This window comes from Homalodisca vitripennis, chromosome 3 (assembly GCF_021130785.1).
Source record: "Homalodisca vitripennis isolate AUS2020 chromosome 3, UT_GWSS_2.1, whole genome shotgun sequence".
Classification (NCBI taxonomy): domain Eukaryota; kingdom Metazoa; phylum Arthropoda; class Insecta; order Hemiptera; family Cicadellidae; genus Homalodisca; species Homalodisca vitripennis.
This window is the reverse complement of record NC_060209.1, coordinates 140,313,541-141,455,000: the sequence shown is the minus strand read 5'-3', so window position 1 is coordinate 141,455,000 and position 1,141,460 is coordinate 140,313,541. Positions and strand designations below refer to the sequence as shown.

Genomic DNA, 1,141,460 nt, shown 5'->3' with positions numbered 1-1,141,460 from the left:
TTTAGTCCAGAAATGGAGTTGTCAGCCATTTCAGTAATTCAGAAAATAAGTATTAACAAACACAATAATATCATATAATAGGATAAAGATCTACTGGATGAATCTTAATAAAATATAGTCTATTAAAGTATAATAACTAAAAATGTATTTTGCAAGTAAAATATAGCAGTTGTTTTTAAACAATATTAGGTCACAAACGGGTCATGGTGGTAAACAACTTGTGTCTGTTAACTATGTTGCTATATTATGCACTATCGTGGTTATTGCAGTTGTTTCAATATACGAACTTCAAGTTCTCACAACCCAATGAATCCTAGAATACAAATCATTAACATATATTATAAATACTGGCAGAGAAGCTATAAAACAACGCATTCCAAGTGGATGCTAACGAGTAAATTTGTATATAATGATTAGTTACAGCTGACCGTATCTTGAATTATTTATAAAAGGTTCATGTCATAGATATATGTTCAAGATTCCAATTAGATCCCCTTAAATACTATTAGTTCATTAAACAATAGAAGTTTGGTGTCATTACTTATAATGTTACATTACTATGAATTAAAATCTTCAGCTCATTTATTATTTCTTCAGGAAAAATAACTTCTAAAAATATATTGCTAGTATTCGCCGATTTACAATCGAAACAAGACCATCTAATATAAACCTTTAAATTTGGTCAGGTGCCTTAAAAACGTATTTTACATTAATATACCCTATTTAGGTATTATTTGTTTAAGAAATTCATAATAAAATATTTATACTGCTATTTGAAATTAGTGATGACGCACTGATTGTTGGATCAGTTTAATGAACAGCTTGGGCCAACATTAGCTGTTTGTGTTAACTCTGTTTAAGTACAAACAACAGCCAGACTAATGCATTCACGAACCCATTCCGTGGAGCAGTGCTTTGTAAAAATCACTATCAATTGATTATTAGTGAGGGCAGTACATAAAGCAAGTGCTAATGTTAGTATCCAAAACTTTTCATAGTCTAGCAGACCTTGTGTTTTGAATACAGTATGAAAATAAAATTAAACTTTTCAGATGCCTATTTATTTATACGTTACTCGGAATTAGGTGGCAGGGATTACCTCAATAATTTGAAATGGAAAACCGCGTTGTAAATTTCACTATAAATTAATTTTTAGTGTAGGCAATATATGAAACAACAAATAATTTTAATATCCAAATAGTCTAACAATCATATAGTAGCTTTCAAACATTGTACGAAAATAACGTAAAGATTGTAAGTTTTTCAGATGCTCGTAAGTTTTTTCCACTTAGATGGAAGGAATCAACTCAGTTCATTGATATCGTAACCCTAAGCTTAAGATCACATAAAAGAACAGAGTAATATCGAATCCAACACTGTTAATTTGTATAATCAGTTTTTATTTCTGCTCTTAATGGCGATCTTTGATAATAAACATTAAATGTAATGGCATCGTGTGGTTCATGTAGATTTATTAATTTCAATAATTCTTATTTAGACTGTTTAATGTTTGAATCGAAATTTAACATCCAAACGTTATAAATCCACCATTTCATATATGGAAACTATAAAATACATGATACTCATTTATGTTAATAGTAATGTGATGGTTTGTATTGATGTTAATTTGTTCCTTTTTAGATTTTTATGTTCCGTTATTTGACAAATTACAAGATGGTATTTTTCATTAATTTTATATACGTTGCGAATTTTAAAACAAATTATATCATCTTTACTAATATCTAAGTATCCCGGTACACAATACATAAAACGTTGCTGACACAAATTAATTAGGCTCTTGAAATATTCCAGCCTCAATGTGAAAAGTTAAACAACATTTATATAACATCTGTTGTTTGATGATATCAGTATAAAAGTACTGATTCGCCGCGGTGTTAGAAGTATAAGTGCATAATATTTAATGGCTTTCTCTAGTACTTATTTTTAACACTGGAAAAACTTCATTTTTGTCTGTCTATTCATACCTTCAGCTAAGGACTTGAAATTTTTCATGCCACCTCAGCGAAGTCTGTGATGAGACAGGTTTGTTTGGTGTACTTCTACTCTAATAATAACAAAGTAAGAAGAGGGTTTATACTGTTCATAACTCATCTAAGATCGGCATAATATATTTTCAAGTAAAAAATGATATTAAAATTTATAATTTACATTAAATTATAATATAACAGCTAGAATACTACATTTAGAAAAGAATATCTAGTTATAAGAAATAATTGTTAATGTAATGTTTTTTTCATAAAAAGCTATGATCTAAATTAATGCGTTCAGAGTTACATCTGGCACTGTATGTAGAAGAATTTAATAATAAGTGTTATACAAATTGGGAGCAGAAAGTAACATTGCAGCTATAAAGTTTTATGCTTCTAACATATGTAACGTTTCACGCAAGCGTTAGTACTTTAAATTATTCATCATATTAATACTGGTTCCACCGCTTTTTGCTTAAATAATTATTCAAATTCACGAAAACGATGCAATATTAGCACTCATCTTTATTCACGATTGTATTCGTAACTTACTTGTTAGTCTATAGTTCTAGAAACTAATTAAACTTAAACTCCAAACTCTGCAAATAAGCGTTCATCTTAAACTAACTGTGAAAGCTTCATTATAACTTATATTTGTAACGACTCTTTTCTCGGATGTATGGAAGAACGTCCTTCTTTTCCTTACAGTTACTGTGCAAATAATTTATTACACGATGTAAATTAAAATACTATAAAAGTCAATGTGCAGTGGGGCGCGTCTCATTTTGAAAGTTAGTCTACTTAAAGTTTATTATGGTTGGTCAAAAACATTATGGTCACGCATTAACTACTTGTCTTCCATTATCTAGCATTCAGTAGAGAGTCTAAGGAAAGATTATGCAATAAACATTGCATTTAAATGTCCTATAAAACCTACCTTTGTCTTTATTTAAGTTTCATTTTAATTTGTAAATTCAGAACCCGCAAACTTCCATTTAAAATTGTCTGATTTAAGTACATTGGCAATTAAATCGTAGATCAAATTTAATTATTCTTATCATATAATGAAGGTTCTAGTAATGAAACATTTTAACTGTATTTTATATCGGATGATAGTCATTAAAGTTTTCACAGTCCATATTTAAAATTACTGTCTATCTAGAACAGATGTCAATGTATATTTAATGAAAAATATTCTATTGAGTCGTTCTGAGAAAGCTCTAAATGCTATGTGAATAATAATGCCTTTCAATGCGACTATTCCATACCATATTCATACACCAAATACATTCACATAACCTTCAGTCCTTTAGTGTAAATTTTTTTTTTAATTTACTCATTTTCTCATTTTCTTTTTAATTTCCAGTTCCCAAATTGAATGTAATTTGCAGGTTAAACGATAGTTTGGTTATATTATATTTCGCATTCCTGATTGATATTTTGTTAAATTTAATAATATTCATATTTGAAACCGTATAAATTTCAAGGTAACATTAACATGGATAAATTAACGTGCTTAAATAGTTTTAGGCAGATAATTCCAACATTTTCGGTACTTCCATAAGAATAAATACAAATTTTTAATTGAAATAAACGTATGTAACGACTAACTGATAAATTTATTGTGTCCTTAGTAGTTATGAGGTTAGAAGATTACATTCCAGCAAGTACAAGTTTGTGTTGTAAGCGGAGATGAAACCAAAGAGTTGCAATACATTAATTTGAGACAAACCTTAAAAACTACAAAATTCTTTATAAATAAATAATTAATAATTATAAATATAATAATTAAACTGTAGATTGAGTATGTACGAACCAAAGACGCAGTGGTTGAAAGGAGGTTAAGGTATAATTGCAATAGGTACATTTAACTTTTATTTGCTATATATCGTAATGTTATGAATTAATATCAATTTCTTGATTAATGAATCTATGTATATAATAGAGTTTTCACTTTTACTTTTACTGACAGTATAATGAATGAACGTTTTAACCAATTAAGTAAATATTTCTATTAAATTTTATGCATTAAAAAATATTAAACTTACTAAGATTTCAAAATTAAATATGATAACACCCTACTTGCATACGAAGGACTTTTTTGTGTGATGAATGTGGATAGAAATGAATAAATCTCGAAAGTTTAAAATTGTGTTTCAATCTAAACGCCCGGAAGTGATCTATTTATGAGCCCGTACTGATAGATAAAATTTCTTTTTTCAATAATATTTATTATTTCCAGTTCGTAATTAGTGTTATACGCAGTTTGCCTAGGTAGATAGGAAAAGTTAAGAACCTTTTCAACATATACCTTTAAATTCAGATCTTAAAAATATACAACCCTTAATTAAAACTCTATTGCAAATTGTAATGATAAAAAATATTAAAAGTTTCAACAATGAGGTGGCACCAAATATGAATTAAAACAATATATATCCTATATAAAATGTTTTAAATCATTATTGAATATGTGAAAAACTAATTGCGTGATTGTAAATGACCATTGGCTATGTGCCATTTTGTAGCTGAAGAAAAAAAACAATACGGCAAGCTTTTATATGGCACGAGGCATATTCTCCGAGACTACTATCTTAGACTAGCGCAAAGAACAAGTGGCCATTGAAAATTGCATTCAATACATACTAAGTGAAATTTCGAAAAACCAGATTATCATCACCTGTAACGAGTTCTTTAAACAGTAATAAAGTCTACTCAATGAAGCGTGCGTCCTATTCGTCATATACCGTATTCAGGAACTTTAACAAATATTAATTAGTAATTTAAATTATTGTGTTATGAACAGATAATGTAATTCTAAAATTATCTTCACGGGCAAGTGATTCTATGAATCCTAACTTGCTGAAAGCTAAACCACCCCACCTTATTATCATAATAACGCAATTCCAGACGATTTAAAGAGTGAATAGGCTGAAATATAAAGTATAATAAGACTTCAGCAGGACATTCTGCTGCAATAAATAAAGAAGTTTTAATAAAAGGATTAGGCGTGAAGATAAGTTTTTCTAAATGTATATTTCGTGCTCGTGTGAGGAAACAGCTAAATTGTATTGCATCTAAGCCAAACATATTTACTTCTCATAATACTTTTGTAAACTTTTAAACGTAAATATTTTATCAATTAGGAAGTTAATAAAATTTACACTTACAGAACGCAATATAAGTATATGAAATTGTGCACTCACAACAATTTATATTTCTAATTTAAAATGTTATTACATTTTTCTAAAATATTACATAGCTTAAAGACCATGTGAGTTTCGAATAAAGTTAGGATATAAATATTATAATTTACAATTTACTACTGTATGGTAGATACAATAGGAATGGTCTTTTTTATAAATATGACTATTAATAACAGTTAATGAAATGTTAGACACACTCAAAGGTGTATCATAACTTGAACTATATAATGCGATAATAACTAATAAAATTGTAAGAGTACGATTAATAAATTACGTTTAGCATAACGAATATTGATGTATTCACCCTCTGGTACAAAGGGGTTTTGTACTTTAGAGTAAATTTCTTTTGAAATACAGGAATACTCCTTTATACACGAAAATGATGATTTCAAAATGTCTCATTGTATATTCGATCAATCAATAGAAGATTAATTATGAAATCTAATAACGAGAAGAATAATGTTACATGATAGGTTTACTATTCATGTTAAATAAAAATATACAAAATTCTGTTTATTAAAATAAACAGTAAGGCAGTTCTTATAATGTAAGATTCCTACCTGTGAAAAAACAAGTAAATACGGAAGCGTTATGTATTAAGGAGATAGTAGTCCTGATTAATTTTAAACGTCTTTTGTTTGTTGATAATAAGTGTAAGAATTCTATAGAAGAACTGTAACAATTTAATTTGCATAAAACCAAAATATATATTTTTTGGTATATGAAATATTTAGGCAAGTAAGTATTATATAAGTGCTTATATGCGTGTTATAAAATGCAAATTTGATCGTGTGCACAATGCATGATTGACATTGAAATTTTGTACGTCAAAGATCGCGGTAAAATATTCAAACATATGTACATTTCTTTAAACATTTCGTAATAGATTTTTAGGGTTTAAAGGTTTCGCTTGTTTTGGTACACAGAGCAGGTGTAACAATATACAAATAACTTCTGCTGTAAATTTCAGTTCTTGCATGACCGTCTGTGTGATGTATGGCACCGCCACCGGTTGTGGTTCGACCCAATATTTCACCGGACCGCCTCAGGATTAGTGGCGACACACTGATCATATATTGTCCCTGAGTATTGTAACTCTTAGCTTTGTCACTAACCAAGTTTTGCTTAGTGCAGGTGTACTACATAAATAACTTCTGCTGTAAATCTCAGTTTTTGCATGACCGTCTGTGTGATGTATGGCACCGCCACCGGTTGTGGTTCGACCCAATATTTCACCGGACCGCCTCAGGATTAGTGGCAACACACTGATCATATATTGTCCCTGAGTATTGTAACTCTTAGCTTTGTCACTAACCAAGTTTTGCTTAGTGCAGGTGTACTACATAAATAACTTCTGCTGTAAATCTCAGTTCTTGCATGACCGTCTGTGTGATGTATGGCACCGCCACCGGTTGTGGTTCGACCCAATATTTCACCGAACCGCCTCAGGATTAGTGGCGACACACTGATCATATATTGTTCCTGAGTATTGTAACTCTTAGCTTTGTCACTAACCAAGTTTTGCTTAGTGGCAGGTGTACTACATAAATAACTTCTGCTGTAAATCTCAGTTCTTGCATGACCGTCTGTATGATGTATGGCACCGCCACCTTTTGTGGTTCGACCCAATATTTCACCGGACCGCCTCAGGATTAGTGGCGACACACTGATCATATATTGTCCCTGAGTATTGTAACTCTTAGCTTTGTCACTAACCAAGTTTTGCTTAGTGCAGGTGTACTACATAAATAACTTCTGCTGTAAATCTCAGTTCTTGCATGACCGTCTGTATGATGTATGGCACCGCCACCGGTTGTGGTTCGACCCAATATTTCGCCGGACCGTCTCAGGATTAGTGGCGACACACTGATCATATATTGTCTCTGAGTATTGTAACTCTTAGCTTTGTCACTAACCAAGTTTTGCTTAGTGCAGGTGTACTATATAAATAACTTCTGCTGTAAATCTCAGTTCTTGCATGACCGTCTGAATGATGTATGGCACCGCCACCGGTTGTAGTTTTCTTGAGCTGTGTTTGCATTGAATAAGGAGTAATTTCTGTCTTTCGAAAGAGGGTCACACGTTTTAATTCTATGTTATTCATTTTTTAAACTAATACAGTATTATGTACAAGATGCAAATTGGGCAACGAATGAACTGCATTAGCAGCGTATACAAAGTTCAGTACCTGAGTTTTTCTTTTAGTGATGTATGGTTTTCAGATGAACTGTGTGTGTTTTCTTATATTTTTGTACGTCCTTACAGTTTACAGAGTCTTAATTGGTACATATTTTGTTGAAGACAATAAATGAAATCCTCTTACTGTAAACAGAACCGATAAAGGGTCATTCTTGGTCACTTATAGGAGATCTCAGGCGATTTATTAGTACTTCATCTCCCTTAGAACAAATGTTCTTTATTCGGCCTACTCATCTGATCTTAGCCTACACCATCTGACGCCTCCGTCTCAGAAATATTGAAGGGATGATTTTCCGTGAGGATCAACCAGCGTCCAACTATAGGAAAAGTAACCATGTGTATAAGGAGCCATTAAACAACCCCTCTTCCCCACAATGATGGAAAATCTTCAACAACGGTACGGTATAATTTTTGCCTCAAAACGAAGGTCATATTGAACATGAAATTACCCAAGTCTAACCGTTTTTTATTTCTTCTCTTGAATATGTTGGTAAAACTGCTACCGGACTGAGTCATCATACTATGCTTATCCTATACATTCTTCACTGTGGCTAAAAGTGGTACGGCCTTGTTGTTGTACTTGAGGTTGCATGTCATTATGACAATCACCTATATAAGAGGTACTTTTATGTTATTTTTAAAGAGGTTGGTTTTTACGCACCAATGAATGGGGTAAATTAGAAAACCGTTAAATTGTAACTGTAATTGTGTTGTTGTGTTGTAATTGTAATTGCAACCGTAATTGTAATTGATAAAGTATTACACGAGTAATACTCCTTTACGTATCAACTAACAATGAAATTAGTAATTCATATTTTTATAAAGAAATATTTTAAGGCTCCGTAAAATATATATTGCAACTTCTTTGGCGCCGCCAGGCCGCGCCACCCATGCCGGCCCCGAACTGTCCACAACACCACGATTTATCGTAGAACAAAAAATACCGTCTTCCGCTGTCATAAAACTGCTATCTGGACCCCCTAAGTTACAATCTCTGTTTATAAATCAATCTGAGCAGTACTGATCGATTGATAATAATGTGAATTTACAAGGATTATAGTCAAAGTAAATGTCATCACGTAACACTGAAACATGTGTTACAGTTGATTAACTCTACTTGTTTCTTCGGTTTCATAACTCTACTTTTATAATATGAAAAAATAATTTAAAGACGTAAAAAACTACAATTTATTCCAATTTATAGAATAAAAATAGAAATTATAAATATTAAACTGATGTAGCAGTTGGATTTAAAAAGGCCACAACACAAATTTGCAAAATTGCAAAATTTGGTTATGTTGAGATAACGTACTGTTGTCCTGCTTATTAATAGCTTCAATCATTTGAAGAAACTCTTTTTTTAAATACAGCCTGTTGTTAAAGAGTGTCTACTTTTTATTACACAACCAGTAAGAAAAAAAGCAATGGACTTCTGACAAAGTGTTAGTATGCCAAAAATCGAATATAAACTCTGTTTGTAGTAAACTCTAAATGCTTTTAAAGTTAGTAGATAGATAGCGGCCTTTTTTCGTGGTAATCCTAATCTTCACCGTATGTAATAAGATATGTATTAAAATATATGATTACTAGCAGTTACCCTCGTCTTCACACGCAATTTCGCAGGTTCTACAATTACTGTATAAGTGAATTATGTTTCCGAAGCAGATGTTGCCTTTGTCTTCTTTCCATGATCAAGAAAAATGTTAAAAGGGTAAATTTATAGTAATTTTAATTTACTTCGGTCTTAGTATTTGTTTCTTCCAACGCTGACTTTGCTTTGTTTATAGATAATATATACATACACAGTTCTAAAAACCCTACTTTTGTTAACAGACAACTTAGATAGGTTTTATTACAGACTTTAAAAGTATAGTAAAGTTATACTATGCTCTATCTTATATCTGTACTGCTAGCGGATACCCGCTGCCTTGCACGTAATTTAGTAGATGTTGCACGTTCATGACCACTCCTGGTTTGAGTAATTTAAGAAAATACATCAAAAGTTTTATGTTATGGCTATTTTAATATACTTCGTTCTTAGTATTTTTTGTTCCATAGTTGATTTTGTTTTGTTTTCCGCTCAAGAAAATATATAACACAGTTCAGAAAAGCCTACTTCTGTGAAAAGAGAACTAAGATAATTTTATATTAGTCTTTATATTTTTAGTAAAAGTTTTTAAATGTTTTAGAACATTCACAGCTGGAATCAGGGATCAAGGCAGTATATTTTACTCGTACATCTGTATAGTGAGTACCGGAGATTGAAAAATAACGGTCAGCATCATATCAACCGGTTAAGTTGGAACGAGGGAATGAACAGGTTACATATGCTTCGTGGTGAAAGATATCGTAGACTGTTTAAACAATATCATGTTAGTCTATTATGGCCATGCCATGTTATTGTACTATTGCTGCAATTGTCATTAATAAATTTACACTCCATTTTGTGATTTTTGACGACGTCAACACAGAGTTTCTTCAAATGATTGAAGCTGTCAACAAGCAGAATTTGTTCTACAGATGATTTTTACAAGTACGAATACAGTGAAGAATAATAAAAGGTACATCAGCCACGAAAATTTATTTTTGTGAGTCATGTAGCCATCCTTACAGTTGCCATGCCTAAAACCATGTGATGAGTAGGTTCAGTTCAGGAAAGAATTAGGGATTACGGTAATGACATTAAGAAAGGGGAAGGATAAATTATCAGTTATGGAAAGAAGCATATAAATATGAAATCTGTGTACCTGGCGCAAGCAATTCTTTATGAATAATCAGAAAAAAGGTCACTCACGAAAACTAATAAAAATGTACTCCGAAGAAAACTTTATGACGAATATAAGAGATTTATATATGTGTCATTGATAAAACCATAACATGAAATTTCCTTACTAATAGACTATATAAAAAATAAAGGATAGCCTTTAAATGGAGGGAAAGTCGAATAGTTTTCCGCCTTAGAGATAATAAGATAGTGAGTAAACGTATAATGTTTGATGGTCTACGAAATTTAGTTTTCCTAACGTACAGAAAAATATTAGAAATATTATAGATGTAAAAATGCATTAACTGTTTACTTTTACCTCTGATCGATTAATCTGATTTCTTTACCTAAGCGAGTTTTCCAGATCCCATGTCTCTCTATACAGCCAAACTAACTCCTGGTGTTATTCAGCATCACCTTCAACTGAAGGATACAATGACAGACTACTTCTATATCATACCTACCTTCTCTTGGTCTAAACTCGTGACCAGCTAGCCTTGGTTTTTTTCAGATATAATGATTGTGTAAGTGAAATTAAAATCAAACATTTAATTAATTTTGATATCCATGACGTTTCTCATATTGTGCTGTTCTTTAGGAAGACTTACTTTCGTAGACCATCAAACATTATACGTTCATTCACTATCTTATTATCTCCAAGGCAAAACACTATTTGACTTTCCATTCATTTAAAGGCTACCATTTATATAGTCCATTAGTAAGGAAATGTCATGTTATAATTTCATCAATGACACATATATAAATATCTTATATTCGTCCTAAATTTTTCTTCTGAGTACATTTTTATTAGTTTTCGTGAATGACCTTTTTTCTGATTACTCGTAAAGAATTACTTGCGCCAGGTACACAGATTTCATATTTATATGCTTCTTGTCCGTAACTGATAATTATTATTTTCTTCTTTCAAGCTTTTCCAAACTTATTTACATCTTCTTAGAATTTTCTCAGCTAAAGACGTAATGGAGAAAATGGTATAAGGGAAATTGTTTTAATCTTTGAGAATACCTGTAGTTCGTTTCATATCAATTTCATAGTTAATTTCTTCGTATAGTTCTGTCATATGATCAAAACTCATTTGCAATACTTTTTTCCTAGTATTAACTGATTTTTTTCTTGTTTGTTTAGTTTGACCTCTAAAGTGCCATTGTTTTCTCAGATTATATCTGCAACAATATTTTACAAAACAAAATATTTGCATTAAATAATTTTTAAAATAGGACATAAATTTCAACTGAAGGAAAAAGTACAAAGAGCAACATATTTTTCTTATAAAATATACCTCGTTTAGTTAACGGTTAGTCCAAGTTCGTCGAAGGAAAAAATCAAACACTTAATCTATTTTAACACTCAAAAGCTTTCTTATTTTTGGCTGTGGCTGGGAAGACTCTTCGTTGGAAGTACACAATCGATATTTTTCTATGACTAATTTTACCAGCTTCAAAGCATCTTAGGTTCAGAGTTATGGGCAATACAACCAAATTATTTAGTTTTAAACATCTTCGGTATCTGTATTAAAACTGAATCCTGGAATCTGGAGTCATGTTCTTCTAGAGAAATTTAACCGAAAAAATCTTTAAAAAACAGTGAAGAAGAAGCTAAAATGAACTCTTAGTATTTTTACCCTCTTTTTATCGTCTGTTACAGCATCAGTTTCCAGAAGATGCACTAAAAGGAACGTGAACTGGAGCTAAACCCAACATTAACACTTCTCATCATGTGTACTTTATGTGCAGAAAACTCGGTTACTCCACTGTGCTTAGAGGTCGTGCTAAACACCGTAACTCAATTAGGCATATGATAAGACAATGAGAATTCCTATTCTAGATTACACTTGATTTTGTAGTCTAGGTTTTCTGATGCCGAAACTTTGTAAAAAGTTCCTTTTGAGTTTAACTTTTTTTATTTCTTCAGACAAATATTTTTTATTTCTCCAGATTCTAGGCGTCAAGTTTGTAACAGTAACAGATTCTAGACGCTACTCTAGGAGAAAGGTAAGCTGGAGCTAAAATTAATATATACAACTAGTGTATTTTTACTATTTTATGCCACATTGTGGTTTTGGCCGTGTTTTCAATATACCGACTTTAAGTTCATTCATCAACATATATTATAAATACTGGTAGAGAAGATATAAAACAGTATTCCATTAGTAAAAGAATAGATACATTTTGTAACATCTAACCGTATCTTGAACTACTTGTAAACGAGTAAAGGTCTGGTGTCAACAATTATAACATTAGGATACTAGGAATTAAATGTCTCAGCTTTTTTCTTAGTTTTCAAAAAAGATTGTTTTAAGAATATATTTCTTTTAAAGACATTTAAAACAACATAGTTAATGCAAATGTTTTATATTTTCTTGAGTGTTTTCAAAACTTATTATATATCAATGTATCCTCTCAGATTATCTATTTGTACCATTTTAAAATTATTAACAAAATTTGAGATAATGTATGATGTACTGATCTGTTGGCTTGGCTGGATGAACAGCTCGGGCCAACATTAGCTGTTGGTAAGTACAAACAACAAAAAGCAGACTGATGCATTAACGAACATGTTCGGTGGAGCAGCGCTTTGTAAACATTACTATCAATTGTTAGTGTTGCGACCTCGTGGCGTCGCGACCGGAAGGTGGGACCTTATAGAGGAATAATCCGTGGATCCGCCACTAGATTCCGTCTATTCCAAAACCTAACCAGCTTTGATGACTAAATAAATACTAATAATTTGGGTGTAGTTCCGAAAGGTTCCCTAACAAAATACTACTAAAATCTAGACCACCCACGCTAACTTCTCCCGGTCCACCCTGCTCGAAAGCTGCACAACGACTCCCTGTGTGCACAACCTCCGGTCACAGCCTGAAAACCTAGCAGGAACCATCCTACCAGAACCTGTTCGGAAGAATTCCGGATGGTAGGAGGCTCCTATTGTTTGAGCTAAAGGCTAGAGGTCGGCGCAGCTGGCTATAGCGTTCGCGGCAACAGACGGATAACGCGCGCCAAATTCAAAACTGTAGCGGCACTCGCCGCATCCTCCCCTCCTTCTCCGAGGAGTTCGAAGGCTTAGCCATTAAGAGTGGTAGAAAGGGTGAGAGGAAAGTTATTTGGAAGTGAACCAGTTAAAGTTAAATTGAGCCAAAAATCTTAAACTAGAACGCAGAGTTTACTAAAATATTCAAATAACACTACCATGCAGAAAGGCGGTGCAGAAACCGCGCCCATTCTCGCTGAACAGCTCCAGTCCTCAACCACAGACAACTTCAACCCATAAGTGGAAAGCAACTAAGATCTATCTATCACCAATGTGTCACATACCTGCTAAATACTTCTAACTCTTCCAAGGTTAAGGTTGGGCTTCTTTAAAAAGTTTAATTAAATTATAGAAGATAGTCTAGGTAAAAGGAATCAGTATTCTGGAAACCGTGTTTGACTGAGAATCACGACCTTCATTCAGCCCCATCATCAGACTCAGATTTCCCTCCAAGAATAGGCCAAGTAGGAAAGGAGAAGTTAAGGAAATTTTATTCTTGTGTAACTCATAGAATATTTCTTCCATCGTAGCTGGCCATAATCCTAGTCCTGTTCCCCTTACTTCCCTCCCCCCCTCCCGCAGCGGGAGACAAGCCTGCTGCCAACAAGCCAATCTACCGGACGCAGAATGAGAGGGAGTGAAAGGTCCCCATGACCTCTCTGGAAGAACATATACAATTCATTGTATTGTTCATATTCTTTCAATATTCGAAATACAGGAAAGGTGGTGAAAAGATGAAATGGCCATTGGAAAAATAAATCCAAATCTAAATGATGAGGTCTCCCAGTGACTACAGTCATAAGAGGCAAGGAAAGAGGAGAATTGGTCTGCTAACAAGTTCTTTAAACTTATCTACCCTATTAGTTTTTCAAGATTGTTTGGTGACATATGGCGAGTAGTATACCCTAAATGGAGTGTTCAGATCGAGAAGGAATGGGCCAACAAACAATAACTCAAGAGAAAAAAAAAAAAACTCCTGTTGGCTCAGAGTTAGTAGGCCAGGAAATGATTGGTAATAACCATTAATATGTGGATAGGATAACCACTCTGTATAACTAACACATACAAATAAATATACATATAACTGACCATTATAAGGTCGTAACATGCATGCTCGAAAATACAAAGTAATATCTATCACGAAAAACCATACACGAACACTAAATTACACAGAGATAAACATTTATAGCAATAAATAACGATTGACTAACTGGCGTGAGTGCTTCGCTATAGCTTTAGCCTAGTTGTATATAGGAGAAAACTTTGTTGAACAGTCGACTATAAGGGAAGTGCTAAATAATGTCGGTTCTAAAGCATTTATCGATACAAATTATTCTCTATCCCTAAATGCCTTAAGTTATAACTTAACAAAAAAAAATAAATGAATAGGATAGAGATAGTTAAAGATGTGTTAATGAAGTGTGTTTGGGGTTGCGCATAGGAGGCAATGAGACTGTCGCTGCTTCCATTATTGATTACAGAAAAAATATATAAATAAATGCTAAATCATGGAAGCTGTAAATACTTCAAAATCTAAACGGCAGATCTCATAACCACCCATCCCCGTGTAAGTGTATAGTAGACAGTTTGGACCAAACATCAGAATTGCCAAACCCAACACCAGGTAGCAAGAGGAGAGCACACGCAGGTGAACTCCTTAGCCAAATCCACCTCAGTGCCAGGCAGAGCCACCAATGCAGGGTCCCAAAGAAGAGTAGAAAAAGAAAAGGAAATGTTATTTGTAAGGTGTAAAATGAAAGAAGAATGAAAATAAACTCAAATTAAACCTAATATCACAATGGCTTTTTCGGAATAGAGGAAATATCTAGTGGCAGATCATTGTCGTGGAGTTGGGAGAATGCACTTTTTAATATGGGATACATGTGCTGACCTCACAAATTTCTTGGTTTTTGGGTCACGCAAGGCAACTGTTACAGGGGAAGTAAAGGTCTCAATTTCCAAAGGTTTAGACCACATAGGCTGCAACTTGGCTGAGATGTGTTTGGGTGCATTACTCAGGTTAAATAGTCGATACATAACTGTATCACCCACTCTAAAGGGAACCTGTGCTCGACCTTTATTATACTGTTTGGATACTTTATCCTTAGCACGGATCAGATTGTCTAGAGCTTTACTCCATCTCTGTTCCATGTTTCTTGGTTCAGAATTAGGTTCTAGAAGTTGGTCAAGATTCCATTTATTTTCCAAAGGAGTGCGGATAGTGTATCCCAAAAATATTTCAGAGGGTGATGTGCCAGTGCTCTCGTGCTTAGAAGAATTAAAGGCGGTTTGAAAATAATGTAGGTTTTCATCCCACTGAGTATTGTCTTTGTGGTGGAAAATTCGCAAGGCAACTCCGATGTTTTTGTTCACACGTTCAGCGTGCGAACTTTTCGGGTAATAAGGAGAAGTCCTAATGTGTCCCGAGCTCATCGCACATGTTTTTGAACTGATGAGATTTGAAACAACTGCCAGAATCAGAGACAATAGACTGGGGAAACCCAAAGTAGGAAAATAGGCCTCGTTTAAGGGCATTTACTGTAGTTAGAGCTGTTGAATTCTTAGTAGGGATCATGACTGAATATTTGCTAAACGCGTCTACAATGGTTAGTAGCCACTGGTGACCACGTTTAGTTCTAGGGAGAGGACCAACATAGTCAATCATGATCTTTTCAAAAGGTCTTTGTGCTAGATCAGACGATAGATAACCATATTTTGTGTTTGGGGCTTGCTTACAGCGCTGGCACTGCAAGCATGATTTAACCATGTTAGTTATTGTTGTAGTAAGATCAGAACTGTAAAATATTCTTTTTAACCGATTTAGTGTTTTGGAGATTCCCAAATGTGCTCCAACTGGGGACGTGTGATACATGGCAAATAGCATGTGGTGTAGTTTTTTGGGAACAACAACACGCGGTCTGCTCTGGGAAGGGGTTTTATAGACTAAGACATTATCAATTATTTCATAGTTTGGAGGGTGTTGTCCAGACTTAATTGACTTAATTATATTTTTTAATTCTGGGTCTAGGGCTTGATGTTCTCTTATGTCTTGGAAGGCTTCTGGTAGAGAAAAAAGAACTAAACATTTTGAGGTAGGATTTTTGGGTTTGTTTGTTGAAGGTGTTGAACTTGTGTCATCTTGTTGGGGAGTTGTGGAGTCTTCCTCGTACAAACGAGAGAGGCAGTCTGCAACAACGTTCTCTTTGCCCTTAATGTGACTGACTTGAAATTTAAATGTGTTTATTAAGGCAATCCATCGTGCTATTTTTCCAATTTGCCTGGGGTGGTTCAGCAACCAGGAAAGAGCACTATTATCCACAAAAAGAGAAAATTCTCTATGCTCTAAGTAAGTTCTGAACATTTCCAAGGCAAACACAACAGCGAGAGCCTCCAGTTCAAAGGTTGAGTAGTTCCTTTCATGGAGGTTCAGGGCACGACTGGCGTAAGCAACAGGTGCTAGGCTGCCATCCAAAGTTTCCTGGGACAAGACCGCACCCACAGCCGTGCCAGAGGCATCGGTCTGCAACGTGAAGGGTTTTTCAAAGTCGGGTAGCCTCAAAACAGGTGAAGATACTAAAATTGCTTTAAGGGTTTTGAATGCCTCCTCCTGAGAAGGTCCCCATATGTATGGAACGCCCTTTCTTTTTAAAGAATTTAAAGGTTCCGAAATCTGAGAAAAGCCTTTAATGAATCTTGAGTAATATGAGCACATTCCCAGAAACCTAGAAAGTTGTTTTAAATTCTTAGGTGTTGGGTAGGAGTCGATAGGTTTACTTCTGTCAGGATTTAGACTGATTTTACCATTATGAAATATGTGACCCAGGAATTCTATTCTAGGAGATGCCACAACCATTTTTTCAGGACTAACAGTCAGACCAGCATCTCTAAGCCTGTCTAAAACTATTTTAAGATGCTGTACATGCTCGTTGAAACTGTTACTGAAGACAACTAGGTCATCAAAATAAACAAAAAGGAATTTGAATTTTATATCTCCAAAGACTTTGTCAAGTAGATTTGCCAAAACCATGCCACCGGATGCTAAGCCGAAGGGCAGATAGTTGTACTCGTAACAACCTGTGCTTGTGACAAAAGCCGTGTATTTTTTTGAATTCTCATCAAGAGGTATTTGATTATAAGCACTTACAAGGTCCAGGTGGGAAAAATGAGAAGCCTTCCCTAAATACTGGAATGCTGACTCCACCGTTGGCATGGGAGTGTTCTCCAGCTCAACCATCTTATTTATGAGACGGTAGTCTACCACCATGCGACTTTTACCATTCTTTTTCGGGACTAAAAACGCCGGACTTGAATATGGAGAGTCACTAGGACGAATAATACCCTTACTCAACAGGTCTTTAATATGGCTGTTTAGCTCTTTCAGTTTGGGAGGAGCATAATGAAAAGGTTTTGAGCGGACAAACTTATTAGTTGTTATACGGATGGTATAAGATATTAAGTTGGTTTTGCCAAGGCATGGTGTTATGGTATCCGGGTACTGCTGCAATAGGTTTTTTAAAATATGTTTTTGTTTTGTGTTCAAGTTTTCTCCTAATGTTGGTGCTGTATGAGTTGGTTCTATGTTGGGTTGAGCTGACTGATCCTGGAATTGATTAATAATTAAGGTTGTGTCAAAGGAAAAAGTTATTTTACGCTGAGCCGCATTGATCACCATTTTACTGTGATCTACAAAGTCCAAACCCAAAACAACTGCCACCGGTAGGCTATCTGATACAAAGAAAGGAAAAGTCCAGGAAAGGTGTAAAATTTTAAAATGCAATTTAATCTGTTTTTGGAAATTCATGTAAGTACCATTCGCTGTCATGGCTTGAGTTCTGGTGTTAAGTGAGTTGACGTAAAACCCTTTACCTTTCTGTAGGTCCTTAAAGACTGACCCAGATATTATTGAGTATGTGGAGCCTGTATCAATTAGTGCTTCAAGTTTGATTTCCTTTATGGATAGCCAGATAGTAAGGGGATCTACTTTGGGTAAAGAAGGTGCCATAGAGCGGACAGGGCGATTCACCTTCGGTTTAGGGGAGACAATTTCCCTGTCTAAAAATGCCTCCCTGGGAAGTTTAAATGTTTCGGCCTGGAATTGGACTGACCAGAATAATTAGCTTGCCTATTCTGTTGACCGTTTTGGTAGTTACGCTGACTTGTGTTGTTTTTTTGTGTACTATATTGGCCTGAATGGTTATTTCCTGATTCCAAGTGTGAATGACCGCCATTACGACTATTTTGAGGTTTATATTGATTAAAGTTACGTGACCGGTGATTTTGGTAGTGGTGTTGACCGTTAGTATGGTTAGAGTGGCCACTGCTTCGGTTGTAAAACAATCTGTTGTTTTGTTGAAAACTTTGATTATATGGTATGGAACTATGAAGGGATGTAGGTGGGGATACGTTGGTTGTTTGTGGAGTGTCGTAATATGTAAGACGTAAGTCATCTACTGTGGGGGCCAATTTTAAAAGATCATTAATGCAGTGTGGTGTTATAAGTCCTGATAAGCAGGCTCTAGTGGAGGGATTGAGACCTGCCATAATAGTAGTAAAGACAACTGCATTATCTACTGTAGGGTTTAAAAATGTAAACATGGCACTAATGTTGTGTACATAGTCAGCTAAGGACTCTGAGTTAGTTTGCTGGCGGTACAAAAGCTGATTCTGAGCTTCCCTCAGTGTTCTATCAGTTAAGAGTGAAGTACGTATAGTCTGGACCAGTGAGAGCCAACTAAGATTAGACGTGATAGCATTTAACCATATGCCACGAAGTCTACCCTCAGTCCGCGGAATAGTATTTGTAATAAATAGTTTGTCACTTACAAGGTTCAAGTTGAATATTTCTGTAGCTTTAATTACAAATTGTACGAGGTCTGGGAGGGACGAACCTGAAGTCATAGGCAGGGCTCTAATCATTTCGCGAACAACAGAAGGAAATGTCGCATCACTATCTCTATTATGGCTTGAGAATAACTCGGCAATCTGTGAAGACACTACTTCTGTAGTGCGTTCAACTGTTGTTTGTGTAAGTTGTTGCATAGCCACTATCAAATTTTGTATATTCGGATCTATTATTGTTTGTGAAGGTGTATATGTTATGTTGGACTGTACCTCAGATTGTTGTGTGACTGTTGGTGTAACATCAGTCGAGGCTGCTGTAGTTTCTAATTTGGATTCATTAATATTTTCGTCTGAGTCGATTTCACCTAATTTATATTTTTCTTTAATATAAGCACGAAGCTGAACTCTCATTCCCTCAAGTGTACCTGCTGGTGTGATGCCCAATAGAGAGCATTGATCCCGGGCCTGAGTTGCTTTTAACTCTTTAATCCACGCTACAATTTTGGGGATATTGTCTGGTTTATACATATTTAAAGAGAGCGAAAATAAGAACACAATAAGCTATACAAGGGAAACTGGTACCAATATGTTCACTTTTGTAATTATTAGACTAGAGGAGTCTGAAAACAATAACAGTAAAAAACAATTATTTCAAATAACTTGGGCTGACCTAGCTTTGAGAAAAATACAGCAAACCAACACCTACTGGAAGGAAAAAAAATCAGGTAGTTACTTTAATAAATTATAAATTAGTTTTATATTGATGTTAAAAAAGTTTAAGTAGTTTAATTTTTTATAAAATTTTCTCTGTAAATTAGCTTGTCTATCTCTTTTAAATAAATAAAAATTTATTATATTCAAATTGCATTGTTAGACTTATAATTATTGTAACAACTGTTTAAGTACCTGAAACAAATGCTCGTATCCAACATCAAACATATTTCCAAGAGAAGCGATATTTAGAACACAAAGGTTAAGATTCTACCGAAGGTAAAATATTGGCTATAACAAAAATAACAAAGTCACCAACTACCTTACCTGTATTCGTAACTCAAGGTTAGTTACAAATGATCGTCGCAAGCTGTAATTTACACAAAACAAAAGCACCAGTTATTATTATGTGTTTAACACTAACTAATATAACCAACATCTAAACGTATATAAGGCTAAGTCGTAAAATAATTTAAAGAAATCATTCGGTTTACAAATTAATTAAGTGAAAACGAAAACAAATTACCGTTTACTTACAAAGATAACTTACGTAGTACCTTAAAACATTGACCGGAAATTATAAGATATTCGTACTTAACTGTAGTAGTAAAATCTATAATGTAGATTAAAATAATTAGACTTCGTTATCTACGGAGTGATACAAAAACCGGATCTGAGGAACTCTGCTTACGCAATTACGTGCTTGCACGGCAAACTGACTAAACTTGTGTCGAAAAATATTACTGCAGTTCCAAAAATAAGAATATCTAATTCGGGTAAAAATATGAAGTAAAATAATTATAACAATTGCGAGCTTAGAACTATAAGTATAATTACAAGGAAAAATGACAAATTTAAATTTTAAAACTGTCTTAAAACGAAACGAGAAATTCTTGTTTGAAACAGACAGACAGACGGAAATTACGAACTCCGTGATAATAAATTTTAAACGACTTAAGCCTTATGAAAAACTTGAAAAAGGAATTGTGGCTGTAATAAATAATAAATGGACAGTTATGTAAATTAAAGTCAACAAAGAAAAATACTGCATAACACCTATAATTAGTGAAAAAAATGGTGTTACAGTCTAATACAAAGTGTACTTCAGGTTACTAGTATAAAAGAAAACTATAGAACTTGGTTAAACAAGTCGTAACTCTGCTTAGTTAAAGCTTAAATGAGACTTTACTGTTATTAGTTATTAAAAAAATACTATTTAAGAAATATTTAAGAATATATTTATATTTAAGAAATACTTTATAAAAAGGGCAAAAAAGTACGGTATTAAATTATTAAGGTTGAACTATGAAATTCTATTAAAGTTAAACTGAGAACAATAAAATAAATGTTTAAATTAATTCAAGTAATAACGGTTTATACTTCAAGCTTATTTTAAATGACTAGAACTAATTTAGTTATCTGATTCTGTTGGTGAAGGTCGCTGCTTCCCTCGTGGCGTCGGTCGCTGCCCTGGGGTGATTTACGCCATTGTTTGAGAAATTACCACTGCTATTCGAAAACGAAAAATGGACGGAAAGCGTGAAATTTAAATTAATGCTGGTTAGGAATGGTGTTGGGAATCCGAGGCGGACGGCTCGCGCTACCAATATCTGCGACCTCGTGGCGTCGCGACCGGAAGGTGGGACCTTATAGAGGAATAATCCGTGGATCCGCCACTAGATTCCGTCTATTCCAAAACCTAACCAGCTTTGATGACTAAATAAATACTAATAATTTGGGTGTAGTTCCGAAAGGTTCCCTAACAAAATACTACTAAAATCTAGACCACCCACGCTAACTTCTCCCGGTCCACCCTGCTCGAAAGCTGCACAACGACTCCCTGTGTGCACAACCTCCGGTCACAGCCTGAAAACCTAGCAGGAACGATCCTACCAGAACCTGTTCGGAAGAATTCCGGATGGTAGGAGGCTCCTATTGTTTGAGCTAAAGGCTAGAGGTCGGCGCAGCTGGCTATAGCGTTCGCGGCAACAGACGGATAACGCGCGCCAAATTCAAAACTGTAGCGGCACTCGCCGCAGTGTTAGCAATATATAAAACAATAACTAATTCTAATATCCAAATAGTGTATCAATCATATAGTAGTTTTCAAACATTGTCCGAAAATAATGTAAAAAGTGTAAGTTTTTCAGATGCTCATAAGTTTTTTTTTTTTTCATTAAATGGGAAGCATCAACTCGTTTCATTGATATCGTGACCCCAATCTTCTGATCACGTGAAAGAACACAGCAATATCGAATCCAACACTGTTAATTTCTATAATCGGTTTTCATTTCTATTCGAAATAGCGGCCTTTATTATTTATTAACAAGGCCATTCCAAGTGTCACGACCTAGATTTCGCTCAGTGTATGAACAATTTCAATGTATTAGCTTATTTAATTCTCGAGATCTACTGTGGACTAACTGACTGACAGACAATCATAATTAAATTAAATTCATTTCTGTCAGAAAAAATAAATTGTGTCAGCCTATTGGCTTCAATATACGATCAACATAACCCCATGGTTGTCCTATGACCATCATAGAAAACATTCTAGTGTTTAAGTAAAAAGTCTACATAAGTAATAAAAAAGTATTGGGATAGCTAGGCTTTATCAGTTAATATGTTACGTTTAAAAATCTCATATAGACAGTTTACTTACAAATTAATCATTCTACTATTTTCTCGTTTCATTATGGTTACACGTAAGACCAATTAAAAATTTGTTGCAAACGCTCAGCCAAATCCGTTAGAATGACATGCACCATATTTCTAATGTAGAAATAAAGATTTATATACAATTCAAGTCTATAGACATCGATTATAGATCGATAGACAAAGAGACAGAAATAAATTTTTCCACCCTCACGAGTGAAAGGCTTCACCAAACCTCGACCAATAAATATTACAGGTAATAGTATCATTTAATGTAGATGTATTTATTTAAAGTCCCAATAATTGTAATTTAAAAGAAAACTGTTTAATATTCTAACCAAAACGTAACATCCAAAGATGGACCTATTACAATACATGCCTATTACTTAATAGTATTATAATAGTTTTAATACTATGGCCAAACACCAACCACGTAAGCATAATGGTCATAACTATGATTTCGTAATCTTCGTCCCGTATCAGCCCAGATGATAGCGTTACAAATGATCACTCTGTTAGAGAACCCAACATATCCCTGTGTCCATATATGGCTCAACAGGTTGTTACGGGTTAAATGACTCTGTACTTTTAATAATAAAAAGATACACAAGTGTGAGTTTTTATATTGTGATTGACACAACATGTCTTTTTTAAGTAAGACATAACAATTTTGAATTTAAAATACGTTAGAATAGAAAGTTTTTAATATAATCCTTATTTTCATATCGCACTTCTTCTTTATTTATTTATTGATGTCATTGGTATTACTTTAAATAGCACTTTGAAAACGTTAACCTGAAATTATGCGTACAAAGTTGCATCTAATTCTGTACATAGGAAATTCAAGTGATAATTACAACACCAACAGATATGCTAAATGTAATTTGTATCTATAACCTTTTATGTCCTTTAACACATCTAACGTTATGTCCCATTTCACGCAAACGTTACTACTTATTCTAAAATACTCGTTCAACCTTGGATTCACTGTAATAATTATATTTATTAATTAAAGACATATAATTACTTACTCTCATCTTCGTTCGCAAATAGTATTCGTAACTTACTTGGTAGTCTGTAATTCTAGAAACTAATTAAACTCACAACTCTGCAAATAAGCGTTCTTTTTAAATTGGCTCTGAAAGAACATGAGGATACTGTAACGCCTTATTATGATTTATATTTGTAAATTCACTTTTCTCGGATGTACGGAAAACTTCCATGCTTTCCTTATAATTTCTGTGTAAATAACTTGTTAAAAGGTTACATTAAAAAACTGTAAAAACTAATGTGTAGTGGATCATTTTTTTTAAGTTAGTTTATTTAATGTTTATATTAGTGAACCATAAAACTCGTTCTCCCCTACATATCATGATCGTGCACCTCCTTCTTGATCTCGTATATAGGATCTCGTAGAAAACATAAGGAAATATAATGAAATATACATAGAATTTGGAATATCCTATAAAAAATTACCTTTGTGTTTATTTTACTTAAGTTTAAATAACTGTATTAAATTTCATGTAAATTTTTTACGATGTTTGTTGTAAAAGAACTCAGATTCAACAAAACAGATTTCAATGTATTTGTAATGAAAAATACCAACGATATGCAATTCTGAGGAACAAACAAAGCTCTAAATGCGAATCTTAATTACTTTCTGTTCCATGAACCAAATAACCTTTAGTCCTTTATTATAAGTAATCCTTTTTAATTAATATATCATTCTCTATCGATTTCAACACCTATAATTAACACAGACCTCATATTTAAACCAGAGATATTCTTCATAAGTCCAAATTGTATGTATTCATAAAACGAAAATATAAGCACAGTTAATACAACACCGTATTCTAAACAGTTTATGAAACATAAATATAAACGTTAAGCACGGTAAATAACGAAACATTTTCACGAATAACGAATATATTATTTTGTTTGAGGCTTGAATGTATCAAACCTTCAAAAGAGTTTACAATCACAACACACACAAAATGTAATAAACATTTGTTGTGTAAAAACAATATAGTTCGTGTCTCGTAACCATCTGTGTATGTTATACTTCATATCACCTGATTACATCACTAACAGTTGACTACACTGTCTGTTTTCTCATCTTGTAAATTCATAATCACGTCGAGCTGACACTGGCTGTTGACGATCTCTGCACTGTCAAACACAACAAGCAAACTGCTGTATCACCGATCGTGCTTGATAAGCAATCATACCAAAGTTGCCATACTCGTATTATTCCATGCGTTGTTAGCTAGATATGAATATTCCTTTAAAACTCTACATTATTGTGAAACTTTTGCTCTATACTTTAGATGCAAAGACACATGATGACGGTCCTGAATGAAATACCTTCTCTTCTTCTTCGTTGCAGAAGAAACTTACCTGTATGTGGAAATCGGCAAGGTATCCAACAGCGCATGGCAGAGGACATATTATAATAAAATTATTTCAATTTGTTTAACATAAATTTGAAGAAGTTAATTTTTTCACGAATTGTGTGAAAACTGAATAGCTGAAATATGTTTCTAAAAATATTTCAACTATTCAGTTACGACTTTTCTCTAGCATTTTGAGTAAATGAGACATTTTCTTTAGGGAAATATAATGTATATATATGTACATGTATCTTATACAGGGTGACCATTAAGTCTTAGGACGACTTTATAACTTTTAAACTACAAGAGATATCGCAAGCAAATTTGGTATATACAGGGTGACCATTAAGTCTTAGGACGACTTTATAACTTTTAAACGACAGGAGATATCATAACCAAATTTTGTATACCGTTACTGGAAATTGTAAGCTACTTTTCTGTGTACATAGTGGTCGGATTTCACCTTTGGGGGACGGCCCGTCGGGGGTTATAAGAAAATCTTTAATTACAGCCTATGTTGAGTTGTACGTCATTTTAAATGACTACTTGAACTGAAAACAATGCCGCAAACCGGACTTCAAAAGGTTGATCCAGTCGGAAGAAATCGCTGTTCAAAGTTTAAAAAATGTTTAATACCATTATTACATAAGAAATAAGTAATACTGTAGCTGTTGGAAGTGAAGAGGAATACTTACTGAAAGTCTTTCAAAGTAGGTGTTCAAAATGTTCACCATCGGACGTCTGGCAATGTGCTAACCGGTTATAAAAGCCGGCTACTGCTCTTTGTATGTATTCTCGTGGAATAGCTTGAGCTTCATGTGATATCCTATGTCTGAGTTTGTTCAGATCTGTAGGCTGAGTTCGATACACTTTGTCCTTAATGTAGCCCCAAAGGAAGTAGTCAAGCGGAGTTAGGTCAGAGGAACGAGCCGGCCACTCAATCGCACCACGTCTTCCAATCCACCGGTGTGGGAATCTAAGTATTGCCTTACCTGAACACCATAGTGTGGCGGTGCTCCGTCTTGTTCGAAAAAACATGTTTGGAAGTAAGCGTCCAGAGTAGCTTGTAAAGCAGGAACAATCTCATTTTGGAGCGTATCATGGTTCTTGTTGGCATTTAAATTCCCATCGATGAAAAATGGTCCTATAATTGAATTACGTATGATAGCTGCCCATACTTTTAATTCTTGGGGATGTTGTGTGTGACACTCACTCATCCAGTGTGGGTTAACATTATACCAATACCGGCAGTTATGCCTGTTAACATGGCCATTCAACATAAAAGTCAACTCATCTGAGAATACAATACCGTCTAAAAATATTTGGTTTTGGAAAAGTAGCATTGAATAAATGTGTTACTTCTGCAAACGGTCTTACATTATCACCCCAACCGCGCATCGTTAAGAGTGTAATTCTTTCACGCTCACTAAGCGACATCTCTTAAAACTTATAACTTACAGTAACAGGATATAGTTGCAAAAAGTACTGTAGCTTGAGTGGAACTTATAAGTGAACTGATAGACAGGTAACAGCCATTATGGGGAAGTCCAGTGGATGGGAAATCCTGACCTAGAGGCACTGATTTCACTTTTCATTGTACTTCTTAATGCAGCAGATTTTTCTTATTACACGCAGCACATTGTCAGACGGCCAAAAGGAAACATTTTGAACATCTACTTTTAAATGAGTTCACTAAGTATTCCCCTTAACTTCTAAAAGCTACAGTATTAGTTATTTCTTATGTAATAATGGTATTAAATATTTTTTTAACTTTGAACAGCGATTTCTTCCGACTGGATCAACCTTTTGAAGTCCGGTTTGCGGCATTGTTTTCAGTTCAAGTAGACATTTAAAATGATGTACAACTCAACATAGGCTGTCATTAAAGATTTTCTTATAACCCCCGACGGGCCGTCCAAAGGTGAAATCCGACCACTATGTACACAGAAAAGTAGCTTACAATTTCCAGTAACGGTATACAAAATTTGGTTATGATATCTCTTGTCGTTTAAAAGTTATAAAGTCGTCCTAAGACTTAATGGTCACCCTGTATATGAGACAATTTTACCACAGTATATTGCTCAGAGACATCTCTATTGTTTTAATTTTAATGGTCTATTTACCTTTGGAGGATTTTCGAGTATAAAGTTGCGTCGTGAGCAGCAACCCCTAGAGGCCATGTTAACTCGCATAACGCCCTGACAATAACATTGTACCATGCTCCTACCCCTGGATGCATGAAGTGATACACAACCCCTTCCCACCGCACGGTGCAACAAGGCGCTGTCTCTACTGCTATGGCTATAAAACACTGTTTAACAAGAACCGTGTGAGGGGAGACAGAGAATTTAATTACTTTATTTAGCATTTGTTATTTACTGTGCTTCCTGTTATTGCATGTTATATTTACGGCAATAAATAAAAGTTAAAGTAATGCATTACATTCTACACTGCCGTATAGGTTAAAATAAAAACAAATGCTTTACCACATGTTTAAAATTTACAATTTTGTATAAAACTTATTTTGCGTAGCCTAGTTTACTGTCTACTATTTTTTATTGGCGGATTAACCATAATTTTTTAAGACGTAATTTAGTAAAATTGAAAATGGTTTGATTTGTATTAAATACTAACTTATCATATTTCCACAAAACCATATGTGCAACAATCTTAAAATTTATTTGATACTAGCGGGCCCGGCGCGCTTTGCTGCGCATTTCAATAATTTTTTGCAAAAGTTGCCCGCGGCTTCGCACGCAATTTCCCGTTGAAAACAGTACACTATATTCACTTATTCTTTTTCTATCACATTCTAAACATTGCTGAGATAATTGATAGTCGTTCCATCGTGAGCCTCTTGGGCGTATTATGAAGGTATGTACCATATTCCTGCCTCTATCTAGCTGTTACCCACGGCTTCGCACGCAAATCTTAAGAACCGAAGTCCTTATATTACTTAGTAAATTTTTTTTTTTACTATAATAAATTTTAGATTAAATTAGTTATATCTCCGATGCCACGATTGAGCTTGCTTTGTTGTCTCGATCGAGAGAATATGTACACACGGAGTTTTGAGAACCATACTTCTGTCAAAAAAAACAACTAAGGTTGATTTTATAACATTCTTTATATTTGTAGCCAACGTAAGATAGTAATTATGATATCTGCATTACTCTTCTGATCAAGCATGAGCATGGTTTATATTAAATAAATATTGCAGTTAAAGGTGAATTTTTTACGTCAAATTTGAATTGTATTATCTGGATAGTAAAGTCTATGTTTAACAGTGATTGCAAAAACAGTTTAAACAAAATTTGTCGTTTCTCTTAAGCTTACTCTATGCTTTAAAACTATAAGTGTAATATATGTTTACAAAGAACAGCTGATTAAAAATTTGAAAAGACGTTAACATATGTTTGCTGCAATGCATTTCTTATGGGTATTTCTGTAACCAGTGGGGCGGAATCCTGAATCGGGAAAGGGATGGGCATAGCTTATAAACCTTCTCCGTGGAAAAATACATATACGTACAAATTTTCATCATGATCGGTCCAATAGTTCACGATTCCATAAAGGACAAACATACAAACATTCATTTTTATATATATAGATTAATAAAATATACGCCATAGTAATAGTTCATCTAATCTGGGAATAATTTTATAGAAGATTTAATGGAGGAAGAAATGTCTAGAGCAATATTTTTAAGCCTTTGAACTAGTATGGTTGGTTTTTCGTGCATTTCTTCGAAGACTTTAACGTACATCCAGCCCTTATTTGTAACATTCTATTTTCTGTTTATTCAATTTAACCACTAACGTGTTTATGTTTATTTTACGCTTTTTAATAACTTTAAATTAATATTTTAAAAAACTAAAACTAACTCCGCTACTCATGTAATCTGTATGCATCTGTTTCGAACATTGTAGTTTTATAATGTTGTGTGTTGACAACATTCGCAACACTAATTTTGGACATCAGGTCCTATTCAGAAAACCTAATCTGCGTAAATTTAGGAGTCGACACAATCGAAAATATAAAATTACCTATAAACATAAACCAATCCATTAGACGGGTGGGCTAATACCTGACGCTATAATTTGAAATATGTCGATTTATTTCAAAATCAACATTAACATCTAAAAAGAGAATTTTATTTATATTATATATACCATTTATATTTTTGTGATCAGAAAATTGAAGCAGTCATTCGAAAAATATTTAGTAAAACCTATTCTTCTTCCACAAGTATTGAAAACCATAAAAAGAAAATAGAATGTTCCGAAGTTTTATACACATCACCCAGAGCTTTCTATTCTATTCTCTCAATGAAACAATTTTGTTACGAAGAAATGTTTAAAATAAAATGTTTAATTGTTAGTATTTTAAGTATAACAAACATTATTATTTTACTTTAATTTATTTTATTTATTTGCTTGCAAAGTTAAGCCTAGAATAAAGTTACTTCGTGTCTATAAATATTTCATACATAAATTACTGATCGTTTTCTATTTTGTATCTCTTTAATCAACGTATTAATATTCAGCTGCGTGGTAATCTCATGTTGATCCATTAATTATTAACGCACGTGGGTTATTATACAGTATACCCACCCCTCACCATCATCATCTCGCTCCTCAGCACTTCGACACATCCTGATAGTACTGTAGTAATCTAGCTTAAGATTTTACGATTAATAAAAGTTAATTAAGTTATTTTAAGTGCCTCTGAGTCCTCATGAAGATCGTTAGATAGGAGTTTTGACTCGTTTTTGAGGGTGTATTTCCCACATACCAGTGCGCTTCTTGCTCATGAAATTCACATTAACCTACCAATTATCCTCCGAGTGCTCAGGAAGTTCAGACACAGTAGATGGTGCCCGCTTCTCTTTTGTGTTTTGTGGCACGTTTCCTGCTATCGGTACGCTTCTTGTGCGTGAAATTCATACCATTATCCCAGTTATTCTCCGAGTGCTCAAGAGGTACAGACACAGTAGATGGTGTCTGCTTCTCATTTGTGTTTTGTGGCACGTTTCCTGCTATCGGTACGCTTCTTGTGCGTGAAATTCATACCATTATCCCAGTTATTCTCCGAGTGCTGTGTGAAAGAGAGGTACAGACACAGTAGATGGTGTCTGCTTCTCATTTGTGTTTTGTGGCACGTTTCCTGCTATCGGTACGCTTCTTGTGCGTGAAATTCATACCATTATCCCAGTTATTCTCCGAGTGCTCAAGAGGTACAGACACAGTAGATGGTGTCTGCTTCTCATTTGTGTTTTGTGGCACGTTTCCTGCTATCGGTACGCTTCTTGTGTGTGAAATTCATACCATTATCCCAGTTATTCTCCGAGTGCTCAAGAGGTACAGACACAGTAGATGGTGTCTGCTTCTCATTTGTGTTTTGTGGCACGTTTCCTGCTATCGGTACGCTTCTTGTGTGTGAAATTCATACCATTATCCCAGTTATTCTCCGAATGCTCAAGAGGTACAGACTCATTAGATGGTGTCTGCTTCTCATCCGTGGTTTGTGGTATATTAGTTACAATCGGTACGCTTCTTGCGTTCTAAATTCATACCACTACCCCAGTTATCCTCCAAGTACTCGAGAAGTACAGACACATTAGATGGTGTCTGCTTCTCATCCGTGGTTAGTGGTATATTTGTTACAATCGGTACGCTTCTTGCGTTCTAAATTCATACCACTACCCCAGTTATCCTCCGAGCACTCTAGAAGTACAGACACAGTAGATGACGCCTCTTTCTCATTTTTGCTATTGGTAGTTTTTGTACTACTGATGTGTTTTTTATAGGCGACATTCACAATCTATGCACTTCTTCATTGTGAAACACACATTATCATCATCTTCGAGAAGGTCTAATATAGTGGGTGATGCTAAGTTGTGCCTCAAGTTTACTTGCACATTTATCACTATCTTATTATGGGGGGAATATTTCAATGTGAAATGCATTATAACTATCCCAAATTTAAGATTAACGTTTTTCTCATATCCTATTTTTCTTAGCTTTACACACTAATAACCAGTTATGAGTTTCAGCTTCCTCATCTTGTTGACTGACTACTATTATGTTCCAGAAGGTTGGTTTTAAGTATGTTAAGATAAGTTAAATGATTTTACAAGAAATGTTTTTTTTTCTTTTCAACCCTTTCGATAAGCTAATATTGTGACCTCCATTAAAGCTGATATGGGTGACGATCACTTTCGTTCTTATAAGAAATTCTTCTCCCGATTTCATACAAGGAGGAAAGAATTTTTCATACAACCTGAGCAATATATTTATTGGGTATTAAGGTCTTCGTTGTGATAAATTATGTTCAAAAATGTAATATTAAATTAAGTTTATGGTTTGTACTGTAGTTTACAATTAAGTTAAAATGGAAATATAAAACTTAATAACAAACTAAGTTTTATCAGAAAACCTGAAGTGATTTTCATGTAATTTGCTGTTATGTTAAATTTATCTAATGGGAAAAATACATAAAACAAAAATAACAAAAAATAAATACATTTTTTGCTGCAGAATAAAAAATATTTTACTTTTTTCCTTAATCAGTATAATAAGTTACCACAAGCATACTAGTATGATAATAAACATCTCTTACAGTTTAGGTATTCAAGGATTCATTGGTGAAAAATGAATCTACCTTTACAAACTACTGAAATGGAAATAAAATTCACAGTTAAATGGTTAATTTTGTACATTTATTGTATATCTTAGCCATTCTCTTAAGATGAACCGCCGAGGTCCAAATTACCAGATCTGAACAAGAGCGTGGCGACAAAATTGTCTGTTTTCTCGTAAATGCATGATCAGTTCGAGCTGATATTGGCTGTTGATTTGAGCTCTTCACTGTTCAAACATCAACAAGCAAACAGTTGCACCACCGAGAATGTTTGATGGGCAATCATAATATTGCTCTATGGACTGCATGTTCGTGTTTTTATTATCGTCCACCAATCTGTGCATTTTAGCAATGTGACAAATGGTTTATTTCAGTATTAAAGTACTTAGGAAAAGGTTCCAACGGGTTTTTGGACACAAGTGTAAGGCAATCTACAGGAGTAAATAAGACTATATTAATGCTTCCAAAATCTTGAATAGTGATTATGATTTTAGAATATTGCAGATTTAAAATAAACTTAAAGTTTGTAAGTTATAAAATAAGATATATCCTAGATAAAACCTTAGTCATCCTTACCAAAACATTAAAATAATTTGTTCAAGTTAAAAAAGTAATTACATGTTGGATTAGAAAATTTGCAGAAAGAAGTTTAATTTATTCAGGCAATAAAAATTGCCTTGTAAAATTTAGTACATACAAAAAAATATTAACAAAAGATAATACTTTTTGACAATGCATAGCTTTAAGTTTTGGTTTGTAAAGCACGAACAATTAATTCCTTGAAACATACTAATAATGTATTACTTGGCATTGTCATCGCTACAGACTAAAATATTGTACAAATTTAATATAATATAATAATAAACTGTTTTTTAAACTATTGCCATTGCATGATACAGTACTGAACCCAAACAGAGCAAGTAAATCCTATGGCAATTCTTGCTAAACAGGGTTTTTGCCGTAACAACAGTTCAATGTACCGCCGGGGGTGGTATAACACTTCACATCTTCAGGGGTAGTGTGGTACGCTGTTATTCTAAGGGCGTCACTGCGAATTAGTTGCATGAGTAAGGGTTGCATCCTAATGATGCAAAATATAATAATAAGGAAAATTCATCAGCGTAATGGTTGACGATAAACTGGAAAAATAAATATGATTTCAAATAACATAACTCGTTATTTATATAAATTGTACGTGTACGATACGTTTAACTTAAGAATACAACTTGTAACTATTCTTCCTCGTAACCATTGCGAATTTGGATATCGCTATATATGATTTTGTATTTTTCTAAACTTTTAATATATTTTAATTATAAATTATTTACATCTGAATGAAACCTTATTCTCTGTTTAAAATTTGAATGACGTTGTACCTAATAGTAGTAAACACAGCCTAGCATTAAAATACCTATACATTACTCTGTAAAACCAATGTTTCTCATTACTCGAATTGATTTTGGTGTAACTAATTGGTATAATCCACCTATCCATCCATCTATTCACCCAGCAATATTAATATTTATTTACTGATTTTGTTTCAGGTAAAATATCGTTTTGAATATTCACTTCAGGGTAAGTTGCATAATTATTAGTTCAAGTTTTATTAGAATATATGTCCGAAAAACAAACTAACATTTTGAGATATTGTACAATAACTTGTAATTACCTACACCTTTGCTCTTATGAGGAACAGGAATACCTTTTTGGAATTTAAAAAGTTTATTTTTCATTTCATCAGCTGTTTTATTCTTAATGTATTCCCTTGATAAATTTTACACACTTTTCAAATTTAATTTTAATTTCTTTTAGTTATACAGTTTATATTCCTGTTTTCAGTTTTGCCTAATCCAGGTGTAGTAGAATACAAATAGCTTCTGCTGTAAATCTCAGTTCTTGCATGACCGTCTGTGTGATGTATGGCATCGCCACCGGTTGTGGTTCGACCCAATATTTCACCGGACCACCCTAGGATTAGTGGCGGCACACTCATCATATATTGTCCCTGAATATTGTAACTGTTGGCTTTGTCACTAACCAAGTATTGCCTAAACCGATTCTACTGGGAGTAACATTATTGGTAAATCCATAAAATAACACGGAGACTAAAATAACAACTATTCCAACAATGCAAGCTACGTAGTGCATCTTATCTGATATTTATCTAATGAATGAAGCATGGTCATCTGTTACATTTACTAAGTTTATATTTCAATTGCAGGGCACTCGGCAAATTTTTAATTGTCAATTCCTTTATTAATAACTATACCATGTCACTAACTCGACTATATTTTCGACTTTATAATTTTCAATACATTTTGCTGACCTTTGCTATTAATTACTAATTTTGTTTGTGTATGGTTTTGTAACACATGTTTTATTTATTTTTTATGAGAATAGGACATTTATACAAAGATAACAATGATACAGCTCGATGGATTAGTCAGGAACCGAACATCGTATGTCACATTGTTATGTTAAAATTTACTTACCATATGTTTTCATTTGCCTTATCTTATAGAGTTGGAGAAGCAAAAATAAATTGTCTCAAAAGCACTGCCGGAATTGGAACGAATTCCCATTGACATAACCCAATTGGCCATGACTGACTTTCTTTATTGCACTGTTGAATTGGACTTTTGAAATATAACGCAGGCATTTGTTTCTACACTAATAGATTGTCCTTTAAAATACAAGGAATACTGACACATCTAATCAAATATTGCATATTTTTAATTAAGAATTACAGCTTTAAATTTTGATTTATAATTTTTAGAACTTTTTTGGTGAGTAAAAAAGACGCTAAATGACTTGTTCTTATAATTTCAATTTTAAATATACGATCACATTTTTTCCAAAAAGTATTAATGCATTTATTCAGCCGTAGCTCCCTTCCGTGGAATTTAGCAACTTAACGACCATCTATAAAGAACTTAATACTGTATGAATCTTTAGACTGTAGGGTATTTACTCACAATCGCGTACTCAGCATGCACGTGTAGATTTTATAATAAAAGCAGCTGAAAAATTATTTAAAAAACTCTTGTGATTAGGATCGGCACACTGTACCTTGCATTACTTGTGCTTGAGTAATAAAATTCACCACGTTTTGTTCTAACAATACCTTCACTGTTTGGTATACCTCCTGATTCTTACTAGTGCTAACCATTATTGACGTATGTATCATATTGTAAAATCACTATTACTGTATCACTTTTAATCTGCAAAGTAAAAATAACAACTTAAATTTAAAGTTCATTATAATGAGATCTGTTGAAATAATTGATGCACCGGAAAAATGTTTTAATCCTACCGAATAAATTATAACTTTAGTTTTAGATACTTATATCCTCATACTGGAGTACAGATCAATTTTTCGTATTTTATAATTTGACATGCTTTCAATATTGACAATTATTTCATTACAAAAGTATTGTGGACGGAGGGTAATTTTTACCTAAATCGCTCCACTTGCGTGTAAAAGCAACTATTAAACTCCTCTTGTTAGCATTTCTCTTGACATAGTAGGGGTTGCATGAGGGGTGTGTGTTTAAAGCGGGTGATGAATGTATATTGTCGATTGGTTTTGAATAAAAGCAAACCATAACTCTCAGGGGTGCTGTTTATGTTACTCCGAACACTCCAAAACATGGACTGAAAAGCAATCGAGAAGAGTTATTGTTCTTGTACTGTCATAATCCCTTTCAACAAAAGCATTTAGAGGTTGCATTTAGTTACTACTTTGTGAGTAATTAGGCATTTGTAGAAATCATATTTCTTTTGTAAAACGCTCTCGTTTTGTTTTTTCAAATTGGACAAAGATTTGATAATAAAATAACAGCACAATTTCCTTTGTCCGATCAGCCAACTGATTATTAAAAATGGCTATTCTATATTAAAATTAAATAGCAATACAATTATAACATAATTTTTTTAGTAAAATATTAATAAGCACTTACAAAACTATGTATTTTTTTAAAGATACAAGAGTAACTGGTATCTGGATATTTTTTTAGGTTAACATTTTGAAAATAAGGATACAACGAGTAGAAAAGTTAACAGTTAGTCTTATAGATATGGAATAAATTGACATCTAGTATGAATTCAAAACTAATATTCAAAGTTACAGCGAACAGACTAAATACTAACCAAACAATCACTGAAAAATACAGAACTCATTCAAAGGTAACAACAGATGACAGCTGTAACACATAATGATACCAAATTCCAACCACAATTAGGGTAGCCTTTCCTTTTTTTTAATAATCAAAAACACTTCGAATCCTTTAAAAAAATAAAATACAAACAGCTAAAAAAAACTGATATAATGATCTTTAAAACGATTGTGTCCAAAGAGACCATCTCCAATAAGAGATATATTCTATGTAAATATCTTATTTGTAATGGTTTCTAACTTTTTGTAGTGTGGTCAAGAAAATTAAATTCTGGAATAACTTAAGTATTTATAGTAATATCTAATTTACTCATTAATATGAGTAAATTAATGAGCATGCTCATTAATAAAATAATATAGAAGATACTCCATTTTTAAAGTAAAATTTCAAGTGTATTATATTTCTCAGTTTTTATACAGTGATCCCAAAAAAACTTTACTTTGGGTCAGGCTCTAAACAGAAGTTTCTCGAGACTATTTTTATTACTTAGGGAAATGTAACTTATCTTATGGAAGCAGTCGTCTACTTCGAATCTCCTTTCTGAGAAACGTATTCATAGACTCATGTCTGTCAAAAACTGAACGAAAACTCCATAGGCGCCCGATCGTTTTCCAGAATTAATTATGTGCCTAAATGTATTACTAGGTATAATGCTTTTTTTGTTTTTAGATACAGATGAAAGAAATATTTGACAATTTCTCATGATTTAGTGGTTTTGAAGGAAAACGGTTAACAAACTATGATGGTGCATACTTTATCTTCCCAATATCTCTTCGAAAAGAGTTGATATTATATCTACGTCTAAAGATCGATGGCACTGATATTATCCTTAAATAATAAGAAAATTCTGTTTCCAAACATATTTTCCAAACATGGGAAGTTCATAATTTGCATTTCGAGCAACTCTACTGTGGAAGAAACATTGTGATTCTGAAGCATGTGGCATTTTACAACAAAAATTGTAAAACAGAAGCAATTTTTATAATTAGAAATTATGCATAAATTTATTAGAAAGTTGAAGATTTTATAAAACAAAATTAATTTGATTATTAAATGTAAATGTATAAAATAGAACTTGGATTATAATAACGCAGGAACAATTGATAGGTGATAAAAAGCGGTTGAAATTACATGGGTGAACTTTTTTTATTTAGGTTAAATTAAATATAAGGAGTTAATTTTAACAAAATAATTTATAACACAATTTTATATAATCAGGACACACGTCTTTGAAAATCACAGAATCAAATGACTGAAACCATCAATAATCAGCAAATATATATATATGCTTTTTACATTCTGAGAGCATTTCTATTAAATTGACCTTAGCAAATCTTATCTAGTTGCTTTATGGGTTAATTCCAAGGCAAGGTTACGATTTCAACAAAATATGATAAAAGAGAACGAAAATCCAAGATGGAAGACGTGAATCACGTTCTTGCATCTCTTATAACAAAGTAGGAGGACACCAAGTCCGTATTTCATAACAGGCTTCGGAAAGGCTGCATATAAATTTCCAATCTATAGCTAATTTCATTCTCGAGATGTCGTGCGAATTTTTACATCTTCCGGTAGACGAAAGAGAAATTGTGTCAGCTTACTGAGTGATATACTTCAATGACCCTTAGCCAAACTACATGGCTGGACATGCACTATAATACTCATAAAACTCATTCTTGTTTATTTGATGAAAACCATGCACATGAGATCTTATCAATATATCTTGCGGATAATTAAATTACATGACGCGCTGCTATGTTACAATTTAAATGCCATATGATTGTACTCAGTGAGTTTAAAAATCTATTTATTCTGCTGTTTCTTGTTTTCATTGGTTATCCGTAACACAAATGGAAAGATCTTTACTAACGCTCAGCCAAATCCCCCGGCGTCACATGCATCATCATTGATCTCGATGTTACCTAAACGAATTGAAGTTTAATTTAAAATTGTAACTCTATTGGCTAGTTTGTTCCCGAAATATCGTGCGGTTAAACAGAAAGAAAGAAATTTTCAGCCAATTATTAAATTATTTTACAAGAACAGTAACGTACATTTTTTTCCATATATTATAGAAGCCTGTCACTTTTTTTGGATTCAGAAAAGAGCTATATTACTTGAAAAACTGCACACTGTATGAGCTTTAATTAGGAGAGAATTTAAGTTTATGAATGTTTGAAGAGTTAATTAAATATAAGAATAAGAGTGCTGCTCCTTTACTTATACTAATTTAAACATTGACTTATTGCATTTCAATAAGGTGGATTGACCTAATTATTCACTCATAGTTGCGTCGACTTAGTTACATGTAATTACACAAAACTAATTACACCTGTTCTCTCACCTTGATTGTAATAATTCTAATCTGAAAGTTGAGTTTAAAAAAATGTGTAACAATTTGCGACGAAACTTTTAAAATGTATGATAGGGTGGGTTCATGGAATAGTACAGAATTATAACATAGATTTAAGTCATAAAATGTATTTATAAATTATAGAAAAACGTGTTTAAAATAAATCCTCATTTCTGCATGAAGGGAAAGTGAAAGAAATTCAACCTTTACTTTTTAGAGAATGTTTTTCGAAAAGAATATTCTATAAATTATTCCAATATTATAAGTTAAAATTAAACCAAAATTAATCAATTCTTTGTCCACTCAGCCTAGTTCGTAATTCACAGAGCGTATAGCCAAAAAGTAACATATATATATATATATATATATATATATATATATATATATATATATATATATATATATATATATATATATATAATTTCAATAAACATTGAATCGCAAAAAGTACTTGCTCCGCCGGGATATATATATATATATATATATATCTATATATATAACGCAAGTTATGCATTGTCTCGTCCATACTTTGTTAATTTTTATAAGAAGTTAGCAAGAAGATATGGTTAGGTTATTTCTACTCATTTATATCATTAATTAATGAAAGTTATAGCATGATATGTGGTGGAAACATATCCTACGGGAAATTCCTCCATCAATTTTAAGATATTGGTGTGCTTATGCTTATGGAATGCAAATTGGCTATAGGCTTTTGAGCACATGCCAGTATTTTGATTACAAGAAAATATTAAATAATTTGTTTCAGAACTATTATTCCAAACGTTTGCTGCTTTTTATAATTCTATACACATAACGTATTTAGTGTAACTTTGGCTATTCACAATTTAAATTGCAAATGAAAGAAACCGAGTATGGTAATCTATAAGAGTGTTTACGTTTCAGTGTGCGGATAATCCACATTGGATCTCAGTGTTGATGATCGGAGAGCGTCTGTTAAATCAACAGCCACTGTTGGCGTGAATTGTCCGCTCATCATTCTCGATAAGCGAAGCAAACATGAGCGAGCACTTTTACGTACGTTTTTATTTATCTTGTTAACAAGGAGCAGTTTCGTTAGGCCACTGATATTTACGAAACTGCTACATTAATAAAGTGTATTTCTTATAGTACCTTATTACGTTTATTTCATGACATGGAATACAACTAATTCCATTAATGATATTAATGGTAATATAACTAACGAATATATTTAAGGTCAATGTAGATAAATAAGAGATTTTAATAATATCAGTTACTTATTAGATATTAAAACAACAAATTTATTCATTTATTTGTTTTTGAAAACAGGGAATACATTTCATGCACAATTAGATAATTGCTTAAGCATTATTACTAATTATGACATATTCTATTTTATATTATAGAAGTATCAATGGTTTAATCTATACATTTATATTTTTACATCAAGTCATGTGATTATTTGTGATCTTGGAGTAATCTTCATCTATGAATTGTCCCTTGAGCCACATAGCTTCTACAATAAGGCGAACAGATTAATAGAGTTCTTATTTTGGCTTCAGTACGATCTTGTAACATCAGAACTCTGCTTCTGATCTATAAATCCATCATACGGCCATAGTAGTAGAGTGTGGGCACTACCACAGGAGTTGTGAAAGGTAGGCAGCAATTCAGTGCTGGGATGCCTCTTATTTGAGAGTTGGCTCTCTCGACACTCGTAGTGAAGTAGCTGAACTTACACACTATTGAGTTGAAACATCAGAAGTCCCGAGATGCCCTCGCTGATTGAGCTGCGAGTTCCTTGTCGAACGAGATCTCCTTCAGGAGAAACCATGGTACAAATTATCTACGTAATTCTCCTTTTCCGAGGATGATCAGACTGGGAAATGCCGTCTCCTCGGGCTCTTGTTCGCCGTGTGTTCCGGCCTTCAAAAGGAGATTCAGCTCCTGTCTCGGGTTCAGGATGACACCTAGTTCACCCTTTCCACCAAGTAGGGGCTGATTGGTTAAGTGTTGCATGACAGCGAAGTTAATTGCATGCAGAAACGAATACATTCGCATTCAAAGCATGTATTTTCATCATTTTCACGCTTTATATTAATATTATCTTGACAGGTTTCCGTTTATATTGTCTCTTTTTATTCAATATTGTTCTTATACTAAATACTGCGTTTATTATTATTTGCTTGTCGATGATCTTTTAGTCTTGTTGCTGTATTGCTATAAGTTAAGAACATTTATTATTGTTTATTGATATATTATTTTTGTTATGTAAAGTTATATTGTTCGGGTAACACAGGTAACTGCATAGTGTAGTTGTAATTTTCTCTCTAAAGAGTTATTACAGTTTTGTTGCAAAACTAGCACACTAATGCGTGTTAGACTGATAGCGTGTCATTACCATTTATTATAATTGTTCGCTGGGATTCGGCTGATAGTGACGGCAGTATTGTTTGCTCTTTGTGTGCTTTGTATGTTTCCTTTTCTGCCACTTCAATCTTAAATATGCATGTTCCAAAGTTCCATATTTGTAAAGACTGTTATATAATATTTTGTTTCTTGGTTAAAAATTCATTAAATAAATATACAATTTCATAAAACTCTACCTTTTTCACAACAATTTTAATTAAAACACGTAGTTAAGGCTTAAATATTTAAAGTAAAAGACTTAGTAAAACACACATACAGAGGTATACTTTTAATAAAACAATTTTCCATTCGTGTGACACTTAAGAGACACTGAGAGAGAAGCGGTTAATTGATGGAACTAGTGGAATTATTTTAAGGCCAGTGACACTTTTATTGTTGAAATTTACTCTGGAAAGTAGTCCATACCACTGAGCCTCTCTTGCATCTAACAGTGATTACAGGATTAACTCTTAGTTTGCGGATGAGTTCTCGAAATAACATGCAATAGTTCATTTAGTACGATATCAATATATTTCTCGTTTTAAGCTCTGCAATTTTTTTTAGGAAGATCTTACATTTTTCAGTGTTTTTTATTGGTCGCAACAAAACCAAAAATAATATACATAATAATGTTTCGATCTTTAGCAGACAATTTACTTCTTCTAATAATACTTTTATAATATAGTTTATAACTTGACTATAAGTTTAGTCAAGTTATAAACTATAGTTTATAAGTTAGAATTATTGAGGAAATAGTTACTCATATCACTTCACGTTGGATGTTTAGTTTGGGTTTTTGTTATAAACATAGTTTTAGATAACAAAGGTTATATTCCGAGCTGAGTGAAATTCGCTTTTATTGACGCTTTAAAGTTCTACTAAAGAAATATATAATGATATCATTAATCAGCAGCTGTGAAATAGAAGAGTAAATGAACAATGCAATGTAAATAATACAACACAATAGGAACTCAGCTACTCGTATATTTATACAAATACACGTTGTGTATGTACAATATTGTTCGTATTTAGAATTGAGCGTATGGCTGACGAACGAATAAAAATTCAGTTTTGTTATAGTTTTGCCTTAATATCACTTGTAGGTAGTCAATGAACCTCGACGAGAACCATTATTTGAATGTATAGTCTATCTTTAATTAATATGTATTTATATACACTTGTTGGTTATGATAATTGTTTTAAAGGTTAATTAACATACTTGTGTTTTGTTTAAAAGTATAACTTTACCTTTATATCCAAACAATATTTAAATACAGAGTTTAGTTACTTTAATTTAGCAACATTTTTGTTATTGTTAAAAACAGTGTCCATTATTACAAATAAAGAAATAAACAATACTCAGGCTTACAAGGAATATTAAAAATTGTTAGGCATCTGAAGCTATCCTTCAAAATTTGGTAAATCTACTCATTTGCCAAATAAATTTGTCATTTGATTTGAGTACAAAACAAGGCCCAGCCATTTAAAAAAGCATGTTTCTATTTAACTACATTTCCTTATGTCATACTTCCGCTCTTACTTCTGGCATACGGAAAATTCTTCATCCGTTGATTTAGAGGTGTTCGCACTATGAAAGGCACGGGCATTCTCAGCCTCTTTTAGTTTTTGACACTATTTCGGGTATTTTCAGGCACTGCTCACTTTTGCTTAAATATCTTTGGATATTTTACAGAACCTAGCTCTAACGCCTATTTTTTAAGTTTGTTTATAGGTTATGGAAGATTTTAAAGGATAATAATATTTTGAATATTTCTATATAAACATAAGGCCGCAGGTGGCTGCCCTTTACCGGTCCCCGTCCCGACGATAGCCTTCCTGTTCTCTTTCTGATGACGAGACACGATAAGGAAATGCCGACATTGAGTTCCTTGTCATTGCCTCATCCTCTTTAGTTTTGGTGTGAGGTATTTGTACTCTTTGCTCTTGTGCAATGACATCACGTGGGTTCAATCTCTCTAGTCTGGACTTCATTCTGTTCGTCAAGTATCACTTAATAAATATTTTAACTTTGAGAGGCAGTACATTGCAGCATTTCTTAATTTTTATTTATTAGGGTGTTTTGTAAACCTGAAGAAGGAGGTATATTTCAATCTTCGAAACGTAGTTTTATACTTTTTTGAAACGTATAAGGATGGTAAATATGTAAGAAATCCCATTATTCTACCTAGAACCTCTCAGCCTCTAAGGTGCTTCCGGCCTCTAGGTGTGCACAGTGTCTTGGGAGCTACGTATTATACAGATAAATTGTATTGAACAATAAGTAAGTTTAAAAGTAGGTCTACGTCTAAGATTTGGAAAATACCTAGTAATTGCTATTCTATTCCAAAGATTTGACTTTGTTCAAAATTGAGAGAAAGTATATATGCATAATAATTAAAGGTCAACCTAGCAACTGGTCTCGTGGGTACCTTGCATGGTACTGAAGTATTAAATGCTTCAATGTATATATATACAGGGTGAGTGGCTCTTGGTGTGACAAAATTTTTTGGGTTATAACGCAATGTAAATGTGATACAATGGCGGTTATAAAAAAGTCTAACTCCAAAAATTAGGTCTGAAATGAATTATTTTCAGTTTTTCTAAAAAACCCGTGTTTTTGTACGGAAATCTGATATGTATCAGCAACGTATAGACATATGTGAGCAAACTACATAATTTTTAGATTCTCCGTTAAATTTTTAATTTGAAAAAGTTTATCGGTTAAAACGGTAAGAAAATAAATTAAGCTTCAGGTCGATTCAAATGGCAAAGTTGCTAAGTTTCAGAAAAAAACTGAAATATCATTGAACCCCACATGTTTACCACACCCTGTACACAAGAATGTGACAAGTGATATTATAAACTTTGCCATTTTAATGGGCTTTAAAATGGTATGCCCATATGACCATAGTTAAGTATTTGGTTACATACTTTATATCGGTTTGAATATTAAAAAACATGCAAGCTACAAAAATATTAAAATAATTTAATAACAACTGTACTTAATTTTTATGTTTTATAAAACTGCCTCATAAAACAAGGAATTGAAGATTACAAAAAGGTAAAGCAGTTTTAAAATAATTTGTGGATGCTAGTTACAGATTAATGGTCACATCCTTTATCAATGTTTTAATTTTCTTATCTTATCACTTTCACCAGTATTATTGTACATTCAATTCCTTATTTTGTTTTATAAGTAAGACCAGTGTCCACATGAATTACTTCTACCTCCAATAAACTATTTTTCTGTCCAATTCAGTCAAGTGTAGGCTGACATGGAGTTCACTACTCGAGAATACGCTGATATGCACTTTATTTACCGGTTTTGTGATGGAAATGCGCGTGCTGCCCCAAAGAGAGTATCAAGCTCGCTACCCTGATCGCCGACTTCCCAGTCATTCTGTGTTTCTCAAGACTCCATCAACGTCTTGTGGAGGAAGGTATAGTTCACAAAAGACCTAACGAAGTAGGACACATTGTTCATGATGTAGGATTAGATGAATTAGTTTCTAAATTCAGTTCGGAATGATAGTAGTAGACAACTTGCTAGAGACGTAGGTGTATCAACAATGGAAGGTTTTGGACATTTTGCATAAGAATAAGTTCCATCCATACCATTGTATGCCTGTTCAAGGTCTGAAAGCAACTGATTATGCTCCTAGAGTACAAATCACCCACACCGGACAAGGGAACAATCCCTTTCAAACGCGTTTTAGTATTAATGTTTGGTGTCGAGTCTTTGGCGACCAATTGATTGGCCCTCACATATTTGATGGAACTTTAAATGGAACAAACTACTTAGATTTTTTGCAGTACGACCTACCTAACCTTATAGATGGTTTGAACAATGTTGAAAGAGACGAGCTTATATTCCAGCAGGATGGAGCCCCTCCACATTTTAATGCAACAGTACGTCAATGCTGACTGAAAACTATCCCGAGTGGATTGGACTGTGGGGGAACTGTCGCATGGCCTGCCCGATCTCCCGACCTTACACCTATGGACTTTTTTGTGTGGGGTTTTTTAAGCAGGAAGTTTTATTCCACCCCAGTAAACTCAGAAGAAGAATTACGAGGCAGAATTGGTCTGGCTGCTCAAAGGCTTCGGGAAAACTGTCTTTTAAAATGACCGTAGGAGCAATGAGGAAGCGAGCAAGAGCTTGTGTGAGAAAAGAAGGTCGCCATTTTTGAGAATGAACTGTAATGATTTTACATTTAATGTTTTGTGTTCATGATGTATTCTAATTTTCATTTACCTTATTGATAATTGATTAAAGTTCCATTATTAAATATCTTTACTAGTGCTCAAAAATTATGTTTATTATACCGTCCTATGACTACTAAGTGTTAACCTTTAACCTATACTGATTTTTTAAAATGGCAAAATACCTAAATAGCTGGTATGGCATACCTTGTTTTATGAGGCAGTTTTATAAAACATAAAAATTAAGTGCAGTTGTTATTAAATTGTTTTTAATATTTTTGTAGCTTGCATGTTTTTTAATATTCAAACCAATAAAAGTAGGTAACCGAATACTTAACTATGGTCATATGGCATACCATTTTAAAAGCCCATTAAATGGCAAAGTTTATAATATCACTTGTCACATTCTTGTGTACAGGGTGTGGTAAACATGTGGGGTTCAATGATATTTCAGTTTTTCTGAAACTTAGCAACTTTGCCATTTGAATCGACCTGAAGCTTAATTTTATTTTCTTACCGTTTTAACCGATAACTTTTTCAAATTAAAAATTTAACGGAGAATCTAAAAATTATGTAGTTTGCTCACATATGTCTATACGTTGCTGATAAATATCAGATTTCCGTACAAAAACACGGGTTTTTTTTTTTAGAAAAACTGAAAATAATTCATTTCAGACCTAATTTTTGGAGTTAGACTTTTTTATAACCGCCATTGTATTACATTTACATTGCGTTATAACCCAAAAAAATTTTGTCACACCAAGAGCCATTCACCCTGTATATATATATATATATATACTATATATATATATATATATATATATATATATATATATATATATATATATTGAAGCATTTAATACTTCAGTAGTTAAATGCTTCATATTTTATATATTTTATTTTTTTCATATTTAATTTTTTTTTAATGAATATATATGATTTTTCTTGAATTACATTGTTTTCATATTTTTACAAAAATAATAAAACCTTTAGTACCGGAAACAATTTTTCACATGACATACAGAATACACAATTTTGAAATTACTGATTAACTTATTACTAAGTAAACAGTTAACGCAGTTTTATATTAAAGCAGGACAGAAATTTTAATGCTCAATTTTTAGAACCATCAAGTGGTACATTTATTACATGAAGAATGACGAATGTGTGCTGATGACACAATCGAACCGCACGAGGTAGTTTATCAGCAGTGAGTTGTCAGCACCAGTTGACAGATGTGTGTCAGCATTAACCCGAACTCTCGCTCTAACACCTTGTTGGAAATATAGGATTTGTGTAAAACGTGAACTAACAGTTATTATCAAATAATGACATTCCCCGTAGCATAAGACTAAGGTTGTGGTTCCTCTAACCGAGAGCTCACAAGTTTTATTCTTGGGGAAGTCGTACAAATTCTCTAACGATTTTGGACCATTTACCCTGTAAAATAGTCTATTATAGTGAGCTAAAATGCCACTGGCTTAGAAATAACCTACTTTAAAAATGTATTAAGAAAAGTGTATTGAAAATTCAAGATTCATTTTGAGAGCTCAATACAAATTATATTTAAAACGTACGTTACATAACAGCTTGCTCGCATAAATATAATGTTGTTAAAACAATAAATGTATAAAAAAATATTCATTGGATGAGTTAGTTTTAATTTAAGGCTTGACACTACGAATTCAGTAAATATGGATCTTCTAACATTCACGCTCACAATCATAACCTCTATAGTCTATCAAATTTTTACACTCTGTATTATGACTCTCAACTTCAATAACTGTTTATAATACATAAGGCATTTGTAAATCCATTCATATAGTGCTAATATTGCCTACCACATATTATGAATAAGTACTAAATATAATTTTAGATTATTGCCAAATGATAATTTCTTATCCGTACGTTCACTTTAACCGATTGTCTTTACTTCAAAAATCTTTATCAGTATTCTTTAACATCTTAAGTATAAAATATTAACTAGCAATACTAGTATTACATCGACTCCAGGCGAATTAGCATAGAGATGTAAAATCTTCATCTAGAGTCAAATTGGTAACTTATTGTTTACAGTATTCACACGTTTTCCTTTAAAAGTTAACCTTTTTAATAAGTATGATTTCTGTAAATAAAAATTCTCGCATATATCACATAAAAAATATTTTTCTTTTTACATTGGAACATTCACGTGATAAGTTTTTGTTCGATTTAAAGGTTCTTTACAACAAAAAGGAATTGTTTAACTTGATGAAATGTAAAACAATATACCGAATACTGATTCTGCCACTTAGTCTCAGGTCTGCTCAACTGATTATACATTCAATACAAGTATAGTTAATAAAGCAACAAACTTCAGGCGCCATTACATCATAAGCAGGAGCAAGTTAATCCTGAAAGGAGCAATATACCGAATACTGATTCTGCCACTTAGTCTCAGGTCTGCTCAACTGATTATACATTCAATACAAGTATAGTTAATAAAGCAACAAACTTCAGGCGCCATTACATCATAAGCAGGAGCAAGTTAATCCTGAAAGCAACAATATACCGAATACTGATTCTGCCACTTAGTCTCAGGTCTGCTCAACTGGTTATACATTCAATACAAGTTTAGTTAATAAAGCAACAAACTTCAGGCGCCATTACATCATAAGCAGGAGCAAGTTAATCCTGAAAGGAACAATATACCGAATACTGATTCTGCCACTTAGTCTCAGGTCTGCTCAACTGGTTATACATTCAATACAAGTTTAGTTAATAAAGCAACAAACTTCAGGCGCCATTACATCATAAGCAGGAGCAAGTTAATCCTGAAAGCAACAATATACCGAATACTGATTCTGCCACTTAGTCTCAGGTCTGCTCAACTGGTTATACATTCAATACAAGTTTAGTTAATAAAGCAACAAACTTCAGGCGCCATTACATCATAAGCAGGAGCAAGTTAATCCTGAAAGGAGCAATATACCGAATACTGATTCTGCCACTTAGTCTCAGGTCTGCTCAACTGGTTATACATTCAATACAAGTTTAGTTAATAAAGCAACAAACTTCAGGCGCCATTACATCATAAGCAGGAGCAAGTTAATCCTGAAAGGAGCAATATACCGAATACTGATTCTGCCACTTAGTCTCAGGTCTGCTCAACTGGTTATACATTCAATACAAGTTTAGTTAATAAAGCAACAAACTTCAGGCGCCATTACATCATAAGCAGGAGCAAGTTAATCCTGAAAGGAGCAATATACCGAATACTGATTCTGCCACTTAGTCTCAGGTCTGCTCAACTGATTATACATTCAATACAAGTTTAGTTAATAAAGCAACAAACTTTAGGCGCCATTACATCATAAGCAGGAGCAAGTTAATGCTTAGAGGACTAATGCAGACAAACCTGTTGCCGCCAATTTGTGTCAGACCTCCTCGACGAATTAGACATTCAATACAGTTAATGTTCCTTATGTTACAACCAACTGTATTAGCCATTGCTGACTTTAGTAGTTACAATACTATAATGTCGAAAGCAGGTATAAGTTAGATGATGAATGGAACGAGTTAGCCTATTGTTTGTGCCACTCACGTGTACTACCTTGTGTCAGATCTTCTCAACTAATTAGTTATGCTAAATATGTATAACTGCTAATATTAAAGAAAACTCCAGTAATTATTCCTTATGTTAATACCGAAAGAAAGAGTGAACAAAATGGTGAAACAAAAAAGAAACTAGTTAGTCTATTGTTCGTGTCACTTACCAGTTACAGCCTTTTTACAAGAGCTGCTGATTTTACAGAATACTTCGCTCGCTATTTTCACGTAAATGATGTAATCGTGATCGTGGCTGAATGTTAGCAAAGCCTATAATTCACGGGGCGGGGGAGGGTAAAAGTTCTTGTTATCTGCCTGAATTTTAACACAATACCTCGTGAACAAACTGAGCTAAACACGTTTTGAGTGGAACTTCTTGTGTGTGTGTGTGGGGGGGCGCGCGCATATACGAGTATAGCTAACATTGAATGCTATGATGGTGCATACTCCTTCATGGAATTTGACCAAGCTCTAGTTAAGCTTAACTGTCTGCTGAATATCTCAAGAAAAATTGAACTACATTTGAAATTTTACATGAAATTCTATTTTTGCAAGAGCATGATGAGTTTTGTGATGGTGTATGCTCCTTAATCGGATTTGTCTGAGCAGTAGCGGCAACATCGAGCTTTATGGTGTTGTATGTATGTCTGTGCATCCATGGGGATATTACGAGCACATAGTCTGGCATATTGCTACGTTGTTATTGGAAGTAGGAACGTACTGTAATAGGTACAACCCCTTGAAAAAAACTCACTAAGTCATTTTATACAACAAGTAGAAAACTCAAGTTGCTAATTTTGACTTGAGTAATATTGTTAGATTAGTATCAAATGCAGGATCAGTTAAATGATGAAAGGCATAAGTTAGTAATACCTCTTTCACTACTATTACTACCATTGTTTGAATATATATAATCCCAGTCGTTATTGCTGACTTGAGTTGTATCATCGCATTATTATCAGAAACAGGAGAAATATAATAAAAGGTACAGTTTTACCGTTACTTTCACCACGGTAACTGTCATATCATACTTTCCAAAGAATCAAGCAACTAGTCTTGAATTTACTGTAGTTCAGACATTTATTTGCTACCTGCCAGCTTCCACAAACAGATTAATAGTTATCAACTGTTTTCATGATATAGTTGCATAGTGATGGTAATTACAACAAGAAATTACGTGTAGAAGGAATCAAAAACTTAAATAACCATTAAGCACATTAAATTCTTGTAATGTGAATTTTATTAGTTATATAACTGGTTCATCGTTGGAAAATTCTTTAATTACAAAAGTTTTAATTGTAATTCTTATGAATAAAAATATAGCTTTCATATTTGAGGCATATCATTGTGTATTGGAAGTTAGGTTAAATTATAAAATGTTCTGTGTTCGGCATAGTAGGAAAAAACTAGATATTAAATAAAGTGATGATACAGTTTTTGTAGTCTAATCTGTTCAGGATTGTTGATATGACGACTCTTTAATGGTTGACTTGTTAATATATTATTTAAAAAAATTATAAACCATTTAAAATATGAATAACCATATAAATACTGTAGTTTCTCATAATCTTTTGGTGTCACTATCTTCAAATATTACCAGGTTTCAAAAATATTCTAAGAACAACAGTTGTAGATAACTTACGATTGGTTGTCATTTTTAGTTTTGCTGTATTATGTTTAATGGCTGTGATATAAAAATTTCTTCCAAAATTTCGACCAGTCACCATCTTTCGTGTAAATAATAGAGATTCCATGTGGTCCTTGGGCCGCCTACGCACTCGGGCTACAGACTATGTAACCTACTGGTCATATAGAGTGGAGGGGGAATACGCGATCTCATCCTTTGGTGGAGGTAAACATAACTCGTACTTTTATATATATATATATATATATATATGTATATATATTATATATATATATATAATATATATAATTATCATACAATATACGACACACAATATCCTACTTACTGTACTAATACATGATCCTCACGAACCCCATCATTGTTATCATCCTAAACACAAACATGAAAGATTTAACTTCTTCCAACGTCATTAAGCAAAGTTATGGTCATTCAAAGATAACCAAATATATGCTCTATTTGGTTGATTCAGAAAAAGTTTAACGCTATTTCTAAAACAAGGTATCATTTAAAATTGTGCCGCGAACTACGAAAAGTGTCTCACTATATTTCAACTCGATTATAGTCTTTAAAATCTCTAGTCTATGCACTCCACGCTGTCTTACTTCTTCCGCAAAGTTTAACACACAGCCTTCAGAAGACTTTGAATCCTAAAATAAACAACAAACCTTCTCTTGGTATCATTCAGGTAGGTCACGGCTCTATGTATGAAAACTAATTTAGGTGATCCAATACTGGTTTTATGCGACTCCTAGCATTGGTCATTATTTCGGAATAAGTACGAAGTGTTCCCATCATCAGTTAATATTATGGAAATTACTGTTTGATATTACTCATTTCAATCAGTTATAATTGCAGTTATAATAAGCTATGTAAAATACATAAGTACATAAAATAGTACTATTCATTTCTATATGAATAATTATTTGAAATAATTTACACCACGTCATGATAAATTAATAGAAATATCTGTTACTGACTAAATATTTAACTAACTAAAAATACTGAGGATTAATATCACGGTTTTATCCATAGAGTAATTAGCCAGTGATTTGACACCACAGTTCGCGATTGTGTGGGTCCCTACATTACTTCACTCTATTATATGTAGAAATCATTCGCTCATTAACTGATAATCATAATATAACTCTCTCTCTTTAACACTTATAACACTTATAAATATTCAAATAAATAGTATCTTATGTATTGCAATTAGCATAAATAATAACAAAATATTCTTTCTACCGTTATCTATTTAATATTATATTAACAAGCTCCACACTATGTACTAAGAGTGTCGTTGCCTATTTTCAGGTTTTTAATTATTAACTATATTCTAAAACTCTCTGAGTGTGGTATGGTCAAGGACTCGGTCAACTTAGACAGTACCCACCAGTCTGCGGCACTTTAAATGTACACCATGTGTTGAATTACTCAAGACCATATACTCGAGACTAAGTGTCATCGAAACTAGACTAGCTACATTGTCTTTACCTTAAGCCAGTTTAATTTATAACTAGAGTTAGAATTAATTTGTTGTATATTTCAAAGATATAAATTGTATAAAAAAATCAAAACAAGATTAATGTCAGATTTTCACAAAGGTATACGTTTTAAATGAAAGATAAATCAACAAAGTAACATTAATACTGTACCAGTGAATCACATATTCCTACAACTACTACATTGGCAGAATAAAAGTGTGTAAGAAGCTGTACATGGTAAATTAAGAGAAACATTTAGTACTGAGAAATTGTAATACAATTCGCAGAGGATTTTTTTCAAGTATAGTTAATTTTTTCCGATTTATATTTTCATGGAGCTACATCAGTATTCAATTTTAAATACAGATTGAAAGGTTAAAGAGTGAAAATAAATGTTTTAATTTCATTAAGTATCAGATAAAGCAACATCTATTGGAGTTAAAAGGAGAGGTAAAGTTAGATGATGGAGGACCAAAGTTAGTCTCCCAGAATCAACAAACTTGTTCTACATTCAGTTTATTTAAGTCCCACCAGTAATTAATATCAATGATCAGTACTTTTAGTTTCTTGCTATATATACATATATATTAAATCAGACAAGAAAACTGAAGTTAAATAGCGTTCGCGTCGGTTATTTAACTGATAATCTAATGCTGATATAAGCGTTATTATGTAAATAACGGTTGGTTTTAACTGTCAAGCTAACAAAAACTTGATTGGAGAAAATATTTTTGAATGACTAGGTACTTCTTTTGGCGGATTATGTATTAAGTTTTACACGGGGGAAAGAACTTCCGTATCGCGTCACATCACGCTTGTTCGCTCCGTAACCGCTAGAGGCGAGGCTATCGCGGCCATTTTGATGTCAGGGCGTTTTTCCGTTCAGTTCAGTGTCTATCCAGGCATGCTAGTAAGAGGTTACTGTGGCTCCTTGTTGATGTAACTACTTCTTTTTGATGGGCTATGAATGTATGTTTTGCACGGGGAGGGGGGATGGAAAGTGAATAGCGGAACTGACCGACAGAAGTAACTACTTCTTATAACAGGCTGTGAATAAAATCAAACACACACTAAAATATATGATAAAATACTGGTTTGAATAAATCTACGAACTACTAATTTATTAATGAACCGATGTCAAATTGATTAACTTATCACTATAACAGCATAATTCAAATCTCTTCGGATTCTGAATTGAATTTCAGTACAGTTAACATTAATTTCTATTACAGTTCATTACTGGGGTATCGATCTGCCGACATTTAAAAAGAATTAAAAATAAATTGGTTACATCTTTTCTAGCTAACAAAGGCGTAGTGTATTTAATTGTGGTAGAAAATTAGTCTTTCTGTTGATAATAATTATAACTTTTACTTAATTGCATTGAGATTTACCTTACATTAATTAAAAAAATAAATTGCTTAAATACAGAGTTATAAACACTTTGATGAAGAAATGTCAAAACCATTAATTGACATTTTTTTAATAAATTATATTTAACAATGTCAAACGATAAATAAATTAGTACAACGAGATATGAGACAACAAGATATTTGGATATACTTTATTCCAGAATTGTTATTACTTATTTCATTTATTATAATAAACCCATCACTTCATTTTTAGAATTGAATAATAATGGAAATTAAGTTTTTATTTCGGAAACACAATATCGTATTGAAAGCCTGTACAAGTACAGTAATTAACCTATTTATAATAGCTAGTAGGTATATGATATTCCAAAACAAGATCGTTGAAGCGTGACAAATACAAATACTTTTATTTCAATTTATATGATTTCCAATCGGTGAACTTAACTGAGCGATAAATAGCGAAAATTAATTAACTTCGTCCGTATTTAAACCTTGGTCTTTCATTGGTATTGAATCTATTAATTAATAACTGGCGATTAATTAAGTTATCTGGCTCTGTTAATATACAGTAAGTATTAGTCTATAAATATCAGTAGCCTGTATTTAACATAATATAAATAATATTAGCAACATGCAGAGAACGAGCAATTAAGTTAAAATCTCCCGTCACTGAGCTGCAGACTCGGTCCGTGACGTCAACCAGTTATTAAACTGTCTTTACAATGTGTCGGGATATGAACACCTTCCACCCCGTACGCGTCTCTGATATTACAGAAGCAACTTCATCTCACCTCATAAATATCTTTTATGTCATGAAGTAAATTAAGAGCACTTATTATAACTAGTGATAATAGAGGGATGTGTTGATAAGTTCCAACATCAGCTAATTTAAAAATCCAGCAAACGATTTAAATATAAGATCAATTCCCTATTCCTCCTTTTAATTTTATTTCTTTGTCGCAATTTACAAGTATTTTTTAATTATAACACCTGATAAAAACATGTTCATTGAGTTTTCTGTTATTCATATTGAATCTAACCTCACTGCAAAAATCATACATAGGTTTTTAAGTATTGTTTATCCATATTAAAAATCAAACTCAAACTTTTGTATTAAATATGATTATTTCGAACCAGAAATGCTCATACAAGAGCAACACCTGAAATAAGAGTCACTCGTAGTTTCGTTTATCGTATTTTTAATATAAACTGATATTTTAAGTATAAAACCGAATAGTATGTATATTACTATTATATTATTCCATTATTTTTATTCAGTTTAAATAAGTTTGTTTTGTAGTTTATAAATAGTTACTTCAGATTGATGAACTTGCTTCGTTATATATAACTAACAAAATTGTAGTAAGTTTTGTACTCAACAGCTACGCATGTATTAAACTTGGCTGAAATTCAAAAAAAGTAATTAGACTTAGTTTTATATTAATAAATTATCTTTTTTATTGAATTAAACTGAACATTAAAATTTGAACCTGGTATATGCCTATTTCAGTTTCATATTTATATCTTAGGACTTCTGCCTAGTTAAAATATCATAGTACTCCATCGTATTGCAGTGAAATCACTAAGAAAGCTATGGATTTCGACTTTAAGGTTCTTCCACATCGGTATGAATTATTTCAAATATTACTGAACTTGTTGGGGCTGTTCAATTAAATACGTGGGATACAGAGAACTTTGATTTAGTATTTGGTTAGTTTCGATTTACTATTTATGAAATTTGTTTCACTCTATCTACTCAGGACCCTAAATCACTGCTCACAAAATTATAGTTCTACAGGTACTATTTGGTTATGAATGTTGAGATTGGAATACTTTTCAGTCGCCATTACTTTAACTCTATATAGTTTTTTATGCTATTTAAAAAGTATATGCCTATCATGTTCCTATTATCCGGCAGGAAATTACCTGCGAAGCCGCGGGTAAGTGCACCATCATAATGTGCTTTATATATAAAGCACTGTGACCTTGATATACCATCCTCCTTTGTTTTAAAGTTTGTTATTAACAAAGTTTGTAACATATAACGATGTCCGAAATCCTATCATCCTCTCATACTATCTCCTTATAATAAGTCTAAATCATCACTAAACATAGATGATTTGAAGGTTATCTATCAATGTTATTAAACGAATTTCTGGATGTTTCTACAGTGATTTTAAAGTTATACAACTATTAATTTTATATCATATTTTATATCATTCGAAAGCTCTTATATTCCAGATTTGCCTTTTATAGAATTTACATACATGCAATTCTGCCCCACGGGCTCTCTTAGCTGCTTACGCAAATCATTCTTAATCCACAAACAATGTTAATACCATCTTATTCTTTTATGGTGGGTTACATTCGTATTAATAAAAACGATTCATCCACTAGTCGAGGTCATAAAACTGTGCGAGGTTTAAAGTTAATCGGACAATATTTGTTTTGTAGTAAGGACGAAAAATATTTTATTACTAAGATAGCAATAATGTTTCTTGAAATGACTGAAATATTTCTGAATTGCCTGAAAAAGGAAGTAAATATTTCTTCTGCCCAGTGACCATGTGATACAACCATTTTAATTGAAACACTCGTCAGCAATCTGCACGCCAGTGCTTTAATTAACACAACACTTGCCCTTTTAATCAGAGAGTGCTTTCATAAAACGAATAAGTTATTTGTTTGCTGAAACTGAATGTTTTTGAATAGGCTACCATGCATCTCTACAACTCACTGATCCATTCACTGACCATTTATGCCCGAACAGTAGAACTATCAAAAATTCACGTGTCCAATAATTTATGACAGCCAAGCATGCAACATTTAAAAAATATTTAATTAAACCTTTTAAAAATAAGATGAAAGCTAGTGTGTAACTTAATTTCTTTACGATTAGTATAAACTTACCATAGTCGTCAAATGTTATTTTTCTTTATAAGCTTTATCACTAAAATTCTCTTCACTAAGTTAGGATTTGATCCACCCTGTATGCTTAAAAGAAAACACAACAGCTGGAAACTTTTACCAACATAAAAATTATGATAGGGAAGTTTGTAAAGTATTTTAGAAATCAAGTTAGGTAATCCTCGACACTCAATCCAAGGATCAATTACACAAACAACTACATATCCGCCGTAGCCAGAGAATCTCTCGTAAAGATATGCAAAGATAGGTTTGCACTCTTTCTTTCAAGAGTAAAAAAACTGTAAAGAACGATTTTCCCCCTTTAAAAAACTTTTTCAAATATCTTTGTTTGGTGATTCTTACAGAAACTGGTCTAAAATTGAAGGTAGATGAGTACCTGTTTCTCATAATCGGCGTGGCTACTGTAGATCTACTTAGAAGGAAATCTTCCATAAATAAATTTGTTTCCAGCAATGACACAAGCAAAAGGGCAACGATCTCGGATATATCTTTGGTAACGTAAGGCTCTTAGGCTAACGTCAATCTCGACTCCCACAATCTGAGCGAATTCATAGGTTCTTGATGGTAGACTAGACTGCCGTATAGTTGTAAGTTAGATATGATGAAGGAACATGAAAAGATTCGAATAAACTTCGTAGTCATCTGTAGCTCCAGACCGCTTATTAATTTTGTTTTCTTTAGGGAAGAATGTTTTCTCTTACGCAAACTTATCAAGTTGGCTGAAAACCACTTATGGCACTTAAAACATTTCCCTCCCCTCCAATGTATACTTGTATGTTATCCCTTATATATATATATATATATATATATATATATATATATATATATATATATATATACGGAGATAATAATCAAAAGGCAATGTGGCTATACAAATTCTAATAGTGCGCAATCATTTAACTACACGATTAGATACCACAAACAAGAGATGGAAGAAGAGATTCTTTGGTTTCCCTGGACATTTCCAAACCTTAGATAGATGTAAGTTGACTCAATTGTGCTTCTTAAAGATGATAACTAAGACAAAACTGTAAGCGATTAAATAACTCAAAACTCTTGACAAATAAACACTAATTCCCATCGTGTGGTAAAAACAGTACGCAGAAGAAAAAGAAGTAGTCCAAGTCGTATTTCCAATACAGAAGTATGCCTCAGACTTCGCTGAGGATGAATGAAAAAATTTGGGGTTATAGCTTATTTCTTTCTGATAGTTACACTACCTTTTGTACTATATCATGGTAAATATGGATATATTCAGTTGTTGTACAAATTTCTTTATTCAGCAATGTTTTCATTATTGCATCCATAAGAAATCCATAAGAAAAATTATATCCATAAGAAAAATATAAAAATGTTCAATTATTCTCAGTTAATCCCCGTTAAAGCGACATGCACCACAATGAATTCAGTGTTGCCTATATAGAAATGAAGCTAATTTCACAATTATAAATCGAGAGGTTAGTTCGTTTTCAAAATATTGCGTGGGTATACAGAATTGACATTTTCAGTTTTTTGAAATACAGGCTTTACTAACGCTAAGCCAATTAGGTCAGCCATTATTAAGATATTATACCTCTAACTGTCAATTGTTCATTAGCTTCGAAGAACTTTAAGAAGAATCTGAAGGGAAAGAAGAAATAGCAACAATACAAAACATTGTTACAGCCATGTGCGTGACTTACAAACCAGATCTTTCATTGACAGTCATTCATAACGTCTACAATTAGACCTCATTAAAAAGATATAACAGTCTTAACAGTACTCTATCGCAATTTTTATAATTATTATCAACATTTCCATTCAGACGATAATTCCAGGGAAACATTTTTATTCACTTGATAATAAAATTTCATATTATTATAAAATCGCAAAAAACGAACAAATTTCATTATTCATCGTTAATAAAGGCATATTATTTAACAGTTTATATATCTACTTTGGAAGTGATAACGATGTATTAGTGTGAGCTTTACCATTGATTTTTAACTGTAAAATTCTAAGTTAATAAAAGTTAAATAAATGACTGTGTGACAAATCTGCACACGTAAACTCAGTGTCACGTCCTGTGCCGGGAGATCCCTCGGGCCTGCCCGTTACCGTCCTGTCTGCAACTCTTTCTGCAATTACATTTGTCCGCAGACCCATTATGTCAAAACTAATTACATCAGTAGACATTTAAAATACCCGTTGTTTAACTTTGTATCCGTTATAAAAATATGTATTATAATCTTAATTTTGTATACAATACCTAAAGAAAATTCAACTAGAAAAGGCTTTAGAGAGTTCAGATGGTTCTTCAAACCTCTGATAAATCTCATTATAATACTGACAGCATAAACTATAATGTCCCGATTGCCGAGCGGTCTAAAACGTTGGACCTTAGATCTAAGTCACAGATAGCGAGGTTCAAATCCTGTTTATGACCGTTGCAGTTTTAATCATGAGCACTATCAACCTTGTACTGAATCGATTCTCTACCCTATTCTTATTTGTTTTCTCACAGTGTCCAGTGGCCAGTGGCCTGTGTGAACGTTCAGAATAGGGTTAACAGGATATCAGCCCCTCCTTTAAAAAAAGTAAAAAAAGGCATTATGAGTGCAGTTTACTTGAAAATGTAGTATCAGTAAATTTTCTTTAGTCAGCCTATATTAGAATTAAGAGTCGGGCTCTCAAAGGGAAATATTTGTGAAATACAGCAGAAATGTATCAAATTTTAATAAATTCAATTTTTATTAATTTTCTAAAATCAGAAAAAAATTAGATAGTCAATGAGGCAGAAAACTGATTTAATTACCATCAGTGCTGAGCTCTGCATACTTATCGTAACCTTGTGAAGGAAATATGTATTTATATTGTTGCTAGTTGTTACCCGTGGCTTTGGACGCAATGTTTAAAATTAGTCTGTAGCATGCTTATTCAAAGCACTTTATGATTTAATATGATGGTCTCCTATGATATATCACAAATATAAGTAAGAATACGATCAGGTATTTATTATTTTAGTATTCATTGTTAGGCGATCAGAGGTTAAGGGACTAATTATTATATTAAATTGTGCGCGTATAAGAGCATTTCTCGATCAAATGAATTATATTTCCTAGGTCACACCAGAGGTTGCCTTGTTGACTCGGTCAATAAAATATATCTATAGGTCTCAAAAATCCTACTTTGGTTAAAGAACCCGCTTATTTGCACTTCCACTTTTAATTCACTGCCGATCAGATATATCCAGTGCCATAGTTGAGGTTAAGTGGTAGAGAGGACTTTATAGTCCTAACTTCGCCTCTAATAAAGACATTTTTCATTTCATTTCATAGTTGAATTAGTCTCGTTGACCCGTTGAAGAAAATATATTTACCTATTTAGGACTTAGAAGCTTACTTTGGTCAAAAAGTATCTAGCAGAACTCGCCACGCTGTCCTTATAAATATAATAGGCCTATATGTAATCACGTAGGAGTGATAAGCCTACTTCGGCCAAAAAGCGTTTACTTCGGGCCTTTTAAATTAACTTCCAGTCTTATGTATTTATGATGTCGAATTTAAGTCTGCTTCATTGTCCCCACCAAGACAATATATACATATGTCCCAATCGATCTCAAAAACTTACTTCTGTCAAAAAGAGTCTCTCTTGCAATCTTCTTTCGGTCTAAGATATTTTTAGTTCCATAGTTGAGTTTATCTTGCACGATAAATAAAATATACATACACGTACTTATGACCAAGAATTTTACTACGCTCGAAAATTTTCGAAATTAGAATAGGTTTTTATTTATTCATTCATACCTGGGACGAAACGAATTTCCATATAATCGGTAACTGTGAAATAAAAACAAACAAAGTCACTTTGGCATTTATAATATTGTTAAGATTACTGCAATAAATGTAATTTGAAAATTAAAGACTTCACCATCAAATATATTTTAAAATACTTTTCTCACGTATGAAATAGTTCTTATGCATAGTTATATTCATTTCTTATTCGGTGATTATGGATAAAAAGAAGTAAATTAATCATCTGGTTGCTGTGGACGGTGACACTTCAGATAAAACCAAACTCAAAAAATATGTACAGAATAATGTTTAGCGCAGTTGGTAGTCTCTTCGTAATCGTTTCATACACCTCTTATATCATCATTGCAGAAATTTTTCTATCTGATTTCTTGAAATAGACGCAAGAAATGGGCGGACAGACTTATACAGAGTGAGATCTCAGAGGGTAGACTCCCCTACAATAACAGTCTTAGTAAACAGAGGCGACCCCAATGTCACACGCTGCGGTTGTCATGGCAACAGCTTAAACAACAACTTAATAATAGCACTTTCGACGTAAGTTTAGCCACGATCGACTAGTCTAAAATTAGAGTTACTGCATAGTAAGAGTAGATTACCCAGCCCCATCAGCAGAGCTTACATCGATCGTTAACGCTCGCCCTTGAAATGTTAATGTACTCGGAAATAACAAATAGGGCAGCTAGGTCAATCTGTACAAATCTGTCAAGTTATAGTATACGTTGTTATAACAAGTACAAAGTATGTAATTACACAGTCATATTGTGAAGATATAAGTAGTAAACGGGCTCATGCACCAGGATTCCTTATAGTAAGAACTGGCTTTAAAATCAATGGAATTCGTGTATATGGCTCTGGTGGGGTCAGCATTGGAATAAGAAATCGTATTATGGTGTCTCCCGGACACATCTTCTATGGAAGATTCAGACCGATTGTTGTTTATGGCCACCTAGCACTTATGATACTGTACCATTGGAATAGATTGGGACTTCTTTTTATTATAAAACTTGATATTTTAGAAGCCTACTTGATTTGTAGTTTCTGCACAGACTACTAAGGGTGAAACTATCTTCCCGGAGTTCCTCGGTCTGATTGCCTTCAGGCATAATTCCTATACATAATCGATCATAGGACTTCGTCTTCCTTTCCTGTCTGGAAATGACGTCATTGCGTGACACATAAATGCATCGATGTGTTATGCAATGATGTTCCGTGCCTTCGTCGACTTGATAATTTGGTCATCACGGCTTATACCATCATAATATACAACCTCTACAGTAAAAAGCGGTAAAACACCATTCGTGTTAATGAGGTCATGTTTTTAAATTTATCAAATCTTGCTGAAATTATTTTTAATGTATTTGTTTTGTTATATTTTTATTTATTTCTTATAGTTGTGATTTTTTTATCTTTATCACTTTTTCACGCTTTATCACGTTTGAAATTTTTATAATAATATTCAAATGTCAGCTGTTATATATTATTCACTAATATTCTGTTTCTTTGATGCAATTGGCACACAAATAAAAATTGTAGCACCAGGCTATTTCAACACAAATAACATTAGGAGGTGACAATTTCATATATCAATATTGATTGTCAGCACGGTGAAATTATCTTGCATGGTGATGACTGCAACACTCAACACGTGTTACAGTCCTCCCTTCTTCAAACCGATTTACTCCTGTTGTGTCTGCATTTATAAACTAATACATGAAATTTCCATGAATATGTAATCAATATTTATTGTTTGTATTATAAACCTCACCTCACCTGATTACAATGAAAATAACTGTATTTGTTTGCCAAACAATATAATAGGTTACGATGTACATTATCGCGTGAACCAGATTGTAACTGTAAACAATTACATATACTGATACAGCGGAGCACCGAAGAAGCTGAAAACGGGACAACAGTATTGCCAATCCAACAAAGTAACTTCCGTTACATTTGCTTCTGTGTCACATGATGAATGTCATACGATTGCACTCAGTTCGTTTACAGATTCGTTTATTCTGCAATTATCCCGTTATCATAATAGTTGCCTATAAGAACAATAATTTTAAATTTAGAAGTTTTGACTATAAAATTGATATCGTTCTTATTGAACCAAGTAAAACTATGTACCAAGTTTCAAGACTCTATGCACTTTCTATTTGGAGCTATTGAATGGACAGACAGACAACGTCCAGAAGAAGTACTGTAGGGTGCCTAAGAAAGACTGTTAATTATTCATTTGCTACTAATGCATTGATGTTTATGATTAACTTAGTCAATCTTAAATGGTATAAACCCATCTTATGTATTATTAAGAGTTATGTTGTATTCAATAGTATTAAGTAAAATGTTGATCTTCAAAAGCGTCATCCAAGTCAGTTTGTTACACACCCAGTAATACTGTGGGGCAATCCATCGGTGTAAATAATTTAAATTCGTGTTGCTGTACTATAGGGAGAATGCGATGACTGAATTTGGACACTGTGAAGATGTATTTTATAAATAGCTGTGAAAAACTGTGAGTTTACTTTATGCCTTTTTGTACACAGTAATGTGTTCAAGAACTTTTTAAGTAATGGCAATTAGAAACGTGCCGATGTTCCAGACTTTACAGCCAAACACTTAAACTTTTTATTGAAATGTTTCTCTAATACTGTACATACAGCAAAATGTTTATTATTTTCTTCTAAAAGGCTCTAAAAGATATTTAATGGACGGCAAATAAAAACAATTAAGACCGTTAATAAACTTCAAAATAATATTTTGCACAACTTGTTTACATAAATAATGGCCATTGTACAATACACATTATTACAGTCATGTGCATACTGTACGTTGTAATTTTCTCACAGTTTGTTCAAACACGAATGTTGTTTACATCATGTTACTTGAAACCAACAATATCCGGCGAATGTGATGTTGGTAGGATTGGGTCGTAATTAATTACCTCAACGCGGTACGTCATGTACAATGGCGATTCGTTATATTATCACTGTTCAGAGGGAACATTGCACTGCTTCCAGGAATTCAACCCTTTAATTAACATTAATTTATAACTGTCTTAATTATTTTAGGTTTTTCTTTGGGGTTAATTCTTTATCTGCATGCATTATTGTTACATTTTCTATCTACTGTAATTGTATACACTCGTACACAACCTAAAAAATTGCCTGTATTGTTCGTAACTCATTTAATAGTCGTTCCACTCAAAAAATGTTATATTTATAAATTTGCACCAATTGCCCAATAAGCATATCTTCCGAGTGAGGTAGAGGTAGGATTTAAAGATTTTTACCATTTTTCATTACAATTTTATTCACAAGTAATGGGGTTTTATAAAACAACTCAAATTTTTATTGTTCAAGTAATTTGATAGACTAACATTAGGGACCTCTATTTTTTGCATTCTTTTTATTTTTATAATACCTTTAAAATTATGTGTCATTTTCCAGGGATTCCTTATAAAAATGTTGACTTACCACTTAACTACACGGTACCCCGGTATATAAAACAACATATACATTAAATAGTAATAAATGTTAATAAAACAAACCTTTCCAATATGGTTTATTTTGTGGACGAGGTCTTTTAAAACCAAAGGTTTCATCATTAGGCGACTGCATATAAAAACATTAACATTTATTACTATTAACATTTTATTAACATGTAGTACTATTTAAATTTTTTTCCAATTGCTTCAAGCATCTTCAAAGCATATATACTGTTATTTTGAGTTACATCAAAATATCATGCTATCTCATTTCTTTTTATGTTTTCATCTCTTTACACAATACAGTAATTATTAATCTAATTTACAGTAGTAATTAATTTTACCCGAATATGGTAGCATAGGACGCCTGTAGATTTAAATTGTTATACCCCTCATTCTGTTCATATTTTCATACAATTATTTTACTATACCCAACAAAACTAAATAAATAGATCTTATATCTTTTTATGTGGTTGAAATGATCGTTTAAGTTATTTTTATGACTCGTTTTAGACTATGGTTCATTTTTTCCATCTAAGTATTGAAATTCTAAGCATTCTCATCGTATTTTTATTTGACACTTTTTCGGCTATCTTTGTTATTTTTAGGAGCTATTCTACAGAAAAAAGATACATTTTTCACGTCCAAAATCAATACTATCCCACATATCTTACGGAGAAGTGGAAGGTCGTTCATGAAGTATATTTCATTGCCACGTTACTTACACTAAGTCATAATTAAAACCTTATTTTTTAATATAATTTTGTTTAGACCATATAACATGGTCTAAGTATTTCTGTTGTCCTACACCTGTGATATTGAATAATATTTACTCTTCTACAACTAAAGGAAGTTTTGAATTATTAATCAATGGTCTACCAAACTTTATAAATTTACTTAGTATGAAAGTTCAACATTCTCTGAGGCCCAATACTAAAATTAACTCGTCCTATTAGAATGGGGAGATAGTTTTCAGTACAGATATCAACGTCAACTACTGGAGGACTTATATACAGACTAATATCGGAATGTCATGTGCAGATATCGAGGATCAGATCAGAATGTCAAGTGTGTGCTCAGATCGAGAGACCCGCAATGTGCGAGTTACACTGCAAGGAGAGATGGAGGAGTATTTTACCAAACCTCCATACGTCGCGTCGTTATCGTTTATCTTCTTAATTCAATTCCCTACTTAATTGTGGTAGTACAATATTTTTATTAGACTATTTGCACATGTCCACAAGATTTACTTGATATAACTTTTCAATAAAAAACTCTCGGTACATGTAATTTTGATAGTTCTTATTCTTATATACCAAATTGGCATAAGAAACTTATGATTCAAAATAATGTGAACTGTCGCCTTGGAACTGACCTGACGCTATGCAAAAATTTATTATTTTTGTGATATATATTTGAACGTTTCGCTTAATATCAAACATTGAATATTAAAGCATTTAATGGGACTGTTAGCCAAGTTAGGTAATTCTAAATAAAATATCAATATTTAAAACATATTTCATCTACATTGATTTTTTACACAGTATTTTTAGTGAATCTAGTATTGCATGATTTGGACTTGGAATGCTACAAACAACAAATTACTTTTATTTGTGTTTCTTTTATATTTTAACTATTGTGTACTAAGTCTAGCTTACTATATGTATTTTAGATATACTATATTTATTTTACAGTGTTTCAAAAGATACAATGTAAAACTATGTTAAATGTGCGAACTTCTAAAATTAACAAAATATTATTAACATAATACTGTTTATATACGTTAAATTCTTCCGCATAGCATTAACACATCAAAATACACATGAAAATGCCAAAACAGGCACTCATATCTATGTGAGAACTCACGGAACCAAAACATCAACATGTGTCAAAGGTTTGATAAAAATAGGAAACCACTCGTTGTTAAATACGCACATATCGTATATGATTAAAATAGCGCAATTTTACGGCTAAGGACTAAAAGCGTAAGCAAGAGTGTGAAATATGGCAGTTGCTGGTTTATTAGATTGTCCCTCCTGTGTCGAAGGACTGCCGCAGGGTTAGATACTCGCATCTCTATATTTGCTCTGACTGTTATTGTAGGGGACGAAATCCTGTAAGCACATCGATTGAATGAGACGTACAGCTTATTTAACCATATATTCCCAAATTTATCTTACACCAAATAATGTAATCTAATGTACAGTGGTGCAGTGTACTCTTACATATAAGGTGTTGGTTTCATGTATACCAGCTGTCGGTATATTGACTACCAAAATGTGAGGCAAGTTACTGTAAATTCTGATTCCGTTTCACACACTTCACTCAACTTAATAAATAACCAACGAGAGGTGGAGCTGGTCACTACCTCGTGCTTTAGTGTGCTATGTACGTACTTTTGTGTATGTGTGTGTGTGTGTGTGTGTGTGTGTGTGTGTGTGTGTGTGTGTGTGTGATGCTGGTTTCTTATATATACAAGCTTCATGAACGAACAGCGAAATCGGGGCTGAGCACAGTATCTATCAACTAATCGACAATAACTACCAAATGAAAGAGTATTGGGTAAAAGGTGTTTGGTTGGTATATACCAGCTTAATCAACAAACAGCGAAGCGGGGCTGGGCCCAATATCGACGGACTAATGGACAAAAACTACCAAATAAAAGAGTATCGGGTTTGGTCGTTATATACCAGCTTCATCAACGAACAGCAAAAGCTGGGCCGGACACCATATCGGTGGGCTGACGGGTAATAACTACCAAGTGAAAGGGTAACCTTTAAAAGGTTTTGGTCGATATATACCAATTTAATCAACAATCAATGAGACGCGAAGCTGGTCATCATCACGATGAATTATAGTTTGAAGCTTGGCACCACATCGACGGACTGAAGTGCAATATCTACCCCGTGTAAGTGTAGGGGGAACAGACCGTTGCTCACAGATACACAGAGGGTCGTGGAGGGAGTTATGTTTGACACCTCGCCTCACATTTACATTTACATCTCCTTCTATTGTAGGCTTGTAATTGCCTTGTCCCTTGTGTGTCTAATTTATTCATCATTGTAAAAAGGCGTCCACCTTTGTTCATTGGCACTTACAGTATATTTTATTTATACCAAGTTTGTTATTATTTAATAAGTTACGTAATTTCATGTACATTTTATCCAGATTCCGTCAGCTTATATATTTTTATAAAGTAACACACTTTTCTGTTGAAATTATCAGTATCAGATTAATATTTGATATTCTTTCTCTATGGATTTCTGATTTTTTTTTGTCATTTGAACCTTTCTTTTTTCATTTTTTATTCATAATATTTTAGATTTACAGTAATACACTGGAGTAATATTTGACAAGCTTGCTTTATTTAGAATTTTACTATATAAATGCTATATAGTTTTATAATTTAAAACACTATTTCTTCTTAACACGCGTTTAAGATTGTAAATTATATGCTCAAAATAATTACAAGTTTTAGACCTGTAAACATTTTTGAACTACTTTCCATTCAACTAATGACTCCACTTTCACCCGCTATGAACTTGCAGTTTCCAAAAGATACAATGTTGAACGAAGAGATAACTACAAAATGAAGTACCCCAAATAAACCTTGAATCAGTGAATTAATAAATAAAGCGCCCATGTTTTACACTGGATCAGCTTCATGAAGCCAAAGCTCATAAAATAAGCTTCGACGAAAACTCCAAGTTAGACATAAACTGTATTACTGATATCATTTAATTGTGAGAAACCCCTTTTGTATATGATTAAATTTCTAAGAAGTCCTGAGCTTATAGTAATGAGAAACTTACTTTATTAGAATGCAACAAGCGTTGAATCTCATGAAATCCATTAGGAACTTTATTTTAGAACTCTCTCAAACTACAAAATTGCACTTATTAGTGTCCTCAAGGCATTACTGTTAATTGTACCATATAAAACGAGGCTGTCCCCTTGCCACTTTGTAGGGCAACCTCGATCGTTCTTTACTTGTTCCTCGCAGTGCAGAGTTTGCTCCATCCTTAAAGCTTGGTAGGTAATACTTACATTTCATTACCGTTAACATCAGTAAAAAAAGTTAAGTTAAGATGTTAACATTTTGAAGTACTGAAAAGTCTAAAGTTACCTGTGCACTTACACTTCGAAACATCATTATTAGATTCTCGTTTACCTCAAAGATAGGTGCTATAGTTTACCTTGCATTGATAATCGTCTCATCTGCTATATGATTTAGAGAATCAATACGAGAGACATATACAGAGTCGAAGGTTAGTTAACAGGGCGGTCAGATCGCTAATCGCCCATTTTGAGGGTGTCACTGGTATGACACATTCTGTCACCCGTGGCGCAAGGTCACCTCGGTCAATATAATGAGACAATGTGTCACTCTATTCCTGTCAGGAAGTGACGCACGTTTAATTTTTGTATCAGTGACCGGTCAAAGTCATTTACCGTTTTGTTTAAAAACTAGCGTAACTGTACAACTCTTCTCGAATTAAACTGTATTATAAAATTGTAATTTCTAAGAATAGCATAAGAACCTTTTCAAATCATTAGCACAACTCCAAAAATGTGCTTGCCCATTCAAATTACACTAAAGATATTACAAGTTATTTTAATTAATTAATCAATTTGTGCAGAATTACAAGTTTGTAGATCAACACATAGACGAATATCCAAACAAATAGACACCAAATCTATCAAATAAAGTGAAGTATGACTAAAGTAGAAGCTTGACTTAGCTCATCCAAATCACTAAAATTTAATTTTACGCTTCATAATTTGAAGGATCAAAAACTAATTTAGTGTTTTTGCTACTTTTTTTTATAAATAGTTATGATAAGATTAAAATTAATATTCTGAATTAGACATATATTACATTCTTCCTTAAATTTATTTCAACAGTAATTTGTTCAGTTTATACTCTTATTCGATAATTTAGAAAATAAAGACTAAATTTACTAAGTAATCTTTATTTCCTAAATCATCGTCTGCTGTTAAATTATATGCACATCTATATGTGTAAATACCTTTTCCGCTGTCTACTCTGTGTTAGAACTTCACAGAATTATAATTTTCAATTAGTTATACCCATTGTTCGGTGTAGGAAACACAATTCTATGTTATTACCACAACAGTTAGTATTTATAATTAATAACATACACAAACTTATTTTTAATAATCATTTTATTAAAAACAAAAAATATTTTAAAACTTGTTATTTTGTGATATTGTATGTTGTGAGTTTTTAATGTATTTACTCCATAAGAAACGCCCTCTTAAACGTTACTTTTTATAATTTAATCCATCCAAAAAAGTAAAGTTAGATTATAATACAGCATATGTTCATTAATAACACATAAACATTATATACTTAACTACTTACATTTGGACTAGGATGGATAAAATACACACACATACGCATTTATTCATAAAATAAGACATGCTAATATAGAAATAACCACTTAGCCTCTGGACTACCTTAAATGCTTTATTAATATTACGTATTCGAAAACTAATTGCATTTTTGACAATATTTCAAGGACAGGCTAAAATTTGGCAATTGGATTATAAATTTATTTGAAATTGATGGGAAGCTTACATAGTAATTACGGATTCCCCCGCTAAACCCCTTTTACACCTTCCCCCACACAATCCACCCCCTCCCCCATTGTCCTCCCCCCCAGACCTTCAGGCTTCATATCTGACGTCAGCGAGTTATTAAACTGTTTCCATAACACGTTATGGTACATTCCCTACATGCCGTATCAGTACATGTGTGCTTGGAGACAGTAAAGTTGCTTACTACCTCTTGTTGCTGACTTTAGCTCATACTGGAATTCGTCTTTAGAATAAGATGAGTCTGCATACTCTAACATTTATTACTAGCTAGGTTATGTAACTCAGACATCTAATCAGGCATATAAATTTTCCCCGGAAGACAAAGCGTCGCCTTTGTGACGCTCAGCCAAAATGCAATGGATGAATATGTACAAACATAGAACTCATTCTTGTCAATATTCATGCAATATTTAAAGCATACTGCTGTAATCTTTTTCAAGATATTTTACCTAATAGTATAGTCACATTTTTGTTCAGTTTCATTATAGGGTAGTTAAGATGCATCTGTTACTATGTCACATGCTAACATTTAATATTATCGCACTCAGTTTGTTTACAAATTGATTTATTCTGCGATTTTCTCGTTGCCATCATGGTTACCCATAAGACAAATCTAAACATTTTCCCTAACGGTCATCCAAATCCCATAGTGACGTACACCATTATCGAACTCGGTGTTTCCTATACAGAAACGAAGCTATGCAAAATTTCAAGTTCATATGTCGGTTTGTTTTCGAGATTCGTGACAAACAGAAATGATTATTCCAGCCACTAGAGTAATGTTTTCATTAAAGATCAGTAAAAATATTATTGATTTACAAACGCAATAGGACACGATCATTAAATTCATGTTTGAAAGTAGTTTTTCTAAATATATTATGAGATTAATTATAAATAGTGAACCTAAGAAATTGAAATTGGTAGATACATTTAGAAATATTATAATTTTGTATTAAGTCACATTCTAAGTCATATTTGAAACTATTGATATTTCGAATATTTATGTACGAACGTGTAACAAAATAAGTTTTTAACCTTCGTTGTACTTATTTGACTATGGATTTTTGGAAGGATAACAGATTGGAAGGATTCCACAGATGGCAGTCATTGTTGAAGTACAAAAATTAAACATATATTTTCGTGAACCTATACATTTCTCTCAGTGAGAAATGCTGAAACGCAAAGTTAAAAGTGCAAAACGATTAAGGAATATGGTGCTAATGCGTATCTGATAACAGATAATTTATACTCAAAATACCTGTTAAGAATAACAGAATCATGGATACTTGCTATTTTATGGATACATTGTATTAAATAAATCTCAAATAAATGATCAAATAGAAAACTTTCTATAAATATGCTAAACTTGAAAACTTGAAAAGTTCAAGTTCAGTAAGTAAAATATTATCCGAAACCTAACTATTCTTATTTTTCTATTGCATGGCTATCGATGTGTTTGAAAAGATTTCTTTTTGTAGAGCAAGAAGAGTGGATATGAGCTAGAAAGCATTACATTACTCAACCACGTATTACTATGTAGAAATTTAACATCATTAACGAAAGATTTTAATGTAACTTTCAGAACATTTCCAATTTATTTGCGATTGATATTTATAGCTTGAAGAAATAAATATTTATACAGCAAATTTAATTGACCTCGAATACTGCTACCACTATCGAGTATTATTTTGTTACTCCCCCGAAATGAAATTACCACACTTTATGTAAATTACTGTAAAATGGTTTACAATTTATCTATTGTATTGTCAATTTTAGTGACACATGCACCTTCACTTCTGACTCGGATCAGAAACAGTAGTTAATCCAGTAGAACCTACTTCAGAAATCAACAAAAATCACATCAGTTACACATGGGTAACCCAGTATAACATAGAACTCAACAAACACACACTTACACAAAACACATATGTGTCGTTGTGTCAAGTAGGTCAAAAAGCGGCACATCACTGATTGCAAATGTTGAAATATTGAGGTAAAAATATAACTTCATCGACATGTCTAGTTTGCTCCAGAGAATATTTGAATTTCAGAAGGGTGGAACAGAGCTTGCCTTCTCTTCTTCCAAGGAGGAATGGCTATCCCTATCTCTTACCCATACTCATCCTGAGAATGTGGGCTAAAATTCTTAACAAACCTTTATTTATTAAACATTAAAAAATAAACATATTATTAGATACATGCTGTATTACTCACTAATACACCTAAAAGTATGAGATAACATTTTATTGTTAGCAGGCACTGATAATGAAAATTCTGGCAGGCCAATAGGCAATAGTTACTAGGTATTCCGTTCCCTAGTGAGACCCCCAAAAATAACCGTAATATTTGTTCTGTTTAACAGAGTGAATACTAGTATTAGTATTCATTATATAAGGTTCTTTTATAGTAAGAACTCCAGAAGCATTTTATTTAAGGCAAATATGGGTAAAAAAAAATATTTTCACCATGGACTACAGTAAAATGTGTTTTATCATTAATTCAAAGTATAGTATTAGTGACACTATTTGAAAACAAAACTATAGACCTTCCCTGTTAGTTCACCTAGGTTAGGTTCAGGGGTTGAGAAATAGAACTGAATTTAACAATACCGTGAAGTCTTAGATTTTTGTATCTATCGACAAACGTTTTAGTATTGACGTTATTTCCCCCAAAAAATATATTTTTCTTTAAAATAGAGAATTATCCATAGGTATTCCTAAAAGGAGTTAGTTTTGAAGTTCCTTTAATAATGTCTTTGTGTGGTGTATTCCATAGTGGTGTATTCAAGTCCGCACAGTCCAGTAAGTTATTCATATAATATGTATATAATCTAAATGAAGACACCAATTATAGATTTTAAATAAGGTACAGGTAACACTTATAAAAGGCAGTTGTTTTAGCAGAGTAATTTAACACAGAGATAGAAGTACATGTGAGAGTGTATCGATGTGTCAATGGTATAGATCTGACGGGCAGCGAGGACACCTGTGTCCATTGCCAACAATTTATTTCAACTTTAAAAGAGGTGTGCAACTTACAAAGATCACCTTTTTAAATCATACCTTTGAAATTGAAATAGAAAATTTATCACATCCGAAAACATGTAGTATGAATGGTTTTAATCATTTTTCACAAATTTTAATGATCTATCCTACGACACGGCTGTCAGATTGCAAAATCATGGGGATAATGTGGAGGCACAAGATTTGTAACCATAAATAGTTATCCGCCGTAGGCACAGCGCCGTATAGGTTATTAATGTAATTTAAACAGAGTACATGGTAAGATTATGTTTACAATATGAGAAGAAACATTTTTTTATTACCGTTAAGTGCATACGTAATGAAATTTTCTTCTTAGTATGTACCGGGTATTATATTTATTCTTAAACTTTCCTCCTTCCTCCTAAATATAAAATTATCTCTGCATTTTTTTTCTGAAATAAGCTTCCTTCCACTTGAGTTATACATTTTTCACAGCCAACATGCAAATTAATTGATTTTAAATTTCCATAATTCTATGGTTAAGCGGCTCTTAAGACACAAAGGGCTTGACAAAATATTTCATTTTCAGGATTTTGGACATTCGCCATCGTTATATATTACATGGATAGAACATGTCGGTCTTCGATAGCTGCCATAACTGGGATCACAAGAGTGACGGTCCAGCTACCAGAAATTGCTGTTCGTTTAGCGTTACCCAGGGAGCACGTGTAGCAAGCTAAGGACGCGAACAACTTCACCCCCCTTTTTAATAATTGTAATTTTTAATTTATTTATTTATGGATAGCTGCCTTTGTCCCCCATACGATATATATACATGTCGGTTATTTCGTTATCAAGATCGGAGTAAAGGAGGTATTTATCCTTGTACCCCTAATTTTCTTCATATATATTATGATCTTCCAAAACATATTGAATGTCATTTCAACAGAGCCATCAAACCTGCTGTCACTTAATTCGCGGATGACACTAGCCTTATTCTAAATAACTGCCACTTTAGTGCCTTGTATAACAGCCATCTTTATATACAGAATGTATAACACTACTTCTTGAGAACTGAAATCTATGCTTTCTGAAATGTAATGCATAAAAAAGTACTTAAAACAACTGTATTTTTGATAGTAGACTGCCTCTAAACACAATATTAAATAATCATATTCGACAACACCTTGAAGTACAAACAGAATAAAATGCACCCAAGCGTTATCACTGTACATAAGTCAAGAGCACAAATACGCATCACACCAGCGCAAGCGATAGTTAGATCACTAACAAAAAAAATCAGTGTTGGCATTTCCTGTGATATCGCGGCGTGACATCCGACAGAAGGTGATGGATGGAAGAGCCAATTGTAGTGGCAGTCGCCTCCCGCTCTATATTTTTGGTCCCATACATTAATGTCATGGCGTGTTTACGAATTTTTGGTTGAGGTTTGTTTGGTTGTTAAAATTGTACTAGTTAATTCTTTTTTTATCTTTAAACCCAAAGAGTCCTACCTCAACCTTAGGTTGACTGTGATTGGTTTCTTAATTTTATCAATAAACCCTCAATAAGTTTACGTTTGAGAAAATCCTCCTCGCGGTGTATTTTATGTTGTTGATTTTCACATCAGCAATGCTGAGCAATTTTAGACTTTTCAGCTAGCGGTTTCTTCTTATTCTCTTAGCGAAAAATCTTATTATTCTTTCTAACCATCCATCGTCAATACCAAACCTTAAACAACATATTCAGTCATCTATTATTTTATTTATGTCTGGTTCTTCACTAATAACCTGTTCTAAACCAAATATTGTGGAATTTTATTCGCAAACGTCCCAAATGTTCCAAATATCCATAAATTTCGCGGCAATCTAATAAATAGCACTTTTACTTAAGATTTTTAGGGGTCCACCTCCTCTCAAAATGAAATTTAATACCCATTTAAACATATTATAGAAGCAGCTAAATTCAGCTACATTCTCTTTTCTACATTTGCTTCCGAAGAAGTTCTTAAACTGAGTTACTTAGACTTATTTGAGTCAAAGTTGAGGTACGGAATAATATGTAGAGAATTTTCTAGTGCCATCAAATTTTAATAGTATTTACTCTTCCAGAGAGAGCGTTAAGTTCATCTGGAGAATGATACCAGATGAAAGCTGCACAGGGCTTTGTAAGGTCCTAATCTAGGCTTCCCTACTCATTTTTCATTACAACGGCACAGAAATGACTTAATTTCAGTAAGACTCAGGTCTCAGCCTTTTAAACATCTCATGCTTCGTTTATTTTGGTTTTAGACTATACAGATTAAAAGTACAAATGTCATCTAGGTGCAAGACATGTGAACTTTTTTAAAGGTTTACTGATCGGAAATGCTACAGTCTTCGAGAGACTCTCGTGGTATACATGTCTTGATAAGGTCGATAGTCTTTATTAGTGGGAATAATTTAGTAACTTAAAGATTGTTAGATTTCTGTAGATTCTAACAAGAGTGTTCTCTCTTTTACATTTCGATGATATGCTCTATTGTAAACAGTTCTGTGCAATAATTGCTTTTGTATTACTCAATTAATTATTCTTTACTCTGATGTTTTCGTTTGCACAGAAAACCTTCGTGTTCTATTGTGTGAAATTTTTGGGTAAATTATTTTTAATATCCTTTTTATTTTTTCTTTAATAGTAGTACATTTTCAGGCTTTTCAGCCGTAAAAAGGTTTAATACACAAGACATAATACATTTTCTGGTTATTGGCTGCCACACATTGACTTGTGCTTGCATGACCTAATGAGTTAAGTTTTCTTTCACGGCATCAGTTCCAATCTTCCAGACGACTTAATGTTCTATCCTTGATATAAATAACGACAGAACTTGTCCGGAAAAATCCCATTATTCTTTATATCAACCAACATCATGAATAAGATACGTTTTAAAACAATCGTAAAATGAATGTATCGTTTATCAAGTGCTTTAACAAGATGTAAACGTGTAATGTTAGAAAAGAACACCTATTGCATTGTTTACTCATTTTCATCAAAATTAAATATTAAAAATCAGACATGTATTGGGTACGCATTTGACATATATTTCACACTAATCGCATCGTGTAGTTATAACCTCCATTAAATTATGTCTCTTACGTTACATTTTGTTAATATAAGTGAGTAATTACCAATTAATTCTATTTTTCTTTGAAAACGCGCATTATGTATGTATTAGTGTTCTCTTGTAGCCGAATATCAGTACCGTTGTACTAAGCACAATGCTGTGAGATAGATGCTACTAAATATATTATGGGCGGTAGCCTGGCAATTAATTAATTGGGTCACCGGAAACAGAACAGTGAATTATTTTAAAGTGGTCACAAATTGGTGGTAGAGTTTTGTTCCTATACCGTTAGTATTTCCCAAGTGTCTCGTCTGCCGTGAGCAACAATCGCGGGCCATCATCGACTCCGGATATTGTTCCTGGTAAAACCGTTAAATGAAACTGTTGTAGCTGTTGAAGTGGCTGAAATTAGGCTATTGGTCATCAGCTGGTCTGCTGGGTTTTCGTTTTGACTGTAACAAGGATGTTTATGATTGTTTCTTAGTTACAACCAATTATGTTTAGTAAGTTTGACTTAATTCTCTTTCTTTACTTTTAACACTTTAATTCGAAATATCTCTTCCGGCTCAGTCGTAATAAGCAGGTAGATTGTGTGACTGATATATTAGTTACATCGATCTCATGTAAATACCTTAAATTTACATGTAATATTGAAATCGTCTAGACAGACAAAAATATTGTTTTAATGTTTGGTAAATGTTAAAATCATTTCAGATCATCTTTAATTGTTTTTTAAACGGTAATAAATAAGGGTGTTCAGAAGTTTTCAAAATTTAAACACCCGCCATATTGGAACAAAATGGCACACAAGCAGGCCAAAAACAGCCGAAATATTTATAAGGTCAATGTTTGTTCAAGTATCTGTTTGTTTTTTGTTTTTGTCTTTTATTGTTTTCACAAGCCGCGGCAGTGGCTTGAGCTCTGGCAATAATTTTGAAATTTTTTTTAATTAGGAAACTGCTACTATATTACTATAGGCCGATTTGGTATACAAAATCTACCAATGAAATCAAACGTAAGGTCCTATTATACACGACGCAACAACTGAATATTACTGAAACTGAACTGGAACTACTTTTATTTTATACTTAACACATAAATATTGAATACTGCCTTATAAACTTAGAACTTAAACTTTAAAAAATAATATCACTCATCTTTAAGTAAATAAAATAGAGTGTTGCCAATAACATTAATAATTTTTGTAAATGTTAAAATCACAAACTAACAGTCTTCTTGAAACATTTATTTGCATTGTTTATTAAAATTTTGTATTAACGAAGAATGATTTAATAGCGCAATGGAATTATGGACATTTTCATTCGTTATATGTTACAAAATAGATCACTACGTTCCGAGGGTTGAAATTTAGTTTCTTTCCCCGGTTTAAAGCAATAGTGTATAAAGTTAAATGTGTATTACAGGCTTTTATATCTGGAGAAGAGGGTATACGTCAACCTTAAAAAAGTTTACTGAAAATAAAAAAACTAATAAACAAACTAATTTAAAGGAAAGTAATTCTCGTTTAAGAGAGTGTCTTAAACTTGATATAAATTCTTAGTATGGTGATACAGATCACTCAACTCACAAGGGTGATACAGAACACTCCAGGAGAGACTGAACACTTCCAGGAGCTGTTTATCCTAAAACAAAGGTCTTGTTCCCCTCGACAGATGGCCGTCACTTTCTCACTCATGTTGAGATGCTTTTACCTTGTTTAGACTTCAACAGAATAGAAATAGGCTCCACAAAGGGTTTTGTTGTTACACTTAGTGTTCTTATTTCAGTTTTTTTATAAAGCCGTATTTCGTTAACAGAAAATATCATTTAATGTTCATGTTTAAATGTAAAACTGACTTTTCGTTTATTAAACAAAGACGATTGTAACTGTATTTTATAGTAATATAAAAATCCCTGTGGAAACTTAAACTTGTCTCATTAAAGGAAAATTAAGTAACATAAAGGTGTTTCAAAATTCTCAGAAGTATTTTGGGAAATAGGTCTGTCTGTTTTACGTTAATACATACGATAATATATTATCGTTTTCGATTGTGTAATCCACGATATAATTAGTATTGGAATGTTTAGCATCATATGTGAATGTTCTCCAGCTAACGAAAATCGGATCAGTATTCGGGGATAAATGTTTATTTCAAGTGTCTCGCTACGTTGGTGTTGTGAGCATTTGAGAGGCCGGTGTCGTCTCTCTCTCCGACATTAATGAAAATTACATTTTAAAGTGATGTAAGATGTAATCCAACTAAGCATAACAGTGACCGTTATAAAATAATCCATTGAATACAATTTCTGCTAGTCAACTTGAAGACCTTTAAGTGCCAATGTCAAAAAAGTCACACGTTGAATAAATGCGTAAGAATTGACAGTTTCGGACATGTTCTTTTTAGTTATTAAAATATTTTTGTTTTTTATATTAAAATAGTAGTAGAGTTTTAGAATTAAAGTGAAACTGTCTATCCGATAGTTATTTCATAGAACACAACACACAGCCGTAAAGTTATATTTCACTTTAAAATGTTTGATTTAAAACAGTAAAATAAGTACCTCACTGTAATAATTATTTTCAAATTCTGATTTTTAACATATAAAGAAGCAAACCAACACTTGAAATGTTAATTATAATTTTATTAAAACTATGTAAGGTTATACAACATAAAACACCTTATTTAAATTAATATTATTTTCTCTTACAACTATATATATATATATATATATTATATATATATATATATATAGAAATATTCGTTCAAGTACTCTAGTGTTAGTTCGATTCCTAGTCAACCCCTCGTAAAAAGAAACTCATGAGTCCCAGGTCGGGACCGTGGACTCAGTGACCAGCCCTTAGGTAAGAAATGGCCCCGACACTTTTGCGACGTTTACCAAATGCTTGGCACGTCCTATATAAATGTGAGATTACTCTTTTAAATTATAATGGGTATAGCAAAAACTAATATGTTACTTAAATCTAATGGGTGTCCAGGAACGGCACATCACTAACCCCAAATGCCGATATTGGGCTAAAAAGGGCTGGTCAATAGATTTATTTGACTGCGAAAGATGACTGTTGGAGTGGGTATTAAAAGAATTTAAAGTAACTTCTCCTGCCTTTTACCTTGGTATCTTGGCGTGAGTATAACTTACCCTGCTGGTTTGACTGGAAGCCGCTGAAACTGATGCTCTCCCTTTTTTCCAAGGTGACATGACTTAGATAATGTCCGTTGCACATCTCTATGGGATCTCGAGAGGAAATGGCTCCTAAACCCAATCTTATCAATTCCTAATATCCTTTAATTTAGACAGCAGTGCAAATTCTTTTAGGACTAGGTGCAATGAGAGCAACCGTCATATACTTGTCCTAAATAAAACAAATGTAAACGTAACTCCGAAGCAAAAAATGCATCTGAATTACTGCCGAGGAAATTCCACCACACGGTTCATTTGCTTTAGATCGCTGTCACCTGAAATAACATTGCTGCTTTTAGTAGCGGTACATAAATTCGATCTCCAAGTAGCGTTCAGTTTATCCCTGTGATCAACTTCATTCAATCTACCTCCCGTTTGTGATGTAAATGAGTTTCTTCTCAACTATGCAACTGTTGTTGGACCACACAGTGATATTAGTGCCCTTTTATACGTTTTAGCAATTATATAGAACGTAACTAAATCAACAAATATAGAATTCATCAAGTTAAATAGTGTAAAAATATGAGGTTTTATTAATATTTAAATAATAACACAGACAATACAATCAACACGGTTATTTACTACATTTGTTTTTAAAGGTGACACTAACCGAATTATTATCCAAAATTATTTTATTTAATTGAATTCGCTACTTGTGTAGATATAATTTGAATTTTCTAAAGAGAGTTCATTCTTAAATACAATTGTTAACCATACTGCACTGATAAAACTGTGTTTGATACTGGGTACAAGAAGTGATTGTTTTCCATTACCAATCAGAGCAATAAAAATCAGCTGGCACAAAATATACATTATTCAGATTGGTAACATCAACCTTTATTGTATAAGTAAATTACAGTTGTTAATATGTAATACAATTTAAGAATTTTGCCATCCGTATGACAAAACGTTCGTCAAACGTAACTAAAATGTCATTTGGCGCTTGAAAGCAGTCTTTGGCAAACATATTGATTTCAGTTTTTTAAGAACAATTTTAAAGTTCTCTTTTTTACCTTATTGTTAACTTTAGAACTACAGTATTTAGCTTGTTAGATTTGATTAGTAAGCAACAATCCTATGTTTATTTTCCGTTATTTTTACTGATTATTTAGAAAAAATCAACATTTTACCGTTTTCATACCAAAAACGTTTATATTTTCCAAGAAAAACTAAAAAGAATTTTGGATTTTTATTCATAATACATTTTAAATGATGATATATCGTAATTATACGACGAAAAATAAATTTTACGCCTTTTAAACATTGTTTTTATACGGTAAAACTGAAGGTCGTTTCTCTAGAGTCGGGTCGTATTTCTGACCTCGGTTACACCTCTGTCGTAAAATACATTTCTCACTGCTATTTTTACTCCTACTGATGAAAGCTACTATTACGTGCTAGCTATTTTACCTTCAGAGGAAATCATATATTCTTCAGTAGGCTATTATAAGAGGGAGCTCTGTGACGTTTACAAGCTGCTTGGATTAATTACAAAGTAGGGTTCCAACAAACATCGAGTTGGAAATTCATTATTGCAGTAAGTGTGGGAAAAGAAATATTTTCTGTGTGAAGTGGAGACGTCTAGACACTTGAAGCGTTAAATTACGAAACACTTGGAATAATCAAAATCACGAACCGTCACGGAACAACAATTAAAGCAATTGCCGTTGAGAACTGACACTTGACGTGATGCAAACTTGATGCGGGACGCTCGACCCTGCGCTTCAACGTTCTACCTCACGGCTTGACGTCCTCTGTTCGATATCTAGAGGGGTTCCATTTTCTAATTAAACTTTACAAATGAAGTGATAATTTGCTCGGTCACCCGAAGTCCTTGATTCAAAAACCCTCATCTTCCTTCATATTATTAGTTCACCCAGACGTTCCGTCTGCCAAATTCATTTTTTTGAAATTTATAATTATTATTATTTATACACGTTTATTACATATTATAACTCAAAAACTATTTTCATCTTGCTAAAATTGTACTAAATCGCAGTTTTCACATTTAATTTTCCATACAAGAACATTTTTATAAGGACACACGTTACTCGATATGGAAAAACCAAAATGAAAAGTAAATATCCAATTTTCTTCAAATGCCTAGGAAAATTCACTTTTATTGCTTGCTTTCTGAAGTTTTCTCTAGTAGGTGATAATGAGGAGTACTTGACCTGGAGAAACGGGATAGAATATCGTGTAGAAATTACTAAATTTATTACGAAAGATTTCGCCGTTTTGTTCGTAGTTCCAGATGATGCTTCTTTCCGGGAGCCGCATAAAATCAATTAAGGAAAGCCTACATGGAGTATATGAGAGGTGAGGTTTTCTTGTAATGACTAAACTCAACCCAACAATACTAACACAAATTTGTACAACGAATTTCCTCAATTAATATAAATGTATTGTGTAATTTTTTTCCTCAGCACACCATATTTAGTTTCTACACCAATAATTAAATGAGTACTATATTTTCGAAACATGACATCGGAAAATGCAGGTGAGCTCCACGGGTGATTTACTATTTCAATTAGGACAAGAAGATGAAGAAGCGCCTCAAAACTCTTGGTACTACAATGATAGTTGCGTTTCATCGGGAGTGACAGGTTATTCAGGAAGAGTCAGGTGGAGGTAGGGTAGCCTTCTGTTGAGATCCCTTGAGAACTCGAGCTCGAGCAACATCTCAGTCATGTCACCTTTGAAGAAGGGGAGGCTAGTCTATAGCAGTCAAATCGGGCAGGAGAAGCTAATCTTCTTAATGATTAGGCTTTTAAAACCTTTGCAATTAAGGAAGCCCCTTTTCCACATTCACATTCCGCAGTCAACTAGACTTATCGACTAGCCCTTTTCACCCCATTATATCGAGTTTGCGTTAACGGTGTGCCACTCCTAGACATCCATTGGGTTACTCAGGTTTAAATGACACATCGGTTGGTGCTTGAAGGCAGTGTAGGTTCTACTAGCAGGTATAAACCAGCAGTAAAGGTGACCTACCTACTTATCTATTCTGGTAGATCTACATTATTTAAAGGCGATGTTTCCTTAAATAAAGGAGTAGACATAAAAACGCATTTTTATTGATTGGTTCCTGGGAATTTTAGAGGGTCTGACAAAATTAAAAATGTATTCGTATTAAAGGACGGAGTATATTTAATTTTACCCACAATGTACAAAATATTAGGAAGTTATCAATCTGGATGTTACATTTTATATTTAAAGTTGCGGGGTGGCCACTGAAAGAACACATTCTGTGTATACCGAACCCAAAATACTGTTGTATATTTCCTTTCGCATGAATAGTGTAATAACCAAAGAAACCCTAATGTAAGCAATAATTATTAAAGAATATTCCAAATCTCAAACGTAGCAAGAATGGGCTTCTATCACATGAACTGTCTTCGTGGTTGACTGTTTTGTTCATTTAAAAATCATTATTTTGTATTCAATAAAAAAAGATTGTGTCAAAAATAAAATTATTAAATAAAAGCTTTTAAGTCATTTTGCGGAAATAACATTTTAAAAATTAGTTTTTAGCATGTCAAAGGTAGTAACATTTGTACATGTTTTGTTGTAATTTACTGCAATGTATACTTTTTTGGATGTTGAAATTCTGATCTATTTTAATATTTTAAATCAATATGGAAAGATCAATAACAAAACACAAATGAAGTTCTTTTTAATATTCGAATCTGCTGACTCCACTTGGTGGTACGGCGGAGCCAATATCCGTTACTAGTGTCGCTTTCTCTCCCTCTCTATGCCTCTCTGCCTCTCTCTGTCTCTGACTCGTTTGTTCCCTAGTACTTATACTCCATCCTCAGTCTGTTCCTTTCATATACACTGTGAGACCTGTCAACGGGATGTATTTCACTTGTTTGCCAGCACAATAAATGAACAGAATATTTTTTTTATTTTGAGATAATTTTCCTTACTCTTCCTTTTGACCACCACACGAAATTTGGGAGCAATATGGCAACCGTTGATTTACTCTTTACATTTCTCACTTTCAAATTTTTTCATTAATTTAACCTTTATATTTCTAAGGCACTAAAATCTTTGCAAATTCACAGGAAGATCTACGTTCTTAAAATCTTTCCTTAAATAGCAGGAAGGTCTCATTATGACCGATGGTACCATTATTAGCTATACAAAGTAGTGCCATTTAAAATGTTTTGTCTTTTTTTGTGAAAAATTAAGGGTCTTTATTTAAAACGTCTTACTTGTCTTGAAAGTTATAATTAAAATAAGTGTAGTAATTTATCATTTATTTAAATCAAAACAATTATATTTTGTATGGCTTTGTATCCCCCATCTCATTAATATTTACTAATTTTTGTTAATTAAAGAAATAACAAGTATCTAAACATAGATTGGCAACGCGTCAGTATCAGACTGGTTCAATTGTTATTTAACAGTCCAGCATTTGTTTTAAAGATTGCCCACAAATATGACAAAAACTTATGCTGTTTAGTACTTACTACTTTAACAACAGTTTTATAACGCTTTTCAAAAGTTTTGATCTTTTCAGTAACATGAAGATTTCATTTTGTTGCCACACATTTTAATAAAGGTGTAATAATGTTACTTATTATTAACATTTACATTTGTTTCACAACTTATTATACGTTACATCCACTGCTGACCAATTGTCCTATGAATGTTATGGTGAATAAAAAAGTGTTACCTCTTTAAGTTGAGGCACTGAAGTTTTTCTTTATGGGTCCAAAAATTCTATTTCAACTCTCTTTACCTTCATTTTGAAAAAAAAAAAAACAAAAATGAGCTCATACAAGGATGAACGTAGTATCATATGATGTCACTATATGCCGAAGACGTGGTGACGATACCAGTTTGTTTTTCACATACAGAGTGTTTACTAAAGGTGTTCCAATACTATGTTATTTTGTTCTAGACGTGAAAATGAGCAAAACACTTCATATGGAGGTATGTCCTAAAACTTTTAGTTATTTTTTATCCGATTTTAATGAAACAACCACTATTAGATTGAGAATAAAGTTTACAACATTTTAATATTCTTGTAAAATTTTCATACAGGGTATCGATTTTGCTGAATTTAACATCCAAATTTATGATTGGCTGCCATTTTGAAACGGGTAAAGATAGATAATTTTTTTTTCTCAAATGGCCATATAAAATGTCAACACAACTGCAAAGTTTTATAACTTTATCTTTACGGGTATAAAATATATAACTTTTTTGGTAAAAATCACATACAGACAGATGGATGGAAAACTAAAAGTTTTAGGACATACCTCAATATGAAGTGTTTTGCTCATTTTCTCGTCTAGGACAAAACACTACAATATTGGAACACCTTTAGTAAACACTCTATTTTTTAGAGTATTATAAAAATTAATGTTTTTCCATAAACGTACATACCTGATGGAGACATATAGTAGATTCACACATAGTACATATTTACAAAGTGTCAGTAAAATAGCGTAATGCATCGTTTACAAAGTTGCTAATTTTATCATTCAATGCGTAACTACACCGATTCAACATGCCAAGCATGTATAAGTTATTAAGGGTGTGTATCTGAACAACGGCACTTTCCTCGAGGACATGTTCCTCATAAGGAATTCGTTTAACGTTCACGGAAACTTCACCTTCCGAGACCTTTATGTTGAGCGTACGAGGGGTGTGAGCCCAGTTAAACAGTTGGTGATTGAGTATTCATGGAGAATCAGTCAAAGGCGGATAGGGGAGGGTTGTAGGCGTCGTCATTGTCACCAGCCATGTCTCTATTGTGGCAGCCACGCAGCCATTCTGTCATATTTTATTCAGATCTAGCCACAGGTGCACTTTGTGTGTAATATACGTTGGAAATTAAACCCACAACACTTAATTAAACACTATGTTTTTTTAATAAGTATGGATTACCTACTTAAAAACTCATAATTATAATTATTGGCCTGTTTGAAGCAACGTGCTTCCACATTATTAGGTTTGAAAGGAACATTGGAAGAGTTTTAAACATCTACTATGATTTCAGAAGTCCCAAATGGGTTCACTTCTGGCAGGTTTATAACTTCTAGTTGAACACTTGTTCAGCAAAAATCTATGTTTCAATAATATTTGGGTAACCCTATGGGTGTCCAACACCAGCACATCACTAACCGCCAACTTCCAGGTATTGGGGTAAAAGGGTTGGGTGATAGGTCTAGTTTACTGCGAAAGATGACGGATGGAGTGGGTGCAGCTTCCTTAGTGTTGTTAGCCTAAACATGAGAGAGTGCTGTCCCCTACCCGCTTTGACCTGAAGAGGCTGGAACAGACCTAGCTTCTTCTTCTTCCAAACAATATGACTGAGATATATTGCCAGCTACCCCTCCTTATGGAATCTTGACAAGAGGCCCCAGCACCAACCTAACCCATTCTGAATATCCTGTACTTCCAGAAACAAAGTTTTTAGGAACAAGTGCAATGGGAGGTTTCCTCACTTGCTTGTCCTAAATGAACAATAATGTTTTTGGAAATTCTAATGCACATTTCATGTCACTTTAAACGTTTTACTCAGCTTATAAAATAACATGAGGAAGAAAGTAAGTTTCCGTGGATTGTTCTTAAAACTAGCGTCTTTTTTCTTTTCCCTAAAAAATAATTTTTTGAAATAATCGAAACTGGGATGAGATAGTGACAAGACACAGGAACTGACACCGCGACGGTACAGTATCGCAACGTTTATTTACTCATCCCACTTCTACTCGTAGTATGGGTAGTATGGCCAGATCCGTAGTGAGTAACGGTAATAATCGTCACATCTGTATTTGCCTCAGAGTGTATTGGTGATTATCCTATGCAGCGGAGACCTGAGAACCAAACTTATCTGCGCTCTAAGACGACCTGATTCTACTACAAGTGACCGTGTACAAAACGACTATATTCTACTTTAACGTTTCGCCGGGGTATTTAGTGCCAAATTTGGCTTTAACAAACGTGTGAAGCCACTGATAACGAATATCGAGGTGGCTGTTGAGATCTAGCAAGTAATCGTGTTGGAAAATTATTCCATGGCGTACAGTTGTAGATTTTGTTGTCACGTTTTTAACGATGTTTCTAGTATCGTGTCTCGAGTTATCAGCTTTGAGTAGGACAGGTGAGCCAATTTTTTGCTTTCGTTGACGATCTTTTCTTAATTTCAGAATTAAAATTGGGTCTTTAAAGTTCTGTATCAGACGGAGAGATGACGACAGCCCAGGAGATACACTCTGGTGGTTTTGTCTCTTTTCACGGACAGAAGAGTAAATAATACCAAGATGATTACAGATCAAACGTTTCATTGTTCACAAGCTTACAGAAACCTTAGATTATTCTATATAATTAATACTGAGGTCTACTTTTATCACTATAATTATTTATGTATTGACTTTTTTATTGGATGTGTTTTGGCAAATCCTATCACTGAAGGGGGAACCTTCTCTTATGTTCGCACAATATCTCGTTATAATATAAAATATTATTTTCGCTTGATATAAAACAAATTTAAGTTGCGGAATAACTCATACTTTTGCTATCCATTTGAAAGTAAAATACATTGACGTGTAACCTGTAACTAAATTACATGAAATGTGGACTCATTACATTAGTTATTGCTAATAAATACAATAAGAATATATCATGCACAAGCTTTAGCTGTAATAGGTTTTTTAGTAAACTGTACCTATTGGTATGTATTTAGCATTAATGAAATATGACTCTCCCGAAGGATATTTTATCATTGTAGTTTTTATTAATACATATAATTAATTAATTATATTCATAACATATTGTCCTACTTGCTAAGTACCTAAGTATCCCTTGCTAACGAGCACAACGCCTATGTAATATATTGTATAGTATTGTTGTTTCATGTCAAATTCACATTTAAGTAAAATTTTACATAAGACTGCTTGTTGTTGTCACTTTAAACAGGGTTAAATTCAGTAAATTATCCCCTGTAATATAATTTAGATTAGTGCCAGTATAGTGATGAAAACATAGTTTTTTTGCCTTTTTCATCTTTATTTTAGGGACAGACTTTGGACGGTGAAACCATTTCCGTTGATTCAGTATGTTTAAATTTATGTATTATTTTATCAGAGCTAGTGCATACTTTGATGTTAATTAAACATTTATCTGGTTTTATTTTAAACAATAAATTAATAAGAAATAATTTATTAAATAAAAACTAAACAACGGATAAAGCTGTTTTTGAGATGAAAGTACTGTTTATTTAAATAGATTTATATAATTGTGTGGTCACATAAATGCGTCGTCTGATAGACAGAGTAGACGTGTGAGATAATCAAATATAGCAAACGACTGGAGCGACAGTAGCGCTGGAGTGGTAGGTAACTGAGTTACAGGAGCAGGACTCTAGTGACGGGGGTGTGGCGGGAACTGTGGACTACTACTGCCTGCTAGCCTCCCTCAGGACATGTACATTTATACTCCAGTCTGACCAGACAGAACCATTTATCATTTCACTTTTGAAATTTGTTTAGGTTTTCGATGGATTTGTGAAGTATTCTGTAGTTGTATGAACAATTCAGTACAACTTACAATTGCATCTTTTTTATCTAAGAAAAATTAGTTGATTACATGCATCATGACAACTATGCATGAAGTGTACTAGCTAATAATAAAATGAAATAATCTGATTGTAAAACTCTCTTGGATGGGAACTATTTTAATCCGCTCATGTCTTACAATAAATAAAAAATATTGGTTTAATAAAGTTTAGTAACAAAATCAAAATTTTCTTTAATTGCAAATGGTTTCAGAAACTTCACTTCTTATTTACAAAATATACTTGCACAGGATGTGACAAATTTTTCAATATTTACTTTTACTCTATATGTAAGAAATAACGTGATGTTAGAAACAAAAAGTTACTGTTATCATCTTTAACCAAATTGTATTTATTTATTGGAAGGAACGCAATATACAATTTACACATTTTTTTATTTTAAAATTCTACTTTCCTTAAAAACCTTAATTTGTTATAACAATTAAAAATCAATAGTGTTTATTCAAAGGATGGATATTTATTTATGTAGTATTATGATATTTAGATCCACTAATTTGACGAGTAGAGATTTATTTACGATCCCGTTCTCTTAAATAAATGCCAAAATATCTCTCTTGCATAGTAGAGTATTGGAAGATTCCAAATGTAAATTAAACTTATTGTGAATCATTGATTACTATAATTTCAGTTTGACTTAGAAGCCTAAATTTTTCAGATTTGAAGTTAAAGTTTTGTCTTTGAAAAACAATAATAAAAATAATAACGTAGCATATTCTATTAATCCATGCCAAAATGTAATGTACTGTATGCAAATTGATGTGTAGACGCGTTTTACAAAGTCAATTTTTGGAGTATTTATGCTCTTAATTCAACAAAATCTCAATCTATGGATTATGTTATAATTATTGATCATTATTTATTGGAAACCTTCATACTAAAAGATTTACCACGACATGGAAAAAAGCAATATCTGTAATTCCAAAATTTCTTTTGTTTACCCATGAATTATCTTTCGAATACATAACAAAAATATCATTAAATACTTATCTGTCGTTTAAATAATGATCAACTTTTGTGTATCCCAAGAATTTTGGAAACAATGTAATAAAAAAAAAACAGTAGCAGTCGTGGGACTGCCGATAGAAGTGAAAACGGAACTATTAAGTTGAGAGTAATTAACAATACGTTATAGTAGCAGTACATCTGTAATTGTAAATGTGACGCGTTTTTAATTTTCCAATTTTAAAATCCACGAAAAAATATTATCAAATAACTAGAAATCTATTTTTACCACGCTAGTAAGATAAATCTTATACCGTAATAATACTCATTTCATGATGAAGAGGTTAAATATTAAAAACATAATTAAAATGAATAATGCTAAATTTTAAATACAAATATTCGTACAAATATTAAAAATGTTTAAAAATATATTCGTTGTTTTCATTATTCACTTATCTGTATAAAAATATGTTGTAATTGCTCAATATTAATAGTTAGTTAAACATAGAATACAAGTGAGTAAACACCGAGTGAACAACAGTGAGTTGAACACCGTTGTAAATAATACAGTTATTGCTACGGATAAAGTATATAATTGCAATAACAATTAAACCCACAATATTTTTAAAACTAATAAATTAGTTAAATTAACTTGGTTCTTTCGTAAAGATATTTTTATTGCACAATAAATTAATTTATTGAGTTAATACGGTATCAGTGAGCCAATGCGCCAACTACAGTTCCGGCAGAAACGTTCACTCATCACTTCATACGCTACTACAGGCTAAACTAAACTTCCAATAAAAAAAATGATAAATTACAAAAAAAAATATTCATCTATTTTCACACAACTTTCTCGCCGACAAATTTTGTGTGACCAAAAAATAAAAAAATCCTCGCTTACTACTTTTTTCTTGTCATTGTAAACGCTATGTAAAATGTAAACAATAATCAAAATTATTTAGAACTTTTTTTAATATTTAAAAATGTAACCAATAGATTGCCAATATTAAGAGCTTTAATTTGACGCATCTTACAGAATTGTACGACATTGGCTTCACTTTTAAATCGCGAGAGGAAGCCGTAAAGGTCACTGATTTTCGCAGTCTGTTTTCATACTCCGCCGGGACAGTTTTAACACAGCGAGACTGACTTTTTCATGCAGGTTAGTAGTCCGCGGCCAAGTCTAATGTTAAAAAACACAGCGAGACTGACTTTTTCATGCAGGTTAGTATCATTAGCATGTCGGTGACGCGAACCGAGGATTTTACCCTCTACCAAAACGCTCAACGCGCCTAAAGAAGTTTTCACTTCAATAAATCGTTTAGTACAGAATAACAGTAATTCGTCCTCTCGCTACGTTTAAGTAAGAATGATCAAATCATCACAAATTGTAATTATCATACATATTATGTGAAAATCATATAGATGTAAGCGACACAATGTTTAAAGTACTCCGAATCAATTCAGATGATGATTGAGTTCTACAGTTCTTGTCCTAACTTTAAATTTTTAATATTTGGGGATATAACGGCCGACCTTTCAGTACGTTACAATGATACATAACCGTTCATTCAAATAAGTCAAAATTTCTTACCATACTCAGAATGGAGAAAAGCACAAGAAAGGTCTGTTTTGCTCAGACGATGGAATAAAGTGCAGTGGAAGTCCTCTGACCCTATGTAAGTAATGTAGAAACCAGTCTCTAGAGAGGTATGTCTCACCGTACTGCTGGGGGGTTTTAATGGACAGGAGACCCGATCACCTGCGTTCTACTCTGGACGCTAACTTGACATTCCATTGGTACTTTGCCAGTCAACTTGAGAAATATTATTATCAAGGTTTTCCTGTTTTTACGCCCTCGCTGTGGAGATTCAACAAACGTTTCACCAAAACTGCATAGATTCAATGACTGAAATGTTTGACGTGATTTGATCCAGAAAACCTTTATCACGGTCATAACGCCGCCTGTTAAACCCAAGAATCATAAACACTAAATTAAGCCTACACTAAAAATATTTCTGCAGTTGGAAGAAGTAAGGTAGTTTCCCTCCGAAATTAAAACTAGCATTAACAGGTTTTAGATATGTGCTTTCTTATAATAAGTTATTGATTCACAATCAATACATATATAAATAAATGTTAGTCTGTATAAACATGTAATTTTTAGGATATCCTATAAACATAAATAATTAAAAGATTTTAAACTACATATTTTTATTCTATTACCTTACTTAAACATAAAATAATGTTGAGAGAACTCAATTTATTGTCGAACAAAGAAGAAGTATCGGTTTATTCTCCGAAGCAGTGAGAGAAGTTCCGAAGAATAATTGAATGAAAGAGTTGTGGCAGAGGATAACTCGATCACCCTAACTTCTAGCTATGACTGAGAAGCGCACCCTCGTGTCCTAAATATCGCCGTCAGTGGATGTCATATTTCAAAAATTGTAGTTCTGTATGTTTTTATTAAACCTTTGCAATATCATATAACTAATAAATACTAAATTAACAAAAGAACTTCATTGCTATAACCACAAAAATAAAGCATATCTACTTTTATAAATGCAATTGCAATAGTTATACGTCTCAAAGATCGGAAGAGGTGATTTGTGAGCTAGAAGCTGATCCCTCGCTAGAAATCACTTTATACAAGACACCTAAATCGTTTTTATAAATAAACAAAAGTCACTGGAAAATATCGCCCCTAACTGTAAAACTCTAGAAAATTTAACATCTTAATGAAAAGGCCAAAAGTAGTTCTTAAATTAGAGAAAAAACGATTTCTTTGTAAGCACATAAGATAATATCAATCTAGAACCAAAACTAAGTGGCATTTGATTGTGTATAATGGTTAAGAATGAAGATTCTTGGAGCATTGGAAATATTTTCATTTAATACCACTAGTGAATTAGAGCACATTTTTCAATATTAATTTAATTTGCGAGGCCTTCCAGAATCGAGGATTCCATATTCAGGAAAGTTCACAAATGAAAAAAACTTTCACTCAATAAGTGAATAAGTGGCAATAGCCCAATTAAATTTCAACAAACATTAAATCACCAAAAGTACTTACTCCGCCGCGACAATATAGTGTTTATTGAATTGTTTAATTGTTTATGTTTAATGAACATTATAATAAAGGGTTCCATCCTGCAGGTGCCAAACATAAATCAAATTGTGTTATATAACTTTGGTGTTCTTAACTTTAATATTTAGTAAAGTGCTTAAAATTGTTTATAAGTGGTCAGGTGTTTTTGTTATAAATCTTCAAATGCGCCATTTTGTTAATATTAAAGCAAATCACACAATTATATTTTTTGAGGTTTTCTCTTATTTGTCATAACCTATGTGCAATTATTTTGTATATTTAGCTTTACTATTTATAGACATAATAATCTTTTATTACAAAATGGCGGCTAGCCATTAAACGACATATTTCTCGATGTATGTTTAATGAAAAGTTTTTGTTTAGAACCATAAGTACTATCAGCCACAGAAGTTTATACACAGTTATACTCTGTTTGTGTGTGTGGTGTGTGTGTGGGAGGGCTGGGGGTGTGTGGGTGTGTGTTTTTTTATTTATATGTTAAAAACTCCGAAAAAAAACAAATTTGAGTTACATTTTATATATTCTACATCATTAAGTGGTATTGAACACAGCCACATCGTTTGAAGCGGGTTTAAAACATTTCGTGATAGTTTTAAGAAAAACAAAATAAAATACATTAAAACCTATCTTTTTAAGCGATTTGGCATATACTTTACGGGTGGACATCTTGATGTCATTAAATCCTTTTTCCATAAACATTCAATACCAACTTTAGTTTGGACAAAGGTATTTTCACTTAGCGGTCACCAAACAAAGCTCCTTGCTGCTTTACTCAATTATCCTTCGATAACCACTATACGCACTTGACAGCCCTAGCACTTATCTTATCAGATCCTAATTATTGTTCTACTTATTGCTATTGTATAATTTTAGTACAGATACTTTCATTCTATGTCCGAGAATAGCCTTCCGAATATTTACGTTTAAAATACTAGTAAGCGAGAATTTTAAAGAGAATTCTTTCCCCTGAGGTCATGGTAATACGTATTTGTTCCTTAATTGTTTTTGTTTGATCAAAAATGGAATGTATCCATTGGGAAATTGTTAAAGAAATTTGTTTTCACTTAATCAAGAATTGCTGCATAGTGCCACTATCAGGAATGAAGTATAAATATTAAGACGAGCAAGAGGTTTGATTGTTCATCCTGCTCGCCGCAGTGTTTAATAATTAATGTAGCGACCTCGACTTGAAGGGGTTGGCAGCTCCGGCTCCCCACGGGTCCCTTGGGAGATTCCTCGACCCGCGGTGTCGCTATTGTTGCTTTCACAACTTATTCACACATCGCTTCTCAAAGTGAACCCGTTCTTTTGTATTGTTTCATTTGTGGTTATTCAATGAGTAGTCATGGGAAAAGAAATCACGCATTTCAATTCAAAATGTTTCAGGTTTAGTTTTCTTCTCATTCCGACATATAACTCTGGAAGCCACTATTGAAACATCGTTTAATACAAGACATTATCAGCCAGTCCCTGGTGCAAAGTGCTTATGTTAAATAAAGTGCTGCTGCGACGGAAATTATCATTATCGAATTAATTAAAAAGCTGTTACCAAACGCTGGGAATATTCGGATTAGTGTTCTGTTACTGAAGTACAAACCAGTCTTTTATAGCTAAGTGGTGGGCATGTTATCCGCCTAATAATAAAAAGGGCAATTATGAATTTAAAGTAAACTAATTGAGAAATAGTGGTGATTTTTTGCCCATTAAAACCTTGCGAATATTTAAGTTATGAAATGTATTCTGAGCAGCCTTGAAATACCAAGTAAGAAAACGCTATCTGCGCAGGTGCTGTCAGACGAATATGGCTGATGCAAGGTGAACAAACAAAAAATTTCTGGTTCACACCAACTGCAATTAATTCTTGGATCAATAAAGCAAAAATGCTCAATACTAAATAAAACCTTTTCAAGATAACAATAACTTTTTCACGTTAGTTCGGGTAAGGAACATTTATTATCCTGTTACAAGAAAGCAATGAATGGAAAAATAATATACGGAACAAAATTTCCAAATTAAAAATTATATTTACCACGAGACATTAACAGTTTTGTTCATACAATATTAACATATGTATTATGATGATGAAATTTAATTATTATTTATTTCTCTATAGTTACTTGGTTAACTACCTTGATCATAACATAACTTATACGTGTAACATAAACTTTACACGTGTATATAATAAGTATGTTAAAGGGTACCGGTAGGGTACTATGTTTCGAGATCAAATTTTTTAATGACAAAACCAAAAAAGTGTGGTAAAAGTGAAATAGAATCATAATTTTACCAGATATGAAATGATTGATGACACTGAATTTTGCAAATCTGAACTAATTATTTTCCATGCGTATTAAAATAAACAACTAACAGTATCTTATAAATCCTTAAAGAGCATTTAAAACTAAAATTTTAAGATGAGATAAAGCTTTATTTAAAAAAAGTTAAATAAAAGTTTAACTGATTTATCGAAGTAATTACACATAATGAAATGAAGTAGTTTTAAAAAGAGAGCGATTCAATTAAAAGAAGCTTGCAGAATGGCACCCTTTCAGCAGATTACCAGAAATAAACTTCCCTCAGTGGAAAATTGTACAATTTAAAAGCAATCCTGGGTGTAATGGTTCAACAAAGGGGTGTCTCACGGGTTGAAAAATGGTGCCGATTTGTCTCAATCGGCAACAGCGTAGGAGGGGTTGTACAAGTACACCGCCCTTCAACCCTTCCCTGCAGGTCACTGTATCATTGGAGACATCGTGGACCATGAGGGTAATTCGATATCTTACTACTACTGTTACTCCTTAGAATACATCTCAACCATTGATGGAAGTGCTTTATCTTACGAAGTACCTTATTCTCGTTCTAGGTTTGATTTATATTTATTCGAACTTTATGCTTATTTGGATGAAGAATAAATGAATAAAATGAATGTGAATTTTGAATAAACAGTAAATTGTGAATGAATGAGACAGTGAATAAACACAATAATAGACATTTTCATAAGAGAACGTCAATAACGTGGATATATATACGAGTATAAAAAATATTGAAAAATTTAATGTTTTTCAGTCTGGAGAGACAAAACCGTGTTTTAGTTTGCATCTGTGATCATTATTGTTTTTGGATTTCAGTAGTTTTTGACACGAGAATCGGAAAGCACAACATTGACTTAAATTCATTGCTTGGCTCTTAAATTAAATAAATTACTCACATCGTAGATTTTCTGGTGGCAAATAATATAAAAATAATGTTTAATATAATAAAGTATTTCAACAAACAACATCACAATGTTAAGATCAATCTTCCTTAAAACTATTTAAAATGTGTTTTTATTTAAATTACATTATTTTTTTTATAAACATTTTAATATTTCCTGATGATGTTTAGATGATTATTTTGAGTGATATTTCAGCACTGAACTAGAATAATAAGATTCTGGCGAGAAAAATGTAAAACAATAACCAATAATAACCAACAGTTCTAATTTTAAAAATTAATTCCATGCATAGTTTGTTCTGGCGAGAAAAATGTAAAACAATAACCAATAATAACCAACAGTTCTGATTTAAAAATTCATTCCGTGCATAGTTTGTAATTGTACACATAACGTAGCTATAGCAAGAAGGGTTGATTCAATGCGAATGTAGAGTTTAGCTCCTGAGTATCTTCATCTAAGATTTTTCTTAAAATCTGACGCTGTGACAGACTTGACTCCTAGAATATGGAGTAATGTTCGTCTGAATAGATCCAAAAAAGGTCGGTGACGAAGAAGCTCAAAACGAACTCTTTGGATCGTTCCGACATCAGAGACACCTAGACTACAAAGTATAGAGTAATCTAGGAAAAGAATTATTCTCATTGTCTCATCAGGGGCACAAAATGAGTCCACTACGAGGTTTAAAACACGATTTCTAAGCACAGTGAAACAACCAAGTTACATAACATTGCTATGGTGTGATCGGTTGATTCAATGTGAATGTGAAGGAACCATTTGCTTCAGTTCACCTTCCTCTTAGTGAAGCGTCTGAAATCTAACGCTGTCACAGACTTGAAGAAGCTTATAACTAACTCTTTGTATAGTTTCGACATCAGGGACACATAGACTACATAATGTCTAAGTAAAGAGATATTCTAAAACAATCGAGAAAACAATCCAAGTCTCTCAAAACGATCAACTACTGAAAGAGAGATAGACTGGACATGTGACGTGTGTGTGTGTTGGTTTCTGACTGGAGATGTGTTATCGATATTTCATCTTATACCATCACGGAACCTTTGAATGGGTTTCTGAGAAATCATGACATTTTTTTAATTTGAACAAAGCTTTTTGATCTATTACTTTTTTAACATGAGACATATGAGAGATAAGTTGGTTAGACTGTCGTGACATTCTAGTAAACACTTCGTTACTCTGTTTTATCCATTTATTTGTATATAAAGATAGAGTTCGAAGATGTTCATTTTCCTTCATAGAATTTGGATGAGTGTTAGCAAAATCTTTAACTCAGAATCACATCTCGTGAATAAATTGATATAAGTATGATTTTTTAAATTAGCTATTGCTAAGGATTGTGGTAATAAAATCATCTTTCCATCTACTGCGGGCCTGTTTGGCACTGAATATCTTAAGAACGAATTAAGCTATGAGCTGTAAATTTTGCATGTGACACAAATTTATCATAGGCAATGCAGTTTATTATCATGTGTCTATGGTGTTTGGTTGAGTCATTATGTAGCCTAATAATTCACAGGATATCTTAAGAACGATTTTACCTATATACTGGAAAGGTTACGTGCACAATACGTAAAATGTGTTTTGGTGTGCTCCTTATTAAAATCTTATTGTTCTAGTACAGTGTGAAAAATAGGTTTTATTCTCCAGTTTCACAGGAATTTGTTGAGGATAGGAAATGAAATGATAAATGCTAAATCTTGCAGTATGGAGACTAAAGACATTCAGCGTCCAGAGGTTACAAAAGAATATAATAATTAGTTCATCACATTGTACTAGAACAATATGATTCTAATATATGTATATACTAGGTGTCCCAAAATTACAGGACCAAACTTCACCAAATTGTTCAGGAGGTCAAACTGAACGAAAAATGTTATATAATGTATAGTCCTATCTTGCTTCGTTTACCTTAGATCGGCCATTTTGTTTTTTACATACAATTAATTTTATTTTTAATACGGGTTTACCGATTTAGTTGAAACTTGGCATAAATATTATAAACATGAACATAAGTTGTAAAAAAAGAATATTTTTTTAAATCTTATGTGTATTTTCAAAATGGCGGCCATTTAAAATATTAAAACCTAAATAACTTGAAAACCAACCGTTTTTTTAATGTATATATACTGGGTGGTGTCCCAAAATTACAGGACCAAGCTTCACCAAATTGTTCAGGAGGTCAAACTGAACGAAAAATGTTTTATAATGTATAGTCCTATCCTGCTTCGTTTACCTTAGATCGGCCATGTTTTTTTTTTTTTTTTTTTTTTCTTATATATATATATATATACCCGGCAAGTGAGAGTTCCGGGTTCGAGTCCCGGCGAAGCAAGTACTTTTTGTGATTCAATGTTAATTGAAATTATATATATATAAGACATTTTATATCAGATGTCACTGAATAATCCTTTATGTTATCAGAAATCTTTCAATGCAAAAGCTTTTAGCGCCGACGATTATTTTCCAGTACTGTTTCTGACATCTTCGTCAATAATTTCTAATCAAACGTAAAATTTCACACTTCAATATCCTTTTTAATATAGCTTTTATAACTCTTATCAACAAACGTAGTGAATCATGTCATTATTATTTGTACAAAGTCTAATTAGCACTGCATTTTTTGCAATTCCACCTTTCTTCTTTGTTTATTTCATTATAATAAGAGTGAATAAGGAGAACAATTCATTTCATTTTTGAAAAATCATCTCACTTCATTTGTTTAATTTTTTACACTTGTTTTGCGCTTGCTATTTGATGATAGTCTTTCACCTTGATATTAATGACCCAGAAGCGGGAAAATTAGAGTAGCTCTTATTACTGCAATTAAACTGTAAATAAATACTTGAGAGATATAATAAATAACTTATTAGTTTGTAGATTTTTATTACCAAAATATAAGATTAATTACAAAATAAAATAAGCTGGATTTTAAAAGTATTAAATATTATGAATGTAGTATCTTTTTATAGCCTTAAAGGAAAGATACGCCTAAAATTACAATTAGGTATATAACTTCATTGTACAACTTGTACAACTACAGTTCCTTGTATTTTTAAAAATATACTTAACCTTCTAGCTCTGCTGAAATATTTCACCTAAATCCAGTTATAACAATATGAAAACATATAATTTATAAACATTCAATATTTTTTAGAACATATAAACATTTAAACATTTAATTTAACTGAATATCTTGTAGTCCTCTGAATCTTAACTCTTGTAGTTATTACAACTTTAGCTGATTACGAAATGTTTTAATGATTTCAAAATAGGTTAGTTTGAATGATAAAACTATTTATTGGTTTAACACTATATTTTTGTTATTACAACTAATTCAAAAAAAAACTTAAAGCCAAATAGTATAATGACAAAATGTTCTGTTATATTCCTTTTTATTAGAAGTTGCAACTTAAACTAAAATCTGTGGATTTAGCAAATCGTTATTGTTTATATTAACTAATTAAGTTATTATTAAAGTACGACTGTGAGAGTATTTTTCATAATAATACTAATCTATGCAATTCTAAAACGTTTAAAAATAGAGAAGCGCTAAGTAACCTGCGTTTGTGTTATGATAAACAACATATCGAAAAACTCATTTATCAAAGAACGCTCGTTTCTACATCATAAATCTCATCTTTTATATTTCCCCAAGGTCTTGGTTTCACCCTCTCTTGTCATAAGTCAAGACTGTTGGTGCATAAAGCAATGACTGCTCATTTATTTCCTTTACAAATGTTTGCGCCAAGCCTGAAAAGAGCCCTCTGTTCTCTTTAATTGCCTTGTAATGGCGGAATTTCAGAGACCATTTTTCTACTATTCACTTCCAAAGTCAAGAGTTCAATTAATGAAACCGAGTTTTAATTAATTATAAGCTATTGATGTATTTCCTTCCTAACCGATCTCATATTGTAATTAAAAATTGCATTTTTAATATATTAACTGACACGTTTTTCATTTAATTACAGATAATTTTAGTTAATTTTTAATACACGTTTCTTTATTATTAAGGATAGTATGATTTTTTTTTATTTTAGCAGTTTTGTAGAGCATGATTTGTTTTGTAGTTATTGGTTCAATATGAAATGTAAACCATCTAGAATGGTTTAACTTTCAATCTTAAAAATAACACGAATTTTTTAAAGATTTGAATAATTTTCTCAACTTACGTTTCTTCTCTTCAACTCATTTTTGAAACTTGATCTGAAACATTACTAAAGATAGGTACTTTTCATCACAGAAGTTATATTTTTTAGTCACAACTTAAGGATTTAAAGTTTGTAAACTGTAATACATTGTTTATATCATTAAAACACGCTTTTACATCTTGTTTTTAATTTTGAACCAAATTCAGTACAATATTAAAAGTTATTAAATGAGTTAAATCAGTGAACAAAACAGTATATCTACAAGAAACTTCTAATACGAATAAACATTGATCCACGAAATTATGTCAAGATTTAGTTAACATGAAATTTCCTTAGGAGTAATAAAATAACAGCGTCAATATAAATATTAAAACACTGCAAAAACAAAACAAATCTACAGAATAATTATATTACAAACTAAAGGAGACAGCAACTAAATATTTTGAGTCCTTACACATATCAAGTATTAGCGATTAGTATATTTACTAGTAAAAAGTCTATAGATAATTACAGATAACACTAAAATATGTTCTAGTGGTTGGAGTTATTTATAATAATATAATAATAATACTGACGAAATAATGGCTTGGTATTTTTGTACTGTATAAATACCACTTTTCCGGATAGGTGATTTTTATTTTATTGAACTAAAATTGATTTTGTTCTGATATAAGTGTGACCCCTTAAGGTTCAAATGATAAAATGTTTAAAGTGTAAATAAATTATTTTCCCAAACAATTTAACTTGCATTTTAATAGATTGGAGATGGACACCAATTACTTGATTAATCTGTTTAAATAAGATTTTCTACTTTTAATCCACCGCACTTAATCAATAAAGTGGATTAGTTTTGATGGGATAAAATGCTCAAGGGTCGCATCTATCTCTGAGCTGACGGTTTGTTTTCTTATTTTATGCTAAAGTGGGTGCATGAAATTAGTAAAATTTGCGAATTCAGCAGTTGACCAGAATATTATAACCTAAGGTATATTTCCGTCATTTTTAAAAAGTTGAGATAAAAATCAGCTACTAAAACATTCCCAATGCAAGTTTCGAACTCGCACCTGGCTCAACCTCGTATTAATACTATTATATTAGTATTAGTGTACTGTATAAATTTGACTACATCATACGTTTTTAATGTACGTCAAAGTTAATATTTGTCTCAAAACTCGAACTTATTTTATTTTGCAAAAAACTACGAAACAAAGGTTAAAATAATGGTTAGTACCGTAAACAATGTGAATGTATGTCTTTATTGTTCTCACTCACGTTCCATGAAAAACAAAATGTTCTCTTTGCTCATATCTACTGACCAAATCTTTGTTCGTTTACGAAGTGTAGCGAGTTAGCAAACAAGCTTTATAAACACTTTACACTTGCTTTAATGAATATTTAAAGGCAAATAGAGAGCTGATTCTTTGCGGTCATAATCTCAATGCATTGAAACAATATTGCCGATTCACGAATCACTCTTAATCCTATACATCTGGTCATTTTTCAACTTAAATTTTCTAGTTCAGTTTTTGTACATGTTTAATCAAATCAGTACACATATTGAACCAAATATTTTATTCTACACATGCTTCTACATTCATTTTGGTATGGGATCGGTCTGGATTTTAATTCTACATCATAACTTGACATATATCATAAACAGATATTTTTAGTTTTTCCCGTTAAAACTAATGTATAAGTCTTTTGAAATATAATGTTACAGTACGTCAGACTGCAATAATAAGTAATCTAAAGAAAAGCATTTTTTTTTTCTTTTTGATAAATTGTACTTATAGTCTCTTAGGTAGTTGGTAAGGTATCGGTGGTAAAGTACTTACCGTTTTCCTATCGGTTTCTTTTTAGAACTTGGATAAAGAAAACTAGGATATATAATACACAATAATATAAGATAAAATAGTTAGGTGTTATCAGGCACTTTAAATGACAATACCGAAATAACTATAACTAATATTTACTATGCAAACCCGTTCAGTACCAATATCAGGTCAGGTTCTTATCTACCGGTACCGACCTATAGTCTCTAATAATCTTCTCATAAAGGTTGCGGTAACGAGTTGAAACTTATAAAGTGTATGTGTGTGTGTGTGTGTGTGTGTGTGTGTGTGTGTGTGTGTGTGTGTGTGTGTGTGTGTGTGTGTGTGTGTGTGTGTGTGTGTCCTGAATAATCACAACGAAAACACATTCGGTGGACTATCACTATAAAACATATATTTTACACTGTTTACAACAGACATGGTCAACGATTGGATATAGTGTATAGTAAATTTAGACAATATTGACTACAGAACACAATACTCTAAGTAAATTACACATGAATGCGTTGAAGGTAAACAATACTCTAAGTAAATTACACATGAATGCGTTGAAGGTAAACAATACTCTAAGTAAATTACACATGAATGCGTTGAAGGTAAACAATAATCTAAGTAAATTACACATGAATGCGTTGAAGGTAAACAATACTCTAAGTAAATTACACATGAATGCGTTGAAGGTAAACAATACTCTAAGTAAATTACACATGAATGCGTTGAAGGTAAACAACAAAGGGTGTTCCATGAAAGCAATCCTTTTTAAGCGAGTAAGTCGTCCAATATTTTTAAGTGATCGTTCATCAACGTCAGTTCCTGTTTGTGTAGAGTCGGTATCAACCTACAGTGAACCCTCCTATTGTGTACCTTCACAACCTTTCTCCAGTTTCAATTTTAGCGTGATATTAAACTAAAATTGTAATTATTTTATCTGATAATAATGTTTATTATATGTTGTCATTTTCATTATTCCAGTTCTAAACACAAATCGTTAATAAATAGTATATAACTTACCATCAGTGCCTTTAAATTACCTATTTGTATTACAAATGGACCATACGTCTGATTTATCAAAAAGAACAAAAACTCTTTTCCTTAGATAAGGTATTATTGGATTACAGATGAAGTACTGTAACGTTTCATTTTAAGAGATATTATTGACTTATAGACTAATTTTGATGGGGTAAACGAGATATATCTGCTCATGAAATCCCTCAGCATGCTTCCCCTAACACTGGGTTACGTTTCACTAATTAACCACAGAGAAGGATCGCCACAGGGCTCGTGGTTAGGTCCACCTCTGTTTTTGACCAGACAATACATTTCAAAGGCTTATAAGGGTTTGGCGAGTGATTTAAGTAGCGTTCTTAGGTAGCTTTAGAGGTAATAAAGCCAGTAGCAGTTCGTAAAATAAATCTTAGTTGAATCATTTGTTAATATTCAAATATTACTTCAAATTTGAGTCTATCTTAATTCGCATGTATTCATCGATTTTGTTGATTTTCATTACATACACTGAATCAGAAATTGATTGAAAAAAAACCTTTTAATTATAATTAATAACAAATAAATAGAAACAAAATAATAAATAAGTTATTTATTTTCAAACTAATCAAAATAATATATAAATTAAAATACAAAGTATAATCTTTTCATATGTTATTGACTTCAATAGTTCTTTTGTTCTATACATATATAGGCCACTTAAAATAAACCTTACATTTTTACTTGGTCATAGATTTAATATGTTTCACCTGTATATAAGAAAATGTAGTATTTAATTAAAATAAGCATAATTAAGATGAATGAAAAATCTCAATATTTAAAAGGAGCACTTGTGTTTGTACATTTTATCCAAGTGCATTAAGTTTAATTTAAATGATTATCTCTCAAAGTGACCACCAAAAATGCATATAAACTTCTTTAAATTCAAGTATATGTGTTTAGTGAAAACCTTATGTGGAGAGAACATTTAAGATGCCAGGAGAAGTCTATATGTAATGAGTTTGAAGAGATGGGGAAACTTACTACATCACGGGTAAGCTGTCTTCATGAACATATTCTTAAGGAAAGAATTTAAATCAAGTATTAACAAGACTTCTTAACGCATTTCTCAGAAAATTTTAAAAGATTATGAGGAAAAGGTAAATGTTTTAAATAGTCTAGCTATTCTGAATGATTTACTTCATAAATGCTAGTACATTACTATTGATTTGAACGAAAAGGAATTACAATTTTTCCGCGTTTTACAAAGAATTGTTTGTACACAAATAATAATGGAAAACTTGAGGAAGGTTTACGCTTAGTATTCATATAGGAATTGCCCGTTGCCCTATTCCCATTTATTCTGTTACGATCATACCTGGTATAGTGTCATACTTTCATCATTTTTTCAAACTTTGAATAAATAATGTAAATTTTAGAGTGAGTGGATAAGAGAAAGAGTTATAGAATTTTACGCATATCCAAAACTTAGTGGCAATGTTTATTAATAATTACTTACATTATGAGGAAATAGCAGGTATTGATAAAGCAAACTGATATAAGAGCCCATCCTGGAATAATAAACTAAATCTCATCCTGAATAAATGCCTCTAAGCTAAATATTCCTTTCTTCACATAGTTGTTCACTTCAATATCAAACTGACTGAAACCGTATTTCTCTAATCCTGTGAATAATGCAGTAATTGTGTAACATGGGACCACGTGTCGCGTAAAATGCTGCGCTGAAATTCCATATAAAATTTCAAATCTAGATAATTTCATTCCTGCAGATAGACAGGCGGAAGTTCATAAAACATTAATTTTTATACGAGTCATATCATACTGTCGGACAAAAGGGAAATTGAACCAGCTTACAAAATGGTAGGCTTTTATGAAGCTCAATCAAATCTCTTGTATGCAATGCATCATCATTTAACTCATTGTTGTCTATGTTTCTAAGAATGAAATTTCATCCAATATTAAGACCAATATTAAAGATTGGAATCTTTCTCTAGATATCTTGTGGATAGTGGTACATGTATTACAGTCATAAGATTGTATTCAATTTGTTTACAAATTTATTTATTCTGTGTTTTTTCATTACCACTATGATTACGTAAAACCAACATTAGCTAAGGCCCATCTAAATTCCAAAGAGTGACATTGATATTTTTGATATTATAGAAATGAAGCTTCATACAGAATTTCAATTCTATAAGTCAGTTCATTCTCAAGATACCATGTGGACAGAAAGACAGCCAGATAAAAAATGTTACATTCCCTTGAGTGATAAACTACACTATCGCTTAGCCAACAACATTAAATCTATAACTTACCCCAATTCAGTATTACACGCACAGTCTTTGGGCCATGTATTTCGATATTGCATTTAATTCAACATAATTTAGTACTTACAGTACCAAAAAAGTATACTTTTGGCTGGCTTATATCGTGGTCTGAAACAGGAATAAGCTCCCTAGATAATCTATAACTTTCATTCTCTATGTCTGGTATAAATATCAATTATTGTACGACTTACTACATACTTTCAATTTAACTATTACAATCATTGCGTTCCTAATGTACATAAAACTTTTATTATCAAGATTGTGTAAGCGAACAATTATACATGAATCGAAAGAATAAAATCTCAATAAAGGTTTTACTAAACATGGCAATACATTATTCCAATTTTTATACTGTTATCAACATAATGTAAAAGTTTTAATTTTGTTGCTTTGCAACAATAATTCGATTTATTTTCAATCATATATACCCATTTAACCGTCTAACTTAAATGCTGTTGAAGTCATTAAAGTGGCGTAATATAATTATTTAGATTTCTTTATATTTCAACTTGTATATATTAAAGGAAACATAGTGTTAGTTTTAAGCTTTCCTATAACTGAAATTATTAAATATAAAACTTTCTATTTGAATTGAAAGTAATCTAAAGTTTTCTTGTTAGATCAGCATATTTACATGGAGCTGGATCTGGCGATGAGAAAACTTACAGGAATGGAAGCGGCTTTTTAATACACAATGGTTGTGTATGCTTTGGAAGTTTCCGGATTAGATTTAAATTAACTGCAATGTGTAAAATCGTCAGCTTAAATAACAAAGCTGATACAGTTAACATTAAAACTTTGCTGCAATATTTTTATTTGATATTACAATTCGGTATTGATGTTCCTTGTTCAGGTAGTCGTTATTGCTAAATTATTTATAGGCTTATATTTACACACTGGTAATCAAACATCTAAATAAACATTTAAAATAAATTTGTTGCGAAGGCACAACCAACAGCAATGCAAATATCCCGGTTAACATTTGTTTGAATAAGTATAAACCATAATGTATCAATTTATAAATACTGTTCGTTAAAGAAGAAAAAGATTAATACGTTTATTTGCAGGATCCTTTTTAGTTATAGCGTTGTATGTCATATTATATTATTTGCTTGTTATCAGTCTACGATTGTCTTCACGTTTTAGATAAGATTTTAATACATAAAATATCTCCACGAGTATTAAAACTAATCTTTTAAAAGTGAATATCCTATTAAAACATACCGCGCATAATGTATAAACTAGTAAACAAACGTTCTGATCATCTAGTATTAACTCCGCTAATCAAAAGTTACTTTAATTTGACCAGAAATCATTCTCATTTATGATAATTTAAATCAAAAACTCCTCATGTTTAAACAACGAGCTTTATTTGAATTACTCTTTCTCACCATAAAGTAACATAAATTATACAACACGTAAATAACAAATATTACATTTCAATTATAATATTTTTTTGAAATTTTGGTTAGTTTCATATTATATTAGCTCTCTAATAAGAGGTTTTCAATTATTGTATAAAATACAGTTACAATTTATTCACTATGTTATTGTTTATTTATAAATTGTACTATTACGTTATATCCTCTAGGAAAATGGTTTATATTTGAAATTTTTTAATTATGTCATTAAACACTATATGTTTAACTAAATTATACGTACTCTGCACTTACAAATTATACCATGTGTTCATCCAATAACTACTTATGTTTAAGACTTTCAGTCTAATTGTCCTTATAGTTTTTATTACATTTTCTATTAAATACCGAAAAAAACTCAAAAAGAAATATTGTTTACAAAATTTAGTGAACATCGGCAATAATGTAAAAGTGATATATCTGACATTTTGTTAATTTATGAGTAAAAATCATGTTTATAGAACGTTGTAAATTAAATAACATCCCAATTTTGACTGTCAAGATTTCTAATAAATAGAAAGCTTAAACATGTTACTGTATATAACCTCTTATGAAAATATTCTTTTAGGCCGAGGCCGAGCTAAGATAAGCCAGGTTCTATATTTGTCAAAAGACGGTCCTGTGAACGTAAGGCAAACAAAGAAAGGACGAAACAGCCCGGCCAGCTAGCCTCGATCCCTTTATTAAACAAACACTAACCACTCATGACAAAAGGCTGCCTCTTTACCTCTGAATCCTGTTCAACTCTCATAGCAATTTCTACATTTTTTTAGTCAGATATTAAAAATTATTTGTTACAGTTCAGTGAATACGCATGATGAATGCCAACAGTATAAAGAATACTTGTACATTCCTTCTTCATTAAACGTAGAAATTATAGGTATTGCTTGCCTTTCTCTGTATTGATGGGCTGTTTTGTACCATTAGCAATGCTAGGTCAATCATCATTCATAAATGAGAGTGTAAGTAGCGTAATAGAAAATAAAAATGAGACTAATTTAAATAGAGTAGGTAGATTGGTTTTATTATTTAAAGATTTCTATTTGAGAAAATCATTAAAACTATTTATGACGTATTTTTCATTTTCGATGTAATTTTATTACATATCGGACAAATTACAATTTGTATACTAATAATTTTAAAAATATCTGCCTAATTAATTATTTCAAAGGAGTGGCTTAGTTGTCTATGATTAAACCGTAAGTTTTAGTTTAAGTGAGTACGTATCAGTTTTATAAAGTATTATCTCATATTAAAACCTGAATCAGCATAAAAATACCAAAATAGCATAACCCGATAGAATTGGAATTTATGTAAACATCTTAAACAACACCTAATAAACCAGCAAAATTATAATAAAAGAGTTTATACCAGATAGCCTTATCCTATTTTTTTGTCTGTCTTTAATAATATTACATAGAATCTTAACATATGAATCATTACATAGAATCTTAGATAGAACAACATTACATAGAACATCATATGAATCTTAACGTAAAGTTTTAACTTCAAACAATTCAAATTTAATTTATTTTTACAGGAAAATTGTAGTTCATTTTTTTTATTTTAAGGCACGCATATGAATGGAAATTTTTGCATAATTGTCTTATTTTGTAATAAAGAATCACATTATTTAACGCAAAAATGTTTTATTAATTTGCTATATGTATTTCTAGATATATCCCGTGCCTTACAAGTCGCCAGTTACATTAATTCTACTCCAATATCATGAGTAAAACAACAATGCTCAATTAATTCCCCCACAAGTCTGATCCAGTGAGGCGTCAATAATGCATTGGTTGACTTTGAAAGGGTTATCTTCTCCGCTCTAGTACTAGGAATAATTAATATTCTGACAGCCCCCGCTCACATTTAACCACTAAAACCATAACGTTGCTTTTATAATAACGAAATACGAGTATGTCTCTCCTAGAAGTTAATTTTATTAAGTAAATGTCTTTTGAATTTTAGAAGAAAATATCCTACTTAAATGTGTTCTTTCTATGAATCATTTTATTGATTGCAATTTGTGTTTAAAACTAATCTTGCATTCGTTGGGAAGAGACTAAACTAATTTTGATACTATACCTTATAACTTACTAGCCACAAGATTCAGAAAGATTTCTGATGTTGTTCATAAGGATGATAAATGGAAACATAACGAGCAGTTAAACACCTGGTTCTTGAATGCATCTACAGAGTAAGAAACCTATATATTTAAATCATGAAAATAAATTATTTGTCTGTGGCGCAGAATCATAAAATCAGAAATCTATATTAAATGAAAATTTAAATCCGACCTCTGACAACTTTCGGCTTGTAGTGCCTCCCGGTCTTTAGGAGCTTCCCACCCAGTACAGTTTCAGATTCTAGGAATTTTCATCCACTGTTTCAGAAATTGTTAGTTTATATCATAACATGTTTTTGCTATAGGCAATAATGTTTATAAAACTACATGCAACTATAGACGGATGTCGTTGTTACTCCACTATTCGATAATAGCCAGACTTTTACAGTAGGCCTATTACGTTTGCTAGGAGTAGCTAGGAGAAGTAAAAAAATCTCAAAATTACAATTAGGTTTAGTCACATTTAGAACATCTGGCCGTTTGATTACGTCTCTTAAATAAGTAATATAGTAACACAAGGCCGAGTTAAGTCAACACGTTTATATTGTCCAGCACCGGATATTGCCTCCTATCACTCAGTACCTCAATTCCGCCTCTTTTTTTCACATCACTTACAAAGTATTGTTGTTGTTTAATTAAGAATTCATTTATAAATGTGCTAAGTTAACCTAGTTAAATTCATTCCCGATTAATTCCCTTATTGTACTTTTCACATTTGGGTGCAACATGGACGGTTCTTTGCTAAACCATGTTCTTGTGTAGTACCACAATTCCCTTGTGACCCCAAGCTAATTTCACGCCTTGTCTGCCTGAGGTATTCATTAGGTTGTGTTTTGTAGCCCAAACAACTAAAAAAGAAATCCAGATATATATTTCCAGTATTTTATATATATATATATATATATATATATATATTTACTTTTTGAAGTGAATGAATAAAAACGCACACACAAAACCTGCCATTTTTACACTAATTTTTTCACTTACTGTGAATGTGAAATATTTTACAGAGGTAATATTTGGAGCTCATTATCCATTCCTAATAAAATAATAATTATATACTAACTAGTATAACTATATAACTAGTAATAAATAATCGTAGAAAGTAACACAGTTAAATTACAATAAATTGGAGGTTCTTATTACAAATATTAAAACTTGTTGGGTCTAAAATGTTTAATATTTGAATTGTAATTTGGTATGCAAATAAAATTTGTTTTCTTCTGCGAATTATTTGCTACCTAGAATTTTAGCCACAAACCCTATAGAATTAGGGTTCCTGGGCATTTTTGACTGTTTGAAAACTAACGGTTCGTTAAAGTATAATTTAATTAAAGAAGAAATAAGTAATTCTGTTTATTAAATGAACTGAAAATATACCTTCTAATTCAATTTTATTTAGGTCACTGATAAGTTTATATCCTTAAATTTACTTGCAACGTCTATTCTGATTTAGCCTTATAATAAAAGCTGATAAAACCTCACCAAGCTCTTCGCTACACTTATACAATCATGTGCTTTAAAAAAGAAAATCACTCTCTGTGGTTCTTGCTACCTAATAAAAAATTGGACACGGTTTTAAAATACCCAATTAAGGAATAATGAGTCTTATGACAGCGTCCAAATTTTAAAATGTTATATTTTATATTTATATATATATATATATCACTTTCCAACTATATCTAGCCTAGTTGGAAAGTGAAGAAGAGGCGATGGAGCAGGAAACTGGCGGAAATTTTCAACAACGTCTCAATTTAATTCAGCTTTCTTTATTGAATTATTCTTTTTAGGTGGCACATAACTATATCAAGTTGGAGAGACGGGATTTAAAAATTGAAACTTTTTGAGTATTCCATTATGTTTTCGAACTAATTATTTACGTTTGATGGGGTAAAGAGGAAAATAATAATTGTTTTATAATGATAATGTGTTAAGCTAAGTTAGTAATGTTATAATTATGATATTACTATGGCCGAATATTAGATCAGTTAAAAATAAGAGTTAGCTAATACAGAGCAAGAGCAATTATTTTAGATAACTAAGACCGTAATTACAAGAACTTTATAAACTGTAAGACTGTATAAACGGAAGATGTATAAATTATGTCGTGTTCCAATATCAAAAATGTCATAAATGTTTCAAAAACTCATCTAAGCAAACATGCCGCTTATAAATGTGTAATTTGACTTATAACGTAAATCGGAACTAGACTTATGTATAATGTTTTTACGTGTACTTATTGTTATTCAATTAAATCCCTAAAGCAACTTACTCCAGTGTAATTGTGTAAGTGGCTGTATTTCAGTGGGGAGACTATAACTAAATTACAGCAGCTACTGCATGTGTCGGAGGCCACTTGACCCTCTAATTGAGAAATTAATCGACATGTCTGCACCCTGCACAACAATCCTAATTTATGTTCAAATTGGATTTTATAGTTTTGTTTTTCAGTTTACCCTCCAAAAGCAGTTTCCTTGATTGTATTTTGCAATTACCACATGTTTGTATATTCTGGTATTTCATTTATATTCCTACTATTCAGAACGAGTGCCTGTAATATAATTGTGAAGAATGGACCCCAGTACGTATTTTATACACAATTCACAAAATTTTTATACTAGCCTTATTTCATGTTATTAAGTACATAAATGTGAAGAAATAAACGTTAAGAATGATGTGTGAGCTATGAATAGTTACATATTTGGATATATATAGTTCGTCTTCAAATCTTTCAAACAGAAGCAATCAATTTAACAAGGACAAGAATTGCTTAGAATAAAAGTTTCAGGTTTAAGTACTTACGCGTACAAGTAAGTAAAACAGATATAGAATATATTGAGTATTGTGTATTTTTATTTAAATCAATAATACTCAATTAACAGGTTCTTTTTATTTTCATACCAATTATGAATACTAGTCGGTTCATGCAGAATGCAAGACAGAATTTATAGGAAAATAATAGAAAAGGGAAAGATATAAATGCCACATTGTATGATAATAAAATAGTAGTAAATGTTGTTAAAACAATATGTTTTCATTATAATTTATTTTTTGTTCAATCCTTTCGACACGAAGGTTTCATCGTCTGGCGACTCTATATTTTATGCCTTATTATTTTTTCAAAACACAAACTATATTGGATAAGTATTGTTTTAATAAAATGTATTACTATGTTAATTTAACTTTTTACAATTGCTCCAAGAATAACCACATTGTGTGGTTTTGGCATTACAAAGACATTGATTTTTTCTTCTAGTTCCTTTCCTTGTGCTATTTTGCGTAATCTTTACACATATGTCCTTATCTTCCCCATGTACTTACCGTTTAAGTTCACCTATTAACTCTTCCTCTTTCGTTCCCTATATCCGTTCCTCAGTTTCTTGTTTAGCACTTTCAACCCTCTTTACTACAGTCAGTAGTAACGTAAAGTTCTGCCTTTTAACAGCTATCTCTTTGCATCGCTTTTATTCATCATCATGATAAATCCCTCTAGCAGTTTACTCAGGCTACTTTCTCCTTATTGTTCTGCTTATGATACTACTATTGATATTTTCTACAATTAACATATCTACCAAGTAGGATCGCTCTATCACATGTACATGGACACCTGGTCAATGTAGAACATAACCCCGCAACTCTGGTTTTCCATTTCCAACACATTATTCCTTCTTATTGCATTACTAACTATGACAGATCATTTCACTACGAACACATATTAGATTATATTTATGATTTTGAAATTCCGTTTAAATTTTCTTCACTGAATCAATTTCCATTGACATTTTTGTCTTAAAAGGTAAAAGAAAGGGATTGGGTGCCTTATTTTAACAAGTGAAGTTAAGGCAAGACAGCCTCTATAACGCTCAATCTTAAGACCAACTGCTTAAAAGTGACTTCCGGCCTACTACCAACACTTTTCCTGCACTTTCTCATCTGTCAATTCTGAGCTCACCTCATACACTTGCGATGCCACTTTCGTCACTCTCAGTCCAGTTTACTAGCGTCACTTCTCAAAAGCTCGTGTTAATCTTTTAGCACTTGTGTTCAAGTATTAAACCATTCCTTAACTATTGCTCGGTTTCCTCTGAAAACTAGCTTCTTTTTTGTTTTCTTTCAATTATCAACTTTCCTTGTCCTCTTTCCATGACATGGTGAGCTTTGAAGCTGGGTGCACTATTATCTCTTCACTGTCCATCTCATAAATGTTTTTAATGAATTTTTTACCTTTAGCTTACCTCCATGCTCTTTTTTCTGTGCGTTCAACTACTTCCTTCATACAATTTTGGTTTAGGTTCAATTTCCGTATCAAAGTCTCTTTAGTCCACTTGGGAACAGAAACTGGGACTAACATAATATAGGATCAAACTACGGTGTTGACCATAGAAGAAGAAAACTTTTACTCCACAGAACTCTGAATACGGGTTACCTGATTCTATATCCCCCCTATATTCGCCTACTTATTCTCTGCAAAAGTTCGTCATCAGTAACTGTATTTTTTCAACTTTTTTCCTTTTTTTTCAACCCTTGGATATTCTTTATCTTTTTTACCATTGCCTTTTTCCAACTATTACGTTATTCTACGGCTGGAAAATAAATAGGGAAAGATTTAATCAAACATAAAGATTTAATACATTCATAAAAGCTATAAACCATTAATCCCTGTATATTCATTTTGGCTAAACCAGGTCGAACCTCCTTGAGCCCCTAAACCTATCTAGTATACTCATGGCAGTGATGATATATATACTCATGGTTCTAGTCAGATACCGACAATTTTGAATCACAAAGTTTAGCGTAGTATATCTACTTAACACAAATGGCTCCTTTTCACAAACATTGAGTCCGCGCTATACGTCCCCGAGCATCCAGACCTGACCAGATTACAGTGGAAAGGTCCAAATGCCCCTGCTGTTTTGGATAAAGGGATTATCTAATGAGATTATGTATATGTCATGTCCGAACAATAGGAGTAGACCTACCCGGATTCCCAATTTAATCTGTTTTAAGGACAGCCCAACAGGCATACCTCATTGTTACGGACCGTCTCTTGATTGCCCTAAAATACTAGCTTTGATTGTACTTGAAGGCGGACACATTCTACCAACGAAGATCGAGCACCTTAGAGCTCAACAGTTCGCCCGGAGTGTTGGTTCCCATCAACATTCTTATAACGCGTGAAACCCACGACCTTAATTTGGGATGTAGTAGGGAAGAGCTATCATTTTATTTTTCTTACTTTGTACACTTTTAGGACTTTTAGTGGAGTTAAAGAAATGAACAATAGAAGTAGGTAGAAAGAGATGGAATTAAAAATATGATGTAACTGAAAAATATATGTGCACAGAAAAGGAAGAAGAGAAAACGTATGTCTCCTCTTACGTCATGAAGGGATTATGTTAAAAATCGCTCCCTCACAGACACTATTTATCGTTCACGAAACGCTGTAGCTTCGCTAACGCTGAGCTCGTCACTAAAGTAAGAAAATCCTATGTTATCGTACGCTCAGTACTTAACGTATTACACAATAGTAACTTTCAAAATTCATATTAAGTATCGATAACAATAAATTGTTGTATTTTCAGAATGAAGGAATTAAATCAATTGTTGAAATTAGCGCTAGTATATGAGCGGTTATTAAAAGTTACCAATAAACCATGATATTCTCAGATGAATTCCAAACGAGTATCACTAAAGCATACTTCAATCTATTTAAAAGATTCTAGAGTGCACTGACTAGTACAAAAGTGGTTTAAAAATCCATTTAAACTTTGAATCCATTTGGTTTAGAGTGTAATCCAATTCGAAACATCACGTAATGTATATAACAAGGTTGGGATGTGTGATTCCATTACAATATCACCACCGATCAAATCGGGAGGGTTCCTTGTAATCCGCTAAAAGGCTTCTAATCACCCTCCCTTCCCCCTTGATCCGAGGCTTTTATTAATTTTTGTGCGGACATGTCCCATCCCCTCCCCCACACGTGGAAGCAAACTAGTAGTAGTTTTACCGAGCATCCTGCATTAACAATATACCGATACCAAACTATGATTGCATTCAGTTTGCTCTACGGTAACTTGTTGAGAATTACTGTTGGTATTGTTGCACAGATTCTAAATGCATTTTGTTAAAGATGTTTCGGAGATAACGTTGAAGCAATACGTCAACTATCATTTCCGTCACATAACTATGAGTTTTAAAAAGTTATTTTTTGGATAGAGTACTTTTTATTATAGAAATTTAATTTTAATAAATTTTATTGTTTTAGTCTTAAAATATTGAACAAGTTATAATATTTTCTACCGTACACCAAGTTAGTTTCACAAACAACAAATAATTTAATTGTAACACTTGCAACTAATGTACGTGCATAATTTAAAAAAACATATTTCGTTTCGGAAACAATTAATTTGTGTAGTATAAAAAACTAGATAATAGTACAATCATTCTAAATTTATTTCATAAGGCTTTTTGACATCAAAAAGGTTATGCCAGCTCTGTATTAGAATGTAATAATTCTTTTAATAAGAAGAGATCACCGCCAATGTAATGAACTTATTGTTGTAGTGGTGAGAAAAATTACACTAAAGTAAAATTTCAAAATAAAATCTGACGTTTCTTTCAGTGTAGATCATTTTATGCATTACAAGTTTTGTATATTAGGAAATTAACATTTTACATTTATATATTTATGTTGTTTCTAATTTAAATTATGGGTTTATAAATAATAAAATGGGAAATTTCTAAAATACCTTATAAAATATAATAACTTAAATAGCCTATTTTGAAATAGCTCAGGGTTTTTAATCTTGATGGGTCCCAAGTATTAATGACTTAATTTATTTATTAATAATTTAAACTGTCACTTTTATAATTATTACGTTTTATTACAATGCAAAATAAAATTCACCTGAGAGCATGTGAAAATGTCTAATACTGGAAAATAAAACAAGCAAGTAAGTAGGCTAATATTTCAGGATCACAGTAGCATAATTAATTATTACTTCGTTTCATTTTCAGAAAAATTTTATCTGTCAACAATTTGGACTCAAATTGCCTGCTCTCACATTGTTACGCTACATTCTTCGTTGTAATTACGTTAGGAGAAGTGGCGGCGCTGCGGGCAGAAGATAATTTAGTTAGAGCTTACAACGTGAGATACTGAGCTTATTCTGTAATCATGAGATATGTGTGACAGCCATGTTTGCCACCAGTGCTTTGTTTTACAACCGTTTTATCAAATCGCTTTTGTAAGCGCTTTATTTATGCAGAAATCGTTTATTTTCATCGTTACATACCTTGCTCGTAAATCTTTTACAGCGTTTTACTGGCTGTGATAAATCAACTGAAGATTAACTCGATTAGGAATACAAAAAACGATAATTGAATTTAGTGTTTGTTTTTGTGTGTGTTGCTGTATGTACGTATTCTATACGAGTGGAGCGGGAAGAAATACTAGTAACTAATGACTGTAACGATGAATCGACTGACTTACAAGGACATTTACATAATTTCACTCAAAAGAATTTTTATAAATATTTGTTGATTTTCGTCAATTTCTGACAGCTTCCACTTATGCAACGTAACAGGATGAAAGTATATCAATAATTTATTTCACTAAGATGTGCAAGAAAAGATTGGGATTGCGGAAGTAAATCCATTTCACACACATAGCCTATTATTCAGATGACAGCTTAACCATTCATATTAATGTACGAAGAAGTGCTTTATTCCATTTTAGTTTGTTTGCATTTGTCTTTCCTCGCTTTTCTTCTGTTAAGTGTAAGGCAAATATTAAGTGTTTATCACTTGAACACTCTTGGAGCAATTTGAAAAAACCTATAAATGCTACTAAATGTAACCTGATGAAACCTTTGGCTTTGAAAGGCCTCGTCCAAAAAATTAATAATTTGGAAAAGTATCGTATTATTTACATTTAGTAGTATTTATTTGTCACTTGTTTGTAATAATTATTTGACATCTTATATTACTTTTTTAGACCTTGAGGTTTTGCAAACAGTGTATCATACTGCCAGTAGAATTATTTAGGTTAAATTTAAAATATCCAATATCATCTTAAAGGTTAGAGCTGAGTTATTTTACTTTAATCTCCGAATAAAGCACTCATGTATAATACTCTTTATACTGAAATAGACTTCATAATAAATAGTTTGTTTAGTTGTAACAGCTACGTGCAACGGTGTCGATTATGTTTAGTTGTAACAGCTACGTGCAACGGTGTCGATTATGTTTAGTTGTAACAGCTACGTGCAACGGTGTCGATTATGTTTAGTTGTAACAGCTACGTGCAACGGTGTCGATTATGTTTAGTTGTAACAGCTACGTGCAACGGTGTCGATTATGTTTAGTTGTAACAGCTACGTGCAACGGTGTCGATTATGGAGCTACTCGAGCTCAAGTTTCCTTCATTGTAACTTACCAGCTATTCTTTATTTATTCATGACTCTGCGATGTTCAGTAAAACAATAAGTTGTGTGTTATTATGTTGAGTAAAGGTATCGGTATATCGTAATAATAAGACAGAATAGTCACTATCATTGACGTTAAAACATGTTCTATGTAAATGGCTGGCATGCTGAAATTACCTCCTTTTTTGTTTCCATTCATTAAAATTTACTCAAAGCGCGGTCAATTGCATATATGACATATTAGTGAAATAACATTTTTCAAATCAGGCAATATAATTTTTGTACAGGTATTTTTTATTTTAAACGGTCATGTAAAAAGGGTCTTCCAAATTCACTCATATATTTTAGTTTAACAGTTTGATTTCTCTTTTATAATGTATAACTTTTATAACTCTTTTATACACAGTTTCTGACTGCACAATACTCAATTATCTAACTGTGTTAAGCACCTGCTTCAAAACATTTCAGCGAACTGAAGGTCTATAGAAAATATAGAAGAAAATAGAACAGCAGAATTGGTTCAAGCAATGAACGGAAAATTCCAGAACTAGACATGATTGGACTAAGTAATTGCGTTGATGTCGAGTGGAAACCGACGAGTCCGCGCAACACTGGGCCGTGACGTCATCGTTTTGACAACTGCGGCCTCTTGCACATTGTCGCTTAAGGAAAGATTAGATCCGCCTTGTTTACTGTCGTTATTAAACCTCGTGGTGCCGGGCTGCAGAATATTATGTTACATAAGCATCGCTCTCTGTCAGTCCTGTGAGGAGCACAAAAGCTGAGCTCACCAGGACAAACGTTGGTACTTAGGTGGTGCAATCGATTTGGGGTTTATACATTTTTTATGTTAAATGCATAGCTCTTTAAAATAACTGTTATAAACACAGAAAACATTACCAAGTCACTCCAAGTCAAATAACAGGCACATGAAGATATTTAAGCTCTTGTAACAAAACTCAAATAAAAACTGCTGTAGATAAAATATTAAAATTTATGCAGCATGGTTTTTGGGGAATAGATTTAGGGACTGAAGTTTTTTTTTATTTACTAAATTTAAATTTGATTAAGTAATAAATCAAAACATGTAAATTCTTTAAATTCTATTTAATTAAAAGATTACAATTTCCTGACATCATGAATCAATAACAACGTTTCAGTCACAGGAGCTATAACTCATATATCATGTACTGTTATTATTTCACAGTTTTATCTTCAAACGTGTTTTTGGGCTTGATAAGAAAATTGTCTAAATTTCTTAATATTAATATAACAGGTTCAAGTATGGTAATTTACCTTATTACTCACCAAATCAGTAAGTTACAAAAAGTGTTACAGAGTAAAAGCTGTTATCTAAATCTGTAAACCTGTTTTAACATTCAACAAATTCGTTAAATATTATGTATATGTGTTATTAATTATTATTAAACCTAATTTTGGTTGTAAATTATTACTTATAAGTAACTGAAAATTATGAAATTTGATCGTTTACTATTATTTGGTAATGTTCATATGCTATTCACGATTTTATTTGTATTAATTTTAACACTAAGCAAATTAAGCTTGATAACTAGTATTTGATGGGTCTGTTTTCTATAAAAACGTCTATACAGCATTCACTTTTACAAAAACTAATACTTTAGCTGTAATCATTCTGTAAGTAAATTGTATTTTATCATTCAAACACGAACGTAATAAATGTAAAACAGTATTTAAATTCATTAATTGTTCGATTTCAATATTACTGATTATGATGTCTCTTATTTGCATACTACTACTACTGCGATACTACTTTATATTACAAACACTGTGTAATTTAAATGCTAATTTTAACAGAAAATCTTTTTTATAATTTGTATTGGGATAAACAAAAGAGTTTTAATACTTGAGAAAGAAAATTTTTAACTTCTTAGTCACTACAAATATTATATACATCAATAGTCCCTAAGTCCGGTGATATTTTCAAATACCAGCAAAACTTATGACAAGCCATTTTTAATCTCTAGTTTATTTATTTTTATGTACAAAGGAAATACACTAATTCACAGAAGATGTTGAAACTAAACTTGTAACTTCTCTGGCTTTGCTAAAGTTAATTATAAGAGTCTAGTTTAGTTTGTCTTTACTCAAAGAAACTTTATCGGGTTCGACTTCATCGAACTTTCCTAGAAAATTCCTTTCCTTTCAGTCTTACTTCTAACTGGTTTGATGCTTCATCTAGAATTTACAACAGAGAGTTTATAAGTTTGCATGCTGAATTAATTACCACCCTGAGATTTTCCTTCTCTTTCATTACTTTTGTTTAGTTTATCAATTATTACACAAATATATCGATTTGAAATGTAAAGTTTACTAACTCAAAACGCAGTTAGATGATTTTAGTTTCAAAACATATACAGGGTGTTCACAAAATGGTGTCACTAACTTCTGTAGGCGTATTCATAATTTCAAACAAAAAATGTCATTTAAACAAGAAATAGCTCTCTCAGCCGCTAGACGCCATATTGTACATTTTATAAAAGTACTTCTGAAACTATTTAAGCTATAGAAACAAAGTTTGATACATAGTTTTGAAAATATAAGACAAAAATAAATAAACCCCATTGTGTCATTTTCTTTAGTATTGACAAAATGGCGTCTGTTGAAAACTTTTTAAATTATATTACAAAAAAAATTAGTAGTTATAAAAATTTGAAAGGAAAGCAACTATTTGAACAGGTTCATTACAATTCGAATAGTGCTTGTTTGAACAAAATCCGTCTACGCATAAGTGAACACGACTATTTTATAGAAACGCTTATTCAATTATGTTCGTGAAGTTTTACGAAACAATTGTTAGAATTTTTTTTCCATCCATCAGGAAAAATATACTGATTGAGTGAAAATCTTGAGTTTTTATATTAAATTACTTTAAAAGTAGAGTAATGTGCGTGAAAATTCACATTACGAAACTAATATAGGTATCTGTCCCATTGGTGTTTAAATGTATCTTAACGTACTAAATGTAACGGGAATGCTAAAACACTTATAACACTTTTTATTTCAACCAATTTATTAATTAGCTGAACGTAGTAAAGCCTAACACTCCTGTAACAGTAAATGGTCTTAAATTGTTTCTGTATTTGTAAACTGTCAAGCAACCGTAATTTATGTTCGACTTTCATCAAATTTGGCACGTTTCCTCTTTTACATCAAAAATTTAAGTTCGTTATTCAAATCCCTTTATCTGAGAGTTTTTTCTCTAAAGGCTAACAAAATCATGAAATAGTGATATTATGTAGAGAAATGTATTATTTATTTATTTATGTGGTATTAATGTAGAGACATTTATCTGTAAATTTATATAAAGCGCTACTGACGAACATAACTGTGGAAATATGCACGTTAGGTATTCCTAATTGGCTTCCCCGACATCACAGAACGGCATGTCTACAGTGTCTGAAGGAATAGGTGAAGTACAAGGTTTTCACGAAAGAGCAATAACGGCATTCTACCTGGTATATTATATGGAGAATGCTTGGTATGCCATTGAAATAAGAGATATCTATGATGCCGCTGTTTTACTACGATGTGAATAATCGCTGACTGCTATTAAATCACATATTCGTACAGAAAAAATGTTTATTTTTTTCGTTTGACTAATTATTTAAGTTTTAGGATACAGGATATACTTTATTTAAGTATATTTAGGACGTGTATGAAGATCGCAGCCAAACAAACTCATCCAGTCACACCCGCCTGTCTGCCGCATGACACCCCTCATGACGTCACACATTAATCCCCTGCGGTCATACGCTTGTAGTAATATTCTGCCAACGCGTGAACAAACTGAGGTAGTATTTTAATTCATTTGTAGGAATTAAGGAGGAAACCATAAATTCCGTTATCACACAAAAAGTACTATTGTGACAGCGTATCTTGAGCGATAATGACCGGTTTATCAAATCTGTTTTACACAGATCAAATAATACAGGTCTGTATTACATCTAGGAAAATAATAAGGTTATTAACTCTTGTTTTAGAACTAAATTAACTTTTTCATCGAGTGATAAATTTGTCAGTGCTATTGTTTATGTAGCCATCACGGTTGATTTAGTGTCGGGATGGCAATGCATGTGGAAGTTCGTGTTATGGATAAAATTCAAACACACGAGGTGTTCTATTATGTATGGATATAATTGAGCACGTGGATGTGACAATATAGACATTTTTTCCTATAAAGGTTTAACCTAAAATGCTTCTTTTATGAGCTATCCACCACTTTATTGTTTTATTAAATAGTATCTTTATTGACCAATTGGTTTAACCAATTAATTGAAAAAGTGTGTATTTTTCATCACTACAAATGCATAGTTTAGGAATTTCTTTGTCTATTTCTTATATCAAAATATTTAAACTGAAATAACTCAAAAACATAAATTTTTGTGAAATTAGTAAAGAGTAACTACTTGTAATCCATTTTACTTTTTATATAACAGTATATTGAAACTATCAAACAAAAGGGAATAATAATCAAATACATAATAGATAAATTAATTGTCCTATTGTGGTAATAGCCAAACGCTCTGAGAAATTAAATAAAATAAATGGGTGATATTTTATTCTGCTTCAAGGATGAGCTTCAAGGAAATGAAAAAGGGGGAAAGCTTCCAATGGTCGATGTCTCTCAAAGATCGTAGATTCATAATTATAGGCTTTGAGCTTAAAGAAAGTAAACGGTTCTAAAGGAAAGATGCCAGTGTTCGGGAGTTCCCTATAGTCAAGAGTTTCTGTGCCTATAAATGGCGGTTATTAGGATCTCCAAGATGACGAACTCCCAAAGATGAAGCCAAGGCTCCCAGACACCACAAGGTCTGATGGAAAGTCTCAGTTTTAATGCCAGTCTTACTATATGAAACTATTGGATTAATAATAACTAGAGACTGGACAAATTTAGAATACAATTTAAATATTATTAACATTGCGAACATCCTAATAATGCATATTTCGTATAGGTAGTAAGATACCATAAATTAGGTTTTTTCATAAAGTTACATCCTGTACATTCTATAAGACTTTCATGATCAACGTGGTTTTATGCTAAAAAGTATGCTAAAAGTATATAAAATATAAAAGAAATTTACCGTAATAACGTGACAATGTCCTTTAGTTTCAAACTAAACATATTCATAATTATCAACCAGAGAGTTTTCCGTAACGTTATACTCTCTACTTCCTCTTTTATAAGTTCCATAGGTGCTCTAGGAGCAGCAGTACCTGCATGTACTTCATTAATTTATCGATTCATATTATTGTGAACAGGGAACAGTTCCCGACGTATCGAATTATTTTTTCTACCGTTTGCAATTCTAATTTCCGGTCAATTTCCATTATTAAAGACCCGACAGGGCTTCTTTACGATCGTCCATGTCCCATTATGTACTATACCTCTTGATAAAAGGATCCTAGAAAGTTGAAACTTGGAACATACAACCTCTTGGTTCAGATAAAATCTATATTTTTGAGTCAAAAGGTTAAAGTTCAGTATGTCCGTGTCTGTGATAACTTTTGCGTTACGTCCTGTCGACTACTGCGATACTTGTATCGATTTATTTCGTAGTATTAAGAACACAAGACTATTACATAATATTGATTTTTCGACAAGAATAACATTTTTTTACTTTTATACTGATATGACCAGTGGCGGATTTGGTGGCGGGTTAGGGGTTTATGATCCCTGTACAAATGTTTTCTAAATAATATATATATATATATATTGCCTTTCCATTTCTTATAACAGTAAATATTAAACTCTCAAATGCATAAAAATTTGTTTTAAGATGTGTATTTTAAAAAGTTTCCAAGAGGGGATAAGCTCCGAAATCGTCTATTTGTGACCTGCAACCCCCAAACTTCATTGTAGATCCACCCCTGGATATGCCATCGTCTTGTGTGCTACCACACTACTGATGTTGGGAGTAACGCGTTAAGTTTTCCAAATAAAACACTTAATAAGTTTGCGACTGAAAGATACAAAAGACCACAAAAAGATGGAAACCGAGCACCTGATATGTTTAGTTTAAGGCTGATAAAGTAAACACAGTGTAAGGGGAAATTGCAATGGAAGAGTGTACAATTTGTTACCTGACGCTTGATGGTGACTAACACAGCAGAGGCACGCCACTTCGTGACAAACTGTCGTCTTATTCTACCTACTGAAGCTACTTCACAGCAGTACTCATCTCTTTTACGGTCTCTGCAAATTGAGTTTTGCCATTTTAAACTGGTATAAAATTTGCACTTTTAATTAGACTATAAGTCAGCTGTGTGTTCAACATTACTCTAAGAAATGTATCATTCAGCTATTAATGTCTTTCCTGACTGGCTGAGCGTCAGCCAACCGCATCACTCATGATACTGGAAAAATACCATTTCATCATTTGTATATAAGCAACAACACTAAGTTCAAAGATGGTACATTTCACTTCGTAGGATTTTTCTGAGTGACAGCAAATAATTTTACATTGGTCTTATGGGTAACCATAATAGTAGCGAGAAAATTTCAGATTAAATAAATTTTTAACAAGCTGAGTAAAACCGTATGTGATTTTAAAATGTGTCATACGTAGCTCGTGCAGTATAAAGGTAATAGAGTGGAAATTTAATGTTAAACGTTGATGACAAGATTTGATTTCTGCGCACTCTTGTGCACAAGCAAATGTGAACGTGTAATGTAGCAGATATCTTAAGGATTTCATCTTGTAGACTTTAAATTTTGTATGAAACTTAATTTCTATGTATACAAGAATACGTTATATGATGGTATCTATTCAAGCATGGAATTTAGCTGAGCGTCGCTGAAACTTATCACTCAGTAAACTGACATAATTTTTTTCCTGTCTGTCTGTCTGTCAATAGCACATCTTGAGAATAAAATGAACATGCGATGTCATTATGTCTGCAATGCGATACGTGGTGAGGCGTGCTCCTAGCTTGTTACCATATGAATAGTATACTCCAATTAAAATAGTTTAGAACTATTTAAAAGTTCTTGGCTGTGAAAATCATCATTTTTTAAATTATTGCTTTTCCAAGGTTCTCTTGTATGTGTCACCAGATGGCGTTAAAGTATTTTTTTTGAAGTAAATTTATATTGCCTATATAGTAGCAAGGCTCCTACAGTAAGATCAGAGAAGTTCGTACATTTACAAATATTAAAAATGCCCATCTTAGATAGTAATAACATCGTTGATATTTCAAATTTAAAAGCTAAGTTCAGTTTTTTTTCTGCAATTTTCTCAATATTAAATGCCATTTTTGTACTAAAATTTAATACAATATACATTCACTTGTTTCCAACACTTTCACAAATCATAATGTGCTGCACACAATCTATCAAGAGCATTTAGCTTACCAATCGTTCTTGTTATTTAAATTTTTTTGAACAAAAATAATTTAATTTTAACTTTAGCCCAAAATGTATAATGCAAAATCTAGTATAAAACTTAAATGTTGATTTCATGAAAACTGTTATATTTTTTAGTATTATTAATATTTGATATTAAAGCAATAATGTACAGATATTCAATCATTTTCTAAAATTAAAATATTAAAAATTAACTTAAATTAATTAAAACTTTTTTCTGTGAAAGCAATACTTTCCCGTAATTTTAAAAGTTGTCAATACTGTTAATATAGTTCTAATTGTAAAAACGTTACAAAAATATAAGACTGCCAATTCTTTTCATTGAGAGGACTTACTTGAATTACTGAAAATGTTGAAATTTATAAAATATATGCGAAATGTGTTGGAAATTATTTCACATTATAAAATATATCCAACAAAATGGAAGGATTAACTACGTATAACTTTAGGTAAAAATGGGCTAAAGAAAATTATTTTACTTTTAATACGATTGGCAAGAGATATTTTCTTCAATCCACCAATTACTTTGATAAAGCCTTATGTATGTTTTGATTGAAGCCACAAATATAATACAGTTGAAATATTAGTTTTTTTTTATTTTTTTCTCAATTTAGATGTAAGAGCACTAATTATGCGATGCAATTTACTATTATACAGCATTGAATACGTTTCAACCTGTATAACAACAGCTGTCTGCATGTCGTACAGTATGTATAATACGTAGTCAGAGAGCCAGCCATGTCATTAACTGAATGATAGCCAATAACAGTTAATACCAATAGTTCCCACAACTGGGACCGATCCGTTACATTCAACTGAAGATGGAGGATTGGTGTCATGACAACTAAACATTATGTATTCACAGCTTTTACTGTAATGAACACTGTTCTAACCGTCATCTGGATGAATATTTAACTCTGTGGTTAACAAAGTATCCGATACTCTCTAAGTTTGCGGCTTTAATTAACTTGCAATATTCAATAATTAGTTTGCTCATCCAATTTGTTTTTTTAATCTACCACTCAAAAGGCTGGAAAACCTTTATTTGTATCTCCCTTTTACAATCAATGGTCTCTTGAGTAACCGTGATGGCAACGAGAAAGTCGCGAAATAAATAAATGTTTAAACAAGTTGAGTACTTTCATGTAACATATTAACATGTATATAATAGTATCATACATAGACTAATTCAACAAACTATAGACATGATATTTTGCATGTGATGCCAGCGAAACTTATACGATACGTGGTGAGTCGTACTTTTACTTCGATTAAATAATTGTTTGTAAATCTGAGCAGTTCTCGTTATCATATAATATACAGTACCTATTTTCAACAAAATTTGGTGTTTTAAATGGTCAAATGTAACAAAAATATTAGTCTGGTTTCTCATTTCCGTTTTATGATTGTAGAACTAGTTAAGGGGATTACGTTACATCTCCCCTACTGACGAAATATTAATGACCTAGAACATGTTATCAGTTATATCAATTAAAAAGGGAGAGGAACATCCAATTTCGCAAAGGACCGCAACGTTTGTAACGATTTAGTATTACTTTCAGTAGCGACAACCAATGCAATCAATAAATTCAGAAGCCTCTTCCGGGCCACTTCATATTAACATCCTGTCGTATCTAACACTGTAATATTACCAATATTTTTTATATATATTTGCAATAACTACTGATCTTTTTATAAATAATTAGTTATTTTGAAGTATTTTATTTATTTCCTACGGATCAAAACCATTATAGAGTATTGAGTACAATAAAACAATTTTTGTAATAATTTCAATACTTGCAGTTAAGTTGTAAACAAGCTGACGTATTACAATGCAGAACAAAATGCAAATTATAAATAGTTTTACATTATTAAATAAATAACAAATTAAAAATAACAAGAGTAAAATAAAAAATAAATTTTAACAGTGATAGTAATACAACAAAATTAACAAAAAAACAAATGCTGCGCAAAAACATCAGATAAATATATGATTTTTACTTTGTAACTACGTTATAAGTACTAGTCAATAAATGTAAATGATCATAAATAAATAACAATATCCCACTTTCCCGCAAATTTGTGGAGTTTTATTGCCCTTCAATGGTACCATCAAATACACACAATAAACACTGATCTTTGGAGAGAACGCCGGAATACCAGCAAGGACGATGTCATCTCTGTACAACACAACATTGCAAAGGTGAGGAGAGCTCTTTTGAATGACGCTAAGGAGTTGCAGAAGAAGTCCATATGGCCGGATAGTAAGTAACCTAGGCTCTGAAGCCTTATCATTGGACGGTTGGTTGCGTAGGGAAAAAGATACCACCGACATTCTTGCAAAGGGGACCTTTCATCTTGTACAGGAAGGAATTTGAATTTTATTTTCTAAAGAAGAGCTGGGCAATCAAGGACTCCGTTTACAAGCTTATGGAAGAACAGAATACTCGTATAATTGGTGAAGCGTCTTGACTAAAGGGACAGTAGGTTTACTAGTGAAGAGAATTCGAGTAGTGGCGCATCCAGATACCTAAATCCAAGACTTCGCTGTGTCTCAGATACATATCTGGACGCCCTCAATAGTATATCTTAGGTACAGCAAACGTAACGTATTCTCAAATCACGAAGTTCTGAAGAGTCCTTAGAAACTCTAAAAAGGAGACCAAGAAGTATTTTCATGTCAGAAAAGAGATTAATAGAGACCAAAACAGCTTCCAAGGGAGTAATAGCAAGAACATCAGAGCACTTGTGAGATACCTATCAAAACCCTACTGCCTCAAGCCTTATCACTGGTGTCACGAATTTTATTCTTCTCGAAACCCGGTAGTTATGTAACCTCAATTCATTTGCGTATATATTCAGCGTGAGGTTCGTTCAGTGTGAATTACAATGTAGTGCAAACAGAATGCTATCGGATGGCGAAGCTTCGTTAGTTTGGTGCCTAAGTCTATTAACATTTTGGTAATATATGCCTATAACGTTTTTTGGTTTTTAATCGTTAAACAAATGAGCATTGACTGAGGGTCGCGTGATTTTGTATTTCAACTGCATTTGCCGAATAAAGACAAGAGGCTGAGGAAATCCTCTCATTTTAATTAAACATAAAAGGATCTTTCGGCTGCTTTCGGAATAACATTATATTCAGAATGGGGAAGGTCGGGGACAGGGGTTGCCTCATAAGATCCCATAGCTAGGTGAACTGGACTACTCCTTCTGGTTTAGGTTTGGAAACCCTTTTAACATTAAGGGAGCCCCACATTCTTCAACAGTCACTCTTCGCAATAAACCAGGCCTATTGGCCATCCCTTTTTACCCCAACATATCAACATTTGCAATTAGTGTTGTGCACCTCGTACCAGACAGAAGTGAACTCTCCCAGAATAAAATACAATAAGCTGATACTGTAGTATATTCTTGTATCACCCGACATCCACATTGAAGTTATAGAGGTTTGTCAAGGTTTGAATTGAAGTGAACTTTAACTCTTAGGAATTCGAGTTAAGTACGCACTGTGATTAGTTGGAAAACCACCGGTTTCCTCATTCCTCCAATGTTTGTAATATGCTCACCTGGTTTGTGGAGAGTATGAGAGTAAAACACAGGAAAAATATGTGTTGTACCATTGCATGGCTAGCTGTACACAAATTAAGCATAAATTGAAGACACCTTATAATCAGGCCCAAAGAAAATCTGTTGAAGACAAAGACATTGGCACAGTATGTACATATATAAAATATGACCGGAGGAATTGAGGTTTTTTATTACTTCACTTAAACTTTTGTTTTAAAATATGTAATTTCGTTTAGTATTATTTCATAGAAAATATAACTTCTTCAACGTTGTAAACTATTAAGTTATACATCGTGTACATATACTGTAAAGATTCGTATAAAAGCTTCAGCCATTTTTATTTGGCCTTGGTTACGTCTACAAAATTGCCTACTTTTCTACTTTGAACTCCTTTAATTACTCATCTAGAGATCAAATTTGTTCGACTTCAGGGAAGGTCATCCTTTAAAGCAATGAAAAAAATTACTTAAGTTATTCAGCCAATTTAAAAAAGTTAATTTTACATAATGGTTCTTTTAAAAAATGGGCTTTAATTTTGATATGTTTTTAAAACCATACTGCATGTTTTGATCATTAATAATGTTGAAATATTCCGACTCTTGCTGCTCTTAATATTTAGAACCTTGAATTTAAGTCACACATTTATTTAAAAGCCGTTAAGTGGAACTAAGAGTAGAACCGAGGCTAATACAATAATGCCCACTGTTGCTTGACCTTAGCACCTTGGGATGAACAATGGTGACCGAGTGACAGTTCCATTTCGATGTCCACTCGGTTTTAATGGAATTGTCAGTTTTATTGACGCCAACTCTGACATCGTGTCACATAAATATTACCAATGTGATGGGTGCCGCGAATTCGATAAATACAATATTACACTATCTACTCATTCTGTCAAACTCATTCTAAACATTTCCTGTGATACTTCTATACTTATCCTAATAACTTGAATTAATATTATTTAGTTCCAATAATTGGCAGGATTCAATAATTCAAATTAATCTAGTTAAATTTTAAATTACCTGATTAATATAAAATTAAAACATTACACCATCACACCAGATTGACTTTTGGTCAGTAATATTGACCTGTATTATATGACATAGGAGTATTCCTTAATTTAAGTGTACTAAACCTTGAGATTTCATTACATGGGAATAGATTTAGATTAATGTAAAGTTACTTATTCCATATTAAATTAAATTTTTAACATTTATCGACTACATAAACGTATGTAATGCCATGTATTTTAATAGTCAGCTTAAGGTAAGTGAGTCTGCTGAGTATATAAAGAATAATTATAATTTTGCAACAATTCGACATATAATTGCTAATATAACACTTCTTTATGGAAAACGTGCATCGCTATATATTTCTAAATTATCTCAACATCATAACTAACTTCCATACATTACGGGTGCTATATACTTAGATGAAGCTATACTGTAGTCTCTCTTCGTAGGGAATGTCCTCCCAAAAGTGCAGGTTGGTCCACGAATGTCTGGTTATTGAGGAAGAAACATCGGACAGGACCGCACTTGCAGATAGTGGAACAGGAAAAACAGTGTGTATTTACTTCGATAAATGCATCCAAAACGCACATGTCCAAAATTGGAGCATCGGCTTTCGAATTTAGCCACAAAACTAAGATGTATACATGACCATCCTCAATCGCTATAAATGCCAATGTTGTATATATGTATGGGTGTAGCAGTCAGCCGCGCCTTCTCACACAATTTCGTACACTTTGCAAGGGTATGAGCACTTCTGGTTCGAGTGAATTGTTTTCGACGCCAATGTTAGGTATGCCTTGTAACTAAGACCGAGAAAATATGTCTAAAGTGTATATTTATTATGGCTATTTTAACTGCGGTCAGTACTTTTCGTTCCGTTACATAGTTGATTTTGCGCATGTCTTGAAAGATCTATAATAATATAGATTTAGTTTTTCATGTACGTAAAATCCACATAACCACTAATTTTGGACACAATACACAGATTTTTTTTATATTACTTCAATAATAGAAGACACTGCTTGACATCATGGACTCTAAATTATTACTTTACTAGCAATTACTCGCACCGTAAGTTTTGTTCTTGAAAATAGTGGCTTTGCACGTGTAGAAGCATTTCTGGTTCGATTTTACCTTGTTGCCACGACCAAGGAAATATATATATATATATATATATATATATATATATATATATATATATATATATATATATATAAGTCCACAGGCCAAAGAAGCTTACGTCTGCCAAAAGACAACCAATATAGGTTTTATAACAGTCTCAAAATCTATATAAAAAGTTAGATAGTAACTTATTTTTATATCAGTACTACAGTACTGGATAAGCACTTGGAACTTAATATGTACCAAAATGTACAGTTAAAAGTATATTTTACTACAGCTTAAATTTTTTAATTTTGTTATTAGGATATTTTCTTACTCTGTACTCAACAGCAAATGCAAGTAAGGTTGAAATAAGACGTGTTGTTACTATCAAGCTTATTTTATGATTTAACACTATTTAACAAATTGAAAATAGTAGTTAGATTAATTACACATTCGGTTGTGCTGTCACGAGGCAATGTTTTCACAGGCAGTTGATTGAATTTAACAGGATCTATCAATTAATAATATTTGTTTTCTGCAATGCAACTTTACAGACCAATGGGACGTAACCCAGAGGAATTTTCTAAGTGATATGAATAAATTATTTTATTCCTTACAAAAACAACAAAGTCAATATGAAAAAAATTGACATCTTGGAATTAACATAGCAAAATAAAATACACTGTAGTGTCAGAGTCCAGTTTCTTAACGTGCTTCAACAGCCGAGTCGCTCTCTGTGGCATCATTATGTGTCTTAACACTAGCATTCGGCTTATCAATACACTTCTATACCTTACTCACTAGATAACAACTGGCTTACAATATATAACAAAGAAAATTATGCTTCTATAGTAACAAGTAAAAATAAAAACCCAGCAAATATACAGTACACTGATTGAAAAGCGTTTATATTAAGAACATAAACCTACTCATCTTATTTTATTTAAATTCAGTTTACTGTAAAATTAGTGCTAATTTTGAATTTGAAGTTAATCATAAAACCAATTACACTCTTCAAAAGACAGTAAAAATGTCTTTAGCTTAAAACTGATAAAAATTATATTGTTTGCTAACTTTATTTCGTATGGCATCTATTAAAAAGCTTGGAACCGACATAGAAAAAAGAATGTTTAAATGCAGACTTATTTACTTTAGGAATTCGGAAAATTCGATTTTCTATACTTCTGGTCTCATATGTTAGATCAGTAGTTCCCTAATTGCCACTTCTGAGATAAAAAGCCCTTAATATTAAACCTATACGTCAACTAGGGACCCTAAGAATGTCCATGTAAAATTTAAGTACACTTGATCTATTGGTTTTTACGTGATTGAGTAACATACTCTATCACACAGAGGCAGACATCGGTAGATTTTTCTAATTAGTATAAATATAGATATATTTATGCACGGACGACTTATCTACAAGTTGCAAGATACGTGTATAAAACATCGGAATTCCGGCCACATTTCTGAACTTAGTTATACTATCCAACTAAGAGACATAATCAACTTCGCTCTTTAAATGAAAATTAATTGCTACTTAAGTAATTACTCTATACTTTCATGAATTAATCCCCTAATCTTTGCTCCTCTCTCATATGGGAAGTGTAACTCTATAACACGCAGCAGGTGTGTCATGTAAGAGAGGTGTAAGTATGAGGATGGGAGGGGGAGGAGAAGGGTTCTTGGAAGGAACAATTTGCTAAAAGCCACGTCACATCATTCGCTGTCAATTGAGTTATCACGGTAAGTAATATGCCTTTGTCATCACTTTAACGTCGTACTGATCTTTTCATAAACAAATAGTTTTGTTGAAGTATTTCATATATGTCCAACGGATCAAAACCATTGTAAAATTAAGTACTATTAAACAATACAATAAATTTGTTCTTGGTATTTCTTAGATAACTAAACTCTCGGTTTTAAGGATATCGGGTAAACAAATTCTTTAGGTTCCATTTAGTGGAGAATCCGACTAAAGTAAATCTGTGCAATTAGCTATATATATATATATATATATATATATATATATATATATATATATATATATATATATATATATTTGTATTCTCTTCGTGTAAAAATAAAAAACCAAATATTGGTAAACTCTTTACATGAATTTTCGTATGTTAGCATACTTCTTCAGATAACAAATAGTGTATAAATATTTACAAAGTTAAATAATTAAACTAACTAAATATAAACAAGAAAAAGAACTGAAATAGAATAATAAACAGGGGAAAATACCTCACAGCTGATGTTTCATCATAAATACCAAAGAGTAAAAAATTTAGAAATTAACGAATGTTCAAACCTAAAGGAAATTTTGACCTTAAAATAAGTTGATGAGCAGTTTCGCTCCTTCTCAAATTAAACCTATTTATATTTTCGTTGTCATGCAATGGAACATTATTGATGCCTTTTAATTTGTAACAGTTTTCAATTTTGACCTGATTATGTTCTCTGGAATGTACAGCGAGGGGCTTGTCATCTCCATGAACAATACTGTAACGGTGACCTGTCATTCTGATACGACGAGGGTTAGAGGTTTGGCCAATATATTGTTTATTACAAAAATTACAATTTAGCTGATATATTGTATTACTTGAATTACAATCAATTGTTCCTTTAATTGGATACGTTTTATTAATTATATAATAAATATTATATATAATAAATATATATAATATATAATAATATATAATATATATAATATTTATTATATACTTGTAAATTCACGTTTCAAGTGTTTAAAGTTAAGTGTAGTTTATCATGTATAGTGAGTCAGAACGGTACATTTGATGTCGTATTACTTCAAATTGTGTCTTAGATGGAGCTTATGTTGGCTTTCATTATATAGTAAAATCACAACAATCAATATTAATAACATTTGTATTACCCACTAATGTGCTTGAAGAAGAAAGCCTTGATGTCGAATGGCCTCACAACATAAAGGGTAATCAATGTTGGATTAGGTTGTGACTTTTATACGTAGTGATTGAACTTCAAATTATGTTATTTTTGGTGCCACAGTATTTCTGAATAAGTCAGTTTAATGTTGACCAGTTGAAGGAATGCAGGAACTAACTGAAACGCTATTGGAGTTTAGTCTGGTCCGTGTGTCAAGCGGTTTACCTCGGCCACACAGTGTCAAAGGACCTGATTAAATGCAGGTGGTCGGCAGGTCTGTGCCGACCTCGGGACAACATTACTATCATAGTCACTAGTGGTTTAATTAAATGAAATTGGTATTTGCGGAAAACAAGTGAATACATATTAATTGTATCTCCTCTTTCGTTTCTCAAAAACTGATGGTTTAAGTTTTCAATATTGTCAACTTTACTTAAAGTTCGCTTATATTCCCTGCAGAAAATAAGGTTTTTACACGAAAATGTTTTATTTACTTTAAGAAGAAATAAATTATCTTATGAAGAAATTATATTATTTCAGGATGTAATTATCAAGGGATATTTAATTAAAAAATCTATTGAGATACTTGTATTTATTAATTAACTATTAGTTTATTTTTTATTATTATTATTATTAATCCAATTAATAGTCATGCCACTTCATATATGTTTTTCTCTTATACGTCTTTTAAACGTAAATATTAGTTTATCTTTTAAAAACACTTTTTTAATCACACACACACACTTTCATGTCAGAATAACTGGAAAATTGACAATAATTTTGATTTGTGTGCAGAGAAATATTTCTTTAGTACATACCCTACTCTTTCTCTAAATATTGAGCATTTTTATGCTTAAAACTTCACGAGAAAAAGTTATTATGTCATAATTTGGAACAATTTCTTTAAAGTGTTATCTCATTTTCAAGGTAGCTTGGATTATATAAATTCTCCATTAATGTATCAACAATTTACAAAGTTAGCAGACAGAGTTTTCAGTGCTTACTGTCAGAATTTGAAAGTACTCATTTTGCCTAAACAAGGATGTCATAATATTCTGATTATCCAAATTCATTAACTTGATATTGACATAGAATTTGTTATTTGAAAGGGGAAGAAAGAAACAAAAAGTAAAATGACATTAAACGCACATTTACTGTAGGGTGTTAAAAAGAAAGCCCCCAAAATAGAGCGAAACGTCAAAGATGGTTGGCTAGTCATGAATAATGTTGTAATTTTCTTCAATTTTTTAGAAAACAGAAAAACTATTTTTTTTTTTTAATCTGCAAAATATCGTGTGTAGCAAAAATGCAGCCCACATTTCAAGATTTTAGATATATATGTCTCAAAATAGTTATATCAAAAATTGCGAACATACTAATAAAGCAGACAATGATACCACGATCTGTGGTTATAGAGAGTAAAATAATGAAACTGCTGTTTATAGTTTATAAAAATATAGTTTATAGGAAGGTACAATTATTAAAAACTGCATCATAGGCCTGTATCTGTCTAAATAACGAGCAATCCATACATTTGCATAATATTTTTCTATTTTACAAGATTGAAGTTTTTGTAAAAGTTTTATATAGATATCCGTAATCTCGTTAGACTCAAGTGCACGAGGTTTGGAAATTGAATTGAATTCTAAAACGAACACGAGAGAAAAGCTGGATTTATTTGTGTACCCTTATGCCTGTGGCCAGACCATCCCCCTATCTGCGGTCGGCCACCCACGCCCCATAACTCGCCGGTTTCAGCTTACGTAACCACAGGGGTACTGCGTGTGAGTGTGCGTGTGTGCGTTCGACATCTCAGGTACAATTCAGCTCCACCTCCAATAATTGTTCACGATATTTCCTGTCTCTGACAGAACGAGGTATTATCCAAAGATGAACTTTTTAAACAAATTTTCATTTTAGTTATGCTGCTGAGGTAATATATTTAAAAGTGATATACGAATAAAGTTGATTTTGTACATTACCCGATAAAAATTCTTAGATTTTACAACTAAACATTAAGTGAATGGATTAATGAAAGGTAGTTTTCAATAATATTATAATGGATATAAGCATATACCATTCCTTAATTTTCCTTAATATATTTAGAATTATAAATAGTTTTTAATTGTAAAAAGATATATATTTTAAGTGTGTCGCTAAAAAGGTCACCCTTAGAGCATATATTATTCTATATTGGGTCTGATCGAATTGGATCAAATAGCAAAACCAGATCAACCCTGATGTTAAGCCAATCTTGATGATGAAAATTTGCGAGATGAAAAGTATCAAATTTGATCAGATTTAATTAAATAGTACAGTCGTAACTGAACTAGTCAGGCATCTTGCATTGCTTCATTTGCTTTATAAATTCTTGCAATTCTCCAAAAATTTCATAGTTCTATGATTACATTTATCAAAACCCGATATTTTTAATTTCAGAAAATATTTTCATGGAAGTAATTTCTACACTATGAATAGACCAATGCCTTTCAGAGAATCAATTTGCCGATCTCTATAGAACGTGTCCTGGCAATGCGTGGACCTTAACATGTGACATGTGTTGTTGTGTGACATGACAAGCCATTACAACACAATGCGCCCCCCGCGCCCCGCCACCGCCCTAGTTCCCGGATAGATAATGCGTCCCTGTTGACACAGCCCTCGCTTGGGCCCGATCTGCCGCTGGTCCTGGCTGATGCTGTTACTCTAACACATAACGGTCGAACTTTCAGTTAATCTTTTCGACCTTGCTCTTTAATTGAAAAGTTGGTTTATAATTTAAAGTACACAGAATTTAATTCTGTGCTCATCAATAGCATTCATCTTGAGATTATTTTACAAATCAATTACCATTATAATTACCAATAACCAATAACATTACGTGTTCGTTATTTCTTATTTCAGTAAATATTGTTGTCAGAATAACTTCACCAGATCCAATATTATAAATACACTTATACTTAAACTATTGACGTTTTAAAATATTACATCTCGTTCCAATATTCAGGACGTTTGACACCTTATCAAAGCGTTATGTGATCTATGGACATACAGTAGTACAGTAGTTAGAATTGTTACGCGACTCATGGTCACCGTGGATAGTGTAACATGAAATACTGGCTAAACTATTTAAGACATCTGTAGTTATAATATTAAACAAAACTAACGATTAATTTGAAATAAATTTAATTATTCTTTGCTTTAGAGACGGTTGCACTGGCGACCGTCTTGGCCCAACAAGAACAGTGTTAAGCCACAAACACTGACGTTCTTGTCTATTGTGGTAACATTGTGAGAGTTGTCTCGTTTCAAAAATAATCCACCTCCAAACACTGTTTTAGATTTTTCAATAATTTACTAGGATTTTTTCCTTAAAAAAAAAATTATAAAAAAACTTTTTGGAGCTTTCTCGAGTAAATTATGAAAATGTATACACTTTACAAGGGAAATAAAAACTGCGTTCGGACGCGTATTGAATTAAAACTGTAAAATGAGTGACACATAATCCATAATTTTACGACCAATAATACGGGCGTAAAAGTGCTCCAGGTTTAACATTGATGCTACGGGGTAAAACTCATAATTCTGTTAGAAGTGAACCATCAAACTTTAATCGTCACAGGAGTATTGAGATTGGTTTAGCGTTGACCAGTAGCGCTACGCTGTGAGCGAGTCTCACCAGCATTACTCCGTTGATTGCTGTACCAGTAATGTAATGTCCGTTACCCACCAGACCTGGCAGTGATGGATGATAGGGCCGGATTGCGATTTGATGCGTCCGGGTACCTGAGCCTGTGTCCCGTCTTTAACGTCGTGGTTTACACTCGTGGATTTAATTATTATCATCAAAGGGCTGTAAACCTGTTTTAGTATATGCATCGATCTGGTCACCATTCCGCAGATCTACATCTCGCCTGTGTAGACAATTCGTCCAAGCTTAATATTAAGATTGGACAGGCTAAATTAACAAAATTTATCAATTACATATAAAAAACCAACATTTCACCGATAAGTTTGTTAATTTTATTTATATAAATCAATATTAGATTAAATTGTAAATTAAAACGTGTAAATTATTCCAGATCAAAACATCTACTTAAAGCCTAAAAAACCAAAACTCTTCCGTTATCTACAAGAAAATCAATATGTCCAAAGCAATCGTACAGTTATCAATCATATCGTATCAAGAGTTGGCTGTACTGGTAACCATCTTGGTTTCATCCTTTTTGTACTTCATTGTTTGACTATTACTTTTTAATAAAAACTAAAAAAAGCGTTTGTATACGTATTAATATCTTTATAATGAAATCCCCCATAATTCTAAGAACAAATTTAATAAGATGAAAAATGTTTGAAGTTTTATGTTGATAGTACAGGGAAAAACGCTAGGTCACTTCACTAAAACCGTCTCATAAATAATAATAATTGTGAAAATAACACGGGTAAATGAGTAAAAAAACTATCACTGGCTGGTGGGCTAAATTCGACCCGGCAGAAATCTATACACTGTGTCAACATCAATGCATTAGACGCTACGGGGGTCGTGTTACCGCCCTATGTGTTAATGGACAAGGGCTTGGTAGGGGGGTGGCGAGGGCAGAGGGGATGTTACAGTATCAGTGTCACATGTCATTATACGCGCTGGGCTTCTTACTGGATTCCCTGTATCACAGCTGCGGAGTTTTTGATTAGCAAATTTAAATAAGGGACGGATTCCATTTCGTAGCTACATACTCGTACTGTGGGATGTTAGACCTTACTGTATAAAACTGCCGCAATAACTATAAACAAAATTCTACTCTGTTTGATTTGAATAATCATTATTATTACATATGAATTACAATTATTAGTTCAAAGTATACGTTAAGTATATTTTTAATTGGTTGTCTTTCTGTTATTACTCGGAAAATCTCTCTTAGTTAGCTAAATGATAACATGTAAACTGTAATTTTGTATTACCTGAATGATACCATGAAAAAACACAATTTAAAGTTATTTCCATTACAACATTATAATGGTATAAAACTCTTGATCAGAAAGTTTCTTGAAAATCAGAGGTGAATTTAAAGTTAATTTCGTGTTATTACAGTGGAAGAGTACGTATTAGAAATAAATTATATGACATAAAGATATATATGTAAATATCGAATTATAAACTATCTAACTAAACTTATTATTCTATTCTAAACGTATTCTTTATTGTCTGAATGGAGTTTAAATTTTAATTAAAACTGAGGGTTTCTTTGCACAATACTTTGCCATGTAACATATACATTTGTTTGTTCTTACAATTACACTGTTCGTAAATTAATTAATGTAACATTGTAGCAATTATCTCCCTGTCTACGTTGCTAAGTAAACTTGCATAAAATAAAAATAATTGTTTTTAAAGTACCAAAATATGTCACGTCTATTGTTGATACAAATTAGTCCATTAATCCAGCACAAGCGTGTTAGAAATAGTGAATAACTGTTTTAATGTTTATTACCCCAAATAAGAGTAGGAACCTCATGTTTCAGAGTTAAAAGAGTTGTGTTTAACTCTGGCCTACCCGTACGAGCGTTAGCCAAGTAAGAGTCTATTAGACGAAGTACCCGAGCTAAGATGGGCCAGGGCTGTAGGGAATACGATCAGTCCGTTAATGCTATCCACTGAGCCTTACCAGCGGCCAAATGTAATTCCTACACTGTAGCCTTACCTTCGTGTAATCAAACAAGTATAATTTATGCAGGTAGTGGTGCAAACTTGTTCATGTTGATTTCTAATCGAATAATTTTATTGTAATTGATCGAAAACGTCTCAAAACTCCATAAGCGTACAGCATAGTAACATTTATATTTATCAACATATAAATATTGCATATAAAATGATTTTTAAATAAACAGTTTTTATGATAAAGAATGTACATCATTGACAATATATTTTAATCTACTTAACCACAATTCATCAAAGTAACATACTTAATAAACTGTTTGTACTTAATAGCATATTTCGAAAAATATAAATCTTAAATAAGTTTCCTTATTAATAAAGATAGTTTTAGCGTAAAACAACTGTAAAAGCGTATTAAAGCGTATGCGTTTTTGTTGGTCACAGTAAGTGAATAGGAAATTACTTCTTGCTTGCCATGGATTATTTTCCAAAAGACCTCAACATTATTACAACGTAAAAAGTTTCCACGGTGTTAAAATACTTTAAGAGCAAATCAAAATCGGACTAATTTAATTTATAGACTAAACAAAAGATACAACCATGTGCATTCAAAAACTGATACCAATGGGTTGTTTATAGATAATAAATCTAAAATAAATTGCATTAAACATTTTGTTAATCCCTCAACAGAGCAGAACGCTTACTATAAACTTATAAAACACGCTCGTTATTGCAATAAACGCTTAAGGGTTTCCAAAGAATGTATTTTCCTGTATAGTTTTGTTATAATCTAACATTGATAAATTCTTAGAAATCAGTACTTTGGTAGAATTACGTGAGTTTTCATCCCTTTAGAAAATAATCTTGTTGTTACCAATTACTAAAACCGTTTCTCAATTCCAAGGATGTCCCTGTTTTAGGTCTTCATCGAACAGATAAAGGGTTGGATATTTATAGAACACTGGGTTTACCTTGATTATATACCAGCTTGCCGACAGCACTACGCCACCAGTGTAGATCAGTGGACGGCTACCAAAGTTGGCCAAGCCACAACAGGAGCAAGTCGTATCTTGTTCAGTGCGCAATAAGTAACCAGGTGTCAAGAAGATGCGGGTATTTGCTGGGTGCTGGGTGACCCACATGGCTCTGTGCCAATCCGAATTGGCGCTCCACTATTCGTCATTTATGTATTTGCTCAGTGCGGGTTTTACAGAAAGTTATAAATGATTTGGAAAGTAATAAACTAGAACGGATTTTCGGATGTACAGTAATGTATTGTCTCAATACCTGTTTATGCCCTACCACGAGTCCCGTATAACAGACTTCGGTGTGGTTGAATGCAAAATTTCAAGTTTGTTCCTCATTTCATGAGAATACTACGACACGTGTTGAAAGTCATATGATTTTACTCAGTATTTTTACTGATATTCTGCGTTTTACGTATTCCCATCTTGGTTACCAATAAAATCAGTGTAAAAACATTCGCTATTAAGTAACATGCACTTATTATCTAAATATATATTTTATATATATATATATATATATATATTATTATCACTGGTGGGACTGGAAAAAATTAATTTCTGTCTTCCTGTCCATCTGTCCGTATACACGATATCTCGAAAACAAACTAACATATAGACTTTAAATTTTGTATATTTTAAAGTTCCTTTTATATATTAGCAACACTGAGTTCCACTTTCGTATCATTAGATTTTGTTGGGCGTTAACAAATATTTAAAAATTGGTTTTATATTTAATCGTTATGGTAAAGACAAATAGTAGGATAAATAAATTAGTGAACAATCTGAGTAGAGTCATATTAGATTTCAACACGTGATATATTATGTACAGATTATTTTACAGTAAGAAAAAAAATAATTGAGTAAAAGTCTATTTAAAAATTGTTAAAAAATTTTGATTTAAAATTGATTTAAGTGATTAAAAAATGGTTTAAGTACACTCTTGTGCTATAGTACAGGGTGAGTATTTCCGGAAATTTTATTATTTAAACACTGCTATGAAACCTAACTCAATGAACAAAAATGTGAATGTATCATGCGACAAGATATCTCGAGAAAGATCATCAACAAGCTTTAAATTTTGCAATTTTAAATTTTAAACTGTATTTATACATAGACAAGAAGAGTTCTATGGAGGAGCATGTCCAACCACTGAATTTGGCTGAGCGACATTGAGCACTTAGTAGGCTGACATTGATACAATTCCTTTTTGTCTGCCGGGGGATATAGACATTTCTTTTCTGTATGATGTATGCCTGCCTGTCTGTCTGGCTGCTGGACAACTCGAGAATGGGATAAGCTATAGGTTTAAAATTTTCCATGCAACCTTAGCGTAACATAGTATAGTGTACTCCTACCTTTATACAAATTAAACTCCGTGCTTAATTTAAAGTCAATAGACCAGTTCAATGTAGGACAGATCAACACAAATGAAACTTTCCAGCCCCTCGAGTGATAGACGAAATGCTACAATCTTTTTTTGTCTAATTGTGTATATTTCCTATTTTGCAAGCCTCTGATTTCACGTGGAGTGTTACAAATTGTTTTAACTTTTTCTGTATTCAGGTACTATATCTTAAAAAATTATGAATTTAACATAAAACATATATTAAGACCAGAACTGATTGCACCACCGTAAATAAAAACCCCAAGATTTCAGGTCAGCGTGAACTTTACGTCTTCAATCTATAAAATATTTTTAAATAACAAACAAGAAAGTGAACTACCATACATGAGTTTCATGCTCTGTCCATCTCATGTATATCAGTAATACTCTTCTCGTCAACACAGTCAAAAAGCGCTCTACCGTTTATCATATGTGTAAATATTCAAGCTTAGTATAAAACTAACCAATACAACAAAGTAACTTCATTGCACATGTCAGTAAAAATGTCGGATGATTATACAGAAATCTGAACGCATAATGGATTGATGGTTACCATTTTAAATACTAACTTAGAGGTAGTAAAGTTTTAACAGCAAAATTTAAACCAACCTAGGTTACCTCATTCGCTAGTTATAATGCGTGCAGAGAACCAGAAATCGGATTTCGTTCATCAGCAACCAGCGGACATAAGCTTAATCGTCGTGAAGATCATTTGCCTGAGAATAAATCTAAATAGCGGTTCCATTTCGGTAATATACCGGTACATATTACATAGCAGTCCAAACTATATGGCGCAATTGGAGATTAGTACACATAATCTGTTTGATTGCTTCCACAGCACTCGCCGTCACTGCGCTATGACTGACGTTGGGTCCGAGATAGAACTCCGTGCCTACTTCACCTCATCTGTCTGCCAATTATACAGCAATCCAAACTATGTGGCGCAATTGGCGGCTAGTACACATAATCTGTTTGATTGCTTGCACGGCACTCGCTGTCATTGCGCAATTGTCGACGTTGGGTCCGAGATAGAACTCCGTGACTACCTCACCTCATCTGTCTGCCAATTACATAGCAATCCAAACTATGTGGCGCAATTGGCAACTAGTACACATAATCTGTTTGATTGCTTGCACGGCACTCGCCGTCACTGCGCAATGATTAACATTGGGTCCGAGATAGAACTCCGTGCCCACCTCACTTCATCTGGAATTGGCAAACTATGTCAGTGGGCCGGTGTGGTGACTAGAATATGGAATACCTCAGTAGCTGTAGCTAAACGTATTGTTAAATAATAATATTGTCTTAGGACTATTTTGCCGTTTGCAGTAATGCGGTAGTTTACGTGGAAAGTAGAATTAAACCCTAAAACTGTTGCAGAAGATTTTAGCATAAAATAAATCTCTCTTGACTGTAACGTAAGACTCTCAGCCTAAGTAGAAACTATGGCTTTTAGTAAGAGCAACCGCAAAAACGTTAAAATGAGATATTGGAATTACAACTTTGATATATATTGAGGAGGGATGCAAATAGTTGACAATGAATTGTCGGCGACCCGCTGTAGGCTCTCGGTCCAAGCGTGGCCTGGCACTGTGCCAAGGCTCGGGTAAACAGTAAACTCCCCCTCAGTCTTCGTCACCCACTCCTGGCACTGGCACTGGCACGAACTTCGCTATAACAATCATTTCTTCTGAATTATACTTCTTAAACGTAAACTATGAAGCATTTGGTTCTTTTAAATAAAAGTTTTGATAATAACATGACATTTGTTTCCACACTATAGAACAAATGTTTGAACTGTTCGATACGGTATTCTGTTCCTTACTTTTCAATTACTGAGGGATGTTAACTCATTTTACTATAAGAAGTTACAAACTACACACAACTTGTCGTAATCTCCTTGTTATGTAGCTTATAGGTACACATCATTTGTTATCCTACGCGGTTCATGTCAAGTAAGTACAAATAACTACTAACTTATATTCACTGGTGATAGATTATTACACTTCTACTACATTACACTCTTAGGTACACTTATCAAATTATAGGTACAATAACAAATTTTAAATAATTACTCTCCTCTAATTATACTACAATACGTCAGATAATTATATTTCTCTTGCAATAATACTGCAAATGTCTCGCTAACAATTATCAACATACTGAATGAACTACAGCGTTTACTTACAAGATACTTTAATGGATTTTGCACTAATATGCACTACCTAATGGATGCATGAAAGGTTATTTATCCACACCCACAACTTGCTAGCCTAAAATATTTAAATATTAAAAATAAATAAATAAAATAAATCAATATTTAAAATATTTAAATCATTCGCCTAACTTCAATTCACTAGCTGTTTAGTGATTTGCAACACTTTCACTCTCACTCCTCTTTTACTAGATGCAGAAAATGAATTTTACTCTGTACCAACCACCATATGTGGAAGTGAGAGAGATATAGTACTAATATTCCTCGTTGTGTGCATGTTGAGTTTAACTCGATCTCACCTTGATTTAAGTTAACTATCTGAAATCTGACACTACCAAAGAATTGACTCCTGAAATCTAAAAAAAGTCGGCGGCGAGCAGCTCAAAACGACCTTTATACATCGTTTCGACATCAGACACTCAGTCTACAAAATATAGTGTAGTATAGGTGAAGAGGTATTATCATTGTCTCATCAGGTCCATAAATGATGGCATTCAATTGTTTTAGACACGATCTCTAAGCATGGTGGAGCAACTGGGTTTTCTATTCATGATGTAGATATGTCGGGAAGGGTTGAATCTATGTGAGTGTTGGGATTAGAAGATTCCAAACTCTGCACCAACAGGAAGATGAATTGGGGCTACACTCAACATTCACATTGATTTAATTCCTCATTATTTTGAACTCTTGCACAGATTATGGCGGCTTATACCCCAATGGCTTTGACTTCTATCCTGCTTCAGCATAAAACTAGGGTCGTTTCCCGAAGTTAGTCCTATGTTATCCTACCCGTGTATTTTAGTATGTTTCAAAAAGAATAAATAAGTTGGAGTCAGGATTAAGAATACATCTAAACTCAGGTCAATGAAAACCTGAGATATAACTGAATCACTTCCTAATTTGATAAATAGGTGAATATTGTTGAAAGCTTTAACTATACAAGTAACATCAGAAACTCTTTGTCCCTTCCGAAAGAGACCTCTTACTAGTAAGTCAACTGCTTAATGTGTTCTAATAGTCGAGATACCTACATCTCAATAAAATAAAGATAAGCGGACATGCACCACTGGAGATTTCTAGGTTCTTCGATGATGAACTAATGTATGTAGCGATCGGCCCTTCCTTCCTAGCGAATTTAATTTGCTACACGTTCTTCCCTATTATAAATGTAACAATTCTTTTTGATGAGTTTGGTTTCGGTTATGACCAACTTCCAAACTTCAATAACTATGTGTTTGTAAAGTAAATGAAGATCTCTGTTGGATTTATTGATCTGACTCCATAGTACACTATCAGGAAAAAGATCTTCTATAAAGTTTGTTAACCTTATCCCTATAATCGTATCGTTCGTTTATCAGATACGTAGGCTTGATATTGTCTTGCACCTACTACCCTGGACTTGGGAGTAAAAAAGGTATATTATATCCCACCAGCTTTACCTCAGTTAAAAGAAACCATGCACAGTCTAGGCCATCAAAAAGGAGCCGTATTGAACTCCTATGATTTGATACTTGAAAACCCTAAATCTGCGTTCACATTTAGAAACTTGGTTGATTCTTATGAAACACGTCGTAATTTCAGAAGCTTTAATAATACAAAAATACTGATAAAAATAACCTTTGGAGGGCAACTGTCCATAATGCCGTTCTAAATAGCACTCAGCCTCTTAGCTAGTTTTGAAACGCACCAGTAAAAAATGCAGGGCATTTGGTTTACTTTATGATAGAACATAGTAAAATCTGGTGGGAAGTGGTGTTTAATTTACTGACACGTAATACAATAAACAAAATGTATTGTTATTATGTCGCAAGCTTTTGATTTCTTCTAGAAAAGTTTTTAGACACTATTGTTTTCCTCTCAGAAGTTTTTTCTAACAAAAATGTGCCACATTTGAAGTAGCATGGTTCAGAGCTCGTGTAATCTGTACTTTGTAGACCGTCTGGTCTCAGTCTAAGTGGTTTCCCTTGTCCTTTGCTGGAAATTGAGTTTGAGCTCATTGGGCATCGGGCAGGCCGCTGGAACCAGATGCCCCTTAGGGTCTGACCCTTCGTTAGTATTTCCCCGCGTGGTTGGTTAAAGTTTAAGCTTGATTGACGTGATTCAGCTTTTGATTCACTGCTGCAGTTGTAATAAATGTCATTAACTTAATGAAAGAATCTAAAAGAAGACATTATCGATGTTTTGTTTTGCTAAAGGTATTGGTAAGGCCTTTAATATGAAATTGGTGGCTTAGGTTTACTCTTACTGTTGTTATGGAAACTAGATGAGTAAATTTTTATGGCTTTCAGTTAGTTGGCTGTCTACTAACATACCTTTGGAACCGTATTTACTTTTGAGTAAGCTTAGTTAAGCATTGAAGAGTTGCTGGACTACGTCACCACAATAAAGAATATTTTTCTGTAATATATCAATTTCCCTCTATTCTTGTGTCAAAATCAACTCTTGCCTGTCCTCTAGCACCATTACTTCCTTTTTAGTAATTATATATTCGTAATTTAAAACTCTTTAAAAAATAATACTATGGAGTTCGTTTCGGATGGAGGGGTGGATGGGAAAGCACCGCACACCCGTTATAGCCTGATACATTTTTATATACTGAAAATGTTAATAATCTTACATAGACGGAACTTCTTCTTCTTGAAATAACAAATCTAATATAAACTCTTTATTTGTAAATCAGACAAATTACTTCGCGAGATATCCGAATCAAGTAAAAAGTGACTGCTGATTCGATGGGTGACCTGTCCTTGCAAGCAGCCCTCCTGTCCGGCCGTTGGATGTTGTTTGGAAGTCACATTTAAGCTGTTGGTTCCCAAAATATTATAGAGGGTTTTTTTTACTCAGCCCTAACTCAACCTACAAAAAACAATTTTCACTTTACTTTACACTTTTTCCTATTTAAAGTAAAAGCACAAAGTAAAAGAATTATTACTGTATTTACCACAATTAATGGGGTGACAACTCCAGCAATGAAAATGGCAATAATTTAAGTAAAATTGAAATAACTTTGTTTTTTGCAAACCTGCTTGCTCTGTGTACGTGGCACGGTGAGTTATACGATGAAGTGGAACGCCGCTCGTGCCGGCCGTCACCGCAGATGAGCGTGATATTACTGTAGTTGTTAAATTATGGGGGGAAGGCGCCCTTAAAACTGACACTGGTTCATATATTTCTCATATTCGCAATGTCAACGTGATAAATTATTGTGATATCTAAAAATTGTATTTGGGAATAATTTTTTTGGCACTTTTCAAATATTTTGAGACATTAATACTGCTTTATTAAATAAATAAACTTTGCTATTTTGTAGATAAAAATTTGATATAAGAAACCTGCTATGTAAAATTAAGTGTATTTATATATTTCCAGTGACACAATGGACAAATGTGAGATTAACAAAGAAAGTGAGTCTCACACCGAGTGGTCTCACATAAGGTAGCTATGGTGGGATGGGTTTGAAGCCTGTTAAAAAATGTACGTTAAATAACGATAGAAATTAAACTATATAAATTCACAGTTGCTGAATGTTAGGAATTTAGTTAGCATAAATATTCACTTTGTGCTTTAAAATAATTATACAGTGATTTAAGAAACATCAGTTAGTTATAAGTGTACTAAATATAGTACGCGTGTATAGCTATTCATACAACCAAAAATAGTGTCACTTGAATGAAACATACTGTTAGCAATTTAATAATATTTTTATTTTACCTGTATTTTTATCAGTCAATTAGTTTAAAATAACTTATTGGAACTTAACCAAAGACATATGTTTTACTGAAAAATTGTTTTTTCTTTTTATACAAAAAGTTATTTAACTAAATGTCGTCGTTTTGCACATTTAGAAATTGTAAACGATAATGAAATATTCTAAATTTCGAAACCTAGCAAAAAAACTAGCTAGGGCAACGTATATGAGAATTGCAAATTTATACAGCAATCATCCTTGATATGATCTCTTCAAGCATTAATCAAAGTTATAATTTATTTTTAACAAAAATCTTAAAGATTGTTTTTACTAATGTCATTTTTAAGAAGAATTAGTTAAATAAAATTATTTTATTTTAAAAATATTAAAATAAACTGTAAATTCCATTCTTATCTGCTAATAAAAACCTATACGAGTAATACGCAGCCCAAGGTTAGTTTGGCTGTGCAACTTTCTGAAAGGCAGGTGAAGTGTCATTTAAATGTATTTTATCATTATATTTGTACATTTTCATTTTTTAAAAGCGCTAATACAGGCTTCAGGTCAGAGTCAAAATGCTTGTGTATACTTTTGCGTAGTCACTGAGCATAGTAAAAAGCTTTATGGCAAATTATGTTAAAAGTTATACAACTAGAACTAACTAGGTTTACCGCATTTAATAATATCGAGTTCAGTAATTTATTAATAACAAATAGATTAACAATCCCTGGTCGTTATTATATCACATTACCATTAGTGGTTCGAGAGCGGATAGGAGGCTAGGCCATAGGAAGTGTTTCACCATCGGAAACCCTATTGGCTATCACCACTTGGAATTACAAATTTTCCACTGCCATTATATATTTTCACCTATACTTTTTGTCTTTATCTGGAAGCATTTGAGAGTTGTTCACGTAAATGTTTCGTCTTGCCTGGACTTTGAGTTAATTAAAAATTTCGAATTGTGTAGGCAAAAATAACGTTTAAACCAAATTAAATCAATTACTTACAAAAAAAAAGAAAATTTATGTACCAAACGCTTACAAAATTTTAATTAATTAATTTCCTCTTATTGGATCTTGAATAAGTTTTCTTTTGATTATGGTCTATAAATATAAATTTAGTACTTTAGTGTAAAATGTAAATAAGTTATGGTTTTGTTGGAAATAAACAATATTTTTTTAACACACGAGTATTATAGGCTGAGCAAGAAAATCTCTCTCTGGCTAAGAAACTCTTGATTATGTTGTTAAATGTTAAGTTTACATAAGTTTCTCTCAGTTTCAGAAAGAGAGGCCTTTAATTAAATATTTTCCACTAATGTTCTTTCTAGACAAGGACATTTTCATACTGCAAATGGTTTTTATACTCGTTTCATTGTATGAAACTATCTGTGTATATGCAACTCGAACTTAGTTACGTATTGGGTACTCCTACTTATATACCGACATAGGCCTATTAACTTCTGTGATATGCAGATCAATACTTATTTTGACAGTTTATAAAGGAACTCATCACCGTATGATGATATTGTTTTCTTATAATAATAGAAAAAATTATGCCTAGAATAATTTTTTTTTTTTATCAGAATCTATTCTTAATTGTTATTTGTGTAAACCCACTTCCTGTATTCCTTAATTTGTAGTACATTTTTTTAAACTTACATGTGTTTCACAAGAAAAGATTGATTTCTAACATAGGTATTTTATTAAACTTAACACTAATTTTGGGTATCTTAAACTCGTTTCAATCGATGAGGTAAGTTAAACGCTCCTATCTCGCCCATGTTAAAAAATGTATATGTTTATGGACCCGTTTCCTGAGCAACCATTTAAGGGAATGTTCTGAAACTTTTACCAGCTGTTTTATATGTCTTTGTGACAGTACTGATCCTGAATTTATATTAGTATTGTGATAAATAAAAATTTTGTAAATAAAACTAAAAAAGAAATAATTTTTACAATTTTAAATTTTTTGTTTTATTTTTTAATATTTTTAAAAAAATAGATAGAGATATACCTGAGGATCCACATCATCACCTATATGTAGGGAACATGTGGTAAAAGTTTGGTCAAGATATCTTGTATAGTTTTAAAAAAAATGAGTCATTTGTGTTTAAAAACCGGACTTTCGGGAAAACCGCGGTTAAAGTAGGCCTATACCTTTTCCATTGTAACAATCAACTGGCAATTTTATTTGAATATAAGTTATTAAATACCTTTTAAATAACCTCCTAGTATGTAATCTTCTTCTTCTACTTCATCTTGCTCAAGATTTATCCTCCTTTTCTTCAGCCTAGGCTTCCTTCGTAGCATTCCGCTCCGCAATCTCCGCTCGGTTGATTCGCTCAGTGTCCAGTTGTTGTAGCAGACAGATGGTGTTAGATCCTATGTCCTTTATTCCAAGCTGTTCTAAAACTTTAATCCTACTTAGGTTTCCATCATTGAAAGTAGCTATTGCATCATATGTGCCTAACTCAAGGGTAATGCCTACCAACAAAAACATTTTTTGGAAGTCTTGTCCAAAGCACGTTGTTGAACGCCTCATTAACATTTTGTGTCTTCCCATGAAGGCATTTTCTGAGGAGGTCGGGGTTGGAAAGATCTTTAAATATTGGCTTGATAGCCTCCATAATAGCTAACGGAATTGAATTTTTATGTTTTATAATTAGCTACTGTGCCTGCTACTTCAGCTTTGCGGAAGGCGCACCACGTGTCCGGGGGGGAAAGGACACAGGTCGTGCTGAGGATTGTCATCACTTGACATTTTATGGTACCAGATTGCCCAAATTAGCCCTTCTCATGCCATCAAGATTGGATTGGTTAGACCTAGTAGCCCCTCCATAATATCCTTGAAGTTGGTCTATGACTTTATCAGTTAGTCCTACCGGCACCCTTGAGTCCTTTCCCATCAGATAAAATTAAACTTTTGTTCCGTAGTTTATAATTCCTCAGGCGTGTACCCATTCTTTTCTGGATATGCCCAATGCACTCCAGCTTTTTTTTACTTCCACATCATCATATGGCCTACTACTGACTACTGCTTGGTAGGCTTTAGAGTCCCCATCACCCAGAAAGTACTCATACTTCACTCCTCGCTTCTCCTCTGATCGGCTAAAAATAGACACTGCAGCAACAGTCTCCATACCTCCGCTTGAACCCTTCATAATTTTTTATACACTTAGATATATGGTTTTCTTTTGTTGGTTTCACTTGACCCACACTTCACACAACCACTGCAAAATTTTGTCTCAATACCTCAGCATCTAAAATTTTACCAGTGTCAAGACTTGTCAGAGTGCACACGCCATTTTTTGATTTGTATCCTCTCTTCTGCCAAGTCCCATCATAAGCGACTGTCAGGTTTCTATTATTTTTCATCCGTTTCATTATGAAGCACAGCTTCTTCTGTTGCATTTTGCATCGATTTCTCCGCAACTTTCAAAGACACTCTCTCTTACAACTTTTGTATACCTTGTGTACGCTGAGTTCGGCTTTGGCAAATTTAATAATGCACACAACAGCTTTTCCAGCCTCACCGTCTTTACCGATACATCTAAGGCCATATAGCATTCTTTAGATTTAATGTCATATAGGTTGGACTTATTACTTTTATCAGAGGTCCAGAACCGATTTTCCCCATGGCAATTCCAAACATGAAAGTGACAAGTTACATGCTAAACCGTTTCTTTTCTCTTTTACTTCACCTAAAATTACTTTTCCGCCACAAGATTTGCACACAACATACTTGTTCAAGGCTGTATTCAAAAGAGATAGAGCAAAACTATAATATTTGTTTCAATCACTCGTGTACTGTGTTATAGTCACTTATACTTTCATTTAGTTTTGCTTTTGAAGCACTAGGCCTAGATTGAATAGTAACATTAGGTCTACTAACCTCACCTTGACCTAAAGGATTTGTCCTAAAAAAATGCTGGTTACCCTTGCATTTCCTTTTTTTTAAAAACTCCTTTTGGTTTTGTCATAGTAATTAGCACTTCACAAAGAATATTGATAATTATTATATAAAACAATAACAACATAAACACCACTTGATAAACTAAATTGCAGATTTGTCAACAAACAACATTATTGGTAAGCAACAATAACTGGCAGACAAGTCAGTTGTAGTCTGCTCTGATGTTCACCTGCATCTGTTATGCATTCTTGACAACCTAACAAAAAAAATATTACACAGCTATTAGCTTTGCATAAATACTACTACTATAACAAGTGTTGAAGCTGAGCGTGGTAGACTGCTCAAGAACAATACAAAGTCTAGGAACATACAATTTAAAAAAAAATAAAAAAAAAATACTTCTGGACCTTCAATTGTCTTGCTCTTTTTTTAAAATACTCAGAAAAGCTTAAATAAAAATATACAAAAATAAAAAAAAAATAATTTTTTACCGTTTAACTTACCTTTAAACTAATAATTTCAATGGTAAATTAAGTAACAAAATTGGATACCTAAACTTCTTTTAATCGCTACATAACTGCGGGATCTTGCCAATATCTTACTATGAAGTCTGAAATAAATCTCCATTTCTATTTAAATTCCAATAAAATATTTGGTTTTAATAATTTTTATCTAAATTCAAAAAAGAGTAATGAAATAGTGATTTTCCTTAAAAATAGTTTCATTCAATTTTTGATAAAAATAGACGTCAGTTGACTGCTTCCTGAAATATGCGGTTACGTATATATTGCGCTTTCAGGCTTAACTTATTTTGTCCCCAGTGTTAGTTGAATATCAATAATTGTATGAATAGCGCAACGGTAAATCAATTAAAATGAAGGAAATAAAGTAATACATTAAAAAATGTTCTTCGTTTAATGACATCCTTTATATGATTGTATAAATGTTATTTATTATTATATTAATATGGCATATTTTGAAGAATATTATTAAAGATCGTGCAATAGGTGTTAAATTGGGTTAATTTTCAAGAATATAACAAAATAGAAAATAATTTTATTTTATTATTATATAATAAATATAATTTTTATCAATAAATTGAGCATTTTCATCACTCCGCGAGAATTTTTAGTAGGCACTAAAATGAAGTAGTATTTTGAAATGTTTTTTTAAACAGGCCCAGAGAAGATAGATAAAAATAACGATACGAAATTTGAACACGGTGTATATGAAGTGAACGTATTTACAGAAATGTAATTTTCTTAAATAATATTAGATTTAAAACGTGTATTTTTCTAAATATAAATATAATTTTAAAATTAATAATTCATACATATGCTGTAAAAAATCACATATATATCTGCAGCCGGTTTTTCTTCGTGTTGATTATACAAAATTGCCCAAAATTCATGGTTCAAATATCTATAACTCCTCGTATGATGTTCAAAACACTGTTCAATATTTTCAGTATGAAGAGAATTTTTCTCATAGGGCTTTTACTGAAAAGCAAAAATATAACCCAGCTGGAAATCGATTATATCACTTTAAAGTGACAGACTGCTACCATTTTAACCTATATAAATCTAAGACCTAGAGGACTTAACAACCATAACAACTTTCTGGAGTTCTCTGCTGCTCCAATATTAGAACTATGGGCACATATGAATTAAACCTCTAGAGTACTATCATGATTAAGCTAAAACTGTACGAACACTTTAGAAATTTCTGCAAAATTGGTGTGTTTACATTAATACAAATGTAAGCTTATTCCAATAATCCTACGGCAGCGAAATCTGAAGTGGGGTAGAGAACTGATTTAAAACACTCTCGTGGGGGAAACATGATTAATAGAGACCTCTCTGACCCACGAGTAGCTTTCAGTGTAGTCAAGCTCGAGATGTTGCTTTCCATATATTATTATGCTAATTATCTCAAATTTAAGTTTCTGCAGTAAGCAAAGCCGTGCCATTGAACATTGAAAATTTAGTCTAAATTGGCATTTGACATATTATTTACTATAATATGAAGTTTCCCAGCTGAGAAAATACATATTTGTCCTTTTGGTCATTAAATGCAGCAGTGTAACCAAGATTTAACAAAGGGGGTTTACCAAATATTTTACAAGAAACAACCCTTACAATTTTCAAGATATTAAGCAATAAGTAGTATAAATTACTAGCTTGGCAAATTATTGTATGTTATGATGTAAATCACTATGATCCGACACTTTTAAGTAAATCAGCTTATTACAAATTGTTCTCATATAGAAGCACTTACCGAACATTTCAGAATAACTTAAACAAAAATGGCTCACATAGCCCAGAAACATACTCTGTTCTAAAGGTATATATAGTACAGGTATATATAGTCCGTAACCTCGTTTTGATATGGCAACCATTCCAACTTCAAAAACTTCACAACTCTGTTATTCATGGATATAGAGAAAAACGTTTTCTGAAATTCTTATGCATTTACTAAACCTTTTGTATCTCCAACGGTTTCTCAAGATATCGCGTACCTATATCTTGTAAATTCGCTGAGAAATAAATGTTATAATATTTTCTCTGAACTATATCAATATTTATTATCTATAATATTTTGGGACCCTATATTAATTCCAAGAGGAGGAGGGGGCTTTAACCCCTCATAAATCGCACTTGACTACGACACTGTAGATGGTAATGCTACTGCTCCTAGTTCTCAGGCCAATAATCACAACTAAAAGTAGTTCTTTATTACATTAACAAAATTATGACATTATATAGTAAATTTAATTACGTTAATTTTATATTGCTATTCAAAAGATACTAATGCAGCATTATGAGAACTTCCGATGGGTCTCAAGTTATCACCATTGGAACCGAGAAGATTACAATGTTATATTCAATCAGTCTAATTATTAACTTTCTGAGCAAATCAACACATGAAGCATCAAATCAGATCTAGAAACTTAATTAATTTCGCTCATTGAACAATGCTCTGAGGTACGCGTGCACTCCAATATTGCATTTCAATGACTGGATTGGGACTTTGTTCACACACGCGCGCGCGCACACACACACACACACACACACACACACACACACACACACACACACACACACACACACACACACACACACACACACACACACACACACATACACACACTACGTTGGTAGTTGTCAGCCGTAGCGTGCGGACGTATTTCAGTGAGCTCCGTTATCTACTCGTACTCTGATATAATGAGTGATTGTGGCCAGTGTGCGGATCCTTTACCGGATGAAGATGATTTTGCGATCTGTTCACTTTGTAATACAAAATATCATTTTATTTGTGCCGAAATATTGGAGTCTACATGGAACAGAATGGGACAGAAAAGACGTGATAGCTGGAAGTGTAAAAAAACTGTTCAAGTAAGTCTCAAATTCCTAAAGATATTATAGTTAAACTCCAGGATGAGTTTTTTAAAGAAGATGGAGGAAACTATTTCATCTCAGTTCAAAGAGTATAATAGCAAACTTAATGCTCAAATTGCAGATCTTAAAGCATCTGTAGAATTCTGTTCTGGGAAAATAGACGAATATGAGAATAAACTTTCTGAAGTTACGTCAAAATTTAAAATTCTAGAAAAAGCACAATGTGAATTAAAATTAGAAAATAATTCTCTAAAACAAGAAGTCAATAAATATCAGGTACCAGCTCGAATGTTTAGAGCAATATAACCGCAATAGAAATATACAAATTGAGGGCGTTCCAGAAATTGACAGTGAGAATATGATTTGAAAACGGTTCAAACGTTGGCGCAGTTTGTCAATGTACCGATTAACTATGAAAATGATATACAAGCAGCCCATAGGAATCCCAACTAAGAAACCCAAAGGACCACGACCAATAATTGTACAATTCTCTGACAGAAAAAAAACGTGATGCAATTTTAAAGAAAAGCAAAAAAACGAAACTGGTCTCAACGAATTTTTGCAGTAACGTGCCGGTATCCAATGTTTATATTAAACGAACATCTCACTGCCATATACTAAACATCTCCTCTTCCATACTAAAAACGCTGAAACAAAAAGGATTTTAAGTATGTGTGGACCTGGGAGGGTAAAATCTTTATCAGAAAGGACGATAATGAAGAAAAAATACGTATATCGAGTGTTGAAGATATTAGAAAACTTGGCATTGACATCCATGGTGGAGATTTAGGTGCAACTAAATTGAATTAAAAATAAACTTTAATGTGTATAAGTTCAACGTATTATGCGTAGTGTAACTAAAAATGACGACTTAATTATATTTTGCCTAAATATAATAAGAAGCCTGAGGAAACACCTTTGATGAACTCATTTTGTATTTGTCCACTCTTTCGGAAAAAATAACTATAATTGTTTTGACTGAAGTGTGGATTAAAGAGTGGCGAGGAGGCGAAATACCAGATGACAGGCTACGATATGTTTCTGCAGGACAGGCCAGACAACCAGGGCCGGTGGAGTCGCCGTGTACGTGGACTCTGCACTGCGCTGTGAACACCGCCTTATCTTGATGCCCACAGCCGAGGTGGTCAACGTCCTGATTGATGTCAGACTTAACAACGTCGTCACTAGACTGTCCCTGTATGGTATATATAGACAGTTGTAAATTTACATATAATCAATTTGAGGATGATTTTGTAAATATTTTGAAGTACTCTAATGATCCCACAGTTATTATTGGTGATTTGAACATATGCATTTTGAGAGATAAATTACATGGTTCTGGTACAAATTATTTAAATTTGATCTCTGCACATGGTTTTGAAAGCCTAGTTAATAGTCCCACCAGAGTTGTTGATAAAATACTCGTCTTGTATTGGACCATGTTCTTGTAAGAAACTCAAAACAACTTGATTTTAAATGTAATGTATGGAACTTGATATAACTGATCACTATGCATTAAAGCTGGGTATTTCAGGTTACAACACCAATTTTACTAGTTCAGGTTTTGTAAAAAGTCTCGATTACAGAAAGATGCAAAGGCAGCTAGCCTTGCAGACTGGAGCGGAGTGTTGAACGGTAATAATGTAAATAGTGATGGTTAAGGCTTTTTATAGTGTGTATAATTTATGTTACGAAGCTTCATGTACATTAAAGAAATTAAATTGTAGAAATAAAAAAAGAAAGGAGTGGATATCAGAGAAATTGATAGATCTGGTAAACTGGGAAGAATAGTTTTGTTTAAAAGATATAGTAGGGATAGATCCAATGTAACTTTAAAGAAAGAATATGATAACACGGCTAAATTCGTAAATAGATGTATTAAATATGAAAAATTAAAATTATTATTCTAGGTTGTTAGGTGATTGTAATGGTGATTCTAGGAAATACTGGGGTTGTAGTTAAGAAAATCTTAAACAAAAAAAGAAAATCACTAGCAACCATAAAGATAGGTGATCGTTTGCTTGCGGGTGGCGGGAAATGAAACCATTGTAGCCCAATGCCTTTAATAATTATTTTACAAAGGTAGTGCCATCCCTTAAGGAGGAGGCATTCGGATTTGATATTTTTCCTCAAATACATGTTGAGGCTGATGTCTTATTAGACACATTTAGGATTAATGTTATTGATATTTACAGAGTAATAAGTAAAATGAAAAATAAGAACAGCACTGGCATAGATGGCATAAGCATTGTACTAGTTAAGAATAACATAGATCATTTTTGTACCATTATTTTATAGTATTTATAGTAAGTCTCTAGAGCAAGGTATATTTCCTGATGAGTTTAAAGTAGCTATGGTGGTACCTATATTTAAGGCAGGGACACCACAGAAATGTCTTCATACCGCCCGATCTCTCTATATAAATACTATAGCTAAGATTTTTGAAACATTAATTAAAAGAAAAGTTACTGGACCACTTTCAGCAGTATAATTTTTTTTCTAGTAATCAATATGGTTTTTTTACCTTAATAAGGAACAGATTTAGCCTTTAGAGAAACATGTAACTTGTATTACAGATGCAGTTGACTCTCACAAATTTACTCTGGCTATTTATTTAGACTTAAAAAAAGGCTTTTGATGTTTTGGATATAGATTATCTTAGTACATAAGTTCAGAAGGTATGGGATTGGAGGCTCTGCATTGGCTTGGTTAACATCTTTTTTCAAAATCCCGTCAGCAGGTAGTTAGAATAAAATAACATCAAGAGTGACGCCTTTAAACCTATGTTATGGAACTGCTCAGGGGGAGTACTTGGTCCACTTCATGTTTCTTATCTATATTAACGACTTATTGGATATCGACCTCAACTCTTCCATATTTGCATATGCTGATGACACAGCATTAGTTTGTTCAGCTAGCAGCAGAAATAAACTTAAATTGAAAATTGATAAAGATTTAGTGAAAGTATCTGAATGGTTTAATTACTAATAAATTATTGATAAATGCTTCTAAAACCAAATGTGTACTATTCTTTGATAACGATAAGCCTAAATGCGAGTTAGAAGATATGTTTAAAATGTTTTGCCATAGTCATCAGTGTATGTATGTGTGTAAATGTCCAAGTGTGGAAATAGTTAGTTCAATTAAATACTTAGGGTTGTACATAGATAGCCATCTCAAATGGGGTGACCATATACAGTTCTTGAGGAAAAAGTTAAGACAGATTAATCATTCTTTGTACCACATGAGAGGATTTTTGAATAGCCAATTTTTAAAGTATTTGTATGTCTCCTGGTTTGAAAGCATGATAAGATATGGTGTCATACATTATGGTGGCACGTATAATACCATACTGAATCCTATAATTATGTGTCAAAGAAATGCATTGAGAACAGTTTTTGGCATTGGGCGAATGGGTAGAGTAAGCAGTTTTTTTAACGATAATAATATTCTTAATTTTTTTTTCAGTTGTATAAATTAGTGTATTAATGTATATTTACAAGTATTTAGATGAGTATCCCAAAAAGACAGACATCTCGATTAACGAGAACTGCTCAATATGATCTCCTATATGTGCCAAATTATGCAAAAGAAAAATGTAGACACCAGTTTTGTTATGCAGGGTTAACTTTATTTAACAGGTTTATTACAGTATATGGTAATAGTGTATTTCTTGACTCTAAAACCCAAATTTAAAATGAAAGCCGTGCAGTTTGTATTAAAACCTTGGTCCTTGATAATTTATTGATAATTTATTTCTATTTGTTATATTTATTGAAATACTTTATTTATTTCTTGCATGCTTATCACACCTTATGTTATATTATGCCTGTTTAATGATTTCTATGTTGTATTTATTATTGTTATTGTTGTTGTTATAATTTGTTATTGTTTAATTATTTATTATTGTTATTTATTTATTTATTGGCTGTTTTTAATTTAAACTCATGTACACAAAATGTACTCAATATTGTTGTTTACTTTTGTCACTCATGTTTATTGTTATGTTTGTTAATATCTAGTCTATCTGTGACTTATGAGTAGCATCTATTATATTACAAATTTATTACAAATTAAGTTCGCATTGTGATTGGTTTGCCAACATGGACTAAATATTTTTTGACTTGTAAGCTGCATTCCCGCACGCGCCTTGCAAGGTGCCTTGGGGTAGTATATAAATGTAACATGTCTTTTTTCTGAATAAACGAGTTTTTGAACTTGAACTTGAACTTGAACTTGAACTTGAACACACACACACACACACACGCGCGCGCGCGCGCGCGCGCGCACACACACACACACACACACACACACACACACACACACACACACACACACACACACACACACACACACACACAATTGCTTTGTACCTTGATTTTCGTAAAGCGTTTGACGTGTTGGATATAAATATTTAATAAATAAATTCAGACGGTGTGGAATCGGTGGTGCTGCTCTTTTATGGTTAAAATCTTTTTCCAAGCAAAGAAAACAAACAGTTAAAATTAAATGGAGTATTGAGTAAATGTTTTAGAATTAAATTAAGGAACGGCTCAAGGAGGGGTGCTTGGGACCATTGGTTATTTTTGTTGTATATAAATGATATCTTAGAGCTAAAACTATTTTCTAACGTGTTTGCATATGCAGACGATTACAGCGTTGGTCTGCTCAGCATACAAAAAAGATATATTAAAAATAAGATTAGACAAAGATTTAAAAAAAATTTCAGATTGGTTAATAGAAAATAAAATGCTTATTAATGCTTCAAAATCGAAATGCATTTAATTTTTTGATCAAAACAAAGAAAAAAAACTGAAATTCAAAATTATTTTAATTTGCGCTGTCATAGACACACTTGTATTTATAGATGTGACTGTGCTACTATTGAGTTTGTTGACTATGTTAAGTATCTTGGACTCCACATGGATCAATATTTGAAATGGAACCATCATATAAATATTTTAGGGAATCTCTATACCATATGAGAAATTATCTAAGTTTGGAGCAACTCAAAAACCTATATAGCTCGTGGTTAGAGAGTACCCTTAGATATGGTATAATACATTTATGGTGGGGCCCTTTCATACATTGCTAAAACCTGTTATCATATCTCATAGAAATGCTTTAGAATATTATATGGGCTAAGACGAATGGATAGAGTAAGCCACTTGTTTTTTGAACAAAATATATTCACTTTTAATCAGATTCATGTGTACAGTATAATAATGTATGTACACAAACACTTACATCAATTTAAAATTAAATAAAATGTTAGGACTACACGGTCTGCACTAAATATAATATTGGAAGTACCTGATATAAGGAAAGAAAGGAACATGCATCAATTCTACTACTTGGGACCAAAGATATTTAATGGTTTTGTGGAGTTTTGTGGCAATGCGATTTATTTTTGAAACAAAGCCGAAGGTAAAAAATGAAAGCGCGTCAATATATCGTGGAATATTCATAATATTTTGCATGAATAATTTCTTAATAAACACATACTTACTGTTTTTACTTCTTTTGTATATATTTATATTTCTGGTTTGCTTTTGTTTACGTGGAGATGTATATATATAATATATATATATATATATATATATAATATATATTTGTTGTTGTTTGTTCAAAGTATATTTTCGTTAAATAGATCTTAAGTTTGTTATATGTTATTGTTATTTATTAAAGTTTATTGTTGTTGATTGGAAATAATGTTTTATATTATTGTTATGAATTCCTAGATGTTTTATAAGATTTTAATTATTGTTACAAAATAGTTAAAAAATTGGTTTTGTTTATTTATAAATCTATCAATGATTTATACAGTCTAGGTGGATGGTCTTTGTTAAAAATATAAAACTAATATAAATGATGTGTGGTGAGTAAATTTGAAGTAAAGTAATAGAAAGTAGAAGTTTATAGGAGAATTAAATTAGGGAACACTATTGTAGATCTTGGCATGGTATTTGGGTTATTGATAATTGCAGTGTTCATTATGTCAGATTAGTGCTGTTGATAATATTAACGATTAATGTTTGTTAATGCTGTAATGTAATGAATTCCAAAAGACTGGCTCATAAACAGTTTGCAATATTGAACAATAATAATGATTTGTCATCCCGCACGCGCTTGAGCGCATGGGATAATGTAATGCCCATATATGTAAAAACAAAATTTTTGTGAATAAAGCATTTTTTGAACTTTGAACACCACACACACACACACACACACACACACACACACACACACACACACACACACACACAACACGTAGTACTCTTTAATGCGGTATTTGAAGCATAGAAGGCTTACTATACTACTATAAATGCTATCATGATTTTGTAACTATGAACCTATAGAAAGCAGATTAATATTCTGTAACTATTAGTATCTCCTCACATTTTCGTCTCTGGTTCAATACAGAGAGCAGATAAGTCAAAGGTCACGATATTGTTTACGTCCAATTAATAACAATATCTACACTATGCGCTGAACACCCATTGGTTGGTCCGCGTTACCTACAGTCAGTAGGTTAGGTCCAACGAACTATACTACTGGAACGCGCACTGCCCATAAGCAGCATGTTGTGTTTTCCGGTCGCACACAGCTGTGCGTTACTGGTGTATCCATGGATTTGCAGGCGCTTAAAGTGGGCAAGAACTCACCAAGTTCTGTACTCCATGCCAATGATGCTGATCTTAGAACACATTAACTTTTTATTGATTTTAAATCTAAGGGTAAATTAAGTAGATCAAGTGATGATGTACGGTATTGAAAATTGTAAAATATTATTATTTACTCTAGTTATCTCAAACAAATGCGACCACTTCTAAATTGACAGGAAGCCACGAGTTACTTTGAATTAAAACTGTGACTAAACTATTTTTTTTAAATAATATCTCATCACATCGAAAAAACAAAAACTTTTGACATTAAAAAAGAAACCAACTTAGAAATAAGGCAAAAATATTGGTCAAAATAATTTTATTTTCTAACACGTAGATTAAGTGTGTCATGTTTGTAAATTTTTTGTAGTTTATTTTGAAATAAAATACTGTCAATAAAAAGTTGTTTTTTTTCATCTGGGTAATATTTTAATGCCTGTAATATTTGTTTCCGACTTTGTAAGAAAAATAAAAGTCAAAATCTCAGTTATTTTGATATTGCACAAAAATCAGTTTTTTTAACAGAAAATAAAAATCCACGGTAAAAAGCAGCTACTAACATTTGTAATAATAAATAAATTGTAGTATCTAACAATTGTATTAAGTCTACAAGGCGTTTTAAAGTGATATTAGATCATTACTATAATGCCTGCCATATGGGCGGAGTTAGTTCTTGCCCATTTCCAGCGCCTGCAGACTCGGAACGCAGCCCAGGATTTCCGCTCGGTTTCTCTCCGGCCCAGAGCGCGTTCCATTATTATAAATTCGTTGGTTAGGTCATCTGGAGTTTGTTGGTTGTTATACGAGTACGTTCCGTGGTGTGTGTGGTTACGGTGTTATCTAACCAGCTTACTGTCACAAGTAACAGTGCTGTCGGTCGTCGTTACTGAACTGTCACCGTTAATATTCTGTAACTGTTAGTATCTCCTCACATTTTTGTCTCTGGTTCAAATACATAGAGCAGATAAGTCGATGGTAGCGGTATTGTTCTACTGTACGGTGTAATCCAACAAGGTTACTGCCGCAAGTAACAGTTACAGTTAGTCGCCGTCACTGAACTGTCACCGTTAATATTCTGTAACTGTTAGTATCCCCTCACAGTTTCGTCTCTAGTTCAATACAGAGAGCAGATAAGTGTGAAGTGAGTGGTATTGTTCTATTGTACGGTGTAATCCAACAAGCTTACTGCCATCAAAGAAAAAGTTATTTTTATACGAGTTATGCTCATTCTGCCTGTTTGTAAATGTTTGATAATATTGTGTTGTTACGACAGTATTCCATTGCGTGACTGTTCAGAATCAAAAGGTGTTAATATTTTACTCACTTTTACTCCTGTTTGTTAATATTTTGCTGTCGCAACAGTATCTATGACGTGACCATAAGCTGAGACTCCAAAGGTGACTACACTTCACTCACTTAAATTCCGATTCATTAACATTAAACTGTTAGAACGTGACCATAATTTCAGATACAGAAAGTGTCAATATTTTAAATACTGACACTTTCACATGGTGTTTGATGACATCGTGCTATTACAATATTGTTTCATTACGTAATCATAACTTCAGAGGTGGGAAGTGTCAATATTCTTCCAATTTCTTTAAAAGCTTTTAATCAAGAGTCGCTCTGAGTGCAAGCATACACTTGCAGAGTGAGTAGTAAAAGGTGAGATATCTTTATAAACTTTCAAAATATGATCTAATCGTTAAGTAACATTTATGTAGTATCAGAATCAGTATTGTTGTAGTTTTAACTGTGAAGGTTTTTTATACGAGTGTTATCGACTATTAAAATACATTCCGTAATGTTGGGAAACTGATGAATGTGGTATGGTTTATATGACCGATTTACGCAGTAATTATTTTTTCTACATTTCCAGAATTTTAGGCTAATAATGCTAATTAGGCTAATAATGTCTGTGTATATTTATATGAATATTTTTTTAATACCAGATAGACCTCCACAAAAACAATATACTTTATTCAACAAAACCTTACCCGTAAGAATTGTATAAACAATTCATAACAAATCACGTATATGATGTATTCTTTTGAAATCTGATATGAATGCACATAACCAATTCGGGTAGATGGATTAAATATATATATATACATTAAATTGTATAAATGGCAATTGCCTAATTTAATTTCAATAAACATTGAATCGCAAAAAGTACTTGCTCCGCCGGGAGTCTAACCCGGATCTCTCACTTGCCGGGTGAATGTGCTACCATTACACCACAGAGCGCTTACTTTATTCCGATTCAATTATTTTGTATTTGGCCGTATCTGTCACATATGCGTTTAAATAATCAAACTAACATATTGTTCAATTAAACAGCAACAACCACTTTAGTCGGCGGTGACCATTAGCTATTTCGAGCTGGTTGTTACTCTCCTGTGATCTGCCGAGTGTACAACCTGTCATTGCTTCCTCTGATACAAGACCAGGAAGACATCACTAAAGTCATCGCTCTGACACCCAGTTTCCGAATATAAACGAACTCATTTAGCATGTAGATCACACCTACTGGTGAGTGGTGGAAAATGAGTGTATCAGTATCCTGTGATCTGCCGAGTGTACAACTTGTCATTGCTACCTCTGATACAAGTATAAAAGATCAGGGAGACCCCGCGTCACCCTGACACGCAGTTTCCGAATATAAACGAACTTATTTAGCCAGGTCAGACGTGCTGGTGAGTAGTGGACGTGAATGTATCAGTCTCCTGTGATCTGCCGAGTGTACAACTTGTCATTGCTACCTCTGATACAAGGATACAAGATCAGGGAGACCCCGCGTCACTCTGACACCCAGTTTCCGAATATAAACGCACTCATTTAGCATGTAGGTCACACGTGCTGGTGAGTGGTGGAAGTGAGTGTATCAGTCTCCCGTGATCTGCCGAGTGTACAACTTGTCATTACTACCTCTGATACAAGGATACAAGATCAGGGAGACTCCGCGTCACTCTGACACCCAGTTTCCAAATATAAACGCACTCATTTAGCTAGCATGTAGGTCAGACGTGCTGGTGAGTAGTGGAAGTGAATGTATCAGTCTCCTGTGATCTACCGAGTGTACAACTTGTCATTGCTACCTCTGATACAAGGATACAAGATCAGGGAGACCCCGCGTCACTCTGACACCCAGTTTCCGAATATAAACGAACTCATTTAGCTTGTAGGTCAGACCTGCTGGTGAGTGCTGTTAGGGGGAGAAGGGGTGTCAGTGTCGCTGGTCCAGAATCCAATCATGCTAGAATGACATTAGCCTCCATTGTTTTCCATTACAAGTTAATTAAAAGTAGCAGACTTCGCATCCGCCGCCATCCCCCATCGTCTTCGTTTGTTAAAAAAAACAATATGGATGGTATCTGATTTAATTTTTTCACTTCTCGGCTATAAGGAGGCAGGAATTTATTGATATTCATTTTTGAAACGTAAATAAATGAATAAATTGAAGCTAAAATAACGTAATAATTCTATTCACTGATGCAAGGTTAGGGCGTATAGTATACAATATTTTAGAATATAAAATTAGGAGGTAGATTTTATGTGTTGCTTACATCTTGAAATATCAAACCGATGATGAATTAATTTTAAGTTTGGAAGGTTAACTTATACAATGTCCATAGTATTACGAGTATTTAATAATTTTTATATTAAATTAAAATTTTTTTGTTAAATACAAAACCTTTCACCGTATGAAAATTCATAATTTTGAAACTTTTATTGGTTGAGGTTGACAGACGATCTTATCCTGGGCTTACGTAAGTACTATTTCCATCAATATTTGTTTAGTCCTATCTTGACAATAATGGACTAAGAATTGAAGATGAAAGTTATGGAATGTATTGTGTTTAATTGAATTCCCACTTCGGTATTAGTACTCGTATGTACTTCTCAAAATGTTGTATGACTACTATTTTAAATCACTAAAGAGGTATCTAAAAACTTGTTAGAATGTTTAAAGAATCTCCTGATAACTCTACAATCCTTTGCGGTGTTGATCTATACGATGTCTAATAGCTGACATATGCCGTATTTTTGTAAGGGTATTTTTGAAACATGTGGATTTTGGGATCTGGGAACCATAATGTGCGAAAGTGCAAAACCATCCGGATATTTAAGTACAAGGCGGATTATCAAAGGAAGATTTCTATAAAATCTAATTAAAATGCATGATAATAATGTAGTGACTGGGTATGCAAAAGTCCTATTTTGACGTGACAACGTCTTATATTAGGTTGCGGCTCGGAGTCACTCATGAAAAAGTGTAACGCCCGGTAACGTTACGATGCCCGTCCAGTGGGTCCGCCGCACGGGATCCGCACGGGATAAAGCAGATAACTTGGGTCCGCCGCATGGGATAAAGCAGATAACTATGTCTATTCGTGAAAATGTGGAGTGCTTAGATTCGTCATTTACAACAACTACAACAATAAAGGTAAATAATTGTACACTGATATTTCATTATCGTAAACTATGATTGATTGATTAATTGTTAGATTGACACAAAAGTTGAGGAACTGAGTTTATAGGTTATGTCATACTATTGACAAATGTTGATAGTGTTAAGTAAATTATTAGTTTAAATCACTCTGCAATCAATCGTAATTCAGTCGATTGAGAAGAAACAGCGCGTATTGCTAGTCAAACATTTAAAATAACAAATTATAACCTCTAACCTGTCATAACAGTGCGACCAAACAAACGAACTAAACCGACCAATCACCACGCGCGGAGTTTGTGTTTAGCAAGAATTTCAAATTCCAATTTTAGTAAATGTTTTATTCAACTTTAACCATTTTACAATAAAAAATTTTAATTAATTTCAAATTATGTACAATGTTTTAGTAAACAAAATATATTTCTATAGTTAAAATTTGTGCAATTCTTATTTTCATTCAATTCCTTGTTCCTATTGTGCAATTTAATAATATTCATATCAATAAATATTCTACCGAGAAAAAGACGTTTTCACGTAAAATCTTCGCCCGTAAAACCGACTTTACAGGCAACCATAATTTTTTTTATTGCTGTAGTGACTTCTAAGGTACAATTCATAGCATTTTATAGTATTTGGTAAAATTATTTATACGTTTATCATTTATGTTACAGTTGATCTTGCCGGCAACAGGCTTTTATAACAAACTACATCCAAACTCTACATTTATTCACAAGAAACGATCTGTATAGATTTTTCTCCTCATGCCAACCATTTTTGTCTAGTTTGACTATCAAGAAACCAATCTGACTGTTTCCCACATTGACTGAAAGATTCTATCAGATCTGACATAGAAGTAGGTGTAAGTATAGCAGCCACAATGTAACATTCCCGATAAGCCACCCCTCCCCCTCGCCCCGCTGGCGGAATGTACACGCTTGTGCCTCTGTTGTGTTCAGTTCCCCCCTGCTATGTGTGATGTCCTTTTCAAGTGCCATTGTTTGGCTAGATCAAACGTCCGCGCTGCTGAACTGCACGCCTACGTCATACGGTAAATAGATTGCTGCGCATTACTGTTTACCGAGTGTGATAAATTATAATATAGAATGTAGAACGATACAAGAATCATTACTGAACAACTCAGGTTTATTTATATGTGGCTGAGTTAAACACCCAATATAAGTGTAGTGATATTCGTTATACAATTAATAGGTCTGTCTCGGCCAAGAATTTACAGCTATATTTGTAAGTGTTAGTTTTGCGTGTAAAAATAATTATTAAGCAGGGAATATCTTATAAATATTAATAATCAGCAGTTACTCGCGCACAATTTTGTAGGCTTTGCACGTGTGTGAGCAAGAACGTGGTCAGGAAAACATTTAGGCGGCCAAGACAAGTGATATTTTCCCAAAGTGGACAGAAAGTAAGGCCCCATTTTATTTAGTAAAAAGTTCTTGATCCGTATCTATGTTGAGAACGTATTGAAACAGTAATTGAAACAATTGTACATTTTTGGGGGAGGGGGTCCGTACCCTGGCCACCCTCGCTGGCTACGTCATTGTGTGTGGACTCCTGGTTCGAGTGAATTATATTTTTACGCCAATGTCGTGTTTATCTCATTGCCAGGACCAAGGAAATGTGTCATAAAGGGTATATTTCTGACCATTTAAATTTACTCCGGTCTTAGTATTTTTGTTTCATAGTTCATTTTGCTTTGTTTTTCTATCAAGACAAAAAACTCTGAGACTCCTATCCTGTCCAAAGACAATTAAGATGGTTTTATAACAGTATAGGCCTAAATATATCCGTAGTAAAAGTAAGATAGTAACTGTGTTTGTCATACCTGCATTACAGTACTGACCTAGCACTGCATATTTAATTTTAACTAAAATGTACACTAAAACATTTAATATTCTTATCTAATTATTTTACTTACTCAGCTCAACAGCGCTTGCAGATAAGGTTGAATTGCAGATAGTAAGAAGTGCTATTACTTATTTTAAGCTTACTCTGTGATTTTATACTATAAATGTAATCCAATTGAGAATAGGGGTTAAATTAATGAAACATATGGTTGTGCTGGCATAAAACAATATTATTTACACTGAACAGTTGATTACATTTAACAGGCTCTTTCAATTAACATTTCGCAACTCTAGAGATCATTTTCGGTTTTTTAGACATCAGTGGGGCATAAACCGGAGTGATTTTCGAACTAAGAATAGGCCTATATTCGTTGCAGAGATCCTAAAAATGCATGTGTAATACTTCATTACAGTTGGTGTAACCTTCACGGTTGTTGTTTGTAGCATAACAAACAAACAAGGTAACTTTTTCATTTATAATATTATTAAGATAATAAAACTGTACAGTAAAAAATAAAAGCTCTTCTGATTAAACAGTTTTTAATTTATTACTTAATGGGGTAGTTTTAGGCAGCAATACTTCATGGTCATATAGTTTCGAAGTGAGGTGATCATCCTTTATTTTGTGGAGCGAGGTTTTTGGTCTTCCAGTTAAAGGGAAGTAATTTTTGTGGAAAATAATTTAAGAAGTTTGCGATTTCAGAAAGGAAGCTATGTTTATTATGACATTAGGACTATATTTTTCTTAATAAGTATATCAGTCAGCGATTCGTACCCAAACAATACCATAGAATTATTATACATCAGTGCTTTATAATAAATTATTGTTATCAGCCCTGAAGGCTATTTAGTATTCACCCTCATGTAGCCTACTGCGGTATAACTCTATCTGCAGCAGATAGAGACATTTAAATTGGTTATAGTATATCATAATGGTTATAAAACAGCCATGACAAAAAAAAAATAAACGTTCCCATTACTTTTAATATTTGTTTAATACATAGTTCGTAATTAAAAACTCCCACATCTAGTATAAATAAACCATTGGACTGTCGTAAAGGCAGCTGCCGAATTGTACAATTTATTATGAGTCTAATGATTAATAAAAGATTCAATTTATCACAGTCTTTTTTTGTGCACTGTATCACAGACTAAAAATATTTGTATAGAAATTTAAATCTATTTGTACAGAAGTATCTTTAGTCTGTGACTGTATTAAATGTTAAATAATGCGTGTTTAAAAGCCAGGAAGTAACAGCGATCACATCAAGTCTGGGGCTATTCTGTGAAGGGAACAGCGGACCCGTTATTTAAGTAAGATACTTTACATAAAATGCCTTCCGGCTCAACTGAAATACTAATATAATATGGTCAGTTTTTGAAATAGGTACAGGATTCCCATCACATTTGTACAAAAACAATTTTTCAAAACCCATGAATAGGCGAGTTTAAACAAATGTTTTACGTATTAAACGACTACAATATTGTAACAAATGAATTTAACAAGACTAATTTTAATTTTTTTGACTCTTTTGAGGAACGAACAGCTATCGTTTCCACAAGCCGCGTATTTTTATTTGACAGGCCTATAATGCATGTGTATGCATATTGAACTAGGGGTGGTGTTGGCCTATGGGAGGCTAAATAAACTTAAAATTGTATAAGAAAAAGAATATATTTGTACACTTAAATTGTAGAAAATACAGTTCAAAACTGAAGGAGTTACTAGTAACATTTAACAGCGTAGAATTGATTTAAAAATTGTTTCTTGTCGTTGTTTGACATTACAATTTTATTTTGTTCCAGCTCTTATTCCTTTGTCAAAAGCAGAATTATTTCGTCTAAGGCAGTTTTAGTGCAGCAGAGGAGAGAGAGGCGGCTAGGTGTCCGGTGGCGTTCAACTCGTGCAGCTGACAATAAAAACGACCTTGACTCTCCCGCCACAGCTTGTGGGAGTGAGAGGGGAAATAAACAGGTTGTCACTCCGCGGAAGCTGCTACTGGCCAAACTTCTAAAGAGCAAACAAATTATTATCCTCAATGGTGGAATATTGTACAGCCAATAGAAACTAATTGACGAAATCTATGGTGCCGAAGCTAATGAATGAAAAATAACTGCACAGTTTACATTGTTTTGTTATTAGAGTTTTTATTCAAGTGCCGCCTCCCCCCTCCGCCGCAGTGGGATCTATTTCCTAGCGCAGCCGCACAGGTCGCGCAACGGTCGGCACTTCAGTCGTCGTCAAGCGCTCGGAAGGTTTGTTTCGTTGATGTGCAATCGACCTCGATCTTTGTTGACGATTAGTTTTCCTCGAAATATTGTGACTATGAGTGCTCAGTAGTGTACAGATAAACTTGTGTGTTGTATGCGTGCGATTTATTGTATATATTGTGCTGGTTTTCTGTGATTTTCAAACTTTAGAAAGTTCTTGACGGACCAACCAACAATGGGCGGCAACAGTATAGGAGTGTTCCAAGTGGTTTTAATCTTCGCTGTTATATCAGGTAGGTTCGGGCTTGAAGTTTCAATTAACGTAGTGTAAATATTCGCGTATTTGAAATATTCGACTCAGGTAAACACTTTACAAGAGTGGTATGATAAATGTTGAACGATGTCATCTTTGACATTTTATTGACTATATTTTTAAATTGTTTTTAAATTAACCTCCAGTCTGTAATTATGGATTATATAAATAACAGAATTAAACAGCTTCGTTTAAATGTTTAAAAACGAACTAACATAACTAAACTTAAATTTATTGTATTTATATATTATGTATTTCATAAAAGTCGTGTATTTTACTTTTTATGTTATAACAGTTAATTATCTTCAGTATTCTGAAAGAGTTTTATTTTATTTTTTATTTATATTGCAGATTTAAAATCTACAATTCTTAAAAAATAATATGTGGTTCTTGCAGAAATTCTTTTTTGACTATGTAAAAACGACTAGCAAATGTATAAACTTATATTTGCTAGTCGGAATACTTTCCTGTAAATTTCAAGTCAACACACAGTAGTAGTAAGTACACTTGTTATGTAGAGTTCAAGAATTAAATAATTAATTTCTTGTATGCAATATGGTATGTAGGATTTGGTTGCAATATAATTCAAGGATACATAGCCTAATTCAGTTTTTGGATGGGTAGAATTTGAACTGTACTTTGTTTCTCATAGCTTATACTAATTCCAAGAAATAAGACTATACTTCCTGTGTCTTTAGCGATATCTATATCTATTATTTGATATCTACATATTTGTCATTCCTAAAATTAAACAAACTCATGATATATATATATAATCCAATTAGATAGCGAATGAACCAATAAAGTTATCATTATTTAATTCCCACATATTTAAATAATATGTTAATAAAATGTTTTTTTCGTGGTTCTAGCCTGTTTTAATAAATACATTCTACCATAAACTAAGATGGCTCGAATATTGTAAAAACTTTTCATGACGCGACTCAAGGGGCACAGTCAGGCTCACAGTCATTAAGAATTTGCCAATATTAAAGTTTGCTAAAAGTAACCATTTTAAATTTGTCAGTGCCAAAACAAAATATTTATTCTCAAGTTACACAACTATATTTGTGTGTGAGAAAAGTTCAGTTCAGTTTAATACTAAAGTTATCAAATCCTTTGTCAGAGGAGAATCTTGTTTCTTTGTGTGGGTGGGAGAGGGGTTTTCTAACTGCTAAAGGCGTTTGACTGTCTTGTGTCCAAGTGAGATGTGTATGCCCCAAAGAGCAGAGATGTGAAATCTATCTGTCGTATCAAGAAATCCATGCTGTAATAAAACTTGTCTTCTAGTAAATTAATAGAATTAAGTGTTGCTGCATTTTTCGGAATAGTTTAGTGTTGATACATCAAAATACATTTTAAATCTCAAAACAGACTGTAATATCCTATTGAGGGTACAGGCGAACTATTGAAATTAAGTAAATTATGTAATAATGGACAAAACGATTGTATAGTATTCCAAAGGATAGTTGATCAGAGACATGTACATGCTGTCCATTGACTGGGGTATCAATAATAATAAAATGCAATTATTATTAAGTTAATAGGCGTAGGTTATTTGAGCTTGTTAGGCAAAATTATGAATAATACTTTTAAGAAACGTTAAAAAATGTTTATAACGTCAAAATAAAAATTCATATAGTAATGCATTTTTACCCTAAAATAATTTAAACTAATATATTTATATATTTTGTCATCTAGCGCCTACATTGAATGGTAGAACTTTATTGAGCATGTTCATTTCTTGTAAATAAAATAAGTTACATTTTTTATGGAGAAATTATTTAATTTTGAAACACTAGGTAGAATAGGAATATTTGATATAACAAGCAATGGAGGCTGCGACCTCCACCGACTGATAGTCTGATCGTTTATTGGTTAACTCGATTTTTCTTGTAATTGGAGCAACGAACGATCAGTGGCGTTTAATTTAGTCTGATAAATTAAATCACATCCCGATATTTGCCACCCAGCAATCATTTACAGTTCAATCTAAACCCATTGGTAATGGTGAACAATCATTAGCCCATCTAACATTTAGTAAGAATAAGAAACATTATATATCTTTAGAAATTTATTCTTATATTACTGAAACCCATTTATAATTTCGTTAAAAATATTAAATGGAAACTTCTTTGCTTTTATGCATCAATAAAGTAATATATAAGTTTGCCGTGCCTAAGCATCCGTTACATGGACACTATTTAGTCATTGCTGTAGATAAGGTTGATAAATAAGCTCAAAGATACTAATCACAGTCGAGACATGTGCCGGAGAACCAAGTGGGTGTAGAGGGGGTGAGGTTGAGGAAGGCGATTGATTCGGGATTCCAAAGGCCGCGGAAGAGAGACACCACAGCGATATGGGAATGCAAGTGGCTGGGTTGATGATGAATGTGAGAGGGAGGGCGAGTTAATGACTGAGACAGTCCCAGTCGTTTTTATCTCAGGATTCGGGAATGGTGTAAGGTCGGAGAACACCAGGTGTGTTAGTTACACTAAAGTTTTTGGCTTTGGAGCCAAGACACTTGTGTCTAGGAATCAGGAATCAAAATACAAATGTCTATGAACCATTTAAACCTTTTGACCTAACTGAACTGAAAACTATTTTATTTTATTAATGAAGCAGCTGTGTTTGAAACCATCATGTTCATGTTATTGAATTCTTTGAGCAGCTGGAAATGTTTTAAATATTACTAAATGTTAATAAGTACAATACTTTTCCAAATTGTTGATTTATATGTGGGTTTCCCTTGATGATGTAACCTATGATTTCGAAAGGCCTCGTCCAAAAAGAAAAAGTTTGGAAAAATATTGTTTTTATTAACATGTAGTAATGTTAAGGTTTAATAACGCATTATTTGAATTGTTCACTCATTTTTTCTGGCATGTTTTATTCGTGTAAGTACACAAATAAATAAGACTCAAAAAGATCGTATTTATACGGTAACTATGTTGAAATCTTAAAAGTTTGATACACTGGAGACGAAACATTTTTTTTGGAGATTCATATATAAACTAATTATATTTGAATAATATTATCACTTTTTGAGCAATAAATAAGACTCAAAAAGATCGTATTTATACGGTAACTATGTTGAAATCTTAAAAGTTTGATACACTGGAGACGAAACATTTTTTTTGGAGATTCATATATAAACTAATTATATTTGAATAATATAATATATACCGCACTACTTTTCAGGAGCAACACTATTGGTACCACCTGGCTGTTAAAATTTTCTCATATTGCTATTATTGTATGCCATGTATGAAACTAAAAACTCAGAGTTTCTGGAACTGTCTAGGATATTTTTCATTGGAAAAACCTGAAAAAATATTCGGAAACATTAATGAGATTCTGCGTAGAAGTGTCATCTTTATATTTTTTGAATGCCCCCTTTTCCAAATGAATATTCCACAAGCTATCCATGTATCGTCCATTCCATTCAAGTGTCGAGGACCTCTCCAGGTCAGTCAACGACCCTGTCAAGGGCTAACATCCCTCTGAAGATCCCGTGCGATTGAAGGGCGATGGCCTCCAACTGGTGAGCCCAGCCCAGACAGGGCCCGCGGGTACCATTAGTACAACAGGTGGGCGATCAGCTGACGTGTCAGGGTGACTTATCGGTTGTCAGCTGATACACACACGTAACCTTACACGTCAAATCTACAATTTATCGGAGAAAATGCTAGCATAAGAGTATTTAAACTACTTTCCTTTCGAAGATGAAAATATTTTAAGATCCTTGAACATGAAATGAATAAAAAAGCTGTGTACACAAACTTGCTATTGAGTGCTATTCCAGATTAAGCGATTACAAATAGCGGATTAGGTTGTTTAGTATAGCGGTAGGCCTAATTACAGTTGTAAGCCTATATAGTTGAGCCGTAAATGGACGTACAATTGGGCTGTTGTAATTTATTGTCATAAAATTCGCGTCCTTCATGTCATAAAAATGCTACGTCTAAATATCCTAATTATAATTAAGGAAATAATTAAGCTACAAACTGCTGGATTTATTCTTGTCTTGATAAGATTGTTGTAAAATATAAACAACACTAGATTTTCATGTATTAATACCATTTAAAATCGGTAATACCAACCCACGAATCAACAATATGTAAAATTCTCTTAAACAGTAGGATAGAAAAGGTTACAACAGCGTTTTTTCATAAGCTGTACCGTTCCACTTAATCCTCTTGAAATAAATATTAGGTGTTTATGTAAACTTCTAAATTATTCCGTCCACGAAGAGCGTACCTATTACATTTGTATCACTGAATATTGGCATTTGCTCAATCCGTCTAATAATAACGATCTTGCGTTTTAAGCCTGTACATTATAACTTGGTGTTAGACGTACAGTAACAAAAAGTTGTGTTAGTTTGCGTGTTTCGCACGTTATGTGTCACACGCCCGACCGCTTGATGCCTAGTTTCCGTTTCCTCTTGCGTCATTTATAATTCAATTCAACTCAGTTGAGGCCACATGTTTACACTTAGGATGAGCGGCAACTGGGATGGCGCTACAGTGGGTGTAATTAATGCACATTGGCACGACCTTGTCATGACTTGTGCTGCCAAGTGTTCTGTGCTGCAGTTTATACGGAAAACTACTTACATATGGCTAGTGATTGATAATAAAAATACATAATTTAAAAACTGATTTTAACAATAGCGATACGTATTTATTACATTTTAGATACGTTTATCTGAATGTAGACATTAGGATGCGAGATTATATATAAAACAACATTTAACAGGTTATAATTTAATTTTGCCTTATACGTGACATCATTGGACGCAGTATAGGTACAGTTTTTACCTCTTAAGTGACGGTGGTCAGTGCCATCGAGATATCTTGGACACGTGAAACTTGCAAGGTAATGTCCGCTGCCTCTCTTTTTTAAGTTCGTATTTTTTGAATTTCCTTGATGCAATATTTCATCAAATCCTTTTTCTTATTAATATTGGAAACACAAAAACAGTCGTTACATTGGTTTGTTGATCTTTAAAAATGAATAACAAAAATGATGAATTACATAGTGATTAAAGAAAGTCATATACGAAACGAAACTGGGTTAATACATTTTTAACAGAATGATATGAAATTTTAAACACGATAGGATTACGTCATATCGATAAGTGTGCAGGCAAAATTTTCAGTCTACATAGAGTAACGCATTATATATTATATGATACTCTATGCTAATACTACATAGCGTAGTTCATTTTCATTCCTGTGTACGAACATACTATCACATAGAATAGAAATGTTACGTCCTTCTGGCAGTCAAAATAGGAATTGCGTCAGCCTACTAAGTTATAAGACTAATGGCGCTCGGCTATACCTCGCGGATGGACTTACCCCGTCATACAACTCATTCGTGTCTATTTAGAAATGAAGTTTGATGCAAAATAATCTATGTATGATTTTTATATCCTATGAATAGTTTACCCTGCTTGTGTCACGATGCCATATGATTGTACTTTGTTTGTTGGAAAATGTATTTTATTTTTTTTTGTTACCTCGTTACCATATCATGGATACTTTTAACACAAATATAAAAATTTTTCCAAATCCTATGCAGTGGTATCCACCATCATCGAACTTGGTGTTGCCTGTATAGAAATTGTTTAACTGTTTGTTCTCGAGACATCGTGCGGTCTGATAGACGGCCAGGAATGAATTGTTTTTCAGCCCCTCGAGTAATAGACTTCGCTAAGGCTCAGCCAGTTATTATTGGAAATAATATTTAAGGTAATAATGGAAACCTTACTATGAATCTGATCACTTATACTCGTATTGCTACATGTTATTGAACTGCGATTAAATTTAGTCTATAACTATATCTCTAGTAGTATGTTAGTTACTACAGTTACAACATACACACAGGGGTGTCACAATAGGGTGCATATAGAGACAATCAAGTTATCGTGTTTATCCTGTGTTCCTCATAGCCGTGGGCAGGGATTATCAAGCTAACAGAGAGGGCTGTTGTAATAGGGGACGAGTGCTTAGATACATTTGTTTGTGTTTGTGTCTTAGGCAGTTAATTGTGCCTCAGTGTAAATTTGCGTTTGAACCCTTGTTTGCCCCTTAATAGGTTAGCAACAGATTATTGATTAAGGACAGTGCCTTCATAAAATCGTGTCGTTGTCAGTCTGTGCGTAGCTCTTAATAAGGTACTAGAGAGTTAAAACTTGGTTCATAGATTCCTCTTCGTCCAAGGATGAACCAACTGTATTGATTGATTTAGTGTTCAAAAGGCAAAAGGAGAGTCGTCCATCTGTGGATAATTGTTTCGTTATATTCTGTCGGATTCTCGGATAATCCGTTACATCGGTTAATTTGATACACTGAATTGGAACAAGAACTAGAAGCTTGGTAGGTAGCAAACTTTTTAAAATGAATTGAAAAATAAAAAGTAAATACTAAAATAGAAATATTGAGTTTTTTATAACGCAATACTATATATAAGGCAATTTTACAAGGCATAAAAAATAGCAATATGTCTATACTTCAAACCAAAAACTATCGATGAACGATGAAACCTCGAAAGTCAGCGATATTGCAATGCGGTAGAATGACTACCGAGTGTCGCACGTCGCACGCTATGACTCACTGTCAGTGTAGCAATGCTGATGGGCGATAGCGGGCAGTCCATGTACTATAGTCATACACTTCACAGAACGTGACTGTTCCGATAATTGTGGTCGCTGACAACTCACCTCTCTTGGTTCGCGGTTTCTTTAATTGTGATGCTATTTTTTTTCATGTTTGTTTTTTCCACGTTCTGGACTCATTAGATGTTATGACAACTTGTAAATGTGCATTGAGATTATGAAATGTGTTTTATTTTTTTGGTGAATGTGAGAAGCGTGATTTTGAATTTCCCTAATATTTAAATAAGATATGGGTATTTATTCTTTCTCTGCCAAGCAAATTAGCTGTTACGTCACACTCGTGCCAGGGGTTCCCACATGAAAGTATTAAAGTATCAAACACATTTTAAGCGTTTTGCAGTGTTTGAAAACTATTCATAAGATTTGCACACAAACATAAGATTTTTTTATGGTCTAAGAGTTTTGTCAGTTCTTATACAATGAATTATTTAAAACAGCATAAGCAACAACAAAAAACATTTGATTATGTATTATTACAATTGCTTGATAAAATATTAAATATATTCCATAATAAATTCCATAAATATATTAGTGTATTTAGTTGGCACATTATACATTTCTGCACAAATATAAAAAGAACATGCCTTTATAAATATTTCTGTTACTGCCAGGTATTGACTTGATGCACGCGCTACTCTCGGTGACTGCTGTGACACAACTACCTACAGTAGTAAAAGTTACTGAAATAACTCAGCTGCTCATGCAATGTTACTGAATGAAATAAGTAAAATGGTATTTCTACGTTCAAAGTGTTTAAATTAAAATACATCACTAATAGTAATTAATAGTTCATGTGACTGTTTATATATTTTATAAATGTTTTAGCGAACGACCGGGAAGATGCAACCTAGCAATTGACTGTCTTTACTTCAGAAATATTTCAAATAGTCCAGTTGGGTGCCTAAAGAACAACTCGGAAGTAAATCGATCTCAGTAAACTACGTCTTTTTGTTTGTTTAGTTCCAGATTTGTCATTGTATTATACATTGTAATTAATCCAACATCCCGTTCTCTGTTTTAATGAGGACGAATCCCCACCAATGTTTCATAATTGAGGATAAATTAAGTTTAAATCTCGGTGTATAGTGTAAATATTACTAAACTGGTATTATATACAGAAATGCTGTACATCCCTGTCAGGTTCTGGAACGGCGTCGTTTTGTAGCAGTCAGATTTATATTCTGTAGCAATTTCAATCTCTTATGATCCACTACAAGTCGATTGACTGATTGTGAGTATGTTTCCACTCTGGAGCCAGCAGCCACCAACATTATATGTTAAATCAATAAAGGTCTTTCCTGAGTGATGAAGTATGAAAACAGGGCCAGGCCGCGGTGTCGGGAAGAGAAACTTGTATTTGAGGGAGATGAAATGGATGTCGGATTCATAAAGACGGGGGAGGTTCCACGGAGGGTCTGGCGCCGAGCCGCAGTCATAAAAACAGATTAAGCCACGAGTGGACGCATAATTGGGCTTCTTGGGATGAACCCCTTCGAGAGTGTAATACTCGCCCCTTAATTTTATACAAGCGTCTTTTCTTACATAAGCACATGTCAGTCGATCATGTTCTATTTTAGAAGAAAATGTTTTATTAATCGTATGAAAATAGTATTCCGAACATAATAACTGATTCCAGTTTGAAATCTTACTTTTTGTATGTATACCAACAAATTACATTAACCTTTTGACGTAGTTCAGCATCACTCTTAATGAATCTGCAAACTATGTATTAAAACAAGTTATGAGAAATATGTTAGTGAATTTTATCATTTTATGGGGGTTAGGGTGGCGAGTTTATACAATTGTTTGGTGACTTCATGTTATCCTGCTTCAATACTTCAATGGCCATTAACTGGGTAGCCTAAAACGAAGTTTCTACCTTTTCTTTACACTTCTTCAATACGTTTCTCGCTAAAAGCAATGAATACAAACCTTATAAGAAGCGCAAAGCCAATGTTAAAAAGTCTGCCAATTTTTATTTGAATTTGGCAAGCTTAGCGCGTCCACCGCTAGGCAGCGTGAAGGGCGCTCGTGGCGTGGCGAGCTAGAGTGAGACAGAAGACAGAGCGGGAGCGAATGAGAAGACAGCGCGCGGCCAGTTAGAGGGAGAGAGAGAACACAAGCTAGAGCGAGAGGGAAAGAGGGGGAAACAAGCGCTCCTAGCGGCGGACGCGCTAAGCTCGTTTTGGCGGGAAACCAACTTGGCAGACTATTCTCCATAAGCTTTGCGCTTCTTATAAGGTTTGTATTCATTGCTAAAAGGCAGGTTGACTACCTGTCTTTTGTTTGGGCACCGGCTTGGCGCCCTTCTTGTAGCTCTGTACCCTTCCCCCCCCACCCACACCTTCGTCCAGGCCGGTCGTATTCCTCTCACGTGCCGTTCTCCTTTCCTTCATCTCTCGGCGGGTCCCTCAGTGGCGGCAACATACAATGAAGGTCAATCAGCAATTCTACCAGTCATTTTCCCTCGTCGGAATCCTCAACGGGGTTGTATACTTGCTTTCTTTCCTTCAGTGAGATATAGTGCATCAGGATGACCAACGTTATGTTTATAAATGTATCGATCAACCATAATTGCAAGAGGGAATTCGCTATTGTTGTATCAACCCTACTTGAACGTACTTAATTTATAATAATTGTTAATAAATAAAAACTAACTGGTACAGCCTATCTAAGGGGAAGTTAACAAAAGCATGACGTGTTTCTGGCGTGGACGGAGGAATGCCCAAGACTTGTGCCTGGAGGGTGAATATTGCTGGATCATCGAAAATCCCCCTCTCAAGCGCTTTTATTGGCTCCGGAACTGCGGATAAAATACAACGGGTAATCTATTGTTATTAACCCTTTCGTTATGCCAATGCTGTTTGAAGCTGGAAATAAAGTTCGCGTCTCATTATTGTAACAGTGTCTTATTTTATTACTACCGTTAGTACGATTTACATGTATTTGTGCTTTTAGTCATACACCCTGCACTTGCTTTCATAATTTACAGTAATTCTTATGTTTTAGTATGTAGTACAAAATTTATTATTGCATTTGCGTTATTTTCTATGATTTATTTTTATTCCTTGTTGAGTACGTGTTCGCCTCTCCTTATTTTATTTTGCTTTGTTAAATTACATTTTACTATATTTTTTAGAAATGTATTGAACAAGATTTACTGATGAAATGTAAACATTGACTTTTAATTGCATCACTTGATTAGAGATTTAGGACTTCTCGCCAGAGGAAATTGAATAAACGAAGTAGGTACTTTTATGCATTGTCTGCACGCAGCCTACGACAGGGGAAGAGGGGAGGAAAGCGACACAATGGGTAGCACGGTAGTAATTGAAACCACAACAAGAATTACGGGCGCGTGCGCTACCATAGGGGAGAATGTGTCTAGATGCATAATATTAGGGACGTACGCAACATAATGGTCTGTAATATAATGTAGGCCGCCAGCTCTAGCTCTGTAGGGTGCCGTCAGTCAAACAGGGTTGTTTATGAGAAGCATACACGCTTATCAAGGCCTCCTATGGTTCGGTAGTGTCCAACTGTTGTGTAAGGAACGTATGGGCAGAAGACTTTATGTAGGAGAAGGGGGTGAGACAATGAATATCTTTTGAGACTTAAATTGGTGAGAGGAAACAAGGCGAAAACATACGAAACAAAAGCACTTGATGTGCGAGTTGCAGATATATTCCTCTCTGACTCAATAGTGGTAGCCTACAATACATATATTTGCCGATCTCGAGCGGCTCTGTAACTCTCAGTAAAGATGTCATTAACAACAGTTGCGCCAACCATAATGTTCAATGATAAATGGATGGAGAGGCTGTGCTATCTCTTTGTTGTGTCCGACTGGAGGGCGCTCCCACTGCCATGTTTTAGTCTGCGAAGTCGCTGCTAAGTGAACCTAATTATATCTTGTTGGGTTCAACTTGCAACAAATCAGCATTCGTTCCCCTAATTTTAGCTGCAAGCTACCAACAATTAAACTTTGTCTTATCATTGGAAAGATAAGAGATTAAATAAAATAAGGAAAATCTAGCATTTGATTAGACATTTTAATGGCCTTGCAAAGAATTTCAGATTGAGTATTTCTATATTTTCTGTAAACATTAAATCTTTTTTTAATTTAGTATAATAAAAGTAAACTACATCCTACATAGCTGTTTTCTCTTATAGCGTTTTAGGGTCCATTCCGTCCGGTGCTTTTATCACCTTTAGGGCGAGTCAGGACCTTTGACGCCTTTTCACACCAAGGTTATCACATATGACCTTATATTTTATGGAGTCCATTCACACCGGACTGGTGTCAGCATTGTATTGGATCTGTGTTTGAATAGTTTGTTTGAAGATGATCGAAGCGCATGCGCTAAGTTATGGATGCTTGTCCTGTAAGTTATGTCCAAACCTAGAAATCCTCTTGAATTGTTCGGAAACGCTACGGACAAAGGGGGATGTTGTTTTCAAACGTAACTTTACGTTATTAAATTGCCTTAATAAACTGTCGTTGTAGTCAAGAGTACCAGTTACACTTGTTATTCTTCATCCAACTAATGTTCGTATTCCATACAAGTTTGAATAGAAACTCCCGTTAGAAATCTTGAAATATTGCCTGTAAAACCGTACAGGCTTTTACGGGCGAATGGCATAGAATGTCTATTCACGGAAGGACAGGTAAGGTGTCTGAATGAGGTCGTTGACTGATGAATAGCCCGTGCACAAAGTACCCTTCGCGTCTTTTTGGCCTCGGAGGAGCTTATTGTGTAAATGGCGATATTCTCGTATACCTTCGTCTCTTGTTCTTATTTGAGTTCACTGCTCTTGCCTCTGTCGCATTTTTTGAATTACAAGCAGTATTCTGACCCTGGTGTAAAATAGGATTAACAGTGGGGAAAAAATGAACGTGACATGAGACATCGTCGCTTTGATCGAGACCGCCATTGTAGCATTGGCATTGTCTAAGTGGTCCACTCACAATGGCAGTCTAATCTCGCACCAATGCTCTCACATGTGCTCTGCTCGTCCCTTGCCTGCGAAACCAATCAATTTGCGGCGATAAACATCCCCCGAGACTGTCTGTAAGCCGCTTCCAACCACCCATGGATACCTAAATTATATGCGGTTTGCGGTTAATGCTTCGCTGAATTGCCTCGGGCTCCAAGTTTGTAGTTCCGTACTTGGGCGAATATACCGATTTCTTGCTAATAAATCAAGTATTAAAATTGTCTAAAATATTTTTGATCAGTTCTTGGCGTTAAGTATTGGTTACTTAGGAAAAGATCTACCATGCAAAGGTATAGTATTATTTTGGACGTTTAAATTTTGTTCTAAACCTCTATTTAAAATGTTTCGTTTTTAGGACCAAATTTATTGAGCAGGTTTTGCTAATATACCGCGGCCGGTGCCTGCTCGTTTGAACGCAAAAACGCAAACATCAGACTGCCCAGGGTGTAGTCAAGGTCAGCTGATTGTCTTGGGTGTCAAAATTTTTATACTTTTTTTATCCAAGAGTAGGTTCAGAAACTTCGTTTACTTTAATTTGTGGCTTGTACGTTAATTACATCGTAATTGTAGGATGATAATACTAGTTGTATAACGTAAAATTTTAATAGAAGCTGTTTCGTGATTATTTGAAATTTAGACATTGGGCATTTTTTACGATTTTAGACAACACTAATACTACAACTTGTGAATGTCGTATAAAAAATTGTTAGTCCATAAATATATACATAATTGGAAAAAAATAAATGAGTTGCTATGAAAACCAAACACGTCAAAGTTTTGGTAAACGAAATTATGTCGTATTTTTACACATTGGTCACATTTAAATAACACACAAAAGAAAGCGATTTAAGCAAACGTTCCATTAAAATTTTAAACAATAATATTGTAGAACAATGCTGTTCCAGATTTTGCAGCGGATTGTGGTGTTCCAGAGTGCCAATCCCGAGGTAATCCTATTGTGTCGCGAGGACTGGGACAGGGGGGTTCATTGTTTTGTGCAAGCTTATTGGTTATCGCCTTTTTTGACAAGAAAATCTCTTTTGCTGGCTAGACTTTAAACCATACTGCCTCGTTAAATTTTTAATTTATTGAACGAAACCCGAAAATTATATTCTTAGTGTTATACGTTTCTGAGTTTGTATCCTAGGTTATAAGTATAGTTTTGGTTGTTAACATTGTATACTATAGTTTCATTGTAGTTTGTAGTTTGTTACACTGTATAACATGTTCGGTACAAAGGTTATAAGCTATACTCAGTCGTTGACTCGTAACATTAGACTCTGCGGCGGCCCCGCTCAGTAGTCAAAGCGTTAACATGGTTTAATAAAGTTTCAGTAGTGTTGATACAGTGTATAACATGTTCGCAACAAAGGTTGTAAGCTACACTCAGTCGTTGACTCGTAACATTAGACTCTGCGGCGGCCCCGCTCAGTAGTCACAGTGTTAACATGGTTTACTAAAGTTTCAGTAGTGTTGATACAGTGTATAATATGTTCGCAACAAAGGTTGTAAGCTACACTCAGTCGTTGACACGAAACATTAGACATTGAGGCGGTACCGCTCAGTAGTCAAAGTGTTAACATTGTTTACTAAAGTTTCAGTATTGTTGATATAGTGTATAATATGTTCGCAACAAAGGTTGTAAGCTACACTCAGTCGTTGACACGAAACATTAGACATTGAGGCGGTACCGCTCAGTAGTCAAAGTGTTAACATTGTTTACTAAAGTTTTCAGTATTGTTGATATAGTGTATAATATGTTCGCAAACAAAGATTGTAAGCTACACTCAGTCGTTGACACGAAACATTAGACATTGAGGCGGTACCGCTCAGTAGTCAAAGTGTTAACATTGTTTACTAAAGTTTCAGTAGTGTTGATACAGTGTATAATATGTTCGCAACAAAGGTTGTAAGCTACACTCAGTCGTTGACACGAAACATTAGACATTGACATTAATCAAAGAACTGATTTGATTTGATTTGATTGAGGCGGTACCGCTCAGTAGTCAAAGTGTTAACATTGTTTACTAAAGTTTCAGTAGTGTTGATACAGTGTATAATATGTTCGCAACAAAGGTTGTAAGCTACACTCAGTCGTTGACTCGTAACATTAGACTCTGCGGCGGCCCCGCTCAGTAGTCAAAGTGTTAACATTGTTTACTAAAGTTTCAGTAGTGTTGATACAGTGTATAATATGTTCGCAACAAAGGTTGTAAGCTACACTCAGTCGTTGACTCGTAACATTAGACTCTGCGGCAACCCCGCTCAGTAGTCAAAGTGTTAACATTGTTTACTAAAGTTTCAGTAGTGTTGATACAGTGTATAATATGTTCGCAACAAAGGTTGTAAGCTACACTCAGTCGTTGACTCGTAACATTAGACTCTGCGGCGGCCCCGCTCAGTAGTCAAAGTGTTAACATTGTTTACTAAAGTTTCAGTAGTGTTGATACAGTGTATAATATGTTCGCAACAAAGGTTGTAAGCTACACTCAGTCGTTGACTCGTAACATTAGACTCTGCGGCGGCCCCGCTCAGTAGTCAAAGTGTTAACATTGTTTACTAAAGTTTCAGTATTGTTGATATAGTGTATAATATGTACGCAACAAAGGTTGTAAGCTACACTCAGTCGTTGACTCGTAACATTAGACTCTGCGGCGGCCCCGCTCAGTAGTCAAAGTGTTAACATTGTTTACTAAAGTTTCAGTAGTGTTGATACAGTGTATAATATGTTCGCAACAAAGGTTGTAAGCTACACTCAGTCGTTGACTCGTAACATTAGACTCTGCGGCGGCCCCGCTCAGTAGTCACAGTGTTAACATGGTTTACTAAAGTTTCAGTAGTGTTGATTTACTGTATACCATGTCCGCTACTAAAGCTGCACTCTGTCGTTGACTCGTTACATTAGATACAGAGTCGCGTCCGCTCTGTAGTCAGTGTTTATATTGTTTACTATAGTTACAGTAGCGTTTACATATGTTGTGTACTATAAGTATTGACATATAATACCTTCAATACCATAGGTATGGTAGCACTATGTGGTTTTCTCGTAATCTTAGACACCGCGGTGCTAGGTAAGGAAAGCGATAACATCGTAAAAAAATAGTTAAAGTAGTGTAGCTATTTAATACATTCGCTAACATGTGTTATATTAACACTGTGTGGTCGGCCACGAACTGTGAATATTGCGGTGTTCGGTGTCAAAGTTTTTATTGGTAGGAATGATACAACTAAACCAATATAACGAAGTACCAAAGAACCTGACAGAACGTATGAAACGAACGAAGGAGTTGTCGTACCGGTGGACAAGCAGAGGGTTCAACTTCCATTTAACCTTTTGATTCCAAAAGCAGTCGAGTACTACCTTCAACAAAGAGAAAGCTATATACTAATTATTATATACTTTTTACAGCCTCTGTGATTCTCCTATAAATAGTTGTTGCATAGATAGATAGACTGAGTTTTGATCTTTTGAGGCCCACAAATTAGTACTTTAAGGCCTTGTACTAAGACAAACGGACGACGAACAACTGCCCCAGAGGTAAGCTATCCTGGGCCATGACATGATGGTAGGCCTGTAACGCGGCTCGGCCCAGAGAATGTAAGGCCGCGGCTACCTGCTGGATAATCCGGACATGACAGGATGGTAGGCCTGTAACGCGGCTCGGCCTAGAGAATGTAAGGCCGCGGCTACCTGCTGGATAATCCGGACATGACAGGATGGTAGGCCTGTAACGCGGCTCGGCCTAGAGAATGTAAGGCCGCGGCTACCTGCTGGATAATCCGGACATGACAGGATGGTAGGCCTGTAACGCGGCTCGGCCTAGAGAATGTAAGGCCGCGGCTACCTGCTGGATAATCCGGACATGACAGGATGGTAGGCCTGTAACGCGGCTCGGCCTAGAGAATGTAAGGCCGCGGCTACCTGCTGGATAATCCGGACATGACAGGATGGTAGGCCTGTAACGCGGCTCGGCCTAGAGAATGTAAGGCCGCGGCTACCTGCTGGATAATCCGGACATGACAGGATGGTAGGCCTGTAACGCGGCTCGGCCTAGAGAATGTAAGGCCGCGGCTACCTGCTGGATAATCCGGACATGACAGGATGGTAGGCCTGTAACGCGGCTCGGCCTAGAGAATGTAAGGCCGCGGCTACCTGCTGGATAATCCGTACATGACAGGATGGTAGGCCTGTAACGCGGCTCGGCCTAGAGAATGTAAGGCCGCGGCTACCTGCTGGATAATCCGGACATGACAGGATGGTAGGCCTGTAACGCGGCTCGGCCTAGAGAATGTAAGGCCGCGGCTACCTGCTGGATAATCCGGACATGACAGGATGGTAGGCCTGTAACGCGGCTCGGCCTAGAGAATGTAAGGCCGCGGCTACCTGCTGGATAATCCGTACATGACAGGATGGTAGGCCTGTAACGCGGCTCGGCCTAGAGAATGTAAGGCCGCGGCTACCTGCTGGATAATCCGGACATGACAGGATGGTAGGCCTGTAACGCGGCTCGGCCTAGAGAATGTAAGGCCGCGGCTACCTGCTGGATAATCCGGACATGACAGGATGGTAGGCCTGTAACGCGGCTCGGCCTAGAGAATGTAAGGCCGCGGCTACCTGCTGGATAATCCGTACATGACAGGATGGTAGGCCTGTAACGCGGCTCGGCCTAGAGAATGTAAGGCCGCGGCTACCTGCTGGATAATCCGGACATGACAGGATGGTAGGCCTGTAACGCGGCTCGGCCTAGAGAATGTAAGGCCGCGGCTACCTGCTGGATAATCCGGACATGACAGGATGAGTTATTGGGTGTCGTCTGATACACGTGGCACCTCACCTCAAATTTGCACTGTAATTTTACGATAAACTCAATCTGAAACTGTATAAAGATTACAACATTGAAAAGACTGTGTTTAGTAGTTGTAAAATGCTAGTTCCTACTTTATTATATCCATTACACGATGACTTTAATGACTTTGTACTACAATTTATTGGTAACTTTCATGCACTTTAACTTTGATCATTATTTAGCATGAAATGATCAGGTTGTCCTGCATTTAAGTTCCGCACTAGACTGCAGGTCTCCCTGTGCTCATGCCTCATTTGTAATTCATTTAAGCCCCTGACCGCATATGCATCTCTGGGGAAATATAGTAACCTACTTGTGGTTACGAACACTATTGCAATACGAAATGTTGAATTAACCTCTGCTAATTAACAATTATAATTCATGATTGTCAATTTATGCGAGTAATTATTTTGTGGGAATTAAAGAAAAATTTATAATCGAAAGTGTTGTATCGCAATACACTGCTTAGTTTTAAAGCTATTCCTTTTCTTATTATAGCAATAACTTGTACAAATGTAAAGTGTTAGTATTGTTAGTGATCCTTTGTCGCGTAAATACTTTTGTCATGATTAAGTACAACAAAATGCTTGTATTTTACAATACTTATTAAATGTCATGAATATGGCATTTTCAATGATATTTTTACGTGCGTAATAATCTACAATGTGGTTGAACGCGGTCGTATTTTAAGGATATAATATAATCGTTATAACATATAATACCACTGTCACTTGTAGATTTTTATCAACCCGTTCACTGCCGTGCTGAAATGTCACATATGTCGGGGCTACGGATTGAGCAGTCCTCACGCACGCGGTTTGTAATGGAATTACGAAATCATCCTTCAGTCCGTCTCCTTCAAGCCGCCAGCACGGGATTTATTCTGTTAATCTGTACTGAAGGGGATGGCTGTTCAATGGTGGTTTAGGATTTAGAGGGATTACTTACGGTGCCATCATAAGAATTTTCTATTGTCCTCAATTTGTCTTTGGAGAATCAGTTCTCTTTGTCTGTAGGGATTATTTGTGGAGAGTAATAAATATGTTTTATTGCTCCTTTTGGGAATTACAGATTGCGATCGTTTTAAAATTTGTATGAGATCTGTTTTAGTGATCTAATCATGGAAGAGGGGAAGTTTAGTGACTAATAGGTAACAATGGTAAATTCATAAAAAATGCTGATGTTCTGACTCTACATTACCAATGTCGTTGTAAATCTGAGCGCTGGATCAGGGTTGACCAAATAAAGGACAACCATGTACGTATTTAGCATACCATACGATGTGCATAGTTACAGAAATGCGAGCTATGTACCGATGTGACACGCGGGTCACATATCTCTCAGGAAGTCTCGCAGATACAGTGTTATCGACTGGCGGCGGTATTGTACAATGATCACACGTTGCCGACATCCGTCCCATACCTGTCACAGCTTCGCCGAACTTGCATTCCAACTAACTGCCTCCAGTCACCGCTACATGCCTTTGTACTGCCTCAAAATTAGACCGCTTTGTTTTACAGTATGCATGGGTTGACATACAACAGCATTTCTCTGTTATGAGGGTGGCAACCATGTGTTATGATTTGTTTATTTGAACCTACATATTGTAGTTATGTTTTACGTTATTAATCCACACAGAAAGAAGAAGCCAGATTGCAGACCTCGAAACGTAGAGTTACTGGTGTTTTATATTACTGAAATATGGCAAATGTCTGGGAAAATACTGTTTACTGTGTAATTCCTTGCAAAACCTTTCACCTAGCTACCAGCAGTTCATACCTTTGAACTTGCTTTCGACACCTTTCGACTAACCTCCACCAGTCACAGTTATATACCTTTGTACTTGCTTACGACACCTTTCGACTAGCCCCCACCAGTCGCAGTTATATACCTTTGTACTTGCTTACGACACCTTTCGACTAGCCCCCACCAGTTACAGTTATATACCTTTGTACTTGCTTACGACACCTTTCACTAGCTACCAGCAGCCCCCGTTCATACCTTTGTACTTGCTTAACGACACCTTTCGACTAACCCCCACCAGTCACAGTTATATACCTTTGTACTTGCTTACGACACCTTTCGACTAGCTCCCACCAGTCACCGTTATATACCTTTGTACTATTACTTACTTACGACACCTTTCGACTAGCCCCCACCAGTCGCAGTTATATACCTTTGTACTAGCTTACGACACCTTTCGACTAACCCCCACCAGTCACCGTTAATGCCTTTGTACTTGCTTGCACACTTTTCACCTAGCCACCGGTAGTCACTGTTCATTCTTGTGTATTTGCTTGTGACAACTTCCGACTAACCATCTCCAGTCACCGCTACATTTCGATGTACTTATATATTTCTAGTATTGTTAACTATAGTTCAACAGTATAAATTACTTGAACTCCAATTTCTAATGGTTAACAAACGCACTAGTTTGTTATGTACCGCACAAATGGTATTTGGTAAATCCCACTGTCAGTATTCAATCATTCATGTGCTTTTCTTCTTTGTCAAGTTATGAACTAGATCACGTTGTACCGAAAGCGATGAATAAAGCATAGAATTGTTGTTGGGAGACGCCCGGCACGGTAATTTAATGTAAGATTCCCCTAAAGTATGAAAAGTTGAAAACGAGGCGGGTGTTGCCTGGTGTGGAAATCAGTTTCGTGAGGGGAATAAAATTGGTGTGGTTTTATGAAGCCTGGGGTGGTTCAGTACAGGTCTTGTTGACGAACTGGAATTAAAAAACGTTAAGAAGCAACAATTTGTAATCCTCCAGTGGACGGATAATTGGGCTCCCTGCGACAAAGGCGCTTGCTATGTTACGTGCCCCTTCCCTCGCCGCCTTGTGACGTCAGAGGTTAGCCAGGCTGGGGAACGATATTACAAAATTATTTTTATAAAATTATGAGTGTGATGGATTTTATACATATGTTTTTATATTTCCATGGACAGCCCGTGAATGTGAATAAACAAACCAACTTGATTAATTACGACAAATAGATAAGTTTATATATTTTTGCTCAGGTGTCGTTTTCAAGTTGTATTAGTCATTTAAAAAATTATTTTTTCATAGACGCTTAGAAATATTCTACATTATTTCGGATAAACAGGTTTTAAAATAATGAGCCCAATTTTAATAAATCATTTCTTATTAAATCAAAACTGCTTTGTCTTTTTATTCAAAATTGCTACCTACATCGCTTCAACATTGATCATCAGATACAGTAAGCCCAACCGTAAAGGTCCTTGACAATTTCCCGTGTACTCAAATTAAATCTCCAAATAAAACGAACGTATCACAAACGCACTTACATTGGAACGAGTTACTTTTTCACAAACGCCGGGAAATAATTGATTCCATTCATGAGAAGCGCTCACGTCGTAAACAAACAAAAACGGGGATTTGGGATCCTGCAAATCACAACATTGAGGGGTTGTAGGTGTGAATACCGCGCTGGAGCTTCAATAAACGTCGTCAGTTAATTAGGAGATATTCGTGTTCTCGTGGGTTTTATTCGGTTTTTTTGCACTTTAAGTGCAATTTTCCTTTATTTATTTTGCACGAATGAATTGCGTGAACAGTTCAAATTTATGTTAATACTTACTGTTCAACTTTTCTAAACTGACTAGAATTACTTGTAGTCTGTAATGCAATATATTTTTAAGCACTCATCTCGTTTGCATTGCAAAACGAGAGTAAATTTAAACCAAACGATTGCATGTTGATGAAAACAGGACAAAACGGCTTCGGTGGTTATGTCCACGCTGCGCCATGCGGCGGCGGATTGAATTTCATTACCAGCCAGTATCCACACGTTGTGTATGTTTACTGGTAAATTGGTTTCATTTAAGGTTTGGCACGAACGTCAACAAAATTCTAATACCGATTCCAGATATGAAGCACACATGATTACAACGTGTCTTCGGTCAGTTCGTGATTTAATTATGTTTAATGATTATAGTGAACTATCTCATATTCATTCTCAACTAGGGTTTAGTCGAGTGCTGTTATGATTTGATGGCTCAATTGGTTACTTTGATTTGGCAATAAACCGGACATATTATATATTAAAATAAACTAGTTTAGTTTTCCTAGATATGAACTGTTTTTGTTCTTTTTCGCAATGTCAAGTTTGTGTTTCACTACTCTTTTCTAGTAGGGAATGTCCCTAGTAGGATTGGGTACCGTTTGTTCAAGCGTAATTTAATCCGGGGTTCTCAACATGTGGGTCGCGAAAGGACACATCAGGGGCCACGGAAGGGTCACAGAACAAAAAATGCTACGTTTTTGTTCAAGAAAGCTTACCGGATTGTTCTTGTGTTCATGACGTTTGGTTACCAGATGACGAAACATTTTCGATGGTTTCATTGATTCAGCGCACGACACATTGCGGCTTATTTCCAAGGGACGTGAACCCAAACTTCAAATTGTACTTGTTTTATTTCCTGCATTTTTGTTTTAGCTTGATTTGCTTCGTTACTCACGGAAGCAGTTCTTGTGTCCATGACGTTTGGTTACCAGATGACGAAACATTTTCGAATCATGGTTTCATTGATTCAGCGCACGACACATTGCGGCTTATTTCCAAGGGACGTGAACCCAAACTTCAAATTGTACTTGTTTTATTTCCTGCATTTTTGTTTTAGCTTGATTTGCTTCGTTACTCGCAGAAGCAGTTCTTTTTTAATAAAGCAACGTTTAATAAAAGCAGGAAAATAAACACGTGAAGAATAAGAACCTTACAGGATAGATCTGCGAGACAGAAGACCAACTTATCGGCACTCTTGACTTGTTTTGTAAACCTCCCACCTGACGCAGCACAAGCTGTTCATGTTAGTCCGCAGGGTTTATAATGTGATCAAAACTTATTACATTTTATTTCGTTTTCACGTTACGTATTATAACGGTCGTAATTTTATTAGTGGAAGAATAAATGTGGTTTTTAATAAATATTTAATAAAGGAATACTATAAAATAAAACCTCAGAATTTTACAGGATACGAGTCCTTTTATTTAGTGGTGTTGAACGCCCCGACCCTCCCTCCCAATTGCAATTTATGGTCGGGAATCGTCAAAATTTTCGGGAAAGACACAAAAAGGCGGTTGTAGGTTCTCTTAGGATCAGAACACACGTGACGTAGTACAGCGCGTCGCGTCATCGTTTGGAACAGATGAGTTTTATTTTTCGGAGCGTATACACGTGCTTTATTAACGAAGCGTTCTCAAAATTCTCTCCAGTATGTCTCCCGCTTTTCTAGATGACAAGGAAGTTTATTATAAATGTAGTCAAATGTATTAATAGACGTTCTGTTGTATTGAAAAGAACCCATATTTTTATTTCGTTTCAAAACTGGGAGTAAATAATGGTATCCGCCATATTTCCGCTTTTCCCTGTCTTCTTATGTCGCCTAAAATAACTATCGTTGAACAAATAAACATAACGTATGGTCCCCCTTGGCTCAGCGCCATTTTCACTAGTGACTAGCAATAGAAACGCGCTGCGTCCCGTGTGTTCGCACCCCTGCTTGTACTGAGTATTTTGTCAAGATTTTCAGTGGTGCTCGGACACATCAGAATGATGCATCATAAACTCCTGCAATGCCCTTTCTATGGATCATGCGTGAATAGCAGTGTTCCTGCTAGAGACAAGGGTTTCTACGAATCTGGGATGCCTGGAAAACTCAAAACAGGTTGTCAAATGTGGTTTAAAAACAGAAACTTATTCTGTAACTAACCAAGTTACACCATTGATAGTAATAAAAACACGAAATAGTTATTTTTCAACTCCTACTCTCAAAAAATTTGAAGTAAACAAAGATTTATGCATGAAATGTATTTATTAAACCGCCATTCACATCAATGATTTACATGACAGGGATTCTTATATCTATAAATATTAAGCGCAGAAAACCGCTTCTAAAAATCGCCGTTACAATTCGAATAATTGTAATTTGTAAAACATTGATATATTTGCTTTTGAATTTGGAACGCACTGTATAATACGAGTAGTTCAAGTCAGTAAGCTACTGAGCAGTTTAGATTAAAATTAATAATAAAAATTTAGCCTATAGAAATAGGTTGGTATCTTTCATTTTAAATGCTGATATGAGTATGCATGTGTTTCATACGAGTTTAAATTTTATAGTTCAAGTACGAGAATATATTGACAAATTAGGATTAATGTTGACAATCTTGACAGTATGCCTGGAAAATTGGAAAAGTCTAGGAATGACGTTAAAAGTGTCGGTAACCATTCTTGCTTTACGTCCTGCTCTCGCTTCACATCAATTTTTGGTAGCGACAGTGACAATTGACAATGTCTTGGGGTGAAAAGGCTAATTTTACATTTATTATATCCAATTGGTATTTATTCTGCAAACGTTTTGATGATTTAAATGCTGTTGTTGAATTTAAACTATTTTATATCTGTGCGTATGACAATTTTAAAATAATTATACGTATTTACACGTATTTATACGTATATTTATACTATATTCCAATTTATATATTTTTTTTACAAAATACCGGAATACAATCTTTATGGCCCTACATTGTGGTTTAGTAATATGTATGTAATTGCAGTGCCATAACGTCTATTATATGTGTTTCCTGAGCACATACAGTGGAAGGGAGCAACACAATGTAGGATTAATACAAATCTAAGAATCTACAATAATAATTGGGAGCGTAACAAATAGATTTAGGCACAAGTCAGCGGAAAAAGGCTGGCGCGGCGCTGTGTTGGTTTCATCCCCTCACAAACAATGGAGGAGGGGTTGTTTGTGCTGACACGCGCCTGCGTAGTGCGATGACAATAGGACTGTCACAAATGGGCATGGTGACTCCCGTTTAAAGGTCACATTATGTACAATAAATAGTACACACGTTCTATATCAGCTATAACAAGTATACGTGAGTTTTAGAAATGTTTCTAGTTCTGTATACAATTTTTTCTTTATTAAAAAATCAGATATTTTGACAAATTTTAAAAAATCGAATGAGATTTATTTACTTTTTAAATTTAGTTTTGTAATGGAAATTATTTTAGTTAAGTAGGTATTACTGGTTTGTGTGTAACTCGTGGTTTGTCTTCGGGTAAAGTGTATTAAAAATTAAAATAGATTCTCAAAAACATGAGTTAAGACCACTTTTGTTTTATGTGGGATTTTTAAACTAATTTATGTTTCAAACTCCCCAGATGCCATACCTGTACTTATTCGAATCTAGATACAAACAAACACGTGCAGCCCAAACTGGAAAGGAAGCCCATAAATAAGGCTCCATCACTGGTGTGTACACGACATTTGCTGATTGAGCAAGAGTTTAGATCTACATTGCGCCATTGAAGACATAAACTGTCTATTCATTGATTATCCTTAGACAGTTACAAACGACCAAAAAAACTACGCCTTCGTTTATATTGCCGAATTTCCTCTTCTGATCTGATCATGCAGAACATTCCGTTCTCCCCTCTTCCCCCATTTGTCATCCTGTGAGCTTACCCACAAAACCGGATTTATTTCTGACAAGGAAATTGCAACAATCTGCTCTTGTTTTTTTCTTATCATAAATAACACCGATTTGGATTTAATATCTTATGGGGAATAGACATCAACGTTTAGCTTCGATTTTAGATGAATGAAACAATTGCAAATAATTATTAGTGAATAATTCACGAGTTTTTGATTTATTTCGTGGGGGCATGCTCTTGCAAAAGAAAAAGGAAAATATGTGTTTCTCCCTGTAAACATAGGTCCACGAATGTATTCTTTCTAAGAAATATAGAACGAAATTCCGAGGAAAATATTTTCGTTACCAAGACAAAATTCATTTTTATTATTCATTCACTTTTGGTTTGTGAAGTTATTTCAAGTAATTCACATCGGAGGCCTGAAATGACCCAGTACAAAAAGTTTAGACGTCAAATATTTCATTTCTAAAAGTGATAAATATTTTATGTTTGTGCATTTTTATTTAATTCATTATTATTATTATTTTTCACGCAAAATATCGGTTTTATTTAAGTCTTAAATGATTTGTAGTTTCAAAGGAAATGGAATAACTGCCAGGGGCTTTTATTATATGGTCGTGGCTACACTAATGTACTAGACTTTATATAAAATAAAATTCGTTCACTTTTATTTCGAAAACATAGAAGAACCTGATAGGGTGGGGGGTGAAAGGAGGGGTGGGGGTGGATGTGAATAGTGATTGATGTCTACAAGGAGTGACGTGACGTCATCTCGGTGAACAATTGGCGTGGAGCGAGCGCGTGTGAATGAGCGATTACGTCATGATGACCCTTCAGTTGAATTGAGAGAGTCTTCAGACAGTTGCTTCCATCGCACAGTGCCACTGCATTGGGCTTTGACTCTGTACTTCTGACAAGTCAGTAAAAAGAGATTCGAGTGTTCAAGTGCTGAGAAATATTGTACACACCACTCTCGCTTTGTGATTGCGTATTGTTTAGTATAATGTTTAATCTTATCTTTATATAATATTGAAAACCATTATTATTTGAACAAATATTTTTCCATTTCATTCAAATCTATTTGTTTCTATGCTGAACTGTACATAATTGTAAATATGGAATTATGTCCATCTTATAACTTTTCCTGTAATTAAGTAACTGTAACTACCAACTTATTCTTCCTATATTACAATTAATTACTTATCATTAACATTGCTTCACTACTTGGTTTATTTATTTAAAGTAAATGCGTAGTCCAATGTATTAGAAACGAACACGAGTAAAACGGCTTATCCATACTATACATCAGATACGCAGACCGGTTATGTAGTATAGAAACTTCGTCTTCAAGTATTATGACACACTTACATGATCGAAGTACAGGAATTCATTCATTTCGCTGACGCTCAGCCTTATCTTATAGTTTATTTGCTTCATCCAGTCTACAGGTCAGTTTCGTTTTTGGACGGACAGAAATTAAGTTTTTCCACCCCCAGTAATAGGCTTCGCTAATGCTCAGCCAATATTTATTATTTGTTTATAATGCTTCTATAAAATTTGTCTGTTTAGGAAAGAAGTAGATCCTCGTAATAAATTAAATTTATTCAGTAGATCCAGGCAGAGGACATTCCCTGAGGGAAACAGCCGAGAGGTAATAAGAAAAGTATAACTGGAGAAAATTAATTCTGTGTACTTGCAATAAAACTTGTTTTGTTCCTTTCTCGGTGCGGTTGTCACTCTCTGGAAGTCTCCAAGTCCTTCACTTTCACGTTCGTTAATAAAGATTATCCCATAAGTATACGTGATTGATTTTCTATAGCTTGCCATTCCTCCACTGATAATTCCAAAAAAAACCTCCCACACACCCCTTAAAGGTCGTTGTTAAAAACGACCTCAATTTTTCCCATACAAATTTTAAATATAAAAATGTTACACCCTTATTTTTAACCTTAATCGTATGGTTAATTTAATTTTTTTATGAATGATTAATTTGTATGATTTTTAAAGGCATTCAAGCCTTTTGGAGTTTTTTCTTAAGTTAAAGAAATATCAAGTGTTAGATTTTGCCGGAATAATCTAAAACACTAATAATTATAATAAGTGAAAAAGCGTATAGATGCATATTAATCGTATCTTGAAAATAATACGTCTCCCGTTATTGTCTACAGCCAAAAAGGGGCGTAAAAGTGTTTGATTCAAGATTGCTGTCAGAATGGCGGTATAAAAACTCTGGTATTAAAGAAACATAGTGGATGTTAAAAGAAAGGTATTTATATAAATTAAAGTTCTGTAAATGAACTTTCATTTGTACCAACTTAATTTTTTATCAAAGTAATGCAAAATACTATACATACTAAACAACATGGTTGTAAAATAATTAATTCAAACTGAAACTAATTCGTTGCCAGCACATCGATATCATCGCCAACGAAATCGTTGTTACTTGCAGCTCTTCAAAACAATTCTGAGGTGTCCGGAAAATGATTTTAGATATTTTCCATTATTATATGTTACATAAATACAATGCTAAGTTTCGAAATTCTATTGAAATCCTGGTATATTATCCTGGTTGGTTTCCTGACGTATATAATATTCTGCTGTCAAATTTTGACCGTAGCGTGTTCATCGTCACACTTTTTTAGTCTGTTTATTTATGATTTATTAGGGCGTTTTATACCTAAAAAAGAAGATAGATTTCAATCCTCGATACGTAATGTTTTATTTTTGTAACATATAATGATGGCAAATATCTTAAGTATTCTTTAATCATCTATTGTCAATAACAAACTTATAACGAAGTATCCGAAGAAGTTCTTTAAGAAGTGTTGCTGTTATTTTATCTGAACACCGGTGGTAGAGGTTCTGTTGGAGGGTTCCGATGCGTTGACTAGAAGCTTCCAGTCTCAAAATAATGCACGCAAAAGGAAATCCACCGCTTATGTCTCTTCATGGAACACTGTGATATTTGTTCGCGGTGAAAGTTCCACAATCGGGTGTATTACTCAAGCAGATCTGTCCCTTGTGAATCCTAAATTACTCGCGGTTGGGGTCGTAACTGAATTGTGGCTCTGTGTTTTTCCATTCCAAATCATCGTATGTGTCGTTTTAAAACGTTGTTTTATTATTAAGTAGCTCCTCTCACTCTTCTTTGTTAGTGTATGTGGTGAATTGTCAAACGTGCTTTACTTCGAAGGGATGAGCGATTTGTTCGTAATTGTTTAACAAGAGATAATGGAAATGGAAACTTTTGTTGAATATTTTTATATTTAAGCAATAACTACTAAACGAAATAATTTGAGAGGTTGAAACATTTGAGGCTCTTACTATGGGAGTAAAAATAAAGAAAACCCATAACCCATGTAATGACTTGTACATTTGAAGGATGTACAAGTCATTCTATGTTGTGTTTCGTTTTATTCATTTGGCTGAAAATATGATAATATTGTGACCACTCATTTATTTGCTAATGCGTACATTTGTAGTCCATATACTGAATAAGGTACTGTATGTCAGATACAAATTTAATCAGTGTCTTTGAAGGTTTTATTGTAGCGTCATGTAGTCTCAGCTTCAAAATATTTCGTTCTGTCTAGACTTTTCCTTCTAGCACTGACCACAAAGTTTTCAAAACTATTTGAAATAGATTTTAAGATGCCAATTGGTCACCATTCGACGAAACGTTCTTGATAGAACTACTAATGAATGTGGACATTAATTATCAAGTTTTTTGTTCCAGGTAAATTGAGAGCTGTTCCTAAAAACGAAATATATCTCATCCATAGTAAGTAATTAATCATTTAACCGATAAGCATCACATTAGTGGTAAGATTTGTAAATATAAATCGATTACAACTCGAGATTTATGTTGTATTTCAAGAGGTGTGTTTTATGTTGCATTTTCAAATGCTTGTAGAAGTGTATTTCATTTAAATATGTAGCTATATTCTAAATTAAACTTTGTTTTAATGAAAAGATTGGTCGCCCACCGGTACATGTACAAGTCTTATCTACGCAAAATCTTTCAGTTGTATAACAGATTCAGTTCACAATTGGCCGCCACCATTTCAATTGTGAATTGGATATAAAATTAGGCATACGGTGTGTAATTAATATAAACCATTAAAGGATTATACAGGTGATGTTTTAATTTCTAGATATGCATACTAGTAAGTAAATATGGACAAAAATCAAATGATACTAAACAGGGGGTATTTTTAGAAAATTGACAGAAACTAATTTCCGTGTATCCACTTGGAATAGGTTGTTTTTATACTTAATAATAAGTGGTGAAATGAACACACAATATAGATCAAAGTTTAGTGTGCAGATTGAGGATGAGCACTCTGTAAAATCTCTTCCATGAATGTTTAGTGGTAATAAAAAAAGGTATGGCCAATCACGTCTTTTAATTTACATAACCAAATATTTTATTAGTTTATTCCAAATCTAAATACTACATCTAAGTATTCTTCCCTTATTCAGTATTCCAATGAACTGTTCGTTCGGCGCCTAAGTAAAATATAAAAATGGTTAAGTTATTCCAGGAAATCAAATCCATATTAAGTACAGTTTGAAAAGTCAAAGAATAATTTGAATTCAAGCAGAATTGGTTGTACCAGACATACTTCTAAGTGTAAGCTATTTATACTAACCATTTACAGCTATGATGCAGAACTATTATAGTTTCCTAACAAAGCACTGTTTAGCAATATATATTGATTAACATTAAAATCTACTCTTCCCCAAAATCAGATGGGTGTAACAGGAATCCGAGTGTGGGGGACTTCTTGGGGTGGGCCTGGGCCTTGTCTGGTACGGATCTAATGAAATCATCCTTCAGTCGATGTCTTCCTTATTGCCACTGGCAGGGGATTAATGCGGTTAATAATTGCCAGAAGGGGCTGTAATGGCAGTGCCGATACTGTGGAGACATTCACTTGTATAGACAGTTTAATTGTGGCTCAAGGCGGATTCGGCTCTGGGGAATTGATTGTCCCAAGAATAATCACGAGTGGGTAGTTATTTATATTGAGGTTGCTCAAGGGTGTACTGTGTCATATTTTGCATCTGTATATATTGTTCTGTATATATTTGTCAATACTGCTTTGATCTAACTTCTACTATTTCGTATATAGAGCAGACTGCGGTAGGGCCGTAGTGACTCCCTTTCTTGTCCACGTCCGAGAGGGTTCGACCCTTTGTACCTAGATCGGACTGGTGTAGACCTACAGATTATACTTGGAACTAGTAATGATTCACCAAGTAATTCTAGAGGGTGTTGCTACGACTCGCTTGTCGATTTGTGTCACGCTGGATGAAATTACATGTGCAGAGTGAATGGTCTCTAGGGACATATACGTCAAAGGACTTTGTGCATTATAATGCAATACAATTTTTACTGTCTCAATTTCAAAAGATATTACTATATTAATTTGATGAAATTTTTATAATTTGATTCCACGTTCCTTATCAGGAAAAGCGTTGAGCTGCACTTCTTTAAATTTAACACATCGGTTCTTAGAAGTACATGTCAATACTACTCTACAAATATGTTTCATATTTCCAGCAATAGCAATGCTCAGTGAAAGGGATGATATTTATTTATAAGATGTTTACAATGGCGTTTTTATGGTAAGGTACGATATTACTCCGATGACGCATATAATGGTGGTGTGACGCCGGGCCTGACAATGTTATCTTGAACAATATCACGATCAGTGGTTTACAAGGGAGGATCATTTAGTAGCCTGTAACCGACACCTTACAGCCATTCCACACTTAACCTTAACACTTAACCTTAGTTACATTTTGTGACATGGGCCTGAAAACATGGACTTACCTTCCAAGTCAGTTACTAATTCGATGCTTTGCAAATATTATTCGTCTATTTCTGCGGTAAAGAACTGGTAGTTGGTGAAACAATTACTTCACTTCATAGGTTCTTTGTAGTGTTTCTTATCATCCACATTCTGTTTTATAAGGTGTGCGTTGCTTCTGACATGTGATGCATTTACACAATCCTTCCTAAGAGATGTGAATCAAAGCCGGAATGGGATGTACGAGTGTAACATTTCGCTAGCTCTCTCTTGATGCTTGTCTTTTGGAAAATTGTTTAACAAGCATTACCAGCTGCAGGATCGTTTTCCTAATGCCATGGCTTCACCATGAACTCTGAAAATAACGAAAAGTGGATTAATCTGTTTCCCACATTCTTCAACGACAGACGTTATCGAAGTCAGCCTTTAATGTTACCTTTTTGGGATCCGAAATTCTGTAATTTGGTTGAAACTTGTTTATATGACGCTCGTTGTAAACTTTTTATTGCCATTGCATCTTGACATATGTGCGTTGTTACTGGTTTCAGCTTCTTCTTTTCAGCTAAGGAGGTTTAATATTTCAGAATGTGGATTGCATGGAAACAACTTTAATTTAACTAAAACTCATATCCTGACTTCTGACATTAATTTTGTCTTTAGAGAAACTCCTTTGTTTCTTAAGATATGGCTTACCATAACAGTGTCACTACAATAAAAATTGTTTTACTGTGTTTATATCATGTAAAATTAAATCGAAATTAATAATAAACGATTTTGCTCTAGTAATATTTATCTGCCATCGCTGTTCTAGAAGGCTGGAATTTCTCGCGTATACGAGAAGATTTGCTTTATTTAAAATACGTTAGAGGTTGGATCTTTTTATGAAACGTTCAACTGCTGTTTAAGTTTTTGAAAAAGAAAATGTATAATACATGTTTTACACTTGCTGCAAACTATAGCTTTGTCAATAATACATCGCAGGACATAGGAAAAAGTAAATATATTTAAACTGTCTGATTCATATACTTGCTCCAGTTATATATTCCTGCCTAGTGCAAGCTCTGGTATGGCCGGCTCAGGCGACTTATGATAAATCAATAAAGGTCTGTGAGATGAAAAAGTAGGGAAACTCGGCCGGGCGGCGCGGCATGGGGTGCTGCCCTGTCGGAAGAAGAAAGTTGTATTCGTGAGGGGAATAAAATGGATGTCGGTTTCATAAAGACTGGGTGGTTCCGGGAAGGGTCTGGCGCCGAGCTGGAGTCATAAAAACAGATTAAGCCACGGTTAAAACGCTTCAGTGGACAGATAATTGGCGTTTCCTGCGGATAAACCCCCTTCTGGGCTACAATGTGTCCCTGTGCCTACGGCAGGTGTCATTAAGTATGCAGGTCCACTGGTGTAACGGCACAATTGTAATGTAGAGATATATTCATTATGATATTGACTTGACCATCAAGTTAAAAAAATTAATATGAAATAATTTTTATGCATCTTGATTAATATTAAAATGAGACTTAAAGAGAGGCATGTTTCCTGAACGTGACTAAGCCTATAACGATATTGTAATAAACATTGCACAACAAATTTATTCTTTATTTACAGTGTATATATTTTCCTTTTCAGTTACTTTGTAACATAGGAACATCATTCTGATGTGAAAATCGTAGCTGCCACAGCATAAAAACACAATTGTGAGAGCCACTACCGTACATGCGTTCGTTGGCAACTTTGTATTCATGTGCAACAGTCTCCTATACACAGCAACTGGACGTTGCTAGCACGACGCTGGACATACGAGTACAGGCCATTTACGAGCACTTTTAATGTGTTTGCTTGTTAGGGGCCAGATATATAAATACATTCTTGAAGCTCTTTTCTTATTGGAAATTATATATTAAATTAAACAAACATCTTCGGACCCACATAACTGAATAAAATTAAAAAAACTTTTATTCAGTTATGTGGGTCCGAAGATTTTCTAATTGAGTACGAAAGGCCACACAAAAATAAAAACTTATATTATTGAAGGGTTTGTTTAAATTAATAGATATATAAATGTTGGCGAACTGAAGATAATTCCAATCTTGGATTCCAAAAACACCGTCTCTGTTGAGGTGTTTGGACATTTTCTTATCTAAATTCAAAACCAACCGTAAAAAACGCTCTAGCCCATCCCCTTTCTCACAAGTGCTTAGGAGCTTATAGAGATTTCTAGAGACTCAAGAGAAACGGAAATAGCCTAAGCGATCTGAAATTATGTATTTATAACACTTTCAAACTTTAACCTTTCAACCTTTTAAAGATTCAAGCCAGAGAAGAGGTGCTTCGATTGCTGTCGCTGTAGACACTGTAGAGCGGACAAACTTCGCTTAGATATATCATTGAGAAGACGCAGCACAGCAAAGATCTAATAGAAGGTTTGAAAGGGTGACAGGATTTTTTTGGAAGTTTTTAGTGATTTAAAAATGTTTTATATACTGTAGTTATATGTCAAATAGGTTGTCAACCAGTGGTAAAAACAGATTGCATATCTCAAAACGTAGAGTTATTTGTTTTTTCTATCAACGATGATATATGTGCGGAAAATCCCATCACCTTCAATGTTTCACTATCTAGTCAATATACAAGTGAATTCGTCATCCGTCATCTTCAGTACTTTTTCACCCGTGAGGCCCACGACGAGGTAAGGACGTTCCTTAAATCAAGCGTTCAGGAATTAGCATAAATATTCTTAAGTTAAACCAGTTGCACGAATGTTAAAACTTGTAACTAACTTGTATTGTTAAGTTTGTTGGTCCAGTCAACAGACAAAACACGTCACTTAGCCAAACTAATGACAAGTACCTGAGTTGTCGCCTCCTGCTGTACCTTATCCTGATGTGTCTGCTAACCCTGTTACGACTCTCTAAAACACAGAAATAAAATCTTTATCACCAAAAGCTAAAGATTCTATAAAGGCACTAAACACAAACTTTATCAAAATATTAAGCCTACACCACTAGTATGTACACCATCGTGTCTGTGCCCTTATATGAGTGTGCGGAGCTGCAAAAATACCTTAAAGGACTAACAGTAAATGTTCCCAACAATCCAGATCATGTATATGTTATTTCGTATTTTTTTAATAGTCGAATTAAAATCCATTCAAATCAAAGAATGTTTAAAGTTTCATTTCTGTTAAATTTCGTTGACCAAGACCTTTTTCTATGCTATTTTATCTACTAAAAAAATGTGAACTAATAAACACAATCTTTATGAATTTGTTGAAGATTAGATCATGAAGTAAAAATAATTCCTTCTGATATTGCCTCCCACGTAAAAAATCAAAGTTATTCCTATAAAATGTTTGGGGACGAATAACGGAATATAAAAGAATCTTCCGTTAGTAGAAGTAAAGAAGTGGATTGACATTATACATCCCAACGGACGAGTCTCTCAGCTTCCTTCTGGCTCGGTACCAGCCCCTGCCTGCCTTCGTCTGTATTCTTATCACGCGCCGCTCTCTCCTTCATCTCTCTGTCGGCTCCTTCAGCGGCATACGGTAGAGTCGCATTGGATGTGCGCTGATATATTGCCTTCCTTATTATGTTGACAAGCGGTGACTGTTTGCATGAATAGTTTTAAAAATAATTGCAATTAAATCCACCATACCCAGTGATTTCACCACATCACCACTGAAATGTAGAGTGTTGTACCGCGTAGCGCAATATTTTTGGTGCTATTGGGGCATATTTAATCGTTAATTCAGGTCTTGTACAAGAATTGTGTTTCTATTTATCTTCAACGGTCTAAACTTAATCCCAATAAATACATCGTGCAATCGCCTAATGGTTTTCGCGTGAAATACGAGTATTAGTTTTTTAATGTTCAAAGAAAGCTTTGGCTACAGTTTTATAAGTACCAATCTAGAAAACACGAAAAATAAAATTTTTATAATTATTCTTCGTAGAGATTTGATGAAGAATGTTTGAAAATATTATTTTTCTTACAAGTTGTATTCTACATCGAATAAGACTGGAAGGAGTGACATCGTATTTATTACAGAAATTTAACATTCTTTAAAAAAATCACTAAAACCCTTTAGTTTTGCTTAAATTATAATTACATAAAAAATTAAGAATATTAAGTCATAAATAAAAGAATAATGTCACGTCCTGAAGCTAAAAGTTGTGAAACTAATATAATGTTACTAATATATATATACAGTCGACTCTCGATAATTCGAAATTGGCGGGACATGCAAAAAAATTCGAATTAAGTGAGAGTTTTTGAATTACCGAGAGTTTCGATTTATTGAGAGGAAAATAAAAACTATTCGAATTACCAAGAGTTTTTTTATTAAACACACAATGTCATACGGAAATCTAACAAAAGTTAAAGAACAAAAAATTCTAATGATTAATTGAAAAAATCTGTTATCTTTGATTGCTTTTTCTTGTTGATTCGTGCCTCATCGACGACCTTGTTTAACACAAATAGTGCGTCGAACACTTCCGGCCCAACTTCTGTCTGCAAAGAAAAGAAAGAAAACAACTGTCACAGCGTATTTCGTAACAAATGCCGAAAATTACGTAATTTGTTGGTTGTATTATAACTTATGACATACAGTATTTGCATTGAAGTTTTATACTAAACAAACAGCTGATTTTACAGCCCTAAGACCTTAAGGTTAAAAAAAGTCTACGCTACTTTCGGGGACATCAAATTCATTAAAAAAATGATGGATAAATTGCAGTGTGGAGAATATGGCATTTTAAAATCAGTTTAACAAATTGATAGGCTAAACTACAGTAGTTTATTGCGATGCTTTTACTTGGAGAGAAAAATGGCGCAGCTTTTCTAAGGATGTGCTGGCTTCCTTCAGTGTGACAGGCGGGAACTCCTGGTCTTCCTCATCGTTATCAACATCAGGTTGTTCTTCATCTTTAGCGGCCAAGATGTCAGCATCAGTAAGGGTTCCCCATACTGCAACTTCGTCATCAACTTGCACAAAATCTTCAAATGGAACATCTCCTATTACAGGGTGAGGATTCCCAAGGTGTATGGCTGCACAACTTGAAGTTCTTCATCGGTGTGTTAACACAGAATCCAGACTTACGAAAACAGTTAAATATTGTCGTTTAACTTTTCCACGCTTTTTTCAACAATCAACGTGGCTGTGAGAATAGAGATGTTCTGAGTTTTCATTACTGTCAATTCCATCCAGTACAATCTTGGACTATTTCATGTCTGTAAAATGATTTGAAGTTTTGAATTATGCCTTGGTCTAGAGGCTGCAACTTGGATTTTTTATTTGGTGGAAAAAAGTGAAGTTTCACATTCGAGAGATTTGGAGGGTTGTTATGAACTGAACAGTTTATCAAGGAATAAGAGGATTTCGCGATTTTTTTTTCATGTCGCTGTTCAATGAATTTTACCACTCGTTAAACAACTCCGTTTGTCATCCACGCCTTTTTGTTCGAGCGGTAGGTTACGGGAAATGACTGGATACCTTTAAAAACACCTAGGTTTTGCGGCTTTCCCGATGAGGAGGGGCTTCAATTTTTCGGAACCATCCAAGTTAACAGTCAACAGAAGAGTTTAAGCTTTCCTTACTATATTTCCCTCCGTGGCATTTCTCGTCTTTAAATGTAAATGTCTTGTCCGGCATGCATTTAAAGAATAAGCCGGTGTTAAAAATGTTGTGTGGTTCATAACTTTCTGTTAAGCTGGAGAACTCTGCACGCCAATCGGAACACACACTGTCGCTAACGCTAGCGCTTTCCCCACACAAAACTTTTTAAAAAATATACCATTAGGTTTTTTTTTTTTTTTAAATTAGTCAACCAGCCTTCGCTTGCTGCAAAGCTGGGGATGCCAAGCTCTTTAGCATATGCCTTTGCCTTTTCTTTTAAAAGCGAACCTCCAAAAGGAACATTTTTTATCTCTACACTGTCTAAGCCATGTGACTAAACACTCTTCTAATCTAGGATATTCACCTTTTGTCGTTCTTTTTCTTCTTGCTACGGAACTCACTTCAACTATTTTTTGTTTATTTTTTTAGAATGTTAGACAAGGTACTCGCAGGGATTTGAAATGTTTTTGCAACTTCCGACTTCGCTTTACCACTTTCTACCGCCGCGATCACTTCTTTCTTTTCCGAAAGAGAAAGACATTTATATTTTTGCTTACTAGCCATCACGACAAACACTTCTTACACACAACAAACACGAACTTCCACACAACACGGCGCAAACATAACCAACACTGCAAACAGTATGCTCTGGGACACACGATGCAAAGTTTCTTGATATGACAGGAATAAGTTGAAATGCGTGTTTTCCCACCGGCCGACTCTCAATTTCGAATTACAAAGAGTTCTGTCGAGTGAACTTTCGAATTACTGCGTGTTCTGTATCGGCCTAACCTCAATTCGTTTACGTCATTTCGAATTATAGAGAGTTCCGCCGACAAGACTTTCGAATTACTGCGTGTTCAAAATTAGTCTGTCCTCTGCGGTAAGTTCGAAATACCGAGTGTATCAAAATGCATTGAAAAATTTCGAAAATAGCGAGACTTTTTCAAGGGACCGGCTTTTTCGTTCGAATTACCAAGAGTTTTGAATTATCGAATGTTTGAATTATCGAGAGTCGGCTGTATATATATTACTTATTTCATCTTCAGCATTTATTTGGACCCGATTACAATTTACCTAATTTTCTTACTATAAATCCGTGTAACTTCTTATGAAGTGATGTAAGCATTAGCTGCTTTTTATGCCTTCAGGGAACATATCTTAAATAGCTAAAAATTAAAAGAAATACAAAAAATTAACCTAATACTTTCCGATCCAAGTTAAATTTTATGCATGTACCTTTTATGTAACTGTTGTTTGTATGTAATTTTATTATAATACGCAATATTCTTGACAGATAAATATAATTGCGTAACCAGACCTATATGTTGGTATTACAAACCAACCACAGAGGCGCAAATATTCAATAGCTGCCAGTTTACGGAGTGTAGTGCATTGTAATAATGAATACATTATGACCTCAAGTGCGAATGTATGACAAAGTACGCTATGCGGGAATCATGAATAACCCAGTGCAGTTTTTTGGCTTCGAGAGCAAAGACGTAATACGAGACACGTGGGCGGTAACAGCGGCGTCGCGTCGTTTACTCTTTCATGTTTCTCTCTTCTATTTAACACATACGTGTTGAGTATAATGCCGTGGTACATTTGAGCTTCATCTCGTATATTTTCCATTCCATCACGTAATTGGTTAAATTTGTCATGTCATTTAGGTTACCCACAATCACCTTTCAGCACTGAAATTAAATTATAATTACTGTTCGTGATAAATTAGGCGCGTGGAAAGGGTGGTAGGGACATTATGTCTAATGTATTATGGAGTTAATAATCATATCTAACATAATGGATCTGTACAAAATACAGTGTGTATTTCTGTTCAAAGTTTGTACATGACACTCAATTTAACATTATGAAAAACTTATACCTACTAATTTTTAATTCGTTCGGATTTTCTACAACAAAGCTGTCTTCATCAGAGATATTTCAGAAATTATTTTACATTTTATCATGTTTAACAAACTGACAAGGGATTGATCATAAAGGTCATCTATAAATTTTGTATGTTTATAATATTATTCCAAAATCTATTTTGGACTATACAAGGACTCCATCAAATTACAATATAAGACTATACTGAGATAACATGTTAGTAAGATTTATATATAACAAGAAAGCTAACAGTTTAAACAATTACTGAATATCTGCATAGTCCACTATACATGGTAAAATAGTTTATTAATAATAAATAAATTTGAAATTTGTTATTAAACTTTCAAAAATCTAATATTCATGTGGTACAAATTGACATAAACACTAAAATATGAATGAGACATATTTTAAATTTAAATCAAGTACAAACACATGGATGCTCCAAATTTACACAAATCAATACCTTGTAAAGAATACGACGTGGATTTCAAGGTCATGGGTGTACTCTGTAATTTCGTAAGTTAAAGTTGCTTTTATTTAGAACTTTCTTATCGTGGTAATGTACTCGTATATAAGAAAATTTTTGCATTGGATTTTAATATGTAAATCACATATTTTACCAACTTAATTTTTTAAGCGTTGAACATCATAATATCTAGAATTTTCTTCTTATACTTGTTAAAAAAAAATTCGTATAGGCTAATGTTTCTTCTTAATCGGTGACATAAACATTAAGTTACAGACAGCTTTTTTCAATAATTTCCTTGCTGTTTAAAAAGCCACTCCAATTTCATAAGCTCACAACTTATTCCAAAAACTCGTTCAACTTAAAAAAAAAACACAGTTAAATTCTGTTTTTATTCACTTTAAAAACGTGAAGGAAAATTTCAATTAATCAGGTAATGTTTTGTGGGAATTAAAATCGGTAATTTTTAGGAAGATTATCTCCCTGTAGAGAGGATACAAAATTAAGAAAGGCAACACAAAGAGAAATACGCAGACACCAGACATTAGCAGAAAGAGGAGTGTGCGTGAGCGTGTGCGTGTGAACGATGATGTCATGACGAGAGCACTTAGGTCGAATTAAGAGAGTCTTCAGAAAGTCACTTCCATAATACTGCTCCGGCTCTTCCTCTCTGTCTGGGTATTCACTGTAACATCTTTTCGTTATTACAACATTCCAGAATGTTAGTTTCGTTTGTTCCAAGAATGCAAAAATTACATTGTAAAACGGTTATCTGTTTCATTTCGAAGTATTATTGGAATCAGTCATGTTTCAGTGATTATTAATTATCTGTCGTGAATAACAAAAACATTTAACTATTGTAACATTAATTTATACTCCGACTTATAGAAAAAGGTTTGTGCTTATAGTGAATGCCCGAAAAAGGGTTACATTGGCACTCCCAGTTCTGATGCATTGACACATCCAATCTCCATATAACGGACATATAGGCTATAATCAACGCTCCATTTATACAACAGATGTTTTTGTTTCAAATTGGGCCTTTGGCCTAAGTCCATACCACGGAGTCCAAAATTCCTTTTTACCAGTTTAAAAGAAGAATACCAATAGCTGCCATGTTTATATCCATGTTTCTTTATTTTGTGAAAACTTTTTAAACTAGAAATACGCTTTTAAGGATGTTAAACATTTTTTTGCTTTTTTATACAACTAGCCAATATTTTATAAGGTTGAAATTTTTATAATTATAAATTTAAATTAGGAAGTAGTTAACAAACACATCCAATATTATTGAAAAAGAAAGATGGACACGTTTTAAAAACACCTTACTTTTCTTACGAGGATTTTTCTGATTAGTTCAATTTGTTCTTTTTAGTACTACGTTAAATAATTTACATGACAATAAAAAGTCTTGCTTACAATTACCATTTTTAAGCAAGTACTTTTCCTATCAATCTGAAATGAGTATCGGATACAACTCATTGTTGAAAAGTCCAGAGCATGTTTGAATCTCTCTGCTCTGTCTGTTGTCTCGACCTAATTCCTCATCTCGTTTACTGTGTGCCGTAATTGCATCCTTGTGAGCTAGTTCACTGCAAGTTCTGGGGTGAAGTAACTGAATGCTATAATGGTCCTGATCCTGAATGTCATATTGTGTGATCATTGCAATTTCTTCTAAATCCACATCGTGATCTGTAACCTTGACCTGAACTGCGAGTGTAGCCTACACGTTGCCCAATCTGTCCCAACCACGTCACGCTGCAGAAGAGCCAGACTCATATTACATGGTCAAGATGTGTCGGTCTAAATACCAGTCACAGTATCTGACTGCGGCCTTCATTCTAGTCGTCGTGTAGCATTATATATCACTTCGGTCTAGACCTGACACTGCTGCAAGTCTAACCAAACGATTCATTTGCTTAAAAGATATTTTGACATTTCAATTTTTTGATGTCACAGTAGTATTAATCGGGAAAAGGAGAAAAGAGACATTATGTTAAATAGAATACCGTATTGATAACATATCTAGAGTGGTATTACGTAGATGTTTCCCCATCCTCTCTTAACTGCGCGCGTAATAACCAAGTTGTTTTTTTTATTTATTTTTTTGTTTGCTGTCGGATTAACGCGATTCTTGCTGGTCGCGACATATGTTGTGTACAGTACCATAATTATAAACATATAGTCGTCTACGGTGCTTTTTCATGCATTTTGAAATTATATATTATTATACCATATTACATTTTAGCTATGGTACTTTCACGCAATAATTTCATAGGTAAGAATATGATTTAGAATAGTGGGAAAATTTGATATTCCCCAATCGTAAAAATTTTACTCAACAACGATTTTATGTTATAGACCCAATGGCCTATATTTAAGTGTTAAATAACAATAAGTTTTGTTGGCTGCTTTGCACACACGCCCGCCCGTTTGTTGCTGTTTCCGTTTCCTCTTGCATCATTTATAATTCAATTCAGCTCAGTTCAGGCCGCATGTTTATTCGTGGCATGAGTGCAACCGGGTGGTTCTAGTTGAGTTTTTAGTGAACATAATTAATTAATAGAGCAGTTCACGCACAGTATATATGTAATAAAAATGATCTAAAAAAGGGTTTACAATAAGAATTTTCATTTCACATGTAGATATATGTCTTCAAAATAATTAAATGGAATACCATAATTTTCCTTTATAATTTCTGCGAATGTATTTTTTTTATATACTGGGAAAATATTTTTTGTTAGGCATTGGATGTACTACATAAATATTTATAGTCTGTGGTGAAATTATAAGTATAAATCAGGAAAAATATAAGTTTTAATTATTTTCGGGATGCCTGATCCCTAATGAGAGCTTAATTTGCCCACACGAACGCGTGCGGGTGCCGCAGTTAATTAATCTTATCATGTCGGCGGCCCGAGCTCTAGGGATCAGCCACTGCACTATCGTGGGAACTGTGCTTGTGTCGCTTTGTTATATACACGCGTCCCAATTTCATGCCATCGCAGTATATCAGAAAGGGTTTCTGTCTCGCCACGTTCGGGCAGAGATCTGGAGGGTAACTTTGCTGGTCTGTTGTGCAGCAGATTGGGACCTGAAAAGTAAGTATATACATCATCGTAAGAATACCAGGAGGAATACCAGTCTTGATCATTTATGATGCCGGAAATGCAGAGGAATCATCGTTAATAAAGTGTTTGGCTTGTAATTATTTGAAAATCTCCTATTCGTGTGATACTGGTAGTATGAAAACGTGTTGTGCAGTTGTAATACTATACTACTATTATATACATGATGTAGTATCTATGAATATTTAAACTTTCATAATTTAGGAAAGATTCCAGCATTTACGAGCATTATGCTTACAGTAGCAACTTTGTCTTGAATATTATAATTTATTAGGCAACGCCATAGGAATGATTGATAAATAAAAGGTTTAACCTACCTGTGAAATAAAGCCTGAATAAATCCATCATCCAATTGCATTTAAATTATTGTTTTCATATTTTATGTTTTTATTTACTGAGAGAAACACTGGCCCTTCTCGGATGTAAGTCGGACACACCCTATGTTCTGCTGAGTAACAGCAAGTTTCTCTGACGTGATACGCAGAACAGTTCTTTACCGAATGCTTGAGCCTTGAGAAGCGGCATTGTTTTGAGTGCAAATGTTACATTCTGGTCACATTTCCTCCAGGAAACTGAGTGTGACAATGTTATCAGGAAGCGGTATCTGTCAGCGGTGACCGTTGGCGGTGTTGCCGCGGACGATCACACGGTAGACTGTCGCTTGTCCTCGCCGTCATCCGCTCAGACTGACAACTTCGCAGAACTTACCGGTCACAGTCAGCAGCCGCCGCTAGCCTTTCTGCTTCTATCGTCCTGGCACAGCAGCAGTCGCACAATCCTTTGTGCTCTTTCTGGCGCTCGTTCACCGGCTTGTCATTAGAGGAATTACCTGTAAAAACTTTTGCAATTCTTCTATACAATAGCCAGTGGTTGGCCTGGCGACACTAAAGCGGAGAAAACTGCAGGAAAACATTTCCATAGTTTTTGTTTCCTTCGATTCGCTTCGCAGGACATTATACATTGATAAGTAGCAAATTAGAATAAACTGTTACTAAAACTCGAGTATAAATTTAAACAAATCCGGTTTATTTTAAACATCTTATTAGACTGAAATTAGTGAGGTGTACGCTTTTTACCTTCATGAGAATTGGTTAGATAGGCACTGTAGTGCTATGGCCAGGACGACAATCTTGCGGATGTCTACACCCTCACAGATAACCATACTAATTGGAATTTCTGTTACACTGTTACAGTGAACGGTGGAAACAAAAAACGTACCACAGAAAAAAGAAAAAAAACGTGCTTTTTTGAAAATAACAAATGTATAATCTATAGAAACCTAAAATCGAAATGAGCCCATAGTTAACAAAAAACACATTGTTAGCTAAACATAGTCTTAATAAGGAGGTATGTGAAAAAGTGTACCTTGAATAAATGTTCATGGTCGTCTAGTGGGAAACCTCACATCGATCTTTGCAAGAGGTCCCAAGTTCATATCTCGTGGGAATATTTGCAGGCCATATTCAACCGTGGATTGCACTAAAGTAAAAAGATTAAACAGAATGTTTATAGGTTTCTTCTCTGGGGTTTGTTTCTTGAAGGGTCTTGACGTTGAATTGGAGTCATCAAGCCAGATTAATCCAGGCTAGTTGTAATGCCTCAGTGAGCGGATAATTAAGGCTTCTCTCCCGGCGGATGCACCCCTTGTGGGCTACAATGTGCCCTCATATCAGTGTCAGGTATCAATCGATATTGTTATGCTTCTGAGGTTTATGGTGCGTGAGATTATCAATATTACTCAAACATAATCTTGTGTGATGGGAAGCAGAGATGGGTAATAACAAGAATTCTATCCCCGCCATGAGACGAGATAGACCAGCTGATTTCTGATTGGCGCCCCTTTGGGATGTCCACAGAGCACAACAATTAGGGAGCCGAGAGAATTGTCGTTTCCCCTTCAGAGATATCTCACTGGGGAAAGAGTAAGGTTCTACGACAGATGATTATGATTGTAATGTGTGCTTTTACTTAATCATCATAATTTTCTGAGGATGTGTAATTTATATATGCCGTTTTAACTCCTAAGCGTTGTGATAATGAAGCAGTTTTCAGATTTTGAGTGATTGAGCTGTTTTAAATGTTCAATCATATTTTATTGTTAATTTGAATTAACAAAATGCAAATGTAGCCTCAGCTCATGAGACGCTGAAAATTGTTTGCTAATTTAGTGTTACAGTTATAAATCTGTAATCTAACTAGAAATAAAAGTTTCTTCAAAATCAATTTAAAGAATTGCATAGTTCTTGTTTGTGCAGCGTTAATTGAAAAGAACGGGCATAATACATGTCGATTGAATCTAATCCGAATGATTGGTCGCATGGTGGTAAAGTAAGATTAAACGACGTCAGTTAGTGTGTTTACATTGTCTGAGATAGAAATTTCAATACGTCTGTGACAACAGAGAAGTTTTTCCTTTGTTTAAACCTGTTCTATACCATTTGTTCTGTATAAACGTAAACAATATTAACATTTTATTATATTCTCGAAAAGTAAAAATAATATCCGTAATTAAAAATAGTTTAGAAATATAGGGTGTTCCTGAAAAGTTCTAGCAGTTCTACATTGTTGTATTTTATAAATATTACAATTAAATATTTATTTTGTATGTATAAGGGAATCAAATTCCCATTATATTACAGTGTTGACCAAAATGTAACACTACGTTTTGAGGATTGGAAACTATGCTCTTCATCAGGTGCCAAAAGACTTTTAAGACCTAAAGTTAAAGTTCACAACATTTTTTAAAAGTAGTCGATTTTATATCTTTCCCATATACGAGTATCTCCCTTTTCCCAAATATCGCCATCCTGTCCTCCGTTTTGTTTAAGATGACCTTCCGCGCTGCCACAGGAAATGTTCATATTGATTCTTCGTCACTGCTGCTAATGGGTCACAGACGTGTTATTTAGTGCGGTTGTTCTGTAATATAGGTGATATCGGCTTCAGCTTCCCTGGACCCTGAAATATTGTTAAATGTAAAAGTTTTATTGTTTTTATTATGATTTCGGCGAGTTCATCGTCTAGTTTACTAGATTATTTAATGTTTGTGTATGCCTAACTTGATGCTTTAGGGGTATGTGGTATCTGGTGAAGAATATAAATTACTTTCCACGACATGTATGACGAAGCATGTATCATGCTTTCGTAAAATGTCCGATAACCTTGTATTTGTGCATTCATGTCAAAGTTTAAAAACGAATATAAATTATGGGTTGTGAACTACAGTTAACTTTTCTGCATAGCAATAAATACTAAGTAAACAGGACTCGTTTTGTCCGGGAGACGCCACTTTGGCGCCCCGTACCTCGAGCGTCTCGGTGGCACCAGACACCCTCTTGTTACCCCTCCCCCACCCTTCTCGTACTGTCCTCTATTCTTCTCACGTGCCTCTCTCTCCTTCGTCTCAGTTGGCTCCTTCAGTGGCAGCAATGACAGTGAGAATTGTCAGTGTGAGAAAGCCAGTTTCGTTACAAAAGTATCCGTCTGAAATTCCACATCATTGTTGATCTGTTTGGGAAGCTTTTGACGTAATTACATCCAAAGATGTTTGGATGTAATTACTTAGTACTTCCACGATGTGGGGCTTTTAGATTTTACATTTGAGAACATATACAGCTTGTCCTATCTGTGCATGTAAAATCCTCCGGCTCAGGGATACAAGATTTGTGACTGGAGGGTGAATATTGCCGGGATCTTGGAAATATTCTCTACATCCCCTTTATTGGCACCGGAAGCAAGGATAAAATACGGTACACAAGAGCATTACAAGTCATAGACCCTTCAATACTTTGCCGCCTTTGGTTGGCCGGGAGGGGAGCGTCAAATGTATCGCTTAACCGTAGCACTATAGTGCAATGTTTAGAATCGGGTGCAGTCACATATATTTGTAACATTGTATTATCATATTAGTTACATTAATTATATAATGATTAGTTTCCAGTAATTAAATAAAACAACTGCTCTTACTTAACAAGCAACAACTATACTGTAATTAATATTAATGAAACAAGGACCCACATTTGGGGATTAAACTATTCACTACTATTATCTGTGCCAAGTTAATTAATAACTAGTCTAATGGAACCATAACGTGTATTTTGGGTGTACTCCCTTCACATTTACATGCAAACACTCTATTGTAATTGAAAATCCCACTTATACATGACACACCTTTCAACAGTAGTGATTAAAAAGCAATTATGACTCGTGATAAACGATTTCTACACGCACCGGCGGCGGGTGGAGGGCAGGCCTTGGGGTTCGGAAGTAATTGAAACCAAAACAAGAATTAAGGACACGTGAGCTAGGAAGTTGAAGGGGAGGGGGAGTGTGTCTAAATGTATAAAATTAGGGAGCGGCGTAACATAATGGCCTGCCGGTAGCTCCGGTGTGGACGCCTGCTAACAATAGAAGGGATGTAGTGTGACTCGGCTAGTCGCCTAGAGGCTTACAGACAGATAAATCACGGCACAACTATGATAATAGAACATTCTAATTAGCTGACGAGGTTTAGCAATTAATTAGGAGTATATTATTGTGTGCCGATGTTATTCTACTACCAAAATCTACACTACATCGCTATATATACATCTTCTACCAAACAGAATAGAAGATAACTGTTGTTTACAACTCCTCAATATTTTATTTTTTGTAATCTAAACAGTTTTTGTACAAGTTAAAGATAAAATACTTCCAATTTTCCGCATAGCTCTATTTCTGTAGCTCTAATTCAGCATTTGCGAGAAATATGTCAGCTAGTCAGTCATTTTTCGCAAGATAACTTTGCCACCTCACAACTGACATAAATTAATATTGCGTTCTCAACACTCAGTCATATCTCAGTTTGTGTTAATTAAGTTCAGTTTCAGACGCGGATAAATTGTAAAGATGTGAACTCGATCCGACTTTTATTGCAAGGCCGAAGGGGAGCAGGGATAACAAGGGCAGCGATGAGCGTGAGGCGGGAATAAAAGTCAATGAGTTTCTTAAAGAAGTCGAGAGGGGAGAGGAAAAAACTAAGCGAGGAGAAGGCGCCGGGTAAAAATAAATCTATGTCATGAGCCGTGGACCGCCATGTCCTGGACACTTGAGGAGGTTTAGGCGCGAGGAGTGTGCGTGTGTGTGGCGGTGATGATGTCATGATGAGAACACTTGAGTTTAATTAAGAGGATCTTCATGAAGTCGCCCACATTATAATATTGACCGAGGTTTGTTACAGTACTTTTTTCTTTCCATAAAACCTCAGATAATCTAAAGAGGCAATACTGCGTATGCCTGTGTTACGAATTAAAAATATTGTGCAATCTGATTTTATAATCAACATCCCATATTTATAATGCCAAACTTTCAACACTTGCACATCCTTACTTTTGGATATGGAGTGGGGCGTGCTGTAATTATTGTAGAGTAAGAGTACACAGACCGCTATGCGACGCGAAATTGTTCAATACAGTTAAGGGTACAAAAACATAACGCGATCTTTATTTTATTCCATATATCAGAGTAAGAATACATAAAAAAGGGACGTGACGCGATAGGATACGCCGCGAAACTATCAAATAGATGTTTAACATGTGGGAAATATATACAGAACACGACTCAAAACGACGCGATCTTTATTTTATTCCATATATCAGAGTAAGAATACATAAAAAAAGGGACGTGACGCGATAGGATACGCCGCGAAACTATCAAATAGATGTTTAACATGTGGGAAATATATACAGAACACGACTCAAAACGACGCGATCTTTATTTTATTCCATATATCAGAGTAAGAATACATAAAAAAGGGACGTGACGCGATAGGATACGCCGCGAAACTATCAAATAGATGTTTAACATGTGGGAAATATATACAGAACACGACTCAAAACGACGCGATCTTTATTTTATTCCATATATCAGAGTAAGAATACATAAAAAAGGGACGTGACGCGATAGGATACGCCGCGAAACTATCAAATAGATGTTTAACATGTGGGAAATATATACAGAACACGACTCAAAACGACGCGATCTTTATTTTATTCCATATATCAGAGTAAGAATACATAAAAAAGGGACGTGACGCGATAGGATACGCCGCGAAACTATCAAATAGATGTTTAACATGTGGGAAATATATACAGAACACGACTCAAAACTACGCGATCTCTTTATTTTATTCTTTATGTTAACTAGATTTTATAATTTCGCGTCGCCTTGCTGTCTATGTATTCCTTCCTTCCTGTACAAAGGGTGTCTGTGTATTCCTTCCTACCCCTTAAAGATATGATTTGCTGCATCAACAGCTTTTTCATTTTCCTATTATTGGATTAGTTAGTGAACAACAAGTTTAAACGTAATTTTCTTTATTCATTAAGTATTAAAATATACAATATTAGTTCCAATATAGTAGATTTCACCTTAATTGTTATATCAACAAGGTAAGGGAGAGAAGATTTATTACAAACATTAGAAATGTGTTTCGCTAGTGCAGCCGTCATAAAAACACAGTTTTATTCATGTTATTAGAATTAGGATATTTTAAGTATAATAATTAAATAATATGCCGTAGGCTATATATAAATCTGGGGCTAGGAAGTATTCCTCAACTTACCTCTATCTTTCAAAATCGCTATTAAATAAAGCAATATGTAGTTTGCGTTAATAATTAGTAATGTACAAATTAATGTAAGGAACTAAATGCTGCTATAAACTAAGGTAATTGTTTAATTAGGCATTTAACAATATTTGTTGTTTTATCAAGGAAACCGGTTAGAAATTGATTTTTAATCACGTAAAAAGGTACTGATAGCTGAATGGACTGACAGTAATGACTGACCAGAGAAGTCGTTCGTTCATTCGTGGAAAATCCCTCAGTGAAGGTCATCCTAGATGACCCACCCTAGGTGACTCAAGGACGAAACCAGCAGACTTTGACACTATACTACCCCACTGACCAGACTACTGACACAAACTACAAAAATACTACCACTACAAGACACCCCATTAACCACACCGCAACAAAAGCCCCACCTTAGGGTGGATGCATACCACTATACCAGACCAGCAGCCATTCTGCTTGTTGCAGAGATGCTGCACAGAAAGTGACCAGAGTCACAGCCTACCCGCTGCCTGCCTGCCTCAGCAACACAAAATACAATGGCCGCCACATTTGTTGCGCAAAGAAAATGAATGTAAAATTCCTTGTCGAACACAATATAAAAACGTAATTCTAATAACGTAAAAAAAACTTTATAGAGCAATAACTACACATATTGTAGGTACAACACAGTTCTTACCATAGCAGAAGCTTACTATCTCACAAAAACACACAATTCTAAAACAAAATAGCTAATGGCGACGACAAAACTCAAAGAGCAACAAAACTTTATTTGAAATCTACAATGCAGCAGAAACTGGCCAATCGGAAATGGGGAAAAATAATTAAACCACGAGATGTGCAAATACAATGTGCGAATATATTGGCAAACAAAGTCGAGACTTAAGAGGAAAAAACGACAATTAAAATTCACCAAAAGAAACCGTTGCATAAATGACGATAAATAAGAAAAAGTACCAAACAAATTTTAATCTTCAGGCGCAGTTAATAGCCCTACTAACACTGACCTCTAAAATTACTTGTACTTTTATCGCGTGAATATTAGTAACACGATTATCCCCTCCACCATTGCCTACACCTCCTTAATATGTTATTCTTCCCACCCACAAACTCTGACTCACCTCGGTCCCCTAGATTGATGGACTATTTGGGATATAACTTAAAATTTCAAACATAGTATCAGTTATTGTGCAATTAAGGATAGCGATCGCCTTAAAAGTCTTTCTAGAAATCAAATCACACTATTTTAAGAAACTGATAAAAATAGATTTGGATCGTTATAACTAACGTGGCTCATTATCCAAAACTAATATAAGATGTTCCAACTATTGAATTCGTTATTACCGAGTATTTGCTATATTTCATCAGCAATCCACAGTAAAGATGTCAAGAAGAGGGGGGACGTGGGTGACATTAATGTTAATGGACAAGGAGCGGATTGTCCCTGGTGACCTTCCAGTCCCTTGTCCCGATCGGCTGCAAGCTGCTCCAGCTCGCTGCCAGCATGTTTTTGTCTGCAGACACTAAATACACCTAATTACGTCTCGTCGCTGTCGGAGAAGCTGACCTTGAACGTTTCGTTTGTTCTTAGCAGCAAAACGACATCAAGTATTTACACTGCCCTTGCAGTATTATAGCTTTATGTGATCATTGTTTTTTTTTTTTTTGTTGGGTTGAGGTTATTTCATTGATGTTTTTTTACAATTTCACTATTGCTATCCCCGCCTTGGGTTCGGTGTTGAATTACCGTTAAATTGCAAACAACGTCTAAATTTTGATATGGATATTAACTTAAGCAAACGCACTAAATTTTAGTTTTACAAGATATTATAAATTAAAGTCATTAACGTGTTGGGCATTTTAAGCAAAAAAATTACTTTCTTTCTTACACAATGAAATTGAATAAGTTTTCTTGTTGTGGGTTGTTAACAAAATTAGTCTTCGTATTTATGCTCTCTAGATTTCTATATAATACGAGTATATAACCACAACATCCATTTAGTCATCTTTAGATATAACTCATAGATAGTAACATTGTTTTCATATGTTAATCGGCTTATTGTATTAACTTAATCAGTTACACAACAAGAGTGTGTAGACTGAGGGCTCTCCACAATCCAATATCCGAGTCACAATGACAACTGTGATCTCACCACCCGATGCTCTCTCATGTCTCTCTTCTCTCTACCCCCTTATCAGAGGAACAAATAAAAGTGGTGGTGGCAAATACCCAAGGGAGGACCGAGAGCAGTTTGGCCCCAGGGGAATCTTGTTATCTCTCCATGGAATTGTGGTTTTAATTATAGCCTTCTGGACGTTTACTTACAGTACGCACTTATCAAACCCCTAATTGTATACTGTATGATTTTATGTAACTGTAAAGTTAAATACATCATTTAAAGAATTGATTTAAAGGATTGGCAGTCTAAAATAAGATTTATGCCTTGCCTTAAATTTATCTAAATACATTTCTGAAGAAATATTACAGCACATTAAATACTTGCTTTATTTTGTCTTGATTATGCAAATGATGTAGGGTTTACAAAAGTAGGCCTTAACATCACAATAACTGTTAGAAACTAAAGTTGGGTACGGCGGCGCCGTGGCGTCTTACGCTTAGTTGGTATTCAGAACACATACAGAAGCGTGGTTATCTAGGTCAAATGTCTGCTCATAACATTGCTGAGCTGTCTCTAAACTTGTACGTAAATTGGATTATAATGTTTATATATCTTACGTCATCATATAAGTATGTAATATATGTTGAGGCTAACTGACAGAGAAAATAATTCAAGATGAAATTCCTATTTTTCTCTAGTTACGTACAATCCTTTATGCGAAATCTCATTGTAAGAACCCTGTTTAGTAATATGACCTTGAGTGGTTCTCCATATGAACAATGTTAAACCTCATGCGGTTTTACGCCCTTATTTGTGATCCAATCGTTATGGGAGAGGTTTCACATGAAAGATATAATTAATACGCATCAAAATACATTTTTTTAAGTCGTATACTCTAGATATTTAAACGATGAAGTACAACAGAGTCTGATTTTTTATCTAAATAACCCATAAAAATATCGAGAAAAACTAAAAAGCGTTTGGATGCATATTAATTAAATCTTTAAAATGAGACACCTCACTGAGACACCGCATATCACTGAACGACTAGAAATAAGGACGCAAAACTGCATGAGATTTAACATTGTTCTTATGGAAAAGAAACTCTAGGTCAATTGGTCAAGGTCAAGGGCTCGTAAAATAATATTTCGAGTCAAGGATTGTACTGAACAAGAGAAAGGTAGAATTCTCATCTTCAATCATTTTGTCTGCCAGTTAACCTCAAACATACATTACATACATTGGTATATGGTTACGTAAGATACATTTATTTATATTACAAGCCAATTCGAGTAGACGTTCAGAGACAGCTCAGCAATGTTATGAGCAGACATTTGACCTAGATAACCACGCTTCTGTATGTGTTCTGAATACCAAGTAGTTTTAAGACGCCACGACGTCGCCGCCGATGCTAACCTTAGTTTATAGCAGTTATTGTGATGTTAAAACCTACTTTTGTAAACCCTACAACATTTTCATAACTAAAGCAAAGTAAGAGTTACATTTGTAAACCTTACAACATTTTCATGACCAAGGCAAAATAATGTTATGTATTTAAAGTCCTGTGATATTAAACAGTATAACAAAGCTAATAGTTCAAATATCTGAGTAAGTCATCGGAATGCTAGCTAGCAATAGTCTGGAGCCCTGTTAAAAGGAATTTTAATTTGTACTTTAAGAGCAATAAAATACAATAAATACGTTTTCTTCTAAAATTTTGGACGCAGAATTTTGCTGATATCTTTTGAAACACACGACATATACTCACATACAACGCCATCGAGACGCTTTGTGAAATAAAAAGTCTTCATAATCAGACGTGGAAATTAAAGTAAGTTGATATTTTTATTACATAACTGCAATAATATCAAGATATCTAAAAGTATCTCTATAAGTCGTATTAAAGATAAAAAAATAAAGGAAATAAAGAAAAAACTGTTTTATAGTAACCATTTGTAGTATAAATCTCAAGATGTCCGCCAGCAAAATCAGTTTTAATCTATCTTCTGTTACACATTACGCAGCACAGCTTTAGTTGGAAGGGGTGATTCAATGTGAACGTTGAGTTTAGCTCCGTTTCACCTTCCGCGTAGTGCTTAGATTACGCTAGATTTCTGTTGGGTAAGCCAGATGGAGCTCTTTTGTAGCGCAGATACTTTTGATATGGAAACGATGCAACAGAAAACAGTGTTGCTGAGAGTACGCAATGACGAATCGTGCCAAGTACTAAGTAGTACTACCAAGGTGCGATGCTGTTTCACATTTTCCAGATTCCTCCAGACAGACGTGTACTCGATATTCCAGGAGTCAAGTTTGTGGCAGTTTTGGATTTCAGACACATTGCACTAAGCAGGAGGCGAGATGGAGCTACACACACAACATTCACATATGATGTAGGTTCGGATCTTGCTTTTACCGTATCACTTCTTATCTGTGATCTCCCTCTAATTCTCTCTCGACCTTACCAATGGTTAAATAGATCTATTGCTTTTGAATATGGAAAGGATGAGGCTCAGTAAGAGATTGGCGCACACCTTTACTTTTTACAAAATAAAAGGGGAAGTTGATGAGAATATTTTATAGAGCTTTGGGAAATTCAGAAAAGCAAATAAAGTGTTCCGCCTACTGGTTCCACATGAGGTGGATGAGGCTAAAGCTTAATGGCGCGTGACTTGTTTACACTAGAGTACTTACTGTAGGGACGGCAAGAGTTAGCTGCGGGACGTAAACAGACGCAGCGCAAAGTTGTCCAGTCCATCCTTGTTATCATTCACAAATCCTAGTAATAGAGGACGTACCCAAATACCCAATATGTTTCTAGGGCTTCGTACTACGTATTTTGTGTTCTATTCTACCTATAATCGTATTTACATTATCTTCTTAATTGTTTAAATATTTTAAACATAAATTCTAAATTACAATACTCATTATTACAACATTAATTACAATAAATCAATGATTTTTTCACAATTACAAGTCTCCGAACTTTCTCATCCAGACCAGTTCAGGACCATGAGTGCGGACGTATCTGATGAACTGTGAGAGGGGGTGTGACCGTGGCGTGTTCAAGAGAAATATCCTCACCCTTCATCGACACGTGCAAGCGATAGTATTGTGATTGAAGTCAAACATGACAGAGTTCTCCATTCGTAGACATAACATTGATTCCGTGTGTGAAACACTTACAATAACAAATATTGAGTTTAGCTGTATTACATTTTCCCCAAGTGGAACGTCTGAAATCTGGCACTGTCGTACACTTTTCTCCTGGATCTGAAGGGCAGTCCGCCTGAAGAGAGCAACGATGACGTTCAAACCAAACTCCTTGCATAGTTTCGATATCAGAGACATCTAGATTACAAAGGAGCTCTGTGTTGTGTTACTCAGCAGCCATCCAGTATAATCTCGATAAAGACTTATCCTCATTATCTCGTCAATTGCACAGTTAAGTAAGAGCACTGCGATGTGCTGGGTCTTGACGTAGATTGACACTAGTCTACACGGGGTCGTGATTCTGTAGACATAAAATTGACAACGGGCTACTCGAGGTCCTGATTCTGTTGATAAAGCATTGTCACTAGCCTACTTGGGGTCTTAATTTCGAAGACACAACATTGTCACTAGCCTACTTGGGGTCTTAATTTCGAAGACATAACATTGTCACTAGCCTACTTGGGGTCTTAATTCCGAAGACGTAACATCGTCACTAGCCTACATGGGGTTCTTGATTCCGTTGATGTAGCATTGACATAGCCTATTCGCGGTCTCCATTCTGTAGATATATAACATTTGTACTAGACTAATTACAGTTTTTATTTTACGCAATTGTTCTTAGGCCTTTGCTTTAGCAGATAATGCGTTGTATGAGTAATTTGATAAACAATAAAACGTTTAGTGTATACAAACTTACCTTATATTTTGAACTCATTCTCTTGATTATTTTGTCTAATACTAATTATTTTTGAAAATCTATGCTGATTTTAAGACTTTCGATAATATTTCGAGTAAATATTTTTCAAATTTGTACGATAACGATTAAACTGCAATAACGAATCACTCAGAGTATGTTTTTAATGTAAAACTTTGTGTATAATATTATATGACAAGTATTGTACGTAAAGGATTAGTAGTAGATTTGTAAAGACACTTCTCAAATGCCGCCTTGATGGGGCACTCAACGCAATGAAGGTCTCCTAGGCGTCTCGCCGTAAACGTAAAACGTGACTATTGTCACGGCGTTATTTACACAAGTGTCGTGCTAAACGCTGGGGATCGTTTCCGTTTTTATTCAATTATTTTCCCCTTGGAGAATTTTAGCAAGCCCCTCCCCGAGGAATGGTTGACTCTTAAGTAGCCTACTCTTTGGCGATCTGGCAAATTATTTATTTACGTTACAATTAGTACGAATAAAAACAATGGTTTGCTAATGAGAAATATATTTTTGTTAATTAAACATAATTTATTCATTAATCACTTTTAGATATTTCGAATATTTTTTAAACAAACTACTAGTACGGTACCTAAATCGATTGGGCAATGTTATTTGTCTAAATCTAACTTTTGTATACTAAGTATTGTTACATTTCGACGTAATCTTGTTTGAAATTACTATGAATAGAGGCACTGTAATATTCGTATGGTGGCAGTCGGAGTATATTATGGAACTGTTTACAATTACTTGTTCAAATAAGTTTAAAAGGCAGAGCGGTTAACGGAGCATAAGTTGTTTACTGTAGAGGAACGAAAGAGCTGCACAAACACCATCCCTAAGGCTTCAACAGGACATGCTGTAGTAAAGGTCAAACGCATGTCAAACACTCCATTTGTATAAACACGCTTCTTTGGCCAACTGACCTTTTGTACAGCCAATTCGATTTCTGTTACAGCTAGCTTAGATACTGGAAAATAGTAGAAATAGTGGAATATTCTTTATTGAATTATGAGATACATTCTGTTTATTCACTCTGTACGTCGTTTATATTTGAAGAAGTAAAGAGGTAAATGCACGGATACTGTGTATCTCTCCACTTCTCTAAGTGAAATATTGAGAACACAATATAATCTGTCTGTCTACGCGAGTCTCTCCAAGCAGCGCGGCGTCGCGGTTACGCCTATACGACTTTATTCAGACTAATACATGGAAATTATTGTATTCGGACTGGTGTCTGTCCGAATATTTATGGTAATTTAGTGGTTGATGTAATTTTAAGAAAATTGCGTAAATTATATATGAAGAAAATTTTTTAGATATGGACTTTTGACAAACTGAATGAAATAATGCTGTCAATTAAGACAATATTTGTTGCCAAATAAAAATTGAACCACTATATAATACCTCTTAAAACTAATTTTAAATAATCTTGTTTGTAATTTTCAGGTATGTTGCCGTTTGTGATAAAGGAGGATAGCATTGTAAGTATTCCGTTGTAATTAAAGATGCTTAGGGAGTAAAATGTAGGTTCAAGCAGGTATCGTACTTGCCGCTGCAACATGAAACTTGTTTCTAGATAGCGAATTATTGTAAAAGAATACATTTCAAATTTGATTTTCGAAAGAAATTTCAAATATGTAAATACAAGTCTTCTTTATACAGTACAAATAATAATTGTTTACATTAAATAGAAATTAATTAGTAAAAGTTGTGTCTAAAAGTAAACTGTGTCACTGCAGGAAATACTGATTTTATAAATATACAGCAATTAATTTGAAAAACACGAATTATTAATATATGTAACTTGTTTACTAAAATAATAGCTACAAAATATTCTTTTAATCTTTTTGAATGATATAATTTATTTATACTCAAGGAAGCGTAAAAGATAAAATGATTTTTTATAATTTAGAGCTAGACTAATTTATTTTCCAACATTTTAAATTAAATAAATTCCTACCAAGCGTTACAAAGGTAAAACCATTACGATTTCCACTATGTTGCTACCACCATCAAGTGCGTACTCACTCAGTCCGGCTTTTTCGGACAATTTTACCGGGGCCCGCCAAAACTGAGAACGGTCCTGGCCATTAGGCGTCCATAGGAATAAATTAACTTCTGCCTCAAAAGATGAAGAGATAGATATATCTACACTCCTATTACAATGAAACTAAGACTGCATTGTCTCTAAGTCGAGTTTTCTTCATAAATCTCATGTTTCCCACGTACTGCACGGAGTACTCATGTGAGTGCTGACTGGCCTGGCGTGCAGTCCTGCATCTTCTCGGGTTGCTTTGCTCGCTGTTACAATGTTTGTAAACACAGGAATCTGTTTCTGAGAAATGTTCTAGCCAACCGTAGGTTAATAGTAAGTAGTGTACTCATGTGAGTGCTGACTGGCCTGGCGTGCACTCCTGCATCTTCTCGGGTTGCTTTGCTCGCTGCTACAATGTTTGTAAACACATGAATCTGTTTCTGAGAAATGTTCTAGCCAACCGTAGGTTAATAGTAAGTAGTGTACTCATGTGAGTGCTGACTGGCCTGGCGTGCAGTCGTGCATTTTCTACGGTTGCTTTGCTCGCTGCTACAATGTTTGTAAACACATCAATCTGTTTCTGAGAAATGTTCTAGCCAACCGTAGGTTAATAGTAAGTAGTGTACTCATGTAAGTGCTGACTAGCCTGGCGTACAGTCGTGCATCTTCTCGGGTTGCTTTGCTCGCTGCTACAATGTTTGTAAACACATCAATCTGTTTCTGAGAAATGTTCTAGCCAACCATAGGTTAATAGTAAGTAGTGTACTCATGTGAGTGCTGACTGGCCTGGCGTACAGTCGTGCATCTTCTCGGGTTGCTTTGCTCGCTGCTACAATGTTTGTAAACACATCAATCTGTTTCTGAGAAATGTTCTAGCCAACCGTAGGTTAATAGTAAGTAGTGTACTCATGTGAGTGCTGACTGGCCTGGCGTGCAGTCGTGCATCTCCTCAGGTTGCTTTGCTCGCTGCTACAATGTTTGTAAACCCATCAATCTGTTTCTGAGAAATGTTCTAGCCAACCGTAGGTTAATAGTAAGTAGTGTACTCATGTAAGTGCTGACTAGCCTGGCGTGCAGTCGTGCATCTTCTCGGGTTGCTTTGCTCGCTGCTACAATGTTTGTAAACACAGGAATCTGTTTCTGAGAAATATTCTAGTCAAGTCTAGGCTAATAGTAAGTGGTTTTGTTACTCTTGTTTGAAAAGTTTGTGTGAAAATAATGCCTATAAATATACCGGTCATCTAAGAATTACAAATCCAAGCCTAATTATGAAATAATCACAATATTCTTCATTGCAGGACATAATTTTACTAGAAGCGTCAATTAAAAAATAAAAAGCCTAAAATTAATAATATCCTATTTCAAGCGAATAAATAATGAATTTAACTGTGTGCTTCTCATGTTGATGTGCACATAAACAACAGGTATCGGTTTGGACCAGATGTTTCTAAGTCAGTTCCTCTTAAAATCCACATTAATTTGTGTTTATCGTGCCGCAATTAAAATGTAGCGGCTATGGCGAGGCGGCGCGGCGCCCAGGCTCTCCTCAGGACCGGGACGGCAATTTGTCTCAAGTGTCTCTCATGAGGTATTTACCCTCTGCACACTCAGCCCTTCTCAAGTGCCGAAGGATGGCGTCTCTGTCCCTTCCAACTTGAGGGCGGCTAACATTCCCCGGTCTCAGCCAGAGAGGAACCACCAAAATTGTTGGAACAATGGCTTGATTGTCTGTTCATCTTGGACTGATTATTCTTAATGACTGTATACATAGTATGGAAATTTGTTATAGGTTTAAGCTGCTGTTTGTTTCCCTATATTTGAGGTGGAGCACCCCTATCCAAAGCTGTTTATATTAATTCGCTGTTTTTGAAGAACATATTTATAAAAACCGAAGTTTGAAGAATTATTATATCTTCAGTTCTTTTTTGACACCAAGTAGAATGATGTCCTTGCAAGCTTCTCTTACTACTGTAAAGATGCTATCAAGGGAATGCTATTAGTTTTTTGTTATTAAATTAATTTACTGTAGTCTATCATACTTTTGAGGAAAACACATGTACAAGTGCCACGAAAACTTTTAATGTTTACTAAAGGATTATTTATGAACATAGAGACAAGGTTATGGTCTTAAAGTATTACTAAGTCGTTTAATTACAGAATGGTATTCGCAAATGTTCAAACTGATGACCTTCAATGTACAGATAACGCTGATAACGCGAAACAATGGATTCGCTGAAGTTACTAAAACGTTCGTATGGAATTTCTTTACAGCGTATTTCAATTTCCAGTTTCAATGCATCTATTGTTCTTGGTTTTGTGAGATAAACTCTGTCCTTGAGGTATCCCCATAAAAAGCCACTGGCGTGATATCTGAGGAACGTGTCTGGTGCTATTTAATTTAAACGTAGCCTCATCACTCCAGACAATTTGGTGTGGCAACCCTGCATCTTCGGTTCATTTGTCCAGGTACCATTCATAGAATTGAACTCGCCGGCATGGATCGTTTTCATTGAGAGTATGGATTCGTGTCGGAATGTAGGAATTCCATGCAGACGCTTCATGATGCGATGGACGCTATTGTTTGAAATGTGTGTCCCCCGAGGCCTTTGTCGTAGTGATTTCGGTGGGTACCGAAGGAGAGCTTTCCGCACCTGTTCTTTCTAGGACTGGTGGATGTCCGTGGTCATCCGGAACGGTTCTTTTTGACGTTTTAAACGGTTTCAACTGCTTCAAATTTATCTCTGATGCGAGCATTGGTGGCGGTTTGTTGTTGTCCATTCTGAACCATCTCTGCATTTACGTTGCATTTTCGGTTTTCCAATAACATTTAAAGACAAACTCTCTATATTAAAATTTAAGTTGATATCCTTCCATTGCGTTACATCAGCAATACCTAAAAGAAATAAAGATAATATCACCTTATGGGCAGTCCAAATCTTATTTTTTGAGACACCCTATAGTCTTAAGGACTAGTTAATCCTCTTCTCTTAAGCTGAAATTCACAGACCATATATAGAATTTCTTTCATTGTACTCCAGGAGTTGCGCTGCTTCTGGCGGTTTCTTCTTGAGCTGATTAAGGACACATACACCAAATCTCAAAATGCCATAGTCTAGTTCTTTGTACCACGTAATGACGCCATAATTCTGTAACATATTTCTATAGCTTTCAAAATGATCTACATCAATACTGAATTACAAACGAAAAATATTAGATTGCTCAAATTTTAATACCTTTAGCCCATGATATAAGAACTGAACTACATATCAAATGGTGTGTATTACAATACAAACAGTTATCTGTTAAATATACTAGTTTATAATAGTTCGAAGCTCTGAGCCAACAGTAGTGAACTAAACAAATTTAGTTTACCTATCTTGTGACAGTGTGCTGCAGATACATGTTTCGCATGTTAGAGGCCTCCGGATGTAGCTGGTACAGTCTTCAATTATCGTAGACTCGGCGGCTAATCAGTTGGGAGTTAGCGCCCACAGCAAGATATGATAGGATCAGCGTTGTGCGCTTGTGGTGGTAGTGGGTGGGCTGATTGAACTACAGATTGCAGATTAGGCTTGCGAGCTAACAACACTCCGAATCGGTTAAATAAACGTTGCCTGTATTATTAGGTCGACACGTTCTGTCAGTAAATGTACCACTCTGAAATATAGAATATTAGGTATCTACAAAACATTGTACAGAACACGAGGCTATGAGCTAACAACTCACCGAATCGGTTAAATAAACGTTGCCTGTATTATTAGGTCGACACGTTCTGTCAGTAAATGTACCACTCTGCAATATAGAATATTAGGTATCTACAAAACATTGTACAGAACATGAGGCTTGCGAGCTAACAACACACCGAGTCGGTTAAGTAAATGTTGCCTGTATTATTAGGTCGACACGTTCTGTCAGTAAATGTACCACTCTGCAATGTAGAATATTAGGCATCTACAAAACATTGTACTGAACATGATGCTCCAAAAAATAATGAAATTGTTTAATATTAAGCACCTTCATAGTGCTCAATTAGTGTTGTAGTGCAGCTGAAAAGGGTTAGTAAGTATTAAAAAGTCCGATTACTAAGGTACTAAGTGTAAGGAATTAGTAAAAACCGATTGAATAAATATTAGCAAGATTAAAATTAACTATATAACTACCAATATTTAATACTCAGAAAATCTAATTACAGTAATTGAACTCTAACTGAACTTAAAGATGTAGTTTTAATTTGCCAGCTTTGAAACTATGAGAAACAAAACGAAACAGTATCGTGGATATTTTACTTAGCTTGGTTAAAGTTTCCAACTCTATCAGGCTCAGAAGTTTTAAGCCGTGACAAATCGTATTTTTAAGTGACTTCTCCTGTTAAGAAGTTTTTATCCATTTAATGAATAATTTTGGTTAGCTACATTATTATAATTCAGTATTATTTTGTATTTTATATATGATTATACTTTAGTCTAATACAATCTTCGTACATTGATTTTTCATTTTCAAGTTTTTATCCATTTAATGAATAATTTTGGTAGCTACATTATTATAATTCAGTATTATTTTGTATTTTATATATGATTATATTTTAGTCTAATACAATCTTCGTACATTGATTTTTCATTTTCCACTAACAACAATAGATGCTTTATATTAATTATATATAATTAACTATGTAATGATCAAACAAAACTGCATTAAACATGTACACATACTCGAACACAGAATGAAAACTTGAATGAAGGAAATAAATCTAAATTCATACACTTACTCGATCATTGTCATTATTATTTATAAGTTTATGGTCATATCACAACGAAAATCGCTATTACAATTTATATTTTGAGTTATTTCAGCCTTAAATATATCGAATCTATGCAAACAGGATAACTTAGATGGTAGATGAGTGAAATATGAAATAATAGGCTTATAGGGGAGCTTTTATACATATAATATGGATTTTCACTTCTTCATAACCGCTTTTATATTTAATTAAAAATTTACCCTTAACATTCCCAGTAAGTAACTACGGTTTCATATTAAAAGAGCATTCTAAACTGTGGGATCCTGTGTGTGTTTTGCAAAAATAAACCCTGTAAGCCATTATATCCCCTAAACAAGTCGAAAATTAATGTTAAATCAATTTATGCTATATTGTGAATTATCTTAGTGACAGACGTAGATAAGCAAGGTATAATCGCACCCGTCATTGTTAATGTGTCTAGCCAGGCTTGACGTGCAACCGCTGTATCCTGGGACACAATGGTCCATCCTCATCCCCACAATTCAATATCCTGGGGTCTGGCCGGTCCACAATGGCATGTCGTCTGATCTCGGCACCCGATGCTCTCACACGGCCGTGTTCCTACTCTCCCTGGCCCTTATCTCCGGAACCAATCAATTTGTGGCGGAAAATGCCCCTAGAGACGGACGGCCTTAAGCTGCTTTTACTCCGGGAAGCCCGAGTAACACGTCCGGGGCTTCGAGCCGTGGCCAGTTTTTTAGTATCCTTGTCGGTGTTTTTTTGTACTCCCCTATCGCATATCTATATTATCATATCTATCGATTTTTGAAACCTTTGGAATGGTGTACATTGACGGTAACCAAGATGACATTTTTCAAAACTCCGGGTGGTAACATCACGTTCTATTTCCGTAAGGTTTGTAAATAATGCAACTATATATAATCTCAGTGTTTACAGATTAAACTGTATAACTTCTATTACTTTTTCGCTTCCAGTTCATTTATTGTAAACTAATCTCTGACAGTGTCCGAAAATTCGTTGTGGTAAATCAAGTTAAAAATGTAGGAGTTCGGATTTTCGAACGTTTATGAATATTTATACTGAATTAAATATATAAAATAATATTATACAACATCCTGTGTATTTTTAGTAATACTCATGAATAGCTTATTTATATCATCTGTCATAGTTTATTGCCACAGTCACAGACATGGATTCATTTTGCATGCATATATTTCATAAATTTATATAGCTAAAAACATTTCTGTGTGGAAGAACACTCATTTAAGTTCAATAGTAACATGTGGGCTTATTAATTCAGTTGTGTACCAAACAAAATTAAGATGCTCGCAAAAATCTAATTAATACAGCTTAAGTTCTTTTAGTTTTTTAAGTATATTTTGCTCTTGAATGAAAATAAAAATGTTTTTTTATGACTATAAATAGTAAAGTTGTGAACTTTAGGTTAAACACTGTAGAAATTCGACAAATATCCTAGCCGTTTGACAATGTAATCATACTGAACAACCAGTCTAGATTTTGCTGTGGCAATTATTGAGAAAAATCTGCGGTTTAGAGACATTTTTACAAATACCTAGTGCTATAATGAATGGTTCGCAAACCAAACAAAGAAACACTAACACAGTACACAATACGGTGTAGCCACTGTAATCCGGCGGATTTCTTCAAAGCCATTTGGCGTGATGGAGTGCCGCAGGGTGCGGGTTTGCGCCCCATTTTGTTCTGTCTAATCACGTTAATCTGCCGTCAACAGCTGTGTCAGTATCGAGGGATAGCTGTATGTATCATAGGCAGTACTTTACAGAGACATCTAGTTATAGAGCCATTCACTTCAATCAAACAAATACCTCAAAATTGCCGCAAGGTAAATAGTAAGCAAGGTAACAGTAAAATACATTATATTTCAAAACTAAGGTCTTTACGTGGCGTTGTATTGTAGAACAATAGAAACAGATTGAACAACAAATCTATAGTAGTACTTAGAAAACTATTTATGACCGATCTTTTTCATGTAATGTATCCAAACATATGAAAGTTTCCTTAAATTGTTGCTTTATAAACTATTTAGAGATTGACTGAGAGTGAGCTATTTCGAGAAGAACGGTTTATCCATCACAGTCAGCAGAAGTAATCTGTGTCAACACCTGGACCTGCAGCGTACATTGCGGAGGAGTGGCCTACGTACCCGCCTGTGGGCCTGACTGGTGACCATACATGATATGATAACTGCGTGCGGATGGTGCGTTTCTTCATATACTGGCAGTAAACAACAGATGCTTGGCAGGAAACGTCCTAGTTTAGAACTTGCTACTCTCAATCTCTTAAAACGGAATAACACTTTAAAACATAGGATGAAAAATTAATTGATATATTGTAACGTTCAACTATTAGAATCTGCGCATTTATGGGCTTTACATAGAAGTATATTGAGATTTTAATAGTAAAACTAACACATCCTGTCTGGATATTCTAATGTTCGGGAATAAACTTGAATTATGTGTCGGCCAGTTGAAAGATCTGTCGTTTGAATGGCACATGTTAAAATTATACCCCACTATAGTTTACTATATATATATATTATATTTTTCGTTGACAGATTTAAATTGTATTGTTCTTGAATACTTTACACTTTACTTGTACTCGTTTAGATATTATTTGTATTATTGTATTGTATGCAATTATAAACAAAAATGGATGACATTTAAGTCGCAGTTTTGCAGTTTTGTTAGATAGCAAGTGTTGTTATGTCTCTGAAAGGCCGTGGCCGTGGACCTGACCAGTGTTGTGGGGGGGGGGGGGGGTCTGTACCTGACAGAGGGGAAAGTGACAGGCAACTACCCCGCTAATGGCCCGACAGATGGCAGGCCGCTAGACGTTTGGACGGTAATTGCGGTAACGGGGACGACCAGCTTAGCTGGGATTTGACACAGGCCGGCCCAAGCATTAGTTAGGGCTATATGGCCTGAGGTTCTCCTTATGTGACGTATACAGTTTATGAGCTTTTATGGAAATCTATCATAAGGATTTCAGGTCGTATTTTCTGAAAATCGAAATATTATACCTTGTACTTACAAACACAAGGCATTTAGTACAATATTATTTGAAAAACTTTGATCTTATTTAGAATTTCGCTATTTAGTTGTAGACTAAATGGTTTTTTTTTCACAAAGTAAAAATAGATGACATTTAAGTCACAGTTTTGCAGTTTGGGTGGATAGCGTGTTGTTATGTCTCTGAAAGGCCGTGGCCGTGGACCTGACCAGTGTTGTGGGGGGGGGGGGGTCTGTACCTGACAGAGGGGAAAGTGACAGGCAACTACCCCGCTAATGGCCCGACAGATGGCAGGCCGCTAGACGTTTGGACGGTAATTGCGGTAACGGGGACGACCAGCTTAGCTGGGATTTGACACAGGCCCGCCCAAGCATTAGTTAGGGCTACATGGCCTGAGGTTCTCCTTGTGTGACGTATACAGTTTATGAACTTTTATGGAAATATATAAGTATTCTGGGACGCATTTTCAGAAAATCGCGATCTACTGTTTTACTTACAAACACAAGGCATTTTTAGTACAGTATTTAGTACAATACATTATTAGAAAAAGTTTGATCTCATTTAGAATTTCGCTATTTAGTTGTAGTCTAAATAGTTATTTTCTTTTTTTCTCGCAATACCGTGGTTACTGAGAGTCATTTGCTTTTATTGTAACATCTGAAATGAAACTTTAGTCAGATAAGTGTCTTTTCTACGAATCTATTCTACAGGCCTGTAACTTGAACTTGAATTTGAACATGGGCTTTTAATCTCTACCCAGTTCTATCAAGGATATGTATAGTGTATTGTAAATGGTCTTACCACCGCAAACTGGAATTTGAATCTCTTGTTGCATTTTTTTTTTTTTACTACATGAGTGTCTTTTTTACGAATCTATTTTACAGGGCTGTAACTTGAACTTGAACATGGACTTTTAACAGCTCTAGATTGGTTAGGTTGTTTCCAGATTAAATATATTTCCTGATATTAAATTGTTGTCCACGTTATATGTTTTTGTGTAACAACAGTGTAATGTAAATGATTTTGGTATTTAATTTTACACGCAACTGTACATTTACGTTAATTCAATCAATGCTTCAGAATTGATGTAAAAGATTTTTATGATTTAAAGTAGTCTCAAGAGCAAACATGTTTAAGTACGATGGTTATTGTTGGCGCGCTTTACCATGGCGAAGTGGACTGAAGAGGATGAACTAAACTCGAAAAAACAGAGGGTTTATACCTCAAACCAAGAAAATCATAAAAAACATACCGCCTGAACTTTGTGGATTGAGCAATTTGGACCAGGTATTGCAAATTGTTAAATGAGAAGGAATTGTCGAAATATGCTTTCGATGATGTTAATAAATTCAGCCCTTTTAACTCCCAATGTGTATTTTCCCTTCGTCTTCAGAAAATGTAAAAGTGCAGTAACTGTCATGAACAAAACAGGCAACAAAATATCCATATATCAATATTATTATAGAGAAAATTCGCTTTACCTCGCCTCACTTAAATTTATTCTCTCAATTCTCATCGAACGAAAGTTTGCAGGATAAAAGTTTTCTCTCTTTCATCGCAGATATTAATGGACTTTTATTGCTTTCCTTTTTGCTGTATTATTAATAGCTCATGAATTTAGACAGTTTACTATAAACTCTGACGCTCAGTTGATGTAAACAACTCGTCCGTAGTAAGTTATACCAAGAGGACTTGCGAACTTGTAAAATATGGACTACGATAAGACATGATTGATTATAATCATACGTAACTCTTCCTACTATATTACATTGATTTTTCTGGACATTTGTGATTAAAAAGAAATCATTAACACAAAAAAATACTGATTTTTTGTTTCACTGAACGATGGCAAATGTCGGGGGGAAATCCTGTTTCCTTCACAATCCTTCCATCGTATATTCAAAGTATATTACATTGTTGAGATTATTTATGCATTTTTATAGTGTTAAATCATATTAAATAAGTAATTCTAGTTATAAAATAAAATTGTATTTATTTAACTTTCAAAAGACAAAGTTTTATATTTAGTAATTATTGTTTGAAACACGACAGTCGCTAGAAGTAACTTATAATTCCACGATTTTGAGTGGAAACAAAGGTGTTCTTTTCCATCTCCGACTTTTTGTACTGCAGTGCCAGGAAGTGTAATGGTGTGCGAGTTGTTTATAGCAAAGCGACAAGAGAATGGCGCGGAAACAGAAGTTGGGCGTAAACAGGGTAATAAATAGAGAGGACAGAAACAAGCTGCAGCGTAGGTCTCTACAACAAACATGGCTATCGTAGCGACGGGGACGTGATGGAGAAAAAAAATATCAGCACGTTTTTCCTTTAACACAGCCGGTGTTATAAGGATAACGGATATTATTAACTATATACACACATCTGAATAAACTCAGAATACACGTCACAATAAACGTAGGTACTGCACTTATAGTTGCCTAATAATGACCGTTAGGTCACACGTTAGTTGAAACCTTGTGTTAAACCCACCTTCTTCCATCCTCATTTTTGGTAAGAAGATAAGTAATATGGATTGTGCACAAAGGATTCGACTCCTAATTGCAATTAATACTGCTAATAATTTTTGTAAAAACAATATCAAAATTTTATTACACGAACTGTTTGTGTATACAGTTATTATATGCAATTTAAATTTAATTTTATTAAGTAAATAAATTTTTGAATTATATTTGTACTCCATACACTATTTTTCGTATCGTAATAATTTATTGGCAATTTAACAAACAATTGAAATTTAAGGTACTCGCTTAAAGGTGTTTAAACACTTTATTAAAACTCTAAATTCGTAGCTAATGTTTTAAAAAATGCTTCCTTTTTAATTTCAACCTATAACATTATTAACTAAATGTAAGACTTGCAAATAATCAAATATTTCTGTGTTTATTTCATACAGTCCAGCTTATTAGAACATTAATTTGGTGTTACATTACATTTGGGAAATACTTCCAGCTATTTCCTGTTCCAGCTAAGATTTTATGTATGATTGTGTGTATTCTAAAACGTTCTTATTGGATGGAATAAGATTTAAATATATTGAAATCTACATTACCTTACCACGATAACGGTGTCTTCAGGTCTATATAACCTCCCGAACTTAGGAAACGCCCGAACTCTGAGAATCTTGTACCTTTGCGAGCTGTCGGTCTCTGATTTGGAAGTTCCTGGGTTCGACTTCCACCCAGATGACATGCTGAAAATTATTAGCTGATACCAAAATGTGTTTTCAACCATTCAGTAGTTGGTACTATATATTACCAATTTCTATATTAATTACTTTTGTTGAAAATCTGTCGCTGTTGTACCTTTTTTATAATAATTACATTATAGGACGAGTGTGGCGGGAATCATCCCTTCCCACCACGTGTTAGAGTATTAGCAAAATAATGAGGGCACCTTTGAATAATTTTTTTATTCTTTTGTATTGGTGGTAATCCCTCCACATGGGGTACGCTCTCTCCGCCGCGGGAAGGCGTGTTCACTCCAAACAATGATGAAGCCTTCCTCACTCGAATATGAGTGCCTCTCTCCCGACCTAGACTCGACATGTGCTGCGCGTTTCAAGGTGAAGAGTTCACCATCCATTGAACACTGTAGTGCTGCATGTGAATCTCGTCCTTTCATCAGCACCGTTAGGGATGCTGGACCCTCTCGAGGGCTCTCCAACGTTTTGGCATGCATTCACATCGTTTCGCCGTAGAAATTTTACTCCTTGCACTAGATTCTTGTACAGAAGTTTATTAAAAAAAAGCTCTGTGGCCACGTATTGATTCAATTCCATTTTGTCTTAATCAATTTACTTTATTGTGTTACTATAGTGAAATTAACCCATATTAACATTAATTAACTAACATAATATGTGCCCCCTATCGACATGTAGGTAGATGCCACTTTCGGTCAAACTACCAGGCGTGGGGTCAAGTTGCTATCGTTAATATTACATTAATAATTACATCAATATAATTTTCATTTGTAGATTTCAATACAAATTACTTATTTGCGATATCAAGCTATCAATAATTAAATAAAACCATTTACCAGCATGACTATTCGGTTTTTTACGGCCGACTTAAAAATACGAGAGACTTGATGAAATCCAGAGCATTAAAAATTTACGTCAGTCCGAGTTTATACGAGATTCTTTTGCTTAGCAGTATTGTATGTGTAATATAGTGCAAGTTATAAGATAAACAGACATCGTAATGTTGGGTGTAGACTTGATGAAAACCTAGGCATTCAACATTATTTCAGTCCAAGTCTAGACGAAACATTCTCCATCCCCAACAATATTGTTTGTGTTACTGCAGTAACATTCCTGCTCTGCGATACTTGTATTACATTTCTGTCTGGGAGAGCGTAATATAGTTCAGAAATGAGAAAATATCAACATCATAATAAATTTTGGGTGTAGACCTGATGAAATCCTGAGCATTAAACATTACGTAAGTCCGAGTCTAGACGAGACATTCTCTCTCGCTCAACAATATTGTACAAAGTGAGCTGAAATCAACATCGTAATATTGTCTGAAATATTGATCATTAAACATTATCAGTCCGAGGCTAGACGAGACATTCTCTCTCGCTCAACAATACTGTACAAAGTGAGCTGAAATCAACATCGTAATATTGTCTGAAATATTGATCATTAAACATTATTCAGTCCGAGGCTAGACGAGACATTCTCTCTCGCTCAACAATATTGTTTGTACTACTGACCCAACATTCCTGTTCTGCGGTACTTAAATTAAATACCTGTCCGTGAGTGTGTAATGTAGTGAAAAAATTAGATAAAATCAAGATAATGATAGTGGATGAAATCCTGAGTATTAAACATTACGTCAGTCCATGTCTAGATGATACATTCTTTCCCTCAACAATATTGTTGTGCTACTGTACTAACATTCCTGCTCTGCTGTACTTGAATTAAATGTCAGCCTGTGAGCGTGTAATATGGTGGGAAAACGAGATAAAATTAACATATAGTTTGATGAAATCCTGAACATTAAACATTACGTAAGTCCGGGTCTAGACGAGACATTCTCTCGCTCAACAATATTGTGCTGCTAGACTGACTGACATTCCTGCTCAGCGATACTTCTAGTTAAGTTCTGTCTGAACGTCCTTTTTAGCGCAGGCAATAATAAGACGTCGTCCTCGACTTTAATTCTGGCCTTGCTCTCTTCTTTGAGGAGAGCTTTTTGTGTTTGAGCCTCTTAGACATTTCGTAATATCGCTGCTTTCTTTTCATTGAACGACAAAACATACTTGTAACTGAGACAGAATTTAATAATTTTCTACAAGTCGCAATTAAATCTTTAAAATCCATTAGATACTGCCAAAAGTATTCGTTTCATTCCACTATAAATGCTTTACTGGAATGATTAATCCCTTTTGATGCACAGAAGCATAATTCTTTGTTTAAAGTTTGTTTTTGTCGTTGATGGAAGGATTGTGAAGGGAAAAAGAATTTTTCCAGTTACTGTCATCGGTCAAAGATTGAAGAAATCTGTAACGCCACGTTTCGAGATCTGCAGTCTGATCTCTTCCTCAGGTGTGTAAACAATAACATATAACTATAATCTAGTTCAAAATAACTAGCGTTACCAATATACTAGATCTTTATGGCCCTTTTAAGTTACAAGTCTTAAACATGCACTACATAAAAAGAAAACACCAATTATTGAAACTTAACTAAAGAGTACAATTGTCAACGTATTTAGTTTGTTTCAAGAAAGTAAAATATTCAGTTTCTCAACTCTCTTCTATTCTCAATGCAAAAGTTCACTGAGGTGCGGTAATGATGTGCAAATGGTGTGTGCCGGGGCAAAGTTAAACAAAACTGCGATTTTGCACGATGTTGGGATAAATTTAGTAGAATATTATTTAATGAATACTACTCAAGAATGTCAGTACATATGTTAATGCAAGATACAAACAATACCCATAAATATATTAAAAGGGTTTATATTATGAGGGTGAAAGACAATCGATTACTTTACCGGAATGTGATGTTTGATGCGGACTGTATAAAATGTTTATTTTACCAACTGTTCACACAGGACTGTGTTTGTTTATACAGCACAGTACCTATCGAACAAAGCGACTAAGGGTGTATCTGGGCAGAGATCTGGTTTTGTCTGAAGTTGAAAGTCAGTAAATCACAATGGAGCGCTGGTTTGTTCTGCCGAACTCCAGTCCCGATGTTAACGTTAACGCAGAAAAGGCTCGGTACAACACATAAAGTTGCGCTGCTGCGACTACCAAAGCGTTGTTTGGGTTAAGTTGCCGCCTTATCGGGTTTCGCTTTCAGACCCTGATGCTTTTATAACCCACTGCAGTCTGTTTGTCTTGGGATTTATCGCATCGCCAAACTTTTCTCTTCCTGTTGTCTAATTCTGTAGGTGTCTTGTGTTCCATTCTTTTATTCAAATGTAAGTCGTTATCAAATAGGAAGTAACAATAAAGACAACCATATTTCTTCCAGTGTATCTGTTATTGTTCTTTAATTAGTTTGCGTTGAGTTACCGTTACTGTATACATCCTAAATTCTCCCGCGAATGTCCCCGACTTGTAGTCGAAAAGCTGAGGACCGGAGCTGTTCTTCAGCTCTGTAAATACAGCTTATAATCATACAATATGGTAGATTTATCACACCGACAAGTTTTAACCAAAATCTTGAATGCTATGATTTAAAGAAACAAATATTCCACAAGAGGCATTTTCTTATTAATTGTGACAGGATGTAGATGAACCAAACATCACCTCCAATACGAGGTTTTTTCCGAAGTTTTGGGTTGGAATTAATAGAGGTTTCGAATATTCGGGCTGGATGCAATTCAACAATATGAGTGATATGGTTAATTAATAAATTGGCAGTTATACTTTGTTAATTAGCGCGTCAGTTAGGGAGAATCGGTCTTATGTCAAGCAATCAATGTTCTCGTCTTGATCCAATTCTAAATTAACAAATTTTAACAACACATCGTTTATTTTATATATTTATAAAATTAGGTTGTGTTTAAAACAAAATATAACTAACAATAATTGCAGATTTTTCAATATTACTTCGTAATTTACCATAAATTATTAAAGGCTCCTGGTACGGCGTCTAGAATTGGTACATACTAAACAGTGTCGTAAATGAAATTTTATTATTAATATAATTATTACCTAAAAATAAAAAATTGTATAATGTTACTTGATAAAAATGTGGTAAATTAGAATTAACATCAACTTCTAATAATAATTGTAGTACGTATCGTAGAAAATTCAGTTGCGAACATATGATGAAAGTGTGATTAATACGGCTTATGAAATGTGTCCAAATTTAATAAAACACAGTTTTCGAGACTTAACATATTTTTTTAAACACTTCTAATAGCCATAACTTGAGTTTTTAATTTAAATTTTCTTAAATAATAGTGCTACTTCAATAATTAACCAAATTAATTCTTTCATGGTTTTATTTATAGACCACAAAACCAAAGTAGAAAAATATTTTATAATTCTTACCAATTTATAATCGTAAAGTGCAATAACACCTGTCTTGAACTACAAGATATACTACACACAGAGACACGTGTGTAAAGATGTAGAACGGGTATGTAATGTAGTCAGAGTTAGGTGACGGTAATGTTAGACGAGTCGGCCACGTGTAATTGAATGCGGAGTGTGTGGTCTGGGGTGTAGCGGCGACAGTCGGACCCAGAACCCCCAAATATTTACTTCTCTCCGGGGACAATGTCGGTCCCTTTTCCTCGGTCCTCTCGCGACATCTATAAACACACACACGCTAGAAACACGATCGGTTGTTTACGCCAGCCATCGCCACTCTTCGTGTATTATCTAACAACGGTACTTTGCCGCAAAGTGCTGTTCGACATATTGTCAACACACAAAATGCATAATGGATGTTCGATTTCCTTTCTCTCAGTGGGAAGCACTCTCTGTGCATGTGTTAAACCGAGAGTAATGTACTTTGCTGTTTTTACTAGCTAATATGTGTCTTATATGTGTGTCTTCAATAAGGAAGTGGAAGACCTGAAACAATTCTCGTTCTGAGAATTAATGGGGTGGCTTTTGGTAATAGAACAAAGGTATTAAAATTGCTGGATGGAAATTTAAAACCACGATCATCCTCGTCACATCTACACGAGTTATTAGGTACAGATGGCTCAGGTCAGAATGGTGGCACAGTACAGAATGTGAAAGTTAGGCGTAAGTTAGGCCACGTCTCGGGTGTGTGTGTGCGTGTGTGTCTTGCACACATCGCTGTTTGACTCTCGCTGTTTGTCTTACACATGTCTGTGTTTGCCGTGTCACCCCGACTCGGAGACTGTGTTTGTGCTGAGAGTTCCACGAAATGTCGCGAATGTAAACCAATTGAGTTTTACGAGTAACTTACGTTCACAAAGTTGTTTCTGTTGTGTTTGTCGAACGTTACAGAAGTGTGAGTCGTGAGGTACTCTACCACTAAATACACACTGTGTAAGGTTTCAGCTTGCGTAAAATACTGTGGGTTACTTTTACAAATTTGTGACGTCTTATGAGGAATATGGAGCTAGCTGCATTGAGGTGTTCGTTGGACACAAACTTCCGATGGCGGTAGCGGCAGACGGTCGGACTACCCCAACTGAACGTACGGAACGCCTAATCTACCGACCATCTTCGTGGGTTGGAGGATTTGATTGTTTAAGTAGTATCTCATTAGAGCACAATACTTATGGGGCAAGTTTTGATTTGTTTCCATGTTTTAAGTTCATTTTTACGATGTTGTGAAGGCAACACTTGTCATTGTTTAGTGATACAAGAAATTAGTCGAGAACCTTAATCGGATCTCTGCTTCAAGCTAACTCTACATATTTAAAATATATGTTAAAATAAACAAATCTTACCAAAACGATGTTATATGCATAAGTCAGGAATCACAACAATGTTATTCCCGGATGGAACAATTGAGCGAGAACGTAAATAAATAATGTTGCTTTTAAACCTAATTTAAATTATCAGCTAGTATCTTAATACCCGAAGACTACCTTTATCGAAAACACGAAAACATGCTTCCCCTTCAAACACCCAACAATGATATGGATACATTGAATTGATAATACAGTGATGTACAGAGTTTAGATCATTCCTGAAACCCGAATCCACTACACTCCTTACATGAACTGTTCTAACTTTAACTTTGGAGATTCTTGCACAGGGAAGTATGTCAGATCTTATCCGCTATTTCACCTCTCCCCGCCATCAATCAAAGTCTATTTCCATCACCTGGCTCAGTCCTCTTCACTAAATACGCGCCACTGTGTACTCGACGTCATCCAGTCCCAGTAGGAGCCACCGGTAGCCATACGGCATACCGGATATATAATTTAGTACCAAACCACTCTCAATTTCCTAACTTCTTACCTAAGTTACAGCGTATTAGTTAGGCGAGTACCGGTAATGTGAGTAGTTGTGTTACACCTGGTCTGTCAGCTGGAGCGCCCGGTGAGGACACGACTGTGCCTGTAGGGTCCGGCCGAGGCGCCACACCGGGATATCCGCGACTGTTCACGTGGGAAGCCGTCAATCGGGTCCACATTCCGCGACCAGTCGCTGATTACGCTCTAATTACCAACAAAGACTCCTCCTTGGTACTCCCATGAGATGTGTTCCTACCGCACCCTCTTTTGCGGCTCCTAATTTTGATAAAGACACGAAAACCCATTACTGTGATGATCATTCTATTAGTAATAATTATGAAACGTGCAGATTAGCCGCGGTTCGTGTACCGTACAGGCTATTTACTCCTCTGTTGAGTTTTGAGCGAAGTTTAACAGTATAATCCATTAACAATAATGCAATTTATTTAACTTTAACACATTTCAGAATAACGGTCCAATAGCTAAAAATTTTTCTCTGCAGAATATCTCTAGAGAAAGGTTAGGGCTTGGAAAATCTAACATTAAACCAAATTTTACATTTAATTAATTTTTTGACTAGGAGCTTCATCAAAACTTATGTCCTAGTTTATTAGTGAAACATTTTCATTTATTATTTTCACCCAGCTCTAAAAAATAATATACGTTCAGTTCAACAATATCGCGGAAAAAGCGCAAGTTGCAACAATCGGATTCACGATACATGCATGAATAATTAGTCACACTTAATAGTTGTAACCGAGTAATCGTAATTTTGACTTTTTTGGTAATGGCTGTTTATTTCTATAGTTAGTACATATTTTTTTCAAACCTCTTTTATTTTTAAATAATAAATAAGTGTGGCCAATCTACCTCCTTCACACAATGTTGATAGGCTGGGCGCCTTAAACATACTCAATACGTTGTTGATTTAAACTCAATAGTAAGTGCTTTATAATTGTATTATGATCACAACATTCGAGCTAGTAATATCATAATTAAGCACCTATGACACCTTTCCGCAATAGTAATCATTTTCAGCTTTCCGGAAAGTGTTGAAGTGGTCAGTTCGTGAAAATATTGAAAAACATGATCATTTCAACACAGAATCGAGACTTCTACAGTACAGAATTGGAGAGACTAGCACATAGATAGGACTGGTTTACAGGAAGTACCCCAGTGTGACGATATAGCGCTAGCGGTGCGAATGACGGTTGATGGTGACATGTGTGCGATATCAGCCAAGCGAGACACTGCGGTTGGGCTAATGCCCCAGTTCCGTTTCCTGTCATATTAATTACCCAGTGATCTCATATCCCGGGACTAGTAAACAATCCACTTGTGGAGTCCTCTCATCTGTCTTAGAGTTGTAGACACGACGTGGAGTCCTTTCATCTGCCTTAGAGTTGTATACACGATGTGGAGTCCTTTCATCTGTCTTAGAGTTGTAGACACGATGTGGAGTCCTTTCATCTGTCTTAGAGTTGTATACACGATGTGGAGTCCTTTCATCTATCTTAAGAGTTGTAGACACGATGTGGAGTCCTTTCATCTGTCAGAGTTGTAGACACGACGTGGAGTCCTTTCATCTGCTGTAGAGATGTAGACACGACGTGGTCCTTTCATCTGTCTTAGAGTTGTAGACACGATGTGGAGTCCTTTCATCTGCTGTAGAGATGTAGACACGACGTGGTCCTTTCATCTGTCTTAGAGTTGTAGACACGATGTGGAGTCCTTTCATCTGCTGTAGAGATATAGACACAACGTGGTCCTTTCATCTGTCTTAGAGTTGTAGACACGACGTGGAGTCCTTTCATCTGCTGTAGAGATAGAGTGTAGACACGACGTGGTCCTTTCATCTGTCTTAGAGTTGTAGACACGATGTGGAGTCCTTTCATCTGCTGTAGAGATGTAGACACGACGTGGTCCTTTCATCTGTCTTAGAGTTGTAGACACGATGTGGAGTCCTTTCATCTGCTGTAGAGATATAGACACAACGTGGTCTAGAGGAAGACACCCCAGTGTGACGTATAGCCGTAGCGGTGCGAATGACGGTTGATGGTGACATGTGTGCGATATCAGCCAAGCTTGACACTGCGGTTGGGCTAATGCACCAGTTCAGTTTCCTGTCACTATTAATTACCTAGTGATCTCATTCATATCCCGGGACTAGTAAACAATTCACTTGTGGAGTCTTTTCATCTTCTGTAGAGACACGACATGGTCTGGAGGAATACACATCAGTGTGACTGTATGCTTTGGTGTAGCATCTGCCAAAGTGACGTAGACACTGTGTAACTCAAGTTCTCATACTGTTTGTTTTAAAAATGCTTTTTAATTAATTATTATTGTACGTATAAACGTTTAACTCTGTAACATGTGTAGTTAAATTTATGATTCTCAAACATAACCCCTTTAAATCTGTCTTTGGGTCTTTTTCGTTTAAGGGCCAGCACAAAAGACCCTAGCTTGCCTATTCAAAACTCTGATCACGCGATGCTTACCCGCTGCGCATCGCTTTGCGCTGCTTGCTCTTTTAGAAAAAAAATTAACTCGGAGTCCCAAGTCCAAATCAAATCAAAACAAATCAATTTTTTATTGCCAGGACATTATCACATGTATAGCAATAGTCAAGATATTTTAAAATTAATATCTAAAATTTAAAACTTTCATTTCGCCTCAAACCACATTCAAACATACAAATTTTCAGCCACTCCACATTCATCCAGCCAATATTCCCATTTCCAGCGCCGGTAGTCAGTTTGCTAATTGTGCGGTCACCCAGTCGAATGCCATAAACTCGTCAGCACTATAAAATCCTTGCGACACTAATAAGCGTCTTAAACGAGTTTTTAACACCTTAGGCGTTGGGGCATTTCTTAACTGATTTGGCAACTTGTTGATGAACCGAATACCTGCCTGGGAGGGCAAGTGTTCGTAAACCCCCGTCCTGTGTCTTCCAGTTCGGTAGGCATCTCTGCCTCTTGTCTCATACTAGTGTATGTCACGGCCCCGGGTTAATGCACATTTGGACAAACAAAATGAGCTTGTCTCAAGAATGTAGAGACAAGGCAGAGTCAACAGTTGCAACGTTTTAAAGGCTTCTTTGCACGATTCTCGGAATTTAATTTTTGCGATTATGCGAATCGCTTGCTTCTGAATTTTGAATGCTCGGAAGAAATGGTCGTTTGCGCTGGCTCCCCATAACACCAGACCGTAAGTGAGGTGGGGGTAGATCAAGCCGTAATACGCCGTCATCAATACCTGAGTAGGGCAGTACTTGGCTAAAGACCTCAAGACATAAATGCCTGAGGACAGTCTGGAACAAACTTGGTCAATGTGAGCATTCCAAGTCAATCCTCGATCAAGGAATATTCCCAGAAACTTTGAACATTCGACTTCATCCAGCACTGTGTCTTCCAATAGTACGGCTGCACCGTCATTGAGATTTCCTGCTCGCAGTGCGAAAGTCAGGACGTTTGACTTTGAAGAATTTGCTTTGAGGTTGAGGCTATGAAGTGCTGGACACAACTGTTGACGTCGAGAAAACTTTGTTGTTCCAGAATCATTTTGGATTTGCTGGTAAAACAAAGTGTTGTGTCATCAGCATACTGCACAAGTATCCCGTGCAGTAGTGATGAGTCTATGTCATTGACATAGATGAGAAAAAGAATTGGACTGAGAATTGATCCTTGAGGGACTCCATATCTCAGCTGCAACGGCTCGGAAAATTTGTTTGAGATTTGAACCAGCTGTTTTCTGCGGCTAAGAAATGAGCTAAGCCACTGAAGAGGCACGCCTCTGATGCCATGGGATTCCAGTTTGTCAAGCAGCTTCACGTGATCGACACAGTCGAATGCTTGAGTTAAGTCGAGAAATACATTTAAAGTGAGATTTCGACTTTCTAATCCCTCTACCACCATGTCAACAAGACTCACAATTGCATCAATTGTCGACTTGCCCCTTCTGAAACCGAATTGGTGTTCAGAAAGAAGGTTTTGATTATTCAAAAACTAAAGCATTCTTTGTAAAAAGATTTTTTCAAAAATTTTGCTCAGAACAGGCAAAATAGAGACAGGCCGATAATTATTTGCAGAGCATGGGCCGTCTTTTTTGAAGATTGGGCTCACCTTTGCAATTTTTAGGAGCGAGGGAAAAACTCCTTCTTCGAATGACTGATTTATTAATTGGACTAGTGGCTTGGCAATATGCTTGGAGCATTTTTTTATAAGCCACGCCGACATCAAATTAATGTCGTTTGTTTTTTTGGGTGGGAGCTGTTGAATGATTTTCACGATCTCTTCCTCAACTACAGGAGCCAGTGCCAATGTGGAAACTGGTCCCTGTATACGCGTGGGGTTTGCTTGAAGAGGTGGTGGACAAGGATTTTGCTCACAAGCAACAGACGCGAAAAATCTGTTAAACTCGTTCGCAACCTCAGTCGCATCCTCCACAAGCCTATCCCCAATTTTAATTTTGATTGTTTTCTGTGTTTTGTTTTTATTGTTTATGATGCCCCAAACTGTTTTAGAAATAATTTTTGACGAGGTGATTGATTTTGAGACATCATATGCTTTCGCGGCTTGGATCACCTTTCTGTAAATTCTTTTGTAATTTCGGAAAAAAATTTAAAATCTTCATTTGAAGTGATTTTCTGAATTTCGGAGAAAAATTTTAATTTCTCTCTCGAAACCAAAATTCCTTTAGTGATCCATTTATTGTTAGTCCTTTTGGGACAACATTTAATTGATTTTTGAGGACAGCACACATTTAAGTGATAGTTAAAACATTCCGTGAAAACTTTAAAGTGCTGTTCTAGAGGTTGAGACCAATTCAAGAATTCCCACTTTTCTTTGGAAAGAGAATGCGTTGAGGAGAGCGATATTTTGTGGCCTAGTGTCTCTTATTGTTTTTGAGATTTTGGGCTCCCTTAAAAATTTTTCTCCACTGATTATAGCCTCTTGGCCATAGTGGTATGATATTGCTGTGTTAACCACCTCAACTGCGACACTTGGTAAGTTGGTGATCACATTGTCAATTGCTGACTGTGATGTTGCTGTCACGCGAGTTGGTGTTGTTACTGACAGCATGAGGCCAAAAGACCTCAACAAATCAGACAAACGTCTTGTGGATGGGTGGCATCTGTCCAAGGCGTCAATATTGAAGTCACCCATAATGACAAATTCCTGTTTGCGATTTGTTAGGTCAGTCAGCATGGCCTCGAATTTGGAAAAAAAGTTCTCTTCATTTCCACTGGGTGACCTATAAATTCCGATGACAGCCAATTTGGATTTTGTCGTGTGAACTTTGATTCCGACTGCTTCAAAATCTTTTTCAATCGTTTCTTTGATGCAAACAGTGTCAAAAGTGAAATCCGTTTTCGCAAAAATTGCGACTCCTCCTCCTTTGGAGAGTTGTCGACAGTACGAATTTGCCAGCTTGAATTTTGAGATTTGACAAACCATGCTTACACATACAAAACTCAGACAGAACTGACGCAGGTTTCATTACAGGCAAAAGATAAGCGGCGCGCGTTTATCACTGATAAGATAAGACGAGTTTATACTAGAAGTAGTACCTGGACTACTGCCCTACGAACTAATAACACTAAAAAAACGATTAAATGTACTATCAGTCAGGTATAGTATGTATGTAAGGTGCTGTCCCTTAAACGAAAAAGACCCCTGTCTTTAAATATATAAGTATTTTCAAAATAACAACTTTAACTTAATACAAAGTTAGTTCTTTACCTAGCAAGCTTTACCAGCAACGTCTCGATGTGGTACTAATTTGTGGAGCCATAAGTTTGTTAATTTTAAAATTACTAGCTAAGTGTTTTACTTACTTTACTATTTGTTTGAGTAGTAGTAAGTAATTAACAATGGATGAATTGTATGTTTTTATTTGAATTATTGTCCATGTCTGTTTAGTACCTAAGCTAAATACCAAATATACATTTTACTAAGTGTATTTCTATTCAAACTCCAATAACCTAATTGATTTTTTTCTGTTTTAGGTATATACACATTGCAGTGGAAAAATAAAAAGCTGTAATAGTGAGTAAATATTGTGTAGTTATTATTAATTATTAATGTTTTGTTCGCCAGAGAGAGCGCATGAGACTAATGGATTTGAACACGCTAAATGACTGCATTGTCTGCCTAAGTCTCTTATCTTGTATCCAGTGGGGTGCGAAGGTAGCGGTCCGGCGTCTAACAATAGCAGTATCATAACAACGATCTGCACCCGTAGCCTCGCAGATGAGGCTTTAGTTAACCCGTGGGAAATTTGTCGTTGCGGGTATCTCCCCTCCGGCACGCGTGCAATTTCACGGGAAGTGCGCAATTCCGATGACAGATAGCAGCATGTGTCCCGCAGGCAAGGCAAGGGCCGGCCGGTCGTCTCGCCACCCGGGCGGACAATGTATTGTTTTAATTTTACATCATCACTTTCTCCCTGGTCGCTTCCTCTGAGATCGGTCGTTTATTGGAGTGTGGAGATCAGGGAAGATTGGAAAAAATGTTCTATCCGTGGTGGTTAGACTACATGACGTAACGTTGAAGATCGCACTCAGCGTAGACGGTTCGTTTATTCTTTTAATACTTGGATTTTTTGTTTCCTGTCTCTGAGTCTCAGAATGAATGATTCCGGGGCAAATTGAATTTTTGTTTTCATATTACTGTGTTCCATATTAATGTGGAATAATTGATTATGGTATTGGGTCCATATCCATATAACTAACTATATGGATGGGCTTACACTGTGTGTACATCACGTCCTGTGTTTTACAGACTACACAAATATTTGTCTTGTATGAGCAACGTCGACATACATGAATTCATAGTTGTGTGGTTTAGTCCATATGTGGGTTTTAGTGAGTGCGAAAGCGGTCATACCATTTTAAATCAACCTATGAAAAATTATTTTCAATCTTGGCCTCTTAGATTTAGATGATTATTTGCAATGAAAATTCATTTTAAATGGAAGAGAATTCAACAAATTTGAGCTCTTTAGCTTTAATAGTTCGTTAGCTACGTCGTGTACAAAATATTGAGACATGGCTAAAAACTACCTTTTTGTGGGTTTGTAAAAGCCTGTCACTCAAAAACCAAAAGGCAGAAAAATTATAAATTTTGCATTTTAACTATTATCGGTAGGTACAACTTCCATACCAAAAAGGCATCAAAACCTGACATGTCAAATAGAGCACTGGTTTATTTATTTAGTCTTTGCTTGATCAAAGCAAATTTTAATAATTCAAAACAAACCATTCTAAGTGTAACCTCAGAAGTCCATTTTCAATAGTCAATTATTTAGTTTTATATTGGGGGTGTATTAATTTTTCATAAAATGTGTCGCCTTTTCATATCGCTCTGCCTTGAATTCATTAAATAATTACTTATATATAAATACATATATGTATATAAAATCAAATTTACACTTACTGTGACTATTATGTATGACGATTGAAAGCCAATGAAGGAGATAATAATTACAAAATAACTTAACTACGTTCTAATACATGGTGTGATCAACTTGGAAATGGCTAAAGAATAATTCTATGTAGAGCAAGAAGCGTTAGCGTAAATAATCATCTCCTTTTCAAGTGGGGTCGTTCAAAAAGCCGTAGCGGAAACACTAAAAAAGTTGTAAATATTTTAAATATATATAGATTTAACGGTTATTTTTGTATGATAAAATTCAAATTTGAATCATGAAAGATCGTTTTTATTTAACATTTAGGAACACTGTATTCTAAATAATTTCATTTTTATCGGAAACCTAACAAATTGAGCCCAAAGAAATAGAGTGTCACATGTTGGGGTCTCTTCATTTTTTCCTCAGTGCCTACTTTTACTGTCATAATAATATCGAAACCGTCGCTAGTTTTACTGTATAAACATCTCCTTGAACGTTTAAATATAACAAAATAACACAATCCCCTCTCTCTGGGTTATCCGGAAGTACATTAACTGTTTATCATCGTCAATACTAATAACATATGAGTGAAACATTGTCGATACAGATCAACTAGCACACTCTGGTGGTTTACCAGTATTATCAGTGTTTATTGAAGATAACGCTGCCTCGCGGAGATAAGGCTCTGATACCGGTCACGTGACCCATGACTACACAGTCTGCACCTGATGTTGTCATGCCCGTACCGTTCATTGACGTTAAACACGCTGACATAGCTGGTTCTATTGTTTACCGCTCTTAGCTCGTCACGAATCAATTAGGTTACTAGGTCAACTGTGTCAAGCATCACACACAGCGGTAAATTTGATCAAATACTGATTTAGCTATTATTTTACAGAAATCCACAACTCTCGTCCGTACGTTTCCTTCTAAAATAGACGCATTTTAGTAAAAGAACGTTTTGTATAAGTCTCTTGGTATTTATAGTACATAACGTATAATACACATAATCTTGATAAAGAATGTGTTCCAATAATGCCATTTGTTTACTAAACGTTTTTAAAAAGTGTAATTTTAATGCAAAATGTCAGTACTATTTCATGACGAAAACAACTCAAACATGTTACAAATATAAAATTTACAAAAAGATTATATTATTTTAAAGCTTGAGTACGACGACTACATTCTTCGTAGTATTGCCGTAAATGTAACTCGTCTAAACCATCATAGGGAGATAAGCTGATACTGAGTTGATTAGTGAATATTATAACCAATCAACTGATTTACAGTTAGTTGATAAATTAATTGAGAATGGTTCCCTGAGTGACTCTGTGTGCAAAACTGAGTGTTTCCGTAATCAGCGGCTTTAAACTAAACAATGTTACTCTTCTAAGATTAATATTGGAATTTTTTTAAGCCTTTGGGGCAAAGCTCTGTAGTCGGATGTATTTTAAATTCACAAAGGCACATCTAGCAAGGGCTTTCGATTAATACGGAATGTCTAGAAAACAATCGTAGATTTTTAAAACAAGCTTATTGTAACTTAGATGAATAAAACACGTATACTGGTATATTTCTGTATAAGTGCATTCGTTACGTTGTAAAAGTGAAACGAAAATTTATATCTTTCCCTTAACGATACAAATACCGAGTGATAACAAGTATAAACTGACAACATAACTCATCCGATGTATTTTATGTTTTGGGTTTTTTTGTATTCTGTCCGGTATGTTTTGTTTTTTGACATAGTAATGGCTCAAGGTAATCATTAATATGATCAATAAGTAAACTTGTGTGTATATATATATATATATATATATATATATATATATATATATATATATATATATATATATTTTATTAAATCCAAAATATTATTATTTCTTAATTACTAATTGCATAATGAATTTAGAATCAGTTAGACTAATACAATTTGAATAAAAAATAGTATTAGTCTCTTATTAAATTACCGTCTGTCTCTTAATCTGTACGATATCTAAAAAAGGAACTGACCCATACTTTAAATACTGCTTGAAGCGTAATTTAAATATGAGGAACACTGAGATGGTGGTGCATGTCATTCCATGGGTTTTGTCTGAGCTTAGTGAATACTTTTACATTGATCTCATGGGTGACCATGACGACTACGAGAAAATAGCAGAATAAATAAATTTGTAAACAGACTTGAGTGCAATCACATGAGATTTGAGCATGTGGGATTTTCATTCACGCAGTAAAACGAAAAATAATAGAATAGAAAGTCAATTTTGAAAGTCGGTGACAAGATTAGATTTCAGCGCACTCTTGCGTTGTAGTTACCTGGCTGTCTCACTGGAACTTTATTTTTGAACACTGCTATGAAACTTAAGTAAATGGGAAACTCAAAAAATGTGAATGTATAATGTGGCATAATATTCAGAAAAAGATTTAATCCGTAGACTTTAAATGTTCAATTAAATTTCGTATATATGTAGACAAAAGTGCGTTCCTATTGTGAGGGGTGTCCACTGTCCATCGATGGAATTTGGCTGGCGTAATTTCTGTACCAAGTTCTGATTATAAACACATTGTTTGTGTGTACACTGCTCTTGCAGAACACTTCGAGAATGTAATAAGTTATAGGTTTGAAATTTTGCATACAACTCGGCGAACCCTGTTACGTGATATATGGTGTGTAGTACTCGTACCGTGTAATAAATATAAGGGTAATTTTACGATGTTTTAGCCGCAATTCAGACGAAAACATTTGTTGTAATCTCCTTTGTCAGTGACTTAGGAAGGATCTCTGCTTCTTAAAGAATCTTCATCCACGATTTATCCCCGGAAAACTAACAGTCGCAATAACTCAAGATTAGTTTTAAGGCTCTCTTCAAGTCAACAAGTGTAGAAAATATAAATCTAACTGAGACAGTCGGCGCGTGACGCACATTAAGTGAACGATGGTCCGGTTACAGTTCAAGCGCACGAACTTGTAAGTCTTCCTCAATAATGGACTTTGTGTTTGGTTCTTTATCTGAGTTACACTTTCCGACTTGTTCCAATAACAGTTAAGTGAGTCTTTCTCGCTGCCGTTGTTTCGTTGTCCTGGCGCTATGGCAATTTAACCTTAAATATATTTCCTGTCAAACCTTTTTAATATCTTTCTTCCTTACGCCAGTGAATAAGAAATAAACCTCGTTGCATAAATACGGAGCAAGTTAATTTAAATAATATTCTATTAAAAGGACACAGCGCTATTTTTGATTACCCAAATCATGTATTCAACTATAATATATGTATAACTAATGAGATGTCGTTTTTCTTTGTTTAGAGTTTGTTATTACCGATGAATGGCTTGAAAGAATAGTTAGATTTCGTAAATTTACAATAATTTTATCAAAGAGTAACGTATTATATCATGGTTATATGGTACAAAAGGTAAAACAATACGTTTCGAGGATTGAAATCTACCCTAATAAGATATACTAATATATAAGAAACACATAAGCAAGAAGTGTGACAACGGTCTGAATGGCATAGTATGTGATGTTCGTGAACAGCTTAAAGTCCAGACTGGGGAGAATGGACCCAAGCGATGTCACTGCACAGCAGCCAAGAGCACAGGCAAACACGTCACACTCGAACTAACGAAGTTGGAACACTAACGAGAAATTGATGTCGGCATTTTCTGTGGTATCGCGACTGCATCATCTGAAACAAGACAATAGGAAGGCGCTGATTGGGACGGGGAGGGTTAACGGGCGGCTACCTCCAGACCTGTGGTTCGGCCCTTGACCTCAATGACATTTGTTTGTACAATTTTATTAGTTCAGGGTTGCTTTTTCTACATTAGAATTTCTTGACACCTGAAGAAGGGCGTAGATATTAATCCTTGAAACGTAGTTTTATTCGTTTGGTAACATACAACGATGGTGAAATGTCTTATCATTTAAAAAACCTAAGGCTTGTTGAAGTTGAACAATACTACATACGCAGCATGATCACAGTCAATCTACACTGATTATATTTTCACTTACAACTTAACATTCGATGTCTCGTGTGATAAATTCGATGTTTGGTAGATTCTTTTGGGAGATGAACGAGACGTAGAATCTTTTTAATCACAATCCAATTAATATGAGTAGTCTTCACAATCTACAAATACTTTTGAGATTTATGATGTTCATATATTGAACACTGCGCCATGAAGAACAAAATAGTAGATTATAAATGGCGAGTTCGTTTTAGCGCCCTTGGCAGAATTATTTTTTGTTTGTACTATTATAATCATGATATATGAAAATATATTTATTATACTATTATTAACGATTGTGAATTGTTGTAGATACAACCGTCACGATGAAATCATTGCCGCTGTAGCAATCAATTATCCTGGCCGCTGTACCAATCAATTACCCTGCATGCATAAATAAGACTGTCATACGATAGAACAAAAAGCTCTTTCAATCACGTAGAAGCTCTCTGATCAGGTAATGGAATCGATCTATTGTTGACGCGGGCGTTAAACGAATTATTTGGTTTTGTCATAATCCACTAAATTGTGAGAGGTCTCATTCCTGATGAGTCCCGAATGACGTTCCCTATCCACCTCCGTCACATCTGATATCTCTGCACCTGCCACTGCCACGTGGACGCCTGGTCAGCTGTAGAATGCTGTGGTCAAACCTCGCCACCATTCGCCTCAGATTTCCCAAATACCTGGCCTATAATAGCTGAGTTACATCACTCTGACTACCTCTCCTGCCGTTTGATGTCTACAACATCGTAACGTTAATAGGATCGGTGCATTACTGATCGTGCACTGCAGACACGACGAGGAGCCCAGGTCAAACCTCGCCACCATTCGCCTCAGATGTCCCAAATACCTGGCCTATAATAGCTGAGTTACATCACTCTGACTACCTCTCCTGCCGTTTGATGTCTACAACATCGTAACGTTAATAGGATCGGTGCATTACTGATCGTGCACTGCAGACACGACGAGGAGCCCAGGTCAAACCTCGCCACCATTCGCCTCAGATGTCCCAAATACCTGGCCTATAATAGCTGAGTTACATCACTCTGACTACCTCTCCTGCCGTTTGATGTCTACAACATCGTAACGTTAATAGGATCGGTGCATTACTGATCGTGCACTGCAGACACGACGAGGAGCCCTGGTCAAACCTCGCCACCAGTCGCCTCAGATTTCCCAAATACCTGGCCTATAATAGCTGAGTTACATCACTCTGACTACCTCTCCTGCCGTTTGATGTCTACAACATCGTAACGTTAATAGGATCGGTGCATTACTGATCGTGCACTGCAGACACGACGAGGAGCCCAGGTCAAACCTCGCCACCATTCGCCTCAGATTTCCCTAATACCTGGCCTATAATAGCTGAGTTACATCACTCTGACTACCTCTCCTACCGTTTGATGTCTACAACATCGTAACGTTAATAGGATCGGTGCATTACTGATCGTGCACTGCAGACACGACGAGGAGCCCTGGTCAAACCTCGCCACCAGTCGCCTCAGATTTCCCAAATACCTGGCCTATAATAGCTGAGTTACATCACTCTGACTACTTCTCCTGCCGTTTGATGTCTACAACATCGTAACGTTAATAGGATCGGTGCATTACTGATCGTGCACTGCAGACACGACGAGGAGCCCAGAACTGGTTCTCCAACTGTTGGACAGGTGCTCTGTCCTCACAGACCTCAGCTGGTTGACCCTGAAGTCAGTGATTCTCCTCACGTAATTCACAATAAAGAAGATGTGATTCTCATACTGTTATAAAAAAATGTATATGAACAAATTCGACGGCGCAAAAGAAGATAAAATCTCTCCTCTGCGAATATTCTGAGGAAAATAGACAATAAAACTGTTTCACTCAAACGGTAATATTGACACATGCACAATTTAAACGTTTTAAAAGAAGCGAGAATCTGGAAACAACAATACTCATTTGTGTAACGTTTCCCACTCCTGCTCTAATATGTATATCCTATTAGTTACTTCCTTGTGCAAGATAAAATCTTCTTTTGTATTCCGGTTTTGCGAATGACTTGTTCTTTTAATTTCATAGGTGCATCGTGATGGCGTAAAAACTTCCAAAGAGGAGGAAGGATATGAGTAGACAGGTTTCACCTATTTATTGGATCCACAATACATGTTTTTTATATATTTATACCGCCTGTCTTTTAATTGAACCTGGTTATTTGAACATAATTCAAACACTCACCTATTTGTCCTGAATCTTCACAAATATTTGCATCTGAAATCCAAACATGCTTTTATTGTTCCTTCAAATAATAGGCTAGTATCTTTTAATAACATTTCCTAATGATTTTAATAGAGGCTATCGAAAAATGTAAACATTTTCCGGTCTGAATATATTAGTAATGGGTTGTTAACATTAAAAAATTAAAAATAAAGAAACAGACAATCCCATATTATAGTACGTAATGTTTAGGCCATAAATTACTAAAGATTTTGTATCGCATAAGCTCTGGCAAATATACATACACAACATTCAATTTATCGAAAGGATATACGTAAAGAATATAAGTTTTACGACTTGGAACAAGAAGGTTGACACGACCTCACAGCAATAGGCTATAACCGCGTACTTTCAATATCTACGTGTATAAATGGATGTATAAATCTTGTGTAGGAGTGACAACTAGGTCAGTATTTAACCTGTCAGTTTTATAGGTACCAACTAAGTGATTCTTTCTAGCAAAGATATCATTACTACGGTGTCTGACTGGTGACAATTACGTGCCTGATATTACAAACTGCTTGAAGCAAGCGGAGGCGGCATTGTGACTGACGCAACTCAAGAAGCTGATTCCCTTTGTACATACGGTGAGTGTGATTAATTCGAACTTTCGCCCAGAACACGAGGCTCTGCCAAACTAAACTCGTTACGTCACTGACAGAGAAGCCGAGATTTGGCTAAACGCTCCGTATGTAAACTATTTACCGGCTTACACAAACAAAGAGACCGAACTGTTGGAAGTGACTCTGTTTACCGGATAGCAATTAGTCGCCTAATTCTGTCCGGCCGAGCCGTAATCCGGACTGATTCGGTGGCGCCACCACCCTTGCCCCGCCACCACCCCTACGTCACAACCACCCCGACTGTCGCCTCTTTATCACTCTTACGATTGATTTTGGTGTAACCGACCTCATCGCTCCACACGACCTTTCCTGGGTATCTCGTCCTGTTATCTGTTCGAATTGTTAATCACCTTTTACATTGTGAGTTTGTCTTGTCGGATGTGAGATACATATGTTTGATGTCCAACAAACAAGATACATTCTACTAATGACCGCCGCATAATTATATCATGTAAATAATCTCCAACAATATTGATATGGTTAAGAAGTTACTATCAGATTAATTATTAACAATTATATTTAATTTTTACGTCTACATGTTGTATTAAAAAAGAAACAATTGTCTGAAAACAAGTAATTAAAAGAATAAATTTGTTTCAAGTTTTGTATAAATAAGTTTTTTTTTTTAATGAAAAACATATTACTCACTGAAGCTATCACTCATGTACATACTGTAACAATTTTTATTTTTATGTCCAGTGGTTGTTTATTTTGACCTGATTACGAAATTATCTTAAATTTGCTAACTTTAAATACCATTTATTCTTCATGGAGTGATCATACTTGTAACTTTTTCTTTCTCCAGAGAAGTTATTTTAAATATAGATAATCCACAAAAATGATTAATTCCAGCCCTTAAAAATAATAAATAAACCTTTGGAGTTTGATGTACTGCGACCTAATCGTAGATAAAATAATAGTTCTTGCGTTTTTAGTGTTAGAACAAGCATGCACAAGAAATGTACTGTACGTTTTATAACACCAACAGTGTTTCTTCATTCATGTTTAATTATCCTTTTAGCAGAGGTCTCGGTGTTGTTTTGCCCCAGAGATATGATAAGTTGTGAGGCGATTCCGCCTGATTTCCCTTGAGGGGCGGAGGGCCTGACCTGCCCGGAGGTGAGTGTATTACCAGGCCTATGTGCCGCTCATTATGGCTCCAGGGGTGTGTGTGTACATCCCCTATATACTCGCCCTGGCTCTGTATCTTATCTGCTTCACAGTTCGCAGCCCCTTTGTACATTTAGTACCGAAGCGTAATTGGAAGACCACATAAAACAATACTTGCATCGGAGTGGAATTTCACGTCTGTGTAGTTATTTAGCAAATCATCCACACGAAGGTTCATCATGCAGTCCTTAACTTACAACGTACATTTTCTTTTATTTGTTTTTTATTATGTATCATACGCTGAAAAATCGTTATACGCTGGAAAGACACATTTATCTGTAATTGTAATGCCATATATTTTTAATCCTTCTCCAAATTTTTAAGAATTCCCAACGCCGTTTTATTGGTATGACAGTTATATCCTTCTCTCTATCTAGAATTGTAAACAGAGAAGCTATTCTGTTTCTAACAATAAAAACTTCTACATATTAGTATTTTTTATATATGCTATATTGTATGCTATATATATATATATATATATATATATATATATATATATATATATATATATATATATTAGGTTTTATTCAGTAATCTACAAGTGACATCTGTAATCTGTAATTAACATGTTCTCTGACCTATGAGAATGGAATTTTAAATTAGTGTCATGAACTTTTTTGACCTCTTAGTTTTGGATTTATTCCACTCAGTTTCACTATTAAAAGTCCAATATTGAAAGTTATACCTTACAAAAGTAAGTTAGATTTAAGTCCTAGAAAATACATTTTCTGACATACAAATTCATTACATTGATCAGAGTTTTAGTACCGAAGACCATGGGAATGTATGCTACATTCACAACGTTTATTATTTCTGTGCGTTATGAATGAACGCACTGAGTATTGTATTATACATTAGGCAGGATAGAGGAGGGGTAGCACGTTTGTACACAAGATTAAATTTCTGGCTGGCCATTTGATGAACTGATTGTCTTGTTTTTTTCCCCTACCTGTTATTTTCCTGGCACCTGCTCCCTTTCATTTCTTTGTCCTTGCGTTCATAACCTGTGTTTAGCTACAATTTGTAACTTGTTTTGATTACTAAAGGGAAATTTGAAGAACTTTTATATTTTATATTAGTGGCAATTATATTTTATCGAACTACATTTTTTGAAATTATCATTAAATAATTTATTTGGATGGTTGAGAAAGTAAAGTAAGTTTTATATTGTGAAATGACATGATTTGCATATTATCGTGGCAGTGAGTAGTTTGTGTTAAAGCTCTACAAGCCTAGACCCACTTATTAATTATCATCAGTCGGAATGGGGATCTCCAAAGATTATATAATACAGATAAATGAAAAAAGCAATTGAAATCAATTAAATGCTGTTAATTAATATATAACGCTCGCGGGTCCTCAGTCAATATTCAAAAACAGGGACACCGTGACTATATTCTTTTTAACTGGCATTCCAAATAAATTACGATAAGTGATAATCATTGAAAGATATTCTAACCTCCTGATCCATTTTATATTTAAATTTAAAGAGCTGTTTTTAGGGTCTCTGAAGTCGGGGAGTAAAACAGTTTAAGTACGTGTAAAATAACTCGGATTTCTTTTCAATATTCTATGATTTTTTATTGCATAGTTCCAACAATTTCAATAACAACTGAACTATTTTTGCCCAGTGTGACAGAATCCTAAAGTCGAAGTCCTTAGTTTTTCAGTTAACCCACTTATAATGTAATAAATGGAAGTACGCATAATTTGAGAACATATACAGTGAGTGTGATGGTTTTTATTTTAAGTTTTACACGTGTATGAGCTCTTCTGGTGTGAATGAATTTTATTTCCAGTGCAATGCTTCAGTTAACCATGTCCCAACCAAAAAATATACATAAATACATACACAGGTCTGGTGAGTCAACATCGGTTGTAAAGTGCAACATATTTTCGGCAAGTGTAATTTTTTTCCAGTTTAATATTTCTAGTGCCATAGTTTGTCAGAGTTTGCTTTGTTGCCACGATCAAGTAAATATATATATGCAGTTCTGAGAACCCTACTTCGGTCATAAAAACACATCTGAGATAGATTTTATACCAATATTTAAATTTGTAGCAAGAGTAAAATTTTAATTTTCTCTTTGATATCTGCATTACACTATTAGTAAAGCACTGCATACGTAATGTTTGCTAAAATGTACATTTAAAAGTGTATTTTTTACTAAAACTTCCAGTTATATTATTATCTGGATAACCTGTGTGCTCAACAGTGTTTAGAGAAAAGGTTGAAATAAGAAGTGTTGTTACTTTCAAGCTTACTATACGCTAACAAGCTATAAATGTAAAGAAATTTGAAATTTTACTTAAATTAATGAACGTATAATTGTGTGGTTGCATTACATGTTTATAAAGAACAGTTGATTACAAAAACATATTTAATCCAGCAGTGAGGTAAAAGGTTTGGGAGTACGTGGGCACATTAAATTCTAAAGTTAATGAAATGTATTAACTTAATGAAAAGTTAATGTTAATGAAATTTGGCAAATTTATAATAATCCTTTCCAGGAAAAGTACTTGTCAGATGGACAGAGAATTTGCAAGACCAGTGAGGCGTAGCCTGAAGGGATTTCTGAAATGTTAACCAGGGGTCCTAAGAATGTCCATGTAAAATTTCAATTAGATTGGTTCAGTAGTTTTTACGTGATTAAGTAACACACAGGCAGATACTATTAGATTGTTATATAGTAGTAGGTTACATTACTTGGTATTTTTAAAATCATTTCCTACTCTAGGATTTCCTTTTATATTTTTTATGAAATAAGAATTTGGGATTCACATGAAAGTATCATACATAATGATCAAATTATTTAAAATAAATTCCTGTTTAATAAAACAATAAAGTTAATTGGAAATTAACTATTTTAATCTGCAAAAAAATCAAAGGAAAATTAACTCTTTCAATTAGAGATGTTTTTGTGGCGTGCAATGTTTTTAGGAACAAAAAACTTTTTACTTTAATCCAAATTTGAACTGTAGCCCACAGGTGTTTGTAATAAGGTGATAGAAACTAGCTAGCCTCTAGTCCTAACGGAAGCCCATTCACAGCCCTCTATTGTTGCCTTTGTTTAACTATAACTATTGTTACGTATATTTGCCAATTATTATTTTTAAGTTCACTTGCCTTAACATAAACTATTGTTTCATACTGTTATCAGTTACGTTTTAACTGTTATTTTGTAAATAACTTTATGGTAGTAGATACGTAAAATATTCAAATCTATAGCTTGTCACCCCTGACAATAGTCGCTGTAGCCACCCCTGACAGTGACGGCAGCGATGCCCTTGCGAGCTGACGCAAGGCCAGATGTGTTTTTATTGGCTCCCTCCGGTTCAGTAAACAAAGTAAATGAGTCTAATTACTCTATGTCCTTCAGGCCGGGTCCACACAACGATACACCGGACATGGCCGCTGGGGCCGATAGGCCCGGTTTAGACAAATTACCGCGCTTCTTTCCCATATTGCACCATTGTGAAGTTCCTGGTCGACAGTTCCTGTCTGTCGATCTTGGTTTTGCTGTATGTATATCGATTTCATTTGATGCTTTATAGGAGGGAAGTACCAAATTTAAGTGAAAAAAAGGTTTTTATTTTTATTTTTGTTAATACGATGCAATATATTATATGATCAAGAGAAAGGTTTTAAGATCTGTTGTAAACTCTAAAGGGATTTAATTATGTAGTATTCGAGCTACTTTTAACGTTGTAACAAAATTAAAAAATTGAATCGGAAACAAATCTTGTTTTATACAACCTAGATAATCTACTTGGAAGTATTACAAACTTAATTAAATCTTAGATTGCTAATTAGTATTAACACAAACCCAATAATAGTATACCAATAAATAGTTTAAAAGTAAGTGCAATGATTTTAAGTGAGTAGTTCTGAAAAATAACAGATTTTCCTGATAATTCTAACATAGTTTGAATTTTCTTCAGTGAAAAGTGTTTGATGGTTTTAATACTTCCCGTCCTTCCAACGTAAGCATTAACGTTATTGATTTCTTTGCAAAAACGCCTGGTAAGCGGACGCGCCCCGTAGACAATGACTGATGAGAAGCACTTACTGACTCGGAGGGGCGGCTGTTTCCAGTGTTTTGACATGTTCTACACTGCATTTGACACATTTAACAAAGGCCACGGTTATCCCCAAATCGTTCCATCATGTCTCCAAAATCTAGATAACCAGGGAGGATTTGTTCCGTATGATAGGCGGATAGGGGCGGTGACGGAGTACCACAGGGTTTGTGTTTGGGCCCCGTTATGTTTCTCTGACGTCATCCACCCGAACAGCTGTGTGGACGCCCGTTTGTTTCGTCGCAGTTGACATGTTCTATTGGTAGTTCGTGCTCTCGTAACTTTCGCTCTGTTTGTTTGTTCTGGGGTCGAGGGCACTTAACAGTTTAGGTACAATGCCCCATTGAAGAGCCGTCAAATAACTCGTGTTGGACAGTTAAGTAATGGGTTCTGTGCTCACGAGGTGGTTGTGATGGTTCAGTCACAAGTGATGGAGGAAAAGTAAACACCAAGGATCTCGTTCTGGTTAACTGCCGACGTGTCGATAAGCATATGGCATTTGAGGGAAAATTACTTCTGGAGCACCGTGAATCCCACGAGACAGATGCGTCGGTGTCTCCGGATGAGTGATATGCCTGGCTAATGGTGGCCAGATGGCAGATCACCTCTGAGCTGTTCTCTGGCATGATGGGAAGGGGATGTCAACCTAAGTCGCGCCCTCCTTACATGAGCATTAGTTACCTCCCCCCTCTTCTCACCACCAAACTCGTTATCTACTAGTGCACTTTTCTGAACATGTGTAATCCGTGTTTGCTCAGTGATGTGCTCTTTCTCGGCATCATGATCTGGCCTATAAATCATTTAACTCTATTCATATTGTAAAGTATCACTAAGAATGGCATCAGTAAAGTAATCATGTTTAATTTATTATGAACGCTAGGTCATAGAGTTGTTCCTGAGAAATACAAATTTACATTTCTTTTCTCAAAATTAAAGAGTCTTACTTGGACGAAAGCAGAATTACAATAGTTAGCTAGTAATAAATACTCTAAATTCGCTTTCGTCATGTACACTAGTTGAAATTATATTTAGACTTGGTACTTGTTAATGCATAATTATGTACTTAGCAACAACATACTGGTCTTAAATTGTGCTTTGTTCAGTGTTAAAATTACAGTGTTGGCATGAATATATTAGATCCATTACTAAGCCGCGTTGAACAGACAAATCGTAATTCTTCGTGAGTAAGAGGATTGGAAGTTACAGAGTAAAAAAGTTAAGGCCTAATGCCTCAGAGTGCAGTAATATAACAAGCATTTATCTCCGATAAAGTATGGAGTATAATATCCTCACCGTGCCTTGTATTTATTGCTTCCATAAATAAAAAGCTTAAACCTCTTTGGCCCATGTTCTCTATCCTGAGAGTAAAATCTGTAATCCACATCTTCCGCGCCGTACGTTCCAAGTAATCTAGGTTACGACTGACGTTAAAGTGCTGATACCATACTGTACTATAGTTAACTCAACCGAAATCATGATTTAATATTTCTGTTTCATGGCCCATATAAAGTCTGTACAGTGCTATAATCGTCTTAAACGTGTCCTAAGTATGGCTTTTATATTCTTTCTTACCTTCTAGTTAGATAGTTTCTGAACTATATTTATGGTCCATTCTGTAAGTAAGTTGAATGTACTCATTGAACTTAATTCTTATCCTATACATGTCTTCCATTGGCAGATATTTCTTATGCGTGGCTAGTACACATGAACTTGTAAACACGTTGAAACACTCTCGCCTCCCCCCTCACCACCCCTCACCACATACAACCGCGGTGGCGTGAGTCTTACCGTAGCGATGTCGTTGATGAGCTGGTGATTGGGTTAAGTTGGATTTAAACTTCGACTAAATCCGGCTGCGGTAGATTTAGGTTATCAACGCCGCCTCCGGGAAACGTCTCGGATCATCTTTACCGCTGAAGTCACGAAAAGAGAATTTTCATATAATATTATAACAGTATCTGATTGGAAACTTGGTATGCATTTAAATTTTGTACCTAAGAGTTTAAAAATTATGGAAAAAGTGAACAAAAATTAATTCCGATCTAAATTTGTTTTATTGCTTACGCATCCACAGAAAAACTATATGGTTGAGAGTAAAAAATTGTGCTCTTTTCGGTTTGAAGGTACTAAAATGAATATATACGTAATTTATATTTATTTAATTGTAATGCTGGAAAATGGTATGTCCCTAAACCTAATTGTGTTAGTGTATACTATTATTTGTTCTATACATGCGTTTGGAACATAATCTAGGTTAAACTTGACATGTTACAAATAACGGTCGTTAATCTTTTGTACGTATGCTCTTGTGTTATAACTCTTTATACTCATAAAATATAATTTTCTTGGATATTTTTGATAAGTTCTGCAAAGAAATGTTACTAGAAAAGGGGTATTTTATGGTGGGAAAGAGCCTAAGGCTCTACACTTAGTCCTCAAAAGACCTTTGCGCCTCCCGTACTTAACTTTTAGACCATCAGCATCTGAGGATTTTAAAGAAACCTATGAGACTTTAGGGCTCCAGTTCTCTGATGTCCTTTGGCCTCGGTAGATAAGCTACTAGAAATATTTTTCTGGTTTTGCAAATGGCAGGACAGTTTAATTTATTATTTGAAAGAGGTTACGAAATGTTTATTACAAAATGGTTGTTAACGTTTTTTAGATAATAACAGGAATCTCTAATATTTGATGCTTCCAAACATTATCTTAACGTTACCAGCCAAAGTACTTGTTCAATTTACGAGAAAATATCCATCGTATAAGAATTAATTTTCAAACTAACAAAACGTATTTTTGAATATACAAATCGAGTTAAATATAATGCTTGCATTGTGAAACGACTGTGTTCAGTCTAACTATTCACGATTTTACACATTGCTAAATGATGAACAAAGGTTGTAAAATACAAGGAGATTCCCGTGGGTCTCGTAATGTCCCCTCAATTCGTTGCTCAATTTGTCAGATCTCTCTTCTGAACAGAACGTCAAGGTTCCTTATTTTCCCGCCCCTCCTGTCAGATCATGAATGACAGCTCCCTCAAAGACGCGGAAATATTTCCGGAAATAACATTGGGGGACAGACCTTGTCATCTTGGCCAATTACCCGCAAGTTAGTACAGATCACGACGTCCTGTGCAAGGTTCGTGCAGTCCTATGTAATGTGATTGGAGTAATTGGAAAGGTTTCTTAACTTCAAAGCAATTTTCTACCTTCATAGTATGCTTTCAAGGAGAATGATAAAGCAGTACCTAAAATACTATTGTTGGTTGTTTATGTAATCAGTTATCTTTTCGATTAATTTGATTCACGTACTGAAGCTCAATTGATTATATTAAACATACCAATGAGCGGATTAAAATAAACTAAATGATTACTGTTTAGTTTTTTATAACTTATAAAGAGACCTGTAAAGTGTGTTTCTTTTCTTTACTTATCACGAAAAAGTTCTATCTCTTTCCGTCATACTTTTTATGTTCTAAACGAAGTACCACAACAAAGTTTAGTTCGCAAGTCATCGAGATGCCCGTAACCAGGCACTGGAGAAAGACCCATGAGGCTGAACTTAGTTTTGCGTCAGAAGTTAGGCTAAGTGGCACCAAAAGTTAACTTGAGTTCTGAAGTTCTACTGATTTCTTCTAGTAAAAGGTTGAGTGTAGACGGAAGTTATGTGTGCTGATATCTGATATGTTGAGACTGTCGGTAACAACGGAATCATTATTGCTACTGTTTAAAATTTATTTATAACACGCCTGAGTATTCTTATAATGTTACGTCCTGCAGTTGAAACAACATAAACATGGATGACAACTGAATCTTAGATTGCGAGTAGTAAAAAGTATCAATTGTGTATTTTAGTTTTTAACGCTAAATCCAAACATATATTTTACTTCTTTACCGAAAAACGTTATTATCTTACCTCACCACTAGGTATCCGCTCTGTGAATCTTGTAATAGACAAAACGAAGAATAATTCAAAAAACAATCATAAGCTTCTACTACCTGCGAACTCACAGTATCATTGACTCATACGAATTCTAGACAGACCAATGTGTTATAAGTTAGTATCAACTGGGTTAAGACAATGTCTTTGCCAAACATGGACTACGTCAAGTTTTGTAAAGGACCCTTCACTAACAAAGCTCCCAGAACAGTGTTGTTGAAAACTTTTTCACCCTACGGCTGTACCTCTCCTTTCTTCAAACATGTTCGCAATTAATTAACACGTGTAACATAGTCAATAACGTATACATAATGGTTATAACATGAGCCAAAATTCATTCATGCCAAATTTTGATATGTTCCGTCAATAGTAAGGGCTCCAAACCAAGCATTAAATTGAGTTCAATTTAGAGTATTTTATTCAGCTCCCAGAAGGGGCTGGTTTATACTTGTCAGTAAAATCTGCACTGTGTGTAGCAAAAACAGATGTCACTTACATCTGGGCAACCTAATGGATGTCCAGGAGTAGCATATTACTAACCGTCCAGATATAACGTTAATGAACAAAGATATGGGGGATAAAGGGATTACTTGATCTGTCTTACTGCGAAAATAGTTGTTGGAGTAGACGCGATTTTTCGTTGGTGTCAAATAACAGACTTTTCTAAGTAAAGAAGATTCATCCAATGCTCACTTTGAGTTGCAGAAATTGGATGACAGTTAAACCGGTAAGAGATAGAATATTACAAGGTAGGAGTACGCTACGCTACGTGTCGCGAAAAGGTTTCGCTAAGGTTGCATGCGAAATTTCAACCATGTAGCTCATGTCATTCTCGAGATGTTATGCGGTCAGGTAGACATACAGACATCATACAGAAAAGAAATACATGTCCACGGCAGACAAAAAGAAATTGTGATAGCCTACTAAGTTATAGACGTCAATGGCCCTCAGCCAAATCCCCGAAATCAGTGTTGCTAATATATAAATTAAATGTTTTAAGTCTATTCAGTCAGTTCATTTTCGAGATATCGTGCGGAAAACCAGAGAGAAATGCAGCGACAAAACGGAAATGAAATCTTACCATTCTCACGAGATAGATTTCGTTCATGGTTAGCCAATAATGTAACTTTTTTGTGATCTCTGTGATTATGCGTACACATATTACCTTTATTGAAAAATATTTCCCATAGACTTTAATTTTATCCACAATACTAAAATAATAACAAGATCATGAAAGTAATTGACTAACATTCAGACTTTGAGGCATCGTGGTGTAATGGTGAGAAATATCATTAATATCATAACCTTTATTGCATGTTATACAATTTCAAAACTAGAAGTTTACCACAAGATATGAGGTCACACCTCTAATTTTGGTCATAATCAAGGCTCTAATAAGTGTTCATACTCCCGACTTTTATTATGCCTCCAACGAAGTTTTCTTTAAGGCATGAGTTAAAACCACATAAGTCATCGCTTCCACCTTTACATCTACTCATATTTTACATTAATGTATTGTAGTTATGTTAAATATTATTTCCCTGGTGTAGCTTTATTCATGTCTTCCACTTCTACATCTTCTCCTTAGGATCATATTTTATTGATCTTGGGAACACCTTATAAAACAACTTTTTTAAGTTTTGTAAAGGGCTTGTCTCAAAAAGTCTTCTATAACTGTTTCGTAATTTAAGTAAGGATCCTGGACTGTTAGATCGAAACGTATATGTTATCAATATTGATTGATACATAGGTCATAGAATGAATGTTCATGACAAATTTCGGCAGTGTTTGTTTAGTACTTAGAGATCCAGACCACTATAATTCACTGCTTCCATACTTGGCCTTCGCCACTTCTGGTCATGTTTGAATAAAATACTCATAATCACTCATAATAATAACTCATAATCATTGGATCTGATAAAAACGTGACATCTAATGTTATAAGAATCACTTCAATATCAGGACGTATCATATGGTATTTGGGGGAATATGTCTTAAAATCGTGGGACTAGGATCTAAGAAATCTTGGGTCTAACTGGGTTGAATAAACGAAATATAGAATTTTCTTATATTTACAGGAGAAAATGGACTTTCAAATTTGTAGATACCATGACAAAATACGGCCAATAAAGTCATGTATAGGCAGACGAATTTTGAAATCTTTCTGTGATTGACAAAAAGCTTCACTACATTCGAGGTCTTTTACGCTAAATGCCACAGTTGAATTGTGGACAGACTAACTAGAGATCATAGAAGGTCTCGAGGTTTTCAACTTGTGAAAAATAGAGGTGCTGAGATGTATGTTCCTTTCAACTAAATCATCTACAGTTCGGTGCTATTACTGTAAGGTCTCTCGAAGAAACTAGAGCGTTGCGTGGATAAAAGAATTTTGCAAATGAATCCGTGTGTTCCGATTGCACAAGATTGTTAACCGAAGAGATTGGGTTATCCTGTAGGCTGCAAATGTCGGAACGGGGGACTTTCCCCCGTCATGCATCAGTGCTCTCAGTACATCGTCTTCTTTATTGCTCTAGTAATCAACAGCAACTCCTCAAGCACTGATTGGAACGCGAACCCGGTCTACTGAGCGATGGTCGCAATTAGAAAGTTACCCCAAGCGCGACAAAGGGTTTCTTCCATTCAAGGAGAAAATTAAATTAATTTGTAACTGAAAGTACTATTTATTAGTCCATTAATACGTTCAGAAAATGTTAAAGCCCTTTCATTCATATAAGCACAACTAAAAAGTATTATATCACCAGTGCTTTACTTTTCTTTACGTAAACGAGGGCGATGCTTTAAATGTAGTGTAAGAAATCGTCATTTCCACGCGGGACGTGACAGCGGACGTGGGACGTTACATTATGTCAGGAGCAGAATTGTGTCAACGATTCTGCCAAGAAAATGGATGGTACTCTCCATCTCCCTCGGAGCATTAATAATTTCGCAAATTAATCTTGCCTGGTTTAATTAAAACGACAGCTAAAAATAGCGCGCCTTCGCCTTGATAATTTTTAACCACTACTACAAGGAATTATTACGTGTTAACTATAGATGCAAGGACTACTTTTATACATACGAATGTTTAAAGATAGTAATACTTCTTAAATTATTTCGGATAAATCTTGTACCCATAAAAACAGACTGTGACTACAGTGTATTACAAATATTACGTTACTTGAGAATATATTTGCTGTATAAATACAGATACCTACTAGGACCTTTCTACCAAGCGTAACGGACAGACGGACACGATTTAATAAGGCCCGGTTGGGTTCTTAATAATGGTAAGTTTTATGCACAACTACATAGCTCACTTCTTCACTTGTTCTATTTAAAATATACTAAAAATAATTTTTTAATAAATTACTTATGATACAACCGTTATTATTTATATGTTATTGACTATGTTACATGTGTTAATTTAATGGTTAAATAAATATTTCGTTACTTGTTTTAAAATGCATAATTGTATTGATGAATGAATATGGACTAATGATTTGTATCCACTTCTGATAACCAGAAATAACTATTATTGTTATTATTACAATTATTAATATCAACAGTTGCATTTATATTTAACCATACATAAAGACATAAGTAAGTTATGCTCTTATGTAAAGGTAAACACAAAAGATGAAGGTAAAAAGTCCCATTCTGGAACATATTTGACCCTCCCTCAAGACTAAAGAACAGTTTGTGAGGACACGTGGGTTGGTCCTGTGGGCAGAGAGGGTATACATTATTCATACATCTCACCAGATTGCTCTTCTGCTTGCCTCCCTGGGGACGTCATGATACGACTTCATACGACGCGGGCAAAGGTGATTTTCTGTTGAGAAGACACTCAAAAATTTAGTAAGCCTTTCATAACTTAGTACACCTGCGAACGGTATTCTTTCTACCAAATTGTTTTATTGGAACTTAGATGAAATTATTTACGAAATGTTCATTTGTGCATATTCTTGGATATTAGGAATTTCAGATTTTTTATTAGGCAGTGTATATTTTAGACGCTTTAAACAAAATAAAGATTTTGTATAAAGAAAATCCTCTACGGAGGCATACGACTCGTTTGTTGTGGAATTCGGCTAAGAACTCATTACAAAGTTTGGTGTGCTCCCCTCCCTCTTACCCATTTCAAGATAAGAATGAAAATGTTCAGGAGTAAAAGGTAACTTCAAGAATGTATCAGGCGTATCTCGAATTCTTCTGTTTACACATACCTCCATTTAGTCGTAATAGAGACCCAGCGTTTTAGTGTCCAACTCCCATTTGGCTTCTGTTCTCCTAATATTTCAGCGCGTGCTTTCTTACTGTTCAAGATTAAATGTTAATGAAGGGAAATAGAATTTTCCGAACATTTCCCATTATTTACTGATACAATACAATCAGTTACACTACGTTTCGAGATCTGCAATCTGATATCTTCCTTATGTGAATCACTAACCCAGTACATAAGTACAATGTAGGTTAAAGTAAACAAAACATACCAGAGCGTTGTGACACGCATGAGGCAGATAATGTTTAGTGAGGGGTTAGTATCAGTTACATATCAACAAAATGGTGAGTGTCCATCTGTCTTATCGCGGGTTCCCGGGAACACATTTAGATTCTCTTTCAAAATAGCAAAATTTTATATTATTCTCTTAACGACAGATCTTTGATATTTAATGACATGACATTATTAACCTTGCTTTCATAAAAGTTAATATTTAAAAATAGATGTAATCATACAGTTTGAAGTTCTGTTTTTCAATTTAAAATGTAAGTCCACGTCGTCGGTCACACCGGGAAAAAACTCCTACTCTGGGAAATCACCATCATCTTCATCCTCGCTGCGTCTGCCTCTGTCACAGTAATCTTCCTGTCGTCATCATGCAGTCCAAGACTAATCACAAATTGCCCCGCGTCCTCCAATTACATCTCTTCTGCTTTCCAAACCCGATTAACCAATTTGTCAGTGTATGATACGTATTTCGTCTACAACTCAAATGTAAAGATACTTGCTACTCGGAATAACTTGATCAATTCACAAAATCTGTAATGTTAAATTCTTTTAAGACATTTTTTGATATGTAAGTTTTCAAAAATGGTCCCTAGCAGGAGGAGAGCGCAAAAAGCTGAATAAATGCAAATAATGCTTCAGGAACTCCATATTTTTACATAAAAAAGTTAGGTATGTAAATGATTGAAGAGGTGTAAGTTTGCAGTCGGTGGTAACCCTAAATCTGAGGTCGGAGGCTTGAATAATGTATGTAGTGTAGTTACAACGGTAGTCCGCCTGCCCACCTTTGCGGGTCGTTGAGGGTCCCTCCCGCCGAGTTCCCTTGAAAATTTAATAGAAATATTACAAGTTGGGAATTTATTCCGGTAAGCTACAAAAACTGTTCCGTAATATATAATCTATTGTTGTATAACCGTAATTACTTAAGTTATAACCAGAACATGCATTATACGTTTTTAACAAATGCTCTTCATGTATCAAATTCTTATTGGAAGTAATAGTTGTATATATTTAAAAAGCGATAATGTGTGAACTAGAAGCATGAAACATATTTTAACTTAATTACAGGATCTCGAAGTGTTTTAATGGTTTCAAATATTTATCATTTTGTAAAAGTTTTATAATTATTAATAAAGATATTACACCAAAATCGCCATTCGTATTCCAAATTGTGTTGGTTCCCTTCTTCATTTGCTCGATCGAGATATGTACATCTAAAATATAGTCATTTTATGTCACCTAACTGAAAACAGTTATACCTCGCCTTGACTGATTTATTTTTCAATATACTGCTCAAAACTTTCCTTGATAGAGGTCTACATTACATGTTAAAGAAGATGTAATGTTAGTAGTTATTTAAATCAAATAAATATACATTTGTCTTCGGTACAGATAGAATAATACCGATTTTAACAGCACAGTTACTACTCATAATTAATTGAGAGTGTTAAATCAAACCCACCAGGACCAGGTTTCTGTTGACAGCAGCAGCACACTCAGAGGGTTGGAGTGGAGAATTACGTTCCCCGAGACGATGAGTTATGAGATTTGGGATATGTAAATGATGGTGGCTTTTCCAATCTCTCGGCGAGGCGAGGCTCGGCGGGCTGATAAGTGTGGTGGGAATGCTGAGCGGTGTGGGTGGGGTTGGGCGTTGTTGCTGAGGCAGAGTGAAGTGCTGAATAATGCATGGTAAGACAGCATCTGCAGCCCGACCACGTGGTCGACACGTGTGCTGATGCCGGGTACTGATGCTGCACGATAACCTCATGATAACCTCAGCACCAGTCAGGCTGCATTTTGATAAGTGAATGTCTACATCATCGTGCAGGAAGTAGTGGCAGTAATTTGTTCACTCCCAACTATATTGGGTTTGCAATGCACAAGATAACAAACATATACTTAATGTTTTATTATTGATGCAACATATAAATTTGATATTAAAAGAGATGTAAAGTTTTTATTTATTATAAAATTGCAAACATGCAAAATAGTGTTTAGAAATCTCGACGTATAATACAGTTCAATTTATACTCACTTTGGTATAAAGACGGGGTTTTAAGCATTCAAACGAAATCTTGTGTTGAAGTTGAAGAAACCGAAACTTTAGTTGTGCCATACGTGTGTCATTGTCAATAGTTATTACCAATTTTAGTATACTTTTACAGTTTAGTCCTAATTGTTGAAAATATTCGTTACGTTCTTTCAAAGTTCTTTATATGACACGCAATATAATAATTATCTTACCAAAAGTCCCATTTCAAGTTATTTGAATTCTTGCGTATCTGACTTAAATCTTGTCGAGTAAGGTTCTTGTAGGGAAATAATTATTTGTAATTATTGTAGGGAAGCAATTTGGATGTTCCTTCTAGTTTAAAATTACTAGAAACTACTGATATTTTAAGTTATAACACTCGCTAGTATTTTTATTGTTCAATCACCGTTATTAACGATTCACCCATTATTTCTGCATCTGTATGAAATTAGAGGTGAGGTATTTGAAACATTCAATCCGCTACTTTTATTGCCAAATGGTAAAACAATGTGGAGCAATTCAAATAATTGATTTAATTTAATAGTAGTACCTTAAAAATATCTATACTTCAGCCAAGCTAATGTCATAAAAATTGCTTGATATTTCTCGTGTAAAAATGTGAAAATTCATAAGAAAATATCCAGTAAATGTCTTTCTACTATTTGTGGGGATTTTGCTGCAATGGTTCATTCCAGTATAAAACCAACTGTTGAGGGAAAGCCTCGCGAGAGTTACTTACTGTAAGTGAAAATTGCTCTCGCACGGCGTTGCCAAATTAGATAGTCACTGTTGACTGCAGACAATTTAAAAAAAGTGAAACTGTCAGTGTAGTGAAATATTAAAATTCATTAGAAAAACACAGGAATAGATTAAGTAGCACAGCTGTTTCTAAATTCTTTGAGCAGTGCGTAGAGTCGCATCGTGTCGTCGGCGCGGCGTCGCGTCGTGCAGAAAGAAGTCCACAAACTCGTAATTCGCAAGGCGTACGCGGAACCGGCTTTGATAAAATGGTATTTGTTGTTGGGAAAATATTTTCCAATTTAAAAATACTACATGAACCATTTTACATGGACTTTCAAAAAATATAAGTTTGTAATTACTCATCAAGGAATTACAGGTGTTTGGAGGAGGAAATGTGGGTAATTTGGTACGATTAACCAGGGTCAAATAAAAACCAATAACAATTGTTTTTAAATTTTAAAATGAAGTACATGAGTTTTATTTTCAGGTAGTGGCACGTTTTTATTCATCTAATAAATACTTATCATTTAAGATAAATATAACGCATTCAAACATGTTTTAATAATTTGTTAGGTAATTGAATCATTTATAAACTAATAACTTATCTCCCTTCAGTAATTTATTTTTAATGTACACGTAAAAATCTACTATGATTATCTTCTACAAATTTTCTTCGGAACTGATTAGATAAACACAAATGCTTTCTTCAAATTTTTACCACTTCTTGTCGGATGAATATTTTTATTTTTCCTGTCTTCAGGACGAGGTGTACATACCATTATTTTGTTTGTAAACTGAAAAATAATTACTGTTACAATCGAAAACCGATCATCATATTGATTTAACACTCACCGTATATTCTGACTCCACTTGGCACAATAAACACATATAATTCATACCTAAATGCAGTACACATGCATTTTGTATTGAGCACCGTAAAGGGAAATATAAGGAGAAGACGATTTTCTAAGAACTAAGAAATGTCAAGCTGTTTTCAAAGAGCTTACATTTGTTAGGGTAAGGAGGACCATTATAACAGATTACACCAAGTTTAGGTGATAAAAATAAATAAATCTCAACCTCCTCTTCTATATCTCTACTATTGAATATCTCACAATTAAACTTGTCAATCCATTGATGTGTTACGTAATACACTACTGTCCAAAAATTGATAGTCCTTGCAGTATCAGCGTAGTACAAGTATATACTTGTTATTGAACGAAATAATTAAAATTAATTAATTGATTAAAAATCTTATCTAATATACCAAAATAATTAATCTATTGATGTACTACTTAGTGTTTTCTCCACCATTCAGGTTTTGCACACTTCCCCCACGGTGGGAGTGTTAATTATTTGTTAATCTCGCAGTGACTCACTAATTGCCTCCAGTACTCCACAGCACAGGTAGACGCGGCCAGGTGCTGCGCTAAGCGCCTCTGCAAAGCTGTTCTCTGCGCCGCGGACACCACATACATTATTCACCTCCCATTTCACTCTTCAATACCGGAAAAAGCACTCAGATTTCCGGCTCTCATCGATGTGCATTTTATGTCCGGGATTTGTGTTTTATGAAACGTCTCGTCAACATTGTCAGAGCTCGATCTCGGGAATCTATTGTCTGCATTAAATAAAGAAGGCAGTGTTTATTCTTCAGAGGTTAACCAGTTAATAATGCATTACAGCTCTAACTGGCAGTCTTTACGTTTACAAATATTGGATGTTTTGTGATATTACAGATCTGTAACCAGTGTTCATGTAGTAGAACAGGAAGAATTATATTTGATTCAAATGTTAAGTAACCCGTATTTGGTTTTATATTTATATTTTCCCAATTCCATCTATTACTTTGCATTAAAAAAAATCCGGAATATAATGTTCGTACATTTTCGTATAAATTTTAGTTTTAGAAACATTGGTATTAGTTCCTGTATGCGTTTTACGCGACCATAAGGCGTGTGTGACCAGTTAACTAAACCCAGACGGTTCAGTTAACTGGTTCAAACCTTTTTCAAAAATTTTCATTTTTTTTTCTATAACGAATACATAGGCCGTGACTATGTATTAGTTACCACATTCAGCTAGCTGTATCGTGTGCTTGAATCTTGCTCTCTCCGAATTACAAGGGTCATCAGTGAAGTTGCACAAAGTAGTGATGTACTTGTATTGTTTTCGAATTTCATACACTTAATAATTTTTATCAAGTAGTACAGTTTTGTTGAAGTAATAAGCTCTTAAACGGTGTTATATTGTGGTTTAACACAAGTCTAGTAACAGCTGATTTATACAAACGTTTTAGGCATGAATGCCACATCATGTATATAATTGCAGTTGAAGATAAAATAAGTACTAATTTGTACAATATACATCTTAATATTGTAAGTTTATGTGCAGGAGATAAATCTTGTGGTTTTTTATTGTAAGTATAAGAGCAACAGGTAAATCATGTGGTTTATTTAGTGGTTTAAGTACTCGTATAAGTGCAGCAGTTAAATCTTGTGGTTTGGTATTGTAAGTATGCGAGCAGCAGATAAATCTAGTGGTATATTTAGTGGTGTGAGTATAAGTGCAGCAAAGCTCTTCGCAGAGTCGAGACGCAACTGAACGTGATGCATTTCGTGATGTATTTAGAGAGCTAAGCAAACTCTACACAATCCTGGAGAATCAGGGGCAGTCTAACAGTCTTGGTTCTATAGCATCTTAGGACTTACAAAAATACTAAAGTAAGTAATAAACTATAAATCGTGCATAAACTATAAAATATATTCTCATAATTACTAACTTTTACATAAATAAATAGTAGTAAATAACATTGTCATAAATAACAGCTTTTACATGCTCACCCTCACTAGTATAGTAATACTAACAACATTCAACAAACAAATCATAACTACATCAGGATTTATTGTCAGGAAGTATTGTCTTTTTATGCAATCAAAGCAGTGGAGTAAAACTAAGATTGAGCAACAAAAGTGACTGTCACGGCAGTATTAATAATAGAAGCAAGTGATATTTACATTTAAAAATTTACGTTGTTTTTCGTATAAAATTAAGGGTGACATTTATGAGAAGTCGTGATCTACGATGAACTAAGGCGTAATAGCTTCTTAACATAATAAGTATTATTATATCAAGAAAGGTATATGAAAGTCCCTAACGGCGTTTCATGTCTATAGTTTGTTTTCCAATCTTTAAAAAAACTCTCTCATATGATGTTACACAAATAAGTACCAGTAATAGAACAAACTGATACATTGAACGAGCAAATTAAATTATTTCTAAATAGTTTGATAGCAATACGTAATGGACACCTTATATATTGCTATTAAAAATAATTTGTAAAGTTAAAATCATCATAATATTTTCTTTACATTATATACAAATAATATATAATAAAGTAAAGTAAATGTGTTTTATTTTACCAGGCGAACCCTCTCTAACACTTAACCTGCGACAAACGGCTTAAAGGTGACTTCCGAACCACCACCAATGGCCGGGCAGGCGAGCTGCTTGCAAGGAAAGGATCGCTCAGCGGTCACCCATCCAAGCAGCAGCCACGCTCGACGTTGCTTGATCTGATTAATGTTTCTAAACGTCGTTTCATGTCCATAATTCTAGTCCAATTGTTATAAAAAATTAACGCATAAATTAATATTATGAAGAAACTATCTGTAACTGAACAAACGAATTGAGCTAGTTAAAATAATTTTTGAACTGTTTCATGTACATTATATTATACATACGAAATATTGTGCCATAATAAATAATAATAATAGTCGCAAACCTTACATAAATGAGCCACTATGAGACTTCCTTGTAAGTATTTTCAAGCACATGTCAAATTCCCCTCTCGCACAACCACCCCCTCCCCCCCACCAAGCACGATATGACATCTGTGCTCTGCAGAAACTCGACGCTAACCTCGTGTTTCACGGGTCGGGAGGATCTGTGTGTCCGGGAAGGAAGCCCGAGAGGACGACCGGTAGCCGTGGACTTCCAGCTCATTGAGCAGATTTCGTGATAAAAGGGGTTTTCGCTTTGTTATGCAGAAAACGCCCGCGCCTGCGCCGACCACCCAGGACTTCATCTGCACGCACTAGATCTGATAAGCGTTTCATAAGTATCTGCTGAGCCTGTAATGAGCAATATTCAATGTAGTACACAACGTGTTACACATTTCTAAAGACTACACTAAATTTATATTAACGTATTGTATGTTATGTAATAGTTGGTCTTATTATAACCTATGTTCCTGAACCAATAGAAAAAACGTACAGATGCATTGTTGGAAACTCAAAGTGTTTTATTATAGTGCGTAAATTTCCAAGCGAGGATCTCTTAAAATTGTTAACTGCATCTATCTTTTTCAGCTTGTGTTATTTAATGTTATAATCAATCAGCATTCACTTTTCCTACTCAAACTAAGTCATAGTGAAAACATCTGTGGCGTTTATTTTGTCCTTAATGACCGTCAAGACCACCTTTTCAAAATTCCAAAGTGCTAAAAACCACCTTTTCTTGTTAGATTTCTGGCAATGTCAAAATTAATGAAATTATATCTTTATATGTTGGACAAAGGATACGAATTTTTTACTGCGAAACTAACTGAATTTTACTCGTTTCAATAAAAGGAAGAAGTTATGGTGAATCAAATTTAGTTGGTATGAAGTTATGTTCCCGTAGCTGCAGTTCAATGGAAATAGCCGGACTGAATTAATCATGGTGTAGGTTCGAGTTGACCGCTTCCGCTATTGTAGTGACAATTAGATAGTTTGGACTTGTGGACCGGTACGTAATTGCTATTTGCAGAACACTGCGAACTGCCCAAGCCTAAGTGCATGCTATTTCAACATAACAGTAGAAATTATTTTCCTGTAACACTTTGATACTTATTTTTTGTGGAATTTATATATAATGCAAAGAATTAAGTACATATAAGGTACTCATAATACATATAAGGTATAAAGTTTCTCATTTGTTTTGCGTGAGACCCGAAAAGGATTTTTATCTTAAGGAAAATACAACTAACCCTGAGTATTGATTTCAAACATGCTACTAAGTTCAGCAGCACTAAATATGCTATGTGATTGCCATAAATAACTTTATATATGTTGTATCAATCGAGGTAATCTTTTCAACACATATAGAGTACGTGGCGTTTTTGAAAATCCGAAATGAAATGCATAGTTTTGTTTGGACGAATCTAAAGTTTGGCTTCATTTTATAAATGAACGTTGTCGTATTTTTATTCAAACAATCAGTGCTGTTCTGCAGTTTACCAACAAAGATATCAAACTTTCTACAAATTATTAGTTATAATAACGTTTCCCTCTATATCGAATTATGAGAATGTTTGGATTTCCTTCAAAGATCTATAGGGGTCTTTTGCTTCGTTCTTTTTTTCGTACATGTTTTAATGACATTTTCTGTTGTAATTAATGGTTAACTGTGATCGTAGAAACAATTTATGTATGCGATCAACAATTTTTGCTCGTACAAATACAGTAATACACACTTATCACAACAATTTTGTAACTTGGGAACTTTTTTGTGCACAAATAAAAAGTATAATTTGTTAAGGAGTATGGAATGTATTATAATTGACTAACGGCGCCGCCGCAGAGCTGACTACTAGATTACTTTGCAGCCACGATCTTTTTGTTGTGGCATTCGTTTGTGCGTACATGTATGAAATATAAAAAGTTTAAATTCCTAATTTAGTGACAACATTATTTATAAACATATGGAGTTTTTCATGGTTGTTTTTAAAAGGTTGTTTCAAATCGTATAAAACGATAGTTGCCACTATAAAAGCTTTTCACCGCCTAAAAGAGATGATTGCCGTGCAGGGTTAAGATGGTGAGACTGTGTGGCGCTGGTGTGGCGGCCGGAAGCCGGTTGTTACCGTCTTATTGACACGAGAGCGCTCGTGATTGTGACAATCAGTCGTGAATGGCGGCTGAGCCGGGGCCGGAACTGATCAGATGACCACCTGATACTGTCCGGATATCCGCTTCACCGGCGCTGTTCACTCCGCGCCGCGTGGCTCCTTACAGTACTTTCCAACTTCTTGCACAGCGTACACTGATTATATAGGGTTCAGGTAGAGAGTTCTGCTGAAAGTGTCGCACCATTTTGTTGTATTTTTAAAGTCGCCTACACTGGGCGGTCTATAGCGCTTCTCTAATATAATACAACCGTAGTGCAATAAACAGTGTGTTTGGAAGAGGTCCAGAGCAATAGAATGTCGAACTTGTAATCATGAAACTCACAAAAAGTCCCTTTTCAAAACAATGTCTTTAAACCCTTAGATTACCGTCTGTCTGTGAGTTTCTTTTCATTGAATCCATAATACCTTATTGACAGAGTTCAAGTTCAAACGTGGTACATGCATGATGACTAGTTTGTGGAATATACCTGTAATGTTTCTAATTCGCACAAATTTGAAATGTTTTAGTATTTAACCTATATATTCTCACTAAACCATGGAAGACGCAAAAATGTGCGGTCTTATACTCTATATACTCACGTGTTAAAAATTATTACAATTAGATAATTGAATTGTTTAACTGTATTTGTTATAAAATTACGAGTATTTACTAAAACTAATTTCTAATACTGTATATATTTCTTACAAAAATTTCTCAAAACTGGATGTTTTTACAGAAAAAGTTAAAAAAACACACTTTTTTAATACAGTTTTGTCACAAATTAACAATATATATCATTAAAATCAGTTCAGAAACAAGTGAACTATGATAACAGCCATAAAACAACGCCTTTTACAGCTCTGTATATCTATAGGGACATTTACGAGCCAGGCCGTTACAGATCATTAGTATTCGTTTATAACTAAATATACGGATTCTATACTGAACCTCTTACTGTGTTGCAAGGGAATAAATTACGTATTGATAATTCCTTCAAAGAACAACTACAAACTAGGATATATTCCATAGCATCTGTGAAATGCATTATTCTCCTTAGAAGATAACGGCAACTCAGCATGTTAATCTCAGCGATTCATGCACGAGTTCATTCTGGAACCCTGTAGAAAACCTACAGTAAATATCAGGTAACTTACGTGATTTGGACAGTTTCAATCTCTTAATCTTTTCTAGATTGCCACCAATGCGGACGATGCTCAAACCACTACCACTATACATAATATACACTAACATCGCTGAGCTAGTTTATGGCCATTGGAAGAAAACTACATCTCTGCATTCGATCTAGTTATTCTATGTCGTGTTTCCAATGTGGACGGTGCTAAAACCACTATCACTATACATAATATACACTAACATCGCTGAGCTAGTTTATGGCCATTGGAAAAAAACTACATCTCTGCATTCCATCTAGTTATTCTATGTCATGTTTCCAATGTGGACGGTGCTAAAACCACTACCACTATACATAATACTAACATCACTGAGCTAGTTTATGGCCGTTGGAAGAAAACTACATCTCTGCATTCCATCTAGTGATTCTATGTCATGTTTCCAATGCGGACGGTGCTCAAACCACTACCACTATACATAATATACACTAACATCGCTGAGCTAGTTTATGGCCATTGGAAGAAAACTACATCTCTGCATTCCATCTAGTTATTCTATGTCATGTTTCCAATGCGGACGGTGCTAAAACCACTACCACTATACATAATATACACTAACATCACTGAGCTAGTTTATGGCCGTTGGAAGAAAACTACATCTCTGCATTCCATCTAGTGATTCTATGTCATGTTTCCAATGCGGACGGTGCTCAAACCACTACCACTATACATAATATACACTAACATCTCTGAGCTAGTTTATGGCCATTGGAAGAAAACTACATCTCTGCATTCCATCTAGTTATTCTATGTCGTGTTTCCAAGGATACTTTCGGGAATGATTTCGTGAAAGCTACATAGGGCTTAGTTACGTGTAGTACAGTAACGTAATACTGAATATGTGTTTCTTCATACAACTATCAAATTTAATATATGTTATGCATTTTTCAGTATTTTGATATTGAAATGGTTTACAGAATTAATGGAACTACGGCATGTACGATGTTTTAACGTCACATATATGTAATAACCAGTGTACGAGCAATAGAAATAACATGTGATTTGGAATTGTTTTTGTGAAAGAACAAGGGTTCACAATATTCGGGACAGGACTGTAGTCTAACGTAGTTTTTGAAACGTTTTAACACATATACTAATAATACTACAAGCGTGTTTTTGACATTAGTTTTAAAAATAAATTTGCTTATTAAAAGTCTTCCATGGCTTGCCTTTCTAATTTATCTTCCAAATCATAAGATTTAATTCTCGGTAGACAATATTACTAGGCTACCAAAATAAATTATTTTATTTCCAAGACTTTAAAAGAGCGAATTAGTTTGAGATGTATTGTAAAACTGTTGTATTCGTACAGATCGCGTGATAGTTAGAGAAAAAGTATAAATCATAATATGAGGATCTCTAAACAAATGCAAAAGCGTAAAATAATTAAAACTTGATTAGCTGTCAAGTTCCTCCCAACCCCACTAAAATTATTAATAAGGTTCTATTCTGATTCGTCAACCTCTATTATAGCTGAATTTACAAAAACCTACTACATTTGTTTACCTACGAATTAATATAACGTCACACTTAAGTCATTCCCGCCGGATAGGCACACTCGCCTACACAACAAATACATACCAAACCTAGCTTTTTATCCTGTTCAGTGACTCGCATCCCCCTTCCCCTCTTCCCCTTTCCTTCCTGTGAACCAATAATAGGACGATTACTCGGAGAACTCGGTCGGAACTAAGTTTTTGACAGCTCAAGTTTCTCGCCGTCTCTAATAAAAAATGACCTCCTCCCTTCCTCGGTTGGAAGTGGTGAACCCGTTAATGGGATTGTAAAAAAGAGAACTTTGTCAAATAAAAAGTTTTCTCCACTTTAAATCCATAATGTATCTTAATCTTTAGTTAAAATTTCATTACTTGCCTCCTAAACTTTTGGCTCTGCTCTTTTATTTGTTTCTGCCTATTTTACTCTGTAGTTACGAGATTTGTTCACGTAGCAATTGCTGATTAATTATCGAAATTAAGCCGAATTCAGAATAGATTTGCTCTGTAACTGGAGCCGAGATGTTAGTGATCAAGCCGCTGTGTGTTCAGCTAAGTGCTCCGCACTTGATAATATTGACTACCAGTTAATGACGAAGCTGTGCTTTAGAAGATCAATATGTAGTCTACAATTTGTTTGGTTCTACTGTTTTATACGTAGCGCCAGAGATACATTAATAATTAACTGGATGTACGTAAAGAATTCATACGGAATTATGGTTGGAAAAATGTTTCACTCTAAACGCAGTAATGACGTTTGAAGTCATATTTATGTAATAAAACTCCAACTATGTTAACACGGATATAGAGAGATTAATAATAGCCAAACAAGCTCTAGTAATCAAGTTACGGCTTTTATGTACCCTTTAATTTGATAAGCGTGACGCAAATTAATGTGTACGCCTCTGCTAAACAGTTTATGATCTGAGACTCGGGAGTTCTCAGGACCGCCCGTTCAGTACCGTACGCCATTAATCATTGGTCCTGATCCTTTGAACGTTGTTGTGAGACGTAATGGAGGGAAACCTTCTTTATTCCCGGGCTCCCTTGCCAAATCAAAAACGAAGGCGCCCTCAAAGACACGAAACGTGTTCCCCGGAATTAGAAAATTATCCCAGCCTTCGCTTTTAACCGTCATTTCAGATCTACCTGTATTTTCTGCTGAATTGCGACGACAATTTGATACTTTTAACGATTTGCTTGCGGAAGTATAGTTACGCTTAGTTTATTTGCTGAACTCTGAAGCATTCTACCTCATAGTATATTTCAATCTATCAATCAATACTAATTTACTTCATGTACAAATCGCCATTACAACGCATGGGATTTTAGACTTGTCAGTCACTTTATCCTATTAAATGTGTAGGAATTGTGGAATTGTGTATTCTTAAACATATTTCTCTGAGAAGTTTAGGGAATAGGTTGTTTTCATTTTTTTAATTTTTAATTTTTTTTGGGTGGTGTCACTATAACTGACATTCCAGGAGCTGAGAGCCAATTTACATAAATTTTATATAACAGTTAGCTGTTCGTACAAAGACCGATTAAGTGGTGAAAGTGGTGGTTTTCAGGTCTTTATCTAGTTGTCTGACTGTGGTATAGCTATATTCTAAACATATTTCTATACACATTGGCAATGGGCATATGTATGTTTTATCTCGAGTTGGGGGGGGGGGGGTCCGAGCCGCGCCACGCCGTAGAATTGGCAAAAATGGGACAAGAATTCGTTGCGGGAACTGAAATCTCACATGGTACACCTAGCGCCTAATACGGCGTTCGCTGAGACTAATATCTACCTGTCAGTATAGAAATATATTTAGTCTATGCTATTATTATTTATGTGTTTGAAGGTTAGTTTTTCAACGTGTCAAACTAAGAAAAATGTGATTAATTATCGGTTTATACGTTTAACCCTTTTTAATACCCTTCCATTTCCAGCACAAAAACTATTGCGGCTGACGATCAATTTTCTTGTTGGGAGACATTTCTCTATCGAGTTAAAAAAAAAAAAAAACAGATTGTGCATTTGTGATGCAAATTCGCTTTCAGCTCCTAGAATACAAGTATGAGTTCGACCTCGAACGTTCTGAAACGTACGTGCATGACCTATATAATATACCTACCTTTGTAAAATGTTCTTTTGTGGAATAAGAAGACTAGAAGAATAATACTGTTGAATATTTGAATATTTCGACAGGAATGCTACGAAAGTACAGGTATAGGTGAAACCGAAGTGAAAGAGAGGAATTTGGAAGATGTCACTTGTACCACATTGTTTGCTTGAATACACAACAGTAACTGAGCAGCGATTTGTACACGCTTTCTGTGGTTAACGTTTTATCGCTCACTACTGATCCTGGGTCTCGCGGTTAAACCACAATACACGTATCGAGACTGCTAGTCAGCGAGTCATACATGCAGGTGGTATTCTATCCGCTCTAATGATATAAATATCATACTGTATTATAATTCAGTTATATCAGTTGATTGTTCTTTGTAGTAACAAGAGTAATACAAGAGTAAGAAACAGAATGATTACGTATCTTAAGAAATCAGATATTTAAGAGGTAAACGAGAATTCTCTTGAGAAGAATGCTATGGAGGTATCATTACAAAAGGCAGACAAATACACCGAAACCTCCATCACAACGCGACGCCGTGATAGATTCCTCTGATAACTTCTTTTTCCCGAGATTCCTCGCGCGGTGAGGAGTTATTCGTCTCCGTAACTTTGTTGAATTTTCTAGTAACAAGAGTAATAAAATAATAGTATCTGTTTTATGCAGGAACCTCAATGATTCCGTATTTACAGCAGTTATATATTTAAGAAGCAAACGGGAATTCTCGTGAGAAGAATGCTGTGGAGGCATCATTACAAAAGGCAGACAAATAAACCGAAACCTCCATCACAACGCGACGCCGAGATACATTCCTCAGTTAACTTCCTTTTCCCGACATTCCTCGTGCGGCTGCTGCAGGTGAGGCAGTTGTGCGTCTCGGCAACTTTGTAATGAATTCACTGTCGGATTAACAGCTCAGCAGAAATTACATCAGCCGAGCCTTGGTAATTTTCTAATTGTAACCGAACATTTTACAACTTACGGCTGGAAATTGATTCCAGATGTTACATCAATCTGGCTGGGAGCATCCTACACTACTTGAATATTATTCTTTATTGGAGAATTTAACTGGGACATCGGTCATCACGAAGTCATTACTTCTCTACCTCCTCATCCATAATGCATCACCACTTCTTTATCGACATCCCGACCACGCCCGTGTCATTATCACTCATTACTCATATCTCATGACCACTCTTTTTTCCACATGTCTAGTATTGTTATTTATTCTCCTGTTTATATGATGGTCTTTTGTTGTGAATGGTTTGCCGCGGTGGCATAGGGGCACGTCCGACAGTCGAGATTGTAAGTGAACTCTTCGATTCAACAATGCTGCGATTTTCTTAAACAAGTTTTACAACACGTGGGAACATTTGTCCTAATAGTCGATTGGCTTCGGAAAAGAATCGTTTGACTTTCTTTTACAAATAAAGTCATTATGGTTTTAAATGTTTTAAATAATATAACAAAATATCCATTCATTCCGATTATTATTGATACTTTTCCCAGTAACTGAGTTGTTAGCTTCTCAGTTTATCAGTCCAGAACCTCTGGTTTGAACCACGCCAAGCTAACTAATTATCACCTAAGCCAAGCCTAAATTAATGTGGTATACAGTTTTGTAGCTCCAGATTTTCAGTCTATCCATTAAAATTACCATACTGATTTACTGTATATTGTACTAGTATTGCCATAGACTTTATTGACTAGAATGAGAAAACACGTTATAATTCTTAATCAAACCTATAATTCAATTATTACATTTATCAACAAATAATTGTTTTCTGTAGGTACTGTCGATGTAATTTCTCAGTCTTTTAAACAAACTTTTGGAACTTTCAATAAATTCTCGATTTATAGCCTACTTCATACATTTAACGAATTTTGAAAAATGTATATTCCAGTTGTTCCCATGTCTAATTACTTCGTAACATTGAATCATGATTGTAAATGCTTTGACGTTTCACTTTATTGGTTTCGAAATTTATTGATCATTGGTCAGCAGTAATTGCAACCGTATTGCTAACTTTATTTCATTAATATTTCGTTTATTGTACCTGTACATTTTTTTTTTTACAACTTAGCTTGCTTTTGGTCGTTCTCGTTGATTTAACATAGCATATAGCAAGGCAGGAAGTTCATGAATGTGTGCTTTGATTTTTAGCAAAGTTTTCTATAAGAGAGTTTAAAGATCCAAATTAAGAAAACAATGCTGTAATTCAATCTTTAATGTAGGAAAAGATTCAACAATTCTCAAACATTAATTTGTTCAACAGGTACCTGCTAAACCGCTTTGTGGTAGACCCCCAGTTGTAACTTCTTAACAGTAGCGTGCAGAATCGTATCCGTAAACCCTTGTGTTTAATTTGATTTGGGGCTTTAAAATATTAACGTGTTACTAGTACTGTACGTGTTCAAACTAAATTATTTTTGGACAGAGGTTTTTTATTCCTAAGGAATGTTGTTTCTTATACTTTACATTATGCGTTATTTCAATGAAAGAAGCTTACAAGAAGGGTTCATTAATAATTCATTCTGTTTTAGAATTCGGTTGAATTCCCCCCTCCCCCACACCACTTGTTATCAGCCCGGACTGTTTTGTAGACCTTGTACAAGTCACTGTTCCCGTAATGACAGTTTTTGTAATTTAAAATAACACAAATACTATTATATTGAGTTGTCATTAAGTAAAAGTCGGGTTTTCATGTTGTTATAATCGAATATGGCTTTCATGGTACATTCTAACTGGGGATTGTCCCTAGAAGTTAGTGAGTTCTATTATCATCACCAAAGCGAAGATTATGGTAAACATGTTGAAATCGACTGATTCTTGATTGACATATATTTTTTCTTTTATAAATTATTACTGATTCGTTATCCCTAGTATATACATTACACATTACATCATATTATGTTTTGCCAATATTTATTGTACCATGAGATATAAGTACCAATATTTTCAACATTTTCAACGCAGCTATTTGATTCCTTTGTTCCAACAGGAACCTGACAGACTCGACCCGACACACCACGTCTGGTCTACTCTCCCGTTCTCCCGCCAGTTAGTTATGTCTCGTGTTTGCCAACCAAATCATTATAATTTTCTCGTGATTACAATTTCAAATTTGCTCTATCGCCTGGTAGCGTGCCAGCGTTACACAATGTCCACAGTCAGTGGGTCTCACACCACGCTACTGATACGAGCGCCAACTTATGCAGTTTCATTCCATTGTGTTGATATGGTACAAAACAAGTTGCAAAAGCCACGAAACTCCATTAGCTGATGTTTGTTACTTACAACAGGATACTTATAGAAGTACTTTCCTCAACGAATAGGTTTTCATTTTGTTATAAAAATATCTCGTTTACCTGTAAACTTAAATCTTTAATAACAAATATTTTATTTTTGTTGTTTTAAGCTCTTGACATTCAACATCCTATTTTTAACAATTCAAAAATAGAATTTTTATTTTAAGGGTCAAACTTTTGCATATTTAAATGTAGGCAGCTCATATTCCATTTAATTATGAGTAACATTACAAAGTTCACAACATTTTGCTTAGTTGAAATGTGTCTAAATGTTATATAAATTTTCGTTTTTTTACTTCAAAAACACATCACATTGAAATTAATTATTTAATTTAAAAAGAAATATGTCATCAGTAGAAAACAACATTAAGACTGTAAAAACGACGGACACTGAGTAACAGTTAATACATTACTTTTGGGTGTGAATGTTTAACTATCGCATGCGACAGAGGTGGTCTGCATGGTTGGTGCATAACAAACAATCCATGGCTTTATGAACATGTTCTAAAAATTATTTGTGAACTTTGAACCAAGCTACGCAAAAAGCTGCACGCATTTAACTCTCTCTCTCCAAAATGTGGAACCAATATTTATAATTTTAAATAAAAAATCTTTTCTACTGTGAAAATGTAGGGATTTTTATTTAAAAATATAGTTGTAGTATCTTAGAAAATATGTGAATATGCTAAAAATAAGCACATGTGTTTTGCTTACACGATTACTAAAGTAATAATTAAGCTACGAATAACCTCTACTCATGATTTTGGTAATTTCCTACACATTGTGTTTAATTGTTTTGTAGCTAATGCCAGAAAATACTATCGAGTGAAGCCTATTAGCAAGCAGGGTTGTTCGTCTGAACGGCTAAAGAATGCCAAGTTTATGTAGGTGGGGAGGGAAGCAGCTGGAATGTTTCAACATAACTTAGCGTTCAGCCTTTTATTCTCTTTGCATAATCCCCTTTTGTTTCTCTCCTCTTTAGTGAGTAAATAATATTTTTCTGAAAGTATTTATCTTAGCGGGTATGAATACATTTAGATTGAATAGCAATACGTAGCAGTGGTCACATTTTAAATGAAAGTAGACGAAATTAATAGCTGGACATTTCTGACAACTACAAACCCACTCTGCAAACTCATTCCAACAGAATGTAGTTTACCATCGAGTACGATACTTTGTCATCAAAGCATTGACTATTATCAATTAATTGCTCTACAAACCAAACCATCGCCATTAATTAGTTTCTGTGTTTCAGGTATGTCGAGCTCCAATCAAGCACGGTTGCAGACCAGGTTCGTGGTTTTGATGAATTACATTTAAAAGTCCCTTGTTCCACTTTTTTCAATTCTTTTAATAGAAGTTTTAATTCTTGCAGGGCCTTCAAGTGGCCTATGTGTTTATTTGTTGATCAAAGCATCGTTCTATTGACATTGTGTTGCTTGTTTACTAAGCTTTATAACATATCAAAATCACACTGTACTCCAGGAACTGAAAACCAATTTGCAATTTATAAGGGCTCAACCCACATTTTATTGAAATCGATAGAGGAATTCCCCCTAAGAAAGAAGTTGATCGTCAGCCGCGCTTGTTTTGGTAAGGGTTTAAGGGAAGGTATAGAAAGGGTTAAACATATAAATCGATAGTATTTAAATTTGAAACAGGGTCAGCTACAGACAGAATATTTAGCTGAAAGCGAATTTCAACATTTTTGTGCAGTTGTCTGACGATTCTATAACTGATATGACAGTAGTTTTTAAGCCTGTAAAGCTAAAAAAAGTATGTTCTGAGAAAAGGTATTGTTTGATATTTTTATCCTTTTCGATACCTTTCAATTTCGACCTACACAAAGCTGGGTCAACCGACGATTGATGCCTTTGTCAGGGGAAATTCCTCTTATTTTTTCAAAGAATCACGGGTTGTGTTCTTACACAATGCAAATTAGATTCCTAGACTATTGTATTGGGTAAAAAATGTCATTTGCTGTTCAATGAAATAAATTCTCTTCTACATGACATTTTCATCTTTGTAGATTAGTTAATTGCAATAAACGTAATTAAAATACTTTGTGATTTGTGTAAGAATAAAATAACTGCGAATATACACGCGTTTTTAAATGCTTTTTCACTTAAATTGTTATCTTAGTACATAACATTGTGCATAAATTCGACTCTTAAGTGCTAAACCTATAAAATAGTGTTTTTACTTTAAAAACCAATTTGTAATATCGGCAAAGCAAAATAAATAAGTTAACAAATTTATTAAGTGGAGAAATAATAATGTAAGAAGCTGTGTAAAATGTATATTACATATTCCACTAACGATTTTTATTCTTGGCTTTTATAGACCATTGTAATAGTAATATGTAGTTGTTCAAGAAGTTTCTAGTGCAATACTATGATTGAAATAATTATAGTTTAAAATTACAATCAACAGGTCACATAGGCAGATGCAGTTTTGTGTAATTCACGTAGCCTTCCATGCAACGGTTCTGAAGTGGTTGTAAGTGAAAGACTGTTTCCAAACTCCGCTTGAATAGCGCGGTTGATAAATTGTTTCCCAACACGAGCGTGTGTGTTGTTCGCAAAAGTTCGTGACTCCCAGGTGTCTCTGGCTTCGCCGACAAGCGATCGTCACCCGCACGCCTCAGAGAGTCTATTACCGCCGGCTGCGATTTCCTGCGGACTACTGAAAGTGAAGGAGATAGTCATCTTCCTGTTTCCAATTTCCATTTCCATTCTCCTTTCATCCAGCCCGGTATAAGATCTTCAATTTGTAGGGATTATAATTTGGTCAAACAAACAGTAAAACTAAAAAGATGACCTCTTTATTTGCTTTTATAAATGCAAAGGTTTTACTTTGGCTACCCATCTTGTATCGTTTTATGTTTTGAATTCCACCTCAGTAAATAAAACGATTCGTTTTTAAGTTTTCGAAAGGTCACGCAGCACAATTTAATTTATTTTGGTGGTCTGTTACTTTAGTTTATAAAAAGACTGTATTACAAAATATTTATTATAATTTCCGAAAGATTAACGATTTTCTTTGTTAAAATTAGGATTGTATGATTAGAAGGAGAAATATACTGTAAAACACCTGATTAAGTAACTCAATTAAAATTATAATTCATACCATTAAAAGTTTACTATATAATCTGATGTAAAGTTTGGAAATGTTGAGGGTGGCCAGTTTAAAGGTCTTTAAGAAATTTATTGGACCGCTGAAGGCTGTAGAACTCTCTATAGAGGAAGTTGAGTTGGGAACTAAACTTGTGATGTAGGGCCCAACTTGCCGAATTGTGGGCAGGAAAGGGCAGGAGGAGCGCGGTGTGGTCTTCCACTCTCGTTTTAACCCTTTGTAAAGACAGACAATAAAATGCACATTTGACTTTTGTAAGAGAGCTGCATTGATGGCTATTGATATCATCGGCGCCATATGGATTGGGCTCGAGGGATGAAGATTGATGGTTAGTCAGTGAATTCTATCTCGAGGCGAACCCCCACGGACCATCGTTTTGTAAGCGTTTTGCCGGGATAAAACTGGTGGCTTGCTCAGTCGAGTGACAATGGAAGTTGCGAGTCTGTCATCATTTGTCTTCATTAGGAGGCTGGCGGATAGCCATTAATTTAGTCAGTTTCCTGTGTTGACAACGACGTAGCCACGTTTTGTATCGCACTTAAACGCAGCCAGTCAGTTATGTTCAGCTGATCACTATCAAATAGTACAGGCAGATGGCCATTAATTTAGTCAGTTTCCTGTATTGACAACGACGGAGCCACGTATTGTATCGTGCCCAAGCACAGTCAGTTGTGTTGAGGTGTTCACTACTAAACAGTATAGGGGAATTGCCATTTATTTAGTCAGTTTCCTGTGTTGACAACGACGGATCCACGTTTTGTTCGTACTTAAACGCAGCCAGTCAGTTATGTTCAGCTGATCACTATCAAATAGACAGGCGGATAGCCATTAATTTAGTCAGTTGCCTATGTTGACACGACGTAGCCACATTTGTATCGTACTTAAACGCAGGCAGTCAGTTATGTTCAGCTGATCACTATCAAATAGTACAGGCGGATGGCCATTTATTTAGTCAGTTTCCTGTGTTTACAACGACGGATCCACGTTTTGTTCGTACTTAAACGCAGCCAGTCAGTTATGTTCAGCTGATCACTATCAAATAGTACAGGCTGATGGCCATTTATTTAGTCAGTTTCCTGTGTTGACAACGACGTAGCCACGTTTTGTATCGTACTTAAACGCAGCCAGTCAGTTATGTTCAGCTGATCACTATCAAATAGACAGACGGATGGCCATTAATTTAGTCAGTTTCCTGCGTTTACAATGACGGAGCTACGTTTTGTATCGTACTTAAACACAGCCAGTCAGTTATGATCAGCTGTTTACTACCAAATAGTATAGGGGAATGGCCATGAATTTAGTCAGTTTCCTGTGTTGACAACGACGGAGCCACGTATTGTATCGTGCCCAAGCACAGTCAGTTGTGTTGAGGTGTTCACTACTAAACAGTATAGGGGAATGGCCATTAATTTAGTCAGTTTCCTGTGTTGACGACGGAGCCACGTATTGTATCGTGCCCGAGCACAGTCAGTTGTGTTGAGGTGTTCACTATTAAACAGTATAGGGGAATGGCCATTAATTTAGTCAGTTTCCTGTGTTGACAACGACGGAGCCACGTATTATATCGTGCCCGAGCACAGTCAGTTGTGCTGAGGTGTTCACTACCACTATACAATGTATAGTTGAGCCCTGCCGCTGCTACTAATAAGACCGCTCTTGTGGTACCCCTGTTCGCTGCGCTCCGCCTGCCAGATGTGAGTCTAAGTGCCACCTGTTTCCTCACATAACGCCACACACGCATCTGACTCCCCTGTCCTCTTGGCGGCATCTGCCCTGATTTCAAAAAGATAATACTCCTGATAAGTTGAAGAACTGGTTGTAATGACGGCCATCTTGATGGTAATCCTATTTGTATCTCCTATCTAGTATACTCGTAGAGTTGACTAATGCTCATTTTAAAGATACATTCTAACGCACCTTATTTTTTAAAAGGCAACTTGTTTTTAGTTATTACTAAACAGCATCAAACTATTTTTGTTTTTAACACCTAAATAATATAAGAGCATACACTTAACAACGGCAATTTAAAAACTTTTATTAACTTTTATTGCGACATTAATAATGTTTTCACTGTGATATACAAATCTCTTATTTCCAGTCCAAAATTAATTATGTGCGTATTAGTGTTGTGACCCAAAGTCGGAATATGTCTTGAAATGTTGTAGATAGATTTTGAGAGGTCGTTGATAACTGACAAATTTATCGATTAAATATAGGCATTGGAACTGAAATCATTATGAGTTGCCTCTTGGTTACTACACTCTACATAGATTCAATGCTGGTGAGAGAGCATTATTCCCTCAGGAGTAACAGAACTGGTCCGGAACACCCGTCCTGGCATGCCGAACATCTTGTGGAGAACAAGTGAGCTTGATTGGATTCCACCCGGATTAGGCGAGACTAGACGAGGGTCGCGGTGAGTTGTCGCTGCAACGTGTAGTCAGTCGTCAACCAAGACGATCGTAATTGCACTTAATTGTTTGTCTGTCTGTGTTCTCCCGCCGAACTTTAGAAACCGCCGCGCCGTCAATCAGTTTGCAGTAAGGGAAGTGGTGGGTGGATTGGGGGCGGGGGGATTCGTGACCCCCACTTTCACAACATTGACCTCATCGGTCGTGCTCTGACCCCTCTCACAAATCACCAAATTGTACCGTCATTACACAAATTACAATCAGTCGTCCGGAAAACTCAATTTGTCTAATTTATTGAAGAGCTTGTAAACATTCAGTTCGAAACTGTACGCGGTGACCTCTTTAAGAAACTCTACAGAGTTAAAATAAGTATCGCTTCTTATAATGTTATTTGAAATAAATAAAAAAAATAAAACCATTCTTCATCTAAGGACCAGACACGGAATCCATATGTTAGCCTGGAGTAGGTTTAGAGTTCACAGGTATTACGGTAACCAGAAGGATATATTGAATTGAAAAATAGACCATGTTTGTGATAGCATGTGTCAAAAACATAGAGGTGCGTATAATGTGGAGTGTATCGAAATGGCTTGTCTCGCAGACTTGCCTTTTGAAAGTTTTCTACGTTTTCATTGGCCTGCTCGTAGTGGAAGTCTTACGCAGTAGTTAAATCTTTTTATTTAGACTTTGAAATTCTTATTGTTAAGGGTTTAAGTTTTCTTTGGCAATTTAAGGTGCAAAAAAAGATTCAGTGCATTTTTTGAAGTACTTTGTCATACATAAATAATATTTCCGAAGACTTCGGGTAATTTCGTGCATCTAAACTGAGTATAGAGCGACGGAATGAGATCAGGCGTGAAGGCATCTCCTAATGGCCGTCGCTGATACCAGTGGACAAATCTCGCCTTATGAGGGTTCCGATTGAAGATAAGTAGTTCACGATCTCATAAACTACAAGTTACAATGGGTTACGCAAATGGAAATTTCATATTACGTTTCAGATGGTTTTTAATCAAAAATATAATGGTCCTGGCGGGAGCTTCGGGCGTTATCTACCGAGACGGAATAAAAAATGTAATAATTTGGCCAATTTTTGATGGTAAGGCTGTTGTATGCTTAGTCTTTAGAAGCTCAGAATATTAACTTGCCTAACGTTTGTCTTTCGAAGAGCTTTGACTTTTTTCTTAGCACTGTCCGTGTTCATTAACCATTCAAAACCTCCTTAAGGAAGTTAATTTGTCTGTTTTTCGTTGGTTATATATTAAGTAAAAACGTATATGTTATATCCCCTTTAGCAAAACTACTTTGTATGTTGATGCATTTTGTTCGATTTGTTATAGTTTAGAAACTACAATACTACTTAAATCGTTTATATCAATTTATAATGTTATTGGGTTACTTTTGTGCACAAAACAAACCTCAGTATTCAATTTTCATACTTTTGATAGTGTTATAAGTCGTTGTTTTTTAGTTAGATTTCCTTCTTTTGTGGTTGTAGTGGCAAACCGTTATATATGGTGGTTGAATGTTAAATGTTTCTAGAGTAATAATTCACAAAGTGTGTGTGGTGCTGTGACGAGAGCGTCGGGAGAGGGATGGAGGTAGCTCGTTACCTGGCGGTGTTATCAGCTGATAAGAGGCTCATCAGTGCCGCCATCTTGCCACCGTGACCTGATACTCGGGTGACACAGTAATAGCGTGGGCCGCCGCTCATTGAATGGCGTGTCGTTACTGCCACGTCAGGCCACGTCCATTACGGTGTCACCAGTTAATGTTGCATGCCGAAGAAGATGAGGTACGACACAATACATATTGTGGTTTTATACCGCCGTAAATGTCTTTGTTAAAAGGTGCAACAATTTCCTCGGCATTACTGACCGTGCATTCAAACCTACGAGAGGTCGATTGAGCACTCAATACGCAGTACTTACAAGGTACATTTTGATGTCGAGTGAAACGGTTGTCGTATAGGCAGACTACGGATTACACAGATCCTAAAAATTCTCTGGAACTGAGTAATTGTTTACTATGGATCTCCTCCACTAAAATGTGTTTAAACATTTAATTTTTAATTAGTTCTTTTCTAATTTGAAATATTTTCACCTCTTCAGTTAGGACTGAAAGAACCCATTCATTATGGGTAAAGTTAGCGTTAGGAAAGAGCACATAAGGAGGAATCGCAGGTACTATATATCATTCATGTCACCCTGAAAGAAGGAGACGTTAGCTCCATTCCAGGCTCCTCCAGTCAAAGTTGGTAGGGGACAGTACCCCCTCATGTTTAGGCTAGCAACAACTCTCTGGGGATCTCCACTTCAACAGTCATCATCCGCAGTAAACTGGCCTACCTAGCAACAATTTAGCCCAATATCATGAAATTTGCTGTTAGTGATGTACCACTTCTGGTCATGGCACTGGATTTCCGAGATGTAAATGACACACCAGTTTTTGTTGTACTCAATGCAGTTTTACCTAGAAGGTGTAAACCAGCCAAAATTGGTGGTAATTCGTTCCTGGGTTTACCACTTAGTCACTGCAATATGTGAAAGTATCTAAGTGTTCTTTGTTTGAAGTTTGTTTTTGACGATGGAAGGATTGTGAAGGAAACAGGATTTTCCGGACATTTGCCATCGTTCAGTGAAACAAGAAAACGTAGTGTTACTGATTTCTTGTTTCACTGAACGATGGCAAATGTCCGGAAAAATCCTATCTAAGTGTATGCTGTATTTTTTTATCTCTTAGTATGAAATTGGTATTTTACATCTGTTTAAATGATTTATTAATACATTGAAGTTTATTTGACCGGTACAACGAAAATTACTTCCAGATCTCCAGATGCTGCACTTGGATGTGAGTTGACTTACTAATAAATCTCTGGTACAAAGCAAGAGTGGAGATAACACAACGTATAGGGCGTGTGCATTTGCGTGTCTCCTATTTCAAGTGTCACGCAACTAAAACATTAAACACTCCTGATCACATACAATGTGATTCACAACTCTTTTACACCGTAATCTGTTTTCACATGTGTTCTAAATAAGCGTTCATAGCAAGTTGCTGGGACAGTTCACAAAGTATGTATTGTAGGAAAATCCAGATGTAATTGTTTGGTAATCTCTACCGTCCAGCAGCGATGAAACAATCCCATTTCATCCTATTTTGCGGAAATTACCTGTGACGTTGATCCACATCATCTTTCTGAATTTTAACCTTCATGTTTCATCGCCGTGTAAATTTGTTTGAATGGCTTGTTTGTTTTAAAACTCCGGAGTGTATTTAGACTCTGAGTACTATATCAAAATTTAGGACCGTAATAAACTTCTGCATACGTATCCTGCAGTCCAGGAATACTGGAAAGGTTCCAGTAGCGCTTCTTGTCCAAGTGGGTCAATGTAATTCTCAACAGGGCTGGAGAAGCGGTATTTTGTTGCATGGAATAATTAGACACATTCGATAGCACTCGTAGCCTTGTGGGTAGGGGTGGTGGGGAGATAAAAGTACATCTGGCTGGAGGCCAAAGTAAACAGAGTGAAAAACTGCGGTTCACACGGCGCGCCGCGGCGGCAGTACAGCCCGGCATTAGCTACGTCACGTCGGGTTAAAGAGATTATGTTTCACAATCCCAGTGTAGCATTGCAGAGCCTTTCACAGATTCCCGCTAATCTCAGGTGATTTTTTAACTGTTTGCCTTTTATCTCCGCTATTTCTTTGCATTTACTTACGATTTGAAACAGGCATTTTAAACAATTGATTAAACTTAATGTGTATGTATAGGTTTTAACTCTCCTAAGTTTTTGTTTTATGCACCTTTGTTTTAAGTGTGCCTATTTCAACAAATATTATTAAATAGCATTTAGTACAAATATTTTTTTTTATTTAATCATAAAAAATGTTGGTAACTATTCAGAATTGTATTTTTTAACACAAGGGAACTGTACTTAGGTTCTGAGTTGTTAGCGTTTCAGTTTATTATCATCTTTCCTGGGTTTATCACTTAGTCACTGCAATATGTGAAAGTATCTAAGTACATGCTGTCTTTTTTATCTCTTACCAATAAATCCGGGGTTCTCACATCTGTTTAGATGATTTATTAGTACATTGAAGTTTATTCGACCTATACTACGAAAGGTACTTCCAGATCTCCAGATGCTGCACTTGGATGTGAGTTGACATATTAGATATCTATCTCTGGTACAAAGCAAGAGCGGAGATAGCAGAACATCCGCATTTGCGTGTCCTCTATTTCAACATACAATCTTATTCACAACTCTTTTACAACGCCCTCTGTATTTTATATATATATATATATTATATTTTATCGTAAAAAAAATGTTGGTGAATATTCAACATTGTATATTTTGACACACGGGAACTGTACGTAGGTGCTGAGTTGTTAGCGTTTTACTTTATCATCATAAAGACCCGGGTTCTAATCCTCGGATGGACGCGGTATTTTCGACCCTCGTTTAGAATTTTGTAATAATAAATAGTTCCGGACTCTTCCTTTTTGTTTAGTTTTTTTTTATCCTGCGATTCTTTATCGTGCAGAAATAGGGTATTGTTTCCAACTACATTTGAGCACTCCGGAACTGAAGCAGGCGACTAAGATGTTTAGACAGCTGTTTGTAAGAGAGGTGTGTGCCATCGACCGTCGACCTGTGGAAGTCAAGTAGTAGTCCATGGATGGCTTCACGTCACGCTTCCCTCCGACATTGATTATCTCCTCACACGTGCCCTTGTCGCCATAGCCTCATACACAAACATAGGATATCGTTACATTTACAATACTTATGTTACATCTTTCCCCTTACGCTCTCCCCTTTGTGTCTTTTGTCGGTACTTTCTTAGTTCAGGAACAAAATAGACTGTATGCTAAAAATAAAAGTACAGTTTTTATGTGCTTTTATTCCTGTTGAAGACATCGGAACATTGTTATAGTAGGGTTCTTGAATGGACCACCAGCACGGCACGGTGCGAGGCTCGGCGACAGCGGTGGCGTCTCTTATCACGCATATCGTCTGTGTGCTAATAAGGCACGTGACCACGGGGCGAGGCTCAGATCCGATGGTACGGGAGATAGTGGCTTCCTCCGCCCAAGGGCTGGACGGTGCCAGCAGAGTCCGCGCCTCGTCTCGCCCGCAGCCAGCGTCAGCACGCTTCAAGGACAGCAGATTCATGTCCTCTCACTACTCCTATTGTTGTGGCAGTTCTGGTAGTGGAGTGGTTATCGTCGCTGTTTGTCATCCCCGGGATCCGGGTTCGAATAAAATAATCAAAAATAGCGAATCTTGCAGAAAAACTGTTTATAACCTTATCCAAAAACTAAAGCACAACGAAAACGTTAACGCATAAGCAAGTAGTAAGACTTTTGGTGATGTTCCTTGATGAAGCGTATGTTTTAACAAGAGCCTGCTCTATTGAAACGTTCTTGATTTTCTCCCCGTAAGAACAATGTTAAACTATATATAATGTACGTCATTTTTATCGTTAAATCTAGGGGAATGTCTCGTTTTAATGATTGTGATTAACAAGCAATCAGACTCTTTTTAGTTTTAAGTGTCTACTTCTGAAATATTTAAACGATGATTCATAATAACGTTTATAATGTACTTGAATAAAATATCGACAAACTATAAAACAATTGGTTGCGTATTAATTACTATAACTTTAAAATAAGATATTTCCTATACTTCTGCAATTCAATAACGTAGCAATTACTGGGTATTAAATCATCCTTAAGGTCGCTAAAGTGCTTAAAAATAAACATTATTCTTATAGGGGTAAAACAAAGATGAATATCAATGCATCCATCCCTTAATAACAGTCGTTTTTATATGTTATCGTTGTAAATAAAACACTAAAGTCAGTTTAATTTTATTGTAAACATAAAATTATACTTTTTTATGATGATTTGATTTTTTTTACTATCAGCGGACCACATACATAAAACATCTCTGTACAGTGCACGCTTCTGAAATAGAATCAACAGCGTTATGCACATCATAACGTATTTTAAACGGTTCTTTATTGAATCTTTAATAAATCACATTTAGAAAGTCCAATTAAACTGTCTTTATGTGATCTTCATCTTGTCATTGCTACCTCAAGTGTAAGTGCCTTGAGGTCGGAGCGTTGTTGGCCGCTGCTGTAAGAGACTACATGTATAAAATTAACATTCTCTCGGACTGTAGGGAAGAGCACTCGGCTTGCCCTTAAGAGAGGGGGGGGATCTAGGGTCGTAGTGGAGTTACCTCTTAGGGGGTGTTTATGGAAAATTACATCCTATTTTCAATTCGCCACGAATACTATTATTCTAAGTAGACTGAAGCCAGTCTCTCCTTAGGCATCGGGAGAAAAATTCTTGTCGCTCCAGTTTATTTTTACTGAAGTCGCTTAAGGAATGTTTTTTATGCAACTCATTTGTTTTAAAAAGAGACAATCCCGATTAATAATAGCGATCTTAATATAGATACATGAGTTAAATAAACGAAGACTGAAGTACTGGTTGTTTAAATGTATGCATACGAAATACGTCGAATTATTGAAAAAATATTTTGAGATTCAAAATAAAAATTTGACAGAAATATTATTAAAAGTATTTTAACAGCTAGAATATACTGAGCCAATCAGAAGTGAACTGACGGTGATACGGTTGTTTGTAACAACGCGCGATGTGTGGGTTCCGTGTGAAGTGCGTCATAAAGCGTAGGCTTGTTATCTTAAATGATCTGGTTTTAGTTTCTGTGAGTGAGTTTCAGTTAGTTATCTCCATCTTCTTCAATAAGTTCCAGGCATGAATTGGCTTTACTCCCATGAATCATGTTGTTTACAATACTAGATGATAATCAGTGATACAATATAACGGACTCCAATAACTTCATTCCTACTCACGTACAGTTCTAATTCCCTTTCAATATGTGTAGATAGAATCAAAACTGATTACAAATATTTAATCTCGCCGGAGAATCAAACGGAAAACTGTTCAACGGCTCTATATAAGTATCGAATCGTCGGTAATTCCCGATTCTCTTTGTTGCCGTTACATCGATGTAATAGTTACAGTTAAATAGTTTTACTATTTCTGTGGTTTTATATATCATGTGCACGTGTTATTCCTACTTTAATTAATATAGGAAGAGTCTTTATCCACTCGAATAAATATGGAATAAAATTACCAAATAAAATGTTGTCAGATCGACGTAAATAAAGTAAACCCGACAAGATGAGCGAATATTTGTTCCACTGTGAAGTACCAAAATCAGTCAGTCTACCTACTGGCCATAGGAAATAGTTGTAGTTAAATATATTTGACGAAAGAATATATTTCTAAAGATATTAAGATATTAAAAACAAATATGCCTTTTATAACACGTACTCCGATACGAAATCTTACACATAAACATACATTTCAACCATTACTATGGGTTCAAAATCCGCTTCTCCCAACTTGGTTTGGGAGAAAAGTTTATCTTTGTTTTATTGTCAGGAACGGGATGATAAAAAATCTACAATGAAATTGACAACAAACAAACAATGTATAAATGTATGACAGAAATTCGTTTGTTTTAAGTTTCAGTTCACGTTGGCGTATACGTGTATTTCTCTCAGCGTATTAAATATCGTAACATGCCAGAATTCCAATCCGGGATGTACGGCGTAAAGAGTCGCACACATTGTCTTCAGTTACGTAGTAGATCTTGTATTTATATACAGCATTACGTAAGATCGTCTGTTTTCTTACGTGTATGTGTTTAGTATCCTGCCATACCTCGTGAAATGTTCAGTCTTACCTATTTTATGTAGTTACTCGTATATAAATGAATTCTGTATTTGTAATGAATTGTTCGTAATGTAACACATCACTACACGATACTACTAATGTTTTTGTGATGATGCATGTAACTAATGAAACCATCGCTAACATTTAACCAGGCTATCTCAATTTAGAGTATTCCCTGACCGGAAGTTGACAAATGCTCAGTAGAATGTAAATTACTTTTTCAATCAGTATATTTCAGTCCTAATTTTTCAAGGTAACTTATTTTCGTCCCATAAATTATGTGAAAAAATTGTTAAGAACTTCAACAATATGTTTCAATTAAATTCATGCGAGTGAAGGAAGTTATAGTGGGGCCAAAGGGCGAGAGCTTTTCTTTTTAAGACATGACGACGAATAGAAGGGGAAGTCGAGTTGATGGAAACGTGCATAAAAACCGAACCCAAGGGAGAATGGAATTTTAAAATATGGCTGCGCTTTTCTCTCAGCCGACTCCCCTGCAATATTCCTGCATTTGGCAACATCATTAACCTCCACAGAACTTTACATGAATACATTAATTTGTTATTACGTGCTTTAAATTTATTGCTATTTAAATTTTGTAACTGTGGTACAATTTCATAAAAATGTTTACACTATACTATAAAACTATAATATTCTTGTTTATTATTTTTAATACTAATGGCATGCAGTGTATTTAGTGTGTATAACTCTCAAATAAAATTATTTTGTTTGTCCATCTGCATTTGAAATTCTAATTATATTGATATTCAACATCAACGAAATCAATTAAGAACGACCTTGTCAACAGATATAAACAATTCAAAGGTCTTAAATGACAAAACTTTTAATAATAATAAAAATAATTGTAATTACTGCAATCTTGTGGTGGCAGCCATTCGGACTGGATGAGAGTAGGCTACGTGTTCATACGTAACACAAGTACAGTCAAAGCTGATTACAGCATATTTAATACGTCCGCAGAACCAATCGGAATACAATAGTTCAATACAATATTCAAGTCATGAGTGTCTCTTGAATCTCTCGGTTACATTCATATTAATGCGTTTATACATTAGTCATCGTCATATTTATTAATATATATAAAACTTCCATACATTTAGATTAGAATATTAGTAATGTTTACACTCAAATAATCTCGTCGTGACTGTTTTTAGATGTTCTATTCCACAGCTGTAATGATTAGTTTATATCACTTTTTATATAACAGTGTTTTATAGCCTTTTATATATGAAAACGTATATGACATTTTATATTATTTAAAACTTTCCTTAAATTTGCAATCTACAGTTGTAATCAAACCTTGACTCCTCGTTTCTGTGGCCTATGTCAAAAGTTTTAGGTCAAAACATTTAGGTCTATGTTGAGTTTTAAGATTTTTAGAAGTTTCTTCTCTAATGTGGTGGTTAACATGATTCAGTATTCGTTAACCGATAAGGGACTGTAGATGGAGGGGTGCTGACAGAATACATTTAAAGCTACCATTTGTCTTGGAAGGAAGCTTTTTGTGGTTTTCCATCAACACTCTCCCGCAGACACGCTCCCCTACACTCCTCCCTCCCCACCACACACCAAGACTGATCCTTGGTCTCCATTCTGGCTTCATGTACACCGCGTGCAATAAACCCTTAGTCTTGTTTTTATTAGTATGTAATTCTATATTTTGTTTGTAAATTTAATATCACAACTGTTTTCATATACCAGCCAGTTTTCAATTTTAACGATAATAGTTTTCGGCAAAAAATATATTTTTGTTTAAAATTATTATATAGATTTCTTCTCATTGATCATTACTATTTACTTTATATAGCAATATAAAATAAATATTCACGATGGGAGATTCTAAATTTAAAGACACCTTCTCGCATCGAAGATGGTTTTTGAGTACAATATAGACAAACTGCGGTATGCAGTTGATAGGCCTCAGACATCTTGCTTTTGTTTGGACTGATGACTACGCAAAGTGGAAGCGTATTGTGTTCTGTTATTGTTGTCATATTACTGCTACACTAGTTCCCTTTAGGCAGATTCCATTGAAATCTAAATCTGCCTGTTGCAATTGTCCTCGTCGGAATTTTGGGGGGAATGTTTGGAGGTTCTGCGATCATGAGTTTTTGGTCGCTGCTTTCGATCAGTCAAAATCATTGTAGTCGAATAAGCAGCTTTATTCTTAGCCTAATTACAATAACCTCTGCTAAAACTAACCAAAACTTGCTAAAATACACGTAGTGTAGGCATTAAACCTCTGTATTGCCGAAACATTCTTCCCATATACTTGATTATTAGATACCTACATACTCACGTGTCTTGGTTCCTGGACCTCTTAGCAATAGAAACATTAGAATTGCACCTAAAATATAATCTTGTGGATCGAATCCTCAGAATGTAAGCTTGTAAAGGAGCGCGCTGGTTGAACAAAAAGCTATTACAGGCGCTGAAGGAGTTATGTTGAGGAATCCAAGACGCGTCGGCTAGCCAAGCGGCTTGAAATGGCAACATTCTCCGCGTGGTCCTGCAACCGAAGCTTGGCAAGGCAATCTCTGATCCGAATTATTATGTTTTCCCGTTCTTTAGACGGTTTTACTCTAAAAGCTAAGTCTCAATTTTCTTAACAATGTCAATTTTAAGTATCCATCAGTCTTAAGAATATTAGTATTTCGGATATTCGCCATCGTTACATAAAAGTTTAAAATTACGTTTCGAGGATTGAAATCTTACTCTCTTTTTCAAGTGTAAAAGAGACACTGAGACATTAAAAAACTAAAAAATGTGGCAATGGACTGCCATTAAAAGTTAAAATAAGGAGGTGGTACCTGACGAACTGCGTGAAATCTAGACTGGATTGAATGAACCCAAGTCATGACTTCCATTACCACATTTGTTTAGTTTTCAATGTCTTGCGCTCTTTTTTATACCTGAAGAAAAGGATATTTTAGTCCTCGAAACATAGTGCTATACATTTTTGTAAGATATAACGATGTCCTAAATCCTATTATCCATTCAAACGTTCCATCCAAGGTTTTAAGTAGTAACATTTTTCATTTTGTGACTTTTCTAAACCTCAGGTAACTATAAAATAACAGCAGCATCGCTTTAATTACGACATCAATCGATGAGAAGGACGCAGTAGCCAATTTTCCAACAATATCGAACGTAGTTTCCGGTAAATAATGAGCCTGTGTTGAATCATCCCTCCTACACCTCGGCACCATTGCTCTAGTCTTACGGGAAAACACGTGACTCAGCTTGCTCGGCCATCTAGGTTAATGCAAACTTACAGCATTCTCATAATATTACAGTTGCTACAAATCGGTTTTATGTAATTACTTAATCCGTGTCCAAGTAAAGGTTTTTCATATTTTAATGACAACTGTTAACAAGCAAGTTACCAGCAGCATTTTACAAGTAACACCTTAGACGTACAACCTTTAAGAAGCTAAAACAAGGAAAACAGGGTCATAAAATCCGATCAGTCGTAGTTGTTTTATTGACTTGGGTTGTTTTCCTTCCCAAGTTGTTCTCTTTCTCAAAGAAAAAATGGTTTGTCCTTTAAGAACTAACTTCATTTTCCTGTGGTTGCTCTATTTTAGGTAACGCGACGCGAAGGCTTTCTCACACTACCATTTAAATATAAGTATAAAGGAAAACACCTCTGAGTAACATTTACATTTATTTCATTTCATGCATAAAAGCAAGTAAAAGAATTATTATGCTCAAAAACATGAAAATACCCATAACATATGGTTTTTATGAAATATGTATACAGTTACTAGTAATAAATTATAATTTATGTAATTAATGTGTGTTTTATATATAAATATATACGTATATATATATATATATATATATTACCTGTATAAAACAGTTATTACAGAAGTATTTATTCTTTATTGTCTATATTAGTAGTGTTGCCTCTGTAAGTGTTTAGTGCAATTAAGAAGTATAAGCCACCTACAACACTTTTATTGTTTTTTATTCGTACTATGTATATTTCTCTGTATTTGGATTGTACATGGTACAAATAAGAAACAATAGAAATGTTATATGTGGTTTATACTTCTTCATTGTTTTGTTTAATATTTAAAACTATTTTTATTTATTTATATTCTATTGCTAGAACTAAGCGAAGTAAATTTAGCCATTCAAATCTAAAAGAAGTGATTGTCGTTATCAAATTAGATCTAATAAATAACCAAATCATAGTTAACATATTTACATTTTATAATACTTCTATTAATTTTATTGGCTTAAGGCCACAAAAAGGGGTTTTAGATCTTATAAGGCTTAACACAAAAACAGTTATATGAACGCATGTACACTAATTTGTCCATGCAAAGTCAGGTTTCAGAGTGTGGAACAATAAACAACATGCAACCGCATAATTAAAACCTACTCTACAGAGTATCTTAATGAGCTGTACTTAGATGCTTTTCACTTTGTTAATAAACTCTTCAGACGAAGATTTCAGTGTGATGTAATGATATAAGCATATTATTTGTACGCAAACTAAAATAAGTGTACAGAATAAGTACATTAAACGTATAATAACATAATAACGTAATATTAATAAAGCAACAAATAATGATAACGAACCATAATAAACGTAAAGGCGTAGTTACTAAATTTGTATGGTTATATACGTATTTGATATCTTTCTATACGATTGTGCTGGGTAAATATTATACAGTTTTAACTATTACTCTATGCAATCAAATTTCATTCAATTGTGTAATGTTTATAAAATGCGTTGGTAAACTTTATTATGGTAGATTTTGTATTTACTACAATTTTTTGTCCTGCCATTGATTTCCGGGAAATTTGGTTCAAATTTTTAAAGTGTCCGCTAATTTAAAACTAGTGATATATGTTTTTTTTTACTATACACAGATATTTAGGTTGTATTAAGATATATTTCCATAAAAATTGCAACAAACATTATAAGTTAATCGTATTATAGTTACGAATGCAGCAAGGAACCCCGCAATCAGGCGGTAAATGAAGGAAGATAAGACACGTGGTTGAAGGAATCTCTTTATTTTAAACCTATTTAATCATCTTCCGAAGTTAGTGAAACAACATAATACAATACATTTGTTTGAATGCTTTATTTTACGTTACGCAATTTGCAATTTTAAAACTTAAAATCTAATAGGGTAATGATCTATTTCCAATTTTTAAATTCAAAAATGTGTTCTGTTTTGCGTGCTAAACGAATTAAATTGATTTGTATGTCAAATTTTAATCTCTTATGAAATGCTGTATCCTATTCATATGCTGTGTGAGGAATAACTCAGTACAAATTTGTAAGTTATGTGCCTGTTAAGTTGCCCATTCCACAAAACTTACCTCTTACTTTCAACGAGTAAGAGGACTCAGTTGCTGCAGGTTACAATTTGGAACGACCAAAAAGGCAGTTCCACCTTCAAGTAACCTGTCGACACGTTTTGCGGTGTGCCCAAGGCCGGCCGCCACTTCTCCGTTAAGTCCGCTCATTAAGCAAATTACAGCTCGGCCCACCGCGATTTCAAGCCGCGTTCATTTCTTATATCATCTTTGTTGTTTTCAATCTGCACGCTTTGACTGGTCTCATTCGTAATCATTATGCTTCAATAAATCCTACTTAACCGGAAGTCCTCCTACTTTTAGTCCTACAGATTTCTTTTCCAATTTCAAGTTTATTAAGCGAATTATATATTGGTAAAGTTGGTGTATGCGAGTGTGATGTAATGTAAGAACGAAATCATAAAGCTTGATGTTTTAGTAGAAGGCTGGCATCAAAGTGAAATGCCCATAACCTATCCTTGTGCTGATGATATGGTAGGTTATAGCCGCAACATATGAAATGTTTACTGTTGGAATAGTAAAATCTGGGGTCGCTGTGACGATTCTTTTTAGTATTCTGAACATTGTACGTTGAGAGATTCAGTGTTGTAGAACAAAGAAAATATTTAAAGTATCGGATAATTAAAGTACAGCAAGCTGAGTTCGCTGTGAAACGTAGCTTACAACTGTCCAAAAATTTTTTCACCGTGTTGTTCACGCTTATCAATACAACTTTTGCAAAAGTGCAAGGTAGATATCAGTTTATAAATTAGTCTTATTGAGGTTTTCGCATTATGCTCGACTCTCCGTCTTAAGGAAACAGTCTTATGTACCATATTCTGCCAAAGAATGTTGTTATATAAAACAATTAGGAAAATATCGTCTTAAAAATTGTTTTGGAGGAATATACGAGTAAATACAAAGTTTTTTATTCAGAACTCGTAGACCGATTCGAAGAAATATCACGAGCTATGACTTACTTGAAATTGTCACTTTAATACATAACTGAAAATATTCAAATCTTTACTTACGAAATATTGGTTAAAATTAATTGTAATGAAGATCCAAAACTTGATTTTTGTTTGGATTGTTGTTTGTGTTCTCCTCAGAGAAGTTCGAGGAGTAACATGAATTACTATTAACTCAAATCACGTTTGACTTTAGACGTTAAGATTGATAAAAAGAAATATAAAGTTCAAGACAGTCTAAACATGAATGTCAGCGACTTAGAAAGTGTTTGCTGGAGTTCTGCCATATAATAAAGAATCAGGCAGAAGCATTTTACAAAATGAATGAGTGTACCACCATGTGTATAGTTTAACTGTTATATCCTGAGATAGAGTCTCGTATATCAGTTTTGAAAAAGTACAAATTTTTGTAGGAGAAGATAGAAGCGGATGGTAGGATTGTAGAAGGCGGCGAGAGTCCATTCACCCACATGTCAGCCGACATTCATTCCCTTCTATTGACTCTGTGTAATTTACAGTATTCCTGTCCCACACCATTGCAGCCCTCCCATGGAACTGCCTCAGTTTTTGTTTGTTCTGCTCCAAAGGCTGGCGAAGTATTTCAATGTGACAGTGATTTGGTGATTATGTTATCTGTACTGGTATAAATAGATAATACACTTTTTTACATTCAAGTATTTTGACTGATGACTGTTTAACTAATGAAATTATTAAAAGTTATTTCATATCGACAGTATACGCCGAGTACCATCGTACATCGTACATGTACCATGGTACATCGACAGTACCAACTTTCTAAATTAACTTGACATTTGAATTTCCATTTATCAAATGTTCGTGTAATTGGCTGAGCGTTAGCGAACACTAATATCTTGAAATAACTGAGCTCACTTCTTCATAGCCAGTGCCGTGTTTAGTTATTGTGCATATTCCTCTATGTAATGTGGCTGATCAATGTATAACATTTTCAGTACGATTTCGTCTGTAAGCTTTGTCAATTTTGCACGTAACTTAATTTATCTATAGGTATGATTGAGTTTAATTATGTTGTGAAAACAATCGGCTATGATAGCATAAAAGTATCGAATCAGGGATGGTAAAAGACAGCTGAGCGACGCCTAATATAGCTAGGAATAAGTCGGTTGTTACGATATTCGGGCTGACACAACAACAGTAAGGTAGCAGGCAATGATTTAAACTCTCCTAACGTTATCTTACAAAGCTCGACATTGTAATAAAAACGAAAATGGAGAAATGAGCGTAAAATTAGCGTAAAATTACTTGTTTCAAAGAAGCACTCGCTATGCGTTAAAGGTACTGGTCTTTATAACTTTCTACACCAAGAACTTTAACTTTCGCAAGAGGCAGCAAAATTCCAACTAAACGGATCAAATGCAAGCCTTTGCACATTTATTCGGTTCCGGTAAGGTAATACATGGTCAGTAGTACCCAATGAATATTTGGTTTGATTCACAATGTCAAGGCTCATACCTCGTGACCAGATATTTCGACTACACATATACAAATATACTGTTGCATAAACGATCATTGTGTACATAAAAGCCTCATGGACGTTATATTTTGGTCTTCGGTAAATCCAAATTGGCATGAATGTGGTCCGTTCCCATAAATTGGCGTATTGGAAACAGTTGGAAAAACTCCCAACAGGAAAAGGATAATACTTGAATTTTCTAGATTGCTGGAAACCTAATGGGGAAGTGTTATTTGTAGATACATAAAATGAATGTAGTATATTGAAGGAAATTAAATTTTCTCTGATAAAGAACTTCAAATTAATAATACAAATAATACTGGCTCATGTTGTTGTTTTCTAACTCATGGGACTAAAACTCGAGACTGTTAATAAAACTCTGGCTTTCTATCTTTGTTAAAGAAATATATCCAAACAGAACAGGAATACACGGTAGCTCAGATATCGTGCGGACAGACAGTCAAACATACAGATATGATGTACTAGATTTTCAGTCCGCCAAGCATCGAACTAGGAATGTTGACAACTACAAAATTGACGACAGTCCGCAGACGTAACGTAAGCTATGTCAGTGCAGATATTTTATGTGTGTAAAAAATACATAATTTAATATTGTAACTTGTATGAGTTATTTTAAACTAATCTCGTATGACTATCTAATTTCATCACTAATTAGGAATCAAACTAAGGAAAAGGAATTGAGTCTAAGTTAATTATACAGAGTTGTATAATTTTTTCTGTCGTATTTTTGGATGAAAGATCATGCTATGTTTACCAAATTCAGTTTAATAAATATATAGTTAGTTAGTGACTGCACACTCTCTGCGTGTGTGTGGAGTGATAAAGTTTGCATTTATCAATACTCGTCACTGGCAGTATAGTTGATCCAGTATTGTGGGGTTAAAGTTCCCGATGGTATTACCACACGATTTGTTTTGCATGGTAAAGACTTATGAGGAACTAGGAGATGATCAATGAGGATTTTTGCAAATCTCCATGGATTTTAGTCACGTTTGGGGATTTATTACATTAAAATGCAAGATTTTCCTGTATACGTCTCTGTTAATAAATAAAAAATTGTTCTGTGGAATTTGATGTGTTATAGAGAAGAATATTGACTATCGTGGATTCCGCAGGATACTTGCCTACGGTGTAGGTTACCAGTGGTGGACGTTGTAGAATTAGCGACCGAGTCTGCTGTAGAAAGGAACAATTTTCGGTGATAATAACTATCACTGATTACAAAGGATGTTTTAAATGCCAGTTGATTCCAATTGAAGTAACAGTTCTCACTGATGACTTTTTGAAAGAGACGACGATCTTATCAGTGGAACTTTGACAATAGCGAATATCTAACCAGTTGCGGAGCAGTATACGCCGAGCAATGATGCGTAATTTCGGGTAACTGCTAAACATAAATAAAATCAATAATTATTAATTTATCAGGGGGATAGTGAACGTCATCGAAGAGCAAGGTCTGCGCGTACTCAAAAACTTTTTTTGTAAGAGCGCACGAGTCATTTTTATCGTTGTTTATCAGTGTAGATGGTTTTCAGTATGAATAAATTGGTTTTATGATCAACTTTTCATTGGTTTTTAGTTTTAAAAAAGTTTCCATCGAAACTAAATTTCTAGCAATAACAGTTCATTTTGTGAATGTGATGAAACAGTGTATTCCACTTGGATTTAAATGTGTTCCCTTTGACCACCATTCCGCTTCTGCGAACATTCATTTTTACAAACTATTCTTGTTATTATAGTTAAAAGTACGTTAAGGTTTAAAATCATCGGTGATTAAATGAGCATGTCAGGTAAGCTTGAGCTTGTAAACCTCTTCGTGGAATGCACTGTGTTTACAAAATTTATTCAAAATTGTTTACTATTTTTGCCATGTTATGTATTATAAGGATAATGTGGGTTTGTACAGCTTCAAAATATTAACAAATATTAGGGGTACGGGATACATACACATTAATAGTTCTATATAAAGTTTTACATTTTTACCTTTAAAAATAAATTTATTGTGTCAATAAATTAATAGTCATTAATAGAGATGATGGAAAAACAATCCTTTAAAAATCCCGGTTTTACAATGAAGTATATTTAACCGACGTAAACAATGATTTGAAATGTTTTGTTTTCCCTATTAGAGAACAATAGCGTAGTTACACTTGTTATTAACAGGCTCTATAAAACGGAACGATCTATTGTTTCCTCGTATTGGGGTTTAATAAAATGAAGGCTTAAAAACTTGATCATTAACGAGAAGTATTCTTAATGTTTACGACAAGCGTGGCGTGTTACACCACAAACTTTAAACTATGCTGTTAAAAATCACTTCTATTCAATACTTCTAAATATAATTTGAATGCTTATAAGGAGAAAAGTGCTCTAAAGTGAAGCAAGGTCTTCTGGCTCACAAAATTTAGTTAGTTCGTTTGTAATCCCTGAAAAATATTAATCTTTTCTTAGAATCTTCAGTCACTGAAATCAAATAATCGGCAAAAGAGCACAGCTGACCGTGAGACTAACTGGGATATAGAAGTCTTGTGGATGTAGTTACATCTGATCTCTAATTTCGCCAGTTAACTTGTGACATGTGGTCTCTAGAAACCTTCAGATGCTAAGCTTTGCTATCTGAGAACCTGCCACTTTGAAAAGATCTTCATTGCCACCCGAGCCTCCAGTTCTAGACAGACATTGTTTATGATCATTTTTCGTCTCAATAAGTTGAATATTTATAGAAAACGTGTCTGACAAATAGTTTTCCAAGTATAGATCCACGATAAGTTAAGAACATCCATTACATACATTTCAGTCTATATGATTAGTTCTTAAGTTGGCATGCAGTTATTCAAGCCCTTTGTTTCGAAAATAATACATGTTTGCACTTGACAATCTTGCCCAAGTGATAATTCCATATCTGCTCATTTTCTAAGTTATGTATCGCACAGGTGTAGAGTATATTATGTTTTTACAGTTAACAATTATATTATGTTAATCGTTTCAGTATGACAAGTGATTATGTATTTTAACGTAGACAAGTTTAAACTCACTCCATATTAATATTTGCCCATTATTATTTTTAATATATTGATCATGTTTATAATTTAATTTATTTATCATGAATTACAATAGGAGGTGATTTTAATTTTAAAATTAAAATCCAAAAATTTTGATTTTCTAACAAACGATCATAAATAAATAACTTTTTTTAAGTATTTTCCATAGTAAAGATACATATTGTATAACTATTAATAATAAGGCATATGTTCCTTCTTTACATCTTAAAATGTGATATAAATCCAAAAATGCGGAGAGATGACTGAATGAAGATATGCATCTTAGAAATGTTGGCATAGCAGGGGTCTGTGGTTCAAACACTTGGGAATATTTGTATGTATGTTTACGAGCTTGGTCAGGGACATGTTGAGTTGGCAACACTGTAAGTGTATGTAGGCAATACCGCCGCATCTACAGACCCTACTATGAATAATGTATGTTTACGGCTATACTCTGACCACCGTCCGAGTTTAACTTTCATACCAGTACCGGATGAGTGAGTGTGATGAATTTCTCATTTTATGTTTACTTCATTTATCAAAGTTGTGAAGAATTTCGTGTATCGATGTGGCCGTTTTGCAATCAGTCTCCGAATTATCAGGTCGCTAGGTTTCGACAACCAGAGTGAAGGATAAAAGCAGGAGCAACAGTTCTCGCGTACCTGTTGGTGAATGTAAGCTTAAAATTTTGTGGACCTTGACCGTGATGTTTCACACGTTGTGCTCTATTATAAACACGAATCTGGTTCTTTTGAATCATCCGAGGTTGAAAAAAATGAATAAACAGTGATGGATTTTACTATACAGTACGAGAATGTATGTTGTATACAGACCAAATCCATATTTTTTTCTTGAGATATATTTTAGTGTTCTGTCGAATCAAAATATTGCTGTTATTTGACCGTGTATAATTCTGCTTAATCGTATATAATTTCATTGTAACAGACGTAACTGAAAATATGATGCCAACAGCACTATGGGAACGGAGGCAGTATTTTGCTCCCTATCGCCCAAGAGTCGTTTTTGTTTTAGAAGATATGATCAGGAAATTCTCTATTATTGCTCGTCTCGACGATGATGTTCTTAGAGGGAAAGGTGTGTAGATGTTCTTAAATACTTACCTGCATATTAATTTTTTTATATCATTCTGTCCAATAGTTATTTAACTAGACTTTGTAAACATGTCTTTGGCGTCATATAATAAGGGAAGAAAACTGAATGTTTATTGCATGAGATGTTGGTATTCTTTTTTTCGAGGTTCCACCCCAATTCTTTACTTCTTTGGCTGCGTCGGCCTTACTTGTTACGTCCCTACTACCAGCTCTTATAAAATCATCGCTCTCAGCTATTAAGTTCTCCAGACTCGGGTTTTTATTAAGCAAATTCAGCTACGTTACAACAGGTAAAACTGTTTGTCTGTTGGTGTGTTCTTAAATAACAGCTAGACAACTGGAAACATTGCGTATTGAAATTGAGCCTGAAAAACTAAAACCACTAGTACGTTTTCAGAACCTCAAGCCTAACTGAGAGTAAAAGATTTATGGCATTTGGGAATTATTCAGCCGCCTCCGCACAGGTCCGGATTTATTACCTTAGACAACACTAAAAAGTCAAATGGCTTGGTTTTTCAGTTTTAAGTTGATTCTTTTTTATTAATGGACACCAATTTAAGGAACAATTAAATAAAATGTGGTTTTGCTATTTGAATACTGTTATTACAAGTTAGAACAAACAAATTTCGACAGTTTGACTCTATATGTATCTTTAAACTTGCACAGAACAGATTACACTATTAAAATAATAAACCAAAAATAGATATATAAAAAAGTAGGAGCCATTGTCAGTGATAAAATTATATAAATACAATACCACGTAAGGCGATCACCTTCTTCTGACTCCGAGAAGTACAAAGGTCCTGAAGAGAGTTACGCGGCACGACGGTCACGGTCGCCTCCCACGCCATGAACCGTGACTCTCGGTCAGTACTCTACATGTTCAATATTCATGAGCTTACTCTTTACATCTTCACAGTCTTAGCATCACAAATAGCGAACATGTTTTGTACAACATCTAGTATTCGCAGTTCCGTTGTCTCTGGAAGTTCCAGAAGAGTTTACGCAGCACGACGGTCACGGTCGCCTCCCACGCCATGAACCGTGACTCTCGGTCACTACTCTACATGTTTAATATTCATGAGTTTACTCTTTACATCTTCACAGTCTTAGCATCACAAATAGCGAACATGTTTTGTACAACATCTAGTATCGGCAGTTCCGTTGTCTCTGGAAGTTCCAGAAGAGTTACGCTACACGATGGTCATGGTCGCCTCCCACGCCATGACCGTGACTCTCGGTCAGTACTCTACATGTTCAATATTCATGAGCTCACTCTTTACATCTTCCCAGTCTTAACATCACAAATAGCGAACATGTTTTGTACAACATCTAGTATCGGCAGTTCCGTTGTCTCTGTGAATTCCAGAAGAGTTACGCGGCACGACGGTCACGGTCGCCTCTCCCACGCCATGAACCGTGACTCTCGGTCACTACTCTACATGTTCAATATTCATGAGCTTACTCTTTACATCTTCACAGACTTAACATGACAAAATAGCGAACATGTTCTGTACAACATCTAGTATCGGCAGTTCCGTTGTCTCTGTGAGTTCCAGAAGAGTTACGCGGCACGACGGTCACGGTCGCCTCCCACGCCATGAACCGTGACTCTCGGTCACTACTCTACATGTTCAATATTTATGAGCTCACTCTTTACATCTTCCCAGTCTTAACATCTGAAATAGCGAACATGTTCTGTACAACATCTAGTATCGGCAGTTCTGTTGTCTCTGGAAGTTCCAGAAGAGTTACGCTACACGATGGTCACGGTCGCCTCCCACGCCATAAACCGTGACTCTCGGTCACTACTCTACATGTTCAATATTCATGAGCTCACTCTTTACATCTTCCCAGACTTAACATGACAAATAGCGAACATGTTCTGTACAACATCTAGTATCGGCAGTTCCGTTGTCTCTGTGAGTTCCAGAAGAGTTACGCGGCACGACGGTCACGGTCGCCTCCCACGCCATGAACCGTGACTCTCGGTCACTACTCTACATGTTCAATATTCATGAGCTCACTCTTTACATCTTCCCAGTCTTAACATCAGAAATAGCGAACATGTTCTGTACAACATCTAGTATCGGCAGTTCCGTTGTCTCTGGAAGTTCCAGAAGAGTTACGCTACACGACGACCGGGTACGGTCGTCTCCTACCCTATGATCCGTGCTCGGTCCTCATGTTCAATATTCATGTTTTCACTCTTTTTATCTTACCAGCGTAAAGATCACAAACAATGGACTTACTCTGTACGGCAGTTCAGTTGTCTCTGGGAGTTATACAGAAGATTCACTCGGCAAGGTGGTTGCAGTCTCGTACTTTACGTAATACTGTGTTTTATTGTCCACGAGTTCTCATTATGTTCAACATATTTGTTATCAGTAGTTGTACGTAGTTAGATATTAGATCTGTTAGATATTATGCTACTCATGATCATTTGACTCACTTCTGTCACTAATCCGTTTGAACAAAACTTCAAATATTTGACGTTGTTATTTATATATTTTAACCCTAAGAATAACGTTCTTGCGTTATAAGGTGTTTTATACACAAGTTGTATAACTTTCGCTATGTCACCATTCATAATTATTTGCTGCATCTCTGTTTTAACTCTGAGACTAAATAGGGATCTATCTTTATATTAGTGATGTATTCTGCAGTTATCAGCCCAGATAGGCTCTTTTGTATAGAATGTCAAAGAAATATTTATCTTCTAGGAGTATAAGTAGGAAAATGTAACTATACGATATTTAATTAAGTGTTAACTCACCGCTCTGATCAATCGTCCTCGCATTGGTTATCTTGCAAAGTTCCTTTCGTGTCTCAAAAGTTTCAATTACGTTTGCTTAAAATAATAAGTTGATCTACGGAAATGCCGATGTATAATTTTATATTTGTTGTTGGGAAACCGGTTTGTACTTCCTGACAAGTCCTGTAAAAGTTTACTATTTATTCAAACCAATATATGACGTCGTGTTAAGTTCAGCAAATAAGCCTGTGCCCAAACGCATTCAGAAAACTTGGCGGTAGTTCACTTGCGAGCTGATAGCTATCCTCGAGTTGGCCCAACTTTTATGCCCGTATTTTGCATTTCCGAACCCTTCCCTCGCGTAAGTTTAGCGCACAGCTGTAGTGTAATCCACTCATTGAATTTTAACTGAACAAATTGGATTAAGTATTTAGCGGGAGCGGGTTCTACTCTCGCAGCACGCGCTACGGAGGATCCCTCCTTGTTTTAATAATGCATCAGTCTGTCGGCTTCTTTCTGGGGGAACCGCGGCTCGGGGACAACGTATTCAAAGGCTCTTAGTGGTTAATTAACAAGTTTTCAAAGGGAAATCGCTGGCCAGAGTATAATCGAATTCCTTGCATAGCAGTATTTAAAAATGTGTTTCGTATAAAGAATTGTAATATTTTGGGAATGTGTAATTATGGTATTAAATATTTGATATATTTTAATACGTAATGTTGTGAGTTTATGAAGTTTATGTTGTGTGCATGATGTGTTGGCTAGGAAAGGGTCACTTTGATATAGTTATGTCTTAGCAGGCAGAATTGAAACCGTACGTGCGCGTGACAGGTTTCACTAAGCTAATATTAAAGGTGAGATATATTTACTCATATTTACAAAAAAGATAAATAAAATGTGACGTGAATATTTTCCAATATGCAATATAATCAAGAAAATTTAACAAAGCTGCAATAATATTATATAATGTGAAGAGTCAATGTTTTCTTGTAGATAGTTTTGTAACATTTTTGAGACCAGTGATTTTAAACAACCAGATAGATTGGTCAGTAATGAACTTAATTTACGCGATGGAATAAAAGTAATTCTTTAGTTTGTAAGTAATTAATTTTTAACTTTATCCAACTATATCCTAACCTAGGTATACATTACTATCCCTACTAGTTCTATACCAAGGGTCCTTAATTGTTTTGGCCAAAAAGACATTTCAAGTATTACTTTCGATTGTTTCTAATCTTAATCTTTTATAATTTTAACTATTGATGATAACTTAACATAATAAATTAAACTTTGTGTACTTATAATCATATTTACAATAAGTCAGAGCTATACTCATTTTAACTAATTTTGTCAATTATTATGTATCATAGACATGAAATTACTTTGGTAAGGGTTTTTAAGTGACCCTCGTGTCCAATATCTGATGTCAAGATCTGCCATGATAAATAATTCTTGATAATATTATTAATAATTACTTATTTCCAGGTATACAAACTCTTCTTTCTCTGTACATAGTACAGTCTTGTAGTATTCAGTGATTTAAAAAATTTCCAACTTGTTTCCTTTCAGTTAAAAAAGTTAATATACATTTTGTACCTGGCCGAGTACATTTTTAAATGACAATATGTGAGTTAAAATATAAAGCATTGTGTAAACACGCATTGCAGATCTTACTCATTATATTTAATTATATTTCTTTCATCCGTGAAGAATGAACTTATTCCTAGTTTATACAATTATATCGATGCCTCATTTTAATAATTTTAGTTAGCATAATGAATTGAAAATTAAGAAATGTAATTTTAAAAATATTAATCACAAACTTTTTTTTGTTTCAGGTTGGTGCGATTATTTGGTTTTCGATAGCTAGTGAGTTAAACTTTTTATTAAGTGTTACTGTGTTACAAGTTACTGATCTGCTAAACTCGGAATTAGAAACGGCAAAATTGTTTATTGTCTGTGTTCACGAGAAGGAAAAACTTATTTATTAGGAGCGTTTTCTAACAAAAATAGACAAAATTAACTACTAAGCCTGGAATATCTTAAAATATATTACTTTTTACTTCTTTACTATGTTTCATAAAAAGTCCCCAACATGCCAAAGTGCACTTGAAGCCGTAATTAAAGACAACAGGAATTCAAAGATTTTAAAAGCTCGTGCCGTTATTGAATTACACGGTTACGTTGAAATCTTTCTTTTCGTTTGTTCGATATGAAATTAATTGATTTTTCGCCATACTAAAAATAAAATTACAATATTACAGCTATCTTTAGGAACAGAATATTACAATTATCATGAATACAGTAAATGGATAAATTTTAGTCGTCATTAGGAATGTTAAGAACGGGATATTGCAATTATGACTTTAATACAATGAGTAGAATATGTCATCGATAGGAATACAGTGAAGTAAATACTACAATAAAATAATGTAATGTGATAATTATCGTTAGGAATATAATGAGGTTAATTTTTATAACTATTAGGAGTACAGTAATTCAATAATCATTAGGAATTCAATGCTCATTATAATATACAATTGTCATTATAAATACGATGAGGGAATATTTTTATTGTCATTAGGAATACAGTGAGTGGAACATTATCATAATCATTACGAAAACAGGGAGGATGATATTAAGATTTCATTTGGAATGCAATGAGATACGATAATCTTGTTGAATGAAATTTCTCATCTTACATTGAAGTAAGTAAGTAGAATTTAGATCAGTTTTGTACCCCAAATTATGAAAGATTGGCAGAGTATTGGTGTCTATGGTCTTTCATTATCACTTTTGCCTAATGATAGAATCTCGTCTATAGTCACCTATTAGGTGGCAGTGAAGAGTGCAATATACATTGTGCATTGATACCGTGTTCGAAAGAGAATTATAATATACACCCTAGATTGGTTAAGCACCTTATTATGACAGGCGAAGTTAGGGCCATTAAGGAATTACTTTAAATCAAATCAAATTCTTCACGTTCGGATTAATACATAACAAAATGTAATGAAAGAAAACATTTAGTTTTCCACTGGTCGAGATAAGGCGGAAGTACCCTAGGATAATATTATAACCTTTTCCTAATTTCTCTAATGAACAAGTGCTTGTTCAAAAGAATTTAAATGTGTTGTAACTGATTGCCACCTTATTCTAACAGACTTGGACATCACGAATGCTAAGAAGAAATTTAAAATGTTACTGTTCTTTTATTTTACAATATTTGGAAGTACTATTTAATATCACGTGCATATATGTCCAGTTACTTCAAAATCAATACGACGTCTGGGGCATTGTTCCTTGGTAATTGTGAGTATTAAACAGGACGAAAAGCAGCAGATTGGGAAAGGGAAGGTCTAAATGCTTCTTCCAGAGGATGTTTCCATGGCATAATTTAAAAACAAAACTGTTTTGAAGTTATCAATCAGGGTAACAAGAGGGGTTAGGCCGCCCTCGGCCTGCCGCCCTAGTCGCGACCAACCAATACAAGTGTAATGGCGTGGAATACATTATGACAAGTGACAAGTGGTGTCAATTTACCCCCGGCTCCGCCCGCAATTTGCTAAAAGGCTTTCCTATTTGCATCGCGGAGCTGTCGGTGTTTTTATTAATTCCCCTTCCTCAACTGAGGCAGAGGGATTGCTCAAGTGGAAGTTCAGCGTTTCTGTGGCATTGATGAGATATATGGGATAGCTCATAATGAGTGTTTGCAATGCTAAAAGTGATTAGAATGACAAAGCAAATGTGGTTTAGTATAAATTTAATAAACCGAATATCACGGGGAGCGTAACGAAAGTCTCTACCGAACTGACTTTGGTAGAGTTCTGCCTTGGCCCAAGAGGATTTTATGCACCAAGTTTCAAGTCTCTAGAATCTTTCTATCAATAGTTACCGCACACAAGGTCATACAGAGAACGACATGATTTTAACAGGAATCTGGTTTAGTACTTAATACAAAGAATACATATCAAACCTAATGTAATTCCTCTTACAACTCAGGCGCGATAACGTGACTGTAGGAAATCATATAGGTGTAAGCTTGTAAGACATAATTGATCCAATGTTGGATTGTAATGGAGCATTTGTTGAGCAATTGTTAGAAAAATAAAACAAATTATTTTTACTTGTATTATAGTTGAATTTGTTAAAGTAATTACCCGAATTATATTCGTGGAATTCCCTACACTCTCTTGCCTTAGTAGGATTTCATTGACCATCGAATAAATCTGCGACATTTCAGAAATAAAAATCTGTGACAGATTAGACAGCCTACAAGGTATCAGTTAAATTGGACGTGTAAAATACGTTTAAACCAAGCACACGTATATTTACACATGTAAATTTTAAAACGCTCAAGATTTGTTCTAGAGGCTAGGATCGGTACATCTTTCACCTTTCTTAGGCTGTGGTGTCACTACTAGACTGCGACTAGCCCTTTGTTGTAATAATTGGAGATGTTTAACAATCACACAACAAAAATTACGGTTACGTGTCAGTCGAAACTTTACTTTCCCCTCTAACAAGAATTTCTTGCTTCTTATTCAAGCAAGTTGAGGCGAAAGTGAACGTGACGTGACGTGACGTGACGGTGATGAGGTATGACGTGTTTGGTATGCACGTGAGTAATGTAGTGCCGTTACGTTAGGTAACACAGGAATGTCGTTACCCTCAAGTTTTGGTACTACTCGAGATACCCTCCTTGTTCTCCCCTAACTTGCAATCCAATTAATTGATCACCCCGCTTTACTTGGGTTTCAATTGTTACACAATCGCAACGTTGTCTTGGAGTGATTGTGTTTCATCGACGGAAATGTTCCGTCACATGTAACAACCGTGTAATTCTTTCTTTACAAATCCGAAACTCACTCTTTACTTGACAATAAATTAGATGAAATTCGTGGTATGTACACGAATGTATCCTGGACATGTGTAGTAACATGTTGTCTAAATAAAGTAGAATTCCAGTTACCCGAAACTATACTAACCGAAGCGATTTAATAAAAACATTAATGTGTATTACTTCACGCACTTGGGAAATACTCGTACATGAAGCTCCCGTTAATGCTACATGTAATCATACGGTCGTTATTGTTATTATAACTGCAAACGATTTTAATTGTTTGGGATGGATCATTTTAACCTAGAAATTTGGTTAGTAATATTTCGGGTAATCAACATTGTAGTGTACTATGTACAGAATACAAAGAAAAAATACACATGTAAACATATTTACGCTTTATTCAAATGGTATTTACAAGTTATTGGAAATATTAGCATGTAATACAAACTTACACATGCTTTTTATTGTAAAGATCAATACTTAATAACGAGGTACTATGTAATTACCATGGTAATTAAAATTAAAAGGCCTATGTAAATGTATCACAAACGTTTTAGTTCATTTAATTTGAATTTTTTAAATACAAATTTATTATCAATCTAAAAACAAATGAGACAGAATTAGCAACTTTTCAAAAATGTAATTTCAAATCGAATTACGTAGATCTAACTTTACGTAATGTGAGTTACATTTGGCACAAATGAAAATTACGTGGGATTACGTGGTATAACAATGACACGTTTTCCCATTTTCAGATTATACTAATTGCTGCAACTTACATCATATTTGTATAGAACGGTAGACAACGGATTCGTTAATGAGGTTTTAGATTCGTTATTTTACTCTGTTTACATACAATGTTCAATTCTGTTCATGGTTGATACCTAATGAGTTATTCGAGGAATACCGCTACATTTGTTTCTGTAGAGGCTTACATTGAGGAAATCGAACTGCTCTGTGTCAAGTATGCCAAATTCTAGATGTATTTTATTTAAAATTCACGTAGTTTTCTTTACTAACTCAGCCTCGTGGTAACACACGGAAAATATTTACATAACCTCACGGAACATGACACAAAAAATCAAAACCATCCCCAGTTCCAACTTTATGTACACTCCCACAAAAATCCAGCCGATGACAATTAAAACTTATGATTACAGTTAATTTTATAAGAATATTTTTATCACTAACAACCTGATGAAAGATATATTGAAACAAATTTAAACATGCACAAAATTGCTCTGATGTTAATATCTCAGCAAGCTCGAAGGCCAGCTTGTATACCAATTCGTTACGATATGGCGGCGCGACCTTTTCACGCTTTAAAACCCTTCACAACTATGGCCAAATATATGGCCCTAGAGAATGATTCTGGATTCACAATAAATGTTGTTGGAATACTGTATTTCTAAAATAAACCGTATTAATATTTTAGTTGTCTTCCCACTGAGGTGTGATAGTCATTTTAATGTAATATAATGTATAAAACGGTAAACAAAGTCTGTGATATAATTGAAGTAAACAGCCGTATATACCGAGACAGACGAATCAGTAGATGCACTGAGAGTGATGTAGTGGAAATACTTCGCTACAATATAACCCTAAGTGCTCCCCTACTTCAGCTGAGTGGGTTTTATTACTCGCGCAATACAGCGCACTTGTACAGGATACAGAAACGTCGGGACTTTTGTTACTATTATTTTCTTTCTAGAACTGGAGTTTATTCCCTCGCGGTGTGCAATATTATGGAATCAAGTCTAAATTGGGTACTCTATTAGTACTAAGGGTGAAATAATAAAATTAGAAGTATTAAATGAACTATTATTTATCGAGGATGTCCTAAAGCACCCATCATACGGTTTACGAGTTTTTATTATTGTAAAATAGTACACGTTACTATGGTACAGTGCATGCTTATTAAACACCTTGAAGTCTGTGCTTTGTGTTAATTTTCGTTTTGCCTTATGTATAAAAGTTTTGTGTCAGTAGAGGACAACTCAATATCTTTAAAAGGTAACTAAAACATATGATTCATACATTAAACACCCAAACAAATACTCTTATAATACGTTTTTATTCCTCCAAACCGATATTAATGAAATATGAGTTTAATACATGATGGTGCGCCTGTGATTTGGTCAGTATGCGTTTAAATGTTATATTCAAAATTATTAAACTGCCCAACCATACGTAATGGTTTATTTTTATTTTCAGCTTCAAAATGTGATGGCTCATATCTTACAAAAACATCCCTAACCAATTAGCTGCAACCCACTCCTATTTTGGAAAAGAAAAAAATTAGAAAATGTTCTAAAATAAACTCTAAAATGTCGAGCAAAGATACCACAAAAACATGTGTTTCTGTGGTGGTTTTTAGTGTGAAGGGATGGCCTTTTGGCTAGCGCTTCGTGATTTGTGGGTACGCAGGTCCGTCGTGCTTTGTGGCACGTGAGAGGAGACGGGTACAAGGGCAGCCTAGTGTCGGTCACTGACTGATAGATATCTACGATGGCCATTTGGACGTCATCCAGAGCAAGGTGATTGGTAGGTACTTAGGTCTGTCGTTGTATGTGGCACATTACGTTAAAGGACATGGGTACAAGGGCAGCTTAGTGTCGGTCACTGACTGATAGATATCTACGATGGCCATTTGGACGTCATCCAGAGCAAGGTGATTGGTAGGTACTTAGGTCTGTCGTTGTATGTGGTACATTACGTTAGAGGACATGGGTACAAGGGCAGCCTAGTGTCGGTCACTGACTGATAGATATCTACGATGGCCATTTGGCCGTCATCCATAGCATGGTGATTGGTAGGTACTTAGGTCTGTCGTTGTATGTGGTACATTGCGTTAGAGGACATGGGTACAAGGGCAGCCTAGTGTCGGTCACTGACTGATAGATATCTACGATGGCCATTTGGACGTCATCCAGAGCAAGGTGATTGGTAGGTACTTAGGTCTGTCGTTGTATGTGGTACATTACGTTAGAGGACATGGGTACAAGGGCAGCCTAGTGTCGGTCACTGACTGATAGATATCTACTACGATGGCCATTTGGACGTCATCCAGAGCAAGGTGATTGGTAGGTACTTAGGTCTGTCGTTGTATTTGGTACATTACGTTAAAGGACATGGGTACAAGGGCAGCCTAGTGTCGGTCACTGACTGATAGATATCTACGATGGCCATTTGGACGTCATCCAGTTCAAGGTGATTGGTAGGTACTTAGGTCTGTCGTTGTATGTGGTACATTACGTTAGAGGACATGGGTACAAAAGGGCAGCCTAGTGTCGGTCACTGACTGATAGATATCTACGATGGCCATTTGGACGTCATCCAGAGCAAGGTGATTGGTAGGTACTTAGGTCTGTCGTTGTATGTGGTACATTACGTTAGAGGACATGGGTACAAGGGCAGCCTAGTGTCGGTCACTGACTGATAGATATCTACGATGGCCATTTGGACGTCATCCAGAGCAAGGTGATTGGTAGGTACTTAGGTCTGTCGTTGTATGTGGCACATTACGTTAAAGGACATGGGTACAAGGGCAGCCTAGTGTCGGTCACTGACTGATAGATATCTACGATGGCCATTTGGACGTCATCCAGAGCAAGGTGATTGGTAGGTACTTAGGTCTGTCGTTGTATGTGGCACATTACGTTAAAGGACATGGGTACAAGGGCAGCCTAGTGTCGGTCACTGACTGATAGATATCTACGATGGCCATTTGGACGTCATCCAGAGCAAGGTGATTGGTAGGTACTTAGGTCTGTCGTTGTATGTGGCACATTACGTTAAAGGACATGGGTACAAAAGGGCAGCCTAGTGTCGGTCACTGACTGATAGATATCTACGATGGCCATTTGGACGTCATCCAGAGCAAGGTGATTGGTAGGTACTTAGGTCTGTCGTTGTATGTGGTACATTACGTTAGAGGACATGGGTACAAGGGCAGCCTAGTGTCGGTCACTGACTGATAGATATCTACGATGGCCATTTGGACGTCATCCAGAGCAAGGTGATTGGTAGGTACTTAGGTCTGTCGTTGTATGTGGTACATTACGTTAGAGGATATGGGTACAAGGGCAGCCTAGTGTCGGTCACTGACTGATAGATATCTACGATGGCCATTTGGACGTCATCCAGAGCAAGGTGATTGGTAGGTACTTAGGTCTGTCGTTGTATGTGGTACATTACGTTAGAGGACATGGGTACAAGGGCAGCCTAGTGTCGGTCACTGACTGATAGATATCTACGATGGCCATTTGGACGTCATCCAGAGCAAGGTGATTGGTAGGTACTTAGGTCTGTCGTTGTATGTGGTACATTACGTTAGAGGACATGGGTACAAGGGCAGCCTAGTGTCGGTCACTGACTGATAGATATCTACGATGGCCATTTGGACGTCATCCAGAGCAAGGTGATTGGTGGTACTTAGGTCTGTCGTTGTATGTGGTACATTACGTTAGAGGACATGGGTACAAAAGGGCAGCCTAGTGTCGGTCACTGACTGATAGATATCTACGATGGCCATTTGGACGTCATCCAGAGCAAGGTGATTGGTAGGTACTTAGGTCTGTCGTTGTATGTGGCACATTACGTTAAAGGACATGGGTACAAGGGCAGCTTAGTGTCGGTCACTGACTGATAGATATCTACGATGGCCATTTGGACGTCATCCAGAGCAAGGTGATTGGTAGGTACTTAGGTCTGTCGTTGTATGTGGCACATTACGTTAAAGGACATGGGTACAAGGGCAGCCTAGTGTCGGTCACTGACTGATAGATATCTACGATGGCCATTTGGCCGTCATCCAGAGCATGGTGATTGGTAGGTACTTAGGTCTGTCGTTGTATGTGGTACATTACGTTAGAGGACATGGGTACAAGGGCAGCCTAGTGTCGGTCACTGACTGATATATCTACGATGGCCATTTGGCCGTCATCCAGAGCAGGGTGTTTTCAGGACGTGTGATAGCATAAAATAGTCGTAACTTGTTTAGTGACGGAGGATTTTTTATATCGTTACGCGTATCTATCACTATCTCTTTATTTACATTTTACTATCAGTATCTCTATTTGTAGTTGAAAGCCAAAAATACGGTACATTCTCGATTTATATTTGTTATATGAAACATTTATTTTAATTTCTATAAATACAGGAGTTTTATTTTAATTAAATCGGTTTTCATAAAAGATTTATCGGCTGTAACGAGTGGTGTTGACTATAAATGAGTACCATGTTGTATGTATTATGTGTGTCACTATTATTTTGAGGACTTCTGAATAGTAAACATTATTCAAGGTCATTATGATTGAATTAGTGGAACGATTTCTTAAATTCCTCCTTCGGCACAGAATATAAGCTGTCTCATATGTTGTAATTGTCCTTTGCCACAATGTTATTTTTGTTATTATTTGTGTTTAACTGATGAGTGAGAAATATATTTGATTTTGCATATAAAATATTTTATTTTTATAAATTATACAATGTGAATGTTGAGTTGAGCTTCAGTTCACCTTAGTGCAGCGTCTGGAATCTAACGCTGTCACAAGACTTGTGTTGACTTTAAGTGGAAGATGAACTGGAGATAAACTAAATATTCACATTGAAACAACCCTTCCCACCATAACTACTGTGTGTACATAAATTATACAGTTTTGAAGAACATTCAACAGTAAGTTAAGTAATTTTTTTGTTCAAGATTACATTTGGTAATAATAAGTTGGTAACAACGTGAAAATCAAATTAAATCCATTAGAAATTGTATATGTGTGGCATAGAGTCGAATGTTTAACTCTACATCCCTGATGATTAAGAGAAGTGACATACCAGAGTATTATTGGGAGTCAGATTATATCAGCAGATACTGATTGTATTGTACGAGTATATTACCGAGTCTCTCAGCTCGTAATCTGTCGGTGGCCTCATTTGTGATCGTGTTCGTTATTATTACGTCGAAATTGTTGCAGAAATTCTGGACGAACTGTTTATAAACGGGTAGTTTAAATCTCTTATCATTGTAACTGTGCAATAAGCCGTGGAATTAAATTGGTGGGGTTCGGAAAACTCATGTAAAAGTTATGGCACCGATGAGAAAGGTAATTACTACACTATTGTTGGACATCACCACACTAAACGCATTTTTAAAATAAATTATTTTGTCTGTTTACCCTGTATGTTTTTCCTTGCTGCTTTATTATTATTCTTTTTGACACTTCCAATTGTGTATTCATTTTATTCAATCGTGGACCGTCTTGTATGATAGTTTGATAATTCCTTAAAATGCGGTGATTGCAATCGATTTCCGCCATATTATTAGCAATACGAGTGTTGAAAATAACCTACTTTCATTTTGTTGGAACGATATAAGAGCGTTATGTTATATGAAGGGTTTCAAAATAATAAACAACCCGAATTTGTTCAAATGGAATAACTAAACACGCGTACAAGTGCTCCTGAAGAGTTGGTCTTTTAATCCCGTGTGTACATAAAATAATCCACTATGAGAATTTCCCCATAGTGAATTGTATTGCATACTTGAAAATATTTTATCCCTATAACTTAACTAAATTTGCGTTTGTAATAACTTACAAGTAGATTTTACTATTGAAAGTGTTATTTAGAAATTATAAGCCAAATAATATTTAAGTAAAAATTACCCGTTATCCATTTTTTATCACTTTTATTTACGTTCAACCCGACGTATTCGTAAATTATTTTGGCCTTGTGTCAGTATTATACATTTAATATGTTTTCAGCACATACGTCGGTATAAATTCCCTGAGACGCCACTTATTGTTCTGTATTTATTCAATTTGTTAAGGTGACAAAACATATATAAAAACAAGTATATTTGTATATTCATGATCCTTTACTTTTCCTTTCAGTAGAAGCGTACAAGAGCGGTCAGTTTAATCTTCTGAATTTGGTCACGTTTTATAAAGTTTTACTTTTTTCGAATCTAGAACAAAAATTTAGGAAAATTATAAGCAACTTTATATAATAGTGATGTTTATTAATATATCTGTATAAGTGTATATTCATCAAAAATCTGACTAAAATGAAACAATTTAAAAAATTTTCAGTTATCAAATATACTATTAATATTTCAATTTAATTCCTTACACATCAAAACAATAATAATATTTAGTTAAAATTATTAGATTAGTTTAATGAGAGAATAATTTATGAATAAAATAAAAACATTTTGTATATAATAGTGTCTCAAAAGAGTTGATTTAATTTACTTGAATACCTGCACAGGTGTTCTGGGCTGTTGGATTGTAATTGGACACAAACGTATTATATCCAAATATCGATTTAAATTTTATATAGTTAATTAATCATTATCTAAGCTTTGTTAGCTTAGTATGCAAATACGATATTGAATTATATTCATACCATTCAAGATCATTTCAACAATAGTTTCGCTAATAAAACTAATTAGCATGATGTTTCATTCTATATTTTCGTGTACATTAATGATACTTATTAATAAATGTATTTGTTATTGTTATGTTGAGATTTTCCTCGGTCAAAAAGGAATGAAATTCAGTGTCATGTTTAGGAAATAAAATTATCACAGCCCTAATCTGTTATGTACCATAATTGTTGTAACATAACCCATCCAATGATATTAATTGATCGCTTCGACCGCCATATGTAGATTGCGAAGTTTTGGTAGTATTAGTAAATAAATGTTTGAACGGTAAAAATCAAAGTTGCAGCCCTAGCGTTGAACCTCGGACGTACCTGGTATAGTCTCCCAGATCTCGGCATATCTTGTCCGAATGAATGATTTATCTACTGTGTGTAACCCTTGATTAAGGATTCATAATCAAGGGTGTAACTAATACAATGAAAGACTGTACTAACTGCTGTGAAATATTACCAATTATCACTCAGGGTTAAAGAAAATAGCCGAACAAGCCCTTATGCACATTAGAAAGCTCAGCTTAAGAGATAATGACTAAAAACTTGTGGAGAGAATTTTGAATTCAGAGATAAGGAGCAAGTCTGTTGTTAAGTTTTAGAGCCGAGCAGTAAACCCTTGCTTCATAAAACGCTGAACTGAAGACCGGACAGTCTGAAACTGACTGTCTGTTTCAGCTGATAACTACAGCTGAAATGTTCTAGGTCTTTTACATAAATGCAAAGATGTTTGTAACATTGTCTTCAGTGGAGAAGCCGACGTAAAACAAACATTTTTGAAAGATAAATATAATTCACCTAAAATATTTATTATTAATTCTCTTAATAAGTGTGAATTTTGAAAATCTTATTTTAGTCCGACGAATTACCCAAAACCACCGTACCTCATGCAAGTGGGCTTCACCATAGTAGAGAGATTTCGAGTGGCGTAGTCTTCCATTTTAAAATACTGACCACTAATCTCTAAGAATCGACACCGATTAATGATGATGGGCACATAAATAAATAAATGAATTACATGAGTGAATGGTCTTTGATAAAGCCTTCACATTTCGGCAGGCCATTCATGTGTTACTGCGAGGATTGTCCCGCTAATGATGTTCCCACATCGGCTGATTTTTTAATGACACCGGGACATTTACCGGCACGGCGCCACTATCTCATCGTCACGTCCTCGACAATAAACCTTTTGTTGAGTTCATTCCATAAACCGTAATACTCTTTAAGTCAAGTCATTTCACGCACTTTCTCCGTCCGCATAGAACGGTCCTCAGTTCTGAATCGGTCTGGTCCCACGCTGCGTACAGTACTCCAGGACTTTCACCGCCCTAATAGAGACGGTTCTTTAGAATGTCTTGGTTTGAGAGGTCAATATATCACTAATCAAAGTCAATAGAAAAGTTTATCTGTTTAGCCCGTTTCTGGAATGAATTCTTTCTACAAGTGGGGTAGCGATATTTATAACTAGATCATTATTGTAGATCATAATGGCAATTGCTCTAATTTCTCTAGATTTTATTAGTTGGTGCGAAGAGATAACTGAAGATCAATTTCATAATTTTGAGATCAATGAATCGGTGTGGTTCACAACGAGAATCCATTGTAGTCCATCTCCAATTCCTATATGATCGATCAGTGGTATAGCGTTTCAACATTCTCATAGACCTATTAAGTTAACTCTGATGTATAGTCTGAAGTATATTTCATACAAATGTGGACAGAGTTAATTGAAATGTATCCGATTTGTTTGAAAGATTCCAAATTAAGAATCATGAAGAAACGTCCGTATAGATATAACTCGCGTGTGACTGCCATAAAAATGACCGTATGCCAAAACACCTGCAGCTGCCGAAGACGCAATATGAGTGTGACAGTTTTTGGATTTCAATGGTATTTTGCAGGAGATGCAAATTGCATCAAAATAAATAAGTGGTCGAGAATCCATACTTAAGATCTGGCTTAGGTTGACCAACAGAACAAGCCAGCATTTAGTGGATAGTAACGTATAAAATACTACACAATTATCTGCCAATAAATATGCTGCACTTAGATACCAACTAAAAAAATTGAATAGTGCACACGTTGACGATTATTTATTCTGTAAAATAGTAAAAACTTAATTTGAAGTAGAATATTGTAACCAAATTTACTATATCGATTTTGATCAACTACTAGGATTACAAACTGAAAGAGTTCCGATGGCAAACTCAATAAAAAATCACCATTACTGTAATGAAATAATGTTTATTTGAAAAGCTCCAAAAGCATTGTTTGAAATGTGTATTTGATGGCTGTGGACAGTAATGGACGTAATGTACCCAGTGTTTTGAATATGAATGAATCAGTGTTTTTGCTCTGTGCAACACTCGTATTACCCGAGCCATTATCAGATTGTGTTGTTTGCGCTGCTAAATGTACTTCTGTATGCGATGGAAGTTTTTTGAAGTGGTGTATGCAGTGTTTGTGCTTATTTCATCAAAATTATAAGGGATATAATGTTTTATAATGTGTTTTTAATTTGAATGATTCTTTTATAGGAAGATATAACATCTGCATAATCATGAGATAAGAATATGTAATATTGGGATAATCTGTATGTTGTGTTCTAAATGCTCTCTAAACCAATACTGTTTGCATTTATTTCCAATGTACCAGCGCACGATTAGTGATGTACAGAGCGATAAGGCACGTAGTGGCAGTCTTGTAGAAGAGCAACACTAACCCAGTGAGGAACGTGAGCAGTCAAGAGGTTAAACACATAAACCTTGATTTGTCCTCCGACACAGGCTACCGTCAGTGCTCCATACCTCCTTCTCTCACCTCACTCGATAATACATTCTGGTCTGATTACCGCAACTACATTCTACCTGCGTGGTCACCTGTTTGTAACGAAAACCTATATTGTATATTTCTGTTGTGTAGTAATAACAAAGTAGCTATTTTGAAAATGCTCAGCGTGAATACTTAAAGTCATGACGTCACCATATGAACAACATTTAAATGTAAACCTGACGACCTCATTAAAAGTTAGCAAACATCTACTGTCAAATAAAAAGGAATATTAATAAATTAATAAGTGAAGGAAATAATATTGGAACGAATGTTAATACCGCTTTAACTACTTAGATTAACGATAACAAATAATACAAAGTAAAATGTATGTATTCTGTAAAATAGCGAAGAGTGAGACTCGTGGTGTGGTTTTCTTTAATCGTATTCGAATTCCTCTGCATGTAAGGGACAGAGGGAAAATAAAGGTCCGATAGTTACAAGACACCATTCAAAAAGGTTCAGCCTTTGTGAAAAGTTCAGGTTCTTTTTTGGGTATTCTTGTCATAACTTAAGAGGTTCAACGTAGAATCTTTAATATACGTGATGGAATCTTCTCTAAATCCGTCTTCGGATGTTTTTTAACAATACCCTCACCATATTAGTACAAAGTATATTCATTAGGGTTTTCGAGCATATTTCTGAGCCGAAGAAAATTTTCTTTTTAACGGTCAATTTAAAAGCTACGAGATGAAGAATGTCTTCTCCCTTTAATCGCTGGCATATCCACAAACGAGAGCGTTAAATGTATTGAAGTTTAAGGCGCTGAACTTAATCGGTTGAGAGGTTGGAGGAGTGGGACACGCTTGGGTGGTGGATAAAAAGAGGTATAACTGATCAATTTAATCAACATAGCTCTTAATTTTCCATTCTAAAGCGTCTCAAGTTATTTGTCTTGTAAAGTCTAAGATTATAGTTAAAGTCGATTCTACAGAATACATGAACTATATTTCAACATACAACAATATGATGTTATTGAACTTGCAATGAAAACTCAGAAGTTGCAAGCAGCATGGCAAACTCATTCATGTGTTCTATAGAACCTAATTTCAGGTGTTTTTAGAAATTTTGTGAGACCAATCCTCAAAACCTTTAAAAATAGTTCTTGACAAAACTTACAGTCTGTTATAACAGAAACAAGGAAAACCACTATATAGATACTGTTGCTTTCTTTACAAGGATATTTTATTGTTCCATGTTATTGAAAATCTTTGAAGCTGAATATTTTAGTAGCTGTTGATAAAATAGTTTAGAATTGAACTCTATATAAATAAGCATTTAACGTTATATGTGTCAAAGTTACAAATTAACACTCCAAAATTCGGCGATGTCTTATAGTTATCTTAAGAACCGTTTATCTTCAGCTGTTTACCTTATGCACTTCACTCCCCTATTTTTCATCGTTGCGTGATATGACATGGCTCATTGTAAAAATTAATATAAATCCAAACGGTCTTTTTATTTTTTTGTAAAGTGCATCAGTACTTTTGTAATATTTCAACGTTGAAGTACTAACAAGTTGGTTATATTTTCTGAATAACCAATACAATTTTGAAAAATCTAAAAAAAGCGTTTGGAAGCATGTTAAGTATATCTTTAAAATGAGACATTTTCCATTATTTAGATGAAAAATAAAGTCGCAATAGTGGAAGAGGTGTAACATTGTACTTATGAAGATATAATTAGGATGACCTCCACTACAGCCGCCTCTTAACGGTTTCAGTTATTAAGTACCCATATTACAGGTGAAGAGGTGTAGAGTAGGTGACGAGGAAGTGCCATTGTACCCATTATGTTCCATTGCCGAGAGAAAGTCGGGAATGGGACCCTTGTTAGCGCAGTCTCGTCATTCACCTCGTTATTTACGGATTGTGTGAGTCATTCCATTTCTTGTCACGCTAGTATCTTTTCACCGCTATCGCTGCATTTATATTACAACTTATTTTAATATTTACGGTCTTTTTCCATAATTTTCCGAATCAATTATTTTTGTTACAATTCATTATATTACAATTTTTCTTATTGGAAATCGTATTTAAAGGTTTTAATAAATTAATTAAAATATTATTAAGAAAAGACGTTTATAACAATTCCGGTTTTTATTTTGGAAACAAACGAGAAATAATTCTCATCCTATGTTGTTAAAACAGCTATTATGATGAATATTGATTAAACTAATTAAATAATTGTTTGAATGTGTCACAACACTGCCACGTGATCGTGAGCTGGCTCATCTTGCATTAACTAAAATTATCTGATCATCTATGCATTTTGCACAGATGTATAGATACATATACCGGCTTTTGTTGAGTTCTGAGTAAACAGGGTTATTGCACAGAAGACACTTTGTACACAACCGTGGCTCCAACAAGAGACCATGGTTACGGTTCATTTAATGTTAAAAATCACCGTTTTCCATCATATTAATTGAAACATAAATTAAATAGTAATGAGGTTTCGTAACAACCGATAATGAACAATTGTGATTGATCCCAGAAAATGGAATATAACCGCATTTAGTCGTGCTTAACCAAGATCAAATATTTTATGTGTTCTGGAAGACTTATAAATAGTTTTAACACGTAATCAACCGGGGGGCGTAAACATACTCGTAGTTCAGGCATTTCGTGAATCCGCTTCTTAAAATCATTTTAGATTTCCATGCAATTATCTTTTAATCTGATTTTCAGAAAACTCCAATTACAAGTATGCTACAATACATATTTAATATTGCAACAGTCTTAAGTGAAATGACTAGTTCAGTATTAGTATAGGGCAGTTCATGTTTTGAATAGACTCAGAGCCTCTTGTAACATCTGAAGTTGTGGCCTAGTAAGACGAGGACGACGGAAGCCCGGGGACACAATTTGGCGCACAAGCCGACACAAAGGTAAAAGGTCCGGGTCAGACAAACCTCCGTCTACAGAGTAACTTAGTTCGCCAGACTGTACTCGGTCGATAACGAGTGCAAATACTCTAGTGTGTTATATTTAAGCGTGTTTATTTAATGCAACACAAGATACCATGGCGTGCGCTTGTATTTGGTGCAGGTTTAACTTGGGGTTTTTAACGGGTTTCTAGATTAACAGTATATTGCACGTTTTTATCGTATTTCTTAAAATAAGATCTAAATTTTCAAAAATATTCAACCATTTACTTGTTTTTCAATCTGCAAATATTCTGTTTATATTGTATTAGAATAGATGCATAAATCTGATTTTCAAACACGGTATATAAGATGAAATGAAATATAATTTTATTTCCACAATTTTCATATTGATATAGAGTTTACAAACATGTCTTCAAAGAATTAACCAGTTAGCAGAAATATTAAAAACATTGTAATTTCTGAATATATATTTTATTGGAAATTTGCCTAAATGGCCGGGCAGCCTGTGCGGTAGGAGATACCGGCAAGGTCGTGTTAATTCAATCGGCTAGACAGATTGTGCTCTTCCTCTATTTCAAAGCACTGGAAATGTAAGTTCATATCCATTTGAGGGTATTGTTGCTTCCAACTGTTGCTTCCTTAACATTCTATAACGCGCTGTTTCTTCTTGAGTGGTTGGCATTTCTTAGTAGGCAAACAGAGACAGCCATTTAACACAAAATGTAAATGACTGTAAAATTGAGAAGTTTGCAGTAATTCGCGATATTACTGACAGCTATCTTCGAAACACTGCAGTGCAGTTTTCATCTGAGTTAAATTCTGTTGTAAGTATTGAACTTTTTAATTTAAATTTAAATTAATTGTTAATCTACCATAGTTGTAATTCTCGTTCATTTACTACGTACCAAAACGTATTAGTAATTTTCTCAAACTCAATATTCCAGAGAACATGAAGTAAGACTGGCAAGTAAAGAAAAGATCGTCACATATTGACGGGCTCCAGCGATAGGACATAAAATAACTTTACGTCCCATACTTTACGACCACGAGCCGAGATATAGAGTGGCGTGGATGGTGATTGAGTGGCAAGCCACATGTTACACTGGGCGTTTCAATTATTTATGTTGCAATGAAGCGTGATTACTGTATGTATGAGTTTTAATGCAATATTAATTTTACTTAGTTTCATTTTCAAACAAAGGTTTATTGAGGAGAAGGGATGGTCTGGGCAGCAATCAACGTATCTGGGTGTGCGCGAGTAAGCAAAGATATCACAAGTGATAGTGTACGAGGGTCACAGAGGAAGTGCACATTAAGTCTGGGGCACGGCATTATACACAAACCGCACATCCCGGACTCCCCGCAATCCAATTTATAACAGCATTTGGCGGGTTTCCTGTGGCTTTGTTTGCCTTCTTCTGTGCCACTTGGCCAGCATTTGGGAAGCATTAATGTACTTGCCACATCGATCGGCCAAACTTTATTTTTTGTATAAGCATTTCTTCCACAAACTGTTATCACCTACTTGTTGCATACAATTTACACACATTAAAATTACTTCCTCTGAATGAAAATGCTAACAAATATTTATATGTAAATAATCGACGTGAATAATAATTTTTTTAAATTAAAAACATCGCAATTAAACGTAAACAAAAGTACTAAATATTAATTTTTTAAATATTAATTAATTAATTAATCAATATGGGTAAAACATATTTACGTGATGTGTTATACTGTACAGTTTGCGTGAATTCCATGGTTCGATTGTATAGCTTTTAAAATTGCGAATGCAATCTTTACTATACTAAACATTTACTGCGTTTGAGATGTTTATTGTCAAGTATCTCGATACGTTTCTTTCATACATAGCAAATAAAAAAATTGGTTAAATGTTTTCATTGTTTTCCAAACAAAACGCTCTGACCTTAAATGTATGATTATACTGCTTTACTGAGCATCTGCCGGCATAATAAGCTAAGTAGCACTTAAATAAAGATATATCGAGACGTATGTAACTTGCAATAATACAGGCGGAAATGGGGAATCTTTCACCTTCAACAGATTTAATTTTATCTCACCTAAACGGAGTTTATTGCAACTTATTACCATGTTATTTGTGATTGTTTTCTTTAGATTACTTGGTCCTATTTCATACTTTTATGGATCATATTTACAACAATATTTCATTTGTATGTATCACACAGTATAGTGGAACAAGATACGCCTATCCTTGGCAAGATTTCCAAGATGCTTACATTAAATATAATGCGTTAATTTTACTTAACCATCCCAGGATACTGGAAGTTTTTGACGTATAAGCTTACCAATTCCTAAGCAATCCTAAAAATTAACCAGTCTAGGGTTTTCAGACCTTAGGTTGTTTCAGAAGTGTTATAGTGTAAATTCTACAGGCTTTCATCAGATCCAGATTTTACAACGAAAACTTACCTAAATCTTGTGGCCTACGAGACAAAAGCTTATGTTAATTACGATTTAATTATTATAACTAATGATTCATGCATATTAAATATTATTATTGAACTACTATACAAATTCTTTAAAATAAATTATATAAATTCAAAAGAATTTTGCACTTTAAAAATGTAGACCTCAAAGAAATCTAAAAACGTTATCTAGCTTTCACAATGTTGTTACCCAGGTAAGAGTTACCTAAATTAACTGATGAAGTTATAACTAGATGGTAGCGACATACGGGGTTTCTACAGCTTACACTAAGTACCTCGTTAATCTTCTTGGTTTGGAGTCAATTAATTGGTCTTCTAGCCTTCATCATGTTGTTATCCAGGTAAGAGTTACCTAAATTAACTGATGAAGTTATAACTAGATGGTAGCGACATACGGGGTTTGTACAGCTTACACTAAGTACCTCGTTAATCTTCTTGGTTTGGAGTTAATTAATTGGTCTTATAGTCTTCATCGCGTTGTTATCCAGGTAAGAGTTACATGAATTAACTGATGAAGTTATAACTAGAGGGTAGCGACATATGTGGTTTGTACAGCTTACACTAAGTACCTCGTTAATCTTCTTGGTTTGGAGTCAATTAATTGGTCTTCTAGCCTTCATCATGTTGTTATCCAGGTAAGAATTACATAAATTAACTGATGAAGTTATAACTAGAGGGTAGCGACATACGTAGTTTGTACAGCTTACACTAAGTACCTCGTTAATCTTCTTGGTTTGGAGTTAATTAATTGGTCTTATAGTCTTCATCGCGTTGTTATTCAGGTAAGAGTTACATGAATTAACTGATGAAGTTATAACTAGATGGTAGCGACATACGTGGTTTGTACAGCTTACACTAAGTACCTCGTTAATCTTCTTGGTTTGGAGTCAATTAATTGGTCTTCTAGCCTTCATCATGTTGTTACCCAGGTAAGAGTTACATGAATTAACTGATGAAGTTATAACTAGAGGGTAGCGACATATGTGGTTTGTACAGCTTACACTAAGTACCTCGTTAATCTTCTTGGTTTGGAGTCAATTAATTGGTCTTCTAGCATTCATCATGTTGTTACCCAGGTAAGAGTTACATGAATTAACTGATGAAGTTATAACTAGAGGGTAGCGACATATGTGGTTTGTACAGCTTACACTAAGTACCTCGTTAATCTTCTTGGTTTGGAGTTAATTAATTGGTCTTATAGTCTTCATCGCGTTGTTATCCAGGTAAGAGTTACATGAATTAACTGATGAAGTTATAACTAGAGGGTAGCGACATATGTGGTTTGTACAGCTTACACTAAGTACCTCGTTAATCTTCTTGGTTTGGAGTCAATTAATTGGTCTTCTAGCCTTCATCATGTTGTTATCCAGGTAAGAATTACATGAATTAACTGATGAAGTTATAACTAGAGGGTAGCGACATACGTGGTTTGTACAGCTTACACTAAGTACCTCGTTAATCTTCTTGGTTTGGAGTTAATTAATTGGTCTTATAGTCTTCATCGCGTTGTTATCCAGGTAAGAGTTACATGAATTAACTGATGAAGTTATAACTAGATGGTAGCGACATACGTGGTTTGTACAGCTTACACTAAGTACCTCGTTAATCTTCTTGGTTTGGAGTCAATTAATTGGTCTTCTAGCCTTCATCATGTTGTTATATCCAGGTAAGAATTACATAAATTAACTGATGAAGTTATAACTAGAGGGTAGCGACATACGTGGTTTGTACAGCTTACACTAAGTACCTCGTTAATCTTCTTGGTTTGGAGTTAATTAATTGGTCTTATAGTCTTCATCGCGTTGTTATCCAGGTAAGAGTTACATGAATTAACTGATGAAGTTATAACTAGATGGTAGCGACATACGTGGTTTGTACAGCTTATACCACAAATATTTTAATAACATATACAAATACCAAACAAATTAAAAAGCGTAACATGTGTATTCATTCTATTTTTAAAAGACACCTCTCCCACAATTCAGTGAACAAAAGTAAGGTAAAATTGTGTGAGTTTTAACGTTGTTCTTATGGTTATATAATCAAGATGGGCGCTTCTACAGCTTTTGTGGTACATTCGTTGAAGATTGGAAAAATATTTATTGTTTATTACCACTTTACAAGGTAATTATGGTAATAATTCAAAACAACCAAGGCTAAGGAAAAACGACTGGAAATAAGGGTATTAATTCTTTAAACATTGTATATGAGTTGCGACTTAAGGTTAATGACATGATTTAAATCAATTGTGGCGAACATTGATTATTTTATTTACTGTATTTAAAAATTGTCATTTTCTTCAGTTGTTATTCGTTTACACCCTTTGAAAATATTATCTTCCATTTCATTTCTTTCAAAAGGAATAGCCCCAACCTTTTAAAGGCGACAGCCTTCGTATAATCTAAAACCATTTTCTTTATTTTCCTGTTTTGGAAATGTATCTAAAGAGCCGTGACTAAAAAATGTTTAAATTTTTTAAATAAAACAGTCTGTAGCCAATTGCACCAACTTAACAAGGATTCAAGTGTACTTAAGTATTCATTAGCGATATGAGTTCGAAATTGAAATATTAACGCAAAGTTAATCTCCAGTATAATGTTCCTTGTTGTGCACATAAATTATGCATGCATGTCAATAAGTATCTTGCGTACATTTATTTTTATTGCTTCGAATTTTATAAAAAGTGCTTAACATTAAGTCATAACTTTGATCGAATCGTACCAGTAAATGTAACGTCGGAGATGGAAATTGCTTTCATTATTGTATTTTTCTGGGTAGCTGAACTCAATTTCTGGAAATGTATATAAGTTTTTGTACGCTCTTCGGATGATTATTATTATAAACAATTTGTTATGAGGCATTTAAAAAAGTAAACATATAACTTTTCTTTAATTCAATGTGAGCGTACTAACTGGCTTACTATGTATTATATTATTTATGGCAATTCAACAAATGTTCCTTTTATACGTGATATGCCATAAAAATAATTATGTGTAAATATGGGAGGAAATAATATAATTCGTTTTACAACTGGTTAATCTAAAACATTGTAATTACTTTCGCTACTGTAATTACTAATTACTAAAATTTGTAATATGTGGAGCGAATTTAATCACGCAATTCTATTTTATTTCGTATTATTAATATAGCATTTGGGTATATAATCCAAGCTACTACAATTAATCTTTTTCTTTGTAGATCATCTTAAAACGGTACGTTATGTTAGAAGTAACAACACATGTAATTAGGATGGACTAATGTAGCTTTTCTTTTGTTTTTATGATCCCTTTTAAACTTCTAAAGGGTTGTGCATAACGTTTGCTGCAGGAAAGCAACGAATAATGATCTACCTCAGAGAATATAGCAGTCTTTGATACATTTAGTTGCTCGATAAGAAGTATGAATGGGATACACGGAAAAGATACGCTCACACGCACCTTCGCAACGTCTACTCATACTTCTCTCCCCATTCAACTTAACCGTACAATCCAATTACCTAACATCACTTGTCTGGTTTCTGATCATTGTGTGACTTTTGGTTCCGTCATGTCTGGCCGCCATTTCTCTGCGCTCAGCTTGTATTACTGTGTTAACCTGATTACATTCATACAATATTTAATAAGTTTGTAATTATTTAGCTAGAATTTGTTGTATTTTATGTCTGATTGTTCAGAGTTGGGTGTGAAATTAAGCCCACAACAGAGGAACCTCCAATACTGACATTCACTAAGGGCCTAACATGACCCCGATTAGTCGTCGGTGGTCCCATAATCAATCACGATTCATATTTGTTTCATTTATTTCAACCACTGGTAGAAAAAATCTATTTGTTTAAAAGCGACTAGATGATAGAGAACGTGAATGTAAAGCTGTTGAGGCTTTTCACATCTTTTGAAGATTTGTGTGTCTCACTCAGCTAAACATATGGTTTCGTTGAGGCATATTATATCCACATTAAAACCCAAGTTTGAGTATTTTCACATTTTTGGCTCAGACGCTGAAATTAGAAATGGTGTTTAAAAACGCTAATTTGTTTCCAGCGACAGTCGTGTGCCATATTATGTGCCAACGCGGAAATTGGATACAGGCTTGCCAACAGCTGAGAAGGATGCTCGATTATACATGTTTGTAGTAAGCGTCTCAACTACGAGTACTTAGTTTTATAATTTTTATTCCAGGTTAAAACACGTTTCTTCATGTTTTCTAAACCTTTTCAAAGAAAATGTGTGATATTTAACAAAAAAAACTGTACATACTTGTCATATTTTAAAAGTAGGCTACAGTAATATTCAAAATATAAATATCACTTTAAATGGAAATGTGTTTATAAGTATTCTCCACTATTGTAAATTATTTCAAACATATGTTTTTTCCGATTAGTATATAACGTACAGTGCTCTTGACGAATCTAATATTCATGTTCATGCAATTATAATTGTAAATTGTGCCATGAAAACTTAGGCGATGTTCGTTCGATCCTGAAGGAATTCTCTTTTAGCTAAAGCCTAAGCTTCCTTACCCGAAAAATTATAAAAGAAAACCTAACGACACCAGGATTAGATTGGTTAACGAACCACAAGAGCCATGTAATATTCAAAGCAGGCGAGACGCGAAGCAGTTAATGCAATGGCTGTTAAGTTGATGGAACGATCACTCGGCATCATTAAACTTGGCTTGTAATTATGCTCTCCTACTTTGATTTTTCTTTCTCTAGTGCCATTTAACACAGTTTTTCGACAAGGTTTACAAAAATACCTAATAATAAGATCGTAATTAGTTAGGGAGTTTGCCAACATTGCTTTAAAATGTTAATTTTGAACGTGCGTAGGTTCAAAACTATTAATAAGGATTACATTTTATATAGTGCCCAAAAACAGGAGAAAGTTTAACTATTACAAAATCAAAAAAATAATTTCAAACTAAGCAGATAAAACTGGAATTATGCATCAATTACATTTTATGAAAATTACTTGGTAATGAAATGTACCAAACCAAGTATTAATTAGAAATACTATTTTCTCTTGAAGTATCAAACATATTTTCCCGTATTATGACTGTAACTATCCTGACGATAAATAGAACGTGGAGAATATTCTTGGCACCACTACTTTTTTTGTATATTTAAGACAATTTCGGAATGTTATCAAAGTAAAGGAACAACCCTAACTCAAGTCTTTGACTTTGCAACCCTCTTTATTTGCCACACGTCATTGGAAAAAAACAAACCTTTTGGCACAAATTAAGCTATTTTCTAAACCATCAAGATGGGAATTTGGTACTATGAAAAGAATACTTACCTCCTATTAGAACGTTTAAGGAAATGTAAACTGTAGGTGAATGATAATGCTCAGAGATGCATATAATTTTAAGATAAAAATCAGGGAAACTTTCCATTCGTAATGTTAATCCACAGAAAAGGTCATATATTTTTGTACGTCTCTTTTGGAAATTATAATTCTCACGTGAGATTTGTCATGTGTTATAATCTTAAAAGTGTGCGTAGCTCTGAGAATTTACCCGAATTTTATAAAGAGTGTTAATAAATATAAGATCTAGGTGTGTACTAGGTTTTAGTTTGTATTTACTTTCCAATTTAGTCTTGTTTTAGAAATACAGCTGTGAATATTTGTTTTGTTTTGGATTCCCCCAAATCATTTCACAACTTCAGCTTTTTTATATTCATAATATTAAAAAAAATAACCTTTAATGAAACCTTTGATCCGTGTGAAATATGTTTTTTTAAGTTATATTAGGAGGACTCATCTGCTGATATACAGTAGTTTAGTCAGAAAAACGTATGTAATAACTGTTGGATTATGTACCTGTTGCAGTCCGGTCCAGTCGCACACAGTCAGCGCCGACTATGTACATACATAATCAGTATAAACGTCCGTACGTTTGCAAAATACAGCTGATAAGATCTGCGGAAATACAGTACAAACAGTTAACAGACAATAGACGCCATCGGTTATTTCCCTTCTAATTTCCTGGCCTCCGTCATAGCTCCATCGGTATTGTCATCAAAATATAGTGTAGTAACTACAAATGTCCTAAAAATACAATCAACAGGGTTTAGTCAACCTCGGATGTTCTATTACTAAAAATGCTATGAATATCATGTAGAATATGTTAGAAGGGTGGAAGTTACTTTTAAAATTATTAATTGTAAAAATAATTCATAATAACTGTTAAACATGAAAATTCATAATGACTAGCATTATTGATGCCTTTAAATGTTTTTCAAAAGGCGCCCTTATAAATAATGTAAGGAGTTTGAAAATAATTCTAAAGTGAGTAACGTATATTTTCTCCTAACCCATCGTGGTTCCTTGCGTAATGCCCAAAATTCTTGCACTCCACAACAGAGTTATCATTGGGCTTTAGAGGGATCGTAGGTTTTCCTATTATGAGACAGTGTGAGTTGTGTATTTCGGAAAGAAAAATCGCCGTCCTTCCAATCCGATCTCCATCTCTGTAACATCACAGGAAAGTTCTCGTCTCTGCACCAATATACAAGAATTTGATCTTGAAGCATGAGACTTCCAAAAGGAGCTCCATTTGAAAATTAAATTTTGATAAAGATGTGTCGCTATTAGTGATTGTTTGCAGAATTCTTATCTCGCCATCTCAATCTCATTGCATCAAATAAACAAGCTATGCATCTAGGACATTGGTAGAAGATTAGGAGCTCAATTGGACATTTCCACTTGGATAGCGATATATGTTATCACCTTCTCGCTCCACAATCTCGTTGAACCAAGCATAAAAGGCTTGCATTAAGTAGTCATTGATCGAAGCTTTAACGCCTTTTTGGGAGAAGTCGCACAATTTCAACTAGATGGTGATATTTTCCTACTTATGGCTATTTTTAGAAACACCGTATCCGCTGCACTAGGCCAAGAAGCTCCGCACAAGGTCGCCAAGTAAGGGATACAACAGAACATTATGAGGAATTGCCATTTCTTCTACCCTCTCATTTCGCTACATGGGATTCTAAAACTGAAGACCCTCAAACTAGAATACGTGCCTCCCGCCCACACACGTGATGTGCTTTGTAAGATATACTTAACTGTGGTTTACTTTGTACATAAAATACTAAAGGTTGTAATACTTACAATGTATAGGTAAACGCTGTGTAACCTTTTTTTATATATGATGATATTTAAATGTGTCCTCGTTGTACGTAAACAGACAGTGTCAGACACACCTGGTTGCCGAGACACTGACAAGGTTATGTCTCTGAGAACTGCGGTAGTACCTCCCCACCACCACCCAACCATAGCATACAACCGCGCGTGTACTGTCTGTCACATTATCGTGTGTAAGCGAGATCGATTTGAAAATGTAATTTCTTCTAATGTGTTGCTATGATTGTTCTAAAACTGGGGCCGATATTGTTAATGATTACGAACTTAGTAAACCGTTCTTGTACCCGCTAGCTAATTTTCAGAACGAGACCATTTGGATAAAAATATTGTCTGAGAGCTCGTATGTGTGGAACTTGCCAAATGCCAAACTAGAAAATGTTCGGTCGTAATGTTCCAGTTAGGACAAGGAAACTCTGCAGAGTTTTTAAGCTAAACGGAATAATAAGGCTGATTTGAAAGCACTTTCTGGATTGACCAGGGAACGGGAATAAAAGTACATTTGGATTCGGGCCAAAGTAAACAGAGTGAAAAACACGCGCCTTTGTCACATCTCTAGATTTATAACATTGGACTTCGGTAACTTGAGCATTCCTTAATCTTGTGTAAATGATTTGTAATTTTATATTATTGCAAGGTGAACGCAAAATGAAGAAGACATATTAGGTTATGGTGCAGAAGAGCCATTTTTGTTGTTGTCGGACTCGGTATTGGATATCAAAGCACCGACACATGTTGGACATTTCTGATACAAGTAAATTGTAGGATTACTTTTGTAACGTGATTTTAGCGAACTAGGTTGGATGAATGATAGTATTTATATTACTTTCACGTTGCATAATCGTTGGGAATATTGGGAATAATCTCGTTTCTTTAATTTGCTACAAATACGTCCTTCCGATGTCATAATACTAAGTTCGTATTTTAAAGGGAAGCTGAATGAAGGTTGAGGAGAATGTTGAAATGAATGGTAACTGTAATAGCCTCGTTAATATACGAGGCCTGCTTTTTTCTAGCGTATTACATTAACTACAATTCTTGTTATTTTGGTGAATAGGCTATTTAAGTTTTAATTAAAATTTATGAGGTATTGGCATGATTGAAGCCGAGGGAGTTTTAAATTTAAACTAAGGATAACACTGGTATTCCGATCCTGGCTTTATTTATAGTCTTATAAGATTGCACAGGAAAACTTGTAAGTAATTTAAAAAGGTAATTTATCGCTTTCTTTTTACATCTTCTCTTTCAAGTACCTTGTCAAAACAGGTGTCGTGCTTCTCAATTTATCCCCTACAAAGTTCCCTCCATGTGTATTTTATAGGTACATGAATTGTCATTAACTACGTATAATCGCATTTATACTACATTCAAGTAGTTTATTGTAAGAAGTGCTTATTTAAAAAAAGATGTATTAATTAATTATTGTAATATTTTTATTCATATTTTCTAAACTTATACTTTTACAAGTAGGTATATCTTTGATTCGTATAAGCATTACATATACGCATTTGTCTGTAGGTATTATTGTATACTGAAAGAATTACTATATTGTGTTTAGAATTTACAAAACAACCTGGGCTCAACAATACTGCTACGAATCCAAGGGTAGATTTCAAGTTGATCCCAGCGAACAATAGCATATAAACGATACTCGTCCTAGATTGTTTCAAGTTTTTCAGTACATCATTGTTCGACGAGAGAAGCTTTTAACAGTCGGGTTGTTCATGTATCGGGCAATACATTTATGGAAAATATTTGTATTAATATCTTTATTATTTCCCTTGTATACTTTTCAAGGCATTCACTCTTATTTTGTGCTTTTGTACGTTAAAAACCCGTCTCAACTCTCACTATGAAAAATTGAATACCTTACGTTTTAATTTAAAATAGATTTAAAATAGTTAGTAAATGCTATCAGTCAGTGATGGTAAAATTAATCTTCTATCTGTTTGTCTGCCTGTCTGTTATTGTCTCTGTATATCTCGGCTGGCCGCTAGCGATTCACATCTGTCTGCAGAATACCTCTAGAATTCATTTTTAATCTGGAAATTTTGCATCTAATAACTTCAGTGGAGCTTGTTACGTGACACGTGGTTTACAACATTTTCTTCTTTATATTCATGGAGATGTGTAACACAACAACAGAGGATGAAGCATTTTTTTACATTTGAATGGATCATTTTGAAAAGACCACAAATAGATTTTCTTCGAAATATTACTTTTAACTAGTTTTGTTTTCTGTATCAATAAACACGCGTTTATTGTGAAAAGGCACATATCTAATTCGACTTTTAACAATAGAAATAGAGAGTGGTATTTTGCGTTTCTTGCGAAAAGGCCACATCTCCGAAGATATAGCCTTTTCAAACTCAATCAGCTGTAGATAGAATAAGGTTCAGTCACTGCAAACGCTGATACTTATGCTTGACAGCAATCTTTATGCGTTTTCTCGTTCATTCTTTAGTTGGGAATTTAGGACTGATACATAATTTCTTCTAAACATGAATCAAAGTGAAGATTTTAATAAATTTGGAAATGGGAATAAAAGAAAGAATTAAGAAATAGGTAAATCCTAAATGAAAAACAAACAAAAAATGAAGGTACTGAGTCTGTAAACTACAATTGGTTACATTAAAATGCATTATTCTTAAGGCAAGAAATAAGTAGTTTTATGAAATAAATTAAGCCATAAAAGAGTTTATAGACCGAGACGATTGGTGCGCCGTTGCTACAGAGTTTATGCAAAGTCGTCCACATCCGTGTGTTCCCTTTCAAAAGGTATTTTATTACAAACAGCTGTGGGTATTTGAGTTTTGTATTGTCAATTCAACAATGCTAAATCAACATTCTTTTGTTAATATTTAAACTATACATTAAATTTCATTACACTTCAAGAAAACGGAAAAGAAAATTTGTCGATTAACTGTGGGCTGTTTAAAAGAAAATACTTTTAGAAATAAAAGTGTTCGTATTATTTAAATCACGCGTTTTGATGTATTTAATTTTCATCTATATTCACAAAGGCTTCCAACATTCTTTTCGAAAAAGCCATACACCTTATTCATTATTTTAGATGTAATAAATTCAAATATATTTTTATAAGCAAAATAAGCCGTTATTGCTGCAGAACTTAGGTATACAAATTAATTGAAAACAGAAAAATATCTTTTTCTTTGGAACGAGCTAAGATAATTAGTTTTTCTTCTTATTGAAAAATTATAGAATGATGAAAATTATTCATTTGTTTAAATACTCGTATATATTAACCATTTTTGCTGTCACTGCACACCATTGTTATTGTTGTGTCCAAAGAGTTTGCACATTTAACAAAATAGATATTGTAGTTGATAGATACTTTTAAATGTAGGTTTTAGAATGCATTTATATATATTATATATATATATATATATATATATATATATATTCTCTAAATTTTTATTCATGCGTGTTATGGAATATTAACCGATCTTTACTTAAAAATAAACGGTTGTAGAATAAATTATCACTTTTCTTAGACCGATATTATAGAAGAGGCAGGCAAAGAGAAGTTGAGGGAATTGAAGGTTATTTTACAATCTTCCCTGACCTCTTGCAGAGCACGTCGATTTTGTATAGACAGTATTTCTGATTAACGATCCTTTGTATAAACAGTACTTAGGAAAAACAAAATTTCGGTAAACGATATATTGGACGAACGATACCCGCTCTCTTTTTATCTCTGTTTACATAATATAGATTGTTGGCTCACATACCGGCGATCACCACAAATCACTTATGTGAGCGAATCCATAGTTATCACTCTAACCGTGTTATCACGCCACACTTGTGGTAATGTGATTGAGTGTTTTCGCAGCGATAAGAGAGCTGATAGGGGTGGAGGGTTGTGACAGACTACATTTAAAGCTATCATTTGTCTTGAAGGAAGCTTTTTGTGCTTTTCCATCAACAGCCTCTCGCCCCCTCTTCTTTACACAACACAACATTGTATGCGCCCTAAGTGCCCAACTCCACTGCCCATTTCGCCTCTGTACCGGGGGAGACTGTTTTAAGACACTGTGTTTAGTCGTTGGTACTTCTAATATCTAGAACTGGCACTACGGTTACATGACAAAGGGGTTTTTAATAATTTAATAACTTCATAACTTGTAGATTATTGTATACAAAATTGAACACACTCGTAGAAAATATAATTTAATTTAATATCGAGAATTACATATAGCATTGTAAAAACAAAACAAATCCTGTTGAGGTGTAAAGTCACACAAAGAAGAAGGAGAAGAAGTAAAGCTGGAAGTGGTGGAAAGCTATTACTGGCTAACATCGAACAGTCCAAGAACAGCCGACTGGCTAAGCAGCTTGAGAGTTTCGTGTGTGCCTTGGAGCAATCACAGACGCACTTTCCGTCCTCGCAATCATACAGACTTTACGTCCCGTCACCACCTTTCCTTTGACAACCTTTAAACATGTCTTGTACTCGTCGCATTTATTTACACAGTTATATCTAGCTCTTGTATATCGATAATTCCAGCACCGGGTTTTTCAAAATTTTAAAGTGTATTTGAATATTCTTTAAATTGTTAACTGATGGATAGAAATGAAAAATACAAATATTTTACACAGTGTGTTTTTTATTGTTTTTTTTTCAATCTTCATTTTTTTTAAGTAATGAAATTAATTTTACTCCAGTATGCAATTATATATTGTGTCAAAGATGTTTCAGACATTAAGAAACAAAGTAAGAATAATTTTAAGCGAATTGTAGGGCTGCGTAGAGTACATAGCTTTAAATTATAGAAGCGTGTTTTCAGTAAGGAAGAAATGAAACACTGGAATACCATATGATTAATCTTTACACACTTAAAAATCGTATTTTACTGATGAATAGTATGTTTTTATTTGTTCCGTAGTCAACTATATTATACTATTTTAAGCATAAACGCAAACATATAAAAACGAGTAAATAACGTTATAAGAGAGTGGAAAAATGAGTTAATCTGACTTGTATGACATATTTCATAATTTGAGATGAAAATCCTTTGAAGGTAAAAAGTATAGAAATCATGCAGAGGTCCGTGAATGACTGTCATCAAAGACAGAACAGAAAGAGGTGGCGCGAGTCCATTTGTATACATTTTGGCCGTTATTCACTCCTCTCTATTGCCCCTGGGTAATTTACAGTATTTCTGTCCCATTGCTCCAATGCAGCACTCCATAAAATACACTCTTTTTGTTCAGTTCATTTCAAAACTGTGTATGGATGAATATGACGATAATGATACGAGAGACGAGATTCGTGTCATCTTCACCACGATATTCAGCGGTGATGGCAATCCAGTCTACAATCTCGTATAATCAATCCATACATTATCCGTGGCAATATTACTGTAGTTGATCAATGTATCATACACGCAAAACTGTATATGGATGAATAAGACGGTAATGACACGAGAGACGAGATCATGTCATCTTTACAACGATATTCAGTGGTGATGGCAATCCAGTCTACAATCTCGAATAATCAATCCATACATTATCCGTGGCAATATTACTGTAGTTGATCAATGTATCATACACGCAAAACTGTGTATGAATGAATATGACGGTAATGACACGAGAGACGAGATCATGTTATCTTTACAACGATATTCAGTGGTGATGGCAATCCAGTCTACAATCTCGTATAATCAATCCATACATTATCCGTGGCAATATTACTGTAGTTGATCAATGTATCATACACGCAAAACTGTGTATGGATGAATATGACGGTAATGACACGAGAGACGAGATCATGTCATCTTTACAACGATATTCAGTGGTGATGGCAATCCAGTCTACAATCTCGTATAATCAATCCATACATTATCCGTGGCAATATTACTGTAGTTGATCAATGTATCATACACGCAAAACTGTGTATGAATGAATATGACGGTAATGACACGAGAGACGAGATCATGTTATCTTTACAACGATATTCAGTGGTGATGGCAATCCAGTCTACAATCTCGTATAATCAATCCATACATTATCCGTGGCAATATTACTGTAGTTGATCAATGTATCATACACGCAAAACTGTGTATGGATGAATATGACGGTAATGACACGAGAGACGAGATCATGTCATCTTTACAACGATATTCAGTGGTGATGGCAATCCAGTCTACAATCTCGTATAATCAATCCATACATTATCCGTGGCAATATTACTGTAGTTGATCAATGTATCATACACGCAAAACTGTGTATGGATGAATATGACGGTAATGACACGAGAGACGAGATCATGTCATCTTTACAACGATATTCAGTGGTGATGGCAATCCAGTCTACAATCTAGTATAATCAATCCATACATTATCCGTGGCAATATTACTGTAGTTGATCAATGTATCATACACGCAAAACTGTGTATGGATAAATATGACCGGTAATGACACGAGAGACGAAATCATGTCATCTTTACAACGATATTCAGTGGTGATGGCAATTCCAGTCTACAATCTCGTATAATCAATCCATACATTTATCCGTGGCAATATTACTGTAGTTGATCAACGTATCATACACGCAAAACTGTGTATGGATGAATATGACGGTAATGACACGAGAGACGAGATCATGTCATCTTTACAACGATATTCAGTGGTGATGGCAATCCAGTCTACAATCTCGTATTATCAATCCATACATTTTCCGTGGCAATATTACTGTAGTTGATCAATGTATCATACACGCAAAACTGTGTATGGATGAATATGACGGTAATGACACGAGAGACGAGATCATGTCATCTTTACAACGATATTCAGTGGTGATGACAATCCAGTCTACAATCTCGTATTATCAATCCGTACATTTTCTGTGGCAATATTACTGTAGTTGATCAACGTATCATACACGCAAAACTGTGTATGGATGAATATGACGGTAATGACACGAGAGACGAGATCATGTCATCTTTACAACGATATTCAGTGGTGATGACAATCCAGTCTACAATCTCGTATTATCAATCCGTACATTTTCTGTGGCAATATCGCTGTGGTTGACTGTTGGTCATACAGGCCAAAATCGATTGTTGACTAATTGTGGAATTTAAAGTGCTAATTTGAATCATTATAAAATATTCTGTTGTATAGTATGTATATGACACATAGTTAAAGACAATAACTCGTTGCCTACTAGGACATACGCAATCATTAATTCTAAATATATTAATAATTTCATTCTTTATTTTCGGCCGATTTTCCCTGTGGATGATAAAAAAACTACCTACATAACTCTAAATGTAAAAAATCTATAAAATTTACTTAATTAAAAGCAGTTGCACTATCAAAAAGAAATTTGGGTGTTTCGTGCGTATGCTAATCAATCTATATATATATATATATATATATATATATATATATATATATATATATATACACAAGTTTATTGTAAGTTATATGTGATACGCAATTATAACGGGTTGGTTTTTAATGTGTTCAGTATACATTCTATGACAGAACCCATAACAAAGTGACTTCATGAATAGTTTCGCAAAATGATTGATGCCCCTTATTGAAAAAATCTATGAACAACTACGCCTCAATGGTTAAATAAAAAAAGTTGAACGTTTAATATCTTTTCATTTTCACTTTTGGAAAATCGATATATGAATCTTGATCAAATTGCGATCTAAATGAGCAATCTATCATTGAATACAAACCAACTGTTACTAATCTCTAAATGTGTCACTAAGTAAACGTTCAATAGCATGGAACCGAGTAATCCCATGATATTCGCCGGTATAAACTTGAACGAGCCATTGTGACGTCATCCTGTCGAGTTAAACGTTGTGACGGCAGGCTCTGATAATGATATGGCTAACCTCGAGAGATATCCTTTTGTTCCCTTATTACAATAGTTTGACACGGAAAGGTTAAGTGTTTGGTCATCAGACCATTATTAATATTGTGGCATCAAGTAGCATGTTTATTACCAAAACCAATTAAAATCTCAATGTGCTTTATTTTAACTTCATAATAAATAGTATACTGACGTATATTTAGTAACATTTGAGATTTCATAAAAGTCGTCCATCAATTGTTACGGTCAATTATGGATTGTGAGGCTTATTTGTATTCAAAAAAATTTCTTTGAACTTGAAAGCTAATGAGGCTCGCAATAGATTATTCTTCTAGGATTTAAGTAACGCGCTCTCGCGAAGTGAGAAAGAGTACTCTCTAGTAACAGTGTTTGTTTCAATTGAAATATAATGAATAATACTTGCGTGTTATTATTAATTTAATAATTATTACTAATCTAAGACGTGAAGTATGTATTTACTAGGCCTTTTATTGCATTAGTTACATGAGAGAATAATCATCCATACGGAAGAAGTGTGGTGATGTCCGGGGGATTATTTCAGTTACTTCTGAGGTCCAACGCTAGGGCTCCACCATGTAACTTTGATTGCATTAGTTACATGAGAGAATAATCATCCATACGGAAGAAGTGTGGTGATGCCCGGGGGATTATTTCAGTTACTTCTGAGGTCCAACGCTAGGGTTGCACCATGTAACTTTTATTGCATTAGTTACATGAGAGAATAATCATCCATACGGAAGAAGTGTGGTGAGGTCCGGAGGATTATTTCAGTTACTTCTGAGGTCCAACGCTAGAGCTGCACCATGTAACTTTGATTGCATTAGTTACATTAGAGAATAATCATCCATACGGAAGAAGTGTGGTGACATCCGGGGATTATTTCAGTTACTTCTGAGGTCCAACGCTAGAGCTGCACCATGTAACTTTGATTGCATTAGTTACATGAGAGAATAATCATCCATACGGAAAAGTGTGGTAAGGTCTAGGGGGATTATTTCAGTTACTTCTGAGGTCCAACGCTAGGGCTGCACCATGTAACTTTTATTGCATTAGTTACATGAGAGAATAATCATCCATCCATACGGAAGAAGTGTGGTGATGCCCGGGGGATTATTTCAGTTACTTCTGAGGTCCAACGCTAGGGTTGCACCATGTAACTTTTATTGCATTAGTTACATGAGAGAATAATCATCCATACGGAAGAAGTGTGGTGAGGTCCGGAGGATTATTTCAGTTACTTCTGAGGTCCAACGCTAGGGCTGCACCATGTAACTTTTATTGCATTAGTTACATGAGAGAATAATCATCCATACGGAAGAAGTGTGGTGACATCCGGGGATTATTTCAGTTACTTCTGAGGTCCAACGCTAGAGCTGCACCATGTAACTTTGATTGCATTAGTTACATGAGAGAATAATCATCCATACGGAAGAAGTGTGGTGAGGTCCGGGGGATTATTTCAGTTACTTCTGAGGTCCAACGCTAGAGCTGCACCACGTAACTTTGATTGCATTAGTTACATGAGAGAATAATCATCCAAACGGAAGAAGTGTGGTGAGGTCCGGGGGATTATTTCAGTTACTTCTGAGGTCCAACGCTAGAGCTGCACCACGTAACTTTGATTGCATTAGTTACATGAGAGAATAATCATCCATACGGAAGAAGTGTGGTGAGGTCCGGAGGATTATTTCAGTTACTTCTGAGGTCCAACGCTAGAGCTGCACCATGTAACTTTGATTGCATTAGTTACATGAGAGAATAATCATCCATACGGAAGAAGTGTGGTGACATCCGGGGATTATTTCAGTTACTTCTGAGGTCCAACGCTAGAGCTGCACCATGTAACTTTGATTGCATTAGTTACATGAGAGAATAATCATCCATACGGAAGAAGTGTGGTGAGGTCCGGGGGATTATTTCAGTTACTTCTGAGGTCCAACGCTAGAGCTGCACCACGTAACTTTGATTGCATTACTTAAATGAGAGAATAATCATTCATACGGAAGAAGTGTGGTGAGGTCCGGGTGATTATTTCAGTTACTTCTGAGGTCCAACACTAGAGCTGCACCATGTAACTTTGATTGCATTATTTACATGAGGGAATAATCACCCATACGGAAGAAGTGTGGTGAGGTCCTGGGAATTATTTCAGTTACTTCTGAGGTCCAACGCTAGAGCTGCACCACGTAACTTTGATTGCATTAGTTACATGAGAGAATAATCATCCATACGGAAGAAGTGTGGTGAGGTCCGGAGGATTATTTCAGTTACTTCTGAGGTCCAACGCTAGAGCTGCACCATGTAACTTTGATTGCATTACTTACATGAGAGAATAATCATTCATACGGAAGAAGTGTGGTGAGGTCCGGGTGATTATTTCAGTTACTTCTGAGGTCCAACACTAGAGCTGCACCATGTAACTTTGATTGCATTAGTTACATGAGAGAATAATCACCCATACGGAAGAAGTGTGGTGAGGTCCGGAGGATTATTTCAGTTACTTCTGAGGTCGAACGCTAGAGCTGCACTATGTAACTTTGATTGAAACGTTCAAATATGTGCTACTTGATCTCTTACTCCAAATAAGGCAGTTCACTATTTTCTCTGACCCAATGTTTTTCTTTTGTTTCTAATTAATACAATCAAAGGAAACCCCGCGTTATATTCGCAAGTACCAGCTGCTATAAGTACTTTTAGTCTCTTCACACGGGAAAATGAATGGCGTGCGATAAAACACGCATAGGCAAGATTCGAATGTAGTTCTGTCTTTGAGTTTCTATAAGATTATTTTATAATATAAAATTGGCATTAAATTAGAAACTGAACTAACAGTACGAATTTACGGTGGGATATATAATTCTACCTATGGGAAGAATATGACTTTATTATCAAAATAAAAGATACATATGTATAATATTGTGATTCAGATTCTCCAAAGTATCCTTCTCGCTAAAATATTTTCGTTACGACAGTAACAATAAAAGACATTACTACTGTATGTGTACTTCCGATCTTCTCTCTCTGTAGTCAACATATACTTTCAAACAGTCCCGCCTGGGCAGTTCTGGTTTTTATCTTAAAGTGTGCAATAAAGGGGGCTTGGATTTTTTGATAACATTTGGGAATATGTATCCCTATCTTTACGAGCCTATCGGCTGTTACATTTAGTGTATAGTACATTTTACTACATGAGAGGTAGCTAAGCGAGCTAGCCATGAATAATGTATGTGGGCAGCAAGTCCTTGGGAATGTGCATTAACCCTGGAGAATGCATGGGGCCATAACATTCATCCTATGTTTGTCATGCATTCACCAATCATACATTCATATTAAGCTTCATGTTTATATACTGCTGTCTTTTGTTTATTGGCTCTTAGAGACACAAGGTCGGATTTATATTTTGGAAATTGGTAACGGGTATCAACTTAGGACAATTACTGGAATGAAATATACAATACGTTGGGAACTGCTTTGTCTTTTGTCTGACCCTATGTATATTTTCAGAAAATATGTGTTATTCGTTAACAGCTTGTTCAGTGTTCAAATCTTCTACACACTGACTCTACTAAGTTACCCATGTCTGTACAAAACAGAAAACTATTTAACCATTTAAAAATGCGGTGATTCAAAATATTAGATACCAAATTAGATACCATGATATATATATATATATATATTGATATATATAAATATATATTATATCAAGGATCACGCCACTCTTAAAAAAAGGGGAACTTTTGTTAAGTATACAATTACCGCCCAATTTAAAGATAGGGTGAATACATTGATGGAATTTGTTCAAAGGTACAAGGGGTACGTATATCCTCTGTAACTTGACGACATTTTTCTCATTTGAATGTCTTAAAATGGCCTACTTTAAGCTAATCCACCCACATGTTTCTTATAGAATTGGCGTTTGAAATGGCTGTGACTACTTTCCTTTAAACCCTAAAGCCTCTTTCAAATTCTTGCTTCGAGCAACTATAAAACAAACGTTTTGGCTTGGCTGCTCGAAGCAATGATTTCAAAGAGCCTTTAAGTTTCAAAAGAACGCACTTAAAATAATTTCAAACGCCAAATTTAGCAAGTCGTGTCGAGATGACTTCAGTTGCCTGGAATTGCCTCTGTATTCCATAGGTATCCGTATACTGTCACTGTAGTATTAGCAATTATATATTGCGACTGGTCTTAGGTAGGTTCACACAGGCATACGCAGACGCCACAAACACAAACACAGCGGGTTATTGCCTTTTGGATTTTCACAATTAAATCCTGGTTTTTGTAAGTATGTATAGGTTGTAAACATCATAACGAGAAAAATAATACAAAACAACGTTCAATACCCTGAAATCGTAGCAAAGTATAGTTTAGTCTTGAATTTAAGATGTTACTAAATACTAGGTGCTGACTATAGAGCGGAAAATGGCAGACGTCGGGCTGGCCCTCCAGCCGCAATCACTAATTGTTGATACTATATACAGCAAGTAATTTAGAAGGTGGCACAAGATGACCCACCAGAGCTGCAGAGGCTGCCCCTTTGAGGGTTTCGCGTAGTAAAACAGTGGTCCGTTCCGTACTATGACTACCAGTGTGTCCATTTTATTGTATAACAAGAGCCAATAAAAATTAATTCCATTTCATTATGAGGAGTAGATTGTACACGGTAAATGCCTCCATGAGGTAAATGATAGTGGCGATGACGTTTAAAGGCTATGACTCTTATTAAGGACCCGACAATCCTTCTGACAGTCATATCCGTTTGTGCATTAACTGTTAATAGGAAGGTTCAAAACTTGGTATGTATGTTCGTCTTGATTCAAGAAAGAACTATATTGATTTTTTGATCAAAAGGTAGAAGGATAGCTAAGTTGGCCCTTTGACTTTCGCTGCCTTCTGTCATTATCTTCAATCGATATTATTACCATAATGCTTGATTTACAGTATCTGTTTTAAATTCCGGTTGTCTTTTTACTTTCAATTTGGCTAATGGCAGAAATACATTTCTTGATTTGACTGTAACACCGTGTACACGAGTTAAAATATTCGTGTACTGTTTTCAAATTGCAATTTTAAATCTAAATTTATTCATTTTGAAGGTAGATAAATTTAATTTATGTGGTATATGCTACATTAACCCGTCCTTGCAAACCATTACAGACATAAGTAACGAAATAGTTGATGTAATATAGTATTAGATACTGTAATGTTCGTCAGGCTTAAACTGTCATATTTTGGATTAAAGTGACACATGCCTAATTCAAGTATTTTAAGTACTGAGTCCCTTTCATGACGAACGTGAAAATTAACAATTCCCAGAACTTCTCTACAAAGCTTAACAATACAGCCTTTGCATAATCTTCTCAATGAAATTTACTGAACAAATTGGATTAAGTATTTAGCTGGGGCGGGTTCTTCTTGTAACACGCGCTACGGTGTAGACATTTCCTCGTGTGTTAATGTATCAATCTGTCGGGGTAACGACCGATAACATGTCCTTCGTCGGGCTTCTCCCAGCGAATTGGTCACTAGACGGAAGTGTTAATGTACACATTATTTATACACAGGTATTAAGGAACGCATTTTATATTTACTACCGATTTGTCGTCATACACTTTTCGAATAAAATTACGTTTGGCTGGTAACATATAATTAAATACATTAGGTATTAGTTTATTGGAGCTAGAGTGTAATCTACCTCTTTTACATTGTTTAATCTATCAATACTATTTTTGTTTGTTGCAGGTTGGTAGCAATTATTACAGTCATGAAAACGAAATGTAAGCCAATTACTCTATAAGTAATACATATACAATTTTCTAGCAAAAGTAAAACAGTTAAGAAGTTGATTAAGTTTTTCATTCTCCTTTTAATTTAAAAAAAGGAGAACTCATAAATGGGATTGCTCCAAGAGATACGTTTTAACAAGACGAAAATGAGTTTCAATTTAGGTCGGGGCTTGATAGGAGATATTAATGAGCGAAGTGACAACGATTTTTGTAATAACTCTTCAGCCTTTGTCTGGCGCCGCTTTGTCAGGTCGCTGCGCTCTCGCTAATTGATTCCCCGCACAGAGGGTCACTGTCACTTGATGGCTTTCTGATACTCTTTCGGATGGTTTTTGTAATACTAATGATAAATTAATATCTTAAACGTATTGTAATTCAATATTGTTTTGTGTGGCTGAGCGTTAGTAAAGCCTACCACGCGAGGGGTAGGAAAAATGTTATTTCTGTCTATCTTGTCGCACATCTCGAGAACGAACTGCCCTATAGAATTTTGCTTGAAGATTCATTTCTATATAGGAAACATCGATTAGATGATTATGATTGTCACTCCGTGGGATTCGGCTGAGCATTTGCGAACATGGTTTACTCATAAGACCGATGTAAAAATGTACGCTTTATGCTCAGTCAGATCCCATGTGATGACGTGTTCTATCATCCAACTCAGTATATAATATGTAGAAATTAGTCTTTACTTAAATTTGATATCAATATATCGTGTGAACAGATAGACAGACAAGATATTTTGTAGTTTCTCGAGTGACCAGCTTTGCTAACGCTCTTTCAACTGGATCACTACGGTTAGCGTCGTTTTATAATTACAACCTTTCAAACTTAGTTAAAGAAAAGAAAACAGATGTTGTTTTAGTACTGGAAAATAGCAACTGTGAAAGTATAGGGGACTTGCTACTTTCGAATATTAAGAATAGGACTAATGCTAATGTGTGTAGTCATATACATTTGCGTGGAAGTTTTTTCAGTTTTTAAAAAATTGAGGAATAAATCAAGTTTATCAATCTTTCTCTGAATAATCTTGATGTATAGTTCACTTCTAAATAATTTTTCTGAATGTTTATGATTTTACAGTAAAGCTATTTACGTAATTGCATTTACTTACCTTTAAGTAAATGATAAGTCGTATAAGAATGTCTGTTAACTTTAATAACTGAACAAAATGAGTTTGATACATTCCCAAGGTTTAGTTTACTCTTTATTTATAGGAGTTATTTCAAAATATTCGGATATTTAAAATCCTTAATAAATGTTTGTGATGGTTATTGGCATCAGTACATAAACATTAAAATTATTTGGCACCAGTTCTAATTTCAAAACAGAGGAATAGTGATTAGATGTTTTATTTCTAAATTAAATAAACTGAAACAAAGTAAACCAATCATTGTTTAAATCAACATAATATATATTACTAACGCTTGGAACATTAACTAATGTTTTGTATTGTATAAGCAATATAATATAGGCGAATTGTAGTACTTATGTAATATTAACTATGGAGACAATACTGTAAACAACAATAGAAATCCCACAGCCTAAACTGAACAGGTTTTTGAAATAAATACACTTAAAGTTTAAATCTGAGCCAAACATTTTAATTAAGAAGTTAAATTAGGTAAACCGTGATCGTTACTCATAAAGATCCATGACTCCGCCACCTCTGGGACTGCGGCTGATATTTTAAAGCTCACCCACCCCACCACAATTCTGTGATCCTTTTTAAAAACAAAACTGTTTTGAAGTTATCAATCAGGGTAACAAGAGGGGTTAGGCCGCCCTCGGCCTGCCGCCCTAGTCGCGACCAACCAATACAAGTGTAATGGCGTGGAATACATTATGACAAGTGACAAGTGGTGTCAATTTACCCCCGGCTCCGCCCGCAATTTGCTAAAAGGCTTTCCTATTTGCATCGCGGAGCTGTCGGTGTTTTTATTAATTCCCCTCCCTCCACAGCTGAGGCAGAGGGATTGTTCACGAGTAGGGTTGTGATGGTATGGATTTACTATTTACGGCGTAGTAGCCATTTTCATCGTAGTACAGCCATATGGGTACAGCTAGAGTCTGTCGCAGCGGCAGACTGAACGCAATATGCTCTTATGCACTATTATATCACATGCTGGATGATGTGTGTACTTATTGCAGAAACAGTGTTAAGGTTATGTATCTTACACGTTAATTTTATAATATATTTCAAAATAACTTAATAGTATCATTTACAGTAACGTTTCCTAGCATTTACATCATTCTGTGCAGTTACCCGCATCTTCGTATGCATTTATGTAGGTTTTGTTCCTGTATGAAAACTTCTGCCTCGAGTGAATTATATTTCCGACACCAATATAAGCTTGCCTTCTTGCCACGACCAAGAAAATGTGTTAAAAAGGGTATATTTATGGCCATTCTAATTTATTCTGGTCTCAGTATTGTTTTGCCCCATAGTCGATTTTGCATTTTTCCCCGATCAAGAAAATATATATATATATATATATATATATATATATATATATATATATATAAACAGCTTTAAAATGCCTACTTTAGTCAAAAGACAAAGATAGGTTTCATAACATTCTTTAAATGCATGGTAAAAGTTAGACTACATTGTCTCATATCTGCACTGCTAGCAGTTGCCCGCTCCTTTGCTCGCAATTTAGTAGGCGTTATACGTTTATGACTACTGCTGGTTGCTGGTTCGAGCGAATTGTATTTTCGACACCATTGTTGAGTTAGACTTGTTGCCACGTTAAAAAAAAACGTCAAAAAGTGTATAATTATGGCAATTGAAATTTACTCCGTTCTTAGTATTTTTTGTCCCATGGCTGATTTTGTTTTGTTTTCCGATCAAAAAATATATATCACAGATCAGAGAAGCATACTTCTGTTAAAAGAGAACGAAGATGGGTTTCATATCAGTCTTTAAATTTATAGTAAAAGTTATTTAATATTTTATAACATGTAAATACGGAATTTGTACATTAGTTCAAGAGAACAGTCCAGGGAAATTTCATCTAGTGTCGTTCTTATCGACTGCTTCAAAGGGAGTCTACGGAGTCAAATTCTGTCCATCTTTCGTTTTAGGACATTTTCTAATTAGAACCGTTTTAAAGTAGATTAGTTCTTACCTAATCTCTGAAATCTAAAACGTCGTAAAAACTATGTTTACTCTTTAACAGTTTACTTACTATAAACGTAACACATCGAAAATAATAAACGATATTTACACAGAATAGTTGATTGGTTACATTTGACAAGCTTTTTCAATTAATATTTCACATCTGTAGAGACCAAGATGGGATTTCTCGATACAGTAGGGCGTAGCCCGGAGGAATTATCAAAATATAAATAGGCCCCTTTATTTACCCCAGGTACCGTAAGAATGTCCATATAAAATTTCAGTACAATCGGTGGAATAGCTTACGCGTGAAAGCATAATAAAGAAACTAATAATATATTCGCATTTACATTATTATTATATTAGGATATCCTAATATAATAATACTTTGGCACTTTGAAATATACCAATATGCATTGGTAGATACTTGAAATGCACGTACTTAGATACATGTTGCCTGCAATTAAGGTCTCCTTTCCTTTACCATATATTGATCGCAATGATAGCATTCTACCTGTTTGTGTGGTGTGTGTATGTCGGAAGAATTACATTGAACAAAGCATGCGCTCAGTATCTTAAAAGCGGCCGAATGCGCTATCAGTGACACCGCGCCGCTTGATAAGTGAAATAAACGACGATACAGTCTTTATCGCGGGCGGGACGTGTACGGGCATAGGCCTGCAGGCAACACCGAGCTCACTCTGCCCACGCTTGCCGCACTGACAGCTATCTCGGCCCGAGCAATTAGCAGACCACTCGTCTATTTGCATATGCCCACTCGTCTGAACGTAATGGTGATATCCTGTAGTTACTCTAGTTGAGAGTAACAGAGGCAGAGATTTGGCCGTCGTTTTAATCAGTGGAAGGTCGTGTGCAGGCAAGAATCTTACATTTCTCCTAACACGCAGTTCTGTAATTGTGTTATTTTACTGTCAGAACATTTGAGTATTCTTTTTGAAATGTAATAATAATTCTAATTTTTTGGAAAAATGTCTTTTTCGGATTTTTTGTATCCTAGTTAAATTGACTTTTTACTGTATGTTAAGAAAGATATTTAATTTGTTTCCTCTAACTTCCTGGACTTCCACATTATGCCACATGTTTTGCTGCGCTGCCAAATCTTGCCAATATCAAAGAAAAATGCTCTTAACAATCAGTCACTTGGGGTTCGTTTGGTAGTAACTTCCCCTAGCCCTCCCCGCAAGCCGTCTGCAAGCTTACTCATCCCCATGTAATTTATTGGGATTGCCTGAATAATAACAAGTGCCGATTGGCCGGTACCCCCTGCCATTTGTACGAAGTCGCAGGCCAGGTTTTATTTATGACCTTGTCAAGATAGCTTAGGCTGTCCGCGAGAAATAGAGCTGTGGTATGTATGGTGACTTGAATTCTACGCTATAAATAGTCCTTTCTGCTTAAAAGGAAGAAGTTGGTAAATTCTGTCACAACACGAAATATTAATTTATTTCCAAGTGATTTACATGTACTCAATGTCTCGAACACCATATATGGTATGGGGTTCAACCACATAGTATGTAAGAAATTCCGCCTTAGTCGATGCAGTCAAGCTTGTATCCTCCGTGCAAATGCTAAGAAAGTTCCCCCAGTGTAGGTATTAATTCCATGATAATTTTCTGAAGATTTTCGTGCTGTCTTGTTGTTACTCTGAATTTTATTTAGTAATCCTCTTTCGTTTTTTGTTGTTGTTGCGTATTTTAATTTGCTTACAATACGCTTGCACGAGTTCTCGGGATCAACTGTCGTGCTCTGGGAAGCTACAATTTATTGCATCAAATCACTCCCATCCTGGAGAATGTTGTATTATTCTTTGTACATTCTTCCTTATGTTAACGTTTAGTTTTACCATGTGTTGAAGATGGAACTTATTTTGGGTTTTTTTTATTTTCGTCACTATATTGAAAAGTCACAGCAAGCAATATGTTTTTCATATCAAATAAAAAGTTATAAAATATTGGTTGTTGTTATTTTTCAACATAATAATTACAATGATTTTATCACTTTGAATTAGTTACTTTTAATTTACAAATACGAAGGAAATTACGAGTTTTCACATGTCCATAAACCAGGTGTTATAAAACGTTTCGGTAAGTGATGGTCACTGGAATGGTTAGCCGTTGTGATTAGGAAGGTATCAGAGCGGCGTGAATTATTTGACGAGGGCGGCTCAGATTACATCACCACAACCAGATTGCATTGTTTATTACCAATCTGTCCCTAGTGTCGTGTCGAGTAATATCATGATTTCTGTCATAACTGATCCGGCCCTGGAGCATTCTGTTAGTTTTTATTGTTACAAAAAGTTTCCAGAATAAATAACAGTTATGTCGGATTATTTCTATTCAGACAGTTCAGTGAAATTCTGCTCTTTTCACTATAAATCATACCCGCGACAGTCTGAATAGAGTGTGATCAATAGCGCTTGTTGATAATCCTACGCGATACAGTTTATATTGTGTGTTCGCGTGTGAATATCGCTGAAAGAGCATTATGCGATCCGGTTTGAGTACGATTTTATACAATGCATGAAATACGTCATGTATAAATATAAAATACTTTATTACGTGTTATCTTCGTGTGTGGTCGAATAATTAATATTTGAGTTGTGGTCAATGGCCTTTGATGAAGCCTTCACATTTCGGCAGGCCATTCATATGTTACTGTGAGGATCGTCTACACTAATGATGTTCCCACATCAGCTGATCCTGTAATGACACCGGGACATTTACCGGCTCGGCGCCACTCTCTCGCCGTCAAGTCCTCGACAATAAACCCTTTGTCGAATTCATTCCGTGAACGTAATACTCTCTGAGCTGAGCCATTTCACGCACTTTCTCCAACCACGAGACAGAACCAATTTCAGTGCCAGTCTGGTCCCACGATGATTGTCACAGCTCTTCACTGCTCTGTTATAGCAAAGAGAGCATAGAATTGGTACTTCGTAGTCAATTTCGTTTTGAGTTGGATAATTTAGTTTTGGAATTATTATTACAAACTCATAAGGACGAAAATATCGTGTCTATGACTGTTCGCATGATACCTTGGAAAGTTCTTCTATAATATTAGAATTCATTATAAATGTATTTGTTTGCAATAGCAAGACTTGTGAATACTACAGAAAGCATAAAACACAGAATTCTTACTGGAATACAGTTCACAACGCTATCCTACGGCCAAACGTAGAAACAACGCTTTGCTAGCGAATTCTGTGTACTGGTAGTAGAACTAACGTCAGTGAGGTATCTAGGTTTATATTGTCTTTGGTCAGTAATATACATTGTCTTCGTACCTCAGGGAAATGTAAGAAAAGGGTTCAATAAATATCTGTGTATATTGGACATCCCTGTGTTTTCCATGTGTGTGCTGAAGGGAGAAACAAACACAAACATTATTATTTATTGGTTGGCTTTTTCCCTAATTTTGTTGTCGTGATGGGTTAATTTGTGTTATTGTATAAGATATTAGCTCAGCAATAACCGATTTTCTATTTATTCAAACTGTTACTAGTAATAGATTACTGAATTCATCGAAGTTACCTTTTTGTTACATCTCTTCAGGCTGTTAATAGTAATAAATATAATGTGTTAGCCACTTCACACTGTTTCTCAAAATTTCAACTTGGAATGATAAAATAAATGTATAGAATATGAGTACAACAGATTTAAAAGGGAGGAAAGCCTAAATAATATTTTCAATAATAATTTGTCCATAAAACTAATATACTTGTAGAAAGTAACTTCATATTTGTAGCTAAATTAAATGAAACTATACTACAAAATGGCCAATGGCGAGAACAATACACAATGAATAACATCTTTATTATGAAATCTACTACGAAGGAAATCGGAAGTATCACGAAACAGAAAATGAATTAAATACCGGATGTACAATTAATATGATGCCTTTTTTTAGCAAACACCGAAACCAAGAGCACAGAGGAAAGAATTACAATTAAACTGCACCATACAGATAGGACATGTTGCAAAAAAGCTCAGATCTATAAAATCTCTTCTACTTCGTTGGCCTGTGTGGGCGTTGATTATACCCTCCACCAATGCCTACCCCTCCTTAGTTTGTTATCCTCCCCACCCAGAAATTCCGTTCCCCTCGATTTACCTAATTTGTTCAACTAGTTGAGATATAACCTAAAATTCCACAACATATCAGTTATTGCGCAATTATGGTTCGTGACCGTCTAAAAATTCATTCTGGGAATTAAAAGATACTATTTTAAGAAATTGATAAAATTGGTTTGAAATCGTTATAGCTGACGTGGATAAAGTATAGTGCAACCCCTTTAATTAAGCAAGGTTTGTTTCATATAATTTTTGAATACATAATTTATTATTAATTTAGGAATAATCATAAAAGTATGTTTATTTATTTAATTGTAATACATTTAAGTCACGTTGTTTCAGTAGAGATTATGCCTCAGATTGTATTTGGGAAATATTTGATGTAACAAACCGTTACAGGCAAGTAAGGAAGGGTAAGGTTTTGGAATAAGCTGGAAGGCTTCGGGGATATTATGAAGGAGTATAAAACAGAGGCTAGAAAAACTGGGGAAGACAATCTTGAGTCCAGGACCAGTGACTCGGGTATTACACGTCAGTGATTGTGTCGTCCGCCCCTCCCTTCCTCCCTGCATTATTCTGGTCGTTCATAACTTACTGCGAACAATTCTTAGAATTGATCACAACTTTCCACTGCAGATGCACTCACAGGCATAAAGTTAATGCATTGAGAATGTTTATAATGTAATTGCCTATGTTGGGACGGACGAGCGTATCGTAGGTCGAGACAAACTTAGTTCTAGGTAGTATTTGTACACAAAATCAGCCTTGCATTCTCCTCATGGTGGCGCTTACCGAAAATTTGTACATTACGTCACCGAATATGACCTCCAGACCCTAAAACCACCCTCTTAAAAGTTTATGTATATTGTACTTTTTGTGATTTAATGTTTATTGCAAATTAAATTTGGCTATTGCCATTTATACAAATGTAATGAACGAAAATAAAAGTTGTTTGACAGGTATTTGGTCTTCCGATCATACGTTAGTTTGGTTATTTAAACGCATATGTGACAGATACCGCCATGTACACAACAATTGAATCGTAAAAAAATTATTGTACGTAACAAAATATGAAGAATGCTTTAACAGAATGTATCACTCCGAGCGTGATAACCTTTCACATAAAGCTAAACACTCAAATATGACTTCTCAAACAGTTTATTTAAAGATCGAACAAAGGCGATCGCTTAAATCAAGAACAATACAGAATATTTTATTAAATTTATGCAGAAAGGAAGTATGAAATTTTTAAAGTGCCAAATTAAATTGTTTCTTTGCCCTAATCCCAGATCGAAAGTGTAGATTTAATATCCCTTTATGGAAGAAATGAATCAACAATATGGGTTGGAATTCATCATCTCCCTGACGACATCGTTCCAAGAGTTCACACACGCCAAGAAGATATCATTATACCATTTTACTTCCAAAATATTCCTTGTACTTTTTGTATCAAAAAACATAATAGGAACATCAACTTTTTATTGTTTTATAAAGTGGAGTATTCCCAATCATATTTATGAATGATAGGTTAAACCCCTTGTTGATCATTATGTGTATTTGATTGCATGGACATTAATGAATTCCATGTACCCATTGTTTTGAATATGAATAAATCAGTTTTTGTCTGTGACAATACAGTACATTATCCGATTGTGTTATACAGCTCTGCTAAATGATTTATTATTACAATTGTAAAGCTTTTAATAGCTTTAAATATTTGTTTTCTATAAAGATATCTGTATGGATATAGTTTTACAATCTTTACCTTTTAACAGTACGCCAACTAATGGACACCGTATAGATAAGTGCTTTGTAATTAATTTTTACTTTAAACTATGCACCAGTAACATTAGCAGTTTTTTAAATGAGACATCTTCCATAACTCTACGATCAAAAGTAAGAGCGTACTATTATTTGTGTTAAGTGTAGCATTAATCTTAAGGTGTACAAAATTCGAACGGTTTGTAACATAATAAATTAGATTGTTTACAAGGTTTGTAATATTAATCCATTTTAAACTATAAGTTTATCCTTCTTTTTTCTTTAATAAAGCTGTTTTGAATAGGAGTGTAAAATCACGTGTGAATATAATTCCGTACATTTTTTGCTGTAAATCGTTTCTCCTTTTCTTTTTTGCAGCAAAACGCTAAAACAGAGAATATCATGTTATTATATCGGCATTTGATCTTATTTTGTTTCTTTAGTTTCTGAATTCCGATGCTTCAATAAGATTTCAGAATACATTTCTCGGTTGTTGTTATTTTAAATATATGTTTACAATACTGACGTGCTGTGTTATATAATAGTTTGTAAGCATATACAAACTCTTCAGTGTATCAACGAGGGAGTTAATTATTTGTTTTTATTTATTTAAAATAAATTTGGAAAGATATGTATTTAAATAACATAATAATAAACACTAGATATTTTGTAATATTTGTTTAACAGCAGCATTTTCACTAAAAATACGAAATTAAGATTGACATAAGATCTAGTTTACTCATAACTTTGGCCTATGTATGCGTTTTTCAACAATCCTCGTTCAGTTTTCACAAAAAATACGAAATTAATTGACATAAGATCTAGTTTACTCATAACTTTGGCCTATGTATGCGTTTTTCAACAATCCTCGTTCAGTTAAACATTTTCACTAAAAATACGAAATTAAGATTGACATAAGATCTAGTTTACTCATAACTTTGGCCTATGTATGCGTTTTTCAACAATCCTCGTTCAGTTAACATTTTCACTAAAAATACGAAATTAAGATTGACATAAGATCTAGTTTACTCATAACTTTGGCCTATGTATGCGTTTTTCAACAATCCTCGTTCAGTTAACATTTTCACTAAAAATACGAAATTAAGATTGACATAAGATCTAGTTTACTCGTAACTTTGGCCTATGTATGCGTTTTTTCAACAATCCTCGTTCAGTTAACATTTTCACTAAAAATACGAAATTAAGATTGACATAAGATCTAGTTTACTCGTAACTTTGGCCTATGTATGCGTTTTTCAACAATCCTCGTCCAGTTAACATTTTCACTAAAAATACGAAATTAAGATTGACATAAGATCTAGTTTACTCATAACTTTGGCCTATGTATGCGTTTTTCAACAATCCTCGTCCAGTTAACATTTTTACACGAGATAAATCTTTAATTAATCCGATGTGATTTTTACAGTGGAAATTCTAAACAATACTTAGGAACATTGAAAAGGCTGAGCACGTAGTGAATGCCTAATGAAACAAAGTGAAGGCGTAAGAAGACGAATGCGGTCTATACTATGGAAATCTCTCCATTATACAAGGCGGTTTCCGGAAAAGGGGCTTGATTGTCTCGATTATATCTTATTTACTGAGAAATTGTAATTGGAAGCCTTATTACGGCTGAGCTGTCATGTATTTCGTTGTTATGTGCGGATTGTATGTGGTTATTTTGGTCGAAAATATAACATTGGATTGTTTATGCTTTCAGATACTTAAAAATGCTGCACGAGAGACAAAAATTCCTTTCTTGTCACTAACCCGTAATTGTTTATCACGTGACTTCAGACCAATCACAGATGATTATTTGTGTGTTTGAAAATGGCAGCCCCGAACTAAACTCCTATCCGGATCCTTAGGTGATAACCTGAGACGCTAAACTATCAGCTACCAGGGACGCAATATTGCAAGTTTAAGTGTATTTTTAAGCTTATTACGATTTACTGTCAAATTTTAAAGTAAAAATGTCTTTAGAATACAACAATACGACTTTGCCAAGGAGTGTTGTAGAGGAGGGTTAATCGTGAGTGTTTCAGCATCCAGTTTACTATTTTAACAGGTTTTAGTGTAAACGTACTCGGAGGTTCTTAGATCACAATAGGTAGCTAACACAAAGGCTTACAGAGTTGCTTTCAGAGTTTAAATTATGTACTCGAGTGTGCAGCGAAGAATCTCGAGTACCTTTCGTATGATTACGTAGAAACAAACATTTAGTTGAGATCAGTTCATTCATACTGTTATGTACTCGTATAAATAATCAACATTATTGTGTTTAGCGCATAATTTTCTTTTAAGGATTACATTTAAAATCATAATCAATATGATGAATTATATTATTGTTTGTTTTGCTAATATTATAAATACGAAAGTTTTAATGAATGTGTGTTCCATCAGAAAAAGATTTTTGCACCAGTTCAGCAGTATTTCAAAATTGTTAAAGTGTGCCCTTAATGTTAAATCGTCCTCTTTATCATTGTTTGACAATAGCTGAAGGAAAAACGATCTAACAGTATTGCGTATAAACGAAGTGCAGTCGGGTTCGGTGGGAATTTTTCCTGAAGCCGAAAAAAATAAAAATATTATTAACTCCCAATTTAGAAAAATTAAGTGAACAGTGATCAGAAAGTGAAGAGCTCACTATATGACAAGATCGAAGTCATATTTAAGTTTAATGCTACTTTACATTTGTAAATTAACATAGAGCCCCGTCATATTACATGATAGTTACTCATTCTGTAATAGCTATAATCTCCGTCTTAATGACCTCAAATAATCTAATAGGAACTCTTAAAATCTGGAAAATCATTCAAAATATACTAGTACAATTGAATTTTTCATAGCAATTCCATTTATCTAATTGGTTTGCACAGAAACTGTTTGAAATCCCGATATCAAGAGTTTTCATACATACTGACCTTTACACGCAGTACCGTTTTATTTGAAAGTATATTCGGAAATGTAATAGTTTTCCATTTATCACGTACGTAGTAAACCATTTAAAAAGTTCATATTAATGATACCCCTATTACACTTCATGGAATTGCATGCGAAGCCGGTTGTAATAACTAGTTTCACCAAAAATATAACTGAACTTAACGTATTAATATTATAAACCAGAATATAGGAGTTTCACTTAGTGTAATGTTTACCTCGATAGTATATAATATTAAACATTCACCTATTACTGAATTTATTACTAATTTATTGGCCATAAAATTTTCGATGTAACCCAGTCTATGTACTGTTTATTATAAACATTGTTGTTCTAGTGGCCAGATGTGATGAGGAATGTCGAGGCAGAGTAGGAAAAACTGTTGTGTGGTCGGGGACACAATTTGGTGCACAAACCGACACAAAGGCTAAAGTACGGAATAGACACGCCGCGCCGCGACTCCACAAAGTTGGCTATAGATTATTCAGCAAATATACGAACAGTCGATTTGTCTCTACCGGGTGCACCTTACTCCTCTTGTAACCTTTTGTCATTGAAAATACAAAAAAATGTGACATTTTAAGTAAGAATTCTTTTAAAATATCCTTTAACTTTTCCCCATTATCCTTAAATGGGAGAAAAGCAGATGAAATATCAGAAAAGTAATCCCTAGCTGTGTGCCTGTCAATACTGCTAACTAAAAGGATCTTTGTTCTTAATGTGAATTATTACAATATTTTATTTAATATTGTGGATCTAGAAGTAAGAAACACCCATTTCTAAAGGGATAAATTCTGTAATGTTTTAAAAGATCCTTTCAAACATGTATAGTTAGTTGTCTTTTACGGGGTTGATATTTATCAGATAAGGTTTGTTAGAGAGTTGTTTGTTTTTTAACCCAAATATATAATTAAAAAATTAAAATACCTACCATTACTTTGTAGAAACACTTTAAAAGTGTTTTGTTATGAGTTTTTATTTTAAATTGTGAGCTATCCCCACTCTCCGATATTTAGAAAAGGTACAAATGTAAAAAGTGCTAGAAACAAACTTCAAAATAATATCAACATAAAAGATTTTATTATTTTAAATGTAGTGACATAATTTAATTTATTGTTCTCTCGTTTATACGTGATATTGATAATTTCTCAACTATAAGTTCTATACTGTTGCTTCGACCAATGGATTGAGATATCAGAAAAAATAAATACCGTAAATATAGTTTTGCCCACTGGGTTTTTAAGGATACTCGATATTGTTAAAGAACCCTGAAACGTTATACACAGTCGTTTCTTAGAGTTATATGGTGTATTACATCATTTGTTTAGTGTTGAATGGTAGGTCTGGTTGGTAACAAACTTAATTGAGTCAGCAACTTGAAATTCATACAGTATTTTGTGTTAACTCATTAGTGTTCTGTTATATGTTTTATCGAGATCTCAACAACAAATTTAAAAATGTATCACCATTTTTATTGAGACTCAATGTTTTATTCATGTATCGACAGTGTCAAACAATTACGTAGCGCGACATATTATCACTTTGTTGTCTTTATACCGGAAGGTCATAAAATTGGAAGGGCTGTTGTAAACAAATCAGTGCATCCGCTATAAACATGTATTACTTCATCGATAATAGTTATTAAGCACACATTTACTTGATATTAACGCCTACTTGTACAAACAAGAATGTAATTGTAAACAAATATGTTCAAAATCCCCAATCCCATAAAACAATCTCGGTTTGCACTTATAATCTATTGCCAGTTATACTTATATATGTTCAACAGCTTTTCAACAGCAATTATTAACCAAGAATATTTTTTTACTTAAGTCATTGAAACGTTCTCTTAAGAATTCGCTTTGTAAAGGAGTATGCTACGCTTAAACCGACATCTTTGCGTAATGTAAAATATAAGGCATGACGTAGCATTTGTTTTACATTAATAGGTTGATTCTGATGTAAACCGAAAGGAATTGCTGCCGAACAATCGTATGCTAATGGCAAGACTATGTCACCATAAAAATGTATTCAGATTGTAGATTTTTTAATTTTGTATTTATATCGTCCGATTTGTGGAACATTTAGTTAAACCATCCTTCGAACTGTGGAGCATCCAACTAAAGAGCATTAGTATCATGTTTATAAGACTATCTCATATATAAAGTTAAATTTTGATGCCTCAAACTTGAAGGTAAGTTTAAAATTTGAGCTTTCGAATATTTAGAGTCAGCAGGGTTCTAGCTACCGAGGTTTCAAAAATAACTTTTTTTGAACTGTAGAGGGCCAAGATATCTGATGGTCAAGATTGAGTTGCTAGGTAAAGCACCAAGAAAAAATTGTATTGTACAGTAACATACACAGTAGAAAGTACGAGTTGAAAAATGCGTACAGTAGCTAAACAACAAAACGAGTTATAGATCTTTACAATAAATGCACAAATAGCTAATGGCAAAGGAGATGTTTTTGTCACAACATGAAGTAAAACGAGTTATGAAAGATCGAGTTATCATGGTACAATTTCTGTAAGTCAAATTCTTTGTGTGTTTTATTTTATATTATACATTTATTAATAAATAGAGTTAAGTTACTTCTTACATTATGATGTTTAGATTATATGAATTTTTAGTTCAGCTCCATTTCTCGTTCCGCTTAGTGTAGCGTCTGAATTCTTACACTGTCACAGACTTGACTCCTGGAATCTGGAGTCCACTTCCGTTTGAAGATATCTAAAAAAAAGTCGGCGACGAATATGTTCAAAACAAACTCGTTGCATCGTTTAGTATACACATATACTACAAAATAGGTCTGTCTGTCTCCAGCAGCCTTCCAGTGCAATCTAGATGAAGAAGTGTTCTAATTGTCTCATCAGGTGCACAGTTGCACGTTCTATTTTAGATCTCTTCAAACGGACTTGGACTCCAGTTCCAGGATTCGAGTGTGAGCCAATGTTAGGTTTCAGACGCTGTACCAAGCTGAACGTGAAATGAAGCTGAACTAACTTCGCACTGGATCCACCCTTCCCACCATAGCCACTTTATGTGAATTAAGGCGTAAAACCCTATAATTTTATTAGATTATTTGTTAATTTACAATCTAAGGCAATGTAAAAACCAATTAAACTGACGATGAGTCATTGTGAAAGTTTGGTGACCTAGTGAACTAAACCAGACATTAGATGAGATTACAAGTGATAGATAGTGCACGAGGGTCACAGAGGAAGTGCACATTAAGTCTGGGGCACGGCATTATACACAAACCGCACATCCCGGACTCCCCGCAATCCAATTTATAACAGCATTTGGCGGGTTTCCTGTGGCTTTGTTTGCCTTCTTGTGTGCCACTTGGCCAGCATTTGGGAAACATTAATGTACGTAGTGCATTGATTTAACCAAATACATTAATTATAACTTTTATTTCTAAATTTTTCCAACTATGCACTCGTTTGTACACAAATGCTGTTTAATGAATCTGTCCGCATGCATTTTATATGTAACTTCGTAAACTTTTGGTTAAAATGCCTAATTTGTAAATATAAAGAAAATCAATGTGTAGTTTCAAAATCGGTTTCTATATGTTTTTTACGACGATCGCAGGAGCTTATGTTGTAGGGATCCAGGCAGACAAGCTAAGCTGAAAGTGCAACATTAATCTTCTTTGCTGGTGGATGTAATTAATTGGTCTGCCTTAACGTAATTCACAAATTTGCTTGCTATTTAGCCAAGTTAATTAGCTTTTCTGCTTTATCGAACGAAATTTAAAGTTTTTATTGCTACATAACGTGTTACTTGTAAATTCTGTTAATATTTTTATGATTTTCGATTTGAGAAATAATATTACCATTGAAACAGTACTACCTAGGATCAACGTTAATCTTCTAGTTCTGTTCCGACGAAACAATTCCAAGGGAAGAAAAGAACCAATTTTGAGCAATACATTATTTTAGATTTCAATTAATTTAATTCATAACAAACTAAATTAAACCAGCATTTGCCTTTTACATTGAATAACTCTGCATATCTTCAATATTGTGTACATAGACAAATAAACCGTTATATAGTCAAACTACAAATTACAATATACACAACTACACAATAGGCCGAGTGATATAATCTTGTTATAATAAAAACCTTCCAAGATCAAAGCCTCTCTCCATTCTTGTTCCATCTTCGTGTACAACTGTACAAATTACATCAAAGATCATTTTGTAATGAGGATTCAAAAAGTCCTAGAACTCCTATCTATGAACTCCTCTCTGCATATAGGCAATTGGTCTATGTATAGAGTCATTCCCTAATTGTGATTGTTGTATAATTTGCCAACTTGAAAACAAATCCTAATTATATAATTACAAGTACATACGTATATATATAGTAAATTATTTCTCAAATATGTTTTACTGGTTTATTTAATTTAATAGATTTTATTTGGCAAAAAAAGTATGCTCTCTTGCTTTGTATTTCTTTTTATGAATCTAAACACATTTTATTAAATTTCAGATTTACACTCTACAAATTGAAAATTTATAGTCATTTTATATTTATATGGTTTTACGTTCAAGTAGAAAAATAGTTCCGTCAAACACTAGTCTTTTAGTTTTGGAACTAGGGATTAAAGAACATCTAAAATTATGTTTAACGTTTGTTACAAATATCCAGTAAATGGAAGTTTACAATTTGTAAATACTACCATTTCATTTGGATTTACAAGGCTTTGCTCTAGCTTCAACTGCCGTGTACAAGCTTCTAATAGTTGGCTGTTAACACAGTGACCTCAATAAAAGCTGCGCTCTGACGTCATAACTTCCCCCTCCATCTACCCCACCACACTACCCTCTTAACTGTTGGAGGATAACAACGTGTGTGTCTGTTGTTACCTCCTTCACTAGCTGATAGTGTAATTAATGTAACCTTTGCTTGCCCTAGATTTTAATGTATGTATTGATCGTACGTTTTTAATTAATTTATGTATTCGGTTTCATCCGGGGCCTAATTATTAAAACAAGTATTAGTACTTTTATAATGTAAATGACTAATATTTCCTAGTGTTTTGAATTTGACACACAAAATAAATGTAAACAGCAATGTATTTTGGATTGTGTTTAATTATATTATTCGATAATGAAGCGAATATTTTTAAACAGATGTTCATTCGATAAATAATATGTATAACAACGTCCGGATAAAATATAATAAACTGACTATATGCAATGAAAAGGTTCCTCTATAGTAACGATATTGAAGGAAAGATTGTAAATCCAGTTAAACGTAACATGGGAGAAGGATAGAAGAGATTCAACTAACTAACTAGGATTGTTTCATGCATTTCTGAAGGCACTGGACAGATGCGATAAGAGATTGTTATTGCGACTTTTCCCCTCTAGAATACTATGATCACTTGGATAACCATCACATTCTGTGAATGTCGATTTTAGCTTAAGTTCACCTTCCTCTTAATGCATTGTCTGGAATCTGACGCTGTCACATACTGGATTCCTGGATCTGAAGATATTCAAAAAAAAGCTCAAATGAACTCTTTACATCGTTTTGACACCAGAGACACCTAAACTACAAAATATAGTATATCCAGGTGAAGAAGTATTCTCATTGTCTCCTCAGGTGCACAATTGAATGCACTGCGAACTAAGATGGGTTTTATATCAGTCTTTAAATTTATAGTAAAAGATTGATAGTAACATTCTCTTTTAGATCTAATACGTAATATTTGCTAAAAATTTGAAGTTAAAATTACATTAAAAATGACACTACGCGTTTCTTTCATTATAAACTTAAAAATAAACTGTTAATATTTTAGAACATTTTGAGCTGGGATTGGTACATTAGTTCAAAAGCACAGTTCACCGATCTCCCATCTAGTATAGTTCTTGCCGACTACTTCAAAGGGAGTAAAATTTTATGTCTAATCCTACGCCTCAGAAATCCATCTGCTTTTTTTTTTCCTATTACCAACAAATTAAAAAGAGAACAAAAAATCAATCCACTTCCCCAGCTACAACCGCGCCGGTAGCATAGGTCAGCCACCATGTGTGCCAAGACGGAAATTGGCTCCAGGCCTGCCAACTGCTGTGACTGGCTCACAGCCTGACTGTATCATAAAACGTTCCACATGACAGAATAAGGTCTGCGCCAAACTCGAAAAATCCTACTCATTTGTCAGAAACTCTGTCATATTCATCTTACACCTTTCACTATACGAAGATATGTTGTAGTGCGAATAGTACTTAAAAAAATATAGTCAGGCGTCAGAAATGTTTAAACTCACTAGTTGCATCTTTTAACTGCAAGATTTAATACTTTATCCAAATCAAGTTTTAGTCATGTTGGCCATTTGCAACAATAAGGATATACAGGTTTTTCGTGTAGTTTTGAATGTTTGAATTACACAAATAACCATTCTTTCACATCACAATGGTGACCATTACAATAGTTTTATATGCGAAAGTAGGGTAAACATTGCAAATTATAATTATAAATAGGCCATGTTGTGTACAAAATTACGTACATCATTATCGCCAAAAAATCCAACTGCTTTTGTACCCTCTTCGTTTAAATATCTACATTTTTTTATTTAAGGCCTCATGTCAATTTATTGCTAATTATTTTCTATCAAAATTATGGATGCTGTATGTATCCATACATTGTTTGTTTGTGTAAAGTCTCCTATTTTGGTTCTTGTATAGAAGACACAGCAATGGCAATTCTCTGCTTATTCATGAAATACCTTATTTTGTTGAAAATAAAGGGGGATTTTTATTGAAGACCATTGGATTTTCCCTGTTTGTAAATTATGGTAGGAACAAATCTTACTTATTCCCGTACAGAGACAGTACTGTAAACTTGAAACTTAAAAACTGTGTTTATTGTTGCGTTTTTTATGTGTTTTTTAACCCTTTTACATACAATAAAATATAGATAGCTTGGAGATTGAATTAACGTCCAATCGTGTTGGTGGAAATGTTTCGTTCCTCAGAAAAATCAACAATGTTTATTGGTTGCTACAATGAAACTGTGGCTGTCTAACGTCTTCAGTCCCAGCCGAATCTGTTCTCGGACGATTCCGACATAAAGTGTGCCATAAAGCCCGATCGCGTAGGCGACTGCTTGTTTATGGCATCTGCGTCTGCTACACGTCCTCCATATGTCGATCGCTTTCAGTCTCAGCCGAAACTGTTCTCGGACGAGTCCGTCATAAAGTGTGCCATAAACCTCACTTTTTTGTATATATTTTGTTATATATAAACAAAATACACAAAAGTACTTGTATATATACAAGTGTATAATAATTGCATTAATTCATATTCCTTAAAAGTTTGTAAAATAGCTTTGGGATTGTAGATTGTGTTTATCATAATGGACTTTTAATTTATCTACAACTGATCACATATCACCTGTTGACAAGTATTAGACTGTTAACAAGGTGACCTGAATAGCTCGTATGACGCCATACAATACCTCCCCAACTCCTCCTTAGTGGCTTAATAACTTTGTCTTCAATAGCTTCAGGAGACAGTTCACTCTATAAATAAACTAGATGAATGATCATAACAGTTGGACTGTTTTACTTATACACTGTGGACCATACACTAACTTGGGTACTTAGCTACAACTGATCACATATCATCTGTTGACAAGTAATAGACTGTTAACAAGGTGACCTGAATAGCTCGCACGACGCCATACAATACCTCCCCAACTCCTCCTTAGTGGCTTAATAACTTTGTCTTCAATAGTTTCAGGAGACAGTTCACTCTATAAATAAACTAGATGAATGATCATAACAGTTGGACTGTTTTACTTATACACTGTGGACCATACACTAACTTGGGTACTTAGCTACAACTGATCACATATCATCTGTTGACAAGTAATTAGACTGTTAACAAGGTGACCTGAATAGCTCGTACGACGCCATACAATACCTCCCCAACTCCTCCTTAGTGGCTTAATAACTTTGTCTTCAATAGATTCAAGGAGACAATTCACTCTATAAATAAACTAGATGAATGATCTTAACAGTTGGAATGATTTACTTATAAATTGTGGATCAAAAACTAATTTGCATACTTAGCTACAACTGATCACATATCACTTGTTGACAGGTAATAGGCCGTTGACTAGGTGATGGCAGGTATTAGGCTGTTGACAAGGTGACCTGAATAGCTTGTACGACGCCACACAATACCTCCCCAGACCCCTCAGTGTTCGAGGGGTGTGATCCTCAGTGGCTTTATAACTTTGTCTTCAATTGCTTCGGGAGACAGTTCACTCTATAAATAAACTAGATGAAAAATTGTGTCTTTGCATTATATATATATATTTATATATAAACTAAAATTTATTTGATCGATACTTTTTTATAACTTTAATGCTAACAAAAATTTTCTTTTCCAGGTATGTAATAAAATCATCAAGAATTTTCAATACATCTACAGTGAGTACATCAATATGACTTTATTGAAACCCAAGAAAATTCACTAGTAACAGAAAGAGTGAATTTGAAGTTAGTATAAATAATGAGGTATATAATAATATAAAGTTCGTTACAATAATTGATAATTTTGATGATTTAAAGTATATCACTAGAATAACCATTTTATTTTTTGTTGGTTGGTTTTAAAACTATATAAGTGTAATTGACATACTTTATTTTTCTAAATGGACATTGAGTGGTTTTAAAAATACAGAAACACTATTGTATTGTATAGAAAATATTCCATTTTATTGTACTTGTTGCATAACTTTATTTAATATTAAAATATGCGTCAGGGAATACGTGTAAGTGAGGGACAAGATTGTTAATTAATTTAAACGTAAATGCCACATATAACTGAAATCCATTAAATACTTATCGTGCTGATCAGCATTTTAATTAAATGGTATTTGTTAGCAAATCTATGTTAATTATTAAAGTATTTTTGCTCTCTTTCTCGTTACTTTAAACGTTGTTGTTAACTCAGGAGGAAATAACTATTAGGAAAAGTAAAAAATTGAATTTGTGATATGATATTTTATCAATAAATTGAAGAAAATTAATTTAACTACTAGGTTTTTGCTGCAAAGTGTTATACAAATTTTGAATAATTTAATCAAAGTCATTTCTTGGACAGATGAACAGGTCGAAGGACATGTAGCGAGAACCGGACTTAACCAACCTTGCGTTGGCGCTTCCATTAACTCATTGTCGTACTACAAAACTTGAGTTCTTCACGTAATATTGTTTAGTTTCGAAAGAAAACCCTCCGCTTATTTACCCTTGATTATGGCGAAGGTTATTTATAATTTAATAACATGTATATTGTAATGACATGTCTATCTACATTTTTTCAGTACATTTATATTTGCTGTTAGCGTTAATATACAATATTTATAAATATAATAGAAGTTTTAGTTAAATGTGGGGTATGCGTCAATATTTGGAAAGTTAATTAATTTAATTGATTGGGTTTTTGTATTCCTTATGTAAGTTACGTACTTTAGCAGCGGAATGCTTTTCTCCCAGACACCTGGTTTGAACTTAATTATTTAACCGTTTATTAACAACTGAAACTTTCTTTCGATTGTAAAATCTGAAAAAAGTTATTGGTTTATGTATCTGGAAAATCAGGTTTTTTAAATTGAAGGATTCTGGGTAAATTTCTTAACTATTTATTTAGAATATCTTAAAAACTAAGTACTAGCTCATAAACAATCTGAACCATCGTTTTCTCGGAGGAAACACTAAGCTGTAAAAACTGTCATAAACTCTCTTTACGTGGCTGGTATTATTTCTGCCTCCGTGCTCTTTACAGCCACCGTCCGTACACACTGCTTTTTATCTCCTAGTAAGATTGTATCTTCCTGTATTTGTGCCGATCTGTTTTTGAACGAAACATCTACGGCACCTCTATAGAAATTGCAATTGGTCCTCTGTATGTGGTTTCAGCCTGCCAGTGAGCTTGTTTAACTTATTTGTAGCAACACATTTTTTCACTCAATTTTATCTCTTGTGACTTGATATACTATTCTTGGTCAAAACAGAGACAACTTAAGGATTCCACAAAACACACACACACACACACACACACACGCGCGCGCGCGCGCATATTATGAGGGAGTTGGTGCTGCTCTGTGGATGTTACCTTTGAATATAATCAATTTATCACAGAATATAATGTTTTTCCTTCAAACTGTGCCAAGATTTGTCATATTCTTTATCGTAATATATTTATTTCTAGAGAAAACTGAGGGAAGTAGGCCTGTTAACACACGTTAACAATATTGTAGACCTCTCTTAAACACTTCGACTATTTCCCCCCCACTACGTAGTTATAATTTATTATTTTAATTACATAAATTGTATATAAATACTCTCCTATGGAAGGTGCCTGTTTATACTGTGACCTCAATAGTAGTAGAGTGTAACCCTCCCTCCCCCTTACCATAACTCTGCTAGAGGGACGGCATTGTGTCTCTGTTTAGCTCTTTAACGGGCTACTGGAGTGTCATACTGCATCCCCTGTCCTTGATTCTCATTAGCAAACAATTGAATTAATTAATTATTTGTCTTTTTAAGTAATCAAAATATAATGCGAGTTGTCCCCAAGTTCCACCCCTGTTAACTTTTGAACAGAAGTAGTACATCAACCAATATCCATGGCGGGTTTGTCATAAAACTAAAAATCATAATTTTTTAGATGTATGAGAACTCTAACCTCGAACCCTAAACGAGGGATGGGGGGATAATTAAAGTTTTTAATGTTAACCCCCATCGTGTGACATTAATTTTAATCCGGCATGCAAAACAATAATTTCAATTAAATTAAATTTGTGCAATATAATTATACAGGGTATCCCGGTCAGATCAAGACAAACCCATTTTACCATATTTCCGTCTATACTTCTCTACTGTATATGCGATTTTTATAAACAAATATTTCTCTTGAAAACTAATCAACTAAATCCTGCAAAACATTTTAGTCAAATACACATGCATGTAACAAGTACAGTTATTACATAACATATTATGACAACATCAGTAATACTCTCAAAATGGCGGCTTTTTAACTGTATAACTTATAAATAACAGATTTAGAGCAGATTTAGTGTGACAAGACATGGGCCACATTGAGGTCCTCACCCAGTAGCCAACAATACAAGCGTGGAATACACTTTAGCACCGGAACATTTTATGTCTATTGCTGCTTTTTGTGTTTTATGATGCAACAAAATTTAAACGCATATTCGGGTATACCGGAGAACGTTTCGCTGAGAACCTTATATACTTACTCCAGAGGGTGTATTTTGAGGGATGTTAAATTTATTCCCAAACCTTATATTCCTTCTCTCCCATTCAACTGTCAGATACTCCAGTATATCAGCGCCACTCTGCTTTCACCACTGCTACTATCAGCACTCCGGTAATTCTGCATGGCCGTTTTAGTTTAGTTCTTACTATCTATCAAGTGTCTTATCTATAGGTTATACTTCTCAGCCACTTTGTAAAACACAGATTTGTAGTATTGTAATTGGTTTTAGTTACGTTTATTGTACTATTTCGTGTTTCTTATAGACACGATTAATCATCCGTTATAATAATTAAACATAACGTTTTTATTTGAAAAATATAACGCGTTAAATATCTAGTGCATTATTGTATAGTAAGTTATTGTGATTGTAGACACACACAATGTACTTCTTAATTATATTTACGTACGCATTAAGAAAATACTGATTGAGTAATTTTAAGATGACTAGCGTACATTTAGATATAAATATAAATTCCATTTATTAATAATCGTTGTATTTGGAATTAATTGCAATATCTTGCGATTTTCATTTCGGTACACACAATGTAGTTCTTAATTATATTTGCGTATACATTAAGAAAATACTGATTGAGTCATTTTAAGATGACTAGCGTAGATTAACATATAAATATAAATTCCATTTATTAATAATCGTTGTATTTGGAATGTATTTGCAATGTCTTGCGATTTCCATTTCAGTAATAAAATAATAGATCTGTGTTGATATTTGTATTGAACTATTATATATTTAAACCGAGGCTACATACAATTAACTAGTTGTTAATCACTCACAATTTCAATTACTGTATTTTCCTAGAACATATTACCGCGAATTGTTAAACCCATTGTAATACAGGTCAGGGACTCCAATGGATACGTAAATAATAAACATAAGCTTACCGGGATATGGAAGTTTACAGTTCACTACTGTGCAAGGTTTATTTACAACGAACTTTAATATCACAGTAGTAATTGTAATTATTTATGGATATATATTAGAATGATGTCAACATAGAATTCCACACATCAAGTAATCGTCTCCTCTTGCACAAACTGATTATTTAAAGCGACAAAGAGCGTTTCTAATCTCTCCGATTGCCTTTGATGTACGGTAACACAAAACACTGACGTAGAAGCTCACATTTTTATTTAGACAGACACGCGTATGATACAGCTATGTGTGTGCCGGTTTTTTATATCACCTGTTGCTGTTGCTCTTTTGTATTTATTTTATGATTGTCCATTGCACAATTCCAGTTGCCATTTGTATACATATTCTTTAATATCTTAAAAATCATTCTTATTGGTTTCATATAGACATTAATTTTTTGTGTGTTTTATACTTAATTTCCCACCAATAAATCGATGCAATAGAATTTATGGAGGTAAATAAAAACTATCAGCGTAAACAAATTGAAATTAGAAGTGTTAGAATTCACACTAGATACCCGCTGATCCTGATCAAGTTTTAACGCAGAGGCGGACGGCGTTACCCATACCATTGGCCATTAGCAGTTTTATACAAGCGCTGGGAACCACTAAAATGTCTGCCACTAATCTCACAGTGCTCAATTATTCCTCTCATCGTATCCGCAGAACTGCTTTCAATCGACGATAAAGTACAATACTGTTAACTGAAAACCCATCATTAATGAAAAGTTTAAATTGGGCACCATAGTTAAGAATGAGTTCGATTCCTAGAACATATATCTATCATCCGCAGACTATTCATATTTACATAGTAAAATTTCGTTGTAATGTGTTTATATTATCAATTTCCAGTTAAGTTGAAATTATTTATTAGTTAAGATTTAATAAAAGGACTTCACAAATTTAATTTGTATTGTAAATGATTAAGCAATAAAACATTTAATTAAAATTACATAAATTCAATTTATTTGACATATTACAGCTTGTAGCCGTCATTTATAAGGCATCAATAATCACCATTTGTTAATTTGTAAAAAGTACTCAGTTTCAAAAATATTGTTAGTTTGGTTGGAACTTTAAAATGTTCATATAATTGCGACTCGGGGTAATTTGATTAATGTTTTATATTAATTTTGGTAGTGCATTTACTGGATTATTGTTGCTTGAGGGGTTGAAAAAACCTCTATTTCTGTCTGCTCGCACAATATTTCGAGACGAACTAACTATAATAAATAGAAAATTGTTCAAAAAGCTAAGTTTCTATATAGACAAGAACGAGTTCTATGATATTACAGTCGCACTATGGAATTTGGCTGAGCATTTTGAAGCTTATCACTCAGTCTTACACAATTTTTTTATGCGGAGGGGGGAGTGTAAAAATTTCTTTTCGGGTATAATTGTCTATCACTTTGCCTGTCCTCAGGGCATTTCGAGAATTATATGAGTTATAGACTTGAGATTTTGCATTTAAACTTGGCCAATCCTATTACGTGACGTGGTGCAGCGTACTCATACCTTATTTTAAGTTGATACGGTTTTCATTATTATCTTCTGGTTTCTTATTCTGGAGATTGTATATATCTAGTAATGAAGCTAACCGTGTAGGTATGCTTAAGATGTTATTTTAATTTGTCTGACAATGTTGAATTCAATAAAAGAAGCTCTTGATATGCGATTAATATAATTCATGTGAAATATTAAGTTTTTTTTTATTACAGAGATTGAAAAATGTGACAAATTTAATATTACCAATATTGGTTTTTAAGCAAATACGAGTAGGATACATTAGAGAGTTATGAGTGTACAGTCTCCAACAAGTAATCTACGAAACATTTTGAATAGCTATGTATAAAACTTATAATTACCTTTGTAAAATACACGTATTGTGACTAAAACGTAACAAAAACAAAGCTCTGATATCCAACAGTAACTTAGTCGAGTTTAATAACAGCTTAATGCGTCGGTTTAACTCCAGTTACATCACCATTAGGGTTTTTCAACAGCTAACTCTTACAGCCTCCCAGATGTCTTGTACCACTTTATCACTTTATTAATTTGTGTTGTTCTTCTTAGTTGTTTAATGCCTAGTATAACCAAGTGTCTGTGGTTGTTTCCTCAATTAATTAAAGAGTATCTTACTATCAGCACAGTTTCATCTGAAATTAATTGAGTAGTGTTGGAAACTTTGAAGTAATAAATCGCTGTTCAAAAACTGAACATTCAAAGATGTTGTAAATTTTGAGCAACAAAAGACATTTATTTTTTATTTTCTTATTAACTTGTTAAATTAAAATCGAAGATTTCTTGTATTTATTGGGAGAAATATAGTAATAAAATTAATTTAATTAAATATATAACTTGGTTTTTATGTGGTTCGTAATGTAAAAAAACAAAAAGCACGCTTTAAAACATCTTTAGGTAAATATTTCCTTTTGGATATTTTAATTCACTCTATATTGTATCCATTATCACCGAGAGAGTGTAAAATAGAAAAATGTATTGGGTATGTAAGGGTAGTTTGCAAATATTAACCACGCAGGGCTATATTGATGCTCAGTGTTTAGTCTTATTCATATTATGGTGACTTAGTTATGATTTCAATTAACGTAAATTCTTGATGAGTTCGCAGAGCAAATTGGTTAAATAATATACATTTTAAGGATTATATTGAAATTTAACTATGGAATGTAATATAATACAGTTACAATGCAAAAATCCACATAACTTACAGTTGCCATAACCGTATTGTTATGGAACACGATTGATTTATTTAATCGAGTTTATCGTTCCGGAGATATGCATTACCATGATATTCATAAGTTGGCAACACTGCAGGGCTGCACTAAGCCACCATGATACAAATGTATCGCGTGTTAACACGGTGACCTCAACAATAGGGAGATTGTGACTTACTCCCCTCCCCACCCCTTGGCATAATCCTGCCAGCGGGACAACATTGTCTCTCGTTACTACCTTGAATGGGCTACTTGGTGTCTTCATAGCTCGTTACTCCACCTTCCTTATTATACTTAACTAAGGTAATTGCTAATAGCGTGAATATTCATTCTCTCGTCCGTTGAAATGGCTAAGGCCAATCTGATATTACTCATCGTGTGAGGTCTAAGCCAAGGCGCTGTAGTAAATTGAGCGTCTAATAACTATTATTAAAAATTCAATGATTATGTGTTTCGGTTTCTAGGAAAAATTAATAAACTTAATTTGATTTTCAGGGACAAAGGGTAAATTAAACACCCGGATTATTCATGAAATTGGCTAGTACGTTTAGAAAGAGCACACACGTTAAATTTAAAATGGTAGTTAATCGAACGATCCGTGTATTTTAACTTACGATGAAGGAAAAGTATGTCATATTAATCATACTTGCGTATAATATCTTGCCAAACTTTTACCATGTTACGAAATAAAAGTAGCTACCAGATTGAAACGATAAACCAGCAGAACACATGGCAAATTCAAAACCAAGGTTGCTCAGCCCAATTTCGACACAAGGGAGTGAGTGTGTTATGAGGAAGAGGAAATTATTCACACACTCTGCATTTCTTCTCTCCTTTCACATGCCAGGATTCGAATTTATCAACTCTTGTCGGTTTTCGCTGTGAATTACCTCTCCCACGTGATGTATGCTCGCTCGTTTCTCTTCTTAAATTGTATATTAACGATTTGTTGTAATGGATAAGTATTAATAGATTACGTACCTAAAAGCGACTATGTAAATCATAGTCGTGGAAGGTCGAATCGAGTTGCGGTAATAATGTATTATTGCGAATCAAATCATATCGGCCTTTATGCAACGATTGTATAACAATGTAACTAAAATTGTATTGCAAAAGTCACGGCATATCTAATTAGTACTCTCTGCTACTCTGCTAACTCTGCTATGCTAACCAGCATATAATAAATAATCCATTCATTTACGCTTCTACATTCAACGCTGTCAACGCGGCGTTTTATTATAAGCGGATGGCTCACATTAAAAATATGGATAGGTTTATATTAATTTCGCACAATCGGAAGTGGCAAAACTGTACCAGTATGTAAACTTAATTAATTTTCCAAAATTCTTACATAAATTGACAGGGTCGCGTAAAATCTATGATTTCAGATCGGTCAGTTCATTTAATATTATTGTTTAATATCAAGGATATTGAAAGGATAAAAATCAAGGGTATTGTATAAAAGTCAAGTATTAAATCCATGAAGAGTTCGTGGGAAACGGCGCAGTGCAGTGCGGCAGACCTAACCTCTTCTTGTTTAGAGAGTGGTAGGTCGTGTCAGAAATGTCTCTCTTCATTACGTGGAAATATCTCATCCTTATGAGAATTCTAAACTCAAGTTAACAAAGTTTGCGTCTGTTCTTTGTTATAATCATTCTAGTATACACAGCAGAGTTGAGCGTTGTAATTTGTTCTAAGCACTTGTAATGTATTGTTTAATATTAGTAGTAAATCTGCGATAAAATCAATTCAAACCTAAGACAACCCATACCAAGACGTATCAATGAGTAAATAAATAAAATCAGTAAACAAAATTCGCCAAAAGTTCCAGGTCTGGCTGTCGGATCGCGCTCTGTGCAATTCTTTTAGTTAGACTATGTTTTTTTTCTATACTTCGGATTTTGGAATCTCAATTTTCCACATAATTAACTTATAGTAACAATATAATAGTACGCCATATCAGGTGCTGCGTAACAGGCTTCGTAATGTTACAAGCAAAATTTTAAATTTTAACTTATTTACTTCTCTAGGTGCATTGCGGACAGATGTACGGACAAGCAATCCCCGGCACAAATTATGTCAGCCTACTGAGTGACTAGCCTCAATGATGGTCAGCCAAACTTCGTGGTTGGACATGCTCCATCATAGAACTCATTTTTGGAAATTTATACAAAATTCAAAATCTACATGTAAAGCCTTTCTCGAGATGTCTCTCCACATGATACATTCAAAATTCGTTTCTGTAAGTTCAGTTTTACAGCAGTATTCAAGTAATAAAAGTTCCGGTAAGATAGCTAAGTTACTACAACGCAGGAGTGCCCTAAAGTCAAAAATTGCCGCCGACGTTTAACATTGAATCCAGTTTATTATATATGCTATACTTGTTAAAAATGTCCCATTACAGACATAGTTGCAGACAATTTTGTATATTTCATTTTTACTCATTAAAACTGTTTCAGTTTCCTATTTCGGGGCCACAGAATATTGGTTTTAAACCTAAAGTCCAATTATTCTGAAATGGATCAAGGAATTGGAATATTTTCCAGTGACCATCGCTTATTTTCAGGAGTGTTTATTACGCAATTTGACACGGATATGTCTATAACATTCCTGTTCAATAGGAAATCGCATGCAAAGCTGCGGGTAGCTGCTAGTCTCTCTATAAAACTTCTACAATACATCCAAATGTTATTGTGCGGATCTAATGATAGATTTACATAATTTTGGATATGAGAAATGGAAAAACAAAATTATGATTCAATGCTAATCTTCTTCCCAGCTGTCTGTCGTTAAGTCATCGACAGAGTAAAACGCTTTTGATATAACGGAGCCTTAATCGAGATTGAATTGTTGGGGTTCATTGATTCGTCGAGATCTCCAGAGAGCTTATATATTAGCTTATATCCTTCTGGAGACAGCATGTGTTCAAGATTAATTCGTTCTATGTTGCTCAATAGGAAACCGTTTCTGCCTGTGGTCTTGTATTGGTGGAAATTCCTGCCACAGTGACGCACAGAGTGAATATAGAGGCTGGATAAGGTCAGCGATCTCAGCTCCCCGAAGGCAATTCATGTGACTTTCTTGGTTTTATTTTCGAAATAATTCTGACAGCTTTCTTTTTTGGTTTAAACAAACAATCAAAGTTATATTTAGAACAGCTTTTCCACAGTCTCAAACCGTAAACCAAATTTAGATGTACAAGGCCAAAGTAGGCTGTTCTCAGTAACCCAAATAGCATAATTCTGCCGGATTGCCTAAGACTAAAATGACTGAACGAACTTTGGAGAAACGCTGTCGATTTGTTGATCGCTCCACATAACTTAGATGAGAAACAAAGGATGTATTATAGTCCTGAAAACCAATATTAGTGCTCCTCTCAATACTCAAGCTATACAGAAAAAATATTGTTGTAAAGTGTTTCTTGTCCGTATCCACGTATGGCATCTATTCTTCGCAGTTTCCATTAAAAAGTTGCACTTTAGTATGTGCAGTCAATATGCCATGGAATTGCCAGTATTCAATTATTACTGAACATACATGTATTCAGCACAAATTATTGTAAACTGTTGAAGCCGCTGTAATATGGAACAGGGACTGCAGTAGAGACTTAAATTACAAACATAAGCTCACTGGGATATGGAGGTTGACAGTTCAATTGTGTAAGGTTTACCTTATAACAACTTTTATGCTTTAATATCACAACAGCAGTTTCATTATTTATATATTAAATTGTGTAAATTTGACTTCACACATAGGATTCTCGTTAAGTATTCACATATTGTTCTATGAGTATGAAACACGTCAATGTAAGCCTGGGTTATGGCAAAAAACTGTTCTTTAATGCATTTATTCTTGAAATATAATGTTTAAAATTCGAATGAGGAGTAAAGATTAGTTTCTGGGGATAATACTAACACTAACATTATTAAATGATACATCTTTACATTATTAATAAATAATAAAGCCAAACAGCAGCTAGGCCTGCTTTGTGTCTCGTACAGTATGATTACCCTCATTCCTCGAAACTTAATGATCCAAAAGAGTGTTTCTAATCTCTCATATTCTCTTGTTACACGATTACTAAAACAATTAATGTTACTGCAAGTTAGTTAGTGCTAGTATGTTACTGTTAGTGCGGCAGAGAAACATATGATACAACTGTTGTGTCCTGTTCTTATTTATCGACTGTTCCCTTGTATTTATTTAACGGTTGAAATTGACATGCACGTCTGTACTGAATTTCTCACAGTAAATTCCTGTTGCGAAATTCATGAAATTCGATAAAAAGTAGTAGTTTAATGGACCGACTATTAAGTAGCTCAGAATTCACACCAAGAATTCCACAGATCCGGGCGAAGTTTTAATGCGAGAAGTCTGGACAGCTTTTACCCACTCCATGAGCCATTAGCAGTTTTATACAAGAGGCTGGGAACCACTTCAATGTCTGCCACTAATCTCACATTGCTCAATTATTTCTCTCATTGCTTCTATAGAGCGTTTTTCCTCCCACTATAACTTTTGCTCTGCAGCTAATTAATCTAGAATCAAAGGGACTCTAGCTAGGCATTGTTCTCAAATGGTATTAATTAATCACACGTTTACTTTCTGCAAATTAGTTTTCAAAGAACTCGAAACCGAGTGGTATATATGTTTATTCTGTTTTGTATACTCGTATTGTTTGATGTTATAAATAACTACTCAGAAAACAACTGAATAATAATACTGAAATAAAATTTATATTCGTGAGTCTAAGTACGTGTAACACTTAGCACGTGTATGATTGTCGCTGACTGTAAGTACCTGTAACATTGTCGATGATAAGTTACTCACAGTAGAGTACGTGTAACACGTAGTACGTGTATGATTGTCGCTGACTGTAAGTACCTGTAACATTGTCGATGAACCAAAGTACTCACAGTAGAGTACGTGTATGATTGTCGCTGACTGTAAGTACCTGTAACATTGTCGATGAACCAAAGTACTCAAAGTAGAGTACGTGTAACACCTTCGCTGAGTACAAGTACGCATAACAAATATCTAATCGACTACATGTGTTGAGTTGGGTTATTAAATAAAAGCAACAAATTAAAAATCAAATGACTCGTGCCTATCATTTAGCGATATTGGGATTTCTGAATGATGTTATTCTATGTTACCGCAGTCATCTAACTTTGAATTGTGAGAATTCTATTCAATCATACGTTCCCCCCTCCCCTCCCTACTTCAGCAACCAATTTGGAAAATCAAATTTATAAGTATCGCCTGGCTCCAGGACATTATAGCGGCACAATCGTTGGCTCGGAAACCAAGCCTTACTTCGATTTACATCCTCGTTTTTTTACTTACTATTGAGCTTTTCATTCGACATGTTAAAAACAGTAATTATAAACTACTCTTACATTACTACGCATTACTTGTGTTATTGAATACATATGCAAAGCCAACCGGTAATAGAAGAGTTGCATTTTACCAATTGTGAACGTAATGTCATCGTTTTCGATAAATATGGACTAGCTGTTTTTTTTTTAAATAACTGTTTAGCTGTCGGAATTGAATAAGCTTACATAGATTAACTCACTTTGCACAATACCAATATTTACTAATATGTGAATTGTATCTTACAGTTCAGCTAGTTAGTTACTTCATCTTAATTAATACATTTATCTACTTTGTATACTTTGGACTTATGAAGGTGAAAGCGGCTTTACAAAGGTAATTTTAGTATTCGCCTTGCACAATGTTGACTACAGTAAGACTATTATTTATTTTATTTTAACTCCAACTGACCACGCTCCTGGTAAAAGTGGTTAATATTTATTGCAAAAATTTTGTAAAGTTTTAAACTTCGACAATAAATTCAAATTTTTATCTCGTATGCTAACATGTATCAAATAAGTAACTTTTATTACAACATTTAATTATTATAGTACATTTTATTTAACTTAAAGTAACAACGTATTAAACTTAAGAATGTCTGCATAGTTTCATAGTTTTTGGTAGAAAAGATCGTGATCGTCTGTTCAGTGTAATATTTAGATTTTATGCTTTCCAAGATTTTCTGTTTTTCTTCTTAAAAAAGGGAATCAATGCAACGGAGGTCTGTAAATTGTTACCTTTTATTTACATTTAATGGGGAAAAGTAATACCTACGTTTTTACAGGTACTTCAAACAATTTTCATTCCAAATTTAGGTAAGCATGATTAAATTCCTTATGAGTCTATTGAATTCATAAAAAAGTTGTTTTGGTTTCATGTGAGTCAAAATTAAGGTAGATGTACTAAACGTCAATCTTATCTAATGCAGGAAAAACATGTCATTGAGGGCGGAGGTGAGATTAACTTAATTGTTGATTTTATTACATAGATGCATCATGGAGATAATGTTGTAAAATAGAGCTAGAAGTTTAAGCTATGTGAACTGAAAGCGGGATGTTCGATCATCACCTGTCCACATGTTTCACAAACAGTTTGTGATGGTTTTGGGCTCTAAACCTATGGACTCTCTGCGATAATGTTGGTGTACATGGATACTACATCAGCTACAGTATATTTCTGTAAAAAGTCTAGTAAACGATGTAATGGTTTGTAATGCCTCAGTTTATAAAATGTAAACATGCGTGTCGATGTATAGCCTTAGGAATTACACTTTTTTACACTTTTTGATGGTGTCGGTCCATATGAATTCGATAAGAATGTAACATATCTAAAGCTTTAAAAGTATCGATCGATAGGGCAAAATCATCATGTCAAACAATTAGTTTTTTAACAACTTAAAAATTTGATCCTACTTTTGAAGATCGAGTATTCAGAATATGGTAAACATGCTTTAAATCTGGTTTATACAGCATATAAAATGACAGATGATGATTTTAGGGTTAAAGGAGCTGAATAATATATCATATTAAAATATTGTGAAACATTTTCTACCACACGCTCTGCTGAAGGTTTTCAAAAGAGTTAAAACATTTTTAGCTCCCTCACATAATTTTGCATATTATTTCTAAGCCTCTTTTAGCCTATAAACCTCAAATGAGAAATGAATGACGTGTTTTTCTAAAAGCAATGTTCAGCAAACTTTATTTGGAATAATTACCGTTATTCAAATTGATTTAATTTCTAATAATTTGTCTCACCGTAATTGTTCAAGTTCGCATACGTTCAAGATAATTTACAGACCTCTCATTAGCCAACCGCCTGTAGAGATTTAGAGCCGATTCTGGTAGAATCTTCGTGTCTTCTTTTGTGTGCAGAAAAAAGGTGGCCGTTATTAAATGGCAATAACGCGTTTCCAGACTGCTTTGATACTTTCTACTTACTACTTGAAATCAATTCGGTACTAAAACGTTTTTCATCATCATTTTTAGTAATAACAAATCATTTTTAAACATCAATATTCTATGTTATAGAATATGACTTAAAACCCGAAGTTGTATGTTGTGTGTATAACCACTAGGTCTACACCATACATTATCAGTATTGTAATGAGAAGAGTGGAATTTGTGGTACTGAATATGAAATAACAGTGTTTTCTGGGAAACCGAACCATTTTATTAGTTGACAATAATTGCGATGTTTTAATTAGCTATTTTAGTTAGCTGAAAGAGGTGAAGCGTAGCGATCGATATGCAGAACAAATGTTAATGATTGTCTGAAAAGGCTGTATTTTGTCTAATCTCCAGTAAATTTCTCATAAATCTTTCTTTTGTTAGGAACGTTATTTAGTTCTATTGGACCCGATGGATAATAATCGTTTCCAGCTAACACTTTACTGGTGCCGTGTTGTTGCATATTTACATATTGATGTTATTGGATGATCCTAAGAACAACCCACGATTTTAACCAAATATGATCAAAATGGTAGAAACGTAGTGTGGACGCAGATCATCAACCTACTGTTTTGGGTCTTTTGTGATTCCGGATTTTACCCAAATTTTTCAACTGTTTGGATCAAATCTGTACGATTAATACTGAACACGTTTGGATCTGAGAGGACAAATTCTCAAAGAGAAAACAGTTTTAAACAACACTATTTTGGGACTTTCGTAATGACTTTCCAAAACTTGAAATGCACATTTACGGATTAATCGCAGGTCAAAGAGCGAATTGGATTATAATGATTTTTTATATACTTTTTTTATTGTTTCTTAGAGAAATTTAGTGAAGGTTCCTTATTCAAACCTGACGTAGCGTTTTTAGCTAAAGCCCTATTTTTAATCAAATTCAGACAAAGACAGTCGAAGGATGAAAACGATGAGTTAAGGTACTGACTTGGCTGAATCTTCTTATTAGAAAGACCACATCAAATCATTAATTATTATTATCAATCATTAATTTTCTCCCACTTTATCTTCGCCCAACATTGAAAGATAATGTATGTTTAACCTATAGGACAGATATGGATGTTGAAAATAGTTTTTAACACTGTTGTAGGAGTTTTGTTGATAAAGGTTCTATTTCTTATAAGACAGAGATGCTGGTTCTTCATTTAATTCATTTTCCTATCAGGATTGAACTTTAATTAAAGATAGATAAGCGAATATTCTCATTTGAGTTTATTACCCAACTTTTTGTTTTATATATATTGTTAATTTCATTGGTGTAACATTTCTATGTCTATTAAGAAAAGATCAATATTACTGCTTCGTATTTACTATTCATACGTTGAATTTATGTATAATATTTTACGGAATAAATAAGGCAGTCATGTATTTTATATTTTGTGAGTGTACTGTACCTGAAAATGTTATACAGAACTCACAGAATTATTATAATCGAAGAGTTTTCAGTAAAAATACTTTTTTATACCACAGAATATTAGCCTTCTAGCATACAAGGTCCATGACAAGAAACGTAGTAAAAAGGAAGCTCTGATATACAACAGTAACTCAGTCGAGTTTAATAACAGCTTAATGGGTTGGTTTAAGTCCAGTTACATCACCATTAAGGTTTTTCAACGGCTAAATCTTACAGTTTCCGCAGATGTCTTGTACCTCTTTATCGCTTTAATAATTTGTGTTTTTCTTCTATTAAGATATTTTTGTTTGAAACTACGTGTTCTTGTTAGCTGTTTAATGCTTAGTCAGATATTGTGTTTAATTATCTGTAGTTAATTTGTCTTTATTGAAGGGATGTTTAACTTTCGATGTTGTAACGTCTGAAATTCGTTTCTTAAAGCTCTGTTTGAATCTTTAGAGATAATAAACTTACTCGTGCTTTAAAAATGTAAAGTATTCATTTCGTCATCAAGTAACCCAAGACAGACATTTACTTTTTTTAGTTTGTGTCGGTTATTGTAGAAAATGTTTTCTATAGAAGACTGAATAATAAATTGTAATTAAAAGTAAAAATTGGAATGAACTATCAGTACATTTAGATAAATCCGATTGATTAATAAGTCACAAATAATTTTACCTGACCCTTGCTTGTGATTTCCCCCTCCCCCTCCCACTCGTGTCCTGAAAATTCCATACTGTGACAGTTACGGACACTTAAGTATATTATAACAAGGGTCGCAATTATGTGACTTGAGATATTCTCAAATTCCGTATTGGTCCTAAATGTTTCAAAGTCACAACGTAAAAGCCAGTTATGGCAATTTACTTGACTTTCTCCTTTAATTTAGTATTTTTAATATCTAGAATGCTCGAAGTAAGTGATTAATTATCGCCTTTCAAATATTATCCGACAGGTCCTTCGTCCGCCGTGTGTACTATATAACTCTTGATAAAACTATTCTAGGAATTTGAAACTTGATATATACGTTGACGTTAGCTCAAGGAAGAACTTATAGATGTTGGGTTTTGGGTTCAGAAAGTCAAAGAGCATTCCGTCCCAAGTTCGTGTTATATATCTGATAGCGGGGATACGTTAAATATGCCATATACTCTGAAAAGAATAGTCTTTATATTATACCAATAAAACGTAATATAACATTGGCTATGAATTCCTAAAATTAAATTATGTTGTACAATTTTGAAAGAACAGCATGAAATTTATTTTAGATCAGTTCAATCTTAAGATTTTATTTTATAAAAGCCAAGTAGTAAATCCATGAAGAGAAGAGAGTTTGAGGGAAACAGCTCTGTATGGTACGGCTGACCGATCACACTCGCTACTCCTTTAGTGTGAAAAGGTTGTCAGAAATGTCTCTCTCTCTTCATCTCTACATATTACTTGAAAATGTCTCTTACTTCTGACGTGACATTAGGAAAATTGGTGACTATTTGTTCTTCCCACTGCGACTGTTTATATTTAGCATTGTAATTGAGGTTCTTACTTTTAGTTGTGATCTCTGTTATTAATAGTGGACCTACCACGAAAAAAACCATTCACAAACTGTGTAAATATCACCTGAACATCGTACAGTATTATTAGTCTTATAAAGAATTTATATGGTGTTGCCCCCAATTCACCTAATAGATTATAATAAAAGTAACAACGTATTAATAAATTGAATAATCATAAATTTCAAAACAATTTTCAAACTTTTTCAGTAGGAGATTCTTAAGTGGCGTCTACAGTGAAACGACCTTGACCTCATCCATAAGAACAATGTTAATCTAAAAAAAACTGTTTTCTTTTTTCTAGTAACGTGTATACTTTTTTATTATACAAACGATGTAGTATAGAACATTTTGAGTTTTTTAATACTTAAAAAAATACCAGAAAACCTAAAACAACGTATGGATGGAGATTAATTATATCATTTAAAATGAGACGTCTCCCATATTGTTACCATAAAATATAATCCCAAAAAAGCGTTTGAGGTTTCACTGTTGTTCTTACGGAGCAAAAATCAAAATGGCCGCCAGTGCAGCAGTCTTTTAGCTACGAAACAGTAAGTAATCGAATTTAGAATATTACCTGCAATGTATCTTTAGACAACTAAATAACTATGTAAGCATTGTTACTTATGGAAATGTTTAAATTATTTATTCTATTTACCAAGAAAACTATTTCAAGTGTAAAAAAGGTATAGATTTCCCTATTTCACCAGGTGAGTTTTATTTGCGGAAAATAAGATAATATGTTAATTAACTCATATCAAATGCTAATTGTGGATTTCCGCACAGTGTACAAAATATTTTCCTAATATACAAAAATAGTGTTTGTTAATACCTCATTCTCTTTCATGTATAATTTAACGTGATAATTATCTGGAAGTGCTTGTGTGAAGCTCACAGTTTTTATCTCCAACGGACACATGCATGTATGATACACAGTTATGTGCAGTTCAGTAATATTCATCGACAGTCCCTGCAGCGGTGGTTGGTGCACAGCTATTCATGGTTCCGTTTGATGTTTCACTGTCGTATGAAATTATTGAAATACCTTTTATAAACGTTTATTCTGTTTGATGTATTCCATAACACACAACAGTGATCGTGATAAAACATATTTAAAGTTAACAAAACTTTCAATTCCATTTGGTCGATTCCTATTATTAAATCTGTTCAATGTTAGTAAGATAATAAAAGCGTGAGTAGTTTTATACAAAATGGCATGGGCAAATATTTAATGTGTAGCACTAGCCATACAAAGTTTATTTATTCCTCTCATCTCTTCTACAGAACTTTCTTTCGCCCGACAATAAGATTTAATCCAGCTAATTTAAGAAGAACTGAATAGGAGTCCAGACAGTCATTGTTCTGAGTGTATTTTAAGTATTAAGGGCAAATTACTCGCAGTTGGGTTTTGTAAAAGTTCGATTCATCAGTAATAATGTGGTCGTTGAAGGAGTAGTTATATTAGATTTTGCATAAAACAACCTTTACGATTATTTAAACCCTTATCTTAAAATAACCATAACTATCGTACTCGTTGGGCTGGATTAACGGTTGCCATGTTGGATCAATGTAACCGAATATTCCTGTGAGCAGGCAACTGTTAAGTACATACATTATATTGTAGTAGACTAACATAACTATCGTACTCGTTGGGCTGGATTAATGGTTGCCATGTTGGATCAATGTAACCGAATATTCCTGTGAGCAGGCAACTGTTAAGTACATACATTATATTGTAGTATACTAACATAACTATCGTACTCGTTGGGCTGGATTAATGGTTGCCATGTTGGATCAATGTAACCGAATATTCCTGTGAGCAGGCAACTGTTAAGTACATACATTATATTGTAGTAGACTAACATAACTATCGTACTCGTTGGGCTGGATTAATGGTTACCGTGTTGGTCAGTGTAACCGAATATTCCTGCGATTATGCTGTTTAGTACTTACATTACATTGCAGTAAGCTAAAGATAACTTTAAAACAGGAATTAGATCATTCACTCAAAAGATAGATAATTGGAAGTAGGGATTACTTAATGAGGCCCTACAATGCTTCATGTTTCATCATGCAATCTGGCATTTTAGTTTAATTAGATACTAAAGACCTATTAATTGACAAGTTTCAAAGTCACCACTCTTGTGCGCGAACAAATAAATACAGACATAATATTTTTGAAACACTACAACAGTAGAAAGTAGAAAATGTTGTAACCAGATCAAATAAAAAGTGTAGGAGATACAAATTTTAATTTCTTACTGTACTGAATTAAGGGTTTAGGGGTGATTTTAATGTTCTCTTATTTAATAAAGTGACATTTTTAGTTAAATATTGTGTTTAATAAAATTACATGTTTGAAATAAAATATTACTTTATAAATTAACTTGTTAGAAAAATCCATTAATCTATTATATACATATTTTAAAAATTCATATCCTTATCTGTAAATGTTATTTTTAGATGTTATGTGGGATACTATAATTTCATGTTTCTATTGTAAAATCACTAATTGAAAGTAATATGATAGTTCAAATGAAAGTAATAAAGAAAAATTATAAAGAAATATATGATTAGGTGCTCCGAAAATGACCTTAAATTACTACAACCTCTTGTCAAATAAAAAAAAAATACGGTATATTGAAGATCACTATAATTTTCAAAACAATGTAGCCGATTCTATAATCGATTGCAACTATTTTAAATATACATTGGAGTAAATTAAATTATAACCTTACACTAGAAATTGTATTACTGACTGTAATGAGTTCCACATTGTGCAACAGTTAAATTACTATAAGAGTATAAACCTGGTGGAAATTAATAATTGAATATTTAAATATACAAAGATAATAAATATTTCTTGTAATTACTAACAATTATTAGTTTTCATTCATACTATTTCATAATAACAATATTACTTGCTATGTTTTTTAACATATTACAAAAAAATCTATAAAAGGATGTAATTATTTATGAAGAGATAAGATAGTAATTTTTATTGACATTATTGCAGTATTTTTTTTGAACTAACACATTACTTTCCATTGTTGAGTTTATAACATAAACATGAAATGATAGTATTTCACATTTCCAAAGATCAACCATACCTACTATTATAATTCTAATGTAAAGCAACCATAAAGGTAAGGATCAATAATACAGATTCTACACTATATTACATCATATTAAAACATAATGTTGTCGCTTGATATTTTAACCTTTGTAAATATCAACAATATTGGTTTTAAATTCAATACAAAACGTTTGCTGAAACCGTTAGAAGTGACAAGCAGGTCATCCAACATATACTGGGTACCATAAAAAACGGAATGTATTGACTGTATTGGGAAGTTAAATTACAAACATTATAAGCCCTCTGCTATATGCTGCACGATAATTCTTTTTGGAGCACAATAGACTAAAGCACCACTTTTAACTTACCGATTGTTTTATCTCGTACACTAAATGATTATTGTGTTTGTAATTACAATAATGAGTATAATTCTTCGTGGATAAATGGAAATTAATTTACAACTTGTAATGCGTACCGAGTGATTGGTCTATTATAGAATTGACAAATGGCGAGTGATGGATTGTTCTCTTTGATACACGACATTGCAAAAAGTGGATGAATACATGTTTTATCGCTATTGGAACCATATACAAGAATATTAAGTTGCTTGCTAAAGGCTGGAATACAGATAACACAACCTTTTGATTTTTGTATCTACTTCATTAGTAAAAGAAGCGATAAGGTATGAATAAGCGACTATTAACAAAAGGTGGAGTTTCAGAATTGTGACATTTAAGTTTTTATTTTATTAAGTCACAGGAGTCAAATGAGTTAGTAACAGAATTCACAATAAATATTACTCCGATCCGGATGAAGTTTTAACACGAGAAGTCTGGACAGCTTTTACCCACTCCTTGAGCCATTAGCAGTTTTATACAAGAGGCTGGGAACCACTTCAACGTCTGCCACTAATCTCACAACGCTCAATTATTTCTCTTATCGCATCCACAGAACTGTCTTCAACTGACAATAACTTTTACTACAGCTAAATAAGGAAGTCCAAGCAGGCGTTTTACTGAATGGTTTTTAATCAATGAAAACCGGGCTTAAAAGCAATCGATTCCGAAGTATATCTTGTGTCATCTCATTAGTGTTTGTACAATTGAATGTTCCTTAGATCTAATTTGAATAAATGGATATGCAGTTAGATTTTACGATTCCTAATTTCAACATTTTTGAGGTAAACTGTAAAGGGAGGGAGGTACATCATAAGTACACCACCTCGCTTTACAGCTGATATACACATGTTACAACGTTAACGTGGACATGTTAAGGGTACCATAACATTGTCTGAGGTCACTCTGTGTTTAGTATCGTGTCGTAGTCATTATTATCGACTATCGTGTGTGCCGTTTTGTGATGATAACGGCAGAGGTGACAGTCAGCCCTGCGACTGTGTAGGGTCAGCACATTGGTACGTATAATATACGTTTAACTGTTTAAAATGTATGGAATGCCCGAAAATGGTATTTTAATCTAAATTGTTATGACAAAAATGTTGTTTACCTAGCAGTATTGAAATAACGTATGAATGTCATTCTATCAATATTACTTACAGTAAACGTCCATCACTTGGATAAGATATTATAGAATGCGTGTATTCAATATATATATTCTCCTTCGTGACCCTACTCTTCCCCTACCAATTCATTCTGGAATCCCTTTTGTGGCCAAGTCTGATTCCAGAATTCGGTTTGAATCATGGCGCAGTCATTTCATATTTCCAGGAATATATTGTGATGGACAATCTCTTTTTCACCCATAGCCTTTTCTCATTTTAATTTCTGATCTTTATGTACGTAACTTAGTATAAGAATTGGTAGAACATTCGATACTGTTATAACTTTTAAATTTAACTGCGCGGTATCTTGTGAGCGCCTAATCAAAAACCCCCTTCTTAACCCCAACATACATGTTGTAAGCATATGCGCTTTAGATTTGGTATATTTGGTATTTTTGCTTGAATTTTTGTTTACTATAGCTTTAAACTATAAGTCTAAACGTAGGTATGTTATTCAATTTTGAAATTTCACAAGCTAGCGACGCGGCAGACGTAAACCACCAAAATTAATAGACTTCATGTCCATGCTAAAAAGTAGGATGGAAAGAAACAAATTAAATCCAAATTCGCAGAGATACGTTAGTATTTACTTTCTTTAATACCTTGGATAAATTGTTGGGTATTTGATCTTTGTATTAGTTTGGTTTGAAGTTTAGAAAAACTGGCATTCACCACACACGCACACGCACGCACGCTCGCACGCACACACACACACACACACACACACACACACACACACACACACACACACGCACACTACTTGGCACCTTTGTTTGAAAACTTTGTCGTTCTACTCTGAATCTTGAGTGAAATGGAATTCGCGGAGACAGAGAATAACACGTGCCGAGCCCTCGAAAGTTATTGTATCGCAAACGGAGAGATAACAAAAATAATTCTATCAGATGGCAGTTTATAACTTGAATCGTAATTGAATTTTTAAAGCTGATTTAATTTGTTATAAGAAAATTAAGTCTTTATAGAAATGTATAAAACAACTGTTATAAATGAAGCATAATTAGATTACAAAATATCAATAACTACGTCAGCTGTTAGTGTTGTCAGACATTTTATTTCCAATAATTTAAAATTTGTGCTAATTAAATTTCGATCCGATTTCAAAACATTCCAAGCTGTAAAACTGGCTCAGTCGTTTAGAACACAGTCACAAAACTAAATTGTTATAAAAAGACCACCGATTAGTATTCAGTATTTGTTTACAATATAACGTTATCTGACTTTTAATATAAATGGCCTAGTTAATCTTCGTTAAAGACAAGAAGCTAATCTAAAACATTCTAACGTGTTTTACAAGGAATATTTTAAAAATACAATGCTTCTTAACGACAATACAGTATATTTTTAAAGGGGCCGATTCGTATCTTCAAAATCCATTTAAGCAATTACGCTGAGTAATTTTACAAATTAATGTATTTAGTTCCTGCTTTCTTATTTTTCAGTAAGTTTTTTTTTCTTCTTTTTTTTTAACTCGCGTTTCACTCTGTTATTATGAATGCCGAATACTGCGCGACAGTATTCATAAAGAAGGGCTAGACTTGTGGAGAATTACGTACTTTTAAATGTCATAACATTGACTACTCAAGAACGAAATAACATACCTTTCCAACTCAAACCTTAATTTCATTTATTGTTTGTATCTTACATTGAATTGGCTTGTTTAATAATAAAATTGCTAAGATAAACTTAAATTTTAAAAATGATTGTGACCTGATATTACGCGTTGTAATTTTACGTTATGGAAATAAAATAGGTTAAAATTTAATTTGTTCTGAAGACTATTTCAAAATTAGAAGCCTTGAATGGTAGATGGAATTTAATTTGTACCAAATATATCCTCATAAGTAATGAAAAGGCTTTGTGTCTGTACCCAGAATCAAAGGAAGCTTAAAGACAAAATGTCGACTTGAAATACAGCAGACAGAGACGTCTTTGGTATCATTATACTCCGCTTTTATCAGCTGCTTCATCTGAATATTATCAGAGTATTCAGTTCGTACATTTACGTTGTTTAACGTTACATTGGTCTTAGCTCTTTTTCAATAATTAAAAGTTTAATAGGCATTGTTTATAAAACTCGATTTTAATGTATTTTACCACTGCCATGTCCTTCAAATACCAGTTTAAAACATTTTTGTAGTTGTGTAAATTTTGATAATATAAAATATATATAATTTATAATCTCAAGGAAGATGAAAGGGTTAGCATGACGTAGGAAGATTAAATTTAAGCTTAAGGAGAGTTCATAGTATTTTACAGTTAAATGTCTTAATCGGAACTGATTAGTGAAAACATAGTTTTACATATAGTATTCGTTATGGATTTCGAATGTCGCATTTTTAAGTCAAGGCTTACAATACATTTTAACAAATTATTGTTTTCTCAGAAATAATTTAAACGTTTCAAAGAGTTGACGACGCCGTCACTCGTTTAAAATAGAAGTCAACAACAAAACCGTAATTTCACAATACAATTCAATCTTATTCTTCAACTGCTTCTTGACAGTTTTTAACTTTGTTGTTTAAACAAGAGTAACAAGTTCTGAACTAATAAAAACCCCGCCTGTGTTTTTTAATATTATGGCATATTTAGTATAATTTTAAATCACAAAGTACCATTGGCGTCGTAGCCTTACGGAATATTATAAAAACAATAGTAGCTCTTAACAATACATAAAATAAACAAAAATAGAGTAAAAGTTATATTAATTTCACAATATGCACTCAACTAATGATCAGATCTGTGTGAGTAACAACAATGTGTTGGCGAGATACTCCAGCTCCAGTTTGTTTTTGATGTTTGCTGTCGAGTAAACATTTGTATTGTACGGTGTTGCAGAGAACTTTGGTTTAAAACAAAGCGAAGTTACACAGCTTGTTTTTGGTGCCGATTTAATATTAAATAACCAAACATTTTCATACTCTACGGAGCCACATGACGTTCTATACTAATACATGAAGCTACGAGAAGGTACTTGAATGAGGTATTCACCAAAGGTTATCAGCAGCACGGTATATATGATACATAAATAGTTATGTGTGGTACCTCACTGGATACTGCCACTGCAGTTTTTATAGTTATTGGTGTTTACCCTCCAACTCCATATTATGTTTTAGTGGGTTGTTAACCAGCCTACAACAGACTGAAATAACTCCAAAGCTCACAATCGCTGTGCTAATCTTAGCGTCAACTACAACAATTCCTCAGCAACTTGGCGTTGTATTTATGTAATGAAACTATGTGTCACTCAAAACCTGGAATTCAATAATCCTCATGGTCGTGTTTTTGGTCCAGGCTGTCCAAATGTTTTTGTCCCATATTTATTTATGCCTGTAAAAAATCAAGAGTTGAAAATAATAAAATTTTGAATTGTCTTCAAATTTAAAACTTTCTACCGATCCCTTAAAACCCACCTATACCAGAAACTGCAAAGTCACTGATTGTAAAGCCAGTTTTTAAGCCATACATATAATTTTAAACTTTAGCCCATATTGTTTCAAATTACTTTTTGGAAAAGCCCGTTACATTTTTGCGTGTATTTATTTGAATCCAAAAATGTTACTTTCACAAATACAAATATTAATCACTGCACTCAGTTTCTAATGTGGACTTGAATGTTGGATTTCTATCCGAGTGATCAAAGCATTTTCACCGGAGAAATCGGGATCGCTTTTATCCACTCCATAAACCATTAGCGTATACAAGTGACTGCGGGCCAAATCTAAGTGACACCCACTAATCCCTCCTTAATCATTATTTATCTTATCGCGCTTAGTCTCCAGTTAGTGTTAAGTGTTCACTTAATACAATATAGAATTAGTTTAGCTTAAGTTGACTTAGCCAAAGTGCACGAAGCCAAGGTATCTCGTAATAAACGATTCGGAATTTCAAGAGGTAAAACAACACTCCATAATGCGTAGAAGTCCTATCTTAAGTGAAATTTATTTATTTTGTTGATCATATAATTTTTCAATAAATATTTTGCATTTTTCGAAGCTTAACCAATTAATCGAAACTATATGTGTGTGGTTATCATAACACTTTCAAACGACTGTTTACATCAATCGGTTTCCGGTTATTCATCAATGACATTCTCATAACAATGATGAATAAGTAATACAAAAAGAACCCGATACTCAAGCTACATCTTATATATCTTCATTTTAATTGGTTATCGACAATAAACAATGCTTCTTTTTGGTTTTACACCTGACGATTGATGTTTGAATACATTTTTATATTTGTTACATTTTGGATCGTAAAATTTGTTTCCCTTCCTAACTATACTTAAGAGTGTGCGGGAAATGTTATAGCTTAACGATGCTTCATTGCAGTTTGACACGTGCTGTTTTAGGGGTTATTATAAACACAACACGGTTTAAAGCACAATGATGTATCTACACGGTTTAAATCCTTCCAGTTTTATTATGTGTATTTATAAACCCATCTATTTAAACTGAGACATTTGTTTTATGTACGGTTATATTTTATTGTTTTCAATTAAGCGTATATGTTACATACATCAGCTAAATATTTCTTAAGAAAATTAATTCCAGAAAGGTTTTAAAATCGACTCGTCGGATCTGGTTTCTTGGCAAGAATACTGCGCCATAAAATACGCCATAAACCTCCTTGGTGTTCAGTTGGTACGACTGTTGCTTCACAGTCAGTTAACTCCGCTACGCGCCTTGTCGACGACATATAATATTATGGCAAAATGAACAGCCAACTTTTAAAGTTCAGTAATGGCTTACTTATTAAATAGTTTATATGTTTATTCAAGCGATATATGACGAAAAATAATTTGAATTCAGATTTGTCTTGTGTCTCTTTATACAGTTTTACTATTTATATTCCATGATTACTGAATTTCTTGTGATGTGGTACTATCTTAATATATAAATGTTATGTCAACTCATTCTAAAAAGAACTGTAAGTGAATCGCTGTAAAAATAACACAATTGTAATTCAATCACGATTGTCTGTGTTGTGATAAAACTGTAAACGGGCTCAAAGTGATGTAAACAAATACAAACCTGAATAAGTTAATATAAACTGAGTAAGCAAGCGGAAATTTTACAAAACTGAGTTTTAAAAGAGTTGTGAATCAATAAAGTGAAATAGCCTAACTAAACATTGCTTGTTTAAAACGCCATTATTCGGTATTATTGAAGAAACTTCTTGTTAGAAACGCGAAATCAACTTTTACTAAAAGGTCAGATATTGTACAGTTCAAGTGACCGGAGAACGGCGGCGTACGATCCGGAGAACTGCAGTATTGCCACATCGCTGCTTTGTTAATCTGAGCATTCTGTGGTGACAATATTTATGTTGGTTTGTATAAATTGACAGAGCAGAGAGAACTCTCTGAATGAAGCCTATCACTCTCGTAATTTGTCTGTTTCGTTAGCATGTATTTATAACGCAGTTTTGTTACAGTTGTACAAAATTGCCCATGTATAATAATTATAGACTTAATGTTTATTCATTTTGAGATTGCGTCCGTAAAGGTTCGCATTGGCAAGTGCTCATGTTGACAAGGTTGGTTAATTTATTTAAGTTCGTGTTAACAATATAACGCGTTATTCAAATTAATTTAAATGAAGCATTTCCACAAACTTTATTTTTTATCTTGTAAATATATAACAACTTTATAGTATTGAATCACATTTACGGACAGGAGTTCACCCATCTGTATTTTTTATATCAATGTAATGTAATGTTTTCAGATATCCTGTCAGAGTATCAAAGCGATTAAACAACCTCCAATATTATTGGGTACAACGTTTATTGATAGTCTTTATGTTGTGATATAAAAGGATTTTTTGCTCAAGAATTCCCTTTGATATTCTGCTATGAAACAAATCGATGGATAATGGAAGCTTGTTTGTGAATACAGGAATTTTACCTTTATTACAGGATAGGTCAATATCAGGTTGTTTCATACATAGGTACTTAAATATCATTATTATGATATCGATTTCTTAGCTCATATTGTTTGCTTACTTTTTATAATTTACTTTGAATATTTTCATCCCTTTCAGTTCAGTTCTTTATATTAACTACCAGGCATTAAATGAGCTTTTTATTTTTGAATTTATGTTAATGTTTGAATAAGTTAAAAAGTTAATTAAAAAAATGAACACTATTCCAAACTGAATTAATTCATTTAAATGTTTTGTAACATTTATCAAAAATGGTCGATATGTAGATTTAAGTTCGATTTATATAGTAATTTAATATTAATAATAGTATATTAAAGACGGCAGATATGAATTAAACATAACTTTTTATATGTTAAGTGTAAAATTTCTGCAGCAGCTTATATAAAGCCTTTCTGTGCAAGCCGTGAAGGCTGAAGTAACATCATTGCTACTCCGACAATAGGAATTGGCAACCCCCCATTGTTGTATCCGTCATTGAGTGACGACTGTACATAACTGTGGGTAGATGGTAGATATATTGTGATGTCGAAAGAGTACAATCAGCTACTTGTAACACGCAATTTTGACCATGGTACTACACATTGACACTCTGCCATTGTTGTATCCGTCATTGAGTGACGACTGTACATAACTGTGGGTAGATGGTAGATATATTGTGATGTCGAAAGAGTACAATCAGCTACTTGTAACACGCAATTTTGACCATGGTACTACACATTGACACTCTGCCATTGTTGTATCCGTCATTGAGTGACGACTGTACATAACTGTGGGTAGATGGTAGATATATTGTGATGTCGAAAGAGTACAATCAGCTACTTGTAACACGCAATTTTGACCATGGTACTACACATTGACACTCTGCCATTGTTGTATCCGTCATTGAGTGACGACTGTACATAACTGTGGGTAGATGGTAGATATATTGTGATGTCGAAAGAGTACAAATCAGCTACTTGTAACACGCAATTTTAACTATGATATTGTACGTTGTACTTAAATATTACAGAACTTACCTAGCAAGTTAAATATTCATACGTTCTTACAAAAACATTCAATCATATTTCTGTATGAAAACTCACGTTCTATTTCGTTTGAATCATACTAGAACATTGTAAGTGTTTTAACGTTTTCATAATGATAAGGGTAGTAAAATGTTAAGAAATAAAGTGTTTATAGTCTGATACGAGAGTAGTACATTCATTCCACCTCAACCTGATTTACGTGTAAATGTAAACAACACTCACATAATAATTTATATACCCTACGCCGAGATTCATCCGGTTTCCAAAACGTCTGAAACACTGAAATATTTTGTTTATGAATAAACGTTCATAAATGAAATTTTATGGCCGTGTTCATTCATTTCTGCTGCAACTTTGCGTTAGTCCTGTTCCTCATAGCAAATCATTCTACCTAAACTGACCAAAATGTACGTAACCAAATTAAGAACGCAACCCTGGAGTTTCATTTATCAACGTTAATTCATGAACAAAGTATTTAAATGATTCCAGTCTTTTTGAACATCGGATATATGACCAAGAAACAATAACTTACTACGTATGAATTGGAAAACTAGATAAGAGACGCTATGATATTCTCTCTGTTAGCATTCAACAATACGTAAAATTATAACCTATGTATTTACGCTATATTTAGAAGGAATATACGTTACATCGCTCGATATTAGCGGTCCCGACGATAAGTAAATTAGGCGGTATCCGGGTACACGGGCTGACATCTCATTACCGTTTAATAAAGCGCTTGTGGCGGCCAAATATGCAATAAAGGCAGTTTGGCAGCAACAAGGCTTGTATTAGACGGTGCGGCTGGGAAGCTGAACACTATCCGATAATTGAACTGCTCCACATAATGCGCTCCTCCGATAACTTGAGATTAGGGAACATGTACGACTAGGTCACTCCGTCTAGAGTTGTGCTTCACTGGTCCGTCTTCTCCTCTCAGATGTGTGGTCTGTTAGAGTGAATACTACCCGATAACTGATCTGCTCCACATAATGTGCTCCTCCGATAACTTGAGATTAGAGAACATGTACGACTAGGTCACTCCGTCTGGAGTTGTGCTTCACTGGTCCGTCTTCTCCTCTCAGATGTGTGGTCTGTTAGAGCTGAACACTACCCGATAACTGTACTGCTCCACATAATGTGCTCCTCCGATAACTTGAGATTAGGGAACATGTACGACTAGGTCACTCCGTCTGGAGTTGTGTTTCATGGTCCGTCTTCTCCTCTCATATATATGATTTATTAGAGCTAAACACTACCCGATAACTGAACTTTTCCACATAATGCGCTTCTCCGATAACTTCAGATTAGGGAACATGTACGACTAGGTCACTCCGTCTGGAGTTGTGCTTCACTGGTCCGTCTTCTCCTCTCAGTTGTGTGGTCTGTTAGAGCTGAACACTACCCGATAACTGTACTGCTCCACATAATGTGCTCCTCCGATAACTTGAGATTAGGGAACATGTACGACTAGGTCACTCCGTCTGGAGTTGTGTTTCATGGTCCGTCTTCTCCTCTCATATATATGATTTATTAGAGCTAAACACTACCCGATAACTGAACTTTTCCACATAATGCGCTTCTCCGATAACTTCAGATTAGGGAACATGTACGACTAGGTCACTCCGTCTGGAGTTGTGCTTCACTGGTCCGCCTTCTCCTCTCAGATGTGTGGTCTGTTAGAGCAGAACACTACCCGATAACTGAACTGCTCCACATAATGTGCTCCTCCGATAACTTGGGATTAGGGAACATGTACGACTAGGTCACTCCGTCTGGAGTTGTGCTTCACTGGTCCGTCTTCTCCTCTCAGATGTGTGGTCTGTTAGAGCTGAACACTACCCGATAACTGAACTGCTCCACATAATGTGCTCCTCCGATAACTTGGGATTAGGGAACATGTACGACTAGGTCACTCCGTCTGGAGTTGTGCTTCACTGGTCCGTCTTCTCCTCTCAGATGTGTGGTCTGTTAGAGCTGAACACTACCCGATAACTGTACTGCTCCACATAATGTGCTCCTCCGATAACTTGAGATTAGGGAACATGTACGACTAGGTCACTCCGTCTGGAGTTGTGTTTCATGGTCCGTCTTCTCCTCTCATATATATGATTTATTAGAGCTAAACACTACCCGATAACTGAACTTTTCCACATAATGCGCTTCTCCGATAACTTCAGATTAGGGAACATGTACGACTAGGTCACTCCGTCTGGAGTTGTGCTTCACTGGTCCGCCTTCTCCTCTCAGATGTGTGGTCTGTTAGAGCAGAACACTACCCGATAACTGAACTGCTCCACATAATGTGCTCCTCCGATAACTTGGGATTAGGGAACATGTACGACTAGGTCACTCCGTCTGGAGTTGTGCTTCACTGGTCCGTCTTCTCCTCTCAGATGTGTGGTCTGTTAGAGCTGAACACTACCCGATAACTGAACTGCTCCACATAATGTGCTCCTCCGATAACTTGGGATTAGGGAACATGTACGACTAGGTCACTCCGTCTGGAGTTGTGCTTCACTGGTCCGTCTTCTCCTCTCAGATGTGTGGTCTGTTAGAGCTGAACACTACCCGATAACTGTACTGCTCCACATAATGTGCTCCTCCGATAACTTGAGATTAGGGAACATGTACGACTAGGTCACTCCGTCTGGAGTTGTGCTTCACTGGTCCGTCTTCTCCTCTCAGATGTGTGGTCTGTTAGAGCTGAACTCTACCCGATAACTGAACTGCTCCACATAATGTGCTCCTCCGATAACTTGGGATTAGGGAACATGTACGACTAGTCACTCCGTCTGGAGTTGTGCTTCACTGGTCCGTCTTCTCCTCTCAGATGTGTGGTCTGTTAGAGCTAAACACTACCCGATAACTGTACTGCTCCACATAATGTGCTCCTCCGATAACTTGAGATTAGGGAACATGTACGACTAGGTCACTCCGTCTGGAGTTGTGCTTCACTGGTCCGTCTTCTCCTCTCAGATGTGTGGTCTGTTAGAGCTGAACTCTACCCGATAACTGAACTGCTCCACATAATGTGCTCCTCCGATAACTTGGGATTAGGGAACATGTACGACTAGGTCACTCCGTCTGGAGTTGTGCTTCACTGGTCCGTCTTCTCCTCTCAGATGTGTGGTCTGTTAGAGCTGAACACTACCCGATAACTGTACTGCTCCACATAATGTGCTCCTCCGATAACTTGAGATTAGGGAACATGTACGACTAGGTCACTCCGTCTGGAGTTGTGCTTCACTGGTCCGTCTTCTCCTCTCAGATGTGTGGTCTGTTAGAGCTGAACACTACCCGATAACTGAACTGCTCCACATAATGTGCTCCTCCGATAACTTGGGATTAGGGAACATGTACGACTAGGTCACTCCGTCTGGAGTTGTGTTTCATGGTCCGTCTTCTCCTCTCATATATATGATTTATTAGAGCTAAACACTACCCGATAACTGAACTTTTCCACATAATGCGCTCCTCCGATAACTTCAGATTAGGGAACATGTACGACTAGGTCACTCCGTCTGGAGTTGTGCTTCATTGGTCCGTCTTCTCCTCTCAGATATATGGTCTATTAGAGCTAAACACTACCCGATAATTTAACTGTTAATCATATTATATCATCATATCACAACTGATCATCGCACCCTCTAAATATAGTTCATTGGGCTTTGATTATCTCTATAGGTGTACTGCTACAACCTGATCTTAATATCAACAGATCGTCACACTCTCTAAATACATGTCATTGGAATCTGATTCTCTTTATATACTCCGTTTAAATTTAAATATAAGCCATCACACTTGAGCTCCCTCCTTATGGAGACTCTGTGGTCTACTCCTCATCCCTTATCATCAACCCCTTCTATTCAATGTACTATGTAGGTAGTGGTATAGTCCCGATAATAGTATCATATGATCGTTGCCCCGTCCAAGCGGCATTTCTTTCTGCGCGATTTAATAATTCAAAGATACACTTTGCCTAACTAATTAAATAGAAAATGGATATGTATGAAGGAAATTATTGATCTCGCCTCTATGAATTAGTTTTTCAAAATACATTCTAAGGCTTTGAAAGATAAGTAAGTATCAAGTATCAGAATAACTTGAAGCACAACTATTTAAGAACAAACTTGTTTAATTGATATCTAATAAAACCTAGATATATATGTTAGGGACAGATAAATGTATAACATTTATATCGAAATTTAATCTTATGAGGATCTGCCAGCGCACTTTTAACATTGGCTCTTTGAGTATCGCGTCTCAAGAGAGGAAAGAGAGTCTGATATGGATTTGGAAAGGGGAAAGGTTAGTACCGTGTTGCCAAGTAGATAATCTACAGTGATAAACAAATAAATAAATGTATGATTTAATTAATATTTTAATCGAAACGTACAATCCTGTAAAATAAATAAAAATACTATTGTTTGAGTTAAATTTAACCAAGGAAAACTAATTTTGATTGAACAGCTTTTTAAATTTTGTTTTTAATTTAGGTCATGTTCTTTAACACGTTTTTTCTTAAGCATAAATCTCCGCAGTCAAGTAAGCTTTACGGCACACGTAAATAACCGTTTAGGCCAATGTATGACGTCAGATGACGCAACAACATGACTGTTTGCTACGGCTGCAACAGTCCCCTATGTCCTGTATAGCTTTGTAGATCACCGTTCACTTAACATAATTCAGCGTGAGTGGCAAAAAATACAGACATCCTTGAAGTTGAATTTCATTTAATAGTTTGCAATAAGTTGTGTTCCAATTTCTTTAAATTCTAAATTGAAACTAAATTGTTTTCCAATTATGAGATGTAATGGATGTTTAATTATTTTATATAATGACACTCTTAATTAAGTTTTACAAAGATTAAGGGAAGCAACGGTAGTAAAGGAACAGTTAATCAATGCTTTAAGCAAAGGCATTAACGAAGAAGTCTGAGATTATCTCTTCAGCAGAATTGTTAAACTCTTTAGGGTTTCATTTCGAGTCTCCGTAGCCTAATTATTTAACATTTATTCGTTCATCGGCAGGTTTTAAAAAATGTATGAATTTTTAATCTAGATATTCGTATTGAACAGGTACTAAAAACAGGAAATTTTTTATTATACTAAAATTTATTTTTGAAATCTTATGGTACAAATTTTAAATTTTTAGAAGTATTAATAATTATGTGAAAGAACTCGTCAAACCCCCAATCACGTCTAGAGCAAAGGCCGACAACAGTTAAAAGGCGACGTTCAATAACCTCTCCGGCCCGCTCCGCTTGCCGATATTTCATATCAAACTCGAGATCGTGTGAGTACTCTCGTATTCTCGAGATCCTAATTTTACGTTCAATCGAGTGTGCTCTATGTTTTCGTATTGCCGCGTTCCTGTATTGCGCTTTTGTGCGTTGCCTGTTCAGGTTGTCAGAGGAAATTGAACTTCCTTCTCTATATAAGCGACAATTACTTTCACTTGACGGCGTACAATACGTGTATAATGTATAACATTGTATAATGCATTTTTACTGGTAATGTAAAAGTACCGTATGTTCCTTACAAGTACCTTATATATTTATATAATATTAATAAGATGTTCACAAAACTGTAACAAAAATCATAAAAATTACACCTACACAAAATGTAAATAAAACTGTCACTTTGTTTTAAAAGTTTACATTCAATTATTACACAGGCTTATAAAAAAATAGTTTTCGTCAATAACAGCAATTCGAGATGTTACTATAATAAGACATTAACAAACCTTTAAGAACATACCAATATAAAACATGTTAATGTATTCCTAAAATAGTAATCGTAAATAATATGTGTGTAAAGTTAAAAGGTTGAAATAAAATACTTGATACAAGCCATTTTGACAAGTCAGATAATGTGGCATTTAGTTAATACACAGTGCAGCTCACCTCTCTGGGTACGTTCTTAAAATATACTGCTTAATTTTAAATATGTAAACAATTCACATTTACTGATTTTTTTAAAGAAGAAAACTAAAATCAATACTACTATTCTATACGAAAAGTGTTCCACAGCCAAAAACATCGTAAAGTACAATTTTTTTTATCGGGTTTGTTTCAAAATCAACGGTAATAATAAACTGTGGTTATCTCTTTTTATATGAATTATGTTACTGATTAGTTTTGAACGCCACATGAAAGCGACATCATTGTTGATTATAATTGTTACAGCAGTTCATATTGAATTAATTATGCGAACAGCAGTTCGTTTGCTTGCTTGCATTCGGTTAGATTTTGCTGAAGTAAGAGCAAATATAGGAAAACTTATTAAAAATTTACTTGTTTTTCTCTTAAAAGTCCAAACCACTTTATAACTTTATCATGTATTTCGCAATGTTTGGGTTTTGGTGGATAGTTCCTATTGAATTGTGATGAACCAGACACTTGCCTTGAAACATAAAGGTCGTTGGCAGAGTGCAATCATCCCCCCCTCTTTCCTGTCTTGTCATATTGCCTTCCCCTCCGCTGATGCACCCTTTCATTCTCTCCTCAATTTTCTTATTTGTATTCCCTGTCTTCAGTGCTCTTGACATTCAGTGCATGTGCTCTTGCGGCCCTAACGTAGGAATCGCATTCAAATACATCGCTCAATACACAACCGCCCCTCTACATCATCGCATACACGAATTTTCAACGTGTCGGAAACGTATTTGCTCAATAGAGTTATTTGCGATGTAATGTTATTTGAGGTGGTAGATGATATTCAAGGCTATTCTGAAAAGGCAATAAAATGTATTAGGGTACGAACGCTGCAATTTGTTGTAAGACAAATTTCATTAGGAATTAATTCAAAATATATATCTGTAATACACATTTCAGTTTTGCGCATATTTTATTAAGTGTTTTATAGGGAAAATATGTTTTTAGTGTTCAACTGGTTATAAAATAATAAATCCTAAATTCATAACTGGAGTTTTCAGTTATTTGTGTGCATCGCTGTGTAGAAATCAATTAATTTGTAGGTCTCTGGTTGGTCGGTTGATTGGTTTGATTGAGTTTTAATTACTTTCCCTCGGTATTGATGAAGCGCCATGTACACACTACTCATGTTGATCACAATCTAACTTGCTTCAGACGTGTTTCAATACACTTGCTGAGTTGAGCACTCGGTACTTCGCGAAGGGGTTTCAGTAGTTTCCTGCGCCACCAGTACCAGAAAACTGGTGTTTCATATGTTCAGGTTTTAATTTAGCTAATTAGTTGTCATTTTTTGTATTAGCTGATTATATTTTGGGACATGATATACCAACAACATATTTAAAACAAGATCTAGTCCTGTCCACTTGTCTTATGTAAAGCTTACACTATAGCGAATCGCACTTCGAGCGCCTGCTGGGCTGTAATGCAACCCACAATAGTGAAACTTTACCTGATCCGAACCATAAATTATTGTGTATTAGAAAAATAATGTCGGTCTTTTTGCCAAAGACTACTTTATTTTGTTTTGTTTCTTAAATATTATGTAAGTAATTATAGATGTTATAAAATAAGTACGGAAACTGTATTGTGAACTATATTGTGTTGTATATTAGATCCAAGTTGTTATATTTGTTAAAAGCAAAAGTTTTATATCAATTTCTAAAATTTAAAATAATTAATTACATATATGTGCGTTCTGAACACTTTGTGCGGCCCATTCAGTGTTTGGTATAGTATCACCAAACATTACTATTATAACCTTCGCCAGTGAGTTTATTATATATATATATATATATATATATAAGTGTTAGGTACAATTTTTCGTTTGCGTCATTTCATACATTACATGTATTACGTACAAGTAAAATGCAGTACAATAATTATCCGATGAAAGTATTGAAACAACAAAACTATTAACAACAAAAAGCACACATTAAAATTAATTAGTAATAAGCACAGATTGTAATCTCCAGAATCGCAGTAGTTACATGATGCAAGCCCACGCTATTAAATGAATCATAATTCCACACAAATGTTCTCCCCGAATGCTGATCAGAGGCAAAGAGCAGATTTATACTAATTGTACTTGAAATATGTAATGTGTAAACCATATGCGTTGAATTGTTATATAACCATGTGTTATTTTGGATAATGTTCAAATACATAAAAACACAAAAAAGAAGAGAAAAGGTGTTGGTTCTGAATTTTAGCGATTATTTACTCTGTATATTTTGTGTAAAAAACAACTTTACAAATCGTCCGCATACTAAATGCAGCTTAATTTTGTAACATTTTATTAATTTCTAAGAACTTTTTTTAAGGCACTCCGAGATTCAAAGTTTGTAGGAGCTCCTCGAAAAAATTTAATACAACTTTAATTTGTTATACTGGTCAATAACAACATTACGTACATGTTAACAGGAACGTAACTCACACATACCACTGACGATTAAGTTTAATAATAATAAGTAACATTTTTACGATTAATGGAAAATAATCGCAACGTTCCTCAAACTGTTCACCTCCATTAATAAACTTTGAATAGTGTTGCAGAAACGAATAGTTTACATGGAGTGATCTATTATTGATTAAATCAGGAATTGCGGCTCAAGAGCCAGGTAGTCATCTCGCACGCATCCACTCTTACACTCACGAGCGCAGAGGATTAGGAGTTGGGGCCAGCCTGGCACCTGCCGTTTTCAGTCCCATCAGTGTCACTGACCGGGTTATTCAGTTACATCTTACACTCAGACTAAGCAATACTCTGAGACAATAAGTTGGCATTTTGGTTTCTGCTCACTTATAGCGTATTCTACGTTAGAACGCAGGCTTGCTGGTTTAGACTTGATTTTGTTGCGAACACAATTACATGCAAAGAGAAGATTAGCACAGACCAAATAAATTTATTTCGCAAGTCTATGCGAGGCGGGCATGTGCTTATACGACTTGGTATAAAATATGGTCATATGTAGAGTTTTAAAATGGAGGTATGAGCGAACCATAGATTTTTAATTTAATACGCTGTTCTTATCGCGATACTTTGTTGTTTTCAATAGTTGTTGTATTGGTAAAAATCTGTGATACGTGCTTTACAAATAGTGGTATGTTGTTATTGCTTAGTCATCAGAGTTATCTTTGTGGAATTCACCGTCGAACGGACATGTTTTCAGTTAGATTAGATTAGATTGTTAATAAACAGTCTCAATCAGTCACTGAGAATACTATTGTTCACGGATATTGCATATTAAGTGTTTTGTGGCATATTGTTGGCAGTGACACTGCTGTGAACTCCATGTTGGTGACGAGTTGTTGCATGTTGCAGGTTGCACGTGTGTAGAGCTGGAGATCATGCCGTACAGTGCGGTTCAGGCGAAACCCATCGGCAAGAAGGTGCTGCTCACTTGCCGAGCCCAGGACAACAAAGGCCTCTTCAGCAACCAGCAGTGGCTGGACCCCCAGAACCGTACAATCAGAAACGACAACGAGTAAGTCTCATCTACAGGCTTAGTAGATTTAGCTGTTGACGATAGTCTCTTATGATCATTGTAATGATATGACACGTCAGTCATTAAGTGTGGAGACCACGTCAAGACTGCAGTTGGAGACAGTGAAATATCATTATCATGCATCATCGATCTAGTATTTGAATGTCAGATTTTTTTAATACATTTGCTTATTAGAGGTTAAAGGAAACAGGATCAGTTACACTACGTTTCGAGATATTTAATCTAATCTGTTCTTCAGGTAAACAACTACTCTAATACATAATTAAAATCTAGGGTAAAACAAACAAATCATACCAGAGCGTTGTGACAAGCATAAGAAAGGAATCACCACTACCATACGGTGTGTCAACTTCACTAACTCTAAAAAATCACTTCATAAAAACAAAACAGAGCACTGATAATTAAAACTGAACTACAGAATACAGGTCACAATAATCCATACCTCCCTTGATTTCTTTTTGTATCACTGAACGCAATTGTCCAGAAAAATCCTTCACAATACGTAATCAAAAACAAACTTCAAACAAAGAAGTAGAGGTTATATAAATGTAAAAAAGAGTCATTTATTTGGCCCTAATTTTGTCTCAAATAAATAAATATTTTTTAAATCATCATTTAAATATAGAATATTTTTTTATTGGAGTAACGTGTGTACTTAGAATTGTAGTCTACTAGACTGCATGAAACATTAACATTCCACTAAACTGATTTGTATGTAAATAAAGACACAGTTTTGTGCTCATTGAATACTAAATTGTCTTACTAAAATAGGGTTAGCAAAAACTCTTCACCATAAAAAGTAAAGAAAATTCCAACTTCAAACACTTTGGTTCTTGTTGATTTGAAAATAGTAAACGTTTACATGTTTAGCTATATAAATTTGGATAGAATGTTCTACTAAATTATAAAATCTACTGTTTATATCTCTAATTTTATCTACTTAATTATTTTCAAAACTTAAGCATTGTTTTTTGTAAGATAGCAAAATATTTCAATAATAATTCTTTATTCAAAATTACATTAGTGGTTTAGTTATGTTTTTCCAATAGAAAGTTGCCTTGTCAAAATGAAAGGAGTAAATTCACTTATTCATGTTTCTCTCGAAGCGGGTGGGCTGTTGGGGCAATTTTGAGTTTTTACCACTTTATACTGTTGCGGTGTATATTTACAAATTCGTTCAAATTAAACATATACAGTACGATATAATTATCATTAATGATCTATTCATAATTTAATATTTTATAAAGCACTGTTTAAAAAGAAAATAACCTGCCATATGGCGGGTTAAGATTAAGTTTATGTGTATGCACTATACTAGATTTAAAAAAGAACAGTTTATTTCATACTGAATTTTTTATTTAACCCCTTTTGGTATAGTCGCTAGCATCTATTCTGAATTCTGCTACTTGAAATTTGGCATTGAAATTTGTGAACTGGCAAATGTACCATTAATCCATTCAAGGATTCATAAAGAGGTGAATGGATCTGCATTAAGAGGAGGCAGTAAGTGCATATACCACTTCACAACAACCACATACATTCGAGTACGCTATCTTGTCTCCATTATACGTCATATCAGCATTAGATTACTGTTACTTGCATTTAATAGCTCCTTTCTTGTTTGAAGTTGGTTTTCTAATTACTTGTATTAAATAAAGCATACATATATCTGCAAGTGATCAAAATGTATGAGATATTTGCAGCTTATTTCCTTGTTGAGGCAGTGTTCCAAGCAAAATAAGTGATACTGTATATTCTTCTATTTCAGATAATGAGTATTGAAAGTTTGGAAACTAAAGAAACATTTAGACATAAAGAAGCAATTTTAACAAAAAATATAATGCTATCTTAATTGTGTTTAGCAAATGCAATTCCAATTCTCACTGATGCTGTTTCAAAGAATCCAAACAAGATATAAAGAACTAGTAGTGTCATAGTATGTTTACTTTTTGCAAAACTACTAAATGTTAGACCTACTATAATTTGCTGTAAGAATTTACAAATTTGCAATGGCATCGCTGCAAATAAGTTATGCTAGGTATCAAGATCTTGTTTACTCTTACGTCTGTAATCGATTTTCTCAGAAATGGTACATAAGCTATTAAAGATCTGATAAATAAAAATGTCCTTAATCTTTCAAGCACAATCTGAACAACCAAATTAAGAAACATCATAATTTTGCTAGCCTTATACTGAACCGTATTGTATATTTAACAATCAATTCCTCTCAAAACATTCTTTAAAATGGTTTTTTACAACTAAAAGTGAATTCAGCACTTTAAAATTTTTTAATTTACCAGGATTTTTAGAATATTCTGTACCTAAATAATTAATAATAATATGAGTACCTTATGTTAATAAACTATTCCCTTAACAGTCCCCAATAAATAATTATTATATCCTAATTTCTCCTGACATTGGATAATGAACAAAGCCCAGGACACACACATGTAATCACCTGGCAGTTACATCCCTTGTGTAGGAATGTATGGGAATAACAGAGCACAATCAACCAAGCAAGTCGACCGTACAAACAATGGTGTGGGTAAATATTAAAGTTAAGCGGTTTCCAACAGAGCATTACATTTGGTGTTTGTTTGCGACTGACACTCCCGCATCATGTCCTCTACTTCGTTCTTGTTGATTTTGTTTCGTTTGAAGTCGAGCTCTAGAATAAGTAACCCAATATTTTTCATTCAGATTTATCAATGATTTGCTAGAAATAATTTGATGAATTTTACTGATGGCAATAAAATATGCCAGAACCATATTGCGTAATACAAAGTATTTGATTCTTCAGACATAATTCAAAATTTTTAAAAAAAGTACCAGCTGTAGTGAACTTAATTTGACTTTTGTTCCATAAGAACAATATTAAATTTCAAACTCTTTTAAACCCCTATTTTTAATTGTAGTGTGTTATGGCATATTTCTTATTTTAAAGATATAGTTAGTACACAAATAGATTTTTTTTTAAATACAGTATATTATTAAGTGTATAGTTTTGAATATACAATGAAGTACACAAAACTTGTGTGTACTAGTCATTAATATTAATACATGTCTCATAACTACAATGAGGAGGTAAATATATGACTTTTAATGAGGATTAAATAAAGGTGACCACCAATAAAGAATTAAGTAAGTAATAAACCAATACTAAACATGTATTGAAAGATCCTACAAAACATATTGAAGAGTTACTGCATATACAAACAAACCGTCAAGACTGCCGTTTTGTCAAATCGTAATTTGACTCCAAAATCAAGTGAGTTCTTTTTTGGACGAGGGGAACTTATGTACCAAGTTTCAAGTCTCTATGACATTTCTATCAAGAGTTATCGCACAGGTGGGCAGATAACGACACTATTTTAAGAAGGCCCTAATGGGCCTTGGAAATGTAACCCTTATTTATCATTTAAAACTGTGTTGTTCACAGTCTTTGAGATTAGATTGAGGTCAGTTTGCAATGTATTACATATTATTTTGAGGTTAAGTGAAAAACTGGGCTCCATACTCCTCACTTCACCTCTAATAAAGCCAAATTTCATTTCATTTAATTCATTATTCGCAATCATAAGTAGGTGTGCTGCTTTTAAAATTCAGATAGTGAGTAGAAAAGTTGTTTAATGTATATCTTATAAGCTTGTTTACTGTAGGGAAATGACCATGAGTTTTCTCCATAACAACTAGCGCTACAGGAAATGTTTAATTTTTAAGATATAATCAATAGGCATCCAAATACTTTTTTTCTGTTTTTGAAAGTGTGTAATTTTTCATTATTTAAAAGTTGAAGTACAAAGAGATTTTTTTTAATAAATCTTCAAAATGTTTGGATGCGTATTAAATATATCTTTGAAATGAGGCAGCTCCCATAATTCAAGGACTAAAAATTCAGCACCGCAAGAAGAGCATTCTATTGTTTACTTTAGAGTACCTCAGCTTTCTCTCAGTTGCTACAAGATGTACAGGAAGGCAGCTAGCTAGTGTGTCTGGTGTTGTTAATTGTAGTACAATGGCCCTGCTCTCATTATGTCAGTTGTCTTGGTATGGATTTAAGTGAAAGTTACTAGAACAGAAAGATTTCCTAAAGAAAGGAATTTGAGGTCTTTGGAAGTGTTTTGCAGGATTCTCTTGGTCGAAGACTATTCTGAATTCTGATGGCTCAGTTTGGTTGAAGTTGCTGGAAGTTCCCTGTAGTGTTCGAAAGTTTTATAGTTACGTTAGTATGAAATATGTTTATTTATTATTAATTCTTGTTTATTACAGGTTCTTAATCAATTGTTGTGTGTATATTTTTTAATTGCTTTTCTTAAAATCGTTTCGTTGTGTCTGTCTGTGTGCCTGATAATCTTTGATGGAAAGGTCCTATAAAGTTTGAACTTGGCATATACGCTCATGTTCTCCAAGGAAGAACTCTTGAGTTTGGGATCAAAAGGTCAAAGTTGTAAGTAACCCCAAGAAGAAATACTGTGAAGACTTGAAAAGCCTCTTTACATTCTGTTGGGTCATTTGATGCTCAGTTGTACCAGTTTATTTTTAATAGTATCAATTTTCGTCGGAATTGGGAAAATTTGTTTTTCTCTTAAATTTGAAACCTTGCTCTGTTGTATAACTCCATCAAATATACATTTAAATCATTTCACTTAAAAATTTTATATATTATTTTTATAATCACATTTATCAACATGAAACTCTTAATGAAAGAAGTGTACCAATCAGGATAACCTGGAAAATTCACAGAATTGTGTAAAACCCATTGAAAATCAGGATGATTACTTTTATAAATTAAGCTGTATAAAACATATGTAATGTAAGTTGCATTTGGTACAAAAGTGTGTGTACACACACAAAAAACAGTTGAAGTTAAGCATTTGAATTTTCTCGCAAATTTGGTATTTTTGAGATACTGAGTATAACACAGTCAAGGTAGACTCTCTTTATATTAATTTAGTAATTAATAGTGTTTTTCACAAATCAATGAGTTAGTTTTTGTGAGAGCTTACAAAGTCCAACACAAATAGGATTCAGACTTCCTTTTTATTAGTCTTAGTTTTGTAAAATCATCGTTGTTGTAACCAAAATATCTCTTTTACGACCTCCTTACACTCAAAGATGATTTTTTTACTCTCAAACACAATTTCTAAATTAAATGTACTTACATATGAACTTGTACACATGAATGTAAAAATTAAGTTATAATTTATATCATTGAAGTAATATACTAGTTTTGTAACTCACCACCCAATTCCAAACTGACTCTAATGTGATGTACCCATGTGCAATTGTGCAGTCTGCTCAAAGCCAGCAAGGGTACAGTTGCGGTGTAGCTAGATATGATGTGTGGTTGGGGCTTGTGGTGCACGCTACACAGCTGTACTGTAACATAGACATCACAACACAGAACTGTCACTATTACATCCCCTCTGTCACCCACACCAATATCAAATTGATTAAAACATTATCTTGATTATCATGAATATCATCCAATAGATAACATGTACAATATTATTATGTGATTTTTGTTCAGTATTATACAGATAAACATCAAACGAACACCAGATTAATACAACTGATCTTTCTCTGAAATCAGACTTTTTGTAATTGATAAAATGTTAATGATACTTTAGACAGGAAAGTGTTAATGAACTGTAATGTTTCAGACTGACAAGAAACCGATTATCAGTGGAGAAGATGACACCTGACACCTTGGCTCTTATATTTACCTCTCTACAGGAGTCTGAGGCGGGCACCTATACATGCTCAGCCGTTTATGCAGGCACCCAAACTATCTCCAAGTCTGTGCGGATAGACACCATATGTGAGTGTTAGATGGAGGAAAAAATATTAGCCATTTGACTATTTTTTAAGAAAACAAGTTTTTTTACAATTTTTTTTTAATTTTAGAAATATTTCTCACATTAGATAATTAACATTTTATGCTTAATCTGAAGAAGTAGATGAAACCTGATACTGAAGAAACAAATTATTGGTACATGATGCGTATAAATTTAGTTGTCAATTTGTAATCAATTTTATTCTGCGTGTTTAGATGATTATGTGTTGCATACTGAACTGAGCATTGGTTGTTTCAGATGCCATATCGTGGATAGATGCACCTCAGGAGCAGTTCCCTATCCTGGGAACCAGGTACAAGGTGAAGTGCAAGGTCCAAGCGAACCCATCACCGATTGTCGACTGGCTGCGGAACGGCCAACAGATCATGGCCGGAACCAGTGAGCACTACGTCATTGATATGGACGGGTTGGTCATACAGAACGTGACGGAGGAGGACGATGGGACTTACATCTGCCGGGCGATAGTTCTGGATACAGGAGAGCTCAGCGAGCGCAACATCAAAGTTGAGGTATGGCACAATCACTATTGTTGTTTCTTAGGCCCAGTGACCAGATACATGCAAATATTATCTTATCTATTTTCATTCTTCAGTATAACAAAGGCTTATTTACAGTCTTTTCAGATCTGTAATTTCATGTCTTTATACGAGATATATATATATCTCTCGTATAAAGACATGAAATTACAGATCTGAAAAGACTGTAAATAAGCCTTTGTTATACTGAAGAATGAAAATATATATATATATATATATATGAATGTTTGTCTGTATATCCTTCATAGACTCAGATACTATTTGTCAGATATATAAAGACAAATATATACGAGATATATATATATCTCGTATAAAGACATGAAATTACAGATCTGAAAAGACTGTAAATAAGCCTTTGTTATACTGAAGAATGAAAATATATATATATATATATATATATATATATATATATATATGAATGTTTGTCTGTATATCCTTCATAGACTCAGATACTATTTGTCAGATATATAAAGACAAATATATATATATATATGTCTTTAAGATAAATTTCTGGTTGAACCTAAAGCTTGAGCGTTAGACCACTTTATAATAAAGTACATGTACTTGTACAGTGGCCTTAAATATACATTTTTGATAGATTCTCTTGATTGTGGCAACAAGGTAAACACTACATTGGTGTTGGAAATATAATTCACTTGAACCAGAATTGCTCATACACCGGCAAAGCTTATGAAAAGTGTGCGAAGCGGAGGGAAACAGCTAGTAATATACAGGGTGTCCAAAAAGTCCCGGTTCGGTTAAATATGTTTCAAAATATTTAAAATAGAGCTACAAAACCTTACACAAAGTTACTGGACATAAAAATCTATTTTATCACATATTCAGTGACCCGCTACTTCCTCAGGGGGGCGGCCCGCTAGGAGTTTGAAGAAAATCTTAAATGTAAGCATAGGTTGATATGCTTCCTGATGAGCTTTTTGATTTTAACTTTACTAACCCAAAACTGTTTACAGTGTATATTTTTACATTAACCTAAGTTGCAAACACTAGCCATCTTTGAACGGCTGTCATTTTTGACTCGGTTATCCGTTTGAGGTCGGGTTTGCGGCTCTGTACTCTACTAATAAAGACCTTTTATTTGTTATGCATATCAACCTATGCTTACATTTAAGATTTTCTTCTGACTCATAGTGGGCCGCCCCCCTGAGGAAGTAGTGGATCACTGAATATGTGATAAAATAGATTTTTATGTCCAGTAACTTTGTGTAAGGTTTTGTAGCTCTATTTTAAATATTTTGAAAAATATTCAACCGACCCGGGACTTTTTGGACACCCTGTATATGGAAAATATTAAATTACAAGGAAGGCAATGTAAACAAATCACGATAAGCAGAATAAACGTGATAGCTATTACTTGCATTGTATGTGATTATTAGGTATTACATTTACTACATATTGAATTGAAGGTATAGTTTCCTTAACGAAAAACTCTGCTGGGAAATAACATCCAACAACTAATCTTGTCTGTACTATCAGCTGGGCTTCCTAAAGGACCTCTCTCAGCATCCATAAATACTATCTATATCAGAAGCTGATTTTGTTAAGAGGGATTTTCTGTCATTACTAAAACTGCAATTCACATAGTAGTACTGTATAGTATCATTTCTATCCCAGACCAGCACCCAAACTCGTTCAAGGGCCAACCAATGTATCAATATTAAATTATTTACTTTTTGGGCTTCCACTTGATCCATCCATTGAAGCATGTAAGATGGTAGTCCCGTTATATAGACTACCAAGTTGTTCTTGAAGAATTAAAGAGGAAGTAATGTTACAATGGATGGTATTAAGAATATATAATATACCTATTAGACTACAAAATTACTTATCTGTCATTGTTTTAGTAGCATCTTGTTTACTAAACCCAAATAGATAAACTGGCCTTCAAACAAGCAGAGTGATGCCAGAATACATTACATTTAGAAAAATGTATAGGTTTTAATCACCATTAAAGAAGATTTATATTTAAATTCTTTCTGTTGATTAAAGCAGTCATTTTGTATAAACTAAAAATCTTCAGTTAGTATCATTCATAGGTTATTTTTACAGCGGACAGGAATGTTAGGAGCATGATGCTGATGAAATCGGATAATTGGATATGGAAGTGTAAGTGGCTTTGGAAGGACCCACCAGCTAATTGTTATGGTTAGGGCCGCTTCTCTCCGTCTACATAGAATTTCATTTACACTAACTCTAATAGGCTCTTCATGTTTATTGCCTCAACGACCTTCGGTAAATATTTGTTCTAATGGAATTCCTTACACCTTGTTCTTTTCTGGTTTCTTTTCCATTTATTTCAGAATATTTGTGTTGAGGACAATCAGCTATCACGGTTAATACTTCAGAGAAGTGTTGTCTTATAATTTTTAATTCCTTAACACTTTTAAGTGTCTATTGTTGTTCACACTGAACTGTAATGGATGGGAAATGGATGTAATGTTGTTCAATCATCAATGAATCAGAAGCAGATGCTATAGGTTTAGGTGGAATGTTTGTGTTAACTGGCTTTGTAACAGTGAGTTGTAGACATACAGTATCTATGGTACTGTGTTGTAACATGCCAATGCCGACAAGTCACAACTAGTTGTGTACTCGGTCTGTTCAGTCCACACCTGACTGATCGTTCCATTCAATATTGATGTTCTGGTTATTGTTTAACAGTTGTTGTAACTAGGCTGTATCGTCTGTTCTGTAATAGTGTAATATTGCAGGTTCCTTCTTTCAATTATATCATAAAAGTGTCATCTGCACTTTAAATAATTAAATCACATTTTTAATTGCACTCGATTTTTAAAGCGTATTAGCAAACACAATAAACAGACGTACTCTACTGTCTGTAATTCAGGAGAGTAGTGTTAATGTTTTGAAAGCAGAGAATCACACTGAGCTTGTTTCTCTGAGCTCTCAGATTACATTTTAGCAATGCCGTTATGCTTGTTAAGTACAAGGCATCAGTTCAGCTTAGTAGATGTATCTTGAACATAAACCTAATACTCATACTGTACTCTTCTTTTCTCGCTAGTAGTTAGCATTCGGCTTCTTCCAATAGAAGTCATAGTTATACTGAATTAAAATTAAAATGTTCTTTTGTAGGTTTAAATTATAATAGGCATTCTCAAGCATATAATGTTTTATTAAGACATGGTTATTTTTGTAGTACCAAAGATTTTAAACTTTTTAAAGTATTAGCTGAATCTTGAATACTACAATATTTCATTCTTTATTATCAAAATATTGGTTGTAATTTAAAATAATTACTATTCACCTTTCCTCTAGCAACATCATATTATGCCCGATCCACATTTTTGCATTGTAGCCACTTGATGTCAGTCTTTAATTTTATACTAATGTGTTGTTTTTAAGGTCAACCTTACCAAGAGTAAAGCCCTGTTTCTCAGGCCATGTATAGTTTATCATTATGTGTTGTTTTTGTAATTGTCTAAGTTCAGCATGGACATTTCCATTATTATGCCTGTTTTGACATTTATAAATACTATATAAACAAATTAAACGTTTATCTCAGTATCTATAGAATACACTATACAGTATCTAGTACCATATCATCTGAACAGCTGAACAGACCAATGCTGGTGACTACACAGAGCTGCCATTAGTAGAGGCAAAGCAGGTGTACCAACATGTCTCTGTGGTATATGGTGGTATATGTCTTTTTTAATGTTTTTGCCAAAAATACTACAGTCATTTCTATACGAAATATCTGCGTCCAGTAATAACTTTTATTATATATTTTGTAAAATCGTTACAAACTTATTTATTCTGGTTACTGTCTTCCTTATGCTAAAATGTTTATTTATTACGGATATTACACTTACGGAAACAACACTGATAATTAAGATTACACAAAGTAATGAATACAATTATTTATTTGTTATGTGAATTTGTTTAAACAACAATTTTTTTAACTGTCTGAAACATTTAATTTAAAAAATATTTACGAAATAAAATAATTACTTTAAATACCATTATAGCATTTTTCAAAAAGAAAATTTATGATGACGATTGTACCATCCAGCTTGTTTATTCAGTCTACATGTCACCAATAGGAAACAAACAAACCAACAATGGTAACGACTGTACAAATGACAGTCTACAGTCTCCCCAACTAGTGTCAGTGACACGTCAGTTGTACCAACACCACTCTTGCACCTCCATGCACATTCACTTCTGTTTTCCATGTACTCATGAATCTATTTCCCAAATCAAGCTCGTTAATGAGTTCTTAACTGCAACCCTCCACCTGAACCTATGGTATCTACTGGGGTTCATTGACTTCCTGTGACCAATTCCTACTGTCCTATTACATTCAGTAACCATATTCCTTATGTGAACAAATTTTTAGAGATTTTATTCTGTACTGTAACATTATATTTTATAGACAAAGCGGGATATGCTTGTATTTTATATTTAAAGATAGTTCCTCATATTAATACTAAATTGTTTCCAACTTTAATATTTTGCCTCCTCACATTAATACTAAACAGTTTCCAACTTTAATATATTTTTCCTCCTCACATTAATACTAAATAGTTCCCAACTTTAATATTTTTTCTCTCTGAGATGATACACGTGCAGAGACAGACAAACAGCAAAATCAGACAGAGCTATGTTACAGCTGCTAACTGCTAACATAAAACTATTTTTGTTTTGTGTTGTTTTATAATCTCCGAACTATATTCAGAACGCCAGGTCATGTTTGTCACACTATTGAAATATGATAGAAAGTACAAAATGGACTTTTAGTTATTCCCATCCTACCACTAGAATAAAAATAAGTTAGTTCCTAGCAATGCAAAACACATTTCAATTGAAATTTAACTTGACGAGAAAAGAGCAGCCCGCATTCATGTGAGGATTGTGTCACTGAAATTCTGTTGGTGATAAGTAGATAGCAACCATGTTACATGTTTATTTTGAATTGTAAATTTTAAAAATAACATATAGCCTATATTAAAAATTTAATTTAAATATAATTTTTTATTATGAAAATTTACTCGGTACTAAATGTTAAATATTATTTTGTAATGTATTATAATCTATGCTCTATTTTATGCACTGTGTTTCAGAATATCAACAGATTTTACACTGAATGAAATATCTTCTGATAGAATACAATATTCAATTTATAAGTTTTAATTTTCTGTAGTCACAAGTCTAATAGTATAAGAATAAAATGTAGGCTACTATGGAGTCAACACAGTTTAAAGCAGATGCTAAAAAACTACTCGAAACTAACTAAATGGATTTTACCAAAGTTGTACAACACAAGTCATTTATTGTTGTATGATCCTTCTGTACTTTTCATACTGTTTGAAAGTTCAATAAGAAAATATAATGTCCATTTGTTAAATACAACTTTATTAGAGCTTCAATAACGATTTGATATTTTCACACCATTTAATCTATGGGAACATGGTGTTGTACATTCATATCAAACATACTGAGGGTTTTGTGGGGATTATAATGTTGGTAGAATATCCTAAGTGTGATAAATTTTATGCATATTATTAAATAACAAATCAACTTATTATGTAGACAGAAAAATATTCAAATAATAAATAAATTAGCCAGTAAATCCAAAGAGTTACAGTTTAAAATAGTAACTATAAACACATTTTTATGCATACATGATTTATTTTTATACAACCAGTGGTATATTTATAATTTATAGTGTGAATACAATGCTTGTTGTTATTTTGGGAAGAACTCAATTTATTACAGAATAGCATGATTTAATTTCCTTGTTTAGATCCCTACAAGATAAACCGTTGGAAGCAAAATGTCAGTTAAGTAATGTTATCTTGCGAGCCTAATTTAATATCATAAAGGCGGTGCGTGGCTCTAGCTCAGATCATATCTTGGCTGTGCTCCGGAGGGTTAATATCGTCTTCTCCCATCGCTTTCAACAATTTAACTTCCTCTGCCAGTTTTATGAAAATGGTTTTCTTGTGATATAATAATATAAATAGATACCATTATGGGTCCATTGTGTATTTCCATTGCTGTTATACCACTCTCTTTATTTAAACATGGGATGTAGTAAGTTAGCATATTTATAAACTATTAGTAATTACCGCTTCTTTGCACGTAGTATTCAAAATCGAAATGGTCTAGTTTTCTTTGTCAAAGCAATTATGATGTAATATGTCAAAGTCAAAATCTTATTCATAAATTGTACATACATACAATAATTAGTACATCTATAATACTACGAACTAGCAGGCCATATTAATTAATTTTGTAATTGATAGAAAATCGTTACCCGCGGCTTTGCATGCAGCGCGTTTATGAATACTTCTGGTTCGAGTAAATTATATTTCCAACGTCGATGTTGAATTTCCCTTGTTGCCACAATCAAGAAAATCTGTCAAAAAATGTAAATTTATGGCCATTGTAATTTACTCCTTAGTATTTTTTGTTCCATAGTTGATTTTGCTGTGTTTCCCGATCAAGAAAATACTGGTCTGAGAAGCTTACTTCTGTCAAAAGACAACTAAGATGGATTTTTAATTTATAGTAAAAGTTAGATAGTAACTTTGTCTTTTATATCTAATACTAAATATTTGCTAAAAATTTACAGTGAAAAGTATATTTTTATTAAAACTTTTAGTTTTCTTATCTGGATATTTTCGTACTATGTGCTCAACAGCGGTTGCAGAAAAGGTAGAAATAAGAAGTGTTGTTACTATCAAGTTTACTCTATGCTTTCACACTATAAATGTAAACAAATTGAAAATAGTAGTTTAGGTAATTAAACATATTGTTGTGCTATCATAAAACAATATTTTACAGAAAATTGGATTACATTTAACAGCTCTTTCAATTAATACTTCGCAACTGTAGAGACCAAGATGGAATTTTTAGCTATATTAGAGACTAGTGGGAAGTATCCTGGAGGGGTTTTCAAAAAAGAATAGGCCTATATTCATACCAGGGACCTGGCTTGGATCAACACACTGATAGTTCATAGTCAGTTGCAATGTTGTGTGAAATTAAAGTTCCAGTTTTTTTACTTTTTCGTCTTGAAACATTATTAATGTAGATTTTTTCATATGTCTTTGATAGCCTATTAAAATACAGTTAGTTTTGGTTTCATTTGGTTTTAGTCCATGTCTGCAAGTCCAGTTAGCTATTGAGTCAATATTAGAGTTCATTAGTTGTACACAAGTACATGTATCTATCTCATTAGGTAAAAAGTGGAGGTAAATTTGTAAATAGTCATCATAGAGATAGAACTTTGAATGTCAGATGTTAGTGTATGTCATCAATATAGAGTGAAAAAAAGAAGTGGTCCAAGTACAGAACTCTGGGGCACCCCTCGGGTGACAGGTATCAACTGGAAGCACCTCATGTTAGTCCTGAAACGCTGTTGCCTTTCAGAGAGATATGACCCTACCCACTTGACACAACCATCAGAGAAACAATACTTCTTCAATTTGATCAGCAAAATAGGGTGAAATACGCATTCAAAGGCCTTGAAAAAATCAAATAGATTCAAAATTGTATTTTGTTGCTTATCCATATCAAGTCTAATATCTTCTGTAATTTTTAGAAGGGCTGTGGCTGTACTGTGGTAAGGAAGAAATCCAGATTGAAATATTGACAAAAGATAGACATGAGTGTGATGTGTAAGATAAACATATGTGTAATGTGAGAACAGCAGTGGTGCCTGTAATACTAGTACAGTTTATAGCGAGGTCCAGGCCGGCTCAGCACAGTTCTGCACAGCTATTTGTATTCATACTGTCTCATTACGAGACATAATGTTCTGCTCACAGAGATGACTACTGTAATAACATCTGTTTATCCCCCCTCTCTTCCTTCCTAGCTTGAATTAATCTACTATGAAATTCCTACATATCTCAAAAATTGTGTACAGTGAATGTATACATCAAATTGTCATTTGTTTATTTTGTTATTATTTTCATGACAATTATTACTATATAAATGATTTAGTTGGCTACTTTGTTCAATACCACTAAATGTTAATTTAAATTTTTTTAATATATTTAGTCGAAATAGAGGAATTAAAAAACCTTTGTAAGGTTGATCCCAAGAGACAGCCAATTACTGTATAAGGCAAGTTCAATTCAGCATTATTTTTCTTTATGAATGCTACATTTTCCTTGTTGATAATAATAGTTACTTGAATTGCATTGCATTTTTTTATTAACAGTTACCCAAAACTATTTTGGTAATTATTGACAGTCCTTGTTACATATCTTCAAAGTGACAGTGAATTTATCTATTTTTTCTCTAAAAGCCTTACTGCCATTTCAACAGAATATTTTATTAGGTTACTACATGAACATAGGAACATTTACCTATTTTGTAAGCTATTTTGATTTCCATAACTTTTACATTTGTGTGATTTTATAGTTAATGATGAATGTTTATACCAAAATAATAGTCCTGTTAATATGCTCCGCAAATTTTATAATTGTTCTCATTCCATGTACCCTGAATTCAAAACATACTTCCTTCTGAAATGTTCTTCAGCAGTGCTAATATTAGGTTTTTGTGGGATATATTTTGAAATGAATATATATAATTATTATTGAAAACCTCTTCATATTTTGCAAATATACTTAACTGTCCACAAATTGCTGTTGGACCATGTTGATTATGTATTTTTTTTAAAGTGAGAAGAGTTGGTAACGTTTTAAAATTAACAAATTTTTTTTTTTTTTTAATGTACGCCACACTGATAAAATGCAAGAAAATTAAAAATATTTTAAAATGTGTTTTCTAATTATTTGGGGTGAGAAATACACAACGTTGTATTATTTTAATGCTAAAACTTAAAAAGTATTCAAAAAAGGTAAAACCTTAAAAATCTAGTAAAAACTATTAACACCAAGGACTATTTTTTGTGAACACTGTGAGGGTTAAACGGTAAAATCACAATTAAAACAAAATAATAGTTAAACAGTAATCCATATTCATCCTTATTTATAAAGTACAAGTATACAAACTTAGCGTTGTGCAACAATTATTGTTTTTGGTAAAGTTGTGTTGAAGTGTATGAAATTACGTATTAGTTTAATGGTTAAATGCGTACAGTACTTTTTAACAAACTGTTATATTACATTTTAAATAAACATAAAATTGAGTTATTTCTGCTAAGATAACTGTTGTTTAGTTTAATCTTGTAACATTAACTCACCCATTCAGATACATAAGAACATTGCACTGTTTCATTTCAAATAAAAGTGCATAGGTAAGTTCATATGTAAAAGCTTTTCACTTTCAGAGATTAAATACTGTCCAGGTCAAATTGCATTGAGGTAATGAATCACATTAAAAAAATAATGCTCAAGTAATTAATTATTACATTATTAACCAAGGAAAAGACTCACTCACAGTTAAAAATATTGGTCTTGTGCAATATAATTACAGTCAATCACACAAAATCAACTTACAGTTGTGTATTGTATAAAATAAAAACTATGGAAGTATTGAATGTTTGGAGATATATTTTGCTGAAGAATGAGTTAAGTATGTTTAGTTATGATGGAATTGCTCCAATAGTGGTTATCACTGGAATGTGGCATTAGATTACTTCACTAGATGCACTGGTTATTGGTATGCAGGGAGTATTTCAGCAATTCTGCCAGTACCATACCACCACCCACTAACTTTACTCCCGTGGTTTATTAGCAAGCATCAACTACAATCGTTTGCGTTTTATTTGTAAAACACCTGTTTCACTTTGCGGTGTAAACAGAAATATTCAGTTTCCTTATTCTTACCCAAGAAATACCAAATAAGATATACATATCTTTTTAGATTTTACAACAGAGGTGATAAATTCTTTTAATATGCATTTTAAGACAATTTTGGTGCCTTTAACCTTTTGAATGCCTAGAGCTGATTTATTCTGCCTTCAAGAAATGCTGTGGAAAGTGCCGAAGGCTGACTAGATAGGCTTTTTGAATATTTATTATTCTGTTACTAAATTTATACATTTAGTATTTTACCTAGTCTCATTTAACACATAATAAATAAAATAAAATAAACTATTTATCTTCATTTGATTTGTTACAGCTGGTAAAAACTGTTTGTCAAATATGAGAATCTATTTATTTATGGGTGCAAATGTTCTACATCAAAACATAAAATAAATCTAAACTCAGTTATACAAATACTTATTTTTTTAAAACTTTTTATATTTTTCCTATTTTTATCAGGGGCAGTAAAAAAGATGGCATTAAAATAAATTAAGATCCTAAAATTACAATTGTTGTATTTCAAAATTTCTTTTGCAATATTTCTATTGTTTAAAATTTGAATAAGTTTTCATCATTTAAATAAATATTATATGCCGTAGCATACTTTCCCTCCTACATAATAAAACAAAAATCATCCCATTATGTTTATTTTTGAAAAAGATGGAAATTATTTGGTTGAACACTACGTAAATACCAAAAGAGTACTTGGCCCTGAGGGATATGACCTGTCATAAAGGCATTGCACAGACCACACTACTCCCTCAATAAGTGCATAGTACTGAAAGGGTTATCTAATTTGGACAATTTTAGGAATATTAAGTTTAAGAAAGCAGTTCATATGGTGAATGAGTCTTACTATATTGTTGACTGTTTACAGGTCCACACTGCCCCCACATTTGACGAGAGGATGCCGACCACTGTAGAGGTGGTGGAGGGGGAGTCAGCCAGTGTTACATGTGTCGCCAAGGGCAAACCTAACCCTCAGTACTCTTGGATACGTTCTAACAACGACCTCAACCTGGCCAGCAGTGACCGGTCTACTGTCAATGAAAACACAGGTATAGGAACAATACAACTTAATTTCACAGTCTCTACAAATAAAACATAATCTCTGTATCTTGCTTCTAGATTTGTGCTAATTATTTATCAATGAGATGATTAAATGCACCATGTATTTATATTTTGAAACCATTATTCCATGGATAATGATGGTATACCTACTTTTTTTGGATTTGGTTATAATGAAAAAAAGAAGAACATTTGCGTTGAAAGTGTACTTTAGTATCTGGATTAAACTCATAAGCCAGATTTAAAGTAACGTCTAATAAACCTATACAACAGAGTACTAAAGGATCTGACAGAACATACAGAAAGCAACATGGTTACCCTTAACCTTTTGATACCATTAATTCATACTTACATACATGCCAACTATATCTATATATGGTAACCAAAATGGCACAGAATATAAAAATGCCATTACATATATACATGCATACATACTTACATACATGCCAACTATATCCATATATGGTAACCAAAATGGCACAGAATATCAAAATTCCATTACATATATACATGTATACATACTTACATACATGCCAACTATATCCATATATGGTAACCAAAATGGCACAGAATATCAAAATGCCATTACATATATACATGCATACATACTTACATACATGCCAACTATATCCATATATGGTAACCAAAATGGCACAGAATATCAAAATGCCATTACATATATACATGCATACATACTTACATACATGCCAACTATATCCATATATGGTAACCAAAATGGCACAGAATATCAAAATGCCATTACATATATACATGCATACATACTTACATACATGCCAACTATATCCATATATGGTAACCAAAATGGCACAGAATATCAAAATTCCATTACATATATACATGCAGACATACTTCCATACATGCCAACTATATCCATATATGGTAACCAAAATGGCACAGAATATCAAAATACCATTTTTCTAAAGGAAACTTTTCTGTCCTTTCACCTTTTGACCTCAAAATCAAGACTTTTCTTTGAAATAAGAGGAACCTATGTACCAAATGACTCTCCAACAACTGCCTGTCAGGTAGTCAAAGTGTACCTGTTATGTCAGGTCCTTAACAACTTAGCCCAGTAAATTGGATGTAACAAATTATCGATCCTTAACTCATTTTATAACATAGTTTTACAAATTGATATTATTAAAAAATTTATAATTTGAAAAAGATTATATAATCTTTACATATTTGTTTAAAGTTGTCGTGTTAAAGCAATAAAAAAAATTCTCTTTGTTCAAAATAATAAATTTTGTATTTGCTTCAACAAGATTGATTTACCATGAACCAATAACGATTATAACCATTATAAAAGTAAAAATTTATATCAATAATATTACTTATTTGAATAGGTGTGTTGACAATAACACGAGTATCCAAGGAAGACAATGGAGAGATCAAGTGCATGGCAAGAAACGCTGCAGGGACTATGGAGAAGTCTGTCAACCTTGTGGTCATCATCAAGCCCCAAGTGATGGACATCCGGAATATCTCAGTGGCGGAGAAACGCGAGTCCAAGCTTGTGTGTCGAGCTACAGGCAACCCACTGCCCAGTGTCACCTTCTGGTTAGTGTAACAGACAAGTGGATTTACTCATTCATAGACATGAGTTGCATCTCAGTAATTACATGCTAGCTTTGTAGTGTGCTTAGGACTGGATTTCAATCCATTTCATTTAAATACTATGTATTGACGACTAGTTTTGTTTCCTTACTTTTTACAGTCACTTAAATTTTAGTTTGCATTAAAACCATTTTCATTCATCATGAATATAAAAATGTAATTTTATTGAAGTGGCCATTTATTACTAATGCTTGTATGTCTTGTAAGACATCTAATAATTTTGGAATGTGTAACACATATTCATACAGTATTCGTCATTGTAATTTGTCGATCTAGTAATATTTTGTATCAATATTTAATGCAATGAATAGTATAAACTATTTCCCATTACTTATAGACAAAATAAATTTGTCTTTTACAATTTAGAGTTTTCATATCCACTAAGTAAAACATTTTTCTATTAGAAATTACTTATATGTGTATGTTTTTTAATTTCTTAAAACCTATAAAATAAATATAATGTTGAAAGGTGTTTTTACATGTATTGCAAGGCTCTTATGTGTTTCCCTATATAAATGTCTTTTTTAGTGTTTTGTTTTTTTTGAATGAAGTATAAAATTTGTAAAAAGAAAAATACACAAATATTTAAACAATAGGAAGTATTATCAACTATCTGTGAACAATTACATCAAAATAAATCATGTGAATATTTTTTTTTGGTGAAGAACAAGGATTATCATTGGTCAAAATTATGTAGAAAAATTTGTTGATATTTTAAATTGTATTCATGAGAATTTAACTCTTTAGCTGCTGGATTATTTACTGTGATGCATATGAAAACTGCTAAAGTCAAGATACTTTTTAGTAGAAAATTTGTATGTTTTTGTGACATACAATACTAATGAAAGTGTTTCAAAATCACTAATCTATGTAAGAGTATTTTTAATCTTTAAACAATTTGTAGTTTGAACATACTTAAGGTGAAACCAACAAAATTATTACTGCCTACCTTTTTCAAAATATCCCTTACCCCCTGATAACACGTCTACAAAAGTATATGGTTTTAACAAAATTTACCAGGTATAAATAATGGTTAAGTTACCTCTCTTTGTGATTTTACATATAATACAAACATTTGTTAAGTCAATTTTATTATTCCAGAAGTGTTTTTAACTACTTCTTATGAAGCCAGTCTATTGTTTTGTATCCTGTGGTGTTGTTTCATGGCAATTGGACCCATGTAACAAATTTTGTTAATTTATCGTATATGTTCAATATATTAGACGTTTGTAGCGAATGATTTTAGTACCATAATCAATACATTTGTTAAATGAAATATCTTTTAATGAAATATTTTCATTTATTGTTAATAATCTACATGTTATACCAGGGTAGGGAAAGGAAAAGGGAAAGTTTCTTTCTAAAATATTTACAATCATTCAATCCACAATGATAAAGCAAAAGGTATACTTTAAAAAAAGTCAATGTCTCAAAATTGAGACTGTTGAATGTTCAGTTATATTTCAAGAATATTTAAAATAATGGTAAAAAAATTGTAATTATCAAAACAAAGAGGATGCTGTAAAAGTATAAACTAGACGCACTGGGATAGGGATGCCACTTTTGGCAAAAATCATAAAAACCAAATTTTAGAACTCTAATTCACGAAAATAAAAAACACTTAAAAAGTTTACTAGAGATGATTTAGCATTGTTACTAGTGTGATGATAGTGTGACATAATGTGTGATCTGTGTTTGTAGGAAGATTGGCAGCAACAGTGAGATGGTGTCAGGGCTGCAGCCCACAGACGATAGAGTTGTAGTAGACCAACGTGTTGTAGAAGGAGCGGCCGAAGCTACTCTCATTATTAACCCGCTTATGAAATCTGATGATGGACTCTACACCTGCATAGCCAGGAACAAGGTGACTAAAATTGTTGTACCTATGCTTGTCTGATTCATCATGATCAGTGTTTATTTATTTAAAAGTGTATATAATTTGCTATTCATGTGATCACAGTAGTGTTCAGTTAGTACATGTCACATGTTCACTGTTGAAGGGAGGAGAAGCAAGGAAGAATGGTCACCTCACTGTTGAGTATTCTCCATCCTTCGCCAACACACCGATCAAGGAGGCTTGGTCGTGGAACAAAAACCCAGTGAATCTCACATGTCTGGCCGAATCGATACCAAATGCAACGATCACGTGGAAACTTAATGAGCGAGACATCCAAAAAGACCCCAACTTCAAGATACAAGGGCAATGGCCCAATAAGCTCTCTTTTGGTATGTATCTCTAAGGGAATTGTGTTTATTTGTATGATTTATTAAGTAAATTTTAGAAAATTATAGTATAATATATATTATTTTACATTAAATAAAGATGACAATAAACGTGATGTTCTGTTGTGTATGATAGCATCTCTTAGACATAATTAGTATTTGTTGATACATAGTAACATAAGAATAAGATAAAATTCTATGATTTTGGAAGTTTTAGAACAGTTTGCAACCTAACTGAGTCTAAACCGAAAAAAGACTTATGGTGTATGAAAAATGCATATCCAATGAATAATTTAACGTGAAAATAAACAGATTACCTGAAAACCTAGTGTAATTAGCAAGAATTGGCATAACTTTGTATAAGAATAGTTCATCTATTTTTCATTTCAAAATGTTTACACTTATTAAGTGCTTGGGGTAAAAACTCTGCATATTTATCATAACAATTTTTATTATAATTATTTCAAACATAACAGTAAAATAAGTCAGTTCTATTTTTTTAGTAAGTTATTTCATACTGTAATATTTCTAATGTTAAACTCTTGATTTGAATAGCACATCTTAAAAGTACATTAATTTGATTTCAAAACGCAATACATAATGTACTACTTTTAAAAATAAAAATCATATTGTACAGTCAATATTAGACTTACTTAAAATGTTCAGAAGGTGTTAGCATAGCTATACATACTCAGCAGACATTTTTTTAGATTTTGTAACATTAAAACAAATGACTCTTTTTGATAAAAACATTCTTATACTAAAGTAAAACGTTTTCAGTAATGAGTATATCTGAATGGTTTAAACAATGGCACAAAGTGAATGTATTGTGTAAAATGAACCAAAATCAATGAGATAACTTGGATGGACTACAAGATCTGGCTGTTATACTACAACATAAAATTATCTAACAAACTTGGGTGAGGATTAGGGGAGGTTATGTTAAGGGGTTTCCAAAAATTAGAGAAAGGATAAGAAGCTTTTTGACTTACAGTATAGCAAAGCCTACACTCTCGCATGGAACAGCACTGGATCACTGACCCTCAAAACACCTGCTGGATACTATAGGGGTCGGTCCAGTTATCTCCATAATATAATTGGCACTTTGACAACAAACACAGCTAAATTTAGACTGCTTCAGGTAGGGATGCAGTTATTAGAACACCTACAAATAGATACGCCCCTACTATCAGCTATAAAGAGTTCCAAACAACAGTAAGGTTAAAAATACAAGTGATAAAGTAGTGAGAGGTAAAGATGGATCCTATAACTTGGCACAAAGCGGGTTGATGGAGCTATGCCTCTGAGTCTCTAGAGCCCAGTGGCCAGACAGACCAACATGAGGAATGCTACATGACATCCTGTTTCTTCTGACCAATGGGAGACAAGAAGAGAAATCATCTCATCTTTGAACCTTAGCTGTCTTTACCTGACTAGTGTCATTTATTATAAGATTACATAGTAGCATGAGCAATAGTAATCAATGATAGAATTGAAAATATAGTACAATCTTTCTTATTGCTGTGAGAATATTACATTGCATTGCACGGCAAACATCAATTAATTAGGATATCCTAAAATTTCTGCCATTGATACTACAATACACATTCATATATACACCCTTTACAATTACACCTCTTTCATTCATCGCCAATGCAACCCACTTCGAACAGCAGGGTCAGTCTTCTAATTGGGCTGCCTCCCAGTTGAAAGCCAAGAACTCACCTGCATTATAAAATGTTTGAGGCACCAAGGAACGTTTTAGAGGAGTCTTTAACGTCTTAGACGTTGGAGCATCTTTAATTGAAATGGGCACTCTCTTGAGGAATTGAACCCCCGCTTGTGAGGGCAGGAGTTCATAAACCTATCTGTGTCTCCCAGTTCAGTAGTTTGCTCTGTGTATCATACATGTCTTGGCCTCTGGTTAAGGCACATTTATTCATACAAAACAAGTTGTTTCCAATATGTAGAGGCATGGCAGAGGTAACATCTGCAATTTCTTGAAAGCTTGCATGCACGTCTTTCTGAATTCTATTTTAGTGATGATTCGAATTTCATTTTCTTTTAGTCTAAATGATCGGAATTAGTCGGAACGGAGTGTTTGCGCAAGCTCCCCAAAGGACCATTCCATAGGCTAGATTGATCAAGCCATAATATGGTGTAATCAGTACCCGACTCAGGCAGTATTTTGCTTAAGACATCAGAACAAAGATGTCTGAGCAGATTTTGGCGGAAACACGATCAATGTGCTCATTCCATGACCAAGATACATTCCTAGGAATTTTGAAGTGCTGATAATACAGGAAATGTAGTATATATATATTATATAATGCGAGTTATTGTAGCCAGTGAATGATAACCAAGTGTCATAATTTGGTTACTAGTTGTTAATGCAGAATATCTAAAAAACTTGATTACATTTTTAAAGTTTACATAATTTAATGTATAAATTATGTCTAATATCTGTTTTAAAATAATTTTATGCTACACAGGTTACTCCAATCGACAGTAGATTTTATGGAACATACAAATGTATAGCCAGGAATGTTCATGGAGAAGTGTTCCACTTAATCTCCTTGTCTGAGGCGCACGTGCCTACAGAGGTGCTTCAAGCTGTGTTGGACGTTATAACAGGTAAACGATTTTTTGCGTTAAATTTGTTAAATGCGCTTTACTGGTTTTAGTATACAAAAGATATTTTTAGTAACAAAATATATATAGACTGTTGTTTTTCCTGTCTCAATATGTAAAATACATTAAACTGTCTGTTTAATTAATTTTTTGGTTCTTAATTTGCTTTGCTATCTTATTACAATCAATTTTGAGAATTTCTAAAAAAAGAGATGAATCTCCAATTTGTGCAATTAGTAATAGAACAACTAATTCACACTCCACAGTTCACATTCATACCAGTATGTATAAACCATAACCATAAGAAGTTGGCCTAATCATAACTTGTTTACTATCCCAAAAAAACTATTTGCTTTGAAACGATTTTATATTTCAAAGACACTTTTCAAACAGGACTATATTCAACATTGAAAATTCAAGTTCACATGAAAATTTGGTGAAAAGCTGGCACAAAAAGTCTAATTTAATGAAAAAATCAATTACAATACTACTTGATAATGACAACAGTGGAACGTGAAGTTTAAGGCCTGATTTGTTCTAACAAAATTAATTCAAACAGTGGTATTTATTTACAGCACTTCTGGTAAAATGTCCATTAGGCAGCATAGCATGTTTCCATCTTATCATGCTAAAGTTCTCCAAATTAATTCAAAGACATGATACAGCTCTGATACTCTGATACTGTGTTAAAATTAGACATTTGTTCACTGAAAACAGTACATTGCGTGGATGAAAGTTCGTGCAAGTTATTGATATTGTTCTTGTTTATTAATTTTATAATATTTTTCAGCAACAACAATCACATTTTCATTCAAAGGCCCCTCATCGACTGGAGGGCGTCCTCTCAAAGCGTACCAAGTGGAGTACAAGGATGAAATCAAACAGTGGAAAGAAGCCAAAAACAAAACTTGGGCCATTAGTAAGTACATTTACCATAATAAATTTATTATATTTTACAGATTTGTGCAAACGCACTGTATATTTGTATATTAAGTATAATTGTTTTAATTAATAATTTGTTTATATAACTATTTTTTATTGTTTAATTTTTTTTGTCTCTTTCTGCAATTAAGCCATATATAGAAAAAATTATCTAAAAGTGTGTACCGAATGACGATAACACATGGGGGTGGTGACTTCTGAGGTTGTAGTAATAAATACTCGAATTGCAAAGTTTACTTATAAGTTCAATTTAATCAGCGAAACTTACAAGCACCACTTTTACTTGGTAAATTAAATGTATACCTTGCCATGTTGCTGCCAATTAGAGTACAAGAACTAAAAATGTATATCTGATAGGTGGGCTAAAATATCCAATGTTACATGGAATTATGCCTACGATGTTTTACTTTATAAAACATTAAGATTTTACTTCCCTTCGCAATATGTAGACTCACAACCCGGGTGTCGGCATCTTGGCACGAGACATTGAAGCTGTAGTCTAAGAAGGGTTATTTCTAGTCGGTAATTACTAGAAGAGGAGTCCAAGTTATGAAAGTGGTAGCCATCTACTCAAACAATACGTGAGATACGTGAGCTCGCCTAAAACAAATTCGCGACGGTATTAGCCATTTAATGAGACAAAAAACTTATTACAACAACGTGCTCGTCAGAAGGACGACGCCACAACTTGTATCTATTTCAATCAAGCAAATAAAAGATCTTCAAGGGTAAGTTACTTTACTTTACGTTACATTCATTTTTATATGTTTGGCATCAAAGGGCTAATTTAATAATACGGAAAGATAAATTTTACTTACGGACAAGGCGCGCGATGTCAAATCGGTCACGTAGTTGGGCTGCTACAAAGGGTTAGAATAAAATATTCATACGCGTGCCAATTAGGTAGTTACTCCGCCGATAATTTAGTTCCGGAACATTGGATAAAAAAAATAATATTAAATTATACTGGCTGACTAGGTTGTGAAATGTTACATTATATAAAATCTAACTAACTAACGGTACAAGTGGTAATTTTATGAGGGAAATAAATTTTAGGGTGGGTTCAAATTCTTTATTATCGTTAATAACATGATAATAATGTTACAATAGGCTTTGTCGCACCAGTCATCTAATTATAAGTATAGTATTACATGTTATGGCCAAGTCTATAAAAATGTCAAAGTTATATACGTCATAGTTTCATTAAATAAGGATAAATGGATAGTAACATTATTTATGTAAGTTTTAATCCATTCCATCACCTGCACTGAAATTGCATGTTTGATACAGTGAGTCAACATTTTTTAACAATGTTCATGTTAATGAGAAAAGTCTTGTAGATGGCAAGCAAATCCAAGTTGCATTGATATTCAAATCATTCTAACTTCAATTTCAAAAATTTCTGGCTGAACTGTTTGAAACTTTCTCTAATTCATGATACTGTCTTGAAAATCTATAGACTGTACAGTGAGGCATTTCTAGTTAGTTTTGGTAAAAATGTTTACATATTTGTCTAGATTCCCCTTACATTCTGGAGGGCCTGATGCCTCAGACTACCTACAACTTCAGGTTTGCTGCTGTAAATGATGTGGGGTCCAGCAACTGGGCTGCTCACCAGACGGTTGTCATGCCCAAAAGGTCATTTCCTGAGGAGCCCAAGATCCTCAACCCCACACTGGCAGAAGAGAAGTACGCTGTGAGCCCATACCATGACAGATTCGAGCTGTCGTGGAGGATACCCCCAGACAACGGCGAACCTATCGACAGATACGACATCAAATTCTGTCAGGTTAGTGTTACATACTTTTATACTTTTACATACACGTGCATCATTATACTTCTTGTCTTTAAAAATTTTAATAGTTATTTGTAGATATTTAACTGTTTCTTTATATTCTTTCAACAAGAACTTTTTTGTTTGGTACTAGAAGTGTTATAATCCTGCCCATGAGAGTAGGGCATGATGAGATAAAAATATGTCTGCTGAATTCTTCAGATCAAATTTAAGAGAGGTATTAGTTTATTTAGACATATCTGACTTTTTGTATGCAAGTAATTAAGTTGAGGCAGCTTACATGAAATGTTTGATATAGTTTTTCATGTATATGTTTTATGTCTGTGAACAATCCCTAAACTAGCTGAAACCAATTAGCATCAGGTATAAAAAGAACAGTTACAAAACTTTATACCATTATTTTGTACACTACTGGAAAAACTGCACACCTCTACCCATATGTTCTGTAAACGTAAAAAAAGTGTTTAAGGTACTCTTTTTTTGTAAACTATAAAAGATTTTAACATAGTTTATTAAGTAAAATTGATTAATAAATGTTAAATAAAAAAGTCTATTTTCGTCATTTAGAATCAATTTTTTAACAACACAGTAGTTAAGTGCTATTTTACTATGGGATATAACATAATAGAAAAGTGTTTATTTCATTTTTTACAATATTCCCAATTTTCATGGAAAATGGTGTACAAATACATTTTTTAAAGTTGGTTTTATTTAAAATAAATTAAAAGATAAAAAACTTACTCAGCAGCTTATTATACAATTTGTTCAAGAAGCTACTCACAATGAAATGGTGTGCTGGTAAAACTTGCTTGCATTCAGCAACACAGCCGACAACTAAAAAAGATTTTCCATTTCAAAATTGAAAAGTCAAAAAGCATTTTTTATTTTAATTTCGTTTGAATATAAAGTAACTGAATAAAGTACAAATCTCAATGTCAGAATACTTGTGCTTGGTCTTCTTGGCTCCTTAAATATTAGAACACGATTTTAATTGTTGTAACAAAGTTTTTAAAGTAAAAACTAACCTACTTACAGGTCAAGAAAGTGAACAACGAGTGGGTAGAGACAGACGATACCTGTACGACCTTGGAGCACAGATCTCTAGAGGTGACTTCATACGAGTTACAGTACCTTACGGCAGACACCTTCTACAAGGTGGAAATCAGGGCTCACAACATCATCGGCTTCAGTGTTCCAGGCCAAATTGTCATCAAGACAGCAAGAGGTGAGTAATTAATTGTACATTGTTTTGTGGTCTGTATTGAACAGAGTGCTGGTCTATAATGATTTTATTTTTTTATCAAGGAGAATCAGATAGAGAAGTTTCAGTTACAGGCTTTGAAACAACTAGAACTGATTTAAAGTAAAATTAAGGTCAAGTTGCATGAATGCATTTTCTAGAAATATAAATATTAGTTTTATTCTTCCCATTTAGTTTATGTTTAGTCCTACAAACTTACAAACTTGAATTTTACACAAATTTATTTAAACTTTACATAAATTAAGATCTATACAGACATAAATCTTTTAAGCAGATGCATTCTTATTTCAGTCTTACTTTTTTCATGCACCAAAGATATTAGGTGTAGAAAACCAATTATTCAAGAATATAATTGTACAGAAGTCTTTATTTTAATATATCTCTGATACATAGTATTTGTTGCTATTTGTATTGCGGCCGTGATCACATTTTAAACATTTATGTTCAACTTCTTATTTTTCAAGATGACTTTTTTTTGCTTCTTCTTTTTTTTCTTTCTTTTTTATCAATTGCTGTTTCATTGTCACAAACATATAAAAACAATTAAGTTTAAAAATTCATTGTCTTGCTCAGTTATACTGCACAAGTTATAACATTCGAGTTGTTACTAGCAGCTTTACAACATGTTATAACATTAGCTTTTAAACATATCATCAGTCATAACCAGACTAGATGGTAGTTTTATGATATCTTGAAAATCTTTTGCGTTATTCTCCAGGTCCAACATTTATGACCAACATATATTTACTTACTCACATTTGAAAAATTATTTTTTAATTGAAAATGATATGATCAAGAAAAGGAGGTCTTTCTTCATTGTCACAAAAGTTCATTTTTCTTATTTAAATTTATTATCATGATCTCAGTTTAGAGTTATGATATCATTGACATATAATCAAGTTTTCAGGTATGGAAGTGACTTTTAGGAGGTTTTTTTCCAGCGCAAAGAAGTTTATATTTGATGTTATTTGTATTGTTACTTTCATTTGAATCAATTATTTTACACTTTGAGTGCTGCCCTGAAATACATGGTGTATAAAACAGTGGTCATTAGTGGTTGTTTAACAAAAACATTAATCAGAAATCAGATCTCATACTTATGAAATTCCGAGTACTTATTTTATCTTAATAGTGATAACATGAAAATTGTTTAATTGCATTACTCTCCCAAGTGTTAATTACCTAAATAATGTTGATCTCAGCTTAGGGCCAAGTAGCAATTGCCTAAATAATGTCAGGTTGACTCATGCATGTTTTGACATTTGTTGTATGTTAACACCTTCATCGTGATTTATATACCACTGATATCAGAAAGAGTCACTGGTTTTATTGATGTAGTTAGTTTGGCGTAATAAAACATTCCGGAACATGGCCCCAAATTCGTTGTGAATTTCATTGTGGTGTTTTAAATTATGACTTGCACTCAAAGTGTTAATAGAGGAAAAAAACTAGCAGAATAGTCTCATTAGTGCTCATATAATGATATCTCAATGATTAACCAAAAGTCAAAAAAATGTTTTAAAATCCATTGATCACCCATTCTTTTCCATAAAAACCCACTAAATGAAAATAGAATAAAAAAACATGAAGGCACTGCATAATTTTCTTTATTTGTCTGAAATAGATTATAGTTTTAAGCATTTGAATAACATATAAATACAGTAAATAGATTCATATACAAGCACATTTGCTGCAGCTTGCTCTTGGAAGACGATTGACACCTGTCATTGCATTATTGCTGCCTTGGTCTCTTGGAGGAAATCTAAAGGTTCTTTTTGTTAAAAATTACAATTTGAAGTTTTCAAGTTTTTAAGAATCATTTATATAGGCCAGTGTAGTTTCCCATATATAGCATCCTATCAGTATTTAGGATCAGAGCTGTTAGATGCCGGGACAAAATCATGATTGGGTAGGTTTTTTCTTATGTATCCAGGCACAAAATTGTTTGTTTTGAAAATCAATTTAGTGTTACCCATTTTGTGATTGGCTGTTTTGTAAAATATAAGAACGCTTACAAGTAATATGAGAGTTCTGATGTAAAATCTCCTTTGTGTTTCGAAACTAAAATTATTTATATTGACTTAATTTTAATATCTCTGTAAACTTTTAATTGTTAACTTTTTCTGTCTTTTTACCAATGTACAATGTCTTTAATGGAATATTTTGACAAGATCGTCTTAAACTTTGTTGTTGTTTCCAGTAAATATTAAACCTACTGCTAAATAATCCTTTTTTGAGCAAGAAAGTATCTCGACAGCAGGAGACACCCAATTAGTTAACCTCACCATACTCTGTCTCCCTATCCTTTATATGCTAGCATATGTCTCTACTTTAACAAAATGTGTTAGTCAAAGAATTTACATTGAGTTTTGTAAGCACTTGGTTATTTCTCATTTGAAACTACTTGTACAATAAAGAGAGCTCTTAGTAATGAATATATTAAGAGCTTTCTATATCGTACTGGTAGTTTCAAATAATCTAATTACGATATAAAAAGATCTTACTAATGAATATATTAAGTTCAAAATCAAAAAATAAAAGATTTTGGTGATTTTTTAAATGTAACTACAATTTAACTAAGAGTGATTTGCGGTTTCAAAAAACTAGCAACTGTTAGAAATGTTAAAGAGTTTAAATATTTTCATGTAGCAGTCAAATAAATTCATCCATTGTTTAACAGTAGTAAGAAGACCGTGGAATATCAAAAACATTGGGAAATCATGACGGGAAGATGTAAACTTTAATGCACTTAAACCTGAAATGTGCTACTTTGGGAGTGACAGAATATTCAGATAGGCAGTTGGAATTGGACTTACTCAAATCCCCAGAACAAAAAACATTGGGGTGATTACGCGGCAATTATGAGGCCCCTGGTAAGCCTCATTCGTAGCCACCTTGAAAGTAGGAAAAAATACCATTCTAATTTTTTCTAGTTGTCTGTGTACAAAGAATTACTCCTACAGGTCTAAGGCTTACTGAACAGCCTTTCACGTCGAAGAGTGAGCCTTACCTTCTCCATCCTCCTGCACCGTAATCTAGACCCATTGTCAATTTCTCCCTCACACTATCTAAACATTGTCAGTTATATACATGCTGCTTCTGGACATATGTTGGATTGCCCAGATTGAAATTGTCAGTTTTATTACACTCACTGTAGGCTCTACTGGGTAGGTATAAACAAACCAAAAGTGAATTTTTCTGGGATGCATTGAACTTATTCATTGTATATCGTCTAACATTTCTCAGTGATACTTAACATTATTTCTACAGTCCTGATATAGCTACCAACTATTTTTGGTTGTTTTCAAAATGAAGGAACAAGTGTTTGAAGGTGTTCAAAAGATGTATACAAAATATAAAAAGGACCTAATATCTAAAAAGAGTTTAATGAATGCTACCAAAAGTGTGATGAGCACTGGAAGAACTGATAAGTTATGGAAAGTGGAGACCACAGTGTTCAGGCTACAGCATTAGATAAAAACTCCAGATTAAAAATGTTATACAAATTCAGAGAAAAATCATAATTGTACTTTATTTTTCAAATATTTTATTATGAAAATAGTTATTCAACCACATTTGATGTTCTTTCTGTTTGTTTATTCATCCAACATGGTTTTCAATTTTAAAAGCTACTTTAAAATTCGTGTATATCATTCTTATAGAGAATTTTTGGAATGTATACTATTAAAAGTACATAAAATATAAACTTGCAAATATGTAAATACTAAAAAAAACTGTACTTGTAAAATATAAACTTTTTGAATATTTAGTATGAGATTATCTTGAAAAAATTAAAATATAAATAATTTGTGTTTATTTGAACCACAAATGGTAACTCCTTAATATAATAACTACTTAGATTGTGTTTTTTTTAGTTGTTCCAAGTGACTAATAGAAACTTTACATTTAATTTTAAATTCCATTATCTTTTTAATGTGATAATTATAGTGGTTTATAACTCAAATACATTGGAGCACTGCAATGTTGACTTCACTTTTATGGTATTAATAAACACAAAAAAGAATTAATTGTTGAAAATCTAAATAATAAATGATTAATCTTTCTGTGGTGTAGGGAGAAAAATAAGAAACTAATCACTCAAATCCACAAAAAGACTATCCTGGCATCTGTAATTTTCTGGCACATCCATCACAGGAAATCAATCAACTTTTTACATACAATAACATTTTGGTCAATCTTCTAAGTGTTAAAAAACATATTTCAATTCCTTATTCGATACAATATCTATTTATTACATGCAATTTAAAATTGAGTCCTATAACTTGTTCTAAATTAATTTTTTGTTATCATTGTTACCAACAATATTATTATTAATAATCTGGATTTGGAATACTTATAATTCTACTTTATAAGTCAATATTATTATCACATAGTTTACATTTTATCTTTGCTGACAAGTGTGTACAGGAGTGATGGTTAGGACATTCTGTATTAAATCATTAAATAATAATAGACTTTTATAAACTAGAAGCGATCATAAATAGGGTTTTCATCACAGAAATATGCATGAGATGAGTAGAACAAAACCCATGTTCTGTGAAACTCTGCTTGTACAATGAAGTCTCAAGAGGATTGGTAAAAATTGTGCCACTGAGAAACATTAAAACAGTGAGTTTTGCTCTACCAAAATTAGGTCTTTTTTTGGATTTATAACCAGTAAACATGCGCTCATTATGAAATGTACTTGGTTGGTGAACTGACGAGTGGATGTGTACTCTAGTAATTGCTATGTTTTAATCATAGTTTGCTATAATAACTTATATAGGCTTTATTTTGTATATTTTATATTATAATTAATTTTAATAATAAAAATGATTTATTTCATTCACAATTTTAAAATGCAAAAAACCAAATTCACTTTTGTGTTACTCACTATCACTACAAAACAAAACTATGGGTATATGATACTACTTGATTAATTTGAGTAAATATACATGATATTACATAAATAATTCTTTGTTAGTTACATAGCTAAAAAATGTATTTTATTGTGTGGCCTTTTTTATTTTGGGGTTTAAATTCCTTCCTAAATGTGACATCTTTTTAGAATCAACATAACATTTGGCAACATAACAGATTTTTCCCGAAATAATTCAGTTCAAAGAATTGTTTCCCTACAATTTTCCACACTAATAAAAAATGTGTATTTTTATGTCTTACACTATATTTTGTTACAACAAAATTGTATATTCAATTTTGAAAAATATGCATAAAAGAATTTGTTTGGTTTATAGAAATTACATGAAGTTTAGCTGCTAGCTATATCAAACTTTTTCTTTTTTCAAAAGTCACAGTTGTCTCTATTGTGTTTTTGTTATGTAGAGTTAAAAAAACCACAACGTGTATACTCTTTTAACTACTCCTTTATTATGCTGAAATAATTATTAATAATTATTGCTTAATATTCCTCTATCCCTTTGAAAACGTTTATGAAATAATTTTTTTTTTAGTACTTGTACACAACACATAAAAAATGGTTGCCAAAGGTAATATGTTTGCAGCGAGTTACTCCATGCAGAAATGTTTTCTTCTAACTATATATCTGATTTTTTTTTTTCGGAATTGAATTATTGAAATTACTCATATAGAAATATATTCTTCTTATAAAGATTTATATGTTTAGAAAATCACTTGTTGTGGTATTAGTTAAAATATGTTGCTTTCATTAAATCTAGATTTTCCTTAAAAAAACTTCCTCGATCAAACATTAATATATAATTTATGTTCATATGCTGTATTAATGAGAATCAACAGATTTATTATTCATTTATAATTAAAAGTGAATTCTATTTATAAACACAATCTTGATTTACAATAAATTGTGATGATTAATATTGGAACTATTAGGATAATTACTAGATGTGCTAATAAAAAAAATTATGTCTTTTACTGGACTTTGTGGGGGTTGCCTGGTATGCGTCATACATCGGAGCTATGTTTTCATGATTTGGTATATTTTAATTTTACAAATATTTAGCAGCTCTGATCACAATTTTGTAAATGGTTTTGTAGCGTTTGTTTGATTTGACTTTTTTACCATCAGCTGTAGTTTGAAATACATTATCTGATTTTAGTTATACATTTACTGTGATTCTAAGGGTTTTTACGTGGTAATTTTTATTATTTTTGGCAGCCCCTTGTAATGGCCCTTAATAATTACATAGTTAAGAAAAACAGGATTTTTCCTTCACAACCCTTCCATCGTAAAATAAACCTCTTCTCTTTGACAGTCTTAAAATTCTTTTAATGTAATAGTAAACAATTTTTTTAACTTTTATATTGTATTTTTCAGTAATAATGTCCAAAAACTGTAATTTTTTGTCTGTTATATACCACGGGAAGTGTTTGGGTTTTCCATTTTGTAAACAAATAATTTATGTAGGGTTTACAGTTAGTTCAACACTAAAATTGAATTTTCTCAGTTACTTGCCCTATGGCAACAAATAAAGAAATAAAGGCAACACACTTTTTTTCTTTTTTTTTTTTTTTTAAATAAGATGTGCATTATTTAAGACAAATCTCATACCATTCCAGTACTTTAAAATTACTAGCATAATAAAATTCAAAAAGATAAATTAGAAAATACTATTAATACTTTGTGTGTTGGAAAAATAGTGGAAATATATTTTTTTTTTTATAAATTAAAGCCTGTTATGTTTGTTTGTTTTTAGTGAATAAAAAGATTTAAAAAATTGTATTTCATACAATTAAAGTTACTTCATGGCTGGTTTCCCCTTATTTTATTCATTCTTTTTAAATTCATATTTATTAAATTTTTTAAAATGTTTAGTTGAACTTTTTTGTAATTGGGGAAGGATTGGAGAACATGTTTTAGGGGAAGCAGGTTTCATAGAAGATATCTATAAAAAGGATAGTCTAAACATATTTGCAACTGTTCTAAAACTTTAGAAGTACATCAATACTTCAGCAAGTATTTAACTAAATTTGGAAATCTTTTATGATATGGATACAAGGGCTATCCAGAAAGTAGATGTTTCACTCTGTAGCCGCTTGGAGCTACTATCTTGGCCTTTTTGATGTCAGGGTATTTCTCCGTTTAGTGGCTATTCAGCCATGCTAGTGATAGGTTACTGTCGCTCTTGTTGTTTTACAACAGCAGTTTAAAATGTGTGACGCAATTGAAAATTCCTTGAATTGTTAAGTGCGGTCGGTAAAATTGTTTTTGTTGGCTACCTGTTTCCAGTAATCAAGACCTGACTTGCGACACAGAGCTTTGATAACGATGTGGGAGGGTGTGACTACCTGGTTAAAGTCTCAGTGGCAGAATCTCATAACGCTATTTGAAATAATTTCATAATTTCAAAACTAGTTTACTGCCAAGATAAGTACCTAAATTTGTATGGTGACTATGTTGCAAAATAGTATTTTAATGTCACTTTTAAATGTATATAATAGAAATTTTCTTGTACTTTGCTTTTTGTTTATTTTAAAACGTAATCTACTTTCTGAATAATCCTTGTACTTTAAAACATATGTAAACTAAATTTGCAAGCCAGTCGGCTTTTGCTTAGTAAAGATGCCAAACTGACTCATCATATAGTATTAAAAGTCTGCACCAAAAAAGTCTGGCTTTTTAGATTAAATTAAATTTGAAACATAGATTCTGGAAGTAATTTAATAAACTTGAGAAGTCCTGTCAGGTTACACTCTAAAAGTTAAGTTAATGGCAACTTGTAATTTATATAATGTTGATAACATTTAAGGACAGCTCAATCATAAACTGCTCATTTATTATAAGTATTTATTACTCACAACTGATAGGATGGAACAGTAAAATAATTTGCTGCCATCCCACCATAACTTAACACTAATCCTTAACTAAAAATTCTTTGTGCCCTTTTGCCATAGTACATAAAGACTTTTTATGTTTATAAAAAAAGACATTAGGATCGTAAGTTATTTTTAATTCAGATAACCACAAAATGGTATAAAGAAAAGTACAAAACAATGAAAACTGTTGAATTCAAGCACACAAAAAAACATAGCCTAATATTTCAAGGAGATGGTAATGATAAGTAAAGAAAGGTAGATGCATTTTAGTAAAATGTTGCACCTCTTTCTTTGTACATAAAAATGTATTCATCAGAGTTTGTTAACTCCCACTTTATCTTGTTCAGGTTCAGTATACACACATGTAACCTAACCTCTAAATCACTCAAAACCGAAAGTTGGGATTATGATAAGTTAGCATATCTTGGGTAGGCTAGTGAGTGAGGTATTGTTGTGTATCAATACTCTGACATCATGTAATAGACGCATGATAAACTCACCCCACAGTATTCTAAACCAGGCATTAGAAGTATAACAATTAATATAGAATGTCTCATTGACAAGATCTTTTTATATGAAAAACACGCAAAAACATTGTAGGAAATATGTTTTTTTTATTATATATTTACTTCTGATGGTCATATTTCTTAGTACTTTTGTGGATTAAAACTATTTATATTGTTATACTGTGATATGTTGAATTTCTTTTGGAACTTTGTTGTTTTCTATCTCAAAACTAAATGCTTTTTACAAGATCAAATATATTTTAACCAAACTCCCTTATCCGTTATTACTTTAAACCCAGTATGTCTCTTTCAATAATGCATTTTCTCCCTTTTTGAAGAAAACTTGTTTACTAATCATTTAGGTATATTTAATTATGATTGCATGCTGTAGGGTTTTCCCTTGAAAATCACCACACTGAATTCATTTACCTGTGGATCTATTTAGTTGTAATCTCAGTATTTACTACAACACTAGTTTACATTAGAAGTAGATTTTTCAGCTATAAAAATAACTGTTTTCCTTCCAATAGATCCGGGAAATTACCAACAACCAGTTAACGATTCATCGAGCGCCATCTCTTCGTTCCGGCCACTTGTTTTCTTTGTTCCCCTTCTCCTCCCCCATCTCAGGTGGCACTAACTGACTGCTCATCCGTCGTTCTCCTCTTAGTTCTGTTACATATCATTCCGTCTCGCATTCGGGTCATCGGTAATTTAGTGTCTCTCCAAAGAATATTTTGGTGTTTCTAAGTTGTCATAACAAAAACTCATAAGCTTCTTTGGATTTGGATATAGTGTTCTTCAGAGTAAATAGCGATTGCTACTTGAGTAATTATATAAGGAAAATATTGTATCCTTTAATGGTTCTTGTGATTTATGTCAGTTCACAACTTATAAACAACCAAGATATTTTTACATGAACGATTCTTAAAGAATTAACTATTGGTACAAATGCCATTGAATGGTCAAAAGTTTTTTTTATACTTTTGAGTGAGTTTACGATAATGTTAATACCAGTGCAATGCAGAAATATTGGTTATTTTCATGTTGTTTTTCGCATTCTCTCTCAATAATGCAACATTTATAAAACATGTTATAAAAGCAACATTTGCAAGTGTTGATGCTTTTATGTTATTTTTATTTATCTATATAAAACAAAAAATTACAAATTACTTAATTAAAAAAGATTAAATAAAGAATAAACCTTTAGGTATATTTAAAAGAACCAATTATAAATCAACAAAATACTGCCAGATAATTATAAAACAAACCCTCTTGTGTGTAAAAATAGTTGTGTTAATAAGACAACTTTTATTTTTTTTTTCTTTTTAAAATTGGAATGAGTGCCCATCTTTTGAATTTTCGTTCTATTCTTATTTAATATTCAATAACTTTTTATACTTTCATCAGATCACGTATGTCAAAATAATAATTTAGTACTATTTCACATTACAAAATAAATTTGTAGTTATTCATTTATTAAATAAAAATGTTTAATCTGTTAATGTTATCAATAATCTTCATTAGCATATTTTATAATGCAATTCTTAGTTCTGAACATAAAATTTAAATCTGATCTATTTAATGTTAACCGTATATTATACTTTTCATCTTTTTTATTATTTTTAACCTTATATTTGATGAAATTTTCATAATTCCATAAAACCAATGACCATTCAAGATGATGATGGGACCCTCAGTATAAACTGGCCATTGTGCTGTTTTGCAACTATTATAATAAACTATAGTGTAATATAACAAGACATTCTAACTAAGTGCTCCAGACTTGTGCGTAAGTTTGTGTGTTTGTGAGTTTTTTCACTAGGACTATTTGTGAAATATGTGTATGTCAATTGTACTAATTACTATATAGTGTAAAGTGTGATTGGTATCAATTATCTTTGCAAAATAATCTTTAGTTCAGAGAAACTCATTTTCATTGTGGAATCTAGTTATTAAGTTATCTATTACAATTGTGTGAATAAGTTCTAGTTTTTTAAATATATTTCTTACAAGTCTAGTTTTACGAGATGAGGATATATTTTGTTGCTATCCCGTTTGTGTGACACAACTATACAACTCACACGGTTGGCAAGCATGATTCCCCTGATTTTACAGCATGCCTTTCACAGATGGCAGCTATGTTTTTTCACAGTTTATTTATGTTTTCACATTTTACAAAAATTAATCCGTTTTTATTACTGCAAAACACCATTGGGTGCTTCTTCATCATTGTTTTGTTGTATTTGCATGATTGTACTTAATGATAATTATTATTTAACTGCTCTTACCTCCCAACATTTTAAACAGCACTTTCATTTGTTGATTTACTTTATAACAGTATTTAGTGTTTAGACCTGAGTACTTTGCTTTTGCTGTTGTAGTTTTGTTTTATAGTCATTTCTTTTACTATGAAGTGTTTTTGAAAATTTCCTCACTTACGCATTCCTTTATTTTCTCCACAATCATTTGTTTGAAACAGTATTGTAGTTTTCTATTTTCTTTGTAAGTTTTGATTAACAATTTAGTGTTATTACTGTAATTTAATTGTACTGTGATAATTTTTCTCTATTTTTTATAACTTGCTAAAAGGTAATACATAATTGTTTTGTTTAAAAATTATTATTTACATCGATTTTGGTTATTGTTTTAAGAACAATGACAAAATATCATGTGAGTGCTTTGTCTGTATTAATTAATGTTTTAATTTGGCTATAATATAAGTTGATGATTTACATTGCTTTAATAATATTTACTGAAAATATGAAATTTGAACTTCTAAAAGCATGAATAGACTGGGATTATCTTTTATTAAAATGGTTTTCGCCATTAGCTATAGGTAGGAGACAATAAGAGACTATGCGTGTGCGTATGAAAGCTCCAACGTGTTCAATGTGTAGTACTTGACTGTTGTTAATGAATGTTGCTCTATGAATGAATCTGTTAATTTTATGACAAATTAATAGTGAATGTTTGAACATATTAGAGTTTAATAAATACAATCCAATTGTACAGAAGTATTAAATACTTGTAAAAAGTTACTCATAATTTTTTTGTTGTAATATTGATAAAACTATGTAATAAATTAAATATTGTATGAACTTATTTGGTGTTTCAATAACCTCATAAACAGTAAAAACAATTATTTTGTTCATTCATTTTATCTTTTAATAAGCCAAATTCATTATAATTGACCATTTAAATTTAATGAATAGTATATAACAAAACATTTTGTTTACTATATTTATTTTCAACAAAATTAACTAAAAAATATTAAAGTTATGCATTTTGGATGTAAAAAAATATTTTTAAACTTGAAAGAGAAAATGTGTATGCCTCAACAATGGCATTGCCTGTCATTCACAGATCATCATATAACATCTACAAAAGGTTCCGAATTTTTACTAAAAAGTTATCCTATTTGTTAAAGAGCTTACTCATATAGCTTTGCAAAATTTGTTTAGAAATATGAAAAATCATGTTTTTTGCTTCTGAGCTTTTACAATACACAGCTTTCTAAATTTGTAATTGTACACATACAAATATTTGAAACAATGTTGCTTTTCATTGTTTCCATTGCAATTGCTGAAGTGGCAGGCTGAAGTGTGTTGTTACTGTACTTGTGCTGTTGAGATTTGTTACGCCTTGCTATAACACGTCGGTGACTAGACGCAACACGCCATCCCTGGCCACCACCACAGGTAAACTACTCGTTCCTCGGTAGTTTAGTTCTTCTCACTCTGTGCTTAGCTTCCTGCATGTCCTCTGGCTTGGGTACCTATCCTCTATACCCAGAACCTTTAAAAACGGATTAATTTTTTTATATTCTTTTGTGAAAATGTTGAAGATACAAGTGGTAGTGTGTTATGCTATAGCAAAGGAATCGAGAATTCCTTCTTTTTATAGAGAATTGATTTAAATTAGTAAAATTATAAACATTCATGTTGTATAAGAACTTTAATGTTGTAGAAATAAGATGTGTTGCCTTATGAGAAAAGACATTAAAAAGCTATATTAAAGTATTTTATATATAAAATATAAAATGCTTCAAAAAATATTTCTCTAAACTCAAAGAATCAAAATTAATTATTAATGGTTTTTTGTAATTAAATTTACAGATAAAATGGAATAAATTAGCATGAAATTAGATTAGTTGACTTTTACTCATACCACTCATATTATAATTTTGGGCACATAAATTCATAGCATATTCTGTCAGGTAAGTCAAGAAGATCGTGAATATGTGGTAATGATAGGTATACATAGTGAAATAGGTATAACAGTTTTATATTCAATCATAGTTACTTGTAAATACACTTGTTAATACAATTGAAAGAAAATTCATACAGTAAATGCTACTAACATACAATGTATCATATTGCATGTGCTTTGTTGAAGAAATATAATTTCAGTTTGTTTTATAACTCTGTAAGACACAGGTTTTGTAACGTTATATATTTACAAGTAAATAATTATTTTTATAATAAGTTTTTAACTGTCTTCAGAGCACCAGCACTATTATTATTATATTATTTAATTTAAAAAAACATTGACTTATTTTAATTTCGACAATATGCACTCCATTGCACTTGGCGAATTTAACCAAATTTCTTGGTATGTATTAAATTATAATGTATTAAATATGCACAATTAATTGTTCCCTGATTCTAAATATTGTTGGTTTGGCCATTATTTTTCTTTAATTAATTGTTTTTGGAAATTATGATAAAATTGTTTGATAGTTAAATACTCCTGTATTATTTATTTGTTTGAAACATATAATAGCTAAGCATTAATTATTTTGTTTTAAAATTTGTCAAAAATCAAATTTTTTAAGATATTAATTTTTGTTCTTTTTGTTTAAAAAAGTGTTACTTGAAAAATGCTAAGTTTATTTGAATAGTATAATATTTTGTTATAAATTTTCATGTAATTCGATAAGTTTGTTTTTAATAGATTGTTTAATCAGTTTAGACATGGTTCAGTACCATGCACGCAAATGTACTATCTATAATTCAGATGCCTCTTTAATAATAAGAATTAAACTATAAATACATAATATAATGCATCTTATGCCCAAGAGAAGCAATATAGTATATATTTAGTGGACAAATGTAAAATAAAAATATCCTCTGTGCAACTTTTTTATATGAATACTCCAAACATATTTTTTTTATATGACACATTAATTTTAGTCAATATAAAAAACACAGAAAACAAAAAAAGCTATTTCAAACTTTTTGGTGTCCCAAGTATAATTTTTTGTGCACATTATGGCTTAGAAAATGAAGAGTTAGGCCAAAAGGAAGAAGATTAAAGAAGAGGGAATGGCCTAAATGGTGATGATGGTTATATAATTTAAATCACTGTAAAGATTTCAAAGGTAGAAGAGAAGAAATTGTGGAAAATTTGTTCCAATTAAATGTCCAAATTACTGTGTATGTTTTTTTAATTTTTGTCTAATAACATTTAAAGGACTGTACGTTTTAAAATATATAGTGAAAGGAAAATATAAAACTTATCCAATTCAAAAAGTTCAAAGTTTTATCTTTGTTACATTATTGATTTAATTGTGATTAATGTTTTGTTCATTTAGGGTGACAACATTAACGTAGATGAATAAATAAATTTTTTTCAAAAATGAATATTCTTGTTACTTTTTGAAAATATCTTGTATAAACTAGGTCCAGAATGGGCTCATGTAACACATCATGATTAAAAGTTTATGTCAACCTTAAACTTAGATCACTAGAACTGGAGTTATAGAGCTGGGATCCTATCCAAAAGCAGTGCACTTTTATGACAAGTTTTCAGTGCATCATGCTTCATGGAACAAATACCGGGATGTCACTCAGTCCAATATTTATTATTTTAGACAGCTAGTTTAATGTCAATGTGTTATCTGTTGCTGCCATACCATCTGTGAACAAGACATTTCAAATGTATAAAATAGGCATAATTTTAATGAATGTTAGTGCTACATACAAATTTATATAGTCAACACACTAGTACAGTACAAATTCATCACTACAAATATGAAATGACACAACTGCCATAATTTTAAACTTATGTTTTCCTATCATTGACTTAAAACAGTTGAAAGAATTAATGATCATTTGATGTGATGACTCTTTTGTATGAACAGAAATATAATAATAAACATATTCAATAGTATCATCCTGAAAAATTTCTTTTTTCCACTTGTCACTTTGAAATCAGGTGTGTTCCATGGCCTTTAGAATATTGTGAGCTGATGATGAAAATTAGTACATATACTAACCATAGGACATGATTCTTGTATAAACAGATAATAGAATGTTGCAGTTGAGCAATCCTTGTAGAATATTGGAAACCTGTATATTTTTTTTATCACAGGATTATATTCTAAGAACTACTTAAACTCAAAGAATGAATAGTCATATTTGTTGATTGGATTTTGGCTTTCCCATCAAGGATACATTGATAATGTTAATAGCAGAATTAATTGTATAATGATAATAACTAATAACATTCAAGATGTCTTCAATGAGTATAAGCTTGTTAATAGGTGTAAATAACCATAGTTTTATAAACTGCTAATAGTATTATAAGTCATTATCATTAAATTCATATAAAAGATATAATTACACTGTAAAATATTGTATGTAAATGATTTTCCCCGTATTTGACAGTTTTAAATATTTTTGACCATCTGGGTGTAAGTTCTGCACATTTATAAAACTTATGGACAAATAAGTACACACATACACACCCACATTTTGAATTTTAAATATAAAAAATGTACATAACATTTTATGTTTAATATGGAGAACTCTCTATAAATTGCAATTATATTGTTTCCATATGAACTCAAAATAAATAATAGACTACTGTTCCTCAGAGAACAGCTAGTAATTGTATGAAGATATCAAGAAAACATGATAGAAGAGATGTACTTATACAAAACATCTAGTCGAAAAGAAATGCCATGAAACTAACTCTTCCAATTTTTACATTATGTAGTGTCTATCCATTCAGCACAGTTATCCATTCAGCATCAATTCACAATTATATTTTCTGTTATATTCAATTTTTATCCAACATACATATTTTTAACTCACATTTGAAGTATGCCAGGGGAAAAAATAAATGTAAAGTTATAAGAATCATTCATCTTATCATTATATTATTACAAGCTCCCCAAGTTTAATGTTGATTCCAGTGGCTTGCTTTTAATCAGATCATGATCAGTTGAGTGGCTGAAAGAGCTTCCAGGTTCAAATCTTGAGAAAGCCCTAGCAAATTTTGTACAAAAGGTTTTGGACCGTTTCTCCAAGACATTCATACTCCACTAACTAAAATACTGCTGTAATTTATAAAAATAAAACAAGTGTATCATTCGGATAGGTTGGTATTAAAAATCAGTCTTAGCGAGTATTCAATATCTTTTGGACATATCTTACAGACTTTTGACTTGTATATTGATTATCATCGTTTATGCCTACCGTGTTGTTTGTTACTTGTGCAAGTTTATCATCACAATGTTGCACACTTTGGTACTTCAACCATCTCTTTACACATAATTCTATGAGACCATAATTACTTTATTTAGAATATATCATTATTGTAATTCATTATGCTTATATTTTTCTACCTGAAAACTGTAAATAAGCTCGGAGTAAAGTGCATGTACAAGAATATTTCCATTTTCAACTAACTCAAAAATTCTTTTGCCAAAGCTTATTAATGCATCACTCACAATAAATGTTACTAAAAGTGCCTCATGCACTACTATGACTATAAAAAATGTATACTACATTTTTTCATGAATAATGTGAAATATTTAAAATTCAGCTTATTAATATTACTCTTCCCAGATCACTTCACAAATGTATGCAACTACATGTTTGAATGACTTATTTATCACAATAGTGCACTGGTAATTAGTATGACAAATGAACACAGTTTCTCTAGTTATACTAATTGATTATTTTAAAGTCTTGGTCTTCATAAAAGCACATTTAGTTTATAATTCAAAAATTCTAAACAAACTTGTATATTTTACACGTTACATTATTTTTAATAACTCTTTGTTTGAAAGATATAATTTATATTACTGTTCCTGGGTTTAAAAACATAAATTTTAGTTATTTTATGAATAAATAACGATTATTGTTGATATGTATGAAGCAATGCAGTAAGAATATATTTCAGTCTGATTACTATAATTGAATGAAGAAATCAAGCATATATATATACAAATATCAAGTAGGTAGCTACACTTTTATATTTCTTTGTAAGAAAATGTTGGTGTGTTATGATATTTGTTAAGTTGTAGTATGGTAATCATGTGAGATGTCAACCCCTCAAGATTCAGTCATTGTTAGTAGTGAGCATTTTTAATTCTAGAAGTAATTTCTTCTGGGACTGCAGAATTTCAACAGACCCCACCTTAAGTAATATTGAGCACAATGAAAAAAAAGTTGTATTCTTATATTTTATTCTGAACAATATTTTCATTTGTACTAGTGATAATTATAATTGCTACATTTTAAACACAATTTTAATTTCAAATAAAGTTATTGTTAAATCTTATTAAAAATCTATTATTAAAAAAATATTCTGGTTTGCGTACTTTATAAAGTCTATATTATACATTTGTAAAATTTCCTTAATCATATTATTTTGTAACAAATGGCATTACATGATGTTTAGGTGGGGATCCAAATTCATTCAAGCATGATCCCAACCACCTGAGCAGTAGCATCATCATCGCCATCGTTGTGGCAGCACTGCTAATCATTCTAGTCATCGTTGATATCTCATGCTTCTTTGTCAATGACACAGGTACAGTAGAATTGAATTAAATCTTCCAAATACAGTAGGAATAAATTTTCTCAGGAATAAAACCAATAGGAACATTTTAAATTTCATATTGTTTATCTCGGACACATTAAAATACAACAATCCAAGTAGTACCAAATAGCTAAGACAGCATTTACTACTCTAGAGATTGTCATACCAAAAAAACAAGATGTTCTAGTTTGGTTTTTTACTGCCTGGTTTTGAGTGTGAGACAAATTATTTTTTTAAAGCTTAAAAATTCTTCCTTACTCACAAATAATAACTTTTAAATACAGTGCTTGTGATATTATTATATACATTGTATATACTTACTTTCACTTACAATATATTTATAAAACGTGTTATGTTTGTTTTATTTTCTTGTTACTTGAGATTTTGTTTGCAATTATTAATAAAATTCAAATAAAGGCATTGGGGTATAAGACACTGTGGAAAATTGTAATTAATACTTGCCATATCCAAATAGTTTCTTGTTTAACCCAATATTGTTTTATGAGCAAAAGTGTCCCCTGAAGATTTGGTAACAGATCTCCAACTGCCATCTAAGATGACATTGAAGATTTTACTTTTTATTGTTGTAAATCGTCTTCACTCACCATTTAAAATGTAAATGATGTTTTAATTTCTTATCATACAAATCCCAGACCAACAAACAAATTACATTTTTAGATACATTGGTACTTCACCTTTATCCATTTCAACTATAATATTATTGCTTTAGACAATAATGATTTAGTCTTATTTTAAACAAAATTTGTACATTATGTTCAAATGTTAATTTTTTGAAATGTGTTACATAAATAGCCTATGTTGAATAATAATGTTGGTATAATATTTTGTATTTTCTTTTTGGAAATTTCATCCTCTGTAGATATCAACTCACCAAGTCCTAGAGATATAGTGTATATGTGTTTGTGTGGAGTAAATCCATGTTTAAATGTCAACATTTGGTTAAAAATTGTATTTGAAAGTCGAACTGTAACACTCATTTTTATAACAAAAACCGTGCTTTTTCCAGGTTTATTGTATCTAATGTGCGGAAAAGAGAAACGGAACTCTAACGATGATGATGCAAAACTGGGAAGGTAATATAACATTAACATTTATACATCTAACTAGTTTGGTCAGTTGTGTGATTTAGTGTAAATGTCAAAGACTAATGATGTGCATAGTGTTTTTGATTATTTACTTTTTGGTTTGGTTAATAGCACAAGCATAAATAGTATTATGATTTAAAAGACATTAATGTCTATCATTTAGATGTTTTTCTAAACCTGTAGTATATTGATTTTATTCTTGAAACTTAAATGTTTTTACTTCAATACAGATATATATAATTAATACCGTAAGAATAACTTGTTCATTAGTTTATATAACAAACTATATGTTAATGCATAAATTTTAAGATATACTTAATCGTCCTGTTATTCAATGAACATGTGATTTATATTTGTATATTTTTCTTTCTTTCTTGTTAATTGTTTATCTGATCTGATGGATCTATTAACCATATTCATAATCCTACTCTCTTGGTCAGTTTTCTTCTTTGTAATATTACAAATATTACAAGCATGTTAGATCTTAATCTAATCTGACTTGAAGAAATCGTTTTTTGTAACATTGTTATAAAGTATAAATTAAAAAAGGACTTACATATTTTATGTTTTATTTTTAACTGTTTAGAATACAGATAACATTATTTTCTAATTACATGTGTAACTTTCATTATATTTAATTAATTTGATTGACTTGAGTGTGTTGTTTTTGCACTGTTTGGTATTTTATAACAAATAATCCACTTAGCCAACTCCGAGATGAGATTGAGAGATAGTGAGTTGTGTATGTAACAGTGTGTTGTCTGCAGCCTCTATAGCTGGCGGTTCCCCTTGCCCTACTGCAGTAACGCCTCCGCCAGTAGCAGCACTCAGAGCAACCACTCGGGCTCTGAGGTGGAGAAAATCCCGTTGCCACCCGATGTGAACTTTGTCTTGTAAGACGTCTTTCGTCAGTTTGTGTGTGTTCCGTTTTGTGTGTTCTCTTCGCAATCTGTCCTTCCTCCAGACAACAGTTACTGTGGTGCCGTGCTCAGAGTGCAGATTGTGACTGTGGTACCTCCAGCTGCTTTCTGTGTGTAGTCAACGTGGCGTGGCGTAGTGTTTGTGCTTCAACCCAACAACCGCAGTGCATTTTGTGATCAACTCTTGTTCTAGACATAGGCATTAAACTGTTCTTTTTTTAGAATTTCCATATCTCGAAAACAGTCGATTGATTTTTTGCATGATTTAGACCTTTGAATGTGTCAAAATTAACATACGGTACATTAGAAATCTGAATCAGAACTACTAATTCGTTCCATTAGCTTCTTATATATTAATGTAATGATAATAAGTCCTAAATGAATTAATTTATTAAATAGAAAAAGTAATTTTGTAAACTAAGTCATTTTAGTATTTTATCAGCAGCAAAATGTTACTTTTATTTTTTTCATTAATGAATCTGGCCCATTTTTCACTTTTACTATTGAGAATTAAAAAATACCAAGTTGAAGCACTTGGTAACAGAATGCTTTAGAGTTTTTAAAATGTACTTTGTATTCACTGATCCACAGCCAGTCCAAAATTTGTCATCTTTATACTTGGTACTAATAATTTTAACAACTACCTGAACAATCATTTTTGATTTGGATCATTATCCAATTTGATTTTTTTAGAATGATTTAGATAGAGCATGCCACCTTATTACCTAATAAGCTCTTAAAACATGTAAATGTTAAAGTAAAATATGGTTTACAACAGTTAAAAATAATGTAAGAAACCCATTATAAAAATATAGCTATAGTTATTACTTTTTTACATTTGGAAGCAACTTTTTCATTAAATTTTAAAAAGGGAAAAATATGTTTAGTTTTAAAACTTATTGTTGTCTTCATATTGAGTTTAATTCTTATTCTTTACAAGTGCAACAGTGGTGGATCCAGAGGAGAGGCCATGGCTCCCTGCAAGATTTTGAAAAAAGACATTTTATAAATTATGTTATAGCTTTTCACCAACGGGTCTGAACGTTATTGGCGTTTTATATTATGAAAAAGAATATCTCACTGAAATTCTCATGCATAAATTAAACAAAACAATTGTCTAGCAATAGATTCTGAGGAAAAATTGTGTAATTAAGTGAATAATTACTCAAACAACTTGAAACAATATGATTATTTTTTTACTGTAATAAAATTTGTTATATATGCAGTTTATTTTATTGGATGATAATTAAAATTTAGGAGGCTAAGAAAACAATTAGAATTATTTAGATTTTATTACATTATAAACAATGTTGACTGTAATTTTCTCTTCTGCAATTTTACGGAATTGTAACAGCTATATATTCTTAGAAGGCAATAAAACAAACACTATTTAATTGTATTGACCTTTTGTTGTTAAAAAATTATGTAAATATTTTTAGTGTGTACAAAGATTTAAGACTACGCAATTCTAAAAGTGCATTAAACAAGTTCAAAAATAATATTTTTTAAATGTATAATATACATAATTATATTGTACAATAATTTTAAAATTTGATACATTTTTCACAGTTATTTACTAAATATAATACTGTTTACAACTATATTGAACGGGGTTTTAAGTATACCTGATTATATGTTTGCTTCTGCTTGTTCCAGTGAAGGCAAGGAGCTACTAAACAACGGCCATAGAGACCTCAAAGTGCAGATAGAATCAGCTCCAATGTTAGAAAAAAAGTAAGTTAAAAACAACAAACTGCTTCCTTAACTATTTTAATTAAACAGAACTTAAATCCAACCAAAATGAGTGGAAACCCCCTTTTTACTGAATCACTTCATTGTTACTTTCCAAATATTCAATTTGTTAATCAAAATCTTGTTTTTATCATCTAACACACACACACACACACACACACACACACACACACACACACACACACACACACAAAACACCAAGGGGAGGGAGGTGTGTTTACACTAAAGCCCTTTATGTTCTATATATACTTAACAATTTTAATTCATACATTTTAATAGCTAATTTAAAGCAGATTTCAGTTAAGTGTGTAATTTAAGGCATGGGAAAAGTTGTAAATTTATTAATTTGAAAAGTTATTAAAACATGTTTACAGTTATTTTAATTGTTTTTAATTAAATATGTAATTTTATTTGAAATTTTCATATTAAATTTTTTTTAATTGGTTTTTTGGCAGTGAATTTTAAATCAGAGTCTAAGTTTCCTTAAGAAGTGTATTAATTCAATATTTATTGTTAAATTAATACACTTAAGCAGATTTCTGAAAATATTATTTTAAGGCGAATTTGATTATACAAATTATGAATTTTTTCAGTAACCAATAATGTTTAAAATTATTTTTGTGTCATAAATTGCTATAAAGAAATTTATCCAGCTTGGAAATTTGAAACTATAATATATATTTTTCCAATGTTTATGCAAATGGTCTCTCACTTAAAAACAACGCTTTACAAAAGCAGATGTATATGTATGCTGTTGTGGCATATGTGTTATGGCTAAGCTACTGAGACTAGTTTCTAAAATATATTATTATAATGAATATTTGCTTGTAATTGTTTTAAATTTACAATGAAGCTGCATGGTTGCCAAAATAATTGCACCTCCTCGCAAAGAATCTACAAACAATTTTTATGTATTTATATTACAGCATAGCGCATTTAAGATTGTACACAGTGTAATAAATGTAGGCAATTGCCTACATATTGGTAGGTTTATTAATATGTTATTACTCTGTTTTAATATTTATTGCATTTTCAAATAAAGTGACATCTTTGCCACTCGGAGAGTTAATAATTGACCTAATAGTAATGTGAATTTGTTACAGTAAAAAAGATACCACGGTGGAATTTGATCTGAAAAAAGCCACATCCAAAACAAGTTTTGTGGGTAAGGATTCGGCAGTTTGAGAAGACCCACCTGATCATGCCTTGTCTTTCATCCCCGGACCTGGCAGCTAGACTTGTATAGAGCGTGTGGCTGTTGCCTGCTTGTGTTAAGCTTTTGTATAGACTCTAGTGACTGTTTACTTACTAACTCAATTAGCTCCGGTCATGTATGGATGAGAACTGACACGTACAACTCAGCTTTATACGAATAAGTCAAGTTCACATTTTAGACCCACTCAAATCTCTTATAATTTACTAAAATATAATATTGAATTCTCATAGTTAAAATTCCATTTGAATCATCCTAATTCTGTATATGAATCGGTTTGCATTTATTATTTTTATTTCTGTCAGTTTATTTAATGTTGCATTTCTCTAAGTCTGATTGAAACTGGCATTTTAATTTCTGTATTAAATAAAATTATGTTTAGTTAATTAGTCAGTTGTTTGCACACAATTATCATTTGACTCTAGAAATAGAGACTTGGCATTTATTTAGTTTTTCTGCATTTAAAATAGCATCCTTTGTTTGTTAAACATACTTAATTTAGTAATAGTCAAATAATTTTAATTTTAGTGTAATTTTGTGATCTGTAAAGTTAAATTTATAGTTTAGATAACACTACAAAGTACATAGTATTTTATGTAATTAATTTTGTGTTGTATAAGGCATTAAAGCTGTTAGCTTAGATTAACAATTTCCTCAAAGGAATAGACAGAAAGCTGAAATACAGAATTTTTAGAGTTAACTGCTGTATTTTTATATAAAAAATTAAATTCAATATATTATTATTTACTACATATATTCAAATAATTAAAAGTGTTTAATAACTGTGTGCTTAATTACAAAATATTGTAATTCTGATTTTAAATAGTGAAATATTTTAATAGTAATTTAACAAAATCTGTACATTCTAATGTTGTATTAGAAAGAATGATATGGACTTCTATCAATCTAGTTCTGTTACTTCAATTTTCAACATTTTACTTATTTCATTTATCTTTCAGTTGGGAGTGCCGATTGCCAAGCATTCTAAGATGTAGGACTTTGAATCTGAGGTTGAGATAGTGCGGGATCATTTCTTGTTTGTGATCTTGCCCTTCTTATCAGTACCATCCACCTTGTACTGTATCGACTCTCCCCCTTATTCTGTTGCCATGAGGATGGACAGAATAAGAACAAAAAAAAAAAACCTCTCCTTTGTATTAAAATAAAGTCTGACAAAACCAGTTGTTCTGTCTGTTCCCCCCTAACACATTGTACATACCATACCACAGGGCCTACCATCTCTTGACAATAAATCTCTGAAACAGTTTTATTATGTTCATGTTAGGTTGAAAATGCTGTGATTGTTGTTTTACGGAACGAAGACAGTTCGCTCGCTTAGTGTGCTTTTTCGGACTTGACTCTGCCTTATGTTAAGACTGAATGTTTCATGTGTACTTATTACCGCATGCTGGACGACTATATCTTGATGTGTAGAAAGACAGTTCATTTTTATTAGTTTCCTTATAACTTCCCGATTTAACTCATTAAAAAATCCAACTAAAACGTAGTAACTTCTGTTGTATTAATATTCATACAAATATTTTTAAATAGTAAACAAAAAAATGTATTTGTTTAGTGGAATAATTAAATGTTATCACCATATCCTTTAAATGGCATACAAGTTGACAAATACAGAATACTATGTACCCTAAATACTTGTAGAAAGATCCAGTATTAACATTTTCTTCGGAATTGATAGGTTACGTAAATAATGAAAATTGTATTATTTGTTTGGCTTTATTAATGTTTAAATTTCTTATTATTTAATGTAAGGTTGTCACTGATTAATTACAAACTTATAGAAATGTAACTAAAAACTATTTGAAAATTTAGTATGTTTGTTAATTCCTTGGTAAAATTAAAATGTCAAATGTATGCAATCATTCAAGAAACCTGTTAAATTTTTTTTAATTAGAAATATTTGACATTTCAGTATTTGGTCTATATTTGTTGATGGTTTCAGTTATGGATGTTCTGGCCACAATATAACAGCATACGTTTGTCAGTGTGTACTTCTCTGAAGGTCAACTCTAACTGGTGTTAACTGCATTTGCACAATCAAACAGAAAAACTGTTGTGTAGGGACTTTGTTTCGTTGTCAGTATAGTTGCCGGTGTGTGGTTGCTGTGTATATATACCTGTACTCCAGAAGACGTGAGAGTGATATCCCCTCACCCCAGGATGTGGTCGGTTCTTTGCCGAAATGGTTAGTTTGTCTTACCAACTGCGATGATAATTTTAATATCAATCAAGTTGTAGTGATGTCCCACAAATTCTAGGAATAATAAATCATCAAGTGTACTTTGAGTTATTATATGTAACTAATTCATCAATATTTCCATGTCAAATTGTGGATCAAGTATACATGAAAAACCAAGGGGCATCACTGTTAAGTATTACTTCTACCTTTTGTAAATTAATTCCGTCTCTTTTAGGTTCAATTAGATCAAATAGTGTTAATATGTAGTGTAGTTTTAAATATATATTTATAAGATGACAATGTATAATTTTGTAACTCCAGATAAAATTTGTCAGATGTTGCTTTTGTATTGTACCTGCTCATGTGCACCTGCTCTTTGTTGTTCAGTTGGCAAAGAAAAGCTCTCTCCATCTCTTTATTTTCAGTTGCAAATCTGAATTTTTTTGAAGATACATTATGTCTGTTATTTAATAAAGTACCTCCTGTATTAAGATGTACTATTTATATCTACTTATTATTGTAAAAATCTTTTTATGTCTTTGATAAAGAAATATATTAAAACAAAAACAAATTTGTTTGACTTTTTATTTTCCTTCCTGGTTTGAAGAATTCTGATCAATCATTCAGGTACGTTGCAAAACTAAAATCAAATTAAAAGGAATCAAATAACTTGTATAAATCTCTCCCATTCCTCATACAATATCAGAAAACATTCTCAAACAGTTCTTGGCCGTTTCATATTCACAATGATTCAAAAGTTGATGTTCTTTTTAAAAAAATCATTTGTTAAACACAGCACTTTGCAATTTTTCAAGATTTAAGATCTTTACTGGCCATTAAATAACATAATAATTAAATATAGTAATTCCAGCTCAGTCAGAAAAAGTAAGTAGATTTTGTCAGAACTGATAGTATAGTATTAATGAAAAATGAATGAATAAATAAAAATCCCTTTATTAAAGAGTTACGGCTATCAAGCCCTCTCTACCACTCAACCTCATAATCACATATACAGTACAGAAATTTACAATAGTTTGATATAATTGTAAAATACTGTACAAATTAAAAAATTGTTAGACTGATGTAATTTATTTCTAATATCTGGGCTGGCTTCATCCTATCAGGTAGCCAGATAGTTTTTGAACCAGTCATGTGATTGTCCTTGTATCCTAAAAGCCATAATTTTGTCTAAGAGATGTTCATTATTAAGGCAGTTGAACGTCTTGCTTTAGTCAAGTAGTATGGCAATAAAATTGCAGTGTTGCCTTCCTCTAATTGGTCAATTAAGAATTCCACCAAGTTAATTAGAGCTGTCATAGTTGATTTTCCCGTTACAAATCCACTCTGCTGAGGTGTAAGTAGTTGGTTAGTAGATAGGTGGTCCAGTACAAATTTTTCACTTGCTTGAATTTCTGATAAACTTTTGCTAGTGTTAAAGCTGGGGGGAATGGTACAGTAGTGAACAATTTGTTATGGAAGGAAACCCTGTTCATGAATTCCATAATTTTTTATTTCACTGCTTCACAGTCACAAATTTTGTTCCTTTCAAAGTTGACTTTGACTTTAGGGAAAGAAAGAAAGTCAAAAAAGGGCCAAGTCAGATGAGTGGAGTGGATGATCTAAGACAAGAGATGTTATGTTTGGCCAAAAACATCTTCAGCTGACAAAGATTTGTGAGCTGGAGCATTGTCAGGGTGGATGATCCATGGCTTATTTTCCCACAAATTGTTCTATTTTCTCTGTACATGTTCACGTAATGTTAGGATGCTAACATAGTAATTCTGATTTTACTGTCTGCCACTCCAGTACCTAATCAATGTGCACGATCCCTTTGATATAAAAAAACACGATCATCATGGCTTTGAATTTTAATTTTGTCACTCATGCTATTTTTGCCATGTAGAACCAAAAGATTCCCAATACATTGGTATTTAATTTTTTTTTATTAAATTACATTTAAATATAATATTTGTTAATTATTGTCCATTGTACTTAACAGTTTTATTATATTTTATGTTTTTTCCAATTTAAGTGTTCATTTATTCAGAACTTAATGATAACCTGTGTATCTCATAAACTGTATTTAGGAATCTCATGAGTTAGAAGATAAGGCCAATGGAAAAAAAATAAAAAGTAGGTTTACTCAAAAAGTAGTTTTTGTACAGTTTTGTGAATAAAATAATTTTTGTGTACGTGTACAATTTTAGTTGTACATAGTAGTATTAGTTGTTTTGAGAAAATATTCTTTTTCAAGTGCTATTTTTTTCAAAACTGGAATAATGTACAAACATTTTGTTTTTTATGTAATAAATTTTGCAGTATACACATATTATATGTGTTTTCAATTTAAAAAATTATCTACATAAAGTTAAAAAAAATCAGGCCTATCTAAAACTGTGTTAATTTTATGAAGGTTTTACTAAAATGTTACAAAATTGCTGAAAAAGGCTTGGCATTTTTCAGCAGTACCTTGAGAGAAATCTCTGGCATTTTTTGGACAAACTTTTTTATAATTCTCCTGCACTAAAGGGGTTAAACCAGATGTTAGAGGACACCATTTTAGGGGCTGATGATGGTGCATCAGACATGTAACAATTAAAGTGAATATTACTAATAAAGACCTAAGGAAAACTGGAAATTTAGACTTCTAAAACATAATTTTTAAAGTAATCATGTTTATTTTACACACATTGTGATCTTATGATATAACAATCTGCACGTTACTTACATAAATACATGCAAAAGAATAACTTATGTACACCAATTTCTTTTAATTGACTTCTCAATTCTATGAAACAATTTACACTTTACACACAACAATAAAATCATTATAACTTAACAAGAAAATATATTTACTGTTTATTAATCTCAACCAAATAAAATATAAACAACAATTTATAAACAAAATTCACGATTAAAATATTTTCTCATACACCTAAAAAAGCAATATATTTTACAAAACTACAACATCTTACTAAGCCAGCTCAATAATATAATTATTGTAACAATCTATAAAAATATTTGTTCATTAATGGTTAGTTAACCTTGCAAAATACCTTAAGATACAAAGATCATTTCTATCACATTTTTAGCGCAGGTAAGTCTAACTTGCTGAATAGAATAACACAAAACACACACACACAGATTAGAGATATATGTAGTGGTGGCATTTGTTCAATCTCAAGTCAGCCTTGCAAACATTATTGCTTTAAGAAATCCACACGGGTCAAGGCCACTAGAATGATTATACAAAAATACATTATAATCTGTTATACAATAGGTACGAAATTGGCCAAACTCTATTCTCATAAGAATAAATGTATTTACTTTTAAAGATTTTTGTGAAATAGATAAATAGTATCTACTATTTATAACACACATAATGTAGTTTCAATAATGATGAGATAAGTATAGGTTTGGGCCAATCTTGTAATCACACATACTGTCTTCCTAATAAATGAATGAATGATATACTTATATTAAGATTATTGCAGTAAGATTTTCACTGAAAGTGCGTAAAGGGTAGGAACATAGAGAGCACTTTGTATAAAGGCAACACAATCAGGACAGTCAATACCATAAAATACACGTATTTGGTCAAGGAAATTGGTCCTGGTTACAGTACTGTATAGATATAATTACTTTTGAATAAGTTTGTAATTTGAATCTACAAATATAATAATAATACATGAAATATGTGTCAAAAGATTAATCCAAAAATAGGATACAAGCACAGAGATTTTATAAAACAAATAAACAATGTATACTCTTCAAAATGCTGTGTGTAATGCAAGTGCAAGAGCACCATATAAATATAACAAAATATTTAAAAATATTCTTACTCTGTAAAAAAATGTGAAAAAATAAATAATCTAATTATTACTAATTTATTTATAACACTATAACAAAAGAAAAACAGAAAATTAATGTACAGTTTGTAATTACTTTAACTTAGTTACATTTCGATGGAATGTACAATAATTTTAAAATATATAATTTTGTGAAAATTTAATATATTTATATTTATTATATCACACTACAACTAATTTTTCATTATTTCTAAAGTACAATTTGCTAAGGACGGTCAAGAGATAGGAATTTGTTCCAATAAAATCGTGTACAGCAGTTCACCTGTACGAGTTAGTCCACATACATCAAAGAACAGTTTTTCTAGATAGTTCTTGTCTACACTGCATAGTTCAGCTCACAATTAATTATCTAGACACTAATATTGTTAAGATCCTTGTTGCTGCTGATAAACAAATATTTAATGCAAATATTCAGACTGAAAAGTGTCCAGATGAAGATCCTAGTTGTTGCTGTTGACAAAGAGTTGTTAGAAGCAATGATTCGGTCATCTTGGTCAAATTGCTGTTGATGACCAAAGTGTTGTCGGCAGTGGTGGGCTAGACCGACTGAAACACAGATGTCCATAGACATAAAATACTCGCTCAAATCCTTGTTTCTTTTCCTGATCAATCTGCTTCATTCAATCAAATTCTAGCAAATATTGAGATGGAAATACCCCAAACACACAGCCTAATTGCTGTTGATGATTGAAATGTTGTTGGGAGCAATGGATTCGGTAATATTTATCTCAGATATTAATTCTCTAAGGTATCCTGATGAATACCCTAGTTGTTGTTGCTGACCGACGTGTTGTTGTTTGGTGTGGTGGGAGAACCGATATTGTCAATGTCTCGTTGAGCTCTTGAGATCTTCACCTTATCCCTGGGAGTTCCATCTTCACCTGTCTCCATTGCAAACATCTTCATCTTCTCTTTAAAACTCAACTTTTCTGGAACCTTCGCTGTCATCATCTTTTGGTTTTGCTGTTCCTGAAGTCTTCTTGTACGAGGATCCCTGAAAAATATAAACTATTTAAACAGATTCATTAGATTTCAAGAGAACATAACATTGATGCACCGTTAAAAAGTTCGCCTCTTAAAAAGATTTAAATTTGAGTTCCTGGACCTCTACTTGTATCTATTACATAAGGCCTTTTTTCATGAGAGATATATTTGGAACAAAGATAGTTTTAAAAATTAAAATCATAATTGTAATCTCCTCCAATGAAAAATAATTTTAACATATTTAGAAAATTGTTGAATGTGCATTAGATATACTTTAGAGAGTTTTGGTATCCTTCACTTTTTCGAACACCTGGTCAAACAATTTCAATTGTTAAAGTAACATTGAAAGAAACATTCACAATTCTATACACAGTCCAAGGAACTCTCTGAAGGCTATTCCAAATTTCTCAACATTGAATACAATTTACACTTATAAGCCTATAATTGTAAAAATGTATGGCAGTGAAACTAACAATGATCTTATTTAAAATCAAAATATGTAAGTCACAAACTGACGTCATTACATAAAAAAAATAAAAGTGCCACTGATTGTGTGAGTTTGATCAGTTTCTTGCAATACGGTACCTGCGAATGTGTGCCAACTACTGCCATTAATGTAGCAGTAGGCCTATATGTATTTTCCAGAGTGGGATTTCCACATTTTCACAGTTCACACGGACTATCAGTGCACTATCTACTAGCCTATGTGTTGTTCAAACCGGATTACTGTTATTAAATACGTTGCCACAAACTCAACTAGTATTTATTCAAACACTCATTGCATAAGTCACAGAACACTCACTTGTACACTTCCTGAGCTCCGATCACTCCTGGGGTGTTGCCTGTGAAAGGTGTGTCAGGACTCGTTGGTGACGCAAGCATGGTTTCTGCATCATTTATAAAGTTCTGGAAATACAGAGAATATTATAGTACAAAGCAAAGTCTGTAATAATACTGTAATCAATTTAATTATTAAGAACAATCCAAAATATGTGCATGAAAGTGTTTGAAGTTTATCATTGTTCTTTAAGAGTATTTTACCAGAGCCATCTCTAAAGTTCCTACGCTGAAGTTGGTTTATCTGTAATATTACTTACTCAATCTAATTTAAGTAGTACAAATGCATATAATATTAGAATATTAGTTATTTAATTACTGATATTCAAGATTCTCTATTATATGCTGCTTTATGTGATTTATACCAGTGAAAAATAAATAACATTTTATTTGTTTGTTTATTTTACTAACATTTCAGAATTAAATTTGTTTCAATACAAATTTAAGTTTTATCACAGAATACAATACTGTATACCACTTGTAGTTGTGGAGAGGGAAATTACTTTAACTGACCTATTAACGTTGTTGTGGTTTGTTGCAAAAATTTTGGTGGAGACACACCTACAATCTATAAACTTACTGTCTCCAGTATTAATGACTAGCTTTTGTTTAACATTGTGCTTTCACAGCATTTAGTTATATATTTTAATACGTTTAAATATCACAGTTCAAAAACAGACTACAGTACAAATAGAGTCATGTCAAATGACCAAGTACAAATTCTATAGAAAATTTAAAAAAAAATTGTTATACTGAACGTAAATGCTGCCAATGTTTACTACAAAGAGGTCTACTAGTAGTCTAAATACATTAATATAAAAAACTAAAACAGAGTGCCAGATGTGAATTACTCAATTAGATGTGTAGCATGTTGAAACCAAATTACGAAAAATTACCTGTTATATTATATACAAGAAAAATTAGGGTTAAGGATTTGTTACTTTTGTGTTAGGTAATTCTGTACTGACATTTCTAATGTAAGCTGGTGAAGATGGCAAATATTAATGACCAGCTCGTACATTGTTTGAATGACAGTGAGGCAATGTAGTTCTTGACTACAATCATTGAGATTATATTGGTCATGAATATTATGATTTAAAACTCAATGTTAACAGTGATATTCATTCAATTTTAAACTTATGTTGGTCATCGAAAATAAATGTTTGCCATGTAGAAGGATTGGTTTTAAAAGTAATTTTTAATGATTAGTAATTATTACAAAACTATCTGTTCAAAATTCTCTTGACATTTAACTTGTATTCAGATTCTAATATTTCTAACTAAAAAATGTATTTCTGTTTATCACAAAGAAATTGATGTTACCTAGTATATATCTTTACTCTCTTGATGTAAAGGCTACTTACATTAGGATCCTCACGTATATTGTCGAGCGGTGGAGCTGCGTTGGTAGGTGGCGATGGAGGAGATGCGTCCTGGAAAGAGACACGTTTGGCCCCCACAGAGTTGTTGTTGGGAGTGTTGGGACTGCGACCTTGGGTCTGTGACATCACTGCGAAGCTGGAGCCACGCTCAGGGGGTTGTGGAGGAGCCCCTGCCGGGCTGCTCTGGCCAGGGCTGTACCCGTTATATTGGCCAGGAGCGGCGGGCTGGTTCACGATCAGGTTGTCCAGTCTCAGATGAGATGGTGGGGTGTTGTTGGAGCGGGCAGGGCTGGGGCGGGGGTGACTGCTGAGCGGTGTAACTTGCTGCTGTAGGTTGGCAGAATTGTTTATCTGCTGCTGTCTTAATTCTTCATCCTATAAATTATTATTTATCAAATCAGACACATAAAAGATTTAACCAAGTCAAAATTCTTTATCTAACCAGATCAACACATCAAGTGTGATGAAACTTACACTCCAAAAATATAAGTAATACATACATATGCATTAAATCTCAAAAAAATAAAATTTATTAAAACTATGATCATATCAAACAATGTGAATTGACAAGATGAATGAAACATGAGGAAATCACTGATTAATTATAATCTTTAACTTACATTCTTGTTCTGAGAATGGTACAAATGGGAACATGAACAACATGAAGAGTATAATCAATTATAATACAATAAGATCTTATGAGATATGAGTGATGACATCATAAAAAAGACACAACATGAGGTTGTCCTTCTGCTACATATTTATAATAGTAGCAAACCAAAGATTTTGTTTATGATCAATAAATTGTTTAAATTCTCTTTATTTTACTTTATATTCATTTGTATTACAACCATTAGAATTTAATAGTCATAACTTTATGTCTATAAAGTATCTATTAATTTTCAAAATAACATAATGTTTAAAATTAGATGATTGTTTTCAACATTTCAGTGTCACTTAATAGTTATTAACTCACAATACAGTTTACCTTCTTCCTGTTAATCAGAAGTTTACTGTATCTTCTAAAGTTAGTTTATTCCATTTCTTTCTTAAATCTCACCTGAAGTTTACCTTACAATGAATAATGTTTAACCTGTGAGTATTTGTAAAATAAGTCAATATCAACCAATTTCTTTACAACCTCAAACATTTTTTGTTAATCACTTAGTTTAAGTTTCTGTTATATTCTACCGAATAGGATACTTACTCTCCTCTTTAGTCTAGCCTCTGCCTCCATCTCAGCCTGTTTCATTTTCATCTCTTTCAGTCGTCTAAGTCTTTCCTTCTCCTCTATCACGGGGCTGGAACAAAGTTACTTGATAAGCAGTGGATAACTAAAGATGTAAATGAAGTAACAAATAAAAAAAAGGAATAATTTTCGTTTGATGATGTCAAAAAAGGTTTTTTGGCCTGAAATATTACTCATAAGCACTACTCATTCATTTATTTTTTTTGATTAGTTGATAAATAACACTCATTCTTATCATAGCTGGCTTTATAGAGAAGCTAAGCAATCTACGTTCGGTGCTTATTTCCAGTGCCACACTAATATTGTCTTTTTGCCCTGATCAAGAAATTATATACAGGGTGGAATAAACTCTTCCCCCCTTAACTTTTAACAGCTGACATTTTCATAACGTCCATTGGGGATTGCCATAAAATAAAATGAAGTTGGTTTACCATATATTAAAATTACAACCCCACATTCCAAAATAAAGAATAGTGGTAAACTAAAATATTTAAAATGAGAAGGATCATCAAGTAGCACCTCAAATTAAAGGTTTAGATGAGCCAAACCAATCACAATAATAAAACAAAAATACAACTTCCCTGAACAAAATGGCTATCTTACTTTTATTTGACTTTATAACAGTTGAAAACTACAGTTCTACTTAATAAATCTCATTATATTTTTTACAAGTAAAATAAATTTAAAACATAAAAATGATGGATCATTTAGTTTGAATTCATTAATATTTGTGATAGCGTTCTTAACAGAACATCATAGTGTTTATTGGTACAAGTCATGCCACACACTAGTACTATAGTGAGATAAATCCAACTTAACAATACTAACACATAAAAATAGGTCACATGTATCTAACCCAAACCCACAACAAGTTTTCTTACTTGGCTGGATAATTGTTGGAGGGAGGCATGGTGGTGCGGCCTATTATACCGTTGACCTGCTGCTGTGGAGGCCTAGTAGGGGCAGGGGCCGGAGCAGGGGCAGGACTGGGAGTGGTCTGGGCAGCGTGTCGCTTCTCGTCCTGTTGTCTGGCCACACGAAGCAGTCCCTGCACTCGCTCGTTACTTTCCGTATCCTCCTCCTCTTCCTCCTCCGCCTCCTCCTCTGCTCTCCGCTCAAACTCTTTCTCCAGCCGTAACGCCCGCAACTGCTCCTCCTGTTGCTGATTTCTGTTAGCCCCCAATGCTGTCAGCTCCGCTATCTGCTGGTCCCGCCATTGCCGTGCTGCCTCCTTGCGCATCAACATTTCCTGTAAGATCCAACATTCTCAAGAACTGATTGATGTTGTCCATATGTATAGATAGTATGGTCCTAACCAGAAGCTGGCAGGAGTAGATTTTTCACAAATAGCTGTGCAAGATCATTTTAGAAAAAAATAATGTATTTGACTGGAGGAATATATAAGATACTTGATTTTTTTGCCATTAATTAATATCTGTGCCAAAATATGTGCAATGTTAAAACATTATAAATGGTCACCTCATTTTAAGTGCTTTGAAAAGCATGTTTTCAAAACAATTCACCAGTCCATCAGGTTACTTATATTTCAGATATACTTCTGCAAAATTATAAGAGAAATCAGTGCACAAAACCATTCACTTAAAAATGGTTTTAAGTACAATAAAACAATAAAATATTTTAGATTTTTTATTGTAGCTTTTTTACAACAGACTGGCCCAAAACAGTTTAAAACTCAAATAAATTACAGTATATACAAGATAATTTTACCTTTTCACGTTCCTCACGCTCCCATGGGTTAGTTCCCTGGAACTGATAAGGGCGGGGAGGCTGAGTGTTGTTGGCAGGGTAGTAGCCACCACGAGGGGGCTCTCCCATGCTGGCAGCGTAGCGGGCTGGCTGGTACATGGGGGGTGGTGGGGCTGGCTGGTACAGAGGGTGTGTAGAGGTGGGGGGTGGAGGTGGTGGGGGTGACTCCCGGTAGCCCCCAGGAGACTCCTGCTGCTTCAATGACCGTGGACTATGAGGGTAACCCGGACCATTACTGTATGGCTCCACTGGATAGCCAGGTCGTGGCCCTTGTATCGGTCCTTGAGGCATCTGTTAGAAACAACTTCTTGAATTAAGTTTTAAATAAACAGTAGAAATATAGAATGCAAATGTATGATAAAAATTGAAACACTACCTTTATCAAACATTGCAATCCTGTGAATTATAAAATTTTATATTATAATATAGTTTTTGTAATTCTTAAAAATTATTGCTTTATAAAAATATGTTGCTGTTTCTTGTTACTGAATTACTTATCTTCCTTTGCTTTCTACAGTTGCAGGTATATTTTAATATTGCATTGACAACAGAACTTAACATTCTAGCTGTTATTAATTTGTTATAATGAGATTTAATTTTGTAATATTACAATTTCTTCTGAATATTTATATAATTTTATTTGTATTTAAAATATTTGTGTTATAGCTATCCATGCTTTTCACTTCAACTGTTTACCTTCATCTTGACAAATTTTTTCCTAAAACTTCATTATTAGTGTATTGCATATGATTTTATGTTTGATACAAATCAATGTACGAATGTCTGACCTGAAGCCTGGACTGAGGAGAGGTGAGCCTCAGTTCTCTCCGCCTCACCTCCTCGGACATCTCCTGCAGCTTAGCCTCCTGCCGCAGCATGTCTCTGGAAGACTGAGACCGCGGGGCCATGTTCTAAAAACAGAATGTCCATTCAATAGGTTGCACATATATAGTACACATAAATTAAATATCAAAAGTTCCAAAATAAAATATTTGAATGTATAAAGTTCAAAACAATTGGGTGCTTGAGTATTTTTCGTTCTTAAACCCGTTTTAAGTTATGTAGAATGTCTGTGAAGTTTTTAATTAGATCACATTAAAGTTACAGTTAATAATACAGTTAATTATGTGACGTGCACAGACAGAGCACGTCTGTGCACGTGACGCTGTGCCACAGACAGAGCGTCAATGTTTTAATACTACAATTTTAATATTTTCATTTTCCTACAGTTTATTTAAATAGCTTAGCAGTGTCAACAAATCACAGCTGCTTAAAAATACCCACAAAAACACACATTATCATTGCTCAATATTTGTAACAAAATGTTTGCAGGTACACTAAGAAATAATAAAACTGAGCTTTCCGTTTTATACTGCCTGTTTGTACATATTTGATCTATGTAAGAGAGTACATGATGAGTGACCATCGTGGATCGAAGTGCTCATTCAACTATGTTCTAAGTTTTGAACTGTGTCATCATCGTTCTAGACCTAAGTCTCTTAACGTACTAGCTCTCCTAGTCTATATGACTCTTTGTTATCATTCAATGTGGTGTCAAATGAAAAGAGCTCAATACCAATTTTTAATTACACCCACACCAGTTCTGGTGCAGACAGCTTGCCCTTGCAGCTCATCTCTCACAAACATGGCTACGGATGATCAGCACAATGAAATGTGGATGATGTTCATCCAACTGAAGAGAGAGTAATAAAATGATTGGTTTATTACTTGTAATATACTTGGACCTTTCCTACATTTATTACATTATCATACACTTTATATAAACATATTTTAAACACCGGCTTCCATAAATATTAGATATATTGTATATAACACGGATTTCACATATCAAAATGATTCAACATTAAAATACAATGAGTGGAACCTTAAGGGATGAACAATGGAAATATGGAATTGTTGGAAACGGACTGACCTGCTGTAAGTGTGGGGGATGGTGGCCAGTGGCCTGCTGGGGCAGGTAGGCTGAGGCTGGCCGTGAGAGGCTCTGGTCGGGAGGTCGGCCGGTGCTCAGGGACGACTGTGACCCTCGGAAACTCTTCTGTAGCTGAGCCGGGCTTCTGTCACAACCAATACAGTCAGAACTATCCTCAAACTCTCACTAATATGTTATCTGCAATGATACTTTATGATTATTCTATTAACTGTCAGATCTAGCTGACATCACAAATGTTAAAGCTTTATCCTGACCACGCATTTGAAGGACATCTGTAACTGTTACTCTCACTGAACAATACATGGTTATTTTATATTATGTTTGAAGTGTGCTGGAATCTACTAGTGAACTACAACATTGTTACCATTATATTCCAATTAAAAAATATAAAGAATAAAGTTCTGACCAATACCCTAATTACATTATATTAATTTTTTCAGCTCCAGTGTCGAAATGAAGTGAGGAATGGGAGTTGCTAGAACAACCATACTATAGCTTGTGAGGTGATAATAAACTATTTCAATACACTCTAGTGAAAAAATAGATTTTTATTAACTAGAGTAAATATTAGTTAAATATGTTACTTTCGAAACTTGGCTTCACAAGAATGGAAAATTAAATGGGCATGCCATTTACATTAGTTTTCTGCTAGTCAGTTATGAGATCCATAGTAACTGAAGCATTTAGCCATTTAAGTGTAGTTTAAATATCTCATAGGCATATATAAAGTTCAATAACTAAAAGTACAATTATTTACTTTATAAAATGTTGTTTTCGCCCCACTTTAAACAGAAATCTACTGATTTTTGGACTGTACAATTATTTTTAAATGACAATTACGAAGAGATTCAGCAATTTCTACATCTAACATTAAGATTTGTTAACAAAAATTTGCTTAATATTTAGGTATAATCAATTTGGTACACAATCATGTGAGACTTAATATGAGGTGCAACAATAAAGTAATGAGACTGATTTTCTTTGCAAGATGTGGCAATCCTCCAGGTTTGGTTAGGCACAATATCTTTGACCTTGATCTATAAGCTGCTTCTAGTCCAATCAGCACACCGATGCAACTACTCAGTTGTGAGATGTGCAGTAATAAGTTAACACTTGTTTGTCTCATCATGGAAATGGAACCGCATAATATTTCGCAATACTATTCTATTTCTTTTTGTGTTAAATTGTGTAGAATTGTTGAACCATGTTATAACTGATGATTAAAGTTGGATTTTTCAGTACTGTTCAGAGACAAAACACCAAAGTTCGCAATGGTGCTCAAATGCGTCTGCTGAAATACATGCTTGTGTGCTTCTTTGATTTCAAGAGAACTGTTCATAAAGAGTGGGTGCCTCCTGGAGAAACAGTTAACCAATAATAGTCCTTTGTTATCTGTATAATAAATTACAACAAAGGAATTTTAGAAAGATTTTGTAAAAGAGTTAGACTTTTTTTCTATTTTTAACAGTCAAAACGGTAGTCTAAGGACACCATTTTCAAACAACACAAGATGTCCAAAAAGCTGTAATGAGGGTCTTGAAGGATATTAAAGAAGATGAATTCCAGAAATGTTACCATCAATGGCAGAAGCGCTGGAAAAAAGTGTGTGCAATCAGAAGGGAACTGCTTTGAAGGAGACAACACTAGACTAAAGCGGTAAGTAACATTTTTTTCACATCAGTCTTATTACTTTATTGTTTTATTGTCACATGTCTGTAGAAACAATAATAAAACAGATTTTTTCCCAAAAATAACTGAAGGTCAAACAAAAAACTTGTTTTGCGTAATTAACAATCTATTGCAAGAATTTTACTATTGAAACTTAGTAAAATATATTATGATCTAGCCATCGTACACCAATAAATAATTACATATAATCTAAAGAAAATAAGCTTCAACTCCTTTTAACTCATTCAGTACTTATCACAGAATGATTCAGTAAAAGATAGTCTTTGTAGAATATTTTCAGCCTTAGTATGTAATCTATAGTAACTCAATATAGTCATGCATTAAAATTAAATAAAATATATTTTACTATAAGTATAATTTTGTATGTGTATAGGAAATGTTAGAAGGTAAAAGACAAAAAATGACAAAGGAATCTTTAAACAATTACTACTGCAAAATAAAATTTGAAAGCTTTTTTGCACTAAGATTCCAAAACTTCTTGTTCCACAATTCTAAGTACATTTAAACATTTTCATCAAGAAAGGATTCTTGAGTGATAATAATTATTTTATCTCTATAATGAATACGAAAGGATATAATAAAACTCTTTTATAGAAGTCTTCCAATACCTGTCATCCTGAGGGCTGGGCAATTTCCCCCGTCCAGAACCCTGAGGGATAAACCCATTCTGTATCTCCTGGTTCCTGTAGATGCTCAGATTCTGGTAGAACCGCTCTCCATTTTCTCCCGACGGACTGTTCTGCTGCTGGTGCTGTTGATGCTGCTGCTGGTGGTGTTGTTGTTGTTGTTGCTGCTGCTGCTGCTGGTGGTGTGTTGTTGCTGCTGCTGCTGGTGTTGTTGTTGCTGCTGCAGTAACAGTTGCTGTTGTTGTTGGTGTACGTGTTGCTGGTAGGCAGTGTGAGGATGTGGGGGTTGTGTCTGAGCTAAACTAGGGTTTGAGGCTTGTCTGCCTCCTAAGTTTCCGCCACCATTGGGGGGTAGGTTGGACCCTCTGTGGTCTGTCAAGTTCTGACTCGATCTGTGCCAACAAATTTCTTTATGCTTACTAGGGACTATTTATCACATTGCTTCAGATGCTAGTCATAGTAACAGTAAGTTATTTGTACATTGACATTTAATACACTAAGTTATAATAATTGCACCAACATTTGATAATTTATTGCAGAGTGAAAATTATTGAAAATTTTAACCACCTAGCACTATAATGGCACGGATTCCATCCTTGTCTCTCTGTTACATTAATTAGAACCTATTATTATTTCACAACACATTTGGTCTATCTAAAATGTTGTTTATTATGTTATATTATAATGTTATTAATTTAAAAATTAATAGTTTCTATAAGATATTATACTATTTTTAATTTTATGAAGTCATAACTCATTATTTATTAATAAACTAATAAAATACTAACTGTAAATTCAATTACAGTTCGTTGCACATTTCTAACATGGAAGTATATAAAATACTAATAGCTGATATTAAAAATTTAAATTTTTATTGGAGACGTCTTGATGGACAAAAATAAACAAACAGTACAAGCAGTCAGCTGTTGCTTTGTAAACCACCTGATGTAATACAGCACACGCCACTGTTCTAGTGGAGAAATGTGATACACAATAGACATAAAATTACATAATAGGATTATGACATAAAATTAGCGATTGCTTAGTAAGCTTAAGTTAAAAACACTGATTTCCTTAACCCTCCAACTGTCTATCATATTTCCCACAGTGTCGCCTATATTTGGTGGTTTTGCAGGGGCATTTACAAAAATTCATAAAAAATTCAATAATTATGGTAATTATGTTGTTAAATATATCATTTTGTTTGGAAAGATCTGTAGAAAAATTTTGAATACATTTTAAAATCAAAAAAATGTTTTTTTTTTTTTAAAAAAAAGGTCAAAACTTTTTTTTTAATTTATTTATTTTTTTTACTATCAGTGTATATAACATAATTTAATTGATATCTTTCTAAAAAATGAGATTGCTATAAAATCTGTAATTTCATTGTGAACACAAAAATATATAACTTTATAATAATATACTAAAAAAAGGAATTACTATGCTCTTATTATGCAAGCGGTTACCCAGCAACGACAAAATAAGAAAAACTTCGTCCGGGTAAAACTTCATCCCTTTCACTTGGTTCAAGTTCGGACAAATCTGGAATGTAATCATCATCTGAACCTGATGAAAAATCAGTTAATTCGTTCAAATCAACCAAATTTAAATCAATGTCATCATTATTTGAAGCCAAAGACTCAAAAGAACCATGAAAAGTCTCACGAAGTAATCCAGCGTCGTTATCTTCGTTTTCCGTTTCGGTCAATTCACTAAGCTTTTGGTCCGCAAGAATTTCCCTAATGTCACTTGACCGACAAGGCTCATCCATTGTTACTCTAACACAGTAAAACAACAATACTAGCGCAATAAAACATACCAAATATCGCCACGAGAAACAACAACACCGCTCGTTCACAATCTCGCAAACGTATTTCAACTGCAAGAAATCATCACGTCAATTGGTTGTATCGATACTCTATGGAAACAGACAATACGGAATTCAAAGGTATACAAAACGATTGCCTATTTCATTAGCTTTGCAATGATATATCGTTTATGTGTCTTTGAACGGCATTTGCATTTATAAAACCTATAAAGCCAGTACATGTCGGTCGGCGAAAATATCACCGGTGACACTACAGAAACGACCGAGTCAGCACAAAAATCGCCGACCGACAGTTGGAGGGTTAAAATTATGTAACCGCATCCTTTGGTAGTGTCGTGTCCAAAAGGAATCCATCCTACAGAACACACCCCCTTCCCCCCAGTGATAAATACCTAATATTTAAGAAGTTTGGTTCATTCTCTTTGCAACCATATAAATCTTACAGCAATCAAGTTATATTTCATATTTTTAAAGTTAAGTCATATAAAAATGTTAATCCACTGCATATGCAGCTCGTCACTACTAAGGTTAACAGAATTATTTTTTTTATTTCTTAAGATAAATAAATGCCTACTAAATCTCCAGTATTTTTAGTTCTAATTTAATCAGCAGTCTAAAATACCAAATATTTCAATATAAACCTAAATCTAAATCTTTATAATAACATTATTATCACCGCACCTTCAATATGATCCACATAAAAGTATGAAAGATCATGTCTAAAAAACAACAGGTTGTTTAATTTATATTGGAGTTCAAGAATTGTTTAATCAAAAGGAACAAGAAAACAAATCCTTGCATCTATATAAGCATTTTTTAGATAAGTATAGTTTTTTACTTAAGATTTCTCAAAAATCACTATCAACACCCAGGATTCTATAAACAAACATTTAATTCAAAACCAACACTTAAAGTGTGAAATATTAAGCCTTTGATGATCTTGACAAAACTTTTTTCAATATATCTAAATTTGTATGTAATGATTTGTAGAGATTTATAAAATAATTCATAACTTATTTGTACAAGGTATATCTATTTAATTATTATACTAAAATTGCAACTAAATTCTCTACTTACATTTTAGTAAAGTTTAGGGATAAATATATATTGTGCTTCTTTCTCAAAACATACAAAAAAGTAATATTGTGCTCAAGTGAAAATACAAAAAGTACTTTTACAGTAGAAACATATACGTTTAGAAAGTGCAGTTTTAACAGTAACAATGCAAAATTATATTAAAGTTAGAAAAAATAGAAGTAATAAAGAAAAATGTTATTTTTTTTTTCAAAAAAATTTACTTTTATTAAACATAGTTTAACCACTATTGTTGATGACTACTGACTGATTCTTCTTAAAATTGTGCTTAGCAAAATACACAGGTTGGCAACCTTCATAGCTTTTGGAGCCTACGAGTCATATAACCAGAAAACAGCGAGTTTAAAAGCAACAAGTAAAGTATACTTCTCCTTGAGAGTGCAACTACTTCTGGTCGCGCAACATCTGACTAACTCATTATAAACACAGACACTAAACAAAGTTTCCAAGGCCATGAAAAATAAATGTTTGTTTAAATCTGCTCATAAAATAAAACACGATTGCGGTATTTTTCCACATGTTCCTTTGGATAATATATTGTTCATTAGTTCTGATATGATTCCGAATTTTTTCGTTATTGACAGAATGAATGAAGGTATAGGACATATGAAACATATAAAACACCTCCTTAAAACAAATACACTTCATTATCAAATTATTTATTATACAAGATTTGCTGTGTACCTGGACCGAAGTGTGTTGGGGGGAGGCTGGCCATCAAAGGTTCGCTGGGGGATACTGTTGGTGGAGGAGGTGCGGCTGTAGCCGGGGTTGAACACCTCGTGGCTACGGCCGACCACCCCTCCCCCCACAACTACTCCTCCACCGCCGTGTAACTCATGGTTACCACCTGGACACAGGCACAAATTATTTATTTCTTCGTCCAAGAAATACACAGCTGTTGTTAGTATACATTTTAGTTTCTGGTAAGTTTTGAATAAATAACAATATTAAAATGTTCATATACATACTGTGTAGGGAGGGGACTGATTTGGAACTGTGAATCTGAGGTGCATGAGGGGGCAGTTGGCCTCGAGGTACTAGGTTCTGCTGTTCGCTCAATACTCGAGATGGCAGATCCCTTTCGCTCATACGCCTTGGACCTGCAGGACAGACATTTTGTAACACACTCATACTTGTTGAACACTTGCATGCTTCATCATGCAAACACCAGCATAGGTAAATTATAACATTTCATAATAATTCACTTTTCACGTGCTCTACTTCTAAATTAATAAAAATGTACAATTGTCAGAATTTAATAGTAAAAAAGAATAAATATTTACAACAAAATACTGTAATGAAATATTTTCGCAAATCAGTAGCAACTGATCATATATCAATGTGTTTAGTCTAATAAATTTCCAAATCTATTTTCATTCAGGTATAAATTAAACAGAGCAAATTAATTAAATTAAAAAAAATTAAATCTAAAACCATTCATAGAATGATTCTATAGCATAACACATATAGTTGCCTAACTCACAGAAAACGTCTGTTTATATAAAATACTTTGAGTGCCACAGCGTCGCTAATTTTGACGGCACGAAAAGTGCATAAGTGCCAGCGTCGCCAATTTTGACGTTTCGTATTTCGATAATATTTTATATAGTACAAGATTATTTTGGCCAAATAATCAGACGGCTGTATTCAATAGGATCCAAACTATCAATAAATACGAGTTTTATGTTGTTTCTCTACTATTTTATCTGTGAAACGTATGTTGTTTGGGTACTTATCAAGAAGCCACTATTTTTTGACGAGTTTTCCTTATCGGGGACAAAAATAAATTACAGTATTAAAAACAACTGACTTTATTTAACCTATTTTGGAATTTACAAGTTATTACGACAATCAATTAAATCAAAAACTATAAGAACAACGTTTTATTATTCGAAAATGTCAGGTCATTCATGTGTCTATTTGGAGACGATTGGAGATAGGAAGTATGACTCATCGAGTATTTTTAGATTAATTATGGAAGAAGGAACGTATAATGAAGTTTATTTTGATCTCTGATAAGGAAAACTCGTCCAAAAATAGTGGGCTGTGATAAATACCTGTACGATGATTCTGTCTTCTAGTCACGCGACTAGCGGACGAGTACCGTGTTGCATAACGGCATTTCTTGTTGTTTATGTACCGATAACCAAGCATTTGAGTAAATACAAAATAAAATAGTAACTTATACAGTATTTTACTGTATTTCTTTACAAAAGTAATGTATGATTTGAGTTGTGTTCAAGCGAAAAAACGTGAATTTTCAGTGTAAATATTATTAGGGTTATTGTTTAGTAAATGTAAACTTTTATGTAAATATGTTCTAGCAAGTATTTGTTTCTAAATTTACTAATCAAATTTATTTGTGTTGTATTAATGTTTTATTAGATTTATTGGGAAAACTACATCATTACTAAGTAATTTCTAAACTCTGACAAATGAAGTACAGTTTATAAAATGTCGGTACCGGGCAGCATTTTGTTAATACATATAATGACATGTTTTTAAAATTCTAGAATAAGATATTAAACATGGGTTTTATTTAGAATCATATGGCCTTTATCATGGTATAAAGAAAAAAATCTTAAAAATACCGTATACACATAAATTAGGTTGAAACTTAACTTTTTATACAAAAGTAAAAACTTATATGTAAATACTGAAATTTTTATATTTTTATAAATCAAATTTTATTTGTAACGATATGTATCACATTCTGCATTTAATAAGAAAAAAAAACAACAACAAAATGATAGAAATCTGTTTGGTAGTTATTTTACAACAGCTTTTTTTCCCAAAAGCTTACAAATATGCGAAAAACAGCGTGGCACTTTATGCATATGCCTTCGGAAAATACCCGTGGCACTCAAAGGGTTAAATTTTAAATGTGGAGCAATTTTAAAAACTAATATAATGTAAAAAAAAAACTATTTCATGCTATTGACTCCATGCATAAATTAAAATAATGTCAAATACATTTCACAAAAATAAATTAAAGAATTGCAAACAGAAGATGCAGTTAAAAGTCAATGCGTGATTTTAATTTGCCATTTTTGTAAAAATAATAAACTAAAGTTAGGCACAGGCAACGGAGCGTGCTCTACGACAACATGTATGCTTGCCACTCCACCAAGAAGCAAACGGTTCTCACAGCTTACGGAATGGCTCTTGCATCTCATTGTGTAGAAGGGAAGCAGGTACTGAGTTGCGACGAGCAGACCACACAGGACTGCAGTCATCGTCAGAGGTAAACACGCTCACCACACCATCACCAGGGGACATTTCAGAGTGCCTCAAAGGACTTACAACGAACACCTTTTGATCGATCTTTTTCATTCTTTTTAATTTTCGCCCCATGCCCTCACCACTTTTGTGAATTTTTCTCAAGCTGTCTTTGATTGTACCTGTATCCAATTTTTCTGCTTTAAACGATAACTCACTCATTTGAGCTGCCTCATCCACACTCAACCATTTCCTGATACTCATGTCTTTGGAAATGTCATCTTTCATTCCATATTGTTTGTTAATCTCTTCTGAACTGCAAAACTTTCCTCTTCTTTCCCTAAAACCATTTAGACGTTTACATCCAATGCTACTCATGACTCCTACTTTATCATCTTCTAATAACTCTTGATTATCATTATCAATACTCCCCAAATCTACAAAACTATAGTGCTTTTGCAATGGTGGTTTTCTCATTTTCCTCAATTCAATTTCATCTACACTAATTGATTTCTTCTTCAAATCGATTGGTTTTGATTTTGATATGTTATTTGTACAATTATCTAAGCTTAAAGATTTTTTTTTGAAATTTGTTAAAGAGTTTTTTTGTACTTTCTTCTCAAAGTTTTCAAGTGCTTTTTGATAGGCACAGTTTTCTTTTTGTTCAGGTTCATTAGTTAAATCTATGCTGTCAGAAGTTTGAGTCCAACTATTAAATCTCATACCTCTGGCACGAGGATTTGTAATAAAGTTTTCAATTTCTGGATCGTTGTAATTACCTTCAAGTATTATGTCTTCAATTGTGTGTTTTGTTTCATTTTTACTATCAATTTCCTGCTCATTGATTACTTCTTCAGCTTTACCACTATTTATTTCCTTTAATACCACTCCTTGAGTGCCAATGTCCAAGAGCCTGTCCATGCTGAAACCGACAGGGTGAAGGCCAAATGAAGTGAAAATCATTTGAAAGTGTGAGGAATTTTTGTCATTTTCTGTGAGGGGTGCAGGAATAATAATATCATCAGGGTGGGGATTTAACAACCAATCCTTACTAAGTTCTGCTATATTCGGTTCTGATCTGAAAGAATTTCTACTTAATCCTCTACCTCTTCCTGCACGATTGTAGTTACCTCCTCTACCACGAATGATTCCTGCTTCACCCATCCTTGAAAAATGCTTAGCCAAAGCAGCAACTCTACCACAACCAAACTGAAGCATCTCATCTTCAGAACTTGGATTACTTTTTGGATCGCTGTTATCACTGGAACTGTTTTTCAGAGAAGATAAGTCCAGTTTTAACATGTCAGAGAGAAACTCACTCATTTTGTCTCTGGTAGATCCACTGTAAGTCACACCTTGGCCAAAATCAGATATCTTTTTAAGAAAACTTCCTGAGACTATTTCATCCAATTCTTTTAAAGCTTTGTCTCTTTCTTCGGCACTAAGTTTTGATGTTAGTGTTTTATTTTGATTATTGGAATTTATTTCACAATTTCCTTTGTTTGATGTTGGTTTAAGAGTCAAAGTTCCTGATGATATTGAACTGGAATCTGTAGATTTTGGAGAAACAGAATCATTATCACAGCCACATTCTGAAGTGGATGTAGATGAAACAACTGCTTCCAAAATTTCTTTATAACATTCAGTCTGCCTCTCACTCAAATTGTACACTCTTATTTCTTCACTAAAAGCATCTTTAAGGTCATCTTTACCATTTACCATTTTCCATTCACCATCCCTTGATAAATAAAAGTCACTTTTACATTTTCTCATGCCCGGTAATGGTACCCACCCAGCAAATCTATCTTCTTTAGATACATCAGAAATGTTATCTAAACTTCTGTACTGCCATTTAGGACTCATGACATCAGTGCCTTGATCTTTACGTTGATACCTGACAACATCTGCCTTGGGATTATTAAACTGATTTGATTTGATGCTATTACTATCATCTTTCGACTGGGAATCGACCTCGCGATTGCGACTGATTGCGTCCGCATCTTCTGAATCACAGTTGACCAATTTGGCTTGGTGTTGCTGGAATATGTCCTCACACAGGCACAAGTCATTGTCGGGTGGTATCTTGTAGCACTTGACTCTGGCACCTGGTACCATTAGCAGATTCTCGGCGGCAGAGGTTGTGGAGGGGAACTCTATACGTATCTCTGGGATATTATTCTCAAAATGTTCGGCGGACAATGTCTGACAGGACTGGTTGTGGGAGGGGGGAGGGTCGCTGGGGGACACACAAGCCGGCTCCTCGGCCAGGCTCGACAAAGAGACGGTCTTGTGGGACGCTGAAAGCCATAACCAGGTTAGTCAACACAAGCAGGTTAGTAGAAGTCAACTCATGTACAGGCGGGCAACATTAATCTGAACACCTATTTCTTCGAGATGTTTAGATCAGTGAGAAAATACTAATAAAACATCAGAAATACGCTAAAGTTAATTGATTGAAGGTCGTTTGGAATAACGTGGCATTTGATCAGTGCGGGTTCAGATTAGTGTGACCCACCTGTACTAGTGATTAATAGTCCAAATACCTTGTTAAATAATCAGCCAGTTATTACGTTCTACTCCTATCTACGTATACCTTTGGTTAATGGATGCTTTTCAAAATAATAACAATACAAAGAATCTATGTTTAACCAATTGAACAAAAAGTGTCCATGTTTTATATGTATTGCATTAAAAAACTTTGTAACGGATTGTAATTATATATAACAATTTGTTTATAAGAACAGGTTTTATAAGTTTTTTTATTATACAGAAAAATAATAAAATTTAATTCAGGAACATGATTAAAGAGAAAAAAGCCAGTGTTTAACACCAGAGTTTTTATAGGATAGAAAGGAGCAGGCTTACTTTTACCAATTGGAAGGATATTTCTCTTCTTTGACATACATATATTAAAAAGAACACACAAGAATAATTTTTAAGAACTGATTAAAATCTGTTGTTCAGTTCCAACAAAATCTGTGGATAATACAAAGTGCCTATTGGAGACAAATATTTCATTTTTGTGTGTTTTTTTAATTCTTTATCTGGAAGTGAGGAACATCTTACCAGTGTGGTGAAGTAAGCCCGCTCTTCCTTCCCATCAAAACTCTCATGGTCATTCATAAATTGTTAATTACAATTAATCACTTCTAAGCATCCACATATCCACATATCTGAAATTAACGATTAGAATAGTTTGTACATTTATTTACAGAAACTGATTACTGAAGAAACTAATTACTTATAATCGTATTCCATAAATTATATTTTTCCTCCAAGCTTTAGTGTCTAACTTAAGTTTTATACTCGCTTCTGTTATGATGATAATATACACAGTGCTTTTAATAAAGTTAAAAATTGTATTTTATACTCGCTTCTGTTATGATGATAATATACATAGTGTTTTTTAATAAAGTTAAAAAATTGCATTTTGTTAAGTTTACACAAAGAAACAAGGTTAGGATTTTTCTGCCAAGACGCATTAAAATTCAAAGATACTGAAATCACTTTTCTATTACATATTGTTCCTTGTTACAATTAGAAATGTTATCTTGTGAAAATTAAGATAAAATCGTTAAATGAAAAATTCCAACTAGTCCTTAAATTATACAAGAGTACTGTATTTATGATCTAGAATGTTATTTTCCAATTTGTTTAAGTTCCAGAATGTTGTATTTTAATGTATATAAAAAAGTATTCTATAATTATTTTGTAGTTTCATTTTAATAAGTAAGTTTTATTAGAAATCTAATAATAGGAAACAAAAATTTATGTTTTTTTTTTTAATGTATAATAATATTATGACAGGACAGAGCTATTAATATCTGTCATACTCAAGAAAACTTGGAGAACAGGATAGAATTACATCTTTAACCCTTTAAGAATGAGCAAGCGATTCATCGTTCATGCATAAAGTGGGAGGGACCAAGTAAGCAATCTAATTAACAACTAACTTTTCTGTTTGTGAATATTTTTATTACATTTACTTCAGAAACAAATCATACAGATGTAATGCTTCTAACTTTATTTGAAATAGTTAACTTTTATGCCATTTGTTCCCACCTGCTGAACTAGATGGAAGTTAGGAGTTCACCTAAATATTATGAAAACAAATAGTTTTTAACAGCCATAAAGTTATTTATTATTAATGTGTAAAGTGGTTATTAGTGTATATTTTACGTGTTTTAGCATTTTAAAACCCTACAATATTTACATACAATACATAAGCATATTGAATATTAATTTATTGGTAGTAATAAACAAGAAAGTTTATATTTATTATCTGAATATTTTGTGAATGAAAGACAAAGAAAGCGATTTTTGGCAGTGTGTTAGCTTTAGAAGGAAGCCCAGAGATCAAATGTTACAACACTACATATTCATTTGGATCATCTTCGATGAGCTCCCGGCCTTCCCTAAACATATTGTGCCACTAAAAAACTCTTGTGCGGCTTAAGGCATCATCCCCATAAGCTTGTTTCATGAGTTCAAGAGTCTCAGACACAGTTTGCCCAAGTTTAAAACAAAACTTCACACGGTAGCGTTGCTCAATAATGGTCTGCTCCATCCTAGCGGGATGACACCATGAAAAAATCACTAGTCACAAGAATCCACACATGCCCACAGGCAACTGAATTAAAGTACACCTAAGTGGTGGGGGACCCCTCTACAGAGGCCAACCGGTCGGACCCTCCTTCACCGTTGAGGATACAGCAAACCAGTCCCAATACTTATTGAACAGACCATGTATACTTAAGAAACAATTACCTAAAATATTGGACAAGAATTCTGAAACATCCTGTTAGTAATATTTCAAATTACAAAAATAAATAAAAAAGACTTAAATGAATAGGAAAAATATGCTCACTGAGTGTAGAGGTCACAGAAAACATAGCCACATTTCCCATGAAGACCTTGACCCATACATTACAAAGGACCTGACACTCTCAGACCTGCCAACTATTTCATGGCCTTCTTGATTGTTATTTCAAAACAGTTGAATAATGTTAGTTAAGGGTTTCCTGTGATTGAGAAATGAACCAATGATAGTGTTTAGATTTAAATCAGATGAGATTTATTTCTATAAATAATTTACATTGAAATGGTAACTTTCTTATAAATTCCACTTTGTTTAAATATTGTCAAGTCAGACAATAGTATGTTTAGTATTGACAGACAGTCCTAGAGAAGTAACTGATTACGTCACATATTTGACGATGGGTTACCTCTAGCCATTACAGGGGAGGGCTGAGACAACAGAGTGGCCAGTCCGTGGTAGATGGCTCCTTGCTTGGCTACCTCCAGTGTTACTACAGGTCCTGTCCTCACTAGGTACTCAGCAGCCCTGCAACAGGTCAATTTGTCACAACTCAACACACTATATCAGAACTATTCTTATCAATAGAGTTATAGAGAAATTCTAAAGGTTTTTGGTTTAAAAAACTTGTTTTTTAAAAAAAACCAAATTCTAATAAAAAGCTTGGATTCAGTAGTCAAGGAATCCATAAGAAAAATGACAAATGACAACTCTATCTCGAAGAGCGTAGGAATGACTGTAACATAAATTAGTCAAAAGTTAACACCAATTCCTTTTATTGTTAATAATAAATATGTTTATCTATACATTTCAGTCTGTTCCACAGGAAGCAACAATAAATCAATATTATAAATCTGAATTGTAAACCTTTTAATAAAAGATAACCAATCATATTATATACCACTAGGATGTTTCCTGACTTCTATTTTAAATATTAAACTAAATTTTGTTCATAAAACATGAAAAAGATCATTAATACAAACCATTACTTTAATTTTATTGACAAGCTAATGAATAATTAAACTTTGTTGGAGAAATAAGGAAAATATATTTAAGGTTCGAATTGTCGTCACATTGATGCAGATTTTAATAAACAAGAATAAAGATTGACCGTAAGCATAGTTATGTGTTAAATAAGCACAACTAAAAATTCAACAATAATAAATTACTTACTTTTCTTGGGTGATGCCGACCAAACTCTGACCATCCACCTTGAGCAACTGGTCACCAGCCTGCAGTCTCCCGTCCTGTAATATTAAAGACACTACAGTTATAACAAGTCTCACAGATCATCTGACAACCTTATCCTTCTTAAAATTCACACAAGTGCATGTTTATGGAAAATAAATACTTAGTGATAATATAAAAGTAATTTTAAGCTGTAAAGAACCAGGCCTTTAAACCCTAATGGAGCTAAATGCACCTAAGATTAATAATTAGTCAATTGATTTAAATATTATCTCACCAATCCTCTATTTAAATTTATTGTATTTGAAGATATGAAAAATATTATATATTCAAAATTTAAAACAAAAAATGACTGGTGTGATGAGAGCAAATAAGAAATACTCACAGCATCTGCAGCTCCTCCTTTCACAACTGACTTGATGTAAATGCCTAGTCTGTCTTGTCCGGCACCCTGCAATCAAACATTATCATTATACAGTGTACAATAACACTGGTCTGTAACTTGATAAGTATCAACAATAAGCTAACTCGTATAATTTGCATTGTCTCCAACATTACCACTTTGCCACAGGTACTGAAATCTGAATGATTATGTTTATCTAGATAATGTGTTATCCTGATTGTGCTGTATCTAAAACAATTTCTCTGCACCCTTCAGTGAATAAAAATTATAACATGAACTTATGATTTAAGTATACTGAAGTCTTGATTCATATGGTCTAATCGTAATTCATTTTAACGGTTAAAAAATTATACTGAAATTATTATTATACTTAATTATAAACCTTGAAATGATTCAATAACTTTTGTTGTTGAACCATACTTTAAAAAGTAATAAGTTATAATGCTAAATTCTAAAACAGTCTTGGGTCATAAATAGTTCATTTTAATGAACTCCAACAGAAACAAACTCTTAAATAATAATGAATCTCTTACAATGTAGAAGGTTTATTTTTACACTACTAGTAACACAAAAAGCCACAGAGACTGACTGGTAACATTATGTAACACCAACCACACTACTTCTCCAATCACCATGGCCTTGATCACAAGCCTGGCCCATGTGTACCCTTACTGGATCACTGACCAATGGTTGCACAATTCTTTTTCATCTGACTTGATTATAACCCTTTTTTAACAACAAGAACTTTTCAACATTCACAATTTTTAGTTATAAAAAGCTTCATGGAACATTAGATATAGTAGGCCTAATTATTAAAAAACCGGTTTTAATGGAACTAGTATTAACAAAAGTTACTAGTTGTTGTATATATATATATATATATATATATATATATATATATTAGTGATAGTTAATTCCCAAATATTTTACCTCTCTGTGTTGGTTGGTGCAATTGTTAATTCCTAAGAATATTGAATATTCACTGTGTGGCATTGATATGTGTCAGACCAATAATGAGCCAAATGTTTTCTTATTGTTTGTTTTTTAGTATAACAACTAGTAACTTTCGTTAATACTAGTTCCATTAAAACAGTTTTTTTTTATAATTAGGCCTACTATATCACTAATGTTTCATGAAGCTTTTTATAACTAAAAATTGTGAATGTTGAAAAGTTCTTGTTGTTAAAAAAGGGTTATAATCAAGTCAGATGAAAAAGAATTGTGCAACCGTTGGTCAGTGATATATATATACTAGCTGTTTCCCGCGGCTTCGCACGCTTTTCGTAAGTTTTGCCCGCGTATGAGCATTTCTGGTTGAAGTAAATTATATTTCCAACCCCGATGTAGATTTTACCTTGATGTCACGATCAAGAAAATATGTCAAAAATGTATTGTACATGCATAATGTATTTTATTACAAAGTGGTCTACCACTCAACCTTTAAGTTCAACCAAAAAATTTAGTTTAGACAATTATACATCATAACTTAGCGCCTTCAAATAGTGTTTCACTGTTTAATATACGTATCTATCTCGTAATTGCAGGTTATAATGTGCAGGCGCTTTGAAAACTTTTCTTCATTTTATTCGTTTATATTCACGACATAAGCGAATAATTCAGATAATAACTATCCTATCTTCTAAGTTAGACTAAATTACGGATACATGTGAAATTTGATTGAAATTGGTTCAGTCGTTTTGGAGTTTATTGGCAACATACATCGTGACTCAAGATTTTTATATATATAAGATATATATATATATAGAAACAGGTTATTCTCTTCTAACAAATAAACTACAGTATATTGGTTCAAAACATTTATACATTTTCGTGTATCTTGGTACACTTCTTCAGATAAATATAACTTGTATAAATATTTACATAAATTGTGACAAAAAAATAGGTAAGAACTCAAACAAGAAAAACAAACATATATATATATATATATATATATATATATATATATATATATATATATATATATATATATATATATATATATATATATATATATATATATATGATAGATGACTTTAAATGAGCATTCATTATCAATCCAAGAGCAAAACTTCAATATGTCAGAGCACTTGTTATCAGGTATATTCAATTTATACTGGAGAATTTCTCAAATTTACTAGTACTAGGTTTGCTAGTTTCCATCATACAAAAGATAAGTCAAATTTTGAACAATACAGTTTTTGATAAAACTTTGTTTAACCATTCCTACATGTTTTGGTGGTATTTGTGACCTTAAATACAGACAACTGCGTATAAAGTAGGTCCAGTAAAAAGATTAACCATAATTAATTAATTTCTGGAACAATAAATAAACATGCCATCTACCGCAGGCGCTTGTACTGTCTATAGCATCGAGTACAGGCTACACTACACACGGCGGGGGACAGAAATTATTTTGACGTTATCTCCCGGTACCTTAACCGCGACCACGACGTGAACCAGTGACCCTGCCAGAACGGTATCTGTCACCCCAACCCCCGCCGCCCCCACACTTCCTACCGCAGCTGACCTTTACCGGGGACATTCCTGCTGCTGACCTACTCTCGCCTCCCCACTCTACACCCAGGCCGTTACTCTCGTTTTCGACAACACATCATTAAACAGTTAGCGTATCTAGGCTGGGTCGGAGTTCACCAGGCACCTCGATATTGGCCAGATTGGCCTCTATTACACAGGCAGGGCTGTTACGCCAAGATCAACTTACTCGAGTTGCTCTCAAAGGACTAAACAGTTATTTCACACCCATTAAACAAGTGTAAAATAAACACATTTCATATCATTAACGGTTCCGTATACTTTAACTCTGGTCAAATTGTTTAACTAGTTCACAATTTTAAACTCTACTAAATATATTGATCACTCGAACTTATAAGAGATCACTCGATCCACTATAAGTGAGAGAACACTCCAGATCCGCCCCCAGAACTACCGGGTCAGCAGTCTGAGATGAAGGGTCGCCCACGACTCGTAACGATCGAGACGAATACGACACTCGTGAATGACCGTCTGTCAGCTCCACTTCAGTGAAAGTAAGTGTACTGCAGAGGTGAAAGTGGGAGTTAAAGACGATCTATTCCGCTGCATCAGACCCGGACAAGCGCCCAGCTGCCGGCAATACTTCCGCCCACAGTCGGAGTTACGTTACCGGCTGAAATACGCTGCCAGGAGCGTAGTAGTAAATATATCAGGAACAAAGGACTCACTGAGTCACTGCTACTTCTCCAACTGTTCCACTTCAGTAACTGTTACATTACTATCGGAGACTAACTGTTCCAGTTTTTACGTTTGCGAACTGTAAGCCTAAACACCGTCAAGGAAATTGACGTTTTTGTATTTGTCTTGAATTAGGAACATTACTACGAAAACTAACTCAATTTAAAGTATGGATGTATAAGACTCTTCTCGCACATGATATAAACAAATAACGGATCTGATATTTCTGTATTACTGAACAGGGAAATATCGAATAGGACCAAGAAAGTGACAGCCCTAGCCACAAACTCTGGGATAAAGCTGGAAACTACTGTATGGGGTTATATGAATCGAATCATTATTCAGCATTTATAACGTCAGGAACATCTATTATACACAATAATGTTTAAGATTAAAAAAGTTTATTCAACTAAATTGTCAAATTTCTCATTTTTATTACCTTTAGACTATATTTCGTATATTATTCATTACGATTCAAAGGTTTCCAACTTAACGCCAACAAATCATCAAGATTTATTTTCTTAAGCCCAAAAAGTGTTGTTACAGGATATCGTGAAATATACAGCTGTGTGCCCAGATGGGCAATGAGCAAGCAAGGAAACAACAGGTGGTCGGTGTGGGCCAGGCCGGGAGGAGATGCGCTACCTACTGCAAGGGGGTTCCCATCGCCACGCCTCGGCGCGTCAACACACTTCCCACGCAACACACGCGCCTGGTCCCCGTCTTCGGCCACAGGTAACCTCGAGTGAGGTTCTACAAGAGGTCGGCCACTATAATATGCGAAATAACAGAACACTACTCATTGACTTGTTTTGATGTTTTATAAGCGACAAGATGTAAAAGTTCTAAAACAAACTAATGGCAAAGATTTTGTTTAAAAACATACCGAAATGCAGATATTAAAAATTGTTTCTCCTGCTCCTTTATTCTCCTGGCATTTAAATTCTAATATCTCTTGTTTCTTAATTAGACAGATGTTGGCCATACCGTCAAGAGGAGATATTCTAAGAGTACGGTAAAGATCAGTAGACAGAGTAGAAACTGACCGCAGGACAGGCAATGACCTTGTTAGGGAATGTGACAATGTAACATGACCGCTATCCGGCTGTCGCCTGTGAGACGCTGGCCGAGGTGGGTGAGGCGAGGGGATACATTACTTACTCACGGGCAGCGGGCAAATATCGAACGTCTAGTGTCTAACGTGTAATGTGTAACGGACGCGACTGTGGGTGAGGTAAGAAAACACCTGACGCGATACGGTAACAATGAGACAACTGTTTCCGGTGTGCCGGTCGACCGGAAGCGGCCAAACAGCGCTCTCCTCACACTCTAATTGCGAGTAATAACGTGTTCCCCTGCACCCGAGGCATGGCTTGGCTTGTCTTCAGTAAACAAAGAGTGCAAGAGAGAACAGGATGTCTCGAGATTGCAATCGTTCTTCTGATACTCGGTAAAACATGTAGTCGTCCAATGTGCATGCCCAATCGACATAAACTATCCGTTAAGTTATAGATCCTACATCATCCCGAAGTGATCTACGAACAATCCTCCGAGCCAATGGGACTGGACCACAGCTCTGCAATGCGAGCAGGCGCGGACGTATGTGGCAACAGGGCGATTTTGAAACGCGAGGAAATTAGAAAGCAAAATAACCAAGAAAGGCTTTAATTTACAGGTGACGGCGTAATGTGCACGCTTTCCACACATAGCTCGCCACCTTTCCGCCGCGGGCCGTTCCTAGAGCCTGCAGCACTGTTACTTTACCAGCAGAATTGTTACGTTACAAGTAACAATTACACACACGATGTAGTCTTAGCAGGATACAATGAAATTTGTAATTAATTTTAACCACATATTCATCTTTTATCGACCATACATTCATTTATTATTTATACTAAGCTATAAAAACTAATTGTCTAGTTGTACTCTGCACTAGATAGCTAAAGGAATAGATGACCACATACTTGCCCAAGATTCTACCTAATCTTTTCCACTTCCGCTGCACATTATGTTCACACTAAAAGTGATTCTGCTGAGAAGCAGGATCTACTCCTCGCCGGAAGACGCCTGCGAGTTTTAAACCCGTATTAGTCCACAAGAATAACTGCAGTTTTGTGAAACAGCTTGAGGGCGACATCTACATAAGTCTATAGTGAAAACAGACGGCGCTTTTCCAAACGACTGGCCGAATTTCCGTCAGAAACTTTTGAGGAGACGTCGACATCCGATTTTGTACGAGGCGGAAGTGCACTGACAGGATACGTGTAGATTTATAGCGGCAGTTATATTCTTATCAACAGATGCTTGGTTGAATTATGTTTCGTTATGTTTGGCTACGAAATGTTCCGTCATTCACTGGATAAATGTTGGTTACATCCGTTCGTCTGCGAGGGTCAGTCTAAAACCACATCGCAGTTAATGTTTCGGAACAAAGGACGTAAAAAGATTACAATTGTTATGGTAAAGAAATGAATAGATTTTCCTGGCTTCAGCATAGCAACAAAGCTTGTTACATGACGCTAGAACAGTTTTAATTTGGTGTTATAAACACGTAACACAACTAAAGGGTTCAACGTACGAATGTTATTTTTAGCTATGCGATCACACCACAAGAATCTAAAGCTATTAGGCTGTTTTAATAAATAAAATTTAATGTTTTGAACCACTTCGTTTACATTAAATAAAAAAACACGTGTCGTTCATACAGAGAGTTGTATATTTATTTAGTATACTATAAAAAGTATTACATTTTCCATTTAATTTTATGTATTCTGGGGTTCCTCTTTCATAAATGAATTCAGTAATATTGTCAGGATATAGTTACGAGTTTACCGTATTGAATGTCAATCTAAATAAATTAAAATACAAGTGTACAATAGAGTCACGCTTATCTAAGGAAATTAATTCGAACTTGTATTTTGAAATCTGCGATGGTAGTGTCAAGAATGTCAAAGTGATTTCATATAATGTCTGAAGAAACCCATGGCATTACATGTGATTTCTGTAGAACGACACTTTATCTTGGATACAAACGTCCTGACTAACCCAATATAAAATGTATTAGTACAACACATACCGTTAAGTTATTCAATAAGGTCCTTTAAACAAACAAAATCTTATATTAGTTAAAGCTTTATACAGGAATGATGTAAAAATCACCTTGTAAACGGGCGGTTGCTGTAAGGTCTGGAAATGACGGGGAGGTTGTCGCGGCTGTTGCTGACTGGCATAGTGGCGCGTGTGGTACTTGTGGCGCGCCTCACCACCCTCAGAAGATCGCTTTTCCACGTAGATCATTGTGTTACGACAATCACCACTTTCAAATTTAATTTTTTAACTAAGTTAATTTTGTGTAGTTAAGAACGAAAAATATTACACACACACTGTAAGAAATAACTGTGGCGCAGAAATTGCAGCACAACGAAACAGTGACGTATGCGGACTGGGGCACTCCAACGGCACGCGACTCCAACAATGGTCAACAATGGGCTCGGGTCTGGTCGGGTGTCTCCGGCAGCGCTCGGCCGCGGGGAATAAGGTGGGGGTCCGGGTCAAAGATCAGTCTCACAACTGGTTTGTCCACGATGCTAATAATCTAATGTCGTATCCGCCTGCAGCCAGCAGTGTGCTGAGTGCAGTCCACATTACCATTCCCGCCCCATTGTTTACCACCGCGCCACGCCGGTCAGCTGCGACCTGCGCTACGCTCGTGCCGCGCGCACGACTGCAGCACACATCAGACATTATCTAGATTGTCGCCTCTAACATCAATGAGTGGGTTTAGACCTTAGTTCCACTAGTGTAAAGTTCCCCTAAAACTGTAACCACTGTAAACTTTAACCCAACATTGTGGACCAATAAATAGGATACTGTAACCTGACAACTAGTTTTAAGAGATGAAGGAAGGTAATCCATCAATTAAATTACATACTCTATACAGTACTACATTTCCTTTCAGTTTAACAATGTAAAATACATTCTCATTTTTTTGAATCAAATAGTTATGTACCATTTGTTATTTGAGTCCACTGTTGTAAGAGTTAAGGGTTATTTTGTCATAGACATGTTAACAATGATGTTATTGACTAAGTTTTAATGTCATAAAAATCTCTAGACATATTTTGTGCCAATGGTTAAATAATAAAACTTTGAATTTTTGAGAAGAAAACACTGTAATACAATGAAAACTTTAAATTGTTGGTATTTTAAAATTAAATTATAGAACTAAAAACAAAATGTATATTTAAAAGTACTCATGATATAAAGATCTAATTCACCTCAATGCCTCCATTAATTTTGATTTATTGCAGCTGAATTGTAGAATATAAAAGCGTTTAAAGTTTAGCTTTATACAAAAACACCAAATACTTTCCACTGGTGACAGGGCATATCCATATCTCACGGGGAAAGTGAAGTGATGCACCCACCACTTTCATTTTCTTAATTGCCACTGTCTCACACTAGAAACAGGGCCTACTTTCGTTGAGTGTTACTCCCCAATTACTTTCTGTGAGCATAATTAATCAGTATTTATAAATTAGCTGTTAAAGGTAATGCAACTATTAATAACTATAATATGCATTACAAATTAAATACATGAAATATTACAGGTTTTATGAGGTCATATAATATCATCTTACTCTTTATTTACATCTTTTTTAATTTGCTATTTAATACATTTTAATTATGTACTACTTAACTATAGTATATTAAGTATTTCAAACCAATTTCTGCTGAAATGTCGCTTGAAATGCTTTCAAATTAATTTAATAGCCCGACTTGAAATGTAAAATAACTGTTATTTATTTTCCTTGATAAACTTTTTTATATTATTATCCTATTATTCTAATACCTGAATGTTTCAGTGCTAGGTATTATTAGATTAAGTAATTTCATCTAACAATTAATAATTATTAAATTTTAGATATATAATGCTAGTTAGCATTTTGAAAACACCGAAATATATAAAAATGTACAAAGAAAGCCAGAGAATTTGTAAGAATATTTTGCTTACATTATTGAAAAATTAATAATAAACCGTTTCAGCTCACTCCCTTTTTTGAATTTTAAAATAGAACCTTTGGAAGTCTTTGTGCTGGCGTAATAGACGGAAAAATTAGTTCATGTTTTCTTTAAGTGATTTATTTCTCCATATACTATTTACCCAAATGTATATCTACAGTTCATTTTTTAACAGAAAGATGACATTCGTGTGTATCAATAGTTAATCAATAATTTATTTACACTTATTTTGATAAAATGTCCACAAAAAGCTGTAGGTGGATAAACAAAGTATGAATATTTTTAAATAATTGTAATTTGAAGTTTGTATTTTCATGCCTGTTCTTTCAATATCAGCGTGCTGCTGGAATAACACGACGACATCAGCTGCTCAGTGATAAAAGGGCAATCGCTAATTTTTATTCTATGTTTTTATGACTATTTTTATATAGTCATATAAAAATACATTATCTATAAAAATGTATGTAGGTTTATATGTATAAGATTTTTTTTTATTGTGAATATAGATAGTTTGAATTCTTCTCAAACATTGGTATTATAAGCAATACCCATGCATTTTTACATAAATGGAATATATTTTGATTCCGGAAGCTCATTTTATCATCTATCATCAAGTAGAAAGTATTTGAAGTTCTGCAAATTGCTTTGAAATAAGGTGATATTTAAGGTTTTTTGTTTTCCAAAGTGATAAACAAATTTTAAAATACAGTTCGGGTGAAACCTTTTTTGGTTGTAATGAACCGTATTGTGTACCAAGAGTTGGTGCACCGCGGATCTCTAACTTACAGTGATGGACTGCTGTCTGCCCCACAGCGACTGTGTTGTCCTATGTGTTTACCTTCGCTGATGTAATAAAGTTTTATACATACGTTTCATCAAGTGGTTCCATTCAATACTATTAAAACTGAATTATTGCTACCATTACTTTCACACACATTCGTTGATTTTCATTACCCAATTTACTGCTAGAACAAGAGAATTTTTACTTCCTTATTCTATTACAAGTTCCTAGCAAATTTTTAAAAGTTCTGCTTATATACCTGACATCATTAGGCCTAATCTATCATTTAAAAGACTAAACCAAAACTTTAAAAACGTTATTAACTTCTGTATTCATTTTAAATGGTTTAGTCACATCTTGATGGACAAACAGGAATCGAATTCCTTTTAAAAATTATTTCCTTGAAGTATCATATCAACTTGATAAGATCTTTTTAGGCGTCTTCATCCACTAACCTACTTCAACGAAAAAGTAGTACTGCTTCTGCTGATTTATAAAATGTTTTTCTTACACTACAAAAATTTTGGGCTGATAGAAACAGATTATGAAAACTTCACTCATGTTGTGATGTTATTAAGTGATCATTTACCGATTTCACATTATTGAATAGCTGTCTTTTTATGTTTAGTTTAATTCATCTTATAATTAAAAACTTTCTGTAAGCTATTTCAGAAAAATAATACTTTTATAAGAAAAGAATTTTATTTATCAACATATGAATATACAATATATACATTTAAGTAATAAAAAATTTACTAATTAATACATTTTCCAAAATCATGGTTTAAATTCTTTAAAATCCTATATACTGGTGTTTAAATTTCGATATTGTTCCTGGGGAAGATCTCCCTGATTTCCCCATTTGATTGGGAGGGGGGGAGTGGTGTTAATACACTCCAGCCCACCCGGTATGTCAAGCCGCTCTTTCCCCCAAAATGGCACCCTTAATCCATCCTTGGCACCAGCTCACTCAGCACACCAATCTGGTACCGAAGGACTTACGAGAGGGATAATGCCTTCTGGGTTGAGAGTTTGTATATAGCTTATTATAATATCCTGCTTAAAGCCAACCATAAATAGCTGTTTGGGCTGTTAACTATTGAGAGCTCAACCAAAGATGACTATTAGTTTCAAAGATTTATATTTGGAGATGAAATTTTCAAATTAACAGCAGTTTATGAAATGCTTGGATAAAGTTCATAGATGTTAGAAAACCGTGACCTGTAAGATTTTCAGACATCATTGGTCATAACAAATGACCTTCACTTATGTTTTCACAATGAATTTCTATCCATCTGAAATTTAAATTCCATACTCATTAGTTACAATGCTGTCATCATGTCACATTACTATACAACATATAGCAGTTGTTTCCCAAAAGTTATGAATTTGAAACAATATAATATTCACGATTCATTTGTGTTAAAATGTACTATTTACGTACTATTTATTTGTGATTACTGACATTGCATCGGTTACCTACATACAGAGATTGTACAACAAAAGAAGTAATTATTTTTGTTCCCTATATTTCCTAATATAATACCATCTATCAAATAAATGGATAGACCTACCACATCAAATTTGTCGATGTCAATGATTCCACCATTTTTCATACTAGTATAAACTGTCACACACAGTGATCCTCAACACTTGAGGGTTAAAACAGTTCAAAGATTTAACCCTCCAGCTGGCACGTATTTGAGCCTTAACTGACCCCACCATCTTGATGCATTGAGCACCCTTTAAAATTTTTTGTTTTGTAAAAATAAATATCTATTGATTAAAACATTTAGTTTTGTACAATAATTTATTCAGAAAAATAAGCTGTATGATATACAAATAACTAAATTTTGAATTATCAGAATAATTGTTGAATTTTGATAATCAGAATTCAAAACTTTATTCCGTGAGTTGTATGGGCACCCATCTTGCACAATGTTCTTGTACTGCACCCATCTTACAGATTTTCTTGTACTGCAGCTTGTGAATAATTTTATGAACCGTTCCAACACTCGAGCAGTGATATGCCTTTTTCCAAATTACAGGACAATCCGAGATTCGAGAGAGGAAGTCCCAACTTCGATCGGTCGCCCACTGTGTTGCTTGTCAGAAACTTTTGCATGGACACTTTGAAACAGTTCTACCCATTTGTAAACTGTCAATTAAAACAATTATTGTCTCTGTACACTTTGGACATTCTTTTGTGGATTTTACAACCTTTCTCTCCTTCCACGACTAAAAATCTGATCACGGTGCATTGCTCTTCCATCGTGCAATTCTCAAGCAGACTTGCCATTGTTAACTGAGTAAATTTGAGGCTATGTTTACAAAATACGTTTGAACAGTTGATCAGATGTTTGCAAGGTTTCCAACTTTATGTCCTGGAAGTTTCATATGGCTCAATTCAGCAGATTTTAAGCAGTAGTAATTTGTCTCATTACTTATTGTATGACCCTCATATTAACTTATATATAAAGAAAATATGTATATAATAAAAACTTATATATAAGTATATATATACTTATATATATATATATATATATATATATATATATATATATATATATATATACTTATATAAACATTTGTTAACACGTAAATTTAAAATTACAAAAAAAGACTGTATTATAAGACAGATGGCAAGTTTTTGTCACGTGCACGGTCATCAGCTTTCAGCAATCAATAAGAGAACCAATATATTTGTGTATTCAAGCAATGATTATCAAAACTGTGATGTAATTAATAAGACTATATTCAATACGTTGCAGATTATGACTCTACTAGTTTACAAAGGAGTAAGATGCACTTTAAATTATGTCTTTGCCAGTTGTGAAGGTTAAAGAAAGTGGAACAATTAAAGATAGTCAAAATAATAAATATTATTTCCAATAATAAAATTAAATAGCATATTATTAACCCTCCATCAGGCGCTTAAAATTAGAAACACCATCAGGCGCTCACGGAGGTTTCCTCCAGGTTAGCGAATAATGGATATCATAGTCGTTTAAACTGTTTTTATTTGTTTAAAAATTCATACTGATTTAATTACAATGTAATATATTCATTTTTATATATTAAATAAAAATTACTCTCTTATGTAATGAATTTTCCAAATAAGAAATTCAAAATCTTAAAAAATGTTATTGTATAATAACAACATGATTTATTTTAAGGAATAATGCAATTAATTGTAAAAATGTTTAACCTACTGTAATAATATATGGAAATTAACTTACTTTTTAACTTCTTACAAAAACAACTTACTTCAGTTCTTGAGATATTATAAAATTGTAATGTCAATTAATACTCTGAAATAAAAATGTATTCTTTACTAAAATTTTTTTTAACACTACACAAAGTTTCAAAACATTTTCCTTCTGGTTCTTATAACGACAATGTTCACTCCATAAACAGTACTGAAATGTTCCCTAGCACAAGGGTACTGTACTGACAAGTCTCTCGTCTTCATTCTCTATTTCACAAAACTCAAATAAAATATATTGTAAAACTTAAAAAGAAACCATCACAGGTCACACATTTAGGCGCACACGGATTATTACTCCATAAAAACTAAACACAATAAGGCGCTCACGGAGTTTTCGTCCAAGCACTACAAACACAACATCGGGCGCTCACGGAGGAATCGTCCAGTCTCGCACGGAAGTAGACCTCACACTGAGAGATTTTGACAAAGATAAGCGGGAGGCTATTGTTTCGCTTCCCCGAAAGATGCTCGTGAATTACACTGCGGGAAACGACTGCCAACATCAGAAAAGTAGTACTATTTTTAATAATAAAAAATACACGGAGGAAAACTCCGTTTAGCGCCCGATGTAGGGTTAAATTTAATATATAAGCAAGTCCATTACTTTGGAACAATTAGTAACAGGAGGAGTCCTTCACTCTTGTAATTCATGAACAAAGATTAATATAAACTAAGATGAATATTGCAATTGTTATAGCTAGGTATTCATTAGTGAATTTCTATAACGGAAAACAGTTTTTGCCCTTGTAGTACAACTCAATCTCTACGAGGTTTGGGGGTTGGTGAATTCTAAGTATGTTTTTAGTTTTTAAACTTGTGTATGTTGAAACTTTATATGCTACATTATTTACTCATCTTTATTAAAGTTTGACAAAAAACTTTCTTTCTAAATTAAATGGCTTGGATGAGTTTATAAGGTAGACCAAACTGACTAAGAGAAGAGGGTTTGAAGAGGCATTTTAACATTACAGTTTTATATTTGTTAAAAAATTACCTGGTTCCTTCAAACAACAAAATACCCCTAAGCATTTATCTGGCTGAAAGGTTCCTGAAAAAATTAAATATTATTGAGTGTTTAAAACATGTAAGTGTAACTAATGGGCATTGCTTCAAATTTTAAACAAACTTAGCTCTTGTAGAGACATAATTAAATGTTACATTACTAGTTTTACAAACAAACAAAACGTAGAAATCAATTATAATAATAGAAACATATTTTCTGAATCACACTATACAAAATTACATGAAACTGAACCACCTTATACGGGTTGGAAGTTTTTTGAAAAGCTCCCTCAGTCTCTGAACAACTTAGCCCATACAAATAGTTTTAAAACTGTACTTAATAAATGACTGGTAAATCAATGTTATTATAGCTTGATTAAGGAGCTGCTGCTACCCTAAGGGGGGGTCGGTGCTATCAAGAAGGTTATGGATTGAGAAATTTATTAGTTTTTAAATTTATAACAAGTGCATTTTGTTATACTTGCTTTAGTTTATGATGTTTATTAATTAATTTATTATGATGGTAATTATGTTATGACCACCTATATACCCTAAAAAAGGGATTTTATAAGAGAAATAAATAAATAACTTCTAGCCAACAGTTTTGGAATTCGCGCTTAGCATATCAGCTCTTCTGTGCTTAAAGATACATGAATTTATACCTTATCCCATCCAGACTACATAAACCATTCCCTGCCACATCTACTCAGATATGGTTGCTCTAAGTGTAAGAGTAAAGAATATTTGATAATTTGTTATAATTTTATTTATTTATCTGACATTGGTCTAGTTTTCTGCTCCCATGACTTGAGCAGCAGTGATTTCATAAAATTATACATGATTAATTATTGGAATGTAAAATTGTATTTGAAAGTTAGCATTAATAATTTGTTAAAAAAACTCTAAAGATATAATTTAGGTAAATATCTTGTCCATTGAAATCCGAGTCAAAGATCTGTGACTTTCCTGTTAACCCATGATCTATATTCCATACACTGCAAGAAAACTTCAGTAACACACTTCACTTTTAATTTTCTATACTGCACACCTTCTGCTGAAAAATTAGTTTGCTAAGATTTTAATGCAGTCTAATACCATAAACTTAATAGTGGTGTGTAATAACAAACAGATCGTGCAGACCTACCTTAGCCGCCACAATGCTGAGTCCCATACCGTTGTTGGATTTGTGCAGTTTGATGATTTGCACTTCAGGCTGCTGCTGGGTCGGCACAAAGCCCCCTGACCGGTTGCTCATCGCACTTGGACTACGAACCTAAAACGAAAAACATATTTTTTAAGAATCCTTAGAGTAACATAATGATTATTGTTAATAAATGTGTATAATTACTATTCAGACTATATGTTGTTGATATGGCCATACCATGGGATTTGCTGGACCCATGTAGACGGTCCAGAGGCCGTTGGAGGTGGGCTGAGCACTGAGTCGACATAGACCCGCATGCTGCAGGGGTCCCACAAACTCTACCAGCCCAGGGGGAATACCCCGCACCACCTCGCAGCTGTAGCCATCCTCAGGCAAGAGAAACGGTAGAGCTAGTTCAGGCTCTTCCTCCAGCTTCACTTCCCGCCCATCCGAACGAGCCAGCTCATCAGCCAAGTTTTCTGCGGCCTATAAACACAGAGTATAAGTGAGTTAGAGAACAATCTTTTCAAGAATACACAATCATCTGTACTGTAAATTACAATGAGGTATTATCAAGATGATGGCCTAGTATCACAATGCAATTGGTTTACCATTACTAGGAATAAATCTTTGAAAAATAAACATATAACTTGATCATAAATTTGTGAAAAATTCAAACCAAGATCTAATTTAAAGGTTTTAATGCAAAATTTTTTTCCAAAGTAAATGCTGTAGTTTTTTTAAAGAAAAATATGTAAATGTTATCAATAGTTTTACAAGAGCAGTCCATACCAAAATAGTCTGATGGTGGCTGTTGCATAACAATCATTCCACACCCAACACTGTAGCTTGTTTTACAACTATGACAAATTATTGATCTGTCTCAAGACCTGTTACAATAAATAATCATCATAGGTCACCATAGACAAATATAAATACATTTAATTTCATTCAACTGTTTTCAAACAATATTTTAAATCAAACAGACACTGGTGACTATAGCCACTTTAAGACTACAGCTGGTTAGTAGTAATATAGCAACACTGCCTCAAATGTCGGACTATTTTGGCGTAGGCTATTTTACTAAGTGCGTCCATAGTCTTTTAAGCGTTTTAAATATAATTTTTATAAAGTCAATTATTATAATTCATGAATAAAAAGAAAAATAATTTTATTTCCCAATGTAGGTATTATCGGTTATTGAAACATAACAGCTCAGTAAACCAACCATTAAAGTATTGTAAAAGTCTTTTTGTACCGCCTTAAAATTTTGATGTGAAATATCTTTCCTTGTTTTATTTATTTACTACAGATACTACATTGCATATCCATTTTATAAGGTTGCATATGCATCCTTATAAAATCTCAGTATCTATGTTATGTAATGAAACTTTTTTACATTAGTTTACAAACCTTTTTCAAAAAGGTTACATCTTTTTAGGACCCAAAATTTACAACGTTTTGCCAAGTGTAATAATAAATTGTAATAATTCTAAATCATTTTCAAAAAAATTAAAAACGTGGTTATTGTCTTTTGAAAGTGTTGATTTTCTAGTAAATATAAATAGTTGATAATTAATTTTAGGTTTATTGTTGGTTAAGTCTGTACAAACGTTAAGTGTATATGGAAGATATAATAACTGGATATGGTTATAATTTATATTTATGGCATTTTATGTACTGAATTAGCTTTAGACTTTGAAAATTATAAAATGTGTTTTTTATTCAAATTTGTTTTGTTAAAGCTTAGTTTAAATGGGAAGATTGATCGTATTTGAATTTATTTGTTAATTTCATTTGCTTGAGTGTTGTTTTCTTTTTTTTCTAAGAAAGTTGGAGCCTCTACACAGGCAGTTCCTTGCCTTTTGAGGTCCTATTTTGTTTTCTTGAATTTTGTTTATTGATGTACCTTAGCTGTATTAATATAAAAAAAAGACATGTTCATATTTCTTTAACAAAAAGTTACATTGTTTTATTTTTATTTTCATGTCAATTGTGTCTACAATTAAGGAGCAATGTTTGTGTTTGTGCTTAAGGTATAAATGATGTTTATATAATTTTACTATTGTACATATTTTCAAGAAAATAAATATTTTTTCTATCTATCTTTTCTATCTTCTATCTTTTTTTGGTTGGTATCGTTACAATAGGAGCACTTATTACTCAGAAAATTATAAATATCACAAAACATTTAAGATCCAAGTACAATAAGTGACAGATCTAGGGTTAAATGGAAAACTATTTTTAGGATATAAAAATTTTAACGATTAAATTTAGATCTATGATGTAAAAAAATAAATTCTTGTAGAGGTTGTCATGAAAAACTCAGTACGTACTCTGACCACATTGTCGATGAGCTCGTGTGGTAGCCTGGGCTCGTCAGGGGTCGGTTGATACTTCTGTAGCAGAGCTCGCAGTTGGAGAGAGTTGAGCTTGAAACATGTTGACGACAGTGTAGCCAGGTCTTCTGCTGAGTACTTTGGCGCCTGCAGAACATTTTACATCAAAAATAATAAAAATACAATAATTTTACAAAAACATTTGCTTAGGGTAAAAAGTTATTTTTAAATATTTCTGTGATATTATGCATATTAAAAATGAAAAAAAGAAAAAAGGAATGAATAATTGAATGCTTAAAGTAACAATGCAACTTATGCATGCATGAGTGATACCTGAAGTAGGTGCGCCGCTTGCATAATCCGAGCTAAGTGACAGTCTGCTGCCAATTCCAAGCCTTGTCGTTCTGCCCACACTTCAACCTGGTGAACAGATGCATAGTAACTAAGTAAAAGTGAAAAGTCAGAATAAGTCATCAAGGACACAAAATTAAGATAAATGTTGCGTGATCAACCAAATCTAGTGAAGGGTGGGCTGAATACATGTATTATATCTGTAATCTGCCAGTATTTCCCTACAAGTATGCTTAATAATCAGAATAAATGTAACATATAAGTATATCACTAGTACTTCACTAAGGTTTTTCTTGGTAAATAAATTATTCATACAAATCATACTTAAAAGAAGACTTTGTACCATCGATTTGATTTTTAAGCACATTAACTACAATGCATCCACTTTGTGATGAACTGTAATATTTCAGGCTGGATAACCATAGCGTATGTTAGATAATTCATATTGAATAATGGTACAGTTGAAATCAAGAAGAGCCCTTACCCCTTTAAGGTTGTGATATATTTCCACACATAGTGTATTCACCATGCATAATGTTATCCATAGCTCTTTTAGCTAAATTTTTTTAAGAAAATAAAATAGCCTTTTTCTCAATAATATATGTTATTTAAAACCAAACTGAAGTTAATAGTTAAAAATACTGAGAGAACTAAATTTTCCGTCAGTGAATTAATAGAAATATATGATTCAAAGTCACAGAATCTTTTAACAGAATTACAAGTTTAATGATACTTAAACTCTTAATTTTATTAAAACACAATAAATACTAAACAGGTATCCAAGTATACCAGATCAAACTAAACAAATTTAACTAGGTAAACAAATATTGTTTTCCAAGCAAACTGAAAAATCTTTATAACAATATAAAATATTGTTTATTCAACCTATTAGTTATTCAAACAAGTGTCTGAAAACAATGCTAACAACCCGGGTAATCCATACTCATTTAAACTAAGAAATACTACAGACTATAAGTCTCTTGCTTGAAAATTAAAACAACAGGGTCTAATCTTGTGGTGGGGATGTCACAAGACATTTTAAGTCGTTTTATTAGTTGAAATGAAGGCCCCACACAGTATGTTGAATTGTGTTACAAATTTCACTTGACCAATTCACTGAATCGTATAACATTCCCAAGAGCTAGGTCATTGTCATTATTGCAATCAGGTTGTGGTTAAGTAAATTTTCATGAATTCATATTCACAATTTATTCAAAAACTGTATTATTTGTTTCATAAACCTGATTATTACTCTTATTATAAACAAACCTGAACAATAAATTAAAATGAGTAGTAGTATCCTAACTTTTTCATGTTTCCTGTCTAAAGATAAACACGCTATTCTTGGTTTACTTTATTTTTCCAGGACATTAAATAAGCTTTTACATAGTACAACTATCCAAATTTTATCTCAACTCAAGTGTATCATCTTGGTGTTAATGAAAAGTATCGATTAAGAACCCATGACCAGGCATGATTTCCAGTCTATAGTACGGTACTGACCTGTGCAAGCCTAGCCTTGAGTCGCAGACCCCACGCCCTGCTGCAGTACTGGCTGTTAGGTGCTACTATGCGGTTGAAGGACCACACGTTGACAAAGTGAAACAGCTGAGAGAACAACTGGATGGTGAGAGCTGCATTGACTCTGCAGCGCCGCAGTAGAGCCATGGCCGACGCCAACACACCCAACACCTGACCACAATACTACACTAGAAGACAGTTCCGTAGGATGGTTTTTTTGTGGAAGATTGTGCTAGATATTTACTAAAAACGAAATCACAATAATATATGCTAGATGTCTATCAAGTGTTAATACCAAAGGTTTAATATAAAATGTGATAAAACAGTAAATAAATAATGTCTTTATTTTGCTAATTAATCATCAAGTGCCATCACTTTTAAACACACCAAACCAATAATAATGCGTGATATAATTGGTTAGGTTTATTGATCTGCGTTAACATTGCATTAGATAACTCATATTCCAATGGCAACTGTAAACACTTAGTAATGTGTGTATTCACTTCATATTATTTCTCGGCAGAGATATTTGATATAAAAAAGAGTCGAGTAATGTATATAACTAATTAAATAAATGTAAAAAATATAGTCATTTTTTGGTGACATAGTGCATTTGCACTTGACAAAGTATTCCTACTAAGTTTGAGAAGTATTTGCCAAATCCAAGTAATTCGATACAACTATTAATTTTATTATTATTATTATTATTATTATTAAACACAGTTTTCCTATATAATTTTGTATTTTGTACAATGTCTTTCGAAAACAAAGATTACGCCTTCAGGTGACCCAAAAAATAAGTATGTAGATGAAACCTTTGATTTCCAAATGCCTCATATGTAAAATACAAATTTACATTGGAAATTATGTTTATTACTGATTATATCTAATTAACATTTTCCAATTGCTCAAAGAATCATCAATTCTAACTAAATTATTAAATTAGATTACTTAAATTTTCTGGAACTTCCCAACAGTGTCCGTAACTTTATATTTTACTATATTCCAGTTGAAACTACTTAATTTGAACCAATAATGCTATGATTTACAACTTACAGATGCTGTAGATGAATCTTCTGGATCATGACTGAGGTCCTCCCTCTCCGACAGGAAGTTAGGCATAACAGCTGCTAACTCTCCCTGCAGACAAGCCACGAGATGCCTGCAACATCACCAACCTCTTATAGGAATAAGTTACAGAATATACATATATTAACCAAAGTAAACTGAATGATAGCTGAGTAAACAAACTCCCAAAATATGAATTGTGAATTACAACTTAATCACTTAATAGACACATAAATTTGCTGTCAATATACAACTCATTTAAGTTCCAGGATTTCAAAGGAGTAAATAAACCTAGACATTAGAAACATAATGCGATGATTAGAAATCAATAAGGTGTCGCTACATAAAAAAACGAAAGAACAGTATCTCAAATTTATTAACATAACTGAAATTTATGCATATAACTTATTGGCTCCAGTAATGATGTGGCACAAAAACAATTCAACAGTAAGGGCAGGTAATTTCTAAACTGTGTACCAATAGTCAAAAGTGGTTATCTTGCCTCAAAGCTATGTCCATAGGTGGCGTCTAAGGATAATGCTGCTATCTGATTGTCTGACTTCAGGAAATGGTTGTCTTCTAACCTGAAGACTATCTGAACATCATCAGCCATATTTTACATGGCATCCAAAGAGAATGATAACGTGCCTGTCAGACTTCAGGAAATGGTTGTCTTACCTGAAGAGCATCAGCCAGAAGTTCAAGAGCATCCAGGAAGAATGATGATATGTGTCCATCAGACTTAAGGAAATGGCTATATGCGAATGTTGAGTTAAGTTTAATTTTACCTTCCAGTAGGTGCAGCGTCTGAAACTGACACTGTCACAGACTTGGCCCCTGGAATCTGGAGTCCATGTCACTCTAAAATGGAGCTAAACTGAACATTCGCTTTGAATAGACACTTCCCACCATTGCTATGTTATGAATAGAAATGGTTGAAGTCTTACCTGAAGGCTATCTGTACAGCATCAGCCAGAGTATCCTGAGCATCCAAGGAGAATGCTGACACATGTCTGTCAGACTTCAGGAAATGCAGCAGTTCTGACGCATTGGCCAACCACAAAGCTAGTGATTTTACTTCACAATACCTCTCCTGCAACACCACAATAGTTATTTCCTCTCTTTGTCTAGTATCCAGATCTGTTTGTTACACCCTCTAATTCTACAGTATTTAACATAAACTGAATTTTATTTTACAGTTTGTCAGATGATAAGTTGTTTTTCACTTGTAAGATATTTAAATTATTACTTTTTTCTATGTTAAGATAACAAGGATTTCAGAAATTAACTTAAATTAATTTTTATTTTATTAACTCTAGCCTGATATACAGTTACAATCATTTTAGTGTCCATGTACTACAAATGATTTTCTTAATGGAAGCTACAAACTACCGTGTCTCATCCAACAAGAGAGAATACACTGGCTAGTATTTTGTTCCAATGACTATTACATCATATTTCAATGACAATATTTAAAAAGAAGTTCAGTATACACTATTTTTATACTGTAGGAATGCAAGTGCTCTTAAAGCCAAGGATATATCTTCAAAAGCTATTTTAATACTTATAAAAATATAGCCTGTTGTTTAAGATAGTCAATGGTATTTTTTTTTAAACCACACCGATAGTCAATTACCTAATTAAAACTGTAGATTCCTTAGTTTTAATGGCTACTGATAAATTATATTCTTTGGTGATCAAATAATTTTTGAAATTAAAAAAAATTGCATAGGACTCAGACCTTCCACATTATGTATCCTGCATAGAGAATTTAATTTTTCAGTTCAATTTTTGTAATGCTTCGGTACAGAAAACAAGATTAAATAACTGGAAAATAAGCAAAGTTAAAAAACTCATTTTCAAATTTCAAAAGATTTTTATAATAATTTGATAAATGTTAACCTGTATGACATTGTGGATCATGGCCGCCACTTTTGCCAACATGAGAGTGAGCCTGTATGCCCGCTCAGTCGGCGTCAACTCCGGTCGGTAGTGCGTGCTGGCCCGGTACCTGGCGGCTAGATACAGAGTATACGCTGGTGCCAATTTGAATGCCAAAACACTTGGTTCCAAATCAGTTATTAATGCATGTAACAACGCCTCCTCCTTCTCTTCTCTAAGTTCCAACACAGCCGGCAAAATTGGGTCATTGCCACGTGGGTAACGTTCGTAGTTGGACAACCTGTAACAATCAATATTTCAACATATAAATTGCCCCAATTTTTCTCTTGAATATTTTTGAAAATATCACTTAAAACAAATTATTCTGTATTTAAAAGTATCACACTTACTTTTTCTAACAAATAATTTTATATCACCATGAGATACAAAAGTACTCTAATTATAAATCAAAGACGAAAAATAACTTTTTAAAATTTATATCAATAGCTAAGATTATGTTTTTTAATTGAAGATATAAAATGATATGATACATTAGAATGTAATCAACTATGAATACAACTTATAACATGTTAAGTAAAGACAAAAACAAAGCGGTGGTAACAAAACAAAAAGCAGTAAGTGTGAATGTGAGCGTGAAGGGGAGTGACAGACCTGTTGCCGTCCCTACTGCTGCTGCCAACCGAGCGTTGTGAGCGGGTCTCCTCTTTGTTGCCAAGACTAGAGGTGGAGCGTGTCTCGATGTTGCCGTCCACGTCGAATGTGGTCTCGTAGTTCTGAGTAGGGGTGGGAGTGACAGGGGGTTGACTGCCAGTGGATTGTCTGGGGGGACACACATGCGGGGTCATGCATACACTCACAAGGAACAGAAAAGCCAACGAAAACCAAAAATATTTTAACACAAAGAGAAAAATAATAAACTATATTGTATACATTTACTACAACAATAAATAAAATGACAAAAGCATAGAACTGTTACCTAATAACAAATTTGGTGGTTTTATTTGTTTTACATTTTTTTAACCATAATAATCAGACCAAAAGGTTATAAATAAATAAACAAAATTAAACATGCTAAGATTATTTTAACTGATATTGGTAAAGACTAATCAGGATCCAAAATTATGCCAAAACAATACCAGTTTTCATCAGCTTATGATTTATAGGTTTGTAGAGCAAAATGTGTGAACAAAACAATGTATTGATGTAGGGAACAGATTTTTGAATGTGCTAGTGTCTTCACATCACTCCACCAACAAACTGTGCTCTAAATAAACTCAAAAATAATTATTTCTATAATCTCACCTGTCATACGAATAATCATGAGCTGTTCTTGCAGAATCATGTCTCTGTCGTATTCTCTCGTCATGACATGGATCGCAAAATCGAAAATTATGTATCCTGCCAAATTTTACTATAGATCCATTCTGAAAAGACAAAACAGTGAAAGATTACATAAGGAATGATATTAAAGACATAAATACAGTCATACTCAATTCAAACACTTCTCACTTTGTAGCCATTACAAAAACAAATATTATACAATTTAGTACAGATTCAATTGACAGTATAAAACTGCTGGAATTATTATGGACTTGTCAAATGTTTTTGATGGCATGTGTTTAAAAAAAATTATTGATAAACCACACTCCACAGGTACAAAAAAAACTTTCTCAGTTTTGATTTTGATCTTATTTTTGAGATGGACAACAGTTTGTTTGTGACTCAACGTAAACTTGAAGCCACTGTTTGTACGCAATTGTCAAGTATCCAACAATATATTTTGGACAATGACCTGATAAAATTGAGAAAACAATTTATATATTATTTTCCATAAAACAAAACATATGCTTGAAACTCATAATTTTATAAACTGCAGTCGTACTGAAGAACTTAAGAACACCAAAATATAGGGCTTAAACTATGATATTAAACTTAGCTGGGATAAACATATACATCAAATAACGAATAAAATTAGTTCTGAACTATATTTACTGTATACTAGGTTTGAAAACATTTATATTTTCACATTTGATCTTATATGGTGCCTGTGTCTATGTGTCTATGGAGCTCTTTATAAAATCTTGATAGAATTCTCAGTTTTTGAAATGAAGAAATAAGAATAATGTTAAAATGTAAAACAAGATGACTCTGTAAAACAGCATTTCTCAAACCTATCAATTTAACAATTTATAGCTAATACATTTCAGAATGTAAATATATGTTAAACAACATATTGTGTATGCTTAAAATTGTATGATAAACCACATCCATATAATACATAGAATTAAAATTATGGAACATTTCCTCTACATGAACTAAAGTTTTTTTTTAAATAAAACCCCCATGTACTCAATAGTATAATTCATTAAACATTTCCCAAAAAATAAGTAATTGGCATACAAGATCAAAATAATTTAAAATTGAACTACAGGATTAAAATGCTGGTGAAATGAGATACCTTATAATAAGAAACTCTGTTCTCAATAATATTATTATATTTTGTATTTTCAGAATAAATTACTTGAATGAATTGATCAAATTTAATTACTTATTTGAATAAATCAATACTATTTGATTTACAGGGTGTGTAAAAGTGAATAAAGATTGTTGTGTAAAGTCTAAAACCCTGTATACCGTAACTTCCAAAACGTTTGTGTTCCATAATAAAAAACCTTTAAGCCAGAATATTGGACCATTTAAAATAGAAAATTAAATAAACATGAGTATTATCGAAAAAAGTGTTTTAATTGTTCAAGATTATTATAGAATTAAAGAGACCAAGATATACAACCACCTGCAAGATATACTACAGATTATCGTCCCACTGTATCCATACACAACCTCTCTACGATTTATGTTCCTCAGTAGTTCCTACATCACAAAAAAATATAAACTTTCTGAATGTTCTAAGCCTCATAACAGCACAATACGAGGAGTGTGGTGTAGATGGAGTACACACCTGCAGTATTGTGGTCTCGTATATCCGCTGGCCGTTGACATAGGTCTCAGCATCACGGCTACAAGGCGTGACGGTGACGATACCCTCGGTGTGAGCGATGACACAGTGTCTCGGCTGCACGTTAGGCCCGAACAGCTGGAGGGATTGGCTCTGTGAGTGCGGTGATGCTCGCTCACTGCCCACCTCCGTCACGTTGGGATGCAGCCGATGTCTCTTGGCAGTCCCTCCTGCGATATCACTTCCATCTATGCAAATAAATCCCTTCATACCAGTGGTATCTACACTGCAACTTCATTAATCAACAAAGTCAGAATAAAAATCTTTTACTCCATTAAAAAAAGGTACAATTCCATGACTATTACTTTGGGTTAATTGATGGATTCGCAAACATGCTTTCTAAATATTCTATAGTATTTAAACTTTTATAGTATTTTCAAACAGTAGCATTAAAATTAATTTGCATACAATTTCAGATATATATCCAATAAAACAGTGGAATAGTATGCAAATTAATTTTATGGCTACTATTTGAAAATACTATAGAAGTTTAAATACTACAGATATAAAACTGAAATCTGGAACATATAAGCAGGATTTTAATCTTGAAATACCTCCGCTGAACAAAATTGAAATTAATACAAGATAAAGAATGTAGTTACACACGTTCGTAAAATAATTTTAAAATAACTTTAAGAGATTATAGAAAGATTATATTAAACATAAGTGGAAATAAAATTAAGCATTGTGATGAAAAACTAAAATTACTATTGAACACCATAACAATCCTTAACTATGTTATGAACAAAACCATAAAAGAACAAATTTATGATTCATAAACTTTGCAAACATGTATTTTACAGTAGGAAACTGTTATTCAACATTCCTCCTATTTTAAGGCTAGTTAATATTTACAACACGAAATATAAAGCATATGGGACAACAACAGAGGCCAATCAAATTAGGGAATTGATTGAGTGGATCAAAGTAACCCACCCTGATTACCGATAGATTGTCTTGCGCAAATTGAATTTCTGAGTAGGATACAGAAGAGTCTATCTGACGATTTATTGATTGGTTCTGAAATTGGTTTCCTGGAAGTACCACATGGCAGTTTGGGTAATGGTATTGGCCTGTCACACTACAAACTGACTGTTGTCTGACTCTTCTAGCTTGATTAGTTAATCAATAAAGGAAAGACAACAAATTGAAAAAAAGGAAGTCTTAAACAGACACCTTTCTCTTTTATGTTGTAACAACAATAAAAATAAATCACTCAGTTTTATGTTAGATTAAAAAATACCTTCTATCCTGTTTTCTCAATTTATAACTCAGAAAAGATATAAATTATATAACATTAGCAATGAATTAAATACATTTTTGAAATGTATTAAACTTGGTAAATTTGTAAATGATTTTATAATTTCTTAGATGTACAATTCATATATTTTGTGTAGGAACAACTTTATTGTAACTAAAAATAAATTTGCACTACTGATAGATACATTTGAGAGAATATTTTAATGTGAAACAATAAAAACGTTTTGAATTAAAATACACCACAAAAACTGTTATCGGATACTGGATACATTTGAGTGACAGCCAGCTGAACCACACATTTGAAGCTCAAGGGGACATCTGTGTTCTCCAATGGTAAACATTCATTGTTTTTCTTATATTTAATTTTTATTGAGGTTGGTAAAACCCTGATACTTTGGTATCAAATAACGTAGATCAATACAAATGCAATATTAACCCTCGAGTTGGAAAATGGTGCCACTCTGTACTGGCAGCATTATTTTAATAGACTTGCAAGCATTTTGTATGTATTACATTTCTTTATTTATAGTTCCATTGTAAACTTTACACACCAAATTATTCAAAAAGATACAGGCAACCATATATAATACCAACTTGTAATAATAAACAATGGTTTCCATATCAGATTTGTTTATACCTAACATGTCAATTATATTTACAATTTTGAAAAGTAAAAAAGTAAAAAGAGTGGACAAAAAAGTAATAAGTAACAATAAACTGGTACTATATTTCACGCTCTTCCATAGTTAAAAAAGTCATTTATAAAAAGATTAATACTGGGAATTAAACATTTTTACTCCTCTGCTTTGACGACTAATATACCTTTGTGAATTCAGCCGGATTTTTGGAAACAAATATTCATCGCTTGTCAGTTTGAGAGTTAGATGGGCATTCAACAATTAGAAGAATTTTAATGACCTAGTCTGAATAATTTATGTTTGTAATGGATTAAATAATAGTCATTTTTAACTCAGTTTTATACAATATGTTAAAAAAATTTTATTTTATTTTATTCTAGTTTAATATCCAAGGTGTTAAATATATTTATACTGCAAACACATAGTCTAGTCATAAATGTAAAATCACATCCAAATTCAAATCTTCAGATTTAGAACATTACTAAAATTACTTGACTCAATACTAATCCTTTTGGCTTGAATTTCAATTTAGCACTCTTCAATATCTCGTACTCCATTGTTATACAGACTTATGCAGAACTAGGTGTAGCATGGACATAAACTAGGCAAGATTTAAGACCAAATATAGGTTATACAGATAGACTATAAATCCATTTATAGATTAAGCTCTATAATCAATTCTTAAAAACAAAATAGTTAAACAAAACACAGTTAAGAATATACTGTTAAGCATTTCATGTAAATAAAAATTGCACACACAGTAAATCACACATGTAAAGACTTGACTCATTATCTCTTGTGATAATTAAACTAACATTTCAATAAATAGTAACTTAGCATTTACATTGAAATTACAATTTAACTACTTAAACATTTTAGTATCCTTTAATATCCATAATTAATAAAACAGAGTAAGAAAAATAAACAAGAGTTACAAATAACAATGAAGGGCTCTTTCAATATATTAAGCTGCCAAGATGATAGCTTTAAGCACCGAGATGGTGACATCTGTACGTTATTGAGAAATGTGCCTGTACTGAATGACCTACAAAATAGGGAGCCTGTATAGAGTCAATAAGACAGTCTCTGGTTCAAGTGTTGACTGTTTGAATATATTAAGCTGCCAAGATGATAGCTTCAAGCACCGAGACGGTGAGATCTGTATGTTATTACTGCCTGTACTGAATTAACTACAAAACAAGATTGGTATATAGAGTCAATGAGACAGTCTCTGTTCAAGTATTGACTTTTTGAAAATATTAAACTGCCAAGATGTTAGCTTTCAAGCACCGAGATGGTGACATCTGTACGTTATTGAGGAAGGTGCCTGTACTGAATGGCCTACAAAATAGGGAGCCTATATAGAGTCAATAAGACAGTCTCTGGTTCAAGTGTTGACTTTTTGAAGCCAAGATGATAGCTTCAAGCACTGTGATGGTGAGATCTGTATGTTATTAAGGGAGGTGCCTGTACTGAAAGACCTACAACCTACAAGACCGAGTCAATGAGTCGGTCTCTGGCTCATTATTCTCCTCTCACTGTACAACCACCACAGGTCAGAGTTGGGAAAACAAATTTTGGAAGTTTACAACTACACAGGTTAGTTAATCTGAGATGTTGTTATGTTGCAGGTTGGAATTTTCTCTACATATCCAACATGAATGAGCGCAGGATAAGTTAAAGACATAAAATTAATTTTTTTTTTCTTTTCGTTAAAACATCTATTTCGTCTATTTTTCATGGGCTAGATCCTCATTTTTTAATCTGTAGTGTGCAAATGTTAAAAATAATGACAACAAAAGGACAATTGATAAAATAAAGAAGCACAATAATAGATACTTATTTTTAATCTAAGTTATTTTATTTAAGTTACACTAATTATAAATTTTATTTTATTTTTGTAAAATTAACTTTCTTTATTGATAAAATTAATTACTAGGAGTGACTTATTAAGGAGAAGCATAAACCTCTTGAGGTCTAAAAAATATATTAATGAAAAATATTTTTTCAATTCTTCATGTCTTACAATAAATTAAATATATAACCCTTTATACTTTAGATGTAATTGCATACATGTAAAATTTATTTTAAGTTAGGTCTGCATTATAATCAACTCCTACATTTTCATACTGTTAGCATTACAATTACCTTGGTTGCTTCATCTATCATCATACACAAACAATCACATATTAATATCGTTTCTGCAGTTAGTGTCCACAGTAGCAGAAAAACATTATAATGATTTGTGCCTGTCCTTCCACATGCAGACAACAGCTGATATAAAAATTACCATCTACCGGTACTGTTCATGTTTAGTTTTTGTGACAGTAACTGGCTGGTATAGTATTTTTGCAAGTTTTATAGTTTATAGCAATAGTGAGTGAGCTATTTTAGTGATGAATAATGCCTAGAATTAAATGATTTAAAAAAAAATTCACTTAGAGGACGAAATCAACATAGTAAAAGTCAGAGGATGTATAATTGAATGGAAATCAACAGAAAGAGAATTTGGAAAGCAGACGAGGAGATACAAGAGAAGAATAAGACCAGAGAAAGAGAAAAAAAATGAAGATGGTGAGGATTACTATTCTGGTGGGTTTTAGTGTAATAATACAGGGTTTGTTACACTTTAAACTGAATTTTCCTAAAGATATTTTTTTATACTTTAGACACACATTGTAAAAATACTAATAGACATTCAAAACACACACCAAATTTGCATGGTCCTTCAACATTGTAGTGTGAATAAAATCATGCATTTGTATTGTGATATGTTAATTCTATGCTATTTTAAACTGAATTATAGATACTTGACCATTTATGTTTTTTATTTAGTTTATAAACTAAAATATGTAAAAGATACTGATGCAAAAAAACATGAAAATAGTACTCATGCCTAAAGAGAAATCCAAAATTTTAAGTCAGTATATCAAATTGGTTCTTCAGGGATAATGGTACCTAAGTGGTACAGGATTTCCCCAAATAAATAATACACAAAACATAAAAGTTACATGTTCCTATTAGATTAACAGTAACACTTTGCAAATTTTACCTGGGTTCAGTTCCAAGAAGAAAGGCAACCTATCAAAGCCATCCTCGTAGCGGTATTCGTGCATTTCTGTGCTGCTCTGATGGTTCCATTTCTGCTGCGGCTTTTTCTTTCTCTTGCGCGGATGATAGTCAGCCGGTCTACGTCGCACGTGAAACATAATAGAACCTGTGAACACAGACACAATGGGCTTATTTTTTGCAGTGTAACAGAATCACGTTTTTAATTTATGAAAAATAAATCGTATAAGATTAAATCATTAGCACTTTGCACTTAGCATAATGTGCACTGCCATCATCATTTCACTCTTTGAGCTGAGGAAATGGCAAGAACTTTTCCATCTGAGTTTAATGTAATGTGATGCACCAAACTTATGTAATTATAACAAAACAATAACATTATGCTCTGATTAATTTTTACTTAACAGAGTTTATGCAAATTGTATAATCACCATTAAAATATAAAAATTATCATAAACCAATATAATATCATAAAAATAAACATTTGACTTAGAAACAAACTATTCAATTGCTCATTTATCAAATACCAATGTTGATTCATCCATGTTTCTTTGCATAGTATTCATTTATGCTTCAAAATTAATCCAAATCCTAAGATATTGGTTTTTAATTTTGATTTGACCAGAAAAAAAACCACTAATTCATCAGAAACTATAAGAATCCTTGATAAGAAGTGTGAGACTTCAAAATAAATCAATTATTTTTACAATGAAATTAATCATTTCCCTTATAAACACTCAGACCTTTATAGTACAGGAAAGAAAACATTGATATTTTGTAAAAATAGTTATTGATTACACATTACGGAATTTACTTCACTTTGCTCCCATATTCCATAGTACAATGAGCACATGTTAAATTGAGAAGTAACAACAGGTTGGAAGATAAACCTATTCACTTTATAAAGCATTAACTCTCAATTACCGCTATCAACAATATAGTGTTTCACGCTATATTACATCAAGTAAATGTTACAATGAGAAGTAAAAATTGGTTGGTGAAAAATACATGTTGTACAGTGATTCACTTTTAAAAGCAGTAAATCTTTGTTGGCAACAACATTAGTGTTCCATTCTTTATTACAAGAGAACTTTACAATGGGAAGTAAAAAACTGGATGGAAGACAAACCTACTCTATTCTGTTGTAGAGTAATTCACTTTATAAAGCATTAAATCCTGGTTACCCGCTTTCAACGGTATAGTGTTTCACACTCACTGTAAATTGCTTCCACTCTAGTCTACAATTTCTTACCTTAATGCTGTTAATTCAATAAAATGTTAAGAGTGAGAAACAAGACACAATAAATACTCTTACAAATTATTCTATAAATCTCTCTAATAGTAGGCCCGGTAAAACTGTATTAATTATTTAAAACTGTTTTAATATATCATTGAGGATTATAAATTGACAATTTTCATGTGTGACAGCTGTAAAATGACACATTGTAAATTGTAATGGATAAGGGAGGGCTGCGTGATGTATGAAATTAGTAAATGGATGGCATATCCATTACTTGTTCATGACCAGATAACGTTATAGTCTGAACACATGCAACCGATTACAGATAGCTTGAAGCACAATTTAAAAAAAACACCTTGAGCCAATAGTTTCATTTTGTTTTAATGAAGTACTGTAGTATATTATTGTGTGATAAATTTGTCAACTTAACTGATCAACTAAAACAAATGTTTTTTTTTAATAATTGCCACTTAATATAATTGAAAAAAGTAAAATATGCATGAACTGACAAGATCTAAATGTACAAGTTTGTGTGTTGGGCGGGACTCACCGAAGTACATGTGTTGTGGTCATCCCACCTGAACTGGGAAAGACAAGGATACCGATCTGAGCTCTGTGGAAAGGAAGATGGGAGGAGGTGGCTGGGCGGAGTTCTCGAGAGTCCTCTCACCGATGGCACTTCAATTAAATCGCCAGGAACAAAGCAAGAGACTGTTGTAAAGATGCAAACAGGGGTAACTATCTCATATCCAACATCTATCTTCCTACTGTTGTGCTTTTCCACTTACTTTGTATTTACTGTACTTCCATACTCTATCATTACCATAACTCCACACTTTAATCATGTATGAAACCAAATATTACCTAAGCTGAATAAAGTTATGATTGAGGTAATGCTTTCTTAACTATTACTTACACGAGTGACTGGCCAAAATTTCAAAATATATATTTTTTAAAATCCTTTCAAGATTAAAGATATTTAATTTCAGTATTAACTAACAGAACCAATAGATCATTCAACAATATAAAAGACTAAAATATTTATATCATAGAAGAGTAAAATTAACTATTTTTTAAAATTAGTAACATAATCAATTTAGGATAGTATTTTACATCCATTTAGCAAGTTATTATGATCGAAATTTAAAATAATCAACAGACCTAGATATTATATCTACACAAGCCAATTATGTATGAATAGGAATAATATATATTGAGGAATATGTAAAAGAAATATGTAATGAGTAAACCAGAAAAATGAAAATATAAATCACTCTAATCTCTTGTTTAACCGAATTGATTGGAGACATTAATACATAATAATATATATAATTGTTATTTTTATGGTGAAAACTTTTGTTAAGGATAGAAAACTGATTTAACGTGAGTGAAACATCGAGTAAGTTTTTCTTTAGAATTGTTAACCCGGAAATTTAGTAAGGTTTTGATTAAACAACATTCTATTGGTAAAATAGTGTTAATTCTTGTTTTGGTATTTGAGTGGGAGTCGTAGAGACAGCTAGTAATGAAGTGTGCTTGTCAGCCCTAAAAGAAATGTGCCTTAATGAATGAGAGGAAGCCATTATAAAGTTAAGAAGCAATTTACAGAACTTGCAGAGCTAGTTAAGTTGTGAAGATCCCCACAGTTACTACATGAAGTGTGCTTGTAACCAAGAAAAGTCAGCCCTAAGAGAGTGATGTGCCTAATGAATGGAAGGAAAACCAAACTTAACTGCCATATTTTATGTCACAGAGAACAAATAATTATTCAAAGGCAAAATTTTAAACAAACTCAGGTACCACAAGGTTCTGGCTTATTTATTGTGCCTGTCAATGATTATCCTTTACTGTGTACATTTATGTTGTATGCATACAATACCACCCTTAAAGTTGTAATGTGAGTACAAATAATCTCATGGCAGAAAAAATAAATAACCTTGAAAATTGCTTTACAATGGTTTAGAATTAATAATTTATTGTTAAACAGTAAATAGAACAAGTAACCAACCTATTCTATAAAATGTGTTAGGATTGAGAATGGATCGTAAAATTATTACATCACTTAGATAGCTAACTAAGTAAGTTATAATCCTCATATCCAATGTTTAAATAAGTAACATTTTGTATTTTCTAAGGGAGTTGGAAGGAATGTGCCTCAGTAGATATGAGTATATTATGCATTTTTCACTCTACATTATAACACTAAGGGGAAAAAGCTCCCATTTTATTAGTGATAAATATTGACTTAATATGCTCTCTTTTATGTTAGAAAAAACTAATCAAACTCATATGTACATCCTCAGACTTAAAATATTTAATAAACATCAGAGAAATTCTGAAATATAAACATGATACATTGACATCAATTTTGGTAAGACGGATTTGAGAAAAAGCTTTTAATTTCTTTAATAACTATTTTGTCTATGATACTTTTGTATGTGTATAAATAAACTGTTTATAAATAAAGTGTATAACCGTTTTAATTAAGATATTTTATTATCTATTATTTTACTTATAGGATTTGCATAATCTAGTACATAATAATACTATATGTTATCAAACAGTATGACTTTGTTTATTGTATTTGTATTTAATGATAAGTAAAATTCATGATTAATTACTGTATAATATTATGAAAAAATTCACTGATCATGCACAGCATTTAAGCTGTGATGTTCCAAACAGTACAAAATAAATCAACATTAAATAAATTTGGAGTTTTCCAGATTTTTAGATGGATAATTAAATTAAAATAGTGTTTTTACATCAACAAATTACAATTAATTTTTTATTTGTAAAAGTTATAAATTAAATATCAAAATAAAGTAAATTAACCTATAACTATTTTTAAGAATAGAAATGAGAGAAATTACATTAAGTTATGTGCCATGGGCCCTTACATTTTTTCATTAACTAAAATGTTATATTGATCAAATGACTCACTGACTCACTAGTAATGTTGTAGGGTAACTTCATGAATGGCGTTAGTAGTCAGTGCCCTCTCCCCTCTTCTAAGAGAACATAAGCCAATTTACGTAATCAGCCAAAGGAGCTTTTCTTGTTTCCTTCTTAGGACTCTTTGTCACTTTAATTTATTAAAACACTACTTTTTTTATAAATGATTCTTAATCAACAATAGTGAGAGACTTTTTTATTTCAGTGAAATATATAACACATATTAATTTTTGACAAAATGAACTGAAAACAGTTATATAAACACCATTAGTTTTATTACGGTAAAAATCCAACAGGCATAACAAAATATATTATATTTCTAGTAAAGATTTACAATACGAGAATTTGTTCAAAAAATTGGCAATGGCCTCTATAAATACAGGATATATTCTGTTATACAGTTTAAGGTATATAATAATGACTCTAGTGAAATCCAAAACCTTCTGTGCTAGGTGAAGTGAGATGAGATTGGATAGTAAGAGTCTTCTACCAAAGGTCACATATCGGTCTTAGTGATAGTTAGGGTGGTGGGGAGATGGGGGTGACTGACAGCTTTGATGATCATAAGGTTCAAGGTTAATGATGGAGAGTAACAGAAAAAAGAATTGGAAATGAGAGTTTTCACCAATTCTGTCATAGACACGGGGAGAATTACCTCACCTCCACAAAAGGATTTTCTATACTGAAATCATAGAAGTTGAAGCCAATGTTCCTATGAGAAAAGAATAAAATATTGGTACAGCCCAATTTACTAAATTCTCAGGTTATCTAGCATTACTAAAATTATTATGTTATTTGGGAAGTACTATTAAATTGAATCTATTGTGAAATGTGAAGTTCCTGTAAAACATGAAAGGACAGGAATATAAGAAGTATATAGGACATTGGATCAATAGTTCAATGACACATCAATATACTCTTCCATTGGATAATGAGGTGACTGACCTTCAACTTATCCATGGTGTTGTTTCCATTATCAAAATGAATCCATCACAGATAGGAATCCATTTTTATTACATTTAGTATAAAAATACAAATATATGGAATATATACTTCAATTCGGAATATGATGAATGAGGCAACACATGTTTTATGGTCTGCCAATATCTTACAAAACAGAAATGAAGCATTATCAAGAGAAATTCTCAGTAATGAAAGTATACCTCAATTAATTCAATAGATGGATTTACATATGAAGGCAGTAAATAGACAAATATGTTATTCTAGTCCTGTCATTAAGTTCAACACAAATGCATTCAATATTTTATGTCATTGAGAAATGCTCGACAGGACAAGATAGACAAATACTATCAAGACCTTTATTATCTTAATTTAATAATACCAAAGCCATTACTTAACAAACAGACTGATTTTGACCACTAGCACTCAATTTCGTTATTGGATTTTCTATTTAGATTATATCATTTAGGAAAGTTTGTATACGTTTAAAAAACCCAAAACTACATTATTAGTCACAAAATGAACATTTTCTTTAAAAACTACACTAATAGTTATTATTACAATTAGCAAACTGACTACCGGCGCTGGAAATGGGAATATTGGCTGGATGAATGTGGAGTTGGCTGAAAATTTGTACGTTTGAATGTGGTTTGAGGCGATGTGAAAGTTTTAAATTTTAGATATTAATTTTAGAATATCTTGACTATTGCTATACATGTGATTATGTCCTGGCAATAAAAATTGATTTGATTTGATTACAAATCAACAGGTAAGTCTAATTTATAAATATTTCCAAAAGCCTTTTACATTCACATTTTAAAATTGTTTTAACTGTTACATTTTTTCCATGGCCATGTTTTGGTTTAAAACACATTTTTTAAGCTGGAGTGATTTTGATTAAATCTTCCCATTTTAGAGTTTATAAAGTGGAGATAAATGTAAAAATTATATATGTATAATAATTATCTCGAAATCTTCAATTAGTGGAAATGAATTAATACAATAAACAATAGGCAATTCTTTATTGACAATATCTTTGAATTATGTTACAGTCATAAAAAAAGGATTGGGAAGTGATAGGGAAATTTATGATTTGGATAAGTTCATATTCCACTTTTAAATTAATCATTCCATGTGAAGAAATAGTTAAGCATGAAGAAAGCTGTCTCTTTCAGCCAGCATCGAAGAAGAGTCTTCTTCATGACAGGGGTGTTGTCTCTTTTCAGCCTGTTCGGTAGCTTATTGAACATGTCTAATACTAATATTTTAATATTTAAAGAGTATGGTAGTTATGTTCTACATAATTTAACAAAGCAAAATGTATATTTACAATGTTTAATTACTATTAATTAAACTTTAAATTTCTAGTAAACTAACTGTTTATGGCTGCAAGTTATTTTTACTAATTAAAGGAAGCCATGCTGTGACACAACCAGGATTTACATCCAAGATGAACTAATGGTTACATCTTTATCTTTTTGGGAAATGTAAAGCAGTTTACATTCCTATATGCCTTCCTATTTTAGGCATCATATATCTGGTGAAGCTGTAAGTTATTTGGTAGGTATTTTTGCATAAAATGATCAGTGTACTGGACATTATAGGATAAAATTGCACATTTACAATATTTAGAAAGCTATGTATATTTCCACAATTTATTCTTCCAATGATTAAAATCTGTTATAAAAAACAAACGTATTTATTGCCCACATGTTTTCTTTTCGAATTAAAAAAAAAATGTTTATTTACCCATTATACATGTATATTTTAAAATGTTTATGCACTAATACATGAACATTCTAAACCAATTTAATTTAAAAGTTATTTCATTTCATATTATATTTACATTAAACGTCTTGGGAATAAAAATGACTATGAAAGAGATTTGATATCTATTCTGTTTCCACATTTTGCTACATTAGGCGGAGGAAGCAAGCAAGCAAAGCTACACTGCAGTGGACAGGGCTATGATGTATTGCAGTACCTGTCACTGTCAATCATAAGGGATTGTGTGTCCCACATTCTCCCGTACATTACACATACTCCCATTTGTCACTATGATAAGTGTATGATAATCATATCCATCCATATGATCAGATAACAATGGCTAAACAGTGTGTATTGTTCCAGTGTCTACAGATGGTCAACAAACCACATTGAGATTTAACATTTCTGTTGATTATTCAAAAGTACAAATTATCACGGTTGGTTGATACTTGGGTTTAATTAACAACGTCTATCAGTTTTTATAAACATGTTCAGAGAAAATATTAAAAGCTCAAGATTAAAACTAATTAAGCAAGAGCAACTTTTTGATGATAACAATTTACAAACATCATGCTTTAACTGTTTTACTTAAAGGAGCAGTTTTAAGATTACATGGAAAGATTTTTATGATGTGTTTGAAAAACTTAACTACAAGGGGATTCACTGGGTCTCAATTAATTAAATCTACTAATATAATAAGTTTGTCTTACCATTAATAATTTAGATTTTATCTTTATATTGGAAGTGATCACAAAGCTAAGCAATAGTTTACTTAATCAGTGAGACTGCCATTGAGGAGACAGTTGAAAACTGCCATAACCCTAGGTCAAGTTGCACATTACTTTTAAGGCCATGATGAGATGAGACTAATTATGAAAAAACTAAATCCAGACACGTGCATTAAATTACAATTTTCATTCTTGATATCAATATGTGTACATTCCACACATAAGGTTGAAAAAGATAGTTTATAGAAAATGTTATAAACTCAAAGTATCCACAATCCATAAAAGAGTATAAAAATTATTAGTTTAACACACAATATTTAGATTTCACTCTCATAATGTATTTTCAAACCAGGATTGTGTAAACCATGTGTACACAAGTAAAACCTATTAATAACAAAAATAAAAACTAAACAAATAAATATTCTCCATTTCATTCAGCCTTGTATTTTTCTTATCTTTCATCTCTTGTGCAGCTATTACTTACACTTCATCATTTGCTAACACTTAAAATTATGAAGAAGTAAAAACAAAAATTTGTATTTTGGATCTATTTTGGTGTGCAAAGGTTTGTTTACTGTGACATTTTAAATCATAACAATTTAGATGGTTCCACTAATAGCCAATGCAATAAACCGTGTGATTTTATTACATATTAATTGTGTATAAAACCTAATTTTTTCAGTTTGAGTTTGGAATTTACATTTGAAAGCAAAGTCATGAAAAATGAATAAATAAGCATACTACAATTATTTTCAATGCAAGTTCCACAATGCCTAAAGATATTTGATGTCAGTTAGTTGTGACGTCACAGCTTGTGAATGATTCAAACATAACGAGCCAAATGGGATAATTTATCTCCGGGGAGTCTGCTACTGGCACATGTCTGCTTCAGAGCCATCAGTCACGGCACGATCTAGTCTTTATAAGAAACGTGAAACCACAAGTAATACTTTCAAATCTCATTAATTTGCAAGCCTACATTTATTTTCATTTTAAAAATATAAAATAATGATTAGATATACCGTTATTCGAGATATAAACAACCACATCTCCTACCACCCAGATAGATAAATATTTATATCATGCAATGTTGAAATTAGTGATAACAATGAAATGAGTTACTTAACAGCTGTGTAGCACGATATAATGCATTCACGAGCATCACGAGAGATACAAGTTAATTACATCTTATCAACGGCTTGATACATGGCGCACTCTGTCGGAGGGAGGGAACTGCAAAACACGGCTCAATCTGCCGAAACCGTGTTATACACATTCCACTACGTCACTGGTACACCACCACAAACAACAGCGGTTCAGCACCGACACAACCTGTTACCATTTCATCAAGTATTCATTTTAATAGTACCGAAGTATCAAACGATTCACATAAGAGTGATAATTACATTTTCCACCCCCTGAAACGTATTAAACTGTCCATTCTGCCACTTCCACACTACCAGACAGTGGCAGTTACCAGACACCACGTTCTTCACAAGCTGCCATGTTCCTTTCTTCCCAACATCGACGTCACACACTCACCACGAATTGCTACATTTCAGCGTTAATGCGAAAAAATAAAAATACAAAAACCTTGAAAGAAACCGTGTTATTGTCACATGTCACTTGTAACAAGAAGCCAGTCTTGCCAACACAGATTCCAAACAGAACCTAAGGATCTGGTTACAGAAAACACCTCACACGTTTGTCTCCTTTATTATTGAATTATTAAAGCTTTGAATAAAAATGTAATCTGCCTAGACCTACGAATACAAGTAATAACACACGTGGCTATAGTATCAACAAATAAACAAAGTGGACACAAATAATGCGATACTGTTTGATGGTAAACAAACTAAATGTAAAGTGGAAAACATGTTAAATGAACACCATGACATAGATCGACTCACACTGTTAATTTTCCCAAGACATAGAGTAGACAGTACCCCAGTGAATTAGGATGGCACGTCACGTTCCAAATAACAGATGATTTCAAGGAATTTAGTCGTAGTGTACCTAAAATATACCAATAGTATATAACTTTTTAAATTCCTTGTCATTTTTATTATTTATGTTGTGTTTATTTCTTGTTTCTTAAGCTTCAATTAGGAACACCTCAAACAGGCCTCAGAACTTCTTAACAAAAACTGGAGTATGGGAGTGCTGTTTACTGCAAGCCATATTTGATCGCTGGCCCGTCACCTATTGTGATGTTCAGTCAATGTGTCAGCTACCTCAATACAGGCAATAACCTCCACAGGAAAATCGTACCATACTGTAAGGAAGTGTAGAACCTTTCTGTTACACATATAGTTTAACCTCTCACAATGCTAAGAGAAAGTACAGTTATTGGTCTGATGTTAAAGCAATCAACGTATGGAATAAATAATCTGTTTATACTTTACATACTACATATTTTAAACATCTACCATTCTTCCGTATCAGTCAAACGTTTTCCTTCGAATCTTTAAATATATAACGTTACTAAAGTTAAATGCCATTAACAAAGTTCTACTCTCGTCATAGGCTGTGCCCTTGAGGGGGGAAGAGGTGAAGAATCACTGACTGTATGTACAAACTCGCACTTATTTGTACTTGGCTTTTACCTAATTTTAATTTCTGTTATTTGAATAATATTTCTGAGACGTTCTCTAATAGTACCGAGTATTTCACTTTTATTCCAGATTCTAAATTAAACGATTTCGCCTTGTTAACGACAGCGACAGACTAAGAGAGAACACACCAGTAAATGAAACCATTATACTTGTACGAAGGTAGCGGCTCAGTGGTGCGTGTGTATCACCCTAATTGTATCAGTGATGTACGAAATCCAGTCATCTGACAATACATCTAACCTCTCTTGAATGATATCCTTATCACAAAGCTTGACATTGCTACTTTGCTAAAACACAATTAGACACAAAGTATGTAGCGTATTGAATAATTGCTGTGTATCAGACTATCAGTCTTGTAATTGCAAAAAATAAAAGATTTTGAAATATTATTGAATACAAGAGACAACTCCAAATTGTTGGAGAGGGTTAATATTACTAAATCAATTTCTAAAATCTAAACTCCACAGACTATTATACTTTCCTCAAGCAATTACCAAAGTCTGTACACTATACGACGATAAAATCACAGCATTAAACCCGTTTTTCATTAGTCTACATAAAGATTAATTTTTAATTCGGAACACAAGGATGTACATTCTTGCGGATATACTTCCACTCTGTATTGATCAATACCTAATTAAATAAAACTGTTTCAATTAAATTAGTATTCCGATCATTCTAGTTGAAAGTATATCCAAATTTATGTTGATCTAGAGTGTCTCAAAATGATTATTCATAGTTTTAAACCACCGTAAACATTATCATCTGGTTTTGAACACCTACAATATTATTAGCTAATAATGTTTTGCAAACGCATTTTTATCGCGTAATTCATTGTTACCAACTCTCTAACATTGATCTGTGATCGCTATTTCTCATATTCAATTGTCTTTTTATCAAAGTAACTGGGGTGTAATTTGTCACTAGGAGACTGTGGTAGTGCACAAGTGGCCCAATCACGCTTGAAAATGGAATACGGATCGCAGTTACTCGTTACACAAGTTATGTGATGTACGCCATCAAAAATATTTTACAAACATTGTATTTATTCTGTTATTCTTTAACTACTTTTAAACATGAAGTGATCCGGAGTAGAGCAACAAGAACGTGAGGCTGAAATACAAAGAACCAGACAAATAGCCAACTGTAGCAGTAGAAGTTGTGGAGCCTAGGAAAGTAAACATTTTCCCCGGCTGTTGACCTTCTCACCCTTCTTTCACAAAATTAACACATTCATTACAACACTTAACTGGCTAAACTTTCTGTATGAAACATAACAGTTTTTAATCCCACCCACTTACTCAGTTCACTGTATCGTAATCCTTGCTGCAATTACCTAAATGAACAATTTACGTTATTACTGAGTACTGCCAATTATTCAAAGTAATTTAAAGAAAACTAAAAAGTAGTTAAAACTGTATGTAACTTGCAAAACATTTAGCCACAACAAAACTCCACCCTTAAAACCACAATTAGATTGTATGATAACAAATAATTTATCGATTATTAATCCCAGTGATTCGTTGTTTTACAAGTACACTTGTTTTAAAGTAAGTTTGTAAAATTCCATAATTAAATATAATCTTTCAAATATTGTTCCAAAAAAACTGTTTGAAAGGTTACTACTGTCGTCTGAGGTGACCTTTGTGTTTCTAGGGATCTCAGTGAGACGTAAGGACGCAGAGAAACTACCCCATGACAGGTGGCCACACGTAATATAGAAAGGGATCAACCTTCGGATTGAATTCCTGCCAGATAACCTAGGATCATCTCTGTATCTGCTGATATTTCCCCATATATGTAATGGCCTTACTTTACTGACCTCTTATACCTAACTCAGTCCAAGGACGAAAACGAATATTCATTGAAAATAGTACAATACGTATACGCAATTCAATTATTCTAAAAGAGTAACACACTAAGTAATATTTATTAAAAACTGTTGTATTTATTATTCACAGTAATATAATGATGAAATAAAGTGTTACAACTAAAATTCAAGAAGAAAGTATAACAAAGATGGCTACTGCTAACCCAACAATAGATTACTTATGAAATAAATAATCTACCGGCGATTTGTAATAGTTTAAAGTTTTGTTTTCCTTTTTATTTATAATAAATATCATTCGTATTTAGATTTATTTCTTTAATTACCTACGTGTAATCCTATATAAGCGATGGACTTCATACTAATTAAACAATTTGTTTATTTCAGTGAATCATGAACATATAATTTGTCCATTAATAAGGTTTGATTTATAACAAGTTATTTATTTTATTTTAAATGTAATAAGTGGATTATTCAATGCAAATTTGATAAAACCACATTGTTGGTTCAATGTTGGCGACACATATCTCTCGTGGGGCTGGAATATATTCATTCCTGTCTGTCTGTCTGTCCGTCCGTCTGTCTGTCTGTCTGGCAGTCTGTCCACACGATATCTCGGACACGAACTGACCCATGGACTTGAAATTTTACTTGAAGATTTCATTTTATATATTAGCAAATTTGAGTTCGACGATTATGCATGTCACACCATTATCAATAACATATATTTTTACATGTATCTTATGACCGTGATGACAACGAGAAAATAGCAGAATAAATACATTTGTAAACAAGCTGAGTACAACCGTGATATTTTAACATGTGACACATTAAAACATGTAGGTTATTCATACGGTACAGGAAAACAGATAGAGTGAAATTCAATGTTAAAAGTAAATTTCAGCGCGCTCTTGCTTTGTAGTAACCTCCCTTAATCGCCGGAACTTGTGTTATTACGACTATTATGAAACATAATCTAATGAACAAAACATTGTATATACCATATAGAAAGATATCTCAAGAAAGATTTTCCAGTAGTCTTTAAATTATGCATGCAAGTTTATTACTACATACACAATAATAAGCTCTATGACGGTGCATGTCCAACCATGGAATTTGGCTGAGCGTCATTGATGCCTACCACTCAATACGCAGATATAATTTCTTTTGTGTCCGTCGAGTAATGTAATTTCTGTTTTTTGGTATGATTGCTTGTCTGTCTATCTGCCTACAGGACATAGTGAGTAAAAAATAAAATATATTAAGGAACTTGCATGGAACATCGCCGAACATTGATAATACAATTTTGGAGCATTTGTACAACTCGATAACACCAAATATAAGTGATTGCAGAGTGGCTTCAACTAGAAGACATTGATGTCAAATTATTACAAGTAAAATATTTAAGGTTACACTTAGTGTAAATGTTTCTTGTTGGTGAAACTCGTAGCTTGACATTCCGTCTGAGCTGAACAAACGATAGTGGCTCAGCAAGAGCTCTGCATTTTAGATGTATTCTCAACGTGCGATGAACAGTTGCAGCTCAGTCGCCTTCTATACCGGTGCTAACGAACAGGTCAGCAGCAATAATCCGCGCTCAGATGCCGCATCACGCATCAGTTCACACAAACGATTGCAGCTCAGTCGCCTTCTATACCGGTGCTAACGAACAGGTCAGCAGCAATAATCCGCGCTCAGATGCCGCATCACGTGTCAGTTTACACAAACGATTGCAGCTCAGTCGCCTTCTATACCGGTGCTAACGAACAGGCCAGCAGCAATAATCCGCGCTCAGATGCCGCATCACGCATCAGTTCACACAAACGATTGCAGCTCAGTCGCCTTCTATACCGGTGCTAACGAACAGGTCAGCAGCAATAATCCGCGCTCAGATGCCGCATCACGTGTCAGTTTACACAAACGATTGCAGCTCAGTCGCCTTCTATACCGGTGCTAACGAACAGGTCAGCAGCAATAATCCGCGCTCAGATGCCGCATCACGCATCAGTTCACACAAACGATTGCAGCTCAGTCGCCTTCTATACCGGTGCTAACGAACAGGTCAGCAGCAATAATCCGCGCTCAGATGCCGCATCACGCATCAGTTCACACAAACGATTGCAGCTCAGTCGCCTTCTATACCGGTGCTAACGAACAGGTCAGCAGCAATAATCCGCGCTCAGATGCCGCATCACGCATCAGTTCACACAAACGATTGCAGCTCAGTCGCCTTCTATACCGGTGCTAACGAACAGGTCAGCAGCAATAATCCGCGCTCAGATGCCGCATCACGCATCAGTTCACACAAACGATTGCAGCTCAGTCGCCTTCTATACCGGTGCTAACGAACAGGTCAGCAGCAATAATCCGCGCTATGCCCCATCACGCATCAGTTCACACAAACGATTGCAGCTCAGTCGCCTTCTATACCGGTGCTAACGAACAGGCCAGCAGCAATAATCCGCGCTCAGATGTCGCATCTGTTCACACAAACGATTGCTGCTCAGTCGCCTTCTGTACCGGTGCTAACGATATTCACCCCACACACCTGAGTACTACAATTGTATTCTGCGCCTATAATACCTGTGGTATCTGCGAGCTTCACCAATTCGTCTGTATACATTAACAAAGTTAAATAAACTTAACCATTGTATTATTTAAAATTCCTGTATCTCATATTATTACTTATATTGCTATTAGGTTTAAATTTACATTCCATTTATTACGATTCGGCGTATATTTAAGCGATAACCAAATATTACAGTCAAGTTTTAATTGTACCTGACTGATTAATCTTTTTTTAAAGTTTATTCTGAAAAGAATTCTTGTCTTTAAATTGCACAGTTTTCGTTTAAGAGTAAATTATACATAGCATTTTAGATCGACTTGACGATAATTTTTCAAAACCATAGATAAGAAAGCAATTATTCTATGATTTGAATTTTATTCAACAACTTTTCGTATAGTCCAAGAGTCAATTTGCCCTGTATATCCACATTATATTGATATATAATGATTTTCTTACACTATACTTTTCCTAGCTTCATACACTTGACACCAATATTACACATATATAATCTCACCATAAAATTAGATAAAGAGACTACTTTCACTTCGCCACTTTCAGGGTCTGTGTATAGTTTACTGACGTTAATTTAGCATTGATAAACGTGTCATGATTGGTTTGAAGTGTAGATAAGAAAAATATGATCTGAGAAAAAACATAATTTCATATTATGTTTAATCCTTCTGGTACTCTCCCCTTTCGATGCCCACAAAAATTAGAGCGTCTAACGATCGCTTTCTTTCTTACATCAGAGCCTCTTGATTATCGTTTATGAGTGTCTCTTTATACTTTCAAATAAAGTCCATTAAACATTTATTTTGAACCAAAACCAATTATTTTGTAAATAACTAATTGCTGTCTTAACTATAAAATAGGGTTGCCTTTAACTCAAAGTACTCAAATTATAATTATGATTAAAATCAACGTCATAATGATCAGACATTTTACAATACCTTGTAAACACCATTAAATTATTATTTATCTATGAACCCATTAGCCTCCCTAGTTGAAATTTTAAAAATCACTTACCAAAAATATAAACTATGTAAAGGATTTCTTTTTATTCTCAACTTTTGAGAAAATCGAAATTTTAAATTTGATAAAAAAAAGCTTTTTATAACAAAATATGATGTGTTAAACATCAAGAGTAATTAAAACTGAGTAAAATACACCACTCCCGTTTCTCTCTGGCTCGATTAGGAGTGAAGCAGTGATTTCAAAATATGTTGGTTGCAGTGTTTTAGTGGATTTTGGGAAACTTTACGTAACCGTAACTCTTATACGCTTTGAAATATTTGGGGGGAAATTGGCAATTTTCCAAATCTATATGAGGGGTACGTTAATACCAAATTCCATCAACTTCTGAGGCGGTAAAGTAATTTAAAAAAAAATATTTTGTTCATTTTATACGGAATCGTCCAAGTGAAATTTCTCCACCGATTCCAAGAAAAAGAATGTTTTGTGTTTATACAGTGCAAACTGGCTCTCGGCTCCCGGACTGATAACTTTGTAAAACCGGTGCAGTTTCTTCAGAGTAGTGTTTGCTCGACATCGCACGCTATAATAACATGGTGATGTATTTAAAAGGAAGATTATATAAGTAAGGTTACGCACAATCATAAACGCCATTCTGGACGCTAATATTAATATTATAAGCAAGTTATAATCTAAAATTGTTCACGGCTTTATTTATTTAATATAGAGAAGAGTTCATAAACATATAACACCTAAAATAAATTCCGTCTAACCATATTTTAAGAATATGTTAAAGTTTAACTATATACAATAGTATAAAAAAGTACAATATCCCAACATTTTCATCGAATTTCAAGAAAAAAGAACAAAATTTGTGGCAAAAACATTTCAGCCGTAAAAAAATATCCTGCTCAATATTTTAAGTAGAATAGAATGATTATTTGAAGACGCTGCAAAATTTAACGACTGAATAAAATCTGATTTATGTAAACGATATATGACGGAATGAAGGTATAATATTTGTCCACTAACCAAGGTATTGGTGTTATCGGAAAACAATCAAGAACACCTGTTAAGCCGCTCTTAACGTGTGGTTTAACCTGGACATTAAAAAGCCATTACCCGCAGTCTTCATAAAACGAATTTCGTTCTTCATTACGGTTTTATATTTTCACAGCAAAACAACCTCGGCCTAATTTAACGTAAATATTATGAAATTATGATGGAAAATGTTTTCACACAAAAAACTTAAGAATTACTTGGCCATGCCCTTTAACACAGTACACAAGTTACAGTAGGGATAAACTTATGGTTGCCCATATGTCCCAACAGTATGGATTGGTGAAGTATATCCGAATGGGATCACCACGATTCTTTAAATAGAAAGATGTTTATATATATATATATATATATATATATATATATATACTATACCATTTCTGGTTGCACACAGATGTTACTGGAAAGCTATAAAATAATATAAACAATCTTTTCACTATCGCTGAATCTTAAATGCAGTAAAACAATGTGAACGAAGACAAAAGAGGCCAAGCCGCCTGCATATATCAAGTGACCTGAGGTCTGTGGCAAGTGAGAGGATCTCTTAGACAACCCTGAACATATTACTATGTAATTAAATAATGTCATACTTAAAGTCACCATCACTGTGATCTTACAAACTAAACATCTGAGAGGAAACTTTAGGTTGGAAGCCATTCCTTGTTTACTGAAACATGTTGCCCACAAATACTCCACTGTAATTTTTGTAAGCCCTTTTCCAATAAGGGGACAGCTTAAATATTATAGTGAACAGTGTACTTGAAGACAACGCTGAACATAAAACCCTATTTAAGACTTTTTACTACTAGCGTTTCTCGTATAAAACAGCTCTGTTTGTTTTAATAACAGCTACTCTTTTGTTTTTAAATGCGGCTAGTTAAAACAGCTACCGCTTTGTTTCAATACGTTAACTTTCCGGAACTGTAGCCCCTTTGTTGATATTGTTTGTGGAGGCTTTCAACACAAAATGGTCTTTGGCCAATTTCCGTAAAGGATGTTTGATACAGGAACCCTTTGTTAGCCCTTGCAAAGCCATTTCTCTATAGATATAAATGGCAGTCACTTGTAATTTCTGAAAATATTAACTATTTTGTTTTTGGCTTTCAATTGTTATCAAACTATATGGAAATTTTAAATTTATTCTTGTAATACTTTTGACGAAAAAATACGTGAAAAGCCAAAATGGCGCAACTAAAATTTTAACGATTCAACAATGTATGATATTTAATTTGTTTTTAGTCAGAAAGAATCCCTTTGGTAATAGTGGTAGAGGTTTTGAAACACCCTGTGTACATATAGTATACGTAAGGTGCTGTCCCGATAATATTGTCGTACGATATCGAACCACTGAGCTTACGTTATTACTGACCCAGCCCAGGCTCAACGTTCTATTGTAGGCTCCGGCGCCTCGCCCGCCGCCGTCCGTCGTCTACTTTCACACTTCCACATTTAAACTGATGAGATTACTTATAAAGGCATTTATAAATAAAATACTCTTCCCAGCATTTTTTACTTATACTTAGAATTGCTTAGTAAAATGTAGAATACGACAACTCGTGTATATATTTTGGCCTTTGGAATCTTTCAAGAATCGTCAGATAAACTTGAGCTATTGACCCTCATAATGTATTTACCAATCAAGTTATGTTACACGACTAGACTCGGAGAAGTAAAGTTGTGGACGGACAATGGTGCGCACGTCACACACAGTTTAGTGGTGACAAATCGAAACGATTGTTAGCGTCTGGTCAACCGTGCCGGTTATTGTTATCAGAATATATCCGAGCCTGATAACTCACCGGGCCGAGGTCACCACATCACTCACTGTACTTTTCTGCATTGTGCTTCCTCCTACACACACGTTGACCTCATTTGTGTACAGCCATGACAGTTGCTCTTTCTATTTTGGACATAAGAAATAGGGTAATACAATTAAGAGTATGTAAACGTATTTAAGAAGTTTTATTATATTTTTTTAATAACATAAACGTTTTAGAAAAATGTTTTACGCGCGTCTAGGTATGTATACTTGTGTTTCTACAATTGGATAATACAATTAATTTCCAATTTCATAATCCTAAAAAAGACTTAGAAGTGCAACTTTTTAATTTCCGTTAAACCGGATTCCAATGGCATTATGTTTGGAACCGGCTTGATAAAAAAATTGAATTTGCCCTCCTAACTTCATAGGGCTCACTGAAAGTTATCTTAAATTGGGCACTTGCACCTAACAAATTTGTAGACATTTCCTCCTATAACAGTCGAATTTCTGAAGTGGTGTGTTGTTTGTTGTTTAACACTTTTCATATAACAATGAAATTATATAGAAACTTATAATAAACCTTTGATGCAGTAGGACAATATGCATTGAATTGCAAGCGTCATTTTGTATGTATATAAAATATCATGTGGAGTTCATAACATAATAAAATATCATGTATATGTTTTAACATGTATACAAATAAATACATGTATACATTCAGATGTACATAATAGTACCATTCACTCCCTTATTCGTTCGCTATTATCGGATCCAGGATGTATGTGGATTTCTTATGTGTTTCAGCGGCGGTCAGAAACTCGCCAACAGAATAAAACACACCCGACATCAAAAGCTATTTGAAACTAGCTTGAAATTGACTGGTATTTTGAATGGTATAAGCACTTTACGAAGTCCTTTTATTAGTTATGTTTTAGAAGCTGTGTAGAAGATGTTGTTCTATGTTGTCGTAGTTAATATTTGCTCCTTCTCTTTTGTCTCTTACTTGAGAACTTTCATACCCTTCATCAAAGTACACTTTAAGAAGCTGTACATATTCACTTCGATAATATAGATGCGGAGTAGAGTCAGCAACCTGAGCTCCCTGAAGGCATTTCTACACGACTCTGATATATATTCTTTAATTAATTCTACTGACTCAATAATTGTTGGGAACAGCTTCCCCAAAGGCGAATTCCGCATAACTAATAGATCATTCTTCAAAGGCCAAAATAGATCATTCAGAAAAGCACGCTTTTTAAAGATTTCGCAATGCGTGAGTGTCTGATGTTACCTTTGAGCACACTTTGTCAATATAGTTATTCCAGACCTTGAACAAGGTGCATTCCCAAAAATGTAGCGTCCAATTGCTTGCTTGCAGAGGATGCCACGTTTCTACCTCTAAAAGTACCCGTACAGTCCCAGGGTGGGTTATTCATTAGTTATCCGGGAAAGGAAAGGTCACGGGGTCACAGGGCGTGGCACACGTTAGCCGCCTCTTACAGGAAACTCACCACAATACACAATGCCACATGCACTGGTCTTTGTGATTCCGTAAAACTACGTATATATGACTGTATATCAAATTAGTCGATGGAACGGTTGTATAAATATGTATTTGACACTTTTCTTGAATAGTGTACAATATTTTATTTGGTAACTAAAGATTTAAAATACTAGTTTATGTTTACTAACGTCGAAAGAAAGTTTAAAATGTACTCGTAGCTCCCAAGTTACGAGCTGAGGGATGACGCCCGGGTACAAGAACATGTTCTCCTCTGAAAAGCTATATAATTATGCAAAATGTGCTTTAATAACCTGTAGGTGTATAGTACTATAGCTGAATCCGATACCACAACATTAAAAGATCTCCGTACAGTAAATCTAATTAATTGTTCGATGGACTACTGAATAAATAATGAAATTTCAACCGGCACTACAGAGCGTATATTCCCCATTATAGAGGTGTTCGGTAACATTGTACAGACAAATAGCAATTATGGACTCAATATCTCTCCAACTATAATGTAAACAAACAACACAATCCCCAGAGACAACACTCGGCACGGACGAGATGATTCTGTATTGCCACTACCAGCAGTTTGTTTAATTCGCTTTGTTACAAGTTCAATGGCAATGTCACATCCACATTAATATTACATTAGGTGTTATTAACTCTAACTTTTGTTCACAGGGATGAAAGAGTTTCAATACTCCAGTCAGGCGGACGCAAGAAGTGGTGGAAATTGTTTTTGACGGTAAAAACGTTTTGTAAATAATACAGTTGCGGCGTCATTTCAGTTGAAAGGCTCGGCATTTCGTGAGACACCCGGCTTGAGTTACCCGTCCACCCAATCACGGCCTCGTTGTTGTCAGACCTAGACGACCCGATCACTAGTTTGTACCCACTAAACACTCTACACTTTTTGTTACTCTTTTTAAAACAAGTATTTTATAGTGTAAAAATATTATATCACTGATTAAGTACTATAAAAGCAATATGCAGAACTAATCTTTACATTTAATTTCATAGCAGAAATAATTGATAGGCTACACATTGAATGTCGTTGTGCCGAGTGTACAAGAACACGGGCAGCATGCACAAGTACGTACATGTCCTTATTTGTCGATGTACGTCGTACCGCGCCCATGTACATGCAAAACGGGGTCTTAGGACGCGGCCTTCACCGTGAGTCAAATTTGGGCCTCTAAACACGTACATCAACTACTAACATCTGACATACGTATAATATTGGATAATGGACGCGAAACTCAAAATTTGGTTTTTTATTGGTTTTTTTATTGGTGTCCAGGTTACATCTTCATAAAAATATTATATTTTGTGAATACATATACAAACATGAAACTTATCGTGCAATGAAGAAGACAATTAAGAATATAAATTTTACCGGACCTATCTCGTTAACACAGAAATAATAACTGCTACATTAGAGAAAATCCTTTAAAATATATACTTTTTCAATCAATAAAATATTACTACACAATATATGTATTTTAGTACCATAACAGATGCAGGCGGTATGGTCTTAATAGGGAAAATAAGTAATTAATCAAGTAGACTTTTAGTCTATATAAATTCATTTTGTATAGTACATATATTTTTTCAACTTTTGAAGGAAAATATTTGCACGATTAGTTTATTGCGCATGTGTTACAAGGAATCTGAATTTTGTCTTTCTGCAAAATAAAAGCTTCCCTCGTTAGTTTACTAATTTGTATTTTCTTTTGATTTAATTTACATTAATCGGCGGCTGCCGCAGCTCAGTTACCAAGTGACAAACATGTTGTAGAACTGATAAATTAGTTACCCAATACGACCTATACACTATAACATATTACTACATTTTCTCGTTACCTGTTGCATTAACAGTCTCCAACTGTCACCAATTCAAAATAAATAAATAAATATATGCACTGAAAAATACATTATTTATGTCTAGTTGGTAGTTGATAACTGTAGTATAGCCCCCAGGTTATCACGTCTCAAAAATGTTATTAAACACAAAAATTAGTAGGTCGTGTGTAGCCAATTGTGGAAAAATCTACTGTAGTACTATTTTTCTGAGATAGGATTTTCAAATCAAAGCAATTTTTTAAATATATTCTCTTTTTGGCGTTTTTACTGTTCGAGATTCCATGATGTTTCTTATTGGACTATCTTTTTAGTGCTAAATTGAAACTAATGTATAAATCGTATTTTTTTGTGATTATAGAGTATCAAGGAAAACCGATGAAGACAAATTATTACAACCGTGGGTCGATTACAACCGTTTTTACAGTGTGCACATGAAAGCCACAAAAATATCAATAATAAAGCTCAAGGATATTAAACTTTTAAAATGAATTAAGATTTAGTAATAAGTCAATTTTAATTAAATTACCTAAGATAGTTACATCTGTTTAAATATGCAAAACGTGGCATTCATCCAGTCGTAGGATTTCATATAAAATCCGTAAATACTGAAATGCTTATCTCCAGCACTTCTTCAGCATGCTGGACTTGACTTCATAATATAGATCCACGCCTCAGGGTACGTGGCAGTTTTACTGGACATTTTAAAATGAATAAAAGAAATCTGTTACTCAAGTTTCGAATGACGAAATCATTTCACTGTAATAGTAACACCATAACATTTAAAATAATTGGATGGAAAAGCAATGTGAAAACAATCTAAAAATATTGTTAAATAGGAAGAAAATTTATCTGATTATACTTGGACAGATTCAGTCACAGAGCGCTACACTTCTATACAAGTTTAATTAAGGCAACATAAGGATTCTTGGATTCTTAGAACTTTGTTTCCTTTAGCGTCAACTGCGGGGCAGTGTAATATAACACAGAACTGATTGTTCACTTCTTTCAATAACTAGCTTAAATAACGTGTAATGAGTTATTGCTGTTATTGTAGAGCACTCACCGAGCAGAACTTCACATTCCTTGTTGCGTAGCCTGACGTTGGTGTAGGACCAGAGTCCAATCATCTCACACACAGAGTCCTATTGTAATACGGCGAGCTAAGGGTCGAGATAGACAATTATGACGTCATTAAAATTGGGGTTACTCGCTGGTAAAAATCAAACTACCTTATTAGTTTTTTAATGCTTTATAAATCAATTTCACGAAATCAATCAATTAATTTTTAAAAACAAGTGACTAATCTTTATTAGGTACCCATATATTGAAGGTTGAGACCCATTAAAGTACTACATTGTTAACAATTTTAAACTTACAAAGTGACACGGAATTAATTTAGAAAGTAATAGTATTTAAAACACCACTTAATAAGCGCGTAAAATCTTTACAATTTTCATAACTCCATGATTTTTTCTAACCACAAACCAATAATATACATGCAAAAATAATAGAAAATCTGATTATTGAGATAATTGGAACCAGTTGAGAGCAGTGTAGGACGACGCTGGAGCAGACCACGTGTGGGACGGGCGGCGTCGCGGCGCGGTATAGTGTCGGAGGAGAGGTTCGCGTCTGCGCCCCCACCTGCTGAACGTTATCAGCGTCGTTGAGGCTCTGCGTGACCCCGACATGACACGCGTGTCCGTGTCACACTATGTACCTACATTATTCAACTTCATCTATTCTATTGTCACAGTAACACTAGTAACGGTGGGTCGATACGCTCACTATTGTGTCTTTCTGTGGCGACGGAAGTATGGCTCAATAAACGGAATATTGGACATTATCATGTCGTTCATTACAACTACTCCTTCAAATGAATTTTTTATTCCACTTTTTAATATTTGAGTTGGAAACGTTCTTAGGAGTAATTAATACAATCGTTACAATTATTGAATACAATTATTATGTAACACACAACAAGATTATAGTACTTTAATATAGTACAATTTACATTAAAATCTTCAATTCAAAGGTCTACTTCAATTTAAATGTATTTATTTATTTTATGAAAAATGTACTACTGCATAGGATAACCAAAGTTAAATGTCTAGTCATTACAACAAATATCATAAAACATAATGTATTCATACATAAAAACTCTTTTTACTCGTGTAAGAGATGTGTTTATAACATCACGTTTACTTTTAAAAATTATAGGACATATAGCAGATATAGACAGACCTCTAACTTAACTTAAATAAATTGCGTCTTCGCCGAATAATTGTTCATAAAAAAGAACACATACCCACTCTTTCATACAGTTACTTTTAAATTGTTATAAGTAACAAAAAAATCTAATATAAAAAAGATATACAGCAGCTAAATACAAATGTTTATGACATCACTTAAAAATGAAGAAGAGACGTATAACAGAATCAAGTTCATAGAGAAAGTAATAAAAAGAAGAACATTTGCAAACACCGCATATTATATTTTATCATATTACCTGAAACTACATTTTACGAATGTAAACTTCTATATTTTCTTCAATATTTGTAAATGAATCAATAACCAACACGTGATGTTCCCACTGGTTCAACGAACCGTCACCAATAACCTTTCCGGCTCAACGTGTTTTCGGTGTAAATATATGTACAGGAAATAACAATTTAGACCACTTGTCCCTCTGTTATACAACATCAGCCACAGATTTAACACATGCGTTCTCTTCCGTAGTGTTCAGCATTTAATTTCTAAACGAATGTTCTAAGTAATTTCTTGTATATAAAACGCAACCAATAAATATTGCGAAGTACAGGAAAAATGAATATTGTTGACTTCCAATAATAACTTCAACAGATATTGTGTAAATAAATCACTTTCAAATGAAGGGCGAAAATGGCGTCACTTGTGTTTGTTGTGTTCACTTTTAGTTACATGTAAAATGAACGCTGAAAATTTCAGAAGCCTTAGAAACTGTTCAGCGATAACTCAAATGGTATCACTGGATGTTTTAGAACCACAAAAACTTCATTTCCAATTATCCTGTTTTTATTTTTGCACAGTAAAACTTCAATGTCTATACGTTTTTTAATTCAGATAATGACTGAATGGTCAACTCATTTATAATTCGACTCGTATTGAGCCAAAATGTAATGGTATATCCAATAATTAAAAATAGACCAATCGTTTCAGTAGCTAACCTGCAAATAAAGTTAGCGACTCAGACTATTCCTGGGAGTTCTAAACGTTGAACTGGTTTAAGTTTATGATTCTTTAATAATTCCTGCCTATTCTTTTGTCGCACAAGATAAATTATTGATCTTATTATATATATTCTGTAATCCGAAATATTCTGTAATCGGAAATATTTAACTACTTACGTGTTTGTTATGAAGAAATCAATGTGCATAATGATGTATTTGAGTGCAGGCATGATTTAAAATATAAATGAAAATAATGATATGCTTATAAGCCTATCTAGGTCTATTATGAAGATATAGCAACAGAATAATTTTACCCTTATAAGGGTGTCAATTAAGTCTGGAACCTCTTTTTTAATTTTTAAACCACAATATAAAAAAATACCAAAGTTCACACGTGCTTACTGGTGATAGTAACGCAAATATCTGCCCAATTACCGACCAGATAATCCCTTTGGGGGACGGTCCACAAGGAGTCAGACAAATTCTTAAATAGCAGCATAGGTCAAGTTTGGTATCAAATTAAAGGTCTTACTTAGCAGAGTACAATGCCGCAAGCCGGACTTAAAAAGGTGGATTCATTCAGTAGTTATACCTATTTGAATTTTAAAACGATTGAACAATGTAAATTATTAAGTATTACAAGTAAACACCAATTTTTAAGTACCTGTGATCAAAGTAAGTGTTCAAAATGTTCCCCTACCATCGTCTGGCAATGTCCTAGGCGGTTGTAAAAGCCATCCACTGCATTTTGAAGGTAGTCACGAGGAATATCTTGAGCTTCTTGGACTATGAGATTTCTTAGGTGCGCCAAATCTCGAGGCTTAGTACGATAAACTTTATCTTTGAGGTATCCCCAAAGAAAAAAATCCAGCGGAGAAAAAAAATCAGGGGAACGACTGCACCTACTGCACCACGTCTTCCAATCCATCTGAAGGAATATTGTATCCAAGTATTCTCTAACAAGGAGAGCAAAGTGTGGTGGCGCACCATCTTGTTGGAAATAAATTATTTGAAATTGTCGACCAAGAGCAGCAGGAATGTAGTGCAGGAATTATCTCATTTTGGAGCATTGCTAGATACGAGTCACCATTTAATTTACCATTGATAAATAATGGGCCCAAAATTTGATTTCCTATAATACCTGCCCAAACGTTAAGTTTCTGTGGATGCTGTGTAAGACTCAATCTGCCACTTTCACATTCTAACAGTAGTTGTGTTATTGGTAATAATTATTGATTCCTGGCTTCGATTACTACATTGTCAGATGATGGGAGGGGAACATTTTGAACACTTACTTTGATCACAGGTACTTAAAAATTGGTATTTACTTGTAATACTTAATAATTCACATTGTTCAATCGTTTTAAAATTCAAATAGCTATAACTACTGAATGAATCCACCTTTTTAAGTCCGGTTTGTATTGAGCAGATGTGTGCGTTACTATCACCAGTAAGCACGTGTGAACTTTGGTATTTCTTTGTATTATGGTTCAAAAATTAAAAAAGAGGTTCCAGACTTAATTGACACCCTGTATATAAGTAAAGTTCTGAAGAGACCAGAACAATTAAATCATAATGTGTAGTAAAGTGATGAAGAAAGGACATCTACATAATCATACCCTGGTGTGTAGTTGAGTGATAACAAATATTAAATCAGAATAATTATCTACTTATGTGTAGCGATGTTATGAAGAGATCATTGAGAATACTTTTCTGCTTATGTGTAGCGATGTTATTAAGAAATTAATGAGAATAATTATCTTCTTATGTGTAGCGATGTTATTACGAGATTAATGAGATAAATTATCTGCTTATGTGTAGCGATGTTAGTAAGAGATTAATGAGAGAAATTATCTGCTTATGTGTAGCGATGTTAGTAAGAGATTAATGAGAATAATTATCTGCTTATGTGTAGCGATGTTAGTAAGAGATTAATGAGAATAATTATCTGCTTATTTGTAGCGATGTTATTACGAGATTAATGAGAGAAATTATCTGCTTATGTGTAGCGATGTTAGTAAGAGATTAATGAGAATAATTATCTGCTTATGTGTAGCACCATTATAAATGTCACTCAGCTGTTAAGCCTCTTGACTCTGTTACAATTAGCTGCGAAGTGCACTGTCCATATTAACTATCGAAAATGCTCATTTCAAGAAACAAAAATTACATCTAATCATTTGGTTTAACCTTCACAAGTTCATTGCTAAAAATATGATACATTTGTATCGCTTTAAGAGCAGTTTTTTATGAATTATTTTCATCGGGGTTGGGGAATAGTAGATATGACACAACACCACGAAAATATGATGTAAAACACACACACACGCACGCACGCACGCACGCACGCGCGCACGCGCGCACACACACACACACACACACACACACACACACACACACACACACACACACACACACACACACACACAAAACCACATTAAACTAGGCTATCGGGAATGCATAGCATATTTTAACTTTTTCCAAATGCAAGTTTTAAGCTTTGTCAAATACAATTTTATTCTTCCAAAATCTCAGGAAATTGTTGGAGTTTGAGAAAAATATCTTAGCACGATGTCACATCAAGATATTTTTTATATTTCCAAAAATACTGGCCGTAACGAATTCTTTGTCTATAGAAACACGTTACTTTTGTAGCCACTAAAGGGCATACTTTTCTACTTGGAAAGCCTCAGTAACAACAAATGTTTTTAGACGAGCATCTTTTTTAAGTTTAGTGCGAAAAATATAATTTGTTAATACTGCGAACAAGCATAGTCTACATTCGACGCATTACTACGTATTTTTAGTGCTAATTATGTACAAAAATCTTTACTCTAAAGATATTAAGAATATAATTGGATTCAGGATGAATATTTATTTTTAATTTGAAATTCCATTCAAGAATATTTAAAATAATATGAACACAGCTTGGCAATTACAACTTAACAATAAATACAATTTAATAATTATAAATAATATGTCTTTAATTCAAATTGATTACTTATTTTGAAAATTTCAAATTTTTAGGACTGGATAAACAATCTGCACAAGTATGATTGTAAAGATAATTAATTTCACAAGAGTTTGGTTATAAACAAGGAATCAGGCAAAACATTATGAAGGTAGATATTGTTCGTAAAACTTCAACACGTCAATGGTCAGATGACAAAGAAAATACAATTTATTGTATAACAAACGTCAAGTATCCTATCGTTTTGACAAACATGCCCCATGTAAATCCTATTTACACATACATTTTTTCACACTCACTCTGCTCCATTTCTTGTCAATTATTTCCAACCTCAAATTGAGAGTAAGTATTCCGATTGTGCGGTCTCCCGCTTATACGCCATAAACTCGTTTACGCTATAAAACGTGTTCAAACAGCGTTTGAAACGAGTTTTAAATGCTTTGAGCGCAGGCAAATTTTAAATTTCATTTGGCAAACTGTTGATGAGATGCCTGTGAGGGCAAACGTTCATGATCTACCGTTCTGTGTCTCCTCCCAGTTAGTTACTATTTTTTGCCTTCTGTTTTTGCCTAGTTTTAAAATGACTAACACTTGATCTGACTTATGTGTGATACTTATAATATACCAGAACAATACAGAAATAATACTTCTTGTTATCTAATTTTAACATTCTTAACTGCTTATTAACTCATATAATTATTGTTACTACACCGTGTCATCTACATCTTCAGATTGCCATTCGCAACAGACCTGTTGTAGTTAGAAATAAACGTTTTATTACTTATTGACTTTAACAATATACAAAAATAACACTTGTAGATTTTGTAACAAAATAAATGCAATTTGCTGTGTGTTATGGAAATTGAATTCCTTCATCGATTGGCTCTGAGTGACAAGAAATCTTCCAAAAAAGAACGCTCAATTTACCTCAGAGTTACATGTACTGTGTTTTATAGGTACATGGGACCGACGGATTTACATGACTTGTCTGGTAATTCCACCAGCCAGGATTTAACACACAACCCTGGCTTAGACGAGATGCTTTAACAAGTTAATAAATAAAAGTGGAAGCCTCGGAGATCAATAGCTTTAACAGCCCTCCTTCCCTCCCAAACTTCCGATCCATCAATTTATACCTAACCACTAACACAATATTAATATCTTCATATGCGAGCGCAAATGGGTATGCTTCTAAGAAAGTTCTGCGCCAAATATAATGTTTGTCTATTTTGCTATGTTACACTTAGTGCTGTGTTACAAAATTGGTATCATGATAATGTAAACATAAGTTAATTGATATTAAAATTAAATTCAACAGTTTATTACAGGAATCATTTTGTATTATAAAGAATTTCAGAACGGAATGCCACGTTCTATGACATATATTCTAGAATATAGGTTTATGTATATGTTATTCACTTTCAAGTTCTACAGTGTAAACTTTACAAACTTGACTGAAAGCTTTACCATTTATCACAATATACGCACACAATCTCGTGTCTTCTTGTAAACGAGAGACAAATTTCTCGTACAATAGAAATCGATCGTGGGCCGCACTAGTTTAGGTGGAGGGAAAATATAGGTAAGTATAGAAAGGGTTAAAAATATGGACGATAATGTTTTTTTTTTTTTTTTTCTTAGCTTATTAAAAACTGCAGACACATAAATAATACTTATATCAGGACAAACAGCTGTGGCTCACAAAGACCAGGTTGTGTGCTTATACAATGTGAATTGTTTGTAGGCTCGTCACCTATACAAATTTATTTTAAAATAAAGTAAAATTTCGTAATTGGAATTGTCCCGCCTAGTTCACAAAAGCTTTAAGTTATTCTGGGTTTACTAAAAGAGATAAACGAAACAATAATCTACTTAGATTGTTCTGAACAATAAACGCAAATTGTAATGCTGTGATAATTGGCAGTATATACTACTATAAGTTAGTGAGCCACCTACTAAAAGCTTGATGCTCAGAGATGAGGCCCAGACACTGTCACTACAACCGGTATTGGATGTGAAGGCTTAGTAAATGTATCAACTCCCTCTGCTGTATGACAGTAAACACAGTTAATGCTCTACCTGACAATAGCCTGTTGTTCTACCACAGATGAGGCCAGGCACTGTCACTTAAAACAGGTATTGGGTGTGAAGGCTTAATTGATAGATCACCTTCACCTACTATATGGTAATAAACACAGTTGGTGCTCTACCTGATAAAAGCCTATTGCTCTACCACAGATGAGGCCAGGCACTGTCACTTAACACAGGTATTGGGTGTGAAGGCTTAATTTATAGATCACCTTCACCTACTATATGGTAATAAACACAGTTGGTGCTCTACCTGATAAAAGCCTGTTGCTCTACCAGAGGTGAGGCCAGGCACTGTCACCACCGGTATTGGGTGCGAAGGCTTAGTTAATGTATCATCTCCCTCAACAATATGGCAGTAAACACAGTTAATGCGTTACCTGCTACAAACCTGTTGCTCTACCAGAGATGAGGCCAGGCACTGTCACCAGCGGTATTGGGTTGCGAAGGCTTAGTTAATGTATCACCTCCCTCAACAATATGACAGTAAACACAGTTAATGCGCTACCTGATAAAAACCTGTTGCTCTGCCAAAGATGAAGCCAGGCACTGTCACCACCGGTGTTGAATGTGTGACGTCATGACTTAGATTGTTCCGAAAATTTAAAGTAAACTGTAATCCATAAGTAACGATAAGCTGGTTACTGGCAGTATACGGAGTTAGTGCTCTATCTGCTAAAAGCCTGCTCTGCCAGATATAGGGTTAGACACTGTCACTAACCACCGGTATTGGGTGTGACGTCATAGTTAATGTATCACCTACCTCCACTACCACATCCCACACAACATCATCGATACCGCATTAGAGCGATATGCGCTGACATCCTGCGGTGTAATATGTCGATTAAAATTGCTGAAAACCTAATTTTCCAAAAATATATCCAACATGGCATTTTTTTGAGGCAGGTAAAGTATACACCCGATGCAATGTCACCCCCGATAACATAAGAAAATACAAACCTAGACGACCTGATAATTTAGTCAACCTCTTCTTATGTATAATTCTAACTGCAAAACCTAAACTCGTATTGATGTCAACATTTAACTTGTGTACTAAAAGAAAATTTTAAGAAATGAGGATATTTTTTGACGTCATGGTTCCAGACGCTAAAGTGTTTCACAAGTTTTTAACTGGGTGTGACAAAACACTTTTAAGTGTCGGATGTGGAGAGATGACATTTGAATTAGCCCCATAAGAATGATGTTAGTATTAAAAAATTGCCATACTCTTATTTTTGCTCCTAGAATTATGGGTGATACATACTCAAAGGCTTTTGGTTGTTCTATTTTTTCAAAACAATATTATCTAAAATAACACCATTAAAATATTTGAAATTTAAGATTATTCTTATGGGGCTAAAATTAATATGGCCACCTTTTAGGAAAAAACTGTCAATTATTTGAAAATTTTTAATGACGACCCTGGAAATCGAATTTGTGAGAGCCACGGCTTTGCACCTGTTACAGCGATTTTGCACTTCATTTATTTGTGATAATGTTTATATATATATATATATATATAAAAAACAATTTAGAAGTACCTTAAGTGATGAGCTAATTATAACGCATTTGTGTGCAACAGAATCAAGGACATTTGGGTTGACTATAAAGTATATTAAAATGGAACATTTAAAATTGCGTTTCGAAAACCGATATCTGCTCTCTTCTCTAGGTGGTACACACGATCCTTGAACTTGTACAGTGATTTATGCTATCCGTAAGTGTTTTTCTCTAAAGCTAATTTCAATCACAATCAATGCGTCATACTTAATGATAATTACAAAAGAACACAAAGTAATACTTTTTTGTTATTTTTTACTACTGCTATTATTATATGATGTTACTTATAAAACTTCTGTAAAAGTACAAAAACTATCAGACTATATATTTTTCTCTAAATGTAAGAAATGAATAATTACACTGAACCAATACTGCAATAATCACTATAAACACAGGCACACATATTGCTGTCTATGCAATAATATGATGACGTGTCCGCTATCAGTTGTGCCACTACATTTCCACGACATCCAAAAAACAATAATTATAAACCCCGATATTTGACTAGGTCTAATCTTCATCCTAGCAACTTTACCGGATAATATTTACCACTTCAAAACTTACGTTGCCTGGGATTTAGACAACGCCCCGCACACCAATAACGTGTGACATTGCATCTGTACGTGTAGGAGGAGTACAGCTCGAATTTATAAAACGTTATTCAATATGAAAGGGGACAATTGATAGATCCACAGTCATTAAGTAGCTTTTAAGCAGATTATGGTTCACAAACTTGTTCTTGTGATAAACTTGCATTACAACCCCACTTACGTCCTCCATGTTATTAATAATAAATATGGCATAGTGTCAGGAGCATAGAATAAAAATGAGAGATGGAAAGGAATGTATGCGTGTAATTTTACGATAGTTTGTTAATAGTTACCCGGGCTGTTTGTACTTAACATGTTCACAAGCCAAACATGCATACCTTACTACTAAAGTTTGCAGTTCACTTATAATCTACTCTCATTACAATAAAACGTGAAAAATAAAATTAATCAATACACATACGAGTGTATTGATAATATTGAATAAAATAAAAGTCTCCGTTAGTAAAACCTTCTACTTTTAGGATTATTTTCTTCATATTGAAGTTTGTTTCAATATGTTTAAATATATATTTTCATGTTATTTTATTTTGTGTAACAATTTAATTTAATCTCTGTTACTATTCAATCTAATATTCAGGTTATATTTAGCGTATACTTTTTAACACTTGTTCCCTAAATAAATTATATTGCTGTTTTTTAAGTTAAATATTTGTGATTTGCTTGTACAGGATGTCCGGCAAAATTAAATTTCGTGAAAATAAACATATTTTATTTTGCGTAATGGGCGAAAATAACACGATAAACCTTCGGGATATTGCGCCATAAGAGTGATAAAAATAGGGAGAATCCTACGAAGAACGAATAATATGTTATTCTAAAACTTCGCATAAGAACTTCATCAAATAAAAACTCATATTACATTCCCACCTTTATCCTTTATCTTGTCTAGGACAAATCACAATAATACAGTTGTTCACAACTATTCCTTATCAAAATGGTTTTTATATTATTTATCACCTTTTTGGAGCCAATTACTTTTTTTGTAATTTCCTCTAGACACATTTCTTAGTAACGAGAAAACTCTATCTTTAACGTAAGAAACTCTCATGACGTGACGAAGAGTAATGGAGAAGATCATTTACTTAAAAGATTACTTGAACGCGCGAACAAACTAACTCGATTATCCTGACACTGTAATACAAAGAACAATCACATGTTCACGATTACGGTTCGCTAACACAACGGAGTGCTGTGCACACGCCACCCGAAACATCAATTTCATCTCAATAACGATTATGACTTTTCGATTAGGTTTATTACATGTTTGCAGAGTCAACACCTATTATTCACAAAAGAACATGGAAGTAAAGATTCAAAGAACTTCAACCGGTAAAAATAATGTGTTATTTGTATACCGTATATACAACACAAACCAAATACTCACGGAGAAAATACATGGACAGTTGCAAATATAACAAGGAAATAAAAACGCAAAAAGTATTCGTATATTAATTAAATCCAGAAAAACATCACGAAATAAAATATACTATTACTGAAAAAATATATTACTGAATTAGTATCACTCCTAAAGGGGTTAGCAAACTTTTTAGATTCTATAGGCCTAGCTATTACATATCAATAATTGAAGAAATATTCAATGAGTTATATTGTGTTGTTGCTCAGAAAGTTAATGTTTACAATGCACTTTTGTACAGTAAAGCTATATTGCTTTCATCACTATAGCAAAACAACGTCAACCCGATAACGTAGAAATATCAACACTTAGTGATATGATCACAGATAAAAATCCAATAAACCATAGTTTAAACAATAATAACGCCTTTTATCATAAGATTTTAGTTACATAGTAGTGTAACGGTATTCACTATCTACAAATAAAAATGATTGGATAATTTTCAACAAACCGACATAATGAGATTTGAATAAAACGTAATATCGACTGAATCCATTGCAACCAATGAGAACCAGTCAAGTATGGAACAGTGTAAGTAATAACTATTACAAATTGATTGACATACCATTGGTCTCGATGCCAGACCTGGCAGGACGCAGCATGTCGGGGCTAGCTAGCAATCTACTGCCAGGGGCAGCCAGTGAGGACCAGGGGCTCGCTAAATATAGGGGGCCATGTGCTCAGGTACTGTATACACATACACGTGCGGCCCCGCTCCTATCTTCTGGTGTCACTGTCACTCTCTACAGATAACCTAAGTACTCATCTCGGTCAGGGGTCTTCGTCACAAACACGTGACAATTGACAAGACCATCTTTCGGTAAACAATTAATATAAATGCGAAATGAACTTAATTTGGAAATAAAATTAAAAACTGGGCCGATTCCAACAAATAACTAAGACTGAATGCGTTACTTGGTAAAATAAAACACTAAAGGTAGCGAAAAGAACCAATCAAAGAGTGCAATACTTAGAAATGATTGCATGTTAACAAACACTTATACCTATTTAAGTTAAACAGAGAAAACGCAGAAAGAAGTGAAAATGTGCAACTGTGTAAGAGTGAACTGTAGCCAGGATACTTGAGGGTTCACGATATCTAAAGCAGACAAAGGAATAAATGAATTGTGCACCCTTATTTCCAGTAAAACTGATGGATATATAATTGTTACTGTTGGAAATTAAATGTTACAATTTCCTCGATAGGCATACAAAAACATTTGCATAACATATAATGCATAAGTAGTAATATGACAATACCCTTTGCTCTGACAACGAAAAGTTCTACTCAACTGTAGTTATTTACAAGTATGTATAAAAAGGAGTTTTACTTAAAAAAAATAAATCTGACAGCACGAGGTGGAGCAAATGGAAGCAATTATCTGACGGGGTGACATCTCTTGCTAAAATATATTTTTTTAATAATTTAGCGAGCCTTTATTATGAACACTGCTTCACCACAAAATCCTTTTCCTTTCTTCAGAGATAATGATACAATCGGGGGGGAGGTATTTTAACCCAATCTAACACCTAAGAACGCAATTAAAGTAATATCTGACATGTTAAATATATCTCATGTTCGAGAGAGAGAGAAAGAGAAGGATGATATATTGAGATTGACTTGAAGTGAACGCGGTTGTCGTCTACATGTTAACACAGTGAATAGAACTATTCTCCGTGGTATTAGGTTAGATGCCTGGGATATTACTTTGGTCAGCTGCGAACACACCATTAATACAGGAATGTGTCTGGCGAATAGTTCAGGCCCACGTCACGCTGGCAGATTACATTCCGTCCACCTCATGTCCGTGCTTTATTGCTTCGGGAATATAATCAACAAACTGAATTAATTACTGGAACTGATTCACTTCTCTCCAGGCCCAACTGAACATACGCTAAACTCCACAAGATACAGTGTAAATACCACTGCTACATTGCTACATACGTCTAGTCTAGTGGAAAGAGGATTGATATTAAATTACGCACCAAAATGAAACTAGCTACATATAGCAAATGTATAATTTAATGTTACTTTAGTTCTCAGCTGGTGTCATCCATTTTAAACTAATATTCGTATACAACAAATCCGACTCACTGTAGATAATTCACCAGTAAACGGAATAATATATCAGTTAAACAAGCAATCAAAATATTATTGTAAAGACGAGCATGATTATTTTATCAGACATGTTAAAATGAATTAAGTTAAGAATCATACACAATTACGAGGGAGACAGGAGGAAATCGAAGTTGTGCACCATTTATTGTACTTACATATATTACTGTTGAAATACATGTAAAATTTGATTGAGTATATCCATTTTACTATTTTAAGAAGAATTCCTGTATCCTGGTGTTTATAATAATTATTATTTATGAAGTTCTGTGTTATGTACTTTGTCATACGCATTGACTTTTGCAATCTACCAAATATTACCTGCTGTTAGATAAAATGCGACTCGAGTTCACACTACAATTATATAGTAAACAAAACTAAATTTCTTCCTTTCGAAAATCCCACTCTTGGTTAGCAAACAGAGATGGCAAAGGGATGACGTCACCGCGCGCCCTGATACCCGTGACGTAACACTACTCTTGCCCCCCCCCCACAAAACGTGACGTCACACCCCTCCTCACCATATCACCGTGACGTCTCTCCTAGCCAGCCTATCAGAGGTTAGTTAGCACTCCCACCCCCTCCCACCAACAACTTGTCTGCGTCAAACTTTACACTCTCCGTTCTGTACACATCGTATGGGCACGACCAAATCTTTACAAACCAATTAAATAGCAAATGCTTTTTCCTGCTAAGAAAATGAAGGGCAACTCATTTAAAAATTCGAATTTTGAATTTTTATTTCATTTTTAGAAAATAATAAACTTCAGGGTCACACTTTATACTTATTCCCTACGAATCCATTCTATTTACTTCTTAATAAATATAAACCAATTAAATAGCAAATGCTTTTTCCTGCTAAGAAAATGGAGGACAATTCATTTAAAAATTCGAATTTTGAATTTTTATTTCATTTTTAGAAAATAATAAACTTCAGGGTCAGACTTTATACTTATTCCCTATGAATCCATTCTAGTTACTTCTTAATGTCTGCAGTATTATTAACAATAATTACAAATAGTCTGGTGGCTGTCTAGATATAACTTTATACTTGGAGAACATGCACCACTTATATATGTTAACTACCTGTCAAAGTACGATCTATAAGGAATTCAAAAGCAATGCCTACAATTTTACCTAAGCACCAGATGTTTATGCTAAAATAATGTCCTTTGTGACGCACAATAAGATTAGTATTTATTCCGCAATCGGCATATTACACTCGTTTCATTAAATTGTAGATAGATTTACTTGTGAGTGAAAAAAGTATATATTATTTGAAATAATCCATTAACAAAGAAGAAGTAAACTATAAAGGCAAAGCATAATGTTATATTAATATTATATAATTGCAAGTTGGCAATTATTTGTTTATAATACTAAATTCTTCCAAATACTAAAATTATGAAGAAATATTATTTAATAAATAAGTAATTTTCAAACATATTGAAACATTCTAGAGGAGGTCCTACGGTAGAACAAAGCATAGGCAGATCATGCCCATATTACACGGTACTGAACTACAATACACTGAGTGTACGCTGGCGACACCTAGGAGATATGATTGGTACTACTCACACATGACGCGTCTATTGCCGAACGTTCAAATCGACAGACATAATGAGAACACTGCCCCCGTAATTTTATTTTGTACTAATAATTATTTGCATACTCCCATATACACGTAACTAATCCCATAAATGTTAAAACCATTTTATGCTTCCATTTTTAATTTTTAAAACTATATATATTGTTTTTGTTTTCTTAAAGGATATAAAATACCGTGTATAACAACAAAGAATAAAAAAAAAACTTAAATATTTTTATATTAGCTGAATTATTCTAAACTGAATATACATTTATATTTATACTGTAAATTCTATAATGCACAGTATATTATAATAATTTTGTTAAATGGCCTTAAATTTAAAAATACAAATTATTAACAAAATGTTTTCTACTCAAGTTACAATTATACTTCAAAAATGTGTTGTTTCTTTTCAATGTACATATATAATTAAATTAGGATTAAGTACATACATAATACATTTTGTTTTACGTTATTTAACCAATTTTAAACAGTTCAACTCTTATTTAAGCCAAAAGGTAAACATTTTCACTTTGTGATTAATTGATAAATTAATGTTCTAAATTTTCAAATTTAGAACAATTTTCTGGTACTTGATAAATCCCTTTCAATGATTAAATATTTCGTTGTGAGCCAATGCGTGTTGTGAAACCAATTTGTCGTCTTGTCTGTTCCATGAAGACCGATGGTTATTCATCCTAATATGTAAAGGATTTGTATTTAAACCAATATACAACAAAATGTCTGTCTTGGAAACAAATAAATTGTCTTGGGACAAAATTGGCAAGACAACTGATAAACAGTCTGAACAGTTATTGTAATTTGAAATTGGATATGTTTTATTAGTTGTGCTACTTATAAAATTTGTTTAAAGGATTTAAAATGTAGCATGTAGCATATCCTTCCTCTTAGCCAATGGCGCAATGTAGCGGGTACAGCGGGTATCGCAAAATAGCCGGATCTAACTACGCCGAACCGGAAAATCAATTGTCACAGATTCCAAGAATCCGTCTTTAGTAAACCACTGAGTAACAAACAGAATAAACGTAAAAACACGACTGTAACCCTATTGGAGAACGAGAGATCCTTCCTTTTACCCAGTTATAAGAAGTCTTGATCCAAAATGAACTGTCACTAAAGTAAATTTAATAAGATGAGTTGTACCGACGGGAGAACAATATCTGATATGCATATAGATTACCAGCAAGTCAATGATAGCGAGGGTGGTGGAAGGGGGATGAGGGGGGATATTAAGCGGATACGTCAGGTTGTCGAGCCCCACCGCTCTGTATTTGTCACCAATCTGACAGATGGGCTGGGATTACTGCATGAAAAACTTACCCCATTTTCTCTTGATAAATGAAAAATTCAAATCACCTGTAAGTTTATCATGTTGAAATTCAGCACACTTAAGACATGCTACGTAACTTAGCTACCGCTAACTTCTCTACTCCCCGTGTGAAAAATGGGGCAAGGTTTTTGATCATACTCGTATAGTATTAAATCGCTTGGAAGTTACACACGTATAATATACTACATTAGTTAATGCAAAGCCCGTAAGCTCAGAAAAAAGTAACCTCGTATAACACATTTTAATGGAAATAGTTTTTCTCCCTGGGTAGAGAAGTTTATTTATTTTATTTTATTTTTGTATTATGGCTTAGTTTACCAATCCAATTATGTAAGGATATCGAATTTATTTTGCCCGATTCGTCATATTTCGCCAATTACAGCAAGTTATACCCTGAAGAAGTCCTAGGGGGAGAAATTTATTGCTGTTCTAGCATATAATTGGATTGTTAAGGTAGGATAAAACAATATTTTTACTATGCATATTAAAGACTGTAGAGTATGGACTATATAGATATTATATACCGTAATATGGTTCTCAGGCGCTGGGTATGCAATAAGGCTACTTGAATGAAGTGCCCAGATTGCAGGTTAAGTTCTGAAGGCGAGTGGTTGCCTTTACACAATTAGATTATAGGGTACTACACTGGAGCTGTTTGAAGTGAAAGACCCTGCGTTTTCTCCCATTAGAACAACGTCAAATCCAAACACTTTTACGCACTTATTTTTCATCGTACAGTTTCAGATATCTTTTTCAGTAGCCAATTAAAATAAATAAAAAAAAATAATAAGAGTTTGGTTGCGTTTTAATCGTATGTTTAAAATGAGACATCTCCCCATAATTATATGACTAAAAACAAGGCCATATCTCAAAATATCGCTCTGAGTTTTATGCTTTGTTAACGCTCAGCCAAATCCCTTCAATAGACTTGCACCATCATTGAACTTGATGGTACATATGTAAAAACGAAGACACACGTAAAATTCAAATTCATTCTCTAAAATTTACCCCTCAGTTTAACTTCGCTAACGCTCAGCCAAATCCCTTGAATGGACTTGCACCATCATCGACCCTGATGTTACCTGTGTAACAACGACAGTGCACGTAGAATTCCAATTCGTTCTCGAGAATTTACCAACTAATTTACAAGACATACATTTTTATCAAACTCGATTTTTAATGGTTGAACATTTATACTCGTAATAATAACACATCATTCAAAACTTAAAGTCTATATGTCAATCGTTCTCTAGATATTCTGTGCGGACAGCTGGACTACGCTTATGATCAGCCAAATCCCATACAGGGACGTGTACATCATGAACCCCGATGTTGCTTAAGTTAAAATTTATTTACATAGCTCAGTTAGTACTCAAGATAATCTGTGGTAACACACAGAATAAGTATGGTGCCAGCACTCTTGTTGATAGTAAATTATACAATATTTATACTGTACATACAAGTTTGTAATGTATAGCACAATCCGTTCTAGGTATAACCTGCATAAATTTGGAATTCGCTACCGCTCATCAAATATTCATTTAGTGACATGCAGCAGCATCGAAGACGACGTTGCTCGTATAGAAATAAAACTTCATGCAACATTTTCAAATCCAAGAGTCAATTTGTTCTGGAGATATCGTGAAGACAGACAAAGGCAGAAGATAAATTTTGCCAGCCAATAAACCTATTTCCTATACTTTACGAACCGAATTCAAAAGGATCACAAATCGAAGGAATAGATCTGATTTTTAGGGTGACCGTTCATTATAATAACTATTTCAGGATTACTTAATCAGTTGTACCTGAATTGTTAGTTTCAGGTCACGATATGTTATGTAACCAATTATCTTAAAAAAGCATGTGAATTTAAAAAAAAAGATTCTGAAAAGATACTTTAATTTCAAGAAAAACAGTCTTGTCTGCAATACGTTGCCTAATAACTACAATCTTCTATTGACTCATCAGTTGGTTATATAAGTGTGAAAAATATAAGTGGGTGTTACAAAACTGTAGGAAAAAAAGATGGGGTAGCCAGTTCATCGAAAAAATGGAATCAGGTTTTGATTAAATAAAAAATTAAACAATTAAATATCAATTTGACTTTAAAGAGTATTTCACAGTAAAGCATCAAGTTACAATCACAGCTGGAATGATTTCGGGTTGTCATGTTCTTAAATTAATGACCTCATAAAATAAGTATACTTTTAAAATTGCATATACTAATCAATATATTACGTCTGCTATATGATTTTTATAAAAACGCAAGGAAAGTGAGAAGACGAACAAGAGTGTTTCTGGAGTACAACTGCTTGTGAACCGAGACATTTCAAGCAGAAAGGAGATATTCACATATTGACAACCAACAAATTACACCCTACTTGGCTTCTCTAAAGATATAATACTCTCCAACAAAGGTTAAATGAATGTAAACATTATTGGATTTCATACTGTAAACATGACGAACCTTTTTCTTAATATAAAAAGTACAGTCATGTAATTAAGAGCGATCTTTCTAAAAACTCGAAAAAACTGCAAGTAATTCCACACTGCCTATTCGTCTCACTACAGCAACATTAATAAACAGTACTACGTACTTCTCAGAAGTTTTCTCCCATTCTTTCAGAGTCAATCAAAGAAATGGTTTGTTCCCAAATCTATCAACGTAAAGTTTCTTGTCTTGCAGATTTTTTCGTAAGCCTACCTTAATGAGGTCTTATCTCTACACATTAAAACCTGTATCGCTAACGTCATATCAGTATACTGAATGTAACAGTCAACTGGCCTTTACCATCATTTGCCAGCTACATGTTGGGATTTGGAATACAAAACCGGCTTCGATAAGAATAAAACCTTATAGAATGTAAGGAATAAATCTCTTGGTAATTATTTTCTTTTAGTTTAAGTTTTCCTTGATTTAGCAACACTTGCCCTTGATTTTTGTAACTAATAACGATTTTGAGTATACATTTTTTTAACATTATAGATAAATCACCATAAAACAATAAACTGCCTTAAAACATCATTTTCATTAGTTTTAAATCATCATCGGTGTTTATTCACATTGTAGCAACACACGTCCTGAAATATCGGAAGATGTCCTTGTAAAAAAGGTTCTAATATAAAAAAGAAAAGTAAAAACATGGTTCTATTCGGAACTTATCTGCACATTTTGTGAAGACGGAACTTCATATGTCATAAAAATATTTAATTCTTGCTTATAAATGATAGAATGTGAATCATAACGGCCCTAAATCCAAATTGCAAATTATATTCACTATAAACTCTCAGAATCGACACAGAATCGGTATGTATCTAATCACATAGTAAGATCACTAAAGAATAAGGTGTTTATAGCAAGAACCCATTTCTTGGTCAAATATTCGTTTATTTTGTTTCATAAACATAGAAGTCAACAATATTGAATAAAAAATAAAGCGGGGTTATTTAACAGGTATCGTTTGTTACATATTATGGTTTAAATTGTATAGTGTTGTATGAATTGAATAAAAGTGAAATGCAATGTGCGAAATTGAATGAAAATTTTGATGGAGATGCCGTTCTGACCCAATTTTAAAAAACATCAAATGCATTACAAAATAGTGAAAATGTATCTATTTACATTATAAAAACAGAATTTTAGTAAACATTGTGAAAAAAAGATAACCTAGCGATATTGACAATTAGGACCTACACGTCATTCATTAGTCATGAAAATATTGCCATGTATTTTCCCTCGGCAGTTACTATGGACTGATTGTAACAAGAACAATAGATGTACTTTAATAGAATAAATTCTTTACAGGCAATTGAGTGAATGTTCCATGGAAAACCTGGATTATACATTGTAGTCACCAGAGGCGGCTGGGCTTTCCTATCATCATAAATTCCAAGATCAAGAAAACGGTCGATTACCGAATTGTCCTGTTCCGAAGAAATTGCACCCACAGGCAAGGGATTTCAGCTATATATGGCATCCATGTACACTTAACAATTTGTTCAGTATAGGTTACCCCAAAATAATTATAGTCAATCTTAAAAAATCAATATTTTGTGCTATCACATTGCTGTATTCCATACAATGAATAACGGAGAGTAAAACCTCCACCACACTCAGTAAACGAACGGAATTTGCCACTAATAAATTCTACAGTAACCTGCTATTTCCAACCACACTTTTACAAATTACAATAGATAATTTATATGTAACAAGATGGCTTACAAACCAGCCCCCGGGGATCTGAGATGACGTCAGAACCCTGCCACGCAACCGACTGCATGCAATCCCTTGCCCAGAATAAACTACAAACATCTTTAAATAGCAACTATACAAGATCTGATCGCTTCTAATAGTCCACTGCACAATCGTGAATTCACATTAAGATGTTCTATTTTCGTAGCAAGTATAAACCTAGTTTATATACTCTTGGGGTAGTCTACGACATAAACATGAAATGATTTTACGGTTCAAGTTTATCAATATGAGATACTATTCAGCACAGTTGATGTATTAATTTTGTGTTAGTTTCTTAAAAGAGCGACGCGAGACGTGGGTTCATTCTTTTTACACGAGGTACGAGCCACTGAACCGAATGATTCCAATTAACATCGCTCTACACAACTAGACACAATATAATTTGAGGACCCACGCGCCCCCGTACTCCAATTATTAAAACTGTCTAAGAAACAATAACAATGGATACTTTTGTGCAGTACGTTAAGATTTGCTAATAACATTCACCTATTAATACAAATCACGAACTTTTACAATCATCATACGTTATATAGGAGTGTTATATATTCAAGAAAAAACAATTGTAACTCGAGTTCTTTTAGAGGACTTTTTGAGGATATAAAATTCCATTCATTTTAGTCAGGGAGTCCTTTACAAACTTCATTCCGAAGATTTCAGGTAGATTCATCTAATTGTCATCAATGATAACGGTTGAAGATATTATCACACACAAAACAAACATAACAATAAATAAATAATTTAATTATACTCATAAGAACAAAAGGTATATATCATACACAGACTGTCGCGTTTCGATTCGAGATTGCATATAAGAATATATTTCAAATAGGATTTGGACGACTACTCTATCATCTCATTATTATTTACACCCAATCTGGATCACTAAGCGACGTGACAGATTATCCTAAAAGTGAAGTATCGATAAGCCATCAAGCGATGCACGAGGTGGATCAAGGACAAGTGACAAACGTTGACAGTGACTACTCTACCATCTTATTATTGTTTACACCCAATAAGGAACACTAAGCGACGTGACAGATTATCCTAAAAGTGAAGCATCGATAAGCCATCAAGCGATGCTACTAGGTGGATCAAGGACAAGTAACAAACGTTGACAGTGACTACTCTGCCATCTCATTATTGTTTACACGCAATAAGGAACACTAAGCGACGCCATAGATTAACCTAAAAGTGAAGGATCGATAAGCCATCAAGCGATGCTACTAGGTGGATCCAGGACATGTAACAAACGTTGACAGTGACTATTCTGCCATCTTATTATTGTTTACACGCAATAAGGAACACTAAGCGACGCCATAGATTAACCTAAAAGTGAAAGATCGATAAGCCATAAAGCGATGCTACTAGGGGGATCAAGGACAAGTAACAAACGTTGACAGTGACTACTGTGCCATCTCAATATTGTTTACACGCAATAAGGAACACTAAGCGACGCCATAGATTAACCTAAAAGTGAAAGATCGATAAGCCATAAAGCGATGCTACTAGGGGGATCAAGGACAAGTAACAAACGTTGACAGTGACTACTGTGCCATCTCAATATTGTTTACACGCAATAAGGAACACTAAGCGACGCCATAGATTAACCTAAAAGTGAAAGATCGATAAGCCATAAAGCGATGCTACTAGGGGGATCAAGGACAAGTAACAAACGTTGACAGTGACTACTGTGCCATCTCAATATTGTTTACACGCAATAAGGAACACTAAGCGACGCCATAGATTAACCTAAAAGTGAAGGATCGATAAGCCATCAAGCGATGCTACTAGGTGGATCAAGGACATGTAACAAACGTTGACATTGACTACTTTGCCTATCTTATTATTGTTTACACGCAATAAGGAACACTAAGCGACGCCATAGATTAACCTAAAAGTGAAGGATCGATAAGCCATCAAGCGATGCTACTAGGTGGATCAAGAACATGTAACAAACGTTGACAGTGACTACTCTACCATCTTATTATTGTTTACACCCAATAAGGAACACTAAGCGACGTGACCAGATTATCCTAAAAGTGAAGCATCGATAAGCCATCAAGCGATGCTACTAGGTGGATCAAGGACAAGTAACAAACGTTGACAGTGACTACTCTGCCATCTCATTATTGTTTACACGCAATAAGGAACACTAAGCGACGCCATAGATTAACCTAAAAGTGAAGGATCGATAAGCCATCAAGCGATGCTACTAGGTGGATCCAGGACATGTAACAAACGTTGACAGTGACTATTCTGCCATCTTATTATTGTTTACACGCAATAAGGAACACTAAGCGACGCCATAGATTAACCTAAAAGTGAAAGATCGATAAGCCATAAAGCGATGCTACTAGGGGGATCAAGGACAAGTAACAAACGTTGACAGTGACTACTGTGCCATCTCAATATTGTTTACACGCAATAAGGAACACTAAGCGACGCCATAGATTAACCTAAAAGTGAAAGATCGATAAGCCATAAAGCGATGCTACTAGGGGGATCAAGGACAAGTAACAAACGTTGACAGTGACTACTGTGCCATCTCAATATTGTTTACACGCAATAAGGAACACTAAGCGACGCCATAGATTAACCTAAAAGTGAAAGATCGATAAGCCATAAAGCGATGCTACTAGGGGGATCAAGGACAAGTAACAAACGTTGACAGTGACTACTGTGCCATCTCAATATTGTTTACACGCAATAAGGAACACTAAGCGACGCCATAGATTAACCTAAAAGTGAAGGATCGATAAGCCATCAAGCGATGCTACTAGGTGGATCAAGGACATGTAACAAACGTTGACATTGACTACTTTGCCATCTTATTATTGTTTACACGCAATAAGGAACACTAAGCGACGCCATAGATTAACCTAAAAGTGAAGGATCGATAAGCCATCAAGCGATGCTACTAGGTGGATCAAGGACATGTAACAAACGTTGACAGTGACTATTCTGCCATCTTATTATTGTTTACACGCAATAAGCAACACTAAGCGACGCCATAGATTAACCTATAAGTGAAAGATCGATAAGCCATAAAGCGATGCTACTAGGGGGATCAAGGACAAGTAACAAACGTTGACAGTGACTACTCTGCCATCTTATTATTGTTTACACGCAATAAGGAACACTAAGCGGCACCATAGATTAACCTAAAAGTGAAGGATCGATAAGCCATCAAGCGATGCTACTAGGTGGATCAAGGACAAGTAACAAACGTTGACAGTGACTACTTTGCCATCTTATTATTGTTTACACGCAATAAGGAACACTAAGCGGCACCATAGATTAACCTAAAAGTGAAAGATCGATAAGCCATAAAGCGATGCTACTAGGGGGATCAAGGACAAGTAACAAACGTTGACAGTGACTACTGTGCCATCTCAATATTGTTTACACGCAATAAGGAACACTAAGCGACGCCATAGATTAACCTAAAAGTGAAGGATCGATAAGCCATCAAGCGATGCTACTAGGTGGATCAAGGACATGTAACAAACGTTGACATTGACTACTTTGCCATCTTATTATTGTTTACACGCAATAAGGAACACTAAGCGACGCCATAGATTAACCTAAAAGTGAAGGATCGATAAGCCATCAAGCGATGCTACTAGGTGGATCAAGGACAAGTAACAAACGTTGACAGTGACTACTTTGCCATCTCAATATTGTTTACACGCAATAAGGAACACTAAGCGACGCCATAGATTAACCTAAAAGTGAAGGATCGATAAGCCATCAAGCGATGCTACTAGGTGGATCAAGGACAAGTAACAAACGTTGACAGTGACTACTTTGCCATCTCATTATTGTTTACACGCAATAAGGAACACTAAGCGACGCCATAGATTAACCTAAAAGTGAAGGATCGATAAGCCATCAAGCGATGCTACTAGGTGGATCAAGGACATGTAACAAACGTTGACATTGACTACTTTGCCATCTTATTATTGTTTACACGCAATAAGGAACACTAAGCGACGCCATAGATTAACCTAAAAGTGAAGGATCGATAAGCCATCAAGCGATGCTACTAGGTGGATCAAGGACATGTAACAAACGTTGACATTGACTACTTTGCCATCTTATTATTGTTTACACGCAATAAGGAACACTAAGCGACGCCATAGATTAACCTAAAAGTGAAAGATCGATAAGCCATCAAGCGATGCTACTAGGTGGATCAAGGACAAGTAACAAACGTTGACAGTGACTACTCTGCCATCTCATTATTGTTTACACGCAATAAGGAACACTAAGCGACGCCATAGATTAACCTAAAAGTGAAAGATCGATAAGCCATAAAGCGATGCTACTAGGTGGATCAAGGACATGTAACAAACGTTGACAGTGACTATTCTGCCATCTTATTATTGTTTACACGCAATAAGCAACACTAAGCGACGCCATAGATTAACCTATAAGTGAAAGATCGATAAGCCATAAAGCGATGCTACTAGGGGGATCAAGGACAAGTAACAAACGTTGACAGTGACTACTTTGCCATCTTATTATTGTTTACACGCAATAAGGAACACTAAGCGGCACCATAGATTAACCTAAAAGTGAAAGATCGATAAGCCATAAAGCGATGCTACTAGGGGGATCAAGGACAAGTAACAAACGTTGACAGTGACTACTGTGCCATCTCAATATTGTTTACACGCAATAAGGAACACTAAGCGACGCCATAGATTAACCTAAAAGTGAAGGATCGATAAGCCATCAAGCGATGCTACTAGGTGGATCAAGGACATGTAACAAACGTTGACATTGACTACTTTGCCATCTTATTATTGTTTACACGCAATAAGGAACACTAAGCGACGCCATAGATTAACCTAAAAGTGAAGGATCGATAAGCCATCAAGCGATGCTACTAGGTGGATCAAGGACATGTAACAAACGTTGACATTGACTACTTTGCCATCTTATCATTGTTTACACGCAATAAGGAACACTAAGCGACGCCATAGATTAACCTAAAAGTGAAGGATCGATAAGCCATCAAGCGATGCTACTAGGTGGATCAAGGACATGTAACAAACGTTGACATTGACTACTTTGCCATCTTATTATTGTTTACACGCAATAAGGAACACTAAGCGACGCCATAGATTAACCTAAAAGTGAAGGATCGATAAGCCATCAAGCGATGCTACTAGGTGGATCAAGGACATGTAACAAACGTTGACATTGACTACTTTGCCATCTTATTATTGTTTACACGCAATAAGGAACACTAAGCGACGCCATAGATTAACCTAAAAGTGAAGGATCGATAAGCCATCAAGCGATGCTACTAGGTGGATCAAGGACATGTAACAAACGTTGACATTGACTACTTTGCCATCTTATTATTGTTTACACGCAATAAGGAACACTAAGCGACGCCATAGATTAACCTAAAAGTGAAAGATCGATAAGCCATCAAGCGATGCTACTAGGTGGATCAAGGACAAGTAACAAACGTTGACAGTGACTACTCTGCCATCTCATTATTGTTTACACGCAATAAGGAACACTAAGCGACGCCATAGATTAACCTAAAAGTGAAAGATCGATAAGCCATAAAGCGATGCTACTAGGTGGATCAAGGACATGTAACAAACGTTGACAGTGACTATTCTGCCATCTTATTATTGTTTACACGCAATAAGGAACACTAAGCGACGCCATAGATTAACCTATAAGTGAAAGATCGATAAGCCATAAAGCGATGCTACTAGGGGGATCAAGGACAAGTAACAAACGTTGACAGTGACTACTTTGCCATCTTATTATTGTTTACACGCAATAAGGAACACTAAGCGGCACCATAGATTAACCTAAAAGTGAAGGATCGATAAGCCATCAAGCGATGCTACTAGGTGGATCAAGGACATGTAACAAACGTTGACATTGACTACTTTGCCATCTTATTATTGTTTACACGCAATAAGGAACACTAAGCGGCACCATAGATTAACCTAAAAGTGAAGGATCGATAAGCCATCAAGCGATGCTACTAGGTGGATCAAGGACATGTAACAAACGTTGACAGTGACTATTCTGCCATCTTATTATTGTTTACACGCAATAAGGAACACTAAGCGGCACCATAGATTAACCTAAAAGTGAAGGATCGATAAGCCATCAAGCGATGCTACTAGGTGGATCAAGGACATGTAACAAACGTTGACATTGACTACTTTGCCATCTTATTATTGTTTACACGCAATAAGGAACACTAAGCGGCACCATAGATTAACCTAAAAGTGAAGGATCGATAAGCCATCAAGCGATGCTACTAGGTGGATCAAGGACATGTAACAAACGTTGACATTGACTACTTTGCCATCTTATTATTGTTTACACGCAATAAGGAACACTAAGCGGCACCATAGATTAACCTAAAAGTGAAGGATCGATAAGCCATCAAGCGATGCTACTAGGTGGATCAAGGACATGTAACAAACGTTGACAGTGACTATTCTGCCATCTTATTATTGTTTACACGCAATAAGGAACACTAAGCGGCACCATAGATTAACCTAAAAGTGAAAGATCGATAAGCCATAAAGCGATGCTACTAGGGGGATCAAGGACAAGTAACAAACGTTGACATTGACTACTTTGCCATCTTATTATTGTTTACACGCAATAAGGAACACTAAGCGGCACCATAGATTAACCTAAAAGTGAAAGATCGATAAGCCATAAAGCGATGCTACTAGGTGGATCAAGGACATGTAACAAACGTTGACATTGACTACTTTGCCATCTTATTATTGTTTACACGCAATAAGGAACACTAAGCGGCACCATAGATTAACCTAAAAGTGAAAGATCGATAAGCCATAAAGCGATGCTACTAGGGGGATCAAGGACAAGTAACAAACGTTGACATTGACTACTTTGCCATCTTATTATTGTTTACACGCAATAAGGAACACTAAGCGGCACCATAGATTAACCTAAAAGTGAAAGATCGATAAGCCATAAAGCGATGCTACTAGGGGGATCAAGGACATGTAACAAACGTTGACATTGACTACTTTGCCATCTCGCTATTGTCCATTACTTGCTGACGAGAGGAAAAAGTCTAAACTAATGGATTTGTGCGTCCTTTGCAACAGTCCTCATTGAAAAACAATTATACTGTATACAATATAAATATGCCCACATAAACATACGTCCATTGAATTCCTATTTAAGTATATTAAGACCTATTAAAACGCCTCTCCATGTTCGTTGTTGACGCATTTATATCGGTGAACGGATAAACAAAATTATCCTATTTAATTTAAGTTCCTAACTAGAAAACCGAAATTAGTTGTAATCGTGTATTAATACCTTTACTGCTTGGCGCATCAACGTATTACTCTACCGATACTGGTTTAGGTACCGCTTTTCTCATGCTAACAATAATCAGCTTGGTCTACACTGAATTACTGGGATAAACTGTTTTAGGTTAGAGATTCGGGTCTTATAGAAAATAAGTTAAAGTAAAAAATGACATTATATTTGCATACAATTGCCATTGAGACATAATAGTTTGTACTGTACTTTCAATCTGTGCAACATAATTTTTTTTTTCAAAATAATCATATCTACCATATATAGAGAGAGGAGCAGAAAAAATTGGAATCCTCATATTTATAATTTTTAACATTGTTATTTGAAAAGTTTTAACCCTGTTAGTACAATAAATATATTTTACTTGTTATGTGCTTTGAAATAATTAAAGTAATAACAATAAGTTTCAAATAACGAGGGAATTTAACATATTATCGTTCCAATGAGTAACTTTGATGTAATATTTTTATAATTCCTATTATGTATAGTACGATAGACTAAACTATTATTTTAAAATTTTATATCTAAAATATTTACTTAGGGAGTACACTTTAAAACAATTACTTGAGCCTTCAAGTTCATATAATTATCAATGAATGAATGTTACCAAAAATGCAATCTAAAGACAAGATAAAAATAGTTAAAAAATTAAAGATAGTTCAAGTTTTTATTTTTAATTATACAATAGTAAAACATACTGTTACTAATGGTTTTATTTGTTACTCAATATTTTCATTTTTAATTCACTACTTTAACATGGCTATAAAGAAAACCCCAACCTGAATGTCACAAAAATTTCCAAAAATAAATAATTGTAATACGTCCTATACGATTTATTAAAACATTAAAACGGAATAAAATTACATATAAAATAAATACATCATATGTATTTCCATTTCTTAAGTGCATGTACATATTTGATTTCCCAACCTCCCTACACTTTCCAAAAGTGTTAACTCTGAAAATATCTAAATGTTCGAAATTCTGTTATGAGAATTGGAAGAGAGGAACAAAAGACGGAGGAGTTTCGATATCAATCAACAACTTAATTAATTACCAGAACACCTTCCCTGGGGTAGTTTCGCTGGTGGGGGGAGGGGCACATCTACATACCGCACGCTGCATATGCACACTGCTCAGGTGTGATGTATGAGACACAATACAAAGGAGCACTCAGATTTCTCATACAATATTCGATGTAGAAATACCACACACGCTGTCTTGTATCTCTCTCGTCAATATGTCGATACGAACTAATCAAATATGAGCTGTTGTTTAAAATTATCATATTTGTCCTTTATTTATTTATAACTATTATTTCAAATTTGTCTATTCCCCATTACAACATTCAATTGACAATTCAGTCAACCTGTTAAATAATTTCGGGATAACAAATCATGCGATTTCGTACACTGACAACATAATGGATTCAGAATGTAATACAATTGAGACATATTGTCCATTGATAGTCATTACTGACCATCTTCATAAAACTGCATAATTATTCCTTGCGTGTTTTTTTAAAAGATTATAGATTTTAGAAGCCGTAACAGCTGCTTACCTCAACAACTAATCCAGACAACTCGATAGGAACATTTAGCCTTATATTCACGATTTTCTGTTCGTAAACATTTTAGAGCATTTTTAAGTAGGCTATTACCAAATGTAAGGACGTATTATAGGTTAATTATAAGCGATGCGATTCTTTAAATTTATGATCGTAAATTATTGATAGCAAACTACCTTCTGTAAAGGTTATTGGTATAATTCAACAATAATTCAAAACCACTTAAAGAGCAAAATCTTGTGCAAAAATATAGTAGACACTTGATTATTTAGGTTTAACTTTACACGAGACGTGAATAATTATTATTTTTATACAATCAATTTCCCCTTAAAGCCCGACAACAGGTATGTATGTACTTGTTTATAAGAGACAAAAATATTCTAATCGTAAACTTCTTAACAAGATTCACGCTCGAAGTAGATAAAACAATGCACTTAACCAACAGTCTAAATCACTACTTACGTTAATATTAACCTCAGAGAGTGTCAATTCTTGGTTGATAAAAAATTCACGTTATTGTTTTAAAATCTTAAACAATCAAATTTCTTAATTGTAAAATATCGCTGAATCCAAACTGAATAGAAAAAGTTTAAAAGCATGAAATGTACAATAATAAAAATTAAATAAACTTCGATAAATCGTTTTGTGAAACAACATCCCAAGCAAGGATCGATCTTAAATAGTGATAAGGTATCTCGTTTCAATCAACTTCATAACAATGAATATTACCACGAACAAGTCAATTAAAGACGGTTTACTCTACTAATAAATGGGAGCACCAGCGTAATCTTACGTGACAGCAGCCACTGTCGCATTGCGTTAGCTAGCAGATACTGTGCGTGAGGTTGAAGTGATAAACGAGAGGCTTCAACGAGTGTCGTTACATCCAACGAGTACATTACAGCGTAATGCGAACGTTGTGTGCACTACTTTATCTGCGACTACGTTAGCTAGCAGATACTGTGCGTGAGGTTGAAGTGATAAACGAGAGGCTTCAACGAGTGTCGTTACATCCAACGAGTACATTACAGCGTAATGCGAACGTTGTGTGCACTACTTTATCTGCGACTACGTTAGCTAGCAGATACTGTGCGTGAGGTTGAAGTGATACACGAGAGGCTTCAACGAGTGTCGTTACATCCAACGAGTACATTACAGCGTAATGCGAATGTTGTGTGCACTACTTTATCTGCGACTACGTTAGCTCAGATACTGTGCGTGAGGTTGAAGTGATAAACGAGAGGCTTCAACGAGTGTCGTTACATCCAACGAGTACATTACAGCGTAATGCGAACGTTGTGTGCACTACTTTATCTGGGACTGTATTCTATATAAATTACAAATAGCTTTACTGGGACATAATGAACAACAGGCCGATTTAGGACCTTAAGTCCTGTCTTACGATTAACTCTAATGTACTAATTAACTTATATGCAGACATGTCAAAGTAGTAAACGGCAAAGTTTTAAAAATATTCAAAACTAATATGAAGTAGTTATTTGCACAGTGAAAATAGAGCGATTGAGAACCTTTCGTACCGTCTTACAATTAACCCTAATATACTAAATTAACTTAAAACATATGGATACGTCGTGGGAAACTAGAAAGCATGAAAAGTATTCAAAAATATTACGAAGTAGTGATTTACACAGTTAATAACGGGCGATTTAAGACTTTAAGCCCCGTCTTGTGATTAACTCTAATATACTAATTAACTGCTATGCAGATGTCATGTCAAACTAGTAAACAGCAAAAGTTTAAAAGTATTCAAAAATAATACGAATTAGTTATTTGCACAGTTAACAACAGGGTGATTTAGGAGCTTAAGCCCCTCTTACGATTAACCGTAATAACAGCTTAAAATCAATGCACACGTTATGTTAAATTAGTACGTGCCAAAATTTTAAAATTCAATAGTAGTATAAAGTATTTTTTACACAGCTAAACACACATTTATTACTACTTCAACTGTCTTCCAAAACGTACCAAAACTAACCCATCGCCTACATTTTTTCATGTTTCACACTGGTTACGTTTAGGAAGATAATAAATGACCTATTTAGGTATATGCAATACAATATAAGAATACCTGCAGGCAATATAGGTATTGTAATCCCGTTCTAAACTCTGTCGTGGACAATGCTAACAACAGTTCTGTATTAAACGGACCTCGCAATCGAGTGCGACTGCTAATACAAATTCCATGCATCCAAATTCAGAACTAAGTTTAAATTAAACTGTAATTCTGTACTTGGTGTCATCTTTTTACTCAAAATTTGGTTAATGAATATTTAAATTAACCTTTAATGGCAATTTATTGTAAAGTAATGTTAGGTTTACACTACCCTAAGAGTAACTGCGACAACAGCATTATAAAAAAAGACTTGATTGGTGTTCAACACCCGAGGAATTTTTGTTAATTCCGAGCAGCATTTTTATAATTGGCAGAGAGCATTAACAAAGCCTACCACTCGTTAGGCTGAAAAATGGCATTTCCACCCGTCTGTCTGTCCCGCGATATCTCGCAAACAAAATGACAAAATAGATAAGACTTAAAATGTTGCATTTATACATAGGTAAAAATGAGATCGATGATGATGAATATCATTCCATGAGACTTATGGCTGAGCGTTATTGAACATATTTACACTGGTCTTATGGGTAACTATGACAACAATGAGATCTCAGATAAATAAATGTGTAAACAAACTGAGCAAAAATCATATGACGTTCAAGTGACATATTGATATATTAAGCCTAACCATCCGCAAGATATCTTAACAAATATTTAATCTATACATTTTTAATTTTACGGTAATTTTCATTTCTACATAGACAAGAATGAGATTTATGGCGGTGCATTCCATCAGTGGGATTTAGCTATTATATAGTATTTTTTACATATTACAATTTCGATTTGTTTGCGGGGGAATAAAAACATTTCTTTTCTGTGTGATTGTCTGTCTGTCTATATTACAGCAGGACATCTAAAGAATGAAATTATCTATAGAATTTAAATTTTGGATTTTGGCTTAACAACACTTATTACGCGACACGTTATGGCGTATTTCTTCCTTGTTCAAAATTAAACAATAATTTATTAGAATATTTTTAACGCGACACTTTTACGCAAGTAGGCATACGTTAAACTTGCATTAGACATTATTTTCAAGAGATAATGAAAGTATTAAAAATTATGCAAATTGTAAAAGACAGTATATTTTTATTACAATGTTAAGTCGCGTGGGTGAGTGTATTATCCAGTCGCCGTTTTTCTCGCCTGTTCTACTTCTACATAAAACATTTTAACAGATAGCTAATCCATCATGTATTACCTCCTCCCAGACAAGGTTAATAATGTAAACTGTAGCTCACTTACGGATGTTGTATTTCAAATGTTCTTTGTACTCACCTGAAAACAAAACATAATGTAAGTAATCAAAATAAAATGTATTTATACATGTGCCTACAATATTTTAAACTCAACATTTTGCATTTATAAGAAACCAATATTACAGTTATTTCTAAATAACATGCAATACATTGTAATATACCTATATAGCACTCAAAATGTCCGAGGGGAACGTACACGATGAATACCTTACATGTTAAGTCAAATCAATCAGATATTAGTACTCTGAGATAACTTTGCAACAATTGGACAGCAAAAGAAACGCCAATATTTTGTATTTGCAATAATCCTTATTACTAATTTTTAGTTCATGATTACAAATTCATAAAAAATATATACCGTAATCTTGTGCATAATACTTACTTAAATAATATAAATTAAATGACAGTAAGCGATCCCGTATACAAGAATTGTAACGAAGAGATCAAACGGAAGTACTAATAACTCGATCATTTTAGTATACATATGTATCTTCACTTAGGTTACTTAATTTACAATAAGCATTATTTTGGTATGTGGTAGCAATTTCATGGCTTAGCTTTGACCACGTAAGATTCTTGTAACATCGACAAATTTACTCGTAAAAGCAATATCTACCCATATTTTATTAAGGGGTTGTATGTTTGTTTCTGGCTGAAAAATACTTGTATTTGTACTATGAATATTGTACCTAATACGGTAGTTATCTTTCATAAATTCAGGTGTATTTATTTATTTTAACTGCGTTGCTGAAATTTGCAGATTTTCCTTGGTATAACTGAATATACGCCTATTACATGAATTTGTTATTAAATAAATAAATATGACCACAAAGTTGAGATGATAATTTTCTAAAGTGTGACTTACTTTGGTGTTTTGAAGGAAAAAGATGAACATTAAGTAGTTTTAAAACAACAAATAATCTATATACATATAAAATAGAGCACCATTAGCAAAATATACGTAAAAAAGAAACAAGTTAAAATTTGCATGTAATACATCTCGTTTTGTACCGACCACTTCAAGAACTGAACCGTATATGTGGTACAATAATTAATAATGTTACAAGTAGAACATATTAATATACATTATAGACAGCACTGGGCTGAGCTCAACATATGTGAAGATTATATGATCATAAATTTTTATTATATATTAAAACTTTACTTTCGATAAAAAATAAGTGCTTATTGCACTGTCACAGTTTGTCAAAACATTACATTACAACTTTACGCAATTTCCAAATATCAAACAAAAGATTTCAAATATTAGGGCTAATTCATGCATTTGAAAAAACTGAAGTTCCTAAATCAGCCAATAAAGAGTTAAAACTTCATTTGCCTTGAGTGCGTCGCCACTGATCGAAAACTGCTTTGCACACAAAGCGCCTTTTCGCTTTTTAAAATAAATTAGAATCCAATCTAATAAGTAATTACAAAAGCTAGCTGTTGTAATTAGTAACTAAATTCATTAAATTAAAACATTATACAATATAGATATTATACTCCTACTTAATATAGTCTCTATATGCACTTATACATATCTTGTATAACACAACATGACTTATATTACAGTACTGCAAATTACATTTGGGCTACTTCTGCGTCACATTACTTATTTTAATTCATTCACATATTCATTCACGGGGTGTTAAAAAACTCTTCGGAGATCTTTTGAGAATTTGTTCTTCGGGTCAATGTTGCAATGCACGGTTAATGATGTCATTAAAAATGCTGCTGCTGCTTAACAATGATACTTTTGCTGAGAATTACAACAGGTCAAAGCTTACACCCACATTAATACCTAACCGGATTTTATATTATAGTATCAAATGTGCGAATTTTAATTTAACAACTTGTATTATCCTTTACACGATTTCATAATTTTATTAACTTTTACAGTATTGAGATTTAAAATTTTTAACCGTCGGACATCTTAAAACGTGATATGATAGTCTAATTAATATTTCTTTTCATTTGCGGCTGTAACAAATAATTTTTTTCACATTTTAATTTTGATCTTTATTACTTTCTAAAATAAAATCTTAACACATACAAACAGACAGACGGTAAACTAAGCATTTCTGACCCATTGGTATATTACTTTCTGCCTTGATCCGAAGAACAAATTGCAAAAAGATCTCAGGAAAGTTCTTACACATTCTGTGTACGAAATTACTTCGGAGGGATTCATAATCTTCCCACAAGGAAGAACGCTGAAGGTCCAGTACTGGAGTAAATTATTGTTATTACTTCACTTAGAATAATTGAATTGTAGAATAAACCATGTATACGCTTTAATGTTAAAAACGACTTTAAAACGTGTATAGGTACAGGTGTTTGTAAACAAAATCACGCCACAGCAGTAAAACATGGCCAGTCCACCTGAAGTTTACTTTATCCCTACAATAAATAAACAGAGGGCCAGACAAGCCGGGCATGTTATTGCTGAAATGCAATAACCGTGTACATAGCCGACATTCCAATAACGTCATGTGGCTGACCGCTCTTTGGCCTCTTCTTGCGACAGGAGAGTTTGAACTATGATAGATTGTTGCATTGAGGACATAGTTTTCAACCAGGTCATACGATCACTACAAACATAACAGTAAGCAAAATAACAGATGCCTTAATATAACCGAACTGCAGCTTTATATCGTACCAACCATAAAAATAATATAAGCATTTATTTTATCTCAACTATTCTACAAAAGTTTATTATTCCTTTAATTGTTGTACATCTGAACAAATCTCATTCTACCAACTACCTCCTACATACCTGTCAAATCTATAGTTGGCGTAATAACTGATGAGACATTAATTACTCGTAAAATACAACGATATTAAGATAAAAATAAAAAAGAGACAATCTACAACATGAACTATTTATTTTAAAAAAACCTAATTTTCAAAATGTACAAGATTATAGTCTTGTTATTTACTCCTTCCGATTGCTAACAAAACTGTACAATACCTGAATATGTAGATAAACAAACATTATTTATTAATTAGTATGAAGAAAGTTTACATTTATTATTCCAGAAGCGATATTGAAACGATAAGAAGATAATACTAAAATACGCAAACCTAATCCGGGCTGATTAATTTTTTTCCGTTGTCGGGAACATGACAAGGATGACAACCATAAACCTTAGCAACGGAATAGACCGATCGATGCTGACAATTGAATGGTAGGAGTTAACCCGGTACCGGAAGTGATAACTTACACTCCCTGCCTGAGGCGGATACTGAACCTTGTTATTTTGTGCTTACTCAAGCTAGCTACTGGGCAGCGCTAACAAACTGACTGTCCTGTATCACGAGCTCTACACACGAGGTGGAGTAGTGTATTCACTGCCTCCCGAGGCGGATACTGAACCTTGTTATTTTGTGCTTACTCAAGCTAGCTACTGGGCAGCGCTAACAAACTGACTGCCCTGTATCACGAGCTCTACACACGAGGTGGAGTAGTGAATTCACTGCCTCCCTGAGACGGATACTGAACCTTGTTATTTTGTGCTTACTCAAGCTAGCTACTGGGCAGCGCTAACAAACTGACTGCCCTGTATCACGAGCTCTACACACGAGGTGGAGTAGTGAATTCACTGCCTCCCTGAGACGGATACTGAACCTTGTTATTTTGTGCTTACTCAAGCTAGCTACTGGGCAGCGCTAACAAACTGACTGTCCTGTATCACGAGCTCTACACACGAGGTGGAGTAGTGAATTCACTGCCTCCCTGAGACGGATACTGAACCTTGTTATTTTGTGCTTACTCAAGCTAGCTACTGGGCAGCGCTAACAAACTGACTGCCCTGTATCACGAGCTCTACACACGAGGTGGAGTAGTGTATTCACTGCCTCCCTCAGGCGGATACTGAACCTTGTTATTTTGAGCTTACTCAAACTAGCTACTGGGCAGCGCTAACAAACTGACTGTCCTGTATCACGAGCTCTACACACACGAGGTGGAGTAGTGAATTCACTGCCTCCCTGAGACGGATACTGAACCTTGTTATTTTGTGCTTACTCAAGCTAGCTACTGGGCAGCGCTAACAAACTGACTGCCCTGTATCACGAGCTCTACACACGAGGTGGAGTAGTGTATTCACTGCCTCCCTCAGGCGGATACTGAACCTTGTTATTTTTTTTGCTTTCTATCTAGACTACTGGGCAGCGCTAACAAACTGACTGCCCTGTATCACGAGCTCTACACACGAGGTGGAGTAGTGTATTCACTGCCTCCCTCAGGCGGATACTGAACCTTGTTATTTTGAGCTTACTCAAACTAGCTACTGGGCAGCGCTAACAAACTGACTGCCCTGTATCACGAGCTCTACACACGAGGTGGAGTAGTGTATTCACTGCCTCCCTCAGGCGGATACTGAACCTTGTTATTTTGAGCTTACTCAAACTAGCTACTGGGCAGCGCTAACAAACTGACTGCCCTGTATCACGAGCTCTACACACGAGGTGGAGTAGTGTATTCACTGCCTCCCGAGGCGGATACTGAACCTTGTTATTTTGTGCTTACTCAAGCTAGCTACAGGCAGCTTTAAAGACACTGTCCAATATCACGAGTTTACACAAGGAGAGTAACGTCTACATTGCTTGCTTGGGGCAGGTACTGGATATATTTTATATTAGAGGATATTCTTAGTAGGTTGTTGTACCAAGAGTATTCTATAAGGAATGGTTGAGATATTTAATTTTACACAAACACAATGTTATAATGCGTTTTAATAAACACTTATTGAGCTTTAATCACAATTTTTATTTATGCTTGATTTTCTCTTTATTCCTTAAATGAACAATAATCAAGGTTAAGTGGAAAAAGATTTTTTCCTAGACCTATGATTCCATCAGAATCATTTTTCATTCATTTCAATAAAATGTGTTATTTTTTATGTATTTAGGAATATAAAATAGGTTCATTGAAAAAATTTACAACAATTTGGTTTTTGAATGAATGGATCAAAATAATGAGAAATAAATAAACAAAAATTTTAATATTATTAGTATGAATGTTGGTGATATTAAACTTCAAACTGAAATGAATTACACACACGCGCGCGCGCGCGCGCACGCACGCACGCACACAAAATTTCAATCTCTCCAAATAAACAAATTAATTAATGGGATATGACAACTTTAAACATTTATTTTCGAAAATGTTGAGTTAAATTTAAAATACTAGTATTTCGTCATATACAATTTTATTACTTTATAATATGCTAAACAGATTTTTTGACATAAAACCTGCACCCCCAAAAGGATATCAAATAAAAATCACTCAAAGTACTTATTTGTTTTATGGATACAATCAACTAAATATTTTGTACCCAAAAACGAACTTACTATTAAAATACCTAAAACATTTGTATTAAACTTTACATTCACAAATATTACTACGCTCATCTCTTTTATATTGACTACAAAATTTAAATTAACTATTTCCTTGAAGGCGGTACTACTGTATCTTTTTTATCGAGGACACCAGTTATGTATATTACTACTTAATCGTCTTATCATACGTAATTACGAAACTTACGGAAAAGTCTATTCGCTTAGATTATGTCTAACCATTATGTTTCCCACTGTGAGCAAAGTACGACACAAAAGGAAAGCATGTCAAAGGAAATGATAAGATGGACAGAAGGGATCCGTTTGTATTTCACGGTGGCTTATATCTAGGGACGAAATACCTATGCCTCGGATGCAGTCCGTTAATACCACGTTTAAAACAGCTCTTGCAGTTATCATATGCATCGTGAAAACCCTTGATAACTGCTTACTGCATATCCACGAACAAACTTCCTAATGTGAATCCCCAATTGAATTAACTAGAAAACCAAATTTAAATCGTGGATCCCCGAATGTCGTATATTTGATAGCCGAACATGCCCATGTTATACGATACACAAATACATAGTTTATATAGTTATTTAATTTACATATATTACTTTTCAACAGACATAGATAATACAGTCGTGAATGTAAATTTCCAATGCTCTACATGCTGAAGAAAGCAGTGCACAGTTAACAAGTGACAGTAAAGTAATCACTTAATACAATAAGCCGTGCTTGTAACGTACACACCGTTTAGAGGAATCCAAGCAGAAGTTAACGTGCATTTTGTGATATTCTTATAAGATTTAAAATTTGTGTAAGATGAAATAAGGTTCTAACCCATTTAAATCCAAAAAATATTTAAGTTAAAATTTAAGATTTGCATCACATACAATATTTCTAAAGAGAATTTACATTACTGGATTTTGCATTATAAAATGCTAAATTATAAATTTTTGGAAAACAAAATTCATCATTTGGACAATAAGCATTACAAGAAATTATTTATGAAACAAATGTTATAACTTAATTGTAGAGTTAAGGCGACAGCAGGCTATTGAATATAAGTTGACTCTGACTTTTAATGAAGTAAAAGTTTGCCGGAGACAAACCCTACCAGAAGAAGTAAATATAGTACGGCAATGTTTACTTGGCATTGTGCTAATGAGTAATGGGACATGTTACACTATGTAACTGGTGTAAATAGGTACTCAAGTGACTGTGATTAATAGTCATGTACGGTCAATGCACATATTTTCAATGGTACAGTTAGTTGTTCTATCATATAACAAACCCACACCTTCGATGTTGAGACTACTTTGACTTATTCGTATTCGTGTGACAATATTATAAGTGGCCATAATATTACACTTCTCCTGATTTATCACCACTTCACCCTTGTTACTTAACTTTGTCGGTTGTTCCTGTAAGAATATAAAATGTCTGTTTTATATACTAAAGAAGTCCCTATTGATATTGAACATAATGTCATATAAGATGTCATTTGGGTTGATTGGCTATATTATATCCCATGCCGAGAAATCGAATCTTATTTTCCCAATAACGTATTGGAAGTCATAGACGTCACAGTCTGATACAGTATGGTAAAGATATTCATGGATTCTGTCCAAAACGACTCCAACTGGCATCTTTTCACAGACATCTAGCCGGCCAAGACAGAGTTCTGATGTCTCTTATGTTTGATGCTGCGAGTTTCCAGGCTTGGAGAAACGGGACGACCAGGTTAGCTCATTATTTGCACAACTTTCATCAGGACAGTAAAGAAATAAAAGACATGAAATAGAGAGTATAGATAAGAACATGTGATAATGTTATATTGAGAATGTATTATTTATTGCACGTATAAAGGCAGTGTCTGAAACGATACCGAGAATGGAACTTTAAGAAACTTTTTTGAGTAAGGGATAACTGCCTACAACCGACGAGTTGAAATGGGTCCCATCCAAGCAGTTGATACTGCCAAAAGACGGGAAAGGGTTCAGAAATTCTTCCAAAACCAAGTTTTCAGTCCCTGGCTAGGTACACACATCCATTATTACTCGCCTTGATGAGCGATTATCAAATTCCCACAGTATCGACATCGATACACAGTAAACCATACAATGCATGAATATATAGAATCCTGTGTTGCGGAATAACGATTGTTCAGAATAGTGAATTGATATAAATGGAGTGAATGCGATGGCGATGGATGATGATGGCCAATTAATGGAGTTACGGCTGGGTGGCCGCAGGTAATTCTCGCCACCCCACCCACCCACAATGCTGTTGTATAAACCTACTATAATTGAGTAAATATGGAGAATATACATGTCTAATACTCCACCTACAGCAAACTAGACAGTAGCGGCCACAAACTCAATTACTGCCCGTTATATTAGTAAGTAAATTATAACCGTTAAAACATAAAAATCATTAATATACTAGTTTAATTTCCCTTGAGCCGGGAGCCGCAACTTTTCGGAAGTTCAATATTTCATCGAAGATTTTACATTATTTTTAGGGATAAAACTTGTGGAATAAATAACAGTGTTCGTACTTGATTACAAGCCAACCAAAATCATTTTATTTACACGTGTACCTACACAATACGAATATATATAATTCTGTATAAAATCATTACTCTAATCAATTATAGTTGTACAATTTAGCGCATTACTTGTGGTGGAAAATAACGGATATAATAAATATTTTAAAATAGTGAATGAATAAATAAAAAATCTTAAATTCAAACGACAACAAGGTTTAATTCTATCGATCACAATATTTACTTTGTTTGAATTACAAGGTACGTTCTAACTAAACAAATACACACTACTTATTTGTATTTGGTATTATGATTGAAGGAAAAAAGTCCAGTACCTTTAATTCTCAACGAAATTTCATAGTAATGTATAGAAGTAAGCAATTGCACAGATGTGGGAAAATATTTGTTTTCCAGTCCTCGGCAAGCCGCCATCAACAGTCATTTGTCAAGTTAGAAATAAATGCGACCGACATTTCATTATGAACTTTCATTGTGTGACAAATCTGCTTGGGAGTTGTGAAAGTGACAAAACAAGAGACAAAGCCATTGTAAGAGAGAAGGCGAGATATTGAGATGACTGCTGCTCCTAACAGTGATGTGCGAGTCGCTTCCTACCGAGTGTCTGTTGGTCATTGTGTAACGAACCTGCATGTAGTTGTGACAGTAACAAAGCTATTGTAAGAGAGAAGGGGAGATATTGAAGTGACTGCTGCTCCTAACAGTGATGTGCGAGTCGCTTCCTACCGACTGTCTGTTGGTCATTGTGTAACGAACCTGCAAGTAGTTGTGACAGTAACAAAGCTATTGTAAGAGAGAAGGTGAGATATTGAGGTGACTGCTGCTCCTAACAGTGATGTGCGAGTCGCTTCCTACCGACTGTCTGTTGGTCATTGTGTAACGAACCTGCATGTAGTTGTGATAGTAACTAAGCTATTGTAAGAGAGAAGGCGAGATATTGAGATGACTGCTGCTCCTAACAGTGATGTGCGAGTCGCTTCCTACCGACTGTCTGTTGGTCACTGTGTAACGAACCTGCATGTAGTTGTGATAGTAACAAAGTTATTGTAAGAGAGAAGGCGAGATATTGAGATGACTGCTGCTCTTAACAGTGATGTGCGAGTCGCTTTCTACCGACTGTCTGTTGGTCATTGTGTAACGAACCTGCATGTAGTTGTGATAGTAACTAAGCTATTGTAAGAGAGAAGGCGAGATATTGAGATGACTGCTGCTCTTAACAGTGATGTGCGAGTCGCTTCCTACCGACTGTCTGTTGGACATTGTGTAACGAACCTGCATGTAGTTGTGATAGTAACAAAGCTATTGTAAGAGAGAAGGCGAGATATTGAGATGACTGCTGCTCCTAACAGTGATGTGCGAGTCGCTTCCTACCGACTGTCTGTTGGTCATTGTGCAACGAACCTGCATGTAGTTGTGATAGTAACAAAGCTATTGTAAGCGAGAAGGTGAGATATTGAGATGACTGCTGCTCCTAACAGTGATGTGCGAGTCGCTTCCTACCGACTGTCTGTTGGTCACTGTGTAACGAACCTGCATGTAGTTGTGATAGTAACAAAGCTATTGTAAGAGAGAAGGCGAGATATTGAGATGACTGCTGCTCCTAACAGTGATGTGCGAGTCGCTTCCTACCGACTGTCTGTTGGTCATTGTGTAACGAACCTGCATGTAGTTGTGACAGTAACAAAGCTATTGTAAGAGAGAAGGGGAGATATTGAGGTGACTGCTGCTCCTAACAGTGATGTGCGAGTAGCTTCCTACCGACTGTCTGTTGGTCATTGTGTAACGAACCTGCATGTAGTTGTGACAGTAACAAAGCTATTGTAAGAGAGAAGGGGAGATATTGAGGTGACTGCTGCTCCTAACAGTGATGTGCGAGTCGCTTCCTACCGACTGTCTGTTGGTCATTGTGTAACGAACCTGCATGTAGTTGTGACAGTAACAAAGCTATTGTAAGAGAGAAGGCAAGATATTGAGATGACTGCTGCTCTTAACAGTGATGTGCGAGTAGCTTCCTACCGACTGTCTGTTGGTCATTGTGTAACGAACCTGCATGTAGTTGTGACAGTAACAAAGCTATTGTAAGAGAGAAGGCGAGATATTGAGATGATTGCTGCTCCTAACAGTGATGTGCGAGTCGCTTCCTACAAACTGTCTGTTGGTCATTGTGTAACGAACCTGCATGTAGTTGTGATAGTAACAAAGCTATTGTAAGCGAAAAGGTGAGATATTGAGATGACTGCTGCTCCTAACAGTGATGTGCGAGTCGCTTCCTACCGACTGTCTGTTGGTCATTGTGTAACGAACCTGCATGTATTTGTGATAGTAACAAAGTTATTGTAAGAGAGAAGGCGAGATATTGAGATGACTGCTGCTCTTAACAGTGATGTGCGAGTCGCTTCCTACCGACTGTCTGTTGGTCATTGTGTAACGAACCTGCATGTAGTTGTGACAGTAACAAAGCTATTGTAAGAGAGAAGGGGAGATATTGAGATGACTGCTGCTCTTAACAGTGATGTGCGAGTCGCTTCCTACCGACTGTCTGTTGGTCATTGTGTAACGAACATGCATGTAGTTGTGATAGTAACAAAGCTATTGTAAGAGAGAAGGCGAGATATTGAGATGACTGCTGCTCTTAACAGTGATGTGCGAGTCGCTTCCTACCGACTGTCTGTTGGTCAGTGTAACGAACCTGCATGTAGTTGTGATAGTAACAAAGCTATTGTAAGAGAGAAGGCAAGATATTGAGATGACTGCTGCTCCTAACAGTGATGTGCGAGTAGCTTCCTACCGACTGTCTGTTGGTCATTGTGTAGCGAACCTGCAAGTAGTTGTGACAGTAACAAAGCTATTGTAAGAGAGAAGGCGAGATATTGAGGTGACTGCTGCTCCTAACAGTGATGTGCGAGTCGCTTCCTACCGACTGTCTGTTGGTCATTGTGTAACGAACCTGCATGTATTTGTGATAGTAACAAAGTTATTGTAAGAGAGAAGGCGAGATATTGAGATGACTGCTGCTCCTAACAGTGATGTGCGAGTCGCTTCCTACCGACTGTCTGTTGGTCATTGTGTAACGAACCTGCATGTAGTTGTGACAGTAACAAAGCTATTGTAAGAGAGAAGGCGAGATATTGAGATGACTGCTGCTCTTAACAGTGATGTGCGAGTCGCTTCCTACCGACTGTCTGTTGGTCATTGTGTAACGAACCTGCATGTAGTTGTGATAGTAACAAAGCTATTGTAAGAGAGAAGGCGAGATATTGAGATGACTGCTGCTCTTAACAGTGATGTGCGAGTCGCTTCTTACCGACTGTCTGTTGGTCATTGTGTAACGAACCTGCATGTAGTTGTGACAGTAACAAAGCTATTGTAAGCGAGAAGGTGAGATATTGAGATGACTGCTGCTCCTAACAGTGATGTGCGAGTCGCTTCCTACCGACTGTCTGTTGGTCATTGTGTAACGAACCTGCAAGTAGTTGTGACAGTAACAAAGCTATTGTAAGAGAGAAGGTGAGATATTGAGGTGACTGCTGCTCCTAACAGTGATGTGCGAGTCGCTTCCTACCGACTGTCTGTTGGTCATTGTGTAACGAACCTGCATGTAGTTGTGACAGTAACAAAGCTATTGTAAGAGAGAAGGCAAGATATTGAGATGACTGCTGCTCCTAACAGTGATGTGCGAGTCGCTTCCTACCGACTGTCTGTTGGTCATTGTGTAACGAACCTGCATGTAGTTGTGACAGTAACAAAGCTATTGTAAGAGAGAAGGCGAGATATTGAGATGACTGCTGCTCCTAACAGTGATGTGCGAGTCGCTTCCTACCGACTGTCTGTTGGTCATTGTGTAACGAACCTGCATGTAGTTGTGACAGTAACAAAGCTATTGTAAGAGAGAAGGCAAGATATTGAGATGACTGCTGCTCCTAACAGTGATGTGCGAGTCGCTTCCTACCGACTGTCTGTTGGTCATTGTGTAGCGAACCTGCAAGTAGTTGTGACAGTAACAAAGCTATTGTAAGAGAGAAGGCGAGATATTGAGGTGACTGCTGCTCCTAACAGTGATGTGCGAGTCGCTTCCTACCGACTGTCTGTTGGTCATTGTGTAACGAACCTGCATGTATTTGTGATAGTAACAAAGTTATTGTAAGAGAGAAGGCGAGATATTGAGATGACTGCTGCTCCTAACAGTGATGTGCGAGTCGCTTCCTACCGACTGTCTGTTGGTCATTGTGTAACGAACCTGCATGTAGTTGTGACAGTAACAAAGCTATTGTAAGAGAGAAGGCGAGATATTGAGATGACTGCTGCTCTTAACAGTGATGTGCGAGTCGCTTTCTACCGACTGTCTGTTGGTCATTGTGTAACGAACCTGCATGTAGTTGTGATAGTAACAAAGCTATTGTAAGAGAGAAGGCGAGATATTGAGATGACTGCTGCTCCCAACAGTGATGTGCGAGTCGCTTCCTACCGACTGTCTGTTGGTCATTGTGTAACGAACCTGCATGTAGTTGTGATAGTAACAAAGCTATTGTAAGAGAGAAGGCGAGATATTGAGATGACTGCTGCTCCTAACGGTGATGTGCGAGTCGCTTCCTACCGACTGTCTGTTGGTCACTGTGTAACGAACCTGCATGTAGTTGTGATAGTAACTAAGCTATTGTAAGAGAGAAGGCGAGATATTGAGATGACTGCTGCTCTTAACAGTGATGTGCGAGTCGCTTCCTACCGACTGTCTGTTGGTCATTGTGTAACGAAGCTGCATGTAGTTGTGACAGTAACAAAGCAACAAGGAAACAGTAAGAAAACAAGGAAGATACTGCGATGACTGCTACCCGCAGTGGGTGTATCAGGATCATATACAGATAAACAGATCATTATGATTTTGATTGTGTTGTATGATTAAAGTAATTTCTGTCAATTACAACTTTATTATACATCCTAATTATATTTCTTTTACTCCACACGTATTCATAAATGACAACATACGATTATACAATGCACATTACCCACGCCTCTGTTGTATTTTATTCATTTGCGTCTGGTATTATTGAGATCATATTAAATACTCATAAAATCATACATTCATTTGATTACGTTGCATTCCTAATTGAATCGAGTACAATTTTAATAACGCTTATAAATAGTTATATCTAGAACAAAACCTTCCCCATTTGTTTTTACAACATATTTAAGTCTATGTTTGAAAAAATTATTTATAGTCTACTTACTTAGTTAAAACTTATGATATTCCATTTAATGATTTAAATGTAACACTGACTGGTATTTTCGATTTATGTGGGATTTTAAACCAAGAGAATCCTGGATGACTCTCTAGCATATGCAGCTCTCTGTGCCGTACGAAGAATAATGTAATGAGCAACTTCGTCCTCATGACATTCTAATGTGATGCACAGTCTGTCGAAGTAATCGGGATTACGGATGAAATTCTGAAGCAATCATTTTATTTGACTTTAATTATTGATAGTTTTTTCAAGTAAAAGAGCAATTTCGTTGTTTGTTACAATCAACCCGGAAGACAATAAGATATCCCGTAATATTAAAATGTGTATAACAAATTATATTATGTTTATTAACTTTTTCTATAACTGATAAATCTACGTAATTAATATACCATTACATATATACACAGACAATTCATCAGGAGTTGATATTTTATCTTTAACAAATTGCATCAGTCTAATATTCAAATTTTCACATATACGCGTAAAATTTGAAATATAATTTGAAAAATAATATTATACAAGTAAACGTCGTTGATTAAAGCATATATCACATACCTTAAAGTTTCTAATTTGTTAGAAATTTAAGAAATTAAAACATATATGGAAGGAATTTAAAATATGATCTCTACCATTATGCGCAATTGAAATTGTAATTAGTTTCATAGCCAAAACCCCAATTATTACAAAAGACGCTTATTGTAAATGTATGGCTGCTATAACTAGCGTGGTACAGATTTTAGGCTCAGCAGATGAGTGGTGGCCACTGAGAGCTCTTAAGTATCCTCTGAAATTAAAAGAGCAGTAGGAGGCACATGTACAGGCACATCAACCGCAATATTAAAACTGCATAACTTCGATAACTAGTGTGGTACACGTTGTGGGTGTGGCGGATGAGAAGTGGCCACCAAGAGCTCTTCAGTATCCTCTCTAATAATTAAAGCAGCAGGATGCACAAGTATAGGCACGGCTGCCATATGTCTAGATACGATAACTAGCACGGTACTGATCGTGGGTGTGGCGTATGAGTGGTGACTACCAAGAGCTCTTCAGTATCCTCTCTAATAATTAAAGCAGCAGGATGCACAAGTATAGGCACGGCTGCCGTATATATTATATACAGTATGTCTAGCTACGATAACTAGCACGGTACTGATCGTGGGCGTGGCGGATGAGTGGTAGCCACCAAGACCTCTTCAGTGTCCTCTCTAATTATTTAAGCAGCAGGAGGCGCAAGTATAGGCACGGCTGCCGCATTGTTGTAAATGTCTAGCTGCGATAACTAGCACGGTACTGATCGTGGATGTGGCGTATGAGTGGTGACTACCAAGAGCTCTTCAGTGTCCTCTCTAATTATTTAAGAGCAGCAGGAGGCGCAAGTATAGGCACGGCTGCCGTATTGTTGTAAATGTCTAGCTGCGATAACTAGCACGGTACTGATCGTGGATGTGGCGTAAGAGTGGTGACTACCAAGAGCTCTTCAGTGTCCTCTCTAATTATTTAAGCAGCAGGAGGCGCAAGTATAGGCACGGCTGCCGCATTGTTGTAAATGTCTAGCTGCGATAACTAGCACGGTACTGATCGTGGATGTGGCGTATGAGTGGTGACTACCAAGAGCTCTTCAGTGTCCACTCTAATTAACCAAGCAGCAGGAGGCAAAAGTATAGGCACGGCTGCCGTATTTTTGTAAATATGTACGATAACTAGCGCGGTACTGATCGTGGATGTGGCGTATGAGTGGTGACTACCAAGAGCTCTTCAGTATCACTCTAATAATTAAAGCAGCAGGATGCACAAGTATAAGCACAGCTGCCGTATTATTATATATGTCTAGCTACGATAACTAGCACTGTACTGATCGTTTGCGTGGCGGATGAGTGGTAGCCACCAAGAGCTCTTCAGTGTCCTCTCTAATTATTTAAGCAGCAGGAGGCACAAGTGTAGGCACGGCTGCCGCATTGTTGTAAATGTCTAGCTGCGATAACTAGCGCGGTACTGATCGTGGGTGTGGCGTATGAGTGGTGACTACCAAGAGCTCTTCAGTGTCCTCTCTAATTATTTAAGCAGCAGGAGGCACAAGTATAGGCACGGCTGCCGCATTGATGTAAATGTCTAGCTGCGATAACTAGCGCGGTACTGATCGTGGGTGTGGCGTATGAGTGGTGACTACCAAGAGCTCTTCAGTGTCCACTCTAATTAACCAAGCAGCAGGAGGCACAAGTATAGGCAAGGCTGCCGTATTTTTGTATATATGTCTAGCTACGATAACTAGCACGGTACTGATCGTGGGTGTGGCGTATGAGTGGTGACTACCAAGAGCTATTCAGTGTCCACTCTAATTAACCAAGCAGCAGGAGGCACAAGTATAGGCACGGCTGCCGTATTTTTGTAAATGTCTAGCTGCGATAACTAGCACGGTACTGATCGTGGGTGTGGCGTATGAGCGGTGACTACCAAGAGCTCTTCAGTGTCCACTCTAATTAACCAAGCAGCAGGAGGCACGAGTATAGGCACGGCTGCCGTATTTTTGTAAATGTCTAGCTGCGATAACTAGCGCGGTACTGATCGTGGGCGTGGCGGATGAGTAGTAGCCACCAAGAGCTCTTCAGTGTCCTCTCTAATTAACAGAGCAGCAGGAGGCACAAGTATAGGCACGGCTGCCATATGTCTAGCTACGATAACTAGCACGGTACTGATCGTGGGTGTGGCGTATGAGTGGTGACTACCAAGAGCTATCAGTGTCCACTCTAATTAACCAAGCAGCAGGAGGCACAAGTATAGGCACGGCTGCCGTATTTTTGTAAATGTCTAGCTGCGATAACTAGCACGGTACTGATCGTGGGTGTGGCGTATGAGTGGTGACTACCAAGAGCTCTTCAGTGTCCACTCTAATTAACCAAGCAGCAGGAGGCACAAGTATAGGCACGGCTGCCGTATTTTTGTAAATGTCTAGCTGCGATAACTAGCACGGTACTGATCGTGGGTGTGGCGTATGAGCGGTGACTACCAAGAGCTCTTCAGTGTCCACTCTAATTAACCAAGCAGCAGGAGGCACGAGTATAGGCACGGCTGCCGTATTTTTGTAAATGTCTAGCTGCGATAACTAGCGCGGTACTGATCGTGGGCGTGGCGGATGAGTAGTAGCCACCAAGAGCTCTTCAGTGTCCTCTCTAATTAACAGAGCAGCAGGAGGCACAAGTACAGACACGGCAACTTGCTCTACTCTACATTCTCCTACCCTTCGGCTATTACTACCACACCTACAGGTATTACATTCGTTATTGGTTAAAAGATGGATTTTTCATTATTTTATTAAAGCAGATACCATAATAAAACGCCTAGACTAAATATCCTCAAATTTTAGCATTTCTTTCCCACGGGAAAATAATTATGAGTTTTCAATTTAATATTTTTGTATCTAATGTTTTTTCAAGTACAAAACAGCTTTCACTTTACAGCTATATTGTAGGTGGCATTATAACATGATAAAAATTATAAATAGGATCCTATGGGCTTACACAATACCAGTCAACCTGAAACCTGCACACTGTCATGGTCCGTACAGATTGTATTGCAAGCAGTACAGCTGCTGGGAGTGACACATAAGCCACAGGGTGATTAGGGTTGTCCATGTCACTATCATCCCTCCCACTCCCCCTTCCCCACCTCTTGTATCTCACATGTCATCGTACAATTAGTTCCCTGGTGTATTCTGTATTTGGCGCCCATATCATAAGTTTTGATTTAAACAGATTGAACATATCGGTCAGTTTAATTCCTTGTAATTATGTAAAGGTTATTAGAACTGGAGACTGTAGCCAACATTTAAGCTACTTGTATTTTAACAAACAGTCTTTTACTGTCACTCTATAAAAGGAAAGCGCAACATCAGAGTGACTTTTACAAAGTGTAACCCCAACAAAACTTTGTTTCGACTTAAGGAGATGTAATAACGTGGCGAATGAAACGTTTTGTTGCAGCTCACGACACAACGTGAAGCCTCGCTGTCCAGATGTTGTAGCTCTACAGTTTACATGTAGCCTGGACGAGCTTAGTATGTCAACTCTCTATCCTTTCGTGTGCAGGCTTGGCTTTAACTGTAATTCCCAGAGTGAAGCTTTTCACTAAGCAACCGGAAGGAATTTCGGAGAAATAGTTTCTTCATTACAGTGAATAAAGTTAGCGAGGTCAGTTATTTTGACATACTGAAAAAATTATAAATAAGAATTTTTTCAAATTGTATTACAGTCTGTTTACGGTTAAATTCATGTTTTTAATTAAAACAAGTTTAGTCACAGCAACTTCAGTATTTTCCCCAAAAAGAGGAAAATAAAAAATATTTGATCATTTTACGAGGTATTGTATGCATTAATTTTAAAGTAGTAATCTGCAGAATGTGATTTTTTTAACAGTAAGTAAACGAAGGATTACTAAAAAATCAAATATTTTAGGTTTAAAACTTTAATTTAGCAATATAACAAAATCTGATCATTTACTTAAGTCATATTTCATCAATGAAATATTATTTTAAAAATCAAATCTTTATATATTATACAAACCAATTTCTATCAGTCATAATTAAAATTCATACTGTAAACATTCATATCCGTATATCTCTTTTTCTTTGGGCCTGAATAGAAATTGCCCAAAAACACTACTTTATTTCCACAATTTGTAGTCAACTGACGTTTTTATGTCTTTAGGGAAATTATCTTATACGACTGTGTAAGACAAAAAATAAAGCAATAGTTAATGACGGGATGGTGCCTTGCAACAAATTAGATTTGACACTGGATGACGAATATACCGATTGTTGGACTCAAAACTAGTGGAATTCTATTATCGATCATACCTAATTCGTATATTCATAGTATGACGTTTTTATAAAAGATGTTATCTATTAAATTCTCCTATATTCTATGCTTAAATCTGCCCACATTTATCCCACAACAACACCATAGTTACACGTGCCGGCATAATAATAGACCTAACACATATATAATATAATTAAAGTTCTGTTAATTATTACATAAATAATCTAATTAATAGTTAATAGGAAAGACAGTTGTATCAATTTAGTATTGGAGCGTGGATTGCACACTCCACAACGAACTGTATCTGATTATTTGAAAACCTATCTTATTTCAGTAATCTGAAGTTTTCAAATAATCTGAGGTGAGCTTATTTCGTTGGGAGCATAATATTCGGATTCAAATAGTGATTACTCGATTCTGGTATGAGGTTAGTATCTGTTGTATCAGAAATAAATGTCAACATCTCATAAGTGCCAGACCCGGCCTTGGGAAGTGACAATCTTAAACGATTCAAATGCCTTATCATAGCCGGCTTCTTAATAACCAAATTACTTTTCTATGTTCGTTGCCATAATCACATTGACATTTAGTTACGTTAAAATCAACAGCTCGGGTCTGCTTTTAAATCAATTAAGTTCTTAAACTATAATGCTAACATAAGAGTAGTGTCTACTATTCACCACAACTTGGCTGCGCATCATTTGCTCGAGTGACGCACAGAATGTAAATTGAATAAAATAGCTGTACACAATGCAAAACATATTTTTGTTCACTGTGCAACATAAATTAATAGGTAGTCAATAATTATTACACCTAGACAAAATCAATCTAATGATACATTAAATAAGTAAAATATATTTGTACTTAGCATAGTAATTTTAATATACAACGAAGATATCCCATATAGATTACAATTAATATAACATATTAATTATACATTTGCAACACGATGAGCGAGTGCACCTTGTGTTGGGGATGAGATAACTCAAACCTCCAATGACAAGCTATTTCTGACAAGACAGGGATGTGAAGACAGCTGCTTGAAACACGTTGAGTAAGTGCACCTTGTGTTGGTGGATGGGATATAAGTCAAACACTCAATGACAAGCGAGGTTTGACAAGACAGGTATGTGAAGACAGCTGCTTGAAACACGTTGAGTAAGTGCACCTTGTGTTGGGGATGGGATATAAGTCAAACACTCAATGACAGGCGAGGTCTGACAAGACAGGTATGTGAAGACAGCTGCTTGAAACACGTTGAGTAAGTGCACCTTGTGTTGGGGATGGGATATAAGTCAAACACTCAATGACAGGCGAAGTCTGACAAGACAGGTATGTGAAGACAGCTGCTATTAAATCGATGTCTCGTTATCGACCGGAGCTCTCTCAATAATGCACACCATGATGTCGTTAATGTGCCGTGTGCCTTTGTACCTTCAATCGATCTAGTCCTCAAGGCCAAACTTGCAATATTGCGAACCTCATTATCTATTTAGTTCCGCCACTTAAGCAACGACTTAAGCATTCTGCAAACCAGTCACTAATTTCAATTTCCTACCCGAAGCCATATTATTTCTATGACGATAACGATCATAAAGTCATACTTCTTTGAGGTAGTTTTCATAGAAATCTGCCTATTGCAAACGCCCTCATGTCTAAATTCCCGGGACTTTTTTTATTTTGTCACGTTGGCGACCATTCATATTCCAACACAAATTTTACGTCAACTAATGTTCAACATAAACCCAAACTGATAAATTTTTACGTTAGTTACGTAATTATAAACGACTTTTATTCTTTCATTTATTTCAATATCTCCTCAAGATGGCGGTCATTTAAAATTTTGGAAAATGAACGGTTATACATAAGTTATCATGCGCAAAACAAAAAAGTGTTTAGAATTGTAATGCCATTTACAATAATGTTTTTCCAACGTGGTTTTTATACCCGTATAGTTTCCGTATTTATGCCGAAATAATTGTCATTATTATAACTAGCGTAGTTCTTAATACAACAGACTATACGTCGCACAGAGGCAGTATTCGTATATAGTTTGAATGAGTTCGTTAGCCAGTCTTAACCAATAATATGTTTAAAGAAAGCGGTCATTCGCATCTGAGCCGAATTTTTATCTCAAGTACTTCGCAAGGAAAATCAAAATTCACACTTTTCATAAAATTTCAAACCTAACTAACACACCCAAATCCACGATTTTGGACTTTCCTTATGGTTGAAAGTGTTAGATTTCAACATTAAGGGTTGCTGTGCCATCAATGTTGTGCAAATCAAAGGTCTAAAATAATAATTTCGAGATGACAGCCTGATGTGAAATCTACCTTTTTCTGGTTTTCCTCATTTCAGAGAGGGGGGAAATAATTCAGTGAAATCAAAGGTATTTACTTTGCGCGTGCATTTTAAAAAAAGAGCTTTAAATAACTCCAATAAATGAGTCCTAATGTAAATCACACTTTCTTGTACGCGATAGATCTCAATAACAATGTAATACTCGTTCATGGACAAAATGTATTTATAAATGTAGTTACCGGAATGTGTACTCCTAAAAGTGGTATCCCTCGTATTACCTAACTCGTGATATGCAGGGGGCGAGGCGGGAGCTGCCACAATGACAGCACTGATTACTTTCTACCCACATCTGTCTTGTTGACAGTTCTTCACCTACCTACAGCCGAGGAGACCTACACAAGACACTGAATCTATCGAACACAAAAGTTGCGATTCCACAGACCTTTGCAAGACTGATTACACTTTCTGTATAGTTCAACATTCCAGCATGAATATCTTACACTGAGTTCCTACAGTTGCCTAATGAGGTGATCAGCTGAAATGTATTTGTTCGCCCACTTTGAAGAGGGAGAATTGGTTTCTCAAATCTATACCTGCTCAAGTTTCTTGTAGAAAGATGTTTTTGAAGCGTGTTAAATTTAATTTTACTGCATAGTTATTTATTTTATTTCATAACAGTTTGCGCTTCAGAATGGTTTCCAATGTGTATCTATTGATATGGTAACTAACTCCTGAACACATTCATGAATTATTATTAAAGTTGAAATTTATTAACTGGAAAAAAATAACGCACTTTCGAATTGGTTTTTGCAACAAATCATTTAATTTTGAATGAAAATATGAGTCTTCTTCATTTAGAAAAAAGTGCTAGAAAATGTATTAGTAAAAGTACCTGAGGGAGATAAAAACAACAAGCAACTGTATACTTTCACAGAAGAAACATCTATTTCAGTAATCAACACAATACTGTACGAGATAAAATACCTGGACCAGGAAAACAATATACGGGTGTGGGTTCAGTAGCTTGTTGATAAATGTACTGCATTATCCTTTATGTACGAGTATTATGAATTATATGATAAATTTAAACACTATACTAAAGAACTTTACAAATGTTGAATTGTTGGTTTTGCCTACAACTGTATTACATTACTGTATTATTAACTTCAGTTCGTGCGCTGAACTGCCAGAAAAAAACTAGTAAAAATTGTTGTTTTCTTAATAGCAAGGTCCGAACTTAGCTAAAACGGAAAGAACATATACTGATTTATAATCACAAATACTTTATTTTCTTATTTAAATAAACGAGTTTAAATAAGGTTCAAATAACACAGATATGTTAGCAAAAGTTTTTATATACTACACCACTACGATAAAATTAAACGAAAAATCCTTTTATAGAGGCGAAGTAAAGACTTAAAAGTCCTCAGTGCTAATTAAAACATGAAATATAAAATAGAATATAACCAGTCCTACAGATAATAATCCTAATATAATTCGTATGTGCCTATATATTCATTTCTTATAATCAAGTTATATCTGATGAATATGTTTCGATTAAAATTCCCTCAAATAAAAAAAGTCTAATCGTGGACAAAATTATTGAAGTATAAACAAGCAACCATAAAATGTGCAGCTCATAGTTTGTTATATATCTATTAAAATCTGTGTTGTAATACAAGAACAGATAAAAAATAAAAGATAAAATAACAAACCAGACGATGGCGGACTGGGCAGAGTGGACGCTGTCACTACGGAAATGTTTAATCACAAGGCATTATTGAACAGTACGTGATTGCACGTTTGATCAACTACCCATCAGTCAAACCTACCGACATCCAGTAGACTTAATGGTCACCTTTTACCGTGGCGAATCGACATCCTTTCATTTATCCACAGTTTAAGTTCAATTTAGTTATTGCCTATCGATTATGTATCACACAATAACAAACAAACCTACCGACATCCAGTACACGTACAGGTTACCTTTTAAAGTAGCGAGGAGTCATCTTTTGGGAGTCATCACCCTGAAAAAACCTACCACAACCAGAACACATAATGCTTATCTTTTGCAGCAGCGACGATACAACCTTCAGTTTATTCACAATTTAAGACCACTTTAGTTATTACCTATCGATTATCTATCACACAGCAACAAACCTACCGACATCCAGTACAAGTAATGCTTACCTTTTGCAGCAGCGACGATACAACCTTCAGTTTATTCACAATTTAAGACCACTTTAGTTATTACCTATCGATTATCTATCACACAGCAACAAACCTACCGACATCCAGTACAAGTAATGCTTACCTTTTGCAGCAGCGACGATACAAACTTCAGTTTATTCACAATTTAAGACCACTTTACTTATTACCTATCGATTATCTATCACACAGCAACAAACCTACCGACATCCAGTACAAGTAATGCTTACCTTTTGCAGCAGCGACGATACAACCTTCAGTTTATTCACAATTTAAGACCACTTTAGTTATTACCTATCGATTATCTATCACACAGCAACAAACCTACCGACATCCAGTACAAGTAATGCTTACCTTTTGCAGCAGCGACGATACAACCTTCAGTTTATTCACAATTTAAGACCACTTTAGTTATTACCTATCGATTATCTATCACAAACACACACAAATACAGACATCCAGTTCACATAATGCTTACCTTTTTCAGAAGCGAGGAAACGTCCTTTTACTTATTCACAATTTATGATCAATTTAGTTATTCCCTTTCGATTATCTATCACACAGCAACAAACCTACCGACATCCAGTACAAGTAATGCTTACCTTTTGCAGCAGCGACGATACAACCTTCAGTTTATTCACAATTTAAGACCACTTTAGTTATTACCTATCGATTATCTATTATTACACAACCACAAACCTATCGACATCCAGTACACGTAATGCTTACCTTTGTCAGAAGCGAGGAAACATCCTTTTACTTATTCACAATTTATTATCAATTTAGTTATTGCCTTTCGATTATCTATCACACAGCAAAAACCTACCGACATCCAGTACACGTAATGGTTTTCTTTTACCGTGGCGAAGCGAAATTCTTTCATTTATCCACGGTTTAAAATCAATTTAGTTATTGCCTATCGATCATCTATCAAAATGACACAAACCTACAGACACTCAGTTCACATAATGATTAATCACAGTTTACCTTGAAATGTATCATTGCATACAGCCTATTATTATATTTGTTAAAAACAGTATGTTTCATTCCACACTAAAGCTTCGTGTTTAATGAAATCAGAATATGTGTGATCTACACAGTTCACACCTATTCTGATTTCACAGAGTTCAGTAGTTCACACATGGATTATTTAAAGACCAAATCCAAGTAAAATGAAGGTTGCTATGATGACGTCAACACAGCTGAGTTAATCATTTTAATACCGAGATTATAGTGTATTGATTTATATATATATATATATATATATATATATATATATATATATATATATATATATATATATATATTTCCTCACAATACATAGCCAGGCTCTGTTGGCATTATTACAAAACTAAATTATAATTTTTAATTACATTGTGCATGCATGCATATACAGTGTATAAATAAATATTCATAATTTATTCCCCATTTGGAATTATTTAATTTAGTTTACGCTGCCAGCACATAACCTTTGTTGATACTTAAATTTTTTTTTGCTGCAAAACGTTTATTCGATATCAACTATTAGTCACTGTACACCATTGTTGTCTTGCCTGAGAGTTTTTACACTTATGCTATTGGATACAAGAAAACAGGGCAACAGGGCGCGGAGCTGCCACTCTAGTTCTGAGACAAAGGGCAGGAAATGGGCGTGCCATTGTGAGCCTCCCTTCATTGCTTCTTAGAACAACTCACCTCAATGTCGCTGGCCTTCTACCTCTCTATCTATCCCACTGTCGATAAGAGTCGTGTTGACAGCATTTACCCACCTTCCGGGTCTGTCTCGGGCACATTCACGGACATTACAGAACCATTCTACGATCTGACAGCGCTCAACTATGTGGATACAGTCTGCTTATGTATTTATAAAACAACCCTTATGTAACAAATTAGTCATACGGACACTACAAGCGTTGGCTTATCCAGTGTTTCGGAACGGAATTATAATTTAGAGGCTTGTTATTCCTTTGATTCAGTAAAACTAAAATGTCCACACTTTACTAATGTAATGTAATGTGTGTGTGTTGTGTGTGTAACTAATGTCTTTTATTCGGTTAAACTAAAATAATAAAAAATATTCTTTGTTTGGAGTTTCTTATTAACGATGGAAGGTTTAAAATAATAATAGTATTTCAGACATTTACCATCGTTACATCTTACAAATAAGTATAACAACAGGCTTCAAGGATTGAAATCTACAGACATCTTACAAGTAAGTATCACAAAACGTTTCGATGGTTGAAATCTACACTCCTCTTCGGGTGGGAAAGTCCCTAAAGCATTCACAAAAATTAAAAACTATGACAAGGATCTGCCACTCAAATTTTAAATAATTGAGGTATACCTGACTTTGAGTGGCAGTTATAACATTATTGCAACATATAACATGGTAAATGTTAAATGTCGGAAGTCCTATTATTCTTTCAACAAGTTATGACTTGTACAATGTTGCGTTGTTTAAATGAGCTTGTTAAATTTGTATTTCATTTGTATTATGCAACGGTTGTAAGTACACAAATGTTAAGATACACACAACCGTGTATCTATATATAAGGGTTTTATGCTAATGCAAATAAATACAGTAATCGCTATAGAATTAAATCACACACAATTGATTTGTGATTTATTGTGTGTCTCTTACTTCTACAATCTGAAACATGTGAATATCCGCGACAAAAAATTAAAAAATGAATTCAAACCTTAAATAACATGGAAACGTTAATGGTATTGTAATATGAAAAGCTCAGTTAATTATGAACGACAACACAGCAAAAGTTCGGCGTCGGGCTGCGGGCGAAGTTGGAGTCCGATAAAACTACTCCCCAACTCTCAGCAAGGGTTATTTGTTAATTCAGACACTAAGAGATTACGTTAAACACTGACCCAACTGAACAATGAGGTCTCTACAATAAACTCCGACCCTTTACAATGCACTATCGAATTGACTACACACCTAACCTTAAACTTTCATTCTAAAATCCACATACGTCTTGTAAAAGTGCATGTAAGTGAATATTACGAAGGGAGATCAAACAGTCCACCTCCCCTATAAGATTTTAAAATGACAGTAGATAAAAATGTGACACCAGGTTAATATTTATATAGAACCAGGACATTACTAACTCCATGTGTGGACTAGGTGGAAATCTCCAGATTCTGCTTCGGTTTGATGAGGTTTACAGATCCGCCCCAAACCCACTGGTGTGAGACGACATACAGGTACAGTTATCTCTCGCCATGTACTATGAAAAGAAGATGGTATTTGCCCCAATATTGTAGTTTTGACAGAGAGGAATACTACTTTGAGCGTCAATGACAACCCCTGTGACTACCAGGAGTTTCAACTGATGTTTAAATAAGCTGACAAGGGAGGATACAGCAGAGTGTAGAGGTAATTACTGTATGTATGAAAGATAGTGTAGGGTTAGAGCCGAGATAGAGAGACAAGCCGCTTACCGTGACTCGTTACGTCGGTATTACGTGAATGGCACAGTTCGTCGTGTCTCAAAGGTCTGTCTATGAACTTACGGTTATGCTGTCCTGTAACGCCACTCCATACCCGCTGAAACCAATTTAATTTCCCTAAAAATGGATTTATAAACGTGCAGACCTTATTGCCGATTTCATTATAATGAAAATATGTTAATCCACAACTTTCATCTAATTTAAATTTATAAGCCTCTAAGAGAATTTTATTTCAGCCCCATTATCGTATTGTTTTTCAATATTTTCTTTGTGTTCAACTTATTTTCTAGAAAAATGCGTTTGTTTCTCAGTACAAAATAACACAGTACAATAGTGCCAATAATTTAAAACCAAACTATTATGGAAATTTTAAATTAAATGCATAGCCAAGTGTCGATGGATGAACGCAGTAAACACTGCATTCTACTGGTAAGCTACGTTACTTGGCTGCCAATCCGTCATTCTGACAGTCTACCAGTAGTTCTCTGTTCAGTTTCTTACACTCACATTACTATCTTGTCTGGACTGGCCGCAGTAAACACTGCATTCTGCTAGTAAGCTACGTCACTTGGCTGCCAATCCATCACTTCTGACAGTCTACCAGTAGTTCTCTGTCCAGTTTTTCTTACCACTCACATACTGTCTTGTCTGGACTGGGCGCAGTAAACACTGCATTCTGAAGCTACGTCACTTGGGCTGCCAGCCATGCTACCAGTACTACTACTGTCTTGTCTGGACTGGGCGCAGTAAAACACTGCATTCTGCTAGTAAGCTACGTCACTTGGCTGCCAATCCATCACTTCTGACAGTCTACCAGTAGTTCTCTGTTCCAGTTTCTTACCACTCACATACTGTCTTGTCTGGACTGGGCGCAGTAAACACTGCATTCTGCTAGTAAGCTACGTCACTTGGCTGCCAATCTATCACTTCTGCCATGCTACCCAGTAGTTCTCTGTTCAGTTTTTCTTACCACTCCACATACTGTCTTGTCTGGACTGGGCGCAGTAAACACTGCATTCTGCTAGTAAGCTACGTCACTTGGCTGTCAATCCATCACTTCTGACATGCTACCAGTAGTTCTCTGTTCAGTTTCTTACCACTCACATACTGTCTTGTCTGGACTGGGCGCAGTAAACACTGCATTCTGCTAGTAAGCTACGTCATTTGGCTGTCAATTCATCACTTCTGCCATGCTACCAGTAGTTCTCTGTTCAGTTTCTTACCACTCACATACTGTCTTGTCTGGACTGGGCGCAGTAAAACACTGCATTCCTTCTAGTAAGCTACGTCACTTGGCTGCCAATCCATCACTTCTGACAGTCTACCAGTAGGTTCTCTGTTCAGTTTCTTACCACTCACATACTGTCTTGTCTGGACTGGGCGCAGTAAACACTGCATTCTGCTAGTAAGCTAACGTCACTTGGCTGCCAATCCATCACTTCTGCCATGCTACCAGTAGTTCTCTGTTCAGTTTCTTACCACTCACATACTGTCTTGTCTGGACTGGGCGCAGTAAACACTGCATTCTGCTAGTAAGCTACGTCACTTGGCTGCCAATCCATCACTTCTGACAGTCTACCAGTAGTTCTCTGTTCAGTTTTCTTACCACTCACATACTGTCTTGTCTGGACTGGGCGCAGTAAACACTGCATTCTGCTAGTAAGCTACGTCCACTTGTCTGTCAATCCATCACTTCTGACATGCTACCAGTAGTAGTTCTCTGTTTCAGTTTCTTACCACTCACATACTGTCTTGTCTGGACTGGGGCGCAGTAAAACACTGCATTCTGCTAGTAAGCTACGTCACTTGGCTGCCAATCCATCACTTCCTGACAGTCTACCAGTAGTTCTCTGTTCAGTTTCTTACCACTCACATACTGTCTTGTCTGGACTGGGCGCAGTAAACACTGCATTCTGCTAGTAAGCTACGTCACTTGGCTGTCAATCCATCACTTCTGCCATGCTACCAGTAGTTCTCTGTTCAGTTTCTTACCCACTCACATACTGTCTTGTCTGGACTGGGCGCAGTAAACACTGCATTCTGCTAGTAAGCTACGTCACTTGGCTGCCAATCCATCACTTCTGACAGTCTACCAGTAGTTCTCTGTTCAGTTTTCTTACCACTTACATACTGTCATTGTCTGGGACTGGGCGCAGTAAACACTGCATTCTGCTAGTAAGCTACGTCACTTGGCTGCCAATCCATCACTTCTGCCAGGCTACCAGTAGTAGTTCTCTGTTCAGTTTCTTACCACTCACATACAGTCTTATCTGAGGTGTGATTAACGTCCACCGTTTTTCTTACTCTACTCGTTATCTGAGTACAGCCATGACTACTTTTCTATGGCATATATCTTCAATTCAATTCAATTCACAATTTTTTATTGCCATAGAACAAATAGAAATTTTGTATAGCAATCGTCATAAATAAAACTCTGTAGACTTACCAGTAAATTATATTGATGATTAAACTGTTTTATTTAAACAATGGTTATACCTAAAAAAAAAAAGAAAAATAATTAACCGTTATCTAATGTAGACAATTTCGACATAAGAAATGGACATGTCAACACCCCGTGAGAGATGCCCATCATATTTCATGTTCTCTAAAATCGCTCACGCTGTAAAACTGATTCAATATTAAACAGCGCTTGAGTATTTTTTTTTTTTATTCAAAGGGTTCGTCTGGTTCTTTATATAATCAGGAGTTTTACACCAACTTGAGATGGTAGGCTCTTGTAAGATTTTGGGCAACTGTGAACCTTTCTCGACCTTTTGTATTGTAGTTATGAACGTCTCTACCCTGCGTCAGCACACACTTCGAACGGCAATATATTATTGTCTCAAATACGTATAAGTAAGGCAGTGACAAAAACTCAAGTTTCCTAAATGTATTCCTGCACGAGTCCCTAATTTTCAATTTCAAGATCGCTCTGACCGCCCTTTTCTGAACTGAAAAGTCTCAGAAAAGCTGCATTCCCGCAACTACCCCATAATGTAATACCATCATATGTTTATGAATTTAGCTGCGATTAATTAATATGTATTAGTTGCCTCGTCACTACGTGCTTGGTAATTGAAATTTATGAAAAATTTAATGACGTTCATTTTAAATTCCCGCATGACTTCTGGGTCTTTGCTTCACTGTATTTACACTGTATTTGGCTTATGGTCGCCAAGCAAAGTATACTATGTCTTCTTTCATGTTACCTCCAAGTCACGAAACATTACATAATTTATAGTACAGTGTGTTACAGAAAAATGCCAAGCAGACAACAATATTTTAAAATTAATTTACTGCATGAAGATACGTTTAGTATAAAACATAGACAATTTATGCGCTGACAGTGACCGACGCGACGGTTTCAATTCAATATAAAAGTTCATTATTCTGAAAGCACAATTTGCATCTAGTAGAGTGGTTCTGTAATTGAAATAAAGTTTTATTGGTCGGGGTTAGCACACCGATTCATGGAATCCAAATATAGAGTTCGTGTATTGTTGTTTTACATGATATCTAGAGGAATGAATAGATTTAATTTTCAATTTAGACCAGTGCTATCTCTATTTGTACTAAACAAAACAACGTGATAAAATACTCGACAGTCCCGCGCACCCCAAACGCCGGTACACCTGTCACGGGGGGTGGTGACACGCCACGGACCGGTAATGTAATCTTTAACGACGACAGACGGCCTTCCAGTTCTTGAGGTCGCCGTTTATTTACCTCAAGAAACGAGGTGGGTGAGGAAGCCAGCCCGACACAAATGTAATAACTGTGTTGTTATTTGGTTGCTAAGGAACATTATATTACATCGAGCGTTCAAGTGCTTCGCCACCCACCTTAACCGACGAGCCGCAACTCTTACAGGTATTGTCCTCCGCGGTGAGTTCGACACACAGTAGGCCTACTACTGGTACAGTAATTTATACAATATACTCGTAACTAAATCAGGCTCAGCTAGTCCACATGAATTCGCAGAGCTAAATACAAAACCAAATGCCAAATAATACTGAAATTAGATTTACGCGAAGTTATTTTCAGAAATACTGTACGAGCAATGGAGACAAGTTAGGACCACAGATGGTACAAAGAATAAATTAATAAAAATCGTTGCCGGTAATAACTACTAAAAGTAGTTCATGCTTATAGATAATGCTAGATAAAATAAGTAAATAGACAGGATACACTATTCATTTTAATTGAAACATTATATAGTTTGCTCCTTGTGCGGTGGAGCAACGTTAAGCCAATTACGGTAACGAAGTTTTATCATCGCGCTAGGAAAGGTAATTTGTTCCCCACACTGAATCACTGAACGTTATAATGTTACGTCAAATAATAATATAGTCAAGATAATAGTATAGTAAAATGTTCTAAATGAAAATTCATTAAAACAAAAATGAGATTCACCTTTGAAAACAACATAACTTGTATATGACAATGTACCTGTATACCGGATTTTAAAACGTGTTGTATTAAAGCTACTTGCACCATCCCTCCGAGGTGATAAAACTTACTATAACACTCTACAAAAGGCACTTATGCCTTACAATGTGTTGCGGCAAATGTGTAATATGTACGTAATATTATAACCTCATCTAGTTTATTTAAATATAATATCCCCAGGGTACTTCGTACTTCGTCTAGTCCTGGCGGTTCGCAAGGGGAGGAAATAGCGGTCTACGATAAATCCCTGCCGATCTCAGCTGGAAACTGAATATTCAGCAGTTGTAAACCTGAATAGTGCATATAACGCATCTGCTTGAGTCGCAAGCAGATTTACAACCCTTGTACTAGAGGAGGGCGGATGTAGCGGTCTACGATAAATCCCTGCCGATCTCAGCTGGACACTGAATATTCAGCAGTTGTAAAACTGAATACTCTCATATCGCATCTGCTTTATCCACAAGCAGATTTACAACCCTTGTACTAGAGGAGGGCGGATGTAGCGGTCTACGATAAATCCCTGCCGATCTCAGCTGGACACTGAATATTCAGCAGTTGTAAAACTGAATACTCTCATATCGCATCTGCTTTATCCACAAGCAGATTTACAACCCTTGTACTAGAGGAGGGCGGATGTAGCGGTCTACGATAAATCCCTGCCGATCTCAGCTGGACACTGAATATTCAGCAGTTGTAAAACTGAATACTCTCATATCGCATCTGCTTTATCCACAAGCAGATTTACAACCCTTGTACTAGAGGAGGGCGGATGTAGCGGTCTACGATAAATCCCTGCCGATCTCAGCTGGACACTGAATATTCAGCAGTTGTAAAACTGAATATGTGCATATCGCATCTGCTTTATCCACAAGCAGATTTACAACCCTTGTACTAGAGGAGGGCGGATGTAGCGATCTACGATAAATCCCTGCCGATCTCAGCTGGACACTGAATATTCAGCAGTTGTAAAACTGAATATGTGCATATCGCATCTGCTTTATCCACAAGCAGATTTACAACCCTTGTACTAGAGGAGGGCGGATGTAGCGGTCTACGATAAATCCCTGCCGATCTCAGCTGGACACTGAATATTCAGCAGTTGTAAAACTGAATACTCTCATATCGCATCTGCTTTATCCACAAGCAGATTTACAACCCTTGTACTAGAGGAGGGCGGATGTAGCGGTCTACGATAAATCCCTGCCGATCTCAGCTGGAAACTGAATATTCAGCAGTTGTAAACCTGAATACGTGCATATCGCATCTGCTTGAGTCGCAAGCAGATTTACAACCCTTGTACTAGAGGAGGGCGGATGTAGCGGTCTACGATAAATCCCTGCCGATCTCAGCTGGACACTGAATATTCAGCAGTTGTAAAACTGAATACTCTCATATCGCATCTGCTTTATCCACAAGCAGATTTACAACCCTTGTACTAGAGGAGGGCGGATGTAGCGGTCTACGATAAATCCCTGCCGATCTCAGCTGGACACTGAATATTCAGCAGTTGTAAAACTGAATACTCTCATATCGCATCTGCTTTATCCACAAGCAGATTTACAACCCTTGTACTAGAGGAGGGCGGATGTAGCGGTCTACGATAAATCCCTGCCGATCTCAGCTGGACACTGAATATTCAGCAGTTGTTAAACTGAATACTCTCATATCGCATCTGCTTTATCCACTAGCAGATTTAAAACAGTCGTACTCGACATTCCTTTCTACTGTATATATCGCACGTCGAATTTCTTTTTATATTCATTATTGCTTTTAAATTAATTTACGGATAAATTCTAAGGAATATGTTTTACAGATATAAATAATTCTTAAAATCTAATATATTAATTCTTGCTGATGGGCATAAAGTATTTTCTCACATATTATTCATTCCCCAGTTGAATGATCTAAACATGATTTTTATTTGGCTGTTGAAAGTGGAGATGTTTCTTTTATATTCAGTCTAAACTGCTCAAAATGCATGTAACAATTTACCTATTATTTACCTTTTTATTAATTCGAAAATAGTACGCGTTTAACGTGTGACATTAATACACGTTGATCTTGAATCTCTATAATACCATATACATTAACATCACACCGACATAGCAATAACGGTACGTACAATCGATATTATCAACGCCCAAACCCGAAAGCTGTTCTCCAGTTCACATGTTCACTAATGAGTTGAACAGCCAAGCCCTAATGTTACCCTTCTGCTCACTTGTAAATAAAACAACAGCCAAGACAGAACATTACCCTTCCGACCAAGCTCTTCCGTTGCTAAAACCGAACATTTCTATCTCCGTCACTGAAGAATAATTACCACTACGGTCGAATATTAACTTTTTTTAGTAGTTAGTAGTACAATGGCCAAGCACAAACTATGTCAGTATACAGATAACGTAACTGGCGAATACAAAACCAACGAAGTTTATAAGAGTTGAAGTTTGTCTTTTTTATCACTTAATGAGACTCAACAGCCATACTCGAACGTTACTCTCACAATTACTAACGACTAAGTCCACTCGTACCACCAACGATGAGTAAAACACCACCCCGGTCAGGATATTGTTCTATCTTCGGATTTTAAGTAAGATCGACTCCTCCAACGCTCGACAATGACACACTACTCCACGTCATTAAGTACGATGATCCAGATCACGTTCTCCGTCACAAACGTCTCAGGTAACTTCATTAACGGCGTTATTTTATGTTTGACATTTTAGTGAACGTTTTTCATACTGTAATGGCGTCAAGGTAAAATATAACGATTTAATAAAAATGATTGTGTTTGCTCAGTTTTTATTCAGACTTGACTGATAAAATTATAATAATATATTAATGGCATTTATAATAAAATAGCTTGATCACAGAATTACATAATCATACATTGAATTTCAATAAAACTAGGCTTGTCATGTGGGTGCAATAAATAAACTTAGGAGGATCTACCAAAACGTATTAAACTCATAAAACCAAGTAACCAAGTTCGTAAAATATTAATTTCTACACGAAAAAGTAAATAATCATGTCATTTTTAATGAAAAATAATACACTTGACATGTTACTAAATGAAAAGTCCAACAATAAAAAGTAATGTTTATAAAACAGATTTAGTGGTACGAAGTGTGCGTACGCTAAATGTACCACAAACGGGGCTCTATAAAATGTAACAACAAAGATAAGGAATAAACAATATAGATAAACAGAACAGTGAAGTAGTGACGTCTCCCCGAGGAGTAGCCTCTCAACCCGTGAGTGTTGAGAGCTTTCACTAGAGTGACGTCTGTTCTCGCCTTGTGTTGTCTACCGGTAACGGAGGTAACATTAGTAAGAATAGGCGAACGCTATATATACCACAAACTGGGCTCTATAAAATGTAACAACAAAGATAAGGAATAAACAATATAGATAAACAGAACAGTAAAGTAGTGACGTCTCCCCGAGGAGTAGCCTCTCAACCCGTGAGTGTTGAGAGCTTTCACTAGAGTGACGTCTGTTCTCGCCTTGTGTTGTCTACCGGTAACGGAGGTAACATTAGTAAGAATAGGCGAACGCTATATATACCACAAACCGGGCTCTATAAAATGTAACAACAAAGATAAGGAATAAACAATATAGATAAACAGAACAGTAAAGTAGTGACGTCTCCCCGAGGAGTAGCCTCTCAGCCCGTGAGTGTTGAGAGCTTTCACTAGAGTGACGTCTGTTCTCGCCTTGTGTTGTCTACCGGTAACGGAGGTAACATTAGTAAGAATGGGCGAACGCTATATATACCACAAACCGGGCTCTATAAAATGTAACAATAAAGATAAGAAATAGACAGTATATATATTAACGAAAGTGTAGAGCAGTGACGTCTCCCCGAGGAGTAGCCTCTCAACCCGTGAGTGTTGAGAGCCTTCACTAGAGTAACGTCTGTTCTCGCCTTGTGTTGTCTACCGGTAACATTGGTAAGAATGCACGAACGCAATATATACCACAAACCGGGCTCTATAAAATGTAACCATAAAGATAAGAAATAGACAGTACATATATTAACGAAAGTGTAGAGCAGTGACGTCTCCCCGAGGAGTAGCCTCTCAACCCGTGAGTGTTGGGAGCTTTCACTAGAATGACGTCTGTTCTGGTCTTGTGTATTCTACCTTTTACGGGTCCCTTGTTCATTTCAACGTCACATCACATACTGATATCACTGTGAATGCACCGACACTCAATGTAGAATAAAGAAGCTCACAATCTTTAAGGATGGTGATATATGTTAATCTTCACAAAATTAAAACTTGTGATGTTACCAACTTAACTTGAAACTCTTTTGGTTTCACTACGAGAGAATGCGTTCAAATCACAAAGATTGAGAATGGCAATCAACGCGAACTCCACATTATTCCATATAATTTTAATTGAGTAATCCGACTAATTTTCCAAGTTAATAGTAAACCAAGTGTAAATTCAGTAATTCTTATAGAGAATTTATCGACACCGCCATAACGCACATGTCACAGGAAGCACCAAGCACAGCCACCACGCTATATAAATACTTGTGACAGCCGCCCGAGCCACAGACAGACACGCCCTTAGAACACACCCATTAGTGTCTCCTTATTGACAGACAGCTTCAAGTGATTGACGTGATTTTAATCTTAGTGTGGTACAATAGCGTCAGTTCACCTATACTAGTTTATTTCTATCTTTCTACGTTCACTGTTGAAACTGTTCTGCTTCAAAATAAACATTTAGACTTGCATCCTTACGATGTTTGGTGTGAGGTATATCGTGATTATTATGGAGACAATAAATAGTGAACAGGAAATCTCTTCAATCGTTTAACTATCGTAAACCAGAAGTATTTACACAATCCTGTATGTGGCATTCATCCATTACACTGTTTATTTCAGTTGAGCTAGATATTGATTAAAGGCTTACTAGTTTCATTATTAGTGCAGGAAACTGTTAACAGTTTTGAAAACCATTCCATCACAAAAATTAACATATTGTGTTTCTATTGAACATACCTTTAAAACGATATGTAACAAGGTACTGGTTGCGTTTTGAAAATGTAAAGTTACTCCCTTATAAACTCCTTTGAAAAGATAGGCAAATTCTTTTTACCCTCCAAAACTCCAAAATAGTAATTTAATAAGTATGGTGAAGGTTGTACATTAAAATCTCAATCCATTTGGAATATATCCAAGCGTATCAGGACTTAATTTACACCCTTAGATGTAAGGGGATGTTTCCCAATAACTTTTGCTAGGATCGTCGTAGAGATAGATATTAATGCCTCTGTGTTTATTTTTAATTTACCTTTCATATGACATGTCACAAGGTAGTGGTTGCAATTTGAAAATTTGAACTGACCCCTCTACCCACTTTGTAAAAGGAGGGATATTTTTACTCTTCAAAAAGTATTTAAATAGGTATGGTGAAGATTGTGAATCGATATCTCAATCAGTTTGGAATATATCTAGGAGTCAGGACTTATTTTACACCCTATATATAGCAAAGTTACAAAAAGGGACCAGTTTAACATAAGAAAAAATAATAAAAAATTCACCAATTAACACATACGTTTCTATCTCTGTTGATAATTCACAAAAATGGGTATTTTAATAAATCTGTGGTCACCTCGAACATGTTATCAAAGAGTGCACATTTAATCTTGGGGGCGGGATGAAAATGCAAACTTTTCGTTTAGCTCAAGGACAATGTGGATACTCTGAACGCCTATCTTTAATCTCATCACCAGCAACCCAGGCGGGCTCATAATGTAGAATGGAGGATACGCTGAGTCTGGACGTGGCTTTACATTGTACATGTCGACACGTCCAAGGACGAGTGAGTGAAATATACACTCAATAATTTATCATCTCGAAACACATATCCGTACACATACAACTATGTGTAAACAACATATATATATATATATATATATATATATATATATATATATATATATATTAGATTATTTAGTACTGTTAACAAAATTATTATAATCAATGTAAAACTTCATGTAAATTTTCATTATTATAGAGAAGCACCCTAAAATATATATATATATTAGATTATTTAGTACTGTTAACAAAATTATTATAATCAATGTAAAACTTCATGTAAATTTTCATTATTATAGAGAAGCACCCTAAAAGCACTGACTGGATGATGCAATGAGATTGCTGATGTTTGATGAAGTTCACAAGTCTAAAATCTAAGTTAAAGCGAAGAGTGGGTAACTCCTTTAGTGTACTTTAACTTGCCTTATAAAGGAACAACAAGTAGAGGCACGGTTGCTCACTTCAAGTTGATCGAAACTTGGCATTCAATTCCTCCACGTTACAGGTAACGCGATATTCCCACTATCCGGTCTATTGCATTCTTGTTGAGACTAAACGTTACAATTTACACGGTTGCTCACTTCAAGTTGATCGAAACTTGGCATTCAATTCCTCCACGTTACAGGTAACGCGATATTCCCACTATCCGGTCTATTGCATTCTTGTTGAGACTAAACGTTACAATTTACACGGTTGCTCACTTCAAGTTGATCGAAACTTGGCATTCAATTCCTCCACGTTACAGGTAACGCGATATTCCCACTATCCGGTCTATTGCATTCTTGTTGAGACTAAACGTTACAATTTACACGGTTGGTTGCTCACTTCAAGTTGATCGAAACTTGGCATTCAATTCCTCCACGTTACAGGTAACGCGATATTCCCACTATCCGGTCTATTGCATTCTTGTTGAGACTAAACGTTACAATTGATACGGTTGCTCACTTCAAGTTGATCGAAACTTGGCATTCAATTCCTCCACCTTACAGGTAACGCGATATTCCCACTATCCGGTCTATTACATTCTTGTTGAGACTAAACGTAACAATTGACACGGTTGCTCACTTCAAGTTGATCGAAAATTGGCATTCAATTCCTCCACGTTACAGGTAACGCGATATTCCTACTATCCGGTCTATTGCATTCTTGTTGAGACTAAACGTTACAATTGACACGGTTGCTCACTTCAAGTTGATCGAAACTTGGCATTCAATTCCTCCACGTTACAGGTAACGCGATATTCCCACTATCCGGTCTATTGCATTCTTGTTGAGACTAAACGTTACAATTTACACGGTGTTTTCACTTCCTTTGGAAACAATTCATAATTCCACAATGATGAAATAGCAACTACAAGCATCAGTGGAATAATAATTCTGGCATTTTTCTGTTTATTTTATCAAGTTCGGCTTGTTTTATAACGAATCCTCGTGATACAATACTACAGCTATATAATTAATCACAGTGACAACTCAATGGTAGGAGGATGAGGAGGGGGGGGTTACAGGACATAAATTCCAGAGGAGGACCACGGTAAATAATTAAAGGAGCACTAACATTGTACAAGCGACTAATTGGTTCTGAAAGCACTCACTACTCGAGCCTGCCTGTCTGCGGCCGCTTGCACTTACCTGAAACAAACAACACATCGATTACTACGGTCAAACAAAAATACTTTATTATTAATCTCATTGTTCTACGTCATTGTGGTCGCTTTTATAATTAATGAAACTATGCTTGGTGACATGCTCGAGGTGGAGATGTTTAATTACAGCATTGTCACATTGTCGTAGGTCGCGTGCCGGTGTCCGGCATCTACAGAATGACTAGAGAGCATTACTTAAGTACTAGATTTAAGAAATGTTTTTCTCAATTAGTCAACGCCAATATCTAAATGGTTCGATCCCATGTCACACTGTGGGTCTCTACATTTCTCGTGACATGAACTGACTATGGACAAGCCAACCTCAGAACACAACTTATTACTGTACTTTTGGCACTAATTTATACAAATGTAAGTCTATAACATCATCGTTATTACAACATTTAGTCTGAGTTATATATAATTAAGGATTAAATTATATATTTTGTATTACATTTTTTGGACATACATATTCGCGTGTACACACTTATATTCTAAAACATGCCTTGTGTTATCACAATAAATGAAACCAATCTGTTTAATCTCGAAACTTTCAACTTTCCGCAATAACGTTCTGAGGTGGAGCCGGAATAAGCTCTTCCGAGAGGCAAAGATCGCGATCCAATTTTCTTCCTCGTACATAGATTCTGGTCGGAATTGAAGCCACTTGACATGTAAAGCCGCTATTCGATCAATCAAAACTCATACGTATGTAAAGCCTGTAACGTAATTTCATGTTCATTATACTGCTCTGAATTCATTGGTTTTACACAATTACTACAAAATTACCATTTCAGACGCTAAGAGCAGTTACACTTACATTTCATGCCAACTCCGACAATGTTGTACTTAAAACTTCAGAATATTTAAAAGTATTCATTTCAACAAGTATGTATCAAATAACCTGGATACTGAATGTCATAGAAAGGTCTCGAAACGTTACTTAAGGCATGTAGCGTTTGGGAGAACAATGTAAATGCGAGAGTAACTAAGACAAAACAATCCATCCGATTTTCTACGAACATTATCCATACATTACACTAAACCACTAACTACAGACATATCCGATTAGTTGTATTCCGCATTACGTTGAACCAATGTGACTTGCTTCATTCCTCTTTAAAATTCAATAATATATATCAAAACGTTATAATAAATAATTAACTTAATTAAACTGAACAAATATTAGAGTTACTTAAAATTGGTTTTTACTACGTTTGAATTATTAGAATTATTTTACTTATTAATGTTAAAACAGCACATAATTATAATTATAAATTGAATGCAGTGAAAATAGTGTATCGTAACGCTACGTGCTTGCACGAGTTTATGACATATCAAACGGTCACTTTCAGAATATGTAACGCGTAGTAAGTTACATGTTCCGGTGTGCGTGGCAGTCCCTTGAGTGCTGGGCGATAGGCCACCCCTTAAACGAACAACTATTATATCTTATTGTACTAAGATCATATCTTTTAAATAATTATTTAATACTTAGAACGTAACTAACCCCGAGTTCATAAAAATGCATTTCTCAACTATCATATCTAAGCTTTTATTACATTGTGGATAATATTAATTGCTGTGAATTTAATTTGTATTTGAGTTTATCGTTCCATATAAGATATTATTGAACAATATGGCACTGTAATACTTCCAGTACTCACTGGAATCTATTTCTCGAAACAGTCACATTTCTACGACTTCTGATATGTAAAATACTATCTGGTTATTAAATACTGATAATTTGTAAACAAAATTGGACCTCATCGTGATTCAAGTTGAACTAAAGATTACAGGGGCGTTTTGTTATGTTATTGAAAATGTAACAAGAGTTGACGAGATCATGTTACGGGCCATTTTACGAGATCATATAACGTCTTAATGGCAACTCTGAACCCTGGGGCTGAGAGGTCAAGACAGTCATAAACTAACCGTCATCTACCTTCCAGTGGGCTGATTGATGCTGATGGTTCGGTACCGTTAGTGTACGTGTACGTGTACGTGTACGTGTACGTGTACGTGTACATTACCTGAGCGGTTCTCACAGAGTGTTGCAATAAAACACGTTCCAGTTTCGTGCCAGTACGTTAAAATGCTTTCTCTGTTTTATGTAAATATGTCCACATACATCATCTTTAAACGTCAAGAGTTTTGTACTTCCTCTACGTAACAACTTAAAACGGTTTTAATGTTGTAGGTGACTACTTAGGCTACATTATGCATATCAGTACACCGATTACAAACAACAATAAGAGTTTACAGTTATTCTTTATCTGGCTGTTATTTTTACAGCTGATGGACGAATATTCATCATTTAACACAAAAATTAACAACGAACATTATACCGTAACACGATAACTAGCTGAAATACATTCTATAGGCCCTATAACTAGAGTTATTAGAGTCTAGAGATTACACATACAGTAAAACAGACCTAATTAACAATTACAGACTAAGACATACCTTGTCGTACAAACCAAAATTAAACAGTTGCTATCCGCTGATGATAGTACCTTATTACCGAACCGTGTAAGTCACTTTAGTCTTGGATTGTATGATTTAGCCTACTACAATTGTAGTAATTTTTCAGTTCAGGGCATACATATGAATTTAAACGATTTAATTCCTCTCATTGCGTTTACAGGCTTGTACATATTAAGAATTTAACACTATTTCCAATGATGGAAAACGTCACAAATGTCAAGTACATGCCCACTCACTCTCACGCACTAAATATTGAATCCGCGAGTGAAACATGCACTGTAAAATGAAAACATGAATTAAATTTGAACTTGCGATTTCTCGGTTGAAAATTTACCTTCTTAATTAGACGAATGTACTGAGAAGTAATGTGAATAGAAGCTACAGACAGAGCAAACTAAAGGGCCTCAAGAAGATACAATTGAAAAGAAGTGAACCAATAAGAACCTATTCACCCCCACTGTCTCGTTCTCCAGTCAATATTTCGATAACTCGAGCACCTCTGACATTCCCTTTCTGCTATATTTAATGAATAGTCAAAACTTCACTTTTACATCCTATCCAGCGAAAATGTTCGTGGTGTATTTCGTCAAGTAAATATTAACAGACATCCTGCACTCTCCACACACATGAGGCACACCTCTAATATATGTATTTGATACCCTTCATTATGGAAAACTTGACAAAAGCTTTATCTTGACACTTGCTTTGACCTGACAAAAGATTTAACTGTCATTATGCAATTACCAACAGTTAATTTTAATTGCAGGTAATACAATTTTATATGAGTAGTCGTAGTTGCAATGTATGAACCTACGTACTAAAATATTAATACACAGGATACGTCAATATCAATAAGTAAATTCAACAGATATTAACAAATGTAATTACATAAGAGTCGAAAATGCTCAAGATATTATTACAGGTTATTCAGCTCAGTATAAAGACCTCTCTCAAAAGGACGATTGTAACAAAATTTGATCCACTGAGAATTGATAACATCGTTGTTCCCGGTGACTTATTACGTCTCTTCGTCGTCTTGTGAACAAAAGCCAGCAGTCGGACATTGTATCCGTTTCACTTACAATCGAGTAATATGGATTAGCTATGGTTTAACGTATAACCCTTCCCACTTACATATTTTTCATATTTTAACATTAATTGCACATCATCAAACGCCAATCACTGCTTATACGAATTTAAATATTCTTTTAAGTTTATGCGTACGCTTTACGGTTTTACTTTTCTCTTGGACCACCAACGAACTCAGGCATGGGCATTGAGGTGGACTGTAAAACTGATGTGGAACTGTGCAGAATACATGAAGAGTTATGAGCAAGCGCACCGATACAACATTCAGCCTTTTAAGCCGTAGGGTAGTGATTACACAAAACTAAATTGAAATTGTTTCCAAGAGAAATAACACACCAACAATAATTCTTTTAAATGGGTTGCTTCTCAACCTCGTGTTTTGTGAGGTACTAGTATATCATGGCAAAGTGACAAGAAAGGAAACCACTCCACAAACTAATAACTTCTGAATGTGATTGTTTGTGTAGGGCTAGCATATCATGGCAGAGTGACACGAGAGTGAACCCCTCCGCAAACTTATAGCTCTTTCTCAACCTGATGTTTTGTGTAGGACTATCATACATGAAAAAGTGACACAAGAGAGAACCCCTCCGCAAAACTTATAGCTCTTCTCAACCTGATATTTTGTGTAGGACTATCATACATGAAAGAGTGACACGAGAGGGAACCCCTCCGCAAACTTATAGCTCTTCTCAACCTGATGTTTTGTGTAGGACTAGTGTATATCATGGCAGAGTGACACGAGAGGGAACCCCTCCACAAACTAATAGCTCTTCTCAACCTATTGTTTTGTGTAGGACTAGTATATCATGGCAGAGTGACACGAGAGGGAACCCCTCCACAAACTAATAGCTTTTCTCAACCTGATGTTTTGTGTAGGACTAGTGTATATCATGGCAGAGTTAGAAGCCCTTAGTTGAGCTTATGAGCAACGAGCCTGACTAAAGTACGACAGGGACGGAACTGTATATTTTAGTCATAAAATTAAAGAAAGATGGAATAAGTGAGCAGCGAGACCACAGTGCTCGACACTGTCGAGTCCTGAGGGATCAGAGCATTGTACAGTTCCGCTCCTCCGGGAAACATCTTCCTGCATTACAAACATTGCATTTTATCGAGATCGTACTTGTAGACTGTGGAAAAAATTACCAAATCTCCTAACCATTTACATTATTTTTGAAACAATAATATAAAAGATGGAGTCAAGCGTTCATGTTTATTAAAACACAAACGTTTCGCAATTATACCAACAATTTAATTTTTGAATTTTTCTAATATAATATTATTTTACACACACAAGAGTCTTTATAAAGCAAAATACAAGAGTGTGGCTTAAGTGAAGATAATATCAGGATAAGACTACTTACGGATGAGGTGAGAAATGTTTCGGATTTTCCAGAATATACGGAAAAGTTTGGATATTAGGAATAGTTGGAGATGAATGTAATAATGTTTCATAAATTAATATTAAAAAATCTCAATAATTTTCCTTAAACAGTGTCGGCTTCCTCATTCGTACGGTAAGATGTTCATATTACTGTACAACATAAACTATAACAATTCTGTTCTCGCCATAGATCTCTCTAATTCGTATATTAAATACTAGCCGTGGTTGAGCACTTCTGGTTCAAGCGAATTATGTTAAAACACCGATGTAGATTTGGCCTTGTTGCCACGATCAGGAAAATCTGTCAATAGTGTATGTTTTTATATTTGTATCCTTACATGTACTTTATTATAAAGTGGTCTTCTATTCAAGTTTTAAGTTCAACCAATAATTTATTTTTAAGACAAATATACACCATCTTAGCGCCTTCAACTTTTTTGGCTACTTAATATACGTAACTGTGTAGTGGTTGCAGTTTATAACTTGCAGGCGCTTTGAAAATTTTGATGTTTTGTAGCACTGCCTGGTGGCGAATTACACCAATGGGCATAGAATATAAACCTTCTCCATCGAAAAATACATATACATACAAATTTTCATAACGATCGGTCTAATAGTTCACGATTCCATAAAGGACAAACACACATTCATTTATATATATATAGATGTCATTTTAGACCATTGCAACTAAATCGTTGTTTCCTCTATTACGTTTTGGTTCCAACAAAACACGGTTTTGTGGCAAATGTTGACATGAAGTAAAGAATTGCATCCAATCCAGGCTACAGTTAAAAAAATCAAATTGTTAACGACTTTGATTCTCATATCTAACTTTCAAATGACCTAGGATTAGTTTTTAATTTGTACACCTCAAATCAAGGCATATCATTAATTTGTCATTAAATTTATTACTAGTTAATTGAAAATTATCATATGTAATTGTAGTATTCCTGATTTATTAAAAACAAGTTTTATCAAATATCCCCATTATAGTGACATTACCTAAGTTAAGTACAGTAATACAAATGTATTGTGCACGGTTAAAATGCATTTTAGGTGACATTGACACATTCAATCAAATAAGAGTTTGGAATTCTCAAGATATGATTAATATAAATCAGCATGATACCACTAATTATATTATTATAAGTTAAGAAATTCTATGTTATACAACACTGTATAGCTTATTATATCTGAGAAATTATCCCCATTTTATTTAAAGCCTACGAAAATGGTCGAATCTTTTAAATAAATTGTAACAAACTATATAATAATATTTATTACTATTAAAATTTTAAACAACTGCGTCAAAAATTGTACAGTATAACGTGACATTATTTGTTAATTCTGTTACTCTTTCAGTCGATTTTCTTGTGACAAACTCTTTCTTTGCATTCTTTGACAGTAAATGATTATTTACAGCAAGCTATATAAAATGTATAATAGACTGACAGCTGAGACCTCTTTGATTTCCACTTCCTGATCTGCAGAAACACGTTGATCACGTGCCTTACTATTTATATATGGTGGTTACTCATACATATATTGCACAAACAGTTTAGTTTTGTCAGATTGACTGTGCACGTGTGTGGGGGGGGGGGAGGGGCGGGACCACAACAGGATTACAGAATAATTACAGATGCACATAACCTAGAAATGTATCCGAGCGTCACGACAACACAAGAGAACCAGTCATCCACGAGACCACTATCGTGTGATACTGCTCAGGAGCATGCCCGTTCAACCATTTTGGAAATGACTAACAGTTTTATTAATTAAATGACTACAACTAATTTAGACTAATGTGTAATAAACTTTTTATAATTTCACCTAATAGCCAGGGAGCTGAGAGCTAATTTGTGTTGGTATAAGCACACAATCCAGTTTTGCATGAAAATCAGTAATTATCTTCCACGCTAGTTTTGGTCGAAATAGAAAACTATTGAGTGAGCGTGATAATGATAATTTCTTTATAGCTTGTTTTTATTTTATTTTAGTCATTTATGACAATTGTCGAACACTTAAATAATTTATAGGCTCCATTACAGTCGGCATCAGTTAACGACCATTTTGAGCCAAACATCAGGTCTTTATGTCGTTGGCTGGCGCTGATGTAGCCTTTATTTACGTTATCTGACGTCCGTTTTATTTGTGTCAAGGAAAACAAATAAGGTTCCATGAAAATATTCATGTCATTAACCCTTTTGATATTCTCCCCCTTCGACCCACAATAATACTAACGCGGCTGTCTATCGGGTTTTTTTCTACGGAATATTCCACTTTCAATCTCACAGAAACCTAGATTGTATACTTATAAAATGCAAACTAGGTCTGCCGGACTTTACAGCGGTATCCATTTAGATCAAAGAACACGTAGATCGGAAGAATAATAACGTTGTATATATTCTTATAGAGGAACCATTACATAATTATTTATGAACTGATCGTACCGCCGCACATTTCATAAAACGTGTTGCCAGTGGAACACATATGTAAAATTTCAAGGCAAAGTCGAACAATACTACTAACGCCTAGAAACTCTTAACTACATAGAATGCAGTTAGAATCACGGTGTTTGTAACCGTATGAGCATAAATTAATCGTTCTAAATTATGAGTTGCTTTATAAGCTGCTATGATCCGGAGCTTTTGGCTGAGGTATTACGTGCCAACATAAACGCCGGCTTAACTGTTTAACTCCACGTCAAACGAACACCACATCACTCTGTAATTTCCTTTTGTAACTGAACAATGAATACTTAATATTCTCGATGGTATAAATTTCCACCGTGCCATACAATATCTACCAAAAAAGATTTAAAAAGTGTAGTACCGTAAAGGAAATCTGGTTTTTATTGCGAAATAATTAGGTACGTCTATTACTTGCCAGCAATTAATATTGAAGCAGCATTTTGATTAACGGGATTTTTCTGCACGAAATCGTCATCTACCGCATTTTTTGGCACGTAGCCTAGTGCCACGTTTGTATAAGCAAAAACGAATATATTAACAATACACGTTGATATACAATGTAGACAAAGAATGTATATAAAATAAATAAAATGGCGCAGTTGTACGTGACGTGATCAGATGCGATGTCACAGTAATCCCTCGGGACGTTGGTGTCCAGAGGACTGTCCCTACTTATCCCTCGTGTTTCTTATTAATCACCGCTTTTGTTGACTTTATTAATTACATGTTTACAGTAACAAATTTAAATGCCGTTAATTTTATTTTCGAATTACCTTGTATATAATGTATTTATAAACAGTGCACTCATGTTACTTGACAGGATATATATAATTCACTAAGGTAAAGGTTGATCTCTTCGTTATCGTAGATCGGTTTTAATAAACAGGTAACAATACGATTCCATATTCTAATATAACTTGTGGGTGGACAGTCTTCAAAGTTAAGGATATTTCTCCCGTAATTCCGATATCGTACGGTTGAAGTTGAGGGCAAATTACAAATCTGTGTGGTCTACTGTAACTAAAAAAACAAATAACAACTCTCCATATAACCGACGAAACCGAAGATATCGTAACAGCCTTATGTTGAACATGGCCTAACTACGGATGTTGGCCAAAAATGGTGTACTTTATTTAGAATAGGGATACTATATTCAACAGAATATAAAAAATTGATTGTTTATTTGCGTAAGTAACTAATAAAATTTTAAACATTAAAGCTTAGGTTAATGTTTACAAGTACTTACACAATCAAATTGTTAATAACACAATTAAATTATAAATAATTCGTGAATTAAAAATGTTACGTTAGGAGTAACGAAATATCAGGGACAATATCAAGTCATGTTGTATAACATGTTACAAACACGTCCTAAATATCATACACAGGTAATTTTTATTTTGAATTCTGTAAGAACTGTCCATCAGAAGAACAAGAATTAAAAATAAATAACTACAACGAATGGGCATTAGCTTTAGTAATTTAAAAAAAAAAAAAAAAACTAGCTAGATGATGTAGCGGCGGATAACTTTTAACACGCCGAGGAGGGAAAATTAGACATATTTGTAGACAAGTCGTATTTCTGTCATGCGAAACGGGGAGGTGGAAATAAAAATTCCTTTTTAATTTAATCCTTTAAGTCGAATCGAATAAAACTATATGATTTTTAATGGAATAGAAAATAAAAACAAACTCTATGTCGCGTTGCGTCGATTTTGGACGCTGAATACCTAAAGGTACTCAAGGTGAAAACGGTACCGCGACAATCGCAGAAATGTCTCTTTATTTTCGTGAACTGTAATAAAATAATTTTCTATTTTAGATGTTTCCAAAAACAAAACAACAAAGGTATGTGGGGTTTCTAGTATTATAACTCGTGATTTTCAACCAAGTCGGTAAGTAATTTATTCACACAAAATTATTCCAGCATGTAGCATAGCAACACTACAGTAACAAGAGGCAGAACTCTAAACAGTGAATATTCACAGTGGCTGGGCTCTGAATGTTGAATAATTGACAGACCTGACGCATACGGTCGACGCGCCGCAGAATGTCAAGGCCACAAAATATAACTTACTCTCCGTGTTTACAGTTTGTGTCAATACATCAGACGCAGCAGTACCGCACTTTGACGTGTGTATCCCGCGCGTGCAGTGACGTCAGTGTCTGTCTTAACGAGATGGACAACTCTAAACAGTGAATATTCACGGTGGCCGTGCTGTTAATGTGGAATAATTAACAGACCTGTCACGTAAGGTCGACGCGCCCAGAATGTCACGGCCACAAATTATAACTTACTCTCCGTGTTTACAGTTTGTGTCAATACATCAGACGCAGCAGTACCGCACTTTGACGTGTGTATCCCGCACATGCAGGGACGTCGGTGTCTGTCTTAACGAGATGCACAACTCTAAACAGTGAATATTCATGGTGGCTGTGCTGTTAATGTGGAATTATTAACAGACCTGTCGCATAAGGTTGACGCGCAGCAGAATGTCAAGGCCACAAATTATAACTTACTCTCCGTGTTTACAGTTTGTGTCAATACATCAGACGCAGCAGTACCGCACTTTGACGTGTGTATCCCGCACATGCAGAGACGTCGGTGTCTGTCTTAACGAGATGCACAACTCTAAACAGTGAATATTCACGGTGGCTGTGCTGTTAATGTGGAGTAATTGACAGGTCTGTCGCATAAGGTTGACGCGCCGCAGAATGTCAAGGCCACAAATTATAACTTACTCTCCGTGTTTACAGTTTGTGTCAATACATCAGACGCAGCAGTACCGCACTTTGACGTGTGTATCCCGCACATGCAGGGGACGTCGGTGTCTGTCTTAACGAGATGCACAACTCTAAACAGTGAATATTCACGGTGGCTGTGCTGTTAATGTGGAGTAATTGACAGGTCTGTCGCACGTAAGGTTGACGCGCCGCAGAATGTCAAGGCCACAAATTATAACTTACTCTCCATGTGTTTACAGTTTGTGTTAATACATCAGTCGCAGCAGTACCGCACTTTGACGTGTGTATCCCGCACATGCAGTGACGTCGGTGTCTGTCTTAACGAGATGCACAACTCTAAACAGTGAATATTCACGGTGGCTGTGCTGTTAATGTGGAATAATTGACAGATCTCTCACGTAAGGTCGACGCGCAACAGAATGTCAAGGCCACAAATTATAACTTACTCTCCGTGTTTACAGTTTGTGTCAATACATCAGTCGCAGCAGTCCCGCACTTTGACGTGTGTATCCCGCACGTGCAGTGACGTCACGGTGTCTGTCTTAACGAGATGCACAACTCTAAACAGTGAATATTCACGGTGGCTGTGCTGTTAATGTGGAGTAATTGACAGGTCTCTCACGTAAGGTCGACGCGCCGCAGAATGTCACGGCCACAAATTATAACCTACTCTCCGTGTTTACAGTTTGTGTCAATACATCAGTCGCAGCAGTACCTCACTTTGACGTGTGTATCCCGCACGTGCAGTAACGTCAGTGTCTGTTTTAACGAGATGCACAACTCTAAACAGTGAATATTCACGGTGGCTATGCTGTTAATGTGGAATAATTGACAGATCCTCTCATGTAAGGTCGACGCGCCGCAGAATGTCACGGCCACAAATTATAACTTACTCTCCGTGTTTACAGTTTGTGTCAATACATCAGACGCAGCAGTACCGCACTTTGACGTGTGTATCCCGCACATGCAGAGACGTCGGTTGTCTGTCTTTAACGAGATGCACAACTCTAAACAGTGAATATTCACGGTGGCTGTGCTGTTAATGTGGAGTAATTGACAGGTCTGTCGCATACGGTCGACGCGCAACAGATTGTCAAGGCCACAAATTATAACTTACTCTCCATGTTTACAGTTGGTGTCAATATATCAGTCGCAGCAGTACCTCACTTTGACGTGTGTATCCCGCACATGCAGGGACGTCGGTGTCTGTCTTAACGAGATGCACAACTCTAAACAGTGAATATTCACGGTGGCTGTGCTGTTAATGTGGAGTAATTGAACAGGTCTGTCGCATACGGTCGACGCGCCGCAGAATGTCAAGGCCACAAATTATAACTTACTCTCCATGTTTACAGTTTGTGTCAATATATCAGTCGCAGCAGTACCTCACTTTGACGTGTGTATCCCGCACGTGCAGTAACGTCAGTATCTGTCTTAACGAGATGCACAACTCTAAACAGTGAATATTCACGGTGGCTATGCTGTTAATGTGGAGTAATTGAAAGACCTGTCACGTAAGGGGACGCGCCGCAGATTGTCAAGGCCACAAATTATAACTTACTCTCCGTGTTTAGAGTTTGTGTCAATACATCAGACGCAGCAGTCCCGCACTTTGACGTGTGAATCCCGCACGTGCAGTGACGTCAGTGTCTGTCTTAACGAGATGCACAACTCTAAACAGTGAATATTCACGGTGGCTATGCTGTTAATGTGGAGTAATTGACAGACCTGTCACGTAAGGGGACGCGCCGCAGAATGTCAAGGCCACAAATTATAACTTACTCTCCGTGTTTACAGTTTGTGTCAATACATCAGACGTAGCAGTACCGCACTTTGACGTGTGTATCCCGCGCGTGCAGTGCGTCGGTGTCAGTTTACCCAAAACAACTTGGGCTGCTAGAATTCACAATTCATAAGTTACGGGGATCACTTTAACTTTTAATTGCTTTACATTACTGCAAATTGAAAAGTAATGTAAAATACAGTGTTATCCGTGTGCATGGTGTCTAGCGATCTCCAACGAGAGAAAGATGATTATCCAGGAGTCTTTGAAAAAATTGTGAACGACAACATGCCATTTAAATATTAAACTTGAGAATCCGCGCCCTGTGGAGGACATCCACAAATTTTTTACTCCCTAATAATAATGATAAACCTAATACAGTTTACGGCTTTTTTTGTACGTAGGATTATAAGAAATGTATAATTTGAAATGTATGATTAATACGTAAAATATTTATTTTCTGTACTATGGTCAGTTTTCAAACGTCTCGAAATACCATTCAGGCATTAATGTCGGCATTAATACCTTCGGTAATGACCATTAGTTACTTGTATAAGGTAATAATGTTTACTTGAACATGTTAAAACACATGAAACACAAACTTTGATGTTTAATGTGTTCATTTGTACAGCAAAATATTTTTATATCCAACCACTAGAATATCGGTTGTTTGGTTTTAAAAGGCACTCAAATAAACATTATCCTGCAAAAATAATTTTAAGAAGAATTGTATCACTTCAAGAAATAAAAACAGAGATACAATTATTATCAGTATACCTTGAGTTAACTAATATAGGATGGTGCGTGAACAAGTTAATAGTTTCTTCAAAACTAGTTTTACACACTTGATTGATCAAATGTTAAAGTATAATTTTGTAAATATTTACGGTTTTAGTGGTTGGTTTTGTGCTAAGTTAAGAAAATTATGATGAGATAATAAAACCTAATTTTATAGTTTTCACCCTGTTGATACCTTCCAAACTCGACCTCCACCAACACTAGCTAGACTGACGACCAATATCTTTTTTTGGAGAAATTTCTATCGATTTAAATAAAAAAAAAACCGGCTACAATGTAAATTGGTTCTCAACTTGTGACTATTAAATAATACTAAAGTCTGGTGCACGTCGTACTTGGATGTTTTTCTTACATCAAAACAAACTGTAATCGGACCTCTAGAAACGTGTACGTGTAAATATCGAACCGCTGTACATGAGCACCGAATGACGTATAGCCCGCCCCCGCCACGTGTGCGGTGATTGATGGAGATTGAATTGGATACCGTACGACCAATATCGTCATCTTGTTTGTTGAATGTGAGATGACCACACACTCCACACACGTTGTGTTGACGATATAATCAACTCAGACGTGTTGGTTCTGTTAAATGTTTCTAATTGAACACCGTGTCTGATTGTCTTTTTGTACGTTTACACATTAGATGTAACAACATGCGCTGATTTCAAATTGAATATTTATCTATACATCCACTACTCCACTGCAGTTGGAAGACTGCCAATAATATGTACAGCATGTTCGAACCTTATGGAAATGATGAATGACAACAGATTGCGGGGGATGTGTACAATCCAAGAAGGGCCTGTATATCTAATGACATCAGCACCATGTTAGTACATACTGTACTGTTTTAGTATTCAAATATTTAATTAGTTTAATCAAAGGTTTGTAACGAGCTGGATCAGTTAGCACGAAAGACTTTAGGTTTGTACACACACTATCAATTGTTTTGCACACTAAAAAATCATCACTTTTCTCTTAAAAGCCTGTGAACAGAGCTGATCCTGCCGACACACTCCTCGGCATATGGGGTGAAAAGATAGCTTCTAATTCAATAGTGTGTTTGGCCACCAATCATTTTGACGTTTGTTTTCAAGTGATCGTTCCCTCTCCAGGCGAGTGTAGAATACTTTTAAACCAAACAGATAGACAATACGCCACCGTTTCAGATCTTCAAAATATGTTTTATCCATGTTCTGGAAAAGATTTTAATTTTATTTAAACAACGTATATACTCGTACATTACACCGCGTTTGGTGTAACGCGTCTCAGACTTTCCGAATAAAAAAACACACAAATAAGTAAATGATATAACGAAGTTAAAAAGGTTCACCAAATACATCCATCTACTTTTTGACCTTTCTTGGCACAATTTAAATACTATTACATCAAAACACCAGTTTCTTGTTGTAAAGTATGATAAATGTAAAGAAAATTCATAAATTACTTAAAATGTATGTTAATTTGAACGTGTAAATGGATTTATTAAGATTACTAGCTATATGTGGTGATTATAAACTATTATAATTAAAGTACTCTCGTGATTATGTTCTATGTTCCTTGCAGCAAGGTTGCCTCACAAATGTATGTACTGTATTTCATAGTTTACAAAAACAAAAGTGTACTTTGACCAATTCTTTATTTTATTCTACACTGCGTGCAACACTCACAAGGACAGAGACTTAGTAGTTGTACGGCTTCAAACATCAGGGGGTTTTGTGAACCTTGACATTTTAACACGAAACGGCCGACCCCAACCCGCTACTGTACGCAACACGGACGGCCCCTATCGGTGACTTCACGCAATAATGCTTCAAAACGTTTTGCATCCGTCAATCCTCATTATGCTTGTAGCGGCAGCGAATGAGATAATCAATGACTTCCTGCCCGAACAATTATCATGCCTTTGTAAAAACGGTCATATAAATCTATTAATGTTCCCCTTGTACTAATAAGGATAGACACATGCACAGTTTAAAGATTGTATACGGCCGATATTGTGAGGAAACCAAACAAGACGCCGAACTTTCCACCCAATATATATTTACGATCTACTTACCATCAAGTGGTGGTGTTAGCCAAGTGGTGGTTACTACAAAGTATTCTTGGTGTTGTTTCTCGACTTACTAGTAAGTGTTCAGTGTTGCGATTTGTCCACTACAAACTCATTTCAAGAAGTAGGAGTGAAAAATGTATCCACTGTTTAGTCTATCTTTAAACTCTTCACTGAAATATGATTAAGGAATAGACCTTTATTACTTTGGCCTACATCTAACAGCTCATAGGTATTCTTTTTCTGGAGTTTTATAACACCGGTATCGACAAAATCACTTTCTAAGGGTTTTTATCCCTTAGTATCTGAAAAATCTACTGTTATGTAATTTGCAATGTTAATCACGCTAAGTTATCCACAAGCAATCTTTACAGTAGTATATGTCTACATATAAGGCGTAGTTCCCACACCAAGAATGTTCTCGGTCCAACATCTGGCCGTCTACAACCGGTGCACGTGACGCGCTCGCCTCCATACATCCTTGCTCTGTTCGTTGGATCGGAGCTTAATTCTTTATATAGTTTTCAGACTGTAGAAATATAATACTACTAGAATTGTGTTCAAAAATATTCAACATATCAGTAACAAGATTCTTTTATTACACAGTAAAAGGAAACGTAAAAAGAATTTTGGTGTAATTCAGCGCGTCTAGAATGACATTTCCTAATTTTTTTATAGTAAAAAGTGTTATGAAATTATCATTAAATATCCGATATAAGCTCCATTTTCAAGAAGAAATTAATATTTAAAGTACTGGTATTAACTAAATAAAATATGCAATTTATAAAAACCGCAAAACTATGGGTAAATTATAAAACCAATAAGATTAAACATCAATTTTAGATTAAATAAGTTATTTTCTACAAGAACAAAATATAATATGGATTTAGACATGAAATAAAATTTGTATTGCATTTAAAAGATAACACAGCTAAATACACTTTAAAGTTATGTAAACATATTTAAATTGTTTAGTGTATAACCTAATAGGTACTTTAATTACATAATAAGATGATCTGACAATACTGTAACAGGATTGTGGAGATAAGGTAAGATTGAGTACGTACGTCGTATGCCCCAGTCCATCATGTCTCCACGACACCGCGACCGGTGACCGGCGACCGTACCGGCAAGTCAGTCAGGGATGAGTGCGCGTCACGTCGCGTCGCCTCGCCGTCAGTGTTGCCACCAGTGTCGCGCTGAACAACCCCCTCCTCCCACACCCCGCAGTACACAGTAAGCGCCGCGCCAGCCATGCACTCCGGTGTTCACTTGTTTACAATGATAACTGAATATTTCAATCTCCATATTTCCTTACATAAAGGTCAACTGAGATCGGGGGACTTTTGTCTTTCAACATATAAACTCCTGGATTCACATCACAGTTTTCATTCTTAGCGTTATAGTTGTTGAATACACGACGCGTTGTAAATTTAATACGTCCAATACTTCGTAAATGCACAGCTACTGTAAATGCACTATGCGCTCTCACCTAGACTCGCTCCAGTGTGCTTCCAGTGGGAAGAGCATGTGAGCATTCAACCCTTAATTTTAATTCTTACAGTTACACCCTTGTATCACTTTATAGCAGAAATACATATTGAATAATGTTCAAATAATCGCTTGTAAATAATAGTGCTAAAAGTAAATTTACCTTATTAATGTTAATTATTAATGATATTACAAATATTTTTATCTTTCCTCAATTCACAATGGTGGATATCCAACATATTTTCAATATTTTGTATGAGGATTTTAACCTGAGAAGTGGTAGGTGCACATTTACATGCTTTCATATTCCTTAACTTTTGAACAAGTAAATAAAATTTCAGTTAAATGGATATGGTTGCAAAGGAGAAGATACAAAAATCTAGTAGTATGGAACTTTTGATAGACTTTTATCTTTAGTTTCCTCTAACTAAAAATTAACACTTGTGTCAGGTTACTGCTACAACAACTATTGTATATGTTATCATAGTTATTGCACAATTTTTTATTTTATTATTTTGATACATTGATTATTTTGATAATAATTTTAGTGAATTATCACTTGAAGATTTTATAACATTTATTTACAACACATAAACAATGCTAAAATAACTTTAAACACACTAAAATAAAAACAGAATGTATGTTTAACAAATCACAAACTTATATAATATTTTATAAAAGTTTTTAATACTTGTAAATCAAATAAATCTTACATACAATTTTGGATAGAATTGTTGCATTTGATTTGTTTCTTGATACATTTGAAGTTACATATGAAACTTAATACAGGACAAAGGTTTTTTTTACATATGTTTAGACAAAAATAATTAAAATTGTACGTTTTAATTCATATAAACTTTTTATTTATGAGAAAGTATTGCACACCAAGTTAGGTATGAAAAATTTTGGAATAACGTTTCATAAATTTTACCATTATAAAGTAGAGTAAAGGTAAAGGTTAATTAAAAAATTACTTCCTGTATTCTTTTTACATTAAAATTAAATACGTATGAAGCTTTAATTGTGGCTGAAAAAAGTTTGTGAAAACGAATGGTTGTCTTAAATATGTATAATTACAGTTAATGTTTGTACAGCTTCTAAGGTTGATAAACTGTTAAATGTAAAGTAAACGTTAAAAACTAAAGTACTTAAGAATTATTTATCAAAATCATTGAATCAATATTAAAAGTAGTTAAAAAAATTAGTGTTACATACTTTATTGCTGTATTATGTGCTTCATATGACCAAAATATATACTGTCTGATTGTATGTATTGTTTAATAATGGGTAAACGAAAAGTTTTGTTACCTCTTTATACAAAATATTCAAAATAAAGTAAATAGTTATTTCTCTGCCAGTAAAACTGAAATGTAAACTGTGTCAGAAACACTTGTTATAAAACAAATCTTATGTCAATAGACGAGAGAGACTTATTATTCCGCATGAGAACACCAACTCCAAGCTTTTTTTCATTGGACCTCACTGCACTGTGTCTACTTGTTCACCGTGCACTATTTACAATAAATACTTTTCTTAAATTATACAAGTACTTTCAATAAATTCTTAAATATATCGATAATATTCTTAAATATTGCCAATCCTGTATCAACCACCATAATGGAAGTATCAAAAAAATTCATGACTAATCCTATATCATGAGTGTCAGAGTGATAATAGTACAGCAGTATTGGTGATACTCAAATAGTGCAAGATTCATGGCACGATCAGGAATACACTAGAGTCATGAACAGTGGTGTATAATCATTATCATAAAAAGTATTGGAAAAATTCACCCATAACAAGACTCAACAACCACCCTGTCTCATAAGGCTTTTATATCACCAGCCAACATTCTACAAAAATTGCATATGAGCTATACGTTTTTACATCTTAAATATTGATTTTAGCGAAGCCTATCCCTCGTGAGAGTAGAAAAATTTCATTTCTGTTTGTCTGTCCACATGCTATCTAGTGAGGTCGCATGAAGTTTGATTTCTATATAGACAACGCTGAGTTTGATGATGATGCATGTCACTCCATGGGATTTGACTGAGCGTTAGCAAATATTTTTACATATTTGGCCTTATGGGTAACCATGATAGCAACAATATAATTGCAGGAAAAATAAATTTATAAACAAGATCAGTACAATGAAGATTTTAACATGTTACATATTAATACAGGTAGCTTATTCATACAGTAAAAATAATTATATAGTGGAAAGTCAATGTTAAAAGTCAGCAACAAGATTTGATTTCAACCCCCCCCCCCCACTCGTATTGTAGTATCATCCCTACCTCACCGGAACTGTTATTATTCAAATATTGCTATTAAACCGAACTCAAGGAATAAATATGGAAATGTATGATGTGACAGGATTTCTCGAGGAAGAATTTAAATTTTGCATGTGAAACCTCACTTTTTTTTATGACAAGAATGCGTTATATGATATTGCATGTCCAACCACGGAATTTGCCTGAGTGTCACTGAAGCCTGTCACTCATTAGACTGACACAATTTCTCTTTTGTCCGCTGGGGGGATGTAAAAATTTCTATTCTGGATGATGATTGTCAGTCTGTCTGTCTGCAGGATGTCTCGTGAGTACAATGAACTATAGACTTAATTTTACATGCAACCTCAGCAAAGCCTGTTGTTACGTGACACGTGATGTAGTGTCCCCTTAACATAAATGAAATACATATTTTGCTCAAGAATATTGTTTAAAAGAGATGAAAAAAATTCAGTTCTGTCTTTTTGTAATACATATGATATTACAACAGCACGATATCTCAAAAAGGAACTGAACTATATACTTAAAATTCAGTATCAAACTTCATTTTCTACATAAGCAAAATCTGGTTTGATGATGGTGTATGTCATTCCATAGGATTTGATTGAGCATTAGTAAACAGGTAACTATGATGGCAATGATAATAATTTCTAAATAAATAAACTTATGAACAAACTGAGTACCATCATATGACATTTAACACGTGACATTGTCACAAATGTAGTCTAATGAAAGAAACTACAGACTTGAAATGTTGTATATGTCAGCTAAGCCTATTACACGGCAGTTTGTCCTACTACTTAATTATAAAATAATATCATATACGTCTTGTATAATACTATTAAAGGACTTATTTGTACAAGGTTTGTATATTTATTATTTTAACATTATTCTATTTCAGTTAGCACTTAAAAATCATTATTCACTTCAAAAGTATGTACCAAAAAAATTACATTAATATTTGTCACTCTAAAAGATATAATGTAAAAGAATTAAATGTATAAACGAAATTGGAATGTAATTCAAAAGTTAATCTGCTTGCCAAACTTCAGCAAACTCATTCTTCTAGCTTAGTCTCTATTATGGTTTAAAATGTATTTTTATCAAAATATAAATTAAATATTTTACAATTTTTGTAGGGGAATTGTTATTAAAAAGGGGGATTTGCAATAATTTGTTTAATATCCAGGCTAAAAATGCACAAATTTATTCAAAATAGATGACAGGTTTTTGAGAAAATTTCTGTTTTTCACATAAATACTTTTTTACAAGTTATGCTTTCTTACAAGTTATGCTTTTTCTGCAAGAAAATTTAATAATGAAGTTTGTTGTGAAAATCTGATAATATTCTAGATATAAATTCGAAAAAATTAGACCTTTTATGTTTGCCCTGGAATGAATGAACAAACCGACAGATGGACACATCAGTGGGCAGTGCCATATGAAAAATTATTAATTAATATATAATGTGTAACATTTTACACAGAAAATCCCAACTTACATGAGTTTACATAATCCTACGGTATTATTTATCTCTTTAACTAGCTATGTAGGAAATTATATTATATTTGATAACAATTATTGTCAAATTCTCTATAGGCTTGAACTGAACAATAACTGAGCAACATTCAAACTAACATCGACTTCAAACTTTCTCTCGTTAAATTTTGTTGCCAAATAATGACATTTACCACACGATCAGCACGAGTGGAGATGGGCGAGCGAGGGGAGATGGCCTGTTTTGAGGAACGCACCAACAGCTTGTTAAACAAGATGTATGGCCTGGAGCCTAACAAGGATCATGATAACCACCAGACCCCGACTGCTGACTACCTGCATCTCTCCTGGTGTGATCAACATTTATCCTCAAATATTCAGGGAATAACTACTCACACAGTGAATGGATAGTTCAAAACAATAAAGCGATTAATTTTCTCAATATTTTGCTTAATACAAATGATGAATCATTTGTTATACTCAGGTATTACAGGACTGTTTGGAGGTGTTGACTGGATATCAAGATGACATTTCTTGTTTAGTCGCCACACGATCAATCTTAATTTGGTAGTTAATTTGTTTATGTCCTTACACAGATTTGTGTACCCATTTAAAAGTTTCAGAAAAAATTGTTTTTTTACACTTTTATAGTCTTCTATACAACAGTGTCTGTTAAATGAAATATACAAATTCGGTGTTTTAGAAAATATGAATTAATGAAAAACAGAATTATTAGTTATTAAAAAAACCCTGTATTTTAAATATATAGTCGGAATATCATATAAATACATACAAAATTTATATGTAAATTACCTACATTTGACATGTAGTTCAAACTATCCTCTTGACGTTGACTAAATATCTTTGACAATCTCATAATCACTCTTCTACTGGCCAAGGGTTGTTTGATGGACTTTAACAAGTGTGCATAGATTAACTCTCAAAGGGATTATACTATTCAAAGTAAGGACCATCAAATTGATTTTGGTAAAAGGAATCTTTTAAACGCATGGATTTTTCTTTTGAGAAGTATAATTAATATTAATATACAGCACCATAAACGAAGAAACTTCACAATAAATGCGTAGTATCAACCAATGTTGAACTTGCCTTATGTGTAGTATTTTTAAATGGAATCTAATTATAATAAATTTGTATTTGACAATGGAAACAATATTGTTTTAACCACATGTTAGTCTAACAGACAACTATTGTACAGGTCAAAGCTACCTGAACCTAATTAATAGTGTATTACTGCACAATAGTATAATTATGTCACATATCGAATAACAATCATGTGGTAATTAATTGACAACACACCTGCACAAAATTCATGTACACAATACGTGTAAAAGGTCTATAATCAATTGTTATTGATATCATTAGCATTGATAATATAGTTTAAATACAAGGCTATAGATTAAATAAAGTAATAATTATTTATTCTTGAAGAATCAAATTTTCTTTTGGATCTGTCATCCTTTATTAAACGCGTTTTATAATTTTATGTTAATTGGTTGATACATAATACTTGGGATTTCTGCTTTGTTATTTTATTTTATTGATGCAAATAATATTTATAATCATTCATTTAAATCTGAACGGCCAACATACAACTAATATGAAGTAAAATAATGCATATAAATATTTTAGACTATATTATCACAATTAATATCAAGGAAGAGGAAGATGTATTATATTAAGTCCAAGAAAACTTAGCTTTCTTTGCCTACACATTTCTTTGATCCTCTCTGTTGTAGGTATTATAAAATAAAAACTGGTGGAACTAAAAATAACACAAGATCTCTAAAAATTAGAAAGTCCATGAAAACCATAAAAAGTACAGATTTTAAAACCATACTTTTTAAAATGTAATAGTTATTTGTAAAATACTATGCGACTTAGATTACTTCAACTACAACATTCTTGATAATTTTAATGTTTTTTTATCCTTGAGTAAACACTGGTAGAACACTTCGTAATGAGCAATGTGGATATTTGCATTGTTCTTTATTTAGTTAAGCAGTAAGCTTACAAATTATAATGTAGTTTTTTATTGTTATTACCACACAGCAGATAATCCTAATCCTTCTTTTAAATACAAATATTATTGAGCTTTATATGAAAATCTATCCTATGTTATTAAATTTGATATAATGTTTTAGACTACAGTTGTGAAATATTTCTAAAGATTATAAATTTTGTTTTGCTATACTATTATTTCAATATTGTACTTGCAAATATTTGATTGTCATTTTGTCTATCTAAATTCTGGTATTAATCCCAACAGTGGGATCTAAACTGACAACATGAAACTCAACGAAGGGTTTGTAGTAAGAGATTTGTTTTTAATGCTGTGTCACCGCACACATAGTTGTAGTGAAATGTTGCAACCTGACCACAAAATGTTGACAAATGAGTGGCTCTGACCCTTGTTAACTAGCAACAATAACCTGTTCTATAATAAACAGACAATAATCAGGCCCAAGGATAAACTGAAAGCAAATGAAAATATTTAATCTGTATTTGCCTTAATAATTTGTCTGGACAATAAATATAATGATTTTTACAGTCCCTAAAATTATAGCTAATGAATTTAAAAGTGTATAAGAAGAAGTTTCATAAAGATAGTGAGGTTGAACGTGTGAAGGAAAAATTATTAGACTTGCTTGCCACATGTCAACTCAAAATCTCTTTAATTTACAAATTAAAAGAGAAATGTGCTGAGGTTAAGGTTCACAACACAAAGGGAAGCTACAAATTATTATGTAGTATTGTAGATGTCTCTCCCAACTGGCAAGACATCTTTCTTTTTCGTTCTCTCCTCAATATTTTCCTCAGCTGATAGATAGTTGAGACAGTGAGATATGGTGTACTAGCAGGACTCAGATTACAGTTTTCACCTTGTTATTGTTGCAGGGCTGTTCATGACTTGCCAAAGAGATTCCATTCCTGTCACCAAACATGACCTACTCCTGGATGTAAAGAGCTGAAACCACCCTACAAGATCTTTCAATCTTTCACAGTAGCTATCTTTCAAGTACACATTACTTTCTTGTTAAGAAGATAGACCTCTGTAAATAGATAACTGGGGTGCCTCCCAAAATACCTAAGGTGGAATTAAAAGAGGCTATAATAAGTTCTATTGCAGTGTTTAAATTTATTATTATTAATAAATTATTTGATGACAAAGAGATTAGCATTTATCTTCTCATTATGATTGGTTTGAGAGAATACAACTGAGCAATAACACATGAAGGTCTACTTGATGGCTGGTGACTTGTCAACAGTATTGTAAACCTTGAATTCAATACAGCAGTAACATTGTCATTTACTTAAGAGAATTAATTTTCCTACTTGTTACAACTGTAACTCTACAGTGTGGCAAACAATAACATAATGTAACAATAAGTGACATTAATTATTATTTGTATAGAAAATATATTACTACATTTTGTATTGTTTTTATCATTTATTACATTCAACCATATGTTAACAAACATTTGTACAATAATTTATTGGGTTTTTCATAGCTGTTGGGTTGAATATTGCAAAAACAGTTACAGTTAAAATTATAAATAAGCAAAAAACTAAGCGCACTATGTCACTACACTGAGGTGTTAAAATGTGCAGATGGCTAGAGCGCAATCAAGTGCTGTCTGACCAGGATCCTAATTAAAACCCTATAGAGGAGAATGTGTTTAATTACACTCCCGATTTAGAATCATTCTACTTTTATATATACAATCAATCGTTTATAACAATTTATATTCAATCATCAATACTATCAATATTGATGATTGAATATTGACTATCAATATTGCTGAAGTGTTTTTATAATTAACCATGAATATACTTCTTTTAAACCATTCACAATTTTATTTCCTGATATAAACTAATGAATGCGTTGTGTTATAATTATTTATTACACATATACACTTCTTATTTCATTGGGAAGCAAATTTTGTATAAAGCTGAAATCTGGTTTACTATTGAACCAAATGTTTCACTGTGAATGAGTCATGTGACTTTAGGACAGTGGGTTTCATATAAGTGTGTCAGCCACAGTCAATATGTTAAGTCTAGATAAACAATTTGACATATACATTTGGTAAAATGTATAAAACTCATATAATTTACTTGTATTAAAATAATAATATTTGAAATATACAAAAACCAATCCCCAATGGAGAAAAATTTACATTTTATGGGATGTTTTGATGGGACATAATGATTTGTCAAAATATGATCCATGTCAATGAGTTAAATTGCATGAAAATACCAAAGCTTCATTTATATTTTGAATCATTTTAGATTTGGTAATGTACTAACTTAGTACTTACGAATAATAATGCAGATTATGGTGTAATAAAATATCCATTTCTGCTGTTTTAAACATGACATCAAAAAAACACAAACTACTCGTACAAACCCGCATATGATTTTACAGAAACAGGACATGAACTTGATACTCAATATCTGCTCAATGTTGCGAAAACTTAACAATCATATAAAATATGTTTGACTTTAACCTTAGAACTGACAATCAATATTATAATGTCGATCTGAATCAATCGGGAGTGGTAATTGATATTATAATGTTGATCTGACACGCATCAGTTTTGACAGTTCATACAGTACATAAGTCCACACTATCATCACTATTTATATACTACTTCAAACAGAAAGAATTACTGATTTCAATAGTGAAATTTGCTTTGCTGTTTTGGCAACAGTGATATCACTGTGACGTCATAAACTTGCCAGAACGATAGTCTTCATCTAGCCATTTTGAAGTAGGTGTCTGTTTGTTTTGGTCTTTAGATTTAGTCACAAAAGCTATTTTTATCACAAGATAGTGTTACTTATTTATAAACAAGTTTAATATGGTGTTTTAAAATCAATATGTATGTATAAATTAATTCAAAGTTTCTTGTTAAAAAGTAAATACAAAAAACATACAATTCTTTTTAAATACATTCAATATTTACGTTTATTTTGGAACTTAAACCAAAATGTTCGTTTATAAGAGCCAATTTCAGATTTTATATCTAAAAACAGTTTACAGTTTGATGAACTTCTCATTAACTGAGAAATTAATATACAATAAAATGAGTCCCACTACAAACAGGTAAACAGAAAATATCAACATGGTGGCCACTCAAACACTTTGTTCAAATTCTCGGGTTTTCCCAGTTTTCCCGATCGAAAATTTCTGATTCTCTAGTTCCTTTCCAAATCAAAGATTAACAACTGTTATACTGTATTTAGCCTTTACGCCGAATGCAACGGAGGTTTTTCATCACCAGTTGCATTTTCAGTAATTGCTACGAAGCTGCAGTGGTTTAGCTAATTTCCTCACTTGTGGTATGTGCGAGAAATTCAATGAAGATTAATCATTACCACCTAATTTAAGCTCCTTTGTTTATATCTCTGTTTCGTTCAATGAGTTGACATAACATTGTGTTTACCTAATAATTTTCCTCACTGTCACATTGGAAAAGTGCTTGTATGCAATTTGGAATACAAACGCAATATAAGGAGTACAAATAATTAACAACACAGCGCTACTGTAGGGCAGACTGCAGTCTAATATTGTGGGTCAGAGGTCTGCGGTGTTTGAACTTACAGTAAGAAAAAACTATTTTGCCAGTACACAAGGTAGGTTCAACATAAAGGTAAAATAATCATCTGTTAACTACCGAGCAACTGACGTTCACGTATAAAAGCAGCAGACATGCTGGTGTTCATAAATATAGACATAAATTAAAAATACGAACTTAAAGTCAAATTTATTTAAAAATCACATTATTTTGTTACTGTATGTTTCTAAATAGTTTTTAAACACAAAGAAGTATGATAATATGTTTTAGCAATTGATAATTTGGGTATTGCCAATCAGTTACTGTCCGTGAATAGACACAGCAGATTCGCAATTATGATGTTTCATATTGAAAGTACAATAAAAACACGATTCAGCTTCAACACATATTGTAAAATTGTGAATTTCCAAGTATATTTTAAGCACTTCTATTGATATTAAAATCAAATGAAAAGAGTCGAGTCATCAAATATTGGAATCGAAGCATCCCTAGAACCATGTGTTTAGCAGTATTCATTCACAGACCAAGATCAGCGAACGACTTTAATCGTCCAAAGGATCCTTGCGTGTATGAGGGACTAACACGACATAGGGCCAGAACTAATCATGATAAACTCCACTACACTAGTGGAGACTGACTTGGATTAAACAGTATCAGTGAAGCTTACAAACACATCGTTGATCACACACACTGTAGTAATCACGTGCTGTCCACGAACTCTGTAAACAATTCGGTGACAATACAGAGCATCACAATCTTTCTCCAAGCATCGTCAATCTTCATTCACAGTTTTACAAATTACATTGTGTTAAATACAATATTTGGAATTAATCAACCTGATTCATCAAGCTGTTAAATCATTTCTTAATCATAATTTAACAAATAAAACCCTTTATTCATTCGATGAACTATGAGGATATTGTAAGATACTCTAAGACATGCGGGTCGCGCCACCCATTCGCAGTGGAGTCTGGCGCACCGTATTGTTACCTTCAGTAGAATTGAGTGGGCTATTAACTCATTCAGTCTTTACAAGGCTCCCTGGGGGCGACGGGGTGAGACCGGTTTTGCTTGCAGCGGGGATTGGACATTCTCCTTCCACAGCTGTGCAGACAGTTCAGAGCCTCCGTGGCTCTCAGGTACATCCCACTACCCTGGAGAGTGTCCAGAGTGGTGTTCATACCGAAGCAGGGGAGGGCGGGCATGGATCGGCCGAAGTCTTTCAGGCCGATATGCCTGTCCTCCTTCCTTCTCAAAACCATGGAGAAAATGGTTGCCAGGTTTGTTTGGGAGGGAGCTCTTCTGGAGCGACCTTTGCATCCTAACCAGCATGCCAACACTCCAGGAAAGTCATGGGCGACTCGGCCCTGCATCAATTGGTATGCAGGATTGAGAAGACGCTGGCGGCAAAAGAGGTAGCTATAGGAGTCTTTTTTAGACATTGAAGGTGCCTTATTGATAATACAGCCACTCAGGCGATTATCAATTGCGGTCTCGGGACGTGGCGTTGATGGTCAATGTGTGTGACTGGATAGGGGCCTTGCTCACGGACAGGGTTGTTGTTTCAACCCTCATGGGAGCAAGTGTTAGTGCGAAGGCTACGAGATGCTGTCCCGCAGGGCGGCTTCCTCTCTCCTCTTCTGTGGAACCTGGTTGTGGATGACCTGCTAAATTCTTTGAATAGCAGCGGTGTCTTTTTGCACAAGGGTACGCAGATGATATTGTGATTCTTGTGAGTGGCAAGTTCAACACACAACAATCACGGAACTGACCAATGCTGCTCTGAACATGGTGGGAAACTGGTGTGATAAGGTTGGCCTCACCGTCAACCCCACCAAGGCTGCCGTGGTTGCCTTTACCAGGAGGCGACAGATGGAGGACATTGGTCCCTTTCTATTTAAAGGCTCACCCGTTGAGCTGAAGCCTGAGGTCAAGTACCTGGGCGTGATCCTAGATAGGGTTCTAAACTGGGGACCTCATCTAGAAAGGGTCATTGCCAGGGTAAGTGGTCTCTAATGCAATGCAGACGTGTGATAGGTGGGCCCTGGGGACTGAAGCCAAGGCTCTTGTACTGGCTTTATGTTTCCGTGGTCAGACCTGCACTAATGTACGGAGCTGTCGTATGGTGGCCAAAAACGGAAGCCAAGACGGTGGTACCCACGTCTGGCAGGTATCCAATGGATGGCCTGCCTCGCTATCACAGGGGCCTTTCCTAGTGCGCCAGGCGCGGCTCTCTGGACTGTTGTCTTAATCTCGCCCCCTGGACATTGTCATTCGAGCTATGGCCAGGAAGAGTGCCTACTGTCTTCAGCATACGGGATTCTGGTCGGGCTGCAGCGGTGGGCACTGCAGAATTGGCACTCTGATACAGGAGGATGTTTTGCACATGATCTCTGATCAGATGCCACAAAATTTTTCCTTTGACAAACCCTTTAGGATTATTTTGCCCTCAAGGGATGATTGGTCCAGAGGGGAAGCAACCTCTTCCACCAGCGGAGCTCGAATGGTACACAGACGGCTCTAAAACAAAAAGCGGCACAGGCGCTGGAATTCTGGGAGTGAGACCATGTAGGGAGCTGGTGGTTCCTATGGGTCTGTATCCGACAGTCTTTCAAGCGGAGGGTCGCAGCCATTATGGAATGTGCTCGTGAGAATCTTCGTCTGCGATATAGGGGCAAGACGATTAAACATTTTCACGGACAGTCAGGCAGCGCTGATGGCGCTAGATTCTTGCGCAATCAAATCCAAACTGGTTTGGGATTGCTATCAGACCGTTTCCTCCCTTGCCAGAATCAACAATGTAACCGTTTGTTGGGTTCCTGGTCATGAGGGGATTCCTGGGAACGAAAGAGCTGATGCCCTGGCCAACCAGGGCTCAGCAACAATTATGACGGGCCCCTCAACCATTCTGCGGTGTTCCAAGGTGTGGAATCCTCTAGGTTGTCTCGAAATGGATTCGCGCGGAGCATGGGAGAAGGTGGAGGTTGCATCCGGGTTTGAGAGTGAGTAGAATGGTATTACAGTCACCTTCCTCCAAGGTGGCCTCGGACCTTCTCTCATTAAACAGATCAATGTCTTCTAAGGTCATTGGTCTCATTACGGGGCATGGTCACCTGAAGAAGCATCTACACAGAGTTGGCATCCTTCAGGAGGATCCGCTCTGTGGAAGGTGTAATGAGCAGGAGGAGACTGCTGAGCACCTGCTCTTTGATTGGCCCAGCAATAGCAAGAGAGCGGTATGCCATCTTTGGTAGCTTGAACAGGGGTGGCGAGTATTTCCCAGGAGGACTTGATAGGTTGTTTTCGGGCGGTTTGTTGAACTGCTGAAGTTGTAGACTGGTAGTCCTCATGGTGTTTCCGGGGTGCGCAAAAGGCCCTTGAGGCTTAAGTGCATGGCAGTAGGCCGCCCCACGGAAAAAAAAAAAAAAAAAAAAAAAAGATACTCTATTTTAATTCAGTAAAAGATCATAAATATACGGTATTAATTTGTAAACTTTTGACACCATCCACTTGTATTCAAGTACAACTAATGAACAAAGAATATTTCGATTTGATTTGACAGATAAACAGTTTTTGAGATTTTTCCGGTTCTAAAAGGAGATTCCCCCTTATTCCTGATTTCCCAGTCAGATGGCTACCATGATAAAGACTGACATAAAACTTGTGTGCCACAATGTGTAATCCTGCTTTACTCACCTCTAGACTGGGAGTGATTCATGAGAATGGCCAGCGGACACTCATCGTCATCAAGGATGTACTCTCGATTGTTGATGGTGTTATTGTTCCCAGGGCCCACTTCCTTGTTCTCAGCATTCGGGTCCACAGCTGTGTTCACCTAAACACAAAACATCCATTTCTTGTTGCAATTATTTTGATTTTCTTTTTTTATATATGGATTGGAAAAAATAATGAGAATTAAATTTAACACTTTGTGACAAGTGAATCATCAAAGATGACAGAAGAATATACCAATTATTCAACAGATTACACTACACAAATACTCCTAAATCACAAAATCATCCATCCTTTTCACCTCGACAGTGTGAACCCTGAAAGATTTTAATGAAAATGTCCATTCAATATGGTATGTTGAAAAGAAAAGTATTTTTTAGAAAGAGATAATACTATGAAAATTTGCACAATAGCATATTACAAACAATAAGTTTGAATAATAATGATTAATATACAAATACGAAAAGATGAACATAGTCATCACAATGGCTGTACGTCTTATTGTAGGAAAAAATCAATATCAATACAAAAGACAAGTACCCTTGTGTTACAACGGACAATACTAGAATGGGTGGTGATAATATTTATTCTAGAGATATTCCAAAACAGACATTAAAATTCATTATACCCCATGAAATAAATCAAGGCCAAAATTATGACATTTTATCTTTTAAGAATAGTGTTGTTGAACTTTGTACTTCTGGAAAATAAAAATGCAATTATGAAGTATTTTATTGTATTGCTTGATTTCCCATCATGTAACCCAATCCAAAACGCTAAATTAACTGATTACGTATTACACAAAGTTGTCATCTCTTTTGCAGACTCACTTCTCATTGCATCTTAAACACTTAAGCGAAAATTTACTAAAATTGCTAAGAACTAAGAAAAACTTGGTACATTTATATTTCATTTTATGCATTAAAATTGTGTTGATTTTGATTTTTTTGTGTTGATGGCTATGTATGTTGGTAACAGTTATTGTATGATCTGTGTTGAATTAAGTTACTGTGGTCGGTGATTCTATCCAACCAATCAGAAATATCCAATATTCCACCACCTCATGTTCCTCTTTCTCAACCCTTTTTCCAGCTAGGTTATGTTAATCTGGATCCAGTGTTAGTCTAGCATGGATGACTCTATACCTACCATGCATTCGTGACCATAGTATTAAAGTAAAAGCACGGGTACTAATTTAAACTGACTACTCCCATTGAGTAGTAATCACTGTATATACACCAGGTTATGTTCTAATTCACCATGAAATTCAGAAAACAAAAATTAAAGTGGAAGATTGATATATGATATGTTACATCTTTCTATTAATATACACGGGTCTCTTTTGTTATTCATTATAGAAAGAACTACACTTTGTATAAAGTGAATAAAATTATTTGCTTAAATTAATAATATTTTAACTATATTAAAGGTTTTACGTCCATAAAACTTTAAGAATATACTACCCATAGTACTTTCTAATTTACTCTCTACACACTCTATTTTTCTCTTTACACTCTCTTCTAATTTATGTGATTTTTATATATGGATATTCTAAGCTTTCTAGGTAAATAAGAATTAGTTTTTACTAGTCAGGGTTAAAATATTCTTACAAATTGTTAAGCTGAATGTACATATTTAGAATCAATTGCAAACATGGATACTCATGAAAGTTTGTCAAGGAAAAACATATAACTAACGCAAAAGAATAGTTAATTGTAAAGAACTTCTTAGGCTGTCTTAAGCCTAATTCCATATCAAATAAAAAAGCCTACAATGTTAGAAGATGAATATATAAATAAGAAACATTATGCCAGGATAAATGTGCAAGTGATTATACAGAAAAAATAGCATTTGTTTCTGCGGAACAGTGTACACGATGCCAGAATCTATAGGTGATGGATGAAGCACTATAAGAAACAACATATCACCTTTTGGTGATGCATTATGATGATGATGGTGGGGATATTCACTTCGGCACTTCAATTTCACAAATTGTGTGTAAAATAATAACTATTAAAAGGGTATTAAGACAGTTAAAAAAAATTCTCCATGTGTCAACAGTAATTGTAGTTTGGTACTTCATAACAGAGCCATACACTCAAATGGCCAGTGGAAAGATAACGTTGAACATGAACACAAAGCAAATGAAATCCTTGAAGATCACAATCTGACTGAATGACTTGAGAGTCCAGACTCATGACTACAAGGAGAGTGTAAACGTAATGAAATAATACAACATTTATATAATCTTAGAGAAATATAAAAGCATGTAATTTATATACATTTTTGAGTCAATAAAATATCCTAACCTTTTCCTAAAACAAATTTACAGCACTGACAAATTTGTAAAAAATAAATGTAACCTTAACTCTTTCCTAAATCATGTGACAAATGAACAAACAAACAAAATTACAAAACGTATGTGTGTGTTCTCTGTTAAAGGTGAGTGAGAGGATAAGTAAATGAAAGGTGCATACACATGCACGTACAATTGCACTTCAACTCTTCACTCATACCCATGTGTGCAAACGCACTCTTGAACATGTTTACACGCATTCACATACACACTCTCATAGGACTTGAACGTTTTCTGAAAATTGACTACTCCTTATTCTATTATTTATTTAAGCGGTATTTTATAATTAACTGATTTTGAGAATGTGCTGAAACTTTTAGAAATACTAATAATAATTTACTAGTTTTGTTGACTACACCCAATGCCTTAATTGTGTTACCTAAATTAATGAGAGTCTGAGACCTAATAAGACAGTCTTCGCAACAGTACAACAAAAACTGTTACATAGTGGTTCTCCTCTCCCAAACTAAAAAATGTTATAAATAAATCATAAATATTTAAATTTGAATTCTCCAGAACTGACCTTGCAACAACAACAAATACAAATTATCAACAAATAATTATATTACAATTATATCGCATTAATGGCAAGTAATCACATTACACTTTAAACAATATTTCTATAACTAAATGTATTGTAATAATAAATGTGAAAATTATTTTGAATTGCTTGATCTAGAATCCAATAAGCAAGTTCAAGGTTGGAAGATTAACTACTGCAGAGAGGTTACATGATAACACTGATGATGCTGCCACAGATGCCATTTCAGTTTTTACTCAACACCAACGGTAGTATAATCAAGCTGATGAGTGGTATAATCAAGCTGATGACGTTGTTTTAATTTTATCCCTAAACAGTGAAATTTGTTTATAACAGGGAATGGGGAAGGTTTTACTAGTGAAAGTGTAACATATACTGACAGTACGCTCTATGAAAGATCATTTTATAATTATCTTCCTGAATTACATGTAAATTGAATTCATTAGCATATTTTCAGTTTTTGGAAAGGGAAGAACTGCTGAAGATGAATTCACACGAGATGATTCAATCGATTGAGGAACCCCAGGAGAAGGATACCAAGATTAATCGGAAGTTTGCAGGATCAGGACTGGCAACCAGTGAATCCCTCCATGTCCTCATCGATGAGACCTATGAGGAAGAAGACACCCAGTGCTGCCACCTTGACAATGACATAGAGTGGGGAAATACGTGGCTGACGGTTGTCACACTTGTCGTCATTACTATTATAGTGATTACATTCTTGTTCTTTTTAATATAGAATTGTAGCTTCAAAACAAAGATGAAGTACCAAACCACATGGTTTTAAGTGTGAGTGTAGTATTCTATTTTTCATTAATTACTTTCCAATTAGTCTAAAATATACAGTACAATAATTAATTCTTCATAAAAATCATTTTCTAAACAATTCAAAATTTATACAGTGTTTGGGTAGGAGTGTTGATGTATTCATCAGTCAACTAATATATCTTCAAAATGTATACGATTATGAGGCTTAAATATTTAGTAACTTGATACCACATATGTAAAAATTTAGATTTAGGCTTATGTGTAATATTAAAATTAAAACAAATATATATATTGATTTTATGACAAATGTACATGAATTTTTAATTTCTGGGTTCTGAGTTGTATCTGATGTATATAATAGAAGCCATAGTAGGCTATGTTTATGCGACTACTAGCGCAAACTGGCTGCTAGAACTCAGCAGTGAGAATGTTGTTATGGGGAAGATGCACAATCGACTACTGCGCACACCGCAGACCTGCCACATGTCTGTCAATTATAGCGCAAGATCAGAGGTTTAACAAAAATGGCCCACATACTTTTATTTTACACTCACAATATTTTTGTGTTTGCAGAAGTTATAGAAAATAATTTGTAAAAAAATATAGTTCATTTATAAACTAAATTAATTATACCTTCTTATTTCTAATAAAATTGGGAGCCATTTTTATGAACTGCATATTTTCAAAACCACTGTTTATATTAAAAAATGGTAATTGTAAAAACAGTGGTTTGTAAAAATTGAACAAAAATATTTTAAGTTTTCTTTATATAAAAAATAGGCTAAGCATTGATAATTTTACATAATATTAAATTTAATCTTCTTGAAAATGAAAACCATAGGTACCTACATACATTTATTTTGTGTGGCGGTTTTTTGAAAGTAAGCTTACAAGTGGTGAAAAGAGGGAGACCACTTATTGTTAGACATGATGCCTGGAGAAATTAAAATCTTGTAGCATTCTAATAGACGAGTCCTAAATAGCACAGAAAAAAGCTATCCACAAGTTGACAAATAAGTCTTAAATGTGAAAATGGAGAGTTACGAAATTTTACTAGTCAAGGACCCAAGAACCAATTACATTGCAAAAACTCACAGCATATACTTCTGTCAAATTAATAGTGAAATTTACCTTACAAAAGAAATTGATCATCAGTCGTACTAGTTTGGATTTTGAGTCAAATGGGAAGTTATCAAAAGGGTTCATACAAATATCAAATGAGAAATGTTTTACATATCATATATTTTAGCTTGTCACGCTTAAAATTCAGTGTCCGGCATATAAACATAAGTAAGTCTGAACCAATAAGATAAAGATCAAATTCTTGTCTGAAAAGGGTAATGCTCAATGTGTTTATTTTGTTAGTTGATGATGAAATAACTATTATTTTGGTGTTTAACAATTGGCTAAATTGTGTAAGGCTGGACTTTAAAAAAGGAAGTATAAGCCTACTTTACACATTAAAAAATCAACATCTCATGTTGTAGCTGTAAATGTTTACATATTAAACTGTGTGTACACCAAACAAGATATACCAATTAAATTAGTTACCTAACCAATAACATTTACTGTCTCAAGTTCAAACCCCATTTGCAGAATCTTAAAGCAGATCATTGTGGTGTCCTGAGTGAGAGGTGTTATAAAGCAGGATTTCCGTTACCAAGGGCAAGGAATTTATAACTTTACTTTGACGCAAATCCCAAAATTTATATTAGCTGATGAACACATAGTTTTGCCTACTTCAAATGATCCTATTTTATCTCTGACAGTTTTACACTAAAAAAATAAGAAATCTTACAGGTTTTGAACACAGAAATCCCTAGGAAATGAATCAAAACAAACTCCAACTGTGGCTTTCTCATAGTGGACACTGAAAATTTCGTTAAAATTTCCACACAACTATGAGAGGATTATACCTAGCTCATCTAGGTATCACAAATATAGAATTGATTTAAAAGAATCATTGATTGGTAAATTTTTATGTTGTGTTTAAAATAATTAACTAAGCAAAATATTAATAATTAGAAATACATAATACATATATTAAAATGTATAGAACTTATATACAAATTTATCACAACCAGTGGAAAATTTTACTTCAAAAGTGCTTTTATGTCGTTATGAGATTACTATGTCTATGTTTAATAATATAGGGAAATTTTCTGCCAGAAATCTGCAATGTGTGCCAGTACCTACATTAAAAAGGTGAGAACATCGGCAGGTCTGGATCCAATGGCTACTTGCCATACAGTCTTTCAAAATCAAAAATATTAATTATAATCATAATCATAATTTTTATTGCCATTGATCACATTTTACATATAATGAAATAGGCATAGTCATGTATTAATAATAATAGACATAATAGAGAAAATAGAACAAAATATTTGTTAAATTAGACATGTAAAATTTACAATACAATTTTACAATATTGCGGTTTTACAATGTGTGAGTTTAATTACTACTCTGGCACTATTTAGTTATTCAGAATCAAAATTCTACATCCACATCATGATTTAGAAAATCCTCTAGGTTATAAAATGGATTTTTTCGTAACTAATGTAATACCTTACTCTTAAACACCCCAGTTGAGGCAGTCCAAGCTGTTACATTAAGTTTATTAAAGAAAACAATGCTGTTTACCATGTGAGATGAACCTGTTTTGGCCAGCCTGTGCTGGGGTATATCAAGCTTATCACGATTTCTAGTATTGTACGAATGCAAATCTTGTCTAAGTGTGAATGAGCGCAGATTAGTTTTTACATATAATAATAGATGGAAGATGTATAGGTTTATAATTGTGAGAATTTTTTAACTAATGAAAAAGTGGTTTACAGTGTTCTAAGAATTCAGTTCTACAGATTGTTCGTAAAATCCTCTTTTGTATTATCAAAATATCTTTAACGTGAGAAGAATGACCCCAAAGTATTAATCCATAAGAAATATGAGACTGGAATAAACCAAAGTATGCTGTCCTCAAGTATTCAATAAAAACAACATCTCTTAGTTTCCAAAAAAGATAACATATTCGCGAGAGCTTACTGCATAAGTTATTAATGTGATGAGTTTAGAATCTTTTATTTTTTATTTTTATTTATTTATTTATTACATGAACATTAAGAACAGTAATTTGTCAAGTTACAATAAGTAGAATTGAGGAGATGTGTTCATTAATTCCAGGAACTCTTCTATCTTGTACACAGGATTCTTCAACAGGAATTCTTTAAGCAAGCTCTTCAGTCTGTTGCCAGTCAGGGTCCGGAGGTGGTCTGGAAGGAGGTTTTTCAGTTGTTGGCTTACGTATGACGGTTTTTTCACGAAGAGGGCTGTTCTATGTTGGGGTAGGACGAATCTAGAGGCATGGCGTGTGGGGTAGCTGTGAAGGTCCATGTGAGTCTGCAGGTTTAGTGTGTCTGCATATAAAATGGCTTCATAGATGTAGAGCGCAGGTACTGTTAGTATGCCTAGGGTCTGATAGGCTTGACGACAGCTTTGCTGGGACTCCAGGTTTGCAATTGTCCTAATTGCCTTCTTTTGTAGTACAAGTACTCTCTTCAGATTTCCCGAGGAGCTTCCCCAGATTGTAAGACCATATCTAATATGAGATTCTACTAGAGCGTAGTATGCCGCTTTTGCTTTTGCCGCTTCCTGAGTGCCAACCCATTTAATGCGTTTAACAACATAGACACCAGTGCTGATTTTATTGCAGATGTTGTTTACATGGTTTGCCCATGTGAGTCCATTATCTAGAGTTATTCCTAGAAACTTTATCTGATCAGCCACTGCTACATTGGGGATACTAGTGGGTAGATTTTTTTTTCTGCTAAAATGTACTTGTGTTGTCTTGTCAGGGTTTATTGCTAAATCATTTTGTTTACTGTAGGCTATGGCTTTTTAAAGAGACGCAACAGAGTTGTCGTACAATTCTTGAATCAATGTGAATATCGAGTAATTTTGCGGATTGGACATCTTGAGTGTTATTGGATAAGCTAAGAGTAATGTTTTGAGTTTTTTCTTGGTTACATAGCAATTTGTTAGAGGAAAACCATTTTAAAGCTTCATTTTCAGCTTGTTTCATTTTAGTGAGTAAATAAGGGAGGATTTTATTAAAGTTCGAGGACTTTAGCTGTGCGCGTGACCTTGAGTGTGTGGTGATAGGCGGGACGGGTGGCGGGGTAGTTTTATGCGCTGCGTCCCGAAAACATTTCCTTTGACTCGTGGGTAAAACCCTCCTTTCAGGAATCGTATTGGCCCAAATAACTCACCACACTCGCTAAAATCAGTCTGTTTTGTGACAGTGCTGATTGTGGTGGAATTAAATAATAAGATAATACCAAATAATAGCAATAATAGGGCTTATCCTTGTTTTTCAGTTGTTATAGTGTTGTTTAAAGTGTGTTTGAAAATAACGTATTTGTCAATACTAATTTGCAAATAGAAATCGCGAGTTTAAAGTCGTTAAAGCGATTGTTGCGCCTTCATCTCAGCGGCTAGCACGTAGACACAACCCGCCACACAAATAGCGTTTATTTGTTGAAAGGGTAGTAATAGGGCCCTACGAGTACAGCTAAATTCCTCCAACTGTACTTGCAAAAAGGAAAGTGTCGTCTGCGTAGACTACTGAACAAACATTCAAATTATTTGGTAGATCAATTATTATAATAGTAAAGAAAAAGGGGCCAAGTACTAAGCCTTGGGGGACACCCGTTTTTACTGGTTTTACAGAAGCATTATTACCCCGAATTGAAACATACTGCTTTCTGTTAGTTAAGTAAGACCGAATTAGATTAGATGAATCTTCTGAGACTCCATAAAATTTCAATTTCTCTATGATAATATTAAAGGGGACACAATCAAATGCTTTACTTAAATCCATCATCGAAAGAGCTACTATTCTTTATTTTCAAAGGCATTAAGAGAATAATTTACTACTTCCATGACCACTTTTATAGTTGAGCGACCTTCCCGGAAACCAAATTGGGAATCAGATAGTAGATTGAATCGTTCAAAGTACTGGGATAGCTGTTTATGCATTAGTGACTCTAATATTTTAGAAAATATTGGAACAATGGATATGGGTCGATAATTTTGAGGCAATAGCCTATCGCCCTTCTTATAAACTGGAACAATTTTGGAGGTTTTAAGCAACTCAGGAAAGTAACCAAACTCGAAACATTTGCTAAGAATAAATGCTAATGGTTCTTTGATAATATGAATAGTTTTTTTACTAAACAATTTGAAATCCAATATAAATCCGTACTTTTGGAGTTGGAGAAATTTGATACAACATTTACTACCTGGTCCGAAGTAACGGTTTGCCAATAAAAAGTGTTAGGAGGGACTGGATTATTTCTTAGGTCAGAGAATAAATCGTTAGTGGATGGGATGCTGTTTGAAAGTTCAGAGACAGAATTTAGGAAAAAGTTGTTCAATTCTGTTGGTTCGAGTGTAACTGTGTGTTGTGTACTGGAATTACTTTCTTGCTTGATGATATCCCAGGCGGCTTTACATTTATTAGGGGCTTTTTCTATGTATCTTTCACATGCTCGTCTCTTGGCATGCTTTAAATTATTTATATAATTTCCTTTACAATGATGGTAGGTCCTATAAGCTAATTCCCAACCCTCTGAGCTACTGTTTCTTAAATTTTTATAAATATTGTATAAATGAAGCATATAATTTCTCTCTTTTGCTAAACTTTGGTTGTACCATTGCACTTTTTTAATTTTATCTTTACTTTTTTTACTAATAGGTGGAGAACAGTAATGCCAAAGATTTATATAGCATTTTAAAAAGTTGTTACATAGTTCTTCGACTGTTATTTTATCACAGTTAAAGTCATCAACCATTTCCCAGTTTTCAGTTTTTAAAAGATCAATAAATAAATGAATTTAATTTTCTGACTGCTTGCGTACAAAAGTTTTATTGCCTGCATTAATATTTGAAGATTTATGGTGATATTTATTAGAATAAACCTCTAGCACATGAGAGTTATGGTCAGCAAAACATCCTTCAAAAGACTCAATTGTATACAAATTTCTGTAAAATTAACTAAGATATTGTATATACAAGATGTACAGTGTGTGGGAACCTGAACATTTTTAATTTAGTGACAAGTAAGTAGGAAAAGGTTATAGCTTTATGATCCCGTAATAAAACCATTTCAATATTAAAATCTCCTGAAACAGTTATCAGTGTATCATTACTTTTATTGCCTGTTCAAATTTTTTTTAAATTTATCAATATTACCTTGAGGTGATCTGTACAAACTAACAATATTTTGTTCCACCAATTTTATACAGAAAATTTCACAATCTACTTCACTGCTAAATTTTTCAAACTGCACTACTTTATATTTAATGTTTGGTCTGATAAAAATCCCTGTACCCCCATTTTTTTTTTAATTATTCTTACAGTAAAAGCTAGCTGACACAAATTCCTGTGGTGTGTACAGATCTACCTCATCAGAAAGCAACCAGTGTTCAGAAATACAAATAATATCAATATTTTCAATGTTGAAAAATTGTTCTAATTCTAAAAGTTTATTTCTAATGCTTTGTATATTGAGTTGAAGGATTTTTAAAGGATTTTTTACAGTTGTGTATTAACTGTTGTATCCTTGTTTGTGTCTGAGGTGATCTCTTAAGCTGTCTTGCAGAGCATCACAAAATTGGGAGACAGGAAACCAAGGAGAAGTAGCCTAGCTATGCAGGGCCCAAACTATCAACATTCTTCCGGACTATCTGAAAGTAACCAGTGGACAAAAACGTTTCATGAAGAAACACCAAGAATGGCTTGTAAATGACATTTTATTCATTTGAGGAATTTACAAACTGGAGGAACAATTAATCTGTTTACCCAGTGGTTTCTTCATTCTTTCTCTTTCTCTTTGTTGACTAAACTGTATTGTAAACATTTCCTCCCTGAAGGAAACAGGATTTTTCCAGACATTTGCCATCGTTCACACTGTGTTACTGATTTTTTGTTTCAATGAACAATGGCAAATGTCTGGAAAAATCCTGTTTCCTTCACAATCCTTCTATCGTCAAAAATAAACTTCAAACAAAGAATTTCCTCCCTTACACTAATTCTATTACTCTATATACATGAATAAAGAATTTCTCTACTGTCTGATGTATAAACTTTATTGTGGACTTTAGAGTTTAGTAAATCCGCTATAAATACACGTAATAAATCAATCAACATGAAAAACTAAAAGTTTTGTTTGGAATGTATGTAGTTTGGAAATACTGTATGTATCATTAAATTGTGGAGCCCCAACAACAAAAATCTAACTATGATCAGAATCATATTTATACATCATCAACACTACAAATACTGTCAAGATTTCAATTTTATGGTGAACTCAGGTCAATTTTTGAATGTTATTTGGAGATATTCTTCAGGAGAGTAAATGGGTTGGTCTATAAACCATCTTTTCAGTGCTCTTTAAGCCAGTGTCCTCTCTTGTACTGCAGTTCTTATAATAGGGTGGTGTGAAGTATTTTATAATAATAATAATAATAATAATAATAATAATAATAATTTTATTTGTCATGAAAATGTATTACATCATTGACAAAGTCATAGTATATTGCTTATTGTTAACCAAGTCAATACAATAGTCAATAAAGTCTTACAAGTAAATTAAATAAAATAAATAAAAAATCACAAAAATGACAGTACAAATTGTCAGTAACAGTAACAAACACATTAAAAATCAATACTTTTGGTGTTGAAGAATTCATCTAGACTGTAAAACGGATTCTCCAACAACCAGGAATATAACTTATTCTTAAAGATATCAAAGGGATATGAGCAATATTTTTTCTCCAGAAAGTTATAAATTTTCAAAGATACTACAACATGACTGGTGAGGGTTTTGCTTAATCGAAAATGTCCAATTTCAGCATTGTTTCGATTACGCGTGTTGTGGTCATGAATTTTATGTTTAAAATTTAACAAATTTGGATTTTTATGGATGTAAACCACCGAGTCATATATATACAAATTTAGAACCGTCTGAAAACGAAAATTTATGAAATGGGGTTTGCAATGCTCTCTGGTATCACACTTTTTTAGAGCCCTAATTGCCTTTTTTTGTAATACTAGTATTTCGGAAATTCTGGTGCAATTACCATATAGGACTAATCCATATCTAAAAACAGATTGGAAAAAGGCAAAGTATGCGGCTCTTATAGAATTTAGTGGTACAATATCATTCAGTCTACTCAGAAGATAAATGACTCGTGAGAGTCTTTTATTTAGATAATCAATATGTGTTGCCCATGTCAAATTTCTATCAAGGTTGATACCCAAGAATTTAACTGAGTCTGAATAGCTTTCGTCCAATGACCCAGCAATATGCCTAAGAGTAAACAACATTTTTGTTGTTTTGTCTTTATTTAGCAAAAACCCATTAGCATGAAACCAGTTTGATGCATTTTTTAATGTATCATTTGCCAACAGCTCCAGATCATGTACACTTTGACTGACATTAAAAAGTGTAGTATCATCTGCATATAATATGGTTTTCGAGTTAAGAGATAATGGTAAATCATTTATATAGATTAAAAAGAGTGGGGGACCTAGGACCTATAAATGTAGGACGCTTTATTCGTAGAGCTTCAAGTGGTGCGATGAAAAGTTGAATTGTAAAGATGAATATTCCTGTATCAGCATATAGTACAACTTTCAAGGTAATGTAAATATCCTAGTATTCTGATCGCTTTTCAGGATTATCAAATTTTTTTAGATTTGTTGTTGTTGTACCACTCCATACAGCAAGACCATATCTTAGGTGACTTTAAAAAAAAAAGAGAAAAATAGGCTAATCTAGCTGTGATGATGTATCAGTGTTGCTGAGGGATTTGTTATAGTCTATAGTCTATACATGTATTTAGTTTTTTTGTTTAGTTAGTTAGTAGTAGTTGTAGATAGTTAGTTTTGTTTTGTAGATTTGTTGTATATTATTATCAGTTTCCATTTTGTTAACAGTGGATTTGTTAATCCTAACGTTCAGCCAATTCTAAGGTACTTTCAGTAATTACGATTTTTATTTGTGTAAACCACGAATCAATTCAAATCAATGAACAACTTGCTATGTAAGAAGTGAGGTAACAGTGCATTGTGTTAAATTGAAGCCACACCTATGCTTAGAATGGGTACAGCAGAATTTGACCTACGTGACTGATTAACTGACATAGAAAATGAATGAAAATATATTTGGAACATCACAAATATTACAGAAAACTCTTTTTGTTTTTCTACATTTCATAAAGTTGATATTTTTTGCAATTTTGAATAGCAGGGGTATCAAAAGTTTCATGCTGTCTGGGTAATAAAATTGCTAATGAAAAACTACAAAAAAAAAACAGTGCCAAAGCTGTATTGCTAATATTTATCGAGGATTACTAAAAGACACAGTTTAACAGCTCTCTTTTCAATCAGAGATAAGGCACTGGTAAAATTTACTCTAACAGCCTATGGAGTAAAAATTCTTCCAGGAAATCAAGATGTTGCAAACTATGTTTGATAAAAGTTTATCTAGGCAAATGATTTAAAGACAATTAGAATATTCTTTTTGTTAGTTCCATTAAACATGATTCAACAAAAACTCAAACAAATTTTACAGTTAAAACATTTGAAAACCAAATGCAACTGGTGTTAAGGGGCAGTTCACTTTTAAAATGTTTACCAACAATACCAACAAACACATAGTCAAGAACTATTAATAGTTTTTGAACTATTAGTAGTCAAGAACAGTTAATGATTTTGAATAGTACATGTTTGATGACTCACTGTATACTCCAAATTTTTCGAACTACAATGACTACTACCTAGTCCCATCAATAAGACCTAGCTTTCAAAATAGCACTATAATAGTTACACAGACTGTATAAAAACGTGAATGGTATATATTTTTTGACACGAATCATACAGTCTGGATCTTGCACAGAGCAACAATTACCTCTTTCAATTTAGAAAGGTGTAGCTTACAAAAATATGATTATGATGCAGAACTGCATGCTGGCATGAATGGTATATTTTTGAACAAACATATACAGTCTGGATCTGGCACGGAAAAACTATCACGATCAATACATTTACAATTCAACTCTAAATTTATGAAAATTTGACTCACAACACAGTGTTTTTCAGTGACAAAGAAGTAAATAGGGGCATTAACCCTAGAACACTACCGTGCGTAAGTTTTACGTATATGCGTCATGTTTATAGTCACAACTACTCTCCCCCCCACCCTTCCAGTTTAAGCTTTGGGCAGTGCTTCTACTGATCAATGGTCGTTCAGCCTCCGAAGTGTAAGGGTGCGTGTAGTTCTTTTTCTTATCTCAATATTGATTTTTATTTAGGCCGTGCCTCAATTTTACATAGCGGTAGTATTACTTGATAAACAATACGTATATTTTACGTATAGGTAGCGATAAATGTGTATAGTAAAATAAGTAAGTAAACTTATTTTAGGTTCTTTTTAGTAAGAAAAGTCTTGGAGTTAGTAGACAATTTGTAATATCAAAATGGAAGACACACGTACTGTCGAAGATGGCGAAATTCAATTTACTTGAGGAAGACATTAGTGACGACGATATCTTAAAATTCCAAAGCTCTTCAGAAGATGTGTATGACAGTGATGCAGACTCCGAATTTGTGCCAGATGCAGATGAAATTTCAGATGACGAGATTATCGTGCCCATAAAACATATTGAGATGAAATAAACCCTGGAACCAGCAATAAAAAGAAAAGATAATGATGTAGTGCCAGTAGGATCGTGAAAAGTAAGAAAAATAACTGGTGCTAGGAATCGAGACTTGCCTGTTATTTCTACAGAGCAAGAAAAATCTGATACTACCCACAATTACACGCTTTTTGGAAAGGCTGAGTTTCTGTGGTATTGTAGATATGAAGATACGGTTAGGAAAATACCGTGTATCACACATGCACGCATTACACACACGCTTTAACATACGCATCCTCACCTTAAGCAAGCACATAGGCAAGAAAATACACAAACACAATACACGGGCATGCAAATAAACCTTTACATGACCTAAAAATAAAAAAATAAACATGCTACCTAAAATTTACGTTTTGGTAGTAACAAAGGTATATCAAAACACAGTAGTGCTCTAGTGTTAATGGAGTTGAAATCTTAGGTAGCAACTTTCTATAGGGTATCATTTAAAAGCTAGTACACCTGTAATGATCAAGTGTGTCAATTTGAATAATGATTATTATACATAACATTCTTTTAGCAGGTCTCTTTCACATGTATGTATATATATATATATATATATATATATATATATATATATATATATATATATATATATATATATATATATATATATATATATGTGTGTGTTTAAATATATATATATAAAATATTTTTTTGTTTACTTGATAATTCAATAATGTTAATTATAAGATAGACGTTGTATAATATATGGAGTATTGATAATAATTGCAAAGAAGAATTCAAAACTACTAAAGCTGAGCAATAGCATTACACTTTGTCTAAACTTATGTGACTATAGGTTGTATGTGTATTGTAGACACTAACCTGGACAAGGCAGTAGTTGTGGGCATCCTCGCGATCTAGCCCGTACTTGACCAACATCTCGCGTACTACTTGTGTGGCTGTGTCCCCCACCGAGAGCAGCAAAGTCTTGTATGGCACATCCCGACACAACGACTCCCCGTAGATCTTGAGTGTACCACCTGTGTCCGGGCCACCATCCTTGCTGCGAAACTGCTGCAGCTTCCTTTCTAGCTGCTGATGTCGCCGCCTCCGCATTACCGCCTCAGGGTTTGATATCGATCTTGTGAAACTAGTCTCAGGCAACGCTACCAGACCAAACATAATTATTAGAAAACTCAACACTGCAGCAAATGAATCTTTATGTTATTTTATTACAGAGCAAAAATAACCTTACGTGTTTGAAAGACTACAAATTTGTAACATTTTTTTATTTGTATGCATGAGAAAAGGGTTTACCACCATTTAACCCTCTCCCGGTCGAATTACCACGACGCGCTTTTCATGTAACTATCATCGTCACTGAAACCATCACAATCATCCACTTCATTGTCAAAAACGCGATTAATTTCGCTATCACGCAAATACCTTGAACCTGCCATCTATGAAGTACAGAACCAAGTGTAAAGACTGCAAAAACAACTAACAAAATGATTTCAGTAAATAAGTGGTTATAAAAAGTCCCAAATAGTTCCTCAAATTACGTAAGATAGCAGCACAAGTCAGAAAGAATTGTACTACTAAACAACTAGATCACCGTCAATGAAGTAATCAATGAACCGTTTCAAATTATTAATCCTAGATAGCGCCCCTAGTCATAAAACTATGAATAAATAAGGCAACAATGACACTGCCAATAGATATTTCCAGTATTAGTTCCACAAACAATCGTATGACAGCAGCACAAAGCAGAGGGCATTGATAAAGCAGTTGGAGGCAATTGGAGGCGTTTGAACTTTAGTGCCAGGCGCCCTGCTGAGGCATTTCAAGGCGTTTGCCTGGGAGAGGGTTAGCTAAAGTTTCTGAATTGTTTTATTCAAAACTTACAAGTTCTTTGGTATGGATGATTTAAATTTTAACTAATAAAAGTTAATTACTTTATAAACAACATAATAATCAGTGTACATGTTACTTTATGTATATCATAAGCCTCTAAACTCATTCCTACCAAATTAACTGCATTCGCACACTCAACGTTTTGAAGGTCACATGCTGGTAATCAGCTCTATGATACTATTTTCAAAACGACTACGAGGTGAGATCTCAGTAATGCTAGGTGAGATCTCAGTAATGCGAGGTGAGATCTCAGTAATGCGAGGTGAGATCTCAGTAATGCGAGGTGAGATCTCAGTAATGCGGTTGCATTAAGACATCACATCAACGTGCACCTTTTCCTGACTTCTTAATTATTTTAATAGTTTACTTTTAAGGATGATATTAAACCAGAATTTTTTTATTTTCAGATTGTTTTAATTACCTTTAACTTAAGTATTATATATTTTATAGACAATAGACAAATTCTTTATTTACAAATTCTTTGAGAATTGTAACTCGTCAAAATTTGTTACAGATCATATAAATACAATTGCGTAGTTTACAAACAATGAATTTACAGGTAAATGTCCAGTTTGGTTGTTAGTTTTGCTCTCTGTTCAGGTATTCTTCTAACGAGTAGAATGGATTTTGCAGCAGCCACAGCTTCACCTCCTTCTTGAATTTTGCCGCACCATGTCCCTTCAGGTCTTCTGGCAGGTGGTTCCACAGTTTTAAACCCATGTAAGAGGGCTTCTCCTCAATTAGAGAAAGTCGATGCCCAGGAAGATGAAAATCTGTCGCTTGTCTTATGTTGTAATGATGTGTGTTACATCCTCTGGGAAAACCTCTCTCATGCACACAGGTTACTGCCTCCAGCACGTACAAGGATACAACCGTCAGAATTGAGAGGTTGATAAAAGCTGGTCGACAACTCTCTCTTGGCTGTAAGTCAGCAAGTGTTCTCACTGCTTTTTTCTGTGTTACCAGCACACGTTGGAGATTTCCTGCAGATGAATTACCCCAGACCAGGAGACCATAGCGAAGGTTCGATTCAAATAAAGCAAAGTAGGCTGTTTTTGCAGAGGGTACATCACTTATTGATTTTATTCTTTTAACAACATACAGTCCAGTACCTAATTTCCTGCACAGGTTGTCAATGTGTGTTGTCCATTTGAGATCTTCATCTATTGTCACTCCCAAGTACTTTGCCTCTGATGCTGCTTGGACGTTAGGCAGGTGCACAGTTTGTTCCTTTTTTGGGCCCAATATGAGTTGCTGGGTTTTAGCTTCATTAACTACCAGGTTATTAATATGGCAGTACTGTACCGCCATGTTCATTGCAGTGAATGACTCTATCTCCAGGTTTTCTGGGGTTCTATCGGCTAAAAGTAGAACGGTATCATCTGCATACATCAGAGTTGTAGCAAATTCATCTAAGTACTTAGGTAAATCGTTCGTAAATAGAGTAAAGAGTACAGGACCCAGGACTGATCCTTGGGGGACGCCCCTTAGAACTGGAAGTGGACTGGATCTGATGTGTGCAATTTTATTGTTTTGAGTATGCCGGATTTCAACTACCTGTTCTCTATTGGTTAGGTAACTCCTGAACCACTCAGCTTCAGTGCCCTGTACTCCCATGGTATTTAGTTTGATCAGCAGTTGTTCAAGGTCAAGGGAAGGGTGTCAAAGGCTTTGCTTAAATCTAAGAATATTGCTGTTGTTGTATTTTTAGCTTCTATTTGATCTATTACGTATTCAATAAAACTAATTAAAGCTGTCGATGTAGATTTATTTTTGGTGAAACCGTGCTGTTGATCAGTAAGCAGATTATTGTATGTCATGTAGTTTAGGAGACGATTAAGCACAATCTTATCAATAACTTTAGAGAATGTTGAAATTTGCGAGATTGGGCGATAGTTTGATGCTTCAGACTGATCACCTTGTTTAAAAATGGGGATTACTTTAGATAGTTTTAGTTGATGTGGAAATCTACCAGATTGGAAGGACATGTTTATGAGAGTGGTTAAAGGGTAGGCTATTTCATGTTTACAAGCCTTCAACAACTTTGGTGAGATTTCGTCAATTCCTGCAGAGACTTTAGCTGGCAGTGAGTTGATCGTTTTGATGACTTCTTCAATTGTTGTGTCATAGAGATAAAAAGAGCGAGTCTCAAGCTGCTGAATAGGACTTGGAGTTCTGTTCTTTAGAGGGTTGTTGTTTAAAATAGCAGAGTCAGCCATGGTCGTAAAAACAGTGTTGAAATGTTTCACAATTTGCTGAGGATCGTTGATAGTTTTATTGTCAATTTTAAGTTCTTTCAGTCCTACAGACGATTTCTTGGTTCTTCTTTCATTATTTATAATATTCCAAAGGGCTTTAGTTTTATTTTCTGAACGTGGCTTCTTGGAAGCCATAACCTCCTCCTCCATAGTGAGCTACAATATATCATTAGTTGGCTAAGTGTCAACTAAGACTATCACTCAGGGAGTTGTTTGTTTATTTGTTTGTTTGTCTGTCTGTCTGACCACAAGAGATTAGGAGAACAAATAGAGCTATAAACCTAAAATTTTGCATGTGATTTCACTTCTACATTGAAAACTTGACGGTACATGTCATTTCATGGAATTACTCATTTTATTCTAAACAAGTGGCATTCTACTAACTTGGTAATGTGCTGTAAAGCATTCTGTACCACATGATGTGTTTACTTACAAGATTTAACAAAAATATTTACAAAAACCTTATTTATCACTGAAATTATATGAAGTTTACTGCACACATGAAAAACAATTCAAACTTGAAAAGTTATAAAAGTGTTTAAACTAGTACTGTTAAACCTAGTTTGCACTAATACAATACAAAAAATAGAAAAATCGAATTTACGATAAATTACAAACTAAATTGCTTTATGTTATTTGTTTGTATTGAAAATTAAATTAAATATTGCAACCAATTAAAAAACCCAGTCGGTACATTATTATTTTTGGCTGAATTAAAAGGTTTATAGTAAGAGAATATCAAAACTTCCATTCTGAGTTTTGTAAGTATACAGGATTTAATACCTAGACTTATTTTTAGTAAACTAGCCTTGTTTCTCATAAACCTTAATTCTTTTAATCTGACCTTCGAATTTTAATGACACTATTATATAGAATAAATTATCCAAAGATTTGCACTTATGAAATCATTTTAAATATTGAAATAAATAAATCTGACATCACCATCACTATACTTGACATTTTATGAAAGTAATACGAGGATTATCCATCCATGTAAGCTCCGTTCTTAAATTAAAACTAAATAAGTGAAGATAAAAACATTTAATTACATACATCTGAAAACTCTAACTTTTCTACATTTTTCACCAAACAGATTCAAGCACTTGTCATATCATTGAACAGTCTTTGTAATACCTTCTGCATAAAAATTTGCCACCCATAAATGAAATCTCTTAAGGCAATGCCACCACTTCATGTTCGGGAACACGTAATATTGTTGAAGACAAGTTAGAGCTATACCGATTTAACTTCATTTTGGTTTATGACAATCGGTATGCAGTTATGGGACCCCAACGAATACAAAACTTGTGGTAACCTAGTTCTTCTATAATTGTCTCGTGTAAAAGACTCTACGAAATTGCCTACAGCTCCTTTCTTTATCGTAAATGTTTGTTTTTCTATTAAAAAAAACACACCTATACATAATGATGTTGGACGAATCTCAACTGCTGAGTGATTTTATGCCCCTAGAAATCTTATAACAGTAACACTTCAGACGGTGGGATTTTATATTACGGAAAACATGTTTTGAGGTTATAACTGAACTTTTAACGTATGAACGTACAATGCTCCACTTTGCATGATTACACAGCCACTATGTGATGAACCACCATACCAATGCCATACTTCCAGTGCTACGCATAAATGGTGGTTACTTCCTGGATGACCTTCGTACAAGCATACAAATGGATTTCACAATGTAAAAAAAATGGTTAACCTATGAGGAATTGATTCCAACTAACAACTAGCTAATCACATTTGTATTAATTATACCAAAATACGAAATAACCATGAATCAATTTATACACAATTGAGAAATGTAAGTCACATATGAGTATAGTAACAGTCAGACAACAAATAACAGCTCCCCTGTAAATAAGAAGTATAGTAATGCTTTTCCTGTATACACCAAATTGCAGCAATATTTTTAGATATTTTTGAATTAAGCTTTCACTGATTACCTAAAACACGAATTTCAGTCACTGATTCCACAAAGTTAATTTTATCCCTTCTCTTGTGTAAGGATGTTTTAATAATCCTAAACTACCTTATGGTTCAATGTACTTCTCCATACCTGATAATCAGACAGTGCAGACTGTACTGAATATCAAGTCATATTGAGGTTTATTAGGGCTCTACAGTGTTGTCAAGAAACACCCCCACAAGGTAATGGAGAAATGGATTTTTGATTTCATGGTCATTTGGTCAGGCTACTATGTAGGGAGAGTAAAACGTTTTAGGACTACACGTGACTGTTGACACATAGGGTATTATCATATTAATATCTACATATCAAATCAAGCGTTACTTAGATCTAATACAAAGTAACATTTGTCAGATGTACACTATAATGGTTCAATCAAAAGTAACAAAATTGTTTCTTTGTATTTAATTAAATTTTTTTATCCATTGACTAATACTAATAAATATGGCGTATGTCTGAAAGTAAAAACATATGTAAGGATATAGTTCTCATGATTTCACTCAACTACTCATAACTTATAATTTATAGTTTAAAATCTCAAAGGTTAGTTGAATTCACAACTTCACAAATTCCAAATTATAAAATGAACTAGGAATGAACCTACATGGACAGAAATGTGTGTATATAGACTGGAGTTGTGGATTATTGTTTTTATCCATATTTTGCTCCCACACACATACATGTACACTAAATCAAATACATATAAGAATTCTAATTTTAAACTTGTTTGAATTAAGACAATACTATTTTTGACTTAATACTTGTTCGTGATAAGTCCAAATTTGAAGGAATTTTTCGATCTAGGAAATAACTCAAGCAGATGTACCTACAAGAATGTGTTCTCATATGAAACGCAATAAATACTGTAATAAAGAAACTGGATATTCAATTTTTTCCTGCTATGTAGAAATTCAGTGTAGAATTCTCACGTTTTTAATATTAATCATATTAATAATATTATTACTAATATTAATTACAAGAAGATCAAATGTATCGAGTGTAACAAAAAGGTTGCAAGGCTAAATATACAGGGTGCCCCAAAATTACAGGACCAAACTTCACCAAATTGTTCAGGAGGTCAAACTGAACGAAAAATGTTATATAATGTATAGTCCTATCTTGCTTCGTTTACCTTAGATCGGCCATTTTGTTTTTTACATACAATTAATTTTATTTTTAATACGAGTTTACCGATTTTGTTGAAACTTGGCATAAATATTATAAACATGTACTGTACATAAGTTGTAAAAAAAATATTTTTTTTTAATCATAAGTGTATTTTCAAAATGGCGGCAATTAAAAAATGGTTGGTTTTCAAGTTATTTAAGTTTTAATATTTTAAATGGCCGCCATTTTGAAAATACACATAAGATTTAAAAAAAAATATTTTTCTTACAACTTATGTTCATGTTTATAATATTTATGCCAAGTTTCAACAAAATCGGTAAACCCGTATTAAAAATAAAATTAATTGTATGTAAAGAACAAAATGGCCGATCTAAGGTAAACGAAGCAAGATAGGACTATACATTATATAACATTTTCCGTTCAGTTTGACCTCCTGAACAATTTTGTGAAGTTTGGTCCTGTAATTTTGGGACACCCTGTATAATAAATGTTGAGTGGATCAATCCAGCAACAATTGGATAAATCTACTACATAGATAAACTTCATACTAGTAACAGAACATACTACACCAATTTCTGTGACTTACCTGTGTAGAGTTTTTCCGCAACCCCAGAGTCATTTTCTTCAGTGGGAACTCCACTTGTACTCTTCATTCTGTTCAGTTTCTCTTGCTTCTTCAGTTGTTTCTTTTCTCTTTTTGACAGTTTTCTCTTGAAACTCGAACCTCCTTCTTGAAAAGTCCCTTCCGGCATCTAGTTAAAATAAACAAATATCTATAATTATTACATATAACAAAGTAAAAATATCTTTACACTAATACAAACAATAAGGTTTGATAAATTGTTATGTCAATGCAACCCATTCTGTCAAAGTAAAGATGATAATTAATATTTTCCGTAATATACTTGATATAAAAAACTAAATATAGATCTAAAAATGTTAATTTATAAAGGTTGGCCTGAAATTACAGAATTTTTCACTTGATATCTATCAACCACCACCACTGCTGAAATCTAGTCATTGACTTTCCACTGTTGTTGGAATTTATAGTTGAGATATCAGCTTCAGATGGGTATTAGCTATGAGCGTTCATCCAACAACAATCTTGTAGAACATATTTGTGAGAAACTTCTTTGCCCTGGTTTTAGGGATAACATATTTTGTATTCAAGGGCAGTTAAACAACACCCACATCAAAGCTATTTTGGGACTGATTAACTAAATTGTATGATAATGAACTAATACTCTGTTGGATCTTGTAGAACATATTTGGGAGAAACTTCTTTGCCTTGGTTTTAGGGATAACATATTTTGTATTCAAGGGCAGTTAAACAACACCCACATCAAAGCTATTTTGGGACTGATTAACTACATTGTATGATAATGAACTAACACCCTGTTGGATCTTGTAGAAGTACGTTAGGAAGTAGTTGACACTTTTTAAACCCTGAATCGGTTATTTGTTCTATTATACCTCAGTCGTTTCTCAGAAGTCATGCCAAGTGAATTAAGGCTTCACCTATCTCCCAATTCTGCAGAAGGTCCTCTAAAAGTTCATTAAGATCAAAGATTTTACAACTACCTCCGATGGGGGGGGGGGGTGTGTACAAACCCTCCAAAAGTAATAGAGTGCTTAAACTAAAGCCACTCTAAATAAATAGAAGGATGATTTGGCTGGCAGTCACAAGTTGTACTGCCCCACAGAGGCTTTTAACACATTGACTGCGGTAAAATATTTTACTGAATATGAGAATGGCTGAACTACACTGAACCCTTAAACAAACAATGGTGCATGCGATCGCCGGTGACCACCGCGCTTCCCAGTGGTGGTCTGTGGTGGTCGCTGGTGATTGCACCGCACGTTGATGTGTTATGTAATATGTTCAGGTTCAGCTATGGTATTTCATATTGTAAAGATGTCTGCCTGCCATACCTGATCAATTTTGTACCAGCTAAAAAATCTGTATGTTCCATTTTCGTAGAGTTACATTATTTAATCTTCAGATAACATGAGAATTGAAAGTCGGTTTTATTAACTAACCAATACAAACAGACTAATACTTAAAGAATCCATGCTACATTGCCTATCCCTAAGTTTTCCAGGTTACAGAAGTGAAATGTACATAAATACAGATTAATGGTCCTTTCTGAGAACCTGGCTTACATATACCTAGAAACTACATATAAAGACCACACTCGCTTAAATATCAACAAAGTGTTTTGATCATTCCACTTTAAGAATATTAAAAATGATAATTGCTTGGCAAAACAAGACACTTTAATATATCATATAAAAAAATTATCTTTTACAGATGGTTATTATTAGTTTTTAAAACCTTAAATAAAGCCTTTTTGTACATTCCATACATAATTTATCACGTGATAACAAGAATATGTGACATAATTAGTGAGCCCACTAAATGTGTAGTCATTTATTCAAAGCAAAATAATTTTGCGAGTGAATATTTACAAGCAAAGCTTCAAGGTCTTTGATAATAATAACAAAGTGGGTAGCGCCATTTTTTATTGAGTCTCCAGTAGATATGAAGAGCAAAACAGAATCATTCTCAATATGGAATAATTCATGAATGAAAAGTATGTAAAGTGTTTCAAGGTGAAAATTGTGCAATAGAACACAGAACACACAGGCTGGAGGTTACACAAGAGATAAGACTGTGCCAGCTGTACAGGAAACATCGGTGTGAGATTCATACAAATATGGCATTATGTAGGACTGTACCATCAGCTCATCGGGAATGTTAATACAAACTGGCTGCGAGACTTGGCTCCCTGCCTGGTTCTGGCTCCACCTCCGGTCTTTATCACTATTTAACATTGGCTTAGTCATCTTAAATTATGCATTGAATTACTTCTAAGCAATTCTATCTTTTGTTAACTTTTGTGTAAAATTCTATCTCCAGTAAATATTTACTTTAAGTGTTTCATATTAATTGTTGTTTATGAAATGTTTAATTGTATAATTATGTTTCAAATAGAAAATTATTAAAAAGCTAATTTAACAAATAATTAAGTTTCACAAAGCCCAAAAGTCTAAATAAAACTTTAGAAAAGAACAAGTAGTTGAATGGGCTGATAGTAATGCCAGCCATTAATGATGCAATAAGAGTAATACAAATTTCAAAGGCTGATCACAGATGCCTGAGAGTTAAAAATATAACAAAAACTTTCTTGACTATAATACTCTATGTACGAAGACAATATTGGCTACAAAACTTGAGGTAAGGTACACAAAGAATTTAAATCCCCATTATGAGTAAAAGAAGTAGTTTATGTCCAGTCTGAAACAATAATAGTAGTCTGCTTTAAAGCACACTCACAACATAAAAGATATATATAATATATATATATATATATTTTGAAACAGAAAAAACATATTTTAAATGAACTACTTGAAAAAAAACCAAGAAAAGAACACTGTCTGCTTCTTGATTCATGCAGGACGAAACGTAACAAATTAGAGGATACAAATTAGGATTTTTACAAGTGTATATAGGATATTTACAATATCTAATGCCTACAAAATATTTTCCAACAATTCAAACTTAAATGCGTTAATATGTTTATAGAATTAATTGAGAGACAATTTGAAAATTTTCTAGTTAACACATTCTCAATGACGTAAACCCCATGGGATACATGCGATCTTTCAAAACCACCATTGCATATCCGCTTGGGTACCACTACTTTTATAAAGCGAGTTGTGCGCTTATGGGGTACACGTTGTTATGGCTTTTCTTATGAGTATTTTTATTGTTAGCCTGTCTTGGTGGCAGGTAAAATATGAGCCTTTGCTTAAAGAAATACCTCAGACTATCATGTACCCAATCAGGCACACGATTGTCTAATTTTTTAGGTAACATTTGGATTACACGGAGATGCATTAAAAAAATATACTGAAATAAATTTTTGCAAAATTGTGAAGTCTAAATACTTTAACACTTAAGACATTTAACGTAAAAAAACTATTACAGCTTATTGCTATTATTATTGAAAAATTCAACGGAATATAAAAAAGTCCAGAAATTAGCCATTGTCGTGAATGTGTTAAATAATTTTAATGACTAAAAAATATTAATTAACCATCATGTACGTTAAACTTGGGGTTTTTAGTACTTTGTCACCTGATGAAGAGAGCAGATACTACTTGTAAATACTTTCATTAAAATTAATTATGCTAATATCTGCACCATTCATATTACTATTTTACACTAAACCTTACTAATAATAAACTATACAAATAAACTTTTTAATAATAATTCAATAAAATTAAATTATTAAACCTAGTTGTTCATTAAACTTCTGGTATTTTAACTAAATTACAAAATAAGCAATTCAAATTTTCCGATTTATTGTATGAACGGCATTATCTATCTTTAATAAAGAGTAATTTAAATAGGATGTAAACTTTCTTTTTGTAATATGAGTTAAAATATACTTACCATTCTCTGTTTATATAATGGATGCTTGTAAAAAATAACATTTTCTTCTTCACTGTGTCATCAAATATTTCTCTTTATTTTCACAATAGACTAGTTGTAAAAACTAAGGCTACTAATGTACATATACATAAAACCCATTAAAAGGAGAATCTTCTAACAGAATAATTTAAACTGTTAGAGTTTACGACCCTACGAATTTTTCCTAATTTTACATATTGCAAGACAGTTTAACCACATAGTTCCGCTGATTCTTGTGTTTCTCCTCAGAATTTGCAATTATCAGTCTTGCTTAGACCCAACTTCATCAGGTGTTTCCTATGAGGGCCAGCCCTATTTTGTCAACTTACACCATTACACTACTGCGTATGGTTTTCTTTCTTTAGATTCCTTATAGAAAGGTTCAAAGGCATTTTTACATTATTTTTTATGCTATTTTTACATTATTTACAATGTTTATCAAATAATATTTTGCATGAAAAATATATGTTTATTTGTATATTCCAAAAAAATCAAAACTCATATTTTACACAAACATTAACATTTAAAATATACTGTTCTGTTTATAAGAGCACTGAATATTTTCAAGCCACAAATAAAATCTTTCTTATTCCTATAACTTTTAATTTCATTTTAAAATTAAATAGCATATGAACTAACAAGTTAATTCTATGTATTCTTCATAACATTTGTCAATTATAAAAGTATACATAAATGCTTACATGTATGTGTATAAATAACAAACCATAGTTTTAAATAAATTATTTTAAAAAGTTCCTGTGATAGAACTGTCTGTCACCATTTCTTAGGGGTTAACCACTCAAATAAAAACTTTACTGTTGATATAATTCAGACCAGCAATTATAAAATATATTAAATGTAAAATATTTATAATATTAATACACCCCATTAAATAAATCACTGAATTTCATAGTGGAACAGTAAGATTTAAATATTGCACCTTACTGCACAACAACAATCAAACCAGTAACTCACCTTGAACAGTGCTGCTGCCTATCTGTGATATAATGTACTGCATCAAATTAGAGTTTAATACAGACATGTCCCTTTATCTTTACAGGATGGATTAAAAGAGACTTTGATAAACATTTTGTGATAGTCACTATCTCTCTTTGTTTTATTTAGACATAGACTGGAAGTTGTAGAATTAATGGTCATCTATGATTAAATTACTATTCTATTATAATGACCATAACATGGCATTACAGTCTACAATTTCTTATTAAAGTATATTCAATGTCTTATTTTGGGCTTTTCTGGGATCTTTGTATTTTAATGATTATTGCTTCAGTAACATATTGTAATCTATACTCCCAAACATTGACATTGAAATATAAACATTTGTCCCAAAAATGTTATAATGCCTATACTTTCAGATTTTAAAACCCATGTGAATTTAAAATTTGTTTAAACAGTCTTTTCAGTTTAACCACTTGGCAATGCATTACATTTTTTCAAATATAACTATATTTCCTCTATCAGAGACAAAATTACAACCAAAATTGGCAAAATAAAGTCTATTCCATATTTAATGAATTTTATCAATGAAACAGTCTATACTAACATTAGTCTTGTCATCTATCCTGCGGAGGAGGAACCTGCCCTCTCTGTCGTCCTTGTGCCAATTGAGCTGCACCAACAGTGGCTTCTCCTCCTGCTCCAGCCTTCTTTCATCTGCACATACACGTTATACTTCAACAATAATACAGTATAATAATTTATAACATGGTATTAAAACTGTTTAAAGGTAATGAAATTCTAGTTCACTAACATTTACACCAAGTTTTATGCTGTATGTCATCGAAAATTATCTATTTATAAGCATTGTCTTCGAAAATCCTTTTCCAAACAAAAGTGCCATACAAACAGGAAATTTTACATCTTCGGTTTAAAATTTCTTTCTTATTTAACCATCTGACTATTCTTGGCCGCTTATACACCACAGATCTATATTACATGTTTTGTATCCCTATTTTTGTATTGCGGATATGAGAGAAGACAATCTAAATTAAATTTGCATATTCACATCAAAGTATAAATTGTATTGGAGACATACATAATGAACATAATGTTGAGGAACGTGTAAAATGTCCTACGTATGGAATTATGCAATTAGTATTGTTAGTACAATCATGATTCTACAAATTATCTTACAATTTATTATTATTATTATAAACATTTTTATGGCTTAATACATCAGCTTAAGATTATATTTCAGAGAATGGAATGGTAGTTGGAAAGTTTTATCATACAGTAAAATAGGTTAAACTTTGAGCATTACCTTCAATAACTATATTGTAAGTAATATTCTTAAGAAACTTGTTTAAGCACTAGAACACTATTATTTCACTATGACTTTTGAACCCTGATGAAGTTTGAATTGACACAGTCTAAGTTTGCAGTCCAAAGCTATATTTGCTTGAGAAGTAGCTTGAATCGCTGGAGGGAACACTTGCACACAGTAGGCTACAGTTTCTTAATGTGCCCAATAATAACAATATTAAACTTTTGTTTAACATCTCCATATAACAATTAAACATTTACTATCTCTTTGAACTCAAAAAACAATATCAATAAAACAATTTAAAAGGAAATTATGAAATTCTAGTTATAGTCTACCAGTGCACGACACTGTCAATAATCTCCCATTATGTAGATTTAAAGCTAAACAGGACTAATGAGTAATGTGTCAACAGTGGTGAAATAATAAAATTGTCAGCCATATAAACACAGCATTGGACACTACATTGTTAGTAAACAAATCTTTGTGGGAATACAGACAAGTACACATTTAAATACTGTATCACTACAGACCCAAGATGAGAAATCAATAAAACTTAACTATGGAAAATACCCCAATTTAATTAAACTACTATCAAAGTTAATTTCTTTAGTGCTTTCACAGTTTCATCATAATAAACACAAGATGAGCTGGATAGAGTTATCCCACTTGAAAACTAATTAGCAGGTATGGACCTATCCGACAAGAGTGTTACTTCATGGACAACTTGCCATGTCTGACCTACTGGCACAAGGTTTATCCTGGACTGGCCCACCAACAAATCTATTGCTGTATTTTAACTGTTAGTCTCAATACAATAAGATATAATAATAAAGACACTCAAATATATAATATTACTCCACAACAACCAAACAGAGAAATCAAATATTCTAAACAAGTTCAGAGACAGCATGGATTAAATATTGGAAGAAACTATAAAGCTACTTTTACTGATATACTGGTATGATGTAGAAGGAAAAACAACTTTATTAAGCAATAGTGTTGTTGTAGGACCCATGACAAAAATAAAAAAATATTATTATACACAATATTAATGTTGTTAAGAGTTACTTTTAAAAATAATAAAACAATTCATTTTATCCTTATATGAGCCAAAAACAGATTAAAGGAACTAGTTTGATTTTCATAATAACTTACAACTGATCAGTCAGGCCAGGATACTTTGGTTTCAATAAAACTCACAAGAGCATAAGGATTAGTGAAATAAAATGATTACAATATTTTAACACACTACAATATACCTCCCTAGACACAAACAAATTCTAAGTGGATTACCTCCATTCTCATGTATCTCGTAAAGAGCATACTCCGGGACAGAGAGCATGCGCATGTCTGGCCGGAACTTCTCTATGAGAGTCTCTATGACTACCTGTGCCGTGGCATCGCTAGCCACCCGGATGCACTTGGTAGCCACTTTCTGCCCTGAGTCCTGGAAGTAAAACCGCATGACTCCATGGAACTCCAAATCCTGAAACACAACATTTTAGTTGTAGAATTTACTTCCACTTCATTTGTTAAAACTGCAATGTTTTGTATTTTCTCAAAATGAATACCCTCATAATTGTGTGTATGAAATACTGAGTTATACAGATTAATCTGAAATATTTTAAAATGTAACAACTTTTGCAATCACTAATGGTGTGTGCTTTTCATTTGAAGCAGAAAATTTTAGACTTTTTCTGAGTCAATACAAAAATAACAGATAGCTCTCAGTCCATCAGGCTTACTTTTAAACATACTGTACTTTCATGATACCTTCAATAGGCGATATCTTCGGTTGGTCATGCTCATCAGCCAATGACCATTTCTATCAGCCAAATTTATTACATGACATTAAAATCAAATAACACTCATAGCTGCTAGCTGGTTCAGAGGTACAATTAGGCCTTTTATCTATTTATTATACTATTAGACTAAAAAAGTACATTTCGGACACAATACAAACATACCAACTATAGGTATTGGGTGCCTCTTATCATTAGATTGCCAAACCATATAGGGCTATAAGGCAACTACATATGGTGAAATTATAATAACACTAGACAACAAACAGGGCCGTAAATGCCCTTTGGGAGCATTCTGATATAGTCAAAAATACAAATATGATTAACTCTAATCAGAATCCCTGGGGTATATTATAACAAAATGATGTGATAATAAGGTCAGAGTTACCTGTTAATAGGCACCTACTACAACATAGCAAAAGTTGCTGACAAGACATTAGCACTAGAACCTATATTTACGACGAGTACTGTCACAAACATGGGTGAAGCTGGTCTGAATCTGGGGGGATGTAACAGTAAGGCAGGATGACAGGGACAGAGACTATTGCCAATAAGGCAGACATACAACATTGTGATGGCTGCAACTATACAAATATCCTGAAAATTATCTTTACAATTGTTAAATAGGGTCTAGTCAGAACCACTGTGGTGGAATGTGAAAATATGGCATGATGACAGGGACAGAATATTGCCAATAAGGCAGACATACAACATGATAATGTCTGCCAAAAATTGTAATAGCGTCACTGAAACCAATATTACTGCAGCTGGTCAGATCCACTGTGGTGGAATGTTACAGGATGGCGTGATGACAGGGACAGAGGCGGCTGCCAATAAGGCCAATAAGGCAGCCATACAACATGACAATGGCTGCGGACTACAAATATGCACCGGAAATGCTCGTTAGGGAATGCTGATCGCGTCACGACACAGATATGACTTACACTGGTTGTTTGACAATAATATGTCGTAGTATGTCGCGTGCTCCTGGTTTATTTAATTTCCTCGGGGTAACCTATTTATAGCTGCAGTACGTACTGTACAGTATACAATCTATACACGTATATAATACATAATGTATTGAGTTAGTTTGAGATTCTTCAATTATTCAAAAATATTGTACTGTATTATAAGGGGTTTAACACAACCAATAGCTTCATGTTAATGATTGAAAAAATAAATAAATACGACAATTTTACTGAAAACAATAATGCCTACAGCCGCAGTACTATCCTGGGCATCAACCCTGGTGCTCCACACAATGTTGCAAAATAAATCAATAAATAATTTTGGAACACTTTTTAAAATATAATAGCAAATAATAATCGATTACACTATCCTGATGATCGAAGTATTGAGAGTCGCACGTGCTTCGAGGCGAGGATCAGGGACTTTGTACTGTGGAACCTGTGGGAGTGACGGGTGGTGGAGCTTGCGGCGTGTGTAAGGTCAGACTGTGTGTTATAGCGGTTGAATGTGTTTTTCTTCTTTTACTATTGTCTTTTGCATTGTTTCAGGTTATTTCATTGTCTTTCCTTAAGAATTATATCATTAAGTTCCTTAGTTTATTTTATATAAATTAATAACTTTGTACACATTGTATTATAAAGTATATGTTAAAATTTTACTTTGTATGTTTTAAATTTTTGTAAATTTTCTGTATTGATATGAGATTGAATGACAGAGAGAGATCGATAGCCCCAACTCCGCCTCTTATTTTCATTTTCCATTTTTTTTTTTTCATTTTATTTCAAAACACCACAATTCAATTTCCATTATAGCAATATATTAAGCTACCCATTACACTCTGCCCGGAGAACCTTGGAAACATGGCCATTGTTTATAAACTAGATGCTACGTACGCAACACTTGACTTGTAAAATAATTCCAAAAGTAAAATATTTTGTTCTTCTATTGTTGCGTTTCGACACAATAATCCCATTAACTAGACACAATTAATATTATTGAAATTTTGATATTAAATAAATTGCAACAAGAGAAATTACTGTTCATAGATTTTTAACCCTACGTTGTTTATAACAAATCTATAATATTAACTTTATATTCCTAACGATAACTGTATTGCAATACGATGTTTGTGCCATTAATATTGTAATACATTGAAAAACCGTTTTATTTAAATATATTTTGATAATCTCTTACAATAAACTATTTGTTAACTACAGCATCGCTTTTAAATGCCGCAAATCCTGTTGAAAGTTTACTTTACTAAACACATGTTATCCTTCTCACTAGAACTTAAATCGGTTTTGAAGCACACTTGTAAAAGTTAATTATATATAACTTTTATCATATATCATACATATGATTCAAGCTTTAATTCTTCTATCCCTTGCATGTTTTAAATAGTTTGTGACATTCTTCACAGATGACAGTTTCACGAACGAAGCCATAAATATTCTAGACTATTTTGACAACACCGTTGTATATAATGCTGTTCATTAAAAATTACAATCAAAAAATGATTGTTTATGATTTAATAATGTATTTACAATATGTTGCATAATCCGTCCTCACACATGTACGGCAGTAGACATTTAGTGGTTAGCACTATTACAGCAATGCCCACACAATACGCTTGTGTTACACTATCTACGATACAATACTGCCTCCGTTCAATTTTACAAATTCCTCCTGAGTTAAATGTGTCTAATGCGTAATGTTCTCTATGCACTCAAGCTTGTTTAACACTGCAGAAATAGTATTTTAAGTTATAAAATAGCCGTTTAGGCTAGTCTCAAGAAGTAAGTAGATAGCTTAAACATTAATGATTTGTTTCTAAAAATCCTTACATTAAACTCACATAATATCTCAAAACTCGTGCGATACAAAAAATGTATGACTAACAGTTTAAGAAATGTTATTTTATTTTATTAAATTTGTATTTTATCTAGGAACTTAAATACAGAATTTTGAATTTGATTTTTAGTTTGAAAATACCCCATAAGGGTTCAAAATCTTGTACCCAGCTGACCTATCTATGATGTGAACCTGGAGCTATGATATTTATAACACAAATTTTTGTACCAAGTTTGAACTTGCTGTTATCATTACTTTCCCCCACTTCTTGGTGAAATTCTCGTAGAATTTATCTGTAATATTTATATGTAATCGTGGGAACCACACATCAACCAGCTCTGTCAAAAACTAAATAGCAGTCTTTACGCAATAAGGAGAATTGCACAAATCAGCAACACTGATGTAGCTATGACAGCATACTACTCGTTGTTTGAATCTCACTTGAGATACGGCCTGATAGCCTGGGGAGGCACGACAATCTCAAATCTCCAAAGGGTGCTGGTTCTACAAAAAAGGACAATTAGAGCTCTAAAAGGACTAGGACCACTTGACACATGCCGAAAAGCCTTCAAAGAACTGAGAATTCTGACTGTAGTAGGACTCTACATCCAAGAGACAATCCTCTATACAATCAAATCAGGGCAAGCAAGGACTGGAGACGGACACTCCTATAACACCAGACACAGGAGCAACTTTCTCCTAAATCAACATCATCTCAGCTTATTTGAGAGGAAACCTTCTTATCGAGGAGCAATGTTCTTCAACATTCTACCTGAATCCCTAAGAAGACTGCCAGAAAAGAACTTCAAAGCCTCCTTGAAAAACTGGCTACTGGAGCGACCAATTTACACCATCCAAGAATTTGTTCAATGTAGAACACACAATTTTTGACAAACACTAACTCATACAACAATTGTAACATAAACATGACTTTTGCCCTGTTCTCCAAGAATATGTGCAATAAAGAATATTCTATTCTATTTCTATTCTATTATCGCGAAAACAGTTCGAGAAACACACTAACCTTTTCTCTAGGTTCATAAACAACGGAGTTGGAAATATCGTTAAACTTTTCAAAGGCTGCCATATTGAAACGAAATTGCGTACTAGATGGATAACGAACTTAGCCAAGATATTTGAAAGACAAACCTTTGTAATAGTATAAAATCTACCTAAAATGTACCAATTAAAAAACTATATACAACTCGAAATATAATTTCTAGATTGATACTATATAATTTAAAAGAGCATATTTGTGTTAAAATACAAAATAGTTATCAACGGGACATCAGAAACTCCTGCCTAATCTATTAGAACTTCCCAAGATGAAAGGTTGGAGGTTAAAGTGGAGACAGTGATGTCAATAGAAAGTGGACCAGTGACATCGAGGACAGAGAAACCAGTGGTGGGGGGGGGGGGACAGAGAGGCAAGTTACCAACATTGTGCTGTCAACAGAGCCAGACGTATTTATTCTTTTTGGTTAGGTATTCTTTTCCAAACGGAATAATTCCGAGCTTCGATTCAAACATGTTTAGCACATCGAAAGAGATATTTCTGTATTCGCTTTTAGGTATCTTGAACGTGTTCGGACCTAGGTTCCGTTGCACATTAGTGTTATCGTCCATTATAGCAAAAAATATCTCGACATATACATTTACGGGGATCGTCTAAACTGTGGTAAAAATATAGAACATGTGAAAAATAAAATGGTTTAACTATAACATTTTATACCAGTTTATTGAACGCCTTATTTTCAATAACTATGTACAACCAGAAAAGATCGAGTATTTAAAACACTTAACACTGGAATATTTAAATCAGTTAAGGTTGGGGAAGAAGGTTTGCATCAACTAAAATGTATAAAAGAAACTGAACAAATTGTTTATTTAAAGTTTTATTCCATTTACGAATACAAAGGGGCAATAAAAATCCATTTTAACCGTAATTTGAGAGTTTCACAAACGGATAGCTTGCCATCTACTAATTATAATTTATTTTAATTTTTTATCACCATTTCATACCGTGATAGAAAAAAAATGATAACTGAATCTGTAAAAGAACACAACAATGATAGTTTTTTGTATATTGACTAAGTGAAGTCATTCAGATGTTAATTAACGAGGAAAATTGCATGATAAAGCCAAAGCGTCAAGGCCGCATAATATTGATTACTTATTAACAGATATTTTCCTTCTGATCGCACTCGAACTTTGCTGGAAGGAGAAGTGAATGCAATACCACAGAACTATCTGGGGAATATTGTCATACCTTACATAAATTAATAATGGACAACATACGCTCCTCACAGTGTTCAGACGACGGTCGCCCCACTCACACTTAATTAAAGTCAGGTCCACACTCGACATAAGACCACCTCGTTATAATCTGACACCTTTCTTCGTTTGTAGTGATGAATGCAATTCATATTAACATAAGGCGGCGCTTTGTGTTCTTCTTAAATGAATCCTTACTGAATTGTGTACACACTCGACATCAGACACATTCGTTATAATCTGCCACAATTTCTCATTTGTATCAACTGTGTAATTCATGACGACTCAGGAGGCTTCATTTTCTTACGTGGATCGTGTATATTGGTTTTCCAACTATTAAACCCCAAAATATAAATATCAATTTGGAATATGTCCCGAATGATGAACAATTACTTAAGGCGAACATTGTTTAGCGGTTCAAACACAAAACATTTATATTTAAATTAGGGTTTTAAAAATTAATAATTGCAATAGTTCTGATTATTAAAACCCAAATGTTATAATCTACCGTTGTTTATATTTCAAACTAAAAACGAAATCTACAAGTTATAAACCTTTACAGTATCTTCTTTAGAAAAAGGACACCAGATTCCTACAGTACACTACTTACACTCGAGTTAACAATCCAAAGATTACTATTATTTGAAACTAAATGCGGTAAATTAATGTTTATATATTTTGTACTTTTAAGTAGCAACATATTTTAAACATTTTGGTTAATAAATTCTATAACTAAATATCTTTTAATAAACACTTTAAGATGGTTTGTAATGATCCTTACTCTTTCATCTTACATAATATCTATTGGAAAATAATAAGTGGTATAGTATACACATTTTAAACAGTTTGGTTTATTCTATAACTAAATATCTTTTAACAAACACTTTAAGATGGTATGTAATGATCCTTACTAATTCATCTTACACATTTTATGTATACACATAAACAACTTCAAATCCAAAATCAAGTTTTAAGCTCCAATCTCGCTTATGTAGTACAACGGATATCGGTTACAATCGCTAAGTGATACAACGGGTTCAAAGCCGTGTTTGAAACTTTGATAACACAGATCCAATTAAGCGTGCTACATGAATCCACCGGAGATTACTACACTCATCGCGCCGCAAATAGGTCAGCAATGCGAGCAATCCGTTATGTAATTCTCCAGACGGGGTCGTAGGTCACGAGACCCTATTAGGACGGATTACCTCCCCCCCTCCCACCAGCAGTTTGCATATATCCGCGCAGTCACGCGTACACGCGCGCACCGACGCACGCAGTCCGCTAACACCATTAGATAAGCGGGTTACACATACCCGGCCGCGACGTGTGACCGAGACAATGGTCAATATCTTATTTGTGCATCTCTCATTGTAGTGCGAGCTGGAACCGTATATTGACTTAACAAAATATAACCCTCTTACTCAAGTTACAAGACATATCACATTCAAGAATAACAATTAAATACAGATCTAAACATTTCGATCCAGATACAGTAATATCAATTCTTAACTCTAAAGACAGATTTAAGTGCTGCAGTTATTAAATACCGTAATTCGAATGGATGTTGTCTGAAATGGGCAAGGCCAGTTTTAAGTGGGCGATTTAAAGCCCCTGCCCCAAGGTACAATCATATATGTATGGCACATTTGTTGGCACTATTGAACTTTTTGGATAAGCCAAGCGATACATAGTTTCAGAAACCCGTATTAAATGTCTAGATTGCAGCAAACAGCTAACTGCAGACATCTAATTTAATCGGATTCCCCACTAAATCGACCCTAAAGAACCTGTTTAAAATAATTTTAACTCTGTAAAAAAGCACAGTGTGTGCCAGTTAGAAATCACAAAAATTTCAAATGTAAACATACGTAGAGTTCCTTCGCCCTTTGTTTCCAAAACCTCTTGGCGAAGAATAATGCAACTATCACTATTTGTTTCTAAATGACAGTCTAAAAATAACAGTATAGAGAGTAGTGTCCTTTTGTTTTTGATTGACACTCCTGTAATAAGAATCCACACAAAACTAAAATGTTTCCATAGTTCATGACACGTGCTGTCAAAGACACCACGCGTAGCTGTATTTTTCAAACTTTTTAACCACTGCAAAGTTTACTATTGTAAAAAAATATAAATTCCGTGATCCGAAAATGTCAACATCTGAAACCCACACCTTGAAACCCAACAAAACTTAATCTAACATTTCCAAAATAGAAAATGTAACCTAGTGACTCTTGTTCATTAGGTTCTTTGATCAACACAGTATATACGTACGTGATATGTACTAACTTTAACAATTAATATCTATATGAAGTACAATACACCAAACTCTAAAAATTCACAGCGTAAAGTGAATTGCAGGAATAAAATTAAAACAAACCCAAACATTTACACTATAGACCGTCAGGTCTAATGTTTTCTCGACAAACGCGCGAAAGCTAATCAGTTAATATCTAGTAAAATTGCTAATACATTATTAAATTACTAACCAAAGCCAGACAAGAAAATGAATGATTGTTCCTACGCGATCCAATAAGGAACGCAACAAGTCTGAGAGCCGCTGTGGGCCACTTGTAGTTAATGATCTGAACATTAACCGTCAAGGGTCCTCAACACTAGAGTTGAGCATTACTCCTTTCCCACAACTACTGGGCCGTAAGGAGGCCTTTTATTGTTTCGCAATACGTCATTTCAACCACTGCAGTATTCTAGTTTACAATGATCTGAACATAAACTGTCAAGGGTCCTCAACACCGGAGTTGAGCATTACTCCTTTCCCACAACTACTGGGCCGTAAGGAGGCCTTTTATTGTTTCGCAATACGTCATTTCAACCACTGCAGTATTCTAGTTTACAATGATCTGAACATAAACTGTCAAGGGTCCTCAACACTAGAGTTGAGCATTACTCCTTTCCCACAACTACTGGGCCGTAAGGAGGCCTTTTATTGTTTCGCAATACGTCATTTCAACCACTGCAGTATTCTAGTTTACAATGATCTGAACATAAACTGTCAAGGGTCCTCAACACCGGAGTTGAGCATTACTCCTTTCCCACAACTACTGGGCCGTAAGGAGGCCTTTTATTGTTTCGCAATACGTCATTTCAACCACTGCAGTATTCTAGTTTACAATGATCTGAACATAAACTGTCAAGGGTCCTCAACACCGGAGTTGAGCATTACTCCTTTCCCACAACTACTGGGCCGTAAGGAGGCCTTTTATTGTTTCGCAATACGTCATTTCAACCACTGCAGTATTCTAGTTTACAATGATCTGAACATAAACTGTCAAGGGTCCTCAACGCTAGAGTTGAGCATTACTCCTTTCCCACAACTACTGGGCCGTAAGGAGGCCTTTTATTGTTTCGCAATACGTCATTTCAACCACTGCAGTATTCTAGTTTACAATGATCTGAACATAAACTGTCAAGGGTCCTCAACACCGGAGTTGAGCATTACTCCTTTCCCACAACTACTGGGCCGTAAGGAGGCCTTTTATTGTTTCGCAATACGTCATTTCAACCACTGCAGTATTCTAGTTTACAATGATCTGAACATAAACTGTCAAGGGTCCTCAACACCGGAGTTGAGCATTACTCCTCTCCCACAACTACTGGGCCGTAAGGAGGCCTTTTATTGTTTCGCAATACGTCATTTCAACCACTGCAGTATTCTGCTTCACAATTATCTGAACATTAACCACTGCAGTATTCTAGTTTACAATGACTTGAGCATTAACCGTCAGAGGCCCTCAATACTGGAATTGAGCATTGCTCCTTTCCCACAACTACTAGACCGTAAGGAGGCCTTTGATTGTTTCGCATACGTCATTTCAACCACTGCAGTATTCTGCTTCACAATGATCTGAACATTAACCACTGCAGTATTCTAGTTTACAATAACTTGAGCATTAACCGTCAGAGGCCCTCAATACTGGAATTGAGCATTGCTCCTTTCCCACAAGTATAGTAAGACATATATCATGACAAATCTGACAGTTACGATTTATTATTTATTAATACTGTAAATATATCTCAAGTAATAATATGAATGAGAATTTTATCGCAAACAAATTTCCTTTTATTGTCACGCGAAGTTCGAACAATATATCTCAGGCATATGTGGATTAAACAACAGTTTATTTTCGTCAACCCAGGCTTGCAATGTCTCCTACTATAGTGGACCGTAAGTAGGCCTTTTATTGTTTCGCTATACATCATTTCAACCACCGCAGTATTCTAGTTTACTAGGCGCATTATTACTTTTAGGCAAGTGTTTGATACTCTTTAACTAGTTTCTGTCTTTTACAATGTACAGTATAAAGAACAACTTTCAAAATCTGAGTTGTTAGACCATTAACTACGATTAATATACTATAATTCCAACCCAGTTGCAATACCCACACTAATGATATTAGTTTATATCTGAGTCCACAAAGCCAATCAATTAAGCGACTACTTTGATCGTGATTTAATGTATTAAAATATCTTATTAATAATGTGACGTAAAGACTTGTTGTCGGATAAGAAGAGAACTGAGTTCTAAAAATGAAGGTAGAGTAACATGTTTGACGTCTTGACAAAATGTTAAGCAAAGATGGTTTGAAGACTATGCAATATATTAGTCAGTCTGCACAAATACCCATCACTCTTGTTCCCTACTATCAGGTCCATTAACAAGGCAATTTCAATAACATTAATGTATAAAGTTTATTTTTCCGTCCGTTGAAAACACTAAATGGCACTAAAATGTTTCTCTCTTCAGCATTATAGTACGTAATATCTGTTTAGTAGAAATCTTTATTTATCTAACTACAACATAACAAAAATTTGTTTGCAGAAAAAATCGAATTAAAGATATAAATGCAAAATGATACATGTGTTGTCACACGCGTGTGATTTACATTTCATTCACGTATAATCTGTATTGTATACAATAATTAATTGAATTTAAAACATGTCTCAGGTCAGAGCGGTAAGAAGCAATTACAGATATGGTTGCAGAAAACATCAAGGGGAAAATATCAGATTGCAAGAAGAAAGGAGCTAAGGAAATGGGGATATGGAATGAAAGCTATGAAACAGACTATTCCTTAGAGTAGTTGTGCCAGGGCGTCCCAGGTTTTATAGCTACCTAGTATAAAGTTTCTAAGAACTCCTGGATTGCTAGATGTCCCACTTTGAGCGCTAGAAATTATCATAACTAGGACACTATGTGATATGAACCTAAAGAGTGCTAGATTTGTAGAAAACCTAGATTGTAGAAAGCTATGCTATTTGAGAACCAAGGATAATACAATTTCTTCAAAGCTATATCAACAGAAATTAGTTTTATGCCACAGTAAACTGTAGCACTTGTTAAAGAACTATACAAAATAAGCAATGTGCCAAACATTAGATATTTAAATGTACAAGCAATCAATATAGCACGGTGCATATACGTATGACAATAATGGTAAATACATGTGACTCATAACGGCGCTATCTCTGTGTACAATCACTATAGAGATGGTACAGTACTTCAACAACAATATTTACTATTGTAGCAAGCATACTCTATTACAACAATCAGCGTTCGATGACACGACTTCAGTATCAGCCGCTACAAACTGATGTGAAGAAACTTGAAATTTTTGGATTTAAGCCGCGGAGACCATCAGAAAAACCACTGCTTACACTATTAATATGGGGTGTAAAATATAAATAATTGCAGTATTGAAATTTCGAACATCTGCGTTTCAAAATCGATGTCGAATATTCATGCTACTCGTATAAAATGTATGCACCAACAAAGCACACACAAGAAAGAAAACAGAAAAACATTTGCCAGAGGAAAGTTTGAACAGTTTTAAGTGACATTTACAACAACAATCATGTAGCCAAAACTACTAAACGTAACAAATGGCGTAAGAGAAAAATGTAACACCATTTTCTAGTGACAAAAACATATCACTAGAATGGCGTAAGCGAAACTTTATATATACAATACCAAATTCGATGGTGGCGCGTGTATCAATGTGAATAGGCTGACAATTAGCGAATTGGTCTCTAGATAACAATGATCGCAACGAGAGCATCAAGGAATTAATATATTTGTAAACAAACTGAGTGTAACAGGCCATACGACATTGTAACATGTGACATAGTAAAACATCCCAACAAATACAACATAACCACTTTTTGTGACTAGACTAGACCTATCGAACTGTCCATGAACCCCAGTATCTCAACAGTTGCGGTTAGTGATGTGCCGCTCCTGGACATCCATAAGGTTGCCCAGATTTGTGACACATCGGTTTTTGCTGTGCCCAGTGGTGGGTTTAATTTTGTATTTATTATTTAAATACTACTATGAAACACAATCTAACCCAAACTATTCTACTGGTACCTATATAGGACACCTTAGTATCATATGTTAACTTTCTTTAGTCAGTGTGGTCGATGCTCTATACAATTTATCTATGGTGTGCAGTGGGAAAGCAACATGATTTTTATCCATGGTCAGTCTGCCTGCCCACAGGACATCTCAAGAATGAAATGTGCTATAGACTTGACATTTTGCATGTAACCTCAGAGAAGCCTTTCACGTGACACGTGGTGTGGTCATATCACCTTACAATATGAGAGCAAGTATTGCATTCAGACCTTTACTTATTTACATCTTTCAACAACCAGTTTTATAATATGCTTTAATTTTAGTATACGCTTACTTTTATTTAAAAATTGTGCATACAAATGTGCATTAAAGAAAATTCAATTCCATGAGAATAATTCATTTGACTTTCTTCAAAACTGGTATTTGTATTAATTAGTAGTGTATACAATGAACAGATGTGAATGACTGAATGACTTAAGCTCAGTTACATGTGTGAGTGTACAACTCAGCTATTCATCCTTGGTATTGCCGGGATTCAATTTAAAAAGTTGGTAGGCGTCCAAGAAAACCTTTTGATAAATACACTGTACGTTCCAGCAAAACTGACACCCTAAACGTGAGTTATGGCTCGATTTGTTGCAAGTTCCACGAACACCCTACTGTACTACTTTCTGCCACTTCGCTTCATTGTGAACACAATACTAGTAATTATGAGCACAACCGTAGAAAGTAGTGCGTGCGTGTTATTCGTGCACATAGGAATATTCTGGATCACTCGTGTTACATTCACTTATAAATGGGGAGGTAAGCATGATCCATAACAGACACTCAAGATTCATTTTAAATAACACCATTCCTAAACCTGTTACAGTACGAGTACATTACTCGTCACCGTGACTAATGATGTTCAACCTGTCTTGAAGACTATTCCTATTTTTCGTTGGCCAATCGACATTTTTGAATCTTGTATATTATACAATATTATGCTTGTAGACTTCAGAATGTTGCGTCGTAAGATTTATACACCATTTAACGATTGTAAAAGAAAAGAAAATCACAAAATTCTGGGAGAGAAACATCAGTTTTATTATAAAACGTTTGCTTCGCGTTCTCGGAACTCATAAAACAATGTACTTTATTGAATTCAAGGTTTCTTAATACAATTGCCCACTCAAAATGAGCTCTGAGTGACAAGCTCGCCCAGCTGGCCGCAACAGTCCCCGCGTACTTAGTCACCAGACCGCCGGAATTCGCGTCCTTGCCGACCACAAACCAATGTATGGAATAACACTCTCGCGCCGCGCCGCACCGTCAGGGAATGTCACTGTAAGGCGAACCTCTCCAGCTTTCTCCCACTGGACTCCACCTGCTATCAGAGGATCACCTACAAAAGTTTACAATTCTAAATCTAGAAATGGGATAACGGTTCAGTAATTCTATCACTTTTCAACACACCCGTATCTAAATCCCACTCTGAGCCTGGCACATTTTTAACGCATTACGTTCGGTCGGTGTTGCCGTAACTGTTTTACTGCACAGACATATGTGGCGATGACTCAGACATGTCGCGATAAGGCAGGTCGAGCAGCCTCTGTTATCTGTCATGTGCGGAGATAACATTCACCGCAGCGGGGATACAGAGATTCCGCAATCCGAATACTGTTTTACTTCAGAGAAACGACTTCGCCGAGCCAATTCCCACTACAACACCGACGTGTTAACACGGCCTCGTCTGAAATACCTGCGTTATTATGACGAGCATGTTAAACATTCTCTATTTGGCACTGCTTTAGCGCACCTACTAGTTGTACGCTGAACAGTGTATATACTGCATGTGCGATGTAGTGGCTTCCTCACACTCAAGGCGCAGGAATTTTGAGTATGTTTCTAATTTTATCTGAAAAACATCAGAAGTCTCAGTAGTAATGCTCTGGCCGGCATGAGTGACCTGGCGCGGTGCGTAGGCCGCCTCGTCACGACATAGCAGACATGCTACAGCCGTGAGTCAACCAGTGACTTAATGCACGGCGCGGCGGCCACAGTGACATCACGAAACACCCTTCTCAAGGGCACATTCGAGTAATAGTGAACAATTAAAGAATTTGGGGGAAATTAAGGAAAATTTTAAGAAAATGTATGCACTATGTTTAAAGGAATTGTATATATGAACGAATTACTGTAAGTTGAACCTGCTTAACGTAACTTGTCAAAGGGTTTTAACGGAACAGATTGATATTCCATGGAGTACTACCCTTCATTCGACACATCAGAAGATTAATTTATTACTTCCATAAAGAAGCTGTTGATCCAGAAATTACAACTTCAGGTAAGATTTCGCTATATTCATAGGAACCTCTTATCTATTAGCCTACGATCGCCAAAATAACCCATAATTACGACGAATAACCGTAAAATGGGTTTAATCATTGAAGAAGTTCAACAAAATTCGTTTCAAATTACTTCCCGACATTACAGTACTGGTATGTTTCAACTAAATTTTAAAACTTATAAAAACATTTACTACTTCATTATACGGAATACACTATTTTATTAATTTTTAAAGTACCGTATTGATTAATAATTTTCAAAACATTAATAACTGAACGAGTACCCTACATTTAAGAATATTCATGTTATAATGTAAGCTTACATGAAATTACCTTCTATCATAATTATTAATTTTTTGTACCATTACCATATCATCTATACAATACCAGAATCATTTTCCCTTGCATTTGCAATTAATTATTTTAAGTGACTGATTAAACAAAGACCCAGCTGACAAAACTTATTCCGCATCTTGATGATATAGAAGAACCACACACATTACTTTTTGGTCTCGATTAATTCACTTAATTTATATGCTAGAACTTGTTATTACTCCATTTTGTATATTTATGATCAGCATCAAAATTATTTTAGTATTAAATTGTATTTTGATATCATTTCGTCCACAACCTATCTGTGCCGCCCTTTTTCCGAAAACTGACATTAATTAAATTACTAATTATAATCAACCTGGCATCCTTCACGAAGCGGATCCAACTGACCCTCGATCATCCCACCGTTCTACGCAGCATCCAAATGACGTCACACATTCCATCCTATTGGATTCCGCCATCTGATGAATCACATCCATCATCGTCCGACTGACTACGTGCAGCTCTACCGCATCATCAGTATCTGTGAGCTCGTTTTTTACTAATATTATTCTTTTATTAATTATTCCAAATTTAATAATATCAAATTTCTTTCCATTTTTCAAAATTAAATATAGGTTCTTCCGTCTGTAGGCCCAAACCCCAGGATTCTGATAACTCAGGAGTCACATCTCATTCGATTTTGTAGTGCATTTATTAATTTTTAAGAGTTATTAACCTTTCTCAATTTATTCCACACAGATTTATCAAGTGGGATTGTTAGTGTAACTGTTAGTCCGATAAATAAAAATGTATTACTAAATTTTAAACTTTTGTTTCGAACAGTTTCTTTCTTTTTATTTCAAAGGAAATAAAATATAGTAGGTAACAAGATGCATGCAGCAATTTACAATATCAGTGCAAAATTAAGTACATAACTTCGGTAAAGCTCCAATCTTGGTTAGTTTCTTCCCTTTAATTCGTAAAAAGTCAGACATGAAATAAATACGAAGTCAAGTGAATCTTATGTAGGGAATTGCAAAGAACTACCAAGTGTCCGTCATTAAGGAACGAAAAGCGCGAGCCTGAAATGAAAGTTTTTCTCCTACGTGTTTCCAAAGAAACGAATTTAATAATCCCGTCCGCGTCAAGGCATTTTAAACACAAGAATCTCACCAGCATTGTTCTACTTCACTCACCTTTCTCAGCTCCAGATTTAATAATCCCACCGGAATTGTACTGCTAGCAAAAATATAAGCACTTTACCTCCACCTACTGTCAATAAGAAATAATTAGTAGTTTAACTAATAACTTAAGTTTGTATATCCCCAATATTCCAAACTAAACTAAAAAAAATTAGTATTTTTATTAAGTAGACTTTAAACGTGAAAGGATAATTATCATTTTGTAGAAACTATTTTTTTTACTTGGAAAGTAACTGACACAAAGTTATTTATCAATTGTGTACCTTTCACATTCCTACATTTATTACTTTCTACTGTATTTATCCCAAGGAATCTGGCTTCCTTTTAAAGTAGATTAAATTCAAGTTATAATTCAACTATAAGGGAGGTTAAGAATGATGATAATACCTCTGAACCGGTGCAGATGCCGCCGCAACGCCACATCTCGATGGTCGGACACTCAGATGGCGAGTGATAGGCCTAACAGCTGATAAGTACTGGACAGCGATCACTGATAAGACAATCACTCAAGTGCTGACATCGTCAACAATGCCGAATAGTCGGATTGCAACGATTCGTGGAATGAATTGTCAACAGAAACGTTCCCTTCGGCAGATTAATATAGTTGACACTCGCTTATCGGAGTAGAGCGGCCAACTCGTCTCTTACAGAAGACAAACGGAAGTGTCCTAAGATTGTAAAGATTTAGGACGAGATTCATTTATTAGCCGTCAACTCCGGACTCCACTTAAGGAAAGTTAAATTCCTTTCCATTCCTCCTTTCTTCCTTGGTGTATACATTATTTGAGTGATCGTATCTTTAAACAAATATTTACGACTCTAAAATATCGCATTGGAACTGCAAGTTTAATTTCTGTAACACAGACGTTATGTTGCTGCACACTTGATTCGTCTTGGGAATAACATTAATCTGTGATTGTGTAACAAGACTTTCATAGTTCCCTTACTTATTGCTAAGGAACTCTCGTCTAGAACCTAATTTGCAGTCTTTGTCTCGCTGTACAGCATGCATTTTTTTCGGTGATTAATTAAACATCTTTGAATATTTTAAAAGATATAACTTTTCAGCACAACTCGTACATTGGAAAATCTAGACTGTTAAAATTCGCTCTAGCAGGCTGAATAAAAAAAGAACACTGCTAAATGTATATGGTTTGTTTTTAAATCTGACTGATTATGACCTTTAATCTATGTTTTTATTTATATTCCTTGCTTATCCTTATTATTATTTACACTTACTACAACTTAATTCAAAACGAGTTAGTGTTAAGTGGTATCGCCAAAAGCATATCTGTTAATGGTGTTAACAAATTGTACAAACACCATTACTCATGTTTACTTACTGTACACCCGTATTCGTACCATTCACGCTCACAATAATTCTCTTCAACAAAGTTACACTATTCGTGCTTCTATAATGATTCATCCCCCAATATTACCCCTGGAGTGAGCCATATCAAAATTAAGAGTTTTAATCAAGTCGTATACGAATAACAGGAAATTCGAATCAGACGCAGATTACACCAGACCACAAATGGTGTCGTTTACATAATGGCGGCGGGGCTCCTTGGAATGGGAATGGCGCAAAATAAACGAGAAGTTGTACTGATTATACGGGTCGTTTGAATTCTTCAACACCAGACCGATATTACTAGCGTTTTGATTACTTTATTGCCAACAGTGAACTGAAAACAGAATCGCTCCACTGGCTTCTATTAGCGCAAAATAAAACAACTGTAACGTATACTTTCTGAAACAAATCGTGCATTAGTCAATCTATCAATAAGCAAAATGAATCAAACATCGTCTTGCGTTAAGCAGCGTTTTTATCCCAAGATTGTTTTCAAGTGTGCACCATTAAATGGGTCGTAAACCCCAAGAATCGTAATTATCAATTAGCACGCTAAAAACAAAGAGGCGGATGTAAATTGATCAATCAATGGTGTAGCCAGTGGCCGGCCGACCCGCACCCACCTAAACCGTGATTGTATCTGTGCTCTTGGACTCGGTTCTGACGAGCAATTAATTAATTGCGGGTAATTGCTCATTACAACATTGCTATTCTCGGGTACCAGTGCTGTTGTCGTGGGACTATATTCCGCCCACTGTGTTATTAAAACGTGGAGCCGTTCATTACACCAACTATAGACTTGATGAAAGATTATTGATGGAAAACTCCTCACTGTACACAAGTATAGAAAATCCATTCTTTTGTATCGCACAAACTGCTTTATATAAAAAAAACAAAACAAATACCAAAGAGCCTCTAAAATCACTACGAAACTAACTTACTAAAGTTTTCAATATTAGTCCACGTAAATATCTTCCCCGTCACAGTTCATGTTTAACGTGCAACTGACGTCATCTAAGGGCAGATTGGTAATGTGTCATTTATTAAAAGTTAATTCAAAGTGTCTTTGGCTGACGTCTTTTCTTACACTTTTTTAACAACGTAACTTTTATGAAACCACCTTAAACTTTATAAAACATCTAAATAGTGGTAAAGGAACTGACATGATTTCGAGATCAAGCGTATGGAAGAACACTTTAAATTTTTGCACTATTAACCAAAGGGAAATACAGATTACTTTAGAATAAATACCACTTCTGGCTTAGTAGGTAGATTAAACGTTTTCTGTCATATAGCTGAGGTTGCATGCAAAATGTCAAGTCTATAGCTCAAATTATTTTTTTCCGATATCGTTTGGAGAATTATACTTGGCCGGTGCTCAGCAAAATCCCTTTTCGGTGCATGCACCACAATCAAACTTGATATTGCCTTTATAGAAATACAGATTCGTGCAAAAAATTAAGTCATGCAAGATTAATTCATTATCGAGATAAACAGACATACAGACAGAAGAAAGGTTCGGCCACTCCACTGAATAACTTCACTAACGTTTTTGTTTTCTTTGTTTTTTTTTTAATTCAATGTTATATAATAATTTACCAAACCTTGGACGTCCGCTACCTCGAAATCATAGCAGGATACCAGAAACAATGTTAATTATTAAAACTTTAATTTTTATATCGACTGCTTTTTTTAATTAAAAATTAACAAACAATAAATACACCATTGTCTTCCTTTTGGTGTCTTCCATTGTCTTCCCAAATCATCAAGATAAGTATTGAGGAAATGTAACTGGCAACTTACCGTTGCAGGTACGCTTCAAACTGAATGGACAAGGCCAGCACGCCGTGTCGCGTCATCATAGCTATTGTGAGCTCTGTTCTTCCGATAATCATCGTAATAGATGACGGCTTTCTTCTAGCCTTCACCTATTTATACCGCCTCCTATATCAATTTGTTGAACACTAGAGTAATAAACCTTTGGGGTCCGCGAGTCTATTAGTAGCTGACAACAAACCTACAGCGCTCATTAAAACTACTCAAAATGGACGTTGGAAAAATTGAACCGTTTCTTGATGGCGTAAATAGGAGTTGTAAACGGATTAGCATTACCACGTTGTGTGAGCCCGCGGCTTGCTGACCAGACCGAAAAGGTAAACATTAAACAGCGGCTGCAAGGACTGTTATTGTTTACCCCTCCTCCCCCGGCATTGGACCAACTCTACTTTATCCGAGGTTGTTTGTTTTACTGATTACGTTATACACATGTTCTGCCTTCCGCAGCACGTCTAGCCCTGTGTAACAAATCACGTAGTAGTCCTCTGACCGCTTAGTACGCACCCTCATATAGTGGATTAACATCACCATGTTGAGTGTGTGAGCGCAGGAAATACGGCTAGTGAGCCCGCGGCTTGCAGACCAGACCGGAAAAGTAAACATTAAACAGCGGCTACAAGGACTGTTATTGTTTACCCCTCCTCCCCCGCCATCCGAGTTCTACCTTATCCGAGGTTGTTTGTTCTGCTGATTACGTTGCACATTTTTGCCTTCCGCAGCACGTCTTGATTTTGTGAAACTAATCGCGTACTAGTCCTCTGAACGCTGAGTGCACACCATCATGTAGTAATGTGGGAAGTGGTTTCACAAAGTGGAATGTAACTTTGCCGGCAGGTCGATGATGAAAGTAATATCTAGATAACGTCTAGGATCTGAAGAGTAGCAACAATATATACTTACATATTTATGGTAGGTCAACACAGTCTTTTTCCGCTTTTGTATCTAAATCCAAAATTTCGCTCAAGAAAGAAAAATGAAAATAATAAGTAGTATACCCATAAATTATTGAACAGACAATAGATTGTACAAATTGGTTGTTGTGTAATGTGACGTGCGACGGGCCACACACGGCGAGCGAGATCTGAGCGGGTGCAGTGCGTGTCTCCGCCACATCAATGCCGACATATGATAATTACCGAGTGATGATATGGAAAGGGGAGAGGAGAGCCGCAGATGGCCCGCTTTTTGTCAAGTCTCGTGCTCTCGCCGCTGTAAAACATTTTTCTTGTCCCTAATATCAATGCCCTTTTTACAGCAGATTTATTCCAACAGCGTGTGGACTTGTGAGTGTTTTTATATTCGCATACAAATCTCTCGTTTGTGGCATGGAACATTTCTACACTTGATTGTTACACGAAACTGTGTACAATTTGTATATTATGCATTACATTAAGCGATTGTTCTTACTTATACAAAGTATTACAACATGAAAACGTAAAGTTATAGAAACCAATAAACTATAACCAACACGGGTTTGAAACTGAAAACTGAAAACAATTTTGCACTTACTCATTTATCTATTTTTACATTTTCGTGTTTAAATTTTAATGCATTTCCAAAAAATGCTCGTTCTTTATAGAGCACATAACAAAGTCTACTGGCTTATGATACGTAAATACCAAAAATTCCTAATGTGATAGTTACGATGGTTTTCTAAACATCTTCGAAAAAGTACACCGGTACCCGTTAACCGATTTCGTACTACACGTAAGAAGTTACATAACATTAATGATAACGTACCTCAAAAAATGATACTGGTTTTAATAAACTGTAAAAATATCTCTATTGTTTTTATTTATGTATTACGTTATAAGTCTTGAGACCTAAGATAACCGAAGTCAGTACAGTGTTGCCGAAAGTATTAATAAACATGAGAATTTAAAGTAGTGGCAAGATGTTTAATGAGAATAAAAAGCGAACATCCATTTGAGTCGGACGTCTAGAATGTTACACGCTGCTGAGAATCAAGAGGTTGGCTCTTCTGTAAGAAGACGAAACTTGATATATAGAAATGAATGAGAGTTGTTTGGATCCGAGGTAGAGTAATTGGAATGAAAAGGGATTTCGATTTACCAACCTTCCTGTGAGGGAGAGATAATGAAGACTTCAAGAGAGCAAAAAGATATAATTATATAAACTCTAGCAATTTAGATGATTGCAGGTTTGCTGTCAGTATTTTGACGCTTCTATAACGGGAATCGAATTCAATTCAACGTGGGGTCAAAAGCTGTTGTTTCCCACCCGGCATATAGAACTCAGCACACAGAAGACAGAAGTCAGGCTTGGTCACATTCCTGCAAGCACATTAGCAATCCCCCCTCCCCCTCACGCAAGCACACAATCCGCCTCGCCAACACCTTCGCTCACTGTCACTTTATGTGTATTCAGTCTAATCCCTGTACTCCATGACTAACGTCTCATCGCATGCTGAGACATAGAAGTCAGGATTGGTCACATTCCTGCAAGCACATTAGCAATCCCCCCTCCCCCTCACGCAAGCACACAATCCGCCTCGCCAACACCTTCGCTCACTGTCACTTTATGTGTATTCAGTCTAATCCCTGTACTCCATGACTAACGTCTCATCGCATCCTGAGACATAGAAGTCAGGACTGGTCACATTCCTGCAAGCACATTAGCAATCCCCCTCCCCCTCACGCAAGCACACAATCCGCCTCGCCAACACCTTCGCTCACTGTCACTTTATGTGTATTCAGTCTAATCCCTGTACTCCATGACTAACGTCTCATCGCATCCTGAGACATAGAAGTCAGGACTGGTCACATTCCTGCAAGCACATTAGCAATCCCCCCTCCCCCTCACGCAAGCACACAATCCGCCTCGCCTACACCTTCGCTCACTGTCACTTTATGTGTATTCAGTCTAATCCCTGTACTCCATGACTAACGTCTCATCGCATGCTGAGACATAGAAGTCAGGATTGGTCACATTCCTGCAAGCACATTAGCAACCCCCCCTTCCCCTCCTGCAAGCACACAATCCGCGTCGCTATACCTTCACTCATTGTCACTGTCTGCGTATTCAGTCTAATCCCTGTACTCCATGACTAACGTCTCATCGCATGCTGAGACATAGAAGTCAGGATTGGTCACATTCCTGCAAGCACATTAGCAACCCCCCTTCCCCTCCTGCAAGCACACAATCCGCGTCGCTATACCATCACTCATTGTCACTGTCTGCGTATTCAGTCTAATCCTTGTACTCCATGACTAACGATTCATCTCATACTGGGAGACAGAAGTCAGGCTTGGTCACATTCCTGCAAGCACATTAGCAATCCCCCCTCCCCCTCACGCAAGCACACAATCCGCCTCGCCAACACCTTCGCTCACTGTCACTTTATGTGTATTCAGTCTAATCCCTGTACTCCATGACTAACGTCTCATCGCATGCTGAGACATAGAAGTCAGGATTGGTCACATTCCTGCAAGCACATTAGCAACCCCCCTTCCCCTCCTGCAAGCACACAATCCGCGTCGCTATACCATCACTCATTGTCACTGTCTGCGTATTCAGTCTAATCCTTGTACTCCATGACTAACGATTCATCTCATACTGGGAGACAGAAATCAGGTTTGGTCACATTCCTGCAAGCACATTAGCAATTCCCCTGCCCCTCATGCAACCACACAATCCGCGTCACCATACCTCCTCTTACTGTCACTTTCTGTGTATAATCAAATCCCTGTCCCCCATGACTAACGATTTATCTCACCTTAATCAGGTGAAGTCAGGTTTGGTCGCATTCCTGCAAGCACATTAGCAATCCCCCTCCCCCTCACGCAAGCACACAATCCACCTTGCCACACCTTCGCCCAAGATTACTTTCTGTGTAGTCAGTCAAATCCCTGTCCCCCATGACTAATGTTTCATCTTATGCTGGAAGACAGAAATGAGGCTTGGTCATATTCCTGAAAGCACATTAGCAATTCCTTCTTCCCCCTTCGGCAAGTACACAATTCACCTTACCACACCTTCGCTTAATGTCACTTTTACTGTATTCAAACAAATTCCTGTCCTCCATGGCTGGCGTTTCACTGTTTAATAATATACTGCAATCTTCAGTTCTAAAACTTAAGGGACACTCAGAATTTTAGACAATGAACTTTTTTCATAGTAACTCATAGCGCATAAAAATAACATTACAATAGAGATGTTAATCAAATCGTTAAATTTGGCACTGCCTCCCTATTTGCAAAAAAACTGGTAAACACTCGTTGAAAAAACAGAGCACAACAAACAAATAAATCAATTTTACGTAGCTATATAAAAGTGCAATATTTGTATAGTATTCAGTGACCAAGCGGCACCAGAATATTCGTCTATCCTGATCAGATTCGGAGTACGCCAAACTTGGGTCCAGAATAACGGTGCCAGAATGTGGAATATACAATAAAGTGAACAGAGAGATAGATAAGATGCATTAGTGCAGTGTGCCGCAGCCGAGCGGAACTTTGCCCACTTACCTCTACATCCCGGCTAATTGATAATTGGCAGGCTACGGATACAAGTGTACGAGTATAGTCTGGGCCGGCCGATTCGGTTATTTGTCAATTTGGGATCTTTACTTCCTTATAAAGAACAAGCATCTGATCTTAACATACAATCCAGCACGATTTCTTTTCATACGCAGTAGTAATACGGGTAGTATTAAGAACAAATGTTCAGTAGAATACAAACCATTAGCTCTCGCTTCATTTAATTGAGGCTATCACAGTTTTTGACACTGTACAATATGCGTTATTATGATAAGTAATATATTTTATTAAACCGCAACGCACTAACGACTGTTTATAAGTTTGTTCGCAATAGCGTAAGAACTACAATCTTTAATTTTTCATAAAAATACAAACTATTTATATTTTTATGAAGAAATAAAGATTGCAGTTCTACATATTAATAAATTAAAATTAAGAAATCAAAACCATGAATGATACAACTTAACAACAGAGTGCAACAAAACTGTTGGTTATGTGTACGAGATCTACAGTAAACTCTTAAGAAGTTTTTTAATTATGAAACTTTTAACTTAGATTAACAAGACTTCCTGCTCATTTCGCAGACTATATTTCTAAACTAAACTGTAGAGCAAACTGAAGTGGATTTATTAACTATTTCTAAATTGTATTCGAAGCAATATTCATTTTGTTATGCTACTGGAAGCGCCCCTCTTTCCATGGCGTAAGCAATTCTATTAGAACGACAGAGAAGACCCTTTATGTCAGATAGACTTGATACGAAGCATTTTATTGCTTTCCTCGCCCATCCGGACCCGTATCGCACTCACATAATGGCATACTAAAGTACATTTACAGTGGAAGGGTCCGAGTTATCCTCTACTATTTTCCCATTTGCCGGAAAAGCGAGTAGGTGGCGGTGTCAATGGGGCGCGCATGTTGCAAGCGGATTCCATTGTAAGGTTCACGGACGCGGTGGCCCACTTGGGGTCTGGCGAGGCCGTCCACCTGTCGCGGCCAATGTCTTGTCTTAGGCGCCCGGGAGTACTGTTACCGATATCACACGCATATATTGATACCGCGTCCAGCAGCAAACAACGAGCCAATGTGATCAAATTTAGTATCAATTTGTCACCACGAGTGGGGAGGCATCAACACATGCTCAGCGTCGTGACACGGTGGTGACGGATGAGAATAGTAGTATCTCTGTATCTGGGTTAGTTGTGGACCAAACATTTATGAATATCAACTGTGTTTCAATGTGCACAGCAATGTACACTGCTAAGAGAGGCATAATTATCCCACCCCCGAGCAACTGTACAAAGTGGGTATAATCTGAAGTACAAATGTATACCGTATTATTTAAAATACAGACCTAACACGGGATAAACACACTCTTTCGCCTCATACATGCGATGCGGTACACTAAGGTGACAGCAGGGCTGGGGCCATGATTGTCGGCTATTACAGCCATGACCTCACTCAATGTCAGGCTACTGAGTCACTCCACTCGCGGCATTGTTCGTCCTGATTTCAATGCTAGTTTCACGGTCTCAGAAATCACGCCTTTTTTCTTCTGATTACAAATGTGTTTTACATAATAACTTCCAGCAGACAACTACATATTACTGCGATTCGAAAAAAAACAAATCATTGCAGTAACACTTAAAAACGTGTATAACAATGATTTCAATCTGATTTAGATTTTTCTCTGGATCAGGTGACTCACACGATTGATGCTCGGCGCGGTGTGGGCAGTGTTACACCACCGCCTGGCTTCACAAGACATCCCCGATGCTCCACGCATCGTTGCTCCTTCCTCAGACGTCCCTCCCACATGACTGTCTCTGTACCATTGTTGTCTCACCCATTCCAGGAATTTTACATCTGATTTAATGCGGGAGATCTACATATATAGCTTTGAGAGCCGACTGTAGTGACGTCATACAGCCATATAAAATATTTCATATGAGTATTACTAAAACCCATCGTTCCAGCCGGGAGACCAAACACTAAGATGGACCTCAAAAATGAGCAATTCACATAGTTATATAATGAAAAATAAACGGACCTGTGTAAATTTACCATTTGGGGCAGTCTTGTCGATGGTAACTATACAGCACCATAACACATATTTCTTTTAGCCGAAAGACCAAACACCAAGACGAATCTCTAAAACGAACCATTTCGTATAGTCATGTGAACTTTAGTGAAATTAACTGTGTAAATTTAACATTTGGGGCAGTCTTGTCGATGGTAACTATACAGCACCATAACCCATATTTCTTTTAGCCGAAAGACCAAACACCAAAACGAATCTCTAAAACGAACCATTTCGTATAGTCATGTGAACTTTAGTGAAATTAACTGTGTAAATTTAACATTTGGGGGACAATATTGACGATGGCACCTATAAAGCACCATACCCATCTTTCTTTTAACCAAGATGGATCTCTAAAATGAACCATTCAGTATAACTATGTGAACAAAAATTAGTGAACTTAGCTGTGTAAATTTAATATTTGGGGGACAATATTGACGATGGCAACTATGAAGCACCATACCCATCTTTCTTTTAACCAAGATGGATCTCTAAAATGAACCATTCAGTATAACTGTGAACAAAAATTAGTGAACTTAGCTGTGTAAATTTAATATTCGGGGACAGTATTAACGATAACAACTATACAGCACCATCCCCGTATTTCTTTTAACCATGAAATCAAACACCAAGATGGATCTCTAAAATGAACCATTCAGTACAACTATGTGAACAAAAATTAGTGAACTTAGCTGTGTAAATTTAATATTTGGGGACAGTATTAACGATGGCAACTATACAGCACCATCCCCGTATTTCTTTTAACCATGAAATCAAACACCAAGATGGATCTCTAAAATGAACCATTCAGTACAACTATGTGAACAAAAATTAGTGAACTTAGCTGTGTAAATTTAATATTTGGGGGACAATATTGACGATGGCAACTATGAAGCACCATACCCATCTTTCTTTTAACCAAGATGGATCTCTAAAATGAACCATTCAGTATAACTGTGAACAAAAATTAGTGAACTTAGCTGTGTAAATTTAATATTCGGGGACAGTATTAACGATAACAACTATACAGCACCATCCCCGTATTTCTTTTAACCATGAAATCAAACACCAAGATGGATCTCTAAAATGAACCATTCAGTACAACTATGTGAACAAAAATTAGTGAACTTAGCTGTGTAAATTTAATATTTGGGGACAGTATTAACGATGGCAACTATACAGCACCATCCCCGTATTTCTTTTAACCATGAAATCAAACACCAAGATGGATCTCTAAAATGAACCATTCAGTACAACTATGTGAACAAAAATTAGTGAACTTAGCTGTGTAAATTTAATATTTGGGGACAGTATTAACGATGGCAACTATACAGCACGTAGTTCTAGTAGCTGCGCCTACACAGGACTTAACCACGCGTGTTTATAAGCGCTAGATACAGTATAAAATGTGCCATTGACTCTTGTGATGCAATTTCTATGGATGGTCGGTCGTATGTCAGCTATACACTATAGTGTACTCGAATACACACACCTTTAAATGTCTTTTTCCAACATTTTTATTATCTGCTTTTGACAGTCAAATTTAAAACTAGAACTGTTTATAGTCTCACTAACACTACCGCATCACGTTCCTGACTCTCAGAAATAAAACACGTTTTTGTCCTCAGCACTACGATCCACCAACACTTATCTTGTTTCTAGCATAAGATGAACAACTATCTACTATGTATTTGTATAAGCTAAGTATTCGTTTTCAAAGCGAGTGCTTTAAACAATTAAACGTTATGATTTATCTGTAATAAAAAAAAAAACAATTTGTATGATTGGTATTTTCATATATACGTTTAACCTTGAAACAAACGCCATTGTAAAATAATATATGTAGCCTATTCTTTACCGAATGAGATGTAATGGCAGAATAATTATAGAAATGGGCGTGACAAGAATGTTGACAATAGTTCCCTATAATCATTTTCTTTTACTTTTATTTTCAAGGCCACGTCAATGTTGAAATGTATACTACCAACACAGCGTAAGTTCCATTCAAAGTATTAAACACGTAGATATACGACTGCGCGAAATTTCGTACTACTCCTGAAAAGCCATTTGATTTTACGTAAGGAACATTATATTTAGGGACCTTGAATCAAACTGAGCCATTCATATTTTTATAAAAATTTAGTTATAAATATCCTTCCGGATCGAAAATAATTACAGTTGGAGTGACACAAAGAGTTTTGATTCAAAGTCACACGATTCTTTTTCCCACTGAGAAAAAGTCGATCAGTTTGTATGACGAATATTCTTACCCAAGGACAAACACTGTACTTTGTTGATGTGCATTTGCCAGAATCTGAATTAATCCAGGCAATTATAAGCTGCAACCTCTCGGGTGATCCTAAATTAAAGCGAAAACTAAACGCTAAAGAAGCTCCTTTGTTAATATTGTGTTTTAAGCCTTCCACTGACAACGAACGGTGAGACCGAAGCTAGTGTCTGGGGCCACTCATAGCATTTTACAACTATCGAACGTAGCAGTGCAAGGGTTTATAATATTCACTTTTTATTACGTTTATCAGTTTTAAATGGTACTTCAAATAGTAAAATTCATTCCAATAAAAAAGATTCTTTGAAAAGCCTTATATAAACTATGTAATTTACGTTGGATATCAAAATGCATTAGCCTAACTGTAAGGCTGGTCGTCCACTGGAAGCGTATTCAAGCGTCTTTACGCTCGCGCGTACACGAGAGGCAAGGAGCAACTACAAGCTGAGCAGCGACGAGCGTAGGCCTCGTCCACTGGAAGCGAATATGCGCTGTGAGTTGGCGTTTACAGACAGACGTGTGTTTGTTATGTTATGTTAGTTATCTAGTTTTGTAACCTTTATTAGTAATGGATGTAGAGGAGTTTAACTTGTTCGACAGTACTTACCTCTTGAGGCGTCGGATGGCAGCTAGTAAGAAAAGGTATTGTTGGATGAGTCCAATTTATCAGGAAGAGGGAAGACAATGGGCGAGTTATAATCATTTACATAACGATTTGGAAAGAGAACCCGCAAAATTTTCTGACTATTATAGGATGAGAAGAGACACTTTTAATTACATTTTGAATAGTATAGAACATAGTGTTTCAAAGGAATCAAATTTTAGGGAGACGATTTCACCTAGTGAACGTCTAAGTGTAACTTTAAGGTGAGTGGAATATTTAAACTATTTTAACACATTATAATATTTTATTACTTAAGACTTCGTTACAGTTTAATTTGTATTAAATAAGTAATTACTTCCTTTTTGTGGTTTGTATATAAAACAAATCAATAATTAAAAAAATAATTTGTGAATTGTAATTTGAGCTACATTGGTTAGCAACATTTGAACTTTGAGAAATTTTTTACTTAAAATTTGTTACAAAATTTTGCAATGGAGAGTTTTACTGGTGGAACATCCCACGACGACGATTCGGATGTAGCATCGGAACTGTATGCTGTGTACGCACTATTACTCCAAGATGAATGTCCAGGTGATTGATTCACAGTTGAAGGCAAGGGATCCTTGTAATTGATTGCGACAAAACTGTTGCGTTCTTGTTCGTCGATCAAAACCTGCTGAAGTTTATTCCTTACTTGGAGTTGCCGGCGTGCTGGAATATTTTTCAAATAAGGTAGCAGGCTTATAAGAAACTGATGTTCACTGTCATTTTTCAATGAAGCAGATGTTTCAAAAAATTTGAGCTTAGGCTTTCTCAATTTCTCTAGGAAATGCGCATCACTGACATCTACATGACCTCTTCTTTTTATTTGAGCTGCTCTTTCCTGGAGATCCTCGGTCACTGTTATTTCTGTCGAAATCCAATCTTTTGAGTTTTTCCCTTAGTCGGAGTTGTTAAGGGGTGGGGTCCCAATTTTTTGAAGTGCAGTTGGCGCTAGTTGTGGTTCGCTGAGATGAACTGCAGAGTTGCTCTTGGGAGTTTTCAATCAATGAATCGCTTTTTCGCTCTCTAATTCTAGGTCTTCTTCAATAGGATCTATACTTAGAGTTTCAGTTTCAGTATCTTTTACCGGAGGAGGGAATGTTCCCCTTGAGCTGCCTAGGTTCCATAACGTCACGCAAGAAAAGCATTTGATCAAAAAAAATGGCCACGAGGATTCAAATTCATCAGGTGCCTCTTGACCTGATTTCAGCAATTTTTTGTATTCTCTTCTGAATGCATCTCGAAGTCCCTTCCAACCTCTTTTTCAATTCAGCCACTGAAAAAAAAAATTCTATTAACCATGGATTGAGATAAAATTAACGTCATTTAGCTTATTCCAACCATTGGCAATCTTTGCACTATCCGACATAGGATTCCCTGACATAGTTGTTTTACTTGCTGTGCTATAATGGTTTGTTTCATTACAGGTATTTTGCAACAGGATCATTCTTTCAAGACATTGGGGGTAAACCTATAGGATGTCTGATGTAACAGTTGGGAGGATTGTTAAGGAAACAAGCAAGGCAATCTTGGACAAATTGCAAGCTACCCACATGGCTTTTCCCTCAACAGACCAAGAGATTGAATCAATCAAACAATGATTTTGGGAAGATGGAGATTCCCAAAACTGTGTAGGCTGTGTTGACGGTAAACATGTACGTATACGAAACCCACGACATTTCTGGCAGCATGTTTAGAAATTATAAACAATATTTCAATCCGGCTAAAAGGCTGTTCAACAGGCGGCTCTCTAAAGCTCGCCAGGTTATTGAATGCACATTCGGTATAATTAGCAACAAATGGAGACTGCTGCTGAAAGGCATTGAAGTGGAGCCAGACTTTGTTGACACCATAGTTCAATGCATATGCTTGTTGCATAACATTGTCATCGACAAAGAAGGCAAACAACAAGTATTACCACATGGCCAAGAAGATAGTAATGATGACAACACTACTAGCAGACCTGTTAGATTTACTTCTTTGGATGAAAATAGGGGCTCTAACGCAACCTATACAGTAAGGGAGACAAGTTCGTGGCTTTTTTTTCTGAATTGGAAACTGTATAAAGTGGTGACAAAGTTTAATGCACATTGTGAATTAGAAGTATTTTACATACTGTTACTTGTACTATAAAATAAAGTTGTAAATAATAAAAAAATTGATTATTTATTTTACCAAATGAATTTGCTTGAAGTAAATGTTGTTAAGCAGTACACAATCACAATTTGTTCATGGTATTACATCTTAATAATGCATTTATAATACAGTAAAATATTTTATACAAAATCATTTATGACACGTTTTGGATCGATTAATATTTTTTATATTGCAATTAATTGAATTTCTTTTAAAATACAAAGCAAACTTTAAAATTTTATTATACTTCGCACTGGGGGCGGTTAGGTTAGGTTATCATTCTATAATATTACTAATACTGTCTTTGTTACATTATTGATATAATGTACTTATAATAATGTAGGCTAGGTTTACTAAACCCTAGCTAACTTTATTTAACCTAACATAGGCAAATCTAAGGTTATTATAATTGATGCAGCATGCAGTATATTTATATATTACTAAATACTAGAGTCGACAAACGTACCTTCTTCTCCCACTTCTTGAGCTACTTTTGCCCAAAGCTTTCTTTGGATATCCCTTGAATGATACCGCTTGTCCTTCATATCCCACAACGGTGTAAACAATCTTACTGTGTTAATAAACTTGTCGGTATTGTCTTCCATTTTTGTAATAAAACCACTATTAAACACAAAATATAACAATCTATAAATAAAAACAAAATCAAACACACAGTGGACGTTTGGCTTCTCTCTGGACTCTGGGCGTACTAGCGTGTACGAGCGACAGATCCCATCCAGACGGGATGTGTAGCGCGAGCGTGAGTACGCCTGTAGCTGCGCAGGAGTTGGCGCCTGCAGTGGACGCGGCTTTACCTGACTCATGGTTGTGGGATTCTGTCGCGCGAAGCCGCTTGTTTACGCTTGTATCGCGCGAGCGTTGAAGAGGCTTGAATACGCTTCCAGTGGACGACCAGCCTAAATCAATTACTAGTGTATTATCACGTTGCAAGACCTGAAACATATAGTTAAGGAAATTGTTGCTCAGACAAAGTTTCAAAACATGCAACACATGTAAGATTATGAACTGGTTCGTTTTCACCGGCTTCCTCGCTTGTATTTTTCTAAGACTGATGCGAGGACAAATTCAGTAGTATTCTCGGCGGCAATTCTGGTGACAGGATAGTAAATAGGATAATTACCGTTTTATATATTCTGCTAATACCTGAGTATACTTAAAGGATTCTACTCTGGATTACAGTACACTAACGTTACCACACTCATTGTAAAAACATTCAATGAAAGTTTATATATAACAAAGACAGTAGTCTTTATGACGTACATAGACTTGAGTAACCTTGAGAAGTAAACTCCTGGAACAAACCTATGACCACTTCATGAATATGCAACGTTCAACGTGGTTTCCTGATGATTTATACATCCAACCATTGACGAACATGTTACGTTTCTTCCTGCCACAATCTGAATTTGTATTTACTTTCCATTAAGTTCTATTAATATTTTAGCCAACAAATTACAAAGTACACTTATCAACCTGGAGAAGTAAAATTCTGGAACATATCTATAACTATTTCGATAATATCAACGATTCAACATGGTTTCCTGACGATGTATACATTCATCCATTGACAAACACGCAACGTGTACTTTTATCACAACAGAATTAGTATTCACTCGCCACTTCATTTAAGTTCTATTAATGTTAGATTCAACTAATTACGAAGTGAACAGATCAACCTTGAGAAGTTAAATCCTGGAACATACGTATAACTATTTCGTTAGTAAGAATGATTCAACGTGGTTTCCTGCTGACTCACACAATTCATTGAGGAACTGCCTCAAGACAAGAAAACAATAAAATTGTTATTTTCCTCCATTTTAGCACATGTTTCTTTAATAAGAAATGTAACTTACTTATTGTACGTCAATGTATTGAATATACCTTTAGATTAAATGTTATAGCAGCGCTTGAGGGTTCACTTCAAAATTCAACATGGAATGTTTGTAACAATTCTATATGTCACCTACCATTTGGTTATTATATCTTCCGAACAGGGAGTGTTGTGAAGGACGAGAACATTTCAAGTGTATACAGTAAGTGATATAAATCAGTAAGCTAATCAAAAGATAAATGGCCTTCATTGAGAGACGCTCTAGAATGACTTCACCACCATGGTATCTATTTTGTGAAATGCTAAAATGGTGGCTAATTACATTAGCCCTTGCCTTACGCTTGACAGAAACAAAGCGTCACTTTCCACCATGGTTCCCGAGCCGCTACCAACGCTAGCGGAGTCGGAGTGTATGCTGGAGAGGTGCAGGTGTTCTCAGATGATAGGACAGACCAGACCAGAGTAGAGGGACTGAGAAGAGAAGCGAGTCACAAACCGGTCCTGCTCTCCTCTCTTCTCCACTCCACTCCGCCAATCTCGTCACCTGATATTGCATTACACCTGCTCCACTCCTGCCCCTCCTCCACCTCTCCTCCTTCCTATAATCACTGCTACCAACTTTATGGACTAGGACTGGTTGCCCATATACCGGCCGATACATGTTTGAAATCCGCAGTCTCAACTTGGACTTGGAGGGACAGATCGACGGAGAACCGAATTTTGAAATGAAATTAAAAGCCCTAACTACCACTTAACCTCAAATTTGGAGAAACGGAAGCCAATATCACCATGATATTGATCAATTTAGACAAATATGCTCTCCTACTATAGTGGGCGTGAGGAATTTGAGAGGTATATTTTGTAAGGAAAATGAGTTTCACCTAATTTCCTGAATCTTATCACATGATTTCTATAAAATAATTCATAGACCAGAAAGCAAAACACTAACCGTACTTACGAAGATTTCTCTACCTAATTGGTCACTGTTAATAGTTTAATTGCTTAAACAAAACAAAATACTTCAGAAAAAAATGAAGCCTAATACTTCTCTTGCATAGTATGTGATATATTTTACGTCAACATGCATCAGTTTCACTATAAATTAATTACTGACTTCAATAAACGCGTGGTTGTATCAAATTAAGGATTCATTTGCTCAAAGTAAAGTTTTTCCGATTCGTAAGATTATGAACACGTATATTTCCAGCGGTATCTACACAATTGATGATTCCGTATTTGACATGTTTTTGCTATAATTGGCTAGAACAAAGTAAATAAAGTTATTGCGTTATTTTGGTACTACATGGAGTGAAATATACTTGCAACACTCATTTCCCAACTAAACTCATCACTAAGAAACAATAATCATCTTGTGCAGATCGATTCTAACTGTACAATCACTGATCTAGGAGCCTCCACAAGACTATAAATGATTATTATGAAACAATACTCATCTGGTGCAGATCGATTCTATCTGTACAATCACTGAACTAGGAGCCTCCAGAAGACTATAAATGATTATTATGAAACAATACTCATCTGGTGCAGATCGATTCTAACTGTACAATCACTGAACTAGGAGCCTCCAGAAGACTATAAATGGTTATTATGAAACAACTAGCTGTTTCCCGCGGCTTCGCACGCGTCTCTTAAGCTTTGCCCGTATATTTATTTGCCTTCAAATAGTGTTTGGATATTTTAATATACGTAACTACTGTGTTGTAGTTGCAGTTTATAATGTGCAGGCGCTTTGATAACTTTTATATCTTGCAGTACAGCCTGGTGGTTAGTTACATCAATGGGCATTGCGTATAAACCTTCTACATAGAAAAATACAAATTTTCATAGTGATCGGTCCAATAGTTTCTGAGTCTATAAAGGACAAACACACAAACATTCATTTTTATATATTATGATTGCAGAAACAGTTTAAACAAAATTTGTCGTTTCTCTTAAGCTTACTCTATGCTTTAGAACTATAAGTGTAAAGAAATTTATATATAAATATATTTTTTGTCGCATTATATATGTTTACAAAGAACAGCTGATTAAAAATTTGAAAAGACTCTTTCACTTAATAACATATGTTTGCTGCAATGCATTTCTTACGGGTATTTCTGTAACCAGTGGGGCGGAATCCTGAATCGGGAAAGGGATAAAAAGTATCCTATAACCTTCTACAGATCAAGACGAACAAATTAAAAAAAAAATTAGGCGAATCCGTCCAGCCGTTTGTGAGTGATGCTGTTACACACGAACAGTTTCATTTTTATATATATAGATACTCATCTGGTGCAGATCGATTCTAACTGTATAATCACTGAACTAGGAGCCTCCAGAAGATTATAACTCATCACTAAGAAATAACTCATCTGGTGCAGATCGATTCTAACTGTACAATCACTGAACTAGGAGCCTCCAGAAGATTTATAATATCTACAATTTACGCTTTCAAAGCTTTTAAAAATGTATGTCTTAATTGTTTCTAAATTTTTTATTACACTTTTTATCTCATTTCTTTGTGACTTTGTAACTTGAGGAACAAGTTATTTTCTGGAGCTAAATTTTTATCACATACCGGCAGGTAGAAATATATATCAATCAGGTCTTGAATAATTCAATTGCAACACTCTTCAAAGTTTTCAAACTTGTTTCAGGACTTCAAAGAAGGCGGAATAAAGAATCATCAATCTATTGTCTGTTAGTTAATGTAAAACTATCCTCATAATATAATATAATACGTTGAAAAAACTGTAGCTTATTGAAGTGATTGTGCACCTCTAAGGTATGGATAATGTAGAAACAGGTAATTGCTTGTTAAGATGAAAATGTGCTTAGAAATGTATAATTTATTTCACAGGATTTCCCACGAGTATTGCTAAAACTGAATGAACTTAAAATAATCTAAATGGTTTATTTGCCAGTGTATAATGCAATCATACCTACTGTGAGCATGATTCAATATTTGAAGAACATGATACAGTACTGCGATCACAGCACTAAATCCACAAGGAAGAGATAACTGGTTTTAGCAGCAAATGATAATTGCAAGGATTTAAAAAATGAAACATCATCAAATAAATTAATAAAATTGACAAGAAACAAAATCTCAATTCAAACCTAAGTAAATTATTTTTAAATACTAAGTTGATTTTAGATAAAACATATAATTGTATGGCGCATAAATCAGAAAATTCTCGTGTCTGAAAATTCTCTACAACTAATCTAATCAATCATAGTGTAGTCATTTATTTTATGCAAGTAACTATAGAAAACAGGCCCATTGGAGATATACGGCTATTATAGGTAATAATACGAGTTAACACAAGCAGCGAGTGAGCGGCAGAGAGGTAGGAGGCGCCCAGTTCGCGTATAGCTTCACAGTACAGTGTCGGGCCACACATTAGCATATGATAGAGCCGGGTTCACACGCGGCGTGTTTACTGTTACCTGTACTTCCGCTAGTCGAGCCGATAACTTCCGGCCGGTCGGTTCATTCATGTTCCCACCACCACCCACCCCTGCCACACACACACCAACACACTAGCTGAAACCCCACGTCCTGTAAGATCCTGAATAGTTTTAACTTGTCAAAGCACAAAGCATGGAAATTCTATTTTTGAAGTGTGATAGTTTTAGACTAGAGACTCTCACATAGTCCTCATATTCTTAATGTCTACAGTAGATCTACCTTGAATCTCTAATATAATTTAAAGGTCAGCAGTATATCACCAGTATCTACCTTACATCTATGGCATAAGTTAATAGTCTGCAGTATATCTACCTTACATACCTGGCATAATTTAGTAGTCTGCAGTATATCTACCTTACATCCCTGGAATAATTCAAAAGTCTACAGTATATCTACCTTACATTACTGGCTTAATTTAAAGGTCTGCAGTAAAATCTTTTGCATAATTATCTTTAAGTTTAAAGGCAAACTATTCGTTTTCAGAAAACGAAGGATGTTTAAATTACACACCATGCGCCAGATTTCTGAACCACATAATACTAACATAAAATTCTTTATTTGAAACAGAATGCAAGTACCAATTGTTTAAACCCGTTATTTGTGAATTATAAACGGACGTGCCCCCCTGGTTACTCCGGAAGTACTCAGCAGACCAGCAGCCCATTTACGTCACTCGTCACTTCCACTCCAGCACACCGTCCAGCTCTGTTCTGGCGGGTCAGATGTCACAGCCTCATCAATCTACTGACCGCTCGACCGTCTGGAGACCAGACTTCCTTCCTTCTAGGAACATTGCCGTCAATCTTCCGCTTTCTTCAACAGATTGCAATAAAACTCTGTCTGCCAGTTGTATGATTGTTTAGATTTGATATATTGAGTCTAGTCTAATATTGCTAAAGTGTGTTGACTGAGCATTTACGACACTCGTAGGCCTATGTGCAAACAAGCAAGGCGAGAGTAGAAGCCGGTCAGGTCCGCCTAGCGTGTAGGAAGTGCTGCTACAATTAAAAGCAATTTACAGGTTATGTGGAAATAAGCGTTTCGTATACAGGCAGTATAACGCTGTTTAGTATTTTTGAAAGGGATAAACGTAGGTTAACGTAAGTTTAAAAGGTCCTAAATATGTTCAGATATTTCCAAATCGTAACGTGTACTAGACAATACCAAAACAGGTGAAGGACATTTGTAATACGCGGGTATTCAATGCTTTATATCGATCACAATACATTACAAACATTCTAATTCTATATACAGTAACAATATTAAACTAATAATGACCAACGAATGTGTTCTATTAACTGTACGAACAAACTCTTGAAATAATATAGCTAAACCGATATGTATACTACTTCAAATAAATTTGAATGAAAATTTTATAAATCATAAACACACTACCCCTTTTACACAGTTTTTTGAATGGAAGAACTTTAGGTTTAAATTTTAGTCTCGAATAGTAAATGAGCGATATGGAGGCAAAGCAGGAAGGAGATTGTTGGAATTCAGTACGAAATAAGTCCATTTGAAAATCTACATCAACTGATTTCCAAGTTGCCTCGATGTTTATGGGGCCAAAAGGAAGCTATCTCAGAATTCGTCTATGAACCCTGCTAGGTGGGGCAGAATCAATGTTGAGACGGGAATTGCGATGATTCCTTTTAACTTATAAAAAGGGCCTGTACATGAACGCCCTTATGAATAATTAAAAGATCTTGTAGCAGATATTTTAGAAATTGTTCATCGTTGTCTTACGATTCAATCTCTACCGTTTAACTTGAGAAATCCTGGCCTTCTTATTATGCCTGTCAGTGGCGTGGCTACCTTGGGTGGCACCCGGTGCGGAAGTTGGTGGTGTCACCCCATCGAAAATAAAAAACAATAAATTTTATATGATAAAGGTCATGGATATAATATATATTTTTCTTTTTATTATCTTTCACTATAGAATAATACATGTTTAAAAATTCACGCCAACCAAACACAACAGACTTCACGAAACAAGTGAGAAATGTTGCAACTGAAACGTCAAAGATCGCGACTATGGGACGGGGAGTCCCCCACGACAGCGTCAGGCTCTTTTGCAGGAATCCCCGAATTATACATAGAGGTGAGCTAGTGCTTGCTAGTGGAGGAATCCCCGAATAAGAAATTGTTGTGCTAGCGAATTATTTTTTGTTTGTACATTGTTCTTAAAGTTGAGAGACCGGGTGGGTGTTACCCCAAAAAAGGCGACACCCGGTACGGCCCGCCTCCGCCGCCCCCCTTTCCTACCCCATTGATGCCTGTTACTACTGGTACAAATATTTAAAATTAACTTTCGTCTTAATTATTTTAAAAAATGCGTTACTTTTTATCCTGGCTTTTACTCAAACCTTGACGCATATATTTTCAGATAATTCTATAATCTTTAACAATTCAATATTTCAAGTCAGTCAATTAGTGATAAACAGTTACCTCCCACACAGAGCTCAGGACGACTGGTAGGACGTTCCTACTCGAAGAGCCACCACTATATGAAAAGTGCAACAAAGGCTGGTAACAATCAAGAGGAGGAAACAGCCACTTGAGCGGCGCGGCGCGGTGCTGTGGTATGTGTATGGTACGGTACACAGCGCCACACTCCATTAGTTCTTGATTGGGACCGGCAATGCTTCCGTCTTGTTGTCGGAACGCTATTTGTTTGGCGATTGGGCCACTCGACACACGCACACGCACACACGCACTACACCTGTTGGCAGTTCTCACGACCTGCATTCAAGGTTGATCAGTCAAGCGTCAAGTCCCAGCCTATCTCAATTAACAACACCTGAAAGAGCTAAAAGCTTGTGCCATTACATTCACAATTCAAATAAATTAATGTAGGTGACTTTTTGAACCAGTTTCCTTATCTTTTATACATTGGTCAGGCAGACCACACAGTTGTCAGTAAAGGCGCAGGTTGAACTGGTGGCGGAGCAGAATCAGAGGTATCCGAAAATGACGAGAGGTTACAGATTGTAATGTTTCAAAGCTGTAAAAGCCATACGAAATCTAAACAGCCTGATAAATAAATGCACATGGTTTGTTATTTAAATTAGATACTTCAACTAGAAGTGGAGAATGGTAGACTATCTAATTATCACAGTAGGTTGTATTTTAAGTTATGTATTCCAGATGTATGTGACTAAACTAAATTAAAATGTTAAATAACCATAGTAGTTTCAAAATATGTGTTGTAAAGTGTGAATGCTATTCACCTATTGGATATTACTTATACATATTACAGATTACATATTATAGATTTCGCGAGGCATATCGTTTTCAAAGAAAGCAATATAATACTCTCATAACTGAAGAAGAGTTTCTTTAGCGTTAAATTGGATGACGGAAATGCAGAGGGAAGGAACAGTTCTCAATCCGTTAGCACCGATTCCGGAGAGTTGCGACAAAAGCGCGCCAAATCGTACCGGCTCTACTACGGAGAACCGGTTCCAGTGGTTGCCCGACGAACCGAGCCGAAGTGGGCCAAATCACAGCGGCGGCAACAGTCGAGTCGTGGTCAACGTGATGTCTACTCCACCACTTTCCTCGTCCGTTCTTTCACTTTCCACCTCCACCTGGCTTCTTGTGATATGATATGTCACACGACTCCTTTACTGTCGGGTTTACAATAACTGTTACGTCATTACGATATGTATTAATTGAATTGACAGTTATAACAGATTCAGACTAAACAATTGTTTTAAATGCTACTGTTTTTTTTATTACAAAGGGGTTTTCCTGTTTTGGAGCATGTCTAAAAATAAAATTGAGATAAATGCATGGCATATCTATTGTTGTGGCACATGAAATTTACAAACACAGTATATATATATATATATATATATATATATATATATATATATATATATATATAATACTCTACATAACTAACTGGCAACAACTTAATTATGTTTTAATATGTTTAGCTGAAATTTCCCTACGCGGTCACCACTCTTCATACATTATGTACTTCTAATATTTTTTCTAAATCAAAATATGTTAATTTTAATTGAAACAGTTTTTAAAACATATGCAGAAACAAAGTTATTAAAAAATTTAATACTACTTACATACAGACAAACATCGAACATAATATAAGAGTCAACATAAAGATTTATGTTTAAGAATATGTAATTTAATCGCAGAGTGATAATACCAAGTTAACGTTTAGAAATTAGATTACGTTGTCGTGTTCTCATATCACAAGAACTACATAAAAAACTCAACATTTGACGACAACTGTCAAAATGTAACAGTTAAAATACTGCTGTCTCTGGATTAAAGTAGACTAAAAGTAAATGACGGCCTCTTATAAGGAATCACAACGACAGTGATCACCTTCAACAATATTGAAATGCATTAAAACAAGCCAAGTTTAAGTGACTAAGTTAACTTGTGGAAGGAAGTCGACTGCAAGTTTGTTCCCAAGGGAAACACTGTGCAGACAACTTGGCTCGTTATTTTAATTTAGTATAAACAATGGCTCGAGGTCTCCTCCGTTACAATCTTGTAACCAATCAGCATAAACCGTCGTTAAACTTTAAACTTAAACAAACCAAACACATTCATAGAATTCATTTTTTTTATTCTTATACTGAGAAAATGTATGTATTTATTAAATTAGTTTGTGTAAATGTGTGATCTCAAAATTATTCATACATTGTTTTCATGCCTCAAATCAAGAGGGAATTTACACCGATCAATGCACAATCCTCCACGTATGTAACTGAAAGGGTGTAATAGAACTAGCATTAACAAATCTCGTAGAGATAGGCATTCATTGTTAAAAATAGTTATTTATAATTTGACGGATGTATAGTATAAATCCGTTATAATGATTTATTATCATTTTAAATTCCAAGGGTTACATTTAACAACATTTTGACTTTAACTTGATATTTCATGTAATGAGACTATAACAATAATATTTTCAGCAAAAGTTACTCGCTTTGAATTTCACTTACATAGCAATGTTACTGCAATACTCCACTATATGGGTATTATTTTTTTATTTTTCTAGAGAACTCAGGAAATTCAATTTTAATGGGACCGGCTGCGGTAAAGGTGTTATAAAATCCTTAGTGATGTCTGCTAACACAAGTATTGAATAATTGTACTCACGTCGTTGGGCTCAGACAGTTCAAAGAGATCCAGGCGGTTGGCGTTCCACTGGGCGATAACACTCCGGAGTGCTTCCCGCTCCTCGGTCCGCTTCACCACCATCGCCATCTCGGGATTCATCCTGCCCGGCTGTAACATCAGACACCACATGTGACATTGCGACAGTAATACAGGAGTTTATGGCTCAGACAGTTCAAAGAGATCCAGGCGGTTGGCGTTCCACTGGGCGATAACACTCCGGAGTGCTTCCCGCTCCTCGGTCCGCTTCACCACCATCGCCATCTCAGGATTCATCCTGTCCGGCTGTATCAGACAGCACATGTGACATTGTGACACCAATACATGAATTTATATCTTCAAATAGAAAAGTATCTTGAAACTTTGGGATATCGTGTCAGCAGTGGCGATTCTTCAGATGTTTTAATTGCTTCTTAATTGTATTACGTGTATTTTTTACGTAGCCTACCTAACTTACAAAAACATGAAATATATTGTCTTTCTTATAATATATTTGTGCTTTCTCGCAGAATACTTAAACAAAATCTCAACTAAAGATCCCAAGGGATTTAGATTCCTCTTCTTGAGTTCAAAATCGTCCATCGAACTGCGTTCTTCCACGTCACAGGCACAGATATATCCAGACCAAGCGATTCGGTTCTCAATCTATTTTATCAATAAATCGCTGAAACTACCGGAGATTAATTACAATGTGCCACGCACTAAACCAGGAACACGACAAACCAGAAAGCCGTAAGTCGTGAAAGAACTAAAATTCGATCCAATTCTTTCAACCTTCTCGGCTTAACTTTTCCAAGCTAAACTGAGAAAGACTAGGTAGTAGAGGAAGTGCCAAACGCTGCTAGTGTATAATCAGACTTACGTAATAATGAAAAGCTAACAACTCTTGTTAGTTCACCGCTGCGGCTCCATAGCATAATTATGGTCCATACCAATATTTTCAAAGCCGAATAAAATTTAATTGGCGATACCCCTAGAGCATTGTCAATGTTACTCAGAACGTATCGACCTCAATATTGTTTTCAGTTTCAGGATGTTACAATTACTATACCATTACGTAAAGACTAACGTTCCATTCTGGTACGTTACATCAGGTGTTCAAAGCCGAATAAAATTTAATTGGCGATACCCCTAGAGCATTGTCAATGTTACTCAGAACGTATCGACCTCAATATTGTTTTCAGTTTCAGGATGTTATAATTACTATACCATTACGTAAAGACTAACGTTCATTCTGGTACGTTACATCAGGTGTTCAAAGCCGAATAAAATTTAATTGGCGATACCCCTAGAGCATTGTCAATGTTACTCAGAACGTATCGACCTCAATATTGTTTTCAGTTTCAGGATGTTATAATTACTATACCATTACGTAAAGACTAACGTTTCATTCTGGTACGTTACATCAGGTGTTCAAAGCCGAATAAAATTTAATTGGCGATACCCCTAGAGCATTGTCAATGTTACTCAGAACGTATCGACCTCAATATTGTTTTCAGTTTCAGGATGTTACAAATACTATACCATTACGTAAAGTTTAAAGGTTATTTTTGACGATGGAAGGATTGTGACGATGTAAGATTTGTTTATTTTAACTTAGTTTGGTAATTATGTATTAGGTTAGTTCTTTACCTGAAGAAGAGATCAGATTGCAGATCTCGAAACGTAGTGTTACTGTTTGTTTTCTTGTGTCACTGAACGATGGCAAATGTCCGGAAAAATCCTGTTTCCTTCATTACGTAAAGACTATTTCATTCTGGTACGTTACATCAGGTGTTCCAAGTCAAAATAAAATGTAAGCAACAATTTAATCCAGCTACTTTATTTGAAGAAGAATGCAAGAGCAGTCACAGACATGCACCACTTAACGCAGTAGTGGTGAAGGTCGGCCAGGTCTGGGTCTGGAATCCTTGTCGACCGATGCCTAGCAATCACACTAAGTATCCGGCGCCGCTCCCGCCCACCCTTGACACCGTGAGCGATGGGCTCATTTGCCCGCCAAACTAAGGGTACCCACCCTCATCGCCCAACAAGGCACAGACATCCCTCACCCTAGATCAATCGTGTCTGTGGATACCTACATGGATATCTATGCCTATGGCGAAGAGATACATCAAAAACATTATATTTCGTTAGATTTCGAAAAATGTTATATTTCTCTCGGCGTGATGCCTTTACACTTTATACCGAATCACCAATAAAAACTTCAGATAACCTACACGGAGTGGTACAAAGAATCCTTAAGGGCTTAAGGAATAATCTTAAACGCATATAACTATGTACATGACTACTCCGTAGTATATTCTGTACCCAATATTGTGTATAGTAAATACTATACTTTCCCAAATTAAAACAGTTTAAGGTTAGATCGTAGTCCTAAACTCTAAATGGTTCACGCATGAGAGCAAAATTAAAGGTAGGATTGACAGCTACCCACGGCTAACGAAACATTCGTTTATAATAATCATTACTATATGCTAAATCTTTGTAGCATAAGCATACAAGGTTAAAGTTATATTTCCCCTCCACAAAGAAAGTAAACTAAATATAATCTAAACCTTTTATCTTTATTACCTATCAGAATAAGTTTAAGATTATCCTTTAATAACTTTATCATCGTCACACATAATTTTTAAGTGTTTGCAAAGTACATCCATAAGGCTGCCCCTTATCTTCCCATATTAAGAAGACTAACATTCACAAGATAAACATTTAACAATGTTTTTTTATTAATAACTAGCTGTTACCCGCGGCTTCGCACACAATCTTTAGAAAAGTCCTTATATTACTTAGTAAAAGCAATTATGCGCGATTAGCCGCGGGTAATAGCTAGTTCGTCAATACATTCGTAGTATTTTATAACGAAAACTCTTGATTTTCAATAAAATACCAATTACAACCAGATACCCACGGCTTCGCACGCGATTTCCTGCAGAAAAATTGGGACATAGGAGGCATATTTCTTTTGAACGTCCTTATTACCCTTCTGAGATAAATAGTCACTGAAAGATACTCCAAGCTCATGAACTATTTAAGATTTAAATTTTAAAACAGTCTCAATATGCACTTGTGAAATAACTGGAATTTTTCTCTAATATTCTATGATTTTTGTATACAATTGAACTATATTAGCCCAGCGTGGACAGGAGTCAAAAGTCGAATTCATTTGCACACATACGATGTAATAAATGATGGCGCTCAATGTAATTTTGAAATGAAAATAGGCATATATTAGGTACATATTATTACAGTCTAATGATTATGAGCTCCAGATGTTAAACGAAATTGCGTATGGTTTTTATTTTATTGAAACAAAATTTGCTGATTCTCTTAAGCTTACTTTATGCTTTCAAACTATAAATGTAAAGAAATTTAAAATCGTAATTAAATTATATAAACATATTTGTTTGTCGCATTATATATGTTTACAAAGAACAGCTGATTAAATTTGAACAGGCTCTTTCACTTAATAACATATGTTTGCTGCAATGCATTTCTTACGGGTATTTCCGTAACTTTTAGAGACCAGTGGGGCGGAATCCTGAATCGGGAACGGGATAAAAAGTACCCTATGTCCTTTTCCCAGTCCTTAGCTACCTCCCTACCAATTTTCAGCCAAATCGGTTCAGCCGTTCTTGAGTTATAAATAGTGTAACTAACACGACTTTCTTTTATATATATAGATAAACTGACCTCTTTTAAACATTTGTTTACTTATGTATTTTTTTATTTATGTACTATAACTTATGTTTACACATTATAACTATCACAAAACAAAGAATATAGTACAATTAATTGTTTTGTTATGACAGTTTAGAGGATGTTTTAAAAAAAATGTTTTAACATGTTTGTAACAATAGAGTTATTTCTTTAGTTATAGTTAGATATGTTCAAGAGTCGATAAATATTTGGACAGAGGGTCCTCCAGCATCAACAAACAGAAAAATCGATTCCTACATGTTGTATATTGTTAAGATTATAAATGAAGCTATTTTATTTTTAATGAGCCACCAGTATATAAACAGCTCCTTATGTGCCATTATTACGAAGTAACTAAAACTGTTTTGGTAATGTCTGATAATTTTGATACAGTAAAACATTAAAGCAGGTAGATTCAAATTTGTTGAATATCTTCACAAGAAACCGTAATTGTAAATTTGGTATCATAATAATTTCCCATATAACCGTTAAAATCGTGGGCCTTTATTTTACATCGAAAGCTATAGATAAACATCAAAATACTGATGTGAAGACAAATAGATTACACCACGAAGGTACAGTAGTACTGATTACCCGACCAATCAGCGTCGGTCTATCTTGGTCAGCTTGACAACTAATCTCACCGCTCCCCTGCCACCCCCGCCCCCAACCCCTCGTCATCCACCGCACACATAAGTGGGTGACAATTATGTCTTCGATGTCGGTTAATAGCACAATTAATTATAACCAATAATACTTACAACGCTGTGAATACCATGATATTCAACTCGTATAAATTACTTCGTACAAGATAAAAGATTTATCGTAACAAAAGACGACTTTTACTTAAAAGTACTCAACAAATGTAAAGCAATTAATAATTTGCTATACTGCATTGAAAAAAATTGACGGAGCACGAACAAATTTAATGGGGTATTAAGCTACGAGAAATTATCAAAAGTAAAATAAATTTAAATACACAAACCAGCTACTGCTCATGATAACGGACAAGCTGCGATCAGTATAAAAACTTACATAAACAATCAGCACATGCATTTTCACCCATCATAGTACAGAACTGACAGTAATGACTGCCACTATAAGAATATCACACAACTATGTAGCCACGTCTCTAGTCTGTACAATGTGACGCGTCCAACTGTCTACGTCTGGTACGATACGGGTACAGGGTCTACCGTTCTGTCAGTCACCAATAACTCATAGGACTGTCCACCTTTACTGACCAAAGTGACGCCTGGCTGACAGGGGTTGACGGCTGGCTCGCTGTAGGTGGCCGTTTCCCTCAGTATTGATTTCTTCTGTGCATAAGTGTTGCCCATTTGAATAAACTAAATTTACATTCAACCTACTTTATCCAAGATCGAAAAAAATTGTGTTAGAAGATGCGTTGAAAGTCATATTAATGTCACAACATCATATATGAGGTAATAATAGTTTATTTCACACTTATTCGTAAACCGCCCAACAGAACACTACTGAATATTCAACATGTTCCTATAACAACATCAAAACGAAAAATTACCCAAAATCCTTGAATCCCTACTGCGTAAATGAGTTAAAATTGAAATATGTTTGATTTCTGTCAAAAACGCCAAGTTTAACACCTAACAACTATTACAATCACTTCAAAACATCACGCTTTCTTGTGGATATCTTAAATAACCGCAAAATTTATTTTCAAAACACTAGAGTATACACTAAAGACGTGTCTTAAAATGTAAAATGAAATACTTTAAAAATTCTATTTTAATATTTGGAGACTAGTAAAAAAAAATAAGTTAATGAGCTTCGAAGACTTTCTTCCAAATTATATTAAATACAATCCGTTTACTGAATCTAAGAACGTATTGTCAAAGAGATCTAACTTGGAGGTACCGGAAACTGTATTCGCGTCTATGTAAACACTACATACGGCCTGTACACACCGAAATTAGCCAATGCCGATACCGGATATAGAGCCTCGTGTTTCAGACAAAAAGCAAGATCAAAGGATAAACGAAAGTTTGTAACTTTGTATAGTAACATTAGCATGAGAAAAGAAAGGAGGAACTAGGTACTAACAGCTGTCGTGTGGGTGGGTGTGTGGGGGAGGGGACTCAATGACAGCCGCGGGATTAAATCACATTCACAGCTGATCCCTCGCACTGCACAGAACTCTTTCCCACACGGAGGAGATTACATGATTGAACGAACCATTTCACAGTTCCTCACTTCTCGTGTTCCTCTGTCGTACCTCATCTGCATGACAGGAAACGAAACATTTCTTCTAACTAAATAATGTCAATAGACATTTTCTCGCATACAAAAGCGCTCTAAACAATAATAGTAATGTTATGGCTGATGTAATTATAACGTACGGATAGTTTCAAAATACAACTCCAAAATAAATACGTAGCTATTTTTATTTTCCAAACTTGTAATAATTATTTTATTATTTTAAAAATATCTATTGTTAGATACTACACGTACTTAGTAATATTAATTACTGCTTTACATTTTAATTAAATTCTTCCAATATTGTCTTTTATACCCACAAATTAGGAAACTCGCCAGGTAATTTAGCCAATAAAAAAGCCACAATTCTGATGAAAATCTGTTAAAAATCGTTCTAATATTTTATTGCGTATGAAAAACTTATTTGAATTTGGTTTAAGAAATTAATATTATATTTTCTGTAGTAAAACATTCAATACTTATATAATACTGTATGTGTTATACATAATTTCAGATAAAGTCTGTGGTATCTAGAAAATTAAAATAATTATGCTTTAAATTTTTACATCTAAAAAATAATGTTACTTAAGAAAAAAAAGTTAAAATTTGGTTCAAGAAACAGGATTTAAAATCTGAAAATGTAAGCACTGCACGGTACTCACAGGCAGAATAAATACTAACACTACGAACTATGTTGGTGGTCCAAATCTGAATAAACACTTTATAAACTCACCGTACGGTGTAAATAAATGCGATCATGCTATTCACGTGGTACGCGCGGCCAAAGGCGGTGTGGCGGGGTAGCGCGGTAGGGTGGCGACTGGCGGGCAGAATAGCACAGCACAACACAATAGTATCCGTGACACCGTGTAGGGGCGCAGCGTCGCCGGTCATTTGAATACAGGTGCCACTCAGCTACCCTCCTCTGCTGGCGTGGAGTGTGGAGCACCACAGATTCATCACGCTCAAGTCCCGGTCGTATATCACACAACGTAATAAATGGCTAAATCAAATTTTGTGCAGATTTCAAACGCAAACGATTTCTTAAAAATCACATTTTCGTAGATATGAAATCCAATTCGGGACGAGTAAATGTACCCTTCATGACGTACACACACTGATTAACAGTAATACATTAAATAGGACGAGGATGTTGTTATCTTATCCACGCCTACTTCAGCTAATGAATGGATAGGCCAAAGAAAACATTGTCATTAAGTAATAACTTTGTTTGACATTAATTGTCGGTAAAAAATATACAGGTAGAAAATACATTTGAGTATACTAATAGCGGGACTATATGATACTATAATTCTACACATTCACTGAATAACCACGTGTTGTTTCGGGTAGAAAAAAAAAGAATTTAAATCTGAGGGAAGGCCTAACTTGTCATCGCCCATAAAGAATAGGGCAGTCATATTTAAAACGAAACTATTCAAAAACGAATTAAACTGGGCAGGCGTAATTTTAAATAATCTAATTATTATACAGGTCAAATAATACAATAATGTTGTTATGCGTATTAAAATTGACAGTCGATTTAATATGCAAAAGCGTCACCACACGTTATCACTCAAACCACTAATGACACTGAATTCAAACTTTAAAAGTCCCGACCATTTGTTTAATGAGTTTCTAATGTCTGAGAAGAAAAGTTTCAGGAGTGCGGAAGTGTAAAAGCGCCGCTTATTTACTCTGCAAATTTCAATAGAAGCAAAACGATGTCGAGGTCATATCTGGTCGCATTACATAGCACTATTGAATTGAGACATAAAGCAGTTCACCGCCACCGACCAGTGCCGTATCTGTAGGAATGGCAGGACAGACTCCTGCACCCCCCCCCCTCCTCTTTGCGTAACAATGGAGTGAAAACACGTAAGGAATGGTGAGGGGAGGGGAGGGTCACTTGTTTGCTGGGAACACAACACAAAATAATTTGGATCATTCACGGCTTATACGTGAAGCGTGGCTCATTCACTGGCCAACCCTTGCTCGCTCTAACCCTCAATCAAACCACCCCTTCCCTCATTTCACCGTTGTGCCCTACTTGTTTTTTGACTGCCTATTAAAAAGCCTTTCATAATCTATTGTGGGGTGGTTTTCATATTCAAAATTATAATAATGGCTTATGGCACCACTTCGGTGTCTTAATCAATTTTGGAGAGTGCTATGAATTAAGAACCATGCCAAATAATACAAAAATGCGAAATAGGAACTAAAATTCATTTGGAGATTTTTAGTTGTACGTAATTATAAAATTAACTATCCCTGAGAAATTGTTTCAATTCACGTATGCTTAATAAATGTAGCGTTCTATCATATTCCTAGTCCTGAATGAATAATGTCTGACAAACTTCAAGCTCTTACGTTACCAAAAAAACCTTTAATTTGTTCAGCCCTATTCCTTCTGCTGATTTAGTGACAGATACATAAATAGCGATGTATTGTATTTTCTTATAGCAATTCATAAACATTCATGTTTTGGATATAGTGGACTATCTGAGGATTAAAGACGAAAGCAATGAAGGGTAAAGATGGTCCTAATTAGGAAGTGAATCGACAGCAGCATGTTGTGTAAGCTCAAGACCACAATAGCGATAGTTCTTCATAGTTTGCTACCACGACACTCGCCTAAACTTGGTACTCATCAACATTAGTCGTCCCGAAACCTTTACCATATAAGACGAAATGGGTATATTTTGTCCTTGTACAATTGGTATAAGCAATATAAATTCTTTATATAAAACACAATTAAATGTATAGAAGTAGACACAGACGAGCGTTTCTCACTTTATCAGATTTAACCACTCAAACTAGCTCAGTATTAATTCGCCCGAAAACATTTAAAGCATAAATGGACTTTATTGAACGTGCTTATTACTTAATTGTACTTGTTAAAAGTTACTGAAAAACTTAAAATTATTTAGTCATAAAGACTGATATAAAACCTATATTCTACCAATTCTGTGTGTTCCATTATCGGCAAATACCGGCCGAAAACAACTTACGCTCCAGTCAGCTCTCTCTGACGATATTGGAGAGAACGCAAAATGTGTTCTGATTGAACATTGTTTTGTCGGAAGACGAATATTGGAATATTGTTTGTTTGGATGTGTTCCAAGACAAATGTACAGTGTTTCTTATTACATCGTTTCAGTTAGGAAATATAAACTGCTTTCCTGATCGTGTATTTAATTTTGTTTCTTCGCTGTATTGTATTCATCAGACTTACAAGATTCTATCAGTAAACTTAAATACTCAGAAAAGTATGTTTAGTTCACTGTAAACACTAAATTCTCTTCCATTAATAAACATTCGACAAAGCACTATAACGAAAAGACGGTTAACACATTATTCTGTAGGCGGCACGAAACAATGGCAGTGTAATCGAAAAATACCTGACCAGAAACTGATGTTTAACGTGAAGGAAACGTTTAAACGTTCCTTAAGGAAGGCGTTAACCGAGACTGGGATCGAGCCGCCCACCATCCTTCTTACGTCACATCTGGAGTACAAATCGTTTGAAACTAAATCTATTAGCAATAAATTTGCAGTAGATCCCTAGAATGAATAACACTCATGTTCACATCGAGTTTGGCCACGACTCACCAATTAAATCGGGGTGCTCAATAATTGGCGACAAATAACGCCATGACTCACAAGCAGTAGCCTGGCCAGACTCCAACGCGTACCCTTGAAGTCTACATTGCTGTACGATTGCTGTACTAGAACACGAGTGTGTAATTTCAACAGATTACTTCACACTACAATCACGATACACAGAATTACTCAAACAATGTTGTATTTACACATTTGTGTGTCGTAGTTATATTATTTATCCATCTTTCTTTACTTTTTTAAATAAATTTTGATACACTACATTGATATGCTTAATATTAGGCCTACTCAAAAGGGTCCAATAACACTGCGTAAAACACTCATAAATTATTACAAAAAACAAACCACAACCAATTGTTTAAAATAAGGATAAAATGTAAGTGATTATAGAACACACACACACTTAAGGATCCAATAAGTAAACCAATAACTTGAATTTAACCAAACAGACTTTGCCGATATGTTTAATCACTTTTATGAAATATTTCCTTTTCAAAGTGCTATACGGTGATATCTATCACCTGATAGGTCCCGTAATACCAACCTAATGTTCTCTTTAGAGAGTTTAATTCTCTAAAACAAAGTTATCCCTCATGGTTTGCTCTAGCGCTACTGATGAACTGTATGTCTCAGCTCAGTACATTTATACTGAACCTGATTTAGTTGGCATCATCCTAGTCTGTAACACTAATCAGTATAGGAATCATGGTTTGCTGTAGCGCTACTGATGTACTGTATGTCTCAGCGCAGTACATTTATACTGAACCTGATTTAGTTGGCATCATCCTAGTCTGTAACACTAATCAGTATAGGAATCATGGTTTGCTGTAGCGCTACTGATGTACTGTATGTCTCAGCGCAGTACATTTATACTGAACCTGATTTAGTTGGCATCATCCTAGTCTGTAAAGCTAATCAGTATAGGAATCATGGTTTGCTGTAGCGCTACTGATGTACTGTATGTCTCAGCGCAGTACATTTATACTGAACCTGATTTAGTTGGCATCATCCTAGTCTGTAAAGCTAATCAGTATAGGAATCATGGTTTGCTGTAGCGCTACTGATGTACTGTATGTCTCAGCGCAGTACATTTATACTGAACCTGATTTAGTTGGCATCATCCTAGTCTGTAACACTAATCAGTATAGGAATCATGGTTTGCTGTAGCGCTACTGATGTACTGTATGTCTCAGCGCAGTACATTTATACTGAACCTGATTTAGTTGGCATCATCCTAGTCTGTAACACTAATCAGTATAGGAATCATGGTTTGCTCTAGCGCTACTGATGTACTGTATGTCTCAGCGCAGTACATTTATACTGAACCTGATTTAGTTGGCATCATCCTAGTCTGTAACACTAATCAGTATAGGAATCATGGTTTGCTCTAGCGCTACTGATGAACTGTATGTCTCAGCGCAGTACATTTATACTGAACCTGATTTAGTTGGCATCATCCTAGTCTGTAACACTAATCAGTATAGGAATCATGGTTTGCTCTAGCGCTACTGATGTACTGTATGTCTCAGCGCAGTACATTTATACTGAACCTGATTTAGTTGGCATCATCCTAGTCTGTAACACTAATCAGTATAGGAATCATGGTTTGCTCTAGCGCTACTGATGAACTGTATGTCTCAGCGTAGTACATTTATACTAAACCTGATTTAGTTGGCATCATCCTAGTCTGTAACACTAATCAGTATAGGAATCATGGTTTGCTCTAGCGCTACTGATGAACTGTATGTCTCAGCGTAATACATTTATACTAAAACCTGATTTAGTTGGCATCATCATAGTCTGTAACACTAATCAGTATAGGAATCATGGTTTGCTCTAGCGCTACTGATGAACTGTATGTCTCAGCGTAATACATTTATACTAAACCTGATTTAGTTCGCATCATCATAGTCTGTAACACTAATCAGTATAGGAATCATGGTTTGCTCTAGCGCTACTGATGAACTGTATGTCTCAGCTCAGTACATTTATACTGAACCTGATTTAGTTGGCATCATCATAGTCTATAAAGCTAATCAGTATAGGAATCGAACTCTTGACAGAATGGATGCACAAGAACACCAGTCTAGCGATGAGTTCCTTCATTAGCAGCTTGGTGATGTAGGGTACTGTAACACTACATCGATTATTAATGCGCATGTGTGTATATACTAATTGATACTGTCTGTATTTTCTATGCTGGTATTGTTTCCAAGGCTCAATAACGAGTTGTAGATCACAGACACAGAATCTTTTTTAACACGATATGTTTGTTAATACACACACAATCACAATACACATAAATCACTTTCGGATGGAAATATAGGAACATTTGTCATGACACAAACTGAAAACTCCTAAACAGTTTTATTTTACATTGTACACAGCAAGGATTACAACTGTATTTTTACCATTAACGAAGTTACTATGGACCGCGAAGGTTCGAGGCTGGGCGGCTTCATTAACGCGGGATTCACTGAATAAACCGAAGCCAGTTTACAATGGCTACGTACACAACCAATCAACCTTTCTGGATTTGTGTGGCAGAAACGTTTATCAACGCTTTATCAATGAGAAAATATGAAGTCATTTATTTCTCGCACTGTTAACTACATGAAACACTTATGCAATAGACAAGAAATACAACTTCAATACGGTACAGTACAATTTAAGGCAATATGACACGATGCTATTGCTCACATGGGCATTTGAAATCGGACATCTTTTGCATTTAACCTGAACTAATGTATTCTCAAAATAAATAAGTTACTAATTTGACGATAGCAGAATTGAGTAGAAAACAATATTTTTCATGACATTTGCAATTTGTTTAGCGATACGAAATCAGTAACATTGCTAATTTATTCAACTTGATAATTCAACAAGCTTTGGTTAATTATTAATTCAGGAATACGCATAGGCAATTATCATTTACAAATGATAACCAGCCTAATTATCTCTAACATAATAATATGAACCTATTAATCCCTTTAATTGCACATTTTTAATAAACATAATATTGGATTCATTTAATGCAGAATAAAAAGAAAGCAAGGTATTATTACTTTAAAAACATACTACAAATATTGTATACTTTACTTAAAAAAACTACGAAAGTTTCACACTTAGTGTTCGCTTCTGGAACCTCAAGTTCAGTAATATTAACACTCATAAACAATACAATACTAATATTTGTTGTTAAATTCGCAGCCAACAACACATTATCGACGGCTGGTCCAAACACGTAACTACAACACTAACCGCGACCCTGCACAGTAAACAGTTAGCTACTAAGTTCGCTAATAAAAGCTATACCATTGCTACGCCAAGGTTTAGCAGCTTCTGAGAGTACTGTAGGTTTGCTAATAGCCGAAAGGAGACCTTCCAGAAGCCTGATAGTTGGCAACAGTACAACACGTAACAGGTCTGATTCCTGTAACAGCCATTTACTCTGTGGTTCAGTATGTTGTCCGATAACTTACAAGAGAATTTCCACAAATCCGATACTTGTGCACAGTGTAAGAGTGCTTAGCTTCTTTTCCTCTACTTCTCAGTTTTACACTTATCAGTATCATCCTGGATTAATCATGCCCTGTACACCTATAGAAAGGTTTCTAGCTAACATTTCACTTGTAGGACAGATAACTTACACACACTTTCTACTAGTATATACAGGGTGCAACAAACCTGTCTACACTAAAGTTTCATTGTTTGTAAAAGTGTTTACGGCATAATTAACCATGTGTGCATTAAAACCGATAATACCTTATACCTACATTAATGACTAACCAATCTTTATGATGCAGGTATCAAAATGTTTGTGATTATGTATAGCAACTTTTATTAATTTTTTAAAATGTCAGAATAGTTTTAATTTTTACGTTCTTAAGGTTGAAATCATTTAACTGTCTGCCATCTTGATATGTGATAAAATAATAATTATTCACTTGATTTGAGACAAAAAAAATTAAACAGAATTCTAATTACATGTCTTTACCGGTTTCTAAAATTTAAAATAGCACAAACACACAGTAAACAAAACGAGATAGACTACTGGCTGAATTTAGTATTTAGCCCCTCGTGGTCCATGGAACAATATCCTTAAGTTTGTGTATACAGTTTTGTTGCAACCAGTAAATGTAAACATGATCGAAATGAAATAGAGTTAAGAAGATGTTCTTCAAGCATTTCAAGATTTTATGATTGTTTTTCCGATTTCTCAGGAACCTTAATATGTTCCAATATGAAGCCACATCATGAAACCAATCAAATAAAATTATAACGCAATTAATTACACACACAAAAAAAAACACTTTTTCTGTAAAAAGTAATTTAAAATTTCCAAAATATCAGATAACGTCTAGTAGGCCTACCTAAACAACTCTCCCTCGCACCCTACATTCACAAAGGTTTTTGACCATATGCAATATTTTAAAATTTATATAATTTTAGTAGGTAAATACTTATTACAGACAAGTTTATTTACAAGCAGAGGAGTACAACTGAAGTTTACAAGATTTATTAGAAGCTTTAACTTTTTACTATTATATATAAGGGTAGATTTATAATTACGACAAAAAAGTGGTTTTATAGACCTGAGCCTGAGTGGCTATGTTTAAATACGATAGGTAACTCCATTAAAACTTAACTACTTAATTTAATTCAGCTAGTAATTTAATCGGAGGTCATCTATCAAATACTTACTGTAAAGGATCAATACATTACTCTCTGGTGAAACTGTACAGACCTATACTATCGGCTTTAGCTGCATTGGGGGACTGGAGTGAAGAGGGTTTAGATTCACAGTTACCTGGTTGAGAGGCTGAGTTGAGTTGCAAAAGAACAGAGAGGTGGTGATGCGGAAGTGAGGTAGCGGTACCGCAGTAATGAAAAACAGATTTAGGCCAAAGTCTGGTTTAATGGCGGCAGTGACCGCCGCATTCGTGGCAAGGTGTCATCTGTCCGGGGGACAGAAGTGCTCAAACAGTTTAGTGAATACATTTTAATGGAGCCTTTAACTTTAAACCTTAGGCAAATAAATATAACTTGTTATATTTGTATTGTTATAACATCAAAAAAGAAGAGGTCAATTTGTGATCTTTACTCTAATTAAAGTATACCTAAACCATATTTAAACTAAAATAGTTAAACTAAATTAAACTTAAAATTTTAACCAAAATGGACCTCTAAACAAAATTATCAATAGTTTTTTTTACTCGATGGAAAGTATTATTATTATTATTATTATTATTTATTGGTATTCATACTTTTATCAATCAATATTATAACTAGGTGCTTCATTACATATATTATAAAAAGGTAATGGCTTTTTCCTGAGTGCAGTTTATGATATTAGATCCCTAACGTGACAAAACCAGCGATTCTCAGATTGTGTCATGCAGATATCTGTTTTTTTATCCTAATAGTTAAGTGAGATGGTCTCAATCAACTATACATGATTTTTTAAATGTACTTAAATTGACCCGTAACTGCCATTATGTAGTAAGTGTATCAAGCACTAGTGTTTCACACAAAGTCATTTTGTTATGTACTTGAATATATAAATACACTTGTACAGGACTGCAAATTAGGATGTACGATTCTTTGGTAACATTAAAGTACAAATTCTGATATTCATAAAGAGAAATAAATCTCTATGAATTTCTTCTGGTCTTTCGATAGGCCTAAATGCGCTTTTAATGCAACCGAAAAGATTCTCAAGTCATATTAACTGTATTAACAAGTTCGATCTTGTGGTGCCGTGCACCTTACTGTGTTCCATGTTTTGGATATTGTAATTTTTGCGTTTTCTCCAAGTTTAAGACAAAATCCAATACATTATATTCATACTTTTTTTAATAGAGACATTCCTTATCGGTAAACGTTTGCTGCTTACACAAATACAAATAATACTGAACGTGAACAAAAGGACGATATTAAAAAAATGTGTTTTACAATTACAGTATTTCAATAATTTAATTCACATCAGCTAAAAATATAGCAATGCTCCATAACCCTTAACTAACCCTACATGCATGGATAAATGTGTTTCCCGTGCCGTCAGCTACGATACGTTAGTCGCCCAAGACGCGGTATCACCGGGTGACAATGGTGTGGGGTGACAGCCGAGCCAGGGGTGGTGACGTGATGTCGGGGATTGATGGAACTTTAGGCCTGTCAATATCAGGGCCCTGCACTCCGCCCCGTGTGGCAGGGTCAAGTAATGTGATACAATCACGCTGGCATGATCAGGCGAGGTTTACTTAGGATAATATATACCATTACCAAAACGGACTCCGCGACTAAACAACATTAATTGGACGTGGCTCCGTTCCGTCACATCGCAGTGGCTCAGCTGTGACTGACTACATACAGTACAGCGAGGTCAGTGACAGAGGCAGGCGGACTGTGCTGTTCTATTCTGTATGGTGTCATTTATCATTTTTTTTTTTTTTTTAATTTAAATCAAGACATATATAAAATATAAAAATGAGGAAATTTAGTTACTATAGAATTTTCTAAAATAATTAAACAAGAAACTTGCCGTTCTATACAAAGTAAACTATTCTATTCCCATTAAAAGTTTGAACCACTATAAATTTTAAAAACCTATTTTGTTTTGTTTTAAGAAGGCCAATGTGTTGTTTTTTTATCCCTTTTGAACCCTAAAATTATGTAACCCTGCACAGTTGGAGAGGAATGGTGATTAGCTACTCGACATGTATAATAGGAAAAATACCCAATGATACCACAAATTACAGGCTTCTAAAACAACCAACTATAGCAGTAATTCGAATCAGCCCTTTGTCCTAGATATTTTTAAAGATAAACTGTTTTGTTGTTTCCTATTCAAAGTCACAATCTTCTTTTTTAGTCTATCTCCACGAAGTAAGGGGAACAATTTTTCATATCTTGAAATTTTATAAATATTATTATTATAAAATATTAAATACTAACTTTTTTGAGGTGTTGTACCTCGAAAAAGTTATTATTTACCGTTAATTTCGTATAATATTAACAAGTACTTTTTGCATATTCACATTCCAAACGTCATACATAGTTTAAATTCCAAAAATGTGTAATTATTTTAGTTACAATATTTTTAAGCGTCTTACATAATGCTAACATAGTGCTATCATAAGTTAGTTATAATTAAATTAAATTAACTCTTAAATCTATCCTTATTGTTTTATACAATTTCAAGAATCTTGTAAAACATTTATTATGCTTTTATAGCCCATAATTAGTTGAAAAGTAAGCTGTTTTAGAATGTCAAGTTGTATCACGCGTGCTTCACGATTTTATGACAATATACATGTACCACGTTTTCCAGAAAAAATTTACATTTGATTGAATTTTGAAATTAAGTTGTCATTTTGTCGCCAAGGGGGGCATTTGGCCACTAAAAGAGCTAAAAGAAAAATGACACCGCCTACGAATAGAAGATGCCCGTTAGCTTCTATTGTTAAGAACAATTTGCTAATGTACGATGTTTTTTTTAAACAAACTACGACTCGTACATGAATTTTGACTGATACAGATATACCGATAAATTTATTAATAAACCACATGTCCAAATTGCAACTCTACTTTGAAAAATGCTTCCAGAAAGTGATTAGTACAACGGGTGATGATCCTATGAATGAAAAGATTCCACCGCTAATAGAGCTCCGGTCTTCTCACCACCTCTGCCAGTAAGGCCATCATCGTACCCCGCACCGGTATTATCTACAGTTGGCACAGGCTCTGTGTGTCACACTGTACTGTAACTGTTCCTGTCGTTCTCGCAGAACTAGCGCCAATTCCCACACCTTACTCGAATATCAATAGAATCGTCCTCTGCCTGGACTGACAAACTCTTATACAGTACATGCAGGTCATAATAACAAATTACGGATGGATTACACTTTCCAGTTTTTGTCTCAGGATCTACCTGCAAGAAATCGGCAAACACTCGGTATAAATATTTACTATGGCTTTTATTAGTTTTGGAACATAAATCTTCCATGGAATATTCCCCCACCCAAATTACGATTTCCCATTACATTCCAACCAAAACTATTGAAAGTACTCAACTTCAAGAATCATCTGGATTTTCCACAAACCAATGACGGACACTTAAGTTGATAATACTAATGATGCCGAAACAGTTCAAACAGTTGAGGACTACTAAAGAAAGCACTTAGCTGAAAACGTGGAATACGTACGACGTTACATAATAGTCCATTAGAAGATGGTTATGACGGTGGTCTGTGACTGTGACTGTGACTGTGAGTGGTGTTGCCGTGGCTCAGAACTGTTGTACGGTATGTACTCTACACATAATGATGACAATAAACTTGAAACTCTAACTACATTACGGTAGCACAGTAAACTGCCTCTTGCTCACGTGTCCATATTAAACCCAAAGTTACGAGTTGTTAACAATAATAATGCTGTAGTTGATGGTATATTATTAGGTACATGCATTTGAAGAACTACTTTAAAAGGTTTTTTAAATAAATAAAAAACTATAGCCTAAGTGTTACTTAGAAAAACCTGAGTGTGTTAGTGTTTGTATGTAATTAACTATTCTCTTAAGGTGACGTTTCTTCAAGTCTATGGTGGAATATTAGGCCTATACCTGGGGAAAAATTAATAAAAAAACTATTTCAATTCCTGATTATTAAAACTACATTCAACAACTTCTCTGGTTGTGATTATGTTTTATACAGCAGTTCCATTCTATTCCAAAATATAATATAATATCAGACCTATGCTCATACCAATTCATACGTTTTAAAAACTATTGTAATTTATAGTAATTATGTATTAAACCTATTTTTAAAGAAAACATAAATTTCATGATCTCAAAGAATGGATAAGCGAGCCAAAAACTGAATCAACGTGTTCTTAAAATTGCGGGATTTGTGATAAGGACGCTTACATTGTACCTGCAAGAACATCCAGTGTTTGTACGGAAAATGCAATGGGGACTTAGTCTGTATCGCTTCTTAAAACACTTGTGAGTTATTCAGTGATGTGGAAAGGGTAAATTTTGCATGTTGGATCATCGTTCCCTTATAACACAGATATGTACTACCAATCTGTAACCAAGTTGAATGGCAATGAACAAAGATAATCAAAAACAAAAAATTCAATTTTTGTTGGTTGGATCCATAACACTGTCCTTTCTATGTGCATCCCAACTATTAGAATTTCTCGATAATGTACGCTTGAAATCCCACATTAAGGCTCCAAACTTTTCCAGAGCAAACAGCTTTTCAGGTAGGCTACTGTTCGATCACACGTAGGCGACTCCATACCTCACATCGAGAAAGGATCGGAATTATGTTATCCTGATATCTGATCATAGTACACAAACAACTAGTATATTCAACAAAGTTGTCCTTTATGAATTCTTCAATTAGTCACCCCCTTCATGGCGAGGAGAACGAGGTAAGCGGCTGAGCAACATCGACAATTGACGATTATTGAAGATACGATCATTCCTCGACAACCGCAGTATGTGCTATCGAGATATCACCTTATCTGCTGATAGTGTTATTTGAGACACTCTTACCACATCCAGCCGTTAAAAATGAACCCCCCCCCCCATTAACAGAATTAGCAATCACAACCACGCACCTCCTGAAAGAAGGAATCGTAGATAAGGTGGCGGCCTCTTACAGTATATAAGTATCCCTAATAGAACTGACCAAAAGAGCGGAAAATCATAATTATGTTATTTGTGAATATCTTCACGCTCATGCTAATGCCGTGCCTGGGAATATCTCGGCGAGGTTTAAATGCGGTGCCCGCGGCCTGGTAGCTGTCGAGACCTCTCCCCCTCCCTCCCGCCACACACATTGAGGGTGATAATTAGTACTAGAGCACGCCGCTTTGTTCTGTGATGAGGGCACGACAATGAGTGGTAACGCGAGATGAACTGAGCCGCCCCCATAGCTGCACCTGTACCGGCCCCCAGACACCCGGGACTTGTTGCTGAACCTTCAGACATTCTGATAAAGACTATCAATTTTCCCGATCTAATCTAAGCTTGATAGGCAAGTTGAATAAACAAACACAAAAATAAACATGAAATGTTTTTGATCCATCGATTACACTATGGAAGAGCTAAACTGAATAAAAATATATGTGTATTTTGCTGTTCGAAATAGTGGAGGTGGTGACAGCTTAAGAGTAATTTAATTAATCGAGTAACGGGCTGTCCTGCCAACACTGTCTGGTTCACCGCGCTCTTACTCCGATTGTCTGCACTGGGACTCTAATTGCTTCTTATCTGTGCTCTCACCCGCGCCTGTACAGCTCCATCCTCTCTCTATTCACTACCGTTACACTTCCCTAGTGTCCTGCCTTGATGAACCTTACAATCTTCCTGTCTGGACTATTTACGGTAGAGACAATTACTTCCTTGACGATTTAAAACATAACAAATCTTTCGCGAACGAAACTGGATGTAAATAGTTCTTTAGATAATGAGCGCTATATAACTTCAATGTGAGGGAACCTGGACCTTGTAGTCTACAACTGTTATTGGAGATTGGAAGAAAAGGTGATAAATAACTGTTTATATTGGTTCAGCACCGTTCTCACGTACATATCTGAATGAGTATGATTATCACTATTATCTAGCTATATATGACTTCAATGTGTTTTCACTTATTTAATTGTAACCCGTGTTTGTCCTGTTTAAACAAGTGGATATGTAAAATGAGGGAATGAGATGTTTGCTTAATTGAGAGGATGAGCGAATGGGAAAGGATGAAGATAAGAGAATAGAAGAGCAAAATAATGGGCAAGATAGAAGAGAAAAGAGAGAAATGGGGGGAAATAGACCATCGATAACAGAATATAACGGGAACGGAGGAAAGGGGGAAAAGAGAATGAGTGACAAAAAAAGAAATTGACCGCGAAGATAGCGCGAAAGAAAGAAAATGTGGGGGTGTACAAAAAGAGAGTATGAGACGTTTAGAATATTTGAATATTAGAGAGGGGCGAGTGGGAGATGCGAATAGATACATGCATACATTTACATATAATATCATGCGAATAGGTACATGCATATATTTACATATAATATCTATTTTTCAGACAACTCAAGTCCTGTTTTGTTTGTATTTCGATATATCATCAGTGTGAATTACCTTTCTGCAGTAGATAATACGCCATTGTGTCCTGTCAATTGTTAACATAAGTTTTACTTTTAATCAATAGTTTACGTATTTCTGTGTATGAACTATATACAGGGTGGGGCAGATGAACTAGTTTATTTGAAGTGGGAGCCGTGAAGTGACTATTCCGAGAAGGGTGGAGGTAGGTGCATTCGAGAGGGAGAGTCAACTCATTTAGTCTGCATCATACAGTGGACGAGTTTGACACACGCGTTCGCTGTTGAAGTGTATTTTTCAAACGGACGCCACGTAACGTGCATTCTGTATCTGCTTTAATATCGGACTCTGTGGTCGTGTTCCTGGCCGTCAGTCTATTGCGTCATGGGTAAACAACTCAGGGAAACTGATGATGTCAAGAAAAGAAAACCTGGACTTCCACGGACGCAAGATCACCCCTAAAAACGTGACGTGGTAGGCCTATCTGTTTTGCAATCCCCTTTGCGCTCTGCCCGTAAACACACAGCTGCTGTAGTATTATCTACTCATTCTGTGAGGCGAATTCTTCATCATGAACTAATGTTTCATCCTTACAAACTAACTCTAGTGCAGAAACGTTTTGTTATTTTTTTCTCGAAAATACGCACATGCCTCAAGTCACATTTGATTTCTTTAGCGACACTATTGGAGCCCTGCTAACCCCAGGCAACTTTATCAGCGACCTCTACATTCACAGCGTGTTACTTTGTGGTGTGCTATATCGAGAGTTGGGGAATCGGTTCGTGGTTTTTTGAAGAAAATTAACATGCAGTTTCAGTGGTTTCTGACCGTTACATCCAAGTGCTCCTTTTGCCAACACTCATAGAGGTGGATGTAGGAGATGAGTGGTTCCAGCAGGGTGCCACAGCGCGCCGCAATGGCAATGCGATAACACTTCCCAGGACACCTTACCTTCATAAGGGGAAACCTCCATCAGACAGCACGGTCGCCTGATTCAGCTCAGTGCGATTATCTTTTATATGGATCTCTCAAATAACTAGTCTATTTGGATCCTCTTAAGACCCTGGCTCAACTGTAGAAAAACTTCGTCAAGCTATCGCCAATATACCGGTCGATATGGCAGAAAAAAGTTGAACGAAACTTCAGAGCACGATTGGCGCAGCGCATTGACAACAATGTTTTTATTACTTTCTTTGCAATTTAATTTCTAAATATGCAAGTTCCTCTGCCCCATCCTGTACATATACAGTTAACGCAATAGCTCTAACTATACAATGGAATCACAGCTGCAACGCACTGAGAGAACTTTCGAAGGTGAGTTCTACAGGAGAACTATTCCGTTTTTGTGTATGACGGCAAGCCAGCTTGTAATGATATATAATGTCCGAAACCCTATTATAATTTCAAATAACCCATCGTCAATAACAATCTAATAATTATCTAAAGTCAATATTGATGCAAGTTTTGTTGTACAATATGAGATAAATAAATATAACCCTTGATTTGTGTAACTAGTATGGTCAAATAAATAACTTAGCCACAGTAGTTTCAATAGGTCAAGAGATAAGAGAAACGGACATACACTGCACTGCCCAGTCCCGAAAACAACTAGCTCCCACTTAGGAGCAATTAGTACTTGGTCAGATTTCAGTAGCAGGCTTCTATCTATCCTAATATGGGACTGAGGTACTTCAGTCCCCAGACAGAGTTAAGCATGTTTCATCAAGGACTTGGATGGAGTGGTAACCATTACCATCTCTGTACGAATCCAATGTAGCGCCAAAATCCCTCAAAGTAGTCATTCCGAGAACTAGCCCTTGAGTCTTCAAAGGACTCCCGACATCCTGACTGAACTGCCTGGCTTCATTAATCGGTTGGTCGGCGGGAATGTTGCTTTGTAGCATAGCCGATCGTTGGTTGGCTAGGGATCCAGCCAACAACGCTGGTTTAGTTCCTTCGGTCTTAGATCATTGGCAGTTTACGCAACTGACGTAAAACAAAAAAGGTCAGAAAACAGCCGGTAGTGATTGTTGGGCCAACATCTCCCCATTCACTGAGTTCACTCTGATTACCTCCACCGGGACTGTAATCGCTACTTATCACTGGTCCCTCGTGTACCTGCCGAGTTCCTTTCTGGACTCTCTAGCTTACACGTTGCTCCTCTGTGCCCACCACGTCCCGACCTTGACTAAAAACAGGGCGAGAACTACAGCTAAATATATAAAGTTATCATTTTACCAACAATTTTAAATTTTATCAAACAGCAATTTTCTTTATATTATTATTTAAAATCAGCTTTTGTTACGGTATTAAGCTCTGAAACTAGCAAGACCAAAGGTGTTATAAGACTGACGAACGGGTTTTATTATTGATGTTTTTTAACGTATTCATCCTGGTTAGTCGAGAAGAATCTACTCGTATATTAGAATAGCAATGTCACTCAAGGTGTACACATGTATTAATATTGTAAGATGATAAAATTGAACATCTTTAGCTTGATACTCATTGTATGTCAATCTAATAAGTCTTGCATTATATAGAAATATGTGTAGACATTTGAGCACCATTATTATAACCGCAAGGTGGTTTAACACATAAGAGACAATAAACAGTTTGCTGTGTAGCCCAGCCAGAGTATGGAGTATGGAGGGCAATGAGCTAAGCTAGCGGAACTGTAACTATGGGAACCCGTGGTGAGATCACTTGCTCGCTCATCAATTAGGTAAATTGCGAGTTCCACCACAGCTCGCGTCGCCACTGTTATATTGAATATTTCACATGCAACTGTAAATTAAACTATTTTCACCCAAAAAAGGACAGCTTTAGAAAGATTCTTGCTAGGCTCATCGCAGCTAGCTCTTTTAGGGTTAGTTTAAATCACACTGAAATAGATAGCTAAAGATTTAATGAAATGTCTCAGACACAATCCACTGTTGAAACACAGCCATTACTTGTGCTATGGGCGTCGGATGCAGGAATGTGGATGCAGGATAGCTGAGCCCACTTGACTGCGGTATATTACGTTTGGTCAGTTCACTCCGCTCGTCTTATGAGCTCACCTCTCCACTCCCACCCCTCCCCTACCCACTGCGTCACTCCAGCCTCCTCATAAATACAGACGATAGCCTCTCTTTAGACAAGCGTTTATAATTACTTCCAGGAACTCATCATGAGCCCAGCAGCACATCTACAACGGCTACCTACTAATATAACCTATGTTAGACCAACCGGTCAAAAAGCGTATTACTGTGCATTATTGGGTTATAAAACCACAACAATATTACAAATAATCCATAAGAACAAATCGCAAATGGTATTATAAGTTTATTATAATCGACGTGATAATCAAGACGATAATAAATAAGACGATATATTAATAAAGCCTTATTGGAAACATTAGGACGATACATAACGTAAATGTAAACAAATGCTAGTCAAGTTAAAATAATTTAGGTTACTAATATTTCCATTCAATCATATTTTAGTTTAACTATCAATAAATATGATATAACAAACAAATTATAAAATCAAATGACTAGAATTTTATTGTCTTGGCTTGTCTACTAAGTTGTGAGAATAATCTACTTCACTGGTGTAACTAAGGTGCTGCTAAAAGCAAACTTACTAAACGGTGGCGAGTGACACGGAACTTGATCATGGTTGTAGACAATGGCAGTGGCAGTGGCAGTGGTAAACTGAACGTATATACAGTTAGGGGTAGTGTAGTATGGTAAGAGTAGTGTTGTGGGGACGCCGGTGCCAGGGACCGCCGCTCGATAGCGGACTCACGCAAACATCCGCCCGTAGTTACCCAGTTGCCGTCGCGACGCTCACCATAAGCTACCCCCCAGGCGTGATATGTTCCTTAGTTATCCAGTTGTCTTAGCGACGCGCACCGTAGAGACGCTCATCATACTTTCCGTGATCGCCAAAAACACACTCACGCTGTGACCTATCCCTTAGTCAATCAAACGTGATTAGCGACGGCATGATATGTTACTTAGCTACCAGGTTGTAGTGCGCGACGCTCATTGCAGGGACTGTGATCACGCTCTTTCGTAACCAGAATAAAAATACTTCCGCCCTGACATCTTCCGTAGTTAACCAGCGGTCTTAGCGACTCTCCCTGGAGTGTTTATCATTCACTCTTGTTATGGGCTGTAAAATACAGCCCCTGTGACATATTCGTTAGTTAACAAGCTGTCTTAGCGACTCTTCTTGCAGTGTTCATCATGCACTCTTGTTATGGGCTGTAAAATACAGCCCCTGTGACATATTCGTTAGTTAACCAGCTGTCTTAGCGACTCTCCCTGCAGTGTTCATCATGCACTCTTGTTATGGGCTGTAAAATACAGCCCTTGTGACATATTCATTAGTTAACCAGCTGTCTTAGCGACTCTCCCTGCAGTGTTAATCATGCACTCTCTCTATCGGTTTCCAAATAAACCTCATGTGAGGTACCTACAAGATCGTTCACTTCCACATCATGAGACAAGAATCTTTGTAACCGAACAACTGTCTGTATTTTTAACGAAAGTTAGCAATGTTAACTTGTAGGACGTATTTTTCCTTGGAATCTAAATTATTTAGAAAAGCAGAATGTGATACATAAACTCTTCAGTGTGCAAGCAGGAAGAATTGATATACCTTAAACCATGTCTTACAAAATCTTTCGTGTGGCGCATGTACGAGTAGAATAAATTTCCAGACTATGACTGATGTAATGATAAGGTTTTGGGGTGACCTGAAAAGAATATGAGAGTTAAAGTGAATTCGTACTGTGGATATTATAAATTAATGAGGTACACTTAAATTTCTTCTCAACAAATTATTAATCAATATTATGTAATAATACATAATTTATGTTGAGGGAAAATGTTTTAAAACTTTGCTTCAACAGTTAAAATTACTTAGAATGTAAACTCAAGAAGACAAACCAATAATTATTGCTAATTGAGTAGGAAATACGCGTTCTTAGTTCAAAAATATACATCTCAACAACTGTACGCGAATCCCTCATTTATCTAATAAATAACAAATCCAATGTTAGGTGACCTGTTAAATGATTCATTAAAAAACCTCATTTGTCCGTTCCGATTGCAACGAAATTGAATTCAATTAATTCGCAATAAGTAACTGTGTTTAATTTTTAATAGAAACAGTCAATTTGCAGTTCTACTCTGATTGATGTAATTCGTTATGGAACAATATTGTATGAAACAACGTTTTAACTGGAAGTATATTAGCCTAAGTGATATACTAGGCAATTGCCAATTTGATTACTAAACCTGTGAGTGCGATACACCAACCAGACATACTTGTGCCCAGAGGCGTCCTTATTCAGAGGGTTACAAAAAAAATGAGAATAGGAGGCGTGACTTCCCCTCCCTACTATTGGAAATATAACGATATATATTTGGATTTCTGGATTTGTTTGTGTGTGTTTTAGATTTGCAATAACGTAATATATATATATATATATATATATATATATATATATATATATATATATATATAAACATATGTAGGTTTATTTAGTACTCCCTAGGGAGTAAATTTGGTAAAAACAGAATTGTGTTTATTGTTAACGATCCATGCTTCACACCCCATGTTAATTTTCTAATACGAGCCGAGAGTGCGGTATGAATGAATGACGTACGGAGTGGGACTATCTGGCGCGAGAACAATGTGGAGGCTGGGCAGCGACTGGGGAATGGAGTCGGCACTGGAAATAATACATGTTGCCCTTCCCTTGTTACCACGGAGCGGATCTACGCTGCGCTAAATTTGGCGTACTGAACTGCCAATTGACCACCGAACGCGAGCGTAGGCCTACAACAGAGCGTACAACACGGCATATTGCGGGGTGGATTATTTGTTTACTGTTTAGAAATTAAGTCTGACGTGAATGTATCAACAGATACGGATAGTTGTGATTTTTACCAGTACTCTCGTAATTGCAAATCTTTTATTGGCTTTACATTTTCCTTTAAAACCATTGATAAAGCATAGTGGAATTTTAAACAGATAAAACTCTACCATCTAAATGCTAAAGCAAAGAAAAAGTTTGTATAGTCAAAAGGATATAATTACCCAATTTTTACCTAGGAGGCTTTATAGCGATCAAATATATATATACTGTATATCGAAATAAGAAGGGCAAGGAAAGGTAACTCGATAACAACGAGACACTTGCAAGGTGAAGGCTTTACAAAAGATTATGAGCCTAATTGTGGACTACTGACAATGTTCTACCTAAACTCTCGGACTTGACATGAAACACTTCATCTACAAACAGAGGATTCATAGGTAATCTGTGCTATTGGTCGTGCCAACACTGGATGGTACATCTAGCCAAATACTTTCTGCCACACACAGGATACAGCGAGGAATCTGATTTCAAAGACTCCTATCAATGGCCCATACATTGAGACGTCGATGATACAGTACAGATTGTGTGTCTATTCTGGTCGCTTAGCAATTCGGTCACGTGACAATGGCGAGTATGTTGTCAACAGCCGCCACACCTCGCCCGTGTAGTTAGCATACATAATGGCGAGTAGATGGCCCACGTGCTGAGTAGATACAATAGACGCGGTAACGGGTCTGCACTCTACTACCCGCCGAGCCGCGGCCTCACAGTTGGGCTGCCAAGCGTGCCTCAGATGTCCTCCCTTCATTCTTCGAACCCTACAACCCGGATGTATGACCAATGGAACTCCAGAATACATAAACTTACAATTCCATTCTCAAGATTGTGTTCACATGAAAATGGTTACAGTTTTAATCCAGAGATATACTTATGCCAGTAATAAGTTAAGGCATTCCTCTAACACGATTAATATGGCTAAATCACTTCTGCACAGAACACTACCCTATTATATGAACTACAGGACATAGGTTTACTATACATAATTTCGAAAGGTATTAATGAAATTGAAATGAACTCTGAAATAATGATTATAGATAACGATTCAATAATTTATTGTTTTAAATGGTCAATGAATTTATCATAAGCCGTTAGAAATTATGTAAGAAGATTTTCATATATAAAAATAGGATTTAGAACTAGATATCAGAACGTTTACACTGCAGTAGGCTATACACCGAAAGCCGACGACGTTGTGGCTAAAAGCCAGGAATCACGACAGGACAAGACCAGACACGCCGGACGACGCTGGTCAGACATTACGTCCGCGGCTGCGTAAATATTTTGTCTCGCTGTTGGACTGATCCGCGTCCCGGTTCCCGCTAATATTTGTCATTATCCGCAGCGGTACTGCGAGGCGGTTTCACTTAGAAAGCCGAACTCGGGCTTTAGCAGGCCATGCGCCGGAAATGGTGAAGCGGAAGTGATAAAAAGCGGTTAATTGTCAACAATCAAGCGAGGAATGTTGGCAGTCAGCTGAGAGCCGCGCTCCGCTGCCATCGCGCCTGCGCCGTCTCGGTGTTACTAGGTCGCTGAATCATAGAGCTGACAGGGAGCGGTACAAGTCACGCTGCATATGGGCACCGGCTAGAAACACGCCAGTGAGTCCTATCGCGGGCTATGGACCCCTTAGCTTACAGATATTTCGCCAGAACGATATATGATCAATAGATGCAAACATCATCCGATACGCTATATAACATAGTGGTATTTACTATCACCACGATGGCCGACATAACGAAGAAAATGAAGGTGTACGTTGAGATCATGTAGAGACAGTTCAGAAGAATTGCCAAAATAGACCTGTAAAAAGTAAAATGCTCCACTTCACTTCTAGAGTAACTCGAACAAAGCGGATCGGCTTTTTCTCCGTAGACGTAACGACCAACCAGAAAAGATTACGGTGGAAGTGGAGAATCCAATCGAACAGTGCACCGACAACGTAAATAACGGAAATGCCAGTTGAAACCGAGGAAATGGGAGAAAGTGCGTCGCGTCGGAATGGAATGGAGAGAGATGGACGGCGGACGACTGCCGGGATGGAAACCAGCCTTTACATGCTTTCGGTCTGATAGATGACCGGCATGCCTAACGAGCCAACACTGGTCTTCAGGTAGTGAAATGGATCTAAAGCTACAAAACAATTGGGCATGCAATGAAGCAAGTCTTCTACCGTTACATAACACCCCTTTTCGTGCCAATTCCCGAATCTATTATTGGTACGAACCAAAAGTTACTATATATCCATGTATGAAGTATAATATGAGTTTTATAATATTATGGTTCATATATGTAGTTTTGTTCTATGGGATTTTGTACTGTTGCAGCTAATTAAGAATACTAGCTAAATTCGATGTAGACAATTGATGATTTCACATTAATCATTAGTCAATTATTACCGAGGACATATGTTTCAGTCAAAATATTAGGTCTATTTATTTTATACAAGGAGCTAGAAAAGTCTAGTAATTGATAGTATTTCAATGTTTACCTACGTATTACCTGCTTATTCAAATAAATGCTTGAATAAGTTCGTGTGAAAAATATATTGGGCACTAAAATTTAATATGATAAAAAATATTGGTTATATTTGTCTTAAAGATCTAAGCCAGTTCAACCCATGTAATTTGAATGCAAACAGCTTTAGAGCCAGAATAGAAGTATTTAAATATAATCTTACTTGAATCATTACATCTAATTAACTTTAATCGGTTTCGATGTCACTTATACTTCAATACTATTTATTAACCCTTATTTCAAAGTGACTTTAAAAACTTTCCTAAGATATGACAAATAACACGTGATTATGGAGAATAAGAAAAGAAAAGGGAGAAGGAATTCGTTACTTACTCGATAAATATTATTTTTATGTTGAAAACTAGTTTAAATGAACACAACAGAACGGAAGATGTTCGTAGGAATATTCAACTGATATTAACCATTTCAAAGACCGTATTGAATTGTCAAGGCTCACAGTTTCGTTGGCGTTCAACTTCCAAAATTTAATTCATATTTAAATAAAGATATACACTTATGTCGGATATATTAATTTTGTAGGATAAAGTGTGTATTCTGTAGCTCCAAACCAAAAGAAACGGGAAACTGCAGTGTCGACGACGACTTATACACGCTTCGCAACATGCCAAGCATTGAACCATGGATGGTGAAAGCCAGACAGTCCACTGTAGCGTGGAAAAAGCCGGTAACCACACTTTGGCCAGCCACAGACACTGCCGAACTGAAGCAGAACTGAGCGGCCCAATGATCTCTTCTTTCATAAAGTTACTTTACGGAGTACAACAGTCCGAGCTGTACGGTATGTTGAATAAAGAAAACGACCAAAACTGAAAGAACCGACCCGAATAAGATGATGTTTTAGAAACCTAATACCTTCCTATTCGATCATTCTTTTGCTTCTGACATTGCAACGTAACTCTTCTTCTATCGCCTTGAGCCTTCATGGACGAGAACCTCTTCGCTCAACAAGCTGATCTTTGTTGTAAATGTTTTTTAGGTAGTTCGCATACTGAACTTGTCAAGGGATACAGGAACATGAACAGGATCATGTAGATTTGAATTTAGAGCATATGTAGTGATGTAGATCATAAATCCTCAGCGGGGACACATCCGATTCGTCATTCAACTATAACAAGACCGACTGATAAAACATTTGGGGCTTTGCAATTTACGACTCCAATTCAATCTTCTAGTCACATTATAAATCCCAATCTACGTAGTACTCTGAATAATCTATCCTCTAGTCCATTACTTTCTTGCAACAGGGAACATAAATCCCACTGATAGTTAACCCCCGATCAATTAAATTCCCTGGTCAATCCTAACTCCTAGTTAACGCGTTGACAACTGGAGACTGAAACCTAAACAATGGAAGCAGGAACAATGGAACATTAAGTACCAAGCACAGCATATTATAATCTTTTCCAACATGGCCTAGAATAGATTCCTGGCATATGCAAGTGCACGCTTGTCCCGTGATATTCACGCGATGAACCACAGAATGTGTAAAAACTAGGAATGTTAACAGTAAGATAAGAAAGGAGTTAGTTCCAGATTTTGAGAAGGAACATAAATCCCATTGTTAGTTAACCCCTGATCAATTAAATTCCTTGATCAATCTTACCTCCTAGTTAAAGCGTTTACAACTGGAGACTGAAGCCAAAAACAACTGAAACAGGAACAATGGTACATCGAGTACCAAGCACAGCACGGTCTAACATGGTCTAGAATACATTCCTGGTATATGCAAGTGCACGCTTGTCTCGTGATATTCACGCGATGAGCCGGAGAATGTGTAAAAACCAGGAATGTTAACAGTAAGATAAGAAAGGAGTTAGCTCCGGATTTCGAAGTGAGAAGGAACGCGGAACTAACCACATAATGTGTTGACAGGCTGACGACCGGCCTGGCCTGCGTAGCGTGCCTCAACCTCGTAGGCCTACATCACTTCTGTATGTGTATCTCATCATATCCAAAGCAAATCCGTTTCCTACGGAACTATCATTTTTATTGGTAATAAACGAAAATGAGATTCATCGAAAACTGTTTTAGCTAGCACTATAACCTCTTAAAGAAGTTTTAATGTATTCAGAATGCAAAGTCGAGAAATGGGAACATGACCAAGAACTTTCCTCAATAGGTAGTAATTAAGTAAGATCTTGGAAGTAGTCAGTCCACGGTTTCCGGATCTTGATACATGGCACTTGCGTTTCTCTAAACCCAAGGAAATCTTAAGGTCAGAGGACAATCCGTCCTTTCGTCGTCTGTGTGCACTATACTCGTGATAGAAAGGTCCCTTGGCCTTGGTACATAGTTTTCTCTGGATCAAGGATGGACCGAATTGATTTTGGAGTCAAAAGGTAAAATGGAAGTCCGACCAGTTAGCCCGGCATCTCTGGTACGTATAAGTACTGTAACTTCGAAAAGTGTTTAGTAGAATAAACAAAAATATACTTTGAACACACAATTAACGTCTTGAAGACTGTATATAATACGTACAATGTACATATCGGATTGCGTGAATCCTTCATCAGATACATTTAAGTGGCCCTTTCACTTAAAATAAACAAAAATAAATAATCAAAATAAATTCACAAATGCTAGAACTACAGTTGTAACTAAATGTTATACTTATATTATGCATTTTTAATTTGTACGGTTTAAAAGTCGATCAAATAAAAGATTTAATTTTGTTAAAACGTCTTTGTCATTTAATAGAACATAAGGATTAATTTTGCTACTGTTATAAATTTTAGAATGTTCTTAAGCTGAAATAAAATAACTTTTCTAGCATACATGTAAAATGTCCATATTATTTTCAATATTTATGTATAAATGGCCAGTATTCTGAATTTTATAACCTTTTCAAAGCTTTTATATGTTCATTAAATTTAATTTTAAAGGATAGGCCTGTCCAATATAATGGTTTTGACATTAATTGCATTTTAATTTCCGTATTTTACCGTTGTACTAATTTTTAATTTTGAAAATGGTTTATTAAATCACATTTATTTTTTATAAGGTTATTATACGTGTTTGCTTGTGATATATATTTTGTTGCTATTTAGTACTACATTTCAATACACTTTATGTAAGTGAGAAACTGTAATTATTATTGAGTGGGTAAAGTGCCAAAGTGTCCACAATCATTCTATGACTGTGTTGTAATGATTTCTGCACATGTGAAAAATAAGCATTTACGACTAATCATTAGCTAGAACACAGAACCGATAACAAGCTATAAAATCATTACAGAATGTTTCATTGATGATCACGCTACATGTTTTCTGTTGGCGAACAATAATACCTGTCGAACTGTACCGGTGGTATAACAGTTATTGGAGCCATTGATAACATTCATACTCTGTTGTATTACAATAGCCTGGCCATAAAGGTGCATTATACTGATAATATACTTCGGAATACGATATGCAGCATTGTGCCATTATTATTTTGTTAACTTTACATTTTATTGTTTAGGTTTCCATTGGCACAATAAATTAGAAAAGGTACAATCCCGCAATTACATTTTTTACTAAAGATACATGAAATTTCATTAAATTAAATACAGTTGACACAGACAATTTGCCAGCAGTAATGACTTATTGAATATAAGAATAGCAAGCAAAACGCTTTCAGATAAAAAAAATTAGCAATTACATAAAAAAACTAAGCGTATACTTTGTCAATTTGAACTTTTTAATCGTTCGGTCAAAAAAATCGTGTAAGATTTTAAGATAATTTACCGCTACAATATAGACTTACTACAGACATTTCAGACGCAACTGTTACTGGGCGCTTGATAACATGGTTACCTGCAACAATCAAAATTACTGAATTAAAACACACTTACACAATTACAAAATTTTATACATTAATCTGAAAATATCCCTTCTTTGAGAAGAGAAGAAAGACACATATTTTACATTACTACACATTTTTTCTTTCGAATAGAAGACTGATGATATGTATATAACGTCTTTTACAAAGGGAGGACAAAATGTAAAGAAACCTTTTATGGTTTCCACAGACGTACAAAAGTATAAAGTCAAGTTTATATTGAAAAGGGTTTACAATATGACTCGGACAAACCAACGGATCCTAACCCTGCGACGGATTTGTGTTTTATAGGGTTGACATAAAGTCCCCCAGGTGGTAAAAACATTCCCTTTCGGTCTGTCTCTAATGTATTCTCAGATTCCGTTCTGGGAAGTCTGAGTGTTTATTTCCTTTCAGTAAATTCGAATCAACCATTACGAACACACACAACAAATAAAGCTCAATAGTTGGAGGAAAACTCCACTGCGGGGGTGGGCAGCTATTAAATTCAACAAATCAAGTTAAGAGCCACTCGAACATAATGAGGCCAACCTCAGGCGGGTGTACACGTTACCTAATTAACAGACGGTTGACAAATATGACGCTAATTACTTACAGGCCGACCGTGTCGCGGGAGCAGACCTTCGCAATCGCTCTCAATAATAGCTCAGTAATAGAGTAAGTAAAGTAAGCAATGTTCACTAATTGGTTCAAAAACAAGTTGATTCCAACCAAATGTAAAAAATAAAATACACCATTATGAACTACAGTAGCTATAGCTACATTATATAATAAGCTAGAATAATGTAGCTATAAACTACATTACTCCTTATCTGCATTTACAAGTGTCAGTCACAGTTCTTATACTGCCTGATGAAATTTGAAATTGGCGCAAAGGGATTTCTATTCATTATCTATATAGAGAGACAACAAAAAGTTAACTTAAGCTACAAACAAACTAATTAGAAATAGTTGAAAGAAACATTTTCCATTGATTATTTATAAACAGATTGTTGTTATTATCAAGTGTTATTGGTTTCTTCACTTTATTAGTTTCTTGTTATTACTTTAAAAATTAGGGATTAATCCAATCTAGAGTTAATAAAGTGACGAGGATCTACTAAGGTGTTAGTTACTGCTAGCTAGACGACCTGGTATCGCTACAAAGTTAGAGACGATCACATTTTACTCGGAGAAGTGACGTCTTATCGTTAACCAGGAACTAAGCACAGATGTCTTCCCCACGGTAGTCGACCGTTTAAGCAGCAGCAGTCATGTATATAACGAGCGATAAGCATTGGAATTATTCCTACATTACGCCAGTCAAATGGTGTATCAGTGTGACTTCACCAACCAATACAGACCAACATCTAAACAGTTGGGAGCCACGTTAAACTGTAGGTTGTTCAGTTTCTCAGTACTGAACTAATTCACCCTTTGTACAGTACCGTCGGCTTTAGGAACAGAACTACACAAAGCATTTACACAAAAGATCAATCATGTAACATAAAGAGATGGAACGTATGCTTTTAAAAATATGAAAAGTACCAGTGGAGTTAATTGGAAAAAAAACAGTACGTTTTTTAAATACAACATCTCCGTATAAACACGGAGGGAAAATACGTACAGTAAAAGACAAAGGTATGCAAGCTTAAAAATGATAACGCTGCATACTAAATGAGTTACATACCAAGTTACAAGACTTTAGTTACTCAACAAGCATTTAAAATACCGTACTAATAAACAAATATTTTTAAATACCGAATTTTACAACAATTCTTTATTTTCAAAAGTGAAGGAGATAGGGCAGGAAACAATATAATTTTGCCCTGGAGCCTATGTCGAATCAGCTGTACTGTAATCAAGTAAAGGCGGGCGGATAATGGTGTTATGAATGAAATCTGAATCGATCCCTTCCTCTCCCCTCGCCCATCACCAAGCCCAGATATGACGGGGCATGTCGTGTTGTCGGTCTGGTTATCTCGGCACGGCTGCTGAGTTTCTTTTTGATGCCCTTTCAGTTTCAACTTGCTAGTAAAACAGGCACTCGTGACTCAATTACGTACGGTAAATGAGAAACAATTGTGAGTATTCTGTTATCTATTGGATTAAGAAACTCAGGGAAATACTGTCTAACTAGAGATATAACATACACACTAAACCACATCAGAGTATGTTTAACAAGAGTTTGGGACACAATAAGTAACATTAACCACGCGAGTATAGTTGAGACATTGACGGCACAGTGAGTTCAACTCAAGTTGAGACAATAACGGCACGGCGAGTTCAACTTCAAGTTGAGACATTGACGATACAGCGAGGTTTAAAAAAAGAAATAAGAAATACGACAAGAAAGAGAAATAACAGGACAGAAGTCAACTGCACTTACACAAGAACCGGGGTAAAATTGAACTTTTCTTCTTAAAGTTCTGATGTGTTCTATTCCAACTGGCACTTTCCCTGCACCTCCTTGTAGGTTGTACAAAGATTTTCATTGGCGTTTTTTATTACCAACCAAACAAACATCTTGTTTAGTTTCTATTTTCAGTTAAATATTTCACTGTCGGGATTCACTTTATATGATCTCTTCAACCAGTGTGTAATGCACTATTACACAATAATAGTCTGACTATCATTAATGGGAGTAAAAGCTATCATATTCTTCTAAAAAGCGATGACGTTCATTATTTCATTCGGTTTGTGAAGAGTTCCAAGTTTAAATATTTTCTCTAATTGCTTAGAGATCAATCAAATATAAAATTTTAGTATTCATGTATTTACCAAAATATATCTCTTCTTTAGGTCAAGCTTTTTGGAAACACCACATTCACTGAAAAAAACAAAGGTCATTGGGATACAATATACAACTTATTCAGGAACATTAACCGCCTTTTAAAATAAAATATATAACTGCAATGCACATCAATTACTTGCAACACTTAGAGTGGTCAGTACGTGCAGGTCAAGATAAAGAGAATCGGATTCACTAAGTGGGCATTATTAATAGGATTCAGGTTTACAGCTAATAGTTCTTTGATAGACCAGAATATACTGCGCCACATAAGTACAAATTTAATGGGCTTTATAGGGGAAATTACTATGTTTTTATCTATTCTCAATTGTCTATCCTATGTATACATAAATTGTTCTAAAACTATGAGGAACGGTCATATGAAAGTATGATGCAGCAAACACAAAGAAGGGCAAACATTCTAGGGAGAAAGGAATGAACGCGGGCTACTAGGGTGCAGGACACTTTCCAGTGTCAATGATATTTAGAAGTATTTATGAGGAATCTGAAATCATTCACGTGATCTAGGAGACCAGAGTCCGGCCAGCGAGACGGCCGCGTCGGAACCGTAGAATCCAAACAGCTGATGGAAATAGACTCGACTTCGGTTAACAAACAAATCAACTGACGGCTGAGCACACAAACCCATTGTAGACATCTGTTTTAATGTGGACTGAATCGTCGCCCTCCTGCAGTTCTTAACCGATTGATTTATCAATCATCAAATCGCCGCGCCAACACACCTACTCAGGCCAACTGTTTTCCAGTGATTATGTGTAAACTATGCTCGTGATGAATAAGTTCTACGGGTACGTGAGGTGAATATGCCAGATTTGAGATTTCTTTAAACGCACAATAAATAATTTGTAATATATTTTATAAAACTTGAAAGCAGTTACGATCGGGTGGCAGGTGGCACAAAACTATAAAAAAACATAAAACAAAATTAACCAAATTGACATTGTTAATTTACAGTACAGTAATTTAATATCTCATTATCACTCAACCTCATCTTCAATCAAATTCACATGGTGTTTTAAGTTACTCACAATCGATTATGAAGCACGCCTACTTTCTACGGCTAACCGGTTCTTTCTTAGCGCTCATAGATTTAGATTAGCGTAGGGGAGATCCAATTAAACGTTCTATCGCAAATCACAGATAACCCCGGAGGTAGCGCAAAGTAAGGGAATGTTGTAGGTACACCGTGCAGGCTGTGCGGCTCGCGGATAATCCGGAAGGGCAGTGGGGGCGAATCTTGTTACTATGTGTCGCAAATCACGGATGATCCCGGAGGTAGCGCAAAGTAAGGGAATGTTGTCGGTACACCGTGCAGGCTGTGCGGCCCGCGGATAATCCGGAAGGGCAGTGGGGGCGAATCTTGTTACTATGTGTCGCAAATCACGGATGATCCCGGAGGTAGCGCAAAGTAAGGGAATGTTGTCGGTACACCGTGCAGGCTGTGCGGCCCGCGGATAATCCGGAAGGGCAGTGGGGGGCGAATCTTGTTACTATGTGTCGCAAATCACGGATGATCCCGGAGGTAGCGCAAAGTAAGGGAATGTTGTCGGTACACCGTGCAGGCTGTGCGGCCCGCGGATAATCCGGAAGGGCAGTGGGGGCGAATCTTGTTACTATGTGTCGCAAATCACGGATGATCCCGGAGGTAGCGCAAAGTAAGGGAATGTTGTCGGTACACCGTGCAGGCTGTGCGGCCCGCGGATAATCCGGAAGGGCAGTGGGGGCGAATCTTGTTACGATGTTTCGTAATCACTCCAATAGATCGATACCGACTTGGCGACTGCCTGACAACTAGTCATTTGTCTGACACTGAACCTCGTCCATCTTCCTGCTTACAAAACGGGAGAACGGTCTAATTCAAAAATAACTGTTCACCAAACAAATATTTGATTCAATTTCCTTAAATTTACAGAACATTTTAAAGTAATCAAAATTCCAGTTTAGAAAAAACTACATATCTTCCTATTTCTTATCAAGTAAACAATTTACTTGCAGTTGGGTTTTTTTTAAACATTTTTGTAAACATTTAATCTAAAGTGTTTAATGATAAAATTGAATGAAATGTTTATTTACGGCAAGTCAAAACGATCAAATCAGGACACAAAGATTCGTGTTGTGACTCCAATCTAGATATTCCCTTAGCCTCGGGTTCAAAAGTAGATTACTATTATTTACATTACAAGCTATTTTTCCAAACGCTGTCCTTTGTAAGGAGATCGAACAAAACCTGTTCGTTCTACAAATTACGTAAGCCAAATGTAAATGTTTTCAGTTAAGTATGAATAAACGCAATGTTTCGTTTACATGAGAAAGTAAAAAAAAAAAAAAAAAACAATGATTTAATTTTTGATTAATATTTAAAGCGCAAGCAAGTTGAAGGAGAGCTTAAATACAACATTTCCTTGTCCCTTTTTAGCTATCGTACAAGGCATCTTTCTGTACTTGAAACAACGCACAATAAGTTGAATAAGCATACATTCTACAAGTTTGATAATCCAATCAAATTGCCATTGAAACTGCAAGTCCCACATAACACACAAGTCCCACATAATACAATTACCTGCATAATTCATAACAAATCAACCTCTCACCAATTTCACGCTCTTTACTGGAAAGGTTTTACAACTAATTGCTGGATTACATTTAGATATTGTAGACCCGTACAAACAGTGCAGTCATTTCACTTCATACACATTACTCGAGTTTTGTTTAATAAGTGATCGTATAATGATTGTTGTAGACCCCGTAAGTTTCTTGCTATACAGAGATTATTAATGCAATTTGTGCTTTAAATGAGTGCAACTGATCTTTTAATTCCTTCTTAACTATGTACGGGAGGAGTTAATGCTGTATCTATAGAAATGTTCTCATCCACAAACCTTATAAAACCAAAGCCTCTGCTTTCCGTTGACACGAATAGTTAGCCAACACGATCGGAACTATACTGGTATTTGTCTAGACTGTTATACTCTCGATATAACTTTAGCGAAAACCACAACCTCCCGACATGCGACGGCAGATAGACCATTGCTAGGCCACATGGCCCTCTACAGGATAGTTAACAAAGATATGTCGCGTTTCTCTTCTGCCGATATAGGTGTGCACTCACGTCTATTGGGCACTGGAACATTGCATTTCCTGCCTAGGTCCAGTTTACACCTGTCCTCAACACACCGGCTGCACAGCTCCCAACCCAAACCTGGTGTTACCACCTCTTTCTCTATCTCTCCCTTTCTACTTGCCAGGCCATGCCACTACATTGTGTCCTCTACTCAATGTTGGAGTGACGTATACGTTACACCCCAAAGTAACTCTTTTACCCAGTATTAAAGCACGTACACTAGCTAATTATAATCATTCTTACTTGTTAAGCAAAGCAAACACTGTCACCCTTTATACTTTTAATGAATCCTCACCCATAGCACTCCTCAAAAATGTAGGAAATGCTGTAGTCCTAGTCAGTAGGTATTTGACTACACATATTAAGTCATTGATTGCATTCCCTTATCTTTTATATATTTCTTTCCTTAACCGTAAACATTCACTTTTTATAACGACCAGTAATTATTTACTTAACATAACTGGTAGTTCTTCACTATATTGTCCTTATTTTTTTATTACTACCGCAATATACGTCTTTCCTAAGAAGAGATTACTGAATATATATAAAACTGTATAAAATATTTGTACAGAGTGTCCCAGAACTCTATACCATCATTTTCAGGTGCTATTTCTGGACCAAAGACAAACAGAAACACCACACTCAAACTTTCGAGAAACTCAATGATACCAAACACTCAATAATTTTACATATCTATTTTTAATTTGCTTTTAAATGCTTCTTGTAATAAGTTGTAATTTGGTATATACCTTTACAACTTAAAGACCTAGTTAGAGTAAAATTTCTTTTATAAACTTTATTTTCAAAATTGTGGTTTTTTAAATACTCGTATCTTAAAGACTACAATTAATAAAAAAAGTAATATATGACATTTTAGTTAGACAGTTTAATTAGATATCCAACAATACTAAGTTTACGAAAATCGGTCGAAAAAAAGTAAGATATGCGGGTTTAAAAAGCCGAGTACTCAACAATATCAACAATTATTACGTGGCAGCACTGATTGCAAGCCACAACCTTTACTTTTAGCTGCTCTAATCAACTGATTATAACAGTACATTGTTGAACTGGGGTCATGGTATACTAACCTATTGCAGGATTTCGGTTTCTTTTGATTAATTAAAACACAAGAAAATAAGAAAAATGTAATGAAATTTATATCTTGGGCAATATGTCCGTGATAAGTAGGAACCAGTAGGACAAGGAACTGGGATATCTGGGTGTAAAATATAATGATGGAGTAGAAGTAATGACGGGTAGTCGAGGAATGCATCGTTCCACGTACCAAGCGCACCGCATTGCAGGGAGTCTCACACTGCGAGTTTTGACAGACGGGACTACGTGCACCATATTATTCCCGACCGCATTTCACCTGATCCTACAGTGGGCGCTTGTATTCAAGGCTTTTGTTCGCCTGGTACTAAACAGTAACTGTAGAGGATTGTCTGAAATACCAAAATAACCACTATGGAACTTTAGTATAGTAGTGGTTATACTCACTTTCAGAATGATAATACTGAAAGGATGGTGGGATAAAAGAGTTAGGCAACAGTTTCACTATCACTAAAATAACTGTTGCCGGAAAATCCCCCATATACATGAATGTATATCTGAATCAACAAGACTCGGGAAACAAGAAATAATATAAAAGTTGTTTTCAACAGAGTTTGCTTGTTAGCTGTTGGCCGCACATCTGAGGCTACGCTTTTAACATGAGGATAAAGTTTTTAAAACTGCGTTACATATAAAATCTCGTCTCAAATGTTGTACTTCTGAAACTTGTTTGTCTCAAAGCTGATGAATTATTTCTTAAAAATACGATAATCTATAAATAGTTATGGTTTATAATTCATAGTATAAACCGAAATTATGGCATTTTTCCAAACGAAAAAAGTATAGCATGAAAAAAAAACTGAAATCCAGGATTTCCAAATAACAATTTATGGATTTGAAACGAGTTCCTATAACGTAGTTTTAATCTTTGTCCCCTTGTTAATTAAAGCATAACCTCAGATGCGTAGCCGACATCTAACGTAACCTCTCAAACAATAACGTAAAACTCTACAGGTAACTGTAACTAATTATGTACTAAAATAAATACTAAGTTTTAAAAAATTTGAACTGTTAAAAAATACAAATTAGGAATAAAATACCTCCATGTCGTAAATGTATACATGGAAAAGACGAAAGGGTATTGTGTTTTGAGAAAGCCAACATCCATCTGGTGCGAAATAAACATCTTATTTGGCCTTCTGAACTATTATATATATAAATCTAGTTTTGGTTCCAGTGTTTCCACCGTGCAAACCTACAGTTCGGCTTGACACCTCCGCTGACAGTGACATCAAGCCGGGCTCCGGATCAGGTGGGAACCGTCCAGCGTGTCTATGACCGATTTACAATAGCCACATGACGTCACAACATGGCCGCACCATTCAACATCCACTCACTCTAGCGTCCCCGCAACCGACCTGCCTACTCTCACGGGTAAACACTGCTGTCGATCAAGGTGAGGTGATACTACAGGCCGCACACCTAGCGCAGTCGAGATGTTACGTGCCGGTGTGTTGTGACAGAACGAAACGTATCCTCGCAAAGTATAAACAAATTAAGGAGGGTCGCAAAGACGGCCGCCCTCAGACTGCGAATGACACAGGACACCAAGTTTTAATCAAATTCTGCGGGAGTAAGCTTTGATCCGGCAGCATTTTGTGTAGCCAGAACGGGTTGTCCACTGAGCTCGACCCGTCCGCTACCACGGCTTTAATTTCCGTTTCCTCTCTCAGTATCGTTCAAACTGTTACTTGAGAGCTTGACCATACAGTAATCAGTAATAATTTATTTACGTGGCCGACACGATAGGATAATGGCTTCAACAACTGACAACTTGTTACGGACCAAGACCTATGTGTATTTGAATTTACTTGAAAAACATTTTTTTTCTAAATTCTTTCAACAGACTGCATACACGTATGCTCTGTTTTCTTACTACAATAGAATATCAAAACTTTAAATCCTCGTCACTCCCTACTACAATACAATTTAAATACAAATACTGGAGGTTAGCTAGTATAAGAACCACGCAGCATCTACAATTTTGTAGCTAATTTGGATTTTACATATCTACCACGGATTTAGGCACCCCCGTGATAAAGAAATTGATAACGAGCTGTTATTTTTTTACTTATGCAAGCTTGTGCTTCTTGTGGGAAAATTGTTGCATGACAACCCTCTGTAACCCTTACAAATAATGTCGGCTCACAAAGCGATTAGGCCTAATTTCTCGGACAAGTGACAGAAGGCCCCATCATAAGCGGACTGGGTCATTTCCTGTATGAACGGGAGCTAGGGTAGTGATGTGAGTGGAAATTGGTTCTTAGAGGGTAATGAAAGAGCAACAGCCGAAGCGCGCGGGGCGCGAGAGTAATTTAAATCAGAGGTTCATTCGCGAACAGCTGTTATTTGTAAACGTCTGACTGCAAAGTGCTCAATCAGCTGTGTTCATCAGCAAGTTAATAATTTACTGCCAGACTACATCATTAGTTCTGATAATATTATTGTGGTTAATATCTTTCCAGTTACGCCCAATACTTTCTTTCCTGTAAAATCACTAATAATATTATTTGAGGTTTTCATGGCGGGAAATTTAAACCTGTGGATAAACTGCGGCTCCATAGCTAAACTTGTATTTGAAATATAATACATGAAAAATTATAGAAAAACCCACACAATGGTATATTTTATAAGATCTGACAACCATACTTTTACTAAAAACTACTGGACAGATTGCGTGAGTATAATTTAAAATAATTGAATTAGGCCAATTATAAATCTATGTATATAATTTAAAATAAACATAGATAAATAAATAAATGTATATATATATATATATATATATATTATTTATAAATACGTGTGTGTGTGTGTGTGTGTGTGTGTGTGTGTGTGTGTGTGTGTGTGTGTGTGTGTGTGTGTATTTGTACATATATACTTATATGCATTGTATATTGTATAAGAAGTGAAAAATGGTTCTTTTGTTTTCTTCTATTTAACACAGTTATTAGTATATATGCTGAAATACACCTTTTGGATGCTGCTTAAACAAATATTAGTTAATGTTAAGCATGGTCATGTTTTGTTATATATTATTATAAAGTATATGTTGTCTGAAATGATGTAACATACTAAAATTGGTTCTTAAATTAGAATGATGTCATTATTCCTAAGACGATGTTCAGGTAACATACTTATCCGAGTAAACCTAAATCTTGGAGTTCAGCAAGATACAGTATACGAATAAACTTTAAATTTAAAAATGTAAACAACTAAGTTTGTTCTAGTTTTCTACACCGTTCTTGTCCTATTAAACTTTATAAATTATTGCCAAATTGTAGTCTTAGCAATTAATTGTCAGACTATTGAAAATAGCTCATTAGGGACTAAATACTCCCACTTATGCTATAGAATATTTGTATATAGGGAAATCAAACGAATAATGGATGTTACAAATTATTTGGTCAAAGAAATATTAAGAATAAGGAAAAAATTATACAAAAACAGTCATGTTGAAATACTTAAAAAGAATATATATGTTATACATATACTACTGACGGCATAGGGAGCTTTAAATATATTTGTATATATTTGCTTTAAAAGTAAAGATCAAGTAAGAAAGAGTATTCGCAGTTTTTACCATTTATTTAAAACACATCTATTTCAACCTAGAATCATATTAGCCTTTTTTATAATTATAATATAATTATATAACATTAAAACAAAACCTAAACATATATTTCAATAATCCTAAAAGCATTTCCAGTATTCTATTTTATTGGTATTAATGAATGAAAATAGTGATTATATAAATTATTAGAGCTATTGCATAACAATTTATTTCGGAAACCATACAAAACATAGGAATTATTGTTTACTTTTAAATTTATGTTTACAAAAAAACCATTCGGAAACGTTACTCCTTCTCTACATATATTTCAATAATCCTAAAAGCATTTCCAGTATTCTATTTTATTGGTATTAATGAATGAAAATAGTGATTATATAAATTATTAGAGCTATTGCATAACAATTTATTTCAGAAACCATACAAAACATAGGAATTATTGTTTAATTTTAAATTTATGTTTACAGAAAACCACTCGGAAACGTTACTCCTTCTCTACACTACAATACATGTATCAACATAGCTATTTTAACTTTATTTTCTGTTATTCTAGTTCAGTAGCCTACATAAATCTAAATAATTGTTAATTTAAACACGATAATGTAGTTACATTATGAATAAAAAGTTTGTATTGTATTAGCATTATGAGTAAAAAGTTTGTATTGTATTATATTCAGTGCTTAGCTAGCCTTATATTCTACAGAGTACGGGAGAGCAGTAAATGATCAAATAGTACAAAGATAATGTATCCCTGGTATTAATTAAAACATACACCGAAGCAACAAAATCGAAACATTTACGTTATAATACGAGACAATAGCCATTTGATACTAGTATATATAATTTAGTATTAAAAATATGTGTAAACATCTAGGATCTAACAGATCTAATAATGAACAAAAATAAAACAGCGCTTCATTTCAGAAAGAGTTTTTTTTAATTATTTATGACATTGTTATTAAATTATTTTACTAACAATCAGGATTGAAACACACGACAAAATACGTAAAAAATTACGAAAACAGTGATGTTCTATACAAACCATTAAATATATAAAATACTAAATGACAGAACATAGATATTTTTATGAAAGTGGAATTTCAAAATTTACTAAAAATATTTATTTTACACAGCCCTAACTAGCATAGTATTAAAAGAACGTGAGTTTTGTATGACGTGCCATAATCGAATGATGATGCGTTTTGGCCAATATTTAAAACGTTACTTTCTTGGGTGCACAATGTCATTTTTCTATAATGCAAACAATTATTTATTGCGGCAAAAGATCAGTCAGTATAAGAGCACTTTTTGAATGGGTCTCAATTTCCGTTTAATTAGTAGCAATTGATTGGATTTCCATACTCGTTACGTCTCACGTGTGTACGTACAATCACATATTATTGTCTACTCAACTCCCAGTTCAAGGAGATCGCTCCCACCACAGAGACGCCAGTCGTCGCGTCGCCCACAGGAAACCGATATATTGCTCAGCTGTGACCAGAAACCTCGTCAGTCTCCGCTGACATCAGCTTTGTTTTGACCTCCCTTTAATTTACGACAGCTACGTGACTCACAAAACATCGGTGACGCCGATTCTGGTGTGACCGACCAAAACACGAATTAACCAAAATATGGACTAGTCGTATGCGTCGCGAACAGAAGTTTAAAAATGTCCATTACACACTTCCGATAAAACCGAGTTGTTCGTCATGTAGAAAGTCGAGTTTATGGAAGAACATCACTTTAAAACAGAGCTGAAAGCGAAATGCTGAAACACTCTCAAGTGCACTTCAACAACATTCCACCGCTCGGATTAAAACATCCGTCTCCCTCCCTCTCCGTCCGATAAAGATTCGTATTAAATAAGAAATTATTACTCTCACTTTCATTATGCCCCAAATCCGTACATACAACTGTATATAACAAACTATGCACTATAAAATGCCCCTATTTTAACGCAAGAGCGTTATTTGACATTCGACTATTTGACATCACAGGTGACCTACTGCATGCGCCTCGTGAGAAGAAATCACAAGACACATACAGGATGGGCGATTTGCATGCATATCGTGCTCGTGGCCCAAAAGAGCGACGAAGTGTAACTACAGCACAGCAATGACCGGTGGCCGGGGTATCTGCTCAAGTAGCAGAAACCTCGCCCAGCCATGTGGGAGTATTACACAACGCTGGTGATCCAGCTGATTACAAATTGGGTTTTGGTGAAAACCGTATACGTACGTTATATATCTCACCAAATGACGTAGTTAATATTTAAAACACTAAGAATCGACCTTTTACACTTTTTTTGCATTTTAACTTACACCACTGTTATATGTTCGATATATAACATCATTTAATCAGGACTCACTTGATGAGGTAACTACTTTTGTATAGAATACATATGAAATACATAGAATAAGTGCGATTCCCTGTGAGGGATATCCTTTACCATTGATATCAATTAATACTACAAAAAATATTATTATAATTTATTAAAACGTTCGGATTCACTTTATTAGGTAACTTTTGTACAGAATATGTATATATATATATATATATATATATATATATATATATATATATATATACAGGGTATATGAGTACATAGAAAATACATAGAATAGATATCACTAAATAGGTTCGATTCCCTTTGAGGGAAATCCTTTACCAATGATATCAATTAATACTAAAAACATAATTATACAAATTCTTGGAAACTCCAAATTGGAAAAACTGCATACAGTTCAAATTGGATTCCGTGCCATATAATTAGTGGTTTAATTAATTAGGCTGATATTGAATAGCCTATTACATCGCGCACCCCCCCCCCATGTTGAAAATCGTGATTAAACATCATAGCCTCAAATTAATGAAAGGAAGCGTCTCTAGTGGGGATACACCTTTGATTACACACACGTATATAATCGAGTGTAACATATAAAAAAAGTATTCACGTACTCCTTGGAACCGTCTTGGAATGCACTCGTATACATGTAATTACAAATTTTTGTCAAATATATAGTTCGTTAAGTCCAAGATTTTAACGAATGACTTGATTGTATGTACAAGTTAGACCTGTCAAGGACAATGAGGTGTCGCGATGGACAAAGTGAGGTGAAGTGCAGACCAAGGTTCCATCAAGTCAAGGCCAGCCGGAAGTCTCTGTCAAGTCAGTTGTACTTCACGTCTAACGCGACGGTGGGCGTGGACGGCATCCTCCTATCCTTTCCTTTGTGTGCCGTACAGGTACTGCACGCGCCGTACCGCCTCTACTTGTTTAAACCAACAATCGTAAGAATTCTATATCTACGAGCGAGAGTTGCAAACCTATGATAGCAAAATAGTCGTATCTAGGGTAATCAGATCGAGGAGAGGTTTCGACTACTGGAGGATCTGGGGGATATTCGGTACCCCCCCCCCCCGGTCAAGCTAGGGGTTGAAGGGGGATTGGCTCTTACCCGCAAATGTAAGAGTAAATATTTAAAATGTAAAGTTCGACGGCCTTCTTAGAGCATGTTATTTTTCACGTCATGCTCTAAAGATGCCTATAGCTTGAGTGAAAATTGAAACTTTTGCAAACCGCCAGATAGCAAAAAAGTAAGTTAAGAATAAGACGATATTCTAAAAAGATTTTCAGGGAAATGGCTACATCTTATTCCTTTTACTTGTAAAAGTATAATATATTTGTATAACATATAGGTACTATGCAGTCTACAACTTTTTAAACTAAAAAGATATTAGGACTCCTTATCAACAAACTCCATAATACACGACTAACGTCAACAGCGCTATTCATGTCTGCTCGAAGCGCGGGATGTGTGGCAGCGACTGTGGCCGGGGCAAGCGACGCTGGCTGGCTCCCCTATGACTGTGTGAATAATTCCCAACTTCTATGGGTTGCATAGGATCTCGTCTTTCCGCGAAAGATTCTTATGCGCGAGCCTTATGTTGGTTTGTTCTCAGTTTTAATGTAAAAACAGATTAAATAACACTAAATAGTATTACATAGTTATATTTTCAACTAAAAACAGGTTAAAATATAGCTAGAACTTTGTATCAACGGAGGTGGGAAGGTTACAGTCACCAACTCTTTCCTCTGTATACGAATACGTACCAAATATATTATATAATTTGCTACACATGTAGATATCTACATAAAATCATAAAAACAAAATCATTTGTTATTTCTTTGCATACAAAATAGAGGGTTAGCCTGTTTTTAGAGCACAATCCAGAATCAATTCACGAAGATGTCATGAGGAATTTGATTTAAGAATGGAAAAAAATGGAAATAAATTAAAAGACACCTACTTTTGTATATCTTCCCGGTATACGCAGTACTAGACCCAGGACAACCTTCGCAAGCTCGGACAGGCCGGACTTGAAACTCAGAGTAAATATCCAATCAATATCCAGAGTTATAATCAATCGCAATACGTATATAAGTGGCTGGCTGGCGTTACAACTACTATCCCATGCAGAAGCCCCAGAAGTTCAAGTCACTACGGGTTCTCGCCTACTGCTGAACAGCACCGGCACTGTGGCGCCTTGGATTCCCAGTAAACTTAGCTCATCGCTTTGTAACGAGAAGAAGGCACATGTTAGCACGTTTCTGCAGACAACCAGCGATTCCTAGAACGGCACGTCTTAAATTAGTGCCGTTTCCACGTTTAAATAGTTATTTAACACCAAGATGTATGTATATATCTCTCTCCGTGCTTCCATTTCACTAAACTTAACAAATTTGAAGGATTATTTCAGGATAAATTCCAACACAAAAAATTACAAGTTACATGCTACATTCATATTTGGAGTTAGGTCACGTCCTAATGTCGCTCATTCGTAAAATAAACGGTTTACGTAAATAGTGACGATTTCCCCAAAGAATGAGGCTAAATTATTTTCTCGTCAATAGGCGAAAGCTAATTTAGATTGCATCGTAATGTTTGTACAAATTACTATATATTTTAGTAAAAAATGTTTTGGTTGCAAACCAGGAGAATATAAAAGAAGGTTTGTTTTAGTGATCAGTTGCTAGCCGAGCTTGGACGCTCCTGTATACAGGGAACAGCCCAGCTCGCATGCCGCGGCGATAGCTCTATTTACAACTCTTAATCATAGCACTCCCAGATAACTTCAGACCATTTCTCTGCAGTTAAACCAACCCGATCAGCTTTACTATCGCACGTGCATTAGAAACTAAGCTCTTCTACGATAAAGCAAATGGATGTGTTTTAACTTTAATAGTTTATCACTTAAGATACCAACCACTCATTCGTTAAATCTTAGTCTCAGAAATAAACCTGTAATACTATTTTACGGTACGTGATTCACCTACTGCACAATTGATAAATTTACCTATCCTTGTACCCTCACCTATATTGGATTCTACAATCACCGAATACATATTGAAGAGTTAGCACTTTTAAAATCCTAAGAATGTTGAATAAAATATGTTGAATGGAACATTCAAAATCAATTTAGTACATACAGTATATCTAGTATAATAAGGTAGACCGCGAGTTGTACACAAACAGTTACAAAAACAGTTGCAGGTCATGAAATGTCATATCCCGTTCATTTGATTATTAATGTAAGATATGTCAATAAAGAATAAGTTCTTTATTTCCATTTTTACAATAATATAACATAATTTTTCTTGCCTCACAATTATTCAGTCGACAATCTTTTGAATAAAATCATACGAGCCTATATTGAAAAGTTGTTTTTCAGTCCTGAGTACTTTGATTGCAATGGTACGCAATTATAGATAAGTCACTTTTACGTTCTATTTCACGTCAATTCAGGCTGATGCAGCTTCGAAACGGCCACAAAAGAAAAGTTTTATTTGGCCAAACCAAAAAAGAAAGTATTTTAAACAGATTTTCTTTTTCTAAATCGTAAAGGAGAGTCATAACCATCGAAATCAATAGGAAACTTTGATCACCAATACAGTACATTATATACGAGCATATGAATGTTACACCTACTAATTTGCCTAAATCTTAAATTTAATGGAATTATGTTGTGTTCCAGAACTAGATTGTATCGAACACACACGTTAACTGTTTCTCCTAATCGCCTAGAGGCGCGGTGGAAGCACACTGACCTAACAGTTCCTCTTATCTCCGGTGATATTCAGCGCGACGTGTGGCTATGGTACCATGGGGATGTCCCCTTGAGGACCGAGCTGGGAGTGGCAGGGAGAGGGAATTGTCGATGTCCGGAATACCAACAAGTCGATTGTCGGAGGAGGGAGCGGTCTTTGTCTTGACATTCATAACCTCCGCACGCACACAGCGGCAGCGGTAGCCTACTGTCACTGTCTAGCTAGCTACCTGGTCGCTGCAGGAAACTGGGTGATACTGCTACCATCCAACTATCAACTGGAGTTTACATTTGTTGAGGAATGATTCAAGGCCATTTGTAAACGAAATGATCTGTATTTGACTGTAAAAGAACAGATCTTCGTAAATAAAACACGTAAATATAAAACTAGCAATTAAGTTTAAACTTAAGTTAGTTTTAGTTTAAGTTTAATTTAATGTTAAGTCTAAGTTTTTAAGTTTAGAAATATTTTTCAGCACCGTCTTACTTTCGGTAAATTGCGTATAAAGATACTCTGATTGTTCTATATATATATTATCTTAACAATTTAATTAGCTTAAGAAACATTATTGTTTCTAAACCAGGGGAAGATGGTTTTAATAATAAAACGGCCAACAGTTTAACTTAAGCTGGTACCACAAAAGGGTTGAAGTGGGGGCACAAATCACTGACCACAATTCATTGTAAATAGCACTGCTCAACCTTTTGCGGGTTCCCCTCGTCGCGTAGTGGGTAAAATATTTAACGATGCCAATGTAAAATATTTATAAACGAAAGGTACTATAACTTCTTTAAATTTATAAATACATTTCTTAAAACATACCTTAGACTTTAAACACTTTGTAATCAAACATTCGTCGATTCAATACACTATTTTAATTCTTTAGTGTGCATATGCTCACACAAATCTAATACGAGTATGTAATCGCACCTGTGCTTGCCAAATTATTGTGACTAATTATTTTAAAGTCGCTCATTGAAACAATTTTAACAACAAATGACAATATTCATACAACTGAAAATATATTCTAATTGTGTAAAACAAAATAAAAGTGCATGTATACAGCTTACCATTATTTATGAGCGAGCTCCATTAACTATAGTATTTTCAATCTTACAATATTAAATTCGGTCACCTAGAACGTTTTATAATGTGTTACAGAACGTGTAGAGATTACCTTTAAGTAATATAGTGTTCGGATGAAATTACAGCAAAATGTGTTTAAATTGTAATTTATCAATTTAATTTTTATAATACAACTCTAAATAATTATAATTTCATCTTATTAGTAGTAGAATAAGTAAATTACAAGACTACATATTTGGGTACAGTCTAAAACTTAATCTATAGAATTTTCGGATTTGCACTCATTAGGATAAAAACTGACACAAGTTATCCTGTTATTATTTTGTTGTAAAATTTTCTATTCTCACCCGGTTTGTTTCTACTTTATTTAATAACCCTATCTCATAAATGTATTATACAGCAAAATTATTCCAACCCTACATTGGACATTTTCTACCTATTTAACACCACTATTGCACACCAATGATTGATGGGCAATGACTGCACATGACATAAAAAGATGTCAATAACGCTGATCCAAAACTACAAGGAAACGAGACAGCATTACTGACACAAATTAGGAATCACGTGCCTACGGCGCCGAGTGCATAAATTGGGGAAGAAATGCCACTGCAGTATCAAACGGGTTACAAAACTTCTGTTAGTAACAATGGTCGAAAAAAATGTGCATGATTTTACAGAGTTCTAGTGGAAACCAACATTTCGGTTTGAAAAACAAACAAGCAAAGGCAAACAGCAACAAATTAAAAAATGTTCTTCGGTATGTTTCAAAATTTCTTCAAATTATTGGAAAACTCTTACGTAAACGTAGATTAGAACAAAAAAGATACTGGGAACAATCTCAAATATGTGGTACTTAAATAGCATGTCAGTAATTGCAAGATCCAATTATTGTATGAACAAAATATTCAGTTTATGACCATGTCTGAAATCCTTTTAAATCATTTAATTGTTTTACAAGTTACATTTGTATGTTGTATTAGGCCTTAAAGGCTACATGTAAAAAAAACCAGTGTTTATTTATTAAATTAAGGTAGTTACATATATATTTTGCACACATTTCACAATATAATAGGCCTTGTAAAAACTATTCAAACATTCTAAATTTCTTCTTATAAATAAAGTTATAAATTAAATTAGGAAAAACATATTTTTTGAAATTAACATTTGTTAAATTAAATTGATAAAGGTATCTGAAAAATTAAGAGTAGCCAGCCAATGGTGGTTTCTAAGTGCATAATATCTAGAACGTAACAATATAAAATACTATCAAAATGATTCATAACCTTTAAAAGCATGGAAAACGGAGGCTATATTAAATATAAGGATATTACATGATTTACTGACTTTCTAACTTTGTGACAAAAATGTACAGAACATAGAAGTGTTCACCTAGAAATTTTAAATTTGTACCATAGATATAAACCACTGCTTTAAACATTGGAATAATTCAAAATTTCAGATATTTTTTACATGAATTTATGGGAGACAAAAGTGTAATAACGCATTTTTACGAGAAAACAAAACTTGTACATGACAGACAGTTTTGTCCTACAGATTGAGCTTATATCTACAATCATAAAAACCTTATCAAACTAAAAATAAAAATATGTGTGAATATTTGATAATCACTAACTTTATAACCTACTTCATTTTACAATCTAAAATCTAAACAAGTTATGATATATTAGGCTTCAGGGCACAAAAAGCTTCTAGATTGTGAAATATTACAAAATATTCAAGCTCTTGCTAGAATCAGTAAATTGAAATTTACTGTATTTTTTAGTGTAACTTGTTATTCGGTTAAATTGTACTACCTTATAGTACTGGTAAGTTCATGGTGGAGTAATTCAACCATGGTAATTTAGTTATTGCTGGTAAAGCCATTTTTAATAAAATCGAGTTTTTATAGTAATTTGTTTTTCTATTAAATCTTCTGTTAAACAAAATCTACTCCGCTTCTAATTGCATATTAGTTTTTTGTGTACAATGTTTTAATATTTAAACGATGAATTACAAAATGTTTTGAGATTTTTCTGAATAACCCATAAATATATAAAAAAAATGTTTGGATTCATATTAATAATATTTTTTTTAAATAAGGCATAAATTCTACAACTAAAAACTACGTGTTTTTACTAGATTTCCTTTGATGTGGCATGTCTAATATGCAGCTATAAGCTTCTGAGAGAACTACATATTTTACTTAGAAATGAAATGGTTAAATACTTAAGACTGATTAGGTTATGATAGCCCACATGAAATGGACATGCCCAAATGCTGTGTATATTATTAATCTCATAATTATTTATTTTAGACTATTATTTTGCTCTTAGTATACTTAGGCTATTGTACATTCTAATAGTAACACAGCTAAATTACAATTTCCTGTAAATCAACAGTATATTTAGTACTTTAATTCCATACTAAATTATGACGAACTCACACATTGTATCTGCTACATTAATAACAAATCCAAAATTTTGGAGTTCTTGCCTAGAAAATATGGTTAAGAGTGTTTGTAAAATGTTAACTCTCTCCAGTAACTGTGATTGAATCTTATTGACATTTATCTCTTGATACTATCTTTCTCTCTTTTATCTTACTTGAAATGATGCTATTTTGTGGGATATTTTTCAAAACAGCTGAAGGTATTATTGTCAGCCAATTCGTCTACTAGTACCTTTTACAAGGACATTTAAATATCTTCCACAATTTTTGCTTTATTACCCACCACTGTGTAAATATTTTCCATTAGAAAAATAACAAATAATGTGAAGTGGGTATAAAAAATATCCTATTTACCAGGTATACAACCTAATTTGTTGACATTTAACATCAATAGTATTTTGATGAGAAATAGGCTTTTGATGAAATATTGAATCTTGGCTATTTCATTTTGATATTGCAAAATTTGTCCACTTCCAAACATTTTTTAGAGGTACAACACATGGTAAAACAAACATAAAACAAGCTTACAAACACTACCTCCATCTTTAGGATAATTTCTTGATTGATCAATGGCACTATTGCAGATTATAATAGCCTTTTGCTATAAGACAGTTCTAGTTTTATCTAAATATTTTCGATCAAAACATTAAAAATAAATATATCCATATACGTTACTTTACATATTTTTATACATATTTAGTTTATTTATATAGTCATAAGTTCATTTGTACAGTGATAAACAACCAACATATTATATCCACTTATTCAATATAAAATCACAGGAATTTAACAGATTTGAGGCTCTAACAAAATTGTGTCAATTGATACACCTGACAACGGGATATTCATTCAATATGTCAAAAGTTATTTTATTAAAAACGACCAGGAATCATTTGGGAGTTTAAAAATTACTCTATAAATTAATGACAGTAGGAAAGTTAATTACTGTACCTAATCGATCACTAGGGCAAGTCACATACTCAATGTAGTTTATCACTCTTCGAGAGTAATTTTTAATGAGTTAGACTTATCTCAGTAACAATTTTAATAAGCTTAAGGTAAACGGATCAATGAAAAGTGATAGACTTTAAATACATATTGAACCCTAAGTACTCTTATATAGTATATTTTAAAATTGAAACTAAATGATTACGATGGGTCTACATACTGTCTAAAACAAACATTTATATTATGTATCGTATAGGCTAATGTATCACAGAATACCAAAATAAGATTTATTTGTTTATAACTTATTTTCATAAATTATTATCCTTGTCCTAGTTTTTTCATAATATGTATACATCAGACTCTTTTACATTAAACTTAGCATAAGTTAATACGGTACTTAGTTGTTATTAAAAAATTGTAATTTAATAAAATGTTTGTGAAAAAATAAAATGTAGGCCTAGGTGAAATTTTATTATAATTAAATGTTAATTAAAATCAATTAATAAATAACTCTTGAATAATCTGATCCTAAAATTGGTTTATCGCTTTGAAAGGAGGAAAATACATGTCAGAAAACTTGTTGAATAAGCTTCCATTATCAAGTTTACAGACTAATCTAAAGTTTATATGAATAATATACAACAACGTTATTTGTTCCAACTTTTAAACAGATAAAACAGACCGCGCGATGGTCACCGCGCCTGCTCTCAAGCGGCCATCTTACTGTACAATCCAATCCGAGTCCAGTTAACCTTCAAAATACTTTTTCCCTCTACACGTTTAAAATCTAAAAATTTACAAATCGCAAAATCAAACAAAACTCAATGAAAAATTCTATAAGTATCTTTTATAACTATATAGTCTTATAATGATAATAAATCAGGTTTACCTGGAATTATAAATCCTTCAAACAGGTAGCCGTAGGCAAGGTGAGTAAAAACACAACGTCGCACTGAACACTTTACACAACTTCGAAAACTTCATTCTCGTAATAAAAAATTATTTTCATTGCACCTCATATTCACAGTGATAAAATATAATTCTTATCTAACCACTTTTAAAACTTTTTAACTCACGAACGCCACTTCTCAGTTCGAAAACTCATAATTTATTTACAACTCTACGTCCGCGAACGAACAGCTCAACAAATCCACTAAACAAAATCTTGTTTTGAAGACGGCGCATGCGCAGAAGCCATTTAGAAGAAACGTCAGGTATGGTATGCAACAAAAGAATTCCGTAGTACGGCGAGCGCATCCTGGGAGCGAGGAGTTGAACCATAATGAGAGATTGGATATTGCACTGCTATCTCGCGGCCGCTTTGGAACTATAAATTGCGTGTAATGAGAGAAACACTAATCTTTTCAATTAATTATCTTTTTCACAAAATGTAGATAAAACAAATTTTACAGTTTAACGATTAGTAAATATGTCTATAGAAAAAATTATAGTTATTTAGAAGGTGCTGTAATGAAGCTATATAGTCTATATTTGTGAAGATTGGATATTTCCAAATTTGAAATTTGGTAATTTCTACAAAATAATAAAAAGAAAGGCCTTGGTTTTAGGTCATGTTCTTGAAGATGTTAAAGAACAGTATGCCATAGTAATCATTAGAATTACTAATTACCAATAATTAGTGGGAATTCAGTTGAAAAACTTACAATTCACAATATACTTTAATTTCTTTATTTATGGGTATTTGTTTATGTTTATCAGATAAAACTACATGATAATTTATAAAATGTTTAGATCCATGTTACAATAGCATTTTATTGAAGAGAAATATATGTCTATTCAGGGAGGCCTAAAATTCACTCACTACCCATTAAATAAATCTAAACAACTTGAATTAGGGGTAGTAATAAAAGCTGTACTAAAACTACTACATTATTTATAATAGTTTTTTCTTTGAACACATTGTATTACCTGATTAATTTCTCTGTTAAAAGTAATAAAAATAAAAATTCATATCCACAGGATAGAGGATGAGTAAGAATACTGGAATACTTGATAAATGAAAAACTTACCTTGAATGACACCTCCGAATCTCCACTCCAAACTGAGTTGTTTTCCTTTGTGAATCATGTACAGTGAACTTATAAAGGGAATATTATAAAACACAAATTGCTCAATTATTACAGGCTTTATATCCAGGTAAGTGTTAAAGAGGACTTCTTAGTCCTAACTTCACCTGGTAAAATAATATATCTTTAATTTACTTTATTTCTTGAAAACATCTCTTTAATGCCATTTTCAGATGTAGTATTGTTGATGTAGTTAAGACTAGCCCTGCAAAAGTGAATTTTCATCTGAAAAAGATACTATATCTTTACCTAATGTTGTACATAGTTCTATTAACCCATTGGCCTTGTATAACGGAACGGTTCCGTGACAAGTACAGCGCCATCTAAATAATTTTTTTTAACTCCTTTTTCAACCAAATGTTAGTATAAATTAGACTAATATTGTTGTAACACGTAAGAAAACCTGTAATACTACATTTAATTGAAATTTAAGTGAATAATAAGTTACTATAAGAATATTAGTGTACTACAAGAGAAAACAATCAATATTCTTGGAATTTTCAGTAATTAAAAAAAACATTTATTCTGACAAACTATGCATATATATATATATATATATATATATATATATATATATATATATATATATATATATATACATATTCTAGTATTGCTAGGTAGAGAAATACATTTCAAATAAAATAAAAGCAACAATGGGGTATTTTATTTTATATTATTTGAGTAAAAAAATTTTAATTTAAAAAATTCCAAAACTTTTTTAGTTTCTACAGCATTATTATTTTTAAATTATGACCAAATATATCACTATCTATTTATTATTAAAGCCCATTTCATTTTAATCCAAAAATATATAAAATATAACTAAATAAGTTGAAAAATACATCTTATATATATAAAAATCTTGAGTCACGATGTAATGTTGCCAATAAACTCCAAAACGACTGAACCAATTTCAATCAAATTTCACATGTATCCGTAATTTAGTCTAACTTAGAAGATAGGATAGTTATTATCTGAATTATTCGCTTATGTCGTGAATATAAACGAATAAAATGAAGAAAAGTTTTCAAAGCGCCTGCACATTATAACCTGCAATTACGAGATAGATACGTATATTTAAACAGTGAAACACTATTTGAAGGCGCTAAGTTATGATGTATAATTGTCTAAACTAAATTTTTGGTTGAACTTAAAGGTTGAGTGGTAGACCACTTTGTAATAAAATACATTATGCATGTACAATACATTTTTTGACATATTTTCTTGATCGTGACATCAAGGTAAAATCTACATCGGGGTTGGAAATATAATTTACTTCAACCAGAAATGCTCATACGCGGGCAAAACTTACGAAAAGCGTGCGAAGCCGCGGGAAACAGCTAGTTTTTTATAAACATATAACAAAACTCTTACGTTTTTAGCATTTTTAATAGGATAACTCCAGTTGAATAGTAAAAAAATATGTATAAGCCAATGGGTTAAAGGAGTTTGACCTCACTTGGTCAATTATTTCTGTATCTACAGACAAAAATAGAGTATATAATAGAATATATCTTTATTGTACATATTATTGGAGATATGATTTTATAAATACTGCATGTGTCAGAGTTAATCAAAAGTTGTGTATCCTCCATTGAACAAACTCTTCCATAGTGTAGGTTGAATGCTCCAACAATCAGTTTCTCAAGGAATTTTTGAAGAAAGTGAGCCTTTGGTGTGACCAACAGTGTCATAGTGGAAGATTCTGATGCCACATTTGGCACTTCTCCTCTGTACTTGAATTACAGCATCTAGCATACAGTATTACTAGCATCGTGGAATACAGTTATCTTATACTTATATTCAATTAGGAAATCTTCAGGATTCAACTAATTGATAATTAGTTAAGAGGGGAGATTGATTGTATTGAAACTGATAATCTTTCAAGAGTATACCGGTTGAGTTATGTTTATGTTTTTTCAGAAGAAGAAGAAGAGTCAATACAGTACAAGGTCGATGGTACTGATAAAAAGTGCAAGGTCACAGACAGGATTTGAACCCGCCCTATCTCTAACTCAGACCCAAAGTCAAACAAGGAGGGAGTTCAATGAGGAATTCCAGACGAATGTTTTTTTTTTTTTTTTTTTTTTCTGAGTAAGCTTTTGACAAGGTTAACAATGAAGTACTTAACTAGGCAGACTTATGATTTTTTTCCATTATTACATTTTTCAGTGCTCTCTTTAGCAATGGTGGCTGTAAGACATTTCATTTGAATTTGAAGCTACCTCAGTAGTTCCCCAGGATATGCTTCTGGCACCATTATTTTTCACCCTCTTTGTGAATTATACAGGGTACAATATTTATGTCAATTATTTTCTTTTTAAAGATAATTTTAAGATTTTATCAAATATTACTCTAGAAACAGACTGTATCTCTCTTTAGAATGCAATTAATTCTGTTCTTGATTGCCGTATTACCTACAAACCTAACTTAAATCAATGTAAAAAGTGTTACACCTTTCATGATTGTTTAAATCCAGTGGTTCATGATTACTTATTAACATTATTAGAAAATCAGAGATTCATGGTCTTGGATTGTGGCTTACCTTCTTTCTAAATTAACTTTCACAAATATCTGCAATAAAGTAAACAGTAACTAGGGTTTATTATCAAAACCACATGTTGCTTTACCTACTTTGCTACTTGAGGACACTCCATTGCACTCTTGTGCGAAGTGTCCTTGAGAACTGTGCTGTATGGAGCCCTTATCAAGTGGACATACAAAAATGCTCCATGATATTCAAGATATATTCTTGCATGTTGATGGAACTGTACTGGGCTCTTCCTGTAGAGGTTGGTAATTGCACAAATTATTGAGATTTTTCAAACTTAGGCTCATTCAAAAACTGTTCAGGATATGCTCTTTCTGTTCAAGTTGCAGAACTCCCATATCTATTTTCAAGCCCTAAACTTTTCAAATTTATTTTAGAACTAGCCACTAAACTAGATCAATAGAAATGTTCTACATAATAAATCATCATAGTTACATCTACATCTTATGTTGCAAAACAGAGTTATGGATTTGAAAACATGAAATTAATGTGGTTGCTGTAGTGAAGTGAACGTCTTAGATGATAGTGCTGAATATTCAGGAAAGTTGCTTTAATAATATCCTTCCTTATGTAAATTAAAGATATTTTAATGTAACTACTTTTAAAACACTTATACTCAATATATTTGACTACTACAAAATGTATACAATTTTTTCATAATTTAGAGTATCTAAGTCTAAGTTTTTTATTTATTTTGATAATATTGGTCAGGTATAAAAACAGTTATAAATAACTTACAAACTCCAGTTATTATCTTAATGCATTCTATAAAGTATAAGATCTTTGTCTTTACTTAATGGTTTATCGATGTCACCCCGGGGTTCTAAAGGGCTTCATGCAGGTACTTTAATTTGACTCGTGGCAGTTAATGGCCAAAAAAATTCTAGACATAGTATCCACTATCTTATTTTACTGTCCAGGTCTGTAGATAATGTAATCATAGTTATAACATGACAGTTCAAGCTCCCAGCATATTATTTTGTCTTTTTTTTCTCTTGACGGATTGTTTATTTTCAAAACATACGTGGCACCGACTTTTTATCAGTAACAATTTGAAGTTGGTGTCCTAAAAAGTAGTGTTTCCACTGCTTTATTGCTTGGGCTTCCTTTCAACAGACAAGTGATGTTGTTCTGATTGGTTGAGTTTGGCTGAAAAATGCTACAAAGCAACCATTGTCTAAGAGAGCTGCTCGAATAGTATGTTGAGAAGCTTCAGTTTCAACTGTATATATAGCATCTTCATCTATTGACAGAATTACAGTCTTTTCAGATTCTTGAAAGCTTGGATGGCTTTATTGTCCAGAGGCATTTTACTCTGAGAATGTGGAAATTCTCTGAAAACCATGAAATAAAACTGGAATAAACATTCCCATTGCTCTTGGAAGAGATTGATGATGGAATTAGAAGTTCTCAAAGAGGGCGTAAAAGATCAGGATCTGTCTGAATAGGTTTGTTGCCTGTTATATAATTGATAATCAAACTGTATTTGACTTGAGTTTTTATGAATTTACAAGGATTTTCATCATGTTCCTCTTGATTCTTTCCACCAATTGTGACAGCATCCAAGTAAGTAATAACTCCAGTAAGCTTTTTCGATTCAATTATCTTGTCAATAGTTCTTTGGAAGCAGGGTATCCCATTATTCGGTCCAAACAGTATTCTCTTAAACTTCCAGAGTTCACCAAATTATATCTAAAGATGATCTTGTTCATATACTGGCACCTGATGGTAGACATTTTTTTAAACAATTGAACTGATGACTTCATAATTCATCACCTTCTTTACCATATAATTAATTTTTCTTAATAGATAACCATTCAATTGTGTCTACAGTGATTTATTGTTTGTGAGCATTCATTTTATGTGTTTATGGTTTTCCGATGGTAAAACATAAACCTGACCTCTCCAGGGAAAAATTTCTGTAAACTCATCCTCTTTTAGGAGCCGTTCAATCTCAAACTCAATAAATTTTACATAAAATTATTGGATTTAATTGCAGTTAAACTAAAAACTAAAGCAAGTATACTATGGGAAACTCTTACGGGTTAAACCTTTGATAGAGCACGGATATTAAGAGGATCTCTGCTATCTCTCAACATTATCTTAACTGTGAAATGACTACAAAGAACATCATGAACCAAGATTACATCAGAACACAGATCAGTTAAAACATTTAGTTGTGTATTAGTGTAAAAATGGTCTTCAATCTGTAAATCCAGTTGAAAACACCTTTCAGAGACAAACTCATTGAAGTTCATCCCATTGCCACAGTAAGTGAACTCTTATACAAGAATATTTAAATTTTGCAGCAAATTTTTCAGGAATGACTCTTGTGGAACTTGCAGTGTCACAAGTGCAAACCCACTGACAAGTAGCGATAGCTACTAGGGCTTTGACCCTTACGAACACTAAGTAAAAGCCAAATCGGCAGAGGCTTAGAAAGACGTGGGGATCGACCCCCCCCCCCACAGTCACAGTGACCTGACCTGACCTGACAAGTGCAAAAACCTTTAAGTTATTAAACGTATTGGAACTATGCCTTTAGATAGAGAAGTTGAAGTAGAAGCAGAACAAGATGCAATAACTGTAAGACTTGGTCAGGATTAGAATCACCCTTGTTTACTCTTTTTGTGGACCTTCATACTTTGGCATAATGGCCTATTTTTGGGGCCAATGTGGTGGCAGCTTCATGAGCTGGACAAAAACTTCCTTTGTGGATATTATAGCCACAAAAATAACACATTTCCTGAACAGCAGTACCAAAATTACCTGATATACTTACCTTTTGTTGAATTAATACTTGTAATTAGAGGTGACAAAACTGTGTGGTTTGCTGTAATACACATTACTAATAGCATACTGCAGCTTATATTTGGTACTGTGAGTACTGCTCCATCGCAGATTCTGAAGCTCTTGCTCAAGTCCAAGCTTCATATAGAGATAAGTTTGAAGTTTTTAGAAGCCTTTGTCAAATGTCTGAATTTAGTAAGCCAGCAATAAGAGTCTCTGATACAATTACTTCTACCTCTGCTCTCACTATCTTTGAGTTGGCAAGTATACAAACACTGTGGTTATGTAAACGCTTCTTTTAAGATCCTTATGGCATCAATAGGAGTCTTTGCTTCTGTGGAAAGTACCTATATTACAGGTTTTGTATGGTTACATGGTTAACAAGTATTCTAAGTTTTTTTCAACATTGTTCACTTAATAACTGATGATACAGTTCTGAAAAGTTTGTACCAGTGATTCAATTCTTGAGTTGCAGTTATGACTCTGGATGTGTACATGTACTGACAAATCGGTTTTTAAGAAATTAAGTAAAATAATTGTAAAAATGTTTGTGAGATATTTATAACTACATACATTTTTTAAATTTTGCGTAATGTTTTTGAAAAAAAAAAAGATTACAGTGCTTTATTACAATATAAATTTTTTTACTACTTTTTTAAGCATGTTAAAATAAGAGAGGGGCGTTTTTTAGTAAATATGATAATGAATTAAAAACAAATATTAATAAACCGAAACAGTGTTGTGTTTAATTTTTGACCCCTAAATCAATGAGATCTTCCTTGTACCAGAGGAATATACGTACCAAATTTTAAGTCTCTAGGACCTTTTTGTCAAAAGTTATCATATGGACGGACAGATAGCAGACAAAGAAACAAATTTAATGCCCTGTTGGGTCCTTAATAATAGAATACAATTTAAGCTTGATACAATGTGGATTACAATGGTTAAGACGAATATTGAGTTTAGCTCTATTTAAATTTCCACAGCGTTTAAAATCTGACACTATCACAGAGAGACATGCACTCCAGATTCCAGTCTGTGACAGTGAGGATCTCAGACACTACACTAGGCGGAAGGTTAAATAGAGCTGAACTCGACATTCACACTGAATTAACCCTTCTCACCATAGCTGAGTTATGTGTACACATTTTTTTGCCCTCCCGTGCTCTGTGGTAAAACATTGTGGTGGACCTGACAGGACCCATCTAGATTACACTGGATGGCTGCTGAGTAAACCAGACAGAGTTCTTTTGTAGCCTAAGTGTCTCTGATGTCGAACAACACAAAAACAACTAAGAACACACTGTGTTGCTGAGAGTCTACTTTCGGTACTTAAATCAGCGCAAGTACTAAGTATTATTGTTAAGGTACCCAACTGTTTTGGTACTTTCTGGATCCCTTCAAATGGACATGCACTCCAGATTCTAGGAGTCAAATCTGTGACTGTCAGGTTTCAAATTTCGCAATAAGCAGAAGATGAATGGAACTACACTGTATTCACAGTGAGAGAAGTTTCAGTAACCAGTGGTTTATTCAAGTGGATTATTTACATAACAAAGACACTATGTCAAAATAGCTGATGATCTGAGGACTGTCTGTAGCAGGGCCGCTGCTTGGGCATAATGCTCCAGTCGCCTAGGACCCTGCAGTAGCCTCAAAAACTAAAAATATTGATAAGGCTCCATCAGTCTCCTCAAATATATTACTAATAGATTATTAATACGTTCTAGAAGTGGGAGAAATTTGATTTGATTCATTTTTGCTGTAATGTGTGTGTGATCCTTAATGATTATGTATTAAGTATCTTAAGCAGCTGTTTAGAGATACACTAAAGTCTGATCCTAATTAGGAAATTATATTCCCAAAATGGTCTCTTTGACAGTCAGTAGACACGACTGTGTTTCATGTTGGGTCAACTACCCCATCGTACAAGTGCATGGTATACCTATGCACCTGCTGCAAACCTATTAGTTGGGTTTATTGTAGTTATGGACTTTTCTTAGTCAACCTAGGACCACATTCATTGCTAACAATAACTGAAACTTGCTATAAAATCTATATGCGTACTTGAGATTAATTAAATGAGAGAAAAGAATCATCGTTAATTTTAAACTTGTTTACTTATTAGTAAATATTCCACCAGTGACACAAGCTAAGATGGAATCTATCATACAGTAGCTTAAATCATTTGGGTTCATACTTCTCATATCTACATCTACATCTGATTGAAACACTGTAAGGAATGAAAAACATAAATAGTGACAGATCGTTTCTAACATCGAAATCATTAGACATGGCTGGTCTGTCCTGTTAGCTCGTAGAACCAAATTTTACTATTGAACCACAATTCAAACAAGTTAAAGAGAAAAAGAAAATATTTTTTGATAATGATTACATATTTTCAATTCAAAGTAAGTGGTCTAACATACGCTTAATTTATTACCAATGGAAATTTGATACCAAGGCTTGATAAAATTTCAAATCTGTTATCATCCATAATTTCTCCTTCTACAAATGTTAACCCTTTGAGTGAGGCCAGTATTAAGCCTATAACAAATCGACTTGCAATCACACACCCAAATAATTTAATAAAAGATGAAACTAGCAGAGTTAAGAATCTATTTCAATTTATCAAAAAGTTCCTTGTTAAATTGTTAAGGAATTAATTATGATGTCACAATGCTGCATAAGATTTAAAAATGGACTTATAAACATAAACTCACAGATTTGTTTGTCTCAGGCTCTTAGCTGTACTACCTCTTTCAGTGGCATCAGGAGAGTGAACCTTTAGCAAAATGGTTGTAATAAAAACAAAACAAGATATACAATAAGTGAAGTGGTTCAGCCAATGGATAACTTTTATTATAGCCTTGTAAAATCTTTATGTTTTGATGATATAATATATGGCTTGCCAAAAAGAAGGCAACAAGAGTAATATAAGGACCATATATATTTTGTGTAAGATTTATAATTATTTAAGATTTTGCATTGTAGTGGAAAACAAGTACTTGTAGCAGGATACAAGAATCAGTAGAAAAAAGTGGTGTTATCTTTATAAGCTTACCAATATAGGTTCTTCACTTTTTATATTTAATAACAATATTTATTTTCATTCGTGTAAGGGAACATCAAGAAAATTAAATAAAATATAACCACAGGGTTCTATTTTATTTTAAAAATTACTAATTCTAGTTTGGTGAGTCCTTTTTAGGTCAAACATCTACAGAATATCTGCCTCTTAATGTGCTCTTACAAAGTGTAGTACTTCAAATGCTTTGCACATTATTACAACCAATTAATTAGATTGGTTATTGAAATTACATTACATATCTGAAAATGTTTGTAATGTTCGTAATGTTGTAATGTTTGTAACAAATCTAACTCACTTTCAAATTGCATTAGTACATTTTTAGTTATATTAGCAGATATATTATAGGCACTGTTTTAAGTTAGACAACAAATGTATATATTCTAAGCATTCTGTTCCGTTTTGATAGGCCTAAAGAAAACTTTGCTATTCACTGTGTAAATACTACATAAATGTATGTCAACATCTAATATCAGAGGTTTTATAGATTTGTAAACCATTCAGTCTAACCATTATACAAATCATGGTTTTCATTTTAATAGAAGAGGTAAAGCTTTACTAGCTAAGTTGATAAGACAAAATGTGGGCAAAGATCATTGTAGTGCCTAGAGCAACACAAACACACAAAACAGCAACTCCAAGAGCAATAAAAACACATGTAGTCACTTGTCAACACAACCTTCATTAACATCACCACTGTCACCTTTTTTAGCAAATCAATTGCAGAAGAGCCCAGTAAAATGGAGCAGAGTAAATTAATAACAAAGGTTCAGTTTTACAGAAATAACAATATAACAAATACAAATAACATTACCAATTTTCATGAGAACATATAGCACCTGCCTCATCACCTGATAGTTTATATGATTTTGCTCGAGATAGTAGGCATACTAAAGCAAGGAGCTGTCCATCATTATCTAATTTTTTTATTTTCAACAAAATGTTCAAAGTCAAAGTCAAAATATTTTTATTGTACATTCATCAAGAATTACAATATTGTCAATAAACAGAAATCATTTCAGCTTTAGTCAGATTGTAGGGGTTCTCCATTGTTTTTGAAGAATTCGCTTATGCTGTAGAATGGTCTTGTTTTCAATTCTCGTCTTAGCCGATCTCCAGTGAAGTCCTTCATGAATGCGGGTAGATGGTTTTTAAATCTGCAGCCGGCATAAGATGGTTTTTTTCTCTGATAGGGTGGTGCGATGGACTGGCAAGTTATATCTTGAGCCATGACGAGTGTGGTAGGAGTGGAAGTCTCTGTTTTTTGGTGGTGCAAGTTTGTCCACATAGAGAATACTTTCTTGCATGTAAAGAGATACAACTGTCATGATCTCTAGGTCTTGGAATGCCTGACGACAGGTTTGACGAGGTTCAAGGTACGCCAATGCTCTGACAGCCTTCTTCTGTAGAAGGAGAATCCGGTTGATATTATGTGTTCCTATATTATATATGAGGTTCCTCCCCAGACTAGTAGACCATAATGGATATAAGATTCTACTAATGCAAAATAAGCTGTTTTGGCTGCTGCTAGTCCTGCAATCCATTTTATTCTTCGGACGACATATATGCTTGGACTGATTTTTCTAGACAGGTGGTCGATGTGGTCCGTCCAAGTGAACTTGCTATCGAGCAATACACCAAGGAATTTTGTTTGTTTTGATTCTGTTATGCCTACTGCGTTGGGGACTTGGTCTTTTTTTTGTGTGGTGAAGTGTATTTGGGTTGTCTTGGTGGGATTTATTGCAAGGTTGTTTATATTGCAGTAGTGTATTGCTGTATTCATGGCTGTTTTTATGTGGTTGGATTGTTCAATAGCTGTGTTGTTGTTAATCAGTAGTGTGGTGTCGTCAGCATACATAACTGTATTTGTGTTTTGGCTCTGCATTACTATGGGGAAGTCATTTGTTACTAATAGAAAGAGTATTGGTCCCAGGACTGAGCCTTGGGGCACTCCTCTTGTCATCTGTTGTGGTTTGGAGTGATAGGTGGAGACTTGACCTTTCCGTGATTGTTGTAATTCCACGATTTGTGAGCGATCATCTAGGTAGCTTTTAAACCATTTATTGGCCAAGCCTCTCACTCCTAGGTCTTCCAGTTTGTTGCACAGTAATTCGTGCCCCAAGCAGTCAAATGTTTTACTGTAGTCCAAAAATACAGCTGACACGTACTGCTCATTGTCTATTTGGTCAATGATGAATTCAGTTAAGTCAATCAGAGCTGTGGTTGTAGATTTGTTTTTTAGGAAGCCATGCTGTTTATCGGTCAGTAAGTTGTTTTGGATCATGTGTTGCATTAGTCTGGCTAGAGCAATTTTTTCTGTTATTTTGGAGAAAGTGGAGACAAGGGAAATTGGTCGGTAGTTCTTTAGATCTGTAGTTGGGCCCTTTTTGTGTTTGGGATAAACTTTGCTTATTTTTAGAGCAGAGGGAAACTGTCCACATTCAAATGATTTATTAATAATGCTCACAATAGGGGCAGTGAGTTCTTTTTTGCAGTTTTTGACCATTTTTGAAGAGAACTCATCGATGCCAGCAGATGACTTAGGTTTTAAACTCTTTATGACATGTTCAACTTGTATAGAATTTGTCGGAGCTAAGGTTAAGGTTGCTGGGCAAAAAGTTGCTGATGGGTGAATAGTTGCTTGATTGTCTTCTGTAAATTCTTTGCTTTGTAATAGGGTAGTGTCAGCTATTTCTGAAAAATATTTATTTAAAAGGTCAGTTATTTTGACTGGGCCATTAATTGTCATATCTCAAACTTTAATTTTAATTTCTGACGTGTTTCCGGGCTTAGCTCTTCGTCCATTGTTGATAACTTACCATAGGGCTTTAGGTTTATTGTCTGATTGTTCAATGAAATTAGATGTGGAAATTTGCCTGAGGCTCCGTAACTTAAGATCATAGCTTCTCTTTTTGTCAACCATGTCTCTTTTGTCATCAATGTTTCCTGTCGCTTCATATTTATAGAGGGCTCTAAGATATACACTTTTAAAAGCTCTGGCTTCTTCATCATAATACTTCAACTGTTTTTTCTTGCTTATATTTTTAATTTTTCTTAGAGGGCATGTGATGTCGAGTGCTAGTTGTAGGATGTGTTTGAAGTTATTGAAGGCACCTTCCACATCAGGGGCATTGTGTATCCTTTCCCAGTTTTGTTCTGAGAGGAAAAAATTATGGTTGCCTGTAAAGTCGGTTTTACGGGCGAAGATTTTACGTGACAACGTCTTTTTCTCGGTAGAATATTTATTGATATGAATATTATTAAATTGCACAATAGGAACAAGGAATTGAATGAAAATAAGAATTGCACAAATTTTAACTATAGAAATATATTTTGTTTACTAAAACATTGTACATAATTTGAAATTAATTACAATTTGTTATTGTAAATGGTAAAGTTGAATAAAACATTTACTAAAATTGGAATTTGAAATTCTTGCTAAACACAGTTAAATTCTAACTCCGCGCGTGGTGATTGGTCGGTTTAGTTCGTTTGTTTGGTCGCACTGTTATGACAGGTTAGAGGTTATAATTTGTTATTTTAAATGTTTGACTAGCAATACGCGCTGTTTCTTCTCAATCGACTGAATTACGATTGATTGCAGAGTGATTTAAACTAATAATTTACTTAACACTATCAACATTTGTCAATAGTATGACATAACCTATAAACTCAGTTTCTCAACTTTTGTGTCAATCTAACAATTAATCAATCAATCATAGTTTACGATAATGAAATATCAGTGTACAATTATTTACCTTTATTGTTGTAGTTGTTGTAAATGACGAATCTAAGCACTCCACATTTTCACGAATAAACATAGTTATCTGCTTTATCCCGTGCGGCGGACCCACAGTTATCTGCTTTATCCCGTGCGGCGGACCCACAGTTATCTGCTTTATCCCGTGCGGCGGACCCACTGGACGGGCATCGTAACGTTACCGGGGCGTTACACTTTTTCATGAGTGACTCCGAGCCGCAACCTAATTTAAGACGTTGTCACGTCAAAAATTTTAAATTTTGAAGACTTCGGTCATTTATGATTCTTTTTGTTGTTATTTGAGAATGTGTTGACTCATGAATTGTGTTTAATCTACAGAGTTCGGCAGTATGATCTGACATTTGTCATTCCACTTAAATATAAATTTAGACGAAATACAACCAGATATCTTAGCACTAACCGAACATAAATTGACAGCAGCAGAATATTGGTTATGTTACACATTCCTCAGTTCAACATTTGCTTATCTTTTGTGAGATCTCAGTCATCTGGAAGTAATATTGGCTAAAGAGCAAATACGGTTCAGATGTATTAAATTATCAGCACTTGAAGCTCTCTTAGGAGAAAAAGAATTTGAGTGCTGCCTGTCTGAAATAATTATAGATCAATTTTCTCTTGTACTAGCAGTGTTTTATAGTATGTTCACCCCCAGCACTGTCCAGTAGATACATTTTTAAATAACTTAGATATATTGTGTAATATACTATGTAATAAATTCAAAAATGTGATTTAGGCTGGAGATATAAATATAAATGTATTAAAAAAAGATATAATTTATACTAAATTTAGTAACATATTAAAAGTGTATAATATGGCATATTTGGTGGACTTCCCAACTAGTCACAGCTGATTCTCAGACAGCCATAGATAACTTTATTACAAATACAGATTGTACAAAATTAAATATATCAGGTATCATAACTCAAATATCCGATCAAAATGCTTAACTTCTAGATTATTTTAGAATTAAATTGTATTGATTCAAGTAAAATTAATGTAAAAAAAAACTATGCAGATTTACTTTAAATAACACTAAAACATTTTTACGAAATATAGCAAAGGAGACATGGATAGAAGTTTATCAAGCACCGGTAGATATGAAATATCAACTATTTCATAGCATTTTTAGTTATATTTTTGAAATACATTTTCCTAAAATTAGTCAAACTATTAAAAAACACTTCTTAGCACAAAACTGGATTACGGATGCTATACAAATTAAAAAGAATGAAATAGTTGAACTTGAGAAAAAATTTAGTTTCCAAAAACCCAAATTTGAAAGTGATCATAAAGAAATGAAAAATGTATTGAAAGAGTGCATGAATAGAAATAAACAAAAATACTTTGATGATAAAATTCTATACTCTGACAACAGACCAAAAACAACTTGGAAAATAATTTAAATATGAGGTAAACAAGCAATCCAGTGTAAATCATAATAAAACTATTATTGCAAATGGAAAATTAATAACTAATCCTATTACTGTACAAATGCTTTTAATGATTTTTTTGTGACAGCCGTTGACTTACTAGTATTACCTAACATACCTCAGCTCAACTTCATTTATACCATTAGTGAGCATCTGACCTGTGCTCAGCCATATTTCAGATTTCGACCAGTGTTGAGTATCAGTTAAAAACAATTGTTTTGTCATTTAAAACTAAGTTTTCTGTGGGGCATGATGATATACCAATTGATATTGTGAAAAAATCTGTTAACTTTATTTCAAAATCTCTTGTCCATGTAATCAATTCTTCTTTAATTTAGGAATATTTCCTGATATTTTAAAAAAGTGATTCCTCTCTTTAAAAAAGGTGATGTGACTAATCCAGCATTCTATAGGCCAGTGTCATTACTCCAAATTTTGTCAAAGATATTTGAAAAAGTGGTTTTATGATCAGCTTTTTAAACACCTAAAGTCTAATGATCTGATGGACAAACAACAACATGGCTTTCGTTGTGGAAAATCAACAATAACAGTCACTATAGAATTTATCCAGTCCTTATTGACTCAGTCGATAAAAGAGAAAAAGTAATCGGAATTTGTTTAGATCTTACCAGAGCATTTGATAGTGTCTTGTCATGTAAAGTTTATAAGAAAATTAAAAAGCTTAGGTATATGGAAAGGAGCAAACATGGTTTGATTCCTATTTAACAAACAGAAAACAATATGTAGAAATAGAAGAAACCATTTTTCAGAATAAAAGTCAGTATATGAGGGCTCATAGATCACAGCTTCAGACACTGCGGCATGGTGTGCTCCAGGGGTCTATCCTGGGACCTCTATTGTTTTTATGTTATATGGGAGGTTTGCCAGGGGTGATGGAGGGGTTGGATGGTGCCGTATGTCTATGCTGATGATTCAAATGTTTTGTTTTCTGGTCAGAAGCTTGAGAATATTGAAATTTCATCATATTTTGGTCTAAGAAAATTAAGGATTTTTTTGACAAAAATAATCTTTTTTTTAAATTCAGATAAATCCAATTATATTTATTTTTCTATCCAAAGCAATCCAGATCTATCTTATATTTATACTTAAAACCTTTTGTAGGATCCAGGTAACTCTAAAAATGCAATTTTACAAGAAAATTCCTAAAGCTATTTTGTCTGGTTATTGTTTTTGTTCTCCGTGTGAGGCAATTCTCTTTGTTTTGTAACATAACAAAAATTTTAATTTCATGCTGAAAAAACCATATAGAGAGGTGTTTGAATAAAAATAGCATGCATAAAACAATAAAAGACAAGGATATTGGAAAATGAAACACAATTTTAAAACTATGAAATAACTATATTTACAAGTAAAAAAAATAAATCTAGCAATGGTCATAGAGTACTAAATAACACAGTGAATAATTATTTATTATATAATACATATAATAATTTTATCTGTAACTATTTGAAATATATTTTAGATACACACTTTTCAAAAACGATTGATTTAAAGCCTATAATACTAGTCTCCTGTTTTAAACATACGAAACATTTTAAAGTCATTGGGTCAAGGGCCATTACAAAATTACTTTTGGAATCCTGCATCCAGTTAAATCTGCACCTTTTATGATAGCTTTTAACATTTTGACCCTCTTGCCAAAATGTACCTATTGTAATAATCGAGAACAGTTCCACAACTTACTGTAAGCTGTGAAAGCTTTTAATGTCAACTTTACTCTATTTATAGTACGCAATGTTAACCCCTTCACGGGTTTTTAATGCAGTATTACATTAATGACGATTGCGAACAAGTGTGTCACTAACACAATATTATGCATTGTTAAATTGTTCCTGTTTTATTCTGTTATCTGCCATAATATTGCACAAGAAGCATTTCTATGACAACCATGGGCCGTGCAAGTAGTTCTGGCGATTTCTACTAGATGTCAGCACTTCCTTGGTCATCAGTCTGGGAATGTTTGCACCTTGATGAATTCACTGTAGTCACACAGTGCAAACAGCTACAAAATGTTGTTGTTGCATGACTCAGTATTTTATGGGTTTATTTAGTGTTTATTTTACCATGGAAATCTCCAATGCACAAATAGAAAATTGGCTTTATTTGCATGATGATTACATGGACATAAATAGTGAAAATGATTTAGTGGACAGTATATAAAAAAATAACAAAAAAGCTACTAAAAATAATTTATGCATAAAAAAGTATACTAAATGTAAGTAACTCTATAAATCACTCTGTAAAAAAATAAACCTCTTTGTAAAAAAAAACCAGCAAAATAATTCAGCAAAACAACCTAGTTTAAGGTACAATAAGAAAACTGTTAAGGGATTAACACTTTCACATAGAAGAAGCACAGCATCTAATATTGTGAGTGATTCCATAACTTACTATAAACTATGTCAGTAAAAGTATGTATTAAGGTGTTTTTTTATAATTTCATAGTAGTAACACGTACATTACATTTCCAAAACAATATACTCTACAGCAACATTTAAGATAAGAAATCCTACAGTTAACATAAAGAATTTTATGCTACATTACCATGGCTTACAATACAAAACAGTAATCACTCTTTTAATTTATTATATTTCTATACCAGTGCTTGGAGTAGAAAACTGTTCACATTCCCAAATATTAGACACTGTGCTGTTTGGTAACCAAAGTTCCATTTAATAAAAAGACATTTCTTTTTATGAATACCAAATACAAATACTATATGATTAACAAAGAAAAGTAAAATGTTGATTTACCACATAATAGCCAGTGTATCGTCAGGTAACACTAAACATAAGCACAACGGTGGTAGCAATTAGAATAAACTGTTCATATAAGTAAGATAGGTTGAAAAATGTAAACAAATGTTTTTGTTCAACAACAAAGTAATGAAATTTCTATTAACATGTTGACTGCAGCAGACACCTTAGTGCTTAGTGTATTGTTGCAAGGACTCAGGATCACTCAGTACTAATCCAGTGAAGGTGTTAAGGATAAAGTCAACTTTATGCATGATTCCAAACTCATAATGCAAAAAAAATCTATCACAAGAAGAATAATAGGGAAAAGAAAAGAAATAACTCTGAGGAATCTTTAAATATTTTTCAGCGAATTTGGAAACATTACACCTTTTACTTTTGAAACTGAATATTAACACTAAATAAACCATCACAAGTCTAAAAGATAAAAATAAATTTAATTGACTATTTATTTTAAGTGTATATAAATTATACAATAATAATAATAATAATAAATATAGACTAAAATAATATAAATTATTTAAGTACACATAATCTATACAAGTGAACCAAACTGGTGGAGCCTTTTGAAAAATGGCAATATAATCACAACTTTACATATTGCTAATATGTTAAGGCACCACTGACAAACAACAAGAATATCAATGATATTGGCTCGTAATTAGCTTTTTCTAATGGAATATTGATACCTTGTCACAATACACTAATGTGAGAATGAGTGTACTCAACATCTAGTTTTCTAGTGTAAAATCTGAGGAGTGATGATCATTAATCTGAACGAGGATTAATGGATTTAATAACTGAGTAATTAATGGATATTTTTATGTATTAAATGAAACATTCTCTCATAACTTTGCTGTACCAGTACACAGACTTGATCTTCTGTCACACAATGGCCCACTAGAACTTGCCTCAAAACTGCCAAAATAACAAGTTGTAGTAAAACTGTTTCATTGAACAAATGTAAAAACTTGCACAAACTTATATGCACATTTTGGAAATTTCTGCTTAATATAAACTATTCTTATATTCTTCTGTAATAAATATATCGATACTAGGTCTACCAAACACAACCAGACAATATAACTGAACAATAAAAGTGAATATCAGAAAGCCAAGTACAAATACATGTAGATTAGGTACTTCTGAATTAGGTAACTAAATTAAATATCTCTTTGATCTACATCTAGTTATTAAAATTTACAATCCTAAATATTTACAAAAATATTTGGTTTAAGTATAAGCACATATTTTACAAAATTCAAATTTTATGCAGTACAAATGTGTAGAAATTAAAAAAAACATTCATTATATAAACAATCATGGTTTTTTATATTGCGTTCGGAATGTTTTGACGACTGTTTGGGAACAAGAATTGCACTGTATTAGGTACATGGTGTATTTTTATACCGATTTTAAATATGGCAGCTTATTTCCAACAATTATTAAACACAAACAAGATTCTAGCAGTCACATTTTAAACACACTGTAAATTACAACTAAAGTCTTATACTATAAAAACTCAAGAGCCTTTAGAGGCAGTCAAAGAGTCACTAATTCCTGTCCTGTCCATGGTGTTTGATGAGGAAACAACACTGACATCAGAGTCCCCCAAGGTCCTTACTCTCCTCCTGTGTATTTTTATAATTTTCATAGGTTTATTATTTAGAGGAGAGGGTTCCGCCACCATCGCCTGAGCTGTACAGCTATGGTTTGAACTCACCTCAGGGTTGCTATGATTCAAACTCTCGACAACATGTTCATTTCCAGATGAATTGTTGTGTCTCCTAGATTCTTCCTCTTCATTTTCTGAAGACTTGTTTAATTGTTCTGTAGGCTCCACAAGCAATTTTTTGACTCCTTCTGAATCAGAGCCAGCTACTAGCTCTGCTGTTGATAAAGACTCGGAAGTGGACGTTTTATTTTCGATTAGTTTACTTTTTAAAAGTTTCAATTCTTTTTTTAAAAGTTCCAATTCTTCATTATAGCTATTTTCATTTCCAGATGCATTCGGTGCTTCTATATGATTCTGGTTAGTGGTATTTTCCATTGTGGTTCTCTCTTTTAATTTCTCTTCATTAGGAGGTCTTATTTCCCTCACTCTGGTATCAATCTCATGATTAATTCTTATAGGGCTTCTGCTTCTTGACCATCTACAACGAGATCGATGAGGACTTCTACTTCTAGTCCTTTTCCAGTGATTGCTTCTATTGCCCTTCCTTGGTTTACGTTCTTGATAATACTGTTTAGATTTACTTCGCTTGTATACACGAGGACTATAACTTCTTGATCTTCTGGAACGATGAGAACTTCTAGTCCTAGATATGTGTGTATGATGTCTTGAATAATTTTGATCTGGACTGTTACTTGGAGATCTACGATGATGATTAGACCTATTTCTCGGACTTCTGCTGTGGTATGAATCTCTTTTTCTAGAATCATTTGGATGAATATAGGTGTTTTTCCGGTCATGTTTATTCACATACCTTGAACTTACATCTTTGGACTGATCAGAATTCTCACATCCTGGTCTTCTAGAATTTTCATGAACTGGACTTTCATTTATTTTTTTTTGACTGGAAAACTCTGGACTTGAGTTCACTGTACTTCTATGCTTCCTAACATCTGAAGAAGGTGTCTTGCATACTGAATGGTTTACAGTTTCCATCTTTTTAGTTGGTGTTAACAGTGAATCTTTGTTTTCGAACCCATCATTTCCTGAATTCAAAGAAACTTTTTCATCTTTTCTATCAGGAACTTCTTGTAACAAGGTTTGTTTAACTTCGTTTGTACTTTTGTATTTACTTACACGCACTTTTTTGTTAATGTGAGCAATGTGAGGTATTTGATCTAAATCGTCAGTTTCAATTTTATGGGCAATTTGAAGAGGTTTTGTATTTTCATTTCTTCCTTCATTAATTTTCTTAAGCTTTGTGTCATTGTGTACTGTAAATAGATCTTTTTTATTAGTTGGAGAGTCGTTAATACAAGATTTAACATTATTTTCTCTTAATTTTGATTCAGTAATATTCTGGATTTGTTTACTTCCTAAATGAAATTTCCCACCTGATTGTTGCAATGTACTATTTTCATTAGATTTGTCTTCTTTAATTGAGTTTATATTTCTTTTACTTAATTCATCAGATTTCTTAATTTTGGGATTTTTTCTATTTTTTTCATTAAGTAATTGTGTATTTATTTTGCTTTTTGTTGATACATAATTATTTGTTAAATTTATTTTTGCATTAGTTGTTTTACTTAAAACATCATAGTTTACTTTAGGAATTGGTTTGGGCATCATTTTTAAGCTTTCACTTCTTTTAAAAATGTTCTTTTCGCTTTTTAAAGTTTCAAGAGGAGATGAAACTGAAGACAATGCAAGTTTTGTCTTAGTAGTTGCATTTTCAGTTTGCTTTACATCACCAGTTTTACTTATATTTCCTGAACTGTCTGAAGCAGCTATATGGACTTGATTATAAACCATAGACTGTTTTGATTTTAATAGTACATGGGGTTTTTCTGCACATTTACTTTCAAACTTTCCAACATTTGGAGGGATTAGCTTTTCTATTGTAACAGGTGATGTTTCATCAGATTGCTCCTTATGTTTTATAGTTTTTGTCTCCTCTGGATTATTGTTATTTCTAGAGATAGATTCTTGTGAAGTTGTATGACCTAATAATTTATTTTTCACATTTTCTTTGTTATGAGTAGCTAAAACTTCAATTTTGCTTTTAGTTTGCAACATTATACGTTTTACAGGTCTATTTCTCTTAAACTCATTCTGTTGGTTAGTAATCACTGTTCTTTCATTATCAGTTGTAGTATCTTTATTAATACTTTTCTCATCAGAACTACCATAACTTTGTACCTCAGTATGTTTTTGATCCAATATGTGATTGAGAGAATCACAGCCATTGTTTTCACCTTCATTTTCAACAGCATCATAGTTTATTGTAACCTGTTCAATATGTTTTAGCGATTCACTAGATGTGAGCAAATTTGTTTGTTTAGTGCCATTATCACTTCTTTCTCCTTGATAAATTCCTACAGTTTTAATAGTTTGGACATCTAGATGAGTGGTTTTTGAAAGCTCTGAGGAATCATTCTTTATAACATGCATTTGTTTTAATTCTTTGTGTGGAATGTTCAGGGCTGCTGGTAACTTATTCTTTTTATCTGGTGTTCTTAAAGGTGAAATATCCCTTACTCGAGTTAGCGCTGATACAAATCCCACAGTGTCTTCAGTAATATTGAATACACTATTTTCTGAATGTCTAAATGCGGAAACCAATGTTAATTGGGGTGGTGATGGAATGAATCTCTGCGTATTAGAATCATTATCAATCTTATTGTTATTTAGTTGAGATTTCTCAGAATTGGCACCTGGATTCAAGCGTGCAGATTCAAAGCTAATTTCAGTAGACTCAGCTTTCTGTACAATATTTATAGGTAAGCAGTTTTCAAGCTTTACACTTGGTGCAGTATTTCTAGAAACAGGGATAGATTTATGTGGTATTTGGTTGGTGTTATCAAGTGACAAACACTCTGATAAATCTGGTAAGCAAGGAGTTTCTTTCTCTTTGTCATCTGGACAATTTTTATAAAAGGCAATGTTACCTTTACACTTGAGATCTTTGTTCTCAATATTTAACTCTATGTTTCCCTTTACATTCATTTCTAGGTCACTGCCTGCATTTTGATTCTTTTCACCCTTATATTTTATTTCTCTGTCTTTATCAAGGGTTTTTATCTCTGCAACGGAACTGTCATCATTCTCACAATTATTGGTTTCTTGTACAAGCTTAGAATCTGCACTTACTCTAAACAGATCTTTGGTAATATCTAAATTGTTCTTTTTTTCTTCATCCTCCTTCTGGCTAATCTCTGATACCCTGGGAGAAGTGTTAACAGAGCAAGCAGTGCTATCAATGATTAGATCTTCTGGACTGTCACTGTCTAGTGAGGGACTGCTTGGGAATATCGGAGAGTCAGGATTATTAATCACTGAGGTGCTTTTGAACTCTTCATTTGATTTATCTTCCACATTAACTGCAGGTTTTTTATCTGGACTTTGTGATTTTAACGGACTTTCGCCAAACAAAGAATGAAGAAATTTGGGTTTTCTGCCAGTCTTTGTGCCTTTTGCAAGTTTAGATTTTTGAGATTGATGTAATAAAGTATCTTCTAAAGGGTGTGACACTTCACTAAGCTTACGCTTTCGTGATATATCAGTCTGTTCTTTTCCAGATGAAACCATTTCTGAATTACTACTTGTAGTAGTATTCTGTGGGAATGAAGCTGAAGTCACCAATTTCCCAAAAGTCACAGGGGATATTAAAGGTTTGTTTGACATTCTTTTATTCAAGTTTTCCAATAAACGATTGCGTTTATTTTCTTCTCCCTTTTCTTGGAGTTTCTGTGAAACTTTAGAATTTGCTGTATTTTCTTTTTTGTCAAGAATTTCATTATCAGGTTCAGGATTTGTCAGTAATTTACAATTTGTATTATTTGGTGATGTAATTTGTTTTTCACTGGTCTGTACTGCACTATTATTATAAAGACCTGCTTTGTGATTTTTTAAGATATTTTCAATAGTTTCATTTATTGACACTGAATTTGGTGAAGGTATTTTTCCTTTCAAATTGTTCTGTGTTCTCAGATCACATTGAAGTATTAACTGCTGTGAAGATAAAGACCTCGTAATATTCTGCTTTGTTTGTTCATTTTTAGAAGGAGATACATTTGTTTTATTAATTGGATGTATTTTGTTAACAGCATTGGTTGGAGTTGATGATTTATTTGAAGTAATTGAACCCAATTTTATGAACTCCTTCACTTCTTCTTTCAATTTTAGAGCTATACATGGAAGTTTGCTATCCTCATGAGCTGCATTTTCAGTAGTTATTAATTCATCTTCTGAGATTGTTTTATTTAAAGGATTGCATGTTTTATTTGATGCAATTACTTCAGGTGATATGTCATTTTTGGCAATCTCTGTTAGTTTTTCTGATGAATTACTTGGGCGAACTGAGTTTAGAGGTTTTGGAGGGCTTACACCATAAAGCTTTTTATACAACCTTTTTGAATAAGCATTTTGAGGACCTTGCATAGGAGGAGGAATATTACTAATATTGTTCAAATTACTTACTTCTGATGAAATACAATTTATACTATTAACATTCTTTTCATCACCTTGTTCAATTTGCTGTTCTGTAGTAGTCATTAATGTCTCTTGAGGAGGAAATTCTGAAACCATAAATCTTTCACTATCTGAATTTTCTGCACCAGCTTGTTCTATTTTCTGTTCTGTACTAGTTATTAATGTCTCTTGAGGAGTTAAGATTGATTCTTTCACTTCCTTGTGAACATTTTCTTCATGATTATCAATCTTCTTATGAGTTCTACACTTCTTGGGTGACTTTCCAATAACTCTTCGTGCTCTCTCTACTGCTTGAGATGTTCTTGTTTTTCGGAACACAAGGTTGTCTTGCCTGCAAGAAGAGAAACAACTATGAAGTATTAAAACTAGCCAAAGAATATATAATATAAAATTAATATTTCACATTTAATATACAAAATTTTTTTTAATCACCTCTGACTCAATTGTAGATGTAATCTAATTACACACTCAAAAATCAATTTCAAGAATAACACATGGACTTTTAATAATAATCCCAAGATAGTTTTGTGAATAGCAGTGTAAAAAAGGTAAGACACCAGTTAAGCTATGATAAAATTATACCACCACTTTAAAATTATAACAACAGAACAAATTGTGACCACACTGTAATCATTTCGTGGTTATGTCACAGAATACAATAAGGGTAATCTCTCTTAATTTAATTGAGGTTAAATTATATTATTTGTTTTACTACATACATTTTATTAAAAATATAAAATTACTTTTACTTTTTCCATTTCAGATACAGCCAGTAAAATAAGATTCACTCTTATTTTCTAGCACTTTTACACGCAACCTTTTTAACATGTGATATGATCAAATAACAGTCCAATTTAAATTAAAAGTGACTTATCTGCATAGTTATTATTTTGAGATATTGGTCAATTATATTTTACTATGAAAAGCAACATTTTTGCTGTCGACCTACACTTGTACACACATTTTTTAATAGTTCTAATTTAGGATATTTCCAACTTATAATTCCTAAAAAAGTCAAATCGCAAGGTATGACTTTCGTTACATCTACCAATAAGCTTTCTTAAAAACCAAATTTTTTTGTATTTAAAGTTTGGCTTTATCTTGGATGTTGGATCTTGGAGAAATGGTACCAGAATACCAATTTTTGTTGCATTTAGTATGCCATTGTGTTCTCCTACCTTTGCCTTCAGGTATTAAAAGGCGTCTACCACTTGTTTTTAACAATTTCAGTATATAAGAGGTACAATATACTAAAAGTGCAAATTCCTATGAAATTTAAATGTTGATTACTATTTAACTAGTAATAATGTGTGGTAATGGATTTGTTTGATAATAAACCAAATAGCAATGCTACCTATGTTTTAACCTGCTTTTAATTAGTATAAACATGTGTTTCTATAGCTCAGTTACTTTCTACCAGTATGGACAAGTTTATATTCAACAACTACTGAACCTTTTTGAACAAATTTGGGAAAAATGGTAAAAGATAATAATCATGTCTTTTCAAATTTCATTTCTTTTAGTTAGTCAGATAGTTTGTTGCCGTGTCCGTGAAGACATGTATTGTTGTCTGTCAAATATGTCATTCTCCAATGAGGAAGCTTTCTCGATGTTAATGGTATTAGATGAATGTTTACAGAATTACACGGCTGTTGCTGCTCTGTACACTCAGCGTTACTTGGACCGTGAACATCATTTGCAAAAAGTTTTCCAAAGACTTGCTAGTTGTGTCCGTAAAACTGGAAATGTACAACCAGATCACAACAAAAGGGAAGAAGCTCCCTCGTCCTGTAAAGGATGATAGGGCACAAGAATTTTTGGCTGCGGTTTCGCTCAATCCATGTGACTCATCTAGAAGAGTGGCTACCAATGCAGGAATTTGCTAAAGATCAGTACTAAGCATTTTTAAGGACAATAACCTTTTAAGAATGAACTGTTCTATGTGGGCCTGTGATAAAATGGATGAAAATTAATATTTTTTTCACAAGATTTTATGGTGTGACGAAACAACTTATGGAGAAGCGAACTGTAACAACAGGTTCTGGGCTTTTTAGAATCCCCTGTAGATGCGAGAGGTAGTCAACCAAAGGTACTGGACCCCAATACTTGATGGGGTATTATTAGTAACTAAATTGTTGACCCTTTAAAAAAAAATAACACTTGAATGAAATATTTACAACAACTTCATCATCGATTACTTGTCTAATTCACTGTTGAATATTCCTGAATAAACAATCCAAAAAATGTGGTTTATTTACAGTGGGATGCCTGCCCACTACTCTGATGAGGTGTGACAATCTCTGGATGGGGAATATCCTCAAAAATGGATTAGAGGTGAACCAGAGGTACCCACCCAGACCCCTGGATCTAACGTGCATGGACTACTACTTATGGGGAAGGTTAAAAGACTTGTTTTAAGCATCAAAGCCATGACTTGAGATGACGAAAGAATCAGAGCTGCTATTCAATCAATAAACGGAGAAGAGATCTAAGGGTTGCAGAAAACTTCAGTTCTAGGGTTGAACTCTGTTTGAAAAACAACGGATTACAGTTAAAACATCTGTAAATAAGGTTAGTTGAAAAATATAATTGTTGGACCGAAATAGTTAAAATCTATAATAATAATTATTATTTAAATTACATTATCTAACAGAGAAACAGTTTTAAAAGAGGTAAAAAATATAAAAAAAAACAAAACATTTACTAACAACCAACAGCAGGAGTTCAAAATACTGTACTGCAAAGTCATAAAAATTAGTATTTCTGGTGCCATTTCTCAACATACACAGCAAAGTTTTATATAAACAAATTTTAGTTTTTAAGAGAAAAATTGATAGGTGTAATAAAAGTCATACCTTCCTATTTGAATTTTTTAGGATTTACGAGTTTGGAATATATCCTAAAATTGAACTAAAAAAAATTGTAAATGTGCTGTAACATATATTTAAAAAGAATACTTCTATGCTAACATTGGATATAACATTTGGGTTTACAAAATTTTTTAACAAGATAACAGTAAAAAAATTCAAACTTTGATATTTTGGACCACCTTGTATACAAGAAGCAAAATAAATTAAAACTTTTTTAATGGTTAGTGAATAGACGTTTGAAATGAGGTACGGCTTGACCAACCTTTACATTTTGATATCTTAAAAAAATTACTCCTATCCATATAAAAGTGCGATTTTGGGGTATTTTTGGATATTCAAAATTATTTTCCAGAATTCTTTGGGGTCAAAATATGGGGATTTTTGTTCAAACAAGGAAGGTAGGTTTCTTGGTTCACATTTAAAACAAACAAAGAATGTGATGGGCTTAAACAGAGAACACTTATTTCATCACAAGATTATTTTCAGCCATTTTCCAATGAAATCTCCAGTTTTTAGATAGGCTATTTAAGGACAAATTCTGAGATAAAATTAAAACTTAAAAGTGTGAGAAAATGTAGACAATTCAGCTCATTAAGCTAACATAATCTGGACAAAACTGTTCACATACAATTAAGACAATTACCTATTCCAACTAACTTTTAAATAAACTGAAAAAATTGGTTGTTATGGACATTGCAACAAAAAAAAAAAAAAAAAAAATATGGACATATATGCAAATTATTTCAAAGTAATGCTATTTACAGCAAACCAAACAAACCTCAAGAGAAACTCCAACTCCAGCTGCTGACGTTGGAGCAGGATTCAAACTAATGCTTTAGTTACAGATCAGTATTTCGCAATTCAAATTTTCTATAGTGTTCGCTGTAAACTGGTAGATGGATACATTCAAATCAACTCTAACAATATAGTCTCGTAGTTTACTATGATGCAAGTGAATAATAAAATAATTCATAGAGAAAAGATAAGTCAACTTTATATTTGAATAAATTCAAATTGTAACAATTAAGTAAGAAATTCATGTTTTATAAACAGTATTAACAAAATATTAAATTCAAGTGTAGTAGCTTGAGTCCGAGACTAAAAGTGAGGATTTCTGTCGATCTCAGTCTCTTCTTCTCTTGGCAATGAAGTAAGCAGGAGCAGCTATGACACTGTGATTATAAAGCAGCGGTTTAATATGTTTTATAGCTTATTTGTCAGTGATTTAGAAGTGAAATAATATACAGTCTTTCAAATACATAATAAAACTTTGTATTGTGATTGATGAATGATTTGGAGAAACAAAAATAGAAAAACTGGTAAACTATACAAACACATGTTGTTGTGAAGTTTTATAAATTCAAATTCATATCAAAGTAAAAAGACTTTTAATGTACTTAAGTGTATATATCGGGGGTGAGTATAGTAGATTACTAACACCAGATTACATAACTGTAGTCATACTTACACTTACATAAGCAGTAAATAACAGATTTATAGTTTACATTATTTCTGAAACCATTTATGTATAAACAATGGCAAAACAACTTACTCTCTCCTGAGGTCTTTAATCATTTGGTTTTTCCTTTCAATCTCTGCTTGAGCTGTTTTATACAAAGAAGATACATTGTAATTAACTGTCTTATACTTCTTTTCTAAATCTTCATTTATCTTTAAAAGGTCTTCATATTTCTTTTGTAATGAGTTTAAATGTTTAGTTAAATTCTTATTTTCTGCATACAAGGTATCCACCTTTTCTTTGAGCTGAAACAATAACAATTTTATTAAATTAAACTTTTTAAGACAGTTAGTCAGAGAAATCAATTCTAGATAAATGATATCGTTTGTGAAAGAAACAATTTAAGAATCTAGATTTACTACAGTTATCCCTTATCTAAAGATCAATGCTGAACACTTTTTTATGGTAAACATTTGATTGGTGTACCATCCCAACTTGACCATATTATGTATTTATTTGATACAGTGGCAGATCCAGGGGAGGGATTTTCTCAAAAGGCTTGTTTCATAAAATGCAATTGCAGCATAACATGTTCACGACAATGTGTACTCTATTACATGCTTATCTTTCACAACTGCCGTTGTGTACCCGAATGCATTTCCTTATTGTTTTTTTATTGTTTGCCTGTCTTGATGGTTTGTTAAATGTGATTTCGTGCTTAAATAAATACCTCAGACTATCGTGTACCCAGTCAGGCGCACAATTGCTTAATTTTTAAGGTAAATTAATGTTTAAGTACTTCTTGGAATACACAGAGAAGCAATGAAAAAACATATTGAATACATTTTTTGTGCAAAATTGCGAAGTCTACATACATTTTTCGCTATACTTAGATGTTAAATGTAAAAAAATTATGGTTTTTGCCATTATTATTGAAAAATTTGACTGCTAACAAAAGGGTCCAGAAATATGTTGTCGCGAATATGTTAAACTCTATTACAAACTCACCTGGATGCATATTAATCTATAAAGCAGGGCAATGGCCATTAGTGCAGAAGTGCACTAACAACACAACATTTTACATTTAATATGCAGAAAAAAATCACTCACTAGCAGTACTACAACAAGAAAACAACGACCATTTATGTAAATGGTCTAAGCAACATTATGGTGGGACTAAGCAACCAAATCTAATCAGAAAAAGCAACATTGATATGCCTAAGAAGTTACACAGTAGCAACCAGGAAAACAAAGGAAAAACAATAAATAATCTTCATGATGGAAGTGAAAACTATGAATAAACTTTACACAATGAAGGAAGAAAACCTGGCAAATTACAAGAAATGCCAGGTATGCTCCATATACAGTACATGCAAGAAGAACCAGGCTACAATTGGACATTTTTAGCTGTTCCCAAAAACTGTCACAGTTTCATTATTTAGTAAAAATAGTTACTTTTTTGTTTTGTTCATAAAGAAATGCTGTAAATAAAACACAAAAAATTAACTTACTAAATATCCTTGGCCAAAAAATAAAAGAAGCAGAAGATTACTTACCTCATTTTATTTTATGATAAATTTTTCAGTTCAATGTAAAAATATAACCAATAAAAATTCCTCACAATGAAAATTGAGTATTTTTTAAAGTCCACATAGTTTTGAACATATATACAAAAAATTAAACATTTATCTTCAAAAACAAAGTTTTTACAAATGATTTTGGAAATATTGCAAATCTTGACTTTTGCCTGTGTTATTAAAACTGGTGCACTTTAAAAAGTAATATAAAAACTGTAAATACACTGTATCTGTAACTGTGTTTATAAATTATTTATATACAAGTTTATAAATAAGAAGTAATCTAGTCTAAACCTGCTACTTTTAAATGCTAAGGTAAATTAGGGTTGTAATCCAGATCGCTGTCTGTGTTGTCAAAACCTATACTAGAAGACTTCATTCTCAAATTCCAACACTCATCCTACTGTATGTTCACTGGTAGGTTAATACAATGTTTAATTTTTAATAATAATCCATGTAAACCTAAAAATACACCTAAGAGCGTGTGAGCGTAAGAGAGTGTGAATGACAAAACTGAGTAAACAGCTGACACGGATTAACAATATCTGCTGCTTCATGTATTTAGTTTTATTTATAACACTAATATGACAAAAACATGTTTGTCTAAATGTTTTTTTTTAAGGACTGGTTCTTTGTAAAGACACCTGTAAATAACAAAATTATTACTGATCAACAATGTTATATATCAACTATGTTATATATTTGTTTAGAATTCTTTTTTAACATGTCCATATAGTTGGCTTTTCTTGTACATTGTACGGATTGGCACTGAAAGGGTTAATTTTCCCACTCAAATTCTTGTGTGTATGTTGACAACCCAGTTACCCCTCATCTCATACCTAACTCTCCTTAGTTATCCTCCTCTACTCTAGACACCATAATTCCTCCCAGTTCCCTAGATCGATCAACTAATTGAGATATAACGTCTAAATTAAAACACTTTAATAATTTTTTTGCAATATATGGTCTGCAAACACCTAAAAGTTCTTTCTAAAATTTATAGGCCTACCATTTAAAAAAAGTTTTAGAAGTGGTTTTAGGCAATGTGGTAAAGTAATGGTAACTGTGAACTTAATGGCCAGAATGGCAAAATACAAGTTTTGTGTTATTAACCTATTGCTAACACCCTGCTGAACAAAACAATATAAGGTTTCAATGGGTGAAATGACAAATAAAAAGTTTATATAACATTAAAAGTGGAACTAATTTTCTTGTTCTGAGTAATATTTCATTGTTCTACGGGTTTCACATGGCCATTACACCATCTTTGTATACATAAAAAAATAATGCTGAAATCAAGGGAATATGACCCATATAAAAAAATCCTCTAAGCTCATGTATATCAGCTTTACACAAGTGCCTCTAGCCAAAAGCGTGGCATCTGGTGCTGCCCGCACTGATGGTGACATATGAAAAACATCCCTCGAGGTAGTACCTAACATTAAAAAATCACTAAATGGTCTGAACACAAATTCCTCCGGCCACTATCACTTTATAGGAAATGAAGCTTGAAAAATCAAATATTGTAAATTTATCAAACCATCAACTTCCTACTATCTTGCAAGAAAAGTAGTTCCGTTTTTAATGTTTTAAATTTCATTATTTGTCATTTTCATACCCTAAAACCTTGTATTGTTTTATTTATAGCAATAGAATAAATTTATAGCTAATCTCGTTTCTGGTGTGGATAAAAATAAATTTGAAAATAATGCATACAAATTGAATCAAACTTTCAACAAGCCAATTTAAACTGTAAAAAACAAACATAGATTTACTAAATAAACAAAACTAACATCTATAACTTTGTACTTATGTACTAGGCCTATGTACTTAAATACCACGTGGTAACTTCCAATTACGTAAAAATTATTTTACTTAATTTTAAAATAGCACATGATTACACAATGAACGTTATTCTCACTCTGAAAAAACACCATGACCAATTAAAAAGGAGTAAATTAATTTCATAATATTTTAACTTCTCATGTAATCACCATCACACATGTAAATAACTTTCAAAACTAATAACTAACTATATTATAGTTAACGTAATTTACTAATAGATGCCATTGTTATTGAAAAGGCAGTGAAGGGTACTGCACTGACCACAAAACACTAAGATATGCTATCGGGAGCGGGTAGGGTACGATAAGCGAACCCGGTTTTTTATATCGAAGAATGTAATCATTGATACCTAATATTCGCATCTCAAATCCTAGACTATCAATCGATATAAAAGTGTCTGTAGTCCGCAACAACAAACATATGTTTTAAATTAAAATGTGAATTTAATATTAACAGTGATCAAACAAATTATTATAACCAAAATTAGGAAAACTGAAGACGACCATATTTACTCCTCTCACAGTTACATTTATTTATTTCTTTCCCACAAATTTCACATAATGGGTTTTTCGGTACAAGTCCTACATGTTGAAGCCACGAAAAACATGTCTTATCACCTTTCAAAGCAATGTTGTGTAGTTTTCTAAAATTGACTGCCATTCTCAATAATGTTACTTATGTAAAATTAAAATATTACCTTACGTAAATTTCAACTTGAAAATGTTTATATACGGGCATTGATAACCTGTTTTATGCCCTTATAAATAATAATAAAAAAAAAAATAAAAAAAGAAAATGTTTACAGCTGTAGATATAGATTGTTTAAGTTAATTGTTCAAAGTAATTAATTAGTATCGATTGATTATATCGATGGTTATAATTGAGTAATATCGTTTGCCACTTTCGATATAAAAACCGGGTCCGCTTATCGTACCCTACCCTCGGGAGCAGATAACGCAGAAAATCATAGATAACAAGAACAACAGTACATATGTATAACCAAAAGTTTACATTTACATTTCAACTATTAGAAAAAGCTGCAGTATAATAAGAGGCCACCACCACAATAGAATCATAGTAAGCCCTATATCCTAAATACAGTAAAAAGTAACTAAATGTAAAGCTGTTTTGTTTTTTACATTTTATAGATACACAACATAAGTTTTAGATAGTTTTTATATAATGTAATTCGTGTCAACATTTTTGTTTCTATAGTCTAGATAATCATAAATAGGCTATGATTCTATTGTGATGGTGGCCTCTTATTATACTGTAGCCATAGAAAACAAATTTATTAGTCATTTAAACCTCCTAAAACCATATATATATATATATATATATATATATATATATATATATATATATATATATATATATATATATATATATATATTATTGTTCAGAATGAGTGAAAGCAATAAGGCTGCTTCAAGGTATGCCTACTTATTTTGTGTTAGCATATTCTAACCTTTTCAATACTTTCAACTATATATAGGCCTATATAGTTTTAACATAAAGTTGACCTAGCCATTGGCATAAACTAAATTTAACTTATATACTTAACAACACTGAGAACAGAAGCACTGAGATGTTTTGGGCTCCTTTGCCTTACACAACAATATTTATTAGTCAATACCTTTTTGATATGTCCATCCTGGTCGGTAAGAATGTCTGCATAAATATCTATTTCTTCAACGTTAGGCTTATTCTCAGTTGTTTGTTTCTCAAGCTTGTTGGCGGAATCGTACATTTTAGGTTAAGACCTTGGATGCGATGCAATAAAACGGGTTTATAATCCCTTATATTAATGACACAAATCTTTAAAGACATCAAAATAGAATTTTGCAAGGATTATTATATCACATTATTTAATATCGATTTCAAAACAAAACAATCGCGTAACTTAACCTCCACCAACACAAACTGACTTACTGACATAAACACTCGGGACTCGACTAGTTATATATATCGAGATTTGAGATTCGACAATCGAGAATAATGGCTATCTCTGTCGCAGAATAAATCAGAAAAAAATGCCAGATACCAACAGCCATATCTCTTCATTGCCTTAAAGAAATTAACATAAAACATTAAAATCAATAAAGCTTAGACTGTACACAAGGAGTAGAAGAGACAATAGAACATTTATTTATGCTATGTTCTAATAGGAATCGTTTAAAAATAATTGACTCAAAATAACTTTAAAGAAATTTAATCGAGGCATTATAAGTGCTCATTACAGGACTTTGACATTTATTTTGAAATACAATAAGTTTTAGGAATGATAGAACCATATAGGAACGATACACGAAATATATTAAACGCGTGTTTGTTGTCATTGACGGATTTATTCAGGCCGTGGCCCCGATGTCATTTCGGGTTTTGAGGAAAGTCTGACGGATCTCAGAAAAGAAGAAATGTTCTATCCTGACTTCTTGCTTTCCATGACATCCATCCTTAGAATCTTAAACTTTGGACTAACATTACATTGATAGGACATATTATCTATAAAATAATGGTATGTTCGTTTTAACAATTTATATACGTTCAACACAAATTAAACCTATACATAATTTTGCATGTTCTATCGAATGTCACACAACTCCAATCGCATTCAACAGCATTTTCATAAGTAACCACATGGTAATGTACCTGAAGGCCTCAAGAGGTCGTTAACACCCTCTATTTATAAGTAAACCGGAAAAAATATAAAATTCCGCATATTTCTGTAATTGTTCGTTAAGTAAATGCAAGATCATAAAAGGATAATCGGTTTTGCAATTGGTTTGACTGTCCCTGTACCAAAGGTTAAAATTATAAGGGTAAATAATATTTTGGTTAACGACTACCAACTCGATATCAAAAATACATTTTGCAATGAATTCTTTGGAAAATTTTAAGAGACAGACGGTTTCTATTGTCGTCTAAATATTGGACGAATGTCCATCTAGATGCAGGGAGAATGGTTTTTATAATACGTATCCATCATCAGGTTTTCAGCAAGTACAACTAGTTGGTGTTCTAGTTGATTGTGTGTTAACTATTCGATTATGTTTGGTTTTAACCAAATATGCACACATTGCTAAAGAGCGAAAAACAATACCTAAAATTATACTCATCAACATTTCATCAAAATTCTGGAGAATCTGTCTTGAATGCCTCCAACTATCAGTACAGCATTTTCGCGGTGCTGTCATAACCTAAACACTGTTAAGTATGTTTTTGTTTAAATATCGAATTCACGTAATATTTGATTTTAAGAAGTATAATTTAAAACTTGAACAAATTTGTCATCAAAATATGGGAAGAATTACTTAATCTATCCATTAAGTAGGTGATAAGGTACAGAAAATCAAATTGTAATAAAAATAGTAACAACTATTAATTTTCTTGTTGTATTTGGATGATCAATTTTCTCACGCTGGACAAAAAATAGTGAAAGTAAGTTTCCAGTAAAACAAAAACAAATGAGTTACATTATCGGGTCTTTTCTAGTATGTCCCCACATTCTCTATTTTAATTTCTATAAGTTAGATTACGTTACTAGAGCTACAAATGTAATTTCTAAAGGTAATTGAGGTTAGGTTAAGCTAGGTTTTAGACAATAATTAGTTCGTAGGGCAGTAGTCCAGGTACTACTTCTAGTATAAACTCGTCTTATCTTATCAGTGATAAACGCGCGACGCTTATCTTTTGTCTGTAATGAAACCTGCGTTAGTTTTGTCTGAGTTGTATGTGTGTAAGCAGTCATGTTTTTTCTTGTTCAATAGAGCGTGGTGAGTTGATCTGGGCTTGGACTTTGCAAGCTCGAGTTAATTTTTTTTCTAAAAGAGCAAGCAGCGCAAAGCGCTGCGCAGCGGGCAAGCATCGCGTGATCTGAGTTTTGAATACGCAAGCTAGGGTCTTTTGGCGCTCGGTACAATTTTAAAACTCATCGCAAATCATTTACTGCCTCTATTAATATCGATAAGATTCACGCTCTGTAATAATGAATGGAAAAAAACAATTGGTGGCTATAGAAATTAAAATAAAGAATGCGGGGACATATTAGAAAAGACCCACATTATCTAACAAATTAGTTATAAAGGAACTTTTTAAATCAGAGTGGTAGTTGAACAAATTTACCATAATAACCAATTCTGCATATTCTATGCATGATAGTATACAATCATAATTAATCACAAGAAGAGTTAGATGTAAATTTATTCCTACAAACAAAATATCTTATAAATATAGGTACTGATAATAAATAAACACACTTACACATTTAAACAAATAAGCAATAAAAAAAATAATACACTTTATTTACGTGCAATCAAACATTTAATAAAACAAGGGAATAATATAGTTGAACTTATTTCATAGTTATTTCAGCACCCATAAAGACGAAACTCATCAATGTGTCATCTGTATGTATGTAAATTCACACCGTACAGTTTTGCAAGAATTCAAAAAAGTCATACAGTTTTGTTTAATGTTTTAAAGTCAATGTTGCCTGAAGGAGGTCTGTAAAAAGTCATAATTATATCTATATTAATCTGATTCTGATAGCGTCTTTTGATCAGTTTGGAGTGATAGGAAGAAGTCATCTAATGCATGATGAGTTGCTCAGTCTTCTCACACCAGCTGGAGAGTTAAAAACGGATGTTTAAGTGGAAGTAGTTTTATGACGTCTTCCAAGACGAAAACTTCTTCAACACCTTTAAAGAAGATTTCAGATCGGCAAGTGTTATAATGGCACAATGTATTTTTGAAAGGCTGGGAAGAAGATGGCAATGGGTGGACATCGACGAACACCACGGTTGATAATGTGAAGGAAGTGAAAGAATTTTGGAAAATATACAAAGGACTGAGTGTCTTTTTACTGACATAGTTATTAGATATTCTAAAAAAATTATGGTTGCCTGTAAAGTCGGTTTTACGGGCGAAGATTTTACGTGACAACGTCTTTTTCTCGGTAGAATATTTATTGATATGAATATTATTAAATTGCACAATAGGAACAAGGAATTGAATGAAAATAAGAATTGCACAAATTTTAACTATAGAAATATATTTTGTTTACTAAAACATTGTACATAATTTGAAATTAATTAAAATTTGTTATTGTAAATGGTAAAGTTGAATAAAACATTTACTAAAATTGGAATTTGAAATTCTTGCTAAACACAGTTAAATTCTAACTCCGCGCGTGGTGATTGGTCGGTTTAGTTCGTTTGTTTGGTCGCACTGTTATGACAGGTTAGAGGTTATAATTTGTTATTTTAAATGTTTGACTAGCAATACGCGCTGTTTCTTCTCAATCGACTGAATTACGATTGATTGCAGAGTGATTTAAACTAATAATTTACTTAACACTATCAACATTTGTCAATAGTATGACATAACCTATAAACTCAGTTTCTCTCAAATTTTGTGTCAATCTAACAATTAATCAATCAATCATAGTTTACGATAATGAAATATCAGTGTACAATTATTTACCTTTATTGTTGTAGTTGTTGTAAATGACGAATCTAAGCACTCCACATTTTCACGAATAAACATAGTTATCTGCTTTATCCCGTGCGGCGGACCCACTGGACGGGCATCGTAACGTTACCGGGCGTTACACTTTTTCATGAGTGACTCCGAGCCGCAACCTAATTTAAGACGTTGTCACGTCAAAACTATCGTTTATGAAATACAAACAATTTTACATGCGAATTGGATTCAACGCAACAGACCAAAAAAAGTATAACGACAATGTGTTATTCCTTCCTTGATATCCACTTTTGATCAAAGCAAGGGTATAGAAGATTCTCCACAGCTTATGTACAGTCCTAACTTGGTTCCCCAGTTTTTTTTTAATTGTTCAGGTTGCTTTGCTGCATTCTAAATGGCCAAAACTTACTGTCCTAGACTAGAATTTTATTCATTGTTGTAATACATTAAATAAAAAAGTTAAGTTAGTAAGAAAGTATACTGCAATTAACAATTTATGTAACAGAAACATGTGGAGTTCATGACATCAAGTAAAAATATGAATTAATAATCTGGCAATGTAAATAAAATACACATCAGTAACACATGTCATGCCAATAAAAAAAAAAACTGTAAAGAATATAAATCTTAATTAACTTTATAAACAATCCAAAATTTTGGTGTTGTATCCACTTACTGAAAGCAGCTGATGGTTGAACATCTGGTATAAATATAGAAAATCAACAAATAAACCTTTAATTAGGGTTTATTGCACTTAAGCTATCTTCTGTTATCAGAAATAACATAAATTACAACTCATTGCCATTATAAAATATTTTAAATAAAACAGATAGCTGATAAAACTGACACTATGATACTCATCCACCCCTAATAAAACGTGTAGTCCTTTAAGATAAGATGGTGGATGATATACCCACTCCTTCTTAGATTAGGAGTGGCTTCTTGCCTCAACATGGAAGCATGTCCAGTTCTCTCGAATAGGAGGCTGGTGTTAGAGAGGGTGGAACTTCTTCATGATTTAATGTTGGTGCAGGTAGAATATCATCTACAGGATTGTGCACTAGTATTGGAACACGTTTTTCGGTACATGTCTCTTTGAGTGCATTTCCAACAGAAGCCAGATGTCTAGATAAAATAATTATTTCTCTCCCACTCTTACAAAAGAATAATCATTATTCTCTTGTAACAAAAACATTTCTTACACAAAAGGATTAAATAGGAACACGTAGGAATGAACTGAGTTCTTGTAAAATGAAACCAGAACCTCAGTCAGAACGAATGTACCAAACATACAAAACAATTCTTTGTGTTTTGAAGTTATCATGCTGGCAGTTATATCTCAGCAAGGATATGCAGAATGGAAGTTGTGAGAACTCAGTAGCAGTACAGTAATTAGTAAATATTGATTTCTTCAAAATGATGGCAGTGGGACTTTGAAATCTACATTAGGTCTTGTTAGAGTTTCTTTAACTAGATGCTTGATTAATGAAACAAGGCTTTATTTTAGCATATGTAACATGTGGAAGTAACTTGACATTTCTTCAAGATTGATTTTTGCTATGCATCCAATGGTACATAATTGTTTCTCAGAGAGGACAAAGGACTTTATGAAGATATTTAAACTTTGATAAATTTTTATCAATTGAAGGGCAAACTCTTTAGAAGAAAGAGTGTCTTCTACGTTATTTTCATTACCTGGTCTGTATGTTATTTTATATTTGAAACAAGATAGCTCATGTCTTCAACATGAATTTTTCATTCTTAATCTTTCCACAGTTTTCAGAGTTAAACATCAAAGAGACTGACTGTTGATCAGTTATAAGCTAATATTATCTCCCTGAAAGATAGAGTTTTCATTTTACTAGAACTTTTACAGTCACATAAGCCTCATTTTCAACAGGTGAATGGTTCATTTCTGATTTCAATGGCATAATCTAAAGCATCTGTTTCAACAGTTATTGCAGATTCTTTATCAAAATGATAGTTAATGTAGTTTGTTTCATTAATGTCTAATTTCTGTACAATAAAACAACAATTAAATGCTGTAAATTATGAGTACAACGACTTTTTATTCACATAAAATCAACCTTTCTCACTGTACGTAAATCAAATGCTATTTGAGCTTGCAGATTTAGAGGGAAAGAACTTTTATTTAAGCACCGAACCTTTTATCAAGATTTAGGAATAAACTGTGCATAATGGGAAAACATACCAAGAGCTCGACAAAGTGAAGAAATGTTTGTAGGATGAGCTGTCATTCAAGGGTTAGGTCAAATGGTTAGGATCTGATTTTATGAATTTATGACTAATGACATTTCCCTAGAAATGAATAGTATCAACAGAGAATGTACTCTTTTTTTTGTTAAAAATTTAGCTTATATTTTGTCACTGTTTTCAAGAAATTTTCAAATTTTCTGTCATAATTGTTTTGAGAAAGACTACAGACAGTTACATTATTGAAGTATACATACACTCCCTTGAGACCTTTGTCTGAAATGATTTTACTAAAATTACATGGAAATGCAGGTACACAATTTGTTACTTCAAATAAACTTCAAGTAACACTACTACATTTTTTCACAAGCCTCAAAGGCAGTATAAAGATTTTCTCCCTTCCTGATAGGAACCTGATAGTGCTAACCAAATCTATTGAACTGAATACACGGTACAAAGTTACGTGGTTCACAATTCTGTCCATCTTTGGGAGCAATGAAGCATCTAAACGTGTATAGCGGTTAATGGTTTGTGAGTCAACCGCTATTCTAGGTTTACAACTTTCTGAAGCCATAACCAATATTTGAGCACGTCATGGTAAAATACCTTTCTCAATATAAAAAATGTAGGTTTATTAGATGTAGGTAAAATGTAGGTAAATTAGATACCTAAATGTATCTAATTTTGTATAAATTAGTTATGTAACATTGACTGCAAAGCTGGAAAGCTCACTCATGATTCTGACAGTAAATACAAGTGAGTATTATTTTTGCACTTCACAACTTTTATATTAATTGTATAGTATACATAATATGATATTCAATAAGTAAAACACTAGCGTATGGTTGCATTTTCAAATTGTGCTATTTAAATTGATAGTAGTGAAACTTCTAGCCTTATATCTGATAAGATAACCAAACAACAATAAAAATGAGATTTAAAATAAGTAATAATTCCAACAAAACTAAAATAAGTAATAACAATACTATTTATAATATTTCAACATAAGTAAAGGTAAAAATTATTTAAAACATATAAATAACATGATTTTTATCTAGTAACACATTTTATACCATCTCATTAAACTATAACACTGTAAAATCTTCTACTGTATGTATGTTAGAAAAAGGATAACTGTATGACAGAGGTCATTTTGAAAATGCAAATTAATTTATAAAATAATTTAATAACCATACACATCATTCAAACCAACACTGTCATTCACACACATCATCATTTGCACCTTACCAAACATAAGTTTTTAGCAACAAATCGATTTTTCCAGTGAAATCCATGAACTCTTTGATAGAGTAAAATGCATATCACAAAAACAGTAATTTTAAACAAGCTTAAAACTTATTTGTATTTAATGCTCTCAAAAACCCTGTTAATTAGCTTTACTCCAGTTTATAAAGGCGATTGCTCAAACGCCTCAGTTCTGATCTGCTGAACACAATAGCGTTTTCTCATATAGATGTACTGTATATGTCTGGCCTAGACTAAAATCCTTTTAAATTGGTAGTATAAGACTACTTCATATACATAGGAGCAAGGTAGAGTTAGTAATTCAAGTTCCCTTAAAGCAGTTTGTGTGACTTTCTTGTATTCAATTTTGTGATAATTGTGACAGCCTTATTTTTAGCTTAAGCCTAAAAACCCTATTGAGTTTATATTTAGTGCAAATACTAATACAAATTAGAGTGATCAAGACACTATTGATAAAACAGTCTTTGCAATTACATCACTAGTTCACCATTTCTCAAATCACATAAATAGTATCATATGTGAAACCTAAATAGGTCGAGGAAGTTCAATCTTTGAAATCGCTACAAAAATTCAGTTTGAGACACAAAGTCAAATTAGAAATGCACCCAAACAATTCGGCCATAAAACTTTTGGAAAGCAATGAACAAATTATAATACATGTAAGTAGAAATTATTAAGGATGTAACTTTTCATACATTAGGCCAGAATTATTTCTTGCACATCGATCGACAATAAGTCAGCTGTAATTAAAATTTAAACGACATTGATACCAAATTACGAGATCAAATTACAAGTTCCAAAAATTACACAGCCAGAGCCAAGAGACACACAAGTGTGTCACCTATCTCGGCAGACTGTTTACAAAATTTCAGATCTTCATTTTATAACAGACCAAAAATAAATTTATAAAGAGTTGAGTGAAATCAGCAGCACACATTATTATATTACTGGTTGCAAGGACATAGACAGCAAGGTAGTCCATGGGGTCCTGACCCCCCAAATTTTCAATTTCTTTTATAGCAAACGATTATTATTATTTAAATAGTTTAGTATTGCTGACATGTACTGGATCGTTCTAAACATTGAAACGGATCAAGAACTTTTAAAGGAACAAAATAGGGAATGAACGGTTCACTGCACTTGCCTTACTTTCTGTCCACTATGGAAAAATATCAGTCGTCTTGATCCCTCCCAACATTTTTTCATGGCTACAGTCTTGACTGTTCGATTCTAATGATACCATGAAGCACAAATTTGTGTCACTTCTATGTGATGGAAAACCATCTGGCACAAAATATATACTACCTGGATTAATTTAAAGGAACATTTTTTTGTAGTGTGGGAGCATTAACCGAAGTCTGTGCATTCTTTAGCGAGTCTAGGTATATCGGATCGCATTTTCTTAATCTCTTTATCAAAACACGCTTAGGCAATCTTGGTCATTATTTTATTTATAATTTTATAATTGGTAAAAAAGCTTCAATGCTATAATCCGCAGAAGTACTTTAGGAATAGTTTCAGAACGCACAGAAATAATATGGGACTATACTATACAAGTAAAGTAGCAGCATCCTGTCAAGTTGATTCTTAAGATTCAGACAATGGCTGAGCTAAATTTGATGGTTTGGTGTCATTCGTTTTATCCTTCATTATTCCTCAAATATTGAACAATTTTAAAAACATCCAGTGAACAGTAATGAGAATGATTGTATCTCATCTATATAGAATGGAATGAAAATAAAACATATCTGATTAGTAGAAGGGATTCTCTTGCCATCTCCATCTTATACTAGACATGTGTTACAGCTGAATTGTACCTGCTGAGAGGTGAATTGCTGCCGAAACCAATCACAAAGTAAGAGTTTACGCTCATCGTTTTGTTTGCAATGACAATCTTTGAAACACGGTTTGACCAAAGTCACTTGAGCAATAAATCCCATAAGGATACATGAGCTTTGTCACAAAAACCTCTTTGTGTATGAGTGCATTTAATAGCAAACTCGGATAGTATGCTCTTGGTGCTCCAGTGATTTGCCTCTTCAGCTAAGGAGTTTGTGTATCTAATTTCAGCTGCAACGCATGTCCTACGTTAGAACAGGATGGACATGGTACAGAAATGGAAAATATCTTTGACCTAACACTGGTCTAGTATTGAGATTTTTGTCAAAAATCTTGTTTGATAAACTAACCAATTTCAAGAACAAAACCTTAGTTTGGCTATATAAATATTTAATATTGTTTATTTTACATATTCATGAAGAATAGCAAGAGTCAAAAATTTAAAGATTAAATCTGTTGTAAATGTCAAGAACCACTTGTTATATAATTAATGGTCAAAGCTCAAAGTCCATATTGTTTCAAAATTCACCAACAGAGTACTGTTGAAAAAGTCATACTTTCTGATGTTCTTGAAGTTTTCATGTCTCTCGATATACGTAGATAAGTAATTGTAAAACTTTGCTCCTATATAGAAAGCAAAGGACTAGCTATTATAATAGATTTTGGATATAAACATACTCACAGTTACCTGTGGCTTCACATGCAATTTCTTACGCTTTGCACGTGTATTAACCCTTGTGATTGTAATGAATTATATTTCTGACACCAATGTTGACTTTGACTTGTTGCCACAATCAAGAAAATACGTCAAAAAGTGTATATTTATAGCCATTTTAATTTACTCCGGTTTTAGTATATTTTGTTCTGTAGTCGGTTTTGCTTTATGTCACGATCAAGAAATGTATGGATTTATATGTGTCATACATACACAGATCTGAGAAGCCTACTTCTGTCAAAAGACAACAATGATGAGTTTTATATATTTATAGTAAAAGTTAAGTAGTAACTTTGTCTTTTATGTCTAATACTTAATATTTGAAAAAAAGTACAGTTCAAAGTATATTTTTACTAACACTTTTAATTGTTTATGCGTGAAAGCAAAACAAAGTGACATTTGTATTTATAACATTATTAGGATTGCATTTAAACACAATTATTTTCAACATGCTTTCAATTTTCTATGTGGTTGGCGTAAAGAATAAAAGTATAAAAAGCTAAATACACAGGGAATATGAATTAAAAAATAGGTTTTAATGTTTTGATAAAATGATATTCTATACAACAGTGGTAAAATATATTAAGGAAATTAACTTTCATAAGTAAATGAGAAACTTCCTCTCCATCTTGAAGACACAATAAATTCTGGCTCTCTAATATCAATTCTGGCTATTGTTGATATGAATTTTCAAGTACACAAAGCCTCAAAGATGCTGACCTTTACAAAAACCATGTCAAACCAATTGTTTATAAAAATTAATGTGAACTAAAAAAATGTCTCTATTATTATTCCCATTCTGTCAACTAGCTCAGATACAATCAAAAATCTTAGTCGTGGGTTTGGCATATTAAGGAAAATCAAGTTTTGTGTCTTTTTGGAAAACATCACTGAAAAACAGCCTGTGGAGATTAATTATATTGTGTTATACTGTGGTGGTCAATGCATGTTGGAATGTTATGATTCCATTGTCCAAAGCTAGAAGATGAACAGCGGCAGAGACTTGTTAACACCTTCACTGAGGTTCAATACTGTGTGGGACTAACAACTCTTAATGTGCTTCTGTGTTGTAAGACGTTTGAAATAATGCAGCCATCTTGAAATAATTTTTTCACACACTCTTTTATAGTTTTCATTTATAATATAAACCAATCAGCATGCATATAAAGAAGGAAAATTCACAAGAATTGCACAGTTTTGTTGGGAGTGTGACAAGGAAGAAGTAAATTTAAGTGCTACTGAATGAATAGTAGGTCCAAATTAAAATAAATATTTTATGAGATAAATAAAATAATACATATGTTCATAATCACACATTAAAACTCGGCCAAGCAGCTTTGTGTTGAATTAGAAAAGCTGTTACTGAACCTTTAAATGTGAGACAGGCCGACACCAGAAAATTAGTAGATTTTCTGTAGTCTGCAATGTATACTATACATAAAGAACATCAAAAGTCATAGGAAATACCTACAATAACAAAATGCAGGTATTTGTTCACAGTATTTACTAAATATACTGTCGTATAGGCATGTGGTTTTTTTGTGGATTACACAAGTTTGCAAGCATTTTTAGTCAGCCTCTACAGCATTGTAGGTATATAAAGTTGCCATATACTAAATTTTGTAGTTTTTTTTAATTACATAGATAAATTATTGAATAAGAACAAGTAGCCTACAACTGACATATTTTACAAATATTTGTAGATCCTTTTCACCTTCTATTGCTCCTCTTAAATACTTGCACCCAGCAGCAAAGACTACGTAAACTATGATCCAGTATATCCCGAGGTATGATGAATGCATTTTAAATTAATTTTCATGTTTATTTTAACATTTGTCAAGAAACCCTGTTGAATTATTTATAGCTAACAAATATAGCAATTTCAGGGTACTGTATAGACGTATGGTAATATACTGATAATGTTATGGTAATAACTGATAAAAACTAATTCTAATTTATTACTTTAAATATATTATATTTACTATAAAACATTTTGCTTTCTGTATTTTTACAAACAATTTTTTTATGAAAACCAAGGATACAGTAAATAGTCTGAACTGTGACATTATACACAAAGAGAATGGATATAGGGGTTCTCGTAAAAACCCATGTAGGGAAGGAAGGGGTTCTTTATGTCATCCCAGTTCATGACCAAGAGCTTCTGGATATATGCAGGAAGATGGAGTGTAGAATTTTGTAGATGACGACCTCCAATGACATCGGGCATGATTCAGGACATTTGCTATTCAGACTTTGATTGTACTCCTATGACAATGTTATGAACAAAGCAAAAGTACGCCACACCTTGTGTCACATAACAGGCTTGGCTGAGGTTGCAGGCAATATTTCAAGTCTATAGCTTATTTAACTCAGTAGTTAAATAACAGAAAATCATGAAGAAAAGAAATTTTTATATCTCTTAACAGACAAAAGGAAAATAATGTCGGCCTACTAAGTGATAGGATTCAATGGTGCTCAGCCAAATCCCAGGGATGGATATGCACCATTATATAACTCATTTTTGTTTATGTAAAAATAATAAGTTTCATACAAAATTTTAAGTCTGCAGATGAAATCTTTATCGGAATATCTTGTGGATAGTTAGGCTAAATGTGTTACACCACAAGTAATGTCATAGTATTAATTTTGTTTACAAATTTATTTATTATGTTAATTTCTCGTTACTACCATGGTTACATACATACGAATAATGTAAAAATGTTTGCTAACGCTCAACCAAATCTCATGGAGTGATAAGCACCATCATAAAACTAGATCTTCCCTATATAGAAATGACGCTTCAAGCAGAAAAAAATTATATTCTTCATCTCCTCGAGTGATAGCATTCGCTAACGCTCTGCCAATGAGGCCACGTGAAGGGCAAGCTCTCATATTACTGAAGTAAATTGGAATGTGATGCGATTATAGTGAATGTTCTCCCATTGGCCTGGGGGAAAATATCTCCAGATCGGTAAGGATTTTCAATTATACCAAGAAGGCTTCTTCTTTCTCAGATTAACCTAATTCCATGCACTGAAGCCCGAGGCCTACAAATATACTTTTAGAATTTTAATTATTTTACTCGTATGTATTATGGATAGTTTCTAAAATAAATGTATTTGTTAAGCTGTTAAGCGCATAACAATGTTAATAGTGTCTTATCTTGAATTATTATAACACTGTGTGAAAGGTTATTGTTAGTATATTTTGTAATAATTTTTGGAAATTTACTGGTCTCATGAAAATTAGAATATAACAGTACAAATAATGAAGATATGCTAAAACGTATTCAAACTAAATTAAGCCTTTTAAATAAGCTATATATTGGTGAAAAATAATTGGTCATCAAGTAAGTTTTATATTTTTGTAACATTATGTAAAACACTATGTAACATTATTATATCGCATCAGACCTTCGATTTTCCCTGTACATAGTTACAACTTAAACAAATTACGCATTGTGATTTTATAAAACGTGAAGATAAACCGACAAACAGTTAAATAAATTGGAATTTGATTTTGTGTGCTATTATTTGTTTTAAATAAACCAACATTTTAAAATGAGTCATATCATTTTCAATGTTTATCAAAATCGCCCCTTTACTAAATTCAATAATCAGTTATTGAATGCGAAACATTTACCATGATCTTGAAATAAAGCAAGTTCAACAGTTGGAAGTGAAGAGGAAATGGCGGGAATTCGCAAAACAATTGGCAACAAACGTGTGCTAGAGTGTTCTGCGCTCCTGATACCAAAGTACATCGGAGAGATGACGTTTCATTGCACAAAGGAAAGGGTAAAGCAGTCCGACACCACAGACTAGTTTACGTTTCTGAGCAAGAGGCATGTCTGATTGAGTGGACCGCTTTGCATTGAGGCAGGTCATGGTTGGCTGTGGCAGTGGACGAGTCCAAGTTTTGGCGCGCTTTCGTCTGGGGGGTACGTGGGTGAATGACCTAACTCAACATCCCCACTCGCAAGCGCTGTGGACTCGTCCTGATGCAGGTTCATAAGTTTGAAAACAGTTTTATTACGTAAATCTACAGGATTCGTGACGACATCAGTGACGTAGTGATGCACTTCTAAGACGCCAAAAAAGTGAGGGGGGTCGCAAACTACGTCATTGTCTCATAAAACTTCAGTACGCGCTGAGGTACCGGCGAAGAAGGATGTGTGTTCAATATAAAATGAGTATCGTTCGTATTTTGATTGTAAATTAAGTGTTTGTTTATATTTTGTGAAAAAATAGTAAGTAGAATATACAATTAATTTATATATTATAGAAATATTAGTTTTAGAAGTTAAGTAAGTAATTAAGGATTGTCTTTGTTTTTACTTTATATACACATAAAATAAACAATCAGGTTTTACATACTATTGGTAAAACAAATGTTGCAGCAAAATGTGTTATTATATTATCTTTGATACAGAAATTCAGGGTTTTACATTATGGAAGTTTTTATTTCTAACATGTTGATAGCAAAGGTATTGTAGTGAAATATGTTTTAATGTTACAGTTTGTAAATGATTAAACGTAATTACCTTTCCTTTATCCCAGTCTAAAAAATAAAAGATAACCACAAACTTGGATATATAACAAAAGGTAGCTTACACAATTCAACTGTAAAATTACAAAATATAAAGAATTTATATATTTAATATTTACTGAAAGCAGTTATTGTCTGTGTTTTAAATGGTTAGAGGAGATCCAAAATATGAGAAACTGTGAATTCTATAAGTGCTCATTCTTTCCATGGATTCTTTCTTGGTATGTTTACCTATATTTTACCTTAGTTACTACTACTATTTCACGTTCAAACAATGTAAAATAACCTAAATATTATGTCATAGATAACATCAATTCCTTATCTTGGATTGCAACATTAAACATTATCTAAGTAGCATACTGAGTCATGTACATGCCTGAGTAGTATATTTAGTGTAACTGAAATAAGACTGTTGCTTATCTAATCTAGCAGTGATGTTTATTACTAGATTATGGTTGTTTTATTTTCAATGTTTGTAAATAATGAATATATTTTAAGGAATAATGCTTTTAGATATTTTTATCCACAAAAATAAAATCTAATTAATGTAACAACAGGGTTAAAAATACATATTATGAGATTATAAAAAAGTGATAGTCAATCATCTAAAATTCAATCTTCGGTTCAGTACAACCACTAAACAGTTATGGAATGGTGGGAATGCTATCTCTTTTTTCAAGTGATCCAGAAATTATTACTCAGCAGAGAAATTAAAGATTCAAACATAATTATTTGTTAATTAATTTCTATGACTGGGATGACATCACCCCTTCTTTAAAGCTTCACAAAATACAAAGGAATTAAAAACATGAACATGTTTTTCAAATTACTCTTATATACTGGTTAGTCTTTTTGTTGATATAGAGTTTCCGCTTTGGGTAGATAGGCGTTACATATTTCGGAAACAAAGTTGAAATCCTACAATTTGAATATAATAAATTCTAATAGGCTAAAGCAAATAAAAACTGACTTTTGGTAAAGATTAGCGAGGTGTTGCAAGATTTACAAAGATGAATATTTCTTTCGAAAATTCTGTGCTGTGAAATAAAAAAACGTTTTATTGCTTGAGATAATTCATTAAAACTGGCAGATCTTTGTGTTGGAGAAGAACTTTCTTGAGTAGCTACTTCAGGTAGAGAGGTATATGTCATTTGAAACTACTGTAAATTGAAAATGACTATTCTGTAAGTTCATTAAAATAATGTCTTAGTATTCACAAATATTCTCAAAGACTGATCACTTCAGTGGCTGGAATTACTCATAAAAAATAAATAACGTTTACCTTTCATCTTTAGTACCTAAACTTAATGAGTTTTCATTTAGTATCATTGAACCAAAATAATAAATCACATACACGACTATGAATATTTTGAATGATGATAAATTTTAATTGTGTGCTTTTAATTGAATATGTATGTATGTATGTATAACATTGAATATTTGTTCATAGTGAATTCATTCCCACAGACCCTGGAATCTGGTTCCAAGCTCGGAATTTGTTACAAAACAAAATCAAAAAGGCGCCTGTGGTATGTAAATATTATATTTTTAGCTCCAGGGTGAGGAGAACAAAGTGAGACAAGGCAGACTGTATTGAGCAAGGTTAGGAATCGCGAAGGCCAGACGGCCGCTGCCGAGCGGGGTTACTCTCGGTCATACAGGTTCAGTCTGCTACGCTCCTCTCCTGTGCCGATAACATTGTTGTCTCACAAAGACTCAATACCTACTTCATTTATACAACATTGCTTGTTAAAATAATTCTGTACACATTGGTTCAAAGCTTTTTGTTATAGTGATAAGAAATAAAATACTTTTTAGGTAGCAGTAATTTTTACAGCGTTCAAGCAACATGAAAAATTTAGAAATTATTTTTTATATTTGTTTATCTTGATTTGTTTCTTAATTTTAATATTAAATAACACTTTTGAATAGAGAACATTTACGTTGTATGACTTTTATTTGTCTAAATTATTCTAATTTTATTTGCAAACATAAATGGCTGCAATTTTGACGGTTTTATGTCAAATTTCACTACAATTTATTTATTAACAAATTTATTTGTTAACGAACCTAACAAGTAAAAATTGTTAACTTTCGTAATGGAAAAGCCGTTGTTACAGCGGCAGACATCGAGGTAAAAAAATATAATTGTTTCACTGTCCAAGTCCTTGATCATTATACAAGTTTACGTTAAAATAAGGTAAAACCCAATACATTGGACCTTACTCATAATAGCACACGACTCTGAATATTTAAGTGCCAACGTGTTTTAATAATATTTACGTGTTTTAGTGACAAAACGTATTATTTTAATTTTTGCACAGGTTAAAACTGGTAGAGGATCTTATTAAAAACAACTAAAACAATATAGACAATACGTTACATTTATAGTAGGCCTAAGAAGAACGGCTAACTGAAAATAACAATTAAGAGTACAGTAGTTAAGATTTTTATGAAAAAATTACAGAGATAAACTTTTATAGAGAATTACTACAGATATCTAAAACCCTAAACATGTTCTACTAAAAGAAAAAATAGAAGATCTAAAATTGTAGGTCTACTGTTTAAAATACAAAATATAACGGCGTATTGAAAATTTAAGTTAAAGTAACAAAAAAAAAACGTGTTAGTATTCCCGTAACTGTAAAGATACAACAGGTTTCACAACTTACACTATGCTGTGAAAGCTAATAACTGTAATTTCAGCTTTCACTTCAGTTTGGTTGCCAAGAAAGCGTCTTTTAAAGATTTGTTTACATCTGCTGAGTGAAAATGAAGATTCCATAGTGGTAATTTGTAATAAACATTGCGTCTAAAATGGACACCAACTTGCCCATATAACCTCAATCCTTTGTTCTAGTTCTCGGTTTATTCCAAGCCTCGGCGCTATTTCTAGCTCTCTTCGCTATACTGATTAAGCAAGTAGTAGGCATTCCTACGTCTTCACCTTCAGGAATAATATTGAGATTCCAAATGATACACGCGCGCGCGCACGCACACGCATACACACTCCTATTTCTCCCTGGCATATGCATACACACACTCCTATTCTCCCTGGCGCACACAAATTAGCTAACTTGATGCAATGATCGATTTATAAACTTTTCCGTTTCGAACAATTTATAACATTTATACACAGTTTTTAGAACATCAGCTACTAGCTAGCAAGGCTATTGGATTGTTTTCACTGCAGCATGGATGCTTATAATGTACACATTTTGGATATTTTGCGAGAATTTCACGATCGGCAATTGTGTCTCGAGTCTCAAGGCCTCAAGGTTAACTAGGTTTAGCGGCTAATTTCAAACTCTCATTCCATTTAAAAACTTAATGGTCTCTACACTGAAATAAAAAGACAACATACGAATAAACATTTAAAAATGGGAATAGTTCATCTGAGTATGAGATGTCTGCGAAACTAAATTTGTTATTAACATACTACCCTCTCTGATGGTATTAGCTTTACACACTCAATTGAGGAAGGTGGTGGGTTGTGGGGTCGAGATCAATGACCTCGCGACTGCTAGCTGCTAGCGAAATAGGATTTCCCCACTTGTTAAATTTGATTGGCATTTTAAGTGTTGGTATTATGTAAATATGCTGATGCAACAATCTCATTCGATATCATAAAAAAATATCAGTGTGGGACTATTTATATTAAGTAATTTTAAGTGATAACAATAATTATTACAGTTATGCATTAATGAAGTATAATTCTTTTCCTTGAAAGAGACCTGCAATTACATAAGTAAAGTGATACAATGGTTTGTGAGGAAAACTGTGTAAAGAAATTCTAATATAAATAATAGTTATTAGTTTTGTAAAGTGTAGACAACAATAAATGAAACCTCAAAATGCCTCAGTCAATTCGTATGACATTTGAACAAAGTTAATACTATTCCTATTGTTTGAGCACATGTATTGGTGTTTTATTTAATTTATTTTAAAAATTTATGTGGTGCAGAGCTCCTACATCCTTCACTTTAATGTTTTCCTGACTAGTGTAGACTTTCACTGTAACATGAGGCATATCATTACAAAATTAGGTTGTGACAAATAAACTGTTGTTTAATGCTCTTAAGCCAAGATATATTGTTTAAACAACACATGGGTTTAGTTTCTTGTGATGACTAGATAAATACTAATAAATAATAAAACCAAAACTACAAGCTTGCAATAATGCGTCTCATACTAAGTTTAGTAATTAGTAAAATTGTACACTTCTTGCATTTTCAGTGTTAAAAATTCAAGTGAAAGAAATTTATTTAAAAGTGATTCTCATGGTATGATGTTTCCACCCAACCTTGATACCAAGTCAAAACTGAAATAGTTGGGATCGGTTCAGCACTGAGTCAGATGTTATGTGTGACATGAGTCAGAAGTATATATGACATCAGGTTTTTGGAAAATGAGGCCCAAAAATTAATGAAATGGTTAAATAAGTTTGGTTAAACAATAAAGTTTTCTATCATTTCCTCCTGATTATCTACACACATAAAATGTATGTATGTCTCCAGCTACAGCATTATGGGAGGTGTCTCCGAATACTTTTTAATTTTTCTTCTAAAGTGTATATTTCTTGAGTATTTAAATTATAAAATTTTACGATGTTTGAAAATTTTTTTATTAAAACAATAAAAAATGTCTTTGTTGGGCTACAATCAAGACCAGTACTAGTGCAGTCATTGAAGCGAAAAATACAGTCTTACCTCCGAATTTTTTTACTGTGGACCGATTTGCATGAAATTTTGGAATTAGGCTCATCTTACCCTTAACTTCAAAATTGAAAATGATCTGAACTCCGCCTATTATTTTTAAGGGGTGTAAACAACCCCTTAATGGAAAAATTTACATTGAGCCATTTTATCGCTAGAAAACATGTCTAATAGTAAGTGGTGAAATTGTAAAGTGTTTTCTAACACAATTACCTCATATTAAAATCATTTTCAACCCCTTGAAAATCGTACAACCCTTGCAAACAACCCCTAAATTGAAAAAAATCACAAAAAAATACTTTGGTACGACATAAAAAGATGTAAGTAGGCCTATAGAGTAAGTAATATTTTATATTCTCTATAATAATTATCAAATTTTTAACCCCCTTTCAACCCTTGAAAACTACCCTTTGATAAAAAATGTTTTAACATTTTTTTATAAATAAAAAAGATTTAAATATTATTCCACACTCTCGAAAATGACTATCGTATTCTTAAGCTTTTCTACCCTTAAAACTACCTCTAAATTAAAACAGTAAATATATATGATTACATATTTAAAAATAATTTAATTTAGAGTAAAAAATTTCCAATTATTGAATAAAGTATTTACAAATTATATAAAATTCACTCAAATGTGTTATATATACATATAAGAACGTTGGTATGTATTCATGCCTACGTTTCCAACATATATGAGCCATATTATGTATATATATATATATATATATATATATATATATATATACATTATATATATATATATATATATATATATATATATATACATTAAAATACTTTTGAGTCTCTATTATACTGCGTACTTTCACATTGCTCCAAATATTAACACTCCGAAATTTTCAGTTACTAAGAAGAAAAGAATATGATAAGTTTTTGGACCATAACTCCTTCAATTTTCTTGCTATCAAAATTTATAAAAAACTATTGTAAAGTTAATTAAGAGAGATACATCCTCCTTTATTGCAATATATAATAAAAAACCTTTTTCTCAAACGGTGAAGGGTTAAAGGGCTTAAGAGAGGCTGTGATTGCGGTGCCACACGCTCTTTAAACAATCATATCTCCGTCAATTTTTGTTTGACAGAAAAAAAACGAAAAACCAAATTGTTTGTCAGAAAAATACCTAAATTTTTCATCCTTACATTTTTATACTTATCTGTCGTCATTTTTGAGATATGATGAAAAAGTTGTTTTTTTTTTAATTTGAATTTTTTTTTAATCGTGACTTTTTTGAAAAATATGTGTCCTGAAGCAGCCAAACTGATACAATTCATCAAACTCTTCATAATAAAGTTAATTCTAGGCGGAATACGATTAATTTTAATTTTGGTGGAAATGACACTTATGAAACCCATTGATTTAAAAGAAAAAAACATTAGATGCTCCTCTTATTTGCAATACAGCTCACTTATTTTACGTGCAAAAGACTTTTAATAGGGCTCATTTTAAAGCTTATTTCAAGCACTACAAAACCCTTTTTTATTAGAATGCCTAAAACGCATCTGCTCGCCGCTAGATGGCATTGACCACATCGATTAAATTTCAGACAAAATAAAAAACGGCTTTGATCTTTAATATCTAGCTTAATATTGCACTTAGAATACTTTATAAAAAACCACATTGGTCATTTTTTTACCTGCTACAATTTTGTTTTTTATAAAATTTTCGATAAAACGTATACACGTTCGTGTAAACGTTTGGAGATATTTACAAAAAACGATGAAAAACGTGAAAAAATTGCGAATTTTCAATTGCCAATAACTTGAAAAGCATGGGATTTTTCAAAAAACTTTATATATGAAATTTTGCTTAAATGTAGGCCTTCTATCGATATCCGAGGTTATTTTGAAAAGCAAAAAATCACCCCCGAGAAGGGGTGGCAACCACCCCCAGGGTCGTTGCGGAGTACAAATCATTTTCACTTTTGAAGTTAAGGATAAGATAAACCTAATTTCAAAATTGTATGCAATTCAGTTCACAGTAAAAAAATTCGGAGCAATGATGCTTCAATGACTGCACTATACAGCCGGTTCTTAATACACATTTATCACTCATTTTAGTTAGCATTTATTTTTTCATCTGAATGTATAAAAGAAAAATGTTTGAGATGTAGAATGTATTAAAAAGTACAATTATTGAGTGAAAACAGACACTTTCAGAGGATTAAATGGCTACATTAACTATTGAATCAAGTCTATTTAACCATTTATTGACGATTTAGTCTATATTTTCCAAACACCATGTACCTCCAATACATAATATTCAAAACAAGAAGTGTACTTAATACTCTCCAAAGTAAGAGATATTGGATTTGGATTCCTGAAACTCAAATTTGGATGTGCCACTGAATAGATATAGTTTTCAAAAATTTTTACAATAGTAGTGATGTTCTCGTACAAAAAGGATTATTTTGATCACTAAAGTTGAATTTCTGTGACATTGTGTAAATTTTGTTCAAATGTAATGAAAAAAATATGAAATTCATAATTTTGTGACATAGGTACCTGTAAATTAAAAAAACTTGTAAGTGTACAACAGTTGTGGGACAAACTATTGAAGTACACTATTTGTGGTAATTGACATTAAAATTTGTATTTCTCCCAAATTGGAACTCTGACTCACGTTATCTTGAATTTAGAGGAACTGTAAAACTCCTAAATAATAAAATACCATTGTATCAATAATAATAATCAATGTATTGTTAACAAGTCCAAGTACACTTTACATAAGTAGATTTGACATGTGGAAATTCCCATTTCCATATCAAGTACTTACCTTAACAAAAAATATATGCTCAGCTGCAGGTCCTAAAACAACTACTGTATGTAAATGTTATGATCGTATAGATTATGGGATGTTTTGTTTGATGACTGGAAAGTTTAAACTGACACTGGATGTTCAGCAAGGATACGCATTTGTAAACTTCTTTCTCCGACTGTTCTATCAATTAATTATGGCATTGCTACTGATGAAACAAATATTTAGAGATGTTCTCTCAAGAGTTTTTATTTAGGTCGCCAACTAAACATAATTCCTAAAATTACATTAAAAACATAAAACCAATATTTAATACATTTTATTGTTTTGTGAGGCCTTTCGATATCCAAGATATCTTCTTCAGACACATCACAAAAGTAAATACAAAAAGTAAATTTGATTATTAATAATAGTTAACATATGTGATTTAATATTAATTTGTCCTGTGTGGCATAGTGTGTAAATATAATTAAATTATTACTGGTATTATACTATATAAATTTTGAATGTTATTTTTGTAATCTTCGTTTAAGTAATATTGAATTTTGAATTTTTCCATCTTCTTGATTTAATAGATCATCTGTATTTGTTTGATTTATGTAATATGACTCCCATGCATTTAAATATTTTGGAGTGTTAACATGTTTTAATAGTTTTAAGTTTTTCTGTAATATAGTGTGTCCAGTATTGATGCAGTGGTGTGCGACGGCAGATTTTTCTTTTCTGTTGAATTTAATGTGGGAGCAATGTTCTTTATATTGTGTATGAATTTTACTTCTTGTTTGTCCAATGTATTTTTTGTTGCAGTCATCACATTTAATTTGGTATATACCTGATTTATTAATAATTTCTTCTTCATCTTTTGGATTTTTCAATTTATTCTTCAATAATTGACTTGTTGTTTTATGTGTGACGTTTTTATTTGTATGTTTTTTGAATGATTTTGGTACATCTTTAGATATATTTGTCCATGTAGTGCTTATCCAATTTGTGTTTGTGTCTTTAATAGGTAAAAGTGTTGTCTTTGACTTTTTGTCATGTTTCTTTTTTGCTTTTTTAAATATATGTTCGACTAAATCTATTTTATATACATTAAAAACGGCAACATCTTTTATATACTGAAGTTCTTTTTTGAATTTTTCTTGTGATAGAGGAGTGTTTAATAATCTACAGTATATATCAATGAATGGAAGACTGCTCGTTTTTGTGTTGGTGGATGATTTGAGTCATTTGTTATATAACGATCAGTGTGTGTTGGTTTACGATATATATCGAATTCTAATCGCTTTGAAATTGTGTTTTTTATTACTAAAATATCTAAAAATGGAAGTGAGTTGTTGGATTCAATTTCATGAGTAAATTTAATGCTGGAGTAAAATGAATTTAGGTGATTTATAAAGTTATTAAGGTTTTCATTTTTGTTGAACACTGCAAATATATCATCAACATATCGAATCCAAATTCTTGGAAAGTATGGTAGAGATTCTTTCACTAAAATTTCAAAGTGGCTCATGAAAATATTTGCAATGAAGCATGACAAAGGATTTCCCATTGCTGTTCCATTAGTTTGAAAATAAAATAAGTTTTTGAATTGAAAACAATTTTGATTCATACATAGATTAATTAGAAGCATGAACTCTTCAACTTCTTTGCTTGATAAATGTATAGACTGAAGCAAATCTTGTATTAAGAGAATCGTAGTGTTCATAGGTACACTTTAAAATCTCATCTTGAAAAATCCAAAAGATGAAGAAGAAATTATTAATAAATCAGGTATATACCAAATTAAATGTGATGACTGCAACAAAAAATACATTGGACAAACAAGAAGAAAAATTCATACACAATATAAAGAACATTGCTCCCACATTAAATTCAACAGAAAAGAAAAATCTGCCGTCGCACACCACTGTATCAATACTGGACACACTATATTACAGAAAAACTTAAAACTATTAAAACATGTTAACACTCCAAAATATTTAAATGCATGGGAGTCATATTACATAAATCAAACAAATACAGATGATCTATTAAATCAAGAAGATGGAAAAATTCAAAATTCAATATTACTTAAACGAAGATTACAAAAATAACATTCAAAATTTATATAGTATAATACCAGTAATAATTTAATTATATTTACACACTATGCCACACAGGACAAATTAATATTAAATCACATATATTAACTATTATTAATAATCAAATTTACTTTTTGTATTTACTTTTGTGATGTGTCTGAAGAAGATATCTTGGATATCGAAAGGCCTCACAAAACAATAAAATGTATTAAATATTGGTTTTATGTTTTTAATGTAATTTAACAGTGACCAATATAAGCTCCATCTACAGCATAATTCCTAAAGTTTTCTTTGTTCCAGTTTCATGATATATTTTAAGATGACTAATGTTTACAGCCAAGCTATGATTTTCCATGATTCACTTTCCATGATCAAAGAGTGCATCGAGACTAGGTAAACTGCTATCGAGTTAAAAACTGAATTCTTGTATTTTATACAAATAAATATTTTAAAAGTAATTACCTCATTGTTGTCATTTATGAACACCCTCTCACAGTTAAATTTTAAAATCTAAATAGTACTTAAAACAGCAGAAAAAATTTGTTTTGAAGTTTTATATTTCTGTATTACAAAATTCTAGGTCGAGTATGAGAAAATGTAAAAATAAGAGCAATGGCCCTATACATTGCAGTTTAATGTCATCAGAATCTTAAAGTTTTAATTAATAGCCAATGCAAGAGAAACTAAAGAACTTCAATTTAATGTTGTTTACAAATTATTAGATATTGGTCTCATCGCATTGACTAGTGGAGTCTGCTAACTCAATGATGACATTGACTGAAGCTCGAAGGATGCTCCACTGTCAACATGGGCATCTACTTTTTTGTACAGCTTGCATAAATATTATGATGAAAAACTGTAAAACACAATAACCAGGACTATATAATGGCCTATGTAATAAAGTGAGGTGCCAGCTGATATAAAATGTTCCTATCCCAGTATAAACAATTAATAATTTTATTGTTTAGGATCAATCATTTTTATCAGTTATATATATATATATATATATATATATATATCTTGTATGTTTTTGAATTAACTTTTTCACATTGGACTTCTAAACATTTATTATTTTTTTTTTTAAGTTATTATTTTTATTGATTTGATGTCTCAGAAGTAGTTTTATAAAATTAAATCAGATTAAAAATTGGTTGGGAAAAATGTTAAATAATTTGGAACAATAGTTGATTGTTCATAAAGACATTCTGACTAGGTACAGTTGAACATTGAAGAATAAAGTGACACATGACTTAATTTTGTTTCCGGTGTGGAAACCAGATATTGGCTACCAGAACTTTGAAGCAATAGTAGTGTAAAGATTGGTCGGTTAGATGAAGGAACCATAAAAGTAATGTAACAGTCGCCAATCAGTAACTAATTGGATTTCACAAATAATTTACATACGGTTAACCCAACGATTGTAATTTTTATACAATCGTTGTATAAAAATATTCAAACAATAAAACAGTAGAAAATTAGAGTTGAGCTCCAGGAGGCAATAACAACTATACACTGTATATTTCACTGTTACCCGCCAAAAAAAGAAGTTTTGTTTTTCTTAAATCTGAAGAGCATTGGCCAAAGAGTAATATGAAGTGTGCGATTATGTCAAAAGTATATTTAAATATATATATATATATATATATATATATATATATATATATTTAGAGAAATGTATCCAAATGGAAGCATTATTAATTAAGGGATAAAAAGAAAAATATTCAGATTGTGTTACTGAAAAAAGGTATGAATTACGGTTTTGAATATTAAAATTTTTTAAAGTAGTTCACTTCTGGTCTACAAACTGTGCCTAGACTATTTACACTGTTCAAAGGAGTTTGTGATGTTGCTGTTTATAAAAGGTTGCTGTCGCATTTTGTTATATACGAGATATATCCGCAACATAATGAAATCTGTGTCCTTTCAGAAGTAATTTTATTGTGGGAAACAAAAACGTCACACGGAGGAATAAACGTGAGAGGGAGGGGGTTGAGTGGCTGTTTAATTCGATGCTTAGCTAAAAAATGCTGGATAAATTGTGATTTGTCAATTTCCACTTTAGTACATGTGTGGCCTTTTTCAACGCCATTCTGCAAATGATAATATTCTTCAGTGACTGTTTGATCCATAGAAGTGAACTCATTCTTAGTCAAGTTTCCTCTATTTAAAAGTATAAACTATTAAGAATTATTACCATTATTACTGAAATACGTAAATTTATAGTTTCAATTCATGGGATCAATCTTGCAATGAAACTTAAGGCCTTATTTAACTTAAACTTAAGATAGGTAGTACAATGTAAAGAAATAGACTTTTCATACTGTTACAAAATACATTTATTTATAATAATAATAAAATAACAATATCCCTCAAAGCACAACATACAATAATAAGCTGCTTTCTACACTTGAATAATAGTGATCTAACCCTTTCAACTTTATAAGTAGCTAAGATCATTGTGTTTTAAATTTTTACTGTCAATTAACATAAATGGTTATATATCATACTAAAACCTTTTACCCAAGCGCACATAATAAGAATGCAAAAGTTAGTAGTTGAAAGATTATAACACGATTTTCTAATCACGTGATGTATCTAGTTTATTGGTGATGATGGAAAATTTGAAAGGATAATGGGATTTTAGTCATTTACCATTATTTTAAGTTACTAAAATAGAAATCTATGTTTCAAGGATTGGAATGTATCCTCTCCTTCAGTGTCAAAAACGTCAGAACATAAGGGTCCGGTAAGTATGGTGTGTTTAGTTATATGATTTATATTTATTTTGACCACTCTGATCATTCGAGTATGTACTAATTTTAATTATCAAGTTTGACTTTAACAAGTTTATCACCGTAATTTATTGATTAGTTTTTCATTCCTTTCTTATGCTAAAAACAATTTATTTTACATCTTATGACTTTTTTTATATCTGAAGAAGAGGATAGATTCTAGACTTATAATATATAAGATGGCAAATGTGCAAAATCCTGTTATTCTTTCAACCCGAACAAATGTTTCACTGATCAGATATAGCAGTCTTGGTGATGAGATTAAGTTATGACCTGACGATGATGAGGTAAATCTGAAAAAACGAAAATGTTATTATTGTATAAGCAGTTTAACAATGTATCTAGGGCACTTTGTTACCACAACATCTGTATTGTATTATTAAAATCTGTTTTTTCTTACTAGTTCTCATAGATGACTAGTTGTGAACACCTACATGTTTACATTGTAATCATCTATAGAAATAACAAAATTATAAATGTGTGGTAAAAACTTATGATTTTATATAAATCTATATGTACAGTAATACCAATTTATACCAGTATCTGACTTCCCTTGCCATAAATCACAGCCTCCCCCTTATGCTGGAGAACTGACCTTCATGTAATTTGTTAATTAAATATTAATTAATTATTATTATTAATAATGTAAACAATAATAACTGAATATTAGTCATAATATCGTGTTATGAACTGCATATGCAGTTTTCGGCTTTAAACACATTTTGATTTAATTTGTAGTTGGAGGATAAATTTAGAAACTACAATTTCTGTCTATCATGAAGGTAACATGGAACCACAGAAAAGAGAAAACAGAAGTCGCACTGAAACAACTGTTTAAGGTGCGATCAGGAAGCCAGACTTAGTATTACTATTGACAGCCATTAGTGAATTCTTTTGAGTTGTTACTAATCTCAGTGAGATGTCGAAGTTCTGATTATCTTTGGCACTAACTAAAACTCTCTGTGGCACAGTCTGTGTTTTTAACGTTAAGGCTAAATAAATTGGATAACTTTAATCTGACTGAATATTTTCATCAATATGTATAATATTGTGAATTCAACCTCACAAAATTCTCTGTTTTCATTTTGGAATTCATTAGTGATTAACATATTTGCTAACACCATGTGAACAAAAAATCTGAAATAATTTTTCAGGTGATTAGTTAGATGCTACAAATGGGTTTTACCAATAGACTGCCTCTGTTCATTAGTCATGATCTGATTAAAATAGACTGATGACACAATTGCTGTCATTCAGTAGCTCGGTTTAAGATACTAGTCTATTTTAAACATCAGAACACTCGATAAGTTTGCCTCACCTGTGACTTGCTTGCCCTTTGGATCTGATGATTATTAATGCCACATCACAGTCGGTTAAACTGTTCTCAAGTTAAGTTGCAACTTCTGTAGTATTGAGTGTACTTGCTTTAAATGCCAATGAAAAGCTGATAATGCAATTTATAGATTGACAATGGCCTTTATTCTAATTGCCTTGAAAATATGAGTACAGCCGGCTTTTGTAACTGGTGATCATCTTGATTTTAGCAGAACTTGTTAACTTCAAACTCTTTTACACTGTATTTTTGCTTGTAGAGTTATGGGGAATGTATCATTAAAGAATACTTAGTATGCATCCAGTTGCTTTTTAGACTCTTACATATTTTTATGTTGCTACTTAGAAAACTCAGACTTTTTAAAATTTACCACTTTAAGATAAATAATTATACAATACGGAAAATAATAAAATGCATTTGGATGGATATTGATTATATCTTAAAAATGAGACATTTTCCATAACTTTACTGCCAAAAATAAGGTCTTAAAAGTGTTGTGATATTCAACATTGTTCTCATGGTGTAAAACTCAATGATGTTTAACTACAGCTGGTTCTTAAAAACATTTGAATTCTCCGTTACACAGTAAAAACTCAATTTTATATTTTTGAGACTTTAGAGGGTGGGGAGCAAAGAGCTCTACTTCTCATCAAAACTCTAATCCTAGGCAGTGAAGCTGTAGAAGTATTGGAGGGAGAGACTAATCAAGAAGACCCTCAAAGAAAACTGGAGGATAGCGTAAGCTATTGTGACATCAAAAAAGATTTTGAGTGGTCAATGAGGGAACCTTTATTCTGTTCAAATCCGCCATTCAAGGATGGGTTAATAGCATCTTTTCTGCCCTGCAGCAGGTGGGACAAAAGGGGTTGCTATCCATTTGACAAGAGGCAACCTGCTCTTGGTTACATACCTGAGTTATGAAGATGTGCTAAAGTAATCTTCATCTATAAAACTGAAAATAAAGATAGTACTGAATTGAAGTCATTTTAATCTATCTGTTAAAGTAATGGGGAAGGTGGTAACAATTATACAAGAACAGAGATCTTTGAAAGGATGTTACTGGAACTAAATCAGCATGCAGATCATTCTACTAAGATCACACTGTTAAAGTTGGTAACTTACAAAATTTACAAATACATGGCCTTGTCTACTTGCTTTCCAGGATATAACAGGAGCATTTGACAACACTTCACATGAAGCAATCTAAAGCGCTGCAGGATCCTAGTTCTGGGCGAGCTGCTTGGCAAGTTAACCAAATAAAGGACTCAATTGCCTTCGCTATGTTCTTGATATAATTATCATGGCCAGAGGCACATTCGAAAATGCAATCTGTCTTGTACAGCAGATGGTGTTAACAATGCAACTCACCATGAACTCAACAAAAAAACCCCGGTACCATTTAGTAGAAAGAGGAAACTAAATATAAAAGTTCTGATAGTGAATATGTTAAATGTCCACAGCTTTTTAACAACATTGTATGCTGAAGAGCTATATCACACAATGTTACCATTTTTACTACCAATATGCTGCATTGTGTATTGTTGAGTGTGAATAATCAATAAATTCTGCTTCAGTAGAAAATGTGTTAACTATCAACAAACTCCTTTGAAGCTGTACCATTTTAACTATAAAAGTAGTGCAATGGTATATCATGTTCTGAAGCTCTGAAAGTAAATCTGTTAACTGTCACCAATGCTTAACCTATACTGTACAATGCCACCATTTTTACTACCAATTTGGTGGAATGAATATTGTTAGGTCTTGGTGTGCCATGTACAAAACTAGCTAGTAATAGATGTGTTAACCATCAACAAATCCCTAGCTATAGCATAGAATGTTATTATTTAGCTTCCAATGTAACACAATGACTATTATAGATTGGGTCGGATACCTTGGTCCAGTAAACCCTGTTAGTTAATATATTGGCACCAACTCTTTGCTATGGCATAGAATGTTACCATTTAGTTTACAGTAGTTGTAATTGACTGGTTTGGACACCTACATCCAGAAATCTGATAGTGAATATATTGGCAACAACTCTCTAGCTGTAGCATAGAGTGTTACCAATATGACACAATGGCTATTATTGATTGGGTTAGATACCTTGGTCCAGTAAACCCTGTTAGTTAATATATTGGCACCAACTCTTTGCTATGGCATAGAATGTTACCATTTAGTTTACAGTAGTTGTAATTGACTGGTTTGGACACCTACATCCAGAAATCTGATAGTGAATATATTGGCAACAACTCTCTAGCTGTAGCATAGTGTTACCAATATGACACAATGGCTATTATTGATTGGGTTAGATACCTTGATCCAGTAAACTCTGATAGTCAATGTATTGGCAATGTATTATATGCTATAGCTAGAATGTTGTTACTTTGAGTACCAATGCCAGCTATGGTAGATGGATTAGAATACACTGCTCCTGTAAGCTCTGATTGTGAATGTATCAACCTTCTGAAACTCTCTATAGCTGTAGCATACTTTACCATTTTGGCTACCATTGTGACTACTATTGATTGGATAAATACCTTGCTCCTGTAAGTGCTAGCAATGAAAGTGTTAACTAAAAACATCTCTGAAGCTACAGTTTACAATCTTATATTACCAGTGACAACAGTGGCTGTTACAAAGAATGTGAAACATGTCTTGTTAAATACTTTTCCTGTGGTAGTGAATGTGTTAACTGTCAACAATTCGGCAGTTGTATTATATAAGATGTTAACATTTAGACTACCTGTATTGCATTGGCTATTATAGTATGAACAAATATTAGTGGATTTGTTAACCTGTGTGGTTTATCAACTTTTTCATCAACAGAGAGTAAAAATTGTGTCTTTTCACTATCGTTCAATACAGAGATAGTTGAAAGGGTTAACACAATGCTAAACAAATAAGTAAAAATATTATAACAGTTTATTGAAATAAAAATTCACAATCATGCTAAGAATTAGCAACTAAAAACATGAATTATAGCACAAACACACTTTACAGTTTCTTTACACAAACCACCAATGATTAATAAATCCTGGATTAGGCTCTCCTATAAGACAACAGAAACAGTCACACTCTTGCTCTCTTTACAGTCATGCACTCATATCTTCTTCAGCTATTGATGGAATTTATCTATCATTAGTAAGAGCTAAAGTTTCAATATTATGCAGACTGGCAGACATTGAGACCAAGATTGTAGAAATAGCCAATTACCATTTTACGTCTCAATAGTTTAGTAGGTACTGTTTTTAGCCAACATTGATTAACTATAAAGCCAAATGCTCATTTTTGTTTTCTAATTTCTCAGTTCCTAGTTACTGAGGAGCCAGCTTTTATATATTATAATTAACTAAGCAATCCAGCTATTATTGTACATTGATGGTATACGCAAATAATAATAATTTTATAATGAATTAAATTTGTTTTGTGCAAGTATATTTGTTATTTCAATTGTTATATAAAAATACGATGGAAAAATACAATACATACATAGCCTAACAATCAAGAGTTGTTGCAAAAATGTTCTACATAAAAAGAAGAAAAAACATTCATTATATCCTGAGAGTCACCAAACTGGTTACTTCAACATCATACTTTTGTATTGTTTTATTTACCATCTAATTTGTTAATAAAACAATCATTAAACTTTAACAAAATACTAGATAATGAAATTATTGTTTTTCATAAGATTGTTAAATCAAAATGCATTTTATTTATTTATTACTTATAGTATGATTTAATTCAATATACTAGATGACAAAAATTAAATGTAAAAATTGGTAAAATACCTAATAAAAATTTAAACTCTACAATATACTAAATCTCATATAATAGGTTTACTGGTTCATAACATGTCAAAATATTGCAAACTCATTTAAATCTTGATATATTTTGACCCTTGGAGAAGAGCCATCTTCAGTCAAGAAACATACTGAAATATCTCTAGTCTACTTTTTTGGCTGGCTGTAAAGGCCATCTTGATTGTAACTCCATAAGAACAATGTCAAAACCTCATGAACTTTTATGGCCTTATTTTTAGTCATCAAATCATAGGAGATGTCTCATTTTAAAGGTATAATTAATAAGCATAAAAACTCTGTTTAGTTTTTTCCACGTTTTAAAAGTTATTCAGGAAAAACTTAAAACAAAGGTACTTCATCATTTAAAAAGTATAAACTAAAAAGGAAACAAACTAATAAGTGTTTGGATGCGTACAATTAATTATATATTTAAAATGATACATCTCCTGCAACACTACTTAAAAATAAGGGAGGTAAGTGCATGAAGTTTAATATTTATTGTCCATATGGGGAAAATCTTAAGGTTGTTTCACTACAGTCAGCTCTTAAGACCACATCTTACGATAGCTCTCCACAGTGAGGTCAATAACTGAAAGATAGTATTTTTATTGTAAATTATAAAAAAATAAATAATAGTTATGACACCACTCACATAAGTCTAAGAACTAAGATTATGCGTAGCATTTTCATTTCTGTATCAACCTTTTCCAAAATATTTTATACTAAATAAATTTTATAAATTACGTTACTTTATCATTCTACTAAAAAAAACAACAAAAAACTGGATAATATAAACATTCTGTCTACAAATTTAAACTTAAGTCATTTCATGGTGGAATAATAGAAAATAATAATATACAAATGACAAGAAGTGTAACATTCACATTATTTAAGATAAAATGGAATGAATCAATAACTTACTTCTATGGAATATGTGAAGATTAGTCTTAGCATTTTGTTAAGATCCTATAATTCTTGAGAATGATTGTAGATGCTTGATTACTTTTAACATATACTTCAGCAGATTGATAATACAAAATTTTTCTTAGCAGTTTCTGTTTGATTTGAATTCAGCATTAAGAAGCCTACACTGATCCCTTAGTACTTTAACTGCAGCAGATGCACTAGTGCATCATACACTTTTACGTGGAATCAGAACCAGTCAGTATGGACCAATAGTCAAGGTGTTACCTTCATGTATTACAGTAGACAGTTATTGTACACAGTATTATTAAACACTGACTGTGGCAGACGTGCTAGTCATACACTTTTACGTGGAATCAGAACCAGTCATTAAAGACCAGCGGTGAAGATGTTAGAAGTTCCTGTCAATTTAATCCAACAGTCAACTTTGTCATAAATTTAACATTTGTTGCATTGACGTGGTCTAAAAAACTGACATTTTAATTATGTCATGATTGACTTTAGAGAAGACGAATTTCCTGTACATAGCATTTGAATGCTCTTCAAGCATACTAAACAAATGTATCTGTTTTATTTTTTAATTAATCTGCACTTGTCTTTAACAACTTCATGCTTTAAACATACTGTATTATTTCAGTTACCCCAAAAAAATGATCAAAATTTGTATGTTCAACATAGTAAATACTGCTTTTTGGTGATTTTCCTAGTATTTTATCATAGCTGATTTGAAGAAATGTGTACTTATTAGATTAGTGTAGGAGAAAATTAACCATTAAGAGGTTAAACGGTTTGACATTAGATTACAACTCCTTGCAAATAATGAAATAAAAACTCAGATTCAATAATGAAAATTTACATATAATAGAATCAAATTCCTAACAAAGACTTTGCTGTGTATGTGCATATTATGTTATATCAAGTAAAATAGCTGAGGCACTTCATTTTATTAATGCCAGTGTGGTCTATGTAATTAAACTTTTATTCTATTCTTTCTGCTTCTATACATTATTTTGTTAAATAAATCCACGCTAAACCCAAATTATTATATTTACCCTGATTTTGACTATACTTTAAAACTATTCATTAATAGGAAACCACACTAAATCCTATCCAAAATAAATATACATATAAATTTAATCATTTTGCTTAGGAAAACAACTAGGAAAATCATAACTGTAGTGCCAGAAAATTTTTAATATATTACGATTTATTTTGAACTATTTACCTTATTCTTAACATATTGTTATAAAAGACTAGACGTTAAGAGATTCACTTTTTAACAAAAAGAATTGATATTTGCTGAAGTCTTCCACAAAAATTGTAAGAGTGTGACAGCCAAAAGTGATATTAGGATATATATCAATTTCCCAATGCAGATCTCATAACACATTAAAATAATTTTCATACTTTACTACAACACCTTTCATCTGGTTTATGTTTCAAGAGTTAGGTAACAAATCTAATTATCATCTGACCTTTATTATTACAAAAATACATGAAAATGGGGTATTACGATTTTAGTAATTAATTGTGATTGTATTTAATAGTTGACAATTCACATCTAAACATTTTGGAACTGGTAAAGAGCTTGAATGGAACATTTTCTAAATTTATACACATTAGGAAGATTACTCAAAGGGCAGTCTCAGGAAATGGTGGTCTTATTTTTTGAGGCAATTTTTAAAGATGATTAATATTTCTGTCTTTTCCTTTATATTCAACCTCCCAATTGTCTTCCAAGAGTTACTGTATAACCAGGTGTGCAACAATAAAATAAGTTGTTCTTTTAATATAACATTTGCATGAAAACTAACCTATAACTGAAACTAAAATATTTTTTCATCACTGCTAGTGCAAGTGCACTACGCACCTAATCTATAACATCAACAGAGCCAAATTAAAAATAATTTTGTAATAGCACTAAAACTAAGATAACTGGAATTTTACCAAATGTACCATAAATAATGACTCTAAAAACACCATTTTCACTACTTTCCAGGGTAAGTATTAAATGACCTTTTTGTTTTACATTTCTTCAAATATAGATGCTAAACCACTGTCAATCATTGTTAGATCATAGATTCTCATATTTAACATTTTTTGTAGACACTTTGGATCCACCATGATCGAATTTATTCATTTTGATTCAGATTTGAATGAATTTAAACATGGTAATTTGATAAGTGGTATCTAATACTTTGCTGTCTTTGGTTAAATATTTTTGTTTCTAAATCACTGTACCACTCCACAGATGTATGTCGTCTGACACACATCACATTATCGGTCTCATATTTCTTCCAAGGTCCATTAGTGCCACATTTGTTTCTTAACCAAGGGGTCAATTGTTTTTGCCGCAGAATAATTTTTTTCTGTTTGTAAAAGGTAATAATTTACTTGGCTGATAAAGCATAATTAAGTTGTTATGTTTTATTTTGGTAATCATTTAAGATTAGATTGTTTTTATTTTGATATAGTGTAAATATAGTACATAACTAGAGTATATTATGTAATACTATCCATATAGTGTATACTAATTGGGTGGGAACACTTTGTACTATTTTTTGTAAAATATATATAAAAATACACCATGTAGCCTACTGTAAACGTAAAACATTGTTTTCTTGCTAAAATTTAATTTTTATTTCAATATCTGTTTATCAAATACAACTTCAGATTTTAATACCTTTACAAATAAAAAAATACTCAAATTTGATTCCAGTTTTTTTTTTTAAACAAAAACAAGTATATAAAGATTAGAATAACTTTATTACAACTTATCACCACACTCTGAAAACTTTTGTATATAATACTTAGCACCTGCTAACATATTTTGTCATTTAAAAAATATATGTATTTAAAAATAGAATAGATCTTGTAGTGCATGCTATGGTAAAATAAATAAAGATCAAAAAGTATATGAATTTGAACAAAAATCACTCCAAATAAAATAATATTCCAAATGTATGTAAATACCAAAGCCTAGTGTTTTAAAACACAACTAATGTAAAATTTACCTTATTTACTACAGTAACCTATGATAAGAACTACTTCTTTAAGACTGTTATATTGTCCTCATAGGAGTGTACTTAATGCTAAATTCCAAGTTCAGCAGTGGAAATAATTAATGTAAAAATTAACCCATTGGCCTTCTCACGATCGCTACTATATATAGTTCGACCTGTACTCACGACCTCATGTTTACAGTGCACTTTTGTAAGTAGTTCTAATTATTTATCCTAGTTTGTGTGTCAATATACTTTTTGTAGACATTTTGAGTTTTGATCACGTACAGTTGTACTAATTGTAAGCAAATTACTGTGTATAAGTAACTGTAATTCACTGGGAGTGTTATTTTCTGTTGCTACTTGCAATATGTTATTGCCTAAAATTACAGCCTGCTGTGCTACCAATATTACAAGTTTCTAATGCCAGTTTCAGGAATACTATTATATCTTTTTATTTTCTATTTTATTACTATTTAGTTCAATCATAAGGCTAATGACTAGTCTTTAACCTTTTCAGTGCCAACATCCGTATACACGGACATTGTGAAAACTAAATAAAAGTGCCAATATCCATATATGGACGTTACAAAAACTACCTAAGACTGCTAATGTCCGTATATATGGACATTTATAGAAACATTTCTGCCACAATAATTTTTTAACATATTATAAATTTGTTGCTATACAAACAATATGAATGAACCAAATAAAAAAAATGTATAATAATATTATAAGATCAATTAGTTTAGTTTCAAATTTAATGTAAAACAACACAAAAAGTGAAAAATAGCTTTCTAAAAGACTTAACATTACTTATTAAGTTCTTAAAATATTTATCAAAAGTCTGTGTTTAGTTTTATTTGATCTTTCAAGTGATACCATGTTTTATTGAGAAATATTTATTTCAAAGTGCTATTTCTCATGTGAAACTGGAAAAAGATATATACTGTAAATAAATATTTTCTTTTTAGAGTTTTTAAGGATTTATTTTTCTGCTAATAGGTAAAAAACCATAAACGAAGTTTATTTATTACTGATGACTAAAGTCGTCAGATATTTTTACATGCAATAATAATAAGGCAACATTTTTAGGTATGTTTGTTTCTACTAACATTGAATGCCACAAAATGTGTGTCCTTTGGAGAGTGAGTGAAAAAATAACTTGGTGAGCCGTATTTCAAATGTTTATTTTGTAAAACTAATTGAAATAAAAATCTATAATAGTTAAGATTAAAGCTATACATAAAAATATATTCGCAAAAATTTATTGCAAACAGTAGCTAAATAGGAACATAAAAAAGTTGATGGAACAAAAACATTTTACCATAAAAATATCACTAAAACAAAAACATGTTATAACATAAATATTTAATCAATGTTAAATTAAAAAAAAATAATTAAAAAATAAACTGTAGCCAGTTTTTTTGTAAACAATCATAACAGTAACCATGGCAATAACATTGCTCTAGTGCCATTACTATGGAAACCTTTACATTTTTAACCGAATTAATTGTTAGTTTCAATCTACACAGCACTGGAAAAATCAGGTGTGCCAATGGGTAAATTATAAATAAAAATAGAAGAATGTCCTTTAGCATAATTTATTTCTGAAAAAAATATGATTAAATTATTACCATATTACTAAAAATTGTTAGCGAGCCTTAGTTTTTAATTAATTTTTAAATATCTATCTATCTTTTTAATGAAAATAAGATATAAAAGAAAACGGTTTATAGCAACATAAGGTACACAAAGGTAGTCCAAAATCACATTTCACAACACCATATTTACATAAAGAGAAATTAATTCAGTAATGAATTTCGAATTATGGCAGAAAATTCTATGCAAAAATAACTTATTTAACATCAAATAATGATTGGTAGTTCGGTACCAACACTTGCAGATCAAGGAAAAGGGATATTTAAAACTCACCATGTATGATGATAATAACACAGACTTAGAATTTTAGCAGCACCAAGAAATTTCAACTATGGCTCTTTATTTTCATTTCAAAGATAAGTAGATATAGGTAATTCAACGATAAAAAACTCTTACAATAAAAATAACGTATGACCTAATTTTCCATCTCAATTACCTATCATGTTGCAAATTTCAAGAGCACGACCACAATCACTATATCAATATCTTACTATCGTACTTATCCTGACGTTCATCGGTAACTCTCTACAATGCATTAGTAACTGCATACAGATAATATGATATTCAGGAATCAAACTCTGCAGACATTTATATTCACTATTGAGTTAATTCAACTAATTTGAAAGACATTGACGTTACACAATTAGCCAAGGATATAACACAGCATTCCATTTAAACCACAGATAATTGGCCAGCAACAGACATATCACTTGGTATAGTGCTACAAGCCCTAATATCATTGTTACTTATTCTACTGTAAGTCTTACATTTTTTATTATATACATTAAATTATAATGCAGATTATATACAGATTATTATTTATACAGATCATCACTTCCAGTCTATGATTGTATGAAGTAAAAAAAAACACTTAATAATAAGTATTCCAAATAATGCATTTGAATTAACATTTAAATTTCTCAACAAAATCATCAGCTATTAAAACATAATTGGCGGTTTATTTGAACTAAAATAAAAATTATCATGGATGAGATTCACAAAATAAATTCAGCTTCAATCAAACATAGATAACTTAACTTATCTGCCTCCATTAACACTCAATGAACATTTGTGTTACACTGCGCTTTGGTAATCAATTTTCAATATGTAACAAGATCTCACAATAACATCAACAAAATGGCAACAGTACAGAATTATGGTTTACATAATCATCAAATATATTATGTTTGAAGCAACTTCAAAAAGTCATTGGAGATAGTTCTAACACGAGTTTATACTAAAGTATTTAACTCTTTCCACTCCTCTGTTGATAAAAAAAATATGTCCAAAATCCTTTCTGCAGAATTAAAATGGATTTTGGATGAAAATTCTTGTGCTTTCCTGAATTGAGCAGAAATCTGTTCACTTTCTACTACGACTTGGAAATTACTTCATGTAAAAAAGAAATACTATAAGCAGTCCACCCTAAAATCCGACAGTGGATGGTGGACCTGAATCCTCCCTTTAAACCCACACCAAACATTGTTGCCATTTAAGTGCAGGAAAAATTACTGATCAATCTCATCATCTGTTGCAACAAACAAACATCAGCAACAATGTTTGTTACCATAAACATTTGATTTGATTCATGTGTTTTGCAGACAACTTATAAATCAAGTATATGACCACATTACAGTGGAACTGACTAACTGGTAGTTACCGGCGAAATGGCAACACTGCCTCAAATGTTGTCAGCCTATTTTGGGGTGAGCTGCTCTAGTAACATTATTCATTACTAACAACTCATCTGTCTTTTCTAGCATCATCGCAACAGTTTGTTTTTATTATGGTTTACAAATAATTTTGGCCTTGCTCTTTGGGTATGAGTTAGTTTATGTTCACTTTTTATTATAATTAGACAAGACAAAAAACAAAACAAAAACAAAAACTTATTTGCTTAAAAAGATGAGTAAATTTTTATTTATTGTTTGGAGATTTTAACCTTATTCTGTGTCATTTTTAATAGAACTTTTATTTTATATATTTATATTTTTCTACAAAACACAAAAAATACAAAATAGCCTACAGTAATATTTGTGCATTTAAAACAAACTCCAAAGTATATTGTTGAAAATACAATAACTGGAAGTTGGCATATGTGAAATCTTTTTGTTTTTGTAATCACAAATAATAGTGAAACAAATGGCCTAAAAAATAAAACCTAAAATATTACAATAGATATTAATTATATTTTTCTACATTAGTTATTAAAAAAGACACATAATAAATAAAGCACAATCTCACAAGAGAACCAATGTTTTCGTAAGTAGAGTTTCAGAAATTCTAGTTAAATTAAAACTGATCAGAGGAGGCAATCAGAATGTATATAAATGGAGTGGAAAAAGTTAAAATATAGAAAATCTTAACAAAAATTATGCTAAATAGTATAAATTGTACGCTTTTTTGAGTATTGTGATAAATGCTATTTTTAAATACTGGTTGTTACAAACACAAAATTTAAAATATCCAGAATTCAGCCTGGCTCTAAGTAAAATAAAAGTTTTTTAATGAAATGTTTTGTACAATTATGTAAAATAATTTAAAATAAATATCATTACAGACTACATTATGTAAAATAGTGTTCCAATAACTTCTAATAATAAAATCTATATTAGTACAAAAACTGATATACAATTATAATAGAGAATATGGAAAACTTCTCATTATTTCTCTCGAGTTGCCTGATATAGCTATAAAAATATTATGGTTCTTAATACAAATACCCAATAAATCACCAAAGAATAAGCTCTTTTATTTCATCGATTTAATACAATCAAACAAATTGATGTATTACTGTTCAGCCATTGTTTACAAGAAAGTTCGATGTGGTTGTTTTCTGAAATTTCTCAAATTTACTATCTCCAGGCCTCAAACATTCAGTCCAGACTTAATAAACAAATATTTTCTGTTATATTTGTGGTTATTTTCATTTGAAAAGACAAAACAAAAGAACAACTTTACAATTCTAAAAGTTTAAAAAACTGTGCTGTCTGTAATTTTAATCTTGTGTTGAAATGAAAACACATTTGGAATTTCATATTTCAAATTAGAATTATAGGGATCGTTTTATTAAAGAGAATGTAAGTTTTGGTTGGTTCTGAATCCTCTGGAACATTTTTGAGTTTACCACCATTTGGTTCAAATTAGCACACCCATTTTTCAATCTAGTCAAATTTCCAGTATCAAATAATAAATTTTCTCCTTCTAAAAAGGTTGGCTTACAATAAAAAAGAACTGTTGTGAACTTCTTTGTAAGCAACATACTTAATAAAACAGTAAATTTGAAAGTTGTATAGTAATAAAACTAGACTGGTTAATAAAAGACATTGTACGGCAAGTTAAAAAGGGGAGAAATGGAAACAAACAAGAAAGGCTTTAGCATTTCATAACAAAATTGGTATCTGTAATAAATTCTATTACATAATATTTGTGCTTCATTTAAATAACTGCTTACACAGTTCAATGAAAATATCACACCTACAAGAAAGTAAAGTTCATTATTGATACAATACTTTAAATAATGAATAATTCTTGAATTTCAAGACTGACATTCTTACAGATATAAAAATAACAGAATAGATCAAAGTTTTCAGTTGTGCTTAGTATCTTTATGCTTTGACATCTTACAGGAATCTTACAAATGGAAACTGAAAATATCTTTGGTTGACATTACAGTGATGCTTCTTGGAATCAATGCAAATATTGCATGTGTAACACGAGGTTAGTCCTGCTTACAGTTTGTGTTTTGAATTTCATCTTTAACTGGGGTAGTAGGCGTTGTCTTCCCATATGACGATCCTTTGCTGATCTTGGTCAGCTCAATCAGTTTATACAGCATGAAGAAAACTGAAAATAAAGTAAACAAATTAATGAAATTTAACTTTGGCATGAAGTAGTGACGAAATTAAATTTGTATGCATGCATTGAATAGCAGTTTTGCAAAAGTGCTTAAGATTTATGCTTTCTAAAAGGAAGAAAACGTGCTTCCACGTTCTCCACCCACCGTATAACATTATATCATGGAGTAAAAGTAAATTGGATTGAGGAAGAACATGTACGTACACTGAACAAGAACACTGCCGATAGAGTCAAGCAAAAAATAAGATAACAAGTTCACTTACAGAACAGGATGATAGAGATCCCAACAGAGATGTAGAGGGTAGAGCCGGATGTGATAAGTCGTGTCAAATAGTAGAAAACAGGCACGATAACGATGACGGCCCAAGTGGCCATGTTAACAAGGCTGTAGTAGCGCCGGGGCAGCAGAAATGGTTCCACCCTGTCCACTCCACTCTCCGCAAAGAAATCTCCAGTGTGCAGAAAACTCTCCATCATTTTATCCTGAAATTCAATAAAAAAGAAGCATTAAATATGTTCACAAACATCGCACAGTAATATACAAAATATCTGCCTGCTATATTTAAAATGACTGGGCCAACAAATTAATTTCCATGGCTCTCAGCTAGCAATAAACACTTATTTTGCAAAATTGTTTAACCCATTAGCCACTCAATATTCTTGCGCGTAACATCCTTGTACAAATCCAATTAAATATACAAAAAAAAGTGTTTAGTAAAACTCACAAAGCATTCAATTTTATTGCTATTTGGTTGACTGAGCCATTGTTTTTTTAGCTAATGAAACAGGTTATAATATACTGTAATTTATAAGAACTAAAGTATATTAATTTTTTTTTATTTCTAAAATCATTTTTAAATTTATTTTATTTTTTGTTGTAAATTTTGAAAGCAAAACATTTTTGTTAGTGCAAAACACAGTTATATATATGATATTTGGTGTAGTTTTATAAGAAATTTAATTCTTTAAGTAGAAAATTTTATTTCATTGATTTATCTTAATTTTTTTCAATTATACGTATATTTTTGTAAAATACAACATTTGTATACTCCTTATACAAATCCAAGCAAACACACAATATATATATATATATATAGTATAAAAAGCGCAAGGGTATAATATTATACCTTGATTCACATTCTTTTCTGGGGTTAATATATATATGGGGGAGTAATATGTTAAAGATTTTAATTTGAAAATTTTTAATTTTTACATATTTTACTATTAAATTATCTTTATATAAAAAACTCAGTTGAAATATACAGTTAAGTTTTGTTATAAACTTTTGAATATAGTGTAAAACCTTAAAATCTACTTATTGCAAGCAGCAGCAAGAGCTGCACATACTATAACGTTCAAAAACAGGAATAATTGTTAATCCTATAGTATATTTTTGTAAAACTATATGTGATTAAAGTGTTTCTTTGAGTTTAACACGTTGACTATCATTAGGACCACCAGGTCCTCAGTGAATTATCACTTGGGGCCACAATATCCCGATCTTACATATGGTAGCCATAGCTTTTTTGTGTACAGAAAGTTTAAATCTGGTCTCCTGGCAAATACTTAACTTTGTATTTCATTATTTTATGACTTATTTAGATGTTACTTCTGAGGACCACCAGTGGTCTCATGACTTCTCATTTTTCTAAATACCTTTGTTTCAATCACATTGTAACTCTATATATAATCAGCTGTTTACTTGATTGATACCAGCTAACTTTACTCTCCGTGTTTAGAATGAGGATGTATCACATGGACAAGAACAGAGCTTACTCTGTACATCGTCGTTGTAACCAATGCTACAAAAACTTTGTCAAAACTCATGGTAGGGATTTGGTACAAAAATGTGGGAAAAAATTCATAAAAAAATGTAACAAATGTAATCTGTTTTACTGTATATGGTTTAAACCAAGCACACAAGAAACTATGTATGCCCTAAAAGACTTGCAAGACTAATTAGCTAAGCATTAGTGAAGCCTATCATTCGAGTGGCTGGACAAATTTAAATTCTTTTTGTCTGCCTCTCCATCAGTCTATCTGTCCGCATAACTTGGAAACAAATTAACTTTAAAGTTTACACGAAGCTTCATTTCTATCTACACAACACTGAGTTTGATGATGGTGCATATCATTTTATGGGATTTGGCTGAACACGAATGAAGTCTATCACTCAATAGGCTGACACAATTTTTCTTTTGTCTGCTAGGGGATGTAAGCATGTCTTTTCTTTACGATTGTCTGTCTATCTGTCCATAGGACGTATCAAAAATAAAATGAGATATATACATAAATTGACTTGTATTTTAATCAGTACTGATTTAAAACAGCTGATATAAATCATTTACTAAGTTAAAAGTAAAAGCCAGTTGAATTAAACAAATTATTGTAATAATGACAATAAAAAAGAATATCTCTTTCCACTGTCGCCAATTAGGAAAATTGTGTATAAAAAATATGGGATCAACGAGGGACCACAGCTGTGCGGTGAGTTCGCTGATTGAGTCTGTCATATGAACGAAGTAGTATACAAAATAATTTCTAATCACAATTGTAAAGAAACTTACTTTTTTAATGTAAAGATCTCTGAGCCACTGTGCTGCTTCTGCCTCACCCTCAGGCACTTCGCTGAGAGGTATCCGACCCAAGTAAAGATGTCCTTCCACAGGTTTGCCAAGGAGCATGTTAGTCACGGTTGGCTTCACCTTGGCACTCCTGCAGTTACACAACAATATATAGATTCCTTTATCAGACAATTAAAATTATGTCAATGTACAGTACATATAACTATATCATTACTCCATTTGTCACAAATAGACTAATATAACTCTTTGAGTGCATAGGAATTATATTATTATTAACCAGACACTTAACTTATGTCTATGCATGAAAATACCACAAAACACTTGACATAAATGTACCACCAGTTTAGAAACAATTCCATCTCTGATATTTCACGACTAATCTCTATGTACTATTTTTAATTTTCACGACAAACTACTTTCATAAACTAAAAGTAAAAACAATGTGTATTAGATTATTTTGAAATTTACGACAAAAAGTATATCAACCTCTTCTAAATAAGTTTTCATTTCTATACTAAAGTGAACAATCACACTGTCAAAATTTTACAAATTTCATACAGAATAAGTTATTTTTGTGACAAATTTTGTTTGTTTGGATTTTGTTTCTGATATTTGTTTACAATACTACTTTAATGTGATAGTGATCAGCGTTTATTATTTTAAAGCTTTAATAAGTAGAATTTTATAAGCAGTGTTTTTAAGTTTAAATTTCCAGGTAGAAGAACAACTTCTGAAGCTTCTCTACAACAGATTTGTATTCGGAGTTGAAAGAAGTCATTGATCAGATATAATCTACAATTATTAATGGCTAAAGGTATTATTTATGATGTAGTAAATAAAGGACTTCATTTGCATGCCTGCACACTGCAACTGTAGTATGAACTAAAACTACAGGTTTGAGTTTTTGTAAACTTTCTACAAAGGATTTCAGATCAACATAACAATGTTTTTGGAAAAAAGTTCTCTTTTCTGATGAGGCAACATTTTATGTGAGTGGAACAGTTAACCACCTCAACTGCAGAGTTTGCAGATCAGTCACACACCATTTGATATTATTCAGCCTTAATGTGACTCTTCCAAACTTAATGTTTGCTGCGGTTTTATTGAGTCATTGGTCCTTTCATTGTTGTAGACAGAACAATAAACAGGGACGTATACTGTGACATGTTGACAGAATATTTCTTTGCCTACGTCGAAAAGGTGGAAAAATAGCTTGTGTTTTTCCAACACGATGGTGCCTCACCTAATTAATCAGTAATCATGTGCATAAGGCTGTTCACAATCTCCTTCCAGGAGGGTGGACAGGTAGCATTGCCAAATCTCTAGGATATCATAAAATAAGGACTTAGGTGGTCTCTTTCATTGCATGTACAGTATTCATTTACATAGTTTTTTATAAATTTCAATTAAATTTATACATAAAATTAGTGTTTTTTTTCTTTCCAAACACTATGTAATTCATAATAAAAAAAAACAATGAATTATTTGTTTAGTTTGTATATGATGATGGAAGGATTGTAAAGGAAACAGGACCTTCCTTCAAAATATGCATATTCACTTAATGCTCTTAACACATTGGCTGCAGTGGACATATCTTGCTACTATTCCGGCTGTTCTAAAGTCGGTAAATGACTCATCAAATGTTCTTAACAAATTTAACTTAAGAAATTGCTCTTTCAAATTCAAATCTTGACTGATTTGGAAAGAAACAAAGCATACAGCACACAACAACACTGGTGTTACTGAGGTGTTTCTAAAAATAGTATGGAGCCCTGCCTGTGATAGCAGTACTGTAAAGACTGTGAACTCCTCCTAATTTTATCCATCATATGTTTTTTGTGTCTGGTTGGCATAACTACTGTGTAAAATATTCAATTTTCTTTTATTGTAAACAATTTATGTTTGATGTTGTTTTGATGATCATGGGAGAGATAATTATAACTGTGTTGGTTATTTCTAAACATTCTTTATTTAGGTCATTGTGAATAATGAAAATAATACTGTTTATCAAACACTTTTTTCAATAATTTGATGAATTGAGTAAAACAGCAATGTGACATATTTATTACACTTACATATTTAGCATAGGCTTATACAGCATGTATGTACGAGGGTCGTCCATAAAGTAACCGCCGTTTGGGCATGGCGCGATAAGTAGTGGGGGTAGCGCCGCCATTCTCACATCGGTGTGCGCAGCCGTTTAGTACGCTTCTAGCTGTGCAAGGAAGAGCATCGTGCGATCGCGCGTTCTTTTGTTACAACGCAAAAACATGAGCGCCGTGATAGAAAATCCCGCCAAGTGTGAAGTTCGTGGTGTAATAAGATTTCTGTGATCAAAAAGTTACACAGCAGCTAAAATTCATCGTGAATTGAGTGCGGTGTATGGTCCAAACACTATGAGTCCGTCAATGGGTTCGTTTTTTTTAAAATGGAAGAACGAACGTTCACAATGAAGACCGGAGTGGTAGGCCATCTCTCGTCAGTGATGACTTGGTGAACAAAGTGGATGAGAAAATTCGCAAGAACCGTCGCTTCACAATCTCGGAACTTTCGGATCATTTTCCTGAAACCTTTTACTGTGAAACCTTAAAATGGCTACGATGAGCGATTCAAAACAAGCGTCATGGTCTTCTGACATCTGGTGTTGTGTTTGTCCATGACAACCCCCTGTCTTCATACAGCTCAAAGAACAACAGAACTTTTGGAAAAGTTCAAATGGGACGTTTTTTGACCCACCCCCCCCTACAGCCGGACCTGGCTCCCAGTGATTTCTATCTTTTCCCGTACATGAAGCGGTGGCTTGCATCTCAGAGGTTTGCGAGTGATGAAGAGCTTCAAAACGCTGTGACAGGTTGGCTACGTTCTCAGGCGGCAGATTTTTTTAAAGACGGAATTTCAAAAACTGTTAAAAGATATGATAAGTGCTTGAATTTGTATGGTGAATATGTAGAAAAGTAGAGAAAAGCTGTAGTTTTAACATTTATATGATAAACTTTTTGTATCTCAACTGGTTTATTTTTTATTTCAAAACGGAGGTTACTTTGTGGACGACCCTCGTATGTACAAATGTGCATATGTTTGCAGTAGTATAATATAATTTTCTTTTTTTAATAAATGTAATGTATATTTTCCTTTTGTAATACTCTTAAATTGTAATTTGGTGAAGTTTTATACCTCATAGAACTCATTTTATTGCAGTTTTGTTTGTATAATCAGCCAAAATTAAAAAGGAATTCCTTAAAACCTTATTACAAGTTGCATGCCAATGGGTTAGTTTTCAGTTTAGCTCTTACTTATTATCTGCTTGTTATAACAATTCTTGAGGAATAAAATAGATTAAGACCAACACAAAATTGTGAAAAAAACCAATTTGGCTAAGAATTATTTTTAAAATTATTCTACGATTTTAAGTTTAAAACGAGTAAAAATCTAGTTTTATGTCAATCCCCTGTTAAGCTGTTATTTAGCAACCTAGAAATAAAAAACCTAATAACTAACTTTCTTTCATAAGTGTCTGTTAAAATTCTCATGAACCACTTTCAAAATTATTTTTTCTTATGAATAATTTTCTTTAAAAGTGATGTAAATCAATTTATTTTGTACATTAAATGAATTATAAAATATAAATCAAATTCCTACTTCGGTTTGAAATATGCCAATAGCTTTATTGAGAGTATTATTTAAAAACTTGTTTCAAACTAAAAAAAAGTTACAAATAAAAGGTTTTTTTATTTAAACTCAAATATTTTCTTTAGTAGTTTCTTCGCAAACAAACAAAAAAAAATCAGCGTTTCAGAAATGAAATGGATACTTTTATTTCAGGATAGACAAGTAAAATGTGCAGTTTTACCTCAAAATTAAATGGAACTGACAGAGAAAATAGGTCCAGATAATTGGAGTGGCAAGGAAGGAGATGGAAATAATTAAGATGGACGAGAATGGGATCAGCTTCCTCATCTAAAAATAGTAATTAGAAATAAACTTTATAAATAGAACTATACAGTAACTACGTTTTGTAAAATAAGATGTGTGAATAAATAAAGGACAAACTTAGATTATTTTAAATACAAAAAAAATTGGAGAAAAATTTTACTGGATTTATTGATACTTTTTATGTACTAATTTTACGTAAATTTTTGGGATAATTTATAGTTGATGGCTAAAACCACCAGTTTTAAATTGTTCATAGATCACTGAAATGTTTTAATAAACGATGCCACTGCACTATATAGACTTACTCTTTGAATGCCAACTGCACATCATAGATAGCATCCACTTTGCCACGCAAGTGAGGCACACTGCAGGTGAAGCCCTTGGTGCGCGGAGTCAGGTGTTGTTTGAGCTGTGGCAGGCCCTTCTCTCGAGCGAAGGCCAGACTTGCCTCGTGCTTCTCTTCTGTGAACCGGGTTCCTTCTGCATACAGCAGCAACTGTTAACATTAACTAAGCTATTGACTTCATTCTAAAAATAAAAACAATTTTTACAAATGCTCTGACATAGAAAGTAGTTTCCTTGAAAGCCTGGAAGGGTAAGAGCAAAAACAAGTAAAAGTAATAAAAAATAGGGCACTTGAAGTATCCTAATATAACTTTTCATCACTTCATAACTGCATACCTAGTACACAAATACAGTACCGTAAATCGGGGTGAATAGCAACAGTTTTCAACTTTGGAGCTAAAAAACAGTTATTAAATTTAATGCTAAACCAGTGAAAATTACCTCAGTTTTCAGGTCTTGCCTTCTTCTATTAAGCAGTATTAATTATTTTTAAATATCCTTCACAAAAAAAATTAAAATGTTACTGTTTCTATTCACCCCACGGAAAGGGGTGAATAGAAACATCTGTTGTTTTTGCTAGATATTTCTATTTCCCAGTGTTGGGATGAATGGAAACACACTGTTTTATGACCTTTTACATGTTACAATATAAAAAAACATGGGAACAGATTTTTAAATGCACTTTTTCATGTAAACAATTTATTAATACAAAAAATAGTTACCGGTACAAAAGAAACAAGCAGCAAACATTAGCTAGGTTTTTGATTGACTTCTACTACTTAATATAATGTCAGTCCACTGAGATCATCATCAAAACTAATGGTATTGTTAAAACGTGATGTGCTTGGGGCAACAATTGGAACACCAAGTTTACGGACAACATCGATTTTGCTTACGAAGGAGTCTTCATCTGTAACAGCAAATTTTCTCGCAAAAGGTTGTTTTTTGTAGAACTGGCAGATGTAACCACCTTCTTCATAATCTTTGACTTGGCAAACATATAGTCTGAAGTGGGCTTTAGTTTTCCCATAGACCTTTACCACAGCGAAATCTCCGGGAAGAAATGACAATTGCGTATTTAAGGGCTCCTCTACACCTGACTCTTCGTCTGGAGATGACAAGATTAATTCTTTGTCTGTGTCTTGGACAGAATAGTCTGACATGTCACTGTCAGACGATGATGGTTGGGTTGCCTTCTTTTTTTGTTTTTTTTTGTAATCTTGGTGCCTGCCTTCCTAACTCCGGTACTGGTACCGGTACTAGTCCCAGCTTGGTCAACTATTTTGGGATTATCTTCAGACATCTCAACAAAATCTTGGACGCCGACACTCTTCCCAGCTGCTACCGAAACCTTCACTCTTTTCTTCCTCGGTTTTGGGGAGTCACCTTGCCTCAATTGTTGCAAAAGCTCTTTGAAACAAGAATCAATTGCTTCAATAGGTGTTTCACATACAGTACCAGGTGTATTGGCAGCCGACGACTGGGCTGAACTCACGGCAGCGCTATCGGAAACGCCATAACCTGGAAGCATTGCCAACACTGGTTTGCGGTTTATAGGGATTATTCCACACTTTTTGAAACCTGATATAATGTTATCAGGTTTGCAAGTCTCAAAAACTTTTTTGAAGAGGCTGGGGAACTTATCTTTCGGGACAGTAGCCTCGTACCTACCTGGCCCATTTTTCCAATCTTTGAGGATAGCGCGCCATGATATCTTAAGCGGTCGAAAAAATGCGACGTCTAGTGGTTGGGTTATGTGAGTTGAGTTGCTCGGTAGAAAGATAAACTTAACTTTGCTCTCGTTGCATTTTTTTATAACGTCTAGTGACAGGTGGCTGGACAAGTTGTCCCCAATGAGATACTTCACACCATCAAACCGTCTAAAGTAAGGTAAAGCCACAGTTTCAACCCAATCTGAAAAACAGAAGGAATCGAACCATCCACTTTTAGTACGATTATACCGAGAGTTGGCTGGACCTCCTTCCCTCCAGCTGTCGTAAAGATGCTGAGCTTTATATACCACATATGGTGGTAATATGGTTCCATCACCTGACGCAGCAAACATCACAGAAGTTGACGCTTTGGTCGAGTTCATTACTCTTTCAGGATATTTGCAGCCCCTCCTTGTTATTACTTTTGTTCGGCCAGGGTCGTCACACAGGTTAGTTTCATCGTAGTTAACAATGTGTGATTTAGGGACATCCTTTAACTCGACTTCCAAGTTATCAAAATACTCATTGATGAGTTCAGGTGTTACGGCTGCCCTAGACCGTTTGATGTTTTGGCACATTCGGAAAGATAATTGAGCTTTGTAGCGTTGTAGAAACGAATACACAAAATCTTTTCCTGGAAGATTGTCTTTAAACTTGATCACTGTCTTTCCACGCCTATCGAGATATTCTTTCACCAACAGCCGTAGAGTGATCGAATCAATCGGGTAACCCCATTCACCGACTGTTTTTAGTCTGTCAACAATAATTTTTTCTTCCTCTTCTGACAATACAGTTTGTCCCCCCTTCTTCTTCATCTCGCTACCTTTCTTCATGTGTCTATAAAGCACACTGTAATGAATGCCAGAGCAATCTGCCGCTACTCTTAAGCTCATACCATCATTTATTAAACTCAGAGCCCTTTTTAAGTCTTCAGCCGAGTGTTTTTTATGTTTGTTGAGAGATATATAGTTTCTCGGCATGCTGGAAAAAAAACATTTGTATTAGACCTAATTGTTTTTAAAATGTGCTTGAAACATATGTTTCATATCGAACATAAAAATGTTTCTTAAGTTACCGTACATATGTTAAACATACACACATGGGTATGTTATATGTACAGTACGATACGTAATATATGTTAAACATTACTACACAGTTGTTAAAACGAGAAAGAAAGATATGTACCGTAGGTACTGAGATTTAATTTAGGTTACCTGGGCCTAGACCTGTTGAAAATTGGTTACTTTTAGTAACATTCATAGTAGCCTAAATTTTAAGCATACTATATAACTCTATACTAACTGAGACAGTAAACAAGCACTAAAATAACACCAAAATATTGTATATATATAATTTTATAACCTTACTATCTAATTTTGTAATCCGTGGGGTGAAAAGAAACACAACAATTCTCTGTTTCTATTCACCCCGTGATTTAAAAATATCCGACATGATAACCTAAAAATTATTGAACAACATGTTTCAGAATAGATAGATTTGTTAACTCCTGTAATTGATCTCATAGATGTTTTAGCACAATAAAAAAACCTACTTGGTTGTATGAAAGAACTTAGTTTGGTACTTACATGAGAAGTTTAGAAAGATTCAATTGTTGAGGTTATTAAAAGCACATGTGTCGTCTTCAATACACAGCAGTACAGTGATGCCAACACAACAACGTTATTTTTCCCTGTAACTTTCAAGGTTTGCAGCTTCAAAAAAAAAAATATCCCGCGGTGGATTATCAGTTTTGTGCCTTTCTACCATTTTGTAAAAGATTTTCGGAAGTTTTGTTGCTATTCACCCCAGTGTTGCTATTCACCCCATTTTACGGTATACAACAGATAAAAATAATAAATAAATTGATTTATTGTGAATCTGTAACTGATGCCACCTTTGGTGACAATAACAAGTACTTTTTACTTTTACTACCAGGGCTTACTTTTATACACACTTAATTATTTGATCTGTAGGTTAGAAAGAATTTATGCTTTGATCTCAGTAATACGATTGTTAGCCTACTTCTCTATATAAAGCTATATTAGCTGGCTGACTGACAGATTGGTTAATTCATCTAATTGGTCTTCCACTTCCTGAGTACCAACATACTTGAAATTTGGTATGCTGCTAGACTTTTATGGTGATATACTCAGGAACTTAAAACCCCCTTAATTCTACAATCAAGGGCACAATGGAGGAAGTCCTAAAATATACTAGAAAATTCTTTCAAATCAATGATTTGATTATTTGTGTTATACACAGAGTAATTAAAATTTAAAAGATTGAGGTTGTATAAAACAACTTTACAATTTTTATTATATATTAGACTGTCTTTTTAACCTATCAAGAACTCACATGTTGATGTGCAAACCATCAGGCCATTGGTTGGCCATTTGACTGAGAAACGGATTAAAATAGGTTTTTCTTAAAAAAAAGAGTGTAAGAAAAGAACTATGTTGAGCAAAAACTAAGGCGCAATAGCTACAGCAATAAACACATTGCAACATTATATCAAACATACATTCTATAAAAGTACATTTAAAAATAACATTAACGTAATTAATGGAAATGTGCAGTGCCAATATGAATGCGGCAGTCAACCAACGAAACTGACAGAGTGTACTATAGTGCAGCTTCTTCTACAGTAGGTTTCTCAGCTGTTACAAATCTTGTGGTTTGAAACTTGATCTTTCAAATAGCCCTACAAACAGTTATCAAAAGGGGGTAAATCTGGAGATCGTGCCATTCTACAGCGCCTCTTCTACCGATCCATTTAACTGGGAACACGTTTAAAAGCTGTCTTACGTCTAAACCAAAGAGAGAATGTGCTCCATCTTGTTGGAACCAGAGTCTTCCAAAGCCTGTACAGTAAAAGAAGCTGTGTCTATCCTAGTAGATGTAATAAACAACACGTTGTCAGTGTTTTATCATCAACTGATATATTGCCAAGAAGCTGGGGGGAAACAATTTGAACACCTCCTATGACAATCTGGGTAGATGATTTTGTGACGCTATTGTTACTAACCACTACAAATTGTTAATGTGAAATTAAACTAATAAAAGCAACTTCCTGAATTTTCTGCCGAATTAACAGTTTAGTTTACTTTGAAAATCTTTGAACTGCTACCATTTTGTAATGGGTAAAACTCAACACCAAGTGAGGTTCGCGGCATACTTCTTTGCTTGATTAGCCCTTTAAATAATGTACATATCAATCTATGCTTAAATTAAAAATTATTTATTGACTACTCGTGGACCGTTCCCATAGAAGAATAGCAGGACACTGAATACATCTTAACCCTTTTAGCCCCGGCGTCCGGTATATCGGACAGAGGTGGTCTAGCTAAAATGCCCAACGTCCGATATACCGGACGTCTCGAGAATTTAATGTAGCTGGCTAATAATATGTCCAAATGCCATCAGTTTCGGTATAGTAGTCGGTGAAGAAACGGGCTACATGCAAAAACAATAAACCTTCCAATTGGCATCGTATTTCGTCGTCATTGAGCGTAGTTTATTTGTCGATGTCAGTTGTCAGACGACTTCAGTTGCATTGTTGTTGTATGCTGACTTATAACCTCAATTAGTTTGCGTAATTGAAAGCGGTTGTTTTTCGTGTGATTTATTGTATTATTAGTAAAAAAACATGAGTAAACGTCGTAGAGAAAAGTTACCAGTGAGTGAAAACACTTTGATAAACACTGGTACTTTGGGATTATACCGACCACACCCATACATGAATCGTTATTTGACATTTTGCTTCTACTGATTACTAGATTAGCGTAGAACAATATTTCGTCAATATAAAACAGGAATTGTCTTATCGCAACCCCCTCCCCATCCTCAGACAGAGGTCAAAGTCGAGCGGTCTAGTAGATAAGTGATTGCAGAGTCCCGCCGCGCGGCCTGCCGTAATCGGGATTCTCGAGAAAGATAAGATAACAGCGACAAAAATACCGATCACAATACCTGGAAATGCTTGTTGATTAATGGAATGATAGTTCTGTTACTCAACTACATCGTTTTATAACGTTCTAAGTTCATTGAAAAAGGTTTAAGCGTTGGGGGCATATAACGGAATCTGACCCCATTCCCAAAGTACCATAAAATGTATATATTGTAAATATTATTTCTTTTACTTTTTTGAAAAATTAAACAAGTTTTAGTCTTACAAACCATTACAATTAGTTTGTGTTATTTTACAATTGTTATTATTTCAAAAGTGCAAAAACAAGTAAACATATCTGTATACTTCTACTGACGTGTATGTGGAAATATATGAAGAATTGCTTATGCAGCAATACAATTAATTGGATATATCTCCTGCATTTATCAAGGAAAGTTCTTAAAATTTTGTGTGTGTAGTAAGAAATATGTGTACAACAAAATTGCTTCATTTTTCAGGGGCTAAAATTTTTTTTCTACCGTTTATGTATGTCCAAACTATAAAAAATAAAAAAAATTTAAAAAAATTTATGTATAAATACGCTAAAAAAAACAAATCATTCTGTAAAAGTACTTTTTAACTATTACATCTAAGAGTACACTTATTTGTGAACAATTTAAAACAAAAAACCTAAAAATTATCTTCAAAAATAAGAAAACTAGATGAATTTTTCCCTCAATTCTGCACTACGGTCCCTTATCGCCATGGGCTTTCTGGCAAGTCCATGGAAAAATGGCTGGGGTTAAAAGGGTTAAAATAGGTGTTCCTGTACAGTAATCATGTGTCAAGTTTTGCAGCTTCAACTGATATGGTTACAATAAAATTAAGCTATTCTTAAACTTGCACAAAAGATCAGTATTTCAACTTTCGAGTGCCGGCATTTATTTTAGGATTATCCTTTTGAGATCTAATTTGCGGCATGATGTTCTACTAATTAGGACCTATAAAATAGTATGCACATCAACCTATGCTCACATTTAAGATTTTCCACCAACTCCTTACACGGCCATCTCCCTGAGCTAATGATTGCATAAAAAAGTTCCGATTTTATGCCCTATGTCACTGTAGAAAGTTTGATGTTTGTACATTTATGAGTACAGAAGATATTAGACCATTTCAAGACTTTTCGGTATCCCTGTATATTAACGGTCCTGTCTGATATAAGTAACCATGTCACAGATAGCAATCTGTATATCCTACAAGGTAATAGCCGAGAACAATGTGTAGTTTTTATTGTTAAATGAACATTTCACAATAGTTTATAACCTAGTCAAAATTAGGTATATCGGAAGTTTTTAGCCATGTTAAATTATGCACAAAAGAAAGAAATGAAATATAATTTGAGATCTTTAATAAGAATGAGAAAAAAATTACTAAAAAGGACAGCTACAGAGATTCTGGTACGCAATAATAATACTTCTTTTAACCCCTTAAGTGCTGTCCTATTTCAGACCCAAATATCTTCATGTTTATAACTTATGACAGAGGCGTTATATAATAATACAACTGTCCTTAAGTTATAAAATTCTATATTGCAGGTTTTTTAGGGGGTGTAGGAGGGGGAGGTATACAATACTAACTGGTCTATGACATAATATATATTTTTATAATATTGTAATGAACATGATAATACACAGAAATACTTACACTAAATACCTAACATATCATAATTCCAGGGTCAATGTTTACAACGCAGTAACAGAATGAGTGACTGATAACACAAAGAGCAGTGGTAGCATACAGCGCATGGCGGGAATAGTGAACGTCTTTTTCCCTCACAACTCCTACCCTAACCCAATAACAAAGAGTAAGTTGGCATGAAGCCAATAGACAAAGATGTCAGAAACACCTCATACATCAAACACAACGACACCATCTTCTTCAGATTAACCAGGAAAACATGAGGAGTCAATCAATTACCTGGTTCTTGATTCTTGTAGATATATGCTTACAAAACTTAACCCTGCAACTGGCTTTAAGCGATTATCGACGCATTAACTACAGTTTCAAAATGGCACTAAGCTATTTTCGACGCATTAACTATGTCGTGATATGATCTCTCACAGCAAGTCTATTTTTACTTTGTTTGAAGTAAAACATACGTAAATCTAAAGATAAAGATTCAAGGTTTCATATTATACCATAAAACGCTCTATAGTTAAGTTAAATCTTTCATTATAAAATTCTAAACTTGGATGTTCACATTTCCAATTGCCATTTGTTTGCGTAATTTCCGAACACGCTAAAATTACCGTATGTTTGTAAAAATTCCCTATCGTGAGTTTACGTTCTACACGATCGTAAGTGTCGTCATTAAAAACAGTGTATTCTTGGCTTTCAGAAACATCTTTTCAATAGCCAGTAGGAAAATTAATGTTTATAAAATAAGCGTTTGAAAAGCTAGTGTTTTGTAAAATCCCAAAATGCCTAATGCGTCGAAAATAGCTTCATTAAATTTTGTTATTTTTGTTACTTTATCATTGTCTGGAAATAGTGAAAATCATATCAAAACAAAGAATAAGAATTGCTCTAAGCAACAGTATAACAGACAACGAAGACTATGAACTAGTATTTTATTTTTGTTCTGTTGCGCAATCACCGATTCAGCCAGTAGAGAAGAACAACGCATCGCATGGTTGTCATGTTGATTTCTCTGTTGTTATTACGCCATTGCCGGTATTAGTGTATTGCTTGCTATTCATTAGGATATTTTAGACATTTCGTTATTTAGTGTGTATAAATAAAAGTTTGTTTATTGTTTTTTTTTTTTTAATTAGTGAAGTGAAAAATGTAGAGGTTAGGTTAAGTTTTAGGGAATAGGTTGGATTTTTGTGAAACTGAAAATAAGCCTATGTTCACGTAGGTTCAGTGTTTTATAATTTTGTAGACAATTTTAATTATAATTAAATTTTGATTTGAATTTATGCAAAGGTATTTATTATAAAAGTGAAAAAGTTTTTTTTACTTTTTCTGAAGGTATTAGCGTTTTATTTCTATGACCATCGCTTGTTTTATTTTTTTAACAAAAAACATAATATAAATAAAAATACATTGTTGTACATTATTGTAAACTTCAATAAACGTACTATCTTTATAAATAATATTTGGAAGAAAAGAAAATTGTTAGCTAAAAAAGTTAGGCATTTATTTCACAATTTTGACTTTTGTAAAAATTAAAAAAAAAAGTTTGTTGTCATATAAAAATATCTTATACAATGTAAACTTCTATAAATGTCATATTTTTCTCTTCTAAATATATTTATCTCTTAGAAAAAAATATTTGTTCATCCAATAGATTCCAAAATGTCAAAATGGTATACATAATAGTGCTATACAAACTTTTTTCAGATTTTGTAGTTTTTATAGATATATTGTTCAAAAGTACCAATAAACTTCTTTTACCTAAATATTTTTTTTGTAATTTGTAATTGAGGTATATAAGCAAACTTTTGTATATTTTAGAATTATTCTCAAAAATTTCATATTACCTGAGAGGGTGCTATACATTTTGAGAAAACTTTATTCTTTACTAATATTTTTACGTTAATCTGTAAAAAAATAAAAATACATTACATGATTCAACCTTTAATATTTCTTTGGGAAACTGCATTTATTTCTAAAGACATTGATGTTTTTAAAATGTTTTTATCTTAAAAAATAGATGAGCAGTGATTAAAATACAAAACCCTTTCAAATCACCAAAAAGTGCCTGCCATTTTGGGAAAAATGATGGCCAGTTCCAGGGTTAAGTTACTAAAATTTAGAATGAAATGATCTGAGTTTGAAATATGAGAGTAGATAATTTACCATTATTGGGTCAGGATAGTCTGCTAGCTCTCGAACTTGTACCCCAATGGCTTCTCTGTCTTTATCCCAATTCCTCTCCAGGAAGACTGACTCAGCAAATTTCCAAGCCCATCCTAGAGTAGGTACATACTTAATTGACTTCTTGGCATAGGCTTTGCAATTCTAGAAAAAATATGCAAAAACTGTTAGTTACAAAAAAGTTAAACGATATAATAAGTTATATACTAACATGCCCAAAATTGGATTTGAGACATAAAAATAATGAAACATGAAAAATATATAATGTGAAATAAACCTATCTATAAAATTAATATGTAAATAAAACTAAAATAAATGTACTTCCAAAAGTGTTTAAGTTAAATGTCTAATGCAAGGAAGTACGTTACTGTGATCATGTGTCAACACCAATTTCATATCCACTTACAAAAAATAGGCTGATGCATCTAATCGTGGTTCAAAGTTTTATCAAGGCGATTACAGATACATAATACTGCTTGACCATTTCCACTAAAAGCAAACAATTAACTTTCTTGGGTTAAACAATTAACCCTATCTCAAGAATAGCCCAACCTTTCTCACAAACCATGAACTACTAAATCATTATGAATGACTTGGCACTGCCAAGAAATTGCTACCACTCTCATGGTAGCATAGGGTGGTTGTTTCATGTTTGGGAGACTTGTCACAACACAGGGGTAGAACTAACAAAGATAAACTACACTAGTGGAAGCAACCGTGGATCAACCGGCGCAAATGGGACTTGTGAACATACTGTATTATGGTCTTCATTCACAGTTTCACAGACTACATCGCATAAAATAAGATGTTTCGAGATTAACCTTCTTAGAGACAGAACAATTTGATTTTGAGATTTTCCCGGTTCTACAAGAAAATTCCCGGTTTCTCGGTCGGATGACCAGCCTGATTTAACTGTAACAATTCTGAACCCGAAACTTCTTGACATTTTGTTTTTCAAAAGCTTACATATCTATGATGTAGTGTACACTATCTTCTGTAAAATATATTACATGGGTGTGATGTATTCCTCTCTGCAAGCCAGTTTTCCATATCTGAGATGTACATAGCAAAATTAATGTTATAGTACTCAATACATGAGAATTCTGAGCTGGATGATGGTACAAATAGATGTTGGACATCAAATTGATCTGTTACGTATTGGTGGTGTTATCTTCGCACTTTGGCTGTACAATAAAGATAGCTTAGATGAACTCCTATATAATATATACTCTCACACATCTAAAAATGTAGTTTTATGTAAAAGTTAAAAACAATACAGGTTTAATATTTTTATACCTGATGATAACAGGGAAATTATATGGACTTATGTGAGAATACAGACTTTGATTCACACAATTTTCCAATTTAGAAATTTCAAGTATTAAAATGTGTTAATTAAAAAGAGTAGGTATGCAAAAATACAGCTATAAAAGAAATACAGCTATAAAAGCGATTGAAACACAAATTATGAAGATTAGGGGTCATGACTTGATAAAGTTAGATCAAAATCAAAATCTTGAACAACATTTAAAACAGAGCAATAATTTTCCATACAGTTGAAGAACCAATGATAAAATAGATAGGATACCTAAAAACATAATGAAAATTACATTCAGGACATCTAAAATCTTTGTGTAGTGTTTGAATCTTGTAAAGGACACCTTTAAAAAAATCAATAAAATGCCATGTAGATGAGGCATCTATTATGGATGGATTTTGGACAACCACGTGTTCCCTTATATATTGGTTCATCTACGGTATGAAAATGTATATAATATTGATGAAGAATGTCAATAAAATTATCACACTACTGATAAACTCTTGACACCAGTTCAATGAACAACTGAAGGCAGCAGTTTATACACATTTTATCAATTCTATCTAATTAAATGTAAATTAACTGGTTCAATACATTTTAGATACAAGGGACTTTGGGAAGTATTAAACTGTTTAATGTAAAAATAACAATGAGAGGCAGTTGATAGCTCAATTAAAGCAAAATATGCATGAAATTTATCACAACAATTAATAAAATTACATTTAGTTCAAACTTTAAAATCGATTCCCTTGTAAACATCTCTATAGATTCACTTCATAATATAATGATTTAGAGTATTTCTTTCGTATCCCAAAATTCTTCTGAGTTTACTAATATCTTTTGAGTATTTTTTCTATTCATATGAGAAGAGGTATAGACACTTGTGATTACCTGTGTTGGCTCAATAGATAGAATAAAAAAAATTCAGATTTATGGCTTCCTGTTCCTTGAGCTCAACATATAAACCTTTCCTTGCTGCACATATATCAGAGTTCTCCAGTGATGTGTTCTAAGACTGGGGGTATACCTGTCTAATAGTGATAAATGAACATTAAAAATTATGTTTTCTGTTCTTATTCTTTTTTTGTGCTCGGATATTTTTTTTGTTAAATTATGCATTTCGTTAGATAGTGTATAAGTAAATAATTTTAAAACTAATTTTGAAGGGTTATAATCTATGTGACCAGTAACAAACTAATGTTAGGATGTTTCTATAATTGCAACGACATTTATTGGTTTGTTTACCTCTATTCTTGGTCCTGAATTTGAAGAAAATTAATACAACTAAGTTGTGGGGAACTTTAAAGAGGGAGTAGTAAATATATTTAATTGAGTGAGCTAAATAAAAAACAGCATACATGAAACACGAACATTACAGACGTAGAATCAATCACAAACATCTTCAGCTTTTGCAACCTAGAGGTGATACCATTCATTCATCAATAATTAAAATTATAAACTATTATGAAACAATTTTACATAAGCTTATTTTACTAACAGCCAGGGGATCTTAGAAGATTTTTGTTATGTTACATTTTGCTACACTAATTTCAGTCTCAACTTTTCATCAAATTCTTTTAGCATAATATAACACTACATTTTTATTTACTTCTAAGTAATTAAGAATATACAAATCAAAAGTGTAAAAATAAGTAATGTCCATACCTGTACTGTTTATTTCTTGTACATAAAAAATATTATGAACAATACTCTGTTAATGTACTATTGTACAAGTAAAGAAATTAAAATATAATCAGTAACTATGAGTGTTATCTTTCATCACTTATCTGCTCTAGAATAAATCTGAAGTATGAGTTTCACCATAAATCTTAAAACAGCATTGATTACGAGTAACACAAGTTCTTTTCAAATAAATATTTCCTACTACACTGAGTAAATATGAAACAAATAATTCAGTAAACATTGATTGGTCTCATAAGTAAATCCTTTGCAGATTGTCAGTTTTTAAGCAATAACAAAAGCATTGATACATTAATGAGAAATTATGCATTGTACTTACTCCAAGAACTCCAATACGTTCACAGAATATCCATCCGACGAGCCAGTCGACATCATAACGATGATTCATGATGAGATAGGCATGCTCTTTTCCGTAGTACTTTGAAAAATCATCCTTGTCAATATAAATGTGCACTGTTGTTCCCGACCACCACTCTGCCATAAACACTAGCTCTGAAAATGTTATTTAGCTTATATAATCATCCTGATAGGTACAGCTAGTAGTGACAAAGACTCATTTATATAAACCAATTACATCATGTTGAGATTCTTATAAACATAACTCATTGTGATTGTTACTTTAAAAAGTTTAATTCTAAATAGCAATTTAGAATTAAAAATATTGAAAAGACTTTCAAATATTTAAATACATATGTTTATTGTAAGGACATAAAATATACTTTTTTCTAGCAAGAGATTACAATAATAAAGAAATCTAAAATTGACCTTAGTATTTTTGTTACATATAAAACGCAAGTAAATAAATATCCTCTTAAATATTTGTGAAATGTAAAAGTACATAGTTTTATACAAGACTCTTTTTTATACTTCAAGTAGGCCTACCCCCAATAAATATTTTAAAACTGAAAATAAATTTTTATCATAATTTTAACCAAATTTAACACTTCCATATTGAAGAATCAGTACTTTGGTTTAAAATACCATGTAGGCCTATCACATTATTAAAATTTGCAAAAAATGTTTTTTCTCTTTGCTACTTGTAATGAAATAGATTAAAAAATTACATCTCTTTGTATAATTATAAAGTTTATAAATTTCTTTATTTAAAAAATTCGTTATAAATATTGAGTGTAGTAAAATATTATAAAAACAATAAAGCAGTTCCTACTAACTTCATACTTCAACTTCACATATAACTTTGTACATTATTTAGGGATATTTTTGAATACTTTTACATTGATCTTTGCTAAAAACTAATTTAGTTATGGAGATATATAATGAATAAAGGTAATACTTACGTGAGTACAAAGAGTAAGCCAGATAGTAGTTGATTTTTCTGTACCAATATTTGCTGGCAGGGCGTAATCCATAGTATAATAAAAATTGAACTAAATTTATGATGACACCAGACACAAAAAATGTCACAATCATCAACAGATGAGAAATTGGCGATTTTTTGACATACATGAGAATATTATGCATTGTAATTTTCTGAAACAAAAAAGGGAAACATTAAAGGTTTTCAGCAACTATCTGTAAATTACACTAGAATAACAGGTATAGCAAAGCTTCACCCTAACCTTCACTATAGCGTAGGGGTAAGGCTGTGGTTCTCTAACCGAGAAGTTATGGTTTCGATTCCTGGGAAAGTCAATAAATATATGTCAGTGGGTCTGGACTGTTTTCCTGTAAAAATGTTTAGTTAAAATTTCATTGGCTTAGAAAGAACCCCTTTTAAAAAAAGCGTTTTAATGCCACAAACCAGTATAAAGCTGATTTTTATTGTTCTGGGATTCTTTTACTACCAAACTTATCTACTCCAAAACACAGTTGCAACTATTGATTGTGTTTTTTATACTGTTCAAAATATTTTGTAGAGATTTTATGATGTTCTATTTCACTAATCGTTCCGCTAATCTCTTATCTAGAATAAGTCTAAGCACTGAGTATTTTTACCTACATCTGATATTTTTCTATATCTTTAAAAAACAAACTGAGGGTTTTTTATATTTAGAACAACTCAACATACCTGACAATTTTACAACAGTGTTATCTTTGACATTTAAAACGATTTTAGAAATAAGCCTATGTATCCAAACCAATTACACACACTAAAAAAATTAATTATACAGAAAATATGCATGCAATTTTAATGAAAATTAAAAATGAATTATTTACCATATTGTGGAGTTATTTAATGTTCCGTGAGGTTGTCAAAAACAATATTTATGCTAATATTAAAACCAACTAAATTTCTTTTAATAACTAAAAAGAAGAAATAATTATATAATATATTCAGTATTGACTTATTTTACATGCCCAGATCAAACTTCTATCTTCAAAAATTAATCACCAAGGCAGCTTTGTCATTTTCCTCTATAAGGTCTTCGTTATAGTCAGCAGGTATAGAAGGAGATATACAGCTAATAAAAAAGACATTATACAAAATGTTTTTATATTTTCTAGATTTAAAAGTTAAATTTTTGAATATTATGACAATTAGATGCTGTAATTATTTCATGAGTTTAAATGGTAAAGAGGACCTTTAGCCCTGGCAATGTTTCTTTCAATAAATTAGGATCTATTACTATTGTTATCATTATCTTGAATTATCATAGCATTATGGATTTATCATATGCACCACTTTATATACTTACAAAATTTATTTTACAAACCGATACGTCAATAATATATGACTTATTATATATTATTGTTTTCATCAAAATTGAAAGAATAATAATACTTGTTTATTATTGTCATTAAGAATTTTTAGAACTGTGATGTTTATCTCAATAACACACTGGCTCCTGTTCAGCTAATAGCCAATCACTTGATTTGTCCCTAAAATTGAATGTATCTTCATCAGCCATATTATTAATGAATAGGTAATAACAAACCTAAACTAAAAATAAATAATCAATTACCTATGCAGACATCAAAACACAACGACTGTAAATGTAACTAATAAGACAATCGTCGGACTGGTAGGCTTGTCACAGCGAAACAGTTGTTCGCACAAGAGGTTCTTTCTAACCATACAAAGAGGAATAAAGTTTGATTCATTGCATAATAATATACTTCAATCTATAGTTTGATTGTACTACTGCAGATTGATACTCGGTTTAGAACTGAAACATAGAAAGTAAGCAAAAAATAAGCAATATCTGAATAGTCTGCTTACTACCGTATGTACAGCAGTGTCAATATTGGCACAGTCAAACTGCAGGCTGTATTTACTTGCTTAACTTTCATTTCAAAAATGTGTATGGCAAAGGTGATACCTAGATTAATGGAAGTTTTATAAACTTAAATTTCCTAAATGGTTAATAGATCCTTTCAATTTATTATACAGTAGGCCTATATATTACAGTAGACTATACGTTTTGCTTCTCTAAAATTTACCTGTTTTATGTTGTTTTGTAATTTACTTTTTAAGCATTTATTCTTAAAAAAAAAAAAAAAAAAAAAAAAAAAAAAAAAAACAACAAATATTGTGAAGTGGCTGTTAGTAAATATTTACCATCATTTAAGTTAAATTTTAATAATATTCAAAATAAAGATTACCTTAACAAACTGAAGTCTGCTCAGATATAAACTTTTATTTTTACTTGTTCAAATTCGACTACTGTAAATCTACAAAATTAAGAAGTTATGATTATGTTAGTTTTGCTCATTTATAAAACTAGCGTTTTTTTTATTTTTTTATTATTTATTTACAGTTTGTCCAATGTTTGGTTAAAATTGTTTCCATTATTTTCAAATTTATTGTTATCCATACCAGTAACAAGATTTGTCATTAACGTTTTGTAATTGTCTTCCTTAAAAAACCATGTTTTAGGGAATGAAAATAACAAATAATAAAGTTGTAGAACATTAAAAAAGGAACTAATTTTCTTGCAAGATACTAGAAAGTATTGGATGGATTTACAGTATTTGTTTGCTTTGTCAATGTGTTGGGGTATGCTGATGATCATAAGCATTCTTGTATCAGCCTGATATGAACTTTTATTCTCAGAACTAAGTTAACAAAAACATCATTTATTTGGGTAAAATCTCCTGATTTCATGATTATCGTTATTTTACATATCCAAAGACGTTGCAACAGCTGGTGACAGCAGCAACTTGCGATCATATAAAGACCACGTAACGCAGATGTAGAACAAAGAAATATCACCTCGTACTAGAAAAGTAGTTCTACTTTTAATTATCTATAACTTTATTGTTTATGATTGGCTGCAGTATAGTAAGCGGCCACCACCAAATCTAATCAGGATACCAAACTATCAATTGGAGATACCTAAACTTTGAATATAAATACATTTTACCTATAGATAGTCATATTTAATAATTGCCAGCTATTTTTGTTGTACAGAATAACAATATTGTTTAATACAATCTTAGAACGTAGGCCAAAGTTAAAAAATGTATATGATGTTTGAGTAATGGCCACTAAAGATGGGAAATACTGTTATTTATTAATAACCTATTTCCATAATAGTGTGGTCAGATATTACGTTTCAGCAACCTGTTACTGTGGATCATAACCAGCCGATCCACTCTCGGTAATAGTGAAGTGCTAAGTGAACTGAGGTTGAATTTAGAGACAATCTTGAGGGATGTTTTTCTTTTCTTTCTTGAAGTGCGGAAGGTTTCACAAATTCCACACCGTAATATTTCCATTCCTTGCCTCATTGCTTGCAGGAGATAGCCTCGGCTGTTACAGGTTACTAAGCAACCTAATACTAGAAAGATGTAATGCGAACTCAAAATTATTCAGCCTAACTGTTACTGAAATAACTAAGTTTTGCTGGTAACACTTTATCCCGGGAATAGGTCACCATTGAATATGCCTATTCATGTTACCACACTAATACATCATAAACTGTCTATTTCTAATAGACGCAAGTACAATGGCGATGTACATGTGATATTTATGTCAAAGTGTCGGACACATTTATTCTTCAAAATAGAAAAAAAGTAGCCAAATGTTACACTGTTTTGTTTGTTACATTTGAAAAATACACAAAACCTAGAAAGTTAATTTATTCTTAGTTAAATTATTACTTTTAAGAAATAATAAAAAAAAAAAAAAAAAAAACAGGCAAACATAGTCTACTATAATATTTGAAATACCTATAATGTAATATTTGATTCAGTAGTTATATAGAGGATTCATTACTCATGAATATCAATGATTCAATTGTTGTAGTGTTTATTAGGGGAGACGGTACTTTGGGATTACACCGACCACACCCAGACATGTATCGTTATTTGACATTTTGCTTCTACTGATTACTAGATTAGCATAGAACAATATTTCGTCAATATAAAACAGGAAAACGCAAACCCCTCCCCATCCTCGTACTATAATAATCGTGGTGCCCGAGGATCGCTAGTCATGGTTTGTTGCAGACAGAATGAATGAATGTGTGAGTGTAAGTAAATAATTTTTATAAAAATAGAATGTTTTAATTGTAATGTTGTATATTTTGACTAAGTTTTTGTTTAAAATGTATCATTAATATTATTTTATAATCAAATATTAGTTTTATACACAGTATAAATTTAAGAGTGCAATCTTGTTTTTTTTTTGTTAAGTGATTTGTTGTTAGTTTTAGAATTCATAGCAAATATTCATTTTATTTTTTAAACGCTGTTGATTTAATTTTTATTTTGAAGATTACAAATGGCTTGTACTTACATATACTAATAATCAGGTTAAGTGTAAGAAAGGACTATGTAGTCCTAACTTCGCCTGAAAAAATAAAGAGAATTTTCATTTCATTTTCATCCTCAGACAGAGGTCAAAGTCGAGCGGTCTAGTAGATAACGTGATTGCAGAGTCTCGCCGCCCGTTCAGCTGGTGCGTCGCTTTGTTGTACTTCCGTGTTTTACCCCTACATTTCTCCAAACACAAAAATTCAACAAAAACAAACATTACCAAACAAAAACTAAACTCTTTATTGAAAAAAACACACAAAACTTGTTTTTATTCTTGATCACACTCCGCCACCCAAAATGCGAGTGCCTCCGGCCATCACGCGGGGCAGCACCGCTGATGTCAACGAAATAAAAACATCCCTTGAGATAGTACCTATCAGTAAAATATCAAATTCTAGAGGGGCTGATCAGAAATATAAATTAAATTGTAATGGAAAGGCAATTATGTACCATGCAAAAAACTTAAATAATCATGACGTGATGCCGCGCGGCCTGCCGTAATCGGGGTTCTCGAGAAAGATAAGATAACAGCGACAACAATACCGATCATAATACCTGGAAATGCTTGTTGATTGATGGAATGTTAGTTCTGTTACTCAACTACATCGTTTTATAATGTTCTAAGTTCATTGAAAAGTTTAAGAAGCGTTGGGGGCATGTAACGGAATCTGACCCCATTAACAATTGATAACCGTTGTAAGTTGAATCGGTAAATGTTTAAAAGGGCGGAAGTCACTTTTTTTGACATATTCGTTTTATGACGGAATAATGTTGTGATTATATAGCCGCACCAATTCGTGTTAAAAAGGGCATCTGAAATAAAATTTACTATAGTAACCATGGCAACATGAATTCTTTGTTTTTTGTTAAAAGGGCTGAAGTCCGGACTTCCGCCTTTTTAACAAAGATTGGTTGACTAGCAGCTGAGTGGACAAACAACATAACCTCAATTTGCTGCTATAGTTTCTGAATCAGTGGGTGTACCGTTTTGGCTATTACATAACTCATTAAAATATCAGTAGTATTAATTATAATTTAATGTTAATTTGATGGCGGGAAGTAGTGGTAGTGACGAGGAAGGATGTCAATGTAGGAAAGAAGAGAAAGCAAAATCCTCAGAAAACTACAAAAGAAATCAAATTAAAAGTGCAAGGTTATCTGGCCAAGCCTATGAAAGTTTTAGTGGCAAGAAAGTAGAAGAGAAAAAGGTTGGAAACCCTTGTAGGTAAGTAATGATATTAATTATTATTACTGTATTCAATTGGTTAATAAGAACAGAATTAAGTTAGGCTAGGCTATTAACAATATTATATTGCATATACTTAAAGGGTGGTTTTATAAAGTTTAAGCCTAGGCATATTACTAAGCAGTGAAATCTAGCCCCTCCATTGATTCAAGGTTTAAGTGACCAGTATTCCCGTTTTATATGGTTCTAACGTTAGCCTCTTGTTATATAAAAAAAATTAAATTAAGGCCATTACTTTCTAGTAAAAAAACCTGTTAAACTGTTAAAAACCTAACCTAGTAAATAGGCTGTTTATTAACAGAATCTACTCTAATGTAATGTGGGTTGATCTGAAAAGTTCATTTCGTTAGTTTTATTTTCACATATTTAGCTAATAATTTGGTTTAAAAAACAGTTAATTTTGGTGGTTGTTTTTTATGTTGCAGGATGTTCAGCAAAATGTTTTGAGCAGATTGGGCCAGAAAACATCCAGGATACTTTTAACAGATTTTACTCTGCCTACAAGACAAAAGATGAACAGGACCTTTTTTTACATGGTCTGATTGATGTTGGAGACGTTTGTAACCAGAAGACCTGGATCACGCGACATCAAAGGGAAGGAGCGCGAAGAAAATGCAAACATTCGCCCTAAAAAAAAAGGCAGGTGGCAACAGCAACACTTCCGTTACCTTATTCTTGTTGGAGGACAGGAGAGTAAAGGTATGCGCAGCAGCCTTTATTTCAATTTTTGCCATTTCAGAAAAGAGAGTAAGACGAATAAGGCAGCTAAAGACAGTAGTAAGCCAGTTAGGGACCTTAGAGGGGCACATACCAGCAATACTTTGGCTCCAGAAGTTTATCAGGAAATTGACAAGCACATAAGATCATACCCAACTAAGATAACCCATTATTCTGGGAAAGTGAAACAGTTTCTTAGTGAGAAACTGAATGTAAAACTAATGCACCAAATATTTTTGGAAGAACACCCTGAAGTAAAGGTTTCGTACCAAGCATACTGGAACTATTTCAATACCAATTTTAACTTAAGTTTTGGCCAGCCTCAGGTTGACACTTGCTGTACGTGTGAGGAGTTGAGCATTAAAATAAAGTCGCCCCATTTAAATGACGTTGCCAAGCGAGTAGCTGTGGCTGAAAAAAAATTGTACATAAAAGGAGAGCAAACAAGTTCTACAACCGCATTGAACAAGATGTTACTGACGCAAAGAATAAAAATGAACAGCAATGTATTATCATTGGCAATTGACTACATGCAAAACATTTCATTACCCCAAATACCGGTTCAAGAACTGTTTTATATGCGACAAACTTACCGTAAGTTTGTTCTGCGTCCATGATGTTAAGAAGAATGTTGCCACCATCTACCTGTACCATGAAGGAGAAGCACGAAAATTCACCTAATGAAACATGTTCATTCATTTTACATACCTCCCCTCTGTGCCTGAAAGTGACTATGATTGAGCTGAATCTGTATGCAGACAACTGCGGAGGACAAAACAAGAACCATTGTTTTTGCAAACTGTTTCTAGCACTCACCGACTTAAAACGATTTAAAAAAATAAATCAGTTTCTTTCCTATTAGGGGCCATAGTTTCCTCCCATGTGATAGGGACTTCTCCATCATCAAACGGGAGCTAAAGAAACATGACAGAATCTATAGTGTTCATGAAATCACTGAGATAATCATCAAAAGCAGCAAAAGCCAGAAGTTCATAGTGGTTGAAGTAGATAGCTCTAAAATGGTTTACAATGTTAAAGATTGGTGGCCAACCTTTTACAAACGGAACATTGCATCAGAAGAAACCAAAAGGAAGCGCAAAGAAGAAAGAATCTTTTTCGGAATAAGTAAGTTCCACCACTTTGAGTACAACTCCGATCAACAAGGGCGTGTCTGTAGAGCAAGACAGGAAATCGATGGAATCCTTACTCATACGTTCAAAATGAGTATGATCACATGTGGCAACAATGAGCTGCATCTTCCAGACCAAATAGCTTATCCAACAGGGCAAGGTCTCTATTAAAAGTGCAAAAAACTAAATGACTTGAGGAGGTGTTTACAATACATTCCCAACGAACACGCTCAGTTTTATAAAGAAATTCTCGAATGGCCTCAAAGACAACATTCCTGGTGTAGTCGAAATAGTTGATGAGACAGGACTAAAGTATCTCTTGGATGTAAATATGTATAATATATTAATAAACTTGTTATTTTAATAATTTTTCTTTATTTCCCCGTCTAATCAATGCAAGGAGCAATTAAAACTGAGGTTGGTTTTGAGATAAATGTTAAAAGGGCGGAAGTCTACCAGTTTTAAGTGCTTTTATCCATCACATAAAATTTTATAATCTCTTTTTTTACATTAATTTTGTGTTTTCTACATACATGTATGACCAAAAAAAATACCACATGTATTATTAAATATGAATATTTTAGAACCTACACAGTTTTTTTTGATTTCCCGAAAGTTTACTCAAAACTGACTTCCGCCCTTTTAACATTTACGATTCAGTTTGTAATTTTGTAATTAAAGAGTTGTTTTTTCGTTCTATCATGTTTGTTTCTATAAATTTATATTTTTGTGTTCTTCATACTGGTGTGGTCGGTATAATCCCAAAGTACCGGGGAGACTTTAATAAATGGCCTACACTGTCTTGTTATTCGATTGCTATTATCGAACAATTCAATATATTATCCAACTTCGATGTATGTAAAAATCGTACACGGAGTTATATAATAAATTACCGTAACAATAAGAATTTCGTACATTACAATTTTAAATACACAAATATTACAATAACATTACAAAACCAACTATGGCCTAGACTTAGATATCAAAGAAACCTTACAATATTTATAACTTCCCCAGTTTGATATCAATAAGTAACCGCTTTTGTGAAATGGAGGACGAAAGAATTCTCTCAATTTGTTACTAGGAGCCAAAACCACGTGTTGAAGCATCTTAAACAAATCTCATCATTTATGAGAAATATCTTACATATTTTTCTCATATGCCTATTCGTCGCCATTTTCAAAGTCTCAAATATTAGTTACTTCTTGTTGTTTATTGTTTACATTAAAATTACTATAACTAAGAAGTTGAAATCATATGATAAGTTAAATAAATTGTAATATTGATTTACCATTCAGATAAAAACAATTGAACCATTCAATAATAGCGATCAAAAAACAACTGTAGGCCGTTTATTATACTGCAACCCACAGCTACAGTATTAATTTTATGGTATTTTTGTAAGTTTTCATGCTAGTTACAGTTGTTTAGATTATGAGTCAATGATGTAAAAATAGGAAGTTTTAGATTGTTATAAATATTGGGTATCAATTTACAATAACGTGACCATGGAAAGATATGTTCATTTTTTTTCCCTGAAAACTACAATTTTTCCTGAAAACAATAGTGAAGAAAAAATTCGTCGGCAACAAAAATCAAAGGAGTTACGATTTTTTGAAATCCTCTGAAAACTCTGTTTTTGACAGTACCTCTGGCAATTTTACTGAAATGATGCTGACTAGTACGTTAATCCTGTCAACGATGCCTGCCCGCTGCGCAGTGCTGCGCACTGCTTGCTCTTTTAGAAAAAAAATTAACTCGAGCTTGCAAAAGTCGAATCCCAGATCACGTGATGCCCCTGATCCTTAACCCTCCAAGTGTTGTTCGACAAAATTTTGTCGGTTATTTTCCATCCTTAACGCAATAATGCCCGAAAGGCATCAATATAATACAATAATATACTTTCCCCCAGTTTATATGCACCTGTGATAATAATACTAAACTTTGCTATAAATGCCCAACCCATGAAAAAAAAGTCCATTTTTCATGGTCACGATATTGTAAATAAATACCAAATATTGTTCCAACTCCAATATTTAACATATGCCATTTTCTGTAACGTGTTGTAGTCTAGACATAGTCGACTTCACACTAATTTTAACTTACTTCATTATAGATAATGACAGCCATTATAGGCATTTATTTTGTGCTATAAAGAGCAAGAATAACTTTATACTAGAAAATGAGACTCAACCATTAGCCTACTGTGACAACCCACACAATTGTGTGCTGGAGATAACATATAATGTTACATTGATACCTGTTAACATTCTGCAAACCAATAATTTGAAGAAAAATAAATTACAATATTTCTTACACAGTACATCTAGTAACCATTTTGTCTTTGATGTGTCACCTTGGTAGTAACAAAAGATTTAGTTAGGGCTTACAAAGACAAAAATAATAACCTCAACTAGGATTTTATTGCTACAGAATTGATCATTCACATGAAAAAGGTAATAGTTTTACTTACCTAGACGAATTCTGTTCAGATTCTGCTAACAATTTTTATTTGAGCGTGTTTAACGTTTGATAATTTCGTATACTACAATAATTTAGTGTACATCTTGATTTAAAACTTACATCACATATTTACAAATTTTGATTGGAAAAAGTAATGTTTACAACAGAACAATTACTACGTAGAATTTCTTAATCCAAATTCAACACTACCAACTCAACGCCTCGCTAGTCCGGTCTAGACAATACGGTTGAATTTCATTTCATATTCCTTATTACTCCATTTCCATTATTCCCAGTACCGAAACCAATGTGGCAAACTCTCATGCGTTCAGGCAATTCCTTCCTTTGACCTTTTCGCTTTTCTGTTCCAGTCCTGCCGGTCCTTCGCCAAAGCATGAAGAAATATAAATACTAGTTGCCAACATAATTGAGCGCCAAACAAATTCTTACATCTTTTACATATCTTCTTTATCATCATCTTCCACTACCACATCCGTGAGTGTCTGAGCCATCTGATGTGACTCGCAGTGCCAAATAAAATTTTTGATATATGGGGAGAATTAACTATAATTAGCTTTTGGCTGCTCAAAAAGTATAATTTTTTTATGAGAAAATCTACACTGAATGTAAATTTTAAACATTTAGTATTAAACTAAAAGATAGTCGTAGGTATTTTACAATTCATTGGCATTGACACATTAAAACCTGTTTTCGAAGTAAAACATTTATGGATGTCAGAGGAGTTCCTATTTATAATTTAGTTTTAAACTTTAGTCCCATAACGTAGCGATGGAGGGAAGGGTTGGTTCAATGCGAATAAAATGTTGCACTTTACCATCATGCTAGGTGGATCCTCAGATGTGCGGCCGTCGACTGGCTAGCGGTCTCTCTTAATATATGCAATCTGAGAAATATAATTGACCATTATTTATTGCATTTATAGTCCAGGAGAAATAGCAGTTAAAAATGGTCAAATTAAATAAATGTTTTCTTACAGCAAACTAATGGCAACAGTTTAGTCAAATACATCATAAATAAATAAAAAAAACCGTTCCGAACCAAAATCGTCTATTAGGGGGTATAGGAGGGGTGGTTTTTAGGGGTGAAAATGGTTTTTTTTGCAATTTGTGAGTAAACGGTACATCCTATTGAAAAAAGTCAAATGTAAAAAGTGGTTGGAAATAAAAAGATCTACAACTTATGTAGTAATCATTTTTGCCTAACCTCAAAAAATTTCCCAAAAAAATTCAAAAAAACCGTTTTTTTGGTTTTTAATTTTTTTTCTTTTACAAAAATGGTTCGATTGAGCTGAAAGTTTGATCAAATATACTTTGTGCTATTCTAAAAAATACTGTATTTTTTTTCATTAAGAAATATTCAGCCGTTATAATAAAATTTTCACTTTAAAAAAAAAATATTTTGATAATTTTCAATCACCATTTTGAAACATTTTTTTTTAATCAAAAAAGGTTCTATGACGGCTCATTATTTTCGTTTTTTTTAGTCTATTTTGAAGAAATGAAATAAAAAATATGTAGTTTAATTGAAAAAATTGCATAAAAATTGAAAATAAAAAATATTGACATTTTTTCATTATACATTGTATTATTTACGTGGAAAAATTGTTATTATTTATTTAAATTATAATTTTTTTTATACCAGTGCTATTTGTAAGCATTAAGCAAAATAATAATGAATCATGGATATTTAAAAATTACGTGGAAATTTTTAAATAAATCAAAAAAACAGAATTCGAGTCTTAGTAAATTTTTTTTTTAAATTTTTTATTTTTCATCATATATTTTTTATTTCTTTGCAATATTTTTTACAATTCTTATTGAAATTGAATCAAGAAACCATTATTTCCTTCCAAAAGTTTTTTTTTTATATTTATGTTTTTTTCAGCGAACTTAAAAATATAAATATCTTTTTTTTTCATATTCTACGTCATCTGATCGTGATTCATACTATATTCTACTCAATTTTTCCCTGCTTTTTTTTAAATGTAATGATTGTATCTCCTTTCATTGAAGGGAAACGCAAGATCGTTATCAAAACTATCACTCAATTTTTAAAAAATATATTTAATGTTGGGATATCACCATCAAAATCTTCTTTAATTTCGTTAAGGGAAAATTGGCACTCGGATGAATTTTTTTTTAAGTAATACACGCAGTAACTTATGAAATCTTTAGAATCTACACTCGATGTATGTCTACAAGATGTTGAGCTGTCCCATCATAAAAAGATGACATGCACCTATTATGATAATAAGCTTGAACTTCACCTGATTCTTTGAGAAAATTCACTCTAACTAACAGACTTTTATTAAATTATTCTGAAACATCTCTTTCCCTTTAAAGTTGATTTTTCTTTAGTCCCAACCTTCTGCATGCCGCGAAATGCTCTATTTTGGTTACAAGGTTCTTCACAAAAAATACAACAAAAATGACGCTTAAAATCAAAATCACATGCTTCTTTCATAATCTTCTTCCCAATAGATTTTTTTTTTTCTTGTTTGTTATTTCGGAAGCTGTAACAATTGATTGAGGGTCTATTGTATGCCGATCGACAACCATCATGAATGTGTGCTTCAGTCAATTTCTGAAATGTTTTGTACCGCTGATCATTGCTTTGTTCACTTGACGAAATAAGAGAGTATCTATCCCTCGACTTTTTATTTTCACCAAACCTCCATCGCGGCTTTTACAAATGATACAAGAAGGTACCTTTTCCACCATTTATACGAATCTATAAAATGCAGAAAGCACGATAAAATTAGTATACTGAAAATACGTAAAAAATTACTAGATAATTAGCATGCGTAAAATTGTATGTACAGAGACAAAGTTTTATGATCTGTATTATTTTTAATAATTTTTATTGAATAATTTTTATAAAATTTTGTTTCGAAAAATTTTAAAGTTTTACTTACGATTTGTATTTTATATAGACAAAAATCTTGTAAATTGCTAATCACGAAGCTTATTTCACGACACTACTCCAATATAACTTCACTGACGACAATGCAGCTGCTTATTGTATGCTTAGAAACATACTGAGACCCGTATAATAGAAGAATAGGATTGACCCCGCCCTTTTGCTTCAAGTACACTATTATATACCTGCACTATATATACGTGTAATCCAACTTTTCACATTCAACAATGGTTTCTAAACTTTTCAAAATATTCGAAAATTCTTCAACATTAAAAAGAATTATAATTTAAATAAATAATAACAATTTTTCCACGTAAATAATACAATGTATAATGAAAAATGTCAATATTTTGTTTATTTTCCATTTTTCTGCAATTTTTTCAATTAAACTACATATTTTTTTATTTCATTTCTTCAAAATAGACTAAAAAACGAAAATAATGAGCCGTCATAGAACCTTTTTTGATTTAAAAAAAATGTTTCAAAATGGTGATTGAAAATTATCAAAATATTTTTTTTAAAGTGAAATTTTATTATAACGGCTGAATATTTCTTAATAATGAAAAAAATACAGTATTTTTAGAATAGCACAAAGTATATTTGATCATACTTTCAGCTCAATCGAACCATTTTTGTAAAAGAAAAAAATTAAAAACCAAAAAAACGGTTTTTTTTGAATTTTTTTGGGAAATTTTTGAGGTTAGGGCAAAAAAATGATTACTTACATAAGTTGTAGATCTTTTTATTTCCAACCACTTTTACATTTGACTTTTTTTCAATAGGATGTACCGTTTACTCACAAATTGCAAAAAACCATTTTCACCCCTAAAAACCACCCCCTCCTATACCCCCTAATAGACGATTTTGGTTCGGAAACGGTTTTTTTTTTATTTATTTATGATGTATTTTGACTAAATTGTGCCATTAGTTTGCTGTAAGAAAACATTTATTTTTTCAATCAGGTAATACGACTGGACTATTAATAATTGACCACAATTTATTCAACTTGTAAATTGATTATAAACATATTTTTGTATTCAATGCCATAGAATGTGTCTTTTATATTAAACTTTGCTTTAATTAAGTTCAATCCCGAGTCATTCAAAAGTTACAGCTCCTTATGTATTTTGAAGTTTGTTTGACTGACTCGAGCCATTCTCCTTTTCCTTGTTGGACTTTAACAGATACTTCAAAATTAACCATTAGGATGTCCTTCTTATGTCAGCCTTAGCTTCAAGATAGAATATATTTAGCCCACTAAAATATCCTCTATTTTTATTTTGTTTTCTTCGATCAACTTGCACATATTATAATCTGTATAAGCCTATGGGGTCAGTACCGACCCTCTACCAGGACAACCGTTTGTCACAATAACAGTTATCTGCTCTATATCCTGGGTATATATGGGTTATATCTATTAGTACACTAATACTTTAATATCGGCTAAGTAAGTGTTTCCATTTCACTTTTCAAGAAGGACCAGGTGTTTTATTCTTGGCACTTCGAATCACATCAACTCAAACCTAAAGGGCCAACACACGCTAGAAACAACAAATATATTTTTTGGCTCTCTTAATAATTTAATGTTTTTATTTAAGTATTTGTTTGGCCAGATATAACGAAATTGTGCTGAATATTGTCAAATATCAAATTCATTTGGTGACAGCCTAAACAGGCTCATACAAAGATTTTATTGTGACCTCCAGAAGTATCACTCCAGGTAATTAAAGTCTTCTTAAAAAATAAGATAAGAAAAAATAAAATAAGATATCGTAAGTCTTCATACGATAATTAAGTAAAATGTTAAGCTTGAAAGCTATTTCAAACAGACGACGTGACAATTGACGTTTATTCCATATTTTAATAACATATCCTTTTAGTGTCACCTGTCAACATATCCAAAGCTGATACTTGTAATACACTTTACTTAAGGTTAGGAGTGGAGTTATTAATATCGTTAGGTGAAACGTAAAACAAATGTTATATTTGTTTGTTTTGCTCAATGCTGTATCACTGAACGTTCATTGAATAATTTTTACGGTACTTTAGGATTATACCGACCACACCCAGACATGAATCGTTATTTAACATTTTGCTTCTACTGATTACTAGATTAGCGTAGAACAATATTTCGTCAATATAAAACAGGAATTGTCTTATCGCCAACCCCTCCCCATCCTCAGACAGAGGTCAAAGTCGAGCGGTCTAGTAGATAACGTGATTGCAGAGTCTCGCCGCCCGTTCAGCTGGTGCGTCGCTTTGTTGAACTTCCGTGTTTTACCTCTACATTTCTCCAAACACAAAATTTCAATAAAAACAAACATGATCAAACTAAAACTAAACTCTTTATTGAAAATAAAGTAAAAGTAAAATATCAAGTTCTAGAGGATCTGATCAGAAATATAAATTGAATTGTAATGGAAAGGCAATTATGTACCGTGCAAATCATGTGATGCCGCGTGGCCTGTCGTAATCGGGATTCTCGAGGAAGATAAGATAACAGCGACAACAATACCGATCACAATGCCTGAAAATGCTTGTAAGTTTGTAATTAAAGAGTTGTTTTTTCGTTCTATCATGTTTGTTTCTATAAATTTATATTTTTGTGTTCTTCATACTGGTGTGGTCGGTATAATCCCAAAGTACCATTTTTACTCATACCTAATAAACCTCCAGTATCCATCAAGCTGCAAACATATCACCTTTTACCTACCATGTCCAAAGTGTTTGATCTTTTGTTTCAGATAAAATTAAGTATGTTTCTTGATGAATCAGTCTATTCCTCACCATCAATTTTGTTTTTGTCATATGCACTCTACAACTCAGTAACTTCTAAGACTATTACATGCAATAATTATATTAGGTTTTGAAAACAAAATGCACTCTGCTACTTGCAAATCAGTTTTTGGATGTGACACATACAGTTTTGACGAAGTGGTACAAGCTTGCATTCAGGTAAAACTGTACAAAATCCTGTTATTCAATTACTTGCGGAACGTCATCTCATCGTACTTAAACAATCATACATTATCATTTAAAGTAAACGCCGCCCATTCTACTACACGTAAAATACGAACCGTTGGCCTTCAGGATTCATAATGAACTTAACCTGAAATAAAGGTTTTACCATTGGCATCAAGCAAACATAAACAAAATATTTATTATCTTTTTAACATTTTCAGTAATGATGTTGGATTGTGAGATGCAACATTAAAAGCTGATAGCAGATCTTCCATTTTACAACAAAATACAGTTAACGATAGCACATGAAGGTTGCCATTTAAAGAATAGAAAATTATAAATGTCCATTCTACCTCTTAAACATTAGAGTTCAATACTGTTGAATTGTTCTTGTAAAACGTACATGTTGAAAATTCACGTTGAAGGAAGCAAATAATGCCGCAAAAATAACGTCAAGTTGTAATCGCTTGATCATGCCGCTAGATGAATGGTAGTAATCCAGTAAGGGTTAATTTCTCATATAGTGCTCTTATATGAGAATACCACTTTTATAGATACCAAAAAATGGAATGGAGATAAATTTTGGGTTTGATATGGGCATGAAGAAATATTAAAGTGTCATCATGAAAGGAAATAAGAAACCAAAACAAAAAACACCTGATACATAAATCGTTAAAAAGTTTGCCTTGAATTACACAATCCAAAGGAAATGGACGGGATAATCCACAAGACGTGGTTATGGCCGTTTTTGGGAACATTGTAAGGGTTAATTGCAAATGTACATCCTTGACACAGCCCAGTATAGAGAAAATAGTACAAGCACGAAGACGGTGAGATAAATCATATATATGACGAACGGGAGCATTTATAGTGTTGAGAGCCCTGTAATCGCCACTTGGATGACATCAGTTTTCTTAGGGAACATTTGCAATGGAGATGACTAGGGACTGTCAGATCGTCGAAGAGGGATCTCACGGACTATTGACTTACATTAAATCAAGACAATTAGGTAATGGTCAGGAGTATGAAGGCGGGAATGCCAAGGAACAGGCGACCTAGTTTTTTTGATGAAAAGTATTGTGTTATGATGAACAGGACGGTTTTCTGTCAGCTAGTGTAAGTTTAAGAAACTGCTAGAAGAGATAATGAACTGGATCTAGGATGGCAATTCTATGCTGATAGGTATTAGCAACAGAGCAGCGAACTGTGAGATCTGTTGTGTTACAAACAAGAAAATGGTAGTGAAAACTTGGTAAAATATTAAAGCTCACAAGGAAATCAGAGCCGAGAATCGGGATTCGAAACTTCAATGACAATGAAAGTTCAACGGAATTAACGAGGTCTAAATCTAGATGACACCATACATATGCATGATTCAGCCAAAAAGACTTGTGGCAAAAAAAGTGTAATCAATGGACTGATGACGTCCTGGCAAAATGTATCGGGAGAAACAGGAGACACTCGAGTTAATTTTCAGAAGATACTTTTGATTTTTGTCAGTTATTAACAGGTGCTCCTTTTAGTAAAACTAAACAAATCAAATGATACGCCGCCATACTACTGAAAATTTCCAACATTGAGTTACTTGTCAGTGTTCCACTTTAGCTTCTGCACGTGTTTATGTGCTCTTACAGATATATTATGCAAAACACCTTAATTCTTGAAGAGAAACCCATCAATATGCTCTACAGTTAATGTCCTGCGTATACGCACTGTGTACCTAGATCTATTAGTAAGCCACAGACTAGGTTACAGCAACATTCAATCATATTTATGAATCTTCAAAATACCTCCTCTGACTCGCTATTGTTTGGTGGTAAAGGCATGAAAGCAGTTCAATTTCACTGAGAAATTTGTGTATTGACATTTGAGTGATGGCATTGTACGCAAATGGTTAAGAGCTTTCAAAAATGGCCAAAAGAATATTCACAAGTATTACAGTGCGCAACTAAAGCTGCTGTGTTTACACCAGTCTTCCATAAGTTGTGACAATTTGTTGTTTTCTAAAAAAACAGCATTTTTTTCTGTCTTCCACTTGTGGAGAGATAAATCTTCCACTAAATTTTGTTTCTCACAGAGTATTAGTAAAGATCAAATACTCAGTCACTACTGTTCATTCTCAGAAAGTTTTTGACACTCTCGTCGCATCTCAGCTCACCACTCAATGAATTGATGTTATCTCTTGGTGATCAGTTACCATGTCACTGCCACTGTTCCTATCCCTAGCCTTCAATGAGGGTCACCCAATATCTTCGGAGACCACTTGTACTGTAGCGGGCTATGACATAGGAAACCGCGGCAATAATTGTGTCTTCCTCGTTCGACATCTTTAAAACTACTGCCTAAACCCTTTGTGCCAATTCTTTGGCAACAAGTTTTCCTTTTGTTGCTCTAAATTTGAGAAGAGGAACTTTTAGTTTCCTTCATAAACCTTCCTCTTGTTGCTCTAATTTTATAAGACCAATCTTTAGTTTTCTACAATCTTTTCTCAACTTTGGTGTAAACGCGCCTTAACACGACTGAATTAGTTATTTGCCTCATGCTATAATCTGAGGAAATGAGCTAACCTGTGACCATTGCAAATGGAACTGCAAAGTAATGCACCTAGTGCAGTTTATTTGAGAGCCAAGAAAATCATTAAGAGAGCATTGAGTATGTTTTGGACTGATAAGGATAATAATTAAGGTATACAAAAAGTGGTATCATTCCTTCTCGGAACTATGGAACTTATAATATAGAGAATAGAGATCAAAAAGCAATAACGTACACTGTATTGTGTCAGGTTTACAGATATTCATACTTTCTATGAACAAAAACTGAGAGTACAAACAAGAATAGAAGTCAAGACTTATGTGACCTAGCTAATAAAACTGATCGTAAATATTATAGATGTGATAATTTGCGTATTTGTGCTTCTGTCACACAAACTACTATGTACAACTAAGTACTGTGTGCTTACTATTCCTCCTCATGGTGTAATATGAGCTCTAGGTAGGAAGCAGCACTTACACCCAAACTTACCCATCCTGAATATCCTATTTGGTAGTGCAAAAGCTCTTTTAGCATTATGTGCAATGAAGGTTTCAACAAATTTTTTTCTAAGTGAAAAAATATAAAAGAAGCTGGTAAAAATAAAAATATAATTTTTAAATAAATACTCAACCCCAAAAAAGGATCTATATATTTTTACACAAAAAAAGATAATTAAATCATCACTGATAATTAATTTTACACATAATGTTGGTGTCACACCCAGAATAAAGCAACAATAATATTAGTTACAGTTCACTTTATTATAAAAAAAGTAACATCATGTTTACATTTAACAAATTCATTGAATGCACTTTTGGTGATTTTAAATACCGGTACAGATATAAAAACAAAACTTTAAATTTATTGCAAAATTTGGCCTTTCTGTAATCAATTATTTGAATACAAATATGAAAACACTTCTGTACAAAATTAACACTTCAGCATGCATTTGAGCTTAAAAGTTTGTTTTAACTCTGCCTTTTCCAATAATTTATATTTATATCCATGCATTTTTTGTCCTTAAATCATTTAAAGGAGTTATTATATTCAGATTATATCAGATTTTAAAACATTTATAAACAAATTCAGTTTTAGACATGTAATTAAAATTCTTATAGTAACTCCAAGTACCTGCTTTTTTGTCCAGGGTATATAAATTTATTTTATACATTCAACATATAAATTCAATACATACTATTTGCATCAATCTGCAATAAATTCTTATTCATTATTAATAACTACCATAACAATAAATACTAGATTAAAGAAATATCAATCATCTTCTTAACCCTCTCCTTAGCAATTGCCTTAAATTGATACGACGGGGAGCCTGGCGTTAAAAGTCTAATCTGAACAGCACCAACTGCTTTATCATAGATCTCTGCTTTGTGCTGCTATCATACGGCTTTTTGGAACTGCTAATGTAAATATCTTTTGACAGTATTGTTGTAACTGTTTATTTCATTGAAAGATTTTATGCCTAGAGATGCGATCTTAATAAAAAGTTTTATCGATATCTTCATTGACAGTAATTTAGTTATTTTTATCACAATTTCCATTTGTCTGTGCTGATATCTTACAAAATTATTGGAACTATTTGTATATTTCTACAGCTACTGTTTGCTGACATTATATTATTAAGTTATTTTCACATTTTTGTTAAAAAAATGTGTGATGGTGAATAAACTTTATAATTTTTCAAATACCTTTCAAATATCTTTGAGAATTTAATAATCTACAATTATGTATGGAACATTTTTGATTGAATATATGTGCTAAAATAATAAAAATGCCACAGTGCTCCCGTGTGGCAGAGTAGCCAAATGAATTCAGCCCAGTAGCATCATAAACGTGCCACAGTAATTCAATTGGGAGAGGGTTAATATTATGAAGATAAGATTAACAAAGATAACCAATATCACAGAAGGCATATAGGCCTAGTTATAACACATGATTTTTAAGTAAAATAAAAACGTATCCTTTAATAAAAATAATACATGAATAATAAGTTTCCACAAAACGAACCTTGTATCAGTTCATTATATATTTATTGTGATGTGGGTCATACAGAGAATGGTAATAAAATCTATTGTCATATATTATAATAAAAACCATACAAGGAAGGACGTTTATATTTTAATTTAGTCATGCTGACAAGAAATATAATACAATAATAAAAATAAGAGTCTAAAAATTAAACAACAATAAAACCTGTATAACACTAGCTAAAAAGGTGTTTAAATATCATTAGAAACGAAGAGCTTTAATAAATTAACCAATGAATTATTTTTTAACAAATTTAACATAAATGTGTAAATTTATTAATGTGAATAGAAATATGAAGACTTACTTCGATCATAATAGTCAGTTGTGTCTGAATATAGTAGCAAACAATAGTGGAAATAAAAAAAAAAAACAGACTACAGTTGCCCCAAAATTAAATGTTCTGAAAACCTAACATTACAGCTTCTAGTAAGTGAATGCAGTGACCATGACTAACAATGACAAGGTGTAACAATTATAACCAATTAGTAATGTGCTAGTGATTTATGGCTATAATTAGCCTGCCAACTTCATTTACAAGTCCCATCGAAGCCACTTCACAGGAGAAAATCTAACCAATACTTTTAAGGGATAAATTTAACATTAAATCCTCAAATTTAATATAAGTTCAAAAACATTCAAATTATTTCCACTTCAATACATATTTGTCAAAATTATGTGTTAAAATAAAACTGTAACACATACAAAAACTTAAATATTATAATGACAGTCATGTACAATAACAATGTTTTTTCATTCACCACTACTACTACATGATAAATATTTCAACAACTCATTCACAGCTTCTTCTTTGGCATTCATTCATAATGAAATACAAGGATTGTTCAAAAAGCATCTCTCTGTAGCATACTATACACCCTTGATTTTATTTACTTTATCATCAATTATAATTGATCTGCTTCTTTATAAGTTTCTTTATCATCTCCTCAACTTTGAAATAATGATACAAAATTTTATATCACGGAAAGCACAAAGTAAGATATTAAAAGAGTGGTATTTTATCTAAACGAAACTGCATCAACTTGTAACTAATTAGATATTTTCACATAGAAATTTCTTTCTGTACTAATAATTATTATTATATTTGGTTGCACTTCTAACGAAAAAACCTAGTTTGATGTTTCAATTTCATGGTTTGTATTACTCATCATAAAAGGAAAGATGTGAGGAAATGATTATATGAAACTAACAAGAAACGAAGATACTGCCATTTGAAAATGAAAGATTTGTTACAGTAATAATTCAAAACAGAGAAACACATTACATGGTTTTCAGATGCCTTTCGTTATGTATAAGGTTAAGAATTCAAGGTCAGAGAAACACATTACATGGTTTTCAGATGATTTTTGTTAAGTATAAGGTTAAGAATTCAAGGTTATATTAAATTTGGACAATCCTCGTATGTACAATAATACAATATATTCACGTTTAATATTTAACTTTTAAGTACCACCTACTTGCAATTAATTTATTACCTGTGTGTATCATGTATATCTTTAATGAAACATTTTGTCAAAATTCTAGCGATATTTGTAATGTATACAGTAATCCTTTACAGAATCTTCATAGTAGGGATATGTAAAAATTAAATTAAAGATTTATTATAGTGTGCATTTATCCCATTGAATCCCAAGATACAGTCACCAACAAAACATTGAAGATGCCCATGGCAATGTTATAAAGTCACCAATAATAGTGGGTGAATCCCTGGGCACTGGTTTATCATTGCCCAGTTATGTTTCCAAACAAACCAAATCAAACTAACCCAACCTATCCTACCCAGCCTAACCTTTAAACTTACTTATTTTTAAAAATTTCTTTGAAATATGATTTTTTTTACGAGTATAAAAAAAAAATATTGATGTTTTTGTTTGTAATATAATGTAGTATAGTAACACCCTGCTTAAACACATATTCACTCTTTGGCACTACATAGTTGTTGTCGATGTTTCTACTTCACAGCTACCTTTGTTTACATTAAAGTGGTTAGTTGTTATTTTTGTGTATTTTCTACTGTCTTTGTAAATAATTTAATTGTGAATGTTTTGGAGTGTAAGACAATACAATAACCTACAAACTAAACAAGTTATTATATTTTTCCAAATACTCTGTAATACAACTGTTTCACCTCCAGGGATTCTCAATAGATCTTAAGTCAAATGATGGTTTAACGTGTTCACTGCAACAAGAGATAGATACCAAATTGAGGACAGCCACGATTATGATGCGTCCACCAGAGTTAATGTGTAAAAAATGTATGATTAAATGAAACTTTACTGAGTTCCAATTTTAACAGTTCAATTTGGGAGAGTGTTAAAATCTTTTCTTTGTTTGACTTTTTATTCATGCTATTTGTTCTTATTCACTGAAATCATACATACCTCGACTTCAAATCACTACATCAAATATAGATTTAAACCTTTAACAATTAGGAATAACATTTAATATATAGGAGTACTATTCAAAAAGTAAAAATTAATGGTCAGTTTGGTTCAATTTCATCTGATTGAACCAAAAAGATCTGTTTGAAAATTTACATATGGAACATAGCGTTCCAATTTCGTCAATTTTTTGGTAGTTAATATCCTTTATTTTATTTTTTAAACTTTTTGTATAGACCTTTTTTTATTCACATACTAAGTTTTTAACACGTGAAATCATTATATGAAATATAGATTTTGATCTGTAATCAATAATGAATAATAGTCTTTCAACAACTGAAATTAGGCTCAAGAATTACAATTTTCATAAACATTTCAGAAACTTGGAGTGCGTTTGTATTAGAAGTATTATATTTAAAACTAGCCTTCCGTATAAAAATTGTTCACTAAATACTCCTTTAAATTCAATTAACTGTACAAATATAAAAACTATGGTATTAAACCCACTTTAAAAATAATACCTATTTATAAATTTAACTGGATTTTTCGGAAATTTACATATTTACATTTGTACACAAATTTTGTCTAGACGAAGAGAGATTAACCATGGGTAACCAAATGTGTAATAGTAGATAGGATTTTCTTTCCTTTAGGATCTGTGTTCAGATTGAGGGACGGATCTTTTATTTTTTTATCCATTAACTTGAGTAGCTCCTTTTGCATTGACTGCAGTATTTCACCAACCTAAAACAGTTAAGAACACATTCAATATAATTGTTAGTAAATAACAAAATAGTAATAAATAAAATAAATGTGAAGTGGATTAGCCAATTAATTGCCTGTTGTTAATTTAATGGAATAGAATGATAAATATTACTGAATATAAATATAGTTTAAATAATGCCATATCAAAGTTTGAATTAAACTAAGTTTAACTATTTTAAACATTAAATTAAAATGAGATTACATTTAATAAGAATAAAATAATTTTATAAAAATAAATAAGATAAAATTTAAAATTTAAATCAACAAAAACACAAATTGAAATATAATAAAGTTGTAATTTACCAAAGCAGCTTGAACTACCAAGAATAGTTGGATTGCAGACTTAATTGTTCAATTAATAATAACACAATTGTATCTTGGTACAGAGGTTGCATATTTGCACAGCTTATCAAAGATGTGATGAGATATATACTAAAACTATTTTACATTATATAAGTTTATTATTGTGAGGTTTTAAAGAATGAGTGTTTTATCTATTTAAAAGTGGGTTCATTGGGCAGCTACACATTGACTGAAACAATTTTCCATTCTTGATTAGCAGCGTTGGTAGGTTTCAGTTGAAATCTATCTCTTTACGTATCTCTTTCAAATACGAAGCCTATTGTAATTTTGTATTACTTAATGGTCAATAAAGATCTTGCTTCTTTCATAGTTTTTGGTCTTGGTGAACAAAGGATACAGATTGAGATTAGGCGAATAGAGAGTTGGGAGACCTTTAGCCATCTTAAACTGTTTGATGGAGATGGCTATGAGCCAGAGGCTTGTGGAACATCCAAACTGTCTGCTACATCAGTCTAACTTTTCAAAACACATTGAAAGACATGGCTTACAGTTTGTCATGGAGACACAAATCCTTTGTACACAATTCACCTACTGTCAAAACACAAATGAGCTTAAATTTTATTTTTGATCTGATCATATACGCTTTACTTGGGCGAAAGGACTCTACAGGAATAATCCTTATAGATTATCTACCTAAAAGAATAATTATGGATAGAGAATACAATGCAAGTCTTATAAGACAGCTGAAACTAGATGTCCTGGTGAAGATGCATGGGAAGTTTAGCAAGGGTATTCTGCTGCAGCATGACAACACTCCAGTCCATCCATACTGCAAATGTTTCACACGCTAGTAGTTTGTAAAGTAGGATTCCAGAAACTGGATCATCCAACTTACAGTCCGGACCTGGTCAAAGTGATTTATTCAGAAATTAAGGACCACGTGCGAGATGTTTCCCAAATAAAGAAGAGATGTATACTTCTGTAAATAACCATGTTTCAGAGAAAAGGAACACTATTATTTGAGTGGATTATTACAATTAAAAGCTAGGTTCAAGAATTGAATTGATCCACTTATATTTAAATATAAACAGTTTGGTTTTCTATGACTGTTGTAAATACCATAGGATTCTCCTTGTTTATGATTAGAATCTCATCAAGATGTCTTGTGTAAACATTATAATTAGTAGAAGCATCCTTAGAAAATGTAAAAATATGCTTAATGATTCCCTTTGATAACACTTACAATGTGATCATTGATGACAAACATGATCCAGCCATCTTCCAGCGAGACGGTGAATGTGCCATCCACTAACTCTACTGTTAACTCATTGCCTGAGAACATTACTAGAGGCAGGACTGGAACCATAGTGCAGTCACGAATGAAGATTTTTGAAGTCTTCACCTTTTCTTGGAACACTAGATAAGGGCTTGCAAAGTGGCCTACACTGTGGTTCACTGATGAAGGATGCAAAAATACCTGTGGAAAAATATACAGTTGAACACTGATACTAACACCATTATAATATTGAAGTGTTTGCTAGTTGTAATAAAAAACAAATAAATAAAATAAACAATAAAAAAAAAACAATGTTGTAGTACGTCTATGACAGCTTGATAATTTTACTTGAACTTGAAAGATGTAAATAATTGGCTTCAGACTGACAACAGTATAGATGCATCAACTGCCTTAGAAATTGTATTTGCAGCCTGTTTTTGAACGGAGGACAGGAAAATGATTCTGATAATGAAGAATTCAAAAGAAATTATGACTTATTCTAAATGCTATTCTATGCAGCTAGCCCTACTGATGCTTTATTTTAAGCGACATTTCAACACTTTGTCAGTGGAACTTGAAACATTTGCGTGATCGTACTTCTTGGAAGCATTGAACGAAGCTAAACAAAACTCATTGAGTTTTTATGAAACAGTAAACATTTATTTTTATTTTTTATCTCTATATTTAATCTCTGTGCATTAAAATAATAAAATGGCTCCTATTTAATGTTATAGTTGTAAAAACATTCCTTATTATCTGTTATTTATTGTGTTTTTAATATTTACCATATTAATCTACATTTTTGTTTATCCAGATCACATCTGAACACAATTAATCCGGATAAACGAGGTTGTGTATTTGTAACGCCTATATTACGAGGCTGAATGAACCATTAGAGCAGCTTATTAGACTGCGAAGTCCAATTTACGAGTTCTTCACAATGTATATTCCCACATTGTTTGTCGCTGTTTCAAAAACTAGGTAAATGAAAGTTACATGTTAATTCAGTTGATTACACACATTGAGGGAGATGCATTTCTATGGTGTATCAATTACAAACTACTATCAGATTTTTGTTGATACCACTTACATATCCATCAGACTTTGTCTTGAACTTAAGTTCTTCCGATTTGGGAATTTTAGGTACTGCACCAGCGATGCTGTTAGCATAGAACTTCTCTGGACTCAGCACCTTAACAATATTGGGGTAGAGTGCAGCACTAAGCAGACCGGACAGCAGCTTGTAGTTATTCCCATTAGCATTCAACTGAAAGAAGGAAACTTTTCTTAATCTCTCATGTAAAACTACGTAAAAAGTTTCATCAATGATGTTAAGGCAAAATAAAATAATTGAAATAACAACCTTTTTACTGCTTCTACTATGCTACAAATCAAAAACTTTAAAATTGTTATCTTATTTGTTATTCTGCTAAAAAATAATGAAGTTGAAAAAGGTAGGAAACATTTAAAAACCGTTTAACTATGTGTTATACGATCAAAAATAAACAGATTCACTTGACATATCAAACGCAAGGACTGAAGGAAGACTACAGTAAGAACGGATACATAATGTACTAAGTACCTCAGGACCAGTGATGTCCAATATGATATCCTCTCCCGATCTCTTCTGTCTAACACGACAATTCTCGGGTACAAAGCCAATGGCTACCAGATAGTCGAGGAACTGAGCCTTGATGCCTACCAGTGTAGTCAGAGTACGGTTAGACATAAAGTTCTCGTTGGCAAATACGTAGCCACCCTGTCTGCTGTGGGCAGCTGCCCGCCTCCATCCCTATCATAAACATACAGCCAGTTTGTATTTGCATGTGTTTATATGATATTTTTGAGCACAGAAATATGTAAGCATATAAAGTATACATAACAAACATTTTGTACATAGACTTTTATCTTCATTTCTGCTGCTTTGTTATTTATCAATTAACTCAATACATATCAAACGCCTTAAATTATTAATATACTGATTTAAAAGTATTGATTCTTGTAATAATATTATAGAGAAATTGGAGTAAAATTAACCCTATAACGGTCTTTGTTACTTATTCTTCAAAATTTGATGTATAATAAATGTTAGTTTTTGTTGATGTAATTTAACATGAGGTTGTAATAATAAATTAAACTTAAAAAACCAGAAATTTCAATAGAATTTATAAACGATACTGATAGTCTGAGAATCATGATGTCTACTTACATTGTAAGCCTGGAGAATAGTGAAATGGTCACTGTTAGCAGTCATGAATTCTTTCTTCTTTTTGTTCACTTCATCTTTCTTGTCAAAAGGTGTAAGAAAAGGCGACTTCTGGGATAGACTAGCCGCTATAGTGAGGACTGAGTCCAGACAACTGAACATAGCACCATATAGCAGCAGTTTGCCGATTCTGACGTCGACCGGCAGGGCAGCAAGATGACGACCTAGAGGGGTGAGCTCCTGATCCTTGTCCAAGGCGCCCACATGGAACAATCTCGTAATGGCTCCGGACACACTGTCTTCAGTTGGAGGTTCCAAAATCTCAGCTGCAAATATGTGACTAAGATTATTGTTTATTTAACTAAGGTTTTGTAACTAAGGTTATATGTTGGCTGGATAAAATCATGTGGATGTACTTTTTTGTACTAATATTTATGTACTTAACACATGAAACATACTAAAAAACAAGTAAATAGTGCACACTGGATGTATTAAACCTTCGTAGGTCTAGATTTATATAACATTACTGCCATCCTTAGTTAGAATAACCTAGCTCAGCTGTTGCTATTGACATTACTAATAATCTCGACTCCAGTGCCAGGCTAATTAATTGTTAATTTTGTCAAAAATTACACAAATAAAAAAAGGACAATGTACCAATCAAAGAATTTTAACTATTTAATATGGAAAAAACTTTAACTCACACATTAATTCTGCATGCTACAAACTAAGACTAGTGATTGACAGGCACCAGACACAATAAAACTTGACTATGGCTACTTACAAAAAAAAAAAAAAAAAAAAAAAAAAAAAAAAAAAAAAATAGGTAGAAGGAAATTAACGTAATAAATAATAAAAAACAATTTTCAAACAAAAACTATAGAGACTTTATAATCACCCTTAACCCAATACACAAAAGTTCTATCTAGTTGTTTTACTACCCACTAATCCAACCATCTGTTAAAGATTGGGTACTTTGTTAAAAAAAGAATTAAAACCTAACAAAATTATAACAATAAAAAACTCAGCCAGAATATTTGTACATATCCAGAGTAACATAAAGACCTAAGTGCAAGTTTTCAAATTTACAATTTGTTGGTATCAATAATCAATTTTTGTGTTTAAAATTATAGTTAATGATGAATAATTATCCGGAATCCTGTATTCATTCCAACTCATCCATTGTCACTCAAACAAAATATACATTTTTTTAAACTAAAAGTAGGGTATCATGATTATTTGTTAATGCTTCTCCTGATTTGGAGCTCGATTTCAAAAATATACAGGGTTTGTCCGGACAGTAATAGGACTGATTTTCTTTCGCCGAGACTGTACTTCGGAGCGTGCGCGGACCGACTGGATTCGGTAGAGGGTAACGAACAAGCGGCTGGTAAGTTGTCTCCGAGCACCTGAAGAGTCAGAACTGGCATTTTCACGTGACGTGTTTCTGTGAGTGATGCAAGCTGAAAATGCAGCGTTCGTTAGAGAAGAGGTACACGATTAGATTCAGTGTGAAACTCGGTAAATCTGCGACCGGTAAATCTTGCTTTAACAAGAAGTGGTGTGTTTCGGTGGCACCAGGCCTTTTTGGAGGGCCGGGAAGAGGTCGCTGATGAAGACCGTGCTGGAAGACCTTCGACTTCGACAAACACAGACAATGTGACTTGTGTGCGCAAAGTTTTGAACTCAGACCGTCGACTAAGCATTCGTTAAATTGCCCAGATGTTACATTTACCGAAATCTGTCGTTCATGAAATTGTGATGGAGCATTTGAACATGCGCAAAGTGTGTGCGAAGATCGTCCCAAAAGCGCTCACTGGCGACCAGAAATTGCGGCTCACACCACCTTTCTTGTGAACAGCTACCTGACCAAGGCCAGCATCCCAACTCTTCCACAGCTGCCCTACAGCCCAGATGTGGCCCCCCAGACTTTTTTTTGTTTTCTCGCCTGAAAAGGCAAGCATTTTGAGACGACAGAGGGGATCCAAGCAGCTTGTACCGCGGCTCTCAAGGCTATTCCGGAGAATGCCTTCTGTGACGCCTTCAATGCTTGGAAATCACACTGGCAACGCTGCATCGACGCAGAAGGAGCCTATTTTGAAAGTTTTTAAAGAACTGTAACGATTTGCTCAAAAAATATTTTTTAATCGACTCAGTCCTATTACTTTCCGGACAAACCCTGTATATGTTTATGGTTTTAACCAACGACCTTTTGGCTGTTAACTTTGACTTTGATTTCAACATCAGCATGTGTTTGAATTGCGTACTACTTTTGCATGCTTAACATTATGATTAAGAATTTTGCACCTGAAGAGGATGGCAAATGCCAGTTCTACAAACACTGTTTTTTAAAAACACATAATAATGGTAAATGTCTGAAATCTTATCTGTTCAATAATGAAATCTAAACTAAATTCTAAAATAGGGCTATTTTGGCAAGGTTTAGAATCGGTAAGGTGTTGTCATTTAAACTTACCTAAAACCTGATTTAGCGTAGAACCAGCAAAAGAAGAGATCATTTTGATTCGAAGCAGAATTTGTTCCAAAGGCACTCTTTTTATTTCTGGCACAGGTTGAGACTCCAGTTGATACTCGTAACTGTTTACAGAATTTAAATAGTACCATGTTTTACATTTTAATAAGGTATTCATGAAGTCAAGTTGTTACATAGTTGTAAATCAAACTATTATTAAGACTATTTATATGCTTGTGCATACATAAAGCCATGCCCCATATTGCAATTTTTCTAGTATTATTCCTGTTCAGATCCTGCTGATTCAGTAAAACTTTTAAAAACCCTCAGCTTCATTACTTAATCATGAATAATATTTACTTTCTAAAGATTTCTTGAATTTATTTGTTGTTATTTGTTAGATTTTTGACTTTTATAAGAATATTCATGTTATATTATGGCACTTTTCATGCACAAACACTTAGAAAATATACTATTATTACAGTTAGTTCATAATATATAAAGCAAGTGGTGAACGTCAGGCTTGCAAAAATTATCAAAGAAACAGGGGAGACTTATGGTGAATGAAGTAGTTTTGTCATTAAAACTTACTTACTTACTTACTGCCGGGGCGTAACAAATCTCAGTCGATTCTTTGCCTCGTCTATGAGCCTCTTCCACGCCACCCTGTCTTCCGCCAGATCCACAGACCCTCCACACCGGGTCACATCTTCGACCACTTGATCGCACCATCTTATCTTTGGCCTACCCAAAGGGCGCCTTCCTGTCGGTACCGCCTGGTAGACCTCTTTTAACCTTGTGCCCTCCTGTCTCCGATGTACATGTCCTAGCCAGCTAATTCTCTTTGCCTTCACCAAAGCCACAATATCAGGATCTTGGTATACATTGCGTAATTCTCTATTTTTTCTTATTCGCCACACCCCTTCATCACATATTGGTCCAAATATTTTTCGGAGAACTTTATTCTCAAAAACAATCAACCGCCCCTCATTTTTCTTCGTTAATGTCCATGTTTCACTTCCATACATTAGGACTGGTTGAATGATTGTTTTATAAATTCTTATTTTGGAGCATTGTGACAACAATCTTGACGTAAAGAGTCTTGTACACGCCCCAAGACACCTATTTGCATTAGCTAATTTGCTTTGTATCTCTATATCCTCCACGTTTTTGCTGTTTATTGTTACATCCAAATATTTAAAACTTTCTACACAGTCAATCGAGTAGTTGTCAATGCTTAAGTTTGTTCTCACATTTCCAGCATGTCTTCCAAAATGAATAATTTTAGTTTTATCTTCATTTAGCTCTAAGCCTACTGTTTGACATTCTTTAATAAAACTTTTTGTTAGTGTGGAGAGGTCATTAAAACTACTTGTTTATTTTGAAAACACTATAATGGGTGCATTTAATCACTTTTTTAAAATTATTTATTGGATTGACTTTATTTTTATCTGAAAGGATAATGGTTCTATAGTTATAGATTAACAGTATATAACCACTAAAATCTTATGTTGAGGTTTTGTGACTCTGGATTTGGTATCTTCAGACTAACTTCAATATCCTCAGTTGTGATTGATTAGTCTAATTGGGTAGTGCTTTTATTATTTTGGTTGTGAAGCAGTTATTGAAGGAAGTAATATTGTGGCTGGCAGAGTATTGGTTTATTTTTTACATATTGTGTGTGAAAATTCATGTGGCTGAGCTAAGGAGTTTTTGCACTCAATTTGATAAATCAGATTTTCGGTGGCAGGAGTGTAATGGTGATCTTAATTTGGTACACTACTTAAGTGACAGATCTCTTAAACAGCTTTATAGGCTAATGCATTTCACAAGGCTTACACTTCTAGTTTCCACATGGATGTGAGCCATTTTATGAGGTGGACTGTGTTGTTTTGGGATTTGGAACCTTGTGATGGACAAGTATTGGTTTTACATTAACCAGTTATCTGAACAATATAGTTGGAGATATTTGCAAGAGAGACTTTGGTGTAGGGAGAAGCTTGCAAGATTTTTTTAGCCTCTTATGAGAATTTTACTAGGAAATTGTAGCCTTTGAGGTATGTATTAATAAATGTCTTGCCTTGTTGTGGGGTGTGTTGGTATACAAGGATAGAACATTGATGGTGACTAGAATAGTCTCTGAAGAAAGTGGTGTATCAATAGTTTGGTCTAGGAAGTGAATTGTGTTGTTAGGATATGAGGGCAATTCAGAGACTAAAGACAGTAATTGTGAGTCTAGGGAGGCAGAAATCAGTTTGATCAGAGAATTGCAGTTAATCACTATTGTCCTTCCACGTGGGGGAATAATATTTTTGTGTACCTTGGACATAAAGTATAAATATTCTGATGGGGACTTTCTTGTAATAGCCAATTATTGAGTTTTTGACTAAATTTCATTCTAGGGTTTTCATTTAAGTTTAGGTCTTATTTAAATAGTCTTCTTTGGTCATTACTAGAAATGTGGATTATTTGTTGGATGGCAGAATCAATATGTTACTGTTGTTATCGAGGAAATGTAAAACCAATTTCTCTCTGGTTGACAAAGCACTACTGTATGTTAAGAAGAAGAGAAATGTCCTTCCAATCTGGTAAAGGTGAACCTCCTTTTCCTATTCTTTTAAAATTTATCTGGATGTTTGCATTCTTTAATTAAATTAGGATAACGATTATTTGAGATTGTATCATGTTGGCTATAACCTTTACATCATTTTGACATCAGAAACACAGATAAATAGGTGACTCTGATGTCAAAATGATGTAAAGGTTTGTTCTGAGCTTCTTTATCACCGACTTTCTTTGGATCTCTTCAAACGAACATGACTCCAAATTCCAGGAGTCTGAGACAGTGTCAGAAGGAGCTAAACTCTCCATTTAAATGAATTTTAGCTGCTCTAATCTATCATAAATGGACACTCCAAACAATAACTGAAATGTTGAACTGACGTACTGCTGCACAGGAGTAGATTCGTATTGCCAGACCAGTGGTATTATCTGATTCTGCTTGTACCTTATTTATTTTTATAAATATATATTAACCTTATTTATTATAAATTATTAATAAAAACATGCTGCGATAGAAAATTCCGCAGTGACAAGAAACATTCAGTGATTGTTTTTGCTGGCATAAAACCAAACACTAATTTAAATTTATTGGTCACTTCGTGAGTTGTACAGGAATGATATGATGATAGCGGTGATTTGTGAATATTCCTTAAAAAAAAAAAAAAAAAAAAAAAAAAAAAAACAACTGTTCTTATGACACATATTTTTTAAGAGATATCACATTCTTTGGTGGATATCACAGAGGGTCAAATAAGTATATTATACAAAGACTAATTAAAAAGAATTATCAAAGTGATGAAACTCACTGATGGCTGGTATACAGATGGATGCACACACCAGGCATGACACGACCTGCTCGACCTTTGCGCTGGAGTGCGTTGGCTCGTGAAACCCACACTGTTTCTAGACTTTCCATATTCTTGTTTGAGTCAAATCTGAAGCAGAGAACGCATACTTTTAAAGAATATTCAAAATTTACAACCCACCTCATTAAAGCTCCAGCACTCTCATGAACTGCTGGTGAGACAAATAAATTGGTTCTTCCTGAAGAAAGCTGCAACCCTTGTTTAATTTAGTAAATATTGCAAAGTATCTAATTTTATAAAGCATAGTGAAACAGGAAGTGTTATGAGATTTTATCATTCTAATCAAGTACAGCTCAAGTCTACCAATCACTTTTGTGTTTCTCTTTAGGCCACCAAACCTAAGAGCAACATATAAGAGCAGGCCTGATCAAAAACATGCAGCCAAAGCTAAAACTTCAGCATCTGCAAACCAAGCACCTGTATGCCAGCAGAAAGAACTTAATATACCTTTGCTGATGATAATTTTTAAGTGAGCACCATCCGATTAAGGTCTTTATTTACAATGATGTTCAAATATTTTAATTCAAGCTTTGCTTAAAATAATGTTCTTCAGCCGAAACATTAAAATACCTCTAGATTGTTACTTACTGTTGAGAACGACTTAGTTTCCCATCAACCCCAGTATGTTAAAATTCCAAGACTTACTGGTAACAGATATAATAATGGTATCTGAATTCCTTAGTGTAAAAAAACTGTTGTAAATGCACATTGTCTACAACTAAGCTCCATAGCAGAGGAGGTCACTGAAGGTATTAATCCCAATTGATACATATATATATATATTAATTCTACATGTATAATTTAGGGTTAAAAATACATATGGTACAAATTATTTGATTTCTCACCGCTTTTCCTTCATACGACCACTGTCAATGACATAGACACAGTCGTCAATCGTAACTGATGTTTCCGCAATGTTGGTTGACAGTATGATCTTCCTTACTCCAGGTTTTGGTTTGCTGTAACATAAATAATTGGTTGAAACTTGTGGTCTTTTATTAAAGATGTTTTTCAATTATTTTCTATGGATATTGAATGGATATATACTTAAGAAAAAAGCAGATATTGTTTTTCATACTAAATTTTCAAATGAAGCATTTTTGGATGGTAAATACGTAACTTATAACAAAAGAGAAGAAATTAAAACACAATTCTATGATCCTTGACCCCATAAACTTGTTGACTATAAGATGCATAGAAAACTCAAGTTTCTAATATAATTATTCAGTTTTTATAACAATTACGAGGGCGGTTTGATAAGTCAGTGACTTTTTGAATAAAACAATTTTTTTTGCAAATAAACATTTATTTATTAAAACATCACCTTTTAGCTTGATATTTAGTCAAGCGTTTTTAAAATTTTTGTATTACCTCCAAATAATAGTTTTTCTCAAGGCTCTCAAAATAGGTGTTTGTTTCAGTAATAACTTCTTCATTTGACCCAAATCTCCTACCACTCAACCAATTCTTTAGGTTTGGAAACAGGAAATAGTTGCAGTGGGCTAGATCTGGAGAATGTGCTGGACAGGGTAGCAGTTCGTAGCTCAAATTCATGAATTTTTGCCATCTTGACAGGACGAGGCAACCCATCTTGTGGAGAGTTTTTTCATGTCCAAATATTCGTGTAAAATGTGATGGAACTGTTCGGTTAAGAAACCTACAGTATGAGCCAACTCATGAGCGCACTTTCATTCTCCAATTGTCCAATATCCTTCCATGGATTTTATCCACGATTCCTGGCCTAATCACTTCTTTCGGGTGACCTGAACGTTCGGCATCACTAGTGCTGGTGATACCATAATGGAACTCTGTAAGCTACTGCTCTTAACCATTAAAACTGAAGGTGTGGAATTCATGTAGTATTTATCAAATCTTTCCTTAGTCTCAGTGATGGACTTTTTTTACATAAAATGTAGTGTAGTAAGTGATCAGCACACAAAATTTACTTTTTTCCCCATTTTGTGATAATAAATGAGGTTGTTGGCTTTGAACGGCTATCAAACACCAACTGCACGTCGCAGCTTGCTCAAAATTAGTAAGTTGTCCACTGATAGATTACAGTTGACTGCAGTACTTAAAGTTGAAAAATAAATGGAAAATTCAAAAGTCTCTGATTTATCAAACCGCCTATTGTTTTCAAATAGAAGGATTTATTTGTATGCCTTATTAAGTATTTAAATGTAAACTCAATGAGTTTTATGAACTAATGTAAAAAAAAAAAAACAGTTAACAATTTAACGTTATTGTATTTTTTACATACTTTCTGTTACAGTGTATAGAGAAAAGTACAGTTTTACTTTATACCAAATTAATTGTGCAGCTTAAATACGAAGCACTGCTATTGAAATTCTGTACATTGGCATAAGATTGCAGGGATTTACAGTGAAACGCAATGAGAAATGGAATGGTACACAAGTAGATTAAGCAATTTAGAACAGGTCAGACAAATATCTTCAACAAAGCCTGATGTGGGTAGCCTTCTGTTCTGATGACTTGGCTAGAAGAGTTGATTAGAACAGACACTACTCAATCATAATGTTTTCCTTTAAGATAAATCCTCACAAAATGTAAGAACTATTTTGTACAAGTTTGTTACTCACTACTAAGGTTATCAGTTGCGTTCCTGTTGGATTTCAAAAATGCTCACAGATATGAACAAAACTAAACAACTTGGCAGTGCTCTGACACCCACAAGACATAAGCATAAAAATTCACGTGAACTGTATTCAGGGCCAGGAAAGGAGTTTTACTTGTTAAATGTCTGATCAAAAATGAAATTATCAATGTTGTATGTAACTTTAACTTTGAGGAAATTTCAAAACAACAGTGTGCATGATTCAAAACTAAAGTAGAGGAGAACGTCTCACTATTAGAATTGTTTCAATGTTTGCCCTAATACTACTGATGACACTCAAAGGCTAATTCTATGGCTACAATGGAGCAGTTCGATGACTCACTGTATAGCCTAGACCTGGCATTGTCTGACTACCACCATAAGTGGAACACAAGTTTGATCATAAGCACTTTTATATGATAATGCAAACTAATTTTTTAAATTTGGGCTATCTTTAACCCTAGAAAGCTAAGGCGTCGTCACTGTGACGACGCGATACAGTTTTTTGAGTGTGCCGCGCCAAGTTATTGTTTGAACGCGCCCCCTCCACGTAAGGTCAGTCAACCCTCCGCCGGGTCCGTGAGTAATTTAGGCAGCCATCTCGCTCGTATAGTTTGTGCAATATATCGAATGCGTAGTCGTGGAGACGAAACGTTAGCTTGTACGTTGTTTTTACAATAGCATTGTGTTGTCTTGCCGACGATAGTTTAGTGTTTTACGTGCTCGTCATATGTACGAAAGTTTAGTGTTTCTATGTGTTTTTGTATGTGATAAATTTGTAAATATTTATGTAATATAGTTATTGGTGAACTCTCAAAATGGATACGGATCAGGAACAACGTATTCTACAATGTTTGAATGAAAGTTTATCTGATGACTTTATGTCTGAAGAAGAAGAAACCACTGAGCAACGATATTACTCCGGTATAGACGACAGTGATGATACAGACGCTGACCCGGATTATTCACCATCAGGTACTAGTTCTGCTAGTGATAATGAAGACTTACTGGAAATACCTACAGCTAAAATTGCTACACAAGGGATAGTTATGGATACTATAGATGAAACTATCAATGCTGTTATTACAGCTTATTGCCATGGTCATCCTCCACCGACAGACATTCCTCAGGTAGGAAATGCACCTTTAGCTCGTCCTGCTTCATCACAAGTGGCTAGACCTCAGGCAGCTTTAGCTCGTCCTGCTTCACCACCAATGTCTAGACCTCAGGAAGCTTTAGCTCGTCCTGCTTCACCACCAGTGCCTAGACCTCGAGCAGCTGTGGCTTGTCCTGCTTCACCACTAGTGCCTGTACCTCAAGCAGCCGTAGCTCGTCCTGCTTCACCACCAACTGTAGCTCATGGACCACCACCAGTTCCTCGTGATCCACATCACTTTATATGTCCTAATCAGCGTATGTGGGGGAGGAACGGACACTTGTGGAGCAACATTCCATCACGACCAACAAATACCAGAGCATCTGCAAGAAATATAGTACATGTTCGGCCAGGTCCAACTGTTAATGCAAGAGACAAAACAAACCCTTTGGATGTGTTTTCATTATTTTGTACAGATAATATGAAAGACAGTATTATAAGTCACACTAACTCTGCAATAAGAAGAAAACAAGTAAATTACACCAACTTTACAAGTACAATTTCAAAAATTACTAAAGAGGAGTTTGATGCATTTTTAGGTGTCCTGATTTTGACGGCAAGTCAAAAAGATAATCACATGCCCTCTAATGAACTATTCAATGTAGAATTTTGCGGTAACCGTTATCTGGCTACAATGAGCTGTGCGCGATTTGATTTTTTAGTGGAGGCCCTTCGATTTGATGGATATGAAACAAGGAATGAGAGACGTAGGCAAGATCGCTTCGCTCCAATAAGGGAAGTCTGGGAGATGTTTGTGGCGTCTTGTAGAGACAATTACAAACCAGGATCATACTTAACAATTGATGAACAGCTGTTGGCATTCAGAGGTCATTGTAAATTTCGTATGTATATCCCTAACAAACCAGCAAAATATGGAATCAAGATTGTGATGGTTTGTGATACAGGTTCTAAATGCATGATAAATGCGATGCCATATTTGGGTAAAGGAACCACTCCCAGAAATATACCACAAGCCGAGTTCTTCGTAAAGGAGATGACACAATGCATCTACGGTTCAAATAGGAACCTCACCATGGACAACTGGTTCACTTCAATCTCATTAGCAACACAACTTCTAAATCCACCAATAAATATGACTTTAGTTAGGACTCTACGTCGGAACAAACCTGAAATACCTCCAGAGATGAAAGAAGCTGGAGATCGACCGGTTGGGTCTTCAATGTTTTGTTTTGACGGACATACAACAATGGTGTCATACAAAGCAAAGAGTAAGAGAGTCGTGTTGTTGCTCTCAACTACTCATGAGCAACCATTCATCAACCCAAGGAGCAAGAAGCCAGAGATTATCGAATGTTACAATGCAACCAAAGGTGCCGTTGACAGTCTTGACCAGATGTGCAATAACATGTTGTGCAGCCAAAAAACTAGAAGATGGCCATTGTGTGTTTTTTATGGCATGATTAACATAATGTTAGTCAACTGCTACACAATTTACGCACATAACATGGTTGCTCAGGGCTCAAAGCCAGTTTCGAGACGTAATTTTGCAAAAAAAAATTGCACTGTGAACTTGTCAAGCCTTGGTTTCAACATCGAAATCGCATCACAACTTTGCCAAAGCGTCTACGCGAATCTATCGCCAGCATCCTGGAAGTTGATATTCCTGCTGCCCAAATAGATCCTCAACTTGTCCAGGGAAGAAAAATTTGTGCATTTTGTCCTTAACCCTTTTAACCCCAGCCATTTTTCCATGGACTTGCCAGAAAGCCCATGGCGATAAGGGACCGTAGTGCAGAATTGAGGGAAAATTCATCTAGTTTTCTTATTTTTGAAGATAATTTATAGGTTTTTGTTTTAAATTGTTCACAAATAAGTGTACTCTTAGATGTAATAGTTAAAAAGTACTTTTACAGAATGATTTGTTTTTTTAGCGTATTTATACATAAATTTTTTTTATTTTTTATAGTTTGGACATACATAAACGGTAGAAAAAAAATTGTAGCCCCTGAAAAAATGAAGCAATTTTGTTGTACACATATTTCTTACTACACACACAAAATTTTAAGAACTTTCCTTGATAAATGCAGGAGATATATCCAATTAATTGTATTGCTGCATAAGCACTTCTTCATATATTTCCACATACACGTCAGTAGAAGTATACAGATATGTTTACTTGTTTTTGCACTTTTGAAATAATAACAATTGTAAAATAACACAAACTAATTGTAATGGTTTGTAAGACTAAAACTTGTTTAATTTTTCAAAAAAGTAAAAGAAATAATATTTACAATATATACATTTTATGGTACTTTGGGAATGGGGTCAGATTCCGTTATATGCCCCCAACGCTTAAACCTTTTTCAATGAACTTAGAACGTTATAAAACAATGTAGTTGAGTAACAGAACTAACATTCCATTAATCAACAAGCATTTCCAGGTATTGTGATCGGTATTTTTGTCGCTGTTATCTTATCTTTCTCGAGAATCCCGATTACGGCAGGCCGCGCAGCGGGACTCTGCAATCACTTATCTACTAGACTGCTCGACTTTGACCTCTGTCTGAGGATGGGGAGGGGTTTGCAATAAGACAATTCCTGTTTTATATTGACGAAATATTGTTCTACACTAATCTAGTAATCAGTAGAAGCAAAATGTCAAATAACGATTCATGTATGGGTGTGGTTGGTATAATGCCAAAGTACCAGTGTTTATCAAAGTGTTTTCACTCACTGGTAACTTTTCTCTACGACGTTTACTCATGTTTTTTTTACTAATAATACAATAAATCACACGAAAAACAACCGCTTTCAATCACGCAAACTAATTGAGGTTATAAGTCAGCATACAACAACAATGCAACTGAAGTCGTCTTGACAACTGACATTGACAAATAAACTACGCTCAATGACGACGAAATACAATGCCAATTGGAAGGTTTATTGTTTTTGCATGTAGCCCGTTTCTTCACCGACTACTATACCGAAACTGATGGCATTTGGACATATTATTAGCCAGCTACATTAAATTCTCGAGACGTCCGGTATATCGGACGTTGGGCATTTTAGCTAGACCACCTCTGTCCGATATATCGGACGCCGGGGCTAAAAGGGTTAAAAAAAAAACGACGAATGACCTCCCATTTCTGCCGGCGCTGCTCAAAGGCAATGTGTGGTGAACACCAAGGGAAGTGGTGTGTGGACTGCACTTGTTAAGTTTTCAATTGAAAAAAACTATTATATTTGATGTAAATAAGCTTCTATATTACTTTTTTCTCATTAACCCTTTGAGTGCCACGCGAAGTGGTGGAGGTTATGCAGCCAGTGCCAATCATTTGTGACAGGCCATTCCCCTCAGTGCCAAGCACTATTTTTATGTTACTGCAGTATTTTACTAAAAAATTAACATCTTCCTTAAAAATTAACATAATGAGACACTTTTTGCTTTATTATTTAGGGCAAGATACAGGCTACAAATTAGTATATATATATTTTGTCCATAAATTAAAAAAAATATTTATATATGTGTAAACAAAGGTACAAAAACAAAAAAAACACATTTGTTTTGTTTAAGATACAAAAAGTATTTATTTATTTTTGTTTTATTAGTGTTATGTGCCAATTTTATGTTCCCTATGTTAATTGGAATAAATTTACCAAGTTTCATAAAAATACTTTTATATATAACTGAATTTTGAATTTTTTTATATATTGCTGCAAAATGCTGAAAACCTCAAGTATCAAGTAAGTACATATATTGACTGTGTTATCATATTCAGTATACAGGTATAATTTTTAAATACCTACAAGGACCATACAAATTATACATAAAATGAACTAATATTTAATTAAATAGTTAAAATAGCGTACATACTACAAAGAGCAATTATTTTTTTAGAATTGCAGTTACGACTTTGAATAAATCTGTTGTAGTGTGAAAACAACATAATATAATATTTGATATGTTGGAGGAAGTAGATGTATCATATTTTGGTATCACTCATTTGAATACATACCTGAATATTTCAGACTGTTCTTCACTTGAGAGAGATGAGTGCAGAGGTATTAATTTAAATTTCCCATTCCTTGGATTGAAAGTATTGTTCTTCTCCAAGAGGTCGTGCATGTCTTTTATCTCCTGCATACCAGGAAGGAAAACCTACAACATTATCATCAGACACTGAATAGATGTCCAGTCACTAAACTAATAAAACAGTAGTCTTTAAATACTAAGTCTCCTACTCCTGCCTTAGAAATGTAGTGCAGAAATGTGGTTTGAAGAAATTGTGTGACTTTTCCATACAAAAAGAATAATTTTCTATACCCTATTACTGATAAAATCCAATATTTATAATTATTGTAAAAATAAAAACTTAATAACAGTAAAAGACAATATTTACTTGGAGCAGTTAATAGTCAATAGTCAATTGTGCTTTATTCCTGAACATTAAGAACAGAATTTGTGTCAAAATTGAATTAAAAACAATAAATATTTATAACATAAGAATTGTGTTGTCTTTTACGAAATGAGCATATCTCGTTACATAATACTGATTAGAACCATCACCATTGGAGTGCTGCAGACAATGTCTAGTGTATCTGTATCATAAGACTTATAATTTGTATGTCAGAAATCATCTCACTTCGTGATTTTGCTGTTTCTCTTGTACAATGGATATAGTACAGCTGATATAGTAAACAAGTCAGTTATTGCTAATTTCTAGGTGGTCTGCGATGTTTCTGATTGGTGCTTCAATCTGACACATATGACATTCTTTTATGTCAGTCCGCTTTGTGTCCGAACATTACTGAATGAGAATTGAAGTCGATAAGAATAGGATAAATTTATTAGTTGTGAATTTGTATTCAAAGATTTCTGTTAGAGTTTACACACTGAAATTTATTTTGAAACATAAAATTTTGTATTAAATCCACGAGGTAATTTATTATAATCATAATTTTTGTTCTACATGTAATTTACAATTTTGTAGTAGGAATGATTATATTTTATTTTCTTTATTTGTGTTTAGAGGTTAAGTGGAATAGGGGACTTTTTAAGTCCTAACTTCGCCTCTTTAAATAAATAAATTTTTCATTTCATTTCATTACTAAGGAATTTGGCCTTGAGAGATTAGAGATATTGTAACAAATTTTCGGATAAAATTGTTCAATTGTTAGTACTCAATAGAATTAGGGTTCTAATCCTCAGGGAAAATAATTTTAATTGGTTGCCCAATTTTGAGCAAATTAAACATGCCTCCTCCTACTTTTAATTTTGTTGTGGTCCCTTTAATGTCACAATAGTCTGTCGGGTTAGGGACAGTCTATTTTACTACATTATTATGGCTCTGCAATGATATTTTACTGTTACTGATACTGGTATCAATAACGGTAAAGGATTTGATAGCAGTCCAGAAATAGCAGTGTAAGGGCATAATGATAAAACATCTAGAATGGGAGCAAGTTTATATAATTTATAAACTTGTACAAGTACTTAGTTGATTGTATGGGTCTCCACTTCTAGAACTAATTAAAATCATTAATTTGGCGTTTTTAAAAGTAACATTTAAATAAAAATCTAACACAAAATGACTAAAGTTATCTATTTATATTTAGTTATACATTTAATATATGCTACTTTTAATGTGTCTCTTTGTCATTTAAATAATTTATGAATATTTAAAAAACAAAACTTACCAATATTGATCCCTTGTTCGGGTACTTATGGTCACCCTCCACAATCCATTGTAAGACTTGCTCAATCAGTTCATAGTTAATTCTCTCCTGATCCATGAGATAAATGGTCTTGCATGTTTCTCTATTGTACCCTGCACATAAGTTTCACACTGAATAACGATGCATATAAAAATATTACAAGCTGCAACATATTCAAATGATGTTTCAAATTGTTGATAAAAATGAATACTGATATTCTTTACACACAAAATAATTGATATTCTTTATACACAATAATAATTTTATCCTTTGGTGACAAATAGCCCATATAACTTCCATCCGTGTGTTTTTATTTACCAACAAGCAGTTGTGTACAAACATTTATGTTTAATTCTTTTGAAAGGTTTGTTAGAGTACCTTTTGATTTCTTTTCTACCATGAAATAGAAACAATAAACGTGATTATAATGGTTACATTAATTGATAAAAATTATATTTCTTTTTAATTCTAATCAAATTTACGTATAATTTGGCATACTTAATGTTCTTTAAGTTTAAACTAAAAAAAACCTTCCCAAGGTAGACAAAATTTAGGTTTCATGCTATAAATAAGCAAACTTACAAATTAAACAAAACATTTTTTTGTATATTCAATCTCTAATGACAAACAACATAATATTTGTGTTTATGTTAAACAAATATGATACTAAAATGTCATAGACAACTTATTTGAAACATTTTAATAAAAGAATGATAAAGATAACCTTTTCTAACTCAAGTCATGAATTAATTTGTACATCATATTGAAAATTGCTCTTTTTGGGTCTTTTTCACATCCAATGCAAACTTAATAACAAACAATTCTAGTAATATTGAAAAATATTTTTTATCACAGACCTAAAAGGGTTAAAGCCTACGCACAACATAATTTGGACCAATACATTTGCTGCTGCACATTAAAAGATAAAATGTTAAATTACATAATTAGATTATATTAAACAGGTTCTACATAATGAGATCAGTTTGTCTACCTTGGTATCTAGAAAACAGCTGTTTGATGGTTAAATGCTGATCTGATGTCTTTTTGTTGGAAATCATCTCTCCTGTCTTGATGTCGGCCAACTCCAGTTCTACCTCCAGGTTCTCCAGCATGTTGAGAGTGGTCTTATTGATCTTCCTACAGTACTGAGAATATTCCTCCAGCACATACTCACTTGCCTCTATAATGTCCTCTAAGAAAAATTGATCAACAGGATATGTCCGTCCTGTAAAAAATTCATTGCAATTAAAATAAAAGATTTGGACAGTTGCAAATGAAACACAATTGTCTTCAGTAGTAGTGTAAACTTAGCAATAGCTAAGATTTAATAAAACAAAGCAACTATTGTTTAGTAATATAACAAGGTAGGTGTTCCCAACCACGCTTCCACCAGGTTTGTTTATACTCCTACCTCAGTGGTTTGTTTATGTATTGTTTTTATCGTAATGCACTTGCGATTAACATGTACAATTGTACATATTTAATAACACTAAATCTTAATTCAATGGTTGGAAGATGCCTCTTTGAAATCTTAGATGTAGAAATATACATAAGTACTTTCTTTCATGATAATATAGAAGAAGTAGAATAAAAATAGAAAAATTATAATTCTCTAACCAATTTTTTGTAAGTTATTTGTAGAATCATCAATGTGTTTATATAAAGTAGATAAATATATTGATGATTCTCAATACTACTTCTTCTTGTACTACATTCTGGGGCTCTGATTTATAAGAATTTATTCTCTCAGGTGAAGTTACGACACAGTTTCTCTTTTGTAATGCTTGAAATATGTTCTTACTGTGTTTCTTTAGTTTTTTTTAACATTTTTGTGTGCTTAATTTTGTAATTTTTCCACCACAAGAATCATATACAAGGTGACCAATTGTCAATATTTAAATAATTTGATCCTGCCCATGCAACTCAATTTACTAATTTCATGTCATCAAACTCAGACAATACAATCACAATACTATTGAGATTATTTATAATTTCTGTTGTAAGTATATAGTGTATTAACCTGTTGATTAGTAGCGCCGCAGCATGCTGCGGCGCAGTGCGCCAAGGTATAGGTTAGTAACGACACAACTGTTGTGGTTTGAACAGTTTTACTGGTTAGTTTCACAGCAAAACTTGCGACTCGTAAGGATATTGATTTCTAGACATCTAGCAGCTGTGGTAAGTACTACGGAACATCACTGGCCCAAGTAGTTCTCAGAGTATTCGCTAGATCGTAAGAGCATTCAGTTTTGTTTCGTTCTGTAACAAAGCCCTAAAAGTGGTTTCGCGGGAACCTGTAGTTTACCTCATGCCGTGACATTGAAACCCGTGTTAGAGGTTATGTTTTTGTTTTTCTCATGTGATTAGTCTGATTTATTACAAATCTAATTAGTTTTGTTGCCAATGGCTGGCCGTAGCCATCTAAATGATGATGAAATACAAGAGTTCTTTTTGGATTCGAAGAAAAAAAAGAAGTGAAGACGAAGAATTGGATAGTGATTTATTCCCTAACAGTGTGAACGCGTCAAGTGTTAACCTAGACGCAGATGTAGGCCTACCTACAGCTGAAAGTGATGTGTCTATGGAACTGGAAGATGATAGCAGTGATAACTCTAGTGACAACGAGGAGGAAGATTATTTTATTGGCCCCCAAAACTTATTTGAATGGCGTAATGTGACAGACTCCCGTAAGTTTCAACCTAAACTGTTTCACTTTGATGATCAAAACAGCGGTATAAATCCCGACCTTGATCCTTCTGAAAATTGTACTGAATCAGAATGTTTCCAAGAAATTTTTGATAATGATATTGTAAATCATATTGCAGAAGAAACAAACAGGTACTGTATGCAATATGTAAACAGTACAGTTTTGAAAGCAAAATCTAAGCTACAAAAATGGTTTGATACTTCAGTAGCTGAAATTTACACTTTCCAAGCAGTTATTTTACTGATGCCTCATGTAAAAAAAAAACAAAATTTTATCTTATTGGAGTACGGACCCTTTATTAGAAACATCCATTTTCGGCAAAACCTTTTCTCAGGATAGATTCATTAGTTTACTTAGAATGATCCATTTCAGTAACAACTCCATTCGCACTCCAAATGACAGACTTGCTAAGATAAGTACTATGTTACATTCATTGAGAAAAAAATTCCAAACAATCTTGTCACCATTCAAAAATTTATGTATTGACAAAAGTCTCCTTCAGTGGAATGGCAGGCTAGGAATAAAACAATTTATGCCTAAAAAAAGACATAGATTTGGTGTGAAGTCTTTTACCTTTGTGACTGTGAAACTGGGTTTATAATTGACATGGTAGTTTATGGTGGTAAACAAACGACAATTGGTACACAAGCCCTTACCTTTTTCAATTTTTGCATGATCATTCAACCGGTGGGGTAGGAACAGTAAAAAAGATAGAAGAGATGCCAAAATTTCCAAAAATGAAATCTAATGAATATGAGGCAAAATATACTTCAATTTTACTTTCGGAAAAATGGGTCGATAGGAGAGATGTCATGATGCTGTCAACAGTTCACACAAATGAAATGAAGGATAGTGGTAAGATACATTACAAAACAAAAGAACCTATAAGAAAACCAGCTAGCATAATCGACTATAATGAAAATATGGGACTTATTGATAAAAGTGATATGCAAATATCCTTCACAGACAGTGCGAGAAAAAGTACCAAATGGTACAAAAAGTTTTTCTTCCATCTACTCGATATAGCGGTTTACAACGCATCTATTGTTCATGGAATGAAAACTGGAAAGAAATTGCAGCTGGGAGAGTTCAGGCTAAATTTGATACGCCAATTATTATCTGAATTTACACCAAACAGACCAGCGGCTAAAGGTGGAAGAAAAAGTAAGGACCAAGACCTACCTCTACGTCTAACAGCTAGACATTTTCCTGATCCCATCCCTGCAACTGAAAACAAGAACAAACCAAGACTTGCTTGCTATGTGTGCAAAAACTTCAAGCTCCAAGTGCAGCGACGTCAAGACACACACTGGTGGTGCAAGCAGTGCGCCGTTCCGCTGTGTCTCCTTGGGTGCTTTCGCGCATACCACACCAAGAAACATTTTTGACAAGGTCAGAACCTGCTTTTTAGACATTTTGACTTATGGTTTTATATATGCTTTGTTTAATGTAAGTGTGGGTGGGCAAACATATACTTTTTTTTAACAGTATAATATTTTTGTGTACATTTCAAGTCTTAAGCTTAAAACGTGTAAAAACACAAAAAAAAAAAAAATAAAAATTAAAATTTTTTTTATTTGAATAACCAAAATAAAATACTCAAAAAATAAAAAAACTCACTTTTTGAGCCATGGGCACTAAAAAAAAACTCACTAATCAACAGGTTAAAATGTATACAGTAATTTACAACTGATTCAAAATTAGAATTATCACAAATCACTTGAGGTACATAAAGATAGCAAACAACTGATTTCTATAAACCAATAAACTATGACCAATTAACAGTACTTAAAACACATCTACAACAACAAGTCAATCTACTCTAAAATATTTATTATTGTTCAACTGTCATAATAAAAAGAAAATGTACAAATATATTTATAAAGTACAACTAATAGTTAGCCTATTTACCTGGTATTTCAATGATTGGAACATTGCCAAAATATTCTTGGAACAAGTTTGCATTGAGTGTAGCAGACATCAGAATGATCTTCAAATCTGTTCTTAGTGGCAGAAGTTTCTTGAGTATCAACAGTAAGAAGTCACTAAAAGACAAAAACCTCACTTTTTTACTACTGTTAATACTCTCTCAATTAATATTTAATGACTTTTTAATAAAAAAAGATCTTTTATTTGTGTAGAAAATTAAAACACATAAAACAGAGAAAATAACATGTTTCAGTAGAACTTTTACTCTGATATGAATAATATTTATAAATTTTAGTTATTGATCGGTTAGGAAAATGATAAAATATTTTTTGCTTAAAAGTTGATGAAGTTTAGTTATTTTTTACAAAAGGCATGAACATTTTAAAAACACATTTGGTTTCCTTACGAATCTAGAGTATTGTATTCATCTACTTATCATATAAACATAAGTTAAATGTGCACTTAAGTGATTTTATACATTGCCAAAATAACATTTACAGGTTTGTTGCAACCTGAAAAGACTTATATGTCAATATGTGTAAATTTCTTTTCAACGAGCAAAATCACAACATTAATAGTTATTCACAATAAAATACAATTTTGTTTATTCTATGATACAGCCCTGGTTAAATGAGAATAAACCATAAAAAAATTCTTTTAACTGGTATATTTAAAGAATATATCATTTCAGTGTTCAAAAAAGTTTTAACACAATCGTACATAGCAGATTTAGTGTAACGAAAGCAAAAATTCAAACTATCACCTCTATAATACTTACGATTAGGTTGAATCCAAGAACAAATATGGAGGTTTCATGGTTTATTGTCCTTGATAGTACCCTCAATTTTTATTTTTAGAAAGTATTAATATATGTAAATCTGATACAATACAATGTTCGTCCTTGCTTCCAGATCTCAGCTTGTTGTTATATCCTATTACCTCGATTCAGTCTAAGAATTACGAGGGTCATTTTTTTTTCAACCTCCGACCCCACGCCATGACGATCAGACATGTGGAAGAAGAATAAGAATAAGAAATATTTATTCCATTTGAAAATAAATACAGATATAAATCATAATTAAAAACTCGGAATTCTAGCCATCTAGACAGGTGGCGATGGCTAGCACAGTTTATCAAACAACTAAATTGGCATACAACAGTCTATATTTGACACTTAAACTGGCGGTCCACTGCAGTTTCGTGGTGTGCATGGTAAACGATCGCGCATATTCCTTGCTACAACATTTGTCACTGCCGAGTTCAATTAGCTTACGCTGAGCTGCAGTCGCATAAACATGGCCGCCTCTATTGATTCTCCCACCAAATGTGAATTAAGGGGTTTAATTTGTTTCCTTCAAGCCGAGAAGAATAGTGGAGCAGAAATCCATTGAAGAATGTACTGTGTTTATGGAGAAAACATTGCGAGTGATGGTGTTATACGTGAGTGATGTAGAAAGGTAAAGATGTAGATTGACACCCACAAAAACAGCCCAATGGCTTCAGGTTTGAAATTTCTTGAATTGATCCATGAATTTGACATTCAGCCATTTTAAAAATTTTGATGCGATTTATGCACAACACAATAACTCATAATATTTTCTCCTAAAACACGGCATATTCTCCAATGAATTTCTGCTACACTATTCCCTTCTGCTTGAAGGAAACGAATAACACTTCTCAATCTGCATTTTGGGGGAAAATCAATAGAGACGGCCATGTTTATGACACTGCAACTTAGGGCTATTGACCTCGACAGTGACAAATGTAGTGGGGAAGATGTGCGATCTACTACTGCACTCAATGTGAATCTGCTACTTGTCTGGCTATTGAATCTGGCCATATAAAGATCGGAGGTTGAAAAAGAAAAATACCACCCTCGTACATACATTTTTATGTACTTAATCAGTATTGTGCCCTTCATCAGAGAATAAGGGACTCACTAGCCCATATTATAAAGCTGTATAATCTTGGAATTGACGATGGTTGCCTGGAGTTCATCATCAATGACATCATGATATAATGAAAATGGCGATAAGAAGGTGCAAATTAGACAAATCTATTAAAATCTATAGAATGAAAAAACAAACTAAAGAAATTATTATGCATATATATTTCAGAACTGATACTGATTTTGGTCTAATACTACATTATTTGTAAATAATTACCTTTCTTCACTTCTTTCGTGGACCTCATCCACAATGATATGTGAGATTGATGTCAAGAGTGGATCACTTTCAAGTCTTCGCAACAGAATACCTGTGGTGCAAAACATCAGCCTTGTCTTCGATGACATTTTACTCTCCAATCTTATCTATGTAGGAATAAAACAAAAGAGTTGATAAATATAAAAAATACATGACTAACTTGTAATAGTTATTGACAAATTCAATTAAAATGTTGTAATATGGTTAGAACTCCTATTTAGTTGAGATTACTTTAGATTGTATATTATCATTACAAGATGGATGTACAAGTTATTTTTTTACAAATTACAAAAAAAAACTTTGCTAATTCAGAGACGATTTCATAGTTTATAATGGAGATGAGATCTGGTTAGTGAATTTTGATATAATAAAACTTACTCTTACAATATTTTGCAAAGCAGGCAACCTGATCAGTGTAGTTTGCCAATATCTTTACCAAAACAAAAAGCAATTTGTTAGAACAAAAGTGCACTGCATATCCAAGCTTGGTTTAGTTACTTGGAATTGGTACAGAAACCACAGAATATTAATTTACCAAAACAAAAAGCAATTTGTTAGAACAAAAGTGCACTGCATATCCAAGCTTGGTTTAGTTACTTGGAATTGGTACAGAAACCACAGAATATTAATTTACCAAAACAAAAAGCAATTTGTTAGAACAAAAGTGCACTGCATATCCAAGCTTGGTTTAGTTACTTGGAATTGGTACAGAAACCACAGAATATTAATTTACCAAAACAAAAAGCAATTTGTTAGAACAAAAGTGCACTGCATATCCAAGCTTGGTTTAGTTACTTGGAATTGGTACAGAAACCACCGAATATTAATTTAAAAATAAAAATCCCTAAATGAAGCCTTTCTATCTCAAATGTTTTAGCAAGATTCTACATAAGTTTTTTGTAGAAAAATATCAATTTTTTTCAAAATTATAACACAATAATATTACTAATCTAATCTTTCTAACTATTGAGACAGTTAAATCACAACAACGAACCTGGTATCCAACCGATAATCCAACCTGCTCCATCCTCTCGTATGCTACTCTTTCTGCTACCCCAATGGCTGATAACCTTCGAGGTTGAGTGCACACAATTTCCAGGTGTCGGTCATACCCAATTCCTTCCTTCATCAACCAGGTGTCCAAAATATACTGCGGCACCTGGGTTGACTTTCCGCAGCCAGTAGCACCGCTAACCACTATGACTTGACTTGTATCAAGCTGCAGAATACAGGTCATATGACTCACTAGTAAATTCAAGTAACTTTGTTACAAAACAAAACAAAATTTTAACACAGGTTGATACTCATACAATATAAATATAAAATATTTATAATGAAGTTGGCGTGATTGTTTGACATAGTGTTATTTAGACAAAAAAGCATTTCCGGTTACAAAACTGTTTCATTTTTACAAACAATCTGTGACAAAGAGTTCTCTTTCAGAGTAATTAAGTTTACAAATATATAACTCTATAGGTAAATATAATTATTAAAGCAATTGTTATGGTCTAGAAGCATATTGGATTCTATTAATTTTACAATGTAAAAACATTTTTACATTTTAAACCAATTAAAAAGAATAAATTGTATTTGAAGATTCTTCCCACCCACATTTCCTGTAATTTTGGGAATCCCTAAATAATATTGAAAAGTATAAGAAGTGATCTTCTTACAGCTCCTTAGGAAATTGAAAAAAATATTTTAAATAATGAGGCGATGAAGAGGGTGAATATAACGATTATTCTTTGTACTCACAACATGTATAGATAACAAAAAAGATTATGATGTAGTCCTGTTTAAATATGAAAAGGGATAATCAAAAATAAATTCAGGATTATAAAAATCTCCATTAGTTACAAAAATTCCAATGCAACATTAAAATTAGGTGGTCATAGTTTAACACTTAACACCTAAGTCCGTAACAAGATGATTCATTTTTAACAGATTTACTAACCACATGATCACACCTGTCACTTTGAGGTTACATCAGACAATAATTCTGTACAGTACGAGGCATTTAGCTGTGCCCACGACCGAAGCTGGGCAAAGTTGTACAGTAATGCGTAAAGACATTGGTCTGTGTATAATCAGGAAGGTACTGCTTACCTTAGTGATGACAGTGCCTAGTCTATGTTTGCAGAGACACACACAGTTCTCCCCCACCCTCACTGGTCAAGGTCGCGAGCACAGCTAAATGCCTCCTACTGTGTTATATTTAGGTTGTTGTTTTTGTAGCAGTAATTGTTCTAAAATAAGAATAAAAATCAACAAACATATTATGAATTTATTTTCTAAGCATCCTCATTTAAACACAGTGCATAAGAGTATACATTATTCACTGAATGTGAACATGTGAGTTAACTAATATAAATTATTTAATTTTATTACCACTCCCAACTATTAATAGTAACTGCTTGATAATAAAACTGATGATGTTAAATTGAACTTGTTTTTTTACCGCTTTCAATATATCATCCATCATTGAATAAGCTGGCAACTCTTTCCTATTGTTCAGCAAGGTTTTGTACCTTGGGCTGGACTGCTTTCTTAGGAACTGTTTCTTAAGCTCGTCATCATCTCTGAAATACAAATTTTGTTTCTTAATACAAGTCAACAATAATGAAAAACAAAACATAAAATATAGACAAGCTGTTATAGTAATCAATAAGTAAAATTCAATGAACAGAAGCTGAACTTTGGCATTTTCCATTCTATCACATTTCCACACCAGAGGCCTCAATTCATCTGACAGAAATTCTAAAATCTACCACAATTTAGAGATTTTTTTTACAAAACAATGACTTCTATATCTTAACTCAATATTGACTATATAAATTAATTTACACATAAATTGGTATAGTACCATATTTATATTATTGTTTTGCACCTACACTTACATCCAATCACCAATACAATGAAGTAAACATTAAACATTTGCCAAAGCAAATTAGTCTGACTTTATCATAAAATCTTTTATCAAAATTACTTTATTCCCAACATTCCTATTTATCTCATTTTATTCAATTTAAAAGATTTGAACTGATCTTTCTCACCAAAAAAGCAACTAATGATTTGATTTTTTAAGATTTATTAGTTTATTTTTAATATATTATATATCTGAAAGAGTTTATGTCAGTTCTTGAACTATAGATTTAGCAGGAAAATGTTAAGTTATTTTGTTAGCCAGTTTCCAGAAATGAATAATAATCAATCAGCTTTAAATTTTGCGAGATTAGCTTTAGTTAAATATAAAAAAAATAAAAGTATAGAATTCAAGCAAAACAGAAACCTCAATTCTAATACTTTTTAATTTGAAATCTCTCTAAAAATTTGACCTCCCAATCAATTGGAATACAGTAATAATATGCCAAAACGCCACATATGCTCATGTCTGAACACTTATAATTATATGAATTAGCTTATGAATTATCATATTTTAACTTATTAAACTTTTCCTGACAATATAAATTACCTCATTACATTCTTTATTATTTTTTCTAAGTTACTATTCTTTTCAGTGGTCATTTCCTCTGAGTCTTCATCAGATTCCAGTTCTTTGAGAGAACTAGTTTCATTGAATAGAGGAACAGATGGATCACGCAGGCAAGGAGAAGGGCCTCTTTCATTGACAACTGCCAAGATCTGGAAAGTTTTATATGAAGATTAGTAAAAAGTGTGCATATATATATCAGAGTTGTTTCTTGATTTACCAAAACATTATGGCTATCTGAAATTAGTTTGTTGTATAAAGGAGTTGACTGGCATTTAAATTGTCAGAGATAATGTTTGAAAGAGGGTGGAAATATGTTTACTAATGTGTTGAAGTACAGTAAAACCCCGATAAGTCGGCCCCCGTTAACCCGGAAGTCCGGCTAACTCGGACAGATTTTCAATAAAAAAATTAAAAAATCAGACAAACATTTCAATAATAAAAACGTAATATGTTTGTGGTATAGTATCCGTGAATCTATTTTGCATCAGTATTTGATGGGACTGTAAGACAGTGAGTGTGTGACTCATGGCACACGGCGGCCGAGTGGCGGTCATTGTCCCGGATTCTCGGAAACAATAACAGACGCGTATTTCCCTAAATCCTCTCCCATGCTACCGCCACGCCTGGCCCCTCAGTACCGTTCCTACCTCGCTCCGGAGGTCATGGAGGTGCAGTGACCAAACTAAACGAACTAATGGTTTATTTCGAGCGGCAGGCACAAACATCGCCGGCTGAATTGCTCATGTTGAAGAGACTGCGGGATCGCAAGCGGCAGACGACATTGGCACAACCAAAGCTGCCTGAGTTTTTTTACCAGGAAATGAACAGTTATAAATGTACTGCAAGGATTAATAATAATTAAATGTGCATATGTTTGATGTTTTTACAATTACAATGGGGTTTATCTATAAGTATACCGTATTTTATTAATTCTTCGGCTAACCCGGATTTTCGTTAACCCGGATCGGCCGCGGTCCCGATTAATCCGACTTATCGAGGTTCCACTGTACAAATAATCATATATAATTTATTCCATAAGCTTATTTTATGAAAACTACATTGGACAGATGATTGCTGTTTATATCAATACTTCACTGTACAAACATCTCTGAGTAGATCCTCATAAACAACAGCTACAACTGTGTTAACAATCTTCTTGAGTAATCGTGTTACACCTCTGGAATATACAGGTTCTCAGGAACGCCAACAGGAAAAGACTGGAATACTTGTTGCGAGCTGGCCAAGTGATATTGTTGAAAGAAAAGAATAAAAATTACAAGCTTTGATGAAAAAAAGCCATTTGGTTACTATATTCTGTTGAAAAAGAGTTCTGAATGGTCAGTCCGTTGCAATTGGGGTTCAACAAAGCCCTGCAGCATAGTCACATATTGATCTTAATTGTTTCGAGTTTTGAAAGCAGTAACTCCATACCAAACTGTCACTTTAGGGCAGTATAACAGCTTTTTATGCAATTCATTACAGTTCATTTGTGACTAATATAACACTCTTCTTTCATAAGCTGGACAGATAAAAATAGATTTTGTTAGATTTTTTGTTAAAGCACTCTTGCTTGACCTGATGTGTTAAAAAGTTCAATCATATAAATGTAAAAAATCAAAAATCACTACTTATAGATCAGATATGTCTAATGCGAAAAGTGTGTCGGTACAGGCTTGTTGAGTGCAAGTTGCTAAAGGTTACCTACATCTGCCACTTGTCAGAACAACAATTCTGAGGCTTCCAAGCCAAGATACATTTCTTATAAAATATAATAATAAAACATTTACAATTACCATATTTACTTGAATTTTTTTAAGCATGATGACTAATAATATTAATTTATGAAACAGTGTTGTAGATCATTAATTTATGAGTTTTGTTGTTTTGAATTACAATACAGTCATTTAAATCATAAGCAGGTTTATATGAATCAGACTGAAAAGCATTTATTAAAATAAATAGTTCTTTTTCACTTCAAATGATTGTGACTGATTTTAATGTAGATTTTTATAAGAACACATTTTGAAACTTATAGAATAAGTTTATAAATATGTAATAATGGTTTTAATATTTTTTATTTTTTTAAATCAAAGATTTTGGTAAAATAAAATAAAATAAACAACATCAAATGAATGGCCCCATAAAGTGCTTTAAATGACACCTTTTCCAGCTCTGTATCTTAATTAAGAGAGACACTAAACTTTAGTGTTAAGAGAGATTTACATCAGTAAGAACTAAATAAATTAAGACCAAAATTTTGTGGATAAACAAACATCTTAATTGATTTCACTGTTCTTACCCAAAATTTAATACAGAAAACTATAAGAAAGAGGTAAACGGAATAATTTATTAAAAATGAACAGAAGTATGATTTGAGAATTTGCATGAGAGGCTATTTATTTTCGGCTCTAAGTTAAATTATATTGGACTACGATAAAAATTATAGAGTTTTACTTTTTAACATTATAAACAGCAAAACTAACATACTAAAATAAAAGTTTTAAACATGGGTTTGAGAGCATTTTCTCCTCCACATTGATTTTTTGGAACTTGTAACTTCTTTGAGGACGATGTCAGAGGGCAAACCTCTGACTACTTCCCCTCTCATGCATCTACAGTTTCTTCAGTCACCTCATAATTAATATGCAATATAGTATTTATATATTTTAACTCACTTACTTCCTCTTGGTTGTTAAGAAACAGGTCAATCAGCGTATAAACACATGGAAATTGATTTTCAGCTTCCCTGTTGCATAAATTTTGCAAATAGTATGTAAGTCGCAGACGGACTGTGGTAGGCATCTTGTCCCCCTGAGGACTGAATGCTACCCAGGCTGGCTCTCTAGGGTAGCAGCATCCTATAAACAAGTATAATGGTATTACTTTTTGGAAGAAAGCAAAAACAAGCAGTTTTTATTGCTATTTTGAAACGGTTACATATTTGGCAAAATTATAATTGTAAAGGTTGCTCAGTTTAAAAATACCTTTAATTTAAGATATAACATGGCCTATCTTTACATTAAAATTTTGTAGCTAATCCAAATTTAGATTTTTAAAATTAGTACTAACGAGTTAGACCCAAAATCTTAATAATCCTACTTCGTAGGGTACCATTTGAAAGGTATTTTTATGTAGAATAATAAATTAAACTGAACTGAATGATAATAGCAACCCTAATTTGGAGATGGGAAAAATAGAAAACATTTCAATTTTGAACTTTTTTGGATGTCATTATGAAACGAATAAAGACAAAAACGTAACACAAATTTTAAAATGTTTGGCTTAAAACAAGATTTAACATTATATATCACTTGACCAATGTTTAAATTTGAATTTTTATAGATTGAAACCTATAATGACCCTTTATTTAAGGAACACCATGTAAATTGAAAAAGTTCAAAATAATTTCATCAGGTAGCAAAAAGTTTATAGTGGATTTACAATTTATTCTTGTGGTTTTAACTCATATCATTATATTTACGTAAATAGTGGATGGGTAGTCTGAGACATTGCATTTAAAAAAAATTTAATAACTAATAAAAGATATTTTGTATTGAATAGGAGATAAGAACCGTAGAACTAACAAAATAACCAAACAGCTGTCTCGAACAGTAACATATACCTAGTTTATGTCACACGCAAATAGTCAGCCATTTGTAAACACAAGTATTTGTTTTTTTACTGGCCTTCTAAAGAAGCTGACGACTATTTGTGTATGATGTAAACTCGGCATCTGTTACAGTGTGAGGCAGTTGTTTGTTTTACTATTCTTGTCTTATGTTCAATACAGAATGGATAGTGAATTGCCATCTAGTGAAATTTGTGACTTACTGTATAATAGTAGAAGCTTCAATACATGTCTGGTAGGATACAAATATGGGGCATAAAACAGATCATGCTGAAGATGACTCCAAGTAGAAACTACTCTCAACCATTAACCACTTAGTATATAGGCTTATTTTTTGCGGTTTGTATTTGACAAAAATGGTTAATTTAAACATTTGTGCTTAATTTACACAAAAGTGTATATAAGTATACATTTTCTTCTTAAACATAAACACGTGAACACTTTGTATATTTCTGGTTATCAAATAAAAAATGTGGTGTTATTTTTGAGTGGCATAAAATACAAGGTTTTTTTAAACAAAGTCTTGAATTCTGATTACCAAACATAAACCATTATTCTGTTAAGTCAAAAATAACTAATTACTTTTAGACTATACTGGCTAATCTTCTGAGTAAATTGATGTATAACACATGTTTTGTTACATAAATAATTGTAAAGGATAGAAAATTTAAAAGTCTGCATAAGCACCAAAATTGTGTGCCAGTGAAGGCTGAAATGTGCGCCATCCGGAGGGTTAAGAGTAATTTTCTACCACAAATCTAAGGTTGTCATAATTATTGAATTGGATACTAATCTTCAAAAGCCAAATAACAATTTAATACAATAAAAATAGAACATGTTATACAAAATAATAAAAACAGACTATAAAAAAAATAACAAAAAAATCTTGTTAATTGATTTTATTTTCATGTCTACAGATAATTTTATAACAAAATCCAGCTTAATCAAAGTTTTTAAGTTTTGAGATTGGTTGAACATTCTCCTTCACATCTAAATTTGGACATTACAATACCAAAGTAATAAAGCAGCAAAATATATAAATTAAAACAAAAATATTTGAAAAACTATTAAAAACTTTTTGGAACATCATACTAATATGCACATACTAATAAATAAATGCCACTCAAAGTAGAAATCTGTGTGGCCATCCTATACAATGTACATTTCTACAAATGTGGTTAGTACTTTTAACAACCCTGTTGCTAAAATAATAAATGAATCATCAATATTATAACCATTAAGTGGTGAGAGTTCTTTAAGTAAAAGCAATGTTTCACTGTTTACTTCTGTCAGTCATTGGTATGGAACTACCCCAACTTTTCAAGCTCATAATCTTTAACAAGTTAATAATTTTATTAAAAGCATTTGTGAGGCTAGTTAACTTATGAGCACGGAAAATTAAACTTCACAAATTCATACAATTTCAAAATTAAGTTCACTCTCACAACAAAGGTTTACAAAAGATGGTTGATACTCAAAAAGAGGAACCCACTGACTGTAAACTAATATGATAGTTCAATATTTAGTTTTGGAAACTTTTTCTCTTTGAACACCTAGAAAAATGTTAGTTTTTCCAACATTTCAGTTTGGATTAAAAATAAAATAAAAAAGTGGATCTATTTTACAGAATTTAAAGTAATGGGATTTGAAAACACCAACCCAAGTGACAAATTTCTTGAATATATAAAATAAATTTTAATTCTAGTACCAGTAAAATGATTTTAAATGCTCTTTAAAAGGCAATTGTGGATTTCCATATAAATGACTGACTCTGTCTTTACCAACAGAACTCAAAGAATCAAGCTGGATAGTTTTAACTAAAAATACAACAATAAATTCTTCAAAGCTTAACCATAAGTCTATGTTGTTTTACTTTCCTTATTAATTCATACTTACCCTATTATAAATCTTAACGTTCATTACAAACCTGGTGGGAACCTTATATCCAGATCAAACTTGGTCCGATTTTTCTCTAGAATCTCATCAACCGCACTTTTAGTCACCACTGGTTCACTGACTGGCTGTTCATGGGAGTAGTGGCACTTGGATCCAAACCTACATCCCCCTTTAAAAAAGTACTGGCACATCTTATTTTTGGGCTTATCACTTTTTGTTTTACTATTTGTGTTTGTGTTCTGTTTGGCAGACCCATTGATTGTTCTGTCACTGTAGTTCTCTGCTAGGTACGGAAGGTCTAAATGAATGACCCACAATACATTCGATATCCTTTCTTCACACATGCTACTATATATCTGCTTGATTGATTCTAACTCGTCATTTCTATCTTGCAGCACATCCTTCGGTACTTGTGTGTCTGGGCATGGAAGAACTATGTTCATGTAGTGTGACATCAGCAGCTCCAATGCTTTATCAACTTCTCCTTTTGTGACTTGTAAAGCCTCAGCACAGTGGACTCGGTGGAACCCGTATCTGAAAAGCCATTAATATTTTATAGTGATGAATTATATATCAATGTTTCAATTATCAACTACCTAAAAAGGATCTCCTACAGCGAAGTTTTTTTAAGAAATACACATGTTATTTATACCCAAAGACTAAAGTAGTAACATCCATTTTGCTGAAATAGGTATTTACAATGCCAATTAAAACAATAAATTATTTATTCAGTAAATTTCAAAATATATGAATGCATAAATTAAAATATCAGAACTTTATTCCTAATAAAATAGGATACTTGATTTTTTCCTTCACATTTATTCAAACAGTAATCCTATTTATAAACAAGACTCAGTAAATCAGTAATATTTGGAAACGCAATTGTGATAATAAGAAATTAAAAAGGACTAAATTTACAGCTCGAAATATATCTATAGTAGTAAAAGCAAAATATTATTATGTACAGTAGTTTGACATAACTATTAAATTAAGTATATTTAATATATATATATATATATATAACCGTCATATCTATATCAGGATAAAAAGATAGTCAAGTTTGCAGTATAGCAATACATAAGTTCAAAAAGTATATGACAGCAGATTTTTTATTTGACATTGTTTCTGTTTTCTGGCTGCAATGTCCCACCAGTAATCTGCAGTTATATTCTTGTTAACTTATGTAACTCAGAGCCTTCTTAATGACATCAGAATACAACATGTTCATCTGACTGATTATTTTTTATTGGTTAATTTTGTTCTGCTAGGTTTAAGCTGACTTCTTCCTTACACATCTTCAAAGAATAAAACTCTGTAATGTTTTTATTAACACACAATCTTACATTTGTTCTAATAATGCAATAATTTGTTTGTTTCCAGCAGTTTTATCATACAGTAGAGTCCCGTTAATCCGACCTAATTGGGACCGAGCCCTATTCGGATTATGTGATTGTTCGGATTAGCCAGAATTACAGAAAAATACGGTTTTAAACTTGAGAATGGGTCTATTTTGTTATAGAATTATCAACATTGTTTATTAAAACATGTTTTCTGACTGTTGCATTGTATTTCTTGACAAATAAACGTGTTTGCGAATACTAAGCACATTTACCGTATTTAGTGTGAGAGTTCTATTGTTAAGCAATGTGAGGGTACTGGATATTGTACGGGTCCACGCGTTCAATAGTTGTACGAAACTACGCGTCATCCAATAGACTCTCTTTAATGTGACAGAAGACAATAACTGAATTTATGTCTTTTAACAATTAATATTGTACTCAATAATAATATCAGTACTGTACGTCCAATTTTTGTTTGATTTCACTTCCTAATACAGTAATTTAACTCATACTTAACCTATAAGTTTCAATTTGGTACTGTATTTAACTTCATTATTTATGTACTGTACCGTACACAATTTGTCTTAATAAAATACTGTATGTCTATTTAATTAAAGTTTTCTTTGTTTATGTACGAAATGATGCACCCATTTTCATTTTTTATGTAATTAGTTCCTATAACTGTTCATTATCGTTATAAATAATTCCTCCTGGACCTGTTCGGATTAACCGACGTTCGGATTACACGTGTTCGGATTAGCGGGACTCCACTGTATTTAAGAGAAATTGATTCTATTCCTGTTTCAGAGAGCCAATATTATATGACATACAGCATATAAATTTTAGTCGAATTCTCCACACCACTGATGTAATTTTCAATGATATCAATCAATCGTCTTGAAAGACGAAGTTTGTATGTTTTTCAATGCCTCAAGAGTAAGCCTGGATTCATGTACTGATAAACTGATGTTACATTTTGTATGAGAAAGACAATTATTAATTAATAGAATAACTAGGCTGGTAATTAGATGTTTTTCTACAGCACGTACAAACTCTTCCTCAAATCGTGTCTTAAAAATCACATTGTTTATTTAGGCTTTTTATTCAGTTAGTTTACAGAAGAGACAAATCACTTTTTGCTTGAATGATTGAAAACATGTAGTATTTTTGGACTTCATAACAATTAATGCCAGTCCCACTATAATTGCAATGTTGCTCTCCTTAAGTGCTTTTTCATCCAAAACATCGTACACATAATACTTAAACTGAGGGATTTTATATTTATCTGTAGATAATACTTTTCATTAAGTGTCAGTTAATGAATGATGTTCTAAATTGTTTCTTCCATTTGCCACTGAATAACAAAACAATGTGCATTTAACAGTCGCTTGCAAACTCACTATTTTCACTCTCAATTTTGTTTTTTAACTTATGAGTTTTTGATAGAAAGGAAAATCTGAAACTGAAATTTCTTGTCTCTTACAATTTGTGCCATATAAACATTGTCTCTTAAAATCCGGATGATCACTTTTTTCATTATCTTGATCACTTAAAGTCCATTCCAAGTACAATATTTGCAAGATATTTCTTCCAGTTATCAACAGTACTGTGCAATTACCAATTAAACTATAATCTTCTCATGGACACAACTTTATCAACTTATAAGTTATTTATAGCAAAGGTGTGTCATATATTGGTAGAGAAATAAATGTTTCATTTTCACAATTTTAACTACGCTAAATTTTTTAATAGGATGCCTAACAAAATTATAAACTTGGTGCAATAACAAATTAAAACTATACAACAATAATAAAAATATAGTACAACTAACACAGCACATACTGAGCTTTGAGACTCAACTTAACATATTTAAAGAAAAGAGTGCAACATGCAATAAAATAATAACAAATGAGAAATCAGACCAGATCAAACAGGCACAAGATTATTCTGCACTAACAGGTGCAGTTAGGGAGTAGATTATTTTTAGTGACACACAACTTGTTCAGTGACCCGTGACACACCAGCATTACAGCTGTTCAAGAACAGACTGTGTAAATGCAGTGACATGTTAACATTACTACAAAACTTTGGTTCTGTCTGCACAGTAGTACCAAGCGTATACAGTTCTAGGTCAAGAAAACTTTTTTCTCATTATTATTTTTGAGAAAACTAAATGTAGGACCCAACTACTGAAGGCCGAACTTGCAAAAGCCTACTGAGCCAATTTTCTTTAAGAATTGTCACACCTTTGATGTTTCATCTTCTCAAGAACTGACTGAATTGCTCTCAAATAGCTTCTTAATATAGTGATAATTACATTGGTCAACTATAACAAAATAACAGCTTAATTGTTTTAAATATTATTAACTTCACCAAAATAAGAAAAACATACCTTTCAAGACGACTCAGTGCAAATAATGATACCTTTTCGTGAGGCTTTATCACTTTCCGTTTCATAGAGGAGTAATCTGTGGTGCCTTGAATCACCAGATGTCCTCTGTCCAGCCAATACTGATTTGAGAGGTTGGTCTTTTTATTTTTATAATCTGCACTGTTTTTGGCTTCAAAATCCTATAATAGAAAAAAATGGAATACAAATTGTATGAAAGCAATTTTCCTTCATTTAGTATACATTTTCATATTTTTACTATCTTAAATTAAACCACCAACATTTATTCAAGTACACAGAAACTTAAAAAAAAATTATGTTTTATAAAAATGCTTTATAAAAAGCAGGGCAAGAGATCAACATGCTTAGTACAAACTTAATTGTTTACACCTTAAATAAACATAACAAAAGTTAATCAAAGGACATAGGTTAAAAACTATATAACAACTACACAGTGAAATGTGATTAAATCAAATGTCTTTAACCCCAATTTTTATCAGACAACTTATGCAATCACAGACTTACACAAGGGTATTTGGGGCTCCATAAAGAGCTAAATTGACTGTATATTAGTGTAAATAACTAAAAATTATGAATAGTTACTTATTTTTTCGTGATAATTTGTTTATTACGCATAACATTAATATCCTTTTCAGTGATTTAATATTACCTTTATTGTATTATCAGAACGAATAAAATGCTCAATTCTAAAATTTAAACTGTAATATATAACATGTATATGTTGTGAAGAAAATAGTTGTAATGAAAAGAGTATGTAAATATTGTTCTTAGCCGGAGACTGAGCAATGGCCCGCTCAATACTGACATCTTCGAAATATATGGAATCAAAGTCAGGTGACCAGAATAGTTGATTTATAGCAGCATACATACTCAAGTAATGATGTCACAGTGGCGTCAGTGAACTTGCCTGAATGTGTAAAATGATGTGATTATTTTAAATTTAATTTTTAAAAATTAGGAACTAATGTATTCCTTGTACATTACTTATGGACTAGGATTATTTTTAATAAACAAGGTATATCTTTGCAGTTGGTTCAGTGAAGCTATGCACTAGATTGCAGGGGCCATACTGAGTCATGTTATGTTTGCAGGAATGCCAACTTGTTTGATACAGCATCACATCTGTTGGAGGAATCTCCACAATTTGGGTGACCTAAACGTTGTCACGGTGCTATCAAGGTCAGTGACTCCTAATATATATTTCCGCTTTTGTGTGTTTTGATGTACTCGATACGTTCAGTGACACTCGATTGAAAGGATTATATTTTCCAAGTAATTTCCATTTTCATAATTCAAATTCACATTTAAACAACTTCAAGCACTGAACAAAATCACTATATTTCGTTGTTATATTTTATTGGACTTTGTCACAATCCAGCAGAGGGCCGCTGACATACTTGCCTGTAAGTCAGCTTGTCATATTTATATGACAGTTTGTTTTTAATACCTTTTTAGTTATTACAATCGTAATAATTAGGTGATGATTAGTTTTAGATGTATAATGCAAAGTTTTGAGTATGTGTAGTTAACCATGTCTTTAGTCGGTACTCAGTCTACACAGGCAATTTATATTATGTTTCTTTCTTTATCATGCTAAGGGTTAACGTAACTATTTTATGTAGGTCGACTGTTACGACTGGGACAAATAATATCAGAGGCAGTAAAATTGACAGGCTTCTAACAATCCAGAAGATTCTGACAGTGGACATAAAAAACGACCAAAATCTAGCTAGGTCTAGGTCTAGATGAAATTGAAGTTGCTGTTCATGAAATAAACTGAATTAGTTGCCTAATGGATAATCCTATTCCTGGAAATAGAAACAGGCCTAGGCCTGTACCTACATTGGCACACAAAAGTAAGGAAGATTATGATGGCAAGCGAGAACTTATTAACTTAGGTAATAAAAATAGTAAACCTTAATATCGGAAGTAATGCACAACATAAAACAAATCATACAATATCCTTGCACAAAATCATATACCGGTACATAATATTGAATTCAACAAAAATTTCCAAATTCAGTTGTGCAGGAAGGAGTGGAGGAGGTAAAATGAGTAACATGTCAAAGGATTAAGTTAAGTTCAACACTTTTCTTTTTACTAGTGTACTTCAAAATTTGTATAGTTTAAACTTTTTGCTGGTTAGTGCTGTCCAAGATTTACTGTAATAACCAATGTCAAACCTGATAAAGCTACTTCTTAAAATTGAAAATAAAGTGTAATAAGAAAAATGGGTAGAGCCCCCAGATCCCATGAAAATATTTATTACGAAATAACTCTCTGTTTTTAAATACTTTACCTCTCCTGACAAAAATTTCAATGTTTCTAATAATCGCTTCCTTGTATCTTCAGTAATAGTGAGATGATTCATCTCCACTTTACATTTCATCTCTCTGAAGCTGTCTGAGGCATCAGAATAATCAGAAGACGAATGTGCTACATTTAAACTACATTCTTCTTGATCTTTTAATTTTGCATTGATACCACGCTCACTTTTTGGAACTCTCATAAGGTCTTTTTTAGATGCCATCTTGAGTGATGTTTCTCTAAAACAAACAAATTCAACTATTAATAAACATTTTAAACTTGAAAAATAAATTTATAACAAAATAAAAATAAAACTAAAAATAACTTATTTGACTTAAGAACAAGTTTCTCAATTATATGACAGTTACATGCGCACAAGAGGCATATTTTTAAACGGTTATTCATTCCAAACATAATGTATTATAATACTAGACATTATTCTGAAAGACCTACATTGAATGTTCATATGTTGAGAAACTTGTTGATTTCTTTAAGTCAATATCTCAAAAACAGAAACAGGAACTGTTGTACACACAGAACTTTATAATGTTGAAGCTTAGAGAGATGCTACTTAACATAATTACCAAAGCTATCAGAGAAATCACATCTCTACGAGGGCTCTATTCTAAATTTAAATTGTCTTTTTTCCCAAAATACTAAGGTAAGCACTTATTAAGGAAAACATTGGGTGACATAAATTAATGAATTTATTGTAGTATTACAATAGTTTGTAAAATTTTGTTTTCAAAATCAAATTAATGCATTGAAAAAGAAAATGTTATTCAAAGGAAAAAAAGGTTGTGAAAGATTACCAATTGAATATACCAAACATTGTGTGAGGTGCTTACTACAATTGATCTGATAAGGTCAAAGATTTCATTCACAAGAAGATCAATACAAATTTGCAAATATGCTTTGAGAGACCAATTTAACACATGGCCGATAAAGCTATTCTAGTCATTATTTCTCCTCAGTTTTGTAACCAATAGAAAATAAATCACACAGCTGAATGTTTTCAATTGGAAATATTACATAAGCATATGATCAAGGTTGTAGTCTAGCTAAACTTATTTAAAATCAGATGAAAATTTAGAAGAACACATGGACAAATGATTGATATAGGCATCTGTGGAATTGGAGATCTATGTTAACATTAATTAAATTTGGTAATTTTGTAGTATTATCTTAAATCTTTTCTCTCTTAAAATAGCTGTTCATTAATTCTCAATATTTATATTTAGCGTTTACTTACTATAAATTCATTTATCTAACTGTAGCTTTGTTTTAAGTTGAATAAAACCATTTCAGTTTGGTTCAAACTTTAATCCATTTCATAACAATTTACTCAACTCAATTATATTAATAATATTACAAGTGATTTTCACATTAAGTGCATCTAACTTAACTGAACAATTCTTTGAACCAGAAAACTTATGCCTAGACTGAAATAAAAACCATGCTGATCGCCAATGGAAGCACTAGAAAGTGACATTTGGAAACTTTACTATATGCGCTGCTGCGGAAGACAAGTTAAAGTTTCTTATAACTTTGTCAACTACAGAATCCTGATTCAGTATCCTTGTCAAGTACTATCAGAAGCTGATTCGTATCCTGAAGGATTAATTATCCTCGACAAACTTTTTATAAAATCAAAGTTTTTTTTTATGTTTTCATTAGTTTAGATCAAATAACAATCAGTTAAATCGAAATCAATTTATAAAATGACCCTAGTTTTTTGCAAGTGTAATTTTTGAGCAGTCTCTAAAGGGCTAAGTATTGGTCTAGTTGTAGAACATTTTGTTTGCCAGTAAACAGATTAAAGTGCTCCTTCTACACCAATGGCATTTTCATTGTTCACACAAGATGTTTTTAGGGAAAAATGGTCAATCCCACTTTAAAATTTGTACTGACCACCTTGGAATTCGAACCTATGACCTTTCAGTTAAGAGTCACAACTTTACCCCTCTCCTATGGTGAAGGTCAAATTTGACATATCTTGAATGTTACTTTTTAATATAAAATGTTTTAATATTGGGTAGTATAATTAAAGTGTGTCATAAAAACATGGTCTATCAAATAAAAAACAAAAATATTTATAACTTTGTCAAAAAGACGCTGAAAGAGTAAAAAAGTTTGTTTTCTAAATGCTTGCTTGGGGTATACAACTTTGGACGGTACAAAAACTTTCAAGCCTGAGATAGAAAATAATACAAATTATGCTTAAAGCATAATTTATTTTTCAACATGATCTCCTTTTAAGTTTAACAGTTATTCCAGTGATGTTCCATTTCAAAAATTTTTTCTTTGTAGGCTTTTATCCAAGTTTGCAAAATATGAATTGTTGCTTCTACTACCTAGGCATATCATTCTACATTTTCTCACTGTAAAGTTTTTTAAGTTTGCAAACAGATGGAAGTCTGAGAGGGCTAACTCAGGAGAATAGGGTAAATGTGGAGCAGACACTACTGGTTCGAGGATTAAATAAATTATGATATCTAATTATTCATTTGGATAAAAAACACCATTTGATAAAAACAATCGAATAAAGAGTGTAGGCCACTTATTAGTCTATAATCATGAATATGACACAATAAATGCATGTTCATTGCCATTCTTGCTGATGTTCTAGCCTACTCAGTAAGTAAATGATTTTGGGTACTTTCTGATTAAACGGAGGCCACCCGTTTAACGATTAAAAAAGTAGATATATAAGTAATTATGAACACATAAACTATACCTTCATTAAGTATTTTACAAAATTATTAACACACATTTATATTTAAGTATTCAAAAACTCGGCAAGTTCTGTGAAAATTGTGACGAAAACGCTGTTGCTCGCACCAAAATATGGATGTTCACACCAACAATATATAAATCGGACCATTGTGACAAATGGCAACATACTGTGAGAAAACCATGTATCCACACTAATTCCGATTTTTTTTTGGCACAGTAGTGTTACATTGCCAAAATGGATTATTAGCAATAAAATTCAATTCATGTTATGACCATTCATACATGGGTAATTCTAAGCAATATATGGGTCAACCTCGATTTTTCTCATATTACAATATAATGTTCCAATAGTCAATTAGAAAAGGAAATGAGTAGAATTTCTTGCCGGAAAGCAGTTATAGGGAGCAGGCAACCGCCAGACGGTCATATATTGCTTAGAGTTACCTATTAGTGATCAGGGGCACTGACGTGATCTGGGCTTCAAATTTGGAACTACTCGAGTTAATTTTTTTTCTAAAAGAGCAAGCAGCGCGAAGCGCTGCGCAGCGGGCAGCCATCGTGCGTGATCCTTTTTTTTATTAAAAATTTCTGATAAATTGTTATTACATATTACAATATAATGTAGGTAATGTATGTAAAACAGTTTTAAACACATAATTACATGCTGGAAAGCAAAGTAAACCAATATAATCCGCCCAATACAAAATCTCCGTAAAAATCTGGTAAAGGAATCTGTGTCATTCCTTTGGCCTGAATCAATTCAGTATATACGAAGATCACGCACGATGCTTGCCCGCTGCGCAGCGCTTCGCGCTGCTTGCTCTTTTAGAAAAAAAATTAACTCGAGTAGTTCCAAATTTGAAGCCCAGATCACGTCAGTGCCCCTGATCACTAATAGGTAATTCTCGCGGTTGCCTGCTCCCTATAACTGCTTTCCAGCAAGAAATTCTAGTCGTTTCCTTTTCTAATTGACTATTGGAACATTATATTGTAATATGAGTTGCCTGCTCCCTATAACTGCTTTCCGGCAAGAAATTCTAGTCATTTCCTTTTCTAATTGACTATTGGAACATTATATTGTAATATGAGAAAAAATCGAGGTTGACCCATATATTGCTTAGAATTACCCATACATGTTTCAGCGACGGCAAACATCCTGTAAAAATGGTACATCTTCTTCCTCGATCTTTGGCAAATCACAAATCAAAATAAAATCACTCGAACAAGTGTAAAGTAAGAAAACTAACATAACATTGAGCTACAGAGTTAGGTTATATATAATAAACATAGACAGGAATCAAGAACAATCTGATAAGAGCACTGCAGTTACACCGATTATTGACCTTCCACTTGACATACTTTCACTGATTTGACTGTCCGAACAGATAACAATTCCTATAACGTGATAATTTTGTACAGATGATAAATATGTTCTATAGTATTTATTGTGTAACTGCCCACCCAAAGTTGCTAAACCTCGTTTATTATCGGTGGCCTCCGTTTAATCAAAAAGTACTTGATTATACTTTACTGAATTATCACGTTAATGAAGACGGCTTACTTTCAGGCTGTCTTATTTGCAGTGGAAGTTTTAAATAATAATGGCAAAAACTAATAGTTCTTTTGCGTTAAACTTCTAAGTATAACAAGAAATATATGTATGTAGGCCTACGCTTCGCAATTTTGCAGAAAAATATTGGGTCTTTTCTAATATGTCCCCACATTTACAAAGATCGTAATTAAAGTGGTTAATTCATTGTCAATTGAAAAGCGGGAAATCCTGAAACTCTGGTTGGTCACTTTTAACCGACGAATCATGAGTTTGGCCACCTCCTACCTATAGCCTATAAGGTGCGTTTTCCACTCAGCTCAATATATACTATCTCCACGCACATGCGCAAAGAGGAAATTTCTATAGATGGACCAATCGGAATACAGAAACGATAGGATTTATCGGGATATTGGCGAGAAAAATACATAAATAAAACTTGAAAAAGAAATAAAGTGCTTTATTTTTTAGTGAATTATTTTAAGGATAAATAGGAAATCGATCATTGTGTTTGAAAGAAATTTGGGGTAGTGCATTTAATTGTTTTTTTGGTGTTCGTTGGGCAGTAGTCCAGGTACTACTTCTAGTATAAACTCATCTTATCTTATCAGTGATAAACGCGTGCCGCTTGATCTGGGCTTGGACTTTGCAAGCTCGAGTTAATTTTTTTCCTAAAAGAGCAAGCATCGCGTGATCTAACCCATTCTGAAAATTTTGTTGATCCTACAACAGGAGCACACACACAGAGAATCGAATCGCTCTGGGCATCGGCAAAACGGCGTAATAGGAACGAATGCGGTACAAGTCGCAACTTGCTAGACTCATACTTGTGTGAGTTTCTGTGGAAACATCGCCACCAAAACACAGATTTGTTCAAACAAATCCTGGAGGACATTAAAGCGTTCTGGCCACCAGAATAGTATATTATTTTAAACATCTTTCATTACTAATTTGTTTTTTCGTACAAATTAATAAACTCGTTTTTCAATTGTTTTTGCAAATTATTGACAAAAACCTAACTTAACCTAACGTCAATTACCTTTAGAAATTACATTTGTAGCTGTAGTAACGTAATCTAACTTATAGAAATTAAAATAGAGAATGCGGGGACATACTAAAAGAGACCCAAAATATTTATTTCAATATGTTTTTTTCAACGCTTTTCCGAGTACCCCAAGTGATACAAAAAAAAATGAATTTACCTTAGAAATTAAGCATTCGTGTGCCCAACAGAGTACACAATAGTCTATGGTATTTAATTAAGCACAGGATCACATTTAATAAGAGGATTCAAGGAGTAAAATGTAGGCTACTTTGTCTATTGAGCACAACACTGTAAAATGTCAAAATCATAGAAAATGGGAAAACCTCCCAGAGCCTAAAACAATTAAGTAAATTTGCTTTGAAGTGACATGTAATTTGTAAGAATGAAATTGATAAACATGTCAATATTTTACCAAGTTTATGGTAACTATTTGTCAAGTAATGGTTTTTTAAAATTATAGTCTTGAGTTAACTAGGATAAGAGGATTCAGCATAAAAATGTGTATCTAGACTATTACTTTTTAGGTTAATCCAATATGAATTCACATAAGAATAAGGTGTTTTTTTACCTACCATGTAAATGCCAACTATAATGACAAGTAATGCGATAGTTTTATCAATTAAATATAAGTATAAATTTAAAATTTCCTCATTTAAATCAGAAAACAACCTTACATTCCTTTATATCTTAACCACAACCTAACACAACAGCATACAGTAACAGTTACTAAGAATAAGAATTGAGAACTGGGATTGGATTAGAGGTGAGATGGTATTTCAGTAATCAGTACTTCGTAAAAGGTTCCTTTTCTCCAGTATCTGTAACGATTACTGAGAACCAAATAAACAGAGAGAAATACCTATCTAGTGCTCCATATGGTCATAACATACAGATGTTTTCTCGTACTGATTAATGTAATAGTCCTGAAGTACTAATATCCTCACTAATACCGAATACTGAAATAATGATGAGGCTGACAGATACAAAATAAATACCGCGATCACAACACTCCCACTGGAAAATATTGCTACTTCACAATACATCAAAGCATTTACAAAACTGTGTTTTTATTAGAGAAAATACTCAGTATTTTAAGCGTTAGAAGTACGGAAATTCTGATTTCAAGTATCCAGTATTGGCGTTACAAATAGCCTACTGAAATACTGAGTTAGAGTATCTGGTATTTAAAACGTTATCAGTACGGAAATACTGACTTCAAGTAGCCAGTATTTGTAACGGTAGCCAGTATCGCCGAGTAACGGTATCAGAAGTAACGGTTACAGGTACGTACTGACTTAGCCTATCTCTCGATTGGATTTAGGATTGAGTCATGCACAGGGCAGGTAGCAGCAGAAAGCAGAAAATAACATAGAGTAGTAATAAAAAATAATAAGTTTATACGTCATAGAGTTCAAAAATACTTTATATTTTCTAAAATGTACAGTTAAAAGTAGATTTTAACTAAAACGTCTAATTTTATTATCTGGATAAACTTTAGCTAAATTTAACTCTAATTACAGAAAATGTTGAAATAAGAAGTATTGTTACTTTTACGAATTAATGTTAACAAATGTTTCAGTCTCTTTCACAAACTTCAGCTGAAAGCGTCTATAACTGTCAAATTGCCAGTTAAATTTGGATTATGTTTCATAAATACTTTTATTATTTTTCAGAACTACAAAAATATTCTTCTCCAATATGTCTCTTCATAAGAACCTTCATTGGACTTAATCGAGTATTTCAAATAAAAAATACCCAAATTTGTTATGAAGTTCTAGAGATTTACTCTTTAAGAATAATAGTATGATTTTCAGATGTTAACTTGTTTTTGTTTGATATTAAATTGTACTGTTTAGGTAGTAAAATAATTGTATCTATGGAGTATCAGTGTCATTCTACTAGATCCAAGGATAGATCTCTAATTCTACAGGGAAGATGCATGTTTCTACATGCGGTTGGCGTATTTTCATACATTAAGCATGCACATGCAGCGAAAACTCGAGTTCCCAGGACCATCTCTTACTAAGTGTAGAGTAAAGGTAAATACTACCTTATGTGAAGCTATCCTCTTCAATAGGAAACGGTGCGAACCAGTCCTTCACGAAAAAATTCACTGAAACCGAGCTTTTTTCATTCTCAGAAGACTAGGCCTACCTGGTACCCTACTTCTTTGATTAACATTTTTTCATACTGTACATATGGTATATGATGAATACATAATTAGATACTTGCATATTTTTTACAAATAACATAGATGGAGGAAACTATGATGTAATATTTTTTGACTTAAGTACTTATAAATGTCCCTCAGTGACTAAAAAACCAGTTTCTAAGAAACAAAGTACAATGTTAGAATTAAAACGAAAGATCTATATTAGATCACAAGAAAATCATTCCATTAATGAATACCACTGTGTTTTTTTAAATCATGTTTCAAAACACATCTCATAATCTTGTGGATATATGTGTTAAATATCAATACTGTACTGACTTTATTTTGATTGTGAAAATATTCAACTGGGAATTTAAGTTTGTATTGTGGTTATGGAAAAATGACCCTACCACACACGCTCCCTCAGCTTGAGAAATTGTATTTTGGTACTAATTACAGAAACTTTAGAAACAAAATTTGTATATTAAGCTTAAATTTGCAATAAGTGTATATTAAGGATTTTAATGCCAATATTGCATTAGGCCTACCGAGTCATATTATTTTAAAATTTTGGAATCGTTGACTGGAAACTATACGAAAACCGTAAAAACGAGGTTTATATGGCCATTGATACATTATTATGAGGAGGCCAATCAATAACCATATTATCATGGATACATTCTCATGTATATCTTCTCAGATATATTTAATTTAATAACTTACAATTTGTGTGTGATTCTTACATAAAATTGTACCTATTTATGCATCAAATGGTCGAAGAAGAAAAACTTAAAAAGAATATCACACATACAGTTTTCATCATGAAACTCGCCTGGACAATTCACTACGAGTCTAAGCCGGTTCACTGCCATGCTTGAAACGGTAGACGAAACCACACAATCGGAGTATCACAGTGTATCGTATTCAATAGTATGTATAAGTGAATCACTTTGATAAAAATAAAACTACAGTTTTGAAGATAGTAACAAATATTTATTTGTTTGGTCGTTTAATTAGTCTTAACAAAAAACATGAATTGGGGTGAATACTTGCCACAAACCTTTAAGGTGGACCTGTTATAAATGAGAGATAAATTTGGAAGGACCTCCCATAAGATGGATATTGTTCCTCCTCAGCAATTGCTTTGGTGTGTTAAGTACAGTTAAACAGTTGTTTGAAGTTTAACATTGTTTTATGGGCCTAATATTACGATTAGGCTACATCTTGTACAGGAAACTTTTGACCCTGTTAATTTTAACGTTTTAAATAAAAATGACTAAGTAGCTGATCATTTATAAAGTAAAATAAAGGACCAAAGATTTTATAAGTAGTTTTTGTTATTTAAAAAATGTATCTTATTACATAACTCCACTTTCATCATTAGAGACATATAACTCTAATGTAGAGGTGTATAACTGCAGATCTAAATATTAATTCCTGACACTAACAGCAAAGAGCGATATATCACAATATATATATTCGTTGTACACTGGGTGTCCTAAACGTATGTTAAGAGAAAGGTTAGAACACAATGTAACCCGCCTAATTTATATAGAGGGAATCTACAGGGTGATTCATGAAGTTCTCTCCCCCCACTTCTACAGCACATTGTACTAGTAAAAATAATGAAAAAATGTTATATAAACATAGGTCCGAAAACGCTTCGTTTAGCGAGTTTACAGCTAGCGAAAGATTTCGCCTGAATTCCTGGGTAAAGAGTAAAATAAAGCCATACTGAACTTTTGGAAAGGTTAATTAAGTAAGAAATATCGTGGATTATTATGTATTTTTACCTGATAAAGCTAATAAAATAGGTTTCAGAACTGTACCTGTAGTAGTTTTTGAGGGATTCAGGGTTAAATGCAAAAAATTGGGGCACGAAACAATGTTTTTTTAAGTTTGATGTACAATAACTTTGTTAAATTGTAATAAATACATAAAATCAACAAACATTAATTGTAGAAAATTAAATTCTGAGAAAATTGATATAATCAAAGTCTAAAATAAAACAGAAATAAGTACCAAAAAATCGATTTTATTCAGTATAATACATTACTAGCTGTAAAGAAATACCGTACGGTATTTAGTTAAAATAAAACAAAAACAAAATGTTTGTTCCTTAATGATGAGATAAATTGAGAAAACAAGATTAACTGTTAAATAAATTTGTTTGTAAATAAAAATGTCATGTTTTATTACGTTGTATTTTTTTTTTTAAATACAAATTTACATCAAATGTTCGAAAATAAATGAAGCAAACATTTTTTTCCATTATTGTTTACTAATCATCGAAATGCAGTTTTTTGTTTTATTAATTTCTTGTAACGTAAGTTGGTAACGCACGAATAACAGCTGATCAACAATGGTATTCCTGTACTGTTACGTTAGAACTGTGTATTAGTGGTGTTTTGCAAGCTACAGCAGGAGATCGGGTTCTGTGAATCGTGTTATTAAATGCAATTTTTCTGTGAGTTTATAATTCGGTTGTTTATTCAGCGAAAAAATGCCATACTTAATTTACATCAGAGGAATACGCTGATATGGTTTTTATTTTGGGTTACTGTAATGGTAATGCTAGAGCTGCTGTAGAAGAATATGAACTACGTTAACCCTAATAGGAGGATTCCAGATACCAAAACAATTTCAGGAACTTTTTCGTACTCTTCGGGAAACAGGATCACTACCAAGTACTAGAACCAATTATGAACGAGCTGTCCAACTTGATGATGATATTGTTATTAATGCTGTTCATCGCAGTCCAGGTGTAAGTACACGACGTATTTCTAGGCGGATAGGAGTTTCGCAGTCAACGGTGTGGAGGTCACTTAATCGAAACAAATTTTATCCGTTTCATAAACAAAAGGTTCAACATCTACAGCTAGGGGATGGTCCGCTTCGCTTGGAGTTTTGCAACTTTTTGAATATTAATAATCAACCCTACAAGCGTATTTTTGTTTACGGATGAGGCACAATTCACTCGGGATGGTGTCAATAACTTGCACAATGAACACTTCATGGGCAGAAGAAAATCCACATGAGGTAGTGGAACAGAACTTTCAACACCGATTTAGCGTCAATGTCTGGTGTGGCCTTTTGCACAATCGGCTGATTGGACCTTTCATATTACCTGGACGCCTAAATGCTGAGTTCTATTTGCATTTCCTTCAAGAAGAGTTGCCGCAGCTGTTAGAGAATGTTCCTTTACATCTCAGACAAAATTTGTACTTCCAGCATGACGGAGCACCTCCCCACTTTTTCACGTGCCGTTTCTGCTTACTTAAATAATCAATTTCCTGGACACTGGATTGGTCGTGGAGGGCCTCACCCTTGGCCACCAAGATCACCAGATCTATCTCCATTGGATTATTGCATCTGGGGATGGATGAAAGACATTGTATACAAGACAAAAGTGAATTCTCGTGATGAATTATTTGCCCGTATTATGGATTTCGGCTGTGCAGATACAGGGAAGTCCTGAAACATTAATAAACGCAACAAAAGCAATACACAAACGTGCTGCAAAAATGTATTGATAATGATGGCCTCATTTTCGAACATCTATTATAAAAAGGTGCGTACGGTTGGCCCAACCTGATTAATTTTGCTTAAAACTAGTAATGTATTATACTGAATAAAATCGATTTTTTGGTACTTATTTCTGTTTTATTTTAGACTTTGATTATATCAATTTTTCTCAGAATTTAATTTTCTACAATTAATGTTTGTTGATTTTATGTATTTATTACCAATTTAACAAAGTTATTGTACATCAAACTTAAAAAAAACATTGTTTCGTGCCCCCAATTTTTTGCATTTAACCCTGAATCCCTCAAAAACTACTACAGGTACAGTTCTGAAACCTATTTTATTAGCTTTATCAGGTAAAAATACATAATAATCCACGATATTTCTTACTTAATTAACCTTTCCAAAAGTTCAGTATGGCTTTATTTTTACTCTTTACCCAGGAATTTCAGGCGAAATCTTTCGCTAGCTGTAACTCGCTAACGAAGCGTTTTCGGACCTATGTTTATATAACATTTTTTCATTATTTTTACTAGTACAATGTGCTGTAGAAGTGGGGGAGAACTTCATGAATCACCCTGTATTTGAAACAATTTCATCCAAATTAAGTAACAATACGTGCCAAAATTGGACTTCCTGGGTTAGAATCATAAATTTTTAAAATATAAACCTATGACATAATATGGTACATAGTATATTAAACCTTCACTACGACACGATAATGTACCGAGTTTAGGGCAGTTGGAGGTGAGTCCACCGCAGCTAATGTATTTAAGCTATATTTGACAGAAATATTTTTGTTTGATTTCCAAAATATTTTACTGTTTCAAAATGGCTGGCCAAAAATAACAAAATTGGGTTTTATGCAACACCTGATGTTTTGCAAAAACTTTTAATTAAAGCAATAAAAAATCTTTATGTACAAAAAATAATCTTTTTAAACGACATGTCACATGAACAAATTTACTAAAATGTATCCACCCTCAAAGTTTTTTAAATGTTAATATGAATATAACTTAAAAATATTTAAATGTAAGGTAACGTCATGTTGTGCCTCATTTTAAACGTCTTCCATAAAGAATATTGTTTTACATTTACATCACGTGGTTACCTGTGGTTAACTGGTTTTTAGTGAAATTAAAGAGAAAAGTAATTTTTAATGTTACACAATAAAATGTAGCTCTACCCATTGTTATTGCTGTATATTATAATTATACAATTTTGTAATGTATCTACGCTACACCTGAAAAACACAATTTTGAAAACAATTTAAAAACATTTAAAAATGGTGGACTATAACATTAGAAATTCAGGGCTAAAACACTATCCCGTATTTATATGATTTTCCACAAAAATAAAGTATACAATCTTGCAAGTAATAATATTTACGGCTTACGGCCATTTCAACTTTTTCACAATATTTATTTTTTAAGGATGAGGAAATTCTGTAAAATACGTTCATGGGTCGTGTAATAAAAAAAAATTCACTGCAAGTTTACTCTTTTATGTTTTGTAATTCATAAAAACAAGAACTGTGCCCTACAGGCATGTTCTTGCTATTATAATGATAGTTGAGGGAGAGGGGGGCTTGGTAGTCTTGCCTTTGTTACTTCTTCTATTTGAATCTATTTGATAAATATTGTATCATTTTAGATATGTTCACATACGTGTTTTTTTATTGGTCTACGTAAATAACAGCTATGATACTTGACGATATGACTATGCTGAGTTGTTATGTAATATAAATTAAACAAAACATATACGTTTTAATTTAGTTTTCCGAACTATTAAGAACCATCACCGCAAGGAGCAAAAGCGCTGTCTTTTAGCGCTGAAACGTACTTCGTCTCGGAAACTCGATTGCGCACCGAAAACAACTTTTGCTTCTTAGTGATGAAACCTACTGTTCAAGCATTATTTATCAGTGATTATCAATCTCATGTTTTACAAGACGTACATTTCACTGAAGATATATGTCCTGGGAGGCAAAGGTCACCACCGATGGCGCCGCGGGAGAGAACGCACTCACACCAGGCTAGGACACATTCTGTGCTATATCTGTGTTTGTGTTCTACTAACAGCGGAACATACCGAGCGGGGAGCGCGGACGTAACCGTCCTTGACCCAGGATCCGCCAATCAGGCGAAAGGTTAACCGCTCTTGGCCAATCACGTTTGCTCTTCTTCACAAACTTGCATCCGTGCACTTCACTGATGCTTTATCTAGATCTGAACGCCCATATTCTAGGAATCATAACCTTTACTTAGAAGTTAACAAAGAGCAAGTGGAGTGAGTTCTTGGACGTATAACGTGAAATAACAATACTTACAACTGTGCATGTACGATGAAGCTATTTACACATAACATTTATCACCTCAAAAGGTTGTTTATTTGTCTTTTTGGAATAATGGTTAGATTTTTCACTGGCATGGAATATATTTTCGAGGCTAGTAGTGAGGACAGTTCACTAGAGTTTGAAGGAGATGGAATTAGAATGATATATGGTGAATTAGGTGTTAAGGAGAGGGAAGGCTTTCAGGAATGAGGCCCTATACGAAGAAGGGCTTATTAATGATTAATCCACTTTAGACGTTGAATTCATAAACAATACGGACAATAAACTTAACGAAGTCTACGTCGCAGTGTTGTCTTAGGTTGTAGTGAGTTTTGGAAAACACCTCTCGTCGTTTGTTAGGTTTTCGAAATGTATTTATTGAAACTGTTAGTGGATGGAACAAAGGCAAAACGTCAACGAGACCTGTGAAAAACACAAGGGATTGTGAGGCTTTTGGTACTAATAAATTGTAACTAAATACGTATGAGCTACATGTTTGTGTTGAGTGTTAGTGAATTAGGCTACTTTGATTATTTATCAATATTTCATTTACTTTACTTCTCCTAGCTTATAATGTTCCTACTAATGAGAACGTCTGTAAATGCAGGTTACTTAATATAAAATATTTTAAAAGTACTATATAATATAAAAATATTACGCTAGTTTCTTTTCATCGTAACTAATCGTGCCAAACTCCAAAAATATATGGCAATGAAGGTCTGCAAAAATATTTACTAATTTACTTCAATGACTGTGTATCTAATTTCCCGAAAGAAATAGTTTTTGAAGTAACGAATTTATTCTATATAGAATTATTCCTTTCTGTACATAATGTGTATATTCAGATTTTATATATATATATATATATATATATATATATATATTATGCTGATAAAATTTAAATAAAAGATAAAATATTACTAGAATTGAACAAAAGATTTCTCGTCTTATCTGCTAATGGATTATTCCATTGGATGTTTACTAGATAAAGTGAATAATCCATTAAATTAATAGTAGTTTTTATTTTCAGTACAACTGTTTGGGCAATCCTTGATATTTTCCGATAACGTATGGAGTCACAAAGATAACTATAGTTTACGAAATATTAGAATAAAAGTGGCCAATTTATTTGAAAATGTGGAGACTGCATAGTTTACTTCTACAAAAAAACTAGATTTTTGCTTTATCCATAAACTAAAAAAAGCAAACAAGAAAGCAAGGCTAGCTTAGATATTGTATCAAATACTGTAGCAATTTCTGAAGAAAGCAAGATGTGAATAAATTTATATTTTATTTCTCTAATATTCTTCGAAGTACAGTTGTATTTTCAATTTTGTGTCTGAGTGGTTAGTTAACGTTAATAGCAGAGTAAAACAATAGTTACGTTAATAAACTCTGCCATTTAAATGCTTGTAACAACAAATTGGATAATGTATTGAAAATAAAATAACAATCGTTACATACATTCAAACGTAACGGAAGTATTAATTTAATAAACAATGATTTATAATCAAACTAAAATGGCTTAACTTTATCTTTAGCCACGTTATAACATTTGGCGAGTGATTTCCCATATTGCTACATCACCAATGCAATTGTTCCACCTTCCGTCGCGTCGGTTGTTGAATATGTCTGAAATCTATATCAGTCGATAAAAGTGATGTACTTGAGTTGTATTTTCACTTAAACAATCATGCAGTATTGCTACTAGAATACAATAATGGGCAGCTGTCAACTATGATGTTGTAATCCAATGTTAACAAATATGATTGTAGGCGATGAGGTTCATCCTCTTCTAGAATCAAATAAAACGAAATAAAATAATAATTGGTACACCCGAAATTTATTCAGCACTGGATCCTCTTTAGACCTGTGCACGTGTAGTGTGTGACCGTTAAGCTACGCGCCCACTGGGTCGGTACGGTTGATACGGCCGTCACAACATTTTTTAGCACAGGATCGGGTGTTCCGCCCTGCCTCCATCCGCCTTCCGCCAAAACAGAAGACGGTTTGGGAGAGGATCTGTTGAAAGATGGATGTGGAGGAGGAAATTGCGGTAGTGAGTGCGTTTTTTATGGAAGAAGAGGAGGATGTTAAAATAGGAAAAAGGAGGACCGTCCCGAAGTATCCTACAGTTCGTAGCTCCGGACTTTCTATCGGACATGCCGAAGGTGCGGAACGCCGTTGACGGCCTTGCCGACGCAGTGGGCGCATGCTCATTTAATTCAATGTTTTTAACTTTTGAAAAATCCCGTACCGACCGTCCGTGCCGACCCAGTGGGCGCGCAGCTTTATGTGACACAATAATACTCCAAATTCCACAATTCTGCGGTGGCTTCCTCCAGACTAGTCCCACATTGGGTCAGGAGACTGTCCCGCCCCGGCCTTTCACTCAATTACGTCATTATGTGTCTGGACCTTAGTCTCGGTCTCCCGCTGGGTATGACGTCACTATACGTCAAGTTCTCACCGGGGACGGCGTTTCATAACGGGGCTGCAGCTATTTTTGGAGATTAAATAATTCTGGGTAGCATCCTCTACTGAGTGATCCAACAAGTCATTTTTTATTATTTTTCCTGTAGTATTTTGTTATTTTATATATATATATATATATATATATATATATATATATATATTTGTACAATCAATCATTAATGTCAAAGAAGAAGAAAGTAATAACTATCGACGAAAGTAATAAGCAGCTTAAACAAACCAAGTCAAACAGTAAATTGGTATTTTTATGACAAGGTTAATATAGAGCTATAAAGGTGCTTTATACTGCCTGGTTTTATGTACAGTTAACCTTAATATAATTTTAAAGCATTACTCAATTTAAATTGGTTATAAACCCTTCATTAATCAGCTATAGTTTGAATCCACTGGTTTCACATGTAGTAAAAATTACCTAAACTTAATCTTTAATTAAAACATTTTTAATTAAAAGAATAGTTTAATTGAAACTTCACATTTTCAAGTCAGTGCACAAGTGATTACGGAACGTTTTGAAATAATAAGTGTTATTATTATTAATACTACAAACGTTAATACCTGTTTTAGCCTCGTAGCGGTCACAGCGTCTTCATGCATTTAAATCGGATATTTAACATCAATAAGGTGGAGATCTGTAGTATTTTATGTATATTATTTAAGGCAAAAGAACGTGTAAGAAGGTTATAAAATCAGCCTCGAGTTATCAATATACTTGCTATCAATAAATGAACTCCCTCGGAAACTGGATCATACGGTATAAATATAAAATTATAATCGTCTAGTTTTGAAGTGTTTTGATTGGACGGCCATTTCATAACCTTTTGTAATAACTGAGGCAATGGTAAGTCTGAACGTTCCCATAGCAGACTTGTGTTAATTACGTGGCGAGGGATCTTTAATAAAAGTCTATAAGTATTTCCTAGTCTAAGCGTGGGCAATATCTCTAATTATAAACTAGTAGCTAATCTATAGTAGATTCCTAAAAAATATATGGATATTATATTTGAATATATATACTACCTGTATGTAAAATATGTAAAGAACTGATAACAGTTATATGTGATAATATAATACACCATATTTCGCATACTTCGCAGAAGTTGCATACCAAAATTTAAGTTTATAGCTATATACATGTTTTAGTGTGTCATGATAAAATCACATATAACTGTTACCAGTTTGTTTACATATTTATTTACTCTGATTTTCTCGTTGCCATCACGGTTACTCATAAGAGCAATGTAAAAATGTTTGCTGACACTCAGCCAATACCTATGGAGTGACATGCACCATAATCGAATTCAATGCTGGTTTTAAGCCCTTACTGAATTATTAGGCTTCGCTAACCCTAAGCGAGTACATTCTTTTATCATTACCTTTGCCTTATTGAAACATTTAGAATTACATAACACAATATATGTTTGGATATAAAACTATGTCATTGGGGTTATTCAACATTAAAAACAATTAATTTCATCAAATTTGTTTGGTGACCTAAAAATGTAGCCTATTTATCTTTATCCATGATTTGTTGCTAGTAATTAATCTATTATGGCGTTGAACTTGACTATTAACGTGTTTGAGATTTTAATGGAGCTCTAAAACATTTAAAACTTTAAATAAATGATACTAATGTATGATGGAAATAAAATGCGGATATGTTTATGCGTCCGTAAAATTTCGAAGGACTGTTATCATGGTATCATTCCATTTAGATAGCAACCTAGAGTATATATATATATATATATATATATATATATACACATTTATATATATATAAAATATATATATATATATATATATATATATATATATGTATATACATACATAAACTATAAATAGATAACATTTCATAAGAGTTGTTAAGATTTAATTTATTGGAGTGTTTTTTTTATCTTATCAAAAACTATTACTTTGATAGTTGGTGTGGCCTAATTATGCATTTATTTAAGTCCCTCCCCCATCTAACCAAGACATAAAGAGTCCAATTTTTAGTTGAGGTAAATAAAATTTTTTAAATGTGTCTAGCCGTTTGTTTTTGAAAACGTTTACATATTAAAATACCTCTGGCGAAAAATGAATATCTTAAGAGAATTAGGATGCAATGAATTGTACTTTACTCTTTAGCAATGGTATGAGCACAAAAGGAAGGAAATTGCTTTTATCTACCTCTGCACTGACGCTAAACGATATTTCAAAAGAATAAATGTATCAAATATTAATTAACACGTTTTGGTTAATAGTTTTACCGAATTTAATCAGTTATGAATCTGTGTGACACATTAAAAGTTTTCAAAATTGTTTTGCCTTAAGTTGCTTTCCACTGGGTTAGATACAAATTTTTACCTACAGCATGCCTGGTACTGGTTCTTGATATGCAGATGAGTTAATTTGGAACGATGATAACAACTCGTTGAACAGTTTTACAATTGAAGTAGGATTTAATTTTTATTATTACGCATATAATTAATGTTATAAGGAAAATATCTGCAGGAGATTGAAATATTATTCAATATATATTAATTTAAAAACTACCAAATATGATAGGTATATAATTTTAAAATGGCCATAACATGAAATTTTAAAATTGCAGTAAATGTCCAGCCACAAATCTGTAATAATGATGGTAGTTTGTTTTAGATATTTTTCAAGATATTTAAAGGTGGTAATTTGAATTTTAAATACTATACATCACAATATAAAATATAATTTAACAATAGAATTTGTTTTTAAGTATTTGAATTCAGAAAACACAATATTATAATATTTTAAATTTATGGTATCTCCAAAAATTGGGCTAAAATTAATAAAATATGTACTAAAAGAATCAATAATAATGTAAAGATAGATAGGTCATGGTAATAACGCATCTATTATTTTAATAAAGAGTGCCTGTGATTAGAGGTGTATGCAATTCCTTTTGTGAACGGTATACAATTTGCCTACCTTAAAAATACGGCGCATTAAAACTATTTCACAAAATGTATTTGAAATCCACTGCTACTAAATAGGTAATACATTATAAATAGCAGTTTTTTAAGTCTTCGGGGATGGTAGCTTATTTTTGAATTTCGTTTGTGAAACCAAATATCTATTAAACGCTTTAATATTTTCAAAACATTATTTACGCATTTTCATGATAAAAGTAAACATTGCTTCTTTCATGTGTTGCTTAAATTACTAGACATGTTGTTATAGACTTAACTGAATTAAAATGTATAAAAGAAAGTTTAATTAATACAATACTCTAAGATTTATACAAGCAAGACACCCGACTTCATAGCACGATGAGAGGCTTACAGTACATTCTCTTATAGTATAATCATAAAGCTTTTTATGGCCCATAAATATGGATGACGTTTGTAGATATAACTGATTGCTTTATATAAATGTAAATATAGAAAAAAGTTTGAGAATTTTAACTAGGTACATGATCTATTATTATACATCTAGCTTTTAGCTATGGATTGGAGTATCCCTTTTGGCAGGTCTGACAATTATGCAAATTTCCTTAGTTTAGGTACGTAATATTTCAAATGATAACAAAGTACTTGTTTTATAAAACTATTTATAGTATGAACATGGTATACCGTGTTCCTGCATGCCATGTTTTTAAGAGGGTTTAAAATCATGAAATCAAATTTTGGTTCTTTGGTATTATATGCTCTCCACTATTTTTTGAACAAGTTTTTCTTACCAGGAACCTAAAAACTACATTATTAGAAAGAATACACTTTATTTGACGTACTTTGAAAATTACATATCATTACGACGATCGGTTCTTGTTTTCTGCCTCCCAAAAGGGAGCGGAATTGGCGGGAAGGAGGCCACTCTGTCTCCATCTACTATTTGTTATTAGGCTATATTGGTAGTTTATATTAGGTTATCAAAAATATGTTATTAATATCACCGATGTTAAAGATAACCTTTACGAGCGCTCACGTGATCTAAGCTTGAGTTTGGGTCATATCGAGGGATGTTTTCTTTTTTTGTCCAAAAATGCGGGGTAGCGCAAAAAAGGTCGAAGGTACCACGTAAGGCCAGAGCATTTCCGATCGTAATTTTACCAACCTCAAGTCATGTTCCCGATCGCCAACGTTTCTGACGTGAGATCACATTGGACGTTCTAGCACGTGATCTGAGGTCTGACGAAAAAAGAATCACATCCCTCGAGATAGTATCTAAATTTAAGCTCAGATCACGTGAGCAATCGTTAGATTTTTAGATTTATAAACGTACGTACGAATTTACCTATTCATATTGCCTAATAACAAATTTCTTTTTTTTAATAATAATGTAGTTTTTTAGGTCTCGGTAAGAAAAACTCTTCCAAAAATAATGGCCAAGATAATACCGAAGTATTCAAAGTTCTTAAAGAAATACGGGACGAGCAACATCATATCTTCACGAGCCCTTTGGCCACCAGACAACAAACGGTTGAGCCACAAGACACAGGTCAGCAGCAAGCCTTAATGTGGCCTAATGGCCGCAGTACACGGCCTAATCGTCCACTAATGGCCTCAGTCTTTGTTGGCCGCCCAGACCGGGCGACTAATGCCTTGTTTTGCGACTCTTTTTGACGAGGAAGGGATGAGTCCTCTCCTCTACATCATGTCAATAATTTTAACCATTAACCACACTGAAGAACCATGCAGTAAACATCAGATTGCGTAGCGATGTTGGCATTGTGCGTCGTTATTCTACTGCTTACTCGATTTAGGTTTGTTGCATGACGCAAACCTATAGATGAAGTCTGTTCGTATACAACATTGCTACTTAAAACTGTATCAATAAAATACAAGATGTAAAAGCAAGCTGGCTTACAGATAACTCCTGAGTGTAAGATCTTCTTAGAAAAAAGTTCTTAGAAATTCTTGAATCTGCTGAATGTGGGTTAATTTTACTATTTATTTAATTTAACAAATTGTTACAACAATTTGTAACAATTTTGTCTTTTATACAGTAGAACAAAAAGTATAACTGCCATTTTGTTTGTTCCTTTTTTGTCGTCCCCATCATATACGATGATAATAGGAGTTCAAACTTTCCAACAAATTACTAAGTGGCATAATTCGTCCAAATATAATATTTAAAAAATGTTACTTTTTTATATTGAAACTGTTTTTTTTTTTTCAATTAGGTTCTCACTACGGCGAAAACTTATCAGGTCAAACATTTTTGCCAGTTCTACCTAAAACGTTTGATTGACTACATTTTCAAAAACATTTTTGTGTATGATAAATAAATCACCTGTTTATATTTGTTATGAGGAAGTTCGTTCTTTAAAATCGAATTTTTTTTAGGAAAACAACATTACTAACTAAGAAAATTTCCCTTCCGGCTCAGTCAGATCATAGATTTCTTGTATGACTAAAAATCTAAAAATATCAAACTGAAGATGTATTTTTTAGATTAGACGGTAATGTATATAACACTGATTGTATGGATATTCTAATACTAGGTAAATTGGTATACTTGAAAAAAGTCGAAACTCCATAATCCTAAAAATCTAAGACGACAAAAAATTATTTTAAGCTTATGCAATGGTTTCCAAAAACGCAGAGTTGCTTCAGTTGCAACCAATTAGAATTTATGTTATACACTTATTCTACGTTACCATTCACTTCTCAAAGGTATACACGATCGTAATGTTTTTTATGCAAAATATGCCATTTTGAAATATCTGTAATATGTAGGAGTGGATTAGATAAGCATAATTCATGTCGACGTGAAAATTAAGCAATGGCCTGTTCAATTAAACAATTATCATTAGTATAAGGTAATGACGGTTTGAATGCAAGCCGTGAGAACCGGAATAGGCACCTATCCTCCTCCACATTATTACTGGGACCAAAGTAGCTAGGAGAAAGTTAGTAGGTCTTCATACGTTTGCTATTTCTGGCGAAATCCTCGTATCTCAACGAAATCAACGAAATTCCTTCCCTGCCCCGTATAGGCTACTAGGAGCTAATCAGTTTGCAAAGTTAGGTTCTATTTTAAACAGAAAACTTGGGAAGGTTTAAGTTGACTATTTCTGTCTTCAATGGTATTTATTTACTCAATGTCGAGTACCATGAAAATTCAAATGAACTTTTTACGTATTAGTATATAATTATTCTATTTATTAAGATGTGAAAATTCAAAATTTAGGAATCGCAGATTTACCAAACTCATGGTTTGATGGTACAGACGAAATACCTACATTCGAGTAGGTTTATTCAAATATCTTAAGGTACAATGAAGTTGGATGTGGGGAGTTGAAATTTGTATTTCACTATTTTATGTTTGATTAATTTGTTTTATTATATAAACGTAGCTTGAGAGAACTTACACATATTCATGTACATGCTTATTTGTATAACGTACAAAAAGCAGCTTATATTCTTCAATAAGCTTGATCTTCCATAAGCCCAGACAAAGAACTTAGGGATAAGAGCTTAGCAAAATTTCTGAATAAATACAGCAGCTACTTTAGGTAATGGGAAGCTGTTTAATTTTGACCAAGATATACTTGGTGTCAGAGTAATAAAGTTAACAAATCCAATACGGTATTATTGTACATTAAATATTTATTTGGCATCTTTTATAAGACTTTTGATAGAATTCAGTTCAGTCTGGCACTCTTGACTTTTCATCACACGACATTTTAACTTGTTAACCTCGTCCTGCTCATTATGGGGAATGGATTTCGCACAGCGGTGGATAGCATTGGAGGGAAGAGTAATTTAATTTGCAAATCGTAAACACGAATAGGATCTCTACCACTTTATCTGTAGGTCACAAGTGTCAAAGTTATATATCACAGAGTTGGGTGTTAACTTTCTTCGTGGAATTCTCTCACTTCCTGCAGATTACACACATAATAAACTATTCACCTTGAACGAGAAAACAGGAACTGTCTTTGGAGTTGCACTGTCCTCCAATATTGTGCATGTCAGCTACATATTATTCATGTCAACACTAATTAATTTCAACTGGCACAGAAGATTGACATACTACTCAATTATTCGACTGTTCATAATATATCTGGTATGTTTGTACCTTACAATAATATGGAAGAATAAGAACGTGTTTTCATTCGTACATGAATGAATTCAAGTGGATTCAAGTTATTCATGACAGGTATTCGATTTGAATTTTATGAACCTCGTACATTTTGGACTCTGCAGTCTTGTGGGGCAATATTGTACTTTGCATTTGATTGCGCGGTTGTAATACAGAATTTGCTTTGAATTAATAATAACTAGAACGTAACTTCAATCCCAAGATTTTAACGATAAATGGCACAATCCCCATCATGTGTAGCAGTTTTATGAAAATATGATTTGTAACTTGTTCAGACGTACTTATCATATAAGTGGTAACTTCCACACCCGGCATTGTCTGTCTAAGCATTGTCTGTTTACTTAGTACGAAACATCACTCATCAGTTTTCGGAAATGCCTATCTTTTGGTATTTTTTATGAACTTTCATTATGACCGTACTGTATAATCGATTTTCACCAAAAGGGATCACTTTCAATATCGATATAAATATTCGATTGTATTATCTAATGCAGTACAAATAATAGTTTAGTGAGGTCAACATATTTTGATTGTACATCAAATCATAGTGCTCAGTACAAGACCAGTAAAGGTTTATCTTAATATTTTGGGAACGCTCAAAACAAAACTCCCCGTAGTAATAGACTAAGCACTAGGCTAAGGGACTTGCTTAAACAAAACTCCCCGTGGCAATAGACTAAGCAGTAGGCTAAGGACTTGTCTAAAGACAACTCCCCGTGGTAATAGACTAAGCAGTAGGCTAGGGAACTTGCCTAAACAAAACTCCCCTTAGTACCAGACTAAGCAGTAGGCTAGGTTACCTGCCCAAACAAAACTTGCTATGGATGAAAATAATTTTTCTGTAAATATACGGTCTCTACGTTTGCCGGCCTCCCTATACTGAGACTGTATACTTGATGTTTACGTATACAATGGCAAAATAACGGGTCAACGTTAGTTTCATTACAAGTAGTTATGAGAAGAAGAATGTTTACACAAGTACACACTATATACTACAATGTACATATGCACGAGAACAATACTAACCACATATTGCTAGTGTATAAGGTCTCCACGTATGCCAGACTCCTTGTTGCGAGACTGGATACACATGCTAACCAACGGGCAAAAAAAGTACTATTAGCAGTAGCTATTAATACCAACTGTTACATAAGTATACACCAATAAATATGCCAAATTGTAAACGAGATTGTTCCACTTGGTGGTCTCCAAAAATAGTATTAACCATAGATTGCTAAAATCAGTAATGAGGTCTTACTTTTGCCGGATTACCTATAGTGACGATACACCATGCTAACAAAAGGAGTCTTTGTTAGAATTGTATCGGGCAACACAAAAGTTTGATCACATAAAATTCTTTTGCAATCAACTTTTTGAAAATGACTTCCATTTTATGTTTATCTTCGAGAGAGTCTTTATAAACCGCCTATAATGTCTGCTCAGACTTACATAGTTTTTGAAAAAGCTTCAGTCATCGAAGAGAATTATCGCAAACATATCCTTAACAAACATTTATTACCATTTACTCAACTCATTTAGAGCAATAAAGTTCCAAGTGTCTATGGATGTTTCGTTAACCTTAGTGCGTCAATTGTAATTGTGAATATTCGCCTATAACCCAATAATAAGTCATATCACATTTTGTAATAGCTCTGTTCAACGGAACCCTCCGATCAAAACACTCTGTAGTTGACTAGAGTTACGATCCACCTTTTTGCCCCAATATCTCGAAATTTACTGCGGTTAGTGATATTTCGTTTCTGTAAACCCATTGGGTTCCCAGATATATGTGACACATCGATTTTTGCTGTACCAAGTGTAGGTTCGACTGGAAGGGATAAGCTAGTCAGAAGTGAACACCCCTGGAGTCTTTTTGAGACTTGCTCACTACCCTAATTAATACCTTGATTAATAATTTAATCTTCTTATCTCATATTATTAAATATCACAATAAATAATGAATATTGCCATAAGCATGTAATAAACTATGCAAAATCAATGGCTGTGATACAAAATGGCTAAATAAACAAAGATTGTATCTAAGAGAGGGCCATAAGGCCCCAATAATCCGTATAATAGTAACGACACATATAGTATTATTGTTTTCCACGAATTGCATAATAGGCAACGAAAAATTAGTTCCAAATCATATATTGCTCTTAGAAGGAATCTATAAAACAGTAATGTTCAAAGTATATAAAGGGTTTTGTGCAATACTTTTGAGGAGAATTATAACGACCCTGGGGCTCTCGATACCTGGCCTAAAACTTGTCCATGAATCCTGAATTAAGATGTAAGCCAAATTTGGATAAGGTCTGTTAAAAGACAAGAAAACTTAATTCACTGCTAAGATTTCGTCCCCTCTGATAAAACTTGTTTGAGGTCCAGTAGTGTTATGGGGGATTAACCCATAAAGCTATATATAAATTTCGATAAAATCGTTTTAATATCAAAACCTGTAGGTCTAAGAAGTAGGGAGGGGGTTTCCTATTTTATCCGCTTGGGTTGAATTGACAATTTGTTTTGTATTTACAAGATAAATGAGTGTATAAGATTTGGAGGAAATCGGAGTGTTTAAATGCTTTAAGTGTATTTAAAGACGTCATAAGTACAAGTTTAAAATTGTTGCTTCAATACGTTCAACAAATAAAAAATAGTCTTTAATACGAATTTATACATATGAATTAATAGTACATCCCGAATTTCGAAATTTCAAACATTGTCTGTTTAAAGTTATGTAAATTAATTCAAAAGTACTCTTACATTGTGATGTATTACGACTGAAAAGTTTGAGTATTACGACCAAGGACATAAGCAGGCGAACTAAAAGACTGGCAACAACCAAATTAAAACGTGATGAAATTAGGAACAAATGAAGCCGTCCAGAGTTAGCCAATGACTCGGCAGAGCAGCGTCGTGGAAGATTTATTTCAATATGACTGACCTCGTGATAGGTCTGGAGGTGAGGAGACCCACTGAGGAATATACAAATCTGGACAGGAGTATCCATGTCGCTCACGATCGGCCTAATCGTGACCCATAATTGGCTAATGCACGCTAATTTGGTAACTGAGTCTTGTATCACCTCCTTCTGACATATTTTCAGTCGGCCAGCCAACAAAACTGTGTCGGTTAATTCGATTTCAATTAATTATACTTATTTATCGATGCAGTGTTCTAGAGGTTTCATAGCAGTGGTCAATAGTTTGTCTTTGGATGTCCACAAATCAAACAAAAATCTTATTGGTAATAAGTAAGTTTGTGTGTGTAGTTCTTACATATTGAAAAGTTGATGAGCAAACAACAAACAACAAAAAAATAAACAAAAACTATAGAAAAACACAGACAAGAAACTACATATAAATCAAACAAATTTATACCTAGATGTATTTTTTACTTATGAATAATATGCAAAAATAAAGAAACAATAGATCTATAATATCTTTTTTAAACATATTTGACTAATTTTAGTGTTTTTAAAGATATTAATATTTTAATAAAGGATATAATGGTATTTTAAATTTTGTGGGCCAATTAATTAAAGCTACTGGAATAATTTATTTACATGAGTAAGCAAATAAAACTATAAATTTCTAAGGCACTAGTTCCTAAATTTGAAATGTAGATGTTGAGGTCTATTTTTATTTATTACTTTAATCGACCAGGTCTTCCATATAAATGACTATTGTGTTAATGGAAAATGACAATTTCACTGATATGTCGATATATGTATTAACTTCTTAAGGAGTGTTTACTTAATTAATATAGCAAGTGAGACAACTGCAGTTTAATGGTGTCGCTGATATCTGCCAATTTTCCATTACTATCCACATCCTCAACAAACTATCCACCATCATACTCTTATTCTTGGTCGAGTGTGGAAACACACGAAGATACCCCTTACGACCATTCTATTATACATTCCTATGGACTCGGTAAAACAGACTGGAAACATGACTTTGACGATCAGTTTAAACAAACCATCGGCCAGTTATTATATCACGAACTTCCAAATGTTGATTCTTACGATGTTGTGTGATGATGGTCCAATGTTTTTTAAAGTATGCTCAAGTAATGGAAGTAGGCAGTTCGGGAGAAGAGAGCTCGGTTAGAGGTACAAAAATAACGGTCCATTGGGTGTTATTCAAGAAATACCCATGGAGATCATCCTTGCTCCTGAAAAAATTAAATGTAAGTCCTGTAGCAGGTTTTTTTGCTAAAGTTAGTTCCATTCGGTACATACAGAAATCCTATTCTCCCATCCCATTCACCCACATTTGGCCTGTGGTGGACGTAGAGCATACTTCAATGCCGTAGGGAGCCTAACTGGAGGTTACAGTCCGATAGCAACTCCCTACGGATATATCCCCCACTTTCATGCCCGTATTATTGAAGAGGCCAAATTGTTACAATTATAGAAAATGATGGATAAGATTTTCATGAACAACCAAAACCGGTAGTGCATCATCTTCTCACACCTCCAGTTCCAGGTACTAACTATCCAACGTTTCCTCCGTGTTGGAAAACAGAACCACATTAAATTTCATTTTAATTAGAGTATCTCTTGCCAACATACCCCAAAACTCGATACATCAAAGAGGAGACTTTTCCTCGATAAGAAGACACGGGTTGATCTACGATAACATGCCAAATAGTCAGGTTTCCACGAGCTATGATGCTTACGTTTCATTCATTCCCCAACCTTCAACACTTTTGCCTCCGCAATTTTATCTGTATGGTATCAGTGAACACAGTGCACCATCCACACAATCGTATCAACACAACACAAGATACGAAGAAGGAAAAAATGATCAATCAGATAATCAAGACTAGTCTTGTTTCCGTCACTCTTGAAGAGGCAAAATAGCACACCATGGTTTCTCAAACAGGTATGATTGGTTGGTTTAAAACAGAAACTTTAGAACTCGTTATACCCTTACCAACGCTTTGGTATGATTTGTTTATTTTAACCTAGTTTGTAAATATGTATTAGGTTAGTTATTTACCTGAAGAAGAGATCAGATTGCAGATCTCGAAACGTAGTGTTACTGATTTTTGATTCGCTGAACGATGGCAAATGTCCGGAAAAATACTGTTTCCTTCACAATCCTTCCATCGTCAAAAATAAACTTATAAAAAAGAATGAATTTTAGTATTATAAACTATATAACGTTAATATGTTAAATAAGTTACAGTATGTTAATATATATTTCGTAATTTTGTCTATAAATAACTGTTAATGTAATAAACGATCACCAGATCTGTAAGAGATGCTCGAGGTCAGGTATTCCTCATCGTAGGAGTCAAAGCAGGCTGAGGTGAAACGACCTTGAGTTTTATCGTATAGATTACAAGCACTAAAAGTCAAGCACTCGCTTATTTTTGATCGTAGAAGTATGGGAATGTCTCATGTTAAGATATAGTAATACGCATTCAAACGATCTTTAGTTTTTTTTTTAATGTGTATACTTTTTTCATATTCAAACAATAATGAAAAAAGTTTTTTTTCTGAAACCATACAAATATCTAAAAACTAAAACATTTTAGTATACTTAATATCCTTAAAAGATTTATGCTTATTCTATACTGGGTGTCCCACGAGTAACCCTGTATGTTTTTCGAGACCGAATTTTGCTTTATTTCCGACCTTTCCTAGAGAAGGGGGCGAAGTCTTTCACTTACCCAAGTTTCTTCTTTTGAAACTGGAAAAATAGAAATCAGTGGTATTATTTTATGAATAAATCACATTGTATTGTTCGCTTAATTCAATATATTGTACTGTACAATTAAAATCTTAAAATCTATGGATTGTTAAATATATAATTTGTAAAGAAAAATTAAAGCTAAGAATAGAATGCATTTCTTAAGATTAAATTTGAATACTAATTATAATATTGAAGTATAAAAACTTTAGTATTGTTTAAATGTCGGTATTGTAGATGCTTCTAAATAATGAAGAGTTCTGTTCAGACGGTCATCATTAAACTAAACCTAAGTGCAAGTATAATTAATTTATTGAATTCTAAACTTTCGTTATTAACATTAAATAATACAATTAAAATATTGGTTTGGAATTTAAAAATTCTTCAACGTCATAAAATGTTCAACGAACGTTTTGAATAACGTAATAATATCAGGCGTATTAAATAAAACACGTTAGTAGACCTAAAAATTAAAATATTGGATCATAAAGTTCCGTCAGAACCACTTTAAGCATTTTATTTTACGAAACGATGCATTAAACTTGGTAGACTGCTATTTAATACACCATATTCTCTTTTATAAAAATTACTCAGCAATTTTAATGCCATTTAGTTCAACAGTGTAATCTGAAAAAGGCATGAACTTCACGTGTAATGCGCTGTTCTTAGAAAGGGTATTTATGGCTTCTTACCGTTCATCCTTATCGTTGAGCTGGGGTAGTTGACCCCAATTTCACCGGCCTTAAACACGTATATATACAACAGTTAGGGGTCTCAAAGTAACACTAGCAAGGACTACACTTGTTTTCAGTCGGTTGTCTTGGAGTTACCACACAGCTATCATGGCAGGGATGATGGTGAGTACAACATGAACATTCTAGTTTAGGAGAGTGCCCTTTTCTAGTTTATAGCTCTTCCAAATATCATGATGTTCTATCGTCTATATTAATATACATTAATTCATACTTTCGATTATGAACCCATTAATCCTAAAAATGGTATTGTAAAACAAAAAACTAACATTAAAAAAAAAAAAACATTGATTTACAATGAGTGAAATACAAATAAAAATTACATAAATGGATTTCAATAGCGCTCTAACACTAGCCCTATTACAAAAAATATTACAAAGTAAACGAGATCTAAATAATTTACTAAAACTGAATTAGTTTTGGAACAGTTTTATCATTTTTGCGAGAAAAGTTATTTTAAAAGCTTAGAATTAGTATTTATTTGCTTGTTATCCAAAATGATGAATTTTAAGCCCCATTATTACAAGTGTATATTTGTAATGACCCCTTATTAATTAAAAAATTTTATTAATGTAAAACATTTTAGTATACAACACTCAGCACTCTTATTGTAACATTTAATTAATTACGATACTAAAAAAAAAAAAACAATTTCAAAGGAACAATTATTTGATATTTCAGAGAACCAAGCGTTGAAAAATGCATTCTAAATGAAACATTAATTAGTAATAGTCTCTCTTGTGAAGCTAGATATATTTAATTTTGGATTGTTTTTTTTTTATTTTAAAAATTGTAACTGATAACATTTAAATGTTTTATTATACGAGTGTGTCTTAAATACTATGTAAGTTGATTTTTATATCTGGAATGGATGTATGCGGATTTTGTATTATACACTTATGAAGCAATATATACACTGACAATGTGAACTTTTAGAAACTTTGGAACGTGTATCAAATGTAATGTAATAAGAAACTTAATGCAAATGGTATTGATGTCATTTGATAAGAAAAATGTACCAAACTTACGCAATAAATATGTTTAATAATTTTTATTAAATGAAATACGCTTTAACAGTTCAGGTGACGAGAGATAATTTGCACTAAATAAGCTCTCAACCTGATTTTATTGTAATTTATAGAGATATGTCCCTAGGAAATAATCTATGTATTCGCACTAGTTTTGGTGGAGAAATAGGATGGTACAAAAAGAGTTAAAATATTGGAATATGTTCAGGTCAAACTTTTATTAGGTTCAACCATTTAAAATCAACTTCTGGACACACAAATAAATGTCAAATTTAGCGTCAGCTAACTACATAGAGACCCCGAGAGTGGTGACTCTCATCTCGTTAAATAGTTGTGTGACAGTGATATAGCTAATCGGCGAAGCATTAATGAAATAAGTATGAACGAAATAACGGAAATATTAGTGACCACAATAGCTGCGGTAATATCGAACTGGCTCAAAGTAAACATCATGCTTACATAATTCTTACAGGTCACAGTTCACAAAAACTTTATATTCCAAATAGTTCACAAAAAATACAATTCCGGACGTTATAAAAAGCACGTGTGGAAGAGAAAAAGACCTATCTTGGACAAGTTTCTTAGCCAGGATCAACTAATACAAGAATAACCAGTTTTAAGGTCGAGATAGTCCCCAGTTTGCAATAGCTTTATGTTTATGTATTTAACCAAGACCAAAATGTAAGTAGATAAACTGTATAAAAAGCTTGTATATTTAAAAACTTTTGGTTATAGCTTAGGATTTAGACATATCGGCAATTCAATCTTTCCGTGCTCATGGTTTTGAGTTATTTGTCGACATAGAGCAAACTAAAAATGGTTTTGGAGTTCTCAGCTCCTTTACAACAACTATTGCTCATACAAATCTATCAATAAATAGCAAGGATTAAAGATGGTTGCCATGCCAAGTTTTGATAAGATTCTATAACTTTGAAACAGTAAAAGTATTTTTGAAATGATTTTGAAAAAACCTAGCTCGCATAAAACGTTACTTATATAGTAAAATTTCAAGGTCATCGAATGTCTTCATTGTTTAAAAATATTAAGGATATATTCAAATTACAGTTAAAAGAGTCGGAATAAAGTTGAATACATCAATGTTCTAGAAATTAAAATCATAATAATGTAATCGTTGTTCGATAGTTCGAGATGAAATGACAGACATGAAAACTACTGTTATTCTGATTGCACCATAAGAGAAATTTTCCTTGCTCACGAAATTGTCTGAGATATATCATTACAATCACCATATCATTTTGGTTAAAATAAGAAACAATTTCCGTTTATTAAATATGTTTTTCGACAAGCTATGAAGCTATCACTTATAAACCTTAGCCTACTTTGCAAAACCTTAAAGGAACCAAAGCAAAACATACTATGAAATACTAAATTTTTGTGCCTTAAATTTAGATATATATGGACGCGTTTAAAAATTTGCATTGTCGCCATATTAAAACTTGTTATTAAAAACAATCTCAAAAAATTTGCAAAAACAAATAATATCATTTCTTTTTTAAACGGCGTTTTACAGTGGGAACGTATGCTCGGTCTTCAAACTGTGATGAATGTTTGCAATCTGACAAAAATAACATAATTATTTCTAGTTGACAATCTTATGAAAAATAATTTTGTGGCTTAGTATTATTGTACAGTTTGATATTGCAATAACGAAGAAAACCCGTATTAAAATAAAGCGGGCATCGAAAGGGTGCTTTTTAATTTAGTTTGGGATAACTGACTTAAAGAGTAATGTAACAAAGATAAACAAGAAATTTATATTACTAAAAGGATAATCCTAAGCAATAAAGTTCTTAATCAAGCTAAGATCACTTTTGTTAAACAAAGATAAAGTATAAACTCACAACCCTTAAAACAGTTGTTTTGAGAAACTAAAGGTTTAGGTTCAAACTACATAGTATGCAACGTATGCAAGTATATGAGTAAGATTATCATTAGAGAAACAATTATTAGGAGTTTAGCTATTGATGCGCCTATGAAACCTAGATAAAACATAATCTTATTAGAAGTATGTTTTTTCTATGTTTTATTGATATAACACAAATACTTAATATAAAAAACAATAGGTAAATCTTACAATGATATAAGAAAGATTTCGTTTTATATAACATAATTTTAGTTAAGGTTATAAACATAATTGTTATGTATTATGTTTCAGATTAAAATAATCTTCATGCTCGAAGTACTGGTGTCACTGACATCTGGCACTTTCCCCCTACTATCTACCTACTCCTCACCCTATCCTCCATCATACGGATATACCAGGTCCACAGACGAAGACAACCCGTACAGTCATTCTCTCATACCCTCTTATGAGTCTGGTGAGACAGATTACAAAGATGAATTTGACGATCAGTATGAACGAAGTATCGGCCGGTCATTCGACCACGAACTTGCAGATGAATCTCACGACTCAACAAATCATCCCTCTAGTCCACATGCTGCTGTTCAAGTAGAAGAAACCTGGACTAGGAATAGTCCTGAAAACGATAGTCCTTCCGTTACTGATGAAGGAGTACCTGTAGAGGGATTCCTTGCCTCTGGAAAATTGAATGGCGTTCCTGTAGCAGGTCTTTTGGTAAAGTCATCAGAGCATGAAGGAGGCATTGGCAACCACAATGCTGGCGTAGGTGATGGTAATGGCCACACCGTGTCACTTTTTGTTAGTAAACCAATACACCTCTTAGTAGGAAATCCTGTACTTTTATCTAATCCACCCACAGTTGGCCACCATCACTCTTATGGAGCACATGGCTCATTAAGCATCAATGGACATCATGCTGATCATCCTAGCGGAGGACATGGAGGCTTCTTCAGTGCCATAGGGAGCCTATCTGGAGGTTACAGTCCGATAGCAACTCCCTACGGATATATCCCCCACTTTGATGCCCGTCTTATGGAGGAAGTTAAATTGCTACAATTAAAAGAAAACGAAAGATCAGATTTTCATGGACAACCAAAACCAGTAGTGCATCATCTACGCACACCTTCAGTTCCAGATACTAGCTATCCAACGTTTCCTAAGTGCAGGAAAGCAGAACCACATTTCTTTTTAGGTAGAGTGCCTCTTGCCAACACACCCGAAAGCTCGATACATCAAAGAGGAGACTTTTCATCGATAAGGAGACATGGGTTGATCTACGATAACATGCCAAATAGTCAGGTTTCTCCGAGCAATGATGCATATGTTCCGTATATTCCCCAACCTTCACCACTATTACCTCCACAACCTTATCTACATGGTATAAGTGCACACAGTGCCTCATCATCACCGGCTTATCAACACTACCTAAAATACGAGGAAGCAAGAAATCCAGATGGAAACAACACCAAGGTTTCCACTCCTGTGATTGAAGCCAACACTGAAACTGATAAAGGCAAGTTGTTAATGCTTACTTATAAATAATTTCAGTTTCAGATGACATAAGCTTGCAAAGATAACGTAATTAAAAATTGTTATAATGTTAGTATCAATGTTCGTAGGAGGAAGTGGAACTGGGAAAAATATTTTAAAATGTTTACACCACATATTCTAAAACGTCTATGTAAAACTGCTCCGTATAAGATCGTAAAACTACCTTCTACCTTTCTGCTGTCATCAGTTTACCATGCCAGAAATCACCTTAACTGATTTAACCGTAAATAAATCATCATAAAACAACAAACCGCATTTTATAGCTTTATTTAAAACAGTTTTGTTATTTTATGAATAATTTATATTACCAATATCGTCAAGCACAAGAAAAACAATTATTTGTAAATTATAGTTAGGCCTATACAAAAAATAAACGCATTGTTTATCTTACAGATGATAATAAAGACTCAATACCAACCGTCAATTTAGATGATAGTCAAAAGTCAGCAGCAGTTACCGAGCTCCCCTCCGTCAGTGAAGTCAACAGTGAATCTAATAATGGTAAGCAATTTAATGGTGGCTATAAATATACAGTATTAGCCATAATAAACAGTACTGAAACTGAATCAGCTGTAGTTGCCTTCTCCATTTGCTAGCTAATTCAGTTGTCGATTGTTGCCACGGCTTCGTGTTCATTACTTCTTTCTTATTTGAGGTTAGTTTTAGGTAACATGGTGGTAAGAACGGTAGAGAAAGTTTTTATCGTAGATAATTATTTTCACTCATTTGGAATTGGACGTGCGGGTGGGCCAAGCTTGTCATACACAGCATTACGTTTTCAGGAACATTTCAACAAAAACCCACCTAGTAATGCTGTGATTCTGTGTTGTTGAACATTTTCGAAGAACAGGTAGTGTTTCGACACAGCGAAAGGGCTTTTCAGGTCGCTCGACTACTGTCTGTAGAAATTAAAACCACGGAAGAGTGTTGCAGCATGTGTTACAGTCATTGAAAAGAAGCCTAATGCGAGCTCCTCTTAAACTGAATATTAGCAATACGACAATGTGAAGAATGGTCAAAAACATTGGTGGTATTCCTTACAGGATACAAACTGGACAACCTTTGAACTGTAGAAACAAACTAGCCAGAGTTCAGTACTGCTTATTGTGGCTAATACTGTATTTAATTTTAGATGTCACGAGTCACACAGTTGAAATACATTAGTTTAACGATGTTACACGAAAATGAAGCTTAATACTAAACACTGCTTCCTACATTAGCCTGTCAGTATAGTTTCTTTTTAATCATATAAAAGAACCAAAAAAGTTTAGAACTAATAAAAATATATGTACATTATTTATGAACAACTATATAGAAATGATCAGTATAAAAACACACATTGTCTGTAGTTTAGCAGTCAGTTTAACATGAAAGAAAATAGCTTAACTGCAATATTCATAAAAACACTCGTATCCACGATTTTCTTTGTTGCCGTTTCTCATTATATATCTGTGTTATCAAGAAACAACTTGTGTCTTCGTAATATGATACGCGAGAGTACATTTGTAACCTATATGTAAATAATGGTGTATTTCTATATCAAAATATTCAATTATTTATAAACATTTAATTTTATATTCTAGACGTAGATTGTAAAATATGTTGCAAAATATGAACTTTAAACTGTCCATAAAACATTAGCATGCTGCACTATCATCCTGAAAAGTGTGCCTTTGTTTAAAAAACAGTATACTTGTTTGACTAATTCAGTTCATATAATGTAAATGAAACAGATTAAATCCTAAGAATCTTCGTTTTAGGTCCAATTATCTTAAAAAATAAAACTGACCTATTCATTTACTTACGGGACGTTCCTGCCAATATTAACTACAACATTCAAATAACCTTGAGAACAATAGTAATAATACATAAGTGTTAACATAAAAACATTGAACCATCTATACTATAAATCACCATAAAAAGAAAGGATTCTGCTATTCCCATAAATCTCAATTATAACACACGTGTGAGGATAAAAATATTTGTCCAAACTTATCTAAAGTGTCAATTATTATCTTTAAAATAAAATATCTCAAAGAAAAATGTTTTAGTGACAATAACTAAGGATACGACATAATTTATTCATAAATGAGTCCGAACATGATGTAACTAATATATATATATATATATATATATATATATATATATATATATATATATATATATTAAGTTTTTTCTCCACAAAATGAAATTTTATACAGAGTAACCGAGTGTCTACAATCTACGCGTATGTTGTGTTATGCTAGGTTACGAATATGACACAAAATAATATTATTACTATGTGATTTTAAATATGATGTAAATGTATTATATACTCATATTATGTTACAGATCTGAAGACCGTTGAGGACAGTTGAAGAAAATCATATTTAAAATCTGTGTTGATAACCAAAGAGGAGGCTCCTATCTCCTGTAGGATATTTAATGTTATGATCGGCAATGCTAAGGAACACTATCAATGTAACATTGCACTATTTATTTATTTGTCTATTGTGATATTCACTGTATTAAGCTTTATTACAATAAAAATGTAGTGTTTCCTTTACTTTATATCCTGTTTAAAGAGAACACACAATACATTTGTAAATGACTTAATTAAAAAAAAATTAATAAATTAATTTATACTTACTTGATGAGAATTACTTTGTATTATAATATAATCGATATTAAAACAGTAAAGTTCTCAAAGCAGTACAAAAACCAAAGCAACTGATAAATGTACAGATGTGCTGAATTATTGATCTTATTAGCCTAATTAAGATCTCATTATATAGTATTATATCCATGAACAATAAGCAAGTAATATAATAGTATTTGGGTGGATAACAATATTTGAATTTTAATTAATAAGCATTTACTTGTAATGTGGCATTGTAACATATGTTTTATTACTTGAGCTAAAGTGCCTTTGAATAATATCTAACCCCTGCTATTTGCTAACTCCTTTGTTTTATTGTACTTATGTAATGCATATTAATCATAAAGTTTAATTTAATTTAAAAACTATTCTCTTACTGGTATTGATAAAAGAGTACAAAAATTACCATCTTCATTTCCAAAGTTCACGGCACATTGTCAGACAGTTTGCCAATTGAAATGGTACAAACAAAAGTAAACAATTATTAATATAAAATTTTCAAACTCGAAAATTGGCTAAAATGTAAAAGATATGGCTTGAAGCTTTTATGAAATAGCAATGTGTTAAAATTAGCTTGAGTGGTGTAACTAATTTGGAAAAACAAACGCTAAAGTTTGATGATAAAAGTTATGCAGCGTACATAAAAGTTAATTGAACGAAGCAAGTGATGTTATTTAGTGAATGAAGTGTAAAATATAGAGGTATGTTATAGTTTACGCATTTTCATAAAGATCAATCATTGGTAGGGATTGAAATGGGGATCCTAGAAGAACCTATATTTTGTTTTTTTACATTGATATCCTGGAAAAATGAAATTTGACACAAACGTTACATATGATCTCGACAGACGCATAGAAGATTTTAAACGAAGATCAACTACGCATAGGGGGTTTAAATGGGGTTGCAATTCCTAGAAGAATTATATATTTGTTTTAACTTCCCTATGGTTTATAACGAGACATTTTAAATACTCATGGCAAACACACAATAGACAAAGTCAATTTTCATAAGGATCAAATACTCATAGGGTTTGAAATGGGGTATAAACCCCTAGAAGAACTATTTTTTCCAACTTCCCAATGTTCTAAAAGATTTTTTTTCTAAGAAATTTGTTACATACATACCTCATGGCATTCAGAGAAAACACAAATTATTTGTATGAACATAAACCATCTATAAAGGTTTTAAAAGGGTTTCATCCCCTAGAAAACCACAATTTGATTTTAAAATTCCCTGTGGCCTACGTGAGTATTACGCACTCAACAGGTTATCCGTACCGAAATACATTAGACCAAAAGTAGATAAAATAGCCGAACGTAGTCTTTTTTTAACAGAACTAAACTTTCCAGACCAACACACACACACACACACACACACACACACACACACACACACACACACATGATATTGTGTTAACAAAACAAACTCACCTATGGCATGTGAAATATAATTGATCAAGCCAGAAGTGTTTCTTCACGCACATAAATACTGTTCCACTTAGACAAGTAGACGTACTGTTTAGGAAAGTAGACACTTCAGGGTTCCAAAACATTGCTCTTTAAACTTAAAGTCCAATTATTCTGAGATAGATCGAAAGACTGCTATATCCTCCAGTGACCATTACTTATTTTCAGGAGTTTTTATTACTCGTATGTTTAAATTTGCCATTAATTAAAAATAATCATTTGATTATACTCAGTTTGTTTACAAATCGATTTATTCTGATATTTTCTTGTTCACGAAATCACCTTAACTTATGCATCATGAAAAGATGTGGGATTTCATCTTAATGTAACAAATACTAGGAAAGGTGCTGAATTTCCAAGACAGATTGGCCATTACCCAGTACACGCTGAAAGGAGCTTAATGATTATCGATAAGACCAATTGAAAAATATTGGTAACGCTCAGCCAAACCCCATGGCATGTACCATGATCCAAGTGGCAATACGAACATGAAAATTCATAAAAAATTTCAAGTCAATACGTAATTTTCTACTTGATATATCGTGCGGACAGACACACAGAAAAATGTAATGTTCTTAGTATAGTTACTGCCCAGCCAATTATATGACTACATTAAGTTACATGTTAATATTTTCAAAGTTTTAATTTATAATTTATAATATATAGGAGCAGAATAACACAACTCATATTAATGAGATAATGATGTAAATATTTGTTGAATGAAATAATTATCAGTGGAAGCTTATATCGTTTTCAAAACTTGTGACAGCCAGAATAGAACCCTCTGTTCCTGTCCATGAATACTGGCACCAAAGTGGTGAAAGGAAAGTTAGCCATTGTTCGCAAGTTGGCTATTTCTGGCCAAATCCTCATATCTGAACTAAATCAGTGACATCCTTCTCTGATCCACTTATATAAGGAGCTCATTAGTTAAAATACAAAAGAAACTAAATATGCAAAATCATTACTATAATTTTTATTCATATGTTTTAGTTGTCAAATACTAGTATTAGTTCTACGTGACAACACTGTACAATAAATGAGTAAATTAATTAATCTATACAAATAAAATGTACATTCAAAAAATACTATAAACTTTGACATTAAAAAAACCTGATATTACGATCAATACTTCACACAGTTGGAATAGAAATACTCATAGAATGATATAACTCTTTAGTTTTTGCAGTGGGTTTCATCTGATAGCATGACTATCTACAATATTCTGAAAGTGGTTCGAAAGTACCAGTAATTTTTTGATAAGAAACAAAAGTTATCTGGAAAAAAAAGGAGATAAGCCTCATATTTCTATTGTGTTCCTTTCCAAATCATTTGTCTTTTAAGTTGTGTGTTTCAGCAGGTATAAATATTTTTATTTTCCATGTTATTTAATTTTTCTCTAGATTTCAGGTGTACAGTAGGTAGTTTATTTTATTTTAAAGTTTTAAAATCATTGAATAAAAAGTTTATTTTTGTGGATGTGGGAGATTATATTCATTTATATTGAATGTTTTATATGAGTTGCTTTTCTGTATATACCAAATTCCTATATAAATAATGATAAGATCTTTGGTTGACATTCTATAAAATGGTTCTAAAATAATTGATTTTATTCCGATACTCTGAAATTTTAACAGTGGACATACACGGCTAGCAACCTCGTTATTTTGTTATTGAAACTGGATTTTGCTCATCTATGGATGATGATGGGGATGGGTTATTTAATTTTCAAAACGTCAACAAGAATAATATCTCTCCCATATTATATGCTGGCAAGGTCACAGTTGTGTATTACACATTCAATGCTTTTTCCGTTAAACTTCCTTACTGAGTTATACGGGTAACATTATCGTACTATGAATAAGTCTTTATACATACGATTAGCATATTCTTCAGGCCTTGCAATCGCACAGTTGTCCAATATTGTGCATGACCAAATGTCAACTACATATTATTCAAATCAGGACACATTTCTATAGCAGATGACTTGAACAGTACATGGATTCTCAGTCCCACCCGTTTATCGGAATATTTATAAGAGAATGTTAGTACTTTTGAACACTTAACGCAGCTGTGGTGAGAGGATCTTCAACATTCAATGAACGTGAATGTTGAGAATTTACATCCATTTTACCTTCCTCTTAGTGGAGCGTTTGAAATATGACGCTGTCAGAAACTTGACTCCTGAAATCTGGAGCCACTTTCGTCTAAAGGGATAAATAAGTCGGTGATGATGAAGCTCAAAGTGAACTTTTTGTTTCGTTTTGTAATTGCACATGATGAGACATTTTCACCTAGATTGCACTATGTTTTATTGTCTAGACGTTTCTGTCAAAACGATGTAGAAAGTTCATTTTCATCTTTTTCGTCGCCTTCTTTTATTTGATTTCTTCAGTCGAACATGACTCCAGGTGTCAAATCTGTGGCAGCGTCATATTCCAGACGCATCAAGAGGAATGTGAACTAGAGCCAAATTCAACATTCACAACACTTTAATCTGACAACACCAAATATTCACGATCCTATCATACGTATTATAGTTTCATAAAAGTATGGTTCATAACCATGGAAAGTTACTCAATTTATCTAACACATCTGGCAAACTCAAAAAATCTCTCAATCTCTGATTCTTGACTAAATCACTTAAAAAGACAAAAGATAAACCAAATCTGTTATTGTTCCAGGACATAAAAAAGTATACATAGTTGTCAATCAATACTTACCCTTTTATTATTTTAACCCATGTTCAGTTATTTATGAGATTTATACTAAACAAATCTCAAAAATTAAATGTTTAAACTTCATGACCATATTAAAATGTTTATTCTTTAAATGTAAATGACACACAAACATTATCCTAATAATATATTACACTGTTTAATTTAATTGTACTACATTTACAACTGACAGAATACTAGGATTTCGAGCATTGCCATCGTTATATGTTATAAAATGTATTATACATGGTAATATATGTATTATATAATACATTATATTATAAATGTATTATGAAGTTGTTATACATTTTTAAAATATAACGACGGTAAAAGACCGAAATCCTACCATCCTTTCCAACCTGTCATCGTTAATAACAAACTTTAAAAAAGAAGTGACAAAATGTTTGGTTTAAGGTTTGTTTGTATCTTTTTTTATAGCAGAGTTTAAAGTTGTTGTTTTCTATAAAATTAAGTAATTCTACCTGAAGACTAAATCCAAGTGTGATATTTGCAGGTCAAACTACGGGTTCAAAGACAAACTTGGGACAGGCGGAGTTTTTAGATTTACTTTTTAAAGTAGAAGATGGAAGCGTAAATGAAGAAATAAACAATGCAAACAATTTATATGCAGTTATCAAGAAACGCTTTACTCATAAACGTGAACGTCATTGAAATAAATATATTCACAGATTGTGGCTGTGGGAGAAACAATATTTCTACCTAGAATTAGTAGACTAGCACTTTCAGTTTACGGAACTGCATTGTTCTATTAAGCTGATGTGTTTCGCCATGACAATAAACATAGCGCAAGGTCTCTGAAAGTAGTTGGAGTGGTGGATTTAAGGAATGACTGTTTCTCCCACGGCAAATTGTATTTTGTCTGCCCACCTATACAGTCTCGTGACAGTCGGATAATATTGTAGCTTTATTGGGAAATGAAAAACATTATGCAATAAGTGTTATAGAAATCTCAGTTTTTGGGCAAAGTCCTGGCGGTGTAAGTAAAAATATTATTTTGTCTTCTCAAACATCTTTGAATAATAAAACATAAAAACGAAACATACAAATTTTCTCGCATTTTATTCTTGAGTTCCGCAACAGATGGAAAGAAAAGTTGGTGAATACAAAGCCGGTTTCAGACCTAGCGGACGCTATCCAGAGCAAAAAATGTTGTTTGCCCGTGTGAACTTGATACAGGGTGTATGGCTACGATCGTGAATCTCTTTCCTAAATTTTAAAAGTACAGGTTTTGGAGCTTAAGAATCCTAGCATTAATAACAGAAACATTAACTGATACTAAATAAAAAGAGGTGATATTCATGTCGGTGCCATTTAGTTCAACGAGACAAGGTGTTGTGATCTTCATGTTTGAATTTAGGATCCGCTCCCAGGATTGGTTTCATCATGATGCAACCCCTTATATTTAAAGATTCGCACGTGATAACGATGTCTGTGTCATTCCGTCCAACGCGGCATGTTGTAATAGTTCATCTGTTTGGGGTACTGAGAATCGCTATTTGATTAGTTTCATCATCACGAAACAACGCGTCGTTCTAAGATACACTACGTCACGTGATAACGATGTCTGTGTCATTCCGTCCAACGCGGCATGTTGTAATAGTTCATCTGTTTGGGGTACTGAGAATCGCTATTTGATTAGTTTCATCATCACGAAACAACGCGTCGTTCTAAGATACACTACGTCTTGTTCGGCACAGTGTCCAGGTAAACTTGTCTTGGGATTCGGAACCATTCTTAGGATTTGTTACATTATGATGACATCCCTCTTCGTTAAAAGATTCGCAAGTGATATTGATATTTGTTCCGTTCCGTCCAGCGCGACATGGTGTAGTGATCAACTTTTTGGGAATCTAAGTGTTATTCATGATTAGCTTCATTATGATGAAACCCCCATCGTTCCACGATTAGTGATTGCGATGGCCGTTTCAGTCCGGTATAGTGTAGTGGTAGACCTGTGTGATTTTAAAAACCACTCCCATGATTGCTTTCTTAGTACTTAACCTGTTAACTGGGACATTGGAAATCTCTCCTTGATTAGTTTCATCATGATGAAACCCCAAGTAGATCCAGGATTCGCAAATGATGGCGATTTTCTTGTCGCTCCGTCCTGCGTGGTAGCGGTCAGCCTGTTTGGAGAATCTCCCTCAGGATTAGGCAAATCAAGATGGGCCCCCATCGTTTCAAGAGTTGCAAGTAATAGCGATAACCGTACCATTCCATCCTCCACGGCGAAGAGTAGTTTTCAACCTGTCTTGGCATTTCGGAACCATTCCCAAGATTTATTACATCATGATGAACCTCTAAATTGTTCCAAGATTCACAGGTGGTGGCAATGTCCATTGCCCATGCCTATCCATGCCGCAGTTTATGGTGTAGAGGTGAACCTAATTCTCTGTAATTCAGCATTACTCCCACAATAGGTTAATCATGATTAAGGGGAGCACTTCGCCCTATCTTCGTAATGTTAACATAGGTTACACTTATCTCAAGAACTACTTGAGGGTATCTTCATAATTCTTTTTTTTCATTTAAAGAGGGCTTCTAGGGGAACACGTGGAACCAAAAAAAAAAATTTTTTTTGGCATATACCCTAAAAGTTATATATTTTTGTTTTAAACGCTTGTCAAAATAAACCTATATAAATATGTGTATATGTATGTATATAAATATTGAACTCAGTGAAATGTGATGTTTTTAGTGGTTCCACATATGTAAAACAGTGCTACAAACATACAAAAAAAAATTTCATATTCCTTACCATTTGTAGTTTTTGAGAAAAATTGTACTTTTGTATTGAAAACCGCAACTTTCGGAAAAACACCAAAAAACGGAAAAAAAAAAAAATACTGCTTTATTAACCTTTTTCAGTACATTCCAGGTGCATAGGCTGGCTGATCTCCTTCCTGCTCCTCATATTCATCCTCCAGACTTCTTTTTAGTAAGTTTTTCTTCTGTCTAATTTTTTTCTCTATATCTTCTTGAGCTTTCTCTGCCTTCCAAATTCGCCGCCGGTCAAGCTTTTTCATTGCTGTAATAAAATGCTGCCCTGGTGACACTCCTATTTCTTGAAATACTTTGCATTTGCCAATGTAGCCATCATTAAAAGCTGTAACAGCTTCATATATGCACAAATTTCAAAGTTTTAATCTCCACAAAATGTTCTTTTAGGTATGTAGGTCCAAATGACATTGTTGAGGGACTCATTGGGATTTTGAGTTTTTCCCTTAGTACATTTTGCCCAGTAGAGTTGGATTGGCTAGATCTTGAAAAATAGGTTTAATAAATGTCATTAGGTTTTCAGGCAAGTGAAAATGGCTGCCATGATCATAGTTTTCATTGGATTTTACGGCTTTGCGGTACTTACACACCAGGTTTCTTCATCATCTGGACATAGTCCATGTTGAGGCCCTTTCATTAGAAGACATCACATGGAAAAACTCTGCCCAAATGGCTTTTTTCATGTCTTCAACAGAGTTTGTGTTGCGTCTAATTGCCAATCCGTAGTATTTTTGGAGCTGAATAATGGCAGAATCTGTTAGCTTGTTCTTGCCGCGCCAAGTCGTGAGCCGTCAGGGAGTGTTTTAGTCTTAGCTTTTAGATTTTTTAATCTCGATCCCATCCGTTTCTGGACATGGCCTATGCATTCTATCTTTGTTATGGCAGTATCACCATAGGGCTTGGCTTCGCATACACTGGAGTACGCCTTGCTGTCTCCATCACCAAGGTATTCAAGGTAACGAGCCTCATACAATGCCTGCGAGCGCTGAAAAATTGCGACTGCTCCAGCAACTTCCATGGCTCCACTAGAACCTTCAAAAGTTTGCGATACAGCCATCACCATGCGTGTTGTTTAGTCTATTAGTGCATCTGCAATATTTAGATAAAATCTCGATGTCTAGGACCTTACCGGTTGATAAAGATGTCACTGATACACTCCATTTAGTGAAAGGTGACCCCGCTTCTGCCATGAGCCATCAGCAGCTATAGCGAGGTCTCTGCAACCATCATTATCCGATACAGCTTCTTGCACAGCACTTTGCATTGACTTCTTACACACTAACTCAGCAATTGAACCCAAGTAAATGCTCATGTTCATGATATCTCAAAGGCGGAGGTGTAAGATTCATAAAAGCGCAAATTTTCTCCGCAGCCACTCTACCTTTGCCTATGTTTACGCATAGCATAAACCAAACGAAGATTTAGGTCATAAAAATGTGTTAGGCCTATCAGACTTTGCTTCATTCTGATTAGTGTTAGGCCTGACTAATTCAGAGTTTGTCACAGTAATAGTGTTTTCACAATCAGAAACAGCTGACTATAATTTTTGATGCTAGGCCTACAATGTGTTTTACTTTGTAAACAAGTTGGCCATGGCAATTTTTTTACACACTGAAACGTTTACTAAGAGCCTCATTCAACAATCCTATATTAACTATACAGTTTTCAGACTCATCATTTTCATTCAATTGGTACTGTTTCAAAAAAGGACTGACCTTCTTAGAAGATGCACTTTGAGGGTCTTGGCCTATCCACATTTGGAGTATTGGTACCTCGATTGTTACTTGATCCTGAGAAACTAGGCCTAGGACTAGTTGGAGGGTTATGTTGATTTCCTTTGAAAACGCGTTTCTTGAAAGCAGGCTTTGAACGTGGCATTATAAAATTCACTACACTTATAACAAAAAATACTCAGAACTCTCCACTAAACTCACAAAAAACCATAATCATTTACGTAATTTTCACTCTCTAAAACAGAAATGTCAGTAACCAAAACATGTATGCTACCTAGGTTATAAGCAAATGGTTATAAAACAGATGTTTTGTTGGTTAGTGTAAGTTGTTGACATAACAAACTGTCACTGCCAACCAAATCATGAACATGACTGCAACGAACGAGTAGTACTATAACAGCACCATTCAAAGTGTGACTGCTACAGGCCACGAAACTGCCTGCAGGCCTATTTAAAAAAAAAATATTTCGGACACTTCTAGTCATCATAAAAAAAAATTTAATACCACCATTGTTATCGGGAAATTCCAAACTTTAATAAAAAAAAAAAAAAAAAAATTTGTAATTTTTGAGATTTTTTACGAAGTGCTCCCCTTAAACCAACCATAGTTCCAGGATTTACAAGACGTGATATCATGACCATTGTATTGTGGTCAACATTCTGGGAATATAAGTACCGCTCTCACGATAAGTTTCAGTATTATGAGACCCTACTTGGAATCAAAATTCACACTAGATGGCGATTTCCATGTCTCTTCTTCCAGCGCACCTTATCTAGGAATTTGGGGATTGCCACTAGGATTGGTTTCATCATGATAAAACCCCTTCATCGTTCAAAGATTCCCAATTGATAATGACGTCTGAGCAGATAATGATCCAGGATTCGAAAATGATATCGCTCCATCCTGAGTGGTGCTGTGTGACGGTCAACCTGTTTTGTGACTTCGGAACCATTCTTAGGGTTGTTTCTTGATGAGCACCAAATCGTTATTCACAGGTATTTAAAAGTGATGGTGAAGTCCATCCTTCTCCGTTTGTTTAGTGATTAACCTGCCTGAATTTCGAAACCTCTCTCAGGATTCATTTCATCATGATGAACCCTATCCCGTCTGTAATAGTATGCCTGGGCTTACAGTTCGCATCTTTCCAAGCCTACTTTACAGTAGCCTACCTTTCTAAGATATTGGTAATAGTCCCTTAACTATTTTTATCATGATGAAACCCCACATAGTTTCAGCATTCGTAAGTTATGGCGTTTACTATGTCGCTCCATCCTGTGTGGTGCTGTTTAACGTTCAACCTGTCTTAGAATTTGGGTACATTCTCAGGATTGATTACATCATGAAGTAACTCCACATTGTTTCAAGATTCGAGAGTGATGGCGATGTTCGTGGCGCTCCATCCAGTGCGGCATGTTGTAGCGGTCGAATGTCTTGGCATTTCGGAACTATGCCTAGGATTGGTTACATCATGATGTAAACCCACATTGTTTCAAGATTCGAGAGTGATGGTGATGTTCGTGACGCTCCATCCAGTGCGGCCTGTTGTAGCGGTCGACTGTCTTGGCATTTCGGAACTATGCCTAGGATTGGTTACATCATGATGTAAACCCACATTGTTTCAAGATTCGAGAGTGATGGCGATGTTCGTGACGCTCCATCCAGTGCGGCCTGTTGTAGCGGTCGACTGTCTTGGCATTTCGGAACTATGCCTGGGATTGGTTACATTATGATGTAACTCCACATTGTTCCCGGATTTGAAAGTGATGTCCGTGACGCTCTGTGCAGCGCACCATGGTGTAGCGGTCAACCCTTCTTGGGATTTTGGAACCATTTTAAGAATTGGTTACATCATTATGGAACCGCAAATCGTTTCAGGGTTCAAAAGTGATAGTGTTGTCCGTGGCGCTCTTTACAGTCTTGGTGTGGCGGTCAACCTGTTTGAATTTGAGAAACCGCTCCCAGGATTAGTTACATCCTGGAACAATGATGTAACCCCACATTGTTCCAGGATTCACGGTTTGTGTAAGTGATAAAATACCCATGCCGCACTGGGCAGAGCGTGACGTCGGAATAGTTGGACGATTTGTGACGATTTGATATGAGTTTGGGAAAGTTATGAGAAGCGTAGGATCTGAGGTCAGTGAGAATGTGCTCGAGTGAAGGTTGGCTGTGTATGTATTAATGACTAAATTTACGAATAATGATTTACTGACATTTGCGATGCAATGTAAAATTGTAAAAATGTAATAAAAGATGATTTGATTGATTTTAATTTCAAAATAACTCTATTTCGGTGAGCTAGGGAGGGTAGTTAAACAAAAGCGCGCTGCAAACAAATCTTGTCACCAGCTTTTAATATTAACCTTCACTATTTTATTTCTTTTTTACTCTGTGAATATTGTAAATGTAAATATGTAAATGATACAACCCAGACGCATGAGACATGTAGGTAGACATAACATATATACTATAAATCGCTGTAGGAGTCACCATGTTAAAATATTATTAAAAACATACATACGACCATTACGTAGGTAAACATAAAATCTTATTTCATATTTACAATAAACTAAACTCAAAGATCTAATTATCTCCTGGTAAGGATGGCCCTGTTCCATTGGTAAGTTATAACACTTGACCAAGATATGAGCGATTTCAGAATTTCAGAACGATTTCGGTGCCGCTATCGGCACTACTTCACTACTTTAAGATCATGTTCAAAATACCGACTATAGCGCCTAAGTAGAGCGCCTAGTAGGGCTTAAGGAGGGGGGGGGAGAGTAGCAGAAACGTGGCCAAGACAGGCTGTCCTCTCAGAATAGGGTGCTTCGAAGTCCTTTGTTGGAACTACAACGAGAAATCCTGTCGTCCTGTCGGCTCAGACCCGTAGCAAAACCCTAAAGTGACCCAAATGAATATAGCGAGAATAGTTCATACACTCGTAGACCTATAAATCGTCTTAAATACATTTAAGATACTTCTTAAATACAAAATAATACAATTCCTATTTCAATATTCTAGTATGCAGATATGATATTATATTTTATTATAAACCAATACCTACTAGTAATATCAAGTAATCAGCATTTTTCACGTTTGTGAATTATTTTGTCATTACTACCAATATTTAATCAAGCCTTCGAGCTTGCGTTTCCATGCAGGAATGGTTTCGTGACTGTCAATTATTTAAATTGTGTGTTAATAATGTAATTTTACATTATTTTACAATTAAATTTTACGAGAAAACCACCACAATTTAGTCTAGGAAATAAGATTTTTATCATAAAAGGTTCATTTGCCTTACCTCTTCGCAAAAAGATATTTACCGTGAATCCTCCACTGAAGCAGGAGGGTCGGTCCATTGGTATGCACCCAAACAATGCTCGTTTGGAATGTAAAATTCCGTTGAATGCTGAAGATTTTAGATTAATTCTGTAGAACTTCCCTTCCTGTGGTGGCACCTGAATATAGCATTTAGTAGGACTCCTTTAAGACGGTTAGTTACGCGTTTAGAGAAGATTTATAGACGCCTTTCTCTGAAGTTTGGTTTGTCGATTTCTTCGATGATAAGAAAGAACGCTGTTGGCTTAGTTCTTCTGGATTACCCTCACATGGAGCTTGTACGCCTCTGTAGCTGCTTTCAGAACAAGGAGAAGCTTAAGTTACCTCCTGTTACAGCAGAAATCTTTCGCAAATGACAATTAGTATCCAAGGAAACAAACAACAATATGAACAATTAAATAAGTTTCTTGTATTCTATGTATCCATCGAGAATTATGTAACGATTAATTATATTATACTATGAAAATAAAGCTGAAAAAATACAAAAACATTAAAAAATTATTAATTTTATTCCTTAACCGGCTAGTACAGCACACACCAGTGTGTGAAGTCTCCATATTGAATTTGAAAATCGGTTTACAATCTTGACTGATAGGGCTTATTATCATTGAACATAAAATGAATGGTTTTTTCTGTTTTCAATGGTTAATATAGAGTAGTTAATTGTAAAGACAGTTAGGTCTTTTTACCAAGCTCTACTGGCCCATTGCTTGTAGGAATGTTAATTTATAATCTTACGACCAAACTTGAATAAATAAATGAATGAATAAATGAACTCTAAGTATACAAAGAAATAATGGGTGCTGGGTCGTTGCGTTCGTTAGCTCAAGTAATCTTCAAAATGTATTAAGCTATTTGCGACGGATTTAATTAATTTTAGAAGGATTTAGTGTTCGAATGGTGGCCTTCATACGATAGGAATAATTATGAGTGGATTTTTAATTCTGTAAAATAATACAACTCCAACATCCAACTCATCAGCTCTAAGGTAAGTCTTGTGTGACCAGACCACGGGTTATTGTACATATCCGACTCTATTACATGGTGGTTTGCAAGGTTTTTAATTATACGATGAATTCATGACCATAATGAATTCTAATATATGTACAGGGTGTGTACATAAAGTCCTGCACTGGTATAATATTTTCTTAAACGATAACAGATATATGAACAAGGTTTGGTACATCAACACTACACCTAAAAATCTACTTTTTGAAGGAACTATCAGTTTTCTGTAATATCATGGGGACGTCCCGCAAGGAGTCAGAAAGAAATCTTAAATAGGAGCATAGGTCAATATGCACATAATTTTTAAAGGGCTTATCTAGCAGAGTTTAATGCCGCAAACCGCACTCAAAAAGATTGATCCAGTACAAAATGGCGACTGTTCAAAGTTTTTACTTGGTTACATTTCATTAGTAGCCATAACCCCGGTAAAGCAAAACTGCAACCAAACGAATACTGCAGATAAATACTACAATTTGATTGTCAGTTGTACAGAAGTGAATTACGACGTAGGTTATCCTCAAGGGGTACAAATTTGGTCCCTAATATATTGATAACGGGGGAAAACCTGATAACAGTAACAATTCGAAAGCTCTTATCTATGGGTCACAGTTTGGACTTTCCAATTAGCCCGGTCTATTCATAGTAGGCTATTCTAGTTTTCTTGTTTTATTAGTGCTGTCCAACCTTTTTATCAGTGCACTTTAGTACAAAAGAGTTTGTCGTATTGCTTGTAGTTCTTCAACTACACTATGTCGCTTGAACGAACGTGAACGTATAAACACTTCTTATGATGGTTGGTTGGGGAAACAACAGACGATCACACGAGGAAGCATGCCATTTATTTCATGACTACTTTCACGAGAGGCAGCCAATTTCTAGAAAAACTGTAGGGAGAACTGTTCAACGTCTTTATGGAAACAAGAAGTGTTTCCGATCGTCATAGGACAGGAAGGCCCGCTACTACGACAACTGAAGGCCAACTCTTTAGATGGTATTGCAGTCATTTATTGAGAATCCGCAAGAGTCCCTACGCTCAGCAACACAAACTCATGACATCTCTGTTACGGTCTGTTTAAAAAGATTCTGAAAGGGGTCTAATTTTAAGCCTTATAAAGTTGATTTGGTGCACGAACTCAACGAAGATGATTTTGATCGACGTATAGAATTTTGTGAAACTATGATGGCCCAAAATAGATTGCAACGAAATTGATGCAAACAATATTGTGTTTCAGACGAGTGTTCATTTATGCTGAATGGAAGCGTAAACAGGCACAATTGCCGTTACTGGAGTAGCGAAAATCCTCACTGGATGCGGGGAGGCACATTGCGCAGTATCCACTAAAGGTGAATGTCTGGCTTGGTGTGATAGGTACCCTACCCAGTTGGTAGGTCCTTTCTTTATTGAAGGAAATTTAAGTGCAATATCATACCAACGTTTGCTAGAAAATGAAATTACACCAGCACTTCGAAACATGTTTGGAGAACATTACCAGAATATCTGGTTTCAACAGGACGGAGCACCCCCACACTACGGCATTGACGTAAAAGAGCCTATTTAAACACCGTTACCAATATATTAGGACCAAATTTGTAACCCTTGAGGATAACCTACGTCATAAATCACTTCTGTACAACTGACAATCACAATGTAGTATTTTATCTGTAGTATTCGTTTGGTTGCAGTTTTTGCTTTACCGGGGTTATGGCTACTAATGAAATGTAAAAACTTTGAACAGTCGCCATTTTGTACTGGATCAATCTTTTTGAGTGCGGTTTGCGGCATTAAACTCTGCTAGATAAAGCCCTTTAAAATGATGTGCATATTGACCTATGCTCCTATTTAAGATTTCTTTCTGACTCCTTGCGGGACGTCCCCATGATATTACAGAAAACTGATAGTTTCCTTCAAAAAGTAGATTTTTAGGTTGTAGTGTTGATGTACCAAACCTTGTTCATATATCTGTTATCGTTTAGAAAATATTATACCAGTGCAGGACTTTATGTACACCCTGTATATTGATTGGTTTTATTCTTGGGAAGGTTTATTATTTGCTGGTCCACGTTTTAGCCTAAATTATATTAGTAAAGTTATTAAAAACTGTAAATTAACAAAATACATATACAAAAATATTAATTAAAAAAAAAACTTCATTACATATAGTAGTTCATAATTAATCTTGAGTTAACTGATGGTATGGATATGCATGGAGATAGCATTTGCCTGTATTCACTAATATTGTGCGGAAAATAGAGTATTCACTTAGCTACATTATATTTTAAATAAGCACCTGCCTTTGAAATTTAGAGCACAAAGAAATTTACAGCGCTGACTTAATAATTCATATACGAGTACATAAGAAGTGCTAATTCAGTGCCTTAAGTTAGTCCACGTTAGCTAATTGAGTGCTGCAGAGAACTGCGGGTTGCTAACTCCAAGGGTTGACAAGGAAGCTCTTCACGTAGCGCAATACCGACATATAAGGTAGTTTTAGTTGTTTACGAGTACCTAGGTATGTCAGTTCTCAGTTAGTTATTGGTTACAGCTGTAGAAAAACGACCTCTACTATTGACATACAGTTCTCACAACTACTTTAAAAGCAGCATTGACATCCTTTACCCACAAAAGAATTTGAAATATAAAATTCACATTTTATGGGGGGGAAAATAGCATTAATAGACAGTTCCGAAGTTAATTTTTAAATAGCCATTTTATAAAAATAATTCAGCCATTTTTCTCTTTACTAAGCAACATTAAGTCCGTTATATGTTAGCAAAATGTATCTTCTTTTATAAGGTTTTTTAAAATATTTATTCAAATGTTATGACCATTAATTAGCCAAAGTTAAAGTTATTCAATTTCTCTCTATATAAGAAAAACGTTATATTTAAATGCTGACGGATCACCAATTTAATATACAGGAATATAATGTTTAAAGGTACCTTTGTACTTTGATCCAACCCGTGATAGCCGAATTCGTTCAGTTACCCCATAGTTACTCCTTCCAGGTAAAGAATCCTTGACGCTGTACTTGGGAATTTATAAGATCCAAGAGTTTTATTGTTGGATATTACAAGAGATTTTAGATTCCTTCAAACTTAAAAGATACCGATAAGGCATTCAAGAATTTTGCACGATGGTTTTTTTGAAGAGCTTCAAGGGATGGGCTGGTATATCGGTTTCGTGTATACGTTACTTATGTCAAACCAACGGCTGAATTTGCTTTTAAAATTAGATTGATTTAGTATTGCAGAGTTAAAGCTATAAAACATGCTAATTTTAACATTAAAACCAAACTTCACTTTACTTAAAAACTTATTAATGCCTTAAAATGGTTTATGTTTTGCAGTCTCTAAAGCAACTATAACATAAACTGTAGGTAAACATTAAACTGTCAATAAAAATAAACCAATTCACTTTTAAAAATAAACATGTGATTTATACTAAATTGATACCTTTATACTGTAGTACTTTATACTGAATACATGTATTCAGAACAGTTTAAAAGAAAACTGTAACTATTCGTATAATATTTCGTTGTTTTCTCAAAATGTTCAAGAACAAAATATAAAAATAGAATATTATATAAACATAAACAAACAAAACAATCTATATACAACAAAACAAAATCCTCACTCACTTATCACTGTTCTCCGCTACCCGATACTTCAGAAGCTCGAAAATTGGTATTTATATGTATAATAGCTTAAATAGAAAAACTGAAGTATTTTCATAAAGATAAATAATTGTCTATAGGGGTTGAAATGGGGTTGCACCTCGTAGAAGAATTTTATTTAGTTTTTTTAACTTTTTGATGTACTAGAAAGGTGCTCATGCTTTCAACAATGTTTTCAACTTCTCAATGTCATAAAAAATTTAAATTTCACAGATACGTAACTCATCACTTTAATAAAAAAGCATTTTCATGAAAATCAACCGTCTATAATCGTTTAGATGGGGTTGTAACCCCTGGAAGAACTGTATGTTTGCTTTTAAACTTCCCGATGGCATTGTTGTAATGCGTAATACACGTGCCTTATACTCTCAAAAAATAAAGAAAATAATTTTAATTTAGACCATTCTCACATATAAGAGCTGAAATAGAGTTACAAGCCCCAAAAGAACTATATTTTTCAATTTCTTGAACACAAATGTGTATCATCCTCTCAATAGACTACCGGCACCGGAAGGATCTTAAACCGGAAGTGATTACAACGGCAGAAAGAAGTTGATTTTTAATCAATGTAGAATAATTAAACCAATTCATGTTTACACTTTTTTAATCGGGATATCAAGGCAAACGCTACTATGGCGTTGAAAATAATTTTTTTCTAGTTTGGGACATTAATGGGAACGATATTACCGCACTAGAAATAATGTAGACCGGAAGTGGACTACAACGGCTGGAATTACAGACTTTTTTAGACTCAAATATACGTGGAAATTATAATTGATTTGAACCGAAATACTTCTTCACGCAATAACATGAAAGAAGAGCCGTTGGACATTTTTGAACTTTTGAACCTTTTATCAATGATTTATGAAATAATAAGATTAAAAATGATCACAGTGCTCCATCATTACATTGTATGTGCTTCCACTAGATTTCTACGTCCTAAGTATTCGTCAACTTTGGTTTAAATTCTTATTGACGTTGTTGGTGCAATTCATTAAAATATTATGTAATGTTGCGGAGAAGTTTGTGTATTTAATTGGTGGTAGTGACGGACCAATCTGGCCAATCATCATGGTCGAGATATTTATATGATCGGGAGGGGGGTTCATGTTCTTAAAGTTATTTAAAAACTTTACTTAAGTGCTACCATGAGAACAATAGCAACATGCCAATTTTGTATACAAGATCTAATTAACAGTCGAAACCTCAATCACCTCTTCCTATACGGAAAAAAGCGTCAAAATCAATTCTGTTTATGTTATTTTATTATTGTTAACTGTAGATTTGTTGCTTTATTTATTGTTGAAAAACATTATAGTTTTATTCTTGTTAAATATTGTTATGGGTTATTTCTATCTGTTCATAGTTTAATTACCTTGTTATCTGCCGTCTATAGTTATTCTCTTTGCTATTTCTGTGTATAGTCATTCTCCCTATTACGTACTGTTACATAGCTTATCCTTTGTTACGCTGTTACAAATAGTTTATTTCATGTTACTTTGTTAGGTATTTAAATTATGTTCAGTTTTTTTTGTTATTTATTTTTATTTTCTGCGTGAGGAAGACGTTTGAAATTATTATAAATTTTATCGTGTATGCTTAGTGTGAGAGTTATTATTCTATTTGTGTTGCAACTGACTTGCTTTATTATGGTGTGTTTCACTTGGTAATATTATTATTTATATTTATAGTTTAGTAAGTGTATTATTGCAGTCTTTCTGGTCAGTTGTTTCTATGTCTTATATTGTAAGCTATGCCATCTTACTGTGTGAAATATTGTGTCAAATATGTTGTAAGAATTATAATGGTTTACCGTTGGAAATAAATAAATAAATAAAATCGCCAGCGTACAGTCCGAATTAGAGGCGGTAGCTACAAAACCCAGTTTCTGATCTATAACGGGAAGAAAAAAAAAACGATGAATGGAAGGCATCTGTTTGACGTTCACTCAACATTCTAGTGCATTCTATCGCCGGCAAACTATAATTCACGGCAAAAAACTCAAACTTTAATAAAATATATAGATTTCCCGTCATACGTGTGTTTTGAGCAAATTCAGTGGCCTACGCGAAGGCTCAGATCCTGGGTGCGATTGCATTTCCGCTTCTTTTCTTAAAGAAAGCTTCCAAGTGTTTTGTGAACCTCTGATACACATTATTAACAGAAGCATTCGTTCCGGAAAGTTTCCACATGCTTTCAAGGTTTCAACGATATTACACAACAATCTAACTTCCGTCCAATTAGCTTACTTAGTGTGTTCTCTAAAGTGTTTGAGAAAATTGTAAGAAACCAACTTACAGATTATATTTAAAGACTAATATATTCTGACAGACCGCCAGTTCGGGTTCAGGAGATCTAAAAATGTGGCTGATGCACTGTTCTCAGTAACGAAAGACGTCAATTTGGCTTTAAGCAAGGGTAACCGATGTTTTATAATATTTGTAGATGTAGCAAAAGCATTTGATACTGTAGACAGGAAAAAAATTACTTCAGAAACTGCATTTTATTGGCGTACGTGGTTTATCATTTAACTGGTTCCAAACATGGCCAACAGAGAGCAGTTCACAACGATTAATGGTGTATCAGGTGTTAATGGTGGCCTGAAGCCCGTCAACTATGGTGTAATCCAGTGGAGTACTCTTGGACCATTATTATTTTTAATCTATATGAATAATATTTAAAAAATCAATATTTCCGATAGCTTGTATCTTTTTGCTGATGATACAGCAATTTTATTCCAGGCGGAAACGTGGGACGATGTTTTTGTAAAAGCAGCTCAAGGTATGTCAAGAATAAAACAATGATTTGATAAAATTTGTTAACGTCGAACGTTGCTAAAACAAAATGTACGCCCTTATCATTACGCGAATCCAGCGACACTTCGATTAATAGTATTAAGGTCCACGTATGCGACGACTTGACTCGTAATACTGATTGCCCGTGTGACATAATTGACCGTGTTAATGGGTATATACCTGTATATCTTGGCGTTATGTTTGACAATCGAATGACGTGGATGGCACACATAAGTTATATAAATAAGAGATTAAGGAAAATAATTTTCGCGTTTCAACAATTACATGAAGTACTGACAATTAGAGAATTTCGGATGGAATATTTCGCATATGTGCAGTCAATTATTGGGGGGGGGGGGGGATTTTAGCATGGGGTAGGGCTTACAGGGCAGTTGTAGATTCTCGGCTTCTCTTCACACAGAAATCTATTATGAAGGTAGCATTGGGGAGGTGTCGAAGGTACTCTTCGGATGCTTTGTATAACAAAATGCAAGTTTTGGATGTTAGACAGCTTTACATTACACCAAAGCGCTTGTTATCTACGTTTTTAAAAAATCAACCAAACCTATTTGACTCTGCCCCATGAATATTCCACAAGATATGCTACTAAGGACAGAATAGAGTACCAAGATTAATTAAAACCTTCTATACTACTAATACTTATTATATAGCACACGTTATTTTCAACAAATTTCCGGATTCCATAAAAATATTAATTATATAACAACGTTTTATTTAAAAAGAGGAATATTAAATTGGCTAAATTTGGTGGGAAGAGATTGTAGTGAATTATTCATTACATAAAACTATAGACAATAGATGATGTGGGTTAGGATGGGATACGGAAAAGTGAATACAAGTGTTTGTGTAACAGCCGTATAAAGATGTACGAGTGAGTGCGTGTTTGTTTCGTGGGTTTGTTGGAAATATACTGTAAGCATATGGGTTATGTTTGGATAAGAATATTACGAGTATGATTATATGTATTAGGAAATACGTAATATAGTGAATGTGAAGAATATATAAATGTACACAAAACTCACTGACATTTATTGTGTGTGTGTGTGTGTGTGTGTGTGTGTGTGTGTGTGTGTGTGTGTGTGTGTGTGTGTGTGTGTGTGTGTGTGCTGCGAGCGTGCGTTTGCGTGTGTCTTCTGGGGGAGGTCATGCGCGACCAATACCTTGATGCTATAAATATAGATAACACCCCTGGATGATAAGAAATGGTGAATTTTGTAAGCAGCTTTTCCGATGTTCGTCTGTGAACAAAGAATTGCACCAAGGCCTGTCCATGGTCTTAGTCTCTGACAGTTGGTATCTTTGTCCTTATAATAATAATTTCCATTCACATACTTCATGTAAATACATCTCCCTTTAATTTTATTTTTCATTGATATAAAAAAATATTTTGACTTTATTTTTTTTTTTACTTAATTTCCTTTAAGATATATATATTACAATGTTAACGGTTTGAAATACCAACTGAGTACTTTGTGGTGACTCGTTCTCATGCACTTTAGTAGCCCATGTGAGAATATTTCTCAAATAATTAAATTTTTTTGTTTTCTTAGGACAAGAAGCTTATAAATTGCACTTCGTCCTGTAAGAACCTTTGCGCTGCTTCCGGAGTGACAGGATATTCAGGATAGGTAAGGTTAGGGAGTAGGGGCCGCCTCCTATCGAGATCCGTGAGGAAGAATTAGGGCACTACATCTCAAAGTTATGTCTCCCCTTAAGAAGGGGAGGCCAGCTCTGAACCAGCCTCTCCAGCCAAGGTAGGCAGGGGGTGGCACACCCTTGTTGAGGCTAGGAAGAATCTCTGAGGTTACGAAACAAACCCCACCAACTCCAACAGTCATCTCCCGCAGTAGACTATGCATATTGAATTGCCCATGAACCCCAGAATCTCGGAATTTGCGGTTAGTGATGTGCCGCTCCTGGACATGCATAAGGTTGCCCAGATTGAAGTGACACATCAGTTTTTGCTGTGCCCAGTGGTGGGTCCAACTGGAAGGTATAAACCAGCCAGAAGTGATCTCTGCTGGGTAAAATAATTAAATTAGAAATATAAATTTATTTTACACATTACAATTTAAAAACAAATATTTAATTTAATAATATATTATTTTAAGACAATTAATATATTAATGTATATCTTTTGTTAATTTTTGGACAGTAAAAGATTTTGATTTAATTTGATAAACGCGCGGGAAGGGTTAAGAATATCATGGTTTTATATGAACACGTATCCATGCATTTAAACTACTGAGTAACTTTCCAAAACGTGCTCTATCTACACAATTTATCCAGCCAAATCTGTTGTTCGTGTAATTGCCACTTTGACGAAGTAGAAACAGCTGTTTCACCAAGAACGAGAGCACCTATGAGAAATTCCCATTTCTAAAATAGATCCGGAAGCCGTCTGACAGTTTGCTCTATTTGCTACTTTACTCTAGTACGCACTCTGCCACGATGTGCACGCAACTGGTAAGTTACTAGATATTAGTGTACAACCTGAGCTAGTCATTATAACATTTCATTCATGAATCGCTAAGATATCAAGGTCAATCCGTTGCTTAAATTATAATTAAAATCTTAATGGATAACACAATAGTAGGTGTCTAGTTTTCTCTGAGTATTTATTAATTGTACGTATGGTATGTATTTGTTAGCATTTATGTGTAAAAGTAATTAATTATATTTTCAAGTTATATGCACAATAAGAGGTAAAAAGCAAAATGGTAGTTTCGGTCTAATACTTTTGTAAAATAGTGTTTTTCAGTTCTCGACAGTTCCAAAGAATTCTCGAAAAAGATGTCTAACTAGTCTTGAACTGAATCTTGATAATAACAAGAGAATTTTCAATTTTCAATATAGTATAAATCATTTATATAATTTATAATTGTATAACAGTGTAGAAATTATAGTTTTGAGTATAATTTTAATTATTACTTTGTTTAACATGAAAACTTCTTTATATTATACGCTTAAAAGTGTTTAAATAAGAGTATATCAAATAAATCCACACAAATATAATGAAAAAAAAGGTAAGCAATACTTTTATAAATGAATGCATGATCTTCTTTCTCCTCTTGGCAGTATTAGCTAATACTAACGATGAAAGTTAAACTATAGTAAGAAAATAAATAACATCGCTTAGTCATCATATTACTATTGTAAAAGTTCAGTGCTAGACACAAGGCCAGATTGAGAAATTATTGGAAGAAAAAATGGACTGTTGTCAATGCCAGCCTTAGTAGCCTTTTAATATAGAGAAATGAGAGTGAAACCGTTTTATCGTGAATGAATGAAGCTTACATTTATTTTCTAGAGACTCTGAAGTTTATTTTTAACTATAAAATGTATATAGAAATGTACTTTTATTTCGTTAGGTTCTGCCAATAACACACTAAGGAAGGCTACAAACTGTCTAACAAACTTTTATCTACATCAAGGAAAAATGTGTAAGGAACCCAATATGTAATATAAACAATCGACAAAAAATTTATTTGTTTACTTGCATAGATTGTTTCTCCGATTATATTTCTTTAAATTTTTTTAGTGCAGATGGTAATACTAAGTTGAGGTCAAATTTTCGGACCCAAAAGTTCAATAAAATAATTTCATAATAAACAGTTTAAAAATGGTATTTTAGGTCATACAAGGACATGAGTAGAACTAGTATTGTTACTAACCTAGCAATGTCTTATCGACACAGATAACCCATTAATGGCGTTCAGAAATTATTTGGGTAGTTTAGGGTAGACTTATAACATAAATCATATACATAGTAGTCAGATATAACAAAATGGTGTAGAATTTTATGAATTAGTTTAATAGCGTTTATTGTAAAGCCGTATCTTCAAAATATTGTAATCATGTTACAGAAACTAGTTGGAATCGTATGCTATATTATAATCGTCTGCCCATTTCTCTTACAATCTGCTCATGACGTCATCACCAAGAATGGTCCAAACACTACCATCAGGACCCACCACACGGCTCCATTCCAGAATCTCCTTGCGATAGGAATGACCGCAGATCTGGAGTATGATGATCTTCAATCTTCAGCCCCCCATCCTGTGAAGCGTAGACAGCCTCTGTTACCACTGGGATACACTCGCTCAAGGACTACCTCTAAGTTAGAACCCGACATCGTCTTCATCGAATACGCTTCTGATATCCTTGCCGAAGGTACATATTAATAAAAATAGATGAAAAGAATAGTATATAAAGATAACAAAGTAAACTGTTAATATGATATTTATGACAACATTTAATATAAATCACGTAAGTTTAAGCTTTTTCTAATACATATTATCTTATTATTACATACATACATGTGATCTATTATTGTTATGACCATGCTGTCTCATAGTTCCATTTAGATTGTAGTAAAATTGTGCACTGTTGATGTAATAGGCACTTCAATATATAGAAAACTCTATTACTATTGGATGGATACTAACTATCACATTTTCATTCAGCTCTAGGCTTGTTCAATATTTCAACGCCTCTAAATCCTCGCAACTGGTTTAATAATTTGTGCGTAACAGACGGAGCAAAGAAGCGAAATAATAAAGACATTTTAAAAGTTACAGTATTAACTCCATTAATATTATACAAATATAGTTTTTATTTGATTTCTTTCATATTCCCGTAAAACCGTAAAAGATTGTAACGTACTTGCCTCTTACCCATATACTAACTAACCGCCCAAACTCTACTACGAGAATAGATTCATTAATAAAAATAAAACTCTCGGTTATCTTGCTATTTCGTCCAAGGCCTACGTAGTAGTCACCAGCAGCTCCGTACACAATTTTTGAAAACAAGGACTCCACGTGCATATTCTTTATAAATAGCACTCCAAACAATCCTGAGATAAGTGATAGTCATTGATATCCCAAGTCACCTAAGATTTTTGATATATTTTGTACTTAAATTTTAAGATGAGGCTCTAATATCGGATATTGAGACTATTTTTAATAAGTACCTATTAAATTTCTCAAATCTCTGTACGATATTTTATTGAATAGCTCCTAAAATTTCTGTAACAATTTGACTTTTTTAGGCCATTGCAGAGAAATCCTATGTCTAAAGAGAGTCTAAAGTCGAAGTTTCTAGCTTTTCATTCTACAAACTTATAATGTAATAAATTATAGCATTTTACTATAGCTGAATAAAATCTAAAAAATTCAAACTTTTTAGCCGGATTTGTTTGAGTGGCTTGAGCAATTCTGACTTCTCCAATCACACGATTTGTCTTCGTTTATATGCATAAAAAATTTAGAGTCAGATTCACAATAAATATCTGCCATAGTTCTAAATAAAGAAGTGAAGGGGATTTACAGAATAAAGATGATTACTTAAGTCACGCAGCAGGTGGTCGCATTCACAGCGAATCTTTGACCAAATCTGTGAATAACACCTGTGTTTACGTCTATATCAAGTTGAGCATAGATTGGTTAACTGATATCGAAAGGATAAATAGTCCAATCTGGTGGCAGATGATGATTCATTTAAATGGGATTCGGAACTCACCATTGCAAACACAGAGTTGTATGTCCTTATGGTACTAAAGAAGTCTCTTGGGCTCCTTTTTTATATTTTGTTTTGTCGAATTAAATCTTTTATAAGATCTTCCATAAACTTATTACTTTGATAGGGTGCCAACTGCACAACCCCCCCCCCTGTGAAAACATAAGAAGAATACGTTTGTATCCAGGTTAGTCTGTTCTGACTCTACATTCACTGATATTTAGTAGTAACATTTAAAATTTAAGAGTTCCAATTCAAAGTACTCTGTGTTTTGGAGGGTACATTTTAGCTCCAAGACATTTTTCATTTTATGTTTCTTTGTGTATTTTTTAAAACCTGGATATTATTTTTGAAATGTGAAACAAATTTTAAAGCACTACAATTATTTTAGTCAACATCACTACTGAACATAAAATCATTCACTTCTTATCTGCAACAAAAATCATAAGCCACAGTTCCTCCTTCAACTTCCCTATGCACACGAAATAAATAGTTCGAAAGTGGTTCACTGATACGTTATAGTTCATTTCTTGCCTGCTCACCATCTCTAGAAAGTGAACTTCAGTACTGCTAAATGTCAAAACAGGTCTTGGGTAAAGATCAGTCATACAAAATAAAATGTTTGAAGGTATCCACTATTTCCTGAAAAAGTTGCACTCAAATCTGTCTATAATTGATAGTTGTATAAAATAAATTATATAGATCACGAACGAACAATTTCCGTCCCTTACTATTGGCATCATTTTACTTTCCATATTGTTTTTATCCAGAAACGTCAAGTATGAACCGAATATGAAATTGTGGCTATAAAAGTAATTACAACAAATTTCTCACAGCTGACGATTAAACAGCTGAAAGATAATCGTAACTAAAAGTCATTCTTCCAGAACAATCGTATTGACTAATCCTTTTAAGGGCTGTGGAGCCTAGCCCTAAAAGACTGGATGGGAAATCTACGCATTGTCCCCTTTAAATCCCCCAATGTTTCCTTAAAATTAAAAGATTGTGTGTTAAAACACACATATCTTTAATTTTACACACAAATCTTTAATTTGACACGATTAGTTTAGTAATCACTGAGGACATAGCGTTTCAACTGTGTATTAATATGGGATACAATATTGTAAAAGACAATGTTTTTTTTAAACCTTTGTCTAAGAATAACCATTGTATTAATATTCTTACCAGGTTAAAAACACAAAAAATCAGATTTTAATAAGTTGCTACAGTATCAATGTAAATTGCATTTATAAAAACCATAATTATGTATAAAGCAGCATTATGTTTTTGGGAAATGTCCCAGTATCTTATCAATGGGCAATTAGGGAAACTGAAGTTTTGTTTAATTGGGGCATGGATAAGCACAGTTTAGTTGATCTTGGGAAGCAATTCGAAAAGAGTTTTGAAATGTCATAAAGCAGAAGATAAATGTTTATTGCGCTACTCACTACTGACCTGGATGAGAGGCCAGAGCGGTGAGTTTTATTGTGACATACGATGTTGTGTGGTTGCGGATGTAGCTGTGAAACACATGTTGCATTTGTAGCCACGGCCGGTCACGTTGCATCGGAGGAAGGAACCATTAAAACTGTTACAGTAAACGTTATGCAAAACTGCGGGAACGATAATAATTACCGGTACAACTTACAAATGATTGTGCCTTTAATTGAGCTTCCATAACTCAGCCGAGGAGTCTCATTCGACTAGACGTCTCTCTTTGTGCGAACTCAGTAATTAAGACAATTAATTGGGGGTTCGCACAACAAACTACAGGATCTCTTGGGATTTATAATCACTATAATTCACCTCAGAATTTGAGTGTAATACTCACACATCCTTTATTATCCTTAACAACTAAAAATGTATTGCGGAAAAGTACTAATTCTGATTTATAATCATGCCACAAATTTAATTTTCACATTAATATTTTGAACTCATATTTTATAACAATATTGTTTATTAATGTGATTGTCCATTACAGCGAATAGTTAAGTTTTGAAAATTAGGCAGAGCATCTAAATACATAATGATGAGTTAGCATTTATTATATAAAACGTAGATAATGTCCTCTACAAGAACCTGGGAAAACAGTAAATTATTTGTAATTCACATAACAATATCAATATTTCCTAGGTTGTGGCAAATAAACTGTTGATAAATGGTTTAGACCTGAAGTATCTTGTTTAAATCTTGCATGAATAAATAACCTTAGTTTCTTGTAATAATACTAGTATTAGAATTATCATTTGAGTTCTTTTTGCATTACTAATAAATAATAAAACCAAGTAGCAAGGCTTGTAATGATATGCCTTGTAATGTACTATATTTTTGAGATGTAATATGAAGGATGACAAAGAGACTAAAATAAAACAAAATGAAGTTACAAAATGTAATGTTTTTATTTTGGCCTACAAGTAAAAGCGTGTCTTAAAACCAAATTCCTAAAATAGTGCTGTTTATAGTGCACTGTTTGCTCCACAGAAACCACTTTGAATTTTGTTTACAACATTTTTAAGTACGAATGAATAAACAGAAATTCAGCACATTTATAATACACAGTAAGCAATAGAAAAATATTTCAGTAAGATATACTGTTTTACTGCAATGTAAAGTATATAGGGAATAGTTTTTAAAATGTAAAATTAACTCATCAATACAAAACCATCAATATTAACCCTATACACTTAATGAGAAGAATTTTATGATGATTGTTATAGACATTTTCCAAAAACACGTATATGGAGTTTGGTGTATTTTGAAATAAATGCTTCTGAATTTCCACTAAAAATTGCTGAAAATGAGATTTGATTTATTTTAATTATTTACATCTCTTTCTGACATAATAGGATACATGCAATATTTTAGGATATTCATACGAGAACTGTTTGGTATAATTTACCCACCCCATTTTATAAAACTCGTTGTTTGCATGTAAATATGTCAGTACATCCATAAATGTCTTTTAAAAGTAAAAAAAGAAACTAAAGGCCTGAATGTTCCTTTGAACAGTAAAACATACTAGCGAAGTTTACATTTGTTTCTAACTGTACTTTCTAGATGGTAAATTAGCCAAAATATACAATGCCTATATTCATTAAACCTTCTTCGACTTACGGTTTCTAGGTAGTAAAAGTGCAATTAGCCACTTATAACGGGCCAAAAATGTGGGACAGACAATTATCGTTAGTATCTATATAAGCTAATCGAATAGCTCAAGCATTCACACTGAGCCAACCACCGCAGACAACATGTTCTCTGTAAGTACACACTAATTTAAATAAATTCTACAAATGAAAATAAAATTTTCTTTTTAAAAATTGTATACAAAATTTAAAATTTGCTAATAGATGGAAGATAATAACCAATTACTATTACTTATGTCTTTGCTTGGGTACAAAATGAAAATTAGAAATAATAATTGTATAGTCCAAGTAAACTTTTAGCATGAATCTAATAAGTTGGTTATTGAGAAATCTGAATGTGTGTTTGGTTTAAAAACACAATTAAAAACTATTTTAATTTACAAATCTTGCATGAAATGTTTTAAACTACCTGTTGTTCAAATTGTTGAACTTGTTGAATTTTTGGCATTTTTACAACTGTGAGGTCACGCACTGTATAATTTATCTTTGCCATGTGAGAATAAATTCTAACTGCTAACCCACATTAATAAATGCGAAAACATAATATTTATTTATTTATAACTTTAGATTAAATTTTATAGTTAAACTATATTTTTATTTTCTAAACGTGGATAACCACAGAATTCCTTTGGTTTAATACACTTTTATATTTAATTAACAATAATATTTTACAAAATCTTTATGATTTGCGTTTTAATTAACAAGGTTACATACTTTCTAAAGATATTCAGGAACACAAATATGTTTAATTTTTAAATCAATAAATTAATTGTGGTAAGCAAATACCATTTAATATCTTAGGTCTAGAAATATTAAATTTTTTATTGGAGTGACCAAAATCTTGGATGATATATCCTTTTGTGCATAACATGTAATATAGGTAGTTACTTTTATAATTTTTCTGCCAGAACACACTAAGTTTAGTAAATTATTATAAAAATGTATTAAAAACTGTCACCAAAAGACATCTAGAAAAAACCGACAGTATGTGAATGTTTATGGCAATTTTAACTAAACAAAATTGTCTCAAATGTGTCTCGCCTTTGTTTAAAACTATTTATAATTCGTGTCAGTGAAAGAGGCTATTGAGTGACGGTTTGCTGTGTAAAAGTGCAAATAGCGTGAATGTGACTTTAGCCGGGTGGTTGGCTTAGTGAGTGACATGTGTAACTAATTACCGAAGAGTTGTCAGTTCCATTCTATTGCTAGACCATCGCTCTGGAATGCTACTTTGTTTAATAGACCCGTATTTGACTATCGCTTTTCGGACAGGCCGAAAAAGGTTATCAAAATCCCGAAACCAGAATTAAGTTATCCACCAAATATTTCGTCCAAGCTATAACTTCTCTTTAACAGCTTCACCAAAAATAATCCATGGTTTATTATAAAATAAGATTTATTGAGCCATCCTAAACAAGAGAAACTATAAAAGATCAAGAGATTATGGCAAAGCTTATGACTACTTGTTAAGACGGAAACCCTCCCTTCTTTGTTAACGCTGAGTTAAACTTTGTAATTATTTCATCAACCAACACAAAAATCACTTAAGGATGTAATCAAATAATACAACCTTTATTAATATTAAATTAATGTATTATTTTATTGATTAAGAATTAGTGAAGCATATCAATCAAGAGAATGGAAAAATCTTATTTCTGTTCGACTGCCTCTCTGTATGCACGATATTTCGAAAACGGACTGACCTATGGACTTGAAATTTTACACGTAGCTTAATAATTTCTATATAAGAAAAATCAAGTTCACGGTTGATAAATGTCATAGTTGGATTTATTTACACTGATCTAATACTCATAATTGAAATTAGAAAATTGCAGAATAAATACATTTGTTAACGATCCGAGTACAATCATACGAAATATTTACTACATGTATCATAGTTACACATGCAGGCTAACTATAAGAAACATATCTTGATACAATATTTCTTCTGTATACTTGACATTTTGCATAAAACTTTATGTATATTTAGACCAGAATGAGCGTCTTTGAAGCAAATCACTCAGTAGACTGATATAACTTCTTTTTTGTCTGTCTGGAGAATGCAAACATTTATTTTATGTATGCTGCCTATCTGCCTGACTACAGAACATCGTACTCTTTCCCTTGTGCTATTAAATTAGTTAAGTTTTCCAAAAAAATTAAAACTAACATATATTTTTGTGATGTGTAGCAGAAGAAGTTCGTAGTTATCGTCATCGGGCTGATCATGTCAGTGAGCTGTCAGCCAACACCGTCCCCTATCTACGAGTTACCGGGGACCGAGGAGGTGGCCAGTGACGACGGCCTGTCCAGACAGGGGGGGTTGTTAGCGACGGTAGGCTCTCTCATCCCAAGCCTCCTTACACCCCTAGTGGGGAACTTCGGGACTGGTCTCATCAACGCCATCACCGCTACACTTATGGGGCGTAAGTACTATGGTTTACACTAATCAAGATAGTAGGATATGAGGACCAATATCAGTAAACACGATTTGTGTTGTGCTGTGTGAAATAAATAATATAAAAAGGAACTTATAAGAACGAAGAATGAAAAATAAAATGTACTTTCTTTACTATAGACCCATATAATATGAAAGTTGAATCCACTTTAACTTAAATTTAGAAACTGAAAAATGTTGCTGGAAGAGTAACATTTTCAGGTCCTTTATAGATAATCAACTGAGATAATCAACTTAAAACTCTTTGAGATAATTTAAAACAATATTTTTCTAACTTGGTTTTTTTGTATCTTAGAATGTTATCTCAAGTGGCCGAACAAAGTTTTGAGAATTATGTAATATTGAATCATTTCATAACTAAATATCTATTAAAACATAATCTCTAATCGATTGAAAAATTAAAATTAAATAAAATAATTACTAGTTTAGTGGTACAACAATAAAAGTTGTGTCTTTCTTAAAAACGATCTATATTAATTTTAATAGTAGGTACAACAAACTGAAAATTAAACTCGTAGACCAAAGTAACGCCATTTTGGTCTTAATTAAGACAGTGGTGATAATAAGAAATGTGTCAGACTAAAATTATTCTATTTACAACAATTTACAAAACATCCAGACTTTACAATTTTTTTCTAGAGGGTTATGATGTTTTACTGCGAGTTTCCTTCTAAATATTTACACTAAGTTTTAAATTGAGAGAGCTGACATGTCTTAATACTGTGTGCCTTTACTGACGTTATTACGTTGTTTTACCTTGTTTATTAGTAGGAAAAAACAAGGGGGAAAATGTAATAGACATTAATTGGTTTATGCCTTTTTAACTAAATTAGTATATAACTTTGGAATAAAAATACACGTAGCAAAAACAAATTCTCGTTTTCTTAAAAGATCTTAATTATAAACGTTAGAGGTAATTTCATTTGACAAACATTAACATGTACTTAAATACTAAACAATGTTTGTATGAATGACATTATTCTACTTACAGGGGAGCTCGCACTAATCTCGCCTCGAGGATTGGCTGAGCCCATCGCCACCGGCCCTGTGAGAGGACCCGCTCCCTCCAGAGGTTGAGAAATAAGCAGGCTTCATACAAAATCAGAAGACTTCTCTAAATGTTTCTTTTAATAATTTAAATCCTTAATTTATTGTATATAACTGTGAAACTATTTATTTGTATATAGACAAATTGATGAATATTTATTTTTCAAATAAACTTATTTATTGAATATTAATTGAATTACATATTATTTTTTCCATGCAGTCCACAGAGTTTGATAAATATAAGAATAATTCATATTACTGTGAACATAGAAACAACAATGAAAATCCTAGTTTAATCTGAGTGTAAATAGTTAATAAATAATACATATTACTAGGTTTAAGTATACTCATTAAACTGAACATGAACATAGCATATTGTAGATTTATAAATAACTTTCAACAAACAGATATTATTGAAAATAAACAGCAAAATAAGTGCTATTCTTAAGAACTATGTTTTGTATTTTTTGCAGCAAAATTTTTAATTATGTGTGTTTTCTATTATCCTTTGCATGTATTAGACAGTAAAAGAGAAAAAAAACCTTTACCAGTTCATTACATTTCTTGCATTACTCAAACAAGAAGTACGATTTTAAGATTTGAATTTCTGAACCTATTACATTAATTAGATCAAATAAAGTAAAAAAAAAACTCACTACGAAGTTATAACGAACTGGATGCAATACCTCAATTATGTGTGGTTCACATCTGTAGACTAAACACCTTCACTTTGTTTCTCGATTTTCCACTTCGTTGTTCGCATTCCAGACTCACAATTTTAATAGATAGTTATCAGAATAGAAATAAATGTCACAAAATAGTGACGTAGGTGAGATCTTTTAATTGATCGACTAAAAGTCTAAAAGACGATCGGCACATCCATTACACAGTTTATCTCAGGAATCGTTGACAAATCTCTGTTCGAGAGATACAGATCCACCCATAGGCTACGGTTATGTTAATTAGTGTTATGCAAACGCAATACAGTTTAGTATACCTTTTAACAAGGCAACGTTTAAAAGGTAACTTATTCTAATTTATTCCCTTGTCGCTATCAGCACTCAGCCCAATTATCTAGATTTACGAGCCGACTCGGCGGGAAGATCACCTTCACTGGAGCTCTTCAGGGTGTTGTTGATTTATCTCAATGTTAATGGGAACTTTGCCCGAGCGTCTGATGACGCCTACATCGAGCGCGGTGAAGCAACCGAGGAGTGAGGCCGCGGCTACTTTACGCAAGTGTACGAGTGTCAGCAACAGTCCGCCTCTGATTATTATCGCAGTTTGAATATTTCCGTGACCGACAGCACCCAAGCCGATCATTAGGGCCGCCTCAGCACTCGCTGAATCTGTTTTACGATACGAGTCAGCTGACTGTAATTTGTCAGGAATCCGAGCTTTGTACTCGTGCGTGTTGTGTGGGAGGTCTAGGTTGTGACGAATACGACCGAATATCCTACACTCGTGATCGTAGTAGCGTAAACATCCACATCTATACTTTGTTCAAGCCTTGGGGAAGAATTACGAGAGACCTTGAGTTTCGGTAAACGGCAGAATCATCGTTAATAAATCTCAGATGTTGCACAAACCTACATCCGGCTCTACTGGATATAATATCCGGTTTGAATACTAATTCTGTAAAGCTTACATTGTGCAGTTTAATTGTTTATATTTAAATAATAATGTTACTTATTTTGAGGTTTCGATTAATTACAGCTCTTTGCTGTAAGTGATACTTTGCCCCTAAGAAAACTATTGGTTAGATAGTGTGTTTGACTTCTGAATTACTGTAATTTGTTCATGGGCATCACGTCGATACTAAAATTACATTGAGCATTGTTTTGGCACTTGAATACATGCTGAGAAGTGAAGCCAGTATTTTTTCGTCGCTAAATAAGTTGGTACATGTAAAACACGATCATTTGCAATGAATAATGCAAATACGAATAACTCAGTAAAATAAGGCAAAATAAGGATGCAACCTCAGAATGAAAGATAATAAGCTAAAAATTTGCATACGTCTTTATTTTGATGGTTTAAAACTTACCTCAAAAGTCTCATATAATCACGTATAAGCGAGTTAAGATATTTAAGGTCAAAGGTCACGAAAATCATTATAGAGAATATATAATTTATAATTAATATCTATAAATATGGTATATTAAATAATAAAAAATAATAAAAATTTAGTAATAATGATAATAATAATAACAATAATAATAGTATTAAGTAATAATAATAATAGTAAGTGAATAATTAACAATATAACTCATTTATTTATTGTATTCTACTGGCTGACCTCGCATTATCGTATATACAGGTAAGCGGCCCCCTACTCTTTGCGCTGTATCTCAAAAAGGGTTGAACGTACATAAAATTACTTCAGACAAAAGTTGAGAAGAATTTTCCGTTCTACAATTTCTCTAACTACCTCCAAAGTCATTTAGCGTAAGGGAAACGAGATATTTAACTTAAATATAACTGATTTTCGTGACCCTTGACCTTAAATATCTTAAGTCGCGTACACGTGATTATATGAGACTTTTGAGGTAAGTTTTATACAATCAAAATAAAGACGTATGCAAATTTTTAGCTTATTATCTTTCATTCCGAGGTTGCATCCTTATTTTACCGGACTAGAATAAATATTCAAAAGACGTTATGACAAAAGAAAATAAAATAGCCGGGTGGGTTGGGTTAGCTAAAAGAAAAGTTTTAAAAACCTATTTGTAGTGGATAGTGGACTATGATTGACTTCATCATTTTAATACTACAGTTCGTTAAAATAACAAAAAATCCTTTAACGAGGAAAAAAAAACAGTCTTACAACTAGCGATACGAGTGTATTATGACATGTTATATTTTATACATTTTCAAGAACAATTAGTACCAGTTCAGCTAATGATATAGAGTTTAATTTAAGCGTTATATTTGAAATGTTAAATAATAGATTTCAAGGACACACTAATGGTTAGTAGGCTGGAAATTACTAGTAGCTCACATTTTCAGTGGTAATAGTCTAATAGTGGTAAATCTTGAAGAAAAGTTCTGTTGTGATATTGAACTTAGGTATTTAAAAAATATACATTTCATAACTATTGGGATATCCTTGTATGTTATACTGATATTTACGATAACATTTAAATAACACATACTGTGATATGAATCCCAAGAAAGCTCCGAAGTGTTATAATGAGATTGTACTTTTATGATGAGTAATTTGTTTAAGGCTTTTCTCTAATTAGTCAAATAACCAAGTACTTTTCGATTATTTATATGTTTGTACATTGAACAGTATGATTGTCATATTGTATTTTAAAATTCACGAAGAGACACCATCGAAATGTTACACTCATACATCAACGAGTCTTTAAAATTAATCAGTAATATATTGGTTTGATTTAATTACTGACGGCATCATAATTTTGTGTCTCACTGAAATTGTACATATTTACTAAGAATCACTACTAACATATCAGTATCACAAATTCAGATTCAAATTTCTCGATATTGTATGTATGGTGGTTTATCCTTCTATCACATAAAAACTACTTAATTGACTGAGTTTAAACTGTATGCCCTAGTTTAAACACTGAAATATAACATAGAAATATTTAAATATATTGTTAATTACTATAAGAGTCCGCCTCATTGGCAAATAAGTGCCTATATAAATGTATAGAGCCGTTGAAAATAGGAATTGACTTTCATGATAATGCTGCACGTTTCCTGTTAGTAAAAGAAGAAAAGAGTAAAGGTACTAACCGGTCACACCGAGCCGTATTCTTAGAAACTATAATCCGAGGTAACAAGTGAGCGGAGCGAAAACGTATACAAGTATACAGTTAGGGAAACGGGTATACAATATAAAGCATTAGACATAATGTTGTTAAAGCTATGGAAGCCATATACTGCAGCGAGTGTGTAATGAGTGTATTGAGAGACAAGATACTGTAAAATATTATTCATATTGATATTCTTAGGTTGAAAGAAAAGGGAATAGGAGAATACAGTGAACAAGGATGAAAAGGTAAGGATATACACTGTTGGTATTGTATGAGGTTATATGTCCTAATAATTAAACCTGGTACTGATAAGAATGATCCCACTAATCAGTTTGAAATATCACTTTATAAACTTATCCTAGATATATATATATATATATATATATATATATATATATATATATATATATATCTATTTTATATGTCAAGAAATGCATCTTTGTGCGTCTCTTACGTATAATCTACTACGAACTATTCGATTATAAAGAGATTCGTTTATACCTTAAATAATAGTTAAGTTAAATAATGATATTTACGTTTAAACATTATTATAGGCTCCACGATAGTAGCCGAAAGACATTTCTATTTTATATGTCAAGAAATGCATCTTTGTGCGCCTCTTACGTAATCTACTACGAACTATTCGATTATAAAGAGATTCGTTTATACCTTAAATAATAGTTAAGTTAAATAATGATATTTACGTTTAAACATTATTATAGGCTCCACGATAGTAGCCGAAAGATGAATGTTGAGTTTAGGCTCCAGAGTCAGCGTCAGATTTCAAACGCTGCTCTAAAAAGCAGGTAAACTGGAGGTAAACTCAACATTCACACTCCAAACACTTTTAGGTAGAAATTGCTATGAACATTGACCGTAGTATTCTGCCCTACTGCATTGAATGGTTAAATATGTACTAATGAAATCTCAGCAGGACTACCAACTGCAATGGAATTTTGCATAGACATTCTATATATCATTCATGTTCATATAAAATATTGGCTATACGATTAAAAGATTATATACTATGTTTTACAATTGAATATTCAATTATTAGAAAGGGAATAACACAAAGTTTATATCTTTCAGTTACCATTACTTATTGTCTAAACTAATCCATTCCTGTAACACCTAAAAAAGAAATGTCTGTTACCCTCTTAGTATGATACAAACAATTGCTTGTTAAACCGCAGTAACACCTCGTATTCTTATATAAAATAAGTATTGGCTGAGCGTTAGTAAAGCCTATCACTCGAGGGATTGGAAATATCTAATTTCTGTCTGTTCGCAAGATTTCTAAAAGCAAAATTTTCTTTCATTCATACTAAAAGAACTTACTTATTGACGGAATTATACATCAAGCTTTATTTATGTACGACGTAAACCAAGTTAAATTATAATGCGTCACTCTATGGAATATGTCTAAGCGTTAGCTCACATTTTGATTTTGGTTTCATGGTTAACCGCGCTGGGTACGAGAGAATCATAGAATTACCAAAGATGTAAACATACTTGAGCACAATCATAGCACGTTTTAATATGTGACATAATGGATTAGTTGGTACGGTAAGTATTTCATTACATTATATCGGGTCCTTTTATCAATATACAGTCAAGATAGTGAGCAGTGAAGGTCCATGGCTGATCGTTAGCAAACCTAAATCTCAGAGTGAATTCTTCAAAATGAGTTGAACTTTAAACTTAATAAAAAAAATATTTTCTTTAGCTCTTACTAAGGATACTGGAAAAATTCCTCTTATGTCTGTCTTTCTGTTTATACTATGTCTGTATGTCAGTTTTAAATAGACACCTCAAGAACGCATTGAGCTTGTGTTCAATTGCTCGAATTGTACAATATGAATTGAAATTTTGCATGTAAAGTAATTTCTAAATAAACAACATCGTGTTTGATGATGGATAGGTCACTACATAGAAGATGTCTGAGCCTTTACGTAGCCTAACTAATCGCAGGATATCTTGACAATGATTCAAGTATATTCTTTAAACTTTGCATGAAACTTAAATTCTAAATTGATAAAAATGAGTTCCAGGAAAGAGATGTCTTTCCAATGGATTTGACTGGGCGTCATTGTAGTCTAATCAGTAGGCTCGTAGATTTGATCTTCGGTATGCCTGGGGCCTGTTAATATATATTTTCCTTCTTATTGTTTGTCTGTGCACAAGGATGAGATGTTCTGTATGTAGACTTGAAGTTTTGTCTGCAACTTAATCGAAACCTGTTACACAGCACTTAATGAGACTTACTCATTCCTTGTTATTAGTGGAACTTTCAATAGTTAAAAGCAACAGTTTCATGTAACCAGAATTTATGGATTTATTAATTGATTAATTAATTACATTAATAAATTAAGTGATCCTCTCTATAAAGGATGCGTTATATAAGGAAGGACGGATAGTAAAAAGTTGTGCCCATTTACATATCTGGGACTTTTGATTGTGTTATTCCAGATATTCTATTATAAAAAGTAGGAATTAATTAAACAAAACGTGTTTAATAGTAAGAAAGCCCTAAATAGAACCAACCGTAATAAAATGGAGTGGATTAGCGTAATTAAAGCCTGTATGAAGATGAAATGATTTTTCAAAAGGTCTATATAAGAATTGATCATTTTCCTTATTATTGCAATGAATATGTTTATAAAAGGAGGCGGCTTCTATGCTCGATTTAAATTTAAAGGTTTAAAACAAATGTACAATACGTAATTCAATAATTAAGGTTTCGAAAATTTGGTAACCTTGTATATTATTTTGTAAAAATCATCAGAGAAGAAAGAAACTTAGAAATTAATTATTATTATCATCAGTGAATGAATAACTGTTGACAATAATATTATAATATAATTAATAGAGTATAATAATACTGAAAAAAATGATAGTATGCTAAACAACTTCTAATGAAAGCGTTTCAACGTTCTTTGACAAATAATATGTTTTGCGCAGAAATGTGATCTCCTCAATAGAACGAGTTCTACTGACTTTCACATACTAGGTAACTATGAGGAAACGCTACTAGGAAAAACATAAAAGCATCATTTATCTAAATTTTGAGAAGTGTGCTTATTCAGTTATTTTTGGAGTGGACCTTGTACAGGCATGTTTTGCAACGAGTTGGTTTACGAAACCATTTAGTGTTATTTATGGTTAGACATAAACGAACCCTTGAATTCTACATATTTTTCGTTATTGAGTACCGTATAAAAATAGAGAGACAGTTCTGAAAATAATGGACATCAATTACATCTTAACAGGCTTAACATATTAATAAAAAAAGTCATTATTAAAAATCTAACCTTTATATTAAGGAAATTGTCTACTAATTATACTAATCTGCTTCTCCTTCCGTCTGTACGACATTCAATATAGTTCTTGAAATACCAATTGGCAACAACAAGAATAAGCAAGACCAAAGGGATGTATATTTGAGTTCTAAGGGTGGCCAAATATTGGGAATTTAAGCCTAGCTTTCAAATTAATATGGTCTGAGACTATGAAGCCAATGATTGTCATTGGTAAACACTCTATATACAAGTACATACAAGTATATACGTTGAATCCACCGTTCCTCTATTGGGCATGGTCACTTGGTCCGAGATCTAATCGTCTCGCGAACCAATGTTAATAGTGAGTACCAATTATCAGCTGTTTGAAGTTATCACGGTCAAGATAGTGTCTCCGAGGTAACCACTTGGTCTCCCAGTGAGTACAAATATAACACTAATAGAGCTGCAGGCGATGTGTGGTGTCACTTTCCCCACTTCACTAACTCATACGGTGCTTGACTCAGACAAAGTGAAAGGGTATTGTGGGAAATGCCAGTCCCACCCCTCATCTAACTTTCTCAGTACAGTAGATTACAGGTATATCCATTCTTGCCAACCTTTTTGAATGTTTTACTTAACTGGAAACGAGATGAAAATTATTTTTCCTAAATATCGGTAAAATGTGGAATTTTTTATGGTATAATCCCACTAAATTTTAAAACTCTTGATTAGTTGCAGATTACTTTTAAAGAATTTGTATTGATTCACAGAATACAGAATAGAATTGGTGTTGAGTTTAAAACATATATTGAGTATATATAAAGTCTATGGTATATATAGCTTCCTTTAGTGTCTTTATGTCTACGTTTGAAAACAGAATCATAACTCAGAAATGGCTTAGGTTATGGAGTTGTAAATTTTGAATGAAAGATAAAATATATATTTAATAGTTTCAAATGTTAGCCTATTAAAAGTTTTAAATGTAAATGTCAGGGAAAACGATCAAAGAAGAAAAACCGCCCATTTAATAAATTATAGTCTGTAATAAGAAAAATATATTGCTAACTTAATTTTTATGCACTTTATAATAAATAATAATGGAATAAATGCATGTTTCTATTAACACACAAATCTGTATCTGCATATTTATTGACTGAAGTTGATTAATCTACTGAAAAAGTTATAAATAACCACCAAGAACTTCATATAAATAAATATACACTTATTTATTTACAAATAAATACTTAAAACTAAAATAAATAATAAGGCAATAATTTGTACTAAAACACAGCAGTCGCGTTGCTGCAATATTGTACTGCTTCATCTCTTCCGGCACCGGAGTCTAGAGTACCAGTCTTCAAAAGAGGAAAAGCTTCAAGCCGGAGTAGTAGGAGTTGACCTGTAAAAAATTTCAAAATGCAAATATATTATAATTTTTGCACAGTTGCCGTAAATTAGAAAAAAAAATAAATTCTATAGAAATTAAATTCTACCTGGATAAATATATTTTATAACACGTTCGACTTACGTTGGAAACAGTAGACTGATAGCGGTAGTGATACTTGTAGAGATGCTGGTGATAAGAGGTTCCAGAACCATTGTCGCCAAGTTAGACAGCATCGCCCACATTCCCGTGGGTTGCTCGGCACTGGGGACCTCCTCTTCCGTCTCTTGCCGCCCTTGGTATTTGAAAATCGGTAGACAGCTGGCTACCGTAATCAGCCCTAACAGTAGGATCACCTGCTGAAATATAAACATTACTTCATACTTTCTGTACGTTACATAAAAGGCGTAATAACTTTTCTGTTAATCTTTGAATTGCCTTATTGTTTATTAATTCTATCTTTCGATACTGTAAATTTTATTAAATAAAATGACATCCCTAACAAATTTAAAACTAAGACAAATATATTATCTTCTATGTGTCGAAATTAACTCTTCTCTGCTAATAATATTGACGCTATTAAACTACAATATTATTCAGAAGAATAAATCACCTTAAACAATTTTACAGTTATTTTTTTACTATGCTCACTTCAGATTCGAAGAATCCATCTTAAAAAAGTCACGTACCGTGAACAATAGAACATTTAAAATTTACAAAAGTGCCAAAATTAATCCTGATACTAAAAGATACTCTGATACTTGTTATTATTAAATGAAAAATGTGTGTTAACAAAACATGAATTATTATTTGATAGACTTTCAAACAATATAAATTAATCACATAAATCAAATACAAAATGTAGTCACCAAGAGTAGTTAAAAATACATGTTAATTTGGTTCAATTATCTGTTTAATTTATTTAACCTACTGTAGTACCTGAAGATGAATTCTTCGAATCTGAAATGTTCATAGTAAAAATAAAAACTGTAGAATTGTTAAAGTTTATTTATTTTTCTTAATTGTATTAAAAACTTTACGAGGCTAATACAATATTATTTTTACTATATCTAGAAGGTTTTTCAATAAGGATAAACATATAAAAAGTACTAGCTCGCTGATAATCTTATTTAGTGTGTTGAAAGGAAATAATGTGTTTTAAGCGAAATTAAGGTAAATGAAATATTATTATATTGCCACATGGCAATTTAAGTAACCTAGCAAAACTAGAAAAACATGTGACATCATAAAAACTGATAACCATAAATGAACCTATGATAAGTAACTAAACACTCCAATTATAGCACAATTTAAATATTGTTTTAATAGCATTTTACTCGTACCAAAATGGGTTTATGTTATTTTTAATCGTAATAACATTAATAATTAATTTGTTTTATTTGGCCAACAATAGCAATCTACGCAGTAATATATTGATTAAAATAAATGTAATATCTTGGACGTTTAAAGTTTTACTTGAATGAAGTATCTCTTTGATTTCAATCAATGTAACACGTTGATTTCTATTCAAAAAAGTTACTTCTGTCCATCGCGTGGATAAAAATCTTAAATAAATTGATGGAAATGCAAGGAAATGCTAAAATTTAAAAATATCATAAATTGATATGCAAGTTTGGTTTTGGGGTAACAGTCGTCATTTGTAAATATTCTGTTGAATTTTGAACTCCCTACATCTCAATGCTATATTGTAAAAATTGATAAATTTATTAAATAACATAAAACAGTAAACTTTGTACCTTTACATTTAACAGCTTATGCAGTTTATTAAATTCTTCGGATTTTATGAAAAAAGTTTTATATTATAACGCAAAATTGAAGTAAAATATTCTCTACATATTGCAACAAGCGAATTAAATATGCACTAAAACAATTTTGTTATTCATCCTTTACTTTAATACAGGGATAAATAAAACAAGAAATACTTCAATATATACTTTAAAATATGAACATTTCTTTTGTAATATACTTTCACCACGGTAAGTACCGACAAATGTTTAAAAATATCTTTTCCTTCATTCAGTGGCTTATTATTACTGTTTTACATAAAAGATTTATAAATGAATGAACATGTAAATTCATTAACCTGGATGAGATTCATAATACTAATTAAAATTTAAATACTCGTTTAATTACTATGATATTGTTTAATGAAATAGGCTAATAAACGTGTGCATAGTTGCTGATGGACTTAAAATTAGAACCAAACTGAGCCTTATTGAACATTTTGTTAGTAGATACGATGCTTAAGATTGTGCATATCCAATATTAAATTTGTTACATTAATAATATTAACCCAGCAATAGAGCAGTTTTGATAATTTAGATTCCACTTTTACTTTATTTAACAAGTATCTATTGTAATAAACGTAATTATCAAACTTGGTATGACCATAAAAAAATTTATACATTTATTGTGTTTGGAGAATAACAATTGAAAACATTTAAATTCTAATTAAAGATAATAAATAAAAATAGTTTATATAAACTTTTCTATCTTTGCTATCTTTGCTATCTTTCTATCTATTCTAGCAGCGTAAACGGGTTCATTTCAGGAACTATATACGATTACCATTAAACTTGTACTATCTCTTTATCAATCGCTAGAAACATAGTAACATGTCTTTTTCAAATAATGTCTCATAAAATAATAATGCCATGAAAACTTTGAAGATTTGCTGTAAATATAACACGGTACTTACAGAACCCATGGGTGTTTTGGTATTGCCTCTCCTGGAAATTCAACCCAATTAAGGAAAGCTGTCTGCTTATATACTCAAATTTATCTCACAACTACATGTATAGCCCTAACTGTGCTTTCACAGTTTGGCCTGAATACTTCAACACTTTCTTCTTTCTAATGGAAAATCCAGATGTACAATGTAAGCGAATTGGTCCCGGTACATTAAACGCGTAGGGAAACCTCCTTGATGCGGAACCTTATTATTTATTCTTTTGTCATAATTTTGCATTTTATTTATACATGCGTATAATTAAAAGATATTAGTATTTTTTACTTTTAATTAATAAAAAATATGTACCCCCTTCTTAAGAAGGAATCCTTGAAAAGCTCCAAGTACTAATTAATACTATGTTTTGACATCCTTATGTAGCTTCCAGAAGGTAATATTAGGTTTACAGTATTCTTCGAGCTGAGAAAAACATGCTGTACTACCTTTGAAAAATTTTGGATGATACTTATTTTGAGATAGGACGAGTAGTGTTCTTAAATATTTTGATACCTACTTGCCCACAATTCGTAATATAATTATATTAATAGTTGTTATTTTGCTTATATAAAACAACTTAAATTTACGTGAAAACTAATATCATCAGATATGATAAGTTTAATAATATTGAAATATTATACATACATACATATATATATATATATATAATATATATATATATATATATATATATATATATATAAATAATCTATTTACAGTAAAAAAATGTACATTTACCTATAACTATTTACAGAACATTGCAACAAATATGGCTGATTTTTAGTTTTATCACGGTGGAAACCCACAAAACGATAAAAGTAAAAAACCAGCCAATTTTGTTGCAATTTTCTGTAAATAGTTACATAAAACAGGAAACTGCTTACAAGTTAAGGAAACAAAAAAAGTTAAAAATAACCACCCACAAATTGTTTTTGTGAAATTGTGTAAGAATTTACGACCAGTATAGAAACTGATATGCACAAAAGGTGTCTCTTTGGATTCCTCATTGTTTTTAGATTTTGGACCTCTTGAATCTTTAGGTGTTTTATCCACAAGTTTTTGATAACTTATGTTTGAAATCGCCTAGCATTTCCCAACACTATTTTCCAAAGATCTGGTATTTTGGTATGCTTCTAAGGGAAAAACATCAACTTCCATGACTTTCAACGGAATGGATTGGAGGAATAGTTCAAGGAATAATAAATTACTTTAGTTTAAAGCCGTAATTGTGGAAGTTAAAAGATAAAATAAAATGTATGTTTTTTTAATAAATTAATTTAATAAATATCAATAAATAAATAAATAACATAATTGAAATACAAGTTATTTGGTCACGTTCAGTTTGATATCACTATCTGTTAATAGTGTGTCATAAGTCCTTGAGGGGTTGACTGATGGAGCGCTGCTGCAGACCGTGAAGAACCCGAGAGGGTGGGAGACCAAAGAGTTGTGAGACCCCCAACTTGCCGGGCAAGGGCGAAATAACTTTCCAAGGGTAGAACCCTAAAAATCAAGGAAAACGTTTTAAGTTCAAAATTTAACATCAAAGAACACATAACAAATACTTAGGTGGATACAGCATAAGTTTACAGATTGTTCTTGTCTGTTGTATCCTTTGATCTTTTTCTTATCTAATATGACTCTATATCTGAATAAAAATGAGCAGAAATATATATTAAGTATAAAATTCATCACAAAATGTTGTCTATATTCAGTGGATAAAAGAAACAAATGAACTAGGAACTTCTAAATCACATATTGTATACAATATATTAATTGAGCTAAAATTATTTAAAAAATTATACTAATGCTAGAACAGGATTCTCACAGTTGACAAGGACCGCAGTGATGGCGTTGATGAAGGCAGTTGTCAAGAACGGGAGTAGTTGACTGATGATAATGTGTTTGTGGTGGATTTTAGCACGGCCCTCCACCACAGCGTTTTCTTCGGCCTCCTCAGCGATCACCCTCTTCGGCTGGGGGACTGACACCGGTTGACAGCTAGCCATGGCTATCATCGCTGCTAGCAGCACTGCTACCCTCTGTTGCTGAAACAGTACAAAGCAGCCAATTGTAACTAATTTTAGAGGAGTTCTCCGCTCGCTGGGAACTTCGTATCAGACCTCCAATGTAGTTTTAACTGTGATAGGGGATGAACTAAAATAGCTGGAATTGGAAATAAATAAGTAGTTTATCAGGGAGTTAAGTAGATTGTAGAATGTTTTACTGAGTAGTTGAAGTTTGAAGAAGTAGTTAAGTCGAAATTCGGGGTAAGCTTACTACGGGTTGTGAATTAGAAGTTAGCGAAGTTTAGGAGTTTCTCAACTATTGTGTTATTAATAATTTGAAATAATAATAATTTATTTTTCGGTTAGATTTCCAATGCTTTAGGTAAGAATTACATTTTTAGACCTACCACAGGATCGCGTTGGAAGAAGAGGACATTTACAGGTCAATTTACGCATTTCCAGAATACATATTTACGTCGTTACATATAACGATATTTTTGGGAACTTCCAAAAATATGTATTTTTGGAAGTTCCCTGGCTTACAGCCTTCAGCATAGTTCGTTGGTATAAGCGCAGAGCCCTTCATACATGAATTGCTAGGTTCAAGTATCTTACCAGGATTAACGTTATATTAGAAGCACGTCTTTCTCTGCTGAGCACCACGTACAATTGTCTTAAACTATCTGTGCACATATCCCCTCCATGTACTCATTGGATAGGTTCTGGTTGTTATGACCAGACATAGTATAGGAGAAACATGGAGTTCAATGTAAAATCTGTTAAACCATATAGTACAACCCCATTTCAAGGCCGGAATATTTAAACAAGATATATGTGTAAGCAATGATTCGTGGTTGTGTGAACCGGAGACTTTGATGTTAGTTTAAGGTAATACTGTTTGCCACAATTTGGCGATATGCTTAGGTACACACTGTAGACGAGTTACAAAATTTCTATCAGCATATTTGTAATCGACATTCAAGAGACATTTTGTCGGATACTTAGTCTTATGCGTAGTTGAAGTACGATATTAACCCATTAACATAGAGTGTGGTATGGAGGTTGTAGTTGCAAGATGTCCTGACACGAATGCAACGGTTTTCCCATCAATGTGCATTGTAAGACACCTATAGTAGGCTTAAATTTCTAAATATAAAAATAATTGAGCGACCATCACGCCCACCATGCTCTTTGTGACGTAATGCTGAACCTCGTCATCTTGATGGTGGAATTGAATGATGGGGACATTCTGGAGAGAGCCACCCCTAATAAAATTTTAAATACTTATTTGATTACGTACTGAGTAGAAAATATGCACTGTTCACACAGAAATGTATCACTCAGGTAGTAAACCTATATGCAGGTTTACAAATTAATATGCTGTAACCAGAGAGTGAAATTCTGGCACACCATGTTACGTAATCGTGGTTAATTGCCATTATAGAAGAAATGCATTTGTCGTAAGCCGTGGGAGAATATTAACAGAATGTCACCATTACTCCACTGATAACAATGTAATATATACGGAATAAGATTTCACTATGTAACTAAATCAAACGAAAATAACAATAATAGAAGAGACCATGGCCCACTGATTACCTAATTACGTAGTCTCAAAAGCTACTAACATAATGGTCATTAAACATTGTATGATAAGATGGAAGATGCGTACAGCCGCGCCGCGGGTCAAGTAAAAGGTAAAAAATCTCATTTACTATAAAATAACTTTTTAAATCTGACATAATAATTTTTTAAACCTTGACGTGATGAAATGTGTTGTTTGGAATAAATAAATATTTTCATTAAGGTTTTAAAATACCTTTCATATTGTATACTGAATAGTTAAAATCAGATCATAATTATATTTTTAGTAAATGAAGTGCATTTTATTTTTATCATTAATGGAGTCATTTAATTGTTAACGGTCTTTTTCAGTTTCCTTACAGTTTCAATGTAACTCGTAAAAATTTAAAAACTCATTTTTATATATTTTTACACCATCGAGATTACTGGGAGTTTAATTTTGAGAGATCGAATTAGTTTTGTATGTTTTATATAAGTTTTTTAACTGTATTGTTTACAAGATGGGACTTCATGTACAACGCAACGATTGATTTAACAAGGCACAGGCTAAGCTAGAACATTACCTAAAATCTACCAGTAAATGTCTTTCTAAGAAAACATTCTAATACAATTTTAAATACTGTGATGAGGAAGTGGCATGTAATAATCTAATATTTTAATCAAATTTTAAATTTAAAACAAAAAAGTAGACATGCATACAGATTTTAAATAAATAGACACTTCTTACTGGGGGTTTTATCACTTTGTTATAAAAATTTTAAGCACGGAAATGGAAATCATGTAAATTGATATATAATTTTTAATACTGATGATTAAACCTTACTTGCTATAATAAATTACTTCGCAATTAATAAACACCTTCCTTTTTAATTAATATAAAAAATGCATGTCAAATATCAATAAAAAAGTTAGAATGTCTTACATTACTAAAAACAAAAAAGTATAATAACTTTAAATTTAAGAACATACAAAGAATTTTCTTTTTATTCGTTCAATTTAAAACTCTGTTGAGCTCTATCTACCAAAAACATGCTCATACTTTTAATGTTACATTATAAATGCATGAAATTGACTGTATTTGTTATGTGACATTGTTATAAAAGACGTTCCTTGGAATTTTATCACGCAATGAATTTCTTGACGGCATTTAGTATAGAGGTCATCGGCATGAATGGACAGCGTGTTATAAATTGATACTTACTATTACATTAACAGTTTTATTAATAGCCGAATAAATTCCGTGACGTATTCTTTCTTTCATAAGTAGAAATTTTGAAAGTTAGCGGTTTTATTACTTTCAATGGATGTGAACATAAAAATTACTTACAACTACTAATTTTGTAATCCGTCTTTAATTGTTAATATTTTGTGATATAGTCATACAGTGTTGGCGAAGTATACTGGCAAAAGTTCTTTTTCTGATTCGAAGACTAATATTATCTGGTAGATTTTGGTTATATTACAGTAAATTATTCGTAATGTTTTGGTAATAGAATTAATGTTTTCTTTTCCTTGACTAACTTTATTGAAATAGAAAGTGAGTTACTGTGTCTACTATTCTATGTTGAATAAAGTATTTTTAATTTGGTTATAAAATCAATGTGCGTAATGGTATCCAATTATCAATTTTAATTGACCAATACTTTTAATTGGGCTAATTTTTGGTACTCTCATAAAAATTTCCATTCGTTAAATTGTTTTCACCTTCAACAAGTGAATTGATAAGCATAATGTACATAAGCAATACTTACAGATACCATGTTATCCACTTCAGCCGGCGATAGTTGTGAGCGTTCACAATGTCAGCAAGGGCTTATATCTTTGCTCATAATTAGCTTATTAGCCTCATTATATTCCTGGCTAATTGTACTTTTACGACTTAATTTGCAGACTGGATGTTTGGAAAAGTGAAATTAAATTGAAATTTCACTAGAACTGTTGATAAACACAGTCAAAATAGATACAAATTCTATTATAATACACGAATTGTTCACAATTATATAAAATAACGATTTGTACAAAATGGTTTAAGAATTTCAGACACTACTTTTTTCATGTAATAATCTAACAAATGTATTCCCTGTAAAATGTAATACCACTTATATTCTTATTAGCTAATGATGAGAGAACAGTTGACCTTAGTTAACTTTTAACAAACAAGTTGTATTATGCTAAGAAAGACCTATGAAACGTTTTAATAATCTATACCTATACAGAAAATGTACTAACATTTAATAATTAAAATTAAAGACTGCTCAACAGGTGATTGATAACTAAAACTATCCATGTAGACTCAAATAGGAGTTAAATCAATCATTTAGACTCAAATCATTGTATGACACAAACCGATAAACAAATCCGTGTTCGTCATATTTTATTTTTATTTTTCTAAGGATAATATTATTTATAACCCAACAGTTTCTAAGGAGTTCCTATACGAAATAAGTAATAGTGAAACAAAAAGTGGTTAAATGTTAAAGAAACCGTAAACTTCCTAGAGTATCCTTTAATTTGGAATAATGTAATTTTATTGTTCAGTAAAAATTGGAAAATTAATTAAAAATTCGTTTAAAAGCTACCAATCCACAAAATTTAATTTATGTTTGGATTAGAATGATATTTTAATTACATAAGAATATTTTATAAATAAAAATAAAGAATACATTTATTATGGACAAATGACTGACAGAAGGAACAGTTCCTGAGGGGTGTTGCTTGAAGAGAACATATGTTTCTAAGTATCATCTAAGGCCTGTAATTTAATTCTAAATTGTGTAGTAATACCTGTGTAATACATTAACCAAGAAGTTCCACAAAAATCCAAATTCGCTTGCAGATACATATAGGATGAAACATTTAAAAATGTGGTATACGTGATCAACGTATCATAGGCTCCTCTGAATGTAATTTCATCTCGACTATGTAAGTTCGTGTAAACAAACATCAAACTGTTTCTTAAATATTCAAAACACCTCCTTCAGATTCAAGTTTGGCAAGAAATTAAGTAAATTGAGCACTTTAAGGGCTTTCAGTAATATATATTAAAAACAATATATTTAATTGACCACATTCGTGTAGTAAAAAGAATACCAAATTATATAGCCAAATATAAAACTAATAATGGATTTGAATTTTGTGAAGATGCGTACTATAAAATCACAAATAGAATTAAATTGTTTCATTCACTTAGTCTATACTTCGTAGGCCGAAATAAAATTTCATTTCAATGTTTGTGTATTATGGACCATAATGGACTTTTAAGCGAAAAATTGTAGCGAAGTTCAGATGTTCAGCACCTAATAAAGATATAGCTCTACGCTGGTGAAGGATTTTAAAATATTATGATTCATTTGTTTCAATTAAAACAGTAAAGTTACTTTATAACGACATCCATTTTTCGTTTAAAACGAATAATTGTGAAAATATCAGAACATTTTAAATTTGATTTGATTCTTGAGTTGCTTTCTAATAAATTTTACAATGGAAACTTTTTCAATTTGTATTTATAATATTTACTAACTGCTATCAAAATGAGCAGGTATTCATGGTGTAGTGCATTCTCATTGGTCAAACATACCACTCAAACAGATCGCTCTTTCGACACAATAAATTTTAAATGTAATACTTTAATGTTGTCTAGACGATAGTAGCGGGGCAATTTCTGGTCTATCCAGTACTGCCAACTTACCAAATGATAACTTTAGAGGACAACATATCGGAATGCTTTATCCATGTACAGTGTAATGAGTGATTAACGTGTAGCCTTGTTATCAGGTGCTGTTATTAAGTAAGCGAGGTTCTGTGTACGAATAACAGACATTCTAGTTCTAGGCTATATCTGAAAGTTTGTGAAAATTACCTTCCAATGCGAAATTTAATGTCTTTTCATTTGTGCTTGTCCTGGGCATATTTATAAAACTACGGTATTGAACGTGTTAACAGTTGGTCCTTTACGTACACCATCAGATCAACATCTAAGTATTTGAAGGTTACTTTCATTGTTCCAATTACCCACTCTTTGAATAATCTGCTTGTGGTTTTTAAATGTCAGAAAAGATGTTACACAGAGCATCCCCATTCATTCTACTCATATTTTCTATAATATAAAAGATATGAGTTAAAATATTATAATAACTTGGTATTCGGTATGTTCGAAAAGAGCATAAATACTAACAATATTGATATCAATACATATATTTAATAATGATATGACAAGAAGATAAACTGATAAAAATAAAGAAAGGCAGATATGACTGATGGAGTGTTTAAAAGGAGTGAGTGATTTTGGGACAGGTTGAAAAATAAAGAATGCAAACAGGCCACGGTAAATAACACGTATTTCCCCCTGATTAGACTATGATGAGGAGGTAATGATTTAGTTGCTACTGAGTTTTACGGTGTATTACATCACTAATGTCTACATGACATGAAAAGAACGTTAAACTAAATCGATGTATCTAAAGCAACAAATTCAACACTCATGAACTCTTTTCATCATCTGCTTCACTGATCTGTTCTAATAATATCTTGCGTTTAAACAATATAACTGTTTCGTCACCTATCTTTTATTTCGGGTAGTTTTTCTTCCAATCACTTCCTGAGAGTACTAGACACGACCATACCAAATTACACGTATTACATCAGCTTAATACGTGTATAGGGTAGTAAACAACATACTAACAATATGTATATACAATCCATGGAGTGAGAAAGGCACAACATTGAATGATCGCATGAGAGCAAACGTTAGAATAGGTGTAATGGTGTCTAATAGTGCCTTAATAGAAATAGCTCGGAAACGTGCACAGGTGGAGGCGTCGAAATGTGGCGTTAGTTGAGAAGTTTGAACTTTGCATGATTTGTGAGTCCATACCTGAACTCTGCCATTAATCCCATTACGGCAAGAATGACTAGTTCCAAAGGTGGCGGTTGCTTCAGCAGAGCACGGCCAGACTAGAGCGTGCCGGCGGTAATAGAGCCGCACCTCCGGAGACGGGGAGGATGCTTCTGAAGTGGGTTAGAGACGACACGACCGAGCCCATAACTGCCCCCAGCGTCATCGCCGCGCCTCGCCTGGCCCGGACAATGGCCTGTGATCGGACTCGGACGAGGGTGGGGCTCCACAGTGTTCAGGATCTGCTATCGTTCGATCACGTTGAGCGTGAAATGGATATGGCAATCGTCACTTGTGCAGTATTATAAAATACAGTTTTGCCTTGATGTAGGCTGGAGATTCTGATCGTTATAGTGACACAGTGACAGGTCGACAATCCTTATCGTTTCGCGTTATATACATCCCAAACATCAAGATTTTAAATTTAATTTATTCTTGAACATGAAATTAAGAATCACGACCTCTTTTACGAGTTAGTGATATTCAATTGTAACCCAATCACGTTACTGTAGTCAGATATGATTATGTACTCTAATTCCTCTGTAGCGTAAAATGACTTTGGCACCTACAATATTTTTCGTTTTGTTTATAATCCATTTCTTTGTACAACTCACATTTCAATAGTTTATTCACATGCTATTTCAGTTTATGTGAAACACGAATCTTACACTTTTTTATATTCATCGATGAATAAACCAAGAAAATAGAAAATGGAATGAGCATTAATATAATTTATTAATATCGCCTTTTGAATATTTGAGTTTGATGAGAATTTTACAATTTTTATAGCATGATAGAATATAATAATTAATTGTGTAGTATAGAAAAGATATATTTGAATACGGCTAGATTAACAATCACTTCTACCGGCTATCACAAACAAATGAACGAAGGAAGTGGATTAAAGACAAAAATTAGTTGTAAAATTTTTAGATCAACAGTACCGTAGTTATTGTCATTAAAATTACACATTTGCATAAACTGGTTAAAAAAGTTAAGTAGGATAAAATATATATCTTCTTACATGTATATGGGGATTTCCTCCAACTAAATTATTCTTATGAGAGTGTAGGAGAATCTTCCAGATAAACTTACCAACCTTCGATACAAAGGAATATTAGGCGAATAGCGCCGTTGGAAAGAGAGCACTCAATGGGTTGGGCCAGTTTCTTTAATCCGGCCGACACGCGCCGCCCTTCCATACATAAGCAGTGAGTGGATGGGCACTGTGGCCCTTTTCAACTTGTCTGTTAGGTTCTAGAACGTGAATATTGTGGAAGCGCGAATAATTTTATAAGGAGCTGTAGCGACACAGTGAGTAATATTCGTAATGGTGACATATGGATTTGTTTGAATAATTATTGACTGTTTCAGTGTTAAATAGACTCGTGTATATCTAGGCAGGCAATATAGTTAATAGTGGTATTGTGAAAGTATAGATTAGTAACAGTTTTACAAACAATTAGTTTATTTAAAGCCAGCCTAATTTTAAGTTTGTAAATATTAAAATTAATAAATATCTAGTGAACTCAATATTCGCCGAATGTTTAATTTAATACATGTAAAATTATCATGCATTTTATAATGATGAGCATACAAGATCGGGAGTGAGCTTTCTTATTAACAGGTCTAAATGGTATGAAACTCCCAGAAGGAGGGCAATAGACTGTCTTGAGACTCTCATATGCCTGGAGATCCTGGAGTCTTAAGAACTCTTGTTCCCAGAAATCAATCCCTTTCAGTGGCAAAAATTACCTATTTAGTCCTAGAGGTTATAAAAGTCCTAGACCTGTCATATTCAAAGACCCAAAAGCTTTCATAGACTAGAAAGCTAAAGTTAAAGAGGTCCAGTTAAACCAGGTTCAGGTATTCTTGGCGTACTTCTACCTTGTTGTTATAAAGAACAAGTTTTATGCCTGGTCAAATGGTTTTTCCTCATACTAGGATGTCAGTACGAAGTATATTTAAATAATTAACATAATATAAATAAACTTTTAACACTTTTTAACTTTTTATTTTTATTACACTATGTACATTTCAGAATCATTGATTCCATCTTCAGGTACGAATGAGGTTAAGTTAATTATAAAATAAATAATTAAAATTAATTTGTCATGTGTTTTTTACTACCTTGGTGGCTAAATTTGTTGTATTTAATTTTATGTGAGATCATTGTATATTGTTTAAGAGTCTGTCGAATAATACATTTTTTGTTAGAAAGTCTTTGTCATTTAATAATATATTATGATTAATTTTGGCACTTTTGTAAATTTCAAAATGTTCTAAAGTGGATAATAAGCAAATTTTTTTGCTTGTGTGTAAAATTTCAAGATTGTTTTCGATGTTGGTGTATGTATGGCCGGTGTTATTTAAATGGTCTGCATATTTTGAATTTGATGATGTTTTCAATGCTTTTATGTGTTCATTAAATCTAATTTTGAATGATCGGCCGGTTTGTCCAATATAGTGGGATTGACAATCGTTGCAATTTAATTTGTATACTCCACTATTGTTGAATTTTAAATTTTGATTTTGGTTTGTTGAATTGCTTTTGTATTTGATTAAAAGTCCAAGGTTGTTCGATGTTTTAAATGCCAATTGATATCCTTGTTTATAAAATGATTTGTTAGTTTTGTGACAATGTTTACCAAGGTAGTCTGATTGAATGTATTTGATATCTCTTTCTTCTTTCTTCTTATTTTCTTTCTTTTTGTAGTTCTTCAATAATATATCAATCATGCTTGGTTTATATCCGTTATTCTGGGCTATGTATTTAATAATGTTTAATTCTTTATAAAAATCTTCAGTTGTCATTGGAATTTTGTGTAATCTGTCGATCATTGATTTGAATGCAGCCATTTTTTGGTGATATGGGTGATTCGATGAGGAAGGAATAACTAAATCTGTGTATGTGGGTTTTCTGTAAATTTTGAAATTGTGTTTTTTGTTGATCTTGGTTATAGTCAAATCAAGGTAGTTTATTGCATCACTTTCTTCAATTTCACTGGTAAAATTTAGATTATGATGGATTTGGTTTAAGTAGTTTTTGAATATATATGTCTTTCATTTCCTTTGAATAGACATATTATGTCATCAACGTATCTGTAATAATAAATTATTTGTGTTAGATGTTTGTTTTTATTGCTTAGTATGAATTTTTCTTCTATGTTGTCAAGGAATATATCAGCCAATAATCCGGATAGTGGTGATCCCATTGGTAATCCTTCATGTTGTATGTAGTAATTGTTGTTAAATGTAAAGTAATTTTGTCTTACAGTTATTTTTGTGAGCTCAAGTATTTCTTCAATTTCTTGTGTATTTAGAATGTTCTGTTCTGTTAAATTATTTTTAATTATAAGCATTGTTTCTTGGATTGGAACATTTGTGTATAAATTTGTTATATATATTTAAATAGTTATACGAGCTATATACTTGAAAATTTGCATGCAACTTCAAAGAAGACTGTTAAGTAACACAAGGTGTGGCATACTCGTACCTTATTGGGAATGCTGATTTTCCTCGGGTTTACTTTGCTACCATATCATTATAAAGGTAGAACAAAGTTTGTGCTTGTTCTACAAACTTTAGAGCAATGGGCTCTGACAACCACAAATAATGTATTCTCTGCTAATTTTTAACAACTCTATGTAATACTAACTAAACCTAAAGCCCACTATCTGTCAAAATATTTTTTAGATGACAAGATAGATGAAAATAACGTTATGATAACTATAATGATTATGAATAAAACAATTCATGGTTAAAATTAGAAAAGTGATTCGTTAAACTCACAGTTGTACAAATATACCAAGTTAATTTTATTGAAAATAAAGTTTATAATGTTTTTGTAACATTTTTATGTATATCGAACGTCAAAATGTACGTAATAAATAAAGCCTGATTTGTTATTCTACAACTAAATTTTATTTTCCCCTTTACATATATGTAAATAACAAAAAATTACAACATAATTCATTTATACTGTATTACAATATTTTAACGGAAGAAGTGATACATGTGGAATAAGAAGCTGATGATAATCTCTTCGGACAATATAAGGACAAAAAGTTTTTCGATATGAAAAGAGTGAAACTATTATGTAGGGGTTAGTTTGCTAAATTACGATTATCAGTAATCAAGAAATGGAAATTGGATAATGGAAATTAAGAAATAAATACAAATTTGTTCTAATATTACAAAGTTTTGTCATTCACTGAATATAATGAGTCCCCACCAGTGATCGGTCTCATTGACGGAATTTGACCTTGCGTTTGTTTACACTTAACGAACCTTCGGCATTTATTTACACCGGAAGTTAGTTATACAAGTGGATCCTTGTGATTAGCCAACGGGGCCCAAGGCGTCAAGTTAGTATAGAGGTGTCAACAGTACACAGACTGGTATTACCCGCAGCTCATAGTTAGTCACTTGCCGCACTATATAGTCAGCCTTACATTGATCTCACCACACTAGTTCGAGATGGCAAAATACGTAAGTGCTTCAACTGTACATCGTATTTCCTTACATTCTTGTGTAAATAATCCTTTCTTAAATATTTAAGATTTAAAAATATCTTACATTTCTAAATGTATTTAATAATACAATTTTATTAAGTAATATGTAGTGATATTTTAAAATGAGAATTTATCAGATACAATGGTTCTGTTTTATATTTGTAAAACAATAAATTTAGTTTTTTTAAACATTCCAGTGACGATTAAAAATTTAATTTGTTTAAACATTACTGAATATTTTATTTTATTTTATTTAAAATGGTGTAGGTACTAACAGCAAAATTGGTAGGGAAAAAGTAGGTATTAAAGTTTTAAGAATGTTTAAAACATTTAAGATTTCTGTGGTTTTTTTTGTTGATGCAGAACCTTTTGTCAACCTAATTGTAAGACACATTTTCAACATTTCCTATTAACTTCTAGTGTATTACATTTATTTATAATCATAAGCAATGATTCTTACAGTAGTTGTTTGCAGAAACTACAAAATGTCCTTAATTATCTTTGACAAAGACATTAATTCATACAAACAAGCAAAAAGTCCTCTTTTTGTTATGATTCATTAAAAATTAAGAGTTTGTGCATGTGTTGTGTTTACAAAAAATATATTTATCTGAATAGCAACCAGTTTCTTGTAATACTGATGATATCGTGGTTTACTGCTTTAAATTTATAATAATTTGTGGTTATAATTCATGGTATACATTGTTGACATTCAAGAGGTCCTCAGTAGTTGTAATGTTAGCAATTAACCTGAAAATATGGAAACATAAGGCTAAATTATCCTATGGATGTTATAGGGCGAGAGCCATAACCAAAAGTATATAACCTGGTCGTATATCTGTGCAAATATAATCTTATTAAACAGCTTTAGCTGTAGGTATGACCTTTGATTGTATTTGTTACACAAGAGATAACTCATTCAATGCTTAAATTGAAGCTGGAAAAAAGTAAGTTCTTGGACTGCCACCTGTGGAGTGAGAGGTCAGGTAGCAAATATTTGAAGGTTAACAATTAAAGTTTAATGGCGCAGCCCTAGTGCCAAATCTCAGAACCAACTTAAGAAATTCCCTTTACCTACAGAAATCCTTCCGTATGAATGATGTATCTCCTTTGTAACTAATACAATAGGCATGGGACATATCGATTTAACTAAACCAACTTTTCCGATTGCAGGTAACGTTATTAGAGGTAGTTGTGATAGCTGTCATGGTGGTTGCCGCCTCAGCGCAGACAGGACAAGCAGAGTCGGGAGAGGAGAGGACCCTTGGGTTATTCAAGAAGAGAGGCGATAGGAACGCTCAAGCTCAGCCGTACACCGGAGGTCTATTAAGCGGCCTCTTTGGCTCCTTGTTCGGCGGTGGCAACCCCTACTATGCACCTGGGTACTACGGCTCTGGATACGGGTCTGGATACGGATCTGGTTACGGGCCAGGATACTACGGAAATGGGTAAGGAGAGAACAAAATTCATTTTCCATCTCACTTAGAGAAACCTGGATCACTATCTGTCCTAACTCTTTTTAATTATTCTCTAGATCCTTTAAAGCCGAGTTGTAATTTTGTTGAAGTTAAAACGGCCGCCATATGGAACGAAATGGTGAACAAATCTGGCAAATGAAGTAAGCCAACATAGCTATAAGGTAAATTTATTTACAAAGTTTGAACTTTTCTTCCGCTAGTATTTGGTGGTCCAAAAATTATTATGGGCTTTACACGTTATTGATATTTAAAATACAGTTCTAGATGCAAAACATTTTTATAAAAAGAAGCTTAGGAAATATTACAAGCATCCTAAAACGCATTTTCCTTTTACTTTAGGTCCATAAATAACTAAATTGTGTAAAAAGTTTGGACGGCCGCCATATTGAAAAGAAATGTCATACAAAGCAGGTGTTTTGTGAGATACTTATAATTTTATAACGCTACATTGTATAGTATATACACCAACAGTCCCTTTTAAGGTCTCCCATTACGCCGTTTGGCAGCCAGTGTGTTTCATCGTGTAATAAGTTCGGGTAGTTTAACCTCTTTAAAATAACTTAAGTAACTTTAAAGTGGGTTTAAATTTACACTCATAGTTTTAATTTATTTTTTTAATACTTTTAAATAAAAAAAATCAATTCCTGAATCGAAAAAGACAACGAAGAAACATATTTCAATTTTTTGTGTCCTCCGATGTGCAGACATCCATTAGTATTGCCAATAATTAAAGTATTTGCATATGTCGTAGTGATTGAGAGTATTCAAAAGAAAAATGCATACTATTTTGCTTATATCGATGGAGTATTTTGTACGTTTATCGGTTAACTATCAAACGAGTCTTATATAAGTACGACCTTGGATATGAGTGACCAGATGACGTGTTTACATTGTGTTCACTGACCTATTGCTACTACGTGATCACACGAACATCGCTCATGTGTGAATAAGTTTGTGAACAGAATGTTTTATTTTTTTCTCATGGCATGCTTTTTTTTAACGAAACAGGTATATTAGTAATAACCAATTTTTGTTATTGGACTTGAATGATGATAATATGTAGTGAGGTGCCTAAAGTGCAAAGTAGCATGTCTTCATGAGGAGAAGATAACTAGTTTGATTAAGGAGCATGTTGCTTTCCTCGCATGGACGCATCGAGTTTTACTATTTTCACTATCATGTATTGCTCTATCAAATATAAATATATAAAGATATAAATTAGTAAATATGTACTAAGAGAACAAGGTTACTAAGTAAAACTAAAGTCGTAGACTTTAATTTTTACCGACGATTTTACAAAATGTTGTAGTTTTAATATTAGTTCATACTAGTAGCTAAAAATGATTTTGAATAAAAGTTATGATGATCAAGTAAAGAATTATACAGTTACATCCACGTAGATATTACAATAATCAAAATCTTGGAAGTGTAATATTTTAACGTTAGTTTAAAATTGATTAGTATCTATAAAACGATCGAAGTTACTCGAACCTTCAAACGTAATTAGTAGGTTTTGCACCTCTATGTGCACTTATAGTTCAAGTGATTTATATCTACAATGATACGTTTGCCTTGTCACCACGATGAAGAAAATGTGTTACAATGTAATCTACCACCATTAAATTTACTCCAGTCTTACTATTGTTGATTTTGCCTAATTTCCCTAAACAAGAAATAGATTTTCGATGTAGAAATAAGTTTATACGTAAGGCAGACTCTGAGAGTTCATGTAGAATTTCAGTAGTGAAATTAGTGAAAATTAGTATTAGAATTTCGAAGTGTTTACGTGATAAAATAAAAACATACGCATATAGAGACACCATTTTATTTTCATATATAGATTTTATTGGTTATGCAAACATACTGAAGATAATGACTATATAAATATAAAAAACAAAAGTATAAAATTGATGGGCGTTCCGATGGTGCCATAAAAGACTTAATGGTAGCTTTGTTAGCTTTAGAACTTCCTTAAAGCCGAGGTATGCGAAAATCTCAGAGATCAAAGTTAGTCGTAAACCCTTTCTCCTTGCACCTTCACGACTCTACAGAAGTCAAGGTTTAAACCTTTTGAACTTCAGAAGGGGTTTTAATGGCACTCGTAACTGGTTCAAAACAGATAGCATAAATAATGAGCTCGTAGATAAGATCCACTCGTTCCCTTTTTGAACTTGAACCCTGGATTTCGTGACTTTCAAAACGTTACAGAAACCCCTTTACAAACGGTGCAATGTTATCTAATCTTTCTGAAGTTATTGATGGGGATATAGGAATATATTTTTTGCACTCTAACAGTGGAGTTATCGATCGCACCCAAGTAGATAGTGAGATGTTACAGACACCCATTCGTTAAGGAATAGCATTTGAAAAAACCCACCTCGAATTCAAACCTGTCTTTATGGAGACAGCTCATATCCTTCAACTTGGGTATAATCGAAACAATCATTCGATAACTAATGGTTCAATCTGAAACAAATCTCATATCCACACTCAAGCTCATCTATATTTACAGATTTCGTATCCTCCAAATCTGTCTACTGTTACAAACCATTATTATATTTATGATTGTGTTTGTATAAATTTACATTTTGAGCAATCCCATTGAAATTTCAGCTTAAAATTCAATCATTGTTATCGAGAACTGTAAAGGTAGAGAAACTAAAAAGAACTTAAATAATTCAAGACTGTAGTGGAAATTATAAAATTTAAGCTGAAACGAACATCAGAATTTCGTACTGTAAATAAAAATACTAACTATCGTCCTTATTTAGGACTTTTACAGTAAAAAAAAACCATCTATGATCATTTGGAAGGATCATTTGGAATTTTTTTACGACCAAAATTACTTACAAATGAATATTGAGAGATCATTTACCTACGCATAATATAGAAATACCAAATATAGTATAGGCATAATGAATACTGATAAAATATGTAACACTATTTTTATAAAAAAGTGTCAAGAAAAATGGAAAATGTGTCAACCTTAGATCCGTCTATATTCCACAATCTGGGAATTGCTCATTCTAAAAATAAAATTCGGTGATAGAAATTCGATAATACCTGTTCCTCTAAATTAAAATGACGTTCTCAAATAGTGAGAGCAAGTTCATAAATTATTTGATATTTTAAACACGTTAGTAAGGTAAAATATAATCTTGTGGCTGTTATAAATTTTACAAAAACTAAAAGATAGTAGGTGTTGTAAAAACATATTTGGAGTAAAAAATATCAATGTTATTGTAGAGTTTTATTTCATCTACTCCACTTTTTCAAAAGACATTAATATTTGTTACCACATTACGAATATAATATCTGTTTATGCTTATTTACATAGATGCATGTTAGCACTAAAATCAGTAACTATTTTATACTGAAGTTTAATTGAATTTACCTTTTTCAAGTCTGTTGGTTTTTTTTAAAGAAGCAGCCATTAGGTAAAAAAACGTTAAAATATATTGGCTATGTGTGATTCGACATGAACCGGTGTTGTCTGGAAACAATAAAGGAGAAAAAAGAGTTTATCTACACAACGCTTTTTAGTAGATTATTTATTTATGTAACGATATAATTGTTTATGCATATTAAGGTAAAATTTCCGAGGCAATTAGTAAAATTATCTTTCATACGGTACTTATGACATTCTGTTAATTACAGTTCATGTAACATAGTTTTATAACAAGTACAGAAAAAAGTTGGTTGTAGATATGTAGAAAATATGTTTGGTTATATATTCTTTTGTTATAAAAAATTTCCGAATGATATTATTTTATTAAATTGTATACTTTGTCATTGTGATTTATTAGTTGAGCATTAGCGAAGCCTATCACTGGAGAGGCTGGAAGCGTTTCATTTCTGTCTATTTGTCTGTTTGTCTGTCCGCACGATATATAGAACACGAACTGACCCAAAAACCTGACTTTTTGTAAGACGCTTAATGTATATGAAGCTACATTAGTTCGGCGATAGGCATATTACTCCATGTAATTTATCTGGACTCTAGTAACCATTTTAAATTGGTAGTCTTAATTTTATCCATGACGGCAACAAGAAAACATCAAAATAAAGATTGTTACAAAATTAAGTATAATCGAATATTGGTAAAGCGTTGGTATGGATATCGTTAATTTAGGCTGAAACACTAAATATAAACTAATATTATTATTTTGTTCAGCATTTTAAACATAAGTTTTTTGAATTAACATAGATACAACGATCCTACTAGCTATGAATTATATAATATCATGATCAAAGAAAAATTTGTATATAGTAAAACGTAGTAAGCCATTTGTTGGGACACATTTCACATGCAACACCATGCGCGCGAGTATCCGTGTTTCTTTCCAACTAATAGATATTGCAATTTTCAGCATCTGCGTATCTATTTTTGTGTTAAGAGATTAAAGTTACATCTATATAAAATACTTACTGTATTTTAACTATTTTGAAAATGGAAACTTTAAATAATACCAGAACTTACTAAACAAAAAATACAAAATGTACGAAAAGCTATGTATTCAAAGCTAGTGTATTTATAAGTGAAAATTTAATACATGCCTTATTAAAATAATAATTGTGAAGAAAAAATGCCAATTTTCCATAATAAATAAATTATTTTGATTCTCTAAGTAACTGGCCAAATAAACTAATGTAATTTATTTCATTTATAAATTCGCTTAATGTTCATTCAGAAAGTGACTGACGATTTTAATATAGCGCGCGCACGCATACATAATTGACTTACATTTAAGATATTTATAAAACCTTGTTTTATCAAATAAAAAGTTTAATGTATTAAAATAAATACCTAAAGTAGTAAAATATATCCATCATATTTAACTATAGGATCACTGAACCAATAGAAATAACTGATAAAAAAATTCTTAGTTTTGGTTCAAATTTAGTAAAATATTTAAGTTGTAACAGATGTTTTGTCATGGTGCAGAGTTTTACTTGAAAAACTTGGTGGGGTATTGTAAGAACAACAAGAATGCTGTTTTTGTGGCGGAAGGCCAATACTAAAAAAAAAAAAAAAAAAAAAAAAAAAAGAAATGGGCAACTAGTTATAGTTACTCAAATGCCTGGAATAAAAAAATGTTTACAATCCTTGCACATAATCAAACTATAGTTGTAATACTAAAAAATGTTCCAAATTATCATTAGATCAGATTTCAAATGATTGAATATTGTATCTTTTTACAAATTATACGTGTTGAACAGAACGTAAAAATAACATTTGTTTATTATGTGAAAATTTTTGGTTTGAGGAATTACCATGGAGGAATTACCATGTTATTGTATGTTGTAAGATATCGCTAAAACATTTTTTACAAAACTTATTCAATGGTCTGACTAGTCATGGTCAACAGTGTATAAGCGGTGTTAATAAGTATTCGCTAAAAGATTAACTGCACCTTGACCTTCGCTCGGTATTGGTTGGTGCTGGAGGTCTTCAACCATCCAAGTTTTAACATGCCTCATTAATACTGGATAACATTCAAGGAAACCGCAAAGGTTTGCAGTTGATTGCATGGATATTGGAGTACGTCAAACAGAGTATTTACCACTTACTGGTTTTTGTTAAACATGTGTTCTGACAAATATGTAGTGTTAGAGGAGGTTTTTAGCCCTAACTCCGCGTAATAAAATTGACATCTTTACTTTACTTTTAGAATTTTATGCTGCAGTGAATTTGAGGGCGATCTTTACAGATTTTGTGACTAATGTTGGTCAGTCGCAAAGCAAGGTGAGAAAGCTCTCAAATTCAGGCCAATTAGTACCAGCAGAAGTTAGTAGCAATTAGCGAGAATTACGACAGAGATGGTATCGCCTCTGACAATGGTTCACATTACAGTCCCTTACGAGTTATGTTCATTGTTGCAAATAAACTGTTACACTTCTTGAACACGTAATAATGTAGAGTGACTAAGACACAATCATGTATTAATTAAAATGAATGGAGTTAATATTCTAATACGTAAATGATGTAATGCCAAAACTTTAATTTTTTATAATTTCCACTGTTAAGCAATATTTATACCTTATGAATACAATTATAAATAAATACATTTGAAAACGTTTTACGTAAGTTTTTTTAATCGTAGTTTTGAGTAATAAATTACCATGTCATTATTAGTATTAAATATTATTAGTGATATCACACTAATAATAATCGATCACTAATATCATAATAACTAAGTCACTAATCACTAAAGTCATAATATCAATCAAATAATCGATTGAACCTGTAGACGAGAATGCCACTTTGATAACCAGACTAGGAAAACCTCACCTCATTGACTATTCTTTGTGGGAGGTATTGAAAAGGAATATAATATTTAAATCGTGCAGAAACCTCGGAAGAAGAACAAACTATAACGTAAGGCTTCGGCAAACATTCATGACATGCGAGGAATCACCTCTTTCAAGCGACCAGACGTTTGAAATCAAGTGACATTGGTGATTTTGTTATTGGCTACTACACAGTACATTCACAGTTTGGCATTGATGTTGTACTTGTAAAACAAAGACACAGAATCTTGGATGTTTGTCATTGTTATACCTTACGATAAAAAATTAGATTAAAGAACTGCAATCTGTTCTCTTGTTCAGTTAAATCTTAAGACATAAAATTAAGATGGAAATCATAAGACTTGATATCTGTAAAGGAGAACAGATTATAGTTCACATTTAAAATTCTGTTTAGTAAAAAATGACTGTAACATCCAAAACTCTGTTAGACTTTCAAATTATCCTGCGTCAATAATGATCTGTAAGCTGGTGCAGTCAATTGTTGGGTTGAAAAATACTTTAAGGGAAAGTTCATAGCTCTTTAAAAGTACTTCCATGAAAAGATAATAATAGGATTTTTGTATCATTCCACGTGCAACTACAGGTATTTAAAGTAGGACATTTAGGCGCTTTGTAATCAGGCAAAATTAAATGTGCAATATTAAAATATGAAATTCGACAGCATGAAACTTACACGAGTCATGGTTTTAGGTAGTGCAATTGTTTATTTATACAAAATTAAATTTGGTAACATGTTTTTAAACATGTAATTTTATTAAATTATATTTGATAAAAAACTACTATTTTACTGAGCCATTAATGAATATAAATCACGTTTCCACAGAAAATATTTCTCGTGTACATTTTAAATCTGTAAAAGTTCACATTTTGTCTTATCGTCATATGTTTTTATTATGCTTGATTACAACAAATTGTCTACATTGTCTACTTATAATGAATGTAATTTAATGTAGAGTAATCTAACCCAATTCTTTATAACTTTTCTGTATTCAGTGATGTTATATTAAAGACTGTGAATTTGACATAAAAAATTCCAAACCCAAAATCGATTGCGCCATCTAAAAAAAAATATAATAAAATTGATAAAAACCACGGAGACGCAAACATTTGTTTGTAAAATAAATTATAATATAATAATTAGTAGTTTTATTTAATCATGCATTCTTTGTGCAGATTTGGAGGAGGCTTAAACGGAGGAGGAGGTTTAAACGGAGGAGCAGCTTTAAACGGAGGGGCAGGTTTAAACGGAGGTTACAACAGTTACAGTGGAGGTAGCCCGTTTATCGGAGGTAGACCTGTGAACCCTGGAGGCGGAAGTTTCTATAGACCCGGAAGCTCAGGGTTCAGCTCTGGATTTGGGGGGTATCAACAGTATCCTGGAGGCTACAGTGGAGGTGGATTCTTTCGTGACGTACGAGCTACCAAGGACCATGACGTGGATAACAGCTGAACAGGAGCATCATTTTGTATATTTATTAATTTTTGTAATTTTTATGTATTTAAAAACTGCCAACATTTTGTAAATCTAGTCATCAACGACATCATTTGTAAATAAATCTTTGAATCAATCAACGTGTACATACTTCCATCCACTATACTGACCAATTTTATATTCAAATCTTCCATATATTTTGCAAACTTCACTTATGACAATACTTTTGTGAGTTCTAACATTAAAAATGTAATGTCCGTCAGGTGAAAGTCTGGTGACTACATTAGCTCCTACTTCAACCGGATGTGACCATATACTTGTAGAGAATTATAGTACATTGAAATAAACGTAATCATGTAATTGAATCTTTTGTTGATGAGTTATTAGTACTGTAAGGAATCAGATTTCAGGTCTAGAAACGTAGTTACTGATTTGTTTATCACTGAATAGTAAAAAATATAAAAAAATTATATTTTCTTCAAAATCCTTCCATTGTCAGAAAGAAACTACTAACAAAGGATACTTGTGTATTATTTATTAGCACTTATTATTTTTAATAAATAATATATAATCATAAATAAATAATATAATCATAAATAACTAACACATGATCATAAATAATAAGGTTGGTACCAAATAAATTCGTGGTACAGTTTTTTATTTAATATTTGACTTTATTTCTAATGTATTAGGACAGGAACCAACGAATAAGATATATTTCGTCGTATTCAACACAAAACGCAGTTATACTTCACAATAACAAATTTACATTTAAAAACTACGCTATACTCTGCATATTGGCAAAAGTATAATTTGTAAAATAACAAGAGCTTACAATTCACTGTGGCAATTTGATATCTGTTGACAACTAGATTTGGAATATTCAAGACTCATATCTGTATAAGATACAGATATTTTCGTTTATCTCTTTACAGAGGACGTTTACTTATGTTAAGCTTTGTAAGTTATTAGTACAATATTATGACATACAGTTGATAAAAATGTTGGTCTAGAATGCCTCTTTCACCACTAGACTAAATGTGGTGCATTGTATATGATTATTTAGCACAGGCATTGAGCAATGTTTAGAATCCCAATTGCCGAATGAATTTTGAACGTAAATTTAAAATACTGAGAAAATAATCATGATTTTTATCGACCGGGAAAATTACACTTTAATTGTCAGGAAGAAATGTGTTTTGTAAGGCAACTTTTAATGAATATGAAAACCGAGAATAATGTAGGAATTCTGATAGCAGCAATAATCGAGTAACGGGTAATCTCACTTATATTTCGATTAAGCTCGTGTACTTTTTTATGAACTGCTCAATTTCATACTCACTACTATTTGAGATTCCTTATCTCAAAGATATCATTACTCTAAGAAAAAGCATTTAAAATGGATAATTTGGATATTTTATGACCAGGCTTAAGGAAACCCACCTGAAGATAATACCAACCAGAAAGTAACATTTTTATTGAAATGATGCTTTAAAGACAATTTTAGATTTCTTATATGAAAACCTTGCTATTACCTTATTATATGTATTGTATAAATACTGTGAGGATTTTCGGCAACCTTATTTTCAGCCAATTTTCCGTATGTCATGATTTCAGGACGACCGATTTAAGGTAGAATACCTAGAATCCCTTGTGGGATGATCATTATATAATTATTTTCCCCAATAAATCTATTTTATTAAAAATTGTGACTATGAAAGCACGCAACCGATATAATTGAACGTCAATTTAGGAATTTTTAATTGTGTTCCAAGTTCACAGGAAGATTTGGTGGACTTAGATTAACCTTTTATTTTTAATGCATCCAGAAAAAATGCTGTTTGTCCATAAAAAAATCCCACCTTGCACCAAATGGTTGCGTAAATACACCCTAAAGTTCTCAACCTTTTGATATACTACGGTACCCTGAAATAACATTTATATGAAGGAATTTCGGGAGCTCGCATTGGTTTTGTAGTTATAATCTAGTTATTTTACTTATAGGAACATACAACAGGACAAGAATTTTGTAACTTTCTTATTTATGATTAATTTGATAAAATTTCCAATTTAAGTAAAAATAATGTAGTTTTATTGTTACCCTCTAGTTTTAAAATCTAAAGAACTGAAAGTATCTAGGTTGTCTCACTACAGAAATATCTAGCACGACGCGACGCCAGGAGCAGCCCCGTTTCAGTGACACAACAATAACGGCATTATTGGAGAAAGTGCGTCGTTAACCCTTGCAGTGCTCAACATGGCTCGGGGGTGCTAATCAGCCGAACTTGCGGTCGCCCATTCAACTAAAGGCCTTCCGTAGTTGTTATTTCTACAGACGTAGTCCAACCATTTCATTTAAAGTTTACTAAAAATTCATTTGGTGCAACTAGGTACACAGTCTGAATGTATGTGTCAGTAATTGGTGTCTGATTGAAATGCCTAAAGCAAAAAAGATACTCTTTATTGAAAGGAAATCTTAATTATAAATCGGACGATTAGTTATGATGAAGAGTGATTTCCATGAATGACTGAATATTAACAGAAGTAGAAACTTAAGTGTAGAAAAATAGCAGATAATTATGTATTCGTAAAATAAATATGAGAGATTGTAAAATGTGTTCCTATTATAATTTCCTACTATAAAATCTAACGCAATATTACGGGCAATAGAAGATCTTGAGAAGCCCAGCCTTTTTAAATTAAGGTAATGTGATGTTTACCCAGATCATATCTCTCCTAACAGACTAAATAGGCCACATGTTATTCATTATCAATGTAAGTCATTATGACTGGAAAACAGCTAACAGAATATTAGATGGATCTTATTGGCTGTACTGTAGAGTTAGACCTCGCAACAACGGAACCAGACAGAATAATCATCATTTTTCAGAAGGATGATAGTATTAATAAGGTAGTTTATGTTTTTAATAACTTTACAATACACTAACTTTTCTCCGTACTTTTTATGGATTCAAAAGTAATATGATTTTAATAAAATTTTAGCTAACGAATTTTTAACTCTCTGAGTCCCAGGCGACAATTTTACAGTGCAGTAATTGTAATCCTCCAATAGTTCATTGCTCGAGGTTTAGAAGGTCAAGATTAGTGACTGTCAGTTACGTAACAACAAATTATTTCAGGAAAATAACAAGCACAAAACTGTACGAGTACATTTCAGAGTGCAATATTTAAGTTCCATGGCATTCGCATTATTTAATAAGAGGTAGAATTACACGGTTTTTAAACTTCATCTATAGTTCTTTAACCTCTTGGTAGGCAATATCATTATTTCTTTATACTTCCAATTGAAGATAAACCTGACCGTCATGAGAGCTGAGTATGGAACAAGCAAAGTATCGTTGAAGAACCAACAACTTCTCCGATCTTTACCAGCCTATTTCAGGCTTTGCTTTGCTATTAATAACGGTCCTGGAGTACCAAATTTTGTTTAAAACTTGAAGACATTGGGGGATTAGTGTAACAATATAAATGTATGCAGAATTTGTCTGATATTCAACCTTGAACGTTTTAGGCGGTACAGTTATATTACCCTAGCTTTGGTACGTAAATGAGACGTGTTGAGGTATTCCTGGTAAATCTAGGATATGTTGAAACTCCAACGTATCTTCAAAATCACTATTGAACTTTAGTGTAAATAATAGTGAAATAATGTAAATGGCCACTTTCTAAGTTTACAGGTTCTTTTTCTTGTAATTATTGTTAAATTCTCCAATTATAAGACCTGAAATACATACTTCAACAGTCGTTCTTTCCATTCAACTAGATCCATCGACTAGCACTAACTACACCATTATCTTGAGATTTGTGGTTAGTGATGGTGACTCAATTCAAACGACACGTCAGTTTTTTCTGTATCAAATATATCGTAGGTTCTACTGGATAGTGTACTAATAAACCCTCCTGGAGAATAGTTTGTTGGGAGTGGTTTTCTGGTGAATTGTTTGTTAGATTGCCCTCTTCATAATTTAAGATGCTCTTTAACTCCTGAAAACATAGATGTATGTGCAAAGTTTAAAAACACTTTTTATTTGGGTGGAATAATTTTAAGAAGTATCATGAATTCACTTCATCTTATACTTTATGAATTCAGGAATTATAATTTACCGTCTTTTCTTCAACAAACGGTTCCTTATTTTTAAAAAAAATCCAGAAAGATCAATAATCTTCAAATTTGTCTCATTTAATATTCGTTAAAAAAGACAATGCTTTTTCTTGCTACAGTACTGAGTATGTGAGGTAGGAATTTATGGCGTGTCCACTAATCTACTTAAGTCTACTTAACCCACGAACACGCAACGTCTGCCTGTAGTCTCTGGCTAACAGTATTTGTATTTATTTCATAAAACCTTACTACTGATGAATTTTCAGAAAATGTATAAAAATATTTATAGTGTATGTGTTGACAAGTAGTGTTAGGATAATTTGAAGAAAATTTTCAATAAGTGAAAATTGTATTTTAAAACTCTCTCATAGTTTAATGAGGAAATTATCAGCTATATATATTCTAATGAATTATTTATTATTTTTTGTATTGTATCGACCCTTCCCTTTCTTCTGTTTTCTAAATGTCGTGCACGTAAGTATTACATGAGAAAAGCAGAATTGGATTTAAGAGCGTACTAGTCTCTCATAAGTAAGGAGGAGTTAAGTTGGGCACCAAAAGGTTATTGAATGATTATTTCAAAGTTACCACCAACAAAGAACATAAAAAAGCATTTTAAATTTATTCTAGAATTTCACCTGAATCCGTTGGAATGTAAAACGTCATAATTTTTTTCATTTATAATGAAGATTGTAATTTAAAATTCGTGAGGAATACGATATTTTTGTTTCGGATTATTTGAGGGCGAGTTAAATGTCCAATGGTGATACTGCTGTAAATCCCATTATCGTATAGACAACCCTTTGAAAAGAGCCAAAAGGAACAATGGCATTTAAAAATTACCCTCCAAAATTTCGCATCTTTTATTACAATTTATGATATTTATGTACGATAGTGGCACAAAAGAAAAAATTAGTACACACATTGTGATGTACTTTTACAGGAACTATTTACATTAAAATATCTTTCTAAAGTGACGTAAATTGTACTCATTGTAAAACACTGAGAATGTAGTAAAATAGTACAGTAATTATCCTTACAACCGTTTCTGAGTTGTTTGATATATTACCTACCATAGAATAGGTATTTCGCGAATAATCTAGGTGGTTGTAACCACAGTGAAAGTGAAATAAATCCCTCCCACTTTGTTAAGGAAGCACTTTCATTTCTCGTTCAGATATTTATAAACATGTTGTTTACCCCTTGGACATTCCGGTTACAAAATGGTAATATGATTCAGATAATCACTAACAGACTAGAACCGTGAAGAGCAGACTGCAACCACCCTTGACCATAGCTACACACACTGGCTACCGTCATGGTGAGTTTCTCTCTTCCCTCAATACAAATTTTTAATACATATTTTAGCATGTAATACATTTTTAAAGCTCTGCTGACATCTATCTGTTATTTTCTGGAGTATTTTACTTACTTTGCAAACATTTTCTTTTTTAATTCAATTAAGAACTGAACTAATTATAACATAACATGGAAAATCTTTAGTTCGCATTCTTATAAAAATAAACATTGACTTAATTATAGATTTTGTTAAAAAATAACTATTGGAAAACAATTTTTCTTTCTAAACACCACATTAGAAATTGAATTGAATTTAACCCTATCAGGGGTATAAAGGAGAAAGTCTACTTGATTTTACATCTACCATAGGGTTAAAATTACTGTTATACAATCAAAACCCTGATTAAAAAAAAAATAAAATAAGAACTCACTCAAGACCACAATTTTAATGTTTTTTTTAAAGGAACTCTTTTGTTTTCTCTTTTTGTTCTAAAACACTAGAACAATTTCCAATTTAATTCTATAAAAATAACTTTATAGGAAAACTAAACTTTATTTCTCGTGTTTCTTCCTAATTTATGTAGAAATAGAAACAGAATTAAAATGAAATAATGTCTTGTGTATAGCAACAAATACTAAACATAAAAAATTAAGGTTTTATGAGACCAGAATGTTTTGATAATCCTGGAAGAGTTTACTTGTCTCCCAGTATTTATTGATGAATTATTTGTTGATACTTAACGTTCATGTTATTTTAAGTAAATAATATGTTTTCAGATATTTTTTGCATTATTACTTAGTAAATTACATAAAATTGTGGGTTAGAACGAAACCAGTTGATTGGATAGAACCTACCCTAGTCTGGGTTTTACAACATTGTATGTTTTGAATTACGTATTATAATAGTACATAACATACATATGGATATTCTGAAATAATCGTTAGGAAATCCAACCAGAAAAGTAGATGTTTGTATTTATGGACAATTTTACTTATGAAATCTAAAAATTATTATTATAAAAATAAATGAAATGTGTTAAAAATATCAAACTTTCTTAAACAATTAAAAATTTACCCAGTTTAAATTTGATTTATTTTGATGAAAAAGTTTCTTTCTAACATTTCTAAGTAATGATAACTCAGAGAAAATTTTCGTTAAAAATTGAAAGTATGAAAATTGAAGTATTAAATACCAAATTAAACATGTAACGATTTGTATTTAGAGTTATTATGTGTTATTTTATTATACTAGTAAAATAATTATAATCTTTATAAAAATAAATACATTGTTTGATATTTTTGATTAACGAACTATCTAGATTAAAAATAACTAGTATGGTTGTAATATACAAATTTGTGCTTATGTACACGAGCTAGACTCAAACAACAAACAAGAACTTGTGAAAAGTCACAATCCTTCCTGGTCTATAAATATTCTCCTAATCCTACTGTTATCTGCTTTTCTAGTTTGGAGTCAATATGTTTGACGATATAGGGATTAGTTGCAACACTACCTCAACTGACTCATTCAAATAATCAAATACAAAAGCTGTTTATTCCTCAAAGTTATTTTACAAAGTATTGTAGCACATTCTTTCTTCGAAGAAAATTATTTACTTAACATAGTATTTTTTTCACGAATTTATAAAATAGTAACATTATGCATTTTATTTTTCAATCTTCTTGGAACCAATATAAAATCTTATAAAATCTATGTTAAATCTGCTTGGAAGCAATGTAAAGTCTAATAGTAATGTTGTCAAATCTGCTTCGAGAGGCGGCTTCGAGCTACTACTTCCAGAGACTGCTTCGAACCAATGTCAGATCTATTGGAAAGTGTTTAAAAGTCTGCTTTGAATAAATTACAAATCTGTTGGAAATGTTCTAAAATCTTATTCATTATTAAACATAGTGCTGCTTGAAATGTTTGTGGTACAATTTAATGACCTGTATGCTACAAAACCTAAATAAATAAACTGCAAAATCTATTGGAAATGTTATTAAATGGTAGCCTACTGCATTTTTAATCTCAACAAGCAGTTTTTGGACAGAAACCTAAACTGATTTCCTTGAATAAGAACGGGAAGTTTTGTATGGGCTGGCTTCAGCCTACTGCCTTCTTGACGGGGTGGGGGTTTGTTTGGTGTGGTTCCCTGCCTATTGCCTTAAGAATCGTAACAGGGAGATTTGTTTAGCCAGTTCCCTAACAATCATCTTATGAATCACCTCGAGGAGTTTTGTTTAGGCTGGCCTCCTAGCCTACTCTTGTGTGAATCATTGTGGTGAGTTATATAAATTAAAGCGGGGAGTTTTGTTTGGATAGCTTCTCTAGCCTAGTGACAGAGTCAGGATCGATTTACAGTAGTTCCCGTACACGATGTTCTTTGCGTAGGCGACTCCATTTTGAGAACTTGTCAAGGCGGACAATGACCTTGTGAATAGCAACAGAGTTTTGATTGCACTGCTCCCTAACTTACTCTTATGTAAATCATATTGGGGAGTTTTGTTTTGGCTATCCCCCTGGCCTACTGCCTTGTGAATCACAGGTCTTTTGAACTTTGTGAATCACTCGTCTTTTGAACAGAAACCTGAAAGAATGTCCCTGGATAACAACGAGAAGTTTTGCTTGGGTTGACCTCTTAGACTACTTGTGCCCATGTGAAACCCAACAGAGGTTTGATCTGATGTGATTCCATAGGCTACTGCCTTTTGAATCGCAATGGGAAGTTTTGTTTTGGACAGCCCCCTAAAATACTCTCATGTGAGTAATAATGGGGAGTTTTGTTTTTACAGGTTCCCTAACCTACTTCCCCGTGAATCAAAGTGAGGAGTTTTAAAGTTTTTGTTCTGGTCAGTTCCTCCTAGCCTACTGGCCTCCTAGCCTACTGCTCGTTGAATCACAAGGAGCTTTATGGTCAGAATAGTGTCCTAGAATACTGTCCCTGAAAAACAACGTGAACCTTTTTTTGGGCTGGCCTCCTATCATATTGTCTTGTCACAATGGGGAAGGGGTTTTGTTTTTATACTATTCTATACACCAAAATCAAAGATTAAGAATTTTTTAACTTATAACAGCAGAGAAATTGCAGCTTGAATTTAACCTGATGGTCCGTTGTCCGTTGCGTAGTACCCGAATATATGTTTGTCTTAGCTTTGAAAAAAAAAAAAAAAAAAAAAAAAGTACACTCACTATATCTATGGATCTATGGTTATTTATAATCATTATATGAACTGAACATATTATGTTGCATTTTAATTTCGTTGATCCCTATTAGTTAAATTTATAAAGAATAATTTATTACTTGCAGAAATAATTTACTTAACTTATCTTATAAGAGGTTTAGTTCAAGTTTGTTGTTAAATTAGATTGAAGCCATAGAACCAAACATTTTCACACACGCACTAATTCCTCCGTAGTTATACGCATAGCCAGAAAATGTAAGAACAATATTAACTCAAGATAAATGTACCCTTCTCAGCCAGGTGGTATTATGTTTTTTATCTTGGTTATACGGTACTCACCACTTTGATAAATTGCTAACACATTTAAAACCTTAAAGATTTTGGAAATCCATTTGCCTCGCTTTGGAAATCCATCTTTAATAAACAAAATGTTAAAGTAAATGTTTAACTGCTTTACATCATGCTATACTATTACCTTGAATGTAATTGCGCAGGACACACTAAAAGTTTCAGTTATTTTTTTGCAATACTAAGAACTTAAATTGAATAACTGTTGGTACTTCTTGGGATGATTTTATCTGTTCAAACTATTTTGGTTTGTGCTGATTTATACCAGCAAGTTCTGAGTTACAATGCTCTAACAGATTTTGTGTTACAGAAGCTTTGTTAAATACATAGGCGTACAATAAACTAAACTTATGTGCAACCACATTTGAACCCGAAAAATAGGTTGAAAACAGTTTCATTCAAGTGCATGTACTAATTTTTATTCGTTTCACTGAACAATTCATCAACTTATGGTTTTATGAAACCCCCACCATAAAAAAAAAGAAAATAGAAAATAATTATGTAGGTGTCATTTATATTCCAGGGGACTTATCTATGATATAACAATTAAAATTTAACAACTTAAACTATGTTGTATTTGAAATTCATTATAAAATAATCTTGGCTTCGAAATATAAACTTGGTTTTATCTACTACTTCCTTATTGAAGTAATAATCGGTTGAAGCAATATTCCAACTAATCTACAATCTCTACATTAACCAAGACACATTTACATGAGAAAAACAATCTAAGTAAGAATAACACCTGATAACTGAAGGATTAGAATAGTATTTGTAGATCAGAGGTACGTGACTTAACTCACGCTGTTGGTGAGTGATATTATTTTGTGTGTAGACAAACACAGATCCGTTGTTTGTCTCCAATGAGCAATGAATGAACGTCCAATAATGAATAAATGTGTATACGTTCATTTATTATTAATGAAATTCAACACAATATTTAGTATTCATTATTGAAATGTAAATCTTATTTCAATGTACGTTAATGAAACAATGTAAATTATAAAAATGTGTGTTTTTCGTGCCACACCACTTTGGGACATTGCTAACACAATTCATACTCTTAAAGTGCCTTGCAGTGGGGAGCCATATTAACTCAACAAATTTTAAACGAAATATACATTACCGTTATATATCTTCTATGATGTTTGATATGGGTGGAAAAAATGTGCAAGTATTAGTATTTAACAAGACGTCTGAGATAGAATTAAAACAAATTTAAAAGTTACCTGATCATGAGGGTATAATGTTAGAATTGAACTGAAACATATAAGGTGAAAACTGTAACACAGCTCAGTCTAATCATATAATAACAGTGTAAGGAATATAACGATTTAGGGAATGAAAAAGTGTGTAGTTTGTATCCAACTCTTTTACACACATTTTCATCGCATTCTATTTCCTATTGCGTTTGTTGTTTAAATTTATAACAATAATAAAATTTTTACAGGGAATAAATATAGTACAATTATTGATTTTAACATCTTTTCATAAAATAAGATATTCTGAAAATTAAATTGTATAAAATTAAGTTTAAAATAAGATGCCAGCAATATATTTAAAAAAAAAGATCGAGTACAAAATCCTCTCTACCTGATAAATTACAATAGTTCTATGTCAAGTTATGAAGTAATTAAAACATTATCATGAATTAAATTAGCTTAAGTAAATTGCTTGTTACTGTCTGAATTTTCCAATAAGTGACATCCACTTTAGAACATCATTCTGAGCTCACCTCCAACCAGTCTTCAAGAAGCGAATGAGTATGATTAGTTTTAAAAAGGTTACCGCTGTCAGATTGTAAATTTACATTTAATTACATGAAACTATCAATGTTCCACACCGTAGGTTAAATACGAGTAATTTGCTTGTTTATTTAGAGACACCTGCTCCTCAAGTGCCTGTGACCTCCGCTATTTGAGATGAGCGCTTATTGAGTTTAACGCAAATCAGCATTTTACATGTTTGACTAATGAGACATTTATAAGCGATTAGCTAGAAACTGCAAAAGGCACGTTTTGCCCGTGATGTTGACCTTTTCAATTCACTGATGTTATCGAAACCAACCTGGCTAAACCACAACCACAAGAGGTCCATAAAAATGTTAATTAATCTTCACTTTATAGCGTGAAGTAACATTACATGCTATCTTGACAGCTGAGAGTAGCGTTATTAATACATTGTTGCACATTTAAAGTGTAATCTTTAACAATTAGTTTAAAATATGAATAAAATATTAGATTATATATGAGAAGTTATCAAAATTGTTTTTAGTTTTACAATATTACATTTGCTGTATACTGTTTTAAGGACAAGTAATTTGATTAACTTTAGAATAGTAATCATTATTACTCGCAGGGAAGGAATGATTATTAATAAAAGATAACTAGAGCTCAAACAAGTCTTTTAACTATCCTATATTTATTTGTTATCAGTACTACTAGTGTAAGAAACTAGTATTTTATAGAAATGATTTTCATAACATAGGATAGTGCCCAGTATAATGATTTCTTACCTTTAATCGTAAATGACTCTCAATATGAGTTATGTGTCTTGTTTAAAAACTAGTGATGATCACCTGTATTGGAATTAATTGTTTTAGAAGTATAACTTACTATATAAATAGTATGAATAGGTCTGTAAAAAAGGTCTGTTTTGGGGTCAATGTCTGACAGATAGTTCAAAAAGACAATCTTTTCATAGTTTGCAATACAATAATTACAGTAGTTTTATCCAAGAAACTACTGAATACTTAAACTAGCCAAATAATTGTTTTTAAACATTCAACATCACCCAGCAGGGATAAATTCTGGCCGGTTTATAAATTCCAGTTAAACCTACCACTGGGCACAGAAAATCTGGTGTGTCACTTAAATCTGGGCAACCTAATGTCCAGGAGCACATCACTAACCGAAAATGTCGAGATTCTGGGTGGAAGAGTAATTTGATATGTCTAGTCTACTGCGGGAGATGACTGTTGAATGTGGTGGGATTCGTTCCCTAAGTATCAGAGGTTCTTGTTAGCCTCAACAAGGGTGTGCCACCCCTTGCCTATGATGGTATGATGGCCTTAATGTATATACAGTATAAAAGAGTATGTATGGTCAGTGTTTGAATCAAATGTCTTTATATAATATCGTTCATTTTAATACGATTTTATTGCTTTCTTCGTTTATCTTGTTGGACATCTTAAAAAATGTTAGAGAATATGTTGTTAGAGGACTGTTCACAGACACCATTCTTAACGTTATATTCTCATCCAAGAATTGATATTTTTCAGATACAGTTACAGCTGAGTCTGCTTGCGCTGGTGGTGAGCTGCGTGTCAGCAACTCCACAGTCACCGGCCACAGTCTATGGCGTACCCCAGGGTAGCAATTCTCCCCCGCAGACAGTTCCTGCGGATATCCCTGTCGTCAACACCGTGTACCGCCCCGCTTCCCCCAGCTTCAACAGAGCAGTCAACACAGTCTTCGACAGACCAATCCCCGTGTTTGGTCGTCCTCCGTCCAATGACTTTCAGAATTCCGACACTCTTGAACTCCTTCCTCCCTTACAGCACGTGGTAGGGACCAGGTATCCTGCGGTGAACCCGGGGCCCGGTTACAGGTTCCCTCTTTCACAACTTCTCAACCCAACTCCTCCTCCTAACATCCACTAAAAGCGTGTGAACCATGAATAAACACTCGTATGATGGTTCTAAATCCCATCCTCGTTCATACATTTGTATAATTTATAATACCCTTTTCCTTATTAAGTATATATTTATGTATTGTTAATAAATAACTTTAAAATACTTATAGAAGTGGTTTCATTAATGTTCGCATATGTACCCTGGATATAATATAGCATTAAAATAGAGTATTTAATAAAGCAAATTTTGTGAAATAGTTTTGTTACTTTAATAAAAGGTGCGCCACACCACGTTGCAGACGTCGCTGAAGTTGCATGCAAAATCTACATCTCATTTCACAATGCTAAGTATGTAAAATTTTAGATAATTGGACAGTTTGTTTAAAAATTTATTTATTTTACGATTATATTGGCATAATGTTTACATATAAGAATAATCTAAAGATAAAGATACCTTATGAGACAATGGGAATATCTCGTTACCTACATTACACGGCTCTTATATTTTATAGTATGTCTCAAAACGATGAAAAGAGCTCATTTTAAGCTTCTCGTTGCCAATTTTTTGGATACTTTCAGACGAAATGACACTAAATTCCAAGGGTTAAGTCTGTGACAGCATCATATCCCACTCGCTGCACTACGAGGAAGGTGAAGTTGGAGCTAAACTCCACGTTGACGATGTAAAGATGTTCGTTAACGCTCAGATAAATGCATTTGCATGCACCACCATCGAATCTGATGTTGTTTATATAGAAATGAAGCTTCATGCAACATTTTATGCCTATAGATCAGTTAATTCTCAAGATATCGTCTTGAAGTCAGGCAGACAGAAATAGAATTTTTCTCGAGTAATATACTTCTCTGAGACTCAGCTTAAAAATACTAGTTTTTCTCTGTTGATATTGTGTTAATGGTTAGTGTAAAAATCTACGTTTAGATATTATAAAAATAGTATAACATACTTTATAATAACGAAACATATTGAAAATCATTCATCAGAATGGAATTTCTTGGAATTGAGCAATATATCCAAGAGAGAGATATAAACACATTAGCCCCATTAACTAATGACTCTTCTTTCTCCCTCTCTCTCACTGGGTTAATCACCATATGCTGTAGTCTGAAGATATACAGGTTAATGGTATTGCGTGTTGTCTATATTTGAAACTTTTATTTTAACTCTGAATAGAATAAACGACATTAATAGTAGTTTGGAAGGGATTTTACATTATTCCTTCAAATTTATCTTGGGAAGTGGTACATATTAGTATCAATTTAACCCCAAAGTTGAATACGACCACCAAGATTATTAAACTAGCCCATCTTATTCTGTTACCCTAAAACGTGAACACGTGTATATAGAAATTATTAATTGTAAGTTTTATATAAAATGATAGATTTCATTTATAATATTGAGAATATCAAACGTTAGTTAGTACGTTCAAAGTTACTGTTATTAAAAATTATATTTTGACAGACATTGTTATATACATAGTGTTAGCAAATAGTGATTGCGGCTGAGTCAGGCTGGATTCAAACCTAAACATTCATGCAGACTCCATTCACACAAGCTGAGGGGATTACGACCCGGCTGCGTTTCCACCCTGTTAGTTGCCTATTCCACTTCCTTAATGAAATAAAAATTTTTGTTATTTGAAATGTTATCCAAAAGTGATAAATATTATGTATAGATAGTAAAAATCATAACGAGAAAATGACACCAAGCAATATATAATACACTAAAATTGTCACAGATTGATGCTGGCCCCAACCCTCTACACTCGTGAGCGTGAGGGTGCGAGCTTGCGAGGCGACTACCTGAGTCTCCAGCAACATTACTTAATTGGTAATACTACTGTGTAGTATATATTGTTTCAATTTAAAGTTCGGCAAACCAGGACTTTTCGAGAGTGTAAGACATTTTCTAGAACTAGTAATAGCATACTTTTTTATGGATTTTACAAAGTACATTATTATGCACTGAATAAATCAGTATCCAATGCCACTGTCACAATGTATGATCCTAGGTTAGACTTATGTCCCAATTTTTATTTACTTGGAAACATGAGCAGCCACCATCTATCTTCAGACTTTTAATAGATTGGAATTTAATGACTAGAAAATTGTTAATTGGAGATGATAATATTCATAACTTTGGAGCAAAGGCGATTGCGTAAAAAATTACAAATAGAAGATAGATGTTACTGATTTTATTCAAGAGTATTTATTTAAACCTAATAACATTTGTATTTATATTTAGTTGGATATAAGAAAAATAAATAATGACATCAAATGAGATCATCGTGTGTAAACTTTATAGTGCCATTCAGGGCACCTCTTCCATGTTCCTTCTCGTGGAGTACAGACAGAAAAAAGATGATATACATCATTGAAATCAAGAATTTTTGAGCACACGATTTTTTTTTTAAATATTCTCAATACCTCTTCCTGAAAGACACGGGCTATCATGGCTTTTTATGGCAAGAAGAGGTGGGAACTATTTTAATATTCATCAGGGACTTAAAACATTCTTGACATACTACTTAATTAATTGATAAATGGCACCGTTGTCAACACTTCCTCATTCTGTGATTGGTGCAGATGAACGAGTTTTAGGATTAACAGGAAATGTTTACTTCCGATAAAAAATTACCCTAAGATGCTAGTAGACGTCTTGTTTTTCCGGTCTGTTTAAGGGAGGGCTCTGCTAGCTTTGTTCCGGCCCCTTCCAATGAAAGTGGGAGGATGCTAATATCTACCACATTTTGATATACCATTTTATACAATATCTCAACTTTAAGGTTAGTGATGTGCTGCTCCTGGACATGGGGTTATCTATATGTAAGTAACACATCTGATTTTTCTGTACCCAGTCAACTTGTTTACAACCAGCCAGAAGTAAACCCTCCTAGGGAGGGTAGGCACCAAAAGTTTAGAAAATATAATTTCATAATTGTTTGCATTGATTAACAATACTTCGGAGAAATACCCATTTTGTTGATACAGCTTCACCTTAGAAACGCAGTAATTCCAAGAGGGACAATCATTTTGTACTGGATAGCCAGATCTCAAAACGTCTCACTGAAATAAGTTTTGGCTATCAAAGCACGTGGATAGCAGAAAACATGTGCCATATTACGAAACAATATGTATGTTTGGCATCGTATTGCATAGAGTACTGATCGTTACCATACTAAAACACATCAGTAGCTACATGCGATGCGGCCATTAGGGGTTTCATATTCTAAACACAAAATGGAGCAAAACCAGTTAGATTACAATAACCAATAGTTGGTATAGGCTATGGAATTAAGGATTAGATTATTCGAGAGGCTGTAAGGAATTGGGTAGTGCAATGTTAACGTTAAAAAAATACCTAGTCATATAAAATACTATGAAAATCAACCTAATCTATGTTTTGGCTGAATGATGGCAAAGCCAATCGCTAGAGGGGCTGAAAAAGTTTATTTCTGTCTGTCTGTCCTCACGAAATATCGAAAACGAATCGGCATTTAGGCTTAAAATAGTGCATGACACTTTCTTTCTAAATGATCAACATCGAGTTTCATGATAGTGCATGTCACTGGAGTTTGCTCAGTGTTAGGGAACATTTTTACATTGGTTCTATGATGTAACCATGATGGTAACGAAAAAATGGCAGAATAAACAAATTTGTAAAAAAAGGTCAACCATGTCACTTTTAATATGTGGCATAGTAAAAAATGCGGCATGTAGCTCAAGTATCAAAACAAAATGAGATACAGACATGAAATGTTGCATGCAACATAAAGGTTTAATGCAAGGTGTAAAATGTAACTGATGTTTCCATGTTACTCAAACCCCCAATTAATTATCTGTCATGAATAAGTATTTAATTTGTATAAATGGCAATAGCCTGATTCGATTACAATAAGGAATAAATAAAAAAGAGTACTTGCTTCGCCGAGACTCGAACTCGGATATGTTACTGTCCGGGTGACCGTGTTGTTGTATTTATACCGTGTTCCAAATTGTATGCAAACTGAAGAGATCCCTTGAAACTTTAAGAGATATAGCAAAGATTAAACGGACGAAGTTGTTCCTAATAACAAGATTAACAAATCTAGTATGTGGTTAAGTTGAATATTGGTTGCGTCGTTCACTCCCTGCGTTCAAAAAACTGTTTTTGCTCAAAACATCCAGACTGTCACAGTTCTCTTATAAGTACCAATAGTGTAACTTTTTTCCATGAAATCTGCATAAAATACCCCGTGTCTGCTGGTCTGAACACATTTTTCATTATAAAATTTTAAAGCAAGAAAAATCTATTACGGATTTCATGTAAACAACGTTACAGTATGGACACTAATAAAAGACCTATGACAGTTTGAAGATTTTGATCTAAAACGGTGTTTTTAGCGCAGTGTTCATATATAGAAATAAGAAGGCAGCAATTATTAGAGGTAAGGACAAAATAATTGAGTTGTATTTTCAATAAGAGCCAATCTTAAGCTCCATATTATAAGAAGTGATATCTCAGTGTCATTAGTAGGATGTTATCGAAAGTGCGTACAAACCTATTGGCTTTATAAGGCCTTCCGAAAGTACAAGTTTAAGTTGCCAAGACGTGAACACAACAAGTCCTTTTGAAATTGGATCCAAGACCTAAAATGGTGAAGGTGAGTTGGCGTATAATCTGCTATAGTGTATATTTTGTATTAATGAACGTATGTTGATATTTTTGTCTGTGTAGAAACAATTTCATGTTTAAAACAAGCAGTAGTTTAGTGCTAATCAATCAATTGTATTTTAAAAGTTTCAGTCTATTAATTGTAAGCATCTGCACATAGGAAATTATTTATAAATTATGATGGAAATTCTCCTAACCATAATTCGTCTTTGAATATTACAGAAATGTTTCACGTATACGTGTATTTATTTTTAAGTAAATGTCTTTAATACTGTTGTATAATATTATATCAAATTATTATTTTAAGTGATATTATTGTAAATTTGTATCACCTTTGTCTTATAACTGTTAAAATATAACTATACTTCGTTTTAGTCCAATACATTTAAATAATATATTAATTGTTGTTTGTGTAGCTATTACTCCTTCTAACGGCCTGTTCGGTAGCAATCAGAGGCCACCATATCCCGGGGCATGTGGTGGACACCCAACCTGTCCTTCTAGCCATACAGGGAGTGCCGATCCAGGTGGCACAGGAGGGAGACTATTACGTCATCAGGGACTTGGCAGCACCCCGAGACGTCACCAGTGTACCGGGAGTGTTCGTGCCCAGTGGCCAAGTGGAGGGTAGTCTGCATGTAGTATCAGGGGCACTTGCAGATAGTGTCTTCAGCCCCATGAACAATCTCAAGAATCTCCTGCTAGAAGACCGCCATAGAACCAAGAGAGGACTGGGTTTTAGGTGAGACTGCGCTGACATTTTGTTGCGAATGTATGTACTTGACAATGAAGAAATCAATTGAAGACCTCTCAGACGTTCTTATTTCATACTGCACACTAATACATTATAATATCTTGAAATTAAATCTATATAAATGTTAAAAATTAAATATTTTGTATTTTCTAAATTTAACTTATTAATTATAATTATAAAAAATTAAGCACATCATATACTAAAACTAATTTGCACCAATAATAAATTCCTTATACAATATGTTGCACAATAACCGTTATGAGGTTTATATGGATAAGACAAAACATTTACAATAATATTACAATTAGACATTTACATCAAAATGTAAATAAGATTTACTTTCAATTTACAGTTTGAAAAAGAAAGAAATGACATTTTTACTATGTTAATATTTTATAACGAATAAGTAATTGAGAGCTCGTACATATGTATTTTGCTCAAATAATTCCAAATAATTAAAAGATAATGAATTATGCTACTGAATATCAAAGGGTCCAACAGAACACAATGAAGGCCTTTGTCGAACTGGTTGTAGCTTATTCCCGGACCAGTGAAAATTGATTATCAACAACTAAAAAGTGTCCCTTTTTCATTCTCATTAATCATGGAAACATTCAGTTTGTCCCAAGGAAAATAACAAAGAACCTGATTTGAACTGTTAACTGGCAAAAGAACCATAGACTTTTTCAAATAAATTGTAGTAGTTGAAATATATCACTATATTAGAAATAATTCCAAAACATTTAATTTCTTTTTTTATCGCTCAGTCAGAAAACGCAAAACAGGGTTTGAGTAAACACCTATGCTGTGAACGTCTAAATGATATATTCCATGTAATGACGTTGAATATTTTAAGGTACTAGTACTAGTATTAGCATTGATATATTATTAAACCTTCCAGTTAGTAAACATATTTTGTACATGGCCCAAAACCTAAATGTATTGGGGCTCAGTAAAGAAAATGTAAAAAGTATTCTGAACATTAGTTTAAACCCATTTAAAATTAGTGCAGCGTCTGAAAGAGATTAAAAAAGTCGGAAATGAGGACATTCAAAACTTTTCGACATCAGAGACACTTAGATTACAAAAGAAATATGTCAGGTTTATCCATCAGTGTCCATTCAGATGTTCTTGTTGTCTTATTAAGTGCAGATGCAGTACAATTATTTAAATACATTCCCAAAGTACGGCGGGGCAACCGAGTATTTTACAAATAACGTAGCTTTTTGGATCTTTCCAGAAATGATATCTTTGACAGTATCAGATTTCTGACGCTGCAATAAGCGGAAGGTGAAATGGAACTAAACTGTGAAGGGTCGTGGCAAGGGTGATTTTGGTGATTTTTTAGTGCACCAAAACCTAAAAGTATTGAAAATAAAAATGAAAAGCATGAGTACTTTCCAGTACTGATTTATATTCCTTTGTAAAGTACCAATGCAGTTGTCCTTGTTATCAGCTACACAGCTCCTGGAGGCACAGCACACTCCGAGTATGTGGATTCCTACAGTATTTCTCCAGACAAGAATCCTATCAATAGGATTACGGGAAGAGTGTCCTGGAGGTCACCGGAGGGTATCCCGTTCACCCTGAACTACGTTGCCGACGGCAAGGGCTTTCACCCTGAGGGCAACCATCTACCCAGCTCACCCTTACATAGACAGTACTTTCCTAAGTGAATTATCAAGTCTTATTTTTCAAAAGTTCAAGATTGGAAATAAAGTAATAAAAATTATTTCTGAATCTAATTACATCACCTATCTTAGTTTTAGCATTTACACTAATACACGTAATTTTTAATATGTAAATTTACCAAAACAAATAAAAAATGGTGCAGTCATGAATTACCAAGTTTTATTGCTGAATCTGCAATCGTTCGGGAATTATCAAGCCTGTGTGTACTTTTTAACACTCACGATTCCAGATATATATATATATATATATAATGTATATATATAATATATATATATATATATATATATAATGAAAAGTAACTAAAACCCTTTTAAAAATCTTTTTATTGGCATACACGTGTTTCGGTTTTTAACCAGGATCGTTTTATATATATATATATATATATATATATATATATATATATATATATATATATATATATATATATATATATATATATATAAAGATCCTCATAACATTTTAAATAGTAATCTGAAAAATAAGACAAATCCAATTTTAAAAAAAAATTAAAATATTAAATACAGATTACTAATAAAAAATTACAACTATATAATTTAAATTTAACATATGTTTAAAAGGTCCACATGTGTATATCTAATTGTTTATTTAGAGGTTAATGTACACTGATGCTGGTTAAAAACCGAAACACGTGTATGCCAATAAAAAGATTTTTAAAAGGGTTTTAGTTACTTTTCATTACATTAATATATAGATAACCCTATAAGTAGAGTTAGTAACATGATATATATATATACTTATATATCATATATATATATATATATATATATATATATATATACATAAATGATATATATACACATGAACATATATATAAATATACACATAAATGAGATTTGTATAAATGCCAATAGCCTTATTTCATTTCAATAAACATTGAATCGCAAAAAGTACTTGCTCCGCCGGGACTCGAACTCGGATCTCTCACTTGCCGGGTAAATGTGCTATCATTACACCACAGAGCCCTCACCTTTTACGATTCAATTTTTATTGAATATATATATATATATATATATATATATATATATATATATATATATATATATATATATATATATATTAAAATCGCCTAAAATCGTGCGTGTAGAAAAAGTCCCTCACAGGCTTGATAATTCCTGCCTTGATTGTATACAAATCACCGTAAAAATTCAAGAAATTATTTTATTAATATAAATACATACATGCACTAACAACTTAGCTCTACGATAATAACTAGAATTCAACACTGGCCAAATAATATTCGTTGTGTTACCTGTAAGTGATTGAAGAATTTCAATGACGCATTCCAGACAATTCACAACAAACTCATTTGAAGCTCGGCTCTTTTAACGTCCTGACCCCCAGGTGTTAGGTGCTTGTTTATCATACACTCCCTCTTACTCTGCCTCTCTAATGTATTGTTTTTTATGAACTGCGAGGGTGGCCACAGCTTGTTAGTCCAGTCTCCACCGCCATGCAGTCGGCCTGGGTGAGTATTTTACGTTTCCACTTCAATAAAGTCTGAAAAATTACAAAGCAATATCTTAATTTATCTTTTAGTAGGAGATATCTACGGTTAATAGGGGTTCTAAAATATTTTTAACGATGCTGTATAAACAACATTATTGTGTTGGAACATTAGGATGTTTTCTTTAATGTTTTGTGATGGCCTCGCTATTCCTTCCTCATATGTTCGATTATATTAATAGAACTAGAATGTTATATTTTCAAAAACCAAAAATATATTTAGGTCTTTGAACATAGTTTTGGGACGTATTAACAATTTTCTTAAACTCAAAGAAATGTAAACAATTCTTTAACTCCTGCAATCTAAGATGTTTGTGAATTAAATAATGTAGGTAAACATAAGTTTAGGAAATGTACTTATGTTAATTACCGTTAAAAATTTGAACTATTTATGGAATATCATAATTTTAGATAATAACGAAATTCATAGGAACAATAGTAATATTGGTAATCTTTGCCTCTCTGATGGCAAAGATTATTTTGACATACCAAAACTCATTTGGTATGTCAAAAAGAATTTTATGAGTTTTCATAAATTATAAATTAGTTTCATACACTGTTCTTAATAATAATAAAAAAAAAAACACACACATATAGACACATTACGGCTTTCTTTTTCTTAATGCATAAAAATGCCTATAATGCATAGTTAATCTCCCTTCAAGAATAAGTTTATACTTCTATTTTTTAATCTTTCTTGTATCAATAAATAATCACGCGATTTCCGCAACCCTTGTTGTTGAAAATCTGCGCCAGAAGACTTTTTGGCAGTGGGTTATAAATTGTACCAGGGTTAGCTTTTTAGTAGTGGTTAAATAGATAAGTAGGTCCTCTGAGCCTCTAGTTAACTATCGTCGCCACCTTTTATTATCCTTAGGGATGTACATGTTCTATTTTCTCAATAAAAATCTCCATTTAGGTTTGGTAATTTTAATTATTTACGAGGTAGGAATACGCCACAGCACATGTTGCTTCGCTGAAATCCAGTGCAAAATTTGAAGTCTATAACTCATTTCATCATTGACACGTAAAAATACAGACAACCATACGGAAAATAACTTTGTATTGTTACCTAGGAAACAAAAGAGACATATTTTTATAGTTCTGAAAGGTAGGATTCAATGGCACAGCCTAATTTCATTGTTTCACTATCATAGAACTCATTCTTGTGTACGTATAAATGAAATTTCTACATATAGTGATACAGATAAACAGACGGAAATGAAATATTTCCAGCCCTATAAGTAAAAGGCTACACTAAAACTCAGCCATTAATTGAATGAAGAGTAATTTCATATAACTCTCTGCAACAACATTGTACTTTAGGCATTTATTGTAAGTACGTGTATTATTATTATATTAAAATTAATATATTACTATTAAAATGTTGTTGTTATGGTGTTATTCTTCTTATTACCCCTTATTCTTGTGAGAACAAATTGAGATAATTGTCAATTATAATGATCCTAACCACTTAATACAAACTTAATTATTTCTATCTCAGCTAGGCGCTTTCAGCTATTGCAGTACGTACGCAGGAAGTAGGTGTCAATGAATACTTTACAGATCTTAAAACTTTATAAAAGTAGAAGTCTCCACAATTAAAGAACAACTAATTGATTAAAATAAAACAAACTAAAATTAGTTAATTTTTTTATAATTTCAATTTTACTCTTTTATTTATATTCAAAGGGTACAAAGGGTATAATATTATACTCTGAGAAACAGGTGTCAATATTTACTATTAATACTCAAGATACTTTTTACAATAATAATGACCAGGACTTTGGAGTAATAATAAATGTTATATTATTATGTATTATCCAACGTAGTCAGATTTGTCAAAATGTGAAGTAAGCAAGAAACCAGACGTGTAGAAGAGTTGGAATTACATTTCATGTGAACACTGTATACAAAACTGTATGTGTGTAATAAACAATAAAGGAAGCTCACAGTTTTGACAGAGGTAACAGCAAGGTTCCTGACAAAGCAACAGTGGTGAAATAGTACCAGTAAACGAAAATAAAACTTCATTAGATTGATCGAGAAGACAGAGTTTATCGCTTCCAGTACAGAATAACGAAGTCTAACTCTATTATTTACTCTCGATGATTTTCTTTCCAATGGTAGTAATATGCCTAAATGTGTGCAATATTTTACACCAGAATACCTGTAAAAAAAGTGACACTAAAACATACTTTGGCCATACCAATAGATTGGTTTTATTAAAAATATTAAATTATATGTTTGTATGGTTTTACAATTGTATTCGTTACGTTGAATAATTTATACTGTTAAATACAGTCATTTCAGTGACATTAGATTTAAAGCTGGCTATAAACTCGAGTCTTTATTCTCGCTTATTTGAATCCGTATCTGTCCTAGTATGGATAGCCATTGTGAAGACATCCTCCTCCTTTTAGTTCCTCGTCAAACAGGTTTTTAGCCTGGAGATTATCTTTATCTCTCTTGACTCTACTGGACCACAATGCAAGTTAAGATCCTGATTTATTAAGGTCCACATTTTTAGTTGGCACTGTGAGATGTCTTCAGTATTAAAATTGTCACTATTAGGCACAAAACCTTTTATTCACCATCGAATCTTCTAGAGACCTACTTGCATACTCCATAACAACACTACACTTGGTAATAAATTCCATTGTTTAGTGATTGAAGGCCACAGATGCTGCCATAGAGTCTGGGCTCTCTACCATAACGGATTACCTGGCCGCATCCAAAAGCCTTTATCAGTCAGCTCATATAAATCAAGAATTTTACAACTTAGATATGCTTTCATGGAGGATTCAGACCTCTTCAGTTACGACTCCTTCCACTAAATTCACACTTACCTGATGATTTTCATGTCTCCATAGCTTTTGGCAAGTTTGGATGTCCCAGATCCCTAAGAACTTCCTAGGAACTAATAATTGCATGAATGTATTGTTGAATATGTATACTTATGATACGCAAAGAAGAAAATTAAGTCTTTTGAAAGGTTATGTTGATAGTGAAGAAACAAGGGACTAGTAGGAATCTTATTTCTAGAATCACATTAGTGAGCCATTCTCTTAATGTGATCATGAGCTTCTGACGCACGAATCTATACAGACATCACCTCGAGGCAGCCAATCAGAAGTTAAAAGCAGCTTGTAAACATCTCATCTCGTCTGTTTTGTCTCCCAGATAGCTTGCGCTGTTCACTCCCTAAATGTTAACACTACGTACAAGTATAATCTTCATGTTATTATTTATTTGTTACATTTACGTTTAAATATCCACGATTGGCACATGATATGTTCGTGTTAACAAGGCAATTTCTTGAATATAATTGAAGACAGATTGGATGTAGTGATTATTTTTCCAAATGCTGTCGAAAATATTATCATCCGAGCATGCATTATTCTTTTGGTAATTTCTTGAATAATATACTGAGGTTTGGGGGAACGAATGACTCCAAAAGCTATGTAAGTTAAATAAGCAGAACTGTGAAATTGTTTCTTATACCAGTCCATAAAGGTCACCCATAAAAGTAATGGTGGAACATTAGAGTAATTTCAATGTCTGCTCTTCACACCGTGTTAAACATCAGGTTAAGCGTACCTCCGGCTTGTTTTGTCATTACTTTAGAAGTTGGTACGTGTGAGAACATTTTAGGCTCTAAAATCCCATCTCTTGTTAACATCTGAACATTATTACAAAGCAATGCAATGCTGCTATATCTTTAATTATAAATTTGTCCTTAGTTCTAATGGATTTCATTACAATACAGTACAGTAGTTAGATTGATGATTGTTTATTTTGTTGCTACAGAAGTGCGATTCCGATAAACAGCTAAATTGAAATCAATCTAAATAATGAATTGTTGATCAGGAATTGCCATAAGATATTGTCTGAGAGACATCCGAACTTCATTATTATAAAACATTGCAATGCTGTTTAATCGTTCATTATAATAATTTTGCTACGAGTTATACTTTTCCTTGGTTCTGATGAATTTCCTTACAGTACTTTGGTTAGGATAGTTTTTTTTTGTTGGTTCAGAAGTCCAATTACGACAAGCAGCCAACTTGAAATCCATCTAAATGACTCAGTGGTGGTAAGAACTCACCATAAGATACTCTCTGAGAGACTTCGGGAAGAGAATGCATCCTATTTGCGGTACCAACCCTTTGACGTTGACTGTGACTGTGCTAAAAATGCTATAGTAGTGTAATGTAGGATTCGTAATCTTGAAAGTTTGTAAAGTTTGTAAATTACATCTCGAGAAGATGTTACAAAGGCGTTACAGCGTTAAGCATGACGACGTGTTAATATTTTGGCAGAATTAACAATAACAAACGAGAATCAAATGCCAGAGGAATATTGAATAAGTGCGAAATGGGGTCCAAGAGTTCGAGTCAAGTCTATATGATCGGAGTCTGAAGGTGTCAGATATATCAGGTTTAACGTGCAGCTCATTTTGTGGTGCAGAGCGATGCGTTGTCGTTAAACCGGTTTCACTTGATGCATACATTGTTCTAAGGACCGGCCGTGTCCCGGGAGTGGTCATAGAGATTGGAAACCAGAAAGTCAATTATTTGGCTCTCTTTGTCTGTCTTAATATGCGTTGTGAAATTGGGTCTTCGGGCAACTTAATCAGATGGAAGTGCACGGAAGGGTACAGTGTTTTTGTCTTTTGCTCCAACTGGAAAGTTTAGGAAATGTATGATAACCGCGACATAATTTTATTACATTGTTCGTTTATTCCTCAGTTTCCTACGACTGAAGAATGATTTTGACATTGACAAGGAATTCAAGTTGAATGGCGCTGAAAAAGGTGGGCGGAGACAATCTTTTGTACCATGATCGGAAAATGAAGGCTATTTCGAAACCATAGATGCTTTTGAAAGTTTTGATTCTTTTGTTATTCCTTATCAGTCATTGATAAAGTCACATCGGAAAATTCCGCATAGTTAGGTCACTTTTTCAGGATTTTTCTTGAAATGCCAATTAAAAAGTTAATAACTATTAGTAAAAATTAAAAATTTGTAATTGAGTATACCAAATTTTGTAAGACAAAAGGTGCAAATAAATTTCTTATATAAAATTCTTATAAAAAGAACTTAATCAATAAGATAACAAAACAGAATATTATTATTTAATATGAAATCATTATGTGTAGGTACTTGGTATATAGTAATAAAATGTTGAATATAAAGATCACACTACATAATCTGTTATATTTGTCATAGTTTGAACACATGTTAAAAAAAATTAAATTTTTAACTCTAATGATTTTGAACGAAACGGTTTTGGGTGTGACTTTTATAACCTTTCATGCAATACTTGATTGCCAATAAAATTGTAAAATATAAAAAAGTTTTTACAATTTTACAAATACCAAAAATACCACGTTTTAGAATATTTAGACAATTAAAAATTATTTAGCCTTTCCCTTAAAATTAATAACATGTTGAAATACGACAAAGGTTTCTTGTGGAGTGAATATAGTAATGTATAATATATTGAAGTTAATAATATATATCATTGATAGGTCAGTTAATTATTAATCGTTTATAGTCCTTCGATCTAAATTTTTGGATAATATGATAAATATCTCAAGTATTTTGTAAAAAAAATATTTAACTACATAAAGTAAATACTTAATAAAACATTTAAAACATAAAAATTTAATTAATGGTCAGATTTGAGAATACTTTTTTAGTCAAAAGTATTAACTAACAAGTTCAACTTATAATCTATTTTTTTATATTAAATGAATTAAAACTAAATGATTTTTGAGGTTTAATTTCATATATCGTGTTCCAGGTGTTAGTTGTCAGCATGCTGCTGTTGGGATCATCAGTAGAGAGTAGTTACAGTGCATCATACTCTAGCTCCTCGTCGGTTCCAGGGCAAGCTCCAGTCACATATACCTACACAACAGGAAACGCGCAGGCTGTTGCTTCCACCTACCAACCAACTTACCACTACGTGTGTACTGTTATCATCACCATTATTCTTGCAATAAAATTGATTTAAACACTTTCAAGCGTTCTAAAAAGACACGGAATGTGGAAACCATAGAGAGCAACATAATGTTTATTATATGTTTAAGCACAATAATTGTTTCATAATATGTTCCCATAATATTTACAAAAATGATTACTTTGAGAACACCATAAACAATAGTATGACCCAATAAAATACTATACATTTTCAGATGCAAGTATATGTGTCTCCTCAAGGGTCTCCTCCACGTCGGATGAAACGGCAACTTCATAGGACTGACGCATCTCAGCAGATACATCAGGCAAATCCACCTCCAGGATCATTACCTCCTTTAGAGAGTTCTCCTCAAACATTCATATTCCTTCCCTTTGTTTCCCGAGATAACCCACCGGCCTATTTTGCACCAGGAGGTTTTTCAAAAGGCCAAACTTCTCGCGTAAGTAATGAGGACTTTCCTGGAGAGAGTATAAGCAACAACCGTGTTCAGAGAAACGCTGTTTTTGCATCACCTTCTCCTATATATGGTCCCCCAGGCTTCGCTGCTGGCAGTTTAGCTGGTGCCCAAGCTCAAGCTGCTGCTGCACCACCTTCTCCTACATATGGTCCCCCCGCCTTCGCCGCTGGCAGTTTAGCTGGAGCCCAAGCTCAAGCTGTTGCTGTTGCACCACCTTCTCCTACATATGGTCCCCCCGCCTTCGCTGCTGGCAGTTTAGCTGGGGCCCAAGCTCAAGCTGCTGCTGCTGCACCGCCTTCTCCTACATATGGTTCCCCCCGCCTTCGCTGCTGGCAGTTTAGCTGGAGCCCAAGCTCAAGCTGCTGCTGCACCACCTTCTCCTACATATGGTCCCCCCGCCTTCGCTGCTGGCAGTTTAGCTGGAGCCCAAGCTCAGGCTGCTGCTGCGCCGCCTTCTCCTACATATGGTCCCCCCGCCTTCGCTGCTGGCAGTTTAGCTGGAGCCCAAGCTCAAGCTGCTGCTGCTGCACCGCCTTCTCCTACATATGGTCCCCCCGCCTTCGCTGCTGGAAGTTTAGCGGGAGCTCAAGCCCAAGCTGTTGCTGCACCTCATTTTACGTATGGGCCTCCTGCCTCCGCTGCTAAAAGTGTAGCTAGCACCAATCAGTTTTCTTCCAGTGGATTAGCTAATAAAGAAGAAGCAGGTCCTTATAAAGTAGCCATTCCAAAACCTCACGAGGTTTACGGACTACCTGCAGGTGAAAAAGATGTTTCGTCTGGAGTGGAATTTGATATTGATGAAATTCCAAGTAATCTAATGTTTATTCCAGCCTTCCCTGGAGGTAAAGTACCAGCAGGTGTACAATTATCCCCTCCTGTTCCTGGAGGCTTTATCCCTCCTGATGGAGCACTCTTGGCACCTCCTGCTCCAATAGCAATTCCCTCTCCTAAATGAAATGGAAATAATACTTATGAACTTTTGTACTGTCTAATGATATTAAAATGTTATTATAAATTGTATTCTTAAACACACATTTCTAAGAAGAAATGACACTAAATAAATACAGATGTACATGTGTTTTATAAAGCTATTTTACTGTATTAGGATTCACTTATATTTTTTATACAGGTAAAATAAATTTGTTTGCTTTTTTAAGTTTAAATAGAATGATTTACCTCATATGCAGCTAAGGATAATCCACCCAATGTTTTTGAATTCTTTGTTTTGAACCCTAAATGACAGATCTATTGAAATTTAAAAAATAAAAAAAGTGACTAGTCTTTTCATTTATTAAAATTATGTCAAGATTAAGAAAGGTCAATATACTAATATTATGTTATATTTACGATTAGACTTTTTATATGAATTGTTAATTGTTGTTTGATTAAAACTTTAATTAGAGCGTACTGATTTGTATTCCATAAACTGCCTTATTACATTTAAAATTATTTAATAAATAGCAGAAGGACAAGATTTATTGGGCTTAAACGAATAAAATGATATGAAGCAATGCAAACTTTATATTTAGTATGTTCATAGTTGAATCCGAGGAGTGAGGAATACTTTAATCTATCGGCATTCTCCTAGGCGACTTACCATCTGAATCTACCACTGTTTATATCGCATGCAACCAGAATAATTGGTCACTTATGAATAATTGACGCTACTCTCAACGCCTCCAGGGAGGTGATTGCTATATTTGAGGCTGAGGTCTAATAAAATTAATTTAATTTCTTTCTGTCTATTTACGCGATATCTCGAAAAAGAATCAACCTATAGATTTGAAATTTTACATGAAGCATCGTTTATATTAAAGACACTGAGTTAGATGATGGTAAATGTCACTCACTACATGGGGTTAGGCTGAGCGTTAGCAGATTAAATAAATTTGTAAACAAGCTTCGTAGAATCATATAATATTTCAACCAATGACATTTTTACACATAGATTAAAAGGCAAATGATACATTTAAGAGTCAATGTTAAAAATCTATAACGGGATTGGATTCTAACCATAACTTTTATGATTTAAACAATGCTATGAAACCTAACTCAATAAACAATATTGTGTGTTGTGGCAAGATATATCGAAAAAGATTATCTGAGAACCTTAGAGTTTGCATGACATTTCATTTTTACATAGACAACAATGAGTTCTATGGTAGTGCATATCCAACCATGATATTTGGCTGGGTGTATTGGTGTATCACTTACTAGACCACCATTTCATTTTGCCTGTATGGAGTGAAGTGAAGTGAAGTGAGATAAAAAATGTTTACATACGAAGTCTGTCTGTCTACCCAACCTCAGGATATTCGACAATGAAATAGGCTACACGCTCGAAATTTGTCATGCAACCTTAGTGAAACCTGCCACGCTACACGTGGCGTGTCGTAATCTTACCTTGTAAATATTAACACGTTCAAATATCACAAATCCCATATCAAACAATATGCTTCATGGGATCCTAAATAACATTTTCTTATAGTAGTTAAAGCAAGATAAATATATATAACAGTTTATGGTTACAAATTTTGAAATAAGAATAGTTCAAAATAGTTTCATAATGTGGGATTATGTAAAAATAAACATTTTATCATAAATTCAATGAATTCCTGATACATTTAGCATAAAATTAGCATAAGTGTATTCTGTAAATATTCAATTTCAAATGGTTATTACAAAAAATAGATTTTAATAATAACATTCCATTTTCTCTCTCTTCATACTTCAGTTGATCAATGATCCAATCTAAGTTTTAGGCCATGTTGAAAGATATTTTGTTATTATTTACTCACAAGGATGGCATGCTATTTGTTATGGGTTTTATCAGCAAGTAGAAGGTATGAATTTTTAGTTATGAATGTTTTGGACTTCATGTTTAAGACTGAAAATTGATCGATAATTAATAAATTATTAAAATGTTTGTAAACCTGTTACCATCATATTGATAATACTTTAAAAAATACCCTGCACTAATATAAAGTCAACGCAAAACCATGGTTTTTACAGAATTTAAATTTACTTGACTCATTAAACCCAAAATGTTTATTCAGGTTTACAAGGCATTTCTATAAAAATTTAGAAATGATGTTAAATTTTGGATCCTGATAATGATCATAAGTTATAAAACATACAGCAATCAAAGCTAACCAATTTTCTTGTTCAGTGGAATATTATGATGTAACTAAAATCACTGGATTTTAAATCTATAAACATACTTGTGTTGGTTACAAAACTAAAATGATACCTAAATTAAGTGATAGTATTTTAATATTATGGTAATTATCATATGATAATTACTACATTTATGACTGCAAGAGTAAAAATTAACATTCATCGTAACGAAATTTATATCACAGTAGGTTTATTGAATGCATTAAATTACTCAAGGCTCCCTTGAATATTTAGGATATCACCTCTTTTTGTCAACAAAATTATTGAAAAATTAATATTTTATAGTAGATTAGATATTTTAACTAGAATCAAATATCTTATTCGTGTGATAAATTAAGTGCCAAATCCTATAAATAAAAATGAATCGCTATGTGTGTTTCTAAGTGCTAATCTCGAGAACGATTCGGCGGATTTGGTTATTAATTCTTTTGATTTCCATTGAAGTCCGCAGAAGATTTATATTAAGTGGAATATCGGAAAAGTGTTACAAATAATTTTTGAAATCGAAAAAATAATGATAAAATTTGTTTTATAATTCATATTAAACATACAGTCTTTGATCAGTAATGTAATTTACATAGCAAGGACAGAGTTACTTAGATTGAGTGAAGAATTAAAAACGGATAGTTCATTGTAAATAGAAAAAAATTGTGTAATGAAGCCAATCTTAATGAACAAAGCGGTAAATGTTTCCACAAAAGGTACTCGAAACTACTTGGCTTCCTTCACATTGTGATATGAGATTTTTGCAGTGGTTAAGGAAAATAGAGGAATAATAATACAAACATACTTATACAAGCCATTCTTTCTCAGATTACAATCCGAAAAAAAAACATTACCTCTATTGTTATAAAAATTGGATTTGTATTTTGCCCAGTGGAAAATGTATATGTACCTATAAATAATTTAGCAATGAGGTTATATTCTAAAAATTACAGTTTTATAAATCGTATAGCTATAGATTAATACTGAAAATTAATATCATAATACTAACAGATTTCAATACTTTCGTTATGAATGTGGTAATAATCCATATGCAAAGGTGATATCGTCAATTATATGTTCTTACTTCCTAATCCATGTCTGCCATATTATAAATAATATTTCCTTGGTCCAGTCTAGGAATTATATCAGTATTTATATACGTAATCAGTATCGTATACCTCATTAGTGAGAAATAAATGGAATGTCCCTTCGACGATTTCCTGTCATAAAAGTTGCATTTCGTGTCCGGTGTATTGCTTTGTGATTCCATTTGCTGTAATAACAGCCCCACTGGACACACTTGCATTCTCTTGATTCCACAGATTATTGTACTCACGGAGCGAACAGTTTGTTGAATAATGCTAATGCCCAGTCCCTCCGTTTTTGTTACTTCAGTTACAGTAAATACGCAGTCCAACAATGTCTAAGGAAACCAAACTCAATATCTGACATTTAGACATTTACAATTCTGTTCATTAAGTAAAATCCAGAACTTGCTATCAAGATGATGAAATAAGAAGTGTTGTTACTATCAATTTTGTTCAATGCTTAGCAACAGCAGTGACAACTGTCTAAAATATAAACGAACTAGCAGTTAAAAGTAAATTAACAATGACACTACTTACGTATTCGTTTCCATAAAAAACTGAAAAAATATAGTTTACATTTAGACCATTGAGAGCTTGAAATGGTATATTAGTTCAAAAAACCCAGTCCAGTGAACTTTCATCTAGCATAGTTCTTACTACTTGCTTCAATGGGAGTCTTCGGAGTCAAATTCTGATCATTTTATATTTTAGGCCATTTTATAAGGTAGATGAGTACTTATCGCTGAAACTTAAAAACGGCGTGTGAACCTTGGGGAACTTATACACTATTAAACAAATTAAAAGTAGTGGTTAAGTTAATTAAAAATATGGTTGTGCTGGAGCAAAACGATGTTTATACAGAACAGTTGATAATATTTAACTGAGTCTTTTAATTAATATTTCCAGAGGCCAATATGGATTTTACCTGCTTTAGAGACCAGTGTGGCGTAGCCTGGAGGGTTTCTCAAAATAGGAATACAACAATATTTATCCCAAAGACCCTAAGAATAAACGTGTAAAATTATACAAACATTAAACACAAAAAACAAAGGCACTTTTGCATTTGTAATGTTAATTAAATAGAATATTGTGTTCCTGTGTTATATATTTTTGTAAAATGACGATTTAAATAAATAGGTATTTGATTTCATAATTTTTGATATATGTGCTTTTTTATTTGCATGTTTTTTATTTATAAAAAATTACCATTATGGAAAGTACGATTCAAAAATATTCCATTTAAATAAATTATATGTAATAAAAACATAGTTTCCTTAACTTATAAATAAATAAAGACATATCACTTCGTGAAGTTCTAACTTATGTATATATTGTTTAAATTTAACATTCGTATTTGCAGCTGTTTTAAATTAAGCTTGAATAAAAAATTGTATATTAGAAAAGGCTATCAATTTTACACATACAAATTTTTTCAAACCAAAATAGTTTTCGATTGCACCATATTCAGTGTAGATTGGCTGTTGGCTCCTGAACTGTACCGTTTATGCAGATGCTAACAAGGATATTTCTCCAATAATTTAATGTACGAAAATTATTTCGGTATTGGTGATTTTGTTAATTTCCTAATATTTTATTGATTAAGACTTATAAGTGTAGAGTTTTACAACTGTAATATAACGTTAAAACTAAAATATTTTAAATACAACCGTTTGTTGGTCAGAAAATAAATATAAATTTACAAATTTTTCGCTCGATCCAAGGCGGCAGATACTTTAATCCACAGCAAGATTATCCCGGTCTCTGTTCTCCTGAGCCGCGCGTTAATACCGTGAGAAGGTTACACTGTTTACAATGGAGATGGGTGAGAGGGCTGTTAATCTTAATGAGCGATTATTGATAAATGACCGAGCTGATTGACGGTGGACCTGTCTCTGTCTCTGTCTGACAGTGGGGCGACCATGAGGCTTATTCAGGTAGGTGATAAAACGCAAAACTTATTATACGATGATTTAACGTTTTATGTGTTCAAGGTTTGTGGTAGAATATTGTGAAAATAAACATCCCTCAAATTGTCTTAGTATTCAAGTATGTCAACTGACTTTATTTAGGGTTGATTTATCAAAAGTACCGGCTACACCGATTCCAGAGTACGATTGGAATATGGCGGTAACCTTTTGTTACATAGGATACAATTAAATCATATAAATTAATAATTAAAATCTTATATGCGAGTATATTTCATTATATCGTTATAGGTAATCGGTAATCGTAATAACAAGGAATTATCATATGTTCTACAATAGTATAAATGTTAAACATTCGACAGATTAAAAACGGTTATAATCACTCAATTTTCAATCTCTTTCCTGACCAGGATGGTGGCTTCTATAGGACTATGCGAAGCTTACCATGCTGATCAGAAATCTGTGCGCTTAATCTGGCGCTTATTCTCAATTTTTCTCATTGCCAACACAGTTACTTAAAAACCAAACTTTTGGCAGACAGAATTGAAACTCTCAGTGGACCAACGTGTATAATTTTCAATAGCAGCGTAGATGTAGAGCTTTACCATTTTCAATAGCTTTACCATAAATTTGAACCCTGTAGTTAAACATTGTCTTTCTGCGTACATATAGACATAAAAGGATTTCGTTCATCAGCAACCGGTGGGAGAGACTTCGCTAAAAGCTTCGTGAACAGTTAGGCTATAAATAACAAAAAGATCTGAGATATACTTCCACATTGATGGGGCAGTTAATTGTAGGGTAAAAAAACATTAAACAGTTCAAAAAAGTAACGATTTTGTATTTACAAAATCGTTACTTAACCGTTAATAACCCTTTGAAATTATCCTAGTACAGGCCAGTAGAATATAAACAATTATTGTGCTTTACCTCTAGAATGTAATAAAACACTTTTTATTAAGAATTGCAAAAAAGTAAATCACGTCAATAGCGTGTATTTTAATACATAACCGAATGACTTATCAGAATATTTATTTCTTTGGAATTCTGAATGCGACTGTAGATTTTGCTAACTTAACACATGTTACTATCATACAATAACTAATTCATTACACAATTTAAGGGAAATGTATTATTTAAAACTTAATTATGTATGGTTCGAAATTAATAATATATTTTAAATCTTTTAATACATTATTAATACATTATGTAAGACCCGAATCTCCAAAAAGGCAACAACCTGAAAAAAACCTGAGAAATTTAATATCGTGCACGTACACTTTAGGCTTACAGCAATATTATGTTTGTGACTTGGTAAATGTATTTCGATTTAAAATGTACAATATTACACAAGCAGTCATTCAGCACCTATAGCAAAGTCATCTATAGGTGCTTGCTAAAAAACAAATATATATATATAAAACAAATATAATCGACTAATCATATAACTAATCATATCGATAATTATAAAACAAAACAGATAATGGTTGCACCAGTTATAGAAATACATCATCTGAGGTCTCCAGAATTTACGTTTACGTTAAAGATCGAAATACATACGTGGAGATTTCGAAAGTTATTTTGAAAAAATAAAAAATGATCATAGTGTACCTGAGGTTCTCTTCTTTTTATGAGTAATGTATATAGACTGGACTCAGTTATCCACCAGAGGGAACTAATTCAATATGCAAATGACATGACTCAATGTTTAAAAAAAAAAAAACAAACAACAAATCTATAAATCGCATTACCCTTACAAATGAACCAATATATTCAGTATTTTGCAGAAACGAACCTTAAAAAATCAGTTAAAATGTAATAAACTTTAGACTTTGAACGTCTGATACTGAACACGGTTTTGTTTCTTATAGACAATTTACTTGTAGAGAAAACTAACTCCAGAAAGCTTTTTGGGGGCGTTACTTGACAGAGACTTGATCTGGAATTATGCTTGTGTTATTTTCTGTGCTATAGGTATATACTTCGGTATATCTAAGAGGGTCTACATATGGCCGATTTAAGTGTTTGCCATTAGAACCCATCGATTTAAAACCAAGTAGTGTTCGGCAAAAACCAGTGTTTAACTTAAATGTGGGTAATCCATTGGATGGAATAACTGCAAATATTGAGATATTGGGGGTAAAAAGGTCTTTTCAATACAAAGGATGACGGTTTGAGTGCGTGGGGCTCACTTAATGTTAAAGCCTTTTCAAACATAAACCTATATAGCCTCCCTCATCCCACTTTGACTGGCAGCAAGGTGAAGTCCTTTTAACAGTAACTCCAATGACAGGTTTCCTCATCTTCTTGTTCTAACATAACATAATTTCGGTATACAGTATATATAACCTAAGTCACAAACCAAAATTATATTGTCCACACACGTTACAAATGGTCTATTGTGGCCTTATACAATCAAATGTTTTGTATGACGTGAGTTGTTTTTGGTGGAGGGGAGGGGGTAGAGAGTATTTTCACTTCTCAAGAAGGCTGTCAAAACTATTTTTTTCATGGTTGGGTAACTGGTTCTGCCATGTGTCTATATTTTTAAAATATCTATGTATTGCCAATTCAATGAATTAGATTATTCAAATTATTCGAATGTAACCACTATGAAACAAGAAATAGGGTCAACTTCCTAAAACAAATACAGACTGACCTAATCAAAACATATGTCACAGAAACATTGTTGATCTACCGTTCAAAAACTTTCCTTGAAAGTTTAAACATTTTAACGATTAAATTGGGTTTAAACTCGTCTCTGACGTCGTTTGGCGTATAAATTATGTTGATGGATCCATGATGAGCTACTGAGATTTCTGAAAGATGCTGGTTCTGAGTTAATGTGACTGTTGTGGCAGTGAGTGGGCGCGATATCAATTTGAATGTGTGCAGGTATGTGTATATTAGGTGCTTTTAAATATAATACCACTGCAATGTTACATTTATGTGAGAAATGTAAATTATATTTAGGCCTGGATCGAGCACTGAAAAATTGTTCCAGACATATGTGTAATCTGGTTAAATTTTCAAATTAGAAGAAAGCAAAGCGGGTTTGATTATTTTCTTTAAAAATTCTGAAGCACGAGATCCAAAGATCAAGCAAGGATATTCACCAGGAGTCAGTCCACGAAACTTTATCAATCCAACATTATTACAGTATTGTATAACTATCGATTTCTGTACTAGGGTTCCTATAGACGTACTCGAGCATTTTTGTCCTGATGTCTAAACTTGCCCAAATATTTCTTAATTTATTGATATGAGAAATCCTCATTCCCCATCATATAAAACAGTAAAAAATCAGTATAATACTCTGGGGTTCCCAGGTATAGCTAACTTATAAGTTATACCTTAGTGAATGATACATATTGATATACACCCTTATCTGAACACTTCATCCCGATTTCTTCAGAAAGTCGTGGCTACCAACAAGGACGTTACTATAAATCCGTCCAAAACGCCGGTGGTTAGTAGCGAAACTCCAATAATGACGGTGATAAGAGATGTTAAGGTGAGTATGGAAAAGCCCTGAGGTTGTAGGTCAAACGAGATTCTTGATCTCGTACGCTTGTGAGATGCATGAATAAGTGAGCGTACATTCATGTCATTTAGTGGTCTCTGATATACCAATATCCTTTTAATGTTACAATCAGTTGATGAACCTCAAGGTTACAAAACAAACCAGTTTATTGGTGGGTACAAAAGCGGTAGCATAATTATATATACAAATTATAACTTCATTTTCTACAGAAATTTTGTAGCTTTTAGACTTTATATTAGTTGGAAATTGTCGCGGCCTTCAATGGTATAAGATTATATGAAAGTAATTTAGAGTGACATTCAAAGATTCTAGACATACTTAAAATATTTGTGAATATAACATGATTGGAGTGGTTTTTACATTCTATGGATTTTAAATGTACGTAGGCACGCTCTTAGTGTAATTTTATTATATGCGAGCACGTTTATATGGCATATTCAAGCCAGAGGACAAATTAAAACTTTTTGCCGTATAAAAATTTTCAAAATAACATTTAATTTGAGTAAAGCACTTCAGAAATATTAAATGCTTCGCCTCTGATTACTTGAGACAATTGGGAACGAGAATTGGTTTAATGTGGAATGTTTAGACAACATTTTATTTTAATCAATTCTCATATATTTTTGTCCACAAAATCCGATTTTCACTTTTGCGTGGATATAATGTGTAATTGCTGTAAATTCCACAATTTTTAAAACATTATTAAAACAGCACATAAAATCGCTTTATTCGTCGAAAAACAATTTCACAAAAAACTGGGTAAATAGCTATTTATTAATTATTACCACAGATAGAGACAACGATGAATTAATTCATAAGGGCAGTTTAAAACGATTGTTGTGACTAGTATCACATAAAGCCATGTATGTTACGGAAAATCATTAAATGAAGTCACAACAGTATTCACAATGTTTCACAATTAAAGACTGCTCGTTAATTCTGACAAAGTATATTTAGCTATCAAGAGTGCATGGTTGAAACTGAATTTTAACATGGACAGATAGTGCAAGGCATGTTACAGATCACTTCAGTCTCCGTTCTGGAATTATTTTATGAATTATTTCTGCCATAGGCTGACGTTGTGAACTACTTTTCTGCAAAATAAAACGGATTTGAGCTTTAAATTAGCTGACTTTTGATACAGCTCTTCAATATCCTTGAAAACTATTATTAGCCTTTGTGTTAGGGTATGTTCCCTAATATTTAAGTTCCAATTCAGATTATATGAAAATATTTTGTTTTGTTAGGTTTGGGATTCGTGTTGGACTCTGTATTTCGTAATATATTAGGTATTGATGATTCGGTTATTGAAATTAATCAATCAATTTCTTTGATTTCAGATACCCTTGCTGGGCATTGTATTATGCTTTGTCCAGAGTGCTTTCCCTTCAGGCATCACTTCCACGTCAGTGTCAATTTCCTCAACCGGTCATAAGCCCTTCGTCTATAACTACTCAAACGGCCCAGCCCACTCAACTGCTATCGCTGGTGCATACCAAACTAATGGGCAGTATCTTCAATCAATATCTTCTATCAGACCAAAAAGGGAAGAAAGATTCTTTTACAGGGACTCTTTCAATAACGATTTCAATGACATTTTTAATTCTAATCTAGATTACGTTCCTTCAGAAACGAAAAGCCAAAGAGTTTATGGCTTACCACCGCAGCTTGCTCCTCCAGCGCCACCAGCGCCACCACCACCTCCCCCACCGCCACCTCCTCCTTCATCATCGCAAGCGCCAATAAAGGTATATCCTTTACCATACAAACCTTCATTACCTGCCCCACCACCAGCACTTCCAAATTCTCTTCCAGCACTTCCGCCGACCCAAAAAAAACCTATTAAAGTTTACCCTGTACCTTATAGACCAAAGTTTCCTGCCCCTCCTCCACCGTCATCCCAACCACAATCTCAACTTTCACAACCTCACAAGGTTTATGGGGTGCCATCGCAACCTGCTCCTCCTCCACCACCACCCCCTCCCCCGCCACCACCACCCCCACCTCCGCCGCCACCACCGCCACCACCGCCACCCCCACCTCCTCCACCTCCTCCTCCTCCTCCTCCATCACAATTAAAACCACATGCTATTTATGGAGTCCCATCTCAATATGCGCCTCCGCCTCCGCCGCCGCCACCACCACCACCACCACCACCACCACCACCACCGCCACCTCCACCACCACCGCCACCGCCACCACCACCGCCACCGCCACCCCCACCGCCACCGCCACCACCACCCCCACCCCCACCTCCTCCTTCACAATTAAAACCACATGCTGTTTATGGAGTCCCATCGCAATATGCTCCACCCCCTCCACCACCACCACCACCTCCTCCTCCTCCACCGCCGCCACCGCCACCACCGCCACCACCGCCACCACCGCCACCACCGCCACCTAGACGTCCTTCGGCACCACACCATGCTTACGGTGTACCGATAAATTTAGCAGGCATACCACCACCTCCACCACTAGAGATTACTTCTGAAGAACTTAATAAAGGATCTGGCAATCTTGAAGGATTTCAACAGTTCGCACCAGCTCCTGGATCTACTTTTGAAAATGCTATATTTGTGCCAGCTCCAATTCCCAATCTACCGGAAGGAGTAGGGCTTGCACCTCCGCCTCCTTCGGAGTTTGGATTTTTACCTCCGGAAGGTGCGCTACTAGCACCACCTGCATTCTCAGGAAGTAGTTTACTTCCGACTCCAAGGCAGACTGGAAAGGAAAATGTGTAGTTAAAAAGTCATATATTAATATTTATTATACCTGTTCCTAAAGTTGTTATAAGTCATGAGTTTTAAAGTTACCAAAACGTTTCTTATGTGTGTGTTCTTTTATTTTCCCCCAAAACATTTTACTTTCCCTCCTGTAACATTAAAAAACAAAGTTATTGAACAATTGAATTGCTATTTACTTCACAAAGACTATAACAGAGTACTACATATTTTTTGTGACCAAACGAGCAATCTTTTGTCTCGTTATCTATTATGAGTTAAGTATCTTAAAAAGGTATCGAAAAGTTGTTTGCTAACTAACTGACCTATTCTAAATATTTTAAAATTTATCAATATGGTTTATATTCATAATGAGTTCAAAAGGTACTATTAGAATGTATAAGTATATTGAATCCCAATATACTTAATGATTATTGGTTAAGTTTTTGTTAAAAGTCTGCAGAAAGTGTTTTAAATACTACTTGTGATTAGTTTCAATATATATGGTCATTTTCTTGGGCTTATTTTATTTATTGTCAGTTTGCGAGGAAGTCTATATAACACTTTAGTGGCAAACTGTGAATTACATTGCCATTCGTTTAACATAATACAAATGGGTAGGCCATTGAATATTAGCCGAAATTAAAGTTTATGCATGGATTTTGAAACGTAGGATTTCTAGTCAATTTTGACGGAAGGGACGCATGAAAATTTCATTATTATGCCTGGGTAGACGTAGTAGCTGCCTAAAACCATTTAATGAGTATGAGAATGAGATTTAAAATATTCCATTTAAAATCTCACAACTGTATTTTTAATCCACCACTATTTAGTTGGTGGGCTGGCTTAAAGTTGATAAAGTTGGGTTATGTCAGCTAATACAAAATTTAGAAGTTACAAAAGTTATGTTGAATTGGAAGACTGTTTATGAATTTTAAAGAAAAAAAAACACATACATATAAAATGTTTTTTATGGTTACCTTAGATATGATGAAATACTAACGAACTTGTTTCAAGCAAATGTCAATGAAATATTACTATTATGCAATGGGTTTATAGGAATTGCTTACGATATAAAATTCTTTTTTCGGCCTGTTTAGGAGATACTACTAATAAAATTTCTAATTTATGTTTCTGTTCATACCATTCTTAGAATAAATTCATCAGAACATAAGTGGTTCTCTATTGTACCTAGCTTTGTAATGGCTGCCTTGCATCTTGGTTTAGAGCAGAACTCTGACACTAAAACGTAGGTTCATAAAATATGTAATGTGGGTTACAACCACATTACATATTTTATGAACCAAACAGTTTTGTAACCAAACAGAACAGTAATTCTGTTTGGTTTAATTTAAAATAGTTGAAATGAAACTCAATGAATTCAATAAACAAGAAGATGTTAATGTTATGGGACTGGTTTATTTTACGGTGAATTAAAGTAAAGAATACCTTATTTTACCAGATAAATTTAGGGCTAAGAAGTTCTCTCTAATACTTACTTAACCTATTACCAAAATATTAATGAACATGCTAATCATGATTTTACTTACTAGATCTACTGTGTTGACCATGTTATTAATTTTATTCACAGTATAAAATACCTATTTAATAGTTTTGGTTGTTTAATTCAACACAATTTCACAAAATATTCTCTTTTTGTTTTCAGACAAGGCTAAGGTATAATGCGATATATAATTAGTAGATTTGTTGATTAATAAATTTCTTTTAGTTATCATTCCTTCTCTAATTTACGTATAGTGGTTAGGTTAACTCAAAATCCAAGCAAGGTATAAAACCTAGTAATCAAATTTAAATACATATTTTTTATTATCTACTTCTCTTCATGCGTGACCTAGGAGATTTATGTAGGCCTACTGATTATAAAGAAGTATATGCCGTAGAATGAAAATTGACGGAAGAACATTCAAGTATAGTGTACAAGTAATGTGAAAGCGAAAAGTGTTTTTTTTTAATACTAAAAAATTTATAGTAAAGAATTTTTGTAATATTTCAATATGGTTATGATTTATTCATTACCATGTTCTCATTCAAGTTTTATTATTATGCGGGAAAAGAAAGTAACTCACGCATTCTATAGCAATAGGAGAAACCTAATTGAAGGTTGGTACAAAGGAATAAGATAGTTTTCAATAAAACATTTTGTTTAATTACCTCGAACAGAATTTATTCAATGCAACAGAAAACCGTCATGAGACTAAAACATAACAGCTATTAAATTGTCAGTCAGTGAGTTCAGTATGACTGTGTTGGAACTGTATGGGTCTATCATAAAATCGGAAAGGACTGAAATGAAGGGATAGTATCCAAAAACCCTATCGTACATTTAACAAACCAGAGTATTAATTTTGGGAGTCAATGAAATACTAGACTAAGTTCAATCCCTGAACCACTGGATCTTGCAATTTCATCTTCTAAAGGTCATATGATTGCTTACTCGTGGTTATTCAAAACAGCTGAGATATTAGGAGCATAGTTAATAAGAGGGAGTTTTATGAGAAGAAAATACCAAGAAGCTGCAATTTCCGAGCTACTCTTTAATGCCATCGACTCTTTGGTCCTTAGGAATTAACCACAGGTTTGAAGCTGCCGAGTGAAGAATCCATGACGTCTAGTGGAAACATTGTACTCCTGGCCAATTTTAGGATGCAGATCTTCTTTTTTAAGAAGAGCTCAATCGTTTTCTTTTTCTTAATTTGCAGCCTCATGTGCTACTGGCCAGTGCGAAATTCTTATCAAAAAAAATAATGGGGCGCAGTCAGTGCAGTAAAATATCGACACTACTGATAAAATGTGTTGTACTCGTATATCCAAGTCCTAAAAACATTAAACGCAGTAATCAAGACGTAAGAGGTCTTAGAAATTGTAGTTTCTATTATTAAAGTTGAGAAATATATATGTCGATGACCACTAAATCTAGGATTTTCCAAAAGCCGAAAGACTCGAATCAATTCGGATTTTAAATCGTACTTTTGGTGGATCCAAATGTCTTGTTTTCCTTTATAATAAGGACTTCTTAGTTAGAGAATCGCAGTTTTATTCCTTCTTTTAGTGAAGATCCTTTTTTTCAATTACTTTTATAATTAATTTTGTAGGTAAATATTGAACTGAATACAGACATGTATATTTCGAGGTGTTTTTATGGTGCTAACACAGCTTCCAAGGAAACAAAAAATGCAAACTTCCAGAGAAATCATGGTTTCGGATTAAAAAAAGATACAATGGACATACAAAGTGGATGGTGCATTCGAATGGTTGATCTAAAAATTATTTATAAACATCATTCTTGAATATTCCAATTAACTACATTCCTAAAAAAGTAATGTTCAAAGACATTTTGGGACGTGTGAAGACTTTTATAGCAAAATAATGCTAGTCATATTTATAGGGGCTTGAATTTACTCGAGGTAAAGAAATCCACTAATAGTTGCTTAAGTATTTATTACGCTTAATTTTAGTATTATAACTGACTAAATCAAACAGTGTAGAAAAAATGCTGCATTATTTTGAAAAAAAATTATAGATGAATTTTTGAAGTAAAGTTGACATTCATATATAACTTTCTTTCATAATAAACATTACCATACAATTATTGTTTTCTTCTTCCAAACCGTCATCTTCGCTTCTCTTTCTTTAACCATCTCTCTCAGTAGTAAAAACATTCTAGTAATAATGACTTTTATATATAACCCAATTTTAAGTTTTAGTAGTTAAAATAATGTTTTACTCAGAAAAGTTTTCGAACACAAATATATAATGTCACTTAAAGATCAGACTGCGATTGATGGTTAAAGAAAGAGAAGCGAAGATGACGGTTTGGAAGAAAAAAAACAATAATTTTATGGTAATGTTTATTACGAAAGAAAGAGCGATGGAATAAAAACAAATATTATTTGAATAACAACCACACGATTAAGCCTTAACATTTCACAACCCATATAAACAATAAGTCTAGATGAAAGTCTAGGGGCTTCACTTTATCAGTCTATTGCACTCCATGCTCTCATGGTGCAGTACTCCTTCGTAAGAAATGAAGCGTGTGAATTAAATGAGTCTGAGCGCTGGTCTGTGGTTTTCATAGCGTATATCACTGGTGCATTGATTACCAATCACTCGACCCTTAGAGTACAAATACATAGACGCGACGTTATGCGACGCTACGAAAATATCAAATGCAGTGAACATATGGATGTTTATCACATACATAGGATATGCATGCCACGTCCACATGTTGCTTTTCGCTGTGGATGTTTTTATTCCATATGTTTACTTACATTTGACAGTATTGTACTGCGTCACTGGCTGTGTATTCGTAACCATCTGTCCACTCTAAGCATGTCTGCTTCTTGTTGGCTGGGCGTTAGCGAAATATATCACATGAGGGGAGACCTAATTTTTGTAGTCTATCTGTATGTCTGTCGCACGATGTACTATTCAGAACGAACTGATCTATAGAATTATAGCAGATAGATAAAGCTTAATTCATGCATAAACAACATCGAGTTCATTGATGGTGGATGTCACTGCACGGTATTCAGCTGAGCAGTAGTGAAAATAATTATACTACTCTTATGTTTAAAAGTTATGGTAACAATGAAATCAGATGTTATGTATATACATTCATAAACAGAGTACGATCGAGTAGTGGCGACGTTTTAACATGTGCCATAGTAACACTAGTAGCCCGATGAAACGAGGTACAGATTTGAAATTTTCCATGCAACACTAGCTAAACTTTTAACAACAAATGGGTTGCCATTTTCCTACCTGATTTGCTGAGAATTAGCGAAGCTTGTCACTGGAGAGGCTACAAAAATTCGATTTCTGTCTGTCTGTCCATACTATATAGAAAAGATTTACCTATACACTTGAAATTGTCCATGAAGCTTTACTTCTACATCAGGAAAACTGAGTTGATGATTGTGCTTGTCACTCCACGGGATGAGCGTTTGAGAATATTTTACGAAATTAAGCATAAACATGATGGAAACGAGCTAATAACAGTATGATGATATTTTTAAACAAACTCAGTACTTAAAAATATATCATATTTCATATTGACACTAGCCTAACTATCACAGGATAATTTTAGGTTGACTTTGTGTGTAAAATTTTGTTATTTGAAACCTTATATGAAACCCAATTTAATAAAATAAATGTAAATGTATCAGATGTCAAGTCATATCCGGGATTTTAATAAAATGATTCCAGAGGGTCAACGTTAGTGAACTCACTTGCACAATTTTAGATGCGCTTATGAATGACATTATGTATTCTGTGGTCTTTGACTTTTCCAATCCAAACACTTGTGATTTATATTTCAAAATTTATTGATCATAATAATATTATAAGATATATTTATTCCTAATTATTTATAGTAGTACATTTGTTTAAATGTAAGAACACTATTAATTTATATTTTCATATTAAAAACTACTACTCCAGATGATTTTAATTCCTCTACAATGGACTCAATCGCTGCGTCAACTGCTGCCTAGTATTCTGTTGTTCCTATTGATAACTTGTTAACCAATAACAACAGTGGTCACAGTTATCACCCCTGTGTTGTGGTGGGGCGGCGAGGAGAGGCTACTGGAGCAGCTGCGTCTCGTCCTTGTCTCCTAGTGTTTGTCGTCTACCGTACACTTTCCCTCTTTACTAATGTTATATATAGATGCCATCATCTTATAAGATAATAGAATTAACAGTGCTTCACCGATATAGCAGATATGAGGGTAAGCTGCCTACTTTACCTTAATACTTTGGCGCGTCCATAAGTTTTGATACGGTGATAATGAACTGTCATGTTAGCCGTACTCATGAACACCCGCAACTCTTAATACGAAACTTTGTTTTAATTTTCTTTACTCGCACTATGAACGTTCATTAATACATTTATGTACTCTAAGAACACATACTTAGTATGTAAAAAAAACTCTATTGAACGCGAAACTGTATGATTTTCTCTATTTACTCAAACTTTCTAAGAATATATAATGTTTAGATAATTGTAAAAGTAACAAATAATTTGTAATTTTTAATCTTAATATTTAATCTTTTATTAATTTATCTTACCTTACGTCCTAAATATTAAGTAAATAATTAAGAAACTGAAATATACAGCTATTCTCATTTAATGTACATAATTGTTTCTGAGGTATATTGCAACATGTTCCCGGTAATTGAAAATATTACCATAAGAAATTTAAGCAACCATATGTATGGTAATTTCTTGATTTAATTTTAAATTCTCTTTTGAAGAGTTACTTAAAGACGAATGAAATGAATGATACAGTAACCCATCAAATTGAACGTGAAAAACTATTAAACTTGTTCAATCTTTCCCAAAGATTATGGCAAACTTATAAATGAACTAATAAATTATTCTTTTATAAATTAATAGATTTATAACTAACTTTTTAACTATTAAAAGACCTATTAAAGACTATTAAAGTTGTCAGATTGTTAAAATAAAACATACTACAAATGATTTTAGAAGCTCAGGTCCAAAATTCTTTAATCAGGTCTGAATGTAAGCCTTTCTTAGATCAAAAAGTACCAAAACTATCAAGTTAACTACAAACTAACTATTAGAACTTCAATAACAGCAGTTACATTATAATTTATATTTTTATTTATGTTTTTAGACTTATAAAGGAAATAAATTAAAAATTATAATTTCCTATTTTTGTCAATATCAACGAAAATGGGCACCGGTTTGGCGCTTCTCAACCAAACTGCAATTTGAAAATTTTGTGACTAAATATCTTGTGAACCGATTAAGATCAAATTATTGTTCAAGATACAAGTGTACTATTTTTTAATATTTAATTTTATAATTATGTAAAAAACGTATTATTTAGTTACCATGTTAACTTTTTTTGAAACAAATCGCATTAGTCTCGTTACGGGATTTAAAATCTTTATCTTGGGCATTTAATGTTTAATGCTATTTAAAACGTTTAATTTTTAACACAGATTTAATTGGGCAGGTTTTGTTAATTTAACATGGACGACAACTGCTCGCTTAGACGCGCAAACCACCAGATAACAACACAGTCTTGTATAACCATTTTTTCTTAATCGGATGACAAGTGTCTGAATTACAAATTTTCAAAATTTAGGTTTGGTTCAAAAGCATCAAAAACCGGTTTGTTGTTGTTAGCGATATAAAAACTGGAAGCTTTTGTTTATAAATTATTTGCTTTATATTTGTAAACTTAGCTATAGAAATAAACAAGCTAATGTTTAACGTAACTCTTGTTATTGTGGATTTACTAGTCACTCGTATATGTTCGGTTAACTTGACAACTCGTATAACTATACATCGGAGAGTAGAAATAAACAAGCTAATGTTTAACGTAACTCTTGTTATTGTGGATTTACTAGTTACTCGTATATGTTCGGTTAACTTGACAACTCGTATAACTATACATCGGAGAGTAGAAATCAAATTAACTTGGGTATTTTTTATTACAGGTATTGCTTCCCCTGGCTTTTGTTTGCTTTACATACAGCAAGGAGAGTTACTTCATAGGGCAAAATTTCAATTTCAAACTAACTGCGGAGCGCTCAGGTCCCCCGAAGGGCGCGCAGTTTGCACCCATCCCTGTGGTTAATCTTCCCTTCTCAAACAAATTCTCTTCTCGCCCTCTCAAGGGCCGGCCTCCACCACCTCCACCTCCACCACCAAAAACCACACGTAGACCTACCCAACGGCCTAGACCCACTTCTACCACGACCTCCAGCCCCATCGCTCCACCACCCCCTCCGGTACCTTTACCCGTAAACCAAGAACTTCCCCAGGTGTCCGAAGGCTCAGCAGTTCCCAATCTTCCACCAAACGTTACGGTGGTCACCCCCGCCACGGAAATACGGCCTGATTTGGAAACAGTGGCAACCAGCCCTCCACCACCCCCCACCACTACACCGAGAACCAACGACTCTGCTCCAGCTCTTTCCCAAAGATCCTGGCAAAACGAGGATGGAAGCTATTATTTTGAGTGAGTGTACGTTATGAAAACAAGTTAATATACTAATGTGTTCGATATAATATATAATAATATAAAATATAATAATGTTTAAAAGCCTAATATTCATTGGATAATGAAGATATACAACGGTAACTGAATGAAGACCGTACCAACCTCATTTTGCGTAGTTCTGAAAATCCACCTATATCCGATTATACACCTACATACGTTTACGCAATGCAAAATAATGGTTAATTGAAAGAATATATTTTATTTAAGTGAAGTCCTTACAATAGCGCACAAACCTGGATAAGTTTTAAATTTTGACATCCCATAAATTTCACTTTTGTATAGGAATTTTTTGATATTTAAAAAATGTAACGTCTATTTTCTAAAAAAAATAAAACACACTCTTTATCATATAATTTTAACTGGAGGTGAATGTTATAGGAATTCACGTCATGGTCCAGATCACAATAGGTAGACTTTATGTTACAACTTTTAACTACTAGGGGCATCGCACGACATCTTCAACGTCGAAGGACTTTGCCTCCTTAGAGGAATTACTTATGTGTAGTTTGATGTAACCCTATAATATTTTTCAAACGGAGATAGGCATGTAATATTAGATTATTTATGATAATATCATTTCACTGTTCATGGTTAAGAGGGTCAGAGATTAAAATCAAATTGTATCTGCCTTTTTATATTAGGTTTGTACGAGCAGGAGCATTCCTTGTACGAATGAACTATAATTTCTACGCCACTGTAGAACTTATCTTGTTGTCCAGATAATGGCATATGTATATGTACGTAGGTCTCGGAAACCTATTCGAACAAAAGTGTATACTTTCAGACTTTGTGATATAATTCTAGTCTATGATGTTTCCATTGTCGTAGTTGAGTTTTCCTCGTTGTCACGATAGAATATGTATACACAAGTAGAGCCTACCATAAGAAAAAAGGAAATTTATACCGGCCGTTTACGTTTATTTTTTGTCTAATGTACTTTATGTATGGTGCCACAGTTGAATTTGCCATGTTTATCCGATCATGAAAATACATTACTATGTAAGTCTCGGAATCAAAATTTAGATCGAAAAGCGTCTAATTCCGTCTATTATTGTCTACTTCTTGTTTAAGGCATATTTGGTACTATGTCCTATTTCGCTATGTTGCCCTAATAAACCAAACACTCGTGTATACGTAGGCCTTAAAAGATTACTTGAATCCAAAAGAATCTACTTTCGATATAAAAACAAGAGAAGAATCTTCTTACTAAGTTCATGCAATATTTCAATATAATGCATTATCATATGATTTTCGTGATAGAAGTTTTACAGTTTTTGTTATAAGGTCAAGAAAAGAATGGCTTAATGATGCATGTAATACCCCATTCTTCTGATTCTATAGTAAGTCACTGTAAAAATGTCAATAAAACCATCCAGTTTCGAGTAACTTCCGTAATAAACCATCCAGTTTCGAGTAACTTACGTAATAAACCATCCAGTTTCGAGTAACTTACGTAATAAACAATCACAGTGATACTCGTTACGGTGGGTTTTATAACGGAGATAATACTAGTATTTACAAAATATTTAAATGGTTATAATAAATCACTGGCGCAATCTGTAGTAAAATTTAAATATTTTCGATCCACATTACGTATACTATTTTCTAAAACTGAAATGCAAACAAGTGTTTCGGCTGAATGTTTTAACAGTTTGTTTAGTGTAAATTAAATTTAGACTATGTTCTATGAAAGTTATGATTGCTTTCTCGAATTCTAAAATCTCCCGGAAATCTTTTCTACATGATTCTTTATAAAACCCTTCATAGAACTTCAACGAATATATTTAAAATATAATTTGCCGCATTGGTCCAGCCGTTCTATGGTGGGAGATGGGTGAGGAAGCCATTTAGTGACAATTTTATATTATATAAAAGTATTTTGTGCGTGAAAAATTTATAATCTGAAAACATTCTTTGTATAGCTATTTATTTAATTTTTTGGCCAAAAATATTATAATTAGTTTGTATAATAGTTTTAGCATCAATTTACGAGCGTGTTTTGTGACATTAAGTTAGAACCTACGTTTATTATTGCAAATTACGAGCAATTAAATAATATAATGTTCACGCATTATTATTACTTGAAACTTTAAAGTATACAAGAGTTTATGTAAAAATGAATGTTTGCTTAGCTATTTTGTAAATATTTTTCTGGAAAGCATTATTTACACAAACAGAATATAATTTAAAGATTAAAAGTCCATCTTAAATACTTCCATAGTATAGTCTACAGTCTTGCAAAAGGTTTTCAGACAAAACAAACGGCTCAGTGAAAGGCAAAACAACAAGTAGTTATTAATAGTCCATTAAAGTCTTTCACTCCCATCTGATGTCTGGGACCAAAACAAATCCTATAACGGGATTTTCCAGTAAAGACCAATCATGGATGTTTATAAAGAGATCAATATTATAGTTTCTTATTATTTAAATGATAGTCATATCAGCTACTTTATCCAAATTACAACTACGATCTCTGATATACGTTGACATTTACCGTGTTAAATGATGCTGTTTCCCTTTCCTTACTCAAGGTTGAACTAAATTATAGGTGAATGGAAATGTGACTGGAACTAAAGAAAAAAAAATAGCTCTTGAAATTTGTATTATGACAATTAGTTTAATTATATTATGGATGCTTGATTAACTTCACTACCTATGACAACTTTGTATTGTTACTTGTTTATCCCTGAATACTACGATAAAATCTTGTGGAACAAGCTCTAAACGTACGTCATAGTTGACATGCTAAATGTAATAATATATTTCAGAGCCTAATAATGCTACTAATACAAAAAAAGCTACAATAAGTTTGATTGTAATCAATAGGAAATGTTTATTGACGGTTTGCACTTTTTTATGTTATCGTATACCTCTCAACAAAATATAAATAACTTATAAAAAGAAACGTTGCTCTATTTGTCTCATCATGGGAATTATTAAACTATCATGATCTATGATGCCTCATAGTTCACATACAACTAATTGAATAATTTGGAAGGCAGCCATCCGAAGTATAAACGTTGTGTAAACATAAACATTTGAAGTTTCTCAATATTTATAAAACGATTTTGTATATTTTGTAGCATAACCGAGATGAAAATGTTATACAAATGTGATTTGCTGCCGTATTGAAATTTTTTGTTTGTTGTTGAAGTGTAGAATATATACGTATCTCATATAAATACGATAAGGATAATATATTTTGCATATATTGGTCTCAATAAATGGAGTGCCAATGTTTACAGTAGGTGCAAGCTTTATTTTGGAGCTAATAGTGAAAGCTTAGTAAATAACTGAACTATATATCCCAAATATTAAGTTAGTTTTAAGTAATAAATGGAATAATTTTCTTATATCATCTTGTAGTGGAAATAATTGTTATAATACATACGGAATGGATTAAGTATTAACTGACAACAATCATTCATTGCTTATGTAATAGTAAAACTAGTAATTCCATTGACTTTGTACTGTATCAAATCTGCCAGTTATTTCGTTTGCTAAAATTCTCGCAAAGGCCAGTGAATCACGAGGACGGTGAGAATAAGGCTTAATAGGGCTTCTACTTCTCATTTTATTTAAACAAAAATAAAATAAAAATATTATATGAAGACGGCCAAAAAATTAATCTTAAGCAAAGGTTGAGTTGCCAATTGCTTTAAAGTATTTAAAAAAATGATAATTTAAAAACCTTTTATAACTGTAAACGTAGATGTGGAGTTGCATAATAAAAACTGAGCCAATATTACATTTCTAAGCCTGTTCCATAATCAATGGATCACAGATAATACGTAATAATACTATTATTATATAATGGATCAAGGCGGTATTACTATAAAACGGCTATTATTGTCGTTACGGTCAGTAGAATATTCTATGCTTTTATTACTATATAATAAATGATATATTTTACTTCCCAGCATATAAATGTCTAAAGTTATAAGTCAACTAATTTTTCAACAAACACATATCTCTGTTACCAATTAAATATTTAAAAAAGATGCCTGTCAAATAACTGTGTTCATTTTACAGTTTCCAGGCAGCGAACTCGATCAAACGAGCAGAACAAGGATTTTTCAAAAACGATGAAGACCAGATAAATCCTATTCATGTGAAGTCAGGGATGTATTCCTTCACGAGTCCTGAGGGAGTTCCCTTCAGAGTGGACTATGTTGCGGACGAGAGAGGCTACAGGAGCTATATTCGGTTTACTTAGGCTGAAAATGCATTCATCTATGTTAATTTATATAAATATTTATAATTTGCATTTGTCCATTAGTAGTTTTTATGTCAAAAATTAAAAACATTTAATTGTACTTATCCTTTTGATAACATAACATGGACCATCTCTGTCCTTAGCAAGCTTTTATACTTGTATATAATGATTAAACACAATGGCTTACTTGAACACCATTTTAGAGAAATTTACGAAGATAACCTTTGCGAGAGTAGTAAAAAATTTAATTAATTTTCTAGATAATTAAATATTTTGTATTAACATCTCTCTTTCTACTATCGCATTACCTTAACAATCAAAGATAATGCTCTCTCTCTGTTACGGGATGATTGAGCATGGTCCTATCTTGATTGTATTTAGGTTAGATTTAAATATGGAAATGCCCTAAGTAAGTCTAAGTTATCATTTAACAAGCGCAATTTTTCAACATTAATTGTCCTAAGCCATGCTGAGTAATATTTTCAAAAGAAGTCTTCAATAAACTAAAAGAGAAACTCTGAACTCCAGAATATAACTTTAGAAAGGAATCTCTTTTTCTCAGGTCTGTAAAACAAAGGAAAGTGCTTGAGGTATCTCAACTAAACTGTCCATATTTTAATAATCAATCCAAGAAGGTAATTTTGTCGTTCCTGGAGAATATTTTAACTATCGTAAAAACTAATATACAGTGTGGTATTGTGTCACAAAATCTGATTTATTGTATCACAGTTGACAATTAATTGTAACAGTAATCACCCCTATCGAGAGAGAAACCCCACTTATTAGACACTAGATATTAATTAGACCAAATTGATTAGGGTTATGTTAATGTTACAAATATATTATACAAAATATTGATCCATAATTTAGTTACTAAACTTTCTCTTAACGTAGTGAAGTAGAACCTTGTTTATGGCCGAAAGACGTCAAAGAAATAAAGGCACACAATAGAAAAAAGAATCTATATAAGGGAAGAAACGATTGATAGCTGTCCACAATAACCCGTTTATTTCTATATAATACAATATTTATTTTTAAATATATTGTCTACGATTTGTGGAAGTTATACGAATATAGTCTCCCGATACTATTTGGTTTCCATAATATTATCTTTTCCCTTGAGAAAGCACAAATTTTACATCACACCTCACATGCAGTTGCATCACTGATACAATATAAATTACGTTACTTTCGTTCACCTTCTTTACGTATTACGTTTACCTAACCCCGTTCCCAGTTGCTCCAGAGCCCGAACTCAAGCCGTTTAGCGGATAATAGAGACAAGTTGACAGGTTTATCTCCGAACCGGCGTAATTTGGCCGACATAAACACTTGCAGAGCTAGTATATCACGGCGGGTCACGCACAGGCGGGGGTCACGACCTGTCAGAGTCTCCTCACACACGACCAGACTTATGACCCTCCTCAGTCATCGTCTACAGAATGTTGTAATATTGAGCTGGTTATTTTTGGCTAGTTAAAAGGTTGAAACGTTTCTATAATTTTCAAAGAATGTTCCATGGTGTATGTAGGACATTTCAATGAGACATTGGACGTTCGTAAATCTTTTATAGTACAATATTAAACGAAACTTTAGTATCCAATTTATTAAGTTTATTAATTACAACTGTTAATTTGAAAGAATTACATGATTTTTGACAATTTCTATTGTTATATGTTGCAAAATTAGAAGACTATGTTTTAAGAATTGGAATATGCTATCTTCTCTAGGTGTCAAAAATCTTACATTCAACTCCTGATAATGTCCATACATTACTCTATATATCTTCAAAATTAGATTTTTCAAGTCAAAATAGATTAAAAAAGTCCTGTATAGGGCAGCCATATGTTGCCTAGTTTAACAACCGTATATGTTTTTGAAAAAAAAAAAAAAATCTGTGAATTAAATAATGGTATAAAAGTCAAATTTAAAAGTAAGAAAATATATAAAGCCCGCTAATTGTATGTTTAATAAGTGGTATTTGGTTACTACGTACAAAACATGAAAATAATATTTTAAACAACAAATTAGAAAACAACATTTGCTTGAAAAAATGTTATAGCAAGTGTTGAAAATGAGAACAATGAGGTAGTAATTTCAGCTGTTAAATCCAACAATCTGCAGGTTAATAAACAGCTGATAAGTAAACAACATAAAACATAAACAACTCCTTAATTATTTGTCGTAGCAAAAAATACCGTTATAATATATTTATTCCATGCTTTACTATTCGTATACAGTTTTTATAAAGTCTCTCCTTTTTGACCTATTATAATTATTTCATTTTCAATTGGGCTTTATTTTTGGACCTGAGGTGATATTTTGTATGTTCTTTAAATAGGTCTTAATTAGACTAAACATAATACTAAGTAAGATTTATATTGGTTTAATTAATACAGATATATTATTTCTAAAACAAACAGATAGGCAGACGGAAATTCTGACTTATTTTGATTTCCATATTGAAGTTTAATAGAGCAAATTTATGAATATTCATTTTATGCAGATGATCTCATCTCTAAAGTTGGCCTTGTTGTAACTTGAAGAGTGGACAGGTACCATGTAGATGAAGAGAGTTACATTAGCAGAATAATACAGACATTCACAGTGTATAACTGTTTTCCCACTACTCGGATGTCTGGTATTTGGAAGATTTGAGTTGATGAGCTGTTGCCATGACCAGAGATTAGACCTGAGATTGAACAAGTCTGAATTACGTTCAAAATAGACATTACAAAAGTCATCTAAAAAGTGTAGAGGACCGAGATTCATGCTCAGAAAAGTAAAGTCAAATTTTAAAATAATCATTTGGCAGTCATTAAAAACAGATAGTGTAATTCTGATTTTATTATTTTATCTATTTTCTTCATTAATGTAATATTATTATATTAAGTAAAAATTTAAATCATACAAGGGATGTTCCATTTATAAACTGCCTTAAATGTGTTACTAAAAAGTAGTAAGACTGAAAAATTAACTATAAATTTGACTGTATAAATGTACAAGAAATATTAAAAACTTATAGCTTAATTGTAGAATATGGAAATTAAAAATGGAAAACGTCTAAAAGTGCAAACACTTGTACTTTCTTTTAAGGTTCAGCAAAACACAATATTTCAATATAAATTGTTTTATTCTATATATGCGTTAGATATATTATGAGTTGTTATTATCTATTATGTCATTTTGAGATCGAAAACAATAGAGGATACTCTATAGCACTAACCTCACCACGGTAAGTAAAAATCATGTCATGTCACTTCAATAATAAATTCGGTGGACTATTTCTTCGCAGGGTTGAGATTTACAGTAAAATAGATGTTTCACAAGATCATTTTATAACATACCGAATTTAATAAATAATATATAGGCTATAGATTTAGGATAATATTTAGAACATTAAAATATTTTTTATTATTTACAGTAAACTGTTTAATGTTATCTTGTTTTATTAAAGCCTTATATCCTGAAGTGTTTCATGTCTAGGCGTCAGAGATTTGTAGGATTCTTTATTACCAAAAGTTCAAATTGGTGGATCTCATCAGACAGCGAGACGATTAGTGAGGTGTTTTGGTTATAATTTTTAATAAAACGCACATTACTTGCTTGAAAACAGAATAAAAACAGCACCGAAGCATCAGAAACCTAAGTGTCACAACGAGAGCGGCCGCACAGCTGACTTCCTTTGTTAGCAAATCTTAAAAGATCACTAATTTTGTAATGCGTGGTTTTTTTATTTATTCTTTATTCTTAAAAATAAATCCTGTTAACTCGTTTGAATAAGAATAAAGCCTGTGTATATGATTGATCAATTAATTAACGAAACAATTCAAGACAGTATTTTTGTTTATTAATGTTTAAAATAATGCTTGTGTTTGTCTAAATAACTGCCTGCCATCAAGCAGAACTCATACAAATTTTCGAGTTAAAACATGCAATAGAATTACTATACTCTTTCATAACCGTCAATGGTGCAAAAAGATAATACAGCATTGTATAACAGTAATAATCAGTTATTCCGTCTAAGAGACGATAACTATACAATTTAGACAACTAACAGTTTCCCTAACTACAAAACTTTTGTCATATGTAAGTACGTCAATGTGTATTACGTCCAGCTCATGTACGAGTATATATTTGAGCTATACTTGCAGTTTTCAATATATTCCTACCAATAAACTACTTTTTCAAAATTACTTAATGTGGCAGGGTTGTATTTTAGACTATTTCTTAATCGAATGGTAAAAAAATCAAAAAATTCTGTAAAATCAATAAGCCATATTTTGATTTTGTTGTGTTTGTTATATATTTCACTATTTATATAAGATTTTACTATCTACTCTTATCTCAACACGTGCAATACGGATCCGTGTTTATAAAAAATGTCTTCAAACTAAAAGCTCATAACGTGTTTCAGAATATCATACATTTAATATAATTAAACGGTAGTAAAGGTGAGGCAACTTCCTGGACTCATGAGAGTGATTTCAGTAGTCTGCATATTAAATCGCAATTTAAACCATTTTAATTGTAAAACATAAACAGAGCACACATGCAGCCTTGGAAGCTATTACGATGCCATTTGAATTTTCCTAGGGGCCTTCACAAGTGAATTACTAGGTTGCAATAGACCTGCAAGCTATTGCAATTAAACATGACCTGCAAGCGCTAATAGGTATTCGTTACGGCGTAATCGCTCTAATTTGTCAAATAGCAGGTAATGCTCAGCTATTACTGGACTACTTATAGCACGACATTGAGCAGGCTCACATTCGGTTATTATCTGATAATGCAATGAAATCTTTCGCCAAATATTTTGTAAATCTAAAGCTGAGGCTGTACCATCAAAACTAAATTAAGACAACAATTTAATTTGTAGGATAGTTTTTGAATATGTAATACAAATTGGATTTCTAATTAAATCTCTTTTCAGTTTGTGGGTTTAAGTTTAGCGATTAACATCGACTTTAACGATGCTAGAGGCTTAAAAATAATGTGTATTATGTTTTATTAATGTGACAAACACATATGAAACAAATTGAAATGATATAGATATTTTTAATTTTATAACCATGATCCTATTTATGTATATATCTTATCGACCTACCCACTGGGCAATGGCACCCATCAGTATAAAGTTTCAAAATTAAGTCTCCAAAACAGCCATGATGACTAGCATGTAACGCTGGAGAAAAATGGATACTTACTTAATTAAATTAGCACAAGCTTTGTGCAAAACCTGCAAATTTATAGCACTTTACACTTACTGAACTCGTTACCGAAAGATACAAATGTTTCAATGCCAGATATCTAGTTACCAGACCACATACTCAATGATACAATGTTTATGTACTGTTCTAATGGTCAAATATCTCATACAAAGGATATACCACGGAACTATCAAGACTATATTCTTTGTGATATATTGTGACCCTGAAGAAATATGCAATAAACACCTATAATCTAGTACACCAAATAGTAACAGTAACTATTTAATGAGAACAAGTAGATCTTACTGAGATTCCGTGGAATATGTTTAGTTGCAGAACTAAATGAACTGTCACTACCGTAAAAAAAGAGAGATTCTTAATATTATGGGTATAACAATTCATAACATACGTTATTTCCTTTATAAAAAAGAAAACAGAGAGCCAAAAGCTAATCTTAGATTGTTCCTTAATTTTGAAGCGGGTCTCTCAGAATATACTCCACCATATGATACACTAAATGTACTTTTAAAATGATAGGAGCGAATAAGGCAAGGAGAAAATTCAAAAAGCGGAAGTTCCCTCAATAGGAGGTGATGTAGAGGTTCGTTTAGTTCTTATCTAAGTCATCGTAACCTGATCTCATAATTTATCCGCATTATCAGTTACAGCTAAATATGTTATTTTGTGAACTGTAGTGGTAGCTAATTGCTTTCTGTTCTGTTCTTGACTTTTGTCAAAGTTTCATTCTCACTTCTAATAATCTATTTCAAACAGAATTAATATGATCATATGATTGCTATTTCTTATATTGTGATTGTGCTTGCAGTTACAGAGATAACCAGGTAAATTATTACGGGACATTAATTTTAAAATAGTTTAACATTTTCAAATCAATAAAATATTTTTTGTCTGGATCACATGTGGATAAGGATATAGTTGACACCAGGAGTAAGGAGGCCTCGTTTTTTAATTTTGAAAATTGTATATTTTTATCAATGGGAGCTAATACAAATTACTTGATAGCTCACATTGATTGATCGGTATTTTTGAGGATATCACAACCTCTATGTTAGTCCCAAAACATTATAGAATCTTCTCATAATACCTTTAGATCAGATATTCTGAAGGACAATTAATTTTTGCTGACAGGAGCAAGACTCTCTATCAGACAGTATAATCTGTCTGCCCTATAACTATGAATTTATCTGAATGAAGGGCATACAGGTAGATATTTATATTAACGATGTTTTGGACGGAGCAGCAATGTAGCAGCTAATCTAATATATATACAACCGCATGTGTAACTGACTGACTGACTGACTCACTCACTCACTCACGTATACTAATTCTAACCTACTTCCAGATGAGTTTAGAGACTTGAAATTTGGTACACAGATAGCTTTCCCACGTGTAACCACCAGGAAAATCCCGAAAAGTGAGATTTTTTCATTTTCAACCCCTCAAAAAAATTCCCAAAAAATCGCGCATTCCTTCACCCCTGCAGGCATTTTTTTGTAAGCCCGATAGCGGGCGAACCGTTGGAGCTAGCTCGGATCTGACGGAAAATTCATGGTCAGGAATGAAGTGAAACTACAAAAAAGGTCTAATGACTTTTTGCTCTCTATCTTCCATGGTTAAGCGACAAAACGCTCGAACATTTGAAATTCCAGAGATTTTTTCGATAAAAATAATGTTTCAAGCCCGATAGCGGCCGAACCGTTGGTCGTAGCTCAAATCTGATTGACCCATCAAATTAGCAAATTGCGCGTATCTACCAGAAAAGGTCCAGTAATTTTTTGCCCTATCTCGATTGGTTTGGCCGAAAAACGTGATTATGTACAATTTTGTTGTAACTTTTACGCGAAACTTTTGTTTTTGGGGTCGATAGCGGCGAACCATTGGTCGGAGGTCAAAATAAGACCAACGTTTTTATTTAGGAAATAAGATGACCTACAAAAAAAGGTCCAGTGACTTTTTACTATATTTCCCTTAGTTTGACCGCAAAACGCGATTAAGTGAAAATATTGGACATTTTCGCCTAAAAATTTACATTCCGGGCTTGATAGCGGCTAAACGGTTGGTCGTAACTCAAAACAAATTTTAAACGGGATTTAGGAATCACGTGATCTACAGAAAAGGTTCAGTGACTTCGGGAGTTTGGCTGAGCGTTAGCTAAGCGTCAATAGTAATAGGGACAGAGGAATATTTATTATGTTCACCAGACACAATACCCTCTAAAAAAAAGGCCCAAGTGTGTCATTAACCCCCGGTAATATTAACCCCCCCCCGGGGATTTCCTGGTATGACCTGATAACCTCCTGTACATTTCAACCCCCTGATGTGTGTTAACCCCCCTGGTAACATTAAACCCCCCCAGGGAATTTCCTGCCATGACCCTCATGTCCGAATTTTACCAGTCACCAAATCTCTTAACCCCCCCCCCTGGGGAAGATCCTGGTATGACCAGATAACCCCCTGGAGACTTATCCCCCCGGTAACGTTAACCCCCCCTGGGAATTTGTTCATATGACCAGACAATATCCTGACGAAATTAAACCCCCTCTTGTCTTAACCTCCTTAACATTAATCACCCACCCAGGGAATTTCTCGCCTTGACTAGATAGTCCTCCTGGTGATATTAAACCCCCTGTTCGACTTAAAATACTGCCTTGAGGTCGGTTTTTTATTATGTTTATACTAAACAATTCAAGATAGCTGACCCGTGCAGACTTTTCTCCCGAGCTCATTTCTGGCTAAACCATAGGTCGTAGATCAGATCTGAGGGCACAATCGAAAGACCAAAATTAAATTTCCGACAAGAAAGGTCCAGTCACTTTTTGTCATATCTCTAACGGTTTATCTAATATATATACAACCGCATGTGTAACTGACTGACTGACTGACTCACTCACTCACTCACGTATACTAATTCTAACCTACTTCCAGATGAGTTAGAGACTTGAAATTTGGTACACAGATAGCTTTTCCACGTGTAAACCACCAGGAAAATCCCGAAAAGTGAGAATTTTTTCATTTTCAACCCCTCAAAAAAATTCCCAAAAAATCGCGCATTCTTCACCCCTGCAGGCATTTTTTGTAAGCCCGATAGCGGGCGAAACCGTTGGAGCTAGCTCGGATCTGACGGAAAATTCATGGTCAGGAATGAAGTGAACTACAAAAAAAGGTCTAATGACTTTTTGCTCTATCTTCCATGGTTTAGCGACAAAACGCTCGAACATTTGAAATTTCCAGAGATTTTTTCGATAAAAATAATGTTTCAAGCCCGATAGCGGCCGAACCGTTGGTCGTTAGCTCAAATCTGATTGACCCATCAAATTAGCAAATTGCGGCGATCTACAGAAAAGGTCCAGTAATTTTTGCCCTATCTCGATTGGTTTTGGCCGAAAAAAAAACGTGATTATGTACAATTTTGTTGTAACTTTACGCGAAACTTTTGTTTTTGGGGTCGATAGCGGCGAAACCATTGGTCGGAGGTCAAAAATAAGACCAACGTTTTATTTAGGAAAATAAGATGACCTACAAAAAAGGTCCAGTGACTTTTTTACTATATTTCCCTTAGTTTGACCGCAAAACGCGATTAAGTGAAAATATTGGACATTTTCGCCTAAAAATTTACATTCCGGGCTTGATAGCGGCTAAACGGTTGGTCGTAACTCAAAACAAATTTTAAACGGGATTTAGGAAATCACGTGATCTACAGAAAAGGTTCAGTGACTTCGGGAGTTGGCTGAGCGTTAGCTAACGTCAATAGTAGATAGATAGGGACAGAGGAATATTTATTATGTTCACAGACACAATACCCTCTAAAAAAGGCCCAAGTGTGTCATTAACCCCCCGGTAATATTAACCCCCCCCCCCGGGGATTTCCTGGTATGACCTGATAACCTCCTGTACATTCAACCCCCTGATGTGTTAACCCCCCTGGTAACATTTAAACCCCCCCCAGGGAATTTCCTGCCATGACCTCATGTCCCGAATTTTACCAGTCACCAAATCTCTTAACCCCCCCCCCTGGGAAGATCCTGGTATGACCAGATAACCCCCTGGAGACTTATCCCCCGGTAACGTTAACCCCCCCTGGGAATTTGTTCATATGACCAGACAATATCCTGACGAAATTTAAACCCCCCTCTTGTCTTAACCTCCTTAACATTAATCACCCACCCAGGGAATTTCTCGCCTTGACTAGATAGTCTCCTGGTGATATTAAACCCCCTGTTCGACTTAAAATACTGCCTTGAGGTCGGTTTTTTATTATGTTTAATACTAAACAATTCAAGATAGCTGACCCGTGCAGACTTTTCTCCCGAGCTCATTTCTGGCTAAACCATAGGTCGTAGATCAGATCTGAGGGCACAATCGAAAGACAAAATTAAATTTCCAACAAGAAAGGTCCAGTCACTTTTTGTCGTATCTCTAACGGTTTTTAACCGCAAAATGCCCCTCAAAGTCAAAAGTTTTTACGAATCCGGAAAAAAATCTATGAAAAAGGTCAATTTTTAAATCCCTTGTCATTTACTTAATGTCCGGACTTAACCAGTCACCGAATTCCGCTTATCCCCGAATTTGCAAGCGTTTACTTTGGGGCCTGGGGGCGTAGCCCCCAGCGAGCCGAAGGCGAGTTAATGCCTATGACTCTGGTAGTAAATTGTGAACCCATTCCCTTTGTCTCATTTGTGTAGCCTATACTGAAAATTCTAAAGACTTAATATTTATGTTCTCTGAATATACCATTCGGCAAAATCTGAGTTTTAGAAACAATACGAAAATCACTAGATATGTGAAAAGAATTGTATCTTAGCAGGATTAAACTTTAGAGAGGTTACCGCAACGTGTGACAAGTCAAATCGTTTGGTAATACCTCTAATACGATTTGATAATACCTCTTCTTTATTGACGTCAGACTAAATGTAATAATGAAAAGATCTTTATATCTTACACTAATGTTGAGTCCTTGTCTTAGTCATTACCATTAAAGAGGAGATTTGCCTCTTCGGTTTTTGCTCTATGGACTTGTCTTTTACATGGGTGTTTTGCAGCCGTTCCTAATCAGAGTGGACTTCTACGAATACAAGGCATTCAAGACGCATATTATTTTCATACGAACCGCAGATAAGATTATTTCTAATAACATGGATAACCTAAAATGTCCTACGTTTAAATTACTACTAAAGTAAATAGAAAAACATTGAACAAGAATAATCTGCTGATCTATTGAAAATAAAAACATTCAAATCTTAAAATCAGACTGTCAGAGAAAAAAGAGACTTAATAACACGAACTGACTTTTAGCCAAGGGAATGAAATTAGTATCGCGCCTCAGATCTACAGATGACCTTGCCACTCAACCAAGGTACAGGACAGAAAGCGCTTGTGCATCTAAAACACAGACGAAGTCGTTGCCTAGCTCGAAGTACGAGGGAAATGAGCATTCATATATATATATATATATATATATATATATATATATATATATATATATATATTTATGATATATATCAATAAAAAATTATTCAAATACATCAAAATTAAGAAATTTAGAACAAGCATGTCAAATTGTCACAAAATCTAAATTTCCCTATGGATTAAATCTTCGATAAATTTAAATCATCTGAACACTCATCACATCTTTACACCCACAGTTTGAACATATGTTTATCATTTCAAGAATATTATGCTTATTCATTTATTTATCTGTTTACATGTATGTTTTTAATTATTTTATGTGTTTTGTTATGTTGTTTTGACCTGAAGACGCGAAAAGCGAAATATAGTTAATTAATATTAATATGTTGGCCTTTTTCTACATATATATATATATATATATATATATATATATATATATATATATATATATATATATATATATATATGAACTGAAAAATATCAGATTCAAATATTATGAGTTTTTCTTAAGGCCATAAAGAAAATATATTTCGAGAGCATGTATAGTGAGTGTCTAAAGGATTTTGCTTTACCTGAATCATACATATTTCATATATTACACAAATATATCTTAAAATATATTATGCTGTAGATTATGTATTGCATAGGAAATATTTTCAAATTATTTTTTTAAAGTTATTTAATTTGATTTTTAATTTTAATTTTTAGCTATAAAAGAAGGAACCATAACAAATTCGCAATGTTATTCTTTCGGAGCCAAGTTTGGTAGCGTTAGAATATAATAAATTTCAGGGAATTGTAGGATTAGGCATTTGTGCTGTAAAAGCTAAACGGTGTAATTTAAAACTAAATTAAATAACTTAACAACAGTGTAGTCATGACTTAATTTGACTGCAGTACATTATGGTGCTATTTAAGATATAAACATAATATATTAGTTGGATATTTACAATTAATTACAATAAGATATATAAAATGAATTTGAAAAATACTTATTTTGATTGGAACATTAGGTTTAACGTGTTTTTGATTGAATATCCATGACTCACAGATTACCTGTTAGTAATAATCTGAAAATGATCATGGCTTGGCTTAGGGCCAATGAGATCAAGGCTAATTGTCTGACCGGAAGTCTAATGTAGTGGCGTAGTGGCATCTTTGTCGTCCTTGGTATCGAAATCTACTCTTATATAGTATCCCTTTTTGGGAAGGAAGGGGTGAAGGTTCCTCTCAGGTAGTACTTACATATAAAATCTTGTTTGTATGTATCCACAATCTACCTTTTGATTCCCAAATGCTACCTCTCACCTTGAAAAAGTTAATTTATAAAAAATGCTCTATGGCAATACTTTACAAATAATGAAATTGTAAATTATCAACATTATGTATTATAAAATTTTTTAATTCTATTAATACTATAAATGTGAAATTTTCGAAGGTGTTTGGTTGTATCAGAATATTCAAACACAAAATGTTATGGATAATTTGGTTAGGATTTTGCGTTACATTACTTAGATATATATTTATTCCTTTCAATAATACTCGTAAAATTAGTTGTAAGAACATTTATTTTCTGCAAAAAATTGGGATATTTGTAACATCTGATCAAGTCACAGAGCGCAACGTGTCACACAATTATGTATTTTGTAGCATATATTGTTGTAAATAAGTGCATAGTACTTGTGTGATGCAAATATTAATGGAATTATCTAATTTTATTATAGATTGTAGCAATAACAACTTTAAACCAATTAGTTTATTCTGGACCATTCTGGAATTTATGATATATATATATATATATATATATATATATATATATATATATATATATAGGGAACCGAATTTGTTTTTATATATGTATATCAGCTGAAGGATAAAACCGGTGACCATAGAGTAATATGTGATGTAATATATAGATCACAAAGCAACAAAACAATAATAAACGCAATTTTTTGGCACAATTCCTTGAGGCAATATCTGGCCCGTTTTTCCTTGATGAAAGTACAATCCTGATTACGTATAAAAAATAGATTTTCTAGGCTGAACCAAGGAATTAGAACGATATACCAAAAAGAAATTGGGAAGTTAGAGTATATACTACTATATATTATATAGACCTTTAACCGAATTAGGCTTCTTAAGTGTATTAAAATATATATTTTTATTTGGGCAGCATTACCGTATTACCGCAAATACATTGAACATTAAGTGTATTAAAACAGCTGGAATTGAAAGTTTTACAGGCGTAGGCTTCTAATATGTGCTATAGGCTGCTGATATGTGCTTCAAAAAGTGTTACGAATATGTATAATTTTCTTGATCACTCAACAGGAAATTTCCTGCGAAACAATCAATAACTATTAGTTATTATGCATTGACTAAAAATACAATTATAATAAGTTTTGTTTAAAAAGGAACATGAGGTTGTATTATAAATTACTTACAGTTTTATTTAATTTTATTAATATTTTATTTAACTATATTTTATTTGATATGTATACATGATAATAAATAAAATTTGTGTAAAAATTATTTCTTTTAGTCATAACTAATTTAGGGACCCTAACTGTATGTTATTAATTTGTTTAGTACACTAGTTTGTAATAAGAAGAGTAGCTGTACCTTTGCATTAGTTTATATACAGGGTGTTTAAAAAGTATGGGTACGGCTTAATATTTTAAAAACCATAGGAGATAACATCTATAAACTTTGCACAGTGTCGTATGGCTATGTAAACTATTTTCCCTTGCTATTACCATGACATGCCAACCATGGGGGGACGGCCCACAGAGGAAAACATGGAAATCTTAAATTGAAGCATGGGTCGAGTGATACCTCATTTGAAAGAGCTCATTTAGTAGAGTTGAATTCCGCAAACCGCATCTCAAAAGGTTTATCCAATCAGAAATGGCGGGTTGTTTTAGGTACACATTGTGAAGTACATTATGCGCTGCCATTTCTAACTGGATCGTCGTATTCTGATGCGGTAGGCGGCGTTTCACTCTACTAACCAATGTGTTTTCACTGACTTTTTTTAATTAGAAAATTATGTCTAAATTTATAACACAATAAATAAAACACAATAAATACCGATGTTTTTTAGTTTTATTTATTGTGTTATAAATTTATGACATAATTTTCTAATTAAAAAAAGTAAGTGAAAACACATTGGTTAGTAGAGTGAAACGCCGCCTACCGCATCAGAATACGACGATCCAGTCAGAAATGGCAGCGCATAATGTACTTCACAATGTGTACCTAAAACAACCTGCCATTTCTGATTGGATAAACCTTTTGAGATGCGGTTTGCGGAATTCAACTCTACTAAGTGAGCTCTTTCAAATGAGGTATCACTCGACCCATGCTTCAATTTAAGATTTCCATGTTTTCCTCTGTGGGCCGTCCCCCCATGGTTGGCATGTCATGGTAATAGCAAGGGAAAATAGTTTACATAGCCATATGACACTGTGCAAAGTTTATAGATGTTATTTCCTATGGTTTTTAAAATATTAAGCCGTACCCATACTTTTCAAATACCCTGTATACAGTATATAATATATGATCAATTTTTGTATTCATTGTTAACAAAGAAATAACTATATAAAAGTTTTAGGATCGAGATTTATTTTTAAATTCTGCCTTACTACTCGGGTTTTCATTTTCATAGACCAAGTGACGTATACAAATGCACAGCTCAGTGACACATGAGGAAGGGGCTGGATAAGGTTAAAGAGGGGATAGGTGTATCATTTTGTATAAAGAATCTCATTGGAAAGTACAAGTTTTTAAAGACAAAATTAAAATTCCAGATAAGATTTTTCGTTAGTTTTGTATATTTCATAAGATTTAAAACTCCAACGTAAAAGCCAGTTTTACACAATATGTTAGGCACAAATAATGTCTTCTATTGTATGCAAATATAAGCGGTGTTATTGTTTATGCAATCAGTTCTAATTACGAATAATAAAATGGTAAACTATAAATACAAGTGAATAAAGAGTTTAACATGAAGTAGAGCCAATTATTACTATGGTAATTACCAACACTGCTATTAGTATAACATCTTTACTGTTAGTAATTACGTAATTATAAAAAATAATAAATCAGACAATAAAACTGAAGTTTGCAGGATTGTACTTTTTTATAAATATTTATAAGTAATAAAATACATTAGACCAATAAAAAAAACAAATACAAATACAAATACTATACAAATACACACAAATACAAATATTATTTTATATACTGTTAAAATGTGCCTTATTAAATAAATTTAGTCAGTTTTATACAAACAATCTAGGGCACTTACGAAATAAAATATAACAGGAAAATTTATCTCCTGATGTCATTACTTAACTAAAAAATTTCAGTAATGTAACTAATAGAAATTCAAATCACATCGCGCCGTCAGATTGGAACGGTACAGTAATATTTTATATGATAAAACCAAACGAATTAAAATAATTTACAATGTCACGATAGTTCACGACAGGCAATTTAAAACCAGTTTGGTGGTACGGAAGAGGCGTCCAAACTGTAAACGGGTAAACACATCATCTGACAAGGTCTGGTGGCTTCTTCCCATTCCTCCTGCACAGTCTCACACCCACGCCGCGCTGAGTCGGCCTTGACTCCGTTGCAGATGACCCAGAGATCCGCCTAGACGCTGCTGACTGGTGGCTCTTAATGCTAATGTCTGCAAGTTCACAAGGATCTAGGCCTGGGATTGGCATTTTATATACCTTCGACATTTTATAAAACTGTTGCACCAGATGCACTTATGTTTATGTGAACCTCTACTTTCACCTAGATATAAACCTACTATCACGCGTACGTACGTGTCTGTAAGCGGGAATATTTACGGGTCACTGATTTAGATTCCACATAGTATGTCCTGAAAAGAGGCTAAAGTATTGTAGCAGATATTATCTAATTGAAAAATAAAAAGGATCGTTGTTGAATTAATCGACAGTAAGAATAAAGAATAATGAATAAAGAACGGATAGTAAAAAATAACATTGTGAAACACTTAAAAATTGTAAAAAATTAGAGCCTGAATTCAGTTTCCAGCAAAATATTCTCCATATATCATTAAAGTCGCGGATAATCAATTCTGACAAAAATACACGTCTATAATAAAACTAAATTTTGATTAAAACTATTATTAATGTGTATCCTGGAGTTATAGATTACTATGCCAATGGCTTTCCGATCAAAAAGAAATTTCTTTCATTCAGAAGAATATTAAAAATCATGCAAAAAATGTAAATCGATTTCTCTATGACGAGTATATCACGTCATCGAGAAGGTATTGAACTGCACGGGCGGATCTGCTCATCTCAGCCGGGAGCATCTTCATTATTTGACGGCCTTGGGTTTTATGGAGAGTACATATACAATTATGAAGGCAAAAAGCGGTCATGATTGTAGTGTACAAGGACATACTTGCCTCCTAATGCTTACGGATGAGCTTCTGTGCTACCACGCGTTGTAGTTTCCATGCTGTAATTATCTTGGTGGGACTCAGCCATTCTTTACTCCTGTCTCTTATCTCTAACTGGAAGGATTTTTGTTCTATAGATCTCTCCTTATGAAACATTAATAATGAGTGATAACAAGTCAAGATAATTTTTTAAGACGTTTGACCCATTTCAAACTGTTGCACACTGAAGTGACTATGCTTAAAAGTATCTAACTAATGTATTATTTAATGCATATAGCATATAGATTCTGATCTATATACGGAAGTGACATAGATAGATGAGTAGTATATACTACTTAAAATGATAAGATATATATATATATATATATATTTTTATTGATTCACACAAGGAATAGCCAGGATTTAAAGGGAAATGAGAGCATCTTAAAGTTATACCTACAGAAATACGAATTTATATAAATGTTATACATTATGCACATATAAATGATTATTACAGGGAATTAAATAGTTTTATACACCATACAAAACTAATTTTTATAAGTAATAGCTTAAAATCTATCTAATAGCTTTAATTAAAAATATATGTAATTAAAAATAATTTTCTTATGTCACTAAAATTAGTCCAAGTGGTAATTATATATGTTCTATAAAATATCATTACTTCCTTAAGATCTTTCTTTAGGACTGATTAACATTGCCATAAATTCATACTTTCACGAATTTCGTTCTTCAGTGAGTGATGAAAACCAGGGAGTTTCTACTTACCAATCATTATGAGCTATTAAATGAAAAATAATACGAGGGGTTAGTTAAAATCTAAATCAGTACACAGTACAGATAATTTCAAACAGTACTTGTACTGATAAGTATAAATGAAACAAAATTAAGATGGAGATGAGTTTATATTCGTGTTGGAACCGTAACCTTCATAATCGTGCTCTGTCTGGTCGAGCGGGAGAATGCTGACAAAACTAATGAATCTGTGGGCGCAAGGTCTTTTGGGAATAGATTGACCTCCGTAATTCCACCGAATGCGTGTTTGTAACGAACGCCCCTGGAGTCACTTGCAACACGTATCATAAGTTATGATAGTTCAACTCGTCTTCTTACATCAGATCATTTGCCGAAATAATGAAGGTAAAGGTTGCACTGGAGAAGTGGACCTTGGTTTTGGTAATGTGCTTTTGATATCAGCTATTTTTCTTGTTATCTTGAGTCGTTGTTTAACGAGTATCAGACTACACTGACTTATCAATGGGTCATTTTATAAATTTTCCGGGTCGTATCGTCTGAAAATATTGTGAGTTCAATTACTGCTACTTTCAATATACCATGTATTGCTGACGACGGTTCTCAGCAAAGCAAGGCCAAAATAATTCAAGCATGTGGCTGCAGTTCCCTATCGGGTCACTAACAGAGTTGAACATAATATTGAACTTAAGTGTCGATATATCAATTTCACTAAAGTAATCTAATAAAAACTACTTAATTTAAATAAGTAGTATTATACTTATTATTTTAAGTTATTTGAGTAATAACATTAAATAAAAATATCATAAGAAAAAATTAACTTCATAAAAAAAACATTCCATATTGAGTTTGAGTGTTCCAGAATTTAAATTGGTTGCTGGAGTTAGGATTGGGCTTTTTTCATTTGCGTTTTGAATATTGAGTGTATGCTACTAGTTAATTAATTTCAGATTTATCGTAATGTTACTACATATGTAATTTTTTATAGTTGAATTACTTTTAGTTCTTGGATCAGAGATCACTGTTAATTGTGTAGTTATTTCTTATATCCACATCGTGCCACACTATACATACTTTTGGACGAATTGGAAGAAAGTTTTACCATACTGAAAATATTTACTTAGTTTTGTATTGATCATAGATATTTTTCGTATATGTGAAGGACCCTGTGGATAAGTTTTAATAACTTACAGGGCCATTACCATATAAATTATTTGAAATAGAAGAATTGACTTTAATTATGAATTAATCAGATTTTACACATTTTCAACAGAGCATTCATTCTCAGATAAATTCTCTTTCCATCATGGGGATATATTTTATAAGATAATGTAAAATACTAGACGTTACTTTCTCTTTCCATCATGGGTATATATTTTATAAGGTAATGTAAAATACTAGAAGTTACTCTGTTTTAAGTAAAATTTACTTTTTTCACTACTCTCTTGCTTTTATTTCTGACCCTCACCTTCACCTTAACTTTAATAACCTACGTGCATGAATTGCATTTTGCTAATGTTTGCAAAACTAAACTATTGGTTTTACATAACATTAACAAAATAAAATTATTGTTGAAACTGTACCTTAATATCTCAAATGTGGTGAATTATTATTGAGAAAAACAAATCTATGTTGGAAAAATGAGTTAGAAACGGCGAATCTCTTTGCTGTCAAAGTGATACAGATAAACTAGAGTGAGGAGGAAGTGTAACCTAAACACAGAATGAGTGGCAGATTGCGCATCTTCCTAGGTCGTTAACATTTCCCTGGCCGAAGCTATAATGGCGGCCCTCTTACTGAAATGCGGTAAGATACCGAATTGAACTGGCGCAATACCGTGGTACAAGTTAGTCATAGACGAACTTTCGTCTACAATTTCGTATTTTTAAGAGAACTGAGACTCTATTCCAGTGAACATATAATTGCTAATTGTGTTGTTAAAGCAAATACTCCGGCAATTCCAGAAATAATATATTAATTATCAAGGAAATACTATCTAATTTTAAATTTACTATACCTAATATATTTTTACATATTAAATTCATTATGTATTTTTTCAAAGTTAGGTATAACACTATTTAAAATGTATGAACTTAAATTTTTAAGAAGAATCATGCTCAGATGTTTGAGTAATATAATAAAGCCAATAGAGCTATCATCATTTCCGGAGAGTTATCTCTTTGAAATCAAATTGAACTTCTAAAACCATAACAAGTCTAAAGCTATCTCTAAATCTTTTTCTTTTGAAACATTAGAAAACGAAAATCGATGTTGCTGTGAAGGAGGACGGATATTTATGTATACGTATATATACTATTGTTGCTTAAATCTTTAGTATTAACTCCAATTTCAATTTAAGTTTTTTAAATTTAAAACTTTTAAAACTTCTAATTTAAAAAATGAGATGTACTTTAAAATGTGTACATATTGAAATGAACATGACGCTTTCTTTAACCGTTTAATTAATATATAGCTAAAAGGTTTATATTAATATATATTATTATTAATTATTAATATAATATAATATAAGTATTAATAATTAGATTTTTAATGATATAACTATTTCACGGCTTTAACATTAAAAGTACTAAAAAGAGAGTTTATCTTAGATAATATTTGTAGTTTTAAAGATTTAAATCAACGATTAGATATGTAAATAAAAGTTAAATAACTACTTTAAAGACCAAATAATTATCTGAAAATAAATAGTGAACAAGAAAATCTGTCTAGTTGTATGACGGTGATAAAACTACTATATGAAGTGTCTGACGGATAGAGAAGTGTACAATGTAAAACTAATATACAATAAAAATGTTTGTTAAACATATATTTAACAATTTTGATACTGACGATCAATTTCTTTCTACGGGAAGTTTTTTCTTGTAACAATTTCACGGTGGTTAAGTAATGCAAATTAGCACTTGTCTATTAGACTATTAGTTGGGTAGGGAATGCAAGTACGAGTATGCTGAGCAGCGATGATGAACAAAGAACGGTTATCGTGAGAATCACATGATGGGATGCGACTCGTGAGCGCCCACAACTGAACTACTTTTCGTTACCCGACCTTAAGTATTGCCTAACGCCCGTCGTGCCCGGTCCCACCTGCCTGTGATCCTCCTCGCAATTTTCCGCTTCATCGGCCCATTGACAGGAATCTCTAGAAAATGTCAGTCACTAACGGAACCGATGTGTTTTATGATAATTCTTACGCTTTAATGCTAAATATAAATAATATTTCTTTATTTATACTTGTCTCTAAGTGTCAGGTTCTAGAGATTATCATTTGCTTGGGCCTTTAAATTCCACACATAGGACATATAAAACACATTAGATTTTCAACATTTAGATTTACTGATAAACTAGTAGTATTTGAACATCGTCGAATATCTGTTAGTACATTGATCGTGCTCTGTATGGGATTAGTATTATGTTTCTTTAATAATATCTCTTGGATATTTGGAAGAAAATAAGATCTTAGTGCAAAGCTGTTGTATTGAACTACTAAATTTAATTTATACTCATTGTTTTATAGGTTATTTATATTGTATTTTTTATGCATGTTTAAATCTTTTAAACCAATCCATTTACAAAGTTTTATTAAAAATTCTATATTTCTCTATTCTTACTCTACGCAAAGAAATAAAATAAATACGTATATTATGTAACGTTTTTACATAAGGTAGTTAAATAGTTCATATACTTAAAAAAAGTGCGCGATCACACTAAATAAAAACTTTGAATGGAATTTACTAACAAAAATATGTAGTCCCAAATGTCGAAAAGGTTTATATATAAAATTTGGTTGACCTTTATTGAAATAATACAAATTAAATTAAATTTATTTTATTCATAATTTTTTAAATCATGTACGTTAGGTCCAGTTGAAAATTACATTACCATATAGTTTATACATAAGTTTAAAAATATAAAAAGAAATCTACATAAATATTTTCATTAATTTTGTTATTAGGGCTTTTGAAACAGAAGACTTCATCAATTCTTCAGCAGAGGAACACAAAGTATTAATGCTACTTTACAGAAACAACAAAATTGTATTATGGATTATCAATGTTTTATAGAGATTTATGTAGCTTAGATTAATGATACATAAACAAGTAATATTATAAATATCAAATGTACATTAAATTTGTCACAAAATCAATTAAATGTTCTTTTGGCCATTTCAAATTAATTTGTCCCACAAATTTTTGGGTTTCATAAATTTTGTATGTTTATAGAAAGTATTTAATTTAAGTTAGTGCTGCAGATTTTGTCACATATTAATTACTATAAAATCTATTAACTGTTGTTGAAACACACAGTGTTGAAGTAATTTTATTCTTTTGGATTGTGGTTTCTTAGATTGATCGAGGATTGTATAAAATCAGAGCTACTCACTGCGAGGAATTTCCAACTTTAAAGAAGAACATTAGTGGGAGGCGTTGGAGGTGAGGAGGGAGGGGAGTCTCCTCCTCTCCTTCTCGATAAATATTGTAATCAACCCATTCAGGAACCTGGCACTAATGCTTCTCGCGCCCAGAAGCTATCCTCAATGGATAGTGCGCTGTCTCTATATTTTATTTCACTAATGCAGCCTTGGTTGCATCATCTAGGAGGCCCTACTAAATTACACTGACATTTCAAGAAATGAGCATCCGATAAAATGTGTGGATTGATGAGAGCTGGACTGACAGCCTGATGGTAGTCTCAAGGACTGTCAGTACAGTATACGTGACGTCGTGCCAAGAGCACTATATCATATCGTTGAGTTCCTTTCTGATAAACCAACCTTGTAGGTTTTACGATCGTTCAATATTCCAATAAATCTCCTTTAATGACCAATCCAATCCAAAAACAATTTTTAAATAAAAAAATATTGGGAAATTAGGTAAAAATACAGACTATAAATTCTGGGAAAAACATGAAATACAAATTGGGTTTCACTATGAAATTTAATTTCAATTAATGTCCGATAGGTTTAGAGTTTTGTTGTAAAATTAAATAACAAAATAAAACGTTTTTAAAACTTTACACAACTTAATATGCTTAATAAATTTATATAATATTAATACTAATAAGGAAATAGTTCCAATATATTCCGTCATATCTATAGTTTAACCTTTAAAAAAGTGTTTTTACGCATATATAGTCAGATTGGTGATTTTTAATTTTAATCAATATTATATTGCGAACTGAAATTTAAATCTTAAACGCATAATGTGTTAACAGAATTATTTAACTCTTCGTAAACCAACAGTCTAAATAACATGACTGAAAACACTATACACTATACAGTGTAAAAAATTATGAAATATTTAGGAATATACCTCTGTATGTGACATTTAAAAAGGTTTCTCAATCACCATGGTTTATTTCATTTCGTTTCGCACATGTGTTTAACATTTAAAAAGTCCTTTTTAAGTTGCGGCATTGTAACTTTTCATGTTTGCGAAAAATATAGTTGAAAGTTTCAAAATAGCGGCAATAAAAAAACGTTTTAAAGTAAAACTCTAAGGATGCCGACGAGAAGTTAAAGTTAAGGCACTAAAAGATGTACAAGTACAAAAAAAACCTAGTAATGGACAAACATTTTGATAGTTTGTAACAAAATGATTACGAATAACGGAATAAATGAGCGCTGTCTTCTCTTGTACAATCTATTTAAGTAAAAATAAACGGATTGATAAATTCACTTATTATAGTTCGTTCATGAACAATATTTATGATTTTTCATTTCATTCTCTCTCTCTCTCTCTCTCTCTCTCTCTCTCTCTCTCTCTCTCTCTCTCTCTCTCTCTCCCTCTGCTTAACGTAAAATAACGTAAAACCTCTGTCCTAGATTGTATTGAAAATATACATGGACATTCTTAGAATCCCTCGTTTAAAACTAGGCCTGTTAATACTCGTATTTTGAAAATCCTTCCGAGCTACGCTCAACTAGTCTTAAAAACTCCCTTTTTAGCTTTATCAGCAGATAGTGAATTGTTTTAAACATTTTAATGTCACAACACAATCATATGATTAATTCATTTATAACAGATATTTTAATTTATTTAATTTTATAGTGTTGAAAGCATAGAGTAAGCTTCTAAATAACAACACTTCTTAATTTAATATTATGCATGTTATCAAGATGATTAAATAAGAAGTTATAGTAAAAATATACTTTTACTGTACATTTTAGCAAATATTAAATATACTTGATCGTATGCTTGATTATAAGTGTAATGAAGAAATAAAAAATAAATTTACTATCTAACTTTTGCTACAGATTTAAAGACTACTATTAAACACATCTTAGTTGTATTTTGACTCACACTTTGTGACCGGAAAAAACTTCTCAGACCTGCGTGTACGTGTTATACATTCTTGATCGAAAACTTCTCAGACCTGCGTGTACGTGTTATACATTCTTGATCGAAAATTTCTCAGACCTGCGTGTACGTGTTATACATACTTCATCGAAAACTTCTCATACCTGCGTGTACGTGTTATGCATTCTTGATCGAAAACTTCTCAGACCTGCGTGTACGTGTTATACATTCTTGATCGAGACATCAAAGCAAATCCAACTTTCGTTTCAAAATGGTATAGCCCCATCATTCATTACATCATGAATGTGTTAACTGAAATGCTAACTTCTAGTGTACCATTCCTCCCCAACGACTTATAATAGTTGAATTGTTACTGAAATAGTTTGTAATTAAAAATAGAGAGAAGTTCCAGTTATTTTACGGTGCTACTTTCACGGTACAAACAACCGTTTCAAAATTGACGGGCTCCAGAAGACTGCTCTTTAATCTAAACTTATATCTAAAATGGATCAAAAGATTGGGATATTTTTCAGTGAATACCGCCTTACACAGGAGTATTTAAACATAATTCAAAAGGAATATTTTCAATATCGGTTGGAAATTGACGCGAAACGACGGGTTACTGCTAGAATAATATACTTATTATATTTCGATTTTACTTAAAACCCAGTTACATCTTATTGCTACGTACTTTACGTTATTGTTTTGCCTGTGCCAAGATTTATGACACTAATTTTAGTCCTGGCTATAGAAAGAATGCATTACGTGTGTCTTACCTGCGTAAGGTTCGTGTACTCAACAATTTATTTTGGGTTTTTAAAAAACGGGGCGTTTCGGAAAATATTAAAATTTTGAGTTTATTCTTCTTATGGACCTAGAGACAATGCTTAAAATACACATGTTTATTGTTTTTACGCTTGTGATTAGCCAAAGAATAATCGACAAGTATAAGGATATTACAAAGTTTTGTTCTTAGAATATCCATATCTTATTATTTCGTTTTAGTCTGTTGAAAATAATGGAATTTTGAAAATACATTTTTAGATAATTTGTTATATACCAGAATAAATTTAAAATTTGTGGAAATAAGTGCTAGTCTGTGTATTTTTAAGGCCTCCCACCCATAATTTTAGCTTAACTTCGTTAGGCCTAACTGCTTGCCTATCACAAAATATTCTCAAGTATCCAACTATTTTTTAATAAGTTTAGGGAACATAATTTTGATTATTTATTACAACACGGTTGTGTTTCATCGATTGGAAATGAACTTTGACAATGTGCTTTAAAAATACTTTTAGACATTTAAATGCTTAGTACTCCAACATTTTGATATGTGGGTTCGTATATTTATGTATTTATTATACTATTTTAACAGTCTCATATAATAACATTATTTGCTATAGGCATGACAACTTATACTTAATATATCACGTACCTTTTCGTCCTTCAAAGGCAATTGTAGACATCTTAATATATTAAGTGGAAATATTTGGGAAGTTTCTAAATTAGTGCAATATTGAAAATTTCATATGTGTAAACTACTGAGGCCTATAAAACATTTTAACAAATTTATGATGACCTTTTTAAAATATTTATGCCAAGGTCAAAAATTGCTTCGTGAAAATATTGGATTATCAATTACTGCTGGAACCGAATATTTTCATCAGCCCATAACTTAGGTATAGTGGAAAGGGTTGATTCAATACGAATTGTTGAGTTTAGCTCCATTTCACCTTCAATGTCTTGATATCTGTAATAAAAAAATGGTGAGGAAAACATTCAAATACAACTCTGCATAATTTCGAAATCACAGATACATATACAACAAAAGATATGTCTGGTTTACCCAGCAGCCATCAAGTGTACTCTAGATGAAGAGGTTTTCTCATTGTCTCATCAGGTGCACAATTGGTGCAGTATGTCCGTGACTCTTGTTACATTTCAGACACTGCTCTACATGGAATGTGAAATGGAGCTAACTCAGCATTCGTATTATTCTCTGATTATGAATTATTCGTAAACTCAACATTGGCAACATCTATTACTACATGGAACAATAAGAATTATGGACGAGATATATCATTGTGAACCTGTGTAGTAGCAGATAAATTGTTATTAACTGCACTTAAAACTGAGATATTATTTAACCTTCGCACTACTATAGAGAATTAATTTATTGCGATAAAACCAGTACTAAAATTATTAATTAAGATATATTTATATCATATTCAATAATAAAGCAAAACGGACGGGTTTTAAATGATATGTTTCAAACTATCTTTACTTTAACTATTTTTACATTTAAAAAAATAAATGAACTCCATGTATTTTTAAAGTACATAGTTCTTGAAAGGCAAGAAAACATGCCAGAGTATCAATTTGAAGTACTTTATACTGTTCTGGAATAAAGCGTTTATTGAACAGTAACAATAGTTGAATCATGTATTGTGTGCAGTAACTGGCTGTACATATACTTTTCCCAGTTTCATACCTACAAATTTCTCCCAATTTAATTAGATACGCGTTTATTTATTGGTTATATTCAAAATATTCGCTCTATCATTTCGAAATAATGTGATACCGGTAGTCTTTTACTGTGCATTAACAACAGACAATACAAGTAACATACAAGTGATTGAATCACATAACAATGTACCCGTCTATTTGAAGAAAATTAAACATAGGCAACATTTTTGTTTTAATAAACGGTAGACAAAACTATTTCAAATAACAATGAATTGAACAGATGCACACTAAACACTTGTATATTCAGTCTATAATTATTTTATTTTCTGGTAACCTCAAATTGGTGTTTATGTGTGAAAGAGAACTGACATAAAACGGAGAAATGTAATAATTCTGAGAATTTACTTTACGTTTAATTACGGTACATAATAATTAAGATAGCAAATTAATTTATATATTTAAAATAATGCTTGGACTAAAGAGTGATTAAAGTTGAACAAAAACTCGTGAATAAGTTTTGAATATTGTAGACATTAACCGTAGTGCAAAATATTTTTGTTTGATCTTAAGTACGATTTTATTATTTATAATACAGTTTTAATAACAGCATGTAACAAAGTTTTTCCCATTGACATCAATTCTTCAATTTTACTTTCAGCGTAAAAGCTAATCGTACAATTTTCACGTAACCAAACATGCGAGGCTGAATGTTAAGCTTCCCACATAGAAAGATACTTTTTATTAATTTTATGATCTTATTTAATGTAAAAAATTAGAGGGAATCGCTTAATAACACATCATGTTCTCGTTATTGTATTCAGTTTGTTTATAGATGTATTTATTATTATGACTTCACGTTCCTATCACAGTTGCAGTAAACAAGACCAATGTAAAAGTGTTCGATAACGCTCAGCCAAATCTAGTGGAGTAATATGCATCATTATTAAACTCTATGTTGCCTATATAGAAATGAATATTCCTTCAGTCACTAAAAGTCTATAGGGCAGTTGTTCTTAAAATATTGTGAGGACAGACAAGGAGATACAGAGAAACATTAAACTTTTATAGCACCTAGAATGATAGATCAATAATATTTTTTTATTCTAATGGTACTTTATTGAGGAAAATGAGTAAATTTATGAAAGCCCAAATCGTATATTTGTGTAAAAAAATATGATACGGTTTTCCTTAGTCCAATTAAAAGTAATTTTTAAATGATCGTTTATAGGTCTTAAATAGCCATTTATATTAAATATAACTGTATCACTAGAATGCATAGATTCATTTTTATGTACAGCATTTTTATACAAATTTGCATATCTTGTATTTTATCCAAAATATTAAAATAATTTTCTTTAAACTCCTAATTCTATTCTATTTGCCCAGTTACAAAAAATAATATTAACCCAGAGTTGAGAAAGCCAGAAAATGTGACAAATACTTGCATTAGTGTTATGGGAAGCTATTAGTATCCACACAAAGATGTGGTCAAGACGTGATATAGAAATGACCAAATCATGAGACAGCGGCTTACTCAGGCCTCATTCACAACTAAAAGGAACAATAGACAATTGTATAACAGTTGTCGCAATGAGGTACGTGTAGAATGGCTATTAAAAGATTAGCATAGCAGTACATAGCAGAGCAGCGTCCAGCGTGAGGTTCCCTCCCCCACCCCAGCGCACGACGGTATCCCAGCGCCCCACGCGCTCTACTCACTATAAAAAAGGTTCAAACGCGCCGTTTTTCAACACAGTTGCTTCTCAACTCCATCTCCTGGACAACATGGATTCCAAATTCGTGAGTGGATTTGATAGTGTGCTCAGTGCTTCGGTTAAGCTATAGAATGTGTGTATAGGGACATGTCATCACTCGTAGTGCTCTAATTTTGGTTTAGAACACCGTCTGGATATATCATATTGTGTAGATCGATGCGGCGCGCTAAAAGATTATAATTGTGATTTTTTAAACATTTTTTGACTAAATATATTTTAACACAATTAATATTTTTTACCGAGTTAATATTTACCGCGCTATATGCCATGCCGTGTGATTACCCAACCGTGCAGTTTCTTATCACATCGTGATTGAATGTTAAAATTCGCTTACAAAGTTCATAAATTTATTAAACCTATATTAGAGTCAAGAAATAATTTAACACTATTTTTAACACTTAATTCAACACAAAATTGATAAAATATTATATGCATTGTTTTATACAGTTAGTTTACAAAAATTAACAAGTATTGCTAATCTAGATACGTCCCATAACAAGACATACAATTTTGAAAACATCTTAGAATTTTATTTGAAAACGAAACAAATTATGTAGTTGCATATCTAAAATACGTTTAGGAAATTAAACACGATTCTTTTAAAAAGGTGTGGAAAATGAGTTAACTGTAAACCTAAAAAATTATGCGATACAAATTTGACCACATACAATTTTGAGTAGTAAAAAGTTAGTTGTATAATTAGCGGATGAAATCGTTATTTTCAATATTGAAATTTAGACGAGCTACAATTTATAGTATTTTTATAAACAAAATCCATCGATATTTATTTTTTCATCACTAATCTAAGATTTTAGATGGTAAAAATTTAATTTGCAGGTATATTTTCAGTATGAATTATTAAAATTTAGAGAGTGGAATTAATAATAGAAATCACAGAATTTTAAATAATTGCAGGCGCTATTTAGGTTATTTGAGGAACAAACTAATTTGCAACAAAAAATATAAATATAAAACAATTTCTAAATATTTTCATTAAATGCACATCAACTGTTTTTTTTAATATATTTTTTTAACAATTTGGAGGCTCATTCTGTACAATAATCAATAGTAAAAATTAATGCGAGTGTAAATCAAATTCTGGGCACTGAGATCCTCTTTTAATAGTACAGCTAGCTTACTATAGGCTAGGTAGCATATTTTCGAATTTCTTCTCCAATGAATTAGCTTATATATTCGTAATTATTCTTCTACTTGTATTCTAAAGTTTTTATCTGAAAATTTGCTTAATACAAAAGTGCTTAGTGTAAAACCATCTTTCTAAGATTTAAGCAACAAGAAATACTAGACTGTAAATAACTACAATGAGCCAAGTTAAAATTGAATTTAACCGTGTCATTTACTGTGCACTTTATTAAGTTAGTGCATTTATGAGATTCAATAGATTGATCTTCTATTAATTATAACTATCGCCATAGATATGCGCAATTTTACAAAAATGTAGAGAAGTACATGTTTCTGCTGCTCACTTTACATTAAATATCTATAGCTTTCCGTAATTGCTTCTCAATACTTCACCATCTCAGAATCTAACTCAATGTAATAAACTAATTATACAATGAAATACTACTTTTATAAACTGATGTGTACAATTACTTAGTTCAACCTCTAGGAAATCTGAACTAAGCCATGCAATACACCCTTACACATTACAATTTTTAACCTTCAACTGAAGAAATCTGAACACAAGTGGTGGTTAATTTAAAATAGAGAGTAATGTTATTTACAATGGCTTGCATTATTTAAAATTTACAAAATCAAATAAACTAAATAGCTGTGTAAGCTAGCGCATTTATGAACGGGCAAATGTTTTCAATTTATCATCTACTCATTCCTTGAGTTATATTTTTCCATAATATTTTATATAAATTTGAAAGAATATACTATTAAAATCTTGCATATTAATGTCAATCTTATAATCAATTTTAGTTGCCAAAGACTCATTGCTAGGTTTTACTCTACAGTTGTAAAGTTTTCTTGACCCATGTTGCCAGTTGGAAAGTACGCTAATATTTTCTATCCTGTTATAACAGACGAGGATCCTTTTAAAATTAAAGTATAATAGAGGTTAAATATCTCTATAATGCAATAGAGATGCGCTGGAAAACAAACTTTTGATAAGATAAGAAATATTTTTACTATACAAATGATTTTATGATAGGTAACTGAAGGTTAGATGAAAAGCTAATGGTCTCACTTTTTAAACGACGTTAGTAAAATAAGTGGAAACTAGTATTGTTGTGACGTTATGGAATTTGCGAATAGTTTTATAAAATAACATTCTAGAAATAAAAATAATATTTGCTGAGCAAGCTAGTTTTATCACAACATTATCAAAAGTGTGATACAGATAATAGATTTTTCCAAAATGATCAATACCTACGTATTATCGTAGATACATATTGTCGAAGTTCTAGTTATGAAGCTAGCACAGTACATATTTAGTAGTAGCTACCAAAATATCCATGTGCAAACTTAACTTTGGTGATCCCAATTTCTAAGATGCTCGTGGAGGAGCATTTACCCGATTCCAGAATTGTGAAAGACAAGTAAGTGTTTTCAACTGCCGGATTACGCACTAGCGACCGACCGCAGTAAGCCATAAAGCCAAGGCCTCGCGAGCGCCAAGATTCGTCTCACACGACTCAACAGTTTGCATAGATAGCATCTGGCTAATTGTGGACCAATCGTAGGATGAAGAATGACCGCTCCACGACCCCGCAAATGATACCCTCCTGTGGGGCAATCGTGTGCTAATGCGGGGCGCTGCCGAATTATAACCGGCTAATGATGAGGGATGTTCCCGCACTGACACGGACTGACGGGCACTATGGCGAAAGCAAACAATACATCACGGTCGGCTCGGAGCAGCTACAGTTCCTTGAGCCTTTATATTCCTATCGCTTATACAATAATATTCGGTCTGTCGGGTTCACTTAGTGCAAGCAAAGTACAACAAAATCGATTTCTGCTTTTGTGAATTTCTTTCGTGCTATCATCTTCCAATATGTGTTTACCTTCTCCGTAAGGTTGGGGTTCTCTAACCAAGAGGTAACAAGGTAAAAGAGTAAAAAAAAATGCAAATGGATTTGGTCCGGTTTCCTTCAAAATCGTTTAGTGATATTATTAAAAATGGCCGGGGTCGTTGAAAGACCAACCCCCCTATTAAAAATGCCAGTGTCGTTGAAAGACCCCCCCCCCAACGGTATGTCCATAACTGGTCCATAACATTGCTGCAGGGACTGCAACATAATACGAATAAAGAAATCATTTATATTATAGTATAAACAATCTAATAACCAATATGTCTATGAAAATAAAAATTTCTTTAAAGCATCTTTTGCAAATACCCGTTGCTTAATAAATCCGAAATTCGTGTCCTGTAATGTGTTTTATTCAAATTCCAAGTTACAAAGCAGCTGTTTTAAATACTGCGATCAATTACTGTTGCAGAAATTTCTCATTTTATAAAAGAGTCAATGTTAATGACTTCTATTAAAATATCGTGTACGCAGTCTACTAGAGACTGAAAGTAGATAACAAATTGAACTACATACTTTTGAACACGTTGCCAGTGTTAGATGCGGCACAAACCTAGTGTCATGGCAGTATGTCAGTCACATATTGTTTGTAATTCAGAATGACATGAAATTTCAAGCAGTAATTGAGATAAACACTCACGGTTCTCTCCCCTCAATCGTGGCGCACTGATTTCAGTGCTGGTCTTCACGGCGACCTTGCTTAAAATTGTCGCATGCTCTTTACTCAGATATGAGATAAACCTTGAAGGAGACCTGTTTTCTCAGGCGTAACTTAGGTTTTGCGCTTAGTGATGAGAAGATATTGCGCTGGCTTGGCTAATACTCAGTAACACGTTGTTACCCGGCGTGGCGGGAGCAGAGACAAAGCGGGGAGACTCTCAGTGGGACGACGGATGTCGAAGGATAAGTAGGTTCTCACTGTACGGCAACAATGCTAATTAAAAGTGAGGTCAGCGTAAGTCCAGTTCCGGTGGCTATTCCCACCATCAGTCTAGGTGGTACATGACCCCTGTGACATCACACTGTTGCGCCTCTCATTCGATCAAATTCAACATAAGATTATGATCAGGGTATTATTCTCCGACCTATGTAACTCGTGTATGCAACAAAACCAGAAATAATTCATTATCCTAGGTATAATTGTTGTGTCACCTAGGGTTATAGGTTAATCTTTATGATTTTATGCTTTATTTCTTAGTCACATATTCTTAATAGTGTTAAGGATACGAGTAGAAAGTTGGATAAAGTATACATAGGAAAATTTTGTCTGTAAGGTATTACTTGAAATCCTCTGCAGAAAATCTAAAAATTATAGACTGTTTCGACGATATAATGCAATAATTAATTCTTTGTTTGAAGTTTATTTTTGACGATGAAAGGGATGTGAAGGACACAGGATTTTTCCGGACATTTACCATCGTTAATTTTTTGTTTCATTGGTTTTTTCGTTTTTTTACTTTCAATTTTTCACTTTTTCACTTTTTCACTTTTTCCAATTTTTTGTTTTACTGAACGATGGCAAACGTCCGGAAAACTCCTGTTTCCTTCAACAATAATCAAAATAGGAGTAATAGGCAGGAACTTTAAAGAAACTCCTCATCGTAAATGAGCGAATTACAACATGGCACATATATGTGTCCGGTAACTGAATCCACTGTTTTTTCTAGACTGTGTAAAATATTTCCTAACACGATGGAGATTTATGGATATTTAAATACTTTATACATTGGTGAATTGTTGTATTCTCTCTCTCTCTCTATCCTTATTTTTTATTAACAGGACAAATTATTTGAGTAATTAAAATTTTTAGGGAGCATATTTTAAACCAAAATGCTATGCATCCTATTATTTTGAGGACATGCCCGGCAAAAATACATGAGCAATATCTCAGATACCAGAAGTTGCTAGCCGTGATGTATAGGCTCTTGTACGACCTAAGGTGCAGGACACAGATACATCTGATGTACCAGAGTGTTACGTGACCATCTGCCGGCCAAAGGTCACAAGTCCCCGCTCCACAACTAATCCCCGCAGTTACTATTTATTATTCCGCCCGTGATGAGAGGCAGGACGCTCGTTACTCTTCTGCGGTTTACAACTGCTTACATAACCCTAAACTGTGGTTTGCATCCGCCTTAACAATCGAGCAATCTTGGTCTGAATCTGATTCTTTAAGTGAGTTACCAGATTTATTGCCTTATCGAGCTTAGCACAGATACACATTGTTAAAGGCAAATAATTAAAATTTTTCAGACTAATGTCTTTATAAATTAACATGAACAATGTAAACGTAATTAATTTACAAGGCGAAACAAGAAAATTATAAATATCAAGTTAAGAGACAATATAGTTACAGTGAAATTACATAAAACGAGACTGCTTATAATTGTTTAATTATTAAGGACCCAACACAGGGCCTTCTTAAAATTGTGTCTGTCTCTCCGTCTGTCTTTCCTCCAGTGCGATTACCCTTGATACGGACAGAAAGATCCTAGATAGAGCAAGCTTTCTTTTTGATGTCTTTATATTATATTTTTGGATAAAAACGTCAAAATTTCAGGAAACTATCAAAGATTTTTAGATTATATAAACCACGATGATTACGATAAAATTGCAGACTAAACAAACTGAGTATAATAGTATGGAGTTTTATCATGTGACCTAATAACACATTTTATGAAGCTACATTTTTTTTAGGTTGGTAACTTTGCTTACGTTCTCTCGGGTCCATCGATACTTCGTTGTATGTTTGTGTGACATAAGATATTAATTTATTTAACTCAAAAATATGTTTAGTATTTTGAAGTATAATTTGTTGTAATGTAGTACTTATATCACCCGTATGTTTGTGGGATACGAATAATTTGTAATTTCTATTGTTATTCGTCACAAAATTATATGTATTTGAGTACATTTAAAATTGTCCAATAAATAATTGAAAATTACATTAACTCAACTCGAATAAATTATAATAAACCGTTGGCTTGATGGGAACAAGATGAAGTTAATCAAAAACATGTTACCATATCGTTTGCGATGACGGATGCACTCTTATTAATGTCAAGATTGAGAATTTGCAGCTGACATTTTGACAGTGCACAATCTCCATGTAATATACGAGTTGCTCTCCTCCTACTCTGATGACTACTGCACTATAGTAAGCGCTGCGGTGTCGAAGTGGCCAAGTTCTGTAGACACACAGGTGTTGCGGGTGGTATCTACTAATGCATCCGTGGTCCCTACAATTCAGTGCCTCCCGCTCCTAGTCATTACATGAAACTACTGTACAATCAAGCTTGAAGCATCAATATGTGGTTACATTTTGGTTAGTTTAATGAACAGTTTAACATTCATAGTCAGTTGTGTACTTCTCTCTTTACATTTCACCTTCATCGATTCGTTTCTAACTTGCACTGAACTATATCAACCAATTCCTATAAATTATTCAATAATTAACTTTATTAATTAAACCTATTAATAAATTCGTTGAATCGACTAATTATTTCAACTCAGTTTCATCTCAATACAGTTCAAGTACGGTTCAAAGAATGTTCAATATGATGTTATGATGTTACAATTTAGCGAAATGCTGGTGTTTGAAATTCCAGAAGTTGTTTGTTACAACTAAATACAATCCAATTACGCTCTTGTTTGGGTTGTAAATTGCTTCACTAACAGTTCATTTAGTCCACAATTACACATTCGGATTTAAAAAGGAAACAACAACACAGGTAATTGATTGTACATTCACAATTATCAGCTCTCTGGATTGTTAAATGTTTAAGTGTCATACCATCCATATTACTCACGAACATGAATAGGTGGGATAAAAAGTAGAAGTTATCGTAGAACACTTTTACTATAATTTATTTTAACAATGATTGATTGACTTAGAGCTGTGATCAGTGGAGTACTCTGTAATCGATTCTATGAATATCAACACTAATGACAAAGGATAGTAAGAATTAGGACGTTTGCCATCGTCATATGTTACAAAATGTAAAACACAAAGTTTCCAGGATTGAAATTGATCCTCTGTATCAGGTTGAAAAAATACAATTAATATATATATTTAATAATTTTTTCACCCTATTAAGAAGATAGATTTCAATCCATGAAGCGTTCATATAACCATGGCAAAAGTCTGAAATCCTACTGTCCTTTTAAAACATTCTGTTATCAATCACATGCTTTAAACAAAGAACTAATGACTGCTTGTTTGCTTACAGGTTCTCGTCGTGCTGAGCGCAGTGGTGGCTGTTGTCCTAGGACAAGTGCCCTACGTCAGGCCGCCAGGCTTCATCCCCATCCTGTCACAGCAGTACGACCTCAACCCCGATGGTTCTTACATCTTCAAGTGCGTTTTATACTAAAACTTTCGTTGATTATTTAAGATTTTGATGAGTTTAAGCGTAGACGTAGGACAACTCTTACTTATATTGGAATCGACTGAGATTCTGTTCGAACTCCTGAGTTCGAAATGTGTTTTAAAATATAATCCCATCGTTAACAAAATAAACAAGGTAACATTCTACTACACTCTTGATATTAAAATATTGCAAACGTTACAATCAAATCACTACCGAACATACCCAACTAATTAGTAACGTTAAGATCTCCTTTGAGATAATATCAGAACGAAAGACGTAGATAAAGAATTTTACTAAGTGGTTTCTGAAACATATTTTACTAGTGACTCTCTTATTTATTAGGCTACTATAAATATGAACTTTAATGAAACGTCGTTAGGGGTCCATTCAATACCAGGTTTTAAACATGTCACCTACTAAAATCCTTTGTGGGACTTCAATACCGGTTACGTAACCTCTTAAATTAGTAACGCCGGTTGCCGTGCTAATCGGAAATCTTCCAATAACATTAATTTCTGTAACCCCACTCACAGCAACTTTCATGCGACGCGGTGCGATAGCGAGCGTAAAGTAATGTCCCATTAAATTAGGAACACGTCGAGGTCGGCTTGACCCCAAATTTATTTATTTCCCGGACCGCTTTGTCACAATGTCCGGGTGTTTACAAATGGCGACCCCTCAGTTATTTACTATTTCGGCACACATGTTTACTGTGAAAGCCATGTAGGGCTATATATCACGCATGCGAGAAGTTTCGTAATCACTGAGTCACTACTGCCAGATAACTCTTTCATATGAGTCTCATATCTTGAATTCTTTACTATGTTTTTGCTATGCGGTTGTTTTGCGCTGGTAAGATTTTACTCTCTTACTCGTATACAATGGAAATAATTCAAAACCAATTTGCTAATATTTATTGACTTGCCAGGGAATTGAACCCGTAACATTTTGATTAGAAACCCTCAGAATCACCCTAAGCTAGTGAATGTCCTTGTATTGATTTTCTTTGTTTATTGTTACAGCTACCGGACAGGAGACGGCAGCTCGAGGGACGAAACTGGAGCCCTGAAGTTCCCAGGAACTCCTGCTGAAGCCATGGGAGGTGAGTTCTGAGCATGTCCTCCTAAGCAGAATTAATATTAAAATATTTTGATATACGGTCTTTATTGATTTCCAAAATTCAATAAATAACCTTTAGACATGACAGTTATTATGAAATTAAAAATAGTAATAATAATTACGTCCTGACAATAAGTTACAGTTTTTATGTCCCTATATAGACCAGAATCCGTTTAAAGCCCAACAACCTATTCAGGTTTTTATTCGATAGTGATTTTGGATGAGATGGTGACACTGCAGAATGTATTTTAGGACCAAACCTCCAGTTTCGTTCTTAGTTTAAGAGTTGGATATTAAAAATGTATTCCTATTTTTTACACGAAAAAACTACAACAGAAGCAAATATAAATAGAAGTTTCTTCCGGCATTAACTCAACAAGAGAAAATCAACAATCGATCTTTTTTTTAATTTATCGTTGATGTTTAAAATGTTGTCCACTTCAACTTCCTCAAATTCCTCTATTGATTTTATTGCTATTGCTTATCTTCCTCTATGTCGAAACACTCACTGCTCACATTCTCACCTCTCTTACTCACTGTTACAGTGCAAGGCCAATACTCCTACAACTCGCCCGAAGGCCCAGTGGCGGTCCAGTACATCGCCGATGAGCACGGCTACCAGCCCACTGGCCCCAACGTCCACCCCGCCATCATCAAGGCAGTGGCCGAGCAAGTGGCCGAGGCCAGGGCGAAGCCCCTGGGAGCCAACTACTAGAGTTACCGGCTAGTAGCCACTTGTACAAACACGCTTCAGTATTACATGTAACGCTTATTCTACAGTTAGTCACGATGCATTTATTTATGAATATTTATCGTGGACAACTTTTGTACTTCGTAATTAAGCGTCATTTTTGTAAATTCTTTTTTATAAATAAACCACTGTGATCACTAAGTGTTTGTGTTTTACCAGTGTTTATTTCTGTTTCAAGACTTATGTTACTTTTTTGTTTACACATACTTATCTTACAGCAATGCGCTTGCATTTAATTAAGAACTGTAATTTAAGGGGATAAGAAAGTAATGAGCGAACTACAATAGCTCATCTCAGAAATGCTGAATGGAACGGAGCGAAATCTGAAACAATAGTTTAATAGGTTTTACGCGATCCTTCCCACACCTTTCACAGTAGTTCAGCATCAAAGGCATGGGATCCAAACTATTAGATAAGTAATGTTTAACGATATTGATATTCTCTTCTCCATAAAAAAACATTCAAATCATTGAATAACTAAGTAAAGGCAGATAGGTTGGCATTCTGGAATGGGGAAGAGGAAATAGTTTCATATAGAGCACTGAGAAGAAAACATTGATGTTTCCAGAAAAATCCGTAGTATTTGTTTAATAGTTCCTACATTTTCATTATTTGATATTGAAGCCCAAAGAGATGGGACCCTATAAAATACTGGTATAGAGAAAAGACATTTTCCCCCTTCCCCCGCAGACTAAAAAAAATTTGAGTCAACTTAATAAATGATGACTTACTAAATTGACGCTCAGGCAAATGTTATGGCTGGACATGCAGCATCATATAACTCATTCTTTTCCATATAGAAATGAAGTTTCATGCACATTGTGAAGCCTAAAGATGAAGTTTACCGGGATATAATGCAAAATGATACATTTAAATTTTGTTCATAAGGTTTCACAGCAGTCTTTAAATAATAAAAGTTCCGGTGAAGTAGTGACAGTACTACAAGAGTGTGCTGAAATAAAATAATGTCACCAACATAACACTGATTTTACTCTATTATTTTTTATTTTTGTTGTATGAATAGTATACATGTTTTAACATAAGCTTGTTTACAAATTGATTCCTTTTGATATTTTCTCATTTGCGTCATGGTTACTCATAAGACCGATGTAAACATATTTGCTAACACTCAGCCTAATCTCGTGATGTAACATGCACCGTCATCGAATGCAGTGTCGCGAATATATATAAATCTAGCTTCGTGAAAGATTTTGAGCCATTCAGTTCATAATTCATAATCTCTTTATTGCGTGTTTGACAATATGTAACATTGTATTGCAATAGTCAAATGCATCATAAAATATATCCTAACTACACATTCACTCACAGTCATACTTACATCTCAGCATTCTCACGACACAATCACACAGACTTCGGATCCATGATTTTCAATCATCCCAACGGCTCGTCATGAATTTTATCAATCGAGTAAAACGCTTTAGACACCAACAGGCGTCTGAGACGAGTTTTGAATTGATTGAGGTTGTTGGAGTTTTTTATATCCTCAGGGAGCTTGTTGATTAGTCTGACACCCACCTGCTGAGGGAGGTGTTGCGATAATGTCAGTCTGCGTTGATGTTCGCAAGTTGTCCCTGCCTCTAGTTTCATATTGGGTGAACGTCCCTGCCACTTATCAAGGCACATCTCGATCTGCAGTACACGATCACCTCAAAAACGTAAAGGCAGGGCAATGTCATCAATCCCAGCTCCCCGAAAGATTGCCCTGCACGACTCTCTATAATTCAGTTTTAAAATTATCCTGACTGCTTTTTTTTTGGAGCCTGAAAACCCGCTCCATTTTGTTTTTGGCACATCCTCCCCAGAGTCTTAATCCATACACAAGATGTGGATGGATTAGGCCGTAATAGGCCGTTTTTAGAACCTCTAGGGTACAGAACTTTGCTAGGTGCCGTAGGGCAAATATGCCTGTGGTAAACTCTAGCACAGATGCTATCAACATGATCATTCCAGGTCAGTCCTCTGTCAAGGAACATCCCCAGAAACTTTGTGGAATCTGTATCCTCTAAAAGGGCATCATCCGCAAAAACAGAAGGTCGCATCGCGTGATCATGCTGACGAAGACAAAAATTTTATGACACTTGATTTTGACTGGTTTGTTGTCAAGTTCAATTCTGTGAAATATTGAATGCATGCGTTCAATCCCTCAAAAGATTTTATTTCCAGGTCTGTTTTGAATTGCTTTTGAAACAGAGAGTCGTGTCGTCAGCATATTGAACCAGTGCCCCAAGTTGGATCACTGAGTTCAATCTACAGACATAAATCAGGAAAAGGAGAGGTCCAAGGATAGATCCCTGAGGGACACCATGAGCCATTTTTATTTTGCTGGAAAACGACGCTCGAGATCATCACACGCTGATCTCGATCTTTTAGATAAGACGTGATCCATAAATGTGGGAGACCCCGGACGCCACATTTTTCTAACTGTTGCAGCAGTGTCCCGTGATGCAAACTGTCAAAGGCTTTGGAAAAGATCGAGGGAATATGCTTAGCACATGTTCACGGACCTTCCAGTCCATCGACAACATGGTCCAGAAGGCTATTCACCGCGTCAATTGTGGATTTGTTTTTTCGGAATCCAAATTGTTCTGGATTCAGAATTTTGTTTTTTCTAGAAAGCTTTCCAGTCTTTCATAGAATAATTTTTCAAAAATTTTGCTGAACACAGGAAGAATTGAGATTGGACGATAGTTGCTTGCGAGGCAAGGATCGTCTTTTTTGAAAAATCGGAATGACTTTGGCAGTCTTTAAAGAAGATGGAAAATTTCCAGTTTCAAATGAGAAATTGATCAATTTTGTGAGCGGTCTCAAAATGTGCTTATAGCAACGTTTGAGTAGCCATACTGACATCCCATTGGCGTCACTGGTTTTTTTGTGTTCAGCCTTCTGTATGACATGCATTGCTACCTTCCCCCTCCCACACAGGGGCCAGGGCCATGGATGCAACCGGATCACTGACTTCTCTTCCGTTGTGACTGAGATTCTTTAAATGACGAGTTCATTGTAGCCACGGTAGAGAAGTATTTATTGAATTGGTTAGCACTTGAAAATTGATCTTCGTAAATTTTGTTTTCAATTTTGATTGCAATCGGTTGGGAAGACTTTTTTGAATTTGTATCTCGAGAAAGGTTTGTTAATAATTTCCCAAGCAGTTTTTGAGAAATTTTCACAATTACCTAAGGCTCTATTGACGTCATAGGCTTTGGCGGCTCGTATGACTTTTCTATAGATCCTGCGGTATGTTCTAAAGAAAGTTTTGAAATCTTCGTTTTGGGTTCGAATAAAAATGTTGTGGTAGATTTAAGCTTGTCTCGAGAATATAAGAATTCCTTTAGTCAACCAGCCATTTTTCCGTGGTTTTTGATATTGTTTAGTTTTTTTAAACGGACAAGCACACATCCAAATAATAATTGAAACTATTACTGAAAGCTTGAAACCTGTCCTCAACATTCTCAAAACTCATTTAAAAAATGCCCAGACTCGCGCTCCAGCAATTTATTCAGCAAATGTTTTGAAAAATTGACAGATCTTGCAATTTTATATTTTGGGTTTTGATTTTCCAGCTTGCATCCACGAACCAGGACCTCCCTGCGCAAAGTGGTCAGAGATCGCAGTGTTTAAAACAGAGACCGTGGTGCATGAATGTTGGTGATCACATTGTCGATGGCTCGTCGTAGCGGTCACTCGTGTTGGTGAATTCATAGACCAATTTAGGTTGAAGGAGTTCAGAATATCGCGCAGCCGCTGGGTGAGGGGTCGGTGAGGTCCATTACATTAATGTTGAGGGTCGCCGATTATGAGAAACTTAATTGAGTTTTGAAAAAATAAAATTCAAGAGCTGTTCTAGTTTTTTCAAAAAAGGAGTTAATACAGCCATTGGGGGATCTGTACATCCCAATGACTGTTATTTTACCGAAATAATTGGAATTGATTTTGATGCAATCGGCTTCAAAATCCATGTCAGCACTGCAGTTAATTTTGAAAGGTTCAAATTTGGAAAATTCTTTCAAAAAGATTGCCACACCACCCCCTTTGAAGCTTGTTCGACAGAAATATTTTGCCAAAAAATAATTTGGAATTTTGAAAAGGTGGATTGTTTTCAAGGGAAAATCCGTGCTCAGAGACTATAAACACATCTGGTGTTTGCTCTTCGCACATTAAAGCCAATTCATCAATTTTTGTTTGTTGCAATCTGAGCGTTTTGGTGAACCAATTTAATTTTTTGGGTTGAATTTGAATTTTGAATTTTTTGAGGTTTTTGAAAATTTTGATTTCGGTAATTTTTTTGCTGCAAGACTGGATCCGAAGTCATGCCTAGGTCTGCTTCGTACAGTGTGACATTGTCAAGTTTTTTTGAAGCCGGAGAGCGTCCCTTTTGCACATCACTGCCCAACGTGGGCGATCCCCTAGCTGCTTCCGCGTAGGTGATATGCTGATGGTTCAGTCTCTGTTGAGGGGCGACAGCCGACTCTCCATTGGTCGCAGCAGACATGGGGATGGCAGCGGGCCATCAGATAACGTACAGATAACGTAAAGATAGACAGGAATTAAGTTTGGTCAGCTCCACGGTGATAGCGTTCGTTAATGCCCAGCTAATAATGCCTTGTATGACGAATCCCTAAAATGTTAATTCTAAGTGAGCTCTATGTGTTAGTTAATATTTTTGTATAATTGAATCATATTTGGTTTTAAAGACAAAACCTTGAAGATGCAAATTGATAAAGTTTCCAAGTACACTGGAGCACATAGCATTTTCAAATTTATAGCAACTAGTAATATATTGAATAAAGTAAACGAGTTATTTATAAGCGTAGCTAACGCATCTGTAATAACAATAATCAAATACATTTTGTAATATCAATATACTGTTCTCTACTATTCTTAGACAATAAATAACTTTTCTCAGTACCGTACAAATCATATATTAGACTTACTTCGACTTTCTTCACAATTATAACTATATTTAGTATGCATCAAATATGAATCTTCAAATGGGAAGGCATTACTACTATAATTTCTTTGCAATTATGTAAATCTCGTCAATTATTATTTCTAACCTCTGTTAACAGAAATCATTGTTAAAATTTAGTTTTATTCTTCTAAGAACTACGTACTAAATCTATCTTGAATTAATCTTAAATAAAAAAAGTAATATTAATAATATATTCTGTAAAACAAAAAAACAACCATCAACGTAAATATTAAAGTTTATGTATATATATATATAAATATATGTTCTCGTTTGTGTTAATGTAAATTTTCATGTATTATTAGCCATTGAAATCAAAGTACCCTGTTCATGATTCCATGAGTTAGTTATTGAAACATTGTACTATCGATACGTTTTTCTTGAAATATTGGTTAAGTTTCTTTATTTATTGCGTCATATTTAATATGGTCAAGTAGGTTAATAATAATAATAACTAATGGGCACTAATTAGAATACAAATAAATGTTAGTGAGAAGTCAAATAACAATTTACCTATCTAATTTCGAGATACACTCATTAATATACAAGTTCACACGATTACTCTCTACTTACGATCTAATCTCTTAAGCACATTACATTTCAGACTGTCCGTCAATTAACACCAGAACGTTAACGACAAACAGCCATTTTGGTACGGGATATCACGCTTCACGTGCCTACAAGATCATTTGTAGCGTTATATACAATGCTTGGTAATTAGTGTACACACAACCCAACAGTGGAAAACATCCTGTGCATATACTTAAGTGGTCTGTCGATTATCATTTAAAATTAAATGGAAATAATGTTGCGCAGTTTTATAATACATACCAAATAAGAACATTTAGCCATAAGTTATATAAGACTAGCAATCTAATAAAAGAGGAAGATGTGGGAGAGGAAGGATTGACAAGGAGGACACGCCTTTCAACTCATATAACTGTCACATATATGAACTGTCGTAAAGTGGTCGTACTATAAGACTGTGCAGATTTCTTGTGTTCGACTTGTTCCACCTAGAAAAATGCATATGGATGCTTTGATAATATTTTTGGTAGTGCTATCCGTTTTCGGATTGAATATTTGTTATATTTTTAAACAAAATACTGGACACGATCATTTAAGATATTCTTCAAATACAATGGAGGATGGTCTAACCGTTTTAAAATAATGTACATCTTGCTTCGAGCTATGCTTACGTTAATTCCCCTCCCCATCTCCGTGTAGACCATCCTTCATTGAATGTGAAGAATCACTAACTACCTTAAAAACTATTTCTTTAGTCCAGTATTCATTTACTAAGTTTAACTTTCAGAACTTCAGCCAAGAAAAGAATAGTAAACCGTCTAGAACAGGACAAAAAACCAACTTAATCTTCTTAAGAGTGAACCCTTTGAGATCGGATTTGCGGCATTGTACTCTACTAATATAGTTACTAAATACCTTTAATTTGATGTACTACTCGACCTATACTTTCATTTTACATGTTCTAACTCTCTAACGGGCCATCTCATTGGCATGACGAAAAAGTAGCAGTTACTTTAAAAAGTAGATTTATAGGTGCGGTAATGAAGCACCAAGATTTATTACTTTACCTGTAATCGTTCAGGAATTATCAAGTCCACGCGGGAATTTTTTACATCCTGTATATAATAACAATACTTTAAAAAAGTTTTATAACAATGTTTTAGCCAGACTATGTTAAATTAAATTTTATTTCCTTTCATTTTAATAAAAAAGATTGTCTCTTAAGTTGAAAATCATTGATAAATATTACTTGAGAAAACTATACTACATGTAAATAACTTAAACAAGAACTCAACGTACCAATCGAGTGTAAATAATACACATATGACGTCCTCCATTGTAAAATAACTTTCTCCTGTATTACAGACTAGAGTGTAGTCACACAGCACTGTAGCCTCGCCATCAGTATCGTGCAGGCCACTATGAATTCGGTGATACCTATGCATCATCACATACAAAGTAGAAGTACGCCACACTGAATACAAATTCTGCATACACGATTTCAAGTCTATATAATATAAGTATTTTACTCATTTTGCATCCTAATTTATTTATTGTACGATTATCCTATTACCATTGTCTGTACCTATAAGAAAAATGTAAAAATATACTTACACTAACACTCAACGTTGATTAACTAAAACTCAATCCCATGTAGTGAATGCACATTTTTTGAACTCGATGTTGCCTATGTAATAACGAAGCTTCATTTTATATTTCAGTTGAATATGTTTATTTGTTTACAAGTGCAGACATGCAGACAGAAATACAGAAGTGAAATTTTTCAAGTCTTTGCTAACGCCCAGCCAGAGTACGGCATGGAAATATAATGAAGATAACAACGTACAAAAACAACTTCATTCCAAAAAAGAATTATAATTTTCATGAATATTATTTAACAATTGAAATAGAGAGAAAAATGTAACTTATATCTCACTAATATTTACAACTCTACAATAATTTGTTTAAAGGGTTTAAAATACATCATAACGTGAAATGTTGTAAAATAAAACCAAAATGTATTATAATGCGTTAATTTACCGTATTTATAATCACTCTTTAAAAAACATCAACTGTTCAAAATCTTTTCTAGAGCTTTATATGCTTTTAGGTTTTATTCTAAAGTTCTTTTACTACATATTTTAACATATCTACCTATATTTTATGGTATTTTGTAAACTATTACAAAATGCTTTTACACACAGCAATGTTAAAAAACCGCATGATGATGTGCACTGAACGAAGGGGAAAATCTGTTAAGGACAGCCAGGACTGAGGGTTTAAACGAACACATAGTTTTCTCTAATGCCTCGAAACTAGTACGGGCGAACGCTGGGAGGATGACAACAGAATTCTTCAACTCTCGGGCAGGAAATGCCGAAATGATCTTATCCTTATTAGGTAACCTAATTATGTGTTCATTATTTTCAATGATGTTCAATTTCATATGGAGTTCGAACAAAATGTCGGACGGCTATTGCCAGTATAGCTCTATGGCCTACCTGTACGTTCTTAGCCTGTCAGAGTCTTCATAACCAAGACTTAATCGAGTTATATTTACTTTAAATATATGTGAAATTTGAATTTGCACCCCTTTTAAGACATGCAATATATCTAATCATGTAAATAAAAAATTTCAATGTAATATATTTGAACATTGTTAAAGAAATATATGCCGTTATTAAAACATATGGAGGGACTAATTATAATTAAAAATTAAAAGACACTAATGGACATTAAATATCTTTATGATATGAGGGAAATTGAACACAAAAATGTACGAATTTCAACCAATGCCAGACTTTGGCGTTTTGCTATCTGGATACCGAGGAATAGCATTGTTCCTATATTCCTGTCTTGTCTTGTACCCTGCGTCACTTCACATATAAAGCTTATGCTGAAGTTTGAAAGTAAAGGTATCTGTTGCAGGCTATGAGGTTTCCAGATCATTGTAATATATTTATATTAGGTTTGTAGTTTTTCTTTTAATTGCATAATTTTTAATTAGCCTTATTCAAAGTTTTGTGAACGCCTTATTATTTAAATGGAATGTTATTACTTAGAAATGTAGTACGTAAACATCTAAATAAAGACTGTAAACATGTAAGTTAATTTTAACACCTATAAAATTTTAGCATTTCTCATATTTGACAGTTTTTTATATTTTGAGATCATAACAAATGTATCTCAATGAAAGATTTGTCGTGAATAATATTTCTATTACCATTCAAAAACTATATTGTGTCAAATGATGGCGTACTTAGGGAAAGGATAATACTTAAGCCTTACCAGAGTCATAATTTATAGCGTGATACTACATATTGTTTAAGTGAGCCTAATGCCATTGCTGAGAAATGTGAATCCAGGGATAATTTCCGCAAGTCACTCATCATAATGTTAAATAATTTATGTGCATTAGTAATAGTTAGCAACTGATACTTGTCTGTCTATTTAATGTTCCTACATGATTTTATGTCTAGACTTGACGTATACAGTAAATCATGTTAATAGACAGTGGCCATGAAAACAAGAATGAATGTATCTATAAATCCATTCTATCTAGTCTTGAGGTGTTTATTTATGTGTATTGTAACTTAATGTAAATGTGTAGATAATCAACGGCTGCAGATAAAGTATTGTATAGCAAATAAATTTGTACTGTTATTTTAATTAAACTTAATGGTGCATATTTACTATTATTACAATTAAAATTACAGTTTTAAAATCTAATTTCAGTAAAGCCTGTGAATATAAATTTGGTAAAAATAAAATATAACTCCCTAAAAAATGTTATACCTCACTTATGAGCAATAACTAAAATAAAAAATTGTTTTAAGTATAATAAAAACTACCTTAATATTCCACTTAGTACGTCTACTTCTACGACAGTTTTTATACAATTTCATACAACAACAACAACTTTGGTCCTGACAAAAATATTTTTCAAATTTTGTCATTGATTAAGATCTACCATGAGAACTATCAGCACTGTAACTAAGCGTTAATGACAATTTAATGGATAGGTTTACAAGGAAACCCTACATATATACAAATATATATATATATATATATATATTATATATATATATATACTTTGTATATATTACTAATATCCTTAATATTATTAATATGCATAAATAGTTTTATATATATATATATATATATATATATATATATACTACTATATATGCATATTTTAGAGAAGGCAATATTTTATAGTAATACATTAGCCGTTTTTGCAAAGTAAAGTAATATATTCATTCAACATTAGCATGCACATAGTACTGGAATGGGAATTGATCAATGAAATAAGCTAGACTTACCTTTCAGTTCTACTACTTTTGATTGCAACAATTAACAATTCATAGTTCATGTAAATTTTGAAACTTTGTGTAATTCTCTATACCAATGTTTAATGTTCATCGATAAATTAGGCTTATAAGTGGTTTTCAATGATAAAATATTTAGCTTATAAATATTTTATCGAACGCAACTTCTTTACTTGAGAATACACTTGATTTGATGAATAAACTAACCCTAACCGGTAAATACACTTTTAAACGGTTTAACAGTATTATTTTTATAAACTTCTGTCATGTGTGAGTAAGCAGGTTGGTAAAGGCAATTACCGGAAATAATCACTATAAAGCAGTAGATTAGTTTACATAAATTTCAACGTAAAAAGTCACAATATTAAATATTTTTACATAATATAACTCTTTATGATTCAGGAGCTTTCAATACAATTAAATACTCCATAGAAACGAAAAATATGCAATCGGTTGGATGGTATTAATGATGTATGCATATACTATGAATACAATAAAAAGACTTTTCTTATAAGTAGTAGTAGAAGTAATTTTTCCCCTTCATTCTTCCTTTAAGCATCTCTCAGCCCAATTTGCTAGTTTTGAAGACCCGCCGCCGTGTAAATGGTCTAGGTTCATACTACAGGATATTTAATTCAATTTTGTTACACCTGTCTTTGATTTTGAGAAATTTTTATATTATTAACTCATAACTCTATAGCTTACAAATTCTGTTATAATTATTATTAAAAATTAATTTTGAAAGTTTACAAACTACGAATCCGAGATACATGCATATTGCCAATGTTATCAGGTTTGTAGCGCCTGCATTTTTAATATACCAATTACACGATGAAATGTAAAGATACTATCTATTTGTTATAGAAGGTGCATAATGTAATTATGACTGCAATGTGGTTATTAAAAATATTTGTGGGATACAACGAAAAATATTGTATAACAAAGTTTTCGACACACATTTTTGGTAATAGAATAAATGTATTACACCAGAAGGATTTTTATATACACGTATTTTAGCTGTCAGTCAGCAAAGTCAGAATTTTGTATACCTAAAGTACCCAGGCTTGTAAATAATTTTAAAACTAATTAAAATTAAGGATATACCAAAAATACTTAGCTTTTAACTATCAAGCTGGAGAACTCTCCTCTGAATTCAGGTTTGTCGCTCCTGCACTTTAAATTAACTACTACCGAGCGGCTGTGTAAATATATTGTATTTTTGGTATTGAAGGTAATTTTTACTAACTCAATACAACAGTAATGCAGTTATTTAATATATTTATAAGGCACAAGAACAAGTATTAAAGCCTTGTCAGAGTTAATTGGATACATATCTTTTATGAAGATGTCTTAGAGTTGTCGTTGAACAAAATCGTATTTTGTATTGATTACTACAGTGGGTTGGATCGTCAATTATTGAATAATAGTTCAGATACAGAATATAAAGAATAAATGTCTAATGATTTTGAAATTATTAAAATACCTTTTAAATATAAGGAAAGAGAAATCTCCTGCGTTATGAGGTTTGTCACGCCTGCACTTAAACTATACAAGAAAATTGTGTGTACAAATATTGCCAGCTTGATATTGAAGGCAGTTTTAGCTTGAAACTACATAAACGCTTGTATATTAGGCAGTTTTAAATGTTTATTATACACAAGGACAAGAATTTTGTCACCAAACCATAGCACCATCACGTTTGTTAGGTTTTATATCAGACAAGTTTGATTGTTGATAAGACGATGACGAATTAAAACAAAAGCATGATATATTTTTAATAACTATACTATACATACACATCATTGCAAGACTGGCCGTATGAATTGTTGCCGTACCCCACTTCTCCCCTCACCATGCGGCATTATTATTATTGGTCATATCAGCTGATTCTCAGTATGAGGCGACTTGGAGGCGACACCACTTCTAGCTCCGTTCCGGTTGTGGACATCAATTTTGTTCATTGACGTTTGATTATTCTGCATGGTTTTATATTATTTTTTTGCTCACGTTCTGTGTCGTAGTGCAAACACGTAATAATGTAAATTTTGAAGTTAAAAGATTCAGTATGATAGATGAGAAATAAAGATGAGCAGTAACGAACGCTAGAATGTTGAATTCAATTAATTTTCTAATCACTAACTATTTTTCAACTACAGCTCGCAACACCGCGCCAAAACGCAGACTTGCGCCTGTTACTTGCGCTCGTTACTATTGTATACAAGGTGTTTGAAAAGTATGGGTACGGCTTAATATTTTACAAACCATAGCAGATAACATCTATAAACAAACGCAATAAATACCGATGTTTTTTAGTTTGATTTATTGTGTTATAAATTTATGACATAATTTGCTAATTAAAAAAATTCAGTGAAAACACATCGGTTAGTAGAGTGAAACGCCGCCTACCGCATCAGAATACGATGATCCAGTCAGAAATGGCAGCGCATAATGTACTTCACAATGTTTAACTAAAACAACCCGCCATTTCTGATTGGATAAACCTTTTGAGATGCGGTTTGCGGCATTCAACTCTACTAAGTGAGCTCTTTTAAATGAGGTATCACTCGACCCATGCTTTCATTTAAGATTTCCATGTTTTCCTCTGTGGGCCGTCCCCCCATGGTTGGCATGTCATGGTAATAGCAAGGAAAAATAGTTTACATAGCCATATGACACTGTGCAAAGTTTATAGATGTTATCTGCTATGGTTTGTAAAATATTAAGCTGTACCCATACTTTTCAAACACCTTGTATGTCTCGTATTATAGTAACAAGAGAAAGTATGCATGTTAATCCTTCCCGACACTCTTCTGAGATTGTTGTAACGGTCTATTTTTGTACTTAACGTGGTGGTGAAAATAAAAAGCCAATATACACACGCAAGTTTTAGTTAGTATAGTACTGAAGCATCTACTGTAAAAACTCAATCTATGCATATTAATATGAATAGGAATACCCCAAAGGAAATATTTATCTATTTCGCAAATGGCTGAAAAATACCTACACAAACATCGGTGGCTTTGGTATATTCGTTTTACCTTGCAGCACCTAACCAAGAATTAATCATTAACTGTGCATAAAAAATTTAATATAGGATTTAGAAACAATTGGGATTTGTAGGTATAAGCTTTTATTCTAAAAAAGCTAAAGTGTAAGTAAAAGATTTTAGACAGTATTAACCGCTAATTCTAAAGTTCTCAACAAAACAAAAATAGATACAATGAGAGGTATATATGACTATAAAACAGCGTTTAATTATAGCTAAAAATGTACTTTTGCTCAAATGATACCCATTTTGGTCAGAAATCAGGTTTTGTCTCAATAAGGCCTTTAATGTATCACTCGATTACCACCTTTTTAAAAATATTTGGTTGCCCACCATCCGCCATATTTGGTGGGAGGCATCTTTGAGATCCATAAGTAATAACATCATCAGAAAATATTGCTACCAATTACAAAAGGAGAGTTGAAATTTGCGACTCTTTCGAAATTTAAGTGGGAAACACATTAGATATAAGTTAAGTTACAAAATGTATACAGATCATGTAAGACAGTTGACTATAAGATCTGAATCAAATGTTAATCTTAAATACTGTTGAAATATGTTCAGCCTTTCCAAATAATAAGGCTAGTTATTTCCCTTACATTGTTAGAGTGTATTACACAAGGGTCCACATTAAAGTAATTTCGTTGAAATTAAACGTTTTTTCAATTTAAGAAACGAACTCAACTTCTAAAGTGCGTTAACCTTCACGTAGTAACTAAGTCCATTAGTTGAATTGTATAATGATAAATGTCAGATGATTGGTTTTAGATTGTGGGACCACAGACTATCTAAACGATCATGTATAGTCGATGCCTAAGACGAGCTAATCATTTTGCTGGTCCATCAGTGTTCAAATTCTAATGAATTATTTAGTTTGAAGGAGAAATGACAAGTTATTCAATAATCCTGTCTTAAAATAGTAATAATTCACGTGAAATATGGTTACATGAGGATTGGTCTTAGGAATGATTTGTGGTTGGCGTAGACTATAAACACAGACAATGGTGGAATTGAACGGAGTATCTTAACAATGAGCGTAACCCCATTTCTCAGTTTATGATTGTTTTTATGTACAGCCTTGAAGATTCCCACATTGACTTACTTGTTTATTGCTAAAGCAACAAACAGCTATGTGAACAATGAAATTAATTGTTGGACAGCACTAAGGTGATCCTCTAGTGAACAAATGGTGCTGTACTTAAAGAATGTAAAGGACGCTACCATAAATGGAAATAACTCAGTGTTTACACTGAAAGTACTACTCTCGAAAAGCCCGCATTGTACAATTAAGTAAGAGACTCAACACATTGAAAATTTGTTAGTTTGTTATAAAATAATAAATACTTCTTGTTATAATTAATTGTTTCTATTTATGAACAAAGTTTCCAGGCAATTAGTAAAAAGGTGATTTATTACATAAGTTTACATACGTTTATTACATAAGTATTACATATAACATAAGTAATAGTTTCTTGCCTTAATCGATTCCCTTAGAGTATTAAAAATTTATATTTCACAAAATCAGACCAGAGTTCTTCACTTACTTTCTTTAATTTTACGAGTGTGCTTGTTTTAAACTACAGCTTAAGGGTTTTCTTTACACCAGAGTTAATCATAATCCTCGAAACATAGTATTATATTTATAATATAACTATAGAAAATTTTCGTCCTGTTACATTTTTAAATCATCCATTGTCATTATTAGAAGACAATAAATTTAAATGTGTTTTAATATACTATAAGACATGTTTAACACCCTATATTTCCTAATACAACAGATCAAAATATTCAAGAATGATTATATACAATAACAGAAATGCCTACAAAATCGCAAGCAAACGTGTTTTTCTCTGAACTTGATGTATCAAAACGGAGAACACGACGCCTGAAATACTAAATGATGCAATGTACCACCTGAAGAGAAAGATGTTATTCGATATAGTGATTGAAGGAGCAAAGGTTCACTGTACCACAATAATTGGTTGGTCAGATAGATTAAAACGAGGTATAACATCAACGTCACAATAATTAAATAAAATAATCTTGTCATAATTATGTTGAACAATTAGTTCATCTTACTAAAAGATATTTTTTAAGGATTAAAAACAGTCAATATTGTTTGTGTCAAAACTACTATTTTCTCACTGGTCTACCCTAAATAGTGTAATTAACCTTTAGGGAAATGGCAACTTCTAATAATTTATTCATCTTTAAGAAATGTAATGCTTTTCTCTCTTTACACAGATTAGTAAACAATGTAACGCATAACTTTTCCACAATATCGCACAGCACAAGTTTCCAATACCTTGTTACAGAAGCACTATATTCTTGTAACCAGGCCCGTAGCTAGGCTGGGGCAACCGGGGCATTGCCCCGGGGCCCCGGCCAGGGGGGGCCCCCAAATGAAGGTGGAAAAATTGAAAATATAAAATTAAAGTTTATGTGAAATTTATTGATTACTGTAGGGGTCGTAGGGATATTTCATCGAATCATCAAAATGTCTTTATAAAAAAAATATTTAAAATAGCTTTTCAATATAAATAATGGACAGATATTGTTCTCACACAGATTTCGTAACAAAAATAGGACAGACTATCAATCAGCCTGTCAGTTGTTACGCAATTAAAAGAAATGCAGTTTGCACTTTTAGTTCACCTTACTCCCCCATCCCCAACAGTAATAAAACTCGTCCTGACGTCGACGTGACGTAGACGGCTCCGTCTGCCGACTGCCTCTGCCACAGCTGACAGACGACAGTGAGAGTGACTACGACAAGTGAGCTAGTGACAGACAGCCCGGATAAGGTTTATGTTATGTTGATGGTAAAACTAACACCAAAAACTGACGTTTTGGCGTTCGTCCGTTACTCGTTTGTTACGGTGTTAAAGTGTTATACAATTTGTATTCTTATTCTTGTATTTGTTAAAATGAAAAGAAGCTATCAAAGTGGGGCAAAGAAAAGGCAAGACAAGAAGAAAAGAGAAGAGGATGCTTCAAAGTGTTCTTCCACCCTATCTGCTTGGTTATGTCCTACTACTAGTACTACTAACAACTAAAAGTACTAATGTCACATCTACATCTAGTACTGAAACTAGACCAATTAATTGGTGAGTGGTTTGAATTTAGATACGGTATTTAGGCCTAATTAATTAGCTTGGCCAATAACTATATAATTAATATCTTAAAATTTAACTATGTTAAAATTAACTGTGTTAAAATTTAACTAGAGTTTGGATGTTTGATTGAGTTTAGACCACTGTGTCCTGACTCAGACTGCAATCTATTCTAATCTAATAAGCAATGTTTGTTTGTGAATTTTCACTAGTCATATATAGGCTACATATTAAACTACTATTGTGTAGTGGTCATTTAATTTTTTATGTGATTTTTATGATTCCTTTGGTTTCTACTTCTTTCTGTGTAGGTATTTTATTTGTTTATACATGCACAGCAGCACAGCATGAATATCTATCATAGTAATTTTATATCTTTTTGTGATAATATGATGTAAAAAATGCACCACACTCGCTTGCACATTCATTATTTATGAGGCCATGTATCTACTCTTTTTATATTTTTTTATATATTTTTTTATATATTTTATTATATCTTTACAATGTTATTAAAATTGGCTTTAAATTATATGTTATATGTAACTTAATGTTATTTTGACTTGCTATTTTTTATTGCAGCCTCAGTCCCAGGAAATGAGATTGAAGAGGAAGTTACAGCTCAAGATAACGCTGAAGAAAGTATTGATGAAGAAGTAACATGCCTAGGGCTAGGGCATCAACAAGAAAATTGTGCCAAACCTCCAACAAGTCCTACGTCAAGCAGTGAACTGATCGGCGTAAATGATCAAGTAAGTAGACATGCCAAGTACAGAATACTTATATTATATTTTTCAACATAACAACATATGCTGTTTTATCGCCCTAAACATGGAATCCCTACGATAAAATATTCCATGGTTACATGGAAGTAAACAGTATTACTTCCATGTAAACATGGAATTACAGTAAGTCCCTATTGTTATGATCATGTTTGTAAGAAAAAAATACTAAATGCATTGCAATCTACTTACAGGTGGAATGTAGCCGGACGAATAAAATTAATGAAACTTGTTTAAACACCGGAGAGCCCCATTTTCCAGACCAGATCATCGATCCAGAGGTGAAAAAACGAATTATTGAATTAGGGACTAGGACCCCTATCAACCAGTTGGCCCATTTCCATATGATGGAAAACAAGGTAGGTCCTTTTCAGACAATTATTTTACCCTGAAGTCAAAGTCTGGGCTCAAACTGAAAAGAACTTGGTTGTGCTATTCGTCCAAATTGGATTGTGTGTTTATTGCCAACCTTGCTGGTTGTTTACCCAGAAAGGACCTGTAGGAGGATGGGATTCAGGATTAAGGGACTTGGAAACATTTGTCTGATCGCATAAAGACACATGAGAATTCACAGCACCATGCTGATTCCTGCTTGGTTTATGAGCAATGGCGACGTCATGGCTCAATAGACGATGCACTAGAAAAAGGTTTGAAGGAGGAGCGGAATTTTTGGAGGAAAGTTTTGAAGAGGGTCTTAGATGTCTCCCTTATGTTGGCAAACATGCAACCTTCCTTTTCGTGGAGACAGTTGGCATATCACTGATAGAAATAAAGGTAATTTTCTATCATTGATTGAATTGCTGTCAAAATATGACACTATCCTAGAAGATCTAATTACAAGGCCAAGTGGTACTGTTAATTATCTCAGTCCAACAATTCAGAATGAAATTATTTCTCTGATGGCTAGTGAAGTGCTTAGTGGAATTAAAGAAGAGCTTTTGAGTGCGCCTTTTTTCTCTCCATAATTTACGACACAACACAAGATGTAAGTAAAGTAGATCAGCTAAGCGAAGTTTTTCGCTATGTAAAGATTGACCATGACCAACTCGGAAAACCTTGTGAGTTGAGAATTTGTGAAACGTTTACATCTTTCACAGCAGTTACTGACCAAAACCGCTTCGGGGCTAGAAGACGTCATCATAAAATCAATTTCAGAAAAAGGCCTTGACATAACAAAATGCAGAGGACAAGGATACGATGGTGCATCGGTCATGAGTGGTGTGTATAATGGAGTACAAAAGAAGAATCCAAGAACTTGCACCCCATGCCTATTTCATTCACTGTGCCAGCCATAATTTGAATCTGGTTCTTAAAGATGCCGTTGAAATGCAATCGAGAAATAGCACAATTTTTTGAGACGGTGCAAAATATTTACAGTTTTTTTGGCCACAGCATTTGTTCGGTGGCAAGAAGAACTAAAAGTCGTTTCTGGTTGTACAGAAAATCCGAAGGCTCCTGTTCCTAAAGACAAGGTTACATTAAAGACTTTAAACCCTACACGTTGGGGCAGGGAGATATGAAGCTGTGTACGCTTTAAAGGAAAGGTTCGGTGATGTAATGAAAGCCTTAAATAAAATAATTTTGACAAGCAAAAAGCCAAAGGAAAGGAATGAAGCTGAGGGGCTCAAAAAAAGGTTAGAATCTTTTAGTTTTGTTTTGCTCTTGACTGTCCAGTGCAAAATATTAGGGGAAATAAACATTGCCTCAAAATCCTTGCAAACGGAATCTATTGATTTAATGACAGCGTACGATCTCCTAGGCAATGCTTTATTGAAAGTAACCGAACTTCGTTGGTCCTTTGAAGAAGTCTGTAGTGAAGCAGAAGAAGTATGTTCAAAATGGGGGATTACGATTAACCCATGAATTTATTGGCCAACGTGCAAGAAAGGTAAAAAAGCACTTTGATGAACTTTGTGAAGACCAAAGACTGACAGATCCTAAAAGCAATTTCAGAGTGACAATACTCTTCCCAATGGTTGATACTATAGTGTCACAAAATTGACAACCGTTTTAAAGGCATGAAGCAAGTGATTGATGCCTATAAAATTGTTCACCCTTCTTTCCTGGCCTCATGTTCAGATGAAGAACTGCGTTGTGAAGCTGATAATTTTGTAAGCAGATTTTCAGATGATGTAACGCCATTGTTCAAAGCTCAGATTTTATCAGTAAGGAATGCTTTTCAATCCAAATTAAAGGATTTCAAAGAAGTAAAAGAAGTTGCAAAATCTCCTACTTATTGAAAACAGTTCCCTAGCATCAACCTACCCGGATGTACTAACAGCATGCTTTATGTACCTCACAGTCCCTATGACAGTAGCCAAAACAGAGAGATCATTCTCAAAATTAAAACTCATCAAAAACTACCTGACGAAGCTCCATGTCCCCAACAACGTTCTCACTGATTTGGCTCTTTTTGTCTATTGAAAATGACAGAGCCCGAAAAATAGATTTTTACCGAATTATTGATGTTTTTGCTAGTGTCAAGTCAAGAAGAAAGTCTTTTTAGTAAGTTCAGTTGCATTCTCACACTATCAAACTAGTTGGGCAATTTTAAACTTGAGAATGAGTGGGTATTACCACCATTGATCATATATAATTAATGGTATTACCAGTATTACCATAAAACACCATAAATAAATTATACAATTTATTGTGTATTCAAAGGTATTACATAATTAAATGATATTACTTGTATGTTTATCTACTAAACTACATTGCTTGGATGTAGGCCTAAGAAGAGACTAAAAAGTTTTAAGACATCAGCACTTATGTCTTTATTTATTTATTATCTATTGTGAATAAAATTTGAAAAAATAATTATGTTTTTTCATTTTTCCTTTCAGCACTATAAATAGAATACCAATCACAATGGTAAGCTGAAAAAAATAATGGCTCTAAAAACCAAACTAATGGCACCAGGGCCAGGAAGTCATACAAATTTGCATATAAAATCATTACCAGTTTATGACTTACCGTAGAAATTTGTAAACATAGTTTTAAGCAAACAATTAAGTATTATAGATTTAATAAGAAAAAAAGGTAATAATAATAATAATAGGATAATAATAAAAAAATGCACATAAATTCTAAGCCTAAAGATCCAATTACTGTATGCTTATATCTATTAATTAAAAAAAGTGCGAAATATATAACAAAGGGGGGCCCCGAATGGACTTTCTGCCCCGGGGCCTCCAAGGGCCTAGCTACGGGCCTGCTTGTAACACATACATACAATCTTTGTCTCCACCACATATATTCCAAGCTGTATTACCTGGTTCCTGTAACTCTATCCTATAAACTAAACTTAAATTGAAAGAGTATGTTAGTTTTATACTAATCTAAATGTTTTGATCAAACAAACTCATATGCGGGTAATCGTAACAAAAACAATAAAAACTAAATATTTAAAATGTGGGTTAGAGTTCACTTAAGGCTTTCATGTTAGTTATCCCACCTTAAATTATTCATTTATATTATGTTAACCTAAATTTTGTAATCAAACGACATAAGCTGTAACCCAAATCGTTAGTACACTACACTTCATACTAACAAATTTTTAAATGTGTTCTGTCAGCACTACATCTAATATATACACGTTAAATATATTAATGAGTTTGAATTTTGCGGATTAAGATGAAAATATAAAAGGTATGTATATATTACGTTGTATATGACCTTAAATGTTTTGTAAATTCATCGAATTAAATCAGTGATATGGGGAAAATTGAATTTGGATCGTAAAAAGGCCATTTATTGATATTAAACGCAAAAATAGTCAGAGAAAGGGAAAATAACAAAGGCCAATAACAAATTATTGAATTTTAATTATTCATTTGTCTTTGAATGGGTTAGTTTATATGGTCGCTTTTAATGTGTACCAGTGTGTTAATATTTTATTCCATCGTTATTATTCAAGGGATAAGAGCCAATGATAATGTTGTAATCTGCATTAATTTCCAAAATAATATTTTTTTAAAGTCCCGCAACTCACCACATCCCACATCTGGTCCAATAAAATATTGCTGGGACAAAAATTATCTTAAATGCTTTTAGATATTCGCCATCCTGTTACAAGTGCCAAAGAGCTTTGAGACATGAAGCTCCTTGATTCTGATTCTGTATGCGTCATATACGCA

General features: G+C 33.7%; 12 protein-coding genes across 14 annotated transcripts; 8 read left to right on the top strand and 4 right to left on the bottom strand.

Annotated features, from left to right (window-relative positions):
- Positions 1-167,401: 167,401 nt before the first annotated feature.
- Positions 167,402-465,585, top strand: LOC124357598 (fasciclin-2-like). Its single transcript, XM_046809520.1, is given in 18 exon segments — positions 167,402-167,693; positions 412,765-412,927; positions 418,612-418,769; positions 419,044-419,315; positions 429,990-430,170; positions 431,548-431,761; positions 433,520-433,682; positions 433,819-434,007; positions 434,009-434,044; positions 436,534-436,675; positions 437,463-437,591; positions 439,132-439,403; positions 440,445-440,634; positions 457,683-457,814; positions 458,851-458,917; positions 459,697-459,822; positions 461,506-461,583; positions 462,705-465,585. Coding segments are annotated over 18 exon segments (2,652 nt in total). The 5' UTR covers positions 167,402-167,635; the 3' UTR covers positions 462,787-465,585.
- A 2,087-nt stretch (positions 465,586-467,672) lies between these two features.
- On the bottom strand, positions 467,673-770,275 carry LOC124357597 (afadin). The gene is made up of 35 exons (XM_046809519.1): positions 769,999-770,275; positions 714,953-715,081; positions 673,832-674,024; positions 671,819-671,928; positions 670,237-670,242; positions 666,364-666,529; positions 659,376-659,659; positions 644,093-644,231; positions 521,519-521,683; positions 516,512-516,756; positions 514,855-514,976; positions 514,204-514,371; positions 513,553-513,832; positions 512,598-512,743; positions 511,639-511,744; positions 510,565-510,753; positions 509,044-509,130; positions 508,708-508,857; positions 506,609-506,857; positions 506,372-506,500; positions 491,906-491,971; positions 491,506-491,579; positions 490,742-490,860; positions 483,266-483,397; positions 482,979-483,144; positions 479,625-479,763; positions 479,354-479,505; positions 477,036-477,180; positions 475,891-476,013; positions 475,064-475,393; positions 474,217-474,584; positions 473,294-473,387; positions 472,069-472,461; positions 470,670-470,773; positions 467,673-469,877 (listed from the first exon to the last, which is right to left on the bottom strand). Exons 2-35 carry the CDS (start codon positions 715,070-715,072, stop codon positions 469,649-469,651), a joined length of 5,688 nt encoding a protein of 1,895 aa, XP_046665475.1. The 5' UTR covers positions 715,073-715,081; positions 769,999-770,275; the 3' UTR covers positions 467,673-469,648.
- Positions 770,276-786,174: 15,899 nt separating this feature from the next.
- Positions 786,175-803,497, bottom strand: LOC124357596 (probable serine/threonine-protein kinase DDB_G0282963). Its single transcript, XM_046809517.1, has 3 exons — positions 803,164-803,497; positions 798,199-798,410; positions 786,175-794,107 (listed from the first exon to the last, which is right to left on the bottom strand). Exons 1-3 carry the CDS (start codon positions 803,275-803,277, stop codon positions 789,136-789,138), a joined length of 5,298 nt encoding a protein of 1,765 aa, XP_046665473.1. The 5' UTR covers positions 803,278-803,497; the 3' UTR covers positions 786,175-789,135.
- Positions 803,498-840,609: 37,112 nt separating this feature from the next.
- Positions 840,610-875,494, bottom strand: LOC124357595 (1-acyl-sn-glycerol-3-phosphate acyltransferase gamma-like). 2 transcript variants are annotated; one of them, XM_046809516.1, is made up of 9 exons: positions 875,194-875,494; positions 866,831-867,034; positions 865,205-865,397; positions 864,226-864,398; positions 860,870-861,031; positions 851,365-851,555; positions 847,109-847,256; positions 844,805-845,024; positions 840,610-844,529 (listed from the first exon to the last, which is right to left on the bottom strand). In XM_046809516.1, exons 3-9 carry the CDS (start codon positions 865,386-865,388, stop codon positions 844,405-844,407), a joined length of 1,203 nt encoding a protein of 400 aa, XP_046665472.1. In that variant the 5' UTR covers positions 865,389-865,397; positions 866,831-867,034; positions 875,194-875,494; the 3' UTR covers positions 840,610-844,404. The 2 variants fall into 2 exon arrangements, with proteins under 2 accessions (XP_046665472.1, XP_046665471.1); XM_046809515.1 differs by lacking the exon at positions 866,831-867,034 and having other exon boundaries at positions 875,194-875,493.
- An 8,864-nt stretch (positions 875,495-884,358) lies between these two features.
- Positions 884,359-936,194, bottom strand: LOC124357592 (putative ATP-dependent RNA helicase DHX57). 2 transcript variants are annotated; one of them, XM_046809513.1, is made up of 21 exons: positions 936,062-936,194; positions 929,865-930,111; positions 927,548-927,726; positions 923,847-924,349; positions 920,971-921,149; positions 918,271-918,440; positions 917,257-917,377; positions 915,793-916,017; positions 914,760-914,905; positions 912,577-912,710; positions 908,950-909,183; positions 907,941-908,071; positions 906,260-906,402; positions 899,358-899,471; positions 898,453-898,581; positions 895,088-895,209; positions 892,615-892,937; positions 891,988-892,197; positions 891,496-891,672; positions 890,373-890,606; positions 884,359-888,805 (listed from the first exon to the last, which is right to left on the bottom strand). In XM_046809513.1, the coding sequence occupies exons 2-21, from the start codon at positions 930,093-930,095 to the stop codon at positions 888,662-888,664; spliced, it is 3,849 nt and encodes a 1,282-aa protein (XP_046665469.1). In that variant the 5' UTR covers positions 930,096-930,111; positions 936,062-936,194; the 3' UTR covers positions 884,359-888,661. The 2 variants fall into 2 exon arrangements, with proteins under 2 accessions (XP_046665469.1, XP_046665468.1); XM_046809512.1 differs by lacking the exon at positions 936,062-936,194 and adding an exon at positions 935,775-935,933.
- Positions 928,610-966,216, top strand: LOC124357594. Its single transcript, XM_046809514.1, has 4 exons — positions 928,610-928,744; positions 962,428-963,646; positions 964,078-964,185; positions 966,016-966,216. Exons 2-4 carry the CDS (start codon positions 962,443-962,445, stop codon positions 966,039-966,041), a joined length of 1,338 nt encoding a protein of 445 aa, XP_046665470.1. The 5' UTR covers positions 928,610-928,744; positions 962,428-962,442; the 3' UTR covers positions 966,042-966,216.
- A 22,071-nt stretch (positions 966,217-988,287) lies between these two features.
- On the top strand, positions 988,288-998,231 carry LOC124358745. The gene is made up of 4 exons (XM_046811043.1): positions 988,288-988,344; positions 989,745-990,051; positions 996,733-996,967; positions 997,991-998,231. The coding sequence occupies exons 1-3, from the start codon at positions 988,330-988,332 to the stop codon at positions 996,837-996,839; spliced, it is 429 nt and encodes a 142-aa protein (XP_046666999.1). The 5' UTR covers positions 988,288-988,329; the 3' UTR covers positions 996,840-996,967; positions 997,991-998,231.
- Positions 998,232-1,022,060: 23,829 nt separating this feature from the next.
- Positions 1,022,061-1,031,601, top strand: LOC124358744 (glycine-rich cell wall structural protein 2-like). The gene is made up of 3 exons (XM_046811042.1): positions 1,022,061-1,022,220; positions 1,023,417-1,023,691; positions 1,031,207-1,031,601. Exons 1-3 carry the CDS (start codon positions 1,022,209-1,022,211, stop codon positions 1,031,481-1,031,483), a joined length of 564 nt encoding a protein of 187 aa, XP_046666998.1. The 5' UTR covers positions 1,022,061-1,022,208; the 3' UTR covers positions 1,031,484-1,031,601.
- A 21,039-nt stretch (positions 1,031,602-1,052,640) lies between these two features.
- Positions 1,052,641-1,060,093, top strand: LOC124358382 (proline-rich extensin-like protein EPR1). Its single transcript, XM_046810682.1, has 4 exons — positions 1,052,641-1,052,655; positions 1,058,502-1,058,666; positions 1,058,896-1,059,431; positions 1,059,475-1,060,093. Exons 1-4 carry the CDS (start codon positions 1,052,641-1,052,643, stop codon positions 1,060,091-1,060,093), a joined length of 1,335 nt encoding a protein of 444 aa, XP_046666638.1.
- An 8,710-nt stretch (positions 1,060,094-1,068,803) lies between these two features.
- On the top strand, positions 1,068,804-1,077,220 carry LOC124358381 (formin-like protein 20). Its single transcript, XM_046810681.1, has 3 exons — positions 1,068,804-1,068,827; positions 1,070,198-1,071,518; positions 1,077,138-1,077,220. Exons 1-3 carry the CDS (start codon positions 1,068,804-1,068,806, stop codon positions 1,077,218-1,077,220), a joined length of 1,428 nt encoding a protein of 475 aa, XP_046666637.1.
- Positions 1,077,221-1,077,324: 104 nt separating this feature from the next.
- Positions 1,077,325-1,083,856, top strand: LOC124358379 (endocuticle structural glycoprotein SgAbd-1-like). The gene is made up of 3 exons (XM_046810680.1): positions 1,077,325-1,077,330; positions 1,079,075-1,079,598; positions 1,083,673-1,083,856. The coding sequence occupies exons 1-3, from the start codon at positions 1,077,325-1,077,327 to the stop codon at positions 1,083,854-1,083,856; spliced, it is 714 nt and encodes a 237-aa protein (XP_046666636.1).
- Positions 1,083,857-1,111,163: 27,307 nt separating this feature from the next.
- Positions 1,111,164-1,120,684, top strand: LOC124357591 (endocuticle structural glycoprotein SgAbd-9-like). Its single transcript, XM_046809511.1, has 4 exons — positions 1,111,164-1,111,269; positions 1,118,533-1,118,660; positions 1,119,696-1,119,775; positions 1,120,338-1,120,684. The coding sequence occupies exons 1-4, from the start codon at positions 1,111,255-1,111,257 to the stop codon at positions 1,120,505-1,120,507; spliced, it is 393 nt and encodes a 130-aa protein (XP_046665467.1). The 5' UTR covers positions 1,111,164-1,111,254; the 3' UTR covers positions 1,120,508-1,120,684.
- Positions 1,120,685-1,141,460: the final 20,776 nt, after the last annotated feature.

What these genes read in the sequence shown, in the direction of transcription:
- LOC124358382 (XM_046810682.1), top strand. An exon ending in ACCAACCAACTTACCACTAC is followed by an intron (nt 1,058,667 to 1,058,895) that starts GTGTGTACTGTT and finishes ATACATTTTCAG; the next exon opens with ATGCAAGTATATGTGTCTCC. An exon ending in CAAGCTGCTGCTGCTGCACC is followed by an intron (nt 1,059,432 to 1,059,474) that starts GCCTTCTCCTAC and finishes CGCTGCTGGCAG; the next exon opens with TTTAGCTGGAGCCCAAGCTC.
- LOC124357596 (XM_046809517.1), bottom strand. Translation starts at nt 803,277, where the DNA reads ATGTACGATTCCGCCAACAAGCTTGAGAAACAAACAACTGAGAATAAG. An exon ending in AGGATGGACATATCAAAAAG is followed by an intron (nt 798,411 to 803,163) that starts GTATTGACTAAT and finishes TTATTGTTTCAG; the next exon opens with CTCAAAGAAAAGGTGGATAC. An exon ending in ATTAAAGACCTCAGGAGAGA is followed by an intron (nt 794,108 to 798,198) that starts GTAAGTTGTTTT and finishes CTCTTCTTGCAG; the next exon opens with GCAAGACAACCTTGTGTTCC.
- LOC124357592 (XM_046809513.1), bottom strand. Translation starts at nt 930,095, where the DNA reads ATGGCATCTAAAAAAGACCTTATGAGAGTTCCAAAAAGTGAGCGTGGT. An exon ending in GGATATAAGGTTCCCACCAG is followed by an intron (nt 921,150 to 923,846) that starts GTTTGTAATGAA and finishes ACTTGTTTATAG; the next exon opens with GATGCTGCTACCCTAGAGAG. An exon ending in GATTATCGGTTGGATACCAG is followed by an intron (nt 914,906 to 915,792) that starts GTTCGTTGTTGT and finishes ATTCCTACATAG; the next exon opens with ATAAGATTGGAGAGTAAAAT.
- LOC124358745 (XM_046811043.1), top strand. An exon ending in TTCTGATATCCTTGCCGAAG is followed by an intron (nt 990,052 to 996,732) that starts GTACATATTAAT and finishes TGTGATGTGTAG; the next exon opens with CAGAAGAAGTTCGTAGTTAT.
- LOC124358381 (XM_046810681.1), top strand. Translation starts at nt 1,068,804, where the DNA reads ATGACGGTGATAAGAGATGTTAAG. An exon ending in CGGTGATAAGAGATGTTAAG is followed by an intron (nt 1,068,828 to 1,070,197) that starts GTGAGTATGGAA and finishes CTTTGATTTCAG; the next exon opens with ATACCCTTGCTGGGCATTGT. An exon ending in TGGATTTTTACCTCCGGAAG is followed by an intron (nt 1,071,519 to 1,077,137) that starts GTGCGCTACTAG and finishes CAATAACAACAG; the next exon opens with TGGTCACAGTTATCACCCCT.
- LOC124358379 (XM_046810680.1), top strand. An exon ending in GATGGAAGCTATTATTTTGA is followed by an intron (nt 1,079,599 to 1,083,672) that starts GTGAGTGTACGT and finishes TTCATTTTACAG; the next exon opens with TTTCCAGGCAGCGAACTCGA.
- LOC124357591 (XM_046809511.1), top strand. An exon ending in GATGGTTCTTACATCTTCAA is followed by an intron (nt 1,118,661 to 1,119,695) that starts GTGCGTTTTATA and finishes TTATTGTTACAG; the next exon opens with CTACCGGACAGGAGACGGCA. An exon ending in TCCTGCTGAAGCCATGGGAG is followed by an intron (nt 1,119,776 to 1,120,337) that starts GTGAGTTCTGAG and finishes TCACTGTTACAG; the next exon opens with TGCAAGGCCAATACTCCTAC.
- LOC124357594 (XM_046809514.1), top strand. Translation starts at nt 962,443, where the DNA reads ATGCTCGAAGTACTGGTGTCACTGACATCTGGCACTTTCCCCCTACTA. An exon ending in CAACACTGAAACTGATAAAG is followed by an intron (nt 963,647 to 964,077) that starts GCAAGTTGTTAA and finishes TTTATCTTACAG; the next exon opens with ATGATAATAAAGACTCAATA. An exon ending in CAACAGTGAATCTAATAATG is followed by an intron (nt 964,186 to 966,015) that starts GTAAGCAATTTA and finishes ATTATGTTACAG; the next exon opens with ATCTGAAGACCGTTGAGGAC.
- LOC124357597 (XM_046809519.1), bottom strand. Translation starts at nt 715,072, where the DNA reads ATGAATCCCGAGATGGCGATGGTGGTGAAGCGGACCGAGGAGCGGGAA. An exon ending in TCAGCATTGTGGCGGCTAAG is followed by an intron (nt 491,972 to 506,371) that starts GTAGGTCTGCAC and finishes GTTTGATTGCAG; the next exon opens with GGTGCCGGACAAGACAGACT. An exon ending in CTCCCCTGTAATGGCTAGAG is followed by an intron (nt 483,398 to 490,741) that starts GTAACCCATCGT and finishes TCTGTCCTGCAG; the next exon opens with GTCCAAGGCGTATGAGCGAA.
- LOC124358744 (XM_046811042.1), top strand. An exon ending in CCAGGATACTACGGAAATGG is followed by an intron (nt 1,023,692 to 1,031,206) that starts GTAAGGAGAGAA and finishes TTCTTTGTGCAG; the next exon opens with ATTTGGAGGAGGCTTAAACG.
- LOC124357595 (XM_046809516.1), bottom strand. Translation starts at nt 865,388, where the DNA reads ATGCATAATATTCTCATGTATGTCAAAAAATCGCCAATTTCTCATCTG. An exon ending in GTGCAGTTGGCATTCAAAGA is followed by an intron (nt 847,257 to 851,364) that starts GTAAGTCTATAT and finishes GTGTAACTGCAG; the next exon opens with GAGTGCCAAGGTGAAGCCAA. An exon ending in GATCTCTATCATCCTGTTCT is followed by an intron (nt 844,530 to 844,804) that starts GTAAGTGAACTT and finishes CTTTATTTTCAG; the next exon opens with TTTTCTTCATGCTGTATAAA.